General features: G+C 49.6%; 6 protein-coding genes, 1 long non-coding RNA gene and 1 pseudogene across 10 annotated transcripts; 2 read left to right on the top strand and 6 right to left on the bottom strand.

Moving 5' to 3' along the window:
- Positions 1–263: 263 nt before the first annotated feature.
- CPA1 (carboxypeptidase A1) lies at positions 264–7,273 on the top strand. The gene is made up of 10 exons (XM_090287519.1): positions 264–364; positions 866–947; positions 1,366–1,599; positions 1,792–1,893; positions 2,955–3,056; positions 3,233–3,343; positions 4,015–4,105; positions 4,634–4,833; positions 5,339–5,423; positions 7,017–7,273. Exons 1-10 carry the CDS (start codon positions 300–302, stop codon positions 7,202–7,204), a joined length of 1,260 nt encoding a protein of 419 aa, XP_090143645.1. The 5' UTR covers positions 264–299; the 3' UTR covers positions 7,205–7,273.
- Positions 7,274–16,473: 9,200 nt separating this feature from the next.
- On the bottom strand, positions 16,474–51,657 carry CEP41 (centrosomal protein 41). 4 transcript variants are annotated; one of them, XM_090287521.1, is made up of 12 exons: positions 51,539–51,657; positions 48,746–48,776; positions 40,879–40,942; positions 32,343–32,390; positions 28,140–28,201; positions 27,162–27,231; positions 21,775–21,919; positions 20,001–20,152; positions 19,546–19,613; positions 18,161–18,275; positions 17,313–17,528; positions 16,474–16,641 (listed from the first exon to the last, which is right to left on the bottom strand). In XM_090287521.1, exons 2-12 carry the CDS (start codon positions 48,746–48,748, stop codon positions 16,517–16,519), a joined length of 1,068 nt encoding a protein of 355 aa, XP_090143647.1. In that variant the 5' UTR covers positions 48,749–48,776; positions 51,539–51,657; the 3' UTR covers positions 16,474–16,516. The 4 variants fall into 4 exon arrangements, with proteins under 4 accessions (XP_090143647.1, XP_090143646.1, XP_090143649.1 ...); XM_090287520.1 differs by lacking the exon at positions 48,746–48,776; XM_090287523.1 differs by lacking the exons at positions 40,879–40,942; positions 48,746–48,776.
- A 7,288-nt stretch (positions 51,658–58,945) lies between these two features.
- Positions 58,946–61,690, bottom strand: LOC150002131 (small ribosomal subunit protein uS14 pseudogene; annotated as a pseudogene).
- Positions 61,691–101,022: 39,332 nt separating this feature from the next.
- On the top strand, positions 101,023–115,612 carry MEST (mesoderm specific transcript). The gene is made up of 12 exons (XM_090287524.1): positions 101,023–101,236; positions 104,401–104,555; positions 106,931–107,010; positions 107,414–107,491; positions 107,611–107,747; positions 107,920–107,978; positions 109,033–109,073; positions 109,640–109,710; positions 109,964–110,065; positions 111,366–111,442; positions 112,305–112,368; positions 113,265–115,612. The coding sequence occupies exons 1-12, from the start codon at positions 101,211–101,213 to the stop codon at positions 113,380–113,382; spliced, it is 1,008 nt and encodes a 335-aa protein (XP_090143650.1). The 5' UTR covers positions 101,023–101,210; the 3' UTR covers positions 113,383–115,612.
- COPG2 (coat protein complex I subunit gamma 2) lies at positions 114,850–760,995 on the bottom strand. Its single transcript, XM_090287525.1, has 24 exons — positions 760,885–760,995; positions 759,710–759,762; positions 759,068–759,148; positions 756,595–756,666; positions 746,601–746,680; positions 735,873–735,948; positions 733,991–734,083; positions 733,043–733,129; positions 731,641–731,798; positions 717,775–717,908; positions 716,971–717,038; positions 714,606–714,794; positions 709,623–709,718; positions 709,067–709,310; positions 706,857–706,932; positions 705,935–706,038; positions 705,297–705,422; positions 704,364–704,426; positions 703,764–703,903; positions 703,021–703,192; positions 116,835–116,932; positions 115,987–116,125; positions 115,607–115,705; positions 114,850–115,131 (listed from the first exon to the last, which is right to left on the bottom strand). Exons 1-24 carry the CDS (start codon positions 760,919–760,921, stop codon positions 115,001–115,003), a joined length of 2,616 nt encoding a protein of 871 aa, XP_090143651.1. The 5' UTR covers positions 760,922–760,995; the 3' UTR covers positions 114,850–115,000.
- A 362-nt stretch (positions 760,996–761,357) lies between these two features.
- On the bottom strand, positions 761,358–778,713 carry TSGA13 (testis specific 13). Its single transcript, XM_090286902.1, has 6 exons — positions 778,652–778,713; positions 770,787–770,853; positions 767,924–768,130; positions 765,175–765,317; positions 764,194–764,321; positions 761,358–761,524 (listed from the first exon to the last, which is right to left on the bottom strand). Exons 1-6 carry the CDS (start codon positions 778,711–778,713, stop codon positions 761,358–761,360), a joined length of 774 nt encoding a protein of 257 aa, XP_090143028.1.
- A 26,542-nt stretch (positions 778,714–805,255) lies between these two features.
- Positions 805,256–808,599, bottom strand: KLF14 (KLF transcription factor 14). Its single transcript, XM_090286802.1, has one exon. The coding sequence runs from the start codon at positions 808,593–808,595 to the stop codon at positions 807,609–807,611; it is 987 nt and encodes a 328-aa protein (XP_090142928.1). The 5' UTR covers positions 808,596–808,599; the 3' UTR covers positions 805,256–807,608.
- Positions 808,600–962,608: 154,009 nt separating this feature from the next.
- On the bottom strand, positions 962,609–1,068,891 carry LOC150002136 (uncharacterized). Its single transcript, XR_016512968.1, has 5 exons — positions 1,068,685–1,068,891; positions 1,048,494–1,048,624; positions 1,024,294–1,024,465; positions 984,148–984,199; positions 962,609–962,809 (listed from the first exon to the last, which is right to left on the bottom strand). It is a non-coding gene; the product is annotated as an uncharacterized LOC150002136 (long non-coding RNA).
- Positions 1,068,892–1,092,383: the final 23,492 nt, after the last annotated feature.

The following is a 1,092,383-nucleotide window of genomic DNA, read 5'->3' on the forward strand; positions in this document are numbered from 1 at the left end:
GGGTTCCAGCTGGGAGGCCTTAAGCCCCAGCTGACCTTCAGGCTCAGCCTGGTCCTTCCAGGCCAAGGGACTGAGACCCAGCTTATCGCTCCAGCTGCCCTGTTCCCTGCCACTTTATCAGGAAGGGTGAGAAGGTATCAGAGCTCACAACTCTCATCCCTCCCTCCCCGTGGGACACTGCCCAGGTGCAAAGGGGAGGATAACTCTCCGGCATAGCCAGGAGACCTCAGTCCTGGGACAGTTTAAAAGGCCCCAGGACATTTTCTCAGTCTCAGTTGACCTTCCCAACTGGCTGCAGCATGAGGGGGCTGCTGATTTTGAGTGTCCTGCTAGGGGCAGTCCTTGGCAAAGAGGACTTCGTGGGGTAAGGGTGTGGACAGGAGGAGGGGGTGCTCCGAGGGGAGACTGGGAGGACTCAGCCTCCGGCCGCCGTCTGGAGGAGACGGGCAGACAGATAGATGGGAAGACGGCCGGTGAGGAGCAGATTAGCACACACTTGGAGAGGCAGGCTGAATGGGGCCCCGGGCTGCGTAGGACTCTGTCTCTGGGGACACCCTCCTGAGCCCTGATGATACCTGAGCTCTGAGGGGCAACTTCCAGGAGAGGAGGTGGGAAGAGGTCTGGCCGGCTTTGGAAAAAGACATAGAGTCTAAACTGAGATTGGGGACAGCAACTGCGTCCAGAAGGTTCTAAAGAGCCCAGACCATCTATTGTTTAGATGCCTTGTGCTTCCCCCTGCTCAGTCCAGGGGATCGAGGCCCAGCCTGGGGTTTCTAGGCCACCTGCTGCCCTATTCCCACCTGGGGAATGTGCGTGGCCAGCGGGTGCTACTCAGACCCTCAGTCTCCCCTCCTGCTCTGCCCAGGCACCAGGTGCTCCGAATCTCTGTGGCTGATGAAGCCCAGGTCCAGAAGGTGACGGAGCTTGAGGATCTGGAGCACCTGCAGGTCAGAGGACAAAGGAGCCCTCCCTGAGGCCCACCCTCAACCCCACCTACCCTTGGAGCTTGGGCTCTCTCTCCCAAGCCACCCAGAAAGGAGTCACAGGACTGATCCCTGTTAGGAAGTGATTAACCTCCCCCACCCCAAGTCCTGAATTCTTGGTGCACTTGAGTGTCTGAGCAAAGGTGGGGGGACCCCTATTCCAGTACTTGTCCTTTCCTTGCTGTCCCAAAGTTCCCCTGCACCCTGCTCTGCTTCCTACGTCATTTCTCTGACCATACCGGACTTTGTCCTGTGCCCAGGGGTTCCCATGTCCTCTGCCCTTACCATTCCCAAATATATGGGGAATTCTGGCACCGACACCTGCTCCCAGGCTGGCCCTTCCCCAGCCCGCTGTGATGGTGCCGGTTCTTGACCTCCCTAGCTGGACTTCTGGCGGGGCCCTGCCCAACCTGGCTCTCCTGTCGATGTCCGAGTGCCCTTCACCAGCATCCAGCCTGTCAAAGCCTTCCTGGAGGCCCATGGCATCGAGTACATGACCATGATCGAGGATGTGCAGTCGCTGCTGGACGAGGAGCAGGAGCAGATGTTCGCCTTCCAGTCTCGGGCTGCCTCCACCGACACCTTTAGCTACGACACCTACCACACTCTGGAGGAGGTGAGGGGGCTGGCAGAATTTGGCCAGAGCCTGGGTGTGTGTGGCACCTGCTCGGTCTCCACGTGGCCTGGGTGGTCTGGGCTGTGGCCCTTCCACGCTGCAGGGCTAACAGCTGGCTGACGGAGCTGTTAAGAAAGGCATCCCGGCTCCTGGAAACCACTAAAGCCTGCCTTCCATCCTCTGCCTTCTCAGATCTACGGCTTCATGGACATGCTGGTGGCTGAGCACCCACAGCTTGTCAGCAAGCTCCAGATCGGCAACACCTTCGAAGGCCGCCCCATCTATGTGCTGAAGGTAATGGGCGCCTGTGTGTGGGTGTCTATGTGCAGGCACATAGGCAAGAACGGACACCCGCATCTGCGTGTCGAGTGAGCCCATGGTCACAGGGAGCAGGCTGTTGAGCGACTTCCCGTGACGACATTTGGGAAGGTCTAAATTTCCATGCTGGTCCAGGTGTGTGCGTACCTGGACACACAATTTAAAGTTTTGAGTGACCCAAGTATTTCCAATCACATGTCACTTTGTGGAAAGTATCCTGGTTTGGGATAATCCAGATAAAATGTTTTATTTGTGAACTCCAACCAGAGGCGGATTAAGGTTGGTTGAGGGCCCAGGCACAGAAGAAAATATTGGGTCCCTTAAAAAAAAAGAGAGAGACAGGAAAAATAAAAATATTTATTTATAAGCACAGAAAACTATTTTTGTAACTGTAAATGAAACAAGTCCATATCCACAAACTAATTTACATCCCTGCGTATTTGCATATACCGTAAGTCTGCACTGCAGGAGAACCTTTCTAAGTACAGAGTAGCAAATATGATTCTATTTCTCCGATGTGCGGTAGCACAGCTGCGCCGCGGGGTCTGTGCAGCATGGTATGTGCATAGTATGCAGCGTAGTAATGAAATAATGAAAATAAGCGAATATAAACATACTATCAGGTTTTACTGCCGATTGTAAACTTTTACGTAATAAAATTGCACATATGAAACCAAACTTGGTGTCATTAGAAAAAAGTGTAAAGTTGGGGTTTGGCGGGGCCCTTCAGAAGTCGGGGCCCAGTGCACGCGCCTGATGCGCCTGCCGTTAAATCCGCCTCTGACTCTGACAGAGGTACAGGGCGGGGCCCAGAAGCCTGGCTGAGTTGGATTTGCCCCAAGCTTGGGCTGAGGGCAGAAGGTCAGGTTCTGCGGGGCCCTGGTCCAGCCCCCAGCCTCTACTTGAGTGATGGCCCCACATACAGAGCCTCAACCTGTGATACGCAGGGAGCAGGCGGCCTCTGGCCCAGGGCACATGTCCCTTCCAGGAGGCGAGACTGGCCCCAGCCAGCCCATTTGTCTGCTCTTCTCATCCAGTTTAGCACCGGAGGAAACAACCGTCCTGCCATCTGGATCGACACGGGCATCCATTCCCGTGAGTGGGTCACTCAGGCCAGTGGGATCTGGTTTGCAAAGAAGGTAAGTCTGGGGAGCTGAGGGGGGCTCTGGCCCAGGGGGGCATTGGTGCCCAAGGCCCACAGAAGCCCTCCAGGGACAGTGACCACAGAGGGAGGCTGAGGATAGGTGTCTGTCGCTCTAGCATGGCTAATGCTGACTTGCCCACTCTGCCTCTCTGTCCCCCAACCCCACACCAGATCACTCAAGACTATGGCCAAGAACCAACTTTCACCGCCATTCTTGACAACATGGACATCTTCCTTGAGATTGTCACCAACCCTGATGGTTTTGCCTTCACTCACAGCAAGGTATACGCCTTCTCCTGTTCTCGGGGAAAGCAGGGCGGGCCTCTGGCCTCTGAGATTGACAAGTTAGTTACTCACCCCTATTCTCAACCCCTGCAAGTCAAGGGAAGGGCAAACAGACCTGTCCCCCTAGACCCGGGTTCACCACTCCCGTGTTCCTTACATTTGGGGCAGATGATTCTTTGTGGGGGGGCTGTTCTGTGCATGCAGGGTGCTTAGCACATCCAGACACATCATGAGATGCCAGTAGCAACCTTTGAGTTGAGACCACCACCAACGTCTTCAGACACACCAAATGTCTGGGTGTTGGGGACAAAACTGTCCCCAGGGGCAACCCACTGCCCCAGCCCTTACGTCCTGGTTTTATTTTATTTCTATGGCAGGAACAGCATGCTAACAATCAAATGTGTACGGGGGCAGGACACCACATGCCTTCGTCACTATCTGCGGGTAGAAACCTCTGGCCAGGTGCTACCCACTGTCTCCTCCACCCTCCTGCAACCACCAGCCCCTTTACCAAGTGGTTTCTGACCCCGGGCTGTGTTTCCACCCGAGCTCCAGATCGGGGTGCTTTGTGTTGACCGAGGCCCTCCAGCCCATACTGCTCCCTGTGGGCTCTGGACCCCAAGCTAGTGTGGTGACGGTGACGGACCGGTGTCTGATTCCTTCCTCAGAACCGCCTGTGGCGCAAGACTCGGTCCACCACGGCAGGCTCCTCCTGTGTTGGGGTGGACCCCAACCGGAACTGGGATGCTGGCTTTGGGCGTAAGACCTGCGGAGCAGGGATGGGACAGCCGGGAATGCCTTCTTACCGTCCTTTGTCCTGTTACAACCCCCACTCCCCACCCTGTCCCTGTCCTGCCCTAGCAGTGAGAGCCTGGGGAGGGGGGAGTGGTAGGGATGTCAGCCCCTCCTTTGAGGCTCTCAGTGAGAAAGGTGCCACTCTGAGGCTTGCTTGTCCCTTGCCTGTGACAAGAAAATTCCTCCCAATGGACCTAAGGTCTGAAACCTACCTAGCGGTTTTCAGCTCCTTCCCTCTGTGGCCACACACTTCCCTCTGTGTGCAAGTGAAGTCTGGCTTGAGGGTCCCTTCTCACCTCCCTGGGCAGGGCCATCGTTTCTGCCCAAGCCTGGCTGGGGAGGGAGGAGGGACCCCTGGTTACAGAAGACCTCTGGTCTTTCCTGATCCAGGGGTGGGGGTGGGCTCTGTGCATCCCACCTCACCCCCAGCTCCATGTGAGGGTACCCGTGTCACTGTAAGGAATGCCAGCTACCCCTTCTCTCCTGCTGCAGTGGCTGGAGCCAGCAAAAACCCCTGCTCAGAGACGTACCACGGCAAGTTTGCCAATTCTGAATCGGAGGTCAAGTCCATTGTGGATTTCGTGAAGAACCATGGGAATATCAAGGCCTTCATTTCCATCCACAGCTACTCCCAGCTCCTCCTCTATCCCTACGGCTACACAACAGAACCAACCCCTGACCAGGCTGAGCTGGTATGTGCTGACCCCAGCTTGCCCTCCTATCCCAAAGGCAGCTTGGGCAGGCGTAGGGTTTTACCCGTAAGACCTGCTAAAGGCACAAGGGCCTACACAATGGCTAGCACCCTGTTCCTCCCTGGACCCCTGATGGCTTGGGAAGACTGGCAAGAGAGACTGGCCTTACTTTTTGTCTGGGAAACTGAGTCACTTCTGTCACATGACAGGGTGAGGGGAGGGGCTAGACTTGAGTTTGTACCTCAAGTTTGCACTTGGAGCTGCAGTGTGACTGAAGGGCAGCAAAATGCCAGTGAGACATCCCACAGGGTCAGAGGATCAGGGCTGCTGAGCTCCGGGGCTGACCTGCAGGACTAGCAGGCCCTGTGTTCTCTGCTGGGGACCTGTGTCTGCCGGATGCATGTTCCAGGGTCACCCTGACGGGCCCTGGGCTACCCTAGCCCTGCTAGTCTGGGGGCTTGGTGTTCTGGCCATGACAGGTGGCCTTGCTTGGTGTATTCTCCAGGATCAGCTGGCCCAGTCTGCTCTGAAGGCCTTGGCCTCTCTGTATGGAACCAAGTTTAAGTACGGCAGCATCATCAAAGCAATCTGTAAGTGGGTGCGTGGTCTCTGCGGGTGGCCCTAGGAGGAAGTTCAGTTGGCTTTCCCTACCCCAGGGAGTGTCCCCCTTAGAGGAATTAGCCAAGAGGGCCCAGATCTGGGGACATGGGCAGGGAGAACGGCCCGACCCTGCCAGGTAACTGCTGGCTCCAGGGCAGTGCTGCCTTTCCTTGCCTGCTTTGGCACCTTCAAACAAACCTGTCAGTTCCCCTGAGAGCTCTTGTCCCTTTGTCTTGGGGTTAAGCCTGGCTTCATGCACAGAGAAGGTTGCAAGTTCTGCTGGCATTTGTAGATCACTAGGAAATTCAACTTAAAAAGTACTTCTCCTGCAGTGCCCTTCAGTTGGAGATGATATCCTCTCTTTCCCCAGCTTACTTAGACATGCGATACCCATAGGAGGAACACTGCTACCCAGAATGGAATCAAGTCAACAAATGTTTATTGAGCACCTATTATGCACGGGGCCTTGTTTTAACATGCTTGGGAATAAAATAATTTACATTCTAGCCAGGGAGACAGATGATGAACATGAGTAAATGATACAGTATGTCAAGTGATAAGTGCTAGGGAGAAAAATGAAAACTAGAACAGGGTGAGCGGACTCAGGAATCCTGGGGTTGGGAGTGGATGGGCACATTAAAGCGCAGGCCTCGTCAAGAGTGAAATTTAGACAACTGTTAAAGGAAAAAAGGGAGGGAGCCAAGAGGCCATCTATGTGGGGAAGAACTTCCAGGCAGAGGAACCTTTTAGAGCAAACGCCCTACTGTGTGGTCTGGCCCAGTGTTGCAGGAATAGCAGGAATAGCACAGAGACCCTCGTGGCTGTAGCCAAGAGCACAGAACTGTAGAAACAGGTGGGATATGGGCAGATCCCTGGGGCCTGAGGGAATGCACCAAGTTTACCAGCAGACAGGAAGCAGGAGCACTGAAAAAGGAGGGGACAGGGACAGAGGTGGGAGGGCGGCATACGCCCAGGTTTGGGTGGGTCACACACAGCCTTCCCTAGGGCTGGCTTTGCTTTGGGACTCCAGGCCTTCCTTGGAAACTGTTTCAACCCTGAGCCAAGGTTTTTGCTTCATTCAATGTTGTCAAGTTAAATTCTGATATGCAGCTGCCCTCCTAACTACTTGGTAACTGGGAATCTGGACAAAGTTCCTTCTGAAAAGACAGACGAGGAGCTTTTGCTTGGACTCTGGCCCTTTGCACTTGCCCCTGCAGACCACAGCCCCAGGGCACAAACTCTGGTTACCCACGTGGGTAACTGGTAGATTTGCAGGCTTGACCCAAGTGGCTCCTGGAGGACAGGGGCGGTTTTCAGTGGGACTTTTGCAGTCGCAGGCCCTTTCTTGCATCCCCCAGGGAGAGGAGAACCATTACTGGTCCACCTCTCTGAGCCTCTTGCGCTGAGAACCTTCAGGGGAGCTTCTTGGGCAGAAGCCAGGCTGCTTGGTCAACAGCAGGCACTGAGTAGACACTGACTCAAATCAACACTGAAGAGGCTCTGGGCCTTAGACCCTCAGCCTGGGCCATGGAAACATTTCAAAGTGCTTGAGCTTTGCTCTCCTGTTTCTGTTCCTGCCCCAGACCGAGCCAGTGGAGGCACCATTGACTGGACCTACAATCAGGGCATCAAGTACTCCTACACCTTCGAGCTCCGGGATACTGGGCGCTATGGCTTCCTGCTGCCGGCCTCCCAGATCATCCCCACGGCCCAGGAGACATGGCTGGCGCTCCAGACCATCATGGAGCACACCATGAACCACCCCTATTGATGCGGCCCTTCAGTTCTCTCTCTAGCCTCTCTGGCAACCAAATAAAGTTTGAGTGTACATAGAACAGAATCTTGGGACGTGCATGTGGGAACGTGAGTGGCGGGTCTGTCTTTCCAGGCTGGGGCAGGAGTGATTTAGTCCCTACAGGCCTCGCTGCAAATGTGTGGGTGGTTGGACTAGATGACCCCTAAATCCCCCTGCATTCCAAGGTCCTGTGAAGTTGTATCCAAGTGGCATCTGTTTTAATTAGACCACCCTGAGCTCAGCTTGTCAGTGGAGTGATTTGTCCATACCTTAGCAGCAAGCAGCAGTCGCAGCTGCTAACCAAATGCCTGGCACCCCGCTGTGGCGAGGAATCCTGCTTGTACAATAGTCTAGCTGGTTGGATCCATCAATCTACAACAGCAATAACTTTGAGTATGAAACAGAATAATCGCAGTGGCCTCTGCTGCCCCTAATGGATGTGGCAGACTGGCAAAGAAAAATGTCCACAAAGCAAATATGGTTTCCCACTCCTGAAACGAGATTGGAAGAGAGCAACTAGGTTCAATGGAATCATTTTCTGAAGATGAAGAACACTAATCCTGGGCCCTCTTATTAATTGTAGTTTCTCATGAAGACTTTGACTTTGGGACAAAAGTTGTTTCCTTTACATTTGCACATCCTTTCCTGCACCTTTCAACCCCCTGTCTGCTCACTCTCCGGATCACTCACAAAATTTCTCAAGTATCAGGCTCTCCTCTCCCCTCCCCTTCCTTCCCTTCCTCTTCCCTTCCCTCCTTTCCCTTCCCCTCCCCTCTCCTGTCCTCCAGAGCCTAGAACTTGTCTTCCCTCCTTCGGCTTGCTGATTCCGAAGGCTGTGATATAACATTAGTGGCTAGCACAATGCGGAGGGTATCTCAACTTTTTTCCAAGCAAGAATCTACCTTTCTTCCAAATTTCTTCAGCTGTGCCTGTAGAGCACATCCCAACTGAAGCCAGTGCTTTTAAGTGGCCATAATTTCTACCCACGTAAGATGGATTCCCACAGAAGTCATTGGGGAGTGGGTGGGTGGTGGACTGGTAGCTCCCTGAACAGAGGGGGAAGGGGCGGGGATGGCATCCTCTTCCTGTATCAGTTAGGTTGGAATGTCACAAGCACGCAGCTCCACTGATTTAAGTCTTGTTTTTTCTACATCAAATAGCCTGGAGGTCAAATGCTTTTTGTAAGGGGTCCTTGGGGAATTTTTATCTTAAAGTTTTTTAATACATACATTTTTTGCTACTAAACATTCTAAAAAAGCAAAAAGAATGAAGCTGGCTATATATACACAGTATACATAAACTTATATAAGGCCAAGTAAAATGTTCCAGCCTTTACAGAAGTATGACTTAAAGATTTTAAAACACTTCTTTCAAGTTATTTTTTGGGAAACATTTCCCTTCAACCTACGAAGATAAGCTGAAACCCATTTTACCCATTTTGGGCAAGGAAAAAGTTGATCTTATTTTTTGTTTAACAAAGACTGATAAGTGGAAAAAAATACCATTATCAAGAAAATATATCATTTTACAAAACTGACTTAGATTTCAAGGGACTAAATTGCTTAATTTAAAATAAACTGCACTCCCTGATAGCAGGAACCACTTTGACATTCCATCTCCAAAATCTTCAATAGTATGGATGCCCAATATGTATTTGTTGACTCAATGTTCTCCGTCTTTATTAATGAACTCATGAATTTTATAATCTGTGTATTATAAGATGGCAAGTTATTTTGAATTCCCCAAGTTGTAGATTAGAGAGTAAGGCTCTGAGCAAGTAAGAGTCCAGGAAGCAGAAAAGGAATGAAAATCCCACGAGGGCAGGGATTGCACTGTTCTCTTCAACACTTAATCCCTACTGGCTGACCAAGCACATGGCACACAGTAGGCACTTAATAAACGCCTGTTAAATGGAGACATGGAAATCATTAATACTTTTCTTCAGTATTTTCAATATAGGAAGAGCATATTTTGTTTGCAGATACATATTTTTAAAAACCTGTTGGTAAAGCCTTTTTATTTTGTAAATAAAAACACAAAAGCTAAAAGACACAATAATTGTAGAAAGTACTGTAGCATATATGAAAAAGTATTAACAGTTTTGAAGGGAAAAGAGCTCTTATAAGCAAAAGGGGTTCAAAAAATAGACTAACATTTCAAAAGAAAAATAGGTAATTCCCAAAAGAAACACAAAAAGCCAATAAATGTATGAAAGATACGGATCCCCTGAGTAATCTTTTTGTACACTAAAGAAAAACAAGCCCTGGCGGGGTGGCTCAGTTAGGTGGAGCATCATCCTGTACACCAAAAGGCTGTGGGTTCGATTTCCGGTTGAGGCTCGTAGAGGAGGCAACCAACTGATGTTTCTCTCTCTCTCCCCATTCCTCTCTCCCTAAAGAAATTAATAAACATATCCTTGGGTGAGGATTTAAAAAAACCCAAATATACCATTTTTCTCCCAACAGATGGACAAAGAATAAAAAGACAGGTAAGGTATGACGAAATAAGACCTGTCATACCCTACTGGTAGGAGGATAAATTTACACCACCTTCCTAGGAGGCAATTTGGGAATGTACATAGGAAATTTCAATGTATTGCCCTTTGACCCAGAAAGTTCAATTGGAAGAATTTAAAATATTCAGACGAGTTCAAATATATGTCTATACATGGTTATAATAAAAATTTAAATGACAAGGAAAAACACGTAAGCTGATACCAGCATTGGTACTGATAGGACACGTTTACACAATGGAGCACCGTGAAGCCGCCGAGGTCTATGTTGCCAGGAAAAAATGGTCACGGTATCCTAAGTGAAAGAAGCTAGCTGTATGATGCAAATGTTCTAAAACAGGATTGCGGTGATGGTTGCACAACTCTGAAATTTACTATAACATGGAATTGTATATTTAAAATGGGTGAAGTTTATGATGATTTATGTTCCCATACAGTTGTTTAAAAAAAGAAGCTGGTTACAAAATAGTATGTTGAGCATGAATCTCATTTTTGCCTCTCACTTACACACACACACACACACACACACACACACACACATACACACACACACGCAGCCTGGAAGGATATATTCCCCAACAGTAATTATGGTTGCCCTGGGCAGTGGTGTTTCAAACACGCCATATAACCTATGGGTCAATTACCTAGTATCAACTTATTATCAACATCAAACATCAGCCTCTTTAATTTCTTTGTTATCATTTGTCATTTCTTCTTCTCTGGCATCCTAAATAGCCATCCATTGCCCAGAACAATGTATTTGTCTCACCTTTCGAAAAATGTACACTCCAGATAGTGCTGAAAGCAGCAGTGTTCCCATCATGGGAAGGGGTCACTCATGGCCCTGCTGGGGACCGTTCCCTACGCTCTCTCTGCCGTGGCACGGATGAAAATTCCCAACAGCCCTTTCTGCCCAGATTCTGTTCCTGTAAAAATCTGGGGGATTGACTATGCTAATAGATTATGCCTAGTCTCCGGGGCTTTTCAAAAATCCTTATTTTTCAGTGAACTCATTTTACTTTTCTCTTAGACCATTATATATGGCCTGTGGGCCACTGGTGGTCCATTGGAATCCTTCAGGGGGTCGCTTCCACATCTAGCTTTTTGGCTTTGGCCTGAAGTTAACATTGCAATGTCGCTGAATACAGTCCAGATATGACCTCAGTGGTCCCTTGTCCAGCGCACTCTTCATCATCTCAGCAACTGCTTTGCAAGGGCCAGTGGGACTAGGTGGATTTGAAGATGTGGACAAACAGAAACATCATTCAGGGAACTCACTGAGACCCAGGTGCTACTTTCAGGAAACTGACAGGACCAACTACAACACTCAAACTGGTCAGATGAAGGAAGAGCCCCAAAGGAAAAAAGTACAGAGCACCCATCAACTCTGGAAAAACTGTCAAAGGGTAAGGAAGTCTCTCCCAAGCTTTCAGGATCTGCATTAAATTGGGAACTCAAACTGTGAGCATCATCTAACAGCCCCAGAGACTGAGGCTGCCAAATGATTCTTGCCAAACTAAAAGGGAAAATTAAAAGCCTTCTGCTTAACCACAGCAGCCGCGTTCGGCTCCGTTTCAGACGAGTGCAGAGGAACAAGACGGCGTCGAACGCCCACCAGCCGCAGAGGCTGCCGACCCTCCTCCCACCCAGGCCTGGGGCCGCGAGCCAATCCACGCAATCTCTGTCTCAGCCTAAATCAGAAACATCCCCACAAAGGAGAGAAAAGACCAGACACAAATCATATCAATATGGTTTATTGAATGAATAGTTCAGCCTCTTGGGCAAACAGCCTACTTTTTTCCTACAATCTAATGAAAAGTTTGTAACTCATTCCTTAAGTGACACCTCAGTAGGAGTTCACTGAGAAACTAAACAAACCCCAGACACCTTGGAACACCTGTCTTCAAGGCAGGTCCCCAGACACAGACAGTGGGAATGGGGGAGTTACACAGTCCCAGGAGCGGATGTTTCAGTCCCTGAATTTCCATCGCCTTTTGTGCAGACCGAGGAGGAAAGCTTCTCGTGGAAGCTCGGGCGACGAGGAGGAAAGCCAACAGCCAGGAAGGCACGTTTCCGTTGGGAAATCCAAGGCATCGCCCAGGGAGAGCGTGACTGCGCCCGCCCAGGGTGGGGACCACGGAGCGGAGCGGCTGATGGAAGTTGCCGCTGAGCGGCAGTCCTCGAGCCCGATCCTGGCCTCTCTACCTTCCAGCTCAGTGAGTCGGGGCGACCCGCTTCATTTCCACTTGACCCTCGGTCTCCTTACCTGAAAATGAGGGCGCCTACCTCACAGGGCGACTGTGAGAATTAAATGAGTCAAAACATAAAACAATCAGGAAACACTGCCCAGCACGCCGGAAGCTCTCTATAAATGCTGGTGAGTGTTATTAGCTGGAAATCTTCACTACTGGAAACAAAAGAGACAATAACCTGCTCTCAGATGGGGATGGCGTGCAACCGTGTTTGGTGAATTCTGAAGGCTACCGGGACGGTGAAAACAGGCCTGGCGGACTGCAGGCAGCCAGAGCCATAACAATACCCCTGGGCAGCTCTTTGGGCGCCTCCTGCACAGGGTAACCTAAAAACCGCCGCTTGTGAATGCCTCTCCCCCAAAAGCAGGACGGAGTGCAAGGGGATAAATGATAAAAGAGCTTTCCGATGTCCAGAATGGCAGACCAGCACTGAGTGGCCACCGCGATGGGCCTCATACCCCAGACTTCAGTCTTGATAGGCTCAATTCATTTAGTCACACGCCCTTATTAAGGGCCACTGTCTTATCATTGGTGATTTTCACCCTCTAGGAGCTTAAAGTCAAAATAAAATTTCAAATAATTTAAAAAATGTAGCCCGTCAGGTAAGAGCATTTGGTAAGCGACCTCTGTTGGCCCCACATTTTACCCAGGGCCTCAGGACATTATACATGTGAAGGGGGTCTGCTTCTGCATTTGGAACAAAGAGGATCAGCATGAGAGAGGGAGACCTTCAGGGGGCCGTGGCGTGACCAACATCGTTTTGTAAACAACATAAAACCATGCACTGAGTCCTGCTCTGTCAGATTTCAATGCTGAGAAATTCCCGTTACATATTTTGTAATTGACTTGTGTAGCAATTTAAGAACACCACAATAGACAATTTCAATCATTACTAGGATGGTGGGGAAGTATTACTAGCGAAACGCGTTCTGAACACTTTGGAAGTACAGCATGTTTTATTTACTGTTTTTTGTTGTTGTTTTGTTTTGTTTTTGTTTTTACAGGGAAAATATATTTGTTAATCAAAAAAGTAATTTAACTGCAAGGAAGCATGTCATCATGCTCACATAATTAAACTGATGAATTAGAATCCATGCTTCTGATGCTTCTTGGAGAAAAAGAAAAGTATTATGGGAGTTAATTCTTGGAAAGAATTGTGAAGAAAATAAAGGCACATTAATGACACCGAGAACATTTTGGAACTGGGGAAAGAAAAGTTCTTAATGATTGATTATCTTCAGAGTAGAGCAAGAAGGGGAGTTGTGGATTTAAATCCAGGTGGACAGAAATTAATTATCCCTCTTAAAAAAGTCAGATAACATAAAAGACAGAATCTATAACCCCTACATAACATGACAGAAACCAAAATCAAACAAGAAAAATTACCTACATATTTTTTTCCTAGTCTTGGACTCTGATTTCACTTATATTCCATAAGGGAATTAGAGAAAAGAAGGTTTTTGTTTTGTTCTGTGCTCTGGCGAGTAGTCTAAAGTCTTAAGAATTTTTCGGTCTCAGTAGCACCATAGGAGAAATCCCTCAGCAACTAATGAACATTATTTGTTCTCTTTTCATTCTGATTTACACCAAGTCCGGCAGGATTGCGTTGGTTCTGGTTTTCCACTCAAGGTAAAAAATAAAATGACTTTAAGGTCATTTGAATCATTCTTTACCTTTCAAGAGATTAAACCTGACATTATTACAGCCCAAGATGTTCTTTTTGTTTTCGAATGAGTAATGTAGCTTTTCCCTCCCTCCCCACTTCTTGCCTCCTGGCCTCTCTCCCCTTCCTTCCCTCCTTTCTTTCTTTAATACATATTCCTTTAGAGTACTGAATGTGTTATTTAGACTTTGGCCATCACTGCTGAGCAGATGGAGCTGGAGCTGTACATTGATAAGGTCCCTTCCATTTAAGGGGTCACAAGGCAAGGGCATCTCGTCAACCCTGAAACACTGTCAAGAAGGTCCTGCTGTAATGTGTTTAAGGTGGCAATTAGTTCCTGCCTGAGCATGAAACTCAGGCCTTCTGACTACAGAGCCAGGGTCCCTTGCCCTAACTGGGATGATTTCCTGATCTATTTATACAAAGAATATATGCTGCCTTCCTGGGAGATGCAGCAAAGAGAGATATTCTTACAAATCACCCCAGTCTCTCATGGCTCACCCAAATCTCCAGAGAGGAAGAGAGAAGCTGGCAGATCTCAGCATATTAATGGCAAACAACACGTTAATAACTATGTGCTTTAATCTTCAACATTCATAATAGTACAAAGTATCACTGAACACTTAAATAACACGTCAGTTAATCTAATGAAGAAACGAGTCAAGTCAAACATTCAAAGCAACGTAAAAACTCTGCGAGTGACACTTAACACTCAGTGCAGAATCAGAACAGGTCTTTGAGGAGTAGTTACTGAAAATCCTCACCAACAGGGCAAAGCACTATGGAGAAAGATATATAAATACACTCACCCTGCCAGAATGCTCAGTTAACTGCACAGCAATTCTAATAGGTTTGGCTAATGTGACTTTCCACATATACACAGTAGTTTCTAACACTCGAGTGTCATTTGGTGATGGTGATGCAGAATGGGAAGAAAGGGGGCCTACCATTTACTCTCAAAATAGAATTGAGGCGGGAAGTCTAAACTCCTGACTAGTCAACTTTAAAATGGCATAACCGGGACTTTGTTACAGAGAAAACATTTTTTGTTTTTTAAAAATGTGTATGTGTCAAAAATGGCTGAAAATCTTGTCCACGCTAGGGGAAAGTTGAGTGTGGAAAAATTTGCATTTTAAAAAATTTATGTTGTAAAGAAAATAAAAAGCCAGAACATTTTGGCATTAGCAAAAGGCTGAACTAAGTTCTCAGGCAATAAATTTATGGGGAAACATGACAGGCTCCTCATTAAAGCTATGTGTACATTGGCTGAATTTTATACAAGATTCTTGAATCTTGTGGAAAATTGGGCACGGCTTGACATCTGAACAATGTCGCTGGTCTGTTTGATTTCTAAAGCATCGGAAAATGTTGTACTTTGGAAATCAAGTAGAGAGGAATAAACATACTAAAACAGAACTGGGCTGAATCTGAAAGTTATTTTTCCATATGTCTCTATGAGATATTTATTACCTTTACTTCTCTTAAAAACACAGCCCCACCATGCTAGAAATACTGTGGTACTTTTTCTTTTTTTGATGGCGAGAAAAGAGAGCCGTTAAGGCAAATCTTACCCAGCAGTGGTAACCACCTAAGGATAGGCAATTTTCCGTTGGCTTTTCAGAAGCTGGTTGCCATGACAAAGAGCACAATTTATTCCTCAGCTCCTTATCACAGCTACAGATCACAGACCATAAAAATTAACAAGGCTCTTTTCCTTTTCCTGAGGATTTCAGAGTTCCTCATCCTTACCTGAGGTCTTTTGTTCCCCCAATTAAATGGAATGAATGTCAGTCATCCAGCAATTGAATTAATGCTGATTCCAAATTCTGGCCCAAACCAGAATCTATAATCACAACCTCGCAATCACAGCTCAGTCGTGAGAACGAGAAGCGAGCAGGAAATTGCACTAATTACTCAATTAGACTAATACTGCATTTTAAGCAAGGGCTTAAGGGGCTGTCAGCTGACAGAACACGTGGGGCCGTCCTCACCTGGTGTCTTCAGCGGCCCACCTGAAGCTGGCGTTTTCAAGGGGCCATCGTTTCTCCCGTCTAAGGGGGATGCCCCAAGCCGGGGAATAGAAATTCGTAACTGACACTCGGAGGAGGGACAGCTCCAGGGGGGGCTCCGACAGCCCTCAGCAGCCCCGGACGATGGACAGGGGCTTTTCTGTGAGGACCGTGCCTTGTGTGAAGGCGGCCGGGCACGTATCAGCACCGCTGCCGGCTCCAGGAGACATCTGGCGAGGAGGGACGCTCAGGAAGCGGGAGAGGTGCTCTACTGAGTCTTAAAGTCAAGCGATGCTCACAGGTACCAGCCTCCAAAGGGGCAGAGCCTGTGCTGCGTGCTGGGAAGAGCATCTCTGCCGGTGGGCCCACCCCGGGGGGTCTGGGGAGGCTGAGAGCTAAGAACCACCCGCTCCCCCGAGGCCCAGCTTCTCAGGCGGCAAAGCCTACCTGGAGAAGAACCTTCATGAAACCAAGAACGTGAGTGAAAAAGAACCGGTTGGGAAGAACACACCAGATGTGACTAAAGTATTTACAAAACAACTCGGGATATAGACCAAAACAAGCTGGGCCTCACTGAAAAACATTACAGCCCCCCAAAAGGAGACTCTCTGGGTCCTAAGTTTCAGAGGCTTAAATATTTTGTAAATAACAGGGAGGGCACTAGAGCCTGTTCTGCCTCTGGTCTGTGTCCAGATCCTTCCGGAGCTGGATGCAGAGAGGAACTGGGGACAGGAAGAGGGAAGGGCCTATCACACATGCATGGTCTTTGCAGCAGTTCCTGAAAATGACCAACTGGGGAACTGCTCCCCGAAAGGAGAGAAAACATTTATTTGACTAAGACAGACAAAGTCTTTACTTCCAGGGTTTGCCTTGGGGATGGCCACGGGGGTTCGGATGGCCGGCAGGCAGGTTCTGACCGCTGTGGGCGCTTGGAACCTTGGAGTCTCTTCGGGAGGCATTAGCTTGGCTCAGCCGGCCTGAGGGAGCAAGGAAGCAGGGAGCAGAGCTGCAGGGATGACCCCAGGGACAATCTGCCAAGCACACTTTTAGGCTAATGAAGTCTTATGCTACCACCACTTTTAAACTAATCAAGTCCTAGTCAGCATTTATTGAATACTTAAAGCTCAAACCTGTTTAACTTTGAGATCAACTTAAAGGTGGGAAAGCGGCAGGGATGAAAGAAAACTCAGACAGCTTTTCTTTCTTCCTCTCCATTGTTCCCAGTCAACCTAGCCTGTCCCGCCTTCCTTCTAGGTAGAGAAGAGGGCAGGAGCAATTAGCTGAGCAGCGTGCAAGGAAAGATCAGAAGTGGTTTCAATGTGCCTAGAAGCAACAGAAGGGAACGAAAACTTTCCAAGAAGGAATTTGACTGCCTTAGCTTAGCCTCTCAACTTGGCCTGACACACACACTTTATAAATTCTCTTCTCTTCTCTTCTCTTCTCTTCTCCGTTTGTGCACAATACCTAATTCTCCTACGATCTGGGATCACCTCCACCTGCCCCCACTCCCTGCACAGCACCTGCACTACCCCCCCCCCCTTATAATATATTATAAGGGATCAAATTTTCATATAATGAGGTGATGTTCAAAACTATAAATCTCAAGCTCTACGGAAAACATTTATCTCTAAAGGTCAAAATATCTTACTGGGATTGTCTGCAGGACCCTGATCCTCTTCCAGGTAATATTCTATCTTTTTTAGGTCTTCTTGGGTAAACCTCCATTTATTCTCAGCTGGTGGGGGTGGCACTTTGGGGCTGGATCGTTTCCGGGCAGAACCAGGAGGAAGGGCTTGCTGGCATGACGCTGGCAGGGCACCCGTAATCAGTCCTTCCGGGAATTTCTGAGCTAAGACTTTCAGACCTAGTTGGGGAAGATGGTCAGAAAAAGTCACATTACCGTGGGGAGGCCAAGGCAGAACCTGAAAGCAGCCCGCATGTCTCCTAATCTTTGGTCTCCAAGTCCAGGCCGACACAAGGACGGGAAATCTTTCTTAACTGCTTCGTCATTAAGTAAATTACACCAGAAAATGTTGCTTGTTATGTGGGATTGTGAGAATTCCTGAGAAATCCTTTTAAGTCTTTGGCGTCAAGGCTTTCTTACAGAGCCCTGATGCAATGCCAGTATCTCAGGAATTTAAAACATGTGCTGATAAAGCCAAGGGAAGTTTCATACACCTCCTGCCTCCTTTCAGCCAGCCTGATTTTCTCTATTTCCAAAACACCAGCAGACCCCGTTTTTATCTCTGCTTCACTGCATTTCACAGATGTTTTTTGTTTTTTACAAATTGAAGGCAAGACCCTCCACCAGCAAAAAGATTAGGACTCTTTTACTGCGATCCTTGCTTTGTTGTGGTGGTCTGCAGTATCTCTGAGGAATGCCTGTACTCAATTCTGGCCACTCCGAGGAAAAAGGGGGTGAAGGGGGGTTGTGGGATTGTGAGTCCAAACGTCAGTCTCTAAAGTCCTACACAGAACACAGACAGCCCCGCTCACCTCCAGAAAGCATGAAGAGGTTCTCAAAGCCCCGCTCGCACATGGTGGTGGCCGCCTGGCTGGCCAACCTCTCGTCATCGTCGTAAAGAATGATGATCTTGCCGTGGGCATTTTTCTAAGAGTTAGAGGAGTTAAGGTTCAACCACATCGAGTTAATGCTCCTAGACTGTGAGAAACTCCCAGGGAACAAAGAACTGTCCAAGTTCATCTTCTGAGTTTGAGGGAACATCAGATGCCCCCTCTCTGGACCCATCACACCAAGTTACTAGAGTTCTTTCTGTCATGGAAACCACACAAGGTGGTATTCTTTTCTTTTATCAACTAATATTACTGTGGTCCAAGACAGCACTAGTTACACACTGTACACCCTTTAGCTCTGTTATCATCAGAACCCTGGAAAGTGAGTATTACACGCTCCATGTTACAGGCAAGGAAATAGAAAAACTTTTATGTCCAATGTGTTCTAATGCAGCCTTGTTTATAAGAGTGAAAAAAAAAAAAAAAGGAATCACTTAAAAGAACAATAGAGATAAAAAGTTAAGTAAATTACAGTAGATCTGAAGATATTTACAATGCATCAAAAATAGAGTTTATAGCCCTGGCTGGTGTGGCTCAGTGGATTGAGCACCGGCCTGCAAACCAAAGGATCGCTGGCTCAATTCCCAGTCAGGGCACATGCCTGGCTTGTGGGCCAGGCCCCCAGTTACGGGCGCATGAGAGGCAACCAATCGATGTTTCTCTCCTTCTCTTTCTTCTTCCCTTCTCCTCTTTCTGAAGATAAATAAATAAAATCTTTTTTAAAAATAGCGTTTATAAAGAGCATGTGTTACTGTGAGAAAATACACTGTAATATCAAGTGGGGAAAAGCAAGATACTAAACTATATATACAGTATGATTTCTACTTTATTCAAAAATATGTATAAGACAGTCTGGAACAAAATGTTCCAAAATGTAATAAGAATTGTTCAAATGGGCGATTATTGAAGATTTCTATTCTCTTTCTCACATATTTCAGTATTTAAATTACTTTCTACTTCTATGATTTTTATGAGCAAAAAACTTAAAATTTTAAGAAGAAAAAAGTTAAAATAGAAGGAAGGAAATTCACTTTGTAAGCTTTCTGGGGGAAAGTCTCAGGGCTAACTCTTAATGGGCCACAGCCTTTACCCTGATGTTCTCTGGCCCAGTGCAACATGTCTTGGACACATCTGCCATCACACTCAGTGGACTCAGTACAGCTGAGAATCCAAATTCTAAAATACACTAAGTGAGTTAGTATCCAAAGTCCTTCACAGAGGTTTCTGACTAGGAGCACGATTCTCAAGAATTTTGATTGTGACAATCCCCACTATCACCCAACTCTTTAAAATGCAACAAAGGATACATATTCAAGAATATCATTTGAATAAGGGTTCATTGTTCTAGACAGAGTTGCAATTGGGTAACTGTAAGCTGCAAAGAAAGGAAAATTAGGTGATTTGTAGCTTTCCTCGTACAACTTGGCCCCAATCCCCAGTTGGTTTAAAGTCTAAGAGTTTAACAGAAATATATTTTCAAAATCAATAATGCTTTTGCGGAAGCAAAGAAGCAGGACACTGTAAACAAAATTTGAAGCTTCACTTGACTATCTGACATTTGGCACTGGGCCCTTGATCTACCTGAGAGCGTCACCAGCCTGCCTCAGAGCATCATGGAAAAGGCAGCTCACAGGGGCCCACATCAGGTCAGGCTAGCGTGTGGTTCCTTAACTGCTGGCCATGGACGTGCGTCAGGCCGCTGGGGTGCAGGGACGGGCTCTGTTCCTGGAAGTGAGACACCACAGAGCCGCCTCTCTCTTACCTCCAACAATGTGGCACTGCTGGTAAGAGTCTCTATCGCGCACATCTAGCAGCAGGAAGGGGCAGTCGGGATAAGGTTTGTCTTTGGTGTTGGGCTCTGCTTTCTTCACTAGCCCTTTGTCTAGATCCAGTTCCCCGACACCACTGATGACGCTGTGGGCAGAAAAGTAGGTCAGCAGACGTGAGTCAGGGGTTGGTGGCTTAAAGGTCAGATGCGTTTCTTCAGAATAGTGAGAGAGTGCTCAGTGTCTTTTCAAAAGACACTTCAAAGACAAAGGAAAATGGATATAGGGTCTCAGTTCTGCCTCTGAATGCAAGATCCTGTGGATTCCTATTCTATCTGACTGGACCCCAAGGAGGGGGTCCACAGGTCCATACTCACCTTCAGACAGTGTACGTTAGGTCAATAGCACGGCTGAGGGGCTAGAAACTGTAGGGCAGCATTCAGAGAAAGAGGTGAACAATGAATGCAGTGGGATTTTGTGGGGGGTGTAAGAAAGCACAGCAAAAGGGGAAAGAAGAAGGGTTGACAGGACAGGAAAAATGGAGGTGTTTCTATGCCTACTGCATGTAACATAAAGTGACAACAATGTTTTAAGATGCCCATACAGTGACCTATCCAATATGGATTTGAACCTTAATGTTTTCAGCAGTTATCTGTACTCAGTTTCATTTCACAGGTTACAATGTTGAGGCCGAAGAGGCTTTTGGACTTGGAGACACTCACATGATCAGATAGATACAGGAAGAGCTAGGATGAAAATGAGGGCGCTCACCACTGACAGTCCTATTTCTGTCATAAAATCACTAAAATTGGTCACCATACTAACATCACAGGCAAAATGTGGTTAAAACATGAATCAAACACTTAAGAAGAGTAGGTGTTATAAACAAAAGGGCAAGTAGTGAAATGCCTCTATTAGAAGAGGATTACTTTCCTCGGCAAATATGAAGACATATACGCCAACCACAGATTGGCATGGGGTATAGCTCCTCTCCCATCACAGCAAATCAAATTCTGCATTTAAACATGATAAACATTATAACTATATGCCACGTAGTGCATATTTTATTGAACCAAAGGAGGAGAAGCACTATCCTCAATGCACGCCTCATTGGTCTCTCTTATTTTGAATGCAATTTTAGAGTCCATGCACAAAAGCAGTGATAAAAGTAATAGTGGTAGAGATGATAGCCATTCTTTCCCTAATTTAACTGTCTTACCAAGTAAACGGGATGGGTATATGCCAGAAATTAGCACTGTCTTATAATCAACAGTTAATATTTGTGAGAGTGTTGCGTCATGGCGTATGGCCTGAGGACCAGCCACGTGCAGCTTGAGAGCGGACCGCAAGGTCTGCTCTCCCTCTTCTTTGCACCTGTTTAATATCACAGCCCTGTGTGTGGCACTCTATTCTTCTTCTGATTCTAGTCAGGATAATTAAAAGCTGCAGCAGACAGAAAAGGCGTAGAAAATCACGCTCTCTGAGTCAAAACACAGTAATTGGAAAGCTACGTCCCAAAAGCAAATGTAACTACAGGACGGCGGAGAAGAATGGAAGTGAAGAGTGAAAATTAATGCTATCCTATCAATAGATTCTTACATTCATTGGCCAACAATGCCATGAAAAGATTCAGGAGGCAGCATTTACATAGGTGAAAATGTGGGACTTCACCGTTGCCAGTCTGGTGCTAAGGTAATTAAGTCTCTGAAATTTGTCTCCAGACTAATAGGCAAGTGAGATGCAGTGAAAGCAAGAATCTGACTAGAGTACCTCTGCAGCGTCGAGCGACTGGAGTCCCCTGCTCCCACGCTGTTTATGAACTGGACAGGGCTTGGCGGCTGCTCGCCCGGGCTCCCCTTCCCATTGGTTCTGGCAGTGAGTTCAGCATCGGGGTCTGAGGTCGCAGAATCATTGTCTAAAATTTGCCAATGAGGAAATAAATAAATTTAACTGTAGAATTTGTATTTGTCACTGAAATTAGGTCAAGAAAAGGAACTCACATCACTGTACTTAAATTGTTCTATAAATTCTAGTATATAGGTTCTCAAAATGTCATCCGTGGACCCCAAGAGGACCCAAGCCCCTTTCAGGGGATCTGCAAGATAAAAACTGTTTTCATAATAATGCTAAGATGTTATTTGTCTTTTATCCTGTGTTGATATTTGCCCAGACGGTGCAAATAAAATGGTGGATAAAACTGCTAGTGCCTTAGCAAGAACCTGAATAGTGGCATCAAGTTTCATTAGATAATATGGCAGTCTCACTAAAAAATGTCCCGGATGATACAGTGATAATAATTTTATTAAATATCTCCTTTAAGTACACATCTTTTTAATATTCTGTGTGATGAAATGGGGAATTGCATGTGGCCAGTTTGCTGCATACTCAAGTACCGTGGTTGTCTCAAGAGAAAGCATTAGTGTGACTATTGCTGCTTTTGTCATGAACACCATTTTTACTTGGGACAAAATCTGAGAAAAACTACATTTACTTAGACTTGTGCACTTGGCAGACATTCTCCCCCAAAATGACCTAAGTGAAAAAGCGAGCTTGTCATTTGAAGAAAAACAACTGATGGCATTTGCTGCAATGATTAAATTTTGAACAAAAATCCTAAGTTTGGAAACGAGGTGCCATCAGGAGCTTGTCTGTTTCCCCAGACTTAATGTCTTTTCTGATAAGATAGGCAGTGAAATTGACAAATGTGATTTTTTTTTGATACCGTGTTATGAACTTTGTCAACATTTGGAAGATCTTCATAATTCAGTGCACCAATAATTTTCACACAGCCAATATATGACAGTATAAAATCATACATGGATAAAAGATTCATTCAAAGCAAAAGACAGACCAATCTTTAATGTACCAGAGTATGAAAAGTTCATTGATATGGTTTCAGATTCCACATTACAACTAACCTTTAGGAAACGACCAGTCGTCAAGTTTTGGTGTCATATCAAAGAAAAATATCCAGAATAACCGAAAAGGCTATTAAAACACTCCACCCTTTTACAACCACAGGTCTGTGTGAGGCCACATTTTCTTCATATACTTCAACCCAAAGAGCATATTGCAATACACTGAATGCAGATAATAGGAGAATCAGCTGTTTTCTATTAAATCAGATATTAATGAGATTTATAAAAAGTAAAACAATTCCATTCTCAGTAAATTTTTTTTGTTTTAGAAATATAGTTACTTTGCAATGGGTTTAGTATTATTATTTTTAAGTGAAATAGTAAGTAAATGTTTTTTAAGTTCTTAGTGTAAATTTTTAATACCCTAAATATTAATAGGTATAATTTACATAAGCCAAAACTCCTTGAGGTCCTCAATAATCTTTATAGTGTGGAAGGAGACTGACAGAAAAGAGTACGAGAACCTGCTGTTCTAACCAGTATAATTAGTGAATAAATAGAAACGATGTCTTAATTTGCATATAATATAATATACTGAGAAACTTCAGGAAAATCCTATAAGGGAAATAAATATGTGATTAGATTAAAAAAAAACCCTAATAAAATATTTTTCCTATATACCAATGATAAAATAATATGAAGATCTCATTTACAATAACAATTACAGATATACAATATACTCTCCTAGAAAATAAACCTATTAAGAAATGTAAAGGTCCTATAAAAACTTATATGTTCTTAGAGGACTTATAAAGATTTTACTTAGGGACAGTGAAGACCTGCATAAAGAGGGTGACATACCTTGCATATTCCTGACTGGGTGACTAAAAGTTAGATGATGTTAATTTCTAAATTTAATTTAATTTTTAGCCTTCATACAAATCCCAATGAGATTTTTTTTAAAGTTTGAAAGGATTTTAACCACAAAAAGATTTTAAAATTATACATACATATATAAAAATTTGGAGAACCTGACTCATCAAACAGTAACACAATGAAAAGGTAAATAATCAAAGCAATGCAGAACTACAATCAGAACAACAGACTACAATAAAGAACACACACAAAAAGCCTAAAATATATATAAAAAGCTAATATATGGTAAAGGTGGTATCACAAATCAATTGATAAAGGAAGTCTACTGAATAAATAGTGTTGGAACCATCTGTCAACTATCTAGAAAAATCTAATGGACATAACCCCCTCATATCACACATCAAAATATATAGCAGATAGATTGGTATTTAAAGAACAAAAACAAAAAAAACCACAAGCAATAGAAGAAAATAGATGTAAATAATTTATATTTTGGAATTTATGAGTCTAAAGCAAGAAAACGAAACACAGCATGAAAAGCTAATAGATATAATCATGTGAAAGTGCAAACTTCATATGTGTTAAAACCCAACACAAAGAAAATTAACAGGTGAATAACAAATTAGGAAAAAAGTATTTGTAACATATATGGATGAGAAAAAGTTAATATACTTATTTTACCAGTTTCTTTCTTTTTTTTTTTACTTAACTAGCTCTTTAGTAGAAAAAGAATAATGTACACAAGGTAAAAATGCAAACAAGATAATGTGGAAAGAAAGCCTTCTTCCAATTCCAGACCCAGGGCCCCAGGCCTCCGCCCCCAAGGGCACCAGCTTCACATATTTATGTCTCCTTCCAGAAATAAAACAACTACATACTTTTGCATATATTTTATTTCCTCCACTTTTTACATGTCCAGGAGAATGCCATTCACAGGGCTCTACACTTTGGTTTTTGTTTGGTTATTTTTACTTAATAATACAGCTTGGAAATTGTTCCAAATCATCAAATAAAGATTCTTCTCATTTATTTCCAAGACTGTTTTGATTTCCAAAGTAAAAAGATATAATAATTATATAAAGCTTTCATAAATTAATATGTAAAAGGTGAAGGTTCCATTAGAAAATAAATGGGAAAGGATTTGTAATGTCCTCAAAAGAAGAAATATGCATGACTAACACACACACACACACAGCTCACTCTCACTATCAGAGACACTCAAAATAAAACCATTACATACCATTTTTCATCTATCAAACTGGCAAATATTTACAAAAATGATAATTATTCAGCATTGGCTAGGATGGGGAGAAACATGTCTTCTCATTCACTCGGTGGGAATGCCGAGGGCTAGAGCCATTCAGGAGATAATGTGGAACCAGCACTGAGCATCTCAAAACGGTTCTACCCTTTGTCCACCTGCAAAAATTTAGCTTCAGGAAATAATCAGAACCATACAAACACTTGCATATTTACATGCAGCATTATTTTATAAAAATGAAAAATTAGAAAAACTGTAATGCCCCAGCAACAGAGAATAATTACGTAAATTATGGTATGTCCAGACAATAGACATTATATGACCACATGACCTTCACACTGAAGCTCTGGAAATCTATATAATGACATAGGAAAGTATGCAGGATAAAATGTTAATTGAAAACAGCGTAATACAAAACTATATACAAAGAGTATGGATTTGGGTGTTTGTTAGATAGGGGGAAAATAAACCAAAATGTTAACAGGGATTATTAGTTATTTTAATTTTCTTCTTTATTTATTTTTTGCAGTTTTTTAATTTTCTAAAAACATACTTTTAAGTCAGGAAAAAACAATAAACATTATAAAAGGAGAATTTGTAATCCTTCAATGATAGCCAATACACAAACAGATACAATCTGTTCTACAGGCATTCCTGAGTGAGTTATTATTCTGTGTAGAGCACTAGAAAAACACTAATATTACTCACACATTATGGTGTCCTATTTTACAAGAGTCTATTTTGCTGTGCAAATTTATCTCCGAAGAGAAAATTGCATGCGCCCATATGTCCTGGTGCTGCAATCTCTATAATGAATTAAAATACCCAATCCAGGTACTTATATAACCAGGTTAAAATTGGAGTATTTCTATGAGGAGACTCAATTATCTCTGTTACAATGAGCCCTTCTTTTTCCGCTGTGTGAGAGGCATCTGTCAAAAGATAAATTCCTGGCTTTTTCAGATTCTCTTTATCCTCACTAACAAAAACAAGCCCAGGGAAATGACAGTTGAGTTGCACAAACCCAGTGTTCAGACTTCCTGAGAAACTTGTCTTGAAATCAGAAGTCAAATTACTGGCCTACATCAACCTTAACAAAACACATTCCCCTTCAATAAACAGCCACACACTGACTGGTGAGTGCTTCAGGATAAAATAAAGACCTTAACGCTGTGTATTCCTTTCATGAGAGGATGGCTAAGGGGGTTTATTTTAACGACTCGGGGTTGAAGAAAAGAGATCTGGAGCCTCCCTATCTTTCTGGGCCTTATCTCCCACCAGGCACCTATTCCTCCCCCAGTCCACAGCCAGACGGGGTTACGTGACTCCCCAGACACGCCGGGAGCCTTTTCTTCTCCGTGCCTTGGCCTGCTCCTCAGCCAGCAAGTGCCTCCCCCGTAGAGTCTAGTCGGAAAGCTTCATGAAAGCCTACCTGTTTTCTAACTGGAAAATACCTCCCCTTCCTCGGAACCCCCACAGCAAAGACACTGGTTGCCATGGGAGACACAGAGCATTGTATTCTAGGTCCGTCCCTTACTGGCTGTGTGACCGTCAGCAAGTCACTGAACCACTGGGACTGGGTTTCTCATCTGGAAAGTGCACCTTCCTTCTAGAGCTTGTGAGAAAATCAAGTAAGAAGACTCATGTGAAGTACCCGGCATACACAAATACTCAACAAACGGTGGCTTCCTTTCAGGCCTCCGCTATGGACTTCTGCCACGTTAGTAATTTTGTGTTTCCGTTATCCTTCTCTTCACCCAACACACAAACACATGTGCACGTGCACACACGTGACTACAAACCCCACATAGGCAGAGCTGTGTTTTACTCATCATTGTAGTCTCACGGCACCCACTTCTGCAGCCTGGACATACAAAGAAAGCACTGAAAATATTTGTTGAAAGGAAAGTAATTAGTATATTAAACACATCTAAAACATTTAAAAGGACAAATGCTAGAGCCAGGGATCCAGATGGCTTTTTTTTTTTTTTTTTTTTTTTTAAGAAATAGGAATTAACAATTCAAGCCCTGGATAGCACTTCTCAGAGAGGAACTATCTAATTACAAATAGATACATCCAAGTCCCGAGTCCCATGTAGCACAGCATCAGGGGGCCAGTACTTCAGTCAGTCCGTTACTCCTGCGGCCTCAGTTCTCATTACCTTCCAGCCTTTGAATCTCCTCGGCTGTCACTTCCAGTGTTTGATCCGATAAAGATGCAACTTGGATGACCTGAGAGAAAAAAGAATGAAATGTGTAGATGTGTGTATGTTTGTTTGCCTTTAAACAGAGGCAAGTCTGTCTTTCTCCAATAGACAGGGAGCATCAAAGATCTCTTGTTTTAAGAAACTGGCAGTGTCCCCAACTAGAGACTAAATCTCAGCTCTCCTTACTCTGGGAGTGGTAATTACACTGAAGACGATCATTCCAGAAGAAAAGATTCATTTAAAACATTACACAATAAACTTAAAAGGCCAAAAGGATAATTTAGGACAAGAAACATGAGAGTCTAAACTGCATCCATATATATTCTAGTCCCAACGTAACATGTTATTTCTTGAAAATGTAATACTCACAATAACAGAATTGTATCAGCAACTCTTCATGCAAGGAAGATATAAGTGTAATTATGAGTATATTAATTATAACATTGTATACCTACATATAGTTTTTAAAGTACTTTTTCCAACTTCGCTCATAAGACCCAATATTCACCTTGAGTTATATCAATGGAACTCTTGTTTGGAGGCCAGAGAAATACTTGGTCCATAATTTTCAAATAAAAGAAGAAAATTACTTCCCCAAAGTAACAAAATAGCCCAAGAAAGACTTGGAAGCCAAGAACTCAGTCATAGAAGGGAGATCACCTGGTTTACACAGAGAAAAATGTCCAAGCAATCCAGAGTCCGGAATTCTAGATTCTAAATAGTAAATTAAATGAACAAGGAAATAAAAATCTACACCATAAATTTGATGATTTAAAAGTAGAAAGGGCATTTTACTTTATAAAAGTCTTATCAAAGATCAAGGATCAGAAGAACCCCCTCTGCAAATATTACCTAGAGTTAAATTCATAGATACTCACAGAAAGTAGCACAAATTAGACAGTCTTTACTCCAATGGAAGATCATTAAACTTACCAGCTGCGCAAATGTCGTAACTTTTAGTCTCTTGAAAAGTTCATCTTTTTTGTATCTATAATCTGAAAAGCAGGACAGGACAGATATTTTTCTAGCTTTATTTTGCTTTGTTAGAGGTATTCTTTCTTTCTAATCATCAAGTTATATGGTATATTTTCAAGTTATTTATATGCTTTTACATGCATTACCTCATTTGAACCTCATGATAGCCTCAAGATCAAAAGTGGCCAATATTATACCAGCTCTTCATTCCCCCCTTTGCTTCGGCCAGTAGAAAGCCTACAGTTGAATACATAAGCCACCTCTTTGTGTCTAGGGACTTTCTCCCTTGCCTGAATTTCATTAGTCTACCATTTTCCTTTTACTATGCTATCTCTACTTTGGCCATATTCTACCACATTTTTGTAAGCTGCTTTAACTCCTTTTCAGAACAAAGCAGAGAAAGATGTCAGCATTTTATAAACAAAGACAGAGACCCAGAGCTGAGTGGCCTCAGGACCAACAGCTAATAAAACATTTAGACCCTACTATACCAACCCTGCCTTGACAAGAGAACAATTATATTCCTGAGGCTGAGAACTATGCTAGAGACTCAGGACTATCCTTTTTTCCCCCTGGGTACAATGCTGGGCACAAAGTGATGAGTGGTCGTGAAAATCTTTTGTATCAGTTTCCCTTCATCTTCACTTCAGTAAGAAGCAACCTATTCAGTTGTGCAAGATGAGAAAGTTCTGGAGATCTACTGTACAACAATGTGAATATACTTAACACTACTGAACTGTACACTTAAAATGGTTAAGGTAATACATTTTATGGTATGTATTTCTTACAATTAAAAAAATAAAAACCAACCTTAAACATCGATGTTTATTCAGTGCTACCTTTACAGTTCTGAGACAACACTGCTCTGATGAGGGTATTTCTGTAATTGTTTGTGTTAATAATTCTTCACATCACATTAAACTGTTTTGAAAAAATTTAGCCAATCTCACCTTATCTAACCTCTGTCCCATGGAGGCATGTGAAAAGTTAGCTTCCTTGAACTTTTCTGAAAATGACTGCCAATTCTGAAGTTTTCAGCATTGAACTGCCTCCCACTCTTACCCTTTACTTCTCTTTAGGTTTCTTATGTTGGAGCCCATGACTCCTTAAAGACTATTTCATTATTTCAGAATGAGTAAAGGTTAGCTGGAGAATTACTATGGCCTTCACAGCATAAATGTCTCGTAAGCCAAGACTCTTAGCAACAAAGGAACGGATTAAGGTATTTAAGACTGTTTACCTGGTGTACTAATCATTTCCATAAATTTTCCTTAAAAACTGGTACAGACTGGATAGATACTTTTGGGGGATAATGTTTCCTTGATTTACCAAACACCCTGTGATGCAGAGTCAGGAAATGAATATTATCTTAAAAACTAGCCTTTGTAAATATATGAAGACTCTTTCTTACAGGGAATTAAAGCTTCTTTGTTCTAAAATGTTTTAAAGAGAACAATTTGGCTAATAAGTGACCATTACTTCTAGAAAATTCTTAGAACAGCTTATTCTAGATACAAGTTAACAAACCTAGATGCAAAGGAGCTTTTAAACCCACCAGGATGCAGACCCGAACAGGCTGAGAACAAGCTATAAAAAGTGCAACCGAATAACTAAAGTATTCCCCTCAATTGCCACCAAAAGTCATTTATTTAAATCAAAATGGCAATAAATCAGTCAATGAAAACAGTCAATAGCTTTCAAGTAGTTTGCACTGTGCCATTTATCCATCGATATGCCTTTGGTATAGTTACACAGTTTGAAATACTTCTCCAGTTCTTCAAATTCTAAGTACAAAATGTACACATTAAATTCCCCTTTAACTAGGTAGCAATTATCTCAAACAAAAGCCCGGCTCTGCTATATTCTAATGATTGACATTTCTAGTGTCCTCTCACAAGGACTCGGAAGCCCACTGCACATTTGAGCCTGTACGCTACATACCTGGTTCTGGTTTAGAAGGACAGCCATCATTAGAACTTTCTGACATTATTACTTAGAGATAAAAAAAAAAAAAAAAAAAAAAGATCAAACTAGACGTTTAAGTTTTAAAGTTTATAGAAAAGGATGACTTGGAAAGCTCTGTCTGTCCTCGCAAGGGCGAACAGAGCTTTAAGAATGGAGCTTCTGCTCCTGTCGCTTCCCCCAAACTCTGGGACGGGGACAATTAGCCCTAGTTTCAGATATGCTATCAAGTGTTGCTTCTCCAGTAAGTCTGGAGTCCAAGTCTGTCTCTCTCGAGTTACTGGAAGGACAGAGACCTAACTATCTAGGATGTTTCACACTGGGTCCAGCGAGTGTCATCTAACCACCCAAAGCCAAGAATAGGCTTTGTGAAATGGTCAATAGACACAGTGTCTATTTCCCCGGGCAGCGCTGAAAGAATATTCAGATTACAAAGGAATTCTGCGTTTTCAGGGTTCTGTTAAAACAAGTTATTAGCAAAGGGAAGTTGGGATCACAGTGGAAGACAAATCAAAGGAAGTAACAGAACAAGGTTTGTGATTTCACAGAAAAGCCATGGCATCTAAGGTAATCCGAGAAAAGTGATGAGTCTAGGGTGTCACGAAACAAGGCAATATTCTCCTCCCTTTGACCCAAAAGAAGACCTACAACAGAAAATGGGAAAAGAGAAGGAAATATCTTCCAAAATGTAGATCTCACACCAGAATCTGCAGTAACTGTAGTCAGTGTGTGAATCCAGGTGAGAGGAACCTTCTGTCTTACTAAAAGGAAGCCCACAGCTTCGAAAGAGGGAAGCATTTCCAAGGACTCCATTCCAGAGGCTTTTCTTTGGGGAGATAAGCTCCATTTAAAGTTTAGATATTAAAGAAACCACATTGTGCTTTTAAGAAATGTTTTAAACAGGTTTCAGTAATCTGGGCAGAATGAGACATTTTTATGGGACAAATTTCGGTGTGGGCACATGAGCTTTTATACTCAGCTACAGATGGGTGGGAGGTGAGAGAGACCACAAACCGAACTTGGAGCGGGCCAGCTGAATTTTCCTTCCATGGGTGAACTAGGACAACAACGAAGCCTAGGTGAGTAATCAAGATTTTTTTCATGGTTTAAAATTTTAATGTATACTTAAGACATATACTTATATGATATAAAATGCAATACAATGTATACAATAGAATATATAAGAAGAAAAGGCTACTGTGACATTACACATTACCAAACAAATGTCTATAGCATTAGCCCTTATAGCTCAACGAGGCAAATAACAGAGTCAGCAGAAAGCTGCTCCAGAGTCCACATCTATTATCTGGGGTTTCTCAGCAAATCAAAAGGAACAGAAACATGATCATTTAAATTATAAGGCCTTCTGTGTATAAACAAAAGTTCTCATGAATTCTGGATTTGTAGTAATCTCTTCCCAGAAGATGTGTAGTACCAGAGCCAAATTCTGAACTGTTATCTAAGTACGTCTTTACTACCATTAGCTAATACTCCCCCAGCACTGTGTTCTCCTGCTGAAGATATAAGCAAATCCATCTTAGAAAATAGATATTTCTGCTGCTTCTTTAATTCTGGCCTTGATGTGTACATTTTACATCTGTTTTGGACACAGATTGAAAAATTATGATTTTGTGCAAGAGCAATACACTCAATGACTAGTAGCATATCTTTGCAGAAGATTAGTTTTTAAAGAGAATGTGTATGAAATATGATTTTTAATTAAAAGAAGGCAGACTGCAATGAATTTACAATGCATAACACCACTTTAAGAGTACGCTTCCTCACATCTCTAAGTCTTTCATGAATACTGTCTAATTTATACTCAAAAGAATGTAATGAAAATAAGAGATATTATTACTCCTACCTCGGGTATAGAGAAAATAAGAAAACTGAACAGATTCAGTACCTTGAAAAAGGCCACGAAGACCATGGCACAATGAGACCAGAAGCTCGGGTTCTCAATCTACGTTCCAACACTACCATCTCCTGTGGGGGCTAAGTCACGCACAAGCCGCAACCCTAGCGGCTAACCAGGACGGTACAGTGTTTCCCACACCTTTCTAGGCACCTACCAGGCTCAGCGGACTGCCATAGCTCTCCGTGTGCGCCAGCTGCGGCGCATGGTTAGGGTTGTTAATAACCAACGTACAGAGCTGCTACAGGGTTCCATCTTGCCCACCCATCGATAGTGTTACTCACTTTTTTTGATCTCTTCTAGCTTCTCAATGTATTTAGTCATACTGTTACCTAAAAAGAGAATAAGGGTTTTAGACACGCTTTTAAATGGAAGGAAATTTTTAACACTGTGAAAACAGAATGGAGTACAAGTATTCCCTAAGCCTTCCTATCCTGTTCTTACAGAATTACAGGAGGCAAATGGGTCACACATAGTAATAATCTTTTGGATTATACAGCATCATTAAAAGATGAGGAATCATGGGAAATGTTTTGGTCAAATGTGTTTAAGTTGGGGTACACTCATAATAAACATTAAGAAGCCCCAGGCAGTGCAGATGATAATTTTATGTAATTTTTTTTCCCTTTTTGAGTCAAGGCTTTCCCCCTCTTTTCATCCCCCCATAATCCTTTTGTGGGAAAGATACGCAGAGGAGGAGAAAGAAAGAAGCAATGATCCCTAAATGTCTAAAATGTGCTGTTGCGGCTCCCCAAGCAACCCTTGTGGTTTCCCTCTTTCCTAAACTTGGCCTTCCACTATTCCTGCTGATGTTGCAGCCTGAACTAGACCACACAGTCTGTACACTAGGATTCTCCATGGATTTGATTTGCTGAAATAACAGCAGATTCCCACACTGTGGAGAGTCCCCAGCCCTCATGGTTTATAGCCTGGGTCTACAATACTAGGTTCCAGCCAAGGCGGGTTGAAGAGTTTTAGTACATTAAAACTGGGCCAGGGTCATTCTGGTTTCTGAACAGACTACAGTCTAGTTCTCAAGCCAGGGGGGATTATTTTCCACTGGACATGCTTCAGTTTGATTCAAGCCAACACAGCAAGCTCTATCTGGTACCTAAAAGGTATAGCAAAGAGGGAAAACATTCAAAGTAGTCTCCCAGTTCTAAAATTGTGCTCCTAACTTTTAAGCCCTGAGAGAAGCTGATCAGATTCAGTTCCAACTTCAAATAAAAGAAATACTTTCAATTAACGGCATGAAATGCTGTTTTTAAGCATTATTCTGAATTTTTCTTCATGTTTAAGTCAGAAGCAGAGAAAGAAAAGTCTTGCTCTGAAACCCAAAATACATTTTCAAAAACAGTGTGTGTCATTTGTTATTATTATGACTTTACCATGAATTCATCATGGAATGAAATTCCACTGAGTTAAGAAAAATGTTTTTTTCATCTGAAGACAAACATTCTCTGGGATCAGGACTCAGAGTGGAAGCCATGACTTCTTCCCAGACACCTATCCCTCTCCCCTGCAATTCTGAACTGAGGCGGGAACTCGGCCTGGCTGAAGCAGTGGCGGCGAAGCAAACGGCGCACTGTTTAGCAGCCCACAATCTTCTTCTTCTTTTACATAATAGCTTTTGGTTATGAGTTCCCGAGTCCCTGCAGTCGCATGTTGTAGACATGGCCGTTTCTTTTGGCCAGGGCAGCTTTAGACAGTCTCATCAGGAAACTGAGGTACAAAAAATGATTACTGGCCGCCCAGCAACACAGCTAGTGAACAACTAAGCCAGGATTAGTATTCCCAACCTTCTAGTATCTAACATGGCTCCCCAAACTACACTGCTTTGCTAGTTGTGATGTTTTAAACACACAATTTCATATGTAGCAGGCAGGAAGCATTTTATGCTCTAAATTCCCCAAGGCATTACTATGCAGGGAAAATAATAGCCAACCTTATTATATAGTCTTTATTGTTAAAACATTGCGTGTCCACTAACCAAGTGTATAATATTCATTTCTCCATCAATTATCAACACTTTCAGTGTGTTTCCAGGGCGGTTCGTCTGTGTACCAGCGGGATCTTACAACAACCTGAGGCTGGCACGCCTACTGTTTGCTTTTTCCACTGAAGGAGAAGGCAGGGAAACAGTCTTTTGCACAGGTATACAAACAGCAGGCAAAATTAAGGACACATTTAAGAGGGCTATAGGTAAGAAGCTCTTTTCACTAAAGATACTCATTCTATCCAAGTAGGGAGAGAAAATAGACCATGAAAGATTTCTGCATCATTTCAGTTGAAGAAATGAGACAGCAGGACAGCTGACCAATCGACACAAAATTGACGAAAAGGGATTTTAGAAAGTATGAAAAGTAGTATTTTATCCCACTCCATATAATGCTTGTATCTTAACTAAGCAGCTTACCTTACCAGATCTAATTTCATCTGAAAATAGTTTTTTGACTACCTTTAAAAGAGACTAGAAATGAATCAATCTATGATTGGCTCATTTACAAACACATCTTTGTTTTATACAAAAGTAAGGCGCCTAATGGACTATCAGTGAACCAATTTTAAAAAGAAAAATACTACATATTATTGTGAGATAAATTTTCCTAGACAAGACCTGGAATAATAATAATTTTTAAAAAGTCAGTGGCTCCCCATTGCTTACTGGCTAAAACATAAACTCCCTGCTCGAGTGCCGAAGGCACCGTCTAACCTACCTCTTCAATCTTGCCTTAATTACTAAACTTGACAAAATCTGTTAGTCTTGGGTTCTCTAACATGTCATCTTGTCCATGTAATCATAATAGTTCGCCCAGCTGGGAGTGACCCTCTGTCCTCTGAACTTCTACAGCGCTTGGCTTACCACTCACAAGGCATTCATCATTGTTCCGCCTTCTTTGTGTGCAAGTCTTATCTACTTTATTATCTGGCAAGCTCAAGACTACTTACACACACACACACACACACACACACAGAGAATATCTTTATCCCTTCCATTGTCTAGCATAGGAGGCACTCAGAAATATTTGCTCAATGAAGATCTGCTCTCTGAAGAATTCTCATGATGAGTTATTTTTATAATGCAAATAATCATACACCAGTTTGGTTTGAGTTTTTGCACACCTGATTTTCTTTAAGCTATGCACAACCTGATTTAATGCAGTATACATTATATACCAGCTATGGATACACTGTTTAGGAGTCCGGTCACCTAGAAATGTATAAGATGGTAATTAGTTAGCTTCCGCTTACTTTGTAACTTAAGTTGCAACAAAAAAATTTTTTTTAAAGTTTTACAATTTGAATCAAGAGAAAGAGACAACCCAACTATATAAATAGTGTAGAGCAGGGTCGATGAACTGAGGGACTCATTCAGTAGATTTTTTCCTTTGTTTTCCTATAATTTAATAACATTATTTGTACTAAACCAGTAAGAAAAGCAAGTGATTTTGAGCAGCAGTAATCTAAAGATTTATAAGGCACGGACTTGGTTGCTAAGAGACAACTCCATTGCTTTATTTTTCTTCAATATTCCCCTCCTCTATGGAGAAGTTCTTTTGGCTCAGAAGGAGCAGAAAGTGTGAAAGGAGGCACAGTGGTCCTTTGTTAATCTCAATGTGTTATACGAGTGTATAGTGCTTTCTGGTTTGTAAAAGGCTTTCACATACATTTTTCCTTTGACATAAGAAACAGAATTAAATACTGAAAAAAAAAAAGAAAAAGAGTTCCTAGTCTGTAATGAGTTTGACTGCTAAAGATCAAGGCTATTAGCAAAAATTCAGGAAAAGTGAAGACTAAAGAGAAAAAGAAAATGACTAGTTTGTGTAGAGATAATAAAAGTAAGGTGAATTAAAAAAATAAGGCTAGAAAGGACTGAGTGGAGCAAGTCTACAGGATTTCAGAAAGCTAAAGAAATTTAAAAATTAGACTGAAAATAGAGTGAAATGAGAGGATAATATAGGTAATGAAAGCGTGCAGGAGACTAACAAAGGGAGAGTGTGGTTTGGAAAGTGTTCCTCAATCAGCCTGCGGTGCTGCAGACCAGAAACCCAGACAGGGTGCTTGAGAGTATACGAGAACCCTGCAGTGGGAACTGAGCGACCTGCTGCCAGGGATTTTATCAGAAGCATAACCCATTCATGGCACAGTCTGGCAGTGCTGGGGAGCTGGTAAGACACACCCAGGCACCTATGGGGCTAAAGAAATATTTGAAGTTCAAAATAATTCTGATATTTCTAGCCAGGGCTATACATTGATATTTGAGTTTGTAAGAGAAGTAGAATCAGAAGTAAAGAAGAAAAAATATCTTTACCCAGGAAGAAGGTATCAGTCTTTGAAGAACTTGTAGAAGGTGATTTGGGTGAAGATAGGAGATAGCACAAAATTCTTGATTTCTTTTGACTGACTCTGAATTACTCACTGTTTAGTAAGAAAAGATTTAAAACCCATCTAGTTAGCCCAGAAATGAGAAATGCTCATTCATTCTCATCCCTCCCTCTACTGCTGTGACAGCAGAGCTTGAAAACACACCCAGATGGGAACTCTTTACACTCACTTGGGCTATAAGATTGCTCTTGTGTTTTTTTTTAACCAGAACTCCTCACCCTTTTCACCTTATGGCACACATGCAAGTGATATTATCCGGACAGAACAGAAGTTTGCATTGTCTCGGGCCTGATGGCTACCCAGAGGGCTGGAAGGATCTGTATCTTGGCATATAACACATAGGCTACTATACTTAACATACAGGGAGGTAAGTCATAAAAATGCGTAGAAAAAATTAAAACAAAATCTTTCCTCTAAATTGGCTTTAAAATAATTTAATTTGAAACAACAAAAGAAATTGAACACTAGAATAAGATTTCTTTCCCACAATGACTTTAAAATAAACTTCAAGTTTTAAACAATAAACCATACTTTGGCCCTTTCAAAGCGAATAAAAATCAGTGTGGAAGACATCTACTTCCAGGAAGATGAGGTAGATGTATTTTTCCCTACTCCTCCAGCTAAGTACAACAAAAACCCTGGACAACTCACAAAGTGGGAGAAAATATTTGCAAATGATATTTCTGATAAGGGTCTAGTATTCAGAGTATATAAAAGGGCCCTTATAACTCAATAATAAACAGAAAATAACCCAATTGAAAAAACAAGCCAATGGTTTGAATAGCCATGTCTCCACTGGAGATACACAAACGCCAATAAGCACATAAAAAGGTGCTCAACATCAGCAGTCATTAAGAAAACGCAAACCCAAACCGCGATGAGCTACCACTTCACACCTGCAATCATGGCTATAATCAAAATGATGGGCAATGAAAAGCACTGCTGAGGACGTGGAGAAAACAGCCCTTCCCCACTGCTGCTGGGAACGCAAAGCGGTGGGGCTGCTTTGGAGAATGGTTTGGCAGTTCCTCAAAAACTGAAACACAGAGTCAACATATGACCAGCTATTCAACTCCTTGGTATATAACCAAGAGAATTGAAAGCATATGTTCACACAAAAACTTGTACACTTACTTTTATAGCAGCATTATGGCCAAAAGTGTAAATAAATCAAATGTCCATTAACTCACGAGTGGATAAACAAAATGTGGAATATCTATACAAAGCATTATAATTTGGCAATAGAAAGTAATAAAGCACTGATCTATCTATAACAATGAACCTTGAAAACCTATGCTAAGTGAAAGAAGCCAAGCACAAAAGACTGTATGATTGTATTTACAGGAAATATTCAGTACAGGTAAATTCATAGATCCTTCAAGTAGATTAGTGGTTATCAGGGACTGATAAAAGGAAGGAATGGGAAGTGGTTCTTATTGGGTAAGGAGTTTCTTTATGGGGTGATAAAAATGTTCCATAATTAGATAGCGGTGATGTTCCCACAACTTAGTGAATGCACTAAAAAACTCTGAATTATACACTATATAGGGTAAATTTAATGGTATGTATATCTCAATTTAAAAAAATAACACACCAATTAGAAAAAAAAGACTGAATTAAAAAAAAAACCTGAACATTATATATTTAAAAATGAAACATAACAAGACTCTGATAGGTGGAGAGAGGAAGACGGACTGGCTAGGGACCTCAGGAACCAAGGAATGACAGGAGAGTTGAGTGACCTAAGTATGTATGTATGTATATATGTATGTATGTATGTATGTATTTATTTATATTGCCTCATATACCCCAGACGTGGAGCTGAAGAAGCTAGTAACACAGAAACAGCAATGACACACAAAAAATCTCCAATAAAAGCCTACTACCTTGAGCCAAGGAACCAGGAAAGGAGCAACCTAGCAAGACAGAAAACCCTTGGACTTTAACTGCCTTATTCAGCCAAACCCCACGTAAATGCTGTGGCCCCACGTGCCAGTGAAGGCCAAGCGGTAAGCTTCAGTTTCCCTCCTTGCTGGACCTGATGAGATGCCATTGAAGTACCAGAAAGAGAAGAAAGATGGCAGGGCTGAAAGGCACTTAAAGACATAATGGCTGAAAATGGCCCAAATCTGTTAGGTGACTTAAACCCACAGATTCATATGGAAGCCGAGTAAATGCCAAACAGGACAAACCCAAACCAACACATGTCATGGTTAAACTTCTGAAAAAAAGTCTTGGCAACAGCAAGAGGGAAAAATGACACCTTACCTCTATGGGAAAAACAGTTCAAATAGCAGCAAATTTCTTATCAGTAATCACAGTGGCCAGAAGGAAGTGGGCACAACACTTTTCAAGCGCTGAAAGAAAAGAATTGCCAACCCAGAATCCTATGCCCAGAGAAAATATCCTTCAGGAAAGAAGGGAAATCAAGACATTCTCACATGAAGGAAAAATAGGGGAATCTGTCACTAGCTAAAGAAGGAAAGTCTAAAGGAAGTTCTCTAAATAGAAATGGAAAGAAAAAAAGGAACCTCGGAACAATTAGGAAAGAAGAACACAGTAATCAAAAGTATGCGTATATCCATCTTTCAAATGCCCACTGAACATACACCAAGACAGACCATATCCTGCATAATAAAGTGAATATCAATACATTTAAAAATTGAACTATTTAGAGTGCATTCTCTAACCACAATAAAATCAAACTTGAAATCAATAACAGAAATTTAGCAATAACAGAAAGTTAACAGGAAAATCTCCAAACACTTGCAACTAAACATTATACTTCTAAATATCCATGGGCCAGAAGGGAAGTCTTGAGAAAATATAAAGATACATTGAACTGAATGAAAATGAAAATATAACATATCAAAATTTGTGGGATTCATTTAAGCAGTGCAGAGAGAAATTTATAGCACTAACTACACAGATTTAAAAAAAGGGGGAAAAGTTCTAAATCAATAATCTAAGCTCCTGCCCCAAGAATCTAGAAAGAGAAGAGCAAAAGAAAACCAAAGTAAGCGGAAAGAAGGAACTAATAAAGATATAAGCAAAAATCAATGAAATTTAAAACAGAAAAGCAATAGAGAAAATTGATGAAACCAACAGCTGGTTCTTTGAAAGGGTCAATAAAATGGACAAACCTGTAGTGAAGAGAAAAAAAGAGAAAAGACACAAATTACCAAAATCAGGAATGAAACGGGCGGGTCACAGTTACAATTAAGGGGGACATAAGTAGCGTCGGATCAGCTGAAGGCATTTGTGGTAGGTGAGGCTGGGGAAATATGAGGACAGTACACAGGTCTAAGAGACCGCGAGGGACTGAGAAATGGACATACACCAGGTCTCCAGCATTGACTTCCTCATCCTGCATACAAATCCTAGTTCTATCTCCTTTAGTGAACTTCGAGGAAATCACATAATCTCTGTGCCACAATTTCCTCCTTCTCAAAAACAGATAATATTTTTACCTCCCATCAAACAGGATATTTGCAAGGAAACATCTGTACAGCATGGAAATGTTTGAAAGAAAGGTCCCCAGTAATAGCATCCGCAAATGTGGTTCGTTTACAGTACTTATAAGTCTATTTTATGTGAGGAAACATGTATTGTGGGAGATAATGATTTTTGAAGAAGCCTGCAGAAAGACAAAGACAAAATGGATGAGATTTAAACAAAGTCAGCATCCCAATTTATTTTCTCAGTTGTCTTCAGGTTACTGGTGGGTTATTCAATATTGCTAAAGGTAGGCAGTACCCCAATCTACTAGTGCAACCGTCTTAACAGGATGGATTTTCCACAGCAGGCTTTAAAAATTTGGAAAACAAAACTAAACAAAACTAAACAAATAAACAAGCATAACCACTTAAGGCTGCAAATCCACTAGGGGCCTGGTGAAAAATGTTAACAGCATGGAAATCAGCAGTAATGCACTTAAATTTAATTTTACCTGAATTGCAGCACTAATTTAATTTTGTCTGGTATCTCAGCTACTCATTCATGTCTGTCTGCCTCCACTTGAATCTAAGCTCTTTGATTGCAAAAATCACGATTCACACTCATGAACTCGGCAAATACCAAATTGAACAAATATACACAAGTATAATCTATTAGTACTCCCAGTTTAAAGGACTATACTTAAGGTGTCCCCAGATAGAGGCCGACCACCTGCTATTTATTAGCTTAGCCCTGCAACTTACTGAACAATGTTTTAATCACTTTCTCAATTTATAATAAGCTAATTATGTGAATGGAAATTTGAACCAAGAATCTGAAAGACAGGTTTCAAAGATAAGACCCTAAGCCCACAAAGACATCAACCAAGACAGTGAGAAACTTTTAGCTGTGATTTATACCTCGCATGGCATGCTGCTTCTTGTCAATAATTAGCTATTGGAGCTTTTAAAAAGTTTTAATTTTCTAATCTTTACTCACCAGTGTCCAGTCTTGACTTGATATGCTGATACTTTGGGTTTTGTGGTATCCTTTTGGTCAGATACTAAAAAAAAATTTAAAAATTCACAATAAATTGGGTTAATGTAAGAATAAGAGTGGCAAAGTGGGGAAAGAGTCAGATACTTAGAAAACAGAACAAATGCTACAGCCTTTCTATAGGGGAAGATGGTTATCTTGTTTCTGTCAAAACATTTTCATTTTTGTCAAAATAATCTCATAGCAGTATGTAAAAAAAGTACTATAAATAAAGCTCTTAAAAATTATTTCTGACACTGAGCCAAAGTGGTCACTAATTTCCATCCAGTCCACTGCTGCAACCCAGAAGCCACCCCCATCTGCCTCAGGAAATCAGGTAAAATAACTAAAGGCAGCTCTCCCATTCTGCCTTAGTTTTACTTTGTATGATGGTTTGGAGGCCATTTCCTCTAGAGCCCCTCTAGATACTTTCCACGTCTCCCCTAAAAAGGTGGCATGTGGACCCAGACCTGAGCCCCGGGCCCTGATGCTGTCAGGCCAGGACCCGGACTGGGGAGCCTCTCCCACTGCGTCTCTGAAGTCTGAGGCTCCACTCATGTCAGTACGATGGCATCTGCTCTCGGTGCAGCTGGGGTGCATCACGGGCTCAGGCTAAGTTTATGGTCACCAAAAATGCCTCTCCTGGGTCTTCCTTGTCCTGTATTCTGGCAGTGAACTCTGAATCTAAGCTCAAGATATTTACCCATGTTAAATTTTAGTGGCCTTTTCAGAAGCCATTAAGTGAGGGAAAGCTAATGAATAAAGACATTACAAAATACAGCTTTCTTGCTAGGCTTTTTTTTTTCTGGCCTACAAGTATGAAAACCTCATGTTCAGTGACTGGTAGCTGTGCGATAGGAAATTCGATCTGGGTGACAACTCTCCAGCTTCATCCTTTGCCACTCACCCACATGTTCCCAAGCTGAAGTTGTCCCAATGTTCCCCACAATGCGCCACATTTATTCAGATCTCCAGTCATAGCAAACGTCCGCCTAAAGCCTTTTCTCAACCTGCCCTTGGGCAAAACTTCACTTCCTCTGTAAGCTGTCCCAGGTGGAATTAGGTACTTCCTTTTCTTTCCTGGCTCCCAGAATATGGACACCCTGTACCACTGTTTACAACTCAACCTTCTTTTCTAGTCTAGGATTTCCTTGAAGGCAGCAACAATAACTTACTCAAATATGCATTCACCCAGGACTTAGTACTTGGTAGGTCACTTTACTGATATTCAATCAATAAATGAATACCTAGAACGAGGACTGCATTACAGCAACTACCTGGTGGCTCCTTAGACGAGAACATCAAACCTGGAAACCTGTATCACTTGCCCTTGAAAAACACAGGTAATGACAACTACCACCTGCTGTTTTAATATCTAAAAACAAAGAAAAAAGCCTCAAAATAAAAAGGCTGGTCCTTTAGCATTGTTTAAAAACTCATTGTCATTACCTATTTTTTTTATATCACGCCAGGTAAGTAACATTTTTGCCATGGACACTTAGCGCAGATCCTCAGATGTGTCGGGGGATGGGGAGTGAGGGCGCAGGGGTTGAGCTGTTTTATCCAGAAAGGTTTCTCCATCTGATCAGTAACCTGCTGTCTACAAGAGAAAGTGACTCTAATGCCAAATTCAACTCCTTCCTGGATGTAGAGGAAGATTCTTAAGTGAAAGAAAATATTCAAAGATTAAAAAGGGGGACTTTCCCAGGGGAAGACAATATCACAGCACACACACACACAAAAAAAAAAAGACAAAAAGCAAACAGAAAGTCAGGGAAAACACGTGCCTGGTAAATGGAGTCAAGAAAAGCTAATAAAGGAATTCAGTTATCTTAGGCTAGGAATGTTTTTTTCTCCCTTTTGCTCTCTGTATTTTTGTAATTTCTATATGCTATTTCCTGTTTTCACTTTTGTTTTTCCCATAGTTGCCTAGCAAAGCTTCTTTTGAAAAATTCCAGGCTAGTCTCTGCTGAACCAAGGGGATTTGTCCATACCTAAGCCAACATAGCTAAGAAGTGAGGGTGTCTCTGGGGACCAGGTGTGGTGGCAGCAGAATGATGGGGGGAGGGCGGACAGCTGCAGCCGCTGAGCCCTCTCGCCTCCGGTTTTCCCTTACGTAGACTAATGAGAAATCCATATGCTGCAGTAGGAAAATGTAGTGTTTCTTTCCCAATTTCCCATTTTGGCCCAACTTCTTATTCCTGACTTTCTAGTACCAACCGCAACATGAAATTCTTTGTGCTGCACTCTTAAGCAGAGCTCTGTAGGTTTTATGGAACTGACATACTTTTTCACTAAAATTCTTGCTTTGGGGTGACTGTTTTTTGACCTACTGACCAACTGGCCTTTTTTTTTTTTCCAATTACATAAACAGGATGGGATGGTGGAAAGTGAAAGAACTGAGAAAGAAGCTGTTTTGAGGAAAACCATTCATTCAACAAAGCCTTGCTGGGCACCAACCATTCATTCAGCTGACGTTTCCTGAGTGCCTTCTAGGAGTCAGCCTCGGTGCTGAGGACACAGAGGTGAAAAAGTCTTAGCCATCCAGCTGTCACTGATGCTGGAAAGACAGGTGGACAAACAGATAACACACTGCATGATAAACAAGGAGAGGGAAGCAGAGGACGCAACAGGAGCATGTCAGATTGGCCCCTAAGTCAGTCCCAAAGAGTCAAGAACCATTTCCTGAGGGCGGCTTCTGAGCTGAAGTCTGTGGGCCACGTTAGTTAGCCAAGCTAAAGGAGTGGGAGCCGCAGGGGTCCTGGTAACTGGTAGACTGAGACGCTGAGAAGGTTCATGTCCGTGGTATTATCACAGGCTCTTTGAGGGCAACCATAGGGGGCAATATGGGGTCAAATGAGGCTGGAGAGACAGACAGGAGCAGGTCCTAAAGGATGCTATATCCGTGCTAAGAATACTGGATTTTATCCTATAGATAACTGGTTCTCAAACAAGGGCAATCCCCACCCCCTGGCAGACAGGGACAATGAGACATTTTAGGTTGTCAAACCTGGTGGTGGGTGGGCTACTGGCACCAAGTGAGTAGAGGCCACAGATGCTACTAAACATCTTACAATGTCAGGAAAGTCCTCATAACACAAGGAATTAGTTGGTCCCAAATGTCAATAGTGCTGAAGTTGAAAAACCCTTGTGTAGACAGATGATGGGGAGTCATTGAAGACAGTTTGTGAAGCAGCGCTGAGGTGTTATTTCCGCTTTAAAAAGATCACTCTGGCAGAACTCTGGGGAACTAATAGGGTCTTAGTCAAGAATGGACACACATGCCCTGGTCACGTAGCTTAATTGGTCAAACTGTCCTCTCCATACGCCAAGACTATGCGTTGATCACTGGTCAGGGCACATACGAGAATCAACCAATGAATGCATAAATCTGTGGAACAACAAACTGATGCTTCTCTCTCTCTTTCTCAAATCAATTAAAGAAAAAAAAAAAAAAAGGAATGGACACACAAAGACCAGTTAAGAGGCAGTTGTGCTAAGAGGATCTGTGGTCCTAATAAGCAGTAGAGATGAGGAGGAAGACAGTTTCAAGAAATCTTTAAGACGTAAAATCAATATGATTTAAAACTGACTACGTAACAGGGGGAGGAGAGCGATACCATTCCCCCGAAAAGGGACCTACGGAGGAAGCATACATTGGAAAACACGACGTGTTCCACCTGGGGCATGTTGAGTATGAGGTGTCTGTGGGTTACCCAAAGCGGGAGTGGTGAGCTGGCTATTTGGGTCTGGAGCTCAGGAGAGGTCTGGGCTAAAAAACAAAAAACAAACACACCCAAGAATCGGGGGTTGTGAGCATAGAGACAGCAGGGGCAGCCCCTGGAACGGACAAATTGCCGTCAGACGGGGTGTGGAGCCTGAGAAGAAAGGCCCCACCGGTTAAGGTCAGGTGGAGAGAAGTGTCGTGGATGAGACTCCCAAGAGGCCAGAAGAAAGTGGGTCAGGAAAATCAGAGTTTCCGGAAGAAAGGAGTGGTCAACGGAGACGGGCGCTGTGCAGTCAGCGAACAAGAATGCAGGTCAAGTAAGAGAACCACGGAAGAGGGAATCTGGACTGGGTGCACCAGGACATTGCCGGGGACCCTGACGGATGTGGTTACAGTGCAGTGACAGGAACAGACGCAAAAATAGCAGGTTGAGTGTAGGAGAGGGGAGGCAGGAATGAAGACGATAGTGGCCAGACGGTCTTTTCTTTTCTGTTGGTATTTTGTTTCGTTTTGGAAGAAAGGAGAGACGTGAGGATGTTTATAGGCTAATGAACTAGATGAGAGGTTTGAAAAAATGAGACAAGAAGGTGCGGATGGAAACGGAGTGGGAGAGGGTGGGGCCCTGAGCCCAGGTGGACGGGTCAGCTTTGGAAATACCATATTTAAGATATAAGATAGGCGGTCATGATGAGTTCTCATCGGGAGAGAGAAGGTGAGAAAGTCCACGTGTGTGGCATTATTACAGGCTCTCTGAGGGCAACCAAAAACGTCGAAGACCCTTTGGACAGCTGACACTTTAGGGCAAATGATAAAGCCCTGACGAGCCACTCTAGCCTAGCTTCTTAACTGCCACCCAGCTTCCAAGGCCCAGCACAAACGTACCCTCCAGGTAGACTCCTCTGGAGGCTCCAGTCTGATAGAAATCCTCCCGGGCCGGACTGTCACAGCGCTCTGTACCATTCGCACTTGTCATTCCGCTTGCCTGCGACGGGGCTCTACCTGATAGACCTCTGTGGCTGTGACAAGGCCCTGCCCTAGCGGGACAGCAGTAAGGCCTGCCGAAGGGGAAGACGGTTCTGAGACCTGAGCCCCAGGCAGCGAGCAGAGCAGGAACGCGAAACGAGAAGCAGCCATACACTGAGGGTGAAAAGGGCGAATGCACGAAAGACATGGCACTGGGACGGCGTCGGAAGGGTTGAACTTCTATGGATAAAAAGGGGGAGGGGGAAACGGATGGGAAAAGTATTCCGTGTGGAGAAAATTTTAATAGCAAAACATCTTTAAGAGCATGTGTAAAGAACGGCAGATTTGCTCTTCTGTTTGCTGGAGAAGGTCCAAGAACAACAGCAACAATAACAAAGGTAATTGCTGCTAACATTTACTGAGCACTTAACTATGTTGTCAGGTACTCCCTGAGCACCTACAGCCACTATCTCATTTAATCTTCATAACCACCTGTGAGGTAAATACTATTTCCCTCGTCTTACATAGTAGGAAACAGAGGAATAGGGAGCTGGGGTGACTTTCTGAGGTTACTGAGCTTTTAAGAGTGGCAGAAGCTGGATTTAAACTGGGCAGTCTGCCTGTAGGACCTGGACTCTTCTTGTTAAACACTGTCCTGCAGCTTCATGCCGGCAAGAGTTCTGAATAGGGGTCCGCTGATGGGTTTTAGGAGGTCCACGAGTCCTATGAATTGTCATGCAAATTTCTGGGGAAAGGCTCCTTGGCTTTCACCAAATTTTCAAAGGCGTTTATAACCCCCCCAAAAGGGCTAAGAACCACGGGTGTATGGAGTCCTGGGGTGTAAGGTTGGCCATGGACAAGCAGGCTCTAAGCGGAGAACCCTGGAGACAATGGAAGGTACTAAAAACACTGCGTTGTGAGCCATGCAATCAAGAGTACTTTGGCCGATTACTCACATAACGCAAATAAGACTGGGTTTTGTGACTACACGGATATTAGAGAAGAAGAGAGAAAATGGGAATCGACAATGAGGTTTTTCTGAGAGAAAATCACCACAAAAATGAGTGAGATTGCCTGAGTCACAAATCACTAAAAAATGAATGAGCTTTTCTGACTTCCCACCTCTTTTAAAATGGAACTCGCAAGGCTGTTTGCATTTCCATTGCACCATATGTAATAAGGTTTACATTTAAACGATTTTTTAAAATACCATTACACATTTTGTTCAGATTTTTTTTACTAACTTCCTTTGTAGAGAGGGGTCCCATAAAGTGAAGGGAGTGGCTGTCAATTTTGAAAACCTCATTTAAGGCAATCTCACATTTAAAATAGGTCTTTTAAAAGAGAACATTTTTCTTTAACGGGAGTTTTAATTCGTTTCAATTCTACTGATTCCAAATAACAACGTTGACCCAGGATTCTGGGTTATCCAGGATTCTATCTTCTCAAACTATAGGTTCTCTGAGGATCAAACATTTATATTTAATTCCACTTATATGCTTCTGGTTTTTACATAGTGAACTCCAGCCTTGACATCTCCTAGCTCAGACATAGAGTCATTTTCTCATTCAACAAATGAGAGGAACAACTACTGTGTGCCAGGCAGTGGGACAGTGCACACAAGGACCCTATCTTCTGTTCCTATAAGTGTGCCAGAAATAAACAAGCAAATAAAAGAATTACAGACCATGATCTACTGGCTGAAGATTGCACACTGAACAAGTGCATCTAATTCCACTTCTTTCCAAAACCCCAGTAAAACCCCACTGGAAGGATATTATTTTAAAGACATAATGCCCAAAACACAGAGTGGGAGAAGTGATAGCAATAGATTTCTGAAACCCAGAAAGCACACCAACAAGTGAAAATGACTTGATGGACTCAATGTCAAAGGGAAAACCAAGAACAATTCTTAAAAGGCTTAGGAGTTGACAGCCCCAGGCACCTTCAAAGGAGGGCATAAAAGGAGTGGTTGAAACAAGGAAGACTTGGTTGATGACTGATGGGGAAGCAACTGGATCTCCAAAACCTTCTCCCCTCTGTGCCATGGGGTGATTGCTTCTCCCCCACCATGGCACATATCTATAGATTTATCCCCTGAAAAGGATTTCTGGACCAGGAGGTCTCCAGACACAGGGAAAGGCAGAGCTACATTACTGAAGATAAGGGTATTAAATAAATGATGCATACTAGTGTTGAGATTCAGCCCCTAGTCCTAATTCCTCCAGGAGTTCAACTAGGCTTTTACTCTCAGGAAAGGGGGGTGCTCTGAGGTACACGAACAGCCTGAGAGAAAAGAGATCAAGGGAGGGAAGCATGGAAGAGGGAGTCCCCAAATCATGGCTCAGTGAGGCTTTCTGTAATCAAGCTCATCAACACCAAGCCCCTCCCAAGTATAGAAGACACCAATCACATTTTTGAGTCTCCTACATGAAAACAGAAATTAACAATTTAGGAAGACAAGAGGTCTGCGAACATTGCTATAAACTGAATTGTGCCCTCCCCCCCATTCATACATTGAAGCCCCAATTCCCAAGGTAACTGTATTTTAAGGGGTAATTAAAGTTAAATGAGGTCATGAGGGTGGGGTACAAATCCAAAAGGATTAGTTCTGATAAAAAGAGACACCAAAGAGCCTGTTCCTTTTCCACACGTGCACACAGAAAGAAGAGGTAATGTAACCACACCCGTAAGCCAGGAGAGAGCTCTCACCAGAAACCAAGTTGGCCAGCACTTTGATCTCGACCTTCCCAGCCTCCCAAACTATGAGAAAAAAATTTCTGTTGTGTAAGCCACCCAATCTGTGGTATTTTGTTATGGCAGCTCAAGCTTACTAATACAAACATCTCCAACAAAACAAAAAGAAAAAGAGCAATTTGGAGGAAACTGAGACTATGCAGAGAGAAAAAATATTTAAAAACACTATTAAAGAAAGCAAAACACACATCCACATAAAAACTTGTATAGGCCTGTTCTGAGAAATGCATAGTTAGGTGATTTTCTCATTGTGCAAACGTTGTACAGTGTACTTACACGAACCGAGATGATACAGCTGACTATATATCTAGACTATATGGTATGCAGTATATACCACTGTTTTATATACTCAGACAATTTCTAAAACTCTAAATGTAAACTTACCATTCAACCCAGCAACTGTACTCCTAGGCACCTATTCCAGAGAAATGAAAATTAACATCACACAAATAACTGTACCCCAAAGTTCAGACTTTATTTGTAATAGTCTCAAACTGAAAGCAACCAAATATCCCACAATAGTTGAATGGTTAAATAAACTGTTATACATCCACACCACAGAATACTGATCAGCAGTAAAAAGGAATTAACTATTGCCACAGGCAACAACTGGGATGCATTATTCTAGGGAGAAAAGCCTATCTTAAAAGGTCACGTACTGCTTGGTTCCATTTATGGAATATTCTCAAAATGACAAAACTGGAGAAATGGAGAACACATTAGTGGTTGCCAGGGGTTAGGATAATGAGGGGGAAGAAAGTGAATATGACTAGAAAGGGGGAGTATAAAAGGTATTGTGGTGATAGAATAGTTCTCTATCTTGATTGCAAAATCTACATCTGTGCAAATCTTGATTATATTGAATCTCTGCATATGGTAAAAAGGCCTAGAACTACACACACAATGTATAAATGCCAATTTTCTGGTTTGATGTTGTCCTATATTTATGTAAAATAGTATGATTGGGAGAAACTGGGTGAAGGGCATATGGGACTGCTTTGCATTATTTCTGCAAATTCCTGAGAATCTATATTTATTTCAAAATAAAAGTTTTTAAAAAGAATATCGAAGTCCAAAACAGTGCTCTTAAGAGTTAAAAACATGATGGCAGAAATTAAAAACTCAATTAAAGGAATGGAAGATAAAGTTAAACAAATCTCCCTAAAAGAGCAAAACGACAAAGATGTGAAAACAGGATAAAATTTTTCAAAATTAGAGAGTCAGTCATAGAGAAGCAACATCAGGATAATGAATTCAAGAAAAAGAGGATGGAGAAAATGGGAGGGAGAAAACTACAAAATAATTCAAGAAATTATAGAACAGAAAGACTTGAGTTTCCAGTGCCCACCGATATTGGTGAAAATAGACTCAGAGCAATTTGTGGAAGATGGTAACACTTGGGACAAGGAGGAGATTCTACAAGCTTCCAGAAAGGGAAAATTAAGTCACATACGAAGGAAGAGAATGGCATTGAACTTCTCCACAGCAACACTGGATGCCAGAAGACTACAATGCAATGTTTCCAAAATGCTGATGATTTCCAGCCAAGAATTCTATACTCAACCAAACTCTCAGGCAAATAAATATGAAGATAGGGTAATAATATTTTTAGACATGCCTACCATTTTAGACATATATAAAATTTTTATTTTTATGCACTCTTTCACAAGACTACAGGAAACTGTGCTCCACTAAAACAAGAGAGTAAGCCGAACATCTTTATTTAGGACATAAATGTATATAACCACACATCCCTGCTCCTCCCTACAATTCTTTCACCCACATTCTTGATTTCATTAGCAGGGCACCAGCACCAATGACTGGTAGCTCAAGCTGGGAACCTACACCATCCATCACTCTCTCACTTCTCCCAGCTCATCATGAAGTCTTGATGATTTTACCCCCTCAATATTTCTCAGTTCTGTCCCTTGTTCCGTGGCCTTACTTTAGGTCTATAACGTAATAAACCACCCAACCAATTTCCCTATCCCCAGTCTCGGGCTCCTCAAATCCATTCTCCACAATGTGTCTCAACCATGTGCCTAGAACGCAAATCTGACCACGTTCCTCTTTACTTAAAATGCCTCAAAAGTTTCTTGAGTTCCGAAGAGCAGACAAGATAAGTAGGTGGCCTTGGCCACTCTCCACACCTGCCTCCACACCTCCGGGGTCGAGATTATAATCCATCATGGCCCTCTCCTGCAGAGCCTGGCTCAGCCTCCCAACGCTCCCAACACAGCTAACGGGCATCCATCAACGGAACCAGTTTGCAATTCCCGTCCAGTAGAAAGGCCAGCAATTTTAGCAAGGTCCAGAAGACCCTGCCAGCCTTGACCTCTGCCACCGCCTGCTGCTCTGGGAACTGCCTCTCGCACGTCTCACACCTCCTGAACTTGACTCCTGTTGTCCCGTCTGGAGTGCTTCTTCGTGTGGCTCCTAACCTTGCCGTTTCAAGGCCATGGCCAGGACCCTGCTCTCCCTAAGCTGTGCCCTCTCAACATCTTGTTCCCCAACCCCCTTGCTCTCAAATTGTTTACGAGTGTAATTCACTAGACTGAACTTATTCAAGGACAGAGGCCTTGACTTACTCTTTGTGTTTCTAGCACCTACTGCGAGGTGGGGCGGGGTAGGGGGCAATAAGCACTAGTGGCCATTAAATGAACACAAATGCAGCAGGGCGCTAGGGGCTAAACAGACAACTAAGTAAACAGCGCGGTGGGGAGGCAGTAAAACTAATTTCATACTCTGCGTCCTTTCCCAACGGCTTGGTCTGTTTATTCCTGTTCTTTCTGCATCCCCAAGAAATGCTCGCGCTTCTTTATTTTGTTCCTTTAGTGTTCAGGGCCTTCTAGTGTGTGTTATTTGGTACCTGCCACTCCTAGACTGTAAGCCCTCTGAGGGAAGGGGCTATGTCTTTATGCACTTCGCTCCTCCGGGCGAAACATACGGGCGTACAGTAAGCACGTGCGGGGTGGTGGCCCCTGAGCAACGGACGGCGGGCAAGGCTCCGCATCCCCAAGGCCTGCCCCGCCTGCCTCCTCCCTCCAGACCCCTCCTCATGTCGCCGCTTCCCGCCTTCCGGGAGGCGGAAGTCGCCGGCTGCTCTTCCCGGCACACGTGGAGCCTTTTCCGGTGTGCCCGCCCCCTCCGCCTCTCCGATCCGGACCTGACCCTCACCTCAGGATTCCCAATGTGCCTCCGGACAGACATATTTGCTCCAACCGGCCACGCTCAGAATTCTAGCATCACCGGTTGCCTCTAACCCTAGCTTCCTACCCCCACAACTTCGCTCAGCCGCCTCCCTACAACCTCTTCTCCGATTGGCCTGCCTTCCCCGGCCAGCCAATGGAGGCCCCGTTTACTCCCTCTTCTCAGGGTCACGGTAGAGCGAGACGCGGTTCAATGGTTGCCAAGGGCAACGCGGACGCTGGTGGCCGAGGCCTTTTGTGCTCTTTGCGGGGCCCCACTGGCTCTAACCTTAGCGCGGGAAGAGGGGCGCGGGGGAGGGGCAGGCTGGCGCCTGCGCGTGGAGAGCTGCGCAGATCCCGGAGGGGGGCAGGGGCTAGAAAGCGGGGAGGGGGATGATGAGGAGGGGGATGGTGGTGGGGGTCGGCAAACAAGTGTTTTAGCAAATGTAGAAGAACAAATACTGTACAGGGCGCGCGCGCGCGCGCGCACACACACACACACACACACACACACACACTACCACCACCATCACCCCACCACCCCCTTAAGACTATTTTAAATATCTGGACTACTTCCACCATAGGGAACTGACGTGGGACGGGATGGTTAAGCAGGGATGGGAATCTGTAATTTTTTATTTTCAGGTTAAGTTAATATGCAAATTATGCTAAATATCATGCGTAAATACAGTAATTAGTGTAGCTTTAAAAGCTTTTAGCTAGCTAGAGAACGGCAGCCTTAATTGCAAAGTGCATACACCATTCCGTGATTCATCATTCATTTAACAAATATTTAATAAGCACCTTATGAGAAAAGCTGCAGAAGGTTTTGTGGAGGATGGGAGGATGACTAAAACCCAATCCCGTTGTCATGGAAACCATTGTGACTCCTGCCATCAGCCACCACCTGTTCTTATTCCAGATCTGAAAATTAAGTCCTAGCACCTTTACAAAACAATCACACACACAGTTTGACTTGGCTCCAAAATGTCCCACCAAATCCATCAAAATTATTGTTTCCTTTTACATGGGAGGAACAACACAGTAACCCTTTGTTCTTTGCTCTTAGTTGTTTTTCCAGGGACTGAGAAAGGTTACTCGGAGCAGTTCCCTCCTGTTCCTGGCTCTTGCTTGTGAATAACAGCATACATGTGAGCTACTTCAGAGTCTGTGCAGAGGACCCATTCAGCAACATGGCCTCACGTCCCCTGCCTTCTCAAACACTTCAGCATCCCACCCTTAGGCTTGTCACTCAGAGCTGATTGACCTCCAAGATCCTATACTGGCCACAGCCTTCCCTTGCACTTTGAAGCCTACTCACTGAGTTTTGTCCGAACTTCCCTAGTGTTCTCCAGTCCTCTCTAAAATCCTCAGTTCCTCACTCCTCCACTAGAATAAGGAATAGTTTAGGGGCTACAAAAGAATTGGGAAGGGAGTGGGTGGGGAGGATTTTATCTAGAACCTTTTGCGTAGCAAGCAGAAACTTCTAGACATGTTACTGCTTAGAAAGTATACTGATCCTTATTCGGGGCACTGTGAGGTTGGGGTGATGAAGAGATTATGGGTAGAATAAACAGGAGAAAGGGAAAGGAGAGAGGAAAATAAGGGACTAAACTAAAAGGTGGTGAGGAGAAGAAAAGAGATTCAAAGACATTTGTTGGTAATATTAAGTTATTGTGTTTGTGAGAAGAGGTAACGGATGCATGGAATGGGATGGCAATAATTTTTCTAACTTAGGGGACTGAGTAGATGAGTGATAATTCATTAATCGAGTTCAAGAACAATAAAACATACTTGGAGGTTACAGAAATGTGGGTTCTTGGGTCCGGCTGTCAGAGATGCTCACTCTGTGTCTGGTGTGGGGTTTTGGAATCTGTAAATACATGGTCCCCCTCTTCCATTCCTTCGTTCTGATGCACAGAGTCTAAGGGCCACACCTCGAGAGACTGTGCTCTAGAGAAACCTCTCATTTCCCTTACATTTTGTTTTGCCTCAATAGAATTCTTGGAAAGCTTACAGCTATAAATCAAAAGGCTTTTTAGCATCATGAGGTTCTTTTTAGGATTCCCTTCGGATTCTGCTATAGCAAAACTGCATCAAAATTAAAGTAAGTTGCATACCCCAAATATGAAAAACAATAAATGGCACAAAAAGATAATTCATAGGAGAAAAACATTCCATACACATAGGAAGAAATGTCCAACTAATAATGAAAGAAATACAAAACCAAACAGCTGGATCCCATTTTTCAATTAACAAATGGACAAAGGTTTTTTGTTTTCTCTTTTTTAATGATAATGCTCAGTGTCATGCTCATACATTGTTAATGTGAATAAAAAGAAGTGTGACCATTCTGAAAAGTAATTTGAATATGGAGCAGCTCTCAAATCTTAATATTCTGAGAATTTCTCCTAAGGAAATAATCAGAGAGATGCACCAAGATTACAACCACAGATATTTACTGACATTGTATTGAAAATGATTTAAAAAATTAAAAAAAAAACAATCTATCATCAGTTAAAAAATGATTAAAATAAATTATGGCATATCCATAAAATATAATATTACAAAATAGTATTAAAAAGTATGTTTTAAGGAATAATTAAGACAATGGAGAACTATTCCTGATATAGTAAATGGGAAGAGCTGGAAACAATTTTTAATTTAATATAATCCTGATTTGCAAGGGAAGAAAACAGGTATCCACACAACAAATGTCTTAAAAATATTTAAAATGTAAACCATCTCTGGATTATGCAATATGGATATTTGTTTTATTCGTTACACTTTGTATAGTTTGCAGATTTTCCTCAGTGACTATGAATTAAATGTATACCTTAATGAAAACATTTGCCCCTAAAAAACAAAAAACCTGATCTGACTAAAGCCTGAAAATTGTGTGTGGCGTTTGTCTGGTCTGATTGAGACCTGAGCTGAATTCTGTGTAATTTCGCTATTTGAAGTGCAGTTCGCTCCTTCTTGGCAGTAAAAGACTCTTCAAGCACTTGAGTAAGATCCTTGCAATCAGAGTTGTAATTGCTAAGAGGTTCAAGCTTTGTTTGTAAGAGAAGAAGTTCTGATTCTTTTCTTTACAAGTTCCTACTTCCACTGATTAATCTTATTGTTCGTGAAGTTAGAAGTGCTCTTGTGAACTTCCATTTGCTTGATGTCTTCTTTTTAACCCTGTGTGTGTTCCAAAGCTTTTTAGTTTCCACAGAGTGGGTGGGAATCCCAGATACGTAAGTGTGGCTGGTTTAAGGATTGTCACTGTTGTAGGTGCCACTGAGCTTCATCAGTGGGCATTAAGGTGTTAAGCAGTCTGGCCTGCTTCAAAGCCTAAAACCCTTTGGACCCTTCTTTATCCTGAATCCATCTTCCTGTCCAGCTCACATCATCCAGTTAGCTCTCCATCCCCTCATCCTGAGCTTTTGGCCTGGTTTCCGGATCAGAGCCCAGCACCCTCCCTGCAGACCTCCCTCAAGATGTTGCTTTTTGAATATGGGCCTTGGCTCCCTTCCTTGGCTTCATTCACCTTCATTCCTTAAATGACATACACTTTCGGATGCTTACGGAAACAATTCTAGCCAATTCAGTTCAGTCCTGGAGTCCTTCCTCTATGCCCTAGAAATGGAAAAGCAGCTTAGGCAGTAAACCCGCGGATCCACAGACCCCATCCTGCGATCAAGGCCCTGTAGTTCTGGTAACAATTTGGTGGCTTTCTACCTGCTGCTGGAATGTGGCTGAGAGAGGAGCCCACTAGCCAGTGAGTAGAGGGCTGACCCGTGTCCACCTCTGGCTCAGGCCTGGGCCCAAAGGCCCCAACGATCCCTGCAGCCCCTCCCAGGGGAATAATACTGACCTGCCAGGATTTCTTTGGGGCTATCACAGGGCACACTGCTTTCTGCTGCTTAGCTGATGGGGTTGTAATACCCACATATGCAGTTCTGCAGCCACTTTTGAGAGCCACATGGAACTCCTAACTGTGGTAGAAAAGGCTTATGATGTTCCTCCCAGGGAGATCAGAGATCTTCTTTACCACCTGTGGTCGAGCCCAGGGCATTCGGTTGTCACATGCCACACTCTGCTTCTGGCGTAGAACAATGCTCAGCCACAGATCCAGTTTCAAGAGGATGCTGAGTAGCCAATCTGGATCTCAGAATGGTCTGGCGCAAGGGGGTGGAGGAGGAGTCAGTGTTGGGAGTTAACTGTGTCACTCTGGGCACACTGGACAGCTGAAGAGCCCTTGCCCCATGAAAAGGCCATTACTTGTGATGCAAGTGTGACAATGTTCACTTTTCTCAAAATAATCTAGACATGTAGGTTTTCGTGTGAACTCTGTGAGCCTCTAACTTGCAACCCCATGTTAGTTCTGTAAGTATAATTCCTGTCTTTTGTGATTTTTAAATAATCAAGATCACACCAATGGTAAATGCAACGAGAGCTCTGCTTCTGCTTAGTACGTGCAGAGCTATAAGGGATATTACTCCCGTCCTCTGCAAAATTACAAGTTTTCTTGAATCCTTCAGAGAGCTGAGATCACAAGACAATCACATAACCAAGTCACAAAAAGGGTCAAGCCCTACTAAGGGGAGTAGAGACACACAAACTGTTTCGTATTTGGCAGAGCACGGAAGAAAAGGTAGCTACCATAGAAGTGGGTAAGAAAAAAATCAGATAAAATTTCACTAATTTCTGAAGGCTGGATCAATTTAGAATAATTGGAAGCCTGTGATGGTTAATTTTCTGAGTCAGCTTGGCCAGGCATGGTGTCCAGATATTGGTTCAACAGTATTCTAGATGTTTCTGTGAAACATCATTTTTTAAATGAAAATAACACTTAAATCAGTAGACTTTGAATAAAGCAGATTATCCTCCATCATGTGGGTGGGATTTATGCAGTCAGTTGAAGACTTTAGAGAAACAGACTGAGGACCCCAAAGAGGACAGACTTCTGCCAGCGGACTGCTTTTAGACTTGAGCTGCAACATCCCTGGGTCTCTAGCCTACTGGTCTACCCTGCAGATTTTGCACCTGGCAGACTCCATAATTGCATGAGCCAATTCTTTAAATTTAAATAGATGATAGATAGATAGATAGATAGATAGATAGATAGATAGATAGATAGAAAATGTTTGTATCTATAGTCATTTATATTGATTCTGTTTCTCTGGAGAGCTCTAACCAACACAGAGTCCCAGGCATAAGGGTAGAGTATGTTCACTTGCAAGTTCTTCTCCATGGGTATCCACTGGGTGCTCAAAAAAAAAAAAATTAGAGGTAGGACAGGAGACCAGGGAGCCCCACACCCCCTGCCCTTAATGGTGTAGGTTTGCAGGAGGTGAGAGATACAAATCACCACCCATATCATCTGGCTCTTCTCTTATTAAAACAAAAAAGCCTTAAGCCATGAAGGGAAGGTCAGCAGACCTTCCTGCTCTGAGAGTCACCAGGGGAGAGGTAGAAGCAAAACCTATCTGCATCTGGAGGAGAGCAGGAAACCATCATTCTTACTCCCCAGGATCCCAGAAAACATCTATTGCTTCAGGGGGAAGCACAGAAAGCAAAAGCTATTTGCTCTGGTGAAGGGGACACAGGGTGGAGAGGTCATGAAAACCTCTTGGGTCCATGAATCTTGGGTCCATGAAACTGCACCAACATAAAGCAGAGGTGGACTACCACTGGAGGAGAATCAGGTACCTCTCTTCTGCCTGAGGCCCACGGAAGATACAGGCAAAGTTTGGTTATCATGAAGGAGTGAGGGGAGGAGGCTGGAAACACTGAGAAGGTCCCACTCCTCAGGCTCAGATACACAGGCCTTGCCCAAGATGGACGCTGGGCCAGGAGAACGGGCTACCATATGCCTTTGCCATAGCCTAGCAATAAGCAGCAAGGCAAGACTGTGGAGAGAAACCCCAGCTGGTGCGAGTGTGCAGGTACTTCTGAAAGCCAATGGCAGAGCAGGAATACTGAGAAAAGCCCCCCAGGAACCCATTCCTCATACTAACCACAAGGTAGCGGCACTCACTGGTATACAGAGGGTAATGATAGTAACACCTAAAATCAGCTCAACTACCGACTAGATTAAACCACCCCCTCACCCCCACAATAATAACCTAGCAGGAGAGATGTGACTGTTCCCAGGTGTATATACTGTTTACTTCCATTCCATTAGCTTCTACTCAGAATGTCTAGCATTCGCTAAAAAATTATGACAATAAAGAAAGAAAAGAAAAATGAGAGGGGGTGGCTTATCATCAAGAGACAAAGCAATTAATAGGACCATACCTCAGCAATAAGGACCTGTCTGATAGGAACTTCTAAATAACTATGACTAATATAATAAAAGATCTAGTGGAAAGATATGTATGAACACATGGGGTATTTTGGAAGATAGATGGGAAACTAACAAAAGGAAAGGTGATTTTATTTTTAATTTATTTTTTAACACTTTTTTTATGATTTTATTTATTTTTAGAGAGAAGGAAAAGAAGAGAGAAAGAGAGGAAGAGAAACATCAATATGCAAGAGATACATTGATCGGGTGCCTCTTGGATGCCCCTAGCTAGGGACCTGACCCACAACCCAGGCATGTGCGCTGACTGGGAATTGAACCAGCGACCTTTTGGTTTGCAGGCTAGCATTCAATCCACTGAGCCACACCAGCCAGGGCAAAAGGAAAGGTGATTTTAGAAGTATAATATTAAAGAAGAAGAATCCTTGTAATAGGAATACCAGCAGACTAGCTCCTGCTAATGAAAGTATCTGTGAAACTGGAGAAAGTACATTAGACATTATCCAAAATGAAACCCAAAGAGAAATGGGTGGGGGAGAAGGGAACAGAAGCTAGAATTTTAAACCATGGGAAAATACTAAGGAGAAGATAGAGAATGGGGCAGAAGAAATATTTAAAGATAGAAAGACCAAGAATTTTCCAAAGTTAATGAACAACAGCAAACTACAGACCCAAGAAGTTCAGAGAACCTCAAACAGCATAAATATAAACAAACCTAAACAAAATAAAAATAAAATCTGCTGAAAACTGAAGATTTCTCTTTTTTTGAGAAAAATCATGAAAGCAGCCCCCCCAAAAAAGAAAGAAAGAAATATTATATACGCAAGAAGAAAGCTAAAATTACAGCAAACTTTTTGTCACTAACTATACAAAACAGAAGACAGTGGAGGGACACTTTTTAAGTGTGGAAAGGAGAGAAAAGGTCACCCTAGAATTCTATAATCAGTGTAAATACCTTTTTCTTTTGCTTTTTTAAAATACAGTTTATGTTAAATTTTTTCTAGAATATTTTTAAAATATTTATTTATTTTTAATTTTTAAATTTTATTTTATACACACAGAGCTAGCCATTCTGCAGTAAGGTAGATGTCTCAAATGACCCAGTCACAGGAAGTTCACTTGGTCCAAGTCCGTGAAGCCTATATCCTCTGAGTACTGATGGAAACCCTGGCGGCACATATTAAGGCCATGCTTCCAGAACAGGCTGTGCAGGTTTAAGCAGACATGGCCAGAATGTGAACCCTGGTCAAATTTTCTCAGATGGCTCCAGTACAACTGCAGGTGACTCGCCTTTCTCTCTCTTGGGCAACGAGACAAAAGGTATTTATTTGTTTTTAGAGAGAGGGGAGAGAGGGAGAAAAATAGGGAGAGAAATACCAATGTGAGAGAGAGAGAGAGAGAGAGAAACATTGATTGGTTGCCTCTTTCACGTGCCTGGATGGGGACCCAACCTACAGCCAAGCATGTGCCCTGACTGGGAATCGGGAATCTAACTGTCAACTTTTTGCTTTGCAGGACAATGTCCAAACTACTGAGCCATGCTGGCTAGGGCTACATTATTTTTTAATTGTATTTTTTCCATTACCACTTACCCCGCTTATACCCCTTCCACCTCCACCCACTGCCCTCCCCACTGCAATCACCACACGGTTGTCCATGTCTATGAGTTTTCTCTCTCTTTTTTTTGCTGGATCCCTCCACCTTCCCACCCCACCCCCAGAGCATAAATATCTTTTTAAAATGATTATCATACAGGCTTTTTCAGACAAACAAAAATGGAAGGAATCATTGCCAATAAACTCATATTACACAAAATGTTAAAGGAAGTTCTTTGGCAGAAAAAGGATGATACTAGTGGAAGTTTTGACATATACAAATGTAAATGATAGAGCAAGAGCAAATATAAAAGACATTTTCTTTTTATTTTATTCTCTTTAAAAGAAAATTTACTGTCTCAATACAAATAGTAATAATGTATTATGAAATTTATAACAGAATTTAAATGCATGACAATAATAGCACACAGGTTAGGAGAGAAAATTGAGGTGTATTGTTGTAAGGTTCTTAAACCATATATGAAGTGGGAGATTATTTCAAGGTAGACTATAGTAAATTTAGTATGTATATTATAAACCCTAGAGCAACCACTTTAAAAAAGAGTCATAACTATTAAGTCAATAGTGGAAATAAAATGGATTAATAAAAATACTCAGTTATTCCAAAGAAGGCAGAGGGAAAGAAGAATAAAGACTAAATAGGACAAATAGAAAATGAATAGCAAGATATTCAGATTAAATCAAACCACATCAATAGTTAAATATAAAAGGTCTAAACCAGGGGCATATATTATGGCTCTCAGCTCAAATCTAGCCTCCAGTCTGTTTTTGTAAAGTAAGTTTTATTGGAATCAAATTATTATGTATACCTATGAAAAGAATATAATGTTATATATCAAGTCTATCACATTTTTAGAAAAAGAAAAATAAGAAGAAAAAACAAAAAACGTGAAGGAGCATCCAGCTGAGTCTCAATCAGTTGAAAGAATTGTGAAAAATAATGAAATAGTTTTTTTTATCCTCACCTGAGGATATTTTTTTCATTGCTATTTTAGAGAGAGAGGAAGGGAGAGAGAGAAACATCTAGACAAGAGTGAAGCACCAATCCCTGGACACACCCGGACCGGGGATTGAACCTGCCACCTTTTGGTTATGGGATGACGCTCCAGTCAACTGAGTCACACTGGCCAGGGCTAAAATAATTGTTTTATGTCTTGTCTATGGCTTCTTTCTCACGTCAGTGGTGTGATTGAGCGGTGCAACAGAGACTGGCTGACTTGCAAAGCCTGAAATATTTACTATCTGTTCTTTTACAGAAAAATGTTGCCTGCTGATATAAACACTTCAATTCAAACGCAAACATTGACAGATTGGATAAAGAAAAAACAACTGTTTGTCATCTATAAGAAATATACTTTAAACATAAAAGTCCTGATTGATTTAAATAAATGAATGTAAAAAACTGCAAACACTAAATAAAAGAAAGCTGGATGAGGGAGAGAAAAGTCTGTTTAGCGAGTGGTGTTGGGAAAACTGGGTGTACGCATACGAAATAACGAGGTTAAGTCTTACACTATGCACAAAAATGAACTCAAAGTGGATCAAAAACCCAAATGTAAGAGATGAAACTATGACACTTTTAGAAGAAACATAGGGGAAAATCTTCATGATATTGGAATTGGCTATTTCTTTTTTCCTTTTTTTTTGCAACTATCTAGGCAATTTGTTCCAATGGAAATCGGAAAATCCATTACAACATTCAAATATCTCTATATTCCCAAAGAACAGTAATTCTAATTCTTGCATTTATGGCTCACTTATCTCAGAGTTCTCGAGTCACCAGCTGAGTCTCCCCCCACAATTTGTTTGCTTCCTCTCGATTGTTTCATAAAATTTGGTGTTTTATTAGTTGCTTTTGCTCACAACCCTCTCAGCTGAACAAATACCATTTAAAAAAAAAAAAGAAATGCACGTGTGTTTCTTACCTAAAGACCAGAACTAAGTGTAGAGATGACAAACACCTTGACAATTGTGTATCAACATAAAATCTCCATGATTACATTATAAATCACTTGAATTTTAAGTCTAAGGTACAACTTTTGACATAGCCCATAGGAAGTTCAGAGAGAAAGGAAACTAGAAAACTGAAATCATGTGGCTTGTATAAAGAATACATTATGGTTTAAATTTGGCAATTCATTATACTGCTGCCTCAGGGAATTGGCTGTTCGGTTCCATTATACAGCAAATCGTCTGTCTGGAAACACGGGACTGACCTGAGGTGAAAGGCCATTGCCGATGGCGGGGTTCGTGGGGTTGGAAGGCCCAGGTGGAGGCACAAAGCTGTCTGTGCAGCTGGAAAATCCATGCCTGGTGCTGGGGAGAGAGTGGGCAGAGCTGCTGTCTGGTTCAGAGAAGGAGTGCTTTGGTGTACAGGGCTCGGGGAAAGTGGCTGAGGTCTGTGAACGGTGCTGCTGGGATCTGGCTCGGCTGCAGTGAAGAAGGTGGTCAGCCATCAAGCTCCGTTGTAGACCAGCACAGAAAGTTCAGCACCAAAGCTCACGATCACCAAGCCATCAGGAGTTTTCTACTGGTCAGACCAAATGTTCATTTCCAACTGCATTTATTAACATGCAAATATCTCCATATATGTGTGCAACTACATAACTTATTTATATACTATCATGGCAAACTCACCCAAATAGAAATGCAGAAATCACATTAACAATGCTAAGAGACCTATGTGGGTAGTGACTCTTAATCATGAACATAAAAATTAACCGATGTAAGAGTTACAGGTCTCAAATTTCTTTAGCAAGTATACTTTCAAAGCACCTAAGTATTAATGCAGTAATACAGTTTCAAAGGCCTGGAGTGCGATCTATCATAATCCAAAATAATTGTCTTATTTATCCCATTCACCTCTATGTGTCAACCAACAGTGACTTTATCAAAGTTTACCTTCCCCCAATTATTATTTCATTTAGTACCCATCATAGAACTTCAGTTAGTTGTACACTGGGGTATAAATGTAGAGGTAAAATTTTAACAAAAGAAAAGCAAATTGCATATTTTTAAAATAAAGATTGTTTGGTTTCATTGTTTTGTTCTTAAATCCTGAAATAAGATTATATTACAACACAGTTTATCTAGAGAGATTCAGATATGTCCCAGAACAATGTTTCTGAAATGTGACTGGTACATTCAGGATAACCGGACGTCATGTCATTAACATACAAACAGCAACAATATCATCATGTCTTCCTTACAGCAGGGGAAGCTATCGGGAGCTACATTTTCACACCTTGACTTCTTTCCTCCATGCCTTGTAGAATAGTGGTGGGCTGGTACCAGGTCTCCAACAGCTGGCATGTTGGCAAGGTGGGCATGGCAGTGGGAAGGAACCCCCCACAATGAGAAATCCCCTTCCCACAATGAAATGGCTGAAAACCATCAGTTGATTGGCCTCAGCTTACTTCCTCTATCTTGCAGGGCAGTTGCTCAACCAGACCTGTACTTAGGCCTCAATGAGCTTTGCCCTCTGTGCCAATTCCTCCCTGGTGTAAATACCAGGGTAGTGGGTTCTCTCCAAAGCACATTCCAATTCTTCAAGCCGTTCTGCTGCAAAGGTGGTTCAGCTCCTGTGCTGTTTCCTCTTTAGTGGCAAATTGGGTTCAAAGTCAAAGTCAGAGCCTTCATCCGACTGGGGTGCTGAGGTCTCAATGAAGAAAAACCAGAGCAGGTTGTCCTGAAATTTGTAAACTTACAAAAGTTGTATTAGCCTGACTTCATAAAAAATATAAGGCAGCCTCTTCGGAGCTTGCCGCCACTTCTCTGAAGAACCAACCCAAAATAAGTGTTATGTCAACCAGAGAGGCTTAAAGGCAAAGAAAATGTGATCTAAACAAACCTCTAAGGAGACATCCTGCTCGGCAATTATTTCTTAAATGTAACACCAAAGCTCAAAAATAATAATAATAAATTTGACTTCATGAAAAATTTTTAAAAATTGTGTTTTGAGGGACACTCTCAAGAGAATGAAAAGGTAACTTGTAAAATGGGAGAAAATATTTGCAACTCATATATCTGATATGGAATTGATATCAAGACTATATATAGAACTCCTTAAACTCAACAGCAACCAAAAAACTAATTCAAAAAATTTGCAAAGGACTTGAATAGTAATTTTTCCAAAGAAGATGTACAAATGGCCAGTAAGGCCACACATGGATGCTCATCAGAGAAATGCAAATCAAAACTACAATGAGCTGCCACTTCATACACAGTAGGATGGCTGTTATGTAAAAACAGTGACAACAACCACCAGAAACAAAGTATTGGCAAAGGTGTGGAGAAATTGGGATCTTGTACATTGCTAGTAGGAATGTAAACGGTACTGATGCTATGGAAAACAGTTTAGTGTTTCCTCAAAAAAACGTAAACATAGAACTACCACTCCTAGATATAGGAGTATATCCATGAGAATTGAAAACAGGGACTCACACAGATACCTGTATACCCATATTCATAGCAGCATTATTCACAGTAGCTAAAAGGTAGAAATAACCCAAGTGTTCCTCAACTGATGAACGACTAAACAAACTATGATATGTACATACTTAGAAATGTTTAAAATGGTCAACTTCATGTTGTGTATACTTTACCACAATAAAAATCAAGCAAAAGCTGGACTGGCTATATTAATTTTAGACAAAGTAGACTTTAGAACTCTTCAGCGATTCTCCATAGTCTTACGGTCAAAATCTATATTCTTCAGCGAGACAAACAAAACCTTTGGAATTCTGTTCTCTGCCTACCGCTTCAGCTCGGTCTCTGAGCACAGTAAGGACTCTGGCCGATCCGAAGTAAGAACGGGACGGCATGTTGTCTCTTGCCTCTGTGTCTCTGTGCCTTCTATTCTTTCTGTGAGGAAAGTCGTCTTCCCACTCTTTCTTCACCTGGCTGCCTGCTGCTCACCCTTTGAGATAAAGATGAAAATCATCTCTCCTTGGGAGCCTTCCCTAACTAAACCCTACCCCCTCCCAGACTTCTGGAGGTGTTTTTTCTAAATGTGTCCACGGCACCCTGTGTTTACCATGCTGTACTGTGATGGGTGATTTCCTTACCTCACTACCGTATCTCACTCTTTACATTCCTAGTGCCTAGTATGGTGTCTGGCATATGGTAAGCACACGGTAAATATTTGTCAAACGAATCAAATTCTGTGACAGTGCTCGTGACGGCACATGGGAGACCAAAATTATAGAAATCTCCCCATTTATCACATTGGTCATTTCAACCCCCCCCCCCCCCCCGCCAGTCGCCACTATCCAGTGTATCAGAACATAGGGTACAATGGTGAGGTATCCCCCAAATTGATACATAAATATGATGCTGTGATTGTTAAACTAGTGAAATCTACACACACTAGATGTGATTAAATGCCTGCAAATGTCATCCTAAGAAACAGGATGTAGCAGTGCCTGGAAATGTAATCAAGGCATGACGGAATGTGGAGGAAAGCTGTAACCAAATCAATGGCCTTAACAGCTGAAGAAAGAATATGTGAGCAGAAGGGGGGGTGGTCTGCAGGGAGTGCTGAAAAGGGGAGCCAAGGAACAAACATTTGTCATTATGTCTCCAGGCCTGTCAAGGGAGAAAGTTGTTTTTTTGACCATCGACACAAATATGCAGTCCACTCTATATCCCTATGGATGCCACAGAGCTCATCCAATTCCCTCCCTTTGTTCTGATTTCATGCTCACAAACAACCTCCTGATTATAATTTGGCTTTCCATGTAGATTTTCCAACAGGAGAGAATGCGCTGACCAGTCAACATGAACATCTGGTCCATTTGGCAAGGAGTGTCCTCTCTGTATATGAGTGCATTGGTGTTCTGGGTTATACATCAGTCAGTTCCTGCACCCCAGGGGCTGCCGAGGTGCTCATACTCCCAGCTCTCATTGAGCCTGCCTGAGGTCCTGAGCCCCTTTGTTTGCCCCCTCCCTCAGCAGGGGCTGAGGACGAGTCAGCCATAGCTCCTCCAGATTTGAGCCTGTCTTGCTTTGGAGTTACATCTTCCTCATAGAGAAAGAGGGCATTGGACCCACAGCTGGTGCTGTTGTACAGGTCGTCCGTCAGAACTCACCATCCTTCTCAGAAATCTGGCCTCTGCTCTCGATACAGTTCTCACCTTCCCATGCCGTGATTCCTTGCTGACGTGTTCATTCATGTCCAAAGGTCAGGGATTAGGAACAGTACTTTCAGAGAGCAGGGTTGGAGTTGAGAGGAGTCTGGCAAAGGCCTGGGTTCAATTAGAATGGACGGAGGAGGAGACCAGCCTCTACCTGGCCGAGTTAGCCTTGTTGGAATGGTTGCTTAGACAATTTCTGTAGGCCCTCAAGCCTCAGTGAATGATTTTGGTAGTCCTACCAGGACTCTGTGGGGTGCTTTGTCTTAAGGGGCTGTTTCTGAGTTCTAGAAAAAGTTAGGGGCTAAGTTAATGGGAATGGATCAATGCTGGGCTGGAGATAAGTCCTTGACTACATTTTCAGGCTGAAAGGAAGATCCATAGAAAAGTAGAGGGAAGGAAGGTGGGGTCAGTGAACGCTACTTTAATTTTTTAAAAAGCCCTGAAAATTTGTAGTTAAATAAAAGCAATTTTTAATCTTCCCTTTCTAGTAGGAACTGTATTTCAGGATAAGCAAATGGCCCTCGTTGATAAGGAAAAGCTCTGCCAGAAAAATGCCAGCAAATAAAGGTAGAAAGAATTATACGACGAGGAAAACAATCATTTGGAAACCAAGGAAAATATTTCTCCAGACAAGGTGCTTCAATTGGTTTAAAAAGCTGTGTGATGAATGGCTGTCGGGGAGCTGATACTTGATCGTGGCAAAGCAACACATCACAGGTAGCTTTCCAAAGGCAAGGTGGAAAACTACACAGGGGCCAGGCTGCCATGTCTCCCGTCCTGGGATCAATCTTAGTGTTACTTAGAGAGAGTCAACCAGATATCATGTGTCCTCTATTGTGACCCAATGTCGTGTATACAGTGTAACCTATGACATGCCCTAGCCAGATATATTTAACTCAAAACATGTATTCAATAGTGTAGATATAACGTTATGTTATAGGAAAAACAAGCAAACAAAAGAAAAACAGGCTCATAGACACAGAGACCAAAGGGATGATTGCCAGTGAAGAGAGGGATGGGGGGATGAAAAGGTGAAAGAGAATATATTAATATTAATAATATTACAGATAAATTTGTATGGTGATAGATGATTATTAGAATTAGTGGAGTGATCACACTGTAAGGTGTAAAAATGTTAAATCACTATGTCATACACCTGAAACTAATGTAACTAAGATAAGATTATATACCAGCTATACTTAAATTAAAAATGAGGCTTAAGGGACATCCAAACAAGATACATACTAGTCTTACGGGGGTGGTCACGTTGTGAGGTATATAAATGTTCAATCGCTCAGTTGTACATCTGAAACTAATATAATATTGTGTGTCAGCTGCACTTTAATTTTCTTAAAAAAGAAAGAAAAATAAACAAGAAAAACCCCAACAACAACAACAGCAGAAAAAAACATGTAATGTATGATCCTGGATTGGGTACTGATTTGGGCAAAATAAGTGAAAAACACATTTTTAAACAAATGGAGAAATTTGAACATGGATTCAGTGTTAGATGAAATGAAACTTATGGAAATGGCAAGGTGACTCAAAAAGGTTCCAAAGAGGTTGTTTAGTAAGACGTCATTTTGGTTAAAACATTACATGTTACTTATAAACATAGAGAGATCCAAAAAGGTATTAATGTATTATTAGTAGTGTATCTCTTTTTTGAGATATAATTCACATACCATAAAATTAGTCTTTTTAGAATATACAATTCAGAGGATTTAGTATAATCACAAGGTTGTGCCACCGTCACTGTATATTCCAAAATATTTCATCACCCCAGAAAGAAGCCCCATATACATTAGTAGTCACTCCCCATATCCCTCTTTCCCTACCCCTGGCAAGCAATAATCTGCTTTCTGTCTCTATGAATTTGCCTATTATGAATATTGCATATACATGGAATCATACCATATGCAGCCTTATCTAGCTTCATTCACTTAACATAATGTTTTCCAAGTTCCCCCCTACTGTGGCATGCATCACTACTTTATCTCTTTTTATGGCTGAGTAGCATTCCATTGTATGGATATGGCTCATTTTATTTATCTATTCATCAGTGGATGAATACTTGGGTTTTTAAAAAACCTTTTGGCTGTTATCAGTAGTGCCATTATGAACATCAGTGTATAAGTTTTCTTGTGAACAGGTTTTCAATTCTTTTTGATATATACCTAGGAGTAGAATGATTAGTAACATGGTAACTTTATGTTTAACTTTTTGAGGAACTTGCCAAACTGTTTTCCAACGGGGCTGTACCAGTTTACACTCCCACCAGCAATGTAGGAGGTTTCTCATTTCTCCATGTCGGTGCCAGTGCTGTTATTGTGCATTTTTTATGAGAACTACCCTCCTGTGTGTGAAGTGGGATCTCATTGTGGTGCTGATTTTCATTTCCCTGATAGCTGATGATGCTGAGCTTCTTTTCATGTGCTTATGGTCATTTACAAATCTTTATAAAAGTATGTACTAAAGTCCCTTGTCAATTCAAAAATTAAGTGTTTGTTTTTTTTTAATTGCTGAGCTGTTAAGTGTTATTTTATATATTCTGGATACTAGACCTTTGTCATACACATGATTTGCAATTTTCTTCTCCCATTCTGTGGCTTGTGTTTTTACTTTCTTAAAATAGTATGCTGTGAAGCACAAATGTTTTTAATTTTGATGAAATTCAACTTATCTTTTTTTTTTTTTTTTTTTTTGGTTGCCTGTGCCTTTGGCCTCATATCTAAGAAATCATGCCTAATTCTAATTAATGAAAATTTACTGCTATATTTTTCTTCTGAGTGTTTTATAGTTTTAGTTCATACAGTTAGGTTTTTGACCCATTTTATATATAGCATGCAATATGTATGTGAGTATGTATTATGTATATAGTATGAAGTAAGGGTCCAAGTTCCTTCTTTTGCAGGTGGGTATACAGTTGCTCCACCATTAGTTGAAAGGACTATTTTTATTCACTTAATTGCCTTGACACCCTTATCAAAAATCAATTAATCACAATTGATTTTTCTGCACTTTCAATTCTATTCTATTCCTCTATATGTCTGCCCTTTTGGCAGATTCACACAGTCTTGAATATTATAGTTTTGTAGTGTGAGTGCTACAACTTTGTTCTTCTTTTTCAAGAGTGTTTGGTTCTTCTGGATTCCTTGCACATCCATACGAATTTTAGGATCACCTTGTCAATACGTGCAAAGAAGAAATAGTATTTTGGGGTTTTGATAGGATTGTACTGAATCTGTAGATCAGTTTGGTGAGTGTTGCCATCTTAACACAATGCGTACGGGTGGTGAGAATTCTCGTCATTTCTAAAAGGCATTTAAATACCCTGGTACACAATGTGTTAACAATAATAAATTTCCCAACCCATTAATACAGGATGTCTCTCTATTTGTTTAGGTCTTTAGTTTATTTCAACAATGTTTTTGTAGATTTCACTATACAGGTCTTGCACTTCTTTAATGAATTTGCTAAATTCATTCTTAAGTATTTTTGATGCTATTATAAATAAAATTGTTTCCCTAATTTTATTTTTGAATTCTATATTTTACTTATTGTTTTTCTATTTCCTTTATTTCATCTCTAATCTTTACTATTTCTGTCTTTCAGTTTGCTTTGGGTTCAGATTGCTCTTACTAGTTTCTTAATGTGTGAGGTTATATTATTGACATGAAAATGTTTTTCTTTTTAAATATAGCTACTTAGAGGGACTTCTGGCCAAAATGGTGGCGTAGGCAGACATGGCTCGTCTCTTCACACAACCACATTAAAATTACAACTAAAATATAGAACAACCATCACTCAGAACCATCAGAAATCGAGCTGGATGGAAATATGACAACTACGGAATTAGAGAAACCACATCCACCCAGACTGGTAGGAGGGGTGCAGACACAGAACAGGCTGGTCCCACACCCACGTGTGGTGGGTAAAAATTTGGGAGGGATATCTCGGGAGTGAGGAGTCCCAGCCCCACACCAGGCCCCCCAGCCCAGGGTCCCAGTGCCAGAAAGATAAGTCCCCACAACACCTTGGCTGCAAAAACCAGTGAAAATTAAATCAGAGGAAGAAACTGCTGGAGCCCCAGGCAGTTCCTTTTAAAGAACCCACACATGGACTCACCTACTCAGACTCGCTCCCTCTGAGCTCCAGCACCAGGGTAGCAGCTTGAAAGGCACCAGCGGCATACAGGAAGGAACTGAAGTGTCTGGCATCAAGGCAAGCAAGGCCATTGTTCCTTTTCTAAACCCTCCACACACGGAGCAGGCTGGCAAGCTGGTGCTGTATCTGAGACTCCATCAACCTGGCTAACACTGTTTGACCCACCTTGGAGATCCCCAGAGACTCTCCACCCAATCTGCTTTTCCATATGAATGGCTGGTCTTGGCTCATGCTCCACAACTTCCTAAATCCTACCAAACAAGCAACAGCTGGCCTCAGTGAGTCCCAGGCTGGGCACTACCAGCAGCCAGCCTAGATTCATAGCTTGCCTTCACCTGGGAATCTCCAAGCCCAGCACAAGTAGCAGCCATCTCAGATTGCTTTATAGCTCATGCAGGGTGTTCCCGGGCAGAATACAGGTTGGGGCTGACTTTGGCCTGCTCCACCCAGGAAACCACAGGACCTGCTCACCCAGTGGACAGCTACAGACCATGTCCAAGCACCATCACCTGGTCCCTGCACAGCTGATTCTCCACGGAGGGTGGAGGTTGGTGGTAAGTGATCACAGTCAATCATTAGAGTTCACTGGCCTGGGTAAATCCTCCCCATTGATCTGCCAACAGCAACCAAAGCTCAACTACAAAGAGGAGGGTGTATTCAGCTCACAGGAAGGGCACAACTTGAACACCCAACTTGGGTGATAGGGGAGGCTGTGCCTCTGAACCCTACAGGACACCAACTATATTAGGCCACATTACCAAGACACAGAGTCAAAGCAGCTCTACCTAATACACAGAAACAAACATAGGGGGGCTGCCAAAACACAGACACAAACATGGCCCAAATGAAAGAACATATCAAAACTTCAGAAAAAAGAGCTAAGTGAAATGGATATTAGCAATCTATCAGATGCAGAGGTCAAAACACTGGTTATAGTGATGCTCAAGAAACTTAGTGAGGACCACATCACCAAAAAAGGATCCAGTCAGAAATGAAGGATACACTAATTGAAACAAAGAACAATTTACAGGGAAACAGCAGTAGAGTGGACGAAACCAAGAATCAAATCAATGACTTGGAACATAAGGAAGCAAAAAACAACCAATTAGAACAAGAAGAAAAAGAGCCCCCCAAATGAGGATAGTATAAGCAGCTTTGGGACAACTTCAAGAGATCCAACATTTGCATCAGGGGTGCCAGAAGGAGAAGAGAAAGGGCAAGACATTGGAAATCTATTTCAAAAAATAATGAAAGAAAACTTCCCTAATTTGATGAAGGAAATAAACATGCAAGTCCAGGAAGCCCAGAGAGTCCCAAACAAGATGGATGCAAAGAAGCCCACTCCAGGACATGTCATAATTAAAGAAAAAGACAGAATCTTAAAAGCAGCAAGAGAAAAGAAGTTACCTACAGGGGAGTTCCCATGAGACTATCAGCTGATTTCTCAATAAAAGCTTTGCAGGGTAAAAGGGATTAGCAAGAAATATTCAGTCATGAAATCAGGGATCTACAGCTAAGATTGCTCTACCCAGAAAAGCTATCATTTAGAATCGAAGGGCAGATAAAGAGCTTCCCAGACAAGAAAAAACTAAAGGCATTCATCATCACCAAACCATTATTATATGAAATGTTAAAGGGACTTATTTAAGGAAAGGAAGAAGATCAAAACTATGAATAATAAAATGGCACACACAAAAAACAACCTCAGCAAACAAGAAGAACAGAGACAGAATCATGGATATGGAGAGCGTTTTGATGGTTATTAGTTGGGAAGGAGGGGTGGGGGAATCCGTGAAGAGGTAAGGGGATTAAGAAGTACAAATAGGTAGTTACAGAATAGCCATGGGGATGTAAAGTACAGTATAGGAAATGGAGCAACCAAAGAACCTATACACATGACACATGGACATGAACAATGGTGTGGGGATTGCCAGAGGGAGTGAGGGTGCTGGGTTGAAGGGAGAAAAGGGTGAAAAATCAGGACAACTGTAATAGCATAATTAATAGAATATAATTAAAAAAATAAATATAGCCATCTTTCCATATGAGCGCTGCTTTGGTGGCACCTCATAAAGTTTGATATGTAGTGTTTCCATTTTCATTCATCTCAAAGTATTTTTGAATTTCCCTTGTGACTTTTATTATTTAAATCAGTGGATTTTAAGAGTATTTTGTTTAATCTCCATGTATTTGTGAATTGCCCATATTTTCTTCTATTAGTGATTTATAATTTCAGTCTATTTTGGTTAGGGAACATACTTCCCATGATTTTAATTTTTAAAAATTTCTTGACTTATTTCATGGCCTAACATATGTCTATTCTGGAGAATGTTCAATGTGTGTTTGAGAAGGATGTATATTATGATTTTGGGTGGAGTGTTCTATAGATGCCCGTTAGATAATAGTTGGCTAGTAGTGTTAAGTTTTCTATTTCCTTGTTAATCTGTTTAGTTATTTTATCCATTATTGAAAGTGGGTTATTGAAGTTTCCAGCTATTGTTGAATTGCTTATGGTGTCCCACAGGTCTCTGAGAGTCATTTCATTTTTCTTTGTTTATTTTGTTTCTATTCCTCAGACTGGATAAGCTCAACCCAACCATTTTCAAATTTGAAAATTCGTTCTTTTGCCTGCCCAAATCTGCTTAAGTGAATTTTAAGTATCCAGTATAGTATTTTTCAACCACAGAATTCTTGTTTAGTTCTAGTTTTAAAGATATAATGTCTACCTCTTTATGAATATTTTCTATTTGACGAGACATTGTTCTCATACTTACCTTTCATTTTTGTAGACTAGTTGCCTTTCATTCTTTGAGCATATTTATAATAGAGGATTTAAATCTTTGTCCTTTCAGTTCAACATCTGGACTTTCTCGACGAGTTTCTATTGATTGCTCCTCCCACCCTCCCATGTATCGACCATATTTCTTATTTCCTTTCATGTGTCATCGTTTTATTTTTTCCTGAAAACTGAACATTTTAAATAATATAATATGGTAATCTAGAATTCAGATTGGCAATCTGGAATATAATCTGTAAATCAGATCCTCTCCTTCCCAGGTTTTCTCACTGCTTTTGCTGTTTGTTTAGTGACTTTTCTAAAATGCTGTAAACTTTGTACTCTTTGTTGTATATGACCATTGAAGACCCTGTTCTGTTAGCTTAATGGTGAGCTAATAATAGGACAGAGATTTCCTTACATGCTTGGAACCAATAAGTCTCCCAGTCTTTGTTGAGGAGTTCAGTGTGTATGTTGGGGTAAACCTTCAACACTGAGCCACATGGTTGAAAATTCTTCCTTAGCTTTCCCATCCTGCTTGTGCAGAGGCTCAAGTTTGGTAAAGTGAACTCTTGAGGTCTTTGCCAATTCTGCACCCAGCCCTGGTCATAAGCACAGCCCCACATATGTGGTGGCCTTCTAGATTCCCAGGAATACGCAGATCTTTTTCAAGCCCCCATGGACATTTCATTCCCAGGTTATTCTTTTAAATTTTGTGATAAGTCTATTATTTGCCCCAACTATTGTCCAATGACTCAGACAGCTGTGAGATTAAACAATTACCCCTAACTGTGTTAGACAATTGTTTTGGGGAAAAGGTTTTTGCATGGGATGAGTCCTGAGGCAGTCAAATAAAGCCAGCCTTGCAAACGGGGTCTCCCAGGGCACCACCAGATAGGTCAAGTAACGGCAACTCTTTATGAATAAGGTTTTGAAGGAACTCCAGTTCCATTCTGTCCCTGCTGCTGGTTGCCAGACTGCTGGTTTTCACTGTAATTGTGGGCTGCTGGTTTTCAAGGCTACCACGGAGCTGGAAATAGGTATTTGGGGAGAGAGCAAGTTAAAGTTTCTCAAAACACATAGTTCTTACTGAGATTCAGATTTTTAAAAAAATCAGTGCTCTTTGGATTGCTGTAAGCCTTTGTTTAATTTTCAGAGTTCTGGTAAAGTTGATTCTGATGATATTTGCTATTTTTTTCATTGCTTTTATGGAGGAGAGCATTTGGGGGTTATTCGCTATTTTTGCTAACATTACTCTGTGATGTCTCTTGGTGAAGGGCATGTATTATATTGTTTTTAGTTTTGGTTTGTTTACATTTTCTAATTTTCCACAATACACATGTGATGTGTCTGCAACGTGTTCATTTACATAAAGAAAAAGGACAAAATCTAAAACTAAAGTACATGAGATATTAGTTTGCCATCTCAGTGGATTTGACTATTCAGACCAGGAAGCTTAAGTTAGGAACTTTATATTCTTTTAACTTTTCCTCATTGGTTTTTTTTAGTTATCATTGTCCTTTCATCTCTCCTGATTAGATATAGAGTCTTTAAAATGAAGAACTGTCTGCACTTTTATGGGAGCAGCAAAGAGAATGGTGTGGGGACTGTGACTCTCTAGTTAGTTTTGAGATAGAGAGAGAGCGAGAGCGAGAGCGAGAGAGAGAGAGAGAGAGAGAGAAAGAGAGAGAGAGAGAGAGAGAGAGAAAGCTCCTTGGAATGAAGGGCTCATTGTCAGAGTGAGCCTGAGTCTTGGTTTTCCAGGGACAACCCCAGATTATACCTGTTGTAACAGCGTAATAATGACTAGTACCCACTTTCCACTCTCTATAAAGTGGCCCAGCTTGGATGACAGATTGTATGGCCACCCTAATTACCGACAGCAGCAGGAGATGAGGAAGCCAGCAAAGGACTCAGGGGCTGCTATAAGAACAGGAAACTTGGGGAGCCAGTCTGGTACCAAAAACAGACCTGGGAGTGGACCGCTGAAGGGCTTGAGCATGGTTCCCCAACAGAGGCAGAGGGGTTTGCACCTTAGTTTCTCAGGTATCGCTTAAACCCTATCTTGGGTGAGTCCTTGGTTCACGCTGATTCCTCCTGTGTTACTGCCAGACAATCACTAGACCCTTCTCCCACCTGCTCTGGCTGGCGGGGGCATTGAGGCCCACCTCCAGGCTCTTGCAGACATTTCCCTGTTCTCGCTGCTGAGAGCTGCCACCGGGTAGTCCCCCCCCCCCCCCCCCCGGGCTCCTCAAGCCAAGGCAAAGTTTGGGGTTTGTGGTGCCGAAAAAGTCTTCTATAATGTCCTCCCCACCCCCCACCCCCCCCGGGCTCCTCAAGCCAAGGCAAAGTTTGGGGTTTGTGGTGCCGAAAAAGTCTTCTATAATGTCCTTCCCCCCCCACCCCGGGCTCCTCAAGCCAAGGCAAAGTTTGGGGTTTGTGGTGCCGAAAAAGTCTTCTATAATGTCCTTCCTCGCCTCTGCAGCTTGGCGGAAGCTGCCTTGGAAGTACAGGGAAAGAGACTCACCTCGGCTGTAAGGACCTCAGTAAGTGGCCAGGTTTGGAAGGGCAGGAGCTGAGTCCTGCTGCCTTGGGATTGAGAGCAGCTTCCTGGGATTCAGGGTGGCTGCGAAATGCAAATTTGGCTGTGGGGAAGTCTCCTTTGGGATGCATCTGCATCTTTCACTAGCTTGTTAACTTTTTGGAGGATAGGCATACCAGACAGGACAACTGTCTGGGACAACTATCTGGATGTTGCTCGCGAAGAAAATAAAATGCAACAAATTCCAGAACCCAGTTTGATTGCCACAGCAATGTTAGCCCTTTCTATGAAAGACATCGTTCAACATAGGAGTCAGAAAGCAAGGGTGATATTGTCTGAATGCCTGTTTGACCCTCACGTGCAATCATGCAGACATGGGCCCGGGGTGTTGATAATGCAATGTTTTTTCAAATCGGAGCTGGTGATTAGGTGCGGGGCAAATTGGCAGTTAGGGGTCATTCCACTCACACAATATTACACCGTGTTGGACAGGATTCAGCTGGAGGAAGAATTCTCTAGAAGATATTATTACAGTATCTACAAAATTGTCTGCCTAGTTTATATATATTTTTTACTCAACTTTATTGAGTTCTAATTTACATTCAATAAAATGTACCCATTTTAAGCATACAGTTCACTGAATTGTGACAATGTATAGATCCATGTAAGCACACCTGCAGGCAATTCCATTAACCTTAGAAGGTCCCCCTGCCTCAGTCCAGGTAATACACCTTCCCTTGTTTAGGCTACCACTAATCTACTTTCTCTCACTATAGATTAGACTTGCATTTTAAGAATTTCACTTAATACAGCATGGTTCTTGTTGTTCATCATATTGTTTTTATTTTTATTTTTTGAGATTTATCCATGTTGCTGTAGGTATCACTACCTAGTTCCTTTTTATTGCTGAGGGTGAATATACTACAATATGTATATTTTTTTCACCTGTTGTTTGACATGTGGGTTGTTTTCAGATTTTAGCTATTATGAATAAAGCTGCTAAGAATATTCAGGTAGAAACCTTTGTGTGAACATATGGTTTTATTTTTTCTTGGGTAAATAGGAGTAGAATTGCTGGGTTGTATGGTAAGTGTGTCTTAACTTTATAAGGAACTATCAAATTGTTTTTTAAAGTGGTTGTGCCATTTTACATTCCCACCCACACTATGTGAATTCTGATTTCTCCACATATCCAATACTTAGAATTATCACTTTTTGAAGTTATAATAATTCTAGTCAGTGTGTAGTGGTAAATCATTGCAGTTTTAGTTTGTAATTCTCTGATGACAAATTACATGGTATATTGTTTATATGCTTATTGGCTAATTATAAATATTTTTATAATTTATATTTTTATATTTTATATTTTTATCTCTTTAGATCCTTTGCCCATTTTGGGTAATTTGTTTTCTTATTAATAAGTTGTAAAATTATATACATATATTTCCTTTTCTGGATACAAGTCCTTTTTCTGATATATGTGATAACTTATTTCTCTGGGGTATCGATCATTATTCATTGTATTTTTCAAGAATTTTCTACATTTCATCTAGGATGTCAAATTTGGTGGCATAAAATTATTCAAAATATTATTTTATTATCCTTTTAATGTCTGTAGGCTCTGTGGGGATGACACCTGTTATTCATGATATTGGTGATTTATGTTCTTTATTCCTGGATCAGTCTAGCTAAGGGTTTGTCAGTTTTGTTAAAACTTACAAAGAGGTGACTTTGTTAATTTTTTTCATCACCTGTCTCTTTTCTCTTTTGTTAATGTCTGCTCTTATTTTTATTATTTCTCTCCTTTGATGATTTATAGACTTATTTTGCTCTGTTATTCCCATTTCTTAAGGTGGGAACTTAGGCACTGATTTCAGATCTTCTCTATAAGTGCTGAGTCAGGTGCATCCCAGCAACTTTACTATATTGTATTTTCATTGTCATTCAGTTCCAATATCTACCCATTTTTCTTGTGATTTCATCTTTGGCACATAAATTATTTGGAAGTGTGTTGTTTAATTTTCTTTGATTTGGGGTTCTGATAGCCATATTTTAAAAAACCCGTTATTTTTAGAACTCCCATTGACATTTGATTTGGTGCTAAGGCAACTTGAAGCCTTGATGCCCGCCAGTGTGTGCTCCCTCCTGCAGTGCCCTAATAACGCTCCCCCACCCATGGGTCCCACAAGCACACGTGCCCTCTTGCTGTCGGAAGTTTCATGCTGGGTGGAACCTCTTTCAAATCTTATACTGGCAGGGCATTCCTTTTATAAAATGTTGCACACTCACTATTCACTCTATTTGGGACTTTCTCCAAAGAAAGCAATCCTCCCACCACTCACCTTAGGATTTTGATTTTTATGTGAGTAATTAATATTTCTTTGATCATACCGAAAGATTACTGTCACGTTGACATTCAAACATAAAGTTGGAGTGTCTCCATGTCATGGCGGAGTTGCTATAGCAGGGGTTTTAGTGAGTCATAATTTAATGCCTCTGTACTCAGAGAATACCCTCTGTATGATTTCTGTTCTTTTACATTTGTTGAAACTTGTTCTATGTTCAACATATAGTTTATAGTGGTGACCTGTATCACGTGAACTTGAAAAGAATACCCATTCTGAAATCATTGGGTGTAGTGCTCTACAAATGTTAATGAGGTCAATTTGGTTAATAGTGCTGTTCAAGTCTTCTATACCTTTACTAATTTTCCGTCTATTTGCTCTTAACAATTACTGAGAAGGAAAGACTGAAATTTGCAGCTATAACTGAATTTGTATATAACCCTTCTTTTAGATTCATTAATTTTTGCCTCATGTATCTTGAAGCTCTGTTATTAGATGTGAACATATCTAGTTTTGCAATATCTAGATGAATTGATTGTTTTATCATTATTTAATGTTCTTGTGGCAGTAAGAATTTCGAGATGACCCACAAATTTTTTTTCCCCTCTTGCATATATGACCTGAATAATCTCCAGGAGTGTTCATATGATGGATTTTATTCCCAGGATTAGGTTGTGTTGTATTGCCACCATTAACCTTAAACTGGAGGCATTATCTGGGTCAGCCTGACCTAATCACACAAAAACAGAGTTCTCTACAGCTGGTCACAGAAGGGGAGTCAGAAATTTGAAGCATGAAGATTCAATGTGCCGACAGTCAGCAAAGAAACAAGGAACTCAGTTATTCAATCACAAGGAATTGAATTCTTTCTTCCAACAAGAGTGCGCTTGAAAGCAGATTATTTTCCCAGAGCTTCAAGATGAAAACTCAACCTGGCTGATTTCAGTCTTGTGATACCCTGCCGAGAGAACCCAGTCCCGCCACGCCAGACTTCTTACGCACGGGATGCGAACTAGTCCCTGGGTGCTGTGTTAAGCTGTCAGGCTTGTGGTAATTTGTTATGCAGCTATAGAAGACTGATCCAGTACTTCTTTGTCTCTGCCAATATTCTTTATTCAGAAATCTACTGTCTCTGATATTATACAGTCAGTCACTCCAGATTTCTTATGATTAGGGTTTGCGTATTATGTCTCTTTCCATATTTTTATTTTAGTCTGTTTCTTTATATAGCAAGTGCATTTCTTGTAGTCATCCTAGAGTTGGGTCTTATTTTGTAATTCACTCTGACAATCTCTGCCTTGTAATTTTGTATTTTCATTTTATTTAATTACATATATGGTCTGGCTTATGTCTAACCATCTCGCTATTTTCTATTTGTTTCATCTGATTTTTGTTCTTTTTTTCTCCTTTTCTGCTGTCTTTTGCTTCAGTTGTGTATTTTTTAGCATTTTACTTTACTTCCTCTATTGCATGATTAATTATGGCTCTCTGTTCTATTTTTCTTCATTTGTTCTATGTCTTCTAATATCCATCTTTAAGTAATTACATTGTACCTTCAAATAATATTGTATTTAATATTAAGTATGCAACTATATACTTCGATAGAACTGCTGGTCATTTGTGTTGTCATAATTTTACACTCTTTTTATATAAATCTCACCATACATTCTTAATTTTTTAATTGAAAGAATCAATTATACTTTAAAGTAATTACAAAAGTGAAAAAAATTATTTACGTTAACCCACATACTTGCCATTATGATGCCCGTATGTGTGTGTATGTGTGTATCTGAGGTTCTTTCAAGAAAGAATAATTTTCCTTCAGGTAAGAGCTTTCTTCAGAGTGAAAAATTTCATTAACATTTCTTGTAGTATAGTAGCACCAGAGACAAATTATTTCAGTTTTGTGTTTGTCTGAAAATGTCTTTATTTTACTTTCATTTAAAACAATAACCTTTTTATTTTGGAATACATTTAGATTTGCAGAATACTATTATTGTACCTTTGTAAAAACTAAGAAACCAACATCAGTTTGCTTTTACTAACCAAACTCCAGAACTTTTCCCATTAGTGTCTTCTTTCCATCCTAGGATCCTATTCTGGGTACCACATTGCACTTAACAATCCTGCATCCTTAGTCTCCCCTTGCCTGTGATAGTTTCTCAATCTTCCCTTGTTTTTCATGATCTCAACAGTTTTGAAGAGTATTAGTCAGGTATTTTATACAGTGTTGTTCAGTTTTTCTGATGTTTTTCTCGTAATTAGACTGGCGTTCTGGGTTTTGAGAAGGAAGACCACAGAGGTAAGGTGCCCTTCTCATTACATCCTGTTAGGAGGCACATGATATCCATGTAATATAACTGGTGATGTTAGCCTTGGTCATTTAGTTACCATGGTATTTGCCAGGCTTCTCCATGGTATAGTAATAGCTAGGAATTCAAGTACAGTGTTAAATAGGAGTGGTAAAGGGGATATCCTTGCCTTGTTCCAGATCTTAGAAGAAAAGCATTTAATCTCACCATTAAGTAGGATGTTAGCTGTAGGTGTTCGTGTAGATATTTGTAGATACCATTTACTAGGTTAAAGAAGTTTCCTTCTATTCCTAGCTTTCTGGGAGTTTTTTTTTTTTTTTTTAATGATGAGTTGATGTTGGATTTTGTCTAAAGCTTTTTCTGCATCTACTGATGTGGTCATATGATTTTTCTCATTTAGTCAATTAATGTGGTGAATTCTATGATTAATTTTCTCTCCAGCTTTATTGAAATATTACTGACATATACAGTATGATGATTAGATACATGTATATATTGCAAATGATTATCACAATAAGGTTAGTTAATCTCTTCGTCCCTTTATAAAATTACCTGTGTGTGTGTCAATAACATCTGAGACCTACTTACTTAAAAACTTTCAAATATAAAATACAGCATTGATAATTATAGTTACTATTGAATGTTGGTCCAGCCTTGAATTCCTAATACGAACACAATGTAGTTACATGTATTTTTTTTTAATCCTTACCTGAGCACTTGTTTTTGATTCTTATAGAGAAAGAGGAAGGGAGGGAGAGAGAGAGAAAAACAGCAATGTGAGGGAGAAACATGAATCTGTTGCCTCCTGTACGTGCTCAGACTGGGGATCGAATTTGCAACCTAGGTGTGTGCCCTAATGGGGGTCAAACCTTCAGCCCTCTGTTGTTCAGGTTGGTGCTCCAACCAATTGAGCCACCTGGCCAAGGCTGTATTTTTATTTTTATGTATTGGTGGATTCAGTTTGCTAATATTTTGCAAAGGATCTCTGTGTCTAATTCATGAGAGATATTAGTCTATAGTTTTCTTAAACATCTTTTTGTCTGAGTTCTGTATTTAAGGTAACGCTGGTCTCATAAAGTAAGTTAGGAAGTGTTTCTTCCTTTTGTATTTTATGTTAGAGAATGTGCAGTTTTTAACTGCAAATTTAAGTCCTTTAATAGATACAGGGTTATCAGAAATACTTTTATCTCTTCCTTATGTAGTGAATTTTGGTAATTTACATCTTTCAAGGAATTAACTCATTTTATCAAAGGTCTTGAATTTTGAGGCATACCATTGTTTTTAACATTGCCTTATTATTCTTTAATATTGGCAGGGAGTCTTGCTTTTTTATTCCTAATATTGGCAGTTTTTTCCTTCCTTCTTTTTTCTTGCTTAGCTGTGCTGATCTTTGCATCTTAACTGGGACAGAACACTCACAGAGTCCCTACATGCCTAGGAAGTCATGATATACAGAACTTTCACACTGTTTTAAGAACACCTGTAGATTTCTGACAGTCATGAAAAGATTGAGTTTCTTAGTATCAGGAAAGCTAGCTCTGTCTATCCTGCTGGGACCTCTGTATTGACAAGGATGATGAATTTATATTCGAGCATAATTCCTTGATAACCTGAGCTACTTCAGTCGTACCAATACGTGAGTGTCTTACACATGGGTCTGGAATGCTCTTGTGATAAGGGATTAACGTTTCAAGGTCCTGGAAACTTGTTTCGGAGCTCATTCTTTGCAAGAGCTAAAAGCTGATTCTCTGGGAACGTGTACAAGTCTGTAGCCGTACTGATCAGGAGAAAATGAGAAGATACAAATTACCCATATCAGGAATAAACGCGGGATATCACTACAGCTTCAACAAACATTAAAAGGATGAGATTTATAAAAAATATACACCAATAAAATTTGACAATATACAAACTTACAGAGTTTTCACATAAAGAAATAGGTAAACTGAATTGTCCAAATGTATTAAAGAAATTGAATTTGTAAAAATCTCATTTCCTCAAGGAACTTACCAACAAAAAACCCTCTAGGCCAAGATAGCTTTAGTTATAAATTCTACCAACAATTTAAGGGAGAAAAGTACCAATTATTTACACAAATTTTCAGAAAACAAAAGAGGAAGAAACATTTCCCAACACATCTTATTAGGCCAGTGTTACCTTGATACCAGAATTGGACAAAAACATTAGAGGAAAGGAAAACTAGGTGCCAATATCTTTCATGAACATAGTTAGACAAATGAGTAAATTAAACCCAAACCAAATAATACACCATCAGTATTTACTTGAGAAATAAGCCTATACAAAGCCTTGCACATGAGTGTTCATAATAGCTTAATTCATAGTATCCCAAAATGGAAACAACCTGAATGTCCACCTATAGATAACTAGATAATAAATGAGTTGATTAATAGTTGATGCCTATATAGTTGGTTCCACACAATGGAATACTATTTAGCAATAAGAAGAAACTGAGTATCAATGTACACAGCAACATGGATGGATCTAAAAATCATTATGTTGAGTGAAAGAAGTCATCCAGAAAAGAGTGCATGCTGCACAGTTCCATTGGTATAAAATTCTAGAAAAGTCTAACAGAAATTAAGTGGCAGGAATTGGATTGATTGCTTGGGGATGGGAGCCAGCGGAGCGGAATCTGGGGAAGGGAAAGAGAAATAGATTACAAAGGGGCAGGAGGAAGTTTGGGGGGTGATGGAAGGTTCATAGTCATTATCCTGATTATGGCGATGATTTCAGAGGTGTATACATATGTCAAAATTTATGGAATCACATGCTTTAAATGTTTGTGGTTTACTGAACATCACTTATATTTCAATAAAGCTGTTATAAACTAAGCAAGGAACAACAGCAGCAAGAGGACTCAGGAGAGCTTTGAAGTGGACTTGGTCTCTGGCAGTCCTTGATCCCTGGCTTACCCACTTGCCTAGTTACCATTCTTGGATTTCCTAGTGCCTTGATCCTCCCTAATTTTGACTCCGTATCTTATCTTTTATTTCCTATTGCTGCATCAGCAGTTTATGGGGTTAGAACTTGGCAAGGGGACTGAGTCTTATCATTCTTTCCCTTAAACTGCTGTTACGTCTCTAGTTTGCCTTCTGTCTTTTCCAAAACTAAGACAGTTTCCAGAGCAATAGTTTTTGTTAACTCTATACATCTTGGATAGAGTTGCTGCCCTCATAGGCTCAGGCCCTTCTCTGACTCTATAAAACCAAAAGTTTAATAGTAGCAAGAATTGGCAGTCTGTTTTTTATTTTTATTATTATTATTATTATTATTATTATTATTATTATTATTATTATTATTTTAGTGCCCTTGAGTTTTTAGCTTCATCCATCCTTGGATTACAAAAACATGAAGGTAGTCTCACCTCTGAAGATGGTCCCTATATCAGGGCTGTGGGCCCCGTCTCTTTTGAGGGGTGGCAGAAGACCTCTTATCCTTCATATGCAATTTTCTTTCTTTTTCCAGGAATAATTCAAACCAATTCCACAGCCTCCAGCTGCTTCATCTTGAGAGCAGAGAGTGCTACACTAATAGCAGGCAGTCCTCCCAGTGCAATTTATGGCTTCACAGCTCTGAAAATTACAGTCATTTACAGTCTTCTCCATTAGTGCCCTGACCCCATCTAGTTATTTCTGCATGTTTTTTTGTTCCCAATGTCTAAAGCTTCTTGTTGCTTTACTACCTGATCTCTCCAAGCTGGAAATGTTTCTTTCCCATTTCCTAGGGGCCTTCTGATCGGCAGACCTGTTCAGTCTTAAGATCACAGGGTCATCTTTGTTTGTTTTCTGTTACTGGGTTCACTAATTTTTCTATTACAGACCTGCAGTTTTCCAGAGTTAGTTCTCCGATGGGGAGAGATGATTAGTGAATTCTGATTCTTTCCAAAGCCCTGTTGTTTAAACTAATCTTGTCTGTCTCCCTTCCATGAGCTGGGATTTTTGCTTGAAATCTCTCCCACCATCAGGCTAACAGCGATGTCAACCCCAGACGTGGCTTCCCTTCAGTGAGTCCCACCATTCATCCATCTGTCTAGGCTGCTCCGAAGGTTTTAAGGGAGTTCTGCTTCCTAGCAAGTTTGTACTCAGCGGCCCTTCAAGGCAAGTCAGGGAAGGCTGAGAAGGACTGCTCTCAAACATTGCTGTCGCTTCGACTATTCGTGGCAATACAGGTGGCTAGCCCCGTCTCAAGAGCTGCTGTTTCAGGGTGCTGAGCATTTGCATTTTTGCCAAATCCCAGGTGGTGCTGATGCTGCTGGTTGGGGAACCACACCTTGAGAACCACCATTTGAGTCCATTCTCAGCAATCACTCGGGGCCCTCCTTGCTACAATATCTAGCTGCTCCCTTTCCTCTTCTTTTGTTACTGGCTCCTGTTCTTAGCTTCACATCTGTCCTCTGGGCTCATTCTGGTTCTCCCAGTTGTCCCCTTCTGCCAAGCTCTCTGAGCTGTCTCACTGGGCTTGTCCCACTGCAGGGCACCCAGGTGGGAGTCCCTTCTCTAACCAGTCCTTCAGAGTTTCAGATTTAGTACCCAAACCCTCAGCCATCTTGCAGAGGTGTCCAAACCAACTTTTATCACATCCTAATGCTGAAACCTCCTGGCCATAGTTGCCCGAGCCATGTCCCTTGCCTTGAAGCTAGCCAATTAGCATCTGTGGATTCCATGCGAATAGCTGTGGACCTCCCGCTCTTAAATCTGCCACGTCACGTGCTTATCATGGACAGCAAGGAGGCCGTTCCCTGATTGAGTTTTATTATTATTTCTCTCTTAATGGTCTCTGAGAGCAGATTTCGATAGCATCCTCTGAGGCAGAGGCTAGGAGACAGGCAACTAACTGTATCCCAGTTTCTGCTCCTAAAAAATTTCGCTCTTCCCCTCTATTAAATCTCTTGAATGTCTGATCACCCATCCGAACCCAGACACAACTAAAGTGGCTTCCTTCTTTCTGCCTTCACTTTTCCAAATAGTTAAATCTGTATTTGTCCTTTTAAATACATTTCTTTCCTGCACTGGGCTGGTTTCTAAGATTTCAGCCAACCTAAGTAGGGCCTTTTTTTTTCTTCTTTCTCCCTTAAGCCCCTGTTATTTTCTTATTTGCCATTTCTGAGCTAAGACCGTCTCCAGGGCAACGGTCCTCCGTTCACTAGCAAGTCCTCAGCTCCAGCCCCCTCTGCGAAGGCCCCTCCACTCTCTATGTGCAAATTGGATTTCCAGAACATAATGCTCCAGGTTCAGTCTGATTGTTTGTTTCTTTTCTTTTGTTTGGCCTTTGGGTTTTTAATTATTTCATTTCTTCCTCCTCCTCAGTCCAAGAATCTATATTTCCAGTTGAATTCTCCCCTTCCACTCCACGCCTCCTCATTCCCGGTCCTCTCAAATCTGCCCTGAGAATTGAGGCTTTCTGATTAAGATTTCAAAGGGCCCCGCCCCGGGGAGACAGAGGTGGCAGTGTCCTTGGCTGTTCCCCAGTCAGGGTGTCAATGTCCAGTTGATGGCTGTGAGTTGGTTTTTCCTCTTTTTTTTTTTTTTTTTAAATGAGATGTGATCAACATCTAACATTGTGTAAGTTTAAGGTGTATAACATGTAGGTTTTATACATTTCTATATTTCAACACTATTACCACAATAGCATTAGCTGATCTCTCTGTCTTTTCATTAAGTCCTCCTGGAGGTAATTGTCATGTCATCCAGGATGCATGAAAGGAAGAACCCATCTTGTCCTTCGCTGGTGTTCAGTTTCTCAGAATGATATCTGTGTTACTTTTCCTGCTTCGTGATAAAACGGGGTGCAGGGTGGGGGGGGGGGTGTAGAGGAAGACCAGGTGCCAGCTATTGGCTTTTTTCTGGGGGAAGGGCTGTGATATCCATTTTGTTCTTCTTCCTTTTCCCGTGTTAAAATGTCTTTTTATTTTTATGACCCTTTGCTGATCTCCCATATTTTATGAAACCTGTGAACTCAAGACCTCTGGGCTCCAGCTCTCTCCTCCACTGATTCTGAAGCTAAAAGCTGGCTCGCTAGAGCTTGCTGTTTTTTGATGAACTTCCCCTGACCCCAGAAATGAATCTGCCTCTCCAAGAACACTAGATTCCTACTCCTACCAAGAGACACTCATCCAGACCCCAAGCCAGTGCAGGGTCCCATACTTTCCACATTAGATGTTACCCAGGAACGCAGCTGCTCTTAGGGTTTGTGTGAGCAGTCCTGAACTTCAGTCCCTGATGCATATACTTCCATGTGCCAGCCCCTCCAGATGTTAGTCTCGCTTCAAAATCCCATATCTTTCTATTCTAAATCCTTGCTTGGTTTCCTCTTCTGGCAAAGTGTGTGGACATTGTAAAAACCCCAAGAACATCCCTTATCCCCAGCCCTTATTCCTTAAAGAAATACTCAGATTTCCACCAAAGCGTTCTAATGGCAGAGGAGATGAATTCATGAGAAGGAGAGAGTGAGAGGCAGCTTGGAGGAGTTATTGCAAGGAAGAAATCTGTATTTCATCTTTAACACTCATGCAATTCTTGCATTCTACTTCATAATGCATTCCTATTTGTATTAATATAAAGGTGCTTGAAATTATTTACCATCAAGCAAAACTGGCCCAACACTTGAGAAGGGCAATATCTTTATCCTGGAGCTTGAGTGCAGGTGGTACGTGGATATGACCCCGCCAGGGCTTCTGCCACCTGCTGCAATCTAACCCACCCTCAGCTTGACTTGGAAATTTTTTTTAATCCTTAGTCAATTTATTATGCCATCTTCCTTAAGGGACTATACCCATTCCCTTCAAGCTCAATCTTACCTCCCCCCTTTCAACAAATTACTTCTGTTTTGGCCAGGATGGGTCTTCCTTAGCTCTTCTCCAATATGTCTTAGAGTGAGGCAGGATAGTAAGAAGCTAGGAAAGTTCTTTAGCAAGTGGAAACTGAGACAGATGGCTGATTCAAACTGACCCCATCCAGCACCCTGACGCATCTGCCTTCTTCTCTCTTGTATGTCCATGCCCTTAAGCATTAATCCCTCAGGACAATGAGGTTCTGATCAGCATCAAATCATCTTAGGAACAAAGCCTCTGGTCTGTTGACCAGACAGAAAGAATTTTGGTCAAACTAGAGATAACATCTAGGCCTCAGTTGTGTTTCAACTCCAGGCCCAGAAAAGCAGCAAAACCAGATGAAGCAACACCATGGCTGACATCAGGACCAGCTGCATTGACTAATGACCCCTGCCCTAGTTCTGACCAATCAGTAGAGACCATGACACTGAAAGGACACACCTGGAAAGCAGATGAATATTCTGTTGAGATCCTCCCTTGATACCTCTCATAAAATGTCTGCCTTTAGAAAACAGATATAGTCTTCCAGTCAAGATGGAGGCATAGGTAGACATGCTTCACCTCCTTGCACAACCATAAGAAGGATCACAACTAACCTCAAAATAAAAAAAAATCCCAGAACTGCCAGAAAATCAAACTGTGTGGAAGTCTGACAACCAAGGATTTAAAGAAGCCATATTCATCCAGACCATGCAGCCCAGGGTTCCAGCACTGGGAAAATAAAGCCTCATAGCTTCTGGCTGTGAATTCTAGAGGGGCTGGTGGCAGAAGAAACTGGCATTCTCTCAGGAGAGTCCATTTAAAGGGTCTGCATGGTCCTAGAATGTACACAAACATACCCACTCTGGGACCACCATCAGAGCAACAGCTAGAGGGGCTCCAGCTGCATATGGGAAGTGGGTGAAATGACTGGAAATGGGGTGAGTGCTGGGCAAGCCTCCAACATCCAGGCAGTGGCATTGTCCCCTCTCCTACTCGTCCCCCACATACAGAGCCACAAAGCAGTGAAGCAGGTGATTGCCCTGGTGATTACCTAAGGCTCTACCCAAACAGCCTAACAGGTGCACCAAGCCAGAGAGTCAAAGCAGCTCCACCTAATACACAGAAATGAACACAGGGAGGCTGCCAAACTGAGGATACAAAGAAATATAGCTCAAATGGAAAGACAGAACAAAACCCCAGAAGAAGAACTAAATGAAATGGAGACAGTCAATCTATCAAATGCAGAATTCAAAACACTGGTGATAAGGATGCTCAGAGAACACATTGAGTGTGGCTAAAGCATAAAGGAAGGGAATGAAGGCTGCACTAAGTGAAGTAAAGAAAAATCCACAGGGAACCAACAGTGAGGGGAGGAAGCTGAGGTTCAAACCAACAATATGGAACATAAAGAAGAAATAAAGTCAACCAAGACAGAATGAAGAAATAAGAATTCAAAAAAGGAGAGAATAAGAAGACTCTGGGACATTTCCAAAAGTTTCAATATCCGAATCATAGGGATACCAGAAGGAGATGAAAAAGAGCAAGAAATTGAAAACTGACATGAAAAAAACAATGAAAGAAAAATTCTCTAATTTGGTGAAGGAAATGGACATGAAGTCCAGGAAGCACAGAGAGTCCCAAACAAGTTAAATCTAAACAGGACCACACCAAGACATATCATAATTAAAATGCCAAAGGTTAAAGATAAAGAGAGAATCTTAAAAGCAGCAATAAAAAGGCATCGAGTTACCTACAAGGGAGTTTTGATAAGGCTATCAGCTGATTTATCAAACAAAACCTTTAGGTAAGAAGGGACTGGCAAGAAGAATTCAAAGTGATGAGAAGCAAGGACATATAACCAAATTTACTTTATCCAGCAAAGCTATCATTTAGAATGGAAGGGCAGATAAAGTGCTTCCCAGACAAGGTAATGCTAACAGAGTTTATCATCACCAAGTGCTTATCATATGAAATGCTAAAAGGGACTTATTTAAGAAAAGGAGGATCAAAACTATGAACATTAAAATGACAACTATCAACACCTGAATCTAAAAAATAAAAACAAAATCCAGCTAAGCAAACCAGAATAGGAACAGAATCATAGGTATGAGGATCATTTGGAGAGTTATCAGCGGGGAGGGGGAGAAATGGGAAATGGTGCAGGGACTAAGAAGCATAATCGGTTGGTACAAAATAGACAGGGGGAAGTTAAGAATAATATAGGAAAGGGTGAAGCCACAGAACTTATATCCATGACCCATGAACATGAACTAAGGGGGAAATTGCTGGAGGGAGGAGGGGTACTGGGCCAAGGGGGGCAAATGGGTAAAATTGGGACAACTGTAATAGCATAATCAATAAAATATATTTTTAAAAAAGAAACAGATAAAAAACCATTAAGACAAGGACCCAGTGTGCACTCTCTCTAGAGCACACTTGCGCCTTCCTTCTTCGGGAGCGTATCTTTGCTTTCTTTCTCCTAGCTCTATGGGTCTCCATGAGAATTGAAACCAGAGGAGCAGCAATCTAACTCTCTGAACATGTCTCCAAGGGCCCTCCTTTTGCCTCTGTAACTTGTTTCCTGGGTTCATGCAGCCCAGTTGCTCACTTCTTCTGCCTCTGTGACTTTCTTTTATGTATTTATTTTTTATTTATTTTTCTTTCATTATTCCACTGGCTAGGGCCTTCAGTACAATGCTGAACAGAAATGTGGAGACTATATATCCTTGCCTTAGTCCCTCTACTAGGAGGGAAGGCATTAGAGCAATGGTAACTGTATTATTCTCATGGATGTCCATTTTGGAGTGAGGACGTTTTCTTCTATTCCTAGTTTGCCAAGTGTTTATATTAAGTGTAGGGTTTGAATTTTGTTGAAAGTCTTCTGCATCCATTGAGATGGTTTTCCTTTTTTAGCTTGTTAAGTGGTGAGTTGCACTGATTGGTTTTTGAACGTTTAAAAACAACGTTACATTCCTGGGATAAACCCCATTTAGTCATTCATTTTATATATTGTTAGATTCAATTTGCCCAAAATTAGTTAAGAATTTTGGTATCTGTGTTCATGAAGATACTGGTGTGTAGTTTTCTCTTCTTGTAAAGCCTTCGTTTGATTTTGGCCAGAGAATAATGCTGGCATTATAAAATGACTTGGGAAATGTTCCCTCTTCTTCTATTTCTAGAAGACTTTGTGAAATTTGGATTATTTCTTTCTGAAATATTTGGTAGCATTCATCAGTGAAGTAACCCAGGCTTGGAGTTTTCTTTGTGGAAAGGTGTTTAACCATGAATTCAATTTATTTGGTAGATATAGGGATATTCAGTTTATCTTTTTCTTCTTGAGTGATTCTTGGTAAATTCAATTTTTCAAGGAATTTGTCTATTTCACTGAAGTTGTTGGATTTATTGGCATAAAGTTGCACATAACATTCTCTATTCATCCTTCTAATGTCTGAGGCCCTTTATTCTCTTTTCTTTTATTCTTGATATTGGTAAGTTTTGTCTTTTTAGTCTGGCTAAAGTTTTACTAATTTTATTGATCTTTTCAAAAATTAGCTTTTATTTTTATTAATTTTCTCTATTGCCTTCTGTTTTCTATTTTACTGATTCTGCTTCTTATTATTCCTTATATTTACTTGGGTTTTCTTTGCTCTTTTTTAAAAAATAGTTTCTTAAAGTGAAAGATTAGATTTTCGATTTGAGACATTTCTTCTTGTTGAGTATAAGCATTCATTGCTACAAATTTCCTTCTTAGCATAGTTTTAGCTGTATCTTACAAATGTCGACATGTTTTACTTTTATTTCCATTATAGTCAAATAGTTAATAATTCTTTTGTGATTTATTATTTGACCCATAAATTATTTAGATGATTATTGTTTAATTTCCAAATATTTGTGGATTTTCATATATTTTCTCTTATTGATTTAAGGTTTAATTTCATTGTGGTTAGAGAACATATACCATATGAGCTGAGTCCTTTTAAATTTATTGAGACCTGTCTTACGGTCCAGAATATAATCTATCTTGGTGAATATTCCATGTTCAGTTGAAAAGCTGTGTGTTTTACTTTTATTGTGTGGGGTTTTCTCTTCTTTTTGTTTTCTTTTTAGATATTTATTTATTTATTTAGGAGAGAGGGGATGGGAGGGAAAGAAAGAGGGAGAGAATCATTGCTGTAAAAGAGAAACATTGATTGGTTGCCTCTTGCATGTGCCCCGACCTGGGACCAAATATGGAATGACACCCAACCAACTGAGCCACAAGGGTCAGGGCTGGAGTTTTCTTTAAATGGCAATTAGTTCAAGTTGATTGATAGTGTTATTCAAGTGTTCTCTGTTGTCATTTTCTGTTTATTTCCTCTATAAATTATTGAGAAGAGTATTTAAATCCCCACTTATAATTGTGGATTTGTCTATTTTTTCCCTAAATTCCATCAGTTTTTGCTTCAGTTATTTTAAAGCTCTATTATCCTATGAATACAGATTTAGGCTTTTTAAAAAATGAACTGATTCCCTTTTCATTGTGAAATTCTTCTTTATCCATAGTAATAGTCCCTTTTCCAAAATCTTTTTTAATGTTCCAAGCCACTTCAGCTTTTTAAATTAATGTTTTCTTGGTATACATCTTTTTTTCCTTTTATTTTTCAATAACAACATTATTGAGATATAATTAACATACCATATGATTTGCCTATTTAAATGATACAATTCAATGGTTTTTAGCTTATTTATAGTAATGTAATCATTACCACTATCAATTTTAGAATATGTTCACTACCTTCCCCTCAAAACCTTATACCCATTAGTAATCACTTCTCTTCTCCTATTTCATCTTCACCCCTGCGCAAGCACTAATCTACTTTCTGTCTCTATAGATTTGCCTATTCTGAACATTTTGTAGAAAAGAAATAATACAATATGTGGTCTTTTGTGTCTGCTTCATTCATTTAGTATAATGTTTGCTGGGTTCACTTATATTGCATTGTGTTTTTGAACCTCAATCCTTTTTCTTGACAAATAATATTTCATTATATGCATATATCACATTTTACTTCTCCATCCATCATGGAAATTTGGGACACTTGTATGAACTCAGTGGATTTGCATGAAAGAACTTGAACATTCTGACAGGCAAAATGTTGTGGGACAAAGAGAGTGGGAATGGGGTAGAGTGGGTAATAGATGGAAGTAATCCCCCCCCCCCCCCCCATTGAACCTGCCAAAGAGGTGAGTAAATCATGGGTCTGGCTTTACTCGTGACCTCATTCCCCAATTTAGTAGCATGCTCCATTCCCCACTGCTCAGATCATAGAAGAGAGAGCCTCTGAAACACCAGCCTAAATTAAATGAAACTTTTTTCAAATAAATAATTTCACTCAACTGAAGAATTTCCAGCAGATGAAAGGGCATAGTATGGCATCCAGGACTCACACCAGGACGTCTTTCAGCTGTGGCCAAAAACAAGGGAATGTTTCATTTGGAAGCTTTGCTTGTTCTTATTTTAAGGTGAAGCTTTACTCTTATTTGCAGACTGTAGGGTTTCTAATATCTCGAAGTTAGCTGTTGAAACCCCTGATCCTACTGCCAGGTAGACGGCAAAGGTCAGGACAATACTATCTGGTAGACCTTGTCCAGGGACATCCAAGTTTCTGCTCAACCTTTGGTGCTGAAGACTCCTGTTTTCTATACAGCTGGCGCCAACACGGAGAGGAGGGGGGGAAAACTTGCAAGCAGTGGAGAATGAGACTCTGCAGGAATGCTCAGGGCAGCTGGATTGCCACAGAGCACAACAGAGCCCTGGCCAGTGAGCCGCCAGTGTGATAACCCAGAGGCTGCAATTATTCATGATGGAGGAAGAAAGAAGAGCCTGTGTTGCATTCTTTTAACTGTGGTGGATGATAAGGGATTTAAAGTGAAGATTCCAATCTGGGTTTCACAATTCATCCTTGCTGTTTACTGGCTGGTTCAGACCCTCCTTACTCCTTATCTGGGCTGTAGCAATAGTTTCCAAATCAATGCCTCTTCTTTTAAGATTCTTATTTACCCAGGCCTTCTTCTCTCCCACACAGAAAGATGTGAGTCCCCACCCTCCCTTAAGTCCTAAAAGTCATGCTTGCTTACAGTGCAGAAGTGGAAAGTAAAAACTGAAGACATCCCTCTAGCTGCTCTCCCCACTGGCGTTCAGGGGCCAGGCAGACAGCAACTGAGGGCACACAGAGCAGCGTGTAAATACTGGCGAGTAAAGACAGTAATAGGAGGGCCCTTCCTAAAAAGCATTCAAATTCAAATTTAAAACAAGCAAACAAAAAACAAAAAACAAATCTTCCTATAGACCAAATTTGTCCCTAAGCCAATTTCTCATTCTCTGGATCTTCCCAGGCATTTCTAACACACATATAAATATATCCATACTGGAAACATAAATATAGATATTTAGCTATGTGGTACTTGTAATATATATACCATTTTGAACCTTGCTTTTTCATGTGCATCAAGAAGTTAAATTTTTTTTTTCCCCCAAATAATGCAGCATTGTTTGTCCTTGGACAGGCAACAGGGAATATTCATATAGGATAAAATTGGCAAAGAGGAATTGTCAGGTCAGTGTTGATAGCTAATACCAAAGTGGCCTCCAAAAAAGCTGTATCTATTTTATTCTACCAACAGTGTTCCTCTGTTTAATGTTTACCTTTTTTCCCCCTCTCTCTATATGTCTAATTAATTATTCCTATCAGAATAGCTGCCCTCATTTCACTGGTCCAGAATGAACTATCCATGGAAAGTTTCTTCACTGTGTTTATTGAAGCACGGGAGGAACATAAATATGTTTTGCCTACATATAAAGTTAATGGCCTGTGGTAAAGAATGTAGACGTTTAAGCAGCCTTCCCTGGCGTTTGGCTTGGGAAACACTGGGTTAGTGTGCTAGACACCTGGCACGGGTTTGGAGGGGAAAAGGTGGGCCTTCTTGGGAAGTGCCCGCCAAGCTGGGGGATGGCCTCCGCGTGAAGCCCTTCCCTCTTGCTCAGTGCACACATCACCCCCTCTGTGCCCAGCTGTTTCTCCTCTGCGGCCTCCCTTGGGGGGTGGGAATGTGTTTTCCCCTTCCAGTCTTCATGATCCCAGATGATTCCTGGGTGGAGCTGGAACTTCTTTGAGTACTGGGCCACACCACCCTTAGCTTCAATCACCCCCACCCCCCACCCAGCCTCATGTCTTCTTGGTGAAAGTCTTGCTTCTTTGCCTGGTGGCCAAGGCCGTGTTGCTATGACAAAGGCAAACGAAGGCTTGGAATAGTGAGGAACTTCTAAACACAGAAGTAGTACTAAGAAACCAAGCCTTGAGCAGTAAAATATTTGCCCACAAATAAAATGTTTCTGCAGACGTTAGGTGGCATTGCTCCAGTTTACCAACATGCTTGTTCCTCAGCCATGTGGTCCCTTGGCGCTACGGTGTTCCCTGCACCTCTTATTCCCTGGCAGAGACTCCCTGCCCCCTCCCCCCTCTGGGAACACCCATAGACTTTTGCGTACCTGTATTATTCATCTGTCACATCACTTATCAGCTTATGTGTTTATGTCTACAACAGGATTGTGAGCTATTGACGTTCTTAACAATAGCAACAGCATTGATATAGTGCTTGCTGTGTGTCAGGCACTTTTCTAAGAGTTTACACATATCAGCTCATATAGACCTCATACAACTTTCACAATATCCTGGTATCCCAATCTCTGGCAACTTTCTGAACATTCTATGGTGATTTTTTTCAATTTAGATCCCTGTTCCCCCACTTATCCAGAGGGATTTTGAAAAATACCTACTTATTATTGCTTTTCAATATATAAGTCTCTTAGCAAAAATATTCATAACATTCATATAGTAAGAACATATTATACAATAATAGCAGGATAGTTTTTGTTTGACCTTCTATACCATTAATTTAACTTAGAACATTCTATTTCCATCCACTAGAGTAGAATAGCTATGTATTTTCCCTTAAAAAAATAAACAAACTTGTAAGCATTAATACTTTAAAAAATTACCTGTGATTTTTCAAATATTATTTTAATTCTACAAACCTTTGTGATGACTAGGTAAACATGGACAGACATATCTGGGTTCAAATCATGGCTCCACAATTTGCCAGCTCAGCATCCTTGGGCAAGCTCCTTCATCTTTCAATGCCTCAGTTTTCTCATTGGTAGAATCAGGATAATAACAGTTCTTCTTTTATAGAGTTATCAGAATTAAATAACATAATGCATATAAGGAGTTTAACACAGAGTCTAGCTCAGAGTGACCAATAAATGTGTTTTATTCATTCTTATCATCATTATATTAAAATGTAGGGTTGGCACAAGGGACTCAGAAATGAAAAAGACACTGTTTGTCCTCAAGGCGTCCAGCAGTATGGTAGGGGAGACGAGACAGATACACAACTGTCAACCCCGTACAGTGTGGTAAGTGAAACTGTTGCATTGTGTACAAGGGACAGAGACAGCACAGAAGAGGGAGTGATTATTTCTGTAGGGAGGTTTCAGGAAAGACTTGCAAGACACCTACGCTGAGTTTTGAGGAATGAATTTTTTAGGTAAGCCAAAGCAGGGAAGAGCATACATATTTGGGAGGGGAAAAGAACACGTGGAAAGGCAGGGAGAAAGGAAAACACATGATATTTGGGGAGGAATTACAATTAGTGACATTTGCCAGATTGTGAAGTTTTGGGTGGTGGGCAAGGTCAGGTGGTGAGAAAGAAAATTCTAGGGGAAGGCAAGGACCAGATTTTGAAATGTTTTGCATGCCAAGCTAAAGAGCTTAAATTTAATATTGGCAATAGGGAGTCAGTAAAGAGTTTCAAGAAGAAAGGGATGCGATCGATTTGCATTTTAGAAAAATCACTTTGGCAGGTGTGTAAATGATGGATTATAAAGGTGTGAGCGTAGAAACCAATTAGGAGACAGTAGTCCAGGTGAAAAATAATGAGGCCTGAACAGGGCAAAAAGTAGTGGGAATGGAGGGGAGCAGATGTTTGTTCTTTGCCATCCAACTTCTTTACCAAGACACTGCCTGCCATTCCATGCCCTTTGCAACAGGGGATGCTGATGCCTGGCCAGGAGAAGGTGGCCTCACGGGTTGGATTTGGGGCTGATGGGTCAGAGAGCTGAGGTGGCGATGCTCTAGCCCAGAGCTCGGTATTGGGGGGCTTGGCTGGATCTTTCCTGGGCACTGGGGTAAGGCCAGGGACCTCTGACTTTTGTCAGCACACACACAACAGGTTCCCCAAAACACTGAGTCTTGTAGTCCAGATCTTACCTGAATCAGATATGAGCCAGGCTGGGAAGGAGTTAGCCTCCCAGTCCACCCAAAGGATGGATATGGCCACAGTTGGGGCATGCAACTAACATGCATGGATCACGCCTATGCTGGGGGTTATGCCTGGAGTGCTAATGGCCCAGGAGGTGATGAGGATGTGCTGGGGCATGCAGGACTGCACCGTGTTCGTGGGTGGCTGCATAAGGTGTGAGGGCCACATGGGTGAGGTCCTCCGTCATTGTCCCCCAGAACCTCAGGGTCAGAGGAGAACCTAAAAGTCCCGTAACCCTTCCCAAGGCTTGACTTCCCTACAACGTTTAGTCATTCCGTTGGTCAGCTTGACCAACCACCTCTCCAGGGAAAGAGGACTCAACTTCCATGAAGGCTGAGCCTTTGCAATTGGGGAAGGTCGCAGCCACAAGGGCCTGGGCTAGTGTGGGGAAGCAGCCGCATGGCACTGGGTGGGTGGTTTTCATTGGGAGTTGGGGCGGCAAGTGTGGGCGCTGCTCCCGAGTGGGGTAATAATGGGATCTAGGAGGAAGTGCTGCCCTAGTAGTGTGGGTGAGGGTCCTGGGGGCGTGGGCAGAGGACAGTGGAGAGGGTGTGAAGTGGTGATGATGATAGCAATACAGCAAAGTGAGACATCTGCTTCTGGGTTGACGCATTCAGGATCGAGGAATAATCTGGAAAGTAGTTAAAAAAAAAGAAAAAAAGAAAGAAAGAGTTGTGTGCCCCAGAAAGGAAGCTAGGAAAGTCACTGTTTTCCTTCGAGGACCACGATGAGCTTCAGATGAAATAATATATATGAAATAATAAAGAGCTGTAAAAATACAAGATATGATTTCCAATTTCTTTGTAGGAGTGTATAAAATGCACAATAGGCGTGGCACAGAGGAATAGTACCAGGCGTGGGATTATGGGATGTGCCCTGGAATGCAGGGGGTGCCCAGCAATACTGTAACCGAGAGAAATAGCTGTCATTTAGGTTCCTCTTAGCTGGTTAATGGATTATTCAGCTCCTTTGCTTCTCTCCTCTACCACTCGTCTTGTGCACTTTTTGTAGCCAAAGACTTTAAACCAAAAAATGAACATGGGAAGAGGAGGGAAGACACCAGTTTGGGGATATATTGGTTAAATTTGGTTGAGAGGGAGATTGATGTGCTTGTAGTAATAATGCCAATTTGTCTTGCCCTCAGCATGAAACAGCGTGTTGTAAAGAGAGCTCTGGGCTGAGGGCCAATCAAGGAAGACCTAAGTGTGGATTTGACCCATCAGTAGAGGGGTCACCCTGGCCACGTTCCAATACTTCTCTGAGCCTTAGTTTCTATCAGATGGGAAGAGACCTTAAAGGCCATTCATGTACTCATCTAGAGCTTGCCTACCTGCCACCAGGTTACCCAGCCCTTAGTGACAGGAAACTTGTCATGTTCCAAAATGGCTGAGCCACCCAGTCTCTCTAGACAGCCCTGACGTGGAAAATTCTTTATGTTGAATCGACATCTGTTTCTGTACAATTTGCACTCATTGGAGCCATACAGCATAAAATGTCTAATGTTGCTTCCACAAATATTTGAGGACTGCTAACATTTCCTTCTTCCACTTACTCCACAAGGCTTCTTTTCTTCCAGCTAAACATGTACTGTTACTTTAAACAGGGAGACAGTGTGGAGTAGTGGAAAGAACGCCAGCTTTGAAGCCAGACACATCTGCGCGTAGTTCCCAGTCCCCTCACATACTAGCATTTAGTGCTCTGAGCTGCTGTATCTTTTTCTGGAAAATATGGAAGAAATACTCACCTAGCCAAGTTATTGTGAGGATTAGGGATAAATTGGTTGAAGATGCATGCAATATTAGGAGCTTAAACTATGAGGACTTTTACACCTTCGTTGACATAATTTGCAATGCATTTTAATTGATCACCTCTGAACAAATTCCTGTTTGTTTACGTGTCTCTTAATTCTGCTCTGTAGAGCAGAATAAAAAAAGTTTACTGTGAAGTCTAACTAGCAGAATACAGTAGGATTAGTGTATGCTGGGTACCTTTCTAATGACAGTCTACAATCTACAGTGGCTTTTTTGGAACCATATCACATAGACTCACTCTCAGCTAAAATCCTAAGTCTCTTTAACACATGCTGTTCAACCAAGTTTTTCCCATCTTGAATTTCTTTAGTTTATCTGAGTTGGTAATTATGGCTCTTGAAAGTGGCAGTCCCAGTTCTATCCTGTGGTCTCCAGAAATATCCTTGTGCTTATCATATTATGGGTCTCAAACAGGGGTTAGAAAAATATGACTGTTGAACCCAAGGTTCAATAATCAGCCTCACTGATTTCATACCACTGTGGTACCTCAGTGAGCTAATAAATGCCAAGCTCTCTATCCGAATTTTTGCACTAATCTGTGGGACCGTCTCAGAATTGGGACAGAACAGGAATGGATGATAAGCTAGCTACTGGTTGAGGGAATACTGTTGCATGTGATGTCGGTCAGGTGTGGCACTGGTAGCCAACATTTGAAAGGGAGCACCGAGAACAAGTCAGAGACCGACTGTGGATTTATGTAGGGTTGCATATTTTCTTAGGCACTCCAAGGGTTTTATACCATTGGAGGAAGCTTCTCTTGGGAAGTAAGTCAGGCACTTTTACAAAATCCATTAACTCTTTGGCTCCTGAGGCCTTATTGCTAGCTTTTTCTCCTTTGACTTTTTCAAAGCAAATTCCCAGCTTTAGTCAAGCTGATCTTTATATACTATCCTCTGCCTTTTTCTGACTTCTAGCTTCTGCGCTGGTGGTTCTTCTGAACAGGACTGCTTCTCCCCCTAAGTGCTGGGTTCAAAGTCCTTCCCAACCTCCAGCTCTCCTTTTCCAAGGAAGTTTTTCCTAGCCACTTTGTCCAGGAGAATTTTTCCTGAGTGTTAGAATTCCTGTTGCCTTTAAGAGCTTTTCTTGGTCCCCTCCCCGCCCCTCCTCCCCAGGTCTCTCCTCCTGTCTGCCCACTTGTTCTGTGTGGGTGGACATGTTCCCTCCCTTTCAGAATCAGATCTTTTGTGAGCACTCAGTCCATTAAGTACGAAATTGCCTTCATCTAGATGTGGGTGCTTCTGGCGTGGGGAGAATGAAACTACGGAATTGTTTGTAGGATTCATAGGTTCCATTGACAATAAATATGAAAAAATGTAATGCAGAGGTTGTTACTATTGTTGTCCTAGTTAAAATTGGAAAGCCTTTACTCTGTTGAAAGGGCCAATTTAAATTTTTGCAAAGTAATTCAGTCCTTTAAAGGTGGTGGTTAGTTAAAATCAGTAATCCTCCATTTGTAAAGGGACTAATTTAAATTTTGTTAAGTAACCAATTAAGGCCATAAAGGGTTTAAATCCATCTGTGGCTTTTGATTTTCTTCAGGACAAATTCCAAACTCCTTAGGATGAAATACTCTTTCTAGCCTAATTTCTTGCCGGTCAGTGCCCCAGCCCAAAGGACTGGCAGTTTTCCCCAAAGGTTGTGGCGTCCTGTGCCTCCTGTGCTTCGCGAATGCTTTGTCTCTCTGGTAAATGTCTATTCATCATTCAAGACAACCCTTTCCCTTCCCCCTCCCCTTAATTACTTCCTCGCCTGTGCGCCCTCAAAGTCTTGTACTTATTCATGCAGTATTTATCAGGGGCCAGCTTTGTGGCGGGCACTGTGGCGGGCTCTGGGGACACAAAAGGTGAATAATACTTGGGTTCAGCTTTTGAGGGCCTTACATGTTAGGGGGAGGGGGCCAACCTGTCCCAAAATGTGGCCCGGAAATTAAAGGTAAAATTTAAGCAGAGTCGGTTCTTGTGGGTCTTCTTCCCCTCCAGATGGTCAGCCTCTTGCTCTGGGGTGGGGGCCATTCTTGTTCGTATTTGTATCCCCGCCTCTTAGAGCATTCGTTTCATGACCCTCTTAATTGGACACCAGTAGACGCGTACCCTGGGTTGAGCCACACGTTTTGATGATATGCTTATAGATGGTGGTTTCTCCAATGTGTGGTTGGTGCCCCTCGGCTCCCTGGTGCACTGTTAGGACTGGGTGGGCCCCGCTGGACTGGCCTTTGCCATTCGCAGTTGCCTACGCTCTGGGCTGAGTGGCAGGCAAGCGCGAGACAAGAGAGGCCTGCAGCGCCCCCGCTGGAGGGAGCCGGCACTGCTCGGGCTGCCTGGCTCGCTTGCAGCGCGCGCGCGTTCCTTAGAATTTCAATTTACAGCCAACAAATGAACACGGACACTGTGATTCTCGACACTTATTTTCAAAGGCGTAATAGATGTCTTTTAAAGGATTATGGATGAAGAAAAAAATCCTTCCCACTTTTCTGTACCACTGGGGTCCTTGCGTTGTGAATTCAACCTTACATAAAGAGGAACTTTGGTCTCCTAACTGTGATGATCATTCATTCTGGCGCGGGACGTGTCCTTTGCTGGGAGCGGGTGCCGCGGGAGGGCTGCGGCTGGGCTCTGCTACGAGGCCCACATCGCGCTGCTGCAAAGGAAACGTGCCCAGTGGTGGATAGAGAGGTTCAGGCGTTCCGCTAGTTATGACCTTTTTGCTCGGAAGCAGCCATCCCATTAATCAGGCGATTATCCCGGTGGTACCTTATGCCCGAGCTTGTCGTTTGTGCCCTTACCCACAGTTAGGGATCTAGGAGGTGTTGGGCACTCAGGGCCGCTGCTTCGAACTGGGCACTTGCATAGTTCAGAACCCACGCCTTCGGCATGGCGCCGGACGTGAGCAGGTGCCACACCTGAGGTCTAGTGGCCACTTCTGGGGCTGGGGGCCCATTGGGTGGTCTAAGGGGAGGGTTAGGATTTCAGGGTTCGGTCTGTTATCTTTTCCTGTGGTGTTAACTCACCAGAGGGGCTTCTGCTGCAGAAGCTGGGCACCAGGGTTAGGGGGCCGTGAGGGAGCAGCGGGGTACTAGCAGGGGTCAACGTCCCGAAGGTGCCCCCTAGAGGAGCTTCTGGGAGAGGGACACATCATCGCGGCAGCAGCAGCAGCAGTGGGGGCTGCAGGGAGGGAGGGCCACTGCGGTGGGAGGGCCACTGCGGCGCTGTGGGCGGGCCAGGGGCGGGGCGCGGGTGGTCTCTAAAAGTCGGTGCCCACTGGCTCTGCGCTGCCGCGGCAACCAGCACTCCCCGGCGCCTCCTCTGCGGCAGTCGCGCCTCGCGCAGTGCCGCAGCGCACGCTCGGGTGGCTGTTCGCTGCTTGCCGCGGCCGGCACCGCCCTCGCGGGCTGTGTTGGCCTTGCGCGGCTGCGGGCGCCTCGGCGTCCCTGTGCTCCAGGTTGGTGCACCGCGCGGCATGGGATAAGACGCAGCCATGGTGCGCCGAGATCGCCTCCGCAGGTGGGTGCGCGTGGCCGCTGCGAGGGGGTGTGGCTGGCTCGCGGCCGCCGTCCGGCACTGGGGTGCTGGCTAGAGGGTGGGGACTCTCCCTGTCCGAGCTTGGGCTGTCGGACCGTGTCTCCCGCAGTGGAGGGAAAACCCCACGGTGGGGCTGGGCGGCGGGCCTTCCTGCTTTACCTATTTACGAGGGGATACCACTGATTTAGGATTTCTAGAACCCCGGTGCGTCCCCATGATGCTATTAAGATTTTTAGATCCCAGCATTGTCCTTGCGCGACTAAGGATTTCTAGACCCTGGTTTTTGCCTCTGATGCGATCTAGGATGTTTTGACCCCCCAGTATCGTTCTGATGTGATTTGCGATTTCTAGACACCCCCATTGCACAAGCGTGATTTAGGATTTTTAGATCCCGGCGTCGCCCTGGAACCGTTTAGGATTTTTAGACCCCGGCGTCGCCCTGACGCGGTTTAGGATTTTTAGACCCCAGCGTCGCCCTGGCGCGATTTCGGAACTCTAGACCAGGGTTTCATCTTGGTGCGATTTAAGATTTTAACACCAGGTATTTTAACGCCCGGGCACAATTGAGGATTTTAGACCCCTGTATCGCCTTGGCGTGATTTAAAATGTCAAGACCCGTTTTGCCGTGGTGCGATTCGATGTCAAGACCCGGGTATTGCTGTGGCGCAATTTAGGATGTCTAGACCTGGGTTTTACCTTTGCGCAATTTAGGATTTTCACACCGGCTATCACCCTGGCGCAATTTAGAATGTCAAGATTCCGATGTTGCTGTGGCGCAGTTTAGGATTTGAAGCCCCTGGTATGGCCGCGGCGTGAGTTACTGCATAGGGGTGACTAGAACTTGCATTAGCTTATTATCACCGAGCGTAAGTATTTTTGAGATTTCAGTAACAAGAAGCAAAGCGAGCACGGAGATGTGACCCATCATTGTGTTACACACGAATTGTTTGCATTGGTTTACAAAATAGTTCCTAGTCTCACGAGACGCGCCCTAAGGGGGCCAGGTTTGGTGGTATTAAGTGTATTTTTCCCATTTACTAGATGAAGAAATCAGGACTGGGAAACGTTAGTTTCCAGAAGGTTTGTACTGCGGTTTGCCATATTCTCTTGACACATGGCTCCTCAAATCATGGGGATTTTGGTTAAAATGTTTAATTCATTTTGATTACTGACTGCTAGGTTGCGTCCCTACTAAAAAATCCTAAAACGTCATTAGGGGCATTTTTACCAAGGTGATAAAAGACAGAAAACTGCTTCCTGAGGGGTACAGCCTCTTGGCTTTGTTATAGTAAAAGGGAAGGAAGATGTGAAAGGGGGGGTGTCCAGGTACAGAGGGTGTACGTCCCCTCCCCTCTCCCCCCACCCAGCACAGACACACTGGGGTGGGGGTGGTCCTGCCTGCTCCTCTGGTAACCCCTCCCTGGCTCTCTGCTGAGTCATTGCAGATATCCAGCTGCTGAGACCCGAAGGAAGAGAAGCTGGGATGAGGCTGATGAAATGCGCCCCTGAAAATGTATGAGCTGGAGTCCAGTACAGATAGCACTGAGAAAAAGGACAGGCTAAACCTCATGCTTTTTGTCCTCTCATCCTTCAAAGAGATACTGGGATGTGGCCTGGTACTAGTGCAGGGTGAAAATTGAGATATAATCATCCCATTCCCGACATTTTTTGAATCATTTCTAATATTACTTTGAAAGGTAGAACCAAATCACGGATTGTTTATCTTATGGACAGGTACATTGGAGGGGGAAAAAAAAAAGACTGCTCTAGTGATACCTAAAAAAAGAGGCAAGAGAGCTTATATTCTGTAAGGGATGTGGTTATTTTACCACTGTGCAACCACAGGCTTATTGGTTTTAGCATTAAAAAAAATTATTTTGTGATGGGTAAGGATTGTGGCCAGATTACAGGTAATATGATGGAAGGGGTGTGTACAGACACAAAGCAATTTCTACCAGGGTTTCGACAATTAATTTCTCTTATTTATAGGTGGGCTTTTTTTTTAATTTTAGATTTAGAAGTATTTCAACTTTGGCCATTTTGAGAATATACATTCTACTGATAGTTCTCTTCCTGGTGGCCATGAGGAGTGATAAGATAGAAACAGAGGAAACTGTTTCTAATTGATGTTTAGCACTCATTGTCATTATGGACAAATCAGCCTGGACCTTTGACGTCCTGGGGGCATGGGAAGGTTGGGTGTGCAAGCCCTGCTCTCCTTCCAATGATAAAACCAATTCCCAGAGGTGTATGACCTCTGCCTTATTTGGGGGGGGGGGAGGAGAGGGGGAGCCTAACAAATTAAGTAAATGGGAGCTTCCTTAAGAGTCTGCTAAGAAAAGCAGAACTGTAACCTGCTGCCCTGACCTCTCAAGAGACTGGATATTCAGGGTCACGACAAAGCTGCTTATGTGGGGGCACACAGTGCATCTGTCTTCTTGCTTTCACCCACTCTTTACCTGGAGCTGTTTCTCAACACAAATCCAGGTAGTAGTACCTGGTGGGGCTTCACTGGGTCAGAGGGGTGACAAATAGGAAAAAATCCAGGTAGTAGTACCTGGTGGGGCTTCACTGGGTCAGAGGGGTGACAAATAGGAAAAAATCAAGGGCAGATCTCTGTTGAAGACATGTGATGTTACTATACACACACGTACACACGTATATATTTTAAAATATTAGTTAAAAGATATATAACATTCTACTAGTGGTGGTAGAGCTTTTAGAATACAGGTGAAGGAAATTCCCCCCCCCCCCCCCCCCAGGAAGCCTTGATAAAAGCCAAAGAGAAGGTGCACCCCAGCACTTTAGTAATCTTCCTTTTACTTTACATGAAAACCTCTCCAGGTCTTAGGAACAGCACAAGGGGAGGGGCTGAGGGGTTAAAGTGGGGAGAAGGGGAGGAAGATTATATATTAAAATAATTTTTTTTCTCCTGAAAATTAGAATGGTGGGCCCATATGGTGATTGCCACAGTAGGCAGAGGTGCGATTACATTTTTCTTAGAAAACTTTCCGCCATGATTCATATGAGGGCAAGGGAGTCACTGCATGGTACAGCAGTCTCCCACCCTGCCTCACCAGTTTGGGGCTGGCAGACGTGTGCATGGCGTCACCTGACTGCTTACCTGGTCTCTGCTTTCCCTACAGGATGAGAGAGTGGTGGGTACAGGTGGGGCTGTTGGTGGTGCCCCTGCTTGCGGCCTATCTGCATATCCCGCCTCCCCAGCTCTCCCCAGCTCTTCACTCCTGGAAGTCATCTGGCAAGTTTTTCACCTATAAGGGACTGCGCATCTTCTACCAAGGTAAGAACAAGGCTGTGTGCATAGAGCTCCACAGGTCCCACTGAGGTGCTTATTCTGTTGTCCCTCAGTGAAGGAGGGGAAACGCCCCTTTTCTGTAAAGTGTGCTTGAAGCCCCCCCCCCCCTTAATAGCGGGGAAACACCAAGAAAACTGCTGGGCCCTCGCCTGGTGCCTCAGGTAGTTGGAGCATCGTCCTGTACACCAGATTGCGGGTTCAGTTCTGTCAGGGCACCTGCCTAGGTGTTGAGGGTTTGAATCCCCAGTTGAGGCATGTATGAGAAGCAATCAATTGATGTTTTTCTGTCTCCCTTCCCTTCTCTCTAAAATCAATAAGGATGTCCTCGGGTGAAGATTAAAAATAAGAAAAGAAAAAACAGAAAACTGCTGGGAGGGAGGGAGAAGGTGGTGGGATTGAGATTCCAATCTCTGTAGAACTGGCTTTTTTAGTATAATTTTTTTTTTGGTAGCCTGATATGTAATAATAATTTTTTCTTTTGAGCACCCCTAGTGTTGGGTAATATAAACATTCATAGATAAAGCTACCATTGGTTCGTCCCCCACCCCCCAAATTCTTGATTTCACTTTATTGTTTTTTATAAAGATGGTTATATGCATAACTGTGATTTCTTTTATACCTTTGTATAAATTAATTTGCTAGTGATAATTGTTATGCCTGCTACTTATCAAGTAATTACCATATGCTAGACATTGAATTATACTTTGAATCTTCATTATTTCATGTAATCTCTATAACAGTACTTAGAGATAGGTGCCGTTAACCTCATTTTTATAGGTAAAGGACCTCAGAAATGAATTGGAAAAGATTTCTTTTGGGCGGGGGTCAAGAGCAATAACGAAAAATGTTTGTCATAAAACCGTTTTTCATTATTGCTCCTGACCTCCTCTCATTTGCTATATTCAATTAAGTAAGTATATGATTTTCTTTATGTTGGTCATTTAAGTTGCTTCCAATTCTTCAATGTTTTAGTTAACGTTGAAGGGAAATTTTCATATATATGTTTATTTTATCCTTAAATTTTCAAACTATACTATTTGTAAATAAAATGATTTGCATGGATTCTAAGAATGTAATGTATAGGCAAAAATACATAAAAATTTTAATTGCTTCTGACTAAATTATTTTGCAAACCTTATTTTCAAATTCTCATGCCATTAGCAGTACTTGAATGTGTCAGTTTTAATTTAATATTATTAGCAAGGCATTCTACTATTTAACCCTGACCAGTGTGGCTCAGTTGGCTGGGTATTGTCCTGCAAAGGGAACGGTCAGGAGTTTGATTCCTGGTCAGGGCACGTGCCTGGGTTGCAGGTTTGGTCCTTGGGTGGAGCGTGTATGAGAGGCAACCGATCAATGTTGTTATCGTACATAGATGTTTCTCTCCCTTTCTCCCTCCCTCCCCATCTCTCTAAAAAATAAATAAAATCTTAAAAAAGGATTCTGCTATTTAAATGGCTAATTTAAAAGATATTTATCCATTAAAAATGTTCATGTCTATATTGATTAATAACTTTTTATAGTTGTTACCATGCTGCAATAATTTGAGCATGATGCTTTTGATACTGGATTTTGATATTTATCTCCTCTGGGGGAAATTATAGTGTGGGACAAACAGTATTAACTAAAGGTACTCACAAGGTTGAGATAGAGCTGCTATATTTTATAGAGAATTTTTGTGAGGCCATTAATGATAAGGTATAAAGATTTTGTAGTTTATATATATATATATATATATAGTGATCGTATATATGTTTAACTGTAAAGTTTTAAGTTTTAGTGTGAAAAGCAGTTTGCATATTAATAATACACAGTAATGGGAGAAATGCTTAAAGAAACCTTGGTGAGCCCTGGCTGGTGTGGCTCAGTGGATTGAAAGCCATCCTGCAAAGCAAAGGGATGTGGGTTTGATTCCTGGTCAGGGCACGTGCCTGGGTTGCGGGCTAGGTCCCGCGTTGGGGGCATGCGAGAGAGGCAACCAATTAATGTTTCTCTTTCTTCCACCCTTCCCTTCTCTCTAAAAATAAATAAAATCTTTAAAAAAAACAACCAAAGCAAACAGTAATTGCTCAATAAATATTAGTCCAAAGGGGAGGAAAAAACGTCGGTGAAATTAAGCAGACTCCCTTTAAGTATTTTCATATAAAGTGTGCTATTTATAATTTTTTAATATACAGATTTAAAGAAATCAAATGCCTGTTTTTACCTAAAGCAATAAGCTTGCATTTAAAAAAGAAATCTACTTTTTAATTTCATTAACTTGGGCAGGATTTGTTGTCTTTTACACCAGATTACTTAGATTTTAATATCAAGGTTATTTTTATAGGACTTGGCTAACCGATCTCTCCCCTTCTTTCCAGACTCCGTGGGTGTGGTCGGAAGTCCAGAGATAGTCGTGCTTTTACATGGCTTCCCAACATCCAGCTATGACTGGTACAAGGTAATGAAATCAGACTTGCTAGGTCCTACTGTGTCTTTAAAAACCCCAAATCAAGGATTTTGTTGTTAGCCCTGAAAGGTTCTTGTATATTTCAATTGCTTAATAAAATAGAATTAAATGTAGAACTGTTATTCATTGATTGTAAGGGAGTAAAAAACTGGCAGTCTGAGAAGGATCGTTGCCAAGTTAAAAATGCTGGAGTTTCTCCCTCAGTACAAATTAATTAGCAGGAATACAGCATTTTGCAAGAGGATCATCTGCGGGCCTGTGATGATTTCATGAGGATTTTCCCTTTTTTGAACTCTGATTATTAAGCTGAGGAAGGATGAAACCTGTATGCTGCTGTAGACTGGAGGGGAGGGGCAGGGTCAAAAAGTCCAAATCATCTCTTTCTTTCTTGTAGATTTGGGAAGGTCTGACGCTGAGGTTTCATCGAGTGATTGCCCTCGATTTCTTAGGCTTTGGCTTCAGTGACAAACCGGTAAGCCATATCTGGGCGGGGCCAGTGTTGAGGGACAGGGGCAGACAAGATGGAGGGGGGGGGCAGACGGATCTGCATTCGTAACTTCATCCTGGGTATCGGGGCTTTCTTTTCCTCAGAGACCCCATCACTACTCCATCTTCGAGCAGGCGAGCATTGTGGAGGCGCTTTTGCGGCATCTGGGGCTTCAGAACCGCAGAGTCAACCTTTTGTCTCATGATTACGGAGACATCGTTGCTCAGGAGCTTCTCTATAGGTCAGTGAAGCCGTAGACCTCTGTACCAGTCACAGGTTTTACTCATTTAAGACGCTGGGAGAGTAAATTGTTCCTGGGTCCTTTGTAGCCCTTTTGCCTCTTGGAAGTTTGTCTTCAGCCGCCGCATGGGTGCATGTCCACTCAGTCAGATGCATTTGCCTTCTCTTTCTAGGTTCAAGCAGAATCGATCTGGTCGGCTTACCATAAAGAGTCTCTGTCTGTCAAATGGAGGTAATTGCCTTGGCAGTGGGTAGAAGGTGACGTGGGCCACGTTTAGCTATCAGTGACATCTAAAATGGTAACCTGATGGTATTGCAAGCGGACAGTTTAACCAGGGGATCCTTATCTTTTTGGTGCCATGAATCGCTTTGGTGGTCTGATGCAATATTGACCCTTTCTTAAAGTAACGTTTTTAAGTATTTTAAAAAAAGGAATAGGATTACAAAGTAAACTGATTATATCGACATCCAATTAATAAAAACGTGTGTTAGAAGTACAGTAATACTGTGCTTTTCTAATGCATCAGAGCAAGATCAACTCTTAGCAGTAGCAGTGAGGAGCGTCACCATCCCACAATATCCGTAACAACTGAAGTGGGTTATGGAGAGAGGAGGTGCAGCCACAGGCCCGTCTAGCACTACTGTGCGTTTGTAAGTTCTTAATTGACGGCAGTGCCAAGTTTCAGTTAGAAGTCAGTGAACACTCGATTACAGGACCTTTTGGAGATGTTGCTTTCTCTTAGCATGCCATTGAGCTTGGCTCGTAAATCCATGCCTCTCCAAAGGTCCCCCAAATACATCCGCGCAGATGGGGAGACATCTGTGTCACTTTATAAGCAATGCTTCTGGCTTTCTCCCATTAACTCTGTAGAAAAATGGAAAAGGAAAAACCTGGGCTTTTTGTTTTTGTACCTACACCTTCTGAAAAACCCGTGGTTTCTTTTGCTGCCCAAATCTTTAGCGACGCCATGTTCTGAGGAACGGGAGGGAACACGACGGGAGTCCGAGCTGCTCATCAGCAGCGTGGGTGACCAGGGCCATTGTTTTTCCTGTTTCTCTACCCTTACAATCTGGAAAGTAATCCTCGTGGGGTATAATTTGGCCTGTTAAGCCCAGAATTCCATGGAGAGGAATTAGATAACAATACTACGTTTTTATTTGGAATTTGTTTTTCGCAGTAAAAGCCCTGAAGGTGACTGTGAGTAGGGTGGACAGTCTCCAGTGACGGGCCCACGTCTTCCTTGAAGTTTGAAAAGGACTAACATTAGTTCCTTCTTTTCCTACAGGTATATTTCCTGAGACTCATCGTCCTCTCCTTCTCCAAAAGGTTGGCTACTCCACTGACTAGATCATTAGTTCTTAGGATTCATACTGACATAACACTGGGACCTTACATTGGGACCTTTAAAAGGGCCATTTCTGCTGTAAAAGGCTGTAGTTAAAATCCTCATCAATTTATATCAATGGAGTTAAGCTTTTTCCTTTTTATGCAAATAAAGCAGTGGCAGTGGCCCTGACATACTGCCCAATACCTTCTGAGAATCAGAGACCAACAAACAGTCGGAGAAAGGCAGCCACATAAAGGTTTGTGTCATCAGCATGACGTTTGGATGAATTGGGGTCCTAGTCTCAAGCTGAATCTAGCAGTTAAAAATCTCAGGGATATTTTGAAGTGTAGAAATGGAATCTTAAAGGGAATTAGAAATAGGTTTGCTTTCCATGAGAGAAGAACGTGGGTAAGCAAAACAGAAAACTTTAACCAAATCTCCTACTGACAGGTTTGGTCATTGGCTTTAAGTCTTTTTCTTAGTTTTTAGTATCAGATCTTTTCTGCTGGTTAGTTGCCTTCACTCTCTGGAATCTTGATTTTTATTTTTGCTTATTTACCTATAGCTTCTCAAAGATGGAGGCGTGCTTTCACCCATCCTCACACGACTGATGAACTTCTTTGTCTTCTCTCGAGGGTAAGTCATTGTCAAAGACTGATTTGCTGCAGCCTGGGAACCGTGTAGTGAAAAGCTGCTGCCTGTAGAATTCTGGGCCAAATCCTAGAGTTTGATATTCTAAAGCAAAGGTGTTGGCCACTTGTCAGGGGAGGAGTAGAAGAAATTTGTGAATCCGTTAAGGGTCAGGCTATGTGACCGCTGAGGTTCCAGTCCTATTTGACCCTCTGAATTCTTCTCACACATCTCTCTCTGCTTCTCTGTACTCTTTCAGTCTCACCCCCGTGTTTGGGCCTTACACCCGACCCTCTGAGAGTGAGCTGTGGGACATGTGGGCAGGGATACGCAACAACGACGGGAACTTAGTTATCGACAGGTAAGAAAGAACCCTTTGCACTGGTTTCCGGAGAGGCTGCTTTTGGAATGTGGGGAAAGAGGTGGGATGGCTTATTCTGTTCCTGGCTGGCTCTACGGTCTCACAGCAAGGTTGGTTATGACTTAGTGAGGTACACCAAAAAAAGGCATGTTCTAAGAAGAAACTGACAATAGAGTGAGCCCTGAGCCATGTGGCACAAAAAGTTTGGGTCAACAGCTGCAAATTCGCATGGTATTTCACTTGTAATTAGCTGACTGGCTTTGGCAAATCCTTCTTTGGACTTTTTGTTAATATTAAATGCTTCAGCATGTCTAATCATCATTGTGAAAGGCATTTAGCACCTTTCTCAAAGTACAAGTCTCTTCCTTTTTCATATCTTTCCTGTAGCAACAGGGGCTGAGAGAGAGATTTCTCTGTCTTGTACAAAGAATTCTGATGCCTTGGTTCAAATGCTGCTTCTGCAGAGGGACCTAGAGATGGTGATATCCATAACTACTTGAGATAAGGCCCTGTCCTTTTGCCAGATGGGTCACTGCAGCATCCATTGCTTTAACTGATGGCTTTGTGAGGAAGAGAGGGCCATTGCTCCCTCCCACCCCAACCTCCATGGGATCTCAGAGATTCATTTTAAAGTAAAAAATTGCAAAACAAAGCCCTCTTTTAAACTTCCCATATACTTTCCTTTCCAAAACGTAAACACCACTTCTAAGAGGTGACAGTTAAGGTTTGTAACTCTTGGAGTTTCTAGACAGAATCATTAGAATACATGAGTTTGAGTTCTAAGATGTGGCTCTGATGTCTTATCACGTGGGAGGGGAAAGTCTTCATTTTATCTGTGGTCAGATAAAATGCAGAGACTGAAGCTTTGTGCTTATTAACTTCTACACTTAGAATTTTAGAAGTGGATCTCAATTTAGAGATCATGTAGTTCAGTCCTCTTATTTTAAAAAGGAGGAAAATGGCCAAAAGATATGTTTAGATCTTTGAATTACAGACTAAATAGTGGTGGATGCACAATCCAAACCTGGGCTTTTAGTTACATGTAACGCTAACTAACTTGCAGCCTTCCTAGATCTCAGTTCCTGCTTCACAAACTCACGGAAACATTCTTGCATTGACGGTAGGCACGATCACTGCTGTATCTTTAGAAATGGGTCGATTCAGCGGCTAATCCCAGGAGTGCCAGTCGCTTCTGGATTAAGAAAACATATTGTGTTCCTTGTGGCCCATGTCAGGCCTTTCCCTCCCTCTAAGAATGGAAGTTTCTCACTGTGCTCCTGCTGACTCACCTGTGCCACAGTCTCTTACAGTACATCAATCAGAGGAAGAAGTTTAGAAGACGCTGGGTGGGGGCGCTTGCTTCTGTAACTATTCCAAGTGAGTATTTCTGTATCACATTTTGATAGGAAAACTGAGGGACTCTGGGGTTAAAATAATTGCCAGATTTAGCAAATAAAAATATAATAAAGACACCAAGCTAAATTTGAATTTCAGATAAAGAATAAATACCTTGGTGGTGGTGGGGCAACTATGGGCTGTGCAATAGTTGGGACATACTGATACTAAAAAAAAAAATTCCTTATCTGAAATTCAAATTTAACTGGTTACCCTTTGTGTGACCTGGCAAACCTCTCCCCACTCTGGAACGCCAGTGGCGTGCTGCCGAGTGAAGGATCTAAAATACCGCAGTATTATTGCTAAGGGAGTCGGTGTCGTTGCCGGTGGTGGGGGTTAGAATCATTTCTGTGCTGGGCATTGCCGGTGGGGGCCAAATCAGATGCTGAATTCCAGGACAGAAGGATGTTTAGGTTATTAATCAAGAGGCTAGAGGTGGTTTCTGCTCATTCATCTCTTCATTCTTACAGATTTAAAAAGAAAAAAAATTGGTGCTGTGTCTCACACATAATATTGTAGCTAGTGTTCAAAAAACAGTGATGTCAAATGTCAAGGGCCAATTATTATGGAAGAGAGGGACTTCAAGAAGGCCAGTACCTGGATTTGGTGAAAGAGGATGCTTCAGGGGGCTGAACGGCTGGCAGCCTATAGGAGAAAATGGCCCACATGGACGCAGTTTTCAGCTTCTTCTCAGAAGTTTCTTATAAGCTACTTACTGAAAGCAGCTAGATTTTCTAACATGAACCAGTTTCTTTAAAGAAAACATTTTTTTGGAGGGGTGATTTTAGCATGGGGGTAGAATAGGTAAGAGCTGTGAGTAATTCCTTCCTTTTCCCTTTCCTAGTTCATTTTATCTACGGGCCTCTGGATCCAGTGAATCCCTACCCAGAGTTTTTGGAGCTGTACAGGTGAGTCTCCCTCCGCGGCTCTGCTTTGTTAGTTCCTCATCCCGACACTCACTTCTCTAGCTGCTGTCTCTGACCTCACGGCTGCTCATCCAGGAAACACAGTAAAGGAGGGGCTGGGGAATCTTATTTTCACATAAATGTAAAGATCAGGAAATTGTAACACATTCTCATGACTTATACAGCCTGTTTCCACTGTCATGGTTACTACATATTCTTAGGTGTACAGGTAAGAAAACACTATCATGTGAACTAAGGAACGGAAGTGCGTAAAGTTTTTAAGAAATGTTTGCTTGAGTTGATTGTAAAGCCAACTCATCAGCCTCAGCTGAGCAACAGCAGGGAGCCATTGAGAGGTGCTCACTGTGGAAAAGGGCCTCCTCGTTGGCTATTTTCTCTAGGTGCTTACTCAGAAGGTTGGAAAATGAAATCTTGACTTTGTCACATAACAATGTTCCATACCTTCATATGGCCTAGTAGAAACAACCCAGTAGTAAATAGCTTGCATTTAATTTCCAACAAAATACCCTCTCTCATCTCCTCCCAGGGTTAAGGAAGGTCTTTTGTTATCTTTACTTGGACAGCGGTCCATTTATTTGATGCCTCCTGCTTCTCTAAGGAGCTCGAAGTCATCTTGCTTTGACATGTGTTACAAAAGTGTTACATTTTCAAGTTGTTGAATTATGAACATTTAAAATCTAGTGTGTATATGTCTCATCAATGGAGTTGGCGAGCTTATCTGCCCAAGACAATTCCAAAATAGAAGCTGAATAAGCTCTTTGCTGGTTCCCTCCAGTGTGGTATATCCACGGGGGCACTTACTGGGGCTGCCCACTGGCTTACCTCCCTCCCTCTCCCTCCAGCCTCAAGTTCACCTCCATGCTGTTCTCTTCCACTAGGAAAACGCTGCCGCGGTCCACAGTGTCGATTCTGGATGACCACATTAGCCACTACCCACAGCTAGAGGATCCCATGGGCTTCTTGAATGCATATATGGGCTTCATCAACTCCTTCTGAGCTGGAAAGAGTAGCTTCCCTGTATTACCTCCCCCACTCCCTTATCTGTTGTGTATTCCATTTAGAAAGAAATGCCCCACAGAGGTCCTGGCCACCAAACACTCTTCTCTCACAAAGGTCCACCTGACTCACATTGGTGAACAGCACATAGTAAAAAGCCAGTAGAAGCTCCGACTAAGGGTAACCTAATAGTCCGCCTCCCTTTCCTTTGACATCCGATCAAGTGTATGGACTTGCCTTTGCCTTTGTGTTGTTAGGAAAGCCCACTGATACTACTCACGGTTGCAGAAAGACAGACACTCTTGCACAAAAGTCTTTGAACATTTCTGTGGACTTTTCTGAAATATTTAGAAGTGCTAGTTTTGAATCTTATAGTAAAGAATGAGGAGACAGCACCTGCTTACCTCTCCTTGAGTGGCTTTAAGGGCACAGCTTCAAGGGAGAGTGAGTCTCCATCGTTCTAACTTTGAATTAGTTTCATCAGCTGCATCTAATTATAGACATTGTGTTTAAATAGATTTTGGTTTAAATAATGCAGTATTCTAAGTGTACGTTAGATTATGATTTATTTACACGTATTATGTATATTTTAGGAAGGTACTAACCCAGCAGACACTTACTCTGACAGAGTAGTGAAGCTTATTAAATATAGTTAACTTCTGAATAAACTGAACTCAATCCAAACTATTTACAAAATTTCAAAAAAAAAAAAAAAATCACTGGACATTAAAGACCAATAGCATTTATGCCAGAGATTTACTGTTTACTGTTATTAGCTGGAAAGACCAATTCGAACAGCAAATAACAGTCTGACTCTTCATACCTCAGTGCTTCGAAGCATGTCCCTCCTGAGCTAACGTGGAGGGGAGGGCAGCGTTGTACAGTCCAAGTTATCATGCTGAGTGTACAGTGATTTCGTTTATAATGACTGCCTAACTTCTCACTGGCTATCCTAGAGAGGCTTCCTCATGTAGCTCTGCAATTCCTGTACTTTACAGACAGGAAAGTTACAGAAACTTTTAAGAGCAAATTCTGAAAGGCCTATGAGCAAATGGTGCTGAATACTTTCTTTTTAAGCCACAGTTTCATTGTTTTAGTTAAAATAGGATTATTAAGTGATTATATTAAATTCTTCTTTTTTAAATTTAGCAACTTCTTCTTTTTTAAATTAGCAACTTCAAGTATAACAACAAAGTGGAATAAGTGTTTATTTTCTATTAATAAAAATGAATTTTGACAAAAGTGGACTCTGCCTTCCCCTCCCCCCCCACCCCTCTGGGATAGAAGCTTTCCAACACTGCCAGGAGCTTTCAGACACATTAAATTAAAGAGTGTAATGAAATTAAGCAGCTGGGACATAGGGTAGTATTTGCTTTTCAAGTTCACCCAAAGCTGTACTATCATACCAGAGTTGACCAGTGTGATAAAAAGGAAAAACAACAAAACAAAGACATGCACGAGGACAGATATTGGCTTGATCTGCTGGCTCAGGGCCACACATTTAATTTGCTTCTCCAAAATCATTATCTTTAAAAGTATGATTCTGGGAAATTCATGCCACTAGCCTGAAAGCCCACTGACAGTGAAGTACAACAACTTCATCTTGCCCAGTCAAAACTTATCCAACAGAAGCCAAGATAACATCTACAGGTGTTTCCTCTGTGCTTCTGACAGTCACCTGCATGGTCACTCCATCTGCTAAGGCCAGCCTGGACCTCACCAATAAATCATAGCCACCTCTGTATACACCTGAGAGAAAAAAGTGAGAAAAACCATAGTAAGAACTCAAAACGAGCTGACTAATGAAATTGATCATGTTCTACCTGCACTTCCTTTCTATTAGTTTAGCCTTTCCAGAGATTTGTGTTTATGGTGGGAATTGAATCCTACATATAAATTTGAAATAACCTTATATTTCCATGATAATACCAGGTACATAGAAGGTATTCACAAATATTGACTTGGAGGACTCAAATTGGGGGAGGTGGTGGCACTGGTATCTGTGGGATAGATTTAAGTAAATGTTTTAAGCCAAAAATACACCTTGAAAGAATGATGTAAGGATAGCATGCATATTAAATAGCTGAAACAAATTATTCCTTTTGACAGGGCTTCAAATTGTAACTTATATAGTGGGACAGTAGCAGGGCATGACAGCCCATGCATACCCTTTCTATCTGATTCTGCAGCAAAATAAAGGGGAAATCCAATGGGAGTTTCTTACCTGCCAGATAGAGGGAATGGGAATTCTTGTTCTCGGGTACTTTGTCTGACCTCTCACATGGCTGCATGCCCAGAAATGTGATGATGTTGTTGACAGCTTCTGTGTTGACAAGATTGATGCAACCGGATCAGAAGAGGTTAGCATAGGGGTCTGCCTCTACACCAGTACATACTGGGGGTTGGGGGCACAAGGGGTAGTGTGTGGATGGAGGCCACTGGACTAGAAACTGGTTGACTTAATTCAATGATGACAGGGTCCAGGCCTTTTAAGTGAATTAGTTCATGCAGTGTTTAAAAGAAATGTTCTTCTGGAATAATAAATATTCTCATCAGGTCTAATATTGCTGTTAGGCAATACATTGATAGTAAAATTGTTCTCACCTTCAAGAGTTTTGGTAGAACTGAGGGCAAAGGTCTCCTCTTTCTCAAAAGTATCTCCCACCTCTTCCCAGGCCGCAGCAAAGTTAGGCTTCAGAACCTTCTGAATGTGGTCAGACAGAGTCACTTCAAGGTCTTCCAGCTAGTGGATACAAGCAGAGGTCAATAAATGAAAGTTTAGTACCGAACAAAGATGGAAGGGATGATTAATATGGCTTTATCATTCTATATTACATCTTTTGCAGTCTAGGAAGAACTCTATTACCAAACTAGTGTTAAGTTCTATAGTCTAGAGAACCCTACCGATGAAGGTCTTAGCAAAGGAAAGCAAGAAAATAGGAAAGAGCCATATTCATATCAACGTCTACAACCCTGGGGTACAAAGCAGTCATGCTGCGACACCTAACCATGAAGTTCAGGCCATAAAGGGCCTTCTGAACTTAGCATTCACTCACAGGTGGATATTTCTTAAACTTTCCCCTGCATTCTATGAAAGATTTTGAGTCCATGATTTAGCTACACTGTAAGCAAACTCAAAGCTGCTGAACAAAACACCCCCGGCCCCATATTTTAAATAAAACTTGTGGATATCAATGAAAATCATGTACTTATTTTCATCTTGTCATTGCACCTATTATGAAGACATAAGAAAGGCTGAGTTTTGTTTTAATTGGGAAGTCGTAAATCTTAACCCTCTTAGACACGACACACTGCCACTCCAGAGATTAGTCATGGCTCCTCAGCGGTGATCTGAGGAGACTAAACCCCCCAGATGTTCCTAGAAAAAGGTTCTCTTCAGGCAGAAGTCAGTGGGGCCAGGGTGCCGCAGTGTCGGCGCAGGGGACACTCACCACATACTCATCTTCATACCCATCCTCAGCTGGAACCCCAGTGTCAGGGTCACAGTCCCGGACAGTGAACTTCATGGTGCAGCTAAAGGTGCCTGCAACTGGAGGAGGAAGAGCATACAAGCCTGGTCAGTGGGCAGTGCAAGCAGCAAGTCCCCATCAGTGACTTAAGCACCATCTGTACTTGGCACTGTGTTCTGTGTTACCAAACGGGACAGAGGATACTCTGTCTGCTAGGGCAGTAGTTCTCAAAAGCAGCCTGTAAGCTGGTAAAAAGGCAGTCTCACAAGGTATGGTTTTAAAATTCATTCCCCACTGTGGGCTAAAACAGTGCAGAAAAGGCGACACTTTTTGTATTGCTGTAAAGAAAGCAGCAGGGGAGGTACTTTGGGGAGCTTTTTGCCATGCCTGTCAAAGGGGGCTAAATGTGGAAAAATGTAAGAACCACTACTTCAGGAGCTAACACAGCAAAAAATATGGATGGTAAAAAAAGCACACAGATTGTTAATTAACACTAAGCACAACAGTCTAAATATCAAAAGATAGATGTGGGCCAATGGTAGGTCCACAGATCACCAGAATGAATTTGCTCTAAGTCAACTTTCAGCCTGCAGTAAGGAGGTGCTAGTGTGGGAAAAGTCAGTGTCTTAATGGAAAAGCAAGTGGGCAATTATATGTTTTGAGATGACTGGTTGGAAGGAATAAGGAATGGAGGTAGGGGCACAGTTTTGGAAAGTGAACTTCATGGAGATAGGAGAGGACTTACTGTGAGTGAAGAAAAGGGTCTAACCCATGGTCTGGGAAAGGCTTATTAAAGGTACACCAGTATTAGAAAGTGGGCAATTCAGAAATTCTGTGGGGCATAGGCAAGGACAGGAAGGAACAGACTCAGATGTAAAGACCATTTATGACCATATGGATAGTGAGACTTATCATCTGCTCAGTTTTAACTGTAAACTCCCTCCCTCCAAACATGTAGTAAATGTCAGTACACGCTAACATTACACGTAAAGGTGTAAACAAATGTGCCAGACTCTTAGCTAAAAAGACGACTGAGGCATGACCTTTTCTCTACTAGCTGATAGTCTAGGAGTTAAATAAAGAGTACGTGTGTGTGAGAAAGGTCTAATTATATACCCATGATATCACAACTCAATGCCATGGGCTCTTTAACGTAACTTTTAATAGCTGGCTGAGTGGGAGTGCAGGGTTAATAGCCTGGGAACATCATAAAACATCTGAAATGATGTAACAGTTTAACTGGCTCCCCAAAGATGTGAAAGAGCTTGGGTGGGCGGAGGAAGGTGCAGGAGCTAAAGGAAAGCGGCCAGGAAGGCCACGCAGAGTGGGGACAGTAAGACATAGGCCAATGGACAGGTGCTGATGAGAGAATTTGTTTAGGGACAGATCTGAAGTATCTTGTATTTCAAATGAAGGAGAATACGTATTTCCCAACAGGCTCTGGTGAGCTGAGGCAGTCAAGAGACTGAAATGTTAGAAATAATTAGGGTCATTGGTGGGAGTCCTATGAAGAATAAGTTTGAGTTCAGAGGACAAACGAATTTAATGGAGCATGTAGAAAACATGATGATAGTGGGTTGACCCATACAGAAAGCGTACACCTTTCAAGATTACAGAATAGATTATAATACAATAGGGGTTGATGGAAGAATGTTCAGGGTTAAATTAAGCTAGGGTTTTCTGCGGGAAGAAGAGGGACAAAGAAAAGAAAAAAGTGAAAGTCAACACAGACCTGGAATGGGTCAATTGAGGTATTTAAAACAATGAAAGGAGAGACATGGGATTATGGTAGGGACAAAGGTCACGATCAAGTAAGAATGGAGAGGCAGGACAAACATTAGTAATAGAAGATAATAGGAACCCCTGTTTGGTTCAGGGAGGATACCGGCAATTAAGGGAGAGGGACAGGAGACAGGCAGGAACAATGGCAGATCTCAGCCTAGGCAAACTGATTGAATTTTTTGTGCAAGGACAAAAGATGCTTATGTCTAAGTAAGTGATGCAGAGACCCTGAATAAGGAAGCAAATAGGAATGGTATTAGTAGAGATTATGTTCCCGAAACTTTAGTGACAAGTTTTTAAGGAAACAGTGTAGTTGCTACAATGAGAGGTTACAGGGACTCTAAGGTGAACTCCAGTAAAAACCAGTGTGGCGCTTTATCAGTGTTGCTAGAAAGGATGACTGACACTGGGTGGGGAGGGGACAGGTTGAGAGGGGGCCTTTCCGTGGCAAGAGAACAAACCGAATCCCCTGCCATAAGGTAACGATGAGAGCTCCATGCACAAGGGCAGGCAAATGACGGCAGGGAGTAAGAGAAGAGGGGCCTGCAGACCTGCCTTAAAACTGTCTTCAGAGATGAGGCTTGTCTTGTGAGACTGCCTGAATGATGACTACAGGGGAGACATGTACGACAACAGCACAGAACCAGGGAAGAGATGGATGCTGGAAGCTAAGTGAGGAGAGCGATATGGGAATGAGGCCGGCGTGCAGAACCTGCGGAGTGGCAAATGGCTGCTGGGTCTCAACCCCTGGACGGGAGACTCTATGATTAAATAAAAAAAAGTGGTTATGAGGAGGTTCCAGAAAACTTTGCTGGAATAATATTTAAAGAACAGGATGTGGTCAGCGGGGTAAAAATGAGAAAGGGGGTAAAAGGGAGGGATGTGAACCTGGCTAACTGCCGCAACCCACGCACGTCTGCGCTAAACTGAGAGGAAGTGCACGCAGCCTCGTGTGTAGGCAAGCAAGGAAGATGGGAGCGAGCTGAGCAGTAAAGGAGAGGTAGAGAAAAGCACCATTAAAGTTGCCCTCGGACGAAAAGGGGTCGTCACTAAGGAATGACGGACATCAACTGGAAGGATAAGAGCATTCGTGGGCTAAAAGGCACGGGCAGGAAGCCAGAAGAGAGACTGGAGGCAAAGCAAAGGAGATGCTGTGGAGTGGAGGGCCTACAAGGCAGAGCAGGTGTGGAATCAAGGTCTAGAACGGGGGATTCTGTCAGAGCGCAGACTAGGTCTAATTAGTCACCTTTTGGGTGTCAAGATCATATTGTAATGGGAAGTGAAAAGAAAAAGTGAGGAGCAAGGACAAGAGTAGGAGGCAGTAGATTAGCTCTCGAAGCACCGATTTGGAAGGAAATTGTTCATTAAAGGACTTGAGTGACAGGAAAGTTTATAAGCAAACTAAGGTGAATGCTGATAAAGAGCTGCTGCTGGCATCCTTAGCGACTAGGCTTGACTTGCTCAGAGGGTGTGGACAGTCTGTGTGGAGAGTAGGTGACTGTATGTGATGGGGAGTGGGTGAGAGTTATGTGCATCCATCCCTTCTGTAGCGAGATGGTAAGTGAGGGATGATGATGGAGAGTTAAGATATCGTAGTTTATTGCATCGTGTGTCATTAAGGCTGGTTGCTCTCAGAAGTTGTCCTGCCATGTGAGGATGGTTAAAAGTGAAAGGTATTTCCTAGAGAGACTTGTATGAACATATCGTGGAGGAGAGGGAGAAGATGACAGAGGCTAGAACCTAAGAACGGAGAGGAGGCAGAGGATTTAAGCTTGGGTGCAGAATCTAAGGTGTGAGTAGGGAAGGGCATTAGAGAGGGCCAGATCGAGAACACCGGGAAATGGCAGAATTGTATATTAATCAGAGAGATGTGAGCTAAGCTAGATTACAACCAAAGGAGAGGGAATGTGAAAAGGAAGTAACTAAATAAGAATTGGTGTTTGAAGGAGTGCCAGGTGGGAAATCTTGCTTGAAGCAACAAGTGTGACCAATAGAGTGAAAGGCTAAGAGTCTAAAAGGGATGGATTTCAGCCATGGCCAGTGGCAGGGATCCTGTGCGGGTCTGGACTGAGCTGAGAGTGCACATGTATTTAGAAGGGTGTGGAGGAAACATGCAAGAAAAGACGACTGAATCCATGAGAAATGATAGAAAAATGTTAGCTGAAAAAACAAGCGACTGTGTAGGTAACAAGTGTTTTTGTAGGGTCAGTCAAGGAAAAGAGTGGAATAATCTGAAGAAGAGATGGTTTATTTTGAAGACTGGCAGGTGTTGACAGGAAGGATATGGTGCCATACTTATACCAAAGATCATGATGAAATAAGAGAGACTGGAAACTATGTAAAGCGAGCACTACATGAAAAGATTGGGAGTAGGTGGTGTGGAATGGGCAGTTAAGAGGAGGAATAGAGTTTCCTAGAATGGGCGATCCTGTAAGATCTTATAGTGAGTCTATTTGGTCAAATGATGGGTCTTAATCCCAGACTTTGAAAAGCAGTAATATATACAATGGGAGACAATTAAGGCCTGAAAAATAATGGGAAGTTTTACCTAGGAGGATCAGAAGGAGATGAATTAAAATGAGCCCTGATATAAAGTCAGGGCAGTAACCTTAAAGACACCGGGATGAATCTCTGAGTAGTTTGTAGCATGGAAGACTAATATGGGAGACGAGTGGCTAGATATCGCACTGGGAACCCAACTCAAGTGTAAAACTTCATCTGTTATTTACATGTTCGAGTGATAAATGAAACTATACTGTATGTAATTAAGATGAGGGAGGGCAAACCACGGAAGGGAGATACAAATGATTATCATGCGAATGCCACTTTACAGTTACTCTTAGAATTTACTCTGTCCTGTGAAGATTTTCTTAAGTGCAAGGCAGTTACTGGGCAGAGACCTGGCTAGAGAGTGTTGCTCAGCAGGAGACTGAGTCCACTCCAATGAAATGTACATGGCAGCTAAAAGAAAGGAGGCTTAAGATAAGGCAGCATACTTCTTTAGGGCAAGGTAAGTACTAAGGAGAAAGGGAAAGGGAGCACAAAATGACAGCTGCCCCCAGACTGAAAGGTCGCTTGAAGAACGGCAGGTATTGACTGGAGAGAGAAGGCCCCACACTTGGGGCAACAGACACAGAAGAGGAGAGGTGAAAGCTCACAGGAGCATGAATATTAGCTTTGCAGCTGATATTAGGGTTGGCTGAGAATTAGAGAAGCCACTGAGACTTGTAAGGAAGGATGTGACTAAGATTTGTTTACCAACTCTACTTAAATTAAAAAGAAAGGAGAGTAGAAAAGGAAAAAATGGAGGCTTAGGAATGGAAAGGGGCCACATGAAGTAAGTGAGGGCGGGGCACTTGCAGGAGAGTAACGTGGCCAATGGGTAAGGGCGTTAAAGATGGCTAGACGGACGAATACTGGGACATGGGCGAGTAGGAACTTCAGCAGAATGATTTTATGTGAATTTAGATTATAGAGAGGAAGGAGGGAAGGTGGGAAATAAGAGCGGAGGTTACTAAGGAAAACTGTTCAGGAAGCTTTGGAAGAAGTAGGGTAGAGAGAAGCTCCAGGGATGGACCCATAATTCAGGCCCCACAGTCTGAACAGTGAGTGCTGGATACAAGGTGTCTGTGTATCCAGAAGAGACTGCCGAGTCTATGGGAACGATATGTACGTACACAGTTTCTGAATGAGGGAGGGATGCCAAATATAAGGTAGCGTTTTTATAAGACAAAGAAAGAGGAGTAAAACAGCAGAAGTGAAACTGCTGCCAGCTGCAGAAGCATCATTTAACACTTGCATAGAAAGTGTCACTGATGCTAACTGGGGTATGTGGCACCATACTTGGGCCAAAGATCATGATGGAAAAGGAAGATTGACAGGTTAGAAGCTATCTAAGGTAAAGGCTTGTCTAATGAGTAGGAAGTTGGGTTTTGAATGAGGGAGAAAGTGGGGATCAGGAGGGGAAGAAGCCTCAAAAAGGATATGCATTCATCATTGTGAAAGGCTAAGAAATGTGGGAGAAAGCTACAAAGGAAAATTGGAAAGAACAGTGTTCTATAAGTGGGAGATTAAAGATATACTCAGAAAATTAAGGGAACATTAGGATTTGCGGGAAATGAGAGAAGCAACTCGGAGAACTTGTACGAATAAAGAGCAGAGAAGGAGAGAGCAACACGTGGAGGATGGAAACTAAGGGGAGGGGATGTGAGAATTAGGCGAGCGTGCAGAACATGGAAGGGCACTGAAGAGGGCTAAGTGGGAGCATCAGCAAAAAGGAGTCGGCAATGCGTCAGTTATGTATTAACAAGGAGGGGGAGTGAGGGAAAAATGTAGCAAAGTAAGAATTGGAGTATGAGGTTTTGCTGTCCAGGATGCTCTGTTGGGAAAATACTAGAAGTGATAGGTGTGGTCGATACAGTGAAAGGTCAGAAACAGGCCAAGTGGGATGGACACAAAGTGCAGGCCAGAGACAGGACCCTGTGGAAGCTGAGGCTGAATTGCGAGCACACACAGATGCAGTGAAGAATGGGGGACACGGGAGACGGCAGTGGGCTGAGCAGGGCGTGCCCAAAGGAGGGGAGTATCTGCAGCAGAGACAGCAGGAAGAATGATGTGCAGGTGGTGGCTGAAAGCGGACACAGACGATAAGGCAGAATGCTTCTCTAGGGGAAAAGGAAGAACGGGAGGAAAGGGGTGGAAGAGCAAAGTGAAGATTCCTACAGCAACGAAGGGATGATTTTAAGAATGGCAGATACTGATTGGTGGGTGATGGCACCACACTCTGACCAAGGTTATGATGGGATAAGGAAGACAGGGTTTGTTAGCTGCGTAAAGGACCACTGCATGAGTTAGAGGAGACTTAAGGGGAAATGGATCAGCAACAATGCAGCTCAGCTGCAAAAGAGAGACCCGGAATGGTGACCTTGAAGTGGGCCTGACTGGATGGGAAGGCCCCGTGGCAATGAGTGGTGTGTCTGAGTTTCAAGGACCTAGATAGCAATGGGAATTAGCAGACTGGCTATTAATGCCATGGGTAAAATTTTTAATTAAAACTTGGTTAATAGAAAAGTTGAAGGGCGTTTTATTAAGACATATTCTCCTAAAAAGGCATTACTAGCAACCTATAAGTACATCAAGAGCACAGGCAAATGGTTTGTCTATAGGGAAGATCATCTATATTTCTTGAGGAATGGTTGGGAGTCATGAGAGGTGAAAATCTAAGGAAAAATTCTCTACCCAATGCTATGATACAGTGATACTAGTTGAGATGGGTATTTAAGATATGGTAGACATACAGTATAAGAAAGACAAGGAGTTTTAATCTAAGTAGTGGGACCAATGAATGAATTAGAGTAGGTTTCTCAGTTGTCGTAATGGTAAGAGGCAATTAAAATGTGGGTTAAAAACACCCAAAATGGAGAAATCTGTAAGATCTTGAAGAGGTTAACTGGTTGAAAAGTTTGCAGTTGAAGATTGCAGTGAGTGGTACATTTAATAAGGGAGAAGTAAAGGCCTGCATACAGAAGGTAGACAAGCTCCGTACATCTTGATGAGGAAAAAATTTTTAAAGAATTTATATACATATTATTTATGGATAAAATAAATATTTATTAAAATTATAAAACATATGTATTTTGGAAGGGAGGTAAGTGACTTCAGAGTGGTACAGAGGAAGTTTCAAGTATATGTGCAATATTTTATTTCTTTAAAAATCCTCAAATATATTAAGATATAAAGAAGTAGGGTAGTGACTATGAGTTTTGTGGGATGGAAAAATTTAATGAAAGGGCTTGGGTGACGAGAACAGTTGGGGGGAGAGCATGGGTGGGTAATTTATCTGGTAACACAATGATCTGTACTTGGTGAGAAGTGGGTATCACTAAGGGAGTGTACCTCTAGAGCACATACACCTCAAGAGAAAAACGATGTATCTCTCACTATGAATAGAGAGGGAAGCTGGAAATATTATAGATGCCAGTATTTATGACAGCGCAGATATTCAAAGGAAATCAGGAAGAATTTGTAGAAAAATGATCTTAGGTTTGCTCAGAAATTAAAATATGTGAGAGAAACTATTGGGACATACATTTAAAAAGAGGGAAAAAGCAGAGAAACATTAAGGCTGAAATCTAATTAACGGGCAGGGGGATGGTGCAGAGTATATAGTTTTGCAAAGTGTTAAACAAGGAAGGGCATTAAGAGGGGCCAGGGCAGGGGTTGGAAATTCAGCAACGAGTTGTATGCTAAGCCAGATCTCACACAGCTCAGGAAAGAGTTGAGTGTGTGGCTAAATAACAACTGGAGTGGGATGGGCTGCTGCCCAGGAAGCTTTGTTGGAAAAGATCTGAAATAGTTGGCATAGTCAGTAAAGTGACAGGTTAGAGAGAGATTAAATGTGATGGACTTTAATGGGTCAGAGCAGGAATCCTACGCAAGTCCAGACTGAATGGTGGGTGCAAACAGATGCAGAGTGCAGGAAATAAGGAAGATGGAAGAAGGCTGAACTGAGTACTAAACATCAAAAGTGTACATAACCAGGAGAAATGATTAGATTCACCGGAAAGACATAGCTGAAAGAAGGAGGAATGCTGGAGGAAATGTGCAGAGTTTGCAGCAACAGGAGAAAGGGAAAAGAAGAGCTATGTTCAAGTTGCTTGCAGATGGCAAGACATTATTTGAATAGTCATATTGACGGGAGAAATGGCCATTGCTTCATACTAAGGCCAAAGGTCATGATAGAATAAAAAGAAAAGAGAGGATGCTAAGTAAGTAGAGGGGCACTGTATGAATTAGAGAGCAGTTTTAAGTAGATGGTGCGGCAACCAGACAGATAGGTGTGAAGGAAACACAGCTGTTAGAGCTCAGGATGGAGTCAGGGAGGGGAGAGGCCGACAGAAGTGGTAGGCTGGCTCTTTACGACTCAGGTGGTTGCATGCTAGGAAAGGTTAGGAGATGGATTAAGATAAAACTGATATGAAGCCATCGATGCAAACTAAACACATCACCATTGACTTATTAGAAGGTGTGGTTTGAATACTTTTTCTGTAGAACAAATGAATGCTATTGATTGAGGACTGGATGGGAACCACTAAGAGGTAAACCTCAAAGGAATAATCCAGTATTCATTGAGCTATAGAGTCAGTGAGTAAAAGATACATAGAATATTTAAGATCTGGCAGAGCAAATATTCAAAAGGAGCCAAGGAAGACCTGCGTGTAAGTGTGAGGTTTAATTTGCCGAGAATTTAAGAAATCATGTTAGAACTGGCTGAAAGTGAGAGAAGCAACTGAAAAGATTTGTATTAAAAAACAAAAATGAAAACAGGAAAGGTAAAAGGAGAGAAGATGCTGGTTGGAGAGGGGATGTATGGATTAGGCCAGGTTTGCAATTTGCAAGGTGCCAAATAGCAAATATTACTGAGACCAGAGAGAGGAATACAGGTATCCCCAGCTGTCTACTCACATGATCAAAATGCTTGTTACATGAAAAGTTTGTATCCATGTAGCACCATGTGCTTGGGAAACTTGGTACCGAGAACAAAAATTTTAAGTTTGTACACAAGGCTGTTTGGGATGACATATGTTTGCTGCAGTCATAGTTCTCCTACTGATAGGCTTACCTCCTAGGCTCAAGGTTTTTAAATGTGTTGTGCATTTATATCTATCATCTTCCCTACAATACGCATGGAGCAACTCAAGCAATTCGCCAGTCGGTAAGTAAATGTTTTGAAAAAGTTTCTTATTTCTATATTTCATTAAAAAATGTATATGCATTTATTTATCTTGAAAAACCTACCATATTTCTTGCAGTGTACAAGGAGAATGCAATTGCAGTCTTACAGTATGGGGTCATTTGGTAATACATACAAACATGTACACTAATGAATGAATTACATGTTAATTATGTAGTTGTCCTTTAAAATGGTTTACATTATACAAAATACTTTAAAAGTTTTTATAATAGTATTTTTGTGATGGTTGAAAAAATATGTTGGATTTTTAAAAGGGAGATGGTTGAGGGCCTTTTCAAATTCAAGCTATTACAATATAAGCATTTACTGACAAAAACTGTTATTGGGCATATTGTAAACAAAGGATAATGTCAATTGCTTGTACGTCTAAAGCAGCTGAGTCAGTAAGAGAACTGTGTGGTGAGGCAGTTCTTGAAGGAAGAAAAGGGCCAGATAAAGTGGTAGCTAAAAATGAGACTTAAGAGGGACAGTATCCAGAAAAGTACGTTTGCATAGAAGAGAGCAGTCAATAAAGAGAAAGGTTAGAGACAGGTTCAGTGACATGGACATAAAAAGAGGCAAGTTGCAGGGCTCCTACCAAGGAATAAATTAAAACCAAAGCAGTTCAGCAAAACATGTTGGGAAGAAGAAACACAGAACTGGATTGGGTAATGGATGCAGAACAAAAAAGAGGGCCCAGAGAGGAAGGCATTAGTTAGCTTATGAGAACAATCCACAACCACTATTTGGATGGTTAATAAAAGAGAGAAGTGGGGAAAGGAACAACAAAAAATGGGTGGGAAAGCAAAATTTACCTTTAGATGGGAAAGGTCATGTGAAGAATGACATTGAAAAACAAGGTCTGGCACTATAATTATAGTAATGGAGCAAGAAGAATACAGATCACAGGAACTAAGTAAAAGGAGCACTGTGTGGATTTATTTCAGAGCAACTAGAGTAAGAATAGGGTAAAATGGCTTCACAGAAAGGAGACCTAGAAATATGAGGGCAACAGAAGGAGTACATAAATCAAGGAAATGGATATAGGATTGAAGACGGGACAAAGGTACTGAAGAAAGTAAAGGCAGATGGAAACTAGCCAGAAGGCAACTGCCCTGGAGTAGAGAAAAAGGCAAAGTGGGAAAGGTAGAGCGACCTGTATGTTTAATCCAATTCCAGACAAAGGGGGTGAACAAGTTAAGAAATAGATCAAGAGGAATTCCCTTGACATGAGGGAAAGCATACCATGGAGTGGAATTGAAAAGTGCACGTCCAAAACTAGAAAAGCTTGCCAACTTTCAGGAAGGGCACCGAACCAATTACAGAGTGGGGTGGGCTGAGAAAGGGGGTTTAAATATGGTAGAGAAGAGACAGAGGTGCAGTATGGATGTGCAACTAGAGTCACACATAGGCCTAAAGGAGTCCCTGAGAAAGAAAAAAAAAACCGAGACAAAATGTCCTCAGTAACAGTGGAAATAAAAGAGGGAAAAAGTATAACAGAAAAGTAGACAAGGGCATCTCAGGTATGAAGAGTAAACATGGAAGGGAGAGCGGTGGTTCCAAGCGCACGGTGCCAGGACAGTTTCGGAGGGGTGCCCACGCTGGGATCTTTCAGGACGGAGTGTCAAAGGCAACGGAGGGAAGGGCAGAGCATGAAGGGAGAATGTCCACTCTGGGGGTCAGGCGTGGCTTCCACAGCAATGATTCTTCCCGAGGGTGGGGGGTGAGTTTCACCCGAGGGGGGCTGCGGGCATGGACCCCAGGAGAGGCCTATCACAACATCTGAGGGGGGAGCAGTACTCTGCTCAAAACAACAACAAAATCAAAAACAAAACACAGCATCACACATAAAAGGTGTTGCTGATAGGCCGCCTTGGGGGTCATGCATCCTTGGGTGAGAATCACTGGGTGGAAGGGGCAGGTGGACAGACAGCTGGGCAGAGAGGTGAATCTGGGAGAAATGACTGGCAGGTGAGGGAGGAGAGAAGGAGGGGTGGACGGCAGCACCCAGGGCTCTGTGCAGGTTGAGACTGAGCACCATGGTGTCAGGCGTGGGCTAGCAGGCACGGGAGCAGAGGGAGGGCTGAGGCAAAAGTCCCACAGATAATAAGGAAAAGGGAGGGGAATCCGAGGAAGAGAATCCCCAAGAGCTGTGTCAGAACAGTGAGCAACAAGGAGTCTGAATGGAAACATGAATGGTTACAGGGAGTGACATCTGTGAGTCCGTGCAGGCAACCCCAGATCAAGTTCATGGGCTGTGAGCAGGGGTAGGTGGGTGAGTGTGCAGATTCAGTACAGTAGGTAAAGGCAAAGGTGACTGAACTGGGGTGTGAAGAAGGTGGGGGATCAAGAAAAGAGCACACAGAGAACTGTTGAATGCAGCCATTATTCACACACTGTAGTTGCAGAAATGTCACATGGCACAGGTAGGACAGTTCCTTTGCTCAGTATGCAGTAGAGAAGCAAATTAGGAAGGATGATGAACCCAGGCCCAGCAGGTAGGCGGTAATGTGAGCAGTCTTGAACTCTGGAAGCATGTGTGGGGAGGGCATGGGCCAATGGGCCAAAACAGAGAGAAAGGGCAGGCGGTGGTGCTTCATATCTAAGGCAGCACGGGAGCGCCCTGCATGGAGAATGCCAGCAAAGAGCCCAAAGATAGGTGTGGACGTGAAGAATCCAGGAACTTCAGTCCTCTGAGTGGGACGAGGGTGTGCAGAGGCCCACGCAGGATGAAGATCACAGAGTGAGTTAGACGAGGAACGCGGGACTGGAGGATGAGGACCGAGGAGGATGAAGTGTAGGGAAGGGGCCCAGAGAAAACGTTGGGGATAAATAACCCTGTCAGGGCAGGGCGTGGTGAGATAAAAGAGGTCACAGAGAAGTCCAGGTGAGCCACCACCATCTCATAATGGTGGACCCGAAAAGGTAAACACTAAGGGATGAATGGGGAGAGCAGATGGATCCTGTATAACACATTTGGGGACAAAAGACTGTCAACAGGGGAGTATGAGTGCAAGTCAAGAAAGGAGCCCAAGTGAAGGAAAAGATCAGTGAAGCCATCACGTGGTGGGTGCGTGGTAGGGGGAGTAGGATGGGAGGCTGAAGATCAATCAGAGGGTCTCTCAAACAAGAGTGAGGGAGAAGGCCAAGAAGGGAAATAAGCAAGGAGCAACCTCCTTGCTGGTGGATAGACAGAGACGGTGGAATCTTGAGCAGCCACGAGAACATGGTCCTGGGATGCCAGATGGGCCAGGGGGATCGAAGGTAAAACAAATGGCCAGGTGGCACAGAACAGGAGAGAGAACTTCTGGAATGGGCGAGAACTCAGGGTTGGTAAGGAACAGTGGACAATGGGAATGAGGCCTCAAGAGTTCCAGTCTGGGGACATGGGCAAATCACAGGGGTCAAGAGGGGAGTCATGTGCTCAACGGAGGGCAGATGGTGGGAGATGAGCACAGCAATGCCAGGCTGTGACACCATGGCCCAGGCATTTGAGGACCTGGGTCTCAGGAGCAAGCAGGGAAATGGGCCACAATGACTGGGGTGCACAGGAAACAGTGCAGCGCTGTGCATTAAGATGGGCCCTGAACAGACACCATGGCCAGTAAATCAGAGACTTCAGGTGGCTCATGTGCATGGAGTCCAGTGTGTGGGTAGCACATATGCTTAGAAAAGGTGGGGGAGCGGGTGGGACCCAAGAAGTGGTGACATTTCACAATGATCACAGAATTCCCACTGTGCATTTCAGGGGGGCAAGAGAGGGTGGAGGTGTAGACTCATCAGAGGGACTCTCAGCAGGGAAGGAGAGGGGGATGGTGGGACGTCCTAACCAGGGGGTGTCAGAGGTCCAGTCCTAGAAGAGGGTGAGAGCAGCAGAGGGGCACAGAAGGACAGAGCAAGGGGTGGGATGGAAGGGGCTGGGGGACTCCTGTTTTGGAGGCTGGATCTGGTGGAAAACAGGGAACAAGGCAGAATAGGACAGACAGCAAGAGGAGGGCCTTAAATCCACACCTGACTGTTGTGAGGGGTGTATGGGCAAGAGGGCAAGAGGGCAAAGGGGTGATGAGGACAGAGTCAGTGGGCCTGGAAGAGTAAGGGTGATGGGCAGGGTGAGCCACAGGGTCTGATGGGGCTCAGATGGAAGCAGTGGAGGCGAGGGAGGAGGAGGAGGAGAAGCGATGGAAAACTGTGTTCTGTGGCCAAGGGCTTGATAAAAGGGACCAGAGAGGACGAAGGAATTGAGACAAGCCAAGGGTAAAAAAAAAAAAAAAAAGAGCCGAGAGGGTGGGCGCTGGCCCTTGGAAGAACCAAGTGACAGTAGGTGTTTCTGGCAGAGAATGCAGCCTGCTGAGGGGATAGTAAGAATGTGAGCAGGGAGAACAGGAGTCAGGAGGGAGCACAACCCTATGGAGCAAGGATGACCCAATACAAGTAAATGGCAGGGTAGGGAGCTTCCGAGATGCAGGTGGACTCAAGAAGAGGCAGGATGATTCTCCTTGTTGAGGAGGGAATGGAAACAATGTATCTGTAAAGAAAGTTCTAAGGAAGAGTGACCCAAGGGGGCCTTGATGCACAGTAAAAGCAGGGTCGTCCTCTAAGACAAAGTGATGGGAGACACTCGGGTGAGGATGGAGGCTGTAGTGCAGTGGAAAGGAGAGGGCCGGACGCCCACAGGAGGAGCAAGGAGAAGAGGCAGGGGGCAGGTGGGAGTCGGGCTGATAGCAGAGGTGATAAACAGAAGGAAGTTCACATTGTTGGGGTCAGCCAGCGTGGGATGTGTTATGGAGAAAGCGGATGGAAAACAGATGGCTAGCAGCAGGTGGAGGGCTGATGCTGTGGCCTTGAAATTTGTGGCAAAGGTGGAATGTCAGCCAGGCTCCACATCACAGATACAGCAGGGATGCGGTGGGAAGTGGGCATGGGGGTCAAGTCAGGAGTCGGGTCTGGTTGCCAGCGTTGGACAAGAGGGCAGGGTTGGGTCAGTGGGGCTTCAGGTGTGTTTTGAGGATGGGAAAAACCATGTCCTTCAGTGGTCATGTGTTGGGATGATGCCTGCTGGTTGAGGAGAAAGAGGGGAAGACCAGGTAACCACCCAGAGAGGAGACAGCAGAGCAGCTGCAGGAAAGCGGGAAGAAAAGGTCTGGATGGCAGGACACACACAAGGAAATGTGAGGCCCACAGGGGCTCAGCAGTGGGATGGTGACAGTGGTCCACAAGTAAGGTACAGAATAGGAACAACAGCAAGTGTGAATAACAGTGCCCCACTGCAGGCTGGGGTTCCACGAAGAGTGAGACACGAGAGGGAGTGGGGTGGTTCCTGGAGGACAGTGGCGGGACAGTGTGAGAATGCGGAGACGCTGGGATGTGGCAGGAAAACGTGTCAGTGGCAAGGAGCGGAAGGTTAGAGGCACAAGGGGGAGTGCAGCCCAAGGGGTCATGTGGGGCTTCCACAGTAGTGATTCTTCCCGGGGGGTGGGGGGTGAGTTTCACCCGAGGGCGGGCGGCGTGCATGCCCCCCAAGGGAGGCCTATCACAACATCGGAGGGGGGAGCAGTGCTCTGCTCAAAACAATAAAACCAAAAAAAAAAAAAAAAAATTAAAAAATAAAACACGAAACCATACCCAGAAGGTGTTGCTGATAGACCACCTTGGGGCCATGCATCCTCGGGTGAGAATCACTGGGTGGAAGGGGCAGGTGGACAGACAGCTGGGCAGAGGTGAAGCACGAGCACTTGAGCCCCTGAGTCAGGGTAGGTGGCAGCAACAGAGACGATAGAGTCAGACATGGGGCCAAGGACCGTGGACCAGGAAGACAGTGAGCAATGGCTGTAGCGGGGAAGGCCAGTGAGCGTGGTCGGGATTCACGTTGATAAGGCTGAAGCGCTGCCATGCTGTCCCAGAGAGGAGCGTGCTGGAGCTGTACGGCTGAGAGAGATGGGCGTGGGGAGGAAGGAAGCTGGGCTGTGTGGACGTGAGCAGAGCGCGCCAGGCGGGGCAGGCGGCACGGGAGAATCACTGAAGGAAAGCATCTGGGAGAGGAGGAGAGAAGGGGCCGATGGAAGTACCCTGGACGCTGTGCAGGTCCAGACTGAGTGCTGTAGGTCGGGTGGAGGGCAGGAGCAAGGCTGAATGCAAAGTCCTGTGGGGACAGGAATATGGTGGAAGTGTCAAAGGAAATAGCTCCCTGGGAGCTGTGTTACAAAGTGTGCAACAAAGGGGTCCGAATGGGAACATGAAAGGTGACAGGGACTGATGTTCACAGTCCCCGTAGAAAAGCACAGGGTGTGAGTAGGGGTGGGTGGGTGGAGTGTGGGGATTCAGTTCAGTATGTCTGAGGCAATGAGGACTGAATTGGGACGAGTAGTGAGTAGGGGATCAGGAAGGGAGCGCACAGCAGAGCAGACCACTGCATCCAGCTGGTAAATTCAGATGGTAGCTGAAAGATGGTCGTATGGCTCAGGTAGGACAGCTCCTTTGCTGTTATTGCAGCAGAGAAGCAAAGCAGGAGAGATGGTGAACCCAGGCCCAGGAGGCGGAGAGCCTGTGAGCAGCCTCGAGCTCTGGGAGTGTGGCAGAGGGGATGCGGTCCAGCAGGCCAGAAGAATGAGAAAGGACAGGTGATAGCATCTTGTAGCCGGGGCAGGACAGACTTGCTGAGAGGTTCAGGGGACCACTGAGTCAAGAGAGGGGTGGGTAAGAGCCCCAAGGAGGGAGAAGATGAGGAGAACCCAGGTATTTTGCCCACAGAAGTTGGCCAAGGGCGTGAGGAAGGCCACGCAGGAGGAAGAGCAGTACTGGTGAAGCAAGCGAGGGACTCGGGAGAGGCCAGGGAGCCAGAGGATGAGGTGTAGAGATCCTGGCCTGTGGCAAATGTGCAGACAGCAGTCAGGGACTGGCAGGGTGAGAAGATGAAAGGTAAGAGCCAAGGCCACAGAAGTCATGACTGTCTCCTGACAGGTAGACCTGCTAAGGCAAGGTGCTTGGGAGTGATTTTGGATGGCAGATGGATTCAGTACAGTATGCTGGGCCCGAAGAAGCTGGCAATCGGGCAGCATGAACACAAGGAAAGGGGAACCGATGTCAAGGAAAAGACCAGTGAATTCATGGGGTGATGGGCAGGGGCAGGGGAGATGGTGAGGGAAGTGAAAGGAAAGAGAAATAGCAGGGATGAAGAACTTCATGAACATGGGAGGGGATCGTGTTCGTAAAGGGGCCCCCCACAGAAAATGGGATGGTGGCCTGAAGACCTCCCAATCTGGGGACATGAGCAGATCTTGGGGCAACAGTGGTGACATCTGAGGGAACAGAACCGAGCCGAGATGTAACAGCGTGGGTATCTGAAGGCTCCAGGCACTCAGGAACACGTGGGGAAAGGGGACACGATGACAGATGAGAAAGAGGGGAACCAGTCAGCACTGCCCGTAAGACTGACCCTGCACAGAAACCATGGCAGGTAGCCTCTGGGAGTGGGATGGACTCATGTGGATGGAGTCCAGGGTGTGGGCAGCAAATACATGTAGAAATGGGAGGGGAGTGGATGGGAACCAAGGTGGACATGACGTTTCACAATGATCACAGAATCCACACTGAGTTATTGCAGGGAGGCTGAGAAGGGTAGGTCTAGGATGTGGTGGAGACCTTCCACAAGGCAAGGAGGGAAGGGTGGCGACCTTCAAAAGCAGTGCAGTGTCACAGGTCTAGTCTGAGAAGATAACGAGTAGCAAAGGGATACAGAGGGACAGAGCAAAGGGCGGATGTCATGAGTGGGATGGTGGGGGCTCTTGTTCAGGAGGCTAGACTGGGTGAAAAACAGAATGGGCAAGGCAGAATGGGATGGAGAACAAGAGGAGGGTCTTAAAATCTGCACACAGGTGTGAGGAGGGTGTAGCCAAGAGGGAAAGAGGGCAAAGGGGGGATGAGAGCAGTGTCCATGGAGATTAGGAGGTCAAGGGCAAATGGCAGGGATGCATTCTGGGTCCTGATGGAGGAGAAATGGAAGCAGTAGAGGTGAGGGAAGGAAACGAGTGGGAAGTGGTGGGGCTGGCTGTATTGTTCTGTGGGCAAGGGCTTGATTCGAAGGGAAGAGAGAAGAGTAAAGAAAATTGAGGTGGGGCAAGGCTAAGGAACAGTGAGAATAAAAGGAAGGTGGCTAGAGAAGTTAAGGGACCTGACGAGTGACAGTAGGTGGTTTTGGAAAGAACGTGGTGTGATGAGAGGATGGAAAGAGTGTGAGCAGTGAGTGGGTCACAGGAGGGAGCAGAACCCTATGGAGAAGGGATGACTCAGTGTAGGTAAGTGACAGCCATAGGGAGCTTTGAGATCCATAAACCCTAGAGAAGAGACAGGGTGCTTTCCCTGGGTGATTGTGGGAAAGAGAAGAAATGGGTCATGTGGTCGCAAGAAGGAATGCCCAAATGGGCTCTGATGTAGCAAGATGGGAGGGTCACCTTCCAGAGGCAGACACCTAAGGGACAACGGAGAGTAGGACACAGTGGAAGGGAGACGGCTGGACACCAGCATGGGGAGCAAGGAGAAGAGGGAAGTGGCAGAGGAGGCCTCCTGGCAAATCTCAGGGGTGCCGACCAGAAGGAAGTTCAAAACTTTGGGGCCAGGCACTGCAAGCAATGGCACAGGGAAGTAGGAGCAGAAAAAGGGTGGCTGGCAGGGGTGGCGAACAGTGGATGACCCTGTGGCTTTGAATGCTGTAGCAAGGGTAGAACCTTCTGGCCAGGCTCTTTACTATGGATCCGGCGGGGATGGGAGGGGGAAGGTGGGATGGATGAGGAAGGGGTCCAGATTTGGAGATAGGTCTGGTGTGATGGGAGAGCAGGGTTGGGACTGATGGGTTTTGGGGTAGGGATGGGGTACGTGAGCCAAACCCCAGCAACTGAGACAACCATTTTCTTTGACTGAGCTTGTGGACTGACTCCATGTTGTGCTGGGTGTGCTGACCACAGGTGAAGGAGAGACTAGGGAAGACCAGGGAGTCCACCCAGAGAGGACACAGGAAAGCAGCTGCAGGAAAGGGGGAAGGAAAGGGCTGGTTGGCAGGACACACAGAGGGACGAGAGGACCACAGGGGCAAAACTTGGGAGGAAGGTCGTGTCACGGATCTGAAGAGGAGGGGTACCTAGGAAAAGTGCTCAGAAGGACTAGATTTGGACCAAAGATATTGTTACAATTCCTAAGAAACATAAAGGATGAGGGGCAGGAGGGGTACCAGGATGTGTGTGTGAAAAGAACAATGCTGCAGTGCTGACTGGGGTTTGGGGCACGTTGGGTGTCAAAGAGTAAATATGGAGGGAATCTGGTGGTTCCAAGAGGACAGTGCCGGGACAGTGTGAGAGTGGGGGCAAATGCTGGGAGCTTGAAGAGGCACGAAGGGGAGTGTTCATTCAGAGGGTCAGGTTGGGTTTCCACAGCAGTGATTCTTCCCGGGGATGGGGGGGGGTGAGTTTCACCTGAGGGGGCAGTGGGCATGGGCCCCAAGGGAGGCCTATCACAGCATCTGAGGGAGGAGCAGTGCTCTGCTCAAAACAACAAACGACCAAAAATTCAGAAACAAAACACAACACTCCCAAAAGGTGTTGCTGATAGACCACCTTGGGGGTCATGCATCCTTGGGTGAGAATCACTGGGTGGAAGGGGCAGGTGGACAGACAGCTGGGCACAGAGGTGAAACACGAGCAGATGAGCCCCTGAGTTGGGACGGGTGGAGGCATCCGAGTCAGGACTGTCAGACATGGGGGCAAAGGACCCCGGACCAGGTAGACAGCGAGCAAATGGATGTAGCCGAGAGGCACCTGGGGGTGGGTTGGGATTAGGGATTAGAGCACCAGCATGGGGTCCCAAGGACACCTGAGGAGTAGGGCTGAGTCACTTGGTAGTGGCGAGTGAATGGAATTCAGGTTGTGTGAATGTGAGCGGAGAACAGTGGACAGGATGTCCTAAAGGAAAGGGCCGACGGGACAGGAGACAACACTGAGGGAGAGACTCTGGGAGAGATGCCTGCTAGTTAGGGAGGAGGACAGGAGGAACAGATGGCAGTACTGACAGCAGCACCCAGGGCTCTATGCAGGTCGAGACCTAGCACCTTGGTGTCAGGTGTGGGGTTAGCAGGTGCTGGAGTAAGAGGAAGGGCTAAAGGCCAAAGACCTTGGCGACAAGAAAAAGTTAGGAGAGTCAGGAGGCTCCTAAGAGCTGTGTGAGCAACAAAGGGGTCTGAACGGAAACATGAAAGGTTATAGGGAGTGATGTTTGCAGGTTCCAGGAGGAATCCACAACCATTCCACAGGTGTGAGCAGGAGCAGGTAGGCAGAACATGCGGATTCAGTTCAGTATGTCTGTGCAGTGACAACTGAATCAGGATGAGTGGTGCGCGGAGGGTCAAGAAGGCAGCACAGAGCAGAGCAGACTACTGCATCCCACAGGGAGATTCATAGACTGTGGCTGAAAGAAGGTCACATGGCTCAGGCAGGACAGTTCCTTTGCTAAGTATGCAGTAGAGAAGCAAAGCAGGAAACCTTGAATCCAAGAGGTCAGAGATCAGGGGAGCAGTCTCAACCACTAGGAGACTGTGGGAGAGGGCGCATTGCCCAGCGGGCCTAGGACAGTGAGGAAAGGCAGGTGATGGTGCCTCTCTGCTTGGGCAGGAGAGGCTTGGTGAGGGGGTCTGGGAACCACTGGATCAAGAGAGGGATGGCTGAGAGTCCAAAGGAGGGAGTGGACGTGGAGAATGTAGGTATTTTGCCTCAGGGATTTTGGGAGAGACTCAGGTGGGCGGAGAAGAGTATTGTGTAACAAGTATGCATGGAAATGGTGGAGGAGCTGGTGGAAAGGAGGGCAGCTGTGGCGTTTCACAAGGAGCCCTAATCTGTGCGTCTACTATACCAGGGGCTTCAAAGTGTGGAGGTGTATTTGTAGTGCAAAGACTCCGCATACAAGTAGGAAAGAATGTGGGAGCTTCAAAAGCGGTGGGGTGTCATAAGTCTAGTCTGAGAAGATACTGGGGACAGTAAGGGGCACAGATACACAGAGCAAGGGCAGTGGGCGCTGGGGACAGGCTCTTGTTTGGGGACCTGGATCCAGTGCACAACAAAGGGAGCAAGTCTGGATGGAGTACAAGAGAAGGGTCTTAATTCTGATGTGGATTTTGTGAGGGGATCTTGGCCAAGAGAGAAAGAGGGCTAAGGGGGGATCTGGTCCATGTCCACGAGAGTGGAGGTCAAGGGTGGTGGGCAGGGGTACATTGAGGGGCATGACAGAGGGAAATGGAAGCAATGGAATGCAGGCAATGTCTTTTTCAGAAGGGAAGAGGGGAGAGTAAGAACAGTGAGACAGAATGGGGCTAGAGAAGGGGGAGCCTAAAGGGGAGGCAGAGCCTGCACCAGTGGAAAGATCTGCTGCATGGCAGCAGATGGTGTCAGGAGAGAATGTTACCTGTGAGGGGAAGGAAAGGGAGTGGTTGGAGAGAGCTGGTCAGAGGAGGGAGCCCGCCCGTGAAGGAACGGCGTGGTACGAATCAATGACAAGCACTATGGGGCTTTGAGACGCATGGGCCGGGAGCAGAGGGAGGTGATTTCTGTGCACTCAGGAAGGAAAGGGAGATGTGCTGGATGAGGAACAGTGGGGGAAAGGGATGCTCAGTGGCCTCCGTGCTGTGCCAATGAACCAAGTGAAAAGAGGCACCCAGGAGAGGATGGAGAGTGGCACAAAATAGAAGGGAGACCCTGGACACCGACAGGGGAGCAAGGAGGAGAGGGAGGGCAGAGGAGGCACCCAGGAAGGTCTCAGAGGAGCCAACCAGAAGGAAGCTCAGAGTAACAGCAGGAGCCAGCACGGGCACGCATGCGGGGAAGGAGGAGCGGAAAAGCGGTGGCTAGCAGTGGGTGGGGAAAGGCAGCTGCTCCTGTGGCCTTAAACGCTGTGGCATGGGTAGAACTTTTTGGCCAGGCTCTTTAATACGGATCCGCAGGGATAGGGTGGGGTGGGGGGAGGGGGGGTGGGAAGTGGGGTGGGGTGGGAGGCTGGGTTGGGGTGGGAGGCTGGGTTGGGGAGGGAGGCTGGGTTGGGGTGGGAGGCAGGGATGGGGTGGGAGGCAGGGATGGGGTGGGAGGCAGGGATGGGGTGGGAGGCTGGGTGGGAGCTAGGTCAGGGAGCAGGACAGGCTTTAGGTCTGGGTGAGGGCTGGGTTTAATGGGGTTGGATGGGAGGGCAGGGTAGGAATGAATGGGGATTGGGGAGAGGTGGGAAATAGCCAAACTCCAGGCTCTGAGAAAACCATCCTCAGCTCAGCTTGTGGACCGATTCCACATCAAGTGTCGGGGTGATGACGATAGATTGAGGGGAGGATGGGGAAGACCAGGTAACCACCCAGAGAGGACACAGCAGAGCAGCTGCAGGAAAGGGGGAAGGAAAGGTCTGGATGGCAGGAAACACAGAGGGGCATGAGGACCACGGGGGCCAAGAATGACAAGATTTGGACCAAGCATTGTCACAGTTCCTGTCACAAAGGGTGAAGGGCAGGAGGGATGTTGGAGGAGTGGGGGTGGAAAAGAGCGATGCTCTGATGCTGACTAGGGTTTGGGGCATGTTAGGTAATGAAAGAGTAAATATAAAAGGCAGAGGAGTGGTTCCAGGAGGACAGTGGCGGGACAGTGTGAGAATGCGGAGACACTGGGATGTGGCAGGAAAACGTGTCAGTGGCAACCAGGAGAAGGCTAGAGGCACAAGGGACAGTGCAGCCCAGGGGTCAGGCTAGGCGTCCATAGCAGTGATTCTTCCCGGGGGGGGGGTGAGTTTCACCCGAGGGGGGCTGTGGGCATGGACCCCATGGGAGGCCTATCACAACGTCGGAGGGGGGAGCAGTGCTCTGTTCAAAACAACAAAACCAAAAAAATTAAAAAACAAAACACAAAAATACACCCAAAAGATGTTGCTGATAGGCCACCTTGGGGGTCACGCATCCTCGGGTGAGAATCACTGGGTGGAAGGGGCAGGTGGACAGTCAGCTGGGCAGAGGTGAAGCACGAGCAGATGAGCTGCTGAGTCAGGGTAGGTGGTGGCATCAGAGACAAGATGGTCAGACATGGGGGCCAAGGACCCTGTCACGCAGACAGCGAGCAAATGGATGTAGCCGAGAAGGCACCTGGTAAGATGAGGAGAAGGGGTGAGGATTCACCTTCAGTGGGTAGGGGGTGGAGCACCAAGGTCTGGTCCTAGAGCTGAGCACTCTTAAGGAACAGGGCTGAGGGAGCTGGAAGTGGAGAAGGGGGAAAGTTAGGTCATGTGGGTGTGAGCAGAGAGCACTGGATGGGAGCCCACACAGGCGGAAGGCACAGCTGGGACAGGAGACAATGCAGACGAGGAGCATCTGGAAAAGGGACTGGTCAGTGAGGGAGGAGAAGGAGGGGTGGATGGCAGGACCCAGGGCGCTGTGCAGGTTGAGGAGCGCCTTGCTGCTGGGTGCTGTGTTGCCAGAAGTAGAGCAAACAAAGGACGGAAGGCAGAAACCCTGCTGTGACAGACAAAAGCTAGGGAATGAGAGGGAGAGGCTCCCCACCTGAGAGCTGTGTCAGAAGACTAAGCAGTAAAGAGTCCGAATGGACACATGAAAGGGAGTGAACCAGAGTCCTGGTTCATGGGTTGGGAGCAGGTTCATACAGTACATCAGGACAGAGGTGACTGAACTGGGGTGTGAAGAAGGTGGGGGATCAAGAAAGGAGCACACAGGGAACTACTGAATGCAGCCATCAGGGTCACAGACAGTAGGTGCAGAAATGTCACATGGCCCAGTTAGGACAGCTCCTTTGCTCCATGCCATAGATAAGCAGAGCAGGAAGGATTATGAAGCCAGGCCCAGCAGGTAGATTAGGAGAGCAGTTTCTATCTCTGGGCCAGAAGAAGGAGGAAGGCAGGCGATGGCGCCTCGCAGCTAGAGCAGGAGAGGCTTGCCGAGAGGGTTAGGGACCATGCTGGACTAAGAGGGGCATGATAGGAGAGAATGAAAGTGGAGAACCCAGGAACTTGGCTCCCATGAGTGGACCAAGGGTATGAAAACGCCCATGCAGAAGGAAGAGATCAGTTTGGACAAGTTAAGTGAGAAACTGGAGAGGTGGGAGGAGCGAGTGGAGGATGAAGCATGGGGGTAGTGAGGGGCCACTGAAACTGTCAGGGACAGCTCTGTCTGTGCAGGGATGGGGAGACAGAGGTCAGTGAAGAGCTTAGAGAGGCAAGGACCTGCTCCAAACGGTGGACCTGAAAAGGTAGGGTGCTTAGGGGTGACCTGGGACAGCAGCTGGATTCAGTACAGCGGAGTGGGGACTGAGAGGCTTGCAATGGGGGTAATATCAGGGCAGGTCAGAAGGGAGCAGATGGTAAGAAAAAAGACCACTGAATCCATCCCAGGACTGGCGGGTGGGGGGGGGAAGTAGAAGGTGAAGATAAAGCAAAGGCTCTACTGAAGACGGAAGTCGGCGACAAGCTGAGGATGTGTAAAGCAAGATCAGCCCACACTGAGGGACAGAGAGAGACAGTGAGTCTCGGGCAGCCACGAGGAGGAGGTCAGCAGTGAGTTGTGCCAGGGTGGCTGATGGGAAGAGAAAGGAACAGGCACCTCAGAAGAGGGGAGAGGACCTTATGAACATGCAAGGGACTCATGGTCATTAATGGGAAGGCAGAAAAGGGGAAGGCAGGTTGAAGAGCTCCCAATATGTGGACAGTAGCAGAACTCAAGGGGAAAGAAGAGTGGCATGTGTGGTACTGAGACCTGACATAGGAGCAGGGAAGAGTAGACTAAGACCCCATAACTGGGGCATTTGAAGATCCAGGTCAGCAGCAGCAAGTGGGGTAAGGGGCTACAGTGGCCGTGGTGAGGAAATGGGGCACACTGCACATTCAGAGGGATTCAGCAGAAACCATGGCAGGTAACCTCGGGGACTTCAGGATGGGCTCCTGTGGATGGAGTCCAGTGTGTGGGTAGCAAACATGTTTAGAAATAGAGGGAGAGCAGACGGGAACCAAGACTGAGGTGACATTTCATAACCATCATGGAACCCATGCTGTGCTATCCCAGGGAGGCTGGAAAGGATGGAGTCTAGCATGTGTTGGGAAGACTCCACACAAGAAAGTAGAGAAAGATGGGGGACCTTCAAACCAGTGGGGTGTCATAGGTCTAATCTGAGCATAGAATACTGGCAGTAAAGGGGAACAGTGGGAAAGAGCAAGGGGTGGGACAGTGGATTGGGGTGGGGACTCTAATGTTAAAGAGGCTGAGGGATAAGAGGGGACAATGCAGAATGAGATGGAGAGTGAGCGGAAGGTTTAGAATCTGCATGTAGGCATTGTAAGGGTAAGAGGGCAAAGGGGGGGACTCCAAACATTATCAAAGGGTAGGGGGTGAGCAAGGGTGGTGGGCAGAGGTATATCCCAGGCCCAATGGAGGCAAAATGGAAGCAGTAGAGGTGAGGGAAGTTAGAAGAAGCAGAAGTGCGGACCTGGTGTAAAGTCCTGTGGGCAGTATCTTGATTAAAGGGAGAGAGAGAGAGGAAGGAGAGTGAGACAGGGTGAGGCCAGGGAACAGGGAGCATAGCAGGAGGGGAGGGGTTAGCGCCAGTGGAAGGACCAGATGAAAGACAGCCTGTGGCATGGCAAGGGTGTGGGAAGAGTGTGAATGGTGACAGTAGGTCACAGGTGGGAACACACACTAAGGAGATGTGATGATCGAAAATGACTACATGACAGACATTGGGAAGCTCTGAGGTGCATGGGGCAAAGAGAAGAGTCCAGGCAACTTCCTGGGCTGAAAGGGAAATATCTATAGCTTGAAGAAAGGCCATGAAAATCATGTCCATTTTGAGGTCTTGATGTCACGCCAGTGAAGGGTGACCTCTCAGAGACAGACAAGGTGATGTGAGGCACCCAGGAGAGGGTGGGGAGTGGACCATAGTGGACAAGAGACAGGCTAGACTCCAACGGGGGAAACAAAAAGAGGAGGGAGGTGGCAGAGTAGGCACCTCACTCACCTGACAGGAGCCCACCAGAATGAAGTTCAGATTTCTGGGCCACACAGTGGGAGAAGTGACATGGTAAGGATCAGGAGAAAGGTGGCTAGCAGGGGTGGAGAAATAGGAAAGCTCCTACAGCCTTGGAAGTTGTGGCAAGACTAGAAATTCTTGGCCAGGCTCTTCATTACGGATCCGGCGGGAATGAAGCAGGAGGAGGGGATGGGGTGGGAGATGGGGATTAAGTGGGAGGCTGGGATCAAGTGGAAGGGGCATAGCTGGGCTTTGGGATCAGGTTTAGGTCTGGGTATTCCTTGGGCAGGATAGGATTGGACAGGAGGGCAGGGTTGGGATCAATGGGCTTTGGGGTGGGGATAAGGGGAGCATGGGCCAAGCTCTAGGCACCGAGAAAATCAACTTAATTATCTGAGCTTGCGGAATGGTCCCATGTCAACTGTTGGGGTGATGACCACAGACTGAAAACAGGGTGGGGAAGAAAAATGAATCCACACAGAGAGGACATGGCACAGCAGTTGCAAGAAAAGGGGGAAGGAGAAGGTCTGTTGGCCAGGCACACGCAGGGGTGTGAGGGACATTATAGGCAAGAAGGACAACATTCAGGGCAAAGATACTGTCACAATAACTGAGAATCAAAAGGGTATGAGGGGGGAATGAGTAAAGAACAATGCCCTAACTCAGAGGGGATATGGGGCCCACAAAATATGGACCAGTGGGAGTGGTTCTGAGAGGACAATGGCGGGACAGTGTGAGAACGCGGAGACGCTGGGATGTGGCAGGAAAACGTGTCAGTGGCAACGAGCAGAAGGTTAGAGGCACAAGGGGGAGTGCAGCCCAAGGGGTCACGTGGGGCTTCCACAGTAGTGATTCTTCCCGGGGGGTGTGGGGTGAGTTTCACCCGAGGACGGGCGGCATGCATGCCCCCCAAGGGAGGCCTATCACAACATCTGAGGGGTCACAACAAAAAAACCAAAAAAATTCAATCAACAGAACACAAAAACGCACCCAAAAGATATTGCTGATAGGCCCCCTCGGGGGTCATGCATCCTTGGGTGAGAGTCACTGGGTGGAAGGGGCAGGTGGACAGACAGCTGGGCAGAGAGGTGAAGCGTGAGCACATGAGCTCCTGACTCAGGGTAGGTGGTGGCATCAGAGACAAGAGGGTCAGACATGAGAGCAAAGGACCCTGGACCAGGCAGACAGAGAGCAATGGATGTAGCTGAGAAGCACTTGGAAAGATGGACAGCAGGCTGGGCATTCACCTACTCTAAGTAGGGAGTGGAGCAACAAGGTCTGGTCTAGGAGCTGAGGACTGTTGAGGAGCAGGGCTGAGGGAGATGCGTTTTGAAGGCGCAACACTGGGTTGAGTGCATGTGACAGATCAACTGACTAGTTGTACACAAAGATGGAAGACAACACAGAAGAGGAGCATGTGGGAGAGAGATGACTGGTAGGTGAGGGAGGAGAGAAGGAGGGGTAGATGGTAGTCCCATGACTCTGTTTAGGTTGAGATGAACTGCCATGTTAGTGTGTGAGGCCTCCTTGGTGTGGGATCATAGAAAGGCCCTAGAGTAAAGTCCCACAGTGATAAGAAAAGGTAAAAGAATCAAAGGAAGAGGCTCCCCAAGATGGGAGTCAGTATCTGAATGGCAATATGAATGGTTACAAGGGTGATATTTGTTGGACCAGGAAGCAACCACTTTCCGTGTTCATGGGCTGTGAGTTCGGGTCTGTGAATTATGGTGCAGAGTCCGTACAGCACGTGAAAGCAAAGGTGACTGCAGTGGGGTGTGAGGAAGGTGGGGATCTTGAAAAGACCACACAGAAAACTGGAATGCAGCCATTACATATAAACTGTAGTTGCAGAAATGTCACATTGTATCATAGGACAGTTCCCTTGCTCTATGAGTACCAAGGAGGCAAAGTAGGAAGGATTATGAACACAATACAAAGGTAGGATGTCAGGTGAGCAGTCTTGAACTCTGGGAGGGTGCTGTAGGGAGGATGTGGACCCTCAAAACAAAACAGTGAGAAAGGGCATTTGATGGCACTTTGCATCTAGGGCACAAGGTGAGCACCCAGCACTGATAAGCTGTTTGTGGATGTGAAGAATCCAGAGAGGTGAGTCCACTGAGTGGGACAATGGTGTAGAAAAGTCCACGTACGGTGAAGATCACAGAGCAAGTTAGACAGATGAGGAACGCGTGACTGGAGGATGAGGAACGAGGAGGATGAGGTGTGAGAAGGGGCCCAGAGAAAACGTTGGGGATAAATAACCCTGTCAGGCAGGGCGTAGGGAGATGAGGAGAGGTCACCGAGAAGCCCAGGTGAGCTGTGCAAAGAGGACACAGTAGAGCAGCTGCAGGAAAGGGGGAAGGGAAAGGTCTGGATGGCAGGACACACACCAGGACTTGTGAGGGCCACAGGGGCTCTGCAGTGGGATCATGACAAGGATCTGAGAGGACGAGTGAGCTTCAGAATAGGGACAGTAGCAAGTGCCGATAAGGATAAGATTTGGGCCAGAGGTATTTCCAAAATGCCTAGAGTCATATATAGTAGGGGAAGGAGGAATGTGTGCGTGTGCAGGAGGCTGGTGTGCAGAAATGATGCTCTGTTGTAATTTGGGGTTTGATGAAGAGTAAAGAAGAAAGGGAGTGGCTGATTTCAGGAGGACAGTGCTGATCCAGGGTGAGAATGGGGAGGTGCTGGGATGTGGCAGGAAAATGTGTCAGTGGCAAACAGCAGAAGGCTAGAGGGACAACAGGGAGTGCTGCCCAAGGGGTCACCTGGGGCTTCCACAGCAGTGATTCTTCCCGGGGCAGGGGATGAGTTTCACCCGAGGGAGGGCAGCGTGCATGCCCCCCAAGGGTGGCCTATCACAGCATCTGAGGGGAACAATAATAAATGAAATAATTAAAAATCAAAACAAAAAATCACACCCAAAAGATGTTGCTGATAGGCCACCTTGGTCATGCATCCTCGGGTGAGAATCACTGAATGGGAGGGGCAGGTGGAAAGTCAGCTGGAAAGATGTGAAGCGCAAGAAGATGAGCCCCTGAGTCAGGGTAGGAGGTGGTATCAGAGTCAAGAGCGTAAGACATGGGGGCAAAGGACCCTGGACCAGGATGACAGCGAGAAAATGGTTGTAGTCAAGAAGGCACCTGGAACATGGGCAGTGAGGATCGGCATTCACCAACTCTGCGTAGAAAGTGGAGCACCATGTTTTGATCTTGGAGCTGAGGACTCTTGAGAAGCAGGGTTGATGAATGATGACGTGATGAAGGGGCAACATTGGGCTGTGTGCATGTGACAGATCAGTTGACAAGTGGTACACATAAGACGGAAGGCATAGCTGGGATGGGAGACAACAAAGAAGAGGAGCATGTGGGAGAGAGATGACTGATTGGTGAGGCAGGAGAAAAGGAGGGGTGGACGGCGGTACCCATTGCTGTTTAGGTTGAGATGAAATGCTATGGTGTTGTATGAGGTTTCTCTGGTGTGGGTTTAAGGAAGGCCCTAGACCAACGTCCCATAGTGATAAGGAAAAGGTAAAAGAATCAAAGGAAGAGGGTCCCAGATGGGTGTCTTTAGAGTGAGCACCAAGACGTCTGAATGGCAATAGGAATGGTTACGAGGGTGATAAGTGTTAAACCGGGAAGCATCCACTTTCTGTGTTCATGGGCTATGAGCCGTGGTTGGTGAACGAGGGTGCAGAGTCAGTACAGCACAGGAAAGCAAAGGTGACCACAATGGGGCATGAATAAGATGGTGAATTAGAAAGGACCACACAGTAAAGTGTTGAATGGAGCCATTAGATTTATAGACAGTAGATGCAGAAATGTCACATTGCATCGTATGACAGTTCCCTTGCTCTGTGTGCAGTAGAGAGGCAAAGTAGGAAGGATTATGAACACAAGATGAAGGCAGGAGGTAGGTGAGCAGTCTTGAACTCTGGGAGTGTGTTATAGAAGGACATAGACCAATGGGACAAAAAAGTGACAAAGAGCAGTTGAAGGTGCCTCGCATCTAGGGCAGTAGGGGAGTGCCCAGTACTGTAATGATGGTCAAAAGCACAAAGCTTTTTAGACATGAATAGTCCAGAAAATTGAGTCCTTTGAGTGGGAAAAAGGCATGCAGAGGCCAGGTCAGGGTGAAGATCACAGAGTGAGTTAGATGAGAAATGTGGGACTGGAGGATGAGGACCGAGGAGGACGACGTGTAGAAAAGGGGTCCAGAGAAAACGTTGGGGATAAATAACCCTGTCACGCAGGGCGTGGTGAGATGAGGAGAGGTCACAGAGAAGCCCAGGTAAGCCAAACAAAGAGGGCACAGCAGAGCAGCTACAGGAAATGGGGAAGGGAAATGTCTGGATGGCAGGAAACACACAAGGGCTCGGAAGTGGGATCATGACAGGGGTCTGTGAGAAGTAAGGACAGAATAGGGATAGTAGTAAGTGCTGAGAAGGACCAGATCTGGGAAAAAGCCATTTCCACAATTCTGGATATTCACAGAGCATTGGGGGAAGGAGTAGTGTGTGTGTGTGCAAGGGGGCTGGTATGCAGATATGATGCTCTGTTGTGGTCTGGGGTTTGGTGAAGAGTACATCAGGAAGAGAATTGGGTGGTTCCAGGAGGACAGAGGCGGGACAGTGTCAGAACGCGGAGACTCTGGGATGTGGCAGGAAAACGTGTCAGTGGCAAGGAGCGGAAGGTTAGAGGCGCAAGGGGGAGTCCAGCCCAAGTGGTCACGTGGGGCTTCCACAGTAGTGATTCTTCCCGGGGGGTGGGGGGTGAGTTTCACCCGAGGGCGGGCGGCGTGCATGCCCCCCAAGGGAGGCCTATCACAACATCTGAGGGGTCACAACAAGAAAACCAAAAAAAAAAAAAATTCAACCAACGGAACGCAAAAACGCACCCAAAAGATATTGCTGATAGGCCCCCTCGGGGGTCATGCACCCTCGGGTGAGAATCACTGGGTGGAAGCAGCAGGAGGACAGACCGCTGGGCAGAGAGGTGAGCCGTGAGCGCATGAGCGAGTGAGGGGCCAGGAGAGGCGTCATTAGGGAGTCCAGGTGTCTCGACAGAGCACAACCCTGTGCAGACGGGATGACCCAAGACAGCTCAATGGCAGGCAACAGTAGGCTTAAGAGAGGCAGGGGACTCAAGAACAGGCAGGATGATGCTCCTCGCCGAGGAGGGAGTGGAACGATGCATCTGTAAAGAAAGGACTTGGGACGGAGCATCCCGTTGGGACCTCGATGGACAAGTAGGCAGGGCCAGTGCCCAGGAAACACACTAAGTAATGAGAGACACTCAGGGCAGGGTGGACACTGTAGCGCATTGGAAGGGACACAGCTGGACACCCACAGAATGAGAAGGAGAAAGCGGCAGGTGGCAGGTGGGAAAGCGGGCCGATATCAGAAGGGCCCCACTGCAGGAGGTACACATAGCTGTGGCCAGTGACTGCGATCCCCTCTATGGGGAGAGAGGAAGGGGAAAGGCATGGCTAGCACTGAGTGGAGAGGAGCGGCTGTTCCTGCCGCATGGTATGGAGAGAGCAAGGGAAGTAGTTTTCACCAGCTTGACATCGGAGACGAAAGAGGGATGGGGCGTGAGGAGGGAAGGGGTGTCAGTTCAAGAGTCGCATCTGGTTTGCCAGGGTTGGACAAGAGGGCAAGGATGGGATCAGTGGGGTTTCGGGTGGGCTTGAGGGACAGGAGCCAAGCTCCATGCTTGGGAATCACCTCCTTTAATGGAGATTGTGTTCTGCCTGCACGTCAAGTTTTGTGGGTGATGCCTACGGGTCGAAGACAAAGAGGGGAAGAGCAGGTTCCCAGCCAGGGAGGACACAGTAGAGCAGCTGCAGGAAATGGGGAAGGGAAAGGTTCTGGGTGGTCAGCAACACACAAGGATGAGTGAGGCGCACAGGGGCTCTGCAGTGGGATCATGTCAGATGTCTGCGAGGAAGTGGAAGGGACAGGATGGGGACGGTAGCAAGCGCTGAGAAGGGCCAGACTGGGGCCAAAGGCATTTCCACCGTGCCTGATGGCGATAAAGGCTAAGGGGAAGCAGCAACGTTGTATGTGTTTGCTTGCGGGGCAGCTGTGTGTAAAATAACAGCGCCCCACTGCAGGCTAGGGTTCCACGAAGAGTGAAACACGAGAGGGAGTGGGGTGGTTCCTGGAGGAGAGTGGCGGGACAGGGTGAGAACGCGGAGACGCTGGGATGTGGCAGGAAAACGTGTCAGTGGCAAGGAGCGGAAGGTTAGAGGCACAAGGGGGAGTGCAGCCCAAGGGGTCACGTGGGGCTTCCACAGTAGTGATTCTTCCCGGGGGGTGGGGGGTGAGTTTCACCCGAGGGCGGGCGGCGTGCATGCCCCCCAAGGGAGGCCTATCACAACATCTGAGGGGTCACAACAAGAAAACCAAAAAAAAAAAAAAAATTCAACCAACGGAACGCAAAAACGCACCCAAAAGATATTGCTGATAGGCCGCCTCGGGGGTCATGCACCCTCGGGTGAGAATCACTGGGTGGAAGCAGCAGGAGGACAGACCGCTGGGCAGAGAGGTGAGCCGTGAGCGCATGAGCGAGTGAGGGGCCAGGAGAGGCGTCATTAGGGAGTCCAGGTGTCTGGACAGAGCACAACCCTGTGGAGAAGGGATGACCCAAGACAGCTCAATGGCAGGCAACAGTAGGCTTAAGAGAGGCAGGGGACTCAAGAACAGGCAGAATGATGCTCCTCGCCGAGGAGGGAGTGGAACGATCCATCTGTAAAGAAAGGACTTGGGATGGAGCATCCCGTTGGGACCTCGATGGACAAGTAGGCAGGGCCATTGCCCAGGAAACACACTAAGTAATGAGAGACACTCAGGGCAGGGTGGACACTGTAGGCATTGGAAGGGACACAGCTGGACACCCACAGAATGAGAAGGAGAAAGCGGCAGGTGGCAGGTGGGAAAGCGGGCCGATATCAGAAGGGCCCCACGGCAGGAGGTACACATAGCTGTGGCCAGTGACTGCGATCCCCTCTATGGGGAGAGAGGAAGGGGAAAGGCATGGCTAGCACTGAGTGGAGAGGAGCGGCTGTTCCTGCCGCATGGTATAGAGAGAGGAAGGGAAGTAGTTTTCACCAGCTTGACATCGGAGACGAAAGAGGGATGGGGCGTGAGGAGGGAAGGGGTGTCAGTTCAAGAGTCGCATCTGGTTTGCCAGGGTTGGACAAGAGGGCAAGGATGGGATCAGTGGGGTTTCGGGTGGGCTTGAGGGACAGGAGCCAAGCTCCATGCTTGGGAACCACCTCCTTTAATGGAGATTGTGTTCTGCCTGCACGTCAAGTTTTGTGGGTGATGCCTATGGGTCGAAGACAAAGAGGGGAAGAGCAGGTTCCCAGCCAGGGAGGACACAGTAGAGCAGCTGCAGGAAATGGGGAAGGGAAAGGTTCTGGATGGTCAGCAACACACAAGGATGAGTGAGGCGCACAGGGGCTCTGCAGTGGGATCATGTCAGATGTCTGCGAGGAAGTGGAAGGGACAGGATGGGGACGGTAGCAAGCGCTGAGAAGGGCCAGACTGGGGCCAAAGGCATTTCCACCGTGCCTGAGAGCGATAAAGGCTAAGGGGAAGCAGCAACGTTGTATGTGTTTGCTTGCGGGGCAGCTGTGTGTAAAATAACAGCGCCCCACTGCAGGCCGGGGTTCCAAGAAGAGTGAGACACGAGAGGGAGTGGGGTGGTTCCTGGAGGACAGTGGCGGGACAGGGTGAGAACGCGGAGACGCTGGGATGTGGCAGGAAAACGTGTCAGTGGCAAGGAGCGGAAGGTTAGAGGCGCGAGGGGGAGTGCAGCCCAAGGGGTCACGTGGGGCTTCCACAGTAGTGATTCTTCCCGGGGGGTGGGGGGTGAGTTTCACCCGAGGGCGGGCGGCGTGCATGCCCCCCAAGGGAGGCCTATCACAACATCTGAGGGGTCACAACAAGAAAAAAAAAAAAAAAAAATTCAACCAACGGAACGCAAAAACGCACCCAAAAGATATTGCTGATAGGCCCCCTCGGGGGTCATGCACCCTCGGGTGAGAATCACTGGGTGGAAGCAGCAGGTGGACAGACCGCTGGGCAGAGAGGTGAGCCGTGAGCGCATGAGCGAGTGAGGGGCCAGGAGACGCGTCATTAGGGAGTCCAGGTGTCTGGACAGAGCACAACCCTGTGGAGAAGGGATGACCCAAGACAGCTCAATGGCAGGCAACAGTAGGCTTAAGAGAGGCAGGGGACTCAAGAACAGGCAGGATGATGCTCCTCGCCGAGGAGGGAGTGGAACGATCCATCTGTAAAGAAAGGACTTGGGACGGAGCATCCCGTTGGGACCTCGATGGACAAGTAGGCAGGGCCATTGCCCAGGAAACACACTAAGTAATGAGAGACACTCAGGGCAGGGTGGACACTGTAGTAGCGCATTGGAAGGGACACAGCTGGACACCCACAGAATGAGAAGGAGAAAGCGGCAGGTGGCAGGTGGGAAAGCGGGCCGATATCAGAAGGGCCCCACTGCAGGAGGTACACATAGCTGTGGCCATTGACTGCGATCCCCTCTATGGGGAGAGAGGAAGGGGAAAGGCATGGCTAGCACTGAGTGGAGAGGAGCGGCTGTTCCTGCCGCATGGTATAGAGAGAGCAAGGGAAGTAGTTTTCACCAGCTTGACATCGGAGACGAAAGAGGGATGGGGCGTGAGGAGGGAAGGGGTGTCAGTTCAAGAGTCGCATCTGGTTTGCCAGGGTTGGACAAGAGGGCAAGGATGGGATCAGTGGGGTTTCGGGTGGGCTTGAGGGACAGGAGCCAAGCTCCATGCTTGGGAACCACCTCCTTCAATGGAGATTGTGTTCTGCCTGCACGTCAAGTTTTGTGGGTGATGCCTACGGGTCGAAGACAAAGAGGGGAAGAGCAGGTTCCCAGCCAGGGAGGACACAGTAGAGCAGCTGCAGGAAATGGGGAAGGGAAAGGTTCTGGATGGTCAGCAACACACAAGGATGAGTGAGGCGCACAGGGGCTCTGCAGTGGGATCATGTCAGATGTCTGCGAGGAAGTGGAAGGGACAGGATGGGGACGGTAGCAAGCGCTGAGAAGGGCCAGACTGGGGCCAAAGGCATTTCCACCGTGCCTGAGAGCGATAAAGGCTAAGGGGAAGCAGCAACGTTGTATGTGTTTGCTTGCGGGGCAGCTGTGTGTAAAATAACAGCGCCCCACTGCAGGCCGGGGTTCCACGAAGAGTGAGACACGAGAGGGAGTGGGGTGGTTCCTGGAGGACAGTGGCGGGACAGGGTGAGAACGCGGAGACGCTGGGATGTGGCAGGAAAACGTGTCAGTGGCAAGGAGCGGAAGGTTAGAGGCGCGAGGGGGAGTGCAGCCCAAGGGGTCACGTGGGGCTTCCACAGTAGTGATTCTTCCCGGGGGGTGGGGGGTGAGTTTCACCCGAGGGCGGGCGGCGTGCATGCCCCCCAAGGGAGGCCTATCACAACATCTGAGGGGTCACAACAAGAAAACAAAAAAAAAAAAAAATTCAACCAACGGAATGCAAAAACGCACCCAAAAGATATTGCTGATAGGCCCCCTCGGGGGTCATGCACCCTCGGGTGAGAATCACTGGGTGGAAGCAGCAGGTGGACAGACCGCTGGGCAGAGAGGTGAGCCGTGAGCGCATGAGCGAGTGAGGGGCCAGGAGACGCGTCATTAGGGAGTCCAGGTGTCTGGACAGAGCACAACCCTGTGGAGAAGGGATGACCCAAGACAGCTCAATGGCAGGCAACAGTAGGCTTAAGAGAGGCAGGGGACTCAAGAACAGGCAGGATGATGCTCCTCGCCGAGGAGGGAGTGGAACGATCCATCTGTAAAGAAAGGACTTGGGACGGAGCATCCCGTTGGGACCTCGATGGACAAGTAGGCAGGGCCATTGCCCAGGAAACACACTAAGTAATGAGAGACACTCAGGGCAGGGTGGACACTGTAGTAGCGCATTGGAAGGGACACAGCTGGACACCCACAGAATGAGAAGGAGAAAGCGGCAGGTGGCAGGTGGGAAAGCGGGCCGATATCAGAAGGGCCCCACTGCAGGAGGTACACATAGCTGTGGCCAGTGACTGCGATCCCCTCTATGGGGAGAGAGGAAGGGGAAAGGCATGGCTAGCACTGAGTGGAGAGGAGCGGCTGTTCCTGCCGCATGGTATAGAGAGAGCAAGGGAAGTAGTTTTCACCAGCTTGACATCGGAGACGAAAGAGGGATGGGGCGTGAGGAGGGAAGGGGTGTCAGTTCAAGAGTCGCATCTGGTTTGCCAGGGTTGGACAAGAGGGCAAGGATGGGATCAGTGGGGTTTCGGGTGGGCTTGAGGGACAGGAGCCAAGCTCCATGCTTGGGAACCACCTCCTTCAATGGAGATTGTGTTCTGCCTGCACGTCAAGTTTTGTGGGTGATGCCTACGGGTCGAAGACAAAGAGGGGAAGAGCAGGTTCCCAGCCAGGGAGGACACAGTAGAGCAGCTGCAGGAAATGGGGAAGGGAAAGGTTCTGGATGGTCAGCAACACACAAGGATGAGTGAGGCGCACAGGGGCTCTGCAGTGGGATCATGTCAGATGTCTGCGAGGAAGTGGAAGGGACAGGATGGGGACGGTAGCAAGCGCTGAGAAGGGCCAGACTGGGGCCAAAGGCATTTCCACCGTGCCTGAGAGCGATAAAGGCTAAGGGGAAGCAGCAACGTTGTATGTGTTTGCTTGCGGGGCAGCTGTGTGTAAAATAACAGCGCCCCACGGCAGGCCGGGGTTCCACGAAGAGTGAGACACGAGAGGGAGTGGGGTGGTTCCTGGAGGACAGTGGCGGGACAGGGTGAGAACGCGGAGACGCTGGGATGTGGCAGGAAAACGTGTCAGTGGCAAGGAGCGGAAGGTTAGAGGCGCGAGGGGGAGTGCAGCCCAAGGGGTCACGTGGGGCTTCCACAGTAGTGATTCTTCCCGGGGGGTGGGGGGTGAGTTTCACCCGAGGGCGGGCGGCGTGCATGCCCCCCAAGGGAGGCCTATCACAACATCTGAGGGGTCACAACAAGAAAACAAAAAAAAAAAAAAATTCAACCAACGGAACGCAAAAACGCACCCAAAAGATATTGCTGATAGGCCCCCTCGGGGGTCATGCACCCTCGGGTGAGAATCACTGGGTGGAAGCAGCAGGTGGACAGACCGCTGGGCAGAGAGGTGAGCCGTGAGCGCATGAGCGAGTGAGGGGCCAGGAGAGGCGTCATTAGGGAGTCCAGGTGTCTGGACAGAGCACAACCCTGTGGAGAAGGGATGACCCAAGACAGCTCAATGGCAGGCAACAGTAGGCTTAAGAGAGGCAGGGGACTCAAGAACAGGCAGGATGATGCTCCTCGCCGAGGAGGGAGTGGAACGATCCATCTGTAAAGAAAGGACTTGGGACGGAGCATCCCGTTGGGACCTCGATGGACAAGTAGGCAGGGCCATTGCCCAGGAAACACACTAAGTAATGAGAGACACTCAGGGCAGGGTGGACACTGTAGTAGCGCATTGGAAGGGACACAGCTGGACACCCACAGAATGAGAAGGAGAAAGCGGCAGGTGGCAGGTGGGAAAGCGGGCCGATATCAGAAGGGCCCCACTGCAGGAGGTACACATAGCTGTGGCCAGTGACTGCGATCCCCTCTATGGGGAGAGAGGAAGGGGAAAGGCATGGCTAGCACTGAGTGGAGAGGAGCGGCTGTTCCTGCCGCATGGTATAGAGAGAGCAAGGGAAGTAGTTTTCACCAGCTTGACATCGGAGACGAAAGAGGGATGGGGCGTGAGGAGGGAAGGGGTGTCAGTTCAAGAGTCGCATCTGGTTTGCCAGGGTTGGACAAGAGGGCAAGGATGGGATCAGTGGGGTTTCGGGTGGGCTTGAGGGACAGGAGCCAAGCTCCATGCTTGGGAACCACCTCCTTCAATGGAGATTGTGTTCTGCCTGCACGTCAAGTTTTGTGGGTGATGCTTACGGGTCGAAGACAAAGAGGGGAAGAGCAGGTTCCCAGCCAGGGAGGACACAGTAGAGCAGCTGCAGGAAATGGGGAAGGGAAAGGTTCTGGATGGTCAGCAACACACAAGGATGAGTGAGGCGCACAGGGGCTCTGCAGTGGGATCATGTCAGATGTCTGCGAGGAAGTGGAAGGGACAGGATGGGGACGGTAGCAAGCGCTGAGAAGGGCCAGACTGGGGCCAAAGGCATTTCCACCGTGCCTGAGAGCGATAAAGGCTAAGGGGAAGCAGCAACGTTGTATGTGTTTGCTTGCGGGGCAGCTGTGTGTAAAATAACAGCGCCCCACTGCAGGCCGGGGTTCCACGAAGAGTGAGACACGAGAGGGAGTGGGGTGGTTCCTGGAGGACAGTGGCGGGACAGGGTGAGAACGCGGAGACGCTGGGATGTGGCAGGAAAACGTGTCAGTGGCAAGGAGCGGAAGGTTAGAGGCGCGAGGGGGAGTGCAGCCCAAGGGGTCACGTGGGGCTTCCACAGTAGTGATTCTTCCCGGGGGGTGGGGGGTGAGTTTCACCCGAGGGCGGGCGGCGTGCATGCCCCCCAAGGGAGGCCTATCACAACATCTGAGGGGTCACAACAAGAAAACCAAAAAAAAAAAAATTCAACCAACGGAACGCAAAAACGCACCCAAAAGATATTGCTGATAGGCCCCCTCGGGGGTCATGCACCCTCGGGTGAGAATCACTGGGTGGAAGCAGCAGGTGGACAGACCGCTGGGCAGAGAGGTGAGCCGTGAGCGCATGAGCGAGTGAGGGGCCAGGAGACGCGTCATTAGGGAGTCCAGGTGTCTGGACAGAGCACAACCCTGTGGAGAAGGGATGACCCAAGACAGCTCAATGGCAGGCAACAGTAGGCTTAAGAGAGGCAGGGGACTCAAGAACAGGCAGGATGATGCTCCTCGCCGAGGAGGGAGTGGAACGATCCATCTGTAAAGAAAGGACTTGGGACGGAGCATCCCGTTGGGACCTCGATGGACAAGTAGGCAGGGCCATTGCCCAGGAAACACACTAAGTAATGAGAGACACTCAGGGCAGGGTGGACACTGTAGTAGCGCATTGGAAGGGACACAGCTGGACACCCACAGAATGAGAAGGAGAAAGCGGCAGGTGGCAGGTGGGAAAGCGGGCCGATATCAGAAGGGCCCCACTGCAGGAGGTACACATAGCTGTGGCCAGTGACTGCGATCCCCTCTATGGGGAGAGAGGAAGGGGAAAGGCATGGCTAGCACTGAGTGGAGAGGAGCGGCTGTTCCTGCCGCATGGTATAGAGAGAGCAAGGGAAGTAGTTTTCACCAGCTTGACATCGGAGACGAAAGAGGGATGGGGCGTGAGGAGGGAAGGGGTGTCAGTTCAAGAGTCGCATCTGGTTTGCCAGGGTTGGACAAGAGGGCAAGGATGGGATCAGTGGGGTTTCGGGTGGGCTTGAGGGACAGGAGCCAAGCTCCATGCTTGGGAACCACCTCCTTCAATGGAGATTGTGTTCTGCCTGCACGTCAAGTTTTGTGGGTGATGCCTACGGGTCGAAGACAAAGAGGGGAAGAGCAGGTTCCCAGCCAGGGAGGACACAGTAGAGCAGCTGCAGGAAATGGGGAAGGGAAAGGTTCTGGATGGTCAGCAACACACAAGGATGAGTGAGGCGCACAGGGGCTCTGCAGTGGGATCATGTCAGATGTCTGCGAGGAAGTGGAAGGGACAGGATGGGGACGGTAGCAAGCGCTGAGAAGGGCCAGACTGGGGCCAAAGGCATTTCCACCGTGCCTGAGAGCGATAAAGGCTAAGGGGAAGCAGCAACGTTGTATGTGTTTGCTTGCGGGGCAGCTGTGTGTAAAATAACAGCGCCCCACTGCAGGCCGGGGTTCCACGAAGAGTGAGACACGAGAGGGAGTGGGGTGGTTCCTGGAGGACAGTGGCGGGACAGGGTGAGAACGCGGAGACGCTGGGATGTGGCAGGAAAACGTGTCAGTGGCAAGGAGCGGAAGGTTAGAGGCGCGAGGGGGAGTGCAGCCCAAGGGGTCACGTGGGGCTTCCACAGTAGTGATTCTTCCCGGGGGGTGGGGGGTGAGTTTCACCCGAGGGCGGGCGGCGTGCATGCCCCCCAAGGGAGGCCTATCACAACATCTGAGGGGTCACAACAAGAAAACAAAAAAAAAAAAAAATTCAACCAACGGAACGCAAAAACGCACCCAAAAGATATTGCTGATAGGCCCCCTCGGGGGTCATGCACCCTCGGGTGAGAATCACTGGGTGGAAGCAGCAGGTGGACAGACCGCTGGGCAGAGAGGTGAGCCGTGAGCGCATGAGCGAGTGAGGGGCCAGGAGAGGCGTCATTAGGGAGTCCAGGTGTCTGGACAGAGCACAACCCTGTGGAGAAGGGATGACCCAAGACAGCTCAATGGCAGGCAACAGTAGGCTTAAGAGAGGCAGGGGACTCAAGAACAGGCAGGATGATGCTCCTCGCCGAGGAGGGAGTGGAACGATCCATCTGTAAAGAAAGGACTTGGGACGGAGCATCCCGTTGGGACCTCGATGGACAAGTAGGCAGGGCCATTGCCCAGGAAACACACTAAGTAATGAGAGACACTCAGGGCAGGGTGGACACTGTAGTAGCGCATTGGAAGGGACACAGCTGGACACCCACAGAATGAGAAGGAGAAAGCGGCAGGTGGCAGGTGGGAAAGCGGGCCGATATCAGAAGGGCCCCACTGCAGGAGGTACACATAGCTGTGGCCAGTGACTGCGATCCCCTCTATGGGGAGAGAGGAAGGGGAAAGGCATGGCTAGCACTGAGTGGAGAGGAGCGGCTGTTCCTGCCGCATGGTATAGAGAGAGCAAGGGAAGTAGTTTTCACCAGCTTGACATCGGAGACGAAAGAGGGATGGGGCGTGAGGAGGGAAGGGGTGTCAGTTCAAGAGTCGCATCTGGTTTGCCAGGGTTGGACAAGAGGGCAAGGATGGGATCAGTGGGGTTTCGGGTGGGCTTGAGGGACAGGAGCCAAGCTCCATGCTTGGGAACCACCTCCTTCAATGGAGATTGTGTTCTGCCTGCACGTCAAGTTTTGTGGGTGATGCCTACGGGTCGAAGACAAAGAGGGGAAGAGCAGGTTCCCAGCCAGGGAGGACACAGTAGAGCAGCTGCAGGAAATGGGGAAGGGAAAGGTTCTGGATGGTCAGCAACACACAAGGATGAGTGAGGCGCACAGGGGCTCTGCAGTGGGATCATGTCAGATGTCTGCGAGGAAGTGGAAGGGACAGGATGGGGACGGTAGCAAGCGCTGAGAAGGGCCAGACTGGGGCCAAAGGCATTTCCACCGTGCCTGAGAGCGATAAAGGCTAAGGGGAAGCAGCAACGTTGTATGTGTTTGCTTGCGGGGCAGCTGTGTGTAAAATAACAGCGCCCCACTGCAGGCCGGGGTTCCACGAAGAGTGAGACACGAGAGGGAGTGGGGTGGTTCCTGGAGGACAGTGGCGGGACAGGGTGAGAACGCGGAGACGCTGGGATGTGGCAGGAAAACGTGTCAGTGGCAAGGAGCGGAAGGTTAGAGGCGCGAGGGGGAGTGCAGCCCAAGGGGTCACGTGGGGCTTCCACAGTAGTGATTCTTCCCGGGGGGTGGGGGGTGAGTTTCACCCGAGGGCGGGCGGCGTGCATGCCCCCCAAGGGAGGCCTATCACAACATCTGAGGGGTCACAACAAGAAAACCAAAAAAAAAAAAAAAATTCAACCAACGGAACGCAAAAACGCACCCAAAAGATATTGCTGATAGGCCCCCTCGGGGGTCATGCACCCTCGGGTGAGAATCACTGGGTGGAAGCAGCAGGTGGACAGACCGCTGGGCAGAGAGGTGAGCCGTGAGCGCATGAGCGAGTGAGGGGCCAGGAGAGGCGTCATTAGGGAGTCCAGGTGTCTGGACAGAGCACAACCCTGTGGAGAAGGGATGACCCAAGACAGCTCAATGGCAGGCAACAGTAGGCTTAAGAGAGGCAGGGGACTCAAGAACAGGCAGGATGATGCTCCTCGCCGAGGAGGGAGTGGAACGATCCATCTGTAAAGAAAGGACTTGGGACGGAGCATCCCGTTGGGACCTCGATGGACAAGTAGGCAGGGCCATTGCCCAGGAAACACACTAAGTAATGAGAGACACTCAGGGCAGGGTGGACACTGTAGTAGCGCATTGGAAGGGACACAGCTGGACACCCACAGAATGAGAAGGAGAAAGCGGCAGGTGGCAGGTGGGAAAGCGGGCCGATATCAGAAGGGCCCCACTGCAGGAGGTACACATAGCTGTGGCCAGTGACTGCGATCCCCTCTATGGGGAGAGAGGAAGGGGAAAGGCATGGCTAGCACTGAGTGGAGAGGAGCGGCTGTTCCTGCCGCATGGTATAGAGAGAGCAAGGGAAGTAGTTTTCACCAGCTTGACATCGGAGACGAAAGAGGGATGGGGCGTGAGGAGGGAAGGGGTGTCAGTTCAAGAGTCGCATCTGGTTTGCCAGGGTTGGACAAGAGGGCAAGGATGGGATCAGTGGGGTTTCGGGTGGGCTTGAGGGACAGGAGCCAAGCTCCATGCTTGGGAACCACCTCCTTTAATGGAGATTGTGTTCTGCCTGCACGTCAAGTTTTGTGGGTGATGCCTACGGGTCGAAGACAAAGAGGGGAAGAGCAGGTTCCCAGCCAGGGAGGACACAGTAGAGCAGCTGCAGGAAATGGGGAAGGGAAAGGTTCTGGATGGTCAGCAACACACAAGGATGAGTGAGGCGCACAGGGGCTCTGCAGTGGGATCATGTCAGATGTCTGCGAGGAAGTGGAAGGGACAGGATGGGGACGGTAGCAAGCGCTGAGAAGGGCCAGACTGGGGCCAAAGGCATTTCCACCGTGCCTGAGAGCGATAAAGGCTAAGGGGAAGCAGCAACGTTGTATGTGTTTGCTTGCGGGGCAGCTGTGTGTAAAATAACAGCGCCCCACGGCAGGCCGGGGTTCCACGAAGAGTGAGACACGAGAGGGAGTGGGGTGGTTCCTGGAGGACAGTGGCGGGACAGGGTGAGAACGCGGAGACGCTGGGATGTGGCAGGAAAACGTGTCAGTGGCAAGGAGCGGAAGGTTAGAGGCGCGAGGGGGAGTGCAGCCCAAGGGGTCACGTGGGGCTTCCACAGTAGTGATTCTTCCCGGGGGGTGGGGGGTGAGTTTCACCCGAGGGCGGGCGGCGTGCATGCCCCCCAAGGGAGGCCTATCACAACATCTGAGGGGTCACAACAAGAAAACAAAAAAAAAAAAAAAATTCAACCAACGGAACGCAAAAACGCACCCAAAAGATATTGCTGATAGGCCCCCTCGGGGGTCATGCACCCTCGGGTGAGAATCACTGGGTGGAAGCAGCAGGTGGACAGACCGCTGGGCAGAGAGGTGAGCCGTGAGCGCAAGAGCGAGTGAGGGGCCAGGAGAGGCGTCATTAGGGAGTCCAGGTGTCTGGACAGAGCACAACCCTGTGGAGAAGGGATGACCCAAGACAGCTCAATGGCAGGCAACAGTAGGCTTAAGAGAGGCAGGGGACTCAAGAACAGGCAGGATGATGCTCCTCGCCGAGGAGGGAGTGGAACGATCCATCTGTAAAGAAAGGACTTGGGACGGAGCATCCCGTTGGGACCTCGATGGACAAGTAGGCAGGGCCATTGCCCAGGAAACACACTAAGTAATGAGAGACACTCAGGGCAGGGTGGACACTGTAGTAGCGCATTGGAAGGGACACAGCTGGACACCCACAGAATGAGAAGGAGAAAGCGGCAGGTGGCAGGTGGGAAAGCGGGCCGATATCAGAAGGGCCCCACTGCAGGAGGTACACATAGCTGTGGCCAGTGACTGCGATCCCCTCTATGGGGAGAGAGGAAGGGGAAAGGCATGGCTAGCACTGAGTGGAGAGGAGCGGCTGTTCCTGCCGCATGGTATAGAGAGAGCAAGGGAAGTAGTTTTCACCAGCTTGACATCGGAGACGAAAGAGGGATGGGGCGTGAGGAGGGAAGGGGTGTCAGTTCAAGAGTCGCATCTGGTTTGCCAGGGTTGGACAAGAGGGCAAGGATGGGATCAGTGGGGTTTCGGGTGGGCTTGAGGGACAGGAGCCAAGCTCCATGCTTGGGAACCACCTCCTTTAATAGAGATTGTGTTCTGCCTGCACGTCAAGTTTTGTGGGTGATGCCTACGGGTCGAAGACAAAGAGGGGAAGAGCAGGTTCCCAGCCAGGGAGGACACAGTAGAGCAGCTGCAGGAAATGGGGAAGGGAAAGGTTCTGGATGGTCAGCAACACACAAGGATGAGTGAGGCGCACAGGGGCTCTGCAGTGGGATCATGTCAGATGTCTGCGAGGAAGTGGAAGGGACAGGATGGGGACGGTAGCAAGCGCTGAGAAGGGCCAGACTGGGGCCAAAGGCATTTCCACCGTGCCTGAGAGCGATAAAGGCTAAGGGGAAGCAGCAACGTTGTATGTGTTTGCTTGCGGGGCAGCTGTGTGTAAAATAACAGCGCCCCACGGCAGGCCGGGGTTCCACGAAGAGTGAGACACGAGAGGGAGTGGGGTGGTTCCTGGAGGACAGTGGCGGGACAGGGTGAGAACGCGGAGACGCTGGGATGTGGCAGGAAAACGTGTCAGTGGCAAGGAGCGGAAGGTTAGAGGCGCGAGGGGGAGTGCAGCCCAAGGGGTCACGTGGGGCTTCCACAGTAGTGATTCTTCCCGGGGGGTGGGGGGTGAGTTTCACCCGAGGGCGGGCGGCGTGCATGCCCCCCAAGGGAGGCCTATCACAACATCTGAGGGGTCACAACAAGAAAACCAAAAAAAAAAAAAAATTCAACCAACGGAACGCAAAAACGCACCCAAAAGATATTGCTGATAGGCCCCCTCGGGGGTCATGCACCCTCGGGTGAGAATCACTGGGTGGAAGCAGCAGGTGGACAGACCGCTGGGCAGAGAGGTGAGCCGTGAGCGCATGAGCGAGTGAGGGGCCAGGAGAGGCGTCATTAGGGAGTCCAGGTGTCTGGACAGAGCACAACCCTGTGGAGAAGGGATGACCCAAGACAGCTCAATGGCAGGCAACAGTAGGCTTAAGAGAGGCAGGGGACTCAAGAACAGGCAGGATGATGCTCCTCGCCGAGGAGGGAGTGGAACGATCCATCTGTAAAGAAAGGACTTGGGACGGAGCATCCCGTTGGGACCTCGATGGACAAGTAGGCAGGGCCATTGCCCAGGAAACACACTAAGTAATGAGAGACACTCAGGGCAGTGTGGACACTGTAGTAGCGCATTGGAAGGGACACAGCTGGACACCCACAGAATGAGAAGGAGAAAGCGGCAGGTGGCAGGTGGGAAAGCGGGCCGATATCAGAAGGGCCCCACTGCAGGAGGTACACATAGCTGTGGCCAGTGACTGCGATCCCCTCTATGGGGAGAGAGGAAGGGGAAAGGCATGGCTAGCACTGAGTGGAGAGGAGCGGCTGTTCCTGCCGCATGGTATAGAGAGAGCAAGGGAAGTAGTTTTCACCAGCTTGACATCGGAGACGAAAGAGGGATGGGGCGTGAGGAGGGAAGGGGTGTCAGTTCAAGAGTCGCATCTGGTTTGCCAGGGCTGGACAAGAGGGCAAGGATGGGATCAGTGGGGTTTCGGGTGGGCTTGAGGGACAGGAGCCAAGCTCCATGCTTGGGAACCACCTCCTTCAATGGAGATTGTGTTCTGCCTGCACGTCAAGTTTTGTGGGTGATGCCTACGGGTCGAAGACAAAGAGGGGAAGAGCAGGTTCCCAGCCAGGGAGGACACAGTAGAGCAGCTGCAGGAAATGGGGAAGGGAAAGGTTCTGGATGGTCAGCAACACACAAGGATGAGTGAGGCGCACAGGGGCTCTGCAGTGGGATCATGTCAGATGTCTGCGAGGAAGTGGAAGGGACAGGATGGGGACGGTAGCAAGCGCTGAGAAGGGCCAGACTGGGGCCAAAGGCATTTCCACCGTGCCTGAGAGCGATAAAGGCTAAGGGGAAGCAGCAACGTTGTATGTGTTTGCTTGCGGGGCAGCTGTGTGTAAAATAACAGCGCCCCACGGCAGGCCGGGGTTCCACGAAGAGTGAGACACGAGAGGGAGTGGGGTGGTTCCTGGAGGACAGTGGCGGGACAGGGTGAGAACGCGGAGACGCTGGGATGTGGCAGGAAAACGTGTCAGTGGCAAGGAGCGGAAGGTTAGAGGCGCGAGGGGGAGTGCAGCCCAAGGGGTCACGTGGGGCTTCCACAGTAGTGATTCTTCCCGGGGGGTGGGGGGTGAGTTTCACCCGAGGGCGGGCGGCGTGCATGCCCCCCAAGGGAGGCCTATCACAACATCTGAGGGGTCACAACAAGAAAACCAAAAAAAAAAAAAAATTCAACCAACGGAACGCAAAAACGCACCCAAAAGATATTGCTGATAGGCCCCCTCGGGGGTCATGCACCCTCGGGTGAGAATCACTGGGTGGAAGCAGCAGGTGGACAGACCGCTGGGCAGAGAGGTGAGCCGTGAGCGCATGAGCGAGTGAGGGGCCAGGAGAGGCGTCATTAGGGAGTCCAGGTGTCTGGACAGAGCACAACCCTGTGGAGAAGGGATGACCCAAGACAGCTCAATGGCAGGCAACAGTAGGCTTAAGAGAGGCAGGGGACTCAAGAACAGGCAGGATGATGCTCCTCGCCGAGGAGGGAGTGGAACGATCCATCTGTAAAGAAAGGACTTGGGACGGAGCATCCCGTTGGGACCTCGATGGACAAGTAGGCAGGGCCATTGCCCAGGAAACACACTAAGTAATGAGAGACACTCAGGGCAGGGTGGACACTGTAGTAGCGCATTGGAAGGGACACAGCTGGACACCCACAGAATGAGAAGGAGAAAGCGGCAGGTGGCAGGTGGGAAAGCGGGCCGATATCAGAAGGGCCCCACTGCAGGAGGTACACATAGCTGTGGCCAGTGACTGCGATCCCCTCTATGGGGAGAGAGGAAGGGGAAAGGCATGGCTAGCACTGAGTGGAGAGGAGCGGCTGTTCCTGCCGCATGGTATAGAGAGAGCAAGGGAAGTAGTTTTCACCAGCTTGACATCGGAGACGAAAGAGGGATGGGGCGTGAGGAGGGAAGGGGTGTCAGTTCAAGAGTCGCATCTGGTTTGCCAGGGTTGGACAAGAGGGCAAGGATGGGATCAGTGGGGTTTCGGGTGGGCTTGAGGGACAGGAGCCAAGCTCCATGCTTGGGAACCACCTCCTTCAATGGAGATTGTGTTCTGCCTGCACGTCAAGTTTTGTGGGTGATGCCTACGGGTCGAAGACAAAGAGGGGAAGAGCAGGTTCCCAGCCAGGGAGGACACAGTAGAGCAGCTGCAGGAAATGGGGAAGGGAAAGGTTCTGGATGGTCAGCAACACACAAGGATGAGTGAGGCGCACAGGGGCTCTGCAGTGGGATCATGTCAGATGTCTGCGAGGAAGTGGAAGGGACAGGATGGGGACGGTAGCAAGCGCTGAGAAGGGCCAGACTGGGGCCAAAGGCATTTCCACCGTGCCTGAGAGCGATAAAGGCTAAGGGGAAGCAGCAACGTTGTATGTGTTTGCTTGCGGGGCAGCTGTGTGTAAAATAACAGCGCCCCACTGCAGGCCGGGGTTCCACGAAGAGTGAGACACGAGAGGGAGTGGGGTGGTTCCTGGAGGACAGTGGCGGGACAGGGTGAGAACGCGGAGACGCTGGGATGTGGCAGGAAAACGTGTCAGTGGCAAGGAGCGGAAGGTTAGAGGCGCGAGGGGGAGTGCAGCCCAAGGGGTCACGTGGGGCTTCCACAGTAGTGATTCTTCCCGGGGGGGTGGGGGGTGAGTTTCACCCGAGGGCGGGCGGCGTGCATGCCCCCCAAGGGAGGCCTATCACAACATCTGAGGGGTCACAACAAGAAAACCAAAAAAAAAAAAAAAATTCAACCAACGGAACGCAAAAACGCACCCAAAAGATATTGCTGATAGGCCCCCTCGGGGGTCATGCACCCTCGGGTGAGAATCACTGGGTGGAAGCAGCAGGAGGACAGACCGCTGGGCAGAGAGGTGAGCCGTGAGCGCATGAGCGAGTGAGGGGCCAGGAGAGGCGTCATTAGGGAGTCCAGGTGTCTGGACAGAGCACAACCCTGTGAAGGGATGACCCAAGACAGCTCAATGGCAGGCAACAGTAGGCTTAAGAGAGGCAGGGGACTCAAGAACAGGCAGGATGATGCTCCTCGCCGAGGAGGGAGTGGAACGATCCATCTGTAAAGAAAGGACTTGGGACGGAGCATCCCGTTGGGACCTCGATGGACAAGTAGGCAGGGCCATTGCCCAGGAAACACACTAAGTAATGAGAGACACTCAGGGCAGGGTGGACACTGTAGTAGCGCATTGGAAGGGACACAGCTGGACACCCACAGAATGAGAAGGAGAAAGCGGCAGGTGGCAGGTGGGAAAGCGGGCCGATATCAGAAGGGCCCCACTGCAGGAGGTACACATAGCTGTGGCCAGTGACTGCGATCCCCTCTATGGGGAGAGAGGAAGGGGAAAGGCATGGCTAGCACTGAGTGGAGAGGAGCGGCTGTTCCTGCCGCATGGTATAGAGAGAGCAAGGGAAGTAGTTTTCACCAGCTTGACATCGGAGACGAAAGAGGGATGGGGCGTGAGGAGGGAAGGGGTGTCAGTTCAAGAGTCGCATCTGGTTTGCCAGGGTTGGACAAGAGGGCAAGGATGGGATCAGTGGGGTTTCGGGTGGGCTTGAGGGACAGGAGCCAAGCTCCATGCTTGGGAACCACCTCCTTTAATAGAGATTGTGTTCTGCCTGCACGTCAAGTTTTGTGGGTGATGCCTACGGGTCGAAGACAAAGAGGGGAAGAGCAGGTTCCCAGCCAGGGAGGACACAGTAGAGCAGCTGCAGGAAATGGGGAAGGGAAAGGTTCTGGATGGTCAGCAACACACAAGGATGAGTGAGGCGCACAGGGGCTCTGCAGTGGGATCATGTCAGATGTCTGCGAGGAAGTGGAAGGGACAGGATGGGGACGGTAGCAAGCGCTGAGAAGGGCCAGACTGGGGCCAAAGGCATTTCCACCGTGCCTGAGAGCGATAAAGGCTAAGGGGAAGCAGCAACGTTGTATGTGTTTGCTTGCGGGGCAGCTGTGTGTAAAATAACAGCGCCCCACTGCAGGCCGGGGTTCCACGAAGAGTGAGACACGAGAGGGAGTGGGGTGGTTCCTGGAGGACAGTGGCGGGACAGGGTGAGAACGCGGAGACGCTGGGATGTGGCAGGAAAACGTGTCAGTGGCAAGGAGCGGAAGGTTAGAGGCGCGAGGGGGAGTGCAGCCCAAGGGGTCACGTGGGGCTTCCACAGTAGTGATTCTTCCCGGGGGGTGGGGGGTGAGTTTCACCCGAGGGCGGGCGGCGTGCATGCCCCCCAAGGGAGGCCTATCACAACATCTGAGGGGTCACAACAAGAAAACCAAAAAAAAAAAAATTCAACCAACGGAACGCAAAAACGCACCCAAAAGATATTGCTGATAGGCCCCCTCGGGGGTCATGCACCCTCGGGTGAGAATCACTGGGTGGAAGCAGCAGGAGGACAGACCGCTGGGCAGAGAGGTGAGCTGTGAGCGCATGAGCGAGTGAGGGGCCAGGAGAGGCGTCATTAGGGAGTCCAGGTGTCTGGACAGAGCACAACCCTGTGGAGAAGGGATGACCCAAGACAGCTCAATGGCAGGCAACAGTAGGCTTAAGAGAGGCAGGGGACTCAAGAACAGGCAGGATGATGCTCCTCGCCGAGGAGGGAGTGGAACGATCCATCTGTAAAGAAAGGACTTGGGACGGAGCATCCCGTTGGGACCTCGATGGACAAGTAGGCAGGGCCATTGCCCAGGAAACACACTAAGTAATGAGAGACACTCAGGGCAGGGTGGACACTGTAGTAGCGCATTGGAAGGGACACAGCTGGACACCCACAGAATGAGAAGGAGAAAGCGGCAGGTGGCAGGTGGGAAAGCGGGCCGATATCAGAAGGGCCCCACTGCAGGAGGTACACATAGCTGTGGCCAGTGACTGCGATCCCCTCTATGGGGAGAGAGGAAGGGGAAAGGCATGGCTAGCACTGAGTGGAGAGGAGCGGCTGTTCCTGCCGCATGGTATAGAGAGAGCAAGGGAAGTAGTTTTCACCAGCTTGACATCGGAGACGAAAGAGGGATGGGGCGTGAGGAGGGAAGGGGTGTCAGTTCAAGAGTCGCATCTGGTTTGCCAGGGTTGGACAAGAGGGCAAGGATGGGATCAGTGGGGTTTCGGGTGGGCTTGAGGGACAGGAGCCAAGCTCCATGCTTGGGAACCACCTCCTTTAATAGAGATTGTGTTCTGCCTGCACGTCAAGTTTTGTGGGTGATGCCTACGGGTCGAAGACAAAGAGGGGAAGAGCAGGTTCCCAGCCAGGGAGGACACAGTAGAGCAGCTGCAGGAAATGGGGAAGGGAAAGGTTCTGGATGGTCAGCAACACACAAGGATGAGTGAGGCGCACAGGGGCTCTGCAGTGGGATCATGTCAGATGTCTGCGAGGAAGTGGAAGGGACAGGATGGGGACGGTAGCAAGCGCTGAGAAGGGCCAGACTGGGGCCAAAGGCATTTCCACCGTGCCTGAGAGCGATAAAGGCTAAGGGGAAGCAGCAACGTTGTATGTGTTTGCTTGCGGGGCAGCTGTGTGTAAAATAACAGCGCCCCACGGCAGGCCGGGGTTCCACGAAGAGTGAGACACGAGAGGGAGTGGGGTGGTTCCTGGAGGACAGTGGCGGGACAGGGTGAGAACGCGGAGACGCTGGGATGTGGCAGGAAAACGTGTCAGTGGCAAGGAGCGGAAGGTTAGAGGCGCGAGGGGGAGTGCAGCCCAAGGGGTCACGTGGGGCTTCCACAGTAGTGATTCTTCCCGGGGGGTGGGGGGTGAGTTTCACCCGAGGGCGGGCGGCGTGCATGCCCCCCAAGGGAGGCCTATCACAACATCTGAGGGGTCACAACAAGAAAACCAAAAAAAAAAAAAATTCAACCAACGGAACGCAAAAACGCACCCAAAAGATATTGCTGATAGGCCCCCTCGGGGGTCATGCACCCTCGGGTGAGAATCACTGGGTGGAAGCAGCAGGTGGACAGACCGCTGGGCAGAGAGGTGAGCCGTGAGCGCATGAGCGAGTGAGGGGCCAGGAGAGGCGTCATTAGGGAGTCCAGGTGTCTGGACAGAGCACAACCCTGTGGAGAAGGGATGACCCAAGACAGCTCAATGGCAGGCAACAGTAGGCTTAAGAGAGGCAGGGGACTCAAGAACAGGCAGGATGATGCTCCTCGCCGAGGAGGGAGTGGAACGATCCATCTGTAAAGAAAGGACTTGGGACGGAGCATCCCGTTGGGACCTCGATGGACAAGTAGGCAGGGCCATTGCCCAGGAAACACACTAAGTAATGAGAGACACTCAGGGCAGGGTGGACACTGTAGTAGCGCATTGGAAGGGACACAGCTGGACACCCACAGAATGAGAAGGAGAAAGCGGCAGGTGGCAGGTGGGAAAGCGGGCCGATATCAGAAGGGCCCCACTGCAGGAGGTACACATAGCTGTGGCCAGTGACTGCGATCCCCTCTATGGGGAGAGAGGAAGGGGAAAGGCATGGCTAGCACTGAGTGGAGAGGAGCGGCTGTTCCTGCCGCATGGTATAGAGAGAGCAAGGGAAGTAGTTTTCACCAGCTTGACATCGGAGACGAAAGAGGGATGGGGCGTGAGGAGGGAAGGGGTGTCAGTTCAAGAGTCGCATCTGGTTTGCCAGGGTTGGACAAGAGGGCAAGGATGGGATCAGTGGGGTTTCGGGTGGGCTTGAGGGACAGGAGCCAAGCTCCATGCTTGGGAACCACCTCCTTTAATAGAGATTGTGTTCTGCCTGCACGTCAAGTTTTGTGGGTGATGCCTACGGGTCGAAGACAAAGAGGGGAAGAGCAGGTTCCCAGCCAGGGAGGACACAGTAGAGCAGCTGCAGGAAATGGGGAAGGGAAAGGTTCTGGATGGTCAGCAACACACAAGGATGAGTGAGGCGCACAGGGGCTCTGCAGTGGGATCATGTCAGATGTCTGCGAGGAAGTGGAAGGGACAGGATGGGGACGGTAGCAAGCGCTGAGAAGGGCCAGACTGGGGCCAAAGGCATTTCCACCGTGCCTGAGAGCGATAAAGGCTAAGGGGAAGCAGCAACGTTGTATGTGTTTGCTTGCGGGGCAGCTGTGTGTAAAATAACAGCGCCCCACGGAAGGCCGGGGTTCCACGAAGAGTGAGACACGAGAGGGAGTGGGGTGGTTCCTGGAGGACAGTGGCGGGACAGGGTGAGAACGCGGAGACGCTGGGATGTGGCAGGAAAACGTGTCAGTGGCAAGGAGCGGAAGGTTAGAGGCGCGAGGGGGAGTGCAGCCCAAGGGGTCACGTGGGGCTTCCACAGTAGTGATTCTTCCCGGGGGGTGGGGGGTGAGTTTCACCCGAGGGCGGGCGGCGTGCATGCCCCCCAAGGGAGGCCTATCACAACATCTGAGGGGTCACAACAAGAAAACCAAAAAAAAAAAAAAATTCAACCAACGGAACGCAAAAACGCACCCAAAAGATATTGCTGATAGGCCCCCTCGGGGGTCATGCACCCTCGGGTGAGAATCACTGGGTGGAAGCAGCAGGTGGACAGACCGCTGGGCAGAGAGGTGAGCCGTGAGCGCATGAGCGAGTGAGGGGCCAGGAGAGGCGTCATTAGGGAGTCCAGGTGTCTGGACAGAGCACAACCCTGTGGAGAAGGGATGACCCAAGACAGCTCAATGGCAGGCAACAGTAGGCTTAAGAGAGGCAGGGGACTCAAGAACAGGCAGGATGATGCTCCTCGCCGAGGAGGGAGTGGAACGATCCATCTGTAAAGAAAGGACTTGGGACGGAGCATCCCGTTGGGACCTCGATGGACAAGTAGGCAGGGCCATTGCCCAGGAAACACACTAAGTAATGAGAGACACTCAGGGCAGTGTGGACACTGTAGTAGCGCATTGGAAGGGACACAGCTGGACACCCACAGAATGAGAAGGAGAAAGCGGCAGGTGGCAGGTGGGAAAGCGGGCCGATATCAGAAGGGCCCCACTGCAGGAGGTACACATAGCTGTGGCCAGTGACTGCGATCCCCTCTATGGGGAGAGAGGAAGGGGAAAGGCATGGCTAGCACTGAGTGGAGAGGAGCGGCTGTTCCTGCCGCATGGTATAGAGAGAGCAAGGGAAGTAGTTTTCACCAGCTTGACATCGGAGACGAAAGAGGGATGGGGCGTGAGGAGGGAAGGGGTGTCAGTTCAAGAGTCGCATCTGGTTTGCCAGGGCTGGACAAGAGGGCAAGGATGGGATCAGTGGGGTTTCGGGTGGGCTTGAGGGACAGGAGCCAAGCTCCATGCTTGGGAACCACCTCCTTCAATGGAGATTGTGTTCTGCCTGCACGTCAAGTTTTGTGGGTGATGCCTACGGGTCGAAGACAAAGAGGGGAAGAGCAGGTTCCCAGCCAGGGAGGATACAGTAGAGCAGCTGCAGGAAATGGGGAAGGGAAAGGTTCTGGATGGTCAGCAACACACAAGGATGAGTGAGGCGCACAGGGGCTCTGCAGTGGGATCATGTCAGATGTCTGCGAGGAAGTGGAAGGGACAGGATGGGGACGGTAGCAAGCGCTGAGAAGGGCCAGACTGGGGCCAAAGGCATTTCCACCGTGCCTGAGAGCGATAAAGGCTAAGGGGAAGCAGCAACGTTGTATGTGTTTGCTTGCGGGGCAGCTGTGTGTAAAATAACAGCGCCCCACGGCAGGCCGGGGTTCCACGAAGAGTGAGACACGAGAGGGAGTGGGGTGGTTCCTGGAGGACAGTGGCGGGACAGGGTGAGAACGCGGAGACGCTGGGATGTGGCAGGAAAACGTGTCAGTGGCAAGGAGCGGAAGGTTAGAGGCGCGAGGGGGAGTACAGCCCAAGGGGTCACGTGGGGCTTCCACAGTAGTGATTCTTCCCGGGGGGTGGGGGGTGAGTTTCACCCGAGGGCGGGCGGCGTGCATGCCCCCCAAGGGAGGCCTATCACAACATGTGAGGGGTCACAACAAGAAAACCAAAAAAAAAAAAAAAAAATTCAACCAACGGAACGCAAAAACGCACCCAAAAGATATTGCTGATAGGCCCCCTCGGGGGTCATGCACCCTCGGGTGAGAATCACTGGGTGGAAGCAGCAGGTGGACAGACCGCTGGGCAGAGAGGTGAGCCGTGAGCGCATGAGCGAGTGAGGGGCCAGGAGAGGCGTCATTAGGGAGTCCAGGTGTCTGGACAGAGCACAACCCTGTGGAGAAGGGATGACCCAAGACAGCTCAATGGCAGGCAACAGTAGGCTTAAGAGAGGCAGGGGACTCAAGAACAGGCAGGATGATGCTCCTCGCCGAGGAGGGAGTGGAACGATCCATCTGTAAAGAAAGGACTTGGGACGGAGCATCCCGTTGGGACCTCGATGGAAAAGTAGGCAGGGCCATTGCCCAGGAAACACACTAAGTAATGAGAGACACTCAGGGCAGGGTGGACACTGTAGTAGCGCATTGGAAGGGACACAGCTGGACACCCACAGAATGAGAAGGAGAAAGCGGCAGGTGGCAGGTGGGAAAGCGGGCCGATATCAGAAGGGCCCCACTGCAGGAGGTACACATAGCTGTGGCCAGTGACTGCGATCCCCTCTATGGGGAGAGAGGAAGGGGAAAGGCATGGCTAGCACTGAGTGGAGAGGAGCGGCTGTTCCTGCCGCATGGTATAGAGAGAGCAAGGGAAGTAGTTTTCACCAGCTTGACATCGGAGACGAAAGAGGGATGGGGCGTGAGGAGGGAAGGGGTGTCAGTTCAAGAGTCGCATCTGGTTTGCCAGGGCTGGACAAGAGGGCAAGGATGGGATCAGTGGGGTTTCGGGTGGGCTTGAGGGACAGGAGCCAAGCTCCATGCTTGGGAACCACCTCCTTCAATGGAGATTGTGTTCTGCCTGCACGTCAAGTTTTGTGGGTGATGCCTACGGGTCGAAGACAAAGAGGGGAAGAGCAGGTTCCCAGCCAGGGAGGATACAGTAGAGCAGCTGCAGGAAATGGGGAAGGGAAAGGTTCTGGATGGTCAGCAACACACAAGGATGAGTGAGGCGCACAGGGGCTCTGCAGTGGGATCATGTCAGATGTCTGCGAGGAAGTGGAAGGGACAGGATGGGGACGGTAGCAAGCGCTGAGAAGGGCCAGACTGGGGCCAAAGGCATTTCCACCGTGCCTGAGAGCGATAAAGGCTAAGGGGAAGCAGCAACGTTGTATGTGTTTGCTTGCGGGGCAGCTGTGTGTAAAATAACAGCGCCCCACGGCAGGCCGGGGTTCCACGAAGAGTGAGACACGAGAGGGAGTGGGGTGGTTCCTGGAGGACAGTGGCGGGACAGGGTGAGAACGCGGAGACGCTGGGATGTGGCAGGAAAACGTGTCAGTGGCAAGGAGCGGAAGGTTAGAGGCGCGAGGTGGAGTGCAGCCCAAGGGGTCACGTGGGGCTTCCACAGTAGTGATTCTTCCCGGGGGGTGGGGGGTGAGTTTCACCCGAGGGCGGGCGGCGTGCATGCCCCCCAAGGGAGGCCTATCACAACATGTGAGGGGTCACAACAAGAAAACCAAAAAAAAAAAAAAAAAATTCAACCAACGGAACGCAAAAACGCACCCAAAAGATATTGCTGATAGGCCCCCTCGGGGGTCATGCACCCTCGGGTGAGAATCACTGGGTGGAAGCAGCAGGTGGACAGACCGCTGGGCAGAGAGGTGAGCCGTGAGCGCATGAGCGAGTGAGGGGCCAGGAGAGGCGTCATTAGGGAGTCCAGGTGTCTGGACAGAGCACAACCCTGTGGAGAAGGGATGACCCAAGACAGCTCAATGGCAGGCAACAGTAGGCTTAAGAGAGGCAGGGGACTCAAGAACAGGCAGGATGATGCTCCTCGCCGAGGAGGGAGTGGAACGATCCATCTGTAAAGAAAGGACTTGGGACGGAGCATCCCGTTGGGACCTCGATGGAAAAGTAGGCAGGGCCATTGCCCAGGAAACACACTAAGTAATGAGAGACACTCAGGGCAGGGTGGACACTGTAGTAGCGCATTGGAAGGGACACAGCTGGACACCCACAGAATGAGAAGGAGAAAGCGGCAGGTGGCAGGTGGGAAAGCGGGCCGATATCAGAAGGGCCCCACTGCAGGAGGTACACATAGCTGTGGCCAGTGACTGCGATCCCCTCTATGGGGAGAGAGGAAGGGGAAAGGCATGGCTAGCACTGAGTGGAGAGGAGCGGCTGTTCCTGCCGCATGGTATAGAGAGAGCAAGGGAAGTAGTTTTCACCAGCTTGACATCGGAGACGAAAGAGGGATGGGGCGTGAGGAGGGAAGGGGTGTCAGTTCAAGAGTCGCATCTGGTTTGCCAGGGTTGGACAAGAGGGCAAGGATGGGATCAGTGGGGTTTCGGGTGGGCTTGAGGGACAGGAGCCAAGCTCCATGCTTGGGAACCACCTCCTTCAATGGAGATTGTGTTCTGCCTGCACGTCAAGTTTTGTGGGTGATGCCTACGGGTCGAAGACAAAGAGGGGAAGAGCAGGTTCCCAGCCAGGGAGGACACAGTAGAGCAGCTGCAGGAAATGGGGAAGGGAAAGGTTCTGGATGGTCAGCAACACACAAGGATGAGTGAGGCGCACAGGGGCTCTGCAGTGGGATCATGTCAGATGTCTGCGAGGAAGTGGAAGGGACAGGATGGGGACGGTAGCAAGCGCTGAGAAGGGCCAGACTGGGGCCAAAGGCATTTCCACCGTGCCTGAGAGCGATAAAGGCTAAGGGGAAGCAGCAACGTTGTATGTGTTTGCTTGCGGGACAGCTGTGTGTAAAATAACAGCGCCCCACTGCAGGCCGGGGTTCCACGAAGAGTGAGACACGAGAGGGAGTGGGGTGGTTCCTGGAGGACAGTGGCGGGACAGGGTGAGAACGCGGAGACGCTGGGATGTGGCAGGAAAACGTGTCAGTGGCAAGGAGCGGAAGGTTAGAGGCGCGAGGGGGAGTGCAGCCCAAGGGGTCACGTGGGGCTTCCACAGTAGTGATTCTTCCCGGGGGGGTGGGGGGTGAGTTTCACCCGAGGGCGGGCGGCGTGCATGCCCCCCAAGGGAGGCCTATCACAACATCTGAGGGGTCACAACAAGAAAACCAAAAAAAAAAAAAAAAATTCAACCAACGGAACGCAAAAACGCACCCAAAAGATATTGCTGATAGGCCCCCTCGGGGGTCATGCACCCTCGGGTGAGAATCACTGGGTGGAAGCAGCAGGAGGACAGACCGCTGGGCAGAGAGGTGAGCCGTGAGCGCATGAGCGAGTGAGGGGCCAGGAGAGGCGTCATTAGGGAGTCCAGGTGTCTGGACAGAGCACAACCCTGTGAAGGGATGACCCAAGACAGCTCAATGGCAGGCAACAGTAGGCTTAAGAGAGGCAGGGGACTCAAGAACAGGCAGGATGATGCTCCTCGCCGAGGAGGGAGTGGAACGATCCATCTGTAAAGAAAGGACTTGGGACGGAGCATCCCGTTGGGACCTCGATGGACAAGTAGGCAGGGCCATTGCCCAGGAAACACACTAAGTAATGAGAGACACTCAGGGCAGGGTGGACACTGTAGCGCATTGGAAGGGACACAGCTGGACACCCACAGAATGAGAAGGAGAAAGCGGCAGGTGGCAGGTGGGAAAGCGGGCCGATATCAGAAGGGCCCCACTGCAGGAGGTACACATAGCTGTGGCCAGTGACTGCGATCCCCTCTATGGGGAGAGAGGAAGGGGAAAGGCATGGCTAGCACTGAGTGGAGAGGAGCGGCTGTTCCTGCCGCATGGTATAGAGAGAGCAAGGGAAGTAGTTTTCACCAGCTTGACATCGGAGACGAAAGAGGGATGGGGCGTGAGGAGGGAAGGGGTGTCAGTTCAAGAGTCGCATCTGGTTTGCCAGGGTTGGACAAGAGGGCAAGGATGGGATCAGTGGGGTTTCGGGTGGGCTTGAGGGACAGGAGCCAAGCTCCATGCTTGGGAACCACCTCCTTCAATGGAGATTGTGTTCTGCCTGCACGTCAAGTTTTGTGGGTGATGCCTACGGGTCGAAGACAAAGAGGGGAAGAGCAGGTTCCCAGCCAGGGAGGACACAGTAGAGCAGCTGCAGGAAATGGGGAAGGGAAAGGTTCTGGATGGTCAGCAACACACAAGGATGAGTGAGGCGCACAGGGGCTCTGCAGTGGGATCATGTCAGATGTCTGCGAGGAAGTGGAAGGGACAGGATGGGGACGGTAGCAAGCGCTGAGAAGGGCCAGACTGGGGCCAAAGGCATTTCCACCGTGCCTGAGAGCGATAAAGGCTAAGGGGAAGCAGCAACGTTGTATGTGTTTGCTTGCGGGGCAGCTGTGTGTAAGATAACAGCGCCCCACTGCAGGCCGGGGTTCCACGAAGAGTGAGACACGAGAGGGAGTGGGGTGGTTCCTGGAGGACAGTGGCGGGACAGGGTGAGAACGCGGAGACGCTGGGATGTGGCAGGAAAACGTGTCAGTGGCAAGGAGCGGAAGGTTAGAGGCGCGAGGGGGAGTGCAGCCCAAGGGGTCACGTGGGGCTTCCACAGTAGTGATTCTTCCCGGGGGGTGGGGGGTGAGTTTCACCCGAGGGCGGGCGGCGTGCATGCCCCCCAAGGGAGGCCTATCACAACATCTGAGGGGTCACAACAAGAAAACCCAAAAAAAAAAAATTCAACCAACGGAACGCAAAAACGCACCCAAATATATTGCTGATAGGCCCCCTCGGGGGTCATGCACCCTCGGGTGAGAATCACTGGGTGGAAGCAGCAGGAGGACAGACCGCTGGGCAGAGAGGTGAGCCGTGAGCGCATGAGCGAGTGAGGGGCCAGGAGAGGCGTCATTAGGGAGTCCAGGTGTCTGGACAGAGCACAACCCTGTGGAGAAGGGATGACCCAAGACAGCTCAATGGCAGGCAACAGTAGGCTTAAGAGAGGCAGGGGACTCAAGAACAGGCAGGATGATGCTCCTCGCCGAGGAGGGAGTGGAACGATCCATCTGTAAAGAAAGGACTTGGGACGGAGCATCCCGTTGGGACCTCGATGGACAAGTAGGCAGGGCCATTGCCCAGGAAACACACTAAGTAATGAGAGACACTCAGGGCAGGGTGGACACTGTAGCGCATTGGAAGGGACACAGCTGGACACCCACAGAATGAGAAGGAGAAAGCGGCAGGTGGCAGGTGGGAAAGCGGGCCGATATCAGAAGGGCCCCACTGCAGGAGGTACACATAGCTGTGGCCAGTGACTGCGATCCCCTCTATGGGGAGAGAGGAAGGGGAAAGGCATGGCTAGCACTGAGTGGAGAGGAGCGGCTGTTCCTGCCGCATGGTATAGAGAGAGCAAGGGAAGTAGTTTTCACCAGCTTGACATCGGAGACGAAAGAGGGATGGGGCGTGAGGAGGGAAGGGGTGTCAGTTCAAGAGTCGCATCTGGTTTGCCAGGGTTGGACAAGAGGGCAAGGATGGGATCAGTGGGGTTTCGGGTGGGCTTGAGGGACAGGAGCCAAGCTCCATGCTTGGGAACCACCTCCTTCAATGGAGATTGTGTTCTGTCTGCACGTCAAGTTTTGTGGGTGATGCCTACGGGTCGAAGACAAAGAGGGGAAGAGCAGGTTCCCAGCCAGGGAGGACACAGTAGAGCAGCTGCAAGAAATGGGGAAGGGAAAGGTTCTGGATGGTCAGCAACACACAAGGATGAGTGAGGCGCACAGGGGCTCTGCAGTGGGATCATGTCAGATGTCTGCGAGGAAGTGGAAGGGACAGGATGGGGACGGTAGCAAGCGCTGAGAAGGGCCAGACTGGGGCCAAAGGCATTTCCACCGTGCCTGAGAGCGATAAAGGCTAAGGGGAAGCAGCAACGTTGTATGTGTTTGCTTGCGGGGCAGCTGTGTGTAAGATAACAGCGCCCCACGGCAGGCCGGGGTTCCACGAAGAGTGAGACACGAGAGCGAGTGGGGTGGTTCCTGGAGGACAGTGGCGGGACAGGGTGAGAACGCGGAGACGCTGGGATGTGGCAGGAAAACGTGTCAGTGGCAAGGAGCGGAAGGTTAGAGGCGCGAGGGGGAGTGCAGCCCAAGGGGTCACGTGGGGCTTCCACAGTAGTGATTCTTCCCGGGGGGTGGGGGGTGAGTTTCACCCGAGGGCGGGCGGCGTGCATGCCCCCCAAGGGAGGCCTATCACAACATCTGAGGGGTCACAACAAGAAAACCAAAAAAAAAAAAATTCAACCAACGGAACGCAAAAACGCACCCAAATATATTGCTGATAGGCCCCCTCGGGGGTCATGCACCCTCGGGTGAGAATCACTGGGTGGAAGCAGCAGGAGGACAGACCGCTGGGCAGAGAGGTGAGCTGTGAGCGCATGAGCGAGTGAGGTGCCAGGAGAGGCGTCATTAGGGAGTCCAGGTGTCTGGACAGAGCACAACCCTGTGGAGAAGGGATGACCCAAGACAGCTCAATGGCAGGCAACAGTAGGCTTAAGAGAGGCAGGGGACTCAAGAACAGGCAGGATGATGCTCCTCGCCGAGGAGGGAGTGGAACGATCCATCTGTAAAGAAAGGACTTGGGACGGAGCATCCCGTTGGGACCTCGATGGACAAGTAGGCAGGGCCATTGCCCAGGAAACACACTAAGTAATGAGAGACACTCAGGGCAGGGTGGACACTGTAGTAGCGCATTGGAAGGGACACAGCTGGACACCCACAGAATGAGAAGGAGAAAGCGGCAGGTGGCAGGTGGGAAAGCGGGCCGATATCAGAAGGGCCCCACTGCAGGAGGTACACATAGCTGTGGCCAGTGACTGCGATCCCCTCTATGGGGAGAGAGGAAGGGGAAAGGCATGGCTAGCACTGAGTGGAGAGGAGCGGCTGTTCCTGCCGCATGGTATAGAGAGAGCAAGGGAAGTAGTTTTCACCAGCTTGACATCGGAGACGAAAGAGGGATGGGGCGTGAGGAGGGAAGGGGTGTCAGTTCAAGAGTCGCATCTGGTTTGCCAGGGTTGGACAAGAGGGCAAGGATGGGATCAGTGGGGTTTCGGGTGGGCTTGAGGGACAGGAGCCAAGCTCCATGCTTGGGAACCACCTCCTTTAATGGAGATTGTGTTCTGCCTGCACGTCAAGTTTTGTGGGTGATGCCTACGGGTCGAAGACAAAGAGGGGAAGAGCAGGTTCCCAGCCAGGGAGGACACAGTAGAGCAGCTGCAGGAAATGGGGAAGGGAAAGGTTCTGGATGGTCAGCAACACACAAGGATGAGTGAGGCGCACAGGGGCTCTGCAGTGGGATCATGTCAGATGTCTGCGAGGAAGTGGAAGGGACAGGATGGGGACGGTAGCAAGCGCTGAGAAGGGCCAGACTGGGGCCAAAGGCATTTCCACCGTGCCTGAGAGCGATAAAGGCTAAGGGGAAGCAGCAACGTTGTATGTGTTTGCTTGCGGGGCAGCTGTGTGTAAAATAACAGCGCCCCACTGCAGGCCGGGGTTCCACGAAGAGTGAGACACGAGAGGGAGTGGGGTGGTTCCTGGAGGACAGTGGCGGGACAGGGTGAGAACGCGGAGACGCTGGGATGTGGCAGGAAAACGTGTCAGTGGCAAGGAGCGGAAGGTTAGAGGCGCGAGGGGGAGTGCAGCCCAAGGGGTCACGTGGGGCTTCCACAGTAGTGATTCTTCCCGGGGGGTGGGGGGTGAGTTTCACCCGAGGGCGGGCGGCGTGCATGCCCCCCAAGGGAGGCCTATCACAACATCTGAGGGGTCACAACAAGAAAACCAAAAAAAAAAAAAAATTCAACCAACGGAACGCAAAAACGCACCCAAAAGATATTGCTGATAGGCCCCCTCGGGGGTCATGCACCCTCGGGTGAGAATCACTGGGTGGAAGCAGCAGGTGGACAGACCGCTGGGCAGAGAGGTGAGCCGTGAGCGCATGAGCGAGTGAGGGGCCAGGAGAGGCGTCATTAGGGAGTCCAGGTGTCTGGACAGAGCACAACCCTGTGGAGAAGGGATGACCCAAGACAGCTCAATGGCAGGCAACAGTAGGCTTAAGAGAGGCAGGGGACTCAAGAACAGGCAGGATGATGCTCCTCGCCGAGGAGGGAGTGGAACGATCCATCTGTAAAGAAAGGACTTGGGACGGAGCATCCCGTTGGGACCTCGATGGACAAGTAGGCAGGGCCATTGCCCAGGAAACACACTAAGTAATGAGAGACACTCAGGGCAGGGTGGACACTGTAGTAGCGCATTGGAAGGGACACAGCTGGACACCCACAGAATGAGAAGGAGAAAGCGGCAGGTGGCAGGTGGGAAAGCGGGCCGATATCAGAAGGGCCCCACTGCAGGAGGTACACATAGCTGTGGCCAGTGACTGCGATCCCCTCTATGGGGAGAGAGGAAGGGGAAAGGCATGGCTAGCACTGAGTGGAGAGGAGCGGCTGTTCCTGCCGCATGGTATAGAGAGAGCAAGGGAAGTAGTTTTCACCAGCTTGACATCGGAGACGAAAGAGGGATGGGGCGTGAGGAGGGAAGGGGTGTCAGTTCAAGAGTCGCATCTGGTTTGCCAGGGTTGGACAAGAGGGCAAGGATGGGATCAGTGGGGTTTCGGGTGGGCTTGAGGGACAGGAGCCAAGCTCCATGCTTGGGAACCACCTCCTTCAATGGAGATTGTGTTCTGCCTGCACGTCAAGTTTTGTGGGTGATGCCTACGGGTCGAAGACAAAGAGGGGAAGAGCAGGTTCCCAGCCAGGGAGGACACAGTAGAGCAGCTGCAGGAAATGGGGAAGGGAAAGGTTCTGGATGGTCAGCAACACACAAGGATGAGTGAGGCGCACAGGGGCTCTGCAGTGGGATCATGTCAGATGTCTGCGAGGAAGTGGAAGGGACAGGATGGGGACGGTAGCAAGCGCTGAGAAGGGCCAGACTGGGGCCAAAGGCATTTCCACCGTGCCTGAGAGCGATAAAGGCTAAGGGGAAGCAGCAACGTTGTATGTGTTTGCTTGCGGGGCAGCTGTGTGTAAAATAACAGCGCCCCACGGCAGGCCGGGGTTCCACGAAGAGTGAGACACGAGAGGGAGTGGGGTGGTTCCTGGAGGACAGTGGCGGGACAGGGTGAGAACGCGGAGACGCTGGGATATGGCAGGAAAACGTGTCAGTGGCAAGGAGCGGAAGGTTAGAGGCGCGAGGGGGAGTGCAGCCCAAGGGGTCACGTGGGGCTTCCACAGTAGTGATTCTTCCCGGGGGGTGGGGGGTGAGTTTCACCCGAGGGCGGGCGGCGTGCATGCCCCCCAAGGGAGGCCTATCACAACATCTGAGGGGTCACAACAAGAAAACCAAAAAAAAAAAAAAAAATTCAACCAACGGAACGCAAAAACGCACCCAAAAGATATTGCTGATAGGCCCCCTCGGGGGTCATGCACCCTCGGGTGAGAATCACTGGGTGGAAGCAGCAGGTGGACAGACCGCTGGGCAGAGAGGTGAGCCGTGAGCGCATGAGCGAGTGAGGGGCCAGGAGAGGCGTCATTAGGGAGTCCAGGTGTCTGGACAGAGCACAACCCTGTGGAGAAGGGATGACCCAAGACAGCTCAATGGCAGGCAACAGTAGGCTTAAGAGAGGCAGGGGACTCAAGAACAGGCAGGATGATGCTCCTCGCCGAGGAGGGAGTGGAACGATCCATCTGTAAAGAAAGGACTTGGGACGGAGCATCCCGTTGGGACCTCGATGGACAAGTAGGCAGGGCCATTGCCCAGGAAACACACTAAGTAATGAGAGACACTCAGGGCAGGGTGGACACTGTAGTAGCGCATTGGAAGGGACACAGCTGGACACCCACAGAATGAGAAGGAGAAAGCGGCAGGTGGCAGGTGGGAAAGCGGGCCGATATCAGAAGGGCCCCACTGCAGGAGGTACACATAGCTGTGGCCAGTGACTGCGATCCCCTCTATGGGGAGAGAGGAAGGGGAAAGGCATGGCTAGCACTGAGTGGAGAGGAGCGGCTGTTCCTGCCGCATGGTATAGAGAGAGCAAGGGAAGTAGTTTTCACCAGCTTGACATCGGAGACGAAAGAGGGATGGGGCGTGAGGAGGGAAGGGGTGTCAGTTCAAGAGTCGCATCTGGTTTGCCAGGGTTGGACAAGAGGGCAAGGATGGGATCAGTGGGGTTTCGGGTGGGCTTGAGGGACAGGAGCCAAGCTCCATGCTTGGGAACCACCTCCTTTAATGGAGATTGTGTTCTGCCTGCACGTCAAGTTTTGTGGGTGATGCCTACGGGTCGAAGACAAAGAGGGGAAGAGCAGGTTCCCAGCCAGGGAGGACACAGTAGAGCAGCTGCAGGAAATGGGGAAGGGAAAGGTTCTGGATGGTCAGCAACACACAAGGATGAGTGAGGCGCACAGGGGCTCTGCAGTGGGATCATGTCAGATGTCTGCGAGGAAGTGGAAGGGACAGGATGGGGACGGTAGCAAGCGCTGAGAAGGGCCAGACTGGGGCCAAAGGCATTTCCACCGTGCCTGAGAGCGATAAAGGCTAAGGGGAAGCAGCAACGTTGTATGTGTTTGCTTGCGGGGCAGCTGTGTGTAAAATAACAGCGCCCCACGGCAGGCCGGGGTTCCACGAAGAGTGAGACACGAGAGGGAGTGGGGTGGTTCCTGGAGGACAGTGGCGGGACAGGGTGAGAACGCGGAGACGCTGGGATGTGGCAGGAAAACGTGTCAGTGGCAAGGAGCGGAAGGTTAGAGGCGCGAGGGGGAGTACAGCCCAAGGGGTCACGTGGGGCTTCCACAGTAGTGATTCTTCCCGGGGGGTGGGGGGTGAGTTTCACCCGAGGGCGGGCGGCGTGCATGCCCCCCAAGGGAGGCCTATCACAACATCTGAGGGGTCACAACAAGAAAACCAAAAAAAAAAAAAAATTCAACCAACGGAACGCAAAAACGCACCCAAAAGATATTGCTGATAGGCCCCCTCGGGGGTCATGCACCCTCGGGTGAGAATCACTGGGTGGAAGCAGCAGGTGGACAGACCGCTGGGCAGAGAGGTGAGCCGTGAGCGCATGAGCGAGTGAGGGGCCAGGAGAGGCGTCATTAGGGAGTCCAGGTGTCTGGACAGAGCACAACCCTGTGGAGAAGGGATGACCCAAGACAGCTCAATGGCAGGCAACAGTAGGCTTAAGAGAGGCAGGGGACTCAAGAACAGGCAGGATGATGCTCCTCGCCGAGGAGGGAGTGGAACGATCCATCTGTAAAGAAAGGACTTGGGACGGAGCATCCCGTTGGGACCTCGATGGACAAGTAGGCAGGGCCATTGCCCAGGAAACACACTAAGTAATGAGAGACACTCAGGGCAGGGTGGACACTGTAGTAGCGCATTGGAAGGGACACAGCTGGACACCCACAGAATGAGAAGGAGAAAGCGGCAGGTGGCAGGTGGGAAAGCGGGCCGATATCAGAAGGGCCCCACTGCAGGAGGTACACATAGCTGTGGCCAGTGACTGCGATCCCCTCTATGGGGAGAGAGGAAGGGGAAAGGCATGGCTAGCACTGAGTGGAGAGGAGCGGCTGTTCCTGCCGCATGGTATAGAGAGAGCAAGGGAAGTAGTTTTCACCAGCTTGACATCGGAGACGAAAGAGGGATGGGGCGTGAGGAGGGAAGGGGTGTCAGTTCAAGAGTCGCATCTGGTTTGCCAGGGTTGGACAAGAGGGCAAGGATGGGATCAGTGGGGTTTCGGGTGGGCTTGAGGGACAGGAGCCAAGCTCCATGCTTGGGAACCACCTCCTTCAATGGAGATTGTGTTCTGCCTGCACGTCAAGTTTTGTGGGTGATGCCTACGGGTCGAAGACAAAGAGGGGAAGAGCAGGTTCCCAGCCAGGGAGGACACAGTAGAGCAGCTGCAGGAAATGGGGAAGGGAAAGGTTCTGGATGGTCAGCAACACACAAGGATGAGTGAGGCGCACAGGGGCTCTGCAGTGGGATCATGTCAGATGTCTGCGAGGAAGTGGAAGGGACAGGATGGGGACGGTAGCAAGCGCTGAGAAGGGCCAGACTGGGGCCAAAGGCATTTCCACCGTGCCTGAGAGCGATAAAGGCTAAGGGGAAGCAGCAACGTTGTATGTGTTTGCTTGCGGGGCAGCTGTGTGTAAAATAACAGCGCCCCACGGCAGGCCGGGGTTCCACGAAGAGTGAGACACGAGAGGGAGTGGGGTGGTTCCTGGAGGACAGTGGCGGGACAGGGTGAGAACGCGGAGACGCTGGGATGTGGCAGGAAAACGTGTCAGTGGCAAGGAGCGGAAGGTTAGAGGCGCGAGGGGGAGTGCAGCCCAAGGGGTCACGTGGGGCTTCCACAGTAGTGATTCTTCCCGGGGGGTGGGGGGTGAGTTTCACCCGAGGGCGGGCGGCGTGCATGCCCCCCAAGGGAGGCCTATCACAACATCTGAGGGGTCACAACAAGAAAACCAAAAAAAAAAAAAAAAATTCAACCAACGGAACGCAAAAACGCACCCAAAAGATATTGCTGATAGGCCCCCTCGGGGGTCATGCACCCTCGGGTGAGAATCACTGGGTGGAAGCAGCAGGTGGACAGACCGCTGGGCAGAGAGGTGAGCCGTGAGCGCATGAGCGAGTGAGGGGCCAGGAGAGGCGTCATTAGGGAGTCCAGGTGTCTGGACAGAGCACAACCCTGTGGAGAAGGGATGACCCAAGACAGCTCAATGGCAGGCAACAGTAGGCTTAAGAGAGGCAGGGGACTCAAGAACAGGCAGGATGATGCTCCTCGCCGAGGAGGGAGTGGAACGATCCATCTGTAAAGAAAGGACTTGGGACGGAGCATCCCGTTGGGACCTCGATGGACAAGTAGGCAGGGCCATTGCCCAGGAAACACACTAAGTAATGAGAGACACTCAGGGCAGGGTGGACACTGTAGTAGCGCATTGGAAGGGACACAGCTGGACACCCACAGAATGAGAAGGAGAAAGCGGCAGGTGGCAGGTGGGAAAGCGGGCCGATATCAGAAGGGCCCCACTGCAGGAGGTACACATAGCTGTGGCCAGTGACTGCGATCCCCTCTATGGGGAGAGAGGAAGGGGAAAGGCATGGCTAGCACTGAGTGGAGAGGAGCGGCTGTTCCTGCCGCATGGTATAGAGAGAGCAAGGGAAGTAGTTTTCACCAGCTTGACATCGGAGACGAAAGAGGGATGGGGCGTGAGGAGGGAAGGGGTGTCAGTTCAAGAGTCGCATCTGGTTTGCCAGGGTTGGACAAGAGGGCAAGGATGGGATCAGTGGGGTTTCGGGTGGGCTTGAGGGACAGGAGCCAAGCTCCATGCTTGGGAACCACCTCCTTTAATGGAGATTGTGTTCTGCCTGCACGTCAAGTTTTGTGGGTGATGCCTACGGGTCGAAGACAAAGAGGGGAAGAGCAGGTTCCCAGCCAGGGAGGACACAGTAGAGCAGCTGCAGGAAATGGGGAAGGGAAAGGTTCTGGATGGTCAGCAACACACAAGGATGAGTGAGGCGCACAGGGGCTCTGCAGTGGGATCATGTCAGATGTCTGCGAGGAAGTGGAAGGGACAGGATGGGGACGGTAGCAAGCGCTGAGAAGGGCCAGACTGGGGCCAAAGGCATTTCCACCGTGCCTGAGAGCGATAAAGGCTAAGGGGAAGCAGCAACGTTGTATGTGTTTGCTTGCGGGGCAGCTGTGTGTAAAATAACAGCGCCCCACGGCAGGCCGGGGTTCCACGAAGAGTGAGACACGAGAGGGAGTGGGGTGGTTCCTGGAGGACAGTGGCGGGACAGGGTGAGAACGCGGAGACGCTGGGATGTGGCAGGAAAACGTGTCAGTGGCAAGGAGCGGAAGGTTAGAGGCGCGAGGGGGAGTACAGCCCAAGGGGTCACGTGGGGCTTCCACAGTAGTGATTCTTCCCGGGGGGTGGGGGGTGAGTTTCACCCGAGGGCGGGCGGCGTGCATGCCCCCCAAGGGAGGCCTATCACAACATCTGAGGGGTCACAACAAGAAAACCAAAAAAAAAAAAAAATTCAACCAACGGAACGCAAAAACGCACCCAAAAGATATTGCTGATAGGCCCCCTCGGGGGTCATGCACCCTCGGGTGAGAATCACTGGGTGGAAGCAGCAGGTGGACAGACCGCTGGGCAGAGAGGTGAGCCGTGAGCGCATGAGCGAGTGAGGGGCCAGGAGAGGCGTCATTAGGGAGTCCAGGTGTCTGGACAGAGCACAACCCTGTGGAGAAGGGATGACCCAAGACAGCTCAATGGCAGGCAACAGTAGGCTTAAGAGAGGCAGGGGACTCAAGAACAGGCAGGATGATGCTCCTCGCCGAGGAGGGAGTGGAACGATCCATCTGTAAAGAAAGGACTTGGGACGGAGCATCCCGTTGGGACCTCGATGGACAAGTAGGCAGGGCCATTGCCCAGGAAACACACTAAGTAATGAGAGACACTCAGGGCAGGGTGGACACTGTAGTAGCGCATTGGAAGGGACACAGCTGGACACCCACAGAATGAGAAGGAGAAAGCGGCAGGTGGCAGGTGGGAAAGCGGGCCGATATCAGAAGGGCCCCACTGCAGGAGGTACACATAGCTGTGGCCAGTGACTGCGATCCCCTCTATGGGGAGAGAGGAAGGGGAAAGGCATGGCTAGCACTGAGTGGAGAGGAGCGGCTGTTCCTGCCGCATGGTATAGAGAGAGCAAGGGAAGTAGTTTTCACCAGCTTGACATCGGAGACGAAAGAGGGATGGGGCGTGAGGAGGGAAGGGGTGTCAGTTCAAGAGTCGCATCTGGTTTGCCAGGGTTGGACAAGAGGGCAAGGATGGGATCAGTGGGGTTTCGGGTGGGCTTGAGGGACAGGAGCCAAGCTCCATGCTTGGGAACCACCTCCTTCAATGGAGATTGTGTTCTGCCTGCACGTCAAGTTTTGTGGGTGATGCCTACGGGTCGAAGACAAAGAGGGGAAGAGCAGGTTCCCAGCCAGGGAGGACACAGTAGAGCAGCTGCAGGAAATGGGGAAGGGAAAGGTTCTGGATGGTCAGCAACACACAAGGATGAGTGAGGCGCACAGGGGCTCTGCAGTGGGATCATGTCAGATGTCTGCGAGGAAGTGGAAGGGACAGGATGGGGACGGTAGCAAGCGCTGAGAAGGGCCAGACTGGGGCCAAAGGCATTTCCACCGTGCCTGAGAGCGATAAAGGCTAAGGGGAAGCAGCAACGTTGTATGTGTTTGCTTGCGGGGCAGCTGTGTGTAAAATAACAGCGCCCCACGGCAGGCCGGGGTTCCACGAAGAGTGAGACACGAGAGGGAGTGGGGTGGTTCCTGGAGGACAGTGGCGGGACAGGGTGAGAACGCGGAGACGCTGGGATGTGGCAGGAAAACGTGTCAGTGGCAAGGAGCGGAAGGTTAGAGGCGCGAGGGGGAGTGCAGCCCAAGGGGTCACGTGGGGCTTCCACAGTAGTGATTCTTCCCGGGGGGTGGGGGGTGAGTTTCACCCGAGGGCGGGCGGCGTGCATGCCCCCCAAGGGAGGCCTATCACAACATCTGAGGGGTCACAACAAGAAAACCAAAAAAAAAAAAAAAAATTCAACCAACGGAACGCAAAAACGCACCCAAAAGATATTGCTGATAGGCCCCCTCGGGGGTCATGCACCCTCGGGTGAGAATCACTGGGTGGAAGCAGCAGGTGGACAGACCGCTGGGCAGAGAGGTGAGCCGTGAGCGCATGAGCGAGTGAGGGGCCAGGAGAGGCGTCATTAGGGAGTCCAGGTGTCTGGACAGAGCACAACCCTGTGGAGAAGGGATGACCCAAGACAGCTCAATGGCAGGCAACAGTAGGCTTAAGAGAGGCAGGGGACTCAAGAACAGGCAGGATGATGCTCCTCGCCGAGGAGGGAGTGGAACGATCCATCTGTAAAGAAAGGACTTGGGACGGAGCATCCCGTTGGGACCTCGATGGACAAGTAGGCAGGGCCATTGCCCAGGAAACACACTAAGTAATGAGAGACACTCAGGGCAGGGTGGACACTGTAGTAGCGCATTGGAAGGGACACAGCTGGACACCCACAGAATGAGAAGGAGAAAGCGGCAGGTGGCAGGTGGGAAAGCGGGCCGATATCAGAAGGGCCCCACTGCAGGAGGTACACATAGCTGTGGCCAGTGACTGCGATCCCCTCTATGGGGAGAGAGGAAGGGGAAAGGCATGGCTAGCACTGAGTGGAGAGGAGCGGCTGTTCCTGCCGCATGGTATAGAGAGAGCAAGGGAAGTAGTTTTCACCAGCTTGACATCGGAGACGAAAGAGGGATGGGGCGTGAGGAGGGAAGGGGTGTCAGTTCAAGAGTCGCATCTGGTTTGCCAGGGTTGGACAAGAGGGCAAGGATGGGATCAGTGGGGTTTCGGGTGGGCTTGAGGGACAGGAGCCAAGCTCCATGCTTGGGAACCACCTCCTTTAATGGAGATTGTGTTCTGCCTGCACGTCAAGTTTTGTGGGTGATGCCTACGGGTCGAAGACAAAGAGGGGAAGAGCAGGTTCCCAGCCAGGGAGGACACAGTAGAGCAGCTGCAGGAAATGGGGAAGGGAAAGGTTCTGGATGGTCAGCAACACACAAGGATGAGTGAGGCGCACAGGGGCTCTGCAGTGGGATCATGTCAGATGTCTGCGAGGAAGTGGAAGGGACAGGATGGGGACGGTAGCAAGCGCTGAGAAGGGCCAGACTGGGGCCAAAGGCATTTCCACCGTGCCTGAGAGCGATAAAGGCTAAGGGGAAGCAGCAACGTTGTATGTGTTTGCTTGCGGGGCAGCTGTGTGTAAAATAACAGCGCCCCACGGCAGGCCGGGGTTCCACGAAGAGTGAGACACGAGAGGGAGTGGGGTGGTTCCTGGAGGACAGTGGCGGGACAGGGTGAGAACGCGGAGACGCTGGGATGTGGCAGGAAAACGTGTCAGTGGCAAGGAGCGGAAGGTTAGAGGCGCGAGGGGGAGTACAGCCCAAGGGGTCACGTGGGGCTTCCACAGTAGTGATTCTTCCCGGGGGGTGGGGGGTGAGTTTCACCCGAGGGCGGGCGGCGTGCATGCCCCCCAAGGGAGGCCTATCACAACATCTGAGGGGTCACAACAAGAAAACCAAAAAAAAAAAAAAATTCAACCAACGGAACGCAAAAACGCACCCAAAAGATATTGCTGATAGGCCCCCTCGGGGGTCATGCACCCTCGGGTGAGAATCACTGGGTGGAAGCAGCAGGTGGACAGACCGCTGGGCAGAGAGGTGAGCCGTGAGCGCATGAGCGAGTGAGGGGCCAGGAGAGGCGTCATTAGGGAGTCCAGGTGTCTGGACAGAGCACAACCCTGTGGAGAAGGGATGACCCAAGACAGCTCAATGGCAGGCAACAGTAGGCTTAAGAGAGGCAGGGGACTCAAGAACAGGCAGGATGATGCTCCTCGCCGAGGAGGGAGTGGAACGATCCATCTGTAAAGAAAGGACTTGGGACGGAGCATCCCGTTGGGACCTCGATGGACAAGTAGGCAGGGCCATTGCCCAGGAAACACACTAAGTAATGAGAGACACTCAGGGCAGGGTGGACACTGTAGTAGCGCATTGGAAGGGACACAGCTGGACACCCACAGAATGAGAAGGAGAAAGCGGCAGGTGGCAGGTGGGAAAGCGGGCCGATATCAGAAGGGCCCCACTGCAGGAGGTACACATAGCTGTGGCCAGTGACTGCGATCCCCTCTATGGGGAGAGAGGAAGGGGAAAGGCATGGCTAGCACTGAGTGGAGAGGAGCGGCTGTTCCTGCCGCATGGTATAGAGAGAGCAAGGGAAGTAGTTTTCACCAGCTTGACATCGGAGACGAAAGAGGGATGGGGCGTGAGGAGGGAAGGGGTGTCAGTACAAGAGTCGCATCTGGTTTGCCAGGGTTGGACAAGAGGGCAAGGATGGGATCAGTGGGGTTTCGGGTGGGCTTGAGGGACAGGAGCCAAGCTCCATGCTTGGGAACCACCTCCTTCAATGGAGATTGTGTTCTGCCTGCACGTCAAGTTTTGTGGGTGATGCCTACGGGTCGAAGACAAAGAGGGGAAGAGCAGGTTCCCAGCCAGGGAGGACACAGTAGAGCAGCTGCAGGAAATGGGGAAGGGAAAGGTTCTGGATGGTCAGCAACACACAAGGATGAGTGAGGCGCACAGGGGCTCTGCAGTGGGATCATGTCAGATGTCTGCGAGGAAGTGGAAGGGACAGGATGGGGACGGTAGCAAGCGCTGAGAAGGGCCAGACTGGGGCCAAAGGCATTTCCACCGTGCCTGAGAGCGATAAAGGCTAAGGGGAAGCAGCAACGTTGTATGTGTTTGCTTGCGGGGCAGCTGTGTGTAAAATAACAGCGCCCCACGGCAGGCCGGGGTTCCACGAAGAGTGAGACACGAGAGGGAGTGGGGTGGTTCCTGGAGGACAGTGGCGGGACAGGGTGAGAACGCGGAGACGCTGGGATGTGGCAGGAAAACGTGTCAGTGGCAAGGAGCGGAAGGTTAGAGGCGCGAGGGGGAGTGCAGCCCAAGGGGTCACGTGGGGCTTCCACAGTAGTGATTCTTCCCGGGGGGTGGGGGGTGAGTTTCACCCGAGGGCGGGCGGCGTGCATGCCCCCCAAGGGAGGCCTATCACAACATCTGAGGGGTCAGAACAAGAAAACCAAAAAAAAAAAAAAAAATTCAACCAACGGAACGCAAAAACGCACCCAAAAGATATTGCTGATAGGCCCCCTCGGGGGTCATGCACCCTCGGGTGAGAATCACTGGGTGGAAGCAGCAGGTGGACAGACCGCTGGGCAGAGAGGTGAGCCGTGAGCGCATGAGCGAGTGAGGGGCCAGGAGAGGCGTCATTAGGGAGTCCAGGTGTCTGGACAGAGCACAACCCTGTGGAGAAGGGATGACCCAAGACAGCTCAATGGCAGGCAACAGTAGGCTTAAGAGAGGCAGGGGACTCAAGAACAGGCAGGATGATGCTCCTCGCCGAGGAGGGAGTGGAACGATCCATCTGTAAAGAAAGGACTTGGGACGGAGCATCCCGTTGGGACCTCGATGGACAAGTAGGCAGGGCCATTGCCCAGGAAACACACTAAGTAATGAGAGACACTCAGGGCAGGGTGGACACTGTAGTAGCGCATTGGAAGGGACACAGCTGGACACCCACAGAATGAGAAGGAGAAAGCGGCAGGTGGCAGGTGGGAAAGCGGGCCGATATCAGAAGGGCCCCACTGCAGGAGGTACACATAGCTGTGGCCAGTGACTGCGATCCCCTCTATGGGGAGAGAGGAAGGGGAAAGGCATGGCTAGCACTGAGTGGAGAGGAGCGGCTGTTCCTGCCGCATGGTATAGAGAGAGCAAGGGAAGTAGTTTTCACCAGCTTGACATCGGAGACGAAAGAGGGATGGGGCGTGAGGAGGGAAGGGGTGTCAGTTCAAGAGTCGCATCTGGTTTGCCAGGGTTGGACAAGAGGGCAAGGATGGGATCAGTGGGGTTTCGGGTGGGCTTGAGGGACAGGAGCCAAGCTCCATGCTTGGGAACCACCTCCTTTAATGGAGATTGTGTTCTGCCTGCACGTCAAGTTTTGTGGGTGATGCCTACGGGTCGAAGACAAAGAGGGGAAGAGCAGGTTCCCAGCCAGGGAGGACACAGTAGAGCAGCTGCAGGAAATGGGGAAGGGAAAGGTTCTGGATGGTCAGCAACACACAAGGATGAGTGAGGCGCACAGGGGCTCTGCAGTGGGATCATGTCAGATGTCTGCGAGGAAGTGGAAGGGACAGGATGGGGACGGTAGCAAGCGCTGAGAAGGGCCAGACTGGGGCCAAAGGCATTTCCACCGTGCCTGAGAGCGATAAAGGCTAAGGGGAAGCAGCAACGTTGTATGTGTTTGCTTGCGGGGCAGCTGTGTGTAAAATAACAGCGCCCCACGGCAGGCCGGGGTTCCACGAAGAGTGAGACACGAGAGGGAGTGGGGTGGTTCCTGGAGGACAGTGGTGGGACAGGGTGAGAACGCGGAGACGCTGGGATGTGGCAGGAAAACGTGTCAGTGGCAAGGAGCGGAAGGTTAGAGGCGCGAGGGGGAGTACAGCCCAAGGGGTCACGTGGGGCTTCCACAGTAGTGATTCTTCCCGGGGGGTGGGGGGTGAGTTTCACCCGAGGGCGGGCGGCGTGCATGCCCCCCAAGGGAGGCCTATCACAACATCTGAGGGGTCACAACAAGAAAACCAAAAAAAAAAAAAAATTCAACCAACGGAACGCAAAAACGCACCCAAAAGATATTGCTGATAGGCCCCCTCGGGGGTCATGCACCCTCGGGTGAGAATCACTGGGTGGAAGCAGCAGGTGGACAGACCGCTGGGCAGAGAGGTGAGCCGTGAGCGCATGAGCGAGTGAGGGGCCAGGAGAGGCGTCATTAGGGAGTCCAGGTGTCTGGACAGAGCACAACCCTGTGGAGAAGGGATGACCCAAGACAGCTCAATGGCAGGCAACAGTAGGCTTAAGAGAGGCAGGGGACTCAAGAACAGGCAGGATGATGCTCCTCGCCGAGGAGGGAGTGGAACGATCCATCTGTAAAGAAAGGACTTGGGACGGAGCATCCCGTTGGGACCTCGATGGACAAGTAGGCAGGGCCATTGCCCAGGAAACACACTAAGTAATGAGAGACACTCAGGGCAGGGTGGACACTGTAGTAGCGCATTGGAAGGGACACAGCTGGACACCCACAGAATGAGAAGGAGAAAGCGGCAGGTGGCAGGTGGGAAAGCGGGCCGATATCAGAAGGGCCCCACTGCAGGAGGTACACATAGCTGTGGCCAGTGACTGCGATCCCCTCTATGGGGAGAGAGGAAGGGGAAAGGCATGGCTAGCACTGAGTGGAGAGGAGCGGCTGTTCCTGCCGCATGGTATAGAGAGAGCAAGGGAAGTAGTTTTCACCAGCTTGACATCGGAGACGAAAGAGGGATGGGGCGTGAGGAGGGAAGGGGTGTCAGTTCAAGAGTCGCATCTGGTTTGCCAGGGTTGGACAAGAGGGCAAGGATGGGATCAGTGGGGTTTCGGGTGGGCTTGAGGGACAGGAGCCAAGCTCCATGCTTGGGAACCACCTCCTTTAATGGAGATTGTGTTCTGCCTGCACGTCAAGTTTTGTGGGTGATGCCTACGGGTCGAAGACAAAGAGGGGAAGAGCAGGTTCCCAGCCAGGGAGGACACAGTAGAGCAGCTGCAGGAAATGGGGAAGGGAAAGGTTCTGGATGGTCAGCAACACACAAGGATGAGTGAGGCGCACAGGGGCTCTGCAGTGGGATCATGTCAGATGTCTGCGAGGAAGTGGAAGGGACAGGATGGGGACGGTAGCAAGCGCTGAGAAGGGCCAGACTGGGGCCAAAGGCATTTCCACCGTGCCTGAGAGCGATAAAGGCTAAGGGGAAGCAGCAACGTTGTATGTGTTTGCTTGCGGGGCAGCTGTGTGTAAAATAACAGCGCCCCACGGCAGGCCGGGGTTCCACGAAGAGTGAGACACGAGAGGGAGTGGGGTGGTTCCTGGAGGACAGTGGTGGGACAGGGTGAGAACGCGGAGACGCTGGGATGTGGCAGGAAAACGTGTCAGTGGCAAGGAGCGGAAGGTTAGAGGCGCGAGGGGGAGTACAGCCCAAGGGGTCACGTGGGGCTTCCACAGTAGTGATTCTTCCCGGGGGGTGGGGGGTGAGTTTCACCCGAGGGCGGGCGGCGTGCATGCCCCCCAAGGGAGGCCTATCACAACATCTGAGGGGTCACAACAAGAAAACCAAAAAAAAAAAAAAATTCAACCAACGGAACGCAAAAACGCACCCAAAAGATATTGCTGATAGGCCCCCTCGGGGGTCATGCACCCTCGGGTGAGAATCACTGGGTGGAAGCAGCAGGTGGACAGACCGCTGGGCAGAGAGGTGAGCCGTGAGCGCATGAGCGAGTGAGGGGCCAGGAGAGGCGTCATTAGGGAGTCCAGGTGTCTGGACAGAGCACAACCCTGTGGAGAAGGGATGACCCAAGACAGCTCAATGGCAGGCAACAGTAGGCTTAAGAGAGGCAGGGGACTCAAGAACAGGCAGGATGATGCTCCTCGCCGAGGAGGGAGTGGAACGATCCATCTGTAAAGAAAGGACTTGGGACGGAGCATCCCGTTGGGACCTCGATGGAAAAGTAGGCAGGGCCATTGCCCAGGAAACACACTAAGTAATGAGAGACACTCAGGGCAGGGTGGACACTGTAGCGCATTGGAAGGGACACAGCTGGACACCCACAGAATGAGAAGGAGAAAGCGGCAGGTGGCAGGTGGGAAAGCGGGCCGATATCAGAAGGGCCCCACTGCAGGAGGTACACATAGCTGTGGCCAGTGACTGCGATCCCCTCTATGGGGAGAGAGGAAGGGGAAAGGCATGGCTAGCACTGAGTGGAGAGGAGCGGCTGTTCCTGCCGCATGGTATAGAGAGAGCAAGGGAAGTAGTTTTCACCAGCTTGACATCGGAGACGAAAGAGGGATGGGGTGTGAGGAGGGAAGGGGTGTCAGTTCAAGAGTCGCATCTGGTTTGCCAGGGTTGGACAAGAGGGCAAGGATGGGATCAGTGGGGTTTCGGGTGGGCTTGAGGGACAGGAGCCAAGCTCCATGCTTGGGAACCACCTCCTTTAATGGAGATTGTGTTCTGCCTGCACGTCAAGTTTTGTGGGTGATGCCTACGGGTCGAAGACAAAGAGGGGAAGAGCAGGTTCCCAGCCAGGGAGGACACAGTAGAGCAGCTGCAGGAAATGGGGAAGGGAAAGGTTCTGGATGGTCAGCAACACACAAGGATGAGTGAGGCGCACAGGGGCTCTGCAGTGGGATCATGTCAGATGTCTGCGAGGAAGTGGAAGGGACAGGATGGGGACGGTAGCAAGCGCTGAGAAGGGCCAGACTGGGGCCAAAGGCATTTCCACCGTGCCTGAGAGCGATAAAGGCTAAGGGGAAGCAGCAACGTTGTATGTGTTTGCTTGCGGGGCAGCTGTGTGTAAAATAACAGCGCCCCACGGCAGGCCGGGGTTCCACGAAGAGTGAGACACGAGAGGGAGTGGGGTGGTTCCTGGAGGACAGTGGTGGGACAGGGTGAGAACGCGGAGACGCTGGGATGTGGCAGGAAAACGTGTCAGTGGCAAGGAGCGGAAGGTTAGAGGCGCGAGGGGGAGTGCAGCCCAAGGGGTCACGTGGGGCTTCCACAGTAGTGATTCTTCCCGGGGGGTGGGGGGTGAGTTTCACCCGAGGGCGGGCGGCGTGCATGCCCCCCAAGGGAGGCCTATCACAACATCTGAGGGGTCACAACAAGAAAACCAAAAAAAAAAAAAAATTCAACCAACGGAACGCAAAAACGCACCCAAAAGATATTGCTGATAGGCCCCCTCGGGGGTCATGCACCCTCGGGTGAGAATCACTGGGTGGAAGCAGCAGGTGGACAGACCGCTGGGCAGAGAGGTGAGCCGTGAGCGCATGAGCGAGTGAGGGGCCAGGAGAGGCGTCATTAGGGAGTCCAGGTGTCTGGACAGAGCACAACCCTGTGGAGAAGGGATGACCCAAGACAGCTCAATGGCAGGCAACAGTAGGCTTAAGAGAGGCAGGGGACTCAAGAACAGGCAGGATGATGCTCCTCGCCGAGGAGGGAGTGGAACGATCCATCTGTAAAGAAAGGACTTGGGACGGAGCATCCCGTTGGGACCTCGATGGACAAGTAGGCAGGGCCATTGCCCAGGAAACACACTAAGTAATGAGAGACACTCAGGGCAGGGTGGACACTGTAGTAGCGCATTGGAAGGGACACAGCTGGACACCCACAGAATGAGAAGGAGAAAGCGGCAGGTGGCAGGTGGGAAAGCGGGCCGATATCAGAAGGGCCCCACTGCAGGAGGTACACATAGCTGTGGCCAGTGACTGCGATCCCCTCTATGGGGAGAGAGGAAGGGGAAAGGCATGGCTAGCACTGAGTGGAGAGGAGCGGCTGTTCCTGCCGCATGGTATAGAGAGAGCAAGGGAAGTAGTTTTCACCAGCTTGACATCGGAGACGAAAGAGGGATGGGGCGTGAGGAGGGAAGGGGTGTCAGTTCAAGAGTCGCATCTGGTTTGCCAGGGTTGGACAAGAAGGCAAGGATGGGATCAGTGGGGTTTCGGGTGGGCTTGAGGTACAGGAGCCAAGCTCCATGCTTGGGAACCACCTCCTTCAATGGAGATTGTGTTCTGCCTGCACGTCAAGTTTTGTGGGTGATGCCTACGGGTCGAAGACAAAGAGGGGAAGAGCAGGTTCCCAGCCAGGGAGGACACAGTAGAGCAGCTGCAGGAAATGGGGAAGGGAAAGGTTCTGGATGGTCAGCAACACACAAGGATGAGTGAGGCGCACAGGGGCTCTGCAGTGGGATCATGTCAGATGTCTGCGAGGAAGTGGAAGGGACAGGATGGGGACGGTAGCAAGCGCTGAGAAGGGCCAGACTGGGGCCAAAGGCATTTCCACCGTGCCTGAGAGCGATAAAGGCTAAGGGGAAGCAGCAACGTTGTATGTGTTTGCTTGCGGGGCAGCTGTGTGTAAAATAACAGCGCCCCACGGCAGGCCGGGGTTCCACGAAGAGTGAGACACGAGAGGGAGTGGGGTGGTTCCTGGAGGACAGTGGCGGGACAGGGTGAGAACGCGGAGACGCTGGGATGTGGCAGGAAAACGTGTCAGTGGCAAGGAGCGGAAGGTTAGAGGCGCGAGGGGGAGTGCAGCCCAAGGGGTCACGTGGGGCTTCCACAGTAGTGATTCTTCCCGGGGGGTGGGGGGTGAGTTTCACCCGAGGGCGGGCGGCGTGCATGCCCCCCAAGGGAGGCCTATCACAACATCTGAGGGGTCAGAACAAGAAAACCAAAAAAAAAAAAAAAAATTCAACCAACGGAACGCAAAAACGCACCCAAAAGATATTGCTGATAGGCCCCCTCGGGGGTCATGCACCCTCGGGTGAGAATCACTGGGTGGAAGCAGCAGGTGGACAGACCGCTGGGCAGAGAGGTGAGCCGTGAGCGCATGAGCGAGTGAGGGGCCAGGAGAGGCGTCATTAGGGAGTCCAGGTGTCTGGACAGAGCACAACCCTGTGGAGAAGGGATGACCCAAGACAGCTCAATGGCAGGCAACAGTAGGCTTAAGAGAGGCAGGGGACTCAAGAACAGGCAGGATGATGCTCCTCGCCGAGGAGGGAGTGGAACGATCCATCTGTAAAGAAAGGACTTGGGACGGAGCATCCCGTTGGGACCTCGATGGACAAGTAGGCAGGGCCATTGCCCAGGAAACACACTAAGTAATGAGAGACACTCAGGGCAGGGTGGACACTGTAGTAGCGCATTGGAAGGGACACAGCTGGACACCCACAGAATGAGAAGGAGAAAGCGGCAGGTGGCAGGTGGGAAAGCGGGCCGATATCAGAAGGGCCCCACTGCAGGAGGTACACATAGCTGTGGCCAGTGACTGCGATCCCCTCTATGGGGAGAGAGGAAGGGGAAAGGCATGGCTAGCACTGAGTGGAGAGGAGCGGCTGTTCCTGCCGCATGGTATAGAGAGAGCAAGGGAAGTAGTTTTCACCAGCTTGACATCGGAGACGAAAGAGGGATGGGGCGTGAGGAGGGAAGGGGTGTCAGTTCAAGAGTCGCATCTGGTTTGCCAGGGTTGGACAAGAGGGCAAGGATGGGATCAGTGGGGTTTCGGGTGGGCTTGAGGGACAGGAGCCAAGCTCCATGCTTGGGAACCACCTCCTTTAATGGAGATTGTGTTCTGCCTGCACGTCAAGTTTTGTGGGTGATGCCTACGGGTCGAAGACAAAGAGGGGAAGAGCAGGTTCCCAGCCAGGGAGGACACAGTAGAGCAGCTGCAGGAAATGGGGAAGGGAAAGGTTCTGGATGGTCAGCAACACACAAGGATGAGTGAGGCGCACAGGGGCTCTGCAGTGGGATCATGTCAGATGTCTGCGAGGAAGTGGAAGGGACAGGATGGGGACGGTAGCAAGCGCTGAGAAGGGCCAGACTGGGGCCAAAGGCATTTCCACCGTGCCTGAGAGCGATAAAGGCTAAGGGGAAGCAGCAACGTTGTATGTGTTTGCTTGCGGGGCAGCTGTGTGTAAAATAACAGCGCCCCACGGCAGGCCGGGGTTCCACGAAGAGTGAGACACGAGAGGGAGTGGGGTGGTTCCTGGAGGACAGTGGTGGGACAGGGTGAGAACGCGGAGACGCTGGGATGTGGCAGGAAAACGTGTCAGTGGCAAGGAGCGGAAGGTTAGAGGCGCGAGGGGGAGTACAGCCCAAGGGGTCACGTGGGGCTTCCACAGTAGTGATTCTTCCCGGGGGGTGGGGGGTGAGTTTCACCCGAGGGCGGGCGGCGTGCATGCCCCCCAAGGGAGGCCTATCACAACATCTGAGGGGTCACAACAAGAAAACCAAAAAAAAAAAAAAATTCAACCAACGGAACGCAAAAACGCACCCAAAAGATATTGCTGATAGGCCCCCTCGGGGGTCATGCACCCTCGGGTGAGAATCACTGGGTGGAAGCAGCAGGTGGACAGACCGCTGGGCAGAGAGGTGAGCCGTGAGCGCATGAGCGAGTGAGGGGCCAGGAGAGGCGTCATTAGGGAGTCCAGGTGTCTGGACAGAGCACAACCCTGTGGAGAAGGGATGACCCAAGACAGCTCAATGGCAGGCAACAGTAGGCTTAAGAGAGGCAGGGGACTCAAGAACAGGCAGGATGATGCTCCTCGCCGAGGAGGGAGTGGAACGATCCATCTGTAAAGAAAGGACTTGGGACGGAGCATCCCGTTGGGACCTCGATGGACAAGTAGGCAGGGCCATTGCCCAGGAAACACACTAAGTAATGAGAGACACTCAGGGCAGGGTGGACACTGTAGTAGCGCATTGGAAGGGACACAGCTGGACACCCACAGAATGAGAAGGAGAAAGCGGCAGGTGGCAGGTGGGAAAGCGGGCCGATATCAGAAGGGCCCCACTGCAGGAGGTACACATAGCTGTGGCCAGTGACTGCGATCCCCTCTATGGGGAGAGAGGAAGGGGAAAGGCATGGCTAGCACTGAGTGGAGAGGAGCGGCTGTTCCTGCCGCATGGTATAGAGAGAGCAAGGGAAGTAGTTTTCACCAGCTTGACATCGGAGACGAAAGAGGGATGGGGCGTGAGGAGGGAAGGGGTGTCAGTTCAAGAGTCGCATCTGGTTTGCCAGGGTTGGACAAGAGGGCAAGGATGGGATCAGTGGGGTTTCGGGTGGGCTTGAGGGACAGGAGCCAAGCTCCATGCTTGGGAACCACCTCCTTTAATGGAGATTGTGTTCTGCCTGCACGTCAAGTTTTGTGGGTGATGCCTACGGGTCGAAGACAAAGAGGGGAAGAGCAGGTTCCCAGCCAGGGAGGACACAGTAGAGCAGCTGCAGGAAATGGGGAAGGGAAAGGTTCTGGATGGTCAGCAACACACAAGGATGAGTGAGGCGCACAGGGGCTCTGCAGTGGGATCATGTCAGATGTCTGCGAGGAAGTGGAAGGGACAGGATGGGGACGGTAGCAAGCGCTGAGAAGGGCCAGACTGGGGCCAAAGGCATTTCCACCGTGCCTGAGAGCGATAAAGGCTAAGGGGAAGCAGCAACGTTGTATGTGTTTGCTTGCGGGGCAGCTGTGTGTAAAATAACAGCGCCCCACGGCAGGCCGGGGTTCCACGAAGAGTGAGACACGAGAGGGAGTGGGGTGGTTCCTGGAGGACAGTGGTGGGACAGGGTGAGAACGCGGAGACGCTGGGATGTGGCAGGAAAACGTGTCAGTGGCAAGGAGCGGAAGGTTAGAGGCGCGAGGGGGAGTACAGCCCAAGGGGTCACGTGGGGCTTCCACAGTAGTGATTCTTCCCGGGGGGTGGGGGGTGAGTTTCACCCGAGGGCGGGCGGCGTGCATGCCCCCCAAGGGAGGCCTATCACAACATCTGAGGGGTCACAACAAGAAAACCAAAAAAAAAAAAAAATTCAACCAACGGAACGCAAAAACGCACCCAAAAGATATTGCTGATAGGCCCCCTCGGGGGTCATGCACCCTCGGGTGAGAATCACTGGGTGGAAGCAGCAGGTGGACAGACCGCTGGGCAGAGAGGTGAGCCGTGAGCGCATGAGCGAGTGAGGGGCCAGGAGAGGCGTCATTAGGGAGTCCAGGTGTCTGGACAGAGCACAACCCTGTGGAGAAGGGATGACCCAAGACAGCTCAATGGCAGGCAACAGTAGGCTTAAGAGAGGCAGGGGACTCAAGAACAGGCAGGATGATGCTCCTCGCCGAGGAGGGAGTGGAACGATCCATCTGTAAAGAAAGGACTTGGGACGGAGCATCCCGTTGGGACCTCGATGGAAAAGTAGGCAGGGCCATTGCCCAGGAAACACACTAAGTAATGAGAGACACTCAGGGCAGGGTGGACACTGTAGCGCATTGGAAGGGACACAGCTGGACACCCACAGAATGAGAAGGAGAAAGCGGCAGGTGGCAGGTGGGAAAGCGGGCCGATATCAGAAGGGCCCCACTGCAGGAGGTACACATAGCTGTGGCCAGTGACTGCGATCCCCTCTATGGGGAGAGAGGAAGGGGAAAGGCATGGCTAGCACTGAGTGGAGAGGAGCGGCTGTTCCTGCCGCATGGTATAGAGAGAGCAAGGGAAGTAGTTTTCACCAGCTTGACATCGGAGACGAAAGAGGGATGGGGTGTGAGGAGGGAAGGGGTGTCAGTTCAAGAGTCGCATCTGGTTTGCCAGGGTTGGACAAGAGGGCAAGGATGGGATCAGTGGGGTTTCGGGTGGGCTTGAGGGACAGGAGCCAAGCTCCATGCTTGGGAACCACCTCCTTTAATGGAGATTGTGTTCTGCCTGCACGTCAAGTTTTGTGGGTGATGCCTACGGGTCGAAGACAAAGAGGGGAAGAGCAGGTTCCCAGCCAGGGAGGACACAGTAGAGCAGCTGCAGGAAATGGGGAAGGGAAAGGTTCTGGATGGTCAGCAACACACAAGGATGAGTGAGGCGCACAGGGGCTCTGCAGTGGGATCATGTCAGATGTCTGCGAGGAAGTGGAAGGGACAGGATGGGGACGGTAGCAAGCGCTGAGAAGGGCCAGACTGGGGCCAAAGGCATTTCCACCGTGCCTGAGAGCGATAAAGGCTAAGGGGAAGCAGCAACGTTGTATGTGTTTGCTTGCGGGGCAGCTGTGTGTAAAATAACAGCGCCCCACGGCAGGCCGGGGTTCCACGAAGAGTGAGACACGAGAGGGAGTGGGGTGGTTCCTGGAGGACAGTGGTGGGACAGGGTGAGAACGCGGAGACGCTGGGATGTGGCAGGAAAACGTGTCAGTGGCAAGGAGCGGAAGGTTAGAGGCGCGAGGGGGAGTGCAGCCCAAGGGGTCACGTGGGGCTTCCACAGTAGTGATTCTTCCCGGGGGGTGGGGGGTGAGTTTCACCCGAGGGCGGGCGGCGTGCATGCCCCCCAAGGGAGGCCTATCACAACATCTGAGGGGTCACAACAAGAAAACCAAAAAAAAAAAAAAATTCAACCAACGGAACGCAAAAACGCACCCAAAAGATATTGCTGATAGGCCCCCTCGGGGGTCATGCACCCTCGGGTGAGAATCACTGGGTGGAAGCAGCAGGTGGACAGACCGCTGGGCAGAGAGGTGAGCCGTGAGCGCATGAGCGAGTGAGGGGCCAGGAGAGGCGTCATTAGGGAGTCCAGGTGTCTGGACAGAGCACAACCCTGTGGAGAAGGGATGACCCAAGACAGCTCAATGGCAGGCAACAGTAGGCTTAAGAGAGGCAGGGGACTCAAGAACAGGCAGGATGATGCTCCTCGCCGAGGAGGGAGTGGAACGATCCATCTGTAAAGAAAGGACTTGGGACGGAGCATCCCGTTGGGACCTCGATGGACAAGTAGGCAGGGCCATTGCCCAGGAAACACACTAAGTAATGAGAGACACTCAGGGCAGGGTGGACACTGTAGTAGCGCATTGGAAGGGACACAGCTGGACACCCACAGAATGAGAAGGAGAAAGCGGCAGGTGGCAGGTGGGAAAGCGGGCCGATATCAGAAGGGCCCCACTGCAGGAGGTACACATAGCTGTGGCCAGTGACTGCGATCCCCTCTATGGGGAGAGAGGAAGGGGAAAGGCATGGCTAGCACTGAGTGGAGAGGAGCGGCTGTTCCTGCCGCATGGTATAGAGAGAGCAAGGGAAGTAGTTTTCACCAGCTTGACATCGGAGACGAAAGAGGGATGGGGCGTGAGGAGGGAAGGGGTGTCAGTTCAAGAGTCGCATCTGGTTTGCCAGGGTTGGACAAGAAGGCAAGGATGGGATCAGTGGGGTTTCGGGTGGGCTTGAGGTACAGGAGCCAAGCTCCATGCTTGGGAACCACCTCCTTCAATGGAGATTGTGTTCTGCCTGCACGTCAAGTTTTGTGGGTGATGCCTACGGGTCGAAGACAAAGAGGGGAAGAGCAGGTTCCCAGCCAGGGAGGACACAGTAGAGCAGCTGCAGGAAATGGGGAAGGGAAAGGTTCTGGATGGTCAGCAACACACAAGGATGAGTGAGGCGCACAGGGGCTCTGCAGTGGGATCATGTCAGATGTCTGCGAGGAAGTGGAAGGGACAGGATGGGGACGGTAGCAAGCGCTGAGAAGGGCCAGACTGGGGCCAAAGGCATTTCCACCGTGCCTGAGAGCGATAAAGGCTAAGGGGAAGCAGCAACGTTGTATGTGTTTGCTTGCGGGGCAGCTGTGTGTAAAATAACAGCGCCCCACGGCAGGCCGGGGTTCCACGAAGAGTGAGACACGAGAGGGAGTGGGGTGGTTCCTGGAGGACAGTGGCGGGACAGGGTGAGAACGCGGAGACGCTGGGATGTGGCAGGAAAACGTGTCAGTGGCAAGGAGCGGAAGGTTAGAGGCGCGAGGGGGAGTGCAGCCCAAGGGGTCACGTGGGGCTTCCACAGTAGTGATTCTTCCCGGGGGGTGGGGGGTGAGTTTCACCCGAGGGCGGGCGGCGTGCATGCCCCCCAAGGGAGGCCTATCACAACATCTGAGGGGTCACAACAAGAAAACCAAAAAAAAAAAAAAAATTCAACCAACGGAACGCAAAAACGCACCCAAAAGATATTGCTGATAGGCCCCCTCGGGGGTCATGCACCCTCGGGTGAGAATCACTGGGTGGAAGCAGCAGGTGGACAGACCGCTGGGCAGAGAGGTGAGCCGTGAGCGCATGAGCGAGTGAGGGGCCAGGAGAGGCGTCATTAGGGAGTCCAGGTGTCTGGACAGAGCACAACCCTGTGGAGAAGGGATGACCCAAGACAGCTCAATGGCAGGCAACAGTAGGCTTAAGAGAGGCAGGGGACTCAAGAACAGGCAGGATGATGCTCCTCGCCGAGGAGGGAGTGGAACGATCCATCTGTAAAGAAAGGACTTGGGACGGAGCATCCCGTTGGGACCTCGATGGAAAAGTAGGCAGGGCCATTGCCCAGGAAACACACTAAGTAATGAGAGACACTCAGGGCAGGGTGGACACTGTAGTAGCGCATTGGAAGGGACACAGCTGGACACCCACAGAATGAGAAGGAGAAAGCGGCAGGTGGCAGGTGGGAAAGCGGGCCGATATCAGAAGGGCCCCACTGCAGGAGGTACACATAGCTGTGGCCAGTGACTGCGATCCCCTCTATGGGGAGAGAGGAAGGGGAAAGGCATGGCTAGCACTGAGTGGAGAGGAGCGGCTGTTCCTGCCGCATGGTATAGAGAGAGCAAGGGAAGTAGTTTTCACCAGCTTGACATCGGAGACGAAAGAGGGATGGGGCGTGAGGAGGGAAGGGGTGTCAGTTCAAGAGTCGCATCTGGTTTGCCAGGGTTGGACAAGAGGGCAAGGATGGGATCAGTGGGGTTTCGGGTGGGCTTGAGGGACAGGAGCCAAGCTCCATGCTTGGGAACCACCTCCTTCAATGGAGATTGTGTTCTGTCTGCACGTCAAGTTTTGTGGGTGATGCCTACGGGTCGAAGACAAAGAGGGGAAGAGCAGGTTCCCAGCCAGGGAGGATACAGTAGAGCAGCTGCAGGAAATGGGGAAGGGAAAGGTTCTGGATGGTCAGCAACACACAAGGATGAGTGAGGCGCACAGGGGCTCTGCAGTGGGATCATGTCAGATGTCTGCGAGGAAGTGGAAGGGACAGGATGGGGACGGTAGCAAGCGCTGAGAAGGGCCAGACTGGGGCCAAAGGCATTTCCACCGTGCCTGAGAGCGATAAAGGCTAAGGGGAAGCAGCAACGTTGTATGTGTTTGCTTGCGGGGCAGCTGTGTGTAAGATAACAGCGCCCCACTGCAGGCCGGGGTTCCACGAAGAGTGAGACACGAGAGCGAGTGGGGTGGTTCCTGGAGGACAGTGGCGGGACAGGGTGAGAACTCGGAGACGCTGGGATGTGGCAGGAAAACGTGTCAGTGGCAAGGAGCGGAAGGTTAGAGGCACGAGGGGGAGTGCAGCCCAAGGGGTTACGTGGGGCTTCCACAGTAGTGATTCTTCCCGGGGGGTGGGGGGTGAGTTTCACCCGAGGGCGGGCGGCGTGCATGCCCCCCAAGGGAGGCCTATCACAACATCTGAGGGGTCACAACAAGAAAACCAAAAAAAAAAAAAATTCAACCAACGGAACGCAAAAACGCACCCAAAAGATATTGCTGATAGGCCCCCTCGGGGGTCATGCACCCTCGGGTGAGAATCACTGGGTGGAAGCAGCAGGAGGACAGACCGCTGGGCAGAGAGGTGAGCCGAGAGCGCATGAGCGAGTGAGGGGCCAGGAGAGGCGTCATTAGGGAGTCCAGGTGTCTGGACAGAGCACAACCCTGTGGAGAAGGGATGACCCAAGACAGCTCAATGGCAGGCAACAGTAGGCTTAAGAGAGGCAGGGGACTCAAGAACAGGCAGGATGATGCTCCTCGCCGAGGAGGGAGTGGAACGATCCATCTGTAAAGAAAGGACTTGGGACGGAGCATCCCGTTGGGACCTCGATGGACAAGTAGGCAGGGCCATTGCCCAGGAAACACACTAAGTAATGAGAGACACTCAGGGCAGGGTGGACACTGTAGTAGCGCATTGGAAGGGACACAGCTGGACACCCACAGAATGAGAAGGAGAAAGCGGCAGGTGGCAGGTGGGAAAGCGGGCCGATATCAGAAGGGCCCCACTGCAGGAGGTACACATAGCTGTGGCCAGTGACTGCGATCCCCTCTGTGGGGAGAGAGGAAGGGGAAAGGCATGGCTAGCACTGAGTGGAGAGGAGCGGCTGTTCCTGCCGCATGGTATAGAGAGAGCAAGGGAAGTAGTTTTCACCAGCTTGACATCGGAGACGAAAGAGGGATGGGGCGTGAGGAGGGAAGGGGTGTCAGTTCAAGAGTCGCATCTGGTTTGCCAGGGTTGGACAAGAGGGCAAGGATGGGATCAGTGGGGTTTCGGGTGGGCTTGAGGGACAGGAGCCAAGCTCCATGCTTGGGAACCACCTCCTTCAATGGAGATTGTGTTCTGTCTGCACGTCAAGTTTTGTGGGTGATGCCTACGGGTCGAAGACAAAGAGGGGAAGAGCAGGTTCCCAGCCAGGGAGGATACAGTAGAGCAGCTGCAGGAAATGGGGAAGGGAAAGGTTCTGGATGGTCAGCAACACACAAGGATGAGTGAGGCGCACAGGGGCTCTGCAGTGGGATCATGTCAGATGTCTGCGAGGAAGTGGAAGGGACAGGATGGGGACGGTAGCAAGCGCTGAGAAGGGCCAGACTGGGGCCAAAGGCATTTCCACCGTGCCTGAGAGCGATAAAGGCTAAGGGGAAGCAGCAACGTTGTATGTGTTTGCTTGCGGGGCAGCTGTGTGTAAGATAACAGCGCCCCACTGCAGGCCGGGGTTCCACGAAGAGTGAGACACGAGAGCGAGTGGGGTGGTTCCTGGAGGACAGTGGCGGGACAGGGTGAGAACGCGGAGACGCTGGGATGTGGCAGGAAAACGTGTCAGTGGCAAGGAGCGGAAGGTTAGAGGCGCGAGGGGGAGTGCAGCCCAAGGGGTCACGTGGGGCTTCCACAGTAGTGATTCTTCCCGGGGGGTGGGGGGTGAGTTTCACCCGAGGGCGGGCGGCGTGCATGCCCCCCAAGGGAGGCCTATCACAACATCTGAGGGGTCACAACCAGAAAACCAAAAAAAAAAAAAAATTCCACCAACGGAACGCAAAAACGCACCCAAAAGATATTGCTGATAGGCCCCCTCGGGGGTCATGCACCCTCGGGTGAGAATCACTGGGTGGAAGCAGCAGGAGGACAGACCGCTGGGCAGAGAGGTGAGCCGAGAGCGCATGAGCGAGTGAGGGGCCAGGAGAGGCGTCATTAGGGAGTCCAGGTGTCTGGACAGAGCACAACCCTGTGGAGAAGGGATGACCCAAGACAGCTCAATGGCAGGCAACAGTAGGCTTAAGAGAGGCAGGGGACTCAAGAACAGGCAGGATGATGCTCCTCGCCGAGGAGGGAGTGGAACGATCCATCTGTAAAGAAAGGACTTGGGACGGAGCATCCCGTTGGGACCTCGATGGACAAGTAGGCAGGGCCATTGCCCAGGAAACACACTAAGTAATGAGAGACACTCAGGGCAGGGTGAACACTGTAGTAGCGCATTGGAAGGGACACAGCTGGACACCCACAGAATGAGAAGGAGAAAGCGGCAGGTGGCAGGTGGGAAAGCGGGCCGATATCAGAAGGGCCCCACTGCAGGAGGTACACATAGCTGTGGCCAGTGACTGCGATCCCCTCTATGGGGAGAGAGGAAGGGGAAAGGCATGGCTAGCACTGAGTGGAGAGGAGCGGCTGTTCCTGCCGCATGGTATGGAGAGAGCAAGGGAAGTAGTTTTCACCAGCTTGACATCGGAGACGAAAGAGGGATGGGGCGTGAGGAGGGAAGGGGTGTCAGTTCAAGAGTCGCATCTGGTTTGCCAGGGTTGGACAAGAGGGCAAGGATGGGATCAGTGGGGTTTCGGGTGGGCTTGAGGGACAGGAGCCAAGCTCCATGCTTGGGAACCACCTCCTTTAATGGAGATTGTGTTCTGCCTGCACGTCAAGTTTTGTGGGTGATGCCTACGGGTCGAAGACAAAGAGGGGAAGAGCAGGTTCCCAGCCAGGGAGGACACAGTAGAGCAGCTGCAGGAAATGGGGAAGGGAAAGGTTCTGGATGGTCAGCAACACACAAGGATGAGTGAGGCGCACAGGGGCTCTGCAGTGGGATCATGTCAGATGTCTGCGAGGAAGTGGAAGGGACAGGATGGGGACGGTAGCAAGCGCTGAGAAGGGCCAGACTGGGGCCAAAGGCATTTCCACCGTGCCTGAGAGCGATAAAGGCTAAGGGGAAGCAGCAACGTTGTATGTGTTTGCTTGCGGGGCAGCTGTGTGTAAAATAACAGCGCCCCACTGCAGGCTGGGGTTCCACGAAGAGTGAGACACGAGAGGGAGTGGAGTGGTTCCTGAAGGACAGTGGCGGGACAGGGTGAGAACGCGGAGACGCTGGGATGTGGCAGGAAAACGTGTCAGTGGCAAGGAGCGGAAGGTTAGAGGCGCGAGGGGGAGTGCAGCCCAAGGGGTCACGTGGGGCTTCCACAGTAGTGATTCTTCCCGGGGGGTGGGGGGTGAGTTTCACCCGAGGGCGGGCGGCGTGCATGCCCCCCAAGGGAGGCCTATCACAACATCTGAGGGGTCACAACAAGAAAACCAAAAAAAAAAAAAAATTCAACCAACGGAACGCAAAAACGCACCCAAAAGATATTGCTGATAGGCCCCCTCGGGGGTCATGCACCCTCGGGTGAGAATCACTGGGTGGAAGCAGCAGGAGGACAGACCGCTGGGCAGAGAGGTGAGCCGAGAGCGCATGAGCGAGTGAGGGGCCAGGAGAGGCGTCATTAGGGAGTCCAGGTGTCTGGACAGAGCACAACCCTGTGGAGAAGGGATGACCCAAGACAGCTCAATGGCAGGCAACAGTAGGCTTAAGAGAGGCAGGGGACTCAAGAACAGGCAGGATGATGCTCCTCGCCGAGGAGGGAGTGGAACGATCCATCTGTAAAGAAAGGACTTGGGACGGAGCATCCCGTTGGGACCTCGATGGACAAGTAGGCAGGGCCACTGCCCAGGAAACACACTAAGTAATGAGAGACACTCAGGGCAGGGTGGACACTGTAGCGCATTGGAAGGGACACAGCTGGACACCCACAGAATGAGAAGGAGAAAGCGGCAGGTGGCAGGTGGGAAAGCGGGCCGATATCAGAAGGGCCCCACTGCAGGAGGTACACATAGCTGTGGCCAGTGACTGCGATCCCCTCTATGGGGAGAGAGGAAGGGGAAAGGCATGGCTAGCACTGAGTGGAGAGGAGCGGCTGTTCCTGCCGCATGGTATGGAGAGAGCAAGGGAAGTAGTTTTCACCAGCTTGACATCGGAGACGAAAGAGGGATGGGGCGTGAGGAGGGAAGGGGTGTCAGTTCAAGAGTCGCATCTGGTTTGCCAGGGTTGGACAAGAGGGCAAGGAAGGGATCAGTGGGGTTTCGGGTGGGCTTGAGGGACAGGAGCCAAGCTCCATGCTTGGGAACCACCTCCTTCAATGGAGATTGTGTTCTGTCTGCACGTCAAGTTTTGTGGGTGATGCCTACGGGTCGAAGACAAAGAGGGGAAGAGCAGGTTCCCAGCCAGGGAGGATACAGTAGAGCAGCTGCAGGAAATGGGGAAGGGAAAGGTTCTGGATGGTCAGCAACACACAAGGATGAGTGAGGCGCACAGGGGCTCTGCAGTGGGATCATGTCAGATGTCTGCGAGGAAGTGGAAGGGACAGGATGGGGACGGTAGCAAGCGCTGAGAAGGGCCAGACTGGGGCCAAAGGCATTTCCACCGTGCCTGAGAGCGATAAAGGCTAAGGGGAAGCAGCAACGTTGTATGTGTTTGCTTGCGGGGCAGCTGTGTGTAAGATAACAGCGCCCCACTGCAGGCCGGGGTTCCACGAAGAGTGAGACACGAGAGCGAGTGGGGTGGTTCCTGGAGGACAGTGGCGGGACAGGGTGAGAACGCGGAGACGCTGGGATGTGGCAGGAAAACGTGTCAGTGGCAAGGAGCGGAAGGTTAGAGGCGCGAGGGGGAGTGCAGCCCAAGGGGTCACGTGGGGCTTCCACAGTAGTGATTCTTCCCGGGGGGTGAGGGGTGAGTTTCACCCGAGGGCGGGCGGCGTGCATGCCCCCCAAGGGAGGCCTATCACAACATCTGAGGGGTCACAACAAGAAAACCAAAAAAAAAAAAAATTCAACCAACGGAACGCAAAAACGCACCCAAAAGATATTGCTGATAGGCCCCCTCGGGGGTCATGCACCCTCGGGTGAGAATCACTGGGTGGAAGCAGCAGGAGGACAGACCGCTGGGCAGAGAGGTGAGCCGAGAGCGCATGAGCGAGTGAGGGGCCAGGAGAGGCGTCATTAGGGAGTCCAGGTGTCTGGACAGAGCACAACCCTGTGGAGAAGGGATGACCCAAGACAGCTCAATGGCAGGCAACAGTAGGCTTAAGAGAGGCAGGGGACTCAAGAACAGGCAGGATGATGCTCCTCGCCGAGGAGGGAGTGGAACGATCCATCTGTAAAGAAAGGACTTGGGACGGAGCATCCCGTTGGGACCTCGATGGACAAGTAGGCAGGGCCATTGCCCAGGAAACACACTAAGTAATGAGAGACACTCAGGGCAGGGTGGACACTGTAGTAGCGCATTGGAAGGGACACAGCTGGACACCCACAGAATGAGAAGGAGAAAGCGGCAGGTGGCAGGTGGGAAAGCGGGCCGATATCAGAAGGGCCCCACTGCAGGAGGTACACATAGCTGTGGCCAGTGACTGCGATCCCCTCTGTGGGGAGAGAGGAAGGGGAAAGGCATGGCTAGCACTGAGTGGAGAGGAGCGGCTGTTCCTGCCGCATGGTATGGAGAGAGCAAGGAAAGTAGTTTTCACCAGCTTGACATCGGAGACGAAAGAGGGATGGGGCGTGAGGAGGGAAGGGGTGTCAGTTCAAGAGTCGCATCTGGTTTGCCAGGGTTGGACAAGAGGGCAAGGATGGGATCAGTGGGGTTTCGGGTGGGCTTGAGGGACAGGAGCCAAGCTCCATGCTTGGGAACCACCTCCTTCAATGGAGATTGTGTTCTGCCTGCACGTCAAGTTTTGTGGGTGATGCCTACGGGTCGAAGACAAAGAGGGGAAGAGCAGGTTCCCAGCCAGGGAGGACACAGTAGAGCAGCTGCAGGAAATGGGGAAGGGAAAGGTTCTGGATGGTCAGCAACACACAAGGATGAGTGAGGCGCACAGGGGCTCTGCAGTGGGATCATGTCAGATGTCTGCGAGGAAGTGGAAGGGACAGGATGGGGACGGTAGCAAGCGCTGAGAAGGGCCAGACTGGGGCCAAAGGCATTTCCACCGTGCCTGAGAGCGATAAAGGCTAAGGGGAAGCAGCAACGTTGTATGTGTTTGCTTGCGGGGCAGCTGTGTGTAAAATAACAGCGCCCCACTGCAGGCCGGGGTTCCACGAAGAGTGAGACACGAGAGGGAGTGGGGTGGTTCCTGGAGGACAGTGGCGGGACAGGGTGAGAACGCGGAGACGCTGGGATGTGGCAGGAAAACGTGTCAGTGGCAAGGAGCGGAAGGTTAGAGGCGCGAGGGGGAGTGCAGCCCAAGGGGTCACGTGGGGCTTCCACAGTAGTGATTCTTCCCGGGGGGTGGGGGGTGAGTTTCACCCGAGGGCGGGCGGCGTGCATGCCCCCCAAGGGAGGCCTATCACAACATCTGAGGGGTCACAACAAGAAAACCAAAAAAAAAAAAAAATTCAACCAACGGAACGCAAAAACGCACCCAAAAGATATTGCTGATAGGCCCCCTCGGGGGTCATGCACCCTCGGGTGAGAATCACTGGGTGGAAGCAGCAGGAGGACAGACCGCTGGGCAGAGAGGTGAGCCGAGAGCGCATGAGCGAGTGAGGGGCCAGGAGAGGCGTCATTAGGGAGTCCAGGTGTCTGGACAGAGCACAACCCTGTGGAGAAGGGATGACCCAAGACAGCTCAATGGCAGGCAACAGTAGGCTTAAGAGAGGCAGGGGACTCAAGAACAGGCAGGATGATGCTCCTCGCCGAGGAGGGAGTGGAACGATCCATCTGTAAAGAAAGGACTTGGGACGGAGCATCCCGTTGGGACCTCGATGGACAAGTAGGCAGGGCCACTGCCCAGGAAACACACTAAGTAATGAGAGACACTCAGGGCAGGGTGGACACTGTAGCGCATTGGAAGGGACACAGCTGGACACCCACAGAATGAGAAGGAGAAAGCGGCAGGTGGCAGGTGGGAAAGCGGGCCGATATCAGAAGGGCCCCACTGCAGGAGGTACACATAGCTGTGGCCAGTGACTGCGATCCCCTCTATGGGGAGAGAGGAAGGGGAAAGGCATGGCTAGCACTGAGTGGAGAGGAGCGGCTGTTCCTGCCGCATGGTATGGAGAGAGCAAGGGAAGTAGTTTTCACCAGCTTGACATCGGAGACGAAAGAGGGATGGGGCGTGAGGAGGGAAGGGGTGTCAGTTCAAGAGTCGCATCTGGTTTGCCAGGGTTGGACAAGAGGGCAAGGAAGGGATCAGTGGGGTTTCGGGTGGGCTTGAGGGACAGGAGCCAAGCTCCATGCTTGGGAACCACCTCCTTCAATGGAGATTGTGTTCTGTCTGCACGTCAAGTTTTGTGGGTGATGCCTACGGGTCGAAGACAAAGAGGGGAAGAGCAGGTTCCCAGCCAGGGAGGATACAGTAGAGCAGCTGCAGGAAATGGGGAAGGGAAAGGTTCTGGATGGTCAGCAACACACAAGGATGAGTGAGGCGCACAGGGGCTCTGCAGTGGGATCATGTCAGATGTCTGCGAGGAAGTGGAAGGGACAGGATGGGGACGGTAGCAAGCGCTGAGAAGGGCCAGACTGGGGCCAAAGGCATTTCCACCGTGCCTGAGAGCGATAAAGGCTAAGGGGAAGCAGCAACGTTGTATGTGTTTGTTTGCGGGGCAGCTGTGTGTAAGATAACAGCGCCCCACTGCAGGCCGGGGTTCCACGAAGAGTGAGACACGAGAGCGAGTGGGGTGGTTCCTGGAGGACAGTGGCGGGACAGGGTGAGAACGCGGAGACGCTGGGATGTGGCAGGAAAACGTGTCAGTGGCAAGGAGCGGAAGGTTAGAGGCGCGAGGGGGAGTGCAGCCCAAGGGGTCACGTGGGGCTTCCACAGTAGTGATTCTTCCCGGGGGGTGAGGGGTGAGTTTCACCCGAGGGCGGGCGGCGTGCATGCCCCCCAAGGGAGGCCTATCACAACATCTGAGGGGTCACAACAAGAAAACCAAAAAAAAAAAAAATTCAACCAACGGAACGCAAAAACGCACCCAAAAGATATTGCTGATAGGCCCCCTCGGGGGTCATGCACCCTCGGGTGAGAATCACTGGGTGGAAGCAGCAGGAGGACAGACCGCTGGGCAGAGAGGTGAGCCGAGAGCGCATGAGCGAGTGAGGGGCCAGGAGAGGCGTCATTAGGGAGTCCAGGTGTCTGGACAGAGCACAACCCTGTGGAGAAGGGATGACCCAAGACAGCTCAATGGCAGGCAACAGTAGGCTTAAGAGAGGCAGGGGACTCAAGAACAGGCAGGATGATGCTCCTCGCCGAGGAGGGAGTGGAACGATCCATCTGTAAAGAAAGGACTTGGGACGGAGCATCCCGTTGGGACCTCGATGGACAAGTAGGCAGGGCCATTGCCCAGGAAACACACTAAGTAATGAGAGACACTCAGGGCAGGGTGGACACTGTAGTAGCGCATTGGAAGGGACACAGCTGGACACCCACAGAATGAGAAGGAGAAAGCGGCAGGTGGCAGGTGGGAAAGCGGGCCGATATCAGAAGGGCCCCACTGCAGGAGGTACACATAGCTGTGGCCAGTGACTGCGATCCCCTCTGTGGGGAGAGAGGAAGGGGAAAGGCATGGCTAGCACTGAGTGGAGAGGAGCGGCTGTTCCTGCCGCATGGTATGGAGAGAGCAAGGAAAGTAGTTTTCACCAGCTTGACATCGGAGACGAAAGAGGGATGGGGCGTGAGGAGGGAAGGGGTGTCAGTTCAAGAGTCGCATCTGGTTTGCCAGGGTTGGACAAGAGGGCAAGGATGGGATCAGTGGGGTTTCGGGTGGGCTTGAGGGACAGGAGCCAAGCTCCATGCTTGGGAACCACCTCCTTCAATGGAGATTGTGTTCTGCCTGCACGTCAAGTTTTGTGGGTGATGCCTACGGGTCGAAGACAAAGAGGGGAAGAGCAGGTTCCCAGCCAGGGAGGACACAGTAGAGCAGCTGCAGGAAATGGGGAAGGGAAAGGTTCTGGATGGTCAGCAACACACAAGGATGAGTGAGGCGCACAGGGGCTCTGCAGTGGGATCATGTCAGATGTCTGCGAGGAAGTGGAAGGGACAGGATGGGGACGGTAGCAAGCGCTGAGAAGGGCCAGACTGGGGCCAAAGGCATTTCCACCGTGCCTGAGAGCGATAAAGGCTAAGGGGAAGCAGCAACGTTGTATGTGTTTGCTTGCGGGGCAGCTGTGTGTAAAATAACAGCGCCCCACTGCAGGCCGGGGTTCCACGAAGAGTGAGACACGAGAGGGAGTGGGGTGGTTCCTGGAGGACAGTGGCGGGACAGGGTGAGAACGCGGAGACGCTGGGATGTGGCAGGAAAACGTGTCAGTGGCAAGGAGCGGAAGGTTAGAGGCGCGAGGGGGAGTGCAGCCCAAGGGGTCACGTGGGGCTTCCACAGTAGTGATTCTTCCCGGGGGGTGGGGGGTGAGTTTCACCCGAGGGCGGGCGGCGTGCATGCCCCCCAAGGGAGGCCTATCACAACATCTGAGGGGTCACAACAAGAAAACCAAAAAAAAAAAAAAAATTCAACCAACGGAACGCAAAAACGCACCCAAAAGATATTGCTGATAGGCCCCCTCGGGGGTCATGCACCCTCGGGTGAGAATCACTGGGTGGAAGCAGCAGGAGGACAGACCGCTGGGCAGAGAGGTGAGCCGTGAGCGCATGAGCGAGTGAGGGGCCAGGAGAGGCGTCATTAGGGAGTCCAGGTGTCTGGACAGAGCACAACCCTGTGAAGGGATGACCCAAGACAGCTCAATGGCAGGCAACAGTAGGCTTAAGAGAGGCAGGGGACTCAAGAACAGGCAGGATGATGCTCCTCGCCGAGGAGGGAGTGGAACGATCCATCTGTAAAGAAAGGACTTGGGACGGAGCATCCCGTTGGGACCTCGATGGACAAGTAGGCAGGGCCATTGCCCAGGAAACACACTAAGTAATGAGAGACACTCAGGGCAGGGTGGACACTGTAGCGCATTGGAAGGGACACAGCTGGACACCCACAGAATGAGAAGGAGAAAGCGGCAGGTGGCAGGTGGGAAAGCGGGCCGATATCAGAAGGGCCCCACTGCAGGAGGTACACATAGCTGTGGCCAGTGACTGCGATCCCCTCTATGGGGAGAGAGGAAGGGGAAAGGCATGGCTAGCACTGAGTGGAGAGGAGCGGCTGTTCCTGCCGCATGGTATGGAGAGAGCAAGGGAAGTAGTTTTCACCAGCTTGACATCGGAGACGAAAGAGGGATGGGGCGTGAGGAGGGAAGGGGTGTCAGTTCAAGAGTCGCATCTGGTTTGCCAGGGTTGGACAAGAGGGCAAGGATGGGATCAGTGGGGTTTCGGGTGGGCTTGAGGGACAGGAGCCAAGCTCCATGCTTGGGAACCACCTCCTTCAATGGAGATTGTGTTCTGTCTGCACGTCAAGTTTTGTGGGTGATGCCTACGGGTCGAAGACAAAGAGGGGAAGAGCAGGTTCCCAGCCAGGGAGGATACAGTAGAGCAGCTGCAGGAAATGGGGAAGGGAAAGGTTCTGGATGGTCAGCAACACACAAGGATGAGTGAGGCGCACAGGGGCTCTGCAGTGGGATCATGTCAGATGTCTGCGAGGAAGTGGAAGGGACAGGATGGGGACGGTAGCAAGCGCTGAGAAGGGCCAGACTGGGGCCAAAGGAATTTCCACCGTGCCTGAGAGCGATAAAGGCTAAGGGGAAGCAGCAACGTTGTATGTGTTTGCTTGCGGGGCAGCTGTGTGTAAGATAACAGCGCCCCACTGCAGGCCGGGGTTCCACGAAGAGTGAGACACGAGAGGGAGTGGGGTGGTTCCTGGAGGACAGTGGCGGGACAGGGTGAGAACGCGGAGACGCTGGGATGTGGCAGGAAAACGTGTCAGTGGCAAGGAGCGGAAGGTTAGAGGCGCGAGGGGGAGTGCAGCCCAAGGGGTCACGTGGGGCTTCCACAGTAGTGATTCTTCCCGGGGGGTGGGGGGTGAGTTTCACCCGAGGGCGGGCGGCGTGCATGCCCCCCAAGGGAGGCCTATCACAACATCTGAGGGGTCACAACCAGAAAACCAAAAAAAAAAAAAAATTCAACCAACGGAACGCAAAAACGCACCCAAAAGATATTGCTGATAGGCCCCCTCGGGGGTCATGCACCCTCGGGTGAGAATCACTGGGTGGAAGCAGCAGGAGGACAGACCGCTGGGCAGAGAGGTGAGCCGAGAGCGCATGAGCGAGTGAGGGGCCAGGAGAGGCGTCATTAGGGAGTCCAGGTGTCTGGACAGAGCACAACCCTGTGGAGAAGGGATGACCCAAGACAGCTCAATGGCAGGCAACAGTAGGCTTAAGAGAGGCAGGGGACTCAAGAACAGGCAGGATGATGCTCCTCGCCGAGGAGGGAGTGGAACGATCCATCTGTAAAGAAAGGACTTGGGACGGAGCATCCCGTTGGGACCTCGATGGACAAGTAGGCAGGGCCATTGCCCAGGAAACACACTAAGTAATGAGAGACACTCAGGGCAGGGTGGACACTGTAGTAGCGCATTGGAAGGGACACAGCTGGACACCCACAGAATGAGAAGGAGAAAGCGGCAGGTGGCAGGTGGGAAAGCGGGCCGATATCAGAAGGGCCCCACTGCAGGAGGTACACATAGCTGTGGCCAGTGACTGCGATCCCCTCTATGGGGAGAGAGGAAGGGGAAAGGCATGGCTAGCACTGAGTGGAGAGGAGCGGCTGTTCCTGCCGCATGGTATAGAGAGAGCAAGGGAAGTAGTTTTCACCAGCTTGACATCGGAGACGAAAGAGGGATGGGGCGTGAGGAGGGAAGGGGTGTCAGTTCAAGAGTCGCATCTGGTTTGCCAGGGTTGGACAAGAGGGCAAGGATGGGATCAGTGGGGTTTCGGGTGGGCTTGAGGGACAGGAGCCAAGCTCCATGCTTGGGAACCACCTCCTTCAATGGAGATTGTGTTCTGCCTGCACGTCAAGTTTTGTGGGTGATGCCTAAGGGTCGAAGACAAAAAAGGGAAGAGCAGGTTCCCAGCCAGGGAGGACACAGTAGAGCAGCTGCAGGAAATGGGGAAGGGAAAGGTTCTGGATGGTCAGCAACACACAAGGATGAGTGAGGCGCACAGGGGCTCTGCAGTGGGATCATGTCAGATGTCTGCGAGGAAGTGGAAGGGACAGGATGGGGACGGTAGCAAGCGCTGAGAAGGGCCAGACTGGGGCCAAAGGCATTTCCACCGTGCCTGAGAGCGATAAAGGCTAAGGGGAAGCAGCAACGTTGTATGTGTTTGCTTGCGGGGCAGCTGTGTGTAAAATAACAGCGCCCCACTGCAGGCCGGGGTTCCACGAAGAGTGAGACACGAGAGGGAGTGGGGTGGTTCCTGGAGGACAGTGGCGGGACAGGGTGAGAACGCGGAGACGCTGGGATGTGGCAGGAAAACGTGTCAGTGGCAAGGAGCGGAAGGTTAGAGGCGCGAGGGGGAGTGCAGCCCAAGGGGTCACGTGGGGCTTCCACAGTAGTGATTCTTCCCGGGGGGGTGGGGGGTGAGTTTCACCCGAGGGCGGGCGGCGTGCATGCCCCCCAAGGGAGGCCTATCACAACATCTGAGGGGTCACAACAAGAAAACCAAAAAAAAAAAAAAATTCAACCAACGGAACGCAAAAACGCACCCAAAAGATATTGCTGATAGGCCCCCTCGGGGGTCATGCACCCTCGGGTGAGAATCACTGGGTGGAAGCAGCAGGAGGACAGACCGCTGGGCAGAGAGGTGAGCCGTGAGCGCATGAGCGAGTGAGGGGCCAGGAGAGGCGTCATTAGGGAGTCCAGGTGTCTGGACAGAGCACAACCCTGTGAAGGGATGACCCAAGACAGCTCAATGGCAGGCAACAGTAGGCTTAAGAGAGGCAGGGGACTCAAGAACAGGCAGGATGATGCTCCTCGCCGAGGAGGGAGTGGAACGATCCATCTGTAAAGAAAGGACTTGGGACGGAGCATCCCGTTGGGACCTCGATGGACAAGTAGGCAGGGCCATTGCCCAGGAAACACACTAAGTAATGAGAGACACTCAGGGCAGGGTGGACACTGTAGCGCATTGGAAGGGACACAGCTGGACACCCACAGAATGAGAAGGAGAAAGCGGCAGGTGGCAGGTGGGAAAGCGGGCCGATATCAGAAGGGCCCCACTGCAGGAGGTACACATAGCTGTGGCCAGTGACTGCGATCCCCTCTATGGGGAGAGAGGAAGGGGAAAGGCATGGCTAGCACTGAGTGGAGAGGAGCGGCTGTTCCTGCCGCATGGTATAGAGAGAGCAAGGGAAGTAGTTTTCACCAGCTTGACATCGGAGACGAAAGAGGGATGGGGCGTGAGGAGGGAAGGGGTGTCAGTTCAAGAGTCGCATCTGGTTTGCCAGGGTTGGACAAGAGGGCAAGGATGGGATCAGTGGGGTTTCGGGTGGGCTTGAGGGACAGGAGCCAAGCTCCATGCTTGGGAACCACCTCCTTCAATGGAGATTGTGTTCTGTCTGCACGTCAAGTTTTGTGGGTGATGCCTACGGGTCGAAGACAAAGAGGGGAAGAGCAGGTTCCCAGCCAGGGAGGATACAGTAGAGCAGCTGCAGGAAATGGGGAAGGGAAAGGTTCTGGATGGTCAGCAACACACAAGGATGAGTGAGGCGCACAGGGGCTCTGCAGTGGGATCATGTCAGATGTCTGCGAGGAAGTGGAAGGGACAGGATCGGGACGGTAGCAAGCGCTGAGAAGGGCCAGACTGGGGCCAAAGGCATTTCCACCGTGCCTGAGAGCGATAAAGGCTAAGGGGAAGCAGCAACGTTGTATGTGTTTGCTTGCGGGGCAGCTGTGTGTAAAATAACAGCGCCCCACTGCAGGCCGGGGTTCCACGAAGAGTGAGACACGAGAGGGAGTGGGGTGGTTCCTGGAGGACAGTGGCGGGACAGGGTGAGAACGCGGAGACGCTGGGATGTGGCAGGAAAACGTGTCAGTGGCAAGGAGCGGAAGGTTAGAGGCGCGAGGGGGAGTGCAGCCCAAGGGGTCACGTGGGGCTTCCACAGTAGTGATTCTTCCCGGGGGGTGGGGGGTGAGTTTCACCCGAGGGCGGGCGGCGTGCATGCCCCCCAAGGGAGGCCTATCACAACATCTGAGGGGTCACAACCAGAAAACCAAAAAAAAAAAAAAATTCAACCAACGGAACGCAAAAACGCACCCAAAAGATATTGCTGATAGGCCCCCTCGGGGGTCATGCACCCTCGGGTGAGAATCACTGGGTGGAAGCAGCAGGAGGACAGACCGCTGGGCAGAGAGGTGAGCCGAGAGCGCATGAGCGAGTGAGGGGCCAGGAGAGGCGTCATTAGGGAGTCCAGGTGTCTGGACAGAGCACAACCCTGTGGAGAAGGGATGACCCAAGACAGCTCAATGGCAGGCAACAGTAGGCTTAAGAGAGGCAGGGGACTCAAGAACAGGCAGGATGATGCTCCTCGCCGAGGAGGGAGTGGAACGATCCATCTGTAAAGAAAGGACTTGGGACGGAGCATCCCGTTGGGACCTCGATGGACAAGTAGGCAGGGCCATTGCCCAGGAAACACACTAAGTAATGAGAGACACTCAGGGCAGGGTGGACACTGTAGTAGCGCATTGGAAGGGACACAGCTGGACACCCACAGAATGAGAAGGAGAAAGCGGCAGGTGGCAGGTGGGAAAGCGGGCCGATATCAGAAGGGCCCCACTGCAGGAGGTACACATAGCTGTGGCCAGTGACTGCGATCCCCTCTATGGGGAGAGAGGAAGGGGAAAGGCATGGCTAGCACTGAGTGGAGAGGAGCGGCTGTTCCTGCCGCATGGTATGGAGAGAGCAAGGGAAGTAGTTTTCACCAGCTTGACATCGGAGACGAAAGAGGGATGGGGCGTGAGGAGGGAAGGGGTGTCAGTTCAAGAGTCGCATCTGGTTTGCCAGGGTTGGACAAGAGGGCAAGGATGGGATCAGTGGGGTTTCGGGTGGGCTTGAGGGACAGGAGCCAAGCTCCATGCTTGGGAACCACCTCCTTCAATGGAGATTGTGTTCTGTCTGCACGTCAAGTTTTGTGGGTGATGCCTACGGGTCGAAGACAAAGAGGGGAAGAGCAGGTTCCCAGCCAGGGAGGATACAGTAGAGCAGCTGCAGGAAATGGGGAAGGGAAAGGTTCTGGATGGTCAGCAACACACAAGGATGAGTGAGGCGCACAGGGGCTCTGCAGTGGGATCATGTCAGATGTCTGCGAGGAAGTGGAAGGGACAGGATCGGGACGGTAGCAAGCGCTGAGAAGGGCCAGACTGGGGCCAAAGGCATTTCCACCGTGCCTGAGAGCGATAAAGGCTAAGGGGAAGCAGCAACGTTGTATGTGTTTGCTTGCGGGGCAGCTGTGTGTAAAATAACAGCGCCCCACTGCAGGCCGGGGTTCCACGAAGAGTGAGACACGAGAGGGAGTGGGGTGGTTCCTGGAGGACAGTGGCGGGACAGGGTGAGAACGCGGAGACGCTGGGATGTGGCAGGAAAACGTGTCAGTGGCAAGGAGCGGAAGGTTAGAGGCGCGAGGGGGAGTGCAGCCCAAGGGGTCACGTGGGGCTTCCACAGTAGTGATTCTTCCCGGGGGGTGGGGGGTGAGTTTCACCCGAGGGCGGGCGGCGTGCATGCCCCCCAAGGGAGGCCTATCACAACATCTGAGGGGTCACAACCAGAAAACCAAAAAAAAAAAAAAATTCAACCAACGGAACGCAAAAACGCACCCAAAAGATATTGCTGATAGGCCCCCTCGGGGGTCATGCACCCTCGGGTGAGAATCACTGGGTGGAAGCAGCAGGAGGACAGACCGCTGGGCAGAGAGGTGAGCCGAGAGCGCATGAGCGAGTGAGGGGCCAGGAGAGGCGTCATTAGGGAGTCCAGGTGTCTGGACAGAGCACAACCCTGTGGAGAAGGGATGACCCAAGACAGCTCAATGGCAGGCAACAGTAGGCTTAAGAGAGGCAGGGGACTCAAGAACAGGCAGGATGATGCTCCTCGCCGAGGAGGGAGTGGAACGATCCATCTGTAAAGAAAGGACTTGGGACGGAGCATCCCGTTGGGACCTCGATGGACAAGTAGGCAGGGCCATTGCCCAGGAAACACACTAAGTAATGAGAGACACTCAGGGCAGGGTGGACACTGTAGTAGCGCATTGGAAGGGACACAGCTGGACACCCACAGAATGAGAAGGAGAAAGCGGCAGGTGGCAGGTGGGAAAGCGGGCCGATATCAGAAGGGCCCCACTGCAGGAGGTACACATAGCTGTGGCCAGTGACTGCGATCCCCTCTATGGGGAGAGAGGAAGGGGAAAGGCATGGCTAGCACTGAGTGGAGAGGAGCGGCTGTTCCTGCCGCATGGTATGGAGAGAGCAAGGGAAGTAGTTTTCACCAGCTTGACATCGGAGACGAAAGAGGGATGGGGCGTGAGGAGGGAAGGGGTGTCAGTTCAAGAGTCGCATCTGGTTTGCCAGGGTTGGACAAGAGGGCAAGGATGGGATCAGTGGGGTTTCGGGTGGGCTTGAGGGACAGGAGCCAAGCTCCATGCTTGGGAACCACCTCCTTTAATGGAGATTGTGTTCTGCCTGCACGTCAAGTTTTGTGGGTGATGCCTACGGGTCGAAGACAAAGAGGGGAAGAGCAGGTTCCCAGCCAGGGAGGACACAGTAGAGCAGCTGCAGGAAATGGGGAAGGGAAAGGTTCTGGATGGTCAGCAACACACAAGGATGAGTGAGGCGCACAGGGGCTCTGCAGTGGGATCATGTCAGATGTCTGCGAGGAAGTGGAAGGGACAGGATGGGGACGGTAGCAAGCGCTGAGAAGGGCCAGACTGGGGCCAAAGGCATTTCCACCGTGCCTGAGAGCGATAAAGGCTAAGGGGAAGCAGCAACGTTGTATGTGTTTGCTTGCGGGGCAGCTGTGTGTAAAATAACAGCGCCCCACTGCAGGCTGGGGTTCCACGAAGAGTGAGACACGAGAGCGAGTGGGGTGGTTCCTGGAGGACAGTGGCGGGACAGTGTGAGAACGCGGAGACGCTGGGATGTGGCAGGAAAACGTGTCAGTGGCAAGGAGCGGAAGGTTAGAGGCGCAAGGGGGAGTGCAGCCCAAGGGGTCACGTGGGGCTTCCACAGTAGTGATTCTTCCCGGGGGGTGGGGGGTGAGTTTCACCCGAGGGCGGGCGGCGTGCATGCCCCCCAAGGGAGGCCTATCACAACCTCTGAGGGGTCACAACAAGAAAACCAAAAAAAAAAAAAATTCAACCAACGGAACGCAAAAACGCACCCAAAAGATATTGCTGATAGGCCCCCTCGGGGGTCATGCACCCTCGGGTGAGAATCACTGGGTGGAAGCAGCAGGAGGACAGACCGCTGGGCAGAGAGGTGAGCCGTGAGCGCATGAGCGAGTGAGGGGCCAGGAGAGGCGTCATTAGGGAGTCCAGGTGTCTGGACAGAGCACAACCCTGTGGAGAAGGGATGACCCAAGACAGCTCAATGGCAGGCAACAGTAGGCTTAAGAGAGGCAGGGGACTCAAGAACAGGCAGGATGATGCTCCTCGCCGAGGAGGGAGTGGAACGATCCGTCTGTAAAGAAAGGACTTGGGACGGAGCATCCCGTTGGGACCTCGATGGACAAGTAGGCAGGGCCATTGCCCAGGAAACACACTAAGTAATGAGAGACACTCAGGGCAGGGTGGACACTGTAGCGCATTGGAAGGGACACAGCTGGACACCCACAGAATGAGAAGGAGAAAGCGGCAGGTGGCAGGTGGGAAAGCGGGCCGATATCAGAAGGGCCCCACTGCAGGAGGTACACATAGCTGTGGCCAGTGACTGCGATCCCCTCTATGGGGAGAGAGGAAGGGGAAAGGCATGGCTAGCACTGAGTGGAGAGGAGCGGCTGTTCCTGCCGCATGGTATGGAGAGAGCAAGGGAAGTAGTTTTCACCAGCTTGACATCGGAGACGAAAGAGGGATGGGGCGTGAGGAGGGAAGGGGTGTCAGTTCAAGAGTCGCATCTGGTTTGCCAGGGTTGGACAAGAGGGCAAGGATGGGATCAGTGGGGTTTCGGGTGGGCTTGAGGGACAGGAGCCAAGCTCCATGCTTGGGAACCACCTCCTTCAATGGAGATTGTGTTCTGTCTGCACGTCAAGTTTTGTGGGTGATGCCTACGGGTCGAAGACAAAGAGGGGAAGAGCAGGTTCCCAGCCAGGGAGGATACAGTAGAGCAGCTGCAGGAAATGGGGAAGGGAAAGGTTCTGGATGGTCAGCAACACACAAGGATGAGTGAGGCGCACAGGGGCTCTGCAGTGGGATCATGTCAGATGTCTGCGAGGAAGTGGAAGGGACAGGATGGGGACGGTAGCAAGCGCTGAGAAGGGCCAGACTGGGGCCAAAGGCATTTCCACCGTGCCTGAGAGCGATAAAGGCTAAGGGGAAGCAGCAACGTTGTATGTGTTTGCTTGCGGGGCAGCTGTGTGTAAGATAACAGCGCCCCACTGCAGGCCGGGGTTCCACGAAGAGTGAGACACGAGAGCGAGTGGGGTGGTTCCTGGAGGACAGTGGCGGGACAGGGTGAGAACGCGGAGACGCTGGGATGTGGCAGGAAAACGTGTCAGTGGCAAGGAGCGGAAGGTTAGAGGCGCGAGGGGGAGTGCAGCCCAAGGGGTCACGTGGGGCTTCCACAGTAGTGATTCTTCCCGGGGGGTGGGGGGTGAGTTTCACCCGAGGGCGGGCGGCGTGCATGCCCCCCAAGGAGGCCTATCACAACATCTGAGGGGTCACAACAAGAAAACCAAAAAAAAAAAAAAATTCAACCAACGGATCGCAAAAACGCACCCAAAAGATATTGCTGATAGGCCCCCTCGGGGGTCATGCACCCTCGGGTGAGAATCACTGGGTGGAAGCAGCAGGAGGACAGACCGCTGGGCAGAGAGGTGAGCCGAGAGCGCATGAGCGAGTGAGGGGCCAGGAGAGGCGTCATTAGGGAGTCCAGGTGTCTGGACAGAGCACAACCCTGTGGAGAAGGGATGACCCAAGACAGCTCAATGGCAGGCAACAGTAGGCTTAAGAGAGGCAGGGGACTCAAGAACAGGCAGGATGATGCTCCTCGCCGAGGAGGGAGTGGAACGATCCATCTGTAAAGAAAGGACTTGGGACGGAGCATCCCGTTGGGACCTCGATGGACAAGTAGGCAGGGCCATTGCCCAGGAAACACACTAAGTAATGAGAGACACTCAGGGCAGGGTGGACACTGTAGTAGCGCATTGGAAGGGACACAGCTGGACACCCACAGAATGAGAAGGAGAAAGCGGCAGGTGGCAGGTGGGAAAGCGGGCCGATATCAGAAGGGCCCCACTGCAGGAGGTACACATAGCTGTGGCCAGTGACTGCGATCCCCTCTGTGGGGAGAGAGGAAGGGGAAAGGCATGGCTAGCACTGAGTGGAGAGGAGCGGCTGTTCCTGCCGCATGGTATGGAGAGAGCAAGGAAAGTAGTTTTCACCAGCTTGACATCGGAGACGAAAGAGGGATGGGGCGTGAGGAGGGAAGGGGTGTCAGTTCAAGAGTCGCATCTGGTTTGCCAGGGTTGGACAAGAGGGCAAGGATGGGATCAGTGGGGTTTCGGGTGGGCTTGAGGGACAGGAGCCAAGCTCCATGCTTGGGAACCACCTCCTTTAATGGAGATTGTGTTCTGCCTGCACGTCAAGTTTTGTGGGTGATGCCTACGGGTCGAAGACAAAGAGGGGAAGAGCAGGTTCCCAGCCAGGGAGGACACAGTAGAGCAGCTGCAGGAAATGGGGAAGGGAAAGGTTCTGGATGGTCAGCAACACACAAGGATGAGTGAGGCGCACAGGGGCTCTGCAGTGGGATCATGTCAGATGTCTGCGAGGAAGTGGAAGGGACAGGATGGGGACGGTAGCAAGCGCTGAGAAGGGCCAGACTGGGGCCAAAGGCATTTCCACCGTGCCTGAGAGCGATAAAGGCTAAGGGGAAGCAGCAACGTTGTATGTGTTTGCTTGCGGGGCAGCTGTGTGTAAAATAACAGCGCCCCACTGCAGGCTGGGGTTCCACGAAGAGTGAGACACGAGAGGGAGTGGAGTGGTTCCTGAAGGACAGTGGCGGGACAGTGTGAGAACGCGGAGACGCTGGGATGTGGCAGGAAAACGTGTCAGTGGCAAGGAGCGGAAGGTTAGAGGCGCGAGGGGGAGTGCAGCCCAAGGGGTCACGTGGGGCTTCCACAGTAGTGATTCTTCCCGGGGGGTGGGGGGTGAGTTTCACCCGAGGGCGGGCGGCGTGCATGCCCCCCAAGGGAGGCCTATCACAACATCTGAGGGGTCACAACAAGAAAACCAAAAAAAAAAAAAAATTCAACCAACGGAACGCAAAAACGCACCCAAAAGATATTGCTGATAGGCCCCCTCGGGGGTCATGCACCCTCGGGTGAGAATCACTGGGTGGAAGCAGCAGGAGGACAGACCGCTGGGCAGAGAGGTGAGCCGAGAGCGCATGAGCGAGTGAGGGGCCAGGAGAGGCGTCATTAGGGAGTCCAGGTGTCTGGACAGAGCACAACCCTGTGGAGAAGGGATGACCCAAGACAGCTCAATGGCAGGCAACAGTAGGCTTAAGAGAGGCAGGGGACTCAAGAACAGGCAGGATGATGCTCCTCGCCGAGGAGGGAGTGGAACGATCCATCTGTAAAGAAAGGACTTGGGACGGAGCATCCCGTTGGGACCTCGATGGACAAGTAGGCAGGGCCATTGCCCAGGAAACACACTAAGTAATGAGAGACACTCAGGGCAGGGTGGACACTGTAGTAGCGCATTGGAAGGGACACAGCTGGACACCCACAGAATGAGAAGGAGAAAGCGGCAGGTGGCAGGTGGGAAAGCGGGCCGATATCAGAAGGGCCCCACTGCAGGAGGTACACATAGCTGTGGCCAGTGACTGCGATCCCCTCTATGGGGAGAGAGGAAGGGGAAAGGCATGGCTAGCACTGAGTGGAGAGGAGCGGCTGTTCCTGCCGCATGGTATAGAGAGAGCAAGGGAAGTAGTTTTCACCAGCTTGACATCGGAGACGAAAGAGGGATGGGGCGTGAGGAGGGAAGGGGTGTCAGTTCAAGAGTCGCATCTGGTTTGCCAGGGTTGGACAAGAGGGCAAGGATGGGATCAGTGGGGTTTCGGGTGGGCTTGAGGGACAGGAGCCAAGCTCCATGCTTGGGAACCACCTCCTTCAATGGAGATTGTGTTCTGCCTGCACGTCAAGTTTTGTGGGTGATGCCTACGGGTCGAAGACAAAAAAGGGAAGAGCAGGTTCCCAGCCAGGGAGGACACAGTAGAGCAGCTGCAGGAAATGGGGAAGGGAAAGGTTCTGGATGGTCAGCAACACACAAGGATGAGTGAGGCGCACAGGGGCTCTGCAGTGGGATCATGTCAGATGTCTGCGAGGAAGTGGAAGGGACAGGATGGGGACGGTAGCAAGCGCTGAGAAGGGCCAGACTGGGGCCAAAGGCATTTCCACCGTGCCTGAGAGCGATAAAGGCTAAGGGGAAGCAGCAACGTTGTATGTGTTTGCTTGCGGGGCAGCTGTGTGTAAAATAACAGCGCCCCACTGCAGGCCGGGGTTCCACGAAGAGTGAGACACGAGAGGGAGTGGGGTGGTTCCTGGAGGACAGTGGCGGGACAGGGTGAGAACGCGGAGACGCTGGGATGTGGCAGGAAAACGTGTCAGTGGCAAGGAGCAGAAGGTTAGAGGCGCGAGGGGGAGTGCAGCCCAAGGGGTCACGTGGGGCTTCCACAGTAGTGATTCTTCCCGGGGGGGTGGGGGGTGAGTTTCACCCGAGGGCGGGCGGCGTGCATGCCCCCCAAGGGAGGCCTATCACAACATCTGAGGGGTCACAACAAGAAAACCAAAAAAAAAAAAAAATTCAACCAACGGAACGCAAAAACGCACCCAAAAGATATTGCTGATAGGCCCCCTCGGGGGTCATGCACCCTCGGGTGAGAATCACTGGGTGGAAGCAGCAGGAGGACAGACCGCTGGGCAGAGAGGTGAGCCGAGAGCGCATGAGCGAGTGAGGGGCCAGGAGAGGCGTCATTAGGGAGTCCAGGTGTCTGGACAGAGCACAACCCTGTGGAGAAGGGATGACCCAAGACAGCTCAATGGCAGGCAACAGTAGGCTTAAGAGAGGCAGGGGACTCAAGAACAGGCAGGATGATGCTCCTCGCCGAGGAGGGAGTGGAACGATCCATCTGTAAAGAAAGGACTTGGGACGGAGCATCCCGTTGGGACCTCGATGGACAAGTAGGCAGGGCCATTGCCCAGGAAACACACTAAGTAATGAGAGACACTCAGGGCAGGGTGGACACTGTAGTAGCGCATTGGAAGGGACACAGCTGGACACCCACAGAATGAGAAGGAGAAAGCGGCAGGTGGCAGGTGGGAAAGCGGGCCGATATCAGAAGGGCCCCACTGCAGGAGGTACACATAGCTGTGGCCAGTGACTGCGATCCCCTCTATGGGGAGAGAGGAAGGGGAAAGGCATGGCTAGCACTGAGTGGAGAGGAGCGGCTGTTCCTGCCGCATGGTATAGAGAGAGCAAGGGAAGTAGTTTTCACCAGCTTGACATCGGAGACGAAAGAGGGATGGGGCGTGAGGAGGGAAGGGGTGTCAGTTCAAGAGTCGCATCTGGTTTGCCAGGGTTGGACAAGAGGGCAAGGATGGGATCAGTGGGGTTTCGGGTGGGCTTGAGGGACAGGAGCCAAGCTCCATGCTTGGGAACCACCTCCTTCAATGGAGATTGTGTTCTGCCTGCACGTCAAGTTTTGTGGGTGATGCCTACGGGTCGAAGACAAAAAAGGGAAGAGCAGGTTCCCAGCCAGGGAGGACACAGTAGAGCAGCTGCAGGAAATGGGGAAGGGAAAGGTTCTGGATGGTCAGCAACACACAAGGATGAGTGAGGCGCACAGGGGCTCTGCAGTGGGATCATGTCAGATGTCTGCGAGGAAGTGGAAGGGACAGGATGGGGACGGTAGCAAGCGCTGAGAAGGGCCAGACTGGGGCCAAAGGCATTTCCACCGTGCCTGAGAGCGATAAAGGCTAAGGGGAAGCAGCAACGTTGTATGTGTTTGCTTGCGGGGCAGCTGTGTGTAAAATAACAGCGCCCCACTGCAGGCCGGGGTTCCACGAAGAGTGAGACACGAGAGGGAGTGGGGTGGTTCCTGGAGGACAGTGGCGGGACAGGGTGAGAACGCGGAGACGCTGGGATGTGGCAGGAAAACGTGTCAGTGGCAAGGAGCGGAAGGTTAGAGGCGCGAGGGGGAGTGCAGCCCAAGGGGTCACGTGGGGCTTCCACAGTAGTGATTCTTCCCGGGGGGGTGGGGGGTGAGTTTCACCCGAGGGCGGGCGGCGTGCATGCCCCCCAAGGGAGGCCTATCACAACATCTGAGGGGTCACAACCAGAAAACCAAAAAAAAAAAAAATTCAACCAACGGAACGCAAAAACGCACCCAAAAGATATTGCTGATAGGCCTCCTCGGGGGTCATGCACCCTCGGGTGAGAATCACTGGGTGGAAGCAGCAGGAGGACAGACCGCTGGGCAGAGAGGTGAGCCGAGAGCGCATGAGCGAGTGAGGGGCCAGGAGAGGCGTCATTAGGGAGTCCAGGTGTCTGGACAGAGCACAACCCTGTGGAGAAGGGATGACCCAAGACAGCTCAATGGCAGGCAACAGTAGGCTTAAGAGAGGCAGGGGACTCAAGAACAGGCAGGATGATGCTCCTCGCCGAGGAGGGAGTGGAACGATCCATCTGTAAAGAAAGGACTTGGGACGGAGCATCCCGTTGGGACCTCGATGGACAAGTAGGCAGGGCCATTGCCCAGGAAACACACTAAGTAATGAGAGACACTCAGGGCAGGGTGGACACTGTAGTAGCGCATTGGAAGGGACACAGCTGGACACCCACAGAATGAGAAGGAGAAAGCGGCAGGTGGCAGGTGGGAAACCGGGCCGATATCAGAAGGGCCCCACTGCAGGAGGTACACATAGCTGTGGCCAGTGACTGCGATCCCCTCTATGGGGAGAGAGGAAGGGGAAAGGCATGGCTAGCACTGAGTGGAGAGGAGCGGCTGTTCCTGCCGCATGGTATAGAGAGAGCAAGGGAAGTAGTTTTCACCAGCTTGACATCGGAGACGAAAGAGGGATGGGGCGTGAGGAGGGAAGGGGTGTCAGTTCAAGAGTCGCATCTGGTTTGCCAGGGTTGGACAAGAGGGCAAGGATGGGATCAGTGGGGTTTCGGGTGGGCTTGAGGGACAGGAGCCAAGCTCCATGCTTGGGAACCACCTCCTTCAATGGAGATTGTGTTCTGCCTGCACGTCAAGTTTTGTGGGTGATGCCTACGGGTCGAAGACAAAAAAGGGAAGAGCAGGTTCCCAGCCAGGGAGGACACAGTAGAGCAGCTGCAGGAAATGGGGAAGGGAAAGGTTCTGGATGGTCAGCAACACACAAGGATGAGTGAGGCGCACAGGGGCTCTGCAGTGGGATCATGTCAGATGTCTGCGAGGAAGTGGAAGGGACAGGATGGGGACGGTAGCAAGCGCTGAGAAGGGCCAGACTGGGGCCAAAGGCATTTCCACCGTGCCTGAGAGCGATAAAGGCTAAGGGGAAGCAGCAACGTTGTATGTGTTTGCTTGCGGGGCAGCTGTGTGTAAAATAACAGCGCCCCACTGCAGGCCGGGGTTCCACGAAGAGTGAGACACGAGAGGGAGTGGGGTGGTTCCTGGAGGACAGTGGCGGGACAGGGTGAGAACGCGGAGACGCTGGGATGTGGCAGGAAAACGTGTCAGTGGCAAGGAGCGGAAGGTTAGAGGCGCGAGGGGGAGTGCAGCCCAAGGGGTCACGTGGGGCTTCCACAGTAGTGATTCTTCCCGGGGGGGTGGGGGGTGAGTTTCACCCGAGGGCGGGCGGCGTGCATGCCCCCCAAGGGAGGCCTATCACAACATCTGAGGGGTCACAACAAGAAAACCAAAAAAAAAAAAAAATTCAACCAACGGAACGCAAAAACGCACCCAAAAGATATTGCTGATAGGCCCCCTCGGGGGTCATGCACCCTCGGGTGAGAATCACTGGGTGGAAGCAGCAGGAGGACAGACCACTGGGCAGAGAGGTGAGCCGAGAGCGCATGAGCGAGTGAGGGGCCAGGAGAGGCGTCATTAGGGAGTCCAGGTGTCTGGACAGAGCACAACCCTGTGGAGAAGGGATGACCCAAGACAGCTCAATGGCAGGCAACAGTAGGCTTAAGAGAGGCAGGGGACTCAAGAACAGGCAGGATGATGCTCCTCGCCGAGGAGGGAGTGGAACGATCCATCTGTAAAGAAAGGACTTGGGACGGAGCATCCCGTTGGGACCTCGATGGACAAGTAGGCAGGGCCATTGCCCAGGAAACACACTAAGTAATGAGAGACACTCAGGGCAGGGTGGACACTGTAGTAGCGCATTGGAAGGGACACAGCTGGACACCCACAGAATGAGAAGGAGAAAGCGGCAGGTGGCAGGTGGGAAAGCGGGCCGATATCAGAAGGGCCCCACTGCAGGAGGTACACATAGCTGTGGCCAGTGACTGCGATCCCCTCTATGGGGAGAGAGGAAGGGGAAAGGCATGGCTAGCACTGAGTGGAGAGGAGCGGCTGTTCCTGCCGCATGGTATAGAGAGAGCAAGGGAAGTAGTTTTCACCAGCTTGACATCGGAGACGAAAGAGGGATGGGGCGTGAGGAGGGAAGGGGTGTCAGTTCAAGAGTCGCATCTGGTTTGCCAGGGTTGGACAAGAGGGCAAGGATGGGATCAGTGGGGTTTCGGGTGGGCTTGAGGGACAGGAGCCAAGCTACATGCTTGGGAACCACCTCCTTCAATGGAGATTGTGTTCTGTCTGCACGTCAAGTTTTGTGGGTGATGCCTACGGGTCGAAGACAAAGAGGGGAAGAGCAGGTTCCCAGCCAGGGAGGATACAGTAGAGCAGCTGCAGGAAATGGGGAAGGGAAAGGTTCTGGATGGTCAGCAACACACAAGGATGAGTGAGGCGCACAGGGGCTCTGCAGTGGGATCATGTCAGATGTCTGCGAGGAAGTGGAAGGGACAGGATGGGGACGGTAGCAAGCGCTGAGAAGGGCCAGACTGGGGCCAAAGGCATTTCCACCGTGCCTGAGAGCGATAAAGGCTAAGGGGAAGCAGCAACGTTGTATGTGTTTGCTTGCGGGGCAGCTGTGTGTAAAATAACAGCGCCCCACTGCAGGCCGGGGTTCCACGAAGAGTGAGACACGAGAGGGAGTAGGGTGGTTCCTGGAGGACAGTGGCGGGACAGGGTGAGAACGCGGAGACGCTGGGATGTGGCAGGAAAACGTGTCAGTGGCAAGGAGCGGAAGGTTAGAGGCGCGAGGGGGAGTGCAGCCCAAGGGGTCACGTGGGGCTTCCACAGTAGTGATTCTTCCCGGGGGGTGGGGGGTGAGTTTCACCCGAGGGCGGGCGGCGTGCATGCCCCCCAAGGGAGGCCTATCACAACATCTGAGGGGTCACAACCAGAAAACCAAAAAAAAAAAAAAATTCAACCAACGGAACGCAAAAACGCACCCAAAAGATATTGCTGATAGGCCCCCTCGGGGGTCATGCACCCTCGGGTGAGAATCACTGGGTGGAAGCAGCAGGAGGACAGACCGCTGGGCAGAGAGGTGAGCCGTGAGCGCATGAGCGAGTGAGGGGCCAGGAGAGGCGTCATTAGGGAGTCCAGGTGTCTGGACAGAGCACAACCCTGTGGAGAAGGGATGACCCAAGACAGCTCAATGGCAGGCAACAGTAGGCTTAAGAGAGGCAGGGGACTCAAGAACAGGCAGGATGATGCTCCTCGCCGAGGAGGGAGTGGAACGATCCATCTGTAAAGAAAGGACTTGGGACGGAGCATCCCGTTGGGACCTCGATGGACAAGTAGGCAGGGCCACTGCCCAGGAAACACACTAAGTAATGAGAGACACTCAGGGCAGGGTGGACACTGTAGTAGCGCATTGGAAGGGACACAGCTGGACACCCACAGAATGAGAAGGAGAAAGCGGCAGGTGGCAGGTGGGAAAGCGGGCCGATATCAGAAGGGCCCCACTGCAGGAGGTACACATAGCTGTGGCCAGTGACTGCGATCCCCTCTATGGGGAGAGAGGAAGGGGAAAGGCATGGCTAGCACTGAGTGGAGAGGAGCGGCTGTTCCTGCCGCATGGTATGGAGAGAGCAAGGGAAGTAGTTTTCACCAGCTTGACATCGGAGACGAAAGAGGGATGGGGCGTGAGGAGGGAAGGGGTGTCAGTTCAAGAGTCGCATCTGGTTTGCCAGGGTTGGACAAGAGGGCAAGGATGGGATCAGTGGGGTTTCGGGTGGGCTTGAGGGATAGGAGCCAAGCTCCATGCTTGGGAACCACCTCCTTTAATGGAGATTGTGTTCTGCCTGCACGTCAAGTTTTGTGGGTGATGCCTACGGGTCGAAGACAAAGAGGGGAAGAGCAGGTTCCCAGCCAGGGAGGACACAGTAGAGCAGCTGCAGGAAATGGGGAAGGGAAAGGTTCTGGATGGTCAGCAACACACAAGGATGAGTGAGGCGCACAGGGGCTCTGCAGTGGGATCATGTCAGATGTCTGCGAGGAAGTGGAAGGGACAGGATGGGGACGGTAGCAAGCGCTGAGAAGGGCCAGACTGGGGCCAAAGGCATTTCCACCGTGCCTGAGAGCGATAAAGGCTAAGGGGAAGCAGCAACGTTGTATGTGTTTGCTTGCGGGGCAGCTGTGTGTAAAATAACAGCGCCCCACTGCAGGCTGGGGTTCCACGAAGAGTGAGACACGAGAGGGAGTGGAGTGGTTCCTGAAGGACAGTGGCGGGACAGGGTGAGAACGCGGAGACGCTGGGATGTGGCAGGAAAACGTGTCAGTGGCAAGGAGCGGAAGGTTAGAGGCGCGAGGGGGAGTGCAGCCCAAGGGGTCACGTGGGGCTTCCACAGTAGTGATTCTTCCCGGGGGGTGGGGGGTGAGTTTCACCCGAGGGCGGGCGGCGTGCATGCCCCCCAAGGGAGGCCTATCACAACATCTGAGGGGTCACAACCAGAAAACCAAAAAAAAAAAAAAATTCAACCAACGGAACGCAAAAACGCACCCAAAAGATATTGCTGATAGGCCCCCTCGGGGGTCATGCACCCTCGGGTGAGAATCACTGGGTGGAAGCAGCAGGAGGACAGACCGCTGGGCAGAGAGGTGAGCCGAGAGCGCATGAGCGAGTGAGGGGCCAGGAGAGGCGTCATTAGGGAGTCCAGGTGTCTGGACAGAGCACAACCCTGTGGAGAAGGGATGACCCAAGACAGCTCAATGGCAGGCAACAGTAGGCTTAAGAGAGGCAGGGGACTCAAGAACAGGCAGGATGATGCTCCTCGCCGAGGAGGGAGTGGAACGATCCATCTGTAAAGAAAGGACTTGGGACGGAGCATCCCGTTGGGACCTCGATGGACAAGTAGGCAGGGCCACTGCCCAGGAAACACACTAAGTAATGAGAGACACTCAGGGCAGGGTGGACACTGTAGCGCATTGGAAGGGACACAGCTGGACACCCACAGAATGAGAAGGAGAAAGCGGCAGGTGGCAGGTGGGAAAGCGTGCCGATATCAGAAGGGCCCCACTGCAGGAGGTACACATAGCTGTGGCCAGTGACTGCGATCCCCTCTATGGGGAGAGAGGAAGGGGAAAGGCATGGCTAGCACTGAGTGGAGAGGAGCGGCTGTTCCTGCCGCATGGTATGGAGAGAGCAAGGGAAGTAGTTTTCACCAGCTTGACATCGGAGACGAAAGAGGGATGGGGCGTGAGGAGGGAAGGGGTGTCAGTTCAAGAGTCGCATCTGGTTTGCCAGGGTTGGACAAGAGGGCAAGGATGGGATCAGTGGGGTTTCGGGTGGGCTTGAGGGACAGGAGCCAAGCTCCATGCTTGGGAACCACCTCCTTTAATGGAGATTGTGTTCTGCCTGCACGTCAAGTTTTGTGGGTGATGCCTACGGGTCGAAGACAAAGAGGGGAAGAGCAGGTTCCCAGCCAGGGAGGACACAGTAGAGCAGCTGCAGGAAATGGGGAAGGGAAAGGTTCTGGATGGTCAGCAACACACAAGGATGAGTGAGGCGCACAGGGGCTCTGCAGTGGGATCATGTCAGATGTCGGCGAGGAAATGGAAGGGACAGGATGGGGACGGTAGCAAGCGCTGAGAAGGGCCAGACTGGGGCCAAAGGCATTTCCACCGTGCCTGAGAGCGATAAAGGCTAAGGGGAAGCAGCAACGTTGTATGTGTTTGCTTGCGGGGCAGCTGTGTGTAAAATAACAGCGCCCCACTGCAGGCCGGGGTTCCACGAAGAGTGAGACACGAGAGCGAGTGGGGTGGTTCCTGGAGGACAGTGGCGGGACAGGGTGAGAACGCGGAGACGCTGGGATGTGGCAGGAAAACGTGTCAGTGGCAAGGAGCGGAAGGTTAGAGGCGCAAGGGGGAGTGCAGCCCAAGGGGTCACGTGGGGCTTCCACAGTAGTGATTCTTCCCGGGGGGTGGGGGGTGAGTTTCACCCGAGGGCGGGCGGCGTGCATGCCCCCCAAGGGAGGCCTATCACAACATCTGAGGGGTCACAACAAGAAAACCAAAAAAAAAAAAAAATTCAACCAACGGAACGCAAAAACGCACCCAAAAGATATTGCTGATAGGCCCCCTCGGGGGTCATGCACCCTCGGGTGAGAATCACTGGGTGGAAGCAGCAGGAGGACAGACCGCTGGGCAGAGAGGTGAGCCGAGAGCGCATGAGCGAGTGAGGGGCCAGGAGAGGCGTCATTAGGGAGTCCAGGTGTCTGGACAGAGCACAACCCTGTGGAGAAGGGATGACCCAAGACAGCTCAATGGCAGGCAACAGTAGGCTTAAGAGAGGCAGGGGACTCAAGAACAGGCAGGATGATGCTCCTCGCCGAGGAGGGAGTGGAACGATCCATCTGTAAAGAAAGGACTTGGGACGGAGCATCCCGTTGGGACCTCGATGGACAAGTAGGCAGGGCCACTGCCCAGGAAACACACTAAGTAATGAGAGACACTCAGGGCAGGGTGGACACTGTAGCGCATTGGAAGGGACACAGCTGGACACCCACAGAATGAGAAGGAGAAAGCGGCAGGTGGCAGGTGGGAAAGCGGGCCGATATCAGAAGGGCCCCACTGCAGGAGGTACACATAGCTGTGGCCAGTGACTGCGATCCCCTCTATGGGGAGAGAGGAAGGGGAAAGGCATGGCTAGCACTGAGTGGAGAGGAGCGGCTGTTCCTGCCGCATGGTATGGAGAGAGCAAGGGAAGTAGTTTTCACCAGCTTGACATCGGAGACGAAAGAGGGATGGGGCGTGAGGAGGGAAGGGGTGTCAGTTCAAGAGTCGCATCTGGTTTGCCAGGGTTGGACAAGAGGGCAAGGATGGGATCAGTGGGGTTTCGGGTGGGCTTGAGGGACAGGAGCCAAGCTCCATGCTTGGGAACCACCTCCTTTAATGGAGATTGTGTTCTGCCTGCACGTCAAGTTTTGTGGGTGATGCCTACGGGTCGAAGACAAAGAGGGGAAGAGCAGGTTCCCAGCCAGGGAGGACACAGTAGAGCAGCTGCAGGAAATGGGGAAGGGAAAGGTTCTGGATGGTCAGCAACACACAAGGATGAGTGAGGCGCACAGGGGCTCTGCAGTGGGATCATGTCAGATGTCGGCGAGGAAATGGAAGGGACAGGATGGGGACGGTAGCAAGCGCTGAGAAGGGCCAGACTGGGGCCAAAGGCATTTCCACCGTGCCTGAGAGCGATAAAGGCTAAGGGGAAGCAGCAACGTTGTATGTGTTTGCTTGCGGGGCAGCTGTGTGTAAAATAACAGCGCCCCACTGCAGGCCGGGGTTCCACGAAGAGTGAGACACGAGAGCGAGTGGGGTGGTTCCTGGAGGACAGTGGCGGGACAGGGTGAGAACGCGGAGACGCTGGGATGTGGCAGGAAAACGTGTCAGTGGCAAGGAGCGGAAGGTTAGAGGCGCAAGGGGGAGTGCAGCCCAAGGGGTCACGTGGGGCTTCCACAGTAGTGATTCTTCCCGGGGGGTGGGGGGTGAGTTTCACCCGAGGGCGGGCGGCGTGCATGCCCCCCAAGGGAGGCCTATCACAACATCTGAGGGGTCACAACAAGAAAACCAAAAAAAAAAAAATTCAACCAACGGAACGCAAAAACGCACCCAAAAGATATTGCTGATAGGCCCCCTCGGGGGTCATGCACCCTCGGGTGAGAATCACTGGGTGGAAGCAGCAGGAGGACAGACCGCTGGGCAGAGAGGTGAGCCGTGAGCGCATGAGCGAGTGAGGGGCCAGGAGAGGCGTCATTAGGGAGTCCAGGTGTCTGGACAGAGCACAACCCTGTGGAGAAGGGATGACCCAAGACAGCTCAATGGCAGGCAACAGTAGGCTTAAGAGAGGCAGGGGACTCAAGAACAGGCAGGATGATGCTCCTCGCCGAGGAGGGAGTGGAACGATCCATCTGTAAAGAAAGGACTTGGGACGGAGCATCCCGTTGGGACCTCGATGGACAAGTAGGCAGGGCCACTGCCCAGGAAACACACTAAGTAATGAGAGACACTCAGGGCAGGGTGGACACTGTAGCGCATTGGAAGGGACACAGCTGGACACCCACAGAATGAGAAGGAGAAAGCGGCAGGTGGCAGGTGGGAAAGAGGGCCGATATCAGAAGGGCCCCACTGCAGGAGGTACACATAGCTGTGGCCAGTGACTGCGATCCCCTCTATGGGGAGAGAGGAAGGGGAAAGGCATGGCTAGCACTGAGTGGAGAGGAGCGGCTGTTCCTGCCGCATGGTATAGAGAGAGCAAGGGAAGTAGTTTTCACCAGCTTGACATCGGAGACGAAAGAGGGATGGGGCGTGAGGAGGGAAGGGGTGTCAGTTCAAGAGTCGCATCTGGTTTGCCAGGGTTGGACAAGAGGGCAAGGATGGGATCAGTGGGGTTTCGGGTGGGCTTGAGGGACAGGAGCCAAGCTCCATGCTTGGGAACCACCTCCTTTAATGGAGATTGTGTTCTGCCTGCACGTCAAGTTTTGTGGGTGATGCCTACGGGTCGAAGACAAAGAGGGGAAGAGCAGGTTCCCACCCAGGGAGGACACAGTAGAGCAGCTGCAGGAAATGGGGAAGGGAAAGGTTCTGGATGGTCAGCAACACACAAGGATGAGTGAGGCGCACAGGGGCTCTGCAGTGGGATCATGTCAGATGTCTGCGAGGAAGTGGAAGGGACAGGATGGGGATGGTAGCAAGCGCTGAGAAGGGCCAGACTGGGGCCAAAGGCATTTCCACCGTGCCTGAGAGCGATAAAGGCTAAGGGGAAGCAGCAACGTTGTATGTGTTTGCTTGCGGGGCAGCTGTGTGTAAAATAACAGCGCCCCACTGCAGGCCGGGGTTCCACGAAGAGTGAGACACGAGAGGGAGTGGGGTGGTTCCTGGAGGACAGTGGCGGGACAGGGTGAGAACGCGGAGACGCTGGGATGTGGCAGGAAAACGTGTCAGTGGCAAGGAGCGGAAGGTTAGAGGCGCAAGGGGGAGTGCAGCCCAAGGTGTCACGTGGGGCTTCCACAGTAGTGATTCTTCCCGGGGGGTGGGGGGTGAGTTTCACCCGAGGGCGGGCGGCGTGCATGCCCCCCAAGGGAGGCCTATCACAACATCTGAGGGGTCACAACAAGAAAACCAAAAAAAAAAAAATTCAACCAACGGAACGCAAAAACGCACCCAAAAGATATTGCTGATAGGCCCCCTCGGGGGTCATGCACCCTCGGGTGAGAATCACTGGGTGGAAGCAGCAGGAGGACAGACCGCTGGGCAGAGAGGTGAGCCGTGAGCGCATGAGCGAGTGAGGGGCCAGGAGAGGCGTCATTAGGGAGTCCAGGTGTCTGGACAGAGCACAACCCTGTGAAGGGATGACCCAAGACAGCTCAATGGCAGGCAACAGTAGGCTTAAGAGAGGCAGGGGACTCAAGAACAGGCAGGATGATGCTCCTCGCCGAGGAGGGAGTGGAACAATCCATCTGTAAAGAAAGGACTTGGGACGGAGCATCCCGTTGGGACCTCGATGGACAAGTAGGCAGGGCCACTGCCCAGGAAACACACTAAGTAATGAGAGACACTCAGGGCAGGGTGGACACTGTAGCGCATTGGAAGGGACACAGCTGGACACCCACAGAATGAGAAGGAGAAAGCGGCAGGTGGCAGGTGGGAAAGAGGGCCGATATCAGAAGGGCCCCACTGCAGGAGGTACACATAGCTGTGGCCAGTGACTGCGATCCCCTCTATGGGGAGAGAGGAAGGGGAAAGGCATGGCTAGCACTGAGTGGAGAGGAGCGGCTGTTCCTGCCGCATGGTATGGAGAGAGCAAGGGAAGTAGTTTTCACCAGCTTGACATCGGAGACGAAAGAGGGATGGGGCGTGAGGAGGGAAGGGGTGTCAGTTCAAGAGTCGCATCTGGTTTGCCAGGGTTGGACAAGAGGGCAAGGATGGGATCAGTGGGGTTTCGGGTGGGCTTGAGGGACAGGAGCCAAGCTCCATGCTTGGGAACCACCTCCTTCAATGGAGATTGTGTTCTGCCTGCACGTCAAGTTTTGTGGGTGATGCCTACGGGTCGAAGACAAAGAGGGGAAGAGCAGGTTCCCAGCCAGGGAGGACACAGTAGAGCAGCTGCAGGAAATGGGGAAGGGAAAGGTTCTGGATGGTCAGCAACACACAAGGATGAGTGAGGCGCACAGGGGCTCTGCAGTGGGATCATGTCAGATGTCTGCGAGGAAGTGGAAGGGACAGGATGGGGACGGTAGCAAGCGCTGAGAAGGGCCAGACTGGGGCCAAAGGCATTTCCACCGTGCCTGAGAGCGATAAAGGCTAAGGGGAAGCAGCAACGTTGTATGTGTTTGCTTGCGGGGCAGCTGTGTGTAAAATAACAGCGCCCCACTGCAGGCCGGGGTTCCACGAAGAGTGAGACACGAGAGCGAGTGGGGTGGTTCCTGGAGGACAGTGGCGGGACAGGGTGAGAACGCGGAGACGCTGGGATGTGGCAGGAAAACGTGTCAGTGGCAAGGAGCGGAAGGTTAGAGGCGCAAGGGGGAGTGCAGCCCAAGGGGTCACGTGGGGCTTCCACAGTAGTGATTCTTCCCGGGGGGTGGGGGGTGAGTTTCACCCGAGGGCGGGCGGCGTGCATGCCCCCCAAGGGAGGCCTATCACAACATCTGAGGGGTCACAACAAGAAAACCAAAAAAAAAAAAATTCAACCAACGGAACGCAAAAACGCACCCAAAAGATATTGCTGATAGGCCCCCTCGGGGGTCATGCACCCTCGGGTGAGAATCACTGGGTGGAAGCAGCAGGAGGACAGACCGCTGGGCAGAGAGGTGAGCCGTGAGCGCATGAGCGAGTGAGGGGCCAGGAGAGGCGTCATTAGGGAGTCCAGGTGTCTGGACAGAGCACAACCCTGTGGAGAAGGGATGACCCAAGACAGCTCAATGGCAGGCAACAGTAGGCTTAAGAGAGGCAGGGGACTCAAGAACAGGCAGGATGATGCTCCTCGCCGAGGAGGGAGTGGAACGATCCATCTGTAAAGAAAGGACTTGGGACGGAGCATCCCGTTGGGACCTCGATGGACAAGTAGGCAGGGCCACTGCCCAGGAAACACACTAAGTAATGAGAGACACTCAGGGCAGGGTGGACACTGTAGCGCATTGGAAGGGACACAGCTGGACACCCACAGAATGAGAAGGAGAAAGCGGCAGGTGGCAGGTGGGAAAGAGGGCCGATATCAGAAGGGCCCCACTGCAGGAGGTACACATAGCTGTGGCCAGTGACTGCGATCCCCTCTATGGGGAGAGAGGAAGGGGAAAGGCATGGCTAGCACTGAGTGGAGAGGAGCGGCTGTTCCTGCCGCATGGTATAGAGAGAGCAAGGGAAGTAGTTTTCACCAGCTTGACATCGGAGACGAAAGAGGGATGGGGCGTGAGGAGGGAAGGGGTGTCAGTTCAAGAGTCGCATCTGGTTTGCCAGGGTTGGACAAGAGGGCAAGGATGGGATCAGTGGGGTTTCGGGTGGGCTTGAGGGACAGGAGCCAAGCTCCATGCTTGGGAACCACCTCCTTTAATGGAGATTGTGTTCTGCCTGCACGTCAAGTTTTGTGGGTGATGCCTACGGGTCGAAGACAAAGAGGGGAAGAGCAGGTTCCCACCCAGGGAGGACACAGTAGAGCAGCTGCAGGAAATGGGGAAGGGAAAGGTTCTGGATGGTCAGCAACACACAAGGATGAGTGAGGCGCACAGGGGCTCTGCAGTGGGATCATGTCAGATGTCTGCGAGGAAGTGGAAGGGACAGGATGGGGATGGTAGCAAGCGCTGAGAAGGGCCAGACTGGGGCCAAAGGCATTTCCACCGTGCCTGAGAGCGATAAAGGCTAAGGGGAAGCAGCAACGTTGTATGTGTTTGCTTGCGGGGCAGCTGTGTGTAAAATAACAGCGCCCCACTGCAGGCTGGGGTTCCACGAAGAGTGAGACACGAGAGGGAGTGGGGTGGTTCCTGGAGGACAGTGGCGGGACAGGGTGAGAACGCGGAGACGCTGGGATGTGGCAGGAAAACGTGTCAGTGGCAAGGAGCGGAAGGTTAGAGGCGCAAGGGGGAGTGCAGCCCAAGGGGTCACGTGGGGCTTCCACAGTAGTGATTCTTCCCGGGGGGTGGGGGGTGAGTTTCACCCGAGGGCGGGCGGCGTGCATGCCCCCCAAGGGAGGCCTATCACAACATCTGAGGGGTCACAACAAGAAAACCAAAAAAAAAAAAATTCAACCAACGGAACGCAAAAACGCACCCAAAAGATATTGCTGATAGGCCCCCTCGGGGGTCATGCACCCTCGGGTGAGAATCACTGGGTGGAAGCAGCAGGAGGACAGACCGCTGGGCAGAGAGGTGAGCCGTGAGCGCATGAGCGAGTGAGGGGCCAGGAGAGGCGTCATTAGGGAGTCCAGGTGTCTGGACAGAGCACAACCCTGTGAAGGGATGACCCAAGACAGCTCAATGGCAGGCAACAGTAGGCTTAAGAGAGGCAGGGGACTCAAGAACAGGCAGGATGATGCTCCTCGCCGAGGAGGGAGTGGAACGATCCATCTGTAAAGAAAGGACTTGGGACGGAGCATCCCGTTGGGACCTCGATGGACAAGTAGGCAGGGCCATTGCCCAGGAAACACACTAAGTAATGAGAGACACTCAGGGCAGGGTGGACACTGTAGCGCATTGGAAGGGACACAGCTGGACACCCACAGAATGAGAAGGAGAAAGCGGCAGGTGGCAGGTGGGAAAGAGGGCCGATATCAGAAGGGCCCCACTGCAGGAGGTACACATAGCTGTGGCCAGTGACTGCGATCCCCTCTATGGGGAGAGAGGAAGGGGAAAGGCATGGCTAGCACTGAGTGGAGAGGAGCGGCTGTTCCTGCCGCATGGTATGGAGAGAGCAAGGGAAGTAGTTTTCACCAGCTTGACATCGGAGACGAAAGAGGGATGGGGCGTGAGGAGGGAAGGGGTGTCAGTTCAAGAGTCGCATCTGGTTTGCCAGGGTTGGACAAGAGGGCAAGGATGGGATCAGTGGGGTTTCGGGTGGGCTTGAGGGACAGGAGCCAAGCTCCATGCTTGGGAACCACCTCCTTCAATGGAGATTGTGTTCTGCCTGCACGTCAAGTTTTGTGGGTGATGCCTACGGGTCGAAGACAAAGAGGGGAAGAGCAGGTTCCCAGCCAGGGAGGACACAGTAGAGCAGCTGCAGGAAATGGGGAAGGGAAAGGTTCTGGATGGTCAGCAACACACAAGGATGAGTGAGGCGCACAGGGGCTCTGCAGTGGGATCATGTCAGATGTCTGCGAGGAAGTGGAAGGGACAGGATGGGGATGGTAGCAAGCGCTGAGAAGGGCCAGACTGGGGCCAAAGGCATTTCCACCGTGCCTGAGAGCGATAAAGGCTAAGGGGAAGCAGCAACGTTGTATGTGTTTGCTTGCGGGGCAGCTGTGTGTAAAATAACAGCGCCCCACTGCAGGCTGGGGTTCCACGAAGAGTGAGACACGAGAGGGAGTGGGGTGGTTCCTGGAGGACAGTGGCGGGACAGTGTGAGAACGCGGAGACGCTGGGATGTGGCAGGAAAACGTGTCAGTGGCAAGGAGCGGAAGGTTAGAGGCGCAAGGGGGAGTGCAGCCCAAGGGGTCACGTGGGGCTTCCACAGTAGTGATTCTTCCCGGGCGGTGGGGGGTGAGTTTCACCCGAGGGTGGGCGGCGTGCATGCCCCCCAAGGGAGGCCTATCACAACATCTGAGGGGTCACAACAAGAAAACCAAAAAAAAAAAAAATTCAACCAACGGAACGCAAAAACGCACCCAAAAGATATTGCTGATAGGCCCCCTCGGGGGTCATGCACCCTCGGGTGAGAATCACTGGGTGGAAGCAGCAGGAGGACAGACCGCTGGGCAGAGAGGTGAGCCGTGAGCGCATGAGCGAGTGAGGGGCCAGGAGAGGCGTCATTAGGGAGTCCAGGTGTCTGGACAGAGCACAACCCTGTGGAGAAGGGATGACCCAAGACAGCTCAATGGCAGGCAACAGTAGGCTTAAGAGAGGCAGGGGACTCAAGAACAGGCAGGATGATGCTCCTCGCCGAGGAGGGAGTGGAACGATCCATCTGTAAAGAAAGGACTTGGGACGGAGCATCCCGTTGGGACCTCGATGGACAAGTAGGCAGGGCCACTGCCCAGGAAACACACTAAGTAATGAGAGACACTCAGGGCAGGGTGGACACTGTAGCGCATTGGAAGGGACACAGCTGGACACCCACAGAATGAGAAGGAGAAAGCGGCAGGTGGCAGGTGGGAAAGCGGGCCGATATCAGAAGGGCCCCACTGCAGGAGGTACACATAGCTGTGGCCAGTGACTGCGATCCCCTCTATGGGGAGAGAGGAAGGGGAAAGGCATGGCTAGCACTGAGTGGAGAGGAGCGGCTGTTCCTGCCGCATGGTATGGAGAGAGCAAGGGAAGTAGTTTTCACCAGCTTGACATCGGAGACGAAAGAGGGATGGGGCGTGAGGAGGGAAGGGGTGTCAGTTCAAGAGTCGCATCTGGTTTGCCAGGGTTGGACAAGAGGGCAAGGATGGGATCAGTGGGGTTTCGGGTGGGCTTGAGGGACAGGAGCCAAGCTCCATGCTTGGGAACCACCTCCTTCAATGGAGATTGTGTTCTGCCTGCACGTCAAGTTTTGTGGGTGATGCCTACGGGTCGAAGACAAAGAGGGGAAGAGCAGGTTCCCAGCCAGGGAGGACACAGTAGAGCAGCTGCAGGAAATGGGGAAGGGAAAGGTTCTGGATGGTCAGCAACACACAAGGATGAGTGAGGCGCACAGGGGCTCTGCAGTGGGATCATGTCAGATGTCTGCGAGGAAGTGGAAGGGACAGGATGGGGACGGTAGCAAGCGCTGAGAAGGGCCAGACTGGGGCCAAAGGCATTTCCACCGTGCCTGAGAGCGATAAAGGCTAAGGGGAAGCAGCAACGTTGTATGTGTTTGCTTGCGGGGCAGCTGTGTGTAAAATAACAGCGCCCCACTGCAGGCTGGGGTTCCACGAAGAGTGAGACACGAGAGCGAGTGGGGTGGTTCCTGGAGGACAGTGGCGGGACAGTGTGAGAACGCGGAGACGCTGGGATGTGGCAGGAAAACGTGTCAGTGGCAAGGAGCGGAAGGTTAGAGGCGCAAGGGGGAGTGCAGCCCAAGGGGTCACGTGGGGCTTCCACAGTAGTGATTCTTCCCGGGGGGTGGGGGGTGAGTTTCACCCGAGGGCGGGCGGCGTGCATGCCCCCCAAGGGAGGCCTATCACAACATCTGAGGGGTCACAACAAGAAAACCAAAAAAAAAAAAATTCAACCAACGGAACGCAAAAACGCACCCAAAAGATATTGCTGATAGGCCCCCTCGGGGGTCATGCACCCTCGGGTGAGAATCACTGGGTGGAAGCAGCAGGAGGACAGACCGCTGGGCAGAGAGGTGAGCCGTGAGCGCATGAGCGAGTGAGGGGCCAGGAGAGGCGTCATTAGGGAGTCCAGGTGTCTGGACAGAGCACAACCCTGTGGAGAAGGGATGACCCAAGACAGCTCAATGGCAGGCAACAGTAGGCTTAAGAGAGGCAGGGGACTCAAGAACAGGCAGGATGATGCTCCTCGCCGAGGAGGGAGTGGAACGATCCATCTGTAAAGAAAGGACTTGGGACGGAGCATCCCGTTGGGACCTCGATGGACAAGTAGGCAGGGCCACTGCCCAGGAAACACACTAAGTAATGAGAGACACTCAGGGCAGGGTGGACACTGTAGCGCATTGGAAGGGACACAGCTGGACACCCACAGAATGAGAAGGAGAAAGCGGCAGGTGGCAGGTGGGAAAGAGGGCCGATATCAGAAGGGCCCCACTGCAGGAGGTACACATAGCTGTGGCCAGTGACTGCGATCCCCTCTATGGGGAGAGAGGAAGGGGAAAGGCATGGCTAGCACTGAGTGGAGAGGAGCGGCTGTTCCTGCCGCATGGTATAGAGAGAGCAAGGGAAGTAGTTTTCACCAGCTTGACATCGGAGACGAAAGAGGGATGGGGCGTGAGGAGGGAAGGGGTGTCAGTTCAAGAGTCGCATCTGGTTTGCCAGGGTTGGACAAGAGGGCAAGGATGGGATCAGTGGGGTTTCGGGTGGGCTTGAGGGACAGGAGCCAAGCTCCATGCTTGGGAACCACCTCCTTTAATGGAGATTGTGTTCTGCCTGCACGTCAAGTTTTGTGGGTGATGCCTACGGGTCGAAGACAAAGAGGGGAAGAGCAGGTTCCCACCCAGGGAGGACACAGTAGAGCAGCTGCAGGAAATGGGGAAGGGAAAGGTTCTGGATGGTCAGCAACACACAAGGATGAGTGAGGCGCACAGGGGCTCTGCAGTGGGATCATGTCAGATGTCTGCGAGGAAGTGGAAGGGACAGGATGGGGATGGTAGCAAGCGCTGAGAAGGGCCAGACTGGGGCCAAAGGCATTTCCACCGTGCCTGAGAGCGATAAAGGCTAAGGGGAAGCAGCAACGTTGTATGTGTTTGCTTGCGGGGCAGCTGTGTGTAAAATAACAGCGCCCCACTGCAGGCTGGGGTTCCACGAAGAGTGAGACACGAGAGGGAGTGGGGTGGTTCCTGGAGGACAGTGGCGGGACAGTGTGAGAACGCGGAGACGCTGGGATGTGGCAGGAAAACGTGTCAGTGGCAAGGAGCGGAAGGTTAGAGGCGCAAGGGGGAGTGCAGCCCAAGGGGTCACGTGGGGCTTCCACAGTAGTGATTCTTCCCGGGCGGTGGGGGGTGAGTTTCACCCGAGGGTGGGCGGCGTGCATGCCCCCCAAGGGAGGCCTATCACAACATCTGAGGGGTCACAACAAGAAAACCAAAAAAAAAAAAAATTCAACCAACGGAACGCAAAAACGCACCCAAAAGATATTGCTGATAGGCCCCCTCGGGGGTCATGCACCCTCGGGTGAGAATCACTGGGTGGAAGCAGCAGGAGGACAGACCGCTGGGCAGAGAGGTGAGCCGTGAGCGCATGAGCGAGTGAGGGGCCAGGAGAGGCGTCATTAGGGAGTCCAGGTGTCTGGACAGAGCACAACCCTGTGGAGAAGGGATGACCCAAGACAGCTCAATGGCAGGCAACAGTAGGCTTAAGAGAGGCAGGGGACTCAAGAACAGGCAGGATGATGCTCCTCGCCGAGGAGGGAGTGGAACGATCCATCTGTAAAGAAAGGACTTGGGACGGAGCATCCCGTTGGGACCTCGATGGACAAGTAGGCAGGGCCACTGCCCAGGAAACACACTAAGTAATGAGAGACACTCAGGGCAGGGTGGACACTGTAGCGCATTGGAAGGGACACAGCTGGACACCCACAGAATGAGAAGGAGAAAGCGGCAGGTGGCAGGTGGGAAAGCGGGCCGATATCAGAAGGGCCCCACTGCAGGAGGTACACATAGCTGTGGCCAGTGACTGCGATCCCCTCTATGGGGAGAGAGGAAGGGGAAAGGCATGGCTAGCACTGAGTGGAGAGGAGCGGCTGTTCCTGCCGCATGGTATGGAGAGAGCAAGGGAAGTAGTTTTCACCAGCTTGACATCGGAGACGAAAGAGGGATGGGGCGTGAGGAGGGAAGGGGTGTCAGTTCAAGAGTCGCATCTGGTTTGCCAGGGTTGGACAAGAGGGCAAGGATGGGATCAGTGGGGTTTCGGGTGGGCTTGAGGGACAGGAGCCAAGCTCCATGCTTGGGAACCACCTCCTTCAATGGAGATTGTGTTCTGCCTGCACGTCAAGTTTTGTGGGTGATGCCTACGGGTCGAAGACAAAGAGGGGAAGAGCAGGTTCCCAGCCAGGGAGGACACAGTAGAGCAGCTGCAGGAAATGGGGAAGGGAAAGGTTCTGGATGGTCAGCAACACACAAGGATGAGTGAGGCGCACAGGGGCTCTGCAGTGGGATCATGTCAGATGTCTGCGAGGAAGTGGAAGGGACAGGATGGGGACGGTAGCAAGCGCTGAGAAGGGCCAGACTGGGGCCAAAGGCATTTCCACCGTGCCTGAGAGCGATAAAGGCTAAGGGGAAGCAGCAACGTTGTATGTGTTTGCTTGCGGGGCAGCTGTGTGTAAAATAACAGCGCCCCACTGCAGGCTGGGGTTCCACGAAGAGTGAGACACGAGAGCGAGTGGGGTGGATCCTGGAGGACAGTGGCGGGACAGTGTGAGAACGCGGAGACGCTGCGATGTGGCAGGAAAACGTGTCAGTGGCAAGGAGCGGAAGGTTAGAGGCGCAAGGGGGAGTGCAGCCCAAGGGGTCACGTGGGGCTTCCACAGTAGTGATTCTTCCCGGGGGGTGGGGGGTGAGTTTCACCCGAGGGCGGGCGGCGTGCATGCCCCCCAAGGGAGGCCTATCACAACATCTGAGGGGTCACAACAAGAAAACCAAAAAAAAAAAAAATTCAACCAACGGAACGCAAAAACGCACCCAAAAGATATTGCTGATAGGCCCCCTCGGGGGTCATGCACCCTCGGGTGAGAATCACTGGGTGGAAGCAGCAGGAGGACAGACCGCTGGGCAGAGAGGTGAGCCGTGAGCGCATGAGCGAGTGAGGGGCCAGGAGAGGCGTCATTAGGGAGTCCAGGTGTCTGGACAGAGCACAACCCTGTGGAGAAGGGATGACCCAAGACAGCTCAATGGCAGGCAACAGTAGGCTTAAGAGAGGCAGGGGACTCAAGAACAGGCAGGATGATGCTCCTCGCCGAGGAGGGAGTGGAACGATCCATCTGTAAAGAAAGGACTTGGGACGGAGCATCCCGTTGGGACCTCGATGGACAAGTAGGCAGGGCCACTGCCCAGGAAACACACTAAGTAATGAGAGACACTCAGGGCAGGGTGGACACTGTAGCGCATTGGAAGGGACACAGCTGGACACCCACAGAATGAGAAGGAGAAAGCGGCAGGTGGCAGGTGGGAAAGCGGGCCGATATCAGAAGGGCCCCACTGCAGGAGGTACACATAGCTGTGGCCAGTGACTGCGATCCCCTCTATGGGGAGAGAGGAAGGGGAAAGGCATGGCTAGCACTGAGTGGAGAGGAGCGGCTGTTCCTGCCGCATGGTATGGAGAGAGCAAGGGAAGTAGTTTTCACCAGCTTGACATCGGAGACGAAAGAGGGATGGGGCGTGAGGAGGGAAGGGGTGTCAGTTCAAGAGTCGCATCTGGTTTGCCAGGGTTGGACAAGAGGGCAAGGATGGGATCAGTGGGGTTTCGGGTGGGCTTGAGGGACAGGAGCCAAGCTCCATGCTTGGGAACCACCTCCTTCAATGGAGATTGTGTTCTGCCTGCACGTCAAGTTTTGTGGGTGATGCCTACGGGTCGAAGACAAAGAGGGGAAGAGCAGGTTCCCAGCCAGGGAGGACACAGTAGAGCAGCTGCAGGAAATGGGGAAGGGAAAGGTTCTGGATGGTCAGCAACACACAAGGATGAGTGAGGCGCACAGGGGCTCTGCAGTGGGATCATGTCAGATGTCTGCGAGGAAGTGGAAGGGACAGGATGGGGACGGTAGCAAGCGCTGAGAAGGGCCAGACTGGGGCCAAAGGCATTTCCACCGTGCCTGAGAGCGATAAAGGCTAAGGGGAAGCAGCAACGTTGTATGTGTTTGCTTGCGGGGCAGCTGTGTGTAAAATAACAGCGCCCCACTGCAGGCTGGGGTTCCACGAAGAGTGAGACACGAGAGCGAGTGGGGTGGTTCCTGGAGGACAGTGGCGGGACAGTGTGAGGACGCGGAGACGCTGGGATGTGGCAGGAAAACGTGTCAGTGGCAAGGAGCGGAAGGTTAGAGGCGCAAGGGGGAGTGCAGCCCAAGGGGTCACGTGGGGCTTCCACAGTAGTGATTCTTCCCGGGGGGTGGGGGGTGAGTTTCACCCGAGGGCGGGCGGCGTGCATGCCCCCCAAGGGAGGCCTATCACAACCTCTGAGGGGTCACAACAAGAAAACCAAAAAAAAAAAAATTCAAGCAACGGAACGCAAAAACGCACCCAAAAGATATTGCTGATAGGCCCCCTCGGGGGTCATGCACCCTCGGGTGAGAATCACTGGGTGGAAGCAGCAGGAGGACAGACCGCTGGGCAGAGAGGTGAGCCGTGAGCGCATGAGCGAGTGAGGGGCCAGGAGAGGCGTCATTAGGGAGTCCAGGTGTCTGGACAGAGCACAACCCTGTGGAGAAGGGATGACCCAAGACAGCTCAATGGCAGGCAACAGTAGGCTTAAGAGAGGCAGGGGACTCAAGAACAGGCAGGATGATGCTCCTCGCCGAGGAGGGAGTGGAACGATCCATCTGTAAAGAAAGGACTTGGGACGGAGCATCCCGTTGGGACCTCGATGGACAAGTAGGCAGGGCCATTGCCCAGGAAACACACTAAGTAATGAGAGACACTCAGGGCAGGGTGGACACTGTAGCGCATTGGAAGGGACACAGCTGGACACCCACAGAATGAGAAGGAGAATGCGGCAGGTGGCAGGTGGGAAAGCGGGCCGATATCAGAAGGGCCCCACTGCAGGAGGTACACATAGCTGTGGCCAGTGACTGCGATCCCCTCTATGGGGAGAGAGGAAGGGGAAAGGCATGGCTACCACTGAGTGGAGAGGAGCGGCTGTTCCTGCCGCATGGTATGGAGAGAGCAAGGGAAGTAGTTTTCACCAGCTTGACATCGGAGACGAAAGAGGGATGGGGCGTGAGGAGGGAAGGGGTGTCAGTTCAAGAGTCGCATCTGGTTTGCCAGGGTTGGACAAGAGGGCAAGGATGGGATCAGTGGGGTTTCGGGTGGGCTTGAGGGACAGGAGCCAAGCTCCATGCTTGGGAACCACCTCCTTTAATGGAGATTGTGTTCTACCTGCACGTCAAGTATTGTGGGTGATGCCTACGGGTCGAAGACAAAGAGGGGAAGAGCAGGTTCCCAGCCAGGGAGGACACAGTAGAGCAGCTGCAGGAAATGGGGAAGGGAAAGGTTCTGGATGGTCAGCAACACACAAGGATGAGTGAGGCGCACAGGGGCTCTGCAGTGGGATCATGTCAGATGTCTGCGAGGAAGTGGAAGGGACAGGATGGGGACGGTAGCAAGCGCTGAGAAGGGCCAGACTGGGGCCAAAGGCATTTCCACCGTGCCTGAGAGCGATAAAGGCTAAGGGGAAGCAGCAACGTTGTATGTGTTTGCTTGCGGGGCAGCTGTGTGTAAAATAACAGCGCCCCACTGCAGGCTGGGGTTCCACGAAGAGTGAGACACGAGAGGGAGTGGAGTGGTTCCTGAAGGACAGTGGCGGGACAGGGTGAGAACGCGGAGACGCTGGGATGTGGCAGGAAAACGTGTCAGTGGCAAGGAGCGGAAGGTTAGAGGCGCGAGGGGGAGTGCAGCCCAAGGGGTCACGTGGGGCTTCCACAGTAGTGATTCTTCCCGGGGGGTGGGGGGTGAGTTTCACCCGAGGGCGGGCGGCGTGCATGCCCCCCAAGGGAGGCCTATCACAACATCTGAGGGGTCACAACAAGAAAACCAAAAAAAAAAAAATTCAACCAACGGAACGCAAAAACGCACCCAAAAGATATTGCTGATAGGCCCCCTCGGGGGTCATGCACCCTCGGGTGAGAATCACTGGGTGGAAGCAGCAGGAGGACAGACCGCTGGGCAGAGAGGTGAGCCGTGAGCGCATGAGCGAGTGAGGGGCCAGGAGAGGCGTCATTAGGGAGTCCAGGTGTCTGGACAGAGCACAACCCTGTGGAGAAGGGATGACCCAAGACAGCTCAATGGCAGGCAACAGTAGGCTTAAGAGAGGCAGGGGACTCAAGAACAGGCAGGATGATGCTCCTCGCCGAGGAGGGAGTGGAACGATCCATCTGTAAAGAAAGGACTTGGGACGGAGCATCCCGTTGGGACCTCGATGGACAAGTAGGCAGGGCCACTGCCCAGGAAACACACTAAGTAATGAGAGACACTCAGGGCAGGGTGGACACTGTAGCGCATTGGAAGGGACACAGCTGGACACCCACAGAATGAGAAGGAGAAAGCGGCAGGTGGCAGGTGGGAAAGCGGGCCGATATCAGAAGGGCCCCACTGCAGGAGGTACACATAGCTGTGGCCAGTGACTGCGATCCCCTCTATGGGGAGAGAGGAAGGGGAAAGGCATGGCTAGCACTGAGTGGAGAGGAGCGGCTGTTCCTGCCGCATGGTATGGAGAGAGCAACGGAAGTAGTTTTCACCAGCTTGACATTGGAGACGAAAGAGGAATGGGGCGTGAGGAGGGAAGGGGTGTCAGTTCAAGAGTCGCATCTGGTTTGCCAGGGTTGGACAAGAGGGCAAGGATGGGATCAGTGGGGTTTCGGGTGGGCTTGAGGGACAGGAGCCAAGCTCCATGCTTGGGAACCACCTCCTTCAATGGAGATTGTGTTCTGCCTGCACGTCAAGTTTTGTGGGTGATGCCTACGGGTCGAAGACAAAGAGGGGAAGAGCAGGTTCCCAGCCAGGGAGGACACAGTAGAGCAGCTGCAGGAAATGGGGAAGGGAAAGGTTCTGGATGGTCAGCAACACACAAGGATGAGTGAGGCGCACAGGGGCTCTGCAGTGGGATCATGTCAGATGTCTGCGAGGAAGTGGAAGGGACAGGATGGGGACGGTAGCAAGCGCTGAGAAGGGCCAGACTGGGGCCAAAGGCATTTCCACCGTGCCTGAGAGCGATAAAGGCTAAGGGGAAGCAGCAACGTTGTATGTGTTTGCTTGCGGGGCAGCTGTGTGTAAAATAACAGCGCCCCACTGCAGGCTGGGGTTCCACGAAGAGTGAGACACGAGAGCGAGTGGGGTGGTTCCTGGAGGACAGTGGCGGGACAGGGTGAGAACGCGGAGACGCTGGGGTGTGGCAGGAAAACGTGTCAGTGGCAAGGAGCGGAAGGTTAGAGGCGCAAGGGGGAGTGCAGCCCAAGGGGTCACGTGGGGCTTCCACAGTAGTGATTCTTCCCGGGGGGTGGGGGGTGAGTTTCACCCGAGGGCGGGCGGCGTGCATGCCCCCCAAGGGAGGCCTATCACAACATCTGAGGGGTCACAACAAGAAAACCAAAAAAAAAAAAAATTCAACCAACGCAACGCAAAAACGCACCCAAAAGATATTGCTGATAGGCCCCCTCGGGGGTCATGCACCCTCGGGTGAGAATCACTGGGTGGAAGCAGCAGGAGGACAGACCGCTGGGCAGAGAGGTGAGCCGTGAGCGCATGAGCGAGTGAGGGGCCAGGAGAGGCGTCATTAGGGAGTCCAGGTGTCTGGACAGAGCACAACCCTGTGGAGAAGGGATGACCCAAGACAGCTCAATGGCAGGCAACAGTAGGCTTAAGAGAGGCAGGGGACTCAAGAACAGGCAGGATGATGCTCCTCGCCGAGGAGGGAGTGGAACGATCCATCTGTAAAGAAAGGACTTGGGACGGAGCATCCCGTTGGGACCTCGATGGACAAGTAGGCAGGGCCACTGCCCAGGAAACACACTAAGTAATGAGAGACACTCAGGGCAGGGTGGACACTGTAGCGCATTGGAAGGGACACAGCTGGACACCCACAGAATGAGAAGGAGAAAGCGGCAGGTGGCAGGTGGGAAAGCGGGCCGATATCAGAAGGGCCCCACTGCAGGAGGTACACATAGCTGTGGCCAGTGACTGCGATCCCCTCTATGGGGAGAGAGGAAGGGGAAAGGCATGGCTACCACTGAGTGGAGAGGAGCGGCTGTTCCTGCCGCATGGTATACAGAGAGGAAGGGAAGTAGTTTTCACCAGCTTGACATCGGAGACGAAAGAGGGATGGGGCGTGAGGAGGGAAGGGGTGTCAGTTCAAGAGTCGCATCTGGTTTGCCAGGGTTGGACAAGAGGGCAAGGATGGGATCAGTGGGGTTTCGGGTGGGCTTGAGGGTCAGGAGCCAAGCTCCATGCTTGGGAACCACCTCCTTTAATGGAGATTGTGTTCTGCCTGCACGTCAAGTTTTGTGGGTGATGCCTACGGGTCGAAGACAAAGAGGGGAAGAGCAGGTTCCCAGCCAGGGAGGACACAGTAGAGCAGCTGCAGGAAATGGGGAAGGGAAAGGTTCTGGATGGTCAGCAACACACAAGGATGAGTGAGGCGCACAGGGGCTCTGCAGTGGGATCAAGTCAGATGTCGGCGAGGAAGTGGAAGGGACAGGATGGGGACGGTAGCAAGCGCTGAGAAGGGCCAGACTGGGGCCAAAGGCATTTCCACCGTGCCTGAGAGCGATAAAGGCTAAGGGGAAGCAGCAACGTTGTATGTGTTTGCTTGCGGGGCAGCTGTGTGTAAAATAACAGCGCGCCACTGCAGGCTGGGGTTCCACGAAGAGTGAGACACGAGAGGGAGTGGGGTGGTTCCTGGAGGACAGTGGCGGGACAGTGTGAGAACGCGGAGACGCTGGGATGTGGCAGGAAAACGTGTCAGTGGCAAGGAGCGGAAGGTTAGAGGCGCAAGGGGGAGTGCAGCCCAAGGGGTCACGTGGGGCTTCCACAGTAGTGATTCTTCCCGGGGGGTGGGGGGTGAGTTTCACCCGAGGGCGGGCGGCGTGCATGCCCCCCAAGGGATGCCTATCACAACATCTGAGGGGTCACAACAAGAAAACCAAAAAAAAAAAATTCAACCAACGGAACGCAAAAACGCACCCAAAAGATATTGCTGATAGGCCCCCTCGGGGGTCATGCACCCTCGGGTGAGAATCACTGGGTGGAAGCAGCAGGAGGACAGACCGCTGGGCAGAGAGGTGAGCCGTGAGCGCATGAGCGAGTGAGGGGCCAGGAGAGGCGTCATTAGGGAGTCCAGGTGTCTGGACAGAGCACAACCCTGTGGAGAAGGGATGACCCAAGACAGCTCAATGGCAGGCAACAGTAGGCTTAAGAGAGGCAGGGGACTCAAGAACAGGCAGGATGATGTTCCTCGCCGAGGAGGGAGTGGAACGATCCATCTGTAAAGAAAGGACTTGGGACGGAGCATCCCGTTGGGACCTCGATGGACAAGTAGGCAGGGCCATTGCCCAGGAAACACACTAAGTAATGAGAGACACTCAGGGTAGGGTGGACACTGTAGCGCATTGGAAGGGACACAGCTGGACACCCACAGAATGAGAAGGAGAAAGCGGCGGCAGGTGGCAGGTGGGAAAGCGGGCCGATATCAGAAGGACCCCACTGCAGGAGGTACACATAGCTGTGGCCAGTGACTGCGATCCCCTCTATGGGGAGAGAGGAAGGGGAAAGGCATGGCTAGCACTGAGTGGAGAGGAGCGGCTGTTCCTGCCACATGGTATAGAGAGAGCAAGGGAAGTAGTTTTCACCAGCTTGACATCGGAGACGAAAGAGGGATGGGGCGTGAGGAGGGAAGGGGTGTCAGTTCAAGAGTCGCATCTGGTTTGCCAGGGTTGGACAAGAGGGCAAGGATGGGATCAGTGGGGTTTCGGGTGGGCTTGAGGGACAGGAGCCAAGCTCCATGCTTGGGAACCACCTCCTTTAATGGAGATTGTGTTCTACCTGCACGTCAAGTTTTGTGGGTGATGCCTACGGGTCGAAGACAAAGAGGGGAAGAGCAGGTTCCCAGCCAGGGAGGACACAGTAGAGCAGCTGCAGGAAATGGGGAAGGGAAAGGTTCTGGATGGTCAGCAACACACAAGGATGAGTGAGGCGCACAGGGGCTCTGCAGTGGGATCATGTCAGATGTCTGCGAGGAAGTGGAAGGGACAGGATGGGGACGGTAGCAAGCGCTGAGAAGGGCCAGACTGGGGCCAAAGGCATTTCCACCGTGCCTGAGAGCGATAAAGGCTAAGGGGAAGCAGCAACGTTGTATGTGTTTGCTTGCGGGGCAGCTGTGTGTAAAATAACAGCGCCCCACTGCAGGCTGGGGTTCCACGAAGAGTGAGACACGAGAGCGAGTGGGGTGGTTCCTGGAGGACAGTGGCGGGACAGTGTGAGAACGCGGAGACGCTGGGATGTGGCAGGAAAACGTGTCAGTGGCAAGGAGCGGAAGGTTAGAGGCGCAAGGGGGAGTGCAGCCCAAGGGGTCACGTGGGGCTTCCACAGTAGTGATTCTTCCCGGGGGGTGGGGGGTGAGTTTCACCCGAGGGTGGGCGGCGTGCATGCCCCCCAAGGGAGGCCTATCACAACATCTGAGGGGTCACAACAAGACAACCAAAAAAAAAAAATTCAACCAACGGAACGCAAAAACGCACCCAAAAGATATTGCTGATAGGCCCCCTCGGGGGTCATGCACCCTCGGGTGAGAATCACTGGGTGGAAGCAGCAGGAGGACAGACCGCTGGGCAGAGAGGTGAGCCGTGAGCGCATGAGCGAGTGAGGGGCCAGGAGAGGCGTCATTAGGGAGTCCAGGTGTCTGGACAGAGCACAACCCTGTGGAGAAGGGATGACCCAAGACAGCTCAATGGCAGGCAACAGTAGGCTTAAGAGAGGCAGGGGACTCAAGAACAGGCAGGATGATGCTCCTCGCCGAGGAGGGAGTGGAACGATCCATCTGTAAAGAAAGGACTTGGGACGGAGCATCCCGTTGGGACCTCGATGGACAAGTAGGCAGGGCCATTGCCCAGGAAACACACTAAGTAATGAGAGACACTCAGGGCAGGGTGGACACTGTAGCGCATTGGAAGGGACACAGCTGGACACCCACAGAATGAGAAGGAGAAAGCGGCAGGTGGCAAGTGGGAAAGCGGGCCGATATCAGAAGGGCCCCACTGCAGGAGGTACACATAGCTGTGGCCAGTGACTGCGATCCCCTCTATGGGGAGAGAGGAAGGGGAAAGGCATGGCTAGCACTGAGTGGAGAGGAGCGGCTGTTCCTGCCGCATGGTATGGAGAGAGCAAGGGAAGTAGTTTTCACCAGCTTGACATCGGAGACGAAAGAGGGATGCGGCGTGAGGAGGGAAGGGGTGTCAGTTCAAGAGTCGCATCTGGTTTGCCAGGGTTGGACAAGAGGGCAAGGATGGGATCAGTGGGGTTTCGGGTGGGCTTGAGGGACAGGAGCCAAGCTCCATGCTTGGGAACCACCTCCTTTAATGGAGATTGTGTTCTGCCTGCACGTCATGTTTTGTGGGTGATGCCTACGGGTCGAAGACAAAGAGGAGAAGAGCAGGTTCCCAGCCAGGGAGGACACAGTAGAGCAGCTGCAGGAAATGGGGAAGGGAAAGGTTCTGGATGGTCAGCAACACACAAGGATGAGTGAGGCGCACAGGGGCTCTGCAGTGGGATCATGTCAGATGTCTGCGAGGAAGTGGAAGGGACAGGATGGGGACGGTAGCAAGCGCTGAGAAGGGCCAGACTGGGGCCAAAGGCATTTCCACCGTGCCTGAGAGCGATAAAGGCTAAGGGGAAGCAGCAACGTTGTATGTGTTTGCTTGCGGGGCAGCTGTGTGTAAAATAACAGCGCCCCACTGCAGGCTGGGGTTCCACGAAGAGTGAGACACGAGAGCGAGTGGGGTGGTTCCTGGAGGACAGTGGCGGGACAGTGTGAGAACGCGGAGACGCTGGGATGTGGCAGGAAAACGTGTCAGTGGCAAGGAGCGGAAGGTTAGAGGCGCAAGGGGGAGTGCAGCCCAAGGGGTCACGTGGGGCTTCCACAGTAGTGATTCTTCCCGGGGGGTGGGAGGTGAGTTTCACCCGAGGGCGGGCGGCGTGCATGCCCCCCAAGGGAGGCCTATCACAACATCTGAGGGGTCACAACCAGAAAACCAAAAAAAAAAAAAAATTCAACCAACGGAACGCAAAAACGCACCCAAAAGATATTGCTGATAGGCCCCCTCGGGGGTCATGCACCCTCGGGTGAGAATCACTGGGTGGAAGCAGCAGGAGGACAGACCGCTGGGCAGAGAGGTGAGCCGTGAGCGCATGAGCGAGTGAGGGGCCAGGAGAGGCGTCATTAGGGAGTCCAGGTGTCTGGACAGAGCACAACCCTGTGGAGAAGGGATGACCCAAGACAGCTCAATGGCAGGCAACAGTAGGCTTAAGAGAGGCAGGGGACTCAAGAACAGGCAGGATGATGCTCCTCGCCGAGGAGGGAGTGGAACGATCCATCTGTAAAGAAAGGACTTGGGACGGAGCACCCCGTTGGGACCTCGATGGACAAGTAGGCAGGGCCATTGCCCAGGAAACACACTAAGTAATGAGAGACACTCAGGGCAGGGTGGACACTGTAGCGCATTGGAAGGGACACAGCTGGACACCCACAGAATGAGAAGGAGAAAGCGGCAGGTGGCAGGTGGGAAAGCGGGCCGATATCAGAAGGGCCCCACTGCAGGAGGTACACATAGCTGTGGCCAGTGACTGCGATCCCCTCTATGGGGAGAGAGGAAGGGGAAAGGCATGGCTAGCACTGAGTGGAGAGGAGCGGCTGTTCCTGCCGCATGGTATGGAGAGAGCAAGGGAAGTAGTTTTCACCAGCTTGACATCGGAGACGAAAGAGGGATGGGGCGTGAGGAGGGAAGGGGTGTCAGTTCAAGAGTCGCATCTGGTTTGCCAGGGTTGGACAAGAGGGCAAGGATGGGATCAGTGGGGTTTCGGGTGGGCTTGAGGGACAGGAGCCAAGCTCCATGCTTGGGAACCACCTCCTTTAATGGAGATTGTGTTCTGCCTGCACGTCAAGTTTTGTGGGTGATGCCTACGGGTCGAAGACAAAGAGGGGAAGAGCAGGTTCCCAGCCAGGGAGGACACAGTAGAGCAGCTGCAGGAAATGGGGAAGGGAAAGGTTCTGGATGGTCAGCAACACACAAGGATGAGTGAGGCGCACAGGGGCTCTGCAGTGGGATCATGTCAGATGTCTGCGAGGAAGTGGAAGGGACAGGATGGGGACGGTAGCAAGCGCTGAGAAGGGCCAGACTGGGGCCAAAGGCATTTCCACCGTGCCTGAGAGCGATAAAGGCTAAGGGGAAGCAGCAACGTTGTATGTGTTTGCTTGCGGGGCAGCTGTGTGTAAAATAACAGCGCCCCACTGCAGGCTGGGGTTCCACGAAGAGTGAGACACGAGAGCGAGTGGGGTGGTTCCTGGAGGACAGTGGCGGGACAGTGTGAGAACGCGGAGACGCTGGGATGTGGCAGGAAAACGTGTCAGTGGCAAGGAGCGGAAGGTTAGAGGCGCAAGGGGGAGTGCAGCCCAAGGGGTCACGTGGGGCTTCCACAGTAGTGATTCTTCCCGGGGGGTGGGGGGTGAGTTTCACCCGAGGGCGGGCGGCGTGCATGCCCCCCAAGGGAGGCCTATCACAACATCTGAGGGGTCACAACCAGAAAACCAAAAAAAAAAAAAATTCAACCAACGGAACGCAAAAACGCACCCAAAAGATATTGCTGATAGGCCCCCTCGGGGGTCATGCACCCTCGGGTGAGAATCACTGGGTGGAAGCAGCAGGAGGACAGACCGCTGGGCAGAGAGGTCAGCTGTGAGCGCATGAGCGAGTGAGGGGCCAGGAGAGGCGTCATTAGGGAGTCCAGGTGTCTGGACAGAGCACAACCCTGTGGAGAAGGGATGACCCAAGACAGCTCAATGGCAGGCAGCAGTAGGCTTAAGAGAGGCAGGGGACTCAAGAACAGGCAGGATGATGCTCCTCGCCGAGGAGGGAGTGGAACGATCCATCTGTAAAGAAAGGACTTGGGACGGAGCATCCCGTTGGGACCTCGATGGACAAGTAGGCAGGGCCACTGCCCAGGAAACACACTAAGTAATGAGAGACACTCAGGGCAGGGTGGACACTGTAGCGCATTGGAAGGGACACAGCTGGACACCCACAGAATGAGAAGGAGAAAGCGGCAGGTGGCAGGTGGGAAAGCGGGCCGATATCAGAAGGGCCCCACTGCAGGAGGTACACATAGCTGTGGCCAGTGACTGCGATCCCCTCTATGGGGAGAGAGGAAGGGGAAAGGCATGGCTAGCACTGAGTGGAGAGGAGCGGCTGTTCCTGCCGCATGGTATGGAGAGAGCAAGGGAAGTAGTTTTCACCAGCTTGACATCGGAGACGAAAGAGGGATGGGGCGTGAGGAGGGAAGGGGTGTCAGTTCAAGAGTCGCATCTGGTTTGCCAGGGTTGGACAAGAGGGCAAGGATGGGATCAGTGGGGTTTCGGGTGGGCTTGAGGGACAGGAGCCAAGCTCCATGCTTGGGAACCACCTCCTTTAATGGAGATTGTGTTCTGCCTGCACGTCAAGTTTTGTGGGTGATGCCTACGGGTCGAAGACAAAGAGGGGAAGAGCAGGTTCCCAGCCAGGGAGGACACAGTAGAGCAGCTGCAGGAAATGGGGAAGGGAAAGGTTCTGGATGGTCAGCAACACACAAGGATGAGTGAGGCGCACAGGGGCTCTGCAGTGGGATCATGTCAGATGTCTGCGAGGAAGTGGAAGGGACAGGATGGGGACGGTAGCAAGCGCTGAGAAGGGCCAGACTGGGGCCAAAGGCATTTCCACCGTGCCTGAGAGCGATAAAGGCTAAGGGGAAGCAGCAACGTTGTATGTGTTTGCTTGCGGGGCAGCTGTGTGTAAAATAACAGCGCCCCACTGCAGGCTGGGGTTCCACGAAGAGTGAGACACGAGAGCGAGTGGGGTGGTTCCTGGAGGACAGTGGCGGGACAGTGTGAGAACGCGGAGACGCTGGGATGTGGCAGGAAAACGTGTCAGTGGCAAGGAGCGGAAGGTTAGAGGCGCAAGGGGGAGTGCAGCCCAAGGGGTCACGTGGGGCTTCCACAGTAGTGATTCTTCCCGGGGGGTGGGGGGTGAGTTTCACCCGAGGGCGGGCGGCGTGCATGCCCCCCAAGGGAGGCCTATCACAACATCTGAGGGGTCACAACAAGAAAACCAAAAAAAAAAAAAAATTCAACCAACGGAACGCAAAAACGCACCCAAAAGATATTGCTGATAGGCCCCCTCGGGGGTCATGCACCCTCGGGTGAGAATCACTGGGTGGAAGCAGCAGGAGGACAGACCGCTGGGCAGAGAGGTGAGCCGTGAGCGCATGAGCGAGTGAGGGGCCAGGAGAGGCGTCATTAGGGAGTCCAGGTGTCTGGACAGAGCACAACCCTGTGGAGAAGGGATGACCCAAGACAGCTCAATGGCAGGCAACAGTAGGCTTAAGAGAGGCAGGGGACTCAAGAACAGGCAGGATGATGCTCCTCGCCGAGGAGGGAGTGGAACGATCCATCTGTAAAGAAAGGACTTGGGACGGAGCATCCCGTTGGGACCTCGATGGACAAGTAGGCAGGGCCACTGCCCAGGAAACACACTAAGTAATGAGAGACACTCAGGGCAGGGTGGACACTGTAGCGCATTGGAAGGGACACAGCTGGACACCCACAGAATGAGAAGGAGAAAGCGGCAGGTGGCAGGTGGGAAAGCGGGCCGATATCAGAAGGGCCCCACTGCAGGAGGTACACATAGCTGTGGCCAGTGACTGCGATCCCCTCTATGGGGAGAGAGGAAGGGGAAAGGCATGGCTAGCACTGAGTGGAGAGGAGCGGCTGTTCCTGCCGCATGGTATGGAGAGAGCAAGGGAAGTAGTTTTCACCAGCTTGACATCGGAGACGAAAGAGGGATGGGGCGTGAGGAGGGAAGGGGTGTCAGTTCAAGAGTCGCATCTGGTTTGCCAGGGTTGGACAAGAGGGCAAGGATGGGATCAGTGGGGTTTCGGGTGGGCTTGAGGGACAGGAGCCAAGCTCCATGCTTGGGAACCACCTCCTTTAATGGAGATTGTGTTCTGCCTGCACGTCAAGTTTTGTGGGTGATGCCTACGGGTCGAAGACAAAGAGGGGAAGAGCAGGTTCCCAGCCAGGGAGGACACAGTAGAGCAGCTGCAGGAAATGGGGAAGGGAAAGGTTCTGGATGGTCAGCAACACACAAGGATGAGTGAGGCGCACAGGGGCTCTGCAGTGGGATCATGTCAGATGTCTGCGAGGAAGTGGAAGGGACAGGATGGGGACGGTAGCAAGCGCTGAGAAGGGCCAGACTGGGGCCAAAGGCATTTCCACCGTGCCTGAGAGCGATAAAGGCTAAGGGGAAGCAGCAACGTTGTATGTGTTTGCTTGCGGGGCAGCTGTGTGTAAAATAACAGCGCCCCACTGCAGGCTGGGGTTCCACGAAGAGTGAGACACGAGAGCGAGTGGGGTGGTTCCTGGAGGACCGTGGCGGGACAGTGTGAGAACGCGGAGACGCTGGGATGTGGCAGGAAAACGTGTCAGTGGCAAGGAGCGGAAGGTTAGAGGCGCAAGGGGGAGTGCAGCCCAAGGGGTCACGTGGGGCTTCCACAGTAGTGATTCTTCCCGGGGGGTGGGGGGTGAGTTTCACCCGAGGGCGGGCGGCGTGCATGCCCCCCAAGGGAGGCCTATCACAACATCTGAGGGGTCACAACAAGAAAACCAAAAAAAAAAAAAATTCAACCAACGCAACGCAAAAACGCACCCAAAAGATATTGCTGATAGGCCCCCTCGGGGGTCATGCACCCTCGGGTGAGAATCACTGGGTGGAAGCAGCAGGAGGACAGACCGCTGGGCAGAGAGGTGAGCCGTGAGCGCATGAGCGAGTGAGGGGCCAGGAGAGGCGTCATTAGGGAGTCCAGGTGTCTGGACAGAGCACAACCCTGTGGAGAAGGGATGACCCAAGACAGCTCAATGGCAGGCAACAGTAGGCTTAAGAGAGGCAGGGGACTCAAGAACAGGCAGGATGATGCTCCTCGCCGAGGAGGGAGTGGAACGATCCATCTGTAAAGAAAGGACTTGGGACGGAGCATCCCGTTGGGACCTCGATGGACAAGTAGGCAGGGCCACTGCCCAGGAAACACACTAAGTAATGAGAGACACTCAGGGCAGGGTGGACACTGTAGCGCATTGGAAGGGACACAGCTGGACACCCACAGAATGAGAAGGAGAAAGCGGCAGGTGGCAGGTGGGAAAGCGGGCCGATATCAGAAGGGCCCCACTGCAGGAGGTACACATAGCTGTGGCCAGTGACTGCGATCCCCTCTATGGGGAGAGAGGAAGGGGAAAGGCATGGCTAGCACTGAGTGGAGAGGAGCGGCTGTTCCTGCCGCATGGTATGGAGAGAGCAAGGGAAGTAGTTTTCACCAGCTTGACATCGGAGACGAAAGAGGGATGGGGCGTGAGGAGGGAAGGGGTGTCAGTTCAAGAGTCGCATCTGGTTTGCCAGGGTTGGACAAGAGGGCAAGGATGGGATCAGTGGGGTTTCGGGTGGGCTTGAGGGACAGGAGCCAAGCTCCATGCTTGGGAACCACCTCCTTTAATGGAGATTGTGTTCTGCCTGCACGTCAAGTTTTGTGGGTGATGCCTACGGGTCGAAGACAAAGAGGGGAAGAGCAGGTTCCCAGCCAGGGAGGACACAGTAGAGCAGCTGCAGGAAATGGGGAAGGGAAAGGTTCTGGATGGTCAGCAACACACAAGGATGAGTGAGGCGCACAGGGGCTCTGCAGTGGGATCATGTCAGATGTCTGCGAGGAAGTGGAAGGGACAGGATGGGGACGGTAGCAAGCGCTGAGAAGGGCCAGACTGGGGCCAAAGGCATTTCCACCGTGCCTGAGAGCGATAAAGGCTAAGGGGAAGCAGCAACGTTGTATGTGTTTGCTTGCGGGGCAGCTGTGTGTAAAATAACAGCGCCCCACTGCAGGCTGGGGTTCCACGAAGAGTGAGACACGAGAGCGAGTGGGGTGGTTCCTGGAGGACCGTGGCGGGACAGTGTGAGAACGCGGAGACGCTGGGATGTGGCAGGAAAACGTGTCAGTGGCAAGGAGCGGAAGGTTAGAGGCGCAAGGGGGGAGTGCAGCCCAAGGGGTCACGTGGGGCTTCCACAGTAGTGATTCTTCCCGGGGGGTGGGGGGTGAGTTTCACCCGAGGGCGGGCGGCGTGCATGCCCCCCAAGGGAGGCCTATCACAACATCTGAGGGGTCACAACCAGAAAACCAAAAAAAAAAAAAAATTCAACCAACGGAACGCAAAAACGCACCCAAAAGATATTGCTGATAGGCCCCCTCGGGGGTCATGCACCCTCGGGTGAGAATCACTGGGTGGAAGCAGCAGGAGGACAGACCGCTGGGCAGAGAGGTGAGCCGTGAGCGCATGAGCGAGTGAGGGGCCAGGAGAGGCGTCATTAGGGAGTCCAGGTGTCTGGACAGAGCACAACCCTGTGGAGAAGGGATGACCCAAGACAGCTCAATGGCAGGCAACAGTAGGCTTAAGAGAGGCAGGGGACTCAAGAACAGGCAGGATGATGCTCCTCGCCGAGGAGGGAGTGGAACGATCCATCTGTAAAGAAAGGACTTGGGACGGAGCATCCCGTTGGGACCTCGATGGACAAGTAGGCAGGGCCACTGCCCAGGAAACACACTAAGTAATGAGAGACACTCAGGGCAGGGTGGACACTGTAGCGCATTGGAAGGGACACAGCTGGACACCCACAGAATGAGAAGGAGAAAGCGGCAGGTGGCAGGTGGGAAAGCGGGCCGATATCAGAAGGGCCCCACTGCAGGAGGTACACATAGCTGTGGCCAGTGACTGCGATCCCCTCTATGGGGAGAGAGGAAGGGGAAAGGCATGGCTAGCACTGAGTGGAGAGGAGCGGCTGTTCCTGCCGCATGGTATGGAGAGAGCAAGGGAAGTAGTTTTCACCAGCTTGACATCGGAGACGAAAGAGGGATGGGGCGTGAGGAGGGAAGGGGTGTCAGTTCAAGAGTCGCATCTGGTTTGCCAGGGTTGGACAAGAGGGCAAGGATGGGATCAGTGGGGTTTCGGGTGGGCTTGAGGGACAGGAGCCAAGCTCCATGCTTGGGAACCACCTCCTTTAATGGAGATTGTGTTCTGCCTGCACGTCAAGTTTTGTGGGTGATGCCTACGGGTCGAAGACAAAGAGGGGAAGAGCAGGTTCCCAGCCAGGGAGGACACAGTAGAGCAGCTGCAGGAAATGGGGAAGGGAAAGGTTCTGGATGGTCAGCAACACACAAGGATGAGTGAGGCGCACAGGGGCTCTGCAGTGGGATCATGTCAGATGTCTGCGAGGAAGTGGAAGGGACAGGATGGGGACGGTAGCAAGCGCTGAGAAGGGCCAGACTGGGGCCAAAGGCATTTCCACCGTGCCTGAGAGCGATAAAGGCTAAGGGGAAGCAGCAACGTTGTATGTGTTTGCTTGCGGGGCAGCTGTGTGTAAAATAACAGCGCCCCACTGCAGGCTGGGGTTCCACGAAGAGTGAGACACGAGAGCGAGTGGGGTGGTTCCTGGAGGACAGTGGCGGGACAGTGTGAGAACGCGGAGACGCTGGGATGTGGCAGGAAAACGTGTCAGTGGCAAGGAGCGGAAGGTTAGAGGCGCAAGGGGGAGTGCAGCCCAAGGGGTCACGTGGGGCTTCCACAGTAGTGATTCTTCCCGGGGGGTGGGGGGTGAGTTTCACCCGAGGGCGGGCGGCGTGCATGCCCCCCAAGGGAGGCCTATCACAACATCTGAGGGGTCACAACCAGAAAACCAAAAAAAAAAAAAAATTCAACCAACGGAACGCAAAAACGCACCCAAAAGATATTGCTGATAGGCCCCCTCGGGGGTCATGCACCCTCGGGTGAGAATCACTGGGTGGAAGCAGCAGGAGGACAGACCGCTGGGCAGAGAGGTGAGCCGTGAGCGCATGAGCGAGTGAGGGGCCAGGAGAGGCGTCATTAGGGAGTCCAGGTGTCTGGACAGAGCACAACCCTGTGGAGAAGGGATGACCCAAGACAGCTCAATGGCAGGCAACAGTAGGCTTAAGAGAGGCAGGGGACTCAAGAACAGGCAGGATGATGCTCCTCGCCGAGGAGGGAGTGGAACGATCCATCTGTAAAGAAAGGACTTGGGACGGAGCATCCCGTTGGGACCTCGATGGACAAGTAGGCAGGGCCACTGCCCAGGAAACACACTAAGTAATGAGAGACACTCAGGGCAGGGTGGACACTGTAGCGCATTGGAAGGGACACAGCTGGACACCCACAGAATGAGAAGGAGAAAGCGGCAGGTGGCAGGTGGGAAAGCGGGCCGATATCAGAAGGGCCCCACTGCAGGAGGTACACATAGCTGTGGCCAGTGACTGCGATCCCCTCTATGGGGAGAGAGGAAGGGGAAAGGCATGGCTAGCACTGAGTGGAGAGGAGCGGCTGTTCCTGCCGCATGGTATGGAGAGAGCAAGGGAAGTAGTTTTCACCAGCTTGACATCGGAGACGAAAGAGGGATGGGGCGTGAGGAGGGAAGGGGTGTCAGTTCAAGAGTCGCATCTGGTTTGCCAGGGTTGGACAAGAGGGCAAGGATGGGATCAGTGGGGTTTCGGGTGGGCTTGAGGGACAGGAGCCAAGCTCCATGCTTGGGAACCACCTCCTTTAATGGAGATTGTGTTCTGCCTGCACGTCAAGTTTTGTGGGTGATGCCTACGGGTCGAAGACAAAGAGGGGAAGAGCAGGTTCCCAGCCAGGGAGGACACAGTAGAGCAGCTGCAGGAAATGGGGAAGGGAAAGGTTCTGGATGGTCAGCAACACACAAGGATGAGTGAGGCGCACAGGGGCTCTGCAGTGGGATCATGTCAGATGTCTGCGAGGAAGTGGAAGGGACAGGATGGGGACGGTAGCAAGCGCTGAGAAGGGCCAGACTGGGGCCAAAGGCATTTCCACCGTGCCTGAGAGCGATAAAGGCTAAGGGGAAGCAGCAACGTTGTATGTGTTTGCTTGCGGGGCAGCTGTGTGTAAAATAACAGCGCCCCACTGCAGGCTGGGGTTCCACGAAGAGTGAGACACGAGAGCGAGTGGGGTGGTTCCTGGAGGACCGTGGCGGGACAGTGTGAGAACGCGGAGACGCTGGGATGTGGCAGGAAAACGTGTCAGTGGCAAGGAGCGGAAGGTTAGAGGCGCAAGGGGGAGTGCAGCCCAAGGGGTCACGTGGGGCTTCCACAGTAGTGATTCTTCCCGGGGGGTGGGGGGTGAGTTTCACCCGAGGGCGGGCGGCGTGCATGCCCCCCAAGGGAGGCCTATCACAACATCTGAGGGGTCACAACCAGAAAACCAAAAAAAAAAAAAAATTCAACCAACGGAACGCAAAAACGCACCCAAAAGATATTGCTGATAGGCCCCCTCGGGGGTCATGCACCCTCGGGTGAGAATCACTGGGTGGAAGCAGCAGGAGGACAGACCGCTGGGCAGAGAGGTGAGCCGTGAGCGCATGAGCGAGTGAGGGGCCAGGAGAGGCGTCATTAGGGAGTCCAGGTGTCTGGACAGAGCACAACCCTGTGGAGAAGGGATGACCCAAGACAGCTCAATGGCAGGCAACAGTAGGCTTAAGAGAGGCAGGGGACTCAAGAACAGGCAGGATGATGCTCCTCGCCGAGGAGGGAGTGGAACGATCCATCTGTAAAGAAAGGACTTGGGACGGAGCATCCCGTTGGGACCTCGATGGACAAGTAGGCAGGGCCATTGCCCAGGAAACACACTAAGTAATGAGAGACACTCAGGGCAGGGTGGACACTGTAGCGCATTGGAAGGGACACAGCTGGACACCCACAGAATGAGAAGGAGAAAGCGGCAGGTGGCAGGTGGGAAAGCGGGCCGATATCAGAAGGGCCCCACTGCAGGAGGTACACATAGCTGTGGCCAGTGACTGCGATCCCCTCTATGGGGAGAGAGGAAGGGGAAAGGCATGGCTAGCACTGAGTGGAGAGGAGCGGCTGTTCCTGCCGCATGGTATGGAGAGAGCAAGGGAAGTAGTTTTCACCAGCTTGACATCGGAGACGAAAGAGGGATGGGGCGTGAGGAGGGAAGGGGTGTCAGTTCAAGAGTCGCATCTGGTTTGCCAGGGTTGGACAAGAGGGCAAGGATGGGATCAGTGGGGTTTCGGGTGGGCTTGAGGGACAGGAGCCAAGCTCCATGCTTGGGAACCACCTCCTTTAATGGAGATTGTGTTCTGCCTGCACGTCAAGTTTTGTGGGTGATGCCTACGGGTCGAAGACAAAGAGGGGAAGAGCAGGTTCCCAGCCAGGGAGGACACAGTAGAGCAGCTGCAGGAAATGGGGAAGGGAAAGGTTCTGGATGGTCAGCAACACACAAGGATGAGTGAGGCGCACAGGGGCTCTGCAGTGGGATCATGTCAGATGTCTGCGAGGAAGTGGAAGGGACAGGATGGGGACGGTAGCAAGCGCTGAGAAGGGCCAGACTGGGGCCAAAGGCATTTCCACCGTGCCTGAGAGCGATAAAGGCTAAGGGGAAGCAGCAACGTTGTATGTGTTTGCTTGCGGGGCAGCTGTGTGTAAAATAACAGCGCCCCACTGCAGGCTGGGGTTCCACGAAGAGTGAGACACGAGAGCGAGTGGGGTGGTTCCTGGAGGACAGTGGCGGGACAGTGTGAGAACGCGGAGACGCTGGGATGTGGCAGGAAAACGTGTCAGTGGCAAGGAGCGGAAGGTTAGAGGCGCAAGGGGGAGTGCAGCCCAAGGGGTCACGTGGGGCTTCCACAGTAGTGATTCTTCCCGGGGGGTGGGGGGTGAGTTTCACCCGAGGGCGGGCGGCGTGCATGCCCCCCAAGGGAGGCCTATCACAACATCTGAGGGGTCACAACCAGAAAACCAAAAAAAAAAAAAAATTCAACCAACGGAACGCAAAAACGCACCCAAAAGATATTGCTGATAGGCCCCCTCGGGGGTCATGCACCCTCGGGTGAGAATCACTGGGTGGAAGCAGCAGGAGGACAGACCGCTGGGCAGAGAGGTGAGCCGTGAGCGCATGAGCGAGTGAGGGGCCAGGAGAGGCGTCATTAGGGAGTCCAGGTGTCTGGACAGAGCACAACCCTGTGGAGAAGGGATGACCCAAGACAGCTCAATGGCAGGCAACAGTAGGCTTAAGAGAGGCAGGGGACTCAAGAACAGGCAGGATGATGCTCCTCGCCGAGGAGGGAGTGGAACGATCCATCTGTAAAGAAAGGACTTGGGACGGAGCATCCCGTTGGGACCTCGATGGACAAGTAGGCAGGGCCACTGCCCAGGAAACACACTAAGTAATGAGAGACACTCAGGGCAGGGTGGACACTGTAGCGCATTGGAAGGGACACAGCTGGACACCCACAGAATGAGAAGGAGAAAGCGGCAGGTGGCAGGTGGGAAAGCGGGCCGATATCAGAAGGGCCCCACTGCAGGAGGTACACATAGCTGTGGCCAGTGACTGCGATCCCCTCTATGGGGAGAGAGGAAGGGGAAAGGCATGGCTAGCACTGAGTGGAGAGGAGCGGCTGTTCCTGCCGCATGGTATGGAGAGAGCAAGGGAAGTAGTTTTCACCAGCTTGACATCGGAGACGAAAGAGGGATGGGGCGTGAGGAGGGAAGGGGTGTCAGTTCAAGAGTCGCATCTGGTTTGCCAGGGTTGGACAAGAGGGCAAGGATGGGATCAGTGGGGTTTCGGGTGGGCTTGAGGGACAGGAGCCAAGCTCCATGCTTGGGAACCACCTCCTTTAATGGAGATTGTGTTCTGCCTGCACGTCAAGTTTTGTGGGTGATGCCTACGGGTCGAAGACAAAGAGGGGAAGAGCAGGTTCCCAGCCAGGGAGGACACAGTAGAGCAGCTGCAGGAAATGGGGAAGGGAAAGGTTCTGGATGGTCAGCAACACACAAGGATGAGTGAGGCGCACAGGGGCTCTGCAGTGGGATCATGTCAGATGTCTGCGAGGAAGTGGAAGGGACAGGATGGGGACGGTAGCAAGCGCTGAGAAGGGCCAGACTGGGGCCAAAGGCATTTCCACCGTGCCTGAGAGCGATAAAGGCTAAGGGGAAGCAGCAACGTTGTATGTGTTTGCTTGCGGGGCAGCTGTGTGTAAAATAACAGCGCCCCACTGCAGGCTGGGGTTCCACGAAGAGTGAGACACGAGAGCGAGTGGGGTGGTTCCTGGAGGACAGTGGCGGGACAGTGTGAGAACGCGGAGACGCTGGGATGTGGCAGGAAAACGTGTCAGTGGCAAGGAGCGGAAGGTTAGAGGCGCAAGGGGGAGTGCAGCCCAAGGGGTCACGTGGGGCTTCCACAGTAGTGATTCTTCCCGGGGGGTGGGGGGTGAGTTTCACCCGAGGGCGGGCGGCGTGCATGCCCCCCAAGGGAGGCCTATCACAACATCTGAGGGGTCACAACCAGAAAACCAAAAAAAAAAAAAAATTCAACCAACGGAACGCAAAAACGCACCCAAAAGATATTGCTGATAGGCCCCCTCGGGGGTCATGCACCCTCGGGTGAGAATCACTGGGTGGAAGCAGCAGGAGGACAGACCGCTGGGCAGAGAGGTGAGCCGTGAGCGCATGAGCGAGTGAGGGGCCAGGAGAGGCGTCATTAGGGAGTCCAGGTGTCTGGACAGAGCACAACCCTGTGGAGAAGGGATGACCCAAGACAGCTCAATGGCAGGCAACAGTAGGCTTAAGAGAGGCAGGGGACTCAAGAACAGGCAGGATGATGCTCCTCGCCGAGGAGGGAGTGGAACGATCCATCTGTAAAGAAAGGACTTGGGACGGAGCATCCCGTTGGGACCTCGATGGACAAGTAGGCAGGGCCACTGCCCAGGAAACACACTAAGTAATGAGAGACACTCAGGGCAGGGTGGACACTGTAGCGCATTGGAAGGGACACAGCTGGACACCCACAGAATGAGAAGGAGAAAGCGGCAGGTGGCAGGTGGGAAAGCGGGCCGATATCAGAAGGGCCCCACTGCAGGAGGTACACATAGCTGTGGCCAGTGACTGCGATCCCCTCTATGGGGAGAGAGGAAGGGGAAAGGCATGGCTAGCACTGAGTGGAGAGGAGCGGCTGTTCCTGCCGCATGGTATGGAGAGAGCAAGGGAAGTAGTTTTCACCAGCTTGACATCGGAGACGAAAGAGGGATGGGGCGTGAGGAGGGAAGGGGTGTCAGTTCAAGAGTCGCATCTGGTTTGCCAGGGTTGGACAAGAGGGCAAGGATGGGATCAGTGGGGTTTCGGGTGGGCTTGAGGGACAGGAGCCAAGCTCCATGCTTGGGAACCACCTCCTTTAATGGAGATTGTGTTCTGCCTGCACGTCAAGTTTTGTGGGTGATGCCTACGGGTCGAAGACAAAGAGGGGAAGAGCAGGTTCCCAGCCAGGGAGGACACAGTAGAGCAGCTGCAGGAAATGGGGAAGGGAAAGGTTCTGGATGGTCAGCAACACACAAGGATGAGTGAGGCGCACAGGGGCTCTGCAGTGGGATCATGTCAGATGTCTGCGAGGAAGTGGAAGGGACAGGATGGGGACGGTAGCAAGCGCTGAGAAGGGCCAGACTGGGGCCAAAGGCATTTCCACCGTGCCTGAGAGCGATAAAGGCTAAGGGGAAGCAGCAACGTTGTATGTGTTTGCTTGCGGGGCAGCTGTGTGTAAAATAACAGCGCCCCACTGCAGGCTGGGGTTCCACGAAGAGTGAGACACGAGAGCGAGTGGGGTGGTTCCTGGAGGACAGTGGCGGGACAGTGTGAGAACGCGGAGACGCTGGGATGTGGCAGGAAAACGTGTCAGTGGCAAGGAGCGGAAGGTTAGAGGCGCAAGGGGGAGTGCAGCCCAAGGGGTCACGTGGGGCTTCCACAGTAGTGATTCTTCCCGGGGGGTGGGGGGTGAGTTTCACCCGAGGGCGGGCGGCGTGCATGCCCCCCAAGGGAGGCCTATCACAACATCTGAGGGGTCACAACAAGAAAACCAAAAAAAAAAAAAATTCAACCAACGCAACGCAAAAACGCACCCAAAAGATATTGCTGATAGGCCCCCTCGGGGGTCATGCACCCTCGGGTGAGAATCACTGGGTGGAAGCAGCAGGAGGACAGACCGCTGGGCAGAGAGGTGAGCCGTGAGCGCATGAGCGAGTGAGGGGCCAGGAGAGGCGTCATTAGGGAGTCCAGGTGTCTGGACAGAGCACAACCCTGTGGAGAAGGGATGACCCAAGACAGCTCAATGGCAGGCAACAGTAGGCTTAAGAGAGGCAGGGGACTCAAGAACAGGCAGGATGATGCTCCTCGCCGAGGAGGGAGTGGAACGATCCATCTGTAAAGAAAGGACTTGGGACGGAGCATCCCGTTGGGACCTCGATGGACAAGTAGGCAGGGCCACTGCCCAGGAAACACACTAAGTAATGAGAGACACTCAGGGCAGGGTGGACACTGTAGCGCATTGGAAGGGACACAGCTGGACACCCACAGAATGAGAAGGAGAAAGCGGCAGGTGGCAGGTGGGAAAGCGGGCCGATATCAGAAGGGCCCCACTGCAGGAGGTACACAGAGCTGTGGCCAGTGACTGCGATCCCCTCTATGGGGAGAGAGGAAGGGGAAAGGCATGGCTACCACTGAGTGGAGAGGAGCGGCTGTTCCTGCCGCATGGTATGGAGAGAGCAAGGGAAGTAGTTTTCACCAGCTTGACATCGGAGACGAAAGAGGGATGGGGCGTGAGGAGGGAAGGGGTGTCAGTTCAAGAGTCGCATCTGGTTTGCCAGGGTTGGACAAGAGGGCAAGGATGGGATCAGTGGGGTTTCGGGTGGGCTTGAGGGACAGGAGCCAAGCTCCATGCTTGGGAACCACCTCCTTTAATGGAGATTGTGTTCTGCCTGCACGTCAAGTTTTGTGGGTGATGCCTACGGGTCGAAGACAAAGAGGGGAAGAGCAGGTTCCCAGCCAGGGAGGACACAGTAGAGCAGCTGCAGGAAATGGGGAAGGGAAAGGTTCTGGATGGTCAGCAACACACAAGGATGAGTGAGGCGCACAGGGGCTCTGCAGTGGGATCATGTCAGATGTCTGCGAGGAAGTGGAAGGGACAGGATGGGGACGGTAGCAAGCGCTGAGAAGGGCCAGACTGGGGCCAAAGGCATTTCCACCGTGCCTGAGAGCGATAAAGGCTAAGGGGAAGCAGCAACGTTGTATGTGTTTGCTTGCGGGGCAGCTGTGTGTAAAATAACAGCGCCCCACTGCAGGCTGGGGTTCCACGAAGAGTGAGACACGAGAGCGAGTGGGGTGGTTCCTGGAGGACAGTGGCGGGACAGTGTGAGAACGCGGAGACGCTGGGATGTGGCAGGAAAACGTGTCAGTGGCAAGGAGCGGAAGGTTAGAGGCGCAAGGGGGAGTGCAGCCCAAGGGGTCACGTGGGGCTTCCACAGTAGTGATTCTTCCCGGGGGGTGGGGGGTGAGTTTCACCCGAGGGCGGGCGGCGTGCATGCCCCCCAAGGGAGGCCTATCACAACATCTGAGGGGTCACAACCAGAAAACCAAAAAAAAAAAAAAATTCAACCAACGCAACGCAAAAACGCACCCAAAAGATATTGCTGATAGGCCCCCTCGGGGGTCATGCACCCTCGGGTGAGAATCACTGGGTGGAAGCAGCAGGAGGACAGACCGCTGGGCAGAGAGGTGAGCCGTGAGCGCATGAGCGAGTGAGGGGCCAGGAGAGGCGTCATTAGGGAGTCCAGGTGTCTGGACAGAGCACAACCCTGTGGAGAAGGGATGACCCAAGACAGCTCAATGGCAGGCAACAGTAGGCTTAAGAGAGGCAGGGGACTCAAGAACAGGCAGGATGATGCTCCTCGCCGAGAAGGGAGTGGAACGATCCATCTGTAAAGAAAGGACTTGGGACGGAGCATCCCGTTGGGACCTCGATGGACAAGTAGGCAGGGCCACTGCCCAGGAAACACACTAAGTAATGAGAGACACTCAGGGCAGGGTGGACACTGTAGCGCATTGGAAGGGACACAGCTGGACACCCACAGAATGAGAAGGAGAAAGCGGCAGGTGGCAGGTGGGAAAGCGGGCCGATATCAGAAGGGCCCCACTGCAGGAGGTACACATAGCTGTGGCCAGTGACTGCGATCCCCTCTATGGGGAGAGAGGAAGGGGAAAGGCATGGCTAGCACTGAGTGGAGAGGAGCGGCTGTTCCTGCCGCATGGTATGGAGAGAGCAAGGGAAGTAGTTTTCACCAGCTTGACATCGGAGACGAAAGAGGGATGGGGCGTGAGGAGGGAAGGGGTGTCAGTTCAAGAGTCGCATCTGGTTTGCCAGGGTTGGACAAGAGGGCAAGGATGGGATCAGTGGGGTTTCGGGTGGGCTTGAGGGACAGGAGCCAAGCTCCATGCTTGGGAACCACCTCCTTTAATGGAGATTGTGTTCTGCCTGCACGTCAAGTTTTGTGGGTGATGCCTACGGGTCGAAGACAAAGAGGGGAAGAGCAGGTTCCCAGCCAGGGAGGACACAGTAGAGCAGCTGCAGGAAATGGGGAAGGGAAAGGTTCTGGATGGTCAGCAACACACAAGGATGAGTGAGGCGCACAGGGGCTCTGCAGTGGGATCATGTCAGATGTCTGCGAGGAAGTGGAAGGGACAGGATGGGGACGGTAGCAAGCGCTGAGAAGGGCCAGACTGGGGCCAAAGGCATTTCCACCGTGCCTGAGAGCGATAAAGGCTAAGGGGAAGCAGCAACGTTGTATGTGTTTGCTTGCGGGGCAGCTGTGTGTAAAATAACAGCGCCCCACTGCAGGCTGGGGTTCCACGAAGAGTGAGACACGAGAGCGAGTGGGGTGGTTCCTGGAGGACAGTGGCGGGACAGTGTGAGAACGCGGAGACGCTGGGATGTGGCAGGAAAACGTGTCAGTGGCAAGGAGCGGAAGGTTAGAGGCGCAAGGGGGAGTGCAGCCCAAGGGGTCACGTGGGGCTTCCACAGTAGTGATTCTTCCCGGGGGGTGGGGGGTGAGTTTCACCCGAGGGCGGGCGGCGTGCATGCCCCCCAAGGGAGGCCTATCACAACATCTGAGGGGTCACAACCAGAAAACCAAAAAAAAAAAAAATTCAACCAACGCAACGCAAAAACGCACCCAAAAGATATTGCTGATAGGCCCCCTCGGGGGTCATGCACCCTCGGGTGAGAATCACTGGGTGGAAGCAGCAGGAGGACAGACCGCTGGGCAGAGAGGTGAGCCGTGAGCGCATGAGCGAGTGAGGGGCCAGGAGAGGCGTCATTAGGGAGTCCAGGTGTCTGGACAGAGCACAACCCTGTGGAGAAGGGATGACCCAAGACAGCTCAATGGCAGGCAACAGTAGGCTTAAGAGAGGCAGGGGACTCAAGAACAGGCAGGATGATGCTCCTCGCCGAGGAGGGAGTGGAACGATCCATCTGTAAAGAAAGGACTTGGGACGGAGCATCCCGTTGGGACCTCGATGGACAAGTAGGCAGGGCCACTGCCCAGGAAACACACTAAGTAATGAGAGACACTCAGGGCAGGGTGGACACTGTAGCGCATTGGAAGGGACACAGCTGGACACCCACAGAATGAGAAGGAGAAAGCGGCAGGTGGCAGATGGGAAAGCGGGCCGATATCAGAAGGGCCCCACTGCAGGAGGTACACATAGCTGTGGCCAGTGACTGCGATCCCCTCTATGGGGAGAGAGGAAGGGGAAAGGCATGGCTAGCACTGAGTGGAGAGGAGCGGCTGTTCCTGCCGCATGGTATGGAGAGAGCAAGGGAAGTAGTTTTCACCAGCTTGACATCGGAGACGAAAGAGGGATGGGGCGTGAGGAGGGAAGGGGTGTCAGTTCAAGAGTCGCATCTGGTTTGCCAGGGTTGGACAAGAGGGCAAGGATGGGATCAGTGGGGTTTCGGGTGGGCTTGAGGGACAGGAGCCAAGCTCCATGCTTGGGAACCACCTCCTTTAATGGAGATTGTGTTCTGCCTGCACGTCAAGTTTTGTGGGTGATGCCTACGGGTCGAAGACAAAGAGGGGAAGAGCAGGTTCCCAGCCAGGGAGGACACAGTAGAGCAGCTGCAGGAAATGGGGAAGGGAAAGGTTCTGGATGGTCAGCAACACACAAGGATGAGTGAGGCGCACAGGGGCTCTGCAGTGGGATCATGTCAGATGTCTGCGAGGAAGTGGAAGGGACAGGATGGGGACGGTAGCAAGCGCTGAGAAGGGCCAGACTGGGGCCAAAGGCATTTCCACCGTGCCTGAGAGCGATAAAGGCTAAGGGGAAGCAGCAACGTTGTATGTGTTTGCTTGCGGGGCAGCTGTGTGTAAAATAACAGCGCCCCACTGCAGGCTGGGGTTCCACGAAGAGTGAGACACGAGAGCGAGTGGGGTGGTTCCTGGAGGACAGTGGCGGGACAGTGTGAGAACGCGGAGACGCTGGGATGTGGCAGGAAAACGTGTCAGTGGCAAGGAGCGGAAGGTTAGAGGCGCAAGGGGGAGTGCAGCCCAAGGGGTCACGTGGGGCTTCCACAGTAGTGATTCTTCCCGGGGGGTGGGGGGTGAGTTTCACCCGAGGGCGGGCGGCGTGCATGCCCCCCAAGGGAGGCCTATCACAACATCTGAGGGGTCACAACCAGAAAACCAAAAAAAAAAAAAATTCAACCAACGCAACGCAAAAACGCACCCAAAAGATATTGCTGATAGGCCCCCTCGGGGGTCATGCACCCTCGGGTGAGAATCACTGGGTGGAAGCAGCAGGAGGACAGACCGCTGGGCAGAGAGGTGAGCCGTGAGCGCATGAGCGAGTGAGGGGCCAGGAGAGGCGTCATTAGGGAGTCCAGGTGTCTGGACAGAGCACAACCCTGTGGAGAAGGGATGACCCAAGACAGCTCAATGGCAGGCAACAGTAGGCTTAAGAGAGGCAGGGGACTCAAGAACAGGCAGGATGATGCTCCTCGCCGAGGAGGGAGTGGAACGATCCATCTGTAAAGAAAGGACTTGGGACGGAGCATCCCGTTGGGACCTCGATGGACAAGTAGGCAGGGCCACTGCCCAGGAAACACACTAAGTAATGAGAGACACTCAGGGCAGGGTGGACACTGTAGCGCATTGGAAGGGACACAGCTGGACACCCACAGAATGAGAAGGAGAAAGCGGCAGGTGGCAGGTGGGAAAGCGGGCCGATATCAGAAGGGCCCCACTGCAGGAGGTACACATAGCTGTGGCCAGTGACTGCGATCCCCTCTATGGGGAGAGAGGAAGGGGAAAGGCATGGCTAGCACTGAGTGGAGAGGAGCGGCTGTTCCTGCCGCATGGTATGGAGAGAGCAAGGGAAGTAGTTTTCACCAGCTTGACATCGGAGACGAAAGAGGGATGGGGCGTGAGGAGGGAAGGGGTGTCAGTTCAAGAGTCGCATCTGGTTTGCCAGGGTTGGACAAGAGGGCAAGGATGGGATCAGTGGGGTTTCGGGTGGGCTTGAGGGACAGGAGCCAAGCTCCATGCTTGGGAACCACCTCCTTTAATGGAGATTGTGTTCTGCCTGCACGTCAAGTTTTGTGGGTGATGCCTACGGGTCGAAGACAAAGAGGGGAAGAGCAGGTTCCCAGCCAGGGAGGACACAGTAGAGCAGCTGCAGGAAATGGGGAAGGGAAAGGTTCTGGATGGTCAGCAACACACAAGGATGAGTGAGGCGCACAGGGGCTCTGCAGTGGGATCATGTCAGATGTCTGCGAGGAAGTGGAAGGGACAGGATGGGGACGGTAGCAAGCGCTGAGAAGGGCCAGACTGGGGCCAAAGGCATTTCCACCGTGCCTGAGAGCGATAAAGGCTAAGGGGAAGCAGCAACGTTGTATGTGTTTGCTTGCGGGGCAGCAGTGTGTAAAATAACAGCGCGCCACTGCAGGCTGGGGTTCCACGAAGAGTGAGACACGAGAGGGAGTGGGGTGGTTCCTGGAGGACAGTGGCGGGACAGTGTGAGAACGCGGAGACGCTGGGATGTGGCAGGAAAACGTGTCAGTGGCAAGGAGCGGAAGGTTAGAGGCGCAAGGGGGAGTGCAGCCCAAGGGGTCACGTGGGGCTTCCACAGTAGTGATTCTTCCCGGGGGGTGGGGGGTGAGTTTCACCCGAGGGCGGGCGGCGTGCATGCCCCCCAAGGGAGGCCTATCACAACATCTGAGGGGTCACAACCAGAAAACCAAAAAAAAAAAAAAATTCAACCAACGCAACGCAAAAACGCACCCAAAAGATATTGCTGATAGGCCCCCTCGGGGGTCATGCACCCTCGGGTGAGAATCACTGGGTGGAAGCAGCAGGAGGACAGACCGCTGGGCAGAGAGGTGAGCCGTGAGCGCATGAGCGAGTGAGGGGCCAGGAGAGGCGTCATTAGGGAGTCCAGGTGTCTGGACAGAGCACAACCCTGTGGAGAAGGGATGACCCAAGACAGCTCAATGGCAGGCAACAGTAGGCTTAAGAGAGGCAGGGGACTCAAGAACAGGCAGGATGATGCTCCTCGCCGAGAAGGGAGTGGAACGATCCATCTGTAAAGAAAGGACTTGGGACGGAGCATCCCGTTGGGACCTCGATGGACAAGTAGGCAGGGCCACTGCCCAGGAAACACACTAAGTAATGAGAGACACTCAGGGCAGGGTGGACACTGTAGCGCATTGGAAGGGACACAGCTGGACACCCACAGAATGAGAAGGAGAAAGCGGCAGGTGGCAGGTGGGAAAGCGGGCCGATATCAGAAGGGCCCCACTGCAGGAGGTACACATAGCTGTGGCCAGTGACTGCGATCCCCTCTATGGGGAGAGAGGAAGGGGAAAGGCATGGCTAGCACTGAGTGGAGAGGAGCGGCTGTTCCTGCCGCATGGTATGGAGAGAGCAAGGGAAGTAGTTTTCACCAGCTTGACATCGGAGACGAAAGAGGGATGGGGCGTGAGGAGGGAAGGGGTGTCAGTTCAAGAGTCGCATCTGGTTTGCCAGGGTTGGACAAGAGGGCAAGGATGGGATCAGTGGGGTTTCGGGTGGGCTTGAGGGACAGGAGCCAAGCTCCATGCTTGGGAACCACCTCCTTTAATGGAGATTGTGTTCTGCCTGCACGTCAAGTTTTGTGGGTGATGCCTACGGGTCGAAGACAAAGAGGGGAAGAGCAGGTTCCCAGCCAGGGAGGACACAGTAGAGCAGCTGCAGGAAATGGGGAAGGGAAAGGTTCTGGATGGTCAGCAACACACAAGGATGAGTGAGGCGCACAGGGGCTCTGCAGTGGGATCATGTCAGATGTCTGCGAGGAAGTGGAAGGGACAGGATGGGGACGGTAGCAAGCGCTGAGAAGGGCCAGACTGGGGCCAAAGGCATTTCCACCGTGCCTGAGAGCGATAAAGGCTAAGGGGAAGCAGCAACGTTGTATGTGTTTGCTTGCGGGGCAGCTGTGTGTAAAATAACAGCGCCCCACTGCAGGCTGGGGTTCCACGAAGAGTGAGACACGAGAGCGAGTGGGGTGGTTCCTGGAGGACAGTGGCGGGACAGTGTGAGAACGCGGAGACGCTGGGATGTGGCAGGAAAACGTGTCAGTGGCAAGGAGCGGAAGGTTAGAGGCGCAAGGGGGAGTGCAGCCCAAGGGGTCACGTGGGGCTTCCACAGTAGTGATTCTTCCCGGGGGGTGGGGGGTGAGTTTCACCCGAGGGCGGGCGGCGTGCATGCCCCCCAAGGGAGGCCTATCACAACATCTGAGGGGTCACAACCAGAAAACCAAAAAAAAAAAAAATTCAACCAACGCAACGCAAAAACGCACCCAAAAGATATTGCTGATAGGCCCCCTCGGGGGTCATGCACCCTCGGGTGAGAATCACTGGGTGGAAGCAGCAGGAGGACAGACCGCTGGGCAGAGAGGTGAGCCGTGAGCGCATGAGCGAGTGAGGGGCCAGGAGAGGCGTCATTAGGGAGTCCAGGTGTCTGGACAGAGCACAACCCTGTGGAGAAGGGATGACCCAAGACAGCTCAATGGCAGGCAACAGTAGGCTTAAGAGAGGCAGGGGACTCAAGAACAGGCAGGATGATGCTCCTCGCCGAGGAGGGAGTGGAACGATCCATCTGTAAAGAAAGGACTTGGGACGGAGCATCCCGTTGGGACCTCGATGGACAAGTAGGCAGGGCCACTGCCCAGGAAACACACTAAGTAATGAGAGACACTCAGGGCAGGGTGGACACTGTAGCGCATTGGAAGGGACACAGCTGGACACCCACAGAATGAGAAGGAGAAAGCGGCAGGTGGCAGATGGGAAAGCGGGCCGATATCAGAAGGGCCCCACTGCAGGAGGTACACATAGCTGTGGCCAGTGACTGCGATCCCCTCTATGGGGAGAGAGGAAGGGGAAAGGCATGGCTAGCACTGAGTGGAGAGGAGCGGCTGTTCCTGCCGCATGGTATGGAGAGAGCAAGGGAAGTAGTTTTCACCAGCTTGACATCGGAGACGAAAGAGGGATGGGGCGTGAGGAGGGAAGGGGTGTCAGTTCAAGAGTCGCATCTGGTTTGCCAGGGTTGGACAAGAGGGCAAGGATGGGATCAGTGGGGTTTCGGGTGGGCTTGAGGGACAGGAGCCAAGCTCCATGCTTGGGAACCACCTCCTTTAATGGAGATTGTGTTCTGCCTGCACGTCAAGTTTTGTGGGTGATGCCTACGGGTCGAAGACAAAGAGGGGAAGAGCAGGTTCCCAGCCAGGGAGGACACAGTAGAGCAGCTGCAGGAAATGGGGAAGGGAAAGGTTCTGGATGGTCAGCAACACACAAGGATGAGTGAGGCGCACAGGGGCTCTGCAGTGGGATCATGTCAGATGTCTGCGAGGAAGTGGAAGGGACAGGATGGGGACGGTAGCAAGCGCTGAGAAGGGCCAGACTGGGGCCAAAGGCATTTCCACCGTGCCTGAGAGCGATAAAGGCTAAGGGGAAGCAGCAACGTTGTATGTGTTTGCTTGCGGGGCAGCTGTGTGTAAAATAACAGCGCCCCACTGCAGGCTGGGGTTCCACGAAGAGTGAGACACGAGAGCGAGTGGGGTGGTTCCTGGAGGACAGTGGCGGGACAGTGTGAGAACGCGGAGACGCTGGGATGTGGCAGGAAAACGTGTCAGTGGCAAGGAGCGGAAGGTTAGAGGCGCAAGGGGGAGTGCAGCCCAAGGGGTCACGTGGGGCTTCCACAGTAGTGATTCTTCCCGGGGGGTGGGGGGTGAGTTTCACCCGAGGGCGGGCGGCGTGCATGCCCCCCAAGGGAGGCCTATCACAACATCTGAGGGGTCACAACCAGAAAACCAAAAAAAAAAAAAATTCAACCAACGCAACGCAAAAACGCACCCAAAAGATATTGCTGATAGGCCCCCTCGGGGGTCATGCACCCTCGGGTGAGAATCACTGGGTGGAAGCAGCAGGAGGACAGACCGCTGGGCAGAGAGGTGAGCCGTGAGCGCATGAGCGAGTGAGGGGCCAGGAGAGGCGTCATTAGGGAGTCCAGGTGTCTGGACAGAGCACAACCCTGTGGAGAAGGGATGACCCAAGACAGCTCAATGGCAGGCAACAGTAGGCTTAAGAGAGGCAGGGGACTCAAGAACAGGCAGGATGATGCTCCTCGCCGAGGAGGGAGTGGAACGATCCATCTGTAAAGAAAGGACTTGGGACGGAGCATCCCGTTGGGACCTCGATGGACAAGTAGGCAGGGCCACTGCCCAGGAAACACACTAAGTAATGAGAGACACTCAGGGCAGGGTGGACACTGTAGCGCATTGGAAGGGACACAGCTGGACACCCACAGAATGAGAAGGAGAAAGCGGCAGGTGGCAGGTGGGAAAGCGGGCCGATATCAGAAGGGCCCCACTGCAGGAGGTACACATAGCTGTGGCCAGTGACTGCGATCCCCTCTATGGGGAGAGAGGAAGGGGAAAGGCATGGCTAGCACTGAGTGGAGAGGAGCGGCTGTTCCTGCCGCATGGTATGGAGAGAGCAAGGGAAGTAGTTTTCACCAGCTTGACATCGGAGACGAAAGAGGGATGGGGCGTGAGGAGGGAAGGGGTGTCAGTTCAAGAGTCGCATCTGGTTTGCCAGGGTTGGACAAGAGGGCAAGGATGGGATCAGTGGGGTTTCGGGTGGGCTTGAGGGACAGGAGCCAAGCTCCATGCTTGGGAACCACCTCCTTTAATGGAGATTGTGTTCTGCCTGCACGTCAAGTTTTGTGGGTGATGCCTACGGGTCGAAGACAAAGAGGGGAAGAGCAGGTTCCCAGCCAGGGAGGACACAGTAGAGCAGCTGCAGGAAATGGGGAAGGGAAAGGTTCTGGATGGTCAGCAACACACAAGGATGAGTGAGGCGCACAGGGGCTCTGCAGTGGGATCATGTCAGATGTCTGCGAGGAAGTGGAAGGGACAGGATGGGGACGGTAGCAAGCGCTGAGAAGGGCCAGACTGGGGCCAAAGGCATTTCCACCGTGCCTGAGAGCGATAAAGGCTAAGGGGAAGCAGCAACGTTGTATGTGTTTGCTTGCGGGGCAGCAGTGTGTAAAATAACAGCGCGCCACTGCAGGCTGGGGTTCCACGAAGAGTGAGACACGAGAGGGAGTGGGGTGGTTCCTGGAGGACAGTGGCGGGACAGTGTGAGAACGCGGAGACGCTGGGATGTGGCAGGAAAACGTGTCAGTGGCAAGGAGCGGAAGGTTAGAGGCGCAAGGGGGATTGCAGCCCAAGGGGTCACGTGGGGCTTCCACAGTAGTGATTCTTCCCGGGGGGTGGGGGGTGAGTTTCACCCGAGGGCGGGCGGCGTGCATGCCCCCCAAGGGAGGCCTATCACAACATCTGAGGGGTCACAACAAGAAAACCAAAAAAAAAAAAATTCAACCAACGGAACGCAAAAACGCACCCAAAAGATATTGCTGATAGGCCCCCTCGGGGGTCATGCACCCTCGGGTGAGAATCACTGGGTGGAAGCAGCAGGAGGACAGACCGCTGGGCAGAGAGGTGAGCCGTGAGCGCATGAGCGAGTGAGGGGCCAGGAGAGGCGTCATTAGGGAGTCCAGGTGTCTGGACAGAGCACAACCCTGTGGAGAAGGGATGACCCAAGACAGCTCAATGGCAGGCAACAGTAGGCTTAAGAGAGGCAGGGGACTCAAGAACAGGCAGGATGATGCTCCTCGCCGAGAAGGGAGTGGAACGATCCATCTGTAAAGAAAGGACTTGGGACGGAGCATCCCGTTGGGACCTCGATGGACAAGTAGGCAGGGCCACTGCCCAGGAAACACACTAAGTAATGAGAGACACTCAGGGCAGGGTGGACACTGTAGCGCATTGGAAGGGACACAGCTGGACACCCACAGAATGAGAAGGAGAAAGCGGCAGGTGGCAGGTGGGAAAGCGGGCCGATATCAGAAGGGCCCCACTGCAGGAGGTACACATAGCTGTGGCCAGTGACTGCGATCCCCTCTATGGGGAGAGAGGAAGGGGAAAGGCATGGCTACCACTGAGTGGAGAGGAGCGGCTGTTCCTGCCGCATGGTATGGAGAGAGCAAGGGAAGTAGTTTTCACCAGCTTGACATCGGAGACGAAAGAGGGATGGGGCGTGAGGAGGGAAGGGGTGTCAGTTCAAGAGTCGCATCTGGTTTGCCAGGGTTGGACAAGAGGGCAAGGATGGGATCAGTGGGGTTTCGGGTGGGCTTGAGGGACAGGAGCCAAGCTCCATGCTTGGGAACCACCTCCTTTAATGGAGATTGTGTTCTGCCTGCACGTCAAGTTTTGTGGGTGATGCCTACGGGTCGAAGACAAAGAGGGGAAGAGCAGGTTCCCAGCCAGGGAGGACACAGTAGAGCAGCTGCAGGAAATGGGGAAGGGAAAGGTTCTGGATGGTCAGCAACACACAAGGATGAGTGAGGCGCACAGGGGCTCTGCAGTGGGATCATGTCAGATGTCTGCGAGGAAGTGGAAGGGACAGGATGGGGACGGTAGCAAGCGCTGAGAAGGGCCAGACTGGGGCCAAAGGCATTTCCACCGTGCCTGAGAGCGATAAAGGCTAAGGGGAAGCAGCAACGTTGTATGTGTTTGCTTGCGGGGCAGCTGTGTGTAAAATAACAGCGCCCCACTGCAGGCTGGGGTTCCACGAAGAGTGAGACACGAGAGCGAGTGGGGTGGTTCCTGGAGGACAGTGGCGGGACAGTGTGAGAACGCGGAGACGCTGGGATGTGGCAGGAAAACGTGTCAGTGGCAAGGAGCGGAAGGTTAGAGGCGCAAGGGGGAGTGCAGCCCAAGGGGTCACGTGGGGCTTCCACAGTAGTGATTCTTCCCGGGGGGTGGGGGGTGAGTTTCACCCGAGGGCGGGCGGCGTGCATGCCCCCCAAGGGAGGCCTATCACAACATCTGAGGGGTCACAACAAGAAAACCAAAAAAAAAAAAAATTCAACCAACGCAACGCAAAAACGCACCCAAAAGATATTGCTGATAGGCCCCCTCGGGGGTCATGCACCCTCGGGTGAGAATCACTGGGTGGAAGCAGCAGGAGGACAGACCGCTGGGCAGAGAGGTGAGCCGTGAGCGCATGAGCGAGTGAGGGGCCAGGAGAGGCGTCATTAGGGAGTCCAGGTGTCTGGACAGAGCACAACCCTGTGGAGAAGGGATGACCCAAGACAGCTCAATGGCAGGCAACAGTAGGCTTAAGAGAGGCAGGGGACTCAAGAACAGGCAGGATGATGCTCCTCGCCGAGGAGGGAGTGGAACGATCCATCTGTAAAGAAAGGACTTGGGACGGAGCATCCCGTTGGGACCTCGATGGACAAGTAGGCAGGGCCACTGCCCAGGAAACACACTAAGTAATGAGAGACACTCAGGGCAGGGTGGACACTGTAGCGCATTGGAAGGGACACAGCTGGACACCCACAGAATGAGAAGGAGAAAGCGGCAGGTGGCAGGTGGGAAAGCGGGCCGATATCAGAAGGGCCCCACTGCAGGAGGTACACATAGCTGTGGCCAGTGACTGCGATCCCCTCTATGGGGAGAGAGGAAGGGGAAAGGCATGGCTAGCACTGAGTGGAGAGGAGCGGCTGTTCCTGCCGCATGGTATGGAGAGAGCAAGGGAAGTAGTTTTCACCAGCTTGACATCGGAGACGAAAGAGGGATGGGGCGTGAGGAGGGAAGGGGTGTCAGTTCAAGAGTCGCATCTGGTTTGCCAGGGTTGGACAAGAGGGCAAGGATGGGATCAGTGGGGTTTCGGGTGGGCTTGAGGGACAGGAGCCAAGCTCCATGCTTGGGAACCACCTCCTTTAATGGAGATTGTGTTCTGCCTGCACGTCAAGTTTTGTGGGTGATGCCTACGGGTCGAAGACAAAGAGGGGAAGAGCAGGTTCCCAGCCAGGGAGGACACAGTAGAGCAGCTGCAGGAAATGGGGAAGGGAAAGGTTCTGGATGGTCAGCAACACACAAGGATGAGTGAGGCGCACAGGGGCTCTGCAGTGGGATCAAGTCAGATGTCGGCGAGGAAGTGGAAGGGACAGGATGGGGACGGTAGCAAGCGCTGAGAAGGGCCAGACTGGGGCCAAAGGCATTTCCACCGTGCCTGAGAGCGATAAAGGCTAAGGGGAAGCAGCAACGTTGTATGTGTTTGCTTGCGGGGCAGCTGTGTGTAAAATAACACCGCCCCACTGCAGGCTGGGGTTCCACGAAGAGTGAGACACGAGAGCGAGTGGGGTGGTTCCTGGAGGACAGTGGCGGGACAGGGTGAGAACGCGGAGACGCTGGGATGTGGCAGGAAAACGTGTCAGTGGCAAGGAGCGGAAGGTTAGAGGCGCAAGGGGGAGTGCAGCCCAAGGGGTCACGTGGGGCTTCCACAGTAGTGATTCTTCCCGGGGGGTGGGGGGTGAGTTTCACCCGAGGGCGGGCGGCGTGCATGCCCCCCAAGGGAGGCCTATCACAACATCTGAGGGGTCACAACAAGAAAACCAAAAAAAAAAAATTCAACCAACGGAACGCAAAAACGCACCCAAAAGATATTGCTGATAGGCCCCCTCGGGGGTCATGCACCCTCGGGTGACAATCACTGGGTGGAAGCAGCAGGAGGACAGACCGCTGGGCAGAGAGGTGAGCCGTGAGCGCATGAGCGAGTGAGGGGCCAGGAGAGGCGTCATTAGGGAGTCCAGGTGTCTGGACAGAGCACAACCCTGTGGAGAAGGGATGACCCAAGACAGCTCAATGGCAGGCAACAGTAGGCTTAAGAGAGGCAGGGGACTCAAGAACAGGCAGGATGATGTTCCTCGCCGAGGAGGGAGTGGAACGATCCATCTGTAAAGAAAGGACTTGGGACGGAGCATCCCGTTGGGACCTCGATGGACAAGTAGGCAGGGCCATTGCCCAGGAAACACACTAAGTAATGAGAGACACTCAGGGTAGGGTGGACACTGTAGCGCATTGGAAGGGACACAGCTGGACACCCACAGAATGAGAAGGAGAAAGCGGCAGGTGGCAGGTGGGAAAGCGGGCCGATATCAGAAGGGCCCCACTGCAGGAGGTACACATAGCTGTGGCCAGTGACTGCGATCCCCTCTATGGGGAGAGAGGAAGGGGAAAGGCATGGCTAGCACTGAGTGGAGAGGAGCGGCTGTTCCTGCCGCATGGTATAGAGAGAGCAAGGGAAGTAGTTTTCACCAGCTTGACATCGGAGACGAAAGAGGGATGGGGCGTGAGGAGGGAAGGGGTGTCAGTTCAAGAGTCGCATCTGGTTTGCCAGGGTTGGACAAGAGGGCAAGGATGGGATCAGTGGGGTTTCGGGTGGGCTCGAGGGACAGGAGCCAAGCTCCATGCTTGGGAACCACCTCCTTTAATGGAGATTGTGTTCTACCTGCACGTCAAGTTTTGTGGGTGATGCCTACGGGTCGAAGACAAAGAGGGGAAGAGCAGGTTCCCAGCCAGGGAGGACACAGTAGAGCAGCTGCAGGAAATGGGGAAGGGAAAGGTTCTGGATGGTCAGCAACACACAAGGATGAGTGAGGCGCACAGGGGCTCTGCAGTGGGATCATGTCAGATGTCTGCGAGGAAGTGGAAGGGACAGGATGGGGACGGTAGCAAGCGCTGAGAAGGGCCAGACTGGGGCCAAAGGCATTTCCACCGTGCCTGAGAGCGATAAAGGCTAAGGGGAAGCAGCAACGTTGTATGTGTTTGCTTGCGGGGCAGCTGTGTGTAAAATAACAGCGCCCCACTGCAGGCTGGGGTTCCACGAAGAGTGAGACACGAGAGCGAGTGGGGTGGTTCCTGGAGGACAGTGGCGGGACAGGGTGAGAACGCGGAGACGCTGGGATGTGGCAGGAAAACGTGTCAGTGGCAAGGAGCGGAAGGTTAGAGGCGCAAGGGGGAGTGCAGCCCAAGGGGTCACGTGGGGCTTCCACAGTAGTGATTCTTCCCGGGGGGTGGGGGGTGAGTTTCACCCGAGGGCGGGCGGCGTGCATGCCCCCCAAGGGAGGCCTATCACAACATATGAGGGGTCACAACAAGAAAACCAAAAAAAAAAAAAATTCAACCAACGCAACGCAAAAACGCACCCAAAAGATATTGCTGATAGGCCCCCTCGGGGGTCATGCACCCTCGGGTGAGAATCACTGGGTGGAAGCAGCAGGAGGACAGACCGCTGGGCAGAGAGGTGAGCCGTGAGCGCATGAGCGAGTGAGGGGCCAGGAGAGGCGTCATTAGGGAGTCCAGGTGTCTGGACAGAGCACAACCCTGTGGAGAAGGGATGACCCAAGACAGCTCAATGGCAGGCAACAGTAGGCTTAAGAGAGGCAGGGGACTCAAGAACAGGCAGGATGATGCTCCTCGCCGAGGAGGGAGTGGAACGATCCATCTGTAAAGAAAGGACTTGGGACGGAGCATCCCGTTGGGACCTCGATGGACAAGTAGGCAGGGCCACTGCGCAGGAAACACACTAAGTAATGAGAGACACTCAGGGCAGGGTGGACACTGTAGCGCATTGGAAGGGACACAGCTGGACACCCACAGAATGAGAAGGAGAAAGCGGCAGGTGGCAGGTGGGAAAGCGGGCCGATATCAGAAGGGCCCCACTGCAGGAGGTACACATAGCTGTGGCCAGTGACTGCGATCCCCTCTATGGGGAGAGAGGAAGGGGAAAAGCATGGCTAGCACTGAGTGGAGAGGAGCGGCTGTTCCTGCCGCATGGTATAGAGAGAGCAAGGGAAGTAGTTTTCACCAGCTTGACATCGGAGACGAAAGAGGGATGGGGCGTGAGGAGGGAAGGGGTGTCAGTTCAAGAGTCGCATCTGGTTTGCCAGGGTTGGACAAGAGGGCAAGGATGGGATCAGTGGGGTTTCGGGTGGGCTTGAGGGACAGGAGCCAAGCTCCATGCTTGGGAACCACCTCCTTTAATGGAGATTGTGTTCTGCCTGCACGTCAAGTTTTGTGGGTGATGCCTACGGGTCGAAGACAAAGAGGGGAAGAGCAGGTTCCCAGCCAGGGAGGACACAGTAGAGCAGCTGCAGGAAATGGGGAAAGGAAAGGTTCTGGATGGTCAGCAACACACAAGGATGAGTGAGGCGCACAGGGGCTCTGCAGTGGGATCAAGTCAGATGTCGGCGAGGAAGTGGAAGGGACAGGATGGGGACGGTAGCAAGCGCTGAGAAGGGCCAGACTGGGGCCAAAGGCATTTCCACCGTGCCTGAGAGCGATAAAGGCTAAGGGGAAGCAGCAACGTTGTATGTGTTTGCTTGCGGGGCAGCTGTGTGTAAAATAACAGCGCCCCACTGCAGGCTGGGGTTCCACGAAGAGTGAGACACGAGAGGGAGTGGGGTGGTTCCTGGAGGACAGTGGCGGGACAGGGTGAGAACGCGGAGACGCTGGGATGTGGCAGGAAAACGTGTCAGTGGCAAGGAGCGGAAGGTTAGAGGCGCAAGGGGGAGTGCAGCCCAAGGGGTCACGTGGGGCTTCCACAGTAGTGATTCTTCCCGGGGGGTGGGGGGTGAGTTTCACCCGAGGGCGGGCGGCGTGCATGCCCCCCAAGGGAGGCCTATCACAACATCTGAGGGGTCACAACAAGAAAACCAAAAAAAAAAAAAATTCAACCAACGCAACGCAAAAACGCACCCAAAAGATATTGCTGATAGGCCCCCTCGGGGGTCATGCACCCTCGGGTGAGAATCACTGGGTGGAAGCAGCAGGAGGACAGACCGCTGGGCAGAGAGGTGAGCCGTGAGCGCATGAGCGAGTGAGGGGCCAGGAGAGGCGTCATTAGGGAGTCCAGGTGTCTGGACAGAGCACAACCCTGTGGAGAAGGGATGACCCAAGACAGCTCAATGGCAGGCAACAGTAGGCTTAAGAGAGGCAGGGGACTCAAGAACAGGCAGGATGATGCTCCTCGCCGAGGAGGGAGTGGAACGATCCATCTGTAAAGAAAGGACTTGGGACGGAGCATCCCGTTGGGACCTCGATGGACAAGTAGGCAGGGCCACTGCCCAGGAAACACACTAAGTAATGAGAGACACTCAGGGCAGGGTGGACACTGTAGCGCATTGGAAGGGACACAGCTGGACACCCACAGAATGAGAAGGAGAAAGCGGCAGGTGGCAGGTGGGAAAGCGGGCCGATATCAGAAGGGCCCCACTGCAGGAGGTACACATAGCTGTGGCCAGTGACTGCGATCCCCTCTATGGGGAGAGAGGAAGGGGAAAGGCATGGCTAGCACTGAGTGGAGAGGAGCGGCTGTTCCTGCCGCATGGTATGGAGAGAGCAAGGGAAGTAGTTTTCACCAGCTTGACATCGGAGACGAAAGAGGGATGGGGCGTGAGGAGGGAAGGGGTGTCAGTTCAAGAGTCGCATCTGGTTTGCCAGGGTTGGACAAGAGGGCAAGGATGGGATCAGTGGGGTTTCGGGTGGGCTTGAGGGACAGGAGCCAAGCTCCATGCTTGGGAACCACCTCCTTTAATGGAGATTGTGTTCTACCTGCACGTCAAGTTTTGTGGGTGATGCCTACGGGTCGAAGACAAAGAGGGGAAGAGCAGGTTCCCAGCCAGGGAGGACACAGTAGAGCAGCTGCAGGAAATGGGGAAGGGAAAGGTTCTGGATGGTCAGCAACACACAAGGATGAGTGAGGCGCACAGGGGCTCTGCAGTGGGATCATGTCAGATGTCTGCGAGGAAGTGGAAGGGACAGGATGGGGACGGTAGCAAGCGCTGAGAAGGGCCAGACTGGGGCCAAAGGCATTTCCACCGTGCCTGAGAGCGATAAAGGCTAAGGGGAAGCAGCAACGTTGTATGTGTTTGCTTGCGGGGCAGCTGTGTGTAAAATAACAGCGCCCCACTGCAGGCTGGGGTTCCACGAAGAGTGAGACACGAGAGCGAGTGGGGTGGTTCCTGGAGGACAGTGGCGGGACAGGGTGAGAACGCGGAGACGCTGGGATGTGGCAGGAAAACGTGTCAGTGGCAAGGAGCGGAAGGTTAGAGGCGCAAGGGGGAGTGCAGCCCAAGGGGTCACGTGGGGCTTCCACAGTAGTGATTCTTCCCGGGGGGTGGGGGGTGAGTTTCACCCGAGGGCGGGCGGCGTGCATGCCCCCCAAGGGAGGCCTATCACAACATATGAGGGGTCACAACAAGAAAACCAAAAAAAAAAAAAATTCAACCAACGCAACGCAAAAACGCACCCAAAAGATATTGCTGATAGGCCCCCTCGGGGGTCATGCACCCTCGGGTGAGAATCACTGGGTGGAAGCAGCAGGAGGACAGACCGCTGGGCAGAGAGGTGAGCCGTGAGCGCATGAGCGAGTGAGGGGCCAGGAGAGGCGTCATTAGGGAGTCCAGGTGTCTGGACAGAGCACAACCCTGTGGAGAAGGGATGACCCAAGACAGCTCAATGGCAGGCAACAGTAGGCTTAAGAGAGGCAGGGGACTCAAGAACAGGCAGGATGATGCTCCTCGCCGAGGAGGGAGTGGAACGATCCATCTGTAAAGAAAGGACTTGGGACGGAGCATCCCGTTGGGACCTCGATGGACAAGTAGGCAGGGCCACTGCGCAGGAAACACACTAAGTAATGAGAGACACTCAGGGCAGGGTGGACACTGTAGCGCATTGGAAGGGACACAGCTGGACACCCACAGAATGAGAAGGAGAAAGCGGCAGGTGGCAGGTGGGAAAGCGGGCCGATATCAGAAGGGCCCCACTGCAGGAGGTACACATAGCTGTGGCCAGTGACTGCGATCCCCTCTATGGGGAGAGAGGAAGGGGAAAAGCATGGCTAGCACTGAGTGGAGAGGAGCGGCTGTTCCTGCCGCATGGTATAGAGAGAGCAAGGGAAGTAGTTTTCACCAGCTTGACATCGGAGACGAAAGAGGGATGGGGCGTGAGGAGGGAAGGGGTGTCAGTTCAAGAGTCGCATCTGGTTTGCCAGGGTTGGACAAGAGGGCAAGGATGGGATCAGTGGGGTTTCGGGTGGGCTTGAGGGACAGGAGCCAAGCTCCATGCTTGGGAACCACCTCCTTTAATGGAGATTGTGTTCTGCCTGCACGTCAAGTTTTGTGGGTGATGCCTACGGGTCGAAGACAAAGAGGGGAAGAGCAGGTTCCCAGCCAGGGAGGACACAGTAGAGCAGCTGCAGGAAATGGGGAAAGGAAAGGTTCTGGATGGTCAGCAACACACAAGGATGAGTGAGGCGCACAGGGGCTCTGCAGTGGGATCAAGTCAGATGTCGGCGAGGAAGTGGAAGGGACAGGATGGGGACGGTAGCAAGCGCTGAGAAGGGCCAGACTGGGGCCAAAGGCATTTCCACCGTGCCTGAGAGCGATAAAGGCTAAGGGGAAGCAGCAACGTTGTATGTGTTTGCTTGCGGGGCAGCTGTGTGTAAAATAACAGCGCCCCACTGCAGGCTGGGGTTCCACGAAGAGTGAGACACGAGAGGGAGTGGGGTGGTTCCTGGAGGACAGTGGCGGGACAGGGTGAGAACGCGGAGACGCTGGGATGTGGCAGGAAAACGTGTCAGTGGCAAGGAGCGGAAGGTTAGAGGCGCAAGGGGGAGTGCAGCCCAAGGGGTCACGTGGGGCTTCCACAGTAGTGATTCTTCCCGGGGGGTGGGGGGTGAGTTTCACCCGAGGGCGGGCGGCGTGCATGCCCCCCAAGGGAGGCCTATCACAACATCTGAGGGGTCACAACAAGAAAACCAAAAAAAAAAATTCAACCAACGGAACGCAAAAACGCACCCAAAAGATATTGCTGATAGGCCCCCTCGGGGGTCATGCACCCTCGGGTGAGAATCACTGGGTGGAAGCAGCAGGAGGACAGACCGCTGGGCAGAGAGGTGAGCCGTGAGCGCATGAGCGAGTGAGGGGCCAGGAGAGGCGTCATTAGGGAGTCCAGGTGTCTGGACAGAGCACAACCCTGTGGAGAAGGGATGACCCAAGACAGCTCAATGGCAGGCAACAGTAGGCTTAAGAGAGGCAGGGGACTCAAGAACAGGCAGGATGATGTTCCTCGCCGAGGAGGGAGTGGAACGATCCATCTGTAAAGAAAGGACTTGGGACGGAGCATCCCGTTGGGACCTCGATGGACAAGTAGGCAGGGCCATTGCCCAGGAAACACACTAAGTAATGAGAGACACTCAGGGTAGGGTGGACACTGTAGCGCATTGGAAGGGACACCGCTGGACACCCACAGAATGAGAAGGAGAAAGCGGCAGGTGGCAGGTGGGAAAGCGGGCCGATATCAGAAGGGCCCCACTGCAGGAGGTACACATAGCTGTGGCCAGTGACTGCGATCCCCTCTATGGGGAGAGAGGAAGGGGAAAGGCATGGCTAGCACTGAGTGGAGAGGAGCGGCTGTTCCTGCCGCATGGTATAGAGAGAGCAAGGGAAGTAGTTTTCACCAGCTTGACATCGGAGACGAAAGAGGGATGGGGCGTGAGGAGGGAAGGGGTGTCAGTTCAAGAGTCGCATCTGGTTTGCCAGGGTTGGACAAGAGGGCAAGGATGGGATCAGTGGGGTTTCGGGTGGGCTTGAGGGACAGGAGCCAAGCTCCATGCTTGGGAACCACCTCCTTTAATGGAGATTGTGTTCTACCTGCACGTCAAGTTTTGTGGGTGATGCCTACGGGTCGAAGACAAAGAGGGGAAGAGCAGGTTCCCAGCCAGGGAGGACACAGTAGAGCAGCTGCAGGAAATGGGGAAGGGAAAGGTTCTGGATGGTCAGCAACACACAAGGATGAGTGAGGCGCACAGGGGCTCTGCAGTGGGATCATGTCAGATGTCTGCGAGGAAGTGGAAGGGACAGGATGGGGACGGTAGCAAGTGCTGAGAAGGGCCAGACTGGGGCCAAAGGCATTTCCACCGTGCCTGAGAGCGATAAAGGCTAAGGGGAAGCAGCAACGTTGTATGTGTTTGCTTGCGGGGCAGCTGTGTGTAAAATAACAGCGCCCCACTGCAGGCTGGGGTTCCACGAAGAGTGAGACACGAGAGCGAGTGGGGTGGTTCCTGGAGGACAGTGGCGGGACAGGGTGAAAACGCGGAGACGCTGGGATGTGGCAGGAAAACGTGTCAGTGGCAAGGAGCGGAAGGTTAGAGGCGCAAGGGGGAGTGCAGCCCAAGGGGTCACGTGGGGCTTCCACAGTAGTGATTCTTCCCGGGGGGTGGGGGGTGAGTTTCACCCGAGGGCGGGCGGCGTGCATGCCCCCCAAGGGAGGCCTATCACAACATCTGAGGGGTCACAACAAGAAAACCAAAAAAAAAAAAAATTCAACCAACGGAACGCAAAAACGCACCCAAAAGATATTGCTGATAGGCCCCCTCGGGGGTCATGCACCCTCGGGTGAGAATCACTGGGTGGAAGCAGCAGGAGGACAGACCGCTGGGCAGAGAGGTGAGCCGTGAGCGCATGAGCGAGTGAGGGGCCAGGAGAGGCGTCATTAGGGAGTCCAGGTGTCTGGACAGAGCACAACCCTGTGGAGAAGGGATGACCCAAGACAGCTCAATGGCAGGCAACAGTAGGCTTAAGAGAGGCAGGGGACTCAAGAACAGGCAGGATGATGCTCCTCGCCGAGGAGGGAGTGGAACGATCCATCTGTAAAGAAAGGACTTGGGACGGAGCATCCCGTTGGGACCTCGATGGACAAGTAGGCAGGGCCATTGCCCAGGAAACACACTAAGTAATGAGAGACACTCAGGGTAGGGTGGACACTGTAGCGCATTGGAAGGGACACCGCTGGACACCCACAGAATGAGAAGGAGAAAGCGGCAGGTGGCAGGTGGGAAAGCGGGCCGATATCAGAAGGGCCCCACTGCAGGAGGTACACATAGCTGTGGCCAGTGACTGCGATCCCCTCTATGGGGAGAGAGGAAGGGGAAAGGCATGGCTAGCACTGAGTGGAGAGGAGCGGCTGTTCCTGCCGCATGGTATAGAGAGAGCAAGGGAAGTAGTTTTCACCAGCTTGACATCGGAGACGAAAGAGGGATGGGGCGTGAGGAGGGAAGGGGTGTCAGTTCAAGAGTCGCATCTGGTTTGCCAGGGTTGGACAAGAGGGCAAGGATGGGATCAGTGGGGTTTCGGGTGGGCTTGAGGGACAGGAGCCAAGCTCCATGCTTGGGAACCACCTCCTTTAATGGAGATTGTGTTCTACCTGCACGTCAAGTTTTGTGGGTGATGCCTACGGGTCGAAGACAAAGAGGGGAAGAGCAGGTTCCCAGCCAGGGAGGACACAGTAGAGCAGCTGCAGGAAATGGGGAAGGGAAAGGTTCTGGATGGTCAGCAACACACAAGGATGAGTGAGGCGCACAGGGGCTCTGCAGTGGGATCATGTCAGATGTCTGCGAGGAAGTGGAAGGGACAGGATGGGGACGGTAGCAAGTGCTGAGAAGGGCCAGACTGGGGCCAAAGGCATTTCCACCGTGCCTGAGAGCGATAAAGGCTAAGGGGAAGCAGCAACGTTGTATGTGTTTGCTTGCGGGGCAGCTGTGTGTAAAATAACAGCGCCCCACTGCAGGCTGGGGTTCCACGAAGAGTGAGACACGAGAGCGAGTGGGGTGGTTCCTGGAGGACAGTGGCGGGACAGGGTGAAAACGCGGAGACGCTGGGATGTGGCAGGAAAACGTGTCAGTGGCAAGGAGCGGAAGGTTAGAGGCGCAAGGGGGAGTGCAGCCCAAGGGGTCACGTGGGGCTTCCACAGTAGTGATTCTTCCCGGGGGGTGGGGGGTGAGTTTCACCCGAGGGCGGGCGGCGTGCATGCCCCCCAAGGGAGGCCTATCACAACATCTGAGGGGTCACAACAAGAAAACCAAAAAAAAAAAAAAATTCAACCAACGGAACGCAAAAACGCACCCAAAAGATATTGCTGATAGGCCCCCTCGGGGGTCATGCACCCTCGGGTGAGAATCACTGGGTGGAAGCAGCAGGAGGACAGACCGCTGGGCAGAGAGGTGAGCCGTGAGCGCATGAGCGAGTGAGGGGCCAGGAGAGGCGTCATTAGGGAGTCCAGGTGTCTGGACAGAGCACAACCCTGTGGAGAAGGGATGACCCAAGACAGCTCAATGGCAGGCAACAGTAGGCTTAAGAGAGGCAGGGGACTCAAGAACAGGCAGGATGATGCTCCTCGCCGAGGAGGGAGTGGAACGATCCATCTGTAAAGAAAGGACTTGGGACGGAGCATCCCGTTGGGACCTCGATGGACAAGTAGGCAGGGCCACTGCCCAGGAAACACACTAAGTAATGAGAGACACTCAGGGCAGGGTGGACACTGTAGCGCATTGGAAGGGACACAGCTGGACACCCACAGAATGAGAAGGAGAAAGCGGCAGGTGGCAGGTGGGAAAGCGGGCCGATATCAGAAGGGCCCCACTGCAGGAGGTACACATAGCTGTGGCCAGTGACTGCGATCCCCTCTATGGGGAGAGAGGAAGGGGAAAGGCATGGCTAGCACTGAGTGGAGAGGAGCGGCTGTTCCTGCCGCATGGTATGGAGAGAGCAAGGGAAGTAGTTTTCACCAGCTTGACATCGGAGACGAAAGAGGGATGGGGCGTGAGGAGGGAAGGGGTGTCAGTTCAAGAGTCGCATCTGGTTTGCCAGGGTTGGACAAGAGGGCAAGGATGGGATCAGTGGGGTTTCGGGTGGGCTTGAGGGACAGGAGCCAAGCTCCATGCTTGGGAACCACCTCCTTTAATGGAGATTGTGTTCTGCCTGCACGTCAAGTTTTGTGGGTGATGCCTACGGGTCGAAGACAAAGAGGGGAAGAGCAGGTTCCCAGCCAGGGAGGACACAGTAGAGCAGCTGCAGGAAATGGGGAAGGGAAAGGTTCTGGATGGTCAGCAACACACAAGGATGAGTGAGGCGCACAGGGGCTCTGCAGTGGGATCATGTCAGATGTCTGCGAGGAAGTGGAAGGGACAGGATGGGGACGGTAGCAAGCGCTGAGAAGGGCCAGACTGGGGCCAAAGGCATTTCCACCGTGCCTGAGAGCGATAAAGGCTAAGGGGAAGCAGCAACGTTGTATGTGTTTGCTTGCGGGGCAGCTGTGTGTAAAATAACAGCGCCCCACTGCAGGCTGGGGTTCCACGAAGAGTGAGACACGAGAGCGAGTGGGGTGGTTCCTGGAGGACAGTGGCGGGACAGTGTGAGAACGCGGAGACGCTGGGATGTGGCAGGAAAACGTGTCAGTGGCAAGGAGCGGAAGGTTAGAGGCGCAAGGGGGAGTGCAGCCCAAGGGGTCACGTGGGGCTTCCACAGTAGTGATTCTTCCCGGGGGGTGGGGGGTGAGTTTCACCCGAGGGCGGGCGGCGTGCATGCCCCCCAAGGGAGGCCTATCACAACATCTGAGGGGTCACAACCAGAAAACCAAAAAAAAAAAAAAATTCAACCAACGGAACGCAAAAACGCACCCAAAAGATATTGCTGATAGGCCCCCTCGGGGGTCATGCACCCTCGGGTGAGAATCACTGGGTGGAAGCAGCAGGAGGACAGACCGCTGGGCAGAGAGGTGAGCCGTGAGCGCATGAGCGAGTGAGGGGCCAGGAGAGGCGTCATTAGGGAGTCCAGGTGTCTGGACAGAGCACAACCCTGTGGAGAAGGGATGACCCAAGACAGCTCAATGGCAGGCAACAGTAGGCTTAAGAGAGGCAGGGGACTCAAGAACAGGCAGGATGATGCTCCTCGCCGAGGAGGGAGTGGAACGATCCATCTGTAAAGAAAGGACTTGGGACGGAGCATCCCGTTGGGACCTCGATGGACAAGTAGGCAGGGCCACTGCCCAGGAAACACACTAAGTAATGAGAGACACTCAGGGCAGGGTGGACACTGTAGCGCATTGGAAGGGACACAGCTGGACACCCACAGAATGAGAAGGAGAAAGCGGCAGGTGGCAGGTGGGAAAGCGGGCCGATATCAGAAGGGCCCCACTGCAGGAGGTACACATAGCTGTGGCCAGTGACTGCGATCCCCTCTATGGGGAGAGAGGAAGGGGAAAGGCATGGCTAGCACTGAGTGGAGAGGAGCGGCTGTTCCTGCCGCATGGTATGGAGAGAGCAAGGGAAGTAGTTTTCACCAGCTTGACATCGGAGACGAAAGAGGGATGGGGCGTGAGGAGGGAAGGGGTGTCAGTTCAAGAGTCGCATCTGGTTTGCCAGGGTTGGACAAGAGGGCAAGGATGGGATCAGTGGGGTTTCGGGTGGGCTTGAGGGACAGGAGCCAAGCTCCATGCTTGGGAACCACCTCCTTTAATGGAGATTGTGTTCTGCCTGCACGTCAAGTTTTGTGGGTGATGCCTACGGGTCGAAGACAAAGAGGGGAAGAGCAGGTTCCCAGCCAGGGAGGACACAGTAGAGCAGCTGCAGGAAATGGGGAAGGGAAAGGTTCTGGATGGTCAGCAACACACAAGGATGAGTGAGGCGCACAGGGGCTCTGCAGTGGGATCATGTCAGATGTCTGCGAGGAAGTGGAAGGGACAGGATGGGGACGGTAGCAAGCGCTGAGAAGGGCCAGACTGGGGCCAAAGGCATTTCCACCGTGCCTGAGAGCGATAAAGGCTAAGGGGAAGCAGCAACGTTGTATGTGTTTGCTTGCGGGGCAGCTGTGTGTAAAATAACAGCGCCCCACTGCAGGCTGGGGTTCCACGAAGAGTGAGACACGAGAGCGAGTGGGGTGGTTCCTGGAGGACCGTGGCGGGACAGTGTGAGAACGCGGAGACGCTGGGATGTGGCAGGAAAACGTGTCAGTGGCAAGGAGCGGAAGGTTAGAGGCGCAAGGGGGAGTGCAGCCCAAGGGGTCACGTGGGGCTTCCACAGTAGTGATTCTTCCCGGGGGGTGGGGGGTGAGTTTCACCCGAGGGCGGGCGGCGTGCATGCCCCCCAAGGGAGGCCTATCACAACATCTGAGGGGTCACAACCAGAAAACCAAAAAAAAAAAAAAATTCAACCAACGGAACGCAAAAACGCACCCAAAAGATATTGCTGATAGGCCCCCTCGGGGGTCATGCACCCTCGGGTGAGAATCACTGGGTGGAAGCAGCAGGAGGACAGACCGCTGGGCAGAGAGGTGAGCCGTGAGCGCATGAGCGAGTGAGGGGCCAGGAGAGGCGTCATTAGGGAGTCCAGGTGTCTGGACAGAGCACAACCCTGTGGAGAAGGGATGACCCAAGACAGCTCAATGGCAGGCAACAGTAGGCTTAAGAGAGGCAGGGGACTCAAGAACAGGCAGGATGATGCTCCTCGCCGAGGAGGGAGTGGAACGATCCATCTGTAAAGAAAGGACTTGGGACGGAGCATCCCGTTGGGACCTCGATGGACAAGTAGGCAGGGCCATTGCCCAGGAAACACACTAAGTAATGAGAGACACTCAGGGCAGGGTGGACACTGTAGCGCATTGGAAGGGACACAGCTGGACACCCACAGAATGAGAAGGAGAAAGCGGCAGGTGGCAGGTGGGAAAGCGGGCCGATATCAGAAGGGCCCCACTGCAGGAGGTACACATAGCTGTGGCCAGTGACTGCGATCCCCTCTATGGGGAGAGAGGAAGGGGAAAGGCATGGCTAGCACTGAGTGGAGAGGAGCGGCTGTTCCTGCCGCATGGTATGGAGAGAGCAAGGGAAGTAGTTTTCACCAGCTTGACATCGGAGACGAAAGAGGGATGGGGCGTGAGGAGGGAAGGGGTGTCAGTTCAAGAGTCGCATCTGGTTTGCCAGGGTTGGACAAGAGGGCAAGGATGGGATCAGTGGGGTTTCGGGTGGGCTTGAGGGACAGGAGCCAAGCTCCATGCTTGGGAACCACCTCCTTTAATGGAGATTGTGTTCTGCCTGCACGTCAAGTTTTGTGGGTGATGCCTACGGGTCGAAGACAAAGAGGGGAAGAGCAGGTTCCCAGCCAGGGAGGACACAGTAGAGCAGCTGCAGGAAATGGGGAAGGGAAAGGTTCTGGATGGTCAGCAACACACAAGGATGAGTGAGGCGCACAGGGGCTCTGCAGTGGGATCATGTCAGATGTCTGCGAGGAAGTGGAAGGGACAGGATGGGGACGGTAGCAAGCGCTGAGAAGGGCCAGACTGGGGCCAAAGGCATTTCCACCGTGCCTGAGAGCGATAAAGGCTAAGGGGAAGCAGCAACGTTGTATGTGTTTGCTTGCGGGGCAGCTGTGTGTAAAATAACAGCGCCCCACTGCAGGCTGGGGTTCCACGAAGAGTGAGACACGAGAGCGAGTGGGGTGGTTCCTGGAGGACAGTGGCGGGACAGTGTGAGAACGCGGAGACGCTGGGATGTGGCAGGAAAACGTGTCAGTGGCAAGGAGCGGAAGGTTAGAGGCGCAAGGGGGAGTGCAGCCCAAGGGGTCACGTGGGGCTTCCACAGTAGTGATTCTTCCCGGGGGGTGGGGGGTGAGTTTCACCCGAGGGCGGGCGGCGTGCATGCCCCCCAAGGGAGGCCTATCACAACATCTGAGGGGTCACAACCAGAAAACCAAAAAAAAAAAAAAAATTCAACCAACGGAACGCAAAAACGCACCCAAAAGATATTGCTGATAGGCCCCCTCGGGGGTCATGCACCCTCGGGTGAGAATCACTGGGTGGAAGCAGCAGGAGGACAGACCGCTGGGCAGAGAGGTGAGCCGTGAGCGCATGAGCGAGTGAGGGGCCAGGAGAGGCGTCATTAGGGAGTCCAGGTGTCTGGACAGAGCACAACCCTGTGGAGAAGGGATGACCCAAGACAGCTCAATGGCAGGCAACAGTAGGCTTAAGAGAGGCAGGGGACTCAAGAACAGGCAGGATGATGCTCCTCGCCGAGGAGGGAGTGGAACGATCCATCTGTAAAGAAAGGACTTGGGACGGAGCATCCCGTTGGGACCTCGATGGACAAGTAGGCAGGGCCACTGCCCAGGAAACACACTAAGTAATGAGAGACACTCAGGGCAGGGTGGACACTGTAGCGCATTGGAAGGGACACAGCTGGACACCCACAGAATGAGAAGGAGAAAGCGGCAGGTGGCAGGTGGGAAAGCGGGCCGATATCAGAAGGGCCCCACTGCAGGAGGTACACATAGCTGTGGCCAGTGACTGCGATCCCCTCTATGGGGAGAGAGGAAGGGGAAAGGCATGGCTAGCACTGAGTGGAGAGGAGCGGCTGTTCCTGCCGCATGGTATGGAGAGAGCAAGGGAAGTAGTTTTCACCAGCTTGACATCGGAGACGAAAGAGGGATGGGGCGTGAGGAGGGAAGGGGTGTCAGTTCAAGAGTCGCATCTGGTTTGCCAGGGTTGGACAAGAGGGCAAGGATGGGATCAGTGGGGTTTCGGGTGGGCTTGAGGGACAGGAGCCAAGCTCCATGCTTGGGAACCACCTCCTTTAATGGAGATTGTGTTCTGCCTGCACGTCAAGTTTTGTGGGTGATGCCTACGGGTCGAAGACAAAGAGGGGAAGAGCAGGTTCCCAGCCAGGGAGGACACAGTAGAGCAGCTGCAGGAAATGGGGAAGGGAAAGGTTCTGGATGGTCAGCAACACACAAGGATGAGTGAGGCGCACAGGGGCTCTGCAGTGGGATCATGTCAGATGTCTGCGAGGAAGTGGAAGGGACAGGATGGGGACGGTAGCAAGCGCTGAGAAGGGCCAGACTGGGGCCAAAGGCATTTCCACCGTGCCTGAGAGCGATAAAGGCTAAGGGGAAGCAGCAACGTTGTATGTGTTTGCTTGCGGGGCAGCTGTGTGTAAAATAACAGCGCCCCACTGCAGGCTGGGGTTCCACGAAGAGTGAGACACGAGAGCGAGTGGGGTGGTTCCTGGAGGACAGTGGCGGGACAGTGTGAGAACGCGGAGACGCTGGGATGTGGCAGGAAAACGTGTCAGTGGCAAGGAGCGGAAGGTTAGAGGCGCAAGGGGGAGTGCAGCCCAAGGGGTCACGTGGGGCTTCCACAGTAGTGATTCTTCCCGGGGGGTGGGGGGTGAGTTTCACCCGAGGGCGGGCGGCGTGCATGCCCCCCAAGGGAGGCCTATCACAACATCTGAGGGGTCACAACCAGAAAACCAAAAAAAAAAAAAAATTCAACCAACGGAACGCAAAAACGCACCCAAAAGATATTGCTGATAGGCCCCCTCGGGGGTCATGCACCCTCGGGTGAGAATCACTGGGTGGAAGCAGCAGGAGGACAGACCGCTGGGCAGAGAGGTGAGCCGTGAGCGCATGAGCGAGTGAGGGGCCAGGAGAGGCGTCATTAGGGAGTCCAGGTGTCTGGACAGAGCACAACCCTGTGGAGAAGGGATGACCCAAGACAGCTCAATGGCAGGCAACAGTAGGCTTAAGAGAGGCAGGGGACTCAAGAACAGGCAGGATGATGCTCCTCGCCGAGGAGGGAGTGGAACGATCCATCTGTAAAGAAAGGACTTGGGACGGAGCATCCCGTTGGGACCTCGATGGACAAGTAGGCAGGGCCACTGCCCAGGAAACACACTAAGTAATGAGAGACACTCAGGGCAGGGTGGACACTGTAGCGCATTGGAAGGGACACAGCTGGACACCCACAGAATGAGAAGGAGAAAGCGGCAGGTGGCAGGTGGGAAAGCGGGCCGATATCAGAAGGGCCCCACTGCAGGAGGTACACATAGCTGTGGCCAGTGACTGCGATCCCCTCTATGGGGAGAGAGGAAGGGGAAAGGCATGGCTAGCACTGAGTGGAGAGGAGCGGCTGTTCCTGCCGCATGGTATGGAGAGAGCAAGGGAAGTAGTTTTCACCAGCTTGACATCGGAGACGAAAGAGGGATGGGGCGTGAGGAGGGAAGGGGTGTCAGTTCAAGAGTCGCATCTGGTTTGCCAGGGTTGGACAAGAGGGCAAGGATGGGATCAGTGGGGTTTCGGGTGGGCTTGAGGGACAGGAGCCAAGCTCCATGCTTGGGAACCACCTCCTTTAATGGAGATTGTGTTCTGCCTGCACGTCAAGTTTTGTGGGTGATGCCTACGGGTCGAAGACAAAGAGGGGAAGAGCAGGTTCCCAGCCAGGGAGGACACAGTAGAGCAGCTGCAGGAAATGGGGAAGGGAAAGGTTCTGGATGGTCAGCAACACACAAGGATGAGTGAGGCGCACAGGGGCTCTGCAGTGGGATCATGTCAGATGTCTGCGAGGAAGTGGAAGGGACAGGATGGGGACGGTAGCAAGCGCTGAGAAGGGCCAGACTGGGGCCAAAGGCATTTCCACCGTGCCTGAGAGCGATAAAGGCTAAGGGGAAGCAGCAACGTTGTATGTGTTTGCTTGCGGGGCAGCTGTGTGTAAAATAACAGCGCCCCACTGCAGGCTGGGGTTCCACGAAGAGTGAGACACGAGAGCGAGTGGGGTGGTTCCTGGAGGACAGTGGCGGGACAGTGTGAGAACGCGGAGACGCTGGGATGTGGCAGGAAAACGTGTCAGTGGCAAGGAGCGGAAGGTTAGAGGCGCAAGGGGGAGTGCAGCCCAAGGGGTCACGTGGGGCTTCCACAGTAGTGATTCTTCCCGGGGGGTGGGGGGTGAGTTTCACCCGAGGGCGGGCGGCGTGCATGCCCCCCAAGGGAGGCCTATCACAACATCTGAGGGGTCACAACCAGAAAACCAAAAAAAAAAAAAAATTCAACCAACGGAACGCAAAAACGCACCCAAAAGATATTGCTGATAGGCCCCCTCGGGGGTCATGCACCCTCGGGTGAGAATCACTGGGTGGAAGCAGCAGGAGGACAGACCGCTGGGCAGAGAGGTGAGCCGTGAGCGCATGAGCGAGTGAGGGGCCAGGAGAGGCGTCATTAGGGAGTCCAGGTGTCTGGACAGAGCACAACCCTGTGGAGAAGGGATGACCCAAGACAGCTCAATGGCAGGCAACAGTAGGCTTAAGAGAGGCAGGGGACTCAAGAACAGGCAGGATGATGCTCCTCGCCGAGGAGGGAGTGGAACGATCCATCTGTAAAGAAAGGACTTGGGACGGAGCATCCCGTTGGGACCTCGATGGACAAGTAGGCAGGGCCACTGCCCAGGAAACACACTAAGTAATGAGAGACACTCAGGGCAGGGTGGACACTGTAGCGCATTGGAAGGGACACAGCTGGACACCCACAGAATGAGAAGGAGAAAGCGGCAGGTGGCAGGTGGGAAAGCGGGCCGATATCAGAAGGGCCCCACTGCAGGAGGTACACATAGCTGTGGCCAGTGACTGCGATCCCCTCTATGGGGAGAGAGGAAGGGGAAAGGCATGGCTAGCACTGAGTGGAGAGGAGCGGCTGTTCCTGCCGCATGGTATGGAGAGAGCAAGGGAAGTAGTTTTCACCAGCTTGACATCGGAGACGAAAGAGGGATGGGGCGTGAGGAGGGAAGGGGTGTCAGTTCAAGAGTCGCATCTGGTTTGCCAGGGTTGGACAAGAGGGCAAGGATGGGATCAGTGGGGTTTCGGGTGGGCTTGAGGGACAGGAGCCAAGCTCCATGCTTGGGAACCACCTCCTTTAATGGAGATTGTGTTCTGCCTGCACGTCAAGTTTTGTGGGTGATGCCTACGGGTCGAAGACAAAGAGGGGAAGAGCAGGTTCCCAGCCAGGGAGGACACAGTAGAGCAGCTGCAGGAAATGGGGAAGGGAAAGGTTCTGGATGGTCAGCAACACACAAGGATGAGTGAGGCGCACAGGGGCTCTGCAGTGGGATCATGTCAGATGTCTGCGAGGAAGTGGAAGGGACAGGATGGGGACGGTAGCAAGCGCTGAGAAGGGCCAGACTGGGGCCAAAGGCATTTCCACCGTGCCTGAGAGCGATAAAGGCTAAGGGGAAGCAGCAACGTTGTATGTGTTTGCTTGCGGGGCAGCTGTGTGTAAAATAACAGCGCCCCACTGCAGGCTGGGGTTCCACGAAGAGTGAGACACGAGAGCGAGTGGGGTGGTTCCTGGAGGACAGTGGCGGGACAGTGTGAGAACGCGGAGACGCTGGGATGTGGCAGGAAAACGTGTCAGTGGCAAGGAGCGGAAGGTTAGAGGCGCAAGGGGGAGTGCAGCCCAAGGGGTCACGTGGGGCTTCCACAGTAGTGATTCTTCCCGGGGGGTGGGGGGTGAGTTTCACCCGAGGGCGGGCGGCGTGCATGCCCCCCAAGGGAGGCCTATCACAACATCTGAGGGGTCACAACCAGAAAACCAAAAAAAAAAAAAAATTCAACCAACGGAACGCAAAAACGCACCCAAAAGATATTGCTGATAGGCCCCCTCGGGGGTCATGCACCCTCGGGTGAGAATCACTGGGTGGAAGCAGCAGGAGGACAGACCGCTGGGCAGAGAGGTGAGCCGTGAGCGCATGAGCGAGTGAGGGGCCAGGAGAGGCGTCATTAGGGAGTCCAGGTGTCTGGACAGAGCACAACCCTGTGGAGAAGGGATGACCCAAGACAGCTCAATGGCAGGCAACAGTAGGCTTAAGAGAGGCAGGGGACTCAAGAACAGGCAGGATGATGCTCCTCGCCGAGGAGGGAGTGGAACGATCCATCTGTAAAGAAAGGACTTGGGACGGAGCATCCCGTTGGGACCTCGATGGACAAGTAGGCAGGGCCACTGCCCAGGAAACACACTAAGTAATGAGAGACACTCAGGGCAGGGTGGACACTGTAGCGCATTGGAAGGGACACAGCTGGACACCCACAGAATGAGAAGGAGAAAGCGGCAGGTGGCAGGTGGGAAAGCGGGCCGATATCAGAAGGGCCCCACTGCAGGAGGTACACAGAGCTGTGGCCAGTGACTGCGATCCCCTCTATGGGGAGAGAGGAAGGGGAAAGGCATGGCTACCACTGAGTGGAGAGGAGCGGCTGTTCCTGCCGCATGGTATGGAGAGAGCAAGGGAAGTAGTTTTCACCAGCTTGACATCGGAGACGAAAGAGGGATGGGGCGTGAGGAGGGAAGGGGTGTCAGTTCAAGAGTCGCATCTGGTTTGCCAGGGTTGGACAAGAGGGCAAGGATGGGATCAGTGGGGTTTCGGGTGGGCTTGAGGGACAGGAGCCAAGCTCCATGCTTGGGAACCACCTCCTTTAATGGAGATTGTGTTCTGCCTGCACGTCAAGTTTTGTGGGTGATGCCTACGGGTCGAAGACAAAGAGGGGAAGAGCAGGTTCCCAGCCAGGGAGGACACAGTAGAGCAGCTGCAGGAAATGGGGAAGGGAAAGGTTCTGGATGGTCAGCAACACACAAGGATGAGTGAGGCGCACAGGGGCTCTGCAGTGGGATCATGTCAGATGTCTGCGAGGAAGTGGAAGGGACAGGATGGGGACGGTAGCAAGCGCTGAGAAGGGCCAGACTGGGGCCAAAGGCATTTCCACCGTGCCTGAGAGCGATAAAGGCTAAGGGGAAGCAGCAACGTTGTATGTGTTTGCTTGCGGGGCAGCTGTGTGTAAAATAACAGCGCCCCACTGCAGGCTGGGGTTCCACGAAGAGTGAGACACGAGAGCGAGTGGGGTGGTTCCTGGAGGACAGTGGCGGGACAGTGTGAGAACGCGGAGACGCTGGGATGTGGCAGGAAAACGTGTCAGTGGCAAGGAGCGGAAGGTTAGAGGCGCAAGGGGGAGTGCAGCCCAAGGGGTCACGTGGGGCTTCCACAGTAGTGATTCTTCCCGGGGGGTGGGGGGTGAGTTTCACCCGAGGGCGGGCGGCGTGCATGCCCCCCAAGGGAGGCCTATCACAACATCTGAGGGGTCACAACAAGAAAACCAAAAAAAAAAAAAATTCAACCAACGCAACGCAAAAACGCACCCAAAAGATATTGCTGATAGGCCCCCTCGGGGGTCATGCACCCTCGGGTGAGAATCACTGGGTGGAAGCAGCAGGAGGACAGACCGCTGGGCAGAGAGGTGAGCCGTGAGCGCATGAGCGAGTGAGGGGCCAGGAGAGGCGTCATTAGGGAGTCCAGGTGTCTGGACAGAGCACAACCCTGTGGAGAAGGGATGACCCAAGACAGCTCAATGGCAGGCAACAGTAGGCTTAAGAGAGGCAGGGGACTCAAGAACAGGCAGGATGATGCTCCTCGCCGAGGAGGGAGTGGAACGATCCATCTGTAAAGAAAGGACTTGGGACGGAGCATCCCGTTGGGACCTCGATGGACAAGTAGGCAGGGCCACTGCCCAGGAAACACACTAAGTAATGAGAGACACTCAGGGCAGGGTGGACACTGTAGCGCATTGGAAGGGACACAGCTGGACACCCACAGAATGAGAAGGAGAAAGCGGCAGGTGGCAGGTGGGAAAGCGGGCCGATATCAGAAGGGCCCCACTGCAGGAGGTACACAGAGCTGTGGCCAGTGACTGCGATCCCCTCTATGGGGAGAGAGGAAGGGGAAAGGCATGGCTACCACTGAGTGGAGAGGAGCGGCTGTTCCTGCCGCATGGTATGGAGAGAGCAAGGGAAGTAGTTTTCACCAGCTTGACATCGGAGACGAAAGAGGGATGGGGCGTGAGGAGGGAAGGGGTGTCAGTTCAAGAGTCGCATCTGGTTTGCCAGGGTTGGACAAGAGGGCAAGGATGGGATCAGTGGGGTTTCGGGTGGGCTTGAGGGACAGGAGCCAAGCTCCATGCTTGGGAACCACCTCCTTTAATGGAGATTGTGTTCTGCCTGCACGTCAAGTTTTGTGGGTGATGCCTACGGGTCGAAGACAAAGAGGGGAAGAGCAGGTTCCCAGCCAGGGAGGACACAGTAGAGCAGCTGCAGGAAATGGGGAAGGGAAAGGTTCTGGATGGTCAGCAACACACAAGGATGAGTGAGGCGCACAGGGGCTCTGCAGTGGGATCATGTCAGATGTCTGCGAGGAAGTGGAAGGGACAGGATGGGGACGGTAGCAAGCGCTGAGAAGGGCCAGACTGGGGCCAAAGGCATTTCCACCGTGCCTGAGAGCGATAAAGGCTAAGGGGAAGCAGCAACGTTGTATGTGTTTGCTTGCGGGGCAGCTGTGTGTAAAATAACAGCGCCCCACTGCAGGCTGGGGTTCCACGAAGAGTGAGACACGAGAGCGAGTGGGGTGGTTCCTGGAGGACAGTGGCGGGACAGTGTGAGAACGCGGAGACGCTGGGATGTGGCAGGAAAACGTGTCAGTGGCAAGGAGCGGAAGGTTAGAGGCGCAAGGGGGAGTGCAGCCCAAGGGGTCACGTGGGGCTTCCACAGTAGTGATTCTTCCCGGGGGGTGGGGGGTGAGTTTCACCCGAGGGCGGGCGGCGTGCATGCCCCCCAAGGGAGGCCTATCACAACATCTGAGGGGTCACAACCAGAAAACCAAAAAAAAAAAAAAATTCAACCAACGCAACGCAAAAACGCACCCAAAAGATATTGCTGATAGGCCCCCTCGGGGGTCATGCACCCTCGGGTGAGAATCACTGGGTGGAAGCAGCAGGAGGACAGACCGCTGGGCAGAGAGGTGAGCCGTGAGCGCATGAGCGAGTGAGGGGCCAGGAGAGGCGTCATTAGGGAGTCCAGGTGTCTGGACAGAGCACAACCCTGTGGAGAAGGGATGACCCAAGACAGCTCAATGGCAGGCAACAGTAGGCTTAAGAGAGGCAGGGGACTCAAGAACAGGCAGGATGATGCTCCTCGCCGAGAAGGGAGTGGAACGATCCATCTGTAAAGAAAGGACTTGGGACGGAGCATCCCGTTGGGACCTCGATGGACAAGTAGGCAGGGCCACTGCCCAGGAAACACACTAAGTAATGAGAGACACTCAGGGCAGGGTGGACACTGTAGCGCATTGGAAGGGACACAGCTGGACACCCACAGAATGAGAAGGAGAAAGCGGCAGGTGGCAGGTGGGAAAGCGGGCCGATATCAGAAGGGCCCCACTGCAGGAGGTACACATAGCTGTGGCCAGTGACTGCGATCCCCTCTATGGGGAGAGAGGAAGGGGAAAGGCATGGCTAGCACTGAGTGGAGAGGAGCGGCTGTTCCTGCCGCATGGTATGGAGAGAGCAAGGGAAGTAGTTTTCACCAGCTTGACATCGGAGACGAAAGAGGGATGGGGCGTGAGGAGGGAAGGGGTGTCAGTTCAAGAGTCGCATCTGGTTTGCCAGGGTTGGACAAGAGGGCAAGGATGGGATCAGTGGGGTTTCGGGTGGGCTTGAGGGACAGGAGCCAAGCTCCATGCTTGGGAACCACCTCCTTTAATGGAGATTGTGTTCTGCCTGCACGTCAAGTTTTGTGGGTGATGCCTACGGGTCGAAGACAAAGAGGGGAAGAGCAGGTTCCCAGCCAGGGAGGACACAGTAGAGCAGCTGCAGGAAATGGGGAAGGGAAAGGTTCTGGATGGTCAGCAACACACAAGGATGAGTGAGGCGCACAGGGGCTCTGCAGTGGGATCATGTCAGATGTCTGCGAGGAAGTGGAAGGGACAGGATGGGGACGGTAGCAAGCGCTGAGAAGGGCCAGACTGGGGCCAAAGGCATTTCCACCGTGCCTGAGAGCGATAAAGGCTAAGGGGAAGCAGCAACGTTGTATGTGTTTGCTTGCGGGGCAGCTGTGTGTAAAATAACAGCGCCCCACTGCAGGCTGGGGTTCCACGAAGAGTGAGACACGAGAGCGAGTGGGGTGGTTCCTGGAGGACAGTGGCGGGACAGTGTGAGAACGCGGAGACGCTGGGATGTGGCAGGAAAACGTGTCAGTGGCAAGGAGCGGAAGGTTAGAGGCGCAAGGGGGAGTGCAGCCCAAGGGGTCACGTGGGGCTTCCACAGTAGTGATTCTTCCCGGGGGGTGGGGGGTGAGTTTCACCCGAGGGCGGGCGGCGTGCATGCCCCCCAAGGGAGGCCTATCACAACATCTGAGGGGTCACAACCAGAAAACCAAAAAAAAAAAAAATTCAACCAACGCAACGCAAAAACGCACCCAAAAGATATTGCTGATAGGCCCCCTCGGGGGTCATGCACCCTCGGGTGAGAATCACTGGGTGGAAGCAGCAGGAGGACAGACCGCTGGGCAGAGAGGTGAGCCGTGAGCGCATGAGCGAGTGAGGGGCCAGGAGAGGCGTCATTAGGGAGTCCAGGTGTCTGGACAGAGCACAACCCTGTGGAGAAGGGATGACCCAAGACAGCTCAATGGCAGGCAACAGTAGGCTTAAGAGAGGCAGGGGACTCAAGAACAGGCAGGATGATGCTCCTCGCCGAGGAGGGAGTGGAACGATCCATCTGTAAAGAAAGGACTTGGGACGGAGCATCCCGTTGGGACCTCGATGGACAAGTAGGCAGGGCCACTGCCCAGGAAACACACTAAGTAATGAGAGACACTCAGGGCAGGGTGGACACTGTAGCGCATTGGAAGGGACACAGCTGGACACCCACAGAATGAGAAGGAGAAAGCGGCAGGTGGCAGATGGGAAAGCGGGCCGATATCAGAAGGGCCCCACTGCAGGAGGTACACATAGCTGTGGCCAGTGACTGCGATCCCCTCTATGGGGAGAGAGGAAGGGGAAAGGCATGGCTAGCACTGAGTGGAGAGGAGCGGCTGTTCCTGCCGCATGGTATGGAGAGAGCAAGGGAAGTAGTTTTCACCAGCTTGACATCGGAGACGAAAGAGGGATGGGGCGTGAGGAGGGAAGGGGTGTCAGTTCAAGAGTCGCATCTGGTTTGCCAGGGTTGGACAAGAGGGCAAGGATGGGATCAGTGGGGTTTCGGGTGGGCTTGAGGGACAGGAGCCAAGCTCCATGCTTGGGAACCACCTCCTTTAATGGAGATTGTGTTCTGCCTGCACGTCAAGTTTTGTGGGTGATGCCTACGGGTCGAAGACAAAGAGGGGAAGAGCAGGTTCCCAGCCAGGGAGGACACAGTAGAGCAGCTGCAGGAAATGGGGAAGGGAAAGGTTCTGGATGGTCAGCAACACACAAGGATGAGTGAGGCGCACAGGGGCTCTGCAGTGGGATCATGTCAGATGTCTGCGAGGAAGTGGAAGGGACAGGATGGGGACGGTAGCAAGCGCTGAGAAGGGCCAGACTGGGGCCAAAGGCATTTCCACCGTGCCTGAGAGCGATAAAGGCTAAGGGGAAGCAGCAACGTTGTATGTGTTTGCTTGCGGGGCAGCTGTGTGTAAAATAACAGCGCCCCACTGCAGGCTGGGGTTCCACGAAGAGTGAGACACGAGAGCGAGTGGGGTGGTTCCTGGAGGACAGTGGCGGGACAGTGTGAGAACGCGGAGACGCTGGGATGTGGCAGGAAAACGTGTCAGTGGCAAGGAGCGGAAGGTTAGAGGCGCAAGGGGGAGTGCAGCCCAAGGGGTCACGTGGGGCTTCCACAGTAGTGATTCTTCCCGGGGGGTGGGGGGTGAGTTTCACCCGAGGGCGGGCGGCGTGCATGCCCCCCAAGGGAGGCCTATCACAACATCTGAGGGGTCACAACCAGAAAACCAAAAAAAAAAAAAATTCAACCAACGCAACGCAAAAACGCACCCAAAAGATATTGCTGATAGGCCCCCTCGGGGGTCATGCACCCTCGGGTGAGAATCACTGGGTGGAAGCAGCAGGAGGACAGACCGCTGGGCAGAGAGGTGAGCCGTGAGCGCATGAGCGAGTGAGGGGCCAGGAGAGGCGTCATTAGGGAGTCCAGGTGTCTGGACAGAGCACAACCCTGTGGAGAAGGGATGACCCAAGACAGCTCAATGGCAGGCAACAGTAGGCTTAAGAGAGGCAGGGGACTCAAGAACAGGCAGGATGATGCTCCTCGCCGAGGAGGGAGTGGAACGATCCATCTGTAAAGAAAGGACTTGGGACGGAGCATCCCGTTGGGACCTCGATGGACAAGTAGGCAGGGCCACTGCCCAGGAAACACACTAAGTAATGAGAGACACTCAGGGCAGGGTGGACACTGTAGCGCATTGGAAGGGACACAGCTGGACACCCACAGAATGAGAAGGAGAAAGCGGCAGGTGGCAGGTGGGAAAGCGGGCCGATATCAGAAGGGCCCCACTGCAGGAGGTACACATAGCTGTGGCCAGTGACTGCGATCCCCTCTATGGGGAGAGAGGAAGGGGAAAGGCATGGCTAGCACTGAGTGGAGAGGAGCGGCTGTTCCTGCCGCATGGTATGGAGAGAGCAAGGGAAGTAGTTTTCACCAGCTTGACATCGGAGACGAAAGAGGGATGGGGCGTGAGGAGGGAAGGGGTGTCAGTTCAAGAGTCGCATCTGGTTTGCCAGGGTTGGACAAGAGGGCAAGGATGGGATCAGTGGGGTTTCGGGTGGGCTTGAGGGACAGGAGCCAAGCTCCATGCTTGGGAACCACCTCCTTTAATGGAGATTGTGTTCTACCTGCACGTCAAGTTTTGTGGGTGATGCCTACGGGTCGAAGACAAAGAGGGGAAGAGCAGGTTCCCAGCCAGGGAGGACACAGTAGAGCAGCTGCAGGAAATGGGGAAGGGAAAGGTTCTGGATGGTCAGCAACACACAAGGATGAGTGAGGCGCACAGGGGCTCTGCAGTGGGATCATGTCAGATGTCTGCGAGGAAGTGGAAGGGACAGGATGGGGACGGTAGCAAGCGCTGAGAAGGGCCAGACTGGGGCCAAAGGCATTTCCACCGTGCCTGAGAGCGATAAAGGCTAAGGGGAAGCAGCAACGTTGTATGTGTTTGCTTGCGGGGCAGCAGTGTGTAAAATAACAGCGCGCCACTGCAGGCTGGGGTTCCACGAAGAGTGAGACACGAGAGGGAGTGGGGTGGTTCCTGGAGGACAGTGGCGGGACAGTGTGAGAACGCGGAGACGCTGGGATGTGGCAGGAAAACGTGTCAGTGGCAAGGAGCGGAAGGTTAGAGGCGCAAGGGGGATTGCAGCCCAAGGGGTCACGTGGGGCTTCCACAGTAGTGATTCTTCCCGGGGGGTGGGGGGTGAGTTTCACCCGAGGGCGGGCGGCGTGCATGCCCCCCAAGGGAGGCCTATCACAACATCTGAGGGGTCACAACAAGAAAACCAAAAAAAAAAAAATTCAACCAACGGAACGAAAAAAGCGCACCCAAAAGATATTGCTGATAGGCCCCCTCGGGGGTCATGCACCCTCGGGTGAGAATCACTGGGTGGAAGCAGCAGGAGGACAGACCGCTGGGCAGAGAGGTGAGCCGTGAGCGCATGAGCGAGTGAGGGGCCAGGAGAGGCGTCATTAGGGAGTCCAGGTGTCTGGACAGAGCACAACCCTGTGGAGAAGGGATGACCCAAGACAGCTCAATGGCAGGCAACAGTAGGCTTAAGAGAGGCAGGGGACTCAAGAACAGGCAGGATGATGCTCCTCGCCGAGAAGGGAGTGGAACGATCCATCTGTAAAGAAAGGACTTGGGACGGAGCATCCCGTTGGGACCTCGATGGACAAGTAGGCAGGGCCACTGCCCAGGAAACACACTAAGTAATGAGAGACACTCAGGGCAGGGTGGACACTGTAGCGCATTGGAAGGGACACAGCTGGACACCCACAGAATGAGAAGGAGAAAGCGGCAGGTGGCAGGTGGGAAAGCGGGCCGATATCAGAAGGGCCCCACTGCAGGAGGTACACATAGCTGTGGCCAGTGACTGCGATCCCCTCTATGGGGAGAGAGGAAGGGGAAAGGCATGGCTACCACTGAGTGGAGAGGAGCGGCTGTTCCTGCCGCATGGTATGGAGAGAGCAAGGGAAGTAGTTTTCACCAGCTTGACATCGGAGACGAAAGAGGGATGGGGCGTGAGGAGGGAAGGGGTGTCAGTTCAAGAGTCGCATCTGGTTTGCCAGGGTTGGACAAGAGGGCAAGGATGGGATCAGTGGGGTTTCGGGTGGGCTTGAGGGACAGGAGCCAAGCTCCATGCTTGGGAACCACCTCCTTTAATGGAGATTGTGTTCTGCCTGCACGTCAAGTTTTGTGGGTGATGCCTACGGGTCGAAGACAAAGAGGGGAAGAGCAGGTTCCCAGCCAGGGAGGACACAGTAGAGCAGCTGCAGGAAATGGGGAAGGGAAAGGTTCTGGATGGTCAGCAACACACAAGGATGAGTGAGGCGCACAGGGGCTCTGCAGTGGGATCATGTCAGATGTCTGCGAGGAAGTGGAAGGGACAGGATGGGGACGGTAGCAAGCGCTGAGAAGGGCCAGACTGGGGCCAAAGGCATTTCCACCGTGCCTGAGAGCGATAAAGGCTAAGGGGAAGCAGCAACGTTGTATGTGTTTGCTTGCGGGGCAGCTGTGTGTAAAATAACAGCGCCCCACTGCAGGCTGGGGTTCCACGAAGAGTGAGACACGAGAGCGAGTGGGGTGGTTCCTGGAGGACAGTGGCGGGACAGTGTGAGAACGCGGAGACGCTGGGATGTGGCAGGAAAACGTGTCAGTGGCAAGGAGCGGAAGGTTAGAGGCGCAAGGGGGAGTGCAGCCCAAGGGGTCACGTGGGGCTTCCACAGTAGTGATTCTTCCCGGGGGGTGGGGGGTGAGTTTCACCCGAGGGCGGGCGGCGTGCATGCCCCCCAAGGGAGGCCTATCACAACATCTGAGGGGTCACAACAAGAAAACCAAAAAAAAAAAAAATTCAACCAACGCAACGCAAAAACGCACCCAAAAGATATTGCTGATAGGCCCCCTCGGGGGTCATGCACCCTCGGGTGAGAATCACTGGGTGGAAGCAGCAGGAGGACAGACCGCTGGGCAGAGAGGTGAGCCGTGAGCGCATGAGCGAGTGAGGGGCCAGGAGAGGCGTCATTAGGGAGTCCAGGTGTCTGGACAGAGCACAACCCTGTGGAGAAGGGATGACCCAAGACAGCTCAATGGCAGGCAACAGTAGGCTTAAGAGAGGCAGGGGACTCAAGAACAGGCAGGATGATGCTCCTCGCCGAGGAGGGAGTGGAACGATCCATCTGTAAAGAAAGGACTTGGGACGGAGCATCCCGTTGGGACCTCGATGGACAAGTAGGCAGGGCCACTGCCCAGGAAACACACTAAGTAATGAGAGACACTCAGGGCAGGGTGGACACTGTAGCGCATTGGAAGGGACACAGCTGGACACCCACAGAATGAGAAGGAGAAAGCGGCAGGTGGCAGGTGGGAAAGCGGGCCGATATCAGAAGGGCCCCACTGCAGGAGGTACACATAGCTGTGGCCAGTGACTGCGATCCCCTCTATGGGGAGAGAGGAAGGGGAAAGGCATGGCTAGCACTGAGTGGAGAGGAGCGGCTGTTCCTGCCGCATGGTATGGAGAGAGCAAGGGAAGTAGTTTTCACCAGCTTGACATCGGAGACGAAAGAGGGATGGGGCGTGAGGAGGGAAGGGGTGTCAGTTCAAGAGTCGCATCTGGTTTGCCAGGGTTGGACAAGAGGGCAAGGATGGGATCAGTGGGGTTTCGGGTGGGCTTGAGGGACAGGAGCCAAGCTCCATGCTTGGGAACCACCTCCTTTAATGGAGATTGTGTTCTGCCTGCACGTCAAGTTTTGTGGGTGATGCCTACGGGTCGAAGACAAAGAGGGGAAGAGCAGGTTCCCAGCCAGGGAGGACACAGTAGAGCAGCTGCAGGAAATGGGGAAGGGAAAGGTTCTGGATGGTCAGCAACACACAAGGATGAGTGAGGCGCACAGGGGCTCTGCAGTGGGATCAAGTCAGATGTCGGCGAGGAAGTGGAAGGGACAGGATGGGGACGGTAGCAAGCGCTGAGAAGGGCCAGACTGGGGCCAAAGGCATTTCCACCGTGCCTGAGAGCGATAAAGGCTAAGGGGAAGCAGCAACGTTGTATGTGTTTGCTTGCGGGGCAGCTGTGTGTAAAATAACAGCGCCCCACTGCAGGCTGGGGTTCCACGAAGAGTGAGACACGAGAGCGAGTGGGGTGGTTCCTGGAGGACAGTGGCGGGACAGGGTGAGAACGCGGAGACGCTGGGATGTGGCAGGAAAACGTGTCAGTGGCAAGGAGCGGAAGGTTAGAGGCGCAAGGGGGAGTGCAGCCCAAGGGGTCACGTGGGGCTTCCACAGTAGTGATTCTTCCCGGGGGGTGGGGGGTGAGTTTCACCCGAGGGCGGGCGGCGTGCATGCCCCCCAAGGGAGGCCTATCACAACATCTGAGGGGTCACAACAAGAAAACCAAAAAAAAAAAATTCAACCAACGGAACGCAAAAACGCACCCAAAAGATATTGCTGATAGGCCCCCTCGGGGGTCATGCACCCTCGGGTGACAATCACTGGGTGGAAGCAGCAGGAGGACAGACCGCTGGGCAGAGAGGTGAGCCGTGAGCGCATGAGCGAGTGAGGGGCCAGGAGAGGCGTCATTAGGGAGTCCAGGTGTCTGGACAGAGCACAACCCTGTGGAGAAGGGATGACCCAAGACAGCTCAATGGCAGGCAACAGTAGGCTTAAGAGAGGCAGGGGACTCAAGAACAGGCAGGATGATGTTCCTCGCCGAGGAGGGAGTGGAACGATCCATCTGTAAAGAAAGGACTTGGGACGGAGCATCCCGTTGGGACCTCGATGGACAAGTAGGCAGGGCCATTGCCCAGGAAACACACTAAGTAATGAGAGACACTCAGGGTAGGGTGGACACTGTAGCGCATTGGAAGGGACACAGCTGGACACCCACAGAATGAGAAGGAGAAAGCGGCAGGTGGCAGGTGGGAAAGCGGGCCGATATCAGAAGGGCCCCACTGCAGGAGGTACACATAGCTGTGGCCAGTGACTGCGATCCCCTCTATGGGGAGAGAGGAAGGGGAAAGGCATGGCTAGCACTGAGTGGAGAGGAGCGGCTGTTCCTGCCGCATGGTATAGAGAGAGCAAGGGAAGTAGTTTTCACCAGCTTGACATCGGAGACGAAAGAGGGATGGGGCGTGAGGAGGGAAGGGGTGTCAGTTCAAGAGTCGCATCTGGTTTGCCAGGGTTGGACAAGAGGGCAAGGATGGGATCAGTGGGGTTTCGGGTGGGCTCGAGGGACAGGAGCCAAGCTCCATGCTTGGGAACCACCTCCTTTAATGGAGATTGTGTTCTACCTGCACGTCAAGTTTTGTGGGTGATGCCTACGGGTCGAAGACAAAGAGGGGAAGAGCAGGTTCCCAGCCAGGGAGGACACAGTAGAGCAGCTGCAGGAAATGGGGAAGGGAAAGGTTCTGGATGGTCAGCAACACACAAGGATGAGTGAGGCGCACAGGGGCTCTGCAGTGGGATCATGTCAGATGTCTGCGAGGAAGTGGAAGGGACAGGATGGGGACGGTAGCAAGCGCTGAGAAGGGCCAGACTGGGGCCAAAGGCATTTCCACCGTGCCTGAGAGCGATAAAGGCTAAGGGGAAGCAGCAACGTTGTATGTGTTTGCTTGCGGGGCAGCTGTGTGTAAAATAACAGCGCCCCACTGCAGGCTGGGGTTCCACGAAGAGTGAGACACGAGAGCGAGTGGGGTGGTTCCTGGAGGACAGTGGCGGGACAGGGTGAGAACGCGGAGACGCTGGGATGTGGCAGGAAAACGTGTCAGTGGCAAGGAGCGGAAGGTTAGAGGCGCAAGGGGGAGTGCAGCCCAAGGGGTCACGTGGGGCTTCCACAGTAGTGATTCTTCCCGGGGGGTGGGGGGTGAGTTTCACCCGAGGGCGGGCGGCGTGCATGCCCCCCAAGGGAGGCCTATCACAACATATGAGGGGTCACAACAAGAAAACCAAAAAAAAAAAAAAATTCAACCAACGCAACGCAAAAACGCACCCAAAAGATATTGCTGATAGGCCCCCTCGGGGGTCATGCACCCTCGGGTGAGAATCACTGGGTGGAAGCAGCAGGAGGACAGACCGCTGGGCAGAGAGGTGAGCCGTGAGCGCATGAGCGAGTGAGGGGCCAGGAGAGGCGTCATTAGGGAGTCCAGGTGTCTGGACAGAGCACAACCCTGTGGAGAAGGGATGACCCAAGACAGCTCAATGGCAGGCAACAGTAGGCTTAAGAGAGGCAGGGGACTCAAGAACAGGCAGGATGATGCTCCTCGCCGAGGAGGGAGTGGAACGATCCATCTGTAAAGAAAGGACTTGGGACGGAGCATCCCGTTGGGACCTCGATGGACAAGTAGGCAGGGCCACTGCGCAGGAAACACACTAAGTAATGAGAGACACTCAGGGCAGGGTGGACACTGTAGCGCATTGGAAGGGACACAGCTGGACACCCACAGAATGAGAAGGAGAAAGCGGCAGGTGGCAGGTGGGAAAGCGGGCCGATATCAGAAGGGCCCCACTGCAGGAGGTACACATAGCTGTGGCCAGTGACTGCGATCCCCTCTATGGGGAGAGAGGAAGGGGAAAAGCATGGCTAGCACTGAGTGGAGAGGAGCGGCTGTTCCTGCCGCATGGTATAGAGAGAGCAAGGGAAGTAGTTTTCACCAGCTTGACATCGGAGACGAAAGAGGGATGGGGCGTGAGGAGGGAAGGGGTGTCAGTTCAAGAGTCGCATCTGGTTTGCCAGGGTTGGACAAGAGGGCAAGGATGGGATCAGTGGGGTTTCGGGTGGGCTTGAGGGACAGGAGCCAAGCTCCATGCTTGGGAACCACCTCCTTTAATGGAGATTGTGTTCTGCCTGCACGTCAAGTTTTGTGGGTGATGCCTACGGGTCGAAGACAAAGAGGGGAAGAGCAGGTTCCCAGCCAGGGAGGACACAGTAGAGCAGCTGCAGGAAATGGGGAAAGGAAAGGTTCTGGATGGTCAGCAACACACAAGGATGAGTGAGGCGCACAGGGGCTCTGCAGTGGGATCAAGTCAGATGTCGGCGAGGAAGTGGAAGGGACAGGATGGGGACGGTAGCAAGCGCTGAGAAGGGCCAGACTGGGGCCAAAGGCATTTCCACCGTGCCTGAGAGCGATAAAGGCTAAGGGGAAGCAGCAACGTTGTATGTGTTTGCTTGCGGGGCAGCTGTGTGTAAAATAACAGCGCCCCACTGCAGGCTGGGGTTCCACGAAGAGTGAGACACGAGAGGGAGTGGGGTGGTTCCTGGAGGACAGTGGCGGGACAGGGTGAGAACGCGGAGACGCTGGGATGTGGCAGGAAAACGTGTCAGTGGCAAGGAGCGGAAGGTTAGAGGCGCAAGGGGGAGTGCAGCCCAAGGGGTCACGTGGGGCTTCCACAGTAGTGATTCTTCCCGGGGGGTGGGGGGTGAGTTTCACCCGAGGGCGGGCGGCGTGCATGCCCCCCAAGGGAGGCCTATCACAACATCTGAGGGGTCACAACAAGAAAACCAAAAAAAAAAAAAATTCAACCAACGCAACGCAAAAACGCACCCAAAAGATATTGCTGATAGGCCCCCTCGGGGGTCATGCACCCTCGGGTGAGAATCACTGGGTGGAAGCAGCAGGAGGACAGACCGCTGGGCAGAGAGGTGAGCCGTGAGCGCATGAGCGAGTGAGGGGCCAGGAGAGGCGTCATTAGGGAGTCCAGGTGTCTGGACAGAGCACAACCCTGTGGAGAAGGGATGACCCAAGACAGCTCAATGGCAGGCAACAGTAGGCTTAAGAGAGGCAGGGGACTCAAGAACAGGCAGGATGATGCTCCTCGCCGAGGAGGGAGTGGAACGATCCATCTGTAAAGAAAGGACTTGGGACGGAGCATCCCGTTGGGACCTCGATGGACAAGTAGGCAGGGCCACTGCCCAGGAAACACACTAAGTAATGAGAGACACTCAGGGCAGGGTGGACACTGTAGCGCATTGGAAGGGACACAGCTGGACACCCACAGAATGAGAAGGAGAAAGCGGCAGGTGGCAGGTGGGAAAGCGGGCCGATATCAGAAGGGCCCCACTGCAGGAGGTACACATAGCTGTGGCCAGTGACTGCGATCCCCTCTATGGGGAGAGAGGAAGGGGAAAGGCATGGCTAGCACTGAGTGGAGAGGAGCGGCTGTTCCTGCCGCATGGTATGGAGAGAGCAAGGGAAGTAGTTTTCACCAGCTTGACATCGGAGACGAAAGAGGGATGGGGCGTGAGGAGGGAAGGGGTGTCAGTTCAAGAGTCGCATCTGGTTTGCCAGGGTTGGACAAGAGGGCAAGGATGGGATCAGTGGGGTTTCGGGTGGGCTTGAGGGACAGGAGCCAAGCTCCATGCTTGGGAACCACCTCCTTTAATGGAGATTGTGTTCTACCTGCACGTCAAGTTTTGTGGGTGATGCCTACGGGTCGAAGACAAAGAGGGGAAGAGCAGGTTCCCAGCCAGGGAGGACACAGTAGAGCAGCTGCAGGAAATGGGGAAGGGAAAGGTTCTGGATGGTCAGCAACACACAAGGATGAGTGAGGCGCACAGGGGCTCTGCAGTGGGATCATGTCAGATGTCTGCGAGGAAGTGGAAGGGACAGGATGGGGACGGTAGCAAGCGCTGAGAAGGGCCAGACTGGGGCCAAAGGCATTTCCACCGTGCCTGAGAGCGATAAAGGCTAAGGGGAAGCAGCAACGTTGTATGTGTTTGCTTGCGGGGCAGCTGTGTGTAAAATAACACCGCCCCACTGCAGGCTGGGGTTCCACGAAGAGTGAGACACGAGAGCGAGTGGGGTGGTTCCTGGAGGACAGTGGCGGGACAGTGTGAGAACGCGGAGACGCTGGGATGTGGCAGGAAAACGTGTCAGTGGCAAGGAGCGGAAGGTTAGAGGCGCAAGGGGGAGTGCAGCCCAAGGGGTCACGTGGGGCTTCCACAGTAGTGATTCTTCCCGGGGGGTGGGGGGTGAGTTTCACCCGAGGGCGGGCGGCGTGCATGCCCCCCAAGGGAGGCCTATCACAACATCTGAGGGGTCACAACAAGAAAACCAAAAAAAAAAAAAAATTCAACCAACGCAACGCAAAAACGCACCCAAAAGATATTGCTGATAGGCCCCCTCGGGGGTCATGCACCCTCGGGTGAGAATCACTGGGTGGAAGCAGCAGGAGGACAGACCGCTGGGCAGAGAGGTGAGCCGTGAGCGCATGAGCGAGTGAGGGGCCAGGAGAGGCGTCATTAGGGAGTCCAGGTGTCTGGACAGAGCACAACCCTGTGGAGAAGGGATGACCCAAGACAGCTCAATGGCAGGCAACAGTAGGCTTAAGAGAGGCAGGGGACTCAAGAACAGGCAGGATGATGCTCCTCGCCGAGGAGGGAGTGGAACGATCCATCTGTAAAGAAAGGACTTGGGACGGAGCATCCCGTTGGGACCTCGATGGACAAGTAGGCAGGGCCACTGCCCAGGAAACACACTAAGTAATGAGAGACACTCAGGGCAGGGTGGACACTGTAGCGCATTGGAAGGGACACAGCTGGACACCCACAGAATGAGAAGGAGAAAGCGGCAGGTGGCAGGTGGGAAAGCGGGCCGATATCAGAAGGGCCCCACTGCAGGAGGTACACATAGCTGTGGCCAGTGACTGCGATCCCCTCTATGGGGAGAGAGGAAGGGGAAAGGCATGGCTACCACTGAGTGGAGAGGAGCGGCTGTTCCTGCCGCATGGTATAGAGAGAGCAAGGGAAGTAGTTTTCACCAGCTTGACATCGGAGACGAAAGAGGGATGGGGCGTGAGGAGGGAAGGGGTGTCAGTTCAAGAGTCGCATCTGGTTTGCCAGGGTTGGACAAGAGGGCAAGGATGGGATCAGTGGGGTTTCGGGTGGGCTTGAGGGACAGGAGCCAAGCTCCATGCTTGGGAACCACCTCCTTTAATGGAGATTGTGTTCTGCCTGCACGTCAAGTTTTGTGGGTGATGCCTACGGGTCGAAGACAAAGAGGGGAAGAGCAGGTTCCCAGCCAGGGAGGACACAGTAGAGCAGCTGCAGGAAATGGGGAAGGGAAAGGTTCTGGATGGTCAGCAACACACAAGGATGAGTGAGGCGCACAGGGGCTCTGCAGTGGGATCAAGTCAGATGTCGGCGAGGAAGTGGAAGGGACAGGATGGGGACGGTAGCAAGCGCTGAGAAGGGCCAGACTGGGGCCAAAGGCATTTCCACCGTGCCTGAGAGCGATAAAGGCTAAGGGGAAGCAGCAACGTTGTATGTGTTTGCTTGCGGGGCAGCTGTGTGTAAAATAACACCGCCCCACTGCAGGCTGGGGTTCCACGAAGAGTGAGACACGAGAGCGAGTGGGGTGGTTCCTGGAGGACAGTGGCGGGACAGGGTGAGAACGCGGAGACGCTGGGATGTGGCAGGAAAACGTGTCAGTGGCAAGGAGCGGAAGGTTAGAGGCGCAAGGGGGAGTGCAGCCCAAGGGGTCACGTGGGGCTTCCACAGTAGTGATTCTTCCCGGGGGGTGGGGGGTGAGTTTCACCCGAGGGCGGGCGGCGTGCATGCCCCCCAAGGGAGGCCTATCACAACATCTGAGGGGTCACAACAAGAAAACCAAAAAAAAAAAATTCAACCAACGGAACGCAAAAACGCACCCAAAAGATATTGCTGATAGGCCCCCTCGGGGGTCATGCACCCTCGGGTGACAATCACTGGGTGGAAGCAGCAGGAGGACAGACCGCTGGGCAGAGAGGTGAGCCGTGAGCGCATGAGCGAGTGAGGGGCCAGGAGAGGCGTCATTAGGGAGTCCAGGTGTCTGGACAGAGCACAACCCTGTGGAGAAGGGATGACCCAAGACAGCTCAATGGCAGGCAACAGTAGGCTTAAGAGAGGCAGGGGACTCAAGAACAGGCAGGATGATGTTCCTCGCCGAGGAGGGAGTGGAACGATCCATCTGTAAAGAAAGGACTTGGGACGGAGCATCCCGTTGGGACCTCGATGGACAAGTAGGCAGGGCCATTGCCCAGGAAACACACTAAGTAATGAGAGACACTCAGGGTAGGGTGGACACTGTAGCGCATTGGAAGGGACACAGCTGGACACCCACAGAATGAGAAGGAGAAAGCGGCAGGTGGCAGGTGGGAAAGCGGGCCGATATCAGAAGGGCCCCACTGCAGGAGGTACACATAGCTGTGGCCAGTGACTGCGATCCCCTCTATGGGGAGAGAGGAAGGGGAAAGGCATGGCTAGCACTGAGTGGAGAGGAGCGGCTGTTCCTGCCGCATGGTATAGAGAGAGCAAGGGAAGTAGTTTTCACCAGCTTGACATCGGAGACGAAAGAGGGATGGGGCGTGAGGAGGGAAGGGGTGTCAGTTCAAGAGTCGCATCTGGTTTGCCAGGGTTGGACAAGAGGGCAAGGATGGGATCAGTGGGGTTTCGGGTGGGCTCGAGGGACAGGAGCCAAGCTCCATGCTTGGGAACCACCTCCTTTAATGGAGATTGTGTTCTACCTGCACGTCAAGTTTTGTGGGTGATGCCTACGGGTCGAAGACAAAGAGGGGAAGAGCAGGTTCCCAGCCAGGGAGGACACAGTAGAGCAGCTGCAGGAAATGGGGAAGGGAAAGGTTCTGGATGGTCAGCAACACACAAGGATGAGTGAGGCGCACAGGGGCTCTGCAGTGGGATCATGTCAGATGTCTGCGAGGAAGTGGAAGGGACAGGATGGGGACGGTAGCAAGCGCTGAGAAGGGCCAGACTGGGGCCAAAGGCATTTCCACCGTGCCTGAGAGCGATAAAGGCTAAGGGGAAGCAGCAACGTTGTATGTGTTTGCTTGCGGGGCAGCTGTGTGTAAAATAACAGCGCCCCACTGCAGGCTGGGGTTCCACGAAGAGTGAGACACGAGAGGGAGTGGGGTGGTTCCTGGAGGACAGTGGCGGGACAGGGTGAGAACGCGGAGACGCTGGGATGTGGCAGGAAAACGTGTCAGTGGCAAGGAGCGGAAGGTTAGAGGCGCAAGGGGGAGTGCAGCCCAAGGGGTCACGTGGGGCTTCCACAGTAGTGATTCTTCCCGGGGGGTGGGGGGTGAGTTTCACCCGAGGGCGGGCGGCGTGCATGCCCCCCAAGGGAGGCCTATCACAACATCTGAGGGGTCACAACAAGAAAACCAAAAAAAAAAATTCAACCAACGGAACGCAAAAACGCACCCAAAAGATATTGCTGATAGGCCCCCTCGGGGGTCATGCACCCTCGGGTGAGAATCACTGGGTGGAAGCAGCAGGAGGACAGACCGCTGGGCAGAGAGGTGAGCCGTGAGCGCATGAGCGAGTGAGGGGCCAGGAGAGGCGTCATTAGGGAGTCCAGGTGTCTGGACAGAGCACAACCCTGTGGAGAAGGGATGACCCAAGACAGCTCAATGGCAGGCAACAGTAGGCTTAAGAGAGGCAGGGGACTCAAGAACAGGCAGGATGATGTTCCTCGCCGAGGAGGGAGTGGAACGATCCATCTGTAAAGAAAGGACTTGGGACGGAGCATCCCGTTGGGACCTCGATGGACAAGTAGGCAGGGCCATTGCCCAGGAAACACACTAAGTAATGAGAGACACTCAGGGTAGGGTGGACACTGTAGCGCATTGGAAGGGACACCGCTGGACACCCACAGAATGAGAAGGAGAAAGCGGCAGGTGGCAGGTGGGAAAGCGGGCCGATATCAGAAGGGCCCCACTGCAGGAGGTACACATAGCTGTGGCCAGTGACTGCGATCCCCTCTATGGGGAGAGAGGAAGGGGAAAGGCATGGCTAGCACTGAGTGGAGAGGAGCGGCTGTTCCTGCCGCATGGTATAGAGAGAGCAAGGGAAGTAGTTTTCACCAGCTTGACATCGGAGACGAAAGAGGGATGGGGCGTGAGGAGGGAAGGGGTGTCAGTTCAAGAGTCGCATCTGGTTTGCCAGGGTTGGACAAGAGGGCAAGGATGGGATCAGTGGGGTTTCGGGTGGGCTTGAGGGACAGGAGCCAAGCTCCATGCTTGGGAACCACCTCCTTTAATGGAGATTGTGTTCTACCTGCACGTCAAGTTTTGTGGGTGATGCCTACGGGTCGAAGACAAAGAGGGGAAGAGCAGGTTCCCAGCCAGGGAGGACACAGTAGAGCAGCTGCAGGAAATGGGGAAGGGAAAGGTTCTGGATGGTCAGCAACACACAAGGATGAGTGAGGCGCACAGGGGCTCTGCAGTGGGATCATGTCAGATGTCTGCGAGGAAGTGGAAGGGACAGGATGGGGACGGTAGCAAGTGCTGAGAAGGGCCAGACTGGGGCCAAAGGCATTTCCACCGTGCCTGAGAGCGATAAAGGCTAAGGGGAAGCAGCAACGTTGTATGTGTTTGCTTGCGGGGCAGCTGTGTGTAAAATAACAGCGCCCCACTGCAGGCTGGGGTTCCACGAAGAGTGAGACACGAGAGCGAGTGGGGTGGTTCCTGGAGGACAGTGGCGGGACAGGGTGAAAACGCGGAGACGCTGGGATGTGGCAGGAAAACGTGTCAGTGGCAAGGAGCGGAAGGTTAGAGGCGCAAGGGGGAGTGCAGCCCAAGGGGTCACGTGGGGCTTCCACAGTAGTGATTCTTCCCGGGGGGTGGGGGGTGAGTTTCACCCGAGGGCGGGCGGCGTGCATGCCCCCCAAGGGAGGCCTATCACAACATCTGAGGGGTCACAACAAGAAAACCAAAAAAAAAAAAAATTCAACCAACGGAACGCAAAAACGCACCCAAAAGATATTGCTGATAGGCCCCCTCGGGGGTCATGCACCCTCGGGTGAGAATCACTGGGTGGAAGCAGCAGGAGGACAGACCGCTGGGCAGAGAGGTGAGCCGTGAGCGCATGAGCGAGTGAGGGGCCAGGAGAGGCGTCATTAGGGAGTCCAGGTGTCTGGACAGAGCACAACCCTGTGGAGAAGGGATGACCCAAGACAGCTCAATGGCAGGCAACAGTAGGCTTAAGAGAGGCAGGGGACTCAAGAACAGGCAGGATGATGCTCCTCGCCGAGGAGGGAGTGGAACGATCCATCTGTAAAGAAAGGACTTGGGACGGAGCATCCCGTTGGGACCTCGATGGACAAGTAGGCAGGGCCATTGCCCAGGAAACACACTAAGTAATGAGAGACACTCAGGGTAGGGTGGACACTGTAGCGCATTGGAAGGGACACCGCTGGACACCCACAGAATGAGAAGGAGAAAGCGGCAGGTGGCAGGTGGGAAAGCGGGCCGATATCAGAAGGGCCCCACTGCAGGAGGTACACATAGCTGTGGCCAGTGACTGCGATCCCCTCTATGGGGAGAGAGGAAGGGGAAAGGCATGGCTAGCACTGAGTGGAGAGGAGCGGCTGTTCCTGCCGCATGGTATAGAGAGAGCAAGGGAAGTAGTTTTCACCAGCTTGACATCGGAGACGAAAGAGGGATGGGGCGTGAGGAGGGAAGGGGTGTCAGTTCAAGAGTCGCATCTGGTTTGCCAGGGTTGGACAAGAGGGCAAGGATGGGATCAGTGGGGTTTCGGGTGGGCTTGAGGGACAGGAGCCAAGCTCCATGCTTGGGAACCACCTCCTTTAATGGAGATTGTGTTCTACCTGCACGTCAAGTTTTGTGGGTGATGCCTACGGGTCGAAGACAAAGAGGGGAAGAGCAGGTTCCCAGCCAGGGAGGACACAGTAGAGCAGCTGCAGGAAATGGGGAAGGGAAAGGTTCTGGATGGTCAGCAACACACAAGGATGAGTGAGGCGCACAGGGGCTCTGCAGTGGGATCATGTCAGATGTCTGCGAGGAAGTGGAAGGGACAGGATGGGGACGGTAGCAAGTGCTGAGAAGGGCCAGACTGGGGCCAAAGGCATTTCCACCGTGCCTGAGAGCGATAAAGGCTAAGGGGAAGCAGCAACGTTGTATGTGTTTGCTTGCGGGGCAGCTGTGTGTAAAATAACAGCGCCCCACTGCAGGCTGGGGTTCCACGAAGAGTGAGACACGAGAGCGAGTGGGGTGGTTCCTGGAGGACAGTGGCGGGACAGGGTGAAAACGCGGAGACGCTGGGATGTGGCAGGAAAACGTGTCAGTGGCAAGGAGCGGAAGGTTAGAGGCGCAAGGGGGAGTGCAGCCCAAGGGGTCACGTGGGGCTTCCACAGTAGTGATTCTTCCCGGGGGGTGGGGGGTGAGTTTCACCCGAGGGCGGGCGGCGTGCATGCCCCCCAAGGGAGGCCTATCACAACATCTGAGGGGTCACAACAAGAAAACCAAAAAAAAAAAAAATTCAACCAACGGAACGCAAAAACGCACCCAAAAGATATTGCTGATAGGCCCCCTCGGGGGTCATGCACCCTCGGGTGAGAATCACTGGGTGGAAGCAGCAGGAGGACAGACCGCTGGGCAGAGAGGTGAGCCGTGAGCGCATGAGCGAGTGAGGGGCCAGGAGAGGCGTCATTAGGGAGTCCAGGTGTCTGGACAGAGCACAACCCTGTGGAGAAGGGATGACCCAAGACAGCTCAATGGCAGGCAACAGTAGGCTTAAGAGAGGCAGGGGACTCAAGAACAGGCAGGATGATGCTCCTCGCCGAGGAGGGAGTGGAACGATCCATCTGTAAAGAAAGGACTTGGGACGGAGCATCCCGTTGGGACCTCGATGGACAAGTAGGCAGGGCCATTGCCCAGGAAACACACTAAGTAATGAGAGACACTCAGGGCAGGGTGGACACTGTAGCGCATTGGAAGGGACACAGCTGGACACCCACAGAATGAGAAGGAGAAAGCGGCAGGTGGCAGGTGGGAAAGCGGGCCGATATCAGAAGGGCCCCACTGCAGGAGGTACACATAGCTGTGGCCACTGACTGCGATCCCCTCTATGGGGAGAGAGGAAGGGGAAAGGCATGGCTAGCACTGAGTGGAGAGGAGCGGCTGTTCCTGCCGCATGGTATGGAGAGAGCAAGGGAAGTAGTTTTCACCAGCTTGACATCGGAGACGAAAGAGGGATGGGGCGTGAGAAGGGAAGGGGTGTCAGTTCAAGAGTCGCATCTGGTTTGCCAGGGTTGGACAAGAGGGCAAGGATGGGATCAGTGGGGTTTCGGGTGGGCTTGAGGGACAGGAGCCAAGCTCCATGCTTGGGAACCACCTCCTTTAATGGAGATTGTGTTCTGCATGCACGTCATGTTTTGTGGGTGATGCCTACGGGTCGAAGACAAAGAGGAGAAGAGCAGGTTCCCAGCCAGGGAGGACACAGTAGAGCAGCTGCAGGAAATGGGGAAGGGAAAGGTTCTGGATGGTCAGCAACACACAAGGATGAGTGAGGCGCACAGGGGCTCTGCAGTGGGATCATGTCAGATGTCTGCGAGGAAGTGGAAGGGACAGGATGGGGACGGTAGCAAGCGCTGAGAAGGGCCAGACTGGGGCCAAAGGCATTTCCACCGTGCCTGAGAGCGATAAAGGCTAAGGGGAAGCAGCAACGTTGTATGTGTTTGCTTGCGGGGCAGCTGTGTGTAAAATAACAGCGCCCCACTGCAGGCTGGGATTCCACGAAGAGTGAGACACGAGAGCGAGTGGGGTGGTTCCTGGAGGACAGTGGCGGGACAGTGTGAGAACGCGGAGACGCTGGGATGTGGCAGGAAAACGTGTCAGTGGCAAGGAGCGGAAGGTTAGAGGCACAAGGGGGAGTGCAGCCCAAGGGGTCACGTGGGGCTTCCACAGTAGTGATTCTTCCCGGGGGGTGGGGGGTGAGTTTCACCCGAGGGCGGGCGGCGTGCATGCCCCCCAAGGGAGGCCTATCACAACATCTGAGGGGTCACAACAAGAAAACCAAAAAAAAAAAAAATTCAACCAACGCAACGCAAAAACGCACCCAAAAGATATTGCTGATAGGCCCCCTCGGGGGTCATGCACCCTCGGGTGAGAATCACTGGGTGGAAGCAGCAGGAGGACAGACCGCTGGGCAGAGAGGTGAGCCGTGAGCGCATGAGCGAGTGAGGGGCCAGGAGAGGCGTCATTAGGGAGTCCAGGTGTCTGGACAGAGCACAACCCTGTGGAGAAGGGATGACCCAAGACAGCTCAATGGCAGGCAACAGTAGGCTTAAGAGAGGCAGGGGACTCAAGAACAGGCAGGATGATGCTCCTCGCCGAGGAGGGAGTGGAACGATCCATCTGTAAAGAAAGGACTTGGGACGGAGCATCCCGTTGGGACCTCGATGGACAAGTAGGCAGGGCCATTGCCCAGGAAACACACTAAGTAATGAGAGACACTCAGGGCAGGGTGGACACTGTAGCGCATTGGAAGGGACACAGCTGGACACCCACAGAATGAGAAGGAGAAAGCGGCAGGTGGCAGGTGGGAAAGCGGGCCGATATCAGAAGGGCCCCACTGCAGGAGGTACACATAGCTGTGGCCAGTGACTGCGATCCCCTCTATGGGGAGAGAGGAAGGGGAAAGGCATGGCTAGCACTGAGTGGAGAGGAGCGGCTGTTCCTGCCGCATGGTATAGAGAGAGCAAGGGAAGTAGTTTTCACCAGCTTGACATCGGAGACGAAAGAGGGATGGGGCGTGAGGAGGGAAGGGGTGTCAGTTCAAGAGTCGCATCTGGTTTGCCAGGGTTGGACAAGAGGGCAAGGATGGGATCAGTGGGGTTTCGGGTGGGCTTGAGGGACAGGAGCCAAGCTCCATGCTTGGGAACCACCTCCTTTAATGGAGATTGTGTTCTACCTGCACGTCAAGTTTTGTGGGTGATGCCTACGGGTCGAAGACAAAGAGGGGAAGAGCAGGTTCCCAGCCAGGGAGGACACAGTAGAGCAGCTGCAGGAAATGGGGAAGGGAAAGGTTCTGGATGGTCAGCAACACACAAGGATGAGTGAGGCGCACAGGGGCTCTGCAGTGGGATCATGTCAGATGTCTGCGAGGAAGTGGAAGGGACAGGATGGGGACGGTAGCAAGCGCTGAGAAGGGCCAGACTGGGGCCAAAGGCATTTCCACCGTGCCTGAGAGCGATAAAGGCTAAGGGGAAGCAGCAACGTTGTATGTGTTTGCTTGCGGGGCAGCTGTGTGTAAAATAACAGCGCCCCACTGCAGGCTGGGGTTCCACGAAGAGTGAGACACGAGAGCGAGTGGGGTGGTTCCTGGAGGACAGTGGCGGGACAGGGTGAAAAAGCGGAGACGCTGGGATGTGGCAGGAAAACGTGTCAGTGGCAAGGAGCGGAAGGTTAGAGGCGCAAGGGGGAGTGCAGCCCAAGGGGTCACGTGGGGCTTCCACAGTAGTGATTCTTCCCGGGGGGTGGGGGGTGAGTTTCACCCGAGGGCGGGCGGCGTGCATGCCCCCCAAGGGAGGCCTATCACAACATCTGAGGGGTCACAACAAGAAAACCAAAAAAAAAAAAAATTCAACCAACGCAACGCAAAAACGCACCCAAAAGATATTGCTGATAGGCCCCCTCGGGGGTCATGCACCCTCGGGTGAGAATCACTGGGTGGAAGCAGCAGGAGGACAGACCGCTGGGCAGAGAGGTGAGCCGTGAGCGCATGAGCGAGTGAGGGGCCAGGAGAGGCGTCATTAGGGAGTCCAGGTGTCTGGACAGAGCACAACCCTGTGGAGAAGGGATGACCCAAGACAGCTCAATGGCAGGCAACAGTAGGCTTAAGAGAGGCAGGGGACTCAAGAACAGGCAGGATGATGCTCCTCGCCGAGGAGTGGGTGGAACGATCCATCTGTAAAGAAAGGACTTGGGACGGAGCATCCCGTTGGGACCTCGATGGACAAGTAGGCAGGGCCATTGCGCAGGAAACACACTAAGTAATGAGAGACACTCAGGGCAGGGTGGACACTGTAGCGCATTGGAAGGGACACAGCTGGACACCCACAGAATGAGAAGGAGAAAGCGGCAGGTGGCAGGTGGGAAAGCGGGCCGATATCAGAAGGGCCCCACTGCAGGAGGTACACATAGCTGTGGCCAGTGACTGCGATCCCCTCTATGGGGAGAGAGGAAGGGGAAAGGCATGGCTAGCACTGAGTGGAGAGGAGCGGCTGTTCCTGCCGCATGGTATAGAGAGAGCAAGGGAAGTAGTTTTCACCAGCTTGACATCGGAGACGAAAGAGGGATGGGGCGTGAGGAGGGAAGGGGTGTCAGTTCAAGAGTCGCATCTGGTTTGCCAGGGTTGGACAAGAGGGCAAGGATGGGATCAGTGGGGTTTCGGGTGGGCTTGAGGGACAGGAGCCAAGCTCGATGCTTGGGAACCACCTCCTTTAATGGAGATTGTGTTCTACCTGCACGTCAAGTTTTGTGGGTGATGCCTACGGGTCGAAGACAAAGAGGGGAAGAGCAGGTTCCCAGCCAGGGAGGACACAGTAGAGCAGCTGCAGGAAATGGGGAAGGGAAAGGTTCTGGATGGTCAGCAACACACAAGGATGAGTGAGGCGCACAGGGGCTCTGCAGTGGGATCATGTCAGATGTCTGCGAGGAAGTGGAAGGGACAGGATGGGGACGGTAGCAAGCGCTGAGAAGGGCCAGACTGGGGCCAAAGGCATTTCCACCGTGCCTGAGAGCGATAAAGGCTAAGGGGAAGCAGCAACGTTGTATGTGTTTGCTTGCGGGGCAGCTGTGTGTAAAATAACAGCGCCCCACTGCAGGCTGGGTTCCACGAAGAGTGAGACACGAGAGGGAGTGGGGTGGTTTTTGGAGGACAGTGGCGGGACAGGGTGAGAACGCGGAGACGCTGGGATGTGGCAGGAAAACGTGTCAGTGGCAAGGAGCGGAAGGTTAGAGGCGCAAGGGGGATTGCAGCCCAAGGGGTCACGTGGGGCTTCCACAGTAGTGATTCTTCTCGGGGGGTGGGGGGTGAGTTTCACCCGAGGGCGGGCGGCGTGCATGCCCCCCAAGGGAGGCCTATCACAACATCTGAGGGGTCACAACAAGAAAACCAAAAAAAAAAAAATTCAACCAACGGAACGCAAAAACGCACCCAAAAGATATTGCTGATAGGCCCCCTCGGGGGTCATGCACCCTCGGGTGAGAATCACTGGGTGGAAGCAGCAGGAGGACAGACCGCTGGGCAGAGAGGTGAGCCGTGAGCGCATGAGCGAGTGAGGGGCCAGGAGAGGCGTCATTAGGGAGTCCAGGTGTCTGGACAGAGCACAACCCTGTGGAGAAGGGATGACCCAAGACAGCTCAATGGCAGGCAACAGTAGGCTTAAGAGAGGCAGGGGACTCAAGAACAGGCAGGATGATGCTCCTCGCCGAGGAGGGAGTGGAACGATCCATCTGTAAAGAAAGGACTTGGGACGGAGCATCCCGTTGGGACCTCGATGGACAAGTAGGCAGGGCCATTGCCCAGGAAACACACTAAGTAATGAGAGACACTCAGGGCAGGGTGGACACTGTAGCGCATTGGAAGGGACACAGCTGGACACCCAGAGAATGAGAAGGAGAAAGCGGCAGGTGGCAGGTGGGAAAGCGGGCCGATATCAGAAGGGCCCCACTGCAGGAGGTACACATAGCTGTGGCCAGTGACTGCGATCCCCTCTATGGGGAGAGAGGAAGGGGAAAGGCATGGCTACCACTGAGTGGAGAGGAGCGGCTGTTCCTGCCGCATGGTATGGAGAGAGCAAGGGAAGTAGTTTTCACCAGCTTGACATCGGAGACGAAAGAGGGATGGGGCGTGAGGAGGGAAGGGGTGTCAGTTCAAGAGTCGCATCTGGTTTGCCAGGGTTGGACAAGAGGGCAAGGATGGGATCAGTGGGGTTTCATGTGGGCTTGAGGGACAGGAGCCAAGCTCCATGCTTGGGAACCACCTCCTTTAATGGAGATTGTGTTCTGCCTGCACGTCATGTTTTGTGGGTGATGCCTACGGGTCGAAGACAAAGAGGAGAAGAGCAGGTTCCCAGCCAGGGAGGACACAGTAGAGCAGCTGCAGGAAATGGGGAAGGGAAAGGTTCTGGATGGTCAGCAACACACAAGGATGAGTGAGGCGCACAGGGGCTCTGCAGTGGGATCATGTCAGATGTCTGCGAGGAAGTGGAAGGGACAGGATGGGGACGGTAGCAAGCGCTGAGAAGGGCCAGACTGGGGCCAAAGGCATTTCCACCGTGCCTGAGAGCGATAAAGGCTAAGGGGAAGCAGCAACGTTGTATGTGTTTGCTTGCGGGGCAGCAGTGTGTAAAATAACAGCGCGCCACTGCAGGCTGGGGTTCCACGAAGAGTGAGACACGAGAGGGAGTGGGGTGGTTCCTGGAGGACAGTGGCGGGACAGTGTGAGAACGCGGAGACGCTGGGATGTGGCAGGAAAACGTGTCAGTGGCAAGGAGCGGAAGGTTAGAGGCGCAAGGGGGATTGCAGCCCAAGGGGTCACGTGGGGCTTCCACAGTAGTGATTCTTCCCGGGGGGTGGGGGGTGAGTTTCACCCGAGGGCGGGCGGCGTGCATGCCCCCCAAGGGAGGCCTATCACAACATCTGAGGGGTCACAACAAGAAAACCAAAAAAAAAAAAATTCAACCAACGGAACGCAAAAACGCACCCAAAAGATATTGCTGATAGGCCCCCTCGGGGGTCATGCACCCTCGGGTGAGAATCACTGGGTGGAAGCAGCAGGAGGACAGACCGCTGGGCAGAGAGGTGAGCCGTGAGCGCATGAGCGAGTGAGGGGCCAGGAGAGGCGTCATTAGGGAGTCCAGGTGTCTGGACAGAGCACAACCCTGTGGAGAAGGGATGACCCAAGACAGCTCAATGGCAGGCAACAGTAGGCTTAAGAGAGGCAGGGGACTCAAGAACAGGCAGGATGATGCTCCTCGCCGAGGAGGGAGTGGAACGATCCATCTGTAAAGAAAGGACTTGGGACGGAGCATCCCGTTGGGACCTCGATGGACAAGTAGGCAGGGCCACTGCCCAGGAAACACACTAAGTAATGAGAGACACTCAGGGCAGGGTGGACACTGTAGCGCATTGGAAGGGACACAGCTGGACACCCACAGAATGAGAAGGAGAAAGCGGCAGGTGGCAGGTGGGAAAGCGGGCCGATATCAGAAGGGCCCCACTGCAGGAGGTACACATAGCTGTGGCCAGTGACTGCGATCCCCTCTATGGGGAGAGAGGAAGGGGAAAGGCATGGCTAGCACTGAGTGGAGAGGAGCCGCTGTTCCTGCCGCATGGTATAGAGAGAGCAAGGGAAGTAGTTTTCACCAGCTTGACATCGGAGACGAAAGAGGGATGGGGCGTGAGGAGGGAAGGGGTGTCAGTTCAAGAGTCGCATCTGGTTTGCCAGGGTTGGACAAGAGGGCAAGGATGGGATCAGTGGGGTTTCGGGTGGGCTTGAGGGACAGGAGCCAAGCTCCATGCTTGGGAACCACCTCCTTTAATGGAGATTGTGTTCTGCCTGCACGTCATGTTTTGTGGGTGATGCCTACGGGTCGAAGACAAAGAGGAGAAGAGCAGGTTCCCAGCCAGGGAGGACACAGTAGAGCAGCTGCAGGAAATGGGGAAGGGAAAGGTTCTGGATGGTCAGCAACACACAAGGATGAGTGAGGCGCACAGGGGCTCTGCAGTGGGATCATGTCAGATGTCTGCGAGGAAGTGGAAGGGACAGGATGGGGACGGTAGCAAGCGCTGAGAAGGGCCAGACTGGGGCCAAAGGCATTTCCACCGTGCCTGAGAGCAATAAAGGCTAAGGGGAAGCAGCAACGTTGTATGTGTTTGCTTGCGGGGCAGCTGTGTGTAAAATAACAGCGCCCCACTGCAGGCTGGGGTTCCACGAAGAGTGAGACACGAGAGCGAGTGGGGTGGTTCCTGGAGGACAGTGGCGGGACAGGGTGAGAACGCGGAGACGCTGGGATGTGGCAGGAAAACGTGTCAGTGGCAAGGAGCGGAAGGTTAGAGGCGCAAGGGGGAGTGCAGCCCAAGGGGTCACGTGGGGCTTCCACAGTAGTGATTCTTCCCGGGGGGTGGGGGGTGAGTTTCACCCGAGGGCGGGCGGCGTGCATGCCCCCCAAGGGAGGCCTATCACAACATCTGAGGGGTCACAACAAGAAAACCAAAAAAAAAAAAAAAATTCAACCAACGGAACGCAAAAACGCACCCAAAAGATATTGCTGATAGGCCCCCTCGGGGGTCATGCACCCTCGGGTGAGAATCACTGGGTGGAAGCAGCAGGAGGACAGACCGCTGGGCAGAGAGGTGAGCCGTGAGCGCATGAGCGAGTGAGGGGCCAGGAGAGGCGTCATTAGGGAGTCCAGGTGTCTGGACAGAGCACAACCCTGTGGAGAAGGGATGACCCAAGACAGCTCAATGGCAGGCAACAGTAGGCTTAAGAGAGGCAGGGGACTCAAGAACAGGCAGGATGATGCTCCTCGCCGAGGAGGGAGTGGAACGATCCATCTGTAAAGAAAGGACTTGGGACGGAGCATCCCGTTGGGACCTCGATGGACAAGTAGGGCAGGGCCATTGCCCAGGAAACACACTAAGTAATGAGAGACACTCAGGGCAGGGTGGACACTGTAGTAGCGCATTGGAAGGGACACAGCTGGACACCCACAGAATGAGAAGGAGAAAGCGGCAGGTGGCAGGTGGGGAAAGCGGGGCCGATATCAGAAGGGCCCCACTGCAGGAGGTACACATAGCTGTGGGCAGTGACTGCGATCCCCTCTATGGGGAGAGAGGAAGGGGGAAAGGCATGGCTAGCACTGAGTGGAGAGGAGCGGCTGTTCCTGCCGCATGGTATGGAGAGAGCAAGGGAAGTAGTTTTCACCAGCTTGACATCGGAGACGAAAGAGGGATGGGGCGTGAGGAGGGAAGGGTGGTGTCAGTTCAAGAGTCGCATCTGGTTTGCCAGGGTTGGACAAGAAGGCAAGGATGGGATCAGTGGGGTTTCGGGTGGGCTTGAGGGACAGGAGCCAAGCTCCATGCTGGGAACCACCTCCTTTAATGGAGATTGTCTTCTGCCTGCACGTCAAGTTTTGTGGGTGATGCCTACGGGTCGAAGACAAAGAGGGGAAGAGCAGGTTCCCAGCCAGGGAGGACACAGTAGAGCAGCTGCAGGAAATGGGGAAGGGAAAGGTTCTGGATGGTCAGCAACACACAAGGATGAGTGAGGCGCACAGGGGCTCTGCAGTGGGATCATGTCAGATGTCTTCGAGGAAGTGGAAGGGACAGGATGGGGACGGTAGCAAGCGCTGAGAAGGGCCAGACTGGGGCCAAAGGCATTTCCACCGTGCCTGAGAGCAATAAAGGCTAAGGGGAAGCAGCAACGTTGTATGTGTTTGCTTGCGGGGCAGCTGTGTGTAAAATAACAGCGCCCCACTGCAGGCTGGGGTTCCACGAAGAGTGAGACACGAGAGCGAGTGGGGTGGTTCCTGGAGGACAGTGGCGGGACAGTGTGAGAACGCGGAGACGCTGGGATGTGGCAGGAAAACGTGTCAGTGGCAAGGAGCGGAAGGTTAGAGGCGCAAGGGGGAGTGCAGCCCAAGGGGTCACGTGGGGCTTCCACAGTAGTGATTCTTCCCGGGGGGTGGGGGGTGAGTTTCACCCGAGGGCGGGCGGCGTGCATGCCCCCCAAGGGAGGCCTATCACAACATCTGAGGGGTCACAACAAGAAAACCAAAAAAAAAAAAAAAATTCAACCAACGGAACGCAAAAACGCACCCAAAAGATATTGCTGATAGGCCCCCCTCGGGGGTCATGCACCCTCGGTGAGAATCACTGGGTGGAAGCAGCAGGAGGACAGACCGCTGGGCAGAGAGGTGAGCCGTGAGCGCATGAGCGAGTGAGGGGCCAGGAGAGGCGTCATTAGGGAGTCCAGGTGTCTGGACAGAGCACAACCCTGTGGAGAAGGGATGACCCAAGACAGCTCAATGGCAGGCAACAGTAGGCTTAAGAGAGGCAGGGGACTCAAGAACAGGCAGGATGATGCTCCTCGCCGAGGAGGGAGTGGAACGATCCATCTGTAAAGAAAGGACTTGGGACGGAGCATCCCGTTGGGACCTCGATGGACAAGTAGGCAGGGCCACTGCCCAGGAAACACACTAAGTAATGAGAGACACTCAGGGCAGGGTGGACACTGTAGCGCATTGGAAGGGACACAGCTGGACACCCACAGAATGAGAAGGAGAAAGCGGCAGGTGGCAGGTGGGGAAAGCGGGCCGATATCAGAAGGGCCCCACTGCAGGAGGTACACATAGCTGTGGCCAGTGACTGCGATCCCCTCTATGGGGAGAGAGGAAGGGGAAAGGCATGGCTAGCACTGAGTGGAGAGGAGCGGCTGTTCCTGCCGCATGGTATGGAGAGAGCAAGGGAAGTAGTTTTCACCAGCTTGACATCGGAGACGAAAGAGGGATGGGGCGTGAGGAGGGAAGGGGTGTCAGTTCAAGAGTCGCATCTGGTTTGCCAGGGTTGGACAAGAGGGCAAGGATGGGATCAGTGGGGTTTCGGGTGGGCTTGAGGGACAGGAGCCAAGCTCCATGCTTGGGAACCACCTCCTTTAATGGAGATTGTGTTCTGCCTGCACGTCAAGTTTTGTGGGTGATGCCTACGGGTCGAAGACAAAGAGGGGAAGAGCAGGTTCCCAGCCAGGGAGGACACAGTAGAGCAGCTGCAGGAAATGGGGAAGGGAAAGGTTCTGGATGGTCAGCAACACACAAGGATGAGTGAGGCGCACAGGGGCTCTGCAGTGGGATCATGTCAGATGTCTGCGAGGGAAGTGGAAGGGACAGGATGGGGACGGTAGCAAGCGCTGAGAAGGGCCAGACTGGGGCCAAAGGCATTTCCACCGTGCCTGAGAGCGATAAAGGCTAAGGGGAAGCAGCAACGTTGTATGTGTTTGCTTGCGGGGCAGCTGTGTGTAAAATAACAGCGCCCCACTGCAGGCTGGGGTTCCACGAAGAGTGAGACACGAGAGCGAGTGGGGTGGTTCCTGGAGGACAGTGGCGGGACAGTGTGAGAACGCGGGAGACGCTGGGATGTGGCAGGAAAACGTGTCAGTGGCAAGGAGCGGAAGGTTAGAGGCGCAAGGGGGAGTGCAGCCAAGGGGTCACGTGGGGCTTCCACAGTAGTGATTCTTCCCGGGGGGTGGGGGGTGAGTTTCACCCGAGGGCGGGCGGCGTGCATGCCCCCCAAGGGAGGCCTATCACAACATCTGAGGGGTCACAACAAGAAAACCAAAAAAAAAAAAAAAAAATTCAACCAACGGAACGCAAAAACGCACCCAAAAGATATTGCTGATAGGCCCCCCTCGGGGGTCATGCACCCTCGGGTGAGAATCACTGGGGTGGAAGCAGCAGGAGGACAGACCGCTGGGCAGAGAGGTGAGCCGTGAGCGCATGAGCGAGTGAGGGGCCAGGAGAGGCGTCATTAGGGGAGTCCAGGTGTCTGGACAGAGCACAACCCTGTGGAGAAGGGATGACCCAAGACAGCTCAATGGCAGGCAACAGTAGGCTTAAGAGAGGCAGGGGACTCAAGAACAGGCAGGATGATGCTCCTCGCCGAGGAGGGAGTGGAACGATTCATCTGTAAAGAAAGGACTTGGGACGGAGCATCCCGTTGGGACCTCGATGGACAAGTAGGCAGGGCCACTGCCCAGGAAACACACTAAGTAATGAGAGACACTCAGGGCAGGGTGGACACTGTAGCGCATTGGAAGGGACACAGCTGGGACACCCTACAGAATGAGAAGGAGAAAGCGGCAGGTGGCAGGTGGGAAGCGGGGCCGATATCAGAAGGGGCCCCACTGCAGGAGGTACACATAGCTGTGGGCCAGTGACTGCGATCCCCTCTATGGGGGAGAGAGGAAGGGGAAAGGCATGGCTAGCACTGAGTGGAGAGGAGCGGCTGTTCCTGCCGCATGGTATGGAGAGAGCAAGGGAAGTAGTTTTCACCAGCTTGACATCGGAGACGAAAGAGGGGATGGGGCGTGAGGAGGGAAGGGGTGTCAGTTCAAGAGTCGCATCTGGTTTGCCAGGGTTGGACAAGAGGGCAAGGATGGGATCAGTGGGGTTTCGGGTGGGCTTGAGGGACAGGAGCCAAGCTCCATGCTTGGGAACCACCTCCTTTAATGGAGATTGTGTTCTGCCTGCACGTCAAGTTTTGTGGGTGATGCCTACGGGTCGAAGACAAAGAGGGGAAGAGCAGGTTCCCAGCCAGGGAGGACACAGTAGAGCAGCTGCAGGAAATGGGGAAGGGAAAGGTTCTGGATGGTCAGCAACACACAAGGATGAGTGAGGCGCACAGGGGCTCTGCAGTGGGATCATGTCAGATGTCCTGCGAGGAAGGTGGAAGGGACAGGATGGGGACGGTAGCAAGCGCTGAGAAGGGCCAGACTGGGGCCAAAGGCATTTCCACCGTGCCTGAGAGCGATAAAGGCCTAAGGGGGAAGCAGCAACGTTGTATGTGTTTGCTTGCGGGGCAGCTGTGTGTAAAATAACAGCGGCCCCACTGCAGGCTGGGGTTCCACGAAGAGTGAGACACGAGAGCGAGTGGGGTGGTTCCTGAGGACAGTGGCGGGACAGTGTGAGAACGCGGAGACGCAGGGATGTGGCAGGAAAACGTGTCAGTGGCAAGGAGCGGAAGGTTAGAGGCGCAAGGGGGAGTGCAGCCCAAGGGGTCACGTGGGGCTTCCACAGTAGTGATTCTTCCCGGGGGGTGGGGGGGTGAGTTTCACCCGAGGGCGGGCGGCGTGCATGCCCCCCAAGGGAGGCCTATCACAACATCTGAGGGGTCACAACAAGAAAACCAAAAAAAAAAAAAAAATTCAACCAACGGAACGCAAAAACGCACCCAAAAGATATTGCTGATAGGCCCCCTCGGGGGTCATGCACCCTCGGGTGAGAATCACTGGGTGGAAGCAGCAGGAGGACAGACCGCTGGGCAGAGAGGTGAGCCGTGAGCGCATGAGCGAGTGAGGGGCCAGGAGAGGCGTCATTAGGGAGTCCAGGTGTCTGGACAGAGCACAACCCTGTGGAGAAGGGATGACCCAAGACAGCTCAATGGCAGGCAACAGTAGGCTTAAGAGAGGCAGGGGACTCAAGAACAGGCAGGATGATGCTCCTCGCCGAGGAGGGAGTGGAACGATCCATCTGTAAAGAAAGGACTTGGGACGGAGCATCCCGTTGGGACCTCGATGGACAAGTAGGCAGGGCCACTGCCCAGGAAACACACTAAGTAATGAGAGACACTCAGGGCAGGGTGGACACTGTAGCGCATTGGAAGGGACACAGCTGGACACCCACAGAATGAGAAGGAGAAAGCGGCAGGTGGCAGGTGGGAAAGCGGGCCGATATCAGAAGGGCCCCACTGCAGGAGGTACACATAGCTGTGGCCAGTGACTGCGATCCCCTCTATGGGGAGAGAGGAAGGGGAAAGGCATGGCTAGCACTGAGTGGAGAGGAGCGGCTGTTCCTGCCGCATGGTATGGAGAGAGCAAGGGAAGTAGTTTTCACCAGCTTGACATCGGAGACGAAAGAGGGATGGGGCGTGAGGAGGGAAGGGGTGTCAGTTCAAGAGTCGCATCTGGTTTGCCAGGGTTGGACAAGAGGGCAAGGATGGGATCAGTGGGGTTTCGGGTGGGCTTGAGGGACAGGAGCCAAGCTCCATGCTTGGGAACCACCTCCTTTAATGGAGATTGTGTTCTGCCTGCACGTCAAGTTTTGTGGGTGATGCCTACGGGTCGAAGACAAAGAGGGGAAGAGCAGGTTCCCAGCCAGGGAGGACACAGTAGAGCAGCTGCAGGAAATGGGGAAGGGAAAGGTTCTGGATGGTCAGCAACACACAAGGATGAGTGAGGCGCACAGGGGCTCTGCAGTGGGATCATGTCAGATGTCTGCGAGGAAGTGGAAGGGACAGGATGGGGACGGTAGCAAGCGCTGAGAAGGGCCAGACTGGGGCCAAAGGCATTTCCACCGTGCCTGAGAGCGATAAAGGCTAAGGGGAAGCAGCAACGTTGTATGTGTTTGCTTGCGGGGCAGCTGTGTGTAAAATAACAGCGCCCCACTGCAGGCTGGGGTTCCACGAAGAGTGAGACACGAGAGCGAGTGGGGTGGTTCCTGGAGGACAGTGGCGGGACAGTGTGAGAACGCGGAGACGCTGGGATGTGGCAGGAAAACGTGTCAGTGGCAAGGAGCGGAAGGTTAGAGGCGCAAGGGGGAGTGCAGCCAAGGGGTCACGTGGGGCTTCCACAGTAGTGATTCTTCCCGGGGGGTGGGGGGTGAGTTTCACCCGAGGGCGGGCGGCGTGCATGCCCCCCAAGGGAGGCCTATCACAACATCTGAGGGGTCACAACAAGAAAACCAAAAAAAAAAAAAAAAAAATTCAACCAACGGAACGCAAAAACGCACCCAAAAGATATTGCTGATAGGCCCCCTCGGGGGTCATGCACCCTCGGGTGAGAATCACTGGGTGGAAGCAGCAGGAGGACAGACCGCTGGGCAGAGAGGTGAGCCGTGAGCGCATGAGCGAGTGAGGGGCCAGGAGAGGCGTCATTAGGGAGTCCAGGTGTCTGGACAGAGCACAACCCTGTGGAGAAGGGATGACCCAAGACAGCTCAATGGCAGGCAACAGTAGGCTTAAGAGAGGCAGGGGACTCAAGAACAGGCAGGATGATGCTCCTCGCCGAGGAGGGAGTGGAACGATTCATCTGTAAAGAAAGGACTTGGGACGGAGCATCCCGTTGGGACCTCGATGGACAAGTAGGCAGGGCCACTGCCCAGGAAACACACTAAGTAATGAGAGACACTCAGGGCAGGGTGGACACTGTAGCGCATTGGAAGGGACACAGCTGGACACCCACAGAATGAGAAGGAGAAAGCGGCAGGTGGCAGGTGGGAAAGCGGGCCGATATCAGAAGGGCCCCACTGCAGGAGGTACACATAGCTGTGGCCAGTGACTGCGATCCCCTCTATGGGGAGAGAGGAAGGGGAAAGGCATGGCTAGCACTGAGTGGAGAGGAGCGGCTGTTCCTGCCGCATGGTATGGAGAGAGCAAGGGAAGTAGTTTTCACCAGCTTGACATCGGAGACGAAAGAGGGATGGGGCGTGAGGAGGGAAGGGGTGTCAGTTCAAGAGTCGCATCTGGTTTGCCAGGGTTGGACAAGAGGGCAAGGATGGGATCAGTGGGGTTTCGGGTGGGCTTGAGGGACAGGAGCCAAGCTCCATGCTTGGGAACCACCTCCTTTAATGGAGATTGTGTTCTGCCTGCACGTCAAGTTTTGTGGGTGATGCCTACGGGTCGAAGACAAAGAGGGGAAGAGCAGGTTCCCAGCCAGGGAGGACACAGTAGAGCAGCTGCAGGAAATGGGGAAGGGAAAGGTTCTGGATGGTCAGCAACACACAAGGATGAGTGAGGCGCACAGGGGCTCTGCAGTGGGATCATGTCAGATGTCTGCGAGGAAGTGGAAGGGACAGGATGGGGACGGTAGCAAGCGCTGAGAAGGGCCAGACTGGGGCCAAAGGCATTTCCACCGTGCCTGAGAGCGATAAAGGCTAAGGGGAAGCAGCAACGTTGTATGTGTTTGCTTGCGGGGCAGCTGTGTGTAAAATAACAGCGCCCCACTGCAGGCTGGGGTTCCACGAAGAGTGAGACACGAGAGCGAGTGGGGTGGTTCCTGGAGGACAGTGGCGGGACAGTGTGAGAACGCGGAGACGCAGGGATGTGGCAGGAAAACGTGTCAGTGGCAAGGAGCGGAAGGTTAGAGGCGCAAGGGGGAGTGCAGCCCAAGGGGTCACGTGGGGCTTCCACAGTAGTGATTCTTCCCGGGGGGTGGGGGGTGAGTTTCACCCGAGGGCGGGCGGCGTGCATGCCCCCCAAGGGAGGCCTATCACAACATCTGAGGGGTCACAACAAGAAAACCAAAAAAAAAAAAAAAATTCAACCAACGGAACGCAAAAACGCACCCAAAAGATATTGCTGATAGGCCCCCTCGGGGGTCATGCACCCTCGGGTGAGAATCACTGGGTGGAAGCAGCAGGAGGACAGACCGCTGGGCAGAGAGGTGAGCCGTGAGCGCATGAGCGAGTGAGGGGCCAGGAGAGGCGTCATTAGGGAGTCCAGGTGTCTGGACAGAGCACAACCCTGTGGAGAAGGGATGACCCAAGACAGCTCAATGGCAGGCAACAGTAGGCTTAAGAGAGGCAGGGGACTCAAGAACAGGCAGGATGATGCTCCTCGCCGAGGAGGGAGTGGAACGATCCATCTGTAAAGAAAGGACTTGGGACGGAGCATCCCGTTGGGACCTCGATGGACAAGTAGGCAGGGCCACTGCCCAGGAAACACACTAAGTAATGAGAGACACTCAGGGCAGGGTGGACACTGTAGCGCATTGGAAGGGACACAGCTGGACACCCACAGAATGAGAAGGAGAAAGCGGCAGGTGGCAGGTGGGAAAGCGGGCCGATATCAGAAGGGCCCCACTGCAGGAGGTACACATAGCTGTGGCCAGTGACTGCGATCCCCTCTATGGGGAGAGAGGAAGGGGAAAGGCATGGCTAGCACTGAGTGGAGAGGAGCGGCTGTTCCTGCCGCATGGTATGGAGAGAGCAAGGGAAGTAGTTTTCACCAGCTTGACATCGGAGACGAAAGAGGGATGGGGCGTGAGGAGGGAAGGGGTGTCAGTTCAAGAGTCGCATCTGGTTTGCCAGGGTTGGACAAGAGGGCAAGGATGGGATCAGTGGGGTTTCGGGTGGGCTTGAGGGACAGGAGCCAAGCTCCATGCTTGGGAACCACCTCCTTTAATGGAGATTGTGTTCTGCCTGCACGTCAAGTTTTGTGGGTGATGCCTACGGGTCGAAGACAAAGAGGGGAAGAGCAGGTTCCCAGCCAGGGAGGACACAGTAGAGCAGCTGCAGGAAATGGGGAAGGGAAAGGTTCTGGATGGTCAGCAACACACAAGGATGAGTGAGGCGCACAGGGGCTCTGCAGTGGGATCATGTCAGATGTCTGCGAGGAAGTGGAAGGGACAGGATGGGGACGGTAGCAAGCGCTGAGAAGGGCCAGACTGGGGCCAAAGGCATTTCCACCGTGCCTGAGAGCGATAAAGGCTAAGGGGAAGCAGCAACGTTGTATGTGTTTGCTTGCGGGGCAGCTGTGTGTAAAATAACAGCGCCCCACTGCAGGCTGGGGTTCCACGAAGAGTGAGACACGAGAGCGAGTGGGGTGGTTCCTGGAGGACAGTGGCGGGACAGTGTGAGAACGCGGAGACGCTGGGATGTGGCAGGAAAACGTGTCAGTGGCAAGGAGCGGAAGGTTAGAGGCGCAAGGGGGAGTGCAGCCCAAGGGGTCACGTGGGGCTTCCACAGTAGTGATTCTTCCCGGGGGGTGGGGGGTGAGTTTCACCCGAGGGCGGGCGGCGTGCATGCCCCCCAAGGGAGGCCTATCACAACATCTGAGGGGTCACAACAAGAAAACCAAAAAAAAAAAAAAAAATTCAACCAACGGAACGCAAAAACGCACCCAAAAGATATTGCTGATAGGCCCCCTCGGGGGTCATGCACCCTCGGGTGAGAATCACTGGGTGGAAGCAGCAGGAGGACAGACCGCTGGGCAGAGAGGTGAGCCGTGAGCGCATGAGCGAGTGAGGGGCCAGGAGAGGCGTCATTAGGGAGTCCAGGTGTCTGGACAGAGCACAACCCTGTGGAGAAGGGATGACCCAAGACAGCTCAATGGCAGGCAACAGTAGGCTTAAGAGAGGCAGGGGACTCAAGAACAGGCAGGATGATGCTCCTCGCCGAGGAGGGGGTGGAACGATCCATCTGTAAAGAAAGGACTTGGGACGGAGCATCCCGTTGGGACCTCGATGGACAAGTAGGCAGGGCCATTGCGCAGGAAACACACTAAGTAATGAGAGACACTCAGGGCAGGGTGGACACTGTAGCGCATTGGAAGGGACACAGCTGGACACCCACAGAATGAGAAGGAGAAAGCGGCAGGTGGCAGGTGGGAAAGCGGGCCGATATCAGAAGGGCCCCACTGCAGGAGGTACACATAGCTGTGGCCAGTGACTGCGATCCCCTCTATGGGGAGAGAGGAAGGGGAAAGGCATGGCTAGCACTGAGTGGAGAGGAGCGGCTGTTCCTGCCGCATGGTATAGAGAGAGCAAGGGAAGTAGTTTTCACCAGCTTGACATCGGAGACGAAAGAGGGATGGGGCGTGAGGAGGGAAGGGGTGTCAGTTCAAGAGTCGCATCTGGTTTGCCAGGGTTGGACAAGAGGGCAAGGATGGGATCAGTGGGGTTTCGGGTGGGCTTGAGGGACAGGAGCCAAGCTCGATGCTTGGGAACCACCTCCTTTAATGGAGATTGTGTTCTACCTGCACGTCAAGTTTTGTGGGTGATGCCTACGGGTCGAAGACAAAGAGGGGAAGAGCAGGTTCCCAGCCAGGGAGGACACAGTAGAGCAGCTGCAGGAAATGGGGAAGGGAAAGGTTCTGGATGGTCAGCAACACACAAGGATGAGTGAGGCGCACAGGGGCTCTGCAGTGGGATCATGTCAGATGTCTGCGAGGAAGTGGAAGGGACAGGATGGGGACGGTAGCAAGCGCTGAGAAGGGCCAGACTGGGGCCAAAGGCATTTCCACCGTGCCTGAGAGCGATAAAGGCTAAGGGGAAGCAGCAACGTTGTATGTGTTTGCTTGCGGGGCAGCTGTGTGTAAAATAACAGCGCCCCACTGCAGGCTGGGGTTCCACGAAGAGTGAGACACGAGAGGGAGTGGGGTGGTTTTTGGAGGACAGCGGCGGGACAGGGTGAGAACGCGGAGACGCTGGGATGTGGCAGGAAAACGTGTCAGTGGCAAGGAGCGGAAGGTTAGAGGCGCAAGGGGGATTGCAGCCCAAGGGGTCACGTGGGGCTTCCACAGTAGTGATTCTTCTCGGGGGGTGGGGGGTGAGTTTCACCCGAGGGCGGGCGGCGTGCATGCCCCCCAAGGGAGGCCTATCACAACATCTGAGGGGTCACAACAAGAAAACCAAAAAAAAAAAAATTCAACCAACGGAACGCAAAAACGCACCCAAAAGATATTGCTGATAGGCCCCCTCGGGGGTCATGCACCCTCGGGTGAGAATCACTGGGTGGAAGCAGCAGGAGGACAGACCGCTGGGCAGAGAGGTGAGCCGTGAGCGCATGAGCGAGTGAGGGGCCAGGAGAGGCGTCATTAGGGAGTCCAGGTGTCTGGACAGAGCACAACCCTGTGGAGAAGGGATGACCCAAGACAGCTCAATGGCAGGCAACAGTAGGCTTAAGAGAGGCAGGGGACTCAAGAACAGGCAGGATGATGCTCCTCGCCGAGGAGGGAGTGGAACGATCCATCTGTAAAGAAAGGACTTGGGACGGAGCATCCCGTTGGGACCTCGATGGACAAGTAGGCAGGGCCATTGCCCAGGAAACACACTAAGTAATGAGAGACACTCAGGGCAGGGTGGACACTGTAGCGCATTGGAAGGGACACAGCTGGACACCCACAGAATGAGAAGGAGAAAGCGGCAGGTGGCAGGTGGGAAAGCGGGCCGATATCAGAAGGGCCCCACTGCAGGAGGTACACATAGCTGTGGCCAGTGACTGCGATCCCCTCTATGGGGAGAGAGGAAGGGGAAAGGCATGGCTAGCACTGAGTGGAGAGGAGCGGCTGTTCCTGCCGCATGGTATGGAGAGAGCAAGGGAAGTAGTTTTCACCAGCTTGACATCGGAGACGAAAGAGGGATGGGGCGTGAGGAGGGAAGGGGTGTCAGTTCAAGAGTCGCATCTGGTTTGCCAGGGTTGGACAAGAGGGCAAGGATGGGATCAGTGGGGTTTCATGTGGGCTTGAGGGACAGGAGCCAAGCTCCATGCTTGGGAACCACCTCCTTTAATGGAGATTGTGTTCTGCCTGCACGTCATGTTTTGTGGGTGATGCCTACGGGTCGAAGACAAAGAGGAGAAGAGCAGGTTCCCAGCCAGGGAGGACACAGTAGAGCAGCTGCAGGAAATGAGGAAGGGAAAGGTTCTGGATGGTCAGCAACACACAAGGATGAGTGAGGCGCACAGGGGCTCTGCAGTGGGATCATGTCAGATGTCTGCGAGGAAGTGGAAGGGACAGGATGGGGACGGTAGCAAGCGCTGAGAAGGGCCAGACTGGGGCCAAAGGCATTTCCACCGTGCCTGAGAGCGATAAAGGCTAAGGGGAAGCAGCAACGTTGTATGTGTTTGCTTGCGGGGCAGCAGTGTGTAAAATAACAGCGCGCCACTGCAGGCTGGGGTTCCACGAAGAGTGAGACACGAGAGGGAGTGGGGTGGTTCCTGGAGGACAGTGGCGGGACAGTGTGAGAACGCGGAGACGCTGGGATGTGGCAGGAAAACGTGTCAGTGGCAAGGAGCGGAAGGTTAGAGGCGCAAGGGGGATTGCAGCCCAAGGGGTCACGTGGGGCTTCCACAGTAGTGATTCTTCCCGGGGGGTGGGGGGTGAGTTTCACCCGAGGGCGGGCGGCGTGCATGCCCCCCAAGGGAGGCCTATCACAACATCTGAGGGGTCACAACAAGAAAACCAAAAAAAAAAAAATTCAACCAACGGAACGCAAAAACGCACCCAAAAGATATTGCTGATAGGCCCCCTCGGGGGTCATGCACCCTCGGGTGAGAATCACTGGGTGGAAGCAGCAGGAGGACAGACCGCTGGGCAGAGAGGTGAGCCGTGAGCGCATGAGCGAGTGAGGGGCCAGGAGAGGCGTCATTAGGGAGTCCAGGTGTCTGGACAGAGCACAACCCTGTGGAGAAGGGATGACCCAAGACAGCTCAATGGCAGGCAACAGTAGGCTTAAGAGAGGCAGGGGACTCAAGAACAGGCAGGATGATGCTCCTCGCCGAGGAGGGAGTGGAACGATCCATCTGTAAAGAAAGGACTTGGGACGGAGCATCCCGTTGGGACCTCGATGGACAAGTAGGCAGGGCCACTGCCCAGGAAACACACTAAGTAATGAGAGACACTCAGGGCAGGGTGGACACTGTAGCGCATTGGAAGGGACACAGCTGGACACCCACAGAATGAGAAGGAGAAAGCGGCAGGTGGCAGGTGGGAAAGCGGGCCGATATCAGAAGGGCCCCACTGCAGGAGGTACACATAGCTGTGGCCAGTGACTGCGATCCCCTCTATGGGGAGAGAGGAAGGGGAAAGGCATGGCTAGCACTGAGTGGAGAGGAGCGGCTGTTCCTGCCGCATGGTATAGAGAGAGCAAGGGAAGTAGTTTTCACCAGCTTGACATCGGAGACGAAAGAGGGATGGGGCGTGAGGAGGGAAGGGGTGTCAGTTCAAGAGTCGCATCTGGTTTGCCAGGGTTGGACAAGAGGGCAAGGATGGGATCAGTGGGGTTTCGGGTGGGCTTGAGGGACAGGAGCCAAGCTCCATGCTTGGGAACCACCTCCTTTAATGGAGATTGTGTTCTGCCTGCACGTCATGTTTTGTGGGTGATGCCTACGGGTCGAAGACAAAGAGGAGAAGAGCAGGTTCCCAGCCAGGGAGGACACAGTAGAGCAGCTGCAGGAAATGGGGAAGGGAAAGGTTCTGGATGGTCAGCAACACACAAGGATGAGTGAGGCGCACAGGGGCTCTGCAGTGGGATCATGTCAGATGTCTGCGAGGAAGTGGAAGGGACAGGATGGGGACGGTAGCAAGCGCTGAGAAGGGCCAGACTGGGGCCAAAGGCATTTCCACCGTGCCTGAGAGCGATAAAGGCTAAGGGGAAGCAGCAACGTTGTATGTGTTTGCTTGCGGGGCAGCTGTGTGTAAAATAACAGCGCCCCACTGCAGGCTGGGGTTCCACGAAGAGTGAGACACGAGAGCGAGTGGGGTGGTTCCTGGAGGACAGTGGCGGGACAGGGTGAGAACGCGGAGACGCTGGGATGTGGCAGGAAAACGTGTCAGTGGCAAGGAGCGGAAGGTTAGAGGCGCAAGGGGGAGTGCAGCCCAAGGGGTCACGTGGGGCTTCCACAGTAGTGATTCTTCCCGGGGCGTGGGGGGTGAGTTTCACCCGAGGGCGGGCGGCGTGCATGCCCCCCAAGGGAGGCCTATCACAACATCTGAGGGGTCACAACAAGAAAACCAAAAAAAAAAAAAAAAATTCAACCAACGGAACGCAAAAACGCACCCAAAAGATATTGCTGATAGGCCCCCTCGGGGGTCATGCACCCTCGGGTGAGAATCACTGGGTGGAAGCAGCAGGAGGACAGACCGCTGGGCAGAGAGGTGAGCCGTGAGCGCATGAGCGAGTGAGGGGCCAGGAGAGGCGTCATTAGGGAGTCCAGGTGTCTGGACAGAGCACAACCCTGTGGAGAAGGGATGACCCAAGACAGCTCAATGGCAGGCAACAGTAGGCTTAAGAGAGGCAGGGGACTCAAGAACAGGCAGGATGATGCTCCTCGCCGAGGAGGGAGTGGAACGATCCATCTGTAAAGAAAGGACTTGGGACGGAGCATCCCGTTGGGACCTCGATGGACAAGTAGGCAGGGCCACTGCCCAGGAAACACACTAAGTAATGAGAGACACTCAGGGCAGGGTGGACACTGTAGTAGCGCATTGGAAGGGACACAGCTGGACACCCACAGAATGAGAAGGAGAAAGCGGCAGGTGGCAGGTGGGAAAGCGGGCCGATATCAGAAGGGCCCCACTGCAGGAGGTACACATAGCTGTGGGCAGTGACTGCGATCCCCTCTATGGGGAGAGAGGAAGGGGAAAGGCATGGCTAGCACTGAGTGGAGAGGAGCGGCTGTTCCTGCCGCATGGTATGGAGAGAGCAAGGGAAGTAGTTTTCACCAGCTTGACATCGGAGACGAAAGAGGGATGGGGCGTGAGGAGGGAAGGGGTGTCAGTTCAAGAGTCGCATCTGGTTTGCCAGGGTTGGACAAGAAGGCAAGGATGGGATCAGTGGGGTTTCGGGTGGGCTTGAGGGACAGGAGCCAAGCTCCATGCTTGGGAACCACCTCCTTTAATGGAGATTGTGTTCTGCCTGCACGTCAAGTTTTGTGGGTGATGCCTACGGGTCGAAGACAAAGAGGGGAAGAGCAGGTTCCCAGCCAGGGAGGACACAGTAGAGCAGCTGCAGGAAATGGGGAAGGGAAAGGTTCTGGATGGTCAGCAACACACAAGGATGAGTGAGGCGCACAGGGGCTCTGCAGTGGGATCATGTCAGATGTCTTCGAGGAAGTGGAAGGGACAGGATGGGGACGGTAGCAAGCGCTGAGAAGGGCCAGACTGGGGCCAAAGGCATTTCCACCGTGCCTGAGAGCAATAAAGGCTAAGGGGAAGCAGCAACGTTGTATGTGTTTGCTTGCGGGGCAGCTGTGTGTAAAATAACAGCGCCCCACTGCAGGCTGGGGTTCCACGAAGAGTGAGACACGAGAGCGAGTGGGGTGGTTCCTGGAGGACAGTGGCGGGACAGTGTGAGAACGCGGAGACGCTGGGATGTGGCAGGAAAACGTGTCAGTGGCAAGGAGCGGAAGGTTAGAGGCGCAAGGGGGAGTGCAGCCCAAGGGGTCACGTGGGGCTTCCACAGTAGTGATTCTTCCCGGGGGGTGGGGGGTGAGTTTCACCCGAGGGCGGGCGGCGTGCATGCCCCCCAAGGGAGGCCTATCACAACATCTGAGGGGTCACAACAAGAAAACCAAAAAAAAAAAAAAAAATTCAACCAACGGAACGCAAAAACGCACCCAAAAGATATTGCTGATAGGCCCCCTCGGGGGTCATGCACCCTCGGGTGAGAATCACTGGGTGGAAGCAGCAGGAGGACAGACCGCTGGGCAGAGAGGTGAGCCGTGAGCGCATGAGCGAGTGAGGGGCCAGGAGAGGCGTCATTAGGGAGTCCAGGTGTCTGGACAGAGCACAACCCTGTGGAGAAGGGATGACCCAAGACAGCTCAATGGCAGGCAACAGTAGGCTTAAGAGAGGCAGGGGACTCAAGAACAGGCAGGATGATGCTCCTCGCCGAGGAGGGAGTGGAACGATCCATCTGTAAAGAAAGGACTTGGGACGGAGCATCCCGTTGGGACCTCGATGGACAAGTAGGCAGGGCCACTGCCCAGGAAACACACTAAGTAATGAGAGACACTCAGGGCAGGGTGGACACTGTAGCGCATTGGAAGGGACACAGCTGGACACCCACAGAATGAGAAGGAGAAAGCGGCAGGTGGCAGGTGGGAAAGCGGGCCGATATCAGAAGGGCCCCACTGCAGGAGGTACACATAGCTGTGGCCAGTGACTGCGATCCCCTCTATGGGGAGAGAGGAAGGGGAAAGGCATGGCTAGCACTGAGTGGAGAGGAGCGGCTGTTCCTGCCGCATGGTATGGAGAGAGCAAGGGAAGTAGTTTTCACCAGCTTGACATCGGAGACGAAAGAGGGATGGGGCGTGAGGAGGGAAGGGGTGTCAGTTCAAGAGTCGCATCTGGTTTGCCAGGGTTGGACAAGAGGGCAAGGATGGGATCAGTGGGGTTTCGGGTGGGCTTGAGGGACAGGAGCCAAGCTCCATGCTTGGGAACCACCTCCTTTAATGGAGATTGTGTTCTGCCTGCACGTCAAGTTTTGTGGGTGATGCCTACGGGTCGAAGACAAAGAGGGGAAGAGCAGGTTCCCAGCCAGGGAGGACACAGTAGAGCAGCTGCAGGAAATGGGGAAGGGAAAGGTTCTGGATGGTCAGCAACACACAAGGATGAGTGAGGCGCACAGGGGCTCTGCAGTGGGATCATGTCAGATGTCTGCGAGGAAGTGGAAGGGACAGGATGGGGACAGTAGCAAGCGCTGAGAAGGGCCAGACTGGGGCCAAAGGCATTTCCACCGTGCCTGAGAGCGATAAAGGCTAAGGGGAAGCAGCAACGTTGTATGTGTTTGCTTGCGGGGCAGCTGTGTGTAAAATAACAGCGCCCCACTGCAGGCTGGGGTTCCACGAAGAGTGAGACACGAGAGCGAGTGGGGTGGTTCCTGGAGGACAGTGGCGGGACAGTGTGAGAACGCGGAGACGCTGGGATGTGGCAGGAAAACGTGTCAGTGGCAAGGAGAGGAAGGTTAGAGGCGCAAGGGGGAGTGCAGCCAAGGGGTCACGTGGGGCTTCCACAGTAGTGATTCTTCCCGGGGGGTGGGGGGTGAGTTTCACCCGAGGGCGGGCGGCGTGCATGCCCCCCAAGGGAGGCCTATCACAACATCTGAGGGGTCACAACAAGAAAACCAAAAAAAAAAAAAAAAAAATTCAACCAACGGAACGCAAAAACGCACCCAAAAGATATTGCTGATAGGCCCCCTCGGGGGTCATGCACCCTCGGGTGAGAATCACTGGGTGGAAGCAGCAGGAGGACAGACCGCTGGGCAGAGAGGTGAGCCGTGAGCGCATGAGCGAGTGAGGGGCCAGGAGAGGCGTCATTAGGGAGTCCAGGTGTCTGGACAGAGCACAACCCTGTGGAGAAGGGATGACCCAAGACAGCTCAATGGCAGGCAACAGTAGGCTTAAGAGAGGCAGGGGACTCAAGAACAGGCAGGATGATGCTCCTCGCCGAGGAGGGAGTGGAACGATCCATCTGTAAAGAAAGGACTTGGGACGGAGCATCCCGTTGGGACCTCGATGGACAAGTAGGCAGGGCCACTGCCCAGGAAACACACTAAGTAATGAGAGACACTCAGGGCAGGGTGGACACTGTAGCGCATTGGAAGGGACACAGCTGGACACCCACAGAATGAGAAGGAGAAAGCGGCAGGTGGCAGGTGGGAAAGCGGGCCGATATCAGAAGGGCCCCACTGCAGGAGGTACACATAGCTGTGGCCAGTGACTGCGATCCCCTCTATGGGGAGAGAGGAAGGGGAAAGGCATGGCTAGCACTGAGTGGAGAGGAGCGGCTGTTCCTGCCGCATGGTATGGAGAGAGCAAGGGAAGTAGTTTTCACCAGCTTGACATCGGAGACGAAAGAGGGATGGGGCGTGAGGAGGGAAGGGGTGTCAGTTCAAGAGTCGCATCTGGTTTGCCAGGGTTGGACAAGAGGGCAAGGATGGGATCAGTGGGGTTTCGGGTGGGCTTGAGGGACAGGAGCCAAGCTCCATGCTTGGGAACCACCTCCTTTAATGGAGATTGTGTTCTGCCTGCACGTCAAGTTTTGTGGGTGATGCCTACGGGTCGAAGACAAAGAGGGGAAGAGCAGGTTCCCAGCCAGGGAGGACACAGTAGAGCAGCTGCAGGAAATGGGGAAGGGAAAGGTTCTGGATGGTCAGCAACACACAAGGATGAGTGAGGCGCACAGGGGCTCTGCAGTGGGATCATGTCAGATGTCTGCGAGGAAGTGGAAGGGACAGGATGGGGACGGTAGCAAGCGCTGAGAAGGGCCAGACTGGGGCCAAAGGCATTTCCACCGTGCCTGAGAGCGATAAAGGCTAAGGGGAAGCAGCAACGTTGTATGTGTTTGCTTGCGGGGCAGCTGTGTGTAAAATAACAGCGCCCCACTGCAGGCTGGGGTTCCACGAAGAGTGAGACACGAGAGCGAGTGGGGTGGTTCCTGGAGGACAGTGGCGGGACAGTGTGAGAACGCGGAGACGCAGGGATGTGGCAGGAAAACGTGTCAGTGGCAAGGAGCGGAAGGTTAGAGGCGCAAGGGGGAGTGCAGCCCAAGGGGTCACGTGGGGCTTCCACAGTAGTGATTCTTCCCGGGGGGTGGGGGGTGAGTTTCACCCGAGGGCGGGCGGCGTGCATGCCCCCCAAGGGAGGCCTATCACAACATCTGAGGGGTCACAACAAGAAAACCAAAAAAAAAAAAAAAATTCAACCAACGGAACGCAAAAACGCACCCAAAAGATATTGCTGATAGGCCCCCTCGGGGGTCATGCACCCTCGGGTGAGAATCACTGGGTGGAAGCAGCAGGAGGACAGACCGCTGGGCAGAGAGGTGAGCCGTGAGCGCATGAGCGAGTGAGGGGCCAGGAGAGGCGTCATTAGGGAGTCCAGGTGTCTGGACAGAGCACAACCCTGTGGAGAAGGGATGACCCAAGACAGCTCAATGGCAGGCAACAGTAGGCTTAAGAGAGGCAGGGGACTCAAGAACAGGCAGGATGATGCTCCTCGCCGAGGAGGGAGTGGAACGATCCATCTGTAAAGAAAGGACTTGGGACGGAGCATCCCGTTGGGACCTCGATGGACAAGTAGGCAGGGCCATTGCCCAGGAAACACACTAAGTAATGAGAGACACTCAGGGCAGGGTGGACACTGTAGCGCATTGGAAGGGACACAGCTGGACACCCACAGAATGAGAAGGAGAAAGCGGCAGGTGGCAGGTGGGAAAGCGGGCCGATATCAGAAGGGCCCCACTGCAGGAGGTACACATAGCTGTGGCCAGTGACTGCGATCCCCTCTATGGGGAGAGAGGAAGGGGAAAGGCATGGCTAGCACTGAGTGGAGAGGAGCGGCTGTTCCTGCCGCATGGTATGGAGAGAGCAAGGGAAGTAGTTTTCACCAGCTTGACATCGGAGACGAAAGAGGGATGGGGCGTGAGGAGGGAAGGGGTGTCAGTTCAAGAGTCGCATCTGGTTTGCCAGGGTTGGACAAGAGGGCAAGGATGGGATCAGTGGGGTTTCGGGTGGGCTTGAGGGACAGGAGCCAAGCTCCATGCTTGGGAACCACCTCCTTTAATGGAGATTGTGTTCTGCCTGCACGTCAAGTTTTGTGGGTGATGCCTACGGGTCGAAGACAAAGAGGGGAAGAGCAGGTTCCCAGCCAGGGAGGACACAGTAGAGCAGCTGCAGGAAATGGGGAAGGGAAAGGTTCTGGATGGTCAGCAACACACAAGGATGAGTGAGGCGCACAGGGGCTCTGCAGTGGGATCATGTCAGATGTCTGCGAGGAAGTGGAAGGGACAGGATGGGGACGGTAGCAAGCGCTGAGAAGGGCCAGACTGGGGCCAAAGGCATTTCCACCGTGCCTGAGAGCGATAAAGGCTAAGGGGAAGCAGCAACGTTGTATGTGTTTGCTTGCGGGGCAGCTGTGTGTAAAATAACAGCGCCCCACTGCAGGCTGGGGTTCCACGAAGAGTGAGACACGAGAGCGAGTGGGGTGGTTCCTGGAGGACAGTGGCGGGACAGTGTGAGAACGCGGAGACGCAGGGATGTGGCAGGAAAACGTGTCAGTGGCAAGGAGCGGAAGGTTAGAGGCGCAAGGGGGAGTGCAGCCCAAGGGGTCACGTGGGGCTTCCACAGTAGTGATTCTTCCCGGGGGGTGGGGGGTGAGTTTCACCCGAGGGCGGGCGGCGTGCATGCCCCCCAAGGGAGGCCTATCACAACATCTGAGGGGTCACAACAAGAAAACCAAAAAAAAAAAAAAAATTCAACCAACGGAACGCAAAAACGCACCCAAAAGATATTGCTGATAGGCCCCCTCGGGGGTCATGCACCCTCGGGTGAGAATCACTGGGTGGAAGCAGCAGGAAGACAGACCGCTGGGCAGAGAGGTGAGCCGTGAGCGCATGAGCGAGTGAGGGGCCAGGAGAGGCGTCATTAGGGAGTCCAGGTGTCTGGACAGAGCACAACCCTGTGGAGAAGGGATGACCCAAGACAGCTCAATGGCAGGCAACAGTAGGCTTAAGAGAGGCAGGGGACTCAAGAACAGGCAGGATGATGCTCCTCGCCGAGGAGGGAGTGGAACGATCCATCTGTAAAGAAAGGACTTGGGACGGAGCATCCCGTTGGGACCTCGATGGACAAATAGGCAGGGCCATTGCCCAGGAAACACACTAAGTAATGAGAGACACTCAGGGCAGGGTGGACACTGTAGTAGCGCATTGGAAGGGACACAGCTGGACACCCACAGAATGAGAAGGAGAAAGCGGCAGGTGGCAGGTGGGAAAGCGGGCCGATATCAGAAGGGCCCCACTGCAGGAGGTACACATAGCTGTGGCCAGTGACTGCGATCCCCTCTATGGGGAGAGAGGAAGGGGAAAGGCATGGCTAGCACTGAGTGGAGAGGAGCGGCTGTTCCTGCCGCATGGTATGGAGAGAGCAAGGGAAGTAGTTTTCACCAGCTTGACATCGGAGACGAAAGAGGGATGGGGCGTGAGGAGGGAAGGGGTGTCAGTTCAAGAGTCGCATCTGGTTTGCCAGGGTTGGACAAGAAGGCAAGGATGGGATCAGTGGGGTTTCGGGTGGGCTTGAGGGACAGGAGCCAAGCTCCATGCTTGGGAACCACCTCCTTTAATGGAGATTGTGTTCTGCCTGCACGTCAAGTTTTGTGGGTGATGCCTACGGGTCGAAGACAAAGAGGGGAAGAGCAGGTTCCCAGCCAGGGAGGACACAGTAGAGCAGCTGCAGGAAATGGGGAAGGGAAAGGTTCTGGATGGTCAGCAACACACAAGGATGAGTGAGGCGCACAGGGGCTCTGCAGTGGGATCATGTCAGATGTCTTCGAGGAAGTGGAAGGGACAGGATGGGGACGGTAGCAAGCGCTGAGAAGGGCCAGACTGGGGCCAAAGGCATTTCCACCGTGCCTGAGAGCAATAAAGGCTAAGGGGAAGCAGCAACGTTGTATGTGTTTGCTTGCGGGGCAGCTGTGTGTAAAATAACAGCGCCCCACTGCAGGCTGGGGTTCCACGAAGAGTGAGACACGAGAGGGAGTGGGGTGGTTCCTGGAGGACAGTGGCGGGACAGTGTGAGAACGCGGAGACGCTGGGATGTGGCAGGAAAACGTGTCAGTGGCAGGGAGCGGAAGGTTAGAGGCGCAAGGGGGAGTGCAGCCCAAGGGGTCACGTGGGGCTTCCACAGTAGTGATTCTTCCCGGGGGGTGGGGGGTGAGTTTCACCCGAGGGCGGGCGGCGTGCATGCCCCCCAAGGGAGGCCTATCACAACATCTGAGGGGTCACAACAAGAAAACCAAAAAAAAAAAAAAAAATTCAACCAACGGAACGCAAAAACGCACCCAAAAGATATTGCTGATAGGCCCCCTCGGGGGTCATGCACCCTCGGGTGAGAATCACTGGGTGGAAGCAGCAGGAGGACAGACCGCTGGGCAGAGAGGTGAGCCGTGAGCGCATGAGCGAGTGAGGGGCCAGGAGAGGCGTCATTAGGGAGTCCAGGTGTCTGGACAGAGCACAACCCTGTGGAGAAGGGATGACCCAAGACAGCTCAATGGCAGGCAACAGTAGGCTTAAGAGAGGCAGGGGACTCAAGAACAGGCAGGATGATGCTCCTCGCCGAGGAGGGAGTGGAACGATCCATCTGTAAAGAAAGGACTTGGGACGGAGCATCCCGTTGGGACCTCGATGGACAAGTAGGCAGGGCCACTGCCCAGGAAACACACTAAGTAATGAGAGACACTCAGGGCAGGGTGGACACTGTAGCGCATTGGAAGGGACACAGCTGGACACCCACAGAATGAGAAGGAGAAAGCGGCAGGTGGCAGGTGGGAAAGCGGGCCGATATCAGAAGGGCCCCACTGCAGGAGGTACACATAGCTGTGGCCAGTGACTGCGATCCCCTCTATGGGGAGAGAGGAAGGGGAAAGGCATGGCTAGCACTGAGTGGAGAGGAGCGGCTGTTCCTGCCGCATGGTATGGAGAGAGCAAGGGAAGTAGTTTTCACCAGCTTGACATCGGAGACGAAAGAGGGATGGGGCGTGAGGAGGGAAGGGGTGTCAGTTCAAGAGTCGCATCTGGTTTGCCAGGGTTGGACAAGAGGGCAAGGATGGGATCAGTGGGGTTTCGGGTGGGCTTGAGGGACAGGAGCCAAGCTCCATGCTTGGGAACCACCTCCTTTAATGGAGATTGTGTTCTGCCTGCACGTCAAGTTTTGTGGGTGATGCCTACGGGTCGAAGACAAAGAGGGGAAGAGCAGGTTCCCAGCCAGGGAGGACACAGTAGAGCAGCTGCAGGAAATGGGGAAGGGAAAGGTTCTGGATGGTCAGCAACACACAAGGATGAGTGAGGCGCACAGGGGCTCTGCAGTGGGATCATGTCAGATGTCTTCGAGGAAGTGGAAGGGACAGGATGGGGACGGTAGCAAGCGCTGAGAAGGGCCAGACTGGGGCCAAAGGCATTTCCACCGTGCCTGAGAGCGATAAAGGCTAAGGGGAAGCAGCAACGTTGTATGTGTTTGCTTGCGGGGCAGCTGTGTGTAAAATAACAGCGCCCCACTGCAGGCTGGGGTTCCACGAAGAGTGAGACACGAGAGCGAGTGGGGTGGTTCCTGGAGGACAGTGGCGGGACAGTGTGAGAACGCGGAGACGCTGGGATGTGGCAGGAAAACGTGTCAGTGGCAAGGAGCGGAAGGTTAGAGGCGCGAGGGGGAGTGCAGCCCAAGGGGTCACGTGGGGCTTCCACAGTAGTGATTCTTCCCGGGGGGTGGGGGGTGAGTTTCACCCGAGGGCGGGCGGCGTGCATGCCCCCCAAGGGAGGCCTATCACAACATCTGAGGGGTCACAACAAGAAAACCAAAAAAAAAAAAAAAAATTCAACCAACGGAACGCAAAAACGCACCCAAAAGATATTGCTGATAGGCCCCCTCGGGGGTCATGCACCCTCGGGTGAGAATCACTGGGTGGAAGCAGCAGGAGGACAGACCGCTGGGCAGAGAGGTGAGCCGTGAGCGCATGAGCGAGTGAGGGGCCAGGAGAGGCGTCATTAGGGAGTCCAGGTGTCTGGACAGAGCACAACCCTGTGGAGAAGGGATGACCCAAGACAGCTCAATGGCAGGCAACAGTAGGCTTAAGAGAGGCAGGGGACTCAAGAACAGGCAGGATGATGCTCCTCGCCGAGGAGGGAGTGGAACGATCCATCTGTAAAGAAAGGACTTGGGACGGAGCATCCCGTTGGGACCTCGATGGACAAGTAGGCAGGGCCACTGCCCAGGAAACACACTAAGTAATGAGAGACACTCAGGGCAGGGTGGACACTGTAGCGCATTGGAAGGGACACAGCTGGACACCCACAGAATGAGAAGGAGAAAGCGGCAGGTGGCAGGTGGGAAAGCGGGCCGATATCAGAAGGGCCCCACTGCAGGAGGTACACATAGCTGTGGCCAGTGACTGCGATCCCCTCTATGGGGAGAGAGGAAGGGGAAAGGCATGGCTAGCACTGAGTGGAGAGGAGCGGCTGTTCCTGCCGCATGGTATGGAGAGAGCAAGGGAAGTAGTTTTCACCAGCTTGACATCGGAGACGAAAGAGGGATGGGGCGTGAGGAGGGAAGGGGTGTCAGTTCAAGAGTCGCATCTGGTTTGCCAGGGTTGGACAAGAGGGCAAGGATGGGATCAGTGGGGTTTCGGGTGGGCTTGAGGGACAGGAGCCAAGCTCCATGCTTGGGAACCACCTCCTTTAATGGAGATTGTGTTCTGCCTGCACGTCAAGTTTTGTGGGTGATGCCTACGGGTCGAAGACAAAGAGGGGAAGAGCAGGTTCCCAGCCAGGGAGGACACAGTAGAGCAGCTGCAGGAAATGGGGAAGGGAAAGGTTCTGGATGGTCAGCAACACACAAGGATGAGTGAGGCGCACAGGGGCTCTGCAGTGGGATCATGTCAGATGTCTGCGAGGAAGTGGAAGGGACAGGATGGGGACGGTAGCAAGCGCTGAGAAGGGCCAGACTGGGGCCAAAGGCATTTCCACCGTGCCTGAGAGCGATAAAGGCTAAGGGGAAGCAGCAACGTTGTATGTGTTTGCTTGCGGGGCAGCTGTGTGTAAAATAACAGCGCCCCACTGCAGGCTGGGGTTCCACGAAGAGTGAGACACGAGAGCGAGTGGGGTGGTTCCTGGAGGACAGTGGCGGGACAGTGTGAGAACGCGGAGACGCAGGGATGTGGCAGGAAAACGTGTCAGTGGCAAGGAGCGGAAGGTTAGAGGCGCAAGGGGGAGTGCAGCCCAAGGGGTCACGTGGGGCTTCCACAGTAGTGATTCTTCCCGGGGGGTGGGGGGTGAGTTTCACCCGAGGGCGGGCGGCGTGCATGCCCCCCAAGGGAGGCCTATCACAACATCTGAGGGGTCACAACAAGAAAACCAAAAAAAAAAAAAAAAATTCAACCAACGGAACGCAAAAACGCACCCAAAAGATATTGCTGATAGGCCCCCTCGGGGGTCATGCACCCTCGGGTGAGAATCACTGGGTGGAAGCAGCAGGAAGACAGACCGCTGGGCAGAGAGGTGAGCCGTGAGCGCATGAGCGAGTGAGGGGCCAGGAGAGGCGTCATTAGGGAGTCCAGGTGTCTGGACAGAGCACAACCCTGTGGAGAAGGGATGACCCAAGACAGCTCAATGGCAGGCAACAGTAGGCTTAAGAGAGGCAGGGGACTCAAGAACAGGCAGGATGATGCTCCTCGCCGAGGAGGGAGTGGAACGATCCATCTGTAAAGAAAGGACTTGGGACGGAGCATCCCGTTGGGACCTCGATGGACAAGTAGGCAGGGCCATTGCCCAGGAAACACACTAAGTAATGAGAGACACTCAGGGCAGGGTGGACACTGTAGTAGCGCATTGGAAGGGACACAGCTGGACACCCACAGAATGAGAAGGAGAAAGCGGCAGGTGGCAGGTGGGAAAGCGGGCCGATATCAGAAGGGCCCCACTGCAGGAGGTACACATAGCTGTGGCCAGTGACTGCGATCCCCTCTATGGGGAGAGAGGAAGGGGAAAGGCATGGCTAGCACTGAGTGGAGAGGAGCGGCTGTTCCTGCCGCATGGTATGGAGAGAGCAAGGGAAGTAGTTTTCACCAGCTTGACATCGGAGACGAAAGAGGGATGGGGCGTGAGGAGGGAAGGGGTGTCAGTTCAAGAGTCGCATCTGGTTTACCAGGGTTGGACAAGAGGGCAAGGACGGGATCAGTGGGGTTTCGGGTGGGCTTGAGGGACAGGAGCCAAGCTCCATGTTTGGGAACCACCTCCTTTAATGGAGATTGTGTTCTGCCTGCACGTCAAGTTTTGTGGGTGATGCCTACGGGTCGAAGACAAAGAGGGGAAGAGCAGGTTCCCAGCCAGGGAGGACACAGTAGAGCAGCTGCAGGAAATGGGGAAGGGAAAGGTTCTGGATGGTCAGCAACACACAAGGATGAGTGAGGCGCACAGGGGCTCTGCAGTGGGATCATGTCAGATGTCTGCGAGGAAGTGGAAGGGACAGGATGGGGACGGTAGCAAGCGCTGAGAAGGGCCAGACTGGGGCCAAAGGCATTTCCACCGTGCCTGAGAGCGATAAAGGCTAAGGGGAAGCAGCAACGTTGTATGTGTTTGCTTGCGGGGCAGCTGTGTGTAAAATAACAGCGCCCCACTGCAGGCTGGGGTTCCACGAAGAGTGAGACACGAGAGCGAGTGGGGTGGTTCCTGGAGGACAGTGGCGGGACAGTGTGAGAACGCGGAGACGCTGGGATGTGGCAGGAAAACGTGTCAGTGGCAAGGAGCGGAAGGTTAGAGGCGCGAGGGGGAGTGCAGCCCAAGGGGTCACGTGGGGCTTCCACAGTAGTGATTCTTCCCGGGGGGTGGGGGGTGAGTTTCACCCGAGGGCGGGCGGCGTGCATGCTCCCCAAGGGAGGCCTATCACAACATCTGAGGGGTCACAACAAGAAAACCAAAAAAAAAAAAATTCAACCAACGGAACGCAAAAACGCACCCAAAAGATATTGCTGATAGGCCCCCTCGGGGGTCATGCACCCTCGGGTGAGAATCACTGGGTGGAAGCAGCAGGAGGACAGACCGCTGGGCAGAGAGGTGAGCCGTGAGCGCATGAGCGAGTGAGGGGCCAGGAGAGGCGTCATTAGGGAGTCCAGGTGTCTGGACAGAGCACAACCCTGTGGAGAAGGGATGACCCAAGACAGCTCAATGGCAGGCAACAGTAGGCTTAAGAGAGGCAGGGGACTCAAGAACAGGCAGGATGATGCTCCTCGCCGAGGAGGGAGTGGAACGATCCATCTGTAAAGAAAGGACTTGGGACGGAGCATCCCGTTGGGACCTCGATGGACAAGTAGGCAGGGCCACTGCCCAGGAAACACACTAAGTAATGAGAGACACTCAGGGCAGGGTGGACACTGTAGCGCATTGGAAGGGACACAGCTGGACACCCACAGAATGAGAAGGAGAAAGCGGCAGGTGGCAGGTGGGAAAGCGGGCCGATATCAGAAGGGCCCCACTGCAGGAGGTACACATAGCTGTGGCCAGTGACTGAGATCCCCTCTATGGGGAGAGAGGAAGGGGAAAGGCATGGCTAGCACTGAGTGGCGAGGAGCGGCTGTTCCTGCCGCATGGTATAGAGAGAGCAAGGGAAGTAGTTTTCACCAGCTTGACATCGGAGACGAAAGAGGGATGGGGCGTGAGGAGGGAAGGGGTGTCAGTTCAAGAGTCGCATCTGGTTTGCCAGGGTTGGACAAGAGGGCAAGGATGGGATCAGTGGGGTTTCGGGTGGGCTTGAGGGACAGGAGCCAAGCTCCATGCTTGGGAACCACCTCCTTTAATGGAGATTGTCTTCTGCCTGCACGTCAAGTTTTGTGGGTGATGCCTACGGGTCGAAGACAAAGAGGGGAAGATCAGGTTCCCAGCCAGGGATGACACAGTAGAGCAGCTGGAGGAAATGGGGAAGGGAAAGGTTCTGGATGGTCAGCAACACACAAGGATGAGTGAGGCGCACAGGGGCTCCGCAGTGGGATCATGTCAGATGTCTGCGAGGAAGTGGAAGGGACAGGATGGGGACGGTAGCAAGCGCTGAGAAGGGCCAGACTGGGGCCAAAGGCATTTCCACCGTGCCTGAGAGCGATAAAGGCTAAGGGGAAGCAGCAACGTTGTATGTGTTTGCTTGCGAGGCAGCTGTGTGTAAAATAACAGCGCCCCACTGCAGGCTGGGGTTCCACGAAGAGTGAGACACGAGAGGGAGTGGGGTGGTTCCTGGAGGACAGTGGCGGGACAGTGTGAGAAAGCGGAGACGCTGGGATGTGGCAGGAAAACGTGTCAGTGGCAAGGAGCGGAAGGTTAGAGGCGCAAGGGGGAGTGCAGCCCAAGGGGTCACGTGGGGCTTCCACAGTAGTGATTCTTCCCGGGGGGTGGGGGGTGAGTTTCACCCGAGGGCGGGCGGCGTGCATGCCCCCCAAGGGAGGCCTATCACAACATCTGAGGGGTCACAACAAGAAAACCAAAAAAAAAAAAAAAATTCAACCAACGGAACGCAAAAACGCACCCAAAAGATATTGCTGATAGGCCCCCTCGGGGGTCATGCACCCTCGGGTGAGAATCACTGGGTGGAAGCAGCAGGAGGACAGACCGCTGGGCAGAGAGGTGAGCCGTGAGCGCATGAGCGAGTGAGGGGCCAGGAGAGGCGTCATTAGGGAGTCCAGGTGTCTGGACAGAGTACAACCCTGTGGAGAAGGGATGACCCAAGACAGCTCAATGGCAGGCAACAGTAGGCTTAAGAGAGGCAGGGGACTCAAGAACAGGCAGGATGATGCTCCTCGCCGAGGAGGGAGTGGAACGATCCATCTGTAAAGAAAGGACTTGGGACGGAGCACCCCGTTGGGACCTCGATGGACAAGTAGGCAGGGCCACTGCCCAGGAAACACACTAAGTAATGAGAGACACTCAGGGCAGGGTGGACACTGTAGCGCATTGGAAGGGACACAGCTGGACACCCACAGAATGAGAAGGAGAAAGCGGCAGGTGGCAGGTGGGAAAGCGGGCCGATATCAGAAGGGCCCCACTGCAGGAGGTACACATAGCTGTGGCCAGTGACTGCGATCCCCTCTATGGGGAGAGAGGAAGGGGAAAGGCATGGCTAGCACGGAGTGGAGAGGAGCGGCTGTTCCTGCCGCATGGTATAGAGAGAGCAAGGGAAGTAGTTTTCACCAGCTTGACATCGGAGACGAAAGAGGGATGGGGCGTGAGGAGGGAAGGGGTGTCAGTTCAAGAGTCGCATCTGGTTTGCCAGGGTTGGACAAGAGGGCAAGGATGGGATCAGTGGGGTTTCGGGTGGGCTTGAGGGACAGGAGCCAAGCTCCATGCTTGGGAACCACCTCCTTTAATGGAGATTGTGTTCTGCCTGCACGTCAAGTTTTGTGGGTGATGCCTACGGGTCGAAGACAAAGAGGGGAAGAGCAGGTTACCAGCCAGGGAGGACACAGTAGAGCAGCTGGAGGAAATGGGGAAGGGAAAGGTTCTGGATGGTCAGCAACACACAAGGATGAGTGAGGCGCACAGGGGCTCTGCAGTGGGATCATGTCAGATGTCTGCGAGGAAGTGGAAGGGACAGGATGGGGACGGTAGCAAGCGCTGAGAAGGGCCAGACTGGGGCCAAAGGCATTTCCACCGTGCCTGAGAGCGATAAAGGCTAAGGGGAAGCAGCAACGTTGTATGTGTTTGCTTGCGGGGCAGCTGTGTGTAAAACAACAGCGCCCCACTGCAGGTTGGGGTTCCACCAAGAGTGAGACACGAGAGCGAGTGGGGTGGTTCCTGGAGGACAGTGGCGGGACAGTGTGAGAACGCGGAGACGCTGGGATGTGGCAGGAAAACGTGTCAGTGGCAAGGAGCGGAAGGTTAGAGGCGCAAGGGGGAGTGCAGCCCAAGGGGTCACGTGGGGCTTCCACAGTAGTGATTCTTCCCGGGGGGTGGGGGGTGAGTTTCACCCGAGGGCGGGCGGCGTGCATGCCCCCCAAGGGAGGCCTATCACAACATCTGAGGGGTCACAACAAGAAAACCAAAAAAAAAAAAAAATTCAACCAACGGAACGCAAAAACGCACCCAAAAGATATTGCTGATAGGCCCCCTCGGGGGTCATGCACCCTCGGGTGAGAATCACTGGGTGGAAGCAGCAGGAGGACAGACCGCTGGGCAGAGAGGTGAGCCGTGAGCGCATGAGCGAGTGAGGGGCCAGGAGAGGCGTCATTAGGGAGTCCAGGTGTCTGGACAGAGCACAACCCTGTGGAGAAGGGATGACCCAAGACAGCTCAATGGCAGGCAACAGTAGGCTTAAGAGAGGCAGGGGACTCAAGAACAGGCAGGATGATGCTCCTCGCCGAGCAGGGGGTGGAACGATCCATCTGTAAAGAAAGGACTTGGGACGGAGCATCCCGTTGGGACCTCGATGGACAAGTAGGCAGGGCCATTGCGCAGGAAACACACTAAGTAATGAGAGACACTCAGGGCAGGGTGGACACTGTAGCGCATTGGAAGGGACACAGCTGGACACCCACAGAATGAGAAGGAGAAAGCGGCAGGTGGCAGGTGGGAAAGCGGGCCGATATCAGAAGGGCCCCACTGCAGGAGGTACACATAGCTGTGGCCAGTGACTGCGATCCCCTCTATGGGGAGAGAGGAAGGGGAAAGGCATGGCTAGCACTGAGTGGAGAGGAGCGGCTGTTCCTGCCGCATGGTATGGAGAGAGCAAGGGAAGTAGTTTTCACCAGCTTGACATCGGAGACGAAAGAGGGATGGGGCGTGAGGAGGGAAGGGGTGTCAGTTCAAGAGTCGCATCTGGTTTGCCAGGGTTGGACAAGAGGGCAAGGAAGGGATCAGTGGGGTTTCGGGTGGGCTTGAGGGACAGGAGCCAAGCTCCATGCTTGGGAACCACCTCCTTTAATGGAGATTGTGTTCTGCCTGCACGTCAAGTTTTGTGGGTGATGCCTACGGGTCGAAGACAAAGAGGGGAAGAGCAGGTTCCCAGCCAGGGAGGACACAGTAGAGCAGCTGGAGGAAATGGGGAAGGGAAAGGTTCTGGATGGTCAGCAACACACAAGGATGAGTGAGGCGCACAGGGGCTCTGCAGTGGGATCATGTCAGATGTCTGCGAGGAAGTGGAAGGGACAGGATGGGGACGGTAGCAAGCGCTGAGAAGGGCCAGACTGGGGCCAAAGGCATTTCCACCGTGCCTGAGAGCGATAAAGGCTAAGGGGAAGCAGCAACGTTGTATGTGTTTGCTTGCGGGGCAGCTGTGTGTAAAATAACAGCGCCCCAGTGCAGGCCGGGGTTCCACGAAGAGTGAGACACGAGAGGGAGTGGGGTGGTTCCTGGAGGACAGTGGCGGGACAGTGTGAGAACGCGGAGACGCTGGGATGTGGCAGGAAAACGTGTCAGTGGCAAGGAGCGGAAGGTTAGAGGCGCAAGGGGGAGTGCAGCCCAAGGGGTCACGTGGGGCTTCCACAGTAGTGATTCTTCCCGGGGGGTGGGGGGTGAGTTTCACCCGAGGGCGGGCGGCGTGCATGCCCCCCAAGGGAGGCCTATCACAACATCTGAGGGGTCACAACAAGAAAACCAAAAAAAAAAAAAATTCAACCAACGGAACGCAAAAACGCACCCAAAAGATATTGCTGATAGGCCCCCTCGGGGGTCATGCACCCTCGGGTGAGAATCACTGGGTGGAAGCAGCAGGAAGACAGACCGCTGGGCAGAGAGGTGAGCCGTGAGCGCATGAGCGAGTGAGGGGCCAGGAGAGGCGTCATTAGGGAGTCCAGGTGTCTAGACAGAGCACAACCCTGTGGAGAAGGGATGACCCAAGACAGCTCAATGGCAGGCAACAGTAGGCTTAAGAGAGGCAGGGGACTCAAGAACAGGCAGGATGATGCTCCTCGCCGAGGAGGGAGTGGAACGATCCATCTGTAAAGAAAGGACTTGGGACGGAGCATCCCGTTGGGACCTCGATGGACAAGTAGGCAGGGCCATTGCCCAGGAAACACACTAAGTAATGAGAGACACTCAGGGCAGGGTGGACACTGTAGTAGCGCATTGGAAGGGACACAGCTGGACACCCACAGAATGAGAAGGAGAAAGCGGCAGGTGGCAGGTGGGAAAGCGGGCCGATATCAGAAGGGCCCCACTGCAGGAGGTACACATAGCTGTGGCCAGTGACTGCGATCCCCTCTATGGGGAGAGAGGAAGGGGAAAGGCATGGCTAGCACTGAGTGGAGAGGAGCGGCTGTTCCTGCCGCATGGTATGGAGAGAGCAAGGGAAGTAGTTTTCACCAGCTTGACATCGGAGACGAAAGAGGGATGGGGCGTGAGGAGGGAAGGGGTGTCAGTTCAAGAGTCGCATCTGGTTTGCCAGGGTTGGACAAGAGGGCAAGGATGGGATCAGTGGGGTTTCGGGTGGGCTTGAGGGACAGGAGCCAAGCTCCATGCTTGGGAACCACCTCCTTTAATGGAGATTGTGTTCTGCCTGCACGTCAAGTTTTGTGGGTGATGCCTACGGGTCGAAGACAAAGAGGGGAAGAGCAGGTTCCCAGCCAGGGAGGACACAGTAGAGCAGCTGCAGGAAATGGGGAAGGGAAAGGTTCTGGATGGTCAGCAACACACAAGGATGAGTGAGGCGCACAGGGGCTCTGCAGTGGGATCATGTCAGATGTCTGCGAGGAAGTGGAAGGGACAGGATGGGGACGGTAGCAAGCGCTGAGAAGGGCCAGACTGGGGCCAAAGGCATTTCCACCGTGCCTGAGAGCAATAAAGGCTAAGGGGAAGCAGCAACGTTGTATGTGTTTGCTTGCGGGGCAGCTGTGTGTAAAATAACAGCGCCCCACTGCAGGCTGGGGTTCCACGAAGAGTGAGACACGAGAGCGAGTGGGGTGGTTCCTGGAGGACAGTGGCGGGACAGTGTGAGAACGCGGAGACGCTGGGATGTGGCAGGAAAACGTGTCAGTGGCAAGGAGCGGAAGGTTAGAGGCGCAAGGGGGAGTGCAGCCCAAGGGGTCACGTGGGGCTTCCACAGTAGTGATTCTTCCCGGGGGGTGGGGGGTGAGTTTCACCCGAGGGCGGGCGGCGTGCATGCCCCCCAAGGGAGGCCTATCACAACATCTGAGGGGTCACAACAAGAAAACCAAAAAAAAAAAAAAAAATTCAACCAACGGAACGCAAAAACGCACCCAAAAGATATTGCTGATAGGCCCCCTCGGGGGTCATGCACCCTCGGGTGAGAATCACTGGGTGGAAGCAGCAGGAGGACAGACCGCTGGGCAGAGAGGTGAGCCGTGAGCGCATGAGCGAGTGAGGGGCCAGGAGAGGCGTCATTAGGGAGTCCAGGTGTCTGGACAGAGCACAACCCTGTGGAGAAGGGATGACCCAAGACAGCTCAATGGCAGGCAACAGTAGGCTTAAGAGAGGCAGGGGACTCAAGAACAGGCAGGATGATGCTCCTCGCCGAGGAGGGAGTGGAACGATCCATCTGTAAAGAAAGGACTTGGGACGGAGCATCCCGTTGGGACCTCGATGGACAAGTAGGCAGGGCCACTGCCCAGGAAACACACTAAGTAATGAGAGACACTCAGGGCAGGGTGGACACTGTAGCGCATTGGAAGGGACACAGCTGGACACCCACAGAATGAGAAGGAGAAAGCGGCAGGTGGCAGGTGGGAAAGCGGGCCGATATCAGAAGGGCCCCACTGCAGGAGGTACACATAGCTGTGGCCAGTGACTGCGATCCCCTCTATGGGGAGAGAGGAAGGGGAAAGGCATGGCTAGCACTGAGTGGAGAGGAGCGGCTGTTCCTGCCGCATGGTATAGAGAGAGCAAGGGAAGTAGTATTCACCAGCTTGACATCGGAGACGAAAGAGGGATGGGGCGTGAGGAGGGAAGGGGTGTCAGTTCAAGAGTCGCATCTGGTTTGCCAGGGTTGGACAAGAGGGCAAGGAAGGGATCAGTGGGGTTTCGGGTGGGCTTGAGGGACAGGAGCCAAGCTCCATGCTTGGGAACCACCTCCTTTAATGGAGATTGTGTTCTGCCTGCACGTCAAGTTTTGTGGGTGATGCCTACGGGTCGAAGACAAAGAGGGGAAGAGCAGGTTCCCAGCCAGGGAGGACACAGTAGAGCAGCTGCAGGAAATGGGGAAGGGAAAGGTTCTGGATGGTCAGCAACACACAAGGATGAGTGAGGCGCACAGGGGCTCTGCAGTGGGATCATGTCAGATGTCTGCGAGGAAGTGGAAGGGACAGGATGGGGACGGTAGCAAGCGCTGAGAAGGGCCAGACTGGGGCCAAAGGCATTTCCACCGTGCCTGAGAGCGATAAAGGCTAAGGGGAAGCAGCAACGTTGTATGTGTTTGCTTGCGGGGCAGCTGTGTGTAAAATAACAGCGCCCCACTGCAGGCTGGGGTTCCACGAAGAGTGAGACACGAGAGCGAGTGGGGTGGTTCCTGGAGGACAGTGGCGGGACAGTGTGAGAACGCGGAGACGCTGGGATGTGGCAGGAAAACGTGTCAGTGGCAAGGAGCGGAAGGTTAGAGGCGCAAGGGGGAGTGCAGCCCAAGGGGTCACGTGGGGCTTCCACAGTAGTGATTCTTCCCGGGGGGTGGGGGGTGAGTTTCACCCGAGGGCGGGCGGCGTGCATGCCCCCCAAGGGAGGCCTATCACAACATCTGAGGGGTCACAACAAGAAAACCAAAAAAAAAAAAAAATTCAACCAACGGAACGCAAAAACGCACCCAAAAGATATTGCTGATAGGCCCCCTCGGGGGTCATGCACCCTCGGGTGAGAATCACTGGGTGGAAGCAGCAGGAGGACAGACCGCTGGGCAGAGAGGTGAGCCGTGAGCGCATGAGCGAGTGAGGGGCCAGGAGAGGCGTCATTAGGGAGTCCAGGTGTCTGGACAGAGCACAACCCTGTGGAGAAGGGATGACCCAAGACAGCTCAATGGCAGGCAACAGTAGGCTTAAGAGAGGCAGGGGACTCAAGAACAGGCAGGATGATGCTCCTCGCCGAGCAGGGGGTGGAACGATCCATCTGTAAAGAAAGGACTTGGGACGGAGCATCCCGTTGGGACCTCGATGGACAAGTAGGCAGGGCATTTGCCCAGGAAACACACTAAGTAATGAGAGACACTCAGGGCAGGGTGGACACTGTAGCGCATTGGAAGGGACACAGCTGGACACCCACAGAATGAGAAGGAGAAAGCGGCAGGTGGCAGGTGGGAAAGCGGGCCGATATCAGAAGGGCCCCACTGCAGGAGGTACACATAGCTGTGGCCAGTGACTGCGATCCCCTCTATGGGGAGAGAGGAAGGGGAAAGGCATGGCTAGCACTGAGTGGAGAGGAGCGGCTGTTCCTGCCGCATGGTATGGAGAGAGCAAGGGAAGTAGTTTTCACCAGCTTGACATCGGAGACGAAAGAGGGATGGGGCGTGAGGAGGGAAGGGGTGTCAGTTCAAGAGTCGCATCTGGTTTGCCAGGGTTGGACAAGAGGGCAAGGATGGGATCAGTGGGGTTTCGGGTGGGCTTGAGGGACAGGAGCCAAGCTCCATGCTTGGGAACCACTTCCTTTAATGGAGATTGTGTTCTGCCTGCACGTCAAGTTTTGTGGGTGATGCCTACGGGTCGAAGACAAAGAGGGGAAGAGCAGGTTCCCAGCCAGGGAGGACACAGTAGAGCAGCTGCAGGAAATGGGGAAAGGAAAGGTTCTGGATGGTCAGCAACACACAAGGATGAGTGAGGCGCACAGGGGCTCTGCAGTGGGATCATGTCAGATGTCTGCGAGGAAGTGGAAGGGACAGGATGGGGACGGTAGCAAGCGCTGAGAAGGGCCAGACTGGGGCCAAAGGCATTTCCACCGTGCCTGAGAGCGATAAAGGCTAAGGGGAAGCAGCAACGTTGTATGTGTTTGCTTGCGGGGCAGCTGTGTGTAAAATAACAGCGCCCCACTGCAGGCCAGGGTTCCACGAAGAGTGAGACACGAGAGCGAGTGGGGTGGTTCCTGGAGGACAGTGGCGGGACAGTGTGAGAACGCGGAGACGCTGGGGTGTGGCAGGAAAACGTGTCAGTGGCAAGGAGCGGAAGGTTAGAGGCGCAAGGGGGAGTGCAGCCCAAGGGGTCACGTGGGGCTTCCACAGTAGTGATTCTTCCCGGGGGGTGGGGGGTGAGTTTCACCCGAGGGCGGGCGGCGTGCATGCCCCCCAAGGGAGGCCTATCACAACATCTGAGGGGTCACAACAAGAAAACCAAAAAAAAAAAAAATTCAACCAACGGAACGCAAAAACGCACCCAAGATATTGCTGATAGGCCCCCTCGGGGGTCATGCACCCTCGGGTGAGAATCACTGGGTGGAAGCAGCAGGAGGACAGACCGCTGGGCAGAGAGGTGAGCCGTGAGCGCATGAGCGAGTGAGGGGCCAGGAGAGGCGTCATTAGGGAGTCCAGGTGTCTGGACAGAGCACAACCCTGTGGAGAAGGGATGACCCAAGACAGCTCAATGGCAGGCAACAGTAGGCTTAAGAGAGGCAGGGGACTCAAGAACAGGCAGGATGATGCTCCTCGCCGAGGAGGGAGTGGAACGATCCATCTGTAAAGAAAGGACTTGGGACGGAGCATCCCGTTGGGACCTCGATGGACAAGTAGGCAGGGCCATTGCCCAGGAAACACACTAAGTAATGAGAAACACTCAGGGCAGGGTGGACACTGTAGCGCATTGGAAGGGACACAGCTGGACACCCACAGAATGAGAAGGAGAAAGCGGCAGGTGGCAGGTGGGAAAGCGGGCCGATATCAGAAGGGCCCCACTGCAGGAGGTACACATAGCTGTGGCCAGTGACTGCGATCCCCTCTATGGGGAGAGAGGAAGGGGAAAGGCATGGCTAGCACTGAGTGGAGAGGAGCGGCTGTTCCTGCCGCATGGTATGGAGAGAGCAAGGGAAGTAGTTTTCACCAGCTTGACATCGGAGACTAAAGAGGGATGGGGCGTGAGGAGGGAAGGGGTGTCAGTTCAAGAGTCGCATCTGGTTTGCCAGGGTTGGACAAGAGGGCAAGGATGGGATCAGTGGGGTTTCGGGTGGGCTTGAGGGACAGGAGCCAAGCTCCATGCTTGGGAACCACCTCCTTTAATGGAGATTGTGTTCTGCCTGCACGTCAAGTTTTGTGGGTGATGCCTACGGGTCGAAGACAAAGAGGGGAAGAGCAGGTTCCCAGCCAGGGAGGACACAGTAGAGCAGCTGCAGGAAATGGGGAAGGGAAAGGTTCTGGATGGTCAGCAACACACAAGGATGAGTGAGGCGCACAGGGGCTCTGCAGTGGGATCATGTCAGATGTCTGCGAGGAAGTGGAAGGGACAGGATGGGGACGGTAGCAAGCGCTGAGAAGGGCCAGACTGGGGCCAAAGGCATTTCCACCGTGCCTGAGAGCGATAAAGGCTAAGGGGAAGCAGCAACGTTGTATGTGTTTGCTTGCGGGGCAGCTGTGTGTAAAATAACAGCGCCCCACTGCAGGTTGGGGTTCCACCAAGAGTGAGACACGAGAGCGAGTGGGGTGGTTCCTGGAGGACAGTGGCGGGACAGTGTGAGAACGCGGAGACGCTGGGATGTGGCAGGAAAACGTGTCAGTGGCAAGGAGCGGAAGGTTAGAGGCGCAAGGGGGAGTGCAGCCCAAGGGGTCACGTGGGGCTTCCACAGTAGTGATTCTTCCCGGGGGGTGGGGGGTGAGTTTCACCCGAGGGCGGGCGGCGTGCATGCCCCCCAAGGGAGGCCTATCACAACATCTGAGGGGTCACAACAAGAAAACCAAAAAAAAAAAAAAATTCAACCAACGGAACGCAAAAACGCACCCAAAAGATATTGCTGATAGGCCCCCTCGGGGGTCATGCACCCTCGGGTGAGAATCACTGGGTGGAAGCAGCAGGAGGACAGACCGCTGGGCAGAGAGGTGAGCCGTGAGCGCATGAGCGAGTGAGGGGCCAGGAGAGGCGTCATTAGGGAGTCCAGGTGTCTGGACAGAGCACAACCCTGTGGAGAAGGGATGACCCAAGACAGCTCAATGGCAGGCAACAGTAGGCTTAAGAGAGGCAGGGGACTCAAGAACAGGCAGGATGATGCTCCTCGCCGAGCAGGGGGTGGAACGATCCATCTGTAAAGAAAGGACTTGGGACGGAGCATCCCGTTGGGACCTCGATGGACAAGTAGGCAGGGCCATTGCCCAGGAAACACACTAAGTAATGAGAGACACTCAGGGCAGGGTGGACACTGTAGCGCATTGGAAGGGACACAGCTGGACACCCACAGAATGAGAAGGAGAAAGCGGCAGGTGGCAGGTGGGAAAGCGGGCCGATATCAGAAGGGCCCCACTGCAGGAGGTACACATAGCTGTGGCCAGTGACTGCGATCCCCTCTATGGGGAGAGAGGAAGGGGAAAGGCATGGCTAGCACTGAGTGGACAGGAGCGGCTGTTCCTGCCGCATGGTATGGAGAGAGCAAGGGAAGTAGTTTTCACCAGCTTGACATCGGAGACGAAAGAGGGATGGGGCGTGAGGAGGGAAGGGGTGTCAGTTCAAGAGTCGCATCTGGTTTGCCAGGGTTGGACAAGAGGGCAAGGAAGGGATCAGTGGGGTTTCGGGTGGGCTTGAGGGACAGGAGCCAAGCTCCATGCTTGGGAACCACCTCCTTTAATGGAGATTGTGTTCTGCCTGCACGTCAAGTTTTGTGGGTGATGCCTACGGGTCGAAGACAAAGAGGGGAAGAGCAGGTTCCCAGCCAGGGAGGACACAGTAGAGCAGCTGGAGGAAATGGGGAAGGGAAAGGTTCTGGATGGTCAGCAACACACAAGGATGAGTGAGGCGCACAGGGGCTCTGCAGTGGGATCATGTCAGATGTCTGCGAGGAAGTGGAAGGGACAGGATGGGGACGGTAGCAAGCGCTGAGAAGGGCCAGACTGGGGCCAAAGGCATTTCCACCGTGCCTGAGAGCGATAAAGGCTAAGGGGAAGCAGCAACGTTGTATGTGTTTGCTTGCGGGGCAGCTGTGTGTAAAATAACAGCGCCCCACTGCAGGCCGGGGTTCCACGAAGAGTGAGACACGAGAGGGAGTGGGGTGGTTCCTGGAGGACAGTGGCGGGACAGTGTGAGAACGCGGAGACGCTGGGATGTGGCAGGAAAACGTGTCAGTGGCAAGGAGCGGAAGGTTAGAGGCGCAAGGGGGAGTGCAGCCCAAGGGGTCACGTGGGGCTTCCACAGTAGTGATTCTTCCCGGGGGGTGGGGGGTGAGTTTCACCCGAGGGCGGGCGGCGTGCATGCCCCCCAAGGGAGGCCTATCACAACATCTGAGGGGTCACAACAAGAAAACCAAAAAAAAAAAAAATTCAACCAACGGAACGCAAAAACGCACCCAAAAGATATTGCTGATAGGCCCCCTCGGGGGTCATGCACCCTCGGGTGAGAATCACTGGGTGGAAGCAGCAGGAGGACAGACCGCTGGGCAGAGAGGTGAGCCGTGAGCGCATGAGCGAGTGAGGGGCCAGGAGAGGCGTCATTAGGGAGTCCAGGTGTCTGGACAGAGCACAACCCTGTGGAGAAGGGATGACCCAAGACAGCTCAATGGCAGGCAACAGTAGGCTTAAGAGAGGCAGGGGACTCAAGAACAGGCAGGATGATGCTCCTCGCCGAGGAGGGAGTGGAACGATCCATCTGTAAAGAAAGGACTTGGGACGGAGCATCCCGTTGGGACCTCGATGGACAAGTAGGCAGGGCCATTGCGCAGGAAACACACTAAGTAATGAGAGACACTCAGGGCAGGGTGGACACTGTAGCGCATTGGAAGGGACACAGCTGGACACTCACAGAATGAGAAGGAGAAAGCGGCAGGTGGCAGGTGGGAAAGCGGGCCGATATCAGAAGGGCCCCACTGCAGGAGGTACACATAGCTGTGGCCAGTGACTGCGATCCCCTCTATGGGGAGAGAGGAAGGGGAAAGGCATGGCTAGCACTGAGTGGAGAGGAGCGGCTGTTCCTGCCGCATGGTATGGAGAGAGCAAGGGAAGTAGTTTTCACCAGCTTGACATCGGAGACGAAAGAGGGATGGGGCGTGAGGAGGGAAGGGGTGTCAGTTCAAGAGTCGCATCTGGTTTGCCAGGGTTGGACAAGAGGGCAAGGATGGGATCAGTGGGGTTTCGGGTGGGCTTGAGGGACAGGAGCCAAGCTCCATGCTTGGGAACCACCTCCTTTAATGGAGATTGTGTTCTGCCTGCACGTCAAGTTTTGTGGGTGATGCCTACGGGTCGAAGACAAAGAGGGGAAGAGCAGGTTCCCAGCCAGGGAGGACACAGTAGAGCAGCTGCAGGAAATGGGGAAGGGAAAGGTTCTGGATGGTCAGCAACACACAAGGATGAGTGAGGCGCACAGGGGCTCTGCAGTGGGATCATGTCAGATGTCTGCGAGGAAGTGGAAGGGACAGGATGGGGACGGTAGCAAGCGCTGAGAAGGGCCAGACTGGGGCCAAAGGCATTTCCACCGTGCCTGAGAGCGATAAAGGCTAAGGGGAAGCAGCAACGTTGTATGTGTTTGCTTGCGGGGCAGCTGTGTGTAAAATAACAGCGCCCCACTGCAGGTTGGGGTTCCACCAAGAGTGAGACACGAGAGCGAGTGGGGTGGTTCCTGGAGGACAGTGGCGGGACAGGGTGAGAACGCGGAGACGCTGGGATGTGGCAGGAAAACGTGTCAGTGGCAAGGAGCGGAAGGTTAGAGGCGCAAGGGGGAGTGCAGCCCAAGGGGTCACGTGGGGCTTCCACAGTAGTGATTCTTCCCGGGGGGTGGGGGGTGAGTTTCACCCGAGGGCGGGCGGCGTGCATGCCCCCCAAGGGAGGCCTATCACAACATCTGAGGGGTCACAACAAGAAAACCAAAAAAAAAAAAAATTCAACCAACGGAACGCAAAAACGCACCCAAAAGATATTGCTGATAGGCCCCCTCGGGGGTCATGCACCCTCGGGTGAGAATCACTGGGTGGAAGCAGCAGGAGGACAGACCGCTGGGCAGAGAGGTGAGCCGTGAGCGCATGAGCGAGTGAGGGGCCAGGAGAGGCGTCATTAGGGAGTCCAGGTGTCTGGACAGAGCACAACCCTGTGGAGAAGGGATGACCCAAGACAGCTCAATGGCAGGCAACAGTAGGCTTAAGAGAGGCAGGGGACTCAAGAACAGGCAGGATGATGCTCCTCGCCGAGGAGGGAGTGGAACGATCCATCTGTAAAGAAAGGACTTGGGACGGAGCATCCCGTTGGGACCTCGATGGACAAGTAGGCAGGGCCATTGCCCAGGAAACACACTAAGTAATGAGAGACACTCAGGGCAGGGTGGACACTGTAGCGCATTGGAAGGGACACAGCTGGACACCCACAGAATGAGAAGGAGAAAGCGGCAGGTGGCAGGTGGGAAAGCGGGCCGATATCAGAAGGGCCCCACTGCAGGAGGTACACATAGCTGTGGCCAGTGACTGCGATCCCCTCTATGGGGAGAGAGGAAGGGGAAAGGCATGGCTAGCACTGAGTGGAGAGGAGCGGCTGTTCCTGCCGCATGGTATGGAGAGAGCAAGGGAAGTAGTATTCACCAGCTTGACATCGGAGACGAAAGAGGGATGGGGCGTGAGGAGGGAAGGGGTGTCAGTTCAAGAGTCGCATCTGGTTTGCCAGGGTTGGACAAGAGGGCAAGGAAGGGATCAGTGGGGTTTCGGGTGGGCTTGAGGGACAGGAGCCAAGCTCCATGCTTGGGAACCACCTCCTTTAATGGAGATTGTGTTCTGCCTGCACGTCAAGTTTTGTGGGTGATGCCTACGGGTCGAAGACAAAGAGGGGAAGAGCAGGTTCCCAGCCAGGGAGGACACAGTAGAGCAGCTGGAGGAAATGGGGAAGGGAAAGGTTCTGGATGGTCAGCAACACACAAGGATGAGTGAGGCGCACAGGGGCTCTGCAGTGGGATCATGTCAGATGTCTGCGAGGAAGTGGAAGGGACAGGATGGGGACGGTAGCAAGCGCTGAGAAGGGCCAGACTGGGGCCAAAGGCATTTCCACCGTGCCTGAGAGCGATAAAGGCTAAGGGGAAGCAGCAACGTTGTATGTGTTTGCTTGCGGGGCAGCTGTGTGTAAAATAACAGCGCCCCACTGCAGGCTGGGGTTCCACGAAGAGTGAGACACGAGAGCGAGTGGGGTGGTTCCTGGAGGACAGTGGCGGGACAGTGTGAGAACGCGGAGACGCTGGGGTGTGGCAGGAAAACGTGTCAGTGGCAAGGAGCGGAAGGTTAGAGGCGCAAGGGGGAGTGCAGCCCAAGGGGTCACGTGGGGCTTCCACAGTAGTGATTCTTCCCGGGGGGTGGGGGGTGAGTTTCACCCGAGGGCGGGCGGCGTGCATGCCCCCCAAGGGAGGCCTATCACAACATCTGAGGGGTCACAACAAGAAAACCAAAAAAAAAAAAAAATTCAACCAACGGAACGCAAAAACGCACCCAAAAGATATTGCTGATAGGCCCCCTCGGGGGTCATGCACCCTCGGGTGAGAATCACTGGGTGGAAGCAGCAGGAGGACAGACCGCTGGGCAGAGAGGTGAGCCGTGAGCGCATGAGCGAGTGAGGGGCCAGGAGAGGCGTCATTAGGGAGTCCAGGTGTCTGGACAGAGCACAACCCTGTGGAGAAGGGATGACCCAAGACAGCTCAATGGCAGGCAACAGTAGGCTTAAGAGAGGCAGGGGACTCAAGAACAGGCAGGATGATGCTCCTCGCCGAGCAGGGGGTGGAACGATCCATCTGTAAAGAAAGGACTTGGGACGGAGCATCCCGTTGGGACCTCGATGGACAAGTAGGCAGGGCCATTGCCCAGGAAACACACTAAGTAATGAGAGACACTCAGGGCAGGGTGGACACTGTAGCGCATTGGAAGGGACACAGCTGGACACCCACAGAATGAGAAGGAGAAAGCGGCAGGTGGCAGGTGGGAAAGCGGGCCGATATCAGAAGGGCCCCACTGCAGGAGGTACACATAGCTGTGGCCAGTGACTGCGATCCCCTCTATGGGGAGAGAGGAAGGGGAAAGGCATGGCTAGCACTGAGTGGACAGGAGCGGCTGTTCCTGCCGCATGGTATGGAGAGAGCAAGGGAAGTAGTTTTCACCAGCTTGACATCGGAGACGAAAGAGGGATGGGGCGTGAGGAGGGAAGGGGTGTCAGTTCAAGAGTCGCATCTGGTTTGCCAGGGTTGGACAAGAGGGCAAGGATGGGATCAGTGGGGTTTCGGGTGGGCTTGAGGGACAGGAGCCAAGCTCCATGCTTGGGAACCACTTCCTTTAATGGAGATTGTGTTCTGCCTGCACGTCAAGTTTTGTGGGTGATGCCTACGGGTCGAAGACAAAGAGGGGAAGAGCAGGTTCCCAGCCAGGGAGGACACAGTAGAGCAGCTGCAGGAAATGGGGAAGGGAAAGGTTCTGGATGGTCAGCAACACACAAGGATGAGTGAGGCGCACAGGGGCTCTGCAGTGGGATCATGTCAGATGTCTGCGAGGAAGTGGAAGGGACAGGATGGGGACGGTAGCAAGCGCTGAGAAGGGCCAGACTGGGGCCAAAGGCATTTCCACCGTGCCTGAGAGCGATAAAGGCTAAGGGGAAGCAGCAACGTTGTATGTGTTTGCTTGCGGGGCAGCTGTGTGTAAAATAACAGCGCCCCACTGCAGGCCGGGGTTCCACGAAGAGTGAGACACGAGAGGGAGTGGGGTGGTTCCTGGAGGACAGTGGCGGGACAGTGTGAGAACGCGGAGACGCTGGGATGTGGCAGGAAAACGTGTCAGTGGCAAGGAGCGGAAGGTTAGAGGCGCAAGGGGGAGTGCAGCCCAAGGGGTCACGTGGGGCTTCCACAGTAGTGATTCTTCCCGGGGGGTGGGGGGTGAGTTTCACCCGAGGGCGGGCGGCGTGCATGCCCCCCAAGGGAGGCCTATCACAACATCTGAGGGGTCACAACCAGAAAACCAAAAAAAAAAAAAAAATTCAACCAACGGAACGCAAAAACGCACCCAAAAGATATTGCTGATAGGCCCCCTCGGGGGTCATGCACCCTCGGGTGAGAATCACTGGGTGGAAGCAGCAGGAGGACAGACCGCTGGGCAGAGAGGTGAGCCGTGAGCGCATGAGCGAGTGAGGGGCCAGGAGAGGCGTCATTAGGGAGTCCAGGTGTCTGGACAGAGCACAACCCTGTGGAGAAGGGATGACCCAAGACAGCTCAATGGCAGGCAACAGTAGGCTTAAGAGAGGCAGGGGACTCAAGAACAGGCAGGATGATGCTCCTCGCCGAGGAGGGAGTGGAACGATCCATCTGTAAAGAAAGGACTTGGGACGGAGCATCCCGTTGGGACCTCGATGGACAAGTAGGCAGGGCCATTGCCCAGGAAACACACTAAGTAATGAGAGACACTCAGGGCAGGGTGGACACTGTAGCGCATTGGAAGGGACACAGCTGGACACCCACAGAATGAGAAGGAGAAAGCGGCAGGTGGCAGGTGGGAAAGCGGGCCGATATCAGAAGGGCCCCACTGCAGGAGGTACACATAGCTGTGGCCAGTGACTGCGATCCCCTCTATGGGGAGAGAGGAAGGGGAAAGGCATGGCTAGCACTGAGTGGAGAGGAGCGGCTGTTCCTGCCGCATGGTATGGAGAGAGCAAGGGAAGTAGTTTTCACCAGCTTGACATCGGAGACGAAAGAGGGATGGGGCGTGAGGAGGGAAGGGGTGTCAGTTCAAGAGTCGCATCTGGTTTGCCAGGGTTGGACAAGAGGGCAAGGATGGGATCAGTGGGGTTTCGGGTGGGCTTGAGGGACAGGAGCCAAGCTCCATGCTTGGGAACCACCTCCTTTAATGGAGATTGTGTTCTGCCTGCACGTCAAGTTTTGTGGGTGATGCCTACGGGTCGAAGACAAAGAGGGGAAGAGCAGGTTCCCAGCCAGGGAGGACACAGTAGAGCAGCTGCAGGAAATGGGGAAGGGAAAGGTTCTGGATGGTCAGCAACACACAAGGATGAGTGAGGCGCACAGGGGCTCTGCAGTGGGATCATGTCAGATGTCTGCGAGGAAGTGGAAGGGACAGGATGGGGACGGTAGCAAGCGCTGAGAAGGGCCAGACTGGGGCCAAAGGCATTTCCACCGTGCCTGAGAGCGATAAAGGCTAAGGGGAAGCAGCAACGTTGTATGTGTTTGCTTGCGGGGCAGCTGTGTGTAAAATAACAGCGCCCCACTGCAGGTTGGAGTTCCACCAAGAGTGAGACACGAGAGCGAGTGGGGTGGTTCCTGGAGGACAGTGGCGGGACAGTGTGAGAACGCGGAGACGCTGGGATGTGGCAGGAAAACGTGTCAGTGGCAAGGAGCGGAAGGTTAGAGGCGCAAGGGGGAGTGCAGCCCAAGGGGTCACGTGGGGCTTCCACAGTAGTGATTCTTCCCGGGGGGTGGGGGGTGAGTTTCACCCGAGGGCGGGCGGCGTGCATGCCCCCCAAGGGAGGCCTATCACAACATCTGAGGGGTCACAACCAGAAAACCAAAAAAAAAAAAAAATTCAACCAACGGAACGCAAAAACGCACCCAAAAGATATTGCTGATAGGCCCCCTCGGGGGTCATGCACCCTCGGGTGAGAATCACTGGGTGGAAGCAGCAGGAGGACAGACCGCTGGGCAGAGAGGTGAGCCGTGAGCGCATGAGCGAGTGAGGGGCCAGGAGAGGCGTCATTAGGGAGTCCAGGTGTCTGGACAGAGCACAACCCTGTGGAGAAGGGATGACCCAAGACAGCTCAATGGCAGGCAACAGTAGGCTTAAGAGAGGCAGGGGACTCAAGAACAGGCAGGATGATGCTCCTCGCCGAGGAGGGAGTGGAACGATCCATCTGTAAAGAAAGGACTTGGGACGGAGCATCCCGTTGGGACCTCGATGGACAAGTAGGCAGGGCCATTGCCCAGGAAACACACTAAGTAATGAGAGACACTCAGGGCAGGGTGGACACTGTAGCGCATTGGAAGGGACACAGCTGGACACCCACAGAATGAGAAGGAGAAAGCGGCAGGTGGCAGGTGGGAAAGCGGGCCGATATCAGAAGGGCCCCACTGCAGGAGGTACACATAGCTGTGGCCAGTGACTGCGATCCCCTCTATGGGGAGAGAGGAAGGGGAAAGGCATGGCTAGCACTGAGTGGAGAGGAGCGGCTGTTCCTGCCGCATGGTATAGAGAGAGCAAGGGAAGTAGTATTCACCAGCTTGACATCGGAGACGAAAGAGGGATGGGGCGTGAGGAGGGAAGGGGTGTCAGTTCAAGAGTCGCATCTGGTTTGCCAGGGTTGGACAAGAGGGCAAGGAAGGGATCAGTGGGGTTTCGGGTGGGCTTGAGGGACAGGAGCCAAGCTCCATGCTTGGGAACCACCTCCTTTAATGGAGATTGTGTTCTGCCTGCACGTCAAGTTTTGTGGGTGATGCCTACGGGTCGAAGACAAAGAGGGGAAGAGCAGGTTCCCAGCCAGGGAGGACACAGTAGAGCAGCTGGAGGAAATGGGGAAGGGAAAGGTTCTGGATGGTCAGCAACACACAAGGATGAGTGAGGCGCACAGGGGCTCTGCAGTGGGATCATGTCAGATGTCTGCGAGGAAGTGGAAGGGACAGGATGGGGACGGTAGCAAGCGCTGAGAAGGGCCAGACTGGGGCCAAAGGCATTTCCACCGTGCCTGAGAGCGATAAAGGCTAAGGGGAAGCAGCAACGTTGTATGTGTTTGCTTGCGGGGCAGCTGTGTGTAAAATAACAGCGCCCCACTGCAGGCCGGGGTTCCACGAAGAGTGAGACACGAGAGGGAGTGGGGTGGTTCCTGGAGGACAGTGGCGGGACAGTGTGAGAACGCGGAGACGCTGGGATGTGGCAGGAAAACGTGTCAGTGGCAAGGAGCGGAAGGTTAGAGGCGCAAGGGGGAGTGCAGCCCAAGGGGTCACGTGGGGCTTCCACAGTAGTGATTCTTCCCGGGGGGTGGGGGGTGAGTTTCACCCGAGGGCGGGCGGCGTGCATGCCCCCCAAGGGAGGCCTATCACAACATCTGAGGGGTCACAACAAGAAAACCAAAAAAAAAAAAAAATTCAACCAACGGAACGCAAAAACGCACCCAAAAGATATTGCTGATAGGCCCCCTCGGGGGTCATGCACCCTCGGGTGAGAATCACTGGGTGGAAGCAGCAGGAGGACAGACCGCTGGGCAGAGAGGTGAGCCGTGAGCGCATGAGCGAGTGAGGGGCCAGGAGAGGCGTCATTAGGGAGTCCAGGTGTCTGGACAGAGCACAACCCTGTGGAGAAGGGATGACCCAAGACAGCTCAATGGCAGGCAACAGTAGGCTTAAGAGAGGCAGGGGACTCAAGAACAGGCAGGATGATGCTCCTCGCCGAGGAGGGAGTGGAACGATCCATCTGTAAAGAAAGGACTTGGGACGGAGCATCCCGTTGGGACCTCGATGGACAAGTAGGCAGGGCCATTGCCCAGGAAACACACTAAGTAATGAGAGACACTCAGGGCAGGGTGGACACTGTAGCGCATTGGAAGGGACACAGCTGGACACCCACAGAATGAGAAGGAGAAAGCGGCAGGTGGCAGGTGGGAAAGCGGGCCGATATCAGAAGGGCCCCACTGCAGGAGGTACACATAGCTGTGGCCAGTGACTGCGATCCCCTCTATGGGGAGAGAGGAAGGGGAAAGGCATGGCTAGCACTGAGTGGACAGGAGCGGCTGTTCCTGCCGCATGGTATGGAGAGAGCAAGGGAAGTAGTTTTCACCAGCTTGACATCGGAGACGAAAGAGGGATGGGGCGTGAGGAGGGAAGCGGTGTCAGTTCAAGAGTCGCATCTGGTTTGCCAGGGTTGGACAAGAGGGCAAGGATGGGATCAGTGGGGTTTCGGGTGGGCTTGAGGGACAGGAGCCAAGCTCCATGCTTGGGAACCACCTCCTTTAATGGAGATTGTGTTCTGCCTGCACGTCAAGTTTTGTGGGTGATGCCTACGGGTCGAAGACAAAGAGGGGAAGAGCAGGTTCCCAGCCAGGGAGGACACAGTAGAGCAGCTGGAGGAAATGGGGAAGGGAAAGGTTCTGGATGGTCAGCAACACACAAGGATGAGTGAGGCGCACAGGGGCTCTGCAGTGGGATCATGTCAGATGTCTGCGAGGAAGTGGAAGGGACAGGATGGGGACGGTAGCAAGCGCTGAGAAGGGCCAGACTGGGGCCAAAGGCATTTCCACCGTGCCTGAGAGCGATAAAGGCTAAGGGGAAGCAGCAACGTTGTATGTGTTTGCTTGCGGGGCAGCTGTGTGTAAAATAACAGCGCCCCACTGCAGGCCGGGGTTCCACGAAGAGTGAGACACGAGAGGGAGTGGGGTGGTTCCTGGAGGACAGTGGCGGGACAGTGTGAGAACGCGGAGACGCTGGGATGTGGCAGGAAAACGTGTCAGTGGCAAGGAGCGGAAGGTTAGAGGCGCAAGGGGGAGTGCAGCCCAAGGGGTCACGTGGGGCTTCCACAGTAGTGATTCTTCCCGGGGGGTGGGGGGTGAGTTTCACCCGAGGGCGGGCGGCGTGCATGCCCCCCAAGGGAGGCCTATCACAACATCTGAGGGGTCACAACAAGAAAACCAAAAAAAAAAAAAATTCAACCAACGGAACGCAAAAACGCACCCAAAAGATATTGCTGATAGGCCCCCTCGGGGGTCATGCACCCTCGGGTGAGAATCACTGGGTGGAAGCAGCAGGAGGACAGACCGCTGGGCAGAGAGGTGAGCCGTGAGCGCATGAGCGAGTGAGGGGCCAGGAGAGGCGTCATTAGGGAGTCCAGGTGTCTGGACAGAGCACAACCCTGTGGAGAAGGGATGACCCAAGACAGCTCAATGGCAGGCAACAGTAGGCTTAAGAGAGGCAGGGGACTCAAGAACAGGCAGGATGATGCTCCTCGCCGAGGAGGGAGTGGAACGATCCATCTGTAAAGAAAGGACTTGGGACGGAGCATCCCGTTGGGACCTCGATGGACAAGTAGGCAGGGCCATTGCCCAGGAAACACACTAAGTAATGAGAGACACTCAGGGCAGGGTGGACACTGTAGCGCATTGGAAGGGACACAGCTGGACACCCACAGAATGAGAAGGAGAAAGCGGCAGGTGGAAGGTGGGAAAGCGGGCCGATATCAGAAGGGCCCCACTGCAGGAGGTACACATAGCTGTGGCCAGTGACTGCGATCCCCTCTATGGGGAGAGAGGAAGGGGAAAGGCATGGCTAGCACTGAGTGGAGAGGAGCGGCTGTTCCTGCCGCATGGTATGGAGAGAGCAAGGGAAGTAGTTTTCACCAGCTTGACATCGGAGACGAAAGAGGGATGGGGCGTGAGGAGGGAAGGGGTGTCAGTTCAAGAGTCGCATCTGGTTTGCCAGGGTTGAACAAGAGGGCAAGGAAGGGATCAGTGGGGTTTCGGGTGGGCTTGAGGGACAGGAGCCAAGCTCCATGCTTGGGAACCACCTCCTTTAATGGAGATTGTGTTCTGCCTGCACGTCAAGTTTTGTGGGTGATGCCTACGGGTCGAAGACAAAGAGGGGAAGAGCAGGTTACCAGCCAGGGAGGACACAGTAGAGCAGCTGGAGGAAATGGGGAAGGGAAAGGTTCTGGATGGTCAGCAACACACAAGGATGAGTGAGGCGCACAGGGGCTCTGCAGTGGGATCATGTCAGATGTCTGCGAGGAAGTGGAAGGGACAGGATGGGGACGGTAGCAAGCGCTGAGAAGGGCCAGACTGGGGCCAAAGGCATTTCCACCGTGCCTGAGAGCGATAAAGGCTAAGGGGAAGCAGCAACGTTGTATGTGTTTGCTTGCGGGGCAGCTGTGTGTAAAATAACAGCGCCCCACTGCAGGTTGGGGTTCCACCAAGAGTGAGACACGAGAGCGAGTGAGGTGGTTCCTGGAGGACAGTGGCGGGACAGTGTGAGAACGCGGAGACGCTGGGATGTGGCAGGAAAACGTGTCAGTGGCAAGGAGCGGAAGGTTAGAGGCGCAAGGGGGAGTGCAGCCCAAGGGGTCACGTGGGGCTTCCACAGTAGTGATTCTTCCCGGGGGGTGGGGGGTGAGTTTCACCCGAGGGCGGGCGGCGTGCATGCCCCCCAAGGGAGGCCTATCACAACATCTGAGGGGTCACAACAAGAAAACCAAAAAAAAAAAAAAATTCAACCAACGGAACGCAAAAACGCACCCAAAAGATATTGCTGATAGGCCCCCTCGGGGGTCATGCACCCTCGGGTGAGAATCACTGGGTGGAAGCAGCAGGAGGACAGACCGCTGGGCAGAGAGGTGAGCCGTGAGCGCATGAGCGAGTGAGGGGCCAGGAGAGGCGTCATTAGGGAGTCCAGGTGTCTGGACAGAGCACAACCCTGTGGAGAAGGGATGACCCAAGACAGCTCAATGGCAGGCAACAGTAGGCTTAAGAGAGGCAGGGGACTCAAGAACAGGCAGGATGATGCTCCTCGCCGAGGAGGGAGTGGAACGATCCATCTGTAAAGAAAGGACTTGGGACGGAGCATCCCGTTGGGACCTCGATGGACAAGTAGGCAGGGCCATTGCCCAGGAAACACACTAAGTAATGAGAGACACTCAGGGCAGGGTGGACACTGTAGCGCATTGGAAGGGACACAGCTGGACACCCACAGAATGAGAAGGAGAAAGCGGCAGGTGGCAGGTGGGAAAGCGGGCCGATATCAGAAGGGCCCCACTGCAGGAGGTACACATAGCTGTGGCCAGTGACTGCGATCCCCTCTATGGGGAGAGAGGAAGGGGAAAGGCATGGCTAGCACTGAGTGGAGAGGAGCGGCTGTTCCTGCCGCATGGTATGGAGAGAGCAAGGGAAGTAGTTTTCACCAGCTTGACATCGGAGACGAAAGAGGGATGGGGCGTGAGGAGGGAAGGGGTGTCAGTTCAAGAGTCGCATCTGGTTTGCCAGGGTTGGACAAGAGGGCAAGGATGGGATCAGTGGGGTTTCGGGTGGGCTTGAGGGACAGGAGCCAAGCTCCATGCTTGGGAACCACCTCCTTTAATGGAGATTGTGTTCTGCCTGCACGTCAAGTTTTGTGGGTGATGCCTACGGGTCGAAGACAAAGAGGGGAAGAGCAGGTTCCCAGCCAGGGAGGACACAGTAGAGCAGCTGCAGGAAATGGGGAAGGGAAAGGTTCTGGATGGTCAGCAACACACAAGGATGAGTGAGGCGCACAGGGGCTCTGCAGTGGGATCATGTCAGATGTCTGCGAGGAAGTGGAAGGGACAGGATGGGGACGGTAGCAAGCGCTGAGAAGGGCCAGACTGGGGCCAAAGGCATTTCCACCGTGCCTGAGAGCGATAAAGGCTAAGGGGAAGCAGCAACGTTGTATGTGTTTGCTTGCGGGGCAGCTGTGTGTAAAATAACAGCGCCCCACTGCAGGTTGGGGTTCCACCAAGAGTGAGACACGAGAGCGAGTGGGGTGGTTCCTGGAGGACAGTGGCGGGACAGTGTGAGAACGCGGAGACGCTGGGATGTGGCAGGAAAACGTGTCAGTGGCAAGGAGCGGAAGGTTAGAGGCGCAAGGGGGAGTGCAGCCCAAGGGGTCACGTGGGGCTTCCACAGTAGTGATTCTTCCCGGGGGGTGGGGGGTGAGTTTCACCCGAGGGCGGGCGGCGTGCATGCCCCCCAAGGGAGGCCTATCACAACATCTGAGGGGTCACAACAAGAAAACCAAAAAAAAAAAAAAATTCAACCAACGGAACGCAAAAACGCACCCAAAAGATATTGCTGATAGGCCCCCTCGGGGGTCATGCACCCTCGGGTGAGAATCACTGGGTGGAAGCAGCAGGAGGACAGACCGCTGGGCAGAGAGGTGAGCCGTGAGCGCATGAGCGAGTGAGGGGCCAGGAGAGGCGTCATTAGGGAGTCCAGGTGTCTGGACAGAGCACAACCCTGTGGAGAAGGGATGACCCAAGACAGCTCAATGGCAGGCAACAGTAGGCTTAAGAGAGGCAGGGGACTCAAGAACAGGCAGGATGATGCTCCTCGCCGAGGAGGGAGTGGAACGATCCATCTGTAAAGAAAGGACTTGGGACGGAGCATCCCGTTGGGACCTCGATGGACAAGTAGGCAGGGCCATTGCCCAGGAAACACACTAAGTAATGAGAGACACTCAGGGCAGGGTGGACACTGTAGCGCATTGGAAGGGACACAGCTGGACACCCACAGAATGAGAAGGAGAAAGCGGCAGGTGGCAGGTGGGAAAGCGGGCCGATATCAGAAGGGCCCCACTGCAGGAGGTACACATAGCTGTGGCCAGTGACTGCGATCCCCTCTATGGGGAGAGAGGAAGGGGAAAGGCATGGCTAGCACTGAGTGGAGAGGAGCGGCTGTTCCTGCCGCATGGTATAGAGAGAGCAAGGGAAGTAGTATTCACCAGCTTGACATCGGAGACGAAAGAGGGATGGGGCGTGAGGAGGGAAGGGGTGTCAGTTCAAGAGTCGCATCTGGTTTGCCAGGGTTGGACAAGAGGGCAAGGAAGGGATCAGTGGGGTTTCGGGTGGGCTTGAGGGACAGGAGCCAAGCTCCATGCTTGGGAACCACCTCCTTTAATGGAGATTGTGTTCTGCCTGCACGTCAAGTTTTGTGGGTGATGCCTACGGGTCGAAGACAAAGAGGGGAAGAGCAGGTTCCCAGCCAGGGAGGACACAGTAGAGCAGCTGCAGGAAATGGGGAAGGGAAAGGTTCTGGATGGTCAGCAACACACAAGGATGAGTGAGGCGCACAGGGGCTCTGCAGTGGGATCATGTCAGATGTCTGCGAGGAAGTGGAAGGGACAGGATGGGGACGGTAGCAAGCGCTGAGAAGGGCCAGACTGGGGCCAAAGGCATTTCCACCGTGCCTGAGAGCGATAAAGGCTAAGGGGAAGCAGCAACGTTGTATGTGTTTGCTTGCGGGGCAGCTGTGTGTAAAATAACAGCGCCCCACTGCAGGCCGGGGTTCCACGAAGAGTGAGACACGAGAGGGAGTGGGGTGGTTCCTGGAGGACAGTGGCGGGACAGTGTGAGAACGCGGAGACGCTGGGATGTGGCAGGAAAACGTGTCAGTGGCAAGGAGCGGAAGGTTAGAGGCGCAAGGGGGAGTGCAGCCCAAGGGGTCACGTGGGGCTTCCACAGTAGTGATTCTTCCCGGGGGGTGGGGGGTGAGTTTCACCCGAGGGTGGGCGGCGTGCATGCCCCCCAAGGGAGGCCTATCACAACATCTGAGGGGTCACAACAAGAAAACCAAAAAAAAAAAAAAATTCAACCAACGGAACGCAAAAACGCACCCAAAAGATATTGCTGATAGGCCCCCTCGGGGGTCATGCACCCTCGGGTGAGAATCACTGGGTGGAAGCAGCAGGAGGACAGACCGCTGGGCAGAGAGGTGAGCCGTGAGCGCATGAGCGAGTGAGGGGCCAGGAGAGGCGTCATTAGGGAGTCCAGGTGTCTGGACAGAGCACAACCCTGTGGAGAAGGGATGACCCAAGACAGCTCAATGGCAGGCAACAGTAGGCTTAAGAGAGGCAGGGGACTCAAGAACAGGCAGGATGATGCTCCTCGCCGAGGAGGGAGTGGAACGATCCATCTGTAAAGAAAGGACTTGGGACGGAGCATCCCGTTGGGACCTCGATGGACAAGTAGGCAGGGCCATTGCCCAGGAAACACACTAAGTAATGAGAGACACTCAGGGCAGGGTGGACACTGTAGCGCATTGGAAGGGACACAGCTGGACACCCACAGAATGAGAAGGAGAAAGCGGCAGGTGGCAGGTGGGAAAGCGGGCCGATATCAGAAGGGCCCCACTGCAGGAGGTACACATAGCTGTGGCCAGTGACTGCGATCCCCTCTATGGGGAGAGAGGAAGGGGAAAGGCATGGCTAGCACTGAGTGGACAGGAGCGGCTGTTCCTGCCGCATGGTATGGAGAGAGCAAGGGAAGTAGTTTTCACCAGCTTGACATCGGAGACGAAAGAGGGATGGGGCGTGAGGAGGGAAGCGGTGTCAGTTCAAGAGTCGCATCTGGTTTGCCAGGGTTGGACAAGAGGGCAAGGATGGGATCAGTGGGGTTTCGGGTGGGCTTGAGGGACAGGAGCCAAGCTCCATGCTTGGGAACCACCTCCTTTAATGGAGATTGTCTTCTGCCTGCACGTCAAGTTTTGTGGGTGATGCCTACGGGTCGAAGACAAAGAGGGGAAGAGCAGGTTACCAGCCAGGGAGGACACAGTAGAGCAGCTGGAGGAAATGGGGAAGGGAAAGGTTCTGGATGGTCAGCAACACACAAGGATGAGTGAGGCGCACAGGGGCTCTGCAGTGGGATCATGTCAGATGTCTGCGAGGAAGTGGAAGGGACAGGATGGGGACGGTAGCAAGCGCTGAGAAGGGCCAGACTGGGGCCAAAGGCATTTCCACCGTGCCTGAGAGCGATAAAGGCTAAGGGGAAGCAGCAACGTTGTATGTGTTTGCTTGCGGGGCAGCTGTGTGTAAAATAACAGCGCCCCACTGCAGGTTGGGGTTCCACCAAGAGTGAGACACGAGAGCGAGTGAGGTGGTTCCTGGAGGACAGTGGCGGGACAGTGTGAGAACGCGGAGACGCTGGGATGTGGCAGGAAAACGTGTCAGTGGCAAGGAGCGGAAGGTTAGAGGCGCAAGGGGGAGTGCAGCCCAAGGGGTCACGTGGGGCTTCCACAGTAGTGATTCTTCCCGGGGGGTGGGGGGTGAGTTTCACCCGAGGGCGGGCGGCGTGCATGCCCCCCAAGGGAGGCCTATCACAACATCTGAGGGGTCACAACAAGAAAACCAAAAAAAAAAAAAAATTCAACCAACGGAACGCAAAAACGCACCCAAAAGATATTGCTGATAGGCCCCCTCGGGGGTCATGCACCCTCGGGTGAGAATCACTGGGTGGAAGCAGCAGGAGGACAGACCGCTGGGCAGAGAGGTGAGCCGTGAGCGCATGAGCGAGTGAGGGGCCAGGAGAGGCGTCATTAGGGAGTCCAGGTGTCTGGACAGAGCACAACCCTGTGGAGAAGGGATGACCCAAGACAGCTCAATGGCAGGCAACAGTAGGCTTAAGAGAGGCAGGGGACTCAAGAACAGGCAGGATGATGCTCCTCGCCGAGGAGGGAGTGGAACGATCCATCTGTAAAGAAAGGACTTGGGACGGAGCATCCCGTTGGGACCTCGATGGACAAGTAGGCAGGGCCATTGCCCAGGAAACACACTAAGTAATGAGAGACACTCAGGGCAGGGTGGACACTGTAGCGCATTGGAAGGGACACAGCTGGACACCCACAGAATGAGAAGGAGAAAGCGGCAGGTGGCAGGTGGGAAAGCGGGCCGATATCAGAAGGGCCCCACTGCAGGAGGTACACATAGCTGTGGCCAGTGACTGCGATCCCCTCTATGGGGAGAGAGGAAGGGGAAAGGCATGGCTAGCACTGAGTGGAGAGGAGCGGCTGTTCCTGCCGCATGGTATGGAGAGAGCAAGGGAAGTAGTATTCACCAGCTTGACATCGGAGACGAAAGAGGGATGGGGCGTGAGGAGGGAAGGGGTGTCAGTTCAAGAGTCGCATCTGGTTTGCCAGGGTTGGACAAGAGGGCAAGGAAGGGATCAGTGGGGTTTCGGGTGGGCTTGAGGGACAGGAGCCAAGCTCCATGCTTGGGAACCACCTCCTTTAATGGAGATTGTCTTCTGCCTGCACGTCAAGTTTTGTGGGTGATGCCTACGGGTCGAAGACAAAGAGGGGAAGAGCAGGTTCCCAGCCAGGGAGGACACAGTAGAGCAGCTGCAGGAAATGGGGAAGGGAAAGGTTCTGGATGGTCAGCAACACACAAGGATGAGTGAGGCGCACAGGGGCTCTGCAGTGGGATCATGTCAGATGTCTGCGAGGAAGTGGAAGGGACAGGATGGGGACGGTAGCAAGCGCTGAGAAGGGCCAGACTGGGGCCAAAGGCATTTCCACCGTGCCTGAGAGCGATAAAGGCTAAGGGGAAGCAGCAACGTTGTATGTGTTTGCTTGCGGGGCAGCTGTGTGTAAAATAACAGCGCCCCACTGCAGGCCGGGGTTCCACGAAGAGTGAGACACGAGAGGGAGTGGGGTGGTTCCTGGAGGACAGTGGCGGGACAGTGTGAGAACGCGGAGACGCTGGGATGTGGCAGGAAAACGTGTCAGTGGCAAGGAGCGGAAGGTTAGAGGCGCAAGGGGGAGTGCAGCCCAAGGGGTCACGTGGGGCTTCCACAGTAGTGATTCTTCCCGGGGGGTGGGGGGTGAGTTTCACCCGAGGGCGGGCGGCGTGCATGCCCCCCAAGGGAGGCCTATCACAACATCTGAGGGGTCACAACAAGAAAACCAAAAAAAAAAAAAATTCAACCAACGGAACGCAAAAACGCACCCAAAAGATATTGCTGATAGGCCCCCTCGGGGGTCATGCACCCTCGGGTGAGAATCACTGGGTGGAAGCAGCAGGAGGACAGACCGCTGGGCAGAGAGGTGAGCCGTGAGCGCATGAGCGAGTGAGGGGCCAGGAGAGGCGTCATTAGGGAGTCCAGGTGTCTGGACAGAGCACAACCCTGTGGAGAAGGGATGACCCAAGACAGCTCAATGGCAGGCAACAGTAGGCTTAAGAGAGGCAGGGGACTCAAGAACAGGCAGGATGATGCTCCTCGCCGAGGAGGGAGTGGAACGATCCATCTGTAAAGAAAGGACTTGGGACGGAGCATCCCGTTGGGACCTCGATGGACAAGTAGGCAGGGCCATTGCCCAGGAAACACACTAAGTAATGAGAGACACTCAGGGCAGGGTGGACACTGTAGCGCATTGGAAGGGACACAGCTGGACACCCACAGAATGAGAAGGAGAAAGCGGCAGGTGGCAGGTGGGAAAGCGGGCCGATATCAGAAGGGCCCCACTGCAGGAGGTACACATAGCTGTGGCCAGTGACTGCGATCCCCTCTATGGGGAGAGAGGAAGGGGAAAGGCATGGCTAGCACTGAGTGGAGAGGAGCGGCTGTTCCTGCCGCATGGTATAGAGAGAGCAAGGGAAGTAGTATTCACCAGCTTGACATCGGAGACGAAAGAGGGATGGGGCGTGAGGAGGGAAGGGGTGTCAGTTCAAGAGTCGCATCTGGTTTGCCAGGGTTGGACAAGAGGGCAAGGAAGGGATCAGTGGGGTTTCGGGTGGGCTTGAGGGACAGGAGCCAAGCTCCATGCTTGGGAACCACCTCCTTTAATGGAGATTGTCTTCTGCCTGCACGTCAAGTTTTGTGGGTGATGCCTACGGGTCGAAGACAAAGAGGGGAAGAGCAGGTTCCCAGCCAGGGAGGACACAGTAGAGCAGCTGCAGGAAATGGGGAAGGGAAAGGTTCTGGATGGTCAGCAACACACAAGGATGAGTGAGGCGCACAGGGGCTCTGCAGTGGGATCATGTCAGATGTCTGCGAGGAAGTGGAAGGGACAGGATGGGGACGGTAGCAAGCGCTGAGAAGGGCCAGACTGGGGCCAAAGGCATTTCCACCGTGCCTGAGAGCGATAAAGGCTAAGGGGAAGCAGCAACGTTGTATGTGTTTGCTTGCGGGGCAGCTGTGTGTAAAATAACAGCGCCCCACTGCAGGCCGGGGTTCCACGAAGAGTGAGACACGAGAGGGAGTGGGGTGGTTCCTGGAGGACAGTGGCGGGACAGTGTGAGAACGCGGAGACGCTGGGATGTGGCAGGAAAACGTGTCAGTGGCAAGGAGCGGAAGGTTAGAGGCGCAAGGGGGAGTGCAGCCCAAGGGGTCACGTGGGGCTTCCACAGTAGTGATTCTTCCCGGGGGGTGGGGGGTGAGTTTCACCCGAGGGCGGGCGGCGTGCATGCCCCCCAAGGGAGGCCTATCACAACATCTGAGGGGTCACAACAAGAAAACCAAAAAAAAAAAAAATTCAACCAACGGAACGCAAAAACGCACCCAAAAGATATTGCTGATAGGCCCCCTCGGGGGTCATGCACCCTCGGGTGAGAATCACTGGGTGGAAGCAGCAGGAGGACAGACCGCTGGGCAGAGAGGTGAGCCGTGAGCGCATGAGCGAGTGAGGGGCCAGGAGAGGCGTCATTAGGGAGTCCAGGTGTCTGGACAGAGCACAACCCTGTGGAGAAGGGATGACCCAAGACAGCTCAATGGCAGGCCACAGTAGGCTTAAGAGAGGCAGGGGACTCAAGAACAGGCAGGATGATGCTCCTCGCCGAGGAGGGAGTGGAACGATCCATCTGTAAAGAAAGGACTTGGGACGGAGCATCCCGTTGGGACCTCGATGGACAAGTAGGCAGGGCCATTGCCCAGGAAACACACTAAGTAATGAGAGACACTCAGGGCAGGGTGGACACTGTAGCGCATTGGAAGGGACACAGCTGGACACCCACAGAATGAGAAGGAGAAAGCGGCAGGTGGCAGGTGGGAAAGCGGGCCGATATCAGAAGGGCCCCACTGCAGGAGGTACACATAGCTGTGGCCAGTGACTGCGATCCCCTCTATGGGGAGAGAGGAAGGGGAAAGGCATGGCTAGCACTGAGTGGAGAGGAGCGGCTGTTCCTGCCGCATGGTATAGAGAGAGCAAGGGAAGTAGTATTCACCAGCTTGACATCGGAGACGAAAGAGGGATGGGGCGTGAGGAGGGAAGGGGTGTCAGTTCAAGAGTCGCATCTGGTTTGCCAGGGTTGGACAAGAGGGCAAGGAAGGGATCAGTGGGGTTTCGGGTGGGCTTGAGGGACAGGAGCCAAGCTCCATGCTTGGGAACCACCTCCTTTAATGGAGATTGTGTTCTGCCTGCACGTCAAGTTTTGTGGGTGATGCCTACGGGTCGAAGACAAAGAGGGGAAGAGCAGGTTACCAGCCAGGGAGGGCACAGTAGAGCAGCTGGAGGAAATGGGGAAGGGAAAGGTTCTGGATGGTCAGCAACACACAAGGATGAGTGAGGCGCACAGGGGCTCTGCAGTGGGATCATGTCAGATGTCTGCGAGGAAGTGGAAGGGACAGGATGGGGACGGTAGCAAGCGCTGAGAAGGGCCAGACTGGGGCCAAAGGCATTTCCACCGTGCCTGAGAGCGATAAAGGCTAAGGGGAAGCAGCAACGTTGTATGTGTTTGCTTGCGGGGCAGCTGTGTGTAAAATAACAGCGCCCCACTGCAGGTTGGGGTTCCACCAAGAGTGAGACACGAGAGCGAGTGGGGTGGTTCCTGGAGGACAGTGGCGGGACAGTGTGAGAACGCGGAGACGCTGGGATGTGGCAGGAAAACGTGTCAGTGGCAAGGAGCGGAAGGTTAGAGGCGCAAGGGGGAGTGCAGCCCAAGGGGTCACGTGGGGCTTCCACAGTAGTGATTCTTCCCGGGGGGTGGGGGGTGAGTTTCACCCGAGGGCGGGCGGCGTGCATGCCCCCCAAGGGAGACCTATCACAACATCTGAGGGGTCACAACAAGAAAACCAAAAAAAAAAAAAAAATTCAACCAACGGAACGCAAAAACGCACCCAAAAGATATTGCTGATAGGCCCCCTCGGGGGTCATGCACCCTCGGGTGAGAATCACTGGGTGGAAGCAGCAGGAGGACAGACCGCTGGGCAGAGAGGTGAGCCGTGAGCGCATGAGCGAGTGAGGGGCCAGGAGAGGCGTCATTAGGGAGTCCAGGTGTCTGGACAGAGCACAACCCTGTGGAGAAGGGATGACCCAAGACAGCTCAATGGCAGGCAACAGTAGGCTTAAGAGAGGCAGGGGACTCAAGAACAGGCAGGATGATGCTCCTCGCCGAGGAGGGAGTGGAACGATCCATCTGTAAAGAAAGGACTTGGGACGGAGCATCCCGTTGGGACCTCGATGGACAAGTAGGCAGGGCCATTGCCCAGGAAACACACTAAGTAATGAGAGACACTCAGGGCAGGGTGGACACTGTAGCGCATTGGAAGGGACACAGCTGGACACCCACAGAATGAGAAGGAGAAAGCGGCAGGTGGCAGGTGGGAAAGCGGGCCGATATCAGAAGGGCCCCACTGCAGGAGGTACACATAGCTGTGGCCAGTGACTGCGATCCCCTCTATGGGGAGAGAGGAAGGGGAAAGGCATGGCTAGCACTGAGTGGAGAGGAGCGGCTGTTCCTGCCGCATGGTATAGAGAGAGCAAGGGAAGTAGTATTCACCAGCTTGACATCGGAGACGAAAGAGGGATGGGGCGTGAGGAGGGAAGGGGTGTCAGTTCAAGAGTCGCATCTGGTTTGCCAGGGTTGGACAAGAGGGCAAGGAAGGGATCAGTGGGGTTTCGGGTGGGCTTGAGGGACAGGAGCCAAGCTCCATGCTTGGGAACCACCTCCTTTAATGGAGATTGTCTTCTGCCTGCACGTCAAGTTTTGTGGGTGATGCCTACGGGTCGAAAACAAAGAGGGGAAGAGCAGGTTACCAGCCAGGGAGGACACAGTAGAGCAGCTGGAGGAAATGGGGAAGGGAAAGGTTCTGGATGGTCAGCAACACACAAGGATGAGTGAGGCGCACAGGGGCTCTGCAGTGGGATCATGTCAGATGTCTGCGAGGAAGTGGAAGGGACAGGATGGGGACGGTAGCAAGCGCTGAGAAGGGCCAGACTGGGGCCAAAGGCATTTCCACCGTGCCTGAGAGCGATAAAGGCTAAGGGGAAGCAGCAACGTTGTATGTGTTTGCTTGCGGGGCAACTGTGTGTAAAATAACAGCGCCCCACTGCAGGCCGGGGTTCCACGAAGAGTGAGACACGAGAGGGAGTGGGGTGGTTCCTGGAGGACAGTGGCGGGACAGTGTGAGAACGCGGAGACGCTGGGATGTGGCAGGAAAACGTGTCAGTGGCAAGGAGCGGAAGGTTAGAGGCGCAAGGGGGAGTGCAGCCCAAGGGGTCACGTGGGGCTTCCACAGTAGTGATTCTTCCCGGGGGGTGGGGGGTGAGTTTCACCCGAGGGCGGGCGGCGTGCATGCCCCCCAAGGGAGGCCTATCACAACATCTGAGGGGTCACAACAAGAAAACCAAAAAAAAAAAAAAATTCAACCAACGGAACGCAAAAACGCACCCAAAAGATATTGCTGATAGGCCCCCTCGGGGGTCATGCACCCTCGGGTGAGAATCACTGGGTGGAAGCAGCAGGAGGACAGACCGCTGGGCAGAGAGGTGAGCCGTGAGCGCATGAGCGAGTGAGGGGCCAGGAGAGGCGTCATTAGGGAGTCCAGGTGTCTGGACAGAGCACAACCCTGTGGAGAAGGGATGACCCAAGACAGCTCAATGGCAGGCCACAGTAGGCTTAAGAGAGGCAGGGGACTCAAGAACAGGCAGGATGATGCTCCTCGCCGAGGAGGGAGTGGAACGATCCATCTGTAAAGAAAGGACTTGGGACGGAGCATCCCGTTGGGACCTCGATGGACAAGTAGGCAGGGCCATTGCCCAGGAAACACACTAAGTAATGAGAGACACTCAGGGCAGGGTGGACACTGTAGCGCATTGGAAGGGACACAGCTGGACACCCACAGAATGAGAAGGAGAAAGCGGCAGGTGGCAGGTGGGAAAGCGGGCCGATATCAGAAGGGCCCCACTGCAGGAGGTACACATAGCTGTGGCCAGTGACTGCGATCCCCTCTATGGGGAGAGAGGAAGGGGAAAGGCATGGCTAGCACTGAGTGGAGAGGAGCGGCTGTTCCTGCCGCATGGTATAGAGAGAGCAAGGGAAGTAGTATTCACCAGCTTGACATCGGAGACGAAAGAGGGATGGGGCGTGAGGAGGGAAGGGGTGTCAGTTCAAGAGTCGCATCTGGTTTGCCAGGGTTGGACAAGAGGGCAAGGAAGGGATCAGTGGGGTTTCGGGTGGGCTTGAGGGACAGGAGCCAAGCTCCATGCTTGGGAACCACCTCCTTTAATGGAGATTGTCTTCTGCCTGCACGTCAAGTTTTGTGGGTGATGCCTACGGGTCGAAGACAAAGAGGGGAAGAGCAGGTTCCCAGCCAGGGAGGACACAGTAGAGCAGCTGCAGGAAATGGGGAAGGGAAAGGTTCTGGATGGTCAGCAACACACAAGGATGAGTGAGGCGCACAGGGGCTCTGCAGTGGGATCATGTCAGATGTCTGCGAGGAAGTGGAAGGGACAGGATGGGGACGGTAGCAAGCGCTGAGAAGGGCCAGACTGGGGCCAAAGGCATTTCCACCGTGCCTGAGAGCGATAAAGGCTAAGGGGAAGCAGCAACGTTGTATGTGTTTGCTTGCGGGGCAGCTGTGTGTAAAATAACAGCGCCCCACTGCAGGCCGGGGTTCCACGAAGAGTGAGACACGAGAGGGAGTGGGGTGGTTCCTGGAGGACAGTGGCGGGACAGTGTGAGAACGCGGAGACGCTGGGATGTGGCAGGAAAACGTGTCAGTGGCAAGGAGCGGAAGGTTAGAGGCGCAAGGGGGAGTGCAGCCCAAGGGGTCACGTGGGGCTTCCACAGTAGTGATTCTTCCCGGGGGGTGGGGGGTGAGTTTCACCCGAGGGCGGGCGGCGTGCATGCCCCCCAAGGGAGGCCTATCACAACATCTGAGGGGTCACAACAAGAAAACCAAAAAAAAAAAAAATTCAACCAACGGAACGCAAAAACGCACCCAAAAGATATTGCTGATAGGCCCCCTCGGGGGTCATGCACCCTCGGGTGAGAATCACTGGGTGGAAGCAGCAGGAGGACAGACCGCTGGGCAGAGAGGTGAGCCGTGAGCGCATGAGCGAGTGAGGGGCCAGGAGAGGCGTCATTAGGGAGTCCAGGTGTCTGGACAGAGCACAACCCTGTGGAGAAGGGATGACCCAAGACAGCTCAATGGCAGGCCACAGTAGGCTTAAGAGAGGCAGGGGACTCAAGAACAGGCAGGATGATGCTCCTCGCCGAGGAGGGAGTGGAACGATCCATCTGTAAAGAAAGGACTTGGGACGGAGCATCCCGTTGGGACCTCGATGGACAAGTAGGCAGGGCCATTGCCCAGGAAACACACTAAGTAATGAGAGACACTCAGGGCAGGGTGGACACTGTAGCGCATTGGAAGGGACACAGCTGGACACCCACAGAATGAGAAGGAGAAAGCGGCAGGTGGCAGGTGGGAAAGCGGGCCGATATCAGAAGGGCCCCACTGCAGGAGGTACACATAGCTGTGGCCAGTGACTGCGATCCCCTCTATGGGGAGAGAGGAAGGGGAAAGGCATGGCTAGCACTGAGTGGAGAGGAGCGGCTGTTCCTGCCGCATGGTATAGAGAGAGCAAGGGAAGTAGTATTCACCAGCTTGACATCGGAGACGAAAGAGGGATGGGGCGTGAGGAGGGAAGGGGTGTCAGTTCAAGAGTCGCATCTGGTTTGCCAGGGTTGGACAAGAGGGCAAGGAAGGGATCAGTGGGGTTTCGGGTGGGCTTGAGGGACAGGAGCCAAGCTCCATGCTTGGGAACCACCTCCTTTAATGGAGATTGTCTTCTGCCTGCACGTCAAGTTTTGTGGGTGATGCCTACGGGTCGAAGACAAAGAGGGGAAGAGCAGGTTACCAGCCAGGGAGGGCACAGTAGAGCAGCTGGAGGAAATGGGGAAGGGAAAGGTTCTGGATGGTCAGCAACACACAAGGATGAGTGAGGCGCACAGGGGCTCTGCAGTGGGATCATGTCAGATGTCTGCGAGGAAGTGGAAGGGACAGGATGGGGACGGTAGCAAGCGCTGAGAAGGGCCAGACTGGGGCCAAAGGCATTTCCACCGTGCCTGAGAGCGATAAAGGCTAAGGGGAAGCAGCAACGTTGTATGTGTTTGCTTGCGGGGCAGCTGTGTGTAAAATAACAGCGCCCCACTGCAGGTTGGGGTTCCACCAAGAGTGAGACACGAGAGCGAGTGGGGTGGTTCCTGGAGGACAGTGGCGGGACAGTGTGAGAACGCGGAGACGCTGGGATGTGGCAGGAAAACGTGTCAGTGGCAAGGAGCGGAAGGTTAGAGGCGCAAGGGGGAGTGCAGCCCAAGGGGTCACGTGGGGCTTCCACAGTAGTGATTCTTCCCGGGGGGTGGGGGGTGAGTTTCACCCGAGGGCGGGCGGCGTGCATGCCCCCCAAGGGAGACCTATCACAACATCTGAGGGGTCACAACAAGAAAACCAAAAAAAAAAAAAAAATTCAACCAACGGAACGCAAAAACGCACCCAAAAGATATTGCTGATAGGCCCCCTCGGGGGTCATGCACCCTCGGGTGAGAATCACTGGGTGGAAGCAGCAGGAGGACAGACCGCTGGGCAGAGAGGTGAGCCGTGAGCGCATGAGCGAGTGAGGGGCCAGGAGAGGCGTCATTAGGGAGTCCAGGTGTCTGGACAGAGCACAACCCTGTGGAGAAGGGATGACCCAAGACAGCTCAATGGCAGGCAACAGTAGGCTTAAGAGAGGCAGGGGACTCAAGAACAGGCAGGATGATGCTCCTCGCCGAGGAGGGAGTGGAACGATCCATCTGTAAAGAAAGGACTTGGGACGGAGCATCCCGTTGGGACCTCGATGGACAAGTAGGCAGGGCCATTGCCCAGGAAACACACTAAGTAATGAGAGACACTCAGGGCAGGGTGGACACTGTAGCGCATTGGAAGGGACACAGCTGGACACCCACAGAATGAGAAGGAGAAAGCGGCAGGTGGCAGGTGGGAAAGCGGGCCGATATCAGAAGGGCCCCACTGCAGGAGGTACACATAGCTGTGGCCAGTGACTGCGATCCCCTCTATGGGGAGAGAGGAAGGGGAAAGGCATGGCTAGCACTGAGTGGAGAGGAGCGGCTGTTCCTGCCGCATGGTATAGAGAGAGCAAGGGAAGTAGTATTCACCAGCTTGACATCGGAGACGAAAGAGGGATGGGGCGTGAGGAGGGAAGGGGTGTCAGTTCAAGAGTCGCATCTGGTTTGCCAGGGTTGGACAAGAGGGCAAGGAAGGGATCAGTGGGGTTTCGGGTGGGCTTGAGGGACAGGAGCCAAGCTCCATGCTTGGGAACCACCTCCTTTAATGGAGATTGTCTTCTGCCTGCACGTCAAGTTTTGTGGGTGATGCCTACGGGTCGAAAACAAAGAGGGGAAGAGCAGGTTACCAGCCAGGGAGGACACAGTAGAGCAGCTGGAGGAAATGGGGAAGGGAAAGGTTCTGGATGGTCAGCAACACACAAGGATGAGTGAGGCGCACAGGGGCTCTGCAGTGGGATCATGTCAGATGTCTGCGAGGAAGTGGAAGGGACAGGATGGGGACGGTAGCAAGCGCTGAGAAGGGCCAGACTGGGGCCAAAGGCATTTCCACCGTGCCTGAGAGCGATAAAGGCTAAGGGGAAGCAGCAACGTTGTATGTGTTTGCTTGCGGGGCAACTGTGTGTAAAATAACAGCGCCCCACTGCAGGCCGGGGTTCCACGAAGAGTGAGACACGAGAGGGAGTGGGGTGGTTCCTGGAGGACAGTGGCGGGACAGTGTGAGAACGCGGAGACGCTGGGATGTGGCAGGAAAACGTGTCAGTGGCAAGGAGCGGAAGGTTAGAGGCGCAAGGGGGAGTGCAGCCCAAGGGGTCACGTGGGGCTTCCACAGTAGTGATTCTTCCCGGGGGGTGGGGGGTGAGTTTCACCCGAGGGCGGGCGGCGTGCATGCCCCCCAAGGGAGGCCTATCACAACATCTGAGGGGTCACAACAAGAAAACCAAAAAAAAAAAAAAATTCAACCAACGGAACGCAAAAACGCACCCAAAAGATATTGCTGATAGGCCCCCTCGGGGGTCATGCACCCTCGGGTGAGAATCACTGGGTGGAAGCAGCAGGAGGACAGACCGCTGGGCAGAGAGGTGAGCCGTGAGCGCATGAGCGAGTGAGGGGCCAGGAGAGGCGTCATTAGGGAGTCCAGGTGTCTGGACAGAGCACAACCCTGTGGAGAAGGGATGACCCAAGACAGCTCAATGGCAGGCCACAGTAGGCTTAAGAGAGGCAGGGGACTCAAGAACAGGCAGGATGATGCTCCTCGCCGAGGAGGGAGTGGAACGATCCATCTGTAAAGAAAGGACTTGGGACGGAGCATCCCGTTGGGACCTCGATGGACAAGTAGGCAGGGCCATTGCCCAGGAAACACACTAAGTAATGAGAGACACTCAGGGCAGGGTGGACACTGTAGCGCATTGGAAGGGACACAGCTGGACACCCACAGAATGAGAAGGAGAAAGCGGCAGGTGGCAGGTGGGAAAGCGGGCCGATATCAGAAGGGCCCCACTGCAGGAGGTACACATAGCTGTGGCCAGTGACTGCGATCCCCTCTATGGGGAGAGAGGAAGGGGAAAGGCATGGCTAGCACTGAGTGGAGAGGAGCGGCTGTTCCTGCCGCATGGTATAGAGAGAGCAAGGGAAGTAGTATTCACCAGCTTGACATCGGAGACGAAAGAGGGATGGGGCGTGAGGAGGGAAGGGGTGTCAGTTCAAGAGTCGCATCTGGTTTGCCAGGGTTGGACAAGAGGGCAAGGAAGGGATCAGTGGGGTTTCGGGTGGGCTTGAGGGACAGGAGCCAAGCTCCATGCTTGGGAACCACCTCCTTTAATGGAGATTGTGTTCTGCCTGCACGTCAAGTTTTGTGGGTGATGCCTACGGGTCGAAGACAAAGAGGGGAAGAGCAGGTTCCCAGCCAGGGAGGACACAGTAGAGCAGCTGCAGGAAATGGGGAAGGGAAAGGTTCTGGATGGTCAGCAACACACAAGGATGAGTGAGGCGCACAGGGGCTCTGCAGTGGGATCATGTCAGATGTCTGCGAGGAAGTGGAAGGGACAGGATGGGGACGGTAGCAAGCGCTGAGAAGGGCCAGACTGGGGCCAAAGGCATTTCCACCGTGCCTGAGAGCGATAAAGGCTAAGGGGAAGCAGCAACGTTGTATGTGTTTGCTTGCGGGGCAGCTGTGTGTAAAATAACAGCGCCCCACTGCAGGCCGGGGTTCCACGAAGAGTGAGACACGAGAGGGAGTGGGGTGGTTCCTGGAGGACAGTGGCGGGACAGTGTGAGAACGCGGAGACGCTGGGATGTGGCAGGAAAACGTGTCAGTGGCAAGGAGCGGAAGGTTAGAGGCGCAAGGGGGAGTGCAGCCCAAGGGGTCACGTGGGGCTTCCACAGTAGTGATTCTTCCCGGGGGGTGGGGGGTGAGTTTCACCCGAGGGCGGGCGGCGTGCATGCCCCCCAAGGGAGGCCTATCACAACATCTGAGGGGTCACAACAAGAAAACCAAAAAAAAAAAAAAATTCAACCAACGGAACGCAAAAACGCACCCAAAAGATATTGCTGATAGGCCCCCTCGGGGGTCATGCACCCTCGGGTGAGAATCACTGGGTGGAAGCAGCAGGAGGACAGACCGCTGGGCAGAGAGGTGAGCCGTGAGCGCATGAGCGAGTGAGGGGCCAGGAGAGGCGTCATTAGGGAGTCCAGGTGTCTGGACAGAGCACAACCCTGTGGAGAAGGGATGACCCAAGACAGCTCAATGGCAGGCAACAGTAGGCTTAAGAGAGGCAGGGGACTCAAGAACAGGCAGGATGATGCTCCTCGCCGAGGAGGGAGTGGAACGATCCATCTGTAAAGAAAGGACTTGGGACGGAGCATCCCGTTGGGACCTCGATGGACAAGTAGGCAGGGCCATTGCCCAGGAAACACACTAAGTAATGAGAGACACTCAGGGCAGGGTGGACACTGTAGCGCATTGGAAGGGACACAGCTGGACACCCACAGAATGAGAAGGAGAAAGCGGCAGGTGGCAGGTGGGAAAGCGGGCCGATATCAGAAGGGCCCCACTGCAGGAGGTACACATAGCTGTGGCCAGTGACTGCGATCCCCTCTATGGGGAGAGAGGAAGGGGAAAGGCATGGCTAGCACTGAGTGGACAGGAGCGGCTGTTCCTGCCGCATGGTATGGAGAGAGCAAGGGAAGTAGTTTTCACCAGCTTGACATCGGAGACGAAAGAGGGATGGGGCGTGAGGAGGGAAGCGGTGTCAGTTCAAGAGTCGCATCTGGTTTGCCAGGGTTGGACAAGAGGGCAAGGAAGGGATCAGTGGGGTTTCGGGTGGGCTTGAGGGACAGGAGCCAAGCTCCATGCTTGGGAACCACCTCCTTTAATGGAGATTGTGTTCTGCCTGCACGTCAAGTTTTGTGGGTGATGCCTACGGGTCGAAGACAAAGAGGGGAAGAGCAGGTTCCCAGCCAGGGAGGACACAGTAGAGCAGCTGCAGGAAATGGGGAAGGGAAAGGTTCTGGATGGTCAGCAACACACAAGGATGAGTGAGGCGCACAGGGGCTCTGCAGTGGGATCATGTCAGATGTCTGCGAGGAAGTGGAAGGGACAGGATGGGGACGGTAGCAAGCGCTGAGAAGGGCCAGACTGGGGCCAAAGGCATTTCCACCGTGCCTGAGAGCGATAAAGGCTAAGGGGAAGCAGCAACGTTGTATGTGTTTGCTTGCGGGGCAGCTGTGTGTAAAATAACAGCGCCCCACTGCAGGCCGGGGTTCCACGAAGAGTGAGACACGAGAGGGAGTGGGGTGGTTCCTGGAGGACAGTGGCGGGACAGTGTGAGAACGCGGAGACGCTGGGATGTGGCAGGAAAACGTGTCAGTGGCAAGGAGCGGAAGGTTAGAGGCGCAAGGGGGAGTGCAGCCCAAGGGGTCACGTGGGGCTTCCACAGTAGTGATTCTTCCCGGGGGGTGGGGGGTGAGTTTCACCCGAGGGCGGGCGGCGTGCATGCCCCCCAAGGGAGGCCTATCACAACATCTGAGGGGTCACAACAAGAAAACCAAAAAAAAAAAAAAATTCAACCAACGGAACGCAAAAACGCACCCAAAAGATATTGCTGATAGGCCCCCTCGGGGGTCATGCACCCTCGGGTGAGAATCACTGGGTGGAAGCAGCAGGAGGACAGACCGCTGGGCAGAGAGGTGAGCCGTGAGCGCATGAGCGAGTGAGGGGCCAGGAGAGGCGTCATTAGGGAGTCCAGGTGTCTGGACAGAGCACAACCCTGTGGAGAAGGGATGACCCAAGACAGCTCAATGGCAGGCAACAGTAGGCTTAAGAGAGGCAGGGGACTCAAGAACAGGCAGGATGATGCTCCTCGCCGAGGAGGGAGTGGAACGATCCATCTGTAAAGAAAGGACTTGGGACGGAGCATCCCGTTGGGACCTCGATGGACAAGTAGGCAGGGCCATTGCCCAGGAAACACACTAAGTAATGAGAGACACTCAGGGCAGGGTGGACACTGTAGCGCATTGGAAGGGACACAGCTGGACACCCACAGAATGAGAAGGAGAAAGCGGCAGGTGGCAGGTGGGAAAGCGGGCCGATATCAGAAGGGCCCCACTGCAGGAGGTACACATAGCTGTGGCCAGTGACTGCGATCCCCTCTATGGGGAGAGAGGAAGGGGAAAGGCATGGCTAGCACTGAGTGGACAGGAGCGGCTGTTCCTGCCGCATGGTATGGAGAGAGCAAGGGAAGTAGTTTTCACCAGCTTGACATCGGAGACGAAAGAGGGATGGGGCGTGAGGAGGGAAGCGGTGTCAGTTCAAGAGTCGCATCTGGTTTGCCAGGGTTGGACAAGAGGGCAAGGATGGGATCAGTGGGGTTTCGGGTGGGCTTGAGGGACAGGAGCCAAGCTCCATGCTTGGGAACCACCTCCTTTAATGGAGATTGTGTTCTGCCTGCACGTCAAGTTTTGTGGGTGATGCCTACGGGTCGAAGACAAAGAGGGGAAGAGCAGGTTCCCAGCCAGGGAGGACACAGTAGAGCAGCTGCAGGAAATGGGGAAGGGAAAGGTTCTGGATGGTCAGCAACACACAAGGATGAGTGAGGCGCACAGGGGCTCTGCAGTGGGATCATGTCAGATGTCTGCGAGGAAGTGGAAGGGACAGGATGGGGACGGTAGCAAGCGCTGAGAAGGGCCAGACTGGGGCCAAAGGCATTTCCACCGTGCCTGAGAGCGATAAAGGCTAAGGGGAAGCAGCAACGTTGTATGTGTTTGCTTGCGGGGCAGCTGTGTGTAAAATAACAGCGCCCCACTGCAGGCCGGGGTTCCACGAAGAGTGAGACACGAGAGGGAGTGGGGTGGTTCCTGGAGGACAGTGGCGGGACAGTGTGAGAACGCGGAGACGCTGGGATGTGGCAGGAAAACGTGTCAGTGGCAAGGAGCGGAAGGTTAGAGGCGCAAGGGGGAGTGCAGCCCAAGGGGTCACGTGGGGCTTCCACAGTAGTGATTCTTCCCGGGGGGTGGGGGGTGAGTTTCACCCGAGGGCGGGCGGCGTGCATGCCCCCCAAGGGAGGCCTATCACAACATCTGAGGGGTCACAACAAGAAAACCAAAAAAAAAAAAAATTCAACCAACGGAACGCAAAAACGCACCCAAAAGATATTGCTGATAGGCCCCCTCGGGGGTCATGCACCCTCGGGTGAGAATCACTGGGTGGAAGCAGCAGGAGGACAGACCGCTGGGCAGAGAGGTGAGCCGTGAGCGCATGAGCGAGTGAGGGGCCAGGAGAGGCGTCATTAGGGAGTCCAGGTGTCTGGACAGAGCACAACCCTGTGGAGAAGGGATGACCCAAGACAGCTCAATGGCAGGCAACAGTAGGCTTAAGAGAGGCAGGGGACTCAAGAACAGGCAGGATGATGCTCCTCGCCGAGGAGGGAGTGGAACGATCCATCTGTAAAGAAAGGACTTGGGACGGAGCATCCCGTTGGGACCTCGATGGACAAGTAGGCAGGGCCATTGCCCAGGAAACACACTAAGTAATGAGAGACACTCAGGGCAGGGTGGACACTGTAGCGCATTGGAAGGGACACAGCTGGACACCCACAGAATGAGAAGGAGAAAGCGGCAGGTGGAAGGTGGGAAAGCGGGCCGATATCAGAAGGGCCCCACTGCAGGAGGTACACATAGCTGTGGCCAGTGACTGCGATCCCCTCTATGGGGAGAGAGGAAGGGGAAAGGCATGGCTAGCACTGAGTGGAGAGGAGCGGCTGTTCCTGCCGCATGGTATGGAGAGAGCAAGGGAAGTAGTATTCACCAGCTTGACATCGGAGACGAAAGAGGGATGGGGCGTGAGGAGGGAAGGGGTGTCAGTTCAAGAGTCGCATCTGGTTTGCCAGGGTTGGACAAGAGGGCAAGGAAGGGATCAGTGGGGTTTCGGGTGGGCTTGAGGGACAGGAGCCAAGCTCCATGCTTGGGAACCACCTCCTTTAATGGAGATTGTCTTCTGCCTGCACGTCAAGTTTTGTGGGTGATGCCTACGGGTCGAAGACAAAGAGGGGAAGAGCAGGTTCCCAGCCAGGGAGGACACAGTAGAGCAGCTGCAGGAAATGGGGAAGGGAAAGGTTCTGGATGGTCAGCAACACACAAGGATGAGTGAGGCGCACAGGGGCTCTGCAGTGGGATCATGTCAGATGTCTGCGAGGAAGTGGAAGGGACAGGATGGGGACGGTAGCAAGCGCTGAGAAGGGCCAGACTGGGGCCAAAGGCATTTCCACCGTGCCTGAGAGCGATAAAGGCTAAGGGGAAGCAGCAACGTTGTATGTGTTTGCTTGCGGGGCAGCTGTGTGTAAAATAACAGCGCCCCACTGCAGGCCGGGGTTCCACGAAGAGTGAGACACGAGAGGGAGTGGGGTGGTTCCTGGAGGACAGTGGCGGGACAGTGTGAGAACGCGGAGACGCTGGGATGTGGCAGGAAAACGTGTCAGTGGCAAGGAGCGGAAGGTTAGAGGCGCAAGGGGGAGTGCAGCCCAAGGGGTCACGTGGGGCTTCCACAGTAGTGATTCTTCCCGGGGGGTGGGGGGTGAGTTTCACCCGAGGGCGGGCGGCGTGCATGCCCCCCAAGGGAGGCCTATCACAACATCTGAGGGGTCACAACAAGAAAACCAAAAAAAAAAAAAATTCAACCAACGGAACGCAAAAACGCACCCAAAAGATATTGCTGATAGGCCCCCTCGGGGGTCATGCACCCTCGGGTGAGAATCACTGGGTGGAAGCAGCAGGAGGACAGACCGCTGGGCAGAGAGGTGAGCCGTGAGCGCATGAGCGAGTGAGGGGCCAGGAGAGGCGTCATTAGGGAGTCCAGGTGTCTGGACAGAGCACAACCCTGTGGAGAAGGGATGACCCAAGACAGCTCAATGGCAGGCCACAGTAGGCTTAAGAGAGGCAGGGGACTCAAGAACAGGCAGGATGATGCTCCTCGCCGAGGAGGGAGTGGAACGATCCATCTGTAAAGAAAGGACTTGGGACGGAGCATCCCGTTGGGACCTCGATGGACAAGTAGGCAGGGCCATTGCCCAGGAAACACACTAAGTAATGAGAGACACTCAGGGCAGGGTGGACACTGTAGCGCATTGGAAGGGACACAGCTGGACACCCACAGAATGAGAAGGAGAAAGCGGCAGGTGGCAGGTGGGAAAGCGGGCCGATATCAGAAGGGCCCCACTGCAGGAGGTACACATAGCTGTGGCCAGTGACTGCGATCCCCTCTATGGGGAGAGAGGAAGGGGAAAGGCATGGCTAGCACTGAGTGGAGAGGAGCGGCTGTTCCTGCCGCATGGTATAGAGAGAGCAAGGGAAGTAGTATTCACCAGCTTGACATCGGAGACGAAAGAGGGATGGGGCGTGAGGAGGGAAGGGGTGTCAGTTCAAGAGTCGCATCTGGTTTGCCAGGGTTGGACAAGAGGGCAAGGAAGGGATCAGTGGGGTTTCGGGTGGGCTTGAGGGACAGGAGCCAAGCTCCATGCTTGGGAACCACCTCCTTTAATGGAGATTGTGTTCTGCCTGCACGTCAAGTTTTGTGGGTGATGCCTACGGGTCGAAGACAAAGAGGGGAAGAGCAGGTTACCAGCCAGGGAGGGCACAGTAGAGCAGCTGGAGGAAATGGGGAAGGGAAAGGTTCTGGATGGTCAGCAACACACAAGGATGAGTGAGGCGCACAGGGGCTCTGCAGTGGGATCATGTCAGATGTCTGCGAGGAAGTGGAAGGGACAGGATGGGGACGGTAGCAAGCGCTGAGAAGGGCCAGACTGGGGCCAAAGGCATTTCCACCGTGCCTGAGAGCGATAAAGGCTAAGGGGAAGCAGCAACGTTGTATGTGTTTGCTTGCGGGGCAGCTGTGTGTAAAATAACAGCGCCCCACTGCAGGTTGGGGTTCCACCAAGAGTGAGACACGAGAGCGAGTGGGGTGGTTCCTGGAGGACAGTGGCGGGACAGTGTGAGAACGCGGAGACGCTGGGATGTGGCAGGAAAACGTGTCAGTGGCAAGGAGCGGAAGGTTAGAGGCGCAAGGGGGAGTGCAGCCCAAGGGGTCACGTGGGGCTTCCACAGTAGTGATTCTTCCCGGGGGGTGGGGGGTGAGTTTCACCCGAGGGCGGGCGGCGTGCATGCCCCCCAAGGGAGACCTATCACAACATCTGAGGGGTCACAACAAGAAAACCAAAAAAAAAAAAAAAATTCAACCAACGGAACGCAAAAACGCACCCAAAAGATATTGCTGATAGGCCCCCTCGGGGGTCATGCACCCTCGGGTGAGAATCACTGGGTGGAAGCAGCAGGAGGACAGACCGCTGGGCAGAGAGGTGAGCCGTGAGCGCATGAGCGAGTGAGGGGCCAGGAGAGGCGTCATTAGGGAGTCCAGGTGTCTGGACAGAGCACAACCCTGTGGAGAAGGGATGACCCAAGACAGCTCAATGGCAGGCAACAGTAGGCTTAAGAGAGGCAGGGGACTCAAGAACAGGCAGGATGATGCTCCTCGCCGAGGAGGGAGTGGAACGATCCATCTGTAAAGAAAGGACTTGGGACGGAGCATCCCGTTGGGACCTCGATGGACAAGTAGGCAGGGCCATTGCCCAGGAAACACACTAAGTAATGAGAGACACTCAGGGCAGGGTGGACACTGTAGCGCATTGGAAGGGACACAGCTGGACACCCACAGAATGAGAAGGAGAAAGCGGCAGGTGGCAGGTGGGAAAGCGGGCCGATATCAGAAGGGCCCCACTGCAGGAGGTACACATAGCTGTGGCCAGTGACTGCGATCCCCTCTATGGGGAGAGAGGAAGGGGAAAGGCATGGCTAGCACTGAGTGGAGAGGAGCGGCTGTTCCTGCCGCATGGTATAGAGAGAGCAAGGGAAGTAGTATTCACCAGCTTGACATCGGAGACGAAAGAGGGATGGGGCGTGAGGAGGGAAGGGGTGTCAGTTCAAGAGTCGCATCTGGTTTGCCAGGGTTGGACAAGAGGGCAAGGAAGGGATCAGTGGGGTTTCGGGTGGGCTTGAGGGACAGGAGCCAAGCTCCATGCTTGGGAACCACCTCCTTTAATGGAGATTGTCTTCTGCCTGCACGTCAAGTTTTGTGGGTGATGCCTACGGGTCGAAAACAAAGAGGGGAAGAGCAGGTTACCAGCCAGGGAGGACACAGTAGAGCAGCTGGAGGAAATGGGGAAGGGAAAGGTTCTGGATGGTCAGCAACACACAAGGATGAGTGAGGCGCACAGGGGCTCTGCAGTGGGATCATGTCAGATGTCTGCGAGGAAGTGGAAGGGACAGGATGGGGACGGTAGCAAGCGCTGAGAAGGGCCAGACTGGGGCCAAAGGCATTTCCACCGTGCCTGAGAGCGATAAAGGCTAAGGGGAAGCAGCAACGTTGTATGTGTTTGCTTGCGGGGCAGCTGTGTGTAAAATAACAGCGCCCCACTGCAGGCCGGGGTTCCACGAAGAGTGAGACACGAGAGGGAGTGGGGTGGTTCCTGGAGGACAGTGGCGGGACAGTGTGAGAACGCGGAGACGCTGGGATGTGGCAGGAAAACGTGTCAGTGGCAAGGAGCGGAAGGTTAGAGGCGCAAGGGGGAGTGCAGCCCAAGGGGTCACGTGGGGCTTCCACAGTAGTGATTCTTCCCGGGGGGTGGGGGGTGAGTTTCACCCGAGGGCGGGCGGCGTGCATGCCCCCCAAGGGAGGCCTATCACAACATCTGAGGGGTCACAACAAGAAAACCAAAAAAAAAAAAAAATTCAACCAACGGAACGCAAAAACGCACCCAAAAGATATTGCTGATAGGCCCCCTCGGGGGTCATGCACCCTCGGGTGAGAATCACTGGGTGGAAGCAGCAGGAGGACAGACCGCTGGGCAGAGAGGTGAGCCGTGAGCGCATGAGCGAGTGAGGGGCCAGGAGAGGCGTCATTAGGGAGTCCAGGTGTCTGGACAGAGCACAACCCTGTGGAGAAGGGATGACCCAAGACAGCTCAATGGCAGGCCACAGTAGGCTTAAGAGAGGCAGGGGACTCAAGAACAGGCAGGATGATGCTCCTCGCCGAGGAGGGAGTGGAACGATCCATCTGTAAAGAAAGGACTTGGGACGGAGCATCCCGTTGGGACCTCGATGGACAAGTAGGCAGGGCCATTGCCCAGGAAACACACTAAGTAATGAGAGACACTCAGGGCAGGGTGGACACTGTAGCGCATTGGAAGGGACACAGCTGGACACCCACAGAATGAGAAGGAGAAAGCGGCAGGTGGCAGGTGGGAAAGCGGGCCGATATCAGAAGGGCCCCACTGCAGGAGGTACACATAGCTGTGGCCAGTGACTGCGATCCCCTCTATGGGGAGAGAGGAAGGGGAAAGGCATGGCTAGCACTGAGTGGAGAGGAGCGGCTGTTCCTGCCGCATGGTATAGAGAGAGCAAGGGAAGTAGTATTCACCAGCTTGACATCGGAGACGAAAGAGGGATGGGGCGTGAGGAGGGAAGGGGTGTCAGTTCAAGAGTCGCATCTGGTTTGCGAGGGTTGGACAAGAGGGCAAGGAAGGGATCAGTGGGGTTTCGGGTGGGCTTGAGGGACAGGAGCCAAGCTCCATGCTTGGGAACCACCTCCTTTAATGGAGATTGTGTTCTGCCTGCACGTCAAGTTTTGTGGGTGATGCCTACGGGTCGAAGACAAAGAGGGGAAGAGCAGGTTCCCAGCCAGGGAGGACACAGTAGAGCAGCTGCAGGAAATGGGGAAGGGAAAGGTTCTGGATGGTCAGCAACACACAAGGATGAGTGAGGCGCACAGGGGCTCTGCAGTGGGATCATGTCAGATGTCTGCGAGGAAGTGGAAGGGACAGGATGGGGACGGTAGCAAGCGCTGAGAAGGGCCAGACTGGGGCCAAAGGCATTTCCACCGTGCCTGAGAGCGATAAAGGCTAAGGGGAAGCAGCAACGTTGTATGTGTTTGCTTGCGGGGCAGCTGTGTGTAAAATAACAGCGCCCCACTGCAGGCCGGGGTTCCACGAAGAGTGAGACACGAGAGGGAGTGGGGTGGTTCCTGGAGGACAGTGGCGGGACAGTGTGAGAACGCGGAGACGCTGGGATGTGGCAGGAAAACGTGTCAGTGGCAAGGAGCGGAAGGTTAGAGGCGCAAGGGGGAGTGCAGCCCAAGGGGTCACGTGGGGCTTCCACAGTAGTGATTCTTCCCGGGGGGTGGGGGGTGAGTTTCACCCGAGGGCGGGCGGCGTGCATGCCCCCCAAGGGAGGCCTATCACAACATCTGAGGGGTCACAACAAGAAAACCAAAAAAAAAAAAAAATTCAACCAACGGAACGCAAAAACGCACCCAAAAGATATTGCTGATAGGCCCCCTCGGGGGTCATGCACCCTCGGGTGAGAATCACTGGGTGGAAGCAGCAGGAGGACAGACCGCTGGGCAGAGAGGTGAGCCGTGAGCGCATGAGCGAGTGAGGGGCCAGGAGAGGCGTCATTAGGGAGTCCAGGTGTCTGGACAGAGCACAACCCTGTGGAGAAGGGATGACCCAAGACAGCTCAATGGCAGGCAACAGTAGGCTTAAGAGAGGCAGGGGACTCAAGAACAGGCAGGATGATGCTCCTCGCCGAGGAGGGAGTGGAACGATCCATCTGTAAAGAAAGGACTTGGGACGGAGCATCCCGTTGGGACCTCGATGGACAAGTAGGCAGGGCCATTGCCCAGGAAACACACTAAGTAATGAGAGACACTCAGGGCAGGGTGGACACTGTAGCGCATTGGAAGGGACACAGCTGGACACCCACAGAATGAGAAGGAGAAAGCGGCAGGTGGCAGGTGGGAAAGCGGGCCGATATCAGAAGGGCCCCACTGCAGGAGGTACACATAGCTGTGGCCAGTGACTGCGATCCCCTCTATGGGGAGAGAGGAAGGGGAAAGGCATGGCTAGCACTGAGTGGAGAGGAGCGGCTGTTCCTGCCGCATGGTATAGAGAGAGCAAGGGAAGTAGTATTCACCAGCTTGACATCGGAGACGAAAGAGGGATGGGGCGTGAGGAGGGAAGGGGTGTCAGTTCAAGAGTCGCATCTGGTTTGCGAGGGTTGGACAAGAGGGCAAGGAAGGGATCAGTGGGGTTTCGGGTGGGCTTGAGGGACAGGAGCCAAGCTCCATGCTTGGGAACCACCTCCTTTAATGGAGATTGTGTTCTGCCTGCACGTCAAGTTTTGTGGGTGATGCCTACGGGTCGAAGACAAAGAGGGGAAGAGCAGGTTCCCAGCCAGGGAGGACACAGTAGAGCAGCTGCAGGAAATGGGGAAGGGAAAGGTTCTGGATGGTCAGCAACACACAAGGATGAGTGAGGCGCACAGGGGCTCTGCAGTGGGATCATGTCAGATGTCTGCGAGGAAGTGGAAGGGACAGGATGGGGACGGTAGCAAGCGCTGAGAAGGGCCAGACTGGGGCCAAAGGCATTTCCACCGTGCCTGAGAGCGATAAAGGCTAAGGGGAAGCAGCAACGTTGTATGTGTTTGCTTGCGGGGCAGCTGTGTGTAAAATAACAGCGCCCCACTGCAGGCCGGGGTTCCACGAAGAGTGAGACACGAGAGGGAGTGGGGTGGTTCCTGGAGGACAGTGGCGGGACAGTGTGAGAACGCGGAGACGCTGGGATGTGGCAGGAAAACGTGTCAGTGGCAAGGAGCGGAAGGTTAGAGGCGCAAGGGGGAGTGCAGCCCAAGGGGTCACGTGGGGCTTCCACAGTAGTGATTCTTCCCGGGGGGTGGGGGGTGAGTTTCACCCGAGGGCGGGCGGCGTGCATGCCCCCCAAGGGAGGCCTATCACAACATCTGAGGGGTCACAACAAGAAAACCAAAAAAAAAAAAAAATTCAACCAACGGAACGCAAAAACGCACCCAAAAGATATTGCTGATAGGCCCCCTCGGGGGTCATGCACCCTCGGGTGAGAATCACTGGGTGGAAGCAGCAGGAGGACAGACCGCTGGGCAGAGAGGTGAGCCGTGAGCGCATGAGCGAGTGAGGGGCCAGGAGAGGCGTCATTAGGGAGTCCAGGTGTCTGGACAGAGCACAACCCTGTGGAGAAGGGATGACCCAAGACAGCTCAATGGCAGGCAACAGTAGGCTTAAGAGAGGCAGGGGACTCAAGAACAGGCAGGATGATGCTCCTCGCCGAGGAGGGAGTGGAACGATCCATCTGTAAAGAAAGGACTTGGGACGGAGCATCCCGTTGGGACCTCGATGGACAAGTAGGCAGGGCCATTGCCCAGGAAACACACTAAGTAATGAGAGACACTCAGGGCAGGGTGGACACTGTAGCGCATTGGAAGGGACACAGCTGGACACCCACAGAATGAGAAGGAGAAAGCGGCAGGTGGCAGGTGGGAAAGCGGGCCGATATCAGAAGGGCCCCACTGCAGGAGGTACACATAGCTGTGGCCAGTGACTGCGATCCCCTCTATGGGGAGAGAGGAAGGGGAAAGGCATGGCTAGCACTGAGTGGACAGGAGCGGCTGTTCCTGCCGCATGGTATGGAGAGAGCAAGGGAAGTAGTTTTCACCAGCTTGACATCGGAGACGAAAGAGGGATGGGGCGTGAGGAGGGAAGCGGTGTCAGTTCAAGAGTCGCATCTGGTTTGCCAGGGTTGGACAAGAGGGCAAGGATGGGATCAGTGGGGTTTCGGGTGGGCTTGAGGGACAGGAGCCAAGCTCCATGCTTGGGAACCACCTCCTTTAATGGAGATTGTGTTCTGCCTGCACGTCAAGTTTTGTGGGTGATGCCTACGGGTCGAAGACAAAGAGGGGAAGAGCAGGTTCCCAGCCAGGGAGGACACAGTAGAGCAGCTGCAGGAAATGGGGAAGGGAAAGGTTCTGGATGGTCAGCAACACACAAGGATGAGTGAGGCGCACAGGGGCTCTGCAGTGGGATCATGTCAGATGTCTGCGAGGAAGTGGAAGGGACAGGATGGGGACGGTAGCAAGCGCTGAGAAGGGCCAGACTGGGGCCAAAGGCATTTCCACCGTGCCTGAGAGCGATAAAGGCTAAGGGGAAGCAGCAACGTTGTATGTGTTTGCTTGCGGGGCAGCTGTGTGTAAAATAACAGCGCCCCACTGCAGGCCGGGGTTCCACGAAGAGTGAGACACGAGAGGGAGTGGGGTGGTTCCTGGAGGACAGTGGCGGGACAGTGTGAGAACGCGGAGACGCTGGGATGTGGCAGGAAAACGTGTCAGTGGCAAGGAGCGGAAGGTTAGAGGCGCAAGGGGGAGTGCAGCCCAAGGGGTCACGTGGGGCTTCCACAGTAGTGATTCTTCCCGGGGGGTGGGGGGTGAGTTTCACCCGAGGGCGGGCGGCGTGCATGCCCCCCAAGGGAGGCCTATCACAACATCTGAGGGGTCACAACAAGAAAACCAAAAAAAAAAAAAATTCAACCAACGGAACGCAAAAACGCACCCAAAAGATATTGCTGATAGGCCCCCTCGGGGGTCATGCACCCTCGGGTGAGAATCACTGGGTGGAAGCAGCAGGAGGACAGACCGCTGGGCAGAGAGGTGAGCCGTGAGCGCATGAGCGAGTGAGGGGCCAGGAGAGGCGTCATTAGGGAGTCCAGGTGTCTGGACAGAGCACAACCCTGTGGAGAAGGGATGACCCAAGACAGCTCAATGGCAGGCAACAGTAGGCTTAAGAGAGGCAGGGGACTCAAGAACAGGCAGGATGATGCTCCTCGCCGAGGAGGGAGTGGAACGATCCATCTGTAAAGAAAGGACTTGGGACGGAGCATCCCGTTGGGACCTCGATGGACAAGTAGGCAGGGCCATTGCCCAGGAAACACACTAAGTAATGAGAGACACTCAGGGCAGGGTGGACACTGTAGCGCATTGGAAGGGACACAGCTGGACACCCACAGAATGAGAAGGAGAAAGCGGCAGGTGGAAGGTGGGAAAGCGGGCCGATATCAGAAGGGCCCCACTGCAGGAGGTACACATAGCTGTGGCCAGTGACTGCGATCCCCTCTATGGGGAGAGAGGAAGGGGAAAGGCATGGCTAGCACTGAGTGGAGAGGAGCGGCTGTTCCTGCCGCATGGTATGGAGAGAGCAAGGGAAGTAGTTTTCACCAGCTTGACATCGGAGACGAAAGAGGGATGGGGCGTGAGGAGGGAAGGGGTGTCAGTTCAAGAGTCGCATCTGGTTTGCCAGGGTTGAACAAGAGGGCAAGGAAGGGATCAGTGGGGTTTCGGGTGGGCTTGAGGGACAGGAGCCAAGCTCCATGCTTGGGAACCACCTCCTTTAATGGAGATTGTGTTCTGCCTGCACGTCAAGTTTTGTGGGTGATGCCTACGGGTCGAAGACAAAGAGGGGAAGAGCAGGTTACCAGCCAGGGAGGACACAGTAGAGCAGCTGGAGGAAATGGGGAAGGGAAAGGTTCTGGATGGTCAGCAACACACAAGGATGAGTGAGGCGCACAGGGGCTCTGCAGTGGGATCATGTCAGATGTCTGCGAGGAAGTGGAAGGGACAGGATGGGGACGGTAGCAAGCGCTGAGAAGGGCCAGACTGGGGCCAAAGGCATTTCCACCGTGCCTGAGAGCGATAAAGGCTAAGGGGAAGCAGCAACGTTGTATGTGTTTGCTTGCGGGGCAGCTGTGTGTAAAATAACAGCGCCCCACTGCAGGTTGGGGTTCCACCAAGAGTGAGACACGAGAGCGAGTGAGGTGGTTCCTGGAGGACAGTGGCGGGACAGTGTGAGAACGCGGAGACGCTGGGATGTGGCAGGAAAACGTGTCAGTGGCAAGGAGCGGAAGGTTAGAGGCGCAAGGGGGAGTGCAGCCCAAGGGGTCACGTGGGGCTTCCACAGTAGTGATTCTTCCCGGGGGGTGGGGGGTGAGTTTCACCCGAGGGCGGGCGGCGTGCATGCCCCCCAAGGGAGGCCTATCACAACATCTGAGGGGTCACAACAAGAAAACCAAAAAAAAAAAAAAATTCAACCAACGGAACGCAAAAACGCACCCAAAAGATATTGCTGATAGGCCCCCTCGGGGGTCATGCACCCTCGGGTGAGAATCACTGGGTGGAAGCAGCAGGAGGACAGACCGCTGGGCAGAGAGGTGAGCCGTGAGCGCATGAGCGAGTGAGGGGCCAGGAGAGGCGTCATTAGGGAGTCCAGGTGTCTGGACAGAGCACAACCCTGTGGAGAAGGGATGACCCAAGACAGCTCAATGGCAGGCAACAGTAGGCTTAAGAGAGGCAGGGGACTCAAGAACAGGCAGGATGATGCTCCTCGCCGAGGAGGGAGTGGAACGATCCATCTGTAAAGAAAGGACTTGGGACGGAGCATCCCGTTGGGACCTCGATGGACAAGTAGGCAGGGCCATTGCGCAGGAAACACACTAAGTAATGAGAGACACTCAGGGCAGGGTGGACACTGTAGCGCATTGGAAGGGACACAGCTGGACACCCACAGAATGAGAAGGAGAAAGCGGCAGGTGGCAGGTGGGAAAGCGGGCCGATATCAGAAGGGCCCCACTGCAGGAGGTACACATAGCTGTGGCCAGTGACTGCGATCCCCTCTATGGGGAGAGAGGAAGGGGAAAGGCATGGCTAGCACTGAGTGGAGAGGAGCGGCTGTTCCTGCCGCATGGTATGGAGAGAGCAAGGGAAGTAGTATTCACCAGCTTGACATCGGAGACGAAAGAGGGATGGGGCGTGAGGAGGGAAGGGGTGTCAGTTCAAGAGTCGCATCTGGTTTGCCAGGGTTGGACAAGAGGGCAAGGAAGGGATCAGTGGGGTTTCGGGTGGGCTTGAGGGACAGGAGCCAAGCTCCATGCTTGGGAACCACCTCCTTTAATGGAGATTGTCTTCTGCCTGCACGTCAAGTTTTGTGGGTGATGCCTACGGGTCGAAGACAAAGAGGGGAAGAGCAGGTTCCCAGCCAGGGAGGACACAGTAGAGCAGCTGCAGGAAATGGGGAAGGGAAAGGTTCTGGATGGTCAGCAACACACAAGGATGAGTGAGGCGCACAGGGGCTCTGCAGTGGGATCATGTCAGATGTCTGCGAGGAAGTGGAAGGGACAGGATGGGGACGGTAGCAAGCGCTGAGAAGGGCCAGACTGGGGCCAAAGGCATTTCCACCGTGCCTGAGAGCGATAAAGGCTAAGGGGAAGCAGCAACGTTGTATGTGTTTGCTTGCGGGGCAGCTGTGTGTAAAATAACAGCGCCCCACTGCAGGCCGGGGTTCCACGAAGAGTGAGACACGAGAGGGAGTGGGGTGGTTCCTGGAGGACAGTGGCGGGACAGTGTGAGAACGCGGAGACGCTGGGATGTGGCAGGAAAACGTGTCAGTGGCAAGGAGCGGAAGGTTAGAGGCGCAAGGGGGAGTGCAGCCCAAGGGGTCACGTGGGGCTTCCACAGTAGTGATTCTTCCCGGGGGGTGGGGGGTGAGTTTCACCCGAGGGCGGGCGGCGTGCATGCCCCCCAAGGGAGGCCTATCACAACATCTGAGGGGTCACAACAAGAAAACCAAAAAAAAAAAAAAATTCAACCAACGGAACGCAAAAACGCACCCAAAAGATATTGCTGATAGGCCCCCTCGGGGGTCATGCACCCTCGGGTGAGAATCACTGGGTGGAAGCAGCAGGAGGACAGACCGCTGGGCAGAGAGGTGAGCCGTGAGCGCATGAGCGAGTGAGGGGCCAGGAGAGGCGTCATTAGGGAGTCCAGGTGTCTGGACAGAGCACAACCCTGTGGAGAAGGGATGACCCAAGACAGCTCAATGGCAGGCAACAGTAGGCTTAAGAGAGGCAGGGGACTCAAGAACAGGCAGGATGATGCTCCTCGCCGAGGAGGGAGTGGAACGATCCATCTGTAAAGAAAGGACTTGGGACGGAGCATCCCGTTGGGACCTCGATGGACAAGTAGGCAGGGCCATTGCGCAGGAAACACACTAAGTAATGAGAGACACTCAGGGCAGGGTGGACACTGTAGCGCATTGGAAGGGACACAGCTGGACACCCACAGAATGAGAAGGAGAAAGCGGCAGGTGGCAGGTGGGAAAGCGGGCCGATATCAGAAGGGCCCCACTGCAGGAGGTACACATAGCTGTGGCCAGTGACTGCGATCCCCTCTATGGGGAGAGAGGAAGGGGAAAGGCATGGCTAGCACTGAGTGGAGAGGAGCGGCTGTTCCTGCCGCATGGTATGGAGAGAGCAAGGGAAGTAGTATTCACCAGCTTGACATCGGAGACGAAAGAGGGATGGGGCGTGAGGAGGGAAGGGGTGTCAGTTCAAGAGTCGCATCTGGTTTGCCAGGGTTGGACAAGAGGGCAAGGAAGGGATCAGTGGGGTTTCGGGTGGGCTTGAGGGACAGGAGCCAAGCTCCATGCTTGGGAACCACCTCCTTTAATGGAGATTGTCTTCTGCCTGCACGTCAAGTTTTGTGGGTGATGCCTACGGGTCGAAGACAAAGAGGGGAAGAGCAGGTTCCCAGCCAGGGAGGACACAGTAGAGCAGCTGCAGGAAATGGGGAAGGGAAAGGTTCTGGATGGTCAGCAACACACAAGGATGAGTGAGGCGCACAGGGGCTCTGCAGTGGGATCATGTCAGATGTCTGCGAGGAAGTGGAAGGGACAGGATGGGGACGGTAGCAAGCGCTGAGAAGGGCCAGACTGGGGCCAAAGGCATTTCCACCGTGCCTGAGAGCGATAAAGGCTAAGGGGAAGCAGCAACGTTGTATGTGTTTGCTTGCGGGGCAGCTGTGTGTAAAATAACAGCGCCCCACTGCAGGCCGGGGTTCCACGAAGAGTGAGACACGAGAGGGAGTGGGGTGGTTCCTGGAGGACAGTGGCGGGACAGTGTGAGAACGCGGAGACGCTGGGATGTGGCAGGAAAACGTGTCAGTGGCAAGGAGCGGAAGGTTAGAGGCGCAAGGGGGAGTGCAGCCCAAGGGGTCACGTGGGGCTTCCACAGTAGTGATTCTTCCCGGGGGGTGGGGGGTGAGTTTCACCCGAGGGCGGGCGGCGTGCATGCCCCCCAAGGGAGGCCTATCACAACATCTGAGGGGTCACAACAAGAAAACCAAAAAAAAAAAAAATTCAACCAACGGAACGCAAAAACGCACCCAAAAGATATTGCTGATAGGCCCCCTCGGGGGTCATGCACCCTCGGGTGAGAATCACTGGGTGGAAGCAGCAGGAGGACAGACCGCTGGGCAGAGAGGTGAGCCGTGAGCGCATGAGCGAGTGAGGGGCCAGGAGAGGCGTCATTAGGGAGTCCAGGTGTCTGGACAGAGCACAACCCTGTGGAGAAGGGATGACCCAAGACAGCTCAATGGCAGGCAACAGTAGGCTTAAGAGAGGCAGGGGACTCAAGAACAGGCAGGATGATGCTCCTCGCCGAGGAGGGAGTGGAACGATCCATCTGTAAAGAAAGGACTTGGGACGGAGCATCCCGTTGGGACCTCGATGGACAAGTAGGCAGGGCCATTGCCCAGGAAACACACTAAGTAATGAGAGACACTCAGGGCAGGGTGGACACTGTAGCGCATTGGAAGGGACACAGCTGGACACCCACAGAATGAGAAGGAGAAAGCGGCAGGTGGCAGGTGGGAAAGCGGGCCGATATCAGAAGGGCCCCACTGCAGGAGGTACACATAGCTGTGGCCAGTGACTGCGATCCCCTCTATGGGGAGAGAGGAAGGGGAAAGGCATGGCTAGCACTGAGTGGAGAGGAGCGGCTGTTCCTGCCGCATGGTATAGAGAGAGCAAGGGAAGTAGTATTCACCAGCTTGACATCGGAGACGAAAGAGGGATGGGGCGTGAGGAGGGAAGGGGTGTCAGTTCAAGAGTCGCATCTGGTTTGCCAGGGTTGGACAAGAGGGCAAGGAAGGGATCAGTGGGGTTTCGGGTGGGCTTGAGGGACAGGAGCCAAGCTCCATGCTTGGGAACCACCTCCTTTAATGGAGATTGTCTTCTGCCTGCACGTCAAGTTTTGTGGGTGATGCCTACGGGTCGAAGACAAAGAGGGGAAGAGCAGGTTCCCAGCCAGGGAGGACACAGTAGAGCAGCTGCAGGAAATGGGGAAGGGAAAGGTTCTGGATGGTCAGCAACACACAAGGATGAGTGAGGCGCACAGGGGCTCTGCAGTGGGATCATGTCAGATGTCTGCGAGGAAGTGGAAGGGACAGGATGGGGACGGTAGCAAGCGCTGAGAAGGGCCAGACTGGGGCCAAAGGCATTTCCACCGTGCCTGAGAGCGATAAAGGCTAAGGGGAAGCAGCAACGTTGTATGTGTTTGCTTGCGGGGCAGCTGTGTGTAAAATAACAGCGCCCCACTGCAGGCCGGGGTTCCACGAAGAGTGAGACACGAGAGGGAGTGGGGTGGTTCCTGGAGGACAGTGGCGGGACAGTGTGAGAACGCGGAGACGCTGGGATGTGGCAGGAAAACGTGTCAGTGGCAAGGAGCGGAAGGTTAGAGGCGCAAGGGGGAGTGCAGCCCAAGGGGTCACGTGGGGCTTCCACAGTAGTGATTCTTCCCGGGGGGTGGGGGGTGAGTTTCACCCGAGGGCGGGCGGCGTGCATGCCCCCCAAGGGAGGCCTATCACAACATCTGAGGGGTCACAACAAGAAAACCAAAAAAAAAAAAAATTCAACCAACGGAACGCAAAAACGCACCCAAAAGATATTGCTGATAGGCCCCCTCGGGGGTCATGCACCCTCGGGTGAGAATCACTGGGTGGAAGCAGCAGGAGGACAGACCGCTGGGCAGAGAGGTGAGCCGTGAGCGCATGAGCGAGTGAGGGGCCAGGAGAGGCGTCATTAGGGAGTCCAGGTGTCTGGACAGAGCACAACCCTGTGGAGAAGGGATGACCCAAGACAGCTCAATGGCAGGCCACAGTAGGCTTAAGAGAGGCAGGGGACTCAAGAACAGGCAGGATGATGCTCCTCGCCGAGGAGGGAGTGGAACGATCCATCTGTAAAGAAAGGACTTGGGACGGAGCATCCCGTTGGGACCTCGATGGACAAGTAGGCAGGGCCATTGCCCAGGAAACACACTAAGTAATGAGAGACACTCAGGGCAGGGTGGACACTGTAGCGCATTGGAAGGGACACAGCTGGACACCCACAGAATGAGAAGGAGAAAGCGGCAGGTGGCAGGTGGGAAAGCGGGCCGATATCAGAAGGGCCCCACTGCAGGAGGTACACATAGCTGTGGCCAGTGACTGCGATCCCCTCTATGGGGAGAGAGGAAGGGGAAAGGCATGGCTAGCACTGAGTGGAGAGGAGCGGCTGTTCCTGCCGCATGGTATAGAGAGAGCAAGGGAAGTAGTATTCACCAGCTTGACATCGGAGACGAAAGAGGGATGGGGCGTGAGGAGGGAAGGGGTGTCAGTTCAAGAGTCGCATCTGGTTTGCCAGGGTTGGACAAGAGGGCAAGGAAGGGATCAGTGGGGTTTCGGGTGGGCTTGAGGGACAGGAGCCAAGCTCCATGCTTGGGAACCACCTCCTTTAATGGAGATTGTGTTCTGCCTGCACGTCAAGTTTTGTGGGTGATGCCTACGGGTCGAAGACAAAGAGGGGAAGAGCAGGTTCCCAGCCAGGGAGGGCACAGTAGAGCAGCTGGAGGAAATGGGGAAGGGAAAGGTTCTGGATGGTCAGCAACACACAAGGATGAGTGAGGCGCACAGGGGCTCTGCAGTGGGATCATGTCAGATGTCTGCGAGGAAGTGGAAGGGACAGGATGGGGACGGTAGCAAGCGCTGAGAAGGGCCAGACTGGGGCCAAAGGCATTTCCACCGTGCCTGAGAGCGATAAAGGCTAAGGGGAAGCAGCAACGTTGTATGTGTTTGCTTGCGGGGCAGCTGTGTGTAAAATAACAGCGCCCCACTGCAGGCCGGGGTTCCACGAAGAGTGAGACACGAGAGGGAGTGGGGTGGTTCCTGGAGGACAGTGGCGGGACAGTGTGAGAACGCGGAGACGCTGGGATGTGGCAGGAAAACGTGTCAGTGGCAAGGAGCGGAAGGTTAGAGGCGCAAGGGGGAGTGCAGCCCAAGGGGTCACGTGGGGCTTCCACAGTAGTGATTCTTCCCGGGGGGTGGGGGGTGAGTTTCACCCGAGGGCGGGCGGCGTGCATGCCCCCCAAGGGAGGCCTATCACAACATCTGAGGGGTCACAACAAGAAAACCAAAAAAAAAAAAAATTCAACCAACGGAACGCAAAAACGCACCCAAAAGATATTGCTGATAGGCCCCCTCGGGGGTCATGCACCCTCGGGTGAGAATCACTGGGTGGAAGCAGCAGGAGGACAGACCGCTGGGCAGAGAGGTGAGCCGTGAGCGCATGAGCGAGTGAGGGGCCAGGAGAGGCGTCATTAGGGAGTCCAGGTGTCTGGACAGAGCACAACCCTGTGGAGAAGGGATGACCCAAGACAGCTCAATGGCAGGCAACAGTAGGCTTAAGAGAGGCAGGGGACTCAAGAACAGGCAGGATGATGCTCCTCGCCGAGGAGGGAGTGGAACGATCCATCTGTAAAGAAAGGACTTGGGACGGAGCATCCCGTTGGGACCTCGATGGACAAGTAGGCAGGGCCATTGCCCAGGAAACACACTAAGTAATGAGAGACACTCAGGGCAGGGTGGACACTGTAGCGCATTGGAAGGGACACAGCTGGACACCCACAGAATGAGAAGGAGAAAGCGGCAGGTGGCAGGTGGGAAAGCGGGCCGATATCAGAAGGGCCCCACTGCAGGAGGTACACATAGCTGTGGCCAGTGACTGCGATCCCCTCTATGGGGAGAGAGGAAGGGGAAAGGCATGGCTAGCACTGAGTGGAGAGGAGCGGCTGTTCCTGCCGCATGGTATGGAGAGAGCAAGGGAAGTAGTTTTCACCAGCTTGACATCGGAGACGAAAGAGGGATGGGGCGTGAGGAGGGAAGGGGTGTCAGTTCAAGAGTCGCATCTGGTTTGCCAGGGTTGAACAAGAGGGCAAGGAAGGGATCAGTGGGGTTTCGGGTGGGCTTGAGGGACAGGAGCCAAGCTCCATGCTTGGGAACCACCTCCTTTAATGGAGATTGTGTTCTGCCTGCACGTCAAGTTTTGTGGGTGATGCCTACGGGTCGAAGACAAAGAGGGGAAGAGCAGGTTACCAGCCAGGGAGGACACAGTAGAGCAGCTGGAGGAAATGGGGAAGGGAAAGGTTCTGGATGGTCAGCAACACACAAGGATGAGTGAGGCGCACAGGGGCTCTGCAGTGGGATCATGTCAGATGTCTGCGAGGAAGTGGAAGGGACAGGATGGGGACGGTAGCAAGCGCTGAGAAGGGCCAGACTGGGGCCAAAGGCATTTCCACCGTGCCTGAGAGCGATAAAGGCTAAGGGGAAGCAGCAACGTTGTATGTGTTTGCTTGCGGGGCAGCTGTGTGTAAAATAACAGCGCCCCACTGCAGGTTGGGGTTCCACCAAGAGTGAGACACGAGAGCGAGTGAGGTGGTTCCTGGAGGACAGTGGCGGGACAGTGTGAGAACGCGGAGACGCTGGGATGTGGCAGGAAAACGTGTCAGTGGCAAGGAGCGGAAGGTTAGAGGCGCAAGGGGGAGTGCAGCCCAAGGGGTCACGTGGGGCTTCCACAGTAGTGATTCTTCCCGGGGGGTGGGGGGTGAGTTTCACCCGAGGGCGGGCGGCGTGCATGCCCCCCAAGGGAGGCCTATCACAACATCTGAGGGGTCACAACAAGAAAACCAAAAAAAAAAAAAAATTCAACCAACGGAACGCAAAAACGCACCCAAAAGATATTGCTGATAGGCCCCCTCGGGGGTCATGCACCCTCGGGTGAGAATCACTGGGTGGAAGCAGCAGGAGGACAGACCGCTGGGCAGAGAGGTGAGCCGTGAGCGCATGAGCGAGTGAGGGGCCAGGAGAGGCGTCATTAGGGAGTCCAGGTGTCTGGACAGAGCACAACCCTGTGGAGAAGGGATGACCCAAGACAGCTCAATGGCAGGCAACAGTAGGCTTAAGAGAGGCAGGGGACTCAAGAACAGGCAGGATGATGCTCCTCGCCGAGGAGGGAGTGGAACGATCCATCTGTAAAGAAAGGACTTGGGACGGAGCATCCCGTTGGGACCTCGATGGACAAGTAGGCAGGGCCATTGCCCAGGAAACACACTAAGTAATGAGAGACACTCAGGGCAGGGTGGACACTGTAGCGCATTGGAAGGGACACAGCTGGACACCCACAGAATGAGAAGGAGAAAGCGGCAGGTGGCAGGTGGGAAAGCGGGCCGATATCAGAAGGGCCCCACTGCAGGAGGTACACATAGCTGTGGCCAGTGACTGCGATCCCCTCTATGGGGAGAGAGGAAGGGGAAAGGCATGGCTAGCACTGAGTGGAGAGGAGCGGCTGTTCCTGCCGCATGGTATGGAGAGAGCAAGGGAAGTAGTATTCACCAGCTTGACATCGGAGACGAAAGAGGGATGGGGCGTGAGGAGGGAAGGGGTGTCAGTTCAAGAGTCGCATCTGGTTTGCCAGGGTTGGACAAGAGGGCAAGGAAGGGATCAGTGGGGTTTCGGGTGGGCTTGAGGGACAGGAGCCAAGCTCCATGCTTGGGAACCACCTCCTTTAATGGAGATTGTCTTCTGCCTGCACGTCAAGTTTTGTGGGTGATGCCTACGGGTCGAAGACAAAGAGGGGAAGAGCAGGTTCCCAGCCAGGGAGGACACAGTAGAGCAGCTGCAGGAAATGGGGAAGGGAAAGGTTCTGGATGGTCAGCAACACACAAGGATGAGTGAGGCGCACAGGGGCTCTGCAGTGGGATCATGTCAGATGTCTGCGAGGAAGTGGAAGGGACAGGATGGGGACGGTAGCAAGCGCTGAGAAGGGCCAGACTGGGGCCAAAGGCATTTCCACCGTGCCTGAGAGCGATAAAGGCTAAGGGGAAGCAGCAACGTTGTATGTGTTTGCTTGCGGGGCAGCTGTGTGTAAAATAACAGCGCCCCACTGCAGGCCGGGGTTCCACGAAGAGTGAGACACGAGAGGGAGTGGGGTGGTTCCTGGAGGACAGTGGCGGGACAGTGTGAGAACGCGGAGACGCTGGGATGTGGCAGGAAAACGTGTCAGTGGCAAGGAGCGGAAGGTTAGAGGCGCAAGGGGGAGTGCAGCCCAAGGGGTCACGTGGGGCTTCCACAGTAGTGATTCTTCCCGGGGGGTGGGGGGTGAGTTTCACCCGAGGGCGGGCGGCGTGCATGCCCCCCAAGGGAGGCCTATCACAACATCTGAGGGGTCACAACAAGAAAACCAAAAAAAAAAAAAATTCAACCAACGGAACGCAAAAACGCACCCAAAAGATATTGCTGATAGGCCCCCTCGGGGGTCATGCACCCTCGGGTGAGAATCACTGGGTGGAAGCAGCAGGAGGACAGACCGCTGGGCAGAGAGGTGAGCCGTGAGCGCATGAGCGAGTGAGGGGCCAGGAGAGGCGTCATTAGGGAGTCCAGGTGTCTGGACAGAGCACAACCCTGTGGAGAAGGGATGACCCAAGACAGCTCAATGGCAGGCAACAGTAGGCTTAAGAGAGGCAGGGGACTCAAGAACAGGCAGGATGATGCTCCTCGCCGAGGAGGGAGTGGAACGATCCATCTGTAAAGAAAGGACTTGGGACGGAGCATCCCGTTGGGACCTCGATGGACAAGTAGGCAGGGCCATTGCCCAGGAAACACACTAAGTAATGAGAGACACTCAGGGCAGGGTGGACACTGTAGCGCATTGGAAGGGACACAGCTGGACACCCACAGAATGAGAAGGAGAAAGCGGCAGGTGGCAGGTGGGAAAGCGGGCCGATATCAGAAGGGCCCCACTGCAGGAGGTACACATAGCTGTGGCCAGTGACTGCGATCCCCTCTATGGGGAGAGAGGAAGGGGAAAGGCATGGCTAGCACTGAGTGGAGAGGAGCGGCTGTTCCTGCCGCATGGTATAGAGAGAGCAAGGGAAGTAGTATTCACCAGCTTGACATCGGAGACGAAAGAGGGATGGGGCGTGAGGAGGGAAGGGGTGTCAGTTCAAGAGTCGCATCTGGTTTGCCAGGGTTGGACAAGAGGGCAAGGAAGGGATCAGTGGGGTTTCGGGTGGGCTTGAGGGACAGGAGCCAAGCTCCATGCTTGGGAACCACCTCCTTTAATGGAGATTGTCTTCTGCCTGCACGTCAAGTTTTGTGGGTGATGCCTACGGGTCGAAGACAAAGAGGGGAAGAGCAGGTTACCAGCCAGGGAGGACACAGTAGAGCAGCTGCAGGAAATGGGGAAGGGAAAGGTTCTGGATGGTCAGCAACACACAAGGATGAGTGAGGCGCACAGGGGCTCTGCAGTGGGATCATGTCAGATGTCTGCGAGGAAGTGGAAGGGACAGGATGGGGACGGTAGCAAGCGCTGAGAAGGGCCAGACTGGGGCCAAAGGCATTTCCACCGTGCCTGAGAGCGATAAAGGCTAAGGGGAAGCAGCAACGTTGTATGTGTTTGCTTGCGGGGCAGCTGTGTGTAAAATAACAGCGCCCCACTGCAGGCCGGGGTTCCACGAAGAGTGAGACACGAGAGGGAGTGGGGTGGTTCCTGGAGGACAGTGGCGGGACAGTGTGAGAACGCGGAGACGCTGGGATGTGGCAGGAAAACGTGTCAGTGGCAAGGAGCGGAAGGTTAGAGGCGCAAGGGGGAGTGCAGCCCAAGGGGTCACGTGGGGCTTCCACAGTAGTGATTCTTCCCGGGGGGTGGGGGGTGAGTTTCACCCGAGGGCGGGCGGCGTGCATGCCCCCCAAGGGAGGCCTATCACAACATCTGAGGGGTCACAACAAGAAAACCAAAAAAAAAAAAAATTCAACCAACGGAACGCAAAAACGCACCCAAAAGATATTGCTGATAGGCCCCCTCGGGGGTCATGCACCCTCGGGTGAGAATCACTGGGTGGAAGCAGCAGGAGGACAGACCGCTGGGCAGAGAGGTGAGCCGTGAGCGCATGAGCGAGTGAGGGGCCAGGAGAGGCGTCATTAGGGAGTCCAGGTGTCTGGACAGAGCACAACCCTGTGGAGAAGGGATGACCCAAGACAGCTCAATGGCAGGCCACAGTAGGCTTAAGAGAGGCAGGGGACTCAAGAACAGGCAGGATGATGCTCCTCGCCGAGGAGGGAGTGGAACGATCCATCTGTAAAGAAAGGACTTGGGACGGAGCATCCCGTTGGGACCTCGATGGACAAGTAGGCAGGGCCATTGCCCAGGAAACACACTAAGTAATGAGAGACACTCAGGGCAGGGTGGACACTGTAGCGCATTGGAAGGGACACAGCTGGACACCCACAGAATGAGAAGGAGAAAGCGGCAGGTGGCAGGTGGGAAAGCGGGCCGATATCAGAAGGGCCCCACTGCAGGAGGTACACATAGCTGTGGCCAGTGACTGCGATCCCCTCTATGGGGAGAGAGGAAGGGGAAAGGCATGGCTAGCACTGAGTGGAGAGGAGCGGCTGTTCCTGCCGCATGGTATAGAGAGAGCAAGGGAAGTAGTATTCACCAGCTTGACATCGGAGACGAAAGAGGGATGGGGCGTGAGGAGGGAAGGGGTGTCAGTTCAAGAGTCGCATCTGGTTTGCCAGGGTTGGACAAGAGGGCAAGGAAGGGATCAGTGGGGTTTCGGGTGGGCTTGAGGGACAGGAGCCAAGCTCCATGCTTGGGAACCACCTCCTTTAATGGAGATTGTGTTCTGCCTGCACGTCAAGTTTTGTGGGTGATGCCTACGGGTCGAAGACAAAGAGGGGAAGAGCAGGTTACCAGCCAGGGAGGGCACAGTAGAGCAGCTGCAGGAAATGGGGAAGGGAAAGGTTCTGGATGGTCAGCAACACACAAGGATGAGTGAGGCGCACAGGGGCTCTGCAGTGGGATCATGTCAGATGTCTGCGAGGAAGTGGAAGGGACAGGATGGGGACGGTAGCAAGCGCTGAGAAGGGCCAGACTGGGGCCAAAGGCATTTCCACCGTGCCTGAGAGCGATAAAGGCTAAGGGGAAGCAGCAACGTTGTATGTGTTTGCTTGCGGGGCAGCTGTGTGTAAAATAACAGCGCCCCACTGCAGGCCGGGGTTCCACGAAGAGTGAGACACGAGAGGGAGTGGGGTGGTTCCTGGAGGACAGTGGCGGGACAGTGTGAGAACGCGGAGACGCTGGGATGTGGCAGGAAAACGTGTCAGTGGCAAGGAGCGGAAGGTTAGAGGCGCAAGGGGGAGTGCAGCCCAAGGGGTCACGTGGGGCTTCCACAGTAGTGATTCTTCCCGGGGGGTGGGGGGTGAGTTTCACCCGAGGGCGGGCGGCGTGCATGCCCCCCAAGGGAGGCCTATCACAACATCTGAGGGGTCACAACAAGAAAACCAAAAAAAAAAAAAATTCAACCAACGGAACGCAAAAACGCACCCAAAAGATATTGCTGATAGGCCCCCTCGGGGGTCATGCACCCTCGGGTGAGAATCACTGGGTGGAAGCAGCAGGAGGACAGACCGCTGGGCAGAGAGGTGAGCCGTGAGCGCATGAGCGAGTGAGGGGCCAGGAGAGGCGTCATTAGGGAGTCCAGGTGTCTGGACAGAGCACAACCCTGTGGAGAAGGGATGACCCAAGACAGCTCAATGGCAGGCAACAGTAGGCTTAAGAGAGGCAGGGGACTCAAGAACAGGCAGGATGATGCTCCTCGCCGAGGAGGGAGTGGAACGATCCATCTGTAAAGAAAGGACTTGGGACGGAGCATCCCGTTGGGACCTCGATGGACAAGTAGGCAGGGCCATTGCCCAGGAAACACACTAAGTAATGAGAGACACTCAGGGCAGGGTGGACACTGTAGCGCATTGGAAGGGACACAGCTGGACACCCACAGAATGAGAAGGAGAAAGCGGCAGGTGGCAGGTGGGAAAGCGGGCCGATATCAGAAGGGCCCCACTGCAGGAGGTACACATAGCTGTGGCCAGTGACTGCGATCCCCTCTATGGGGAGAGAGGAAGGGGAAAGGCATGGCTAGCACTGAGTGGAGAGGAGCGGCTGTTCCTGCCGCATGGTATGGAGAGAGCAAGGGAAGTAGTTTTCACCAGCTTGACATCGGAGACGAAAGAGGGATGGGGCGTGAGGAGGGAAGGGGTGTCAGTTCAAGAGTCGCATCTGGTTTGCCAGGGTTGAACAAGAGGGCAAGGAAGGGATCAGTGGGGTTTCGGGTGGGCTTGAGGGACAGGAGCCAAGCTCCATGCTTGGGAACCACCTCCTTTAATGGAGATTGTGTTCTGCCTGCACGTCAAGTTTTGTGGGTGATGCCTACGGGTCGAAGACAAAGAGGGGAAGAGCAGGTTACCAGCCAGGGAGGACACAGTAGAGCAGCTGGAGGAAATGGGGAAGGGAAAGGTTCTGGATGGTCAGCAACACACAAGGATGAGTGAGGCGCACAGGGGCTCTGCAGTGGGATCATGTCAGATGTCTGCGAGGAAGTGGAAGGGACAGGATGGGGACGGTAGCAAGCGCTGAGAAGGGCCAGACTGGGGCCAAAGGCATTTCCACCGTGCCTGAGAGCGATAAAGGCTAAGGGGAAGCAGCAACGTTGTATGTGTTTGCTTGCGGGGCAGCTGTGTGTAAAATAACAGCGCCCCACTGCAGGTTGGGGTTCCACCAAGAGTGAGACACGAGAGCGAGTGAGGTGGTTCCTGGAGGACAGTGGCGGGACAGTGTGAGAACGCGGAGACGCTGGGATGTGGCAGGAAAACGTGTCAGTGGCAAGGAGCGGAAGGTTAGAGGCGCAAGGGGGAGTGCAGCCCAAGGGGTCACGTGGGGCTTCCACAGTAGTGATTCTTCCCGGGGGGTGGGGGGTGAGTTTCACCCGAGGGCGGGCGGCGTGCATGCCCCCCAAGGGAGGCCTATCACAACATCTGAGGGGTCACAACAAGAAAACCAAAAAAAAAAAAAAATTCAACCAACGGAACGCAAAAACGCACCCAAAAGATATTGCTGATAGGCCCCCTCGGGGGTCATGCACCCTCGGGTGAGAATCACTGGGTGGAAGCAGCAGGAGGACAGACCGCTGGGCAGAGAGGTGAGCCGTGAGCGCATGAGCGAGTGAGGGGCCAGGAGAGGCGTCATTAGGGAGTCCAGGTGTCTGGACAGAGCACAACCCTGTGGAGAAGGGATGACCCAAGACAGCTCAATGGCAGGCAACAGTAGGCTTAAGAGAGGCAGGGGACTCAAGAACAGGCAGGATGATGCTCCTCGCCGAGGAGGGAGTGGAACGATCCATCTGTAAAGAAAGGACTTGGGACGGAGCATCCCGTTGGGACCTCGATGGACAAGTAGGCAGGGCCATTGCCCAGGAAACACACTAAGTAATGAGAGACACTCAGGGCAGGGTGGACACTGTAGCGCATTGGAAGGGACACAGCTGGACACCCACAGAATGAGAAGGAGAAAGCGGCAGGTGGCAGGTGGGAAAGCGGGCCGATATCAGAAGGGCCCCACTGCAGGAGGTACACATAGCTGTGGCCAGTGACTGCGATCCCCTCTATGGGGAGAGAGGAAGGGGAAAGGCATGGCTAGCACTGAGTGGAGAGGAGCGGCTGTTCCTGCCGCATGGTATGGAGAGAGCAAGGGAAGTAGTATTCACCAGCTTGACATCGGAGACGAAAGAGGGATGGGGCGTGAGGAGGGAAGGGGTGTCAGTTCAAGAGTCGCATCTGGTTTGCCAGGGTTGGACAAGAGGGCAAGGAAGGGATCAGTGGGGTTTCGGGTGGGCTTGAGGGACAGGAGCCAAGCTCCATGCTTGGGAACCACCTCCTTTAATGGAGATTGTCTTCTGCCTGCACGTCAAGTTTTGTGGGTGATGCCTACGGGTCGAAGACAAAGAGGGGAAGAGCAGGTTCCCAGCCAGGGAGGACACAGTAGAGCAGCTGCAGGAAATGGGGAAGGGAAAGGTTCTGGATGGTCAGCAACACACAAGGATGAGTGAGGCGCACAGGGGCTCTGCAGTGGGATCATGTCAGATGTCTGCGAGGAAGTGGAAGGGACAGGATGGGGACGGTAGCAAGCGCTGAGAAGGGCCAGACTGGGGCCAAAGGCATTTCCACCGTGCCTGAGAGCGATAAAGGCTAAGGGGAAGCAGCAACGTTGTATGTGTTTGCTTGCGGGGCAGCTGTGTGTAAAATAACAGCGCCCCACTGCAGGCCGGGGTTCCACGAAGAGTGAGACACGAGAGGGAGTGGGGTGGTTCCTGGAGGACAGTGGCGGGACAGTGTGAGAACGCGGAGACGCTGGGATGTGGCAGGAAAACGTGTCAGTGGCAAGGAGCGGAAGGTTAGAGGCGCAAGGGGGAGTGCAGCCCAAGGGGTCACGTGGGGCTTCCACAGTAGTGATTCTTCCCGGGGGGTGGGGGGTGAGTTTCACCCGAGGGCGGGCGGCGTGCATGCCCCCCAAGGGAGGCCTATCACAACATCTGAGGGGTCACAACAAGAAAACCAAAAAAAAAAAAAATTCAACCAACGGAACGCAAAAACGCACCCAAAAGATATTGCTGATAGGCCCCCTCGGGGGTCATGCACCCTCGGGTGAGAATCACTGGGTGGAAGCAGCAGGAGGACAGACCGCTGGGCAGAGAGGTGAGCCGTGAGCGCATGAGCGAGTGAGGGGCCAGGAGAGGCGTCATTAGGGAGTCCAGGTGTCTGGACAGAGCACAACCCTGTGGAGAAGGGATGACCCAAGACAGCTCAATGGCAGGCAACAGTAGGCTTAAGAGAGGCAGGGGACTCAAGAACAGGCAGGATGATGCTCCTCGCCGAGGAGGGAGTGGAACGATCCATCTGTAAAGAAAGGACTTGGGACGGAGCATCCCGTTGGGACCTCGATGGACAAGTAGGCAGGGCCATTGCCCAGGAAACACACTAAGTAATGAGAGACACTCAGGGCAGGGTGGACACTGTAGCGCATTGGAAGGGACACAGCTGGACACCCACAGAATGAGAAGGAGAAAGCGGCAGGTGGCAGGTGGGAAAGCGGGCCGATATCAGAAGGGCCCCACTGCAGGAGGTACACATAGCTGTGGCCAGTGACTGCGATCCCCTCTATGGGGAGAGAGGAAGGGGAAAGGCATGGCTAGCACTGAGTGGAGAGGAGCGGCTGTTCCTGCCGCATGGTATAGAGAGAGCAAGGGAAGTAGTATTCACCAGCTTGACATCGGAGACGAAAGAGGGATGGGGCGTGAGGAGGGAAGGGGTGTCAGTTCAAGAGTCGCATCTGGTTTGCCAGGGTTGGACAAGAGGGCAAGGAAGGGATCAGTGGGGTTTCGGGTGGGCTTGAGGGACAGGAGCCAAGCTCCATGCTTGGGAACCACCTCCTTTAATGGAGATTGTCTTCTGCCTGCACGTCAAGTTTTGTGGGTGATGCCTACGGGTCGAAGACAAAGAGGGGAAGAGCAGGTTCCCAGCCAGGGAGGACACAGTAGAGCAGCTGCAGGAAATGGGGAAGGGAAAGGTTCTGGATGGTCAGCAACACACAAGGATGAGTGAGGCGCACAGGGGCTCTGCAGTGGGATCATGTCAGATGTCTGCGAGGAAGTGGAAGGGACAGGATGGGGACGGTAGCAAGCGCTGAGAAGGGCCAGACTGGGGCCAAAGGCATTTCCACCGTGCCTGAGAGCGATAAAGGCTAAGGGGAAGCAGCAACGTTGTATGTGTTTGCTTGCGGGGCAGCTGTGTGTAAAATAACAGCGCCCCACTGCAGGCCGGGGTTCCACGAAGAGTGAGACACGAGAGGGAGTGGGGTGGTTCCTGGAGGACAGTGGCGGGACAGTGTGAGAACGCGGAGACGCTGGGATGTGGCAGGAAAACGTGTCAGTGGCAAGGAGCGGAAGGTTAGAGGCGCAAGGGGGAGTGCAGCCCAAGGGGTCACGTGGGGCTTCCACAGTAGTGATTCTTCCCGGGGGGTGGGGGGTGAGTTTCACCCGAGGGCGGGCGGCGTGCATGCCCCCCAAGGGAGGCCTATCACAACATCTGAGGGGTCACAACAAGAAAACCAAAAAAAAAAAAAATTCAACCAACGGAACGCAAAAACGCACCCAAAAGATATTGCTGATAGGCCCCCTCGGGGGTCATGCACCCTCGGGTGAGAATCACTGGGTGGAAGCAGCAGGAGGACAGACCGCTGGGCAGAGAGGTGAGCCGTGAGCGCATGAGCGAGTGAGGGGCCAGGAGAGGCGTCATTAGGGAGTCCAGGTGTCTGGACAGAGCACAACCCTGTGGAGAAGGGATGACCCAAGACAGCTCAATGGCAGGCCACAGTAGGCTTAAGAGAGGCAGGGGACTCAAGAACAGGCAGGATGATGCTCCTCGCCGAGGAGGGAGTGGAACGATCCATCTGTAAAGAAAGGACTTGGGACGGAGCATCCCGTTGGGACCTCGATGGACAAGTAGGCAGGGCCATTGCCCAGGAAACACACTAAGTAATGAGAGACACTCAGGGCAGGGTGGACACTGTAGCGCATTGGAAGGGACACAGCTGGACACCCACAGAATGAGAAGGAGAAAGCGGCAGGTGGCAGGTGGGAAAGCGGGCCGATATCAGAAGGGCCCCACTGCAGGAGGTACACATAGCTGTGGCCAGTGACTGCGATCCCCTCTATGGGGAGAGAGGAAGGGGAAAGGCATGGCTAGCACTGAGTGGAGAGGAGCGGCTGTTCCTGCCGCATGGTATAGAGAGAGCAAGGGAAGTAGTATTCACCAGCTTGACATCGGAGACGAAAGAGGGATGGGGCGTGAGGAGGGAAGGGGTGTCAGTTCAAGAGTCGCATCTGGTTTGCCAGGGTTGGACAAGAGGGCAAGGAAGGGATCAGTGGGGTTTCGGGTGGGCTTGAGGGACAGGAGCCAAGCTCCATGCTTGGGAACCACCTCCTTTAATGGAGATTGTGTTCTGCCTGCACGTCAAGTTTTGTGGGTGATGCCTACGGGTCGAAGACAAAGAGGGGAAGAGCAGGTTACCAGCCAGGGAGGGCACAGTAGAGCAGCTGGAGGAAATGGGGAAGGGAAAGGTTCTGGATGGTCAGCAACACACAAGGATGAGTGAGGCGCACAGGGGCTCTGCAGTGGGATCATGTCAGATGTCTGCGAGGAAGTGGAAGGGACAGGATGGGGACGGTAGCAAGCGCTGAGAAGGGCCAGACTGGGGCCAAAGGCATTTCCACCGTGCCTGAGAGCGATAAAGGCTAAGGGGAAGCAGCAACGTTGTATGTGTTTGCTTGCGGGGCAGCTGTGTGTAAAATAACAGCGCCCCACTGCAGGTTGGGGTTCCACCAAGAGTGAGACACGAGAGCGAGTGGGGTGGTTCCTGGAGGACAGTGGCGGGACAGTGTGAGAACGCGGAGACGCTGGGATGTGGCAGGAAAACGTGTCAGTGGCAAGGAGCGGAAGGTTAGAGGCGCAAGGGGGAGTGCAGCCCAAGGGGTCACGTGGGGCTTCCACAGTAGTGATTCTTCCCGGGGGGTGGGGGGTGAGTTTCACCCGAGGGCGGGCGGCGTGCATGCCCCCCAAGGGAGACCTATCACAACATCTGAGGGGTCACAACAAGAAAACCAAAAAAAAAAAAAAAATTCAACCAACGGAACGCAAAAACGCACCCAAAAGATATTGCTGATAGGCCCCCTCGGGGGTCATGCACCCTCGGGTGAGAATCACTGGGTGGAAGCAGCAGGAGGACAGACCGCTGGGCAGAGAGGTGAGCCGTGAGCGCATGAGCGAGTGAGGGGCCAGGAGAGGCGTCATTAGGGAGTCCAGGTGTCTGGACAGAGCACAACCCTGTGGAGAAGGGATGACCCAAGACAGCTCAATGGCAGGCAACAGTAGGCTTAAGAGAGGCAGGGGACTCAAGAACAGGCAGGATGATGCTCCTCGCCGAGGAGGGAGTGGAACGATCCATCTGTAAAGAAAGGACTTGGGACGGAGCATCCCGTTGGGACCTCGATGGACAAGTAGGCAGGGCCATTGCCCAGGAAACACACTAAGTAATGAGAGACACTCAGGGCAGGGTGGACACTGTAGCGCATTGGAAGGGACACAGCTGGACACCCACAGAATGAGAAGGAGAAAGCGGCAGGTGGCAGGTGGGAAAGCGGGCCGATATCAGAAGGGCCCCACTGCAGGAGGTACACATAGCTGTGGCCAGTGACTGCGATCCCCTCTATGGGGAGAGAGGAAGGGGAAAGGCATGGCTAGCACTGAGTGGAGAGGAGCGGCTGTTCCTGCCGCATGGTATAGAGAGAGCAAGGGAAGTAGTATTCACCAGCTTGACATCGGAGACGAAAGAGGGATGGGGCGTGAGGAGGGAAGGGGTGTCAGTTCAAGAGTCGCATCTGGTTTGCCAGGGTTGGACAAGAGGGCAAGGAAGGGATCAGTGGGGTTTCGGGTGGGCTTGAGGGACAGGAGCCAAGCTCCATGCTTGGGAACCACCTCCTTTAATGGAGATTGTCTTCTGCCTGCACGTCAAGTTTTGTGGGTGATGCCTACGGGTCGAAGACAAAGAGGGGAAGAGCAGGTTCCCAGCCAGGGAGGACACAGTAGAGCAGCTGCAGGAAATGGGGAAGGGAAAGGTTCTGGATGGTCAGCAACACACAAGGATGAGTGAGGCGCACAGGGGCTCTGCAGTGGGATCATGTCAGATGTCTGCGAGGAAGTGGAAGGGACAGGATGGGGACGGTAGCAAGCGCTGAGAAGGGCCAGACTGGGGCCAAAGGCATTTCCACCGTGCCTGAGAGCGATAAAGGCTAAGGGGAAGCAGCAACGTTGTATGTGTTTGCTTGCGGGGCAGCTGTGTGTAAAATAACAGCGCCCCACTGCAGGCCGGGGTTCCACGAAGAGTGAGACACGAGAGGGAGTGGGGTGGTTCCTGGAGGACAGTGGCGGGACAGTGTGAGAACGCGGAGACGCTGGGATGTGGCAGGAAAACGTGTCAGTGGCAAGGAGCGGAAGGTTAGAGGCGCAAGGGGGAGTGCAGCCCAAGGGGTCACGTGGGGCTTCCACAGTAGTGATTCTTCCCGGGGGGTGGGGGGTGAGTTTCACCCGAGGGCGGGCGGCGTGCATGCCCCCCAAGGGAGGCCTATCACAACATCTGAGGGGTCACAACAAGAAAACCAAAAAAAAAAAAAAATTCAACCAACGGAACGCAAAAACGCACCCAAAAGATATTGCTGATAGGCCCCCTCGGGGGTCATGCACCCTCGGGTGAGAATCACTGGGTGGAAGCAGCAGGAGGACAGACCGCTGGGCAGAGAGGTGAGCCGTGAGCGCATGAGCGAGTGAGGGGCCAGGAGAGGCGTCATTAGGGAGTCCAGGTGTCTGGACAGAGCACAACCCTGTGGAGAAGGGATGACCCAAGACAGCTCAATGGCAGGCAACAGTAGGCTTAAGAGAGGCAGGGGACTCAAGAACAGGCAGGATGATGCTCCTCGCCGAGGAGGGAGTGGAACGATCCATCTGTAAAGAAAGGACTTGGGACGGAGCATCCCGTTGGGACCTCGATGGACAAGTAGGCAGGGCCATTGCCCAGGAAACACACTAAGTAATGAGAGACACTCAGGGCAGGGTGGACACTGTAGCGCATTGGAAGGGACACAGCTGGACACCCACAGAATGAGAAGGAGAAAGCGGCAGGTGGCAGGTGGGAAAGCGGGCCGATATCAGAAGGGCCCCACTGCAGGAGGTACACATAGCTGTGGCCAGTGACTGCGATCCCCTCTATGGGGAGAGAGGAAGGGGAAAGGCATGGCTAGCACTGAGTGGAGAGGAGCGGCTGTTCCTGCCGCATGGTATAGAGAGAGCAAGGGAAGTAGTATTCACCAGCTTGACATCGGAGACGAAAGAGGGATGGGGCGTGAGGAGGGAAGGGGTGTCAGTTCAAGAGTCGCATCTGGTTTGCCAGGGTTGGACAAGAGGGCAAGGAAGGGATCAGTGGGGTTTCGGGTGGGCTTGAGGGACAGGAGCCAAGCTCCATGCTTGGGAACCACCTCCTTTAATGGAGATTGTCTTCTGCCTGCACGTCAAGTTTTGTGGGTGATGCCTACGGGTCGAAGACAAAGAGGGGAAGAGCAGGTTCCCAGCCAGGGAGGACACAGTAGAGCAGCTGCAGGAAATGGGGAAGGGAAAGGTTCTGGATGGTCAGCAACACACAAGGATGAGTGAGGCGCACAGGGGCTCTGCAGTGGGATCATGTCAGATGTCTGCGAGGAAGTGGAAGGGACAGGATGGGGACGGTAGCAAGCGCTGAGAAGGGCCAGACTGGGGCCAAAGGCATTTCCACCGTGCCTGAGAGCGATAAAGGCTAAGGGGAAGCAGCAACGTTGTATGTGTTTGCTTGCGGGGCAGCTGTGTGTAAAATAACAGCGCCCCACTGCAGGCCGGGGTTCCACGAAGAGTGAGACACGAGAGGGAGTGGGGTGGTTCCTGGAGGACAGTGGCGGGACAGTGTGAGAACGCGGAAACGCTGGGATGTGGCAGGAAAACGTGTCAGTGGCAAGGAGCGGAAGGTTAGAGGCGCAAGGGGGAGTGCAGCCCAAGGGGTCACGTGGGGCTTCCACAGTAGTGATTCTTCCCGGGGGGTGGGGGGTGAGTTTCACCCGAGGGCGGGCGGCGTGCATGCCCCCCAAGGGAGGCCTATCACAACATCTGAGGGGTCACAACAAGAAAACCAAAAAAAAAAAAAATTCAACCAACGGAACGCAAAAACGCACCCAAAAGATATTGCTGATAGGCCCCCTCGGGGGTCATGCACCCTCGGGTGAGAATCACTGGGTGGAAGCAGCAGGAGGACAGACCGCTGGGCAGAGAGGTGAGCCGTGAGCGCATGAGCGAGTGAGGGGCCAGGAGAGGCGTCATTAGGGAGTCCAGGTGTCTGGACAGAGCACAACCCTGTGGAGAAGGGATGACCCAAGACAGCTCAATGGCAGGCAACAGTAGGCTTAAGAGAGGCAGGGGACTCAAGAACAGGCAGGATGATGCTCCTCGCCGAGGAGGGAGTGGAACGATCCATCTGTAAAGAAAGGACTTGGGACGGAGCATCCCGTTGGGACCTCGATGGACAAGTAGGCAGGGCCATTGCCCAGGAAACACACTAAGTAATGAGAGACACTCAGGGCAGGGTGGACACTGTAGCGCATTGGAAGGGACACAGCTGGACACCCACAGAATGAGAAGGAGAAAGCGGCAGGTGGCAGGTGGGAAAGCGGGCCGATATCAGAAGGGCCCCACTGCAGGAGGTACACATAGCTGTGGCCAGTGACTGCGATCCCCTCTATGGGGAGAGAGGAAGGGGAAAGGCATGGCTAGCACTGAGTGGAGAGGAGCGGCTGTTCCTGCCGCATGGTATAGAGAGAGCAAGGGAAGTAGTTTTCACCAACTTGACATCGGAGACGAAAGAGGGATGGGGCGTGAGGAGGGAAGCGGTGTCAGTTCAAGAGTCGCATCTGGTTTGCCAGGGTTGGACAAGAGGGCAAGGAAGGGATCAGTGGGGTTTCGGGTGGGCTTGAGGGACAGGAGCCAAGCTCCATGCTTGGGAACCACCTCCTTTAATGGAGATTGTGTTCTGCCTGCACGTCAAGTTTTGTGGGTGATGACTACGGGTCGAAGACAAAGAGGGGAAGAGCAGGTTACCAGCCAGGGAGGACACAGTAGAGCAGCTGGAGGAAATAGGGAAGGGAAAGGTTCTGGATGGTCAGCAACACACAAGGATGAGTGAGGCGCACAGGGGCTCTGCAGTGGGATCATGTCAGATGTCTGCGAGGAAGTGGAAGGGACAGGATGGGGACGGTAGCAAGCGCTGAGAAGGGCCAGACTGGGGCCAAAGGCATTTCCACCGTGCCTGAGAGCGATAAAGGCTAAGGGGAAGCAGCAACGTTCTATGTGTTTGCTTGCGGGGCAGCTGTGTGTAAAATAACAACGCCCCACTGCAGGGTGGGGTTCCACCAAGAGTGAGACACGAGAGCGAGTGGAGTGGTTCCTGGAGGACAGTGGCGGGACAGTGTGAGAACGCGGAGACGCTGGGATGTGGCAGGAAAACGTGTCAGTGGCAAGGAGCGGAAGGTTAGAGGCGCAAGGGGGAGTGCAGCCCAAGGGGTCACGTGGGGCTTCCACAGTAGTGATTCTTCCCGGGGGGTAGGGGGTGAGTTTCACCCGAGGGCGGGCGGCGTGCATGCCCCCCAAGGGAGGCCTATCACAACATCTGAGGGGTCACAACAAGAAAACCAAAAAAAAAAAAAAATTCAACCAACGGAACGCAAAAACGCACCCAAAAGATATTGCTGATAGGCCCCCTCGGGGGTCATGCACCCTCGGGTGAGAATCACTGGGTGGAAGCAGCAGGAGGACAGACCGCTGGGCAGAGAGGTGAGCCGTGAGCGCATGAGCGAGTGAGGGGCCAGGAGAGGCATCATTAGGGAGTCCAGGTGTCTGGACAGAGCACAACCCTGTGGAGAAGGGATGACCCAAGACAGCTCAATGGCAGGCAACAGTAGGCTTAAGAGAGGCAGGGGACTCAAGAACAGGCAGGATGATGCTCCTCGCCGAGGAGGGAGTGGAACGATCCATCTGTAAAGAAAGGACTTGGGACGGAGCATCCCGTTGGGACCTCGATGGACAAGTAGGCAGGGCCATTGCCCAGGAAACACACTAAGTAATGAGAGACACTCAGGGCAGGGTGGACACTGTAGCGCATTGGAAGGGACACAGCTGGACACCCACAGAATGAGAAGGAGAAAGCGGCAGGTAGCAGGTGGGAAAGCGGGCCGATATCAGAAGGGCCCCACTGCAGGAGGTACACATAGCTGTGGCCAGTGACTGTGATCCCCTCTATGGGGAGAGAGGAAGGGGAAAGGCATGGCTAGCACTGAGTGGAGAGGAGCGGCTGTTCCTGCCGCATGGTATAGAGAGAGCAAGGGAAGTAGTTTTCACCAGCTTGACATCGGAGACGAAAGAGGGATGGGGCGTGAGGAGGGAAGGGGTGTCAGTTCAAGAGTCGCATCTGGTTTGCCAGGGTTGGACAAGAGGGCAAGGAAGGGATCAGTGGGGTTTCGGGTGGGCTTGAGGGACAGGAGCCAAGCTCCATGCTTGGGAACCACCTCCTTTAATGGAGATTGTGTTCTGCCTGCACGTCAAGTTTTGTGGGTGATGCCTACGGGTCGAAGACAAAGAGGGGAAGAGCAGGTTCCCAGCCAGGGAGGACACAGTAGAGCAGCTGCAGGAAATGGGGAAGGGAAAGGTTCTGGATGGTCAGCAACACACAAGGATGAGTGAGGCGCACAGGGGCTCTGCAGTGGGATCATGTCAGATGTCTGCGAGGAAGTGGAAGGGACAGGATGGGGACGGTAGCAAGCGCTGAGAAGGGCCAGACTGGGGCCAAAGGCATTTCCACCGTGCCTGAGAGCGATAAAGGCTAAGGGGAAGCAGCAACGTTGTATGTGTTTGCTTGCGGGGCAGCTGTGTGTAAAATAACAGCGCCCCACTGCAGGCCGGGGTTCCACGAAGAGTGAGACACGAGAGCGAGTGGGGTGGTTCCTGGAGGACAGTGGCGGGACAGTGTGAGAACGCGGAGACGCTGGGATGTGGCAGGAAAACGTGTCAGTGGCAAGGAGCGGAAGGTTAGAGGCGCAAGGGGGAGTGCAGCCCAAGGGGTCACGTGGGGCTTCCACAGTAGTGATTCTTCCCGGGGGGTAGGGGGTGAGTTTCACCCGAGGGCGGGCGGCGTGCATGCCCCCCAAGGGAGGCCTATCACAACATCTGAGGGGTCACAACAAGAAAACCAAAAAAAAAAAAAAATTCAACCAACGGAACGCAAAAACGCACCCAAAAGATATTGCTGATAGGCCCCCTCGGGGGTCATGCACCCTCGGGTGAGAATCACTGGGTGGAAGCAGCAGGAGGACAGACCGCTGGGCAGAGAGGTGAGCCGTGAGCGCATGAGCGAGTGAGGGGCCAGGAGAGGCATCATTAGGGAGTCCAGGTGTCTGGACAGAGCACAACCCTGTGGAGAAGGGATGACCCAAGACAGCTCAATGGCAGGCAACAGTAGGCTTAAGAGAGGCAGGGGACTCAAGAACAGGCAGGATGATGCTCCTCGCCGAGGAGGGAGTGGAACGATCCATCTGTAAAGAAAGGACTTGGGACGGAGCATCCCGTTGGGACCTCGATGGACAAGTAGGCAGGGCCATTGCCCAGGAAACACACTAAGTAATGAGAGACACTCAGGGCAGGGTGGACACTGTAGCGCATTGGAAGGGACACAGCTGGACACCCACAGAATGAGAAGGAGAAAGCGGCAGGTGGCAGGTGGGAAAGCGGGCCGATATCAGAAGGGCCCCACTGCAGGAGGTACACATAGCTGTGGCCAGTGACTGTGATCCCCTCTATGGGGAGAGAGGAAGGGGAAAGGCATGGCTAGCACTGAGTGGAGAGGAGCGGCTGTTCCTGCCGCATGGTATAGAGAGAGCAAGGGAAGTAGTTTTCACCAGCTTGACATCGGAGACGAAAGAGGGATGGGGCGTGAGGAGGGAAGGGGTGTCAGTTCAAGAGTCGCATCTGGTTTGCCAGGGTTGGACAAGAGGGCAAGGAAGGGATCAGTGGGGTTTCGGGTGGGCTTGAGGGACAGGAGCCAAGCTCCATGCTTGGGAACCACCTCCTTTAATGGAGATTGTGTTCTGCCTGCACGTCAAGTTTTGTGGGTGATGCCTACGGGTCGAAGACAAAGAGGGGAAGAGCAGGTTCCCAGCCAGGGAGGACACAGTAGAGCAGCTGCAGGAAATGGGGAAGGGAAAGGTTCTGGATGGTCAGCAACACACAAGGATGAGTGAGGCGCACAGGGGCTCTGCAGTGGGATCATGTCAGATGTCTGCGAGGAAGTGGAAGGGACAGGATGGGGACGGTAGCAAGCGCTGAGAAGGGCCAGACTGGGGCCAAAGGCATTTCCACCGTGCCTGAGAGCGATAAAGGCTAAGGGGAAGCAGCAACGTTGTATGTGTTTGCTTGCGGGGCAGCTGTGTGTAAAATAACAGCGCCCCACTGCAGGCCGGGGTTCCACGAAGAGTGAGACACGAGAGCGAGTGGGGTGGTTCCTGGAGGACAGTGGCGGGACAGTGTGAGAACGCGGAGACGCTGGGATGTGGCAGGAAAACGTGTCAGTGGCAAGGAGCGGAAGGTTAGAGGCGCAAGGGGGAGTGCAGCCCAAGGGGTCACGTGGGGCTTCCACAGTAGTGATTCTTCCCGGGAGGTGGAAGTGAGTTTCACCCGAGGGCGGGCTGCGTGCATGCTCCCCAAGGGAGGCCTATCACAACATCTGAGGGGTCACAACAAGAAAACCAAAAAAAAAAAAAATTCAACCAACGGAACGCAAAAACGCACCCAAAAGATATTGCTGATAGGCCCCCTCGGGGGTCATGCACTCTCGGGTGAGAATCACTGGGTGGAAGCAGCAGGAGGACAGACCGCTGGGCAGAGAGGTGAGCCGTGAGCGCATGAGCGAGTGAGGGGCCAGGAGAGGCGTCATTAGGGAGTCCAGGTGTCTGGACAGAGCACAACCCTGTGGAGAAGGGATGACCCAAGACAGCTCAATGGCAGGCCACAGTAGGCTTAAGAGAGGCAGGGGACTCAAGAACAGGCAGGATGATGCTCCTCGCCGAGGAGGGAGTGGAACGATCCATCTGTAAAGAAAGGACTTGGGACGGAGCATCCCGTTGGGACCTCGATGGACAAGTAGGCAGGGCCATTGCCCAGGAAACACACTAAGTAATGAGAGACACTCAGGGCAGGGTGGACACTGTAGCGCATTGGAAGGGACACAGCTGGACACCCACAGAATGAGAAGGAGAAAGCGGCAGGTGGCAGGTGGGAAAGCGGGCCGATATCAGAAGGGCCCCACTGCAGGAGGTACACATAGCTGTGGCCAGTGACTGTGATCCCCTCTATGGGGAGAGAGGAAGGGGAAAGGCATGGCTAGCACTGAGTGGAGAGGAGCGGCTGTTCCTGCCGCATGGTATAGAGAGAGCAAGGGAAGTAGTTTTCACCAGCTTGACATCGGAGACGAAAGAGGGATGGGGCGTGAGGAGGGAAGGGGTGTCAGTTCAAGAGTCGCATCTGGTTTGCCAGGGTTGGACAAGAGGGCAAGGAAGGGATCAGTGGGGTTTCGGGTGGGCTTGAGGGACAGGAGCCAAGCTCCATGCTTGGGAACCACCTCCTTTAATGGAGATTGTGTTCTGCCTGCACGTCAAGTTTTGTGGGTGATGCCTACGGGTCGAAGACAAAGAGGGGAAGAGCAGGTTCCCAGCCAGGGAGGACACAGTAGAGCAGCTGCAGGAAATGGGGAAGGGAAAGGTTCTGGATGGTCAGCAACACACAAGGATGAGTGAGGCGCACAGGGGCTCTGCAGTGGGATCATGTCAGATGTCTGCGAGGAAGTGGAAGGGACAGGATGGGGACGGTAGCAAGCGCTGAGAAGGGCCAGACTGGGGCCAAAGGCATTTCCACCGTGCCTGAGAGCGATAAAGGCTAAGGGGAAGCAGCAACGTTCTATGTGTTTGCTTGCGGGGCAGCTGTGTGTAAAATAACAGCGCCCCACTGCAGGCTGGGGTTCCACGAAGAGTGAGACACGAGAGCGAGTGGGGTGGTTCCTGGAGGACAGTGGCGGGACAGTGTGAGAACGCGGAGACGCTGGGATGTGGCAGGAAAACGTGTCAGTGGCAAGGAGCGGAAGGTTAGAGGCGCAAGGGGGAGTGCAGCCCAAGGGGTCACGTGGGGCTTCCACAGTAGTGATTCTTCCCGGGAGGTGGGGGTGAGTTTCACCCGAGGGCGGGCTGCGTGCATGCTCCCCAAGGGAGGCCTATCACAACATCTGAGGGGTCACAACAAGAAAACCAAAAAAAAAAAAAATTCAACCAACGGAACGCAAAAACGCACCCAAAAGATATTGCTGATAGGCCCCCTCGGGGGTCATGCACTCTCGGGTGAGAATCACTGGGTGGAAGCAGCAGGAGGACAGACCGCTGGGCAGAGAGGTGAGCCGTGAGCGCATGAGCGAGTGAGGGGCCAGGAGAGGCGTCATTAGGGAGTCCAGGTGTCTGGACAGAGCACAACCCTGTGGAGAAGGGATGACCCAAGACAGCTCAATGGCAGGCCACAGTAGGCTTAAGAGAGGCAGGGGACTCAAGAACAGGCAGGATGATGCTCCTCGCCGAGGAGGGAGTGGAACGATCCATCTGTAAAGAAAGGACTTGGGACGGAGCATCCCGTTGGGACCTCGATGGACAAGTAGGCAGGGCCATTGCCCAGGAAACACACTAAGTAATGAGAGACACTCAGGGCAGGGTGGACACTGTAGCGCATTGGAAGGGACACAGCTGGACACCCACAGAATGAGAAGGAGAAAGCGGCAGGTGGCAGGTGGGAAAGCGGGCCGATATCAGAAGGGCCCCACTGCAGGAGGTACACATAGCTGTGGCCAGTGACTGTGATCCCCTCTATGGGGAGAGAGGAAGGGGAAAGGCATGGCTAGCACTGAGTGGAGAGGAGCGGCTGTTCCTGCCGCATGGTATAGAGAGAGCAAGGGAAGTAGTTTTCACCAGCTTGACATCGGAGACGAAAGAGGGATGGGGCGTGAGGAGGGAAGGGGTGTCAGTTCAAGAGTCGCATCTGGTTTGCCAGGGTTGGACAAGAGGGCAAGGAAGGGATCAGTGGGGTTTCGGGTGGGCTTGAGGGACAGGAGCCAAGCTCCATGCTTGGGAACCACCTCCTTTAATGGAGATTGTGTTCTGCCTGCACGTCAAGTTTTGTGGGTGATGCCTACGGGTCGAAGACAAAGAGGGGAAGAGCAGGTTCCCAGCCAGGGAGGACACAGTAGAGCAGCTGCAGGAAATGGGGAAGGGAAAGGTTCTGGATGGTCAGCAACACACAAGGATGAGTGAGGCGCACAGGGGCTCTGCAGTGGGATCATGTCAGATGTCTGCGAGGAAGTGGAAGGGACAGGATGGGGACGGTAGCAAGCGCTGAGAAGGGCCAGACTGGGGCCAAAGGCATTTCCACCGTGCCTGAGAGCGATAAAGGCTAAGGGGAAGCAGCAACGTTGTATGTGTTTGCTTGCGGGGCAGCTGTGTGTAAAATAACAGCGCCCCACTGCAGGCCGGGGTTCCACGAAGAGTGAGACACGAGAGCGAGTGGGGTGGTTCCTGGAGGACAGTGGCGGGACAGTGTGAGAACGCGGAGACGCTGGGATGTGGCAGGAAAACGTGTCAGTGGCAAGGAGCGGAAGGTTAGAGGCGCAAGGGGGAGTGCAGCCCAAGGGGTCACGTGGGGCTTCCACAGTAGTGATTCTTCCCGGGGGGTGGGGGGTGAGTTTCACCCGAGGGCGGGCGGCGTGCATGCCCCCCAAGGGAGGCCTATCACAACATCTGAGGGGTCACAACAAGAAAACCAAAAAAAAAAAAAATTCAACCAACGGAACGCAAAAACGCACCCAAAAGATATTGCTGATAGGCCCCCTCGGGGGTCATGCACCCTCGGGTGAGAATCACTGGGTGGAAGCAGCAGGAGGACAGACCGCTGGGCAGAGAGGTGAGCCGTGAGCGCATGAGCGAGTGAGGGGCCAGGAGAGGCATCATTAGGGAGTCCAGGTGTCTGGACAGAGCACAACCCTGTGGAGAAGGGATGACCCAAGACAGCTCAATGGCAGGCAACAGTAGGCTTAAGAGAGGCAGGGGACTCAAGAACAGGCAGGATGATGCTCCTCGCCGAGGAGGGAGTGGAACGATCCATCTGTAAAGAAAGGACTTGGGACGGAGCATCCCGTTGGGACCTCGATGGACAAGTAGGCAGGGCCATTGCCCAGGAAACACACTAAGTAATGAGAGACACTCAGGGCAGGGTGGACACTGTAGCGCATTGGAAGGGACACAGCTGGACACCCACAGAATGAGAAGGAGAAAGCGGCAGGTGGCAGGTGGGAAAGCGGGCCGATATCAGAAGGGCCCCACTGCAGGAGGTACACATAGCTGTGGCCAGTGACTGTGATCCCCTCTATGGGGAGAGAGGAAGGGGAAAGGCATGGCTAGCACTGAGTGGAGAGGAGCGGCTGTTCCTGCCGCATGGTATAGAGAGAGCAAGGGAAGTAGTTTTCACCAGCTTGACATCGGAGACGAAAGAGGGATGGGGCGTGAGGAGGGAAGGGGTGTCAGTTCAAGAGTCGCATCTGGTTTGCCAGGGTTGGACAAGAGGGCAAGGAAGGGATCAGTGGGGTTTCGGGTGGGCTTGAGGGACAGGAGCCAAGCTCCATGCTTGGGAACCACCTCCTTTAATGGAGATTGTGTTCTGCCTGCACGTCAAGTTTTGTGGGTGATGCCTACGGGTCGAAGACAAAGAGGGGAAGAGCAGGTTCCCAGCCAGGGAGGACACAGTAGAGCAGCTGCAGGAAATGGGGAAGGGAAAGGTTCTGGATGGTCAGCAACACACAAGGATGAGTGAGGCGCACAGGGGCTCTGCAGTGGGATCATGTCAGATGTCTGCGAGGAAGTGGAAGGGACAGGATGGGGACGGTAGCAAGCGCTGAGAAGGGCCAGACTGGGGCCAAAGGCATTTCCACCGTGCCTGAGAGCGATAAAGGCTAAGGGGAAGCAGCAACGTTCTATGTGTTTGCTTGCGGGGCAGCTGTGTGTAAAATAACAGCACCCCACTGCAGGCTGGGGTTCCACGAAGAGTGAGACACGAGAGCGAGTGGGGTGGTTCCTGGAGGACAGTGGCGGGACAGTGTGAGAACGCGGAGACGCTGGGATGTGGCAGGAAAACGTGTCAGTGGCAAGGAGCGGAAGGTTAGAGGCGCAAGGGGGAGTGCAGCCCAAGGGGTCACGTGGGGCTTCCACAGTAGTGATTCTTCCCGGGAGGTGGGGGTGAGTTTCACCCGAGGGCGGGCTGCGTGCATGCCCCCCAAGGGAGGCCTATCACAACATCTGAGGGGTCACAACAAGAAAACCAAAAAAAAAAAAAAATTCAACCAACGGAACGCAAAAACGCACCCAAAAGATATTGCTGATAGGCCCCCTCGGGGGTCATGCACTCTCGGGTGAGAATCACTGGGTGGAAGCAGCAGGAGGACAGACCGCTGGGCAGAGAGGTGAGCCGTGAGCGCATGAGCGAGTGAGGGGCCAGGAGAGGCGTCATTAGGGAGTCCAGGTGTCTGGACAGAGCACAACCCTGTGGAGAAGGGATGACCCAAGACAGCTCAATGGCAGGCCACAGTAGGCTTAAGAGAGGCAGGGGACTCAAGAACAGGCAGGATGATGCTCCTCGCCGAGGAGGGAGTGGAACGATCCATCTGTAAAGAAAGGACTTGGGACGGAGCATCCCGTTGGGACCTCGATGGACAAGTAGGCAGGGCCATTGCCCAGGAAACACACTAAGTAATGAGAGACACTCAGGGCAGGGTGGACACTGTAGCGCATTGGAAGGGACACAGCTGGACACCCACAGAATGAGAAGGAGAAAGCGGCAGGTGGCAGGTGGGAAAGCGGGCCGATATCAGAAGGGCCCCACTGCAGGAGGTACACATAGCTGTGGCCAGTGACTGCGATCCCCTCTATGGGGAGAGAGGAAGGGGAAAGGCATGGCTAGCACTGAGTGGACAGGAGCGGCTGTTCCTGCCGCATGGTATGGAGAGAGCAAGGGAAGTAGTTTTCACCAGCTTGACATCGGAGACGAAAGAGGGATGGGGCGTGAGGAGGGAAGGGGTGTCAGTTCAAGAGTCGCATCTGGTTTGCCAGGGTTGGACAAGAGGGCAAGGATGGGATCAGTGGGGTTTCGGGTGGGCTTGAGGGACAGGAGCCAAGCTCCATGCTTGGGAACCACCTCCTTTAATGGAGATTGTGTTCTGCCTGCACGTCAAGTTTTGTGGGTGATGCCTACGGGTCGAAGACAAAGAGGGGAAGAGCAGGTTCCCAGCCAGGGAGGACACAGTAGAGCAGCTGCAGGAAATGGGGAAGGGAAAGGTTCTGGATGGTCAGCAACACACAAGGATGAGTGAGGCGCACAGGGGCTCTGCAGTGGGATCATGTCAGATGTCTGCGAGGAAGTGGAAGGGACAGGATGGGGACGGTAGCAAGCGCTGAGAAGGGCCAGACTGGGGCCAAAGGCATTTCCACCGTGCCTGAGAGCGATAAAGGCTAAGGGGAAGCAGCAACGTTGTATGTGTTTGCTTGCGGGGCAGCTGTGTGTAAAATAACAGCGCCCCACTGCAGGCTGGGGTTCCACGAAGAGTGAGACACGAGAGGGAGTGGGGTGGTTCCTGGAGGACAGTGGCGGGACAGTGTGAGAACGCGGAGACGCTGGGGTGTGGCAGGAAAACGTGTCAGTGGCAAGGAGCGGAAGGTTAGAGGCGCAAGGGGGAGTGCAGCCCAAGGGGTCACGTGGGGCTTCCACAGTAGTGATTCTTCCCGGGGGGTGGGGGGTGAGTTTCACCCGAGGGCGGGCGGCGTGCATGCCCCCCAAGGGAGGCCTATCACAACATCTGAGGGGTCACAACAAGAAAACCAAAAAAAAAAAAAATTCAACCAACGGAACGCAAAAACGCACCCAAAAGATATTGCTGATAGGCCCCCTCGGGGGTCATGCACCCTCGGGTGAGAATCACTGGGTGGAAGCAGCAGGAGGACAGACCGCTGGGCAGAGAGGTGAGCCGTGAGCGCATGAGCGAGTGAGGGGCCAGGAGAGGCGTCATTAGGGAGTCCAGGTGTCTGGACAGAGCACAACCCTGTGGAGAAGGGATGACCCAAGACAGCTCAATGGCAGGCAACAGTAGGCTTAAGAGAGGCAGGGGACTCAAGAACAGGCAGGATGATGCTCCTCGCCGAGGAGGGAGTGGAACGATCCATCTGTAAAGAAAGGACTTGGGACGGAGCATCCCGTTGGGACCTCGATGGACAAGTAGGCAGGGCCATTGCCCAGGAAACACACTAAGTAATGAGAGACACTCAGGGCAGGGTGGACACTGTAGCGCATTGGAAGGGACACAGCTGGACACCCACAGAATGAGAAGGAGAAAGCGGCAGGTGGCAGGTGGGAAAGCGGGCCGATATCAGAAGGGCCCCACTGCAGGAGGTACACATAGCTGTGGCCAGTGACTGCGATCCCCTCTATGGGGAGAGAGGAAGGGGAAAGGCATGGCTAGCACTGAGTGGACAGGAGCGGCTGTTCCTGCCGCATGGTATGGAGAGAGCAAGGGAAGTAGTTTTCACCAGCTTGACATCGGAGACGAAAGAGGGATGGGGCGTGAGGAGGGAAGGGGTGTCAGTTCAAGAGTCGCATCTGGTTTGCCAGGGTTGGAGAAGAGGGCAAGGATGGGATCAGTGGGGTTTCGGGTGGGCTTGAGAAACAGGAGCCAAGCTCCATGCTTGGGAACCACCTCCTTTAATGGAGATTGTGTTCTGCCTGCACGTCAAGTTTTGTGGGTGATGCCTACGGGTCGAAGACAAAGAGGGGAAGAGCAGGTTCCCAGCCAGGGAGGACACAGTAGAGCAGCTGCAGGAAATGGGGAAGGGAAAGGTTCTGGATGGTCAGCAACACACAAGGATGAGTGAGGCGCACAGGGGCTCTGCAGTGGGATCATGTCAGATGTCTGCGAGGAAGTGGAAGGGACAGGATGGGGACGGTAGCAAGCGCTGAGAAGGGCCAGACTGGGGCCAAAGGCATTTCCACCGTGCCTGAGAGCGATAAAGGCTAAGGGGAAGCAGCAACGTTGTATGTGTTTGCTTGCGGGGCAGCTGTGTGTAAAATAACAGCGCCCCACTGCAGGCCGGGGTTCCACCAAGAGTGAGACACGAGAGCGAGTGGGGTGGTTCCTGGAGGACAGTGGCGGGACAGTGTGAGAACGCGGAGACGCTGGGATGTGGCAGGAAAACGTGTCAGTGGCAAGGAGCGGAAGGTTAGAGGCGCAAGGGGGAGTGCAGCCCAAGGGGTCACGTGGGGCTTCCACAGTAGTGATTCTTCCCGGGGGGTGGGGGGTGAGTTTCACCCGAGGGCGGGCGGCGTGCATGCCCCCCAAGGGAGGCCTATCACAACATCTGAGGGGTCACAACAAGAAAACCAAAAAAAAAAAAAAATTCAACCAACGGAACGCAAAAACGCACCCAAAAGATATTGCTGATAGGCCCCCTCGGGGGTCATGCACCCTCGGGTGAGAATCACTGGGTGGAAGCAGCAGGAGGACAGACCGCTGGGCAGAGAGGTGAGCCGTGAGCGAATGAGCGAGTGAGGGGCCAGGAGAGGCGTCATTAGGGAGTCCAGGTGTCTGGACAGAGCACAACCCTGTGGAGAAGGGATGACCCAAGACAGCTCAATGGCAGGCAACAGTAGGCTTAAGAGAGGCAGGGGACTCAAGAACAGGCAGGATGATGCTCCTCGCCGAGGAGGGAGTGGAACGATCCATCTGTAAAGAAAGGACTTGGGACGGAGCATCCCGTTGGGACCTCGATGGACAAGTAGGCAGGGCCATTGCCCAGGAAACACACTAAGTAATGAGAGACACTCAGGGCAGGGTGGACACTGTAGCGCATTGGAAGGGACACAGCTGGACACCCACAGAATGAGAAGGAGAAAGCGGCAGGTGGCAGGTGGGAAAGCGGGCCGATATCAGAAGGGCCCCACTGCAGGAGGTACACATAGCTGTGGCCAGTGACTGCGATCCCCTCTATGGGGAGAGAGGAAGGGGAAAGGCATGGCTAGCACTGAGTGGAGAGGAGCGGCTGTTCCTGCCGCATGGTATAGAGAGAGCAAGGGAAGTAGTTTTCACCAGCTTGACATCGGAGAGGAAAGAGGGATGGGGCGTGAGGAGGGAAGGGGTGTCAGTTCAAGAGTCGCATCTGGTTTGCCAGGGTTGGACAAGAGGGCAAGGAAGGGATCAGTGGGGTTTCGGGTGGGCTTGAGGGACAGGAGCCAAGCTCCATGCTTGGGAACCACCTCCTTTAATGGAGATTGTCTTCTGCCTGCACGTCAAGTTTTGTGGGTGATGCCTACGGGTCGAAGACAAAGAGGGGAAGAGCAGGTTACCAGCCAGGGAGGACACAGTAGAGCAGCTGGAGGAAATGGGGAAGGGAAAGGTTCTGGATGGTCAGCAACACACAAGGATGAGTGAGGCGCACAGGGGCTCTGCAGTGGGATCATGTCAGATGTCTGCGAGGAAGTGGAAGGGACAGGATGGGGACGGTAGCAAGCGCTGAGAAGGGCCAGACTGGGGCCAAAGGCATTTCCACCGTGCCTGAGAGCGATAAAGGCTAAGGGGAAGCAGCAACGTTGTATGTGTTTGCTTGCGGGGCAGCTGTGTGTAAAATAACAGCGCCCCACTGCAGGTTGGGGTTCCACCAAGAGTGAGACACGAGAGCGAGTGGGGTGGTTCCTGGAGGACAGTGGCGGGACAGTGTGAGAACGCGGAGACGCTGGGATGTGGCAGGAAAACGTGTCAGTGGCAAGGAGCGGAAGGTTAGAGGCGCAAGGGGGAGTGCAGCCCAAGGGGTCACGTGGGGCTTCCACAGTAGTGATTCTTCCCGGGGGGTGGGGGGTGAGTTTCACCCGAGGGCGGGCGGCGTGCATGCCCCCCAAGGGAGGCCTATCACAACATCTGAGGGGTCACAACAAGAAAACCAAAAAAAAAAAAAAAAATTCAACCAACGGAACGCAAAAACGCACCCAAAAGATATTGCTGATAGGCCCCCTCGGGGGTCATGCACCCTCGGGTGAGAATCACTGGGTGGAAGCAGCAGGAGGACAGACCGCTGGGCAGAGAGGTGAGCCGTGAGCGCATGAGCGAGTGAGGGGCCAGGAGAGGCGTCATTAGGGAGTCCAGGTGTCTGGACAGAGCACAACCCTGTGGAGAAGGGATGACCCAAGACAGCTCAATGGCAGGCAACAGTAGGCTTAAGAGAGGCAGGGGACTCAAGAACAGGCAGGATGATGCTCCTCGCCGAGGAGGGAGTGGAACGATCCATCTGTAAAGAAAGGACTTGGGACGGAGCATCCCGTTGGGACCTCGATGGACAAGTAGGCAGGGCCATTGCCCAGGAAACACACTAAGTAATGAGAGACACTCAGGGCAGGGTGGACACTGTAGCGCATTGGAAGGGACACAGCTGGACACCCACAGAATGAGAAGGAGAAAGCGGCAGGTGGCAGGTGGGAAAGCGGGCCGATATCAGAAGGGCCCCACTGCAGGAGGTACACATAGCTGTGGCCAGTGACTGCGATCCCCTCTATGGGGAGAGAGGAAGGGGAAAGGCATGGCTAGCACTGAGTGGAGAGGAGCGGCTGTTCCTGCCGCATGGTATAGAGAGAGCAAGGGAAGTAGTTTTCACCAGCTTGACATCGGAGACGAAAGAGGGATGGGGCGTGAGGAGGGAAGGGGTGTCAGTTCAAGAGTCGCATCTGGTTTGCCAGGGTTGGACAAGAGGGCAAGGAAGGGATCAGTGGGGTTTCGGGTGGGCTTGAGGGACAGGAGCCAAGCTCCATGCTTGGGAACCACCTCCTTTAATGGAGATTGTCTTCTGCCTGCACGTCAAGTTTTGTGGGTGATGCCTACGGGTCGAAGACAAAGAGGGGAAGAGCAGGTTCCCAGCCAGGGAGGACACAGTAGAGCAGCTGCAGGAAATGGGGAAGGGAAAGGTTCTGGATGGTCAGCAACACACAAGGATGAGTGAGGCGCACAGGGGCTCTGCAGTGGGATCATGTCAGATGTCTGCGAGGAAGTGGAAGGGACAGGATGGGGACGGTAGCAAGCGCTGAGAAGGGCCAGACTGGGGCCAAAGGCATTTCCACCGTGCCTGAGAGCGATAAAGGCTAAGGGGAAGCAGCAACGTTGTATTTGTTTGCTTGCGGGGCAGCTGTGTGTAAAATAACAGCGCCCCACTGCAGGCCGGGGTTCCACGAAGAGTGAGACACGAGAGGGAGTGGGGTGGTTCCTGGAGGACAGTGGCGGGACAGTGTGAGAACGCGGAGACGCTGGGATGTGGCAGGAAAACGTGTCAGTGGCAAGGAGCGGAAGGTTAGAGGCGCAAGGGGGAGTGCAGCCCAAGGGGTCACGTGGGGCTTCCACAGTAGTGATTCTTCCCGGGGGGTGGGGGGTGAGTTTCACCCGAGGGCGGGCGGCGTGCATGCCCCCCAAGGGAGGCCTATCACAACATCTGAGGGGTCACAACAAGAAAACCAAAAAAAAAAAAAAAATTCAACCAACGGAACGCAAAAACGCACCCAAAAGATATTGCTGATAGGCCCCCTCGGGGGTCATGCACCCTCGGGTGAGAATCACTGGGTGGAAGCAGCAGGAGGACAGACCGCTGGGCAGAGAGGTGAGCCGTGAGCGAATGAGCGAGTGAGGGGCCAGGAGAGGCGTCATTAGGGAGTCCAGGTGTCTGGACAGAGCACAACCCTGTGGAGAAGGGATGACCCAAGACAGCTCAATGGCAGGCAACAGTAGGCTTAAGAGAGGCAGGGGACTCAAGAACAGGCAGGATGATGCTCCTCGCCGAGGAGGGAGTGGAACGATCCATCTGTAAAGAAAGGACTTGGGACGGAGCATCCCGTTGGGACCTCGATGGACAAGTAGGCAGGGCCATTGCCCAGGAAACACACTAAGTAATGAGAGACACTCAGGGCAGGGTGGACACTGTAGCGCATTGGAAGGGACACAGCTGGACACCCACAGAATGAGAAGGAGAAAGCGGCAGGTGGCAGGTGGGAAAGCGGGCCGATATCAGAAGGGCCCCACTGCAGGAGGTACACATAGCTGTGGCCAGTGACTGCGATCCCCTCTATGGGGAGAGAGGAAGGGGAAAGGCATGGCTAGCACTGAGTGGAGAGAAGCGGCTGTTCCTGCCGCATGGTATAGAGAGAGCAAGGGAAGTAGTTTTCACCAGCTTGACATCGGAGACGAAAGAGGGATGGGGCGTGAGGAGGGAAGGGGTGTCAGTTCAAGAGTCGCATCTGGTTTGCCAGGGTTGGACAAGAGGGCAAGGAAGGGATCAGTGGGGTTTCGGGTGGGCTTGAGGGACAGGAGCCAAGCTCCATGCTTGGGAACCACCTCCTTTAATGGAGATTGTCTTCTGCCTGCACGTCAAGTTTTGTGGGTGATGCCTACGGGTCGAAGACAAAGAGGGGAAGAGCAGGTTCCCAGCCAGGGAGGACACAGTAGAGCAGCTGCAGGAAATGGGGAAGGGAAAGGTTCTGGATGGTCAGCAACACACAAGGATGAGTGAGGCGCACAGGGGCTCTGCAGTGGGATCATGTCAGATGTCTGCGAGGAAGTGGAAGGGACAGGATGGGGACGGTAGCAAGCGCTGAGAAGGGCCAGACTGGGGCCAAAGGCATTTCCACCGTGCCTGAGAGCGATAAAGGCTAAGGGGAAGCAGCAACGTTGTATTTGTTTGCTTGCGGGGCAGCTGTGTGTAAAATAACAGCGCCCCACTGCAGGCCGGGGTTCCACGAAGAGTGAGACACGAGAGGGAGTGGGGTGGTTCCTGGAGGACAGTGGCGGGACAGTGTGAGAACGCGGAGACGCTGGGATGTGGCAGGAAAACGTGTCAGTGGCAAGGAGCGGAAGGTTAGAGGCGCAAGGGGGAGTGCAGCCCAAGGGGTCACGTGGGGCTTCCACAGTAGTGATTCTTCCCGGGGGGTGGGGGGTGAGTTTCACCCGAGGGCGGGCGGCGTGCATGCCCCCCAAGGGAGGCCTATCACAACATCTGAGGGGTCACAACAAGAAAACCAAAAAAAAAAAAAAAATTCAACCAACGGAACGCAAAAACGCACCCAAAAGATATTGCTGATAGGCCCCCTCGGGGGTCATGCACCCTCGGGTGAGAATCACTGGGTGGAAGCAGCAGGAGGACAGACCGCTGGGCAGAGAGGTGAGCCGTGAGCGCATGAGCGAGTGAGGGGCCAGGAGAGGCGTCATTAGGGAGTCCAGGTGTCTGGACAGAGCACAACCCTGTGGAGAAGGGATGACCCAAGACAGCTCAATGGCAGGCAACAGTAGGCTTAAGAGAGGCAGGGGACTCAAGAACAGGCAGGATGATGCTCCTCGCCGAGGAGGGAGTGGAACGATCCATCTGTAAAGAAAGGACTTGGGACGGAGCATCCCGTTGGGACCTCGATGGACAAGTAGGCAGGGCCATTGCCCAGGAAACACACTAAGTAATGAGAGACACTCAGGGCAGGGTGGACACTGTAGCGCATTGGAAGGGACACAGCTGGACACCCACAGAATGAGAAGGAGAAAGCGGCAGGTGGCAGGTGGGAAAGCGGGCCGATATCAGAAGGGCCCCACTGCAGGAGGTACACATAGCTGTGGCCAGTGACTGCGATCCCCTCTATGGGGAGAGAGGAAGGGGAAAGGCATGGCTAGCACTGAGTGGAGAGGAGCGGCTGTTCCTGCCGCATGGTATAGAGAGAGCAAGGGAAGTAGTTTTCACCAGCTTGACATCGGAGACGAAAGAGGGATGGGGCGTGAGGAGGGAAGGGGTGTCAGTTCAAGAGTCGCATCTGGTGTGCCAGGGTTGGACAAGAGGGCAAGGAAGGGATCAGTGGGGTTTCGGGTGGGCTTGAGGGACAGGAGCCAAGCTCCATGCTTGGGAACCACCTCCTTTAATGGAGATTGTCTTCTGCCTGCACGTCAAGTTTTGTGGGTGATGCCTACGGGTCGAAGACAAAGAGGGGAAGAGCAGGTTCCCAGCCAGGGAGGACACAGTAGAGCAGCTGCAGGAAATGGGGAAGGGAAAGGTTCTGGATGGTCAGCAACACACAAGGATGAGTGAGGCGCACAGGGGCTCTGCAGTGGGATCATGTCAGATGTCTGCGAGGAAGTGGAAGGGACAGGATGGGGACGGTAGCAAGCGCTGAGAAGGGCCAGACTGGGGCCAAAGGCATTTCCACCGTGCCTGAGAGCGATAAAGGCTAAGGGGAAGCAGCAACGTTGTATTTGTTTGCTTGCGGGGCAGCTGTGTGTAAAATAACAGCGCCCCACTGCAGGCCGGGGTTCCACGAAGAGTGAGACACGAGAGGGAGTGGGGTGGTTCCTGGAGGACAGTGGCGGGACAGTGTGAGAACGCGGAGACGCTGGGATGTGGCAGGAAAACGTGTCAGTGGCAAGGAGCGGAAGGTTAGAGGCGCAAGGGGGAGTGCAGCCCAAGGGGTCACGTGGGGCTTCCACAGTAGTGATTCTTCCCGGGGGGTGGGGGGTGAGTTTCACCCGAGGGCGGGCGGCGTGCATGCCCCCCAAGGGAGGCCTATCACAACTCTGAGGGGTCACAACAAGAAAACCAAAAAAAAAAAAAAAATTCAACCAACGGAACGCAAAAACGCACCCAAAAGATATTGCTGATAGGCCCCCTCGGGGGTCATGCACCCTCGGGTGAGAATCACTGGGTGGAAGCAGCAGGAGGACAGACCGCTGGGCAGAGAGGTGAGCCGTGAGCGAATGAGCGAGTGAGGGGCCAGGAGAGGCGTCATTAGGGAGTCCAGGTGTCTGGACAGAGCACAACCCTGTGGAGAAGGGATGACCGAAGACAGCTCAATGGCAGGCAACAGTAGGCTTAAGAGAGGCAGGGGACTCAAGAACAGGCAGGATGATGCTCCTCGCCGAGGAGGGAGTGGAACGATCCATCTGTAAAGAAAGGACTTGGGACGGAGCATCCCGTTGGGACCTCGATGGACAAGTAGGCAGGGCCATTGCCCAGGAAACACACTAAGTAATGAGAGACACTCAGGGCAGGGTGGACACTGTAGCGCATTGGAAGGGACACAGCTGGACACCCACAGAATGAGAAGGAGAAAGCGGCAGGTGGCAGGTGGGAAAGCGGGCCGATATCAGAAGGGCCCCACTGCAGGAGGTACACATAGCTGTGGCCAGTGACTGCGATCCCCTCTATGGGGAGAGAGGAAGGGGAAAGGCATGGCTAGCACTGAGTGGAGAGGAGCGGCTGTTCCTGCCGCATGGTATAGAGAGAGCAAGGGAAGTAGTTTTCACCAGCTTGACATCGGAGACGAAAGAGGGATGGGGCGTGAGGAGGGAAGGGGTGTCAGTTCAAGAGTCGCATCTGGTTTGCCAGGGTTGGACAAGAGGGCAAGGAAGGGATCAGTGGGGTTTCGGGTGGGCTTGAGGGACAGGAGCCAAGCTCCATGCTTGGGAACCACCTCCTTTAATGGAGATTGTCTTCTGCCTGCACGTCAAGTTTTGTGGGTGATGCCTACGGGTCGAAGACAAAGAGGGGAAGAGCAGGTTACCAGCCAGGGAGGACACAGTAGAGCAGCTGGAGGAAATGGGGAAGGGAAAGGTTCTGGATGGTCAGCAACACACAAGGATGAGTGAGGCGCACAGGGGCTCTGCAGTGGGATCATGTCAGATGTCTGCGAGGAAGTGGAAGGGACAGGATGGGGACGGTAGCAAGCGCTGAGAAGGGCCAGACTGGGGCCAAAGGCATTTCCACCGTGCCTGAGAGCGATAAAGGCTAAGGGGAAGCAGCAACGTTGTATGTGTTTGCTTGCGGGGCAGCTGTGTGTAAAATAACAGCGCCCCACTGCAGGCCGGGGTTCCACCAAGAGTGAGACACGAGAGCGAGTGGGGTGGTTCCTGGAGGACAGTGGCGGGACAGTGTGAGAACGCGGAGACGCTGGGATGTGGCAGGAAAACGTGTCAGTGGCAAGGAGCGGAAGGTTAGAGGCGCAAGGGGGAGTGCAGCCCAAGGGGTCACGTGGGGCTTCCACAGTAGTGATTCTTCCCGGGGGGTGGGGGGTGAGTTTCACCCGAGGGCGGGCGGCGTGCATGCCCCCCAAGGGAGGCCTATCACAACATCTGAGGGGTCACAACAAGAAAACCAAAAAAAAAAAAAAAATTCAACCAACGGAACGCAAAAACGCACCCAAAAGATATTGCTGATAGGCCCCCTCGGGGGTCATGCACCCTCGGGTGAGAATCACTGGGTGGAAGCAGCAGGAGGACAGACCGCTGGGCAGAGAGGTGAGCCGTGAGCGCATGAGCGAGTGAGGGGCCAGGAGAGGCGTCATTAGGGAGTCCAGGTGTCTGGACAGAGCACAACCCTGTGGAGAAGGGATGACCCAAGACAGCTCAATGGCAGGCAACAGTAGGCTTAAGAGAGGCAGGGGACTCAAGAACAGGCAGGATGATGCTCCTCGCCGAGGAGGGAGTGGAACGATCCATCTGTAAAGAAAGGACTTGGGACGGAGCATCCCGTTGGGACCTCGATGGACAAGTAGGCAGGGCCATTGCCCAGGAAACACACTAAGTAATGAGAGACACTCAGGGCAGGGTGGACACTGTAGCGCATTGGAAGGGACACAGCTGGACACCCACAGAATGAGAAGGAGAAAGCGGCAGGTGGCAGGTGGGAAAGCGGGCCGATATCAGAAGGGCCCCACTGCAGGAGGTACACATAGCTGTGGCCAGTGACTGCGATCCCCTCTATGGGGAGAGAGGAAGGGGAAAGGCATGGCTAGCACTGAGTGGAGAGGAGCGGCTGTTCCTGCCGCATGGTATAGAGAGAGCAAGGGAAGTAGTTTTCACCAGCTTGACATCGGAGACGAAAGAGGGATGGGGCGTGAGGAGGGAAGGGGTGTCAGTTCAAGAGTCGCATCTGGTGTGCCAGGGTTGGACAAGAGGGCAAGGAAGGGATCAGTGGGGTTTCGGGTGGGCTTGAGGGACAGGAGCCAAGCTCCATGCTTGGGAACCACCTCCTTTAATGGAGATTGTCTTCTGACTGCACGTCAAGTTTTGTGGGTGATGCCTACGGGTCGAAGACAAAGAGGGGAAGAGCAGGTTCCCAGCCAGGGAGGACACAGTAGAGCAGCTGCAGGAAATGGGGAAGGGAAAGATTCTGGATGGTCAGCAACACACAAGGATGAGTGAGGCGCACAGGGGCTCTGCAGTGGGATCATGTCAGATGTCTGCGAGGAAGTGGAAGGGACAGGATGGGGACGGTAGCAAGCGCTGAGAAGGGCCAGACTGGGGCCAAAGGCATTTCCACCGTGCCTGAGAGCGATAAAGGCTAAGGGGAAGCAGCAACGTTGTATTTGTTTGCTTGCGGGGCAGCTGTGTGTAAAATAACAGCGCCCCACTGCAGGCCGGGGTTCCACGAAGAGTGAGACACGAGAGGGAGTGGGGTGGTTCCTGGAGGACAGTGGCGGGACAGTGTGAGAACGCGGAGACGCTGGGATGTGGCAGGAAAACGTGTCAGTGGCAAGGAGCGGAAGGTTAGAGGCGCAAGGGGGAGTGCAGCCCAAGGGGTCACGTGGGGCTTCCACAGTAGTGATTCTTCCCGGGGGGTGGGGGGTGAGTTTCACCCGAGGGCGGGCGGCGTGCATGCCCCCCAAGGGAGGCCTATCACAACATCTGAGGGGTCACAACAAGAAAACCAAAAAAAAAAAAAAAATTCAACCAACGGAACGCAAAAACGCACCCAAAAGATATTGCTGATAGGCCCCCTCGGGGGTCATGCACCCTCGGGTGAGAATCACTGGGTGGAAGCAGCAGGAGGACAGACCGCTGGGCAGAGAGGTGAGCCGTGAGCGAATGAGCGAGTGAGGGGCCAGGAGAGGCGTCATTAGGGAGTCCAGGTGTCTGGACAGAGCACAACCCTGTGGAGAAGGGATGACCGAAGACAGCTCAATGGCAGGCAACAGTAGGCTTAAGAGAGGCAGGGGACTCAAGAACAGGCAGGATGATGCTCCTCGCCGAGGAGGGAGTGGAACGATCCATCTGTAAAGAAAGGACTTGGGACGGAGCATCCCGTTGGGACCTCGATGGACAAGTAGGCAGGGCCATTGCCCAGGAAACACACTAAGTAATGAGAGACACTCAGGGCAGGGTGGACACTGTAGCGCATTGGAAGGGACACAGCTGGACACCCACAGAATGAGAAGGAGAAAGCGGCAGGTGGCAGGTGGGAAAGCGGGCCGATATCAGAAGGGCCCCACTGCAGGAGGTACACATAGCTGTGGCCAGTGACTGCGATCCCCTCTATGGGGAGAGAGGAAGGGGAAAGGCATGGCTAGCACTGAGTGGAGAGGAGCGGCTGTTCCTGCCGCATGGTATAGAGAGAGCAAGGGAAGTAGTTTTCACCAGCTTGACATCGGAGACGAAAGAGGGATGGGGCGTGAGGAGGGAAGGGGTGTCAGTTCAAGAGTCGCATCTGGTTTGCCAGGGTTGGACAAGAGGGCAAGGAAGGGATCAGTGGGGTTTCGGGTGGGCTTGAGGGACAGGAGCCAAGCTCCATGCTTGGGAACCACCTCCTTTAATGGAGATTGTCTTCTGCCTGCACGTCAAGTTTTGTGGGTGATGCCTACGGGTCGAAGACAAAGAGGGGAAGAGCAGGTTCCCAGCCAGGGAGGACACAGTAGAGCAGCTGCAGGAAATGGGGAAGGGAAAGGTTCTGGATGGTCAGCAACACACAAGGATGAGTGAGGCGCACAGGGGCTCTGCAGTGGGATCATGTCAGATGTCTGCGAGGAAGTGGAAGGGACAGGATGGGGACGGTAGCAAGCGCTGAGAAGGGCCAGACTGGGGCCAAAGGCATTTCCACCGTGCCTGAGAGCGATAAAGGCTAAGGGGAAGCAGCAACGTTGTATGTGTTTGCTTGCGGGGCAGCTGTGTGTAAAATAACAGCGCCCCACTGCAGGCCGGGGTTCCACGAAGAGTGAGACACGAGAGGGAGTGGGGTGGTTCCTGGAGGACAGTGGCGGGACAGTGTGAGAACGCGGAGACGCTGGGATGTGGCAGGAAAACGTGTCAGTGGCAAGGAGCGGAAGGTTAGAGGCGCAAGGGGGAGTGCAGCCCAAGGGGTCACGTGGGGCTTCCACAGTAGTGATTCTTCCCGGGGGGTGGGGGGTGAGTTTCACCCGAGGGCGGGCGGCGTGCATGCCCCCCAAGGGAGGCCTATCACAACATCTGAGGGGTCACAACAAGAAAACCAAAAAAAAAAAAAAAATTCAACCAACGGAACGCAAAAACGCACCCAAAAGATATTGCTGATAGGCCCCCTCGGGGGTCATGCACCCTCGGGTGAGAATCACTGGGTGGAAGCAGCAGGAGGACAGACCGCTGGGCAGAGAGGTGAGCCGTGAGCGCATGAGCGAGTGAGGGGCCAGGAGAGGCGTCATTAGGGAGTCCAGGTGTCTGGACAGAGCACAACCCTGTGGAGAAGGGATGACCCAAGACAGCTCAATGGCAGGCAACAGTAGGCTTAAGAGAGGCAGGGGACTCAAGAACAGGCAGGATGATGCTCCTCGCCGAGCAGGGAGTGGAACGATCCATCTGTAAAGAAAGGACTTGGGACGGAGCATCCCGTTGGGACCTCGATGGACAAGTAGGCAGGGCCATTGCCCAGGAAACACACTAAGTAATGAGAGACACTCAGGGCAGGGTGGACACTGTAGCGCATTGGAAGGGACACAGCTGGACACCCACAGAATGAGAAGGAGAAAGCGGCAGGTGGCAGGTGGGAAAGCGGGCCGATATCAGAAGGGCCCCACTGCAGGAGGTACACATAGCTGTGGCCAGTGACTGCGATCCCCTCTATGGGGAGAGAGGAAGGGGAAAGGCATGGCTAGCACTGAGTGGAGAGGAGCGGCTGTTCCTGCCGCATGGTATAGAGAGAGCAAGGGAAGTAGTATTCACCAGCTTGACATCGGAGACGAAAGAGGGATGGGGCGTGAGGAGGGAAGGGGTGTCAGTTCAAGAGTCGCATCTGGTTTGCCAGGGTTGGACAAGAGGGCAAGGAAGGGATCAGTGGGGTTTCGGGTGGGCTTGAGGGACAGGAGCCAAGCTCCATGCTTGGGAACCACCTCCTTTAATGGAGATTGTCTTCTGCCTGCACGTCAAGTTTTGTGGGTGATGCCTACGGGTCGAAGACAAAGAGGGGAAGAGCAGGTTACCAGCCAGGGAGGACACAGTAGAGCAGCTGGAGGAAATGGGGAAGGGAAAGGTTCTGGATGGTCAGCAACACACAAGGATGAGTGAGGCGCACAGGGGCTCTGCAGTGGGATCATGTCAGATGTCTGCGAGGAAGTGGAAGGGACAGGATGGGGACGGTAGCAAGCGCTGAGAAGGGCCAGACTGGGGCCAAAGGCATTTCCACCGTGCCTGAGAGCGATAAAGGCTAAGGGGAAGCAGCAACGTTGTATGTGTTTGCTTGCGGGGCAGCTGTGTGTAAAATAACAGCGCCCCACTGCAGGCCGGGGTTCCACGAAGAGTGAGACACGAGAGGGAGTGGGGTGGTTCCTGGAGGACAGTGGCGGGACAGTGTGAGAACGCGGAGACGCTGGGATGTGGCAGGAAAACGTGTCAGTGGCAAGGAGCGGAAGGTTAGAGGCGCAAGGGGGAGTGCAGCCCAAGGGGTCACGTGGGGCTTCCACAGTAGTGATTCTTCCCGGGGGGTGGGGGGTGAGTTTCACCCGAGGGCGGGCGGCGTGCATGCCCCCCAAGGGAGGCCTATCACAACATCTGAGGGGTCACAACAAGAAAACCAAAAAAAAAAAAAAATTCAACCAACGGAACGCAAAAACGCACCCAAAAGATATTGCTGATAGGCCCCCTCGGGGGTCATGCACCCTCGGGTGAGAATCACTGGGTGGAAGCAGCAGGAGGACAGACCGCTGGGCAGAGAGGTGAGCCGTGAGCGCATGAGCGAGTGAGGGGCCAGGAGAGGCGTCATTAGGGAGTCCAGGTGTCTGGACAGAGCACAACCCTGTGGAGAAGGGATGACCCAAGACAGCTCAATGGCAGGCAACAGTAGGCTTAAGAGAGGCAGGGGACTCAAGAACAGGCAGGATGATGCTCCTCGCCGAGCAGGGAGTGGAACGATCCATCTGTAAAGAAAGGACTTGGGACGGAGCATCCCGTTGGGACCTCGATGGACAAGTAGGCAGGGCCATTGCCCAGGAAACACACTAAGTAATGAGAGACACTCAGGGCAGGGTGGACACTGTAGCGCATTGGAAGGGACACAGCTGGACACCCACAGAATGAGAAGGAGAAAGCGGCAGGTGGCAGGTGGGAAAGCGGGCCGATATCAGAAGGGCCCCACTGCAGGAGGTACACATAGCTGTGGCCAGTGACTGCGATCCCCTCTATGGGGAGAGAGGAAGGGGAAAGGCATGGCTAGCACTGAGTGGAGAGGAGCGGCTGTTCCTGCCGCATGGTATAGAGAGAGCAAGGGAAGTAGTATTCACCAGCTTGACATCGGAGACGAAAGAGGGATGGGGCGTGAGGAGGGAAGGGGTGTCAGTTCAAGAGTCGCATCTGGTTTGCCAGGGTTGGACAAGAGGGCAAGGAAGGGATCAGTGGGGTTTCGGGTGGGCTTGAGGGACAGGAGCCAAGCTCCATGCTTGGGAACCACCTCCTTTAATGGAGATTGTCTTCTGCCTGCACGTCAAGTTTTGTGGGTGATGCCTACGGGTCGAAGACAAAGAGGGGAAGAGCAGGTTCCCAGCCAGGGAGGACACAGTAGAGCAGCTGGAGGAAATGGGGAAGGGAAAGGTTCTGGATGGTCAGCAACACACAAGGATGAGTGAGGCGCACAGGGGCTCTGCAGTGGGATCATGTCAGATGTCTGCGAGGAAGTGGAAGGGACAGGATGGGGACGGTAGCAAGCGCTGAGAAGGGCCAGACTGGGGCCAAAGGCATTTCCACCGTGCCTGAGAGCGATAAAGGCTAAGGGGAAGCAGCAACGTTGTATGTGTTTGCTTGCGGGGCAGCTGTGTGTAAAATAACAGCGCCCCACTGCAGGCCGGGGTTCCACCAAGAGTGAGACACGAGAGCGAGTGGGGTGGTTCCTGGAGGACAGTGGCGGGACAGTGTGAGAACGCGGAGACGCTGGGATGTGGCAGGAAAACGTGTCAGTGGCAAGGAGCGGAAGGTTAGAGGCGCAAGGGGGAGTGCAGCCCAAGGGGTCACGTGGGGCTTCCACAGTAGTGATTCTTCCCGGGGGGTGGGGGGTGAGTTTCACCCGAGGGCGGGCGGCGTGCATGCCCCCCAAGGGAGGCCTATCACAACATCTGAGGGGTCACAACAAGAAAACCAAAAAAAAAAAAAAATTCAACCAACGGAACGCAAAAACGCACCCAAAAGATATTGCTGATAGGCCCCCTCGGGGGTCATGCACCCTCGGGTGAGAATCACTGGGTGGAAGCAGCAGGAGGACAGACCGCTGGGCAGAGAGGTGAGCCGTGAGCGCATGAGCGAGTGAGGGGCCAGGAGAGGCGTCATTAGGGAGTCCAGGTGTCTGGACAGAGCACAACCCTGTGGAGAAGGGATGACCCAAGACAGCTCAATGGCAGGCAACAGTAGGCTTAAGAGAGGCAGGGGACTCAAGAACAGGCAGGATGATGCTCCTCGCCGAGGAGGGAGTGGAACGATCCATCTGTAAAGAAAGGACTTGGGACGGAGCATCCCGTTGGGACCTCGATGGACAAGTAGGCAGGGCCATTGCCCAGGAAACACACTAAGTAATGAGAGACACTCAGGGCAGGGTGGACACTGTAGCGCATTGGAAGGGACACAGCTGGACACCCACAGAATGAGAAGGAGAAAGCGGCAGGTGGCAGGTGGGAAAGCGGGCCGATATCAGAAGGGCCCCACTGCAGGAGGTACACATAGCTGTGGCCAGTGACTGCGATCCCCTCTATGGGGAGAGAGGAAGGGGAAAGGCATGGCTAGCACTGAGTGGAGAGGAGCGGCTTTTCCTGCCGCATGGTATAGAGAGAGCAAGGGAAGTAGTTTTCACCAGCTTGACATCGGAGACGAAAGAGGGATGGGGCGTGAGGAGGGAAGGGGTGTCAGTTCAAGAGTCGCATCTGGTTTGCCAGGGTTGGACAAGAGGGCAAGGAAGGGATCAGTGGGGTTTCGGGTGGGCTTGAGGGACAGGAGCCAAGCTCCATGCTTGGGAACCACCTCCTTTAATGGAGATTGTCTTCTGCCTGCACGTCAAGTTTTGTGGGTGATGCCTACGGGTCGAAGACAAAGAGGGGAAGAGCAGGTTACCAGCCAGGGAGGACACAGTAGAGCAGCTGGAGGAAATGGGGAAGGGAAAGGTTCTGGATGGTCAGCAACACACAAGGATGAGTGAGGCGCACAGGGGCTCTGCAGTGGGATCATGTCAGATGTCTGCGAGGAAGTGGAAGGGACAGGATGGGGACGGTAGCAAGCGCTGAGAAGGGCCAGACTGGGGCCAAAGGCATTTCCACCGTGCCTGAGAGCGATAAAGGCTAAGGGGAAGCAGCAACGTTGTATGTGTTTGCTTGCGGGGCAGCTGTGTGTAAAATAACAGCGCCCCACTGCAGGCCGGGGTTCCACGAAGAGTGAGACACGAGAGGGAGTGGGGTGGTTCCTGGAGGACAGTGGCGGGACAGTGTGAGAACGCGGAGACGCTGGGATGTGGCAGGAAAACGTGTCAGTGGCAAGGAGCGGAAGGTTAGAGGCGCAAGGGGGAGTGCAGCCCAAGGGGTCACGTGGGGCTTCCACAGTAGTGATTCTTCCCGGGGGGTGGGGGGTGAGTTTCACCCGAGGGCGGGCGGCGTGCATGCCCCCCAAGGGAGGCCTATCACAACATCTGAGGGGTCACAACAAGAAAACCAAAAAAAAAAAAAAATTCAACCAACGGAACGCAAAAACGCACCCAAAAGATATTGCTGATAGGCCCCCTCGGGGGTCATGCACCCTCGGGTGAGAATCACTGGGTGGAAGCAGCAGGAGGACAGACCGCTGGGCAGAGAGGTGAGCCGTGAGCGCATGAGCGAGTGAGGGGCCAGGAGAGGCGTCATTAGGGAGTCCAGGTGTCTGGACAGAGCACAACCCTGTGGAGAAGGGATGACCCAAGACAGCTCAATGGCAGGCAACAGTAGGCTTAAGAGAGGCAGGGGACTCAAGAACAGGCAGGATGATGCTCCTCGCCGAGCAGGGAGTGGAACGATCCATCTGTAAAGAAAGGACTTGGGACGGAGCATCCCGTTGGGACCTCGATGGACAAGTAGGCAGGGCCATTGCCCAGGAAACACACTAAGTAATGAGAGACACTCAGGGCAGGGTGGACACTGTAGCGCATTGGAAGGGACACAGCTGGACACCCACAGAATGAGAAGGAGAAAGCGGCAGGTGGCAGGTGGGAAAGCGGGCCGATATCAGAAGGGCCCCACTGCAGGAGGTACACATAGCTGTGGCCAGTGACTGCGATCCCCTCTATGGGGAGAGAGGAAGGGGAAAGGCATGGCTAGCACTGAGTGGAGAGGAGCGGCTGTTCCTGCCGCATGGTATAGAGAGAGCAAGGGAAGTAGTATTCACCAGCTTGACATCGGAGACGAAAGAGGGATGGGGCGTGAGGAGGGAAGGGGTGTCAGTTCAAGAGTCGCATCTGGTTTGCCAGGGTTGGACAAGAGGGCAAGGAAGGGATCAGTGGGGTTTCGGGTGGGCTTGAGGGACAGGAGCCAAGCTCCATGCTTGGGAACCACCTCCTTTAATGGAGATTGTCTTCTGCCTGCACGTCAAGTTTTGTGGGTGATGCCTACGGGTCGAAGACAAAGAGGGGAAGAGCAGGTTCCCAGCCAGGGAGGACACAGTAGAGCAGCTGCAGGAAATGGGGAAGGGAAAGGTTCTGGATGGTCAGCAACACACAAGGATGAGTGAGGCGCACAGGGGCTCTGCAGTGGGATCATGTCAGATGTCTGCGAGGAAGTGGAAGGGACAGGATGGGGACGGTAGCAAGCGCTGAGAAGGGCCAGACTGGGGCCAAAGGCATTTCCACCGTGCCTGAGAGCGATAAAGGCTAAGGGGAAGCAGCAACGTTGTATGTGTTTGCTTGCGGGGCAGCTGTGTGTAAAATAACAGCGCCCCACTGCAGGTTGGGGTTCCACCAAGAGTGAGACACGAGAGCGAGTGGGGTGGTTCCTGGAGGACAGTGGCGGGACAGTGTGAGAACGCGGAGACGCTGGGATGTGGCAGGAAAACGTGTCAGTGGCAAGGAGCGGAAGGTTAGAGGCGCAAGGGGGAGTGCAGCCCAAGGGGTCACGTGGGGCTTCCACAGTAGTGATTCTTCCCGGGGGGTGGGGGGTGAGTTTCACCCGAGGGCGGGCGGCGTGCATGCCCCCCAAGGGAGGCCTATCACAACATCTGAGGGGTCACAACAAGAAAACCAAAAAAAAAAAAAAATTCAACCAACGGAACGCAAAAACGCACCCAAAAGATATTGCTGATAGGCCCCCTCGGGGGTCATGCACCCTCGGGTGAGAATCACTGGGTGGAAGCAGCAGGAGGACAGACCGCTGGGCAGAGAGGTGAGCCGTGAGCGCATGAGCGAGTGAGGGGCCAGGAGAGGCGTCATTAGGGAGTCCAGGTGTCTGGACAGAGCACAACCCTGTGGAGAAGGGATGACCCAAGACAGCTCAATGGCAGGCAACAGTAGGCTTAAGAGAGGCAGGGGACTCAAGAACAGGCAGGATGATGCTCCTCGCCGAGGAGGGAGTGGAACGATCCATCTGTAAAGAAAGGACTTGGGACGGAGCATCCCGTTGGGACCTCGATGGACAAGTAGGCAGGGCCATTGCCCAGGAAACACACTAAGTAATGAGAGACACTCAGGGCAGGGTGGACACTGTAGCGCATTGGAAGGGACACAGCTGGACACCCACAGAATGAGAAGGAGAAAGCGGCAGGTGGCAGGTGGGAAAGCGGGCCGATATCAGAAGGGCCCCACTGCAGGAGGTACACATAGCTGTGGCCAGTGACTGCGATCCCCTCTATGGGGAGAGAGGAAGGGGAAAGGCATGGCTAGCACTGAGTGGAGAGGAGCGGCTGTTCCTGCCGCATGGTATAGAGAGAGCAAGGGAAGTAGTATTCACCAGCTTGACATCGGAGACGAAAGAGGGATGGGGCGTGAGGAGGGAAGGGGTGTCAGTTCAAGAGTCGCATCTGGTTTGCCAGGGTTGGACAAGAGGGCAAGGAAGGGATCAGTGGGGTTTCGGGTGGGCTTGAGGGACAGGAGCCAAGCTCCATGCTTGGGAACCACCTCCTTTAATGGAGATTGTCTTCTGCCTGCACGTCAAGTTTTGTGGGTGATGCCTACGGGTCGAAGACAAAGAGGGGAAGAGCAGGTTCCCAGCCAGGGAGGACACAGTAGAGCAGCTGCAGGAAATGGGGAAGGGAAAGGTTCTGGATGGTCAGCAACACACAAGGATGAGTGAGGCGCACAGGGGCTCTGCAGTGGGATCATGTCAGATGTCTGCGAGGAAGTGGAAGGGACAGGATGGGGACGGTAGCAAGCGCTGAGAAGGGCCAGACTGGGGCCAAAGGCATTTCCACCGTGCCTGAGAGCGATAAAGGCTAAGGGGAAGCAGCAACGTTGTATGTGTTTGCTTGCGGGGCAGCTGTGTGTAAAATAACAGCGCCCCACTGCAGGCCGGGGTTCCACGAAGAGTGAGACACGAGAGGGAGTGGGGTGGTTCCTGGAGGACAGTGGCGGGACAGTGTGAGAACGCGGAGACGCTGGGATGTGGCAGGAAAACGTGTCAGTGGCAAGGAGCGGAAGGTTAGAGGCGCAAGGGGGAGTGCAGCCCAAGGGGTCACGTGGGGCTTCCACAGTAGTGATTCTTCCCGGGGGGTGGGGGGTGAGTTTCACCCGAGGGCGGGCGGCGTGCATGCCCCCCAAGGGAGGCCTATCACAACATCTGAGGGGTCACAACAAGAAAACCAAAAAAAAAAAAAAATTCAACCAACGGAATGCAAAAACGCACCCAAAAGATATTGCTGATAGGCCCCCTCGGGGGTCATGCACCCTCGGGTGAGAATCACTGGGTGGAAGCAGCAGGAGGACAGACCGCTGGGCAGAGAGGTGAGCCGTGAGCGCATGAGCGAGTGAGGGGCCAGGAGAGGCGTCATTAGGGAGTCCAGGTGTCTGGACAGAGCACAACCCTGTGGAGAAGGGATGACCCAAGACAGCTCAATGGCAGGCAACAGTAGGCTTAAGAGAGGCAGGGGACTCAAGAACAGGCAGGATGATGCTCCTCGCCGAGGAGGGAGTGGAACGATCCATCTGTAAAGAAAGGACTTGGGACGGAGCATCCCGTTGGGACCTCGATGGACAAGTAGGCAGGGCCATTGCCCAGGAAACACACTAAGTAATGAGAGACACTCAGGGCAGGGTGGACACTGTAGCGCATTGGAAGGGACACAGCTGGACACCCACAGAATGAGAAGGAGAAAGCGGCAGGTGGCAGGTGGGAAAGCGGGCCGATATCAGAAGGGCCCCACTGCAGGAGGTACACATAGCTGTGGCCAGTGACTGCGATCCCCTCTATGGGGAGAGAGGAAGGGGAAAGGCATGGCTAGCACTGAGTGGAGAGGAGCGGCTGTTCCTGCCGCATGGTATAGAGAGAGCAAGGGAAGTAGTATTCACCAGCTTGACATCGGAGACGAAAGAGGGATGGGGCGTGAGGAGGGAAGGGGTGTCAGTTCAAGAGTCGCATCTGGTTTGCCAGGGTTGGACAAGAGGGCAAGGAAGGGATCAGTGGGGTTTCGGGTGGGCTTGAGGGACAGGAGCCAAGCTCCATGCTTGGGAACCACCTCCTTTAATGGAGATTGTCTTCTGCCTGCACGTCAAGTTTTGTGGGTGATGCCTACGGGTCGAAGACAAAGAGGGGAAGAGCAGGTTCCCAGCCAGGGAGGACACAGTAGAGCAGCTGGAGGAAATGGGGAAGGGAAAGGTTCTGGATGGTCAGCAACACACAAGGATGAGTGAGGCGCACAGGGGCTCTGCAGTGGGATCATGTCAGATGTCTGCGAGGAAGTGGAAGGGACAGGATGGGGACGGTAGCAAGCGCTGAGAAGGGCCAGACTGGGGCCAAAGGCATTTCCACCGTGCCTGAGAGCGATAAAGGCTAAGGGGAAGCAGCAACGTTGTATGTGTTTGCTTGCGGGGCAGCTGTGTGTAAAATAACAGCGCCCCACTGCAGGTTGGGGTTCCACCAAGAGTGAGACACGAGAGCGAGTGGGGTGGTTCCTGGAGGACAGTGGCGGGACAGTGTGAGAACGCGGAGACGCTGGGATGTGGCAGGAAAACGTGTCAGTGGCAAGGAGCGGAAGGTTAGAGGCGCAAGGGGGAGTGCAGCCCAAGGGGTCACGTGGGGCTTCCACAGTAGTGATTCTTCCCGGGGGGTGGGGGGTGAGTTTCACCCGAGGGCGGGCGGCGTGCATGCCCCCCAAGGGAGGCCTATCACAACATCTGAGGGGTCACAACAAGAAAACCAAAAAAAAAAAAAAATTCAACCAACGGAACGCAAAAACGCACCCAAAAGATATTGCTGATAGGCCCCCTCGGGGGTCATGCACCCTCGGGTGAGAATCACTGGGTGGAAGCAGCAGGAGGACAGACCGCTGGGCAGAGAGGTGAGCCGTGAGCGCATGAGCGAGTGAGGGGCCAGGAGAGGCGTCATTAGGGAGTCCAGGTGTCTGGACAGAGCACAACCCTGTGGAGAAGGGATGACCCAAGACAGCTCAATGGCAGGCAACAGTAGGCTTAAGAGAGGCAGGGGACTCAAGAACAGGCAGGATGATGCTCCTCGCCGAGGAGGGAGTGGAACGATCCATCTGTAAAGAAAGGACTTGGGACGGAGCATCCCGTTGGGACCTCGATGGACAAGTAGGCAGGGCCATTGCCCAGGAAACACACTAAGTAATGAGAGACACTCAGGGCAGGGTGGACACTGTAGCGCATTGGAAGGGACACAGCTGGACACCCACAGAATGAGAAGGAGAAAGCGGCAGGTGGCAGGTGGGAAAGCGGGCCGATATCAGAAGGGCCCCACTGCAGGAGGTACACATAGCTGTGGCCAGTGACTGCGATCCCCTCTATGGGGAGAGAGGAAGGGGAAAGGCATGGCTAGCACTGAGTGGAGAGGAGCGGCTGTTCCTGCCGCATGGTATAGAGAGAGCAAGGGAAGTAGTATTCACCAGCTTGACATCGGAGACGAAAGAGGGATGGGGCGTGAGGAGGGAAGGGGTGTCAGTTCAAGAGTCGCATCTGGTTTGCCAGGGTTGGACAAGAGGGCAAGGAAGGGATCAGTGGGGTTTCGGGTGGGCTTGAGGGACAGGAGCCAAGCTCCATGCTTGGGAACCACCTCCTTTAATGGAGATTGTCTTCTGCCTGCACGTCAAGTTTTGTGGGTGATGCCTACGGGTCGAAGACAAAGAGGGGAAGAGCAGGTTCCCAGCCAGGGAGGACACAGTAGAGCAGCTGCAGGAAATGGGGAAGGGAAAGGTTCTGGATGGTCAGCAACACACAAGGATGAGTGAGGCGCACAGGGGCTCTGCAGTGGGATCATGTCAGATGTCTGCGAGGAAGTGGAAGGGACAGGATGGGGACGGTAGCAAGCGCTGAGAAGGGCCAGACTGGGGCCAAAGGCATTTCCACCGTGCCTGAGAGCGATAAAGGCTAAGGGGAAGCAGCAACGTTGTATGTGTTTGCTTGCGGGGCAGCTGTGTGTAAAATAACAGCGCCCCACTGCAGGCCGGGGTTCCACGAAGAGTGAGACACGAGAGGGAGTGGGGTGGTTCCTGGAGGACAGTGGCGGGACAGTGTGAGAACGCGGAGACGCTGGGATGTGGCAGGAAAACGTGTCAGTGGCAAGGAGCGGAAGGTTAGAGGCGCAAGGGGGAGTGCAGCCCAAGGGGTCACGTGGGGCTTCCACAGTAGTGATTCTTCCCGGGGGGTGGGGGGTGAGTTTCACCCGAGGGCGGGCGGCGTGCATGCCCCCCAAGGGAGGCCTATCACAACATCTGAGGGGTCACAACAAGAAAACCAAAAAAAAAAAAAAATTCAACCAACGGAATGCAAAAACGCACCCAAAAGATATTGCTGATAGGCCCCCTCGGGGGTCATGCACCCTCGGGTGAGAATCACTGGGTGGAAGCAGCAGGAGGACAGACCGCTGGGCAGAGAGGTGAGCCGTGAGCGCATGAGCGAGTGAGGGGCCAGGAGAGGCGTCATTAGGGAGTCCAGGTGTCTGGACAGAGCACAACCCTGTGGAGAAGGGATGACCCAAGACAGCTCAATGGCAGGCAACAGTAGGCTTAAGAGAGGCAGGGGACTCAAGAACAGGCAGGATGATGCTCCTCGCCGAGGAGGGAGTGGAACGATCCATCTGTAAAGAAAGGACTTGGGACGGAGCATCCCGTTGGGACCTCGATGGACAAGTAGGCAGGGCCATTGCCCAGGAAACACACTAAGTAATGAGAGACACTCAGGGCAGGGTGGACACTGTAGCGCATTGGAAGGGACACAGCTGGACACCCACAGAATGAGAAGGAGAAAGCGGCAGGTGGCAGGTGGGAAAGCGGGCCGATATCAGAAGGGCCCCACTGCAGGAGGTACACATAGCTGTGGCCAGTGACTGCGATCCCCTCTATGGGGAGAGAGGAAGGGGAAAGGCATGGCTAGCACTGAGTGGAGAGGAGCGGCTGTTCCTGCCGCATGGTATAGAGAGAGCAAGGGAAGTAGTATTCACCAGCTTGACATCGGAGACGAAAGAGGGATGGGGCGTGAGGAGGGAAGGGGTGTCAGTTCAAGAGTCGCATCTGGTTTGCCAGGGTTGGACAAGAGGGCAAGGAAGGGATCAGTGGGGTTTCGGGTGGGCTTGAGGGACAGGAGCCAAGCTCCATGCTTGGGAACCACCTCCTTTAATGGAGATTGTCTTCTGCCTGCACGTCAAGTTTTGTGGGTGATGCCTACGGGTCGAAGACAAAGAGGGGAAGAGCAGGTTACCAGCCAGGGAGGACACAGTAGAGCAGCTGGAGGAAATGGGGAAGGGAAAGGTTCTGGATGGTCAGCAACACACAAGGATGAGTGAGGCGCACAGGGGCTCTGCAGTGGGATCATGTCAGATGTCTGCGAGGAAGTGGAAGGGACAGGATGGGGACGGTAGCAAGCGCTGAGAAGGGCCAGACTGGGGCCAAAGGCATTTCCACCGTGCCTGAGAGCGATAAAGGCTAAGGGGAAGCAGCAACGTTGTATGTGTTTGCTTGCGGGGCAGCTGTGTGTAAAATAACAGCGCCCCACTGCAGGTTGGGGTTCCACCAAGAGTGAGACACGAGAGCGAGTGGGGTGGTTCCTGGAGGACAGTGGCGGGACAGTGTGAGAACGCGGAGACGCTGGGATGTGGCAGGAAAACGTGTCAGTGGCAAGGAGCGGAAGGTTAGAGGCGCAAGGGGGAGTGCAGCCCAAGGGGTCACGTGGGGCTTCCACAGTAGTGATTCTTCCCGGGGGGTGGGGGGTGAGTTTCACCCGAGGGCGGGCGGCGTGCATGCCCCCCAAGGGAGGCCTATCACAACATCTGAGGGGTCACAACAAGAAAACCAAAAAAAAAAAAAAATTCAACCAACGGAACGCAAAAACGCACCCAAAAGATATTGCTGATAGGCCCCCTCGGGGGTCATGCACCCTCGGGTGAGAATCACTGGGTGGAAGCAGCAGGAGGACAGACCGCTGGGCAGAGAGGTGAGCCGTGAGCGCATGAGCGAGTGAGGGGCCAGGAGAGGCGTCATTAGGGAGTCCAGGTGTCTGGACAGAGCACAACCCTGTGGAGAAGGGATGACCCAAGACAGCTCAATGGCAGGCAACAGTAGGCTTAAGAGAGGCAGGGGACTCAAGAACAGGCAGGATGATGCTCCTCGCCGAGGAGGGAGTGGAACGATCCATCTGTAAAGAAAGGACTTGGGACGGAGCATCCCGTTGGGACCTCGATGGACAAGTAGGCAGGGCCATTGCCCAGGAAACACACTAAGTAATGAGAGACACTCAGGGCAGGGTGGACACTGTAGCGCATTGGAAGGGACACAGCTGGACACCCACAGAATGAGAAGGAGAAAGCGGCAGGTGGCAGGTGGGAAAGCGGGCCGATATCAGAAGGGCCCCACTGCAGGAGGTACACATAGCTGTGGCCAGTGACTGCGATCCCCTCTATGGGGAGAGAGGAAGGGGAAAGGCATGGCTAGCACTGAGTGGAGAGGAGCGGCTGTTCCTGCCGCATGGTATAGAGAGAGCAAGGGAAGTAGTATTCACCAGCTTGACATCGGAGACGAAAGAGGGATGGGGCGTGAGGAGGGAAGGGGTGTCAGTTCAAGAGTCGCATCTGGTTTGCCAGGGTTGGACAAGAGGGCAAGGAAGGGATCAGTGGGGTTTCGGGTGGGCTTGAGGGACAGGAGCCAAGCTCCATGCTTGGGAACCACCTCCTTTAATGGAGATTGTCTTCTGCCTGCACGTCAAGTTTTGTGGGTGATGCCTACGGGTCGAAGACAAAGAGGGGAAGAGCAGGTTCCCAGCCAGGGAGGACACAGTAGAGCAGCTGCAGGAAATGGGGAAGGGAAAGGTTCTGGATGGTCAGCAACACACAAGGATGAGTGAGGCGCACAGGGGCTCTGCAGTGGGATCATGTCAGATGTCTGCGAGGAAGTGGAAGGGACAGGATGGGGACGGTAGCAAGCGCTGAGAAGGGCCAGACTGGGGCCAAAGGCATTTCCACCGTGCCTGAGAGCGATAAAGGCTAAGGGGAAGCAGCAACGTTGTATGTGTTTGCTTGCGGGGCAGCTGTGTGTAAAATAACAGCGCCCCACTGCAGGCCGGGGTTCCACGAAGAGTGAGACACGAGAGGGAGTGGGGTGGTTCCTGGAGGACAGTGGCGGGACAGTGTGAGAACGCGGAGACGCTGGGATGTGGCAGGAAAACGTGTCAGTGGCAAGGAGCGGAAGGTTAGAGGCGCAAGGGGGAGTGCAGCCCAAGGGGTCACGTGGGGCTTCCACAGTAGTGATTCTTCCCGGGGGGTGGGGGGTGAGTTTCACCCGAGGGCGGGCGGCGTGCATGCCCCCCAAGGGAGGCCTATCACAACATCTGAGGGGTCACAACAAGAAAACCAAAAAAAAAAAAAAAATTCAACCAACGGAACGCAAAAACGCACCCAAAAGATATTGCTGATAGGCCCCCTCGGGGGTCATGCACCCTCGGGTGAGAATCACTGGGTGGAAGCAGCAGGAGGACAGACCGCTGGGCAGAGAGGTGAGCCGTGAGCGAATGAGCGAGTGAGGGGCCAGGAGAGGCGTCATTAGGGAGTCCAGGTGTCTGGACAGAGCACAACCCTGTGGAGAAGGGATGACCCAAGACAGCTCAATGGCAGGCAACAGTAGGCTTAAGAGAGGCAGGGGACTCAAGAACAGGCAGGATGATGCTCCTCGCCGAGGAGGGAGTGGAACGATCCATCTGTAAAGAAAGGACTTGGGACGGAGCATCCCGTTGGGACCTCGATGGACAAGTAGGCAGGGCCATTGCCCAGGAAACACACTAAGTAATGAGAGACACTCAGGGCAGGGTGGACACTGTAGCGCATTGGAAGGGACACAGCTGGACACCCACAGAATGAGAAGGAGAAAGCGGCAGGTGGCAGGTGGGAAAGCGGGCCGATATCAGAAGGGCCCCACTGCAGGAGGTACACATAGCTGTGGCCAGTGACTGCGATCCCCTCTATGGGGAGAGAGGAAGGGGAAAGGCATGGCTAGCACTGAGTGGAGAGGAGCGGCTGTTCCTGCCGCATGGTATAGAGAGAGCAAGGGAAGTAGTTTTCACCAGCTTGACATCGGAGACAAAAGAGGGATGGGGCGTGAGGAGGGAAGGGGTGTCAGTTCAAGAGTCGCATCTGGTTTGCCAGGGTTGGACAAGAGGGCAAGGAAGGGATCAGTGGGGTTTCGGGTGGGCTTGAGGGACAGGAGCCAAGCTCCATGCTTGGGAACCACCTCCTTTAATGGAGATTGTGTTCTGCCTGCACGTCAAGTTTTGTGGGTGATGCCTACGGGTCGAAGACAAAGAGGGGAAGAGCAGGTTACCAGCCAGGGAGGACACAGTAGAGCAGCTGGAGGAAATGGGGAAGGGAAAGGTTCTGGATGGTCAGCAACACACAAGGATGAGTGAGGCGCACAGGGGCTCTGCAGTGGGATCATGTCAGATGTCTGCGAGGAAGTGGAAGGGACAGGATGGGGACGGTAGCAAGCGCTGAGAAGGGCCAGACTGGGGCCAAAGGCATTTCCACCGTGCCTGAGAGCGATAAAGGCTAAGGGGAAGCAGCAACGTTGTATGTGTTTGCTTGCGGGGCAGCTGTGTGTAAAATAACAGCGCCCCACTGCAGGTTGGGGTTCCACCAAGAGTGAGACACGAGAGCGAGTGGGGTGGTTCCTGGAGGACAGTGGCGGGACAGTGTGAGAACGCGGAGACGCTGGGATGTGGCAGGAAAACGTGTCAGTGGCAAGGAGCGGAAGGTTAGAGGCGCAAGGGGGAGTGCAGCCCAAGGGGTTACGTGGGGCTTCCACAGTAGTGATTCTTCCCGGGGGGTGGGGGGTGAGTTTCACCCGAGGGCGGGCGGCGTGCATGCCCCCCAAGGGAGGCCTATCACAACATCTGAGGGGTCACAACAAGAAAACCAAAAAAAAAAAAAAAATTCAACCAACGGAACGCAAAAACGCACCCAAAAGATATTGCTGATAGGCCCCCTCGGGGGTCATGCACCCTCGGGTGAGAATCACTGGGTGGAAGCAGCAGGAGGACAGACCGCTGGGCAGAGAGGTGAGCCGTGAGCGCATGAGCGAGTGAGGGGCCAGGAGAGGCGTCATTAGGGAGTCCAGGTGTCTGGACAGAGCACAACCCTGTGGAGAAGGGATGACCCAAGACAGCTCAATGGCAGGCAACAGTAGGCTTAAGAGAGGCAGGGGACTCAAGAACAGGCAGGATGATGCTCCTCGCCGAGGAGGGAGTGGAACGATCCATCTGTAAAGAAAGGACTTGGGACGGAGCATCCCGTTGGGACCTCGATGGACAAGTAGGCAGGGCCATTGCCCAGGAAACACACTAAGTAATGAGAGACACTCAGGGCAGGGTGGACACTGTAGCGCATTGGAAGGGACACAGCTGGACACCCACAGAATGAGAAGGAGAAAGCGGCAGGTGGCAGGTGGGAAAGCGGGCCGATATCAGAAGGGCCCCACTGCAGGAGGTACACATAGCTGTGGCCAGTGACTGCGATCCCCTCTATGGGGAGAGAGGAAGGGGAAAGGCATGGCTAGCACTGAGTGGAGAGGAGCGGCTGTTCCTGCCGCATGGTATAGAGAGAGCAAGGGAAGTAGTATTCACCAGCTTGACATCGGAGACGAAAGAGGGATGGGGCGTGAGGAGGGAAGGGGTGTCAGTTCAAGAGTCGCATCTGGTTTGCCAGGGTTGGACAAGAGGGCAAGGAAGGGATCAGTGGGGTTTCGGGTGGGCTTGAGGGACAGGAGCCAAGCTCCATGCTTGGGAACCACCTCCTTTAATGGAGATTGTCTTCTGCCTGCACGTCAAGTTTTGTGGGTGATGCCTACGGGTCGAAGACAAAGAGGGGAAGAGCAGGTTCCCAGCCAGGGAGGACACAGTAGAGCAGCTGCAGGAAATGGGGAAGGGAAAGGTTCTGGATGGTCAGCAACACACAAGGATGAGTGAGGCGCACAGGGGCTCCGCAGTGGGATCATGTCAGATGTCTGCGAGGAAGTGGAAGGGACAGGATGGGGACGGTAGCAAGCGCTGAGAAGGGCCAGACTGGGGCCAAAGGCATTTCCACCGTGCCTGAGAGCGATAAAGGCTAAGGGGAAGCAGCAACGTTGTATGTGTTTGCTTGCGGGGCAGCTGTGTGTAAAATAACAGCGCCCCACTGCAGGTTGGGGTTCCACCAAGAGTGAGACACGAGAGCGAGTGGGGTGGTTCCTGGAGGACAGTGGCGGGACAGTGTGAGAACGCGGAGACGCTGGGATGTGGCAGGAAAACGTGTCAGTGGCAAGGAGCGGAAGGTTAGAGGCGCAAGGGGGAGTGCAGCCCAAGGGGTCACGTGGGGCTTCCACAGTAGTGATTCTTCCCGGGGGGTGGGGGGTGAGTTTCACCCGAGGGCGGGCGGCGTGCATGCCCCCCAAGGGAGGCCTATCACAACATCTGAGGGGTCACAACAAGAAAACCAAAAAAAAAAAAAAATTCAACCAACGGAACGCAAAAACGCACCCAAAAGATATTGCTGATAGGCCCCCTCGGGGGTCATGCACCCTCGGGTGAGAATCACTGGGTGGAAGCAGCAGGAGGACAGACCGCTGGGCAGAGAGGTGAGCCGTGAGCGCATGAGCGAGTGAGGGGCCAGGAGAGGCGTCATTAGGGAGTCCAGGTGTCTGGACAGAGCACAACCCTGTGGAGAAGGGATGACCCAAGACAGCTCAATGGCAGGCAACAGTAGGCTTAAGAGAGGCAGGGGACTCAAGAACAGGCAGGATGATGCTCCTCGCCGAGCAGGGAGTGGAACGATCCATCTGTAAAGAAAGGACTTGGGACGGAGCATCCCGTTGGGACCTCGATGGACAAGTAGGCAGGGCCATTGCCCAGGAAACACACTAAGTAATGAGAGACACTCAGGGCAGGGTGGACACTGTAGCGCATTGGAAGGGACACAGCTGGACACCCACAGAATGAGAAGGAGAAAGCGGCAGGTGGCAGGTGGGAAAGCGGGCCGATATCAGAAGGGCCCCACTGCAGGAGGTACACATAGCTGTGGCCAGTGACTGCGATCCCCTCTATGGGGAGAGAGGAAGGGGAAAGGCATGGCTACCACTGAGTGGAGAGGAGCGGCTGTTCCTGCCGCATGGTATAGAGAGAGCAAGGGAAGTAGTTTTCACCAGCTTGACATCGGAGACGAAAGAGGGATGGGGCGTGAGGAGGGAGGGGGTGTCAGTTCAAGAGTCGCATCTGGTTTGCCAGGGTTGGACAAGAGGGCAAGGAAGGGATCAGTGGGGTTTCGGGTGGGCTTGAGGGACAGGAGCCAAGCTCCATGCTTGGGAACCACCTCCTTTAATGGAGATTGTCTTCTGCCTGCACGTCAAGTTTTGTGGGTGATGCCTACGGGTCGAAGACAAAGAGGGGAAGAGCAGGTTACCAGCCAGGGAGGACACAGTAGAGCAGCTGCAGGAAATGGGGAAGGGAAAGGTTCTGGATGGTCAGCAACACACAAGGATGAGTGAGGCGCACAGGGGCTCCGCAGTGGGATCATGTCAGATGTCTGCGAGGAAGTGGAAGGGACAGGATGGGGACGGTAGCAAGCGCTGAGAAGGGCCAGACTGGGGCCAAAGGCATTTCCACCGTGCCTGAGAGCGATAAAGGCTAAGGGGAAGCAGCAACATTGTATGTGTTTGCTTGCGGGGCAGCTGTGTGTAAAATAACAGCGCCCCACTGCAGGCTGGGGTTCCACGAAGAGTGAGACACGAGAGCGAGTGGGGTGGTTCCTGGAGGACAGTGGCGGGACAGGGTGAGAACGCGGAGACGCTGGGATGTGGCAGGAAAACGTGTCAGTGGCAAGGAGCGGAAGGTTAGAGGCGCAAGGGGGAATGCAGCCCAAGGGGTCACGTGGGGCTTCCACAGTAGTGATTCTTCCCGGGGGGTGGGGGGTGAGTTTCACCCGAGGGCGGGCGGCGTGCATGCCCCCCAAGGGAGGCCTATCACAACATCTGAGGGGTCACAACAAGAAAACCAAAAAAAAAAAAAAAATTCAACCAACGGAACGCAAAAACGCACCCAAAAGATATTGCTGATAGGCCCCCTCGGGGGTCATGCACCCTCGGGTGAGAATCACTGGGTGGAAGCAGAAGGAGGACAGACCGCTGGGCAGAGAGGTGAGCCGTGAGCGCATGAGCGAGTGAGGGGCCAGGAGAGGCGTCATTAGGGAGTCCAGGTGTCTGGACAGAGCACAACCCTGTGGAGAAGGGATGACCCAAGACAGCTCAATGGCAGGCAACAGTAGGCTTAAGAGAGGCAGGGGACTCAAGAACAGGCAGGATGATGCTCCTCGCCGAGCAGGGAGTGGAACGATCCATCTGTAAAGAAAGGACTTGGGACGGAGCATCCCGTTGGGACCTCGATGGACAAGTAGGCAGGGCCATTGCCCAGGAAACACACTAAGTAATGAGAGACACTCAGGGCAGGGTGGACACTGTAATGCATTGGAAGGGACACAGCTGGACACCCACAGAATGAGAAGGAGAAAGCGGCAGGTGGCAAGTGGGAAAGCGGGCCGATATCAGAAGGGCCCCACTGCAGGAGGTACACATAGCTGTGGCCAGTGACTGCGATCCCCTCTATGGGGAGAGAGGAAGGGGAAAGGCATGGCTAGCACTGAGTGGAGAGGAGCGGCTGTTCCTGCCGCATGGTATAGAGAGAGCAAGGGAAGTAGTTTTCACCAGCTTGACATCGGAGACGAAAGAGGGATGGGGCGTGAGGAGGGAAGGGGTGTCAGTTCAAGAGTCGCATCTGGTTTGCCAGGGTTGGACAAGAGGGCAAGGAAGGGATCAGTGGGGTTTCGGGTGGGCTTGAGGGACAGGAGCCAAGCTCCATGCTTGGGAACCACCTCCTTTAATGGAGATTGTGTTCTGCCTGCACGTCAAGTTTTGTGGGTGATGCCTACGGGTCGAAGACAAAGAGGAGAAGAGCAGGTTCCCAGCCAGGGAGGACACAGTAGAGCAGCTGCAGGAAATGGGGAAGGGAAAGGTTCTGGATGGTCAGCAACACACAAGGATGAGTGAGGCGCACAGGGGCTCTGCAGTGGGATCATGTCAGATGTCTGCGAGGAAGTGGAAGGGACAGGATGGGGACGGTAGCAAGCGCTGAGAAGGGCCAGACTGGGGCCAAAGGCATTTCCACCGTGCCTGAGAGCGATAAAGGCTAAGGGGAAGCAGCAACGTTGTATGTGTTTGCTTGCGGGGCAGCTGTGTGTAAAATAACAGCGCCCCACTGCAGGCCGGGGTTCCACGAAGAGTGAGACACGAGAGGGAGTGGGGTGGTTCCTGGAGGACAGTGGCGGGACAGTGTGAGAACGCGGAGACGCTGGGATGTGGCAGGAAAACGTGTCAGTGGCAAGGAGCGGAAGGTTAGAGGCGCAAGGGGGAGTGCAGCCCAAGGGGTCACGTGGGGCTTCCACAGTAGTGATTCTTCCCGGGGGGTGGGGGGTGAGTTTCACCCGAGGGCGGGCGGCGTGCATGCCCCCCAAGGGAGGCCTATCACAACATCTGAGGGGTCACAACAAGAAAACCAAAAAAAAAAAAAAAATTCAACCAACGGAACGCAAAAACGCACCCAAAAGATATTGCTGATAGGCCCCCTCGGGGGTCATGCACCCTCGGGTGAGAATCACTGGGTGGAAGCAGCAGGAGGACAGACCGCTGGGCAGAGAGGTGAGCCGTGAGCGAATGAGCGAGTGAGGGGCCAGGAGAGGCGTCATTAGGGAGTCCAGGTGTCTGGACAGAGCACAACCCTGTGGAGAAGGGATGACCCAAGACAGCTCAATGGCAGGCAACAGTAGGCTTAAGAGAGGCAGGGGACTCAAGAACAGGCAGGATGATGCTCCTCGCCGAGGAGGGAGTGGAACGATCCATCTGTAAAGAAAGGACTTGGGACGGAGCATCCCGTTGGGACCTCGATGGACAAGTAGGCAGGGCCATTGCCCAGGAAACACACTAAGTAATGAGAGACACTCAGGGCAGGGAGGACACTGTAGCGCATTGGAAGGGACACAGCTGGACACCCACAGAATGAGAAGGAGAAAGCGGCAGGTGGCAGGTGGGAAAGCGGGCCGATATCAGAAGGGCCCCACTGCAGGAGGTACACATAGCTGTGGCCAGTGACTGCGATCCCCTCTATGGGGAGAGAGGAAGGGGAAAGGCATGGCTAGCACTGAGTGGAGAGGAGCGGCTGTTCCTGCCGCATGGTATAGAGAGAGCAAGGGAAGTAGTTTTCACCAGCTTGACATCGGAGACAAAAGAGGGATGGGGCGTGAGGAGGGAAGGGGTGTCAGTTCAAGAGTCGCATCTGGTTTGCTAGGGTTGGACAAGAGGGCAAGGAAGGGATCAGTGGGGTTTCGGGTGGGCTTGAGGGACAGGAGCCAAGCTCCATGCTTGGGAACCACCTCCTTTAATGGAGATTGTGTTCTGCCTGCACGTCAAGTTTTGTGGGTGATGCCTACGGGTCGAAGACAAAGAGGGGAAGAGCAGGTTACCAGCCAGGGAGGACACAGTAGAGCAGCTGGAGGAAATGGGGAAGGGAAAGGTTCTGGATGGTCAGCAACACACAAGGATGAGTGAGGCGCACAGGGGCTCTGCAGTGGGATCATGTCAGATGTCTGCGAGGAAGTGGAAGGGACAGGATGGGGACGGTAGCAAGCGCTGAGAAGGGCCAGACTGGGGCCAAAGGCATTTCCACCGTGCCTGAGAGCGATAAAGGCTAAGGGGAAGCAGCAACGTTGTATGTGTTTGCTTGCGGGGCAGCTGTGTGTAAAATAACAGCGCCCCACTGCAGGTTGGGGTTCCACCAAGAGTGAGACACGAGAGCGAGTGGGGTGGTTCCTGGAGGACAGTGGCGGGACAGTGTGAGAACGCGGAGACGCTGGGATGTGGCAGGAAAACGTGTCAGTGGCAAGGAGCGGAAGGTTAGAGGCGCAAGGGGGAGTGCAGCCCAAGGGGTTACGTGGGGCTTCCACAGTAGTGATTCTTCCCGGGGGGTGGGGGGTGAGTTTCACCCGAGGGCGGGCGGCGTGCATGCCCCCCAAGGGAGGCCTATCACAACATCTGAGGGGTCACAACAAGAAAACCAAAAAAAAAAAAAAAATTCAACCAACGGAACGCAAAAACGCACCCAAAAGATATTGCTGATAGGCCCCCTCGGGGGTCATGCACCCTCGGGTGAGAATCACTGGGTGGAAGCAGCAGGAGGACAGACCGCTGGGCAGAGAGGTGAGCCATGAGCGCATGAGCGAGTGAGGGGCCAGGAGAGGCGTCATTAGGGAGTCCAGGTGTCTGGACAGAGCACAACCCTGTGGAGAAGGGATGACCCAAGACAGCTCAATGGCAGGCAACAGTAGGCTTAAGAGAGGCAGGGGACTCAAGAACAGGCAGGATGATGCTCCTCGCCGAGGAGGGAGTGGAACGATCCATCTGTAAAGAAAGGACTTGGGACGGAGCATCCCGTTGGGACCTCGATGGACAAGTAGGCAGGGCCATTGCCCAGGAAACACACTAAGTAATGAGAGACACTCAGGGCAGGGTGGACACTGTAGCGCATTGGAAGGGACACAGCTGGACACCCACAGAATGAGAAGGAGAAAGCGGCAGGTGGCAGGTGGGAAAGCGGGCCGATATCAGAAGGGCCCCACTGCAGGAGGTACACATAGCTGTGGCCAGTGACTGCGATCCCCTCTATGGGGAGAGAGGAAGGGGAAAGGCATGGCTAGCACTGAGTGGAGAGGAGCGGCTGTTCCTGCCGCATGGTATAGAGAGAGCAAGGGAAGTAGTATTCACCAGCTTGACATCGGAGACGAAAGAGGGATGGGGCGTGAGGAGGGAAGGGGTGTCAGTTCAAGAGTCGCATCTGGTTTGCCAGGGTTGGACAAGAGGGCAAGGAAGGGATCAGTGGGGTTTCGGGTGGGCTTGAGGGACAGGAGCCAAGCTCCATGCTTGGGAACCACCTCCTTTAATGGAGATTGTGTTCTGCCTGCACGTCAAGTTTTGTGGGTGATGCCTACGGGTCGAAGACAAAGAGGGGAAGAGCAGGTTCCCAGCCAGGGAGGACACAGTAGAGCAGCTGGAGGAAATGGGGAAGGGAAAGGTTCTGGATGGTCAGCAACACACAAGGATGAGTGAGGCGCACAGGGGCTCTGCAGTGGGATCATGTCAGATGTCTGCGAGGAAGTGGAAGGGACAGGATGGGGACGGTAGCAAGCGCTGAGAAGGGCCAGACTGGGGCCAAAGGCATTTCCACCGTGCCTGAGAGCGATAAAGGCTAAGGGGAAGCAGCAACGTTGTATGTGTTTGCTTGCGGGGCAGCTGTGTGTAAAATAACAGCGCCCCACTGCAGGTTGGGGTTCCACCAAGAGTGAGACACGAGAGCGAGTGGGGTGGTTCCTGGAGGACAGTGGCGGGACAGTGTGAGAACGCGGAGACGCTGGGATGTGGCAGGAAAACGTGTCAGTGGCAAGGAGCGGAAGGTTAGAGGCGCAAGGGGGAGTGCAGCCCAAGGGGTTACGTGGGGCTTCCACAGTAGTGATTCTTCCCGGGGGGTGGGGGGTGAGTTTCACCCGAGGGCGGGCGGCGTGCATGCCCCCCAAGGGAGGCCTATCACAACATCTGAGGGGTCACAACAAGAAAACCAAAAAAAAAAAAAAAAATTCAACCAACGGAACGCAAAAACGCACCCAAAAGATATTGCTGATAGGCCCCCTCGGGGGTCATGCACCCTCGGGTGAGAATCACTGGGTGGAAGCAGCAGGAGGACAGACCGCTGGGCAGAGAGGTGAGCCATGAGCGCATGAGCGAGTGAGGGGCCAGGAGAGGCGTCATTAGGGAGTCCAGGTGTCTGGACAGAGCACAACCCTGTGGAGAAGGGATGACCCAAGACAGCTCAATGGCAGGCAACAGTAGGCTTAAGAGAGGCAGGGGACTCAAGAACAGGCAGGATGATGCTCCTCGCCGAGGAGGGAGTGGAACGATCCATCTGTAAAGAAAGGACTTGGGACGGAGCATCCCGTTGGGACCTCGATGGACAAGTAGGCAGGGCCATTGCCCAGGAAACACACTAAGTAATGAGAGACACTCAGGGCAGGGTGGACACTGTAGCGCATTGGAAGGGACACAGCTGGACACCCACAGAATGAGAAGGAGAAAGCGGCAGGTGGCAGGTGGGAAAGCGGGCCGATATCAGAAGGGCCCCACTGCAGGAGGTACACATAGCTGTGGCCAGTGACTGCGATCCCCTCTATGGGGAGAGAGGAAGGGGAAAGGCATGGCTAGCACTGAGTGGAGAGGAGCGGCTGTTCCTGCCGCATGGTATAGAGAGAGCAAGGGAAGTAGTATTCACCAGCTTGACATCGGAGACGAAAGAGGGATGGGGCGTGAGGAGGGAAGGGGTGTCAGTTCAAGAGTCGCATCTGGTTTGCCAGGGTTGGACAAGAGGGCAAGGAAGGGATCAGTGGGGTTTCGGGTGGGCTTGAGGGACAGGAGCCAAGCTCCATGCTTGGGAACCACCTCCTTTAATGGAGATTGTCTTCTGCCTGCACGTCAAGTTTTGTGGGTGATGCCTACGGGTCGAAGACAAAGAGGGGAAGAGCAGGTTCCCAGCCAGGGAGGACACAGTAGAGCAGCTGCAGGAAATGGGGAAGGGAAAGGTTCTGGATGGTCAGCAACACACAAGGATGAGTGAGGCGCACAGGGGCTCTGCAGTGGGATCATGTCAGATGTCTGCGAGGAAGTGGAAGGGACAGGATGGGGACGGTAGCAAGCGCTGAGAAGGGCCAGACTGGGGCCAAAGGCATTTCCACCGTGCCTGAGAGCGATAAAGGCTAAGGGGAAGCAGCAACGTTGTATGTGTTTGCTTGCGGGGCAGCTGTGTGTAAAATAACAGCGCCCCACTGCAGGTTGGGGTTCCACCAAGAGTGAGACACGAGAGCGAGTGGGGTGGTTCCTGGAGGACAGTGGCGGGACAGTGTGAGAACGCGGAGACGCTGGGATGTGGCAGGAAAACGTGTCAGTGGCAAGGAGCGGAAGGTTAGAGGCGCAAGGGGGAGTGCAGCCCAAGGGGTCACGTGGGGCTTCCACAGTAGTGATTCTTCCCGGGGGGTGGGGGGTGAGTTTCACCCGAGGGCGGGCGGCGTGCATGCCCCCCAAGGGAGGCCTATCACAACATCTGAGGGGTCACAACAAGAAAACCAAAAAAAAAAAAAAATTCAACCAACGGAACGCAAAAACGCACCCAAAAGATATTGCTGATAGGCCCCCTCGGGGGTCATGCACCCTCGGGTGAGAATCACTGGGTGGAAGCAGCAGGAGGACAGACCGCTGGGCAGAGAGGTGAGCCGTGAGCGCATGAGCGAGTGAGGGGCCAGGAGAGGCGTCATTAGGGAGTCCAGGTGTCTGGACAGAGCACAACCCTGTGGAGAAGGGATGACCCAAGACAGCTCAATGGCAGGCAACAGTAGGCTTAAGAGAGGCAGGGGACTCAAGAACAGGCAGGATGATGCTCCTCGCCGAGGAGGGAGTGGAACGATCCATCTGTAAAGAAAGGACTTGGGACGGAGCATCCCGTTGGGACCTCGATGGACAAGTAGGCAGGGCCATTGCCCAGGAAACACACTAAGTAATGAGAGACACTCAGGGCAGGGTGGACACTGTAGCGCATTGGAAGGGACACAGCTGGACACCCACAGAATGAGAAGGAGAAAGCGGCAGGTGGCAGGTGGGAAAGCGGGCCGATATCAGAAGGGCCCCACTGCAGGAGGTACACATAGCTGTGGCCAGTGACTGCGATCCCCTCTATGGGGAGAGAGGAAGGGGAAAGGCATGGCTAGCACTGAGTGGAGAGGAGCGGCTGTTCCTGTCGCATGGTATAGAGAGAGCAAGGGAAGTAGTTTTCACCAGCTTGACATCGGAGACGAAAGAGGGATGGGGCGTGAGGAGGGAGGGGGTGTCAGTTCAAGAGTCGCATCTGGTTTGCCAGGGTTGGACAAGAGGGCAAGGAAGGGATCAGTGGGGTTTCGGGTGGGCTTGAGGGACAGGAGCCAAGCTCCATGCTTGGGAACCACCTCCTTTAATGGAGATTGTCTTCTGCCTGCACGTCAAGTTTTGTGGGTGATGCCTACGGGTCGAAGACAAAGAGGGGAAGAGCAGGTTACCAGCCAGGGAGGACACAGTAGAGCAGCTGCAGGAAATGGGGAAGGGAAAGGTTCTGGATGGTCAGCAACACACAAGGATGAGTGAGGCGCACAGGGGCTCCGCAGTGGGATCATGTCAGATGTCTGTGAGGAAGTGGAAGGGACAGGATGGGGACGGTAGCAAGCGCTGAGAAGGGCCAGACTGGGGCCAAAGGCATTTCCACCGTGCCTGAGAGCGATAAAGGCTAAGGGGAAGCAGCAACGTTGTATGTGTTTGCTTGCGGGGCAGCTGTGTGTAAAATAACAGCGCCCCACTGCAGGCTGGGGTTCCACGAAGAGTGAGACACGAGAGCGAGTGGGGTGGTTCCTGGAGGACAGTGGCGGGACAGGGTGAGAACGCGGAGACGCTGGGATGTGGCAGGAAAACGTGTCAGTGGCAAGGAGCGGAAGGTTAGAGGCGCAAGGGGGAGTGCAGCCCAAGGGGTCACGTGGGGCTTCCACAGTAGTGATTCTTCCCGGGGGGTGGGGGGTGAGTTTCACCCGAGGGCGGGCGGCGTGCATGCCCCCCAAGGGAGGCCTATCACAACATCTGAGGGGTCACAACAAGAAAACCAAAAAAAAAAAAAAAATTCAACCAACGGAACGCAAAAACGCACCCAAAAGATATTGCTGATAGGCCCCCTCGGGGGTCATGCACCCTCGGGTGAGAATCACTGGGTGGAAGCAGCAGGAGGACAGACCGCTGGGCAGAGAGGTGAGCCGTGAGCGCATGAGCGAGTGAGGGGCCAGGAGAGGCGTCATTAGGGAGTCCAGGTGTCTGGACAGAGCACAACCCTGTGGAGAAGGGATGACCCAAGACAGCTCAATGGCAGGCAACAGTAGGCTTAAGAGAGGCAGGGGACTCAAGAACAGGCAGGATGATGCTCCTCGCCGAGGAGGGAGTGGAACGATCCATCTGTAAAGAAAGGACTTGGGACGGAGCATCCCGTTGGGACCTCGATGGACAAGTAGGCAGGGCCATTGCCCAGGAAACACACTAAGTAATGAGAGACACTCAGGGCAGGGTGGACACTGTAATGCATTGGAAGGGACACAGCTGGACACCCACAGAATGAGAAGGAGAAAGCGGCAGGTGGCAAGTGGGAAAGCGGGCCGATATCAGAAGGGCCCCACTGCAGGAGGTACACATAGCTGTGGCCAGTGACTGCGATCCCCTCTATTGGGAGAGAGGAAGGGGAAAGGCATGGCTAGCACTGAGTGGAGAGGAGCGGCTGTTCCTGCCGCATGGTATAGAGAGAGCAAGGGAAGTAGTTTTCACCAGCTTGACATCGGAGACGAAAGAGGGATGGGGCGTGAGGAGGGAAGGGGTGTCAGTTCAAGAGTCGCATCTGGTTTGCCAGGGTTGGACAAGAGGGCAAGGAAGGGATCAGTGGGGTTTCGGGTGGGCTTGAGGGACAGGAGCCAAGCTCCATGCTTGGGAACCACCTCCTTTAATGGAGATTGTCTTCTGCCTGCACGTCAAGTTTTGTGGGTGATGCCTACGGGTCGAAGACAAAGAGGGGAAGAGCAGGTTACCAGCCAGGGAGGACACAGTAGAGCAGCTGCAGGAAATGGGGAAGGGAAAGGTTCTGGATGGTCAGCAACACACAAGGATGAGTGAGGCGCACAGGGGCTCCGCAGTGGGATCATGTCAGATGTCTGCGAGGAAGTGGAAGGGACAGGATGGGGACGGTAGCAAGCGCTGAGAAGGGCCAGACTGGGGCCAAAGGCATTTCCACCGTGCCTGAGAGCGATAAAGGCTAAGGGGAAGCAGCAACGTTGTATGTGTTTGCTTGCGGGGCAGCTGTGTGTAAAATAACAGCGCCCCACTGCAGGTTGGGGTTCCACCAAGAGTGAGACACGAGAGCGAGTGGGGTGGTTCCTGGAGGACAGTGGCGGGACAGTGTGAGAACGCGGAGACGCTGGGATGTGGCAGGAAAACGTGTCAGTGGCAAGGAGCGGAAGGTTAGAGGCGCAAGGGGGAGTGCAGCCCAAGGGGTCACGTGGGGCTTCCACAGTAGTGATTCTTCCCGGGGGGTGGGGGGTGAGTTTCACCCGAGGGCGGGCGGCGTGCATGCCCCCCAAGGGAGGCCTATCACAACATCTGAGGGGTCACAACAAGAAAACCAAAAAAAAAAAAAAATTCAACCAACGGAACGCAAAAACGCACCCAAAAGATATTGCTGATAGGCCCCCTCGGGGGTCATGCACCCTCGGGTGAGAATCACTGGGTGGAAGCAGCAGGAGGACAGACCGCTGGGCAGAGAGGTGAGCCGTGAGCGCATGAGCGAGTGAGGGGCCAGGAGAGGCGTCATTAGGGAGTCCAGGTGTCTGGACAGAGCACAACCCTGTGGAGAAGGGATGACCCAAGACAGCTCAATGGCAGGCAACAGTAGGCTTAAGAGAGGCAGGGGACTCAAGAACAGGCAGGATGATGCTCCTCGCCGAGGAGGGAGTGGAACGATCCATCTGTAAAGAAAGGACTTGGGACGGAGCATCCCGTTGGGACCTCGATGGACAAGTAGGCAGGGCCATTGCCCAGGAAACACACTAAGTAATGAGAGACACTCAGGGCAGGGTGGACACTGTAGCGCATTGGAAGGGACACAGCTGGACACCCACAGAATGAGAAGGAGAAAGCGGCAGGTGGCAGGTGGGAAAGCGGGCCGATATCAGAAGGGCCCCACTGCAGGAGGTACACATAGCTGTGGCCAGTGACTGCGATCCCCTCTATGGGGAGAGAGGAAGGGGAAAGGCATGGCTAGCACTGAGTGGAGAGGAGCGGCTGTTCCTGTCGCATGGTATAGAGAGAGCAAGGGAAGTAGTTTTCACCAGCTTGACATCGGAGACGAAAGAGGGATGGGGCGTGAGGAGGGAGGGGGTGTCAGTTCAAGAGTCGCATCTGGTTTGCCAGGGTTGGACAAGAGGGCAAGGAAGGGATCAGTGGGGTTTCGGGTGGGCTTGAGGGACAGGAGCCAAGCTCCATGCTTGGGAACCACCTCCTTTAATGGAGATTGTCTTCTGCCTGCACGTCAAGTTTTGTGGGTGATGCCTACGGGTCGAAGACAAAGAGGGGAAGAGCAGGTTACCAGCCAGGGAGGACACAGTAGAGCAGCTGCAGGAAATGGGGAAGGGAAAGGTTCTGGATGGTCAGCAACACACAAGGATGAGTGAGGCGCACAGGGGCTCCGCAGTGGGATCATGTCAGATGTCTGTGAGGAAGTGGAAGGGACAGGATGGGGACGGTAGCAAGCGCTGAGAAGGGCCAGACTGGGGCCAAAGGCATTTCCACCGTGCCTGAGAGCGATAAAGGCTAAGGGGAAGCAGCAACGTTGTATGTGTTTGCTTGCGGGGCAGCTGTGTGTAAAATAACAGCGCCCCACTGCAGGCTGGGGTTCCACGAAGAGTGAGACACGAGAGCGAGTGGGGTGGTTCCTGGAGGACAGTGGCGGGACAGGGTGAGAACGCGGAGACGCTGGGATGTGGCAGGAAAACGTGTCAGTGGCAAGGAGCGGAAGGTTAGAGGCGCAAGGGGGAGTGCAGCCCAAGGGGTCACGTGGGGCTTCCACAGTAGTGATTCTTCCCGGGGGGTGGGGGGTGAGTTTCACCCGAGGGCGGGCGGCGTGCATGCCCCCCAAGGGAGGCCTATCACAACATCTGAGGGGTCACAACAAGAAAACCAAAAAAAAAAAAAAAATTCAACCAACGGAACGCAAAAACGCACCCAAAAGATATTGCTGATAGGCCCCCTCGGGGGTCATGCACCCTCGGGTGAGAATCACTGGGTGGAAGCAGCAGGAGGACAGACCGCTGGGCAGAGAGGTGAGCCGTGAGCGCATGAGCGAGTGAGGGGCCAGGAGAGGCGTCATTAGGGAGTCCAGGTGTCTGGACAGAGCACAACCCTGTGGAGAAGGGATGACCCAAGACAGCTCAATGGCAGGCAACAGTAGGCTTAAGAGAGGCAGGGGACTCAAGAACAGGCAGGATGATGCTCCTCGCCGAGGAGGGAGTGGAACGATCCATCTGTAAAGAAAGGACTTGGGACGGAGCATCCCGTTGGGACCTCGATGGACAAGTAGGCAGGGCCATTGCCCAGGAAACACACTAAGTAATGAGAGACACTCAGGGCAGGGTGGACACTGTAATGCATTGGAAGGGACACAGCTGGACACCCACAGAATGAGAAGGAGAAAGCGGCAGGTGGCAAGTGGGAAAGCGGGCCGATATCAGAAGGGCCCCACTGCAGGAGGTACACATAGCTGTGGCCAGTGACTGCGATCCCCTCTATGGGGAGAGAGGAAGGGGAAAGGCATGGCTAGCACTGAGTGGAGAGGAGCGGCTGTTCCTGCCGCATGGTATAGAGAGAGCAAGGGAAGTAGTTTTCACCAGCTTGACATCGGAGACGAAAGAGGGATGGGGCGTGAGGAGGGAAGGGGTGTCAGTTCAAGAGTCGCATCTGGTTTGCCAGGGTTGGACAAGAGGGCAAGGAAGGGATCAGTGGGGTTTCGGGTGGGCTTGAGGGACAGGAGCCAAGCTCCATGCTTGGGAACCACCTCCTTTAATGGAGATTGTGTTCTGCCTGCACGTCAAGTTTTGTGGGTGATGCCTACGGGTCGAAGACAAAGAGGAGAAGAGCAGGTTCCCAGCCAGGGAGGACACAGTAGAGCAGCTGCAGGAAATGGGGAAGGGAAAGGTTCTGGATGGTCAGCAACACACAAGGATGAGTGAGGCGCACAGGGGCTCCGCAGTGGGATCATGTCAGATGTCTGCGAGGAAGTGGAAGGGACAGGATGGGGACGGTAGCAAGCGCTGAGAAGGGCCAGACTGGGGCCAAAGGCATTTCCACCGTGCCTGAGAGCGATAAAGGCTAAGGGGAAGCAGCAACGTTGTATGTGTTTGCTTGCGGGGCAGCTTTGTGTAAAATAACAGCGCCCCACTGCAGGCTGGGGTTCCACGAAGAGTGAGACACGAGAGCGAGTGGGGTGGTTCCTGGAGGACAGTGGCGGGACAGGGTGAGAACGCGGAGACGCTGGGATGTGGCAGGAAAACGTGTCAGTGGCAAGGAGCGGAAGGTTAGAGGCGCAAGGGGGAGTGCAGCCCAAGGGGTCACGTGGGGCTTCCACAGTAGTGATTCTTCCCGGGGGGTGGGGGGTGAGTTTCACCCGAGGGCGAGCGGCGTGCATGCCCCCCAAGGGAGGCCTATCACAACATCTGAGGGGTCACAACAAGAAAACCAAAAAAAAAAAAAAAATTCAACCAACGGAACGCAAAAACGCACCCAAAAGATATTGCTGATAGGCCCCCTCGGGGGTCATGCACCCTCGGGTGAGAATCACTGGGTGGAAGCAGCAGGAGGACAGACCGCTGGGCAGAGAGGTGAGCCGTGAGCGCATGAGCGAGTGAGGGGCCAGGAGAGGCGTCATTAGGGAGTCCAGGTGTCTGGACAGAGCACAACCCTGTGGAGAAGGGATGACCCAAGACAGCTCAATGGCAGGCAACAGTAGGCTTAAGAGAGGCAGGGGACTCAAGAACAGGCAGGATGATGCTCCTCGCCGAGGAGGGAGTGGAACGATCCATCTGTAAAGAAAGGACTTGGGACGGAGCATCCCGTTGGGACCTCGATGGACAAGTAGGCAGGGCCATTGCCCAGGAAACACACTAAGTAATGAGAGACACTCAGGGCAGGGTGGACACTGTAGCGCATTGGAAGGGACACAGCTGGACACCCACAGAATGAGAAGGAGAAAGCGGCAGGTGGCAGGTGGGAAAGCGGGCCGATATCAGAAGGGCCCCACTGCAGGAGGTACACATAGCTGTGGCCACTGACTGCGATCCCCTCTATGGGGAGAGAGGAAGGGGAAAGGCATGGCTAGCACTGAGTGGAGAGGAGCGGCTGTTCCTGCCGCATGGTATAGAGAGAGCAAGGGAAGTAGTTTTCACCAGCTTGACATCGGAGACGAAAGAGGGATGGGGCGTGAGGAGGGAAGGGGTGTCAGTTCAAGAGTCGCATCTGGTTTGCCAGGGTTGGACAAGAGGGCAAGGAAGGGATCAGTGGGGTTTCGGGTGGGCTTGAGGGACAGGAGCCAAGCTCCATGCTTGGGAACCACCTCCTTTAATGGAGATTGTGTTCTGCCTGCACGTCAAGTTTTGTGGGTGATGCCTACGGGTCGAAGACAAAGAGGGGAAGAGCAGGTTACCAGCCAGGGAGGACACAGTAGAGCAGCTGGAGGAAATGGGGAAGGGAAAGGTTCTGGATGGTCAGCAACACACAAGGATGAGTGAGGCGCACAGGGGCTCCGCAGTGGGATCATGTCAGATGTCTGCGAGGAAGTGGAAGGGACAGGATGGGGACGGTAGCAAGCGCTGAGAAGGGCCAGACTGGGGCCAAAGGCATTTCCACCGTGCCTGAGAGCGATAAAGGCTAAGGGGAAGCAGCAACGTTGTATGTGTTTGCTTGCGGGGCAGCTGTGTGTAAAATAACAGCGCCCCACTGCAGGCTGGGGTTCCACGAAGAGTGAGACACGAGAGCGAGTGGGGTGGTTCCTGGAGGACAGTGGCGGGACAGGGTGAGAACGCGGAGACGCTGGGATGTGGCAGGAAAACGTGTCAGTGGCAAGGAGCGGAAGGTTAGAGGCGCAAGGGGGAGTGCAGCCCAAGGGGTCACGTGGGGCTTCCACAGTAGTGATTCTTCCCGGGGGGTGGGGGGTGAGTTTCACCCGAGGGCGGGCGGCGTGCATGCCCCCCAAGGGAGGCCTATCACAACATCTGAGGGGTCACAACAAGAAAACCAAAAAAAAAAAAAAAATTCAACCAACGGAACGCAAAAACGCACCCAAAAGATATTGCTGATAGGCCCCCTCGGGGGTCATGCACCCTCGGGTGAGAATCACTGGGTGGAAGCAGCAGGAGGACAGACCGCTGGGCAGAGAGGTGAGCCGTGAGCGCATGAGCGAGTGAGGGGCCAGGAGAGGCGTCATTAGGGAGTCCAGGTGTCTGGACAGAGCACAACCCTGTGGAGAAGGGATGACCCAAGACAGCTCAATGGCAGGCAACAGTAGGCTTAAGAGAGGCAGGGGACTCAAGAACAGGCAGGATGATGCTCCTCGCCGAGGAGGGAGTGGAACGATCCATCTGTAAAGAAAGGACTTGGGACGGAGCATCCCGTTGGGACCTCGATGGACAAGTAGGCAGGGCCATTGCCCAGGAAACACACTAAGTAATGAGAGACACTCAGGGCAGGGTGGACACTGTAGCGCATTGGAAGGGACACAGCTGGACACCCACAGAATGAGAAGGAGAAAGCGGCAGGTGGCAGGTGGGAAAGCGGGCCGATATCAGAAGGGCCCCACGGCAGGAGGTACACATAGCTGTGGCCAGTGACTGCGATCCCCTCTATGGGGAGAGAGGAAGGGGAAAGGCATGGCTAGCACTGAGTGGAGAGGAGCGGCTGTTCCTGCCGCATGGTATAGAGAGAGCAAGGGAAGTAGTTTTCACCAGCTTGACATCGGAGACGAAAGAGGGATGGGGCGTGAGGAGGGAAGGGGTGTCAGTTCAAGAGTCGCATCTGGTTTGCCAGGGTTGGACAAGAGGGCAAGGAAGGGATCAGTGGGGTTTCGGGTGGGCTTGAGGGACAGGAGCCAAGCTCCATGCTTGGGAACCACCTCCTTTAATGGAGATTGTGTTCTGCCTGCACGTCAAGTTTTGTGGGTGATGCCTACGGGTCGAAGACAAAGAGGAGAAGAGCAGGTTCCCAGCCAGGGAGGACACAGTAGAGCAGCTGCAGGAAATGGGGAAGGGAAAGGTTCTGGATGGTCAGCAACACACAAGGATGAGTGAGGCGCACAGGGGCTCCGCAGTGGGATCATGTCAGATGTCTGCGAGGAAGTGGAAGGGACAGGATGGGGACGGTAGCAAGCGCTGAGAAGGGCCAGACTGGGGCCAAAGGCATTTCCACCGTGCCTGAGAGCGATAAAGGCTAAGGGGAAGCAGCAACGTTGTATGTGTTTGCTTGCGGGGCAGCTGTGTGTAAAATAACAGCGCCCCACTGCAGGCTGGGGTTCCACGAAGAGTGAGACACGAGAGCGAGTGGGGTGGTTCCTGGAGGACAGTGGCGGGACAGGGTGAGAACGCGGAGACGCTGGGATGTGGCAGGAAAACGTGTCAGTGGCAAGGAGCGGAAGGTTAGAGGCGCAAGGGGGAGTGCAGCCCAAGGGGTCACGTGGGGCTTCCACAGTAGTGATTCTTCCCGGGGGGTGGGGGGTGAGTTTCACCCGAGGGCGGGCGGCGTGCATGCCCCCCAAGGGAGGCCTATCACAACATCTGAGGGGTCACAACAAGAAAACCAAAAAAAAAAAAAAATTCAACCAACGGAACGCAAAAACGCACCCAAAAGATATTGCTGATAGGCCCCCTCGGGGGTCATGCACCCTCGGGTGAGAATCACTGGGTGGAAGCAGCAGGAGGACAGACCGCTGGGCAGAGAGGTGAGCCGTTAGCGCATGAGCGAGTGAGGGGCCAGGAGAGGCGTCATTAGGGAGTCCAGGTGTCTGGACAGAGCACAACCCTGTGGAGAAGGGATGACCCAAGACAGCTCAATGGCAGGCAACAGTAGGCTTAAGAGAGGCAGGGGACTCAAGAACAGGCAGGATGATGCTCCTCGCCGAGGAGGGAGTGGAACGATCCATCTGTAAAGAAAGGACTTGGGACGGAGCATCCCGTTGGGACCTCGATGGACAAGTAGGCAGGGCCATTGCCCAGGAAACACACTAAGTAATGAGAGACACTCAGGGCAGGGTGGACACTGTAGCGCATTGGAAGGGACACAGCTGGACACCCACAGAATGAGAAGGAGAAAGCGGCAGGTGGCAGGTGGGAAAGCGGGCCGATATCAGAAGGGCCCCACTGCAGGAGGTACACATAGCTGTGGCCACTGACTGCGATCCCCTCTATGGGGAGAGAGGAAGGGGAAAGGCATGGCTAGCACTGAGTGGAGAGGAGCGGCTGTTCCTGCCGCATGGTATAGAGAGAGCAAGGGAAGTAGTTTTCACCAGCTTGACATCGGAGACGAAAGAGGGATGGGGCGTGAGGAGGGAAGGGGTGTCAGTTCAAGAGTCGCATCTGGTTTGCCAGGGTTGGACAAGAGGGCAAGGAAGGGATCAGTGGGGTTTCGGGTGGGCTTGAGGGACAGGAGCCAAGCTCCATGCTTGGGAACCACCTCCTTTAATGGAGATTGTGTTCTGCCTGCACGTCAAGTTTTGTGGGTGATGCCTACGGGTCGAAGACAAAGAGGGGAAGAGCAGGTTACCAGCCAGGGAGGACACAGTAGAGCAGCTGGAGGAAATGGGGAAGGGAAAGGTTCTGGATGGTCAGCAACACACAAGGATGAGTGAGGCGCACAGGGGCTCCGCAGTGGGATCATGTCAGATGTCTGCGAGGAAGTGGAAGGGACAGGATGGGGACGGTAGCAAGCGCTGAGAAGGGCCAGACTGGGGCCAAAGGCATTTCCACCGTGCCTGAGAGCGATAAAGGCTAAGGGGAAGCAGCAACGTTGTATGTGTTTGCTTGCGGGGCAGCTGTGTGTAAAATAACAGCGCCCCACTGCAGGCTGGGGTTCCACGAAGAGTGAGACACGAGAGCGAGTGGGGTGGTTCCTGGAGGACAGTGGCGGGACAGGGTGAGAACGCGGAGACGCTGGGATGTGGCAGGAAAACGTGTCAGTGGCAAGGAGCGGAAGGTTAGAGGCGCAAGGGGGAGTGCAGCCCAAGGGGTCACGTGGGGCTTCCACAGTAGTGATTCTTCCCGGGGGGTGGGGGGTGAGTTTCACCCGAGGGCGGGCGGCGTGCATGCCCCCCAAGGGAGGCCTATCACAACATCTGAGGGGTCACAACAAGAAAACCAAAAAAAAAAAATTCAACCAACGGAACGCAAAAACGCACCCAAAAGATATTGCTGATAGGCCCCCTCGGGGGTCATGCACCCTCGGGTGAGAATCACTGGGTGGAAGCAATAGGAGGACAGACCGCTGGGCAGAGAGGTGAGCCGTGAGCGCATGAGCGAGTGAGGGGCCAGGAGAGGCGTCATTAGGGAGTCCAGGTGTCTGGACAGAGCACAACCCTGTGGAGAAGGGATGACCCAAGACAGCTCAATGGCAGGCAACAGTAGGCTTAAGAGAGGCAGGGGACTCAAGAACAGGCAGGATGATGCTCCTCGCCGAGGAGGGAGTGGAACGATCCATCTGTAAAGAAAGGACTTGGGACGGAGCATCCCGTTGGGACCTCGATGGACAAGTAGGCAGGGCCATTGCCCAGGAAACACACTAAGTAATGAGAGACACTCAGGGCAGGGTGGACACTGTAGCGCATTGGAAGGGACACAGCTGGACACCCACAGAATGAGAAGGAGAAAGCGGCAGGTGGCAGGTGGGAAAGCGGGCCGATATCAGAAGGGCCCCACTGCAGGAGGTACACATAGCTGTGGCCAGTGACTGCGATCCCCTCTATGGGGAGAGAGGAAGGGGAAAGGCATGGCTAGCACTGAGTGGAGAGGAGCGGCTGTTCCTGCCGCATGGTATAGAGAGAGCAAGGGAAGTAGTTTTCACCAGCTTGACATCGGAGACGAAAGAGGGATGGGGCGTGAGGAGGGAAGGGGTGTCAGTTCAAGAGTCGCATCTGGTTTGCCAGGGTTGGACAAGAGGGCAAGGAAGGGATCAGTGGGGTTTCGGGTGGGCTTGAGGGACAGGAGCCAAGCTCCATGCTTGGGAACCACCTCCTTTAATGGAGATTGTCTTCTGCCTGCACGTCAAGTTTTGTGGGTGATGCCTACGGGTCGAAGACAAAGAGGGGAAGAGCAGGTTCCCAGCAAGGGAGGACACAGTAGAGCAGCTGGAGGAAATGGGGAAGGGAAAGGTTCTGGATGGTCAGCAACACACAAGGATGAGTGAGGCGCACAGGGGCTCCGCAGTGGGATCATGTCAGATGTCTGCGAGGAAGTGGAAGGGACAGGATGGGGACGGTAGCAAGCGCTGAGAAGGGCCAGACTGGGGCCAAAGGCATTTCCACCGTGCCTGAGAGCGATAAAGGCTAAGGGGAAGCAGCAACGTTGTATGTGTTTGCTTGCGGGGCAGCTGTGTGTAAAATAACAGCGCCCCACTGCAGGCTGGGGTTCCACGAAGAGTGAGACACGAGAGCGAGTGGGGTGGTTCCTGGAGGACAGTGGCGGGACAGGGTGAGAACGCGGAGACGCTGGGATGTGGCAGGAAAACGTGTCAGTGGCAAGGAGCGGAAGGTTAGAGGCGCAAGGGGCAGTGCAGCCCAAGGGGTCACGTGGGGCTTCCACAGTAGTGATTCTTCCCGGGGGGTGGGGGGTGAGTTTCACCCGAGGGCGGGCGGCGTGCATGCCCCCCAAGGGAGGCCTATCACAACATCTGAGGGGTCACAACAAGAAAACCAAAAAAAAAAAAAAATTCAACCAACGGAACGCAAAAACGCACCCAAAAGATATTGCTGATAGGCCCCCTCGGGGGTCATGCACCCTTGGGTGAGAATCACTGGGTGGAAGCAGCAGGAGGACAGACCGCTGGGCAGAGAGGTGAGCCGTGAGCGCATGAGCGAGTGAGGGGCCAGGAGAGGCGTCATTAGGGAGTCCAGGTGTCTGGACAGAGCACAACCCTGTGGAGAAGGGATGACCCAAGACAGCTCAATGGCAGGCAACAGTAGGCTTAAGAGAGGCAGGGGACTCAAGAACAGGCAGGATGATGCTCCTCGCCGAGGAGGGAGTGGAACGATCCATCTGTAAAGAAAGGACTTGGGACGGAGCATCCCGTTGGGACCTCGATGGACAAGTAGGCAGGGCCATTGCCCAGGAAACACACTAAGTAATGAGAGACACTCAGGGCAGGGTGGACACTGTAGCGCATTGGAAGGGACACAGCTGGACACCCACAGAATGAGAAGGAGAAAGCGGCAGGTGGCAGGTGGGAAAGCGGGCCGATATCAGAAGGGCCCCACTGCAGGAGGTACACATAGCTGTGGCCACTGACTGCGATCCCCTCTATGGGGAGAGAGGAAGGGGAAAGGCATGGCTAGCACTGAGTGGAGAGGAGCGGCTGTTCCTGCCGCATGGTATAGAGAGAGCAAGGGAAGTAGTTTTCACCAGCTCGACATCGGAGACGAAAGAGGGATGGGGCGTGAGGAGGGAAGGGGTGTCAGTTCAAGAGTCGCATCTGGTTTGCCAGGGTTGGACAAGAGGGCAAGGAAGGGATCAGTGGGGTTTCGGGTGGGCTTGAGGGACAGGAGCCAAGCTCCATGCTTGGGAACCACCTCCTTTAATGGAGATTGTCTTCTGCCTGCACGTCAAGTTTTGTGGGTGATGCCTACGGGTCGAAGACAAAGAGGGGAAGAGCAGGTTACCAGCCAGGGAGGACACAGTAGAGCAGCTGCAGGAAATGGGGAAGGGAAAGGTTCTGGATGGTCAGCAACACACAAGGATGAGTGAGGCGCACAGGGGCTCCGCAGTGGGATCATGTCAGATGTCTGCGAGGAAGTGGAAGGGACAGGATGGGGACGGTAGCAAGCGCTGAGAAGGGCCAGACTGGGGCCAAAGGCATTTCCACCGTGCCTGAGAGCGATAAAGGCTAAGGGGAAGCAGCAACGTTGTATGTGTTTGCTTGCGGGGCAGCTGTGTGTAAAATAACAGCGCCCCACTGCAGGCTGGGGTTCCACGAAGAGTGAGACACGAGAGCGAGTGGGGTGGTTCCTGGAGGACAGTGGCGGGACAGGGTGAGAACGCGGAGACGCTGGGATGTGGCAGGAAAACGTGTCAGTGGCAAGGAGCGGAAGGTTAGAGGCGCAAGGGGGAGTGCAGCCCAAGGGGTCACGTGGGGCTTCCACAGTAGTGATTCTTCCCGGGGGGTGGGGGGTGAGTTTCACCCGAGGGCGGGCGGCGTGCATGCCCCCCAAGGGAGGCCTATCACAACATCTGAGGGGTCACAACAAGAAAACCAAAAAAAAAAAAAAAAATTCAACCAACGGAACGCAAAAACGCACCCAAAAGATATTGCTGATAGGCCCCCTCGGGGGTCATGCACCCTCGGGTGAGAATCACTGGGTGGAAGCAGCAGGAGGACAGACCGCTGGGCAGAGAGGTGAGCCGTGAGCGCATGAGCGAGTGAGGGGCCAGGAGAGGCGTCATTAGGGAGTCCAGGTGTCTGGACAGAGCACAACCCTGTGGAGAAGGGATGACCCAAGACAGCTCAATGGCAGGCCACAGTAGGCTTAAGAGAGGCAGGGGACTCAAGAACAGGCAGGATGATGCTCCTCGCCGAGGAGGGAGTGGAACGATCCATCTGTAAAGAAAGGACTTGGGACGGAGCATCCCGTTGGGACCTCGATGGACAAGTAGGCAGGGCCATTGCCCAGGAAACACACTAAGTAATGAGAGACACTCAGGGCAGGGTGGACACTGTAGCGCATTGGAAGGGACACAGCTGGACACCCACAGAATGAGAAGGAGAAAGCGGCAGGTGGCAGGTGGGAAAGCGGGCCGATATCAGAAGGGCCCCACTGCAGGAGGTACACATAGCTGTGGCCAGTGACTGCGATCCCCTCTATGGGGAGAGAGGAAGGGGAAAGGCATGGCTAGCACTGAGTGGAGAGGAGCGGCTGTTCCTGCCGCATGGTATAGAGAGAGCAAGGGAAGTAGTTTTCACCAGCTCGACATCGGAGACGAAAGAGGGATGGGGCGTGAGGAGGGAAGGGGTGTCAGTTCAAGAGTCGCATCTGGTTTGCCAGGGTTGGACAAGAGGGCAAGGAAGGGATCAGTGGGGTTTCGGGTGGGCTTGAGGGACAGGAGCCAAGCTCCATGCTTGGGAACCACCTCCTTTAATGGAGATTGTGTTCTGCCTGCACGTCAAGTTTTGTGGGTGATGCCTACGGGTCGAAGACAAAGAGGGGAAGAGCAGGTTACCAGCCAGGGAGGACACAGTAGAGCAGCTGGAGGAAATGGGGAAGGGAAAGGTTCTGGATGGTCAGCAACACACAAGGATGAGTGAGGCGCACAGGGGCTCCGCAGTGGGATCATGTCAGATGTCTGCGAGGAAGTGGAAGGGACAGGATGGGGACGGTAGCAAGCGCTGAGAAGGGCCAGACTGGGGCCAAAGGCATTTCCACCGTGCCTGAGAGCGATAAAGGCTAAGGGGAAGCAGCAACGTTGTATGTGTTTGCTTGCGGGGCAGCTGTGTGTAAAATAACAGCGCCCCACTGCAGGCTGGGGTTCCACGAAGAGTGAGACACGAGAGCGAGTGGGGTGGTTCCTGGAGGACAGTGGCGGGACAGGGTGAGAACGCGGAGACGCTGGGATGTGGCAGGAAAACGTGTCAGTGGCAAGGAGCGGAAGGTTAGAGGCGCAAGGGGGAGTGCAGCCCAAGGGGTCACGTGGGGCTTCCACAGTAGTGATTCTTCCCGGGGGGTGGGGGGTGAGTTTCACCCGAGGGCGGGCGGCGTGCATGCCCCCCAAGGGAGGCCTATCACAACATCTGAGGGGTCACAACAAGAAAACCAAAAAAAAAAAAAAAAAAAATTCAACCAACGGAACGCAAAAACGCACCCAAAAGATATTGCTGATAGGCCCCCTCGGGGGTCATGCACCCTCGGGTGAGAATCACTGGGTGGAAGCAGCAGGAGGACAGACCGCTGGGCAGAGAGGTGCGCCGTGAGCGCATGAGCGAGTGAGGGGCCAGGAGAGGCGTCATTAGGGAGTCCAGGTGTCTGGACAGAGCACAACCCTGTGGAGAAGGGATGACCCAAGACAGCTCAATGGCAGGCCACAGTAGGCTTAAGAGAGGCAGGGGACTCAAGAACAGGCAGGATGATGCTCCTCGCCGAGGAGGGAGTGGAACGATCCATCTGTAAAGAAAGGACTTGGGACGGAGCATCCCGTTGGGACCTCGATGGACAAGTAGGCAGGGCCATTGCCCAGGAAACACACTAAGTAATGAGAGACACTCAGGGCAGGGTGGACACTGTAGCGCATTGGAAGGGACACAGCTGGACACCCACAGAATGAGAAGGAGAAAGCGGCAGGTGGCAGGTGGGAAAGCGGGCCGATATCAGAAGGGCCCCACTGCAGGAGGTACACATAGCTGTGGCCAGTGACTGCGATCCCCTCTATGGGGAGAGAGGAAGGGGAAAGGCATGGCTAGCACTGAGTGGAGAGGAGCGGCTGTTCCTGCCGCATGGTATAGAGAGAGCAAGGGAAGTAGTTTTCACCAGCTCGACATCGGAGACGAAAGAGGGATGGGGCGTGAGGAGGGAAGGGGTGTCAGTTCAAGAGTCGCATCTGGTTTGCCAGGGTTGGACAAGAGGGCAAGGAAGGGATCAGTGGGGTTTCGGGTGGGCTTGAGGGACAGGAGCCAAGCTCCATGCTTGGGAACCACCTCCTTTAATGGAGATTGTCTTCTGCCTGCACGTCAAGTTTTGTGGGTGATGCCTACGGGTCGAAGACAAAGAGGGGAAGAGCAGGTTACCAGCCAGGGAGGACACAGTAGAGCAGCTGGAGGAAATGGGGAAGGGAAAGGTTCTGGATGGTCAGCAACACACAAGGATGAGTGAGGCGCACAGGGGCTCCGCAGTGGGATCATGTCAGATGTCTGCGAGGAAGTGGAAGGGACAGGATGGGGACGGTAGCAAGCGCTGAGAAGGGCCAGACTGGGGCCAAAGGCATTTCCACCGTGCCTGAGAGCGATAAAGGCTAAGGGGAAGCAGCAACGTTGTATGTGTTTGCTTGCGGGGCAGCTGTGTGTAAAATAACAGCGCCCCACTGCAGGCTGGGGTTCCACGAAGAGTGAGACACGAGAGCGAGTGGGGTGGTTCCTGGAGGACAGTGGCGGGACAGGGTGAGAACGCGGAGACGCTGGGATGTGGCAGGAAAACGTGTCAGTGGCAAGGAGCGGAAGGTTAGAGGCGCAAGGGGGAGTGCAGCCCAAGGGGTCACGTGGGGCTTCCACAGTAGTGATTCTTCCCGGGGGGTGGGGGGTGAGTTTCACCCGAGGGCGGGCGGCGTGCATGCCCCCCAAGGGAGGCCTATCACAACATCTGAGGGGTCACAACAAGAAAACCAAAAAAAAAAAAAAAAAATTCAACCAACGGAACGCAAAAACGCACCCAAAAGATATTGCTGATAGGCCCCCTCGGGGGTCATGCACCCTCGGGTGAGAATCACTGGGTGGAAGCAGCAGGAGGACAGACCGCTGGGCAGAGAGGTGAGCCGTGAGCGCATGAGCGAGTGAGGGGCCAGGAGAGGCGTCATTAGGGAGTCCAGGTGTCTGGACAGAGCACAACCCTGTGGAGAAGGGATGACCCAAGACAGCTCAATGGCAGGCAACAGTAGGCTTAAGAGAGGCAGGGGACTCAAGAACAGGCAGGATGATGCTCCTCGCCGAGGAGGGAGTGGAACGATCCATCTGTAAAGAAAGGACTTGGGACGGAGCATCCCGTTGGGACCTCGATGGACAAGTAGGCAGGGCCATTGCCCAGGAAACACACTAAGTAATGAGAGACACTCAGGGCAGGGTGGACACTGTAGCGCATTGGAAGGGACACAGCTGGACACCCACAGAATGAGAAGGAGAAAGCGGCAGGTGGCAGGTGGGAAAGCGGGCCGATATCAGAAGGGCCCCACTGCAGGAGGTACACATAGCTGTGGCCAGTGACTGCGATCCCCTCTATGGGGAGAGAGGAAGGGGAAAGGCATGGCTAGCACTGAGTGGAGAGGAGCGGCTGTTCCTGCCGCATGGTATAGAGAGAGCAAGGGAAGTAGTTTTCACCAGCTCGACATCGGAGACGAAAGAGGGATGGGGCGTGAGGAGGGAAGGGGTGTCAGTTCAAGAGTCGCATCTGGTTTGCCAGGGTTGGACAAGAGGGCAAGGAAGGGATCAGTGGGGTTTCGGGTGGGCTTGAGGGACAGGAGCCAAGCTCCATGCTTGGGAACCACCTCCTTTAATGGAGATTGTGTTCTGCCTGCACGTCAAGTTTTGTGGGTGATGCCTACGGGTCGAAGACAAAGAGGGGAAGAGCAGGTTCCCAGCCAGGGAGGACAGAGTAGAGCAGCTGGAGGAAATGGGGAAGGGAAAGGTTCTGGATGGTCAGCAACACACAAGGATGAGTGAGGCGCACAGGGGCTCCGCAGTGGGATCATGTCAGATGTCTGCGAGGAAGTGGAAGGGACAGGATGGGGACGGTAGCAAGCGCTGAGAAGGGCCAGACTGGGGCCAAAGGCATTTCCACCGTGCCTGAGAGCGATAAAGGCTAAGGGGAAGCAGCAACGTTGTATGTGTTTGCTTGCGGGGCAGCTGTGTGTAAAATAACAGCGCCCCACTGCAGGCTGGGGTTCCACGAAGAGTGAGACACGAGAGCGAGTGGGGTGGTTCCTGGAGGACAGTGGCGGGACAGGGTGAGAACGCGGAGACGCTGGGATGTGGCAGGAAAACGTGTCAGTGGCAAGGAGCGGAAGGTTAGAGGCGCAAGGGGGAGTGCAGCCCAAGGGGTCACGTGGGGCTTCCACAGTAGTGATTCTTCCCGGGGGGTGGGGGGTGAGTTTCACCCGAGGGCGGGCGGCGTGCATGCCCCCCAAGGGAGGCCTATCACAACATCTGAGGGGTCACAACAAGAAAACCAAAAAAAAAAAAAAAAAATTCAACCAACGGAACGCAAAAACGCACCCAAAAGATATTGCTGATAGGCCCCCTCGGGGGTCATGCACCCTCGGGTGAGAATCACTGGGTGGAAGCAGCAGGAGGACAGACCGCTGGGCAGAGAGGTGAGCCGTGAGCGCATGAGCGAGTGAGGGGCCAGGAGAGGCGTCATTAGGGAGTCCAGGTGTCTGGACAGAGCACAACCCTGTGGAGAAGGGATGACCCAAGACAGCTCAATGGCAGGCCACAGTAGGCTTAAGAGAGGCAGGGGACTCAAGAACAGGCAGGATGATGCTCCTCGCCGAGGAGGGAGTGGAACGATCCATCTGTAAAGAAAGGACTTGGGACGGAGCATCCCGTTGGGACCTCGATGGACAAGTAGGCAGGGCCATTGCCCAGGAAACACACTAAGTAATGAGAGACACTCAGGGCAGGGTGGACACTGTAGCGCATTGGAAGGGACACAGCTGGACACCCACAGAATGAGAAGGAGAAAGCGGCAGGTGGCAGGTGGGAAAGCGGGCCGATATCAGAAGGGCCCCACTGCAGGAGGTACACATAGCTGTGGCCAGTGACTGCGATCCCCTCTATGGGGAGAGAGGAAGGGGAAAGGCATGGCTAGCACTGAGTGGAGAGGAGCGGCTGTTCCTGCCGCATGGTATAGAGAGAGCAAGGGAAGTAGTTTTCACCAGCTCGACATCGGAGACGAAAGAGGGATGGGGCGTGAGGAGGGAAGGGGTGTCAGTTCAAGAGTCGCATCTGGTTTGCCAGGGTTGGACAAGAGGGCAAGGAAGGGATCAGTGGGGTTTCGGGTGGGCTTGAGGGACAGGAGCCAAGCTCCATGCTTGGGAACCACCTCCTTTAATGGAGATTGTCTTCTGCCTGCACGTCAAGTTTTGTGGGTGATGCCTACGGGTCGAAGACAAAGAGGGGAAGAGCAGGTTACCAGCCAGGGAGGACACAGTAGAGCAGCTGGAGGAAATGGGGAAGGGAAAGGTTCTGGATGGTCAGCAACACACAAGGATGAGTGAGGCGCACAGGGGCTCTGCAGTGGGATCATGTCAGATGTCTGCGAGGAAGTGGAAGGGACAGGATGGGGACGGTAGCAAGCGCTGAGAAGGGCCAGACTGGGGCCAAAGGCATTTCCACCGTGCCTGAGAGCGATAAAGGCTAAGGGGAAGCAGCAACGTTGTATGTGTTTGCTTGCGGGGCAGCTGTGTGTAAAATAACAGCGCCCCACTGCAGGCTGGGGTTCCACGAAGAGTGAGACACGAGAGCGAGTGGGGTGGTTCCTGGAGGACAGTGGCGGGACAGGGTGAGAACGCGGAGACGCTGGGATGTGGCAGGAAAACGTGTCAGTGGCAAGGAGCGGAAGGTTAGAGGCGCAAGGGGGAGTGCAGCCCAAGGGGTCACGTGGGGCTTCCACAGTAGTGATTCTTCCCGGGGGGTGGGGGGTGAGTTTCACCCGAGGGCGGGCGGCGTGCATGCCCCCCAAGGGAGGCCTATCACAACATCTGAGGGGTCACAACAAGAAAACCAAAAAAAAAAAAAAAAAAATTCAACCAACGGAACGCAAAAACGCACCCAAAAGATATTGCTGATAGGCCCCCTCGGGGGTCATGCACCCTCGGGTGAGAATCACTGGGTGGAAGCAGCAGGAGGACAGACCGCTGGGCAGAGAGGTGAGCCGTGAGCGCATGAGCGAGTGAGGGGCCAGGAGAGGCGTCATTAGGGAGTCCAGGTGTCTGGACAGAGCACAACCCTGTGGAGAAGGGATGACCCAAGACAGCTCAATGGCAGGCCACAGTAGGCTTAAGAGAGGCAGGGGACTCAAGAACAGGCAGGATGATGCTCCTCGCCGAGGAGGGAGTGGAACGATCCATCTGTAAAGAAAGGACTTGGGACGGAGCATCCCGTTGGGACCTCGATGGACAAGTAGGCAGGGCCATTGCCCAGGAAACACACTAAGTAATGAGAGACACTCAGGGCAGGGTGGACACTGTAGCGCATTGGAAGGGACACAGCTGGACACCCACAGAATGAGAAGGAGAAAGCGGCAGGTGGCAGGTGGGAAAGCGGGCCGATATCAGAAGGGCCCCACTGCAGGAGGTACACATAGCTGTGGCCAGTGACTGCGATCCCCTCTATGGGGAGAGAGGAAGGGGAAAGGCATGGCTAGCACTGAGTGGAGAGGAGCGGCTGTTCCTGCCGCATGGTATAGAGAGAGCAAGGGAAGTAGTTTTCACCAGCTCGACATCGGAGACGAAAGAGGGATGGGGCGTGAGGAGGGAAGGGGTGTCAGTTCAAGAGTCGCATCTGGTTTGCCAGGGTTGGACAAGAGGGCAAGGAAGGGATCAGTGGGGTTTCGGGTGGGCTTGAGGGACAGGAGCCAAGCTCCATGCTTGGGAACCACCTCCTTTAATGGAGATTGTCTTCTGCCTGCACGTCAAGTTTTGTGGGTGATGCCTACGGGTCGAAGACAAAGAGGGGAAGAGCAGGTTACCAGCCAGGGAGGACACAGTAGAGCAGCTGGAGGAAATGGGGAAGGGAAAGGTTCTGGATGGTCAGCAACACACAAGGATGAGTGAGGCGCACAGGGGCTCTGCAGTGGGATCATGTCAGATGTCTGCGAGGAAGTGGAAGGGACAGGATGGGGACGGTAGCAAGCGCTGAGAAGGGCCAGACTGGGGCCAAAGGCATTTCCACCGTGCCTGAGAGCGATAAAGGCTAAGGGGAAGCAGCAACGTTGTATGTGTTTGCTTGCGGGGCAGCTGTGTGTAAAATAACAGCGCCCCACTGCAGGCTGGGGTTCCACGAAGAGTGAGACACGAGAGCGAGTGGGGTGGTTCCTGGAGGACAGTGGCGGGACAGGGTGAGAACGCGGAGACGCTGGGATGTGGCAGGAAAACGTGTCAGTGGCAAGGAGCGGAAGGTTAGAGGCGCAAGGGGGAGTGCAGCCCAAGGGGTCACGTGGGGCTTCCACAGTAGTGATTCTTCCCGGGGGGTGGGGGGTGAGTTTCACCCGAGGGCGGGCGGCGTGCATGCCCCCCAAGGGAGGCCTATCACAACATCTGAGGGGTCACAACAAGAAAACCAAAAAAAAAAAAAAAAAAATTCAACCAACGGAACGCAAAAACGCACCCAAAAGATATTGCTGATAGGCCCCCTCGGGGGTCATGCACCCTCGGGTGAGAATCACTGGGTGGAAGCAGCAGGAGGACAGACCGCTGGGCAGAGAGGTGAGCCGTGAGCGCATGAGCGAGTGAGGGGCCAGGAGAGGCGTCATTAGGGAGTCCAGGTGTCTGGACAGAGCACAACCCTGTGGAGAAGGGATGACCCAAGACAGCTCAATGGCAGGCAACAGTAGGCTTAAGAGAGGCAGGGGACTCAAGAACAGGCAGGATGATGCTCCTCGCCGAGGAGGGAGTGGAACGATCCATCTGTAAAGAAAGGACTTGGGACGGAGCATCCCGTTGGGACCTCGATGGACAAGTAGGCAGGGCCATTGCCCAGGAAACACACTAAGTAATGAGAGACACTCAGGGCAGGGTGGACACTGTAGCGCATTGGAAGGGACACAGCTGGACACCCACAGAATGAGAAGGAGAAAGCGGCAGGTGGCAGGTGGGAAAGCGGGCCGATATCAGAAGGGCCCCACTGCAGGAGGTACACATAGCTGTGGCCAGTGACTGCGATCCCCTCTATGGGGAGAGAGGAAGGGGAAAGGCATGGCTAGCACTGAGTGGAGAGGAGCGGCTGTTCCTGCCGCATGGTATAGAGAGAGCAAGGGAAGTAGTTTTCACCAGCTCGACATCGGAGACGAAAGAGGGATGGGGCGTGAGGAGGGAAGGGGTGTCAGTTCAAGAGTCGCATCTGGTTTGCCAGGGTTGGACAAGAGGGCAAGGAAGGGATCAGTGGGGTTTCGGGTGGGCTTGAGGGACAGGAGCCAAGCTCCATGCTTGGGAACCACCTCCTTTAATGGAGATTGTGTTCTGCCTGCACGTCAAGTTTTGTGGGTGATGCCTACGGGTCGAAGACAAAGAGGGGAAGAGCAGGTTACCAGCCAGGGAGGACACAGTAGAGCAGCTGCAGGAAATGGGGAAGGGAAAGGTTCTGGATGGTCAGCAACACACAAGGATGAGTGAGGCGCACAGGGGCTCTGCAGTGGGATCATGTCAGATGTCTGCGAGGAAGTGGAAGGGACAGGATGGGGACGGTAGCAAGCGCTGAGAAGGGCCAGACTGGGGCCAAAGGCATTTCCACCGTGCCTGAGAGCGATAAAGGCTAAGGGGAAGCAGCAACGTTGTATGTGTTTGCTTGCGGGGCAGCTGTGTGTAAAATAACAGCGCCCCACTGCAGGCTGGGGTTCCACGAAGAGTGAGACACGAGAGGGAGTGGGGTGGTTCCTGGAGGACAGTGGCGGGACAGGGTGAGAACGCGGAGACGCTGGGATGTGGCAGGAAAACGTGTCAGTGGCAAGGAGCGGAAGGTTAGAGGCGCAAGGGGGAGTGCAGCCCAAGGGGTCACGTGGGGCTTCCACAGTAGTGATTCTTCCCGGGGGGTGGGGGGTGAGTTTCACCCGAGGGCGGGCGGCGTGCATGCCCCCCAAGGGAGGCCTATCACAACATCTGAGGGGTCACAACAAGAAAACCAAAAAAAAAAAAAAAAAATTCAACCAACGGAACGCAAAAACGCACCCAAAAGATATTGCTGATAGGCCCCCTCGGGGGTCATGCACCCTCGGGTGAGAATCACTGGGTGGAAGCAGCAGGAGGACAGACCGCTGGGCAGAGAGGTGAGCCGTGAGCGCATGAGCGAGTGAGGGGCCAGGAGAGGCGTCATTAGGGAGTCCAGGTGTCTGGACAGAGCACAACCCTGTGGAGAAGGGATGACCCAAGACAGCTCAATGGCAGGCCACAGTAGGCTTAAGAGAGGCAGGGGACTCAAGAACAGGCAGGATGATGCTCCTCGCCGAGGAGGGAGTGGAACGATCCATCTGTAAAGAAAGGACTTGGGACGGAGCATCCCGTTGGGACCTCGATGGACAAGTAGGCAGGGCCATTGCCCAGGAAACACACTAAGTAATGAGAGACACTCAGGGCAGGGTGGACACTGTAGCGCATTGGAAGGGACACAGCTGGACACCCACAGAATGAGAAGGAGAAAGCGGCAGGTGGCAGGTGGGAAAGCGGGCCGATATCAGTAGGGCCCCACTGCAGGAGGTACACATAGCTGTGGCCAGTGACTGCGATCCCCTCTATGGGGAGAGAGGAAGGGGAAAGGCATGGCTAGCACTGAGTGGAGAGGAGCGGCTGTTCCTGCCGCATGGTATAGAGAGAGCAAGGGAAGTAGTTTTCACCAGCTCGACATCGGAGACGAAAGAGGGATGGGGCGTGAGGAGGGAAGGGGTGTCAGTTCAAGAGTCGCATCTGGTTTGCCAGGGTTGGACAAGAGGGCAAGGAAGGGATCAGTGGGGTTTTGGGTGGGCTTGAGGGACAGGAGCCAAGCTCCATGCTTGGGAACCACCTCCTTTAATGGAGATTGTGTTCTGCCTGCACGTCAAGTTTTGTGGGTGATGCCTACGGGTCGAAGACAAAGAGGGGAAGAGCAGGTTACCAGCCAGGGAGGACACAGTAGAGCAGCTGGAGGAAATGGGGAAGGGAAAGGTTCTGGATGGTCAGCAACACACAAGGATGAGTGAGGCGCACAGGGGCTCTGCAGTGGGATCATGTCAGATGTCTGCGAGGAAGTGGAAGGGACAGGATGGGGACGGTAGCAAGCGCTGAGAAGGGCCAGACTGGGGCCAAAGGCATTTCCACCGTGCCTGAGAGCGATAAAGGCTAAGGGGAAGCAGCAACGTTGTATGTGTTTGCTTGCGGGGCAGCTGTGTGTAAAATAACAGCGCCCCACTGCAGGCTGGGGTTCCACGAAGAGTGAGACACGAGAGCGAGTGGGGTGGTTCCTGGAGGACAGTGGCGGGACAGGGTGAGAACGCGGAGACGCTGGGATGTGGCAGGAAAACGTGTCAGTGGCAAGGAGCGGAAGGTTAGAGGCGCAAGGGGGAGTGCAGCCCAAGGGGTCACGTGGGGCTTCCACAGTAGTGATTCTTCCCGGGGCGTGGGGGGTGAGTTTCACCCGAGGGCGGGCGGCGTGCATGCCCCCCAAGGGAGGCCTATCACAACATCTGAGGGGTCACAACAAGAAAACCAAAAAAAAAAAAAAAAAAATTCAACCAACGGAACGCAAAAACGCACCCAAAAGATATTGCTGATAGGCCCCCTCGGGGGTCATGCACCCTCGGGTGAGAATCACTGGGTGGAAGCAGCAGGAGGACAGACCGCTGGGCAGAGAGGTGAGCCGTGAGCGCATGAGCGAGTGAGGGGCCAGGAGAGGCGTCATTAGGGAGTCCAGGTGTCTGGACAGAGCACAACCCTGTGGAGAAGGGATGACCCAAGACAGCTCAATGGCAGGCAACAGTAGGCTTAAGAGAGGCAGGGGACTCAAGAACAGGCAGGATGATGCTCCTCGCCGAGGAGGGAGTGGAACGATCCATCTGTAAAGAAAGGACTTGGGACGGAGCATCCCGTTGGGACCTCGATGGACAAGTAGGCAGGGCCATTGCCCAGGAAACACACTAAGTAATGAGAGACACTCAGGGCAGGGTGGACACTGTAGCGCATTGGAAGGGACACAGCTGGACACCCACAGTATGAGAAGGAGAAAGCGGCAGGTGGCAGGTGGGAAAGCGGGCCGATATCAGAAGGGCCCCACTGCAGGAGGTACACATAGCTGTGGCCAGTGACTGCGATCCCCTCTATGGGGAGAGAGGAAGGGGAAAGGCATGGCTAGCACTGAGTGGAGAGGAGCGGCTGTTCCTGCCGCATGGTATAGAGAGAGCAAGGGAAGTAGTTTTCACCAGCTCGACATCGGAGACGAAAGAGGGATGGGGCGTGAGGAGGGAAGGGGTGTCAGTTCAAGAGTCGCATCTGGTTTGCCAGGGTTGGACAAGAGGGCAAGGAAGGGATCAGTGGGGTTTCGGGTGGGCTTGAGGGACAGGAGCCAAGCTCCATGCTTGGGAACCACCTCCTTTAATGGAGATTGTCTTCTGCCTGCACGTCAAGTTTTGTGGGTGATGCCTACGGGTCGAAGACAAAGAGGGGAAGAGCAGGTTACCAGCCAGGGAGGACACAGTAGAGCAGCTGGAGGAAATGGGGAAGGGAAAGGTTCTGGATGGTCAGCAACACACAAGGATGAGTGAGGCGCACAGGGGCTCTGCAGTGGGATCATGTCAGATGTCTGCGAGGAAGTGGAAGGGACAGGATGGGGACGGTAGCAAGCGCTGAGAAGGGCCAGACTGGGGCCAAAGGCATTTCCACCGTGCCTGAGAGCGATAAAGGCTAAGGGGAAGCAGCAACGTTGTATGTGTTTGCTTGCGGGGCAGCTGTGTGTAAAATAACAGCGCCCCACTGCAGGCTGGGGTTCCACGAAGAGTGAGACACGAGAGCGAGTGGGGTGGTTCCTGGAGGACAGTGGCGGGACAGGGTGAGAACGCGGAGACGCTGGGATGTGGCAGGAAAACGTGTCAGTGGCAAGGAGCGGAAGGTTAGAGGCGCAAGGGGGAGTGCAGCCCAAGGGGTCACGTGGGGCTTCCACAGTAGTGATTCTTCCCGGGGGGTGGGGGGTGAGTTTCACCCGAGGGCGGGCGGCGTGCATGCCCCCCAAGGGAGGCCTATCACAACATCTGAGGGGTCACAACAAGAAAACCAAAAAAAAAAAAAAAATTCAACCAACGGAACGCAAAAACGCACCCAAAAGATATTGCTGATAGGCCCCCTCGGGGGTCATGCACCCTCGGGTGAGAATCACTGGGTGGAAGCAGCAGGAGGACAGACCGCTGGGCAGAGAGGTGAGCCGTGAGCGCATGAGCGAGTGAGGGGCCAGGAGAGGCGTCATTAGGGAGTCCAGGTGTCTGGACAGAGCACAACCCTGTGGAGAAGGGATGACCCAAGACAGCTCAATGGCAGGCCACAGTAGGCTTAAGAGAGGCAGGGGACTCAAGAACAGGCAGGATGATGCTCCTCGCCGAGGAGGGAGTGGAACGATCCATCTGTAAAGAAAGGACTTGGGACGGAGCATCCCGTTGGGACCTCGATGGACAAGTAGGCAGGGCCATTGCCCAGGAAACACACTAAGTAATGAGAGACACTCAGGGCAGGGTGGACACTGTAGCGCATTGGAAGGGACACAGCTGGACACCCACAGAATGAGAAGGAGAAAGCGGCAGGTGGCAGGTGGGAAAGCGGGCCGATATCAGAAGGGCCCCACTGCAGGAGGTACACATAGCTGTGGCCAGTGACTGCGATCCCCTCTATGGGGAGAGAGGAAGGGGAAAGGCATGGCTAGCACTGAGTGGAGAGGAGCGGCTGTTCCTGCCGCATGGTATAGAGAGAGCAAGGGAAGTAGTTTTCACCAGCTCGACATCGGAGACGAAAGAGGGATGGGGCGTGAGGAGGGAAGGGGTGTCAGTTCAAGAGTCGCATCTGGTTTGCCAGGGTTGGACAAGAGGGCAAGGAAAGGATCAGTGGGGTTTCGGGTGGGCTTGAGGGACAGGAGCCAAGCTCCATGCTTGGGAACCACCTCCTTTAATGGAGATTGTGTTCTGCCTGCACGTCAAGTTTTGTGGGTGATGCCTACGGGTCGAAGACAAAGAGGGGAAGAGCAGGTTACCAGCCAGGGAGGACACAGTAGAGCAGCTGGAGGAAATGGGGAAGGGAAAGGTTCTGGATGGTCAGCAACACACAAGGATGAGTGAGGCGCACAGGGGCTCCGCAGTGGGATCATGTCAGATGTCTGCGAGGAAGTGGAAGGGACAGGATGGGGACGGTAGCAAGCGCTGAGAAGGGCCAGACTGGGGCCAAAGGCATTTCCACCGTGCCTGAGAGCGATAAAGGCTAAGGGGAAGCAGCAACGTTGTATGTGTTTGCTTGCGGGGCAGCTGTGTGTAAAATAACAGCGCCCCACTGCAGGCTGGGGTTCCACGAAGAGTGAGACACGAGAGCGAGTGGGGTGGTTCCTGGAGGACAGTGGCGGGACAGTGTGAGAACGCGGAGACGCTGGGATGTGGCAGGAAAACGTGTCAGTGGCAAGGAGCGGAAGGTTAGAGGCGCAAGGGGGAGTGCAGCCCAAGGGGTCACGTGGGGCTTCCACAGTAGTGATTCTTCCCGGGGGGTGGGGGGTGAGTTTCACCCGAGGGCGGGCGGCGTGCATGCCCCCCAAGGGAGGCCTATCACAACATCTGAGGGGTCACAACAAGAAAACCAAAAAAAAAAAAAAAAATTCAACCAACGGAACGCAAAAACGCACCCAAAAGATATTGCTGATAGGCCCCCTCGGGGGTCATGCACCCTCGGGTGAGAATCACTGGGTGGAAGCAGCAGGAGGACAGACCGCTGGGCAGAGAGGTGAGCCGTGAGCGCATGAGCGAGTGAGGGGCCAGGAGAGGCGTCATTAGGGAGTCCAGGTGTCTGGACAGAGCACAACCCTGTGGAGAAGGGATGACCCAAGACAGCTCAATGGCAAGCAACAGTAGGCTTAAGAGAGGCAGGGGACTCAAGAACAGGCAGGATGATGCTCCTCGCCGAGGAGGGAGTGGAACGATCCATCTGTAAAGAAAGGACTTGGGACGGAGCATCCCGTTGGGACCTCGATGGACAAGTAGGCAGGGCCATTGCCCAGGAAACACACTAAGTAATGAGAGACACTCAGGGCAGGGTGGACACTGTAGCGCATTGGAAGGGACACAGCTGGACACCCACAGAATGAGAAGGAGAAAGCGGCAGGTGGCAGGTGGGAAAGCGGGCCGATATCAGAAGGGCCCCACTGCAGGAGGTACACATAGCTGTGGCCAGTGACTGCGATCCCCTCTATGGGGAGAGAGGAAGGGGAAAGGCATGGCTAGCACTGAGTGGAGAGGAGCGGCTGTTCCTGCCGCATGGTATAGAGAGAGCAAGGGAAGTAGTTTTCACCAGCTCGACATCGGAGACGAAAGAGGGATGGGGCGTGAGGAGGGAAGGGGTGTCAGTTCAAGAGTCGCATCTGGTTTGCCAGGGTTGGACAAGAGGGCAAGGAAGGGATCAGTGGGGTTTCGGGTGGGCTTGAGGGACAGGAGCCAAGCTCCATGCTTGGGAACCACCTCCTTTAATGGAGATTGTCTTCTGCCTGCACGTCAAGTTTTGTGGGTGATGCCTACGGGTCGAAGACAAAGAGGGGAAGAGCAGGTTACCAGCCAGGGAGGACACAGTAGAGCAGCTGGAGGAAATGGGGAAGGGAAAGGTTCTGGATGGTCAGCAACACACAAGGATGAGTGAGGCGCACAGGGGCTCTGCAGTGGGATCATGTCAGATGTCTGCGAGGAAGTGGAAGGGACAGGATGGGGACGGTAGCAAGCGCTGAGAAGGGCCAGACTGGGGCCAAAGGCATTTCCACCGTGCCTGAGAGCGATAAAGGCTAAGGGGAAGCAGCAACGTTGTATGTGTTTGCTTGCGGGGCAGCTGTGTGTAAAATAACAGCGCCCCACTGCAGGCTGGGGTTCCACGAAGAGTGAGACACGAGAGCGAGTGGGGTGGTTCCTGGAGGACAGTGGCGGGACAGGGTGAGAACGCGGAGACGCTGGGATGTGGCAGGAAAACGTGTCAGTGGCAAGGAGCGGAAGGTTAGAGGCGCAAGGGGGAGTGCAGCCCAAGGGGTCACGTGGGGCTTCCACAGTAGTGATTCTTCCCGGGGCGTGGGGGGTGAGTTTCACCCGAGGGCGGGCGGCGTGCATGCCCCCCAAGGGAGGCCTATCACAACATCTGAGGGGTCACAACAAGAAAACCAAAAAAAAAAAAAAAAAAATTCAACCAACGGAACGCAAAAACGCACCCAAAAGATATTGCTGATAGGCCCCCTCGGGGGTCATGCACCCTCGGGTGAGAATCACTGGGTGGAAGCAGCAGGAGGACAGACCGCTGGGCAGAGAGGTGAGCCGTGAGCGCATGAGCGAGTGAGGGGCCAGGAGAGGCGTCATTAGGGAGTCCAGGTGTCTGGACAGAGCACAACCCTGTGGAGAAGGGATGACCCAAGACAGCTCAATGGCAGGCCACAGTAGGCTTAAGAGAGGCAGGGGACTCAAGAACAGGCAGGATGATGCTCCTCGCCGAGGAGGGAGTGGAACGATCCATCTGTAAAGAAAGGACTTGGGACGGAGCATCCCGTTGGGACCTCGATGGACAAGTAGGCAGGGCCATTGCCCAGGAAACACACTAAGTAATGAGAGACACTCAGGGCAGGGTGGACACTGTAGCGCATTGGAAGGGACACAGCTGGACACCCACAGAATGAGAAGGAGAAAGCGGCAGGTGGCAGGTGGGAAAGCGGGCCGATATCAGAAGGGCCCCACTGCAGGAGGTACACATAGCTGTGGCCAGTGACTGCGATCCCCTCTATGGGGAGAGAGGAAGGGGAAAGGCATGGCTAGCACTGAGTGGAGAGGAGCGGCTGTTCCTGCCGCATGGTATAGAGAGAGCAAGGGAAGTAGTTTTCACCAGCTCGACATCGGAGACGAAAGAGGGATGGGGCGTGAGGAGGGAAGGGGTGTCAGTTCAAGAGTCGCATCTGGTTTGCCAGGGTTGGACAAGAGGGCAAGGAAGGGATCAGTGGGGTTTCGGGTGGGCTTGAGGGACAGGAGCCAAGCTCCATGCTTGGGAACCACCTCCTTTAATGGAGATTGTCTTCTGCCTGCACGTCAAGTTTTGTGGGTGATGCCTACGGGTCGAAGACAAAGAGGGGAAGAGCAGGTTACCAGCCAGGGAGGACACAGTAGAGCAGCTGGAGGAAATGGGGAAGGGAAAGGTTCTGGATGGTCAGCAACACACAAGGATGAGTGAGGCGCACAGGGGCTCTGCAGTGGGATCATGTCAGATGTCTGCGAGGAAGTGGAAGGGACAGGATGGGGACGGTAGCAAGCGCTGAGAAGGGCCAGACTGGGGCCAAAGGCATTTCCACCGTGCCTGAGAGCGATAAAGGCTAAGGGGAAGCAGCAACGTTGTATGTGTTTGCTTGCGGGGCAGCTGTGTGTAAAATAACAGCGCCCCACTGCAGGCTGGGGTTCCACGAAGAGTGAGACACGAGAGCGAGTGGGGTGGTTCCTGGAGGACAGTGGCGGGACAGGGTGAGAACGCGGAGACGCTGGGATGTGGCAGGAAAACGTGTCAGTGGCAAGGAGCGGAAGGTTAGAGGCGCAAGGGGGAGTGCAGCCCAAGGGGTCACGTGGGGCTTCCACAGTAGTGATTCTTCCCGGGGCGTGGGGGGTGAGTTTCACCCGAGGGCGGGCGGCGTGCATGCCCCCCAAGGGAGGCCTATCACAACATCTGAGGGGTCACAACAAGAAAACCAAAAAAAAAAAAAAAAAAATTCAACCAACGGAACGCAAAAACGCACCCAAAAGATATTGCTGATAGGCCCCCTCGGGGGTCATGCACCCTCGGGTGAGAATCACTGGGTGGAAGCAGCAGGAGGACAGACCGCTGGGCAGAGAGGTGAGCCGTGAGCGCATGAGCGAGTGAGGGGCCAGGAGAGGCGTCATTAGGGAGTCCAGGTGTCTGGACAGAGCACAACCCTGTGGAGAAGGGATGACCCAAGACAGCTCAATGGCAGGCAACAGTAGGCTTAAGAGAGGCAGGGGACTCAAGAACAGGCAGGATGATGCTCCTCGCCGAGGAGGGAGTGGAACGATCCATCTGTAAAGAAAGGACTTGGGACGGAGCATCCCGTTGGGACCTCGATGGACAAGTAGGCAGGGCCATTGCCCAGGAAACACACTAAGTAATGAGAGACACTCAGGGCAGGGTGGACACTGTAGCGCATTGGAAGGGACACAGCTGGACACCCACAGAATGAGAAGGAGAAAGCGGCAGGTGGCAGGTGGGAAAGCGGGCCGATATCAGAAGGGCCCCACTGCAGGAGGTACACATAGCTGTGGCCAGTGACTGCGATCCCCTCTATGGGGAGAGAGGAAGGGGAAAGGCATGGCTAGCACTGAGTGGAGAGGAGCGGCTGTTCCTGCCGCATGGTATAGAGAGAGCAAGGGAAGTAGTTTTCACCAGCTCGACATCGGAGACGAAAGAGGGATGGGGCGTGAGGAGGGAAGGGGTGTCAGTTCAAGAGTCGCATCTGGTTTGCCAGGGTTGGACAAGAGGGCAAGGAAGGGATCAGTGGGGTTTCGGGTGGGCTTGAGGGACAGGAGCCAAGCTCCATGCTTGGGAACCACCTCCTTTAATGGAGATTGTCTTCTGCCTGCACGTCAAGTTTTGTGGGTGATGCCTACGGGTCGAAGACAAAGAGGGGAAGAGCAGGTTACCAGCCAGGGAGGACACAGTAGAGCAGCTGGAGGAAATGGGGAAGGGAAAGGTTCTGGATGGTCAGCAACACACAAGGATGAGTGAGGCGCACAGGGGCTCTGCAGTGGGATCATGTCAGATGTCTGCGAGGAAGTGGAAGGGACAGGATGGGGACGGTAGCAAGCGCTGAGAAGGGCCAGACTGGGGCCAAAGGCATTTCCACCGTGCCTGAGAGCGATAAAGGCTAAGGGGAAGCAGCAACGTTGTATGTGTTTGCTTGCGGGGCAGCTGTGTGTAAAATAACAGCGCCCCACTGCAGGCTGGGGTTCCACGAAGAGTGAGACACGAGAGGGAGTGGGGTGGTTCCTGGAGGACAGTGGCGGGACAGGGTGAGAACGCGGAGACGCTGGGATGTGGCAGGAAAACGTGTCAGTGGCAAGGAGCGGAAGGTTAGAGGCGCAAGGGGGAGTGCAGCCCAAGGGGTCACGTGGGGCTTCCACAGTAGTGATTCTTCCCGGGGGGTGGGGGGTGAGTTTCACCCGAGGGCGGGCGGCGTGCATGCCCCCCAAGGGAGGCCTATCACAACATCTGAGGGGTCACAACAAGAAAACCAAAAAAAAAAAAAAAATTCAACCAACGGAACGCAAAAACGCACCCAAAAGATATTGCTGATAGGCCCCCTCGGGGGTCATGCACCCTCGGGTGAGAATCACTGGGTGGAAGCAGCAGGAGGACAGACCGCTGGGCAGAGAGGTGAGCCGTGAGCGCATGAGCGAGTGAGGGGCCAGGAGAGGCGTCATTAGGGAGTCCAGGTGTCTGGACAGAGCACAACCCTGTGGAGAAGGGATGACCCAAGACAGCTCAATGGCAGGCCACAGTAGGCTTAAGAGAGGCAGGGGACTCAAGAACAGGCAGGATGATGCTCCTCGCCGAGGAGGGAGTGGAACGATCCATCTGTAAAGAAAGGACTTGGGACGGAGCATCCCGTTGGGACCTCGATGGACAAGTAGGCAGGGCCATTGCCCAGGAAACACACTAAGTAATGAGAGACACTCAGGGCAGGGTGGACACTGTAGCGCATTGGAAGGGACACAGCTGGACACCCACAGAATGAGAAGGAGAAAGCGGCAGGTGGCAGGTGGGAAAGCGGGCCGATATCAGAAGGGCCCCACTGCAGGAGGTACACATAGCTGTGGCCAGTGACTGCGATCCCCTCTATGGGGAGAGAGGAAGGGGAAAGGCATGGCTAGCACTGAGTGGAGAGGAGCGGCTGTTCCTGCCGCATGGTATAGAGAGAGCAAGGGAAGTAGTTTTCACCAGCTCGACATCGGAGACGAAAGAGGGATGGGGCGTGAGGAGGGAAGGGGTGTCAGTTCAAGAGTCGCATCTGGTTTGCCAGGGTTGGACAAGAGGGCAAGGAAGGGATCAGTGGGGTTTCGGGTGGGCTTGAGGGACAGGAGCCAAGCTCCATGCTTGGGAACCACCTCCTTTAATGGAGATTGTGTTCTGCCTGCACGTCAAGTTTTGTGGGTGATGCCTACGGGTCGAAGACAAAGAGGGGAAGAGCAGGTTACCAGCCAGGGAGGACACAGTAGAGCAGCTGGAGGAAATGGGGAAGGGAAAGGTTCTGGATGGTCAGCAACACACAAGGATGAGTGAGGCGCACAGGGGCTCCGCAGTGGGATCATGTCAGATGTCTGCGAGGAAGTGGAAGGGACAGGATGGGGACGGTAGCAAGCGCTGAGAAGGGCCAGACTGGGGCCAAAGGCATTTCCACCGTGCCTGAGAGCGATAAAGGCTAAGGGGAAGCAGCAACGTTGTATGTGTTTGCTTGCGGGGCAGCTGTGTGTAAAATAACAGCGCCCCACTGCAGGCTGGGGTTCCACGAAGAGTGAGACACGAGAGCGAGTGGGGTGGTTCCTGGAGGACAGTGGCGGGACAGGGTGAGAACGCGGAGACGCTGGGATGTGGCAGGAAAACGTGTCAGTGGCAAGGAGCGGAAGGTTAGAGGCGCAAGGGGGAGTGCAGCCCAAGGGGTCACGTGGGGCTTCCACAGTAGTGATTCTTCCCGGGGGGTGGGGGGTGAGTTTCACCCGAGGGCGGGCGGCGTGCATGCCCCCCAAGGGAGGCCTATCACAACATCTGAGGGGTCACAACAAGAAAACCAAAAAAAAAAAAAAAAAAAATTCAACCAACGGAACGCAAAAACGCACCCAAAAGATATTGCTGATAGGCCCCCTCGGGGGTCATGCACCCTCGGGTGAGAATCACTGGGTGGAAGCAGCAGGAGGACAGACCGCTGGGCAGAGAGGTGCGCCGTGAGCGCATGAGCGAGTGAGGGGCCAGGAGAGGCGTCATTAGGGAGTCCAGGTGTCTGGACAGAGCACAACCCTGTGGAGAAGGGATGACCCAAGACAGCTCAATGGCAGGCCACAGTAGGCTTAAGAGAGGCAGGGGACTCAAGAACAGGCAGGATGATGCTCCTCGCCGAGGAGGGAGTGGAACGATCCATCTGTAAAGAAAGGACTTGGGACGGAGCATCCCGTTGGGACCTCGATGGACAAGTAGGCAGGGCCATTGCCCAGGAAACACACTAAGTAATGAGAGACACTCAGGGCAGGGTGGACACTGTAGCGCATTGGAAGGGACACAGCTGGACACCCACAGAATGAGAAGGAGAAAGCGGCAGGTGGCAGGTGGGAAAGCGGGCCGATATCAGAAGGGCCCCACTGCAGGAGGTACACATAGCTGTGGCCAGTGACTGCGATCCCCTCTATGGGGAGAGAGGAAGGGGAAAGGCATGGCTAGCACTGAGTGGAGAGGAGCGGCTGTTCCTGCCGCATGGTATAGAGAGAGCAAGGGAAGTAGTTTTCACCAGCTCGACATCGGAGACGAAAGAGGGATGGGGCGTGAGGAGGGAAGGGGTGTCAGTTCAAGAGTCGCATCTGGTTTGCCAGGGTTGGACAAGAGGGCAAGGAAGGGATCAGTGGGGTTTCGGGTGGGCTTGAGGGACAGGAGCCAAGCTCCATGCTTGGGAACCACCTCCTTTAATGGAGATTGTCTTCTGCCTGCACGTCAAGTTTTGTGGGTGATGCCTACGGGTCGAAGACAAAGAGGGGAAGAGCAGGTTACCAGCCAGGGAGGACACAGTAGAGCAGCTGGAGGAAATGGGGAAGGGAAAGGTTCTGGATGGTCAGCAACACACAAGGATGAGTGAGGCGCACAGGGGCTCCGCAGTGGGATCATGTCAGATGTCTGCGAGGAAGTGGAAGGGACAGGATGGGGACGGTAGCAAGCGCTGAGAAGGGCCAGACTGGGGCCAAAGGCATTTCCACCGTGCCTGAGAGCGATAAAGGCTAAGGGGAAGCAGCAACGTTGTATGTGTTTGCTTGCGGGGCAGCTGTGTGTAAAATAACAGCGCCCCACTGCAGGCTGGGGTTCCACGAAGAGTGAGACACGAGAGCGAGTGGGGTGGTTCCTGGAGGACAGTGGCGGGACAGGGTGAGAACGCGGAGACGCTGGGATGTGGCAGGAAAACGTGTCAGTGGCAAGGAGCGGAAGGTTAGAGGCGCAAGGGGGAGTGCAGCCCAAGGGGTCACGTGGGGCTTCCACAGTAGTGATTCTTCCCGGGGGGTGGGGGGTGAGTTTCACCCGAGGGCGGGCGGCGTGCATGCCCCCCAAGGGAGGCCTATCACAACATCTGAGGGGTCACAACAAGAAAACCAAAAAAAAAAAAAAAAATTCAACCAACGGAACGCAAAAACGCACCCAAAAGATATTGCTGATAGGCCCCCTCGGGGGTCATGCACCCTCGGGTGAGAATCACTGGGTGGAAGCAGCAGGAGGACAGACCGCTGGGCAGAGAGGTGAGCCGTGAGCGCATGAGCGAGTGAGGGGCCAGGAGAGGCGTCATTAGGGAGTCCAGGTGTCTGGACAGAGCACAACCCTGTGGAGAAGGGATGACCCAAGACAGCTCAATGGCAGGCAACAGTAGGCTTAAGAGAGGCAGGGGACTCAAGAACAGGCAGGATGATGCTCCTCGCCGAGGAGGGAGTGGAACGATCCATCTGTAAAGAAAGGACTTGGGACGGAGCATCCCGTTGGGACCTCGATGGACAAGTAGGCAGGGCCATTGCCCAGGAAACACACTAAGTAATGAGAGACACTCAGGGCAGGGTGGACACTGTAGCGCATTGGAAGGGACACAGCTGGACACCCACAGAATGAGAAGGAGAAAGCGGCAGGTGGCAGGTGGGAAAGCGGGCCGATATCAGAAGGGCCCCACTGCAGGAGGTACACATAGCTGTGGCCAGTGACTGCGATCCCCTCTATGGGGAGAGAGGAAGGGGAAAGGCATGGCTAGCACTGAGTGGAGAGGAGCGGCTGTTCCTGCCGCATGGTATAGAGAGAGCAAGGGAAGTAGTTTTCACCAGCTCGACATCGGAGACGAAAGAGGGATGGGGCGTGAGGAGGGAAGGGGTGTCAGTTCAAGAGTCGCATCTGGTTTGCCAGGGTTGGACAAGAGGGCAAGGAAGGGATCAGTGGGGTTTCGGGTGGGCTTGAGGGACAGGAGCCAAGCTCCATGCTTGGGAACCACCTCCTTTAATGGAGATTGTGTTCTGCCTGCACGTCAAGTTTTGTGGGTGATGCCTACGGGTCGAAGACAAAGAGGGGAAGAGCAGGTTCCCAGCCAGGGAGGACACAGTAGAGCAGCTGGAGGAAATGGGGAAGGGAAAGGTTCTGGATGGTCAGCAACACACAAGGATGAGTGAGGCGCACAGGGGCTCCGCAGTGGGATCATGTCAGATGTCTGCGAGGAAGTGGAAGGGACAGGATGGGGACGGTAGCAAGCGCTGAGAAGGGCCAGACTGGGGCCAAAGGCATTTCCACCGTGCCTGAGAGCGATAAAGGCTAAGGGGAAGCAGCAACGTTGTATGTGTTTGCTTGCGGGGCAGCTGTGTGTAAAATAACAGCGCCCCACTGCAGGCTGGGGTTCCACGAAGAGTGAGACACGAGAGCGAGTGGGGTGGTTCCTGGAGGACAGTGGCGGGACAGGGTGAGAACGCGGAGACGCTGGGATGTGGCAGGAAAACGTGTCAGTGGCAAGGAGCGGAAGGTTAGAGGCGCAAGGGGGAGTGCAGCCCAAGGGGTCACGTGGGGCTTCCACAGTAGTGATTCTTCCCGGGGCGTGGGGGGTGAGTTTCACCCGAGGGCGGGCGGCGTGCATGCCCCCCAAGGGAGGCCTATCACAACATCTGAGGGGTCACAACAAGAAAACCAAAAAAAAAAAAAAAAAATTCAACCAACGGAACGCAAAAACGCACCCAAAAGATATTGCTGATAGGCCCCCTCGGGGGTCATGCACCCTCGGGTGAGAATCACTGGGTGGAAGCAGCAGGAGGACAGACCGCTGGGCAGAGAGGTGAGCCGTGAGCGCATGAGCGAGTGAGGGGCCAGGAGAGGCGTCATTAGGGAGTCCAGGTGTCTGGACAGAGCACAACCCTGTGGAGAAGGGATGACCCAAGACAGCTCAATGGCAGGCCACAGTAGGCTTAAGAGAGGCAGGGGACTCAAGAACAGGCAGGATGATGCTCCTCGCCGAGGAGGGAGTGGAACGATCCATCTGTAAAGAAAGGACTTGGGACGGAGCATCCCGTTGGGACCTCGATGGACAAGTAGGCAGGGCCATTGCCCAGGAAACACACTAAGTAATGAGAGACACTCAGGGCAGGGTGGACACTGTAGCGCATTGGAAGGGACACAGCTGGACACCCACAGAATGAGAAGGAGAAAGCGGCAGGTGGCAGGTGGGAAAGCGGGCCGATATCAGAAGGGCCCCACTGCAGGAGGTACACATAGCTGTGGCCAGTGACTGCGATCCCCTCTATGGGGAGAGAGGAAGGGGAAAGGCATGGCTAGCACTGAGTGGAGAGGAGCGGCTGTTCCTGCCGCATGGTATAGAGAGAGCAAGGGAAGTAGTTTTCACCAGCTCGACATCGGAGACGAAAGAGGGATGGGGCGTGAGGAGGGAAGGGGTGTCAGTTCAAGAGTCGCATCTGGTTTGCCAGGGTTGGACAAGAGGGCAAGGAAGGGATCAGTGGGGTTTCGGGTGGGCTTGAGGGACAGGAGCCAAGCTCCATGCTTGGGAACCACCTCCTTTAATGGAGATTGTCTTCTGCCTGCACGTCAAGTTTTGTGGGTGATGCCTACGGGTCGAAGACAAAGAGGGGAAGAGCAGGTTACCAGCCAGGGAGGACACAGTAGAGCAGCTGGAGGAAATGGGGAAGGGAAAGGTTCTGGATGGTCAGCAACACACAAGGATGAGTGAGGCGCACAGGGGCTCTGCAGTGGGATCATGTCAGATGTCTGCGAGGAAGTGGAAGGGACAGGATGGGGACGGTAGCAAGCGCTGAGAAGGGCCAGACTGGGGCCAAAGGCATTTCCACCGTGCCTGAGAGCGATAAAGGCTAAGGGGAAGCAGCAACGTTGTATGTGTTTGCTTGCGGGGCAGCTGTGTGTAAAATAACAGCGCCCCACTGCAGGCTGGGGTTCCACGAAGAGTGAGACACGAGAGCGAGTGGGGTGGTTCCTGGAGGACAGTGGCGGGACAGGGTGAGAACGCGGAGACGCTGGGATGTGGCAGGAAAACGTGTCAGTGGCAAGGAGCGGAAGGTTAGAGGCGCAAGGGGGGAGTGCAGCCCAAGGGGTCACGTGGGGCTTCCACAGTAGTGATTCTTCCCGGGGGGTGGGGGGTGAGTTTCACCCGAGGGCGGGCGGCGTGCATGCCCCCCAAGGGAGGCCTATCACAACATCTGAGGGGTCACAACAAGAAAACCAAAAAAAAAAAAAAAAAAAATTCAACCAACGGAACGCAAAAACGCACCCAAAAGATATTGCTGATAGGCCCCCTCGGGGGTCATGCACCCTCGGGTGAGAATCACTGGGTGGAAGCAGCAGGAGGACAGACCGCTGGGCAGAGAGGTGAGCCGTGAGCGCATGAGCGAGTGAGGGGCCAGGAGAGGCGTCATTAGGGAGTCCAGGTGTCTGGACAGAGCACAACCCTGTGGAGAAGGGATGACCCAAGACAGCTCAATGGCAGGCCACAGTAGGCTTAAGAGAGGCAGGGGACTCAAGAACAGGCAGGATGATGCTCCTCGCCGAGGAGGGAGTGGAACGATCCATCTGTAAAGAAAGGACTTGGGACGGAGCATCCCGTTGGGACCTCGATGGACAAGTAGGCAGGGCCATTGCCCAGGAAACACACTAAGTAATGAGAGACACTCAGGGCAGGGTGGACACTGTAGCGCATTGGAAGGGACACAGCTGGACACCCACAGAATGAGAAGGAGAAAGCGGCAGGTGGCAGGTGGGAAAGCGGGCCGATATCAGAAGGGCCCCACTGCAGGAGGTACACATAGCTGTGGCCAGTGACTGCGATCCCCTCTATGGGGAGAGAGGAAGGGGAAAGGCATGGCTAGCACTGAGTGGAGAGGAGCGGCTGTTCCTGCCGCATGGTATAGAGAGAGCAAGGGAAGTAGTTTTCACCAGCTCGACATCGGAGACGAAAGAGGGATGGGGCGTGAGGAGGGAAGGGGTGTCAGTTCAAGAGTCGCATCTGGTTTGCCAGGGTTGGACAAGAGGGCAAGGAAGGGATCAGTGGGGTTTCGGGTGGGCTTGAGGGACAGGAGCCAAGCTCCATGCTTGGGAACCACCTCCTTTAATGGAGATTGTCTTCTGCCTGCACGTCAAGTTTTGTGGGTGATGCCTACGGGTCGAAGACAAAGAGGGGAAGAGCAGGTTACCAGCCAGGGAGGACACAGTAGAGCAGCTGGAGGAAATGGGGAAGGGAAAGGTTCTGGATGGTCAGCAACACACAAGGATGAGTGAGGCGCACAGGGGCTCTGCAGTGGGATCATGTCAGATGTCTGCGAGGAAGTGGAAGGGACAGGATGGGGACGGTAGCAAGCGCTGAGAAGGGCCAGACTGGGGCCAAAGGCATTTCCACCGTGCCTGAGAGCGATAAAGGCTAAGGGGAAGCAGCAACGTTGTATGTGTTTGCTTGCGGGGCAGCTGTGTGTAAAATAACAGCGCCCCACTGCAGGCTGGGGTTCCACGAAGAGTGAGACACGAGAGCGAGTGGGGTGGTTCCTGGAGGACAGTGGCGGGACAGGGTGAGAACGCGGAGACGCTGGGATGTGGCAGGAAAACGTGTCAGTGGCAAGGAGCGGAAGGTTAGAGGCGCAAGGGGGAGTGCAGCCCAAGGGGTCACGTGGGGCTTCCACAGTAGTGATTCTTCCCGGGGGGTGGGGGGTGAGTTTCACCCGAGGGCGGGCGGCGTGCATGCCCCCCAAGGGAGGCCTATCACAACATCTGAGGGGTCACAACAAGAAAACCAAAAAAAAAAAAAAAAAAATTCAACCAACGGAACGCAAAAACGCACCCAAAAGATATTGCTGATAGGCCCCCTCGGGGGTCATGCACCCTCGGGTGAGAATCACTGGGTGGAAGCAGCAGGAGGACAGACCGCTGGGCAGAGAGGTGAGCCGTGAGCGCATGAGCGAGTGAGGGGCCAGGAGAGGCGTCATTAGGGAGTCCAGGTGTCTGGACAGAGCACAACCCTGTGGAGAAGGGATGACCCAAGACAGCTCAATGGCAGGCCACAGTAGGCTTAAGAGAGGCAGGGGACTCAAGAACAGGCAGGATGATGCTCCTCGCCGAGGAGGGAGTGGAACGATCCATCTGTAAAGAAAGGACTTGGGACGGAGCATCCCGTTGGGACCTCGATGGACAAGTAGGCAGGGCCATTGCCCAGGAAACACACTAAGTAATGAGAGACACTCAGGGCAGGGTGGACACTGTAGCGCATTGGAAGGGACACAGCTGGACACCCACAGAATGAGAAGGAGAAAGCGGCAGGTGGCAGGTGGGAAAGAGGGCCGATATCAGAAGGGCCCCACTGCAGGAGGTACACATAGCTGTGGCCAGTGACTGCGATCCCCTCTATGGGGAGAGAGGAAGGGGAAAGGCATGGCTAGCACTGAGTGGAGAGGAGCGGCTGTTCCTGCCGCATGGTATAGAGAGAGCAAGGGAAGTAGTTTTCACCAGCTCGACATCGGAGACGAAAGAGGGATGGGGCGTGAGGAGGGAAGGGGTGTCAGTTCAAGAGTCGCATCTGGTTTGCCAGGGTTGGACAAGAGGGCAAGGAAGGGATCAGTGGGGTTTCGGGTGGGCTTGAGGGACAGGAGCCAAGCTCCATGCTTGGGAACCACCTCCTTTAATGGAGATTGTCTTCTGCCTGCACGTCAAGTTTTGTGGGTGATGCCTACGGGTCGAAGACAAAGAGGGGAAGAGCAGGTTACCAGCCAGGGAGGACACAGTAGAGCAGCTGGAGGAAATGGGGAAGGGAAAGGTTCTGGATGGTCAGCAACACACAAGGATGAGTGAGGCGCACAGGGGCTCTGCAGTGGGATCATGTCAGATGTCTGCGAGGAAGTGGAAGGGACAGGATGGGGACGGTAGCAAGCGCTGAGAAGGGCCAGACTGGGGCCAAAGGCATTTCCACCGTGCCTGAGAGCGATAAAGGCTAAGGGGAAGCAGCAACGTTGTATGTGTTTGCTTGCGGGGCAGCTGTGTGTAAAATAACAGCGCCCCACTGCAGGCTGGGGTTCCACGAAGAGTGAGACACGAGAGCGAGTGGGGTGGTTCCTGGAGGACAGTGGCGGGACAGGGTGAGAACGCGGAGACGCTGGGATGTGGCAGGAAAACGTGTCAGTGGCAAGGAGCGGAAGGTTAGAGGCGCAAGGGGGAGTGCAGCCCAAGGGGTCACGTGGGGCTTCCACAGTAGTGATTCTTCCCGGGGGGTGGGGGGTGAGTTTCACCCGAGGGCGGGCGGCGTGCATGCCCCCCAAGGGAGGCCTATCACAACATCTGAGGGGTCACAACAAGAAAACCAAAAAAAAAAAAAAAAAAAATTCAACCAACGGAACGCAAAAACGCACCCAAAAGATATTGCTGATAGGCCCCCTCGGGGGTCATGCACCCTCGGGTGAGAATCACTGGGTGGAAGCAGCAGGAGGACAGACCGCTGGGCAGAGAGGTGAGCCGTGAGCGCATGAGCGAGTGAGGGGCCAGGAGAGGCGTCATTAGGGAGTCCAGGTGTCTGGACAGAGCACAACCCTGTGGAGAAGGGATGACCCAAGACAGCTCAATGGCAGGCCACAGTAGGCTTAAGAGAGGCAGGGGACTCAAGAACAGGCAGGATGATGCTCCTCGCCGAGGAGGGAGTGGAACGATCCATCTGTAAAGAAAGGACTTGGGACGGAGCATCCCGTTGGGACCTCGATGGACAAGTAGGCAGGGCCATTGCCCAGGAAACACACTAAGTAATGAGAGACACTCAGGGCAGGGTGGACACTGTAGCGCATTGGAAGGGACACAGCTGGACACCCACAGAATGAGAAGGAGAAAGCGGCAGGTGGCAGGTGGGAAAGCGGGCCGATATCAGAAGGGCCCCACTGCAGGAGGTACACATAGCTGTGGCCAGTGACTGCGATCCCCTCTATGGGGAGAGAGGAAGGGGAAAGGCATGGCTAGCACTGAGTGGAGAGGAGCGGCTGTTCCTGCCGCATGGTATAGAGAGAGCAAGGGAAGTAGTTTTCACCAGCTCGACATCGGAGACGAAAGAGGGATGGGGCGTGAGGAGGGAAGGGGTGTCAGTTCAAGAGTCGCATCTGGTTTGCCAGGGTTGGACAAGAGGGCAAGGAAGGGATCAGTGGGGTTTCGGGTGGGCTTGAGGGACAGGAGCCAAGCTCCATGCTTGGGAACCACCTCCTTTAATGGAGATTGTCTTCTGCCTGCACGTCAAGTTTTGTGGGTGATGCCTACGGGTCGAAGACAAAGAGGGGAAGAGCAGGTTACCAGCCAGGGAGGACACAGTAGAGCAGCTGGAGGAAATGGGGAAGGGAAAGGTTCTGGATGGTCAGCAACACACAAGGATGAGTGAGGCGCACAGGGGCTCTGCAGTGGGATCATGTCAGATGTCTGCGAGGAAGTGGAAGGGACAGGATGGGGACGGTAGCAAGCGCTGAGAAGGGCCAGACTGGGGCCAAAGGCATTTCCACCGTGCCTGAGAGCGATAAAGGCTAAGGGGAAGCAGCAACGTTGTATGTGTTTGCTTGCGGGGCAGCTGTGTGTAAAATAACAGCGCCCCACTGCAGGCTGGGGTTCCACGAAGAGTGAGACACGAGAGCGAGTGGGGTGGTTCCTGGAGGACAGTGGCGGGACAGGGTGAGAACGCGGAGACGCTGGGATGTGGCAGGAAAACGTGTCAGTGGCAAGGAGCGGAAGGTTAGAGGCGCAAGGGGGAGTGCAGCCCAAGGGGTCACGTGGGGCTTCCACAGTAGTGATTCTTCCCGGGGGGTGGGGGGTGAGTTTCACCCGAGGGCGGGCGGCGTGCATGCCCCCCAAGGGAGGCCTATCACAACATCTGAGGGGTCACAACAAGAAAACCAAAAAAAAAAAAAAAAAAAATTCAACCAACGGAACGCAAAAACGCACCCAAAAGATATTGCTGATAGGCCCCCTCGGGGGTCATGCACCCTCGGGTGAGAATCACTGGGTGGAAGCAGCAGGAGGACAGACCGCTGGGCAGAGAGGTGAGCCGTGAGCGCATGAGCGAGTGAGGGGCCAGGAGAGGCGTCATTAGGGAGTCCAGGTGTCTGGACAGAGCACAACCCTGTGGAGAAGGGATGACCCAAGACAGCTCAATGGCAGGCCACAGTAGGCTTAAGAGAGGCAGGGGACTCAAGAACAGGCAGGATGATGCTCCTCGCCGAGGAGGGAGTGGAACGATCCATCTGTAAAGAAAGGACTTGGGACGGAGCATCCCGTTGGGACCTCGATGGACAAGTAGGCAGGGCCATTGCCCAGGAAACACACTAAGTAATGAGAGACACTCAGGGCAGGATGGACACTGTAGCGCATTGGAAGGGACACAGCTGGACACCCACAGAATGAGAAGGAGAAAGCGGCAGGTGGCAGGTGGGAAAGAGGGCCGATATCAGAAGGGCCCCACTGCAGGAGGTACACATAGCTGTGGCCAGTGACTGCGATCCCCTCTATGGGGAGAGAGGAAGGGGAAAGGCATGGCTAGCACTGAGTGGAGAGGAGCGGCTGTTCCTGCCGCATGGTATAGAGAGAGCAAGGGAAGTAGTTTTCACCAGCTCGACATCGGAGACGAAAGAGGGATGGGGCGTGAGGAGGGAAGGGGTGTCAGTTCAAGAGTCGCATCTGGTTTGCCAGGGTTGGACAAGAGGGCAAGGAAGGGATCAGTGGGGTTTCGGGTGGGCTTGAGGGACAGGAGCCAAGCTCCATGCTTGGGAACCACCTCCTTTAATGGAGATTGTGTTCTGCCTGCACGTCAAGTTTTGTGGGTGATGCCTACGGGTCGAAGACAAAGAGGGGAAGAGCAGGTTACCAGCCAGGGAGGACACAGTAGAGCAGCTGGAGGAAATGGGGAAGGGAAAGGTTCTGGATGGTCAGCAACACACAAGGATGAGTGAGGCGCACAGGGGCTCTGCAGTGGGATCATGTCAGATGTCTGCGAGGAAGTGGAAGGGACAGGATGGGGACGGTAGCAAGCGCTGAGAAGGGCCAGACTGGGGCCAAAGGCATTTCCACCGTGCCTGAGAGCGATAAAGGCTAAGGGGAAGCAGCAACGTTGTATGTGTTTGCTTGCGGGGCAGCTGTGTGTAAAATAACAGCGCCCCACTGCAGGCTGGGGTTCCACGAAGAGTGAGACACGAGAGCGAGTGGGGTGGTTCCTGGAGGACAGTGGCGGGACAGGGTGAGAACGCGGAGACGCTGGGATGTGGCAGGAAAACGTGTCAGTGGCAAGGAGCGGAAGGTTAGAGGCGCAAGGGGGAGTGCAGCCCAAGGGGTCACGTGGGGCTTCCACAGTAGTGATTCTTCCCGGGGCGTGGGGGGTGAGTTTCACCCGAGGGCGGGCGGCGTGCATGCCCCCCAAGGGAGGCCTATCACAACATCTGAGGGGTCACAACAAGAAAACCAAAAAAAAAAAAAAAAAAATTCAACCAACGGAACGCAAAAACGCACCCAAAAGATATTGCTGATAGGCCCCCTCGGGGGTCATGCACCCTCGGGTGAGAATCACTGGGTGGAAGCAGCAGGAGGACAGACCGCTGGGCAGAGAGGTGAGCCGTGAGCGCATGAGCGAGTGAGGGGCCAGGAGAGGCGTCATTAGGGAGTCCAGGTGTCTGGACAGAGCACAACCCTGTGGAGAAGGGATGACCCAAGACAGCTCAATGGCAGGCAACAGTAGGCTTAAGAGAGGCAGGGGACTCAAGAACAGGCAGGATGATGCTCCTCGCCGAGGAGGGAGTGGAACGATCCATCTGTAAAGAAAGGACTTGGGACGGAGCATCCCGTTGGGACCTCGATGGACAAGTAGGCAGGGCCATTGCCCAGGAAACACACTAAGTAATGAGAGACACTCAGGGCAGGGTGGACACTGTAGCGCATTGGAAGGGACACAGCTGGACACCCACAGAATGAGAAGGAGAAAGCGGCAGGTGGCAGGTGGGAAAGCGGGCCGATATCAGAAGGGCCCCACTGCAGGAGGTACACATAGCTGTGGCCAGTGACTGCGATCCCCTCTATGGGGAGAGAGGAAGGGGAAAGGCATGGCTAGCACTGAGTGGAGAGGAGCGGCTGTTCCTGCCGCATGGTATAGAGAGAGCAAGGGAAGTAGTTTTCACCAGCTCGACATCGGAGACGAAAGAGGGATGGGGCGTGAGGAGGGAAGGGGTGTCAGTTCAAGAGTCGCATCTGGTTTGCCAGGGTTGGACAAGAGGGCAAGGAAGGGATCAGTGGGGTTTCGGGTGGGCTTGAGGGACAGGAGCCAAGCTCCATGCTTGGGAACCACCTCCTTTAATGGAGATTGTGTTCTGCCTGCACGTCAAGTTTTGTGGGTGATGCCTACGGGTCGAAGACAAAGAGGGGAAGAGCAGGTTACCAGCCAGGGAGGACACAGTAGAGCAGCTGCAGGAAATGGGGAAGGGAAAGGTTCTGGATGGTCAGCAACACACAAGGATGAGTGAGGCGCACAGGGGCTCTGCAGTGGGATCATGTCAGATGTCTGCGAGGAAGTGGAAGGGACAGGATGGGGACGGTAGCAAGCGCTGAGAAGGGCCAGACTGGGGCCAAAGGCATTTCCACCGTGCCTGAGAGCGATAAAGGCTAAGGGGAAGCAGCAACGTTGTATGTGTTTGCTTGCGGGGCAGCTGTGTGTAAAATAACAGCGCCCCACTGCAGGCTGGGGTTCCACGAAGAGTGAGACACGAGAGGGAGTGGGGTGGTTCCTGGAGGACAGTGGCGGGACAGGGTGAGAACGCGGAGACGCTGGGATGTGGCAGGAAAACGTGTCAGTGGCAAGGAGCGGAAGGTTAGAGGCGCAAGGGGGAGTGCAGCCCAAGGGGTCACGTGGGGCTTCCACAGTAGTGATTCTTCCCGGGGGGTGGGGGGTGAGTTTCACCCGAGGGCGGGCGGCGTGCATGCCCCCCAAGGGAGGCCTATCACAACATCTGAGGGGTCACAACAAGAAAACCAAAAAAAAAAAAAAAAAATTCAACCAACGGAACGCAAAAACGCACCCAAAAGATATTGCTGATAGGCCCCCTCGGGGGTCATGCACCCTCGGGTGAGAATCACTGGGTGGAAGCAGCAGGAGGACAGACCGCTGGGCAGAGAGGTGAGCCGTGAGCGCATGAGCGAGTGAGGGGCCAGGAGAGGCGTCATTAGGGAGTCCAGGTGTCTGGACAGAGCACAACCCTGTGGAGAAGGGATGACCCAAGACAGCTCAATGGCAGGCCACAGTAGGCTTAAGAGAGGCAGGGGACTCAAGAACAGGCAGGATGATGCTCCTCGCCGAGGAGGGAGTGGAACGATCCATCTGTAAAGAAAGGACTTGGGACGGAGCATCCCGTTGGGACCTCGATGGACAAGTAGGCAGGGCCATTGCCCAGGAAACACACTAAGTAATGAGAGACACTCAGGGCAGGGTGGACACTGTAGCGCATTGGAAGGGACACAGCTGGACACCCACAGAATGAGAAGGAGAAAGCGGCAGGTGGCAGGTGGGAAAGCGGGCCGATATCAGTAGGGCCCCACTGCAGGAGGTACACATAGCTGTGGCCAGTGACTGCGATCCCCTCTATGGGGAGAGAGGAAGGGGAAAGGCATGGCTAGCACTGAGTGGAGAGGAGCGGCTGTTCCTGCCGCATGGTATAGAGAGAGCAAGGGAAGTAGTTTTCACCAGCTCGACATCGGAGACGAAAGAGGGATGGGGCGTGAGGAGGGAAGGGGTGTCAGTTCAAGAGTCGCATCTGGTTTGCCAGGGTTGGACAAGAGGGCAAGGAAGGGATCAGTGGGGTTTTGGGTGGGCTTGAGGGACAGGAGCCAAGCTCCATGCTTGGGAACCACCTCCTTTAATGGAGATTGTGTTCTGCCTGCACGTCAAGTTTTGTGGGTGATGCCTACGGGTCGAAGACAAAGAGGGGAAGAGCAGGTTCCCAGCCAGGGAGCACAGAGTAGAGCAGCTGGAGGAAATGGGGAAGGGAAAGGTTCTGGATGGTCAGCAACACACAAGGATGAGTGAGGCGCACAGGGGCTCCGCAGTGGGATCATGTCAGATGTCTGCGAGGAAGTGGAAGGGACAGGATGGGGACGGTAGCAAGCGCTGAGAAGGGCCAGACTGGGGCCAAAGGCATTTCCACCGTGCCTGAGAGCGATAAAGGCTAAGGGGAAGCAGCAACGTTGTATGTGTTTGCTTGCGGGGCAGCTGTGTGTAAAATAACAGCGCCCCACTGCAGGCTGGGGTTCCACGAAGAGTGAGACACGAGAGCGAGTGGGGTGGTTCCTGGAGGACAGTGGCGGGACAGGGTGAGAACGCGGAGATGCTGGGATGTGGCAGGAAAACGTGTCAGTGGCAAGGAGCGGAAGGTTAGAGGCGCAAGGGGGAGTGCAGCCCAAGGGGTCACGTGGGGCTTCCACAGTAGTGATTCTTCCCGGGGGGTGGGGGGTGAGTTTCACCCGAGGGCGGGCGGCGTGCATGCCCCCCAAGGGAGGCCTATCACAACATCTGAGGGGTCACAACAAGAAAACCAAAAAAAAAAAAAAAATTCAACCAACGGAACGCAAAAACGCACCCAAAAGATATTGCTGATAGGCCCCCTCGGGGGTCATGCACCCTCGGGTGAGAATCACTGGGTGGAAGCAGCAGGAGGACAGACCGCTGGGCAGAGAGGTGAGCCGTGAGCGCATGAGCGAGTGAGGGGCCAGGAGAGGCGTCATTAGGGAGTCCAGGTGTCTGGACAGAGCACAACCCTGTGGAGAAGGGATGACCCAAGACAGCTCAATGGCAGGCCACAGTAGGCTTAAGAGAGGCAGGGGACTCAAGAACAGGCAGGATGATGCTCCTCGCCGAGGAGGGAGTGGAACGATCCATCTGTAAAGAAAGGACTTGGGACGGAGCATCCCGTTGGGACCTCGATGGACAAGTAGGCAGGGCCATTGCCCAGGAAACACACTAAGTAATGAGAGACACTCAGGGCAGGGTGGACACTGTAGCGCATTGGAAGGGACACAGCTGGACACCCACAGAATGAGAAGGAGAAAGCGGCAGGTGGCAGGTGGGAAAGCGGGCCGATATCAGAAGGGCCCCACTGCAGGAGGTACACATAGCTGTGGCCAGTGACTGCGATCCCCTCTATGGGGAGAGAGGAAGGGGAAAGGCATGGCTAGCACTGAGTGGAGAGGAGCGGCTGTTCCTGCCGCATGGTATAGAGAGAGCAAGGGAAGTAGTTTTCACCAGCTCGACATCGGAGACGAAAGAGGGATGGGGCGTGAGGAGGGAAGGGGTGTCAGTTCAAGAGTCGCATCTGGTTTGCCAGGGTTGGACAAGAGGGCAAGGAAGGGATCAGTGGGGTTTCGGGTGGGCTTGAGGGACAGGAGCCAAGCTCCATGCTTGGGAACCACCTCCTTTAATGGAGATTGTCTTCTGCCTGCACGTCAAGTTTTGTGGGTGATGCCTACGGGTCGAAGACAAAGAGGGGAAGAGCAGGTTACCAGCCAGGGAGGACACAGTAGAGCAGCTGGAGGAAATGGGGAAGGGAAAGGTTCTGGATGGTCAGCAACACACAAGGATGAGTGAGGCGCACAGGGGCTCTGCAGTGGGATCATGTCAGATGTCTGCGAGGAAGTGGAAGGGACAGGATGGGGACGGTAGCAAGCGCTGAGAAGGGCCAGACTGGGGCCAAAGGCATTTCCACCGTGCCTGAGAGCGATAAAGGCTAAGGGGAAGCAGCAACGTTGTATGTGTTTGCTTGCGGGGCAGCTGTGTGTAAAATAACAGCGCCCCACTGCAGGCTGGGGTTCCACGAAGAGTGAGACACGAGAGCGAGTGGGGTGGTTCCTGGAGGACAGTGGCGGGACAGGGTGAGAACGCGGAGACGCTGGGATGTGGCAGGAAAACGTGTCAGTGGCAAGGAGCGGAAGGTTAGAGGCGCAAGGGGGAGTGCAGCCCAAGGGGTCACGTGGGGCTTCCACAGTAGTGATTCTTCCCGGGGCGTGGGGGGTGAGTTTCACCCGAGGGCGGGCGGCGTGCATGCCCCCCAAGGGAGGCCTATCACAACATCTGAGGGGTCACAACAAGAAAACCAAAAAAAAAAAAAAAAAAATTCAACCAACGGAACGCAAAAACGCACCCAAAAGATATTGCTGATAGGCCCCCTCGGGGGTCATGCACCCTCGGGTGAGAATCACTGGGTGGAAGCAGCAGGAGGACAGACCGCTGGGCAGAGAGGTGAGCCGTGAGCGCATGAGCGAGTGAGGGGCCAGGAGAGGCGTCATTAGGGAGTCCAGGTGTCTGGACAGAGCACAACCCTGTGGAGAAGGGATGACCCAAGACAGCTCAATGGCAGGCAACAGTAGGCTTAAGAGAGGCAGGGGACTCAAGAACAGGCAGGATGATGCTCCTCGCCGAGGAGGGAGTGGAACGATCCATCTGTAAAGAAAGGACTTGGGACGGAGCATCCCGTTGGGACCTCGATGGACAAGTAGGCAGGGCCATTGCCCAGGAAACACACTAAGTAATGAGAGACACTCAGGGCAGGGTGGACACTGTAGCGCATTGGAAGGGACACAGCTGGACACCCACAGAATGAGAAGGAGAAAGCGGCAGGTGGCAGGTGGGAAAGCGGGCCGATATCAGAAGGGCCCCACTGCAGGAGGTACACATAGCTGTGGCCAGTGACTGCGATCCCCTCTATGGGGAGAGAGGAAGGGGAAAGGCATGGCTAGCACTGAGTGGAGAGGAGCGGCTGTTCCTGCCGCATGGTATAGAGAGAGCAAGGGAAGTAGTTTTCACCAGCTCGACATCGGAGACGAAAGAGGGATGGGGCGTGAGGAGGGAAGGGGTGTCAGTTCAAGAGTCGCATCTGGTTTGCCAGGGTTGGACAAGAGGGCAAGGAAGGGATCAGTGGGGTTTCGGGTGGGCTTGAGGGACAGGAGCCAAGCTCCATGCTTGGGAACCACCTCCTTTAATGGAGATTGTCTTCTGCCTGCACGTCAAGTTTTGTGGGTGATGCCTACGGGTCGAAGACAAAGAGGGGAAGAGCAGGTTACCAGCCAGGGAGGACACAGTAGAGCAGCTGGAGGAAATGGGGAAGGGAAAGGTTCTGGATGGTCAGCAACACACAAGGATGAGTGAGGCGCACAGGGGCTCTGCAGTGGGATCATGTCAGATGTCTGCGAGGAAGTGGAAGGGACAGGATGGGGACGGTAGCAAGCGCTGAGAAGGGCCAGACTGGGGCCAAAGGCATTTCCACCGTGCCTGAGAGCGATAAAGGCTAAGGGGAAGCAGCAACGTTGTATGTGTTTGCTTGCGGGGCAGCTGTGTGTAAAATAACAGCGCCCCACTGCAGGCTGGGGTTCCACGAAGAGTGAGACACGAGAGGGAGTGGGGTGGTTCCTGGAGGACAGTGGCGGGACAGGGTGAGAACGCGGAGACGCTGGGATGTGGCAGGAAAACGTGTCAGTGGCAAGGAGCGGAAGGTTAGAGGCGCAAGGGGGAGTGCAGCCCAAGGGGTCACGTGGGGCTTCCACAGTAGTGATTCTTCCCGGGGGGTGGGGGGTGAGTTTCACCCGAGGGCGGGCGGCGTGCATGCCCCCCAAGGGAGGCCTATCACAACATCTGAGGGGTCACAACAAGAAAACCAAAAAAAAAAAAAAAATTCAACCAACGGAACGCAAAAACGCACCCAAAAGATATTGCTGATAGGCCCCCTCGGGGGTCATGCACCCTCGGGTGAGAATCACTGGGTGGAAGCAGCAGGAGGACAGACCGCTGGGCAGAGAGGTGAGCCGTGAGCGCATGAGCGAGTGAGGGGCCAGGAGAGGCGTCATTAGGGAGTCCAGGTGTCTGGACAGAGCACAACCCTGTGGAGAAGGGATGACCCAAGACAGCTCAATGGCAGGCCACAGTAGGCTTAAGAGAGGCAGGGGACTCAAGAACAGGCAGGATGATGCTCCTCGCCGAGGAGGGAGTGGAACGATCCATCTGTAAAGAAAGGACTTGGGACGGAGCATCCCGTTGGGACCTCGATGGACAAGTAGGCAGGGCCATTGCCCAGGAAACACACTAAGTAATGAGAGACACTCAGGGCAGGGTGGACACTGTAGCGCATTGGAAGGGACACAGCTGGACACCCACAGAATGAGAAGGAGAAAGCGGCAGGTGGCAGGTGGGAAAGCGGGCCGATATCAGAAGGGCCCCACTGCAGGAGGTACACATAGCTGTGGCCAGTGACTGCGATCCCCTCTATGGGGAGAGAGGAAGGGGAAAGGCATGGCTAGCACTGAGTGGAGAGGAGCGGCTGTTCCTGCCGCATGGTATAGAGAGAGCAAGGGAAGTAGTTTTCACCAGCTCGACATCGGAGACGAAAGAGGGATGGGGCGTGAGGAGGGAAGGGGTGTCAGTTCAAGAGTCGCATCTGGTTTGCCAGGGTTGGACAAGAGGGCAAGGAAGGGATCAGTGGGGTTTCGGGTGGGCTTGAGGGACAGGAGCCAAGCTCCATGCTTGGGAACCACCTCCTTTAATGGAGATTGTGTTCTGCCTGCACGTCAAGTTTTGTGGGTGATGCCTACGGGTCGAAGACAAAGAGGGGAAGAGCAGGTTACCAGCCAGGGAGGACACAGTAGAGCAGCTGGAGGAAATGGGGAAGGGAAAGGTTCTGGATGGTCAGCAACACACAAGGATGAGTGAGGCGCACAGGGGCTCCGCAGTGGGATCATGTCAGATGTCTGCGAGGAAGTGGAAGGGACAGGATGGGGACGGTAGCAAGCGCTGAGAAGGGCCAGACTGGGGCCAAAGGCATTTCCACCGTGCCTGAGAGCGATAAAGGCTAAGGGGAAGCAGCAACGTTGTATGTGTTTGCTTGCGGGGCAGCTGTGTGTAAAATAACAGCGCCCCACTGCAGGCTGGGGTTCCACGAAGAGTGAGACACGAGAGCGAGTGGGGTGGTTCCTGGAGGACAGTGGCGGGACAGTGTGAGAACGCGGAGACGCTGGGATGTGGCAGGAAAACGTGTCAGTGGCAAGGAGCGGAAGGTTAGAGGCGCAAGGGGGAGTGCAGCCCAAGGGGTCACGTGGGGCTTCCACAGTAGTGATTCTTCCCGGGGGGTGGGGGGTGAGTTTCACCCGAGGGCGGGCGGCGTGCATGCCCCCCAAGGGAGGCCTATCACAACATCTGAGGGGTCACAACAAGAAAACCAAAAAAAAAAAAAAAAATTCAACCAACGGAACGCAAAAACGCACCCAAAAGATATTGCTGATAGGCCCCCTCGGGGGTCATGCACCCTCGGGTGAGAATCACTGGGTGGAAGCAGCAGGAGGACAGACCGCTGGGCAGAGAGGTGAGCCGTGAGCGCATGAGCGAGTGAGGGGCCAGGAGAGGCGTCATTAGGGAGTCCAGGTGTCTGGACAGAGCACAACCCTGTGGAGAAGGGATGACCCAAGACAGCTCAATGGCAAGCAACAGTAGGCTTAAGAGAGGCAGGGGACTCAAGAACAGGCAGGATGATGCTCCTCGCCGAGGAGGGAGTGGAACGATCCATCTGTAAAGAAAGGACTTGGGACGGAGCATCCCGTTGGGACCTCGATGGACAAGTAGGCAGGGCCATTGCCCAGGAAACACACTAAGTAATGAGAGACACTCAGGGCAGGGTGGACACTGTAGCGCATTGGAAGGGACACAGCTGGACACCCACAGAATGAGAAGGAGAAAGCGGCAGGTGGCAGGTGGGAAAGCGGGCCGATATCAGAAGGGCCCCACTGCAGGAGGTACACATAGCTGTGGCCAGTGACTGCGATCCCCTCTATGGGGAGAGAGGAAGGGGAAAGGCATGGCTAGCACTGAGTGGAGAGGAGCGGCTGTTCCTGCCGCATGGTATAGAGAGAGCAAGGGAAGTAGTTTTCACCAGCTCGACATCGGAGACGAAAGAGGGATGGGGCGTGAGGAGGGAAGGGGTGTCAGTTCAAGAGTCGCATCTGGTTTGCCAGGGTTGGACAAGAGGGCAAGGAAGGGATCAGTGGGGTTTCGGGTGGGCTTGAGGGACAGGAGCCAAGCTCCATGCTTGGGAACCACCTCCTTTAATGGAGATTGTCTTCTGCCTGCACGTCAAGTTTTGTGGGTGATGCCTACGGGTCGAAGACAAAGAGGGGAAGAGCAGGTTACCAGCCAGGGAGGACACAGTAGAGCAGCTGGAGGAAATGGGGAAGGGAAAGGTTCTGGATGGTCAGCAACACACAAGGATGAGTGAGGCGCACAGGGGCTCTGCAGTGGGATCATGTCAGATGTCTGCGAGGAAGTGGAAGGGACAGGATGGGGACGGTAGCAAGCGCTGAGAAGGGCCAGACTGGGGCCAAAGGCATTTCCACCGTGCCTGAGAGCGATAAAGGCTAAGGGGAAGCAGCAACGTTGTATGTGTTTGCTTGCGGGGCAGCTGTGTGTAAAATAACAGCGCCCCACTGCAGGCTGGGGTTCCACGAAGAGTGAGACACGAGAGCGAGTGGGGTGGTTCCTGGAGGACAGTGGCGGGACAGGGTGAGAACGCGGAGACGCTGGGATGTGGCAGGAAAACGTGTCAGTGGCAAGGAGCGGAAGGTTAGAGGCGCAAGGGGGAGTGCAGCCCAAGGGGTCACGTGGGGCTTCCACAGTAGTGATTCTTCCCGGGGCGTGGGGGGTGAGTTTCACCCGAGGGCGGGCGGCGTGCATGCCCCCCAAGGGAGGCCTATCACAACATCTGAGGGGTCACAACAAGAAAACCAAAAAAAAAAAAAAAAAAATTCAACCAACGGAACGCAAAAACGCACCCAAAAGATATTGCTGATAGGCCCCCTCGGGGGTCATGCACCCTCGGGTGAGAATCACTGGGTGGAAGCAGCAGGAGGACAGACCGCTGGGCAGAGAGGTGAGCCGTGAGCGCATGAGCGAGTGAGGGGCCAGGAGAGGCGTCATTAGGGAGTCCAGGTGTCTGGACAGAGCACAACCCTGTGGAGAAGGGATGACCCAAGACAGCTCAATGGCAGGCCACAGTAGGCTTAAGAGAGGCAGGGGACTCAAGAACAGGCAGGATGATGCTCCTCGCCGAGGAGGGAGTGGAACGATCCATCTGTAAAGAAAGGACTTGGGACGGAGCATCCCGTTGGGACCTCGATGGACAAGTAGGCAGGGCCATTGCCCAGGAAACACACTAAGTAATGAGAGACACTCAGGGCAGGGTGGACACTGTAGCGCATTGGAAGGGACACAGCTGGACACCCACAGAATGAGAAGGAGAAAGCGGCAGGTGGCAGGTGGGAAAGCGGGCCGATATCAGAAGGGCCCCACTGCAGGAGGTACACATAGCTGTGGCCAGTGACTGCGATCCCCTCTATGGGGAGAGAGGAAGGGGAAAGGCATGGCTAGCACTGAGTGGAGAGGAGCGGCTGTTCCTGCCGCATGGTATAGAGAGAGCAAGGGAAGTAGTTTTCACCAGCTCGACATCGGAGACGAAAGAGGGATGGGGCGTGAGGAGGGAAGGGGTGTCAGTTCAAGAGTCGCATCTGGTTTGCCAGGGTTGGACAAGAGGGCAAGGAAGGGATCAGTGGGGTTTCGGGTGGGCTTGAGGGACAGGAGCCAAGCTCCATGCTTGGGAACCACCTCCTTTAATGGAGATTGTCTTCTGCCTGCACGTCAAGTTTTGTGGGTGATGCCTACGGGTCGAAGACAAAGAGGGGAAGAGCAGGTTACCAGCCAGGGAGGACACAGTAGAGCAGCTGGAGGAAATGGGGAAGGGAAAGGTTCTGGATGGTCAGCAACACACAAGGATGAGTGAGGCGCACAGGGGCTCTGCAGTGGGATCATGTCAGATGTCTGCGAGGAAGTGGAAGGGACAGGATGGGGACGGTAGCAAGCGCTGAGAAGGGCCAGACTGGGGCCAAAGGCATTTCCACCGTGCCTGAGAGCGATAAAGGCTAAGGGGAAGCAGCAACGTTGTATGTGTTTGCTTGCGGGGCAGCTGTGTGTAAAATAACAGCGCCCCACTGCAGGCTGGGGTTCCACGAAGAGTGAGACACGAGAGCGAGTGGGGTGGTTCCTGGAGGACAGTGGCGGGACAGGGTGAGAACGCGGAGACGCTGGGATGTGGCAGGAAAACGTGTCAGTGGCAAGGAGCGGAAGGTTAGAGGCGCAAGGGGGAGTGCAGCCCAAGGGGTCACGTGGGGCTTCCACAGTAGTGATTCTTCCCGGGGCGTGGGGGGTGAGTTTCACCCGAGGGCGGGCGGCGTGCATGCCCCCCAAGGGAGGCCTATCACAACATCTGAGGGGTCACAACAAGAAAACCAAAAAAAAAAAAAAAAAAATTCAACCAACGGAACGCAAAAACGCACCCAAAAGATATTGCTGATAGGCCCCCTCGGGGGTCATGCACCCTCGGGTGAGAATCACTGGGTGGAAGCAGCAGGAGGACAGACCGCTGGGCAGAGAGGTGAGCCGTGAGCGCATGAGCGAGTGAGGGGCCAGGAGAGGCGTCATTAGGGAGTCCAGGTGTCTGGACAGAGCACAACCCTGTGGAGAAGGGATGACCCAAGACAGCTCAATGGCAGGCAACAGTAGGCTTAAGAGAGGCAGGGGACTCAAGAACAGGCAGGATGATGCTCCTCGCCGAGGAGGGAGTGGAACGATCCATCTGTAAAGAAAGGACTTGGGACGGAGCATCCCGTTGGGACCTCGATGGACAAGTAGGCAGGGCCATTGCCCAGGAAACACACTAAGTAATGAGAGACACTCAGGGCAGGGTGGACACTGTAGCGCATTGGAAGGGACACAGCTGGACACCCACAGAATGAGAAGGAGAAAGCGGCAGGTGGCAGGTGGGAAAGCGGGCCGATATCAGAAGGGCCCCACTGCAGGAGGTACACATAGCTGTGGCCAGTGACTGCGATCCCCTCTATGGGGAGAGAGGAAGGGGAAAGGCATGGCTAGCACTGAGTGGAGAGGAGCGGCTGTTCCTGCCGCATGGTATAGAGAGAGCAAGGGAAGTAGTTTTCACCAGCTCGACATCGGAGACGAAAGAGGGATGGGGCGTGAGGAGGGAAGGGGTGTCAGTTCAAGAGTCGCATCTGGTTTGCCAGGGTTGGACAAGAGGGCAAGGAAGGGATCAGTGGGGTTTCGGGTGGGCTTGAGGGACAGGAGCCAAGCTCCATGCTTGGGAACCACCTCCTTTAATGGAGATTGTCTTCTGCCTGCACGTCAAGTTTTGTGGGTGATGCCTACGGGTCGAAGACAAAGAGGGGAAGAGCAGGTTACCAGCCAGGGAGGACACAGTAGAGCAGCTGGAGGAAATGGGGAAGGGAAAGGTTCTGGATGGTCAGCAACACACAAGGATGAGTGAGGCGCACAGGGGCTCTGCAGTGGGATCATGTCAGATGTCTGCGAGGAAGTGGAAGGGACAGGATGGGGACGGTAGCAAGCGCTGAGAAGGGCCAGACTGGGGCCAAAGGCATTTCCACCGTGCCTGAGAGCGATAAAGGCTAAGGGGAAGCAGCAACGTTGTATGTGTTTGCTTGCGGGGCAGCTGTGTGTAAAATAACAGCGCCCCACTGCAGGCTGGGGTTCCACGAAGAGTGAGACACGAGAGGGAGTGGGGTGGTTCCTGGAGGACAGTGGCGGGACAGGGTGAGAACGCGGAGACGCTGGGATGTGGCAGGAAAACGTGTCAGTGGCAAGGAGCGGAAGGTTAGAGGCGCAAGGGGGAGTGCAGCCCAAGGGGTCACGTGGGGCTTCCACAGTAGTGATTCTTCCCGGGGGGTGGGGGGTGAGTTTCACCCGAGGGCGGGCGGCGTGCATGCCCCCCAAGGGAGGCCTATCACAACATCTGAGGGGTCACAACAAGAAAACCAAAAAAAAAAAAAAAATTCAACCAACGGAACGCAAAAACGCACCCAAAAGATATTGCTGATAGGCCCCCTCGGGGGTCATGCACCCTCGGGTGAGAATCACTGGGTGGAAGCAGCAGGAGGACAGACCGCTGGGCAGAGAGGTGAGCCGTGAGCGCATGAGCGAGTGAGGGGCCAGGAGAGGCGTCATTAGGGAGTCCAGGTGTCTGGACAGAGCACAACCCTGTGGAGAAGGGATGACCCAAGACAGCTCAATGGCAGGCCACAGTAGGCTTAAGAGAGGCAGGGGACTCAAGAACAGGCAGGATGATGCTCCTCGCCGAGGAGGGAGTGGAACGATCCATCTGTAAAGAAAGGACTTGGGACGGAGCATCCCGTTGGGACCTCGATGGACAAGTAGGCAGGGCCATTGCCCAGGAAACACACTAAGTAATGAGAGACACTCAGGGCAGGGTGGACACTGTAGCGCATTGGAAGGGACACAGCTGGACACCCACAGAATGAGAAGGAGAAAGCGGCAGGTGGCAGGTGGGAAAGCGGGCCGATATCAGAAGGGCCCCACTGCAGGAGGTACACATAGCTGTGGCCAGTGACTGCGATCCCCTCTATGGGGAGAGAGGAAGGGGAAAGGCATGGCTAGCACTGAGTGGAGAGGAGCGGCTGTTCCTGCCGCATGGTATAGAGAGAGCAAGGGAAGTAGTTTTCACCAGCTCGACATCGGAGACGAAAGAGGGATGGGGCGTGAGGAGGGAAGGGGTGTCAGTTCAAGAGTCGCATCTGGTTTGCCAGGGTTGGACAAGAGGGCAAGGAAGGGATCAGTGGGGTTTCGGGTGGGCTTGAGGGACAGGAGCCAAGCTCCATGCTTGGGAACCACCTCCTTTAATGGAGATTGTGTTCTGCCTGCACGTCAAGTTTTGTGGGTGATGCCTACGGGTCGAAGACAAAGAGGGGAAGAGCAGGTTACCAGCCAGGGAGGACACAGTAGAGCAGCTGGAGGAAATGGGGAAGGGAAAGGTTCTGGATGGTCAGCAACACACAAGGATGAGTGAGGCGCACAGGGGCTCCGCAGTGGGATCATGTCAGATGTCTGCGAGGAAGTGGAAGGGACAGGATGGGGACGGTAGCAAGCGCTGAGAAGGGCCAGACTGGGGCCAAAGGCATTTCCACCGTGCCTGAGAGCGATAAAGGCTAAGGGGAAGCAGCAACGTTGTATGTGTTTGCTTGCGGGGCAGCTGTGTGTAAAATAACAGCGCCCCACTGCAGGCTGGGGTTCCACGAAGAGTGAGACACGAGAGCGAGTGGGGTGGTTCCTGGAGGACAGTGGCGGGACAGGGTGAGAACGCGGAGACGCTGGGATGTGGCAGGAAAACGTGTCAGTGGCAAGGAGCGGAAGGTTAGAGGCGCAAGGGGGAGTGCAGCCCAAGGGGTCACGTGGGGCTTCCACAGTAGTGATTCTTCCCGGGGGGTGGGGGGTGAGTTTCACCCGAGGGCGGGCGGCGTGCATGCCCCCCAAGGGAGGCCTATCACAACATCTGAGGGGTCACAACAAGAAAACCAAAAAAAAAAAAAAAAATTCAACCAACGGAACGCAAAAACGCACCCAAAAGATATTGCTGATAGGCCCCCTCGGGGGTCATGCACCCTCGGGTGAGAATCACTGGGTGGAAGCAGCAGGAGGACAGACCGCTGGGCAGAGAGGTGAGCCGTGAGCGCATGAGCGAGTGAGGGGCCAGGAGAGGCGTCATTAGGGAGTCCAGGTGTCTGGACAGAGCACAACCCTGTGGAGAAGGGATGACCCAAGACAGCTCAATGGCAAGCAACAGTAGGCTTAAGAGAGGCAGGGGACTCAAGAACAGGCAGGATGATGCTCCTCGCCGAGGAGGGAGTGGAACGATCCATCTGTAAAGAAAGGACTTGGGACGGAGCATCCCGTTGGGACCTCGATGGACAAGTAGGCAGGGCCATTGCCCAGGAAACACACTAAGTAATGAGAGACACTCAGGGCAGGGTGGACACTGTAGCGCATTGGAAGGGACACAGCTGGACACCCACAGAATGAGAAGGAGAAAGCGGCAGGTGGCAGGTGGGAAAGCGGGCCGATATCAGAAGGGCCCCACTGCAGGAGGTACACATAGCTGTGGCCAGTGACTGCGATCCCCTCTATGGGGAGAGAGGAAGGGGAAAGGCATGGCTAGCACTGAGTGGAGAGGAGCGGCTGTTCCTGCCGCATGGTATAGAGAGAGCAAGGGAAGTAGTTTTCACCAGCTCGACATCGGAGACGAAAGAGGGATGGGGCGTGAGGAGGGAAGGGGTGTCAGTTCAAGAGTCGCATCTGGTTTGCCAGGGTTGGACAAGAGGGCAAGGAAGGGATCAGTGGGGTTTCGGGTGGGCTTGAGGGACAGGAGCCAAGCTCCATGCTTGGGAACCACCTCCTTTAATGGAGATTGTCTTCTGCCTGCACGTCAAGTTTTGTGGGTGATGCCTACGGGTCGAAGACAAAGAGGGGAAGAGCAGGTTCCCAGCCAGGGAGGACAGAGTAGAGCAGCTGGAGGAAATGGGGAAGGGAAAGGTTCTGGATGGTCAGCAACACACAAGGATGAGTGAGGCGCACAGGGGCTCTGCAGTGGGATCATGTCAGATGTCTGCGAGGAAGTGGAAGGGACAGGATGGGGACGGTAGCAAGCGCTGAGAAGGGCCAGACTGGGGCCAAAGGCATTTCCACCGTGCCTGAGAGCGATAAAGGCTAAGGGGAAGCAGCAACGTTGTATGTGTTTGCTTGCGGGGCAGCTGTGTGTAAAATAACAGCGCCCCACTGCAGGCTGGGGTTCCACGAAGAGTGAGACACGAGAGCGAGTGGGGTGGTTCCTGGAGGACAGTGGCGGGACAGGGTGAGAACGCGGAGACGCTGGGATGTGGCAGGAAAACGTGTCAGTGGCAAGGAGCGGAAGGTTAGAGGCGCAAGGGGGAGTGCAGCCCAAGGGGTCACGTGGGGCTTCCACAGTAGTGATTCTTCCCGGGGCGTGGGGGGTGAGTTTCACCCGAGGGCGGGCGGCGTGCATGCCCCCCAAGGGAGGCCTATCACAACATCTGAGGGGTCACAACAAGAAAACCAAAAAAAAAAAAAAAAAAATTCAACCAACGGAACGCAAAAACGCACCCAAAAGATATTGCTGATAGGCCCCCTCGGGGGTCATGCACCCTCGGGTGAGAATCACTGGGTGGAAGCAGCAGGAGGACAGACCGCTGGGCAGAGAGGTGAGCCGTGAGCGCATGAGCGAGTGAGGGGCCAGGAGAGGCGTCATTAGGGAGTCCAGGTGTCTGGACAGAGCACAACCCTGTGGAGAAGGGATGACCCAAGACAGCTCAATGGCAGGCAACAGTAGGCTTAAGAGAGGCAGGGGACTCAAGAACAGGCAGGATGATGCTCCTCGCCGAGGAGGGAGTGGAACGATCCATCTGTAAAGAAAGGACTTGGGACGGAGCATCCCGTTGGGACCTCGATGGACAAGTAGGCAGGGCCATTGCCCAGGAAACACACTAAGTAATGAGAGACACTCAGGGCAGGGTGGACACTGTAGCGCATTGGAAGGGACACAGCTGGACACCCACAGAATGAGAAGGAGAAAGCGGCAGGTGGCAGGTGGGAAAGCGGGCCGATATCAGAAGGGCCCCACTGCAGGAGGTACACATAGCTGTGGCCAGTGACTGCGATCCCCTCTATGGGGAGAGAGGAAGGGGAAAGGCATGGCTAGCACTGAGTGGAGAGGAGCGGCTGTTCCTGCCGCATGGTATAGAGAGAGCAAGGGAAGTAGTTTTCACCAGCTCGACATCGGAGACGAAAGAGGGATGGGGCGTGAGGAGGGAAGGGGTGTCAGTTCAAGAGTCGCATCTGGTTTGCCAGGGTTGGACAAGAGGGCAAGGAAGGGATCAGTGGGGTTTCGGGTGGGCTTGAGGGACAGGAGCCAAGCTCCATGCTTGGGAACCACCTCCTTTAATGGAGATTGTCTTCTGCCTGCACGTCAAGTTTTGTGGGTGATGCCTACGGGTCGAAGACAAAGAGGGGAAGAGCAGGTTACCAGCCAGGGAGGACACAGTAGAGCAGCTGGAGGAAATGGGGAAGGGAAAGGTTCTGGATGGTCAGCAACACACAAGGATGAGTGAGGCGCACAGGGGCTCTGCAGTGGGATCATGTCAGATGTCTGCGAGGAAGTGGAAGGGACAGGATGGGGACGGTAGCAAGCGCTGAGAAGGGCCAGACTGGGGCCAAAGGCATTTCCACCGTGCCTGAGAGCGATAAAGGCTAAGGGGAAGCAGCAACGTTGTATGTGTTTGCTTGCGGGGCAGCTGTGTGTAAAATAACAGCGCCCCACTGCAGGCTGGGGTTCCACGAAGAGTGAGACACGAGAGGGAGTGGGGTGGTTCCTGGAGGACAGTGGCGGGACAGGGTGAGAACGCGGAGACGCTGGGATGTGGCAGGAAAACGTGTCAGTGGCAAGGAGCGGAAGGTTAGAGGCGCAAGGGGGAGTGCAGCCCAAGGGGTCACGTGGGGCTTCCACAGTAGTGATTCTTTCCGGGGGGTGGGGGGTGAGTTTCACCCGAGGGCGGGCGGCGTGCATGCCCCCCAAGGGAGGCCTATCACAACATCTGAGGGGTCACAACAAGAAAACCAAAAAAAAAAAAAAAAATTCAACCAACGGAACGCAAAAACGCACCCAAAAGATATTGCTGATAGGCCCCCTCGGGGGTCATGCACCCTCGGGTGAGAATCACTGGGTGGAAGCAGCAGGAGGACAGACCGCTGGGCAGAGAGGTGAGCCGTGAGCGCATGAGCGAGTGAGGGGCCAGGAGAGGCGTCATTAGGGAGTCCAGGTGTCTGGACAGAGCACAACCCTGTGGAGAAGGGATGACCCAAGACAGCTCAATGGCAGGCCACAGTAGGCTTAAGAGAGGCAGGGGACTCAAGAACAGGCAGGATGATGCTCCTCGCCGAGGAGGGAGTGGAACGATCCATCTGTAAAGAAAGGACTTGGGACGGAGCATCCCGTTGGGACCTCGATGGACAAGTAGGCAGGGCCATTGCCCAGGAAACACACTAAGTAATGAGAGACACTCAGGGCAGGGTGGACACTGTAGCGCATTGGAAGGGACACAGCTGGACACCCACAGAATGAGAAGGAGAAAGCGGCAGGTGGCAGGTGGGAAAGCGGGCCGATATCAGAAGGGCCCCACTGCAGGAGGTACACATAGCTGTGGCCAGTGACTGCGATCCCCTCTATGGGGAGAGAGGAAGGGGAAAGGCATGGCTAGCACTGAGTGGAGAGGAGCGGCTGTTCCTGCCGCATGGTATAGAGAGAGCAAGGGAAGTAGTTTTCACCAGCTCGACATCGGAGACGAAAGAGGGATGGGGCGTGAGGAGGGAAGGGGTGTCAGTTCAAGAGTCGCATCTGGTTTGCCAGGGTTGGACAAGAGGGCAAGGAAGGGATCAGTGGGGTTTCGGGTGGGCTTGAGGGACAGGAGCCAAGCTCCATGCTTGGGAACCACCTCCTTTAATGGAGATTGTCTTCTGCCTGCACGTCAAGTTTTGTGGGTGATGCCTACGGGTCGAAGACAAAGAGGGGAAGAGCAGGTTACCAGCCAGGGAGGACACAGTAGAGCAGCTGGAGGAAATGGGGAAGGGAAAGGTTCTGGATGGTCAGCAACACACAAGGATGAGTGAGGCGCACAGGGGCTCCGCAGTGGGATCATGTCAGATGTCTGCGAGGAAGTGGAAGGGACAGGATGGGGACGGTAGCAAGCGCTGAGAAGGGCCAGACTGGGGCCAAAGGCATTTCCACCGTGCCTGAGAGCGATAAAGGCTAAGGGGAAGCAGCAACGTTGTATGTGTTTGCTTGCGGGGCAGCTGTGTGTAAAATAACAGCGCCCCACTGCAGGCTGGGGTTCCACGAAGAGTGAGACACGAGAGCGAGTGGGGTGGTTCCTGGAGGACAGTGGCGGGACAGTGTGAGAACGCGGAGACGCTGGGATGTGGCAGGAAAACGTGTCAGTGGCAAGGAGCGGAAGGTTAGAGGCGCAAGGGGGAGTGCAGCCCAAGGGGTCACGTGGGGCTTCCACAGTAGTGATTCTTCCCGGGGGGTGGGGGGTGAGTTTCACCCGAGGGCGGGCGGCGTGCATGCCCCCCAAGGGAGGCCTATCACAACATCTGAGGGGTCACAACAAGAAAACCAAAAAAAAAAAAAAAAAATTCAACCAACGGAACGCAAAAACGCACCCAAAAGATATTGCTGATAGGCCCCCTCGGGGGTCATGCACCCTCGGGTGAGAATCACTGGGTGGAAGCAGCAGGAGGACAGACCGCTGGGCAGAGAGGTGAGCCGTGAGCGCATGAGCGAGTGAGGGGCCAGGAGAGGCGTCATTAGGGAGTCCAGGTGTCTGGACAGAGCACAACCCTGTGGAGAAGGGATGACCCAAGACAGCTCAATGGCAGGCCACAGTAGGCTTAAGAGAGGCAGGGGACTCAAGAACAGGCAGGATGATGCTCCTCGCCGAGGAGGGAGTGGAACGATCCATCTGTAAAGAAAGGACTTGGGACGGAGCATCCCGTTGGGACCTCGATGGACAAGTAGGCAGGGCCATTGCCCAGGAAACACACTAAGTAATGAGAGACACTCAGGGCAGGGTGGACACTGTAGCGCATTGGAAGGGACACAGCTGGACACCCACAGAATGAGAAGGAGAAAGCGGCAGGTGGCAGGTGGGAAAGCGGGCCGATATCAGAAGGGCCCCACTGCAGGAGGTACACATAGCTGTGGCCAGTGACTGCGATCCCCTCTATGGGGAGAGAGGAAGGGGAAAGGCATGGCTAGCACTGAGTGGAGAGGAGCGGCTGTTCCTGCCGCATGGTATAGAGAGAGCAAGGGAAGTAGTTTTCACCAGCTCGACATCGGAGACGAAAGAGGGATGGGGCGTGAGGAGGGAAGGGGTGTCAGTTCAAGAGTCGCATCTGGTTTGCCAGGGTTGGACAAGAGGGCAAGGAAGGGATCAGTGGGGTTTCGGGTGGGCTTGAGGGACAGGAGCCAAGCTCCATGCTTGGGAACCACCTCCTTTAATGGAGATTGTCTTCTGCCTGCACGTCAAGTTTTGTGGGTGATGCCTACGGGTCGAAGACAAAGAGGGGAAGAGCAGGTTACCAGCCAGGGAGGACACAGTAGAGCAGCTGGAGGAAATGGGGAAGGGAAAGGTTCTGGATGGTCAGCAACACACAAGGATGAGTGAGGCGCACAGGGGCTCCGCAGTGGGATCATGTCAGATGTCTGCGAGGAAGTGGAAGGGACAGGATGGGGACGGTAGCAAGCGCTGAGAAGGGCCAGACTGGGGCCAAAGGCATTTCCACCGTGCCTGAGAGCGATAAAGGCTAAGGGGAAGCAGCAACGTTGTATGTGTTTGCTTGCGGGGCAGCTGTGTGTAAAATAACAGCGCCCCACTGCAGGCTGGGGTTCCACGAAGAGTGAGACACGAGAGCGAGTGGGGTGGTTCCTGGAGGACAGTGGCGGGACAGTGTGAGAACGCGGAGACGCTGGGATGTGGCAGGAAAACGTGTCAGTGGCAAGGAGCGGAAGGTTAGAGGCGCAAGGGGGAGTGCAGCCCAAGGGGTCACGTGGGGCTTCCACAGTAGTGATTCTTCCCGGGGGGTGGGGGGTGAGTTTCACCCGAGGGCGGGCGGCGTGCATGCCCCCCAAGGGAGGCCTATCACAACATCTGAGGGGTCACAACAAGAAAACCAAAAAAAAAAAAAAAAAATTCAACCAACGGAACGCAAAAACGCACCCAAAAGATATTGCTGATAGGCCCCCTCGGGGGTCATGCACCCTCGGGTGAGAATCACTGGGTGGAAGCAGCAGGAGGACAGACCGCTGGGCAGAGAGGTGAGCCGTGAGCGCATGAGCGAGTGAGGGGCCAGGAGAGGCGTCATTAGGGAGTCCAGGTGTCTGGACAGAGCACAACCCTGTGGAGAAGGGATGACCCAAGACAGCTCAATGGCAAGCAACAGTAGGCTTAAGAGAGGCAGGGGACTCAAGAACAGGCAGGATGATGCTCCTCGCCGAGGAGGGAGTGGAACGATCCATCTGTAAAGAAAGGACTTGGGACGGAGCATCCCGTTGGGACCTCGATGGACAAGTAGGCAGGGCCATTGCCCAGGAAACACACTAAGTAATGAGAGACACTCAGGGCAGGGTGGACACTGTAGCGCATTGGAAGGGACACAGCTGGACACCCACAGAATGAGAAGGAGAAAGCGGCAGGTGGCAGGTGGGAAAGCGGGCCGATATCAGAAGGGCCCCACTGCAGGAGGTACACATAGCTGTGGCCAGTGACTGCGATCCCCTCTATGGGGAGAGAGGAAGGGGAAAGGCATGGCTAGCACTGAGTGGAGAGGAGCGGCTGTTCCTGCCGCATGGTATAGAGAGAGCAAGGGAAGTAGTTTTCACCAGCTCGACATCGGAGACGAAAGAGGGATGGGGCGTGAGGAGGGAAGGGGTGTCAGTTCAAGAGTCGCATCTGGTTTGCCAGGGTTGGACAAGAGGGCAAGGAAGGGATCAGTGGGGTTTCGGGTGGGCTTGAGGGACAGGAGCCAAGCTCCATGCTTGGGAACCACCTCCTTTAATGGAGATTGTCTTCTGCCTGCACGTCAAGTTTTGTGGGTGATGCCTACGGGTCGAAGACAAAGAGGGGAAGAGCAGGTTACCAGCCAGGGAGGACACAGTAGAGCAGCTGGAGGAAATGGGGAAGGGAAAGGTTCTGGATGGTCAGCAACACACAAGGATGAGTGAGGCGCACAGGGGCTCCGCAGTGGGATCATGTCAGATGTCTGCGAGGAAGTGGAAGGGACAGGATGGGGACGGTAGCAAGCGCTGAGAAGGGCCAGACTGGGGCCAAAGGCATTTCCACCGTGCCTGAGAGCGATAAAGGCTAAGGGGAAGCAGCAACGTTGTATGTGTTTGCTTGCGGGGCAGCTGTGTGTAAAATAACAGCGCCCCACTGCAGGCTGGGGTTCCACGAAGAGTGAGACACGAGAGCGAGTGGGGTGGTTCCTGGAGGACAGTGGCGGGACAGGGTGAGAACGCGGAGACGCTGGGATGTGGCAGGAAAACGTGTCAGTGGCAAGGAGCGGAAGGTTAGAGGCGCAAGGGGGAGTGCAGCCCAAGGGGTCACGTGGGGCTTCCACAGTAGTGATTCTTCCCGGGGGGTGGGGGGTGAGTTTCACCCGAGGGCGGGCGGCGTGCATGCCCCCCAAGGGAGGCCTATCACAACATCTGAGGGGTCACAACAAGAAAACCAAAAAAAAAAAAAAAAATTCAACCAACGGAACGCAAAAACGCACCCAAAAGATATTGCTGATAGGCCCCCTCGGGGGTCATGCACCCTCGGGTGAGAATCACTGGGTGGAAGCAGCAGGAGGACAGACCGCTGGGCAGAGAGGTGAGCCGTGAGCGCATGAGCGAGTGAGGGGCCAGGAGAGGCGTCATTAGGGAGTCCAGGTGTCTGGACAGAGCACAACCCTGTGGAGAAGGGATGACCCAAGACAGCTCAATGGCAAGCAACAGTAGGCTTAAGAGAGGCAGGGGACTCAAGAACAGGCAGGATGATGCTCCTCGCCGAGGAGGGAGTGGAACGATCCATCTGTAAAGAAAGGACTTGGGACGGAGCATCCCGTTGGGACCTCGATGGACAAGTAGGCAGGGCCATTGCCCAGGAAACACACTAAGTAATGAGAGACACTCAGGGCAGGGTGGACACTGTAGCGCATTGGAAGGGACACAGCTGGACACCCACAGAATGAGAAGGAGAAAGCGGCAGGTGGCAGGTGGGAAAGCGGGCCGATATCAGAAGGGCCCCACTGCAGGAGGTACACATAGCTGTGGCCAGTGACTGCGATCCCCTCTATGGGGAGAGAGGAAGGGGAAAGGCATGGCTAGCACTGAGTGGAGAGGAGCGGCTGTTCCTGCCGCATGGTATAGAGAGAGCAAGGGAAGTAGTTTTCACCAGCTCGACATCGGAGACGAAAGAGGGATGGGGCGTGAGGAGGGAAGGGGTGTCAGTTCAAGAGTCGCATCTGGTTTGCCAGGGTTGGACAAGAGGGCAAGGAAGGGATCAGTGGGGTTTCGGGTGGGCTTGAGGGACAGGAGCCAAGCTCCATGCTTGGGAACCACCTCCTTTAATGGAGATTGTCTTCTGCCTGCACGTCAAGTTTTGTGGGTGATGCCTACGGGTCGAAGACAAAGAGGGGAAGAGCAGGTTACCAGCCAGGGAGGACACAGTAGAGCAGCTGGAGGAAATGGGGAAGGGAAAGGTTCTGGATGGTCAGCAACACACAAGGATGAGTGAGGCGCACAGGGGCTCCGCAGTGGGATCATGTCAGATGTCTGCGAGGAAGTGGAAGGGACAGGATGGGGACGGTAGCAAGCGCTGAGAAGGGCCAGACTGGGGCCAAAGGCATTTCCACCGTGCCTGAGAGCGATAAAGGCTAAGGGGAAGCAGCAACGTTGTATGTGTTTGCTTGCGGGGCAGCTGTGTGTAAAATAACAGCGCCCCACTGCAGGCTGGGGTTCCACGAAGAGTGAGACACGAGAGCGAGTGGGGTGGTTCCTGGAGGACAGTGGCGGGACAGGGTGAGAACGCGGAGACGCTGGGATGTGGCAGGAAAACGTGTCAGTGGCAAGGAGCGGAAGGTTAGAGGCGCAAGGGGGAGTGCAGCCCAAGGGGTCACGTGGGGCTTCCACAGTAGTGATTCTTCCCGGGGGGTGGGGGGTGAGTTTCACCCGAGGGCGGGCGGCGTGCATGCCCCCCAAGGGAGGCCTATCACAACATCTGAGGGGTCACAACAAGAAAACCAAAAAAAAAAAAAAAAAAATTCAACCAACGGAACGCAAAAACGCACCCAAAAGATATTGCTGATAGGCCCCCTCGGGGGTCATGCACCCTCGGGTGAGAATCACTGGGTGGAAGCAGCAGGAGGACAGACCGCTGGGCAGAGAGGTGAGCCGTGAGCGCATGAGCGAGTGAGGGGCCAGGAGAGGCGTCATTAGGGAGTCCAGGTGTCTGGACAGAGCACAACCCTGTGGAGAAGGGATGACCCAAGACAGCTCAATGGCAGGCCACAGTAGGCTTAAGAGAGGCAGGGGACTCAAGAACAGGCAGGATGATGCTCCTCGCCGAGGAGGGAGTGGAACGATCCATCTGTAAAGAAAGGACTTGGGACGGAGCATCCCGTTGGGACCTCGATGGACAAGTAGGCAGGGCCATTGCCCAGGAAACACACTAAGTAATGAGAGACACTCAGGGCAGGGTGGACACTGTAGCGCATTGGAAGGGACACAGCTGGACACCCACAGAATGAGAAGGAGAAAGCGGCAGGTGGCAGGTGGGAAAGCGGGCCGATATCAGAAGGGCCCCACTGCAGGAGGTACACATAGCTGTGGCCAGTGACTGCGATCCCCTCTATGGGGAGAGAGGAAGGGGAAAGGCATGGCTAGCACTGAGTGGAGAGGAGCGGCTGTTCCTGCCGCATGGTATAGAGAGAGCAAGGGAAGTAGTTTTCACCAGCTCGACATCGGAGACGAAAGAGGGATGGGGCGTGAGGAGGGAAGGGGTGTCAGTTCAAGAGTCGCATCTGGTTTGCCAGGGTTGGACAAGAGGGCAAGGAAGGGATCAGTGGGGTTTCGGGTGGGCTTGAGGGACAGGAGCCAAGCTCCATGCTTGGGAACCACCTCCTTTAATGGAGATTGTCTTCTGCCTGCACGTCAAGTTTTGTGGGTGATGCCTACGGGTCGAAGACAAAGAGGGGAAGAGCAGGTTCCCAGCCAGGGAGGACAGAGTAGAGCAGCTGGAGGAAATGGGGAAGGGAAAGGTTCTGGATGGTCAGCAACACACAAGGATGAGTGAGGCGCACAGGGGCTCCGCAGTGGGATCATGTCAGATGTCTGCGAGGAAGTGGAAGGGACAGGATGGGGACGGTAGCAAGCGCTGAGAAGGGCCAGACTGGGGCCAAAGGCATTTCCACCGTGCCTGAGAGCGATAAAGGCTAAGGGGAAGCAGCAACGTTGTATGTGTTTGCTTGCGGGGCAGCTGTGTGTAAAATAACAGCGCCCCACTGCAGGCTGGGGTTCCACGAAGAGTGAGACACGAGAGCGAGTGGGGTGGTTCCTGGAGGACAGTGGCGGGACAGGGTGAGAACGCGGAGACGCTGGGATGTGGCAGGAAAACGTGTCAGTGGCAAGGAGCGGAAGGTTAGAGGCGCAAGGGGGAGTGCAGCCCAAGGGGTCACGTGGGGCTTCCACAGTAGTGATTCTTCCCGGGGGGTGGGGGGTGAGTTTCACCCGAGGGCGGGCGGCGTGCATGCCCCCCAAGGGAGGCCTATCACAACATCTGAGGGGTCACAACAAGAAAACCAAAAAAAAAAAAAAAAATTCAACCAACGGAATGCAAAAACGCACCCAAAAGATATTGCTGATAGGCCCCCTCGGGGGTCATGCACCCTCGGGTGAGAATCACTGGGTGGAAGCAGCAGGAGGACAGACCGCTGGGCAGAGAGGTGAGCCGTGAGCGCATGAGCGAGTGAGGGGCCAGGAGAGGCGTCATTAGGGAGTCCAGGTGTCTGGACAGAGCACAACCCTGTGGAGAAGGGATGACCCAAGACAGCTCAATGGCAGGCCACAGTAGGCTTAAGAGAGGCAGGGGACTCAAGAACAGGCAGGATGATGCTCCTCGCCGAGGAGGGAGTGGAACGATCCATCTGTAAAGAAAGGACTTGGGACGGAGCATCCCGTTGGGACCTCGATGGACAAGTAGGCAGGGCCATTGCCCAGGAAACACACTAAATAATGAGAGACACTCAGGGCAGGGTGGACACTGTAGCGCATTGGAAGGGACACAGCTGGACACCCACAGAATGAGAAGGAGAAAGCGGCAGGTGGCAGGTGGGAAAGCGGGCCGATATCAGAAGGGCCCCACTGCAGGAGGTACACATAGCTGTGGCCAGTGACTGCGATCCCCTCTATGGGGAGAGAGGAAGGGGAAAGGCATGGCTAGCACTGAGTGGAGAGGAGCGGCTGTTCCTGCCGCATGGTATAGAGAGAGCAAGGGAAGTAGTTTTCACCAGCTCGACATCGGAGACGAAAGAGGGATGGGGCGTGAGGAGGGAAGGGGTGTCAGTTCAAGAGTCGCATCTGGTTTGCCAGGGTTGGACAAGAGGGCAAGGAAGGGATCAGTGGGGTTTCGGGTGGGCTTGAGGGACAGGAGCCAAGCTCCATGCTTGGGAACCACCTCCTTTAATGGAGATTGTGTTCTGCCTGCACGTCAAGTTTTGTGGGTGATGCCTACGGGTCGAAGACAAAGAGGGGAAGAGCAGGTTCCCAGCCAGGGAGGACAGAGTAGAGCAGCTGGAGGAAATGGGGAAGGGAAAGGTTCTGGATGGTCAGCAACACACAAGGATGAGTGAGGCGCACAGGGGCTCCGCAGTGGGATCATGTCAGATGTCTGCGAGGAAGTGGAAGGGACAGGATGGGGACGGTAGCAAGCGCTGAGAAGGGCCAGACTGGGGCCAAAGGCATTTCCACCGTGCCTGAGAGCGATAAAGGCTAAGGGGAAGCAGCAACGTTGTATGTGTTTGCTTGCGGGGCAGCTGTGTGTAAAATAACAGCGCCCCACTGCAGGCTGGGGTTCCACGAAGAGTGAGACACGAGAGCGAGTGGGGTGGTTCCTGGAGGACAGTGGCGGGACAGGGTGAGAACGCGGAGACGCTGGGATGTGGCAGGAAAACGTGTCAGTGGCAAGGAGCGGAAGGTTAGAGGCGCAAGGGGGAGTGCAGCCCAAGGGGTCACGTGGGGCTTCCACAGTAGTGATTCTTCCCGGGGGGTGGGGGGTGAGTTTCACCCGAGGGCGGGCGGCGTGCATGCCCCCCAAGGGAGGCCTATCACAACATCTGAGGGGTCACAACAAGAAAACCAAAAAAAAAAAAAAAAAATTCAACCAACGGAACGCAAAAACGCACCCAAAAGATATTGCTGATAGGCCCCCTCGGGGGTCATGCACCCTCGGGTGAGAATCACTGGGTGGAAGCAGCAGGAGGACAGACCGCTGGGCAGAGAGGTGAGCCGTGAGCGCATGAGCGAGTGAGGGGCCAGGAGAGGCGTCATTAGGGAGTCCAGGTGTCTGGACAGAGCACAACCCTGTGGAGAAGGGATGACCCAAGACAGCTCAATGGCAGGCCACAGTAGGCTTAAGAGAGGCAGGGGACTCAAGAACAGGCAGGATGATGCTCCTCGCCGAGGAGGGAGTGGAACGATCCATCTGTAAAGAAAGGACTTGGGACGGAGCATCCCGTTGGGACCTCGATGGACAAGTAGGCAGGGCCATTGCCCAGGAAACACACTAAGTAATGAGAGACACTCAGGGCAGGGTGGACACTGTAGCGCATTGGAAGGGACACAGCTGGACACCCACAGAATGAGAAGGAGAAAGCGGCAGGTGGCAGGTGGGAAAGCGGGCCGATATCAGAAGGGCCCCACTGCAGGAGGTACACATAGCTGTGGCCAGTGACTGTGATCCCCTCTATGGGGAGAGAGGAAGGGGAAAGGCATGGCTAGCACTGAGTGGAGAGGAGCGGCTGTTCCTGCCGCATGGTATAGAGAGAGCAAGGGAAGTAGTTTTCACCAGCTCGACATCGGAGACGAAAGAGGGATGGGGCGTGAGGAGGGAAGGGGTGTCAGTTCAAGAGTCGCATCTGGTTTGCCAGGGTTGGACAAGAGGGCAAGGAAGGGATCAGTGGGGTTTCGGGTGGGCTTGAGGGACAGGAGCCAAGCTCCATGCTTGGGAACCACCTCCTTTAATGGAGATTGTCTTCTGCCTGCACGTCAAGTTTTGTGGGTGATGCCTACGGGTCGAAGACAAAGAGGGGAAGAGCAGGTTACCAGCCAGGGAGGACACAGTAGAGCAGCTGGAGGAAATGGGGAAGGGAAAGGTTCTGGATGGTCAGCAACACACAAGGATGCGTGAGGCGCACAGGGGCTCCGCAGTGGGATCATGTCAGATGTCTGCGAGGAAGTGGAAGGGACAGGATGGGGACGGTAGCAAGCGCTGAGAAGGGCCAGACTGGGGCCAAAGGCATTTCCACCGTGCCTGAGAGCGATAAAGGCTAAGGGGAAGCAGCAACGTTGTATGTGTTTGCTTGCGGGGCAGCTGTGTGTAAAATAACAGCGCCCCACTGCAGGCTGGGGTTCCACGAAGAGTGAGACACGAGAGCGAGTGGGGTGGTTCCTGGAGGACAGTGGCGGGACAGTGTGAGAACGCGGAGACGCTGGGATGTGGCAGGAAAACGTGTCAGTGGCAAGGAGCGGAAGGTTAGAGGCGCAAGGGGGAGTGCAGCCCAAGGGGTCACGTGGGGCTTCCACAGTAGTGATTCTTCCCGGGGGGTGGGGGGTGAGTTTCACCCGAGGGCGGGCGGCGTGCATGCCCCCCAAGGGAGGCCTATCACAACATCTGAGGGGTCACAACAAGAAAACCAAAAAAAAAAAAAAAAAAATTCAACCAACGGAACGCAAAAACGCACCCAAAAGATATTGCTGATAGGCCCCCTCGGGGGTCATGCACCCTCGGGTGAGAATCACTGGGTGGAAGCAGCAGGAGGACAGACCGCTGGGCAGAGAGGTGAGCCGTGAGCGCATGAGCGAGTGAGGGGCCAGGAGAGGCGTCATTAGGGAGTCCAGGTGTCTGGACAGAGCACAACCCTGTGGAGAAGGGATGACCCAAGACAGCTCAATGGCAGGCCACAGTAGGCTTAAGAGAGGCAGGGGACTCAAGAACAGGCAGGATGATGCTCCTCGCCGAGGAGGGAGTGGAACGATCCATCTGTAAAGAAAGGACTTGGGACGGAGCATCCCGTTGGGACCTCGATGGACAAGTAGGCAGGGCCATTGCCCAGGAAACACACTAAATAATGAGAGACACTCAGGGCAGGGTGGACACTGTAGCGCATTGGAAGGGACACAGCTGGACACCCACAGAATGAGAAGGAGAAAGCGGCAGGTGGCAGGTGGGAAAGCGGGCCGATATCAGAAGGGCCCCACTGCAGGAGGTACACATAGCTGTGGCCAGTGACTGCGATCCCCTCTATGGGGAGAGAGGAAGGGGAAAGGCATGGCTAGCACTGAGTGGAGAGGAGCGGCTGTTCCTGCCGCATGGTATAGAGAGAGCAAGGGAAGTAGTTTTCACCAGCTCGACATCGGAGACGAAAGAGGGATGGGGCGTGAGGAGGGAAGGGGTGTCAGTTCAAGAGTCGCATCTGGTTTGCCAGGGTTGGACAAGAGGGCAAGGAAGGGATCAGTGGGGTTTCGGGTGGGCTTGAGGGACAGGAGCCAAGCTCCATGCTTGGGAACCACCTCCTTTAATGGAGATTGTGTTCTGCCTGCACGTCAAGTTTTGTGGGTGATGCCTACGGGTCGAAGACAAAGAGGGGAAGAGCAGGTTCCCAGCCAGGGAGGACACAGTAGAGCAGCTGCAGGAAATGGGGAAGGGAAAGGTTCTGGATGATCAGCAACACACAAGGATGAGTGAGGCGCACAGGGGCTCTGCAGTGGGATCATGTCAGATGTCTGCGAGGAAGTGGAAGGGACAGGATGGGGACGGTAGCAAGCGCTGAGAAGGGCCAGACTGGGGCCAAAGGCATTTCCACCGTGCCTGAGAGCGATAAAGGCTAAGGGGAAGCAGCAACGTTGTATGTGTTTGCTTGCGGGGCAGCTGTGTGTAAAATAACAGCGCCCCACTGCAGGCTGGGGTTCCACGAAGAGTGAGACACGAGAGCGAGTGGGGTGGTTCCTGGAGGACAGTGGCGGGACAGGGTGAGAACGCGGAGACGCTGGGATGTGGCAGGAAAACGTGTCAGTGGCAAGGAGCGGAAGGTTAGAGGCGCAAGGGGGAGTGCAGCCCAAGGGGTCACGTGGGGCTTCCACAGTAGTGATTCTTCCCGGGGGGTGGGGGGTGAGTTTCACCCGAGGGCGGGCGGCGTGCATGCCCCCCAAGGGAGGCCTATCACAACATCTGAGGGGTCACAACAAGAAAACCAAAAAAAAAAAAAAAAAATTCAACCAACGGAACGCAAAAACGCACCCAAAAGATATTGCTGATAGGCCCCCTCGGGGGTCATGCACCCTCGGGTGAGAATCACTGGGTGGAAGCAGCAGGAGGACAGACCGCTGGGCAGAGAGGTGAGCCGTGAGCGCATGAGCGAGTGAGGGGCCAGGAGAGGCGTCATTAGGGAGTCCAGGTGTCTGGACAGAGCACAACCCTGTGGAGAAGGGATGACCCAAGACAGCTCAATGGCAGGCCACAGTAGGCTTAAGAGAGGCAGGGGACTCAAGAACAGGCAGGATGATGCTCCTCGCCGAGGAGGGAGTGGAACGATCCATCTGTAAAGAAAGGACTTGGGACGGAGCATCCCGTTGGGACCTCGATGGACAAGTAGGCAGGGCCATTGCCCAGGAAACACACTAAGTAATGAGAGACACTCAGGGCAGGGTGGACACTGTAGCGCATTGGAAGGGACACAGCTGGACACCCACAGAATGAGAAGGAGAAAGCGGCAGGTGGCAGGTGGGAAAGCGGGCCGATATCAGAAGGGCCCCACTGCAGGAGGTACACATAGCTGTGGCCAGTGACTGCGATCCCCTCTATGGGGAGAGAGGAAGGGGAAAGGCATGGCTAGCACTGAGTGGAGAGGAGCGGCTGTTCCTGCCGCATGGTATAGAGAGAGCAAGGGAAGTAGTTTTCACCAGCTCGACATCGGAGACGAAAGAGGGATGGGGCGTGAGGAGGGAAGGGGTGTCAGTTCAAGAGTCGCATCTGGTTTGCCAGGGTTGGACAAGAGGGCAAGGAAGGGATCAGTGGGGTTTCGGGTGGGCTTGAGGGACAGGAGCCAAGCTCCATGCTTGGGAACCACCTCCTTTAATGGAGATTGTCTTCTGCCTGCACGTCAAGTTTTGTGGGTGATGCCTACGGGTCGAAGACAAAGAGGGGAAGAGCAGGTTACCAGCCAGGGAGGACACAGTAGAGCAGCTGGAGGAAATGGGGAAGGGAAAGGTTCTGGATGGTCAGCAACACACAAGGATGCGTGAGGCGCACAGGGGCTCCGCAGTGGGATCATGTCAGATGTCTGCGAGGAAGTGGAAGGGACAGGATGGGGACGGTAGCAAGCGCTGAGAAGGGCCAGACTGGGGCCAAAGGCATTTCCACCGTGCCTGAGAGCGATAAAGGCTAAGGGGAAGCAGCAACGTTGTATGTGTTTGCTTGCGGGGCAGCTGTGTGTAAAATAACAGCGCCCCACTGCAGGCTGGGGTTCCACGAAGAGTGAGACACGAGAGCGAGTGGGGTGGTTCCTGGAGGACAGTGGCGGGACAGGGTGAGAACGCGGAGACGCTGGGATGTGGCAGGAAAACGTGTCAGTGGCAAGGAGCGGAAGGTTAGAGGCGCAAGGGGGAGTGCAGCCCAAGGGGTCACGTGGGGCTTCCACAGTAGTGATTCTTCCCGGGGGGTGGGGGGTGAGTTTCACCCGAGGGCGGGCGGCGTGCATGCCCCCCAAGGGAGGCCTATCACAACATCTGAGGGGTCACAACAAGAAAACCAAAAAAAAAAAAAAAAAAAATTCAACCAACGGAACGCAAAAACGCACCCAAAAGATATTGCTGATAGGCCCCCTCGGGGGTCATGCACCCTCGGGTGAGAATCACTGGGTGGAAGCAGCAGGAGGACAGACCGCTGGGCAGAGAGGTGAGCCGTGAGCGCATGAGCGAGTGAGGGGCCAGGAGAGGCGTCATTAGGGAGTCCAGGTGTCTGGACAGAGCACAACCCTGTGGAGAAGGGATGACCCAAGACAGCTCAATGGCAGGCCACAGTAGGCTTAAGAGAGGCAGGGGACTCAAGAACAGGCAGGATGATGCTCCTCGCCGAGGAGGGAGTGGAACGATCCATCTGTAAAGAAAGGACTTGGGACGGAGCATCCCGTTGGGACCTCGATGGACAAGTAGGCAGGGCCATTGCCCAGGAAACACACTAAATAATGAGAGACACTCAGGGCAGGGTGGACACTGTAGCGCATTGGAAGGGACACAGCTGGACACCCACAGAATGAGAAGGAGAAAGCGGCAGGTGGCAGGTGGGAAAGCGGGCCGATATCAGAAGGGCCCCACTGCAGGAGGTACACATAGCTGTGGCCAGTGACTGCGATCCCCTCTATGGGGAGAGAGGAAGGGGAAAGGCATGGCTAGCACTGAGTGGAGAGGAGCGGCTGTTCCTGCCGCATGGTATAGAGAGAGCAAGGGAAGTAGTTTTCACCAGCTCGACATCGGAGACGAAAGAGGGATGGGGCGTGAGGAGGGAAGGGGTGTCAGTTCAAGAGTCGCATCTGGTTTGCCAGGGTTGGACAAGAGGGCAAGGAAGGGATCAGTGGGGTTTCGGGTGGGCTTGAGGGACAGGAGCCAAGCTCCATGCTTGGGAACCACCTCCTTTAATGGAGATTGTCTTCTGCCTGCACGTCAAGTTTTGTGGGTGATGCCTACGGGTCGAAGACAAAGAGGGGAAGAGCAGGTTACCAGCCAGGGAGGACACAGTAGAGCAGCTGGAGGAAATGGGGAAGGGAAAGGTTCTGGATGGTCAGCAACACACAAGGATGAGTGAGGCGCACAGGGGCTCCGCAGTGGGATCATGTCAGATGTCTGCGAGGAAGTGGAAGGGACAGGATGGGGACGGTAGCAAGCGCTGAGAAGGGCCAGACTGGGGCCAAAGGCATTTCCACCGTGCCTGAGAGCGATAAAGGCTAAGGGGAAGCAGCAACGTTGTATGTGTTTGCTTGCGGGGCAGCTGTGTGTAAAATAACAGCGCCCCACTGCAGGCTGGGGTTCCACGAAGAGTGAGACACGAGAGCGAGTGGGGTGGTTCCTGGAGGACAGTGGCGGGACAGGGTGAGAACGCGGAGACGCTGGGATGTGGCAGGAAAACGTGTCAGTGGCAAGGAGCGGAAGGTTAGAGGCGCAAGGGGGAGTGCAGCCCAAGGGGTCACGTGGGGCTTCCACAGTAGTGATTCTTCCCGGGGGGTGGGGGGTGAGTTTCACCCGAGGGCGGGCGGCGTGCATGCCCCCCAAGGGAGGCCTATCACAACATCTGAGGGGTCACAACAAGAAAACCAAAAAAAAAAAAAAAAAAAATTCAACCAACGGAACGCAAAAACGCACCCAAAAGATATTGCTGATAGGCCCCCTCGGGGGTCATGCACCCTCGGGTGAGAATCACTGGGTGGAAGCAGCAGGAGGACAGACCGCTGGGCAGAGAGGTGAGCCGTGAGCGCATGAGCGAGTGAGGGGCCAGGAGAGGCGTCATTAGGGAGTCCAGGTGTCTGGACAGAGCACAACCCTGTGGAGAAGGGATGACCCAAGACAGCTCAATGGCAGGCCACAGTAGGCTTAAGAGAGGCAGGGGACTCAAGAACAGGCAGGATGATGCTCCTCGCCGAGGAGGGAGTGGAACGATCCATCTGTAAAGAAAGGACTTGGGACGGAGCATCCCGTTGGGACCTCGATGGACAAGTAGGCAGGGCCATTGCCCAGGAAACACACTAAATAATGAGAGACACTCAGGGCAGGGTGGACACTGTAGCGCATTGGAAGGGACACAGCTGGACACCCACAGAATGAGAAGGAGAAAGCGGCAGGTGGCAGGTGGGAAAGCGGGCCGATATCAGAAGGGCCCCACTGCAGGAGGTACACATAGCTGTGGCCAGTGACTGCGATCCCCTCTATGGGGAGAGAGGAAGGGGAAAGGCATGGCTAGCACTGAGTGGAGAGGAGCGGCTGTTCCTGCCGCATGGTATAGAGAGAGCAAGGGAAGTAGTTTTCACCAGCTCGACATCGGAGACGAAAGAGGGATGGGGCGTGAGGAGGGAAGGGGTGTCAGTTCAAGAGTCGCATCTGGTTTGCCAGGGTTGGACAAGAGGGCAAGGAAGGGATCAGTGGGGTTTCGGGTGGGCTTGAGGGACAGGAGCCAAGCTCCATGCTTGGGAACCACCTCCTTTAATGGAGATTGTCTTCTGCCTGCACGTCAAGTTTTGTGGGTGATGCCTACGGGTCGAAGACAAAGAGGGGAAGAGCAGGTTACCAGCCAGGGAGGACACAGTAGAGCAGCTGGAGGAAATGGGGAAGGGAAAGGTTCTGGATGGTCAGCAACACACAAGGATGAGTGAGGCGCACAGGGGCTCCGCAGTGGGATCATGTCAGATGTCTGCGAGGAAGTGGAAGGGACAGGATGGGGACGGTAGCAAGCGCTGAGAAGGGCCAGACTGGGGCCAAAGGCATTTCCACCGTGCCTGAGAGCGATAAAGGCTAAGGGGAAGCAGCAACGTTGTATGTGTTTGCTTGCGGGGCAGCTGTGTGTAAAATAACAGCGCCCCACTGCAGGCTGGGGTTCCACGAAGAGTGAGACACGAGAGCGAGTGGGGTGGTTCCTGGAGGACAGTGGCGGGACAGGGTGAGAACGCGGAGACGCTGGGATGTGGCAGGAAAACGTGTCAGTGGCAAGGAGCGGAAGGTTAGAGGCGCAAGGGGGAGTGCAGCCCAAGGGGTCACGTGGGGCTTCCACAGTAGTGATTCTTCCCGGGGGGTGGGGGGTGAGTTTCACCCGAGGGCGGGCGGCGTGCATGCCCCCCAAGGGAGGCCTATCACAACATCTGAGGGGTCACAACAAGAAAACCAAAAAAAAAAAAAAAAAAAATTCAACCAACGGAACGCAAAAACGCACCCAAAAGATATTGCTGATAGGCCCCCTCGGGGGTCATGCACCCTCGGGTGAGAATCACTGGGTGGAAGCAGCAGGAGGACAGACCGCTGGGCAGAGAGGTGAGCCGTGAGCGCATGAGCGAGTGAGGGGCCAGGAGAGGCGTCATTAGGGAGTCCAGGTGTCTGGACAGAGCACAACCCTGTGGAGAAGGGATGACCCAAGACAGCTCAATGGCAGGCCACAGTAGGCTTAAGAGAGGCAGGGGACTCAAGAACAGGCAGGATGATGCTCCTCGCCGAGGAGGGAGTGGAACGATCCATCTGTAAAGAAAGGACTTGGGACGGAGCATCCCGTTGGGACCTCGATGGACAAGTAGGCAGGGCCATTGCCCAGGAAACACACTAAGTAATGAGAGACACTCAAGGCAGGGTGGACACTGTAGCGCATTGGAAGGGACACAGCTGGACACCCACAGAATGAGAAGGAGAAAGCGGCAGGTGGCAGGTGGGAAAGCGGGCCGATATCAGAAGGGCCCCACTGCAGGAGGTACACATAGCTGTGGCCAGTGACTGCGATCCCCTCTATGGGGAGAGAGGAAGGGGAAAGGCATGGCTAGCACTGAGTGGAGAGGAGCGGCTGTTCCTGCCGCATGGTATAGAGAGAGCAAGGGAAGTAGTTTTCACCAGCTCGACATCGGAGACGAAAGAGGGATGGGGCGTGAGGAGGGAAGGGGTGTCAGTTCAAGAGTCGCATCTGGTTTGCCAGGGTTGGACAAGAGGGCAAGGAAGGGATCAGTGGGGTTTCGGGTGGGCTTGAGGGACAGGAGCCAAGCTCCATGCTTGGGAACCACCTCCTTTAATGGAGATTGTCTTCTGCCTGCACGTCAAGTTTTGTGGGTGATGCCTACGGGTCGAAGACAAAGAGGGGAAGAGCAGGTTACCAGCCAGGGAGGACACAGTAGAGCAGCTGGAGGAAATGGGGAAGGGAAAGGTTCTGGATGGTCAGCAACACACAAGGATGAGTGAGGCGCACAGGGGCTCCGCAGTGGGATCATGTCAGATGTCTGCGAGGAAGTGGAAGGGACAGGATGGGGACGGTAGCAAGCGCTGAGAAGGGCCAGACTGGGGCCAAAGGCATTTCCACCGTGCCTGAGAGCGATAAAGGCTAAGGGGAAGCAGCAACGTTGTATGTGTTTGCTTGCGGGGCAGCTGTGTGTAAAATAACAGCGCCCCACTGCAGGCTGGGGTTCCACGAAGAGTGAGACACGAGAGCGAGTGGGGTGGTTCCTGGAGGACAGTGGCGGGACAGGGTGAGAACGCGGAGACGCTGGGATGTGGCAGGAAAACGTGTCAGTGGCAAGGAGCGGAAGGTTAGAGGCGCAAGGGGGAGTGCAGCCCAAGGGGTCACGTGGGGCTTCCACAGTAGTGATTCTTCCCGGGGGGTGGGGGGTGAGTTTCACCCGAGGGCGGGCGGCGTGCATGCCCCCCAAGGGAGGCCTATCACAACATCTGAGGGGTCACAACAAGAAAACCAAAAAAAAAAAAACAAAATTCAACCAACGGAACGCAAAAACGCACCCAAAAGATATTGCTGATAGGCCCCCTCGGGGGTCATGCACCCTCGGGTGAGAATCACTGGGTGGAAGCAGCAGGAGGACAGACCGCTGGGCAGAGAGGTGAGCCGTGAGCGCATGAGCGAGTGAGGGGCCAGGAGAGGCGTCATTAGGGAGTCCAGGTGTCTGGACAGAGCACAACCCTGTGGAGAAGGGATGACCCAAGACAGCTCAATGGCAGGCCACAGTAGGCTTAAGAGAGGCAGGGGACTCAAGAACAGGCAGGATGATGCTCCTCGCCGAGGAGGGAGTGGAACGATCCATCTGTAAAGAAAGGACTTGGGACGGAGCATCCCGTTGGGACCTCGATGGACAAGTAGGCAGGGCCATTGCCCAGGAAACACACTAAGTAATGAGAGACACTCAAGGCAGGGTGGACACTGTAGCGCATTGGAAGGGACACAGCTGGACACCCACAGAATGAGAAGGAGAAAGCGGCAGGAGGCAGGTGGGAAAGCGGGCCGATATCAGAAGGGCCCCACTGCAGGAGGTACACATAGCTGTGGCCAGTGACTGCGATCCCCTCTATGGGGAGAGAGGAAGGGGAAAGGCATGGCTAGCACTGAGTGGAGAGGAGCGGCTGTTCCTGCCGCATGGTATAGAGAGAGCAAGGGAAGTAGTTTTCACCAGCTCGACATCGGAGACGAAAGAGGGATGGGGCGTGAGGAGGGAAGGGGTGTCAGTTCAAGAGTCGCATCTGGTTTGCCAGGGTTGGACAAGAGGGCAAGGAAGGGATCAGTGGGGTTTCGGGTGGGCTTGAGGGACAGGAGCCAAGCTCCATGCTTGGGAACCACCTCCTTTAATGGAGATTGTCTTCTGCCTGCACGTCAAGTTTTGTGGGTGATGCCTACGGGTCGAAGACAAAGAGGGGAAGAGCAGGTTACCAGCCAGGGAGGACACAGTAGAGCAGCTGGAGGAAATGGGGAAGGGAAAGGTTCTGGATGGTCAGCAACACACAAGGATGAGTGAGGCGCACAGGGGCTCCGCAGTGGGATCATGTCAGATGTCTGCGAGGAAGTGGAAGGGACAGGATGGGGACGGTAGCAAGCGCTGAGAAGGGCCAGACTGGGGCCAAAGGCATTTCCACCGTGCCTGAGAGCGATAAAGGCTAAGGGGAAGCAGCAACGTTGTATGTGTTTGCTTGCGGGGCAGCTGTGTGTAAAATAACAGCGCCCCACTGCAGGCTGGGGTTCCACGAAGAGTGAGACACGAGAGCGAGTGGGGTGGTTCCTGGAGGACAGTGGCGGGACAGGGTGAGAACGCGGAGACGCTGGGATGTGGCAGGAAAACGTGTCAGTGGCAAGGAGCGGAAGGTTAGAGGCGCAAGGGGGAGTGCAGCCCAAGGGGTCACGTGGGGCTTCCACAGTAGTGATTCTTCCCGGGGGGTGGGGGGTGAGTTTCACCCGAGGGCGGGCGGCGTGCATGCCCCCCAAGGGAGGCCTATCACAACATCTGAGGGGTCACAACAAGAAAACCAAAAAAAAAAAAAAAAAATTCAACCAACGGAACGCAAAAACGCACCCAAAAGATATTGCTGATAGGCCCCCTCGGGGGTCATGCACCCTCGGGTGAGAATCACTGGGTGGAAGCAGCAGGAGGACAGACCGCTGGGCAGAGAGGTGAGCCGTGAGCGCATGAGCGAGTGAGGGGCCAGGAGAGGCGTCATTAGGGAGTCCAGGTGTCTGGACAGAGCACAACCCTGTGGAGAAGGGATGACCCAAGACAGCTCAATGGCAGGCCACAGTAGGCTTAAGAGAGGCAGGGGACTCAAGAACAGGCAGGATGATGCTCCTCGCCGAGGAGGGAGTGGAACGATCCATCTGTAAAGAAAGGACTTGGGACGGAGCATGCCGTTGGGACCTCGATGGACAAGTAGGCAGGGCCATTGCCCAGGAAACACACTAAATAATGAGAGACACTCAGGGCAGGGTGGACACTGTAGCGCATTGGAAGGGACACAGCTGGACACCCACAGAATGAGAAGGAGAAAGCGGCAGGTGGCAGGTGGGAAAGCGGGCCGATATCAGAAGGGCCCCACTGCAGGAGGTACACATAGCTGTGGCCAGTGACTGCGATCCCCTCTATGGGGAGAGAGGAAGGGGAAAGGCATGGCTAGCACTGAGTGGAGAGGAGCGGCTGTTCCTGCCGCATGGTATAGAGAGAGCAAGGGAAGTAGTTTTCACCAGCTCGACATCGGAGACGAAAGAGGGATGGGGCGTGAGGAGGGAAGGGGTGTCAGTTCAAGAGTCGCATCTGGTTTGCCAGGGTTGGACAAGAGGGCAAGGAAGGGATCAGTGGGGTTTCGGGTGGGCTTGAGGGACAGGAGCCAAGCTCCATGCTTGGGAACCACCTCCTTTAATGGAGATTGTCTTCTGCCTGCACGTCAAGTTTTGTGGGTGATGCCTACGGGTCGAAGACAAAGAGGGGAAGAGCAGGTTACCAGCCAGGGAGGACACAGTAGAGCAGCTGGAGGAAATGGGGAAGGGAAAGGTTCTGGATGGTCAGCAACACACAAGGATGAGTGAGGCGCACAGGGGCTCCGCAGTGGGATCATGTCAGATGTCTGCGAGGAAGTGGAAGGGACAGGATGGGGACGGTAGCAAGCGCTGAGAAGGGCCAGACTGGGGCCAAAGGCATTTCCACCGTGCCTGAGAGCGATAAAGGCTAAGGGGAAGCAGCAACGTTGTATGTGTTTGCTTGCGGGGCAGCTGTGTGTAAAATAACAGCGCCCCACTGCAGGCTGGGGTTCCACGAAGAGTGAGACACGAGAGCGAGTGGGGTGGTTCCTGGAGGACAGTGGCGGGACAGGGTGAGAACGCGGAGACGCTGGGATGTGGCAGGAAAACGTGTCAGTGGCAAGGAGCGGAAGGTTAGAGGCGCAAGGGGGAGTGCAGCCCAAGGGGTCACGTGGGGCTTCCACAGTAGTGATTCTTCCCGGGGGGTGGGGGGTGAGTTTCACCCGAGGGCGGGCGGCGTGCATGCCCCCCAAGGGAGGCCTATCACAACATCTGAGGGGTCACAACAAGAAAACCAAAAAAAAAAAAACAAAATTCAACCAACGGAACGCAAAAACGCACCCAAAAGATATTGCTGATAGGCCCCCTCGGGGGTCATGCACCCTCGGGTGAGAATCACTGGGTGGAAGCAGCAGGAGGACAGACCGCTGGGCAGAGAGGTGAGCCGTGAGCGCATGAGCGAGTGAGGGGCCAGGAGAGGCGTCATTAGGGAGTCCAGGTGTCTGGACAGAGCACAACCCTGTGGAGAAGGGATGACCCAAGACAGCTCAATGGCAGGCCACAGTAGGCTTAAGAGAGGCAGGGGACTCAAGAACAGGCAGGATGATGCTCCTCGCCGAGGAGGGAGTGGAACGATCCATCTGTAAAGAAAGGACTTGGGACGGAGCATCCCGTTGGGACCTCGATGGACAAGTAGGCAGGGCCATTGCCCAGGAAACACACTAAGTAATGAGAGACACTCAAGGCAGGGTGGACACTGTAGCGCATTGGAAGGGACACAGCTGGACACCCACAGAATGAGAAGGAGAAAGCGGCAGGTGGCAGGTGGGAAAGCGGGCCGATATCAGAAGGGCCCCACTGCAGGAGGTACACATAGCTGTGGCCAGTGACTGCGATCCCCTCTATGGGGAGAGAGGAAGGGGAAAGGCATGGCTAGCACTGAGTGGAGAGGAGCGGCTGTTCCTGCCGCATGGTATAGAGAGAGCAAGGGAAGTAGTTTTCACCAGCTCGACATCGGAGACGAAAGAGGGATGGGGCGTGAGGAGGGAAGGGGTGTCAGTTCAAGAGTCGCATCTGGTTTGCCAGGGTTGGACAAGAGGGCAAGGAAGGGATCAGTGGGGTTTCGGGTGGGCTTGAGGGACAGGAGCCAAGCTCCATGCTTGGGAACCACCTCCTTTAATGGAGATTGTGTTCTGCCTGCACGTCAAGTTTTGTGGGTGATGCCTACGGGTCGAAGACAAAGAGGGGAAGAGCAGGTTACCAGCCAGGGAGGACACAGTAGAGCAGCTGGAGGAAATGGGGAAGGGAAAGGTTCTGGATGGTCAGCAACACACAAGGATGAGTGAGGCGCACAGGGGCTCCGCAGTGGGATCATGTCAGATGTCTGCGAGGAAGTGGAAGGGACAGGATGGGGACGGTAGCAAGCGCTGAGAAGGGCCAGACTGGGGCCAAAGGCATTTCCACCGTGCCTGAGAGCGATAAAGGCTAAGGGGAAGCAGCAACGTTGTATGTGTTTGCTTGCGGGGCAGCTGTGTGTAAAATAACAGCGCCCCACTGCAGGCTGGGGTTCCACGAAGAGTGAGACACGAGAGCGAGTGGGGTGGTTCCTGGAGGACAGTGGCGGGACAGGGTGAGAACGCGGAGACGCTGGGATGTGGCAGGAAAACGTGTCAGTGGCAAGGAGCGGAAGGTTAGAGGCGCAAGGGGGAGTGCAGCCCAAGGGGTCACGTGGGGCTTCCACAGTAGTGATTCTTCCCGGGGGGTGGGGGGTGAGTTTCACCCGAGGGCGGGCGGCGTGCATGCCCCCCAAGGGAGGCCTATCACAACATCTGAGGGGTCACAACAAGAAAACCAAAAAAAAAAAAAAAAAATTCAACCAACGGAACGCAAAAACGCACCCAAAAGATATTGCTGATAGGCCCCCTCGGGGGTCATGCACCCTCGGGTGAGAATCACTGGGTGGAAGCAGCAGGAGGACAGACCGCTGGGCAGAGAGGTGAGCCGTGAGCGCATGAGCGAGTGAGGGGCCAGGAGAGGCGTCATTAGGGAGTCCAGGTGTCTGGACAGAGCACAACCCTGTGGAGAAGGGATGACCCAAGACAGCTCAATGGCAGGCCACAGTAGGCTTAAGAGAGGCAGGGGACTCAAGAACAGGCAGGATGATGCTCCTCGCCGAGGAGGGAGTGGAACGATCCATCTGTAAAGAAAGGACTTGGGACGGAGCATCCCGTTGGGACCTCGATGGACAAGTAGGCAGGGCCATTGCCCAGGAAACACACTAAGTAATGAGAGACACTCAGGGCAGGGTGGACACTGTAGCGCATTGGAAGGGACACAGCTGGACACCCACAGAATGAGAAGGAGAAAGCGGCAGGTGGCAGGTGGGAAAGCGGGCCGATATCAGAAGGGCCCCACTGCAGGAGGTACACATAGCTGTGGCCAGTGACTGCGATCCCCTCTATGGGGAGAGAGGAAGGGGAAAGGCATGGCTAGCACTGAGTGGAGAGGAGCGGCTGTTCCTGCCGCATGGTATAGAGAGAGCAAGGGAAGTAGTTTTCACCAGCTCGACATCGGAGACGAAAGAGGGATGGGGCGTGAGGAGGGAAGGGGTGTCAGTTCAAGAGTCGCATCTGGTTTGCCAGGGTTGGACAAGAGGGCAAGGAAGGGATCAGTGGGGTTTCGGGTGGGCTTGAGGGACAGGAGCCAAGCTCCATGCTTGGGAACCACCTCCTTTAATGGAGATTGTGTTCTGCCTGCACGTCAAGTTTTGTGGGTGATGCCTACGGGTCGAAGACAAAGAGGGGAAGAGCAGGTTACCAGCCAGGGAGGACACAGTAGAGCAGCTGGAGGAAATGGGGAAGGGAAAGGTTCTGGATGGTCAGCAACACACAAGGATGAGTGAGGCGCACAGGGGCTCTGCAGTGGGATCATGTCAGATGTCTGCGAGGAAGTGGAAGGGACAGGATGGGGACGGTAGCAAGCGCTGAGAAGGGCCAGACTGGGGCCAAAGGCATTTCCACCGTGCCTGAGAGCGATAAAGGCTAAGGGGAAGCAGCAACGTTGTATGTGTTTGCTTGCGGGGCAGCTGTGTGTAAAATAACAGCGCCCCACTGCAGGCTGGGGTTCCACGAAGAGTGAGACACGAGAGCGAGTGGGGTGGTTCCTGGAGGACAGTGGCGGGACAGGGTGAGAACGCGGAGACGCTGGGATGTGGCAGGAAAACGTGTCAGTGGCAAGGAGCGGAAGGTTAGAGGCGCAAGGGGGAGTGCAGCCCAAGGGGTCACGTGGGGCTTCCACAGTAGTGATTCTTCCCGGGGGGTGGGGGTTGAGTTTCACCCGAGGGCGGGCGGCGTGCATGCCCCCCAAGGGAGGCCTATCACAACATCTGAGGGGTCACAACAAGAAAACAAAAAAAAAAAAAAAAAAAATTCAACCAACGGAACGCAAAAACGCACCCAAAAGATATTGCTGATAGGCCCCCTCGGGGGTCATGCACCCTCGGGTGAGAATCACTGGGTGGAAGCAGCAGGAGGACAGACCGCTGTGCAGAGAGGTGAGCCGTGAGCGCATGAGCGAGTGAGGGGCCAGGAGAGGCGTCATTAGGGAGTCCAGGTGTCTGGACAGAGCACAACCCTGTGGAGAAGGGATGACCCAAGACAGCTCAATGGCAGGCAACAGTAGGCTTAAGAGAGGCAGGGGACTCAAGAACAGGCAGGATGATGCTCCTCGCCGAGGAGGGAGTGGAACGATCCATCTGTAAAGAAAGGACTTGGGACGGAGCATCCCGTTGGGACCTCGATGGACAAGTAGGCAGGGCCATTGCCCAGGAAACACACTAAGTAATGAGAGACACTCAGGGCAGGGTGGACACTGTAGCGCATTGGAAGGGACACAGCTGGACACCCACAGAATGAGAAGGAGAAAGCGGCAGGTGGCAGGTGGGAAAGCGGGCCGATATCAGAAGGGCCCCACTGCAGGAGGTACACATAGCTGTGGCCAGTGACTGCGATCCCCTCTATGGGGAGAGAGGAAGGGGAAAGGCATGGCTAGCACTGAGTGGAGAGGAGCGGCTGTTCCTGCCGCATGGTATAGAGAGAGCAAGGGAAGTAGTTTTCACCAGCTCGACATCGGAGACGAAAGAGGGATGGGGCGTGAGGAGGGAAGGGGTGTCAGTTCAAGAGTCGCATCTGGTTTGCCAGGGTTGGACAAGAGGGCAAGGAAGGGATCAGTGGGGTTTCGGGTGGGCTTGAGGGACAGGAGCCAAGCTCCATGCTTGGGAACCACCTCCTTTAATGGAGATTGTGTTCTGCCTGCACGTCAAGTTTTGTGGGTGATGCCTACGGGTCGAAGACAAAGAGGGGAAGAGCAGGTTACCAGCCAGGGAGGACACAGTAGAGCAGCTGCAGGAAATGGGGAAGGGAAAGGTTCTGGATGGTCAGCAACACACAAGGATGAGTGAGGCGCACAGGGGCTCTGCAGTGGGATCATGTCAGATGTCTGCGAGGAAGTGGAAGGGACAGGATGGGGACGGTAGCAAGCGCTGAGAAGGGCCAGACTGGGGCCAAAGGCATTTCCACCGTGCCTGAGAGCGATAAAGGCTAAGGGGAAGCAGCAACGTTGTATGTGTTTGCTTGCGGGGCAGCTGTGTGTAAAATAACAGCGCCCCACTGCAGGCTGGGGTTCCACGAAGAGTGAGACACGAGAGGGAGTGGGGTGGTTCCTGGAGGACAGTGGCGGGACAGGGTGAGAACGCGGAGACGCTGGGATGTGGCAGGAAAACGTGTCAGTGGCAAGGAGCGGAAGGTTAGAGGCGCAAGGGGGAGTGCAGCCCAAGGGGTCACGTGGGGCTTCCACAGTAGTGATTCTTCCCGGGGGGTGGGGGGTGAGTTTCACCCGAGGGCGGGCGGCGTGCATGCCCCCCAAGGGAGGCCTATCACAACATCTGAGGGGTCACAACAAGAAAACCAAAAAAAAAAAAAACAAATTCAACCAACGGAACGCAAAAACGCACCCAAAAGATATTGCTGATAGGCCCCCTCGGGGGTCATGCACCCTCGGGTGAGAATCACTGGGTGGAAGCAGCAGGAGGACAGACCGCTGGGCAGAGAGGTGAGCCGTGAGCGCATGAGCGAGTGAGGGGCCAGGAGAGGCGTCATTAGGGAGTCCAGGTGTCTGGACAGAGCACAACCCTGTGGAGAAGGGATGACCCAAGACAGCTCAATGGCAGGCAACAGTAGGCTTAAGAGAGGCAGGGGACTCAAGAACAGGCAGGATGATGCTCCTCGCCGAGGAGGGAGTGGAACGATCCATCTGTAAAGAAAGGACTTGGGACGGAGCATCCCGTTGGGACCTCGATGGACAAGTAGGCAGGGCCATTGCCCAGGAAACACACTAAGTAATGAGAGACACTCAGGGCAGGGTGGACACTGTAGCGCATTGGAAGGGACACAGCTGGACACCCACAGAATGAGAAGGAGAAAGCGGCAGGTGGCAGGTGGGAAAGCGGGCCGATATCAGAAGGGCCCCACTGCAGGAGGTACACATAGCTGTGGCCAGTGACTGCGATCCCCTCTATGGGGAGAGAGGAAGGGGAAAGGCATGGCTAGCACTGAGTGGAGAGGAGCGGCTGTTCCTGCCGCATGGTATAGAGAGAGCAAGGGAAGTAGTTTTCACCAGCTCGACATCGGAGACGAAAGAGGGATGGGGCGTGAGGAGGGAAGGGGTGTCAGTTCAAGAGTCGCATCTGGTTTGCCAGGGTTGGACAAGAGGGCAAGGAAGGGATCAGTGGGGTTTCGGGTGGGCTTGAGGGACAGGAGCCAAGCTCCATGCTTGGGAACCACCTCCTTTAATGGAGATTGTCTTCTGCCTGCACGTCAAGTTTTGTGGGTGATGCCTACGGGTCGAAGACAAAGAGGGGAAGAGCAGGTTACCAGCCAGGGAGGACACAGTAGAGCAGCTGCAGGAAATGGGGAAGGGAAAGGTTCTGGATGGTCAGCAACACACAAGGATGAGTGAGGCGCACAGGGGCTCTGCAGTGGGATCATGTCAGATGTCTGCGAGGAAGTGGAAGGGACAGGATGGGGACGGTAGCAAGCGCTGAGAAGGGCCAGACTGGGGCCAAAGGCATTTCCACCGTGCCTGAGAGCGATAAAGGCTAAGGGGAAGCAGCAACGTTGTATGTGTTTGCTTGCGGGGCAGCTGTGTGTAAAATAACAGCGCCCCACTGCAGGCTGGGGTTCCACGAAGAGTGAGACACGAGAGCGAGTGGGGTGGTTCCTGGAGGACAGTGACGGGACAGTGTGAGAACGCGGAGACGCTGGGATGTGGCAGGAAAACGTGTCAGTGGCAAGGAGCGGAAGGTTAGAGGCGCAAGGGGGAGTGCAGCCCAAGGGGTCACGTGGGGCTTCCACAGTAGTGATTCTTCCCGGGGGGTGGGGGGTGAGTTTCACCCGAGGGCGGGCGGCGTGCATGCCCCCCAAGGGAGGCCTATCACAACATCTGAGGGGTCACAACAAGAAAACCAAAAAAAAAAAAAAAAATTCAACCAACGGAACGCAAAAACGCACCCAAAAGATATTGCTGATAGGCCCCATCGGGGGTCATGCACCCTCGGGTGAGAATCACTGGGTGGAAGCAGCAGGAGGACAGACCGCTGGGCAGAGAGGTGAGCCGTGAGCGCATGAGCGAGTGAGGGGCCAGGAGAGGCGTCATTAGGGAGTCCAGGTGTCTGGACAGAGCACAACCCTGTGGAGAAGGGATGACCCAAGACAGCTCAATGGCAGGCAACAGTAGGCTTAAGAGAGGCAGGGGACTCAAGAACAGGCAGGATGATGCTCCTCGCCGAGGAGGGAGTGGAACGATCCATCTGTAAAGAAAGGACTTGGGACGGAGCATCCCGTTGGGACCTCGATGGACAAGTAGGCAGGGCCATTGCCCAGGAAACACACTAAGTAATGAGAGACACTCAGGGCAGGGTGGACACTGTAGCGCATTGGAAGGGACACAGCTGGACACCCACAGAATGAGAAGGAGAAAGCGGCAGGTGGCAGGTGGGAAAGCGGGCCGATATCAGAAGGGCCCCACTGCAGGAGGTACACATAGCTGTGGCCAGTGACTGCGATCCCCTCTATGGGGAGAGAGGAAGGGGAAAGGCATGGCTAGCACTGAGTGGAGAGGAGCGGCTGTTCCTGCCGCATGGTATAGAGAGAGCAAGGGAAGTAGTTTTCACCAGCTCGACATCGGAGACGAAAGAGGGATGGGGCGTGAGGAGGGAAGGGGTGTCAGCTCAAGAGTCGCATCTGGTTTGCCAGGGTTGGACAAGAGGGCAAGGAAGGGATCAGTGGGGTTTCGGGTGGGCTTGAGGGACAGGAGCCAAGCTCCATGCTTGGGAACCACCTCCTTTAATGGAGATTGTCTTCTGCCTGCACGTCAAGTTTTGTGGGTGATGCCTACGGGTCGAAGACAAAGAGGGGAAGAGCAGGTTACCAGCCAGGGAGGACACAGTAGAGCAGCTGGAGGAAATGGGGAAGGGAAAGGTTCTGGATGGTCAGCAACACACAAGGATGAGTGAGGCGCACAGGGGCTCTGCAGTGGGATCATGTCAGATGTCTGCGAGGAAGTGGAAGGGACAGGATGGGGACGGTAGCAAGCGCTGAGAAGGGCCAGACTGGGGCCAAAGGCATTTCCACCGTGCCTGAGAGCGATAAAGGCTAAGGGGAAGCAGCAACGTTGTATGTGTTTGCTTGCGGGGCAGCTGTGTGTAAAATAACAGCGCCCCACTGCAGGCTGGGGTTCCACGAAGAGTGAGACACGAGAGCGAGTGGGGTGGTTCCTGGAGGACAGTGGCGGGACAGGGTGAGAACGCGGAGACGCTGGGATGTGGCAGGAAAACGTGTCAGTGGCAAGGAGCGGAAGGTTAGAGGCGCAAGGGGGAGTGCAGCCCAAGGGGTCACGTGGGGCTTCCACAGTAGTGATTCTTCCCGGGGGGTGGGGGGTGAGTTTCACCCGAGGGCGGGCGGCGTGCATGCCCCCCAAGGGAGGCCTATCACAACATCTGAGGGGTCACAACAAGAAAACCAAAAAAAAAAAAAAAATTCAACCAACGGAACGCAAAAACGCACCCAAAAGATATTGCTGATAGGCCCCCTCGGGGGTCATGCACCCTCGGGTGAGAATCACTGGGTGGAAGCAGCAGGAGGACAGACCGCTGGGCAGAGAGGTGAGCCGTGAGCGCATGAGCGAGTGAGGGGCCAGGAGAGGCGTCATTAGGGAGTCCAGGTGTCTGGACAGAGCACAACCCTGTGTAGAAGGGATGACCCAAGACAGCTCAATGGCAGGCAACAGTAGGCTTAAGAGAGGCAGGGGACTCAAGAACAGGCAGGATGATGCTCCTCGCCGAGGAGGGAGTGGAACGATCCATCTGTAAAGAAAGGACTTGGGACGGAGCATCCCGTTGGGACCTCGATGGACAAGTAGGCAGGGCCATTGCCCAGGAAACACACTAAGTAATGAGAGACACTCAGGGCAGGGTGGACACTGTAGCGCATTGGAAGGGACACAGCTGGACACCCACAGAATGAGAAGGAGAAAGCGGCAGGTGGCAGGTGGGAAAGCGGGCCGATATCAGAAGGGCCCCACTGCAGGAGGTACACATAGCTGTGGCCAGTGACTGCGATCCCCTCTATGGGGAGAGAGGAAGGGGAAAGGCATGGCTAGCACTGAGTGGAGAGGAGCGGCTGTTCCTGCCGCATGGTATAGAGAGAGCAAGGGAAGTAGTTTTCACCAGCTCGACATCGGAGACGAAAGAGGGATGGGGCGTGAGGAGGGAAGGGGTGTCAGCTCAAGAGTCGCATCTGGTTTGCCAGGGTTGGACAAGAGGGCAAGGAAGGGATCAGTGGGGTTTCGGGTGGGCTTGAGGGACAGGAGCCAAGCTCCATGCTTGGGAACCACCTCCTTTAATGGAGATTGTCTTCTGCCTGCACGTCAAGTTTTGTGGGTGATGCCTACGGGTCGAAGACAAAGAGGGGAAGAGCAGGTTACCAGCCAGGGAGGACACAGTAGAGCAGCTGGAGGAAATGGGGAAGGGAAAGGTTCTGGATGGTCAGCAACACACAAGGATGAGTGAGGCGCACAGGGGCTCTGCAGTGGGATCATGTCAGATGTCTGCGAGGAAGTGGAAGGGACAGGATGGGGACGGTAGCAAGCGCTGAGAAGGGCCAGACTGGGGCCAAAGGCATTTCCACCGTGCCTGAGAGCGATAAAGGCTAAGGGGAAGCAGCAACGTTGTATGTGTTTGCTTGCGGGGCAGCTGTGTGTAAAATAACAGCGCCCCACTGCAGGCTGGGGTTCCACGAAGAGTGAGACACGAGAGCGAGTGGGGTGGTTCCTGGAGGACAGTGGCGGGACAGGGTGAGAACGCGGAGACGCTGGGATGTGGCAGGAAAACGTGTCAGTGGCAAGGAGCGGAAGGTTAGAGGCGCAAGGGGGAGTGCAGCCCAAGGGGTCACGTGGGGCTTCCACAGTAGTGATTCTTCCCGGGGGGTGGGGGGTGAGTTTCACCCGAGGGCGGGCGGCGTGCATGCCCCCCAAGGGAGGCCTATCACAACATCTGAGGGGTCACAACAAGAAAACCAAAAAAAAAAAAAAAATTCAACCAACGGAACGCAAAAACGCACCCAAAAGATATTGCTGATAGGCCCCCTCGGGGGTCATGCACCCTCGGGTGAGAATCACTGGGTGGAAGCAGCAGGAGGACAGACCGCTGGGCAGAGAGGTGAGCCGTGAGCGCATGAGCGAGTGAGGGGCCAGGAGAGGCGTCATTAGGGAGTCCAGGTGTCTGGACAGAGCACAACCCTGTGGAGAAGGGATGACCCAAGACAGCTCAATGGCAGGCAACAGTAGGCTTAAGAGAGGCAGGGGACTCAAGAACAGGCAGGATGATGCTCCTCGCCGAGGAGGGAGTGGAACGATCCATCTGTAAAGAAAGGACTTGGGACGGAGCATCCCGTTGGGACCTCGATGGACAAGTAGGCAGGGCCATTGCCCAGGAAACACACTAAGTAATGAGAGACACTCAGGGCAGGGTGGACACTGTAGCGCATTGGAAGGGACACAGCTGGACACCCACAGAATGAGAAGGAGAAAGCGGCAGGTGGCAGGTGGGAAAGCGGGCCGATATCAGAAGGGCCCCACTGCAGGAGGTACACATAGCTGTGGCCAGTGACTGCGATCCCCTCTATGGGGAGAGAGGAAGGGGAAAGGCATGGCTAGCACTGAGTGGAGAGGAGCGGCTGTTCCTGCCGCATGGTATAGAGAGAGCAAGGGAAGTAGTTTTCACCAGCTCGACATCGGAGACGAAAGAGGGATGGGGCGTGAGGAGGGAAGGGGTGTCAGCTCAAGAGTCGCATCTGGTTTGCCAGGGTTGGACAAGAGGGCAAGGAAGGGATCAGTGGGGTTTCGGGTGGGCTTGAGGGACAGGAGCCAAGCTCCATGCTTGGGAACCACCTCCTTTAATGGAGATTGTCTTCTGCCTGCACGTCAAGTTTTGTGGGTGATGCCTACGGGTCGAAGACAAAGAGGGGAAGAGCAGGTTACCAGCCAGGGAGGACACAGTAGAGCAGCTGGAGGAAATGGGGAAGGGAAAGGTTCTGGATGGTCAGCAACACACAAGGATGAGTGAGGCGCACAGGGGCTCTGCAGTGGGATCATGTCAGATGTCTGCGAGGAAGTGGAAGGGACAGGATGGGGACGGTAGCAAGCGCTGAGAAGGGCCAGACTGGGGCCAAAGGCATTTCCACCGTGCCTGAGAGCGATAAAGGCTAAGGGGAAGCAGCAACGTTGTATGTGTTTGCTTGCGGGGCAGCTGTGTGTAAAATAACAGCGCCCCACTGCAGGCTGGGGTTCCACGAAGAGTGAGACACGAGAGCGAGTGGGGTGGTTCCTGGAGGACAGTGGCGGGACAGGGTGAGAACGCGGAGACGCTGGGATGTGGCAGGAAAACGTGTCAGTGGCAAGGAGCGGAAGGTTAGAGGCGCAAGGGGGAGTGCAGCCCAAGGGGTCACGTGGGGCTTCCACAGTAGTGATTCTTCCCGGGGGGTGGGGGGTGAGTTTCACCCGAGGGCGGGCGGCGTGCATGCCCCCCAAGGGAGGCCTATCACAACATCTGAGGGGTCACAACAAGAAAACCAAAAAAAAAAAAAAAATTCAACCAACGGAACGCAAAAACGCACCCAAAAGATATTGCTGATAGGCCCCCTCGGGGGTCATGCACCCTCGGGTGAGAATCACTGGGTGGAAGCAGCAGGAGGACAGACCGCTGGGCAGAGAGGTGAGCCGTGAGCGCATGAGCGAGTGAGGGGCCAGGAGAGGCGTCATTAGGGAGTCCAGGTGTCTGGACAGAGCACAACCCTGTGGAGAAGGGATGACCCAAGACAGCTCAATGGCAGGCAACAGTAGGCTTAAGAGAGGCAGGGGACTCAAGAACAGGCAGGATGATGCTCCTCGCCGAGGAGGGAGTGGAACGATCCATCTGTAAAGAAAGGACTTGGGACGGAGCATCCCGTTGGGACCTCGATGGACAAGTAGGCAGGGCCATTGCCCAGGAAACACACTAAGTAATGAGAGACACTCAGGGCAGGGTGGACACTGTAGCGCATTGGAAGGGACACAGCTGGACACCCACAGAATGAGAAGGAGAAAGCGGCAGGTGGCAGGTGGGAAAGCGGGCCGATATCAGAAGGGCCCCACTGCAGGAGGTACACATAGCTGTGGCCAGTGACTGCGATCCCCTCTATGGGGAGAGAGGAAGGGGAAAGGCATGGCTAGCACTGAGTGGAGAGGAGCGGCTGTTCCTGCCGCATGGTATAGAGAGAGCAAGGGAAGTAGTTTTCACCAGCTCGACATCGGAGACGAAAGAGGGATGGGGCGTGAGGAGGGAAGGGGTGTCAGCTCAAGAGTCGCATCTGGTTTGCCAGGGTTGGACAAGAGGGCAAGGAAGGGATCAGTGGGGTTTCGGGTGGGCTTGAGGGACAGGAGCCAAGCTCCATGCTTGGGAACCACCTCCTTTAATGGAGATTGTGTTCTGCCTGCACGTCAAGTTTTGTGGGTGATGCCTACGGGTCGAAGACAAAGAGGGGAAGAGCAGGTTACCAGCCAGGGAGGACACAGTAGAGCAGCTGGAGGAAATGGGGAAGGGAAAGGTTCTGGATGGTCAGCAACACACAAGGATGAGTGAGGCGCACAGGGGCTCTGCAGTGGGATCATGTCAGATGTCTGCGAGGAAGTGGAAGGGACAGGATGGGGACGGTAGCAAGCGCTGAGAAGGGCCAGACTGGGGCCAAAGGCATTTCCACCGTGCCTGAGAGTGATAAAGGCTAAGGGGAAGCAGCAACGTTGTATGTGTTTGCTTGCGGGGCAGCTGTGTGTAAAATAACAGCGCCCCACTGCAGGCTGGGGTTCCACGAAGAGTGAGACACGAGAGCGAGTGGGGTGGTTCCTGGAGGACAGTGGCGGGACAGGGTGAGAACGCGGAGACGCTGGGATGTGGCAGGAAAACGTGTCAGTGGCAAGGAGCGGAAGGTTAGAGGCGCAAGGGGGAGTGCAGCCCAAGGGGTCACGTGGGGCTTCCACAGTAGTGATTCTTCCCGGGGGGTGGGGGGTGAGTTTCACCCGAGGGCGGGCGGCGTGCATGCCCCCCAAGGGAGGCCTATCACAACATCTGAGGGGTCACAACAAGAAAACCAAAAAAAAAAAAAAAATTCAACCAACGGAACGCAAAAACGCACCCAAAAGATATTGCTGATAGGCCCCCTCGGGGGTCATGCACCCTCGGGTGAGAATCACTGGGTGGAAGCAGCAGGAGGACAGACCGCTGGGCAGAGAAGTGAGCCGTGAGCGCATGAGCGAGTGAGGGGCCAGGAGAGGCGTCATTAGGGAGTCCAGGTGTCTGGACAGAGCACAACCCTGTGGAGAAGGGATGACCCAAGACAGCTCAATGGCAGGCAACAGTAGGCTTAAGAGAGGCAGGGGACTCAAGAACAGGCAGGATGATGCTCCTCGCCGAGGAGGGAGTGGAACGATCCATCTGTAAAGAAAGGACTTGGGACGGAGCATCCCGTTGGGACCTCGATGGACAAGTAGGCAGGGCCATTGCCCAGGAAACACACTAAGTAATGAGAGACACTCAGGGCAGGGTGGACACTGTAGCGCATTGGAAGGGACACAGCTGGACACCCACAGAATGAGAAGGAGAAAGCGGCAGGTGGCAGGTGGGAAAGCGGGCCGATATCAGAAGGGCCCCACTGCAGGAGGTACACATAGCTGTGGCCAGTGACTGCGATCCCCTCTATGGGGAGAGAGGAAGGGGAAAGGCATGGCTAGCACTGAGTGGAGAGGAGCGGCTGTTCCTGCCGCATGGTATAGAGAGAGCAAGGGAAGTAGTTTTCACCAGCTCGACATCGGAGACGAAAGAGGGATGGGGCGTGAGGAGGGAAGGGGTGTCAGCTCAAGAGTCGCATCTGGTTTGCCAGGGTTGGACAAGAGGGCAAGGAAGGGATCAGTGGGGTTTCGGGTGGGCTTGAGGGACAGGAGCCAAGCTCCATGCTTGGGAACCACCTCCTTTAATGGAGATTGTCTTCTGCCTGCACGTCAAGTTTTGTGGGTGATGCCTACGGGTCGAAGACAAAGAGGGGAAGAGCAGGTTACCAGCCAGGGAGGACACAGTAGAGCAGCTGGAGGAAATGGGGAAGGGAAAGGTTCTGGATGGTCAGCAACACACAAGGATGAGTGAGGCGCACAGGGGCTCTGCAGTGGGATCATGTCAGATGTCTGCGAGGAAGTGGAAGGGACAGGATGGGGACGGTAGCAAGCGCTGAGAAGGGCCAGACTGGGGCCAAAGGCATTTCCACCGTGCCTGAGAGCGATAAAGGCTAAGGGGAAGCAGCAACGTTGTATGTGTTTGCTTGCGGGGCAGCTGTGTGTAAAATAACAGCGCCCCACTGCAGGCTGGGGTTCCACGAAGAGTGAGACACGAGAGCGAGTGGGGTGGTTCCTGGAGGACAGTGGCGGGACAGGGTGAGAACGCGGAGACGCTGGGATGTGGCAGGAAAACGTGTCAGTGGCAAGGAGCGGAAGGTTAGAGGCGCAAGGGGGAGTGCAGCCCAAGGGGTCACGTGGGGCTTCCACAGTAGTGATTCTTCCCGGGGGGTGGGGGGTGAGTTTCACCCGAGGGCGGGCGGCGTGCATGCCCCCCAAGGGAGGCCTATCACAACATCTGAGGGGTCACAACAAGAAAACCAAAAAAAAAAAAAAAAATTCAACCAACGGAACGCAAAAACGCACCCAAAAGATATTGCTGATAGGCCCCCTCGGGGGTCATGCACCCTCGGGTGAGAATCACTGGGTGGAAGCAGCAGGAGGACAGACCGCTGGGCAGAGAGGTGAGCCGTGAGCGCATGAGCGAGTGAGGGGCCAGGAGAGGCGTCATTAGGGAGTCCAGGTGTCTGGACAGAGCACAACCCTGTGGAGAAGGGATGACCCAAGACAGCTCAATGGCAGGCAACAGTAGGCTTAAGAGAGGCAGGGGACTCAAGAACAGGCAGGATGATGCTCCTCGCCGAGGAGGGAGTGGAACGATCCATCTGTAAAGAAAGGACTTGGGACGGAGCATCCCGTTGGGACCTCGATGGACAAGTAGGCAGGGCCATTGCCCAGGAAACACACTAAGTAATGAGAGACACTCAGGGCAGGGTGGACACTGTAGCGCATTGGAAGGGACACAGCTGGACACCCACAGAATGAGAAGGAGAAAGCGGCAGGTGGCAGGTGGGAAAGCGGGCCGATATCAGAAGGGCCCCACTGCAGGAGGTACACATAGCTGTGGCCAGTGACTGCGATCCCCTCTATGGGGAGAGAGGAAGGGGAAAGGCATGGCTAGCACTGAGTGGAGAGGAGCGGCTGTTCCTGCCGCATGGTATAGAGAGAGCAAGGGAAGTAGTTTTCACCAGCTCGACATCGGAGACGAAAGAGGGATGGGGCGTGAGGAGGGAAGGGGTGTCAGCTCAAGAGTCGCATCTGGTTTGCCAGGGTTGGACAAGAGGGCAAGGAAGGGATCAGTGGGGTTTCGGGTGGGCTTGAGGGACAGGAGCCAAGCTCCATGCTTGGGAACCACCTCCTTTAATGGAGATTGTCTTCTGCCTGCACGTCAAGTTTTGTGGGTGATGCCTACGGGTCGAAGACAAAGAGGGGAAGAGCAGGTTACCAGCCAGGGAGGACACAGTAGAGCAGCTGGAGGAAATGGGGAAGGGAAAGGTTCTGGATGGTCAGCAACACACAAGGATGAGTGAGGCGCACAGGGGCTCTGCAGTGGGATCATGTCAGATGTCTGCGAGGAAGTGGAAGGGACAGGATGGGGACGGTAGCAAGCGCTGAGAAGGGCCAGACTGGGGCCAAAGGCATTTCCACCGTGCCTGAGAGCGATAAAGGCTAAGGGGAAGCAGCAACGTTGTATGTGTTTGCTTGCGGGGCAGCTGTGTGTAAAATAACAGCGCCCCACTGCAGGCTGGGGTTCCACGAAGAGTGAGACACGAGAGCGAGTGGGGTGGTTCCTGGAGGACAGTGGCGGGACAGGGTGAGAACGCGGAGACGCTGGGATGTGGCAGGAAAACGTGTCAGTGGCAAGGAGCGGAAGGTTAGAGGCGCAAGGGGGAGTGCAGCCCAAGGGGTCACGTGGGGCTTCCACAGTAGTGATTCTTCCCGGGGGGTGGGGGGTGAGTTTCACCCGAGGGCGGGCGGCGTGCATGCCCCCCAAGGGAGGCCTATCACAACATCTGAGGGGTCACAACAAGAAAACCAAAAAAAAAAAAAAAATTCAACCAACGGAACGCAAAAACGCACCCAAAAGATATTGCTGATAGGCCCCCTCGGGGGTCATGCACCCTCGGGTGAGAATCACTGGGTGGAAGCAGCAGGAGGACAGACCGCTGGGCAGAGAGGTGAGCCGTGAGCGCATGAGCGAGTGAGGGGCCAGGAGAGGCGTCATTAGGGAGTCCAGGTGTCTGGACAGAGCACAACCCTGTGGAGAAGGGATGACCCAAGACAGCTCAATGGCAGGCAACAGTAGGCTTAAGAGAGGCAGGGGACTCAAGAACAGGCAGGATGATGCTCCTCGCCGAGGAGGGAGTGGAACGATCCATCTGTAAAGAAAGGACTTGGGACGGAGCATCCCGTTGGGACCTCGATGGACAAGTAGGCAGGGCCATTGCCCAGGAAACACACTAAGTAATGAGAGACACTCAGGGCAGGGTGGACACTGTAGCGCATTGGAAGGGACACAGCTGGACACCCACAGAATGAGAAGGAGAAAGCGGCAGGTGGCAGGTGGGAAAGCGGGCCGATATCAGAAGGGCCCCACTGCAGGAGGTACACATAGCTGTGGCCAGTGACTGCGATCCCCTCTATGGGGAGAGAGGAAGGGGAAAGGCATGGCTAGCACTGAGTGGAGAGGAGCGGCTGTTCCTGCCGCATGGTATAGAGAGAGCAAGGGAAGTAGTTTTCACCAGCTCGACATCGGAGACGAAAGAGGGATGGGGCGTGAGGAGGGAAGGGGTGTCAGCTCAAGAGTCGCATCTGGTTTGCCAGGGTTGGACAAGAGGGCAAGGAAGGGATCAGTGGGGTTTCGGGTGGGCTTGAGGGACAGGAGCCAAGCTCCATGCTTGGGAACCACCTCCTTTAATGGAGATTGTGTTCTGCCTGCACGTCAAGTTTTGTGGGTGATGCCTACGGGTCGAAGACAAAGAGGGGAAGAGCAGGTTACCAGCCAGGGAGGACACAGTAGAGCAGCTGGAGGAAATGGGGAAGGGAAAGGTTCTGGATGGTCAGCAACACACAAGGATGAGTGAGGCGCACAGGGGCTCTGCAGTGGGATCATGTCAGATGTCTGCGAGGAAGTGGAAGGGACAGGATGGGGACGGTAGCAAGCGCTGAGAAGGGCCAGACTGGGGCCAAAGGCATTTCCACCGTGCCTGAGAGCGATAAAGGCTAAGGGGAAGCAGCAACGTTGTATGTGTTTGCTTGCGGGGCAGCTGTGTGTAAAATAACAGCGCCCCACTGCAGGCTGGGGTTCCACGAAGAGTGAGACACGAGAGCGAGTGGGGTGGTTCCTGGAGGACAGTGGCGGGACAGGGTGAGAACGCGGAGACGCTGGGATGTGGCAGGAAAACGTGTCAGTGGCAAGGAGCGGAAGGTTAGAGGCGCAAGGGGGAGTGCAGCCCAAGGGGTCACGTGGGGCTTCCACAGTAGTGATTCTTCCCGGGGGGTGGGGGGTGAGTTTCACCCGAGGGCGGGCGGCGTGCATGCCCCCCAAGGGAGGCCTATCACAACATCTGAGGGGTCACAACAAGAAAACCAAAAAAAAAAAAAAAATTCAACCAACGGAACGCAAAAACGCACCCAAAAGATATTGCTGATAGGCCCCCTCGGGGGTCATGCACCCTCGGGTGAGAATCACTGGGTGGAAGCAGCAGGAGGACAGACCGCTGGGCAGAGAGGTGAGCCGTGAGCGCATGAGCGAGTGAGGGGCCAGGAGAGGCGTCATTAGGGAGTCCAGGTGTCTGGACAGAGCACAACCCTGTGGAGAAGGGATGACCCAAGACAGCTCAATGGCAGGCAACAGTAGGCTTAAGAGAGGCAGGGGACTCAAGAACAGGCAGGATGATGCTCCTCGCCGAGGAGGGAGTGGAACGATCCATCTGTAAAGAAAGGACTTGGGACGGAGCATCCCGTTGGGACCTCGATGGACAAGTAGGCAGGGCCATTGCCCAGGAAACACACTAAGTAATGAGAGACACTCAGGGCAGGGTGGACACTGTAGCGCATTGGAAGGGACACAGCTGGACACCCACAGAATGAGAAGGAGAAAGCGGCAGGTGGCAGGTGGGAAAGCGGGCCGATATCAGAAGGGCCCCACTGCAGGAGGTACACATAGCTGTGGCCAGTGACTGCGATCCCCTCTATGGGGAGAGAGGAAGGGGAAAGGCATGGCTAGCACTGAGTGGAGAGGAGCGGCTGTTCCTGCCGCATGGTATAGAGAGAGCAAGGGAAGTAGTTTTCACCAGCTCGACATCGGAGACGAAAGAGGGATGGGGCGTGAGGAGGGAAGGGGTGTCAGCTCAAGAGTCGCATCTGGTTTGCCAGGGTTGGACAAGAGGGCAAGGAAGGGATCAGTGGGGTTTCGGGTGGGCTTGAGGGACAGGAGCCAAGCTCCATGCTTGGGAACCACCTCCTTTAATGGAGATTGTCTTCTGCCTGCACGTCAAGTTTTGTGGGTGATGCCTACGGGTCGAAGACAAAGAGGGGAAGAGCAGGTTACCAGCCAGGGAGGACACAGTAGAGCAGCTGGAGGAAATGGGGAAGGGAAAGGTTCTGGATGGTCAGCAACACACAAGGATGAGTGAGGCGCACAGGGGCTCTGCAGTGGGATCATGTCAGATGTCTGCGAGGAAGTGGAAGGGACAGGATGGGGACGGTAGCAAGCGCTGAGAAGGGCCAGACTGGGGCCAAAGGCATTTCCACCGTGCCTGAGAGCGATAAAGGCTAAGGGGAAGCAGCAACGTTGTATGTGTTTGCTTGCGGGGCAGCTGTGTGTAAAATAACAGCGCCCCACTGCAGGCTGGGGTTCCACGAAGAGTGAGACACGAGAGCGAGTGGGGTGGTTCCTGGAGGACAGTGGCGGGACAGGGTGAGAACGCGGAGACGCTGGGATGTGGCAGGAAAACGTGTCAGTGGCAAGGAGCGGAAGGTTAGAGGCGCAAGGGGGAGTGCAGCCCAAGGGGTCACGTGGGGCTTCCACAGTAGTGATTCTTCCCGGGGGGTGGGGGGTGAGTTTCACCCGAGGGCGGGCGGCGTGCATGCCCCCCAAGGGAGGCCTATCACAACATCTGAGGGGTCACAACAAGAAAACCAAAAAAAAAAAAAAAATTCAACCAACGGAACGCAAAAACGCACCCAAAAGATATTGCTGATAGGCCCCCTCGGGGGTCATGCACCCTCGGGTGAGAATCACTGGGTGGAAGCAGCAGGAGGACAGACCGCTGGGCAGAGAGGTGAGCCGTGAGCGCATGAGCGAGTGAGGGGCCAGGAGAGGCGTCATTAGGGAGTCCAGGTGTCTGGACAGAGCACAACCCTGTGGAGAAGGGATGACCCAAGACAGCTCAATGGCAGGCAACAGTAGGCTTAAGAGAGGCAGGGGACTCAAGAACAGGCAGGATGATGCTCCTCGCCGAGGAGGGAGTGGAACGATCCATCTGTAAAGAAAGGACTTGGGACGGAGCATCCCGTTGGGACCTCGATGGACAAGTAGGCAGGGCCATTGCCCAGGAAACACACTAAGTAATGAGAGACACTCAGGGCAGGGTGGACACTGTAGCGCATTGGAAGGGACACAGCTGGACACCCACAGAATGAGAAGGAGAAAGCGGCAGGTGGCAGGTGGGAAAGCGGGCCGATATCAGAAGGGCCCCACTGCAGGAGGTACACATAGCTGTGGCCAGTGACTGCGATCCCCTCTATGGGGAGAGAGGAAGGGGAAAGGCATGGCTAGCACTGAGTGGAGAGGAGCGGCTGTTCCTGCCGCATGGTATAGAGAGAGCAAGGGAAGTAGTTTTCACCAGCTCGACATCGGAGACGAAAGAGGGATGGGGCGTGAGGAGGGAAGGGGTGTCAGCTCAAGAGTCGCATCTGGTTTGCCAGGGTTGGACAAGAGGGCAAGGAAGGGATCAGTGGGGTTTCGGGTGGGCTTGAGGGACAGGAGCCAAGCTCCATGCTTGGGAACCACCTCCTTTAATGGAGATTGTGTTCTGCCTGCACGTCAAGTTTTGTGGGTGATGCCTACGGGTCGAAGACAAAGAGGGGAAGAGCAGGTTACCAGCCAGGGAGGACACAGTAGAGCAGCTGGAGGAAATGGGGAAGGGAAAGGTTCTGGATGGTCAGCAACACACAAGGATGAGTGAGGCGCACAGGGGCTCTGCAGTGGGATCATGTCAGATGTCTGCGAGGAAGTGGAAGGGACAGGATGGGGACGGTAGCAAGCGCTGAGAAGGGCCAGACTGGGGCCAAAGGCATTTCCACCGTGCCTGAGAGCGATAAAGGCTAAGGGGAAGCAGCAACGTTGTATGTGTTTGCTTGCGGGGCAGCTGTGTGTAAAATAACAGCGCCCCACTGCAGGCTGGGGTTCCACGAAGAGTGAGACACGAGAGCGAGTGGGGTGGTTCCTGGAGGACAGTGGCGGGACAGGGTGAGAACGCGGAGACGCTGGGATGTGGCAGGAAAACGTGTCAGTGGCAAGGAGCGGAAGGTTAGAGGCGCAAGGGGGAGTGCAGCCCAAGGGGTCACGTGGGGCTTCCACAGTAGTGATTCTTCCCGGGGGGTGGGGGGTGAGTTTCACCCGAGGGCGGGCGGCGTGCATGCCCCCCAAGGGAGGCCTATCACAACATCTGAGGGGTCACAACAAGAAAACCAAAAAAAAAAAAAAAATTCAACCAACGGAACGCAAAAACGCACCCAAAAGATATTGCTGATAGGCCCCCTCGGGGGTCATGCACCCTCGGGTGAGAATCACTGGGTGGAAGCAGCAGGAGGACAGACCGCTGGGCAGAGAGGTGAGCCGTGAGCGCATGAGCGAGTGAGGGGCCAGGAGAGGCGTCATTAGGGAGTCCAGGTGTCTGGACAGAGCACAACCCTGTGGAGAAGGGATGACCCAAGACAGCTCAATGGCAGGCAACAGTAGGCTTAAGAGAGGCAGGGGACTCAAGAAGAGGCAGGATGATGCTCCTCGCCGAGGAGGGAGTGGAACGATCCATCTGTAAAGAAAGGACTTGGGACGGAGCATCCCGTTGGGACCTCGATGGACAAGTAGGCAGGGCCATTGCCCAGGAAACACACTAAGTAATGAGAGACACTCAGGGCAGGGTGGACACTGTAGCGCATTGGAAGGGACACAGCTGGACACCCACAGAATGAGAAGGAGAAAGCGGCAGGTGGCAGGTGGGAAAGCGGGCCGATATCAGAAGGGCCCCACTGCAGGAGGTACACATAGCTGTGGCCAGTGACTGCGATCCCCTCTATGGGGAGAGAGGAAGGGGAAAGGCATGGCTAGCACTGAGTGGAGAGGAGCGGCTGTTCCTGCCGCATGGTATAGAGAGAGCAAGGGAAGTAGTTTTCACCAGCTCGACATCGGAGACGAAAGAGGGATGGGGCGTGAGGAGGGAAGGGGTGTCAGCTCAAGAGTCGCATCTGGTTTGCCAGGGTTGGACAAGAGGGCAAGGAAGGGATCAGTGGGGTTTCGGGTGGGCTTGAGGGACAGGAGCCAAGCTCCATGCTTGGGAACCACCTCCTTTAATGGAGATTGTCTTCTGCCTGCACGTCAAGTTTTGTGGGTGATGCCTACGGGTCGAAGACAAAGAGGGGAAGAGCAGGTTACCAGCCAGGGAGGACACAGTAGAGCAGCTGGAGGAAATGGGGAAGGGAAAGGTTCTGGATGGTCAGCAACACACAAGGATGAGTGAGGCGCACAGGGGCTCTGCAGTGGGATCATGACAGATGTCTGCGAGGAAGTGGAAGGGACAGGATGGGGACGGTAGCAAGCGCTGAGAAGGGCCAGACTGGGGCCAAAGGCATTTCCACCGTGCCTGAGAGCGATAAAGGCTAAGGGGAAGCAGCAACGTTGTATGTGTTTGCTTGCGGGGCAGCTGTGTGTAAAATAACAGCGCCCCACTGCAGGCTGGGGTTCCACGAAGAGTGAGACACGAGAGGGAGTGGGGTGGTTCCTGGAGGACAGTGGCGGGACAGGGTGAGAACGCGGAGACGCTGGGATGTGGCAGGAAAACGTGTCAGTGGCAAGGAGCGGAAGGTTAGAGGCGCAAGGGGGAGTGCAGCCCAAGGGGTCACGTGGGGCTTCCACAGTAGTGATTCTTCCCGGGGGGTGGGGGGTGAGTTTCACCCGAGGGCGGGCGGCGTGCATGCCCCCCAAGGGAGGCCTATCACAACATCTGAGGGGTCACAACAAGAAAACCAAAAAAAAAAAAAAAATTCAACCAACGGAACGCAAAAACGCACCCAAAAGATATTGCTGATAGGCCCCCTCGGGGGTCATGCACCCTCGGGTGAGAATCACTGGGTGGAAGCAGCAGGAGGACAGACCGCTGGGCAGAGAGGTGAGCCGTGAGCGCATGAGCGAGTGAGGGTCCAGGAGAGGCGTCATTAGGGAGTCCAGGTGTCTGGACAGAGCACAACCCTGTGGAGAAGGGATGACCCAAGACAGCTCAATGGCAGGCAACAGTAGGCTTAAGAGAGGCAGGGGACTCAAGAACAGGCAGGATGATGCTCCTCGCCGAGGAGGGAGTGGAACGATCCATCTGTAAAGAAAGGACTTGGGACGGAGCATCCCGTTGGGACCTCGATGGACAAGTAGGCAGGGCCATTGCCCAGGAAACACACTAAGTAATGAGAGACACTCAGGGCAGGGTGGACACTGTAGCGCATTGGAAGGGACACAGCTGGACACCCACAGAATGAGAAGGAGAAAGCGGCAGGTGGCAGGTGGGAAAGCGGGCCGATATCAGAAGGGCCCCACTGCAGGAGGTACACATAGCTGTGGCCAGTGACTGCGATCCCCTCTATGGGGAGAGAGGAAGGGGAAAGGCATGGCTAGCACTGAGTGGAGAGGAGCGGCTGTTCCTGCCGCATGGTATAGAGAGAGCAAGGGAAGTAGTTTTCACCAGCTCGACATCGGAGACGAAAGAGGGATGGGGCGTGAGGAGGGAAGGGGTGTCAGCTCAAGAGTCGCATCTGGTTTGCCAGGGTTGGACAAGAGGGCAAGGAAGGGATCAGTGGGGTTTCGGGTGGGCTTGAGGGACAGGAGCCAAGCTCCATGCTTGGGAACCACCTCCTTTAATGGAGATTGTCTTCTGCCTGCACGTCAAGTTTTGTGGGTGACGCCTACGGGTCGAAGACAAAGAGGGGAAGAGCAGGTTACCAGCCAGGGAGGACACAGTAGAGCAGCTGGAGGAAATGGGGAAGGGAAAGGTTCTGGATGGTCAGCAACACACAAGGATGAGTGAGGCGCACAGGGGCTCTGCAGTGGGATCATGACAGATGTCTGCGAGGAAGTGGAAGGGACAGGATGGGGACGGTAGCAAGCGCTGAGAAGGGCCAGACTGGGGCCAAAGGCATTTCCACCGTGCCTGAGAGCGATAAAGGCTAAGGGGAAGCAGCAACGTTGTATGTGTTTGCTTGCGGGGCAGCTGTGTGTAAAATAACAGCGCCCCACTGCAGGCTGGGGTTCCACGAAGAGTGAGACACGAGAGCGAGTGGGGTGGTTCCTGGAGGACAGTGGCGGGACAGGGTGAGAACGCGGAGACGCTGGGATGTGGCAGGAAAACGTGTCAGTGGCAAGGAGCGGAAGGTTAGAGGCGCAAGGGGGAGTGCAGCCCAAGGGGTCACGTGGGGCTTCCACAGTAGTGATTCTTCCCGGGGGGTGGGGGGTGAGTTTCACCCGAGGGCGGGCGGCGTGCATGCCCCCCAAGGGAGGCCTATCACAACATCTGAGGGGTCACAACAAGAAAACCAAAAAAAAAAAAAAAAATTCAACCAACGGAACGCAAAAACGCACCCAAAAGATATTGCTGATAGGCCCCCTCGGGGGTCATGCACCCTCGGGTGAGAATCACTGGGTGGAAGCAGCAGGAGGACAGACCGCTGGGCAGAGAGGTGAGCCGTGAGCGCATGAGCGAGTGAGGGGCCAGGAGAGGCGTCATTAGGGAGTCCAGGTGTCTGGACAGAGCACAACCCTGTGGAGAAGGGATGACCCAAGACAGCTCAATGGCAGGCAACAGTAGGCTTAAGAGAGGCAGGGGACTCAAGAACAGGCAGGATGATGCTCCTCGCCGAGGAGGGAGTGGAACGATCCATCTGTAAAGAAAGGACTTGGGACGGAGCATCCCGTTGGGACCTCGATGGACAAGTAGGCAGGGCCATTGCCCAGGAAACACACTAAGTAATGAGAGACACTCAGGGCAGGGTGGACACTGTAGCGCATTGGAAGGGACACAGCTGGACACCCACAGAATGAGAAGGAGAAAGCGGCAGGTGGCAGGTGGGAAAGCGGGCCGATATCAGAAGGGCCCCACTGCAGGAGGTACACATAGCTGTGGCCAGTGACTGCGATCCCCTCTATGGGGAGAGAGGAAGGGGAAAGGCATGGCTAGCACTGAGTGGAGAGGAGCGGCTGTTCCTGCCGCATGGTATAGAGAGAGCAAGGGAAGTAGTTTTCACCAGCTCGACATCGGAGACGAAAGAGGGATGGGGCGTGAGGAGGGAAGGGGTGTCAGCTCAAGAGTCGCATCTGGTTTGCCAGGGTTGGACAAGAGGGCAAGGAAGGGATCAGTGGGGTTTCGGGTGGGCTTGAGGGACAGGAGCCAAGCTCCATGCTTGGGAACCACCTCCTTTAATGGAGATTGTCTTCTGCCTGCACGTCAAGTTTTGTGGGTGATGCCTACGGGTCGAAGACAAAGAGGGGAAGAGCAGGTTACCAGCCAGGGAGGACACAGTAGAGCAGCTGGAGGAAATGGGGAAGGGAAAGGTTCTGGATGGTCAGCAACACACAAGGATGAGTGAGGCGCACAGGGGCTCTGCAGTGGGATCATGTCAGATGTCTGCGAGGAAGTGGAAGGGACAGGATGGGGACGGTAGCAAGCGCTGAGAAGGGCCAGACTGGGGCCAAAGGCATTTCCACCGTGCCTGAGAGCGATAAAGGCTAAGGGGAAGCAGCAACGTTGTATGTGTTTGCTTGCGGGGCAGCTGTGTGTAAAATAACAGCGCCCCACTGCAGGCTGGGGTTCCACGAAGAGTGAGACACGAGAGCGAGTGGGGTGGTTCCTGGAGGACAGTGGCGGGACAGGGTGAGAACGCGGAGACGCTGGGATGTGGCAGGAAAACGTGTCAGTGGCAAGGAGCGGAAGGTTAGAGGCGCAAGGGGGAGTGCAGCCCAAGGGGTCACGTGGGGCTTCCACAGTAGTGATTCTTCCCGGGGGGTGGGGGGTGAGTTTCACCCGAGGGCGGGCGGCGTGCATGCCCCCCAAGGGAGGCCTATCACAACATCTGAGGGGTCACAACAAGAAAACCAAAAAAAAAAAAAAAATTCAACCAACGGAACGCAAAAACGCACCCAAAAGATATTGCTGATAGGCCCCCTCGGGGGTCATGCACCCTCGGGTGAGAATCACTGGGTGGAAGCAGCAGGAGGACAGACCGCTGGGCAGAGAGGTGAGCCGTGAGCGCATGAGCGAGTGAGGGGCCAGGAGAGGCGTCATTAGGGAGTCCAGGTGTCTGGACAGAGCACAACCCTGTGGAGAAGGGATGACCCAAGACAGCTCAATGGCAGGCAACAGTAGGCTTAAGAGAGGCAGGGGACTCAAGAACAGGCAGGATGATGCTCCTCGCCGAGGAGGGAGTGGAACGATCCATCTGTAAAGAAAGGACTTGGGACGGAGCATCCCGTTGGGACCTCGATGGACAAGTAGGCAGGGCCATTGCCCAGGAAACACACTAAGTAATGAGAGACACTCAGGGCAGGGTGGACACTGTAGCGCATTGGAAGGGACACAGCTGGACACCCACAGAATGAGAAGGAGAAAGCGGCAGGTGGCAGGTGGGAAAGCGGGCCGATATCAGAAGGGCCCCACTGCAGGAGGTACACATAGCTGTGGCCAGTGACTGCGATCCCCTCTATGGGGAGAGAGGAAGGGGAAAGGCATGGCTAGCACTGAGTGGAGAGGAGCGGCTGTTCCTGCCGCATGGTATAGAGAGAGCAAGGGAAGTAGTTTTCACCAGCTCGACATCGGAGACGAAAGAGGGATGGGGCGTGAGGAGGGAAGGGGTGTCAGCTCAAGAGTCGCATCTGGTTTGCCAGGGTTGGACAAGAGGGCAAGGAAGGGATCAGTGGGGTTTCGGGTGGGCTTGAGGGACAGGAGCCAAGCTCATGCTTGGGAACCACCTCCTTTAATGGAGATTGTCTTCTGCCTGCACGTCAAGTTTTGTGGGTGATGCCTACGGGTCGAAGACAAAGAGGGGAAGAGCAGGTTACCAGCCAGGGAGGACACAGTAGAGCAGCTGGAGGAAATGGGGAAGGGAAAGGTTCTGGATGGTCAGCAACACACAAGGATGAGTGAGGCGCACAGGGGCTCTGCAGTGGGATCATGTCAGATGTCTGCGAGGAAGTGGAAGGGACAGGATGGGGACGGTAGCAAGCGCTGAGAAGGGCCAGACTGGGGCCAAAGGCATTTCCACCGTGCCTGAGAGCGATAAAGGCTAAGGGGAAGCAGCAACGTTGTATGTGTTTGCTTGCGGGGCAGCTGTGTGTAAAATAACAGCGCCCCACTGCAGGCTGGGGTTCCACGAAGAGTGAGACACGAGAGCGAGTGGGGTGGTTCCTGGAGGACAGTGGCGGGACAGGGTGAGAACGCGGAGACGCTGGGATGTGGCAGGAAAACGTGTCAGTGGCAAGGAGCGGAAGGTTAGAGGCGCAAGGGGGAGTGCAGCCCAAGGGGTCACGTGGGGCTTCCACAGTAGTGATTCTTCCCGGGGGGTGGGGGGTGAGTTTCACCCGAGGGCGGGCGGCGTGCATGCCCCCCAAGGGAGGCCTATCACAACATCTGAGGGGTCACAACAAGAAAACCAAAAAAAAAAAAAAAATTCAACCAACGGAACGCAAAAACGCACCCAAAAGATATTGCTGATAGGCCCCCTCGGGGGTCATGCACCCTCGGGTGAGAATCACTGGGTGGAAGCAGCAGGAGGACAGACCGCTGGGCAGAGAAGTGAGCCGTGAGCGCATGAGCGAGTGAGGGGCCAGGAGAGGCGTCATTAGGGAGTCCAGGTGTCTGGACAGAGCACAACCCTGTGGAGAAGGGATGACCCAAGACAGCTCAATGGCAGGCAACAGTAGGCTTAAGAGAGGCAGGGGACTCAAGAACAGGCAGGATGATGCTCCTCGCCGAGGAGGGAGTGGAACGATCCATCTGTAAAGAAAGGACTTGGGACGGAGCATCCCGTTGGGACCTCGATGGACAAGTAGGCAGGGCCATTGCCCAGGAAACACACTAAGTAATGAGAGACACTCAGGGCAGGGTGGACACTGTAGCGCATTGGAAGGGACACAGCTGGACACCCACAGAATGAGAAGGAGAAAGCGGCAGGTGGCAGGTGGGAAAGCGGGCCGATATCAGAAGGGCCCCACTGCAGGAGGTACACATAGCTGTGGCCAGTGACTGCGATCCCCTCTATGGGGAGAGAGGAAGGGGAAAGGCATGGCTAGCACTGAGTGGAGAGGAGCGGCTGTTCCTGCCGCATGGTATAGAGAGAGCAAGGGAAGTAGTTTTCACCAGCTCGACATCGGAGACGAAAGAGGGATGGGGCGTGAGGAGGGAAGGGGTGTCAGCTCAAGAGTCGCATCTGGTTTGCCAGGGTTGGACAAGAGGGCAAGGAAGGGATCAGTGGGGTTTCGGGTGGGCTTGAGGGACAGGAGCCAAGCTCCATGCTTGGGAACCACCTCCTTTAATGGAGATTGTCTTCTGCCTGCACGTCAAGTTTTGTGGGTGATGCCTACGGGTCGAAGACAAAGAGGGGAAGAGCAGGTTACCAGCCAGGGAGGACACAGTAGAGCAGCTGGAGGAAATGGGGAAGGGAAAGGTTCTGGATGGTCAGCAACACACAAGGATGAGTGAGGCGCACAGGGGCTCTGCAGTGGGATCATGTCAGATGTCTGCGAGGAAGTGGAAGGGACAGGATGGGGACGGTAGCAAGCGCTGAGAAGGGCCAGACTGGGGCCAAAGGCATTTCCACCGTGCCTGAGAGCGATAAAGGCTAAGGGGAAGCAGCAACGTTGTATGTGTTTGCTTGCGGGGCAGCTGTGTGTAAAATAACAGCGCCCCACTGCAGGCTGGGGTTCCACGAAGAGTGAGACACGAGAGCGAGTGGGGTGGTTCCTGGAGGACAGTGGCGGGACAGGGTGAGAACGCGGAGACGCTGGGATGTGGCAGGAAAACGTGTCAGTGGCAAGGAGCGGAAGGTTAGAGGCGCAAGGGGGAGTGCAGCCCAAGGGGTCACGTGGGGCTTCCACAGTAGTGATTCTTCCCGGGGGGTGGTGGGTGAGTTTCACCCGAGGGCGGGCGGCGTGCATGCCCCCCAAGGGAGGCCTATCACAACATCTGAGGGGTCACAACAAGAAAACCAAAAAAAAAAAAAAAATTCAACCAACGGAACGCAAAAACGCACCCAAAAGATATTGCTGATAGGCCCCCTCGGGGGTCATGCACCCTCGGGTGAGAATCACTGGGTGGAAGCAGCAGGAGGACAGACCGCTGGGCAGAGAGGTGAGCCGTGAGCGCATGAGCGAGTGAGGGGCCAGGAGAGGCGTCATTAGGGAGTCCAGGTGTCTGGACAGAGCACAACCCTGTGGAGAAGGGATGACCCAAGACAGCTCAATGGCAGGCAACAGTAGGCTTAAGAGAGGCAGGGGACTCAAGAACAGGCAGGATGATGCTCCTCGCCGAGGAGGGAGTGGAACGATCCATCTGTAAAGAAAGGACTTGGGACGGAGCATCCCGTTGGGACCTCGATGGACAAGTAGGCAGGGCCATTGCCCAGGAAACACACTAAGTAATGAGAGACACTCAGGGCAGGGTGGACACTGTAGCGCATTGGAAGGGACACAGCTGGACACCCACAGAATGAGAAGGAGAAAGCGGCAGGTGGCAGGTGGGAAAGCGGGCCGATATCAGAAGGGCCCCACTGCAGGAGGTACACATAGCTGTGGCCAGTGACTGCGATCCCCTCTATGGGGAGAGAGGAAGGGGAAAGGCATGGCTAGCACTGAGTGGAGAGGAGCGGCTGTTCCTGCCGCATGGTATAGAGAGAGCAAGGGAAGTAGTTTTCACCAGCTCGACATCGGAGACGAAAGAGGGATGGGGCGTGAGGAGGGAAGGGGTGTCAGCTCAAGAGTCGCATCTGGTTTGCCAGGGTTGGACAAGAGGGCAAGGAAGGGATCAGTGGGGTTTCGGGTGGGCTTGAGGGACAGGAGCCAAGCTCCATGCTTGGGAACCACCTCCTTTAATGGAGATTGTCTTCTGCCTGCACGTCAAGTTTTGTGGGTGATGCCTACGGGTCGAAGACAAAGAGGGGAAGAGCAGGTTACCAGCCAGGGAGGACACAGTAGAGCAGCTGGAGGAAATGGGGAAGGGAAAGGTTCTGGATGGTCAGCAACACACAAGGATGAGTGAGGCGCACAGGGGCTCTGCAGTGGGATCATGTCAGATGTCTGCGAGGAAGTGGAAGGGACAGGATGGGGACGGTAGCAAGCGCTGAGAAGGGCCAGACTGGGGCCAAAGGCATTTCCACCGTGCCTGAGAGCGATAAAGGCTAAGGGGAAGCAGCAACGTTGTATGTGTTTGCTTGCGGGGCAGCTGTGTGTAAAATAACAGCGCCCCACTGCAGGCTGGGGTTCCACGAAGAGTGAGACACGAGAGCGAGTGGGGTGGTTCCTGGAGGACAGTGGCGGGACAGGGTGAGAACGCGGAGACGCTGGGATGTGGCAGGAAAACGTGTCAGTGGCAAGGAGCGGAAGGTTAGAGGCGCAAGGGGGAGTGCAGCCCAAGGGGTCACGTGGGGCTTCCACAGTAGTGATTCTTCCCGGGGGGTGGGGGGTGAGTTTCACCCGAGGGCGGGCGGCGTGCATGCCCCCCAAGGGAGGCCTATCACAACATCTGAGGGGTCACAACAAGAAAACCAAAAAAAAAAAAAAAATTCAACCAACGGAACGCAAAAACGCACCCAAAAGATATTGCTGATAGGCCCCCTCGGGGGTCATGCACCCTCGGGTGAGAATCACTGGGTGGAAGCAGCAGGAGGACAGACCGCTGGGCAGAGAGGTGAGCCGTGAGCGCATGAGCGAGTGAGGGGCCAGGAGAGGCGTCATTAGGGAGTCCAGGTGTCTGGACAGAGCACAACCCTGTGGAGAAGGGATGACCCAAGACAGCTCAATGGCAGGCAACAGTAGGCTTAAGAGAGGCAGGGGACTCAAGAACAGGCAGGATGATGCTCCTCGCCGAGGAGGGAGTGGAACGATCCATCTGTAAAGAAAGGACTTGGGACGGAGCATCCCGTTGGGACCTCGATGGACAAGTAGGCAGGGCCATTGCCCAGGAAACACACTAAGTAATGAGAGACACTCAGGGCAGGGTGGACACTGTAGCGCATTGGAAGGGACACAGCTGGACACCCACAGAATGAGAAGGAGAAAGCGGCAGGTGGCAGGTGGGAAAGCGGGCCGATATCAGAAGGGCCCCACTGCAGGAGGTACACATAGCTGTGGCCAGTGACTGCGATCCCCTCTATGGGGAGAGAGGAAGGGGAAAGGCATGGCTAGCACTGAGTGGAGAGGAGCGGCTGTTCCTGCCGCATGGTATAGAGAGAGCAAGGGAAGTAGTTTTCACCAGCTCGACATCGGAGACGAAAGAGGGATGGGGCGTGAGGAGGGAAGGGGTGTCAGCTCAAGAGTCGCATCTGGTTTGCCAGGGTTGGACAAGAGGGCAAGGAAGGGATCAGTGGGGTTTCGGGTGGGCTTGAGGGACAGGAGCCAAGCTCCATGCTTGGGAACCACCTCCTTTAATGGAGATTGTGTTCTGCCTGCACGTCAAGTTTTGTGGGTGATGCCTACGGGTCGAAGACAAAGAGGGGAAGAGCAGGTTACCAGCCAGGGAGGACACAGTAGAGCAGCTGGAGGAAATGGGGAAGGGAAAGGTTCTGGATGGTCAGCAACACACAAGGATGAGTGAGGCGCACAGGGGCTCTGCAGTGGGATCATGTCAGATGTCTGCGAGGAAGTGGAAGGGACAGGATGGGGACGGTAGCAAGCGCTGAGAAGGGCCAGACTGGGGCCAAAGGCATTTCCACCGTGCCTGAGAGCGATAAAGGCTAAGGGGAAGCAGCAACGTTGTATGTGTTTGCTTGCGGGGCAGCTGTGTGTAAAATAACAGCGCCCCACTGCAGGCTGGGGTTCCACGAAGAGTGAGACACGAGAGCGAGTGGGGTGGTTCCTGGAGGACAGTGGCGGGACAGGGTGAGAACGCGGAGACGCTGGGATGTGGCAGGAAAACGTGTCAGTGGCAAGGAGCGGAAGGTTAGAGGCGCAAGGGGGAGTGCAGCCCAAGGGGTCACGTGGGGCTTCCACAGTAGTGATTCTTCCCGGGGGGTGGGGGGTGAGTTTCACCCGAGGGCGGGCGGCGTGCATGCCCCCCAAGGGAGGCCTATCACAACATCTGAGGGGTCACAACAAGAAAACCAAAAAAAAAAAAAAAATTCAACCAACGGAACGCAAAAACGCACCCAAAAGATATTGCTGATAGGCCCCCTCGGGGGTCATGCACCCTCGGGTGAGAATCACTGGGTGGAAGCAGCAGGAGGACAGACCGCTGGGCAGAGAGGTGAGCCGTGAGCGCATGAGCGAGTGAGGGGCCAGGAGAGGCGTCATTAGGGAGTCCAGGTGTCTGGACAGAGCACAACCCTGTGGAGAAGGGATGACCCAAGACAGCTCAATGGCAGGCAACAGTAGGCTTAAGAGAGGCAGGGGACTCAAGAAGAGGCAGGATGATGCTCCTCGCCGAGGAGGGAGTGGAACGATCCATCTGTAAAGAAAGGACTTGGGACGGAGCATCCCGTTGGGACCTCGATGGACAAGTAGGCAGGGCCATTGCCCAGGAAACACACTAAGTAATGAGAGACACTCAGGGCAGGGTGGACACTGTAGCGCATTGGAAGGGACACAGCTGGACACCCACAGAATGAGAAGGAGAAAGCGGCAGGTGGCAGGTGGGAAAGCGGGCCGATATCAGAAGGGCCCCACTGCAGGAGGTACACATAGCTGTGGCCAGTGACTGCGATCCCCTCTATGGGGAGAGAGGAAGGGGAAAGGCATGGCTAGCACTGAGTGGAGAGGAGCGGCTGTTCCTGCCGCATGGTATAGAGAGAGCAAGGGAAGTAGTTTTCACCAGCTCGACATCGGAGACGAAAGAGGGATGGGGCGTGAGGAGGGAAGGGGTGTCAGCTCAAGAGTCGCATCTGGTTTGCCAGGGTTGGACAAGAGGGCAAGGAAGGGATCAGTGGGGTTTCGGGTGGGCTTGAGGGACAGGAGCCAAGCTCCATGCTTGGGAACCACCTCCTTTAATGGAGATTGTCTTCTGCCTGCACGTCAAGTTTTGTGGGTGATGCCTACGGGTCGAAGACAAAGAGGGGAAGAGCAGGTTACCAGCCAGGGAGGACACAGTAGAGCAGCTGGAGGAAATGGGGAAGGGAAAGGTTCTGGATGGTCAGCAACACACAAGGATGAGTGAGGCGCACAGGGGCTCTGCAGTGGGATCATGACAGATGTCTGCGAGGAAGTGGAAGGGACAGGATGGGGACGGTAGCAAGCGCTGAGAAGGGCCAGACTGGGGCCAAAGGCATTTCCACCGTGCCTGAGAGCGATAAAGGCTAAGGGGAAGCAGCAACGTTGTATGTGTTTGCTTGCGGGGCAGCTGTGTGTAAAATAACAGCGCCCCACTGCAGGCTGGGGTTCCACGAAGAGTGAGACACGAGAGGGAGTGGGGTGGTTCCTGGAGGACAGTGGCGGGACAGGGTGAGAACGCGGAGACGCTGGGATGTGGCAGGAAAACGTGTCAGTGGCAAGGAGCGGAAGGTTAGAGGCGCAAGGGGGAGTGCAGCCCAAGGGGTCACGTGGGGCTTCCACAGTAGTGATTCTTCCCGGGGGGTGGGGGGTGAGTTTCACCCGAGGGCGGGCGGCGTGCATGCCCCCCAAGGGAGGCCTATCACAACATCTGAGGGGTCACAACAAGAAAACCAAAAAAAAAAAAAAAATTCAACCAACGGAACGCAAAAACGCACCCAAAAGATATTGCTGATAGGCCCCCTCGGGGGTCATGCACCCTCGGGTGAGAATCACTGGGTGGAAGCAGCAGGAGGACAGACCGCTGGGCAGAGAGGTGAGCCGTGAGCGCATGAGCGAGTGAGGGTCCAGGAGAGGCGTCATTAGGGAGTCCAGGTGTCTGGACAGAGCACAACCCTGTGGAGAAGGGATGACCCAAGACAGCTCAATGGCAGGCAACAGTAGGCTTAAGAGAGGCAGGGGACTCAAGAACAGGCAGGATGATGCTCCTCGCCGAGGAGGGAGTGGAACGATCCATCTGTAAAGAAAGGACTTGGGACGGAGCATCCCGTTGGGACCTCGATGGACAAGTAGGCAGGGCCATTGCCCAGGAAACACACTAAGTAATGAGAGACACTCAGGGCAGGGTGGACACTGTAGCGCATTGGAAGGGACACAGCTGGACACCCACAGAATGAGAAGGAGAAAGCGGCAGGTGGCAGGTGGGAAAGCGGGCCGATATCAGAAGGGCCCCACTGCAGGAGGTACACATAGCTGTGGCCAGTGACTGCGATCCCCTCTATGGGGAGAGAGGAAGGGGAAAGGCATGGCTAGCACTGAGTGGAGAGGAGCGGCTGTTCCTGCCGCATGGTATAGAGAGAGCAAGGGAAGTAGTTTTCACCAGCTCGACATCGGAGACGAAAGAGGGATGGGGCGTGAGGAGGGAAGGGGTGTCAGCTCAAGAGTCGCATCTGGTTTGCCAGGGTTGGACAAGAGGGCAAGGAAGGGATCAGTGGGGTTTCGGGTGGGCTTGAGGGACAGGAGCCAAGCTCCATGCTTGGGAACCACCTCCTTTAATGGAGATTGTCTTCTGCCTGCACGTCAAGTTTTGTGGGTGATGCCTACGGGTCGAAGACAAAGAGGGGAAGAGCAGGTTACCAGCCAGGGAGGACACAGTAGAGCAGCTGGAGGAAATGGGGAAGGGAAAGGTTCTGGATGGTCAGCAACACACAAGGATGAGTGAGGCGCACAGGGGCTCTGCAGTGGGATCATGACAGATGTCTGCGAGGAAGTGGAAGGGACAGGATGGGGACGGTAGCAAGCGCTGAGAAGGGCCAGACTGGGGCCAAAGGCATTTCCACCGTGCCTGAGAGCGATAAAGGCTAAGGGGAAGCAGCAACGTTGTATGTGTTTGCTTGCGGGGCAGCTGTGTGTAAAATAACAGCGCCCCACTGCAGGCTGGGGTTCCACGAAGAGTGAGACACGAGAGGGAGTGGGGTGGTTCCTGGAGGACAGTGGCGGGACAGGGTGAGAACGCGGAGACGCTGGGATGTGGCAGGAAAACGTGTCAGTGGCAAGGAGCGGAAGGTTAGAGGCGCAAGGGGGAGTGCAGCCCAAGGGGTCACGTGGGGCTTCCACAGTAGTGATTCTTCCCGGGGGGTGGGGGGTGAGTTTCACCCGAGGGCGGGCGGCGTGCATGCCCCCCAAGGGAGGCCTATCACAACATCTGAGGGGTCACAACAAGAAAACCAAAAAAAAAAAAAAAATTCAACCAACGGAACGCAAAAACGCACCCAAAAGATATTGCTGATAGGCCCCCTCGGGGGTCATGCACCCTCGGGTGAGAATCACTGGGTGGAAGCAGCAGGAGGACAGACCGCTGGGCAGAGAGGTGAGCCGTGAGCGCATGAGCGAGTGAGGGTCCAGGAGAGGCGTCATTAGGGAGTCCAGGTGTCTGGACAGAGCACAACCCTGTGGAGAAGGGATGACCCAAGACAGCTCAATGGCAGGCCACAGTAGGCTTAAGAGAGGCAGGGGACTCAAGAACAGGCAGGATGATGCTCCTCGCCGAGGAGGGAGTGGAACGATCCATCTGTAAAGAAAGGACTTGGGACGGAGCATCCCGTTGGGACCTCGATGGACAAGTAGGCAGGGCCATTGCCCAGGAAACACACTAAGTAATGAGAGACACTCAGGGCAGGGTGGACACTGTAGCGCATTGGAAGGGACACAGCTGGACACCCACAGAATGAGAAGGAGAAAGCGGCAGGTGGCAGGTGGGAAAGCGGGCCGATATCAGAAGGGCCCCACTGCAGGAGGTACACATAGCTGTGGCCAGTGACTGCGATCCCCTCTATGGGGAGAGAGGAAGGGGAAAGGCATGGCTAGCACTGAGTGGAGAGGAGCGGCTGTTCCTGCCGCATGGTATAGAGAGAGCAAGGGAAGTAGTTTTCACCAGCTCGACATCGGAGACGAAAGAGGGATGGGGCGTGAGGAGGGAAGGGGTGTCAGCTCAAGAGTCGCATCTGGTTTGCCAGGGTTGGACAAGAGGGCAAGGAAGGGATCAGTGGGGTTTCGGGTGGGCTTGAGGGACAGGAGCCAAGCTCCATGCTTGGGAACCACCTCCTTTAATGGAGATTGTCTTCTGCCTGCACGTCAAGTTTTGTGGGTGATGCCTACGGGTCGAAGACAAAGAGGGGAAGAGCAGGTTACCAGCCAGGGAGGACACAGTAGAGCAGCTGGAGGAAATGGGGAAGGGAAAGGTTCTGGATGGTCAGCAACACACAAGGATGAGTGAGGCGCACAGGGGCTCTGCAGTGGGATCATGTCAGATGTCTGCGAGGAAGTGGAAGGGACAGGATGGGGACGGTAGCAAGCGCTGAGAAGGGCCAGACTGGGGCCAAAGGCATTTCCACCGTGCCTGAGAGCGATAAAGGCTAAGGGGAAGCAGCAACGTTGTATGTGTTTGCTTGCGGGGCAGCTGTGTGTAAAATAACAGCGCCCCACTGCAGGCTGCGGTTCCACGAAGAGTGAGACACGAGAGCGAGTGGGGTGGTTCCTGGAGGACAGTGGCGGGACAGTGTGAGAACGCGGAGACGCTGGGATGTGGCAGGAAAACGTGTCAGTGGCAAGGAGCGGAAGGTTAGAGGCGCAAGGGGGAGTGCAGCCCAAGGGGTCACGTGGGGCTTCCACAGTAGTGATTCTTCCCGGGGGGTGGGGGGTGAGTTTCACCCGAGGGCGGGCGGCGTGCATGCCCCCCAAGGGAGGCCTATCACAACATCTGAGGGGTCACAACAAGAAAACCAAAAAAAAAAAAAAATTCAACCAACGGAACGCAAAAACGCACCCAAAAGATATTGCTGATAGGCCCCCTCGGGGGTCATGCACCCTCGGGTGAGAATCACTGGGTGGAAGCAGCAGGAGGACAGACCGCTGGGCAGAGAGGTGAGCCGTGAGCGCATGAGCGAGTGAGGGGCCAGGAGAGGCGTCATTAGGGAGTCCAGGTGTCTGGACAGAGCACAACCCTGTGGAGAAGGGATGACCCAAGACAGCTCAATGGCAGGCCACAGTAGGCTTAAGAGAGGCAGGGGACTCAAGAACAGGCAGGATGATGCTCCTCGCCGAGGAGGGAGTGGAACGATCCATCTGTAAAGAAAGGACTTGGGACGGAGCATCCCGTTGGGACCTCGATGGACAAGTAGGCAGGGCCATTGCCCAGGAAACACACTAAGTAATGAGAGACACTCAGGGCAGGGTGGACACTGTAGCGCATTGGAAGGGACACAGCTGGACACCCACAGAATGAGAAGGAGAAAGCGGCAGGTGGCAGGTGGGAAAGCGGGCCGATATCAGAAGGGCCCCACTGCAGGAGGTACACATAGCTGTGGCCAGTGACTGCGATCCCCTCTATGGGGAGAGAGGAAGGGGAAAGGCATGGCTAGCACTGAGTGGAGAGGAGCGGCTGTTCCTGCCGCATGGTATAGAGAGAGCAAGGGAAGTAGTTTTCACCAGCTCGACATCGGAGACGAAAGAGGGATGGGGCGTGAGGAGGGAAGGGGTGTCAGCTCAAGAGTCGCATCTGGTTTGCCAGGGTTGGACAAGAGGGCAAGGAAGGGATCAGTGGGGTTTCGGGTGGGCTTGAGGGACAGGAGCCAAGCTCCATGCTTGGGAACCACCTCCTTTAATGGAGATTGTCTTCTGCCTGCACGTCAAGTTTTGTGGGTGATGCCTACGGGTCGAAGACAAAGAGGGGAAGAGCAGGTTACCAGCCAGGGAGGACACAGTAGAGCAGCTGGAGGAAATGGGGAAGGGAAAGGTTCTGGATGGTCAGCAACACACAAGGATGAGTGAGGCGCACAGGGGCTCTGCAGTGGGATCATGACAGATGTCTGCGAGGAAGTGGAAGGGACAGGATGGGGACGGTAGCAAGCGCTGAGAAGGGCCAGACTGGGGCCAAAGGCATTTCCACCGTGCCTGAGAGCGATAAAGGCTAAGGGGAAGCAGCAACGTTGTATGTGTTTGCTTGCGGGGCAGCTGTGTGTAAAATAACAGCGCCCCACTGCAGGCTGGGGTTCCACGAAGAGTGAGACACGAGAGCGAGTGGGGTGGTTCCTGGAGGACAGTGGCGGGACAGGGTGAGAACGCGGAGACGCTGGGATGTGGCAGGAAAACGTGTCAGTGGCAAGGAGCGGAAGGTTAGAGGCGCAAGGGGGAGTGCAGCCCAAGGGGTCACGTGGGGCTTCCACAGTAGTGATTCTTCCCGGGGGGTGGGGGGTGAGTTTCACCCGAGGGCGGGCGGCGTGCATGCCCCCCAAGGGAGGCCTATCACAACATCTGAGGGGTCACAACAAGAAAACCAAAAAAAAAAAAAAAATTCAACCAACGGAACGCAAAAACGCACCCAAAAGATATTGCTGATAGGCCCCCTCGGGGGTCATGCACCCTCGGGTGAGAATCACTGGGTGGAAGCAGCAGGAGGACAGACCGCTGGGCAGAGAGGTGAGCCGTGAGCGCATGAGCGAGTGAGGGGCCAGGAGAGGCGTCATTAGGGAGTCCAGGTGTCTGGACAGAGCACAACCCTGTGGAGAAGGGATGACCCAAGACAGCTCAATGGCAGGCAACAGTAGGCTTAAGAGAGGCAGGGGACTCAAGAACAGGCAGGATGATGCTCCTCGCCGAGGAGGGAGTGGAACGATCCATCTGTAAAGAAAGGACTTGGGACGGAGCATCCCGTTGGGACCTCGATGGACAAGTAGGCAGGGCCATTGCCCAGGAAACACACTAAGTAATGAGAGACACTCAGGGCAGGGTGGACACTGTAGCGCATTGGAAGGGACACAGCTGGACACCCACAGAATGAGAAGGAGAAAGCGGCAGGTGGCAGGTGGGAAAGCGGGCCGATATCAGAAGTGCCCCACTGCAGGAGGTACACATAGCTGTGGCCAGTGACTGCGATCCCCTCTATGGGGAGAGAGGAAGGGGAAAGGCATGGCTAGCACTGAGTGGAGAGGAGCGGCTGTTCCTGCCGCATGGTATAGAGAGAGCAAGGGAAGTAGTTTTCACCAGCTCGACATCGGAGACGAAAGAGGGATGGGGCGTGAGGAGGGAAGGGGTGTCAGTTCAAGAGTCGCATCTGGTTTGCCAGGGTTGGACAAGAGGGCAAGGAAGGGATCAGTGGGGTTTCGGGTGGGCTTGAGGGACAGGAGCCAAGCTCCATGCTTGGGAACCACCTCCTTTAATGGAGATTGTCTTCTGCCTGCACGTCAAGTTTTGTGGGTGATGCCTACGGGTCGAAGACAAAGAGGGGAAGAGCAGGTTACCAGCCAGGGAGGACACAGTAGAGCAGCTGGAGGAAATGGGGAAGGGAAAGGTTTTGGATGGTCAGCAACACACAAGGATGAGTGAGGCGCACAGGGGCTCTGCAGTGGGATCATGTCAGATGTCTGCGAGGAAGTGGAAGGGACAGGATGGGGACGGTAGCAAGCGCTGAGAAGGGCCAGACTGGGGCCAAAGGCATTTCCACGGTGCCTGAGAGCGATAAAGGCTAAGGGGAAGCAGCAACGTTGTATGTGTTTGCTTGCGGGGCAGCTGTGTGTAAAATAACAGCGCCCCACTGCAGGCTGGGGTTCCACGAAGAGTGAGACACGAGAGCGAGTGGGGTGGTTCCTGGAGGACAGTGGCGGGACAGTGTGAGAACGCGGAGACGCTGGGATGTGGCAGGAAAACGTGTCAGTGGCAAGGAGCGGAAGGTTAGAGGCGCAAGGGGGAGTGCAGCCCAAGGGGTCACGTGGGGCTTCCACAGTAGTGATTCTTCCCGGGGGGTGGGGGGTGAGTTTCACCCGAGGGCGGGCGGCGTGCATGCCCCCCAAGGGAGGCCTATCACAACATCTGAGGGGTCACAACAAGAAAACCAAAAAAAAAAAAAAAATTCAACCAACGGAACGCAAAAACGCACCCAAAAGATATTGCTGATAGGCCCCCTCGGGGGTCATGCACCCTCGGGTGAGAATCACTGGGTGGAAGCAGCAGGAGGACAGACCGCTGGGCAGAGAGGTGAGCCGTGAGCGCATGAGCGAGTGAGGGGCCAGGAGAGGCGTCATTAGGGAGTCCAGGTGTCTGGACAGAGCACAACCCTGTGGAGAAGGGATGACCCAAGACAGCTCAATGGCAGGCAACAGTAGGCTTAAGAGAGGCAGGGGACTCAAGAACAGGCAGGATGATGCTCCTCGCCGAGGAGGGAGTGGAACGATCCATCTGTAAAGAAAGGACTTGGGACGGAGCATCCCGTTGGGACCTCGATGGACAAGTAGGCAGGGCCATTGCCCAGGAAACACACTAAGTAATGAGAGACACTCAGGGCAGGGTGGACACTGTAGCGCATTGGAAGGGACACAGCTGGACACCCACAGAATGAGAAGGAGAAAGCGGCAGGTGGCAGGTGGGAAAGCGGGCCGATATCAGAAGGGCCCCACTGCAGGAGGTACACATAGCTGTGGCCAGTGACTGCGATCCCCTCTATGGGGAGAGAGGAAGGGGAAAGGCATGGCTAGCACTGAGTGGAGAGGAGCGGCTGTTCCTGCCGCATGGTATAGAGAGAGCAAGGGAAGTAGTTTTCACCAGCTCGACATCGGAGACGAAAGAGGGATGGGGCGTGAGGAGGGAAGGGGTGTCAGTTCAAGAGTCGCATCTGGTTTGCCAGGGTTGGACAAGAGGGCAAGGAAGGGATCAGTGGGGTTTCGGGTGGGCTTGAGGGACAGGAGCCAAGCTCCATGCTTGGGAACCACCTCCTTTAATGGAGATTGTCTTCTGCCTGCACGTCAAGTTTTGTGGGTGATGCCTACGGGTCGAAGACAAAGAGGGGAAGAGCAGGTTACCAGCCAGGGAGGACACAGTAGAGCAGCTGGAGGAAATGGGGAAGGGAAAGGTTCTGGATGGTCAGCAACACACAAGGATGAGTGAGGCGCACAGGGGCTCTGCAGTGGGATCATGACAGATGTCTGCGAGGAAGTGGAAGGGACAGGATGGGGACGGTAGCAAGCGCTGAGAAGGGCCAGACTGGGGCCAAAGGCATTTCCACCGTGCCTGAGAGCGATAAAGGCTAAGGGGAAGCAGCAACGTTGTATGTGTTTGCTTGCGGGGCAGCTGTGTGTAAAATAACAGCGCCCCACTGCAGGCTGGGGTTCCACGAAGAGTGAGACACGAGAGGGAGTGGGGTGGTTCCTGGAGGACAGTGGCGGGACAGTGTGAGAACGCGGAGACGCTGGGATGTGGCAGGAAAACGTGTCAGTGGCAAGGAGCGGAAGGTTAGAGGCGCAAGGGGGAGTGCAGCCCAAGGGGTCACGTGGGGCTTCCACAGTAGTGATTCTTCCCGGGGGGTGGGGGGTGAGTTTCACCCGAGGGCGGGCGGCGTGCATGCCCCCCAAGGGAGGCCTATCACAACATCTGAGGGGTCACAACAAGAAAACCAAAAAAAAAAAAAAATTCAACCAACGGAACGCAAAAACGCACCCAAAAGATATTGCTGATAGGCCCCCTCGGGGGTCATGCACCCTCGGGTGAGAATCACTGGGTGGAAGCAGCAGGAGGACAGACCGCTGGGCAGAGAGGTGAGCCGTGAGCGCATGAGCGAGTGAGGGGCCAGGAGAGGCGTCATTAGGGAGTCCAGGTGTCTGGACAGAGCACAACCCTGTGGAGAAGGGATGACCCAAGACAGCTCAATGGCAGGCAACAGTAGGCTTAAGAGAGGCAGGGGACTCAAGAACAGGCAGGATGATGCTCCTCGCCGAGGAGGGAGTGGAACGATCCATCTGTAAAGAAAGGACTTGGGACGGAGCATCCCGTTGGGACCTCGATGGACAAGTAGGCAGGGCCATTGCCCAGGAAACACACTAAGTAATGAGAGACACTCAGGGCAGGGTGGACACTGTAGCGCATTGGAAGGGACACAGCTGGACACCCACAGAATGAGAAGGAGAAAGCGGCAGGTGGCAGATGGGAAAGCGGGCCGATATCAGAAGGGCCCCACTGCAGGAGGTACACATAGCTGTGGCCAGTGACTGCGATCCCCTCTATGGGGAGAGAGGAAGGGGAAAGGCATGGCTAGCACTGAGTGGAGAGGAGCGGCTGTTCCTGCCGCATGGTATGGAGAGAGCAAGGGAAGTAGTTTTCACCAGCTCGACATCGGAGACGAAAGAGGGATGGGGCGTGAGGAGGGAAGGGGTGTCAGTTCAAGAGTCGCATCTGGTTTGCCAGGGTTGGACAAGAGGGCAAGGAAGGGATCAGTGGGGTTTCGGGTGGGCTTGAGGGACAGGAGCCAAGCTCCATGCTTGGGAACCACCTCCTTTAATGGAGATTGTCTTCTGCCTGCACGTCAAGTTTTGTGGGTGATGCCTACGGGTCGAAGACAAAGAGGGGAAGAGCAGGTTACCAGCCAGGGAGGACACAGTAGAGCAGCTGGAGGAAATGGGGAAGGGAAAGGTTCTGGATGGTCAGCAACACACAAGGATGAGTGAGGCGCACAGGGGCTCTGCAGTGGGATCATGTCAGATGTCTGCGAGGAAGTGGAAGGGACAGGATGGGGACGGTAGCAAGCGCTGAGAAGGGCCAGACTGGGGCCAAAGGCATTTCCACTGTGCCTGAGAGCGATAAAGGCTAAGGGGAAGCAGCAACGTTGTATGTGTTTGCTTGCGGGGCAGCTGTGTGTAAAATAACAGCGCCCCACTGCAGGCTGGGGTTCCACGAAGAGTGAGACACGAGAGCGAGTGGGGTGGTTCCTGGAGGACAGTGGCGGGACAGGGTGAGAACGCGGAGACGCTGGGATGTGGCAGGAAAACGTGTCAGTGGCAAGGAGCGGAAGGTTAGAGGCGCAAGGGGGAGTGCAGCCCAAGGGGTCACGTGGGGCTTCCACAGTAGTGATTCTTCCCGGGGGGTGGGGGGTGAGTTTCACCCGAGGGCGGGCGGCGTGCATGCCCCCCAAGGGAGGCCTATCACAACATCTGAGGGGTCACAACAAGAAAACCAAAAAAAAAAAAAAATTCAACCAACGGAACGCAAAAACGCACCCAAAAGATATTGCTGATAGGCCCCCTCGGGGGTCATGCACCCTCGGGTGAGAATCACTGGGTGGAAGCAGCAGGAGGACAGACCGCTGGGCAGAGAGGTGAGCCGTGAGCGCATGAGCGAGTGAGGGGCCAGGAGAGGCGTCATTAGGGAGTCCAGGTGTCTGGACAGAGCACAACCCTGTGGAGAAGGGATGACCCAAGACAGCTCAATGGCAGGCAACAGTAGGCTTAAGAGAGGCAGGGGACTCAAGAACAGGCAGGATGATGCTCCTCGCCGAGGAGGGAGTGGAACGATCCATCTGTAAAGAAAGGACTTGGGACGGAGCATCCCGTTGGGACCTCGATGGACAAGTAGGCAGGGCCATTGCCCAGGAAACACACTAAGTAATGAGAGACACTCAGGGAAGGGTGGACACTGTAGCGCATTGGAAGGGACACAGCTGGACACCCACAGAATGAGAAGGAGAAAGCGGCAGGTGGCAGGTGGGAAAGCGGGCCGATATCAGAAGGGCCCCACTGCAGGAGGTACACATAGCTGTGGCCAGTGACTGCGATCCCCTCTATGGGGAGAGAGGAAGGGGAAAGGCATGGCTAGCACTGAGTGGAGAGGAGCGGCTGTTCCTGCCGCATGGTATAGAGAGAGCAAGGGAAGTAGTTTTCACCAGCTCGACATCGGAGACGAAAGAGGGATGGGGCGTGAGGAGGGAAGGGGTGTCAGCTCAAGAGTCGCATCTGGTTTGCCAGGGTTGGACAAGAGGGCAAGGAAGGGATCAGTGGGGTTTCGGGTGGGCTTGAGGGACAGGAGCCAAGCTCCATGCTTGGGAACCACCTCCTTTAATGGAGATTGTCTTCTGCCTGCACGTCAAGTTTTGTGGGTGATGCCTACGGGTCGAAGACAAAGAGGGGAAGAGCAGGTTACCAGCCAGGGAGGACACAGTAGAGCAGCTGCAGGAAATTGGGAAGGGAAAGGTTCTGGATGGTCAGCAACACACAAGGATGAGTGAGGCGCACAGGTGCTCTGCAGTGGGATCATGTCAGATGTCTGCGAGGAAGTGGAAGGGACAGGATGGTGACGGTAGCAAGCGCTGAGAAGGGCCAGACTGGGGCCAAAGGCATTTCCACCGTGCCTGAGAGCGATAAAGGCTAAGGGGAAGCAGCAACGTTGTATGTGTTTGCTTGCGGGGCAGCTGTGTGTAAAATAACAGCGCCCCACTGCAGGCTGGGGTTCCACGAAGAGTGAGACACGAGAGCGAGTGGGGTGGTTCCTGGAGGACAGTGGCGGGACAGTGTGAGAACGCGGAGACGCTGGGATGTGGCAGGAAAACGTGTCAGTGGCAAGGAGCGGAAGGTTAGAGGCGCAAGGGGGAGTGCAGCCCAAGGGGTCACGTGGGGCTTCCACAGTAGTGATTCTTCCCGGGGGGTGGGGGGTGAGTTTCACCCGAGGGCGGGCGGCGTGCATGCCCCCCAAGGGAGGCCTATCACAACATCTGAGGGGTCACAACAAGAAAACCAAAAAAAAAAAAAATTCAACCAACGGAACGCAAAAACGCACCCAAAAGATATTGCTGATAGGCCCCCTCGGGGGTCATGCACCCTCGGGTGAGAATCACTGGGTGGAAGCAGCAGGAGGACAGACCGCTGGGCAGAGAGGTGAGCCGTGAGCGCATGAGCGAGTGAGGGGCCAGGAGAGGCGTCATTAGGGAGTCCAGGTGTCTGGACAGAGCACAACCCTGTGGAGAAGGGATGACCCAAGACAGCTCAATGGCAGGCAACAGTAGGCTTAAGAGAGGCAGGGGACTCAAGAACAGGCAGGATGATGCTCCTCGCCGAGGAGGGAGTGGAACGATCCATCTGTAAAGAAAGGACTTGGGACGGAGCATCCCGTTGGGACCTCGATGGACAAGTAGGCAGGGCCATTGCCCAGGAAACACACTAAGTAATGAGAGACACTCAGGGCAGGGTGGACACTGTAGCGCATTGGAAGGGACACAGCTGGACACCCACAGAATGAGAAGGAGAAAGCGGCAGGTGGCAGGTGGGAAAGCGGGCCGATATCAGAAGGGCCCCACTGCAGGAGGTACACATAGCTGTGGCCAGTGACTGCGATCCCCTCTATGGGGAGAGAGGAAGGGGAAAGGCATGGCTAGCACTGAGTGGAGAGGAGCGGCTGTTCCTGCCGCATGGTATGGAGAGAGCAAGGGAAGTAGTTTTCACCAGCTCGACATCGGAGACGAAAGAGGGATGGGGCGTGAGGAGGGAAGGGGTGTCAGCTCAAGAGTCGCATCTGGTTTGCCAGGGTTGGACAAGAGGGCAAGGAAGGGATCAGTGGGGTTTCGGGTGGGCTTGAGGGACAGGAGCCAAGCTCCATGCTTGGGAACCACCTCCTTTAATGGAGATTGTCTTCTGCCTGCACGTCAAGTTTTGTGGGTGATGCCTACGGGTCGAAGACAAAGAGGGGAAGAGCAGGTTACCAGCCAGGGAGGACACAGTAGAGCAGCTGCAGGAAATTGGGAAGGGAAAGGTTCTGGATGGTCAGCAACACACAAGGATGAGTGAGGCGCACAGGGGCTCTGCAGTGGGATCATGTCAGATGTCTGCGAGGAAGTGGAAGGGACAGGATGGTGACGGTAGCAAGCGCTGAGAAGGGCCAGACTGGGGCCAAAGGCATTTCCACCGTGCCTGAGAGCGATAAAGGCTAAGGGGAAGCAGCAACGTTGTATGTGTTTGCTTGCGGGGCAGCTGTGTGTAAAATAACAGCGCCCCACTGCAGGCTGGGGTTCCACGAAGAGTGAGACACGAGAGCGAGTGGGGTGGTTCCTGGAGGACAGTGGCGGGACAGTGTGAGAACGCGGAGACGCTGGGATGTGGCAGGAAAACGTGTCAGTGGCAAGGAGCGGAAGGTTAGAGGCGCAAGGGGGAGTGCAGCCCAAGGGGTCACGTGGGGCTTCCACAGTAGTGATTCTTCCCGGGGGGTGGGGGGTGAGTTTCACCCGAGGGCGGGCGGCGTGCATGCCCCCCAAGGGAGGCCTATCACAACATCTGAGGGGTCACAACAAGAAAACCAAAAAAAAAAAAAAATTCAACCAACGGAACGCAAAAACGCACCCAAAAGATATTGCTGATAGGCCCCCTCGGGGGTCATGCACCCTCGGGTGAGAATCACTGGGTGGAAGCAGCAGGAGGACAGACCGCTGGGCAGAGAGGTGAGCCGTGAGCGCATGAGCGAGTGAGGGGCCAGGAGAGGCGTCATTAGGGAGTCCAGGTGTCTGGACAGAGCACAACCCTGTGGAGAAGGGATGACCCAAGACAGCTCAATGGCAGGCAACAGTAGGCTTAAGAGAGGCAGGGGACTCAAGAACAGGCAGGATGATGCTCCTCGCCGAGGAGGGAGTGGAACGATCCATCTGTAAAGAAAGGACTTGGGACGGAGCATCCCGTTGGGACCTCGATGGACAAGTAGGCAGGGCCATTGCCCAGGAAACACACTAAGTAATGAGAGACACTCAGGGCAGGGTGGACACTGTAGCGCATTGGAAGGGACACAGCTGGACACCCACAGAATGAGAAGGAGAAAGCGGCAGGTGGCAGGTGGGAAAGCGGGCCGATATCAGAAGGGCCCCACTGCAGGAGGTACACATAGCTGTGGCCAGTGACTGCGATCCCCTCTATGGGGAGAGAGGAAGGGGAAAGGCATGGCTAGCACTGAGTGGAGAGGAGCGGCTGTTCCTGCCGCATGGTATGGAGAGAGCAAGGGAAGTAGTTTTCACCAGCTCGACATCGGAGACGAAAGAGGGATGGGGCGTGAGGAGGGAAGGGGTGTCAGTTCAAGAGTCGCATCTGGTTTGCCAGGGTTGGACAAGAGGGCAAGGAAGGGATCAGTGGGGTTTCGGGTGGGCTTGAGGGACAGGAGCCAAGCTCCATGCTTGGGAACCACCTCCTTTAATGGAGATTGTCTTCTGCCTGCACGTCAAGTTTTGTGGGTGATGCCTACGGGTCGAAGACAAAGAGGGGAAGAGCAGGTTACCAGCCAGGGAGGACACAGTAGAGCAGCTGGAGGAAATGGGGAAGGGAAAGGTTCTGGATGGTCAGCAACACACAAGGATGAGTGAGGCGCACAGGGGCTCTGCAGTGGGATCATGTCAGATGTCTGCGAGGAAGTGGAAGGGACAGGATGGGGACGGTAGCAAGCGCTGAGAAGGGCCAGACTGGGGCCAAAGGCATTTCCACCGTGCCTGAGAGCGATAAAGGCTAAGGGGAAGCAGCAACGTTGTATGTGTTTGCTTGCGGGGCAGCTGTGTGTAAAATAACAGCGCCCCACTGCAGGCTGGGGTTCCACGAAGAGTGAGACACGAGAGCGAGTGGGGTGGTTCCTGGAGGACAGTGGCGGGACAGGGTGAGAACGCGGAGACGCTGGGATGTGGCAGGAAAACGTGTCAGTGGCAAGGAGCGGAAGGTTAGAGGCGCAAGGGGGAGTGCAGCCCAAGGGGTCACGTGGGGCTTCCACAGTAGTGATTCTTCCCGGGGGGTGGGGGGTGAGTTTCACCCGAGGGCGGGCGGCGTGCATGCCCCCCAAGGGAGGCCTATCACAACATCTGAGGGGTCACAACAAGAAAACCAAAAAAAAAAAAAAATTCAACCAACGGAACGCAAAAACGCACCCAAAAGATATTGCTGATAGGCCCCCTCGGGGGTCATGCACCCTCGGGTGAGAATCACTGGGTGGAAGCAGCAGGAGGACAGACCGCTGGGCAGAGAGGTGAGCCGTGAGCGCATGAGCGAGTGAGGGGCCAGGAGAGGCGTCATTAGGGAGTCCAGGTGTCTGGACAGAGCACAACCCTGTGGAGAAGGGATGACCCAAGACAGCTCAATGGCAGGCAACAGTAGGCTTAAGAGAGGCAGGGGACTCAAGAACAGGCAGGATGATGCTCCTCGCCGAGGAGGGAGTGGAACGATCCATCTGTAAAGAAAGGACTTGGGACGGAGCATCCCGTTGGGACCTCGATGGACAAGTAGGCAGGGCCATTGCCCAGGAAACACACTAAGTAATGAGAGACACTCAGGGCAGGGTGGACACTGTAGCGCATTGGAAGGGACACAGCTGGACACCCACAGAATGAGAAGGAGAAAGCGGCAGGTGGCAGGTGGGAAAGCGGGCCGATATCAGAAGGGCCCCACTGCAGGAGGTACACATAGCTGTGGCCAGTGACTGCGATCCCCTCTATGGGGAGAGAGGAAGGGCAAAGGCATGGCTAGCACTGAGTGGAGAGGAGCGGCTGTTCCTGCCGCATGGTATGGAGAGAGCAAGGGAAGTAGTTTTCACCAGCTTGACATCGGAGACGAAAGAGGGATGGGGCGTGAGGAGGGAAGGGGTGTCAGTTCAAGAGTCGCATCTGGTTTGCCAGGGTTGGACAAGAGGGCAAGGAAGGGATCAGTGGGGTTTCGGGTGGGCTTGAGGGACAGGAGCCAAGCTCCATGCTTGGGAACCACCTCCTTTAATGGAGATTGTCTTCTGCCTGCACGTCAAGTTTTGTGGGTGATGCCTACGGGTCGAAGACAAAGAGGGGAAGAGCAGGTTACCAGCCAGGGAGGACACAGTAGAGCAGCTGGAGGAAATGGGGAAGGGAAAGGTTCTGGATGGTCAGCAACACACAAGGATGAGTGAGGCGCACAGGGGCTCTGCAGTGGGATCATGTCAGATGTCTGCGAGGAAGTGGAAGGGACAGGATGGGGACGGTAGCAAGCGCTGAGAAGGGCCAGACTGGGGCCAAAGGCATTTCCACCGTGCCTGAGAGCGATAAAGGCTAAGGGGAAGCAGCAACGTTGTATGTGTTTGCTTGCGGGGCAGCTGTGTGTAAAATAACAGCGCCCCACTGCAGGCTGGGGTTCCACGAAGAGTGAGACACGAGAGCGAGTGGGGTGGTTCCTGGAGGACAGTGGCGGGACAGGGTGAGAACGCGGAGACGCTGGGATGTGGCAGGAAAACGTGTCAGTGGCAAGGAGCGGAAGGTTAGAGGCGCAAGGGGGAGTGCAGCCCAAGGGGTCACGTGGGGCTTCCACAGTAGTGATTCTTCCCGGGGGGTGGGGGGTGAGTTTCACCCGAGGGCGGGCGGCGTGCATGCCCCCCAAGGGAGGCCTATCACAACATCTGAGGGGTCACAACAAGAAAACCAAAAAAAAAAAAAAATTCAACCAACGGAACGCAAAAACGCACCCAAAAGATATTGCTGATAGGCCCCCTCGGGGGTCATGCACCCTCGGGTGAGAATCACTGGGTGGAAGCAGCAGGAGGACAGACCGCTGGGCAGAGAGGTGAGCCGTGAGCGCATGAGCGAGTGAGGGGCCAGGAGAGGCGTCATTAGGGAGTCCAGGTGTCTGGACAGAGCACAACCCTGTGGAGAAGGGATGACCCAAGACAGCTCAATGGCAGGCAACAGTAGGCTTAAGAGAGGCAGGGGACTCAAGAACAGGCAGGATGATGCTCCTCGCCGAGGAGGGAGTGGAACGATCCATCTGTAAAGAAAGGACTTGGGACGGAGCATCCCGTTGGGACCTCGATGGACAAGTAGGCAGGGCCATTGCCCAGGAAACACACTAAGTAATGAGAGACACTCAGGGCAGGGTGGACACTGTAGCGCATTGGAAGGGACACAGCTGGACACCCACAGAATGAGAAGGAGAAAGCGGCAGGTGGCAGGTGGGAAAGCGGGCCGATATCAGAAGGGCCCCACTGCAGGAGGTACACATAGCTGTGGCCAGTGACTGCGATCCCCTCTATGGGGAGAGAGGAAGGGCAAAGGCATGGCTAGCACTGAGTGGAGAGGAGCGGCTGTTCCTGCCGCATGGTATGGAGAGAGCAAGGGAAGTAGTTTTCACCAGCTTGACATCGGAGACGAAAGAGGGATGGGGCGTGAGGAGGGAAGGGGTGTCAGTTCAAGAGTCGCATCTGGTTTGCCAGGGTTGGACAAGAGGGCAAGGAAGGGATCAGTGGGGTTTCGGGTGGGCTTGAGGGACAGGAGCCAAGCTCCATGCTTGGGAACCACCTCCTTTAATGGAGATTGTCTTCTGCCTGCACGTCAAGTTTTGTGGGTGATGCCTACGGGTCGAAGACAAAGAGGGGAAGAGCAGGTTACCAGCCAGGGAGGACACAGTAGAGCAGCTGGAGGAAATGGGGAAGGGAAAGGTTCTGGATGGTCAGCAACACACAAGGATGAGTGAGGCGCACAGGGGCTCTGCAGTGGGATCATGTCAGATGTCTGCGAGGAAGTGGAAGGGACAGGATGGGGACGGTAGCAAGCGCTGAGAAGGGCCAGACTGGGGCCAAAGGCATTTCCACCGTGCCTGAGAGCGATAAAGGCTAAGGGGAAGCAGCAACGTTGTATGTGTTTGCTTGCGGGGCAGCTGTGTGTAAAATAACAGCGCCCCACTGCAGGCTGGGGTTCCACGAAGAGTGAGACACGAGAGCGAGTGGGGTGGTTCCTGGAGGACAGTGGCGGGACAGGGTGAGAACGCGGAGACGCTGGGATGTGGCAGGAAAACGTGTCAGTGGCAAGGAGCGGAAGGTTAGAGGCGCAAGGGGGAGTGCAGCCCAAGGGGTCACGTGGGGCTTCCACAGTAGTGATTCTTCCCGGGGGGTGGGGGGTGAGTTTCACCCGAGGGCGGGCGGCGTGCATGCCCCCCAAGGGAGGCCTATCACAACATCTGAGGGGTCACAACAAGAAAACCAAAAAAAAAAAAAAAAATTCAACCAACGGAACGCAAAAACGCACCCAAAAGATATTGCTGATAGGCCCCCTCGGGGGTCATGCACCCTCGGGTGAGAATCACTGGGTGGAAGCAGCAGGAGGACAGACCGCTGGGCAGAGAGGTGAGCCGTGAGCGCATGAGCGAGTGAGGGGCCAGAAGAGGCGTCATTAGGGAGTCCAGGTGTCTGGACAGAGCACAACCCTGTGGAGAAGGGATGACCCAAGACAGCTCAATGGCAGGCAACAGTAGGCTTAAGAGAGGCAGGGGACTCAAGAACAGGCAGGATGATGCTCCTCGCCGAGGAGGGAGTGGAACGATCCATCTGTAAAGAAAGGACTTGGGACGGAGCATCCCGTTGGGACCTCGATGGACAAGTAGGCAGGGCCATTGCCCAGGAAACACACTAAGTAATGAGAGACACTCAGGGCAGGGTGGACACTGTAGCGCATTGGAAGGGACACAGCTGGACACCCACAGAATGAGAAGGAGAAAGCGGCAGGTGGCAGGTGGGAAAGCGGGCCGATATCAGAAGGGCCCCACTGCAGGAGGTACACATAGCTGTGGCCAGTGACTGCGATCCCCTCTATGGGGAGAGAGGAAGGGGAAAGGCATGGCTAGCACTGAGTGGAGAGGAGCGGCTGTTCCTGCCGCATGGTATGGAGAGAGCAAGGGAAGTAGTTTTCACCAGCTTGACATCGGAGACGAAAGAGGGATGGGGCGTGAGGAGGGAAGGGGTGTCAGTTCAAGAGTCGCATCTGGTTTGCCAGGGTTGGACAAGAGGGCAAGGAAGGGATCAGTGGGGTTTCGGGTGGGCTTGAGGGACAGGAGCCAAGCTCCATGCTTGGGAACCACCTCCTTTAATGGAGATTGTCTTCTGCCTGCACGTCAAGTTTTGTGGGTGATGCCTACGGGTCGAAGACAAAGAGGGGAAGAGCAGGTTACCAGCCAGGGAGGACACAGTAGAGCAGCTGGAGGAAATGGGGAAGGGAAAGGTTCTGGATGGTCAGCAACACACAAGGATGAGTGAGGCGCACAGGGGCTCTGCAGTGGGATCATGTCAGATGTCTGCGAGGAAGTGGAAGGGACAGGATGGGGACGGTAGCAAGCGCTGAGAAGGGCCAGACTGGGGCCAAAGGCATTTCCACCGTGCCTGAGAGCGATAAAGGCTAAGGGGAAGCAGCAACGTTGTATGTGTTTGCTTGCGGGGCAGCTGTGTGTAAAATAACAGCGCCCCACTGCAGGCTGGGGTTCCACGAAGAGTGAGACACGAGAGGGAGTGGGGTGGTTCCTGGAGGACAGTGGCGGGACAGGGTGAGAACGCGGAGACGCTGGGATGTGGCAGGAAAACGTGTCAGTGGCAAGGAGCGGAAGGTTAGAGGCGCAAGGGGGAGTGCAGCCCAAGGGGTCACGTGGGGCTTCCACAGTAGTGATTCTTCCCGGGGGGTGGGGGGTGAGTTTCACCCGAGGGCGGGCGGCGTGCATGCCCCCCAAGGGAGGCCTATCACAACATCTGAGGGGTCACAACAAGAAAACCAAAAAAAAAAAAAAATTCAACCAACGGAACGCAAAAACGCACCCAAAAGATATTGCTGATAGGCCCCCTCGGGGGTCATGCACCCTCGGGTGAGAATCACTGGGTGGAAGCAGCAGGAGGACAGACCGCTGGGCAGAGAGGTGAGCCGTGAGCGCATGAGCGAGTGAGGGGCCAGGAGAGGCGTCATTAGGGAGTCCAGGTGTCTGGACAGAGCACAACCCTATGGAGAAGGGATGACCCAAGACAGCTCAATGGCAGGCAACAGTAGGCTTAAGAGAGGCAGGGGACTCAAGAACAGGCAGGATGATGCTCCTCGCCGAGGAGGGAGTGGAACGATCCATCTGTAAAGAAAGGACTTGGGACGGAGCATCCCGTTGGGACCTCGATGGACAAGTAGGCAGGGCCATTGCCCAGGAAACACACTAAATAATGAGAGACACTCAGGGCAGGGTGGACACTGTAGCGCATTGGAAGGGACACAGCTGGACACCCACAGAATGAGAAGGAGAAAGCGGCAGGTGGCAGGTGGGAAAGCGGGCCGATATCAGAAGGGCCCCACTGCAGGAGGTACACATAGCTGTGGCCAGTGACTGCGATCCCCTCTATGGGGAGAGAGGAAGGGGAAAGGCATGGCTAGCACTGAGTGGAGAGGAGCGGCTGTTCCTGCCGCATGGTATAGAGAGAGCAAGGGAAGTAGTTTTCACCAGCTTGACATCGGAGACGAAAGAGGGATGGGGCGTGAGGAGGGAAGGGGTGTCAGTTCAAGAGTCGCATCTGGTTTGCCAGGGTTGGACAAGAGGGCAAGGAAGGGATCAGTGGGGTTTCGGGTGGGCTTGAGGGACAGGAGCCAAGCTCCATGCTTGGGAACCACCTCCTTTAATGGAGATTGTCTTCTGCCTGCACGTCAAGTTTTGTGGGTGATGCCTACGGGTCGAAGACAAAGAGGGGAAGAGCAGGTTACCAGCCAGGGAGGACACAGTAGAGCAGCTGGAGGAAATGGGGAAGGGAAAGGTTCTGGATGGTCAGCAACACACAAGGATGAGTGAGGAGCACAGGGGCTCTGCAGTGGGATCATGTCAGATGTCTGCGAGGAAGTGGAAGGGACAGGATGGGGACGGTAGCAAGCGCTGAGAAGGGCCAGACTGGGGCCAAAGGCATTTCCACCGTGCCTGAGAGCGATAAAGGCTAAGGGGAAGCAGCAACGTTGTATGTGTTTGCTTGCGGGGCAGCTGTGTGTAAAATAACAGCGCCCCACTGCAGGCTGGGGTTCCACGAAGAGTGAGACACGAGAGCGAGTGGGGTGGTTCCTGGAGGACAGTGGCGGGACAGGGTGAGAACGCGGAGACGCTGGGATGTGGCAGGAAAACGTGTCAGTGGCAAGGAGCGGAAGGTTAGAGGCGCAAGGGGGAGTGCAGCCCAAGGGGTCACGTGGGGCTTCCACAGTAGTGATTCTTCCCGGGGGGTGGGGGGTGAGTTTCACCCGAGGGCGGGCGGCGTGCATGCCCCCCAAGGGAGGCCTATCACAACATCTGAGGGGTCACAACAAGAAAACCAAAAAAAAAAAAAAAAAATTCAACCAACGGAACGCAAAAACGCACCCAAAAGATATTGCTGATAGGCCCCCTCGGGGGTCATGCACCCTCGGGTGAGAATCACTGGGTGGAAGCAGCAGGAGGACAGACCGCTGGGCAGAGAGGTGAGCCGTGAGCGCATGAGCGAGTGAGGGGCCAGGAGAGGCGTCATTAGGGAGTCCAGGTGTCTGGACAGAGCACAACCCTGTGGAGAAGGGATGACCCAAGACAGCTCAATGGCAGGCAACAGTAGGCTTAAGAGAGGCAGGGGACTCAAGAACAGGCAGGATGATGCTCCTCGCCGAGGAGGGAGTGGAACGATCCATCTGTAAAGAAAGGACTTGGGACGGAGCATCCCGTTGGGACCTCGATGGACAAGTAGGCAGGGCCATTGCCCAGGAAACACACTAAGTAATGAGAGACACTCAGGGCAGGGTGGACACTGTAGCGCATTGGAAGGGACACAGCTGGACACCCACAGAATGAGAAGGAGAAAGCGGCAGGTGGCAGGTGGGAAAGCGGGCCGATATCAGAAGGGCCCCACTGCAGGAGGTACACATAGCTGTGGCCAGTGACTGCGATCCCCTCTATGGGGAGAGAGGAAGGGGAAAGGCATGGCTAGCACTGAGTGGAGAGGAGCGGCTGTTCCTGCCGCATGGTATGGAGAGAGCAAGGGAAGTAGTTTTCACCAGCTTGACATCGGAGACGAAAGAGGGATGGGGCGTGAGGAGGGAAGGGGTGTCAGTTCAAGAGTCGCATCTGGTTTGCCAGGGTTGGACAAGAGGGCAAGGAAGGGATCAGTGGGGTTTCGGGTGGGCTTGAGGGACAGGAGCCAAGCTCCATGCTTGGGAACCACCTCCTTTAATGGAGATTGTCTTCTGCCTGCACGTCAAGTTTTGTGGGTGATGCCTACGGGTCGAAGACAAAGAGGGGAAGAGCAGGTTACCAGCCAGGGAGGACACAGTAGAGCAGCTGGAGGAAATGGGGAAGGGAAAGGTTCTGGATGGTCAGCAACACACAAGGATGAGTGAGGCGCACAGGGGCTCTGCAGTGGGATCATGTCAGATGTCTGCGAGGAAGTGGAAGGGACAGGATGGGGACGGTAGCAAGCGCTGAGAAGGGCCAGACTGGGGCCAAAGGCATTTCCACCGTGCCTGAGAGCGATAAAGGCTAAGGGGAAGCAGCAACGTTGTATGTGTTTGCTTGCGGGGCAGCTGTGTGTAAAATAACAGCGCCCCACTGCAGGCTGGGGTTCCACGAAGAGTGAGACACGAGAGGGAGTGGGGTGGTTCCTGGAGGACAGTGGCGGGACAGGGTGAGAACGCGGAGACGCTGGGATGTGGCAGGAAAACGTGTCAGTGGCAAGGAGCGGAAGGTTAGAGGCGCAAGGGGGAGTGCAGCCCAAGGGGTCACGTGGGGCTTCCACAGTAGTGATTCTTCCCGGGGGGTGGGGGGTGAGTTTCACCCGAGGGCGGGCGGCGTGCATGCCCCCCAAGGGAGGCCTATCACAACATCTGAGGGGTCACAACAAGAAAACCAAAAAAAAAAAAAAAAATTCAACCAACGGAACGCAAAAACGCACCCAAAAGATATTGCTGATAGGCCCCCTCGGGGGTCATGCACCCTCGGGTGAGAATCACTGGGTGGAAGCAGCAGGAGGACAGACCGCTGGGCAGAGAGGTGAGCCGTGAGCGCATGAGCGAGTGAGGGGCCAGGAGAGGCGTCATTAGGGAGTCCAGGTGTCTGGACAGAGCACAACCCTGTGGAGAAGGGATGACCCAAGACAGCTCAATGGCAGGCAACAGTAGGCTTAAGAGAGGCAGGGGACTCAAGAACAGGCAGGATGATGCTCCTCGCCGAGGAGGGAGTGGAACGATCCATCTGTAAAGAAAGGACTTGGGACGGAGCATCCCGTTGGGACCTCGATGGACAAGTAGGCAGGGCCATTGCCCAGGAAACACACTAAGTAATGAGAGACACTCAGGGCAGGGTGGACACTGTAGCGCATTGGAAGGGACACAGCTGGACACCCACAGAATGAGAAGGAGAAAGCGGCAGGTGGCAGGTGGGAAAGCGGGCCGATATCAGAAGGGCCCCACTGCAGGAGGTACACATAGCTGTGGCCAGTGACTGCGATCCCCTCTATGGGGAGAGAGGAAGGGGAAAGGCATGGCTAGCACTGAGTGGAGAGGAGCGGCTGTTCCTGCCGCATGGTATGGAGAGAGCAAGGGAAGTAGTTTTCACCAGCTTGACATCGGAGACGAAAGAGGGATGGGGCGTGAGGAGGGAAGGGGTGTCAGTTCAAGAGTCGCATCTGGTTTGCCAGGGTTGGACAAGAGGGCAAGGAAGGGATCAGTGGGGTTTCGGGTGGGCTTGAGGGACAGGAGCCAAGCTCCATGCTTGGGAACCACCTCCTTTAATGGAGATTGTCTTCTGCCTGCACGTCAAGTTTTGTGGGTGATGCCTACGGGTCGAAGACAAAGAGGGGAAGAGCAGGTTACCAGCCAGGGAGGACACAGTAGAGCAGCTGGAGGAAATGGGGAAGGGAAAGGTTCTGGATGGTCAGCAACACACAAGGATGAGTGAGGCGCACAGGGGCTCTGCAGTGGGATCATGTCAGATGTCTGCGAGGAAGTGGAAGGGACAGGATGGGGACGGTAGCAAGCGCTGAGAAGGGCCAGACTGGGGCCAAAGGCATTTCCACCGTGCCTGAGAGCGATAAAGGCTAAGGGGAAGCAGCAACGTTGTATGTGTTTGCTTGCGGGGCAGCTGTGTGTAAAATAACAGCGCCCCACTGCAGGCTGGGGTTCCACGAAGAGTGAGACACGAGAGGGAGTGGGGTGGTTCCTGGAGGACAGTGGCGGGACAGGGTGAGAACGCGGAGACGCTGGGATGTGGCAGGAAAACGTGTCAGTGGCAAGGAGCGGAAGGTTAGAGGCGCAAGGGGGAGTGCAGCCCAAGGGGTCACGTGGGGCTTCCACAGTAGTGATTCTTCCCGGGGGGTGGGGGGTGAGTTTCACCCGAGGGCGGGCGGCGTGCATGCCCCCCAAGGGAGGCCTATCACAACATCTGAGGGGTCACAACAAGAAAACCAAAAAAAAAAAAAAAAATTCAACCAACGGAACGCAAAAACGCACCCAAAAGATATTGCTGATAGGCCCCCTCGGGGGTCATGCACCCTCGGGTGAGAATCACTGGGTGGAAGCAGCAGGAGGACAGACCGCTGGGCAGAGAGGTGAGCCGTGAGCGCATGAGCGAGTGAGGGGCCAGGAGAGGCGTCATTAGGGAGTCCAGGTGTCTGGACAGAGCACAACCCTGTGGAGAAGGGATGACCCAAGACAGCTCAATGGCAGGCAACAGTAGGCTTAAGAGAGGCAGGGGACTCAAGAACAGGCAGGATGATGCTCCTCGCCGAGGAGGGAGTGGAACGATCCATCTGTAAAGAAAGGACTTGGGACGGAGCATCCCGTTGGGACCTCGATGGACAAGTAGGCAGGGCCATTGCCCAGGAAACACACTAAGTAATGAGAGACACTCAGGGCAGGGTGGACACTGTAGCGCATTGGAAGGGACACAGCTGGACACCCACAGAATGAGAAGGAGAAAGCGGCAGGTGGCAGGTGGGAAAGCGGGCCGATATCAGAAGGGCCCCACTGCAGGAGGTACACATAGCTGTGGCCAGTGACTGCGATCCCCTCTATGGGGAGAGAGGAAGGGGAAAGGCATGGCTAGCACTGAGTGGAGAGGAGCGGCTGTTCCTGCCGCATGGTATGGAGAGAGCAAGGGAAGTAGTTTTCACCAGCTTGACATCGGAGACGAAAGAGGGATGGGGCGTGAGGAGGGAAGGGGTGTCAGTTCAAGAGTCGCATCTGGTTTGCCAGGGTTGGACAAGAGGGCAAGGAAGGGATCAGTGGGGTTTCGGGTGGGCTTGAGGGACAGGAGCCAAGCTCCATGCTTGGGAACCACCTCCTTTAATGGAGATTGTCTTCTGCCTGCACGTCAAGTTTTGTGGGTGATGCCTACGGGTCGAAGACAAAGAGGGGAAGAGCAGGTTACCAGCCAGGGAGGACACAGTAGAGCAGCTGCAGGAAATGGGGAAGGGAAAGGTTCTGGATGGTCAGCAACACACAAGGATGAGTGAGGCGCACAGGGGCTCTGCAGTGGGATCATGTCAGATGTCTGCGAGGAAGTGGAAGGGACAGGATGGGGACGGTAGCAAGCGCTGAGAAGGGCCAGACTGGGGCCAAAGGCATTTCCACCGTGCCTGAGAGCGATAAAGGCTAAGGGGAAGCAGCAACGTTGTATGTGTTTGCTTGCGGGGCAGCTGTGTGTAAAATAACAGCGCCCCACTGCAGGCTGGGGTTCCACGAAGAGTGAGACACGAGAGCGAGTGGGGTGGTTCCTGGAGGACAGTGGCGGGACAGGGTGAGAACGCGGAGACGCTGGGATGTGGCAGGAAAACGTGTCAGTGGCAAGGAGCGGAAGGTTAGAGGCGCAAGGGGGAGTGCAGCCCAAGGGGTCACGTGGGGCTTCCACAGTAGTGATTCTTCCCGGGGGGTGGGGGGTGAGTTTCACCCGAGGGCGGGCGGCGTGCATGCCCCCCAAGGGAGGCCTATCACAACATCTGAGGGGTCACAACAAGAAAACCAAAAAAAAAAAAAAAAATTCAACCAACGGAACGCAAAAACGCACCCAAAAGATATTGCTGATAGGCCCCCTCGGGGGTCATGCACCCTCGGGTGAGAATCACTGGGTGGAAGCAGCAGGAGGACAGACCGCTGGGCAGAGAGGTGAGCCGTGAGCGCATGAGCGAGTGAGGGGCCAGGAGAGGCGTCATTAGGGAGTCCAGGTGTCTGGACAGAGCACAACCCTGTGGAGAAGGGATGACCCAAGACAGCTCAATGGCAGGCAACAGTAGGCTTAAGAGAGGCAGGGGACTCAAGAACAGGCAGGATGATGCTCCTCGCCGAGGAGGGAGTGGAACGATCCATCTGTAAAGAAAGGACTTGGGACGGAGCATCCCGTTGGGACCTCGATGGACAAGTAGGCAGGGCCATTGCCCAGGAAACACACTAAGTAATGAGAGACACTCAGGGCAGGGTGGACACTGTAGCGCATTGGAAGGGACACAGCTGGACACCCACAGAATGAGAAGGAGAAAGCGGCAGGTGGCAGGTGGGAAAGCGGGCCGATATCAGAAGGGCCCCACTGCAGGAGGTACACATAGCTGTGGCCAGTGACTGCGATCCCCTCTATGGGGAGAGAGGAAGGGCAAAGGCATGGCTAGCACTGAGTGGAGAGGAGCGGCTGTTCCTGCCGCATGGTATGGAGAGAGCAAGGGAAGTAGTTTTCACCAGCTTGACATCGGAGACGAAAGAGGGATGGGGCGTGAGGAGGGAAGGGGTGTCAGTTCAAGAGTCGCATCTGGTTTGCCAGGGTTGGACAAGAGGGCAAGGAAGGGATCAGTGGGGTTTCGGGTGGGCTTGAGGGACAGGAGCCAAGCTCCATGCTTGGGAACCACCTCCTTTAATGGAGATTGTCTTCTGCCTGCACGTCAAGTTTTGTGGGTGATGCCTACGGGTCGAAGACAAAGAGGGGAAGAGCAGGTTACCAGCCAGGGAGGACACAGTAGAGCAGCTGGAGGAAATGGGGAAGGGAAAGGTTCTGGATGGTCAGCAACACACAAGGATGAGTGAGGCGCACAGGGGCTCTGCAGTGGGATCATGTCAGATGTCTGCGAGGAAGTGGAAGGGACAGGATGGGGACGGTAGCAAGCGCTGAGAAGGGCCAGACTGGGGCCAAAGGCATTTCCACCGTGCCTGAGAGCGATAAAGGCTAAGGGGAAGCAGCAACGTTGTATGTGTTTGCTTGCGGGGCAGCTGTGTGTAAAATAACAGCGCCCCACTGCAGGCTGGGGTTCCACGAAGAGTGAGACACGAGAGCGAGTGGGGTGGTTCCTGGAGGACAGTGGCGGGACAGGGTGAGAACGCGGAGACGCTGGGATGTGGCAGGAAAACGTGTCAGTGGCAAGGAGCGGAAGGTTAGAGGCGCAAGGGGGAGTGCAGCCCAAGGGGTCACGTGGGGCTTCCACAGTAGTGATTCTTCCCGGGGGGTGGGGGGTGAGTTTCACCCGAGGGCGGGCGGCGTGCATGCCCCCCAAGGGAGGCCTATCACAACATCTGAGGGGTCACAACAAGAAAACCAAAAAAAAAAAAAAATTCAACCAACGGAACGCAAAAACGCACCCAAAAGATATTGCTGATAGGCCCCCTCGGGGGTCATGCACCCTCGGGTGAGAATCACTGGGTGGAAGCAGCAGGAGGACAGACCGCTGGGCAGAGAGGTGAGCCGTGAGCGCATGAGCGAGTGAGGGGCCAGGAGAGGCGTCATTAGGGAGTCCAGGTGTCTGGACAGAGCACAACCCTGTGGAGAAGGGATGACCCAAGACAGCTCAATGGCAGGCAACAGTAGGCTTAAGAGAGGCAGGGGACTCAAGAACAGGCAGGATGATGCTCCTCGCCGAGGAGGGAGTGGAACGATCCATCTGTAAAGAAAGGACTTGGGACGGAGCATCCCGTTGGGACCTCGATGGACAAGTAGGCAGGGCCATTGCCCAGGAAACACACTAAGTAATGAGAGACACTCAGGGCAGGGTGGACACTGTAGCGCATTGGAAGGGACACAGCTGGACACCCACAGAATGAGAAGGAGAAAGCGGCAGGTGGCAGGTGGGAAAGCGGGCCGATATCAGAAGGGCCCCACTGCAGGAGGTACACATAGCTGTGGCCAGTGACTGCGATCCCCTCTATGGGGAGAGAGGAAGGGGAAAGGCATGGCTAGCACTGAGTGGAGAGGAGCGGCTGTTCCTGCCGCATGGTATAGAGAGAGCAAGGGAAGTAGTTTTCACCAGCTTGACATCGGAGACGAAAGAGGGATGGGGCGTGAGGAGGGAAGGGGTGTCAGTTCAAGAGTCGCATCTGGTTTGCCAGGGTTGGACAAGAGGGCAAGGAAGGGATCAGTGGGGTTTCGGGTGGGCTTGAGGGACAGGAGCCAAGCTCCATGCTTGGGAACCACCTCCTTTAATGGAGATTGTCTTCTGCCTGCACGTCAAGTTTTGTGGGTGATGCCTACGGGTCGAAGACAAAGAGGGGAAGAGCAGGTTACCAGCCAGGGAGGACACAGTAGAGCAGCTGGAGGAAATGGGGAAGGGAAAGGTTCTGGATGGTCAGCAACACACAAGGATGAGTGAGGCGCACAGGGGCTCTGCAGTGGGATCATGTCAGATGTCTGCCAGGAAGTGGAAGGGAGAGGATGGGGAAGGTAGCAAGCGCTGAGAAGGGCCAGACTGGGGCCAAAGGCATTTCCACCGTGCCTGAGAGCGATAAAGGCTAAGGGGAAGCAGCAACGTTGTATGTGTTTGCTTGCGGGGCAGCTGTGTGTAAAATAACAGCGCCCCACTGCAGGCTGGGGTTCCACGAAGAGTGAGACACGAGAGCGAGTGGGGTGGTTCCTGGAGGACAGTGGCGGGACAGGGTGAGAACGCGGAGACGCTGGGATGTGGCAGGAAAACGTGTCAGTGGCAAGGAGCGGAAGGTTAGAGGCGCAAGGGGGAGTGCAGCCCAAGGGGTCACGTGGGGCTTCCACAGTAGTGATTCTTCCCGGGGGGTGGGGGGTGAGTTTCACCCGAGGGCGGGCGGCGTGCATGCCCCCCAAGGGAGGCCTATCACAACATCTGAGGGGTCACAACAAGAAAACCAAAAAAAAAAAAAAAAATTCAACCAACGGAACGCAAAAACGCACCCAAAAGATATTGCTGATAGGCCCCCTCGGGGGTCATGCACCCTCGGGTGAGAATCACTGGGTGGAAGCAGCAGGAGGACAGACCGCTGGGCAGAGAGGTGAGCCGTGAGCGCATGAGCGAGTGAGGGGCCAGGAGAGGCGTCATTAGGGAGTCCAGGTGTCTGGACAGAGCACAACCCTGTGGAGAAGGGATGACCCAAGACAGCTCAATGGCAGGCAATAGTAGGCTTAAGAGAGGCAGGGGACTCAAGAACAGGCAGGATGATGCTCCTCGCCGAGGAGGGAGTGGAACGATCCATCTGTAAAGAAAGGACTTGGGACGGAGCATCCCGTTGGGACCTCGATGGACAAGTAGGCAGGGCCATTGCCCAGGAAACACACTAAGTAATGAGAGACACTCAGGGCAGGGTGGACACTGTAGCGCATTGGAAGGGACACAGCTGGACACCCACAGAATGAGAAGGAGAAAGCGGCAGGTGGCAGGTGGGAAAGCGGGCCGATATCAGAAGGGCCCCACTGCAGGAGGTACACATAGCTGTGGCCAGTGACTGTGATCCCCTCTATGGGGAGAGAGGAAGGGGAAAGGCATGGCTAGCACTGAGTGGAGAGGAGCGGCTGTTCCTGCCGCATGGTATAGAGAGAGCAAGGGAAGTAGTTTTCACCAGCTTGACATCGGAGACGAAAGAGGGATGGGGCGTGAGGAGGGAAGGGGTGTCAGTTCAAGAGTCGCATCTGGTTTGCCAGGGTTGGACAAGAGGGCAAGGAAGGGATCAGTGGGGTTTCGGGTGGGCTTGAGGGACAGGAGCCAAGCTCCATGCTTGGGAACCACCTCCTTTAATGGAGATTGTCTTCTGCCTGCACGTCAAGTTTTGTGGGTGATGCCTACGGGTCGAAGACAAAGAGGGGAAGAGCAGGTTACCAGCCAGGGAGGACACAGTAGAGCAGCTGGAGGAAATAGGGAAGGGAAAGGTTCTGGATGGTCAGCAACACACAAGGATGAGTGAGGCGCACAGGGGCTCTGCAGTGGGATCATGTCAGATGTCTGCGAGGAAGTGGAAGGGACAGGATGGGGACGGTAGCAAGCGCTGAGAAGGGCCAGACTGGGGCCAAAGGCATTTCCACCGTGCCTGAGAGCGATAAAGGCTAAGGGGAAGCAGCAACGTTGTATGTGTTTGCTTGCGGGGCAGCTGTGTGTAAAATAACAGCGCCCCACTGCAGGCTGGGGTTCCACGAAGAGTGAGACACGAGAGCGAGTGGGGTGGTTCCTGGAGGACAGTGGCGGGACAGTGTGAGAACGCGGAGACGCTGGGATGTGGCAGGAAAACGTGTCAGTGGCAAGGAGCGGAAGGTTAGAGGCGCAAGGGGGAGTGCAGCCCAAGGGGTCACGTGGGGCTTCCACAGTAGTGATTCTTCCCGGGGGGTGGGGGGTGAGTTTCACCCGAGGGCGGGCGGCGTGCATGCCCCCCAAGGGAGGACTATCACAACATCTGAGGGGTCACAACAAGAAAACCAAAAAAAAAAAAATTGAACCAACGGAACGCAAAAACGCACCCAAAAGATATTGCTGACAGGCCCCCTCGGGGGTCATGCACCCTCGGGTGAGAATCACTGGGTGGAAGCAGCAGGAGGACAGACCGCTGGGCAGAGAGGTGAGCCGTGAGCGCATGAGCGAGTGAGGGGACAGGAGAGGCGTCATTAGGGAGTCCAGGTGTCTGGACAGAGCACAACCCTGTGGAGAAGGGATGACCCAAGACAGCTCAATGGCAGGCAACAGTAGGCTTAAGAGAGGCAGGGGACTCAAGAACAGGTAGGATGATGCTCCTCGCCGAGGAGGGAGTGGAACGATCCATCTGTAAAGAAAGGACTTGGGACGGAGCATCCCGTTGGGACCTCGATGGACAAGTAGGCAGGGCCATTGCCCAGGAAACACACTAAGTAATGAGAGACACTCAGGGCAGGGTGGACACTGTAGCGCATTGGAAGGGACACAGCTGGACACCCACAGAATGAGAAGGAGAAAGCGGCAGGTGGCAGGTGGGAAAGCGGGCCGATATCAGAAGGGCCCCACTGCAGGAGGTACACATAGCTGTGGCCAGTGACTGCGATCCCCTCTATGGGGAGAGAGGAAGGGGAAAGACATGGCTAGCACTGAGTGGAGAGGAGCGGCTGTTCCTGCCGCATGGTATAGAGAGAGCAAGGGAAGTAGTTTTCACCAGCTTGACATCGGAGACGAAAGAGGGATGGGGCGTGAGGAGGGAAGGGGTGTCAGTTCAAGAGTCGCATCTGGTTTGCCAGGGTTGGACAAGAGGGCAAGGAAGGGATCAGTGGGGTTTCGGGTGGGCTTGAGGGACAGGAGCCAAGCTCCATGCTTGGGAACCACCTCCTTTAATGGAGATTGTCTTCTGCCTGCACGTCAAGTTTTGTGGGTGATGCCTACGGGTCGAAGACAAAGAGGGGAAGAGCAGGTTACCAGCCAGGGAGGACACAGTAGAGCAGCTGGAGGAAATGGGGAAGGGAAAGGTTCTGGATGGTCAGCAACACACAAGGATGAGTGAGGCGCACAGGGGCTCTGCAGTGGGATCATGTCACATGTCTGCGAGGAAGTGGAAGTGACAGGATGGGGACGGTAGCAAGCGCTGAGAAGGGCCAGACTGGGGCCAAAGGCATTTCCACCGTGCCTGAGAGCGATAAAGGCTAAGGGGAAGCAGCAACGTTGTATGTGTTTGCTTGCGGGGCAGCTGTGTGTAAAATAACAGCGCCCCACTGCAGGCTGGGGTTCCACGAAGAGTGAGACACGAGAGCGAGTGGGGTGGTTCCTGGAGGACAGTGGCGGGACAGGGTGAGAACGCGGAGACGCTGGGATGTGGCAGGAAAACGTGTCAGTGGCAAGGAGCGGAAGGTTAGAGGCGCAAGGGGGAGTGCAGCCCAAGGGGTCACGTGGGGCTTCCACAGTAGTGATTCTTCCCGGGGGGTGGGGGGTGAGTTTCACCCGAGGGCGGGCGGCGTGCATGCCCCCCAAGGGAGGCCTATCACAACATCTGAGGGGTCACAACAAGAAAACCAAAAAAAAAAAAAAAAATTCAACCAACGGAACGCAAAAACGCACCCAAAAGATATTGCTGATAGGCCCCCTCGGGGGTCATGCACCCTCGGGTGAGAATCACTGGGTGGAAGCAGCAGGAGGACAGACCGCTGGGCAGAGAGGTGAGCCGTGAGCGCATGAGCGAGTGAGGGGCCAGGAGAGGCGTCATTAGGGAGTCCAGGTGTCTGGACAGAGCACAACCCTGTGGAGAAGGGATGACCCAAGACAGCTCAATGGCAGGCAATAGTAGGCTTAAGAGAGGCAGGGGACTCAAGAACAGGCAGGATGATGCTCCTCGCCGAGGAGGGAGTGGAACGATCCATCTGTAAAGAAAGGACTTGGGACGGAGCATCCCGTTGGGACCTCGATGGACAAGTAGGCAGGGCCATTGCCCAGGAAACACACTAAGTAATGAGAGACACTCAGGGCAGGGTGGACACTGTAGCGCATTGGAAGGGACACAGCTGGACACCCACAGAATGAGAAGGAGAAAGCGGCAGGTGGCAGGTGGGAAAGCGGGCCGATATCAGAAGGGCCCCACTGCAGGAGGTACACATAGCTGTGGCCAGTGACTGTGATCCCCTCTATGGGGAGAGAGGAAGGGGAAAGGCATGGCTAGCACTGAGTGGAGAGGAGCGGCTGTTCCTGCCGCATGGTATAGAGAGAGCAAGGGAAGTAGTTTTCACCAGCTTGACATCGGAGACGAAAGAGGGATGGGGCGTGAGGAGGGAAGGGGTGTCAGTTCAAGAGTCGCATCTGGTTTGCCAGGGTTGGACAAGAGGGCAAGGAAGGGATCAGTGGGGTTTCGGGTGGGCTTGAGGGACAGGAGCCAAGCTCCATGCTTGGGAACCACCTCCTTTAATGGAGATTGTCTTCTGCCTGCACGTCAAGTTTTGTGGGTGATGCCTACGGGTCGAAGACAAAGAGGGGAAGAGCAGGTTACCAGCCAGGGAGGACACAGTAGAGCAGCTGGAGGAAATAGGGAAGGGAAAGGTTCTGGATGGTCAGCAACACACAAGGATGAGTGAGGCGCACAGGGGCTCTGCAGTGGGATCATGTCAGATGTCTGCGAGGAAGTGGAAGGGACAGGATGGGGACGGTAGCAAGCGCTGAGAAGGGCCAGACTGGGGCCAAAGGCATTTCCACCGTGCCTGAGAGCGATAAAGGCTAAGGGGAAGCAGCAACGTTGTATGTGTTTGCTTGCGGGGCAGCTGTGTGTAAAATAACAGCGCCCCACTGCAGGCTGGGGTTCCACGAAGAGTGAGACACGAGAGCGAGTGGGGTGGTTCCTGGAGGACAGTGGCGGGACAGTGTGAGAACGCGGAGACGCTGGGATGTGGCAGGAAAACGTGTCAGTGGCAAGGAGCGGAAGGTTAGAGGCGCAAGGGGGAGTGCAGCCCAAGGGGTCACGTGGGGCTTCCACAGTAGTGATTCTTCCCGGGGGGTGGGGGGTGAGTTTCACCCGAGGGCGGGCGGCGTGCATGCCCCCCAAGGGAGGACTATCACAACATCTGAGGGGTCACAACAAGAAAACCAAAAAAAAAAAAAATTCAACCAACGGAACGCAAAAACGCACCCAAAAGATATTGCTGATAGGCCCCCTCGGGGGTCATGCACCCTCGGGTGAGAATCACTGGGTGGAAGCAGCAGGAGGACAGACCGCTGGGCAGAGAGGTGAGCCGTGAGCGCATGAGCGAGTGAGGGGACAGGAGAGGCGTCATTAGGGAGTCCAGGTGTCTGGACAGAGCACAACCCTGTGGAGAAGGGATGACCCAAGACAGCTCAATGGCAGGCAACAGTAGGCTTAAGAGAGGCAGGGGACTCAAGAACAGGTAGGATGATGCTCCTCGCCGAGGAGGGAGTGGAACGATCCATCTGTAAAGAAAGGACTTGGGACGGAGCATCCCGTTGGGACCTCGATGGACAAGTAGGCAGGGCCATTGCCCAGGAAACACACTAAGTAATGAGAGACACTCAGGGCAGGGTGGACACTGTAGCGCATTGGAAGGGACACAGCTGGACACCCACAGAATGAGAAGGAGAAAGCGGCAGGTGGCAGGTGGGAAAGCGGGCCGATATCAGAAGGGCCCCACTGCAGGAGGTACACATAGCTGTGGCCAGTGACTGCGATCCCCTCTATGGGGAGAGAGGAAGGGGAAAGACATGGCTAGCACTGAGTGGAGAGGACCGGCTGTTCCTGCCGCATGGTATAGAGAGAGCAAGGGAAGTAGTTTTCACCAGCTTGACATCGGAGACGAAAGAGGGATGGGGCGTGAGGAGGGAAGGGGTGTCAGTTCAAGAGTCGCATCTGGTTTGCCAGGGTTGGACAAGAGGGCAAGGAAGGGATCAGTGGGGTTTCGGGTGGGCTTGAGGGACAGGAGCCAAGCTCCATGCTTGGGAACCACCTCCTTTAATGGAGATTGTCTTCTGCCTGCACGTCAAGTTTTGTGGGTGATGCCTACGGGTCGAAGACAAAGAGGGGAAGAGCAGGTTACCAGCCAGGGAGGACACAGTAGAGCAGCTGGAGGAAATGGGGAAGGGAAAGGTTCTGGATGGTCAGCAACACACAAGGATGAGTGAGGCGCACAGGGGCTCTGCAGTGGGATCATGTCAGATGTCTGCCAGGAAGTGGAAGGGAGAGGATGGGGAAGGTAGCAAGCGCTGAGAAGGGCCAGACTGGGGCCAAAGGCATTTCCACCGTGCCTGAGAGCGATAAAGGCTAAGGGGAAGCAGCAACGTTGTATGTGTTTGCTTGCGGGGCAGCTGTGTGTAAAATAACAGCGCCCCACTGCAGGCTGGGGTTCCACGAAGAGTGAGACACGAGAGCGAGTGGGGTGGTTCCTGGAGGACAGTGGCGGGACAGGGTGAGAACGCGGAGACGCTGGGATGTGGCAGGAAAACGTGTCAGTGGCAAGGAGCGGAAGGTTAGAGGCGCAAGGGGGAGTGCAGCCCAAGGGGTCACGTGGGGCTTCCACAGTAGTGATTCTTCCCGGGGGGTGGGGGGTGAGTTTCACCCGAGGGCGGGCGGCGTGCATGCCCCCCAAGGGAGGCCTATCACAACATCTGAGGGGTCACAACAAGAAAACCAAAAAAAAAAAAAAAAATTCAACCAACGGAACGCAAAAACGCACCCAAAAGATATTGCTGATAGGCCCCCTCGGGGGTCATGCACCCTCGGGTGAGAATCACTGGGTGGAAGCAGCAGGAGGACAGACCGCTGGGCAGAGAGGTGAGCCGTGAGCGCATGAGCGAGTGAGGGGCCAGGAGAGGCGTCATTAGGGAGTCCAGGTGTCTGGACAGAGCACAACCCTGTGGAGAAGGGATGACCCAAGACAGCTCAATGGCAGGCAATAGTAGGCTTAAGAGAGGCAGGGGACTCAAGAACAGGCAGGATGATGCTCCTCGCCGAGGAGGGAGTGGAACGATCCATCTGTAAAGAAAGGACTTGGGACGGAGCATCCCGTTGGGACCTCGATGGACAAGTAGGCAGGGCCATTGCCCAGGAAACACACTAAGTAATGAGAGACACTCAGGGCAGGGTGGACACTGTAGCGCATTGGAAGGGACACAGCTGGACACCCACAGAATGAGAAGGAGAAAGCGGCAGGTGGCAGGTGGGAAAGCGGGCCGATATCAGAAGGGCCCCACTGCAGGAGGTACACATAGCTGTGGCCAGTGACTGTGATCCCCTCTATGGGGAGAGAGGAAGGGGAAAGGCATGGCTAGCACTGAGTGGAGAGGAGCGGCTGTTCCTGCCGCATGGTATAGAGAGAGCAAGGGAAGTAGTTTTCACCAGCTTGACATCGGAGACGAAAGAGGGATGGGGCGTGAGGAGGGAAGGGGTGTCAGTTCAAGAGTCGCATCTGGTTTGCCAGGGTTGGACAAGAGGGCAAGGAAGGGATCAGTGGGGTTTCGGGTGGGCTTGAGGGACAGGAGCCAAGCTCCATGCTTGGGAACCACCTCCTTTAATGGAGATTGTCTTCTGCCTGCACGTCAAGTTTTGTGGGTGATGCCTACGGGTCGAAGACAAAGAGGGGAAGAGCAGGTTACCAGCCAGGGAGGACACAGTAGAGCAGCTGGAGGAAATAGGGAAGGGAAAGGTTCTGGATGGTCAGCAACACACAAGGATGAGTGAGGCGCACAGGGGCTCTGCAGTGGGATCATGTCAGATGTCTGCGAGGAAGTGGAAGGGACAGGATGGGGACGGTAGCAAGCGCTGAGAAGGGCCAGACTGGGGCCAAAGGCATTTCCACCGTGCCTGAGAGCGATAAAGGCTAAGGGGAAGCAGCAACGTTGTATGTGTTTGCTTGCGGGGCAGCTGTGTGTAAAATAACAGCGCCCCACTGCAGGCTGGGGTTCCACGAAGAGTGAGACACGAGAGCGAGTGGGGTGGTTCCTGGAGGACAGTGGCGGGACAGTGTGAGAACGCGGAGACGCTGGGATGTGGCAGGAAAACGTGTCAGTGGCAAGGAGCGGAAGGTTAGAGGCGCAAGGGGGAGTGCAGCCCAAGGGGTCACGTGGGGCTTCCACAGTAGTGATTCTTCCCGGGGGGTGGGGGGTGAGTTTCACCCGAGGGCGGGCGGCGTGCATGCCCCCCAAGGGAGGACTATCACAACATCTGAGGGGTCACAACAAGAAAACCAAAAAAAAAAAAATTCAACCAACGGAACGCAAAAACGCACCCAAAAGATATTGCTGACAGGCCCCCTCGGGGGTCATGCACCCTCGGGTGAGAATCACTGGGTGGAAGCAGCAGGAGGACAGACCGCTGGGCAGAGAGGTGAGCCGTGAGCGCATGAGCGAGTGAGGGGCCAGGAGAGGCGTCATTAGGGAGTCCAGGTGTCTGGACAGAGCACAACCCTGTGGAGAAGGGATGACCCAAGACAGCTCAATGGCAGGCAATAGTAGGCTTAAGAGAGGCAGGGGACTCAAGAACAGGCAGGATGATGCTCCTCGCCGAGGAGGGAGTGGAACGATCCATCTGTAAAGAAAGGACTTGGGACGGAGCATCCCGTTGGGACCTCGATGGACAAGTAGGCAGGGCCATTGCCCAGGAAACACACTAAGTAATGAGAGACACTCAGGGCAGGGTGGACACTGTAGCGCATTGGAAGGGACACAGCTAGACACCCACAGAATGAGAAGGAGAAAGCGGCAGGTGGCAGGTGGGAAAGCGGGCCGATATCAGAAGGGCCCCACTGCAGGAGGTACACATAGCTGTGGCCAGTGACTGTGATCCCCTCTATGGGGAGAGAGGAAGGGGAAAGGCATGGCTAGCACTGAGTGGAGAGGAGCGGCTGTTCCTGCCGCATGGTATAGAGAGAGCAAGGGAAGTAGTTTTCACCAGCTTGACATCGGAGACGAAAGAGGGATGGGGCGTGAGGAGGGAAGGGGTGTCAGTTCAAGAGTCGCATCTGGTTTGCCAGGGTTGGACAAGAGGGCAAGGAAGGGATCAGTGGGGTTTCGGGTGGGCTTGAGGGACAGGAGCCAAGCTCCATGCTTGGGAACCACCTCCTTTAATGGAGATTGTCTTCTGCCTGCACGTCAAGTTTTGTGGGTGATGCCTACGGGTCGAAGACAAAGAGGGGAAGAGCAGGTTACCAGCCAGGGAGGACACAGTAGAGCAGCTGGAGGAAATAGGGAAGGGAAAGGTTCTGGATGGTCAGCAACACACAAGGATGAGTGAGGCGCACAGGGGCTCTGCAGTGGGATCATGTCAGATGTCTGCGAGGAAGTGGAAGGGACAGGATGGGGACGGTAGCAAGCGCTGAGAAGGGCCAGACTGGGGCCAAAGGCATTTCCACCGTGCCTGAGAGCGATAAAGGCTAAGGGGAAGCAGCAACGTTGTATGTGTTTGCTTGCGGGGCAGCTGTGTGTAAAATAACAGCGCCCCACTGCAGGCTGGGGTTCCACGAAGAGTGAGACACGAGAGCGAGTGGGGTGGTTCCTGGAGGACAGTGGCGGGACAGTGTGAGAACGCGGAGACGCTGGGATGTGGCAGGAAAACGTGTCAGTGGCAAGGAGCGGAAGGTTAGAGGCGCAAGGGGGAGTGCAGCCCAAGGGGTCACGTGGGGCTTCCACAGTAGTGATTCTTCCCGGGGGGTGGGGGGTGAGTTTCACCCGAGGGCGGGCGGCGTGCATGCCCCCCAAGGGAGGACTATCACAACATCTGAGGGGTCACAACAAGAAAACCAAAAAAAAAAAAAATTCAACCAACGGAACGCAAAAACGCACCCAAAAGATATTGCTGATAGGCCCCCTCGGGGGTCATGCACCCTCGGGTGAGAATCACTGGGTGGAAGCAGCAGGAGGACAGACCGCTGGGCAGAGAGGTGAGCCGTGAGCGCATGAGCGAGTGAGGGGACAGGAGAGGCGTCATTAGGGAGTCCAGGTGTCTGGACAGAGCACAACCCTGTGGAGAAGGGATGACCCAAGACAGCTCAATGGCAGGCAACAGTAGGCTTAAGAGAGGCAGGGGACTCAAGAACAGGTAGGATGATGCTCCTCGCCGAGGAGGGAGTGGAACGATCCATCTGTAAAGAAAGGACTTGGGACGGAGCATCCCGTTGGGACCTCGATGGACAAGTAGGCAGGGCCATTGCCCAGGAAACACACTAAGTAATGAGAGACACTCAGGGCAGGGTGGACACTGTAGCGCATTGGAAGGGACACAGCTGGACACCCACAGAATGAGAAGGAGAAAGCGGCAGGTGGCAGGTGGGAAAGCGGGCCGATATCAGAAGGGCCCCACTGCAGGAGGTACACATAGCTGTGGCCAGTGACTGCGATCCCCTCTATGGGGAGAGAGGAAGGGGAAAGACATGGCTAGCACTGAGTGGAGAGGACCGGCTGTTCCTGCCGCATGGTATAGAGAGAGCAAGGGAAGTAGTTTTCACCAGCTTGACATCGGAGACGAAAGAGGGATGGGGCGTGAGGAGGGAAGGGGTGTCAGTTCAAGAGTCGCATCTGGTTTGCCAGGGTTGGACAAGAGGGCAAGGAAGGGATCAGTGGGGTTTCGGGTGGGCTTGAGGGACAGGAGCCAAGCTCCATGCTTGGGAACCACCTCCTTTAATGGAGATTGTCTTCTGCCTGCACGTCAAGTTTTGTGGGTGATGCCTACGGGTCGAAGACAAAGAGGGGAAGAGCAGGTTACCAGCCAGGGAGGACACAGTAGAGCAGCTGGAGGAAATGGGGAAGGGAAAGGTTCTGGATGGTCAGCAACACACAAGGATGAGTGAGGCGCACAGGGGCTCTGCAGTGGGATCATGTCAGATGTCTGCCAGGAAGTGGAAGGGAGAGGATGGGGAAGGTAGCAAGCGCTGAGAAGGGCCAGACTGGGGCCAAAGGCATTTCCACCGTGCCTGAGAGCGATAAAGGCTAAGGGGAAGCAGCAACGTTGTATGTGTTTGCTTGCGGGGCAGCTGTGTGTAAAATAACAGCGCCCCACTGCAGGCTGGGGTTCCACGAAGAGTGAGACACGAGAGCGAGTGGGGTGGTTCCTGGAGGACAGTGGCGGGACAGGGTGAGAACGCGGAGACGCTGGGATGTGGCAGGAAAACGTGTCAGTGGCAAGGAGCGGAAGGTTAGAGGCGCAAGGGGGAGTGCAGCCCAAGGGGTCACGTGGGGCTTCCACAGTAGTGATTCTTCCCGGGGGGTGGGGGGTGAGTTTCACCCGAGGGCGGGCGGCGTGCATGCCCCCCAAGGGAGGCCTATCACAACATCTGAGGGGTCACAACAAGAAAACCAAAAAAAAAAAAAAAAATTCAACCAACGGAACGCAAAAACGCACCCAAAAGATATTGCTGATAGGCCCCCTCGGGGGTCATGCACCCTCGGGTGAGAATCACTGGGTGGAAGCAGCAGGAGGACAGACCGCTGGGCAGAGAGGTGAGCCGTGAGCGCATGAGCGAGTGAGGGGCCAGGAGAGGCGTCATTAGGGAGTCCAGGTGTCTGGACAGAGCACAACCCTGTGGAGAAGGGATGACCCAAGACAGCTCAATGGCAGGCAATAGTAGGCTTAAGAGAGGCAGGGGACTCAAGAACAGGCAGGATGATGCTCCTCGCCGAGGAGGGAGTGGAACGATCCATCTGTAAAGAAAGGACTTGGGACGGAGCATCCCGTTGGGACCTCGATGGACAAGTAGGCAGGGCCATTGCCCAGGAAACACACTAAGTAATGAGAGACACTCAGGGCAGGGTGGACACTGTAGCGCATTGGAAGGGACACAGCTGGACACCCACAGAATGAGAAGGAGAAAGCGGCAGGTGGCAGGTGGGAAAGCGGGCCGATATCAGAAGGGCCCCACTGCAGGAGGTACACATAGCTGTGGCCAGTGACTGTGATCCCCTCTATGGGGAGAGAGGAAGGGGAAAGGCATGGCTAGCACTGAGTGGAGAGGAGCGGCTGTTCCTGCCGCATGGTATAGAGAGAGCAAGGGAAGTAGTTTTCACCAGCTTGACATCGGAGACGAAAGAGGGATGGGGCGTGAGGAGGGAAGGGGTGTCAGTTCAAGAGTCGCATCTGGTTTGCCAGGGTTGGACAAGAGGGCAAGGAAGGGATCAGTGGGGTTTCGGGTGGGCTTGAGGGACAGGAGCCAAGCTCCATGCTTGGGAACCACCTCCTTTAATGGAGATTGTCTTCTGCCTGCACGTCAAGTTTTGTGGGTGATGCCTACGGGTCGAAGACAAAGAGGGGAAGAGCAGGTTACCAGCCAGGGAGGACACAGTAGAGCAGCTGGAGGAAATAGGGAAGGGAAAGGTTCTGGATGGTCAGCAACACACAAGGATGAGTGAGGCGCACAGGGGCTCTGCAGTGGGATCATGTCAGATGTCTGCGAGGAAGTGGAAGGGACAGGATGGGGACGGTAGCAAGCGCTGAGAAGGGCCAGACTGGGGCCAAAGGCATTTCCACCGTGCCTGAGAGCGATAAAGGCTAAGGGGAAGCAGCAACGTTGTATGTGTTTGCTTGCGGGGCAGCTGTGTGTAAAATAACAGCGCCCCACTGCAGGCTGGGGTTCCACGAAGAGTGAGACACGAGAGCGAGTGGGGTGGTTCCTGGAGGACAGTGGCGGGACAGTGTGAGAACGCGGAGACGCTGGGATGTGGCAGGAAAACGTGTCAGTGGCAAGGAGCGGAAGGTTAGAGGCGCAAGGGGGAGTGCAGCCCAAGGGGTCACGTGGGGCTTCCACAGTAGTGATTCTTCCCGGGGGGTGGGGGGTGAGTTTCACCCGAGGGCGGGCGGCGTGCATGCCCCCCAAGGGAGGACTATCACAACATCTGAGGGGTCACAACAAGAAAACCAAAAAAAAAAAAATTCAACCAACGGAACGCAAAAACGCACCCAAAAGATATTGCTGACAGGCCCCCTCGGGGGTCATGCACCCTCGGGTGAGAATCACTGGGTGGAAGCAGCAGGAGGACAGACCGCTGGGCAGAGAGGTGAGCCGTGAGCGCATGAGCGAGTGAGGGGCCAGGAGAGGCGTCATTAGGGAGTCCAGGTGTCTGGACAGAGCACAACCCTGTGGAGAAGGGATGACCCAAGACAGCTCAATGGCAGGCAATAGTAGGCTTAAGAGAGGCAGGGGACTCAAGAACAGGCAGGATGATGCTCCTCGCCGAGGAGGGAGTGGAACGATCCATCTGTAAAGAAAGGACTTGGGACGGAGCATCCCGTTGGGACCTCGATGGACAAGTAGGCAGGGCCATTGCCCAGGAAACACACTAAGTAATGAGAGACACTCAGGGCAGGGTGGACACTGTAGCGCATTGGAAGGGACACAGCTAGACACCCACAGAATGAGAAGGAGAAAGCGGCAGGTGGCAGGTGGGAAAGCGGGCCGATATCAGAAGGGCCCCACTGCAGGAGGTACACATAGCTGTGGCCAGTGACTGTGATCCCCTCTATGGGGAGAGAGGAAGGGGAAAGGCATGGCTAGCACTGAGTGGAGAGGAGCGGCTGTTCCTGCCGCATGGTATAGAGAGAGCAAGGGAAGTAGTTTTCACCAGCTTGACATCGGAGACGAAAGAGGGATGGGGCGTGAGGAGGGAAGGGGTGTCAGTTCAAGAGTCGCATCTGGTTTGCCAGGGTTGGACAAGAGGGCAAGGAAGGGATCAGTGGGGTTTCGGGTGGGCTTGAGGGACAGGAGCCAAGCTCCATGCTTGGGAACCACCTCCTTTAATGGAGATTGTCTTCTGCCTGCACGTCAAGTTTTGTGGGTGATGCCTACGGGTCGAAGACAAAGAGGGGAAGAGCAGGTTACCAGCCAGGGAGGACACAGTAGAGCAGCTGGAGGAAATAGGGAAGGGAAAGGTTCTGGATGGTCAGCAACACACAAGGATGAGTGAGGCGCACAGGGGCTCTGCAGTGGGATCATGTCAGATGTCTGCGAGGAAGTGGAAGGGACAGGATGGGGACGGTAGCAAGCGCTGAGAAGGGCCAGACTGGGGCCAAAGGCATTTCCACCGTGCCTGAGAGCGATAAAGGCTAAGGGGAAGCAGCAACGTTGTATGCGTTTGCTTGCGGGGCAGCTGTGTGTAAAATAACAGCGCCCCACTGCAGGCTGGGGTTCCACGAAGAGTGAGACACGAGAGGGAGTGGGGTGGTTCCTGAAGGACAGTGGCGGGACAGTGTGAGAACGCGGAGACGCTGGGATGTGGCAGGAAAACGTTTCAGTGGCAAGGAGCGGAAGGTTAGAGGCGCAAGGGGGAGTGCAGCCCAAGGGGTCACGTGGGGCTTCCACAGTAGTGATTCTTCCCGGGGGGTGGGGGGTGAGTTTCACCCGAGGGCGGGCGGCGTGCATGCCCCCCAAGGGAGGCCTATCACAACATCTGAGGGGTCACAACAAGAAAACCAAAAAAAAAAAAATTCAACCAACGGAACGCAAAAACGCACCCAAAAGATATTGCTGATAGGCCCCCTCGGGGGTCATGCACCCTCGGGTGAGAATCACTGGGTGGAAGCAGCAGGAGGACAGACCGCTGGGCAGAGAGGTGAGCCGTGAGCGCATGAGCGAGTGAGGGGCCAGGAGAGGCGTCATTAGGGAGTCCAGGTGTCTGGACAGAGCACAACCCTGTGGAGAAGGGATGACCCAAGACAGCTCAATGGCAGGAAACAGTAGGCTTAAGAGAGGCAGGGGACTCAAGAACAGGTAGGATGATGCTCCTCGCCGAGGAGGGAGTGGAACGATCCATCTGTAAAGAAAGGACTTGGGACGGAGCATCCCGTTGGGACCTCGATGGACAAGTAGGCAGGGCCATTGCCCAGGAAACACACTAAATAATGAGAGACACTCAGGGCAGGGTGGACACTGTAGCGCATTGGAAGGGACACAGCTGGACACCCACAGAATGAGAAGGAGAAAGCGGCAGGTGGCAGGTGGGAAAGCGGGCCGATATCAGAAGGGCCCCACTGCAGGAGGTACACATAGCTGTGGCCAGTGACTGCGATCCCCTCTATGGGGAGAGAGGAAGGGGAAAGGCATGGCTAGCAGTGAGTGGAGAGGAGCGGCTGTTCCTGCCGCATGGTATAGAGAGAGCAAGGGAAGTAGTTTTCACCAGCTTGACATCGGAGACGAAAGAGGGATGGGGCGTGAGGAGGGAAGGGGTGTCAGTTCAAGAGTCGCATCTGGTTTGCCAGGGTTGGACAAGAGGGCAAGGAAGGGATCAGTGGGGTTTCGGGTGGGCTTGAGGGACAGGAGCCAAGCTCCATGCTTGGGAACCACCTCCTTTAATGGAGATTGTCTTCTGCCTGCACGTCAAGTTTTGTGGGTGATGCCTACGGGTCGAAGACAAAGAGGGGAAGAGCAGGTTACCAGCCAGGGAGGACACAGTAGAGCAGCTGGAGGAAATGGGGAAGGGAAAGGTTCTGGATGGTCAGCAACACACAAGGATGAGTGAGGCGCACAGGGGCTCTGCAGTGGGATCATGTCACATGTCTGCCAGGAAGTGGAAGGGAGAGGATGGGGAAGGTAGCAAGCGCTGAGAAGGGCCAGACTGGGGCCAAAGGCATTTCCACCGTGCCTGAGAGTGATAAAGGCTAAGGGGAAGCAGCAACGTTGTATGTGTTTGCTTGCGGGGCAGCTGTGTGTAAAATAACAGCGCCCCACTGCAGGCTGGGGTTCCACGAAGAGTGAGACACGAGAGGGAGTGGGGTGGTTCCTGAAGGACAGTGGCGGGACAGTGTGAGAACGCGGAGACGCTGGGATGTGGCAGGAAAACGTGTCAGTGGCAAGGAGCGGAAGGTTAGAGGCGCAAGGGGGAGTGCAGCCCAAGGGGTCACGTGGGGCTTCCACAGTAGTGATTCTTCCCGGGGGGTGGGGGGTGAGTTTCACCCGAGGGCGGGCGGCGTGCATGCCCCCCAAGGGAGGCCTATCACAACATCTGAGGGGTCACAACAAGAAAACAAAAAAAAAAATTCAACCAACGGAACGCAAAAACGCACCCAAAAGATATTGCTGATAGGCCCCCTCGGGGGTCATGCACCCTCGGGTGAGAATCACTGGGTGGAAGCAGCAGGAGGACAGACCGCTGGGCAGAGAGGTGAGCCGTGAGCGCATGAGCGAGTGAGGGGCCAGGAGAGGCGTCATTAGGGAGTCCAGCTGTCTGGACAGAGCACAACCCTGTGGAGAAGGGATGACCCAAGACAGCTCAATGGCAGGCAACAGTAGGCTTAAGAGAGGCAGGGGACTCAAGAACAGGTAGGATGATGCTCCTCGCCGAGGAGGGAGTGGAACGATCCATCTGTAAAGAAAGGACTTGGGACGGAGCATCCCGTTGGGACCTCGATGGACAAGTAGGCAGGGCCATTGCCCAGGAAACACACTAAGTAATGAGAGACACTCAGGGCAGGGTGGACACTGTAGCGCATTGGAAGGGACACAGCTGGACACCCACAGAATGAGAAGGAGAAAGCGGCAGGTGGCAGGTGGGAAAGCGGGCCGGTATCAGAAGGGCCCCACTGCAGGAGGTACACATAGCTGTGGCCACTGACTGCGATCCCCTCTATGGGGAGAGAGGAAGGGGAAAGGCATGGCTAGCACTGAGTGGAGAGGAGCGGCTGTTCCTGCCGCATGGTATAGAGAGAGCAAGGGAAGTAGTTTTCACCAGCTTGACATCGGAGACGAAAGAGGGATGGGGCGTGAGGAGGGAAGGGGTGTCAGTTCAAGAGTCGCATCTGGTTTGCCAGGGTTGGACAAGAGGGCAAGGAAGGGATCAGTGGGGTTTCGGGTGGGTTTCAGGGACAGGAGCCAAGCTCCATGCTTGGGAACCACCTCCTTTAATGGAGATTGTCTTCTGACTGCACGTCAAGTTTTGTGGGTGATGCCTACGGGTCGAAGACAAAGAGGGGAAGAGCAGGTTACCAGCCAGGGAGGACACAGTAGAGCAGCTGGAGGAAATGGGGAAGGGAAAGGTTCTGGATGGTCAGCAACACACAAGGATGAGTGAGGCGCACAGGGGCTCTGCAGTGGGATCATGTCAGATGTCTGCGAGGAAGTGGAAGGGACAGGATGGGGACGGTAGCAAGCGCTGAGAAGGGCCAGACTGGGGCCAAAGGCATTTCCACCGTGCCTGAGAGCGATAAAGGCTAAGGGGAAGCAGCAACGTTGTATGTGTTTGCTTGCGGGGCAGCTGTGTGTAAAATAACAGCGCCCCACTGCAGGCTGGGGTTCCACGAAGAGTGAGACACGAGAGCGAGTGGGGTGGTTTCTGGAGGACAGTGGCGGGACAGGGTGAGAACGCGGAGACGCTGGGATGTGGCAGGAAAACGTGTCAGTGGCAAGGAGCGGAAGGTTAGAGGCGCAAGGGGGAGTGCAGCCCAAGGGGTCACGTGGGGCTTCCACAGTAGTGATTCTTCCCGGGGGGTGGGGGGTGAGTTTCACCCGAGGGCGGGCGGCGTGCATGCCCCCCAAGGGAGGCCTATCACAACATCTGAGGGGTCACAACAAGAAAACCAAAAAAAAAAAAATTCAACCAACGGAACGCAAAAACGCACCCAAAAGATATTGCTGATAGGCCCCCTCGGGGGTCATGCACCCTCGGGTGAGAATCACTGGGTGGAAGCAGCAGGAGGACAGACCGCTGGGCAGAGAGGTGAGCCGTGAGCGCATGAGCGAGTGAGGGGCCAGGAGAGGCGTCATTAGGGAGTCCAGGTGTCTGGACAGAGCACAACCCTGTGGAGAAGGGATGACCCAAGACAGCTCAATGGCAGGCAACAGTAGGCTTAAGAGAGGCAGGGGACTCAAGAACAGGCAGGATGATGCTCCTCGCCGAGGAGGGAGTGGAACGATCCATCTGTAAAGAAAGGACTTGGGACGGAGCATCCCGTTGGGACCTCGATGGACAAGTAGGCAGGGCCATTGCCCAGGAAACACACTAAGTAATGAGAGACACTCAGGGCAGGGTGGACACTGTAGCGCATTGGAAGGGACACAGCTGGACACCCACAGAATGAGAAGGAGAAAGCGGCAGGTGGCAGGTGGGAAAGCGGGCCGATATCAGAAGGGCCCCACTGCAGGAGGTACACATAGCTGTGGCCAGTGACTGCGATCCCCTCTATGGGGAGAGAGGAAGGGGAAAGGCATGGCTAGCACTGAGTGGAGAGGAGCGGCTGTTCCTGCCGCATGGTATAGAGAGAGCAAGGGAAGTAGTTTTCACCAGCTTGACATCGGAGACGAAAGAGGGATGGGGCGTGAGGAGGGAAGGGGTGTCAGTTCAAGAGTCGCATCTGGTTTGCCAGGGTTGGACAAGAGGGCAAGGATGGGATCAGTGGGGTTTCGGGTGGGCTTGAGGGACAGGAGCCAAGCTCCATGCTTGGGAACCACCTCCTTTAATGGAGATTGTCTTCTGCCTGCACGTCAAGTTTTGTGGGTGATGCCTACGGGTCGAAGACAAAGAGGGGAAGAGCAGGTTCCCAGCCAGGGAGCACAGAGTAGAGCAGCTGGAGGAAATGGGGAAGGGAAAGGTTCTGGATGGTCAGCAACACACAAGGATGAGTGAGGCGCACAGGGGCTCTGCAGTGGGATCATGTCAGATGTCTGCGAGGAAGTGGAAGGGACAGGATGGGGACGGTAGCAAGCGCTGAGAAGGGCCAGACTGGGGCCAAAGGCATTTCCACCGTGCCTGAGAGCGATAAAGGCTAAGGGGAAGCAGCAACGTTGTATGTGTTTGCTTGCGGGGCAGCTGTGTGTAAAATAACAGCGCCCCACTGCAGGCTGGGGTTCCACGAAGAGTGAGACACGAGAGCGAGTGGGGTGGTTCCTGGAGGACAGTGGCGGGATAGGGTGAGAACGCAGAGACGCTGGGATGTGGCAGGAAAACGTGTCAGTGGCAAGGAGCGGAAGGTTAGAGGCGCAAGGGGGAGTGCAGCCCAAGGGGACACGTGGGGCTTCCACAGTAGTGATTCTTCCCGGGGGGTGGGGGTTGAGTTTCACCCGAGGGCGGGCGGCGTGCATGCCCCCCAAGGGAGGCCTATCACAACATCTGAGGGGTCACAACAAGAAAACCAAAAAAAAAAAAAAATTCAACCAACGGAACGCAAAAACGCACCCAAAAGATATTGCTGATAGGCCCCCTCGGGGGTCATGCACCCTCGGGTGAGAATCACTGGGTGGAAGCAGCAGGAGGACAGACCGCTGGGCAGAGAGGTGAGCCGTGAGCGCATGAGCGAGTGAGGGGCCAGGAGAGGCGTCATTAGGGAGTCCAGGTGTCTGGACAGAGCACAACCCTGTGGAGAAGGGATGACCCAAGACAGCTCAATGGCAGGCAACAGTAGGCTTAAGAGAGGCAGGGGACTCAAGAACAGGCAGGATGATGCTCCTCGCCGAGGAGGGAGTGGAACGATCCATCTGTAAAGAAAGGACTTGGGACGGAGCATCCCGTTGGGACCTCGATGGACAAGTAGGCAGGGCCATTGCCCAGGAAACACACTAAGTAATGAGAGACACTCAGGGCAGGGTGGACACTGTAGCGCATTGGAAGGGACACAGCTGGACACCCACAGAATGAGAAGGAGAAAGCGGCAGGTGGCAGGTGGGAAAGCGGGCCGATATCAGAAGGGCCCCACTGCAGGAGGTACACATAGCTGTGGCCAGTGACTGCGATCCCCTCTATGGGGAGAGAGGAAGGGGAAAGGCATGGCTAGCACTGAGTGGAGAGGAGCGGCTGTTCCTGCCGCATGGTATAGAGAGAGCAAGGGAAGTAGTTTTCACCAGCTTGACATCGGAGACGAAAGAGGGATGGGGCGTGAGGAGGGAAGGGGTGTCAGTTCAAGAGTCGCATCTGGTTTGCCAGGGTTGGACAAGAGGGCAAGGATGGGATCAGTGGGGTTTCGGGTGGGCTTGAGGGACAGGAGCCAAGCTCCATGCTTGGGAACGACCTCCTTTAATGGAGATTGTCTTCTGCCTGCACGTCAAGTTTTGTGGGTGATGCCTACGGGTCGAAGACAAAGAGGGGAAGAGCAGGTTCCCAGCCAGGGAGCACAGAGTAGAGCAGCTGCAGGAAATGGGGAAGGGAAAGGTTCTGGATGGTCAGCAACACACAAGGATGAGTGAGGCGCACAGGGGCTCTGCAGTGGGATCATGTCAGATGTCCGCGAGGAAGTGGAAGGGACAGGATGGGGACGGTAGCAAGCGCTGAGAAGGGCCAGACTGGGGCCAAAGGCATTTCCACCGTGCCTGAGAGCGATAAAGGCTAAGGGGAAGCAGCAACGCTGTATGTGTTTGCTTGCGGGGCAGCTGTGTGTAAAATAACAGCGCCCCACTGCAGGCTGGGGTTCCACGAAGAGTGAGACACGAGAGGGAGTGGGGTGGTTCCTGGAGGACAGTGGCGGAACAGTGTGAGAACGTGGAGACGCTGGGATGTGGCAGGAAAACGTGTCAGTGGCAAGGAGCGGAAGGTTAGAGGCGCAAGGGGGAGTGCAGCCCAAGGGGACACGTGGGGCTTCCACAGTAGTGATTCTTCCCGGGGGGTGGGGGGTGAGTTTCACCCGAGGACGGGCGGCGTAAATGCCCCCCAAGGGAGGCCTATCACAACATCTGAGGGGTCACAACAAGAAAACCAAAAAAAAAAAAAATTCAACCAACGGAACGCAAAAACGCACCCAAAAGATATTGCTGATAGGCCCCCTCGGGGGTCATGCACCCTCGGGTGAGAATCACTGGGTGGAAGCAGCAGGAGGACAGACTGCTTGGCAGAGAGGTGAGCCGTGAGCGCATGAGCGAGTGAGGGGCCAGGAGAGGCGTCATTAGGGAGTCCAGGTGTCTGGACAGAGCACAACCCTGTGGAGAAGGGATGACCCAAGACAGCTCAATGGCAGGCAACAGTAGGCTTAAGAGAGGCAGGGGACTCAAGAACAGGCAGGATGATGCTCCTCGCCGAGGAGGGAGTGTAACGATCCATCTGTAAAGAAAGGACTTGGGACGGAGCATCCCGTTGGGACCTCGATGGACAAGTAGGCAGGGCCATTGCCCAGGAAACACACTAAGTAATGAGAGACACTCAGGGCAGGGTGGACACTGTAGCGCATTGGAAGGGACACAGCTGGACACCCACAGAATGAGAAGGAGAAAGCGGCAGGTGGCAGGTGGGAAAGCGGGCCGATATCAGAAGGGCCCCACTGCAGGAGGTACACATAGCTGTGGCCAGTGACTGCGATCCCCTCTATGGGGAGAGAGGAAGGGGAAAGGCATGGCTAGCACTGAGTGGAGAGGAGCGGCTGTTCCTGCCGCATGGTATAGAGAGAGCAAGGGAAGTAGTTTTCACCAGCTTGACATCGGAGACGAAAGAGGGATGGGGCGTGAGGAGGGAAGGGGTGTCAGTTCAAGAGTCGCATCTGGTTTGCCAGGGTTGGACAAGAGGGCAAGGATGGGATCAGTGGGGTTTCGGGTGGGCTTGAGGGACAGGAGCCAAGCTCCATGCTTGGGAACCACCTCCTTTAATGGAGATTGTCTTCTGCCTGCACGTCAAGTTTTGTGGGTGATGCCTACGGGTCGAAGACAAAGAGGGGAAGAGCAGGTTACCAGCCAGGGAGGACACAGTAGAGCAGCTGGAGGAAATGGGGAAGGGAAAGGTTCTGGATGGTCAGCAACACACAAGGATGAGTGAGGCGCACAGGGGCTCTGCAGTGGGATCATGTCAGATGTCTGCGAGGAAGTGGAAGGGACAGGATGGGGACGGTAGCAAGCGCTGAGAAGGGCCAGACTGGGGCCAAAGGCATTTCCACCGTGCCTGAGAGCGATAAAGGCTAAGGGGAAGCAGCAACGTTGTATGTGTTTGCTTGCGGGGCAGCTGTGTGTAAAATAACAGCGCCCCACTGCAGGCTGGGGTTCCACGAAGAGTGAGACACGAGAGCGAGTGGGGTGGTTCCTGGAGGACAGTGGCGGGACAGGGTGAGAACGCGGAGACGCTGGGATGTGGCAGGAAAACGTGTCAGTGGCAAGGAGCGGAAGGTTAGAGGCGCAAGGGGGAGTGCAGCCCAAGGGGTCACGTGGGGCTTCCACAGTAGTGATTCTTCCCGGGGGGTGGGGGGTGAGTTTCACCCGAGGGCGGGCGGCGTGCATGCCCCCCAAGGGAGGCCTATCACAACATCTGAGGGGTCACAACAAGAAAACCAAAAAAAAAAAAAATTCAACCAACGGAACGCAAAAACGCACCCAAAAGATATTGCTGATAGGCCCCCTCAGGGGTCATGCACCCTCGGGTGAGAATCACTGGGTGGAAGCAGCAGGAGGACAGACCGCTGGGCAGAGAGGTGAGCCGTGAGCGCATGAGCGAGTGAGGGGCCAGGAGAGGCGTCATTAGGGAGTCCAGGTGTCTGGACAGAGCACAACCCTGTGGAGAAGGGATGACCCAAGACAGCTCAATGGCAGGCAACAGTAGGCTTAAGAGAGGCAGGGGACTCAAGAACAGGCAGGATGATGCTCCTCGCCGAGGAGGGAGTGGAACGATCCATCTGTAAAGAAAGGACTTGGGACGGAGCATCCCGTTGGGACCTCGATGGACAAGTAGGCAGGGCCATTGCCCAGGAAACACACTAAGTAATGAGAGACACTCAGGGCAGGGTGGACACTGTAGCGCATTGGAAGGGACACAGCTGGACACCCACAGAATGAGAAGGAGAAAGCGGCAGGTGGCAGGTGGGAAAGCGGGCCGATATCAGAAGGGCCCCACTGCAGGAGGTACACATAGCTGTGGCCAGTGACTGCGATCCCCTCTATGGGGAGAGAGGAAGGGGAAAGGCATGGCTAGCACTGAGTGGAGAGGAGCGGCTGTTCCTGCCGCATGGTATAGAGAGAGCAAGGGAAGTAGTTTTCACCAGCTCGACATCGGAGACGAAAGAGGGATGGGGCGTGAGGAGGGAAGGGGTGTCAGTTCAAGAGTCGCATCTGGTTTGCCAGGGTTGGACAAGAGGGCAAGGATGGGATCAGTGGGGTTTCGGGTGGGCTTGAGGGACAGGAGCCAAGCTCCATGCTTGGGAACCACCTCCTTTAATGGAGATTGTGTTCTGCCTGCACGTCAAGTTTTGTGGGTGATGCCTACGGGTCGAAGACAAAGAGGGGAAGAGCAGGTTACCAGCCCGGGAGGACACAGTAGAGCAGCTGCAGGAAATTGGGAAGGGAAAGGTTCTGGATGGTCAGCAACACACAAGGATGAGTGAGGCGCACAGGGGCTCTGCAGTGGGATCATGTCAGATGTCTGCGAGGAAGTGGAAGGGACAGGATGGGGACGGTAGCAAGCGCTGAGAAGGGCCAGACTGGGGCCAAAGGCATTTCCACCGTGCCTGAGAGCGATAAAGGCTAAGGGGAAGCAGCAACGTTGTATGTGTTTGCTTGCGGGGCAGCTGTGTGTAAAATAACAGCGCCCCACTGCAGGCTGGGGTTCCACGAAGAGTGAGACACGAGAGGGAGTGGGGTGGTTCCTGGAGGACAGTGGCGGGACAGTGTGAGAACGCGGAGAAGCTGGGATGTGGCAGGAAAACGTGTCAGTGGCAAGGAGCGGAAGGTTAGAGGCGCAAGGGGGAGTGCAGCCCAAGGGGTCACGTGGGGCTTCCACAGTAGTGATTCTTCCCGGGGGGTGGGGGGTGAGTTTCACCCGAGGGCGGGCGGCGTGCATGCCCCCCAAGGGAGGCCTATCACAACATCTGAGGGGTCACAACAAGAAAACCAAAAAAAAAAAAATTCAACCAACGGAACGCAAAAACGCACCCAAAAGATATTGCTGATAGGCCCCCTCGGGGGTCATGCACCCTCGGGTGAGAATCACTGGGTGGAAGCAGCAGGAGGACAGACCGCTGGGCAGAGAGGTGAGCCGTGAGCGCATGAGCGAGTGAGGGGCCAGGAGAGGCGTCATTAGGGAGTCCAGGTGTCTGGACAGAGCACAACCCTGTGGAGAAGGGATGACCCAAGACAGCTCAATGGCAGGCAACAGTAGGCTTAAGAGAGGCAGGGGACTCAAGAACAGGCAGGATGATGCTCCTCGCCGAGGAGGGAGTGGAACGATCCATCTGTAAAGAAAGGACTTGGGACGGAGCATCCCGTTGGGACCTCGATGGACAAGTAGGCAGGGCCATTGCCCAGGAAACACACTAAGTAATGAGAGACACTCAGGGCAGGGTGGACACTGTAGCGCATTGGAAGGGACACAGCTGGACACCCACAGAATGAGAAGGAGAAAGCGGCAGGTGGCAGGTGGGAAAGCGGGCCGATATCAGAAGGGCCCCACTGCAGGAGGTACACATAGCTGTGGCCAGTGACTGCGATCCCCTCTATGGGGAGAGAGGAAGGGGAAAGGCATGGCTAGCACTGAGTGGAGAGGAGCGGCTGTTCCTGCCGCATGGTATAGAGAGAGCAAGGGAAGTAGTTTTCACCAGCTTGACATCGGAGACGAAAGAGGGATGGGGCGTGAGGAGGGAAGGGGTGTCAGTTCAAGAGTCGCATCTGGTTTGCCAGGGTTGGACAAGAGGGCAAGGATGGGATCAGTGGGGTTTCGGGTGGGCTTGAGGGACAGGAGCCAAGCTCCATGCTTGGGAACCACCTCCTTTAATGGAGATTGTCTTCTGCCTGCACGTCAAGTTTTGTGGGTGATGCCTACGGGTCGAAGACAAAGAGGGGAAGAGCAGGTTACCAGCCAGGGAGGACACAGTAGAGCAGCTGGAGGAAATGGGGAAGGGAAAGGTTCTGGATGGTCAGCAACACACAAGGATGAGTGAGGCGCACAGGGGCTCTGCAGTGGGATCATGTCAGATGTCTGCGAGGAAGTGGAAGGGACAGGATGGGGACGGTAGCAAGCGCTGAGAAGGGCCAGACTGGGGCCAAAGGCATTTCCACCGTGCCTGAGAGCGATAAAGGCTAAGGGGAAGCAGCAACGTTGTATGTGTTTGCTTGCGGGGCAGCTGTGTGTAAAATAACAGCGCCCCACTGCAGGCTGGGGTTCCACGAAGAGTGAGACACGAGAGCGAGTGGGGTGGTTCCTGGAGGACAGTGGCGGGACAGGGTGAGAACGCGGAGACGCTGGGATGTGGCAGGAAAACGTGTCAGTGGCAAGGAGCGGAAGGTTAGAGGCGCAAGGGGGAGTGCAGCCCAAGGGGTCACGTGGGGCTTCCACAGTAGTGATTCTTCCCGGGGGGTGGGGGGTGAGTTTCACCCGAGGGCGGGCGGCGTGCATGCCCCCCAAGGGAGGCCTATCACAACATCTGAGGGGTCACAACAAGAAAACCAAAAAAAAAAAAAATTCAACCAACGGAACGCAAAAACGCACCCAAAAGATATTGCTGATAGGCCCCCTCGGGGGTCATGCACCCTCGGGTGAGAATCACTGGGTGGAAGCAGCAGGAGGACAGACCGCTGGGCAGAGAGGTGAGCCGTGAGCGCATGAGCGAGTGAGGGGCCAGGAGAGGCGTCATTAGGGAGTCCAGGTGTCTGGACAGAGCACAACCCTGTGGAGAAGGGATGACCCAAGACAGCTCAATGGCAGGCAACAGTAGGCTTAAGAGAGGCAGGGGACTCAAGAACAGGCAGGATGATGCTCCTCGCCGAGGAGGGAGTGGAACGATCCATCTGTAAAGAAAGGACTTGGGACGGAGCATCCCGTTGGGACCTCGATGGACAAGTAGGCAGGGCCATTGCCCAGGAAACACACTAAGTAATGAGAGACACTCAGGGCAGGGTGGACACTGTAGCGCATTGGAAGGGACACAGCTGGACACCCACAGAATGAGAAGGAGAAAGCGGCAGGTGGCAGGTGGGAAAGCGGGCCGATATCAGAAGGGCCCCACTGCAGGAGGTACACATAGCTGTGGCCAGTGACTGCGATCCCCTCTATGGGGAGAGAGGAAGGGGAAAGGCATGGCTAGCACTGAGTGGAGAGGAGCGGCTGTTCCTGCCGCATGGTATAGAGAGAGCAAGGGAAGTAGTTTTCACCAGCTCGACATCGGAGACGAAAGAGGGATGGGGCGTGAGGAGGGAAGGGGTGTCAGTTCAAGAGTCGCATCTGGTTTGCCAGGGTTGGACAAGAGGGCAAGGATGGGATCAGTGGGGTTTCGGGTGGGCTTGAGGGACAGGAGCCAAGCTCCATGCTTGGGAACCACCTCCTTTAATGGAGATTGTCTTCTGCCTGCACGTCAAGTTTTGTGGGTGATGCCTACGGGTCGAAGACAAAGAGGGGAAGAGCAGGTTACCAGCCAGGGAGGACACAGTAGAGCAGCTGGAGGAAATGGGGAAGGGAAAGGTTCTGGATGGTCAGCAACACACAAGGATGAGTGAGGCGCACAGGGGCTCTGCAGTGGGATCATGTCAGATGTCTGCGAGGAAGTGGAAGGGACAGGATGGGGACGGTAGCAAGCGCTGAGAAGGGCCAGACTGGGGCCAAAGGCATTTCCACCGTGCCTGAGAGCGATAAAGGCTAAGGGGAAGCAGCAACGTTGTATGTGTTTGCTTGCGGGGCAGCTGTGTGTAAAATAACAGCGCCCCACTGCAGGCTGGGGTTCCACGAAGAGTGAGACACGAGAGCGAGTGGGGTGGTTCCTGGAGGACAGTGGCGGGACAGGGTGAGAACGCGGAGACGATGGGATGTGGCAGGAAAACGTGTCAGTGGCAAGGAGCGGAAGGTTAGAGGCGCAAGGGGGAGTGCAGCCCAAGGGGTCACGTGGGGCTTCCACAGTAGTGATTCTTCCCGGGGGGTGGGGGGTGAGTTTCACCCGAGGGCGGGCGGCGTGCATGCCCCCCAAGGGAGGCCTATCACAACATCTGAGGGGTCACAACAAGAAAACCAAAAAAAAAAAAAATTCAACCAACGCAACGCAAAAACGCACCCAAAAGATATTGCTGATAGGCCCCCTCGGGGGTCATGCACCCTCGGGTGAGAATCACTGGGTGGAAGCAGCAGGAGGACAGACCGCTGGGCAGAGAGGTGAGCCGTGAGCGCATGAGCGAGTGAGGGGCCAGGAGAGGCGTCATTAGGGAGTCCAGGTGTCTGGACAGAGCACAACCCTGTGGAGAAGGGATGACCCAAGACAGCTCAATGGCAGGCAACAGTAGGCTTAAGAGAGGCAGGGGACTCAAGAACAGGCAGGATGATGCTCCTCGCCGAGGAGGGAGTGGAACGATCCATCTGTAAAGAAAGGACTTGGGACGGAGCATCCCGTTGGGACCTCGATGGACAAGTAGGCAGGGCCATTGCCCAGGAAACACACTAAGTAATGAGAGACACTCAGGGCAGGGTGGACACTGTAGCGCATTGGAAGGGACACAGCTGGACACCCACAGAATGAGAAGGAGAAAGCGGCAGGTGGCAGGTGGGAAAGCGGGCCGATATCAGAAGGGCCCCACTGCAGGAGGTACACATAGCTGTGGCCAGTGACTGCGATCCCCTCTATGGGGAGAGAGGAAGGGGAAAGGCATGGCTAGCACTGAGTGGAGAGGAGCGGCTGTTCCTGCCGCATGGTATAGAGAGAGCAAGGGAAGTAGTTTTCACCAGCTCGACATCGGAGACGAAAGAGGGATGGGGCGTGAGGAGGGAAGGGGTGTCAGTTCAAGAGTCGCATCTGGTTTGCCAGGGTTGGACAAGAGGGCAAGGATGGGATCAGTGGGGTTTCGGGTGGGCTTGAGGGACAGGAGCCAAGCTCCATGCTTGGGAACCACCTCCTTTAATGGAGATTGTCTTCTGCCTGCACGTCAAGTTTTGTGGGTGATGCCTACGGGTCGAAGACAAAGAGGGGAAGAGCAGGTTACCAGCCAGGGAGGACACAGTAGAGCAGCTGGAGGAAATGGGGAAGGGAAAGGTTCTGGATGGTCAGCAACACACAAGGATGAGTGAGGCGCACAGGGGCTCTGCAGTGGGATCATGTCAGATGTCTGCGAGGAAGTGGAAGGGACAGGATGGGGACGGTAGCAAGCGCTGAGAAGGGCCAGACTGGGGCCAAAGGCATTTCCACCGTGCCTGAGAGCGATAAAGGCTAAGGGGAAGCAGCAACGTTGTATGTGTTTGCTTGCGGGGCAGCTGTGTGTAAAATAACAGCGCCCCACTGCAGGCTGGGGTTCCACGAAGAGTGAGACACGAGAGCGAGTGGGGTGGTTCCTGGAGGACAGTGGCGGGACAGTGTGAGAACGCGGAGACGCTGGGATGTGGCAGGAAAACGTGTCAGTGGCAAGGAGCGGAAGGTTAGAGGCGCAAGGGGGAGTGCAGCCCAAGGGGTCACGTGGGGCTTCCACAGTAGTGATTCTTCCCGGGGGGTGGGGGGTGAGTTTCACCCGAGGGCGGGCGGCGTGCATGCCCCCCAAGGGAGGCCTATCACAACATCTGAGGGGTCACAACAAGAAAACCAAAAAAAAAAAAAATTCAACCAACGGAACGCAAAAACGCACCCAAAAGATATTGCTGATAGGCCCCCTCGGGGGTCATGCACCCTCGGGTGAGAATCACTGGGTGGAAGCAGCAGGAGGACAGACCGCTGGGCAGAGAGGTGAGCCGTGAGCGCATGAGCGAGTGAGGGGCCAGGAGAGGCGTCATTAGGGAGTCCAGGTGTCTGGACAGAGCACAACCCTGTGGAGAAGGGATGACCCAAGACAGCTCAATGGCAGGCAACAGTAGGCTTAAGAGAGGCAGGGGACTCAAGAACAGGCAGGATGATGCTCCTCGCCGAGGAGGGAGTGGAACGATCCATCTGTAAAGAAAGGACTTGGGACGGAGCGTCCCGTTGGGACCTCGATGGACAAGTAGGCAGGGCCATTGACCAGGAAACACACTAAGTAATGAGAGACACTCAGGGCAGGGTGGACACTGTAGCGCATTGGAAGGGACACAGCTGGACACCCACAGAATGAGAAGGAGAAAGCGGAAGGTGGCAGGTGGGAAAGTGGGCCGATATCAGAAGGGCCCCACTGCAGGAGGTACACATAGCTGTGGCCAGTGACTGCGATCCCCTCTATGGGGAGAGAGGAAGGGGAAAGGCATGGCTAGCACTGAGTGGAGAGGAGCGGCTGTTCCTTCCGCATGGTATAGAGAGAGCAAGGGAAGTAGTTTTCACCAGCTTGACATCGGAGACGAAAGAGGGATGGGGCGTGAGGAGGGAAGGGGTGTCAGTTCAAGAGTCGCATCTGGTTTGCCAGGGTTGGACAAGAGGGCAAGGATGGGATCAGTGGGGTTTCGGGTGGGCTTGAGGGACAGGAGCCAAGCTCCATGCTTGGGAACCACCTCCTTTAATGGAGATTGTGTTCTGCCTGCACGTCAAGTTTTGTGGGTGATGCCTACGGGTCGAAGACAAAGAGGGGAAGAGCAGGTTCCCAGCCAGGGAGGACACAGTAGAGCAGCTGCAGGAAATGGGGAAGGGAAAGGTTCTGGATGGTCAGCAACACACAAGGATGAGTGAGGCGCACAGGGGCTCTGCAGTGGGATCATGTCAGATGTCCGCGAGGAAGTGGAAGGGACAGCATGGGGACGGTAGCAAGCGCTGAGAAGGGCCAGACTGGGGCCAAAGGCATTTCCACCGTGCCTGAGAGCGATAAAGGCTAAGGGGAAGCAGCAACGCTGTATGTGTTTGCTTGCGGGGCAGCTGTGTGTAAAATAACAGCGCCCCACTGCAGGCTGGGGTTCCACGAAGAGTGAGACACGAGAGGGAGTGGGGTGGTTCCTGGAGGACAGTGGCGGGACAGTGTGAGAACGCGGAGACGCTGGGATGTGGCAGGAAAACGTGTCAGTGGCAAGGAGCGGAAGGTTAGAGGCGCAAGGGGGAGTGCAGCCCAAGGGGACACGTGGGGCTTCCACAGTAGTGATTCTTCCCGGGGGGTGGGGGGTGAGTTTCACCCGAGGGCGGGCGGCGTGCATGCCCCCCAAGGGAGGCCTATCACAACATCTGAGGGGTCACAACAAGAAAACCAAAAAAAAAAAAAATTCAACCAACGGAACGCAAAAACGCACCCAAAAGATATTGCTGATAGGCCCCCTCGGGGGTCATGCACCCTCGGGTGAGAATCACTAGGTGGAAGCAGCAGGAGGACAGACCGCTGGGCAGAGAGGTGAGCCGTGAGCGCATGAGCGAGTGAGGGGCCAGGAGAGGCGTCATTAGGGAGTCCAGGTGTCTGGACAGAGCACAACCCTGTGGAGAAGGGATGACCCAAGACAGCTCAATGGCAGGCAACAGTAGGCTTAAGAGAGGCAGGGGACTCAAGAACAGGCAGGATGATGCTCCTCGCCGAGGAGGGAGTGGAACGATCCATCTGTAAAGAAAGGACTTGGGACGGAGCGTCCCGTTGGGACCTCGATGGACAAGTAGGCAGGGCCATTGACCAGGAAACACACTAAGTAATGAGAGACACTCAGGGCAGGGTGGACACTGTAGCGCATTGGAAGGGACACAGCTGGACACCCACAGAATGAGAAGGAGAAAGCGGAAGGTGGCAGGTGGGAAAGCGGGCCGATATCAGAAGGGCCCCACTGCAGGAGGTACACATAGCTGTGGCCAGTGACTGCGATCCCCTCTATGGGGAGAGAGGAAGGGGAAAGGCATGGCTAGCACTGAGTGGAGAGGAGCGGCTGTTCCTGCCGCATGGTATAGAGAGAGCAAGGGAAGTAGTTTTCACCAGCTTGACATCGGAGACGAAAGAGGGATGGGGCGTGAGGAGGGAAGGGGTGTCAGTTCAAGAGTCGCATCTGGTTTGCCAGGGTTGGACAAGAGGGCAAGGATGGGATCAGTGGGGTTTCGGGTGGGCTTGAGGGACAGGAGCCAAGCTCCATGCTTGGGAACCACCTCCTTTAATGGAGATTGTGTTCTGCCTGCACGTCAAGTTTTGTGGGTGATGCCTACGGGTCGAAGACAAAGAGGGGAAGAGCAGGTTCCCAGCCAGGGAGGACACAGTAGAGCAGCTGCAGGAAATGGGGAAGGGAAAGGTTCTGGATGGTCAGCAACACACAAGGATGAGTGAGGCGCACAGGGGCTCTGCAGTGGGATCATGTCAGATGTCCGCGAGGAAGTGGAAGGGACAGGATGGGGACGGTAGCAAGCGCTGAGAAGGGCCAGACTGGGGCCAAAGGCATTTCCACCGTGCCTGAGAGCGATAAAGGCTAAGGGGAAGCAGCAACGCTGTATGTGTTTGCTTGCGGGGCAGCTGTGTGTAAAATAACAGCGCCCCACTGCAGGCTGGGGTTCCACGAAGAGTGAGACACGAGAGGGAGTGGGGTGGTTCCTGGAGGACAGTGGCGGGACAGTGTGAGAACGCGGAGACGCTGGGATGTGGCAGGAAAACGTGTCAGTGGCAAGGAGCGGAAGGTTAGAGGCGCAAGGGGGAGTGCAGCCCAAGGGGACACGTGGGGCTTCCACAGTAGTGATTCTTCCCGGGGGGTGGGGGGTGAGTTTCACCCGAGGGCGGGCGGCGTGCATGCCCCCCAAGGGAGGCCTATCACAACATCTGAGGGGTCACAACAAGAAAACCAAAAAAAAAAAAAATTCAACCAACGGAACGCAAAAACGCACCCAAAAGATATTGCTGATAGGCCCCCTCGGGGGTCATGCACCCTCGGGTGAGAATCACTGGGTGGAAGCAGCAGGAGGACAGACTGCTTGGCAGAGAGGTGAGCCGTGAGCGCATGAGCGAGTGAGGGGCCAGGAGAGGCGTCATTAGGGAGTCCAGGTGTCTGGACAGAGCACAACCCTGTGGAGAAGGGATGACCCAAGACAGCTCAATGGCAGGCAACAGTAGGCTTAAGAGAGGCAGGGGACTCAAGAACAGGCAGGATGATGCTCCTCGCCGAGGAGGGAGTGGAACGATCCATCTGTAAAGAAAGGACTTGGGACGGAGCATCCCGTTGGGACCTCGATGGACAAGTAGGCAGGGCCATTGCCCAGGAAACACACTAAGTAATGAGAGACACTCAGGGCAGGGTGGACACTGTAGCGCATTGGAAGGGACACAGCTGGACACCCACAGAATGAGAAGGAGAAAGCGGCAGGTGGCAGGTGGGAAAGCGGGCCGATATCAGAAGGGCCCCACTGCAGGAGGTACACATAGCTGTGGCCAGTGACTGCGATCCCCTCTATGGGGAGAGAGGAAGGGGAAAGGCATGGCTAGCACTGAGTGGAGAGGAGCGGCTGTTCCTGCCGCATGGTATAGAGAGAGCAAGGGAAGTAGTTTTCACCAGCTTGACATCGGAGACGAAAGAGGGATGGGGCGTGAGGAGGGAAGGGGTGTCAGTTCAAGAGTCGCATCTGGTTTGCCAGGGTTGGACAAGAGGGCAAGGATGGGATCAGTGGGGTTTCGGGTGGGCTTGAGGGACAGGAGCCAAGCTCCATGCTTGGGAACCACCTCCTTTAATGGAGATTGTGTTCTGCCTGCACGTCAAGTTTTGTGGGTGATGCCTACGGGTCGAAGACAAAGAGGGGAAGAGCAGGTTACCAGCCCGGGAGGACACAGTAGAGCAGCTGCAGGAAATGGGGAAGGGAAAGGTTCTGGATGGTCAGCAACACACAAGGATGAGTGAGGCGCACAGGGGCTCTGCAGTGGGATCATGTCAGATGTCTGCGAGGAAGTGGAAGGGACAGGATGGGGACGGTAGCAAGCGCTGAGAAGGGCCAGACTGGGGCCAAAGGCATTTCCACCGTGCCTGAGAGCGATAAAGGCTAAGGGGAAGCAGCAACGTTGTATGTGTTTGCTTGCGGGGCAGCTGTGTGTAAAATAACAGCGCCCCACTGCAGGCTGGGGTTCCACGAAGAGTGAGACACGAGAGCGAGTGGGGTGGTTCCTGGAGGACAGTGGCGGGACAGGGTGAGAACGCGGAGACGCTGGGATGTGGCAGGAAAACGTGTCAGTGGCAAGGAGCGGAAGGTTAGAGGCGCAAGGGGGAGTGCAGCCCAAGGGGTCACGTGGGGCTTCCACAGTAGTGATTCTTCCCGGGGGGTGGGGGGTGAGTTTCACCCGAGGGCGGGCGGCGTGCATGCCCCCCAAGGGAGGCCTATCACAACATCTGAGGGGTCACAACAAGAAAACCAAAAAAAAAAAAAATTCAACCAACGGAACGCAAAAACGCACCCAAAAGATATTGCTGATAGGCCCCCTCGGGGGTCATGCACCCTCGGGTGAGAATCACTGGGTGGAAGCAGCAGGAGGACAGACCGCTGGGCAGAGAGGTGAGCCGTGAGCGCATGAGCGAGTGAGGGGCCAGGAGAGGCGTCATTAGGGAGTCCAGGTGTCTGGACAGAGCACAACCCTGTGGAGAAGGGATGACCCAAGACAGCTCAATGGCAGGCAACAGTAGGCTTAAGAGAGGCAGGGGACTCAAGAACAGGCAGGATGATGCTCCTCGCCGAGGAGGGAGTGGAACGATCCATCTGTAAAGAAAGGACTTGGGACGGAGCATCCCGTTGGGACCTCGATGGACAAGTAGGCAGGGCCATTGCCCAGGAAACACACTAAGTAATGAGAGACACTCAGGGCAGGGTGGACACTGTAGCGCATTGGAAGGGACACAGCTGGACACCCACAGAATGAGAAGGAGAAAGCGGCAGGTGGCAGGTGGGAAAGCGGGCCGATATCAGAAGGGCCCCACTGCAGGAGGTACACATAGCTGTGGCCAGTGACTGCGATCCCCTCTATGGGGAGAGAGGAAGGGGAAAGGCATGGCTAGCACTGAGTGGAGAGGAGCGGCTGTTCCTGCCGCATGGTATAGAGAGAGCAAGGGAAGTAGTTTTCACCAGCTTGACATCGGAGACGAAAGAGGGATGGGGCGTGAGGAGGGAAGGGGTGTCAGTTCAAGAGTCGCATCTGGTTTGCCAGGGTTGGACAAGAGGGCAAGGATGGGATCAGTGGGGTTTCGGGTGGGCTTGAGGGACAGGAGCCAAGCTCCATGCTTGGGAACCACCTCCTTTAATGGAGATTGTCTTCTGCCTGCACGTCAAGTTTTGTGGGTGATGCCTACGGGTCGAAGACAAAGAGGGGAAGAGCAGGTTACCAGCCAGGGAGGACACAGTAGAGCAGCTGGAGGAAATGGGGAAGGGAAAGGTTCTGGATGGTCAGCAACACACAAGGATGAGTGAGGCGCACAGGGGCTCTGCAGTGGGATCATGTCAGATGTCTGCGAGGAAGTGGAAGGGACAGGATGGGGACGGTAGCAAGCGCTGAGAAGGGCCAGACTGGGGCCAAAGGCATTTCCACCGTGCCTGAGAGCGATAAAGGCTAAGGGGAAGCAGCAACGTTGTATGTGTTTGCTTGCGGGGCAGCTGTGTGTAAAATAACAGCGCCCCACTGCAGGCTGGGGTTCCACGAAGAGTGAGACACGAGAGCGAGTGGGGTGGTTCCTGGAGGACAGTGGCGGGACAGGGTGAGAACGCGGAGACGCTGGGATGTGGCAGGAAAACGTGTCAGTGGCAAGGAGCGGAAGGTTAGAGGCGCAAGGGGGAGTGCAGCCCAAGGGGTCACGTGGGGCTTCCACAGTAGTGATTCTTCCCGGGGGGTGGGGGGTGAGTTTCACCCGAGGGCGGGCGGCGTGCATGCCCCCCAAGGGAGGCCTATCACAACATCTGAGGGGTCACAACAAGAAAACCAAAAAAAAAAAAATTCAACCAACGCAACGCAAAAACGCACCCAAAAGATATTGCTGATAGGCCCCCTCGGGGGTCATGCACCCTCGGGTGAGAATCACTGGGTGGAAGCAGCAGGAGGACAGACCGCTGGGCAGAGAGGTGAGCCGTGAGCGCATGAGCGAGTGAGGGGCCAGGAGAGGCGTCATTAGGGAGTCCAGGTGTCTGGACAGAGCACAACCCTGTGGAGAAGGGATGACCCAAGACAGCTCAATGGCAGGCAACAGTAGGCTTAAGAGAGGCAGGGGACTCAAGAACAGGCAGGATGATGCTCCTCGCCGAGGAGGGAGTGGAACGATCCATCTGTAAAGAAAGGACTTGGGACGGAGCATCCCGTTGGGACCTCGATGGACAAGTAGGCAGGGCCATTGCCCAGGAAACACACTAAGTAATGAGAGACACTCAGGGCAGGGTGGACACTGTAGCGCATTGGAAGGGACACAGCTGGACACCCACAGAATGAGAAGGAGAAAGCGGCAGGTGGCAGGTGGGAAAGCGGGCCGATATCAGAAGGGCCCCACTGCAGGAGGTACACATAGCTGTGGCCAGTGACTGCGATCCCCTCTATGGGGAGAGAGGAAGGGGAAAGGCATGGCTAGCACTGAGTGGAGAGGAGCGGCTGTTCCTGCCGCATGGTATAGAGAGAGCAAGGGAAGTAGTTTTCACCAGCTCGACATCGGAGACGAAAGAGGGATGGGGCGTGAGGAGGGAAGGGGTGTCAGTTCAAGAGTCGCATCTGGTTTGCCAGGGTTGGACAAGAGGGCAAGGAAGGGATCAGTGGGGTTTCGGGTGGGCTTGAGGGACAGGAGCCAAGCTCCATGCTTGGGAACCACCTCCTTTAATGGAGATTGTCTTCTGCCTGCACGTCAAGTTTTGTGGGTGATGCCTACGGGACGAAGACAAAGAGGGGAAGAGCAGGTTACCAGCCAGGGAGGACACAGTAGAGCAGCTGCAGGAAATGGGGAAGGGAAAGGTTCTGGATGGTCAGCAACACACAAGGATGAGTGAGGCGCACAGGGGCTCTGCAGTGGGATCATGTCAGATGTCTGCGAGGAAGTGGAAGGGACAGGATGGGGACGGTAGCAAGCGCTGAGAAGGGCCAGACTGGGGCCAAAGGCATTTCCACCGTGCCTGAGAGCGATAAAGGCTAAGGGGAAGCAGCAACGTTGTATGTGTTTGCTTGCGGGGCAGCTGTGTGTAAAATAACAGCGCCCCACTGCAGGCTGGGGTTCCACGAAGAGTGAGACACGAGAGCGAGTGGGGTGGTTCCTGGAGGACAGTGGCGGGACAGTGTGAGAACGCGGAGACGCTGGGATGTGGCAGGAAAACGTGTCAGTGGCAAGGAGCGGAAGGTTAGAGGCGCAAGGGGGAGTGCAGCCCAAGGGGTCACGTGGGGCTTCCACAGTAGTGATTCTTCCCGGGGGGTGGGGGGTGAGTTTCACCCGAGGGCGGGCGGCGTGCATGCCCCCCAAGGGAGGCCTATCACAACATCTGAGGGGTCACAACAAGAAAACCAAAAAAAAAAAAAATTCAACCAACGGAACGCAAAAACGCACCCAAAAGATATTGCTGATAGGCCCCCTCGGGGGTCATGCACCCTCGGGTGAGAATCACTGGGTGGAAGCAGCAGGAGGACAGACCGCTGGGCAGAGAGGTGAGCCGTGAGCGCATGAGCGAGTGAGGGGCCAGGAGAGGCGTCATTAGGGAGTCCAGGTGTCTGGACAGAGCACAACCCTGTGGAGAAGGGATGACCCAAGACAGCTCAATGGCAGGCAACAGTAGGCTTAAGAGAGGCAGGGGACTCAAGAACAGGCAGGATGATGCTCCTCGCCGAGGAGGGAGTGGAACGATCCATCTGTAAAGAAAGGACTTGGGACGGAGCATCCCGTTGGGACCTCGATGGACAAGTAGGCAGGGCCATTGCCCAGGAAACACACTAAGTAATGAGAGACACTCAGGGCAGGGTGGACACTGTAGCGCATTGGAAGGGACACAGCTGGACACCCACAGAATGAGAAGGAGAAAGCGGCAGGTGGCAGGTGGGAAAGCGGGCCGATATCAGAAGGGCCCCACGGCAGGAGGTACACATAGCTGTGGCCAGTGACTGCGATCCCCTCTATGGGGAGAGAGGAAGGGGAAAGGCATGGCTAGCACTGAGTGGAGAGGAGCGGCTGTTCCTGCCGCATGGTATAGAGAGAGCAAGGGAAGTAGTTTTCACCAGCTTGACATCGGAGACGAAAGAGGGATGGGGCGTGAGGAGGGAAGGGGTGTCAGTTCAAGAGTCGCATCTGGTTTGCCAGGGTTGGACAAGAGGGCAAGGATGGGATCAGTGGGGTTTCGGGTGGGCTTGAGGGACAGGAGCCAAGCTCCATGCTTGGGAACCACCTCCTTTAATGGAGATTGTGTTCTGCCTGCACGTCAAGTTTTGTGGGTGATGCCTACGGGTCGAAGACAAAGAGGGGAAGAGCAGGTTCCCAGCCAGGGAGGACACAGTAGAGCAGCTGCAGGAAATGGGGAAGGGAAAGGTTCTGGATGGTCAGCAACACACAAGGATGAGTGAGGCGCACAGGGGCTCTGCAGTGGGATCATGTCAGATGTCTGCGAGGAAGTGGAAGGGACAGGATGGGGACGGTAGCAAGCGCTGAGAAGGGCCAGACTGGGGCCAAAGGCATTTCCACCGTGCCTGAGAGCGATAAAGGCTAAGGGGAAGCAGCAACGTTGTATGTGTTTGCTTGCGGGGCAGCTGTGTGTAAAATAACAGCGCCCCACTGCAGGCTGGGGTTCCACGAAGAGTGAGACACGAGAGCGAGTGGGGTGGTTCCTGGAGGACAGTGGCGGGACAGGGTGAGAACGCGGAGACGCTGGGATGTGGCAGGAAAACGTGTCAGTGGCAAGGAGCGGAAGGTTAGAGGCGCAAGGGGGAGTGCAGCCCAAGGGGTCACGTGGGGCTTCCACAGTAGTGATTCTTCCCGGGGGGTGGGGGGTGAGTTTCACCCGAGGGCGGGCGGCGTGCATGCCCCCCAAGGGAGGCCTATCACAACATCTGAGGGGTCACAACAAGAAAACCAAAAAAAAAAAAAATTCAACCAACGGAACGCAAAAACGCACCCAAAAGATATTGCTGATAGGCCCCCTCGGGGGTCATGCACCCTCGGGTGAGAATCACTGGGTGGAAGCAGCAGGAGGACAGACCGCTGGGCAGAGAGGTGAGCCGTGAGCGCATGAGCGAGTGAGGGGCCAGGAGAGGCGTCATTAGGGAGTCCAGGTGTCTGGACAGAGCACAACCCTGTGGAGAAGGGATGACCCAAGACAGCTCAATGGCAGGCAACAGTAGGCTTAAGAGAGGCAGGGGACTCAAGAACAGGCAGGATGATGCTCCTCGCCGAGGAGGGAGTGGAACGATCCATCTGTAAAGAAAGGACTTGGGACGGAGCATCCCGTTGGGACCTCGATGGACAAGTAGGCAGGGCCATTGCCCAGGAAACACACTAAGTAATGAGAGACACTCAGGGCAGGGTGGACACTGTAGCGCATTGGAAGGGACACAGCTGGACACCCACAGAATGAGAAGGAGAAAGCGGCAGGTGGCAGGTGGGAAAGCGGGCCGATATCAGAAGGGCCCCACTGCAGGAGGTACACATAGCTGTGGCCAGTGACTGCGATCCCCTCTATGGGGAGAGAGGAAGGGGAAAGGCATGGCTAGCACTGAGTGGAGAGGAGCGGCTGTTCCTGCCGCATGGTATAGAGAGAGCAAGGGAAGTAGTTTTCACCAGCTTGACATCGGAGACGAAAGAGGGATGGGGCGTGAGGAGGGAAGGGGTGTCAGTTCAAGAGTCGCATCTGGTTTGCCAGGGTTGGACAAGAGGGCAAGGATGGGATCAGTGGGGTTTCGGGTGGGCTTGAGGGGCAGGAGCCAAGCTCCATGCTTGGGAACCACCTCCTTTAATGGAGATTGTCTTCTGCCTGCACGTCAAGTTTTGTGGGTGATGCCTACGGGTCGAAGACAAAGAGGGGAAGAGCAGGTTACCAGCCAGGGAGGACACAGTAGAGCAGCTGCAGGAAATGGGGAAGGGAAAGGTTCTGGATGGTCAGCAACACACAAGGATGAGTGAGGCGCACAGGGGCTCTGCAGTGGGATCATGTCAGATGTCTGCGAGGAAGTGGAAGGGACAGGATGGGGACGGTAGCAAGCGCTGAGAAGGGCCAGACTGCGGCCAAAGGCATTTCCACCGTGCCTGAGAGCGATAAAGGCTAAGGGGAAGCAGCAACGTTGTATGTGTTTGCTTGCGGGGCAGCTGTGTGTAAAATAACAGCGCCCCACTGCAGGCTGGGGTTCCACGAAGAGTGAGACACGAGAGCGAGTGGGGTGGTTCCTGGAGGACAGTGGCGGGACAGGGTGAGAACGCGGAGACGCTGGGATGTGGCAGGAAAACGTGTCAGTGGCAAGGAGCGGAAGGTTAGAGGCGCAAGGGGGAGTGCAGCCCAAGGGGTCACGTGGGGCTTCCACAGTAGTGATTCTTCCCGGGGGGTGGGGGGTGAGTTTCACCCGAGGGCGGGCGGCGTGCATGCCCCCCAAGGGAGGCCTATCACAACATCTGAGGGGTCACAACAAGAAAACCAAAAAAAAAAAAAAATTCAACCAACGGAACGCAAAAACGCACCCAAAAGATATTGCTGATAGGCCCCCTCGGGGGTCATGCACCCTCGGGTGAGAATCACTGGGTGGAAGCAGCAGGAGGACAGACCGCTGGGCAGAGAGGTGAGCCGTGAGCGCATGAGCGAGTGAGGGGCCAGGAGAGGCGTCATTAGGGAGTCCAGGTGTCTGGACAGAGCACAACCCTGTGGAGAAGGGATGACCCAAGACAGCTCAATGGCAGGCAACAGTAGGCTTAAGAGAGGCAGGGGACTCAAGAACAGGCAGGATGATGCTCCTCGCCGAGGAGGGAGTGGAACGATCCATCTGTAAAGAAAGGACTTGGGACGGAGCATCCCGTTGGGACCTCGATGGACAAGTAGGCAGGGCCATTGCCCAGGAAACACACTAAGTAATGAGAGACACTCAGGGCAGGGTGGACACTGTAGCGCATTGGAAGGGACACAGCTGGACACCCACAGAATGAGAAGGAGAAAGCGGCAGGTGGCAGGTGGGAAAGCGGGCCGATATCAGAAGGGCCCCACTGCAGGAGGTACACATAGCTGTGGCCAGTGACTGCGATCCCCTCTATGGGGAGAGAGGAAGGGGAAAGGCATGGCTAGCACTGAGTGGAGAGGAGCGGCTGTTCCTGCCGCATGGTATAGAGAGAGCAAGGGAAGTAGTTTTCACCAGCTCGACATCGGAGACGAAAGAGGGATGGGGCGTGAGGAGGGAAGGGGTGTCAGTTCAAGAGTCGCATCTGGTTTGCCAGGGTTGGACAAGAGGGCAAGGAAGGGATCAGTGGGGTTTCGGGTGGGCTTGAGGGACAGGAGCCAAGCTCCATGCTTGGGAACCACCTCCTTTAATGGAGATTGTCTTCTGCCTGCACGTCAAGTTTTGTGGGTGATGCCTACGGGTCGAAGACAAAGAGGGGAAGAGCAGGTTACCAGCCAGGGAGGACACAGTAGAGCAGCTGCAGGAAATGGGGAAGGGAAAGGTTCTGGATGGTCAGCAACACACAAGGATGAGTGAGGCGCACAGGGGCTCTGCAGTGGGATCATGTCAGATGTCTGCGAGGAAGTGGAAGGGACAGGATGGGGACGGTAGCAAGCGCTGAGAAGGGCCAGACTGGGGCCAAAGGCATTTCCACCGTGCCTGAGAGCGATAAAGGCTAAGGGGAAGCAGCAACGTTGTATGTGTTTGCTTGCGGGGCAGCTGTGTGTAAAATAACAGCGCCCCACTGCAGGCTGGGGTTCCACGAAGAGTGAGACACGAGAGCGAGTGGGGTGGTTCCTGGAGGACAGTGGCGGGACAGTGTGAGAACGCGGAGACGCTGGGATGTGGCAGGAAAACGTGTCAGTGGCAAGGAGCGGAAGGTTAGAGGCGCAAGGGGGAGTGCAGCCCAAGGGGTCACGTGGGGCTTCCACAGTAGTGATTCTTCCCGGGGGGTGGGGGGTGAGTTTCACCCGAGGGCGGGCGGCGTGCATGCCCCCCAAGGGAGGCCTATCACAACATCTGAGGGGTCACAACAAGAAAACCAAAAAAAAAAAAAATTCAACCAACGGAACGCAAAAACGCACCCAAAAGATATTGCTGATAGGCCCCCTCAGGGGTCATGCACCCTCGGGTGAGAATCACTGGGTGGAAGCAGCAGGAGGACAGACCGCTGGGCAGAGAGGTGAGCCGTGAGCGCATGAGCGAGTGAGGGGCCAGGAGAGGCGTCATTAGGGAGTCCAGGTGTCTGGACAGAGCACAACCCTGTGGAGAAGGGATGACCCAAGACAGCTCAATGGCAGGCAACAGTAGGCTTAAGAGAGGCAGGGGACTCAAGAACAGGCAGGATGATGCTCCTCGCCGAGGAGGGAGTGGAACGATCCATCTGTAAAGAAAGGACTTGGGACGGAGCATCCCGTTGGGACCTCGATGGACAAGTAGGCAGGGCCATTGCCCAGGAAACACACTAAGTAATGAGAGACACTCAGGGCAGGGTGGACACTGTAGCGCATTGGAAGGGACACAGCTGGACACCCACAGAATGAGAAGGAGAAAGCGGCAGGTGGCAGGTGGGAAAGCGGGCCGATATCAGAAGGGCCCCACGGCAGGAGGTACACATAGCTGTGGCCAGTGACTGCGATCCCCTCTATGGGGAGAGAGGAAGGGGAAAGGCATGGCTAGCACTGAGTGGAGAGGAGCGGCTGTTCCTGCCGCATGGTATAGAGAGAGCAAGGGAAGTAGTTTTCACCAGCTTGACATCGGAGACGAAAGAGGGATGGGGCGTGAGGAGGGAAGGGGTGTCAGTTCAAGAGTCGCATCTGGTTTGCCAGGGTTGGACAAGAGGGCAAGGATGGGATCAGTGGGGTTTCGGGTGGGCTTGAGGGACAGGAGCCAAGCTCCATGCTTGGGAACCACCTCCTTTAATGGAGATTGTGTTCTGCCTGCACGTCAAGTTTTGTGGGTGATGCCTACGGGTCGAAGACAAAGAGGGGAAGAGCAGGTTCCCAGCCAGGGAGGACACAGTAGAGCAGCTGCAGGAAATGGGGAAGGGAAAGGTTCTGGATGGTCAGCAACACACAAGGATGAGTGAGGCGCACAGGGGCTCTGCAGTGGGATCATGTCAGATGTCCGCGAGGAAGTGGAAGGGACAGGATGGGGACGGTAGCAAGCGCTGAGAAGGGCCAGACTGGGGCCAAAGGCATTTCCACCGTGCCTGAGAGCGATAAAGGCTAAGGGGAAGCAGCAACGCTGTATGTGTTTGCTTGCGGGGCAGCTGTGTGTAAAATAACAGCGCCCCACTGCAGGCTGGGGTTCCACGAAGAGTGAGACACGAGAGGGAGTGGGGTGGTTCCTGGAGGACAGTGGCGGGACAGTGTGAGAACGCGGAGACGCTGGGATGTGGCAGGAAAACGTGTCAGTGGCAAGGAGCGGAAGGTTAGAGGCGCAAGGGGGAGTGCAGCCCAAGGGGACACGTGGGGCTTCCACAGTAGTGATTCTTCCCGGGGGGTGGGGGGTGAGTTTCACCCGAGGGCGGGCGGCGTGCATGCCCCCCAAGGGAGGCCTATCACAACATCTGAGGGGTCACAACAAGAAAACCAAAAAAAAAAAAAATTCAACCAACGGAACGCAAAAACGCACCCAAAAGATATTGCTGATAGGCCCCCTCGGGGGTCATGCACCCTCGGGTGAGAATCACTGGGTGGAAGCAGCAGGAGGACAGACCGCTGGGCAGAGAGGTGAGCCGTGAGCGCATGAGCGAGTGAGGGGCCAGGAGAGGCGTCATTAGGGAGTCCAGGTGTCTGGACAGAGCACAACCCTGTGGAGAAGGGATGACCCAAGACAGCTCAATGGCAGGCAACAGTAGGCTTAAGAGAGGCAGGGGACTCAAGAACAGGCAGGATGATGCTCCTCGCCGAGGAGGGAGTGGAACGATCCATCTGTAAAGAAAGGACTTGGGACGGAGCATCCCGTTGGGACCTCGATGGACAAGTAGGCAGGGCCATTGCCCAGGAAACACACTAAGTAATGAGAGACACTCAGGGCAGGGTGGACACTGTAGCGCATTGGAAGGGACACAGCTGGACACCCACAGAATGAGAAGGAGAAAGCGGCAGGTGGCAGGTGGGAAAGCGGGCCGATATCAGAAGGGCCCCACTGCAGGAGGTACACATAGCTGTGGCCAGTGACTGCGATCCCCTCTATGGGGAGAGAGGAAGGGGAAAGGCATGGCTAGCACTGAGTGGAGAGGAGCGGCTGTTCCTGCCGCATGGTATAGAGAGAGCAAGGGAAGTAGTTTTCACCAGCTTGACATCGGAGACGAAAGAGGGATGGGGCGTGAGGAGGGAAGGGGTGTCAGTTCAAGAGTCGCATCTGGTTTGCCAGGGTTGGACAAGAGGGCAAGGATGGGATCAGTGGGGTTTCGGGTGGGCTTGAGGGACAGGAGCCAAGCTCCATGCTTGGGAACCACCTCCTTTAATGGAGATTGTCTTCTGCCTGCACGTCAAGTTTTGTGGGTGATGCCTACGGGTCGAAGACAAAGAGGGGAAGAGCAGGTTACCAGCCAGGGAGGACACAGTAGAGCAGCTGCAGGAAATGGGGAAGGGAAAGGTTCTGGATGGTCAGCAACACACAAGGATGAGTGAGGCGCACAGGGGCTCTGCAGTGGGATCATGTCAGATGTCTGCGAGGAAGTGGAAGGGACAGGATGGGGACGGTAGCAAGCGCTGAGAAGGGCCAGACTGCGGCCAAAGGCATTTCCACCGTGCCTGAGAGCGATAAAGGCTAAGGGGAAGCAGCAACGTTGTATGTGTTTGCTTGCGGGGCAGCTGTGTGTAAAATAACAGCGCCCCACTGCAGGCTGGGGTTCCACGAAGAGTGAGACACGAGAGCGAGTGGGGTGGTTCCTGGAGGACAGTGGCGGGACAGGGTGAGAACGCGGAGACGCTGGGATGTGGCAGGAAAACGTGTCAGTGGCAAGGAGCGGAAGGTTAGAGGCGCAAGGGGGAGTGCAGCCCAAGGGGTCACGTGGGGCTTCCACAGTAGTGATTCTTCCCGGGGGGTGGGGGGTGAGTTTCACCCGAGGGCGGGCGGCGTGCATGCCCCCCAAGGGAGGCCTATCACAACATCTGAGGGGTCACAACAAGAAAACCAAAAAAAAAAAAAAATTCAACCAACGGAACGCAAAAACGCACCCAAAAGATATTGCTGATAGGCCCCCTCGGGGGTCATGCACCCTCGGGTGAGAATCACTGGGTGGAAGCAGCAGGAGGACAGACCGCTGGGCAGAGAGGTGAGCCGTGAGCGCATGAGCGAGTGAGGGGCCAGGAGAGGCGTCATTAGGGAGTCCAGGTGTCTGGACAGAGCACAACCCTGTGGAGAAGGGATGACCCAAGACAGCTCAATGGCAGGCAACAGTAGGCTTAAGAGAGGCAGGGGACTCAAGAACAGGCAGGATGATGCTCCTCGCCGAGGAGGGAGTGGAACGATCCATCTGTAAAGAAAGGACTTGGGACGGAGCATCCCGTTGGGACCTCGATGGACAAGTAGGCAGGGCCATTGCCCAGGAAACACACTAAGTAATGAGAGACACTCAGGGCAGGGTGGACACTGTAGCGCATTGGAAGGGACACAGCTGGACACCCACAGAATGAGAAGGAGAAAGCGGCAGGTGGCAGGTGGGAAAGCGGGCCGATATCAGAAGGGCCCCACTGCAGGAGGTACACATAGCTGTGGCCAGTGACTGCGATCCCCTCTATGGGGAGAGAGGAAGGGGAAAGGCATGGCTAGCACTGAGTGGAGAGGAGCGGCTGTTCCTGCCGCATGGTATAGAGAGAGCAAGGGAAGTAGTTTTCACCAGCTCGACATCGGAGACGAAAGAGGGATGGGGCGTGAGGAGGGAAGGGGTGTCAGTTCAAGAGTCGCATCTGGTTTGCCAGGGTTGGACAAGAGGGCAAGGAAGGGATCAGTGGGGTTTCGGGTGGGCTTGAGGGACAGGAGCCAAGCTCCATGCTTGGGAACCACCTCCTTTAATGGAGATTGTCTTCTGCCTGCACGTCAAGTTTTGTGGGTGATGCCTACGGGACGAAGACAAAGAGGGGAAGAGCAGGTTCCCAGCCAGGGAGGACACAGTAGAGCAGCTGCAGGAAATGGGGAAGGGAAAGGTTCTGGATGGTCAGCAACACACAAGGATGAGTGAGGCGCACAGGGGCTCTGCAGTGGGATCATGTCAGATGTCTGCGAGGAAGTGGAAGGGACAGGATGGGGACGGTAGCAAGCGCTGAGAAGGGCCAGACTGGGGCCAAAGGCATTTCCACCGTGCCTGAGAGCGATAAAGGCTAAGGGGAAGCAGCAACGTTGTATGTGTTTGCTTGCGGGGCAGCTGTGTGTAAAATAACAGCGCCCCACTGCAGGCTGGGGTTCCACGAAGAGTGAGACACGAGAGCGAGTGGGGTGGTTCCTGGAGGACAGTGGCGGGACAGTGTGAGAACGCGGAGACGCTGGGATGTGGCAGGAAAACGTGTCAGTGGCAAGGAGCGGAAGGTTAGAGGCGCAAGGGGGAGTGCAGCCCAAGGGGTCACGTGGGGCTTCCACAGTAGTGATTCTTCCCGGGGGGTGGGGGGTGAGTTTCACCCGAGGGCGGGCGGCGTGCATGCCCCCCAAGGGAGGCCTATCACAACATCTGAGGGGTCACAACAAGAAAACCAAAAAAAAAAAAAATTCAACCAACGGAACGCAAAAACGCACCCAAAAGATATTGCTGATAGGCCCCCTCGGGGGTCATGCACCCTCGGGTGAGAATCACTGGGTGGAAGCAGCAGGAGGACAGACCGCTGGGCAGAGAGGTGAGCCGTGAGCGCATGAGCGAGTGAGGGGCCAGGAGAGGCGTCATTAGGGAGTCCAGGTGTCTGGACAGAGCACAACCCTGTGGAGAAGGGATGACCCAAGACAGCTCAATGGCAGGCAACAGTAGGCTTAAGAGAGGCAGGGGACTCAAGAACAGGCAGGATGATGCTCCTCGCCGAGGAGGGAGTGGAACGATCCATCTGTAAAGAAAGGACTTGGGACGGAGCATCCCGTTGGGACCTCGATGGACAAGTAGGCAGGGCCATTGCCCAGGAAACACACTAAGTAATGAGAGACACTCAGGGCAGGGTGGACACTGTAGCGCATTGGAAGGGACACAGCTGGACACCCACAGAATGAGAAGGAGAAAGCGGCAGGTGGCAGGTGGGAAAGCGGGCCGATATCAGAAGGGCCCCACGGCAGGAGGTACACATAGCTGTGGCCAGTGACTGCGATCCCCTCTATGGGGAGAGAGGAAGGGGAAAGGCATGGCTAGCACTGAGTGGAGAGGAGCGGCTGTTCCTGCCGCATGGTATAGAGAGAGCAAGGGAAGTAGTTTTCACCAGCTTGACATCGGAGACGAAAGAGGGATGGGGCGTGAGGAGGGAAGGGGTGTCAGTTCAAGAGTCGCATCTGGTTTGCCAGGGTTGGACAAGAGGGCAAGGAAGGGATCAGTGGGGTTTCGGGTGGGCTTGAGGGACAGGAGCCAAGCTCCATGCTTGGGAACCACCTCCTTTAATGGAGATTGTGTTCTGCCTGCACGTCAAGTTTTGTGGGTGATGCCTACGGGTCGAAGACAAAGAGGGGAAGAGCAGGTTACCAGCCAGGGAGGACACAGTAGAGCAGCTGGAGGAAATGGGGAAGGGAAAGGTTCTGGATGGTCAGCAACACACAAGGATGAGTGAGGCGCACAGGGGCTCTGCAGTGGGATCATGTCAGATGTCTGCGAGGAAGTGGAAGGGACAGGATGGGGACGGTAGCAAGCGCTGAGAAGGGCCAGACTGGGGCCAAAGGCATTTCCACCGTGCCTGAGAGCGATAAAGGCTAAGGGGAAGCAGCAACGTTGTATGTGTTTGCTTGCGGGGCAGCTGTGTGTAAAATAACAGCGCCCCACTGCAGGCTGGGGTTCCACGAAGAGTGAGACACGAGAGGGAGTGGGGTGGTTCCTGGAGGACAGTGGCGGGACAGTGTGAGAACGCGGAGACGCTGGGATGTGGCAGGAAAACGTGTCAGTGGCAAGGAGCGGAAGGTTAGAGGCGCAAGGGGGAGTGCAGCCCAAGGGGTCACGTGGGGCTTCCACAGTAGTGATTCTTCCCGGGGGGTGGGGGGTGAGTTTCACCCGAGGGCGGGCGGCGTGCATGCCCCCCAAGGGAGGCCTATCACAACATCTGAGGGGTCACAACAAGAAAACCAAAAAAAAAAAAAATTCAACCAACGGAACGCAAAAACGCACCCAAAAGATATTGCTGATAGGCCCCCTCGGGGGTCATGCACCCTCGGGTGAGAATCACTAGGTGGAAGCAGCAGGAGGACAGACCGCTGGGCAGAGAGGTGAGCCGTGAGCGCATGAGCGAGTGAGGGGCCAGGAGAGGCGTCATTAGGGAGTCCAGGTGTCTGGACAGAGCACAACCCTGTGGAGAAGGGATGACCCAAGACAGCTCAATGGCAGGCCACAGTAGGCTTAAGAGAGGCAGGGGACTCAAGAACAGGCAGGATGATGCTCCTCGCCGAGGAGGGAGTGGAACGATCCATCTGTAAAGAAAGGACTTGGGACGGAGCGTCCCGTTGGGACCTCGATGGACAAGTAGGCAGGGCCATTGACCAGGAAACACACTAAGTAATGAGAGACACTCAGGGCAGGGTGGACACTGTAGCGCATTGGAAGGGACACAGCTGGACACCCACAGAATGAGAAGGAGAAAGCGGAAGGTGGCAGGTGGGAAAGTGGGCCGATATCAGAAGGGCCCCACTGCAGGAGGTACACATAGCTGTGGCCAGTGACTGCGATCCCCTCTATGGGGAGAGAGGAAGGGGAAAGGCATGGCTAGCACTGAGTGGAGAGGAGCGGCTGTTCCTGCCGCATGGTATAGAGAGAGCAAGGGAAGTAGTTTTCACCAGCTTGACATCGGAGACGAAAGAGGGATGGGGCGTGAGGAGGGAAGGGGTGTCAGTTCAAGAGTCGCATCTGGTTTGCCAGGGTTGGACAAGAGGGCAAGGATGGGATCAGTGGGGTTTCGGGTGGGCTTGAGGGACAGGAGCCAAGCTCCATGCTTGGGAACCACCTCCTTTAATGGAGATTGTGTTCTGCCTGCACGTCAAGTTTTGTGGGTGATGCCTACGGGTCGAAGACAAAGAGGGGAAGAGCAGGTTCCCAGCCAGGGAGGACACAGTAGAGCAGCTGCAGGAAATGGGGAAGGGAAAGGTTCTGGATGGTCAGCAACACACAAGGATGAGTGAGGCGCACAGGGGCTCTGCAGTGGGATCATGTCAGATGTCCGCGAGGAAGTGGAAGGGACAGGATGGGGACGGTAGCAAGCGCTGAGAAGGGCCAGACTGGGGCCAAAGGCATTTCCACCGTGCCTGAGAGCGATAAAGGCTAAGGGGAAGCAGCAACGCTGTATGTGTTTGCTTGCGGGGCAGCTGTGTGTAAAATAACAGCGCCCCACTGCAGGCTGGGGTTCCACGAAGAGTGAGACACGAGAGGGAGTGGGGTGGTTCCTGGAGGACAGTGGCGGGACAGTGTGAGAACGTGGAGACGCTGGGATGTGGCAGGAAAACGTGTCAGTGGCAAGGAGCGGAAGGTTAGAGGCGCAAGGGGGAGTGCAGCCCAAGGGGACACGTGGGGCTTCCACAGTAGTGATTCTTCCCGGGGGGTGGGGGGTGAGTTTCACCCGAGGGCGGGCGGCGTGCATGCCCCCCAAGGGAGGCCTATCACAACATCTGAGGGGTCACAACAAGAAAACCAAAAAAAAAAAAAATTCAACCAACGGAACGCAAAAACGCACCCAAAAGATATTGCTGATAGGCCCCCTCGGGGGTCATGCACCCTTGGGTGAGAATCACTGGGTGGAAGCAGCAGGAGGACAGACCGCTGGGCAGAGAGGTGAGCCGTGAGCGCATGAGCGAGTGAGGGGCCAGGAGAGGCGTCATTAGGGAGTCCAGGTGTCTGGACAGAGCACAACCCTGTGGAGAAGGGATGACCCAAGACAGCTCAATGGCAGGCAACAGTAGGCTTAAGAGAGGCAGGGGACTCAAGAACAGGCAGGATGATGCTCCTCGCCGAGGAGGGAGTGGAACGATCCATCTGTAAAGAAAGGACTTGGGACGGAGCATCCCGTTGGGACCTCGATGGACAAGTAGGCAGGGCCATTGCCCAGGAAACACACTAAGTAATGAGAGACACTCAGGGCAGGGTGGACACTGTAGCGCATTGGAAGGGACACAGCTGGACACCCACAGAATGAGAAGGAGAAAGCGGCAGGTGGCAGGTGGGAAAGCGGGCCGATATCAGAAGGGCCCCACTGCAGGAGGTACACATAGCTGTGGCCAGTGACTGCGATCCCCTCTATGGGGAGAGAGGAAGGGGAAAGGCATGGCTAGCACTGAGTGGAGAGGAGCGGCTGTTCCTGCCGCATGGTATAGAGAGAGCAAGGGAAGTAGTTTTCACCAGCTTGACATCGGAGACGAAAGAGGGATGGGGCGTGAGGAGGGAAGGGGTGTCAGTTCAAGAGTCGCATCTGGTTTGCCAGGGTTGGACAAGAGGGCAAGGATGGGATCAGTGGGGTTTCGGGTGGGCTTGAGGGACAGGAGCCAAGCTCCATGCTTGGGAACCACCTCCTTTAATGGAGATTGTCTTCTGCCTGCACGTCAAGTTTTGTGGGTGATGCCTACGGGTCGAAGACAAAGAGGGGAAGAGCAGGTTACCAGCCAGGGAGGACACAGTAGAGCAGCTGCAGGAAATGGGGAAGGGAAAGGTTCTGGATGGTCAGCAACACACAAGGATGAGTGAGGCGCACAGGGGCTCTGCAGTGGGATCATGTCAGATGTCTGCGAGGAAGTGGAAGGGACCGGATGGGGACGGTAGCAAGCGCTGAGAAGGGCCAGACTGCGGCCAAAGGCATTTCCACCGTGCCTGAGAGCGATAAAGGCTAAGGGGAAGCAGCAACGTTGTATGTGTTTGCTTGCGGGGCAGCTGTGTGTAAAATAACAGCGCCCCACTGCAGGCTGGGGTTCCACGAAGAGTGAGACACGAGAGCGAGTGGGGTGGTTCCTGGAGGACAGTGGCGGGACAGGGTGAGAACGCGGAGACGCTGGGATGTGGCAGGAAAACGTGTCAGTGGCAAGGAGCGGAAGGTTAGAGGCGCAAGGGGGAGTGCAGCCCAAGGGGTCACGTGGGGCTTCCACAGTAGTGATTCTTCCCGGGGGGTGGGGGGTGAGTTTCACCCGAGGGCGGGCGGCGTGCATGCCCCCCAAGGGAGGCCTATCACAACATCTGAGGGGTCACAACAAGAAAACCAAAAAAAAAAAAAATTCAACCAACGGAACGCAAAAACGCACCCAAAAGATATTGCTGATAGGCCCCCTCGGGGGTCATGCACCCTCGGGTGAGAATCACTGGGTGGAAGCAGCAGGAGGACAGACCGCTGGGCAGAGAGGTGAGCCGTGAGCGCATGAGCGAGTGAGGGGCCAGGAGAGGCGTCATTAGGGAGTCCAGGTGTCTGGACAGAGCACAACCCTGTGGAGAAGGGATGACCCAAGACAGCTCAATGGCAGGCAACAGTAGGCTTAAGAGAGGCAGGGGACTCAAGAACAGGCAGGATGATGCTCCTCGCCGAGGAGGGAGTGGAACGATCCATCTGTAAAGAAAGGACTTGGGACGGAGCATCCCGTTGGGACCTCGATGGACAAGTAGGCAGGGCCATTGCCCAGGAAACACACTAAGTAATGAGAGACACTCAGGGCAGGGTGGACACTGTAGCGCATTGGAAGGGACACAGCTGGACACCCACAGAATGAGAAGGAGAAAGCGGCAGGTGGCAGGTGGGAAAGCGGGCCGATATCAGAAGGGCCCCACTGCAGGAGGTACACATAGCTGTGGCCAGTGACTGCGATCCCCTCTATGGGGAGAGAGGAAGGGGAAAGGCATGGCTAGCACTGAGTGGAGAGGAGCGGCTGTTCCTGCCGCATGGTATAGAGAGAGCAAGGGAAGTAGTTTTCACCAGCTCGACATCGGAGACGAAAGAGGGATGGGGCGTGAGGAGGGAAGGGGTGTCAGTTCAAGAGTCGCATCTGGTTTGCCAGGGTTGGACAAGAGGGCAAGGAAGGGATCAGTGGGGTTTCGGGTGGGCTTGAGGGACAGGAGCCAAGCTCCATGCTTGGGAACCACCTCCTTTAATGGAGATTGTCTTCTGCCTGCACGTCAAGTTTTGTGGGTGATGCCTACGGGACGAAGACAAAGAGGGGAAGAGCAGGTTCCCAGCCAGGGAGGACACAGTAGAGCAGCTGCAGGAAATGGGGAAGGGAAAGGTTCTGGATGGTCAGCAACACACAAGGATGAGTGAGGCGCACAGGGGCTCTGCAGTGGGATCATGTCAGATGTCTGCGAGGAAGTGGAAGGGACAGGATGGGGACGGTAGCAAGCGCTGAGAAGGGCCAGACTGGGGCCAAAGGCATTTCCACCGTGCCTGAGAGCGATAAAGGCTAAGGGGAAGCAGCAACGTTGTATGTGTTTGCTTGCGGGGCAGCTTTGTGTAAAATAACAGCGCCCCACTGCAGGCTGGGGTTCCACGAAGAGTGAGACACGAGAGCGAGTGGGGTGGTTCCTGGAGGACAGTGGCGGGACAGTGTGAGAACGCGGAGACGCTGGGATGTGGCAGGAAAACGTGTCAGTGGCAAGGAGCGGAAGGTTAGAGGCGCAAGGGGGAGTGCAGCCCAAGGGGTCACGTGGGGCTTCCACAGTAGTGATTCTTCCCGGGGGGTGGGGGGTGAGTTTCACCCGAGGGCGGGCGGCGTGCATGCCCCCCAAGGGAGGCCTATCACAACATCTGAGGGGTCACAACAAGAAAACCAAAAAAAAAAAAAATTCAACCAACGGAACGCAAAAACGCACCCAAAAGATATTGCTGATAGGCCCCCTCGGGGGTCATGCACCCTCGGGTGAGAATCACTGGGTGGAAGCAGCAGGAGGACAGACCGCTGGGCAGAGAGGTGAGCCGTGAGCGCATGAGCGAGTGAGGGGCCAGGAGAGGCGTCATTAGGGAGTCCAGGTGTCTGGACAGAGCACAACCCTGTGGAGAAGGGATGACCCAAGACAGCTCAATGGCAGGCAACAGTAGGCTTAAGAGAGGCAGGGGACTCAAGAACAGGCAGGATGATGCTCCTCGCCGAGGAGGGAGTGGAACGATCCATCTGTAAAGAAAGGACTTGGGACGGAGCATCCCGTTGGGACCTCGATGGACAAGTAGGCAGGGCCATTGCCCAGGAAACACACTAAGTAATGAGAGACACTCAGGGCAGGGTGGACACTGTAGCGCATTGGAAGGGACACAGCTGGACACCCACAGAATGAGAAGGAGAAAGCGGCAGGTGGCAGGTGGGAAAGCGGGCCGATATCAGAAGGGCCCCACGGCAGGAGGTACACATAGCTGTGGCCAGTGACTGCGATCCCCTCTATGGGGAGAGAGGAAGGGGAAAGGCATGGCTAGCACTGAGTGGAGAGGAGCGGCTGTTCCTGCCGCATGGTATAGAGAGAGCAAGGGAAGTAGTTTTCACCAGCTTGACATCGGAGACGAAAGAGGGATGGGGCGTGAGGAGGGAAGGGGTGTCAGTTCAAGAGTCGCATCTGGTTTGCCAGGGTTGGACAAGAGGGCAAGGAAGGGATCAGTGGGGTTTCGGGTGGGCTTGAGGGACAGGAGCCAAGCTCCATGCTTGGGAACCACCTCCTTTAATGGAGATTGTGTTCTGCCTGCACGTCAAGTTTTGTGGGTGATGCCTACGGGTCGAAGACAAAGAGGGGAAGAGCAGGTTACCAGCCAGGGAGGACACAGTAGAGCAGCTGGAGGAAATGGGGAAGGGAAAGGTTCTGGATGGTCAGCAACACACAAGGATGAGTGAGGCGCACAGGGGCTCTGCAGTGGGATCATGTCAGATGTCTGCGAGGAAGTGGAAGGGACAGGATGGGGACGGTAGCAAGCGCTGAGAAGGGCCAGACTGGGGCCAAAGGCATTTCCACCGTGCCTGAGAGCGATAAAGGCTAAGGGGAAGCAGCAACGTTGTATGTGTTTGCTTGCGGGGCAGCTGTGTGTAAAATAACAGCGCCCCACTGCAGGCTGGGGTTCCACGAAGAGTGAGACACGAGAGGGAGTGGGGTGGTTCCTGGAGGACAGTGGCGGGACAGTGTGAGAACGCGGAGACGCTGGGATGTGGCAGGAAAACGTGTCAGTGGCAAGGAGCGGAAGGTTAGAGGCGCAAGGGGGAGTGCAGCCCAAGGGGTCACGTGGGGCTTCCACAGTAGTGATTCTTCCCGGGGGGTGGGGGGTGAGTTTCACCCGAGGGCGGGCGGCGTGCATGCCCCCCAAGGGAGGCCTATCACAACATCTGAGGGGTCACAACAAGAAAACCAAAAAAAAAAAAAATTCAACCAACGGAACGCAAAAACGCACCCAAAAGATATTGCTGATAGGCCCCCTCGGGGGTCATGCACCCTCGGGTGAGAATCACTAGGTGGAAGCAGCAGGAGGACAGACCGCTGGGCAGAGAGGTGAGCCGTGAGCGCATGAGCGAGTGAGGGGCCAGGAGAGGCGTCATTAGGGAGTCCAGGTGTCTGGACAGAGCACAACCCTGTGGAGAAGGGATGACCCAAGACAGCTCAATGGCAGGCAACAGTAGGCTTAAGAGAGGCAGGGGACTCAAGAACAGGCAGGATGATGCTCCTCGCCGAGGAGGGAGTGGAACGATCCATCTGTAAAGAAAGGACTTGGGACGGAGCGTCCCGTTGGGACCTCGATGGACAAGTAGGCAGGGCCATTGACCAGGAAACACACTAAGTAATGAGAGACACTCAGGGCAGGGTGGACACTGTAGCGCATTGGAAGGGACACAGCTGGACACCCACAGAATGAGAAGGAGAAAGCGGAAGGTGGCAGGTGGGAAAGTGGGCCGATATCAGAAGGGCCCCACTGCAGGAGGTACACATAGCTGTGGCCAGTGACTGCGATCCCCTCTATGGGGAGAGAGGAAGGGGAAAGGCATGGCTAGCACTGAGTGGAGAGGAGCGGCTGTTCCTGCCGCATGGTATAGAGAGAGCAAGGGAAGTAGTTTTCACCAGCTTGACATCGGAGACGAAAGAGGGATGGGGCGTGAGGAGGGAAGGGGTGTCAGTTCAAGAGTCGCATCTGGTTTGCCAGGGTTGGACAAGAGGGCAAGGATGGGATCAGTGGGGTTTCGGGTGGGCTTGAGGGACAGGAGCCAAGCTCCATGCTTGGGAACCACCTCCTTTAATGGAGATTGTGTTCTGCCTGCACGTCAAGTTTTGTGGGTGATGCCTACGGGTCGAAGACAAAGAGGGGAAGAGCAGGTTCCCAGCCAGGGAGGACACAGTAGAGCAGCTGCAGGAAATGGGGAAGGGAAAGGTTCTGGATGGTCAGCAACACACAAGGATGAGTGAGGCGCACAGGGGCTCTGCAGTGGGATCATGTCAGATGTCCGCGAGGAAGTGGAAGGGACAGGATGGGGACGGTAGCAAGCGCTGAGAAGGGCCAGACTGGGGCCAAAGGCATTTCCACCGTGCCTGAGAGCGATAAAGGCTAAGGGGAAGCAGCAACGCTGTATGTGTTTGCTTGCGGGGCAGCTGTGTGTAAAATAACAGCGCCCCACTGCAGGCTGGGGTTCCACGAAGAGTGAGACACGAGAGGGAGTGGGGTGGTTCCTGGAGGACAGTGGCGGGACAGTGTGAGAACGCGGAGACGCTGGGATGTGGCAGGAAAACGTGTCAGTGGCAAGGAGCGGAAGGTTAGAGGCGCAAGGGGGAGTGCAGCCCAAGGGGACACGTGGGGCTTCCACAGTAGTGATTCTTCCCGGGGGGTGGGGGGTGAGTTTCACCCGAGGGCGGGCGGCGTGCATGCCCCCCAAGGGAGGCCTATCACAACATCTGAGGGGTCACAACAAGAAAACCAAAAAAAAAAAAAATTCAACCAACGGAACGCAAAAACGCACCCAAAAGATATTGCTGATAGGCCCCCTCGGGGGTCATGCACCCTCGGGTGAGAATCACTGGGTGGAAGCAGCAGGAGGACAGACTGCTTGGCAGAGAGGTGAGCCGTGAGCGCATGAGCGAGTGAGGGGCCAGGAGAGGCGTCATTAGGGAGTCCAGGTGTCTGGACAGAGCACAACCCTGTGGAGAAGGGATGACCCAAGACAGCTCAATGGCAGGCAACAGTAGGCTTAAGAGAGGCAGGGGACTCAAGAACAGGCAGGATGATGCTCCTCGCCGAGGAGGGAGTGGAACGATCCATCTGTAAAGAAAGGACTTGGGACGGAGCATCCCGTTGGGACCTCGATGGACAAGTAGGCAGGGCCATTGCCCAGGAAACACACTAAGTAATGAGAGACACTCAGGGCAGGGTGGACACTGTAGCGCATTGGAAGGGACACAGCTGGACACCCACAGAATGAGAAGGAGAAAGCGGCAGGTGGCAGGTGGGAAAGCGGGCCGATATCAGAAGGGCCCCACTGCAGGAGGTACACATAGCTGTGGCCAGTGACTGTGATCCCCTCTATGGGGAGAGAGGAAGGGGAAAGGCATGGCTAGCACTGAGTGGAGAGGAGCGGCTGTTCCTGCCGCATGGTATAGAGAGAGCAAGGGAAGTAGTTTTCACCAGCTTGACATCGGAGACGAAAGAGGGATGGGGCGTGAGGAGGGAAGGGGTGTCAGTTCAAGAGTCGCATCTGGTTTGCCAGGGTTGGACAAGAGGGCAAGGATGGGATCAGTGGGGTTTCGGGTGGGCTTGAGGGACAGGAGCCAAGCTCCATGCTTGGGAACCACCTCCTTTAATGGAGATTGTCTTCTGCCTGCACGTCAAGTTTTGTGGGTGATGCCTACGGGTCGAAGACAAAGAGGGGAAGAGCAGGTTACCAGCCAGGGAGGACACAGTAGAGCAGCTGGAGGAAATGGGGAAGGGAAAGGTTCTGGATGGTCAGCAACACACAAGGATGAGTGAGGCGCACAGGGGCTCTGCAGTGGGATCATGTCAGATGTCTGCGAGGAAGTGGAAGGGACAGGATGGGGACGGTAGCAAGCGCTGAGAAGGGCCAGACTGGGGCCAAAGGCATTTCCACCGTGCCTGAGAGCGATAAAGGCTAAGGGGAAGCAGCAACGTTGTATGTGTTTGCTTGCGGGGCAGCTGTGTGTAAAATAACAGCGCCCCACTGCAGGCTGGGGTTCCACGAAGAGTGAGACACGAGAGCGAGTGGGGTGGTTCCTGGAGGACAGTGGCGGGACAGGGTGAGAACGCGGAGACGCTGGGATGTGGCAGGAAAACGTGTCAGTGGCAAGGAGCGGAAGGTTAGAGGCGCAAGGGGGAGTGCAGCCCAAGGGGTCACGTGGGGCTTCCACAGTAGTGATTCTTCCCGGGGGGTGGGGGGTGAGTTTCACCCGAGGGCGGGCGGCGTGCATGCCCCCCAAGGGAGGCCTATCACAACATCTGAGGGGTCACAACAAGAAAACCAAAAAAAAAAAAAATTCAACCAACGGAACGCAAAAACGCACCCAAAAGATATTGCTGATAGGCCCCCTCAGGGGTCATGCACCCTCGGGTGAGAATCACTGGGTGGAAGCAGCAGGAGGACAGACCGCTGGGCAGAGAGGTGAGCCGTGAGCGCATGAGCGAGTGAGGGGCCAGGAGAGGCGTCATTAGGGAGTCCAGGTGTCTGGACAGAGCACAACCCTGTGGAGAAGGGATGACCCAAGACAGCTCAATGGCAGGCAACAGTAGGCTTAAGAGAGGCAGGGGACTCAAGAACAGGCAGGATGATGCTCCTCGCCGAGGAGGGAGTGGAACGATGCATCTGTAAAGAAAGGACTTGGGACGGAGCATCCCGTTGGGACCTCGATGGACAAGTAGGCAGGGCCATTGCCCAGGAAACACACTAAGTAATGAGAGACACTCAGGGCAGGGTGGACACTGTAGCGCATTGGAAGGGACACAGCTGGACACCCACAGAATGAGAAGGAGAAAGCGGCAGGTGGCAGGTGGGAAAGCGGGCCGATATCAGAAGGGCCCCACGGCAGGAGGTACACATAGCTGTGGCCAGTGACTGCGATCCCCTCTATGGGGAGAGAGGAAGGGGAAAGGCATGGCTAGCACTGAGTGGAGAGGAGCGGCTGTTCCTGCCGCATGGTATAGAGAGAGCAAGGGAAGTAGTTTTCACCAGCTCGACATCGGAGACGAAAGAGGGATGGGGCGTGAGGAGGGAAGGGGTGTCAGTTCAAGAGTCGCATCTGGTTTGCCAGGGTTGGACAAGAGGGCAAGGATGGGATCAGTGGGGTTTCGGGTGGGCTTGAGGGACAGGAGCCAAGCTCCATGCTTGGGAACCACCTCCTTTAATGGAGATTGTGTTCTGCCTGCACGTCAAGTTTTGTGGGTGATGCCTACGGGTCGAAGACAAAGAGGGGAAGAGCAGGTTCCCAGCCAGGGAGCACAGAGTAGAGCAGCTGCAGGAAATGGGGAAAGGAAAGGTTCTGGATGGTCAGCAACACACAAGGATGAGTGAGGCGCACAGGGGCTCTGCAGTGGGATCATGTCAGATGTCTGCGAGGAAGTGGAAGGGACAGGATGGGGACGGTAGCAAGCGCTGAGAAGGGCCAGACTGGGGCCAAAGGCATTTCCACCGTGCCTGAGAGCGATAAAGGCTAAGGGGAAGCAGCAACGTTGTATGTGTTTGCTTGCGGGGCAGCTGTGTGTAAAATAACAGCGCCCCACTGCAGGCTGGGGTTCCACGAAGAGTGAGACACGAGAGCGAGTGGGGTGGTTCCTGGAGGACAGTGGCGGGACAGTGTGAGAACGCGGAGAAGCTGGGATGTGGCAGGAAAACGTGTCAGTGGCAAGGAGCGGAAGGTTAGAGGCGCAAGGGGGAGTGCAGCCCAAGGGGTCACGTGGGGCTTCCACAGTAGTGATTCTTCCCGGGGGGTGGGGGGTGAGTTTCACCCGAGGGCTGGCGGAGTGCATGCCCCCCAAGGGAGGCCTATCACAACATCTGAGGGGTCACAACAAGAAAACCAAAAAAAAAAAAATTCAACCAACGGAACGCAAAAACGCACCCAAAAGATATTGCTGATAGGCCCCCTCGGGGGTCATGCACCCTCGGGTGAGAATCACTGGGTGGAAGCAGCAGGAGGACAGACCGCTGGGCAGAGAGGTGAGCCGTGAGCGCATGAGCGAGTGAGGGGCCAGGAGAGGCGTCATTAGGGAGTCCAGGTGTCTGGACAGAGCACAACCCTGTGGAGAAGGGATGACCCAAGACAGCTCAATGGCAGGCAACAGTAGGCTTAAGAGAGGCAGGGGACTCAAGAACAGGCAGGATGATGCTCCTCGCCGAGGAGGGAGTGGAACGATCCATCTGTAAAGAAAGGACTTGGGACGGAGCATCCCGTTGGGACCTCGATGCACAAGTAGGCAGGGCCATTGCCCAGGAAACACACTAAGTAATGAGAGACACTCAGGGCAGGGTGGACACTGTAGCGCATTGGAAGGGACACAGCTGGACACCCACAGAATGAGAAGGAGAAAGCGGCAGGTGGCAGGTGGGAAAGCGGGCCGATATCAGAAGGGCCCCACTGCAGGAGGTACACATAGCTGTGGCCAGTGACTGCGATCCCCTCTATGGGGAGAGAGGAAGGGGAAAGGCATGGCTAGCACTGAGTGGAGAGGAGCGGCTGTTCCTGCCGCATGGTATAGAGAGAGCAAGGGAAGTAGTTTTCACCAGCTTGACATCGGAGACGAAAGAGGGATGGGGCGTGAGGAGGGAAGGGGTGTCAGTTCAAGAGTCGCATCTGGTTTGCCAGGGTTGGACAAGAGGGCAAGGATGGGATCAGTGGGGTTTCGGGTGGGCTTGAGGGACAGGAGCCAAGCTCCATGCTTGGGAACCACCTCCTTTAATGGAGATTGTCTTCTGCCTGCACGTCAAGTTTTGTGGGTGATGCCTACGGGTCGAAGACAAAGAGGGGAAGAGCAGGTTCCCAGCCAGGGAGGACACAGTAGAGCAGCTGCAGGAAATGGGGAAGGGAAAGGTTCTGGATGGTCAGCAACACACAAGGATGAGTGAGGCGCACAGGGGCTCTGCAGTGGGATCATGTCAGATGTCTGCGAGGAAGTGGAAGGGACAGGATGGGGACGGTAGCAAGCGCTGAGAAGGGCCAGACTGGGGCCAAAGGCATTTCCACCGTGCCTGAGAGCGATAAAGGCTAAGGGGAAGCAGCAACGTTGTATGTGTTTGCTTGCGGGGCAGCTGTGTGTAAAATAACAGCGCCCCACTGCAGGCTGGGGTTCCACGAAGAGTGAGACACGAGAAGGAGTGGGGTGGTTCCTGGAGGACAGTGGCGGGACAGTGTGAGAACGCGGAGACGCTGGGATGTGGCAGGAAAACGTGTCAGTGGCAAGGAGCGGAAGGTTAGAGGCGCAAGGGGGAGTGCAGACCAAGGGGTCACGTGGGGCTTCCACAGTAGTGATTCTTCCCGGGGGTTGGGGGTGAGTTTCACCCGAGGGCGGGCGGCGTGCATGCCCCCCAAGGGAGGCCTATCACAACATCTGAGGGGTCACAACATAAAACCAAAAACTCAACACAAAACACAAAAACACGCCCAAAAGATGATGTTGATAGGCCGCCTTGGGGGTCATGCATCCTCAGGTGAGAATCACCGGGTGGAAGGGACAGGTGGACAGTCGGATGGGCAGAAGTGACGCAGCAGAGAATGAGCCCCTGACTCAGTGTAGGTGGCAGCTTCACAGACAACTGGGTCAGACACGAGAGCAAAGGACCCTGGACCAGGAAAACAGTGAGCAAATGGATGGAGCTGAGAAGCACTGGGAAAGATGGATGACCTACTCTGAGTAGGGAGTGGAGCACCAAGGTCTGGTCCTGGAGTTGAGGACTCCTGAGGAACAGGGCTGACAGAGGTGGTATGATGAAGGGGCAATGTTGGGATGTGTGCATGTGACAAATCAGCTGACAAGATGTACTCGAAACAGAAGGAACAGCTGGGACAGGAGACAACACAGAAGACCATCTGGGAGAGAGATGACTGGTAGGGGAGGAAGGACAGAAGGAGGAGAGGACAGCAGTACCCAGGGCGCTGTGCAGCCAGAAATGAAGGGCATGGTATGGTGTGAGGTCTCCTTGATGTGGAGCCTAAGGAAGGGTCAGGACAAAAGTCTCATAGTGATAAGGAAAAGGTAAAAGAGTCAGAGGAAGAGGCTCCCTATGTTGGATGTCGGTACAGTGAGCACCAAGGGGTCTGAATGGCAATATGAATGGGTACGGGGCTGACATTTGAGGGACTGGGAAGGAACCACCTTTCGTGTTCCAGGGTTGTGAGCCAGGGTCGATGAACGAGGGTGCAGAGTCCGTACAGCACGTGAAAGCAAAGGTGACCGCAATGAGATGTGAGGAAGGTGGGGATTTAGAAAGGACCACACAGAAAACTGTTGAGTGCAGCTATTAGATTCACAGACTGCAGCTGCAGAAATGTCACGGTGCATCGTAGGACAGGTCCTTTGCTCTGTGTGTACAAAGGAGGCAAAGTAGGAAGGATTATGAACACAAGACGAAGGTATAAGGTCAGGTGAGCAGTCTTGAACTGTGGAAGCATGTGCAGGGAGGGCGTGGGCCATGGGGACAAAACAGTGACAAAGGGTAGTTGATGGCGCTTTGCATCAATGAGGACAGGAGGGGAGTGTCCAGCACCGAAATGATGGCAAACAGGACACAGCTGGGTGTAGACGTGAAGAATCCAGGAGTTTGAGTCCACTGAGTGGGACAAGGGCGTAGAAAAGCCCGCGTACGGTGAGGATCACGGAGTGAGTTAGACAGATGAGGAACGCGGGATTGGAGGATGAGGACCGAAGAGGATGAGCTTTGAGAAGGGGCCCAGAGAAAAACGTTGGGGATAAATAACCCTGTCAGGCAGGGCGTAGGGAGATGAGGAGAGGTCACCGAGAAGCCCAGGTGAGCCACACAAAGAGGACACAGCAGAGCAGCTGCAGGAAAGGGGGAAGGGAAAGGTCTGGATGGCAGCACACACGCCAGGACTCGTGAGGCCCATAGAGGCTGTGCAGTGGGACTAAGACAGGGGCCTGTGAGGAGAAATAACAGAATAGGGACAACAGCAGGTGCTGAGGAGGATCAGATTTGGGCTAAAGCTACTGAGAGTCATAGAAGGTTCAGGCAAGGAATAGTTGTGCTTGTCCAACGGGGCTGATGTGCAAAAATGATGCTGGGTTGTAGTCTGGGGTTTGTCGAAGGGAAATAAGAAAGGGAGTGGCTCCTTCCAGGAGGAGAGGACAGTGCCGACACAGCGTGAGAATGTGGAGGTGCTGGGACGTGGCAGGAAAACGTGTCAGTGGCAACCAGCAGAAGGCTAGAGGGACAACAGGGAGTGCAGCTCAGGGGTCACGTTGGGCTTCCACAGCAGTGATTCTTCCCGGGGGGGGGGGGGGGGCGGGTGCATGCCTCCCAAGGGAGGTCTATCACAACATCTGAGAAGGGACAACAACAAAACCAAAAAAACTCAAAAGAAAACACCCAAAAACACCCAAAAGATGTTGCTGATAGGCTGCCTTGGGGGTCATGCATCCCCGGGTGAGAATCACTGGGTGGAAGGGGCAGGTGGACAGACAGCTGGGCAGAGAGGTGAAGCGAGAGCGCATCAGCCCCTGATGCAGGGTAGTCGGAGCCATCAGAGACAAGAGGGTCGGAAATGGGGTCTACGGACTCAGGACCAGGCAGATAGCAAGCAAATGAATATAGCTGATTTGGCACCTGGAAAGATGGATGGCAGGCTGGGCGGTCACCTACTTTGAGTAGAAGTGGAGCACCAAGGTCTGGTCTTGGAGCTGAGGACTCTTGAACAGTAGGGTAGAGGGAGATGGTGAGATGAAGGGGCAACTTTAGGGTGTGCTAACAAGTTGTACACGCAGACGGAAGGCACAGCTGGGACGGGAGACAACACAGAAGAGGGGCATGTGGGAGAGATGACTGGTAGGTGAGGGAGGAGAGAAGGACGGGTGGACGGTAGTCCCAGGGGCTCTGTTAAGGTTGAGATCACGCGCCATGGTGTTATGTGAGTCCCACCTAGTGTGGCGTGAAAGCAAGGCCCTAGACAAAAGTCCTGTGCTGATAAGAAAAGGTAGAAGAACCAGAGGAAGAGGCTCCCTATGTTGGATGTCGGTACAGTGAGCACCAAGGGGTCTGAATGGCAATATGAATGGGTACGGGGCTGACATTTGAGGGACTGGGAAGGAACCACCTTTCGTGTTCCAGGGTTGTGAGCCAGGGTCGATGAACGAGGGTGCAGAGTCCGTACAGCACGTGAAAGCAAAGGTGACCGCAATGAGATGTGAGGAAGGTGGGGATTTAGAAAGGACCACACAGAAAACTGTTGAGTGCAGCTATTAGATTCACAGACTGCAGCTGCAGAAATGTCACGGTGCATCGTAGGACAGGTCCTTTGCTCTGTGTGTACAAAGGAGGCAAAGTAGGAAGGATTATGAACACAAGACGAAGGTATAAGGTCAGGTGAGCAGTCTTGAACTGTGGAAGCATGTGCAGGGAGGGCGTGGGCCATGGGGACAAAACAGTGACAAAGGGTAGTTGATGGCGCTTTGCATCAATGAGGACAGGAGGGGAGTGTCCAGCACCGAAATGATGGCAAACAGGACACAGCTGGGTGTAGACGTGAAGAATCCAGGAGTTTGAGTCCACTGAGTGGGACAAGGGCGTAGAAAAGCCCGCGTACGGTGAGGATCACGGAGTGAGTTAGACAGATGAGGAACGCGGGATTGGAGGATGAGGACCGAAGAGGATGAGCTTTGAGAAGGGGCCCAGAGAAAAACGTTGGGGATAAATAACCCTGTCAGGCAGGGCGTAGGGAGATGAGGAGAGGTCACCGAGAAGCCCAGGTGAGCCACACACAGAGGAAACAGCAGAGCAGCTGCAGGAAAGGGGGAAGGGAAAGGTCTGGATGGCAGCACACACGCCAGGACTCGTGAGGCCCATAGAGGCTGTGCAGTGGGACTAAGACAGGGGCCTGTGAGGAGAAATAACAGAATAGGGACAACAGCAGGTGCTGAGGAGGATCAGATTTGGGCTAAAGCTACTGAGAGTCATAGAAGGTTCAGGCAAGGAATAGTTGTGCTTGTCCAACGGGGCTGATGTGCAAAAATGATGCTGGGTTGTAGTCTGGGGTTTGTCGAAGGGAAATAAGAAAGGGAGTGGCTCCTTCCAGGAGGAGAGGACAGTGCCGACACAGCGTGAGAATGTGGAGGTGCTGGGACGTGGCAGGAAAACGTGTCAGTGGCAACCAGCAGAAGGCTAGAGGGACAACAGGGAGTGCAGCTCAGGGGTCACGTTGGGCTTCCACAGCAGTGATTCTTCCCGAGGGGGGGGGGGGGGGGGCGGGTGCATGCCTCCCAAGGGAGGTCTATCACAACATCTGAGAAGGGACAACAACAAAACCAAAAAAACTCAAAAGAAAACACCCAAAAACACCCAAAAGATGTTGCTGATAGGCTGCCTTGGGGGTCATGCATCCCCGGGTGAGAATCACTGGGTGGAAGGGGCAGGTGGACAGACAGCTGGGCAGAGAGGTGAAGCGAGAGCGCATCAGCCCCTGATGCAGGGTAGTCGGAGCCATCAGAGACAAGAGGGTCGGAAATGGGGTCTACGGACTCAGGACCAGGCAGATAGCAAGCAAATGAATATAGCTGATTTGGCACCTGGAAAGATGGATGGCAGGCTGGGCGGTCACCTACTTTGAGTAGAAGTGGAGCACCAAGGTCTGGTCTTGGAGCTGAGGACTCTTGAACAGTAGGGTAGAGGGAGATGGTGAGATGAAGGGGCAACTTTAGGGTGTGCTAACAAGTTGTACACGCAGACGGAAGGCACAGCTGGGACGGGAGACAACACAGAAGAGGGGCATGTGGGAGAGATGACTGGTAGGTGAGGGAGGAGAGAAGGACGGGTGGACGGTAGTCCCAGGGGCTCTGTTAAGGTTGAGATCACGCGCCATGGTGTTATGTGAGTCCCACCTAGTGTGGCGTGAAAGCAAGGCCCTAGACAAAAGTCCTGTGCTGATAAGAAAAGGTAGAAGAACCAGAGGAAGAGGCTCCCTATGTTGGATGTCGGTACAGTGAGCACCAAGGGGTCTGAATGGCAATATGAATGGGTACAGGGCTGACATTTGAGGGACTGGGAAATAACCACCTTTCGTGTTCCAGGGTTGTGAGCCAGGGTCGATGAACGAGGGTGCAGAGTCCGTACAGCACGTGAAAGCAAAGGTGACCGCAATGAGATGTGAGGAAGGTGGGGATTTAGAAAGGACCACACAGAAAACTGTTGAGTGCAGCTATTAGATTCACAGACTGCAGCTGCAGAAATGTCACGGTGCATCGTAGGACAGGTCCTTTGCTCTGTGTGTACAAAGGAGGCAAAGTAGGAAGGATTATGAACACAAGACGAAGGTATAAGGTCAGGTGAGCAGTCTTGAACTGTGGAAGCATGTGCAGGGAGGGCGTGGGCCATGGGGACAAAACAGTGACAAAGGGTAGCTGATGGCGCTTTGCATCAATGAGGACAGGAGGGGAGTGTCCAGCACCGAAATGATGGCAAACAGGACACAGCTGGGTGTAGACGTGAAGAATCCAGGAGTTTGAGTCCACTGAGTGGGACAAGGGCGTAGAAAAGCCCGCGTACGGTGAGGATCACGGAGTGAGTTAGACAGATGAGGAACGCGGGATTGGAGGATGAGGACCGAAGAGGATGAGCTTTGAGAAGGGGCCCAGAGAAAAACGTTGGGGATAAATAACCCTGTCAGGCAGGGCGTAGGGAGATGAGGAGAGGTCACCGAGAAGCCCAGGTGAGCCACACAAAGAGGACACAGCAGAGCAGCTGCAGGAAAGGGGGAAGGGAAAGGTCTGGATGGCAGCACACACGCCAGGACTCGTGAGGCCCATAGAGGCTGTGCAGTGGGACTAAGACAGGGGCCTGTGAGGAGAAATAACAGAATAGGGACAACAGCAGGTGCTGAGGAGGATCAGATTTGGGCTAAAGCTACTGAGAGTCATAGAAGGTTCAGGCAAGGAATAGTTGTGCTTGTCCAACGGGGCTGATGTGCAAAAATGATGCTGGGTTGTAGTCTGGGGTTTGTCGAAGGGAAATAAGAAAGGGAGTGGCTCCTTCCAGGAGGAGAGGACAGTGCCGACACAGCGTGAGAATGTGGAGGTGCTGGGACGTGGCAGGAAAACGTGTCAGTGGCAACCAGCAGAAGGCTAGAGGGACAACAGGGAGTGCAGCTCAGGGGTCAGGTTGGGCTTCCACAGCAGTGATTCTTCCCGGGGGGGGGGGGGGGGGGGGGGCGGGTGCATGCCTCCCAAGGGAGGTCTATCACAACATCTGAGAAGGGACAACAACAAAACCAAAAAAACTCAAAAGAAAACACCCAAAAACACCCAAAAGATGTTGCTGATAGGCTGCCTTGGGGGTCATGCATCCCCGGGTGAGAATCACTGGGTGGAAGGGGCAGGTGGACAGACAGCTGGGCAGAGAGGTGAAGCGAGAGCGCATCAGCCCCTGATGCAGGGTAGTCGGAGCCATCAGAGACAAGAGGGTCGGAAATGGGGTCTACGGACTCAGGACCAGGCAGATAGCAAGCAAATGAATATAGCTGATTTGGCACCTGGAAAGATGGATGGCAGGCTGGGCGGTCACCTACTTTGAGTAGAAGTGGAGCACCAAGGTCTGGTCTTGGAGCTGAGGACTCTTGAACAGTAGGGTAGAGGGAGATGGTGAGATGAAGGGGCAACTTTAGGGTGTGCTAACAAGTTGTACACGCAGACGGAAGGCACAGCTGGGACGGGAGACAACACAGAAGAGGGGCATGTGGGAGAGATGACTGGTAGGTGAGGGAGGAGAGAAGGACGGGTGGACGGTAGTCCCAGGGGCTCTGTTAAGGTTGAGATCACGCGCCATGGTGTTATGTGAGTCCCACCTAGTGTGGCGTGAAAGCAAGGCCCTAGACAAAAGTCCTGTGCTGATAAGAAAAGGTAGAAGAACCAGAGGAAGAGGCTCCCTATGTTGGATGTCGGTACAGTGAGCACCAAGGGGTCTGAATGGCAATATGAATGGGTACAGGGCTGACATTTGAGGGACTGGGAAGGAACCACCTTTCGTGTTCCAGGGTTGTGAGCCAGGGTCGATGAACGAGGGTGCAGAGTCCGTACAGCACGTGAAAGCAAAGGTGACCGCAATGAGATGTGAGGAAGGTGGGGATTTAGAAAGGACCACACAGAAAACTGTTGAGTGCAGCTATTAGATTCACAGACTGCAGCTGCAGAAATGTCACGGTGCATCGTAGGACAGGTCCTTTGCTCTGTGTGTACAAAGGAGGCAAAGTAGGAAGGATTATGAACACAAGACGAAGGTATAAGGTCAGGTGAGCAGTCTTGAACTGTGGAAGCATGTGCAGGGAGGGCGTGGGCCATGGGGACAAAACAGTGACAAAGGGTAGTTGATGGCGCTTTGCATCAATGAGGACAGGAGGGGAGTGTCCAGCACCGAAATGATGGCAAACAGGACACAGCTGGGTGTAGACGTGAAGAATCCAGGAGTTTGAGTCCACTGAGTGGGACAAGGGCGTAGAAAAGCCCGCGTACGGTGAGGATCACGGAGTGAGTTAGACAGATGAGGAACGCGGGATTGGAGGATGAGGACCGAAGAGGATGAGCTTTGAGAAGGGGCCCAGAGAAAAACGTTGGGGATAAATAACCCTGTCAGGCAGGGCGTAGGGAGATGAGGAGAGGTCACCGAGAAGCCCAGGTGAGCCACACAAAGAGGACACAGCAGAGCAGCTGCAGGAAAGGGGGAAGGGAAAGGTCTGGATGGCAGCACACACGCCAGGACTCGTGAGGCCCATAGAGGCTGTGCAGTGGGACTAAGACAGGGGCCTGTGAGGAGAAATAACAGAATAGGGACAACAGCAGGTGCTGAGGAGGATCAGATTTGGGCTAAAGCTACTGAGAGTCATAGAAGGTTCAGGCAAGGAATAGTTGTGCTTGTCCAACGGGGCTGATGTGCAAAAATGATGCTGGGTTGTAGTCTGGGGTTTGTCGAAGGGAAATAAGAAAGGGAGTGGCTCCTTCCAGGAGGAGAGGACAGTGCCGACACAGCGTGAGAATGTGGAGGTGCTGGGACGTGGCAGGAAAACGTGTCAGTGGCAACCAGCAGAAGGCTAGAGGGACAACAGGGAGTGCAGCTCAGGGGTCAGGTTGGGCTTCCACAGCAGTGATTCTTCCCGGGGGGGGGGGGGGGGGGGGGGCGGGTGCATGCCTCCCAAGGGAGGTCTATCACAACATCTGAGAAGGGACAACAACAAAACCAAAAAAACTCAAAAGAAAACACCCAAAAACACCCAAAAGATGTTGCTGATAGGCTGCCTTGGGGGTCATGCATCCCCGGGTGAGAATCACTGGGTGGAAGGGGCAGGTGGACAGACAGCTGGGCAGAGAGGTGAAGCGAGAGCGCATCAGCCCCTGATGCAGGGTAGTCGGAGCCATCAGAGACAAGAGGGTCGGAAATGGGGTCTACGGACTCAGGACCAGGCAGATAGCAAGCAAATGAATATAGCTGATTTGGCACCTGGAAAGATGGATGGCAGGCTGGGCGGTCACCTACTTTGAGTAGAAGTGGAGCACCAAGGTCTGGTCTTGGAGCTGAGGACTCTTGAACAGTAGGGTAGAGGGAGATGGTGAGATGAAGGGGCAACTTTAGGGTGTGCTAACAAGTTGTACACGCAGACGGAAGGCACAGCTGGGACGGGAGACAACACAGAAGAGGGGCATGTGGGAGAGATGACTGGTAGGTGAGGGAGGAGAGAAGGACGGGTGGACGGTAGTCCCAGGGGCTCTGTTAAGGTTGAGATCACGCGCCATGGTGTTATGTGAGTCCCACCTAGTGTGGCGTGAAAGCAAGGCCCTAGACAAAAGTCCTGTGCTGATAAGAAAAGGTAGAAGAACCAGAGGAAGAGGCTCCCTATGTTGGATGTCGGTACAGTGAGCACCAAGGGGTCTGAATGGCAATATGAATGGGTACAGGGCTGACATTTGAGGGACTGGGAAGGAACCACCTTTCGTGTTCCAGGGTTGTGAGCCAGGGTCGATGAACGAGGGTGCAGAGTCCGTACAGCACGTGAAAGCAAAGGTGACCGCAATGAGATGTGAGGAAGGTGGGGATTTAGAAAGGACCACACAGAAAACTGTTGAGTGCAGCTATTAGATTCACAGACTGCAGCTGCAGAAATGTCACGGTGCATCGTAGGACAGGTCCTTTGCTCTGTGTGTACAAAGGAGGCAAAGTAGGAAGGATTATGAACACAAGACGAAGGTATAAGGTCAGGTGAGCAGTCTTGAACTGTGGAAGCATGTGCAGGGAGGGCGTGGGCCATGGGGACAAAACAGTGACAAAGGGTAGTTGATGGCGCTTTGCATCAATGAGGACAGGAGGGGAGTGTCCAGCACCGAAATGATGGCAAACAGGACACAGCTGGGTGTAGACGTGAAGAATCCAGGAGTTTGAGTCCACTGAGTGGGACAAGGGCGTAGAAAAGCCCGCGTACGGTGAGGATCACGGAGTGAGTTAGACAGATGAGGAACGCGGGATTGGAGGATGAGGACCGAAGAGGATGAGCTTTGAGAAGGGGCCCAGAGAAAAACGTTGGGGATAAATAACCCTGTCAGGCAGGGCGTAGGGAGATGAGGAGAGGTCACCGAGAAGCCCAGGTGAGCCACACAAAGAGGACACAGCAGAGCAGCTGCAGGAAAGGGGGAAGGGAAAGGTCTGGATGGCAGCACACACGCCAGGACTCGTGAGGCCCATAGAGGCTGTGCAGTGGGACTAAGACAGGGGCCTGTGAGGAGAAATAACAGAATAGGGACAACAGCAGGTGCTGAGGAGGATCAGATTTGGGCTAAAGCTACTGAGAGTCATAGAAGGTTCAGGCAAGGAATAGTTGTGCTTGTCCAACGGGGCTGATGTGCAAAAATGATGCTGGGTTGTAGTCTGGGGTTTGTCGAAGGGAAATAAGAAAGGGAGTGGCTCCTTCCAGGAGGAGAGGACAGTGCCGACACAGCGTGAGAATGTGGAGGTGCTGGGACGTGGCAGGAAAACGTGTCAGTGGCAACCAGCAGAAGGCTAGAGGGACAACAGGGAGTGCAGCTCAGGGGTCAGGTTGGGCTTCCACAGCAGTGATTCTTCCCGGGGGGGGGGGGGGGGGCGGGTGCATGCCTCCCAAGGGAGGTCTATCACAACATCTGAGAAGGGACAACAACAAAACCAAAAAAACTCAAAAGAAAACACCCAAAAACACCCAAAAGATGTTGCTGATAGGCTGCCTTGGGGGTCATGCATCCCCGGGTGAGAATCACTGGGTGGAAGGGGCAGGTGGACAGACAGCTGGGCAGAGAGGTGAAGCGAGAGCGCATCAGCCCCTGATGCAGGGTAGTCGGAGCCATCAGAGACAAGAGGGTCGGAAATGGGGTCTACGGACTCAGGACCAGGCAGATAGCAAGCAAATGAATATAGCTGATTTGGCACCTGGAAAGATGGATGGCAGGCTGGGCGGTCACCTACTTTGAGTAGAAGTGGAGCACCAAGGTCTGGTCTTGGAGCTGAGGACTCTTGAACAGTAGGGTAGAGGGAGATGGTGAGATGAAGGGGCAACTTTAGGGTGTGCTAACAAGTTGTACACGCAGACGGAAGGCACAGCTGGGACTCAAGAAGACAAAGAAGAGGAGCACCTGGGAGAGTGATGACTGGTAGGTGAGGGAGGAGAGAAGGAGGGGTGTAGGGCATTACCCAGGGCTCTTTTTAGGTTGAGTTGAAAGGCCATGGTGTTGTGAGTCCCACCTGGTGTGGGGTCAAAGGAAGGCCTCAGGCCAAAGTTCCAAAGTGATAAGGAAAAGGTAAAAGAATAAAGGAAGAGGCTCCCTGAGATCTGTCAGTAGAGTGAGCACCAAGGGGTCTGAATGGCAATATGAATGGTTACAGAGGGCAACATCTGTGGGTCAGGAAGCAAGCACTTTCCATGTGCATGGGCTGTGAGCTGGGGTCAGTGAAGGAGGGTTCAGATTCATTCAGGGCAAATGTGAAAATGGTTACAGAGTGTGACATTTGTGGGACCAGGAAGCAACCACTTTCTGTGTTCATGGGCTGTGAGAAGGGTTAGTTAACCGTGGTGCAGGTTCATGTAGTAGGTTAAAGGAAAGGTGATAGTGGTACCAGAGAGCGACATTTGTCCAGATGGGAAGCAAGCACTTTCCATGTTCATAGGCCGTGAGCAGGGGTCGGTGGACCGGGATACAGGTTCATACAGTTTGTCAAGGCAAAAGCAAAAATGGTTCCAGAGGGTGGCATTTGTCGGACCGGGAAGCAACCACTTTCCGTGTTCGTGGACTGTGACCAGGGATTGGTGGACCAGGGTAGAGATTCATACAGTTTGTCAAGGCAAAGGCAAAAATGGTTCCAGAGGGTGGCATTTGTCAGACCGGGAAGCAACCACTTTCCGTGTTTGTGGGCTGTGACCAGGGATTGGTGGACCAGGGTAGAGATTCATACAGCTTGTCAAGGCAAAGGCGAAAATGGTTCCAGAGGGTGGCATTTGTCAGACCGGGAAGCAACCACTTTCCCTGTTTTGGGGCTGTGAGCAGGGTCGGTAGGTGGGTGCAGATTCACACAGTATGTTAAGGCAAAGGTGACTGATGTGGGGGGTGATGAAGATGAGGATCAAGAAAGAAGCTCACAGAAAACTGCTGGATGCAGCTATCAGAGTCACAGACTATAGATGCAGAAATCGCACATGGCCCAGGTAGGTCAGTTCTTTTGCTATATATGCAGCAGAGAAGCACAGTAGAAGAATTATGAACCTATGGCCACTACAAGGCCATAGCAATCAAAACTGCATGGTTCTAGCATAAAAAAGACATGAATCAGTTGAAAAGAATAGAGTCCGGAAGTAAACCCATGGCTTTATAGTCAATTAATATTTGACAAAGCAGGCAAAAACATACAATGCATTAAAGACAGCGCATTCAAAAAACAATTTTGGGGAGATCGGACAGACATGTGCAAAAAAAACCAAAGTAGACCACCTTCTTATGCCACACACAAGAATAAACTCAAAATGGATTAAATATTTAAATGTTACATTTGAAACTATAAACATCCTAGAAGAAAACATAGGTAGTAACATCTCAGCCATTTCTCATAGCAACAGTTTTTCTGATATATGTCCTTGGGCAAGGAAAAACAAAACATAAACAAAAGAAACTACATCAAACTAAAAAGTTTCTGCACAGCACAAGAAACTATCAACAAAATGAAAATGTAGCCCACTCAATTGGAGAGCATATTCATCAATACATCTGATAAGGGATTAATATCCAAAATTTATAAACTTATAAAACACCGAAAAATAAAAACACAACCCCAACAAACAACCCAATTAAAAAATTGGCAAAGGACCTGAATAGACACTTCTCCCTTGGAACATAAGGTCGGGTTGGGATTCGCAGTCAGTTGGTAGGAAGTAGACCGCAAACCTGGTGGTCCCAGAGCTGAGGACACTTGGGTAAAGTAAGGCTGACAGACATGGAATGGCTGAAAGGAAGATGGGTTATGGGTGTGAGCACAGAGTACTAGATGGAATGTCTACAGCGAAGGAAGAGGCAAACGGGACTGGAGACAACCCTGAATAAGAGCATGTAAAAATGGATGCCTTCTAAGCAGGGAGGTACAACAAAGGGGTCTGTGTGGAAACATGGAAGGTTACAGGGAGTGACACTTGCAGGTTCCGGGAGTGAATCACAGCCAGGTCCATAGGATGTGACCATGGGTCACCAGTGGGCTGGAAAGGGTGGAGTCTAGCATGTACTGGAGAGTCCACACGGAAGCAGAGAAGGATGGGGGGGCCTTAAATCAGTGCAGTGTCGTAGGTCCCATCTGAGAATAGAATATGGGCAGCAAAAGGGCACAGAGGGACAGAGCTAGCGGGGGTGGTGGGTCCTTGGGGATCTTGCTCTGCAGGTTGTATCCAGGGACAACAGAGAGGACAATATAGAATAGGAAGGAGAGAGCAAGAGGAGGGTCTTGAAATATGCAGGTGGGTTGTAAGGGAAGTGTGGCTAAGAGGGAAAGAGGACAAAGAGGGGACCCAGACAATGTCAGTGGAACTGGAAGGGCAAGGGTGATAGTCATGGGTGTATCGAGAGGCCCGACGGAGGAGATACGGAAGCAGTGGAGGTGAGAGAAGGAAGAAGAGTGGGAAGTGGTGGGGACTGCTGCACTGCTCTGTGGGCAGTATGCGGATACAAAGGGAAGAGAGGAGGGGCAGGCAGGCGTGACAGGGCAAGGCATAAAGGGAAGCTGGTGCTGGAAGTCAGTGGAAGAAAACCTGATGAGTGACAAAAGGATGGTTTCAGTAAGAACGCAGAATGGTGAGGCCACAGAAAGAGCAGGTCGTGAGAGGGAGCACAGCCCCATGGAGAAGAGATGACCGAACACAAGTAAGTGACAAGATCAGGGAACTTGAGATGAGATGCATGGGGGTCCTAGATAGGAGGGAGAGTGTTATCCCTGAGCTGTGGAAGGAAAGAAAGTATGAGCTGGATGAATAAAGATCACAGGAAGAAATGTCCAGAAGGGAGACCTTGATGCAGTGCAATGGGAGGTCATCCCCCAGGGTCAGACAAGGTGATGGGAGGCACACAGGGAAGGATGGAGAGCAGAGCATGCTGGAACGGAAACAAGATGGCCACCAATACAGGGAGCAAAGAGTAGAGGGAGGTGATAGGAAAACACCCCGGAAGATCTCATAGGAGCCAACCAGAAGGAAGTTCAGAGTCAGGACCAGCCAAACTGAGCAGTGGTGTGGGGAAGGAGTAGAAAGAGGTGGCTAGTAGTTGGTGGAAAACAGTGGCTGCTCCTACAGCCTTGAACTTGGTGGCAAGGGTAGAGCTTTTTTGGCCAGGCTCTTTACCACGGATCCGGTGGGGTGGGAGTAAAGGGAGGGAAATGGGAATGGGGTGGGAGGTGGGAATGGGGTGGGGTGTGAGAGAAGGAGTGGAGGTTGGGTCGGAGTGCAAGACAGGATTTTCAGGTCTGAGTGTGGGTTCGGTTTAATGGGGTAGGACAAAAAGGCAGGGTAGGGGCTGTTGTGATGGGTGGGGAGGCAGGGGAACATGCGAGAACTCCAGGCTCTGAGAAAATCATCTTCTTTAACTGAGCTCGTGGACAGATGCCATGTCTAGTGTTGGGGATGATGACTATGCATAGGCTGAGAAGAGGGTGGGGAAGACCAGAGAATCAACCCAGAGAAGACACAGAAGAGTTGCTACAGAGAGAAAAGGGAAAGGTGTGGTTGCTAGGAAACACAGAGGGGTGCAAGAACCATAGGGGCCAAGAATTACAAGACTTGAACCAAAGATATTGCCACAATAAAGGGTAGAGGGCAGGAAGGATGCTAGGGGGTGGGGATAAAAAAGAGTGATAATCTAATACAGACAAGGGTTTGGGGCATGTATGAGAAAGTAAATATGGAGGGAGTGGGGTGGTTCCAGGAGGGCAGTGGCGGGACAGTGTGAGAACGCGGAGACGCTGGGATGTGGCAGGAAAACGTGTCAGTGGCAAGGAGCGGAAGGTTAGAGGCGCAAGGGGGAGTGCAGCCCAAGGGGTCACGTGGGGCTTCCACAGTAGTGATTCTTCCTGGTGTGGGGGGTGGTGATGAGTTTCACCTGAGGGGGGCAGTGGGCATGGACCCCAAGGGAGGTCTATCACAACATTGGAGGGGGGAGCAGTGCTCTGCTCAAAACAACAAAACCAAAAAAATTAAAAAACAAAACACAAAAACACACCCAAAAGATGTAGCTGATAGGCCACCTTGGGGGTCATGCATCCTCGGGTGAGAATCACTGGGTGGAAGGGGCGGGAGGACAGACCGCTGGGCAGAGGTGAAGCACAAGCAGATGAGCCCCTGATGCAGGGTAGGTGGCAGCATTAGAGTTGAGACTGTCAGGCATGGGGGGCAAAGGACCTTAGACCAGGCAGACAGCGAGCAAACGGATTAGCTGAGAAGGCAGGTAGGGCTGGGCTGGGATGCACCATCGGCAGGGAGTGAAGCGCCCACATGTCCTGGAAAAGAGTGTGCTTGAGACGTAAGGCTGAGAGAGACGGGGTGGGAAGGAAGCTGGTTCATGTGGACGTGAGCAGAAAGTGCAAGGAGGCTGATGGGATACGAGTTGTGTCAGGGTGGGCGACAGGATAAGAAAGGGATGGCATGGCATGGCGTGGCATGGGGGGAGGAGGAAGCCTTTGACTGTGAAATAGGAAGACAGGTTGAATGTACGAAAGGAATGTTGGACATTTCAGCATTTTTGATGAAAGGCAGCTTGGTTATAAGATGAACGAACAGGTGAACATGGAGGTTTCAAACTGGGGATCCTGGACAATCCCATAATGGGTCAGACTGGAGGAATACTGATTAGGGCGAGACACCAAGTAATGAAATAGAGACCACAGGTTCAGAGACGAGTTCAGCATCCATCAGATTCCTATGGTGGCTCAGCTAAGCCGGAGGGTTAAGGAGATGCAGGCAGAAAGCTGAGAACTGAAGTATACGTGAAAGAGTTAGGAATCGTTACTGGGGAGGCAGCATCCACAGTGAGAAACAGAGAGAAGTAACTCATATACACGTACTGTTAAACTTGATCTTAGTATGGGTATTTTCTTTTGAAGGCTTTTCAAATTTGCTGAAATGGTTTGAGATGAGAAATATGATGCAATAAGGCCAGACAGTCCAATAATAAAAGTGATACAGGTACTAGAATAGCTCTGAATAGGTAACAGGACGCAAAGTTAAACAGACAGGATACTACAGAGGTCCAAAGTGGGGGAAAATTTGTGGACTGTTTGCATGTTATTACTGGTGCAATAAATATTCAGAAGAAAAGTTGCTGAATGGGAAAGGATGCTAAGAAAGAATGCTGCCTTGAAGGCTTTTCTAAAAATTTTTGAGTAAAGGAGTTATGGTTGGATCCAGAATATAATAAGTAACTTGTCCATGATTACACAGTCTACATGTAGCAGAGTCAGAATTCAAATCCCAGTCTGTCTGTCTCTAAAACCTATATTCCTATTATGCTATACAATTTTCAAGTGGAAGGGAATCATGGTCTATCTAGTTTCTTTTTTACCCCTGTGATTATAAGGAAAATATATTATCTGAGATGAGACAAAGCAGTGGTGATATATAGATCTTCAGGTGACTGGTAAAATTTGGAATATTTGGGAAAACGCAAAAAAGAAGGAAAGGTTAAAGACTTTTATTACCAACTATGTCCTGGTATTTCACATCTATTCACGGCACAGCAAAGAATCTGGATTGGCTATCGATTAAAAATTTTAGAATTTCTGACAAAGACAAAAGAATAGAAAGGAATTTGTTTTTAAGCAGGTAAATGATGGGTCAAACTACAAGCAAAGTTGGAAAAGTCCACGTGTTGGGGCAAAATTCCGTTTCTTTAAGATGCAAAGACAAGGGTTTATAACTGATTTTTAGCACCAATCAGCAAATCCTTTGAATTTCACAGATAAAAAAATAAAATTCTCCAAATTTCAAATTTTTATAAATAAAATACTAACAAAACATCAATCAGAAGAGCCCACAGCCAGCAGAACAAAGGTTGAAACCTCTGGGCTAATTTGTAAGATCTATGTTTTAAAAAGAAATTAACCCCTCACTAAAGAGGGGTAAGAAAACCTCCCCATAATTCCTCTATTAGTAGAAATGTGTTCTGTTGTTGTTGTCTTCTCCTGAACTATATGTAATTTCTGTAATTTCAATATTGTTGTTTTATGTATTTTGATATTGTAAAACTGTACTTATTGTATTCTGTTAAGACATTCCCTGGGGTATGAGGCACCTGAGTTATCAGTTAATCAAGTGAACCTGGGAAATGGGAAGAGCTAGTATTCTCAGTTGGGAAAAGCTTGATTCTTCAATTGGTTTAGCATTTCGCTTTCCTCTAAAATTAAGTGGCGAAGTAATGGCATCTCCCAAAAAACAGAATTGTGGTGAGAAGTACCACAGGAGGAGGAATTATGAAACAAAGAGAGGAGGCCACTTGAAAAAACTGATAAAAGTGCAGAGTATCCCAGGATGATGGCAGAAGCCACGGGCTATATTAAGATTGGGTCCACTTACTGGTTTGGAACAAGAGTTAATAAAACTAACTTGACTTATTAAGAGTACAGCCAGCTAAATTTCTGGCTGGTGGACATACTTCAGATAATTCCAACTAGAGGGAAACAGACCAGGAGAGAAAGGGAAGCTAAAAGGGAATGGAACAAGAGAAACCTCATAAAGGGATAAGGGAGGTAATGAAAGGTTAAAGTCAGATGGCCTCATGCTCGAAGGAGAAATCTTGGAGGCCAGTTAGGAAAGTGCCTTCCTAACCCCGCGGGTTATGGATCCAGGGTGGCTGCAGAGTAACAGTGCAGGTCCACCGAGGGGTAAGAGGGAGCAACCTAGGATTCAGACCCAGCAACAGTGCCAACTTGAATCTACCTCGTGCTAGAGTGAGCTGCCTGGTCTATCATCCAACACAGATAAGATTGGGCAGGGGCTCCCAGACCAACATCTGAAAAGGGAGTTCAGAGAGGGGCTGAAAGAAGGCTGGTTAGGCCCCAAATGTAACTGAATGATGACCAGGGATAACATGTTACTAGTACTTTTACGATTTCTTGTAACTCTGTATCTTTCCCAATATTTGTTAACTCTTCCCTGTTTTTTCCTGTACATGTAGTAAAAATTGTTTTTCCTGTACTAGTTGTAAAAATTGTTTTTTCCTGTAATAGTAATAAAAATTGTTTTTTCCTGTACTAGTAATAAAAATTGTTCAAAACATAAATGCAATGTGTGTGCTTATTTCTGTGAAAACCGAGTTAAGAACTGTGAACACTCTGCAGTGAATATGGGAAGAGAAGCACTCAGGTGGGAAAATGGGTAAAAGAAACCAAGTACAACACATCCTGGACATTCACAAGAGGTAACAGAGGACTTCACATCCCCAAACCTGTGAATACTACTATTGGCACTAGAGCTAACTCCCCTCCCCCGCTCAGACTGCATATAAGTCAAGGAAAGAATTACAAAGCCTTTCTCAATTGTGGATACACAAATGTTGGTTAAGACATTCATTAGGCTGAGACATACTCTCAGATGCCAGCCTTATGCTATAAGACCCACCTCCCCAAATTGAACAAACAAACAAACAAATAAGTAAATAAAAAATACAATGCCATGGATCTACTAAATAAAAGGCCCTTAGGCTGTCCTGGAAAGAAACATCAGGGAGAAGTAGATCGTTCTCCTTCACAGGAGACATCAGGTATATGAACCCTCATCAGTGGTTACATTGTTCTACCAGAAAGCCTGAAGTCCTGTTTGGGCTGTCACTGTATATATTCAGTAAATTTTACTTAGAGATTTAGTTATAAGTAATACTTCTGCAGCACTAACTAATTTTAGAAATATAAATATACCACAACCATCATAACACTTAACACTGGAAAAGAACCATATTCTTCAACCCCAGCCATGTGTCCACACACTCAAGAGCTCAAGTGGTAACACACTGTTAACCATAGAAGTATTTCTTCCCTTCCATGGGTTAGTACCTGCTGAAGAGTCATCATCAGGCAAGCGAACGAGGGTGTAGCAGATTCCTGGCTGATTGTAAGTGAGGCTGGGGGCTGGGATACAACACAGCACTTCGTAGGAATCTGATGGCTCCACCTGCACTGTCACTTTCTCCAGTAGCTGGTCATTAAGAGTGTTGGTACAGTCAAACTGAAAAGTCAACAAACAGAAAAAGGTTATGAAGGACAAGAACTTTTTGCAAGCAATTTGTTCCTTCCCACCCATAACCCACAACTCAGCTCTGTAAGCCACTATACCTTCTCTCTCTAAACAGCACTGCAAATCTCCACCTAAGATTTTTCTTTAGGCAACAGGGATAGCTTTACACTTGAGGCTTTTGGGTTTATATTATTCATTAGGTTTTTTCCTCTTTCCCGAGACTGAATTCTACCAAATGAGATGGCAGATGTCTGATGGATTTCAATTTGATTCTTAGAAGCTAACTTCTTAGAACACCCCACTTCATTTACCCTGATGTTAAATGATGATTATTTTTTAACAGGTTATACTTTATGTTGTCCAACTTCTTCAAACTTTTTGCTTTTAAGTCCTTTCCATTTATAACCCATCATATGGAGGCATCTTTTTAGGCATGGGAGTTAAGAAAGAAAACCAGAAATGCTGCCAAGTTCCTTCTCTATAAAAGGAACTAGAATCCTAAACAAAAGGGGAGTTGACACATGTCTCCAAGCATAGGAGTCAGTGAGGGCACTTATCTCACCTGGAACACAACGTGATTGGTAAACATGTGCTTGATACAACGAACAAAATATTCTGTCTCTTCTTCTGTAAGTTGAACAGGCTCAGAAGACTTGAACAAGGGTCCTAGATTCATAAATTCAGGAATAGCAGCCAATTGTTCTATCAAGAAAAAAGGAAAGAAAAGGCGGCAAAATAAGAGGACAGGGAAACATTGTTCTGCATACTTATAAGGTTTTAAGTTTCCATAACCTTACTAATAGTTGAACACTCTAATATGCTGCCAAGCTTAAGTAAAACAGTCTTTTATGAGAGTTTATATAGTCAATTACTAAAAGCAAAACAAACAAACAAAAAAACACCCTATGTTCCTAATTTCTTAGAATTTGACTTCCCTGTTAACCAAGATACAAAGTAAGAACATTCCCAGTGAGTACCTTAGCTTTGGCAATTGGGAAGTCCCATGACTCCAGGTGGCCCCAGCAATTGCAACCTATATATTCAGCCATAACAAAGACTTCCTGTACTGACAATTCATCAAATTAAATGATAGTAGTGGACATTGTTATATTTATAATGCCTAGGGTGCGGACTATTACTTTTACCCATCAAATTATCATACCTTGGAAAATGTCTTGCCTGGAAGGAGCCAACTTCTCTGGTTTAGTAGCCATAAGTGTAATTTCTACAAAGACAGATATGAGTAATCAAGTGAGCTTTCCTTCCACTATCAAGCTGAAAATGCAGACAGAAAGACATCAGGGCAGCACCTTTTAGCAGACATAAAAAGGGACCACACCAGTAGCCTTCTGTTACCTTTTATAGAAGAACATTCAAATTAAAATGTATCTAGTGAACGTATTTTGTGATATAATAAAGTAAGCCCTAAAAATATAGAATTTGCTTTAAATGAGCCAGGATGTACAAAAATACTCTTAAAAGGAGGAACAATTTATAAAAGAAATCTCATGATTCAAATAGAAAAAATTACATGTATAGTGTAAACAGAAACACTGAAAATGTTCAAAGCTACGGAGATTCTTTTTTCTTAGTTCTGACCACTAAATGTTTTGGGTTTGTTTTTTTTTAGTTTTAAAGTTAGATAGTCCTTGGGAATATTTTTTTATGATCTCGTCTCATACATCTTTCAAGACAAACCTCCAAAGCAAAATTAAAAATTACCAACTTCAGAAAATAAAAGTAAGTGACAGCACAACTACTGTTCTGTGACACACAGGGACAACTAGCTTCAAATGTTATAATACTGAGCACTGAAAAGGGAAAAAAGCCTTTCAATCTGAGTTATACTTCATATTTTAAACTTTTATGCAAAAAACAGGACAATTTTTTTAAAGACCTAAAAATCATCCACCTTACTTTTAAAAAGATTTAGAAATACAGAATTAAAAAAAAATCTAATAGAAGTATCAGCCACCTTACTTCTAATAAGATTTAGAAATAATAGTGACAATTAAACAAAGGAAGTATTAGAGAAAATATGCTAATAAAGCTACATATACATAGAAAAACTAATGGAGTGAAGTGTTCCCATTACCTGCTTTCTGTTCAAAGACAGGAGCCATAGCAAGAGGAACAGATTTCATGTCAAAGGGCTTTTCTGACGGTTCCAACGTATACTGGTGTAAGGCTTTTTCCATCCCTGGGACAGAGACTGTCAGACCTGCGAAATACAAAATCTCAGTTTATAACTTCTTGCCAATGCTAGGATCCAGATAGGCCCAGATTTGTACTATTTATCTATGCTTTCTGAAGAAAGAAATAATATAACCACAGACTTTATAACCTAAATAGTTAAAAGTAAAGGCTATTATATAAAACTCCTTATAATTTCATCCAAGGAAGCATGGGAACAGAGCATAAACATTTTCAACAAAATATAAGTACCTTCCAGAAAAGAGAGCAACTTAGCCATGTGGGAACAATGACAGCATAAGAAAAGCGAGAAAAGCTAAACCCGACGAAGAAGGAGCTTAAGGAGGACCAGGAACAAGTAGTCTTCTTTGGGCTTTTACATTCTTTAGGTTTCCCTAAAAAGGGAAATGCATTTAAACACAAACACCAAGCATTTTGCCTAGTGAAGTCAGCTGATATGTAAATCATCATAATATAGGCTTCCAAAATACCACCTGGGGAACAAAAGTGTCTTTGTCTATACCCTTGGCTCTCACTGACCATTGAAGATATACGTAGCATTCAGTGCCATCTGCCTCTGCTGCAGCACATTCAGATAGAAGGTAGCTCTGTCCCGTACCTCATCATCAGTATCCATCATACACCTGTCCAGGGGATACAACAGGCATGTCACAGCACCCTAAAAATTCCCAAGAGCTTTACCACTGTATCTAAAGGACACAATCAGGCCATCTGATACTACTTTTATTATAAAAGAACTCCACAATAGCCAATGGTGGATCCTAAAATCTCCAGAAATCTTGGGTACTGCTAACAATTGGTAAAGAAATGGTGTCATTACGAATCAGAAGCACCATATAAGTAGGCACTGAAATAATTAGGAAGAACACAATGACATGAAATAGCAGTTGTGAGTCTTTACTTGGATCTGTAACCACATGATACTAGTAAAGACTTAGACTTCTTTATAATTAAGAAATGGTAATATTAGACATTCTAAGGATACTAAAAAGCATTCAAAATCCAGGCACTGTTGCTACTCAAATGGCAATTTGTTTCATTTAAACAGTCAGCCTTTGGCTTGTAATTTTTCTGATTCCATCACAAGATGTAATCACAGAGTTTTTGCTAACACCGAGTCTTTTCCGCATCAAATAGGAAGTCGTGGAGATATTTTCAACTCTACTTAATGAGTCACTTTGACGTTGGCCCCTATTATACAAATTGAGGCACATACTTTTAAGTCACTTTTTCAAAATCATACAAAGAGAAATTCAAAGTCAGATTTTATATGTATTTAGCACATGAAATTTGCTAGAAAAGAACAAAAATGCCATTTGCCCCTCACTTACTCCATTAGCTTTACTCTCACACCTGCCATGCATTTGATATGGTAAACGAGGAACTCTATTCTGCCAGATGAAGGTTCTTTTTTAAAAAAAACCCACATTATTTTACTTACCTTTGTAAGAGTACGAGGACGCTTGGAAGAAGATTCTCATTCTGAGCCCCAAATTTAGCCAAAGCACTCACAGCAGCTATAATGAAGCATAAAATGCAACAGTAACATTAAGTAACAATCATTCAAAAAAAAAAAAAAATTAAAGAAGCTTCCCCATGTTCAGTGGGAATAAACTCTCTAATTTTTTGTTTCTTGATCTTTTCTTTTCTTTTTTTTTACCCATTTAAGCATAAACAGAAATCTGCCGGCCTAAGGGAACTCTGAATAGGAAAATCCTCAATGTACTATAGAAAAAAATCATATATTTCTTTTATGATCTATCCTCTACCCCAACTACAACCTCTTATATACCACACTGATATAATTAAGCTCTAATCTCAAATAACCAGCTCCAAGCATCAAAAGATGCTCTATTATTAAAATTCACTTCATTCATCAAAGATTTATTGCTCATCTAAGTTTTGTAAGGAATTGTGATAGGTGCTGGGGGGAGGGGGGTAGATAGATAAAAGACACAGCCCCTGACTTGCAGGAGTTGTACTCTAGTGGGAAAGACAGGTAAGAAAGAGATAATGATAATATAGCATAGTAAGCCCATGACAGAACTATATCCAGGAAGCTAAGCGAATACAGAGGAAGAAATTTAAATCATAATTTGTTGAGGAAAAGACAAGAAGTTAACACATGACTTGAGCTAAATTTTGAAGAACAAGTAGAGTTAGCCAGAGGGAAAAGGAAGGAAAGTAGTAGTAGAGGGAAGAGAATGACAAGTGCAAAGGCCTCAACCCAGAGAAGAAAGCACCGAGTAGCACTGGAACTACTCAGGTGGGGAGGCTGAAGACTACAAGCCCTGATGGAGAGCGGGAGGAGACAAATAAGAGACTGGAGATAAAACAAAAATAGAGTGCGGTTTAGCCTCAAAGTTACTATTAAAGGAAGTTAAATACAGGATAAATTTCCGTATTTGTAACAGAGTGTGCTACACTAAATTTGTAAGCAGATTTTATACGCAAAGACCATTTTTGTAGCCGAGTATGGAGAACAGACTAGGTCTGTATGAGACTAGGACTAGTCAGACTAGCTGGGCACCAGAAATGAATGAGAACCTAAAGCAGCACCCATGAAAACAAGAGAAAAAAGGAGAACAAAGAAATATTAAGGAGACAGAATTGGTAGAATTTTGCCAAAGAATAGGTGGGGTTTATAAAAGAGTGGAATAAGTTTCTGCCTTTGCAACTAAGTAAATGATAAAGGTGAAGATTTCAGTTTGGGTGAGTTCAAATTTCAAGTTGAATTTGAAGTGCCTTAGATAGTTAGACATACAAGTTGAGGAAAGAGACATGACTGCAATGTCACAGCCTATCAGTAGAGCTCTGAAAATGACCACCCAAAAGAATGTGTATGTTAAGACAAACCCCTAAGGAAAACTAATATTTTAAGGAATGAGACAGAAGCTCTGTAAATAAGACTGAGAAGTAATGGAAAGATGCTATTGTGGAAAGCAAGGGAAAGAGAGCTTCATGAAGTGTTTGGTCAATAGTACATTAAACTGATAGATGTGAACAAAGATAAAAACATTAAATGGTCTAACCTGATTTTCCAACTAGCTTATAAGTAATGTTTTAAAAAACAGCTTCAGAGGATTTTGAAGGGAGAGAGCTACATTATAATGAGCTGAGGAGAAAATGAAAAATAAGTCCATGGTGGCAGCTAGTAATGGCTACTTCAAGGTTATCAGACAGGGTAAGTATATAGGCAGTAGCTAAATAGAGACAAAAGATAAAAGGAGGGTTTATATTTTTAATAAAAGAGATTTGGACCTGTTCATATGCTAAGAGAAAGAAATGATTAGGGATGAGGAAGTAAAAAAATTCCTAAAACCTGTTTAAGATATACAGACACACACACATACACACACTTCACAAACATTCATCACACTTAGGGCTAGAATGCTGAAAAAACAGATGATGCCATCATAGTATTCCTATCACCCTGAAAATCAAGGGTTATTTGCCTCTAATGTAAGACAGAAATCAGGATGGATATTAGAGTATAGAGAAAGAGCTGTATACCTGGGGCCTAATTACACTCCAAGACCCTACCATCAAGAAGACCCTGGAACTTCATTTTCCAATTTCATCCCCACCCCCTTGAGTTAAGCACTTCAAAAGATCAGCAGTTACAATATTATCAGTGTTCCAGTGACTCACCAGCTCGGACAGCCTCATTCTCCAATACGACCCTATTAAAAATAAAGCGGATATACTTGGAGGGAACAGGAGTTCTGGGGCCCTCTTTGCCCAGCAAGTGCAGAATCTTTGTCGCCAGAACAGTGTGTTCACAGTCCTCAATGAACTCACAGAGGTGGGCTAGACCTGCTTCTTTACTCTCAGGGTTCTCTTCCACAATGCTGATAATACAGTCCACAATGGCCCGCTTATATTCAAAGCCTCCCTGGCAAAAGAGAAAACGGCCATTCATTCTGAGGATGCTTTTTGGAGAAATGCTTATACTCCAAGGCTCATGCTTATATTAAAATTTCATTTTCCTTCCTTTATGAAAGAAACAGAAGTGTTCTTTCTGCAAGTGGGAAAAGTCAAAGCCATAGCATATTTAGTAATGATGGGTCAGAAACCAGAAGCAAGCACACTATTTGAGAGGCATGCTGAGATGATAAAGTAAGCTGCTTTAAAGGCTGTGGTATTTACAGGGAATCATAAGAATTTAAGAGATCAAGTTCCTGTGATGAAAACGTAGTCCACCTACATCATCTCGGAGCATGTTGGAGAGGAAAGTCATCATGACGCTGTGCTTTCGGGGGTATTTCTGACAGAGAGCACTGATTGCCTGCACAACCACCACCTGCAGAAAAACAAACAAAAAGGCCATTCACCTTTATAATGACTGTACAACTACCACCCATAAAAAAATACAGAAAAAAAGTTCATCTTGATAACTTTAGCTACTAAGCATGCTTTTTTATTTACTGCAAGCTAAGGAAGTGCTGTAGTTATTCAAGGTGATGCCGGGTCTTCGTGAAAGTTAAGCAAGGAGACCTGAAGAGAAAATTAAAAGTTCATTTAAGAGACCCCATTCCTTTGCTCCAAGCGAATAAGCACATAAAATTTTTAAAGTGAACAGTAAAGATTAAAAGTGTAAACAGACTGATTTCTATAGAAGAAATAGAGGAAGTTACCAAGGAACTACTGCACAAAATGGTTTCTAGAAGAATTTTACCAGTACTTTGAAAACCAGTGTCAAGTGAGAAGGATGTGAGATTTTACCCTACTTGCAAGCCAAGTTAGCCTCCCATGATTTCATTGATGCTAGTAGAAAAAATGAGACTCTGCATCAAAGGTGGAAGACTGTGAAGTACTCATACCAACAGCAGTAGCTAGAGTATCAGTATTCAGGGGTCAGTTTCCTGAGCCCCAATTCCCACTGGGCAATGCAAAAAGAGCCAGATAATACTTGGACCTGCAGTTGGCTGCATTACAGGAGAAGAACCTTGAGGTATGGCACATGAATATTTTATAATAAACAATAAGCAGACCAGTCCTTTGCTCTGAAGGGAAACATTATTTTTATTACACTGGACAGTGAGCATGTTTGCTTTTTGCTCCAAAGGGAGCAGTAGCTGTATCTTTTGGGCTGTATGGCCATCTGCCCTTTACAGGGAGACACTATATTCTCTAACACTGGAAGATACCTTGCACTACACAAAGGAAACAAAGCTGGGACAGTAGCAACAAAGGGCAGTTAGTAATGAACTTGCAAAGTGTGCAGAAATGTTAAGAAGCTCATGGAGTATTGGGGAATGTCTCTCAATGACCAGATAGTCCCAAATATATATATATGTCATTGCGAAGTATAGAAAATAAAGGAAAACAGTCTTTTTATAAAACAATACTTAAACCTAATAAAAATGGTATACATGCAAAAAGAAAAATTTTTAATGCAAGTCATTAATGAATATTGATGCAAAAATTCTAAGTGATATATCAGCTAACAGACTCACTCCAACACTACAGTAAGAAATGAGATGTATACCAAGAATGAAACAATGGCTTAACTTTAGAAAATTGGTTAATATAATGCATCATATTAATGAGTCTATGGAAAAAAATCTTTTTAAAATTTTAAATATTTTATTGTTTATGCTGTTATAATTGTCCCAATTTCTCCCCTTTGACCCCCCCTCCACTCAGCCTGCCCCCCAAAGAAAAATATTATGATTATATTCATAGATGCTGAAAAGACTTTGATAAAAATCCAACAGCTATTCCTAATAAAAATTATTGGAGGAAAAACAAAAAAAAGAAATGGATGGATAATTTCATTTTGCAAACATACAAACCTCAATCCTAATGTCAGTGTATTACTTAACAGAGAACCCCAAGAGTTATCCCATTAAATCATAAATAATATAAGAATGCCATTTTGTCAACTACTATTTAATATTATGGAGATATTGTTCAATGCAATTAGACAAGAGAAAACAATTAACAGAATAAGAACTGAAAAAGACAAAACTATCTTGATTTACAGATGACAAATAGTACATCTGGAAACCTTAGAGAATCAATAGTAAAGCTAACTCCATAACATAATTCAGGAAGATAACAAGATATAAAATTAAAATGCAGAAAGAATACTAATTATTGCATGAATAATAACTAGTTAAAAGATATAATGGATTAAAAAACATTTGTAACAACAACAAAAAGATAAAATACTTAAGAAAAACATTTTAAAGACATTCAAAACTAATATAAAATATTCTGAAATGCACAAAAGTATACTTGACCAAATTAAAAGACACCCCTTGTTCTTGGTCAAAATGTCTCAACATTAAGATATATGTTGTTCCTTGCCGTGGCCTGTTAGCTCATTTGGTTAGCGAGCATCATCCTGATACACCAACGTTGCAGGTACAATCTCCAGTCAGCACATACAAGAATCAACCAATGAGTACATAAGGAAGTGGAACAACAAACTGATGTTTCTCTCTCTCTCTCTGTCCCTTCCTCTCTCTCTTTAAAAATCAATATATAAATTTTTTTAAAGAAATATTAAAAAAGATGTATGTTGTCCCCTAAGTTAACTTCTAAATTTAATGTGATCCCAATAAAAACACCAATGAGTTTTTTTAATGAAACCAGACAAGCTGACACCACAGTTCATAAGGAAAAATATACATGTAAGACTAGCTAGAGAAACAATGACAGTGAAGAGCTATGAGAGGGGCTAATAGATGTTAGTACATTCTATAAAGCTTCTATATTTAAAATAGTATGTGGTGCTGAGGTATGAATAAAGAGAACAACACAACAGAATAGAAAGCCCCAAAAGGAACCCAAGTATATATTGTACTTCAGTACATGATAAAGGTGGTATCTCAAATACCTGGAGCAAAATGGTCTGTTGAATAAAAACTGGGGGCAGAGGCAAAAGGATAATTATTGGAAAAGAATGAGATTAGATCAGTTTCTCATGTCACACATAATAATAAAATCCAGTGGATCAGAGAGTTTAATGTAAAATATGATAAACATACTAGAAGAAAACATGGTCAAATTCTTATTTACCCTTCCAGATTCTATAATCTGAAGGGAAAAGCTTTATTACTCAAAAGTCAAAGCAATTAAAGAAAAGACTGACAAATCTGACATCAAAATAAACTTTTGTGTGACAAAAGACAGAAAAATGTCAGGACAAATGACAAACTGGGAGAAAATACAACATATTTCATAGATACAGAACTAATATCTGTAATACACAAAAAACTGAAAATAATTGAGGAAACAAAACACCAAAAATCCTATAAAATGTGGGGAAAAGATATGAGCAGACAACATTCAAAAAGAAATATTAAATGATCCATAAAACTATGAAAAGATGCTTAATTTCCCTCATGACAAAAGAAATTCAAATTAAAACTACATTGAGATACCCTTTCTCAGCCATCAGTTTGGTAAAACATCAACCTATGGGGAAATTGACCCTCTTTTGCACTCCTACTCGAACTTAGCATTCTCTACTGAACAACATATTTATTTATCTTTCAACCTGGACTTCTAGGATTACTGTAAAGGTATACCTCCAACATTTTGAGGAAACATATGCATAAGGTTATCCACTACAGCATTATTTGTAATTGTAAAATATTGCAAATTACCTAAATGCTCAAGCATAGATGATTCTCTCAATAAACTATACTACAAAATGACCTTCATAGGTTCCCTTAAGATTCAAAATGTCTGCTTGAATAGACAGGCTAAGTTTGTTTTTTAAAAGACTAGTTATATACTATAAGAGAGTAAATATGGTCAATTATACTCTTTGAGAAATAAAGAGAAAAAATAAAATCTTTCTATTCTAATTCTTCTAACTGAAATTTAGTTTTTCTGCTTATCTCTAATACATACTCAACAGTTCTATTCAATACTACACTGGAAGTCCTAGCCATTTTAATAAGGCAAGAAAATGTATTTGGACTGGAAATGAAGTAAAACTGTCTCTATTAAGAGAGAACATGGTTATTTATATAGACAATCCTAAGGAATGTATACAGCAACTACTAGAACTAATAAGGATACTCAGCAAGGAAATCAAGTTAGGGGAAAGTTAAAAAAAAAGGATTTTTTTACATACTAGTAGTAAATAATGAAATAAAAATTCTTATAAAATAGTCGCAAGCATAAAATATTCAGATATAAATTTAACAAAAGATGTGTAAGACCTCTAGAATAAATGCTACAAAACACTGCTCAGAGCCCTGGTTGGGTTGCTCAGCTGCTTAGAGCATCATCCCATACACCAAAAGGTTGTGGGCTCAATTGCTGGTCAGGTCAAATACTTAGGTTGTGAGTCTGAACCCCAGTCGGGGTACAAGAGGCAACCAATCAATGTTTCTCTTTCTCTTTCTCTCTCTCTCCACCCCCCACATTCCTCTCTCTTGAAAATCAATAAACATATCCTTGGTTGATGATTAAAACAAAACACAATGCTCAGAGTAAAGACCTAGATAAAAGAAAAGGTATACCATATTCATGAACTGGAAAAATTAATATTGTTAAAATGTCAGTTCTCCACAAATTGATTTATAGATTCAATACAACTCCAATCAATAATATCCTAACAGGCTTTGTTTTATAGAAATTATAAGCTGGTTTGAAATTTTAAATGGAAATGCAAAGGAACTAGAATATTAAAAGGACAAAGTTGGGAGACAGCACTACTTGAAATTGAAAAGGTACGCTAAAACTATAATAAATAAATACAGTGTGGTACTGGTATAGCACTGTCAAACAGATCAATGGAATATGAAAAGGAGCCTAGAAATATACCTACAATTATATGGTTATCTGCTTTTCAGACAAAGATTCCCAAACACACCAATTTGTCTTTTCAACAAATTATGCTGAAATGATTGAATATTAGCATGGGAAAAAAATGAACTTATCACACACAATACACAAATATTAACTCAAGCTGGATCACAGACCAAAATATAAAAACTAAAACCACAAAACATTTAGAATAAAACTAAGAAAATATCATTAAGACATGAAAGTAGCCAAAAGTTTCTTAAGTAGTATACGACACAGAAAGCAATAACTGTGAAAGAAAAATAATAATAAATTAGACTTCATAAACATTTCAAATTTTTACTCATCAAAAGACACTGTAAAGAAATAGGCAAGCCACAGAGACTGCAAGAAAACATGATCATATTTGAACTCTTACCTTGAACTCATCTGAGATTTCAGACACAAAAGAAGATATCTGCTTCATGAGTCTGTCCACACTGCTTTCACTTCCTGTTTTGAGGAGTGTAGTAATGGCCAGGGTGGCAATGCTTCTATTTGAGTCTGTGATCAAGTTTTCTAAGTCCAGATTGCAGGCAGTAACAGCAGAGGGGTGCTTCATTGCCACCTTGTGGAAGGGCAAGAAAAATATTAAGCAATTGCTATTGATAAAGACCAGAAATTTTTTTTAAATGAAAGAAGAGGAAAATAGAAATTTTAATTTAAGGTAAGTGGCTTTTAAAAGTTGTTGTTTCAAGAAGAATGTTTTCAATTAAAAGGGTATGGTAGCTCTGGCTGGTATGGGTCAGTTGGTTGAAGTGTCATCCTGTAGACTGTAAGATCCCAGGTTCAAGTCCCAGTCAGGGCACATACCCAGGTTGTGGGTTTGATCTCTGGTCAGGATGCATACAAGAGGGCAACCAATCAGTGTTTCTCTAACTTCGATGTTTCTCCCCCGCCCCCCCACAACCCTCCCTCTCTAAAAAAAAAAAACGCAAAAATGTCCTTGGATAAGGATAAAAAAAAGATTTACGAAGAAGGTATGATATATCATTTGATAAATAATTAAGTATAGTTATAATATAGTACTTTCTCTTCCCAGGTTTCTATAACCTTTTTAACAATATTACATCCTGTCTTACTACAGTTGGCCTGTTTCTCCTTACAGTGCATGTGTACATGAATATCTATTCAACTAGATATTAGATCTCTGAAAAGAGGACCTCACATAGCAAATACTGTTCAAAGACTGTTAGTATCTTACCACTTAGAAAACATGTCTGTGTTTTGATTTTAAATCCTCACCCAAGGATACGTTCATTGATTTTAAAGACAGAGGAAGGAAGAGAAACATTGATCGGTTGCCTCCCATACCCATCCCAACTAGGGATTGAACCCACAACCTAGGTGTATATTCCCTGACCAGGAATCAAACCCGCAACCTTTTGGTATACAGGATTGCTCCAGCCAACTGAGCCACCTGGCCAGGGCAGCATTTCTGTATTTAAGCAAGCAAACGCCAGCCAAACTGGACTATCCATGGTCACAAAAACATGTTTGCCATTCTTTTGCTTCTTTTTGTAGTTATCATTTACCTCTGTCTATAGAAAAATTTGAAAACAGCATAAAGTACTGGCATCAAAATTCTGTTAACAGAAAAATATGACCCAAACTAATGTAGAACTAATTAAGTCTTAATTTATTCTACTTAGTGAGGATAGTCATATGCAGAGTGCAGAAATATTAATGTATCTAATGGTGGGGTACTGCTCCAGGCACAGTAGGGTTAGTGTGTAAGAGATAGCATCATAAAAGCTTTCTCGATTTCACAAAATACAGATTTCTGAGACACACCTGGCTCCAAGATCATAAAGGAATGTGGACCTATATCAACTCTTTTAAATACAACTCACATTGTTCTATAAAGTCTTCTTCCATGGCTGCTCTAAACTTCTCTCTCCTCCAATTGTTCAATTAATCTATAATCAATTACATACTGCTTTATGAAAAGTCTACCAAATTAAACTTTCATTTAAAATCTCTATGGTTATTTAATTTATTCTGTGTTTCTGTACTATAGCCACATGTGACTACTAAGCATTTGAAATGTGGCTAGTCCAAATTAAGATATTCTGTAAATATAAAATAAACACTAGATGTGAAAGACTGAGTATGAAAAAATAAAAGGCAAAATATATCTTTAAAAGTGTTATACTGATTACATGTTAACATGACATTTGATACATATATATATTACGGTAAGTAAAATGTATTATTAAATTAATCTCATCTTTAAAAACTTTTTAATGTGTTTATTATAAAATTTAAAATTTCACATGTAATCACATTTTGCTTCTACTGGACAGTGCTACTAGAGATCAGCCCTGTCCAAGAGTACTTTCTGCAATGATAGACATGTTCTATAACTGCACTATCCAATGTGATCGTCACAAACCACATACAGCTACTGAGCATTTGACTTGTGACTAGAGTGAGGAACTGAATTTTTAATTTTATTTAATTTTAATTAATTTAAATGAAAAAAAACACCTATGGCTAAAGGTCATCATATTGGACAGTGTGGTTCTTGACTATAAAGTGCTTAAAAGTCAGAAATAAATTATATTCTTTAACTGAATAACAGTAAAAATGGCCATACTTAAGGCCACAAATATAAGTGAGATGCTATAGAACTGAAGCCCATAAATCATATTCACTAGCCTTGGAGAGAAAGCCAAATGCTTCACAATTAATGTTTCTCAATCAAACATTGATAAAAATGTCAATAGCAAAGGGACATTTACCTTGTTCAAGGTCCTCACGGCTGCATATCGCAAAGCTGGCTTAGGAGAGCTACAAAACAACTGAAGAACTAGAAAAATAAAAAAGACCACTGTGACTATAGCTCATTTCATCATATAACATATATCTGAAAATATACTGCATAAAGGATCATATTCAAAATACACATAAGGAAATTAAATCACAGCATCAAAAATTCACATAAAAAATGTAATGTCAAAAATAGAAAAAGCATTTTTTGAGCTATAAAAACTTAAAATATAAAATACAAAGTTTATTCTTTTTCTAAAAAAAATATCATTAATATTTGAATGATAGAAATATTAATAGTTATAAGAGCAAATGGATTTTTAGACATTAAGGAGAACCGAAGGCATTAAAGTTACTGTACTTTGTTTTTAAAAAGACTTTATTTATTTATTTTTAGAGAGGGGGAAAGGCGGGAGAGAGGGAAAACATCAGTGTGTGAGAGAAACATCGATTGGTTGCCTCTCACAGCTGGGGACCTGGCCTGTAACCTAGGCATGTGCCCTGACGGGGAACTGAATCAGTGACCTTTCGGTTCACATGCCAGTGCTCAACCCATTGAGCCATACCTGCCAGGGCTAAAGTTATTTTAAAAATACTTTATTTGGGGAAAGAGTGACTTGAGAAAAAGTAAATAACAACTAAAAAATTACATATCAGAATGTAAAGACTGTATACACAGAGCTAAGATTTCATTCCTAATAATTGATCTACAGACCTTTGGAGCTTAAAACAAACAAGGCTATAAACAAAAGTCAACTATAAGATATACAACCAACCTGAAACAGCAGGTGCCAACTCTCTTGCAGTACAGTTAGGAAGATGAATGATAGCTGAAGCAGCTTCATAAATAACCATTTCGTGTTTATTTCGCAAGCAGCTCTCAATGAAATCAAAGAGTGGACTTTCATGGCTGACAATAAATACACATAGGCCATCATTAGAGATCAGAAACGACAGACATGAGGAAAATCACAATGATCAGTAGTAGAGTATAAAACAGGGCAACTAACCGTCTTAAAAGTTTCTTCTCCAGATTTAGAGACTTGTTTGCGGGTTATGTTACATAAATTAACACGTGTTTTTTGTTTTCAAAGGACATAAACCTATGATCGCATTACCTGAGTGATTATCTGTACGCATAAGCCTCACTTAATCCTCTCTGCAGCGCTGCCTCCTGAGACTCAACGGTTTGGCTGAACTAAATGGCTGGGTTGGGGAAGAATGGGGTGGTCTGTGGGCTTCACTTTAAAACGGGTTTCTCTTTTCTATCCTAATGGCTTGGACAGAAAAGGCCCAGAGGTCTGAGAGGGGGAAAAACCTAAACTATTTACCTCAGCCCAAACTAAGTATAATGGGCAAAAGGGTTTTGGACAGGCGAGATGTGCCTAGCACACCTTCATACAAAGAAACTTTTTTTTTTCCCTAATATGGAACATTGAAAAATTAATCCCTGCCTTTTGTCATCTAGTAGTTATGGACTGAATGATGTCTTTTAACCCTTTTCGCCAAATCTGTTGCCCTCAGAACACAACAAGTACACCAGCCTGTTGAACCAAGCACGCCGTTGACCGGAGGCAGCCAACTGACCTGGAGTCTGCACGATCCTTCCCCATGTGGGAAGGCCACCCTCCCCTCCACACCCCCACTCTTATTAGGGTTTTCTGGACCCAAGGGTAGGTAGGACGACGACCATGTCCAGCTTGAAGCAGCTAGAGGAGCTTGAGACCTTCGCCCATTGTCCTTTACAAGATTACAAAGGGTCCTAATATTTGAGGGGGGGGGATAGTTAATTTTTACGAACCAGGGGTATGGACTTGGGGGGGATTGCTGGGGGAGGGGGGGTACTGGGGGGAGGGGAACAAGGGGGAGAAAATTGGAACTGTTGTAACAATATAATCAATAAAAAACATTAAACAATTAAAAAAAAAAAAAAAGAAAGCAAACAGACTGAGAAACACTTTTGGAATTATGGATGAAGGCCCTCTGAAAATCCACCGCTTCATAAAAAAATGAGAACAGTAGCATAAATTTTCAAAATCAACCTTTTCAGCACTCTAGAAATTAGTCAAAGGCTCGCAACAAATCTAGGAATATTTATTCAAGAAAAATAGCTGAATCTTTATAAGAACAATAAGCTTTCTGGTGTTTTATCTTGTTCTATTTCCATCCCCTCTTCCTAGTTTCATAGTAGCCTTGGAAACGAGCAGCCTCAGAACCATAGGAGCTATGAAAGCAAGAAGCCTAGCAGCCATTGAAGGAGGCAGATGTGTTTGGAGCTCCCTCAAAAGCCCTTTCCCCAGAGAACTGTCACTATTTGACCTGACTGGTACTCCCTAGAAAAGCCCATTCATGGAGCTAATCTTGATTTCATCTGACTCATAGCTCATTTAGTGAATAAAGCCCTATGTCCCCAGGAAGTTTGTCCCCCCAAATCAGTAGCAATTGTTTAACATTGTATTTGCCAGAGGCAGTGATTCCAGTTGGACTTTGACAATTTCTGACATATTCCTGGGCATCTAAAAGGCCATACACATGTGGAAGGCTGAGCAAATGCCCAGGGAAAGCCTGACTGAGCCCTAATCGCTCACCTATGCGTGACTTTGAGGTTCTGCGCAAGCAGGAAGTGAAGCCTAAGGCAGAGTTATAAGCTGCAAGAGCACGGGAGACATGCCCCAACACACAAAATGTCCCCTGGAAAAAAGGTGGGAGACATATTGGTTTAAATAATTTAAAGAAATATGTCAAATCATTATCCGATGGGCTTCAGTGACTGCACATGACAAAGAACAAGGGCTGCAAAATTAGCCCAGGAAAATCACTAAGTAAACAGCAATAATAACAAACTCTGAGGATAGGGAAGGGAGAATTCTGATTACCAGAATTACCATATTACTTAAAATATTCAGTTTTTGACAAAAATTGATGATACATACAAAGAAATAGTGAAGTATAGCCCATGTATGGGGGTGAGGACATGGTGGTCAATATAGTTATCCCTGAAGAAGCTCAGATGTTGGATTTACTAAGCAAAGACTTAGGTCAACAAATATTAATATGTTCAAAGAAGTAAAGGAAACTATGTTTAAAGAATTAAGGCATGCTAATCATGCCTCACTGAAGAGAATATTAATATAGAGATAGAAATGAGGTAATTTAAGAAAACAAATAGAAATTCTGGATTTGGAAAGTACAATTACTGGAATCAAAATTCAAACCTACAGTTTAACAGCTGATGTGCACTGGCAGTAGAAAGAACCAATAAACTTGAAGACAGATAACCTGAGATAATCCAGCTGAGGAAATAAAGAGAAAAGAATGAAGGAAAAAGAACAAAGCTTTAGAGACTTGTGGAACATGACCAAGTGTAGCAACATTTGCACAACAGAAGTCTCAGAAGGAAAGGAGAGAGAAAAAGGGGCAAAAGGAATATCTGAAGAAATAATGGCTAAAAAATTTCTAAAACTGATGAAAAACATTAATCTATGCACTTAAGAAGCTCAACTAATCACAAGCAGCATAAATACAAATGGATCTACACACTGACATGCCAGTCAAACTGCTGCAAGCACAAGACAAAAACATTTTTGACAGCAGCAAGACAAAAACTACTGATCATGTTATATGGAGAAGCATCAATACAACAGATGGCTGACTTTCCACCTAAAACAATGGAAGAGAGGACAGTAAAATGTCAGATCAAAGTTCTGAAATAAAAAGACAAGAATTCTATACCCAGCAAAACTATCCTCCAAAAATGAAGGCCGAAAAAGGGCATTTCCAGAAAGCAGTAACTGAGGGACTGCATTGCTAAGATGTTTGATTTACTAAAAATACAAACGAAGTTCTTTAGATTAAAATATTGACTCTAAACAGTGACATGAATAATCAAGGAGGAATAAAGAATGCTAGAAATGGTAAATAGGTAAAATAAAAGATAATATAGATACATTATTTTCATTTCTCTTAACTGCTTTAAAAGAACATAAAATTGTATAAAGCAATAATTATAACACTATATTGTTGGATTTATAGACATACACATATAATATACATGACAATAATAGCAAACAGGAGCAGAGAGAGAATGAAACCATACTGGAGCAAAAAATCTGTATTTTACCAGAATTAATTTAGTATTAATCTGAAGTAGACTGTGGTAAATTAAAATGCATATTCTAATTCCTAGAGAAACAACTAAGAAAAAATGGGGAAAAAGTAAAAATACTGACAGAGAAAATAAAATGGTACATCAAAAATGTTTATTTAACACAAAAGCAAGCAGTCAAAAAGGAAGAGAGAAAGAAAAAAGGCAGGAGTCTTACATAGAATAAACAGAAAAGTTGCAAAGGTAAATCCAACCAAATCAATAATTATATTTAAGTGTGAATGGTCTAAACATCCCAACCAAAAGACAGAGATTACCAGACAGTATACAGAAGCAAAATCCAATTATATTCTATCTAGAAGTTACTCACGTTAGATTAAAAAATACAGGACTTCCGGCCAAGATGGAGGCTTAGACGGACACGCTAGGTCTCCCTCTACAACTAGAGAGGAATACAACTACTTCAAAACAAAGGATAACTAGAAATTCCAGAAAATAAAACTACACGGAAGCCCAACATATGAAGTTATAAACCAGCGGTGCCATTTGGGCAGGTAAGAGTTAAAGAGGGCAAAGCTGTTTGCGGAGCGGCGGGGCAGCGAAAAATCCCGGCGGCAGTCAAGCCCCTGGCAGTGCGCGACCCCAGCGCTGGGGAGAGCGGCCACCGCATCGCCTTGAACAGTGAGGCCCAGGGGGGCAGGAGGACGGATCCCGGTCTCCTAGCTGAATAACTGTGTGAATCTATCTTGGACCCCCGCCCCCAAAGAAAGAAAGCACCACAGGGCTGCGAAATAGGTCGCAGACAGGCGCCGGTCGCTGACTTGTGATGCGTACACAGGCACTGCCCCCGACAGCCGGCCCAAGAAAACAAAACGCATCTGTCAAAATGTGGCAGACAACTATAGAAATCCCGGTGACACAGCTCACCAGGCAACAGATAGAGAACCTAACAGATGAACAGATAAGAAACCTGTCAGAGGCTCAGTTCTGGGCCATTGTTATCAGGTGGCTTACAGAATTCACAAAAGAGCAGGAAAAAGATAAGAAAGAAGCGAAAAACTTTCATAACGAAAGGAACAAAACAGCATACGAGACAGATGGTGAGGAAAAAAAATCCAGAGTTCATTTCAACAAACTGGAATATGGAGAAGGAACAAGCAGTCAACCAATGCAGCGAGAGGAACTGGGAAGCAACAATGAGAGGATCAGAAACCTCTGGGACAGCTATAAAAGGCCCAACATAAGAATCATTGGTTTGCCAGAGAATGAGGAAGATGAACTAGAACTTGAAAAATTGAGTGAAAATATAATAAAGGAGAACTTCCCAGACTTGGGGAAGGGAATAGACTTGCAGGTCCAGGAAGCAAGGAGAGTTCCCAAGAGACTGGACCCAGGGAGAACCACTCCAAGACACATTATAATCAAAATGTCAAAAATTAAAGATAAAGAGAGAATCTTAAAAGCAGCAAGAGAGAAGAAAAGAATTATGTACAAAGGGGTCCCAATTAGACTATCAGCTGACTTCTCAAGAGAGACCCTACAGGCAAGAAGGGACTGGCAAGAAATATTCAAAGTAATGAAAATCCAAAACCTACAACCACGAATACTCTATCCAGCGAAATTGTCATTCAGAATAGAAGGACAGAGAAAGTGTTTCCAGGACAAAATAAAACTAAAAGAGTTCATTAGATCCAAACCACTGTTATATGAGATGTTAAAGGGACTGGTTTAAAAAACAGAAGCTAGGGAGATGAAACAAAGGCAAACTAAACAGGCAACGAGAGTGGAAAAGGAACTGTGGGTACGGGAAGCATATTGGGGGGAGGTCAACAGGGAGGGGGAATGGGGAAAGGGAGGGAGATGATATAGGAATTGGGGATCAAGGTAGGAGGGAATGGAATAGACGGAGAGAGGTTGGGAGGAACTGTATGCACAACTAATGGACATAATCTAAAAGGGGGGGACAACTGGAGGGAGGGGGGCCACCGGGTGGAGGGGAGCAGAGGGAAGGGAAATTGGCACAAATGTAATATTTTAATCAATAAAACACATTAAATCTGAAAAAAATAAAATAAAATAAAATCAGATAAAAAAAAATACAAATAGGATGAAAGGAAAAAGATGAGAAGAGATATGCCAGGCAAACAGTAACTATAAGCGATCAGGAGTGGCTATATTAACATCAGACAAAATAGAACTTAAGACAAAAATATTACAAGAGATAAAGGGACATTTTATAATGAGAAAGCAGTCAATACATCAGGATGATATGACAATTATAAACATACACACATTTAAACAACAGAGCATCAAAATGCATGAATCAAAACTTGACAAAATGAAAGGAGATAAAGATCATTTAACAATAACAGTGGGAGATATCCATACCTACAGAACAACTAAGAAGAAAATCATCAAGGATATAGAAGATTGAACAACATAATCAACCAACTGAACCCTAGAACATTCAACCCAATGACTATAAAATACACATTTTTTTCAAATGCAATATGGACAGTTCTCAAAGACAGACTAAATGACAACCATAAAACAAGTTTCAATACATTCAGAAGAACAGAAATCATCAACGTATGTTCCCCAACCACAATTGAATTAAATTATAAGTCAACAACAGAAAATAAATTGGGTAAATCCCCAAATATCTGGAAATTAAACAACGTATTTCTAAGTAATCTGTAGATCAAGAATACATCAGATGGATTACAAAATATTTGAAACTGAACAAAAAAAAAAACAACACATCAAAACTTAAGAGATGTAGCTAAAGCACTACTTGGAGAGGCATTTATAACTTTAATCAAGCCCACAAACAAGGAAAAGAAATAATAAAGATCAGAGCACAATCACATTTTTCAAAGAAATAGAACAAAAATATCATCAAATTTGTAGGGAACCACAAAAGATCCCAAATAGCCAAAGCCATCTGCAGGAAAAAAAAAATTATATATATATATATATATATATACACACACATACACATATATAGCCAGAGGTATCACACTCCCTGACTTCAAATTATACCACAAAGTTACAATAATCAAAATATTATGGTATTGGCACAAAAACAGACACACAGACCGATGAAACAGAATTAACAGCAGAGAAGTAAACTCACATGTATAAAGCAACTAATTTTCAACAAAGGAGCCAAAAACATACAATGGAGAAATGAAAGCCTCTTCAATAAATGGTGCTGGAAAAAGAATGAGACTACTCTGCTATCTGACACTATAAACAAAAATTAACTCAAAAATGGATTAAAGACTTAAATATAAGACCTGAAACAATAAAACACATAGAAGAAAACATGGGTATTAAACTTATGGACCTTGAGTTCAGCGGATTTTATGAACTTGATTCCAAAGGCAAGGAAAATAAAAGCAAAATGAATGAAAGGCACTTCATCAAACTAAAGCTTCTGCACAGCACAAGAAAACATCAAAAAAATAAAAATAGAAAAGGCAACCAACTGAACGGGACAAGATATTTGCAAACAATACCTCCAATAAGGGGCTAATATCAAAAATATACAAAAACCACACACAACTCAAAAAAAAAACCCCAAACAATCTTATTTTTAAAATGGGCAGAGGGCCTGAACTTTTCCCCCAAAAAACATACAAATGTCCAACAGATATATGCAAAGGTACTCAACATCACTGGCTATAGGGAAATTAAAACCATAATGAACACTACTTCATACCTGTTAGAATGGCTATTATCAATAAGGATGAGGAGAAAAAAAAACCCTCATACACTGCAGTGGGAATGTAAATTGGTACAGCCACTATGTAAAACAGTAAAAAATTAAGAATAGAGATACCATATGACTCAGAAAACCCTCTTCTAGGTATCTACCTGAAAAATTCAAAAACATTTATTCATAAAGACATATGTATACACGGTAGCCAAAACATGGAAACAACCTAAGTGGTTTTCGATGATGATTGGATAGATTTGGTACACATGTACAATGGAATACTACTCAGCCATGAGAAACAATTAAATACTGCCACTTGGGACAACACAGATGGATCTTCAGAGTATAAGCAAAATAAGTCAGATGGGAGCCATATGGATCTCAAACAATTTCACTCCTGTGGCATATAAAACAGAAAGCAACAAACTAAAAAAATTCTTAGACACAGACAACAGGAGGGTGGTTACCAGAAAAGGGAGAGGTTCAGGGAGAATGAAGAGGATAAAAGGGGTCAAATATATGGTGAGGGAGGGAGACTAGACTATGGGTGGTGAGTATGCAATGCAATATACAGATGATAATATTACAGAACTGTACATTTGAAATTTATATGTTATCAACTAATGTCACCCCATAAATTTAATTTTAAAATGTCAGTACAGAGATCAATAGACTAGAATGAAAAAAAAGTAATTTTTAAAAATCAATGAAACCCAAAGGAAGTTCTTGAAAAGATCAACACAATTTACAAACTTTCAGGTAGACCAAAAAATAAATTAAAAAAAGAAAATACTCAAATTACTGACTTAAAAGAAATTTAAATGATTATAAGGGCATATCATAAACTGTATGCAACAAATTAAATAACTTAGATGAAATGGAGAAATCCCTAGAAATACCAAAGTACCAAAACTGGCTCACAAAGAAATACAAACTCTAAATAGACCTATGAGTTATTTAAAATCTTCCCTCAAGAAAAAGCACAAATCCCAGTGAATTTATCAGTTAATTCTATCCAATTTTTAAAGAAATAATACCAATCCTTCACAAACTCTTTCAGAAAATAAATGAGGACAACTTCTGGCCATGATGGAGGCCTAGACAGACACACTGCGTCTCCCTCCACAACTAAGAAGGAATACAACTACCTCAAAACTAGAAACAACCAGAAGTTCCAGAAAATCAAGCTGCATGGAAGTCCAACAAACAAAGATATAAAGAAAAAATACTCATCCAGACAGATAGGAGGGGCAGAGAGGACATGGTATGGTGGCAGCAGCAGCAGCCGCAGGCCAGTGGAAAGACAGTCACACATTTTAAAAAGTCAGGAGGTACACCCTGGGAGTATTCCCAGCTCCTGACCAGACTGCCCGCAGCTCACAGTCCCAGCACTGGGGAAAATCAAGCCTCATTGCTTCTGACTGTGCAGACCAGTGGGGGTTGAGGCAGGCAGAAACTGTCGGTCTCTCAGAAAAGTCCGTTTGTTTAAAGGGCCCCCACGGTCCTAGAACATCCGCAGACCCGCCCACTGAGGGAACGACAGCCAGGGCAATAGCTAGAGGGGGCCAGTCTGGTGCAGAAGTGGGAGAAGTGCCTGGAAAAGGGGCAAGTGTTAGGTAAGCGGCATTGTTCCCTCTCAGACCCCTCCCCCACATACAGCACCACAACGTGGTGAAACAGGTCGCCCTATACTGACGAATCCCTAAGGCTCTGCCCTTACAACATAACAGGAGCGACAGCTCTACCTGGGATGCGGAGGCAAACAAACACAGGGGCCTGTCAGAATGAGGAGACAGACAAGTATGGCCCAAAAGGGGGAACAGATCAAGGTTCCAGTGGGAGAACTAAGCGATGAGGAGAGAGCCAACCTAACAGATGCAGAATTCCAAATACAGGTGATAAAGATGCTCACAGGTTTGACAGATATGCTTGAGTACGGCAAATGCATAAGAGAAGAAGTGAAGGCTATGCTGAGTGAAACAAAGGAAAATCCACACAGAACCAATGGTGAAGGGAAAGAAACTGGGGTTCAAATCAATGATTTGGAACATAAGGAAGAAAAAAAGTCAACCAGTATAGAATGAGGAAACAAGAATTGAAAAAAATGAGGAGAGGCTTGGGAACCTCTGGGATAACTTTAAATGTGCCAACATCTGAATCATGGGGGTGCCAGAAGGAGAAGAGGAAGAGCAAGAAATTGAAAACATATCTGGAAAAAATAATGAAGGAAAACTCCAAATTTTGCGAAGGAAATAGACATACAAGTCCAGGAACCACAGAGACTCCTGGGCCAGCTGGACCCAGAGGGGATCACACCAAGACATATCATGATTAAAACGCCAAAGGTGAAAGATACAGAGAGAATCCTAAAAGCAGCAAGAGAAAAGTAGAGAGTTACCTACAAAGGGGTGCCTATAAGACTATCAGCTGATTTCTCAAAAGAAACTTTGTAGGCAAGAAGAGACTGGCAAGCAGTATTCAATGTGATTAAAATCAAGGACCTACAACCAAGATTACTCTATCCAGCAAAGCTATCATTTATAATGGAAGGGCAGATGAAGTGTTTCCCAGACAAGGTAAAGCTAGAAGAGTTCAACATCACCAAGCCATTATTATATGAAATGTCAAAGGGACTTAGTTAAGAAAAAGAAGATCAAAACTATGAACACTAAAATGACAACAAACTCACAACTGTCAACAACTGAATCTAAAATATAAAAACAAAATCCAACTAAGCAAACCAGAACAGGAACAGAATCATAGGTATAGGGATCCATTTGGAGGGTTATCAGCTGGTAGGGGGAAGGGGAAGAAATGGGGAAATGGTGCAGGGACTAAGAAGCATAATTGTTTGGTACAAAGTACACAGGGGAATGTTAAGAATAATATAAGAAAGGGTGAAGCCAAAGAACTTATATGCATGACCTATGGGCATGAACTAAGTGGGGTAGGTTTGCTGGAGGGAAGGGGGGTACTGGGCAGAGGGGAGCAAAGGGGAAAAAAAATAAATTGGAACTACTGTAACAACATGATCAATAAAATATACTTAAAAAAAAAAAAAGAAAAGAAATGAGGTGGGTACACTATTTCCCAATTGATGTTGTGATGCCAGTATTACCTGGACAACAAAAACAAAACTTTCACAAGAAAACTACAAAACCAATATCCCTCCCTACATGAACACAAAACTCCTTAACAAAATATCAGCAAACTGAATCCAGAAATACATAAAAAGAATTATATGCCATAATTAGGTACTATTCATCCCTAGAATGCAAAATTGGTTTAACAGAAAATCAGTTCATGTTACATACCAAATTAATAATATAAAAGACAGAAACCACATGATCATCTTATCGATATAGAAAAAGCAATTGACAAAATCTAAAACACATTCATGATAAATACTCTGAAAAGAAATAGAGTTCGTTGAAGGTAATGTCCTCAACCCAATAATGGGCATCTGCAGAAAATCCACATCATGCTTAATGCTTTCCCCTTAAGAGCAGGGACAAGGCAAGGAAGTCCGCTTTCACCACTTCTACTCAACATTGTGCTGAATGTTCAAGACAGTTCAATCAGGGAAGGGAGGAGGGGAGGGGAGGTGGGGAGAGGGATCATTTACACCTAAGGATAACAAGCGACTGCTCAACAATGAAATAAACTGTCTCAAAGTGGAGAGCTCCAATTTGAGAAAAAACATAGTAGGGTTCAACCTACTAGGGATGCTGTAAAAGAAATCCCTAGATGAGGATGAAAGCTGCTTTTGAAATCCTGAATACCTCTTATGTGTACAAATTATAAGTGAATTACTACAAACCTAGCAAGATTAATAAAATATCTGAAACATTCCAGAAACCCCCTATGCCATCTTCCAAGCACTATCCTGATGCTGCCCTAAAGATAAATACTATCCTTACTTTTAATACTATAGATTAGTTGTGCCTGTTAAGTCTGAAAATAACTTAAGTAGAACTATACACAATGTACTCGTTTGTGTGACTTCTTAGTGAGATTCATCTATGTAATTGCATTTAACAGTAATTTGTGCATTTCCATTGTTGTATACTACTGACTATATGAATGCACCACTATTTTTTTATTCTAGCAATCAAGGACATTTAAGACTTCTTCCATTTCTGGGCTATTATGAAGAATAGTACTAAAGGTATCCTTGTCTGTCTTTTGACACACAAATGTAAGCATTTCTGTTTGGTATTTAAAAGAAGCCAACTGAGATTCTGATTGGAGGTTCATTGGACCCACAAATCAAAATAAGATGTGACTTCTTTATGATATTGAAGGTCAGACTTCAAAGAACATTTTATAATTTGCTGTGGAGAGCTGTACACAATTTTTGTAGATTTATTCCTAACGACTTTATTTTAACAGTATTATCTCTTCAAAATTTTACCTTATTGATTGGTTGCTGTAATATAGAAATAAAATTGATTTCGCATACTGACCTATCTAATAAACTTGGTAAATTCATGTGTCCATTTTAATAGACAATGTACAGATTATTTTGCATTTTCTATACACACAATCATGTTGTCGACAAAGATAGTTTTATGTCTCCTTTCAAATAATTAGATATTGAATTTTTTTTCTTGACATATTGTACCAAGGACTTCCAGTAACATGTAACTGAAAAAACAGGATTAGCAAACATCCCTGTCTCATTCACAATCTGAAGGTGAAAGCCTTCAACAGTTCATCATTAAGTATCAAGTCTACTGGAGATTTATCAGGATAATAATGTTCCCTTCTTTGCTTTGAAAAGAGATTTTCAATAAAAAATTGTCATTAAATTTTATCAACTACCTTTTTCTTTTTGCATCCATTAAGATGTTAGGATTTTTTCCCTTTATTCTTTAAGTGACGAATATTATGTTGAGTTTTGACTATCAGATCAACCTTGCACTGCTAGAATAAATGAATATTGGAAATTATTTGTTCATTATCTCTTCATATATCTTTTTTGCTCCATTCTCTTACATCTTTCTCTGGAATTCCAATTATGTATCACTTGATATCCCAGTTCTCTGAAGCTCTGTTTTTCTTTCCTTTTTTTTTTTTAAGTTTTTTATTTTTGTTTGTTTATTTATTTGTAGAGAGAGGGGAAAGGGGAAAGAGAGGGTGAGAAACATCCCTGTGTGGTTGTCTCTCACTCACGCCCCCAACTGAGGACCTGCCCTGCAACCTAGTCATGTGCCCTGACTGGGAATCGAACCAGCAACACTTGGCTTGCAGGCCGACGCTCAATCCACTGAGCCACAGCAACCAGGGCCCTCTGTTTTTCTTTAATTTGTTTTCTCTGTCCTTGAAATTAGTTACTTACTATTGCTCTGTCTTCAAATTCACTAACTCTAAGTCTTTCATTCTTTCATCAGCCATCTCTAATCTGGTGTTAACCCTAGCCAGCAAATTATCCATTTCAGTTACTGTACTCGTATCAGACAGAATGGCCCTCAAAAGATGCCCATGTCTTCCCCCATGGAACCTGTGAATATGTTAACCTCACAAGGCACAGACCAACCCCTGCCTGACAACCAGCAAGGAAATAGGGTCCTGCAATCTATGACCACCAAGAACTGTATTTGGTCCATCATTGACCAAAACATCATTATGTGGTGCATGATTACAGACACTGTGAATGATATGAAGCAAAGATGTCAGAATTTATAATGTTTCTCTACCAGGCAGTTAACCTGGCTGGGTTCAAATTCTAAACTTTATCTTCTCCATGGTGAGTTGCAGCTGAATTCCCCATTCAGTTCTTTCAGCTCCCAGCTACTACCATTTGCCAGGATTCCTAGAGCCTTCCCCTATATGTGCACAGTTCAGGGGCCAGCCAAGGATTTGTGTAGTTTAAAACTGATTTTGAGGCTCACTCCATTTGTAGCTCCCTTCTTTCCAAGACTTTTATCCTTAAATTGTGATCTGACCCCTCTGTCCAGTAAATACTGTTCTATGGCTTTCTGTGACCCCACCTGGGCATCATTAACCGCCCTCAGGAGGTTGGCCAGAAATACCCAAATCTCAACCAGTACAGCTGTCTTTCAGGAGTCAACTTCCCTCCACTTTTTGCCTGCTTTTCACAACTCACCAGTACTTTCAAATAGTCACGGGTTTTCTTGTTTGGTGGAGGTATAGTTTTATACTAATAATATACTTATTATTTGCAGAAGGGCTTATATGACCAAGCTACTCTACCATTGCAGGAGGCTAACTGAATATTTTTGAATATTCCATTTTATCTTCTCTGTTAACATTTACATTATATTTTTTAGGTTTTCTTAGTGGTTACTCAAGAGATCACAGTATTCATCCTTATATTATTACAGTCTATCATCAAATGATATAATGCTGTTTCGTGAATAAGAACCCTACAAATGTGTAATTCTATTTTTCTCTCTCCTGCATTTTAATTTTAAATAATTTAAATAAATCATTAATGCAATACTACAGCAGTCTCTTTTAGAAAATAAAAGGGATAAACAAGATTCTTAACGTCACTTCCAGTTTACACATTATTGTGTACCTTAAGATTTATAAGTAGCTTTTGTTTAGTATCATCAGTTTGATATATTATTAGCAATCATAATCTATTAGGTACATATATCAGAACATATAGTAAAATTAAAAAAATAAGTTGTGTTACTTGGAATCAATCCCATTATTTTTTAAATTTGGAAAACATGAGATCGATCTGTAAAGTCAGCACTACCCAAAAAATATTCATAAAGGAAATAAATTCTGAGGTATATTAGCCAGCAAAGGGAACATTACTTAAGCTTAGGTGAAGACACTTACCCCTCTTCATTTTCTTTAAGTAAGCGACTAGCAATTCGGATCAGCATGCAGTAAGCGAACTGTGATTTAAGCCCGGATTTAGTAAATTTATTTAACATCTTAGAAACAGCGAGGCGATCATTCTTTTTAAGGTGATACAGGACTCCCAATGCGTGGTACTGTAGAACAAGAAAAAGAATGCGATGTACCAAAAACTGAGTAGGAAGAGGACAACATTTACATGAAAATAGAATGATATGGAACTAGATTTTTAAATGAAATTATAGTAATTCTTCTTTATTTATTGATTTGCGAGAGAGAGAGAAACATCGATTTATTATTCATTGGTTGATTCTTGTGTGTGCCCTGACCAGGGATTAAACCCGTAACCTTGGTATATCAGGATGATGCCCAACGGAGCTACCTGGCCAGGGCTATATTTTTAATAAAAAGATACCCAGGTCAAAAGTATACAAAATAGAATAGCTTTTTTTACACTGAATCAAACACAGGCAAGACTGAAAGGATAAGTTTCTAATTTACCCCCAGAAGGAGTAAATTCAGACTGGAGAAGTATTAAGAAGGTGACATATTCTGAAGGTACATCTGGCAGGTTCAGCATTGCCCCATACATCCTTAGTACAAAGGTTCTCAGGTTCAAGACTTCACAAGTATTGCTGGTTTTAGAGTGACTTTAAATCAACTGTAATCATGTTAGGAGTTCAAGGATTCATCTCCTAAACAAGGCTTAAGGAGTATACATATATTATCACGGCACTTTGTATATAAGCAGAATGATCGGAATTAGGAGAATGAGGATGTTTCCCAAGGGAAAAATAACTACAGTGTTTCCTCATAGCTGAAAGTATGCTAACATGAGAAGTTATAAACACTGGAAGGGGATAAATAAGTGCCCTCTCAAATACAAATGAAGTGTTTTACATAAAATTGCCAGTTAACAATTTAATCTTGTTCCTTTTAATTAGGAATAGCCTACTGAATATCAAAAGGAGATCTTTCCAACAAAATGGCTTTAAAGTTTCACAACGTAAAAATCACTGTTTTTATAATGTCCACCCTAATCAAGTCCTGGAAAGCTTGGAATTGAACATCCTTCTTCACAAATTGTTTTCCAAACTAAGGACTGAAATACATTGTGGAGGACCACTGGAAATGGCATCTCAAACTACCACTGAATATAAGAAGCCTTCCCCAACATTGTTACAGCTTCTATTGAACATTAGCAGGGCCTGTGGCAGTAATCACAATTAGTGGGATACTCACTTGAGAATATGCACTCACAGGCCACTTAATATTAGCCTTTAGCTAATACTCATTTGAGAAATCAATAAACTGCCCCTACAATATAGGGTTAAAGAAAGCTGATCTCAAAACATACACTAAAACAATTCAATGACCATACCTGGACCATAATATTGTCACTTGAAGCAGCTTCTTGGGCTTCATTGACCCAGCGCTTAACGACATCATAGCTTATCTTCATCATATGCTAAATGCAGAAAAGAAATAAATAATGCATCATCACTGGAAGTTTAGAAACATAAGGTTTTTTTTTCCAAAAGACATGTCCAAAAGAAAAGGAAAAGAAACAACTCTGTAGTTTTTAAGTCTATCTCAAGTCTCTACTCCTAAGACCCCTTTGCAAAGGGGAGTACCATATATGTCTGTGGGCTGGGAGAGACGTGTAAAAGGAAGTAATGAGAGGGAAGGGACAGGAAGGGACAATTAACAGAATGGTACTTAAATACTGTTAACATTATAGGTTTTACCTCCAGGAAACTCTTGTGATTCAGATGATCAAATCCATTCACACACATTTGTAATCAATTTTAATTAAATGCAGTATTATGGATTACAAGGTATAAATTTTGTTTTCATAAAAGAGAGAAAGAGAAGGTATGACGAAAACAAAGGCTACTTCCTGGGAGGAGATTTAGGAAGTAGGACAGGAGACTTTGGACTGAAGGACCTTGTGGTATGGGCAGCAAGGAAAGTAGAGGACAATGAGGCAAGAGGTAAAAATACAGGTAATCACGTAAGATTTTAAAAAAGAGATACACCCTCAGTTTATTCCCTGTCTTCCCTTGCCCTTACCTCCCATCTTTACTCTGTATACAACATAACCTTCTGATTACCAGAACCTTTAAAACACATGAAGATTTCATGTTTTTAACTGCCCGTTTTAGTTGTCCAATGCTCCCTGGGCAGAGAAAACACTCTTGGATAAAGTAATAGAGATGTACACATACTTTTTAAATGTTTCATTTGTGAGAGAATGAGTGATACTTCGCTTTTGCAACTAGAAACTACCATGCAAAGAACTGTGTGGCCACTGGCCTTGTTCACTTACTAAGGAAGATACCAATGCTGAGCTGGATACACTGGGCACTCTATCCACAATGGCCTGCTTCATGTATCTTTCAATGGCCTGCAACATTGTTCCCTAATAACATTCATAAAGATAAAGTTGAAGCAAAACATTTTCACACTATTACCACTTTAAAATAACTTAACAAAAACCAATCATATATATCAGTTTCTGTGTAAACATTTAGAAATCACTAGAAAGGACTGGCATATAACAGAGCAATCATATCCCATTGAGCAGAACCCAGACTACCTGCAGGAAAGCTTCAAGGAGGATCATTTACACCTAAGGAAGACAAATGACTGTTCAACAATGAAATAAACTGTCTCAAGGCGGAGAGCTCCAATTTGAGGAAATACGTAAGTAGGGTTCAACCTGCCAGGGATACTGTAAAAGAAATTCCTGGATCAGGATGAAAGCTGCTTTTGAAATCCTAAAGATACCTCTATGTGAAGGGGATCTATTTTATATGGATCCCAGAGAGTCTTATAAGTCAAATGTAATCTCTGATTATTTTAGATACATGATTAAATGTTTGATATACTACTATAGTGAGCTCTTAATGTGAAATCTTCTTAAAATGAAGCTCTTTTAATTTAATTGGAAGAAAGCTTAGCACTGGAAAGGCAATGGCCCATGGAGATAAACACAATGAAATCAGTATTTAGATAAAGAGAGTCTTATTGTTTAACACTGGCATTGTCAAGTCTTATGCCACCAATTTAATGTTAAAAACAAAAATAACCACAATAAAACAGCTGAGCAGCAAAAAATATTAAAGCATTTCTATTACTCCTTTTAGAAGCGAGATTTACCATTTGATCCTGCTCAACCTTTAAAACTGGAGAGGATTGCAAATATACACATAAAGTTATACCCAAGCATGAGCAGAGCTGAAATATTATTTAATTTGTTTGGCAATGCCCAGTCTGCCTTTCCTTTTAACCTTTCCCACTCATAGTTCCAAGAATGGGACAACCTAATGTATTATATCAACTCATCTCTCCAAATGGAATAGACTGCATCAGGTTAAACACCTAACTCAGACCCACTGGGCTGGCTGGTGGCTAACCAGGTTCTCTTTCTTAAATATTTGAATAAGGAAGCTTAAGCCTGGTAAATGATGGATCAAATGGTAAATATATGAGAAATCTTGCTGAGTTCCTTAGAGCTGTCCTATTTCTTGCTCTGGTTCTAAGTTTTACCTGAAATTCTAAGAGCTCTAGTTTCCACAAGAAAGTTTCTTTTTAAAGCTAAATCCAAATGGGTTTGCTTCCCACAAGCAATGGTCCTGACTATGACAAAAGTCTATGAGGGCAAGGAGAGAGAAATAGACTAATCTAAATAAACTAAAGGAAAAACCAGTCTGAAAGAAAAGAAGTCTGGACCCACAAAAGCTTTTCTGTGGTCACGTTTCTTTTACACAGACACATCTCTGAGATAACTGCACACGCCACTCCAGACCACGCAATAATGCAAATATCACAATAGAGTCACATTAATTTTTTTGGTCTCCCAGTACATATAAAAGTTATCTTTATACTATACTGTAGTCTATTAGGTGTGCAAGAATAGCTTTAAGTCTAAAAATGTACATACCTTCATTTTAAAATATTTTATTGCTAAAACATGCTAACCATCATCTGAGGCTTCAGCAAGTTGTAGTCTTTTTGCTGGGGGAGGGTCTTACCTTCAATTTGTAAAAACGCAGTACCTGTGAAGTGCAATAAAGCGAGGCGTGATAAAACGAGGTCTGCCTGTACTGGAGATTCAGTCATACTAGGGAATCCTACTCAGTTTACATCGCCTCCTGCAGATAAACACAGCGCCCTCTAGGACACCTCCCAAAACAAAGAGAACTTACATCGGTGATCCTGCAGAGAGCCCTGATGGCCGGGCCTCGGGACACGTCTTCCTTTCCTGTCATGTCTTTGGTTAGACTAAGAAAAACCAAATTAGTTACTGTGAGAGCAAACAGACTCAAGTCTTCTCTCTCGTGGAGTCCAGCCCTAGTGGATACCACTTGGCCCCGCAATTATCTCAACACAGCTACCAATGCAACAAATATGTATTGAGTGTCTTCTTTAGATAAATATTTAAATTATTTGGGTAGAAGACTGTTCTAAATCTTAAGAATACAGCAGAGAGCCAGACAAGGTCTTTGCCTTCATGGAGCTTATGTTCTAATGATGAGAGGTAATCATGCCACAAACCATATCTTTGATGCTGACAATGGACATAAAAAAATAAAGACGATGGTACACAGAGCCCCAGGCTGAAATCTCCCCAATCCTAAAAGACCCACCAGACTAGACATAACTCTTTAAAAGAAACTGACTGAAACGATGGGCTCTTGAGGTGTCTCTCTCACAGCCTGGCTTTCTAAAGTAACAACTGTCAATTACTTTAGCCCTTTCTGCTGAATTTCAGAAACAGGCAGAGGAAGGAGTGTGAGCTACAAAATTCCATGTCCCAACTTTAAAGAGGTGTTTAGCCTTTACATTATTCACCCTCTTATCCTCCTTTCCCTCGTCCTCGTGCCTGACACCACCCCCCCAACATGACTATCTGCCCTCTGCCCTCGCTCAGCGCCCCTCACATAATCAAAATGGCCTCAGCTCCAACTTCCTCCATCAGGACACCAAGAAGAGAAAGTGGTGATTAACTGTTAGTTCTTCAGTTTCTTTCTTTTTTCAGTTATAAAAATATTTCATTCATGTAACAGGTACACTTTCAAAACATTCAGAAAGGTATAAAATAGCAAGTCTACTCATGTACCTAGCCTATAGTACCATTCAACTAGAGATAGTCATGTGAACAGTTGCTCATGTTTTCTTAAGAAGTTTTAAAAATATATGGAAAACCACAGAGACTTATTAAAACGCATGCCAACGGGTCTCCACTTTTCTGGCACCTTCTTTTTTTTACTTAAAAATATAACTTGAGAATCTTTCCAGATTGGTAGATTTTTTAAAAAATTTAGGCATCTCTATATTTTAAAATATCCAAATGTATCTATTGGTGACAATACCATACCCTGGCCATCGAGTCAATGCTGCATCCTGGAGTTCCCCAACCTCACAGGGTCCTAATCTGCAACCTACCGCCTCAGTGAGCACTCGGCAGGCCATCCCATCACTGTGCTAGGCTGTCTGCTTCTAGAAGCAGACTATGGTAGAACTGTCGGATCCCCTAGTCATGAGTCCACTGTCACACCACTTTTGCCACAAAACAAGTGGCAATGTCATGTAGGATACCAGAGCAATAAGTTAAGAATAACTATTTGTACCACAACTTGGACAACCACAAACCCCTGATTCATGCTATATTTTAGGGTGGTTTTCCCAGTAACTTCTTAAAAAAATTATATAGTCAAATTTATCAGTCTTTTCTTTATTGCCTCTGAATTTTAATCAAATTGAACAAAACTTTTCTTTATACAACATTAAAGAGGAATACACTCATGTTTTCTTCTGGTACTTTGTGGTTTTACTTTTAAATTTATACTCCTTATCCATTTAGAGTTTATTCATGTGTATGATGTGAAATATGGATCTAATTTTATCTTTTTCCAAGTGGCTACTCAGTTGTCCCAGAATCATGTATTAAAAAGCACATGTTTACCCCAGTGATTATAGAGATGCCACCTCTGTCATATACTAAATTTCCATGTGTATTTGAGTCTAATTCTGTACTTTCCATTTGTATCAGAGAATTCTAAAAAATGTAGATTTCATGGCAGAGGGGACACATTACAAAGTCATCACACATTTCATTCCATTGACCTATTTGTCTATGCATGTGTCAGTATCACCACAGTGTTTTAACTTCACAGGACTTAACATTTACAGACCGGGAGAGCTAGTCCTCCCTCATGGTCTTCCTCTTCCAGTACTTCCTAGCTATACTTACATGTTTTTCCACATAAATTTCAGTGTCAAATTTCCTAACTCCACAGTTGAGCCCATTGGTTTTTTTTTATTAAAATTGCACTTAAGTTATAAATTAATTTAGGGAGGATTAAAATCTTTGTAATGTTGACTTGACCTATTCAAAAACAGCGGATATCTTTATATTTGTTCAAGTATACTTTTGAGTCTCTTGGGGCTTAAAAATCTTTTACTTCATATAAGCTTTGTGCATTTATTGTCAAAATTATTCCTATGTATTTAATCTTATGTGCTGCTGTAATGGGGTTCTGTGTGTTGTTTACATGAAGGCTACTGTTAATTTTAGATCCTGTGGGAATATATCAGTGTCACTGGAGTACCTGCAGAAGAGGGGAAAGGGACTGGTGCCAAAAATAATATTTTGAATAAATAAGGGTTGAAAACTTCTAAATTTGGAGAAAGACATACCTATGGTTTTAAGAAGCTTAGTGAAATATATACAAGACAAACTCTAAGGATTTCACTCCAGATACATAACAAAACTGCTGAAAATCAAAAATAAAGGAAAACTGTTGAAAGCAATGAGAGAAAAATGACATTAATTACAAATAGGGGAACTTTGGTTGAAAATACTGTGCATTTCTAATCAGAAAACACAGACATCAGGAGACAATGAATGGAACACCACCTTAAAAATGCTGAAACAAGAGAAACTGACAACCCAGAATTTCATATCCACTAAAAATATCTTCTATGAGTAAAAGTGAAATAAAGACTTCTTTAGATGAAAGTAAACCAAGAGTACTTGTCACCATTAAATATTAAATGAAACATTTCTAAGGAAATGTTAAGTCAAGTGTTTCAGGCTGAAGGGAAATGATACGAGAGTCATCCCTAGAGCAACCAGCACAACAACATTTCTATAGCACTGAAAGAAAACAAACAAATCTGCCAACCTACAACTCTATGCCCAGCAAAACAGCTTTTAAAAACAGAAGCCTAATTTACATTTTTCTCATTGTTCTCAGTTGGGATTATGTCACTGAATTACTTAAGCTCACTGACCCTTTCCTCTGACAAAGCCATTCTGCTATTTAGGCCAGCCAGTGAAATTTTTTGTCATTTTTTCCCATTTTTTTATTGTTGTTCTATTACACTTGTCCCATCTTTCCCCCACAGCTCCCCCTGCCCCACCCTCCGCCCCCTCCCACAGTCAATCCCCACCCAGCCAATGAACTTTTATTTCGCATGTTGTATTTTGTTATTTCTAAAATTTTCATTTGATTCTTTTTTTACATATAGTCCTCTGCTAAAAATTTATTTCTCTTCATTTCAAGAATGTTCACCTTTATGAAGCATGGCTGCATTAGCTGCTATAACGTCTTTATCCTCAAATCTAGGTAATTTGGGGGTTGGCACCTATTGATTATCTTTTCCCTTGAGAATGTGTCAGACTTCCCTGGTTGACTAATATTGGATTACATCTGGACATTTTTAATACTGTCATGAGACTCTGGGTCCTGTTAAAAGCCTCTGAGGAATACTGGCTTTTTATTTCAGCAAGCAATTCACCCAGTTAGCTTCAGATCACAAGGTCTGCCTGGACTTTTGTGCATGTACCTACTCCCACACTGCCTCTCAAGGACCCCTTTTTCCAGTTCTTCTAGTCTGAAATATGGGATTCTCTCAGTTTCAGCTCTCTGTGCAACTGCATGCTTCTGTGTGAGTGGGACCTCAAGACATAAAAGTAGGAGACCAAAAAAAAAACGTGGATTTCCCCCCATTCTTCACACAAAGGGGGGCCCCTTTTCTCAGGGACAGGGTGCATCTCAGAGTTTTAGGGGTCTGCAACACTAGTCACAGCACAGTCAAGTTTCTTCACAATTGAGGCTGGCCTCAAGGCAGAACCGGAAAGTAAACAGAGAAAAACAAACAAGGGGCCTTTTCTTTAACCTGGTCCTCCAGCCACAGAGGTGGACTACCGAGTCTTCCCTGACCCTGCCCAATATACACAGTCCCCAGCGGCGCCTGCCCCTGGATCATACTCAGAGTATGAAGAGGAAAAATAACCAGGAAACTCTCTGTTACCATACTGGTATACATGAATTACTGTTTTCTCTCCCCAATGTACCTACTACTGTAGTCACTTCTCAAAGGCCTTAGGTAGCTGCTTTTCCTACTTTTGTCAGAGGATTTATTGCAATCACTGGAAGTTAGTCTGCAGTGGCCTTGCTCAATCTCGGCGATAATTAGAAGTCCCCTGGCTCTCCCTTTTAGTCACTGTTACTCACTTCATTAGGCCATGGGAAGGAAGTTAAGAGACTTGGCATCACACTCATAATTCCTCAAAAGTCTTCCACAATTTCATTTTAAAAGAGAATAGCTATTAATCCAAATAAATCAGAACAGCCTCCTTGTCAACTGGGCAAGAGAGGAGAAGGAAGCAAGAAACAGGAAGGTTCTCAACACCCATTAAACCCACCGTGATGGTTAATGTTATGTCTTAACTTGACTGGGCTAAGGGATGCTCAGAAAGCTAGTGAAACAACTTTCGGCTGTGTTCCTAAGAGTGTTTCCAGAAGATATCAGCATCTCAATCAGTAGACCAAGTAAAGAATGCTGCCCTCACCAATGCCAGGGGCCTGACCAAAACAGAAAGACAGTGGAGAAGAGGATTTGCTTTCTGCTGAAGCTGAGACATCATACTCTTCTGTCCTCACACATGTGCATTCCTGGTTCTCAGGCGTTCAGGTCTGAACAGGAACTACCGCACCAGCTTTCCTGGGCCCCCAGCTGGCAGCCAGCAGATTGTGGGCCTTAGCCTCCATAATCATGTGAGCCAATGCTTCCTAGTACATTTTCCTTTCTTTCTATCCTTCCTTCCTTCTTTGTATGTATATATAGATACACACACACACCCACACACACACACATATATATATATATATATATCCATATCCACGTATCTGTTTGCGGTAAGACTGGCACCAAGTATCAGACCTCAGTGCAGCAACTTCGGTACTTGAGATCTGGATAAGGAAGAATTCAGAGCTAGACTCAAACTATAAGGGAAAGTTTACTTAGAAAGTCATAGAGGCAGAAGTGAGTAGTAGAAGAAATGGGCTCAGGAAGCAAGTTACAGAGGCAAAAGAAGGGGCCTTAGAGCTTAGGAGGAAGAACGGTACCAGTAATGTGCCTGGTGAGAGGCAACAGGAGGGATACTGGAAAGGCTTGGGCTGGGTCCCCCATCCTAAAGGCTTTTAAGGGTGGAGATTTGGGGGGAGGTCCCAGGGGAGGATATCAACAGAATATTCATCAGCTTTTCCAGTGTGTCCTTTCAGGGTCATGGTCTCCACTGATTGGTTGGCACTAGCACTAGGGCAGGGGGTCATTAGTCAATGCAGCTTGTCCTGAGGGCAGCAGTGGTGTCACTTGTCTGGAGCTGAAACACAACTGAGGCCTAATCCATGCAGGGCACTTCCAGAGATTGATGATACAAAGTTACATGAGATGTGATTCTTGCTCTCAAGGAGCTAACAGTATAGAGAGGGCAGAAAAACAAACAAATCATTATAGTACAATCAATGAGTTACATACTAGAATAGAGGTTAGAAACAAAGTGCTGTAACCACAACAAAGGGAACAATGATTGATCTGTCAAGAATAGGGAAGCCAATGTGTATAATGATGTGTCAAGCTATTGAAAAAGGAAAGAGGATAACTACAGGCACAGGGAGAAACTGCACAAATTTACAGGGTATCAAATAGAAGGATAAGTTTGGGAAATGGCAACAGCATTGAAATGAACCCTAGGGAATGCCAGTATTTAGGTGGCAAGCAGAGGACAAACAGTGACTTCCGAAATGGGATAAAACAGTCCTCAGCGATTGGAGGAAACTTAGGACTACCATTCTGAAAGCCAAGGCTGGTAGAACTTCAGGGAGTGTCTAACCCTGTTAAAACAGAGAGGCCAAGTAAAATGTGGACTGAAAATTGGCTTTTGGATTTTGTAGTTAAGAGGTTACTGGAGATCTGTGAGAGAGAAATTTCACTATAGTGGTGCCTAAATCAAATTATAATAGTTATCTCATTTCCTTTTTGTTCTAAACCAAATTTTTTTTAAAAAATGACAACAGCTTATACAACAATAGCTGCCTGATGTGAATGAATAAAAATTATACCTATTTTTTTGTCAGGCAAAAAATATATATATTTTTGGCGTGCTGCAGAATTTTAGTAGTTTATGTGTACCATGAGCTGAAAAAGGTTGAAAATCACTGCTTTGGAGCATTTGCGAACAGGTGCCCCTGCATATGTCAACAGTTTGGCTCAAATAAACTTACAAAAATTCTCTACAGGTTTGAATGTTCTTATGTCAACATTACATTCCCACCTACAATGTATGAGAGTTTCAACTGTTCCATATATTTGGTATTGAGCAGGCTTTTTGACACTGGTATAGCCAGGCTTTGTTATTTTAACCATTCTAGCGGGCATGGAATAATATCTGAGTGAGGTTTTCATCTGCATTTCCCTGGTAACTAATTATAGTAAGTACATTTCCATGTGCTTACTAGCTCCCCATATATATTTGGTTGTGAAGGGTCTGCCTTCTTAATCTCCCTGGTTTCCTACCAAGATAACACAATTATCTATGTATTTAGAATGGTCATCTAATAAGTGACTACGATTAATGTCTTAAGACAATAAAAGTGTGTTATTTTATAGGTCTGTGGGTTAGAAGTCCAACATAGGTCTCATGGGCTAAAATAAAACCATTGTATCAGTGGGGCTACATCCTTCTCACAGGCAAAGTTGATCCCCACATATTCACTCCATTCACAAGAACCCTCCAAATTTCAACATATTATAGCACCAATGCAAAGCCCAAAATCTCATCTGAATTACACTCCGAGGTCCCAATCATCAAAATCAACCCAAGGAGGTCTGGGTGAGACTTAGGGTATAATTAATCTACCCTGAGGCAAAATTCCTCTCCAGCTGTGGACCTGAAAAAACGAGAAGTTCTGGCTCCCGAAATACAAGGGTGGGACTGCCATAGGGTAACAGATATGATCATTTCTGTTCAAAAAGAGAGAAATGGAAGGAAGGGAAGAGCCACCAGACAGGCCAACTGGAAAAAGGGTTCAAGTCCTGAGGAAACTTCTCTCTAGTTCTCAGTTCCACCATGTGGGCCTGCACCTCTGTTCCCCAAGCTGCCCCACCTGTTTATCAAGGGCAGCATGCTTCCTGCCGGTAGAATTGGGGCTCTGACGGCCTCCTTTCACTTCACCCTCTCTCTGTCCCTTTCAGCCCAAACTGGCAGTGCTGCTGCCAGTAGACGATTCTCAAGAGCCTGTGGGACTACCAGACAGGTACAGAGACTCACTCGTTAGACAAGAGGCTCCTCCAGAGATCTTGTCTACATAATCCCGCCTCTATTTTTGGCTTCTGCTTAGAAGCTGGGGGACTCTGAGTCACACCCTTGATCTCTTCAGTGTTAGAGTGAATGCTCTGACCTTTGAATCTTTGAGGTTTTAGTAAAAGGCTGTGGAGTAACTCCTTTTGACTTTTTCTCTAGAGCATGTTTTCTAATTGGATCTCTTGATTTTACCATCCTTTGCCATTTCGGTAGGCAAACTCAGGAATTCCTGGTTCCCTTCTCTCTTTCACTCTCTTTCTCCCTCTCCCTCGCTGTTTTTTTTTTTGTTGTTGTTTGTTTTTTTTGAGTTGCAGCTGACATGTAATATTACATTAGTTTCAGGTGTACAACATAATGATGTGATTTCTGTAAAGAACTCCTGGTTCTTGTTTAACAGCTCCCTCTTCAATTTATTTCTTTACCCTCCAACTTTACTATAAATCACTAAAAGAAACCAGGCCGCGCCTCAATACTGTTTGGAAATCTCAATGAATTCACTGCTTAGAAGTCCTGCTTGCCACATGACTGGAGGACACAATTCCACTAAGCTTTCTGTCACTATATAACAAAGATCCCTTTTTCCTCGGTTTCTAACCTCCTCCTCCTTCACTTCTGAGCTTCCATCGGCAGCCCCTTTAAGGCCCGTATTTAGGCTGACAGTCTGCTCACAAGGATTTGCTATTCTCCAAGGTGATAAATGTTTTCTCTAGCCTGCTCCTCACTTCTTTCTCAGTCTAGCAGAGTCATTAACATCTATACTTCTATTACCAGTCTGTTCAAGTTAATGCAGGCTTTTTCTATCATGCTCCTCAAAATTCTTCCAGCAGCTAGCTGCTCACTGCCCACTGCTCACTGCCCAGTCCCAAAGCTACTTCCACATTTTTAGATATTTGTTACAGCAGCACCCATTTTTTTTCCTAGCTTTGAAATCAAATTAACATATAACAATTTTAGTTTACTGTTTAAGTTTAAGGTATATAACATATTGATTTGATACACTCTTATACTGCAAAATCTATTGGTTTTCTCTTGCTGCTGTAACAAGTTAGCACAAACTTAAAGGCTTAAGATAACATTCATTTCTTTATCTTACAGTCCTGTAAGTTCAAAGTCCGGCACAGGTCTCACTGGGCTAATATCAAGGTGCCAGCAGGGCTACATTCCTTTCTGGAGGCTATAGGAGTGAAGCCATTTCCTTGCCCTTTGCACCCAAAACAAAATCCTTGGCTCAAGGCCCCCATTCCTCCATCTCCCAGTCCAGCAATACACACTGCCGCTCTGACCCAGCTTCCGTCATCACTCCTCTTTCCTGACCCTTTCTCCGGCCTCCCTCCTCCACTTCTACCCTTGTCCTTATATTGGGTGCCCCTGGAGAGTCCAGCACTCTCTCCCTATTTGCTGATCAGAACTTAAATTCCCTGTTGTTGTGCAATGTAACATGCTCATAGGTCTTAGGAATCAGGGTGGAGATTTTTCAGGGGGGCCATTATTCTGCTACTACATTTACTAATTACTTAAAATGAACTAGAGACCAACCATAACTCAAAGCAACCTAATGAGACTTAGAGGGAAATATTAACAACTAAATAAACAAAAAACCCTCAATCAATAGTTGACTAGTCTATTTTTAATTTTTCCAATATTTAGTGAAGCTAGCAATCTAAGTGAAGATTTCCTGTTTCTTTCTTGCAGCAAACACTATTCACTGCCTAATCCAATACTGATTTTTAACCCCTTCTTCCTTGCCTGTCCCTAATACTTGGGCTGTAAAAGCTAAACACTCACTCTCTTTGACCCCCAAGGATAGTCATATAGTACAGCTGGGCCAAAGAGAGTCATATAATATATCTATGCCAAATAAAAGGCTATGGCATACCTGACAAAAGAGACAGAAGGTGTCCCCCTCCCTGGCCCCTTCCCAGTACCCCTCCCACTGCCAGGAATTCAGGCATCTATCTTGCAATAATGGGAGAATATCCACAAGAATTCGAGTCACCAGCCCTACCACACTGTCAAACTACTGAACCAATATCAGTAACTCTATGCCTATTTTGCTTCAGTGATTGTTCGCATCTGTCTGTTATTTTCAGCTGAAAGCTTTGTTAATTGAAACTGCATCAACACAACAAGCACCCCCTCCAAAATTTATTTTGTTTTACAAAAATCATATTCATTTAATGAGTTATAATTAAGAAGGCAATTATTTTTAAAATAACATTTGTTGTATATTTTAGAACTCTAAATTATACATAGTCATTCTAAGGACATTTGGAAATTATTAAAAGTTTAAAGAAAATAAACAACCACAACCCAAATATCCAGAAATAACCTCCTGGTAATATATCAGTGTATTTCCATCCATATATTTTTATATACATACATAAAATGTTTTCTAAAGTGAGATTATATTGAATATATAAAGTTCAACTCTCATTCAGCTTTTCCACATCATTAAAGATGTTTCAAAAGTATTTTCAAAAAAATTAAAAAACATTATGAAATATAATAAAATAACTTTTAACAATGGTAGACATGTAAGTTGTTTTATCCTTTTTACTAGCATAAACAGTGTTTCAGTGAACATCATTGTATATAATATAAGTCTTCCTGTGCTCTCTGATTATTTTCTGAGCATTGTTGCATAGATGTGGCATGACTGGGTCAAAAGGATAAAGCCTTTCAAACATTCAACAAAAGCTGCCGAACTGCTTTCTAGAAAAACTGAATCAATTTATTATTCTACCTTCTTTCTATATGCAAAACATCAGTCTCCCTTACATATACTGACTGCCTTTTTTCTTTTTTGCCAGTTTGATGGGTAAAAATATAACTCATTCTCTAGTTAATTTACATTTTCTGGTTATTAGTGAAAATGACTATTTAAAAGTATTTAGATCCTTTCATTGGTGATTTTACGATTTATCACTTGGAATTTTTTGAAGTATAAGAGTTCTTCTGTTATTTTAAGTATTTTGATGTACTTATATTTTATTTCAGTGTATCACTTGCTCTTTAGTTTTGTTTATATATTTTTATAAACATTTAACATGTAATTGTATTTATCAGCATTATGCTTTGTGACTTCTTTTTTGTGTTATCAGTTAGAGATGGTTTTTACATAATGACACCACATTTCAGAAAAGAATGCTTCAAGATATTATTTCGTTTAAGTTCCTATTGGCTTTCTTATAGTCAAACAAGTAAAATTAATATCAAGAGGACAGCACATATTCCACTAAACATCTAAGTATCCCACCCTAAGTTTTGACCCTTCACATACCTGCTTGTGACGATGATCACATCCTCAGAGATGTTAGCCATTTCTTTGATGGTAAGATAGCACATTCGTCTCAGTGTTTGCTGAAATTATTTATAAAAGGCAACAGGTTATTTCTAAAAAAAATGCTTTTATAAACTGTCTGAAGTGAGGCCCCCAAGTAGATATATTTAGAAAGTTATTCTTTTAAAGATTCTCAAGCCCTGGCCAGGTAGCTCAGCTGGTTAGAGTATTGTCCCAATACGCCAAAGTTGTAGGTTTGATTTCCAGTCAGGGCACATACAAGAAACCACCAATGAACGAATAACTAAGTGGAACAACAATTCAATGTTTCTCTCTCTCTCTTAAATCAATAAATTAAAAAAAAAAAAAAAAAAAAACCAAAAAAAACTCATCCACCCAAAAAGTTCTTTCAAAAATATCTGGATTAGAAAATATTTAGAATACTACAGTTTGCTAAACACGAGTAATTACTGCACTGACACTGGAGAACTCAAAATTTCAGTGAATTATGCGTGTTTTTATGAGGAAAAATCCAAAGTTGGACTCTTACAGTCCAAAGATTTAAGATTTTCAAAGTGTTAGAGACTTGTCCTGAAAAATGTATTTCAAAAATTCTTTAGAAAGATGTATGGAGAAACGGCAGGCTCTGCATTTTCCCCAGTTCAGCGTATACAGGTGATATTCCTGAAAGTATTTATGGTTGTATAACCAACTCCCATTTTCAATTATCAAGGTTTCTAGATGGATACCTGAATCTAGAATGAATGTTAAACTAACAATAATAAAGTTTTCTCTACCCTTCCTCCTCACCTGGATCTCCAATTTATTCCTACACTATGAGCACTGGTTCCTCCAGCCAGTCGAGCCTCATTCAAATGTCTTCTAAGTAGTACAACTCAAATATATCAGACTTAGCTCGAGAGTCCTAGCTGAGGAAAGATCTGGTGGAGACTTCTGAGCCCATTAAGAAAAGGGAAGAAGGTAGTGAGGATTCTCATGGTAATCAAACACACAGACATAAGAATCACCCATAAAAAGAGAAAGCCAGTAACAGGGCAGAGCTGAAGATAATTCCCCCACACACGAACACCACTAAAAATCTACCATGAAGCAGAATAAAACTGAAGAGACAGAAAATTAAAACCACACTTCAGATACCACCTTCCACCCATCAAAATGATTAAAATTTTAAAAGTTGACAATACAAGGTGTTGAAAAAGATGGGCTCATAAGTACTAAAACATATTGCCTAAACAAATATGCAGAGATGCTAAATAAAACAGAAACAAAAATTTGAATATGTAGCCAAAGACAAAATGAAGGGCAATCCATAGACGCCAAAAATAGAAAAACAAACAAACAATTCCTAGTCACAGAAGTACAAGGCCAGGGTCTTACTGGCATAGGATAAAGTATCTAAAGTCTAAGAAGGACGAAATTCTAAAAGGTATATTCTTCAGGCACAGGGAAAATTGTTCTAGATAATAACTCAGAAACACAGCAAGGAATGAAGAGTAGAAAGAAAAAAAGTGGTAAATAGTAACAAGACAGGGTGGTATTGGCAAAAGAATAGACACATAGATCAATGGAATAATACAGACCACCCAGAAATAACCCACATAAATATAGTCAACTGATCTTTGACTAAAGAGAAAAGGCCATACAATGGTACTGGAATCACTAGACTAAAGAGAAAAGGCCATACAAGTGATAACTGGGACAACTAGACATCCACATGCAAAAAAAATAAACCTAGACACAGACCTTCCACCCTTCACAAAAATTAACTCAAAGTGGATCAAAGGCCTAAATGTAAAATGCAAAACTATAAGACTCCTAGACGAAAACCTAGATGACCCTGGGTATGATGATAATTTTTTTTTATCCTCACTCAAGGACATTTTTTCATTGCTTTTTAGAGAGGGAGAGAGAGAGAAAGAAGAGAAACATCTAGCCCTTTACTCAATCATGGCTGGAAGCAGAACAGAAATGTGTTCCTAACATCAAAACATAATAAAAAAAATATTGTGAATTACCTATTCTTTTATTACTCATTTTCAACACTAATCCATTATAATTAAAGAACAGTCTATACAATTTCATTCCTTTGAAATTTGTTGTCTTGCTTTATGCTCAATATAGTCTGTATCTGTAAATATTCTTTATGTACTTCATTTACATTTAATGTAAAATTTTATTTTTAATAATCTGATTTACATTTAATGTAGTTAATAATGGTCTATACTACCATCTATTATATGACTTATGCTTATTCAGCTTGACCTATGTTTTTTCCCCTTTTTTTTTTTAATCCCTTATTCTGGTTTGATTTCTTAGCATTCTAGGTTTTTTGTTTTTGTTTTTTTTTTTCATAATTAGTTTGGAAGAGAAAAACAATAGAGAAAAATCAATGAAACAAAACTGGTTCTGTTAAGAGATAAGTAAGAGTATAAACCTCTAGACAAATTTTCCAGGCTAAAAGAGGGAAGACACAATTTACCAATATCAGAATGCAGGAAGAGACATCAGTATAAATCCTATAAACATTAAAATAATAAGGGAATACATATAATGAACAATTTTATGCCAACAAAATTCAGCAATTTAGATGAAATGGACAAACTCCTTGAAAGACACAAACTACCAGAGCTCACTCAGAAAGACAAAATAATTTGAAAAGCACCATATTTATTTCTGTTTAATGGGTTAACTATCAAAAACCATCCCACAAAGAAGATGGCTTCAATAGTAAACTCCATCAAACATTTCATGAAAAATTAATGAGTCTATAAAAACTTTCAGAAAGCAGAAGAGAATGAAAACTTCCGAATTCATTTTATAAAGCCAGCATTTTCCAATGACAAAACCCAGACAAAAACATCGTAAGAAAAAACTACAGATCAATATATTTCATGACCAGAGACTCAAGATCCTTAACTAATTTTAACAAACAGAAACCAAAGATTTTGTATTTTTCAGGAAAATAAATAAATGCATTTCACCATATCAATACACTAAAAAAGAAAAGCCATGATAATCCAATGGATATAGAAAAGCATTTGACAAAATTCAATATCTATTCATGAAAAAATAAATCTTTCAGCAAATTAGGAATAGAAAGGAACTTCCTCAACCTGATAAAGGTCATCTATGAAAAACTTAGAGCTAACATCACACTTAACAGTGAAAGACTAAATACCTACCCTCTAAAGATCAGGAACAAAGCAAAGATGTTCCTGAGACCATCACTTCCATTCACACTGTATAACAGTGCAAAAAGGCAACAAAATAAGATAAACAAATAAAAGGCATACAGGCTGAAAAGGAAAAAGTAAATCCTAAGGAATCTCCCATAATACTCCTAGAATAAATAATTTAATTGAACAAAATCACAAGACACAGGGCAATATACAAAAATCAATTTAATTTCTATAGACTATCTACAACCAATAGAAATACAATAGCATAAAACTGTTAACTACTTTAGGGTAAATATCACAAAATATGTTTAAGACCAGTATGCTGAAAGCTACAATACTGCTGACAGAAACTAAAGAGACCGAATAAAGGAAGATATACACCATGTAGAAAACTCAACAATGATACAATGTCAATTCTCCTCAAATTGAACTTTAGATTCACTGTAATCCCCATCAAAGTTTCCAGCAGGATTTTTCCCCCCTTTTATAAAAATTAAATTTATTGGGATTACATTGGTTAATAAGATTATATAGGTTTCAAGTGTACATTTCTATGAAACATGACCTGTATATTGCATTATGTGCCCACCACCAAAATAAAATAATCTTCTGTCACCATAAATTTGGCCCCCTTTACCCATTTGTTCATTTGTTATTTTCAGTTTTATATCCCACAGATGAGTGAAATCATATGATCCTTAATTTTATGACTGGTGTATTTCACTTAGTGTGATATTCTCAAGGTCCACTCATGTCACAAATGGCAGTATTTCATCTTTTCGTATTGCTAGGTAGTATTTCATCGTATATATGGACTACATCTTTAGCCAATCATCTATCAAAGGACACTGTAAATAACACTGCAGTGAACACAGGGGTGCATATATCTTTGTGAAAAAATGTCTTCAAATTTTTCAGGTAGGTATCCAGAAGAGGGGTTGCTGGGTCACATGGTAACTCTTCTTAATTTTTTGAGGAACTGCCACACTCTTTTTGATAGTGGCTATACCAGTTTACATTCCCACCAGCAATGGATGAGGGTTCCTTTTCTCCACAACCTCTTCAACACTTGTTATTACTTCTCTTGTTGATAAGAGAATCTCACTGTAGTTTTTTTTTTTAAATAATTTATTTATTTGTCTATTTTATTTTTAGAGAGGGAAAAGGAGAGAGGGAGAGAAACATCAATGTGTGGTTGCCTCTCACTTGCGCCCCCAACTGGGGACCTGACATGCAACCTAGTAATGTGCCCTGACTGGGAATCGAACCAGCGACACTTGGCTCACAGGCCGACACTCAATCCACTGAGCCACAGCAGCCAGGTGTAGTTTTGATTTGCATTTCCCTAATAACCAGTGAGGTTGAGCATCTTTTCATATGTATGTCTTCTTGGGGGAAGTGTCTGTTTAGGTTCTCTGCCCATTTTTTAATTGAATTGCTTGTTTGTTTAGTGTTGAGTCATATGAATTCTTTATATATTTTGGATATTTATCCTTGTCAAAGCTGTTGTCTGCAAATATCTTCTCCCTTTTGGTTGGTCGCCTCTTTGTCTTGTTGGCACTTTCTTTTGCTGTGCAGGAGCTTTTTAGGTTTAATATAGTCCTAATCACTTATTTTTGCTTTTACGTCCCTTGCCCTTGGGGTTATATCCATAAAATCTCCTCTAAGACCAAGGCTTATAAGTTTAGTACCTATGTTTTCTTCCATGTAATTTATTGTTTTAGATCTTATATTTAGGTCTTTGATCCATTTTGAGTTAATTTTTGTATATGAAAACAAACTGTGGTCCAGTTTCATTCTTTGGCACATGGCTTTCCAATTTTCCCAGCACCATTTATAGAAGAGGCTTTCTTTTCTCCATTGTGTATTTTTGGCTCCTTTGTCAAAAATGATTTGCCCATGTACACATGGCTCTCAATTCTGTTCCGCTGGTCTCTGTGTTGTTTTCTGCCAATATCATGCTGTCTTGATCATCATTACTTTGTAGTATAGTTTGAAGTCGGTGAGTGTGACAACTCCAGCTTCGTTCTTTTTTCTCAGGATTGCTTTGGCTATTAGGGGTCTTTTGGAGTTTCATACAAATCTGATGATTTTTTGTTCTATTTGTTTAGAAAACATCATTGGGCCCTGACCAATGTGGCTCAGTAAGTTGGGAGTCATCCTGCAAGCCAAAGGGTCACCGGTTTGACTGCTGGTCAGGGCACATGCTTGGGTTGCGTGTTCAGCCCCTAGATGAGGCACATGCAAGAGGCAATCAATCAGTGTTTGTCTCTCACATCAAAGTTTCTCTCCCTCTCTTGCTCTCTCTCTTCCCCTCTCTCTAGAATCAATAAAAGAAAAAAAAATTCTTTTTAAGTCATTGGGATTTTGATGGAGAGCACATTACATATGTATATTACTTTGGGCAATACGGACATTTTAACTATGTTGATTCTTCCAACCCATGAACACAAAATATCTTTCCATTTCATGCTATCTTTTTTCAATCTGTTTTCATAATGCTTTGTAGTTTTCAGTATATAGGTTTTTCACATCCTTTTTTAAGTTTATTCCTAGGTATTTTATTCTTTTTGTTGCAATTGCAAAAGGAATTTTTAAAAAAATTATTGTATTTTTCCCATTACTATTTAGCCCTCTTATATCCCCCTCCCCTACAATCACCACACTGGCATCCATGAGTCCTTTTTCCTTTTTGCTTGATCCTTCCACCCTCAGCCTGCAATTTCATAGTTAGTGTACAGGAATGCAGTGGATTTTTGTACATTGATTCTGTATCCTGCAACTTTACTGTATTTTTTTTTTAATAATTTTTTTTTTTATTGGGTGATTTGAGACAGACAGAAAGAAACAGCGACCTGTTGTTCCACCTATTTATGCATTAATTGGTTGGCTCTTATATGTGCCCTGACTAGGGATCAAACATGCAACCCCGGCACATCGTGATGACATGCCAACCAACTTAGCCAAGGCTGTTTGTTGTTTCTATAGTTTTTTGGTAGAATATTTAGGGTTTTCTACATACAGAATCATGTCATCTGCAAAAAGGGATACTTTTACTTCTTGATTCCCAATTTGGATGCCTTTTATTTCTTTCTCTTGCCTGACTGCTCTGAACAGAACTTCCAGTACTATGTTGAATAAGAGTGTTGAGAGTGGGCATTCTTGTCTTGTTCCTGATCTTAGAGGAAAAGGTCTCAGTTTTTGACCATTGAGTATAGTAGCTGAGGGTCTGTCATATATGGCCTTTATTATGTTGTGGTCCTTTCCTTTATACCCATTATGTGTTTTAATCATAAATGAATGTTGCATCTTACAAAATGTTTTTAAGTAGAAATAAACAGGCTTATTCTAAGATTCACATGGAAATGCAAAGAACCTAGAAGAGCCAAAACAATTTTAAAAATAAAATAGGAAAACATATATTACCTGATTTAACACTTACTATAAAGCCATAGTAATCAAGACAGTGTGGTCCTGGAATAAGAGCAGACATATAAATCAAAGAAAAAAATAGAAGGTCCCAAAGTGTCGATGTAACTCAGACATCATCATTTCCTCTTTCCCTCCTCCTTCTATACTAATATGCACTTATTCCAGTACCATTTGTTGAGAAAAGAGAGGAAAAGGAGGAGGTGTTGGAGGGAGGAGAGAAAGGAAATGAAGAGCAATCTAACCCTTACTTTATATAAATGTGTATATGAGAGTAAACAAAAATTAATTCAAAATGAATTATGAAGTGCCCTGGTGGGATGGCTCAGTTGGTGGGAGCGTCATCCCATACACCACAAGGTTGCAGGTTTGATCCCCATCAGGGCACATACCTAGGTTGTGGTTTTGATTCCTGATCTGGACACGTATGGAATATAACAGATTGCTGCTTTTCTCTCACATCTCTCTCTCTCTCTCTCTCTCTCTCTCTCTCTCTCTCTCTCCCTCCCTCCCGCCACCAAAAGAAATCAATATACATATCCTCAGGAGAGGATTTTTAAAAGATGAATCAAAGTAACTGTAAGACATAAAACTACAAAATGCCTAGGAAAAAAATTTAAAAATCTTTGTGATCTTGGGTTAGGCAAAGATTTTTATTATACACATCAAAAACATAATTCATAATGAAAAAAAAAATGGATAAACTGGACTTCACCAAAATTTAAAACTTCTGCTCTTTGAAAGACTTAGAAAATGAAAAACAAGCCAGAGACTAGGAAAAACTATTTGGGAAACATATCTGATAAAGGATTTGTATCCAGAATACAAAGATCTCTCAAAACTCAATAATAAGAAAATATACAGTCAGACTTCTGGTCAAGATGGCAGCATAGATAAACACAGCTGTATCCTCGCACAACCACATTACAATTACAACTAAACTATAGAACAACCATCATTCAGAACTGTCAGAAATCAAACTGAATGGAAGTCCTACAACTATGGAATTGAAGAAGAAACCACATCAAGACTGGTGGGAGTGGTGGAGACACTCAACAGGCTGGTCCCACACACACAGGTAGTGGATAAAAATTGGTGATTTTAATATCCATAAGACAAGATTAAAACTCTGCCCACTCTGCAGAACTGACCTCTTCTTCTCCAATGAGCCTGTACTCCCTCCATTGCAATCACCCACTTCCATTGTCAGAGCCTTTATCAATAACAGTATCCCTTTCATAATTTCATTTCTAAGCATTTCTCTCCAACCACCACTCCTGACACCAACAACTCTTTTTACCCCATCGTGACCTACCTCCATTGATCCTATCAACTTTATACTGTCTCAATCAGCCCCTGTTCTTACTTACCTCCTAACCAAACATAGATTCCATAGTCAATATTTCAATTACTCAACCTCATTGCCAACTCTCTTTGTTTATTAACTTGGCAAAATCCCAGCCCTTACCATTCCAGGCCTTAACCTGAAGCCTATAACTGGAGAAGAACATTCACCATGCTACCTGGTAATACTTTAAACTCATGACTACTAACTTCAAGGGGACATTTGTCCTGTCCAATAATCCTACATTTCTGCAACTTATTTCTTAGAAAACAATTTTGTGCCTTTTTTTCTTAATATAGACCCTGTGCTAGAGGTTTCAAGTTTGTCCTCACTCTGTATTCCCTGTTCTGCATCCTCTTCCCTGCTCCCCATCCAGCTCCTCCTCCCAACTGCCAAACAGTAAGCACAGACCCACCACCAGATACTTGCCCTGTAAATTCAGAGCCACAAAGAAGCTAGAGCTCTCTATAACTTTTACAACAGTCCCTCCCCTGGCCCCCCTCCAGCAGCTTGAAATGCATAGCACTCTAATCTAATTTCTCTAATAATAATTCTATAATATAGTGGTTCCGCTTGCCTGATTTAACCCTGAATTTTTGGTGCAGAGAGTGATTAAAGGGAAATAGGATCTTAAGGATAAGAATCTGAAATTGCTTCTCTGAGTTGATAAAATTACTCTGTTTCCAGTGGTAAAGGGGACAGTGGCAGTCCATGACATGCAGTGGTAAAACATTTAAGTTATCACCTATAGGTAAGTATGGTCAAGAACCTATAGAAGACAAGGCTTTGGGTAACCCAGTAGTTGCTGTCATAGAACATTTTTGTAAAAATGAGTTGTATAATAGGTTAATTGCTTCTAAGTACACTGGAGAACTTGGTAAAGAAAATGATGAGCTCAAAGTTTTAAATTCACAGCTCAAGGTCTGGGTAAGTGACTAGAAATCTTCTATATTGCCTTATTAGGAAACCTACGTCATGTGGACACAGAGCTGAGATTTCTGAAAAGCATACCCTGCCGGCTTAATTACAATGCAAATTCAATTCACACCCTATGGGGCATCTTAGATTAAAGTCAGGACCTTGACTGGGAAGGAGCTGAGGCACTGAAAACTGGAATGGGGACATATAGGCAGATTCTGATGAAGGTGAGTACACTGAGCCCTAAATTCCACCAAGCCTCCTTCCCAAGTAGAAGTAGTTCTTCATCCCCCCCCTTTGCCTGAAGTAATATGTAATGGCCTCCCCTGAGACAGCTGCCTTACAAGGGACTGCTGATGCTCCCAAGGACGCAGTCCCACAACTTCTCATTATCTAGACATATAAGCAGACTCAAATCCCAGAAGGACTGGCAGGTCAGGCAGAAAAATGTGGCCTGTGATGATAAGCAATAGGTACCAAATGGCTACAAGATCTGGACAATTTATGTCAACAGAAAGATGGAAAATATATGTTCCAGAATCCCCTTCCCTGGATGGTTTTGAGTTAGAGCTGGCCACATGAGAAGACAGGGGGAAAGCAGAAGCCATTGCGCTCTGCAAGTCAGGGTGGTCTAAGGTAATGAGAGACAGATGCAGAGGTTCTGGCAGCTTTAGTCCGTCCTCACTCCTCTTTTCCCCACTCCATGTCCTCTTTCCCACTCTGCATCGAGCTCTTCGCAACTGCCAGCCCTGCTAACCAACAGCAACCCCAGGCCACCAGAACCCTGACTAAGCGCCTGGGGACGTGGTAGCTATGTCCGCTGACTTCCATACCAGTCTACTTCTGCAGCGTCAGGCCGCGAGCTGGGTAGTAGCCGTTTTCATGAGTGCGTGGAAGATCTGTGGGTGAACAGCTTCATACTATATAGTTTCATTCTGTTATTTTCATATACCCTTTAATGAACAGTTATGAAAATAAACAATTTTTAAGTAATCTTAAACATTTCAAGCAACCTTCCCTAATTTGGAACCCTCTAAGTTCCCCAAGGAAAACAAATAAAAGCAACGTTTTTCAGCCTAAAAGAATTAAAAAAAAAACTTACATCATTAGATTGAAACAACCGAGTCATTGCAAAGAAGGCTTCTGTGGCTTCTATAGTTCCGAAGTGTTCACCCTAAGTATAATTTAAAACAACAGTTAAGGATTTTCTCTTTATTTGTGCAAAACTCTTTCAGAATGCAGGGAAAAACATCTATTTGTAAACATTCTGCCATTCTGCTATTTTTCTAACAGCCATTTATGCGCTCCTTATTTAAAATAATTCAGTATCACACACTTGCTATAAAAGTTCTAGAATAGAGGTCTCTAACTTTACAGCAGGAACTACTTTAATTTTCCTGAAGAACTGTGATTTACAAGGAGGTAGAAAATAATCCTAATCAGATTGTGATGTTATTGTTACACTGCCTACGAGCAGAGATCATACTGAATAGGAACATGACAAATATTAAACTGTAAAGAACTATTAGGAATCCAGGAAACATAACTTAAAGAAACCCACTAAAAGGGCAGAAACCAGATTATTTATATAAAAGGCTTAAGGGGCTGGTAATAGATCTCAAGATACTGGCTCAAGCCCCTAAAAATATGCTTTGGATCAGAACTTTAATGTGCTCAATAAATTAGCTGAGGTTCTTGCCAAAATACAGATTCTGACTCAACAGCTCTGGGCTAAAGCCTGAAACTTTACATTTCTAACTAGCTCCCAATAGTGACAATGCTGCTGATCTGGGAAACATATTTTTTTGCGTAACAAGATGTTAAATAACTTACTTTACTTATAGTCAAAACAATGCAGATCACGAGCCACCTGAAACATTACCATTTCAATATTCAATTTCTCTATTAAAGCAATTCTACAAAATGTTAGGCCCAATCGCTTTCAGAACTTCAGATTTTACATAGAATATAACTAGTCTTCACTCTGTCATGGGTCTAACAATAAGCCAATTTTGGTGAAAAACTTTGAAAGTTTAGGATGAAAGACAAAGTATAATAGTTTACCAATTACTTCAGTCAGAATATCCAACTTGCTCACCAGCAAATTTTCCCTCTTTCTTTCATAACTATTTCCTGAATACCTAGAAATCCATGTACTTTTCACTCTTATTGGTAAAACTTTAGTCCCTATTTGACTTAAAATTCAGAGAACATATGGGTATGTCAACTCTGGTAGATATTTAAAAGTATTTTTCCATAAGGCTCTCCCAAGATCTATGCAAAAGAAAAAAACTAAAGTTCTCAAACCTGTTTATGTATCAGATTGTGCTTGGTAATTTCCTTATCAAGATAATTAAATGTTTCAACATGAGCACTGGCCAATACAAAAGTATATCTACTCTGAACCAATGCCAACCACTCAAAATTCTGCTTACATAATAGATTTAGCTAACTTGGACACGTGCCTTAAATGTTTCCAATATGCTACCACAGAGGGATATGACTTTGTGAATTTTATTTAAAAGTATGTACTTATTGCTCAATCTCCATTTGCAAGCTACAAAATTTTATTATGTCTCTGGATGAGGTCTTCAGTCATGAAACACAGTCAAGATAAAGTATTCTCATGGAATTCAAATTGGAAACCATAGCCTTCTTAGCACCATATGTAAGCCATCTGAGCGTGTGAGGGTATGTGTGTGTGCATGCGTGAGTGAGTGCATATGTGCCTAAGAGACAAAAATCACATTTCCTAAGGTCCTAGACATTTCATGAGACTTTAAGTCAACAACAACAACAACAAAAAATAAAAATAAAAATAAAGTTAATAACAACAGCAAATAGAACCTGTTTCATTTACAGCAAATATTTTTGTTGGTTTTTGTCTGTTGTATCTCTGGTGTCTAAAATAATGCATAAGATACAGCAGATGTGTAATAAATATTTGCTGAATAAATATTTGTTGAAAACTATTCCTGAATGCTCACTATGTATCCAGGACTATTTTCAATGCTTTACAGTTATTATCTCATTTAATCACTACAAACTTTAAAAACAAATATGATGATGATAATCCCCATTTATAGCAAAGGATATTAGGCCCTAAATGGTTAAGCCCAGAATCATACTGTTGTAAGGTGGAGTAAGGATAATAAATATAAAATCTGAATATTAAAAGAAAAGATTTCAAACATCACTATGTACCCACCCATATCCCCAAAAGGGTAAAATATCTATCTAGAATATGTCTAAGGCTTTGCACTCTATTTTTGGAGACCACAAAGACCTCTGAACAATTCTAAACAACATGATTTAACATTAAATAATACTTGTTAAATTCAAATCAATGTTGAGAATCTACTATGTGCTTAGTTGCTTTAGTACCTCATGAGTAAAAAGTATATGTCACAGTCCTTGTCCTCAAGAAGTTTTACACATTATGTTATGCAAACATTGTAGATGTTTTTAAATAAGTGAATTTTTAAAAAAAATTATACTTTTCAGAAAGTACTTTACTATATCTTATGTATTTTCTATTCAAGGACACAAATCTGAAGAAAATCAAAATAATTCACCTGGTTCAGTAAATAGAGAATCTTTGTAAGAATATGCAAACATCTTCTGGGATTGATGGGCGTTTCATTGAATAGACGAGCCTGGAAACAAAATACATTGTTATATGAAGTATATTTCCTACTTTTTCTATCTCAGATTACAGAAAACTAACTTATAAAGACTATTTGTATTTTAATTACAATATCTAAATAATGTTAGCTACCTATAGTTTTCAATGTATTATGATATATGATAAATTATTGCACGTAGCCTTGGTTTTCCATTCTATACTCTCTCTTTCCCTTGTGTCTACTGCTTTGCTTCAAACTTGTGGGCTCTATCTGTTAAGTAAGAATCACAATATTTATCTACATCACTTGACTATAACGAGTTTAGTATCTATAACTTCCTTCAGTGATCTTACACAGAACACTTCTTTGGGTATTTTATTTAAATTTTCAAACATGTGGCACAGTCCTCACGTTTTTGTACTTCTCTCTCCTCTGACAGGCAACCCCTCATCCTTTGCCCTCAAGTCTATATTCTCTGAATTCAGTTATATGCCTTCATTCTTGTTTGGATCTCAACATTCCAGGGGCTCTCTGCCCACCATACTACAATGGAATGGAACAGAAGAAACACCACAGACTTCCAAGCCATACCTCCTGTAAGACAGCACTCTTCTCCAGATGCCGAAAAGGATTGGAACCACTACCTATAGGTTAAACAAAACATATCTTTAATAACTGCCCTACACACACTTATTTTCTACACAAGATACTGAATGTTTGGGATAGCACACCTAAGTAGAGGGGCCACTTGGGTATCACAGTGATAATCATTACTAATATGTATATAAACTACGTACAATCATTTTGATTCTGCAACTATTTGTCGTTGCTTTCCTGTAAGATATATTGCACTTCTGCAGGAACTCTGCCTGAAATGAGCGTCTTCTCCTGTCCATTTTTACATGAATGTTACAACTATCTGTCATGTCCAACATTGATAAGATTGTGGTAGGGCCCTTTGGAGTTCCCTAAAGGGAAGCACGATTTTATGTGTTTCTAACATTTACCGTGAGGCAGAAGAATTTAGTAGATAATCATGTAAACTTAAAGATGGAAGGGGCCATGGAGGTTTTACTAACCCAGCCTTCGATCACTCTTTATGAGAGCAGCTATCGAACACTGAGTTTTGTTTTGTTTGTTTGTACGGTGGCTTGGTATCTTCCCCGTTTGCTTTGGACCCAAGTATCAAGATGCAACTCACTTTGGGATTCATGAGATGAGCTATGTACCGTGAGACAGTGTTGCTCTGTGGGAAGCACACAGTGTAAAGGTCCCCAGGAAGACTGTAGGTACAAAGCACCTCAAAGTTCATATACACACACACTGTCCCGTGTATTTGAGACCCACTCTGGGTCCCACACTACCAGCACCCCTCGCCTCTTACACGTGCACACCCATTCCCTCTGCCACCTGCCCTGCGCCCGCCGCCTCTGCGAGCAGCCCACCCCAGGCGAGCGGGGAGGAGCCGGCTTGGAAGAGCTGCGCCCAGAGAAGGGGAAGGCGGAGGGGGAAGGAGGAAGGGGAGAGGGAGGGGGCGGGGCTGCCGAGCAAGGGGGTGCTGCGCGGGGCGCCTGGGCTGCAGCGCGCGACCCGGGGGGAGGCTCCGGCGCCGGGGGAGGGGCTAGAGGCAGGCTCCCGGCTGGAACCGGCCCCCTGACACACCGGCGCCCACGCCCCCCGGTCTGCATCCCCGAGAGCGTGTGGCGGCAGGCCGGGGAAGGAACCCCCCCGCGGCGGAGGGTGGGCGTCAGAAGCCCAGCGCGTACCAGACTCCTCGTCCTTCTTGTCGAATTTTTTAATCATCTTGGACCACTTCCCAGCGCCCAGACCCAACGCAACCTTCCCAGGCGCCTCAGCCGGCGAGCGGAAGAGGCTGCAGGAAGGCCGGCCCCGGGCTCCGGCGCGGGTTGGGCCGCCCTTGCGTCACTCGGGGAGAAGGCCCGCCCTCCCCGGCAGTCGCGCCGCTCTCGTCCCCTAGGGCTGCGGCCACGCCCTCTGGTCTATCTCCCAGCCGGCGGAGGCGTGACCCGGCGCTAGGTCCCGGCGCCCGCTTGGTGGCTTGTGCCACGACCAGTCGGTACCCCGGCTCACCCCGGCCCACCCTGCCAGCGACAGGGGAGCCCATGCCCTGAGCGGGCAGAATGTAGTTTTATGTGGTTGACACGCCCTGGATGGTGACTTCTGCTGGCCTCTCAGTCTCCGGAGACCGAGGCGAGAGGCCTGAAGTGTTTGTTTTTACTTAATGAACGGTGGTATTTTTTATAAACCACTGCTGGGCCCTTCCGTAGCGGAAGACTCTCTCCCCAGGCGCGGTTCTGGTGGGCTTGTCTTCCAGAAGCGATGCGAGGGTTAGTGGTTCCCAGTTCATCCTCAAAGTCGGCATGTCCCTCTCTGACTTCTTGGAGACTGCAACAAAACACAGGGCACCGGAGGACGCTTTAATGCGAGGCAGGAAAGTGACCCACTTGGAGGGATGAGAAAAGGGGTCTTTCCTCTTAGCAAGGGGAAATATTTTGGATCACGGACTACCATTCCTAACCTTTTTAGTAATTCTGGATTCCTTACCTTCTTCTGAACCCAGTTTAAAACACTGCCAGTATAGTCTTCCCTAATCCCACCCCTTGCAAATGATTCCACGCACAATCATATTGGCAGTCACGTAATTTACTAAGTTAAGGTGCGTTCATTAAGGTGCGTTCACGTGTATATCCTTATCCCTCTTAGCCTTTTCCTCGAGTGTGTGTTGGTTTTCAGTCTCCTACCTGAGAATATAATAAGAAACTCTACCTTTGGCTTCCGGGTCATCACTGATCCGGATTCTCTTTCCTATGTTCTTGGAAACATCCCTCCCTGCTTTTTTTGATGCATTACGCCTTGTAAATATCCCTTGAATCTGTTTCCTTATTCCTACTGCTAACACCTTATTTCATGTCCTGTCATCTGTCTCTTGGACAGCCTCCTAGCAAGCCCTCATGGGCCCCATCCAAACCATTTTCTATGTCATCTTTCTTTATTTGGATGCCTGGTAAACATGGAACATTATTGGTGGAAGGAGATGGTTGCCAGCAATGGAGCTTTTGCTTGTAGTGGAGACATGTTTTAACTTCACAGCAGATTATCTTTGTTTAGGAAGAGCATCATTATGGGCCCTTTAGATACAGAAGTCAACTCAGTATCTCCCTCTCCCCATTTTTAGGGAAACTGTAAAGTCACTGTGATTGTAATAGAACGCTGCAGACCGAGATATTAAGTGTTCTGGTTAGAAATGTAAATTGGGTGTATCCTTAATAGAACTGTACTCTTGAAAAATTAGAGAAATTCTCATCTAGATTAGATTCTAGAGAATCTAACTTAAACTGAACTATTGATATCACATATACGGTATCATTTAAGATTTAACTCTGACTTTACTAAATGTGCTATTAGCTATTATGCTTGCCTTATCCAGCCTATAAAGCTCAAACCTTACTTTTTGGATAGAGTTGCCCCTGAAGGAAATACAGATGGTCCTCACCTTACAATGGGGTTGTGCCCCACTAAAGCCATTGTAAACTGAAAATATCTAAGTCGAAAATGCAACCTATAGATTATCATAGCTTAGCCTAGCTAGTTTTAACTCAATGCATGTTGCTTTTGCACCATGGTAAAGTCAAAAAATCGTAAGTCAAATTATTAAGTCAGGGACCATCTGTAGATGTTCCTACTTGTTTATTCTTGAGCTGAAATTTAAACAGGTTTTGGGGTTGAAGAGATCCTCTTCCCCTTCCTTGGGCCAAGGTCATTTGGAGTCTAGGTAAAAACATCATAGAGAAGCCAGGAGATTCCCAAGAATGAATAATGTGCTAGGGACTAGGAAAGAACTGAGGCTGAGCGTGTGAGTAGGCTTTTTTTTTTTTTTTTTTAATCAAGATAAATTATTCTCTGCTGTTCTTTAACTCCTCTCCACATCTATGAAGTATTGTTAAGTATCACAGCCTGGTTTTAGCTGAATACGGCGAGTTAAGAGAGGCAGGAGGTGGGCATGGGGTGGAGTGGCAAATAGGTACAGGAGGAGCAGAAAAGTCATTAAAGGGATGGTACAATATGACCACATGCCTCTAGAATGGTGACTATTTGGATGAGTATGATTGGCAAAGGTGTTAAGCAATGCTGGGATGGCCTTGTGCAACAGCTAAGCATACTTCAGGGAGATTCAGAAACTGCTTGAGGAGAGAAACTCCATAGGAAAAAACAAACTTATCTTGAAGCCATAACTGGTGAAGTGTGGGGACCTATCAATTATACTTCTAATACACAAACGTCTACTGCGTGCTCTGAAATTTTTCAATGCATCCCACTGCCTAGTGGAGAAAACCCAAGCCCTTCCTATAACCCAGCCCTTCATGATCTGGCCCATCTGCCTGTCTCATACACTGAACGTTCTCGGTAAGTGTTCAACACTTACTAGGTGCCCCATAAATGTTCTTAAATGAATGATAATTTGTAAGGAACATTTTCATTATACCCTCTTCCATTCCACACAACCTTATCCCAAACCCCTTCCACCCAATATTCTGCCTCATTCTCAAAGAGACTCATGGACCTCTGATATTCACAGATTTATCCTTTGTCCCTTCTAGAACAGTTTTCCTCCACTGCGCAGTTTTAGGAGATACACAGATAAACATTTAAATTTTTAATTAGTATAAGTTTGATTAAATATATGTCACAAAAAACAAATAATTAGTACATCAAACCCATGTTAATGATATAGTATTAATTAGGACAAGAAAAAAAAAACTAAGTAAATAATAGGGCAAATAACACACTGATATACCAAAACTTTTAAAGTGGCAGGTGATGCAGTTTGGGAAGCACTATGCTACGGCTTCTTGAAATTTGAGGATTTAAACAGAATCCAAAGCCTAGTCCCACTTGAGCCTCTATCAGTTCTTAGCTTCTATGCTACAAGGAAAAATAGTCTCCAGAACCTCCATGAGAGATGTTGATTTGCCCTTATCTCTCATCCCCATCGGCTGTCCCTTCTGCCCATATGTCTGTCCTGTAAGGCACTGCATTGAAAGAAAGGACCTTACCATCTTTTATCATATCCCTTTTACAGACTTGAGCAAAGGTGAGCTGAGGGTACATGTTTTTCTGTTTCCTCAAAGCGCAGAGCGTTGAATATTTCCCTTCACTCTTGAAATCATTCTTGGTGGAAAACCTGAACAAAGAGAGCTCACTTAGTAAATCCTAGGGTCGGGGCTTAGTGGAACCAGTCACTGCACTCTCAGATTCCAGGGGAAGAGAAAGAACAATGTTAGCAGGTGTTCCTTGTACAGAGTGGGTATATTGTTCAGTGAACGGGTACTTTTAGAACCTAGCCTTGTAAACCTGTGAAGGAAGTCTCCTCTCTCCTCTCCAAAATAGATATAGGCTGCTCCTAGAACTAGTTTCAAGTAAAATATCATAGCATATTGTTCCTATGCTCTAGCCCTTATCATGCACTGAGGGAAACTTTTTTTTCTGTTTTCTCAACTCATAGACCTTAGAATATTTCTCTTTGCTTTTGAAAATCCTCAGTGAAAAACTTTAGCTTTGCATTACTGTTTCTTTCTCATTAAGGTGTAACTGATGTTGGGGATTATATAGGGAAGCTGTATCTTATTTTTTTATCTTCATCCAAGGACATTTTCCCATTGCTTTTTAGAGAGTGAGGATGGGAGACACGAGGGGGAGAGAGAGAAACACTGATGCAAGGGAGAAACATTGACCAGTTGCCTCCTGTATGTGCCCGGACCAGGGACCACATGCATCTGGACTGGGGATTGAACCCACAACCCAGGTAGGTGCCCTAATGGGGAATTGAACCCACAACCCTTCAGTCTATGGGACAATGCTCCAACCAACTGAACCACACTGGCCAGGGTGGTAAGCCGTGTCTTCGTGTCTTATTAATACACATTTGTACCTATACCTTACAAGCAAAAAGTTTTAAATCATATTTAAAAGAAATGGTAGCATGAAGAAGGAAATGATCAGGAAGAAAATGACAACAAGAGCAGCCAGGACTTCACCTAAACCATTGTTCTTGCTTGGATGTGGGACCCTTCAACAGTGTCACAGGGAAGATTGGTGTCAGTCCAGTTCTTAACGTTTTTTTCTGAGGCATCAGGGGTAGGCAGATGTTCTCAGCAGGTTTGTGCTCTTGATAACTTTCCTGCAGCAGAGGGAAGGAAAGTGAGGGACACAGCCAAGGACCTTGGGACTTCGAGGCTGAACTAAGTGCTTGAACTAAGGTTCAAGTCCCCAAATAGTGCAACAAAACCTGTCATAGAAGGAAGTGGGGACTCAAAAATGAAAAGAAAAGGAAGCAGTTCTGAGTGGGCTAATATATATTTGTTTCCCTGCCAGATCACTTGTCCAAAGCTTTGTTAGTTTCCTAAGTAATGGATTGAACTTGCCCATTGGCTCTTTGAAGAGAGTGGTGGAAGAATTCACCCGGTTTTGAGGAGGATTCAATTACTGAATTGCTTAGGAAATCAAACATTTGGTAATAAATTAGGGGGAAAAAATCCATTGGACTCTGCCTTCCTTTCTCAGAGACAGCTACCTCATTCACAGCCTCTTCTCTGTCTGTAGTGAAAAGGCCACAGAATGAGATGTTCTGTGAGGCAATAATGTCATCATTACTAGGATAAAGGTCACAGAGCCAAAGACTTCCAGAAAGGATTGTAAAGGTCATCTAGTCTAACGATTCACGTGACGCTCATTTCACGTACACAATGTCACTATCAAGTGGTCAATCTTCCTACACCTAAAAACCCAACCTATTTCATCTTTAATCAGCTGATAGCTGTCTCCTTGTAACCTCTAACTTACAGTCTAAACAGAACACATCTAGTGTCTCCTCCACAGAGTCCTTAAGGAATTTGGAGAAATCCATCAGGTTCCTCTTAAGCTTTCTCTCTCTCTCTCTTCCAGGCTCAGCATTGCCAATATTTTGAAATTTTCTACATATGACATAGCTTTGGGTTCCTAGTCTCCTGATTTATCTCATAATTACTCATTTGAGAAAGCTACTATCTCTATTCTTCCTGATGTGTGGCAATCTGAAATGAAAACAATATGTGAGATGTAGCAACCACAGGACACATTCCATCACCCCAATAAAGTCTCTGTTCAGATGTCATCACCTCTTCTGAAAGCCTACTATCCCAACTGCACTATCTAAAATCACTCACACCCATCATGCTCCAGTCCTTTATCCTGCTTTGTCTTGGCATTTATCACATTTTTACATTAATTGTGTGTTTGCTTATGGTCTGAATTAAACTTCATTTGGGCAGACTTTGGTTTAGTCGCTGATGTATTTCTACCACCCATAGCAGTGCTTGGTACATAGTGGATGTTCAACAAATATTTGCTGAATGAATGAAAGAATAAATGAATGACCAAACTACTTAACTGATGTATATTGAGGGTTTTTATTTTTTCCATAATTTTAAAGCCTCTTTGCAAAAAATACTTGCTGCTGAACATATCCCTTTAATTCTGTCCTCATTCTCTCTAAGCAGCTCCAGAGAGAGAAACATTGATTGGTTGTTCTACTTATTTATGCATTCTGGGTTGATTCCTGTATGTGCCCTGACCGGGGATCGAACCCACAACTTTGGCATATCTGGATGATGCTCTAACCAACTGAGCTACCCGAACAAGGCTATCAAGATATTTTTTAGATCCTGATTCCTAAATATCTCTTAAATTGATTTTCTTCACTACCTCCGCTGATTTAGCTCAATATCTCAGCATCTCTTAACCTTGATAATTGTAGTAACATCATAACTAATCTTTCTTATTTCTGTATCTTTCACAAATATTTTTTTACCAACCTCCAAAAAACGTTTTTCTAAATTAAATGCAAATTTGATTATATCATTTTATCTCCTGCCATTTACTTTCTTGCAACTCCCTAAGTGCACCTCAGTTTCTTATGTCTTCATGTCTTTGCCCTTCCTCTGATTGGAATATTCTCCTTTTCTTTTGTCAGAGGTCATCTTTTCTGTAAAGCCTCTCTGATCACTCCCTTTTTCCCAACAGAAATGATGTTCTTTATTGTATATTAGTTCTGTATCTTGTATATTCTTTTATAATTCATATATCCTGCTTTATTATAATAATTTTTATATATCTCATTTATTGTTCTGTCTCTCCTGTTAGACTCCAAGTTCCTTCAAGATAGAAACTGTCCTGTAATCATCTTTATATTTTAGTTCTTAGATTAGTGTATGCTCAGTGATTGGTTATCAACTTGAATTTGAACTTCTTTAGTGTATAAGAGAGTCCCAAATGTCTGGATACTGTGATAGTAAATTCCCTTGCTCCATCCCTCTTCTTTTCTCCTAACACCCAAAAGGAATGGGTATAAAGTATAACCCTTTCCCCTTTCCCATTAAGCTATTCATCTCTGTTCCTTCATTTCTCACTTTATCCTTTACTACTTTATACTCAACTAGAAGGCCACTGGGTTGTGTATGCTTTGTTAATTACAAACTAAATATCTTTGGGCAGGGACAAACAGTTTCAAATTAAGACTCTCTTTTCTCTGTGCAATGAAGTTTCATGACCCAAGCCTGTCCAACTCTTTTTCTGAGTATTTCCCAGGCTCTCCAGATTCTGTTTGGTGAAGCACATGGCAAAGAATTATAGGGCAGAAGTTGGTTTGCTCCTGGATACCATGTTAAGTTAGCTTCCTTCTTCAAGCTAACTCCTAATTCTTTAGGGTCCTTACGAAGTGTGTCAGGAAACTTCCCCATGTATTATTACCTTGAGTAGGAACTCCTTGGGAAAGTATTTTGGTGGGATGTCCTTTCCTTGATGGTCCATTGGGGAGGTAGGTGGGTTGTTGGTCATTATCAGTGAAGTCTTATCCTGATCATACTCTGTGACTTTGAGCATGAAGCTTAAGATTTTCTTGTTTCGAGCTATGAATTTCTGTAGTGCAGTGGGCTTCAGTGGCTCGTAGTACTGGCTCTGAGCAGACAGACAGAAAGGTTTCCAGAGAGACAAAGGGATTAGATCAAGAGAAGATTAATAAATCAGTTGATTAATCTTCTGCCTCTGTGGGGTAGGGACCCAGGCTAGACAGGGACTGGACATATCTGCTCTGAAGTGTGTTTATCAGAGAAAGCCGGAAGCTTGCTGGTCCTTTCTTCCCTCAGTGCATTCCCCACAAATAGACTAAGGAGCTGGGGAAATAACATGGGAAGGTTTCCACATCAAAGGGAGAAAGAGGACATTTCTCCTGAAAGAGTGTAACAGCATTTGTTCAACCCATTGGGGCAAACAGAGAGGTTTCCATGCCAAGCCTTTCAGGCCTTCCCTAGAACTCTCTGACACAGAGGGTAGAAGTGACTGGTGACCACCTCTCCTGGCTCAGGGACTTTTAAGGGTGGGGATGACACCAACATTCTCACAGGCACAACCATGTTACTGTGTACAATAAGCACAAGGTTAAAAAGGAAAAGCAGTCACAGAAGACAGCATGTCACTTAGGATGTGAGTAGGGGAAGGGGCACTCCCACAAAATTTGTTTTTTTGTCAGCAGGAGGGAAATAGAGGATTGGAGAAGCAGGGAGGGAGAGGGACAGGATGACATATCTTCTGATTATTAATATTGGTCTCTCAACTTAAAAAGAATAATTCAGCTACAGGGACCTGCCCCCTCGCTCACCGCCACCATTTCCAGCACAGCCTCTGGCTCAGTGTCCTAGGTAGCTCAGCCTCCCAGTCCTAGGAGCATGAGCGGTCACGGAAGTGGCAGCCCCTGGAGGCATTGGGGACACTCTGCCATCAGCCTCAGCCCCACTGCTGCAACATGCCTGGAGGGCTCTTTGGGGGAGCTTTATCCACCTACCAATTTTGGATGGACTGTGTAATGCTGAAGGTTCTTGAGAACAAATCTGGATTGTCCGACTGCGTCAAAAGTCTAGAGACAATAATCACAATTAGCGGTTCAGAGCTGCACCTATCCTGAACAGTATTCCACTTTTCCCTCTCACTAAAATGTGGTCTCGACTTGAAATGAAGGAAAGGGAGCACTGTGTGCAGGGGTCTGCACCCTGAGTCAAGCTGTTAGGAGGGGAAGCAGACAAGGAAAGTATCCAGTTCAGACAGGGGCAAATCCCTCCAAGAGATCACACCTTCTTCTGCCTTTCCATTTCAGTAGGAGTGAAATCAGGTGAAAATCAACATGGAAGACAACCTTTAAGGAGAAGAGTGAGTTACAAAACAGGGCAATAACTGAAGGACTGTGAGTGAAGGCAGCTCTGGGGACAGCCAGCCACTGAGTTGGGAGCGGCAGGCTCACAGAGTGGGGGAGAAACACCATTTTGCATCTTTTGCATTTTTGAATATTTCTGTGGTGTGTGATTCTTCCCCAAAATGTTATAAAATAATAATTGAGTTTTGGTAAGACTTTGGTCTATCACCTTACATTTTCTCTGCTCGTGGTAGTGCTGATGCTTGACAGATGGAGTGTCCTGTCTGGTGGCAGAGGTGCTGGGCCACCTGCATCTCCCTCCACTGACCCCAGTGTGCTGCCCAGTCTCAAGCTTAGCCCTAGGTTATCGAAGAATGAGTAAGTCAAAGGGATGAGAACCAAAAGTGAAAAAGCTGGGTTGCCACCTCAGGCTTAGCAAAACCAGAAATCAGAAAAAGTGGCAGGGCACGGAATCCTGTATTTGGAGGTGACATGGTGAAATGGGGTACAGAAGAAAGGGAACGTGCACCTGGAAGGGTGAATGAAGCAAGCAGGTGAGTGGATAAGGAGACTTAATAAGAAAGGGGCAGAACTGTGGGATGAGGGCTGGCCATGGTGATCCTACAGAGTCTAAGACAGTCACTCCATACATTTCTTCAGAGGCGGAAGTGAAATATGTGGTAAATTCAAAGATGCGATCATTTAATTTTTATTACCTTTTGGAAAAAAAAAGTAAAGTCCCTTTGTTCAAAACTAAAACATAGTGTGAGAAGCCTGCCTCACAGATTTGACATATAAAATACGTATTTAGAATCATACCCATAGAAGTCTAAGAAAAATTCACTTGGAGGAAAGATGTAAAGGCTATTGTAGGTTTTTTTTTTTTCTTTTTTTAAAATGAATTATAGTGGGGAAAGTCTTTGGGCAAAATGTTTTTGCTCCTGAATTTTCCTGAGGTAGCACACCTCTGTTCCAAATTTGTCTCCAGCAGTTGACGAAACTCACAAGAGTGTCCAAATTGGAGTATGTTTTAGTTTTGTTATGTTGAAGAGCAGTATCTCTGGCTGATAAAATAAAAGTTGGCCTGGGAAATTCACTTAAATATAATAAATCTGGGGAAGCAACCAAGCTTTTGCTGCAGAAAGCGGCCACGGATTCTAGTGAATCAGGATTGAACACTCACTCACGCCAAAGGTTAGGCCTCTGGTCCCTGGGTTTTGCACCCAGATTTATTGCTATTGATTCCCTGTTTCTTCTTTTTTCTTTGTCTCTGTTTCCCTCTCATAAAATTGGATCAGTTACCCTTGCTTTCTATATAAATCTTGACCCTTCTTTGCTTTTCAACAGAAAGTTCGTAAGATAGGGCTTATAAGATAAGCAACTCCAAGGAAAGAGTACAAGTGCACATTTGCTAATTCTCTTCCTTACCTCATCACTATCCACAATTCCTTTCTCCGGTTTAATTCCCAAAGTCTTTGATTTGCCATATAAGGACCTGAAAAAGAGGCAGGACATCCAGTTGCTCAACGGCCTGGTTTCCTGCATGTCCTCAATCTCTTTCACCAAAGTTGGGGAGCCTGACTTAGAATTACAAGAGCTCAGTTTAGGTGGTCACTAACTGAAAAACGTACGGGTAGTAAAGAATAGGATTTGTTATCTAGCTTTGTGTTGGGGAAAAACAGAACCTCAGATGGAAGAGTTAAGCAAGTAGGACCTCTGGGAGACATCTGATGAGTTGATTTTTTCTAAACTAGTGGTTTCAGATCACTAAAGACAGTACTCGACTAGAATGCTTAAGGAACTTCTTCTAGGCAGCTGGACCCTCATAATGCCCTCGAAGATGCCCTATAGTTTTGAATGCCTGCTCCTCCAGGTGGAAATGGTTCTGCCTGCACCAATGATTAGCCAGTGATTCCATAAGAAGGAATATAGTTAGTGGAACTTCACAAATAAATTTGCAAATTTTAATGACCAAGCTTGTGTTACTGGTTCCCTTGTGTTACTAAACACATATAATTTTCTCTTCCTAGAAGCGGGGCAGTAAAAATAATAATGACAAATATGCTCATACTCTGCTCTTTCATGTACCTTCTCATCTTCCACCAAGATACCAGCTCCCTTTGTGGCAAAGAGGGTACAGGACAGATATTGCAATCTTTAGTAATAAAGTACTTTGGATTCCTTGACTGATTCTTACTAAACCCATTTACTTGCTGAACACAGTGAAAGACGCTCAGCAGGAAGAGTGGGTTAATGACTAAAGTAAGTGGCCTGCTTCCTCCTTGGAGACAGTTCCATTTTGGGGGTTAAACTAGCTCAAATTAATTAGGATCCTACAACTACCTCAACTAGACCTCTTTTCTTTAAAAATTAGGGTAGTGGAGTAAGGACCAAAATGAGAAAAATAGAAATACCAAGCTATGCAGTTAGTGGATCAATCGGCTATAGTATAGCATGGTACAAATAACCCCAAATCCAGGATCAGATCACATTCAAGGATGGCTTGCTTCCCTTTCAGACCAATGGTCTTAAAAACAGTCCCAAAGGGAGCAGGTGACACATGGTAGACAAACCAAAATAAATTCATCCCTACTTAATATCTTAAAGTTTGTGCCGTTTTGATGTGTCCTATCATTGTAAGTTATCCAATAACAATATATTATAATTTTTATTGTACCATTTTCAAAATAATTGTTTAGCATCTAAAAGGCAGCACTGGATTCCGGATCCTTTTCTTCAAGGTCAATTTAAGGCATGGAGCTGCTTGGGAAATGCTCATGGGCCCTGCAGTGTCTAGCTGGCCAGCCTGGGGCTTTTCTTTTGGAAAAGCTACTCCAGCTGCTGCCTGAAACATAGGCCAAGATCTGTTTTTTTGACCTGAGGACAGTCAACCAATTAAAATGTTTTTAATGAGGGTTTACTCTGTGACTAGCACTGTTCAAAGTGCTATGGGCTACAAAATAAGTTCATATAAGATGGTATCTATAATATAGTTGGGTAAACAAGACTACACACTGGGCAGTTCTCCTTTGTGCCATTGCTGGTCACTGTTCAGTGGGCCAACCCGAAGCAGTTATTCACCCAGAGGCCCAATTCAGTGCCTCTAAATGGTCCACGTTCTGTAGGGGTTCAATTCAATCCAAACGTTGTTTCCTTAGCACACACTGTGTGCTCAGCCCCGTTCTTGACCCTGTATGGGAAATAAGAGAAAACTGTAGGTGCTGTAGTGAATGGGGAAAACGCACAACACATGGCGATCCTTGCCCTCGAGAACTTAAGTTCAGCTGATTAATGGAGGCAGGGCGGAGGAAGTGATTGTTAAATCTGAAACAAGAATGACAAACCTCTTGGTGCCTCAATTTCCTCATCTGTAAGAATGGAGAGAGTTCACCACGTGATTTAAAGGTGACCTTCTAATTCCCTGATGTTGGTGAGATTTACCTACATGAAGACCTGAGATAAAATTAATTCATGTGTCAGTAATGGGACAGAGGTGGAGGAGCAGACATCGTCTGTCTCTCAATACAACCACGTTTGTCAATAGATTAGGCCTGAGAAGCTGAGAAAAGTGTGTGGATATCGGTAGGGAGCAACAGGGAGTTGCTACATTTTAATAATTAGAAATGGAAGGAAAGGGTTGGTGATTTAGAACCCACGATTTAGAGAAAGGAGAGGTTAGTGACACTTGGGGGAAGATGTTTCCCAAAGGATGTAGAGATTGAGCTGGGCCTTGCAGGATTGTTTGTAATGGAAGATGACTTGTTTTGGTGTTGTTTTAAGTAGCTATGATTAAAGACTTAATAGTAGATAGGTAGGATGGGATCAAATTTAGGGGGCCTTGACAATTAAGTAGAACTTTTATAAGGCAATCAGCTCAAGCTCCTATAACATCCATGGGTTTTGAGGAAAGATCTGTGTTAGTGTTGACAGTTCCACTAGGTGATTGTTTAGGGTTATATCTAGTTTAATTGTCTAGACAGAAATCCTAAAGATGACTGTCTAAAGTTTATGACTAGACTGAGCTAAACTCTGAAAGTTTGAGGATAATAGGCTAATGAGCTTTTCAACCTTCTCTCATGTTTTGTTTTTCCAGTTATGTATATATTAAAACTAAAAAAATAGGAGCCATTAAATTGGAAGGTACAAAACTTGTGCTCCTTGTCTGGGTAGAAAAAAAATCACACAAACACAAAAACTGCATCAAAAATAAGAATAGAAAGATCTGGTGTACAATACCTTAAGTGACATCAGGAAATCTTACTTCACAGAGAGAAACAAAATTCCTCAATGTGGAAACTTTCCATTTGGAAAATATCTTAATTATTCTTTTCTTGATTCTGAAGGAGACACAGGGGATTTGTGATGTACAGGCAATCTAGAATGCTGAGGTGTTCTATGTTGGAATCAGAGAATGAAAAGCACAAAGAGAAAAATTCTCCAATTTTTTCCCCTAACCTATGACTTTCCTACACACACACACACACACACACACACGCACGCGCATGCGCGCGCGCGCGCGCGCACACACACACACACACACACACTGACCTTTTCACCATATTTTAATCAATTGCTATCTTAGCCAATGTTTTCACCCTGTTCCTCAAACATAATGAGCCTTTTTCTCTTACTCCCCATACTTAAACACTCTCCCACCCTCTTCAAACCATTTGAATCTTCTCCTTTATGTTACTACTCAAGTGCTTCCTCTTCAGAGAAAACTTTCCAGATCAATTTAATCTCAAATTCTTGCCTATGGTTATTGTTTTATATGCATAAAGTTATACAGTATCTTGTAGATCTACCTATACTTTTCTAATGTGTAGGTACTGTTTGCCTGCTAGGCAGTAAGGTCACTGAATGTAGAGTTGTGAAATCATATATATTTCCGCCCCCACAGCTTTGTATATTAGGCATTCAAAACAAATGGTTGTTTATTTCAGTGTATTTACTTAATATTTATGAGGTGTAAAGCCGCATCCTAGCTAATGGGAACCAAACATAAATTGGATATAGTCAATGACCTCAAGGAGCTCACAGTTTAGCCAGGAATGGGGACAAGGAAAGAGGTGAATGCAACAAATTGCAATGTGTATATTAAGATAAGTTCAGGACGCCATCAGAGCACAGAGGAAGAGCACTTAGCCCAGATGAGAAGAAACTAGGAGAAATTCTGATGTAATACCTAAAGTGATCCTGGAAAGAAGATGAGAGTGAGTTAACCAGGTGAAGAGAAGAGAGAGTGGGCATTTGAGAAAGAGGGAGCGAAAACATGAGACTAGAACAAAGCGTGACTTATTTATAGGAATAGCAAATAACTGTAGGATTCTTGGAACATAACATTTAACAGAAAGGAAGCAAGAGACGAGACTAGAAAGGTAGCCAGGGTCCAAATCTAGAGTGAAATCCCTGATAGAAGCTTGTAGGTTATTCTATGAGTACGAAGAGCTACCAAGGAATTTTAACTGAGGAGATACATTGAACTATATATTTTAGAAATATAAAAATGGTGGCAGTGTGGACTATAGATTTTAAAGATGTAAGAAGTATTGATTAGAAAGGTGCCAAGGCTTTCAAAAGGCTATGGCAGTACTGAGAAAGGGTTGAGAAGTTATAAGAATCTGCTCACAAATTTGTGCCTCTCAACCCTGTGTTCTAGCCCCAGGTGGCCTGTTCAAGGATTATCAACTGGATTCTGTCTACTAGACATTTGAAAGTTCAATGAAGATGCACGAAGATGAAAGATGACTGTTGCCAAGTTACCATGTGCAGCGTCCCAGGCAGAAGGACTGAGCTTCACCTACTGAGGTCTCCAGAGTTGCCCCCAGATCTAGCCCACCCTGAAGCATGGTATTCAGTTTTCCCTGCACTTCTGTGAACTTTCCCAATATCCTTTCAAATAAATCCACCCCCTACATTTTTGTTTAACTTAGTCAAGAGTTCATTTCTGTTGTTTGCAACCCCAAAACTTAAACTGATACAGGCTCCAAAGTAAGGTGTTGGCAGTAGAAAGGAATAAAAAAGTGGTGTTTGAAAGATATCCTAATTAATAAGAATTGGTAATCAATAGGCTCTATAGGCTAATAGATATAACCACGTTTTTAGCTTCATTACATGAAAGAATGGAGGTGCAATTGACCAAATTAGGCAATAAAAGTGATGGACCAAGTTTGGGGGACGAATGATGATTTTGGATTTGGTCAGTGGAGTGTGAGGTGCAGATGGGGACACTGTCTAGTAAAGGTTTAAAATATGGATCTGGAGCCCAGGAGAGAGAGGTTTGGGATAGAATTATGCATTAGGAGTCAGCCTCAAAAATAAATGCTAGTTGAAGCCATTGGAGTAGGTGAGATCAGGCAGGAGAAGTGCCCAGGCACGGGATAGAGCCCCCCGAGGTTGCAGACACCAGAGGAAGAACATCACACTGAAAAGGCACTGCCAGAGGATGGAGGAGGACCAGGAGAAAGGAGCCAGAAATCACAGGAAGGGACAATATCATGAAGAAAGAGAGGAGAACCCCTACCTTAAAGCATCTAAACTGCATCTTTTGAGGGTACAGAAAGAGATTTTTTTTTTTTAAGTCACAAAAATTATCAAAGCTTAATAAACAATCCAGGGCAACCAACTATAAGGCAGAGATACATCTAGAATGAAAAAAATAAATTACTAGGCTTGAGTTCATGGCAGAGCCAAGATTTGCTTGAATAGAGACCACTTGATAAAATACAATATAAATGCATCCCTCATTCCCCATTGGCTGTCTTCTTTTTCAGACATGGGGGCTGGGGGGCTCCATCAACCCAAACTCAGGCTGATCATCTGTTTCTACTACCTCGGATTTTGATCTATGATAGGACTCACGAATGGTTTCTTCTCGTGTCCTCACCTCCACAACTTTCCATGTTCAGATGGAGACCTCACGCCCCAGGTGACAAACAGCTGGGCAGTAAAGATGAGGTGCTAATGGTGGCACAGTGCACTCTGGGAAACGTGGCCTTAAGATTAAGCAGAGAGCAATCAGTGAGGGCACAAGGCAGGAAGAACTCTGTGGAACCATCTTCTTCCTTTCCTCCTCCTAGAAATAGACACCTCTCTATGAAACAGAAACTTCTACCCTTTTGACAGTACTGGTATCTGCCCCTCTTTCCTTCTGTGATGACAAAGTAGTGGCATAGAGAGCTGGGCAAGGCAGCTTATCCCATTTGGGCTCTTCCTTTCTTAAACGGCCGGCCAGCAACATGTGCTAAGGTATCTGGGGAGGCTCTTCCTTTGTCAGGGGGAGAACTACTGTTTATCAATGACTAGAGGAATGTACTAGAAAACCACATTTATGTTCAGGCCCCAGCCACAACCTGCAAACCAACTTCTAACCACAACAAAACCCCTCATATTTCAAACTTATCTGATTCTTGAATGTTTTTATTAATGACTTCAGAACCTGTAGGGGAAGGAGATACATTTGGCACCTCAAATCCTTCAACATCCTGCCTGCAGCTATAGTTTTAGTGTTCTATATTGGTCCAGATACCAGAGAACCCAGAAATAGGGGTTTCAGAAAGTTATATCCTTACCAAAGCAAAAATGAAAGCTTGCAGTTAAAACAAACAAACAAACAAACAAAAATCCTGCAGACTGAGAAGGGAACTTCACCTAGTGACCTGCCTGCCATCCACGGGCAGAGTGGGACCAGGGTTTATAAATTCATTTATCTCATCTGTTGACCAACATCGAATCTGAACAGAACTAGCATTATTCAGTGATGAATGAAAGGAAATTGATTTTTCAGAGCTAATGAATTTTATGAGGAGGAAAATGTAGCAGAAGTAATAGCCACTCTGGCATAAATAGGGAGCTAAGAAAGACTGCCAGAACTACAGAAATATAAAGAAGAGCAGGAGATTGGAAATCTGGGAAATTCAAGGCCACCAAATTTGTTTATAGACCTGTCTGTTAAAAATACAGGGATATCTGCTCACAAGAAAGAATGGAAGCTGTCCCTCAACACAGAAGTTAGCAGACTTAGTACTGGAGTGTCAGGAATAAGGGAACCAAAGGGGAAACAAAGAGGAAAAAAAATTAAGGTTTTTAAATATACAAGATGGACAGTAAGGGATGGAGGCAGTCGCAAGAAAAACCTTGGGATAGAGATGTCGGCCATGGCAAATTTCTAAATGTTTCAAATATGGCGGAATGATACACAAAGGAGAGAGGATGTGCTTTTCTGATAATGACCCCCTCTCCAGCCCCACTGACACATTTCATTCTAGACCTTTCTCCTGATCTAGTTTAATGGAACCAGAGAAAAAGTTCACAGATTCTTAGCTTTGAAGTCCAAGTATCAAAGACTATTGTAAGACGATGATTTAGGAACGTGCAGTGATCAATTTGGATGCCACTCTCCAAGAAAGTACATTTGTTAATGTTACAGAATTCTATGCTGATATGGGAGACATTGTGTCCCAATTGAGTCTACCTACTGAAGGTAGAGCCTGGGCAACTAGCACTAATTTATTGGCATCTCAGTAAGGCTGACCCAAGAAGCCTCCCCTCACTCTCTCACCTTTTATATTTTCTTGGTCCTTCCATTTCTTCTAAGTAACACCAGTCTTTGCCTGGTGTGATAGCCAGTAACAGCAACGTAGATAATGCATAATCATACCGAAAAATACATATCTTGTTATACATTACATTTTCATACCAAACCACATATTGAATTTCAATGCTAGCAAAAGCCTTAAAAACATCAATATATGTAGACTTAGGGGGCTGGGGACTGAGGGAGGCAAGGAAGCTCTTGAGGATGCCTTTCCCCCTTTCCCACTTTGCTTTCCCTCAAGAAGGAAATTTGTATCCCTCTTCGGGCTTCCTTTGCCCTTTGGGGAGAGTCTATAAATGAAAACACCACAGGAATGGATTCGCCTCACTCCCCTGTTCAGGCTCTGGCCCTCTATTCTCACTGTCTCCCTTTCTTCCATGTGGCAGGCCAATCCAGAAATTCAGGTTTGAGTTCTGATAGGGGGAAGATACTCCTCGAACCCTGCTTTCTCTCAGTATTGTAGGCATTAATAAGTAATTTTTTCTTTTTTTTGGCCATAGTTTGTTTTTTATCATTCTGTTCAGCCAGGACTGCAGGCCAACACTTCAAACATCAAACACCTCAGGCTCATAGCTATTCATTTATTTGTTCATTTGTTCAGCAAATATTTACCACACGCCTACCAGGGCCTTTTCTAGGTTCCAAGGGTACAGGTGTAAACAAAACAGACAGAAGGTCCTGTCCACTCGCAGCTTACATTGGGGTCAGGGGATATACATAGTTGTGGTCTAGATCTGCTTCGGGATGTCCAACAGGCATCGTAGACTCGACAAGTCCCAAATAATTCTTGATTCTCCCTCCCCTTCAAGCCAGTTCCTCCTTCAGTCTTTCCTCTCTCAGTAAGTGGAATTGCCATTAATTCTGTTGTTCAGGCAAAAAACTTCAGAGTTATCTGTGAATGTCTCTTGTTACCTCAACTACACAGCCAGCCTGTCCATCACCAAGTCCTATTGATAGCATTTTCCAAGTATATTTCAAATGTGACTGCTATTCAATCACCCTGGCCCAAGCCAAGCTTCCTTCCACTTGGAAATACCTAAACACAATTATAACTTTCTTTGAGATGAATCATCTTTGTGGGTGAGTAAAAAAAAGGAGAAGTAATGTTAGGGAAGGAACAATATATCAGGCAGAAATTAGACGGCACATTGGCAGTTCTTATCAGCTCTATTTCCCTTAAGAAATCATAGACATTTTATGAGGAAGAATTCTAAGTGATCTTTCTCAGACCCTTCAGGAGAGTCTATGAACTAGAGCCTCAGTATGCCGTTTCCATGAGTTTGCAAGCTGGGCCTGCTTCTCCTATGTCCCCATGAACACTTAATTAGGCCCAGAGACAGTGAAAAAGTCACACAGAAAGGGACAGAAAGAAGCAAGTGTATTTCTGTAGATAAATATTTTTAAAAGATTTTATTTATTCATTCCTAGAAAGAGGGGAAGGGAGGGAGAAAAGGAGAAAAACATCAATGTGCAAAAAAAAAAATAATCAGTTGCCTCTCCCACATGCCCAACTGGGAATCTGGTGATAAATATTTTTTAATGTAAAAAAAAAACAAAAACAAAAAACACACAGAATTTCCCAACTCAAAACCTGCCAATACTTTCCTATATCATTTAGAATAAAATTCAGACTCCTTATTACACTATGCAAGAGCCTGTGTGATTCTACCTTCCCCCTCCCTAACTTCACTGCCTGCCAGTTTCTCCATCATGCCAGCGACTCTTGCCATCTTGGACTTCTTCCTATTCCTTGAACACGCTAAGGTTCAGGGAACAGCAGGAAGCTTTCTCAGGGCTTTCATTAATTCTATTCTCTGGAACACCCTTCACCAAGAATTCCTATGGCTTACTCCCTCACTTCGTTCATTTTCCTGGGCCACAATAATCTTTTCAGAGAGAGCTTCTGGAGCCACCCCAAGTAGGCACTCTCTTGCAGTCACATTCTATCTCTTTACTATGATCTATTATTCTTCAAAGCCCTTAGATTTACCTGAATTTGTATATTTGTTCATTTATTATTCATCTCCTTCATGAGAATATATGTTCCAACGTGGCAAGGATTTTTCATGCTTGGTTCACTACTATATCCCCAATGCCTGGAACAGCAGTACTTAGTACACAGTAGACACTCAGCATACGTTTGTTGATTGAATGAATAACTGAAAACTCAACTGAAAAGTTCCATGTAGACCACATGAGATTTTTGGGTTTGATTTATTGATGACAGGCATTGTTGGTGATGCTAGATAGCCATCCCAAACTTTCTTCCTTTTTTATCTTTTTTTTAATCCTCACCTAAGGATGATATGTTTATTGATATTGAGAGAGAGAGAGAGAGAGAGAAACATTGACTGGTTGCCTCCCATACATGCTCTGACTGGGGATCAAACTCACAACCTAGGAGTGTGCCCTGACTGGGGATCAAACTCACGGCCTTCTGGTGCATGGGACAATGCTCCAACCAACTGAGCCACCCAGCCAGGGCTTATCTTATTCTTAAAGACAAAATACTAGGTGTAAAGAAAAATCAGTGTGGAACCAATATCAAGGGATTTCTATGGCTTATTCACAGCCTCTTTGAGGCCTTTGCCTACCGCCTTCCACCCTGTACTCTCAGTTTGGCCCTGATATGTCCATTAGTTAGGACCCAATCAAGTTTGTGAATCCATAGCAGTGGAGCAATGACTACACAAAGAGAAAGAGGCCTTTGCCTATAAGAAGAATGAAACAACACCATCTCGAAGGGTGAAAATTCACTGTAAGAACCTGCATCTGGTATGCCTTTACTCAGGGAGTCAGGCTGGGAGGGCGCTAATCAGCAAGTAAGGTCTGCTGGGCGTCTCCAAAGAAGAGACAACTAGGACTTGAGAATGTTAGCTTCAGAAGTGACAGAAGGCAAACCAGGATGTATCACAGATGAATGAAGAGAGATTGATATTCAGGGGAAGATACGAGATCTGAAATGTCAAAACTAGTCTTCTATTAAAGAAAGGAAGAATGTCCCTTGGATTTCCTATCTGGACCTAACTGCTTTTACATTTGGGGCCTAAGCTAGGAAAGGGTTGGGGAGATGTAGTAGGTCTGGGAAAATGACTGGGTCTCAGAGAGATTTAATGGAAGAGGAAAGGAACGACATTAGGGAGCAATTTGAAATTACACCCCAAGAGGGAGCCTAGACCCAGGAAATTACTGAAAGTCGCCCTCTGATGGTAGCAGATAGAAAGTCCTTAATAGGAACAACTGGGGGACTCCTCTTCCACGATTGCTAAGAATAAAAACTTTGGGAAAGGATAACTCAGGAATCCATAAGCAGATACAGAGAAATTTTGAATTTTAGGGACGATTTAAATATGAGCCAAGGGAAACATATTGATTTGGATTTGAGGGAACCAATATAGCTAAATAGGTATTGGAAGGGTGATCAAATTAATAGTCATTACATTATTATATATATTTTGGATGTTAAAATTAATAATTTAGAACGTGAACAATAACCTCTAAGTAGTGATTAAACCAACGTTTGAGCTTTATAGAATTGGATCTGCAAGGAGTCCAGTCAATTTCTCCAACACTTGCCCTCTTGACCCCTTATATACCCAGGCATTTTTGAGTGGTTACTAACACACTGGAAGTTGGGGTAGGGAATAGTCCTCCTCCTTCTTTCTTACTGTCCAGCCTTAAGCAGCTCCTCAACACATACAGACTTTAATCTTTACCTGAGACTTTGTCCTCTGAGGTGAGAGTCCATTTGACAAGTTGCTCAAGCTGGCCTACAAATAGCCCTACAGAGATCTAAGAGATTTTATGTTGGTCTATAAATACTTTGGAAATTCTCTGAGGAAGTTTCATAACTCAACTTATAAAAAGGAAAAAATATAGACATGTACTATAACAGATTAAAACCTTAACCTAATCAAAACCTCAAATAATATGGGGGGAAGTATCCATACATGGAAGAGAAATGCATCATTCTATTAAAAAACTCTTTGGTCAGATACTTCGATTCACACAATTCAAACATTCAGTGAAATTACTGTTTTAATATTTGGAAACCTTTGTATACTTTTTTATGACCCCATTTAGTGAGTCTAACCTGTTTTACAGAAAAAAAAAATACAGTATCTGATTTCACTGAAGAGCTGAACAGCAGAAGAGACACTGAGGAAGAAAATATGAGTAATATTTTGACATAATAAAAGGAAGTATCCAAACTGGAGCATAAAGAGAAGAATGGCAATGAAAGATGAATAAAGACTCAGTGACCTGTAGGACAAAATCAAATGGTCTAACCTATGTGTAATTGGAGGCTGTGGTTAAGGGGTGTGTGTGTGTGTGTGTGTGTGTGTGTGTGTGTGTGTGTTTATTTAAAGAGACAATAGCCCCAACGTTTCCAGATTTGAAGAAAATAATAAATCAACAGATCAAGAGGCTCAACACACCCAAAGGAGGATAAACAGAAAACAAAAACAAAAACACTAAAGCATACGCATCATGCTCAAATTTCTGAAAATCAGTGATAAAGCAAATGGGGCAAAATGTACACAATTGTTTAGTCTGGGTTAAGGGTAAATACAATTCTTGCCACTTTTCTCTAAGTTTTAAATTTTATCAAAATGAATAGTTACAAAGGAAACAAGATGAAACCAAAATACTGGTAATAGTAAAGAAAATGATAGGTGAGAACTCAGAGGTAAATAGTCTTCCTTTTTAACTCCATCTGTTCAGGAGGATGATATATTTTTTAACTTTATAAAAATTGCATGTTAAAAATTTAAGGGTAATTTCTAGAAAAATATATCTATCCTGCACAATATTTCACTTACTAATATTAATATTTTCTAGCTTTTAAATACTAGTTTTATAGAAGTATATCTCTCAATACAAATGTTTTCCATCCATTGTTTATCTAAGAAAAACTTATATTCATGTCCACGAAACCCAATACAACTTTTAAAAAATATGTATTTTAAAGATATGCAAGTAATAACTTGATTTACATTCCAAATACAATTAGCAGAATACTGAAATCATATGTAGCCATTTTATAAAGTATGAATATAGGCATAGGAATATGCATTTCAGATGTGTCTGGTGCTGAGAGACCAAATTATTGCATCAAAGCAACTGTTAACAATTATATTGATTACCTCTGATCAGGAGGCAATTTTTAAGTATTTTCTTCCTAACATAATGATTTGTTTATGATAGGTATTTTAGTTATGTTTTAAGAACTTGATTGGGAGAGTTTTGTTGACATGTAACTCATTATAATATTTCCATTTAAAATTATAGGAAATACTGCTTAGCATTTTTATACAGAACATCTGGTTTTCAGGAAAGAATTATTGACTCAAGTGAGAGATGTCTGAAAATAAATTTATAATTTTCAAATAAAAAGGAATAGATAAAATCGATGCAATGTAAGTCAATAAATGAAAAAGAATAAAAGAAAAGACAAAAACATGGTAAATTGAAAATACAAAATAAGAGCAGAAATCAGTCCAAATAAATCAATATTCAGAATAAGCTTAAATAGAGGAAGGTTATCTATGACATAGACCATCTCAGGTTAGATTTTTAAAATCCAGCCATGTACTGTTTACCCAGACACAGTAAAATATAAAAACACAGAATGTGTTTGATTGCAATGTATAAAATAAACTGCAAAACTGCCATTCTCTGGAGCATTTTCTCAATCCATTGAGATTTTGCTTCCTAGCAATTGTCGTCAGTTTGGCTCAAATAAACTCATAAAAATTCTCTACAGGTTCGGGTGTTTCCTACGTCGAAACCTTAAAATGGTGCAGACTGAGGTGTAATTTCCTCATCAGAACTGCTGCCCAGGATCAGGTTGATGCTAGGACTCTGAAATACATCCTTGTTTGGTTTCTTTTGTTTTCCTGTCCCATGTGCCCCCTCTCCCTTGCCACTTTATCCTGGGATGACTTCCTTAATAAGTCACTTGCAAATGAATCCATATCTCAAGGGAACATGATCTAAGACACATCCCCCCACTCACACTTAATGTCATTTAACTTTTTTATTATTTCCTATCTAATAGATGTAAATTAATATCTTGCTATTATTTTAATTTGAATTTCTCTAATTATTAATGAGCATGAGTATTTCTTTATATCTACATCAACTTTTGGTTTCCTCTATAAATGCTGGTTAATATCTTGCCCATTGTTTTATTGGGTTTTGTTTTACTGCTGTCTTTTTCTTGTAAGTTTGCAAATATTTCTTCTATATTCCAGATATCAATTCTCAGTTTCAAAGTGTACAAGTAATCTTCTTTAATTCTACTACCTATTAATTTTTTTTCTCTGGAAAGTTTTTTAGTACCTTCACCAAGACTTTTTTTTATTAATCATTTAAGAGTGAACTATTCAGTTTATTCTCGGGGTTGTATTGTATAGGCACCACTCTAGTTCCAAAACATTTCCATCACTACAGAGTAAAACCCCTTATACATTAAGCAGTTTCTCCCCATCATTTTTACCCTCCAGCCCCTGACAACCATCAATCTATTCTGCCTCTGTGGATTTTTCTATTCCGAATATGTATTTCATATAAATGGAATCATAAAATATGTGATCTTTTGTGTCTGGCTTCTTTCACTTAGCATAATGTTTTGGGGGTTCACCCCTGATAATAGCATTTATTACTGTTTCATTTTTATGGCTGAATAATATTCCATTGTATGGGTATACTACAATTTGTTTATCCTTTCTTCTATTGACAGACATTTGTGCTGTTTCCACTGCTGGCTATTATGAACAGTGTTGTTATAAGCATGTATGTACATGTACTGTTTGAGGACCTGTTTTTAAATCTTTGGGGTATATACTTATGAGTGGAATTGTGGAGTCATATGGTAATTCTGTGTTTAACTTTTTAAATCGCCACCAAACTATTTTCCACAGCAGCTGAACCACCATACATCCCCACCTGCAATGTGCAAGCATTTCAATGCTCTCTACGTCCCTGCCAATACTTGTTAAAATTGGAGCCATTCCAGTGGGTGTGAGTAGTAAGTACCTTATTGTGGTTTTGGAAATACTTAATTTTTATATAATCGAATTCATCAACATGTTGCTTCATGGTTTACGTTTCCTAAGTTTTTTTTTTAAGTCCACTCCTACTCTTTGGACATAAAGATGTTCTCTAAATTTTTCTTTTATAACTTTTCTCCCCAACATTTAAGTCTTTAACCCATCTAACCACTCCTTTTGTATTTGAGGTTAGGTAAGGATTCAGTTTGCATTTCTCAATACAGTGATGTTAGATAATAATCCAATTTATATCTCCATATAGTAAGCCAGTTTCCTCAACATCTACTAATCAATCAATCAATCAATCTTCATTTCTCAATGGCTTTTTGGTGCCTTCCTTAGAATATGTTAAGTTCTAATATGTAAATAATTGTCTCTAATTTCTCTGTTCTATTTCCCTATATGTGTTTGTTCTTGTCCAGAACTTGTTCAGATCAGGTATAAAGAGCCAATATTCTGTTAATATTGGGAAAAGTTCATCATTTTAAGGTTTAAAGTTTATAAAGTTGACTTTTATTTATAATTAAGAGTCAGGTTATCATCTTGCTCAAAATGTCCAACTGGAATTTTCAATTGGATTACTAAAAATTATAGTTGAATTTAGAGAAACATTTTTATAATATAAAGTTGTACCATACAAAGCATGAAATTTTATTTATTTAGATCATATTTATATTTTTGTTATTTTTCAAAATAAGTATTATACTACCAAACTGCATCATTTAAGAGGACAAAATTGTGTTTATTTAAATTTTCTTTATATCCTTCATTAGAGTTCTAAAATTTTCTCTCATAGAAGTCTTATGTATATTGAATAAATTTAAACCTGGTTACTTCATAGTTTTTGTTGCTACTGTGAACAGTGTTTTATTTGTTTTACATTTTCTAGTTGGTTATTATTGGTTTAGAGAAATTAGCTCTAATGGTTGGTTGAGTCTGTTGGTTTTTCTAGATCAATGATCATGTCTGCAGATAATGGCAGTTTTATCTCTTTTTTCATCCACTTATACGTTTTTTCTTTCCTTTTAAAAACATTTTTATGTATTGATTTTGGGGGAAGACATCGATTTGTTGTTCCACTTATTGATGCATTCATTGGTTGATTCCTGTATGTGCCCTGGCTGGGGATGGAACCTGCAACCTTGGCATATCTAGATGATGCTTTAACCAACTGAGCTACCCAGCCAGCACCATCTTTTTCTTTCTTTATAAAGTTGCCCAGGATATTGAGTATAAATAATAGCAGAAATGAGGGCATCTTAACTTTGCTCCTGGCCTCAAGTTTCTCTAGTAGTTATGTTTGCTGCTTGTTTTTGACATGTAAACTTAGCAAAGAGAAGAATTTTCTTCTACTCCTAGTTTTCTTCATCATAAATAGGTATTATTTTAAAAATCATATGTTTTTGCTATCTAGTTGTGTAAGGTTTCCTTTTCCTGCATTTTTCCTTTAGTCTATTGATGCCGTGAATTCTGTTGATAGATTTTCTTATATAGACTTATACCTCACTTTCTGAGATAGATTTTAATTTTTCAGGATTAAAGGATTGGGGACAATGAAGTTTGGGGAAAAGGTTTCTGGTTTCTTCTGTCTTTAATTTTTTAATTCTCCCCCAAGGACTTCTCCTTCTTCTTCTTCTCCTCCTCCTCCTCCTCCTCCTCCTCCTCCTCCTCCTCCTCCTCCTCCTCCTCCTCCTTCTTCTTTTTTTTTCATTGCTTTGAGAGAGAGAGGAAGAGAGTGAAGTTTGGATTGGTTGCCTTGATTATACACCCAAACCGGGAATGGTACCCACCCAGGCTGGGGATCAAACGTGCTACCCTTTGGTTATGAGAAGACCTTTTAACCAACTGAGTCACACCAGCCAGGGCAGTTTCTTCTGTCTTTAAAAACCTTATTGTGACCCCACTTCCCTCTATTTTCCTTCATAGCAAAATTCCTTGAAAGAGTTGTCTATGTTTAAATATCCAATTTTCTCCTCACATTTTTCTTGATCCCACTCAAACCACTTTACATCCCAACGCTTTGCTAAAACTGCTCTTACAAATGTCACGTGCATTGCTTCTTCCAGTGATAATTTTAGGTAACATCTTATTTAAACTATCAGCAGCACTAGCCATGGCTGATCGCCTCCCCTTGGTTTCCAGGGCACCACACTGTCGAATGCATATTTAGATCTCCCCCTCACTCCTAAAATCCTGACTCATACATCCACCTATCACTTTAACATCTGCTCTCGAATGCCAGACAACGTGTTCAAAACTGGGCTCCTAATATCCACCCAGTGCAATATACACCAAATGTAAACTCCCTGTAGTCTTCCTTTCTCAGTGAATAGCGATTAATTTTTCCCCCCAATAGCCAAAAACCTTGGCATTGGCCTTCTCCCTTTCTCTCACATCCCCACGCAATCCTCCAGCAAACCCTGTTGCCTTTACCACCCACGATCCCTGCTGCCATCATGGTTTAAGCCCTCATTGTCCTGTGACTGGATTATTGCAATATCCTTTTAGCTGATCTCCTTTTCTTAACCTGGATCCTCCTCTCCATGTCAGTCTCTCTCTAAACAAGAGCCAGAATGATGATGTGAGAACATGTCAGGTCATGCCACTCCTCTGTTCAAATCCTCCAGTGGCTTCCCATCTCGCTCAGAGTAAAAGTCACATTTCAGAAGTGTTCTCCATGTCCTTATAGGGTGCTGTGACCTCCACCCAGCCTCCCCTTCTTTGTCACCTCTCTGATATTATCTCTTAATACTGTCCCTACTTCACCCAATAGCCTTCTCTCTGTTCCTCAGCTACGCTGTGTACTCACATCTTCAGAGCCTCTCCACTTGCAATTCCCTATGCAAGGTTTGCTTTTCCCAAATATCTACAAGCTCACTTCCTGACCTCCTTCAGGTTTTCTCTGAAGCCTTCTGTGTCATCTTATTTAAGATTGTGATAGTCCTCAAGCAATATTTTCTATATCCCTTCCCTGCTTTATCTTCTCATTATTACTTGTAAATATCTAACATACAATATACATATGTATGTATTTTATGAGCTCCGTGAAGTTAAGCATTTTTGTTTTTTGATTGCTCTGTCCCCAACACCTGAAATAGTGTTTGTCACATAGTAGGTACACTTGATAAATAATTTTTAAAGAAATATACGCTGGATCCTGGGTAGCTCAGTTGGTTAGAGCATTGTCCAGCTACACCAAGATTTTGGGTTCCATCCCCAGTGAGGGCACCTACAAGAATCAAGTAATGAATGCATCAATACATGGAACAACAAAGTGATGTTTCTCTTCCCTCCCTTCCTCTCTCTAAAATCAATTTGAGAGAGAGAGAGAGAGAGAGAGAGAGAGAGAGAGAGAGAGAGAGAGAGAGAGAGAGAGAGAGAGAGAGAAGGAAGGAAGGGAGAGAAAGATAAAGAAATGTGTGCTGGATAACCCTGTGTGCCTCTCTGGGTCCATTCTTTACTTGTTTCCACCTGTCTATCCATGTCCTGCTCTCAGTCCTGGGAGGCTGAACAGCTTGGTATGCATCCCTTGTCTTCTGGCTTCTGGTTGGGTTTGGTAAATAAAACTCCAGCAGGAGATGAAAAGGAAGAAGGAGATTGAAGTAAAATTATTTATTCCCCTGACTCCTTATTGGGTTCTCTCAAATGAATATTACAGCGTTACTTTAGGTGGCCCTTTCTATATGACTGTTCTTCTGGGTCCTGGAAGCATCTCTTTTCCTTCTGCTTTTTGGGTTCAGTGTGGTAACAGCACTAGAACTCTCCTTTGTGGTTTCCCTCCACCTTTGGAAACATTCCTCTTTACCTTCGTGAACCATCATAATTTGTGTGTGCCGTTTGTTTCTGCCGGGACCCCAAGTGATGGAAAATGAATGAATTAATTTCTTAGAAGCCCAGAGTGTAAGAATGTGTGTCCCCTGTGGCTGTTTACCAATAGGCTTCTACTGCAGAGAAGGTTGAAATAGCAGGTAGATAATGATATCTATTCTATAGACATGAACTGATCTCTTTCCCAGCATTGCTTGTTCCACAGGCCCATGAACAAAGTGAAATAGTGACAGATTTGGAGTCTATACACAGGTTCAATAACATGTTTCTTTTTTTTTTTTTCCTTCTCAGGGTATCGGCCTGTGAACAGTGATGACCCCTGAACCCCCTCAGTCAGAAAAATGATGGTGGATGAATGAGTGATAACAAGTCTCTTCAATCATGAATGGGACTGCTTTTCTCCCACCTGGAATAAACACTCAGACATGAGTTTGCTTTCCTCCCGGCCTTGTCTCTACCATGAGCATCGTTTTTTGACTTAGTGTTGTTTCACTAAAACAATACCTCATATAACTTTGTTTTGGACCAAGAAATTCATTCTCTCATAAAAGACATAGAGCAAAAGGTTACATCCACAAGCCCACTGGTTTTATCTCATACCGCATCATCCAGGAGTCGTTTGGTAGAAAGGTTTTTGAAGTCTCAATTCTGGTGTCAGCTGGGAGGCAACACTTGCAAGATGCGATGCTTACCAGGACCTGTACTCTGAACCAGGACTGTTTTTTCCAATGCCAAAGTACATGGCTCAGGATAAATGTTTAAGTGGGTTTTTTTTTTTTTGTTTTTTTTTTTACCAGTTTTTAAATCCTCACCTGAGGATATGTTTATTGACTTGAGAAAGAGAGAGGAAGTGAGGGAGAGACAGAGACAGACAGAGAGAGAAAGAAAGATCAATGTGAGTGAGAAACATTGATCAGTTACCTCCTGTAAGTGCCCTGGTGCCCTGACCAGGTATCAAACCTGAAACCCTTTGGTGCATGAGACGATGCTATAATCAACTGTGCTACCTGGCCAGGCCTGAAGTGGGATTCTTCTATCAGTTGCAAAGTTTTTATGTCCCTCTCCACTGCTTCCTGCTTTGCTTATTTAAAATTCCTAATACCAAAAGAAGGAATGCTTCCACCAAGAGATCCACAGGGGTCCCACTGCAGTAGAATCTCAGACCACCTGCTGGCTGTTTGGGGCTGCCCATGCCACCAGGAAAATAGATATAAAGGGAGGTTATGATATTGGTTGGAGTGCATTTAATCCGTGATGACTTCGCTGCTGTACTAAGAGGGCAGAAATGGAGAGAAGCCTATGGATCGAACCCAAGGGTCTTAGGAAGGGGAGATGAATGTATGAGTCTAATGGAATGATTTTAGAGAAGAATCCCAACTATTGGGTATAAAATGAAAAAAAAATTTTTTTTAGTGACTGCTATTATCTGTTCTTGTTTGAGACTTTCTTTCCTAGTGATGTCTAGCAATTCCTCTATTCGAACAGTCATTTTCAGTTCTTATAACTCCTTGCTGTTCATTCCAAATTCTAAATCTAATATTTGATTTTAAAGTATCCCCTAAACCCTTCATTCATGCTAGTGTCTAGTGGCTTAGAGGGGAGGGAGGCAGTCTCTCTCCCTGATGATGGAGTAGAGAGGAGGGATAGAAAAGGTAGAAACCTTCGGGTTGCCCACAAAGAGATTGTCTATGTCTCTCTTTTGCTCATTGTCTATGCGCACAGTGTGAACAGGTGTAGTTTCATTGTCTATGGACACAGTGGGGACCAGATGCTGTCCCAGCAAGACTGTAGTCCTCAATCTCACCCACCCTCTGCAGCTAACTCTTGGGACCACAGGCGTTTGGAGGAGCCACATGTCGTTTCTTCTAGGAATTGCACACTCCATGAGGGAGTAGTCCTGGCTTCCTCTCGTCCTTGTTAACCCTCACCATTCCATCTCTCCTCCATTTTACCCCCTGATCTCAAGGCACCGGGAAGATCCCTTGGTGGTGGTTTGGTTATGAAGACATTCACCTGGAGTAACAACAGCCAGTTTTCCTTACAGGACATTGGTAGGTATCTTTAAGAAAATCACTCTGTGAGAAATTACTGTGTGAAAATAGTTTTTCTCTTTTGGGTCATGAGACAGTGTCCTAAATTAATGTAAATCTGTGAGTCTCATTTTATAAGGAAAATAATGCAATTTCTCTTTTAAAACAAACCTGGAAAGGCATGCCTTGCCCCTTGATAAGTCTGAGTTGGACTTTCTTGGCTCCTGCCTACTGACATCCAGCTCAATGTTGCTCTGTAGTGCTTGAACCTGTTGCTAAGCCTCTTGCTGTTTAGCCTTTAGAAGTGTGGACAACCTGATATTTTCAATTGTACACCTCAGGGGAAGAGGCCCCACTTGGAAAACAATCTAGGAAGGCATTTTAGCATCTGGCTCTATTTTATGCCAAGACTTAAGGTGTTGTGCTATGCTGGAAAAATGATTAAATCCAGCCCAACACGTTATGCTGCTAAGACCAGCACCTGACAGGTAACAGGAGGCCTTAATTTCTCTTTGTTCTCTAGTGATTGCTCATACTCTGGCTGGGATGACTAATCCTATATCTTCTATACTAAGCATTTACAACTGGGCAACTGGAATTGGCTTCTCCGCAATAATATTCTATACTCTAAATGAGACAGGATGCTAAGCACGAATATCTTTGGAATGGAGTATCAGTTACCTGGCTGCCCATGATCTGGCTCAATGCCTCCAGACATCCCCATATAGGTGAGTTTCTGAGGTCCCCCTCTGAGCCCTCTAATGGCCACCCGATCTCTTAGGCAAGCCCTGTTTAAAGAGTCTCATCCCCATAAGTAGGATCATAGCTAGACATTTGTCACCCAGGATCCTTCACAGCGTGTCTCAGGATTGCAATAAGGCCCCAGGGTATTTACAAAGGTCTGAGGGTGGTAAATTGCTAGCTATGTCTGTTCTGGCCTGGTAGAAATTCTTTGATAAAAGTTATCATTTTTATTCTTTATTCCTTATTTTGATAATTTCCTATTATATTAGGGAATATTAATGGTTTAGAGATTATTGGCATAACTTGCCTCTATCAAATGATTCAGGAAAAAAGATATGTATGAATTAATTTGTATATGTACATATATGTGTGTATACTCACACGTGTGCGTATAGAAATATGAATAAAGCAAATAGTGTGGAAAGTTAACATTTGGAGGATCACTGTGAAGGGTATGTGGCAATTTTGTGTGCAGTCTAAAATTATGACAAAATAAAAAGTTCCAATGTATACAAATACTTCTGCAAGGTATGATTAAGAAACTTAAAAAAATATATCCCATAATAGTCGTCGGCAGCCGTCCGTCTCGAGAGACAATGGTGTAGCTTCTTAAGAGTCTATCTGCACTGCCGAGAATGGCTGTGCAGTCCGACTCGGGAGTGACATCGTATCTGTCTCCTCCCGTGTTGAATCGACATCTTGCGATGACGCTGAAGCTACAGAGCCTGGGCAGGGTGATATGGAGGGTCTGCTGTTGCCCATGCAGCAGACCCCCCCTCTCTTCGCAGCTGAAGGGTCCAAGGGAAAGACGGAGTCAAATACAGCTTGGCTTCAGGTGCGCCGCAGGAGTTGCCGGTGTTGACTACAACGTCAAACCGCCTTAGGGACTCCGGCTCCGGATTTTCTGTCGGGGTTTACTCCCTTAGCCTTTCCCCTGAAGAGGTATGCCGCAAGGCAGCGGAGGTTTTTTGGAGTCAGAGTTTTCCTTCTCTGATGTACCCTGACTGGAAGATCGAACCAGCGACACTTAGCTCGCAGGCCGACGCTCAATCCACTGAGCTAAACCAGCCATCCCATAATAGTAGCACTGATTAGCACTAGAATGTGGGATTACAAGACAGTTTCATTCTCTCCTTTCAGTTTATCTATGTTTCTAAATGTTCTACAGTGGAAATGTATTGCTCTTGCTTTTTAATAAGGATAAAAGAGCATTAAAATTATAAATTGACCTTATTGGCCATGCTAACCCCACGCTTACTGCTCTTCTTGGGGAATGTAAATTAGATAGTCACATCATATGTAGTCTCTTGTTTTGACTGAATACCTGATGTTTTGTTCTGCCATCTAATTTTTTAAATATATATTTTAAATAAAAAGCACAATTGACATTCCTCCAGAACTCCAAAATTACTGATATTTTGCTGGGTATCTTCTGATATCCCTCCATATCCACTCTCTACCTTTCTCTGCTCTTCTACATCCTGTAAAAATACTCTTGTGTTCTCTGGCATCCAGTTGGGTTTGGCAAATGGTGAGCAAAGAAGGAAAAAATATGGGAGAGAGGAGAATAAGACACGTGCAATTCTTTCTTGATTCCTTCCGGGCAGGCGGCTACAATCTGGCTTCATCCCTTAACTAAAGAACACTGCACATGTCATCCTCTCCACATGGCTCTCTCTTTGGGTTCTGGGAACCTGTTGCTAAGCACCCTCCCTTGCTCCTTCAAGTCCAGGAATAGTAATGGCACCCCAAGTTACTAACTGCGGGATACTGAAATACCCCTTGTGTAATCTCTACTCACACCTTGGAAGACAGCGCCTTTATTAAACTCCTCTCTATTCACCCAATGTGAGTGCCATCTGTTTCTTGTTGGGACCCTGAATGACATGGTAATGTCTGCTGCCTTGTAGCTCTGAAGGAAAATCCATCAACGATGCCTGATAGCCTTCAGTAGTGGTCATTTTCCTACCACATATCACTTTAATTCTCCCATGTGTCCCCTTAAAAAAGATTGGTCACAGATGACTCGTAGAGATTGTTGTGTGGGTCTTTAACTTGGCTCAGATGTAACATCTGCTATTATTTGCTGCCACTGATATGGCCAGTGCTTTCCTTTAGCTCTCTGTCCACTCCGGCCAGCAGCATCCCCTTTACTCATGATGTTAAGCAGCACACACTCAGCATACTGGACTACGGTTGCCTGGCTTCTCCTGACTTGTAACACTTTGTGGTGTGGCAAGACCTTTTTCTTGGTGTTCCCTTCTCACTCAGAATTTTCTTGCAGGATTGTATATATCAATGACGTTCTTACCTAGAGCTCATTTAGAGGTATGTGCACATATCCAAGCTCCACAGTGTCAGTTCCCTTTCTGACTTCTGAGTATTAAATGTCTTTTGTCATGCCCTGGCTGAGGTGGCTCAGTGGATTGAGTGCCAGCCTGTGAACCAAAGGGTCCCCGGTTTGATTCCCAGTCAGGGCACATGCCTGGGTTGCGGGCCAGGTCCCTAGCTGGGGGCATGTGAGAGGCAATCACATATTGGTGTTTCTGTCCCTCTTTCTCTCCCTCCCTTCCTCTCTCTAAAAGAAAATAATAATAAAATAAAAAGAAATGTTCTTTGTCACATGGATTGCTCCCTGAAGGTGACTTTTGCAAAGAAGGAGAATCAGTGCCTTGTCAACCTGGTTAGCTACCACCATCCCATCTCAGTTTACAGACTTAGTCACCCACCAGTCTACTTTGGGACCTCCTCAAGTGGGGAACCCAAGAAGCAGAAGGACTAAAGTCAGTACACAGGAAAACTACTGTCGTTCTGGGCTTGCAGTCCCCATTACTCTGACTGGCCTCTGTCCCTTGAAGCTTCCTTTTTAGGTAATGTGCTTTCTAGAGCTCTGGCAGGAAAAAAAAAAAATCTCTCTGAACCTCTGGATGTGCATATTGCCACTGTCAGCTCCCAATTATAGCCCTGGAGAAAAGCAACTTTCAGCTCTTATTCAACTGAATTTGGTATTCTGGCCAATATCAGGAAGGTTGACCTACCACTCCTTAGTCATAAATTGCTTTATGTCTCCACCATAATATAAAGAGTAGAGGCTGATACCCTTTAATCCTAGACCTAAAACAGCTACAGTGAATGGCTAAAGAGGTATCTTGTAAATGTGCCAGGGAATATCACTGTGACATTGTCTATGACCCAAAATCCGTTAAGCTGATGGCTGTCTGAGAGAAGTGTTTTGTGTTAGCTGCAAAAATAGTTGGGGAGATAGGAAGATAGGTCTATTTTCTAGCACTCCAGAACAAAACTACCTAGTTAGCAGAGGAGCTACGTCGGGATGGGACAGACTCTTAACACTCAGAGTGGTCCTCCGACTAGGATTGAACACATGTTCAAAACAGGATTGCCTGTTGCAAGGGCATTAGTATATAGCTAATGGTCAACGTGTCACCTAAATGGACCCAAGTTCCCATTTGTCTCAGTCATTCCAGTCATAAAGGAGATAAAAATGCCCCATTCAGCCTTTAAAATGGTGCTGGGGTGAGAAATTATGAGATTTTAGTAATCCAAGGAAAAAAGATACATATAATGTGAAATTCAGAATTTAATACCTCAACACTCCTTATTAAATGTTTCTCTTTTCCTGTCCAACCTAGAAATTCGTCAGGGAAGTGAATGCCCCATCACAGATTTTGTACTAGTAGTTCAGTAACTGAGGGATCATTATAATGTGGAGCAGACCTTAGAGGGGAAGCAATCTGAGTTTCCAGCTGCTTCACAGATGAAATAGTCATACTCCTAGCTAAAAATCAATCTCTTCTTCCGCACTAGATCCTACTGTCCCTGCTCCCTCAAGAATCTCACTCCTGCAATTCTCTCTCATCTCTGTCTTGCATTAGCAACTTTTTACTCCCTCTTGGATCATTTTCACTACCATATAAACAGGCTGGTCCCCGCCCCCATTTTTTAAAAAAGCAATCACTTTCCTTGACCCTATTTTTTTTTCTACCAATTTCCTTTCCTTTGTTTTTTTCTCCCATTTGCAGAAAAATGTCTCAAAATAGTGGCCTATACCTATGGTCTCCAGGTTCTTTCTTACGATTCTTTCCTAAATCCATTGCAGTTTGGCATTTATGCTCATCACTTCACCACTATTGCTCTTATCGAAGTCCCTAATGACCACTGAGTGGCTAGAGCTAATGGCTATCTCCCCAGCCATCATCCTACTTGACTTAGCACCTGACCCTGACAAAGTGGACCACTCCTTTTTGGATACTTTCCTTACTAGGTTTCTAGGACACCATGCTCTTCGTTTTCTTCCTCCATTACTTGGTCACACCTTCTCAGTCTCCTTTTCTGGTTCCTCCTCGGTTCCCTCAATTCTTCATGTTGGAGTGCCCCGAGGATCACTAGCCCTTCTTCTCTTCTTCCTCTCCCATCACTCTCTTGTTGATCTGATTCAGACTCAGAGCTGTAAATATGTTCTTAACTCTCACATTTTTATCCCCAGCCCAGACCTCTCTCCCAAACTCCAGATCTATTTCATTGCCTATTCAAAATTTCCACTGGGATGTCTAACATATATCTAAAACTCAGCATGTCCAAAATTGGACACTTGATCTCCCCCTACAAACCTGCCCCTACTCATAGCCTTCCTTATCTCAGCTGGTGGCAGCTCCATCCTCCCAGCTGTTCAGGCCAAAGCACTTGGGATCACTCCGGCTCTTCTCATTCTCTCACTCCCTGGAGCCAGCCCTTCTCACCACCTCCTCTACCATCTACCTGCTCCGAGCCACCATCATTCTTACCTAGATTAATAAAATTACCTCCTAACATAGCTTCTTGTTTAAACCCCTCAAATATGGCAGTCAGAACTCTTAAACATAAGGCAGATCAAATCATGCTTCTGCTCTGCTCAACATCCTCGAGGACTCTGTATTTTACCCAGATAAAAGCCGACATCATTACAATGGCCTGTAAGGTCCATATAATCTGGCAACGCTCCTTCCTTTCAATCATACTTCTGTTCCAGCCATGTGGTCTCCTTTTTGCTTCTTGATCTCTTCTACTAGGGTTGTTTCTTAAGCTGTTTTTTCCCTCTGCCTGAACCCCCCCCCCACACACATATCTCCTGGCTAACTCCCTTGCTTCCTTCAAGTTTTTCTTCATATCTTATTACACAATGAAGCCTATGCGGATTACCCTACTTACTACCTCGGTCTAACCCATACTCGCACCCGGCACTCCTGATCCCACTTTGCCTGCTCTACTTTTAATTAATCCCATCTTCTATTACCTAACATACTATGTAATTTGCTTATTATTTTCTATAGCTCCTCTGCTGGAATATAAAATCATAAGGGCGGGGGTCTTTGTTTCCAAGTGCCAATAACAATGCCTGACCCATTGTAAGTGCTCAATAAATATTTGTTAAAATCTATGTCCTGGCCCACAAAACCTGGTTCTCACAGGTGAAAGCCACGAGGGCGCACAGCCTTAGAAGGGAAATCTCTAGCACCACCTCTAGGCTGCTAGATGCACTTCAGTCCAGCCTATTGCTGACTCCGACTGGAACCCACTGACTGAGTTGCGGGCCCTCCCTTGACTGAAGGAATGGACCCAGAACTCCTTGGGGACGAGCAGGGTGACAAAACGCTGCTGCTATCCTCTCTGCCATCTTCTTGTGGCTGCTTGGAGCCGTACTGATTGTAACCTTTCCTTTTCCATGGGATTTTTCTGATTCTAGGGGTCTGCAAAAGTTCCCTTTTGTGTTCATTTTATCTGATAAATGTGTTCTCTTAAAGGACCTAATTAGTTAGAGAGGGGAGAAAATACCCTGCTCTTAGTTTTACCTTCAGAATAATAACTTAACCTTTAACCAGACTAAAAATTTGTGTCAGAGAGAGATGTTTTGAAAAATCTGAATGTGATTTCCCCCCGTATTTTCCTCCATGTGACTATTCCCTTTTTAACCAGAGGCATCCATTTACCTCAGGGGACTCCATGATTGTTACAGCAGGAATGCAAAGGTAAATAATGACTCTAGTTCAGCTTTTGAAACTGAGAACTAAGTAACAGCCCCGAAAGCTTTGTTGGGAAAGTAAAGGAAGCTCTAAATTCCAAACACTCTTAAATCATAAGAGGAAAGCTTGTAGCCTGAAGAAGTTGTTTAACAATAATCAATAGGCAGAGCAAACCTGGAGATGATGGTGGGAAGCAGCCACTTACTGAGAGAGGAAGTGAAGTGTTCTTCCAGCTGGAAAAGCCAAGGATAAGGGCCAGGTCAGAAGGAACATATTAACCCCCTCATTCCTTGGGCCTGACCGAGAATGGGTACAATGGACACGACATCAGGGACCCCAGATAAGTTGAGGTAGAATCTGGGACTTCTGGGCTGGCCCTTCACTTCCACTCCACGTTCAGCACGGTGCTGGGGCAACATGGCGTCACTCAAAAAGTAATTCTGAAATGGCTGAGAGGTGCCTAGGTAGATGGACCTGGTTCTGCACTCAGTTCCCTGTGGCCTTGGTGTGGCATGGAGGGGAACAGAATGTGTTTCATACCTTGGTAAGAGGGTGAAGAAATGCTGAGGGAACCCAAGGTCCAGAACAGGCGTGCGTTTGGGAGGAGAAAGTCACGTTCAGCAGAGACCTCACAACGAGAGGCCGAGGCAGGACCACAGGCTCCAGCAGTGAGCATGGGAAAGGCAGCCCAAGAACCAGACAGGACCTGTTGCATTGCCATGGTCACGGGCACTGCATGCAGAGAGATCCCCAGAACAGCCGCACCATGTGGAAAATGAGTGAGGACCCAGAGAACAGCACAGCCCACGGTCCTGAGACTGCGTCCCTTTCTACCATCACGAGGACGTGGCCACTCCTGGCATTCAGAAAGCATGGTGGGAAGGAGGGGGAGACCCTTGGAAGGAGGAAGCCCTGGGAGAGAGTGTGACAGATTCAAGTATTCCCTCTGTCTTTAACAAGAGTGGAAGCCTGTTAACAAGACATCATCACCTGGACAGCAGAAAGAACCTTAGTTCTTGAACTTCATTCATTCCAAAAAACTGTGCAACAAGTGATTTGTTCAAAAACCCAATTTCCTTAGTTTGTCACCTGAGAGACACGTGACTGATCATACAGGTACCAGCATGAAAGTGTTGTCAGGTAGAGAATTGAGACCTGAAGTTTTGTTAGACAATTGAGACTTTTTTTTTTCCGCGAACAACTTGGTCCAGAACTGAATTGGTCAAGAACCAAGATGTTCTAGAACAGAGGTTTGACTGTAAATGACAGAGGACACCATCCCAAAAATGTTCACATGCTTTGGGCAGTTGTTCTTTTCTTCCCTTTAGTAAATGAGAATATTTTGGAAGAGGAGCTAGCATTCTGGGTCAAACTGGCTCATCAAGAGCTGTTATGGAAAAAAAGAGAGGGAAAGAGTATTTGGAAGGAGAAAGGAAGGAAAAGCTTCCAGGGGTGGGGGGAAGATTCTCCTGAGGGAGTTTAGGTGGGCCAGATTCCTGTGCGATTTAACCGTCCCCACCTCCTGCAATGGGCGTAGAAAATGGGCATCAGTCTCTGAATTCCTAGTGATGGGTGGGTGGAGAGATCACAGCCCAAGTCCAGGAATAGGCACTAGAGCTCTGGAGCCCACAGCCAAAGTACAGGGGGTGGGGGGTGGGGGCAAAAGTAGGCTTACAGTTGTTCCTATAGAAAAGAATACAGTAATTAATAAATAGTAATACAAGAATAAACTGTTTCATGTGCTCACAACTGTAAAACTATTTTTGCCCACCCCGTATATGGGCAAAAAGTTTCCTGATCACTTTAGATTCTTTGTGTACCATACGTTTTCTCCATATAAAATAATCTGTCTTTGCCCCACTGATGTTTTGTACTTTGAATTTTATTTTGACTCTGATATTAATCTTGTCACACCTGCTTGCTTTTATTAACATTTGCCTTGTCTAGCATTCCCTACCCTGCCATCTGATTTTATTTTTTAAGGAATAGCATTTCCCCCTCCTTTAAAATATTTTAAAATAATTTTTAATATATGCCAGTAACATATCAAAATATTCATAAAAACATTCTATATGTATAAAAATCCACTATCTCTTAGTCCTGGTTCTTTTTTTAAATTGCCTGTTACTATCATCTGACCACGTTTTTATCCTTTCCACTTAAATTCTTGGTTCTCTATTCTTGATATTAACCTCACATCTGTTAAATATGTTTTTTTGGAGTGTAGCTTGATATTTAATTTTGTTTACATTTTCAGATGTAAAGCATTTTAGATTTTTGGTGCAGTCTTTTTCATCTTTAAATTTTTATTTAGAAAATATTTGTAAGAATGTCTCCCTCAGCCAATGATGATAGATTTTCCAGAAAAAAATTTTTTTTTTTTTTTTTTTACTTATACAGCTTAAAAATGTTTAGGTATTCACTATCTGGAATGCATTTTTTTTTTCTGAAATATTTGAGAGAGGAATGCTGTTTTATTTTGTTTTGCTGTCTTGTGAAAAGCCAGCTGTCACTAGTATTTTTTTCTAGTCTGTCTTTTCCTCACTGATGTAAAGTGCCATCTCTCTTATATGCCAAATTCTTCTGCATTCACAGGTCTCTTCCTCAGTTCTTTATTGCCTGTTTATCTCTGTACTATGCCACCCACTTCTAATGACAATTGCTTTGTAATATTTTGCTATCTGGTAAAGCACTTCTCCCTTCCTCCCTCTCCTCCAGCTCCCCCCCTAGCCCTACGATCTTCTGTAATATTTGAAAAGTTTCATGAAAAATATTTGGGGGGTATTATTGAAAAATTTGGGTTTTTTTTTTCAGTTTTCATTTCATTAAATATGTAAATTTGAGTGAAGGACTGACATCTTTATATTGAGTTTTTTCACCCATAGTGATGTTATTTGTCTCTACTTAGTCATATTTTCTTTTATGTCATTCAGTAAAAGTTTTATAGTCTTGTCTGTAAGTTTCTTTGCTATTCATTGCTACTCTATATGTAATCACTTAATCTATTACAATTTCTGATTGATGATTGCTGGTATGTAAGAAAGTAATTGATTTTCTCCTTTCTTTGGTTAATGTAGTGATATATCAACAGATCTCTGCTAAACTAATTTTGCATTCCTGAGATGAACTTGAAATGATCATGATGAATTCTTCTCATTTGCTGCTGAACTAAAATTTCTAGTATTTTACTTGGGAGTTTTGCACCCACCTTTACAGATAAAATTGCTATGTTTTTCCTGTCTTTTGTTTGTCTTATTTTGGTATTAAGGTTAACTATATAATATAAATTGGTTAATTTTCTATTTTTTTAAGATTTGATACAACTTATAAAAGATGAATATTATCTGTTTCTTGAAGGTTTCAAGAACTTGACTAGACCTAGAGCCTTTTTTGAGGCGATAGCTCTTTTACTACCATGTCAGTTCAGATTTTCTACATCTCCTTAAACCATTTTGAAATTTTATATTTTTCTTTAAAATATCTTTTTCAACTTTTGTGATATAAAGTTGTTTGTATTATATTAGTCTCATAATTTAAAGAACTGCTTATGGGTTATTACTTTACATCCTTTTCTATTCCTGATAACTTTTTTTGTGACTTCTCTTGTTTTCTTAATCATATTTGCCAAAGAAATTTATTTTGATTAGACTTTTAAAAAGGGTTTGGCTAACTCTACCCCTTTTTTCTTTCTGTTTCACTGATTTCTGCTTTTATCTGTGACAGTGTTTTTCAACTTTTTTTCATTATTACCCCTTTAGGGACCTTCTTAGACTTCTTTTCCAGCTAATCACTACCCCCCATCCCACCAAAATCTTAAACCACACACATAAGTGTATATCTGGTTATGCTGTATGCTCTTGAAGGGCCACAGCCATGTGATATCTAACATTTTTTTTAATCATTCAGAATCAATTTTCACTCCCTTGGCAATATCTTCCCTATTGAAAATGCATGGTCTGTGGTAATACCTCTTTCTACTTCCTTTTGGTTTGTTTTCCTTTTCTCCTGAAGTTGAAAACTTAGTTCAACCATAAACTGCACTTCCTTCCCCAGTACCATTTGCTTACATCACAGAAATTTTGCTATGTGCTGCTTTTGTTTTTCATTCAGTCCTAAATTTTTGTAATTGCTCCCTTTTATCTGAATTATGTAGAGATTTGCTTTTACATTATCCAATACATGGATTTTGGGTTCTGTTTCTGTTTTATTTTTATGTGACTGCCTGCCTGGAGTTTGGTGAGAGACTGTCTTTCTATTTTACCATATGGTCAACAGGAATGCCTGCAATCTTTCAACATTAAGTTTCATGTTTACTGTAGGCTTTTGGTGGATACTATTTGTCAATTCATGAAACTTTTGTTTACTAGTTTGCTAAGGTGTCTTTAAATTAAATCACAAACTGGTGTTGAGTTTTAACAAATACAGATGGTCCCCGACTTACAATGATTCTGTTTATGACTTTTTGACTTTACGATAGTACAAAAGCAATACACATTAAACAGAAACAGTATATTGAATTTTGAATTTTGATCTTTTGGGGGCTAGCGATATGCAGTACAATATTCTCTCATGATACTGGGTCAGCCATATGAGCAGGAAGGTAAGTAACCAATACGAAAAAGAAGAGGAAAACAATTACTCTTGAACTGAAACAGTATAATTGCCCAGCATGGAGGCAGCAAGCCATAATTACATAAATTACATGAGATATTCAACACTTCATTGTAAAATAGGCCTTTGTTAGATAATTTTGCCCAACTCGAGGCTAATTTAAGTGTTCCTAGAAAACTTAAATTAGGCTGGGATAAGCTATGATGTTTGGTAGGTTGGGTGTATTATTGCATTTTTGACTTAGAATATTTTCAGTTATGGTGGGTTCATTGCAAGTAGAGAAGCATCTGGGCTTATTTTGGAACCAGTTGTGATGATCATGCTCTCTTCCTAACTTCTATTAATTTGATTAATTACTCTAATATAGTTCACATGCCTCATCTATCTTATGCTTTCCCTTAGAGACACAACTCTTTATATTCTCCCAGCCATATCTCTGTTCCCATTTACAATGGTTATATCACTGAGACTAAGCTAAAATGTTGGAGGTATGTCTATATTTCCCGTAACCTTCTAGTTTACCTATCTTATTGGTAAAGGGCTGATTTCCCATTGAGTTCTATGCAGATTCAGGCAGGTACCTCTCAATATTTCCTTGGATCTGAAGTCCCTGGTGAGGATGAGCATTTGTTTTCTGTATGAGAGCTTGCTCCCATTCTCCTGCTATATCTCTTTGGGTTTCAATCACATCCTCTAACTTTGTAATGACTAACCTACTACCCTCTTTCATAATTCCATCTTTAAGACTGGTTGGCTCCTGGTCTTTTTTATTTTTACATTTGTATTGTCAATTCTGTCCTTTAAGAACACAACCTTTCTTCTAAAGAAATCCTTCTCTTCCTCTAGCTTAATGGGCCTGTTCTTCCTTTATTCATTTTTCTTTACTCTCCCACTGCTTCCATTTTGACTTCAAAATCTAAATATATATTTGGAACAAATATGGCTGCTACTTGATTTCCTGAATAGACCTGATTCCTAGGGAAAGAAGAATCCAAGCACAACCTTTCTTTATACTCTTCCTAGCTTGTGGGATTATAATAGTATATTCCTTCTCTCTCTACCTCAAACCCTGATATAATAAACATTTGCATTCCTCTTTTTCTATTTAGGATTAAACTTACCCCTCTGTAATTGAACACACAGCTTGAGTCCCTAAAATTCCACTGGCAGGCCTTATATAATCAATATGTCTGGCACCAACTTGGAACATAAATAGGCAACTCTGGATACCCCATGTGAATTAAAGAACCTAGCCCCTCCCACAGGTCTCTTGTTGGCCCTATAAAAGAATGCAATTCAAATGAAGAAAGAAGGGAACCAACTGGGTAAGATTATCCAATACTACTTGCTAATCCCCAGCACAATATAAGTGCCAGAGTCTCCCAAACTTGGATTTGGAAGTACACATGAAACTTGTGCCATCACACCTTAAAAGTCCTCATCTGCAATTATGGCTGAGCATAAAAGAAGCACAAATGTTTCCATTCATCAACACCTTTCCCTTTTGCAGCAAGCCTGTCTCAACTAAATCTGTATGAACCAAGATCATCCAGAGTAGCCTACATAGCGTACTTCTGCAAAGCCCTATGTCCAGTACCTCTAAAAAGTAGTGACTAGCTAACAGACACTAGCTACCACAAGATGCTGTAACTTGGAAAGGTCAAAGGACTAAAAGGCTCTACATCACTAAAGCACTAAAGCCCTGGTATACCAGATGTCTCATCTCCACACATCTTATCTTGGTCTTCTAATTCTAGTCAGAGTGCCTATTTCCTCAAGACTTAACAGCCAATGTATATTTGTATGTGTTGAGGCTTAAGAGAGAAAATTAATCATATTCCTTCCCCTCTAGGTTCTCAGCCAAGTGATAGAGGAATCAGTCAAATGAGTATCAACAAATCAGTATTTTGTTGATGAATCTGTATCTATGGACAAAATTGGGCTTTCTAATACCATTCCTCCACTGTCTCTCCCACCACTCCCAATTCCTGGTATTGGGATTACCCACCCAAAAGAGAATATGCAAAGAAAACACTTACCTGAAGGGCTTCAAAGTGATGTGGCTGCTCCAAAAGTGGAGACAGAGAGGTGCTCTTCACACCTGCCTCTGGAAGGCAGGCCTGGGCCTCAGCAGGTGCAAATGAAAACTGGATCTCAGTCGAATGCATATATATATATATATATATATATATATATATATATATATATGCAAAGGGATGCAGAAGAGAAAAGAGGGGTGTGTGTGTGTACAATGACTCTCTTCCTATGTCTCCATCAGAGAACACAATCTTCCTTTGGGAGAAGTGAGTAAGAGGTAGAGACAGAGGCCAAGAGTGATATTCCAATATGGTTCCCTACTTGGAAAAGAAAAAGTAAATAAGGACAAATGGCAGGTTCTTGTCTGCATGGGTGGGGGAAAGACCTGCACTTTTCACCCCCTCCCAGCACAGGTAAGGGATCCAATTCTCTCACACCTGTGGTATGACCTGGAATTCATTCCCAGCTTCCAACCCAGGTAACAGGAAGAGTGTTATTAATAGATTTTGTTACTAGATCATTCCTACATTAGAACTCAGAATGGCAGGAGTAATGGCCCAGAGGTTTAGGCTGACCCCAACCAATCCCCAGATACACTTACTCACTGAACTCCATCTAATTAACAAAAAGAAGCAATGTGAACATCAATGGAACTAGGAAACCCCTTCCAGGGCACTTCACTTATAACTGCTCCTCAAGAACTGTCTGGCCACTGGGGTGAAAAGGGTAACAGCAATATCCAAGACTAAGAAAGATGAGCCTACAAATCTTGCCTCCATTATGGGGCTACTCTAGTGTTCTGGGTGTTTTCCTCTCCACTACTGCAAGTCCAAGGAGGAGTCAATGAAAGACATGCCGCATTTAGATGAGATCAGGCGCATTCGGAGTGGTATGGCCATAGACAGACATCCCGCATATAACCATCCCCAGACAAGTCCCCAAAGTAGAAAACCCAAAAAAAAGGACACTACTTGGGAGCTTGAGAATGAAAAGTTATTTATCAAAGGGTGGTTGGAAAAGCCAAATTTTCTTGAGCCCGAATCCAGAACGAACAGTGGGAGTCTCTCTCCTGTTAGCTTCATTGGTCCACCTACCCAATGGTAGGTCTTCTACCGAAAGGAAAAATCACAGTCCTCAAGGGGGCCCAGTGTGCCCTTTCTATCCAGTTCCAGCCGAGGAGACAAACAATGGGAGGACTCTTCCCATCACCAAACCCACCTCCACGATTGGCACCTTCCTCTTCCCATCTGTAACTCAAGGAGAGACCCGCCTTCCCTACCCAGTCCACATCAGAAAATCATGAACTTCTTCAGGGTCATAGGCTGTACCCTTTCGGTCCTTCCTAAGCACTCTTCCCTCACTTAGCATAGGAGCACTTAGTACAGTCCCAATTTCAGGTTGGTATCACTCACTCTCTTGAGGAAGCTGGAATGCCCAGAATCAGGAAAGAATAGAATTGGCATTGAAAATTAATCTACCAGGTCAACAGATAAAATCTCTCCCAAAGTGCCAGAGTCATTTCCACTTTAAGTCCACATGATGTGGAAGGAGGGAATGGACTCAACCTGCTAAGAAAAAGGCTTTCAGGTTAAACACAACAAGCAAAGGATTCAACAGGAATCAAACATTTGAAGGAACATAGAAGCGACAGAGAATAATAGGGAGGGAAGGGATTCTGATGGCAGGAAGGGAAACTGGCGTCCTTTCACTAAGGACCCAGAGAGAAAGCAGGTGGGACAATCAAGCGTGGGGGAGTCACTTAGAAGGCCAGGTACCTAAGTTCTAGTCATGGCTTTTGCCAGCAACTAACACATGACTTGAGCTTATCTAGGCTTCAGTGTCTTCATCAGCAAAATAGTGGAAAGCAGTCTGTTCAACTAGACACCTATTATAGTTCTTTGAGATTATGGCATCCTCCACAAGTGTGATTGATGAACTATTACAAAATATTCAGGAGTGAGCCAAGGAGAACCTTACTAGAGCAAGAAAAGCCTTTCTGCCCCATCTCTAACAAAAGGGTCACATGTATACACATTCACACATACATAAGCAAAGTGGCCAACGATTTCATCCATAGCAGCAGAGATACATATAGAAAAAAATAAATACTGTTGATGCTCAAGTCCTGCACTAGGGGAGAGGGGTCCTGAGGGTGAAGTTTGGAGGGACTCCAAGGGCAGGGAAGAAGGGTCCTTTTATTTGATAATAGCTTTCACCTGGCTCTTCCTTCTCCCAAGCCCAGGGCAGGCAACTCTTTGGAAGAAGCCTCTCTCACCTCACCCTCCTCAAACCACCAACTCACCTGTTGCTGAAACAAAAATGCACAGATCCCAAAAGAAATAATCCCCTAGTTAGCCATTAAGAAACGAACAGAATCCTACCACACCTGAGATTACTTTTAGTGGGCAGCTGGAGCCACATGCCCTGTTTCCCTGAATTTTGTTTTGGACCTATTTCACCCAAGATCACTTGGGTTCACCCTCTGGGTGAAGGAGGAAACTCTCCTGGACCATCCCCTTATTTCTGGTGCTTTTAGGGTTGTTTCCAAATTTTAAAATCAATCTCATTGTGAGAGTGAGCCAAGAAGTTATCCTCCCCACGTAGGAATCCAAAAGGGAAGAAAGGCTACCACGCAAGTGCAGGGTTCCAAACCATGCAACAGGACCTGCAAAGCAGACGCACACCATTCCCCAGACACCAAGAAGCATCTCCCAGCCATACATCCACATGGACTCTTACATGGTCTCTCCTAGCAGAGGTAGCTGGGGCTATTGGGGAGTGGAGAACTTCAACCTCCCATCAACCTGGGATCCCTGTTTAAAAGATACTAAAAATAAATTAGTAAACATTGCTGTTTACAGAAATAGAAATCATTTCTGTTTCCAAAGGCCTCTCACCAATCCAGTCCTGGACATTTCCAAGACTGCCACCCCTGATACCCTCTTCAAGGTCCGCCCTGGTGGGTGGGTAACACACCAGAGTCCTTTGAGACTGGGAGCTCCTCAGGCACCTGAAAATTCCAGTTTCACATCTCTTCTTCCAGGGAAGGGATCATCTTCAGGACTCTGGAGAGTGCCGGGATCCATCCCTTCTCACCAGTTCCTGGGGCTGTCCTGAGGCAACCCTCCCTCTTTTTGGATGGTATACGTTTTGTAGGAATTCTTGCTATTTTCGGGCTCCCAGTCCCTCCCCAGGGTCCAACAAGCCTGCCTGGACGCACCCTCAGAGCGGAGAAATCAGTCTGTGCCTCGTTCTAACGACACGGGGAAAAGAGGGATGGGCAGAGAAAAGGCAGGGAAAATGGCCAGGGGGATCGTCCTTGGGCGGGACGACTAGCAGCAATGACTGTCAGACAGGCTGGCGGTAAGGCTGGGCTCCTGGCCGGGGACGGAGTCGGGGCTGTCCACCAGGCTGGAGGGTTGCGCGTGGACGCGGGGCGTGCGACGGCGCCCCCGGTACTCGATCATGTCGGGATGATAGGCTGGGTGGCGACGGGCGTGCTTGGTCAAGTGGTCGCTCCGGGAGAACTGCTTGGGGCAGAGGGGGCAGGAGAAGCGCTTCTCGCCCGTGTGCGTCCTGTAGTGGCGGGCCAGCTCGTCGGAACGCGTGAACTTCTTGTCGCAGTCGAGCCAGTCGCAGGAGAAAGGGCGCTCACCCGTGTGGGTGCGCTGGTGGGACTTCAGATGCGACGACTTGTAATAGGCTTTGTTGCAGCCCGGGAAGGGGCAGCGGTGGCGCTTGGCAGCAGGTGTGACTGGCCTCCGCCGGGTGCCTGGGCCCGTTGCAGGGGCGGGACCCACGCCAGGGGCCACACCAGACACCCCTCCCAGGACGGCAGGCGCTCCGGAGACCGCTGGCGCGCTGGGGAGCTCGAGCGCGCCGGCGGAGTGCGCGGGCCAGGAGACTTCGGCTGCGCTGGAGGCCAGGGCCGGCTCTGAGCACAGCGTCGGCCCGGAGCACAGGCTCGGGCCGGGGGAGCCGGACGAGGCGCGCAGAGCTTCCCCCGAGTTCTCCCCGAAGCCCTCCCTAGAGCCGCCGCGCAAGTCAGCCAAGACGCTTGCAGCCAGCAGGTGGGGCGCGGCGCCGCCCGCGCCAGGGCTGGGGGCGGGGACCTGGGAAAGCAGGGGGACCGACGCGGGCCCCGGTGGCCCCGGACCCGGCAGAGCGGACTCCGGCGGCGCCGCCGCACCCACCTCCGAGCCTGCGGCTCCGCCCGCGCCCTCGGGGTCCTGCGGGCGGCGGTGAACCACGGCGCCCGCTGACATGGACACCAAGCACTCGGCAGCGAAGTAGTCCAGACACGCCACGGCGGCTGACATGCTGGCACCGCCGGGCCGCCGGCGAGCTCGGTCCAAGCGCAGCCGGCTGCGAGCGAGAGAGTTCTCGGAAGCGTCCGTCCCGCAGCCTCGGAGCGAGAAGCAGGAGGCCCGGTGCGCGCCGCCCGCCGCTGCTGCTGCCGCCCGCGCGGAGCCCGCCCCGCTTGACGCGCCCCTGACGCACCGAAGCCCGCGGGGGCGGCGGGACCCGCCCCGGTCCGCAGGACACCCCCTCGGAACGCGCGGCCCACCGGCCTAAGTCCTTTTTAACAGCCTAAGAAATTATCTTGTCTTCGCGTTCTTGCCTCTGCTGGCGAGCCAGGTAATTTTAATAAAGAGAAAACTCTCCGATCGTAACTTCTGGGCAGCCTGCCGGCTTCGCCCCCCCTCGCCCGCTGGTCCTCCGCCAGCTGGGTGTCCGGCGGAGTCCGAGAAAGTTTTTTTTATTTTTTTTAAGGGAAAAAAAATGCTAATACCTGACCTGTCTTTCGATTCATAATGACGATCGTTGGTTAAGCGGGCTGGAATTCCATTTCACTTCTGTCCACCGCTGTCAGACCAAATTTTAAAATCTCCCTAAGTCTGCATCAAAAAAGTTTTCTCATTTAACAGTTCCACTGTTAATCCCGGGTCCGTACCAATTCCCTAAATAGATCCACTACGTAGCCATTAATTAATAGCGTTTTGAATCAGAAACATTTTTAACCTTGAAAAAGCAAAGAATCTTCCTCTCTCGTGGTTGAAATTGAAACTTAAAATCCTTTGAGTAACGATTTAACTAGTCAACCCAAGAAAGAAAAATGCATGTTTAAACTGCATTAACCTGTCTCAGGCATGCGAACAAATTTCCACGCTGAAATATAAATTATAGACTAGTAGCGAGATAAACACATTAAAATGGACTCCCACAATTTTAATAATAGAAAGTCACGTTTCTAATTAGACAACATCTTGTATTTCTCTTTTGACAAAAATTAAAAATAAGAAAATGCAGTAAATGATATAGAATTGCTCATATGGTGTTTTGTGATTGTGGAGGTTTTTCTTTTTTATTATATAAATCAGATACAGGTATGTATATTTTTATATTTGCTTTCATTTTTCCCCGTTTGATATTTTAAAAACTGAAAACATAGAAAAGCAAACAGGAAGATTTTTTTTAAATGGTCGTAGCAGGGTTTTTGATGTACACAAGCTTTACTGATATATGGAATTATGTGCATTTTGTTTGTAATTCTTCAGTGCTTTTTCTTTTGAAAATTAAAAATACATATGCATCAAGAATAGCATGCCTTTATGTCTTTACTTCCTAGAATAATCAAACGTGATATATTTGTCATATTTGCTTCAGGTTTTTTGTTTATATTAAAGATGACAGAGTTGAATGTCACTTTATTTCCCTCCCCAGTCCCATTCGCCTCTCTCCCTCTGTATTTCTCTAGGTAATCTCTGTTATAATGTGTATATTCTTCCAGCATTTGTTATTATGCTTTTAGTACCTAATTACCTATATATATTTATATGTCAATATATATCTATGCTTATGTATTTAAATTTTTCTTTATAAATGGTATAGTAGTGTACATACCATTTTGCAACTTACTTTTTCCCCTCAGTATGATTTTGAGTACTATCCATATTGATAACTATAGGATCTATTCATTTCAGTAGTTTTATAATATTGTCAGCTTTATTATTTTGTGGAGATTCCATTCTAAAACAGATAATTATTGTGAAGTTGCTTGCTTCAAAATTTTAGACAGTTAACTCTCAATCCACACATTTAAATTCTGTCAGAGATAGAATTCTTTACTAGCTGTTTTTAATTTTATTTTTTAGAAAAATGGAAAGGTATTTAAAAATGCAGAGAGGATATCAGAAGCACCATTTACCTGTCTCATTAAACTGGTAAATACATTTTGTCATATCTGCTTCAGGTCTATTTTAAAAATTGAACTACTTAACATTTCTGATAAAATTAAAATCCCTTTGTACTCCTCTCCAAAACTATTCTCCAGCCTTTTCTCCAAAGGCAAACACTGTCATGAATTTGGTATGTAACTTTGCAATCTAGGTTTTACAAGAAATGAACCCATAAAAAAATCAAACATTGCTTTGTTTGATTTTTTTTTTTTAAATATACACGTGTGGTGTTAAAACTGTACCTATTGTGACTTTTTTTTCTTCCTGGTATGTTTCTATTCTTTCTCTCCATGGTGATAAATGCACATCCAATTCATTCATTTTAATTGCTATATTGTAAATCCATGCATATGAATGTGCCATGTTTATTTATTCCCCATTGATGAATATTTAAGCTGCTGCCAATATTTTGGCATCATGAGCAACACTAGTATGAACATATATGTACATGTGTCCTGTGCACATGTGGGAGGATTTCTCTCTGGGGAACCTAGATGGGGAATTGCTAGCCTACATACACATTTTCAGTTTTTTTAGAAACTGCCAAATGGTTTTCAAATTCACACCCCCCTCAGCAGGATATGAGAGTTGTTTCCCTCACATGACCCTCAATACTTTCTAGATTCAGATTTTGTGTATTTTGACAATATGATTTGTTAAAGAGCCAGTATTTCATTGTTTCATTTGAATCTCCCTCACTGCTAGTGCAGTTGAGCATTTTATTGGCTATTAAGGTTTCTGAGGCTGTGATTTGTTTTTTTGTAGTCACCCATTTTTCCAGTAAGCTATAAATATTTTCATCTTTTTTCCTCTTGATTTGTAGGAGTTCATGCATATAAACCTATATTGTCTCAGTCTGTGGCTCCTGTTTTTGATACCTTTTGTACTATAGAAAATGTTAAATGTGGTCATATTCATTGATCTTTCTTTATAGTTAGTATCATTTGTGTATCTTATTAAAAAACAAACAAACAAACAAAAACTCACTCCATACCTGATGCCATGAAGAGAGCCTCTGGTTCTTTGTTTTTGTTTTTTGCCCCTTAACACTGTAAAGTTTTGTTTTCTCCACTTGTAAAGTTGATCCATCTGGGACTTTTTTTTTTTTTTTTTTCCAGTGGTGTAAAGTAGGAATTTAATTTTACTCCCCTTTTCCCTGACATGGAAAACCTACTGTTCTGCCTGGTTTACTGACCAGCCTTTCATTCCCCCATTAATGTGTAATGGTCCCATAGCTGTAAACAAAATTTCCATATATTCATGGATATGTTCCTATTTTGTCCTTTTCCACTGATCAAACCAATTCTGAGCCAGTACCACACTGTTTTAATTATTATGGCTTTATAATAAGTCTTCATGTCTGGAAGGTCATTTTTCCCCTTTGTTCATTTTAAAAACTGCACTGGCTACTTTTGAACTTCTCTTCCACACTAACTTTAGCAACAGCTTGTCAACTTCCATTGAAAAACCTTTTTGGTATTTTGCTGAGTTAAATTTATAGGTTATCTTTTGGGAGATGTGGCATCTTTATAAAATTGAGTTGTCCAATACATTAATATTATTCTGATTTCTTCATGTCCTTCAGTAACATTTTTAAATTTGTTTATGAAACTCTTGTACCTCTTTCTTAGATTTATTCCTAGGTACCTTATAGCTTTTGCTGCTGTTGAAAGTTGGAGTCTTTCTAAAGCTTTTAATTGGTTATTGCTGCTGTTTGGAAACTTATTGATTTTGGAATAATTTTGTTTTAGCAAACATGCTGAACCTTCTTATTAAGTAGTTTATTTGCAGATTCTCTTGTATTTTCATGTAGATAATCATACTATGTGGAAATAACACTCTGGATACTTTTCTCCTTTCTTACCTCAATAGATGGGCTGGGATCTCCAATAGAACATCAAATATTAACAGTGAGAGCAAGCACTGTTTTCCTATTTCTAGCACATTGAGAATGTTTCTAATGTGTTATCATTATTTATGGTATTTGTTATCATTATTTATGGTTATTTATAGAAAGCTTTTTCAGGTTAAGGAGTTCCCTTCTATTCCAGTTGAGTTTAAATTAAAGTAGGAATAGTTTAAAACCATGAAATGAATATTGAATTTACTTAAGTGCTTTTTCTAAAAGTATTGAGATGTTTATAGGTGTTTTCTTTGGTATGTTAATGTAATGGGTCACTTTCATAGATTTTTCTAATGTGGAGTTATCCTTGGATTCTGAGATAAACCATGTTTTGCCATATGTACTTTTATTATTAATACACTGCTTCATGCAGTTCATGAATGCTTTCTAATTTTAGTATCTATGTTCATAAGTGATATTGGCTTATAATTTTCTTTCCTTGCACTGCTTTTGTCCATGTTTAGTATCAAGATTATTGTTGTCGTTATGTGCCCTTGAGCCCACTCTGACTCCTGGCCACACTATGAATAAGTAATGTCCACACTGTCCTGTCCTCAACAGCCCTGCCTGGCTACTGCAGGCTCTTGCCTGTGGCTTCTTTTATGCAGTCAACCCATGTCATATTTGGTCTTCCTCTTCTCCTGCTGCCTTCTATTTTTCCCAGCGTTATTCTCTTTCGCAAAGAACCCTGCCTTCTCATGATGTGCCCCAAAATCGGGCAGCTTCAATTTTGTCATTTTTGCCTCCAGCGACGTTCCTGGTTCATTTTTCTGGCAGTCCAGAGTATCTATAGAGCTCTCCTCCAATACCGTATTTGAAATGAATCAATTTTTTTCTCATCAGCCTTCTTCGCTGTCCAACTTTCTCATCTGTGCATAGTAATTGGGAATACAAGGGTGTGGATGATCTTAGTCCTGGTCCTAATGGCACATCTTTGCTCTTGATGATCCTTCTTAATTCTTACCCTTCTGGGTCTCAGCCTTCTTTTCATTTCTTGGTTGCAGTCACCATTTGAATCGATGACTGAACCAGGGTAATTTCAATGTCCTTGTTTCATTGTTATTGTCTTCTTGAGGTCCAAATGCAGTCCTGCTTTGGCACTTTCTTCTTTTTACTTTCATCAGAAATTGTTTCAAATCATTGCTACATCCTGCCAGTGAGATGGTATCATCTGCATTATCTTAAATCACTGTTTTTCTTCCACCAATTTTTACTCCTCCTCCTGAGTCTGCTTTTTGTATGATATGCTACCTTCATAAAATGCACTTGGAAATTTCTCTTTCTTAATTTTCTCTTAACAGTTTGTATGACACAGGTATTTTTTGTTTCTTAATGTTGGTAAATCTCATTTGTGGAATCATCATATTTTGAAAATTCAATTCAGTTTCTCTCATGGCTATTAGTTTATTTGGATTTTGAGGGGGGGGTTTTGAGTCAATTTTGGTAATTTACATTTTTTCTTTAAAAATTCAATATACTTAAGGCTTTAAAATTTGGTATATGGTTCATGGCATTCTCTTATTATTTAGAAATTCTCTACAGCATCTATAGTTACACCCTACTTGCATTCTTGATATTATATATGTGTGAATTCTCTATTTTGTCTTTTTTGTTTTAACAGTGATTTGTCTACAGCCTTTTAAAATAGCCAGCTTTTGTAGATCATATCTGTTCCTTTTTAAACATGTATGTTTAATTTCTGTATTTATTTTTATTAATCTCTTACTTATAATTTTGTTGAGTTGAATATTTATTCACTTAAAAAAAAAAAACTTTTCTAGTTCAATACCGCATTAGCTTCCAGTCCTTCTTATTTTAGAAAATACAATTTAGGCTATACATTCATTTTGAAGAGAAATTCCCCCTGCTTCTGTGTATCCCACAAGTTTTTAAGATCGTGCTTTTTGTGTCATTCAGTTCTAAATATTTCATAATTCCACCATGATTTCTTAAACACTGAATTTTCAGAAGGGTGTTTTTGCTGGATGATGGGATTCTTCCTATCAACAGTACAGAAAAAGGTAATATTTACTTTTGTGTAGATGATTACCTAAGTGAAGCTGTTTCTGAAGTAAAGGAGGTTTAAGGTGCCTGGTACCAAGAAACACAAGCAATTTTGAAGCAATGTTATTAGAATCTGGAAATATTATTTTGCTAGTAAGTGTTCTGCCATAGTATTGGCATATGATTCTGAATATTTCATTCTTTCAACCGGTTCACGCTGATGGCCTTCTGTAAACCAAGCATTCTTCTAAGCAGCAGGAATTACATTATCCCGCAGAGTTTATATTGTAATGTAGAATTTTGCTTATGTTTTTCTTAATTTGTGGACGTGGAGCTGATGTTGCAAATTGTCCAGAGCATCCTCTTGAATTTCAGAGACTCAACTCAAAGGAGGGGCCTGAGGTTGGAACACAAATACTGGTTTGGAGGTTGTTGCAGGAGCTGTCTCCGTTCCAGGGGAAGACACGCAGCCTAACTCTGAGAAGGACCCCCTGAGAGATTTCTCTGGCAGAGAAGCAGAATTGGAGGAAACTGCGGAGGAGAGGCCTTGTATGTAGATAGTTTCTCTGGAAATGGAGGGGAGTTTTCTTATTGTTTATTAATCCTTGGGATCGAGGGACTTACTGGATAATGGGCAGTGCATCAGTTGTTGAAGTTGATGAGAAGACTCTGGGGTCTCTGCATGGCTGGTATTCTATCACTTGAGCTGTTCTTTAACCAGTGCACACTGTGTATAATCCTTCAGGAATCAGCTCTGGAAGTCTAATGGGGGATTTTTTGGAATGGAAAGTAGAATAAGCATTATTTTTCACTGTGGTGTACACCGTGGCCTTGAAGTACATGTTACAGAAATAATCTCTCTCCCAAACCCATCCAAAAGCTTACAGAGCAACAGCAAAGAGATGTTCCTGAAAGGCCTTGAGAGGCTGACCTGTCCACCCTTTTGGTCACGAGTGGCTCAAAGGAGGCAGGTAGTAAGCATCCTATAAATATATGTAGAAAAAATGAATAGGAGTATATAAACCAACTGATTAGTATCACTAGTCATTCATGATTACCAGTCTCAAACAGACATTCCACCTCTTTGCCTCTGTGCCAGTCTCTCCCAGCTTTTGGCAAAGGCCAGTCCATTCTCATGAGTTCTAGCCCCATTACTTCTTGCTTACTTAGGGTACATGAACCACAACATATCTCCTCTCACTCCAGGATCTCCTGTCTCTCCTTTCTCTGTAGAATAATTTGAGTCAACATTCAATAATGGGCTAATATCTCCAATATATAAAAAACCTCGCTGTTTCTCTAGGCTCTACATTCTCCTCTAGCAACTGGCACATAACCATATTCCGCCTCAAAGCCAAATTTCTCAAGAGCTGAATGTATTCTGTATTCTCACCTCCAGGCATTATCAAAATTGCTCCAATATTAGCTCTCACTTTGCTACCAAAATTCTTCTTAAGATCAACATCAATGCACAACATCGTGAATGTACTTAATGCCACAAACTGTCCACCTAAAAATGGTTAAAATGGTGAATTTTATGATATGTATATTCTACCCCCAAAAAAATTCTTCAAAAGAAAAAAAAAAAAGATCAATATCGATCATGTTGCTAAATCCAGCCCTCCAATTACTCACAGTCCCAAAGCAGTTGAGTAATCCCTGAAACAGTCTCTTTCTTTGGCTTCTGTAATACTACATTCTTTTGGGATTTCTTCTGTCTTTCTGATTGTTCCTTCTCAATCTTAATTGCTCATTTTTCCTTCTGTAACCTTTAAAATGTAAAGTTCGCCCTGGCTGGTGTTGCTCAGTGGATTGAGTGCTGGCCTGCAAACCAATCTCCGTCAGGGCACATGCCTGGGTTGGGGGCCAGGTCCCTGGTTGGGAGCATGCGAGAGGCACCGATCGATGCTTCTCTCCCACTCTTTCTCCCTCCTTTCTCCTCACTCTGAAGACAAATAAGTAAAATCTTGAAAATGTCAAGTTCTATAGAATTTTATACAACGCCCTCTCCTCTCAGCCCTACCCGCTGTCTCTGGGTCATTTGTAACACTTTCCATGGCTCTGGTAACCACTACATGAACAGCTTATGAAATGATCATCTTTTCACCAGATCTGTTTTCCAGAGAGGCCAGGTAGCCTTATATCCATCTGTCTACTCGGGAACTCCCCACCCTTCCTGAGAAGTCTCATAGATACCTCAAACTTACTATATTCAAGAGCTGAATTCGTGGTCGTTATCCCCAAATCTACTTCTCCTGCAGTCTTTCTATCTCAGTGAATAGCACTTCCATCCCTTCTGCTGCTTAAGCCAGGAAACTGGATGTCTTTCTTGACAGCTCCTTCTCCCTCAGCCCCCACATTTAATTCATCCTCATGGTTGGTTAATTCTGCCGTTAAAGTATATCTTAAAAATAATAATAATATAAAATAAAGTATATCGTGACCATTCACTTTTTTCATTTTCCCTGCTAATACCCTAATCCAAAGCACCATCAACTTTTGGTCAAACTACTGTAATAATGTAACATAGTGATTAGTTCTGAGTATTAGGATGTGGACGTCTTTGGCGAGCCATTATTCTGCCAACACAAGGCTGAAGCGGAGTGAATGAAGGGAAAGAGAAGGTAAGAGCATGGGAGGAGATAAATAGGCTCAGGGATCTGGGCCAGTGGGAGGCCAGCCACGTGGGGCCTTGTAGACCAATATAAAGAGCGAGATGGGAAGTGTGATGATTTTGAGCATAATCTGAATCCCTATTTAGAGGTTCACCCTGATTGCTGTGTGGCGAAGACTAGAGGGCAGGCAAGAGTAGCAGCAGGAGACCAGCTGGTTAGCCACTGCCAAGATCTAAGCAAAAGACAATGGTGCATTAGACCATAGTGGTAGCAGTGAAGGTGGGGAGGGGTGGTTAGAGTCTGGATGTCTTTTGCAGGTACAGTGAGGGCTACCTGGGGGCTGGTGCATCACATAGGGCAGAAGGGAATGTGAGGACTCACAGCTGACTCCAAGAATTTCAGCCTGGCAACTGGAAGAATATACTTTTTATTTTGAGACAAGAAAGCTGCATGTTTTTATATGTATGTTCCTGGAGAACAGGAATTCTAAGTCTTGGTAGACTGTCTCAAAATGTTATATATAATTATTTGTCTCATGACTTTTAGTATCATTATAATAAGAGAGTAAGTATTTTAAAAACTAAGTTTGTATTAAACTATAAAATCTAATATTTTCTATTTTATATACTCTAATCATTTAAATCTAATGTTTTAGGTTCAGTTATTGATAAAACCTCTGTGTTCTTAGTGGTCAGGTTTCTTTTAGATCGAGCTGAACTTCTTATGTGTTACACCCGGTCTCACGTTAATTTCTAAGGCTAAGTAAACTGACCTTGTGAAAAACAGGTGTGCCTTTATTTGACGATCTTCAGATACTTTTCAGGGCCTGTGGTATTGTGGCTTTAAAAAATAACCATTGGCTGGAAGAATAAGCACATAATAAATAATCAGTAAATGTTTTTACATAATAAGACTGAAAACAAAGGCCCAACCGAGGTGTCTATATTATAAAGACAGAAAAAAAGAGGGTGATAGAAAGTTCTGCAGTGTAATGGCCCAGTAGTTCCATAGTATATATATGTGCGGAGACCAACAAGCCAGATTTAAATCCCAGCACGAGATATAAGACCCTCTTGTGGAGGGAATATAAATCGGTGCAGCAATTTGAATAACTTGGAAAGAAGATGATGTACATACCCTGTGACTCAGAAATTTCACACCTTAGTATAAACCTTTGAGAAACTCTTGTCCTTGGCCCTGGGAGGCAGCTACAAATATGTTCAGTGCAACATCTGCTGCAAATTTCTGAAGCAATCTAAATAATCATTAAAATACAAGGCACTAGTATACAGAGGTAAAAATAAAGGATGAACCAAAACTAGCTAGATCCTGGATGTCTTCACCTCTGTAAAATAGAGCAGAGAAAAGCCCAAGATTTTAAAAGAATGTGCCAAATAAGATGCCATTTACACAAGTTCAGATACATGGGAATTATTACTAAAGGAGCACATTATAGTTGTTAATAGCATAAACTAAGCAGCCAGGCTGCCTGGTTCAGGGCACCATGACCTTAGTGGGTCACCAGTTCTGTGACATTGATTAAGTTACTTCTCCTCATTTATAAAAAGGGAATAATAATAGTATCTATTTTACCAGGTTGTAGTGAGACCCAGTTAATATATGCAATATAATTAGACCACACTTAGGCCTGTAGTAAGCACTCCATTAATAACTATATATTGTTACTCCATATAGTATTCATCCATATATATCTATATATTAAAAGTATAATCCATTAATGAGTGTGATAAGCACCAAATTTTGTTCAGCACTTATCTTGCGTGTGAGGGAAAAGAATGGGATTTCAACCAATTCTTTAGTGTTTCATTTCTTTTTTAGAATTCTGAAGAAAATAAGGCAAAAGATTTGTTAACATGAATGGTGAGTACACTCCTGTGTGCTGTGTTATTCTCTACACTTTTCTATGTGTATGACATTTTCTTTTAAAAATAAATCTCAGTACAGAGCCTGGAACATTACACACACACACACACACACACACATGGAGTGAACATGTGCTGGAGAAGTGGCATGGGCTGAGAAAGCAGCCCTCAGCATGTTCAGCTGGACTCCCCTCTATCCCGGCTCTGTGCCCTGAGGAGCAGAGCAGTGGGGTCTACAGCTGGGTGTGGGGGAGGCTTCCTCTCTGGTACACTGGATTCATGGGGACCATGGAGCAAGCACAGCTTTAGAGGTTCTGAGGGAAAATGATTTTGAACCCAGAATTCTGTACCCAGGCGGACACATCATTCAAGTGTGAGAGCAAAATAAAAAAACACCCTCAGAAATGGTTGGGTTCAGAAAATATACCATTCAAGCACCCTCTCAGGAAGAATAACTAAACAATGCATTTTGGGAAAATAAAAGAGGAATCAAAGAGGAAGATGTAAGGGACACAAAATCTGGTGGTATCTGGTGATACGGCAAAACTTACGGTGAAATTTAAAATCAAGGGAAGGGGGCATTTGGGCAGAGGGGAGCAAAGGCAAAAGTAATTGGGATGACTGTAACAGCATAATCAATAAAATATACTTAAGAAAATTGTTATTGACTGAGGAAGGTGGAGAAAGAGAGAGAGCGAGAAGGAGAGAGGATGATCTGGAACTAAAACCCCTAGTGACCTTTACTTGGTGGGGAGCAGAGCCCAAGGAGAACAGCAAAAGCACAGAGAAGGTTCTCAAGAAGCTAGTTCTACCCAGTAATTGAAGATACCAATTCTGTAAGACACGTTAAGCACCTGCTTAAAATTGGAGGAACCACTGGAAACATTGAAATAGGATATATAACTACCTAACCATTAAAAGAAAAATGTTAAATAGGAAAACCTCATTAATTCAACCAAAGGGGAAGGAAACACAGTAACAATGTAAACAGAATGCACAACATATGATGCAATAATTAGTCCAAAGGGTCAGGAATCACAGTGTGAATGGATTGACTAACCCTATAAAAAGCCCCTCAGATTAGGAAAGAAAGACTTGGAACCATAAAGAGCTCTACACTGTTAAAACAAAATGACCTAGGAATTTAAAATTAAGTAATAGAAACAGATGCAAGGAAGAAAACCAAATTAACATTTCAAATACAAAAAAAATAAGGACATGGAAGATTCAGTTAATATTGTTAAGCTTTATTCTCAAGCAATAATGGATATTATATATGTATGTATTTTAAATTTATGCGGGATATTTAGAAAGAAAAGTTCAGTAGATTCTATAAAGGAGGAATTATACAATTTCCATTTATTGACCACATATGTAAAGTTATTATCTAACAACAAAAAATAGGAAAAATGACAGACAAAAAAAATCTTGATCCTCTTGAAAATGAGAAAGCACGCTTCTAATTAACTTGGATTCAAGAGGAATTAAAATTGAAATTACAAACTCCTTGGAAATGTACATGAGCGCACTACATTTCAAGATCTGTGAGTGCTGCCAAAGTGGTACAAATGGAAAGATTTACAGCTTTTAAGTGCTTGTAAAAAACAGAAATTGTGAAAATAAACAAACTAAGTATTTGACTTAGAGGTAGAAAAGGAACCAGAAAAATAAACACAAAGAAATAAAATTGGGCTTCATTACTCAAACCAATTACTCTTTGTCAATACCAATAAAACAGTTGAATTCTTTCTGAATCAGATTAAGAAAAGAAGGAGATATAAATAATGAAAGGAACAAGAAAGGTGGGAAAAGGTGAATGATTGCTATGTACAACTTTAAATAAATGCAATTAAAATTTAAAATGAAATGTTTGATCCATAAAGTACAAATCACCTGAGTGGATTCAATAAGAAAGAGAAAAATTATGGCCCATCACCTAAAAATAAATGGAAAAATAACTTTAAATCAACTAAAAATATATATAAATAAAAGGAAAAGGACACCACACCCAAGTAGTTTTGCAGTCTGAAGCTACCAAAATGAAGGAACAGATATTTCCCATATTCTATAAATGATTTCTAGCTTATGAAACAGCTGGAAAGCTTTCTAGTCTAAGCAGCAGCTATTACCCTAGTTCTGAAAATAGTTGAACGTAGTACTACAAAAACGTTAACTTCACTTATGAATATAAATACCAAATTTCTAAATAAATTGTTAGCATATCAATCTAGTAGGGTATTAAAAAAAATATGGCATTATGCCCAAATTAAGTTTATCCCAGGAAAGGAAGAGTAGTTGCAAAGTAGAGAAATGCCATTAATAGACTTTATTGTATTCTCTGAAGAGAAAAAAGATGATTATCTCAATAGGTGCCCCCAAAAGTAGTTGATAAAATGCAACACACATTCCTAGTTCAGAACAGGTCATAAAGTGTCCCACATTTGCAAAGATGTCCCCATCAAAAATCTACAACAAATCATGAAAGATTTTGAAGCATTCCTATTAGAACGAGGCACAGTACTGGTAGAGACCCTCCCACTACCTTCAGCATTGAAATAGATGTCCCATTCAATGCAGTGATGAAAAGAGAAGGCAAGAAATAAGATATATAAATATTGGAAAGAAAGGTACAAAACTGTCACTTTGGGCAGATGCTATTTCCATCTAGCTGGACAAAACCCAGGAAAACTGTCTGAGAAACTTTAGAAGTAGTAAGATAGTAGAAAGGTGACTACGTAAAGATTGTCATGAAGGAACATACCCAACAGAAGTGAAGCTCACTAATAAAGGCCTGAATAGCTGGAGAAATATATGCTGTTTTCTAACAGAAAAGCTCAGTGCTATCAAATGACAATTATGCACCCAAACAATGTATCAATAGGTTTCTTTTGTATGGCATTTGTTAAGCTGACTCAAATTCACCTAGAAGAGAAAAACAGCAGGAAATTTTTTTAGCAGATTAAAACATATCATTAAGCTTTACTAATTGATTCAGTGTAGATTGGCACAGGAATAGACCAATAAACTGATGGAAGAAAAAGATGGTTCAGAAACAGACATATATTTATGAGAGTTCAATATATGACAAAAGTGACATTTCAGATCAGTGGGGAAACGATAAGGATTTCAACAATTAATAATTTTGGGGGGAAATAAAGTTCCATCACTTCCACATATAATATAAAAAGTAAATTCTAGGTGGATTAGAGATCTAAGCTCAAAAATAAAATTAAAAGTACTGGGACAATAATCTCAATAGATGTAAAATAAGCATTTGACAAAATTCAAGATGCATTCATGATTAAACACACTTAGAAAATGAGTAATGGAAAGGAATGTCCTTAATTTGATCACGGACATCTACAAAAGAAAAACAGAAAAACAAAAAGCCTTCATTGTGCTTAATGATGAAAAACCAAATAAATGGTTTTCCTGAGACCAGAAACAAGCCAAGGATGTGCACTTTCCCACTTATATTCAGCATTATATTATCTATACAGCTTGAAAAGGAAGAAGTAAGACTTTCTATCCCCAGATAAGATTGTCTATGTAGAAAATTCCAAGGAATTTACTGAAATGTTACTAGAACTAAAGAGTAATTTTAGTAAGGTTACAGAATACAATAATCAACAGTATTTCTATATGCTAACAATAAACAAATACAAATCAAAATTTTAAAACAGTATTATCGCCCTGGCTAGGTGGCTCAATTGGTTGGAGCATCATCCTGTGTACCAAAAAGATTGATCCCCGGACAGTGCACCTACAGAAGTCATCCAATTGAAGTTTCTCACATTGATATTTCTCTCTCTACCCCATCCTTCCTCTCTCTCTAAAATCAATAAACATATCCTTGGGTGAGGATTTAAACAAACAAACAAACAAACAAACAAACAAAAACAACCCGGAATTCTTTACCACCAAAAACAGTACCATTTTAGTACCACCCTAAAATGAAATATTTAGTATAATTTTAACAAAATATGCATTTTCTTTGTACTTAAAACTATAAATTCCCAATGAAAGACAGAAAATACCTAAATAAATGGAGAGACAGGCTGTCTCCATGGATTGAAAGACTCAGTATTAGGATGGTGTCAATTTTCCCAAAATTGATATATAGATTCACTGCAATCCTAATCAGAATCCCAGTAGGATTATTAATTTTTGTTAGATATCATCTCTAAAGTTGATATGAGAAGACCAAGGAACTAAAACAACCAAAACAATTTTGGAAAGCAGAACAAAGAGGACTCATACTATGTGATTTCAAGAGTTAAAAGAAACTATTGATAAGAACTGTACAGTACTGATAAAAGATAGACACAGGATAAATGCAACAGAAGAGAGATTCAAGAAATAGATTGAAATAGCAAAATTTTTTTAACAAAGTTGCAAACACAATTCAATGGGGAAAGGATAGTATTTTCAATGGATGGTGCTCGAACAATTGGATGCCCATATATAAAAAATGGAACCTCAATTTATACCTTTCATCTTACATAAAATTAACTAAAAATGTGTCATAGGCCTAAATGTAAAACTTAAAATGATAAAACCTCTAAAGAAAAAAACAACTTTGTGAACTTGGGTTAGGCAAAGGGTCCTTAGATATGACATCAACAGCATGATCTATAACAGAAAATTGTGAGTTGAGCTTTATCAAAATAAAAAACTTCTCTGCAAATGACACTGTTAAAAATGAGAAATTGTGGTGTCAGGAGGGCACTAGACTTATCAGGGGATCACTTCATATGTTATATAAATGTCTAACCACTATGCTGTACACCTGAAACTAATATAATATTGTATGTCAACTGTAATTGAAACATTTTTAAAGAATGAGAAAATAAGCCCACAGACTAGGAGAGCAGTTGCAGATTACATATCTGACAAAGGATTTCTACTGAAAAACAAAGAACTTTACAAATTCAATACTAACATATAAATAACTCAGTTTTAAAAACAGACAAAAGACTTGAACAGCCACTTTACCAAAGAAGACAAATGATCGCAATAAGCACACCAAAAGATACTCAACATCATTAGTTGCTAGGGAAATCGAAATTACAACTACAATGTGGTAACACTATACATTTATTAGAATTTTTTTTTAAGCCTAACAATACTAAGTGCAGAGCAGCTGGGACTCTTATACATTGCTGGTAGGAAAGCAAAATAGTACACTCACTTTGAAAGACAGATTGATAGTTTACAAAGTTAAACACACACACGCTCGTGCGCGCGCACACACACACGCTATATGATTCAGCATTCCCTCTCCTAGGTATTTAGCCAAGAGAGACGAAAACTTATATTCATCTTTATGTTAATGTTCATAATGGTTTTATTCACAATAGCCAAAAATCAGAAACACCCAAAGTGCCCTTTGACTGGTGAATGTGTCGACAAATGGTGGTACTTCCCTACACTGGAATACTATTCAGCAATGAAAAGAAGTGCTAATACACACAGCATGGATGAGTCCCATATGCACTATGATAAGTGGAAGAAGTTGGATAACAAGCTGCATACTTGATGATTCCATCTAAATGAGAAATCCTTGAAAACAGGTGAGTGGTTGTCGTGGGTTGGTGTGGTAAGGGCATAAGTGGATTTGGGAGTTCATAGAATTGTTTTGTGTCTTGTTTGTGGTGGTGGTCACGTGGCTGTATGAATTTGCTAAAACTCTGAGTGCTACACTACGAGGAGAGAATTTTACTGTATGTAAATATCAAAACATGGATTAAAAATAACTGTAAAAAATGTAGACTATCTTTATAATGGTGTAGTAGGGGAAGAAAGACATGAGACCCAGAAACTATGAATTTAAAGATATGATAACTACAAAATATTAAACTTTTATGAGACAGATGTTGCCTTAAACATTTAAAAATCGGGCCACAGACTTGGTGAATATGTATTTTCAGCTTATGTAACAGACCAAGGATTAAAACCCATAATACAGTGTCTGCAAATTAATATGAAAAAAGATAAATAATAAAACAGAAAAATGGGCAAAGTATGTGAAAGTACAGGGTAAAATCCAGGGAATTCACAGAAACCACCAAATAATCAATAAACATGAAAAAAGTCACAGCCTCACTGTCATCCGGTGAGCTATGAATTAAGCAATACTATCCTATCATTTTCAGCCATCAGCTAGGCAAAAATGTTAAAGGCTGTTAAAACCCAGCATTGGTAAAAAAAAACATGAGGCTACAGATACCCAACCGAGTTTTGAAAGTGTACTGTATAATGATACAATTTTTAAAAGGATAATTTGGTCATAGTTATCAAAAACTTAAATGTGCATTTTTTTGACTCAGTAATTTCACTCCTAGGTATTAATACAATCGCAGTATGTGCACAGGTGCACAAATATGTATATAAAATTTTTATTGGAGCATTGCTCTAATCATGAAAAATAGAAACCAATTTAAAGATTTATAAGCAGAGGATTGGTTAATAGATTAGGTAAATCCATAGTCTGAACTAGTATGACAAATGACACAGGTGTTAGCAGTGATAGAATATTGTATCTATTTATTTACAAAGAAATACATTATTAAAAGAGCAAGTCGTAATGCATATTGATCCTATTTGTGTTGTTAAATCTGCGAATTTGTATACACACACGTGCGCACAGACATGCAGGTCTGGATAAATACATGTCAACTGTGTGGCACCAGTTCTCTGGAACAGGCAATGGGATCAGGTAAACTGTCGCTTTTCATTTTGCATACTTTGGTCTTATTTAAACTTTAAAAATATAAACATTTATATTTTACTTGTATAATTTTTAAAAATGAAAGAAATAGAGAAGTGTAGTTTCCATGTAGCTACACATTTTAAATTAAGTATAAACCAAAGCAGAAAACAAAAAAGGTATGTAGTTTCCAAATCATGAATGGGAAAAAGAAAATGGAAACTTGATTACTATAGTAAGGGAAGAAAAAAACAGAAAGCATTAAAAATAGAAATCATAAATAGAAAAAACAAAGGTGAGGTGTAATTTCTGTCATGATAGACGTGAAGGGCTTTAACATCACTATCAAAAGTAAAAGAATCTCTGATTAAGTGAAAAAAGATTTTAGCCATAAGCTGTTTATAAAATGTGTGTGTGTGTGTGTGTGTGTGTGTAAAACATAAACTGAAGGTGACAGAGAAGTTTGAAAAGCAAGTACAAACATATGTGCTAATATTAAAATTAAACAAATAGGATTCAGGACCAGAATATGAAATGAAACAAATATAATTATTTTGTATTGATAAAAGATAGAACATAAATGCCTCCAGAAAGAGAACTGGTTGGTTCTATTATGGTACTTATTTATGTACTATGAAACCCCACATGGGCAATAAATTGCTAAATCGGAAAAAATATACAAGGACATGAAAATATGTTATAAATCACAAAGGGCAAAAACATTATATACAATAAATATGACCTCGACCTTGTTTTAAAATTTCATATTTAAAAAATGGTTGGGAGGAGCACAGTGTCGGGGCTGCGCCTTGCAGGTGTGGGGTGGAGGAAGGACATGCCAAAGCAGGCCTAACACAGGACACTGACCACATGCAAGGACATGATACTGGGTGTTCAGTCCTACCTCTGAACCAGCTTTGGCTGCTGTATCTCTCCCCTTGTCTCTCTACCTTCTAACAGTCTAGATTTCTTGACTCCCTTCACAGGGCTGCTTGCTGATGGCTCATACTCACCTTTCCTGACACACATCTCTACCCTGGTAATAGTGAGCTCTCTTCACTATTCCCTTACAATTTATGCGCTTTTAGTGCTTGGTTCCATTATTGATGTCGTAGGATGTCCTGTGAGGAGTTCCAAGACGTTAGAGAGCCACTGACTGACCTAGAAGCCTTCAGGGGATCATGGGAAAGTTCTATGTGTCACAAGGTGGCCAAAGCCAATGAGAAGAACAAGATGACCATGGATTCCTTTGAGGACAAATGTCCACATTTCTCGTCTTGGAGATCCCATTGGAAGGCGTAGTCTTTCTGTCTCTCCTATAACAACTTCCCAGCTTCTCATGGGGATTGGGTTGTTTCCATGCAGGGAAGGGAGTAAACAAGGAGGAAATTGCTAAAAGTGTGGCAGTAAAAACGTGGCTCAATGTATGTAAGCCAAAGTTAACATGTGCTCTTCTGGGCTAAGGTGAGGTGAATCCTTGCCTCCTTCACTGTTCTGAGCAGCATCACGAAGTCAGAAAATGTCCTAGGTCCCTCTCTGAATGACTTTGAAGCACCAGAAGTTAAGAGGTGTCCTAGGACAAGAGAATGGTGGAGGAAGAAATTGGACCCTGGCTGGCTGATGCCCTTATACCTTCAGAGGAAATAACTGGGAAGGACTAAAGTCAGGGCTGACTTGGGAAAACAGGAAAAATAGATCTTGGCAACAGTGGCTTAATTCTAGGGTCGAAGTGCAGGAATATACTCCTCTGGGGCACTGCTGTAAGGTTAAAGGCAGGAAATGGCCACGTTCCAGGAGAGAGATTTGAATGAGACATGAAGACACATGGGTTGGAAATCTTTTGGCTCTTTCACTATCTGACTTCGGGCAAACCCCACAGATTGATGGTTCTCGAAGTTGACCCTGCCCTAAGAAGCACCGGGAGGGCTCCTCAAAATACTGATTGCCGCCCCACCCCCAATGTCTGACCCAGTAGGTGTGGCTATGGCCTTGTAATTAGCATTTTTAACAGGTTTCCAGGGTGATGCTGAAGCTGCTGGCCTGGGACCACACTTGGAGACCCTATAGGCAGGTGGGTAAAGTAAGTGAAAGGGGGTTCTCAAAAGACACTTTTCTTTATTGCAAAATCCTAGGATCCATGTATTAAAAAACTTTCTGATGCAAAGGCTGTTAGTGCACCCCTTAGTGTTTTTACATGGGAGGACTTGGCTGGCGGCACTGACGATGGCCTCGGAGGTGCTGTCCCTACCCCTGTCCCGTATGTCAGGTCTGCTCCTTAATCGTCCAGATTCAGTAGAACCACAGATTATGGGATGAAGTGAGGGACATAACAGATAATCTAGGTTTTTCCTAAATTCGGTTCCAGCCCCTTCTGACATTCTGGGGAAATTCTAATGACCTCCCCAAGATTCACGTGAAGTTCTAGGGGCACATTTCTCAGGGTCACCTTTGGCTCCGAGCTCCTGTCTCCACTGAGCTGTGACCTTCTGTGGCTGTTCTCTGCTTTCTACTGCACAGAGCACAACGTGGGGCCCTGTCTCCATCTCCCCGTTCCCTACGTGCCCCTCCCAGGAAGTGCGGGTGTGCAGCTGAGGGAGGGGACGTCTGTGGTTTTGCCTGTCCAACTGTCCCCTTGTCCTGGTCACAGCACCTGGATCTGCTTTGGGGAGCTACCCTCCCCTAATGGAAGCCCGCCAATCAGAGGGCGGCATCTGGAGTGCAGGGACTGCCTCCGAAGGCGGGAGGGACAGGCGCTAGCCACCCAGTCACAGCCGAGCTCTTCAACACTCCCTTGACTTCGCTGATCTAGTCCCTATCCTCCAACAGATCCTGCTGCTTGAAGTTAGCCACGTTCTTACTTCCAAAGAAAAAAGAGGAAGCCACCAACAGGAAGTTTGGGGTTTAGAAGGGGTTTATATTCCAGCAAGACAAGTAAAAATGGAATATTAGAAAGGCTTGTTGATTCTTTTTTTAAAGTCTTTTGGCTCCTCCGCCACAGGACTGTGTCTCTGCTCACAATTCCTGTGGCTCAGTCACCCACATGTCCTTCAGTCCCCCGCCATTTCCGCCGTCCAGTTCTTCTCCCATCTACTCTGTTCCCGCGCTCATTGGTGTTCATTTGCTCATTAATGCATCCTGCAGAGCGATGTCCCTCGCTGCATCACCGGCTCCCTCCCAGCCTTGCCTCTGGAGCGTCACCCACCGTGTCCGACAGGGTCTGTCAGGGTCTTCACAAGGAGTACCGTTCCTTCTGGAAGAGGAACTGGGTGCCTGCTATTCGAATACCACATTATTGTTATTATTTTACCCTGCAGCAAATTAAATGCCTACTATGCATCAGGTCTGACAAATGATACAGTACCTGAGCAGTAGATAACTAACTGTACCCTATTAATGCCACATGAACCAACAAAAAACTGACTTATAAACCACGAGAACTCATTAATTCTAATGTTGTAACTGACAAATGGAATGGAGCAAACAGTCGCCAAACTATGACCTGTGGCCTGTTTTTGTTCAGCCCACAAGCAAGGAACTTTTAAAAAAGATATCTTAACAGTGACGAAACAAAAGAAGACTATGGGACAGAAACCTATGTGGCTGGCAAACCTAAAATATTTACAGGAAAAGTTGGCTGACCCCTGGGTCAGAATCCCCTTGTGTTCTAGAAGGTGCCTGTGGCCGAGAGGGGCTCTGCAGCTGTTAGGAATGGGATCAGGGTTGGACTACTGTGTTTGGAGATTGTCTGTGTGGGCCATGAAGACCTTTCTGTCCTTTAGGAAGTAGCTAATTCTGTAGTTGTAAAGAGGGGAGGGGACATTCTGTGACTACGGGCCCCACTCTGGTCTGAGGAGGCCAGAGAAGCTGTGTGGGGCTCCTGAATGCCCAGGTCCAGAGGATGCACTGCAGGGGTAAGAGGGGGGCCGGGCAGCAGGAGCGAAGGCCTGGGCTGAGTGGTTGTGAACACTGACCCAGATTAGGGAGCATTTGAATCCCTAAAGTCACAGCAATGAGTCACAAGGCTAATTGGCCCTTAGGTCAACAGATGCCATTTTCACCTGCTTCAGGTCCAGACTTCTGTGGCTTCTCTGTCTAAAATTATGTTGCCTCCAGCCACTGTGGAAAACAGTATGGAGACTCCTCGGAAAAGCTAAAGATAGAGCTGCCATATGATTCCACCATTCCACTTCTGGGTATTTATCTGAAGAAAACAAAAACTCTAGATCAAAAAGATATATGCTCCCCATAGTCATTGCAACATTACTAGTAACAGCCAAGATAAGGAAGCAGCCTAGATGTCTATCAACAGATGAATGGATAATGAAGATGCAGTATATATACAGCAGAATATTGTTCAGCAATAAAAAAATAAGAGAGAATGAAATATTGCTATTTGCGACAACATGGATGGACCTAGAGGGTATTATGCATGCTAAATGAAATAAGTTAGACAGAGGTAGACAAATATCATATGATCTCACTCATATGTGGAGTCTAAAAGAAACCAGAATAAATGAATAAACAAAACAGAAACAGATCCATAAGTATAGAAAACAAGCTAATAGTTGCCAAAGGGGAAGGGGTGGGGTAGGAGAATTAAATAAACACACACACACACATTCACACACACATACATGTATATATCAGTAAAATTACACCCCCTCCATCACCACCTCCCCAGAGGTCCCTCTCACTTGCTTTATTTTTCCACTACTCAGCTATGATAGTATTTAACTCCTTAATTATCATCTGTGTTCTTCACCAGAATGTAAGCCCTGTGAAAGCGAGGATTTGGGGGCACTGTTTTGTTTACTGCTTTAACTACAATGCCTTGAACAGTGCCCAGCACATAGCAGATGTTTAGCAAATACTTGTTTATTAAACTGAATGAATTCTGTCTCCTTGAGAATATTTATGAGGCAAGACCCCAGGAAAGTCTTAATTTCTATTAATCTGTTCAGGAAGGGGCTTCACTCCAAACTGAACATTATAGGAAATGTGGCCTTATTTTGTATCTTAAACTAATAAAGTGTGGCACATTAGTCATAATAGTACCAATTCACCAGTACATTTTCTCTCTAGCAAAACGTTTACCTAGAATGCCTACTATCAAAGGTGACCTACTGAAATGAATCAGGATAGAAGAACCATTATTTCTCAGGCTTTTGGCTGAGATAAAGCACAGGAACAGAGGAAGCAGGGTAATCACTGTAGCTGGTATTATGAAGCTATAGGGTAATCTCCTGACATACCTTCCATGGGGATCAAAAAAGGGGGGGCTCTTTGGGGCTCTTTTCTCACATACTAATAACAGCCTACACTTACAGAGTGACTACTCTGTGCCAGGCACAATTTATGGAAGTTTTTCTGTGTAACTTGTTTAATGACTTATGAGTAATAGTGAATATTTTGCATGTATATTGTGAGCCAGGTGCTACTGAAGCACTTTTCATATAGCACCCCATAAGAATCCTGTGCCGTAAGTTCTAATGTCATCCCCATTTTGCATATAAAGTGACAGAAGCATTGAGAGGCTGAATAACATGTTCAAGGTCACACAATTAGCAAGGAGGGGAGCGGGGGGGGGGGTGAGTGCTAGCAGCCACCAAGCCTCTCATAGACCCCTCAGGAGACCAACTGAGAAGCTACTGCTCATTTCCACCTTTCTTTCTACTCTGCACCTACAGAAGCCCCCATAACACAGTGGCTCAGCAACTAAGCAGGTCCCCCGGGTTCCCCCTTTTTATAACATCAAACACATGCCAGTCACGCCTCCCTCTGGAAGCCCCTCAAGTCTCATCAGCAACAGCTTGTCATTTATACCACCTGAATTCTAAAAACAAGACCATATTTTCAGTGTAGCAGGAGAGACTTTTAATTGTAACCTTGTGTTGAAACCTTGTATAAATCTGAGTGTGTTCTTATAATCATCATATAATTTTTGTGCCTGTACGTTTGGAATTTTGCTTATTAGACTTTCTTAGGGCGGCACCTGATGCGTAGGAGAATGTGAAGCTTTTAACTCAATTAAATAAATATTTTTTGTACACGTTTACTGATTAGAACCAAACTGGCTAATGAGAGAGAAATGAGTTTAAACGTGACTCACTCTTTAGTGCAGGCAAGACGCAGACACAGGATACAATATGACAACCAGCAAAACTGCTTCTGACTCAGTGCCAGACTGAACGGGGCAGATATCAAGAACAATGAGTATGAATAAGGTGGGATATTATAGAATAGACATCTCAGTATTAGGAGTGCTTTAGATTTGATAATGCCTCTTAGAAGGTTTTCAGCTTTGAACAGCCTTGTTTTTTAAAAAACAAAAATTCATTAAACTCCAGAACTATTTTGATGGGGATATACTACCCTCTGGTGGTGATAGCAGGAGTTGCAAATTCTCATTTGTATACAGTATTCATTCAGTCAACAAAGACTTGTTGAGACATTTGTTAGAAATGCAGAGATTTCTTAGGATATATTCCCAGAAGTGGGATCACTGGGTCAAAAGGCAGATCCATTTTAAATTGTTTGAGGTGTCTCCCTACTGCTGTCTGCAGTGGTTGCACCAATCTGCATTCTCACCAACAGTGCTCAAAACACTAATTAGAAAGAACATAAGTACCCCTATGTTCATTGAAGCGTTATTTACAATCGCCAAGATATTGAAGCAGCCCAAGTATTCATCAGTAGATGAGTGGATAAAACAACTACGGGACATTTACACAATGGACTACTACTCAGCCGTAAAAAAGAAGAGAGAAAGGTAAATACCTTATGATTTCACTCATATGTGGAATCTAATAAACAAACTGAACTAAACAAGGAAAATGGGGACAGACCCATCGATGGAGAGCAGATGACAGCTATGGGGGGGTGTTGGGGAGTGGAGGGATAGAGCAAAAAGGAAAAAGGACTCTAGGCATGGACAACGGTGTGGTGATTGCTGGGGGTAGGGGGTATAAGGGGACTAACTGGTAATGAAAAAATACAATACAAAAGAAATGCAGAGATAAAAGACAGTCTCATTTACAAAAAACTCACAAGGCTAGAAGAGAAAGGCCAAAAAATATGATACAGTATCTCTGCAATAATAAAAACAACCAAGTGTAGGGAAGATCTCTGGAAGAAGTAAAGATATGATCTGAGTTTCTATAAAATAAACGTTGTTTTTTCTCTCTTTACAGTATCAATATATGTTTGTTGTAGTAAATTTTTGAAATGAAGAGGAGCTAAAAAATTACCCATTATCCCATCACCCAGAGACAACCACTTACAATATTTTCCTATAGCTACGCCAAGCCACTTTTAATGCATGATTTCGTTTTTTAAAGAGATTGTGATCTGCCACATTGCAAAAGCAATTGCCATTTGCAATCTGCCATTAAACAAGTTAATATATTTTGAAATTTTTCTTACTAAATATACTATTGCAACATTACTGAACATTATTCAAGAGAGTATTGGCTATTTTCCCACTTTCTCTTTTCAGAAAAACTCTAGAATAATTTTGTTCCGTTTTAAAATCCCATTGGTATTTAAATTGTGGGAAATATATAGAGATTTATTTGGGGAGAGTTTATATCTTTATAATATAAAATTAAAAGTCTTTACATCTAGAAATATTGTTAAGCCTCTCCATTTGTTTGGATCTTCCTTTATATTCCCTCAATTAAATGTTATAATTTTCCTTTGAGTCCAGCACTTCAATTTAGAGATTTATTCCAAGGTATTTTATAGTTTAATTGTATTGGCAATAAAATGAGTTGAGATTCATTATTTTTCTAATGAATTATTATGGGTGTAGGTAGGCATATGAATGCAACTGATTTTTAAGTATACTGCAACCTTACTGATGTCTCAGTTTTTACCTCTTTTTTAGTTTATTCCTTTGGGTTTCTGTCTGGACAATCACATCTGAAATCATGATTATTCTACCAATACATGATTCTCTTTTAATTTTAGTTTCATTGGGAGGAACATCCATAGCTATATTCAATAATGTAGGGACCTTTGTCCTGTATTTTATTTTATTCTTGTTTCACTTTTAAGTGTAGTGTTGTCTGATTTTTTCTCCAACATATCAGATGGTGCACTTTATTTCTTTGAACTGCTTTAGTTAGACCACTCTAAACTGCGAGCCTTTTGCTAATTGAATGATTTGGTTTTTGTTTTCAATTTTCTTGTTGTGGTGGTAAAATGCACATAACATCAAATTTACCATCTTAGCCATTTCTTAGTGTACATGTCAGTGGTATCACGCACATTCATAATGTAAAACCTTCACCACTACCCACCTCCATGACTCTTCGGTCAGCTTGTAAAACTGAAACTGTATATCCTTCCCTACGGCCCCTGGCCACCACAGTTCTACTTGCTGTCTCTGTGATTTTTACTAACCTAAATCAAAAAGTGTGAGTACTTCTCATAAGTGGAATCGTACAGTCTTTATCATTTCGTGGCTGGCTGACTTCCCTTAGGATATCGTCCTCAGGTTTCATCCTTGCTGTAGCAGATTGCAGAATTTCCTTACTTTTTAAAACAGTAACATTCCATTGCATGTTTATGCCACATTTGTTTGTCCGTTCATTTGCTGATGGACACTTGCATCGTTTCCACATTTTAGCTACTGTGAATAATGCTGCAATGAACATGGGTATACAATGATCGCTTCCAGTTCCTGCTTTCAATTCTTTCGGGTATTCACCCAGAAGTAAAGTGCTGGGTTGTATGGTAATTCTATTTTTTTTTTTCTTTAGGACTCACCATAGTGTTTTCTATAGCAGCTGCACCATTTTTCTCTCCTGCCAACAGTACACCAGGGCTCTGATTTCTCCACATCCTCGCCTACACCTTTCTGTTTTCGTTTTTGTTTTTCAACAATCATACTTAGGGATGTGAGGTGGTATCTCATTGTAGTTTCAATTTTCATTTCCCTGATGATTAGTGATGTTGAGCCTCCTTTTGTGTGCTTATCGGCCATTTGTATATTTCTTTTTTGGAGGAAATCTATTCAAATCCTTTGCCCATTATTGAGTTGGGTTGGGGTTTTTGTTTTTGTTTTGTTTTGTTTTGAGTTTTAGAAGTACTCTCTCTATTCTGGATATTAATTCCTTATCAGATATATACTTTGAAAATTCTCTCTCATTCTGTGTGCTGTGGTTCAATTCTGTTAATAGTGTCTTTGATGCACAAACTTTTAAATTTTTTCATGAAGTCCAATTTGCCTATTTATTCTTTTGTTACTTCCCATGTTTTTTCCTAAAAGGCTTATAGCTTTACATTTTACAGTTAACCCTACAGTCTATTTGGGTTCAATTTTGTATAAGTTGTGAGAGTCAGGTTAAAGTTTAGTTTTTGCCTGTGACTATCCAATGGCTCTTGCATTATTTGTTGAAAAAACTCTTTCTCTGCCAAATTGCTTTTGCACCTTTTGTCAAAAATCCATTGTCTGCTCTCCTACAGTTCTTTATTCTGTTCCCTTCATCTCTGTGTGTCTCTCTCTGCCAGTAACACACAGCCTGGACTCCTGTAGCTGCAGGTGTCGAGCAGATTACCATGCCCTGATTATCAATCACTCTCTGGGGAGTAGATTATCAGTCTCTGGGGAGCAGGGCACTGTGCACTATTCACTAATCCCAAGGGAGGATTCCACCTATGCAGAAGACAGCAAAGGTCATTACAATGCCTGCCACCTGGGAGAGAAGTCCAGCACTTCTACACTTCTGCCCACTGGGGGAAGCCATCAATGGTATCAGAGCACCAGGAGAGGACAATGTAGTAAAGCACTGGATGGAATAACACGCTTTACTTCCATAGCAAGAGACCAGGCACAGGCTGTGTGGGTTCCTCACCCCTCGGGAAGCAAGTGTTCCAAGCCCAGGGTCCTTTTTTAGGTGGCCTAGTAGGGGCCAGAAGACTGGATCACAAGATTGCCTTTCCCAACAGTAGGTCTTAAAGTGGAGTAAATTAATTCCTGTCACTTAATTCTTCTTTGTCAAACTTGTTTGTAGAATACTTTCTCTGACTTTCCATATCGATTTTGGGATCATTTTGTCTATCTTACAAATAATATTTCTGGGATTTTGGTAGGAATAGCATTAGACCTGTCTATCAATCTGAGCAGAACTGACATTTTCATGTTGTAGCCTAAATGTTGGTTTCTTTGTGGACATTGCTAGAAAGCAGAAATAGAATCAATTTTTGTGTGTCAGTCTTATGTTCTGAGACCATGTGTTCTGCAACCTTGCTGAACTCATTAGTTGTAGGAGGGTTTTTCTGGAGGTTCCTTGGAACTTTCTATGTAGATAATTATGCCATTTGTAAGAGTATCAGTTTTATTTCCTTCTTCCCAATCTGCATCCCTTTTATTTCCTTGTCTGGCTTCAGTGCTCTGGCTGGGACTTCCAGGGCTGTGCTGAGGATAAACGGTAAGCATGGGCTTCCATGCCTGCTCCTGGCCTCAGTGGAAAAGCAGCCTTTCACCATCAAGTATGATGTCATCTATCGGTTTTGTTTTGTACATGATCTTTCTCAAGTCAAGGGAATTCTCATCTATTACTAGCCTTTGAGAGTTTTTACCATGGGTGGGTGTTGAATTTTGTCAAATATTTTTTTTCTGTATCAATTGATATGAGTATGTGAACTTTCTTCTTTAGCTTATTAATATGGCAGTCTACACTGATTGATTTTCAATTATTAAACCACCCCTTTGGAATAAGCCCCATTCGGTCATGGCATATAATTCTCTTTATATAGTACTAAATTCTATTTGTTATTATTTTGTTTAAAATTTTGCACCTGTATTCATGAGTGATATTAGCTTGTAGTTTTCTGTGTATGTTTCTATGTGTGCACTGCCCATCAGGTTTTGATATCAGAGTAATAGTGGCCTCATAATTCGAGTTGAGAACAAATTTCCTCCTCTTCTATTTCCTGGAAGAGATTGTATGGAATTAGTGCTAGTTCTTTTTTAAGCATTTGGAGAATTCTCTGTTTTCTCCATTCTGATATTCAGCCCATCCACTGAGTTTTAAGTTTTAGGGTATCCTGATTCCGAAACCACATAAAGACACTTAAAAAGAAAGAAAATTATAGGCCAATATCCCTGATGAAGATAGACTCTAAAACCCTCAACAAAATATTAGCAACCTGGATCCAGCAATACATTGAAAAGATCATACACCATAATGAAGTGGGATTTATTCCAGGGATGCAAGGTTGGTACAGTATCAGAAATCAATAAATGTGATATACCACATAGACAAAATAAAGGATAAAATCCACCTGATCATATCAACAGATGCAGGAAAAGCATTTGATAAAATCCAGCACTCATTTATGATAAAAACTCTCAGCAAAGTGGAAATAGGGGAAACATACCTCAATGTAATAAAGGCCATATATGACAAACCCACAGCCAACATTATATTCAATGGGCAAAAACTACAAACGTTTTCCTTAAGATCAAGAAAAAGACAGGGATGTTCGACTTCACCTCTCAACATAGTACTAGAAGTTCTAGTAGTTACAGCAATCAGACAAGGAGAAGAAATAAAAGGCACTCAAATTAGAAAAGAAGAAGTAAAACTGTCATTATTTGCAGATGACATGATACTATATCGAGAGAACCTTAAAGATTCCACCAAAATATATACTAGAATAAATAAATTCAGTAAAGTAGCAGGTTACAAAATACACCAGTAATGAACTATCAGAAAAGGAAACTAAGAAAATAATCCCATTTACAATTTACTGAAAGAAAAAAAAAGTAGGGATAAGTTTAACTGAGGAGATAAAAGACCTGTACTCAGAAAATTATAAGACACTGAAGAAAAAAATTGAGGAAGCTATAAATAAATGGAAGCATATACCAGACACATCAATAGGAAAAATTAACATTATTAAAATGTCCATATTACCCAAAGCAATCTACAGATTCAATACAATTCCTGTCGAAATACCAACAGCATATTTCATAGAACTAGAATAAACAATCCAAAAATTCTTATGGAACCACAAAAGACCCTGAATAGTCACATAAATCTTGAAAAGAAAGAAGTTAGAGGCATCACACTAAGTGATATCAAACTATTCTATAAAGCCATCATAATCAAAACAGCATGGTATTGGCATAAAAACAGACATGGAGATCAATGGAACAAATAGAGAGCCCAGAAATAAACCCATGGCTCTATAGTCAATTAATATTTGACAAAGGAGACAAGGACATACAATGGAGTAAAGACAGCCTCTTTGACAAATGGTGTTGGGAAAATTGGATATATGTACAACAACAACAACAAAATGAAACTAGGCCAGCTTCTTACACCACACACAAGAATAAACTAAAAATGGATTCAAGACTTAAATGTTAGACTCAAAACCATAAAAGTCCTAGAAGAAAAACAGGCAGTAAAATCTTGGACATTTCCTTTAGCAATATTTTTTTCTGATATGTCTCCTCAGGCAAAGGAAACAAAATAAATAATAAACAATTGGGACTACATCAAACTAAAAAGTTTTTGCACAGCAAATGAAACCATCAACAAAATGAAAAGACAGCTTACTGAATGGGAGAAGTTATTCACCAATAATACATCCAATTAAGGGTTAACATCCAAAATTTTTAAAGAACTCATACAAACTCAACACCAAAAACAAAAACAAAACAATCAAACAAACAAACAACAACAAAAAACCAGACAATCCGATTGAAAGATGGGAAGAGGACCTGAGCAGACACTTCTCCAAAGAGGACAGATGACCAATAGGCATATGAAAAGGTGCTCAACATCACTGGTCATCAGACAAATGCAAATTAAAGCCACAATGAGATATCACCTCCCACCTATCAGAATGACTACCATCAATAAATCAACAAACAACAAGTGTTGGTGAGGATGTGGGGAAAAGGGAACCCTCGTGCACCATTGGTGGGAATGCAGATGGATGCAGCCACTGTGGAAAGCAGTATAGGGGTTACTAAAAAAATTAAAAATGAAACCCACTAATCCACTTCTGAGAATTTATCTGAAAAAACCTGAAACACTGACTCAAAAGAATATATGCACCCCTATGTTCACTGTGGGGTTATTTACAATAGTCAAGATTTGGAAGCAGCCCAAGTGCCCATCAGAAGTTGAATGGATAAAAAAGCTTGGTACATATACACAATGGAATATTACTCAGCTGTAAAAAATAAAAATAAAAAAAGGAAATTTTACCCTTCGCAACAGCATGGATGAGCCTGAAAGCATTCTGCTAAGTGAAATAAGTCAGTACTGTAGGATTTCACTCATATGTGGAATCTAAGAAACAAAATAAACTTACAAAATAGAAACAGATTCAGAGAAAACAGACTGACAGTTATCAGAGGGATAACACAATAAAATTTAGGTGGCTGTATTTTTCTATCATAAAATTGCCATTTGGTTCTTCTTTATATATTTTTCTGAACCTATTTTTTTACCTGCTTTCAGTGTGTTCATAATTACTCACTGAAGCATTTTATGATGGTTCAGTTGATTTTTGTGTTAGGTGCGAGGTAGGGGTCTAATTTTACTTTTTATATTCAGGTACCCAAATTTCCCAGCACCTTTTATTGGAAAGTCCATATTTTCCTTCTGTTTTAGAGTGCTTAGTCATTGACCAAGTTTTCTTACATTCATGGTTCCCTGCTCCCACCCCTGCAGGTGTTTTTCCACTCCATTGGTCACTTTTCTTATTCTTGTGTCAATACCATACTTTTTTTTTACCATAGTTTTAATAAACCTTAATGTCCAGCAGAGCAAGTTCTCTTCCTTTGTTCAAAAATTTTTTGTCATTTTTGGATCTTTGCATTTCTATGTAAATTCTGAAACTAGTTTGTCAAGTTATTTTTTATTTTGAATTTTTAAGATCCTCACCTGGGGATATGTCTTTTTATTATTGATTTTATTATTTTATTTTCTATTTCATTTATTTGTTTTTAGAGAGAAGGGAAAGGAGAGAGGGAGAGAAACATCAATGTGTGGTTGCCTCCCACATGCCCCCAAATGGGGACCTGGTGTGCAACCTAGTCATGTGCCCTGACTGGGAATCAAACCAGCGACACTTGGTTCACAGGCTGGTGCTCAATCCACTGAGCCACACCAGCCAGGGCTTATTATTGATTTTAGAGAGAAGCAAGGAGAAAGAGAGAAAAACATCAATGTGAGAGAGAAATATCAATCAATCCCCTATGCACTTCAACTGGGGATTGAACCCACAATGTAAGCATGTGTCCTAACTGGGAATCGAACCAGTAATGTTTTGGTGCACAGGAATGACACTCCAACCAATTGAGCCAACTGGTCAGGGCTGTCAAATTACTTTTTAAAAAATGCTTTAAGATTGCATTGACTAGCCACCTTAGGGACAATTGATATCATCAAATTGAATCTTCCAATACATTAACATTTATGTCTTATTTTATATAACTTTTTATTTTGAAATAAATATAGATTCACAGGAAGTTGCACGAACGGTGCGAGAGCACTTGTATTCCCTTCACCCAGCCTCCTTCAGCAGCAGCATCTTAGATAACCCTAGTACACTATAAAGACCACAACACTGACTTTGGTAGAATCCACAGAACTTGGATTTCATCAGTTTTAAATGCACTCAGAGGTGTGTGTGTGTGTGTGTGTCGTTTACGTGATTGTATCACATGTGTAGATTTTCTAATCACCACCACAACCAAGATACAGAATTGCTCCATCACCACCAAGATCCCTGGTGCCACCTTTTATAGTCACGCCCATTCTTTGATTTTAAGATAAAATTGTTAATGCTTCCATGCAACGGTATGTCTTTGAGATCTAGCCCTGTTAGTACATGTAGCGGATTCTGTTTCAATGCTGAACAATACTTCATAGTATTGTACACCTGATGTATTTATCCAGCCTCCCACTGATGAACTTTTACATCATTTCCAGTTTTTATTATTTTAGACTCTACTGCAATGAGCATCCTAATACCTGTCTCCTCACTCACAGGTGCACGTGTTTCTCCAGGACAGAAAAAGAGGAGTGTAATTATTGGGTTGTAGGACCAGCCCGTCTTCTATTTCAAAACACAATGCCAAACTGTCCCTGCAGGTGACTACACCAATTTATAATCCCGCCAGCAGTTAGAGAATGATCAGCACATTGAGGAGAATGAATAAAGGATGTCCAGAATGGAGAAAGGGTTCGATTTTAAATAGGTGTGACAGGATGGATCTGAGAAGGTGGAATAAGGAGAAGAGGGTGCGTGCAGCTATCGGGGACAGCACTCCAGCAGCAGGAACAGCTGGTGTGCAGGCTCTGAGGAGGCAGTGTGAACAGGCTGGCTCGTTGGGGGCCCACAGGGGAGGCCACCGTGGTTGGAGGGCTGGTTGGCTGTGGTGGGGGGTGAGGCCAGAAGGTAACAAGGGCCTTGGAGGCCAGAGCAAGGCTTTTACTCTGAGCGAATGGAAATCGTGGTAAGGTTTTGAGTGGAGGAGTGATGTGATTTGACTTCCTTTTCCTTTAAAAAAAATAAACTTTACTGAAACAAGATTTACATTTTGACTGTGCAGTTTGAGTTTTGACCAAGCTCAGTGATTAATTTGCCCAAATTCAGACACTGAGGACAGGGCAGCGTCGGTATTTGGGCCTCGGTCCGTCTGCTGCTGGAGGTCCCAGGCGGTGCCGTCATGCCCAGTGTAACAGGAGGCCAAACAAGGGAGCAGCAGGCAGAGGCCACGAGGGCACGGGGTGGCCCACCCTCACCCTGTGTGCTAGCACCCATGGCCAAGGCCATCAGCACAGCCAAGCATTCTAGACACCCATTTGGTTCGTCTCTTACTCTTTGTTTCTAAAGCAATTTTAGGGAGGAAAAAAAAAAAAAGAAAAATCTTCTAATTTAATTGCCTTTTGCTACTCATTATTATTATTGATTATAGAAGAACTGCCTTTCCATGATATAAAACTCAGATATTATCACAACTATAATGTAAAAATAAACATCTGCTATAATTTTCCCACGAAAATAACCAACACTAAATTTGATGCATAGTCCTCTTTTTTTGCCCTTATTTACTCATGTGCTAACATGTATTTGAATTATTCATTCATTTTTACAACACTGAGGTCATACGCAGCATTGCAACTTTCCCTGCCCTTTTAATATTCTCTGGCACATTTGTGTCAGTTTGTGCTGGTCTGACTGTGTCCTTGTAAGTGTGTGCATGCTATAGCACGGGGTGTTCCAGAAACGATGTATCTGGTGGGAAATCTTACTCCTCTTCGTCATGTTTCACTAGGGAATTCCCACTCCCAGGTGTAGCGGTATGAATGGTTCCATCCCCTGGGTAGGAGTGATTGATCTGGCTGATGGAGGAGAAACTTCGCACAAGGGGTCCCACCCCCTGGGCGTTGGTCAGCATGGCTGTCCCTGGGGACACCAGCCCTGAGCCCACCTCCCCCAGTAAATCCACGTGGGTGCCTCTGCTCCAGTCTGTGGGAGGCTCAAGTCCTAGGTGGGCCACTTGGAGAGCCGAGGGAAGAAGTAGAAAACTCACCTGTGGCCTCACATTTCAGTCACGTTCTCCAAGGAAGCTCAAAGTAGACTCTGAATCAGGACTCTTCTTTAGAGAGAGAGGGTGGGGGATGGGGAGAGGGAGGGAGGGAGGGAGGGAGGAAGGAAAGAAGGAAGGGAGTTCCCTCTCAAGGCAGAAAGAGAGCAGTATCATTTTTTTTTTTTTCTTTTTGCTCCCATCAAGTCCCAACATTTCTCCATTCTCCACTGATGGGCATTTCTGTTTGTCACAGCCAATATTGCCTTTGCCTCTGTTTACTTTTTATACCTATGCTGACGGACTGCCAACAGCAGGAATGCCATTCTTGAAGGAAGCTCTCTTTAGAAGTTTGTGAGTCTGAGCTGAGGATCAGCATGGAGAAGCTTGATTATCAATGCCAACTATGACAGGCTGGACTGAAGAGTCCCATGAGGCACAAAGCCACATTGAAGGAAGTTTCATTAATTCATTGATTGATTGATCCATTCATTCATTTGTTCATTCATTCATTCATTCAACATTAACAGTAGGCCTACAATGTGCTAGGCATGGTTTTAGGCAATGGGAACTGAGAGACGGACCAAGTCCCAGCTTTTGTGGAATCTACAACACAGGTGGAAACAAGCAATAAACAGGAAATACCAAACAGTAAGTAATACCTGCTATGCAGTATCAAGCAAGGGTGTTGGGTTTCAGTAACAGCAACTTCTGGGAGGATCATGGAACTGTTCTAAGATATACTTGCTGGTGGAAAAGCTTAAAAGTAGCCGCAGGCTTTACTTCAGACATGCCCAGTTCTTGAGCCTCCATTCCAGTCGTTGGTATGTTGGTAAGTGATTGGGTTTCCATGGCGCTTACCTCTACATGGCTAAGTCAGCAAATGTGTATCAGAATTTCGGCCGCATATCCCCTAGGTTCTGTTCCCACCATCCTCTGAGCATCTTTCCAAGGCACTCTATCTCCCTGTCTGTCTAGCTAGCTAGCTATCATCTCTTTTCATTAAGAATTTGCTTCAAGTGCTGTTTTCCAAAAGAAACGAAAATAGTCTCAAAGTGTCTCAAAGGCATCTTTCAATAGGGCGGCACTAGAGTGTTGGTATAGTTTGAGAATACTTTCTTATTGTTATATTTTCTGTGTGTGCTGGGAAACTATTCTGAAAACCCAGAAAAGCCATGGAGTCTGGGGAGGAAGGACAGAGTAGGCGATGCCAGTTTATTTATTTTTAATGTTTTTTCAATTACAGTTGACATTTAATATCATACCAGTATCAAGTGTACAGCAAAGTGGTTAGACATTTATATAACTTATTATGATCCCCAGTAAGTCTAGTACCCACCCAGCACCATGCATAGTTATTACAATATCACTGACTTTTAATCCCTAAGGGGATACCAGTTTAGATTAATGACCGGGGACCACCTAGGGCTGGGTCCTTTTTTGGTAGTAAGCGTATGGGCACTTGGTGAGCCTTTCCAATATGAAGCTTGATATCCTTCCGTTCTGGCGAGTTGTTTCCTGTTCTGTTTGTTTGGTGGTTTTTAAGAATTTCTTTCCTTTTATCTTCTATGGTCTCTCTCTCTTTAGAATATTGTTCATATAACTTGGGCCTCCCTGATCCATTTCAATGCCTTTTACTGCTTTTCCTTTCACACAGTCCAAGTCGTGGACTTTTTGCTTTATTTTTGTTTAGGATTTCTTTACTGCATGTTTCTGGTTTTATACTGTGATTTTTTTTTTTTTTCCTAGTTTCACAATCAATTGCACTTTTACTAAATGCTCTTGTTGTTCTCTGATACCTGGTGGGATGCCATTTTTGTTTTATGCATTAAATATACCCTAAATTTTTCTAAAGATGCTAGATGTTCTTTTCTAGCTTCAGGCTGTCCACTCATGTTTGTTTCTTCTGGGGACTTTTTTCCTGGTTAATTCCGGTCTTTTTCCTCCATGTTGTGTATTTTCCTCAAAATTGGTGAGGCTTGTCTGGTGTTCCATTTTGTCCTGAAATTTCCTCTCTCTTTCTCTCTCTAAAAGTAAAAACTCTCAACATGTGCATTGCTAGTCAAAAATATTTGTATGAGTTCTTTGCCCTTGAAGCGCACTGTTCTTTTGTGGCTGATGGTGATGCATTTAATAACTCTTTGGAACCCTCTCCCCAAACCCGCCGCACTAGCTCTTGTGAATAACCCCAGATGATATATCTGCACCTGGAGACCAGTCTGGACTCTGTGGCAGCTGGCCACGTGCGTTAGAAGCTCCCTGCATACTCTGGCCAGCAGTTAATGGCTCTGTTTGGGTCAGCCAGCCAGAGCGACGTGCCCTCCATCCAGACCCTGCGAACCCGGTCATTTTCAATCTCTGTTTGCTCTGATAGCGCCCAGGAAGCACGCTTGGCGTTAGGCACACTCGTTCCCTCTGCTTCAAATAGGCCTTTGCATTAGAACCTGGCAAGATGATCTTGATGGGCTTGAGATAGGTACATGTAAGTCCAAATTTCCCAAGAGTGTCGGTCCTTCCTGGTAACAAGAATTGTAACCTCATGAAGTGAGGAGGTTGTCCCACAGCTTTATATTCTAAGCATGCTTGAGGTCAGGAATTATGTTCTTAATGGTGTTTGATTTGGGGTGAAGAAAGATTAAGAAAAAAGGCAGGTGAACAAGGGCCTTAAGTATGAGATGCCAGCACAATCACATTGCAATTCAGACTTGGCTAATTGGTGTTTCTTTAGCCAGGATCATGCTAAATTATAATTCCCCTTACCTGGATTATTAGTTTCAGGCACACCTGTTTATATCTGAAAGGCTTAGGGAGCACAAACCTTAATTGCTCTGTAACTGAAAGCATTACTCACAATAAAAATACAGATAAACTACTAATCCTTGTTTCAGCTTTAAAACAGAAAAAGGTCTAAAGTGATTAAGAATCCTAACCTTGGAAGTGCAACTGGACAAATGCCAAGGTTTTCGATGTGAGAAGATGAGCGTTTAAGTGAGAAACACTCCAGGCCTTAATGATACAAATCTCCCTATTGGAATAAAAATTCTAAATCATGGTATTAGCACTTTTATAACCAGTGGCAGCACACACGGATGTGTCTGTTTGGTAATTATTGTGCTGTTCTATCCCCATTCTCAGAGGGCTTTAAAACATTTACATGACTCATATTAGATGTGAAAAATTTAAGTTGCAATCAACACTTAAATGTCTGGGGAAAATCTTCTTTTTATATTCATTTGTTTTTTAATTTATTGTCGAGTGAATAAATCTTCAGAGGAATTTTAAATGTTTACAACATAATATGCTAGGTTCTGCAGGGTAATGAAATGGGTATGAGATGAAGAATTATTAATAACCCACATTCCTTGGTTAGAGAAGTATCCTTCCCACCCCCGTCCTTGCATGTTCTGCTTTGATAGTTCTGATTACACCAGACCTGTTATGTTATCTTGCTATAACAAAAGGAGATACTATATGATCTCACCTGTTACAGGAACCTAATGAACAATACAAATGGGCACAACAGAACCAGAGGCATGGAAACAAGGGACAGACTGACGGTGACTGACAGAGACAGAGGGAGTGGGGAGAGAACAAGGGTGAAAGAAGGGGAAGGGTCTAGTCCAGGAACTAATGCAAATGACCCATGGACGTGGACAACAGGGTGGGGACTGTGGGCGGGGTGGGGAGAGCAATGGGGGAAAATTGGACAACTATAATAGAACAATAAAAACAAAGAAATAAAAAATTTTTAAAAAGAAAGCAAGAAAAGGAGACAGCTCCACAGAGGGTGGGCATGGTCGCAGTCAGCAATAAACTGTGGCTCATTTGAAACCCTTTTCATGGCTGTTTCTCTCGATCCCATCTTCATCCCATGAGTCTCCTCCCTCTTTTTCAGATGGAAATTTCTTCAATATGTTTGGAATTCTACCTAGAAAAGCAACTTTTAACAGTCATGCTAGCTCTGTAGCAAACAGAAATACAAAGAGAAAAAATTTTTTTAAGATTTTATTTATTTATTTTTAGAGAGAGAGGAAGGGAGGTAGGAAGAGAGGGAGGGAAACATCAATGCGTGGTTGCCTCTCGCATGCACCCAACTGGGGACCTGGCCCGCAACCCAGGCATGTGCCCCGACTAGGAACCGAACCAATGACCCATTGATTCACAGGCTGGCACTCAATCCACTGAGCCACACCAGCCAGAGCCAAAAAAATTTATTTTTAATAAATTGTGTTGTCCTTTTATGTTATCTTTCTTTACAAGTTTAAAAAAATCCAAACTAGTATAGGTAGAAAGTTTTTAAAAATGAGATTAATAATTGAGTTTTATTTTGAACTCAGAAAGCGTTTACTTACTCAAAGTAAGTTAAACTTGTGATGAAAGGAGATGTATGGACTTCCACGGTAATATTAATAACGAAGCTGATGATTAATATGTGTGGACACTCACTCTGTGGAAGCTTTATGTTGGGTCTCATCCGAGCCCAGGTGGGTGAGTGCCACTGTGGTTCCCATTTTGCAAACAGGGAAACAAACCTGCAGAGAAGGTGGGCACTTGCTCACACTGACACAGACATAGACCTTCTATGGGTCACATGTATAGAAAGTAATTTAGTCTTTAAACTTCCATGTGCCTGCTGCTGTCTGAGTCTGGTAAACAGCCTAATATTGAGGTTCGATGTGAGTAAGAGTGTCGAATACAAACATCATTGTCAAGGTGCTCCGTAGCTACGAAGGATAGTAAATTAGAACGGCATAAAGAAAATGTCACTAAAGATTTAAATAAAGATCAGACTTTTCTATTTCAGGCACAATTTTATTTACTTGAAGATGGCCTTCAGTGCCCGGGATAAAAAGCATCTGGCATTATGCCCAGAACTTGCCAAGGCTTCGAGTATTAGGAGAAAAACTATGGCTTAGGTTGACTTGAGATCTTAGCGGGTTGCTACTCATTTATATAGCTTCTGAACTGAGCGAGTGAAGGAGGAGTGAGGGGATTTTGTTCCGCCTCCTTCTTTTTATAAAAGGACTGTGTAAGGGGAAGAGCAAAGATGTGTCGTTGGAGACCGGAGCTAAGATCATGCTCGCCGTTGTAGTCCCAATTACTATGCACGTATGTGAAAGCTGGATGCTGAGGAAGTCTGGATTCGTCTGAAGTAATGGTGTTGGGGAGAGCTCTGCAAATACCCTGGAACACATGGATGCTAGAGCAAAGGAAGCCTGAAACATCGCTGGAGGCAAAAAACAACAACACTGAAGCTGTCCTACTGTGGGCACGGCAGGGGTCTTTGGGAAAGACAAGGCAGGGAAAATAGAAGGCATCAGGAAAAGAGGAAGACCAAATACGAGACAGACTGACTCCACAGGAGAAGCCATAGGCAAGAGTCTACAGGACCCGAGCAGGGCTGCAGAGGACAGGAGAGTGTGGACATCACACATTCACAGGAATCGGAGCCGACCCAAAGGCATGTAAGACACTAAGGAGGTGGGAAAGGCATCATAATAATCAAAGAAAAAGTACCTATTACTAAAATGAGAACAATCAGGACCTTGGGCAAAAATGAGGCAATCCAGGAGCCTGGAGAGGCCTGGGCAAGCTGCACGGGACACTTAAAGAGACAGGGAGAAGGTGGTGCAAGAGCTGCGCCTGAGAGCGAGGGGACAAGGACGCTGGCTCAGGGGACCATGGCCGGGAGCTGGCTACAGCCTGGAGGGGAGGCAGTGTCCTCCGGACCTGACAGTTCAAAGGTCTAGGGCAGAGTGCCCGGAAGTCCCCACCACAGTGCAGATGCTAACTGTCTACCCAAAACGAAAGCATCCAATATTATAAGCCCGAAACAAAGAGTTACCTGGAAATAGTTACATCCTGAGAATCCTATAGACAAGGGCCCTCTCCGGCTAATCGCAGGCAGCAGAACCTGAGCTATGGGCCTCAAGTATGTCCAAGGCTGATTGCCTGGTAGACTTCAGTGTCTTCTCAAATAAATAAGTAGAAAAAGGAGGGGAAGGTGGGAGGGAGGGAGAGAGGGAAGAAGGAAGGAAGCCCTCATTTGTACTTCTGTCCATTTCTGCGGTGTAAATACTCCCTTGTGGCAGACTCCCAGCTCTCCGCATGAGGCCACTGCTCCCGGAATTGGGAAGATGCGCGGAACTGGCACTCACGGGTCAGTTTAAGCCAGCCACAGCCCACCCAGGTCCTTATCCATAAAGCTGAGGTAACTACAATAAGGTGGCTTTGTGTCCCCCCTTCTCCACTGATTACTCATTCACCACAGCATCCAAAACTGGCGCTTGATGTGCTTTAGAAATGTGGATATTTACACAAAACTCTCTATAAATGTTGCTAAATTCTTTGATTGTGTTATATCAAATCAAATTCTCTGGGCGAGTTTCAAATGTGTCTGAAAATTAATTGAAAAGCTATTAGGAGGATAACAAAATGTAATTGAAATATAATTATGCTACTAAAATGTGTTCATTAAAATATGCTAATGTCTCTTGAAAGTTCTTATGTAATATAAACAATGTTTTAAAACTACCTACCTAAATGATTCTAATGACATTACTGTATCAAAAGTTCTAAAAATCTCTGAAAATTCTGGTTCTTAACTTGGTCATAGTTCCTGGTATTTTTACAGTTAATACAACATTAAGACAATAAATATTTATGTAAAGACCTTATAAAAACTGGAGTTCAGCACTGACGATGCCTAACGTAAGAGGGAAATAATGTACCACTTCCCATAAAAATAGAGTTAAATAGGAGTCAAAGTGTCAAAGTCCTAGTTTGTCTGTTACTCTCATTATTCTCTATTCCCTCGCCCACCTGCTCATCCTCACTGCCCTCTGCTTGGCCCATGGCCTGAGTTAGACCCCTGGGGTTTACAGCACCAAGCTCCTTTGTTGCTGGCTTCTGGTTGCGTTTGGAATATGAGAGGCAGGAGATTGGTGGGCAGGAGAGATCAATCCTTTCATGCTTTGGAGTTAAAAAAACAAAAAAGAAAAAAAAGAAACAACAGGCCAAAATAGAGTCACTTTTGCTAAGGCACATCACCAAATCAAAACTTAATAACTAACCTGATTGCAGTTGCAGACTTTCCTGGGTGTGGAATTTTAAACTACTCAGTCTGGGTCCTGGCTAGTGTGGCTCAGTTGATTGGAGCATTGTCCCATATACCAAAAGGTTGGGGGTTCGATTCCCAGTCAGAGCACATACCTAGGTTGTAGGTTCAATCCCTGGTCAGGGCGTGTATGGGAGGCAACCACCACTAGATGTTTCTTTCTCACATCAATGTTTCTCTTTCTCTCTCTCAAATCAATAAGCATATTTTTAAAAAATGCAAACCATTCAGTCTGGAATTTGCTGATCAATAGCAGTGAGTCAATCTGAATGATATAACCCCTGCCATTCCTTTTCCCCCAAAACTGACCTGGCCTAAAGATAATCCTTTCTTTTCTTTTGCTAGTAACTCACCTGCCACACGTCTGCCTATTTAAAAAAAAAAAGCCTTCCGTTTTGTACAGCTCCCTGGAGGCTCTGCCAGTTGCTAGATGGGATACTGCCTGGTTTATGAACCACTTAATAAAGCAATTAGATCTTCAAATTTATTTACTTGAACTTTGTTTTTTTAAATATATATAATTGATTTTTGAGAGAGAGAGAGGAAGAAAGAGGGAGAGAGACATTGAGGTGAGACAGAAACATTGGCTGCCTCCCTTATGTGCCCCGGTCAGGAATTGAACCTGCAACCTAGGTGTGTGCCCTGACTGGGGATGGAACCTACAGACTTCTGGTGCACAGGATGATGCTCCAACCAACCAAACCACCCAGCCAGGGTTTTGTTCTTTAACAGCAGATCTAGATCCTTCCATGAAAACAATCCTCACCTGGTGACCTTCCCCAGTGACCCTATTTTTTCCCTTTGTCTCTTCCAGCCCAGATTTTAATGGCTCTGCACAGTTGCTAATTTCTGAGTTCCTGGCCCCCCTTCCTTTGTTCCCTTAACTTTGCCTAAACCTCTAAAATTGCCCCCCTCACTCAGGTCTCTTCATTTGAACCATGTGGAGCGAATTCTTTCTGCTGGGATCCTGCCCTGAAACGTTCATATTGTGTTTTTCATTTGTATTTCACATTAACTGTGAGTGAAACTCTCAGGCAGCATTTGCCCTGCGCTGTGTTCCTGACTGTTCCCCTGGGGGGACATGGATTTAAAGCCTTGCACAGCAGGGGCACCAGCCAGTCAGCCCAGATGCCGGCTGTGTGTTGCTCTATTGCATTCTGGGTGCATATTAGCCCTTTTTCACACAATGAAATCTAATTCCGCAATATTGGGATTGAAAGGAAGAAATAAAAAATAACTGATGAGATCTAAAAATAAAATGCATTAGCTGATTCTGTAGCCAAGGCAATGGCCTTCAATTCTTTATTTCTCCTGTTATTTCCTCTGTTTAAATGGTTTTCTTATTGAACCTGATTTTCCCACTGCTCTCTCTTTGAGATGTGGCAAATTTACAAAGCCAGACCCCAGAATCAGAAAAAAAAAAAAAAAAAATCACAAAGCAGTGGTACCAAAATCTTAATGGGTATCACGGTTGCTTAGAGACCTTGTTAGGGCAGGGGCTGCTGGGCCCATCCCCAGAGCTTCTGATTAACTATGTGTTATAAGAAATACATTTGGTTCCTGGCACAAAGCTCCCCCAAACCCTGCAATTTCCCAAGTGATAGTAGCTGCTTTTGTTATTCAAAAAGAACCCCTGTTAAGCACATGGGAGTTTTTGCTAATGAGGCGACAGGATGGAGTAGGGCTGGTCATCTGGAAGACCAAGAAGTTAGCGGGTTGGAACAGCCATCCCCACCCACCGACCTCTGGGGAAGTGAGGGAGCTGGAGACAAAGCTCAGTACAAACTGTTCAAGAAGATTTGACGAGCTTCTGGGTGGGTAAACTCATCCACATGCCGGGAGGGTAGTGCACCCCCAACTCCATGTGAGGCAGGATAGTAAGAAGCTACAAAAATTCCATGGCAAGTGGAACGGGGACACTGAGGCAGGTGGCTGATTCAAACCATCCCATCTAGCACCCCGATCACTCCCTTAAGCATTAAGACAATGAGATTCTGATCAGCATCGTATAATCTTAGAAACAAAGCCTCAGGTCTGTTAACCCCAGAGACAGTTTTGGTTAAACTAGAGATAACATTTAGGCCTCAGCTGTGTTTTTCCAGGCCCAGAAACACCATGGCTGACATCAGGACCAGCTGCATTGACTAGTGACCCCCTGCCCTAGTTCTGACCAATCAGTAGAGACCATGACCCTGAAAGGACACACGTGGAAAGCAGATGAATATTCTGTTGAGATCCCAAGCCTTCCCCCACCTTCTTTCCTAAGGCACACAGCTTTGCTTTCCTTCTCCAAGGGCCCTTCCTCTGTCATGGTAACTTATTTCCTGAGTCCACAGGGCCCATCCGGCTCACTTCTTCTGCCTCTGTGCTCAATAAACTCCCTCTTGCTCTAGAGTTCTTGGCTCAGAATTCTCTCTTTGCCAAACTCAAGAACTGAGGTTGCTGAGCCAAGAGCCCACATTGCCGCCAACCCATGGGGATGGAAGCTCCCAGACGCCTCTGCCTATGTGTGTACCTCTTCATCAGGCTATTCATCTCCACCCTTAATAACAAATTAGTAAATGTAAGTAAATGTTTCTCTCAGCTTTATGAGCCATTCTAGCAAATCATCAAACCTAAGGGAGGGGTTGTGGGGACCCTGATTTAGAGCCAGTTGGTCAGAAGCCCAGGTAACAATCTGGACTTGTGATCGGTATCTGAAATGGGGGCAATCTTATGGAATTTAACTCAACCTCTGAGCAGATGGTGTCAGAATTGAGTTAAATGTAAATGACATGCAGTCAGAGTCCACTAAGAACTGGAGAACTGTTTGCTGGTGTTGGAAGATACACCAGAAGTAGGTCTGCGATGGGGCCTGAGAATTTGCATTTCTAACAAGTTCCCAGGGACCATGCTTTGAAAACCAATACAGTAAATAATCTGATCATATGAGAGATGGTGGTCTGGTGGCCCTTGAGAGTCTTCTCCATTTTACATCTTTTAGGGGTGCTCTTTGTTGCTGGTGCCCTCCATACTAAGCACCTTTCTCAAGACTTCTATCTCTCATGCTTTATTTTGTGCTCACAATGTAAAGAGTCCTGGGAAGCTGGTTGTGGGAAAGTCTTGGATCCTTTCCTAAGCTTTCTAATAGGTTTTATTCAATTTCCACAAGTAGTGATTATATATGTTTTCCAGCTATATAAATGCAAATTCTTATAAAAGAGCGAATTCATTTCTGGTTACGAAGACTTATGTGAATAATTCAATTATTCACTGGAGATGGTCTGATTCCATTGTCAGAGAGAACAGGTCAGATGGTAAATCAATAAGTCAATTTTAGTGTTTAACAACATTTATAACTTCTTTACTACTCTCCAAGTGCAGGAGGAACTAAGAGAAAACATGATATTTCAAAGAAAACAGTGGCTACGCTATTATAACACCAGACAGACTTATGTCAAAGTAGGATACCCATCTGGAGGCTTCCTTTTTGTTGGGAAAAGAATCTCTTCCAATATAACTGTGTTTAATGCCACATTATAGCTATTCTTGAGCATACGAGGAGAATTAAGGAAGAAAACTGAGGCAGAGAAACAACTCATAACTTTTCACTAATTCATAAACCCTTAAGGGGTTTTCATACTGGAAGTTAGCTCACAGCCAGAGGAGACCAGGAGGGGAAGTGGGTTCTCAACCTGACTCAGACACCACCACCTTGGAGTGGGGTTATGTGTCACATCTGGGCCCATGGGACAACCTAGATGGATTAGGCCATGTGTCTCAGAAGTGTTCTAGTCAGACTGCATGCAACTAGTTAGTTGAGCTACTGTAAAAATACTGCTTTAAATTGTCATCCCCTCCTAAGAACTCATGGTGGCCACTGGCAGGTGGAGAGAGAGTCCTAAAGCTAAAGCCTTGTAGTATAAGCACAGTAGTGGCACTCAGGTGAGCCAGGTACGGACCTTCGATATTCTAGGGCAGGTAACTGAGGCACTTTATTTATTTACTTAATCCTCACCTGAGGACATTTTTTGTTGCTTTGAGAGAGAGAAGAAGGGAGAGAGAGAAACAGCAACTGCTTGCCTCCCATATGTGCCTGGATTGGGGATCGAACCCACAACCTGTGTACATGCCTGCCCAGGAATCAAACCTACAACCCTCGGGTTATGAGACGATGCTCCAACCACCTGAGCCACACCGGCCAGGGCTTTAAGACAATTTAACTGGAACCAATACTCCTCCAAAATTGTTTCCCCTACAACTTGACCTCAGATAATGAGATTTTGTTCTTACCTATTAGAAGCCCTGGTGCTCTTAATGCAGCTGCTGTGCTGCAGTCAGTCCTGACATATCTACCCAGATTCTCCTCTTTGATGTGATTATTAGCTAGTTCCTTCCTGTACATATAAAAGCATCTGCTTGCATGTTTAAAATACACTCATTCTGGTAGCATGAGCTTCCCCTGCTGAGCAAAAACACTTAACTTGTGCCTGCAGGGGAAAAACAAAAGCTTCTCGCTGTAAATGAATCAAAAAGAGGGAAAATAATGTGGCAATTTCACATGCCCGGTTCTGTTTCTATCCAGGCAAGGCAGGTTTATGAAACATAGAACTATGAGATTCACGGTTGAGCTGGAATCGCTATGATCTGAGTGCAGGCACTTTGCTGGCATCTAAAAGGTAAATCTGCATCACCTGGCTCTGCTGTCTGGAAATGTTTATATGGAGTTTTGAACCTTAAAGTACACTGATGTCAACATTCAGAAAAACAGGATTAGGCAAGAAATATATCTCTGGAATCTTCTCCCTAAAGGAAGGCATTTCCCAGTTCTGTTATAGAAATTCTTAACAACAGATCTGTAAATCTGAGGGCAGTCTGGTTTCTGTTACGTCAGTACTAGACCAATTCTTAAATTCTCCAGTGCTTTGGTCAAAGAGAAGTTCTCCCCACCACACATTTCAGCTGGCCATATCAGGATAAAGAGATGCCTTTTTGAAAGGATCTAAATGGGTCTATCTGCTGAAAAGAACCTAGTTACTGTGATTGCCATTCAAACTATAAGATCTTTTTTCTTTTAAGTCATTCTTTTTTTTTTTTTTTTAAGTCATGTACTTGCTTTACATTTTAAGTAGTTTTGGTAGATTCTGATAGTTCTGGTAGTTTTTGATACGCATGCTCATTCCATTTCAGTACCGGATATGAAAGAAACTCGTTGAAATGGTACATTATAAGCAACGTGTGTGTTTATCTATGTGTGTATGGGGGGGAAGAGAGATTTATTATGAGAAATTATCTCACTCAATTATGGAGGCTGAGAAGTTTTACAATCTGCCACCTGCAAGCTGGAGACCCAGAAAAGCCAATGTTATAGTCCCAGCCTTAATCCAAAGGCCTGAGAACCAAGGGAGCTCATGATGTAAGTCCCTGTCGCAGGGCAGGAGAAGACCAATGTCCCAATTCAGCAGGCAGGCAGGCAGGCATGCTTTTCATTCCATTCAGGCTCTCAGTAGATTGGATGATGCCCACGCACCCTGGCGGGGCAGAGGGGAAGGGGGATCTACTTCACTGATTCTGCAAATTCAAATGCTAACCTCATCTGGAAACACTATCACAGACCCAGAAATAATGTTTAATCTGGGCACACCATGGCACAGTCTAGTTGACACAAACTTAACCATCACATTGTCCTTCAAAAATGAAAATGAAATACATTGATTCCAAGATAAACACAGGTTAAGAGAAATTCATCTTAGACCTGCCTTACACTAATACTAAAAAAAGTCCTTCATGCTAAAAAGAAATGATATGAGGCAGAACTTCAAACCCAAAGGAGGGAATGAAGACCACAAAAAGTGATTAATCTGTGATAAATATAAATAATTGTATACAATTTTTTCTTCTTTTATTTAAAACACATAAGATTGTTTAAAGCAATAATTAACATTGCATCATTGGGTTTATGATATATATCAGCGGTTGTCAACCTCTGGGTTGCGAACCCTTTAGGGGTTGAACGACCCTTTCACAGGGGTCGCCTAAGACCATCGGAAAACACATATATAATTACATAATGTTTTTGTGATTAATTACTATGCTTTAGTTATGGTTGGGGGTCACCAGAACATGAGAAACTGTATTAAAGGGTCATGGCATTAGGAAGGTTGAGAACCACTGACATATATAGATGTAATAGCACATTTATATGCCATATCTATATATAAGCTATATAAACATGCAAGAAGGAAAAAGGATATGGAGCTATAGTTTAGTAAAGTTTCTGTGTTTTACCAGAATCACATGAATATTAATCTGAAGTAGGTTGTGATCAACTCAGATGAATATTGTAAACCCTAGAGAAAATACTAAGAAGGTAATTAAAAATGTATAGTTAAAACATCAACAGAGGAATTTAAATGGTGCACTAAAATTTTTGTCTACCATTAAAGAAGACAATAAGGAACAGAGTAATAAAAATAATTTAAATATACAGAAAATAGAAAAATAGCAGGTGTAAATCCAACCATATCAATAGTTACACTGAGTGTGAATGAACTAAACACTTCCATCAAAGGCAGTTATTGTCAGAATGGATAAAAAAGCAAGATCCAATTGTGTTCTGACTATAAAATCACATTTCAAGATTCAAAGACACAAATGAGTTTAAAGTAAATAGTAAAAGATAAACAGTAGTACCCCACCCACCCACAGGTTTACCTTCTGTGATTTCAGCTACCTGCAGTCAATTGGGGTCTGAAAACATGAAATGGAAAACTCCAGAAATAAACAATAAGTTATAAATTGCATGTCGTTCTAAGTAGTGTGATGAACTCTCACGCCATCCTGCTTCATCCTGCCTGGGAAGTGACTCACCCCTTTGTCCAGCGTCCTACCTGTTAGTCCCTTAGCAGCGGTCTTGGTTATCAGATGGACTGTTGCGGTACCACAGTGCATGTGTTCAAGTCACCCTTCTTTTACTTCATAATGTCTCTGTCACCTCACTTTAACACATCGTGTAGGCACTGTATCATCTCATATTGTCAGAGAAGGGGGAGTACAGGTCAATCGGATATGTTGAGAGAGAGCGAGAGCAAGTGAGAGACCACATTCACATGACTTTTATTAGAGTACGCTGTCATCATTGTTTTATTATTAGTTATTGTTGTTCATCTCTTTTGGTGCCTCACTTATAAAGTATACTTTATCCTAGGCATGTACGTATAAGGAAAAACATAGTATCTATGGGGTTTGGTGCTATTCACAGTTTCAGGCATTCACTGGGGGTCTTGGAATGCATCCCTGCAGATGCCAGGGCTACAGTACTATGCAAATAGTCATCACAAGAAAGCTGGAATAGCCATATTAGCATCACAGAAAATGGGTGATAAAACTCAAAGTATTGCTAGAAACCAAAAGAGCTATTTTATAATGGTAAAAATGCCCAATATATCAGGAAGAGATAACAATTATAAGAGTGTATGTACATAAGAGAGATCCCCAAAATATTGAGGCCAAAATGGACAGAATTGAACAGAGCAATGGACAGTTTAACAATTATAGATGGAACTTCATTACTCATCTCTCCAGTAATTGACAGAACTAACCAGAACATTAACAAGGATATAGAAGACTTTAACAACACTATTAACGAACTTAACCTAACTTTTTCTGTAATATTCTACCCTGCAAGCACAGAAAGCACATTCTTTCAAGTACATGGAGCATTCTCCAGCATAGAACTAGTCCTGAAGCATGTCTCAATACATTTAAAAAGATCTAAACCATTAGAAGTACACCTGACTACAATGAGACTAAATGAAAAATCAACAGAAAAAAATTGAGAAGTCCCCAAATCTTTGGAATTCAAGCAAAAACACTTCTATATAACCCATGTTTTGAAGAAGAATTCACAATAGGAATTTTAAAATATTTTGAACTTAATGAAAATGGAAACATATTAAAATTTATGGGACATATGTAAGGCAGTGCTTAGAGGAAATTTGTAGCTTTAAACATCTATATTAAAAAGGAAAACCTCAAATCAATACTCTAAGTTTCCATTTTAATAAAGTAGAAAAAGAAAACTCAAGTACACTGAAAGAAAGCATAAGGATATAATAAAGATCTCAGTGAAAAATCTGTGAAATAGAAAACAGAAAAATAATAGAAAATAATCAGTAAATATAAAGTTCCTTGAACAACTCAATAAAATTGATAAGCTTTAGCTAAACTGACCAACAAAAAGACAAATATTACCAAAATTGTAAATAAGAAAGAAGCACCAGTGTAAACCCTACAGAAATAATAACATAAGAGAATATTATGGACAACTTTCTACCAACAACTAGATAGTTTAGATAAAATGGATAAATTCCTAGAAAAACACAAATCACCAAAATTATCTTAAAAATTAATAGAAAATCTGAATAGACCTATAATAATAATCGGTAATCAAAAATATTTCTACAAAGAAAAGCTCAGAGCCAGAGAGCTTCAATGGGGACTTTATCAAATGTCTAAAGAAAAAAATAATATCACTCCCATACAAACATTTCCAGGAAAGAGAGGGAGCACTTTCCAACTCCTTCTGAATCTAGTATTACTTTCATAACAAAGTCAAAAAGAAAAAACATGTTAAGAATACTATATAGATCATATTCCTAATTAACACAAAAACAAAAATCCTTAACAAAATATTAGTAAACCAAAGCCAACAACCTGTAAAATGAACTGTATACCATGACCAGGTGTGATTTATCCCAAGTGTGCAAGGCTGACTTAACATTCAAAAATCAGTTTATGACTTCTGGCCAAGATGGAGACCTAGATAGACATGCTGCATCTCCCTCCACAACTAAGAAGGAATACAACTACCTCAAAACTAGAGACAACCAGAAGTTCCAGAAAATCAAGCTGCACGGAAGTCCAACAAACAAAGATATAAAGAAGAAATACTCACCCAGACAGGTAGAAGGGGCAGAGCCAGGGCAGAGAGGACATGGTGTGGTGGCAGCAACAGCGGCAGGCCACAGAAAGCGCAGTCATAGATTTTTAAAAAGTCAGGAGGGACACCTGGGGAGTGCTCCCAGCACCACACCAGACCATACAGCTCATGGTCCCAGCTCTGGGGAAAATCAAGCCTCATTGCTTTTGACTGTGCAAACCAGTGGGGTTGGGGCAGAGGAAGAAACTGCCAGTCTCTCAGCAGAGTCCGCTTGTTTAAAGGGCCCCCACAGTCCTAGAGCATCCGCAGACCCACCCACCCTGGGAATGACGGCCAGGGCAATAGCTAGAGAGGCGCCAGTCCCATACAAAGTGGGAAAAGTGCCTGGAAAAGGGGCCAGTGCTAAACAAGTGGCATTGTTCCCTCTCGGACCCCTCCCCCACAAACAGTGCCACAATATAGTGAAATGGGTCGCCTTCTACTGAGAATACCTAAGGCTCTGCCCTTTACAACGTAACAAGAGCGACAGCTCTAACTAAGACACAGAGGCAAACAAACACAGGAGCCTGTCAAGATGAGGAGACAGAGAAGTACGGCCCAAAAGGGGGAACGGATCAAGGTTCCAGTGGGAGAACTAAACAATGAGGAGATAGCCAACCTGACAGATGAAGAATTCAAAACACTGGTGATAAAGATGCTCACAGGCTTCACAGATATGCTTGAGTATGGCAAATGCATAAGAGAAGAAGTGAAGGCTATGCTAAATGAAACGAAGGAAAACCCACACAAAACCAATGGTGAAGGGAAGGAAACTGGGCTTCAAATCAATGATTTGGAACATAAGGAAGAAAAAAACAGTCAACCAGTACAGAATGAGGAAACAAGAATTGTAAAAAATGAGGAGAGGCTTAGGAACCTCTGGGACAACTTTAAACATGCCAAAATCCGAACCATAGGGATGCCAGAAGCAGAAGAGGAAGAGCAAATAATTGAAAAATTATACGAGAAAATAATGAAGGAAAACTCCAAGTTTGGCAAAGGAAATAGACATACAAGTCCAGGAAGCACAGAGAGTCCAAAACAAGCTAGACCCAAAAAGGACCACACCAAGACACATCATCATTAAAATGCCAAAGGAGAAAGATAAAGAGAGAATTTTAAAAGCAGCAACAGAAAAGCAGAGAGTTACTTACAAAGGGATGCCGATAAGACTACCAACTGATTTCTCAAAAGGAACTTTGCAGGCAAGAAGGGACTGGCAAGAAGTATTCAAGGTGATGAAAAACAAGGACTTACAACCAAGATTACTCTATCCAGCAAAGCTGTCATTTAGAATGGTAGGGCAGATGAAGTGCTTCTCAGACAAGGTAAAGCAAAATGAGTTAATTATCACCAAGCTATTATTATATGAAATGTCAAAGGGACTTATTTAAAAACAGATCAAAATTATGAACATTAAAATGACAACAAACTCACAACTATCAACAACTGAATCTAAAAGAAACCAAACAAACAAAATCCAACTAAACAAACCAGAATAGGAACAGAATCATAGGGATCATTTGGAGGGTTATCGGCTAGGAGAGGGAAGGGGGAGAAATGGGGAAAAGGTGCAGGAATTAAGAATCATAATTGTTTGGTACAAAATAGACAGGGGGAAGTTAAGAATAATATAGGAAAAGGTGAAGCCAAAGAACTTATATACACGACCCATGGCCATGAACTAATGGGAGTGGGATTGCTAGAGAGAAGGGGGATACTGGGCGAGGGGAGCAAAGGGAAAAAATTGGGACAACTGTAACAACATAATTAATAAAATATACTTAAAAGATCAATTTATGTAACACACCATACTAATAGAATAAAGGATAAAGCCTACATAATCTTCTTAATAGAAACAAAAGAGGCATTTGGCAACAGCCCCAGAGTACACATGGTTAAAAACTCTCAACAAAATAGAAATAGGAGGAAACTTCCTCAACCTCACAAAACAGGCATCTACAAAAAGCTGCGGCCGACATTATTCTTGACGATGAAAGACTACTTTTGCTCTAATCACAAGAGTAATGCAAGAATGACTGCTCTCGCCACTCCTATTCAACATTGTACTGGAGAAATTCAATAAGGCCAGAAAAATAAAGTCATACAGGTTGAAAGGAAGAAGTTAGTCTTTATTCCCAGATGGTATAATCTGTCATACAGGATGACATGTGGAGAAATTCTAAAGAGTCAAGAAAAAATATACTAGACTTAATAAATGAGTTCAGCATGATTGCAGGATAAAAGAATTAAAATCAATTGTATATCTATATATCAGCAACAAACAATCCACAAATGAAATCAAGAAAATAATTCTTTTCACAGTAGCATCAAAATGAACAAAATGCTTAGAAACAAATTTAATAAAAGACAAGCACACTGAAAATTAGAAGTCATTGTAAAGCTAAGGAAGAGCTAAGAGGGAAGACATTCCATAATCCTGGATTGGAAGACTCAATCTTAACAGGTGGCAACGATTCCACCAGATGATCTACAGGTTCAATGCAATCCTTATTTAAATCCCAGCATGCATCCGGATAGAAATTGACAAGCTGTTGCCAAAATGCACTTGGAATGCAAAGGATCTGATATAGCCAAAGCATTTTTGAAAAGTAAGAACAATGTAGGATTTTGTGTACCTGATTGTCAGGCTTACTATAAAGATACAGCTTGGGTACTTTTAGTGTAAAGATAGATATAGATATCAATGCAGCCAAATTGAGAGTCAGAAGTAAGAACTAAATCCTCATATTTATGGCCATTTTCAACAAAGGTGCCCAGGCAGTTCAATGGGGGAAAGAATAGTCTTTTCGATGACAAATGGTCCTGAGGAAAAAGAAAATCAAATACCCCTAACCCCAGCACACAAAAATCAACTTGAAATAGATCATAAACTTAAATATAAGAACTAAAACTATAAATGTCTAAAACACATTGAAGAAAATCTTTGTAACCTTGGATTAAACAAGGATTTCTTAGACATGATGGCCAAACAATGACCTGTAACAGAACAAATTAATCAAACAGACTTCATTAAAGCTTAGAACTCTTGCTCTTCAAAAGACAGCATTAATAAAATGAAAAGTCAGAGCACAAACTGGGAAAAATATTTGCACATCACATATCTGATAAAGGACGTGTATCCAGGATATATAAAGAACTCCTACAACTCAGTAATAAGACAAACAGTACAATTAAATAATAGATAATAGATTTGGATTCATACATCACCAAAGAAGATATATGAATGTCTAATAAGCCCATGAAGAGATGTCCAACACCTCAGGGAAATGCAAATTAAAACTACAATGAGATACTACCACACACCTATTAGAATGCAATCATTAAAAATAAAACAATACCAAGTGTTGGTGAGGATGTAGATAAAATACCTCACATGTTGCTAGCTAGTGGGAAAGCAAAATGGCATAGCCACTTTGGAAAACATTTTGGTCGTTTCTTAAAAAGTTAGGTGCCAATTCAACATACAGTGGAGGCATTCTACTCCTAGATATCTGTTCACAATAAATGTAAACATATGTCCACACTAAGGCTTTTAAATGAATGTTCACAGCAGCATAATTCACAATAGACAAAAAAAACTGGAAACAATCCAAACATCAATCAACTGGTAAATGGATGTCTACTTAAGATATATACATCTGCACACCTGAAAACCAAGCATATTTCTTGTTTTCAAGGGCCAGTAACAATTTTCTAAAATTGACCACATGCTAGGCCACAGGAAGACATCAATCCAAAGTAAAGGTAGCAATCTCACAGCTTCCAATCATAGCACAATAAAGCTAGCTGTCAGCAGGTGAACAATAAAGAATAAAAATAAAGTTCAGAGTAGCACTATTCACATGATGATGAATGGAGATGTACATCCATCCAATGGTTAAAAGGAAATTAGTGGTGCCAGTCACCGGGGGAGACCAGCAAATGGGAAGAGACTGTTAATGGGCACAAAGCTTCTTTGGGCAATTTTGTGGGATTATATACTGGTGATGGTTGCACAACTTTGTGAATATACTAAAAATCACTGATATACACACATTTGGGTGTGTTTGTGTACACATATGTATATATGGAGAGAGCGAGCATGCATGAGAGAGAGATTTTAAGGAATTGGCTTACACATTATGAAGGCTGACAAATCCAAAATCTGCAGGGTGGGCCAGTAGGCTGCAGACCCAGGGAAGAGCCAATATTGTAGTTCAAGTCCAAAGTCCTTCTGCTGGCAGAATTCTTTCTCACTCAGGGGAGGTCAGACTTAGTTCTAATAAAGCATTCAACTGATTTCATGAGGTCACCCACATTATGGAGATGAATCTGCTTTCTTCTAAGTCTACTGATTTAACTGTTAATCTCATCCAAAAACACCCTCACAGAAATGTCCAGAATGATGTTTGACCAAGTATCTGGGCACCATGACCCAGACTAATTGACACATGAAATTAACCATCACAAATCCACCCATCGTCAACTTGGCACCCACATACATCTCCTTATATCATAGTTAATCTCCAAATAAAAGCAATAACAGGGTCATACTTTTGCCTAAGGTGGTAAAATTATCCTGTGAAAACACACTAACCTTTCCCCAGAAGAGGGCGCCAACTCCTCGGATGGTCTTTCCTCTTCTCCTTGGTATCTGTCATTTAAGTGCTGTGATGTGAAGTTACCGATGCTTCGCCTACACAATGTTCTAGGTCATTTTTATCTCACTAAAGGTGGGAAATTTTTTACAAACCATACTTAATCACTACAATATAAAGTCAATATATCCATCTTCTGTTAGATTATGTACAAACATATTTGTAACCAAATAATAAATAAATACTCATTTCTGTAACTGTTACAGGTTCATAGCTAGTATTTACAAGTACTCTCCCCTATGCCTTTCGCCCTCATTGAGCACCTCAGCGAGCCACGGTTTCTTATCTGGTGGGCTGACTCAAACCTTCATTCCTGAAGGACCTGGGCCAAGGAGTCCTGCTTGGACTGGGTTGCTTAGTTTTCCATTGACCTCAATCACAGGGCATGGTGGTACTAAGAGGGACCCTAGGAGATTTCTTGGATGTTAGGCATTCTCTTCCTTACCTTCACTATGGAATAGCAGTCCAGTTTCCCCTGATAGTCAGACTCGACCACCTCAGCCAGCGTAGTAACTCCCTTTGCTTGTTGATTTAGGCTGTAAGAGCCCAAGGTGTGAATCACACACTTTCAATGGATGGCTTTTATAATTATCGTATCTCAATATAAAAAAAGGACATGCTTCTGCCATACTCCATGGGTCACAGAGACCACCCATGGGAAGGGACACAAAGGTGTGAATACCAGGAGGTGGAGACTCTGTGGGTTCTCTTAGAGGCTGCTATCACATATATCTTCAAAACGTCCATCCCATTTCCCTGGCTGGCGTGGGTCAGTTAGTTGGAGTGTCATCCAGTAAACCAAAGGTCATGGGTTTGATTCCCGATCAGGGCACATGTGTAGGTTGTGGGTTCGGTTCCCGGTCGGCGCATACTCTCTCCTAAGTGATATCCTATTTGAACACGGGTTCAGATATGCCTTGGTAATCACTTTCTAATACACCATTATTTCTTACTGAGCTGTCTGAGTGGAAGTATGACAGTTTGTGCTTTCAAGAATCTCAATTATATTAAACATAGATATATCATCTCCAGTCCTAATGGAAATCCTGCCGAGTCGCACATTATTCATGAGGAAACTGAGGCTTGGAAAGGTTACGTCATTTGCCCACAGTTTCATGGCCAGTGAGTGCTAGAAGAAGGGTTCTAAACCAAACCACCACCACCACCACAATAGTTACCATATTGAACATTTATTGTGTCAGGCATTATTCCACAGCTTTCCATGAACTCTCTCATTTAATTAGCACAGCCTGATGAGGTAGTCCTATAACTAATATTTTTAAAAAGGGGAAACTGAGGCCCAGAGAGGTTAACTGACTTACCCAAACTTACAAAGGCTGGGGGTCTGGACCCCAGGTGTGACTCTTGGTGCACAGTTCATTACAACATACTGCCTCTCAGAGTAGAGCTGAGTAGAAGTGAGGGAGGGTGTCAGATATTTATTTATGTATTACTCACTCATGTACGTACATATCTATTAGATCTTTTTTCCAGAAAGGATTCGAATGGGCCAGAGGGTCTAAATTCTCTCTCCATGAGCATATAGCTAATTTATCTTTCTCCTGGAGAAAGTAATTGACTCCACTTTTTCATGGATTTTTTTCACAAGAAGTCTGAGTGAACTTTCCCAGACTCTGTCCCTATATCCTTCTCAATATGCTTTTCGAGGTTTCTGTCTGGTTATTTCAACTTTTAGCTCTCACCACAATGGGAGATAGCGAACAAAACCTGAGACCTAAAGCCACCAAAATGGTTTCCTCACAAACCACCTTATTTCAAGATTCTCAGTCCCCAAGGGGTGCTGTGGTTCAGGTTAGTGCATTCACTACCTGGGCTTTCTGTCATGATGAATTGCTGTTCAAATTTAGGGTGACCTGTAGAAACTGGACAAATTCCTCTTCAAACACAAATCAAACATACACAAAATATGATTTTTCTTGGAGGAAAAGTAAACAGCTGAGGTTTCTGCATAATTAGAATGAGAGAGGGCTCTCAAGACGTATCCAACTGGCAACACATTATAAATGGAAACCAATTTACACGAACAAAGTTAATGAAAGCTACGCTTCAGGACCACCCACTTGCACTGCCCTTTCCAAGTTCCCAGGAAAAGGTCCAGCACTGTGTCCAAATGGTCATATGCGTCTGTGAAATTGGCATAGTGCATAATTTCAACCTTGGTCAACTGCCTCCGCAGTTCCAGCCCTAGTGGGTGGCCTTGGCATTCCATGGATCTGGCTAAGGCGAAGTGGAGCTGGGGATACATTTAGTTTGGGGTTAATAGAACATCTTTATGTGATGCACAGCCATTCTTCTAGAGTTAAGTTATTAACTCCTGGCTCCTGGTGTGGAATTGCTTCCAAGAACACGATCACTCATGGAGTAACTCACCCAACATGCCAGAAAGATGTGAGCCGGGGGTCCTATTGCAATAGCAATGTATGCCCAGCACCAAATTACGTTGGTCGCGGTGGCAGAACACGATTTGGAATGTATGGAAGCAGAAGCTAATCCACAGAGAACTCTTGTAATTGTTAGGCATTATAGGCTCAGGATTTGGGTCTCATAGGTACCTTGTCAAAACTACTCTTTCATCAGAAATATATTTGATATTGCAGCATACCAACCATAAATAGACAGTACGTTCCTAGAGGAATTGCACAAAAGAATATTTCCAGGGTATGAACCTACAACCCCAAACTTCTGTGGGTGAAATTGCACCTTTGTGCATCCCTTGAAACAGTCACAAAATATACATATATAATACATGTAATATACACGTCAAACCATGCTACAACAGTGAAACATCTTCTTTATATAGAAAGTGATATTACAAAATCATGGTCATATAAACAGGTGATCAAAGAGTACACAGTCAACATATGAATGGAAAAACATCATAATTTCAGACAATAAATGGATTGCAATATTAGGTTAGATTTGCAATGCTTGTGCTATTTGCCAGCTTTTTACAGTGTTTAAATTTGCTATGACTATTTAATATTTTAAATAAATATTCTCATTCCCAACCACTTTTACATGTGTAAATCTGTGTTCTCTTGGTCACAACAGAACTCCAAAATGCCATCCATTTCAGGTCCCGTGGACCCTAGATAGGCCCCTGGTTAGAGATGCTCTCTCCGATAACCAGAGCAGAAGGATGGCAGGAACAAAATATGGTTTAAAACTTTGGCTTATTTAATCATCAGAGCATTTAAGTTAGAGTTCCATGAATTGGCTTTTTTACTCATTTTTATTGAGGTATAGTTTATACAGAATCACAGGCAGAGATGTTATTTACACATTCCAGTGACTTCTGACACATGCAGACATGAGATACTAGGATATATATGTATATGTATCTGCCCCCAGTTCCTGGCACAGAGCTCCTGAAATCCTTGTAATGTCCTAAGCGATAAGAGCACTAGGAGTATCTTTTATGAGGTGACTGTCAGTGGGCTAATGGGTGGCAGCTGGTCACCAGAAAGACCAAGCCATGATTGGATGCTTGGAATATTCAGTCCTGCCCACCCCCATCCTCCGGAGAGGGAACAGGGGCTGGAAATGAGGTGAATAATTGATAATGCCACATGGAGAGGCCCTCGTAAGAATCCCAATAGCATGGGGTGCGGAGAAATTCCCGCTCAGTGAACACATCCACTCACGGAAAGGTGAGGCAGCCTGCGTCCACGGGACAGAAGCACCTGTGCTCGGGACCCTCCCAGACCTCACCCAATGCGTCTCATCTGGCTGTCCATCTGCATCCTTTACCATGTCCTTTAACAAACTGGTAAATGTAAGTAAGTATTCCCTGAGCCCCTGCCAGCAAATAAGTCAAACCTGAGGAGGGGGTGGGGGAACCTCTGCTGCGCAGTCAAGTTGGACAACGTGTGGCCTGGAGGCCTGCTCCGTGCGATGGGCACCCGAAGTGGGGTGGGACTGAGCCCTCAACCTATGGGATCTGGCAGCGTCAGAACTGAGTGACACTAAGACTCCCAGCTGGTGTCTCAGAGAATTGCCTGGTGCGGGAACATTCCCATGTTTGTTGACCACAAACATCAGAAATGAAGTGTTCTGTGTGAACACAGAAGAGCGCAACAGGGAAGACACACACAGGCGGCGGTCAGGGGTGAAAGGCTGGCCCTGTCCCCACACTGGAGGAGAAATGCAGGTTTTTCTAACCCAATGTGAACCCATGAAACTAGCACCCAAGTGAAGACAGGAAACATTTTCATCACCCCTCAGATTCCCTTGTGCCCCTTTCCAGTAAATCCTCCCCTGCCAGAAGCAACCAATATTATGATTTTTATCACCAGAGGTCAGATTGCTATTTTTGAGCTTTATATAAGTGGAATAAGGAAGTACATATTCTTTGTGTCTGACATCTTCCCTCAGCACACTTTCTGAGATTTACCCATGCTCTTCTGTACATCAGTAATCTCTTCCTTTTCATGGCTGCATAGTTTTCCACTGTGAGGCTGTACGTTTTATCCATTTTCCTAAACATCTGGGTTAGTTTCAGATTTGGGGTAATCTGAATAAAGCTGCCATATATATTTGTGTATAAGTCATTTGCGAAGATAGATTTTTCATTAATCTTGGCAGCATACTTAGGAATAGGATTGCTGGGTCCTATGGTAGGTAGATATTAAACTTTATAAGAAATTGCCAAAACTTCTGGAGAGGTTATAACATTTTTACTTTTCCACCAATGATCGACAAGAGTACCAGTTGTTTCATATGCTCACCAATGTCCTAATGATGTGACGTGATGTCTTGTGGTTTTAATTTACATTTCCTGGTTAATAATGATGTTGAGTGCCTTTTTGTGTATTTTCTAGCAATTTCTATATCTTCCTTTGTGAAGGGCCTTCCAAATAATTTATCCAGTTTTATTTGGATTCTTTGTCTTTTATTACCGGTTTCCTTATAAATGCGGGATACAAGTCCTTTATATATATTACATTTCCTCCCAGTCTGTGGTCTGTCTTGTCTTTTTTTAAAAAAACTTTTTATTTTGCAATACTTTTAGAGTTACAAAAGAGTTGCAACAATAGTAGTTCCTGAAACCCTTCACTTGGCTTCCTCTAAAGTTAATATCTCATATTGTCCACAGACTTGAAGGTTTGCAGCCAAATAGCTCTATGATCCCATCTTACAGAATCTAAGAGCTATGACAGCTGCCCTTCATTCTGTCCTGCTTTATCTGGCCCTTTTAGATCAAATTGACAATATCCATGCTGGTATAATCCCATCTCTATGTCTGACTTCCAATGAGATGGCAGAGTAAACCCCAGAGTTGCACCCATGATCTCTTCTTTATCAAATGTTCTTTTGGTCACACCCTTAAGTATTCTTTTCAAAACAAACTCTCTCTCTCTCCCTCTCTCTTTTGCAATACAGATAGAGAATTCTCCAAATCTCCAAGTTCTGCTTCCTTTGTGTTTAACAATTTCTTCTTCAATTTGTCTCTCCTCTTATTTTACTATAAACCAGCAGTTTTCAAGTGGTGGGCCACAAGAATTTTTAAAACATGTGATACCTGACTGTTTAGTCAGGGGCACTGATCTCTTTTCCCTTAGATTGTCAGGGGGAAAAAAAAAAGACAACAATAGTTGTCTGGTGTGATGAATCAAAATTACACTTATTTTTGTCAGAGTGGCAAAAAATGTATTTTTGGGTGTGCCATAGAATTTCAGTAATTAGTTTGTGTGCGCTGTGAGGTGAAGAAGGTTGACAGGTGCTGCTGTCAGCAGTCAGGAGGAGTCACGCCACTCTGCCATAGCTCACATGTCTTGCCTTCAGCTGAGGTCTTTGTCCCTTTATAGCCAGGATCCCCTTTCCTTCCGTTCCCATACCATGGTTCTCATTTCCATCTGAGTCCCCACCAGAACCACCCCTAACACCCCTATTTCTAGCATTCACCTAAAAAACTCTTCCAGCTACCCAGTTCCAAAGCTGCTTCCACATTTTTAGGTATTTGTTACAGAAGCACCCCACCTCTTGGAACAAAGGTCTGTATTGGTGACCTCGGCTGCCATAAAAAAATACGATGGGCTGGGCGGCTTAAAGCCCAGATTTACTTTCTCACAGAGCCGGAGGCTGGCAGTCCGAGAGCAGGGGCCAGCAGGGCCGGCCTGCGAAGAGCCCTCTTCCTAGCTTGCAGATGGTCACCTTCTCACTGCATCCTCACATGGTGGGGAGAAAGAGAGCAAGCTCTCTGGTTCTTGTTCTTCTGAAGACACTAGTCCTATCATCTCATCTCAACCCAATGACCTCCAAAGGCTCTATCTCCGGATGCCAGAGCACTCTGGTTTAAGGTTTCAACCCATGGGTTTGGGGGCACCAACATTCAGTTTATGATGGCAGGCTTCTGTGGCTTTCTGAAGGTCTCAGGTGGAAAAGCAGAAACATGGCTTTCAGGTGGACTCCGTGAGCATGTATACATATTCTATGCATTGATTATGCCAGTTAGATTTTCTATAATCTTTATTTTTTTGTCCATTTGTCCTGTGTTGGACTAAAAGTGATGTCTTGTGGTCTGTCTTTATTTATTTTGTGTATTTCTTCTTGTTTATCTTTACATTTCTGATTTATAAAGGTAGTTTGTTATTTGTATCATATATATTGACAAGGGGTGTATCATCATTGTGAATTGTGGTTCTTGGCATTATCAAGTGTTCTGCTGTCTCATTTAATGCCTTTGGTCCAAACTCAGTGTTTCTGAATCATGATCACAACCTCTGTTTTCTTATTGTTTTGTTTGCCTGCCACACTTTTACACAGCTCTCGATTTTATTCATTCTGATCACTTTGCTTTAGGTGTATCTCCTGATTAGGGTTTGCTTGGTGAATCAACCTGAAAATCTTTTTCTTTTCACAGGTGAGTTTCCACCTGCACGTACTGAACTGAGTGACAGGTTTGGTTTAATAGCTATTTTAATTTTATATTTACTGTGCATTCTCTTTAATTTACTGTGCTTCTTTCTCTGTGTAGAACGTGTCCTTTGCTCATTTAAAATTTTCTTTTCTTCCTGGAAAAGTTTGAAAATTTGTTCTGGCAATTATTTCCAGCCTTCACATGTCACTCTTCTTGTGCACATGTCTATGTCCACTATATGACACCAGTCATAGTGGGTTGAGACCCACCCTGATCCACCCTACCCCACTAGACTTCATCTTAACTAGGTGTACCTATTTCCAAATAAGGTCACATTCTGAGATATGGGAGGTTAGGACTTCAACATATGTATTTGGGGAGACAACTCAACACATAGCAAGTACCATCTTTATACAATATAGGCCATGGTGCCTCAAATTCTGCCCTTTGATTCTTTAAGATGGTAAAATTATGGGTTTCTATCCATGTGTTAGTTAATCATGTTGGAGGGCCATGGGCTGCTGTCAGGCTAAAAGCCATCAAAGTGGAAAATTTACCCAGGTATGGCCTCTCCCAAGTGTCAATCCCCTCCAATTTCTGCTTCCCTTTGTGGTTGTTTTATATTTTTATGGGAATTTATGGCAGTTACATGCTGAAGGGTTGGTCCAAAAAAGCTCTTCCATCATTACTGCATGACTCTCAGTTTAGATCGCCCTGGTTTCCTTTGTGTCTCTTTTGGGTGGTCGGGGGAGTGGGGGCGGGGGTGCGGCGAGGAGATGGTATTTATGGTCTGAATTTTTAATCTTTGATTTTAGGTGTTTTTCATATCTGTAAAATGTTAAAGTATGTTTAATTCAGATTGGTTATTGTACATCCATTTCCTTCTGCTTCATTTCTGGGAGGAAGTTTTACCAGCTGAAATGCTTTTATTTTTGTGTTCCTTTTGTGTATTGGCTTTATTCGTATGCTATCTGCAGTTTCCTATTCATTTGGAAACGTCCTGTTTTTCCTTGGACTGGCAATAACAGGAATTTAGACAGCTTACTATATTTCACGGTTCAAGTGCACCCTCTTCTGTTGATTTAGAAAACTGCAGTTTTAAAAAATAATTACATGGGGGAGAGTAGGTTGGTATCTTTGATTTTATTCTACTAATTATTACTTTTAATTTTAAAAAAATATGCTTACTTCCTTGGGTGCTGTTTTATTTTTGCTGCCTGTGATGGTTTCAATGAGCTATACATTGATGCGTGTTTATAGATGCATATTATACTTCAACAAAAACTTAAAAATATACTTAGGCCCATACTTCTCTAATGACTAATGTCAAGAATAAAGCAGTATTATGTTTGAGAAAAGTATCTTCTACCTTCTACTTTTGTTATGACCTATCTACTATTTTTATCCATTTATTACTCTAAAAATTACACTTTACACATATGCCTAAAAAGTATATTTGTATAAATACACTTAATGGTATCTTACAGCTACTTGTTTTCAAATCATTTAGTGCTCACTGCTAGCCGTTTCAAACTATGTCATTCTCATTCATAAATTCTTTATCTTGGCTCACCTTGCAGGTGGCTGAAGTACACAAATGATTTTTAGTGGGAAATAGCCCCAGTCCAGGAGCACTCCCACATAGTTTCCCCATCAAAGTTCGGTCGCCTCTATTCATCAAATGTATCACTGCTTCAGTATTTCGTTCAATCCCTCAACAGCATTCAAAGCAAACTTTCTTCTTTTAGCCTCTCTGACCACACACGTGCCCAGTTTTTCTCCCATCTACATGAATTTTTTCCATCTATATTGTCTCTAGATGATCTAATCTAGCCCTTTGAATTGAATATCACTTACATGCTAGTGACTCCCAGATATGTACATCTTCAGCTCTGGGTATTCCAATGGGGTTGTCTCTCTTGTGGTCTATGTAACATGTGTATAGATACCTAAAGCTAATACAGAAAAAATTAACTCCATTCCCTCTCTTCAAACCTGCTACTTCTTCATTTGCCCCAATATGAGTAAATGGTGCTACCTTATTTTCAGTCATTCGACCAAACCCTTAAGGATCATCTGCCATCCCTCTCTTTCCCTCAGCCCGTTTTCCACCCTTGGTTAGTCCTACAAGATGCACCTACAGCATGCGCTCCAGAAAATTCCATCTGTATCCTTTTTGCCTGTTACCACTGACATCACGACCCCATCCTCTCTCACCATGACTAGCTCTCCAACTGGACTCTGTGGCCCCGCACTTGCCCTCAACAACACATCGTCCACACAGCACCAAGAACTATTCCTTTAAAATGTGACTCATATCATGCCATTGTCCCAAACCCACCAATGGCCGCCCTGTAGCAAACTGAATTCTGCGCCATGTTCTACAACATGGACATGCTCTGGCCCCCAGCCAACCACCAAAAGCCAGAAAGTCCAGTCCTACTATGTGTCCAGAAGGCGAGCGGCTCTAATAGCTATCATCGCACTATTTTGTTTACGCCATCTTTTCCTAGTTATGGAATACAGTGTACAGAATCGGGGAGGGAGGTAAGACATTCCTTTCTATCCCCCTTTAAACAACACAACAAACGTTAATCCATGAACAAGAGTGCCTTTGTGGGAGCTGTGGGATCCAGCACCTTACACCAAAGGGCACAGGAGGCACTGCACGTACCTGTGCACCCCACGGGAGGCAGGCAGACAGACCTCGGCATGGGTGGCAGAACCAGGGGAGCCAACGAACCCGCCCAGACCTCCTCTTGCTGTGGACGGAGGAAAAACGACTGGACAGTACTGACCTGGGCAGGTGCCCACGCAGGAGGGAGAACTTGCAGAAGTCCAGCCTTCCTGAGGGGAGATAACAGCAGGCCATTCTAGGGAAACAAATTCAGGAAAAAAGTTTGGTAGCAAGAGAAGGGGGAGATAAGAGAAACCTTCCTAGCTCTACCTCCCTCCCTGCGAGGAAATACTGCACCGGGCTGAGCTAGCCAGTGGTGGCACCCTCTCCCTCAGGGAAAAGGAGAGCAGGGGACAGACCCATTTCTCTCCAACGGGACCCCGAGTACTGAGACAGGACCCCCATGACTGGGAGGAAATCCAGAAAGAGGTAGAAAAGGGACCCCTTTCCTGCTGAATGCACTCAGTGGAAGTCCAGCCAGAAGCCTCTGAGGGCACCACATAGGGACCTCCCTGCCAGATTCATGGGCACCCCCAGTACCCTGAGGGCTAAACCCACACCCCTGACTCTCCTGAGGCTCCTGTGTGCACCCCAGCGGACAGAGATGAAAGCAAGCGCCTGTACACTCAGAAAACAGGCTGCAGCATGCGGGCAAGGGAGAAGCCACAAACTGGAATCTGGCCCCACCTTTGGGAAAGGTTTCCTGTAGCCAGCCTGGTGCTTGGTAAGAACCAGAGAAGACGTGAAGCTTAAGAATCCTGCCACACGAGGGAGCAAGAAGAGCGGAGCAGGTGTACCAATACAAAGACAGATGAAACCCCAGATAATAACACCATCAGACACAGTGCCACATTCAAAGGCAACTGGCAAAGATTTAAGGAGGCATCTGTGACTTCAAGTGTGAAAGCAACAATGCAAAACTACAAGGGATGTGAGAACCCAAGGAAACATGCCAGGCTCAAAGGCTCAGCATTTCATGACCTAGCTGAATTCAAAATAGCAGTGCTTTACTGACGAAAACATTGATTTTGTTGTTCCACTTATTTACACATTCATTGGGTGATTCTTGTATGTGCCCTGAATGGGGATCGAACCCACAACCTTGGCATAGTGGGATGGCATGCCAGCGAACTGAGCTACTCAGCTAGGGCCAAAATAGCAGTTTGAAAGAAACTCAGCAAGTCACAAGAAAACTCAGAAAAACAGGATGTCAAAATCCACCCCCCCCAAAAGAAAAGATCAAAATGAACTTTTCCCCCCAAAATAGAAATCATAGAAAAGAACCAAAGTGAGATTCTGGAGCTAAAGAGCTCAAAGAATGAAACAAAAAATGCAACAAAAAGAATCTGCCACAGAGTAGAGCAAATGGAAGATAGAATAAGTGAGTTAGAGAATAGGGATTTTAAAATAACCCAGTTAGAGGCAAATAAAGAAAAAAGTACAAAGAAAGCCCTCGTGATCTATGAGATTCCACCAAAAGAACAAATATTAGAATGATTGGGTTTCCAGAAGGAGAAGAGTGAGAGAAGCAGACAATTCCAATCTTGAGACGACTGTCGTGTGCGTGGTTTGTTCTGGACCCAAATGTGGTTCTGCTGCGCACGACTGAACAAAGCAGGAGCCCCAGTCGTGCCGTCTCTTTCCCAATAGGCACTATCATTGTGCTGTTTTGCTTTGCCAATCTGGTGGGTGTGTTTCTGCATGGTGACGAATGAGACTGACTACCGTGACATGGTTTTGTGTTCCTTTCTTTAGTTAGCGTGATCACTGCATACTTGTTGCCCAAGCGTAATTATTAAAAGGGTCCCCTTCCCTTCTCTAACAGCTCAGTTTGGGCAATAAGTTATGTGGCACCCTATTCTTAGTGGAGTTCCTCTCCTAACGTGGACATTTCTTTCTGGCTTTGAAGATTATAGATGGAACCTGTGTGCTCAAGCAGCTCTGGGGGGAAGGAGAAAAAACTGGGGGTAGATGCAGACGGTGGAGTGAAAACAAATGAGAAGGAAATCAAACATATTAGCTCTGATTACTCAGTGTGACACGCGGTGACCCTTTCTTCCAAAGGGTAAAAGCAGATGCACTTGAGCAATAGAATCCAGAAGTCAAAGTAAAAGAATTTGTTTACTTATTTCTCAGAAATGACTTGTCACAATTATTATCTGAACGCTGGTCGTGGTGTCTGCTGCAGCCACTCCCCTCTCAATCTATAATAATCCTCTTAAAAACTGGCACATGGAACCAAACAGTGCTTTTCTTACCCTGAGATAATTTTGTGAATTCCCTGTTCTTTGACAGACTCATTATAATGACACTTCTTACAGAACCACTTCCACGCTCAAACAGTGCTTAATCCCACCCCCCAATGGAAATCAGTAACATCTTTGCTGTAATTTATATTGAGGGGGTTCTTTGCATTTGTTAAAATGATTTGTGTTTATAATGGTTCTAGTTTCTTTCCTCAGAGAAACCCCGAGAAAGCACTTTCCCCAGCCATGGAGATGAAAGGGCTCCCAGGCGTTAAGGACAGGAAGCAGAGCTGTTGCCCTAGAACTTCTGAGGTTCTGGTTTAACTTGGGATAGTTACCAGCAAGCTGGGGTGTGGGTGCACACACGTGTACACACTCATGTTGGGACCAAATACCAAATGATTTTCTTGCTCAATATTCTTCTGCTATCATGTCAGATATGAGATGTTTCTACATTCCAAGTTCATCTCATTTCTAATCACTGGGACAGAAATTCTCCCAAGACAAACTTGACCAATGTTACTGTCTTCTATTTAGAAAGCTCCTAACAGCTGGAGAGATTTTTTTCTTCCAAATCTACCAAAAATTGAAGTAAATTTCTTTTGAAAAAAAAGAAGTTTTAGCTCTATTTCTTGAGTCATAAGTAACTGTTAGACAAAGGTTTACTTATGCACATTCGGCTAAGATAAATAATAGTGCTTCCTGCAAAACTTACTCTAATCCACTGCTTACCAGATTAGAGTCTCCCAGGCAGGTAGGTGAGCTCCATCACTACGTCTAGGAGGTGCCATCCTGCTCATGGGCCCCGCTCAACCCTTCAGATTCCTAATGATTTAAATACGGAGTGGTCAGTAGCAAGAAAATCGGCGAGTTCATTTGTTTGGAGGTCTCCTTCTCCAAACGTATGTTAGGAAGAGCATGTGGCTGTATCGTCCAATATGGGAGCCACTAGCCACATGTGACTATAAACATTTTAATCACATAAAACTTAAAATTCAGTGGCTAGTCTCACTAGCAACAGTTCAAGAGCTGAGGAGCCACATGCGGCTCGATGCTACCGTCCTGGATGGGGCAGATGTGAAATATTTCCCTCACTGAAGAAGTCCTATCGGACACTTCTTGGGGCTACAGGGAGCGAGACTTTTCACACAGTCCTGGTGTCTGCCTTGGGTGCTGCCTTGGGTTTCTGTCTCAAAGGCCAGCCCCTCATTGGTTCTACCCCATGACACTCAGAACTGAGTGCCTCTGATCTGTCTCTGCATTCGGCCCACTGCCACAGGACGCCCCGTCAAACTGAGATTCACAGGTGGATGAGGGGAGGAAAACTTTTGGGCACCACTTTTCAGGCAAGGTGACAAGCCAGCCTATCACGAGCACAACCCACGTAGCGCTATTGGCTTTATTTAATTCTTGATCTGTCAGGCCAACTGGCTACCTTCTGTCAGCTGGTCACACAAATAAGTGCTCCTGGCCATGGGTAAGTGTGGGGTCAACACCACCATGTGCCCTGCCCTCCAGGCACTCCTTGCTCCCCAACATTACCCTAACTTCCTTTCATGTCTCACGTCTTTGTTTCTCTCCCTGGCCAAATCCTCCACCTCTGAGGCAGACTTCTCGTTGGCTTAGCAGCTCTGGGTATGTACTTAACAGAGCAGAAAGAAAACTTGCCATTTCCGAAAAGAAGAAGCGAGGCACTAAATGACAGGGCAGAGCAAGATTAGGCAGGATCAAAAGGCAAAAGCAGGATGCTCATAACAAAGACAGTTTTAAAACTATAACCACAATTGTTCACTCTATTGGAATTTACTGGCTGTCAATGCGCCGTGGGTGTAAATTGCAAGGCGTCTGCATGAATGATCTCTCTTCATGCCTCCCGGCTCTCTGTTGACATCTAGCAAAGCTCAGTGTCATTAAAACAGGAACAAACAGCACCCTGATGGATTATTTTGCAAGTATTTGACCTGCTCTTCCATTAGCAAATTTAGAAATAAGTAAATATATAGCTTGCATAGCACAAGTGTAAGAACAGGGAGTTAAGTACAAGAATACCAGTCCTTAGTTACTGTGTTAGGGTTCTCCAGAGGACCAGCAGCAATAGGACGTGCATATGTGTGTATGTGTGTGTGGGGGGGGGGTGTATTTTAAGGAATTGGCTTATGGGATCATGAAGGCTGGCCTGTCTGATATCTGCAGGGAAGTCAGGCTGAAAATTCTGGTGAGAGTTGATGGTGCAGTCTTGAGTTCAAAGACAGTCTAGAGTCAGACTTTCTTCTTTTTGGGGGGAGCTCAGTCTTTTTCTCTTAAGGCCTACTGATAGGATGAGGCCCACCCACATTAGAGAGGGTAATCTGTTTTACTCAAAGGCTACTGATTTAAATGTTAATCGCATTTAAAAAAAAAAACCCTTCACAGCGACATCTAGATTGATGTTTGATCAAACAACGAGGCATCATTAGCCTGGCCAAGTGGCCACATAAAATTAATGAGCAGTCACCGAACATCTAATTAACATGATGAGCAGGTATATTTGCTGGGGCTCCCATGACAAGAACTACAAACTGGAGTACTTAAACAATAGGAATTTACCTTCTCACAGTTCTGGAGGCTAGAAGTCTGAGAGCGGCGTGTCAGCTAGGTTGGTTTCTTCCGCGACCCCTTCTCCTTAGCTTGCAGATGCAACGCCTGTCTGTTTCCTAATCTCTTCTTGTAAGGACACTGGTCCTATTGGATTAGGGCCACCCCAGTGACCTCATTTTAACTTAATTATACCTCTTTAAAGACTCTTATCTCCAAATAGTCACATTCTGGGGTACTGGGATTTAGGATTCCAACATATTTTTCTGGGCGGGGGGCACCACTGAGCCCACACCAGTGGAAAACATGAGACAGTCCAGGGGTGGTGATGGCTCTGCATTGTGCTGAGATACGCTGAATTCAGTCTGATCATTTGCCGGTGATCTGGGGTGGGTCTGGAAGCAGGTCATCAGTCCTTAAAAATGGACTCACACAACATGTGGCCCTTTGTGTCTTATTTTCTTAGCATAATGTTGTCAATGTTCATCCATGTTGCAGTATCCAACAGTTCTTCATTTCTTTTTATGGCTGAATAATATTCCAGTGTTTGGATATATTAGTTTTATATCCTTTCATCAGATCGTGTATGGGTTGCTTCCATGGGTTGTTTCCCCTCTTTGGCTATAGGAATAATGTTGCTATGAATACTCGTGTACAATCTTTTTTGTGGATATGTGTTCTCATTTCTCTTGTCTATAGATTGTGGAGCGGAATTCCTGGGTCCTATGGTCACTTTATGTTTAGCTTGTTGAGGAACTGCCAAACTATTTTCCAAGGTGGTTGCACCATTTTACATTTCCAGCAACAATTTGCCAGGGTTCCGAGTTCTCTGCATTCTCATCAACATTTATTATCTTTTTTTTTTATTCCAGCCACCTAGTGAGTGGCCCTTTTTATCTTGAACTATAAATAATAGCACTGAGTAGAGAATAATAAACATTTGTATACTCACCACCCATTACTGACAAAAGTTAACATTTTTCTTTTGTGGCTTTGGATACTTTAAAATAAAAATAGATCGTAACAGATAAAAAGTTCAAGCCTCCTTTCCTCTTCACCACACATGGTCCCCTCCTCCACAATCATTCTAAAGAATTTGGCATTTATCCTTCTAGACTACATTTTATTATTATTGATATTATAAATATTAACATTTCTTTGGTTTAAGCTTTAAATAAATGCTACCATAACGTTATCATTCTGTATCTTGACTTTTAAAATAAATACTGTTTTGCCCTGCCGGGTGACTCGGTTGCAATGTCATCCCATACATTAAAAGGCTGCAGGATCGATCCCTGGTCCAGGTACAGAAGGCAATTGATCAATGTTTCTCTCTCATATAGATGTTTCTCTTTCTCTCTCTGAAATCAAGAAACATGTCCTCAAGTGAGGATTAAAAAAAATAAAATAAATACTTAAAAAAAAATCTATTCCACAATGTGCTAACAGATATTTTACTTCCAGCTCCTGTTATGGGGTGGGGAGGAGCAAGGTGACCTCTGGCTCTCATCTCCATGTTGTAAATACTTCTCACATGGCTGATCTCAACCAGCTTGAAAATTCCTGAAATTTTAACAATCTGCTTTTGATTGGCTGTAGCATAGCACTAAATCTATGCATTTGATTTGTAGATCTGGGTTTTGCTTTTATTCTTCATTTTACTATTGTAAGACTGTATCATGATGTTTTATCCATTCACCTGTTGATGAACATGTAGATTATTTCTAGGTTTGCATTGTCATAAAAAAGCACCAGCTGAGATTCTTCTACATATCTCTTGGGCACAAGGGCAAGACTTTCTGGGTCATTGGGTGTGTTTATCATCTTTACTAGACGTGGAGAGCGGCTTTCCAAAGCAAGGAGTTCCACCAGTTCACCTACTCAGCAGTGCTATGTGAGAGAACCAGCTGGTGCTATAGATTTTTGCCAACCTAAAGGGTATAATTCCACTGATTTTTAAATGTAGTTACCTTTCATCCCGAGATCCAGCAACTAGTTATTTGTAGTTATATATGTGTGTATTTTTTTTTTTACATGAACTCTGGTATTTATCTCCAGTTGATTGTAATGAACACAATAAATTGTAGAGTTTCAAAGTCTAAACCCAAAATTAGGGAATGTTGTTACTCAGCTTCTCTCTGAATTTAAGAGAAATGTATGCTTTAATTTGAGGATTTGGAAACAGAAGCTAAGATGTGTGCAAGGTTGTATTATTATTTCATTTGGCTGCAAGCAACCAAGAACCACATTAACAGTGGCTTAAACAAGTGGGATGGATGTTTATTTCAAGTAATAAGAAGTCCAGGCATGGTAAAGAAGGCAATAATGCTCTCCTGGATTCAGAGTCCCACCACATTTCTGTTAACTGTAACGGTGGCTACTAGTCACACACTTATCACACCTCATGGTTGCAAGATGACTGCTGTAGTGCCAGGTTTCACATCAGCACCCAAGGCAGGAAGAAGGAGCAATGCCTGGTTCAGAAACACAAGAACTTCCCACATAAATACCTAGCATCATTCACCAGAACTGTCCCAGGGCCATCTTATGTCTTAGGTACTTTCAGTGGCAGATATATTTTCTCTCATCCTCGGAACAAAATTGGTGTTCTGTTAGGATGGAAAAAGAGAAAGAGAGAGATACTTGCCAGAAGAATTATTTGAATGTGGATCTTACGTACATAATTTTTTTACAGTAGCATCAAACTGGGTGAATGCTGGGGACATATTCAGAAATTTCAGCTATCTGGGAAATCATGAGGCTGTGCCACTGAGCCCCACAGGACACCTACTACATTAGGCCACCATACCAAGACTAGGAGACATAGCAGATCTAATGCACAGAAATAAATACAGACAGGCAGCCAAAATGGAGAGTACAAGGAAATATGCTCCAAATGAAAGAACAGGAGAAATTCCCAGAAAATGAACTAAATGAAATGGAGGCAAGCAATCTACCAGATAGAGTTCAAAACAATGATTATAAAGATGCTCAAGGAACTTAGAAGAACAGATGAACTCAGTGAGAATTTAAACAAAGAGATAGTAGGCATTTAAAGAATACAGAAAAACTACTTTAAAAAGTCAGAAATGAAGATTACAATATCTTAAATGAAAAATACCATGAAAGGAATAAACAGTAGGTTGGATGAAGCAGCTGAATGAATCAGTGATTTGGAACACAAGGTAGGAAAAAAACACCCAAGAAGAGCAGGGGGGCAAAAAGCATTTTAAAAAATGAGAATAGTTTAAGAGGCCTCTGGGACAACATTAAGCATAACAACATCTGCATCATAGGGAAAGCAGGAGGGGGAGGAGGAGGGAGGAGCAGGGAGAAGGAGAAGAGAGAGGAAGGGATCAAGAACCTATTTGAAGAAATAATGGCTGAAGACTTTCTCTAACTGTATGAATAAAAAAGACACACAAGTCCAGGAAGTACAGAATCCCAAACAAGATGGATACAAAGAGGCCCACACCAAGACATGTAATTAAAATGGCAAAGTTTAATGACAAAGAGAATCTTAAAAGCAGCAAAAGAAGGACACTTACCTACCAGGGGGCTCCCATGAGACTGTCAGCTGATTTCTCAACAAAAACATTTCAGGCAAGAAGGGATTGGCACAAAGTACTCTAAGTGATAAAAAGCAAGGACCTACAACCAAGACTGCTCTACCCAGCAAGGTTATCATTTAAAATTGAAGAAGAAATCAAGAAAAAGCTAAAGGAGTTCACTACCACCAAACTAGTATTACAGGAAATCTTAAAGAAACTTCTTTAAGGAGAAGAAAGGGAAAAAAAGAGGAACACAAATATATATAATAAAATGGCAATAAATATGTACTTATCAGTAATCACTTTAAATGTAAATGAATTAAATTCATGAATCAAAAAGACAGGGTTGTTGAATGGATAAGAAAATAAGGCCCATATATATATATATATATATATATATATATATATAGTCTGTAAGACATCAAAAGACACAGGCTGCAAGTAAAGGGTAAGAAAAGATATTTAATGGAAATGGAAATAAGCAGGAGTAGCAATATTAGTATCAGACAAAACAGACTCTAAAACAAAGACTACAGTGGGCACATGATACAGTGTGCAGGTGTTTTATTGAGTTGCACACTGAAATCTGTATGATTTTGTGAACCAATATAACGCTAATAGAGTTAATAAAGAGGCTATAATAAGAGACAAAGAAGGGCATTGCATAATGATAAAGGGGTCAACCCAACAATAGGATATAATCCTTGTAAACCTGCATACACCCAACAGAGAAGCACCTAAGTATAGAAAGAAAATATTGATGGACATAAAGGGAGAGCTTGGCAGTAGTAGGGAACTTTAACACTCCATTAACATCAATGAATAGAGATCTTCCAGACAGAAAATCAACAAGGACCCAGCAGCCATAAATGACACACTAGACCAGATGGGTTTAATTGATGTTTCAGAGCATTTCACCTCAAAAGAGCAGAAAATATATTCTTCTCAAGCGCACACGGAACATTCTCCAGGATAGACACCATGTTAGGCCACAAAACAAGCCTCAGTAAATTTAAGAAGACTGAAATCATATCAAGCATCTTCTCCAACCACCAGGGTATGAAACTTGAGATCAATTACAGGAAAAAAAAAACTGAAGAATCCACAAACACATTCAGAAAGACATAGATACAGAGTTGTCACATTTCATTGCTTTCATTTTACACTACTCACTAAATAGGTTTCAATTCTCTTTGTCCATTTTTACTAATTCAAAAAGAATTTAAAACGTTAGAGCCAACAAATATTTCATGAGGCACACGCTATCTCGTGATGAGTTTTCCAGGCATGCCTCATGCCATAAAACTGCAGAACATTTTATAAGTATAGGTTGCAGGGCGTGGGAGAGAAGTACCTGGGGCTTAAACAAACCACTGTGTCATGTATTGTTTTGTGTTTGTAGGACCAATCACTTTTAGTGTCTCCTATTTTTAATATAACTCACGAATTCTTTTTTCCAAAGTTGAAGACACTTGGCAACGTGTGTGGGCGGGACCAAAAAGGCGCGGTGCCTTCGCCGAAAGATGAGTCAGGAAAGGTTGTAAATTCAACAGGAAGGAGGACATTTGGATGTGGAACTAGCACATACATTGGATTCCACAGCAATTAGACTGTTTTATAAAAGCAGCACCTGGTTTTGGAACTTTCAAGAAGAATTAAAAGGGAGGGTTTGAAGGGTACCTTGAAGAAGCACGTAGGCACTCCACTAAAAGTAATTCGCGAATAAACAGTCCTGAGCAGTGCTGTTCCCAGGAGTCACAGAGGCTGCACCTGCCGTGGGTCCCCACTGGGACATAAAAAGGGTGGCTGTGCACATGTATGTGTGTCTCTGTCACTTTGTAACATCTATTGCCGTTTCCATTTCATACATTCTTCAAGTGTACGTTCACTGAGCATTTTATACTCCCAGTGGGAGGATTTTGCTTCTACCTTTGCTGGATTCTAAACTGTTTGAAATAAGAAAAACACAACCTTGAACGACATGCTCTCTGATTTAAGACAACAGTGTGTGTGTGAAGCTTAACTCACGCACCTCCTTGGGAATGTGTGGATTATGGGATGTGAGGCACATGGAGGATTAGCAAGAAAGGTCAGCTTGGCCATGGCTGTGCCTGCGTCCTGTCTATAACATGTGCTCATGAAAGAAAGCCAGAGAGCAATTCTTATCTGCACTGGGCTGCTGTGAGGATGGAACGGGGCAATTCCCATCTCACACTTGGCACATGAGGGATGCTCAGCAGATCGATGTTAGCGCCCTTCCCCACCTGCATCCTAAGTTTGTCCGTACTTGTGTAGCTTTAGCTTCTCCCTTAAGAGAGCCACTGAGAGGGGCATAGGAATGATTCTGGGACTGGAGGATCTTCCTCCAGGGCCCTTGTGGATAGTCTCCTACCTCCTTCGTCTTGTAGGAGCTCTCAGACATTCGGGTTAGCACAGCTAAGAGATACCATGAGTCTTTTCATTTCACAGATTAGCAGACACCAAAAATCAACACGGGGGAAGGAAGCACTTGCCTCCCAAGTAAAAAAGACACTTAATGGGGTAAGTTAAGATTGAGACACATGGCTGTGGATCCAGGTCCTGCTTCAGGCATCACCTCAAAACAGAGGAGTACCTATCATAGAATGGAGTTGGGGGGTCTAGGGCTTTCTCTCTGGCTGACCTGAGCGTCGGCTTGAAGGCCAGTAGAGTGGGGGAAGGAAGAGGATTCTTTTTTTAGAGACTATTTCTTTAGAGCAGTTTTAGGTTTACATCAAAGTCAAGAGGAAGATTCAGAAGTGTCCCATAAACCTCCTGACCTCACACCTGCATAGCCTCTCTTGTTATCAATACCCGCCACCAGTGGATTGAGCGTCGGCCTGCGAGCTAAGTGTCGCTGGTTCAATCTTCCAGTCAGGGCACATCAGAGAAGGAAAACTCTGACTCCAAAAAACCTCCGCTGCCTTGCGGCATACCTCTTCAGGGAAAAGGCTAAGGGAGTAAACCCCGACAGAAAATCCGGAGCCGGAGTCCCTAAGGCGGTTTGACGTTGTAGTCAACACCGGCAACTCCTGCGGCGCACCTGAAGCCAAGCTGTATTTACTCCGTCTTTCCCTTGGACCCTTCAGCTGCGAAAAGAGGAGGGGTCTGCTGCATGGGCAACAGCAGACCCTCCATATCACCCTGCCCAGGCTCTGTAGCTTCAGCTTCACTGGAGAGGACACTCCCGAGTCGGACTGCGCAGCCATTCTTGGCGGTGCAGATAGACTCTTTAAGAAGCTACACCATCGTCTCTCGAGACGGACGGCTGCCGATGATGAGTTCACTCTTGGTGTTGGACAGTCAGTCAGTTTGGACAAATGTATGACATGCATCCCCATTACAGTATCATACAAGTAATTTCACTGCCCTAAAAACCATTTCTGCTCTGCCTATTCAACCCCTCCCTCCCCACTAGCTTTTGGTAACCACTGGTCTTTTTAGTGTCTCCATAGTTTGGTTTTTCCCAGGATTTCATATGCTTGGAACCACATAGTATGTAGCCTTTTTAAGATTGGCTCCTTTCACTAACAATACGCATTTAAATTCCCTCCGTGTCTTTTCATGGCTTGGCGGCTCCTTTTTTAGTGCTGAATAATATTCCATTGTCACAATCTACCACGGTTTCTTTATTCACTCACCTACTGAAAGACCTCTTGATTGCCTCCAGATTTTGGCAAGTATGAATAAAGCTATCTCCGCACGCACGTTTTTATGCGGACATAACTCTTCAACTCCTTTGTGTAAATACCAAGGAGTGCAACTGGGGGGCCACGTGGTAAGAGTATGTTTAGTTTTATAAGAAACCAGTGAACTGTCTTCCCAGGCAAGTGTCTACTATGTTGCATTCCCACCAGCAATGAGAGAGACACTGTTGCTGCACATTCTCATCAGCATGTTGTCGTCAGTGTGCTGAGTTTTGGCCACGCTAATGGGTGCACACTTGTATCTTGTTTAGAAGGAGAATTCTTCAGGTCAAGATTCCCTTTATTTTTCTCCTACAGAGCGAATTTATTTCAGGCTCAAGTTTCTTATTTCTTTGGCTCTGACCATGGTGCTGAATCCTATGATCTTGAAAAGTCAGCCCTTACAAGGGCAGTAGATTCAACGTCTCCCAGTTGTGGGAAGTGTTAGAAGTGATACGAGGAAGAACGTTCACCCGTCCTCCCTTCTAGAATTCTAACCATCTGTTTTCAGCTATAGAGCTTATCTGCTCCCTTGAGCTCCTTTTGAGGAATAAGATTTGGGGAGAGTTCCTAAAATTTACAAATTAGGATGCTCCCAAGTTCCTGAATCCTACCTGAATATGAGTAGGTTTTTAGACAGTCAGAAAACCAACTGGCACCAAAGTGAATTGAGTTCATATCACGCACGATATTTCTCCTCAGTTTCTAGGAAATAATAGCTATGCCGCAGTTCCTGAGGCAACTCGTGGGGGTCCCCGAGTTCAGGGTAGTGCTGCTCTGCAGCTGACACCCAGCAAGTGTGTTTGCCTGAAGTTCCATCATGGGTTCATTCTCTATGGACAGGACAGGCCTATGTATGGGGAACGGCATTTTTCATGCCAGTTCAGTGCAGAGGGCCCACACCGGGCTCCGCCTGTGCTGGAGACATGGACCTGGAGCTCACACAGCTTGCCGTCTATTAGGGAGAAAATCATGAAAATGAGCGACTCTAATGCACCACAGAATGAATGTCCTGAGTGCTCTAACAGAGGGGCCATGCATTAGATGCACTGTGACAGGACCGTGACCCATTCTGGTCTGGAAGCCCACCAGAGGGAGCTCTCCGAGTCCCGAACTCTGATCTTGACCTTCCACTTCCAGTTAGGGGGAGATATATCTGAACAGATGACGTGTGGTCAGCTGCCAGCCTCTTTTTAGAGATAAATTCCACTTTGCTATGAGAGCCAGGTCATGACTCTTGGGACTCTTGCTTGCTGGAAACTTGGGTGGGTTGAGTTCTTTCCTCTGAGTACTGCCAGCTGGTGAGAGAGCAGTCACAGGCAGGTTGGGGCAGATGGTGTTTAATCTGTTCCTTAGACGTGAACCAGAGCTCCATCTCCACCAGCTCTCTGCGCCCAAACGAGGCGGGGATTAGTGTGCGGGGGTGGCATGAACAAAGGCTACACAGGAGCTTGTTTAAGAAGGACAGACCTTACCATCAGCCTTTCCTCGGCTGACTTGGGAGGACGTGGGTCAACAACAGGGCCACAGTCCTTTGTCTAAACACCAGGGTTCCCCCTAGGATTCCTTTCTCAGAACTTAAAAAGGTACTTCAGAGAGAAGGCTGTGTGTGGTGTGTTGGGCCAGGCAGCAACTTCGTCGAGGAGAACAGCAGGGCTGTTTTGTAGCCTGAAGGATGGCACTTACAACCTGTTTACCGATGTCTTCACATGGAAATGGCCTGAGTGCAGTTCCAAGCATGTTACTGGGAAGCCCCCTTCTCTGTGCAGAGATAGTGCCTAGAACATAGTAGGTGTTCAATTAATCTTTGCTCAACAAAATTACTGCTGAGATACCAAAGGAATTGGGAACAGCTGCTGCCCAGGGTCTGCACTGTACTTCAGAAAGCAAAGAGCAACTGTCTGCGTGTTCTGGCTCTTGGACACTTGTACTCCCAGCAAGTGACAATCCTCACATTTTATAGCACCGAGGAACCCTCACTTCTGGAGGAAGGTGAGCTCAGGAAAAGCTCACCCAGAGACCCAGAATCTAGCCTGTCGCCATTGTCCACATCTTCCTCAGTATAAAAAAGGCCAGAATACATACCCTTGGCTGGTTTGGCTCAGTGGATTGAGCGTCGGCCTGCGAGCTAAGTGTCGCTGGTTCGATCTTCCAGTCAGGGCACATCAGAGAAGGAAAACTCTGACTCCAAAAAACCTCCGCTGCCTTGCGGCATACCTCTTCAGGGGAAAGGCTAAGGGAGTAAACCCCGACAGAAAATCCGGAGCCAGAGTCCCTAAGGCGGTTTGACGTTGTAGTCAACACCGGCAACTCCTGCGGCGCACCTGAAGCCAAGCTGTATTGACTCCGTCTTTCCCTTGGACCCTTCAGCTGCGAAGAGAGGGGGCGTCTGCTGCATGGGCAACAGCAGACCCTCCATATCACCCTGCCCAGGCTCTGTAGCTTCACTGGAGAGGACACTCCAGCGTCATCGCAAGATGTCGATTCAACACGGGAGGAGACAGATACCGTGTCACTCCCGAGTCGGACTGCACAGCCATTCTCGGCGGTGCAGATAGACTCTTAAGAAGCTACACCATCGTCTCTCGAGACGGATGGCTGCCGACGACATGTCCACAATCTCTCTTTTGCTCTTTATGAACATCTCGGTGAGGTATTATTATTGAGCCTGGCCTCTAGATAGAAAAAATGAGACTAGTGTTTACTTCACGCGCCATGTGAATCAAGACCCTTTCCAAGGTCATTTCAAAGTCATTCACAGGTAGGGTCCTCCCCAAGCTCTCTTCATTAACAATTCCCCTTGCCTCCCCCCACCTTTTTTTTTGTTACTTGTTTTGTTTATGCAGGAAATTAGTAAGTGAGCTCAGATGAGGACATGACTCTATGTACCATCCACACCTTTTCCTTTGTCCTTGTTCTCCTGCCTGCCCTTGACCTTCCCCTCTAGCGTGTTCAGTCATAGGAAGGAAGCCTGAAGGGAGAGGCAGCTGTTTGCACACAGTAAAAATGCCTCCTACCGAAGTATGCCCAAGGGCTGCGCTTTTTTCCAAGACCAGTTCCGACAGCTAAGAAGGCTGGCGCCCAACTGGCACACTCCGATACCTCGTCCTGTCACCTCCTGCCACATCAAGCCTTTGGCACAGTATTGGCTACTCAGCCTCTGCCAGGCTTGCACCATTTCTGCCCAACCCATAGCAAGTGGTGGCCAACATATTCAGGGCTGATACGGGTTCATACTGGGCCATAATCTGGTGGACAACTTCTCATTTCCATGGAGACAGGATCTGTAGAAGCAGAAGCATCCTTCCTCGCTCCTTCTCTTTGACTTCCTCCTGTGGCTTCTGATGAATAAACACCCTGTTCGGCAGACCCTGCTCATCTCCCAGGAGAAAAAGGTACGTGCTTATTGCCCTCATCTCTTCTCTGGCTTCTAGAAAGTGCTAATCCTGAGAGAGCAAGTCTGCATAGTTTGGCCCAACTCATCCTGACCGCACCCACATACCAGAGCTAGTGCCAGCGCAGGCAGCTATTGTTTCCACGCAGTGGGCAGGGTTGGCCAGTGGGCACTAAAGCCACCTGGGTGGAACAAGCCTTTTCAAAGCAGGGTGGCCCCTAAAGCAGTCGGCTAAAGGTTGTTCCTTAAACCTTAAAAACGGAGAGTGAAGGAGGGGTACGGAGCCCGTAACTTCTCTAGAAGCAGATCGTGGGAATTAAAAATCAATGCGAAAAAAGTCCTTCGGTACACGTATTAACAAAACACGATTTCTACAGGGTTCTGAACTCCACCCTCAGAAAAACCCAAACCCATGGCAATGGGGCGGTGGGGCATGATTCCCAGATGGGGTAGAACAGAGAAAATGCTAGAGTCTCTTCCCAGCCCTCATTGACCCACTACCTAGGTACCACGGCAATGCTTCTGCCTTCTGATGCCTGTTTTACCAGCAGTAAATGGGGTAAATACTGTAAAAACCCTTTTCAAAGTCTTTTTTTTTTTTTTTCAAAGGAACGACTGGCTGGCAGAGCTGCTGCTTTCACTACATGCAACGTGAAATAATCAAGCAGAACGGACTCGGCAGACTCAGCTTTGAGACTTACAGCAGGCCCAGGAAAGAGGAGAGTGAGCGTAGTTACCAAGGCAAAGGAAGGCGGCACCTAGGCTCCAGGTGTGTGGCATCCATCCCCTCAGTAAAAATCCCACTGGTGTGTACCTGGGGGCCAAAGGGGCCTCGATCAACTCTCACGCAAAGACAATCAGCCATCAGAGGGCTCACGCCAGGCCCGGCGATAAAAGTGCCAGAACTGTGATGTTGCTCCCGTTTCTTGGAGGTCAGTTAGCAGAGAGCCCTCCCTTAACAATTCCTCATGCCACACGTCTCTCTCAGCTGACGGACAACTGCTGCTTGTCAGCCACTCATCTGCAGCCCCAAACCAGTCACCTTGCTCCTCACCTAGACACTGCAGAACATGCACGGAGTCCGCGGAGCTGTGCTGCCCTCGGGTCCCGAAGCTGGAAATAGAGACCAAAGATGAGGTAGGACTGTTTGGGTACAGAGTGACGCGATGACCTCGTTTGTAGTTCAGTGTAGCTTACTTCTCAGACATTGTTATTGAAAATTTCATGCTGTGAGAGAGCACCATCCCAGAGGCCACTGCTAATGTCACTGGGACCGTCCTCAGTGCCCGTTGGCCAAGCCTTTGCTTAAGATTTCTTGGCATGGTTCCACAGCACATTTCATGGTGAGCAAATGACAGACAGCGTCTCTTACCTCTGGCCCTGCCTCACTAGCCATGCAGATGAGCCACCTAGAAAGTCCCCAAGCCACTGACATCTCTAAGTCCCTTGACCTCTCTGAACTGAATTCAGACTAACTCTTGGACTCTAGGTTTTTTGGTTTCCCGATGTACTGTGCATTGGAAAGCATTTCATGAACTCCTAAATAGGCCAGCTTGAAATGTCTTCTTTGAAATCTATTTATATTTAAACCTCACTCCTTTAAGAATTAGAATATTGGGTCTAAAAGTGACCTCAGATTATCTAGGCCTGGGGTTCTGAACTTAAGAGGTTAATACTCTTGGAGAGTTTGTGGAAGGCCTTGGGGGGACCTGTGAACCTTCTAAAATATTGTACTCAGTTTTGGGTATATGTGCCTTTATTCTATTTTTTTAAAGGAAGAGGGGCTACATCTTTCATTAGTCTTAAGAAAGGACCTTGATGGGACCAACTTGTTTTTGAGATAAGAAAACTGGGCTCCTTAAAAAATAAAATGATAGGATGGCTGCAATTAGGCCGATGTCACCGGACTTGGAGCTCTGTGCACTGTATCCTGTGATTTAGCTTAGAATCTTACAGGCACATTCAGCTACACAGGGTGAACGCATGGGCTTGTTGGTTCCCTCTTAACATCCTACTAACAGAATGATACAGGAACACAATCTTAGAGGGTGGACAGATATGTAGTGAATAAATTTGGCTCAGCTAAGAGGCCGAACCCTAAGACCCCATAGAACAAAGCTCCATCTGACAGCAGGAGTCACTACAATATTCCCTCACTTATCGTGGGTATTACGTTCTAGATCCCCCCGCCCCCGCAATAGGTGGAAATGCGCGAAGTAGGAACCTTACATTTATTTTAGTATTTATATATATTTTAAGGCTTTATTAACCCTTCCCACACACTTTTAAACCATTCCCAGTCCCTTATTAACCTTTCCCACTCCCTTATTAACCTTTTCCACACTTTTATAAACACTACTTATGTTCTTAAACATATTCTACACTCTTAAACCTATGTAACTTTAACAACATACGTATATAGTACCGCAAAATCCCGTGATATAGCGAAAAATCTGGTACCTCGGAACATGGGGAGTGTGGAAGGGCTCAGTCCAAGGCTGGTCTTCCCAAGCCCCACGCCCTGGAGGGCCTGAAGTGGAGAAGCTCTGGGCTGAGGGATACCAGGCACAGCCGAGGGAGGAGCAGGTGCCGCGCTAAACCCACATTCTGAGGAGGAGCCTCCCAGCCCCTTTCCTCGGTTCAGCTTTCAGACTCGGGCGGCCAGGCTGGGACCGCCACGCTGGGTTGTGTATGTACCGTCCGTCAGCTCAGGGCCACCACTCCACGCCCCGCTGGGGCCGGGAGCCATGTTTCCAAGCAGCTCTTTCCCTCTATGGGGTTCCAGGCTGCCAGTGAGAGGAGCTTGTATAAGACTTGGGGTGCTCAGATGTGGCGGGTTCACTGACCTCTCTCCACAAACTCCCACAGCACAGCCCCCTTTGGTGGGTGGACTCGGGCTTCCTGGATTTTCCTGAAATTCCAGCTTCTGCTTGAAGGCTGCAGGCTGAAGTCTTTAGTGAGCACTTCACACATTCTCTGGCTGCAGCTTTCAAGACCTACACTTCTTGGCAACTTCCTCCCACAGCTGTGGAGCCCCTAAGACCTACCTTAAATGTTTTATTCTAGGGAGTCATTCTATGTGAGTGAGCCTAACTGATACAGTCCCCAGCAGGAGACGGAAGGATTTGTCCCTGAGGGAACAGACCAGACCAAGAGAACCACCTCCAAAACCTTATCAATAATGACACTGGGGTTCCTCAATGAGTCTCCTTCTAATCACCCTGTATTAGTTTCCTATCGGTGCTGTGACAAAGCATTACACATTTAGCGGCTTAAAACAACACAGATTTATGATCTTACCATTCTGGAGGTCGGAAGCCTGATACAGGTCTGCCTGAGGTAAAATCCAAGTCTCCACCAGGCTCTGTCCCCTTCTGGAGGCCGGAAGGGAGATGCTGTTCTCTTGCCTTTGCAGCTCCTGGGAGCTGCCTACACCCCTGCCTCGGGCCCTCGTCTTCATCGTGGCCAGCAACGTGCGTCTCCCTCGGACACAGCTGGTGAAGGCTCTCTGCCTGTAAGGACTTGTGTGATTAGATTGATCCCATCTGGATAGTTCAGGCCACGCTCCCCGTCCTGGGCCTTAACCTGGATCACATGTGTGAAGTCCCTTTTGCTGCTGAGGTTACATTTTCACAGAATCTGGGGGTTAGGATGGGGTGATCTTTGGTGGTGGTGGTGGGGTGTCATGAGTCTGCTTACCACGTGCCCTAGCGTGAGACCCACCAGCTGGTAAGTCCTACCAACAGAGCAAGGGCTTCCCACAGTTTTAAGGCCACATCCTTACATATAAATGGATAGTTAAGAATCAGTGAAAAGTGCTAGACATTTGAGCAATCAAGCCTCTAACATGAAAGACAAAACCTAGAATGGAAATACAAAGAGCCTGGAAGAAACAGTGTAGGGGCAGAAAACGTGAAAAAGAGCAGGGGGTGGGTGGGTGGGGGAATCCATTTAAAACCCTCGGCAACATCTGTGAATCCTCAAAGCAGGAAAATAGGTAAAAAATAAATAAGTAAATGAAGACAAAAACTCAGATATTTTAAAAACTCTATTAGCAGAAATAAGAATTCCATATTAAGTGTTGAAAGTTAACAGGTGGGAATTTTCACAGAAAGTAAGAACAAGTTCAAAAATAGGAGAACTGGAAAGAAAAAAAAAGAAAAATCACAGGGTTAGACTAGGAGGTCCCACTTACGAAAAAGAATAGTTCTAGAGAGAGAAAATGCTGAAGAGGAGGAAGGGACATCACCTTGGAAATAACAGGGGAGTGTGTTCTACGCTGGACAGACACAGACCTCCAGAAGGAAAGGGACACTAAATGCCTGGACACATAAATGACAAAAGGCCTTTATCACGGCACATGATTATGAACTTTATAGAGCATGAGGAGTGAACAGAATCCCTTGAAAATGTCCAGAAAAAAAGAGGACAGTAATCAGCGTCGTATCGGACTTCTCAACCCCACTGGGAGCTATTGCAGGAAGTATAACACAAGTCCAAGGGGAAATGTGTTTCCAATCAGGAACGCCACAAGCAGCCAAGTTATCAATGAAATGTAAGCAGGAAACAAAAAAGCCTTAACTGCCCCCTAGTCCTCCTTTCTTAGGAAACTACTGAAGGACATGCCCACAAAAGGAGGGGCAGGAGGAGAGGTAACCGTCAAGCAAGAAACGTCCTGGGGTCCAGGGCGGGGAATCCAACCCGGAGAGAAGAAAGGAATTTCCAGGGCCATAGTGAGGTGCCGCCGGGGACAAGGCCTGGGAGCTGCCTCTGCATCAGCGCAGGACACACGGCTCTGACAAGGAGGCGCGACAGAGCGAGTGCTGGAAGTTAAGCAAATAAAAAGCGATCCATTTCAGAATTGGAAATGTTTTATGAGTTAGGGTAGCTATGCAGCTGTGCTGTTCACAGTATTTATGTATTATCAACACCAATTCTTGATTTGACCCAAAACTGCTAGAACAGAAGTGTGAAGGCACATAGAGTAGTATGTATATGAGTTGTGGCGTTAAGAGCGAAATCCTCATTTCCCACAAACAGGTGAAAAAATAAAGTCAGAATGAAGAAAGAGCAACACACGCCCTTTACATGAAAGAAAACAACCAGAAGAAGCAAACAGGCTGGAAGTGGCTGCTGATGGGGACAGAGGACGGCCTCTGTCATGGGACTCAGGGCCGTCTGCCGTGTGAGTCCGTGGACACGCAGGTCACTGAGAGAAAAAAAAAATGTCAGTGTCAAGAACAACCACCCAGATGCCCATCAAACGCACGAGTGGATAAACCCATATGGTGGAATATGATTTGGCCATAAGGAGGGATGAAGTACTGACAGAGGCTACAACAGGGATGAACCTTGGAAACATCATGAAAGAAGCCAGTTGCAAAAGGCGGCACAGTGTGCGATTCCACTCACGTGAAATGTTCAGGCAAATCCAAAGAAAGAGGGTCAGTGGTTGCCAGGAGCCAAGGGCGGTGGGGCGGTGGGGCAGAAGGCATAGCTGTTTCTTTTGGGAATGACCAAAATGTTCTGGAATTAAGACAGTGTTGATGGTTGCACAATGTTGTAAATATACTAACACTGAATTGTAAACTTTAAAATGGGGAATTATTTATGCTATGTAAATTTTACCTCAGTAATAAAAAAATTTAAAGAACACTTCATAATGGATTCTGTCTGTAGTATACAGATTTTATTTTATTGTTGGCTAAGTGTGAGAGTTGTGGCTTTAATAAGCACAAGAAGAATAGAATTAAAGCCTTTAATGGTTTGTTTTCCACAGTGTCTGAGGATCAGATGTCATTCTGAATAGATAAGATTATATGTTAGGTGCAATAGACAGAAATGAATTATGTACTAACCTCAAAATATAATATTAGAGATACAGCTTGCTTTCTAGTTGTCTGACACTTTCATTTCAAGGTAGAGACGTGTAGAAGACGTAATGATTTCAGATCTCCTGGATGAAGCACACAGACTAAGAGCTTAGGCACCGGAGTCCAGGAGGCCTGGATTCATACTCCTTACTGCATAAAAACTTTGAAGTTACAAATTATTTAATCCTTCTCAGTTTGTTTTCTCATCTGTAACACCTGCTTTACAGGACTACTGTGAAAGTCAGATTAGAGACAATTCACGCGAAGGCTCAGCAAGCGCCTAGCACAGAGTAAAAGCTCAGTGTTAGCTAATCATTCTCATCATAGTCACGTCTGTCTGGTACCCAATTTAGAATTCAGACTCTTAACGTGGACAAGCTGGGAAACCCCAGGCAAGTTACGTCCACTTCCTCATCCCTAAGGTGGGGAACATACCACCCCCTCGCAGACTGCTTGGAGGGATGAGCAGTGATCACATGGTGAGCCCTGAGGAACTATAAACTATTACTTTTAATGGGTTCAGGCTGCTTAGCATAGATTTGCTGCCTTTTTGAGTTAGGGCACATCTGTCGTGCCTTTGTTTGCTCTTCTCTAAAATGGGGACACCAATCCTCCAATAATTATCAGTCTCCTAGCTTTCTACCTCACTAAAACACATGGGATAATCCATATTAAAAACTAGATGTAAAGTTTTAGAAAAGAATATGGACTTTCTGAAGCAGATCTACCTCCTATTTAATTTAGGTCATTGCTGGGAGTTGTCTCCCTTCCCCAAATGTCAAGTCTGAGCCCTGAGGTGGAAAGGACTTCTCCATCCACATGAGGGGTGGGAGGGACAGAAGTCAGGGCTGGGTGTCCAAGGGGCCGGGATGTGGCAGCCTTAGCTTTGTTAAGCAGGGTGGACGTCACTGATTGTTAGGCCAGAGAGAAAAATGGAAGGACAACCTGGAATTCCACCAGGTGCCCCTTCCATTCTCCGGGATGTCACATGGGGACAGTGGGTGGCAGCAGCAGCTGACCTTTGGCTCAATCACTCCCTGTGGACAGAGGCAACATTACGACCACTGGGGGGTGGAGTGGCTGAGACAGCTCTCTCGGAAGCCCTTCCGCCCCCTTGCTCCAACCTAGAAAACTCTGTTGTTTTCAATGGAACCACTTCCCTTCCACAGTCAGGGAGGATAAGAGTTCAAGTACGGTCTCCTGTTTTCTTCACCTTGCTCTCTTAAGCTGAACTGAAACGTATTAACTTGGCTCTGTCCTAGACACAGAAACCTAGTGCCCTTTATCCTTTTTCATGGGCCTTGACAGACTGAACTTCCAGCCCTCATGAGCCTGGCACTGCCTTTTAAGGAAAGAACCTGGTTAGGCAGGGGCTGACGGCCAGGCCGTGCAGGAACGCGTTCACAGGTGAGGCCACGCAGCTCCTCTCGGCGCTCAGAGCCACTTCTCCCTGTTCCTTTCCAGTGATCGTGGCAGTCATTGACAGGACCCATTTTTCTAGGTATCTGTCAGCAAAACAAAAATCCCCCCAAATTCTGTGAAACAGAGCCAATAATGATTAATAGCCATTGATTAGCATCCTAACACATGTAATTCGAGGCAATGAAACTCAAAAACAGAAAAAAGAAAACTCACCTTGGTAGGTCTGCTTTCTTGCTTTGTACTGATGATCCCAAAGGCCTCCAATACATATTCTCTAATTGTCTGCACGGTGCTCTTCCCCAATCATTATAACCGATTTCAGATGGTGCTAGAAAATTGTATTGACTCTGAACACCAAAAGAAATCAGTCATCCTCTAAGGGGTCACAGGAGGATGCGAGGGGGCTGGCAGGACCCAAAGGGGACTAAATCGGTCAGAGGTCAGCCCTTTAACCCATGCTTGATGGAGTTTCTGTTGCAGGAAAATAAGCCTACGGAAGGTTCACCCCCACACAAACGGGAGGAGGTTCTAAGAGCAGAGACGCCCTTCATGGGGTCGGTCAGGTTCCCAGCGCCTGTGGTCTCAGCTTCGGGGCTGGTAGTGCACATGGTCTTCTCCAAGAACACTGATTTCAAATGGTGCTAGACAATCACTATTTAAATCTAAACCACCATATGAAACCAGCTTCCTGAAGAAGCTTTATGATCTGTTTTTCTTCTTCAGAATGCAGGACATCTAAGACAACCTAGAGAGAACATGAAAACCTGGCTGTGAGCAGATACTGCCATCTGCAGAGCTGGGGGTGGGGCAGGCCGGTGACTCTCCTCGTTCTGCAGTGACCCAGACAAAGGTCTCATTTGGAGGCAAAGACACATACCTCTTCACTCCTGAGGAGAGGAGGGTAGGGGTGGGGGCAAGGGAAATCCTTCAAGGAGGCAGAGCTCGTCCTGGGTGCAAACACAGTGCGGAGCAACTAGAGAGGGTCCCGAGGAGCCTGCAGCTCACACGAAGTGGTACCAAGTGGGCAGGTGTTCTTGTAGGAGCTCAAGCAAACACCTTCCTAGACCTTCTCCTTTCACTGGGCAATAACTTCGTTTGGTTCCATGGAGTGCTACGATTATAAATAGCTCAGAGGCAGCCAAACGTTGATGCTAATGAGATCCTAATGCTTTCCCAGAAAAGAATTCTTTAGATTGCATCTCTGATATAAGGATTTTTGTTACATCCTCCTCCAAAGGTAAGCCTTTGTACTCTCACTTCTCCCAACAAATTGTTTTAGGCTACAGTTCTTTTCTCCTTCCCCCTGTGGCTCTCAGTATCATCTTCTTAGGCAGCCTACAGTCCGTCCCTTTAACGTTCTAGGAGTTCAAGAAGTTACTTCATGTGTCCAGGCCACCCTACTAAAGGGATGTACATCCTTTCTTAAACTGTTGCGAACAACCTCAGGTAACATTAAATTTGAATGATAATGAAATGAAGTCTTAAGTTCATACCACCTAAATTCAACAATTGTTCCTTTTGCCATTTTTACTTTAGCTATGTTATCTATATCTAAGATATGTTTTTTTTTTCTTTTTTCCTGAATCATTTTAAAGTAAACTGGCAACCGTCCTGACACACTCTACTCCTACATTCTTGACCATGTCTAAAAAACAAGACCATTTCTCCAAAAAAAAAAAAAAAAAACTTTTAAAGTTTTTTGTTTGCAAACCCAGAGGCCACCTGAAGGTTTACTCAGACTCTCAGGTCCCTGTTAAGCTAGAACACTCCCCTGCCCCTCACGTCACCTTGTGAACGTGGGTTCCAATCCGGGCTGTGCCGTTCACGCAGCCTGTTCTCTTGGCTCAACACACTGCGTACGGGTGGCGAGAATTCTCGTCATTTCTAAAAGGCATTTAAATACCCCGGTACGCAACGTGTTAAATAAATGAACAAAGCTTGAGTGTCTCCTCTGCCTTTCCTCATACATCATCCTCATTTACAACCGAGCTCTGCGTGTGGGAAGGACATCCTACTACAGGTGCCTGTGGCTGGTTTCAGGCGGGTTCAGAGGATGCCGGGAAGCCAGGAGGCGCAGGCTGTTCAGCTCTGGGCTGATGAGTGTTCTCTGTAGAGCCCCAGTTGTCACCTCTTCAGAGGGAGGTCCCCACACAAGCTCGTCCTTCACAGTGGAAAAGCACCCGTCATATGTACTATTATATCATAATATCAGTGACCAAGTCTGCAAGATGGAGCCAGATTATTCTCACTGGATAAAAAAATTTAAATCCAGAGCAGAGAGGTAAGATTATTATTTTTTTTAATATATGACTAGTCACAGCTTTTGCCACTTACAAGTTTTTTCAAATGACAGACGTTACAGTTATGAGGGGAAAAATCCTGAACAAGGGATTTCTTTCTTTTACTTCCGTCTGATAAGATCCTGCATACCTCATACATCAAATATATGGCACAGTCATATATGTATATACATGCACACACACATACCGATTCTATCCACAGCCATACTGCTCTGCTCCCTTAGCTGAGACAGACAGACACTGTAAGTAGCCTGTATTACCCTGTAAGCATGCTCTGGAGCAACTCAACAGAAGAACAGGGATGGGTGGATCCTTTCGCATCTATGTTTCTTCACGTGAGGCCAGTTCGACACGGAGTGTTCAGCAGAGGGATCACTGAGCACACTTCCCTGTGGCGTCTAAGCTCGGGGGGGGGGCGGGGGGGCGGCAACTGAGGAACTCAGTGGGTAACTGTAGTGACATAAAACACACTGGAACAGAGCTCCTGAGTGTGGGCCCGTTTTCACATCACCTTCTAAAGCAAGAGGCCCGTTTCCTAAACAGAGATCTGCACGAGGAGACGGGCTACCAAATGAACACAGGAGGAAATCCCATTGCTCACCAGCAGAGAAGTGAAAACATCAGATGACACATTAACAGGGGCTCAGGCACTCTCCTTCCAGAACATGCCCAGGAAAATGGTATGACAGCGAGTGGCATCGGCCGACTGTCGAGTCTTCCAGGGACATCTGACCGCAGGAAAGGACTGTAGGCAGGAAACATCGGCTCGTCCCCATTCCTCCATAGCCTCCGACCTCCAACAATCAACCTGACTGTTCTGTATTTTCAGGCCAGGTTGCAGGGGGGCTGAATTTCTGTAACTCAGGGTGTTTTTTTTAACCATCAATTTTAAGGTGATGCAACATCTGATAGGGATGTTGCTTTCGAACGATGCTTTCTTAGCAGCAGAGCACACGCTGATAATTGTTCAACTCCCTACATCCCACATGAAAAAAAAAAAAACACACCTGAATTTCAAGGCCAAGTCCTTCCTTCATGTCACTTAGCCCACAGGGACGTGTTTCCATTTTGAAAGCCAGTCCAGTCTGCACTGCCGTACTTCATGCCGTTTTTGAGCAAGCTGCCCTTCTTTGGACTTTTCCTTCCAAATCTGATAAGAAAGGGGAGCCTCAAGTGTGAATCCATCAACCAAACGCAGCTCCTGTGTGGCCGCAGCAGAACAATGAAAGAACACTGTTCCCACCGAAGCGAAGTGCCGGCTTGCTCTTGCGTGAGCAAAGTGGGAGGACTTTCCTCCGGGTATGATGACTGCAAATGGAGACCGCACCTGCCGACAGCACCTTCAGGAACGCGGCTGCCCAGTGTCACGGACATCGGGATACTGCAGTCCCAACGGGAGTATTCAGGTCAGACTAAAGGTGTCAACAGTCCCTGGTCTGACGGTGGATCTGAGGCTGCAAGTCCTTATCCACTGACATGTCTGCCTTTAGTGAGCACCATCTCACGGGAAGCAGATGGGCGGGTGCAGGAGCGAGAGCCCTGGCTGAGCTGTTCACTACCTATGGGATCTTGGGGGTAATCATTTAATTTTTTTGAGCCTTAGTATTCTGATCTAGAGACTGGAGATACAAATTCCTATACTGCCGTGGTGGTTAGGGTCATATGGAATTCAGTATATGGAAATGGTCTATAATTTTTAAAGCACTACACTAATGTTAGGCTTTTTTTTTTTCTTTCTTTCTTTAACTAAATGGATTAGAACTCAGGAGTGTATTTTCAGGGTGAAGGCCAAGAAGAACTGAGAAGTGGGTGGGAAGTTACTTTGAAAAATACCAATAGCTCCCGTTTCTGGAACACCTCCTCTGTGCCAGACACTGTGCTGCATGCGTCCTGCGCATTTTCTCAACGCTCACAGATGCCTAACAGAGCTGGTGGTGTCATCCCCACTTTCCAGGCGAGGGAACAGAGATTCCCAGAAGGTATGTGACTTGCTCTTGGTCACAAAGTTCATGACTGGCACGACCAGGATTCAAACCCTAATTTTCCCGACTCTAAGACCAGGCTTTTAGCTGTCGTACTTTGTTGCTTGGTGCTTTAAAGACACTGTAACGATGAATCTTCACATGGCCACGTGGGACTCCGAGCATAAATGGCTCCGAGTTTCAGGGTTTCACCATTAGGCACGTGCGCAAACCAGTAAAACCAGCTTTGGTCCTGATTAGCAGGAGCAGCACCAGAGAACCCAAGAAGGAGAAGAAAACTTGGGAATCAGTAGGATTTTGCTGCCACTGAAAGGACCCCCTCAGCCACACACACTTCTGACTTGCAGTGTGACGGGAAGCAAGTCCCATCGTCTCCAAAGCCCTGCTTCCCCACTGATCTTTAGGAGGCTCAAGTCAGAAGAGCGCAGATTAGGACGATGTTCAAATCCTGTCTCTGACACAGGGCCCAGCAGCCTACCCGCCTGTTCCCGTTTCCATGAGGCCATGTGATGAGATGGCCTAACGCTGACCTCGGGAGCCAAGACAGCTCTGCAGGGGGCTCCCTGCACAAGCTTGGGCACAGCACGTGAACGCTCCGGGTCCCAGTCTCCTCCTCTGTAAAGTCACGGTAGTAAGGGTACCAACCACATAAGGCTGTTATGAAAATTAAGATAAACAAAGTGAAGCAACCTGACTTAGAAATAGCACAATGCACACATCCCGTAAACAACGGCCTGATGAAGGCAGCCCTAAGTCATCCCCACCGCCCCCGCCCAGACACCGAAGCAGAGACAGGGCTCAGAGAGTCGCCACAGCTCCTAAGCGGAAGGGCTCTGACCTTCTGGCACACTGTCTGCGGGACACTGACACATTCCTGGGCAGCCCTCCACAGAGGCTTGCGACAAACCCTGAAATTGGAAAAGGTGCCCTTCGGTCTGCAAACGGCATCTCCCCATGAATGAACGAATGAGTGTCTTTAACATTTTCTGCTGCTTCTCAGAAGTCTTCTCACTCTAAGTCCTGAATACGGGTCCAGGCACTTGCTTTTAGGCCGGAGTTCGTGTTAAGGACTGCTTCTGATATTAACTGGGAGTGGGGTGTTTGAGAGAAAAGGAAGAGATCAAACACCAATGACCATTTGGAAACAATGTGCTGGGGACCCATCCAGGAACAAAAGAAAACAAAATCCCCTGAGGCTGATTCACAGCACACCCTCTGCTTACCGAGGGGTGTGAAAGCAATCTGTTCACAGGTGTTTTCCAGGCACAGAAATCCTCCCGAGGCAACTGTTAGGAGTGGCACCTGCAACTTAAATGACAGTGTGAGCCCTCAGGAAATCTCCCAGAGCAACAGCGGATGTCAGTCAGTTGTTTTCTCTAGATGCTGTACCAATGTCATAGAGAGATGATTAAACAAAACAAAACAAGAAGTAAGAAGCACCGTCTCTTTCCTGCTTAAGACACATCGGTTGGGAAAGTTCCTGCTCAGTGAGCGGCACATGCCTCCCGGTGCTGGCCACCTCTCTGTGCTCATGTGGCCGCCGCTAAGGAAGACGTCTGCTGATAGGAGGCTGCGTGTCTCACAGGTCATCAAGCTTTGATTAGTGAGATGTCCTATGAAAAAGAAAGAACACAGAGTATACCCATGGCTCCGATCACAGAACACAGGCAGGGAAGCAGCCTGCACAGGAGGTAGGAGGAAGTTCCTACTTTCAAAGCTGATTTTGCAACGTCCTGCTGCAGCAGTACAGACTTCAGAAGGCCGGCAGAGGGCAGCACTGGCCTGTAAGTACAGTCTTCTGCTACTACCTGGGAAACCAGGTGGAAGGCACCTGAGAACTGAAACCATGGGGCATTCTCCCCTGTGTGTTCTCACTTAAAGCTGGGACACACCTTTCACCCGAGCACAGGACAGGAAGCCCTGTCTCAGAGTCTCTGTTTCTGAAAACCGATGGTTCGAGGTAATTCTTCTGTCTTCCGCCACACAGTGAACTGGGAGCTCCTTCCTATAGCACCAAGGAGGGTCCCTTACAAGTGGCTTCCATCTCCAAGGCTCTCGTTTCACCCAGGAAGAGAAGGCTGAGGAACCCAACGCTGTGAGGAAGGAAAGTCTGTCCTGGCACGTTCCCATCTATTGCAGTTTCTGAGTTAATGATTACAACCCCACGGAGGAACTTCACACGGCCCAGGCCACAGAGCAGGCCACGCTTATCAGCGGGTGGCGTGATATGCTCCAGATATGTGAGTCAGAACAAACTGCTTCACAGGTGTGATCTTTAAGCCAAGTGCATGAGGGACTCCGCTCATGCACGTCAACATTCTATCAGTTAAGGGACGAAACACGTTGGGAAGATTCTGGAGAGTTGGAATTGAAATTCAAGAGGATCTTGACCAGTAAGAGAAAAAGCGAGTTATATCTGATGGTGTCTCGCAGAGAGAGAAAACATCTAGAAAATTCTAGCTGAGAAGTACAAACAGAAAGGGAGATCTATCAAACCAATGTGGAGTATTGAATATCACATGGTTCTGGAATATTTACATACTGTTATAAAGTAATACTGTGTTTCCAAATCTGTCTGGTCACGAAAACGAGGAGAGGGTCCCAAGTCAGCAAGGGGCAGAGATGAGCACCGGACGCGATAAACACCAACCATCCTACTGTCCCTGGGAGCTCTTCAGGGTTGGGAAGAGAGTTTGGAATAAGTCACTTAAGCTGTGGGGAAGTCCTCCTTCAATTAACCTTCTTCTGACGATAGAACCTAATTCTGTAGCCTGCTTCTCTCCTCCTGGCTGTCGCTCCTCCGAAGGACGTGGCAGAGCCCCAGGGCCACTGCACCGCAGCTCCATGGCTCAGATGCATGGGCATGACTTACAGGTGGGAAGGCCCGCCCAGAAAACTGTACAAGTCCACGATAAAGCCTCTCACCTACGAGGATGTGATTGGATGAATGCACTGGCAGCCTCGCTCCGCCACACCTGCTCGCCCTGGGAGCAACAGAAAGCTGCAGTCCCTCTGGGCGATCCCAGGCCAAGTGCAGGCAGGAGCTTTGTACCAAACCTATGACCAGAGCAGAGCGACAGCCAGTGAGCATGCCTCACTAAGGGGGTCCTGCTGCTTCTGGGGGAGTCAAGGGTTGACTCTCAATAGGACAGGCCTTTGTCACAGAGCCCCCCACTCCCCCACCAAAGGAGGTCCTCAAGAGCCATCCTCCAGCACCTCTCAGGTCTTAGAAGCTGACTGCTGTCCATCCCTGCTTGGAATCACATCTACCAATAAAGCTCTTCCTTACCTTTGCTTTTCTTCATGAGCGCCAGCCTAAGCTCACACACTGACGTAGATGCTGCCTTTTCAACGTCAGGTGCTATTAGATGGCCTCCCATTTCGTGGCACATTTCAACTGGGGACAGAGAGACAAGATGCGTTACCTTTGGGATCAGGAAAACCCGGATGCAGATTTTCCCTCTGTCCCTTGTTACACAGCCTTGCTCAGCTACTTAACCCTCCGGAGCTCTAGTTTCTTCATTGATGACGTGGAAATATCACCACTCATTCTCAGGGTTGTGAAACTGTCCCTGACTCACATGAAACACGTGGCACACAGATGATGTGATGAATGTTAACCCCACCCTCCGCGAAGGAGGAGCACACCCAATATTTGAGAGAGAATTTCTGAGGGTCCGGATGACAGATACGTTAAATGTGGTGCGGGAGACTAAACTAACGTTGGGCGTCAGTACAGAGCAGCTGTGGGTCTGGAGGAAGAGGGTTGCGCCTAAGCCCCAGATGCCACAAGACGTCAGGAGTCCGCGGAATGACGAGCAGGACCTGAACGCGGGGTGAGGCTACTCTGACTGCTTCCCTCGCTCTTCCTGAAACACTGACTCGGGGTTTACGACACGGCAGGAGCGGCAGGAGGCTCAGAGGGCACCAGAGCAAACCGGCCGATGAGCCCAATGCAAGGAAACTTATGAACACGATGAGCGTAAGAGCAAGGGCTCCGAGGGAAAAAAGCACATTAACGGGGCACACGCAGGAAGCACCATCCCTGTGGGCCCCGTACAGGGAGGGGACAGCCACAGCAACGCTGCAGAGCCACAAGCACGTCTCAGCACTATTGATAAAGACACACCCATCAAGATGACTCAACGCACACTCACTGACTGCCCGAGAGCCCAGCGTTGTGCGAGGGCTGCTAGGGAAACGCACGTCGGTGACGTGAGTGCACTTGTGCGTGACCTTCTAATCTAACTGTAGAATGAAGTCTAAGAGGAACAAATAAAGTGTTAAAGTGTGTCACTCGGACAGGGCAAGAGTCAGGATTAGGTGAACCAGGGCGGGCTGGGGGAGCTCTGCAGAAAAAGGGGCCTGAACTGGCCCCATGGGGGCGCGGGGTGGGGGGGGGGAGGTGGGCCTGCTCAGGCAGAAAAAGTGAGGGTTTCAGGGAGGGGACAGTAACCGTGTACAACGTAGCAGGCGGTGGCGGTGATCAGTAACAACGGGGGAAAGCCACTGAACTTGGGAAGTGGACGTTTGCGAAATGAGAGGACAAGGGGTTTGGCTCACAGGATTGCAGGAGGGTTGTGTGTCTCTATCCCCCGCCCCCCCCCCACACACACACAAGGTGAAAGTTGAGGTCAGCAATGGCAGGGGATGAGCAGAAGCATGAAGCTTATGAAGAGCAGAAGAAACCAATGTTTGCTAAGACCTACTGTGCGGGAGGCCGTGTGCTGGAGACAGATGACCAAGCCAGGGCACCAGTCCTCATGCGGTGTGCAAGCCAGCAGCAGGGACTGACAGTGGGGGAAATTTTAGGCAGGGAAACCCTAGAGGTTCTGGGGGGCCCCCCAGGGGAGGCAGCAGACTTGGGAGTCAGGATCAGCTTTTCCGAGGGCCTCCTATTCTCCATCTCACAGGGGCGTGGAGTGAGGGGAGAGGTGGGGGTGGGCAGCTTCTTCTGGGTTTCCCAGACGGGCTGGGAGCCCCTTTCTCAGGATGCCCTAATGAGCAGGGTGCACAAGTACCCCTTTGACTGGAATGCAGCTTTGGCTGGCTGTGGAGAGAACAGATAAAATGATACCCTGTGAAACGCCCTTCCACTCAACGAGAGCCCCGTCCCAGACCCCAACACCTTTAGAAAGTCAAGAGGGACAACCGTGCCCCAGGATGCTGAACTGTGCTCACACTGGTGGTGAAACACAGGCATGAGCCAACACGGGGACATTTCCATGTGACTTCAAGTGCACAGGAACCCTGGCATGACTAAGAGAACAGCGGGAGGCGGGGGGAAGCTGTCACACTGTCCACCCAGTCCCTGCACCTCACATAAGAAGACTGTTCACACAGTGTCGCCCAGGAAAGAAACAGCCGAGGCTGGGAGAGGGCTGCTCTAGTCCAATGGGAATATAAAAACCTGACAGAGAAAACAACACACGCTTTCTATTCCATTTTCCAGCTTTCTGCGTAATTTTGTTAGGAAAATTTTACCCATGGCTTAAATTTGAAAAATTTGCTAGATTATAAAAATTTAAGTACACACAGATGTAACAAAGTAGGACTTTTTAAAAAGCTTACGCAGGTTTCAGTGAAGGCCCCAGGGCGCCCAGGCCATGCCACCAAGGCGCCTGCACCGCTGTGACGCACGTGGACGCGGCCACCTGGCGGGAACAGACCTGGACACAGCCAAACGATCCTCTTTCTGAGCTCTCTTTAAAATAAATGGTCTGCCTTTGAGATGAAGACTGTTTTTCATCTCCAAAACCCTGTCACCAGTAAACATAAGGTGATTTTTCCTCCACATGGGTTGAGACAGGGGGGATACGAAACAGCTTCCTCCTATGAAAAGAGCAGGCTGGAGATGCTGAACTTGATACTTGTAACATATTTCATTTACCTTCTTGGGGAGAAACATATCTTGTGGTAATTGTGCCACCAACCCAACAAAGCAAGAAAGACAGCTGCTTCCAGGCCACCTGGGAGGGGGAGTGCAGGCCCCGTTCCCTGGGCAGGGATCTCGTGCACATCCTTGTTCTCGGACTGACTTTTCCTCCTTAGGTCAGTTATTTCATTCCTAAATGCAGATGGTTGTTCTTAGACCAATAAAGGCAGCATCGTTTTGCTAGAAGCTGGAGAAGTGCCAGGGAGAGAGCTGGCTCAGGGGCCTGGTGACCCCTCTGGCCTTTCCTCTGGCTCCTAGGGACAGTGGGGCGGTGGCCTGAGGTCTGCAGGACCATCATGACTGTCGGGTGGGCCCAGGAGGGGCCCCTGGTTCACAGCTGGGCTTCCACAGAGACGAGTCCATTCCTGTGGCTTTCAGTCTTCAGCCACGCAGGAGGAGGGGTAGTCACGTGCTGTCCCCAAGGATTCCCCCGCCGCCCCCTGCTCCTCCAGCCAGGTATTCCCCGACCTCCAGTACTCTGTCACCAAGAGGCACTTGCAAGCTTCTAGAGCATCTTCTAAAGCTTACGTTTACTCAGTGCCACAAGAGTACAGCCTGTTCTTAGAAAATTGCTCAATCCTTTCTCCTGTGGGAAGGATTCAAAGTTTGTTTTATTAAGAACTAGTGTGGCGTAGGTTCATTCTCATCCAAAGAAAGACAAAGAAAAGAAGAGAGAGGCATATCAAGCCTCTGATTTTGGCGTAGCGATAGAAATGTTACTACTGTTATTCCTGCCCGGGCGCTAAGAGAGTCACAGCACTGACAGAGGATACTGACGAACCTACCTGTGATAAACAAAGAACTGACTTGTTCTGCTTTGTACAAGTGAAGTTCTCCTTTCTGACCTAAGTAATTTTCTAAACATTCCTCAAAGGTCAAGTGGCCTCTCCCGGCGCAGAGGCCAAGGGGCCCTCGGCACCTCCTCCCCGTGGGACACAGGGCTGTGTGGCTCAGTCTGGCCTCTCCTCCCCTCGCTGTGGCCTCTGGCAGACCTGGGACCCCTGCTTCTGTCTCTTCATTGCTGGAACAAGCAGGCTGTGTCTCCTGGTTTTCCCTTTGCTCTAAAATAAGACGATTCCAAAATGTGACACGAGGTGCCGGGGCTGGCTTCTGTTCCAGACCTCACCTAAGGGGTTTTAGTCATGAGCCCATGTGTGGCAAGTGACCTGCCAACAGAGAAATGTTCTGAATCATTCAAAACCATTAAGAATGTTGGCTCTGACTTCACAAGGGCAGGATACACAAAGCCGTGCCCAGGCGGGAGCTCCCTGGATGCCTCTGCCTCTGCCTCCTGAACTGGCTGCAGGGTCCAAGACTGCCACGTTGGTAGCATTAACCGCTTTCTCACAGGCTGGGCATAGGACACTGGCTGCTGAATGGGCACTAGCCTTCCTGTAGGGTCACCAGGATGGACGTTCTTGCCACTTCTATCCAGATGCAGGTTAGTTCTCCTGCCTCTCCTAAGTCAAAAAATAAAGTTTCCCTCTCTTTAAAATCCTCTCTCCCCAAATGGCACCTCCAAATTCCACGGAGTCTTTTGACTGGCACGGGTTCTAGAATCAATTGACCTTGGACTTCCAAATGTGTTTCGAGTCATCCTTTATTGATCTGAAATCATAAAGCATGATGACCAGGATATGGTTCTGGTTTCCAGCAGAATCTGCCTCAGTTCTTACACCTTACAAAACCTAGGAAAAACTCTGTCTGTGTCTTTGTGTGGCTAATTTTTTGTACGTACAGGACTTATGAAAAATAAGTAGGAAAATAAAGGAGAAGACCCAACTTCCAGGTCAAAGTTCACAGCATATTTGACAACTCAGAGTTCCATGGACTTACTGAAAATAATGCTGGACCCCGGCGACGGTGAGGGGGGTGGGGGGCAGAGCTCAAGACATAGCTTTTGTCTTATATGTCAGCTATATATAATTAACTGGTCACATAATGTGTCAAGTAAAAAAAACAAACCACTCTTTTTTAAGCTAAAAAATTCCATGCTGGAAAAGCACGAGCCGTGACTCCATTAGCTCCGGTTCTGAAAGCTTGGGGTGCTCAGAGCAGTTACCTGACCTCGCCTGCCATCTGCATTCAGACAACTGACTAATCGTCACCAGACTTTTCAACAGCCTGACAGGAACTGAGCAAGCTGGTCGTGTTACCTCAGAGTTACTGTTCAGCTGTGAAAACGCAGAGCTTTTCATGTTGTTTTTTTGGAAAATCCTGATCAGCTGAAATGATGACGCGCTGGCCAGACCTTTTTTTTTTTTCTCCTTGATAAAGGCTTATTTTGCCAGGCAAGGAGAGATATTATGGTGAGCTTGTTTTTTAGGCTGAGGTCATCTCTATTCATTGGTGTAGTAAACAAGCCAGACATCTTTTTTTCTTTTTAAATCCTCCTTTCAAAAGCAACACTACACTTTTATCTTCTGTGAAAATAAAATAAAAGCATCATTATTTTAAAAAACAACATATATCAGAATAACTACAAATAATAAAAAACTTTTAAAAACCCTCATCTGCTAATTTCCTAGAGTATGAGCAGCTTAGATATCTCTCCACATCATGTTATTGCTTAAGCTCTCTTAATTCACCGGTCAAAGAGAATCTTAAAACATTTTAAAATCCTCTTCGTTCTATTTTTAAAGATATCCCTAAATGGATACTTTTGGAGCGTTTAAATCAAACAGCCATAAACCATAACTGCAATTGTGACGGGGAAAAAAACACCCTGTGCTTTGCCAAAGACACCGGCTAGAGGCTACTGTGGGGAGCTTCTCCTTTCCGGTTCTTCAAATGGCTTTTTTTTTTTTTTCACTTTCTTATCAGCTTGGTGACACTCAAGATGCATAAAAGAATCCCTTTCCCTTTGCTCTCACTGTGGCCTGAGAGCCCTCCCAGAGCCGGGCGACCCGCCCCGCCTCCCCTTGCCTGAGCTGGCCTCAGGGCGCCGTTCCCAGGGCAGTGACTCAGCTTTGGAGGCCACCTGCTGCGTGGGCGCTGCCACCTTCCGGGTCACTACCAGTCACGAGGGTAGAGGGACGGGACAGAACTGAATGGACCCAAAGGATCAACAGCTCAGAGCCAGGTCAAGGGCAGCGCCAGAAGGAAAAGCCTTGTTGATGCAAGATCCAGCCCCTGTAGGTGAGGCATTACGTGTAGCAAGGGGCTGTGCCGGCATGGGGGGTCCCAAACGTCTCGGTCACCACTGGCACCTCAGTGACAGGACGTAAAATGATGGCAGGGCCAGAGGACAGCTCCCACTTTCAATGCCTCTCTGATCAAGTCACCATGGTTTTCAAAAGTAAGAAGTGGCACCCATAGGCCGCTAGATACCCGAGTGCATTTGAGGCCTTTCCACCACCCAGGCCCAGCCCTTCAGGGCATTCTCTCCACTCCCTTCAGATACACCCCCTGCTCCAACTAAAACAGCTGCCTGCGCTCTGCCAGGCTGGGCAGGCCCCTCCCTCTGGTCTGTGGGAGGCGCCGGCTCAGTTACCACCGTCCACGCAGGCACTGCGCCCCTCCACGGGGGACTCCTGTTTCTTCTGCACCCACTTTAAATGCACAAAACCTTCTACATCCTGTTCAAGATGTCCTGCTCTCTCCAGGAGACCTCCTGGACTCTCCACTTGTCAACTCCTCTCCCCTCACAGCGCCTGTGCCTGAGCCACATGCAGTCAACCCACGCTCACCGCGTCCCTGTGACGTGCTAAGTCCTTTCAGTCAACAACATTCAAGGGACATGTCCTCCACGTCCCAGGTGGGGTCAGGTGCTGGGAGTGGAAAGGAGAAAGGCCTGGTCCCTGGGGCAGGAGGTCACAGCCCTCAAGAGGAGAAACAGGCTCTTCGAGGCTGCAGGTCTGACCAGGGAGCGGCGGCCCAGCCTGCGTGGCAGAGGCTTCACTGGGGAAGTCGGGGCTGATATTTAGAGGAAGAGAAGAGTTTTAGAGAAAGAACAGGATAGACACAGAAGCGAGACGGGGGAGGCGTGTTTCAGGGACCCTGGGTGGTAACTGCACAACACAGTGCATTCTCTTCACTCTCTCTGCAGCTGGGGGCCCACGTGGCTGGGGAGGTGGGCCAGGGCCTTGTCACAAGGATTTATCAGTGGAACAGCAGAGTCAGGTCCTGTGTGCGAGAGGCCAGCGGCAGAGCCGCCTGTGATGGGGACTTTCAGAGGATGGGGCACCTTCACATAGTCTCCTTTGATCACCTCCATGTTCTTGAGCCATCGTGACATGCCCATTTCTGCCGTCTCATTACCCTCCTGGGTTTCGGCCCAGCGGGACTATCAGCTCCTTGTAGGCACAGAGCAATTACCTTCTTGGATGGTTTCACAGTGACGAGCACAGCGCCTCTGACCCACAGATACAACACATGTCTTAAGTGAAATTTTAGGGGGTCTTTTACCACACGGGCTGTTAAATAAGCAATTCATCAGCAAAATAATTCCTGAGCCCTAGAATATGAATGGTGCTCAGGGCACATAGAAAAAGTGGCGTAAAATCTCAATGGGCTGGGTCATGCTGTGGAGGTCCTGGACTGCCAGGCTAGCAAATTTGGAACCCTGCTCTAAAGGGTTCTGAGCCCTGGCTGGTGTGGCGCAGTTGGCTGGAGCACTGTCCTATAGGCTGAAAGCTGCAGGTTCTATTTCCAGACAGAGCACAGGCCTAGGTTGTGGGTTCGATTCCCGGTCAGGGCGCGTACAAAAAGGCAACCCGTCGATGTTTCACTCTCTCTCCCTGTCCCTTCCTCTCTCTCTAAAAGCAATGAAAAAATGCCCTTGCGTGAGGGCGAAAATATACAGACATGCGAGTTCTGAGTACGGAAGTGGTACGATTGAAGCATGTTTTAAGAATACCAGGAGGAGGAGCTGAACGGAGACAACAGAATGAAGGAGAGGTTAGTGAGCGCTGCTCACTGCACGACTGAGTTTCCTACCATCTGCATGGACCTCCATCTGCACCTTCCTGGTGGGACTCCCGGGCCTTCACTTAGCTCTGTCCTGAGCTCCATTGTCCCTAACAGGAACACCTGGTGATTTGGATCTTGCCTGTTTTTATTCTCCTTCCTTTATTCCTTCTGGTAAGTAGCAAACAACAGTTATATGCCAGAAACTGACACAGATGAAACTCTCTATTCTCAAGCAGCTTATGTCTTCTGGGAGAGGAAGAAAAGTACCGGTTATAATGTAGTGTGTTAAGTTTGTTCCTATTTCCTCCCTCTCTCTCTTACTGCAGTCTATTATTACAATATATTAGCTGATGTAATGCAGAGGGTTTCCTGGAGGTAATGCTGAGATGAATCCGGGCATGAGCAGGGGCTGGCGGGGACGGACGAGGAAAAGCAGTGAGCGCCTGCAAAGGCAGAGGAGCCAGCTTGGGGATCTTCCGAGAGGCGCTGGGGCCTAGGAAAGGAAGAGCCAATAAAGGGATGTACGGAAGGAAAAGACCATCAGATTTACACCTCCGAAAGATCAGTCTGAAGGCCACCTGACTGGAAAAGCTCCCTGGAAGGTAGTTGACTCTGGAGTCAAAAGAGGGCCAAGTACAGATTAGAAAGACGCCAAAGCAAAATTATTTCGCCCTGGAGATGGAATTATACGTGTAGTGAGAGAGCGATTGATGCAAGTCTTTGTAAAAGACTTTTAAAAAATAATACATTTCACAGAGAAGATCCAGCAACAGGTCACACATGCACTGCCTAGTACTGGCCAGAAGGTGGCAGCCTCACACAGCTGGTCCAGTGGCCGGCTCCACCAGGGCACTGGAGAATTTCCAGGTTTGCTTGCCAAAAACTGGGAACACTGGTGGTTTTGACTACCAGAAGTGGCTGGCTTTTTCTAGGCTTTTTGGAATAAAAAATTCTGAGTGATAAAGAATATTTACCATTCTCACAGTTTAGTTCACTGTAAAGACATTTTATCTATTCAGGGTGGACCCCTCTTTTGACCCACAGAGACCTGACAAAATTTCAGGCTTATGACTTGCAGGACAATCGGCACAACCTGATCTGCCCTCACCTTGGCTTGCTGCTCCCAGACCGCTCACCGCTGGCCTCACAGATGTGTAGACACCCCTTTCAGTCCCCACGTCTCTAGCAGGGCAGCAGAAGGGCCATCTCCTGCCCAGAGCCAGCCTTTAAACTTGTAATTCTTCGTGTAAGATTGGATGGAACCACACAAATGTAGGAGAACAGGGTCTCCACCATGCAAGGCAGAACCACCGAGTACATTCTGAAAAGGACACAGGGGCTCTCTCCCACAGACGTACTTTCCTCCCACCGAGGCCGTGAAGTACCAGCCAACGGGGGTGGGGGGGTGGGGGGGGGCAGCAACATGCAAACAAGAGTTCCCACCGCTTGCTGGGCTGTTCCAAGGGCAGCCGGCTGAGCCTTCAGACAAGCGGGCTGGAGGTCTGAACCAATGCCGATGGAGAGTGAAAGTTTCAGTGGGAGGGTTTTCGTCCAGGAGAACAGCCAGTGACAATGACCCTGAAAGTGCAGGGAATGGGGGAATGCAGCCTGGGGACGCCAGGTCAGTTCCGCTGCCTACCTGAGGCCCGTGTCCACTGTGCGGGTTCTCCTGGGGAGACGCTGATGCGTGTTCTGCGGGGGGCCGGGAGCAGCCACCTTTTCTGCAGAGGCTGGGGCTGCTGAACAGGTGTCAGGAGGGCCCTTCCTGAATCCCTCTGTGCAGTTAGAAGGGCCTGAGAGCCCGCCCCGACCCTTCAGGCTTTCTTAGTCCATCCACGCACTCTATCTGGGAACACATTAGCCACTCAGAGGCAAAGGTAGGAGAGAGTAGCAGACCTTCAGCTGGAGTGCAGGTTTGTGATTCATCCCAGGAAAGGCCAATCACCTTGCGGGCACCTCACATGGATTAACCCATTCAGGCCTCACAGCAGCCCTGAGGGAGGTACGGTTACCGTTCACAGGTTATGGATGAGGAAACAGAGGCACAAAGACATTAGGTAACTTTAATGTGCCCAAAGTCACACAGCTCGAGAGTGGCCGAGCTGGGACCCAGATCCAGGCCACCTGACTCCCGAGCCTGTGTGCTATACCCTGTAGCCTGCTAGCCTGCCCCAATCACACGGGGATCACGGGTTGGATGGATGTGGTGGGGGAGGGGCAGGGAAGAGAAAGAGTCTCTCTTCCCAGCCCCACCCAGTACTTGGTCCACATACATGTGGTTTCCTCTGTGCTCTCACGGGCACCACGTGCTTGGATGGCTGGCAGACACACGTGGGCCCCTAATCACAAGGGCCAGCCAGGCAGTTCACCACAGGGGAGCAAAAACCCTTGTGTAGAAAGTGATTAATACTTTCCCCTCAGCCTGCAAAAGTGACTCTAGACACAGCCTATATGTCCCCCACAGGTTACCTTCCTTTTACCACCTTTCTGAAATTGTGCTCCAGTTATAGCCTCTGTGACGTTTTTAGTTGTTTAACATTGGTAGTGGTTTAAATTGGCAAACAAAAAATTCTAAGAATCTAATCGTAGAGATCACGTTATCAACAACGGAACTTCAACGCATGCTTGAATCACGTAATGTAGGAAAAGAGGAAGACAATTCTGTCCTCAAGCCCCGGTTTCCAGGGAAACGAGCCTTCTGAAGGAAAGGGCTTCACCAGGCCACAGTGGGACACAGCAGCGTGTCCCTGGCAGCAACGCCATGCGTTCTGGCTGAATTTCAGTATGAGTTTCAAAGCTACTCCGCATCAGCAATTCCCCAGTCCCCACGAACACTCTGAAGTACAACACGGAAGCAAAATGTTTTCATGTGGAATTGGAGCAAATGCACTTACAGCTGGAATGACTGGGTGGGGGTGGGGGTGGGGGAACCAATGTTTCAAAGCAGCCCTGATGTGCTAAATATATCTTTCACTTCTCCTTTCATCCGTCTGGTCACTGTCCCAGACGCAAGCTCAGCACAGCCTGGTCCCCAGAACCTGTTAAATCACTGTCTACCTCCACTTCGCAACTGGTCAGAGAGAATATTCTTGTTTGTTTCTTCCCCACAGATGTGAACACAAGGTCACAGAGGTTAGGCTGTAACAACAATCTATTCAAAAACAATTGCTAAAGGGAATGGCTTTGGACCGGCATCTTCGGAAACTCTGAAAGTAGATCTTAAGAAGGGAGATTTCTGCGTAATATGCCTTGTGAACAAGCTGCTTTGACCTCCTGCAGCTTCAAAGGTGTTCGACTCCATTGCATAACTCAGAGCCTTGAAAAAAACAGCCTTTCCTGCCAGCAGCTCTCTGTGTCCACCTGTCCCTACAGGTAGTAAAAGATTAGAAGGTGATCCTTCTAACCGCAGTGTTTACACAACACTAAAACACTTTCTTCCTTCTAAGTTCGAAGTTCGTTTCTTCTAAAATAAAGGAAGAGGTGGTTCACAGAGCAAACAGGCTGGCTACAAGGCCTGCCCCCCAATGCCCTGTCTCAGCACGGATGCCCCAGAGACATGGGACTCTGCAGCAGGACACAGGCCCGAGGCCACCTTGCCGGTCCCTTTGCATTCCCAAACTTGAGGGACTTGGACATCAAATGACAGCCCCCGAGGGAGCAGTGCCCTGTACTTCAGTGGATGACGTCCTCCAGGACTTCCAGGACCCAACACGGCAGGGGTCACTTTCGGGAATTAGGCGAGGCTTTTGTTTTCCATCTTACTCCATCGCTGTGCGTACCACCAGTCCTCCAGCTCACAAGACGTGCACGCTGTGAGCCGCAGCAGAGCAAGCCAGGTCATCGGTTTTAAAACCAGTTCCACTCAGAGCCACTTTATGGTCTCTGGGGCATGTTTTCAAGCTTTCTGGGACCTGAAACAACAACTGGTTTCAAGTTCACTAAGATTCGCTTGGATAGTGTATTTCTGTTTATTCCCCTCCACAAGTAACGTTAATAGGAAGAGGAGAGCGACGGGCAGCCTCTTGGGGATGCAGGCTCTCCTATGAGCCGGGAATGTCCTGGGCTGGGGACACTCGCTGGACTTCTGAGATGGGCGCCTTCCAACAAAACTGATGGCCCGTGAGGGTCGCACCTGGCACCTTGTCCATCCTCAAAGGCTGACCTCATTCTCACTCTAGAGCCTTTTCTCCCTTGTCTTCACCCAAGGACATGCTTACTGATTTTAGAGAGCAGGGAAGGGAGACAGAGAGGGAGAGAAACACTGGTATGAGAAAGAAACAGATCAGCTGCCTCTCATATGCTCCCTGACCGGGAACTGAACCCGCAATCGAGGCATGCGCCCTGACTGGGAATCAAACACACATCCTTTCAGTTTATGGGTCGATGCTCCAACCAACTGAGGTACACCGGCCAGGCACATGTAACTGGATTTTTCATGGGACTGCTTTTCTGTGCATTTACTTAGGTTCCATGATGAGAGATCATGCCTATTTTTCTCATCAGTATCATCATCTCAGTGCTAACCTGTGCATGGCACACAGCTGGTGCCCAAGAAATCTATGTTTAGTGAGTGAACGAATTATGACATTAGCCTACGTTGACCTCCCTGAGTTGTTCTGAGCTCTGGATGCCCTGTAGGAGGTACCTCTTCCTGACTTGCCCCACCCACGAAAGCCATAATAAATGCCAGCATATCTTCTACTGCAAATAATCAGGTGCAAATAACTGACATTCCCATGACTGCAGGGATTTATGAACGTAGTCGGGCGCGCTATTGTGGGGGCACAATGAATTTCTCTCTGAAATAAAAAATTCCCCCCTTGACAACATTGCCAGGAGTACCTAGAATACAGCAGGGCTGAGCATTAAACTCAGAATTTTTAAGTTTTAGGAAGTGTTGCCCCAAATCTCTCTCCCTCCTCGAATGAAACTATTCCCTGGGCTACCTACTTGTGGAAATGATGCGGGCCCGCCATCCGGTAAGCTGTTCATTTCCAGCTCTGTGTCCAAAGATGCTGCTGGCTCCCTTGCTTCCAACCCCCTGCCACCCTGCCCCCCGCCCCAAGTCTGTTATTAACATCTGCTCAACTTTTAATTACACAGCCCATCCCGGCCAGCAACCCCTCCACAGCCTCTGCGGGGCCAACCAAGCCAGCCCCCACCCACTCACATCCTCAGTGCCCAGCACAAACGCCTCCCACCTAACGCACCAAGATCTTACTCACTCAGTTTCTCTCACTCAGTTTGCTTAAAGACTTTTACCTGAACCCACACGGTTCACCACGTTTCCAAAAGCTCTGGCTTCAAAAAGGAAGGGCCTCAGCCAGCCTGGTTGCAGATAAAAGGTTTTCACCCCCTCAAACAGTTGGAATTTGGGAAGGACCCATCCCGGGTCAGCGTAAGGCTTTCACTGGGAACAGGTGATGGCTGGGAGGATGCTAAAGAGGAAAGGGCAAAAAGTAAAATCTGTCCACTCTCCCCCTGGATCTAGGTGGTTAGGAGAAGGATGACGTGCTCTTGTGACAGCCCTGAGATATGCTCAGGGCACGGCAGAGCACAGGATCTGGGTCCGAAGCCCTAACACAAGTCCTGGCTTACCCCTTACTGACCGTGCACATGCACCGGGCCAGCTGCTGTCTCTTTGTCAGTGTGTGGGATCCAGAAATCCACTATCCAGAATCGTTGTGAGATGTCAGTAAGGAGATGCCTGTGAAGTACCTTCTCAACTGTAAACACCAGCCATTGTATACATTCGTTTCCACTGTTACCAAGTGCGTCATTTCTACCTCTCTCTCTCACTCAAACATGTGTCATGGTGTTTACCCAAAAGCCGACAATACGAATTCTTGCCCTTACCGGGCCCAGGTGAGTCAGGGAAGACACACAAGAAGCATGAAGTTAGAACCTAGTATGATGCATGCACAAAGGGGTAAGCAAAGAATGCTGTGGAGGCAGGCAGGGGCACTTGATGGGTCCTGAGCAGTCAGGGAAGGCTGCCTGGAGGAGATTTCATAGGAAGGGAACAGTGTTGGCTGGCAAGAAAAAGAGGGAAGGAAAAAGCTTCTGTGCATAGAGCAAGCATGGCCAGCTTCATTGGCCAGAACAGAGACCATCAAACTGGAGTAAGAGCTGGGACCAGAGCATGAAGGCCCTTCCTGCCATGTCAGTGAAAACCCAGCTTCCCCTGACTGAGGCCTTTTGCAGTCAACCAAGCAACACTAACACCACAATACAACAGATTTCTGGAGACTGGCAGTGCACTTCAGTTACGTGCCTGCACTTACTGGAAGGCACAACATTAATGAGCTTGTATTCATTTCCAATAATAAAGAAAATTTCATCATGGGCCATGCCAAGTTGGTGTGTTCATTCTCTCTTTCTCTCTCTCTCTTTTTATAGTTGCTTTGTTAATTACTTTTCTTTGGACCTACTTTTTTTTACAACCAACAGTGTGTTTGCTGGAGTCATGGGGGCAGGCTGAAGTAATACGCACCAATAATAAGAACCTGTAACCAGGTGATGGAGGGATGGTACGAAAACACCCGGCTTTGGGGGCCGAATCCATTCTTCCCTGATGCAGGAAAACCATAGCAAGAGATAATTTACCAAAAGCAACTGAGTGGCCTCAAAGCATAAAAATACCTCTAAAATAGGAGTCATTTATGAAAACTGACTAGGATACAAATTAAAACCTTGGGCTTAGAAGCCTGGCTGCTGGGATTTGAACCGTGGCTCTTATGCGAGCTGTGTGATTTTGGGGAAAATGACTTGACCTCTCGGATCCATAGTTTTCTATCCATAAAATGGGTACATCAATAGTGCCTGCCACCCAGGATTATTCATTAAAACAGATAACCAAGTAAAGCACTTGGCACAGTGCCTGGCCTAAGGTGCTCGGCTACAGTGTTAGCAACTGGGGTGGTTGTTGTTAGTAACCTCCTGCACCTGGGTTGGATCAGGTCCATGCTCACCTACAGTTTACATGAATAAACATCAGAGGCTTGACCATAGTAATGAATTATCCTTGTTAACCCAGACCCCAGGGCACTGGGGCCACAGGAAATACAAGTGCAGTGAGCTGGAGTTCTGGGTTGGTTAGTCATGATTGGCACATCTTAATGACACTTCATCATTGCAGCGGTGATATTTCAGTTTCATATGAGAGTGCTCTCAGTGAAATCAGTGTATTAAAAATAGCATACTGGAAAATATTCATGATCTATCTAAAGTATTGTTTTTCAGTGCCCTCTGTTGTTTTTGTATAATCCCTGAGAGTAACACATGGAGTATTTCATTAGAGCTATCTCTTCAAGATAGCTATCTTAAAAGTTAAAGATATACCTCCAATGTCTCTTCTCTTCTTTACTAGCCAGTTATATAATCCCATTGCCTGTGACTATATCCAAATTTTATATTATGTTTTAATTTAAACTCATCTTCAAGCTATTTATATTTTTGGCCTATTAACACCTCTGGAGATACCAGGCTCCATCCAGGTATGGCTCACCTTTTAATGACACCTTCCTCTGGATTCCCAGGGCTAACTAACATCATGGGATTTGGTAAATAACCTCACACTGACTTTGTAGCATCGACAATCTCACAATCTTATTTTCCTTATTTAAAAACTAGCCGTGGGTTTAGAAGATGATTCACAAACCCAAGGCACACCATGGCACTGGTTCTTACATCAGTCCTCCTTACCTTGGAACAGCAGGGCCAATAACGGGCTGGCGTACTGCTTCCTAACTACCCTCCCTCCCTTTCATTAATTTGGAAATTAATGAAAGCCAAATAAACTCAACACTTGGATATTTTCGCATCTGTCAGGTGAACGGCAGCACCGGGCTGGGAGAGTGTTAACAGGGCGGGGCACCTCTGGGTCAGTTTCCTAACTCCTGAGGGTGCTGGGAGGTGGGCAGCGGGGTAAGGACGGAAGGACGGAAGGACAGACGGACGGACGGGGAGCTGCATTTCCACAGCAGGTTTGGGAAGCAACAAGCTGACTCTTGCTGGGGCATAAAAGTGACAGGGGATAGTGGCAAGAGAAAAACCCAGGCTATTTAATTTTTTTCCTGAAAATTATTCATTCCAATAGGATGCCTCTTCCGATTACTGATGTTACTAGGACATCAATTTAGGTTAATTTTTTTTTTTTCCCCAGTATGGCTATTCTCAAACTTCAAAGCACTTGCTGGCCAGACTTCTAAAATACTACAGCATCATTCACGGAGCACAGAGCATCTAGGACAAAGGTGATACTGGACCAGAGAGTGAGTGTCCTGGAGGTCGGGGCGGGAATGTGCCCAGTAAGCAGCTCGTCAGCTAATAAGCTTCCTGTGAGTAAGGCTTCCTTCTCCCAAAGATCTCAGGAATGCCCACTCATTCCTTTCCCAGGAGCTAATGGCTTGAAAATTCCAGCACTAGATCCAGAGTCTGGTGAACTTCATCAGTGGTTATAACATCCTGGAAAGTATTGTTCAGAGAAGCTAGAAAAATAATGGTCTTCCCAGATTTCTGCGGAAGGGGCGGACACTGACCTACATTCAATGTTCTAGATTAAAATCACAGATTTTGAATAAAGAAAAAAAAAGTCTTTCTATATAATCTAATAAAATCAACTTTCTTTACAGACAGGAAACTGAGACTCAGGAGGAAAAACGGCGCAGGAGATTAAGCCAGGGTTAATTTCTAATGGTGACCAAAGGCAACTCTTCTAATGCAAGTTGTGCGTTTTCCTACTTGGCTGTTTGCACACTGCACTGAGCAGCAGCGGCAGCCGGCTTACTGATAAGGCAGAGTGCAAACCCATCTCTGAGCAGGATGCTATCCGGCCTCCCAGACTCATGGGACTCCTAGGTACTCCTCACTTAGGCTGGAAAAGGTCATTAAACTCCTCGACCTAAGGTTTATTTGACCCGATCACTCCCTGTGAACCCGGGACATTTGATGACACACACCAGCAGGGCTGTCCCGGGTGAGAGGCTGCCCTGAGCAAAGCAGCCTTTATGCTAAGGACTCCTGTGACGGAGTGTGACGGGAGCCACCTGTACAAGTGGCCTGGCTCTGGCAGTCTTCTTTCGAAGCCCACTGTGGCCCCGGCAGCCCCCCTGCTCTGACAGGGCGCACCTGCCCCAGACCTCCACAAGCACTGCATACCTGTCCTGTGGCCTTTCTCTGATATGCTCTCCAGTCCCAGGCACAGGACAAAAAGCAACTGTCCTGTCCTGGAGGATGGAGACCTTAATAGGGATTCGTGTTTGAAAAAGAAATTCATTGTATGTGAATAACCACCATAACCCTTAAAAAAGTCAAATCATATCTTAAAATTAAAAGACCAAAACACATTTTGGGAGCAGTTTCTCTTGGTATTTGTGATGGTGTTCATTATTTTACTATGCTGATATAAACCGCTACAAGTTTCCTGGAAATCAATACAAATTAAGAGAAGAAACAGAATTAAGAGAAAATGTCTTTGCTCTTCCACTTTTAAGTTCAAATAAAGATAAAAGAGGTTTAAAAATTATCACATGAATAGATAAAAGAAAAAAGTGGTAAAATACTTAGTGCAGAATCTAGTTGTTATATACATGGGGTTCACTGAAAAATTCTTTCAAGTGTGCTATATGCTTGATAGTTTTCATTAAAAATTGTTGGACAAAGTATTATGACAGGTTCTGTTTGGGTACTAATATTCCCCAAAATTCATGAACTCCTACAGCTAGATAGGACAGTAAAAGGTCCTGAAATGTAACATTAAGGAAGCACCAAAATTAAATGCGGAGAAAACAATGACTCAATACATAATGTTGGGAAATTTACAAAAATATCCACTTGGATTTTTTTCTCAGAACTTACTTTTAATTTGGTGAGTCTAACATAAAAACATTATTTTAATTAGAAGAATATTTTCTAACTTCTGGGTGAAAAGGAATTCCTAAGCCAAAATAACAGAAGTCCCAAAGGAAAAAAACAGACTAAATAATTTACTCAACAAAATAAAATGTAAAGGTTCTGTATCTAAAAAGAAAAAAAAGAAGTATAAGAAAAATTAAAAATCAAAAAGGTTGAGAAAAATATTTGCTCCAAATCTACCTACCTACCTACCCACCCACCCCTGTCTCCTCTCTCTCAGAGGAAGACACACACCTCAAACAAATGATAGAAACAGTCACACCCCAATAGAAAACTTGAACTGAATAGTTTATAAAAGGAAACAACAGGCTAATAAACACACGAAAAAGATAAACTTTACTAGTAGCCATTTAAAAATACCACATGACTGGCAGAAAGTGGGAAGTCATTAAATAGTTGTTAAACTAATGAACTAAGAATAATGTAACATTTTTGTCTAAAGACTTTTTTAAAGATAATACGCAATACTGATGAAGATATGGTAAGATAAACATTTCATACATTGCTACAACGTGGATAACGTGGTACAAGTTTTCCAGAAAACAATGTGTCAAAAAGTATCAATATCTTTAAAAAGTTAAACTCTTGACTTAATGGATTCACTGCAAAGAATCTGTCCTCAGGAAATGATTAAAAATATGTCCAAGATTAATGTATTTCAAAGATAACAATTATAATGTAAAATAGCTTTTTTAAAAAAGGAAGCAAACCAAACCTTCCCAAATGAGAGAATATAATGCACCATTAAAAATATTTTTAGAGCATTTTTAAACACATGGAGAAAATGCTCATTTAAAAAGGATAGCCCTGGCTTGTGCGGCTCAGTTGGTTGGAGCGCTGTCCCCGTAGCTGAAAGGCTGTGTGTGGGTTTGATTCCTGGTCAGGGCACATACCTAGGTGGCAGGTTTGGTCCCTAGTCTGAGCCGAACGGGAAGCAACCAATTGGTGCTTGCCTCTAGTATGATTATTTTCTCTCTCTCCCTTCCTCTCTCTCTAGAAGCAATGGAAATGTGTCTTCAGGTGAGCATAAAAAAATTTTTTTAAGCAGGATATAAAAGTGTCTATATAGAACAGTGTTTCTCAACCTGTGGGTCGCGACCCCTTTGGGGGTCGAACGACCCGACCCTTTCACACGGGTCGCCCAAGACCATTGGAAAACACATATATGATTACATATTGTTTTTGTGATTAATCACTATGCTTCAATTATGTTTAATTTGTAACAATCAAAATACATCCTGTATATCAGATATTTACATTACAATTCATAACAGTAGCAAAATTACAGTTATGAAGTAGCAACGAAAATAATTTTATGGTTGGGGGTCACCACAACACAAGGAACTGTATTAAAGGGGTGCGGCGTTAGGAAGGTTGAGAACCACTGACATAGAATGATGCTGATTCTGCACACTGTGTGTGTGCACATGTGCATGTGTGCAGGAAGATTTTGGAAGAAAATGGATACAAATATTAACAGAGCTTTGGTTGTTGGATTGGGTAATTTTTATTTCTTCTATTAGAATATCAGAATTATTTTAAAAGAAGTGTTACTACAAATGAGTTTAAAAAAATGTAAAACACCATATAAAAAATTTGGAAGAGTGATCCACTGTTTTAGAACCAGGTCTCCACGTAAATCAATACCACCAATGAGGTAATGACTTTGAACTGTTGCTGCTAACCTAAGTTTTAAGATCCAAATCCACACAACCCGCCTCCCCACTCACACAGTCTCCCCCGTCTCTGCTTATTTACTCTGTCCATATGCAGGCTGGCACGTCCAAATGCCGCCCCGTCTTCTCCTCAAACCTGTTTTTCCTCTTGCATTTCATTTTGTGGTGAATGATCCTGCTTAATAACCTAAGTCACTATCCTTACTTCACCTTTTAGTTTTCGTTTTTGTTTTTTTAATCCTGCTAATCTCTCTTGAATCCACTTCCAGTGGTGTCCCCATCATTTCTCCGCTGGATGACGAGAACAGCTTTCTTCATCCAGTCTCCTTGCCTTTTGCCTGACTACCCTCCTCTCCCCCTCCCCCACTGATCTTTCCAAGTGGACATCCGGCCACATTACCTTCCTAGGCAGACATCTTCGGGCAACATGCTGGAGCGTTAGACCTCTGTTATCAACGACCCAGCAGCTGCATCTTCCCCCATCACCCCTTCTCACCGCCCCCTCCACCACCCTCATAGCTCTGAGCCTCTGCACATGCTGTTCCTCTCGCTTGGGCAACGCTGGCCTCCCTTGTCTAGCTCACTCCTTGAATAATGTCCTTGAGCAGTCAACACAGACATCACCGCCACCAGGAAGCCACATGGATGGCGGCTACGAGTTACAAGGTCCCCTGAGTGCTGTTTTTCTGCGCCGCAGCACTGACGGTACATCAGGAGCCAGTTGTGAATCCCGCCCGCTGGCAAAGGAGGCCCTCCGTGTCTGCCAAGTGAAGCAATACGTGCTCCCGCCATCCGAAACAGAATCACCTGGTCTGGTCTTGAAAGAGGTCTCAAGCCAAGATGTCGTAACTTCCCTCAGCTAGCCACTCATCTATTTTATCACCTTGGCGATCGAGAGTCTTTCTTATCTATTTTAATCAGCCAGCACATTTATTTATTATGTATCTTCTGTCTTCTCATTCTATCTGAATCTATTTACTCTTGCTGAGTCTGTGACATAAGTGTCCCTGAGGTCTCTGCACACGTCAGTCATTTATCACAACACACAACAGTGTGGTGATTTTGGGGTGTTGGGGGGGGTGGCTAGGATGGTAGGGGTTGGTGGAGGAGGGTTAGGGGGATACATGGTGATGGATGGAGACTTGACCTGGGGGCAGTGTACAGATGGTGTCTTGTGGAATTGTGCACCTGAAACCTGAATTTTGTTAACCAGTGTCACCCAAATAAATTCAATAAGGAAAAAAATAAACACTAACAGGAAAAAAAAAAAAAAAAGTATTGCGACCCACTGAATGAAAGCTGGCAGTGTGCTAGGCCCAGGAATATAAAGATAAATCAGACTATTACTACGTAAAGTCCATTAGGAAGAAACTCTTCAGCCTTTTTCGGACTAAAACCTTCTTTCACTAGAAGGGTGTATAACTTCTGTTGCTCATATGTCAGCTTCTCACAATTGCCCATGATCTTTTTTCAGATGTGACTCAAATTGGACACAATAATGAGTCTGACTAATGCAAGTCTTATCTTCTTACCCTTTAATGTCATATTCCTTTTAATACACCCAAGAATCATGTCTATTTTTTTCCACAACAGCTTTACAGTATTGACTTACGTTTAGCTGAAAGGCAGTAAGAACTACTGTTTTTTTTAAATGGTATATATTTTTGTACTCAATCAAACTATCCTGTATCTATCCCCACCGGTTTTCTTTGGCTAATGGAGATTCAGTTTTCCTGTTTGTTACAATTGTTATACATTATTATTTCTAGAGTTCAGATGATTTACTGTCCTCCCTAATTTGGGAATGAACACGACAGAAAAGAAACAAGAAAGAAAAGAGATTTCGTTATGCATGAGGAAAACTCTCCCCAATTGTTTAACACTGAGTCTTTAAGCCTCTAGTGGACTTAACAGTGCACTTTACAAGTACACGTGGCTAAATGATCAGGGATTTGGAAGTTCTGATGCTAGTTACCATTATCTTTATTTAATATTAATCAGATATTTTCTCCACCCTTCCTCTTTTTCCCAGGCTTTGCACTCCCACCCAGCAACCACAGAGAACGACCTCTTCCTGACTTGGATGCCTCCTCTTTTAAATCGTCGTGTTTACTGGGACCCTAAAGAAAAGGAGAACTGTGGTAAGGTCTCCTTCAGGCTGGTGTCCTTAGCCTCAGGACCATGGAGGAATGTCCCTGGGGCCGCAAATGGCCTGAAAACACAGGCGAATTTCTCTGTCTGTGTGTGGTAAATGGTCCACGGCTCCCATCCCAATCTCACAGGGGCCAGACACCCTGGAAAGCTTAGGAACACCGACCCTAAGGCATACAGGCATGAGGCAGTAAATGGAATAAAGAGCACCGGCGTGACTGACCCTTTCTGCTCAGCCATCTCCAAAGAGAGTGAGAGATCCTATACTCACTCTACATGGAACATCTTTTGCATTAATGAAGAGCACAGCTTGAGGGTGTGATTTGGGGGATCCAGCATATCTAAAACTATACTAAGGCAATAATTGTAACTGCTTAAATATCAATCACTTCAAATATCTTAAGTTTCTAAGTTCAATATATTTTCTTTGTCCTCTTTTCATACCTTAACTTTCATCCTTTAACTTTTTTAGTAGCACTGATTTAAAACCAAAACATCATGAATCAAAATTTCCTCTGCACAATAGTTATGAGCCCAAAACATATGCTCTTCATTATTAGTAATTATATTATTTTTGTTAGAATATACTGTTATCTTCCACTCTTGTGTTTTATATAACATTACCAAAAAATCACTTAATAGAAATGTCAAAATCAAAGCTGCCTTCAAATCACTCTACTACCAAAAAACAGCAAACTATATCGCAACCCTTAACTTTCATTGTTGTCTATGTGTTATGTTTCTTTTATAATTATCACCACACCCAGAGTATCTTCTCCAAGTCAATATAAAAGGTCTTATAGATGTGCCAGGAAAAAAACTGTTTCTTAAAGCTCTGCTCTGACGAAATGCCATTTACAGCAAGTTAGAAGCAAGTACTAGTGAGAATCCGAAACTGCCGTCACCCATACTCACCCGGAGCAAGCACACAAAGGACCGACCCCCGAGCAGAGGCCGGGCTCGTCCTGGAAGTGAGGACTGAGTTCATGAGGAGAGCAGGCAAGTAGGAACAGCGAGTGGCAATACCACCTTCTCCAGCTCATCTGATTTGCAGACATACAGATTTTGGAATCCTGCAGGGCTAACAATGAAAACCACACTAGGTTGTTTTCTCAATTCCTATGAAATGAGTCAGTAGGTCAAACAACTTCTCCACTGTGGAGAGGGAACAATTCCCGAAGCCCCACTCACCGTTTCCAGGAACTGCATTCTTCCTTGACCCCTGGACGAAGTACTGACGATCCTCCAGGGAGAGCCCACCAGCTCTGAGGGACACACCCTGCAGGTACTGCCAGGAGGCTGGTCTTCTTCACAGAATCCTTTCCCCTTGTGAAGATGTGGGAGGGGGGAACATCCAGTTAGGAGTAACACGTGGATGAAGTTTCTTCATTTAAAAAGAGTTGGCATAACTTTTTCTCTGTTGAGACCATGGAATTATTTGTTTCTTCCACACAAGAGGAAGGAATGATATTATACTTAAATGTAGAAGAGCAGTACTGTACTTTTAAAAGCGCCCCCACCCCCCACCCCCCGCCAAAAAAACCCCGACTTCCTTCTGTGGAAGATCCTTTCCTCCTCAAAAGGACTAGTATATTCAAAAGATTCAATGATAATTCAGTTAATCCATGTTCCAAAAAACCCTGTCCAGGCTTCTGTGAGTCCTGCAGTTTGATCCATTAAATCACATAAAGGAGAAATACTAAACAGCTTGCCAGCAGTCCCTTGGATCTACAACTCAAGGCGATGAACACTGGTTTAGCAATAATCTTCGGACTCTACCTCCTACTCACCGCGTGTAACGTTTCTTGTAGTTAGCGACCTCCTGCGTAGGAAATCACCAGCTATAAATCCACAATTCCAAGAACCCACACACTCAGGCAAATGTATGGGCACGTATCTCTAAATATAGGCACAGAGATTTCTGTGACAGTTCTTCAGTAGGAGACTGGAAATACTTTTGCTTTCTGTATCGAGAGTACTTTCTTTCTTTTTAAAGAGGAGGTTTCGTTTTGATCTTGAGAAATTCTGATAAAACCACCAACTGAAAACCTGCCATTATAAACGAGGGATTTCACAACCAACAGTCATTCCAAAAAACTGTGGCTATTCATTTCTGGAAGTGATTCATTGCAAAAGAATCGCTGTTGGCGGCAGAGGAGCATTAATTTTTAGAAGACAGCCTGCCCTCTGAGAAGTGAGCAGAAACCTCAGAGATGGCAGCCACGTGCCTCGCTGACCCCATCGCAGCTCCCTGAATCACCGTGCCACAAGATGACACACAATGACCAATTTCCTCTGTAGCTCCTTCAATACACAAAACCCTGTGGTCTATATGCCCCGGACTGACTCCTCTGGGGGGAATGTTCAAACGAATCTGGGAGGGCTGCAGCACCGTTCCCCACCTGTCAGAGCGCAGTTGCTGGCGAGTAACCGGCATATGGACACTCACTTCCTGTGAGTCTTTCTGAAAGAGCTTATGATATTTCCTCTGGGAGGGGGGATGTGGAGGGGAAAGCAACGCAGCGAGAAGTAACTCCAACAAGCAAAGCTAAAAGCATGCACCGTGAGTGCTGTTTACCAGCCACGCCTAATTTTAATTTGGTTTCTCAACCCCTGTGTAATTAAGGCAGCCACAAGAGAACAGCATCAGGAGAAAGGGGGAAAAAAGACATTTCACAAATGCTTAGACCTTCAGTGCGCGTGACCAGAAAAGTAATTTTAAGATTCAAGTGAACCAATCTGAAGCTGGTTCGTGTTAACCCTTCAAGGAAAGAAAAAGAGTTCCTCTCCTTTGTCCCCAAATTTCAAACATGGAAATCAGCTCCCCTCCTGGGCACTGAGACACCCAAGACGTGGCCTCTGAGTGCCGTCCCAGGGGTTTGTGAGAAGAAAAGAACTTTTTCAGATTTGTCTCTGATGGGCACAAAAAAGCACTTATTGATAAGGGCCCTGTCACGTGAACAGAGTAGCCATGTGGCTTTCATGCCAAAGCACCCTTTCTAAACTGGCCACGAAGGGCTAAAATATGTCCTTTTGTATTTCTCTTGGCGTCTGCCGAGCATGATCATTTACATCAGAGAAAGCTGGACAAAATGAGTAAGAAAAGTTGCTTTTATCCTACCTCCAAGAGTACCGATGGTGCCAGAGCTCATTTTCTGACGTTTTGCTAAAAGAGAAGCTTTAAAATTAAAAGCCTGGCCTTCATTTCCGAAGTGTGATTATGCTTCCACATTGGGTGGGAATGCTGTTTGTGTGTGTGTGTGTGGGGGGGGAGACGCCGGCTTCCACTCAAGGGGAACTGAAGAACAGAAACAAATAAAATGAGTGCTTACCCGTATTTGTTACACAGCACTTTAAGTCCTTCTCTTCCCACATGGTAACACTCTGCCAGGTGTCCCCAACTCCTTGGTCTCTCATTCGTAAATACCTAAGATAAACATGAAGACTCTATGTAAGAGATGTAATAAAACCAACTGTTTTCACCTCTGGAAGGGCGTTTTCACTAATGCGTTCCGGTTTTGTGATCTTCACCAAACTGGTATTTAAGAAAGGAGAGCCTGGAAACCACTCGTGTGACATGAATATAAAATCTTCCAATCGAGGATGAGTGCGACAGCATTGAAAACTGGCATCAGGAATTTAATTTAATCCAACCACACTGCACACCACCCTCTTCTCTACCCTAACTCCCAAGACCGATGAAGCTCCTTGATAAAAAAGAGGCACATTCTGTATAATGTCAAAACACCAGGAACCCTTTACACAGAGTCAGTGTTAAACATCTACAATTTTATTTTATTTTTAAGATTTTATTTATTTTAGAGAGAGGAGAAGGGAGAAAGAGAGGGAGAGAAACATTGATGTGCTTGAGATACATCAATCCGCTGCCTCTCGCGCAACCCCTACTGGGGACCTGGCCCGAGACCCAGACATGTGCCCTGACTGGGAATCAAACTGGCGACTTTTCGGTTTGCAGGCCAGTGCTCAATCCACTGAGCCACACCAGCCAGGGCAATATGTACAATTTTTAAAAATTCCTGCTGATACTGAGCTTGGAGGGGGAAAAATGCAATGACCAGAGGCCTGATAACTGCTCATACATCAGAATATCTTATTTCCTCACTCACTCAATTTCCTCACTCCCTCTCCTGCTGGGTCACGTTCACACACATCCTTGAAGCTTCCAAAGCTTCCATGCAATGGGTTCCCATTTCAGACCTGCTTAATAGGAAACTTCTTCTTCAAGCCCCGGACAGCCCAAGCAGAGATTTTAAAAAGAGAAACAAAAAGTTGAGCAAGGTAACAGAGATCCTAGAAGACACACCTGGGGGGGGGACCTAGGGAACATGAACCCAACACGTGTGGCCACAGTCAAGGAGCCTTCAGGAATCTGGGGCCTATAGGGGTGATTTCTAAGGTTGGGTGTTTAGTGTAGGATTAAACTAGAGACTGACCAGGCCTGGCTGTATGTAACTTGGTATCCTATGGACATCATTCGAGGCCAAGTTTACAGAATCAATGTCCACTTTACAGACCTCTGGGCCCACTATCTCCCCACACCTTCACCCCCAACAAAAATAAAACCCTGTGACAAATGGGCTTCATATCTCATGTTTAGTCAGGGTTTTCTTTTAAACAGTGAAAAGGAGCGCACTCTTCAGTGGCCCTTTCGTAGACACGAGGGGGCGTGGCCTCACACAGGAAGGCCTTGGGTTCAAGTGAAGGTTCTCCCTCTGGAAGGCTGCGCCCAGCTCCCGCGCTCGCAGCCACTGCCTGCAGTCCACTGAGCTCCACAGAGGCAGCGCGGGGACAAGTGCCAGCGAGACTGGCCATGCGCGGCTCCGTGCTCGCTGAGGAAGAGGCCTTAAACACGGGCAAAGGAGATGATCCCAAGAAGCCAAGAGGCAGAACGTCATCATGTGCCTTCTTCGTGCAAACGTGCCAGCGGGAGCACCAGAAGCAGCCCCCAGAGGCTTCAGTCAGCTTCTCGGGGTCTCCTGAGAAGGGCCCAGGGGGAGCAGAACACCACGTGTGCTAAAGAGACAGGAAAACGCGGAGACCTGCCAAAGGCGAACGAGGCCCGTTATGAAAGAGACATGAAAACTTGTATTCCTCCTAAAGGGGAAACAGAAAAGAAAAGTTCAAGGATCCCAAGGCACCCGAGAGGCCTCCTCCGGCCTTTTTCTTGAGTTGTTTTGAGTGTCACACAGAAACCAAAGGGAAGCGTCCCGAACTGTCCCCTGGCGATGCTGCAAAGCAGCTGGGAGACATGGGGAGTCACAGGGCTGCAGGTGACAAGGAAGCCGGCTACACTGATGGAGAACTACGGACAGGAGGCCACTGTAGACAGAGCTAAAGGAAAGGCTGGTGCAGCAGAGCAGGGCGTCAACAGGCTGAACAGAGCCAGAAAAAGACAACGAAGACGAAGAGGAGGAGAAAGATGAAGATGATGATGAATGAGTTGGTTCTAGCAGTTTTATTCTTGTCTATAAAACCTGTAACCCCCCTGTACACAACTCGAAGAAAAAAATTAAAATGGGAGGCTGTGTAAGATTTGTTTTTAAACTGTACAGTGTCTTTTTTGGCATAGTTAACACACCACCGAATGGGGCTTTTATTATATAGCGCTCTTCTGGTGGTATTTTTAGTAGCCACTAACTTTGCCTGGTACAGTACAGGGACTGCACACTGGCCTGCAAATTTAAAGTAGGTTCTTGTTGGTGAACAGCACAGATTAGTTCTTTATGGGGACGATAGCTTTTCCACCTTCAGTGGTCTCTGATGCAGCTTATATGAAGTAATTATTGTTCTGTTAACAGAAGGCTACTAGTAATTGCAAAGAAAAACAAAACAAAACACTACAGCTGTTTTGTTAAATTTCTGAATGCTTCTAAATAAATATATATATATTTTAATTAAAAAGAAGAAAATGTTCTTCTTTGGCAATGCTTTGCTCTGGAGGAGATCACCCAAACTCTTTAGGTCAACTCAACTGTCAGTGATAACAGCAAAATGACACACAGGGCCAGATTAGGCACTCGGCAACCCTACAAGCTAAATTCTGCTATTATCCCCATTCTAAAGATAGGGAAAGTGAGTTCAAGGACCTGACCAGGGTCACACAATCAGTAGGTGGTGGAGCCAGGGTATAGAGCCAGAGAGCCTGACCTTGGCCACTCTGCTCTGGAACCTTCCACAAGCACGTCTGCCAGTCACACTAGGCTGGGGTGTATGTTAAGTAAAACAGCGCTTAGGAAACTGCCTTGAAAACTACAGCGTGAGGCAGAATTGTAATCATGCCACCTGCAAATATATTCTCTGAAGAACTTACAAGTAAATGATAACTAGGTACTGCTAACTCTTCACATGCCAGTTGGTTCTCTGAGAACAGCTTCCTATAATTTGCAAAGTGCTTCTCTGAAAAATCTGTGATGCTGAGTTTGAGAGGCAGAGGGGATGTAGAGATCTTGTTTTCAGCCAGTGTGGTTATGGGAGGCTCAAGGTCACAGAGTTAAATTTGAACCTTCAGCCCATAACTCCCAGGGAAAGGCTGACCCGCTGCCTCAGAGCCCCACAGGGAATGGTGGAATACTTCTCGGGTATTTTAATCTGTCCGGTATCCATTCATATGATGTATATGCAACACTGGCCCTCAGAAATGATGGTCCGTTACACATCTTCTCACTACAAGTTCCTCTGGCTTTAAGGTGACAGAAAGATGAGGGGAAACTCTTTCCTTCCCATTACTGTCTTTTTAAAGTTAGGGAAAATCAAAGCTTCTATTCATGTTCTGGTTATGATGAACATGACTCAAATTCCACCCAATGCTTTCTTTTTTAAGCTTGCTTGTATGCAAACTCTGTGACATTAAGCAAATTGCCTTTCCCACTTGCTTCTTATTTAGTTACTTATTATTTTTATTAAAGTATAGTTGACACCACCTGCTGACGGACTGTGGCTGCCAACAATGACTGCAAGTTGGGGGACTCCTCAGTTTGGACAGTGAATGAGGATGTGGCCACTGACTCTTCAAGGAAAAAGTCATTTCCTATTTAGCGTCTTCAAGCTTTTCACGTTGTGCCTACTACAAAGTTTGGCTTTATTATTTTCACTTAGAATTTTTTTAGTGGTTCTCTGTCACACTGGGTCACACCAAAATACCTGAAAACATATCTTCCTAAAACAGACATTTGTTGACAACAAAAGTTAAGAAGAGAAAGAAATTAAGAACATGTTCTGGCTTTATTTCCACTTAAGAGAGCAGAGATTCTAGGAAATTTATGTACGTTAAATTTATAAGCCAGCTCTTTTTTCCTCCCCAAAGATTTACTTGGCATGAAAAGTCACTTCCTGTACTGTAATCATAAAATCAATTTGTTTACTCTTGTCATAACCATTCATACTTCCTGTCATAAAAATTTGAACTTGGCTGGAAGAGTAAATAAAACTTGCAAAAAACTCCAGGTAGGAAGTGACTGGACAGGTATATATTAAGTTCGTATTCCAATCTGAGAAATGGACGAACCATACCTTTTGGAAAAAATCAGTCATTTGCTTTATCATCCTGGGTGACTAACTCCACTCCTCGCCCACAGAATGAACTTGAAGGATAAAAAGAGCATTCTTTATTTACTGAGCTCAGATGATAGTTCTATGGCAGCTTTAAGGATGACTCCCCGGGGAACTGCGTGTGTACTGAGCTGCAACTTATTTGCAGAACTCACAGCCCAGGGTTAATTTGTGGAGATTCAAAACCTTACATAGTAGAGATGAGCGCATTTTAAATGCATGTGTGCATTTGCCTTTAGGGCCTGCGTACTTCTAAAAGGAAACAAGCTTCTCAACGCCCAGCTTCCGTGCGCCTGGTGGGAAAAGCAGAGCCAGCGTACACATACGATAGAGGAGTGTGTGTGCGGGAACAGATTTGTTTACCAAACAGGGCCCAGCAAAATCTGTCTCTCAGTGCCACACAGCAGGATCCATCCAGAAAACAAACACACAGACACAGAGGAATCTATGGGGATAGCTCTTCTCTCTGATAAAGGTATAACAGTTTGTGATTATAACTGGGCGGAATTTACAAGGTAAAAATGTACCTCAGTCTTGAATCGGGAATATGCCGCCAAGTCTGGTTTAACGCAACACATACCCATGCATGCACACACACACACACACACACACACACACACACACACACACTTACACACACAGTACAATGGTTTCAACGCTCCCTCTTCACATTAGTGTCAAATTTACTTATTCAGCACCGGCATATAGTACCGTTAATCTTTTATATTTCCATCTGGACAGGGCAGTTGTTTAAACTCATTAGGAGACAACAAAACCAACACATTCTACTTCTTTAGTTCAATGAATTGTATGGCCATTGCACCAGGCTTGAAGGTTGGGACCCCCAGCTCCCATCCAGCAGACCAGAGCTGAGTCAATTGGCATGAAGGTCACCAGCACTGCGTTTGGTGACTGCTGCCTAGTCCTCTCCCTCCCACTCTCAAGTCCAATAAACATGTCAGATCTTCATCAGTTTGTTCCCAGAGGCCTTTTTCATTGGTTCACTTGCCAAGAAGCAACTGTGTGGTGGAAAACTGGGTTTTGGACTCAGCTCTGCCAGATACAAACCACATGATCCAGAGAAAGTTGTGTAATTTTTCTTGGGTCTCAGTGTTCTCATCTATGGCATGAAGAAGCCTATCAAATTATATGATCTAGTCTGTGATGTACACAGTCACCAGACATGATCTTCTGAAATTTAGTTTCTTTGGGTCACTGCACTCCTTAAAAAACCTTCAGTGACTTTGCTAAAATTTAAATTCTTCAGCCTGAATTAAATGAGAACATCACATGTGAAATTAAAGGCACCACACAAATGCAATAACAACCCTAACAGGGATCATTTCTTGAGCTGCATGTATTAGACATGGATTCCAGTCTCCATGACCACTCCACAAGTTGGTTTTATTACTCTGCATTACAGGTCAACTATTTGAGGTTCTGTGGATAACTCACCCAAAGTTTTATAACCTAGTGAAGTGCCAGGAAGGGCATACAAACCTACATGTGGTTGATTATGAAGACCACTAAGCCATACGGGGCGCTTTAACTACCACATAATATGGGAGGACGGTGTTCCTAACTACTTCAGCAATCATTCTCTGACTCCCTGTAGTTGCCAGGCTGCATAAGAAAGCACAGGTCATCATAATATTAAAATATTGACTAATAAAGTTTTCACTTACTATTTAACTCACATTAGTATCAGCATCTATTCCTGCTCACTTTCTTGGCTGGTTATTATCGCAGGATAAAAATGCAAATACAATATAGTTCACTTGTAACGTGAAACTGCGCATTTTACATCAAGTTGATAAAAATGACCCTGGGGAACTGCTTGAGATTCTGTAACACACAGTCATGGACAAATAAGTATCAAAAAGAGTTTGAACAGTTAACAACTGAGGAAGAAAAACTAAACAGAGATGATTACATGAGAAGTAGACTCTTCAGGAGAATGGTCTGAATATCAAAAGATGAAGAGAAAGCCTTGGGAAAATTTGAAGCTTACATACACCCTCTTTATGTTATGACTCCACCACAGAAGTCAACATTCAATCTTTGCTCTTTTAAGAAATAACATATTGTTGCATCATATCCCAAATTTCTGTTATATAACGTAAAACAAACTTAGCTTCAATTTTTTAAAGCTTTTCCCAATAAAAGTTAGTCCCAATAAAATACTTTTTAAAAAATGTGTCTGTTTGTTTTAAATGTCTGACTCAATTTTAAGTTGATTCCCTTCAAGTACGAGTAGATCGTTATCTTAAGATAAATGCCTACAGAAATGGTAGTAATGGAAAAAGGGAGAATAAAAGGGTTACTAAAATGCAAACACCAGTCAACAGAAAAAGGACTAATTCTCCAGCCCACAAATGCAACGTAATGTCCCTAGTTTTCCACCCATTTTAAGCACACATGAAGAAGCGAGGCTCATCCCACTGGCTGGTGTGGCTTAGTGGGTTGTGCATCGTCCGGCAAACCGGAGGGTCACTGGTTTGATTCCCAGTCAGGGCACATGCCTTGGTTGTGGGCCTGGTCTCTCGTTGGGGGCGTGCGAGAGGCAACCGAGGCAACTGATTGATGTTTCTCTCCCTCTTTGTCCCTCCCTTCCCCACTTTCTCTAAAAATAAATACAAATCCTGTAAAAAGAACAAAAAAGAAGCCATGTCAGCTCCACGCCCCATTCCCGCCACCACTGTACCTGTGGTGGCAGACATGTGGCATCCATTCACATGGCGTTAAGCTAGCCCCTGGGCAAGTCAACTTGTCCGGGCAAAGCTAGCCTGCAGTCTAGGCAACTCTCGGTGTGAATTCTAACTTTACAGCATACACTCCACCCATTCTATCTTTACTCAGTTACCTCAAGATTTCTACATTTTTTCCCCCAAAAGACAAGAGTTTATAATCTGGAAAAATTTTGTCTTATAATAATTCACTTTAAAAAGGCCCCCACTACCAGCCTTTGTAAACAAAAGGAACTGATGTACTTGTGTGTATAATAAATGGTACAGTTCTGTATATATATATATATATATATAAAATAAAAAAGGCCCCCACTGTGTGAATATCCTCCCGGACACAAAATTTGTATCTAGACTTACGTATAAAATTAAATCATTTTGGTTTCTGAATATCCTTTAATCAAAGGTTTGGAGAAGGGCTATTTTGAGAAAGATTTAATGGGATCTGTAAGAAAACCTCAAATGCATATTGACATAACCAAGATGACTTGAATATAAAGTGTGGTTTCTGTGCTTTTCCTAGTGACTATTATGTCCACTTCCAAGAATCTAATAAAATGTCGCCCATGCCAGAAAGACCCAGAAGATTGAGTCTTAAGTTGGTAAACATGGAGACATTTGTTGTAAGCTATCAGAAATATAAGTGAGCTTTTGGCCTTCCAAGATTGTTGTTTGTTGTACAGATCTTGGCTTCTTCCTAAAGATGAAGAGACAACAGTTCTGTGATACTTTGAAATAGCTCCTTCCTTCTGAAACCAAAAGGGGATCCTCTTCATTAGGAAAAATCCAGAGCCTGTGATCTACACATTAGAGTCAAGATTTTTTTCATATATATACAAAGGATATTCATGCTCAATAACACAGTGCAAAATTAACACTAAGTATCTACAAGAGCCTTTCTAGATTCAGAAATCAGAATTGGGGAATGGGGTGAGTGGAGGTGGCAAGGGAAGGAAGAAGGCGCAGTTGAATGGTTTTCAACTTCTGTGATTCCAAAACATTTGTAACACAACACTGGGTTTCCAAAAAGGATTCTGTAGCAGCATGATGATGGTTGCTGTGTATATTAATGAGGGCCACTGATCATGGCATTCTCTCTTTTAAGACTTCAAAGAGAGGCTGAATATGCACAAGGATAATGTCAAGTAAAGCAGCAGCCCCATCTCCAGTCCTGGTGGTGGAGCCTGGGCTGCCGAAGCTCAGGGCACGGGGGGACGTTTACTTTGGGGAGCATTCAGTGGACAGAATTCGGTTTCCTCTATTTAATCAGGTCACCCAGGCATGGAATGCAGAGCTCTGCCAGACATGGAGCGTTTGGGATGCCTGGGAAACAAAAGCTTGACCTGGCTACTGATGGGAAGAGAGGCCACGGTTTCCTCTTTCTCTGCTTTGAATGGCAGCCTTGACGTCACCGCAGCTAGGAACCACTGGAGGGACAAACAACAAGGCGCGAGCCAAGAGCGCCCCACTCTGCTGCAGGGCCATTTTAATCTTGTTCTGGTATCTTCTATGGCTGCAGAGTGTCAGCACGAGCAGAGGTGAATGGCCGGAGCTTAAAAATAAAGGAAGTCTCTGGGCTGATAAAGCAGACCTTTGCTGCCAATCATTGTCTTCAAAAAATCTGGATAAACTATAGCTCCTGAATTAAGTTTGTTTCGGACAGAACAGACTTCCCAGGGAATGCCTGTAGCTGATGGCGCAGACCTCTGCGCTTTCCCTGAAAAGTTAAACTTCCTACACTTCAAAGCAGACCTCGTCTGCAAGGGGCTGGCGCGTAAGTCCTAGGGAAGGCAGGCAGCAGGCAGATAGTTTTTGTTAGGAGACCCATCTTATTTTCTAGGATAAAAGCATCCTTCGCGGGATTTTATAATTTAAGGTCAAGCCATTAACATGCGCATTAGCCCCCAGCTGCCAGTGTCTGGAACAAAGAGGTCAAAAATGTTCAGATGCTGACAGGCTTAACTCACCATCATCAGAAATGAGTTGTCTGTTAAGTCATCGGAGCGGTTTGAAAAGCATGATCTTTCATGTTTCAATCTTACATCAAAATTATAACTTATATTTAGCTATGTGAGTGTCAGGTTGTTTATATCCATTATAAATGCAATGCTAGCTATAGACACACCAGGCAATCGGCACACAGGATCCTTTTTGTGGACCCGAGAACAGCTTTCTGTTGCCACACATTTGCCCCGAGTTCAGTCCTCTGTCTTGGGAGCACGAACAACTTTCACCAAACCCAGACCCTAGTCTCAACTCACAGTCCCCATGGTCCTTTGGGACAGCTGACGCTGGAAACTCAGGGGCTGGAGGGTCATCTCTGAGGGGGTGGTGTGGGTGTGAGATAGTGCTGGAGGTGTGTGGCCAGAGCACCATGTAGGGAATAATCTGCTATGGAGATTTACTCATTTCCAAAGATAAAAGAGGCTAAAATTCTGACTCAAAACTCTCTTGTAAGACCCCTGCAATGGAATACACCCCTTGGCCTTCATGCTTTCTCTCCATAGGTATCCGAGGCCTGTTTTGGAATCTGGTCTTTAGACTCAAATGGTCTTACCTGGGTAGATAACAGACCCTGTATTTTGTTCCTGCTGTTTAAAAAAAAACCCAAGCAAGTTCAGTGATTACATAATGGAGAAGATACAGCAAAAATTATTTTTTAACTACATTTTTTTTTCAAATGGTGATTATACTCAAGAGGTGAAACTTATTCTAGCCCTACCCTTGTTTTTATTTTATAGTAGCTTTTTATAGTTTAAGAACTATAATTAAATTTCCTCTGAACTGATTTATTAAACTCAAGTTTTCAAGAAGAGAATGATGGGATTTCTCAAACTGTTAAATTTTCAAAAGGAAGACAGTTTGTTTTTTTATTCTAATGTAAGAAATGAGAGAAATTTTTTCCATCTGCATCTTGATTAGAATTTTTTTAATGTTCAAATTCCTGGTTATAAACCACAGTAAACAATCAGTCATTCATTAAGAAGCAACTATTGAAAAGGCAATATTTAAAAGAGGAAAAATAAATCATGACGTGATTAAAACTCTACACACGTCTTCACTTCAAGACAAACACTGTGCCCATCTGGGTATTTAGTAGGTGCCAAATATCACTGGGATCTAGATTTAATTATGTAATGAAGAAAGCACCGTACTTAATTTGTTCACAAACAGGCGTAAAACCTCATGGGTATGATGGTGGTGATAACAGACAGTGAACTGTTAGTATTAAAATGAACTACTAATTTGTAAATTATTTAAATATAGGATCAATCACAAATGTGAACCAACGTTTAATGATCTAGCGTTGTAATGAGAAAAGGTAATTTTAAAGGTAATTTTCGGCTGTAGAAGGTTTCTGCTTTAATTTTCTCCTCTGTTTAAAAATTAGTCGTTTTATAATCCCTGGCTGCTTTTAGTCAGAAAGGCCAGAAAAGAAGGGACGAGCTTTGTCCCCAGGGCACTCAAAGACAATCCCAGGGCTTGAGACGCCAGCCACGTTACCTGAACTGAAGGCACTGTGTTTGCTTGGCCTAGTGGTGAGGACTCGGAAGAACTCAGCTCCACAGCCCTCTTTTCAAGTGATGGTAAATGGGGGATGCGCTATGCCAAGTGGCCCCCGCACCTGCAGAGGCATCCGTGTGCAGGAGCCGCACCTGAGCGGGCCAACTCGCCATCCAGGGCCGCCATCCGCGGTTGGGGGTGGGGGGTGGGGAGCCCGCTCTCCTTATATCTGTGCTCTCGCGCCCACTGAGTTTCACACAAACAGCAGAACTGGTTCCTATTTTTGGTCTGAGGGCAGTGATGGGACTTTTCCATACAGTTTCTTTAGGAACAAACAGTTATTGTAAACACAGAAATGAGCTCTCCATTTTCCAGTTCCTCTCCTGAAAATGGTAGAGAATATGTATATCCCAGCTCTAACCTCATTAAAAAGCAAAATAGAAGTTTTCTCCTTTCGTTTATCACAACTCAACCAAAAGTCATCATCCAAGCCTGTAAGACACTCATGAGAAATTAGTTTTTACAGACTGGCATTTGAGCTTGTTAGAAAAATGCCTCCTTTCTCCCTCCTGCCCTTCTATTTCCCTTCTACTTCCCTTCTACCTCCCCTCTACCTCCTCTTACCTATATGCAAACAAGCTCGTAACACTAATATCCAAGAGTGATTCTCTACTAGACAGCTTTATAAAATCCAAAGTCTTTACGCTTGTAGATCTCCCTTCTGTCATTATCCTTAGTTTCTGAATAGGTACACAGCGAGTTAACGGGGTTATCCTTGGATAAGCACTGCGGATGGATGGAAGGAGGGAAGGGGAGAGGAGAGGAGAGACAAGTAGTGAGGAAAAAGGGAAGGACAAAAGGGAAGGAACAGAACATTGCAACAGCAACTACACTGGTTCAGTAAACGGAAAGAGTACTTACAGGATGTCATCATAATTTTCATTCACAGAATCGAAAATTCTTTGTAACCATTATCTCATAGATCTCAAAATAACCCCCAGTGACCTTTTAACATTTAATTAAAGTGATTATTTATGACACAGAGGCAGAGCAGTGAGGAATACTTTGCTCCTGGATCTGTCATGGTTTAGCTACACAACAGCCGGTGAAGCACGCACTCTTGCTTACTGACCTTTCGTGTTATCTGTCTATAGGAATAGAGCTATGTTTCTCTTAAGTTTAAGAACTGTGTTAAAGGTCTAGCATTTCTTTCTGTTCATTCAACATGTCCTGGAAACACAGCAAAGCCCCAATTTTAACCTTGGGTGTATCAGTGGAAAAGAGAAACAAGTTCTCAAGCAATTCTAATTTTTACCACCCAGAGAAACATGTAACTTGTGATAAAAGGACACCTCTCAATGATGAAACCATTTACCTATACTAAGCAGGGGTCCTGGGGGCTGAGGATGACCTCAGAGCTGACAGCTAGACTGTGTCACTAAGAGGTTCCCCTGATCGCCTGGCTTTGGGAAGAGCGTCAAAGTGCTCTATCTCACCAACATGTTCTACGGTGGGCATCATCACCAACACAGGACAGACGCGGACACGCCTGTGCTCACAGAGCCCGCAGCCGACAGAGTGAGATGCAGCCCAGGTCTCACAGCCTGGGTGTGCCATCCAGCCTGCCCTGGCCACGGCCATGCACCTCAGTCTCTGCAGCTAACATGGGCTGCAGCAAAATTGCGTGCACCTCAGAGAAAGCACGAAAGAAAAGTTCAGACAGATCACTGTGGTTTGGAAGCATCTTGTCTCACGACAGTTACTGACATGAAACTTAACCTGCTAAGCTGAGTGCAGCCCTAACCTGGTCCCATTTGCCATAACTGTCTGAAGCCCTTGTGTCAAGGCCGAGATGAACTTGAACTTCCGTCACGTGTGGCTGCCCTGAGAGAATTGTAAGCATTAAAAGAAACAGAGTGCTCTGGTGCGCCTTAATGTTGTGGGTCTCACGTGGTAACATCCCTTCTGTAAAATGCATTCAAACCCAGTTTTGACCTGAGCACAATGAGACCGACCTTGGAAATTCAGCTTTCTAATACCTTTTCCTCAGTTAAGTTTCTCCCTCAATTTAGCACAATGTGTTATTCCCCGAGGATCTACAATATGTCCAGCATTCTTCTGATGACTCTGCACTGAAGTAGACTACTTCTTCTCCCTTCTCCTGGGCGCATCTTTTTCTTGACTGACATGACTTTTAGAAAACACGGCATGTTCATAAACATAAGAAGCTAACTGCATGGCACCTGTCATGCAGCAAGAAAGGCAGACAGGTGTCAATTCTGACAGCCCGGGTCCTGACCTGTATCACCCGTGTCCCAGAAGTATGACCTTCCCCATCCCACCCTCCTGAGGACAACCAGCTGTGACCTGCTAACTTTGTGGGTAGGACATGACACATTCCAGTGTCATTTGTAAGAGTATTTCCATGTCTAGTTGTGGCTTTGTGGCCACACAGAGGTCTTAACCCCTCCAGCAAGCCCCAGCAGGAGATGGAACCAAGGCCAACGATCTATGATCTGATTCTAGTGCCAAAGTGAGTCTGTCAAAGGCCCTGGGGAAAAATTGTGTTTTCCCTGGCTGGGGCTTGGCTTCCTTGCTTTAAAAGGGATTCTTAGTATTTATTGCAGTAAAATTAAGCACTTTCAAATTTCTGCCAGATCCCCTGGAGAAATATGGTTTTATTAACACCAAACAAATGCGATGCTTGAAAGGCAGAAGACCCAGATTCCAGTCCCTGGCCCACTACTGACTCACTGGGTGGCTTCAGGCAACTAACTTAAATCAAGGAGACATCATTCTCAACGAGTACAGAGTGGGCGCTTGGTAGGGAGCCAGTGCTCTGTGAGGTCTGAGGCCGGCTCACTGGTGAACTGAGTGGGAGAGACAGAGCCCTTTGTAGGGCCCGTCGCCTGGAGTGCTGTTTTGTAGCTGGGTTCACGATGGCCCGAAAGTTTCTGAAATCTTGAAGGCGAAGAAAGTGGGTAAAACCTGTCATTTAATGGGGAAAAGATCCACATAGCAGCTAAGAGAGCACAGCTTTTAGAAGCCAACTCTGGATTCAAATCCTGGTCCCACCATTTATGAACTTTAGTTTTCTCATCTGTCAAATATGAGTAAATAGTAGCTATTTCTCACAGGTTGTTGTGAAGATTAGCTGAGTTAATACATGTAAGCAACAGGTGAACATTAGTTATTAGCTAAAAGCTAACAAAATATTAAAATTAAATTTAGTAATTGAGTGTACATTTTTTCATTTTACAAAACAAATTTATACAGTTTCATTTGGACCTCACGGAACTCCATGAGAGAGATAAAAAAAGTAACAATATCTGACCTTTTACAGCCCTTGAGGGTTTGCAAAACACTTTGCCCGTTTTCTTTGAAGTTCACATTCTCGTCATTTATTCTTTTATGAGTCACATTTCAGCAACATGATCAGGTGGACTGGAAAAACAAAAACAAAGACAGAGCTTTAAGAAATAAAAAATAATGATTTAAAAAATAAATATCTCACTTGATGGGTTAAACAGCATTCTAGAAACAGCTGGAAAAATAATGCTTTAGATGCCATGCGCCTGCTGGTACCTCCACCTCAGATCTTTCTCCTGAATGACAGGCTTGCATACCCACCTGTCTGCTCAACACCTCCGCTGGAATCCTCACAGACACCTCAAAGTCGACATGGCTAAAACAGAACTGCTGTCTTCCCTCCCCCCACAAACAAGATAATGGGTAAACAGTGATATATTCACACACAACTGGAATATGATAACAAAGTATGCGAAGGAAATGCAGTTATACCCCCAATAACATGGATGAAATTTACAAACATAATATGAAGGAAAAACATAAGTTGCAGAAAATGTGACATAATTTTTATGTGTATAAAAATAAAAATACCTTTAGCAACGCGCATTTATGTGATAAAATGTATGCCATGTTTGTTTTAAAAGTCAAGAGAATTATAAACACAAATTTCAGAACCGTGAGGAATGAAGTACTACAGAGAAATCCAAAAGTATTTGTAATGGTCTCATTTTTAAATTAGGTGGTTGTTCACTAGAGCACATTTTGTTTTTATCATGCTTTAGTGCTTACTTATATGTTATATATAACCTTTTGAGTATATCAAAGAATCAACAAACTAAAAAGACAGACATACAACCCATAAAAATGAATTGTATTGAAAGTCAGACTTCAAACCAATGAATCAGTGAAGGGACGTAAATCTTGCTAAAAATATAAGCAAATTAATGTACACTAACAAAGCTGGCTAAGGAATGTAATTGCTTTAACAAGTAATTATATAACAAGGATGAATAGAACATATATGTGGTACAGGAATCAAATGCCAAAGAATGACCGGGTTTACAGGCCTGAACAAATTTATCAGGAATCTTTTTTCCTGTTTTGCTAGGCTTTCTTAAAAACAAAATGGACTGACATGACTTGTTTTGTGATTTGTTTAGAAGGCAGACGATCCAAGGCCACTAGGGATGAGAACACCTCCTTACCCTGCTGGGTGTTGGGCCTCTCGAGGCCGAGGCTTGTCCAGGAGAAGCTCAGAGCTACAATTCGAAGGCCTGTGATTTTAGAGCTACTCTTCTTTCTGCCTTCAGCACTGACAGCGGACAGCCTGTTATAGGTAGACTTAAAATATCCTTTCCTCTTTCTAGAACATCTAAGATGCCATTCTTGAAACAAACCTCCTATCACAGTCTATTCTAGGAGAAAGTGATAAGTTGTTCAAAGCAACAGCAGGCATGATGTGCCTTGTTTCTTTATCTGTTGGGACAGGCATTAATACGAAAAGAGGCCTGTGAATTCCTTGTCCTCTTCAAACAAGAGCTGGTTCTATTTGAATGGCCAGGGAGGAGAAGACAGTTTGATTTAGATTTGGCAAGACTTTAGGGAAAGAAATTCTTTGTAGCTGGTCCTAAATATTATGGTAACTTGGACTGAGTTAGTTTCCAGGGGAGAAGCTGCCACATGTTGTAACAGAAGCCATTGGGTTTGGCAAGGAAGGGAAGGGAAGGATTGCGATGAAAGCAGCACCATTTCCCCAGCATGGCGGGCAAAGCCGAGCTGGCCTGGGCCACGGCCTGCGACGGCCTGTCCCCCTCTGTGGCTGAGGAGATGCAGCATGCCCTTTCAAATCAGTCTTCGCCATATTCTAAAAATTAATATTCTTAATTTCAAATGAATTCTTCAAGAACTTTTTCTTCCTTCTTGCTAAAACAATGAACAAACAATTCAGAACAGAGAGTCGAAAACAGGAGTGCCAGTCAGCAAAAATTCTGGGTTTGAGAAGGGTGAGAAGGTACATTTTATTAATTTTATAGCCCCAGCAGGGTAAGACTGTGCTGTGTTGTGATGTGTGATCCACTCCCCCCTCCATTTAAATTTTGAAAAATTACATTTTGCCTGAATCTGTCTTGCTATTTTGACTGGTCATTCCCAAGTGTAAACTGCCCCACTTTGAAGCCTTCCAAAACTAAGAGGAGGCTCAGTCTGCCACAAAGCAGGCTGTTAATGAGTTTTTACTGAGTGACTCTGCATTCTGGCATGGCCTTGATTTGGATATAAATTCCAAGGCTATTGCACTAACAGTAACAGAGCTTCTAGCTCTTCAGGGTTGGTTTGTTTTTCTTAAGGTGAAAAATATTAGAAAAGGCATAAACCTTGCCTCACAGAGTAAGTATGTACACACATAAGTGCATTTTATACAAGCACAGAGGTGACTCTTCCAGACCACACCATCTGTTTTACAGAGGAAGAAAATTCCCATTACTTACTTTAGGTGCTCAGCAATCATCACATACTCTCACAATTAGAGACAAGAATATAAGGCTAAGTACTGAACACTACATAGCTCAACTTCATCATCATTTACTATTTCCAAGAGGAGATAAACTGATAGAATGGTGCCGAACACAATATCTAGTTTCCAGTTATGAAAAGCAAATGAAATGAATTAAGCTTGGAACAAAAAACTGGACAAAATACAAATAATACAACTTTGGTTTACAAAGTAGCTTTCCATGTATTATCATGTATTTCATTAAAAAAGAAATTAGATGATGTTTATGAGACAGGTGACAGACTGTGTGTGTGTACGTGCGTGCGCACATATGGAAAGAGTAAGAGAAAGAAGCAGAGAGAAAGAGAAACGGAGAGGATTCTGGAACAACGGAAGAAACAGGAACTTGAGGAATACTTTCCAAATACATAATTTGATGTTTCCTTGAAAGCACCAGTATTACTTAGATGCTGTCCTACGCCAGTGTGGAGTACAAGCTAAGAGAGACCAGTCTGGAATGCTACTGACAAGGATGTACATTGTATCACTAGACTTCTGGGGAGAAGGAGATTTATTGACAGAACATGGTGGCACCTGACCGAAGCCAGGCTGATACACTCATGTGCAACTTGGACAGAGCAAATACAGGTGCCTCAGGGGCCAGCGCCCAGTCTGACCTGCCCTCTCAGGCCAGGCCCCCCGGCTCACTGCCAGCTGACAGTGATCACAGAGCACACAGTGGCTCTCTTGGTCACTCAGTACATATGCATGAAGCACCTACCATGTGTCAGGCCCTGCACTTAGAAGATGCTGAAATGTGGCGACTAAACGAGAAGAAGTCCCTGTCCTCAGGAAGCTCGTGGTCTCGCAGGGAACAGTGGCGTCCCGGGGAGGCCCCGGCGCAGGCACAGGGAAAGACAGAGCGCACTGGCTTGTGTCGCTGAGGCTTAAATCCTGCTCTGCTACGTACCTTGGAAACAGAACTCTCTAGTCGTTTGCTTTCCTGACACGTGAAGTGGGATGATAACATGGCAAGGACTCTGTGAACTTGTGCTTGTAAAGCACTTCAAGTCCCTGGCACCCATCAGGCCCAGTAAATGGCAATTAGGCCAGTCATTCCCTCAGAGAACCAAGGGGCATACATAAAGCAGTTGGCTCTCTGCTTCCCCAGCACACACCCTACTGCTGGACGAGGAACTAACACACACCACTATTTTACCACATTTCTATATGACTTCTGACAAATGAGAATGGCCACCAGTGTTCCTAGGCTAGACAGGACAGTCCTATAGCCAGCCTGTCCCCTCCACTTGGCTCACGCACTTCTAGCAACCTTGCCCTTTCTTTTACTGTTACGGGAACTGCTTCATTTTTGCAGTAATAGATTCTGACATCTCCTTCTCTGACCGCAGCTTCCTATTCTTCAGCTGCCTTGACCAATCACTCAGGATACCAGTTACTTAGGACCCCCCAAACCAATAATCCCAAACCCCAAATTGGATCCTTCCACTGTGTCGCCTAGTTAAAGACCAGCAAGAACCCAGTCAGAAACAGACACGTTAACTTTTATTCCTCTCTCCCTCAACCTCCACACCCAACAAATCCCCAAATTCCAACACATCAACATCCTTAAATAGCAACCAGAGACTCCCCGCTTGCTCCAAACCACGCCCCTCGCTCACCCAGCTCCCTCTCTCCAGCTCTCCTGCTGCCAGTACTTGCTGCCCTCAAGTCTGTCTCTTCTCCAGCAGACAAAATGGCCTTTCTAAAAACAAGCCTAATGGGACCCCGGTGGTTACCATCCACGAATACTTCCCTGTGGCCTTCAGAAAACAACAAGATTCCTTAAGGCAGCTTCGGAGACCTTTTCTGAGGTGGCCGCCCCCTACCTCTCTATAGCCTTACCTCCCTGTGACTGTCCCTCCATTCCAGCCACACGGTTTCCGTTCTTCGGATCTACAGGGTTTGTCTCTGGCATCTGGGCCACCTTGCTTTTCGCACTCATCACTGGAGTGTCATGTGGAGTTCTACAACTTCCTCCAGAGGCGTTCCCTGTCCCCAGACTTGGTTAGGTCCCCTGGGTAGGTGTTTCTAAGGCAAATCTGCCACCTGTCCTGGCATTACACTCAACCAGCAGGATGGAGTCGCCCTCTCTCGTGTGGGTCTGGGAAGCAAGACTACGACTCCCTCATTTGCTGCTGGATTGCCACGGCCGAGCTGTGCTGTTCCATAAGGACACTCGGCAAGTATTTGCTGAATAAGTGAACAAGCAGTTGATTCTTACACCCCTATACCTGACCTTCCTAAATTTGCCCTTGAGATTCAGCTCCACATCTCCAGTCCAGATGGACAGTTTCCAGTACCTGCACGAAATATGTACAGAAGGGAGAGAGATCATCTCCTATCTTCCAAACCTAGCATAGCAGGAAGAGCCCAGGGGTAGAAAACGGGGATGCTTTTAAGACCTCGTTCTATAGCCCATTAGCTATACAGCTTTAGACAAATCTTTCTGAGCCAGAGTTTTCACATTTCTGAAATAAGGACAAAAATACCAACCTTACAGGATTAGGATAAGATTGAATGGGATAATGTATGTGAAATGCCTGGCAGATGGCATAGAAGCAATAAATGGCAGCTGTGTTCAAAAACCTGGAATTACTTTTGCTTGCACCTTCTCCGCCCCACCCCCACCCCTGTCCACCCACCACCCCAGCCAACCCGTATTATCCAGACAGTCCCTAAATTCCATCTCTTGACTCAGTCTAGTCTTCTGCTGCTCTCAGGTAGGCCCTCTTCACCTCCTTCCTGGACTATCGCAACTGCTCAAATGGGCTCCCCGGCTCTGGTTTCCTCACTGCCCCAGCCACGCCACACACTGACACCAGACTGGGCTTCCCACAGGAGAGGTCCTGTCATCACTCTCCTGCCCAAAATTCTTTAACTGCTCGCCAGTGGCTCAGGATTAAGTTTCAACGTTTAGTTATATGACATTCACGGCCCTCCCGATCTGGCCTCAACAGACCTTTGCTGCCTTATCTTCTCATTATAGTCACTTCGACACACACTGTTGCCCAGCAACAACAAAGCGGTTACTGCCCACTTTGTGCACCGCTATTTCCCATACCTGCCTATGCCTTTGCTCATGCTCCCCTGACCCGGAACATTCTTCCTCCCTTCCAATACCACCATTGTTTCAATGTCTGGCTCAAATATGCTCTCTAATCCCTAAAATAGTTCTCAATTACCTTAGCAACAGAAAACCCTTCTTTTCTACAAATGTGTAGTGTGTTTAATTTATTTATCTCTCTGTGTTTATAAATATTCTCTCTGTGTGTTAATCCTGTTTTTATCTGGGCACAGAGCCTTAGCTCCTGCTCTCCGAGGGCAGCACCATGGCCAGGCCTGGGCTGTCATGCTCAGGAAAGCACACAGGAATTGGTGCCGACTGTACAAAACGACAGGGTCCTACTGAGGAGCACAGTATCCAGGGTCTGCAGGCAATCAGCTTAGCTTCTGATCAGCTCCTGGAACAGTGCCTAGCACTAAGTGACACTCCACAAATCACTGTTAAATGAACTTAGCCACAAGGGAGTTCCACTATTAGCTACAGGACAGAAATTCTGTCTCTGAAATAAAACACAAAAGAAGATGTGAAGCCTGTCTCTCCCACAATATACTTAAGAGATGCAGGCCAACTTCAAATTCACTGTCTCCTACAAGCTATATAACTATTCTCAGCAATAAATATGACATGAAATGCTTTGGTATATTTAGTATGTCAAAAGTATTAAATTTTAACATTGAAATAAAATCACTCTTCAAGCCCTGGCCAGATAGCTCAGTTGGTTGGAGCACTGTCCCATATGCCAAAAGGTTGCAGGTTCGATTCCTGGTCAGGGCACATACTTAGATTGCAGGTTCAATTCCTGATCTGTGCACATATGGGACTCAACCGATCGAAGTTTCTCTCTCACATTGTTGTTTTTCTCTCTCTCACTCTCCCTTTCTCTCGCTCTGGAATCAATAAAGATGTCTGTAAGTGCGGATTCTTTAAAAAATCACTTTTCTAAAGTATCTTTTGGAGAAAACAGTTTTTCTAACGAAGTCTAAAACCTTTTAAAGACCTCACTTTTTATATAATCAAAACTTCTTTTGGTTAAAAAAAAGAAAAAAAGATATCCATTAGAATAAACACCTTTTCTCATAAGGCTTTCAACTGGCTGAGAATTAAAAAATTTCAGAAATAAATTCCAATCTCCTCATTCTTAAAATAGAAGAGATTTGTCAGGGCTTTCATTTCCAAAATTCTAATATTATGTAAGCCACTTTATGTAAATCATACACGCAACAATTCTAATTTTCCATCAAGTTTTATTTTTAACTCCCTTCTGGGCTCTAGCAGCACCATGTGTACCTCTGTTGTTGTGCCCGTCAGTCTGTAATGTCACCTCTTTATAAGTATTTGTCCCACCCAACTGGGTCTCCCTGAAGGGCCAGGTCCATGACGTGCTCAGTTTTGAGTCTGCAGTACTTACTACTAGAATGCAGTATGTGGCTCAGTAAATGTTTACATGAATCAGTGACTCAAATCAGTTACTTCATTATAAATAAACCTAGTCGTCGGACCTAACTATTGACTCCTTCCTACTGCAGACAATAAGAAAAGGATGGGGGGCTCCGACAGCAATGGCAAACCCAAAGTTCTAAACGTGTCTTTGGCAAAGAGGGTGTCACTGCAGTGAAGTTTAAATTCTTCCCAGCTAACACAGTACTTCAAGGAGGCGACATTCATTTGCATGTCTGTGTATCCTTTGCTATGTGAGTTAAAATTAATTACATTACATCAGAGTCACACCTTTTAAATGTGCTTCACTGAATCCATTTATTTAAACAAACACTGATGGGTAAAACCAAAGTGGTTTAGATCACACCTTAAAAAGGATTGTATGGAAGCACCTAGTTGAATTTCTAAAATTATTGCATGAAAAAGCCAAAAATACCTGCCTCTCAATTAGTTGCTGGGTTAATTCAATAATATCAGTGTGTATCCTTCAGTGGTTAGGAAGCGATCCAGTTCTCTGGTATCATCCAATCATAGAAACCGGATGGCAGCGTCTCCAGAACCTATACACTGCTCTCCCCACGTTTCCAAGACAGCAAGTTAATGACAACTTAAAAAAAAAATCTCTAAAGAAAATTATAGACATGATTCTCACACTTGGGTTTTTCAAATATGTTGTGTGAGTTTAAGAAACACCATATTTCCATGTCATTACGAATTCTAAAAAACAGCGTGTTCTGGGAAGTCCATATCTACTTCCGGGGGGGAGGGGCAGACAGAGTGTATAAAGGGCCACATTTTTTTTAGATAACGGTTGACACTTTGCTTAAGATATAAAAGCTGAAAACAAAAATAACTATTTCAGAATTTCCCATTTATAATGGGATTTTAAAATCAAAAACAGAAAACATTGGTTCATATTTTCTTAAATACATCTAAAACCAGCACACATTTCTTCCATTAAAAGAGCAGAAACTGAGGCAGGAAAGCTCAGTCATTTTATTAGATTACTCCACATTTCAAAAGCAGTTAAGCATGAGCTCAAACTAACTGAATTCTCTCATAACCTCTTCTCATGAGAAAGGGGCTAAAAGGCTTATTATTGCTTAACTGAAGACTAAACAATGTGAATTATTTCAATAATTGGTCCAAGAAGCAGGCAGACCAACTTGGACATCTGTTAACATCCTCGTCCACAATTACCCTTGAGATGACATGTATGTATTATCATAATTAACAGGTGTCCTTGATTTTGGTAAGAATGATAATCCTGTACATCCTCACTGGATAGCTGCTTGCTGCCATCATCTGATTATGCCCAGTGGAGTATAAAATTTTTTCATGAGAAAGCAAAATCAATAAAAGTAAAACTCCCCACTTTTCCTGCCAGTAATGCCCTCAGTAACAAAAGGGGCAAAAACACCAACACAGAGTTTATAATACTCTCAGACATAATTCATGCAGAATTCTAAATGGACCAATGCATGTTATAAACTTTTTTTTTGCAAGCGCCTTGCATGCCTATGTTACTATTCATTCTGAGATAGGCAGATCATCAATGACCTTCTGGGTCACTGACTAAGAAGAAAGCTCACTATAAAAAAAGAGGGGGAGAAAAATAAAGGGTTGGGGCTGCTTCCTTCCACCGCAGGCCTCCTACTGCCTTGCATGAAAGAAGACAGATGGCAGCCACCTTCCCCTTTAATGAGGAGGGGCATCCCAGAAGGGGACAGCCCTGCTTACTTGGCACCTTCCTTAACAAGTCATTTCGATGGTAATGTTCTGCTCATTCACCCTTGTTTCAAACCGCTCTCAATCTTTAATTTATAAACCGAATCTCTGTAAATTTAACTGTGAAAAACTATAGCTCTGAGCACGATGCTACATATAACAATGATAGTTAAAGATGTTTGCTGAATTAATTCAGGCATTCATTCATGTGAGAAAGCTAAGGTGTTTCAAATGAAATACTGACACCCCAAATCCTATCATCACCACTTTGAGAGAAAACGGGGATTCTCATGGCACAGAGGCCCTAACAAACTCACACAGCACCCGGCACTAGATTTACAAGTAAGATCCCCGATTCTGCTTCCGTTGTCTCCTTCGCCTTCAAAGTGTTACTGTTTAAGCCAGAAAATTCTACAGTAATACTCCATTTTATCAGGAAGGATAATTTAATTACAGATCACAAACCACTCTGCATTTCTATTTGTTTTGCATTTTCAAAACCATAAAACTTTACAGTAAAAATGCATCGAAGCATGCAACATCTCTGGAGGCAGGATCGGCATAAAGAACAAACACAAATGGAAGGCAGGGCCAAGTGGCAGAGCCAGGCTGGAGTTGCAGAATCTCTGCATAGGTAGCAGAGATTCTTAATGACCTTCTAACAGGTATTATACCCATTTTCTATGAATCTACAAGGCATGAAACATTCTAACATGAAGGGAGCGGTCGGTTTCTGTTGTCAAGGTTAAGTTCCTTATACATTTTATCCCATGTTGATATGAAATCTGGTTTTTTTCAACATCATTAAACAACCTGTATACCTCAGCTCTTTTCCATTCCCTGACAGGGTTTTTATTTTGCTTTTTTGTTATTTTCGAATTACAGTTTACATTCAGTATCATTTTGTAGTAGTTCCAAGTGTACAGCACGGAGGTTAGACAATCATATCCTTCACAAAGTGTGCCCCCCCCCAATCATTCTAGTACCCATCTGACACTATACATAGTTACATGTTATTGATTATATTCCCTGTGCTGTACTTTACATTCCCGTGACTATTCTGTATCTACCAATCTGGTCTGTAAATTGCAGCCTCTTGTCCAAGGAGCTATTGCCACCTAGTTTCTGCCGCTCTCCGACCAGGACACACTGCCTTTCTATTTGTCTGGTGCACAGAGCACCCTTCCGGCTCCCCAGTGGGACAGAGTAAGGGCAGTGAGTCGGGGCTCTTGTGCTAGAGGTGCTCCTGGCACCAAAAAAGCCTTGTCTGTGTCACTGTCATTTAATTAATGGCAAAGTTCTTGAACCATTAAAAAAACAAAGACAAAAAGAACTTTTGTTTTCTCATTGGTAATACATTTCAGTCTCTTGCTATCTATCTCTAACAAGCAAGCCAGCATGCTAGATACAGGAAGACAGAAAAGATCAAAGCAGCAATTAGCTACTTAACAAACTTCATATCCTCCTTCCCAGCGAAGGGGAAAACACTTGGCATTTGTCAGATGCTGGGTGTCTAATAATGTCAGCAAGAAAAAACATGTAGGAGAGTGACTAAGAGAGAAACAAACAAAACTTACTTTGTTTTCGAGCACAGTAAGGAGGTCGGGAGTGAGGCGAGGGTAATTCTTTCCTCTGGGCCCTGCTTTCACTTTAAAAGCGGTGCGGGCGCCTCCATCCAGGTTTGCCGTGGAACTCTCCAAATGCCGGCACGTCCCCGGACACCCCCGTTCACAGAGTGTCTCGGAAGCACCGAGGGCCAGGGATCCCCGGGACAGACCGAGGCGACCTCTGGGCGCCATGTTGGCACCACTCCTGCTGTTACCACACACGCCCGGGACACCCACTTGTTGCCCCAGGAGCCAGGCCACCAGCAGATAACTGCTCAGATGAGTGTCCAGAGACTTGAGCCTCTGGCATTCTCAGGTTCAAGGCTGGAAAACGCATTGAGAGGAGAACCACGCCGTCAGCAGGATTCTGCGCCATTGACTTTCTCAGACTGAAATGCTTATTTAAATAAGAGCGAAAGGTACAAAACTGGAAGGGATATTTTACTGGTGATTGTAATTGGCATTTGCTGCGGGCTGGGTCCTATCTTGCTCCCTGCAACTGCATTTAAGATCAGAAGTATTTTCATTCCTCTGAAGAAGTTGAAGTTTTTCTGTTTTGTTTTTTGTTTTGAGAAAATCAATTTAAAAAAAACAGGAAAACAGTGTAATTCTGCTTAAAAATGCAACCCTTACTAAATCTCATCTGGTTCATTTTTTAAAACCCGAAAGTTAAAAAAACAACAACAAATAATTGGATGCTCGTTTTGAAAATACTTCATCCATGTACCATCCAGCTCATAAAAACAAGCCTTCTCCCAGCAAAGCGGGACACTTTGACCCTGTTTACTGCAGCGTTTTGAAACCGCTGTCTCGTAACTCCTGACATCACTGGCCCTGCAGCATTAGCACCTTTACTGCTGTTGGCTGCACATGCTGCCACCCCACTGTCTTGAGTTGCCCCTGGCTGAACAAACGCTCCACAGAACAGAAAGGGCACTGGCGTTGGCATCAAACTCACGGAACTCAAAGGATACCTTTGGTAGGTGTCACATCTCTCTGATCACTTCTGCAAGGAAACACAAGCACCAGACATGTGAACTTGTTAAGGCCTCAGCGCCCAGACCTAGGACAGACCACTCTTTCTTCTGACCCTCTCTCTGCCCAACAGAAGGGCGTCCTCTCTCCCTGATCGCCACGTTGGCAAGAATTTCTGCCACAGGGATTCACTAATAGAAGATCCTGACCTACTTTCTGCCAATAAAAAATTCCCACAAACTTTCCTAGAGGATAAGTTATTTTAGCATATTTTTTAGTTTCAAAGAGTACAGAATTTTTAATTTTCAGAGTCAGACTTATCCTTTTCTCCCCCTTTGGTGGAACACGCTGTGGTGGTGCGTCTGAGTGTTACTTTTTTATTTTTATTTTTTAAAGTATATTTTATTGATTATGCTGTTACAGCTGTCCCAATTTTTTTTTTTTTTTTTTTTGTGTGTGTGTGTGTGTAGCATTTTTAAAGAAGGAATTTTCTCCTATTAAGTCTGATAGATTTCCCTTCTGTGTTCCTCATTTCTTATTCCAGGTGTTATCAGAATCAAAGCAAAGGATGGTTTTAACACCTGGAGGTAAGCCACCATTAAATTTTGGCGACCATCTGCTATGACCCATCTCTTTAAAGAAAACAAAAGTCCTACAATAGTAGTGAATTTTACAGGGAAATAACTAAAAATCCAAGTCTAACCTATCTGGAATCAATCGATAACATTCTTGCTCCTTTCCTGAAACAACTTAAAAAACACCAAGTCCTTCAACTATAGTCATCAAGAAATAAAGAGCATAAAATACATATGTGAGCAATACTGGCCCTTGTTTGCCAGAGAGGAGTAAAAAGAAAAACATCCAGAGTTCATAAAATTAATTAACTCGAGCTAAAGAACTACTAAAAAGACCCTCCAAACATCATGCTGACACAGTGACAACTTCAAAACTGTTTTGAGAAAATGAGGGATTGTAAGATCCATAACAAAACAAGTGCCATCCAGCCTGCTAGAAACTACTGTAGCTTACACGAGGCAGCAGAAACGCTAAATGACCACTTACAATTCTAAAATACCAAATCGTTACCTTCTGAGAGATGCTGTACTTTCCTGCAGCCCCTGAAAGACTAACAAGTACTGAAGAGCTCTCTCTGTAACTGGAACCCTTTTGATGATTTAAGTCCTGCAACCATACCACTCCCACGGTCAAGCTCAGAGGTACACTATCTTTATAATGAGAGCAAACTCTGACTTAATCTGAAAGCAAATGGACAAAAAAATCCCTAACAGTCTCATGTTTCCAAATACAAACAGGGAAGCACACACTGATTTTTAGGCATCAAGTAAAACAGAAAAAGAAAACGGCATTTCTCCCTTAAAATTCCTGTTGTTACGTATTTAGAAGGTATTTAGATTGATTTACATTTTACATAATCTGTTGGCTCGGTCAGGAAGTAAAAATTTTAAGTGCTTGTATTATGGACGGGAGGAATCATGTGACTCATAGCAAAGAAAATTATGCAGCAGACCAGCACATAAAGAAAAACTTAACAGAGGTTTAAAAATAGTGTCTTTGGGATTCGTTGAGCCATGAATATATTATGGCCCTTGAGAAATAATAATTTGTACAGAAGCTCTGAAAATAAGCCCTCAGGGCATTTTAAAAGTATTACGAGATCAAAGCAACGCACCGTGAGAAGTGAAAGTTTAATTAATAAAGGAATTGTTTCTCTGAAGATCATATCCATTCAAAGTTTACCTTAAAATAAACTTTAAAGGCCATTTTTCAATGTTATTGGAAGATCAGGAAATACATAATTGTAATCAAACAAAATACCAGTGGCAGCTATATACAGATACGTATGCTTTATTTAATATGTTGCGCTGTGTGTTCCTGGAGCAAAGAAGAAAACTGTTTCGATTTATCTGGACTCTGCACAAGAGCTACCTACAGATTTCAAGCAGTCACTGTATTTTATTATGTCAGTGCCACAAATTGTCATCTGAGGCATGTAAGCTTGTAACAGGGTTGTCATTAAGTAGCATCTGAATTATCCTTGGGTGTCATATACCATGTTCACGCAATCAAAACCAGAGAGTGGGAGATGAATGTTAAAGCGCTTGAGTAAGTATAATGGACTGACTGATGGGTGGCTTTGTTGTACAAAAATGCCTTAAGACACATTCTCTGAACTACATTTCTAAGAGAGAGGATGTTAATATAAATGTATTTGAAATTCAAAAGGTTTGGCCTGTGGCTGTTTTGTTTCGCCAAGCAATTCCTGTGACTAATATGTTAATAGATAATAATTTACTAATACCAACGATACACAACAAGGTCGAGAGCAGGTATTTGTATCTCAGAGCTATGGCTTTTATCACGTCACAGTTTTCAAAATGCGTTTCCTATTTTTACTGCAGCCTTCAAAAAAAGTTTATACCACAGCTCTGGACAAGTGGCAAGGCAAGGTCAGTGACAGGAATTGGCTTTGCACGTTTCTAGATTACTAGCTCATCTTCCTTTAATTCTAAAACATAAGTTGTAGGAGGACAAAAGAAGAAATTATTAAGACAGAAATATTTTCAGATGAAAAGTTTGAGACCGATTAAGAACAATTCGGGAAGGTAAGCAGCACAGATTCTCCAAGGTAAAGTATTCAATGGCACTGCAGTCACCTCCCTACACTTGGCACCACACAGGTTAACTAAATTTAGATAGATGAACTAGTTACCGAGAAACCGTCAAGGCACAACCTTGCTCTGCCATTTTCCGAGGTCATAATTTATTGAAAATAAATCTCAAAGCAGACATCTCACCTCCCAACCCCTATAAATCAGGAAACTAGAGAAGCTGAGACTTTGCTGTGTTACACAGACAGCCGACTGACAGCTGACACTGGAGCCAAGATTTCCGACTTGCCTAGGCTAGGGCTCTTTTTCTCCAGGCAACGCCTTCCATCTATAACCTGAAGTGCAATACCAATGAGCAGGGGTCCAGTCACTTATCTTAGTCATGGATAATTGAAATAGGTCAAGACTTAAGAGAGACTCACTCTGGACCACCCTTGTTATTACTGCTGCTATCTTGGTCCCCAACCAGCCTGTGCTGAGCATCAAATGTCCTGAGCTGAGAAGAGACAGGGCAAGTTCTGGACTAAGGGGTAAAATTTCTGAGATTGTACCAGTCCCTCTTCCAGTCCCTCTTCCTGGCTCCTCCCTTCCACAGGTAAATCACAGCCTTCTCATTTTTTTACAGTTGGTAAATAAAGGCACTGAAATAAGAAAAAGCACTTGTTGCCCTGGCCAGGTGGCTCAGTTCATTGGAGCACAATCCCATATACCAAAAGGTTGCAGGTTCAATCCCAGGTCAGGGCATGTACAGGAGGCAACCGATAGATGTTTCTTTCTCTCTCTCTCCCCCTTCCTCTCTCTCTAAAATCAATAAAAATACCCTTGGGTAAGCATTTAAAAAAAAGAAAAAGCACTTGCTTTGGTTCACATCACCGCTCTACTGAAACTTTGGACAAACACGAGAAACACATAGTATTCTAGAAAAAAAAATGAGCTCTTACTTTATAATCTTCACCAAAATTAACTGTGTGGAGATTCAAGAGTTAGATGTGAGAGGGAAAAAAGAAAAACTTAGAAAAAAAATATTTATGAATTTGAGATAGTAAAATGTCTTAGCTTTATAAAAGTAATGAAAAAAGTAACAAAAAGGTAATCTGAATCAATCTGACTACATTAAAATATAAAATCCCTGTATGTCCAAAAGCAGCACACAGAACTGAAAGATAAACAAAAAATAAAATACTTGCCACAGGATAATATAGGTTATATGATTAATAAAGTGTAAAAGGTAAATGATACCAACAGACTATTCACCTCAAAATATAAAAGGCCAATAAACATGAAAAAATGTTGGATTTCACTAGCAAACAACGAGGTTTTTCCACCAAATTCATAGGGATGGACAACAAAAACAACAATCATTTTAGGGAATCAGCAATATCTTTTTGTAAGCCTTCAAACTGCTCTGACTCCTAACATGTCTACAAGCATCTCCAAAAAACCAGCACAACAGCCACCACCAAACCCACCAATCACAGCTATACGGAGAGATAACTGTACAAGGACGTCCTCACAATAACATTGGGCACGATTTAAACATCCAAAAGTGGAGCGGAGCATGTGACTAAATGAGTTACAGTAAACGCATATGTTTCAGCAATGTTTTTTGGAGAAAATGACCCTGCAAATCACAATATATAATGTTACGTGGAATGTTGCTAAAGGAAGTCAGGAGGGAGGGAGGGAGAGGGGACAAAAGGTGGGGGAAAGAGAAGCCGATCTCAGAAGGAGGCTGGAAAGAACACATTTAAAAAAGCTCTTTTAAGAAGGGGAAGACAGAGAATTTAAGATTTTTTTTCATTACATCCTTATAATACTGAGATGTTTGACATTCTCTATGAGGCACATGATTCTTCTAATTGGAAAAATGTTACTGAAGCTAATGCATGTCCTATAAATATTTCTCGGTCATACAAAGTAATTAAAATATTTAGAAAGCCCTTTGAAACAAGAGAATGCTTACTTTATTAAGTGCAAGAAAGAAATGCAAAGCAATATGATCTTAAATATATAAAAATTCACATTAACCAGAAGGATGCCTTGGCTGGTATGGCTCAGCGGACTGAGTGCTGGCCTGTGAACCAGAAAGTCACCAGTTCGATTCCCAGCCAGGGCACATGCCTCATTTGCAGGTCAGGTCCCCAGTTGGGGGTGTGTGAGAGGCAACTGATCGATGTATTTCTTGCACATCTATGTTTCTATCCCTCTCTTTCTACCTTCCTTCCCCTCTCTCTAAAAATAAATAAATACTGTATTTTAAAAAATAAGTTAAAAAATGACCAGAAGGATAGCTCTGGCTGGTGTGGTTCAGTTGGTTGGAGAGTTGTCCTGTACACTAAAAGGTTGGGAGTTCTACTCCTGGTCAGGGCACATACCTAGGTTGTGGGTTCGATCCCCAGTCTGGGCATGGTCCAGGTGCATATGTTCCTTACACCTAGCCCAAGGGCCTATGGGAAGCAACCAATTGCTCTCTGTCTCTCCCTTTCTTTCTCTAAAAATAGCAATGAAAAAATGTCCTCGGGTGAGGATTAAAAAACAAAAAAGGACAGGAAGGATATGCATCAAGATGTTATTAGTGGTTTCCTTTAGGTAGTGTTATTGTAATATTTTTGCTATGCTTTACAAGTTTTCTACAATTGTGACATGTTGTTTTCATGATAAAGAATAAGTAAATATCAGTATCACAATTACAGGACTCATACATCAAGAAGACGCTATTATGTACAGTTAAATTTCAAAATAGAGGATGTCTACAGCCATAAAAATCTGCTGCTTCTGAAAGGATTTTTTTTTTTTTTTAATTTAGGAACCACTGGTGTGCCTTCAGAATCCAGCAGGCACTGGTGAGAGTGTAGGAGGCAGGAACAAATCATATTCTTAGCTTTCAAACTGTCTTCTCCATGGAGCAGCTCTATGAGGGTTGAACTGAAATGTGTATATATCAACAGCAAGACATCATTAGGGAAACAGTGAAGAAGGTCAATGGGGGAGGAGGAGTAAATGGCCAAAAGAGGAAGGCAGGAGTCCATGCAAAGAAAAGCATCAAGAGAGGAGGTTCAAGACATCATTAGATCTAAAATAACTGAAAGAAGGGTCTCAAAGAGACATCTGTATACCTGGGTTTATAGTTGCATTATTCACAATAGCCCAAACCTGGAAGCAACCCAAATGCCCACCGATGGATGAATGGGTAAACAAAATGAGGTCCATAAATACAATGCCATGTTTATTCAGACATAATTAAAAAGGAAGAAAATTCTACAATATGAATGAAACTTGAGGACACAATACTAAGTGAAATAAGCAAGAAAGAGGAAGACAAATACTGTATGAGTCTGTCACTGATATGAGGTCCCTAGAGTAGTCAGATTCATAGAGCTAGAAAGCAGAACTGTGGTTGCCAGAGGCTGGGGAGAAGTGGGAATGGGGAGTTAAGTGTTTAGTGGGTGTGAAGTTTCAGTTTTGCAAGATGAAAGGGTTCTGGAGATGGATGATGGGTGGGGGCTGTTCAATAAGGTGAGTACTGAATGCCTCTGAATCAGGCACTCAGACATGGTTAAGACAGTAAACATGTTGTATGTATTTTACCACAGTTAAATATTACACACTACACACAGTGAATATACTGAAATAAAGGAAAGAAGGAAAGAAGGATGGAAAAAAGGAAGGAAAGAAGGAAGAAAAAGGAAAGGAAAGGAAAGGAGAGAGGGAATTAGAAGTCTTGAAGAAGGCTTCTGATGGCATGAAGGTTTTAAGAATGTCAAGGGTGCAGGCGTCAAAATAAAATAGATCTTATTTCTGATACTAGATTCTTTATATAAATTATAGAAGTTAGCTCAGAAAGACAAGATGATCAAAAGTGAAAATAAGGGACATTATGTTTAACTTGAAGAGAACATACCAGACCTTTTTGTGGTTTTTTGAGACCTTCTTATTATAGGGAGCTCGAAAAGTTCCCCACAACTAGGAAAGAACCTGTAAGTCCAAGCAACATGGTGACATTTTCTCATCAGCTAACAGGAAAAAAAAAAAAAAAAACCATAATGATGAGGGAAACCCTGAGCGTACTAAAAATGTACTCTGTCCTTACTGCATATTATTACCACAGAACTGAAGAATTTATAGGCTGGACAAAGGCCCTTCAGAGAGCTGATCCAGGGAGAGAGCTTGCTCAGGCCCACTCAGTAATGCTGGACTTAAAGACTGGCCCCCGGAGCATAGTTATTGTTTGTTTGCTATGTTTTATTTTGTGAATGGGTAAGAAGCATAGCATAATTGGGATGTTCTTTCTATAAGTCATTTGATTAATTCTGTTCAAGAAATATTTACTGAGTACACAGTACATACTATATACTGTATCGCAAGCACTGGGCTAGGCACCGGACAGTGAACAGGAGTCCCCATCCTCCTTCATCCAACCAGCGATTACAATTTAAAGGAGGCAGAGGGTGCTACTGATGCACAGTAAGAGGGGGCTCTCATCTGTTTCAGATAGATTGAGGATGGAAACCTGTAAGTAACGTTTTTAATAATATTAGTTATTCTTATCACTGTAGCAAGCTTGAGGGACTACTACTATGGGTCAGACAGTTTTAAGCACTTTCCACGCACAAAATTTGATTTCCACTACAATCTTATACAGTAGAATTTTTAAAGATGAGAAAACTGAGGTACGGAGAGGTTCCACAGTTCTTTAATAGTGGAGTCAGGACAAACAGCATCCTTGTTCAGAATCTGCTTTGCGGGGAACCCAAACTAAGACAAGACAGGGATGAAATTTCGGGACCAGAACATTTAGGAAAGCGTTGAGCTACTCCGAATAAGAAAAGGGGGCGGGTAGCTAGGCTGGAATTACTACAGGTGCGAGGGGCTGGGGCTGGGACACCTGAACAAGTCCACAGGTGAGAGGGCAAGGAAGGAAGAGGAGGGAGGGCAGGAGTGACAGATGTTCAGTTGGGGTGTCCACCAAGTTCTGTTGCATGCAGTGGGAAATAACTCTCTTCACCCCCACCCCGTGAACTCTAGAGCTTTGATAACTTGTTTGTGCACAGGGTGGAAACACACACTCTGAAGAGGGCCCAAGCAGTTTGGGTCAGGATATTATAGAAAGGGTAAGAGTTTAAGTGCAGGACTGACAGGACAAAGATTCTTTTTAGAAGCATCATTCGGGATGCACTCAGGAGAATACGCTGGGAAAGAACACCAGGAGCAATGAGCACGCTGCAAATGCAGTAACTCAATAGTTCAGGTAAAAAGGTGATGCAACCAAGAAGGAGACACTGGAGACAAAACAGATGGATTTGAGAACTGCTGATACATAGAATTTTGACCAGATTTGGTTTCTTTGTGGATTTGGATGAGGAGAGAGAAGGATCAATGAGTCGCACGTTTTCAAACTTGCATAACCTGGGTAAGTTTGGAATCTGTTGGATATGAGGTGCCAGCAAGATATCAAAGTGGAAACGTCTGGTGGGTATCTGAACACAAAGCCTGGCACTTAGAGATGGACAGAAAGAACCTGCAAAGTGCAACAAGAAGAAAAAGCCGGAGGGCAGGGCAGGGTCTTGGAGGCTAGAGGGGGGAGTGCATCGAACGCTGTCACCGCTGAAAGGTCACGGCACCTAAGAATCCGAATATCTCTTAACAAAGGCGGCAATGGAAGGATAGGAAGGCGACTGCCAGCTTGGTCAGAGCAGTACAGGTGCAAAGCCAGCCTGGAGCAGCCTTAGGAGAGGGCGGGAGCGAGGAACCAGAGGCAGCAAATACACACAAGTCTTCCAAGGTTGGCCCTGGCGATGCAAAAGGCCTATGTCTTCTTTTTTTAATTGAGAAGACTAGAGTAGGTTTCAATGCTGTTGGGGAAAAAAAAAACAATGGCGAATGGTAGGCATAAGGTCAGAGAGGGAAAGCCTTTGAGAAGGGGGTGGTGGGTCAGGGGGATGGATCCAGAGCCCTGAACAGGGGGACTCCTCTTGCACCAACACGGGAGGCAAAGAAACCAGGGCAGGCGCAGGTGACGTGTGGTGACGTCAGGTGAGACCCTCGGTGAGTTCACCCTTTGGCCTCTCTCTTCTCTGGGACATGGGAGGGGTGGCCAGCTACAGCGAGTCAGCAGTGAGGTGGAGAAGTGAGAACGAGGAATGTGTGCAGCAGCCGCTGGGACATGAGACAGGGCTGGGATGGCGGGGAGCAGCCACCACAGAGAAAGTGACCCTGTTGAATGCATTTCTCCCTTATGTCAAGTCCCAAGAGCCACGTGCCAACACTCAGCACATCTGTGGCATTTTACCAAATAACCCTCAACCACAGGTGCACAACAAAGCCAAAGGCTTCACTGGGAACATGACGCCCACCTTGTGACCATGGGTAGATGGCTTACAGTTCGTTCTACAGTGCAGCCTGGCTCGTCTGGGAAACCAAAATATCACATTTCAACTGGACTTACATAATTAATAGCGCACTCAGAGCCTTCATGTTTGCTCTGAGCTGGGCTTTGCTTTCGGGGTATCCTTAACCCCAAACGTGCACACAGGATTACAGTGAGGGTCAGACGTTGCCCTGCTTCCAAGATGTGCAGAGAGCACCAGGCGGAAAGAAGGTTGTCATGGTCACCTCATTCGGACTCAGCTCTAGTTCCACTCTGGCCAGGAAATTGCTAGAGAAAGCAAAACCAGGGCCAGAAGCTGAGCACAACCACGCAAGTCCAAACACAGGTGAGGGCAGGTGGTATTTCAAGTGAGAGGATATTGTGTTTTCTTTGAGCTAGCTGAGCAGAGCAGGAGAGGAAGATGTCAGCTTAAAGAATATCCTGCCCTGGCTGGTGGGGCTCAGTGGATTGAGTGCTGACCTATGAACCAAAGGGTCACCGGTTTGATTCCCAGTTGGGACACATGCCCGGATTGCGGGCCAGGTCCCCAGTTGGGGTGTGTGTGAGAGTAAACCACACATTGATGTTACTCCCACATATTGGTGTTTCTTTCCCTCTCTGTAAAATAAATAAATAAAATCTTAAAAAATAATAAAATAATACCCTTCCTGGTAAAGCCTTTTGATAGAGACAATGCAATTCTACTATAACTGATATTCCCTGTATTGTTAGGGAATGCGTCTCCCAGGGAGCTCAGAAGAAAAACCGCTAATGCTACATACATCCCTTTGGGAGAAAATGGGAATTAGCAGTAACACCTGACCAATTCAACCAACTAGGGTGTCTACTATGAATACTGAGATAGCTGAATCACAGGATCGTGTAATATCCTTTTGCTTTTTAGTTACTTCTTTTTAAAAAAATCCCTGTTCTGTGTGCTCTTATTATAAAAGTAATATAGTAATCACTGCCGGCCACCAGCAACTCAGTACTCACCACGCGCCAGGGACAGCTCTATTCTTTGTGCCTCCTTTAAACGTGCGGCAGACTCTCTCTCTCTCCTGGCTTTAGAGAGAAGCACAGAGCGGCTGATTCCTTTGCCACGGGGACCAGCAGACCCGGTACCCCAGCCCAGGGGTACAGCATCACAGTCCTGCGCGCACGGCCACTTCTCTGCGTTGCCACACCACGAAAACACAAATCCTAAAATTGAAGGTGTCAAAAAGAGATAATCACCATTCATTCTACCCCTTGAAGAGAATAATTCTGGTGTGCTTCCTACTCTATTCATTCTCACTTTTCCAATAAAAAATCTTTTAAAATGGTTTTTTACTATATTCAAGTATAACTATTTACAAAAACTTTTCCAAGTAAAGATTCTAGTCATACAGACTTGTTTAAAGTCAGCTCTATTTTTGCATACAATATGCAAAGGTTATTAAAATAATTTTGATTCACAAGCTTCTTTACATTGTGAAATTTTTCATTCTTCCGAGTAGTATTTTTTGGCTGATCCGGCCTTAATTACTACGAGTTCCAAATCAGTCATTTTGAATCATGCATATCCAAGTTTTCAAATAACTGAAGTGCGAATGTTTAGTTCTCCCTGAAGTTGCCCGCAGGCCCAGGCAGGATCTCACAGATCTGATGGTATATACTTCTGTGCAGATAAGAACATTATATTTAATGTGGGAATGCTGGAACTTCTGGCAGCCTCAGCTGTGTCAGTTTTATAAAACAAGCAAAAAAGGGCTCCCATACAGCTCTGTCAATGACCTCTGACGCAAATGTTCCATGATATATAAGTTCTAGACTGCCAGTCACCTGAGGCCTTTTAAGGTTGACTAATGTGAACTGTTATTTCCTAGACTCAAGTGCATGCCTTCCATGTGGCTTGTACAAACATTCTTTAGGTTCCTCTAAAAGGGACCCATATATATATATATGGAAAACTGATTTTCAACAAAGGCACCAAAGCAATTCAATGGGGAAAGACAAGGGTTTTTGACAAATCATGCTGGAACGACTGGGAAAACACTGGCAGAAACATGGACCTTGACTGCTACCTTACCCAATACACAAAACTTTGAGATGTATCATACACCAAAGCATGAAAGCTAAAACTGTAAGACTTCTAAAAGAAAACACAGAAGCCCTGACTCCTGTGGCTCAGTGGGTTGAGTGTCATCCTGCAAAGTGAAAAGTCACTGGTTCAATTCCCGGTCAAGGCACATGCCTGGGTTGAGGGCTCAGTTCCCGGAAAGGGATGTACAAGAGGCAACCGATCAATGTTTCTCTCTCACATCAGTGTTTCTGTCCCTCTTTTTCTACTTCCCTTCCCCTCTCTCTAAAATATAAATAAATAAAGTCTATTTTTTTTAAAAAAGATGAAAGAAAACACAGAAGAATATCTTCACAGCCTTGGAGAGGCAGCTTACTTCGGCAACAAAGGTACTGATAATATAGGGGACATCTGATTAATTAAAGTGACTTCAAAATTAAAACCTTTTGCTCATGAAAAAAACATTTTTAAGAAAATGAAAGGTAAGCCATAGACTGGGAGAATATATTTGCATTACAAATTTCTGACAAAATTTTTTTTATCCAGAATACACACACACACACATTCTATTAATAAATAATAAAACAGACAATGTAATTTTTTAATGCCTGAAGAAAATTAAAGATGGGCCAAAGATTAAACAGATACTTCAAAAAGGAAGATATACAAGTGGTCGATAAGAACATGTTAGACATGAAGGAAATGCGAGTTAAAAATCACAATGAGAGACTGCTCCATATCCATTGGAATGGCTAACATTAGAAAAACCGACAATATATAAATGTGAGAAGGAATTGGAGCACCTGGAACTCTAACCCACTGTTGGCTGGAACTTAAAATGGTACAATTACTGGAAAATTGCCTGGAAGTTTTCTCGTAAGATGAACATACACCTATGTATGCCCCAGTAATTAAGCCTAAATCTAAAAAAGAAATGAGAATAAGAAGGAACTCATTCACGGCAGCTTAATATTACTAATAGCCAAAAAGGTGAAAACAATCCAGATGTTTGTCAATAAGAAAATGTATCAACAAGTCAGGTCTATTCATGGTAACAGGGTACTACCCGGCAATAAAGAATGAATGACCGATACATACAACATATAAATGAGCGTGAAAGAAGCCAGACATGCAAGAGTACTTGCTCTGTGATTTCATTTCTACAAAGTTCAAAGACAGGAAAAAACAATCTATAGTGTTACGAATCAGAAAGTGTTTGCCAGTGGGGGTAGAGGCTGATTGAATGGGGGCGTGAGAAAACTTAGGTCACAGAAATGTTCTGCATGTTAGCTGGGGTTTGGTTATATAAGACACTAAACATCAGTGTGTTCTACCACATGTAAATTTAACACCAATTAAAAGGGAAGGCTGGCAGGGCTCCCTACGTGTCTTGACACCCTCACATCCTCCTGAAGAATGTGATTTGATTGGCATTCTTTGACCCCATCCAATGGGGACTGTATCTGAATTACTTTCAGCAGACGACCCTCATGGCTGTCTCATTTCTTTGAGATCATCCCTACAAGGTACTTCCTCCAGAGGAAAAAAAGGGACTTGCTGGTTTTCTCATCTAACAGTAACGGCCAACTGATGCCCCGGGTGCTAGGCCAGCACAGGAGTATCTAAACTCTTGCACCCAGAGTGTCCTTTTAGGCCCTTCGTTTTTCAGTAGACACCTGACAACCTATGCTCGCCACATTCCTCATCCAGCAGGTTATGGGAGAAAGTGGATTTGGGAAGAAGGGCACTGGAAATGGGCTAATATTTGTTCTGGCCAGAAATAAAATTACAAACATGTCCTGCTTGCCCGGGAGCTCACATCCTCGGAGCTCAGGACACATCACTCCTCTCCGTGTCTACTTCCAGGCCCATGGCCTCAAAGGTCCAGACCTGTCCTGAAGGCTCTAGGCTGATGAATAACTTACAGGACACAGAGTTCAGATACCAGAGGACCTTTACTTTCTTCAGTTGCCTCTAAGCCACTACACAAAGAATAAATGACATGCAGTACTACTACTTGACAAATTCCAGGGACAGATTTGGGGGTCCTAGTATTATACCGGAGATTAGGATAGGCCTAAGAAGATTCGATTTTAGGTTCGATCATGTTGGCGCAACTGGCTTTCACTGTGGCAGACCTCTGGGAAAGATCACCAGTGGTTTTTCCCAGGGAAACAGCTGTTTTTCCTAAGTAAAATAAGGGAACGCTAAGATTGGAAACATCAATTCAGAGTTTCTTCTTAGACACAAATGGATGCCACTTGTGTCAGGGAAGTTAACATTTGATTTTTCCCCTCTTCATAGTTATCTATTATACATTTTCAGGAACTATACAGCAAATATGAGAAAAAAAAAGGATAATCAATACAAATTTGGAGGGCTTTTATTAACAAACAAAATAGAAAGGGAGAAGATGAGATACCTCTTATAAGAAAGGGGAGAAGGGTGAGGTCTATTTCCTAAGGAACAGAAGTTTTAGAAATGAAGGATAAGAAGGTTCTTTCACAAACTCCTATGCCAAAGGGCAGAGGAATTAAAAAGCAAGCATATCCACATTTACATTCGCATTAAAGAATAGAAACAACTACCACTTCTTTCATAGATTTTTTAAATGACTAAGTTGGATGTTTTACAAGATGCATCTATTCTTCTAGCAATAAAGCTAGAGCATCTTAGTGTGTGTGTGTGGGGGGGGGGGTAAGATTAATGACTACAGCCTCCGTAGCTGGAAAGCATATATTTGTAAAATTATGTCAGCTCATTGTTTCTGCCCAGCCTAGTTATTTTGAGGGTTACTTTTCCCAAACCCCAACACCCACTGCAGTTATTGTGATCCCATCTAATCTTTTCCCTGGCTAAATGCCTGGCTAGAGGCATATCTGATTTAATTCTTCCAACACACTTCTGACATATCAGGAAACAGAAGGACTTCCATTTGTTATGGACTGAAAGTCTGTGTCTCCCTCCCCCAAATTTATTTGTTGAAATCCTAACCCCAGATGTGATGGTACTAGGAAGTAAGGCCTTTTGGGAGATGATTAGGTCATAAGGGTGGGGCTCTCATGCATGAGATTAGTGCCCTTAGAGAAGGGAGCCCAGAGAGCTCCCTTGTCCCTTCTGCCATGTGAGGACACCACAAGGAGATGGCCTTTTAGGAGCGAGCCTCCAGAACTGTGAGGAGTACATTCCTGTTGTTTATAAGCCACCTAGTCTAGTACTTTGTGACAGTAGTCTAAATTGACTAAGACACCATTCCAAAATGGTAGTCAGGGCACATGAAAGATCCCATTACACCCACCACAAGGAAGACTGTCAAGGGCTGAGAGATTTCAACAAATGTCTGGGAGCCAGAAAACGATGAAGTATTGACTGAGGAAGCTGAGCAAGGGCTGCTTTTAGCCCCAGAGGTTTTCTTGAGAGGGTTGCTGCTAAGGAAGGAGATAATTGACTGAGTCAGGGAAACCCCAAAGAGGCTCAGAAAAAGTAAGTACAATATGGCAAAGAAATGGCTGGGGGGTGGGGTGGGTAGAAAGAAGATTAATAGGAAAATCTCAGTATCAACAATTGTTCCTTCCATGCCTAATTCCTGTCTTTGTAGGAAACAACAAATGTTATAGGTCCCCAGGAAAAAACTAAAAATTTTAAAAGGAAGACGACTCTCTAAAGAAATTAAACAAATGTCTGGTGAGGACTGCACAGCTAGTGTGGTTCTGAGAACCCCACAGCCAAGCCCTCTTCACTCTGACACTTGGCGGCTCCCCAGCACGAGGGCTGCTCTGTGCCACCAGAGAGAAGTCTGCCAGATGCACCCACGAGGACAGAGCCCTGGTTGGCCTCAAGGTCACCTCATCTTTATGTGGGTGATCGATCCAAGATAAACACACATTTAAAGAAAAGCTACAGAGTGGAAGTGGAAAACCCAGATAAGCAACAGAAGACCATAGGAGAAACAGGAAATTCAAATGAGCAAAGATATTCTCTAAAAAACTCAAAAAAAAAACAACAACTTTTATTAGTGTCTCTAGAAATACTAAGAAGCAATCATTATATCCACATAACAAGAATAAATAGCCCTACAAGAAAGAACAATCCAAGAAAAAGGTCTATGAACTTAAAAATGGGAGCGCCAAACAAGTGTTAGTCTAGAACACTCCATGCATGTGCCTGGGGACCCTATCCTCACTACTGGGATTCTGATGACTAATTCTACAACACAGACAATACCTCACCTACGATGTGCTTTATTTACAGCACTGTCGGAAGTTTAAAATGGCACATGTAGAACACGCTCATGGTACGAAGACACAATGACCTGTTGTTCAAGAAAACCCAAGTCTGGTTTTAATGGCTCTGCCAGCTTCTAGGACAGCCTGTGACTGTGCCACTTCCTACAGGAGGGAAGAAACGAAAGCTAGTTTTTTAGAGTGACGTAATGAAGACTCTTGGAAAGTATTAATAAGGAAGAACTAGCTTAATGGGACACCTTCAAGATATTAAAACATATTAATGAGGTACATGTGAAATTCCTGGAGAACTTCTCAAAAAAGATAGACATCCCTCCCATCTGGGTGATTTGCATACTGTCCCCGAAAGCAGAGCGAGGGACTGGATTATTGGTTTAGAATCTTACTATTCCCAAAGCCCTTTATTATAACCAAAAATATTATAATGCCCTATTTACTATTCTGAAAGAAAATTCATTAATGAATATCAACGAGTATAAATGTAATTTTTAAAGTATCAATATCCTAAGTGAAATATAAAATAGAAACTAAAAAAAAGCAATTTATAGTAAAACTACATATTTCAATATGTAAAAAAGTTTCAGGTCCAATTAACTATAAAATAAAATAGATGCTTATAACTTACTTATAAAGAGTAAGGTTGCACTATAAGAGGTGGAATCAGAAGCCTTCCATAGTATAAGTACAAGAAAAAAGAGGAGCGGTACAAGTGGACAACAAAATAACAGGTACATTCTGTATATATTAAAAGTATGCACAAGTTATCCTGTGCTTTTATGTAAAATAGTTAGACCTAGGCTCAAATAATCATAAACTAAGTTTTCACTACATAATGTCCTAAAGGGCAGTTATGTCTTTTCCACTGTGGGACACATAAAATCTCTGATCTTCAATCTATCAAGAGAAAAAAATATCCTCCCCCAAATCTATTATGTCCCCTGGGGGTGGGGGGGAATGGTACTGTTTCCATGGGAACCCCTGGCTGGATGACCCTATGAGTTTCCTTCTAGCCTTCATACCACACTGAGAATCAAATCTTGAAGGGCAAATAAGCAACATATCTAAGAAATGTATTAATATAATATGGACAGTACTATGAAGAAATTAGTTTCGGCTTACACCATTAACTATAGCCATATTCAACACCATTTCCTTTTCTTTTTTTATTTCAAGAGAATTGGTTACTCCATACAGAACATGGAGTGAAGCGCTGTATCTCTATAACATTTATTTAGATGGTAAAAAGTGATTCTGATTTTTAACATTCAAATCTGGTTCATTAATGATAAAAAGGGAGTTTTTCATAGAATTCCACAATCCTCATTTCCTCAAAACAAGAATTAACGCATTCTTTCACATGCGGTCATTACAGGAAGGGGGGGAGCCATTTACTGTCAATGTCTTTCTGATGCAATTCTACCACCTCTTTCAAAGAGATAATTCATCCAAGAAGCCTTAGTCACTTTTTCAAGGAAAATGCCACTGCACTGAATATACACAGACTAAACCACAGAACAGAGAAGCAGTGGAACTAATCCCACCATGAGAAAACAGATGGAGAGACAAGTGGCAGAGGGGAGACCCCATGTCAGAAGAGATTCAGCAGCATGCCTCAAAATTTGGCCTTTAATTCAGGAAAAAGTCTGACAATATGTAACATCACTGCTTCATAAATCAAGCTCTGACATCCATTTCCCCTCTGCCCAACTTTTAAAGCATACTTCCTAAAAATACAAGACTTAGTTCTAAACCAGGAACTTATGCATAATCAGTATCTTAGCAACTATAGGCATTGCATTTTAAAAATTTCATGCACAGAAAGAAAAATGGAATCCTATACTTTATTATTTGAAAATGAAACTACGTTTTGAAGAGGACGGATTTCCCATCAAAGGGATGCTGTACTGGGTAACATTATTAAACAATTCAGAGAGAAAAACTTAAGTAGTTCTGAGCTCCTCTCAAAGAGAGGACTAATTTTTCTAAAGTCTTAAGTCCACCCCAAAGGAGAAAAGGAATGATTTCTCCAATTTATTCTTACCTGATGACCAATAATTCTTCTCAAGGCAGATGCACCTCCTTGTTTCTACGGAGGAGTCAGTGCAAAACCTAAAGCCCAGGAGTCACCCAAGACTCAGGGTTTGCCGCTGGAGCCTGAAATCCCCTTGATGAATGAAACTGCACATTGTAATATACACGTTCTGAGCCAGCTATTGGCTAAGTGAGGGCAATGCGTGTGGAAGTCTGATTTGCCACTTTCAGGGCATGCCTCTTATATCCCATCTCCGAAAGACGAAAGACACTCCACTCCTGAGTGAGTCAAAACTAAAAAGAAAAGGGTTCGTTTTTTTCTGTAGCATTCTGCCTAACGCTACGGAAACCACAAGGAGAGCAAACCACAGTGCGATCTGACTCCTTCACCAGGCAATGTCAATGAGAAAAGAAATTATGATGTCGACACTGGAAATTTACAAATGACTCTCACGCCACCGCCCAAGTTCTTTTGTGTTATGACTGCTTAAGAGCTACACACACATTGGTACAGGCACAGTACGCATATGCTTAAGCCAAGAACTGACCCTTGGTTTGAGGGCTCCCAATTACCGAGTGATAAAAACATCTCAGAAGAAACTTAATCTTTGTGCTACACTTATGATCTATCAAGAAATTAAAATGAAGAATAATGGAGCAATAGTGTCACTGACCTTTCTAGAATTAGAGGTTTTCAATACAGAATCCTTGGATCACGTGCATCAGAATGACCTAAGACTGGACTCAGAATCTCTGGGGTGGGATCTAGGCATCAACTAGCATTCTAGGCTGTTTTATAGACTTTGTAAAGTCTGAGGACTACTTTTCCTGTCAACAGAGCTTTACAGCTGCTTATAGCTGCTGCCACCTTCCTTTATTTTTCAGTTATTTTGTCTGGTTACTGCTCAAGCCCAGAGCAGTAAGAACAGTAACACCTCCCTGGGACACAGTCTGGGGGCGCCTGGCTTCCCTCCCCACCCATTGCCACGGCTCCACTGCGAGGGGAAAGCTCAGGCTTCAGAACCTGAAAAACGTACTACGTGAGGTTGGACGTGAACATTACAGTACAAGACGCTAACACTGGAAAACATGAAATACACTAAAGAAAACAGAGGAGGGAAATGAGGGAGGGAGGGCACTATGCTCACTGACTGCTTACAATGCCCGAGGCAGCCCACCAAGGACTTTATACTTTTCTTTGCCCAAAAAAAAGTCTCACGAAAAAATAACTTCACACACGCACAAACTCAGGCATCTCCATCAGACAGCAGGAGCACGTCAGAAACACCTTCTCCGAGGAAGACCTGGTACTGGCTCTCTGTACCCACCTTCAACCCCATCACTCTGCATAAAGAATTTAAGAAAAGGAAACCGAGACACAATGCCAGAAATGTATTCGCAATGACATCATCTTCGCCCAGTTCCTGTTCTTGGTTCCTTCTTTATCCAACCTAAGGTGGTGTCAACTTTCAGAAAATTCCAACTTGCTTTCCATCATCTGTTCTCCATTTTAACGAGTCAATTTTACTTCAGTCCAAAGTGCTGGGGGTGGGTTGACCCCATTATTATATTACATATAGGAAGTTGTTTGAATATCACAAACAAGTATGAAAATTATGGTTTACTTTAATGAAAAGGGTTGTATTTTTTTTTCTCCAATGTGCATGAGGTTTCTAAGCAGATTTTCCGGGTTAGGGGAGCCCAACTTAGAAAAGAGTGTGTTTACGCACAAGCTCTTCCAACTGCTCCCCTCTGCGTTTCGGGGCGATCATGCAGTCTGCCACCCTGACACACGCAGGACTATGAGGAAGCTGACTTCGTACTTCTAACTTCCTACTGTGAGTTGACCTAGTGGATTTGGTGTTCCAACTATGTGGCCCACAGGTAACATCTGGGTGTCAGGGCAGTGGTTCTCAAACGGCATGTTAGCCCTGGGGCCCCTTTCTTCCCCTAAATGAAATCTTAGGCGAGAGCCCAGTGATGCGCACTGCACGAAAGCCCAGCATCCTAAGCTGATGTGGGGGACTGGCGGGTACAGTCGCCTCTTGCTTACTCATCTCAGCCCCGACGGTGGCTACGGAGGCAACACTGCCAAAACTCAAGGGCTCTATATTTGATCTTGTCTCAGACCTTGATGACTTCTAAAAATTCATACTTCATCACTTTATTCTATGTAGGCTTTTGTGTCTCAAAGTTGAACCCCAATTAAATGTTTTCAAAGTCACGTCAAGTCCTATTTCAAATGCTGTGTACTACACTAAGCTGGAATTCTGTTAACATATTTGGCTTGTATAGACACTCACATAAAAATTATAATCTCTTCTGTATCTCTTTGGCAACAATACCCTTAGCATATTTGCAAGTTCAAGGTCACTTTATAAAAACAAAACCTGTCACGATAATACATGTTAAGTGGCTACGATTACAATCATCATGCTATGGAAGGTCCCTCGCCATGCTTCCACTTCAGCAGTGGCCATGAGCTTGCTATATACATGGTACAATTATTTCAGATTATATACTAAACTCAAGCCAAAAAGAGATGTGCACTGATGCCCTGAGATTTAAAATGAGGAACAAATTTAAAGGGCTGCTAGTTAATAGTTATTAAAAAAAAAAAAAAAAAAAAAAAAACGCAAAAAAAGGATAATATCAGGTCAGCACAGAGAGAAAAAACTGAAATGCCCTCAAGAAGAACCAACACTTTAAAATTTTGCTAACAGAAAATGTAATAAGTCTTTCCTTTTAAACAGTTTTTCTGACTTCTGTTTCACAGTTTTAAAAATGATCATGTGTCCCACCACACCTCAAGTGCACATGTGAGAAAATGGCCAGAATGAAGGGCCTGTCCTGGGTCACCTGGGAGCAGCACCTGAATCAGGGAAAGGCCCAACATTCTGTCATCAACTGTCCCTCAGAATAAACACCGTGTACAAAAGCAGCAAACTTTACATCCAAGAGAGTCTCATATGCACCCACATACACAGAAGGAAAAAAGTGATTTGTCATTTCAAAATCCATACTTAACCATATTCTTATTTTCAGAATCCTCTGCATTCTCCTATGACTTCCATTTTAATTTACTAGTGAATACAATTATGGAGGCAAACTAGCAGCACTTAGATGATTTTTAAAGAGCCTCTTTCCAGGAACAAAGCATGGTAGAGAGAAATAATGACATTAAGTAGTCCTCAAATACCTAGTATGTTCCTCAAATGCATCGACACTGGTGACTGAGGACTGGAACTACTTCTCCCCTAAGAATGAGGCTGTTAACGATAGTTACAACCTTGGTCATCCCACAAAAACTTAACTTCAGTCATAATGTGTCTGTTAACACTATATATCTGAAATCAAATGTCTGTTATAACTGTGTTGCAATACTAGTGATTACATAAGGATTAGCATAAACAAACTAAGAATAATTATTTTTCTGTCTGCAATGTGTAAGAAGGTTTAATCAGAAGAGCAGGAAGCAGATTAAGACACTTAAAGAGATTTGGAAGTTGATGACATCAAGTTATAATCCCTATTTTACCTCCAAATACACTATATTCTTTCCTCTTGATAATGATTATACTCTGACTCTTTAGTTTATCAGCTATGACTCGCGCCATTGGAGGCTCTCCAACATTCAACAAAGAGGGAAGAAAAAAAGCTAAGAGATTTATTTGAAATAAAGAAATAAATACGATATAGGCGTGTATATGGAATTAACGGACTATGAATGACCTGAAAGGGGACTAGGAAAAGAACGGAATGTAATGCTCAGAGTTCCCAGTAAGAGGGAAAGGTGCTGGAGCAGGCATCTCACCTTGGCCAGGGCAGCCTGGCTGCTGCGTGAAGCCGGGGATGGGAGGCCGACCCAGGCAACGTGTGGCTGGTCATGTGTGGGACAGAATGCGTGCAAAGCAAGGGTTTCTAACCTGAGAAGGTTTTGTGTGGTCAGCTGGGTAAGAATCTGGCTGTTGATGTCTCAGAGAAGTGGTTATTTGGTCTGGCTCGTGACTCAGTTGATGAGAACAGAGTCAGGGGTCAGCATGGGGTGTGTGTTCAGCTTCACAGTCATAGAGCATGAATAGCTCTATGCAGTTAGCTCCCAAACACGTGGTGCTGGCCAAGAAGGAACAACCCAAAGCCTATAGATAGCCTGGGACAGAGCAACAGTTCTCTAGAGCTCCGTTCTAACAACAAATCAGTTTTCTACAAGACACTATTAATTCCTTAATTAATTGGGGAGGGGCGGGTACAGTAGAAATTAGGTATCACAACCTGAAGAAACCTGTTACTATTATCATACCTCACTTTAAAATGTTCACTGAAAATGATTATTGGACCCTATCTTACAGTGATGGGAGTCCTGTGCATTTTAATGTTCCTCATGTGCTAAAAGTCAACCTGAAGTACAATGACATTTAAAGGCCTTTTAAATGACAGCACAAACTTTGGCCTCACTAAACAGATTGGTGGCATTTAAATGTGTGTTTGTGTGTGTGTGTGTGTTTAAAGCTGGTGCGTTCAGTTCCACTATCAGGGAAGTTAGGAATATTGATTATAATCAAAGGTACCCCTCTTTCCATCTTTGTTTCCGGACAAGTCAAAGTAATCTATCTAATGCTGTGTTTTTCAAACTACAGGATAATCCATTAACGAGTTGAAAAACAAATTTTATGCATTGTCAGCAGCATTTTTACAACAACAAAGGAGAACAGGATAGATAGAGGTCCTCACACTTACTGTAACTATTGTTTCATAAAATCGTTGTTTCATTAAAGTGTGTGGGTTGCATCTACTTTTTCATGATGGAAAACACAATCCTTTCCATGAATCCCAGGAAAGAAAATGGTTTGTTAAGAATGAAGATTTAAGATCATGTTTGGAATGAGGTGAGTGGACCATGTGGGATTTAATTTAATTGGTGCTCTGACTACATGGCCTTATCTTGGAAACGAACCCACAAAGATTCGTCTACATTACTCATCAACAATTCTAAGGAAAATATGCAAGGCATTACTCACTCATTCACCCAGCTCAGTGTCTACCCTCCCTACATGAAGAGTTATGGAGGGAGGATAAAAAAATGTTTTTTAATTAAGTAGGGTCATATATTATAATAGCTAACATATACTGAGTGCTTATAGTGTGCCTGATGGTGTTCTACGTCCTTTACCTGCCCTCTCAGTACCCAGATAAAGGTAAATACTAATATTATCCCCGTTTTACAGATGAAGAATCTAAGAAATTAAGTCAGCGGCCTAAGAGGCAGAGTCAGTACCCGACCCCCAAAGTCTGAACCCATAGTCTTCCCTCTCAATGTGTCAGCTAACACCACAGTCATCCCTAACTGAGAGTAAGACTGTGACAGCAGGGAGAAAGGAGGGAACAAACACATAAGGGAGACTCAACCCTGAAGGCAAACTTACGCTGTTAACACTACTAGGCTGTGCAGTCTATCCTAGTGTCTCCTGCTGGTAAAGTACAATCCCCAGTCTACGCCAGAGACAGCTGGCTTCTTTGACACTCTGGTACCCTGGATGCATTCTAAACACGCATCCCAGCAAATCAGTCCAAACTCCTCATTCTTCCCTCCCTAGGAAACACGTAAGAATGTGATCGTGTGGCTCCCTACTCTTCTGTAATGAATCTAACTCTTGTTTGCTTATTTATTACATACTTACTCTGTCATCAATAGATGAACAAATAAAGAAGATATGGTGTATACACACAATGAACTATTACTCAGCAATAAAAAAGAATGAGATCTTGCCATTTGCAACAACATGGAGGGAACAGGGTTACTATGCTAAGTGAAATAAGTCAGACAAAGACAAATACCACATTTCACTTACATGTGGAATCTAAAAACACAAGACAAATGAATAAACAAAACACAAATGAGCTGATGGCTGCCAAAGTGGAGGCGGCTGCGGGATGGGTGAAATTTAAAAATAAATCAACAACAAAAAAATGTGTTAAATAATTCATTCTCAGGTGTTGGTACTTAAATTTTTGTATTAGCCAATCATTTCTGACGTTATCTTTCATGTCTTGTCTCCACGAAGTACTAACTCCTGGTGTCGCAGTGATGACCGCCAGTCTGGGTGACACAGAGCTTGTAGGGGGATCTCTTTCTTTGTACCCACGTGTGTCACCCTCCTCACGGGTCATAAATAGGATCCAAAGGAATCACAGGTAAAATATACACTGTGACAAGTGTACCATTGTGTTTTAGAAAAATCTGAAAGAATCATATGCTAAAGATTCCCTTTTTCTCTCATCTGTCCCCACCCTTGTCCTCAGGTTAAACAGTAATAAGCCCTATAGACAGGGCCTGTTCAAATAATACAGTAAATGAAACTAACTATAGTCCTGGTAGCATGGTTACCTTTACCTGCTCCCAGACCCATGAGTAAGAACCTAAAATTGTGCTATTTAGGTGTTGAGTAAATACTGTGTGTTTCTACATATTGAAATGAGAAGGAAGCACTATTCCTCCTCTTGGCCAGCGCAAATGAATCCTAGAACCAAAGGGAAACAATTTTTAGGTCTTCATCGGACCACCACAACTTGACCACATAATTTGAAACTTTTCTCTTTGAAAACAGTTGGTGGGCCCAACAAACATTGTCTCTTTCAAACTTTAAAAAATTTTAATGCATAGTGATATACTGTACATTTTCATGTAGAAAATTAAATTATTAGGATAATTCAGGTTATTTCAAAGTATAATGAAATACTCAAATAACAGACAAAATCTGAGGCTTAAGTTTATTGTGACAATACTTCACCACACTTGGCTTGTACATACATTCTCTAAGTAGTCTGCTAAAAGTAAGGCTATGGTTTAACACACCTTTTTAAAAATACATATAAGGTTAAATCCTCTTTGGAGAAGTATCTATTCAGATCCTTTGCCCATTTTTAAATGAGATTATTTGTTTTTCTGGTGTTGAGTTTTATAAGTTCTTTATAAATTTTGGATATTAACCCCTTGTCAGATGTATTGGCAAATTATGTGCTCCCATTCAGTGGGTTGTCTTTTCATTTTGTTGATGGTTTTTCCTTTGCTGTGCAAAAAACTTTTTAGCTTGATGTAGTCCCATTTGTTCATTTTTTTGTTTTGTTCCCCTTGCCCAAGGATACATATCAGAGAAAATATTGTACTGATGATGTGTTGTGGAATTGTGCACCTGAAATCTATATAAGTTTGTTAACCAGTGCCACCCCAATAAATTCAATAAAAAGGAAAAATAAATACAAATACATATAAGGTAGAGTGCTGCCAAAATACAATTTCCAACTCAATAATCACTGTGACATGCCAGTGTTAATGTCATACTAGAAGCTGGAACTACAATGTTATTATTTACCACTGTAATAATTTTTAGGTTATTTCTAAGTATATTTAGGTTACTTCTTTTCCAGTTCAGATTAAAGTATTTATTTATAACAGGTATTCATTGTGTCAATAACCAATACCTTTCACAGGGGTCAGGGGGTACATTTTCTGCAGTTAAGGATGATTCATATATATACCAGCCTAGTTGGACAGCTTCTGAGAAAGACAAAATAGTAATGCCTGCACCTGACACACATTTTTTTACTAGTGGGATTGCATACTGGGGCTTTTTTGGTGATGATGCTCATTTCCTGCCCCATTTACTCTGTTTCATTAACTATACTTGGGACCAAGAGCATTTGTTTTCAAGACAGACATTCATATGAGAGTAGTAGTAGTTGTGAGAATTAGATTTCTAAAATAGTGGGACATTAAGCGATTTAGGGGGCCGGGAGCGGGGGAGTCAAATGTAAAAGTGTAGCCTTAGCAAGCATAGTGCACTGATGTTATGAGTTCAAGGCTAACACTAAATAAAACTGCTTCTCTACCAAAGACAAAAATCAGGTGTATAATAACCTTCTAAACAGCAGCGTTTTATTTATTGAGGGAATTTGCCAGAGGCCTCCCTAAAATATAAGAATTAGGGCTGTTTTTTCCTGGGTTCAATAGGGGTACACACAGCTGAGAAAGACATGGACCTTTTCAGGGAGCAACTACTGTTAGAAAAGAAAGTGGTTCCGGTTTTTAAATTATCCCATAAAAATTTCAATATCATTGAGAAAAATATTTTTTAAAATCGTTTTCCTATTTATGCACATCAAACTGCCCCCAGGCAGTGGAGTGGAAAAAACCCCGTGCACTGGGGGTGAGTTGGCTGTGCGAAGACACATACTTTCCAAGTAGTGGGTTAAAAAACAAAAACCAAAAAACTAGGAAACTGAGGTTTAATATTCACTTTTGAAAACTATCAAAGTGAGAAAAAACTTTTCACAACGCATATGTATATCAAATCATCATGTTGTACACTTTAAATGTTTTGCAATATTATTTGTCAATTATATCTCAATAAAGCTGAAAAAAGTCACTGAAACTTTTGGGTGAATAAGTACTATCTACCTGTTGGTAAAAGTTTTGTTTTTCAATAGCTCTGGCCTTGTGCGAGCCCCATCAGCTCTCAGAAGCTCAGTTTCCTCACCTGTAAATTGAAAAGGTTAAGGTAATCCCCTGGCCATGTTGTTTGGTTGGCTGGAGTGTCGTCCCATGTGCACCAAAGGGTTGTGGTTCGATCCCCAGCAGGGGCAGGTACAGGAGGCAACTGATCAATATCTCTCTCTCACATCCATGTTTTTCTCCCCCGCCACCTTTCCTTCTCTCAAAATCAATGAACATGTCCTCAAATGAAAACTTTTAAAACAAATTTTTAAAGAAGGAGTTAAGGTCAATGTCCTCTAACCTTCCTTTCAATTCCAAATGCTGAAATTTAAATTATTTTGTGCCTTATTTTCCCCTTCAAATGTCTTTGATCTTAATCCTATACTAATTTCACCTTAAAAGATGAGGGGTAGTGGAGGGAGGGGAGACAGGAGGGCTTGTCAAGACAGATTCAAGCACAAGGCCTAGCCCTGGACATTTGTTTTAAGAATAGGCAAAGGAGTTTGAATCTACAATAGAAATGTAATAAACTTTCTATGTATTAAGTCTAACTTTTGGCAGTATTTCCAACATATTTTAAACTACAGAAATACTCCTCACCCTGGCTGGTGTGGCTCTGTGGACTGAGCGCTGGCCTGTGAACCAAAGGGTCACTGGTTCGATTCCCAGCCAGGGCACATGCCTGGGTTTCGGGCCAGGTCCCTGGTTGGTGGGGCACAATAGGCAACCACACACTGATGTTTCTCTCCCTCTCTTTCTCCCTCCCTTTCCCTCTCCCTAAAAGTAAATAAAATCTTAAAAGAAAGAAATACTCCTCTTTCACAAAAACATATAGAGCCACTTACTTCCCAATCCACTGCAAACTGCTGTGTACTCCAGAAAACAACAAAAGCCAAAAGTACACCAGAAAATAAGGCGCTGTGAAGGAAAACTTTAGATTACACGTGCTATGGCTCCTTTCCATTCAGGTGGCAAACTGAACGTTGATTACATGAATTATTTATTGGCCCCTTCAGTCAGAAGTGCTGACTTATGTTCTTCCAATTACAGATGTAGACATACCCAAAATACTGAAATCCTCTGGAATCTATTTGCTGAAAAAGGTCCATTTCCTACTGAAATAGCAAGATATACTGCGTACAATTGAGAACGCCAGGTATTCAGATATTCACGCTGGTTACATAGATTTTAAAGGGAAATGCTCCTGTCAATGTGTGTGTGTGTGTTTTTTTTTTTAAGTATATTTTATTGATTATATTGTTACAATAGTTCCAATTTTTTCCCCCTTTGCTCCCCTCCACCCAGCACCCCCCTTCCCCGTCAATGTGTTTTTTATAATACATATTACACTACTCTGTCCCTGCGGACTAAATAGTAGACTGTAAAGTGAAAATACGTACTTAAAAATCTTAAACATCAGAATTATCAGAGTAATTCTCTGAACTTTGGGAAATCTGAGCTATTTTTATATTCTATTAAAACCTCCTGCTTTTGAAGAAGTAGTGTTTTCCTTGTGTGACAGTTACAGCTGATCAACCATGGAAAACCAAAAGATTTTTTTTCTAAAGCTTGAAATGTTGCAGCAAATATTGGGAGCCGACCAGCACGTGGCTCTGTTGAGACTACGGTTCCCGCTGACCCCCCCCACCCCCAGGGCTCAGATAACCGAGCTCTTTCACTCGCCAGCCTAACTGCGCCGTCTCCCGTCATTCACATTCCATGTAACTAGATGACAGTTCAGCACGTAGGACGCACTCAACAGTTGTTCCTGCCGTATCAGTTACCACAAAACAGAGAGACAGATCAAAACAAATCCACCCCTGAACACAAGAAACACGGCTAAAATAATTTATTGAGTGCCGTGGAGCATTTTTGTGCGCGGCAACCACAGCAGTAGCTGCTATGTACTGAGAACTTACAATGAAGCAAGCATGTTACTGACCGTATTTCATGACAACATACTTAGACTTTAGTACTGTTAAGCGCTGAAGCTCCAAACTAGCAACCTGTAACACACCTGCTGTTTCAAATCTTGTTTACTGCTTTATTCCTTTACTTGCGCTTTTGAAAGGAGTGCTTGGCTACCTGATGGGACCTCTCACGGTTTTCATAACCAATCCAGGTGCCTGTTCTCACTTCAGCTTTCCCTCTCAGGAAATGAATAAGGGAAATTGGCCAGAAAAACTAGACATGCATGGAATAGTTTTAACATGTTGTTCTTCTTGTTTGAGGTTATTAAACTCAAACACAGTATTTTATGTCCCCAAATAATGTTTACATTTCTGCCGTAATTTGTCCTCTTGAACCATTAACGGTATCCTGTTCAGCTCTGCCACTCTCTGAAGCCGGTACAGTCTTGTCCTACGGTACCTAGTTTATCTTTTGAAATGCATGAAGGAAGAGACAAATGCTGATAAAGTGGGGCTGAGGCAGGGGCACGGATTTACCTCCCTCTCCTGGATACTCTCCGAGCTGTTGGCTAGAGGAACTGTCACACACATTCTGATGTGTTCCTATTAGCTCCCAGGCATGCACTGTGTACTAGAAGTAAACAGGGATAGAAAACTGTGGCAGAGTCTGTCATCGATAAAACCTTAGAAATATTCTTCAAAGACGGGTGAATATTAATTTAGTTTTGTTTAAAAGAACCAATTTGCACATTATAATTCTTAAAATCTGTTGCATGTACCAGGTAATCTTAGATGTATATAGTTATGTTCCCTTTATATATAAACTTGCCTCTGAAATCAATAAGAATTTTGCTCAGATAAGCATTGTACAGAAGTCACCACGATATTTTAATTACAGCTTCAAAATAAATAAGCAATAGATTTTAGATTCTTGTTTTCTCCAGCACTAGAGTTATAACAAGAACCAAATGTATTTCTCATGTAACAAACTAAGCTGCAAACCTATGCTTTTTAAAACTTAAGTTCTTAACTGTCTTGGGAGAATAAATTATCATTTCCAAAAGTTTTAAATGGATCCTGGTTACTGGGTGCTTTACTGAATGGTCTTTTTGTAGCCCCATTCAGAACGCACAAAGGTAAGGAATCAAGTTCTACTGTGAAATCCCTTCCCTCCATGAGATATCAGCTTCTTGAATGGGTGACATGGTATGACTACATTTCAGTTCATTAAGTGTTGAACTGAAAATCCTAAAAATTCTTGAGGAGATTAGGTGACCTACTTCAATATATTCCTATATACAAGCTTACCAGTACACCGTGAAAGTTTAAGGTCCTAAAAATAACAATATGATTGACTTCAAGACAAAAAACCAGTGCAACACTACATTTGGGCCAGCAGGTGTCTCTCTGCAACCCATGACATCAACCAAAGAGACAACAAAGTATGGAAGACACCCCCCTCTCTCCATGTGATTCTGTAATCCCTGGACCGTAAGGACATGAGTTCTGAGATCAGACAATCAGATTAGTTATGTTTCTGAGAACCTGAATATGGAGAATCTCAACACATAAAGGAATTAGTGAAAAATAAGTGTGTTACTTTTTGGAAAATTATATTTAATACGCAAGATATAACAGTACAGAGAATTGTTTTATTCAAAATGCTAAATAAAATGATTCTTAGCTATTGGTTAGGAGAGCGATGTCAAATGTCAAACAGAAAAAGTTGAGGCATGAATAATATGTGATAGAATAGAAACAGAAGCTTAATTACAAAAGGAAGGGGAGAGTTTGAACATAAGAATTAAGTTAAGGCAAGTTTGAGAGGGTTTTTAGTCATAAAAGAGACTTGTGCACATTACTACTGAATATGGAGAGGAAAGCAAAAAAAGCATGTGTCCCTACCACAGCATAAAAATACTGCAAGTCTTTCGAAGTACAATGGACTAGGATCTTTTGAAGAGCATTAAAAAGAAAAGAAGAGAGAAAGCCATGGGGATATAAAGTACAGAGTAAGGAATATAGTCAAAAATACTACATTAACTATGGCAGTGTAAGATGGGTACTAGACTTTTCGGGGTGATCACTTTGTAAGTTACATAAATGTCTAATCACTAATGCTATACACCTGAAACTAATAAAATACTGTATGTCAACCCATGATTAAAAAGTGTTTTAAAATTATTTAAAGGAAAGAAAAAAAAAGAAAAAGTGGTAGGATACAACAGAGCAGAAAATTTTATCACAACTCACATATACTAACGGTATTATTTCGAGAAATCATACATGCACATGTACAAATCCTAATGTAACATGGATTTCTTCCCGTGGGTGCCAATAAGGTTTAAAAGCCACTGACACACTGAGGGCCCCACCAGTGCCCACCTCTCCCAAGTTAATAACGTCATCTGTAATGCCATCAAATAGAAAAGTAACTTTCAAAATCTGAGAAGATCCAAGATGGCGGAGGAGTGAGTGGAAGCTACACTAACCTCCTCCCAGGATCAATCTGGAATTACAACTAAATTGTAGAGAAATCATCCTGAATAACCAACTGGACACTAACTGGAGAGAAGTCTTATAACCACAGATAGACGGAAGAGGCCGCTTCACCACAACGAGGAGTTACAAAGAGGGCGGGCTGGGCTCCCACGGGCAGCAGCTGAAGTGCCGGGAGGCTATTTCGGCAGCCGGGGGTTTCCCCCTGAGAAGTGTGGGGTCTAAACCCCAAGCTGGGCTCCCCAGCCTATAGCACCAGAGCCGGGAAAGGGACCCAGTTAAGAAAAACATGGCAAAGCAAAGAATGATGAAGTATTTAAAACAAACTGTGCCAACTGTAAAACAGAAGTCGGGTGAAGGAAGACACAATATGAATGCCAACCACAGAAATGTCTAACTCCGTGAAATCAGACCGTGGGCCCAGCCCCACCTGCTGTCTGCTCCTCACCCTGAGTACAATGTGCTGATATGTTGAAGGACAGAAGCCTCGGGAGACAGAAGAGCTAAAGAGGGGAGGGAAAGTGGGACCTTGAGCATCACTCTGGCCAGGAGAACCAAGGTACAAAAAGGCAGGAACTGGTGCAGATCCAGACAGATGGGGACAGTAAGGAGAAAGGTGACGGGTTCAGTCAGCTCTACAATCTCAACACCAAGCAGAGAACTTGGCGCATTGTATGGCCCTTATGAGTGTCTGTTCAATGTGTCTCAGTAACACCAACGGTTCTATGTCATGCAGTCGGTCCCAGGCAGAGCCAAGAGTTTGAAATTTCTTATTCCAAATTATCACCAGAAAATGGAAGAGCTGTTCTTAATGTCACCTCTCTATTTTCCTGCTCCACAAGCCATTTCAGTGGCTCTCTCTAAACTGAGTTATTTCCCCAAATGATAAGGAACTATCTCTTCAACAATTTTAAAGAAGCTTGTTTTGTTTCAAAGTTGAAACTGATCTGACACTTATAAGGTCATCATGAATGAGAGCTCAAAGGCAAAAATAAATGGGAGTTCATATCCTTAGGATGTGCAGAGATTAAGAAATTAAGTTTTTCAGGCCACTGTAATAATAGGTTTCACAGAGACCATGCCAGAACTTACCAATGATGTTCACACCGTCTTCAGGAACAAAAGGTTTGTTTTTCTTTTGGATAGTTTTTTTGTTATATGACTGGTTTGTTTTGGGCTGAGGTACATTTAAAAGAACTTAAGAGCAAATACTTACATGATATTTACTATGTGCCAAATACTCTTCTAAGGACTTCCCAATTATTGACTTATAAAAATGTACAACCCCCGCTAATTTCAGTTACCTATTCAGTGGTTTTTCCATTCCATTAAAATTACGTTTCTTCCATTTTTCTCCTGCAAAAGATAAGGGAAATATTGCTAGTGAGCAGGCACAAATGCATAACACATTTTATATCACTGTTTGATATCTTCTGAACTTGAAAGTACCGAAAGGGCTTCACTGAATTTCAGCCAATTATTTCAGCTGCCTAATTTGACTCAGTTCCTAAACAGAACTATTAAGGCAGTATCACTATATGTATAGGTAATAGGAGACTTGAAAAACAAAAACAAATACCTCATGGTTTCTAAAGAAATCAACATGCATAATAAAAGTTAGATGCAGAGAGAAACAATATTTAAGATTCTCCTTGACTCTGAATCCTTCTGCATTAATAGATGCCTTTTCAAACTACATTGCCTCTGAAGTTCTTTTTTAGGTGGGCAGCACCTTTCCCCACTGGGTGAAATAATGGCTGTTCTAAAGATAGAAACAATTGGTGGGTGTAGCTACTATTGATTTACTTAAAAATTGTTTTAAATGACCATGGAAAAGCATCATTAAGAGGGAAACTTTTGCCTAGGAAAGGTAGCTGATCAGAGTCTCCACGAAGTGACAATGACCTTAGGAGAACTCAACATGTCTACATTCTGTTCCTCAACTCTGCTGGCTCCAAAAATGATCAGGTCCAAAAATCACTGAGGTTCCAGAAATTATCATGTTTATCATTAATGACTCATGCTAACAGACCTCACGAGAGATTGATACACAGGGTGTGGCAAAAGTCGTTTTACAGTTGTAAATACATGAAACACAGAGTTTATTCTTGTATTGTTATTTATTAATTACAGGAAACAGACTTTTCCCCCACCCTGTATAAAGCCATAATGCCTATGTTCTCATTTACAAGGAAAAACATAATTGTCAGAGAGCCTGGACACTTGCTCCAACCAGCTTGACTAATGTATTGACATTCCTGCAGTCAATAAATATTTCCAAAATCCCAGGAATAGGCACCTCATAGGCAGGTCAGAGATCAAGCCTAATTAACAGAAGATTCTTGTGAGCCTATCAGAGCAATCACAATCCAGATGCCAACCGCCTCCATCATCCTCTCTCCAGACCCGCTGCCATCATCCTCCTGGGCAAACACAAAACATTTCTAGCTGTTTTCTCAGCTCCCACTCTCTCCCTCCCCAGTTCATTATCCAGTGTGTCCAGAGCAAACATTAAAAACAGAAATCAGATCACGGCTCCACCTTACCAAAACCCCTCTACTGCTCTGCGCACCTGTCTTTGGATAAATACCCGCAAGTGGACTCTAGGTCTCCCGCTGGCTCTGCTTGCCTCTCCAGCCCCCTCCGCGCACCCCTCTCCGTTCTCCCACTACAGCCACTCTGGTCTCCTTTCACTCCCTCAGATTTTGCACACCCTGTTTCCTCTGCCCCGAGGTGAACACACACACTCTGCCACTTCCCTCCAAAGCGCACCTAAGCCTAGTAACCTGCAGATCCAAGCTCAAATGTCACACGACCCTAAGACTAGGACAAAGCTCCCACAGCACCTCAATCATCTCCTTTAGAGCACTTGCTGCAGTTTATGACAACACATTTCTGTGGTTACGAATCTACATCTCTCTCTGACTATAAGAAGCTCCACGAGACTGGATTCTGTAGCATGCTGCACGACAGTGGACATCCAGGACACATGCTGTGGCACGAGTGACGGCTCCGGGCTATTAGACTCGGTTGCATCCATCACCACAATGAAGATTATTCTGCCAGGCAGACCATACAGCTTCCTAAAATGGGCTCCATGCCCCTCGATGTGCCCTCCCACCTCTGGGGTGCCAGTAGTTAGATGAGCACCATCTACGTTCTCTTCTGTAACCTTTGTTTCCTAGACGTCCATGGTCAAAATAAATCTTAAGATACCAGAAGAGAAATAGAGCACAAAGTTCAAGATACCTTTGGATAGCAACCCTGCAGAGAGGACTCGTGGCAGTGGTTACTAAGAAACACTATAAACAAAAAGGAAAACATAAACTGCAGCAAAAGGAAGTCCTTGGTGAGACAACACTGGCAAACAAATGTGCATGCAGGCGGGCAAGCTCAAAGCAGCAGCCCTGGGGTGGGGGAGGGGCGGAGGTTGGCGGGCGGGGCCGGGGCCTAAAAGACCAAGTCTGTTGCACCATGCTGCCATGAAGAGGGGCTGACAGCCAGAAAGTGTAAAGATCCCTGAAGAAGGCTCTACACTCTGCACCTCCTCCGGTCCCCAGGGCCTGACTCTGCATGCTTGGCCCACAGGAGGTCTGCTGTGTACCGACTGTGTTCTCCCATTTGCCTTACAAGTCAACAATTAATTGGCATTCCCTAACTTACTACGGAGAATGTTTTAAATGGCTCGCAGCTGTAGTTAATATATTAAAGATGTTTTCCTAACATTTCAGATCTCTTATGTGATGAAGATGAGAACAAAATTGGTAGGAAGAAGCCCCACAATGCTTTTGGTTCCAAATTTATATGGGGTGGAAGAGGCCCACTGCACTCATTCATTCAACAAATAGTATGCACCTTGAATAAGCCATGCATTGCTCTCGGGGCTGTGGACAAACACTCTTCTCAAAGAGGTAACACTCTTGGAGAAAATAAGACAATGAACATATATTAAGTAAGATATAAGATATGTCAAGTGTGTAAGTGGAGGAGGGTGTCACATTTTAAATAGGGTGGTCAACGACAGCCTCACTGAGAAACTGACACATGAGCGAAGATCTGAAGGAAGCTTGGGGACGAGTCATGTAGATTTCTTCAGACAGTTCCAGATTGACAAGTCAGCAAGTGCAAAGATCCTGAGGCAGAAGTGTAGCCTGTCTGTCTGGGGCATGCAAGGGACATGGAATCAGAGAGGTAAGTAATGGGCTTCTAAGGCACTCTTAAGGCGCTTGGCTTTTATTCTGTGAGCCATGAGACACAACTGAGATGTTTTGGGCAGAAGCAAGTATGATCTGGCTGCTAAATTGAGAACAGACTGAACAGGAGACATGGGAGGAAGCAGCAGGATCCGTTATCGAGCTACTGGAACAACCCAGGCCTGAGACGACAGTGGCTTGAACTAGAATGCAGCAGTGCTTTGAGAACCATGAATGGATTCTTCATGGCACTTGAAGGAAATGCCCTGTAGTCTTAATCCTTTTAGCACTAAAAGGCGTTTTTGTTTTTAAGTTGTTATTTTTACAAAAGAACACTTAGTGAATTTTTATCTACTATAGAAGTAATATATGGTTATCACAGAATAGTGGAAAAGATCAAACAGACAAAATAAATCTTTGCATCCCATTATAAAAGAACTGAATATAGAAGTACCTGTTATAATGGTCAAGTACTTGTTACAATATAGTAGCATTTCTCCTCTACTCTACAAATAAAGGCTTCTCTAGGTAAGGAGAAAGACCATTCTATACATGCGACCCTGCTAGTTAATAACTCTATAAACAAAAGGTTTTCCACTCGAAGATCTACTGATGTGTCAACAGGACAAACCCAAACAGAGGTATTCTCATTAAAACCAGGCCTGGGTCAACATGGTCTCATCCTGACGCTTGTCAGCAGTGCCAGTTTGAGTTTAGCCGAGAAGGAATGCTTGGCACCTCACTAAGGAAGCCCCATGTTTCTGCACAGACCCTTTTCCCTGAGAAGTCCATGAGCATAACATGATATCAAGTAAAAAAAAGGGCATGATGGAAGTCTAAGAAAATTAAAGCATCCTTTTTATTCTCTCCTCTGTGGTAAACAGGGGGAAAAAGAGATGGACCTAGAGGGTATTATACTAAGCGAAGTCAGTCAGTCAGAGGAAGACAAGTACCATATGATTTCACTTATATGTGGAATCTAAACAACAAAATAAACAAACAAGCAAAACAGACTCACAGATACAGAGAACAGACTGATGGCTGCCAGATGGGAGGGAGTTGGGGGACTGGGTGAAAAAAGGTGAAGGGATTAAGAAGTACAAATCGGTAGTTATAAAACAGTCATGGGGGTGTAAAGCACAGCACAGAGGATACAGTCAATAATATTGTAATAACTATTTATAGGGCCCGGTGGGTACTCGAAATTTTGGGGGGACCACTTTGTGAATTGTAAGACTGTTTAACCACTATGCCGTACACCTGGAACTAATACAAAATAATACTGAATGTCAACTGTAATTGAAAAATAAAATAAAAAGTACAGCAAATTAAGCACAAATAAAAGTAGAAAGAAAAATTACTTAAAAAAATACGAGATCATCGCCTGCAACTGTCATCATCGAAGCCATGCTAATGCTCCAGGGCAAGAATTCAGCTCTTCGCTAGACCCTAGACCCCTAGACCGTCAAGGCCCGGAGCAACTCATCCATGTCATAAACAAACCCCTGTCCTCCCCTAAACAGAGCGTTGGCTGTTTGATCAAACACAGTCAGCTGGCCTGGTCTCTAGCTGCGAACAAAATCAAACTCTGATTCCTGACACTGACTACTTAGTGCCGAGATGCCTTATTTGTTCAGCTTTTCTCAAAGTGTGTCCAGACAGGTAAATCACTGTGTGAATCACGGCCTGTCATCGCCCACTGGAGGGGTGCTTTTCAAACTTCCATGTGCAGAGGAATCGCCCGGGGGTTTGGTAAAATGCAGATTCTGATTCAGAGGCGCTGGTTCGGGCCTGAGACTGCATTGGTCCCAGGGTCCCAGGGATGCTGTTGGGACTCGTCCACAAAGCACAGTTTGCGACGAGCACGCTGCGGCGGAATCCTTAACCCTCCTCCTTCCCACCTCCCTTCTGTTCCCTTGTAGGGACCACTGACGGGGACTGCAACTGTATTTAAGACCTTGTTTTACACTGAAAACAGGACTTTGCCTTCCATAGCAGATAATTAAATTCCAGCAATCAGCCAACAGTCTTTTCTGCGTCCTTAACTAACTGATTAGATCAGGAACTTGTACTTGAGCAGCCACATACTGGTCTCCTTTTATTCCCCCTTCCCTCCACTCACCCACTCCCATGTAAGCAGAAGTCCCTACCAAGGACCATGCTACCAGGTAAGCTCCTGTCTTCCACAAGGTGAAGAATTCCAAAATTAATGAACATTTTCCATCTCAGCCTTTTTGTGTAAAGAGGGCAATCCAGAGACATGCCTGGCTTGGCTGGGAAAGTAGAGAACTTTTATCAGTGATTGCCTTCAAGTCCAACTTCTGTAACAACTGGCCCTTGAGAATCTCTCTCCAAGACCCAATCCCTCCACTTTCAGGCAGAGGGGTCTCATACTACACATATGGCCAGATGGCTCCTGCAGAATGTAACCGAGTACTTTCTAACTCATATAATTCATGTGAAAATGGAACCTGAGTTATAACATTCCCCTCTTGATCCTTAACTTCTGAGTGATTTTAATTCATTCTAATCTATTTTTGTTAACATTTCACAGCTCTGTATTTCTTTCTTAGTTTGCTTCGAAAGTATAAGATAATAGTGGTGTAATTGTAAAAACAAAACTATTTCTCAGTGCATGTGTGAGAAAGGCCTGCTTTTCCTTTCTCTAAAGCCCTAAGATGGCAAAGGGAGATGGTATGGTGGGAAAGAGGCTGGGCTAACACCCCGAACTGCTTCCCACCTCAGGGATCCAGGAAACCCGGAAGGAGGAACCCAGCAGAAGAGAGACCAACAGAGAAGAGGGTACAGTGGCAATGACTGCTTTGGAGATCTACAAAATCATCCTAGGAGATCACAATCAACTGTACACTCTGAAAAGACCAGCTGGAGTGACCCCTGGGTTATATTAAGGAAACAAACTATTAACCAACCTCTAGTATGAAGGATAAAGGTATACACACCTTGCGGCAAGGTTTAAAGAAGCAGGAGACCACCTACATATAAAAGCCTGTGGCAGAAAGCAGACAAGACTCATTCTGTGCTGTTCCTTTGGCTTCAACCCAAAGGTAAAAGAGATAAGGAGGAGGACTTGGCACAACATAAGGAAACACTTTCTAACAAAATACACGTCTCAGCCACAGCCCTATTTTTTTTTTTTTTTTGCAAAGTAGTGAGCTCCCCTCACTACATCCTGCCACCCTGCCCCTCCCCAGCATCTGTCCCTCGCAACCACGCCAGGTGCCTGCCATTCCCCAAAGACAGTCTCCCGGCCCTCGGCATCCCACGTGCCGCACCTGGAATGCTCCTCTGTGAATCCTGCACTGTCTCTCCCCCGCTCTGCGCAGGGTGGGAGTCTGTTCCTTGTCCAGGTAATTCCCCACACCTCTTCCCGGCATCACCTCACTCTGCTATACATGCTCTTAGACTAGGAGGCCTCTGAGGGCAGGTCATCATGCGGCACCTATCTGTGTATATGCAGTGCCCACGAAGTGACCTGGACAGAGCACTCATTTGATGACAAATGAAGGCAGAAGAGAAGAGGGAAGGGAAGAGAGAGAAGATGGTGTCCACATTATCATCTGTCACGTATATGGTAGAAAGAAGTCTGATACTGGGAAGGAAGTGTGTTTGCATGAACCTATTCTATGTAGAAAGACATGAATTATGTGGCCTTCATTAAGGTTTATCATTTTATGTATGTTTTAATCTAACTATGGTTAACAGATAACTATTTAGAAATAGTCCCAATGGTTTGCTTTTTTTATGTATAGAAACACACACATGCGTGCATGTTTTTTAATAATGAAAGAAATTTTTCCTATAATTTTACATGTGAAAAAAATATTTCATAGTTACTGGGAGGCCTGCAGAAAACATGCTCGTGGCATTTCTCTGAAGTTCGGACTGAGCGTATCATTAAAGCAAGTACAGGGGCCGCTGCTGTACCTTCAAACTTACCCAACTTTGTGCAGACCTTTATCTAATTACTAGTTAGTACAGATAAAGGACATTTAATTTTATGGTTTGTTCTTGTCTTCCTGAGAATCTACACTAAAGTTAACCTGCTTTTTAGCCCACCACTGGCAATTCTCAAAACATGACAAGTATATGCTCTGTGGTCACTTCTATGAAGGGCCATTCTGATTGGGGCTCATCGAGGGAGTGACAGACAGGCGAGTAAAATCTGGGAACTACAGGACCATTACTAATAACAAGAACTACTACTCTGAAGCATTTCCATAAACCACGCCAGCTCCTTCCCCCAAGAGCAGGAGATGACAGGTGAACGCACACCTGAGACCGGAGGACTGTCCCACAGAGCCTGGCTCTGCATCAGCCCTGACACCCACACTGGGTGTCCTGCCCTCTCCCCCGACAGATGGCCGCGAACACATTCCCAGCCTTACCTCCCAACAGCCTTCTTCCTTCAGTCCCACGTCCTTTCTGTGCTGCTGCCCTGGGCGGCAACAGGGTGGTTCTGGGCTCCACGCGGGTGCCAAAGGCCTGACAGAGGCCGCAGCCTCCCGGCAGAGGGTGGCAGGGCCATTTGCATATACACTGCCGCCCCCTTTGCTTATTACAGTGGGAAGCACAGTGGATCTTCTCCACGACGAGACCGTTACGAGTCTAGGAGTTAATGCACGTCTTTATTTCACTTCCTAAGACTTTAAAGAACAGCCCTAGATGTTTTTCAGGGGCATCAGGCAAAAGTCTGAGAACGTGGGGACAGACACCTGCACAGACCCTGAGCACAGGGACACCGACCAGGCCGTCGCCACAGGGCCAAGCAGCAAACCCGCTGAGGAACAGGATGTCTGGTGGTTACCCCAGATTTGAGGCTGGTGGTGGATAGGGTATAATTTTGAAAACAAAATCTTCTTTACTTTTCATTTTGCCAGCTCTGCCACCTATCTGAGCAGTGGGTTTTGCTGCCTCCAAAACTGCTCCGTCAGCCACGAGGCAGAAGGCTGCTCCTTGGGAAGCCCGTCTAGATTCTAACTCCTCTCAGGCAAAGGCTCCTCAAATACCAGTCCCCAATCTCAAAGCCTGGCCAGCTTATTGGAAAGAATGTATCCAACACCTACCACCCCTGCTTTCATAATCTGAGAAGGAAACAGAGGAAAAGGATGTCCCTGAGGACACGAGGTTCCCACCCACGCTGAGAGGACCCCGGGGGTGGATTTAATCGGAAGCGGAGGTGTGACCTTGCAGGCTCAGAGAGGTCAAATGGCTTGCTAAGCTTAGCTCTGGCCAAGGGCATTTCCTTGGGCTGAGAAGGCCTTTTCCACCCAGTCCCTGACCGCTTCCCATAGGACAGGACCCAACACACACCTGCTGTCACACTCACAGAAAGAACACACCTGCCCTCATGAGAGCACTTAGCTAGGACAATGGGATTAAATGTTCAATAGGCTGAAAAGGAGAACATGAAACAAGCCAGGAACCAATAACTGAAGGTCACACAGACCCCATGTCGCGACGTGGCATGTTCCACAGGGACAGGAAATAAGTCCCTCTCTACAGGGCTGCACTGAACCACCCTCAACCATCTCCCCAGGACGCAACACCTGTGACTCACCCCAGTGCAAAGGCGGGCGGGTGGGCGGGGTTTTGGGGGGAGGCAGGGGTCTCTGCTCCCACTACAGGAACAGACAGAAAATCCCAGGACATGTCCAAAGGGCCTCGCCACAGACTGTGAAACTCGGGGTCCATGCAGGGAGCCCCGTGGTTCACTATACACTGTGTGTCGCCAGCCAGGGCTTAGGAGAAGTTTGCCCAAGTGCAATACCAAGGGACAAACAAAGAGCCAAACTTTAGAAAACAAACAAAGAAATGAGAGGAGGGGGAGTGTTCCCTTGGAGTCAGGGAGAGAGAAAAAACACTTTTTAAAAATGAAAATATTTGTTTCTCTAGACTGGGAATGAAAAGAAATGGCCGGGACCCTGGCCAGGTGGTTCAGTTCGCTGCAGCGTCGTCCTGTGCACCAAAAGGTTCTGGGCACCAAAGCACAGACCTGGCCTGCGGGTCCGCTCCCCAGCAGGGGCGCGTATGGGAGGCAGCCGACTGATGTCTCTCTCTCTCTCTCTCTCTCTCTCTCTCTAACAACAAAAACATCCTTGGGTGAGGATTAAAAAAAGGAAAAGGATGACCAGGAAGCACTGGTGACACCGCAAGTCTTGAGCAGGAACAGGGGGTTCACATAAGCCTGGGTGTGTCCTTGCTTCCATTCCCGCCCGCCCACAGCTCCTGGGGCAAACAAATTCTTGGCTGAGCAGGTATGTGTGGGGCGCCTGATTTATTTTCCAATTATTAACGCACTGCCCAGAACTACTTAATCAGAAACGTTCAAGGTCATATATTCAAATACGATGCCACCGCCTTATAAAACAAGCAGCTCTGGGGTCTGTTGGGGAGTGTGCAGAGAGGGAAGAGGAATTAACCATCCTCATTTGATCTAGTTTCTTACCCACTCTTGCGTTGTATCTACTACATATTCTCAGAAAAACTGACAAACTGGAAAAACATACAGCTAAGAAAATAATAGGTGATTTTAATCGAATGCTTACTCTATTCTAAATACTCTATTATATATTAACATATATGACCCTCAACGATCCTTTGAGAGGAGTACTACTATCATATGAGATGACCCCTACTTAGGGATGCACAGAGAGGTTAAGTGACTTGTCCATGACCAACAGCACCTGGCAGTCTGTATCTGACCAGGCCGCATTTCCTCTCTGTGCTCTGCTCTCCTGCCCTGAAGTGTGGCAAGAGACAGCTCTTTTCTGTTATGGTGTGTCTAACTGATTTTTCCTATACAGTGGAGTTTTCTTTAAGCCACTTTTCGGGGAAGAATATTATCAGAGCCAGTCCCTGCCACAAAATACAGATAGGACGGTACCAACCTGGCTGCTTAAAAAGCCATATAAGCTGGAAAAATCCCAAGGCTCAAACCACAATTCCCCTCACACACTGACTGATTAAAAGTAGTTCTAGGCGAAGCTTTGATCCCTGTTAAAATGTAAAAGCTCTGGGAGGTGTACATTTTATGCTGTTATCAGTTTGTAGGGGAAGTTACATTGTTATCTTTTAAAAATACAGTTTAATGATAAGAACTTCAGGTGGTTTCCAGGTATCCAATTCACCTGTCCAGCTCTGACTTGCTCCCTAGTGGGTGCCAAAACTCTCTAGGACCTGGCATATAAATACATGCTCAATATACCAGCATGGGTGAACTAATGGAGGAATGAATGGCTATAATTTTTGCAGAGGCCAGGCTTAGGACAAATTTATGATGCAAGTAGACATTAAAGAGGAAGCCAAGTTGGGCAAAGTATCACTGGAAAGGTCTAAATCTGAACAAGTAAATTGCTGTCTGATGGTAGCAACTTTGGGATAAAAAACCTCAGGCATGTTTCAATATATGAGAATGGCCCTTTTGGAGCTTATTAATGGGTTATATTTTAAAATGCATATAGAGCTAATTTATTAATGAAAAAGGTAATCTGTTTAAGAGGGTAGTGTTATCTACATTACTTTCCCCTAAAATTATACTCTCTCAAAAGATAAAGTGCCCTAGAATATTTATTCTCCCTAATATTCTCATATTCAAGTCCTTATGTGCCCAGCATCTCCCCACATGTCTTCTCTTCCAGGAAGCCCTCCCTGATTTTCCATCCAGAATACATAACTCCCCCATCTGTACTCAAAGGTAGTCTACTATTTCCTTATGTATATGAACTCACTTTCTGAATTGCAGAATTTTTCTCATCTACACTACCTAGTCCCGAAATCTATCTGTATTCCACAGGAAACCAAACATTTTTCTAACATAAATCAAACACCCAGTCACTATTAGACTAATGTTTTTAAAAAGACTCATGAAGTGCTCCAAGGATACCATCAACATCTGTTTCTAATGTTTAAATATATTTTAGATATTTTGTAAACTGCAATTCTTTTTAAAATGACACCAAGATGGCTTATGTGCCAACTTTTCACCCACTGCAGATGTTACCTGTGTACCCCATGCCAACGACTTGGTCTGCGGGGTCTGAGCAGTCCCCGGGGGAGGGTCCTCTGCCACCTCTCTGTGCCACGTGGACTTCTGGTAAGTGTGACGCTGGTAGGGGGAGTTGTAGTCCCGCCTCAGCCGTGTGAAAAATACTGGTGTGCCTAGTCTAGTCTGCTCTCAAGAAATCGCCCAAGCAAGCACACGAGTACAAAGCACCCCCCGCGTGTGGGCTTCCACCGAGTGCCAGGCGAGACGCAGGGGCATCGGAATGGCCTCGCTTTCATCACAGTGAAAAGTCCTTTGTGATCATATCCCACTTGAGAGAGGGTAAATGTTTATTCTAAGAATTAGATATTTCCTGTATGACTTTAGATTTATGATAAGGAATGTGAGCAATTGTTTCCATAAGTTTAGTTACAGGGTTACAATTTTGAAACAAATATTCCCTCCCTTAAGACTGGTTGAACTGAAAAATATCCTGGGATCCCAAGGCAAGTTATTTAAAAGCTAAACGAAAACTAAAAACCCTTGTTACAATTTCCAAGTAATTATCTCTAAAAACAGGTTTTTAAAATATTATGGACTTAAAGCAAGGTACATTACTTTATGAAAGAAGCTGAGAATATAAATATAGCTATTATATAGTTATTATCAACACCTGATTTAAGATTTTAATTTTTTTCAGAACTGTCTCACTGTTCTCATTGTGAAGTAAACATTGTAATTGTAAACTTCAAAAAATCTCTACTAGCCCTGGCTGGGTGGCTAAGCTGATTAGAGTGTTGTCCTGTGCAAAAAAGTTGCGGGTTCAATTCCCCATCAGGGCATATACCTAGGCTGCAGGTTCAATCCCCAGTTGGGATGCATACAGGAGGCAACCAAGTGATGTTTCGATGTCTGTCTCTGTCTCTGCCTCTCCCCCCTTCCTCCTTCTTTGAAATCAATAAACATATCCTCGGGTGAGGATAAAAAAATTATATTAGTAAAATGTTATTTCATTTGTTTTATATAGTAGATTTCATACACGCTTTCATTTGATGAAAGGATTTCCTGTCCCCCAAAAGCCTGAAAACCAGTCTATGGTTTATGAATACCAATCGATGGACCAGCGGCAATAGACCGAGATGAGCTTCTTGAACCTAAGATTCCTGGGCCCCTTTCTCCGTCATTCCTTTCTAATAGACATGGAAGGGAGGTGAGAACCTGGTCTTAGAGGTAAAAAAACAATATAAAGGAAACCACTGATCTAATCAACGGATCACCATCTTCACAGAATTCTTGATCAGATGCTTTGATAAAATCAAGACAGAATCTGTCAACAACATACTTTTTATATGTGAACTCTTTCGCAAAAGGAAACAAAGTTAGTTTTACACTATTTGTTCTTTAGTGAACTTGTGCTGGACCTAGCATACGATATACTTCTCTAAAAGTTCACAGGTCATCTACTTAACGAAGTTTCACTGCTGATCAAGTAGTCACAGAGCATCCATTTGGCTTCCAGAATTGCTTGCTTTACTTAAAATTTGGACAAAGGCTGTCTTTCTCCTGTGCTCAACCTCATTTTAAGTTCTGCATGACTTTTCCAAGGCAGTCGACACTGGGGTCTCTGGAGAGAACCTGCAGGCCCCTTCGGCAGAGCAGAGTTGGAGAACAAGTCTTTCATACCAGTGGCCCCTGGCTACTCCTCACACCGCGCAACACTTCCCAGGGGACAGCTACAGCCCTCAACTTCTTTCAGTTTAAAAATCATTTTTCTGGCTTAAAAAATAGGAAGTAAAGCGGCAGTAACGCAGTCACAGATTTCTGACATGGAGAGTGGAATCCGACTACATCACAATGATTTTTTTCAGATAAGGGAAATACACTGAAGAAACATCCTCAAGGTGGAACAGACAGTGGCTAAGTGAGAGCTCAGGAGCCCGGTCCCAGGGTTTAGGTACAAAGAGATCTAAGTTCACATTCAGATTCTTCCTCTCACTGCTATAGATTCTTCTCCAAACCCCCTAAGCCACAATTTCCTTATATGTAAAATGGGAATAATACCATCCAAGGTTGTTACGTAAATTAAAACAAAGACACCCTATGGTCTTCCAGAATAGTATCTGACTCCAGGTGAGATACTTTCAGTGTTGAAGGTGAAGACTGAAGGAATGAAGGTCGTGGGCTTGAAAAATGGACTTACTCAACCCCTGGGTCTGATTTTCCCAAAACTGAGAGGGGAAGGTATTAGAGTCCTATTGAAGGGCAAGCCCTGGCCCAGTCACACACCTGCTGGAGTTGGGATTTCTCAAGACGGCTGGCAGGGCTCTTGGGGGGATGCTAGTGAAGTCATGGTTTGGGGAAATTCTGCAAAGACCCCTTTGTGAGGGGGCAGAGCCACTAACAGAGCCTCCCTTGGAGGGGTCAACGGGGGACTTGGCCTGGGCAGCAGCAACAGTGAATGGGTGAGACCAGCAAGTCCTTCTTTCCTTCCGGGAGGTGAGGCAGCCCAACCATGGCAGAGAGTAAATTTCCAACAGCCTGAGAAGTGGAAACCTTTACCAGATTTGATTTGATTTAGAAAAATGATTTAGATCAGGTTCAACCCAAGGTCACAAAGCTAGCAACAGCTGAGCCAGGGTTCAAATCCAAGTCTGATTCCAAAGCCCTCACTCTTACTACCTAGGCTGCCTTTGTTCAAAGTGTGACTTCCACTGGCTCTGTTTTCTTAGGGGGAGATTAGTACATAATTTCCCAATTGAAAATATTTTCTAACTGAAAAAAAATTTTGGTAGGACTTCAGGATGGTGTAGATCGACAGGGCTGCATTCACTCTGCTTCCCTCTGCAAAGTGGAAGACTGGAAGAAAGAATATACTGTGAAAATCTGCATAAAAACAATGCAGGTTGGATTTCTAGAGATACGTTTTAAACCCCATGTTAGAAACAGAATCCTGGAGAAAGGAACACACCAGAGTAAAGTAAGACGGTTTCCTGGGTTCATATTAAGTCCTGGGGGTGACTCAGACAGCTAGCTGGTTACAATGCTGGTAACAATGCCCTGACCCCATTTCCACCAGCACATGGCAAAAAGCTGACAGATCACCAGGGTGTCTGGCCCTCTACATACCTCGGCTCTGAAGGAGAATCTGATACAAGCAGGAGTCTTGTCTGATAGCCAGACGTGAGGGTTTTGATAAGAAATCTCTGATGAACCAATGAATTTGACTTAAACCGAAGAGCTTTTTGGTTTTGGGTTCGCTGCTTGGGGCGCTCTAGTCAAAAACAAGACATGGTCGTCCCAAAGTTGACTTAATTGACTTCCAGCAAGTAAAGGGGAAAGGGATTCACATTTAAACTCTGCCTCCCCAAAGGGAGGCTTAGCCACTGCCGACAAACACTATTTAGTCTGTTACCAGTTGATTTCTCCTTTCAGGCTGCGTTCCTGTCAAGCTTATTCTATTTACAGCTGGTCTGCAAAACACTGCTTCATTTTAACATTCAGAAAGAATAGCATTTAGTAAGAACAGCCCAGACCTTGAGACCCTTATCCTCTCTGACACAGCCACTAACGAAGGCCAGATTTATACAAATGACCTAATGCCATATACCAAAGGAAACAGTTTTAAATTAACATGTAGTTCCTAGTTGTGAAATATATGACTTGAGCATGTGTGAAAAGATGCCAAAAGGATTTCTGTTTGTCCTGCTGGAGGTCAATGACAGAAGTAAAAAGCCATGTACCAATGTGTGTGGGAATTAGGCAGGTTTACCTCTAAGGCTTGGCTAGGATGGAGACTTTGAGGGTTCACTGAAGTCCTCCCTGTTGGCAGACCTGGGGCTTATCAGAAATGAAGAGCCCAGAGCTCCATCCCAGAGCTTCTGAATCAGAATCTTCATTTTAATGAGATTCCCCAAGAGCTGCGTCCACATTCAAGTTTAAGAAGTACTACACTTAAGTATAGTTTTCGGTTCTGTATCTGTAGTCATCTATCAGATCTTTCTCCTGAATTAAAATGTTCCTTAACTATTTCAAAGGAAGAGAAAGGCCCCTTTGGGAAAAGGACTAGATATCCATCAATCTGTAAAAGCCTGACCCCACATGAGCGTGTCACGTCAAATGCTTTTCTTGATAATAGCATAGATTCTTTGCTTTCATTTTTGTTTCTGATTCTCCTCAACTGATAGCAACCCCTAGAACTTTAAAACATCTCCCAAACTGAAAAAGAAAATTTTAAAAATTCCTTTTTACCTCTTACCATCCTTTTTCTTTCTGTACCAAGTCATTAACAGTGTGTTAATTAATTCTTAAATATATTAACGGGGCATTGTAGATGAATAAAATTTGCAAAACCGAAATAAACTTTTATAACAAAATCACATCCTCTACTCAACTACCTCAAAGTTCTTTCAATTCATCTTCTGTTTAATTTAGATTTCTAAGCCTGATCTTCCCTAGAGCAAAGGACAGATTTTATTTTTTCTAGTATCACATACTCAGAGAAGCTACAAGTAAAGGGGAAGAATACTTATGGTTTACCACTTAGGTAATACTTATAGACATATAGATATTTGCAAAACATAACCAGTATATCTTATCAAAACAAAAGTTAAGCCTAAATTACAGAAAAATTCTGTACTTCCAAGTTTAAATCAAATTTTAAATTATGTTTGAGTGTGTATAGACTAGGGAGACCAGAAAAGAACTGATTTATCAAAAGAAATAAATATGTAAATAAGTATATAAATAAAGATAAAAACAGTAAGGGAATCATCTGAGTGAAAATTAACCTTAAAAAGTAGTTCTATCAGTGAAGAGCTGTGACCTGTTCTGCGTTAAAAACTTAATCACCCATTCAATAAAAAATATTTGAGTTACTCCTATACGCTAGTGTGGTACATTATTTTAGCTAGCATGATCCCCAATGAACCATGCCTTCTGGCAGTCACATCCTGTGTCATGCCCTCCCACATCAACTCTGGGTTGGACCAATGGAATGTTAGCAGGCATGATGCAAGCAGAAACTTGATAAGCACTTGTATATTGGGGCTTTCCTCTCAGAATATCTATTGATATTCAGCTGCCATATATAGAAGATCAAGCAAGCCAGGTAGAAAGAAAGATCAAAACCTCACAGCTGACCCCATCAAGTTGATAGACATGAGTGAAGTTATCTTGGATATTCCAGCCCCAGCCACCATCTTGTTGAAACCACTCTAGATAATCAGAGACCAGCAGGAGAACCACCCAGCTGAGCCCCACCCAACTCACAGACTCGTGAGCAAACAAAAGGGTAGTTGTGTTAATCCAATACGTTTTCTGATGGTTTGCTATATAATAATAGGTAACAAAAAGAACTAAGAACTGTATCTGGCTTAGAATGCAAGAGACTTAAGGTAATTTTTTTTTTCTGCCTTCTGTCACCAAGTTACAAAAGATAAGCTCAAATTTAAATGAACATTTAGTGCCCTGGCCAGTGTGGCTCAGTTGCTTAGAGTGCTGTGCCATAAAGGGAAAGGTCATGAGTACAATATCTGGTTACAGCATATCCCTAGGTTGTGGGTGGGATCCCCAGTAGGGGCGTGTACAAGAGACAACCAGGGAGGCAACCAATCTATGTTTTTCTCACATCGATGTCCTGCCCCCTCTCCTCTCTCTCTCTCCTTTCCTCTGTCTTTGAAATCAACGGATGTATACCTTCAGGTAAGAATTAAAAAATAAATTAAATAGAAGAACATATTAGTAAGTGCAGATAGGGAGTAACTGAAGGTGTCTCTTCAAAGGATTGGATAAATAGTGTTACTGATAAAAGGAATTAAAGGTAGGGATGAAGTCGTCGTCGGCAGCCGTCCGTCTTGAGAGACGATGGTGTAGCTTCTTAAGAGTCTATCTGCACCGCCGAGAATGGCTGTGCAGTCCGACTCGGGAGTGATCCTCCCATGTTGAATCGACATCTTGCGATGACGCTGGAGTGTCCTCTCCAGTGAAGCTGAAGCTACAGAGCCTGGGCAGGGTGATATGGAGGGTCTGCTGTTGCCCATGCAGCAGACCCCCCCTCTCTTCGCAGCTGAAGGGTCCAAGGGAAAGACGGAGTCAATACAGCTTGGCTTCAGGTGCGCCGCAGGAGTTGCCGGTGTTGACTACAACGTCAAACCGCCTTAGGGACTCCGGCTCCGGATTTTCTGTCGGGGTTTACTCCCTTAGCCTTTCCCCTGAAGAGGTATGCCGCAAGGCAGCGGAAGTATCACCAAGGTAAAAGCAACCAGAAGAATTATAATGGAAATCAAAGACTTTGAAGTCAGTTTTAAATGCTAAAACATGCACAGAAGTTAGAAAAATACCACAATCAGAGAAAGTAAACCTGAGATTGAGCTAGAGGTTTGACAACTATTTGAACCCAGAAAATTGTTTCTATTCCAGATTTCCTGCCACGGGACTTAAGGAAGCGATAGATGAAAGGAGGAAGGGATATGCTACAAACACAGAAACTGCGTTTATCACGGATTCTAGAAGAGTTGAAGTATGAAGTAAATGGTCTAAGAAGGTAATGATTATAATATACTTGAAATAATGCTGTCTTTCACATTAAGTCATTTTGTATTTATTATATTTTATCAAACTCATAATAACTTCTAGTCAGAGATTCTTAACTTGAGAAAAAGGGGTTCATAGACCCCTTGCAATAATTCCCTCCCTAAAAAGGGCCCCAGGAACACGGAACTACATGTATAGTTTTTTTAAATTATATTTTATTGATTATGCTGTTACAGTTGTCCCAATCTCCCCCGCCCCCTCCCGCCTTCAGCACCTCCCAACCCCTCAGGCAATCCCTACGGCTTTGCTCATGTCCATGGGTCATGCATATAAGTTCCTTGGCTACTACATTTCCTACACTGTACTTTACATGCCTATGGCTATTCTGTGACTACCCATTTGTACTTAATCCCCTCATCTCTTCACCCATTCTCCCAAGCCCCCCTTCCTATCTGGCAACCATCAAAATGCTCTCTGTATCCATGATTCTGTCTCTGTTCTTCTTGTTTGCTTAGTTTTTCAGATTCAATTGTTGATAGGTAGGTGTTTATTGTAATTTTATTGTTCATGGTTTTGATCTTCATTTTCTTAAATCAGTCCCTTTAACTTTTTACATAATAATGGTTTGCTGATGATGAACTCCTTTAGCTTTTTCTTGTCTGGGAAGCTCTTTATCTGCCCTTCAATTCTAAATGATAGCTTTGCTGGCTAGAGCAATCTTGGCTGTAGGTCCCTGCTTTTCATGACTTTGAATATTTCTTGCCAATCCCTTCTGGCTTGCAAAGTTTCTTTTGAAAAATCAGCTGACAGTCTTATGGGAATGCCCCTGTAGGTAACTGATTGCTTTTCTCTTGCTACTTTTAAGATTCTCCCTTTATCTTTAACTTTTGTCATTTTAATTATGATGTGTCCTGATGTGGGCCTGTTTGTGTCCAACTTGTTTGGAACTCTGTGCTTCCTGGACTTGCATGTCTATTTCCTTCACCAAATTAGGGACGTTTTCTTTCATTATTTTTTCAACTAGATTTCCAATTTCTTGTTCTTTCTCTTCTCCTTCTGGCAACTCTATGATGCCAATGTTGGTGTGCCTGACATTATCTCACAGATTCCTTACACTCTCTCTCTCTCTTTTTTAAGATTCATTTTTTTCTTGTTGCTGTTCTGATCAGTTTTTTGTTTCCTTATCTTCTATATCGTTGCTTTGATTCTTTGCTTAATCTTTTCTACTGTTGATTCCCTATAAGTTGTTCTTTATTTCCATTATTCCATCTTTTTTTAATTTCCATTATTTCCACCTTTCATTTCTGCCTGGATCTTTTTTATGTTGTTGAGGTGCTAAGTTCCTTGAGCATCCTTATAACCCATGTTTTGAATTGTTCTTCTGAATAAATTGCTCATCTCCATTCTGTTTAGTTCTTTTTCTGGAGTTTTGATCTGTTCTTTCATTTGGGCCATGTTTCTTTATCTCCTCATCTTGGCAGCCTCCCTGTGTTTGTTTCTGTGTTTCAGGTAGAGCTGCTATGACTCCCTGTCTTGGTAGTGTGGCCTAATGTAGTAGGTATCCTGCAGGGGCTAGTGGCACAGCCTTCCCTACCACCCAAGCTTGGTACTCAAGGTGTGCTCTTCGTGTGGGCTGAGTACATCCTTCTCTTGTAGTTGAGCCTTGGTTGCTGTTGACAGGTTCAGTGAGAAGGATTTACCCAGGCCAGTCAGCTGCAAGGACTGGCTGTGACCACTGACCACCAACCTCCACGCTCCGTGGAGGGTCAGCTGTGCAGGAACATGAGTGGTTATGTTGAACATGGTTTGTAGCTGTCCACTGGGTGCGCAGACCCTGGGGTTTCCTGGGTGGTGCAGGCCAAGGTCAGCCCCCACCTGTGTTTCACCTGGGACCACCCAGCCTGAGCTATAAAGCAATCTGCATACGGCTGCTACTTGTGCTAAGCTTGGAGGTTCCCAGGCGAAGCCAAACTGTGATCCAAAGCTGGCTGCTGCTAGTGCTGAGCCTGGGACCATTTAGCCAGAGGTATGGGAGCTGGGGGCTCGCTCACTAAGGCTGGTTGTTCCTTGTTTTGAGCAGGTATTTTAAATTTTCTTACTGGTTCTCCCGCCTGAAACCACAGTCCAAACCACACACAGGCCACATGACATCTGAGCCACACCTGCACTCCTCCGTCCAGCCCCTGCCCTCTGTCCGCTCACCAGGAACACCCTACATGTCTAGTTTTAAGGAACACTATGAATTCCATGTTAGAAATCTATGTTCTCTAGTAAAACAGGTGCCAGCCTAATTTCACTGATAGTAAACACAAATATTCAGAAATTGAGTTACCTAAGATGACAAATTAGTGATTGACCAGACGGGCAACAGAACTTCAGAGGCTGTACACTAAACTCTTGTTGCTGACTTTTGTTTTATACAACAAAGACAGAATCGCTGAGCCAGAGGAAAAAGGAATTCTTCCCAGCTTCCTATTTAAACCATGCAAGAAACAGAGAGGTCTGCAAAAGTGGAGGAAAGAAAGGTGAATGGGCAGGAAAGACCAGCCCCTTCCTGGCCACGGCATCAGTAATGAGGTCAGCAGAAAGCATTCCTTTAAGATATACCCGACACCCACCAATTCCAAAGCTCCTAACTTGGAATGCAATTTCTGTTTAATCTATTTCTATACAGGATTCATCATCTACTTTACAGCTCTAGCGCAGATGGGTTTAGCGTTCTCTTGTGCCCTAACCAACTTCCCCAGGTTCTCCTGGGAACAGCAAAGCTAAACTGTGGTTGAGGAAATGAGAGGGGTGGGCAACTCAACTGTGCTCAGACCGCTCTTAAAACTTCTCTCAGGGGCTCTAATATATCACTGTTTGCGGTTTTCGTGGATTTCCTCACTGTGAAGATTTCCAACCTATGAGTGGAGCATACACCTTATTCCATTACTTATTAATTCACTAGTGTAAGCCTAGGTCTTCGTGCCAACTGGAATCACTAATGTGAACTTTACGGAGTGTAAACTGGAGATTAAAGACCACACTTGCATTTGGATGACACAATGCCCAACTAAACATAAACATTTTATTTTATTTTTTTGGATGGTTTAGTATTACTTGCTTCTCTTATTCCCTAGCTATTTCAAAGCACTTAGGAAAATCTGAATACAGAAAGGACTTGTCTGTAGTCTATTTGATAATTTCATCATCAAGCTGAAAAGCTTCTTGCTGGCCTATCTTTAGAGGTAGTTACCAAGTTAATTTTCCCCTTTCTTCATGTCCATGGGAAATACACCCAGTACAATGCTACACACCCCAGTTGGGGTACTGATGAAGTTGTTGCCAAGCTGTTCTATCATTCCCAACAACTCTGGTGGCAACTACCACACTTGGACCAAAAAGATTAGGCCACCTGAGAACATATATAGGCACTTGTCTCTAAAAAAACGAGTGACAGGTCAGTAGGAATATTCATCTCCAACCTTAGTCTTTGATCAGAAAGGTCTATTGTACAAAAAAGAGTCATTTTTAAAAAGACCAACAAATCTTTAAAAATATTTATCTGTCTCTCTAGGCTCCAGCTCCACCCATTCAAGCCCCTACCTACTTTCTGCGCAATTGCCATCTTTGGCATTAAAACTTCCCATAAACCATGTCAATTTTTTTGGAGAAAAAAGTAAACTCCTGTGGCATTCCATCTCTACTGCCCAACAGTACCATTGTTTGCTTCCCTATATGGTTTTATTTCTTCTCTAAGCACTGTGACATAGGGCCTGTGTGGTTTTAGCTTTCTTCTAGTGCCTAGCATCTTGCACATACAACATATGTGTATATGTATGTGTGTGTCTGGGGAGGGCATGTGGATACATCCCAAGATCTACTGAGCACTTATCATGCCCCAGGCACTGTGTTTTACCTCCACTACGGTTTTTTATGTTTACAATATCTCTATCTCGTACCACCGTCATTTTGCAGATTAGAAAACTGAAATTGAGAGGGGTTATGGCTTGGCCAAACTCACAGAGCTAGTAAATAGCTGAGTTGAATTTCCACACCAGGTCTGACTGATTCTAAGAGTCGATGTACTTATAAAGTTAATATGCAATAAGTATTCAATAAGTCAGTTAGTGAACAGCAATTCTATGCAAGCACTGTACTGAGAACCCCTGGGAATCAAATGCTTTAAATTCAACAGCTGTATGTAACTCTGCCACAGAGCAGAAAGTGACCCGACCAAGAAAAGAGCCCGCATAAATGCTAAGACTGTTCAGAGGAGTAGGAGACCACCATTTTCTGGAGGTGGAGTGGCTGAGTGGACGCAATGGGAGTAAAGCTAAGATAATCATGAAAAAAGATGCTGAACTGCAGCTTGGATTTGGACAAGCAGAGACGAGAGTTGATAATATGTTCATGATTAAACTGGACTCACCCTAGTATTCTTCCTAAAGCTGAAAAGCAAAGTAACACGTTACATGCATTAAGACTGTCTCGCAGACAGCAAAGACAAATTCACATACTTGTTTTTTATGTAATATTAATTCTGGACGCATTCAGTAAGTATTTACTAATGAACAGAACAGAAAAAGGGCTGTGGGGGCTTGCAGTAGTCCTTAGAATATTTAACCCAAGTATACCGTTCCATATGCAGTCTGGTTTTATAATACATGTTTAATTAAGCCCCTCCCAGTCATCAACAATCTTTCATTAAGCTGTGTGTGCTCTCTACCGAATCCTAAGTCTTTATGTGTACTTCATATTCACAACGTCCAGCCCAAATCACTGTCATACCAGTTTTTATCCCAAAACTAAGTACAAATGTATTTTAATTTATGTATCTGTACATCAAAGGATTTTCCTTTGGAAAACAGCTTTGTGTTAAAAAAAAAAAAAAGAAAAGAAAAAAGTACCAAATAACCGAAGGTGCTCATTGACCTAAAAGAGAAAAGAGGATCGATTTACATGCAAAGTAATTTAGAAATATAAAAGCAGATTTGCTGTGGCAATAAACTATCCAATCCACTTCTACAGGAAAACGAGCGTCCCTCTATGATCCATATGCCAGCAGCTGCCGTGTGCCGTGTGCAGTGAAACCGTGCTTCCTCCTTCCCTTCTTGTCCTTTTGAAAAGACATGTCACAGTGTGATTTTTTTTTTTTAAATAACAGCATCCATTCTTGGGACAAATGTTTGCCATGAGCGGGGGCAGAAAGGAAAAAACAGGAAAGGGATAGAAAGTCGGACGCCATCTGCTGACAGAAGGGAGAAAAAGAGAGAAATCTGAGAGTCCCACTAGTATCAGACCGGTGTGTTCAAGGCAACATTATAAATCAGATTCTCATTCTTCCTTGTGAAAAAGTAAATTTTACTAAGAAAATAAATGGAATAAGTTTTTATTTTGTGTATTTCCTGTCCTATCCTGAAAGTTACTATTACTACTAAATCAAGTTGCAAAGCCCACCGTTCCTCAAATGCAGACTATTTTGGGCATCAGAGTAGTATTACACTGAATGAAACGGAAATCTCCCAGGAATATATTTCAGGGGATCCAGGCAGAGCCCGCTGAGGGATGATTTCTCTGGCTCGGAGAAGCCACTTCAGTTTTAAACAAACCTGGGACAGGAGAAGACTAGGATACTAAAGTATGATCCTTTACAATCTAAACTTTGCTGCTTTTTCTGATCTTCAAAAATGGTGCCCTTAATTATTTTAATCTTTTTCCCCCCCCAAAATAGGATATTGGACATTACTCACCACTGATTGCAAGCTAGCCAAGCAATGTATCAATTACTCACTCTATGCTACAAAAAGGCATAAAATCTTCCTCTGAGTTTATACTGTTTGTATGTGGAGCAGAAGACTGAACTGTCAAACAATCACACAGCTATGCCTGCCGAAGACACTACCTGTCCCCTGCCCCTCGAGCTCCCCACCCCACCACATGTCCGGGCCTTATTTCTGGCCTGTCACTGCATCTTTCTGCTGGAGAACTGTGCCAGGTGCTAGGACAGGGGCCACATGGCAGGCAGAGTTTCAGAGATCACTGCTGGCCCTGTCCTGCGGCCTCAGTCAGTGACTGACCAGCTCCTACACCCTCCAGTGGGGTACGCTGAAACACAGGCTTTACACTGGCTCCGGAGTCCCCAGAGAAGTTGGGCTCCAAGTGCCCACAGCGGTGGCTTGCTTGCTACACTGTTAGTGCTTCCCCGTCTCAAGAAGTTTCTTTCTCCTTCCAAAGAAACTAGGTGCACTGGCCTCCACACCTCTCTCGGGGGAATTCAATCACACACCTCATACTACGATGACCTGAAGACAAACTTATCAATCACAGAAGAGTCTTGTCTCAGTTTCATCGTGAATCTTCTAGCAACAAATAAACAAACTTTAGATTCTCGGTTGTACCACAGAATTGACAACACACAATCTGGAGATATTCAAACAATAACATATAAATACAAAATATCAGTGGTATTTTGGTGAAGATGAAGAAGCGGCCCTGGCCAGGTGGTTCAGTTGGTTGGACTGTCGTCCCATGTACCAAAAAAGGCTGCAAGTCTCATCCCCAGGCTAGGCACACACAGGAGTTGACCAGGAGATGCTTCTCTCTCACATCAACGTTTCTCTCTCTCTCTCTCTCTCTCTCTCTCTCTCTCTCTCTCCAAAAAAATCGATACATATCCTTGGGTGAGGATTTAAAAGAATTCAGAAGAGACTAGACTCATATAAGTAATTAAAAATACCATCACGTTTTTTTTTTCAGTTCTAATAATGAATTATTCTATGTCAAAAAGACAAAATCACTTTGATATAATGAAAAGAAATTCTAAAGCACAATTCTATTATGGGGAAACTTCGGTCCCACAAACAATTCCTGAAAACCTACCATGTTCCAAACAGTGCACTTGGCCCAACCTGGGATACAAAATTAAGACAAGCCAGGCCCTGTCCCTAAGGAAGTCAGTCTTGAAAGGGAGAAGGACCTGTAAGTCAACAATTACACTGGAATACAGAAAGTGCAATAAACTGTGGACAGAGACACGAGAGGAAGGTCTGTCTGTACAGAAAAGAATCAAATAAGTTTTCACCAAGCAGGAACTACCTTGACAAGGCTTTCAAAGATGCCCAAAAGGGAGAGCTGGCACTGCAGGAGAAGGGGCAGAGCAGGCAGAGGCAGCGGCCTGTGAAAGAGCTCCAGCTCAACAGAAGTAAAATTAATAGCTGTACATGCAAAAATTACTTTTCTCTCCCAGTTGTGATATCCTCACAATAGTTAGAGAAGTTTTCTGCCTCAGAAGAGGCCTCTACAATCAGCATTTTAGGCCCTCATCTGTTACTCTTGTGGCATAAATAAGAGAGAAACTATCGGACTCAAAATATAGTTCCTAGCTACATACCACAGGATTCTGGCTACTGACCTTCTGGAGAAGGTAAAACTATGGATGCAGTTAAAAGGTCAGTGGCTGCCAGGGTTGGGAGGAGATTGGAGGGGGGCAGGGCGGGAGGATAAACATGTACCGTCCAGAGGATCTGATGCTCACACTCCGTTATACATTTGCTGAAACCCATAGGATGCACAATACCAAGACTATGATGAGTCAAGGTATGTTCATCAACTCTAACAAATGTGTCACTCTGGTAGGGGATGGTAATAATGGGGGAGGCCATACCTGGGGGGGGGGGGCGGATCGGGGGCAGGGGGTATATAAGAAATCTTTACCTTCCTCTTAATTTTGCTGTGAACCTAAACCTGCTCTAAAAAATAAATTCATAGATATATTTTTAAATCACAAATGTTCGTTATTACTTACTAAAAGAAGTGGAAAACATCCCCTTCTTTTAGAAACAAGACTTAGTCCATCATTTTCTGCATTTTTTGGTTCAATTTCAACTTATTCTCAGAATTTCAATATACATTGATTGCTACTGTCTGTTAACCAAGGCAAATCTTTTTTTTTTTTTTTTACTCTTTACATAGGAGATGAGAGGCTGCCAACAGAGACTAGAGACTCTAGAAATTGTGCTGCAGTCTGACATTCTAGAGTTTTCTTGATGTATTTAATAGAATTAGGGAAACACTACAACCTTTTGATATTTTTCCTTCTTCCTGGCTTTCAGGAAGAAAGTTTAATATCCTTATATATTGAGGTCAAATGTACAGTTTTTATTCTGAATGTAGCACCACCAAAAAAGGGCACAAACAGAAAGCTCTGGCTATAGCACTTAAATAGTGTTGTTTCATTATAAGACTATAGATAGTATTTTATAAAAACATAAGAAAAAAACTCAAGAGTAACAAACATTTATGACAGGTGCTATTCTGACATTTAATAAAACAGAAAAAAGAACCTCTCACAATAAAAAAAAATATCCAATTTCACATAGTAATCAATGAGCAAGGGTCTTCTACTATCTTCACTACACACAGACACAAAAGGAAGTCTAAATTAAAATAATTTGGACCTTATTGGCGTTAAGACCCTGGGTACTGTAAAAAAAAAATTCAAAAATCATTCTTTCTGAGCCCTTAACTCCATAAAAAAGTAACAAACAGATAAATGTTACCTCTGACAGCTAGAGGGCCTGTGGCAGGTGCCCCCCTATAGAATACAGCAAGAGCTACAGTATTGTCTGTTGCTTGTTAATTTGTTCACTGCTTAGGAGCCGCCTGAAGTAACTCACTTTCTGTACTCTCTTGCAAAGGCAGCTTATTTTGAATCACTGTTAAGACACACAAATAAAATGACCTTCCAGAAACTCCTTCACTGGGTACCATCTATGCCCCCATGGGTACTCCCTCTTTTTGTTCTTTCTGCGTATCCCAGAAAACCAATCACCAACTCTTTTGTTTCTGTCCCACCCCAGTCTGGAGACATCACAAAAAATCTTGAAAGTAAGGAAAAAACTCAAGTAATTTCTGCTAAGTGACTAAAGGCACATCAAGAGACCTTGGTCCTGGTGTCCTTACTTATTACCTGTTTGGCCTCTGGCGAGTGACTTGACCTTTCTAAATGTTAAGTTTCTTCAACCAGTAGATGAGGAGGCAGAATTAGATGGCCCCAGAGGGCATTTCCAGCATAAAGTTTTGCTTCCGTGAAATATACACCAGTGGAGAGGCCCTGGCCTTTAGAGAATGTGGCCTGGCAGGTCAGAGCAAACAGGATAGCAAGAAAGTCCCATGTTAGCAACAAGAGTCAAAGCTTGTGTCTTCTCAGGAACTCAACCTACTCAGTCACTTCCAAGACCATTACTAACTGCTTGTACACAAAATCATGAAGTAGTTCCAAGGAGGTTAAATTTAAAAAAGATATAATATCCGTTTTCAAGTAAGTTTCAGAAACTATGCTAAACAGTTATAGATTTCTTAACCTCGGAGACTTTTAAAATGCTAAGTGTGCACTTTAAATATCCAGAAGAAGAATCAGAACTCATCATTTTCCCAAAGTTACTTGCCACAGAATCCTTTCTTAGAGCTACGCCTACAGACCCAGTGTTCCCAGGGATCCGCTCAAGCAATGAAGTGTCCACTGTGAGACGACAAAAATGAATAAACTTGAAGCATCAACCAGGGCACCAACAGGAGCAGTGGCTGTAGGTCAAGATCCCTGTCTCTACAGCCTGGCTGACCAGCCGCTCCAGCGCTGCTGCGCCCCCGCTGCTCTCCGGGCATCAGCTGCCAGGCTGCCCACACCCCTCACCCCCAGCCCAGGGCAGCAGGGCACGCGGCCATCTCAGGTTCCATGTTTTAATTTTGCAGAAGTGCCAGCTGCAGAGGCTGCCCTCAAGTGACAATCCAAAAAAAGTATGACCTTCTTTCCACTGTCACCCTAATTTCTACATTATCACATAATGAATATGGGGAATGTTCTGAAATTACTGCACAGTAAGGAGAGTTCTTAAAAATCCCAAATTTTCTTCAATGTAGAGATAACTGAGGTAAATGAACAACAAAACCTCTCCTTGAAGTATTCTTCTTTTTTTTTTTTCCCTAGAAATGTCCCAATTAGCAAATGACAAATACTGGAAATCAGAGGAAAAACACAAGGTTTCTTTGAAATTAAGAAAAGGTTTTTCTGATAAGTATTATTGACCGAAAGGCAGTTAACATGTTTATCACTTTCGAAAAGCCACAAATGAGTTTCTCTGAAAAACCCAACGTCTTTTTTAAAAATCCACAAAATTGGAACTCTGCCAATGCGTGAATGTTACAAAACAGTGTGGCATATGCCTTTCTTTATGTTTTGTTATAGAGGGAAGCGAGGAGTGAGCTTTTGGCAACGTGTCAGGAAAGTCAGGCATGGACTCAATTGCTGGCTCTACCTGGGGGTCTTGGGGCAAGTTAACCTCAGTCTCCCAACCCATGAAATTAGAACAAGAACACCTCGCTCACAGGATGGTTAGAGTTTTAAATAAGATAAAACTGAATGTGCCTCGCAGATCAGGAACCTACGTCAGTAAGAATTTAGCCTGGTTAAGAGTGACAGGAAGCCCCTAGAATCAGTGGCTTAAACAAGAGGCGTTTCTTTCTTTCTCAGGAAAAAGTCCAGGAAGGCGAGTGTCGCCTCCATCTGTGCAGTTGCTCCGCCCTGCGTAACCTCAACTTCACGGCCCAAAAGAGCGGCATTCACATTCCAGAAAGACACAAAAGGGAAAGGGGAACATGTACTGCCTCTTAAGGAAGGTTCTGGAAGGAATCACACAATACTACAACACCCATTAACCAGAATTTAACCACAGGGCCCTAAAGCTGCCAAGTGCCCCAGCTAGCTATGATGCAGGGGTCCAGTGACTCAATAAGGAAATGGGTTATGGATATTGGGGGACAACCAGCAGACTCCACCATGATACCCCAAAATGGTGCACCTCCCATCTCAAATGGCTTCACCTTCGGGCAGGAGTGAACTTCAGCCCGTACACATAGGCCCAGCCACATCAGTTACTTGAGGCTGGAATTCATTCTGAATGTCTGCGTTCCTACGCGGCACGGGTTGTTAAATACTCTGAAATCTACCCTGGCCTTTGGGAAGTACTTACTGCCCTAAACTTCTACAACAAGTAAGGCCTCCTTTGTAACACACGCAGTTTAGGACACAACTTTGCCCTAACTGGTTTTAACAATTTCTCCCCTTAATTTTCTTTCCTGAAGTATAGATCCTAGCAACTTGCTTTAAAAGGAAAAAATTAATAATATTTTGCAAAATTAAGAGATTTCTGTTTTCAAAAACGAAAACTTTGCTTTTGCTATACAGGCACTCCATTTTTGATGTCATGGTCTCCTGGGAGCTGAAATAGAGAGACTTGGTGGTGGAAGAAGGCAGCTCTGTCCCCAGAGCCCAGGTCGTTACGCTGCTGGACCTTCCCACCTCTTGGTCACTGATACAGTTGTAAGCAAAGGATGGGGGAGGAAAAGGGACAGTGTGGACTATGAAGTTCATACTCAATGCCCATGTGACTCATGTGTGGGTGGCATGTGGTGAATAAGCTGGAGTGCCTCACTATTCAAATCAAACTCAATTAACACCAGTATTATTCTTTCTGAAAGACTGGAAGTGAAGCAGGGTGCCCCAGACCTAGAACAATTTCTTTTCAACTTCGTCTTTCTCGGTGAATTATCTCCTAGAGACTAAATCAGCATTTCCTGGGCTACGTTAAGAAAGGTTGCGTGAAAAAATAATTGAGTACTAGAAATATTTTTTCCTTCTAAAATGGATTAAATTAGACAGTGTAGAACAGTTTTAAATAGCTTTAATTGCCACAAAATAACCAGCCCATAAAAAATGGTGGGCTGACCTCAGTCCTGGTGTGCTCGGGGACCTGCTGACGGTCACATGAGACTTCTCGCCAGCCCTGGGCTCTCATTCAACTGCATGATTCATTCTTTCCGTCCTAAGCGACCTTTACCTCCTAAACACCCTATTCCGCATCCTGCACATTGTAAGGATGTGTTTTATTTTTCCCTTCATTATTTTATTTACTGATTTTCTTTTTACTAAGTAATACAAGCACATAGTTACAAGGTACATAAAGAAAAGTCATTCTCTGTTCTGTCTCCTTCTTATACTGTTACTTCCCTTCCAGATGGAACTGCTCCTGTTTCTTGTGAATTCGTCCAGATTATAAAGGGCAACATAAATACATCCTGTTTTGCACAAAAGGATGCATTTCCAACATTCTATTATTTTGTCACTTTGATTTTTGTCAGCACTCACTGTAACTAATGTTACTAAACACTTTCTATTCTGAAGTGCACAGTAATAGTTACTGTTATAGGCAGGTACCGTTTAACAGTATGTGTGCATCACCAATTCTAACCATGAAAAGCTATCGGAACCAATTTTCTTTCCCACAATTAACTTATTGTGGAACACTAATTTTCAAAAAGTAAGTGTGTGTATATATACATACATATATATGTAGTATGTCCGGAAAAAAATGTCCAGCCATTGTTAATATAATGAGAACGGTTTGCACAACATGGATGTAACCTGGCAGCCAAGGAGAGTGGACTGGAACGCGCCCGTGTGAATGTGAATAATGATGGCCTCACTGTACTAGTGAGTGGGGGCAGTAGATGTCATTGAGGGAGAGTGTGCACTGTGTGGCCATCACATTCAAAATGACTAAGTGAGCAGAGCAACACACCTGCCTCAAATTCTGCATTAAGCTTGAACATTCCTCCACAGAAACTATCCAGGGGACTCAGAAGGCCGCAGCTCTGGGCAGCTGGTGAGTGGCAGCTTCAGCGCAACCACGCATCCACTCGTGCACCACGCCTCATGCAGTTTGTTTTTTTTTTGGCAAAACATCAAATCACGCAGCTGACTAAGTCCCCGTACAGCCCAGATTTGGCATCCTGAGACTTCCGGCCTTTCCCAAAACTAAAATCACCTTTGAAAGGGAAGAAATTGCAGATGACTGACAAGACTTAGGAGAATACGATGGGGCAGCTGATGGCAACTGGGAGAACTGTGTGAGGTCCCAAGGTGCCTACTTTGAAGGGGACTGAGGCGTCCTTTTCCTATGTACACATTTCTTGTATCTTCTTCAATAAAGGTCTCTTATTTTTCAGATTACATGGCTGAATACCTTCTGGACAGACCTCGTATGTGCATATATATGTTTGTATATGAATAGAATTCACCCAAAATGGTGCGGTTCAATAGCACTTTCTACAATGATGGAAATGTTCCGTATCTATACTCTCCAACATGATAGCAACCAGTCACATATGGCCACTGAGCACGTGACATATGGCTCATATGACTGAGGAGCTAAGTATTTATTCGTATTTAATTTTAATTAACTTAAATAACCACAAGGGCAAATGGCTACCTTATTAGATGTCACAGGTCTAAAAGAATAAACCTCAAACTGTTAAAATAGTCACCTAAGAGGGGTTACGATTACAATTCACTTAAACTGGATATACCACTATATTGCTAGGATTTAATTATTTAGTTTTGTACAACTGGCATGGGTAACTCGTGAAACAAATAAATAAAAAGGCAAGCTGTCATAGTCAACCAGGCTGCTAAAACAGATGAGCATGGACTGGGTGGCTTAAACAACAGAAATGAGTTTCTTACAGTTATGGAGGCTGTAAATCCAACATCAAAGTGCCAGCATGGAAGAATTCTGGTGAGAGCTCTCTGCCTGGCTTGCAGACAGCCGCCTTCTTGATTTGTCCTCACAAGGGGGAGAGAGGGGGCAAACTCCATCCATCCCTTTTTCTTCTTACAAGGAGCTAATCGCTTCATGAGGACCCCACCCTCATGACCTTATCTAACCCTAATTATCTCCCAAAGTCTCCATCTTCAAATACCGTAACACTGGGGGCCAGAACTACAACATAAGAATACTGGACGGGGAACACAAACATCCAGTCCATAACAGGAAGAGAAATGGAAGAATGAGAGATTCCGTCTACTTTCCGTATTTTTCTCCCTTCTCTTAGCTCTCCAGGTGCTCTAGACACGTGTACTATTAAAGTTTCCGGTTCTTGAAGAGCTGGGACAGCGGCCCTTCTAACTGAGAAGAGATGTGGCCAAGTCTCAAGACTTGAAGATATTTCAAATCCCAGTTTGAAAAGAATGCAATAATGATCCAAAGCTCTAATCTCTTTCCATAATGTCTTGATGTCCTCAATAATTGAATGGGGTCTCAAACAATTCCTGTAAGTTAGCACCCCCAATCCAGGCTTCCTGGTCCTGGGCACCTGCATATTCACCCACAATCAAAGCAGCTCCCCTGTACCCCATGGAAGTTAGGGTGCTCGGCAGGGTTCAGAGGAGGGGAAAACAGGGGTGGCTGGTTAATGGATACAGAGCTTTCTGTCCGAGTGATGAAAATGTTCTGGAACTAGATAAGAGGTGGAAGTGCACAACATTGATGTATTAAATGCCAAAGAATTGTTCACTTGAAAATGGTTCATTTTATGTTATGTAAATTTTACCTAAAAAACAAACAAACAAAAACCTATATTTAAAAAAGGGAGGGCCCTGGCTGATGTGGCTCAGCGGATTGAGCACCAAAAGGTCGCCAGTTTGATTCCCAGTCAGGGAACGGGCCTGGGTTGCAGGCCAGGCCCCAGGCTGGGGGCGTGCAAAAGGCAGCCAATGGATGTTCTTCCTGCACATCAATGTTTCTCTCACTCTCTTTCTCCCTCCCTTCCGCTCTCTCTGAAAATAAATAAAACAAAAGTAAAAAAGGCAGGAAGGGGAGCAACATTCCATCACTCCAACACAGACCTACACTGAGGGCCGGGGGTGCGCTGGCCCAATACACCCCCTCTGTGGGACTCAACCATCCTGTTCTTCTTAACCAGCCTGTGGCAGTTCCTGTTTCCTACCAGAGTCTTGTCCTTTGCCCATGCTGAGTGGCATTATAAAACCTGTTGCTCTCCAGTTATTCTGTCAATATTTTGTCATCTTGTTCTGCTGTTTCCTACCCACAATCCCTAAGGAACTCCCGCTGGGCACTCAACTGAAACTTTTCTAATGTATCATACCATCAGACAGTAACCCTCGACGGAAATAGTGATAGTATTTTTTACCTCTTAAGGTAAAAATTCAGCCACAATCGAAGCTGCTTTCTTGTGCTCTATAAAAAAGGTCAACGTGCTTGCCAGGGTGAGGAGGAGGGGGGACTAGAAAGTGACTGCTTAATGACTGAAGTTTTCTTCTCGGGCGATAAAAATAGGGGCACAAAGACAAATGGTTTTCTTTAGCCCTCTCCCCATATTGTCCCCCAGCTGTCCTGATCGTGCTCTAGAATATGTTTCCCAAACATATTTGACTATAAAACCCTTTTCACGCATCACCTACCAACATCTTCCCCACTAACGTTACTCACTCCTCCCTTTCCCCATCTCAAGTAACCAGTACCTTCCTTCGCCCAGTTGCTCCATCTAAGAATCTTGGAATTATCTTTGGCTCCTCTTTCTTCCATACCCCACAACTGATCTATTAGCAAACTGTATCAGCTCTACTTTCAAAGTCCGCAACCCAAGCACCTCTTCCTACTCCCACTGCTACCAAGCCAGCCTCAGCCCCACCACCTACACTCACCTCCAGCACACCACGCTTCGACACTGGCCTCCACCCACCCCAGCACCCAAAGGGACTTTTTCAAATCAAAACTCCTACCACATCTTTCCCTTTTTTCAGAAAGGCTCCCCATGCCCTGGAAATCCAATCTAAACTAGCCCCCAGTTTAGGGCCCTGCAAGGACTGGACCCCAGAGTACCTCTCTAATTTCATTTCCAAATGTTTTTTCCTCAGCTCCAGCAGTGACACTGGGGCCACAGAGCTGTTCCTCTGACGTGCCGAGCACAGTCTCATCTCAGGGCCTGTGCACTTGCAATGCCCTGTGCCTGGAATGCGCTCTTCACCCCACTCAGTGCTGTGCACTGAATGTTGTGTTCTTCCAGAAGTTAGATGTTTAAGCCTCTAACCCCCAAGGTGATGATATTTGAAGGGGGCCCTTTGCCGGGGGGTGGGGGTGTGTGATTATGGTCACGAGAGTGGAGCCCTCATTACTAGGATTAGTGCCCTTCTGAAGAGACATTAGACAGATCTCTCTCCCCTCCATGTGAGATACAAGAAGGCTGCCACCTGCGACCAGGAAAGAGGGCTCTTACCAAGACCCTGCCCTTGCTGGCACCGATTTCAAACTTCAGCCTCCAAACTATAAGAAAGAAATGTCTGTTATTGTTAAGTCTCCCAGTCTAGGGTGTTTTTGTTACAGCAGCCCAACCTGACTAAGACACTCAGGTCCTTGGTTAAAGGCTACCTCCTAAGAAAGACCTAATGACTTAGCTGAAACAGCAGCATGCCCTTCCACCCTCACTTCCCCTAGCTCCTTCCTCAGCTTTACTTCTCTTCACAGCATTTACTGTCATCTGACATCATTATCACATGTTTATTGGTGCCCTGCATGCCTCCCACACCAGAACAAAAGCTCAGAATGGGCAGAGATGCTGTTTTAGGCCCTGTCATATCCCAAGCACTCAGAAATGGTACCTGGCTGGCAGTAATGTTTAAGAAGTATTTATTGAATAAATAATAGTTCTCAAAATAATCTGTGATTGTTTGTCTAGAATAAAATAAAAACAAAAGGAGTTGAAGTGAGAGAGAGGGTAGGAACTATTGGGTTGGTCAAAAAGTTCGTTTGGTTCTTCCATAAGATGGCTCTGTTAGTGCTTACTTATCATTAACTTCATCTGAAACAATTTTATTAGATTGTATTGTGACAGCTGTCATATCAGTGTGCATTTAAAAAAATTATCAAAATTGGTAAATTTTTGCGCAGCCATTTTAATATTGAAGATGGAAAAAATATACAACATTTTCAGCATATTATGCTTTATTATTTCAACAAAGGTAAAAACACAACTGAAACACACACAAAAATATTTGTGCAGCATATGGAGAAGGTGCTGTGACTAAGTGAACATGTCAAAAGTGGTCTGTGAAGTTTTTTGCTGGAGATTTCTTGCTGGATGATGCTCCACAGTCAGGTAGGCCAGTTGAAGTTGATACCAATAAAATCAAGACATTAATTGAGAATAATCAATGTTACAACCAAGAGGAAGACAGCCAACACACTCAACATATCCAAACCAATAAAGTTATTGGTAAAATGAAAAAAATGTGTTTTTTATTCTATGGAAAAAAAACTAAATGGACTTTTTGGCCAACCCAATATTATGATCAGAACACAGGAAACAGAAACTCTCCAGAAAGGATGGAAGCCTAGTTCCCAGCAGAAGGGCCAGGCCAGCCCAGGGTACAAGCAGCTCAAGTTCCTCAGAAAAATGCATGGGCGCTGGTTTCCAGCTAACTGGACTAGATACAACTGCATTATTAAAATTAGACTACCACCTTCAGTGATCTCAAAATAGTTCCTATACATCCTCTGTGACAGATAACCCTATCTTTTTCCTCTTTCAGATGTAAAGCACTTAAAATTTTAAACCCATGATGGAGTATTTTAAAGTATAAGTTTGAAGTTGCCTGTTAAGAAGGTAACAGAGGGGCAAATAAAATAATTTGGTGAGAATATATTACACGTGAGTATCACAGTGCTCACAAATGCACTATAAACTGAATGAAGGCAGTGTAACTTTCAGGCTGAGTAAGGATGCTGCCCTTCACCAACGGAGGAATAAAAACAGCACAACACATGACTTTCAGCTCGTTAGTTCTCCAACTCCTCACTAAAGCTAATATTCAATATGATATAGTCTCTTATAGGTCTTGATTTCCACTACTTGTGGTCCACCCTCTAAAAGAGGTGATGTGGGGGAGTAGGAAAAATGTGTTCACAGTACTCAGCAACGTGAGCTTCGCAGCCCACACTTCAGACTGTATTCCCACTGTGCGGCCTGCTGTTGAAAAGACTGAGCAAATGACTTCGTGTCTCAGAGCCTCAGTTTCCTCCCCTATAATACAGGATAGAATCAGCAACCTGACAGGATTTTTTAAAGATCATATAAAATTATGCATATAAAATGCTCAGCACAGACTTTAACAGTCTTTACGATAATGTGCTGGAATTACTCAACATTCAGATGTTTCTCCCTTACAATCACCAGAAGGCGTGACGTTCTCACAATCTTTGCATCCCCACGTGTAAAGTCCGGAACGGAAGAGTTGATAAATGGATGAATAATGCCTCCTGAATGTTCATATTTTTGTGTGAAAGCCAAACAAAGAGATGTGACAAAAGAAGAGGGAAAAAAAAAAGGAAGGGAATACTGAGCCTCACAGAGGCGGCAGGTGGGAGCGGCAGCACTTAGAAGGAGCAACAGGGAAGTGGGCAGCGAGCCTCCAACGGCGGATCAAAGAATCAGCACGCCAAGGCATAAAACGGAACGGATCTGAGGTTTCCTTGGCAGGAGGGGGGGCCATAATCCGCAAAGGCACTGCTGAGCCACCCGGAAGACAACACATTAGAATACTGTAATAATAGAACTGATCTATCGGGGGAATTCCTGCCCACTTGCAATCTGAAAGATGCCAATCAAAGCTTCCCCTCTAGGGACTATTTCTGCAGAGTGTGAAACCATTCAGCAGCCAAGGGAGTCAGCTGCTGTCTATGGTTTGGCGTAGTATCTAGCTAAGGTCACAGAGTGAGGCCCACGCACACTCACACACATAGCACGAGACAGCCAGGGTCCTGCCACTCTGCAATACATTCCAGTTTTCCGCCAGCAGAAGGCAAAGAGAGAAGCACAGAAGTTTTCCTGCACTTGGAAGAGAAAAGAGACATCAGTACTTGCCTTTTGACAGAAGTCAGAGATGAAACCAGCAAAGATGACAAAGACAGTGTGATAGCAGGAAGAAAAACCTGGAGGTCCTCAGGCCGTGGATCCCAGGGGACAGAGGAGGCTCAGAGGCAGGTGGGATGGAGCCCTGCTGCACGTTGCATTGTGCGTCACCTGACGAGAGTAAGGGGGAGGAGAAGTATCATACATTTGAGGAGTGAATTAGCGTAGTAATGGTCACTATGAACAATCGGAATGACAGCAGCCTGGATAACATGGTACAACCACTGCCCAGTGCTGGACAATCCCGAATTTATGCAAACAGGCAGCAATCTGCCCAGCTGTATGATTTTCTCCAACACTGCTCAGCATCCCAGGCGCAACCAAAAGGGCAAGATGGTCAGAAAGTGTACAGCTTTGGCAAGAGAGTGATTTAAAACCTGGTTCATGGCTACTAAGCTGGAGGGAAATGAAGACAGGAAGGAACCGATGGAGAGGTACAGAGCAAAGCAGTCAGCAGACTAGGGAGCTCAGAGAGACCAAAGGAGAGACGGGGTACTACTCTGAGGGACCGGGTGCATGGACGGGTGGGTGTGGTCAAATAGGGACTTGCTGACTTACTGACCTGAGGCATGAGTAGACAAGGTCTAGAGTGGGGAGCGAGAAGATCAGGAGGAGATCACGAATAATGAGAAGCCCCAAAACTCAGACAGTCAGGGAAATGGGTGTGCTCATCCAATGAAGTTGGGTCAGGGTGGAGAACAGTGATGAGTGGGAATAACAAGAAAGTCAGCAGGCTATTATTTGGGGGGGCGGGGAGAATGGCTAGACACATGGCTAATGCTCAAAAGAGCACCTTCCTTGTCCCAAGAAGGTGGAGACGTCAAGATCTCATGCGGCGGGGCCAAGGATGGGCACCACCAACTGCACCTTCTGAATAATTTTGTACCTCTGTAATAATAAAATTAATCTACCGAATCGGTAGTTCCTGCCAATTTTTTAATCCAAGAGATGTAAATCAACCTTTCCCTAGCATTTATACAAAATAAATACTAGTAGACTACTTCTATACATTGTTACAGTTTTCCTAAGATAAAATGTGTGGTGATTGTGAAATTCACCTTAGTATCTTTAAAAGAGATCACACATTTACTCACTGTACTTACAGAGTATAAGTAAATTAATGTTTCTATTAGAATTTTTTTAATTAAATATTTTAAGCCATTATGTTGCTAAACTTTATTTTTTTATTTATTTATTTTTATTTTGGTTTTTCAATTACAGTTGACCCCTTTTCCCCTAATTTCTCTCCCGCACCCAACTCTATTAGAATTTTTAAGTGTTAAGTTTTAACATATCTTACAGCAATTGGAAACAAAGGTTTGCCTTTAAATTGCAAGTCTTTTTTCCTTGTCTTTTATAGTGAAGGTACAGGAATCTGGTATATTTTTACTATCTCACCATCTTCTACTATTTTGTCACCGATTCAACTTATGAACCCATTTATGATGAGTATATGTTGTGTTACTAAAGAAGTACTGGGTTGGCCAAAAAGTTCATTTGGTTTTTACTGTAAGATGTCTCTCATAGTGCTTAGTTTGTGTTTGACTTCATTCTAACAATTTTGTTAAGACTGTATTGTGACAGATCTCATATCAGTGTGCGCTTTTTAAAAAAAATCAAAATTGGTGAACTTTTGTGTAGCCATTTTAACACTGAAGATGGAAGAAAATATGCAACATTTTCAGCATATTATGCTTTATTATTTAAAGAAAGGTAATAATGCAACTGAAACACAGAAAAAGATTTGTGCAGTACATGGAAAAGGTGCTATGACTGACGGAATGTGTCAAAAGTGATTTGTGAAGTTTTGTGTTGGAGATTTCTCGCTGGACAATGCTCCATAATCTGGTGGACCAGTTTAAGTTGATAGCGATCAAATCGAGACATTAATTGAGAACAATCAACATTCTACCATGCGGGAGATAGCCGACATACTCAAAATATCCAAATTAATAAGGATATTGGTGAAAATGAAAATGTCTTTATTTTACAGAAAAAAACTAACTGGACTTTTTGACCAACTCAGCATTTCACAGCTCTTCTACTTCTGAATAGACCTGCTCAGGTATTGTCTCCTTTGGGAAAATTTCATTGATATCCACAGTTCTAGTCCCCATTTTCCCAGCTGAAACAGCTCTGTTAGTGCACTTAATACATTTGCTTGTCAATCAAAACAAGCTTTATGACCTCAGAAAACAAGTTAACTGACTGCCCTGGGCCTTAATTTATTCATGTGAAAAGTAGAGAAAATAACAGTAACAACGAATAGGGCTTTTATAAAAATTCACAAGTTAAAATTAATGTCTACAAGGCATTCAGAACAGTACCTAGCATATAAAGTAAGTGCTACACAAGGTTTTTCTATTCTTGTAACAATAGTTATTTAAATGTCTCTCCTTTTAGACTTGTCAGCACCTTTAAAATAAAGCTAAGGTCTTAATCTCTGAATCCCCAATGTCTAGTATAGTGAGTGGCAAATAGGAGAAATTCAGTGAATGAATGAATCACCAATCAATTAATAAATCATCTTACAAAAATGTGAAAATGTAGATATTAAAAATAAGCCAAAGCACTACCGTGTTTATAACCCACCTGGCTTAAAAATAATTTAAGGCACTTCATAAACTACAGCCTGGCATTTCAAATATGTAATTAAGTGAAGTAAGTTAAAATTAAAGGTACAAACTGCATCATCGATATCACTGAAATGTCAGCGTCAAAATATTCTTTAGATTTAAGTAAGTAGTTACACACACTTTTAGTCTAAGAAGTAAACATTTTCACTTTTGCTATAGAAAAAACAGTATCCAAAGCCTTGGCTCCAGAACAGGATTTGCTATCATAATTTCTTCCACAGATCTAGGAAGGAGGAAAAAGTGTAACGACAAAGGTCACCTACTTAATCGGCCACATTTCTGCAGTAGGAGAGTCTCAAAGTTGTTGGCAACGGAAGGAAATCAGCTGGGGCATTCAAAAGAGAATTCAAATTATTGTGGCTAAAAGCTCCAAATGCCCCTGAAGCCCACAGGTGCTCCAAGCAGGGAGCTGGTTCCTACAGGGGCCAGTAGAAAACAGCCAATTCCTGTGTTTTAGCCTGAGTTTCACAGTTCTTCACAACAGCTGATATAGAGCCAGAACTTAACCCTATTTAAAATTAGCACAGTTAGTATTTTAATATTCTGGTTCTTTTCAGATTTTGAACACTACTGAAAATGAGTTTGTCACATAACTAGTAGGACTTTCCTTTTTCCCTGATGCATGATAAAAAGCCACCTTACTTATTAAAATGGGATTTCAGGCAAGTCCATGTTAAATAAAGTCTGGAAGTGTTATTGTTTCAGAGAGGAATAGAAATGTTTATCAAACCCTTGCCAATGTCCGAGTAGACATCTATATAAAAAGGATGAGAGCGAGGAGTCAAAGGAGGACCTTCGGCAAATCAGGTTGTTTGTGTCTACTTGGCCGGAAGGGTCCACCATTCCTACTCAGGACGGAGGACCCTGCTACTTTCTTCCCGAGCCACAGAACAAGATGTTTCAGCAGTCTGAGGCAGACAATGACTAACGCGTTTGAATCAATATCAACTCAAGCACTGAAAGAAGAAACAAGTAATTAATAAATTTCTCTTCTCCACTCCCTAGCATTTTCTACTGATGATGACAAAAACTCAGAAACTGGCACAAGAAAAGATGATCTGCTTTTCCAAATAACTTCTGCTTTCCCAAATGAGCCAGCATTAATATATATAAACATTCCCATCAAAGAGTATTAAAAAGATAAGGACAAAGCACAACATACACACATCTTAATAGAATGTTTTCTACAATTAAGTGTTAAGTTTTTAAATGAAAAAATGAATACTGAGGTCTCGATCTGACGGGTATTGCATCTGAGGATTAAAATTTCCAAGTACTTACCTTTTAGCTCCTTGTCATTTAATTACTGCATAAATGGTTGCCTAGGAAACCTCCTGACTGGATGAAGAGGCTCAAACGAACTCCCATTTCCAAGCTTGCAGGTATGACTCACTACCTTTGCTCCCATAAATAAGTGTCCTCCGGAGTCCTTAGAGGCAGATATTTTTGCAACCTAGATGACATTAGAAAAGCAAAAGGAGAATAATTATTCATTTTGAATGTAGGTTCCTAACAGGAATAAAAGTTAAGTACAATGCTCTATTCACGTCAAGTACAGAAGAGTAATGCATATTCTCAAGTGTGCCCATACAAGCTGTATCAGGTAATTATGAGTGTTATTCTTATGGCAACATGTTGACGTGACAGTGATTAAAATAAGAGAGAACAGAGAAGATACCAGAACAGTAAGACCACAGAGACACCAAAGGAGAATTGAGACATCTGACCTCCCAAACCACTGGAAAATCACCCTGAAGTCAGGTTCCCTCACGTTTCTTGCAGCCTGACTACACCTCTGCCCCAAATCCTTTAACAGAGACAAGAAAACACAGCACAGATCACCACGTGCCAGCAGGTACGCCACCTGGGGCAAGGGCATCTCTGAAGGGTCTACCTTAACCACAACAGATGCACTGCAGGGGTAGATTGAGCCTGCAGATTTCTGAGAAAAGGCAGAATTATTATTATGTAATTACAGTAAATTATAGCAGCAATAACTGAGAACAGCCTCTAGGCCAAGGCCAAGGCCGTGGCCAGATGATATAATGATTCTGAAACTTTTTTTTTTAATGCTTCCCTGGGTCCACAGTCTTTTGCAATGTGACATGCACAGTCCTCCCATAAAAAGGTAACCTCTATTCCTCCACAGCTTTGAATCTGGGCTGGCTCCGGGCCTGCTTAGACCTGTAGAAGGGAGAAAGAAGCTGGGAGCAGGTCCTGAGCCAGGCCTCAAGGGGCCTGCCTTGCACCATCTGCTCTTGACACTGCTTCCGGGACCTCAGGACATAGATGGGACCAACTGGGAAGGAAGGGGAGGGGAAGCTGGGCCCGGGGCTGGAGACAGAGTCCACCTACCGCTACCCAAAATCAAGGGCCTTAACTCCTTTCTCTGAGCTCTGAGCTCAGTCTGGCTGCTTCCTCTAACATCTTTTCATCACCATCTTAACATCATTATCTCTCTTTTATTGTGCTAAGAACAATCATCATCTCAATTTTAAAAGTTAAAACCAACTCCCCTGGAGAAAAAGCAACTCCTAATTCCCACCGCCACTCTTCAGCTATGCTCCTGTCTCAGAGCTATTCCAGGTGGAGGGGTTGAGGAAGGAAGGGGGCAAAGGAACAGACAGGCTGCACTCAGAGTCCTCATCACTTTTTCCCTGGAAAATGAAAATATTCTGCTAACGTCTATCCCTGCCACTCCAGCCTCACACTGCAGCTAGTACACTGCCCATGCTCATGCCCGGGCATTAAAATTCCCTCAGTAGCTCCCTAATGCTCTAGGAGTAAAATATCTAAAACTCTCCTCAGCTTAGGTTACAAAGCTCTTCACCACAAACCCCTGAAAACTTGACTGCACTCCATGGTGGCCTTGAACCTATAAGAGAAAAACTGCCCCAAACCTGGTCTGGAACAGAACCAAGGTGCCTGCTGTATAATTCATAGCTCTCTGGTGGGGAGAAATCAACAGCATTCCAGATAAAAATGCTTTTTTCTAATGAACTTTAAGAAGATTGACGCTTGTTCTGGGGAACTCATTCCCATTCACTAGTTCAACTGTCAATTATCAGGTATAAAGTCTAGAGTCGTCGGCCTGCGAGCTAAGTGTCGCTGGTTCGATCTTCCAATCAGGGCACATCAGAGAAGGAAAACTCTGACTCCAAAAAACCTCCGCTGCCTTGCGGCATACCTCTTCAGGGGAAAGGCTAAGGGAGTAAACCCCGACAGAAAATCCAGAGCCGGAGTCCCTAAGGCGGTTTGACGTTGTAGTCAACACCGGCAACTCCTGCAGCGCACCTGAAGCCAAGCTGTATTGACTCCGTCTTTCCCTTGGACCCTTCAGCTGCGAAGAGAGTGGGGGTCTGCTGCATGGGCAACAGCAGACCCTCCATATCACCCTGCCCAGGCTCTGTAGCTTCAGCTTCACTGGAGAGGACACTCCAGCGGCATCGCAAGATGTCGATTCAACACGGGAGGAGACAGATACCGTGTCACTCCCGAGTTGGACTGCACAGCCATTCTCGGCGGTGCAGATAGACTCTTAAGAAGCTACACCATCGTCTCTCGAGACGGACGGCTGCCGACGGAGTCTAGAGATTTTTTGAGATCCAAGATCGCAGCAGATTAAGTGGAAGCCACGTTAACCTTCTCCTAGGATCAAACTGGAATTACAACTAAACTATAGAAAAACCATCCTGAATAAACAGCTGAAGACTAGCTGGAGAGAAGCCTTATAACCAAGGACTTACAGAAGACACATGGAGACTGGTAGGAGGTGCGCAGGTGCCAGAGGGCTGGCTAGGCTTCCACAGGCAGCAGCTAAAGTTCCAGAGGGATATCTCAGCTGACAGAGGATCCCCCTGAGGAGTGTGGGATGTAAACTCCAAGCTGGGCTCCGCAGTCTAGAGCACCAGAACTGGAAAAGGCACAAACATAAAATCCAGCTGAGAAAAGCCTGGGGGTTTCTGTCCTTCAGGGATATGGGTAAAGATGTAGCCACCCACATTTGTGCCAATGCACAAAATTTTGTTTGCAGCAACTTATCCTGGGTTCCACAGAGGAAGGACAGAGTAGACTAGAACTGCATGAGGGGAGTATGGGTCAGTGGCTCTGGGGAGAAAGCTGACTTGACAGCCACCAGGATTCCTGGGCTGAGTTACTCTCCTACACAGCCAACGCCATCTTTCTTGGGTGGTGTACTCCCCTCCATATGGCATCAGTCATCAGGGGAAGCAATAGCTCCACCCTCTGGATTCCCAGTAGCCCCGCTCAATATAAGAGCACTTAAATACGTAAAGCTAATCTTGACAGGCATAAAGGGAGAGACTGACAGTAATACAGTGTTAGAATGGGATTTTAACACCCACTAACATCAATGGAAAGATCTTCCAGAAAGAAAATAAAGATGGAAACAGTAGCCTTAGGTGACACACTAGATCAAAAGGATCTATCTTCAGCACACTTCAACCCAAAGCAGCAGAATATACACTTTTTTCAAGAGCACATGGAACATTTTCTAGGACAGACCACATGTGAAGACACAAAACAATATCAATAAGTTTAAGAAGACTGAATCGTATCCTCTCTGGCCATAATGCTATAAAATGAGAAATCAATCACATAAAAAAAACTGAAAAACACAGAGACATATAGGCTAAGTAACATGTTACTAAACAATGACTGGGTTAACAATGAGATCAAAGAAGAAATCAAAAGATACCTTGAAGCAATTGAAAATGAGAACACAACAACCCAAAATCTGTGAGCCACAGGCAATGCAGTCCTAAAAGGACAATTCATAGCACTACAGGCCTATCTCAAGAAACAAACAAATAAACAAAAAAAAGTTCAAAATCTAACTGACACTTAAAGGAACTTGAAAAACAACAACAAACAAGGCCCAAGGTGACTAGTAGGAAAGAAGGAACAAAGATCAGAACAGAAATAAATGAAACAGAGTCTAAAAAACAATAGAAAAGATCAATGACTACAACAGCTGGTTCTTTGAAAAAATAAATAAGACTTACAAACCTTTAACCAGGCTAAAGGAAAAAAAGAGAAAAGACCCGTATAAATAAAATCAGAAATGAAGGAGGAGAAGTAACAAGTTACACCAAAGAAATACAAAGGACTGTATGAAAATATTATGAACTACATGCCAACAAACTGGACAATCTGGAAAAAACAGATAAATTCCTAAAAACTTACAATCTTCCAAAACTAAATCAGGAAGAATCAGAGAATCTGAACAGATTACAACTAGTGAAATGGAAGCAGTAACCAAAAAATTCCCAACAAACAAAAGCCCTGGACTGGATGGCTTCACAGGTAAATTTTACCGAACATTCGGAGAAGATCTAACCCTTCCCTTTCTCAAATTACTCCAAAAAATTTAAGAGGAGGGTAGACTCCCAAGCTCACTTTACGAGGCCAGCATTATCTTAATTCCAAAACCAGATAAAGACACTACAAAGAAATAAAATTACAGGCCAATATCCCTGATGAACATAGATGCTAAAATCCTCAACAAAGTATCAGCAGACCAAATACAGCAATACATCAAAAAGATCATACACCATGATCAAGTTGGATTTATTCCAGGGATGCAAGGTTGGTATAATATCCACAAACCAATAAATGGGATATACCGCATAAACAAAATGAAGGATAAAAACCACAAGATCCTATCAACAGATGTAGAAAAACTATTTGATAAAATCCAGCACTCATTTTTGATTAAAAAAAAAAAAAAAAGTTCAGTAAAGTGGGAATGGAGAGAACATGCCTCAATGTCAAAAAGGCCATATATGACAAATCCGCAGCCAACATCATATTCAATAGGCAAAAACTACAAGTGTTCCCCTTAGGATCAGGAATAAGAGAGGAATGTCTGCTTTTACTACTCTTATTCAACATAGTACTAGAAATCCTAGCCATAGCAATCAGGCAAGAAGAAGAAATAAAAGGCATCCAAATTGGAAATAAAGAAGTAAAACTGTCATTATTTGCAGATGACATGATACTGTACATAGAGAACTTTAATGTTTTCAGCAAAAACGACTAGAACTGATAAATGAATTCAGTAAATAGCAGGATATAAAATAAATATTCAGAAATCAGTTACATTTTTATATGTCAATAATGAACTATCAGAAAGGGAAATTAAAAAGAAAAAATCCCGTTCACAATTGCTTCAAAAACAATAAAGTATCTGGGAATAAATTTAACCAAGAATGTAAAAAACCTGTAATCAAAAAATTATAAGACACTGAAGAAACTGAAGAAGATACAAGTAAGTGGAAGCATACAGCATGTTCATGGATGGGAAGAATTAAAATCATTAAAATGTCCATAATACCCAAGGCAATCTAAAGATTCAATTTCTATCAAGATACCAATGATGTATTTCACAGAACTACAATATTCCAAAATTTTATGTGGAAACACAAAAGACCCCGAATAGCAACAGCAATCCTGAGAAAGAAGAAGAAAGTTGAAGGAATCATGCTATCTAGTATCAAACTATAATTCAAGACCGTAGTAATCAAAACAGCCTGGTACTAGCATAAAAACAGACACAAAGGTCAATGGAACAAAATAGCCCACAAATAAACCCACAATTTATAGTCAATTAATATTTGACAAAGGAAGCAAAAACAAACAATAGGCTAAAGACAGTCTATTCAATAAATGGTGTTGAGAAAATTGGACAGATCCCTGCTAAAAAACAGAACTAGACCACCTTCTTACACCACATACAAGAATATACTCAATGTATTAAAGACTTAAATATTACACTCAAAACCACAAAAACCCTAGGAGGAAACATAGGCAGTAAACTCTCAGACATTTTCATAGCAACAGTTTTTCTGATACATCCCCTTGGGCAAGGGAAACAAAAAGTAAAATAAACAAATGGAACTATGCCAAACTAAAAAGATTTTGCACAGCAAAGGAAACCATCAACAAAATGAAAAGACAACCCAATGAATGGCAGAACATACTTGCTGATACATCTGATAAGGGATTAATATCCAAAAATTTATAAAGAACTTTTAAAACTCAAGACCAAAAATCCCAACAATACAATTTAAAAATGGGTAAAGAACTTGAACAAACACTTCTCCAAGGAGGACGTATAGATAACCAATAGACATATGAAAAGATGCTCAACGTCAGTAATCATCAAGAGAAATGCAAATTAAAACCACAATGAGATATCACCTCACACCTGTCAGAATGGCCATCATCAAGAAGTCAACAAACAACAGACATTGGAGAAGAAGTGGATGAAGGGGAAACCCCGTGCACTGCTGGTGGGAATGCAGATTGATGCAGCCACTGTGGAAAGCAGTGTGGAGAGATCTCAAAAAATTAAAAATGGAACTGCCTTATGACTCAGCGATTCCACTTCTGGGTATATAACCAAAGAAACCTGAAACACTAATTGGAAAGAATATCTGCACCCCTATGTTCACTGCAATGTTATTTATAATAGCCAAGATTTGGAAGCAGCCCAAGTGTTCACCAGTAGTAAATGAATGGATAAAACAGCTATTGTACATTTACACAATAGCATACTACTTGGCCATTAAAAAAAGAAAAGAAAATTTTACCCTTTGCAACAGCATGGATGGACCTGGAGAGCATTATGCTGAGTGAAATAAGCCAGTCAGAGAACGACAAGCACCATATGATTTCACTCATATGTGGAATCTAATGAACACACTGAAGTAACAAGCAAAACTGAAACAGACTCATAGAGAGCAGGCTGACAGCTGGGGGCGGGGGGTGGGGGGAGGAAGAACTGAGCAAGAAAAAAGAGAGAGAACTCATGTACACGGACAACAGTGTAGTGATTGGTGGGGCAGGGGGGCGGTGGAAAGGGTACAGGTAAACAGTCATGAAAAAAATGCAATAAAAAATACAATAAATAAATTTTTTTAATAATAAAAAATAAAGATTTTTAACTGAACACTCTTTTCAATGATGATTTAATCATTCTTTCTTTTTGTAATATGTCCCTATCAAGAGTGACTTTCCCAGAAGCCTCTTGCCTTGCACTACAAAACTGTAATAAAACGTTGACACACGCTCATAACTAAACCGTCTGAGGAGTTTTCTTTAACAAACCCTAACCTCAAGTAGGTCCTAACACCTTGCAGTTGTCGGTATGCTCCTCAGCCTCAAGCCTCTACAGGCTGTTGAACAAGCAGCAACTTCCCCCAGGAGCACACTCAGAACCTGACATCTCCCCTGGCTCTCTTCCTGCACCCCCGCCACGGCCCCGCTCCCATCACAACCCCCATCTTCTCTGAGTTTACTTACGGCCATCCTCCCAAACCTAGGCCCTACGTCAGTTCCTCCACAATGATTTGCCTCGGGTGCCTGGACTGCTTCTCCGTCAGAGCTGCTTCCACACTGCAAGCTGATTCCCACTAGACTGCAAGTTTACTGAAGATAGCACTGGCCTTCATATTTCTGTATCTGCCACCTCAACGCAGAGGCTGGCTCCAAATGAGCACCCAATAAATGTTTGTTAGCTTGGGGCCGAAGTCAACCCCACTTTTCGATGCTCTGAGTTTGGACCAAGTCAAAATCAGATGGAATTAGTTAATATTCAGGCTGTGATTTCTGCATCTTAGCGTTAGGGAAAGAGACAAAGCCAAAAAAGATGTAGTGACAGAGGTAATCACTGCGCAGCCTAGAAACCGTCCCTGAGATTCAGTCTGGCTGGTTCTGAAGACAGCCTCCCTCTGGACGGGGGTGGACGGGAATCCACGAGGCAGCCCCGCAGCGCCCTCATGCCAACCGGGCACAGAGCGGGGACGTTAAGGACTGACTCAAGTCCACTGAAGAGCACAGGCAGGCAAACAGGAGGAGGTGGTTTCAATGTAAAATTTCTGGAAACTTTACAACCAGAGGAAAATACAGGGGATTTTAGAGAAGAAGCAAAATTCAAAGGGGAGAAATAAAATATGGATAACAATGTTAAAGCATCCTTACAAAGCTGAGTCTTCTTGGCATAAGAACATAAAAAAATCCAGTTTTTCATGAAGATGTCAGGTAAGTGTTTGAGATGTAAAGGCCCGGGAGATGAACCAGGAAAATTCAAGAGAAACTGTTTTTCTGTTTGTTGGCTCCGGGTGGGGTGGGAGGACTTCTCAATGCCTTCTGGGAATACAGCCTCAGTCCCTGCCCATTTCCCCCTGATCAGTCCTATCTCTAGAACAAACACCACCCTGAAGCCTAGGCACCATGCTGACAAAGGACAAGGACAAGGACAAGGACAAGGCAGACCACGCCCAGGGACTTGGCTTTTGGTACACCGTTACCGGTTTTCCTCTAATTTAAGAAAACATCCATTTGGTATTAATTCTGCACGTGCGCTTGCCGAGTGGCAGAGTAGGTGGATGGCAGGCTCCCGCTCACTGCTGGGCTTTTCCCCGTGTTCCTGGGGAGACAGGCAACCAAGCGAACAGGTGTGCATGTAAATATAGCCTTGTCCCCCAGAAGCCAGGTATTCCTCACAGCAGCTCAGGAAAGCCCAGGTACAGCATAGGTGGGCTACACAGATGGTTTCTGACTGCTTTTGCACAGTGTCCTAATTGTGCAGGTTAGGCCATGGTTCTTCATCCCCAAAAAGGCTCCACATTAATCGGATTTTTTTTAAAGACCGCTTCAAGAAACTGACCTCATCAGTAACAGCAGAGAGTACCCCTGCCAGATCTGAGCGGTAGAAACATGCCCGACTCTGAGCATGAAGGACGGAAGAGCCTGCAGTTCATTGGGGACATGGGGGGACATGCTTAATGTGGACTAGCAGGTATGGGCCCCCCTGTATCCCAAGCTCTGTAGTTTTCTTTACTTACTGCAGAAAAAGAGAATCAGGATACAGCCAAAGATTGGATACTTAATGGGCCTTTAACCCACCTGAGAACAAATCATTTTTTATACTTCATTTCATAATCCTCAGCCTTTCTCATTCTTGCACATCCACACTTAAAAAAAAGGATGAGTAATATTAAAACACAGTCACAGTACACTGAACAGCCTTCACACAACTGAGCTATCAACCGTGTGCAATATTAACACCATGCTACATTCTTCACATTGATGAAAACTTTAGAGCAGGCTTATTACAGAGCATGTGGGAATCCCCCAGATGAATTTAAGAATCTTTTGAGTGACTGAAAGCAGAATTGAGGAGCCAGGGAAAGGATTTCCCCTATGGCTGATTAAAAGCACTATTCTGTTTTTGAGTTAACACACCAAGAAACCATGAGGTGAGCAAAAGCCCTCAATTTATTTTTTAAACTTTTCCCCCTCGACTGAATTCTAAGACCGACAAAGACAAAATAACACATGCAAAACTATTTCTGACATAAGTTCACAATAATGAGAAGGAACATGAAGTTCTAATGTTCTGGAAACAGACTCTAACTGGTCCACCTTAATGAAATGTTTGCAACTGTGAAATTAAATGTCTACAAATGTGCATCTGCAAAATTGGTCACAAAGTTTATTATAAGGTTTTTTTTTTAAGAGTAAGTTACCTAAAAGCATACAAAATGATGATTCAATGAACAAAAACATTACATATATAATTTCAAAAAATAGAATAAAACAATAATTTATTCTCTTTTCATTCTTATCTGGAAATGGACTTGAAATTTAAAAAATATTGAAGTCATTTGAGTGCAGCACATAAATAAGACAAAAAATAAAATCAAACACATTGAGAATTCCACCTCATGAACAACACAAAAACAACAAGTAATCTGGAATCTGAACTCCTAAGTGTCACCAACTTTATAGGTAGCAAAGGTGTGTGGAAGGCTAAACCATCTGTTGTGACATCAGAACACTAAAACGCATAAATTTTTAAAGCAATCTCATAAATGGAAAAATGTTCATCAAAATAATTAGACTAAATACATTTTGGTATATGGGTTAGATATGCTTTAAGATGGATAAAATGCCCTCACGCTAAACTTCCCTCCCCAATAGAAGACAAAGCTTCCTTATGCTAGAAGAATCAAGTACCAGCTGTGCAGCTCCATGGGCAGAAGGGAGTAGTCCAGTGGCACAAGGATGCCATATGCAGGGTATAAAGATGCTAAAATAAAGCCAATCAACCAAACATTCAAAGACTGGAGGTAAGATTCAACACAGCTACTAACTACGTCAAATCCTTCTTAGGTCTAGCAATTTTTATTAATTCCTAAGGCTTTAAATACAGCATACAGAACACTTATAGCCACGGTTCAAATACAACAGGGTACAGATAGAGCAATTAACAAAATTCTTAAATTGAATCTACATGGTACTTAAGTGTCTTACTTACAAAGAGTAGAGTAAGGGGGTAGGGGATAAATTTATGGTGGAGAAACCTGGTGACCACTACCTTGGCCCAGTGATCAAGGTCAAGTTGGTCTCATATTTCCTTCATACAATGGGGATAAGAATGCCACTTCACCTCTGTGGTCTTCCTCTCAAAAACCCATAACCTCAGTCTAATAATCAGAAAAACAGAAGAAAAATTCCAAACTGAGGGACATTCTACATATTAACCAGCATTACTCAAAACTCACAAGGTCATCAATAACAAGGCAAGTCTGAGAAACTGTCACAGACCAGAGGAAATTTAGGACACGTGATGACAAAATGTAACATGACATGCTGGGTGGATCCTGAAACAGAAATAGGACATTAGGGAAAAAAATAATCTGAAGAAAGTGTCGACTTTAGTTAACAATAACATATCAATGTTTGTTCCTTAATTTTGACAAATGTAACATAATACCGTAGGAGTCAGCAACTGGGGTAACTGGGTGAGGGACATAGGTAACTCTGTACTACCTTTACAACTTTTCTTCAAACCTATAATTATTTTAAATGAAGGGTTTCTTTAAACTTTTTAAAAACTGAGCACACAGCACCACGTGTGTGGCGCAGCACTGGTCACACCAACAAACACAGGCCAGGATCCTGACCATTCTGAACGCTGACTAACAGACACTTTGGCCAATCTGGGAACCTAAGATGCCAAGAGACCACAGATGGCATGCATGGGACAACAACAAGCATCTCTGAAGTGCCTAATGCTTCCATCTGATGTGAAAAAACAGGCAGTTTTATGCAAGAAAAGAGACAGAGGCTAAATGGGTTGGCCTGGAACCCTCCATGCTCTGTGGAAACACGGGACCCACCGGCCTTCCTCCTTCACTTAGCAAACACCACTGCCAGAATCCAAGGGGATGTGAAGAGTTATGCAGACTTCCCCCACCTACCCAACAGGCTTTGTGTACTATTGCTTTATCATAAGGAAGGGCCAATCAGAGAAAAAGTAGGAGTACAGATATTATTGACTATTTTCAAGACTCTGCTCAGTCAGGGAGCACGTGGCACCATGTAGGCCGCGTTTGGTAAGGAGGGGACAGAGTCTCTGACTGACATGCAGCTCAACAGAGAAAACAGTGTCTTTACAGAACAAATCCATGGTCCAGGTCTGTCTCATGGGATGGACTGCTTTAAGTGCCTTGAATTTTAATCAAGAAAGAAATCTGGGGATTTACCTTCTCTAACCCGAAAGTTCCAGAATTCATAAACTTTCAACAAATGTGATTGGTTTCTGGCTTGAAAATATGTATCACACAAATTTAAGATTAAAATCATACCAAGTATCTATCTTTCCTGACCACAATGGAATGAAACTAGAAATCAACAGCAGAAGACAAACTGGAAAATTCACAAGCATGTGGGACACAAACAACACTTTTGAATTACCAACAGGTCACAGAAGAAATCAAAGGGGAAATGAGAAAATATCTTGAGAGAAACAAAAATGAAAACATAACATACCAAAATCTACGGGAGGCAACAAAAGCAGTACTAAGAGCGAAGTTTATACTTACAATAAAAAAAAAAAAGGAAAGATCCCAAATAAACAAGCTAACTTTAGACCTCAATGAACTAGAAAAGGAAGAATAAACTAAGCCTAAAGTTAGCAGAAGGAAAGAAATAACGAATGTTAGAGCAGAAATAAATGACACAAAGAACAAAAAAACAACATAATAATCAACAAAACTAAGAGCTGATTTTTTCAAAAGATCAACAAAATTGACAAACTTTGACACTAAGTAATAAAAACAGGACTCAGTAAAATCAGAAATGAAAGAGGAGACATAATAATTGCTACCACAGAAATAAAACAGATTGTAAAGTATATACCAATAAATTGGATAACCTAGAAGAAATGGATAAATTCCTACAAACATACAACCTACCGAGACTGAATCATGAAGAAAAAGAAAATATGAACAAATCCACAACTAGTAAATAGGCTGAATCAGCAATCAAAAACTTCCCAACAAAGAAAAGCCCAGAACCAATTATGTCACTGGTGAATTCTATCAAATACTTAAAGTAGTATTGAAGCTACTCTTCTTAAATTGGTATGGGCATAAGAACAGACATGTAGACCAATGGAACAGAATAGAGAGCCCAGAAATAAACGCACACATACATAGTTAACTGATCTTCAGTAAGGGCACCAAGAACACACAAAGGGGAAAGGGAAAGCTCTTCAATAAATGGTGCTAGGAAAACTGGATAATGACACGAAAAAGATTGAAACTGGAGCCCTGGCCAGAGTGGCTCGATTGGTTGGGTGTCATCCCACAAAGCAAAAGGTCACTGGTTCGATTTCCAGTCAGGATATATGCCTGGGTTGCAGGTTCAGTCCCCAGTTGGGGCATGCACAAGAGGAAATAATTAATATTTCTCTCTCACATCAATGTTTCTCTCCCAATCTTCCTCCCTCCTTTACCCTCTCTCTAAAAATAAATAAAATCTTTAAAAAAACCCAACAAAAAATAAATAAAACTGGACCCTTATTTTATATCATACATGAAAGTCAATTCAAAAAATGGGTTAAGAACTTAAAGGTAAGATCTGAAACTATAAAACTCCTAGCGAAAAACATGGGGGGAAGGCTCCATGACATTGATCTTGCAACTAAAGAAAATTAAACGAGAGGGACTACGAAAACTAAAAAGCTTTTGCACAGCAAAGGAAACACTCAAGAGAGTGAAAAGAAAATCCACAGAATGGGAGAAAATACTTGCAAACTATATATAGATATATAGTTATGGCTACATTAATATCCACAATAAAAACCCCTACAATTCAATAGTAAGTAAATAAATAAAATGATTTAAAAATGGGCAAAGGACTTGAACATACATTTCTCCGAAGAAGATATACAAATGGCAAAAAGTTATATAAATAGATGCTCAACATCACTAATCATCAGGGAAATGCAAATCAAAACCACAATGAGATATCATCTCACTTGTTAGTATGGCCATTATCCAAAATAAATGTATAAATAAGTAACAAGTGTTGGCAAGGATGTGAAGAAATTAGAACCTTTGGGCACTGTTGGTAGGAATGTAAAATGGTGCAGCTGTTAACAGAAAACAATATGGAGGTTGTACAAAATATTAAAAATAGAACTACTATATGATCCAGCAATTCTATTTTGGGTATATTCAATCCAAAAGAACTGAAAAGCAGGGTCTCAAGAGACATTGGTACCCCGTGCTCATTGCAGCATTATCCATATTAGCCAAGAGGTAAAAGTATCCATTCACGAATGAATGGATAAAGAAAATGTGGTATATAATATACAATGGAATATTTAATCAGCCTCTAAGAAGAAGAAAATCCTGCTAAGACATTTCAATTGGACTTCGAGGGCATTATGCTGAGGGAAATAAGCCAATCACAGAAGGACAAATACTGCATGATTTCCATTTATATGAGGTATGTCAAGAAAGAATGGTGGCTGTCAGGGGGAATGAGGAGTTGCTGTTCAGCGTGTATGAAGTTTCAGTCATGCAGGATCAGAGTTCATGAGATCTGCTATCCAACACTGTGCTCACACTTGACAATAATTCCTAGACACTCAGAAATTTAAGGAGGTAAAAAAATGTATCATTGTTCTCTTTACATTTAGGAATCCATCTGCATTTAGGACAAGTGTAAAAACATAAATGAGAATGATAAATATCTAATTCAGGATAGTTACCTCTTGTGGAAGATTACACATAATGTAATTATTATGTGTAATTACAATTACACATTGTAACTCCAGAATCTTCCTTATGTTTTCCTCATATGCCTGAAATATTCCATAATTTAAAAGAAGTAACTTTAAAGAAAAGCACAACTTGCCCCTACGCCATCTATTCCCTACCGTCTTGTCACCTCAATAAGCAGGATGGATGACATTCACGTGGACAACAGAATATCATGCATGTTGCCACATTCTGAAATGAGAACAAATGTGGTGGTGGAAGCAAAAAAAAAAAAAAAAAAGAAAGAAAGAAGAAAGAAATGAGCTACAGCATTCTTTTCTCTTTTATATTCTTTCTTTTTTTAATGTTACAATCTCAAAAGTATTTACAAGTTGGAAACTCCTTACAGTGTACCAGCAATGATCATTTAAAAGTGGCCACTGCACAGATAAAATCCTGTATAACTTCTCTAGCAATTCTACTTCTCTTTTTCCTGCTTAAGAAATCATCAGATTTCAAGTGAATGAGAGTAAAATGATAGGGACAACTTTGGTTCTGTCAAGTTTCAAACACAGGGCGCCATAATTTGAACCAAGGCCGTCTGAATGTGAACAAGGAACAGGCCTCCGAGAAAATGTCTAAAAACAGGATTCAGAATAAAAGGAGATGCCCAGGGTTGTACTTTGTAAATCCCAACATTTTCCAATTTAAAAAAAATACTAAAATTTAATTATAACTATGCAAAACACAAGTGCTCATGCTTTTTGTATACAAATGCTAGCACAAAAAAGAGCTGTCCTGGAAAATTTAAATAAAAGAACACATTGACATCAATCATTCACATGGCTGACATAAAACTGTTTCCCTAAATTAGAATAATTCCACAACTGCCAGCTTCACTGTTTATCTCTGATCTTCATTTCCCATTTCAAAGTATATTAAAATTACGTCCACGCCCCCAGGGCTGGGTCTACAAAAACAATGTCTTTCCACATTCCCACCCAACCTTCTGAGCTGTGTACAACAGCCAAACATCACATAAAATAATTGAGAAGCTGGAACAAAGAAAAGAAGTGCAGGGAGCAGGGCAAGATGAAAAAAACTCAAAGATTTCCTAACTTGCTAATTCAGGGCCAGCAGGTTTCAGAGAGACCCACGGCACTGAGCATAAACAATCCCATTTTTCTTTAACCAATTGTAATTATTCAGGACCAGTACTAAGAAACTAAACTTTGTGTTCTATACCTATTTGATATAAAAGATGTATAGACATAGTTGGAAAGAAGGGGGAAAATAAAATTTTAAAATCCTAAGTCTCAAATATAGGCAAAAAAAAAAAAAGTTGTTTTACCTGGAATGAAATCTCTAACGATCTTGTTTGGCAAAAGCTTTCCTGTCTTAAAGAAATTTTAGTCACAATCTCTTCCTTTTTTCCACTATATGTTTCAAGTGCTTTCCTTTGGCACTGTCAAGAAGTCTTTTTCTTTCGCATCTTCCCAGCCATCTGCTGGATGCTAACGAGTCAGGCACATTTTAGAAGGGAATTCAGACCGACGTTCAGGTTAGTGGCAGCGTCGGCGCGCCCTCTTGTGGGGAAAAAGGAAACTGCCTGTCACTGGTCCTTCAGCCCAATAAGTCATTTCTGTTTTCCAGCACTGGAGCAGGTGCTTCACTCTCTCCAAGCAACTTACTTCCTCAAGGTAGCTCAGCCAATACATTTCAAGTACCATCAGACCACACATTACAAAAAGATAGGTCTGAAGCAGTAGGTAGAACCTATTTTTAACTCCTACTGTTTGGATGTAGTTTCAAAGCAACAGTTTAGGTAGTATTTTTTGTTTATATAATCACAATCAATTATAATCACAATCAATAACAAAATAAGAAAATGGAGAGTGGGTAAAACTTTCCATTAGAAAAAAGGAGTTATTTTCCCCATTATTTTTCCATATTCTCAAGAAATATAAATATAGGGTATTATTTTGTGTATCATGGATCTACTTGTTACCAAAAGTACTTCTTTCAAAAGGACAAAGCAGAAATCATTAGAATTTCCCAAATAGTAAATTGTCGCCTGCATGTATTCCCCAGTGCATGTCATGCTTATGTCGGACCCCACTCGTCTTTTATCCTTGTGGGTGCGTCTTTTATGTTCAGAGTGACTGACAAGTACACATGTCCCATAAATCTGTGTTGAGTGAAGGATTTGTTTTGGGAAGAGAGGAAAGGAGAAAAAGTAGAATTTGGTTAAATAGCTGGTACCTTATCTGGAGAAATGGCTTGATGAATTTCAGTCAAGAAACTAGCGGCTTCCACAAATTTTTGTATTTGCATGAACTTGGGGAGAGTCGTGAGCAAAATGTTCCAGGGTTGTTGAGTTTTCATTAAAACCAAGTAATTGTCTACCTGAAAGGTGCTCACTGTCACCTAAGGAAGCTAAATTCAATCTCCTATTTTCTGTATGACGACATGCAGGAGCAAAGGCATGAAGCCACTAATCTCAGAGATCCCGATTCCAAGTCTGGTGCAGACATGGCTCGACCCAGCCGCAAAGTGCTCCAGCGGGCTTCTCTCTTTCGGTTGCGCTCTATGCCCCGCCCCTCATCATGCGTCTCGTAGATTTCCTGCCCCAATTCCCCGAGGTCCTCACATATACTGGGTTGGGAACAGGGGAGAGGACGCTCTAGGCCTAGAAGGGTGTGCCTTTCTGTATTTAAAAGATACGAAGCTGTTAGCTGTCATCAATTTTCTCCCTGAAGAACTAAACGGTGAAGGCAACCCCCACCACACATTTGAACTACTTTATACAAACGGAATATTAATATAAGAAACTACCATTTCTTCCAACAGGGAGTGTTAACTGTTATTAAACATAAAACCAATCATTCTAAACCAAGAGTCACAGGCAAAGGAAATACAACTGTAACCGGTCACAAAATTTAGGAAAGACAACTAATAAATATTTCCATTTTACTATCAGCGGGGATACAAAACTGAAAGCAACAAAGGAACAAATAAGACAAACAAAAAATATCTCAAAGACACAGACAACAGTATGGTGGTTACGGGAAGGAAAGGGGGTGGGGAGGAAGACAGTGAAGGGTGAAGGCGGCCAAATACATGGTGACAGGAGGAGACTTGACTTTGGGTGGTAAAGAAACTATGCAATATACGGATCGTGTATTATAGAATTGTCCACTTGAAACCTATATAATTTTATTCACCAATTAACACCCCAATAAATTTAATTTTTTTAAAACTCAAAGAGCATTTGACAAAGAACATTAATTCAACAGGTGTCACCAAAATATTCCAAATCAATATATTACAATGAAATCAGCAATATAGTCTAATTTCTTGAGTGATCATATTAAAGAGAATTTAAAACTTCAATGGCTACACATTTTTTAATAGCTTTACTGAGGTATAATTTATATGCCATGAAAGTCAGCCATTTAGGTGAATTTTAGTAAATTTATATGACTGCACAACTATTACCAAAAACACTCCCATCACCCCAACAGTTCCCTTTTATCTATTTACAGTCAATCTCTGCTCCACTGATCTGATCTCTGGTTTTGCCTTTCCTAAAATTTCATATAGATAGTATCATACAATATATAGTCCTTTGCTTCTGGCTTTTTTCATTTGGTATAATGTTTCTGAGGTTCATCAGTAGGATGAATTAGGACTTCGTTCTTTTTCATGGCTGAACAATATTCCATTGTGTGGATACCACTTTGTTTTATTCATTCACCAGTTGATGGATCTGGGTTGCTTCCAGTTTTTATCTATTGTGAATAATGCTGCTGTGAACATCTTTTTGGTTTTTGAATGGGCGCAAGTTTAAGAATAACCTTATTGAAATATAACTGTTCTATACTAAATTGCACATATTTAGAGTGTATAATTTGACATATGTATACACCCATGAAACCATCATGCATAACCAAGAAAATTAATATATACATCACCCTCAGTGTTTCATTGTGCCTTTCTCTTTGGAATTCACTTCTCCCTCCTCTCCCAAGTTGTCCTCAGGCAACCACTCATCTGCTCTGTCACTACAGATTAGTTTGTATTTTCTAGAATTTTACCTAAATGGAATCAAACAGTATGGTATACTTGGTGGTGGTTGGAGTCAGGGGGGTGGGTCTAGATTTTTCATGCAGCATATTTTGAGATTCATCTATATCGTTTTTTCTGTGTGTATATTTATAAATATATATAAATATATATATTATATATGGAATTTATAAATATATATAAATAATCCACTCCTTTTTATTGCTGAGCAATCATAAATAAAGCTGCTGTGAACACTGTATACAAGCCATTGTCTGGACATATTCTGTTATTTGTCCTTGGAGCATACCTAGGAATGGAATTGATTAAATGTATGTTAAACTTTTAAAGAAACTGCCAAACTGTTTTCCAACATGACTGCATCATATTATATTCCCACCAGCAATGTGTAATGATTCTGGCGTTTCCACATTCTTGCCAACAAACATATGGATTGTAGTCCTTTTAATTTTATTGATGATCGTGAATGTGAAGCAATATCTTACTTATGGATTTAATTAGCATTTCCCTAATGACTAATTACACAGGTTGAAACTCTTTCCCTGTGCTTATTTGCCATTCATATATCTTCTTCAGTGAAATGTCTGTCCAAACCTTTTGCACGTCATTTAAATGGGGTTGCTGTCTTACGATTGAGTTTTTCTAGATAAAAATCCTTTAACAAACATATTTTGTAAATATTTTCTCCTAGTATGTGGCTTGAATTTTTACTTGTTAATGGTGATGTCTTTTGAAAACCAACACTTTTAATTTTGATTAAGTTTAACTTATCATTTTTTCTTTGATACTTCATGCTTCTTACATCCTATGACTACATCTTTGTCTAGTCCAATGACACAAAGACTTCCTGATATGTTTCCGTCTTCACATTTTGGTCTATAGTCCAAAATTTTAGTGCATTTAAATGCATGTGTGCGGTAAGATAAAAAGCCACTTTACTTGGATTCCCACTGTTGCAGTGATGTTTGCTGAAAAGACAACGCTGTTGCTACTGAATTACAGCAGCACCTTGGTTGAAAAGCAACTAACCACTTACGTGCTATTTCTGGATATTCTGTTCCACTGACTGAGATGTCTATCTGTATGCAAATACCACACTGTTTTTATTACTGTTGTTTTATAGTAAGTTTTGAAATTAGGCAGTTTAAATCCTCCAACTTTATTCTTCTTTTTAAAAGTAATTTTGACTATTCTAGATTCTCTGCATTCCCATATAAATTTTGGAATCTGTTTGCCAGTTTCTGTAAATATTGTTCTCCAAAAATCCTTTCTGAGGTTTTGGCAATGACTTTGCTGTACCTATAAATCAATTTGGGGAAAGGTGCTGTATTAATTTGAGTCTTCCAACCTATAAATGCACTATATATTCTCACTTTTTAGGTAGACTTTAATTTCCCTCAGAAAAATGTTGTAGTTTTCAGGATACAGGACCTATACTTTTCGTTAAATTTATTCCTAAGTATTTTTGTCTGATGCTATTATGAATGGATATCTATTCTTGACATTTCATATAATTGGAATCACATAATCTGTCTTTTGTGATTATCTTCTTTTACTTAGCATAATGTTTTTAAAGTCCATCCATATTATAGCATCTCTCAGTACTTCATTCTTTTTTATTGACAAATAGTATTATGTGGATATACCACATTTTATTCATCCACTCACCAGCTGATAAAGCTTTGCATTCTCAGGGTTGATGGCTCTTTTAGTAATTTGTTTGAACTTAAACTACAAAATCTGTCTCTCTCATGAAGTGTAGCCCCTGATGACTTTGCTGGGTTTTTTTAATTCCCATTTCTAGTTCCTGGCCTGGCTCTCGAGATGTTACCTCTGTGTCTGCCTAGGTTAGTGGTCAGCCAGAGATCCGAGCAGAGGTTGTGGCCAAACGCTTTGCACCTGTAAGGGTTACCCACTCTGCTTATGGAGTTGCCTGTGGGTCAAGGAGCATTCCAAGCTTTCAATGGGGCCTCCCCTGGCTTTTACTTTTTGTGTGACTGTCTTGAGTACCTATCCCCTGGACATGCAAAGTTTAGCTGCCACCGCAGACGTGTGGAGAGCTGATAGCAGCGCTTCTACCGCTCTCTCAGCTCCAGGCTCACCCTGTTCAGTTGCTACCTGGTGGCCACCAAACCAGGACTGCGAACCTGAGATGGTAAAGCTGTACGTTTTCTCCACAGCCCCAGCCTCTGCTACAAAGTCCCTCATTTTTTGGTAAAAAAAAAACTGTGGGCTGACAAAACTGCAGTTCTTACCAACTGAGGTGGGGGTGGGGGAACAGAAGAGGCCCCACCTCAGAAGGCTGCAAACTCCCCCTCTTCTTACCCAAAGCACAAGCATATTTATCACCTGCCTCTCCAGTGCCCAGAAACTGTTTTTGTCCATTTTTATACTTGTTTTATTGAGAATCACTCATCGTCTTCGCGTCATCGTTAATGGGAGTGACCCTGGCTACCCATTTTAAATTTCTCAATTTCCCATAACATAATCTCTTATGAAAACAAAGTATGAGTATAACTCCCTTCAAGTATCAAATATAGAAATGCTCTCAAGCCTGACACAGAATTTATCATCATAGCTTGAATATTTTCCATGAAGAGAGTGGCTCTTCCACATAGTTCCAGCAAACTAACATTAACATGCCAAAATAGTCAGATGTTCAGTAATTCTGAGGTTCCTAGGGGATAAACTGATTGATTGTTTGGATCTCAGCCTTGGCTCTTGGCCACAAAATTCTAGGACGGTGCAAATATGATAGACTTGTGGTGTTATTAACAAAGCTCGACATACACAAAAGGCAAATTCTTGAAGATTCTATTAGTATTATTATGTATTGTAATTATTCTCAACCAGATCTTGTTACATTCCATTTTTCTCCAGTTATTCCAAATGCTGTCACTAAATCCTTAAGCCTACCTTGCTTTTAACACTATTACTTAATATTTATAGAATGTTTTATAGTTGGCGAAGGGCTTTCACCTACTAGCCCATTTGATCCTCATAAAAGCCTCATGGAGTAGGTAGAGCAAATATTATCCTCGTTTTATACCTGTTGGAACTGAAATACGGAGAGATTAAGTGTTCCACACGGCTATTAATCAGATCTAAGATCCAGTCCTCCTGGCAATGTTTTGTCTTGTGGCCTTGGGGATGTCTCTGCCTCATTTTCTTCCAATGCTTTTGGCAACTTCCTCTAAGGCAGGGAAAAGAAATTATTCCCCGAAACTAGTTCTCTCAACACTTCCAGCTGAGGTGAACTAGTTTAACATTTGTTCCCTTTAAGTTTTTAGTTATTGAACGTGAATGCAGACCCTGAGCAAGAAGAAACCAGAGCCAAATTTTGTAACAATTACAAAAGCAACCTTTAACACGATCAATGCCCACCTCTACATATACACACACACACTACAAAACACAATTCTATGAAATACACACACACATACTCTACAAAACACAATTCTATGAAATACACACACACACACACACACCCCAAAACACAATTCTATGAAATCTTTCCAGGAGGGAAACACTAATCCTTCCCACATATCCACACCAAGGCAGCAATCTTAAGTGTCATGAATCTGATGGGTTATTTCAGAAGATCTTAAAATCTTTCTAATACATGCATTGAGAGAAACATGGTAATTTCTCTCATTGAAAAAATTGAAACCAAAATCTTCTTTGACCCCTCTTGACTCCAGAGTTCCTCAAAAAAAAAGTCTGTATATTCACCATCCTCATCAATTCATTTCTTTCAATTCTCCCTTGAATCTATTCTGCTCAGGCTTTTGTCTCTATCACGTCCCTGAGACAGTCACGTCAAGCTCACTAATACAATGACCTCCTCACTGCTAAACCCCATGACCAGTTTCCAGCTCACATCTTACCTAACCCCCCCAGCAGCATTCCACAGGCTGGTTTCTCCTGCTTCCCTGAAACACTCTGCTTCCTTGGTGACTAGAATAACCCACTTCTCACCTTATGGTCCGTACCTCCATCACCTTGGTTTAATCCAGCTCATCTCTCGACCTTTAAATGCTGCCGCAGGCCCTGGCTCTCTTCTTTCCTACCTACTCTCAGTCCCTTGGTGGTCTCAACTTTTCTGGGGGCCTTAAATGCTAATGACTCTGACCTCTCTTCTCACTGAACTGGGCTCTGCCTCCTTGACCTTCTGCTTAGATGTCTGAAGAGGCATCTCAAATCTAACGTGTCCAAAACCGAGCTCCTGGTGCTGCCCCAAATCTGCTCCTCCCACAATCCCCCCCAGTTCAATAAAAGGCAACTCCGTTCTTCAGCTGTTCAGGCCAAAAGCTGAGTTGACCCTGCCACAGCTCGCTCTCTCTCTCTCTCTCTCTCTCATACCATATGTAATTCCACAACAACATGCGGTCACCAGAATTCCATCACAGCCCTCGGTTATGGTCTCAGGAACCACCACCTCTCAACTGAGTTGCTGCAGGAGCCTTGACCTGGGGGTCTCTGCTTCCCCCCGGCAATCTCCCACCCTCACCCCACCACTCACTGAGGCTCCTTCTCCCGTTCCAGCAAGACGGGCACATGCCTGCCTCAGGTCTTTGCGTGTGCTGCTTCCTCTGCCTAGACCAGCGGTCCCCAACCTTTTCGGCACCAGGAACTGTTTACGCGGAAGACAATCCTTCCACGGAAGAGGGGGGTGGAGAGGAGATGGAGCTTAAGCAGTAACGCCGCTTGCTCGCCCACTGCTCACCTTCTGCTGTGTGGCCCAGTTCCTAACGGGCCATAGATCAGTACTGGTCCCTGCAAGAGGGTTTGGGGACCCCTGGCCTAGACCACTCTTCCCCCAAACATCCACTGGGCTCTTTCTCACCTTCTTCAACTCTTTGCTCAAATATCACGTTTTCAGTAAGTGAACTTCCCTCTTACAGTTTATGCAGAGCACTTACTGCTTTCTAATATATTACATATTTTCTTCTTTACTTATTTTTAGTCTCTCCAGTAAAATGTCAACTCTGTAAAGGCAGGGAGTTTTGCTTATTTTGTTCACTACTGTATCCCAGTGCCTAGAATACTGTCTGGCAGATGGTAGGTACTCAATATTTGATGAATCAAAGAATCATCTTCTTCAAACAATAGATTTATGTTAATTGATCCATTCACAGACCAGAAGGTTTAATGCCTACAGAGTGCTGAGTAATGGGTGACTAAGAATGCTGATTGTTTATGATGATGCAGTTCTGTCCACTAGAAATCTAATGTAAGCCACAAGTAATTTTCAATTTTCTAGCAGTCACATAAAAATGTGTAATTAATTTTAATGTTTTATTTTACCCAGTATATCCAAAACAGTATCACTTTCACATGTGATTCACACAAAAATTACGAGTAAAATATTTTAGTCTTTTTTTACACACTAAGTCTTTGAAATGTGGTATTCCATGCACAGCACATCTCAGCTGGGACTAGCTACGTATCAAATGCCACAGGCACATGTGGCCAGTGGCTGCCATACTGGACAGCAGAGAGATGGACCCAAATTAAACAGCCCCATGTGGTGAACATCTTGCATATTTATTCATCATTTTTAAACTTAGAGTTCCAAAACAAGGCCCTGGTACAACCTCATGGTTTCCTAGTTTTGTCAAAACAGCTTCCATGGATATAACAAGAGTAATGATAGCTTCCACTCTGAGAAGCAATTTATATCAAGGTAACTGGTTCAATTCTTTAAATTTCAATCAGATATTCTGATTAGAAAGAATGAACGCCCTTTGTCCCTAGCGTCTTCAATTAAGAAATAAAGTTAAATTCGAGAAATTCTGTGTTCTTAGCTATATTAGCAGGGAAATAATCATGATTTCCAAATAGAAAGGGCTATTAAAATTCAATTTACACACAAAAAAAACAGGTATTTATTTCAAGTTAACCAAAATACATTGTGTTAAAAAGATACTGTTGTATATAGTTGAATTTTAAAATTTCAGAACAGTTGCCTTAGCAATAATTTTGCATTTCATTATATAAAAGTGAAATAAGTCACTAAGGAGAATGCTTTTTAACTTTTTATATATGCATTTAAATCCTATGTTTCTTAATAGTTAAAGTATCATGCATAAAAATGTTTTCATTAATTTTTTTAATCATCAGGGGATTAATTTCTTCTAGAATCCCATTATTTATAAATATTCACTTATTGGAATTATAAAATTGCCATCATTATTCAACAACAAAATTTAAAGAACCCAATTAAAATGTGTAATATTTAAAAACTTTAAAGTTATAAAATTTTTACTTTTTTTAAGAAACAGTGAAACAAAACACACAGCAGCAGCTACTCACTCAGCTGTTACGGGGTGTTGTCTATCATCTCCCATAAACTGGCAGGTTTGAGCTTAGATCAGCCAGGCAGAGAAAGTCCAGATGGTAAAATACCCCAACTCTTCTGACTCTGGAAAGCGTTTATAAAATGCCTGTGTTGAGAAAGAAAACTGGAATTACAACCAAGAGAGAACTCTCCTAAGTAGACTGTCTAGACAGGGAATAACTTCTGTTTCTCTTTTCTTTCTCTCTCTCTCTTTTTTTTTAAAGTGAGGGCTCAGAACAAGTTAGTTCCTGGCCGAGGCGTTGTGGGTGATCTGATATAGCAATACTCGGTATTACAACTGCCCTCCTGTTTTAAGAAACTCTTTGGGGAGAAGCCTAAATCAGTACAATAAACGTGCATCCTGTACTACAACGTTTTTTACTAGTCTGACCCTGCAACTGGTAGAGATCCTCTATCTCTAACCATATAATTTACCATACAAACCGAGACACTTTTGAAGGTGAAAAAGGGAACTTTTGAGATTATTTATTAACCAATAAACTGTTATTATATTTCCTTTATTCTAAAAAATAAAAAAAAATGTACATTCACTATATTAAAGCAAAAATTTTAAGATTTCTTTAATATAAACAGATTATTCTTGGTGTATCTTCATAGACTTCAATCTGTTTTCTTATTAGATTCTATCTCTAATACTGTGTCACTGGTATTTTGTCTGGAAGTAAAGGTTGATATAATCTTATTAGTTTTAATTTTTTTTACAAAGTTACAATTTTTGCAAAGTTTCAGATTTTTTAATCCTCACCCAAAAATATGTTTATTGACTTTTAGAGAACGAGAAAGAAGGGAAGAGAGAGAAAGAGAAACATTAATTGCTTGCCTCCTGTACACGTCCCAACTAGAGATGGAACCCACAACCTTTTTTTGGTGTATGAATGACGCTCCAACTCACTGCACCACCTGGTCAGAGCACAAAGTTTTATTTTTTTTTAAATAATCTGAAATCACTGAAATCTTCATCTGACTCCTCTCTATTGATATTATTTTTAACAAGAAAATGCTCTTTTCACAGTTGCTGAGAAACCTAGAGCAAATTCTGCTAAAAAGAAGGATATTTTCCTTTTTTTTTTCATAGCAAATTATAAGTATTTCAGTCTCAATATTTTCATAGATACATACTACTTTTCCTCTAGATTGGTATTCTTTTATTCCACTGTTGCCCACTCCGAGCCACTGACCATGACACACTGCAGCACAGAAGGGTTTTCCCCAGAGCAAACCTAATTATGTCACTTCCCACATCAGAACTTTTTGGTGGCTTCCCACTGCTCCTAGAATATAACCCAAAATCTTAACAGCCACCAAAGCTCCGCTCAACCTGGTCCCTTCCTACTTCTCAGACCACACTGGCCACCTCAGAAGCACCAGTTCTCCACTGCTCCAGGGCCTCTGCAGGTTCTGTTCCCCCTGCTTGGAACTCTGCTCTCACTCACAGCCACCTGTCACAGCTGAGGCCTTCTATGGCCACCAGTCTACATCACACCATGGTGCTCGCTCTCTCTCTCAAAAGCACACTGTACTTTTCCTACTAAGGCTTCATCAAAATCTGTATTTACTTATTTGTGTTTTTAGAAATCCGATCCTCACCAGACAATGGGAGCTTCCTGAGAATGTAGGGATCATTCCTATTTAATTCACCCCTTAATCATCATTCCCTACCCGGAACTTGGCTCAGTCTTTGGCACCTTGTTAACCTTAATAAATATTTGGTAAACAAATGAATGAAAGACTGAACAGAAGAGGGCAAGGAAACAAGGGACCAATCTAGTTATTTCAGTCAGCTTGTTATGTACGACCAAAACACCTCGTAATCCCAAATCCAACTACATCATCCATTTCCTCTCTATTCAGGATGATTCTCATCAGCACATAAACAGTGAGAGAGTGAGAGTGGGTGAGAGAGAGAGAGCGCGAGCACACCTTTCTCTCAACCCCAGACCCCCATGAATAATGTCCCATTTTTCTAGGCACACTCTCCCTGATCTACTTTTGTTTACATCCATTCATTCATTCATTCATTCATTTGTATCATCCCCCATTTGGTACCTCCACACCTTTTTCTCTCTTTTCTCTATAGAATTTAAGTTTCATAAGGGAAGAACTTTTTGTTTTGTTCGACACTATATTCCTCCAGTAGCAAGAAAATGCGTGGCACGTAACAGGTCTCCGGTATATTGTACATTTAACGAGTAAGATTGATGGTTGAGAATATCATGGGTAGATAATTTAACCAAATCTCCAGACCCACTGTTCTCATCAACACACTCTTGAAGAGCATGGGCCATGCAGTTAAGTATCAGATTTTGCACAGTAACTTGAACACAAAGTCTTCATATGATTTTATCATTTGTGATCATACTTCCCATTGATATTTTATTGATAGTTTTCCTATATTATATGAATGTTACTAACTTTGAGAGTTAAGTAGAGTATTTTAAAATAGGACATCTGGGTCTCAATTTATCAATTCCAACTCCTTTGGGGAGGTGTATGTTCATTCACTAATGCTTTGCCTGTGAATGTTGTCTTCCCTGAGTGCCTCTGGAGCTTAGTATTATATGATTTGCTGCACTACCTGTAGGGAGACCTTGTAGCCTTGAACAAAGTGGTAGAAAGAACAGTGATGGAGAGACTGGCTGTGGTTGCTCTCTTTTTACAAGGTTCTTCTTTAAACTTCTCAGGTATATCTATAATTGACTTAACTTATGGACTAGTTCTGGATATTCATGAGTAAGCCTGTCTCCTAAGAATGGCATGACTCACTGGTTACACCAGCCTGCACACACGTCCATCTCCAATTCCCAGACTCCCAGACTCCACCTGGTTACTAGTGGATTCTACGTGGGAATATTTTAGCAATGCAACATCTTTATGTGCTGAACTAAGGTCCATAGATAAAACTGCAGAAAGTTGGATTCTGATACAATTATTCAATTCTTCAACATTTTTCATCTTGGCTCATTTCACCAAGCAATTCCAAACCATTTGCATTTTCCTGCATTATTATCAACCTATAGCTTAGTGAACAGAGACTACACTTTCAACACATGCTATTAGTGCTCTTAAGCATCAATATAAAACACTGCTAAAATCAGGATAAACCCCAACATGCCCCGAAGTATATGACCTAATATAAAAATTCTAGAACTGTATGTATGGTCATCATCAATAATGTGAGAGGATGAGGAACCAACATTAATTGAGTACCTACTATGTGCCAAGTATTTTATCCGTATCACCATACGTAATCCTGTAACAGCCTTGTATGGTAGATATTCAGCACGAGACTTTCTAAACCCAAGATGCCTTCCTAAATCCCACCAGTGCACCCTTTTACACGCTGGCTAGGTGTGATTCAGTCTTAAGAAGCAGAATAAGCAGCTAATAATTAATGCTTATAAAATAACTGTTGTATCTAGTAAACATGGAAAGATGAATCTTAAACCTATAGGACAGGTTAAAGTGTTTTAAAATTTTTCAGTTACCTCAGCCTAGTAGGCTCAAAGGATACAAACATTCTTCAAAGAAACTGCACTATGATGACCATACTCCAGTTTTTCAGTTCAGGTTGTATCTGTCCCTCAAATAATTGAGGCAAAGTTGTGAAGTCTTTTTAGTTATGAAGTCTTAAATTACTTGTTTGTTATGAAAACTTCAATTAATGAGTGCAAGCTCCTTAAAAATAGGTTCCATTGCTGTCCTTCACTCTGAAGTGCACTAGACTTCTGAATGGACAAAAATATTATAGAAGCCCAGCCCTTAAAATGCCATGAAAAACGTTGTTTGCTTCCTTCGAAGCTTTAAAGCTTTGCATTAGTCTACACAGTAAAATATCTCCAACTGAAGGTATGTGTCAGAGGACTTGAGATGAACAGAATAAAATCAGCACCTAGCATTTTAGAGGAAAAAGCAATCTAACGGTTCTATTGACAATCGTGATTTTCTAAGCTCCTGTCCTATGTATGTTTCAAACCAGTACAAGTGCTGGATTCTTGCTCCCGAACTTCTCTGCGCCCCGGCCCCGCACCAGCCAGCACACACACCTCCCGAGCACTGCGGGCCAGACTCCTTCACCTCTGCCTCTGGGGACCTAATCCATGGGAACAACACTCCTGAGCCTTTTATGTAACTGTGGTTGAAGATATTTTTCACTAGGTTCTTTAAACAAAGATTCACGTGATAAATTTCTGCTCAACTTTAGTTCCAGGAAATGTTTGGTTTCTGCAGATGTTTATATGCTTCCGGTTGTCAGTACATGAAAACGATATAATTGTTTCTCTCACTTGAACGTGCAGAAAAGACAGAATCAAATACATGACCCAAATCGGCTCTGAAAACTGATACATGGGGGCACTGAATCTTTAAACTTCTCTGAGAGGAGGTTGGTTTTATATTTTTTGTAAAGTTGCTTTCCTTTTTGGCCTGAAATGTGTTAAGCTGCTTTAAGTGTTTCCAGAACCAATAAAAGCTGCAATGTGTAAAAGATATATAATGTTGACCTGCTTATGAGTTCCAGAATAAAATAGAAAAGAAAGAAAAGCACTGTGGTGTTTTTGCACTGAAATGGTATAAATGCCCAGAATTAAATTCTCTGCTACCCCCTAAAATACAAAAGTTTCCATGAAGAAACAAAATAGCACCGTCCCCAATTTATTCCAACTCAGTTCACCAGCTCGAATACTCAGATATGCTCTTCGTTGAACTTCCCTACCAATACTAAAATGCCCGAACATTTTACAAACTATGTTTAGTAAGAGAGTTCTTCAAACATTATTTTGAAAATTAAAAACATTTTAGAAAACTGAATTAAACTGATTTTATGACAGGTGTACATTGTAAGTCACTTCATTTGGAAAGCAGTCCCAGTTCCATGTATGAGTGTTACTATCAGCCAAGAACTATTTTTAGGTCCTTCACCCCTTCTCAGTACTGATGTTCAGCAGTAAGTGGCTCCCAATAAGTGACTAAAGTATTGAAAGTATTCACTAAAATCTTGAAGGCATATTTATTTATTGCTGTATTTATACTCTGCCTCCTTTCACAAAGTTTTTGAGACAGCCTATAAAACTCAAACATTACAGTAAAATTGAACTTTATAGATAAAAAAATACAGAAAAGAAAAAACAAACAAACAAACATGCAATTATGTAGGCCAGAAGATTTCTTAAAAGCTAGCCATAAATTTGGCCCTACACTATCTGGTTGATAAAACAAAAAGAGAAAAACAATCAATTACAAAATCCACACTAGCCATGATGGATTACTAAGTCTCAGGAAAAACAGAATTTGTTCTGGTATGCATGTCTGAGAACTATTTCTCTAACAGATTATGATATAAATAATACACTGGGATCTCCAATACTGTCCCTGAGAGATATCCTAATTGGTTCATTCAGCAGATCCTTATAGTATGTAACATATACAGTAAAAATACAAAACTGCAAGAAAATTTTCTGCAATAATGAAAATGTTCTGTCTCTATACTGTCCAATATGGTAGCCCCTACCTTCATGTGGCTATTGAGTACTTGAAATGAGGCAAGTGCAACCAAGAAGCTGAATTTTCAATCATATTTAATTTTAATTTTAGTAGCCTTATTAGAAGAGCAAATATCTACCCATTGGGCCACACAGGTCTAAAACATTAGTTATCAAAACCTTTTTAGTAGCTAATGTATTTTGGGGTTGACAAACATATACAGCCTCTAACAAAAAAATTAAAATGGTATATTGCACATATTTATTTTTATAAGTTAGAATTTATAATATTAATTTATAGTCAATGGGAATATGAGTTTTGCAATAAATAAAAATTAGAAATTGAAGGTTATATGTGAGAGTTATAAACTTACTTACATTAGCCCCAATAAACACTTTATTTCTGTATTTTAATTGAATGCACAGTGCAATGTCCAAATGGGACTTCAAACAACACATTTTGAGCTATCCAGTTACCAAAGGCCCCACACAGCACCCAGCTACTCAGGCAGCCTGGGAAGAAAACAAGGCATGCCAGTAGGGCAGTGTCAAGTGTTTCTCTTCAAGGGAAGAATTTTCCCAGGAGTCCGCATGGTCGTCCAAGAGCTACTCTCTTCAGATGCAAGCAAATGAGAATCACAGGGTGAGTACAGAGTCATGCTGGCTTAAAAAAGCCCTATGTCCCAAATAGAAACCAATACCTCACTGGTTCAAGCCACAGCTTCCAGGGTCCCCACAAAGTTTATACTCATCTCTGAAATGTGCTCCCAGGGAAGCGCAAAGTTATTGCTTCTACCTAAGAATTTAGGGTTCGTGTGTAGTTCCTTCCAGTGCTAATACATTTACCAAATAAATACCACTTTCACCATAAGCAATGTTGCCTAGTAACATGGTTGACTTTCCACTTTCATTAGAATTCAGAAGAAATGAGTAAAAAAATCGTCCAAGGTCAGACTTGTCCTTAGAGAATGAGAAATGGTTTTGTTAACTCTTAAACCACCACCTTTTTTGTGAATTTATTGATTTGAGAGAGAGGAAAGGGGAGAAGGAGGTGGGGAGGAGGCACATCTATTTGTTGTTCCACTTACTTATGCCTTCACTGGTTGATTTTTGTATGTGCCCTGACCAGGGATTGAACCTGCAACCTTGGCTTACTAGGACAACACTAACCAATGGAGCTCCCAGCCCAGGCTGATACTCGTGATTTTAAAAGTAATCCTAGCATATCAAGGATAGAAAAGAACTCCCTTTATAAAAACCTAAAACAAAATTATACTTTATGATTAAATAATAAAAATATTTCCTTTAAAAACTAGGAAATGAGACCAAGGTGACTACAACCATTACTTCTATTCAATAAAGAAGATGTCTTCGTCAATGTAATAAAAGAAATGAAATCAGATATAAAATCTTTAGTGAACTGACAAAACTATTGTGATCTCCAAGTGATAACTATTTATAGAGAGAATTATGAAGGAAAGCTATTAAAACTAATAAGAAATGAGTTCATCAATGTTGTAGGATATATGCAAATAATAATATGATACCCAAAAGCCAAAAAAACACTACTTTGTAATTTCAATAGATAAAGTTACCACTTAATGGCAACTTAAAAAACAAAGCAAAACAAAACCCTGAGTTCATGGACAGAAAGAACATATTAGTGGTTGCTTGAGGCGGGGGGAGTTGGAGCATGGGTGAAATGGGTGAGTGGGGTCAAAAAGAAATATACAGCATGCTGACTATAGCTAATAAAACTTTACTACATACTTTAAATTAGTTAGGTCAGTGCATCTTAAAAGTTCTCATCATAAGAAAAAAATCTGTAACTGTGTATGGTGACAAACATTAACTAGACTTACTGTGGTGATCATTTCATTATGTTGTACACCTGAAACTAATATAATGCTGTATCTCCATTATACCTCAATTTAAAAAATACCAGAAACAAATGTGAATTAAAATCAATCAACATATTGGTAAACTTTTTCTTAGTTCTGATTTTCTGTTTACGTAATTTCATTTTATGTATTTTTGCTGTAGAATTGCCTCAAACCCTCTTTGAAAAAAGGTACCTTATTAATAATAATCATAAAAAAATCCTTTTTAAAAAATCCCACCAAATCCGTGAAAGCAAACACAAAACAGAAGACTCAGCTGGAGAGGAACTGAGCCCTGACACACGTGGCTCCATGGTTAACTTTTACAGGAAAGGCCAGGAGGGGCATCAAACACAGGGCAAGCTGTTGGGGTTCTCTCACCTGCTTTATGGCCACAAAACCAAACAAACGAAAACCACCCCACAAATCCTGAAGGAATATGACAGAAATAGATCAGAATCTGGGGGTGGAAAGCATATTTTTGATTAAAAAAATCCCCCCACATAATTCTGATACACTCCTTCCTCCCCCATCGCACCAACAAAGCCCCCGTCCCTGCCCCATTTGTAATCATTGGGTTAGATTTATTCTCTAAAATTGTTGAATATTTAACAAATAGCTTATTGAGCACCTACTGTGTGCCACTGTCAGGAAGTGAATATTCTTATCCCTCTGCACAGTTAGAGCTTTCTGGGCACATTTTACGGGGACCTGGGTTAAAGGATGAGCCTTAAAACTTCAAAGATGACCGAATAGAAAGTAAGAGATCTCTCTCCCTTGAGGTATGTGTTTACATTTCAGAAGGATGAACCAAGGCTATTGAGATATTCCAGGGGTTATAAATTAGGAGTCTCTTGACATAAGTTATTGCTGTAAGTAATTATCTGTCCCTGCCCTAGAAACCTTGTGTTGACTTTCAGGAGCATATGAATAAATAAAGGTATTAAAAACTTATCGGCCACCAGACACCGTGCTAGTTCCTAAGGACACAACCATCAACAAGAGAAAGTGCCTACTGTCGTAGAGCTTGCAGTTAATGGTGGCACTGAAAATAAATAATTATCATGACACGGTGTGGCAAGTCTATGACGGGAGATGTACAGGGAGCAGTAAGAGGTCGGGGAATCTAAACCAAGACTTGAAGGAATGGGAAGTCAGTCTTTGTTGAAAATAGGAGAACATCCTAGCCCTGGCTGGTGTGGCTCAGTGTACTGAGTGCTGTCCTGTGAACCAAGGGGTAACCAGTTCAATTCCCAGTCAGGGTACAGGCCTGGGTTGCAGGCCTGGTCCCCAGCTGGGGGCGTGTGAAAGGCAACCACACATTGATGTTTCTCTCCCCCCCTTTTCTCCTCCTTGCCCCTCTCTCTAAAAATAAATAAATAAAATCTTTAAAAAGAAAGAGAGACAACATCTCAAACCAACCAAGCTTCATTTTCTTCACAAAACAAGAAACACCAAGGAAGGATGGCTCAGTCAGACCAGACAAGGCCCAACTTCCTCCTGCTTTTTCACTCTTCCCTCTTCAGGGTGGTGACTAGTGCTTGGGTGAGCTCCCTTCGTGCCTGCATGATGGCTGGAGCTCAGCCCAAAGCGGGCAAAACTCCCCTAGTAACTCAGGGAGGACAGCCAACTTCCTGTCCCAAGGGGGGAACTGGGTCACATGCTCACACTCAAACCAGCAAATGGCAAGAATGAAATCCTCATGACGCCAGAGGCTGGGGCCCCAAGCCACCTTCCCTGAAGTACACGGACATGCAGAGAAGAGTGGATTCTTGAACAAAACTGAGTTTCTGTTAGAAAAGAAGACAGTGCTGAAAGGCTGCAGGGAAAGCTACCAGTAATATGTGCTACTGTCATTAGGGCGTTACTTCCCTTTTATAGAGTATTAATTATACTTGGCAATAGGAGGAAATATAAAGAAAAAAAGACCACCTTATTCTTAAGCAACAGCATATACAATTTAATTTTTTTAAATTTTAATAGAAAAAAAAACTAAAAATAAGTGAAACTAATCGAGTATGAATTAAGTACCATGAAGGCTGGGAGATCACACAGTAATTGAGGGAGATCCGGTCTTAAATAACCCGAGGCAGTTCTGAAAGAAGAGAATATGAAATGACCAAGAGGCTGATTTATGTTTAAAGGTACAAAGGTAAAACTTTATATAGAGATGAATAGGTATGTTTATTTAGCTGTAACAGAGACTCTGTGGAGAATACTGAGAAAATGCACAGGCAAACAGAACTCCCACAACTATCTGTCTTGCTGTATAAAGGCACTTATACATATTTGATGAATGAATGAATAGGCTTGGATCTGAATATTATTTGACTGAAAACTACAAAAGGTTTCTAACTAGAGGACACATATGACCAAAACTATTTCTGACAAAAAAAATCATTTTTAATGAGAATGATCTAGAAGAAAATGAAACAAAGTGTCATCCAGTGGGAAGCTACTAAAATCATCCAGGCATAAGGCAATCAGGGCCTACATCCAGGGGCTCAAGAACTAAAAATCAGCCCTGGCTGGTATGGCTCAGTGGATTGAGTGCTGGCCTGCAAACCAAAGGGTCGCTGGTTCAATTCCTAGTTAGGACACATGCCTGGGTTGCAGGCCAGGTTCCCAGTTGGGGATGCATGAGAGGCAACCACACATTCATGTTTCTCTCCCTCTCTTTCTCCCTCCCTTCCCCTCTCTCTAAAAATAAATAAATAAAATCTTTAAAAGAAAACTAAAAATCAAAATTACAACTTTAAAAAGTGGTGGTTATGCACTTATTTACAATGTCACAAACATATAAAGAAGTAGGGTTGCATATTTTAGATTCACTTATTACTACATTCTGAAAAATAGGATGACTAATCTTTAATTTAATTTAAGTTATCCTAAATTTTAAGAAGTTTTTACAGCACTTCAATGGGCTTTTTACCCTAGGTTTCCTTTTCAGCTCCAATGGGAAAGATGCATGACTGAACCTAAGTCCATCAGAATTGTGGTTCCTGTGGCCTCCTAGTGCTAGCCCTCTAGAATGACAGCTTCTACTGCCAACTGTTAAAATTGTGCAGGCATGCCTCATTTTATCATGCTGTTTCACTTTACTGCAGTTCACAGATACTGTGTTTTCCACAAAGTAAAGGTAAAACCCTTCACCGGCAAAAAAAAGTTACAACTTGCTAAATACAGGCTCAGATGATGGTTATTATTTTCAATAAGAAGTTTTAAAATTAAGGTATGTACATTTTTTTTAGACATAATGCTATTGCATACTTAATAGACTACAGTATAGTATCAACCTAACTTTCATATCCACTGGGGAACCAAAAAATTCATGTGACTCACTGTACTGCAATATTCACTTTCTTCAGTGGTCTCGAGACGGACTGGCAGTATCTCCAAGGTATGTCTATACAGACTCATCCTATCCTCTACTTTTTCTTCTATGTTTACATAAAGTTATAATGACATCTCTCAAAATAACACCTCAGACACTATTCACACGCATACAAACGCTATGATAAGAGGTAAACCAAATAGCTACAAAGCTAAAAGTCACTAGATCATTCACACTTATATCTCCAGCATTATTTTCTATAGCAATCTGTGAGAAGCTAAAGCTAGGGATCTTCCTGTTTAATTTTTGTTTCAAACAAGATTTTACTTACTGTTTGCTCATATCTTACACGCCATTTAGTCTTTATTTCACTCCTGGCAGCTTGATTTATCCACTCTGTTTCTCGATGACTATTCACTGTAAAAGATAAGTGTTCCTACTGTCAGAAGACTCAAGTAACTTCCTAATCAAAGAATCTCCAATCTTCTGGCTGGACTGGGGGTATTTCTAGTCGTTATGTGTACTTGGCAGAGCTCTTGCTGACCAACAGTTTTGGTCCCATATAAATGGGGTTCCACTCCAGCCAGACTTTGAATCCCCTAGCCCCTGGGAGGCAGCAGAAATGCTCTAGCCAACCCAAGAAAAGCCCATCAGGTCAGGAAAGGCTGTGTATGGACTGGCGAAGGTGTCCACTAATGGCATGATCAGCACAAAATATTCAGGTGTCTGTTCCAGGGAATGATAAACTTTTAGGGATACAAGTAGCCTAAGTCTTCACTTCATTCTATAAAGGACAAAATATTTTATCAGAAGAGCTAAACTGGCTCAAAGACACATATCCTAATTCTATTTAGGCATCTGGAAAATTGCTTAAGGATGAATAAGTGATAAATACACAAAGTCTGAGCAAACAAACAACACCCTCCTCTCCAAAAAAGACAATTAATACCAGAAAAAAATAAGTATTAGTAAAAACAAGTAACCATGGATTATACGCCTCAGGTGTGAATGTTTTTATAGTTATACTAATATAAACACTGATTATTCAAAATTTAATTATAATGAGAATGGAAAAGGGCCCTTCACATAGGAAAAGGGTGCATAAGAAAGATAAATCCTCTTCATCTATCATGAGATGTCGAAGGTAATGCCTAAAACTGAAAAATTAAAAACTGGAGAGGGCAACAGGCTAGCAAGAGGCAAATAAGAACCAGGTTTCCGAGTTAAACCCTTAAGAGCAGGGACTGGGGAAAGGGTGAGTTGGGAGGCTGCTGAGTTTTGCAACAAGCCTTGTACAACTCCTACCCTTTTGGAATTCTGTACATATATAACTGAGATTAAAATTAAATTCAAGTGACCAATCAGAGAATAGAACCTAGAGTTTCTGATTGTATAATCCCTTTAAAAAGAAAATATAGAGAAAACACCGATACTTTGGATACTTTATCTAAACAATTTAATTTTCTATTATCCTTGTTGTGGCTATTCATGGAAGCAAAAAAAAAAAAAATTAAATATTCAGCTATGAATCAACTCATATGGGAACAGATGTATCTGTACTAGGTGCTGGGAAAACAGGAATAAGACCTTCTTGGCAAAGGGTCACTGTAGTAGAGAAACAGATCAACACATCAATAACCAAAAAGCAATGAGCTAAGCACTCTAACACTTAACCATTCTGTGAGCCTTGGTTTCCTCACTTGCAGCATGCCTCATCGGGCTTTTGTGAATATTTCATGATTCAGCTCATATAAAGTTCTGGGAACACTGCTTGCCGGAACATAAGCAAATACAAGACCCATGCCTGCCTGATCTTACAGCCCATACTCGTCACACCACATCACATTTCTAAAATAATCCTATTCTTTTCATAAACAAAAAACTTAGTTTCCTCCTGGATCCAAATGGTATCCAACAAATAGTGACTCACTATGTATGAAAATGAAGTAGAACAGAATCTAAGGGTAAAAAAAAAAAAAATCTTTTCCAGCTTTTTTTCTTTCCTAGCTCTATTTGCAAATATTTAATTTACTTAAAAATAGTCCCCTATGTCTTATGAGCAAGGTATGATTACAAGTAAAGTTCTTGATTTAGCAGGGAAACTTTAGTAGTGAATATTTTCAATAACCTGAAAATAAATTATTCATCACTAGATGGCACTGTGCTAGATAATTTTACTCAAAAAAAAAAATTTTTTTTTTTTTAGCACAGATCCAACTTAGCAAATTAAAAGAATGCGTTCTTGCAACAGAAGAAGGTAAGATTATATTACTCCTGTTTTAAGTTATTTCATGGCTTTAAAAATAAAGATATGGTTTAATGGAAAAGGAAACAATTGTATAATCAGGTTAACTTATACTTTTTAACTATTCTGGTATCTTAAATATCCTGCTATCTTCTAAGAAGAAATAATTCCAAGCGTCTCTCTTGTTTACAATACAACAAATAAGTTCAGGAACACATGGAGTAACTTGGGCACGGTGGAACTATATTTCCCAGAATTCCCTGCCGTAAATGGTTCTAGGTCAGAGCTGGCCAAAAGAGGAATGCACTTGAGATCTGAGAGGAGGATCTACAGCAGCAGTTGTTGCTCTCTGAAGCCATTATTCACTTCTTGGTTAGATATGGTGACAGACACATGCAGTGCTGGGTCCCAGCTCATCCTCACACCCCTTTGGTCCATGTCCAGCTCTTTTCTCCAAATATTGGACCTACTGACCAAGAAGGGCCCAAGGCCCATCACCAGACCTTTGACAAGAGACACAGAGGTGGCATTCAAGAAATATTTAACTACTGACCAATGTATATTTAGTAAGCTATAACGGTAAATGACTTAAGCTCCTCTTCACACGGTAACTTTAATGTATTAATAATGTGCTATTCATTTATAGAATTACATAACCTTTTGCATGTTAGCAAATATTACATAACCTTTTTAAGAATAAATCACATCACAGGGCAATGAGTCATTAAATATTTAGAGATATTTAAGTTGAGATGTCTGAGAGAAATAGTGAGGCATCCATGCCTAAAAAATCCTCAACCATTTATAGCCGCCGAGCTTCAATAGTCAGCCAAACACCTGAGTTTGAGAGCCAGTCACCGAAAAGGCTCCTTAACCTGTTTTGTTTTCAGTGCTGATAAACTAGATCTAGTGCTAGAATCCATGACAGGTGTACATAGCAGGCTCAATAATCATGTATTAAAAGAATCTGTGAGTTTTCTTCATATTGATATCAAGCCAATTTAACTCCTTTCACATCTGAGTTACCAGGAAGTAATAAAAACAAAACATCAAAGAAAATAAGAAACACAATTGCTAGACCACTTTTGTGAATTAAAAACTAACTAAAAATTTTTGTTTTGTCCTGTTATTTCTTGTGTTGGCCTTTGGGAATGTCATTTGGTGTCATTGCTGCCATATAGAGAGCTCCCTAAGTCATATGTCTAACACTGAACTTCCAAAAAGTCATAATGCTGTGGCCCAGAGGGCAGCGTTCTCTTCATCTGTGTGCATTGTTGGTATTTACAGAGGAATTTCAGTGTTCCGAATCCTTTGCAACCATTACGTGCTTAGGCCTCCTGCACTCCTGTGAGACAGGTGCTGGTATAGAGATCCTGGTGTTGACATGTACTCGTCGGCAGCCGTCCGTCTCGAGAGACGATGGTGTAGCTTCTTAAGAGTCTATCTGCACCGCCGAGAATGGCTGTGCAGTCCGACTCGGGAGTGACACGGCATCTGTCTCCTCCCGTGTTGAATTGACATCTTGCGATGACGCTGGAGTGTCCTCTCCAGTGGAGCTGAAGCTACAGAGCCTGGGCAGGGTGATATGGAGGGTCTGCTGTTGCCCATGCAGCAGACCCCCCCTCTCTTCGCAGCTGAAGGGTCCAAGGGAAAGACGGAGTCGATACAGCTTGGCTTCAGGTGCGCCGCAGGAGTTGCCGGTGTTGACTACAACGTCAAACCGCCTTAGGGACTCCGGCTCCGGATTTTCTGTCGGGGTTTACTCCCTTAGCCTAAGGTTTGGAGAGATTGAGTAGCTTTTCCATGGTTCTATATCTAATACATGTCAAAACCAGGATCTGACCTTGGGTTGGGTCTGACTGCAGAACCCAACTTCCCGACCATCCTTCGATCGACCATCCTCCTCTCCCATTAGATGAGACAACTTGAGAAATAAATGCCTGCCTCTGATTCATCTTAATAGCTGCTTATAGCATGTAATGCACTTTTATTTAGTATGTGTTGACAGTTATCTGTTGATTAAATATATTCTGAGTGAGAAAGCTAGTGGGGTATTGCCTGATATCAAAGAATAATTCCTGCTTCAAATTAAACTGTACTAAAAGTTTCATAGAACTTAACAGAGTGGACAATGAAGACAAAAACCAGAGGGTAATTAAACTAGAGTCATGTAAACTCTATACCTCAAATCTATCCTAGTCTTTAGGATTCCAACTACATTACAGGACAATCACATAATATTATCATATCTCCACACCCCGATATTCTGTTGACTCTACTGGGCTTTCTTCTGAAATAACAGAACTCCAGGTCTCTGCCCCTCCTGAACCTATTGTAAAATGGGCCAAATCCAGCCATGTTCTGAGAGATGATATTTAGAGAATAACTTTAAGGATCAAAGGCTGTGTAAAAAAAGATACTTTTCTGACAGCCCCCCACCCCACCCCCAGAGATTTCACACCTGTATTTTGTTAACCTCACTGAATTAAAATCATTGAAGTTTTGTCTTGTGAAGACATCGGATCCTGCTCTCTCTCATCTGCTAGCAAGAATCCACTACTTGGTACTCCTAATGAGTAACACCCAGAGTCTGTTCAAATACACCACGACATTTACTATTTTGCAACTTGGGGGTATAAACGCTATCCATTTGGACTACTTTTAAGCACAATAATCTCACAGTATGCAATTTCATGGTAGGTCCAGAGCATTAACAGGACTCTCTTAGGTCTTCCAAGATTTTATGTTCCCTCTGGCCAGCAATTCCTTGGAGTCAGTCCTTCCTACTAGGCCACTGTACCTCCACTCCCAGACTCGGGCTGAGCTCCTCTCTCACGTCCTGAGGTAAAGAGAGCAAGTCCTCCTCCCTTTGGGCCCCAGATGTAGTCACTTCGAGTCACTCCTCAGCCACTCGACCCACCATCTAACCACTCAGTCGTCCTTCTCCTGGAGCACATGCTCAGCCCCATTCCTGTTCTGTTTAGCGTGGGTGCTCATCCCTTGCTAGAAGTCAGTTTCTTCTACGGCTCTGCCAGCATCACCCACTCACCTGACTCAGCAAGAGTCACACAAATTGCATACTTTAAAAATACCTTTGCTGTATCTTGAGCATTGTTCTTTCCATCTCGTGTGAAGAAAACAATAAGCCCGGAACACCTGATTGCAGTTTTAAGTCCCTGACTCTGGTAGGCAAATGCCACACTTTGGCCGTGACTTCTAGAGAGAGGAATTTTTCACTACAGACATTAGTTGCTTTTAAATGTATGCCGTCAGAACAGAGGAGCCTTGAAAATAAAGCAGAAGAGATTCCACACTTCATTATCACCTGGATACTAAAACACTTAAATGTACTGCTGTAAATTTTCTAATTCTGCCAACCTGCAAGAAAAAATAAAATGGAAAGAAAGTTATCTATCATCGATGCTATGGTATTACTTGCCTGAAGGAAGAATGTAGGGTGTTTACAGTCCCTCCGATTTATTCTTTGTTTTCATCATTACTTTAGAAGGTAACCCGATCCATTCTAATGATCCCAGAAAACCACTCATCCTTTTCCAAGCATCCACTGTTAGACTGAACCTGGCTTTTGGTACTCTTCTTTCTTTAAACTCATTCCAGAAATGGGCTTCAGAGAATGACTTTCTAAAGTCAACACAAACTGCGGATTTTGAGTTTCTTTAACAATTGGTCACAGGATGGGGATGGAGCTCAAAAACTCGCTTGTGCTCTGAAAGCTTTCAAAGCACAAGGCTGCACAGAGATGCAGAGATAAGCACAGCCTTGTCACAACACCAGGGCCCACTGGCTTACTTCCATGAACGCCCCAAGTTCTAGAAATAACAGCTCTATAAATGACTTTTTCCCTTTGTCAGGATCATCCAACTCAAACCACCTTGATAGGTCATTGTCATTGCTTAGATCTTTAAAGAAAAATGTCTTTTTCACTGGCACAGCACGGAGGATTGAAAAATTCAGAGAATTTATAGGTTAAGAAAAATCTTCAGCCCTAACTGAAAGCTGGCCCTACTCAGCTTTCTTTCTCCATCCCTACAACGGCTGTTCCAACCATGTGTGACACATTCAGACCATCGCAGCGTACCGATAAAACAAAGACCTTCCCTCTACCCTCTATCTGCCATCTACCTCTACTTGAAGTTCACTTCTATAAAAATGTAGTCCCTACTCATTAAGGCCCACTGCATGTGGTCACTGAAAGGAAGTTTCAAATGCCACTATGCTACAGTTATTCTCCCTGAGAGCCTCTTACTTGGTCAAATCCAATGGCCTCATTTTACTTCTCATCCCCACTTGGCCTCTTGGTGGCATGGGATATACACTTACTTTCCTTTTTGAATCTGTCCTTAGTCTTTTCCTGAGCATGCCCTTTAAATGCTGAAGTTTCCAGAGTCCTTAGCTCAGCCAGCGCTCCTTTTCGTCACCTCACCCACTCACACATGTGTGACTCCACACTCCGTACCTTTCACTCCGCAACGTCAGGGTCACATTTCCAGCAGTCTGCTACTCACCACCATTTGGATACCCCATTGTCAAACATGCAGACCAAACCCAAGGCTTCCGTTGTACTGTCCTATACAGAGGTTAGAGGATTAAAAAATCTACAACCGTTTTCTATGCTCCCATTTCTCGCATAACTGCTCTATGTAGCTCCAGTCGCTAAGTCACAAATTGTACCTCCCAAATCATCCTCAACACTGTCTTCTATTCCACATCGTCACTGTCAATGCCTCAATCCAGGCTCTTCATCTCACTCATGTGGACTGTAGCACTAGTCTCTTAACTAGTCTGTTCTCTAGTTTTTCCCTTCCAGTCCAGTTTCCACACTATTGTCAGGCATTTTACTAAAATGTGAATCTGGCCCTGGCTGGGGTGGCTCAAGGTGTTGGGCACTGTCCCACAAACCAAAAGGTCATCATTGGTGGTTCAATTCCCGGTCAGGCCACATGCCCGGGTTGCAGGGCAGGTCCCCAGTTAGGGGCATGCGAAAGGCAACCGTTCGATGTTTCTCTCACATATCCATGTTTCTCTTCCTCTTTTTCTCCCTTGCTTCTCCTCTCTCTAAAAATCAATATATAAAATCTTTTACAAAATTAAAAACCAAAATGCAAATCTGTGCCATTCCTGATTTTAAAATCTCCAAAAGTCCCTCACAACCACCAGAGCAAAGATGAGCTACCAGCATTATACACCCGGCTCATTCTGACCTCATTTCTCCACTCCTCTCATGAACTTCGAAAACTTCTCGGCATCTCAAAAAATGATCCTTAAACCTCTAGGGTTTGGCACATGCTCCTCTTTCTTCTCCACATGATGAGCAATTACATCCTCTCGAATACTTAACTCAAATGCCAGTCTTCCCAGACCTCCCTAGGCCAAAGTGATGACGCTTCCCAAGCAGTTTGTATATGAGGTCTCTGCTGCAATGCTTACCACGTAGCACCCCATTTACTCATCCCTTGCTCCCTAGTTGTCACTGAAACCTACACAGTGGAATGCCCCAAGACCAGGATCTGTCCTTGCTCATTTTCAGTCCACCCCAGGCTCACGTGGTGTCTCTCTCTCGTCATGGATCTCCCAACCATCAAAGCTTGGTGACGTCACTGCCACACTGATGGACTGTGGTGAGTGTGTCTACTACAGGGCATGGGAAAATCATTCATCTGTTTATTCAACTAACATTTATGAGATGTGGGATCCCAGATGAGTAAGACTTGACCCCTCCCACTAAAGAGTTCCCACTCTAGTAGGGAAAACAAGCTCATGAACAGATGTTCATGTGACATGTTGTAGAAGCCCAGTGATGGAGTTATTCCAGGACATTCTGGAGACAGAGCGGCATGAAGAGGACCATTAATGCAGCAAGTGTGGGGCACTGGGAATAGCAAAGGCCACGGAGGGAGCTTCTGGGCCTGATGATGCCCCAAGTGAGTGCCAGAGAATGTAAGGGAAAGGGGGCAGAACAGGATGGGTGGGAAAACAGGAAAAGGAAGATATACCAACTTACCACATTAAGTTTTTATCAGATGCCCACATACAAGTAGTAAAAATTATAATATAATAAATATATGATATAATATATGTAAGTAAAATAATATATAGTGTATTATATAACTCTGCAAATACATCCACATCTTGAATTGTGAAAAAAAACAATATGATCCACGATCCCCCGAGACACCCCTTTCTCACTCCCTCTTTTCTGTCCTCTCTCTCGCACCCACTGACAAAAAGAAGCAGCTTAACGAGTGTAATACAAACTACACGTAAGAACCTCCATGGGCTGTACCGACACGTTTGGAGTCCGTGCTTCCCTCCTCAGGCCCCCTTCACTTACGTTTCGTACCAGCCACACACCAACGTCTCTCCGTCTCGCCTCAGGCCTCCTATTCCTGCTCACCATCCGTGGACCCCTTTCGCCTCCTCCCATGCTCCCCTCCCCTCCCCTGAGCACTGCAGGACCCGGCTACATCAGTTAATGCCCCCCGTTTATTCAACAGTGTTACCAAGAACAAGCATAGCTTTTTGTGCTAAAAGGAACTTATAACAACAGTTCTTTTTTCCCAGCATAAAGTCTACCCTTTCATTTGAAACCACAGGTATTACTGTTATTCTGATTTAGTTTCTTTAAGTCTTTGGTGGACCTGAAGTTTTTTTCTTAAATTAAAAAAAAATTAATCATCACAGCATGTAGCGGAGAAAACTCAAGATTTCATTTCTGGCTTCGTTTCTATTGTTTTACTACGTAATTTCCTAGGACCATTTAATCTCAAATCCTAATAGAGATCTTGAAATATTCTATGCCACATACAGTAATTTTTGAAATATTTTCATGTTTTTGCTACATCTTATTGACAATTATTTTACTAATACATGCACAGATACGGAGGATAAAATCCAAAATCATCTTTCAATTTAGTATTTACATTTGTCAGTTACTATTTAATCTTTACTGTGTATTAACTGCATCCCTACAAGTTCAATTAACAAAGAGTATCAAGAACACAATTGTGCTTAAGATTAGGAGGAAAGGGAGAGAAAAAACAGGTGATTCCCTAACCTGGAATCTGATCTTGAAGTCATACTAATGGGGGGAAGGGAAGGAAAACAAAGGGGGAGGGGAAGAGCACAGATAAGAATAGTTCAGAGCAAGTGAAGTAGAAAAAATTGTCAAGTTAAATTAATTTCACTTACAGTTAAAAGATTCCCTGGAAACAAGAGGTAAAATCCGACTTCATCCCTCGCTCCGAGAACGGGGTGGCAGTACCATTCCAGGCAGGCTTGCTGGTGCGAACTAAAAGGAAGCAAGATGGGTGTGAAATCGCAAAATCCAAGTGACGAAAGGCAGGCCAGCCACTCATCCTCCCACCTCAAGCACTTTTTAGAAAATGAATCATCAAATTAAATGTTATAATCCAATTTCCAAAATTGTTCTACTCCACTTAAACACTGCTGTCCCCTCTGATAATCTTACAGACAAATGCATTTGTCTCAAGCACCGTTCTCTTCAGATTCTGTGACATCGGAAGCTCTTGGTCATGCCACCTGTCCGTTCCTGGAACACAGCTGGCCCTTCTTCCTCTCCAAGGCCACAGACCCAGCTCCTGCTCCCAAACCTTCTCCAAACCACGGCCTCCCACAAAGGCGTAGGCCTCCCTGCTCTGGCCTCTGCACATACTCATCCCCCGAGGAATTCAACCATCACTTGGGGAGGACAAATGTGAACTTTTCCCTCTTTGGGTGCACAGCTCAACATGATCCCTGGTTCTATAGTTGCAACTGCTTGGGAATTTCCCCCGAAATGTCTAAAACCAAAAGAGCACCCTTATCCCCTCAAAACTGGTTTCTCTTTCCAGTTATTACATGCCTGATCATTCTTCAGATCTGTGCGCCTCGAGACCGATTTTTACTCTCCTTTTCCTCTCTCTCACTCTGCTGCCCCCTCCTCACGTGCCAGGCCCATCCCTCTCTCATCTCCCTCTACTAATTCCATCCTTACTTTACTGCTGGGTCCTTCCCTAGGATCTGCCTCCCATGTCTCCCTTTCTTCTGTTCATCTGACAGTGCTACCAGTTTAACCCTTTGAGTGCCATGCGTAATTCGAAATTTGGATCAACATGAGAAAAAATTGTATCAATATATACCTGAGGTACAAAAAAAGAGAACAAAACATAAAATACGAATTAGTCCATTGTTATTTAAATTTGTAGCCATCAAAAGAAGAGTCGCTGGGAGCAACGCTGGCACTTTTGGGAAAATTTGTCAGCATCGCTCACAGCAACATTGGGACTCAAAGGGTTAATCTTCTGCTACGTATCATGTTTTTTTCCTCTTAAAAATCATACCACTGCTCCTTTTTTCAGAACACAGATCAGTGGGTAGTTTTAAAATATGTTCCCAGCTTCTCTAACACATCTCTCCTTTAAAGGAAGAACCTAGTCCCCTGGCCCTTGAATGTGGACTGAACTCACTGGCTTGGTTCTAAGGAACAGAATGTGGCAACAGCGCACCCTGCGCCCAAATCCCTGCCCCACAGAAAGTAGGAGAGATAATAAATGTTTATTGGGGTTCTAAGCACAAAAATTTGACAGTGTTTTGTTACATGGCAATAGATTACTGATTCAGAAGGGCTCTCTGCTGCCGAGTGGATCAAGTCCGCACTTTTAAGGAACTCAAGGTCCTTAGTTCCTCTACCTGCCCTTAGTTCACCTTTGAAGGCAAACACACGGCTCAGTCTAAGGCCAGTGAGTCCACTGACTCCACGTGACATGTTAAAATGCTGCCTCATCCCACAGAAAATGTCCTTCTTGATTCTCGCCACTAAACTAGATTGAATACTTTCTTTTAGTCTACAAAGTCTACTTACCAAAGAAAATTTTCTATTTTTTAATACATATAAAGAAACATCTATCTGATTTCTAAAACTATACTTCAGTTATGTAAGTTATAAATCATTGTTTATAATATCTTTATAGTCCCCATATTAATGGACAAACAGATATAAACTTTTTGTTCAGAATTAACTTTCATGAGGCTTCTTTCAAAAAAGTCTTGAATGTCTTTAACCATGAACATGTATAATTAAGGTTATTTGACTTTAAAAGTGTCAAAACAGTTTGGGAGGATTAATTTGATAGAATATATTACCAAAAAATATATACATGGTCTGTGAGTAAACAATTCCATTTCCAGGGATCTATTTTATAGATGTAGTAACACAAGTAAGCAAAAATATAGGCACAAGGATATACTCCTCAGTTTATAATAGGGATAAATCAGAAGCAACATAAAATACATCAACAGAGGAAAAATTTAATTAGGGTACAATGGACTACCATGGATCCATTTTAAAAAATGAAATAGGTCTACAGGTACTAACCTGTTCAGATGCGCATGATATATTAAATTAAAAAAGCAAGTTTTGCCCTGGCCAGGTGGCTCAGTTGGTTGGAGCATCGTCCCGTACATCAAAAGGCTGCAGGTTCAATCCCAGGTACGGCACATACCGAGGTTGTGGTTCAATCCCGGGGCGCATACAGAATCAACCCATCAATATTTTTCTCTACATCAATGGCTCTCACCCTCTCCCTCCCTCTCTTCCTTCCTCTCTCTCTCTGAAATCAATAAACATACTGTGGGAGAAGATTTTTTTTAAAAGCCAAAAGAAAAATGAAAGATAAATTCACAAAAAGAAATCTAACAACTGTGTAAAACCCATCTAAGAACAACTTTAAAACATTTCTTAAAAGGCACAAATAAAGACTTTTAACAAACAGAAATATATTTTCTTTGGTACGGAACAAGTCAACATAAAAAAATGTATGAATTCAATGCAATCCCTATAAATAATGCTAGACAATTGACACTGAACCTCCTATTAAAAATATATGTGCACAAACAGACAGGAAAACAGTAAATGTGACAGAGGAGGACTAGTCCTTCCAGACATGAAATTATACTTCAAAGCCTCGATAATGAAAAGTGTGCTAACCCACAGTAGACAAGATAAGCCAGTGGAGTAATACAGACTCAAATACAGATGGAGCTTCAGTACATCTACGAAAAAGAGGACATCTAAAAATCACTGGGGTAAAACTGACTTTTTAATGAACTGTGAAAATAATTTATTAGCCATATTGGAAAAGATAAAGTGAAACCCATATTTTATACCACAAAAGGAACGGAAGACAAATTATCTAAATGTAAAACAATGAAGCCACACAAGTACTGAGAGAGAAAAAATGGTGAACTCTTCTCTAACCTTGATATAAGGAAAGATGTGCTAAACCAAAATCAGGAGGAATAAAAACACATAATTCGATTATGTAAAATTTTTACATAATTAGATTATGTAATTTCTTCTTTTTTTTTTTTTTTGACACAGTACGCACACCAACCACGTTCAAACCCACAACACCTAGGTATGTGCCCTGACCAGCAATAACACCCACAGCCCTTTGGTGTATGGGATGATGCTCCAAACCACCAGGACCCTGGCCAGGGCTGATTATGTAAAATTTTTAGCAACATTTTTTACATGGCAAAGCAAAGAAACAACAACAGCAACAACAAAAACCATCATTAACAAAAGACAATAGGTAAAATGGGAGAGAAGATTTGCCTCATATCACAGATAAAGGGCTTTTAAAATCCGTAGTACATAAAGAACTAAAACTGAGGAAATAAAGACTAATAAACTGACAAAAAATGGGCAGAGGACATTAATTCACACACATACATATAGACATGTATATACACATATACATAGTCACACACCTATCTTCCTTAAACATGTGAAACGATGTTCTATTTCACTCATAAAAGAAATACAAATTGAAACTACATGGAGTGCTGTTTCTCAACTATCAGACTGACAAAAATTAAACAGTATAACAAGTCGCTCTTGGTTAGACAAGGGAAAAACAGGCAGGGCCACTTCCGGGGCTGAGGCTGGGAAAGCACGGGGGGACAACTCTGTGCCAGGAAGTGTGGAGGTGTCAAAAAGACAGGGGGGACAGCCCGAAGGAGCTGCCACTGGCCACCTAAGACAATTAGAACATCGAAAATAAGCAATGATATTAAATAAAATTTTAAAAAGAATTCATGCATCTACACTGATGTAAATAAATGAGAAACAAGGGAACAGTCCTCTTTGTGGAAGAAAACCAACAAAAGTGAAGAGGGAATGATGTAATTTTACATCACCATTGGGAAATCATCATAAGAATAACTGATTCAGTGAGCATCACCCTTGGATTCTAAAGTAAAAGTTTGAGGCATACTAGGGTATTAACTAAAAAATCACTCCACAAGATACTCACTGTCTAAAAGGAAGGAGAGAGTAACCACACTGGACAAACCTGGCAGACGGGGCCCCAACCAAGTGATCAAGGTTAACGTCACCAGCAGTAGGGCCGATAGACATCATGTGCCTCTGAATACAATGCGCTGAGAAGAACACAATGTTCCTTGTGTAACCCTTTTGCCAAAAGTGCAGAACCTGAATCTAACCACGAGGAAATATCAAACAAACCCAAACCGAAGGCATTCTAAGTAATAATTAGCTCGCACTCTTCCAAAACGTCAGTGCCACGAAACAAAGACCGAAAATCTATTTCAGATAAAAGAAGAACCCATGTACCATGTCACCCAGGAGTCTGTTACTATAAAGATATTTTGGGAATGACTGATGGAATCTAAGGTCCGTATTTAGATAATATTATCACATCAGTGTTAATTTCCTAATTTTACAAAAAGAATAAACTTAATAAACTAGGTGGTGGGGAAAGTAAGTTCTGGCCAAGAATGCATAATGTGAATCTAACAGTGAGGAAATATCAGACAAACACAAAATGAGAAACTTTCTTAAAAAAAAAAAAAAAAAAAAAAAGACCGGGTACTCTAGTCTTCAAAAATGTCAATCTGATAAAAGGCAAAGAAAAATGGTAGAAATATTCCAGACTAAAGGATATTAAACAGATGTGACAACCAAATGTGATATATAACCCTAGACTGGATCTCATACCATAAGGAGGAAAAAAATGTGATAAAGAATTTTCTTAGCTCAAGTGACAAAATTGTGATACAGATAGCATATCAGGTGAAAATATTTTAAGAATATAAATTTATGAAGCAATAACTATTATATAAGCAAATATCCCCATTAGGAAATACACACCGAACTATCTAGAGGTAAAGGGCCATGCTATATATAACATTTTTAAATGATTTAGAAAAAATATATGCATATTTACATACATATAGACAGCAAGAAAATATGCACAAAGGATAAAGTAAATGGGAAAAATGTTAATAAGTAAAAATAGTTGTTCTTGGCATTATGCTCAATTGTCTGCAACTTTTTGATTTTTAATGGTCATCTTCAAAATAAAATTACTCAGAATTATAAAATAAATAAGATCAATAATCTTTAAAAAACTACCATAAGAGTTAGGGTTTAACATAATTTTAAAATAACTGTATTTCTTAAGTGTTCATTTGAGAGGTAAAGTAACTCAAAATGACCATGTTATATCCTAAGAAAAACATAACTGGAAAGAAGCTGAAATGTGCAAAAGAAATTCTATCACATGGGGGTAAGATCATTAACTTCTCTAGAGTCAGGCTACCTGGCTCTGAATTTGGATGTCAAGCCCTCAACTTTCCTAAGCTTTTTCTCCTTTCTAAAGGGGGAATGAGAATAATGCCTATTCCCTAGGGTTACTGTGGGATTAATGGAATAATAAAAGAAAAGCATCTGAGTCAAGTGCCTAACACACGGTAAACAGGCATCATTATTATTACTGCTATTGCTTCTGCACTGTACTCTACCATACCTGGCGTAGGGGAATGGGAGCTGGAGAAGAAGTCATCATGTTTATCCAGCACCACACTCTAGTAAATATGCTCTGATCTTAGGCCCCAGGTTTTTAGGCAGACTAGCCCCTGGAGTGAAAAACGTTCTCTATCAAATTCCTGTGTCTTGATGGAAATATCCAACAGAAAAGATCCAGTTCTTCCCCTTCTTATTTCTATGTTCACCAAGTAAAGTTACTACCTACAGTTAATCCTTTCAACAAACTGGCCACAGTACATCTGCCACTGTAAAGTAACACACTAGGATACTTAATCTCCTGTAAGCTTTCGTAGCTTGGTTAGCTTCACTCCGTCTCACAATCCCCATCAACCCTGAATGAGCTGATAAAATCGAATTTCTTCACCTGCAAAGTCTCCCCGCGATGCCTGATCCAACAGTGCAGTTCCTCTCCTTGTGAAGGTCTGCCTGAGCAACCAGAGGCTTCCCTCCCCACCAGGAATTTCACTACCACTGTTGAAATGTTAACTTTCCAGAAGCATCTGTCAAGGGCAGACCATCTGTCTCCATTAACCCCAGGATGCCTAATGGTCACGGGAGCAATTCAACACTAACTGATTAATAAACAAAGCACTGTCCTTCAAGAGAAAAGGCACTAAATACCAATCAATAACTTTGTGGTAATCATATGAAAACAGAAAATAAATGGTGGCTGAGTTAGCTCTGAAATTAATTTTAACCTTTCATGCAACATATTTTAAAACACTGCAAAATAAGTTTAAGCATAAACATCACAAATTCACCATATAATTATATAAAAACTATTGCACAAAATAATCAAATTGCTATCAAATGAAAATAACTTACTACTATTTACTCAGGAAGGTTTTCTTTTAACTTTCATATAATTTTTCACATAAAACCCAAGAATCTTGTCTTTTTAAAAATATCAAGAAAATAGCCAAATATTATTCCTAAATGTTCATTTTCACTTAGCAGCTTTTAAATGCACTTTTATGTATCTTTTATCATCAAAGGTAATTTGAATATATATGAAACATAAATTGAGTCCCATTTGCTATCTTCTATACTTTCCTACTGAAACAAAATACAAAATTCCATTCTTGTTTCTCATTCTTAGAGGAGGGGAAAAAAAATTATCCTTTACACCAAAAGGAATATACAATGTTCTACACCATCTTCCTGTTTTTCTCAATGGAATTCCTGGGCATCATACCCCCATTAAGTTCCTCCTCTCCACCTCAGCAACTCCCGGGAAAAAAATCTTACATCATACATCCTTTTTTCCTTCAAAACTGAAGAGATAAAACTTTCTTCCACTTTCTTTGCTTTGGACCCCATTCTCCAAATTTCTTCATAAAGAGAAGTACCCTACATACTACAAAGCTAATAATGGTATCAATGTAAGTCTAGGCTTATTTAACATTTATTTATTTATATTGATTTGAGAAAGAGAAGAAGGGAGTGAGGGGGCAAAGAAAGAGACGAGGGAGGGAGGGAAGGAGGGAGAGAGGGAGGAACATCAATTTGTTGTTTCTCTTATCTATGCATTCATCGGTTGATTCTTGTATGTGCCCTGACCAGGGATCGAACCCACAACCTTGACATATCAGGATGATGCTCTAAGCAACTAAGCCACCCAGCCAGGACCTACTGTTTACTTTTGAATAAGTAATATATTCAAACAGTTCAAAATTCAGAAGATAAAAAAATGATGTTCAGAAAAGTGTTCCTGTCCTCCAGCTACCTACCTCCTCCACTGAAAGGCATAAAATGTTAGTTCATTTTTTATCTATAGACATATAGAGATATAACAGCTGTTTATATAAATTCTCACACAACTGTTTACAAATTCTCTTTTTTACACTCTTCTGTGCCTTGTCCTTACTTAAGATTATACCTTAAATAATACAGCATACCAAAATATCAACAAGCTTCCACTTTCTATTTTTATGGCTATATGTGACTTTTAAAATATGTGCTCTAGTCTCTTGTCCTATCAATTCATTCAATACTCATTGTGCAAGACAAGTCTGCCTGATTTTTTAAAAGAAAAATAAATACACGTTCAACCCTCAAATTTAAGTATTTTCTATATATTTGACCTCATTATTGTATCAGTGCAGAACTTTTTGGATGTGAAAATTGTACTCTGGTTGTACTGAGGAAAATCCTCTTTAGCATGTACTTAAAGGTACAATGTCATGGTTTCTGCAACTTATAATCCAGTGGTTAAGTACTACAAATATACATAATACAGTTGATTCAAAACACACACACACACACAGAGCATGTGGGCAAGTACAGCAAAATCTTAACAACTGATAAATCCAGAAGAACAGCATACTGGTGTTCAAAGTACTATTTTTCTAAAGATTTAGAATTTTCCAAATAAAAAGATGAGGTAAAAAGGCTCTGGTACTTTCACAGGGTCCCCTCATTTGCCACCCCAAAACATACAATGGTCATTTCCCAACTCCCAAGCCTGTGTCCTAACACAGCCTCACTGCATGCCCCTTGCACTCTCCCACAAGAAAGTTCAAATGAGTTCTTTAGCTATTCTCAACTGTAGGTCCTTCAAACTGCTCAAATGTCATGGCTCCTTGGGGTCCCCCTTCCCTCTCCGTGTCTAGACCACACTCTTTGGGGTCCTCAGACACTTACTGCATCTCACCACTCCATGGCCTATGCACTGGAAACCTAGCCAAAGAGAAACTCTTAATAAATAACTCCGGTAATTTCCAGCTAAATGTGATGCACATGATAGGCGTTCAAACTTTTTTTTTTTTTTTTAGAGAATGGGCTTTTTCAAACAAAGAAGGGCGGGGGAACTACTTCTGAGCGACAGGGGAAGGTCCTGAAGCTCAGTTACAGTCTTCTTAGAAAAGCATCTCCAGTCTCCTCAGCTTGTTGTCCACACTTGACACTCATCTCATCTTTCCTAGCCTTCCACGTCGTCACAACTGTCTTCTCTCTGACACGAACAATGACAGATGATCCTACTGAGAATGGAAAAACCTGTTTCACAACCCCAAATAAAGCCACTCTCGAAGTTAGAATAGCCAAAGTCTCTGCAATTTTATTTCTACAACATAACTCTCCGACACTATAATAAACTGTAAACCATTTGAAGAAAAGCACCTCTCAATTACCTGTCTATGGAATATTCCTTCATAGTACCCATTCACCAGTGTGAAGCTGGGGGGACCTGCTTCTGAATGTGTTTACTTCTATTAGTCAAGATAATGCTACAGGCATTTGAATACAGGTGCAACTACCATTCTGACAACAACTTGTGTCTAACAACACTGCACTTTGGAAAAGCTGATTCACCAACAAAAAATAGAAGCGATACCTACTTAAAAAAATAGCAACAATATCTAACTTGGAATAAGATACAAATTAAAACTGCACAAATGCACGACAGGAAGAATCTATATCTGTGTCAATTTTCTCTCCTGAGAACAAGTCACTGGCCTAAAAAGGACCTTAGTTCAACCCCTCCACCCAAAAACTGAAATCAGAGAGGTTCAACACATAGTCCAACATCTCATAACTAAAAAAGTCAAGCAAGGTTTAGAACTCACAGGCTTTCTCAGGCTTCTCTGCTCATTTTACCTCTAAATGTTACAAACTTAACCTTCTGTCCGAAAAAAAGCATGTGGGTAGGAAAGTAAAGACCTAATTGTGGTCATCGTAGCCATTAACCAGGTGTGTAACATTAAGTAAACTCTCTCATCTATAAATTTAATTAAATTAAATGAGCTCTGAAACCTCTTAGAGCTACAATATATCCTGATTCTTGATAGTGACATAAATAATAGTTGGGTATTTAAAACAAATCTGATGCTGTCCCTTTTTTTTTAATACCAAACTTTGTTACAGTTCAGGCAGTTTAAAGACATTATTTTAACCCAAACAACACCTGTGTTCACAAAAAATTTCATAAGTAGAATCTTAAAATTAATTATCTACATGATTACTATTACCTAAATTTTGGAAGAATGGCCTTTTGCACAAAATTTAAACTTTGATCTGAAACCAATTTGAATGCCTACTTATATATCCCGAAGAGATTGAGAAGTTTCACATTTCACATATTTTTTCCATTCAACACGAAATAGGCTATATAAACACATTAAACTCTTTAGAAAGAGTTTGCACCTGCAGGGAACTCTGCAGACTGTAACAGCCTTCAATGTCAGAGTAAAACTTGTCTTGACCTCTGGTCTGCCATTAGTGAGGCTTAAAAGATGCCTGTGGTAACCATGGGCTGTTATGGGGCTCTCTAAACTAGGAATGGGGAAAAAAGCCAAAGAATAAAAGGAAGAAGAACAGAAGAAACAGAAAAGAACTCAAAAAGAAAAAAGGAAGGAAATCGAGAGAGTCAAGAACACAAAGAAAAGAGAATAAACAAGCAGGAGAGGAATGGCTCCAACGGTCTCGTCAGTGTCCCAGGACCGCACTGTGCCAGCATCCCACACGCCATTCAGATACAACTCCAGAGACGTGTAAGTGCTTTTGTTTGTTTGTTTTCTTTTGTTTCGTTTTGGACAGAAAGTCTGCCCAGACAGGACATGTTTACTTGTTCCTGTTCCTAGACTCCATGTCGAGAATTAGGAGGTGTCCAATGTGTGAAAAGTGACACAGAAAAGTGCTACCATCCAAGATACACTGGACCGTTTACCTGGCGTGTCCAGGACCTGACATGTTTCTGATCAGTCATCTTCCTAGAACTTGGACCTCTTAGCTCCAAAAGAGCACAGTGATCAAAAAAGATGTTTTAGCAAGTAAAACGTGTATTTATAAAATTGCAATTCGGTGCTTTCGAACAACTGGTACTCTCCAAAAACAACAACACAATACAGCCAGAAGGGGGCATTTCCAGTCAGGCTCTCGGAGCCCCGCCACTCCAACAAGTGGGCCTCTCCTTCATCAAGGAGTGGGGATCCTGGGCCACAGAATGAACCCAGGGTATCATGCCACCATCACGTCCCCGACGCAAGAGCAAATGCTCTTCAGTTCTTACATGGATAATCATATGGATAATCATTCTTAAAATCTTTTTAAAGCAAATCTGTTGTTCGGATATTGCTATTGCTTAGAATCTCAAATGATCTTCATTCTTCAGATAGTATGAACTGACTAAATAGGGTGTTGATTCATTAAGCCTATAAAAAACTTGTTCCAAACTGCTAACATATTGACGAAGAGTGAACTCCTATGTGCCTTTTCAGAAATTACATTAGTAGTAAAAGGAATCTTAATTCCAAACCCTTTAAAAATGCAAGAAAAGGAGAAATTTGGTATCTTTTGCCACGAAAATAGAAGCCTATAAACACAGCCATGCAGTAACCTTTCACAAACAGGCATAACTTATAAAAAGTAGGTATTATACAATTTTGAAAAGCTAAAAAATAGGAAAAGATCAAGAAATATTTTATCTCTCTGGAAACATAAACAAATATATAACTGTAGATTTTTAGAAAATGGACATTATGAGCAATGAATTAATGTTACATCCATATAACAATATAAAACAACTGTCAGTGACCTAGATGAACAGATAAGAAGCTTGGTGTAGTTGTGAGTGTTACAAAAAGACTCAGCACTAATGAAAATTCCCCTAAAATAGGGAACAAGCACTCAAGGTCACAGGCCAGTAGAGAAAGATCTGAGGTAGCATTTTTTATGAGTTGTTTAAGAATAAATAAAAGTTTTAAGCACGTTCCCAGAAACTCCCCTAGTAGTATAAATACCATCAACAAAAAGGATGCTCCAGAAGCCCAGCTCTTCCATCACGGAGATGAGGAGCAGCCGCGACTTCCAAACACGGGGTCAACCAGCTTTCCAAAGTGGAGTGCTCAGGTTCAACTTCAAGTCTTCTGATGTCAACAGCACAAGTATGGCAACGAGGGCCCGAGACCCAGCCCTCACTCCTGAAGGAAAGAACAGGCCAGCCACATGAAGGGGTCCTGGGTCTCCTGATCCTGGGGTTCAAGCAGCACTCCTCACTGAGCCCAGTCTTGCTTCACAGATACCTTTCAAAAAGCTACGGCACTCCTGGTGGGGATTTACAATCATACCACGACAGGAACAAACTCACTCATAGCGCGTTAGGCCGAAAACTCACTAACCCCTCATTTTACAGACCAGCAGCGTCTCGCACAGACTGGGACACCCTCCCACGGTTCAGCAGCCGGTGGGAACGAAGGCACGGCTCTGGTACAGTATCCAGAGACGCAGGCATCCACCAGCCATTATATGAACACTACCCTGTCTCAGTGTCGCTGGTTCGATCTTCCAGTCAGGGCACATCAGAGAAGGAAAACTCTGACTCCAAAAAACCTCCGCTGCCTTGCGGCATACCTCTTCAGGGGAAAGGCTAAGGGAGTAAACCCCGACAGAAAATCCGGAGCCGGAGTCCCTAAGGCGGTTTGACGTTGTAGTCAACACCGGCAACTCCTGCGGCGCACCTGAAGCCAAGCTGTATTGACTCCGTCTTTCCCTTGGACCCTTCAGCTGCGAAGAGAGGGGGGGTCTGCTGCATGGGCAACAGCAGACCCTCCATATCACCCTGCCCAGGCTCTGTAGCTTCAGCTTCACTGGAGAGGACACTCCAGCGTCATCGCAAGATGTCGATTCAACACGGGAGGAGACAGATACCGTGTCACTCCCGAGTCGGACTGCACAACCATTCTCGGCGGTGCAGATAGACTCTTCAGAAGCTACACCATCGTCTCTCGAGACGGACGGCTGCCGACGACGACCCTGTCTCAGGACTCTTTCCACCAAACTAAATTAAGATCAGGCACAGCAGACAGAAGATTTGTGACAGGGAAAAGAAGAAGAAAATGCGGAGGTAGGACTGAACGTAAGGGAAATCCACAGGGAAGTCTGGCCCACGAAAAGGCAGAAGTCCAGCTGTGAGAGAAATGTCAGAAGTTGAAATGAAGGACCCTCCGGAGATCTGGGAGGACACAAGAGAGATGCTGCCAAGTGCCAGGAAAGTCTTAACTCTCTAAAGCACAGGGGGTCTTTAAAAGATCCTGAGGAAGGAGGGTGGGGAACTTGAAGGAAGATGGGGAGAGGGGATCACACAACAAACCTTCCTCCCTCTGGCTTCCCAGTGAAAACTGGCCTATGGGTCATCCCCAGCGCTCTTGTCACACAGACGGCCAACCCCAGCTCCAAACTGTCAGGTCTAAAGAATTCAAAACAGCTTCCCAGATTTAGTTACGAAGATTATGTCACAGATATTTGAATCAAGAAATGACTGCAGCCTTGGCCCGTGTGGCCCAGTTGGCTGGAGTATCACAGCCGTAGACTGAAATGTCACAGGATCAATTCCCAGTCAGGGCACATACCTAGGTTGCAGGTTTGGTTCAGTCTGGTCCATAGGAGAGGGAAATGACTGATGTTTCTCTCTCTTTTTCTCTCTCTCCCTTGCCCTCTCTCTAAAATCAATAAGCATGTCTCAGTAAGCACGTCCTCAGGTGAAGAAATGGAAGAATGGAAGGAAGGAAGGGAGAGAGGGATGGGGGCGAGAGAGGGAAGGAAGGAAGAATTGCAGATCTGAGTAGCAAACTGCATGTAGTATCAATACTTTTCAAAGAAACAACAGTAGCTCAAAATCCAAGGCCATATCTGTGAAATGTAGTTTAAAATAAAATATATGGATGCCAAATCAACTCTAAGACTTAAGGTTCAATCATTTTATAAAACAAGTTAGAAAACGGAATTTTAATATAAAATTAAATCTAGCAGATGCGAAAAGCAGTGAGATCTCTTGGCTTCAGCCCAGCTTTGTGGTCTGTGCTACACAAATGATTTGTTTCCTAATTCATAAAACACACCCAGTAGTAAGCATCGCATGTGCCTTCCAGAAATTTGATTTAAACTAGTTAGCAATCATAAAGCAATCTAAAAAAGTAAGCAGTGCGTGAATCCTGGGCATAACTTCGGAAAGACATTTGACTTAGGTCAATGAGCAGCATCTGATGATATTCTGAAGTATTCAGCAGAAATGAAAAGGAAAACTCTATTTTCTAACAAAGAATTCTGTGCTATTAATTAGTCTTAACATAGATAAAAATGTTTTAGAGCATTTAAAAACTCAAAACCTTTCATGTTTACCCTCCCATTCCCAACTCCTCACCTATTTCTTCTTTTTTATTTTCCTTCTCTCAAATGAGATTATTTTTTTCTCCAAAAATATCTTACTATTCCTTTTCTCCAATAAATTCACTCACATTAGAATGTATTATCAGACCTCACTTCAACTCACCTTGAACCTTGAGCCCATCTTGACTCTTGGCACCTGGGAGTCTACGTCAATCTGGAATGCTTCCAGAACACCACCTGTTAGAATGCCTTGGCCTCTCCAAGAACCTCTCCCCCAAGTGCTCCTGCCCCTAAACATACACTCTGGATAAGAACAGTGTGGCTTTAAGACATCTCTTGGTCTCTCTACCACCTTCCCACCAGATTCCAGCCCCAGAGCCCCTTCATTTAGACACTGCAGAGCCTCCCCTGTTCCCTAAAGTCCTCAAAATAGGTGACAGCTGTGCCCTGACTTATTCTTCATCCCGATGGGCACCTCCTTCCTGCCACCATGACTCATCTAGGAGGCAGTTATTTTCAGAGGATGCCCAGATTAACACTATCAGAGTCTGCAATGGACCCAAACCCATCGAGTTTTAACTAGGAAGAACTACGTCTCACATATCCATTCTATTTAGTGAGCGTACAGTTACGCAACGCGCCCCACCATACTCCATAGCTGTGTATCTACATGATTAGATTTGATACGACATTTAGGTTTAAGGAGCAGCACACAGTTTTCTCATTTAATAACATCAGATATATTTCAATGTATTTTAACTGGAGAATTTACTTATTATTGGGTAAGAATACCCAATCTGAGTTTTAAGAGACCCAAATTTTTGAAAAATATACAGAATTCTCAAGAACTCTCACAATACAATTAATCAACCTGCTATTTTTCGTGGCACCTCAGAGGCAGTCAGCTGCTTCAGGGTGAAGCTGAGCATCTCTCTCCCAGCCATGGGGCTGCCAGAAATTCACTGAAGTGGATGCTGAACACAAACTTCATACCTTTTATGACAAGCATATGGCCATAGAGGTTGCTGCTGACGCTCTGGGTGAAGAATGAAAACGTTAAGTGGTTCAGATCAGTGGTGGGAACAAGGTTTCCCCGGGAAGCAGGGGGTCTTGGCCCAGGGCTGCGTCTGCCTGCTGCTGAGCAAGGGCTACTCTTGTTACAGACCAAGGCAGACTGGAGAGAGAAAGCGCAAACTGTTCGGGGCTGCACTGTGGACCCCAGTCTCAGGGTTCTCAACCTGGTCATTGTAAAAAAATAAAGGGGGAGAAAACTATTCCTGGTCTTACTGATAGTACTGTGCCTTGTCGCCTGCGGCTCAGAAGAGTTAGCAGAACCCACAAACTTTCCATTTTCTCTAAAGAAGATGATGTCTGCCGATACATTGTGAGAAAGCCCCTAAACAGAGAAGGGAAGAAACCCAGGGCCAAAGCACCCAAGATTCAGCGTCCTGTCATTCCACATATCCTGCAACACAGACGTTAGGGTGTTGCTCTGAAGAAACAACGTACAAAGGAAAACAAGGAAGAGGCTGCAGAATATGCTCAGTTTTTGGCTAAGAGGATGAAGGAGGCCAAAGAACAACGCCAGAAACAGATTTGCCTAGAGGGGCAGGCTGTCCTCTCCGAGAGCTTCTACCTCTAAGTCTGAGTCCAGTCAAAAATGAGGTTTTCTGAGAGTAACAAATAAATAAGAACAGATATTTTTTAAAAAATTAATTAGCCCATTTCAACCTCTTAAAACTCAGTTTGCCAGACAGCAATCTTTATATGACGTAACGTGGCAGACATCAAAGAACCGGTGCTGCAACTTGAAAATGGGAAAAAACAGGTACAGGGTCACAGAGTTCCAGAGATTATTTAATCCGCTGGCCCACAAAACACAGTCCTCTGACCAGTAACAAGAGCATCACCTGGAAACCTGTAAGAAGTGCAGATTATTAGGCACCCCCAGACCATACTGCGTCAGAGAAAAGAAAATTTAATGGGCTCTAGCAATCTGTGTTAACAAACCCTCATTCAATCCAACCACTCCACTGACGAGAAAGATATGAAGCCCATAACTTCCTTCAATTCTTCTATCAAGTTAGTGACCAAGGTCACTAGAGTGTTCCCAATAAACTTTCAAAATGATTCTTAAATCATATATCTGAACCGAAGCAGCCCAACAGGATTTTCTAGGCCGAACAGATCTTGATCTACACTGCAGTATGAATTCTTCTATCACTGCTGTATCGTCAGACAGATAAGCAGATACAATTTTTTTTTTTTTTGTCATGAGTAATTTACATTTAATATCTGACCTCTCCACAAAAGCAACAACTCAAATCTCACAGGCTTTTCTGTCTGGTTTAGTTGGGTTAACTTCTGTTGCTGTCTGCCGTGGTGGGTTTTGTTTTGTAATGGTCGGTTGTGTTTTGGCTCAGTTTTGCGGGCAACAGCCGTCGTTTAATGGAACACATGGTTGCTAGTCTGTTTTTGGTTTGTGGGCTTCTCCCCCCACCAAAAAGGTTCACAACAAAGGTGTTCGAAGAGCAATCATACTAAGAGGCCAGAAATTGTTGAAAGAGAAAGTAACACCTCCCCCACCCCCCAAAAGTGAAAACCTCACATTTTTACCTTGGAATACATACTATGATTTTTTTTAAACAACGGATTTATATTTTCACTGATGTTTTATTTACTTTAGAATAAAATTAGTTTTCATTTGGGGGACACTGAGTGGCAGAACGACAGGAAGCTAGCCTATGTCCTAGGAACGAGGACAGGCCTGTGACCCAGCCACACGCAGCACCACAAGGTGTGTAATGACGGACAGCACACGGAGCAGGCTGGGCATCACCTTCTTCACGTTCACAGCACCATCCACCTGCGTGGCATCTACCACATGAAGTGAAACCTGCGATTTCCAGCCTCGGGGCTCTCGTTCTAAACAGATGTTTGATGCATCTCATACCTTTTTATAAAAACATTTGTTAAGTCTAGTGGTAGTTATCTGCACGGCTAAACATCTGTTTCTATTTACGTTTCACATATCCTCTTTGAGCAGTTTATAAGTTGGGTGTTAGGATTACCACAGACTGAGACTGAGGTTTAAGAAATAAATGTTTCCAGTCCTGTTTCTCAGGGCTGTTTCCTCAACGTCATACCATACTAAGATATTTTCAGTCCTCCTTTCCGACTCCCTTAACACATTACCTTCGACTTTGCAAACCAAACTTTCTAACTAACCTAGTTCAGTGCCTGACTTTATTTCTCCAAAGGCTCGTGATCAAGGGCACAACACACCAGAAACAACTACTCAATTTGATTTACACTCCCAGCTTCTCTGTGGGACCTCAGCACCAACTCTTCTAATGCTGTGTTTTTCAACGCATCAAAAAAGTCAAAACTATCATCCAGTAACACCTTAACACCTGTGAACAGGAAGCATAGTATTAAGCCTTAAAAAAGGGGCTTAACACTGTGCAAGGATGTGTTTTGCTTAGTAATTAGACTTAACATAAACAAATCCTCTGTAATTGCACTGCCCGATATCAGAGGCACTAACAACTAGAAATACAGTTCCTACGTAACACTAGCCAAACTTCAAAGCGTTCAAGAGCCTCAAGTGGCTAGCGACTATCACTTCTAAGTCATTAAAAATATATCCTTCTAATCATTCTCCTGTCATCTGAGAAAACGCTACAGGGCTGGGCTGCTTCACAAATAACTCTGGAAATACTAAATCTGAAAGTTACAGTGCAATGAAATGTGATGAAGCACCTGTACTCAGCAAGGGCACACAAACGTATGTCCTTCGGTAATATCGTGCCATTTCTTGCTTCCTAAATAAATTGAAAAGTGATCACGTTGAGCAGCTCTCCCAGTGCACACGAGTAACCAAGAAAAGTGCCGGTCACTTGAGAATGAAATTCGGCTACAAGTGAAAACCTGATTTCGCCCCATCCTTCCTATTCCTTTGTAAGAATGTGCTGGCAGTATTTTGTATTCTGAGCAAGGATGTGTTTTGCCACCTAACTAGCTGCAGAGCTGATGAGGACAGTTAACAGTGAAGATGGGCGACACCAGCAAACACCAACCCTAATAAGGCAACTCAGATTCAATTCAGACCGACGCAATAAACTTAAGTGTCTACTGTACGCCAGTGACACACAGGTAAACAAACTAATCACCATTCCCATCTTCCGTGAGCTCCATTTAGCTGTGACATCTAACTTGTGAACAAAAACAATATGATAAAATGCAGCGAGGCATGTGTGTGCAAGACACAGAGGAGACGCGAGGAGGGCATTTTTAACCTGTTTTCTAAGATTCAAGCAGGGGAAACGTCCTGGAGGTACACGAGAAGCAGGAGAGAAACCAAGGCAGAGCTGTACGAAGGAACCGCAAGTGGTTTGGCAATGATGGAGAGAAGTGTTCTGGGTGGCCAACAGGGATGGGGACCGGAATGTAAGGAGGGACACGAGGCTGGAGAGCTACTTCCATGCCAGGCTCCAACATGACATTACTTAGGATTATGTCAAACTTGACTTTGTAGGTCTGTAAACTTTCCTCAGGAAAACTTCAAGCACCATGAAAACCAATCCTTTAAACTTGATAAGTAATATACTTATTTTGCCATACAGCTTACCAATATCAGATAGGAATCACCATGAGCATGGACTACCAAGACATTTCTTTGTGACACAGTACCATTTAGTAATACACATTTAATAATTTTTATAATGAAATGTTTTCATTACAACCCTCTGTTGTCAGGGGAAAACTTGTGTTTCCTGTGAGTTTTATTTGGAATATCCTTAAAAAACATATCAATGAACACATTTTCAAAAAAAAAAAAATAAGGATTACATCTGTTATTTAAATATTCCCACTGAGAGTTTATCTGACCAAGAGACAAATGAAATAAATCAAAGGGAGAAGGGGCTGTAGAAGCTACACTTCTGTATTCCAGACCATAGGAGTTGTTTTCCTCCAAAATTTACATGGCAGAATGTAGGCTATTCTGTACACTGCCTTGTACTTTCTGCTACATCCAGCCTGTGACCACCAAAACTGGATCATGCCCAGCAACCTAAACGGCTTCTGTGACTGCTCACATAAATCCTTGGAAAACATCTCTATTTCCTGGACTCCTCCCTTCACGTTACATGTATGTTCAAGTCTCAAAACAAAAACATCCATGGGATGTGTTTTCTTCAAATTACTGGGATATCCTCTTCACTCACACACACACACACACACACACACACACACACACACACTCTTTTCTTGAAATGTTGGTAGCCTATAGGCCTTAACTGATTCACCAAATAATTGTCCTCGCTTTAACATAAGCAAAACTTTCCAGATAAAAATACATATTATATAAATAAGTATAGAAACTCACTGGCCCATAGGCAAACATATAATTAGTCCTCCTCACACAAACATGCAGCCCTAAGGGAAAGGTATATTTTTAATGCAGAGTAAGTATGAGTTCTGGAGTCAGCCTACCTGGGTACTAGTCAGAGATCGTCACTGACCACTTTTAACCTCAGGAGCTTCAATTTCCCCAACTGTAAAATAGGGGAAACAATGTTACATCAAGTACTATACCCATATATGCGAAGCCACATACCAGCACTTAGCTATTTTTACCATTTCATCCCTAAAGATGGATGGTTTCACAACTATCTGTTCCATCAAGCTGGTTACCTCTGTAAGTTGTCACTCCTCACTGCATCAAAAACGCTTAGAGGGGGCTTTTATTAATTAATTAATTAATTAATTAATTAATTAATGCACGATGTCCAAGCCCTACTTGGATTTGGGTTCAATTGGTCCTGAATCGGGTGGGACATTGCCAGCTCTTTCAAAGGTCTCGGGTTGTTTATAACGTGCAGCCAGGATTAAGAACCACATACAGGTCTCTATATGCCCAGAAATACATAGGCGGATCGGGTCCAGTCTGTTTAATTTCTTCCGACCTAAGCAGCGCACAGGCGGGCCCCCCAACCGGGATGGACGAGGCTCACCTACATGCTGTGACGACGAACTGCAGAGCGCGGTGGGATTTACACCCACGTCCGTCGGGATACTGGATACTGCTCACCGAGGCTCGACTCCCACGACCGTCCCGAACCCTGGCGCAATCCAGATCTGTCTGGTGCACACGCCCCCTCGCCCCTTCCCCCGCAAGCCCCCGCAGACGCGGACTCCCGGCCCTCGGGACCGTGCGTCACCGCGCCGTCCCCTCCCGCCCACGGCACGTGACTCGACACGCGCCAGCTGCACGCGGACTCCAACAAAACAAAAACAGAGGCCGGGCAGCCGGTGGCAGCGGCGGGGGGGCGCGCGGGGGTGGTGGGGAACAGGCGCGCCTCCGCCACCACAGCCCAGCGCCGTGGCCGCGCCTCCTGCGCTGCCGGCCGCGCGCCCGGACCGACCAGGGGCGAGAGGGCAGAGGGCGCCACCCTGTTTACAGCCTTGCTACGGGCGGTCCCCGCCCGGAAACGGTCTCCCGGGAAAAGGCCTTGAAGTGCGCACCCACCCGCGGGCCAGGTCACAGCTTAGAATAAAACTATGAATAAAACCTTCGCCACGGCTCTGGGGTCGGGCCAGCGCAAGTCTGCGCTCCTCCTCGGCCTACCGCCCACGGCGGCTTCGTGTCAGCCCCCGTCACGACTCTGCTACGCACTTCACCCTCATCTTTCGGCTCCAGGGCTTCCGCAGACCACCCTCACGTGGCCGCCTCCTCCCTTCCACGGCACTCCCCCCGCGACAAGGGCTGCGGACCCTCGAGCACTTAGGGACCCTGAGTCAGCTCCCACCACATGGGACGTCAGCCCTTTCGGACTACCCAGCCCACCTCTCCCACCCGGGGGTGCAGGGGACATGCCTACAAGCTGTCAGAAACCTAGCTTTTCACATGACGAAGCTCGCCCTCACACTTAAAAATCCCCTCTCCCCCTTCAGCCTAGCTTCCAGCTAAATCAGATACTTAAAACATGGGGGCAGGGGAAAGGTGGGAACGTCCTGAATTTTCTCCCTAATTTGCCAAAACACAAGACGCAGCTCTGCCCTTCCACTCGCCCTCAGACTTCCCTCGTCGTCCCACCCAATGCAACTTACAAACAGAAATGCCCACCACACACCTGCTACTCCGCCTGCCCTCTGGACACCTGGAGACCCACCAGGCAGGATCCCACGTCTGGGTGGGGTGGGAGCGCTACGGTCCGGTTCCCTAAAGTAGGAGGGAGAGGGGACAGGCATCCCCTCGCCCCGCCCGAAAGCGGGAGCGCTGTCCTCCCGCCTCGCGGCTCCAGAGCAGACCAAGGCATCCTACGTTCCTCCTAGCGAAAGGAGTAGCCCGAGGCCCAAGAGCCGGGGCGCTTCTCCCTTTAAGAACCTAGGCGCCGCGTCCTCTATAAGCAACCCCCCTCAAACGCGTGTGAGAGAGCGCGCGCCGCCTTATTTCTGGTAGACAGCAAGGTGGGGTTGGTGGGAGCCAGGAGCGAGTGCTCTCGAGGTTCGGGATGTTGGTCTCCGCGAAGTGAAGAGGTGGGATCTCGAAATGGAAACAGCCTCCCTCCCTCCCCTCCTCCTCTTCTTCTGTTTACCTCAAGTTTGAATTTTATCTGCGCAACATTAGCTGGAATGCGGACATTGAAAAAAAAAAAAAAAAAGGACTCTCAACCCGGCAGCAGCTCCGGAGGAGCCATGTGGCACCTAGCCACCTCAAAGGGGAGAAAAGTGCTCTCAGCGACACAAACATGGCGAAATCGCCCCGGCATTCCGGGGTAACGCCGCGACCCCTACCTTCCCTCGCCCGGCTCCGAACAACCCGGCCGTGACCTGTGGCCCCCTCCTGGGGGGAGGCCGGGGCCCCAGGGAGTCCGAGGGTGGAACCCGGGGGCCGTGCGAAAGAGGAAATAACAGAGTCCGCAGTGGAAATGTTTCTGCTGGACCACCGGACCCATCCTCCTCGCCAGCAGCGAGAGGACCCCTGTTCCCCCCGAAAGGTCTAAACCGAGAACACCATTCCCAGCTCGGAGTCCTGCCGTGGGGCCGGCTTTCCCCACCCTTCCGAACTTACCTTTGGGGCTGGACACACGCTGCAGCTTAAATCCCTTTCTCTTTCCTTCCTCCAGAGCGCTACGCAAGGGGGAAAACGATGCGCATGTACATTTGTGGAGAGTGTTCTTCTAGAATTTCCCTTTGGTTATCACGGGGAGCGATGAAGGCTCCGGAGACAGGTGCAGCGCTGGCCGAGGCTGCCCACTGCAAGTTGTCCTCCCCGCGGTGGGCCGGGTCCCCAGGCTGGGGCTGAGGACCCGATCTCCCTGCGCGCCCCCCGACCTCCTGGCGTCGCCCCCGTCTCCTCGCGGGCCGCCGCTGCGTGTGGCGTGGCTGCAGGGGAGGTGGCGTAGTTTCTCTTCCTCCCACCTCTTCTCACTCACTTGTTTTCGTAGCCGTGGGCTCCCCGAATGCTTTCCTCTCCACAATGTTGTTTCATTATATCATGTCCATCATGTGACACCGGAGAGGCTTCTCTATGGAAACTTAAAGGGGTTCCCACGTGACTGCAGCAGCAGCAGTGGCAACAACAGCAGCAGCACTGGCGGCGGAGGACGCGGCGCTCGCTCGTACCACCGCCCACCGAGAGCCCCTCGCAGCATCCCGGGGAGGCTTCTGGCGCTGCCCAGGTCCGGATAAGGCAGCCTGGGCGCCCGGGAGCGGTGGCGTCTGTGCGTGCGTGCAGCCCTTGGCTCATGACAGAGGAAACAGAACAGAAGGAGCGTCCTTAAATCCTTTTTACAGTCACAAAACCCACGCTCTGCTAAAATGACATTTCATGGCTCCTACTTTCTTTTCCGCAAGAGCAATGAGTTCTCCATTAGGTCTGATTAAATGTTACCAAATCAAAAAGAAAACCGGATTTGTACCTGTGGAAGTTTAGCCAGCTCCTGGGTGGAGGAACAGAAATGACAAAACAATAATAACAGAAATAGCATCAGGCATCTGATACATAATTACCATCACCGCCAGCTTGAAAGCCTTCTGGAATTAACATTCCTCTGGTAACTGTGGATGATGCTTGCAGGAGGCAAAATGCGATGCAGTTTTTCTCTTCCGCAGCTATATGAGGGCTTTGTTGCTGACAACAGTGAAAACTTGTTTGTGTCAGGAAGTGAGGTACAAAGATAGGACCTGGAAGGTACAGACAAAAAAACAAAGTAGCAGTTTTTTCATTACTTTCTGACCACATTCTTTGAAATGGTGAGAAGCAGCTGGTCTGCTGTAAAATGCATAGAGCGTGGTTGGTGGGAAATAAAATAAAATAATGAGAAAAACATATTTTCCCTTAATTGTACTTTACATGCTAGACACTAGAATTATAGATGTGTGTGTGTGTGTGTAGGAAGAGAGGAACGTATGTGCATTTTTACCAATAAGTTTGTCATTTCTAACATTTAACAAACACTTGGAAAGACTTATTCAAGTCCAGGGATGTGTGGACGCTGCAACATCAGCTTGTTGACTGATGACTATAACTCAAATCTCTGCCTTAAAGTTTGTGTGGGCCACGTTGCTTTTCTCCTGTAAATCTAAGATAAATAGCTATTTCTGAGCTTCAGTTCATGCTTTTCCGTGTATAAGGAAAACTCCCTGTTTGGATTGGCAGGATTACCTAAAACTTCGCAGACAAGTGAAGAGTGGGGTGGAAGATCACCCTTTCGGTTGGTTTTGCCTTCACTGTCTCTCCCCACATCATCAATCAGTTTCCATCAGCCTGATGAATGAGCGAGCTCCACCACATCCCTTCTAATAATTCCATAATACGGCCCTCAATTTTTACCTTCCTATCCAGTGCGTAATTCTTCCACCCCTCTCCCCTTAACTGCCCTTGCCTCGCAATTCAGCCTCAGTGCTGCCTAGGTATTTAGTTGAG

The sequence above is a fragment of the Furipterus horrens genome, unplaced genomic scaffold, assembly GCF_987537825.1.
Source record: "Furipterus horrens unplaced genomic scaffold, mFurHor1.1.pri manual_scaffold_9, whole genome shotgun sequence".
Classification (NCBI taxonomy): domain Eukaryota; kingdom Metazoa; phylum Chordata; class Mammalia; order Chiroptera; family Furipteridae; genus Furipterus; species Furipterus horrens.

What these genes read in the sequence shown, in the direction of transcription:
- CPA1 (XM_090287519.1), top strand. Translation starts at nt 300, where the DNA reads ATGAGGGGGCTGCTGATTTTGAGTGTCCTGCTAGGGGCAGTCCTTGGC. An exon ending in GGATCTGGTTTGCAAAGAAG is followed by an intron (nt 3,057 to 3,232) that starts GTAAGTCTGGGG and finishes ACCCCACACCAG; the next exon opens with ATCACTCAAGACTATGGCCA. An exon ending in TTGCCTTCACTCACAGCAAG is followed by an intron (nt 3,344 to 4,014) that starts GTATACGCCTTC and finishes TTCCTTCCTCAG; the next exon opens with AACCGCCTGTGGCGCAAGAC.
- CEP41 (XM_090287520.1), bottom strand. Translation starts at nt 51,571, where the DNA reads ATGTCTGTCCGGAGGCACATTGGGAATCCTGAG. An exon ending in GCTAGAAGAGATCAAAAAAA is followed by an intron (nt 28,202 to 32,342) that starts GTGAGTAACACT and finishes CCTGCTTTTCAG; the next exon opens with ATTATAGATACAAAAAAGAT. An exon ending in GCAGTGCCACATTGTTGGAG is followed by an intron (nt 19,614 to 20,000) that starts GTAAGAGAGAGG and finishes CTTTCTTTGCAG; the next exon opens with CTTACAGTTACCCAATTGCA.
- MEST (XM_090287524.1), top strand. Translation starts at nt 101,211, where the DNA reads ATGGTGCGCCGAGATCGCCTCCGCAG. An exon ending in TTGGCTTCAGTGACAAACCG is followed by an intron (nt 107,492 to 107,610) that starts GTAAGCCATATC and finishes TCTTTTCCTCAG; the next exon opens with AGACCCCATCACTACTCCAT. An exon ending in TCTCTGTCTGTCAAATGGAG is followed by an intron (nt 107,979 to 109,032) that starts GTAATTGCCTTG and finishes CTTTTCCTACAG; the next exon opens with GTATATTTCCTGAGACTCAT.
- COPG2 (XM_090287525.1), bottom strand. Translation starts at nt 760,921, where the DNA reads ATGATTAAAAAATTCGACAAGAAGGACGAGGAGTCTG. An exon ending in CTCTCTGCAGGATCACCGAT is followed by an intron (nt 734,084 to 735,872) that starts GTAAGTTCTCTT and finishes GAATGTTATTAG; the next exon opens with GGAACAATGTTGCAGGCCAT. An exon ending in GTCCTCGTACTCTTACAAAG is followed by an intron (nt 706,039 to 706,856) that starts GTAAGTAAAATA and finishes TCCCCTGGACAG; the next exon opens with GTGTATGATGGATACTGATG.
- TSGA13 (XM_090286902.1), bottom strand. Translation starts at nt 778,713, where the DNA reads ATGCCTGTTGGACATCCCGAAGCAGATCTAGACCACAACTATGTATAT. An exon ending in GTATATCCCCTGACCCCAAT is followed by an intron (nt 770,854 to 778,651) that starts GTAAGCTGCGAG and finishes CCTCTTTTTCAG; the next exon opens with GTCCTTATATGGCAAATCAA. An exon ending in CCAAGGAGTTCCTACTCAAG is followed by an intron (nt 765,318 to 767,923) that starts GTAATAATACAT and finishes CCTCTGCTGCAG; the next exon opens with GAAAGTTATCAAGAGCACAA.
- KLF14 (XM_090286802.1), bottom strand. Translation starts at nt 808,595, where the DNA reads ATGTCAGCCGCCGTGGCGTGTCTGGACTACTTCGCTGCCGAGTGCTTG.